The sequence below is a fragment of the Zootermopsis nevadensis genome, unplaced genomic scaffold (assembly GCF_977971745.1).
Source record: "Zootermopsis nevadensis isolate Lab colony 2312 unplaced genomic scaffold, Znev_1.0 Znev_ptg000010l, whole genome shotgun sequence".
In the NCBI taxonomy this organism is placed as follows: Eukaryota; Metazoa; Arthropoda; class Insecta; order Blattodea; family Termopsidae; genus Zootermopsis; species Zootermopsis nevadensis.
In genome coordinates this window covers 18,275,689-19,272,618 of record NW_028259142.1, presented here as the reverse complement: position 1 = coordinate 19,272,618, position 996,930 = coordinate 18,275,689, and the positions used below count along the sequence as shown (strand labels likewise).

Here is a 996,930-nt window from a genome sequence, read left to right as displayed (position 1 = left end):
AGGTCTTGAGAAGTCACTCGTCCCAAGTCTTGGGAAGTCACTCGTCCCAAGTCTTGAGAAGTCACTCGTCCCAAGTCTTGAGAAGTTCTTGTCCCAAGTCTTGAGAAGTCACTTGTCCCAAGTCTTGAGAAGTCACTTGTCCCAAGTCTTGAGAAGTCCTTGTCCCAAGTCTTGAGGAGTTCTTGTCCCAAGTCTTGAGCAGTCACTCGTCCCAAGTCTTGAGAAGTTCTGGTCCCAAGTCTTGAGAAGTCACTCGTCCCAAGTCTTGAGAAGTCACATGTCATAAGTCTTGAGAAGTTCTTGTCCCAAGTCTTGAGAAATCACTCGTCCCAAGTCTTGAGAAGTCACTCGTTCCAAGTCTTGAGAAGTCACTCGTCCCAAGTCTTAAGAAGTCACTTGTCCCAAGTCTTGAGAAGTTCTTGTCCCAAGTCTTGAGAAGTCACTTGTCCCAAGTCTTGAGAAGTTCTTGTCCCAAGTCTTAAGAAGTCATTCGTCCCAAGTCTTGAGACGTCACTCGTCCCAAGTCTTGAGAAGTCACTCGTCCCAAGTCTTGAGAAGTTCTTGTCCCAAGTCTTGAGAAGTTCTTGTCCCAAGTCTTGAGAAGTTCTTGTCCCAAGTCTTGAGAAGTAACTCGTCCCACGTCTTGAGAAGTCACTCGTCCCAAGTCTTGAGAAGTTCTTGTCCCAAGTCTTGAGAAGTCACTTGTCCCTAGTCTTGAGAAGTTCTTGTCCCAAGTCTTGAGAAGTTCTTGTCCCAAGTCTTGAGAAGTTCTTGTCCCAAGTCTTGAGAAGTCCTTGTCCCAAGTCTTGAGAAGTTCTTGTTCCAGGTCTTGAGAAGTTACTCGTCCAAAGTCTTGAGAAGTCACTCGTCCCAAGTCTTGAGAAGTTCTTGTCCCAAGTCTTGAGAAGTTCTTGTTCCAAGTCATGAGAAGTCACTCGTTCCAAGTCTTGAGAAGTTCTTGTCCCAAGTCTTGAGAAGTCACTTGTCCCAAGTCTTGAGAAGTTCTTGTCCCAAGTCTTCAGAAGTCACTCGTCCCAAGTCTTGAGAAGTTCTTGTCCCAAGTCTTGAGAAGTCACTCGTCCCAAGTCTTGAGAAGTCACTCGTCCCAAGTCTTGAGAAATTCTTGTCCCAAGTCTTGAGAAGTCACTTGTCCCAGGTCTTGAGAAGTTCTTGTCCCAAGTCTTGAGAAGTTCTGGTCCCAAGTCTTGAGATGTCACTCGTCCCAAGTCTTGAGAAGTCACTCGTCCCAAGTCTTGAGAAGTTCTTGTCCCATGTCTTGTCTGCTTGTTTACGGCTGTGCCTCACCCGTCTTAGCTGAATTCAAATTTTTTTCGAAAATTTCGAAAATTCTTAGTTTTCTTCGCGTTTCACGCCATTTGCAGTAATTTTTAATTTTTTTAAAATTTCGAAAATTTTTGAAAAATCTCAAAGGGGTACCCCTTTAAGAAATTTCAATTTTTTCGAAAAATTTCGAAAAATCGAAAAACGTGGCAAATCGTCCAAAAAACGCACAAAACTAAGAATTTTTAAAAAAATTCAACTTTTAATTTTTTCCGAATTTTCCGAAAATTTTTGGTTTTGTGCGCATTTCAGAAGGTTTGCAGCGTTTTTTGATTTTTCGAAAAATTTCAAAAAATTTTCCTTCTAAATTTTACCTGTCCCATCCCTATTAGGACTAGACTCCCAAGTCTTGAGAAGTCACTTGTCCCAAGTCTTGAGAAGTTCTTGTTCCAAGTCTTGAGAAGTTCTTGTCCCAAGTCTTGAGAAGTCACTCGTCCCAAGTCTTGAGAAGTTCTTGTCCCAAGTCTTCAGAAGTCACTTGTCCCAAGTCTTGAGAAGTTCTTGTCCCAAGTCTTGAGAAGTCACTCGTCCCAAGTCTTGAGAAGTCACTCGTCCCAAGTTTTGAGAAGTTCTTGTCCCAAGTCTTGAGAAGTCACTCGTCCCAAGTCTTGAGAAGTTCTTGTCCCAAGTCTTGAGAAGTCACTTGTCCCAAGTCTTGAGAAGTTCTTGTCCCAAGTCTTGAGAAGTCACCTGTCCCAAGTCTTGAGAAGTCACTTGTCCCAAGTCTTGAGAAGTTCTTGTCCCAAGTCTTCAGAAGTCACTTGTCCCAGGTCTTGAGAAGTCACTCGTCCCAAGTCTTGAGAAGTCACTCGTCCCAAGTCTTGAGAAGTTCTTGTCCCAAGTCTTGAGAAGTCACTTGTCCCAAGTCTTGAGAAGTTCTTGTCCCAAGTCTTGAGAAGTTCTTGTCCCAAGTCTTGAGAATTTCTTGTCCCAAGTCTTGAGAAGTTCTTGTCCCAAGTCTTGAGAAGTCACTCGTCCAAAGTCTTGAGAAGTTCTTGTCCCAAGTCTTGAGAAGTCACTCGTCCCAAGTCTTGAGAAGTGACTCGTCCCAAGTCTTGAGAAGTTCTTGTCCCAAGTCTTGAGAAGTCACTTGTCCCAAGTCTTGAGAAGTTCTTGTCCCAAGTCTTGAGAAGTTCTTGTCCCAAGTCTTGAGAAGTCACTCGTCCCAAGTCTTGAGAAGTCACACGTCCCAAGTCTTGAGAAGTTCTTGTCCCAAGTCTTGAGAAGTCTCTTGTCCCAAGTCTTGAGAAGTTCTTATCCCAAGTCTTGAGAAGTTCTTGTCCCAAGTCTTGAGAAGTCACTCGTCCCAAGTCTTGAGAAGTTCTTGTCCCAAGTCTTGAGAAGTTCTTGTCCCAAGTCTTGAGACGTCACTCGTCCCATGTCTTGAGAAGTCACTCGTCCCAAGTCTTGAGAAGTCACACGTCCCAAGTCTTGAGAAGTTCTTGTCCCAAGTCTTGAGAAGTTCTTGTCCCAAGTCTTGAGAGGTCACTCGTCCCAAGTCTTGAGAAGTCACTCGTCCCAAGTCTTGAGAAGTTCTTGTCCCAAGTCTTGAGAAGTCACTTGTCCCAAGTCTTGAGAAGTTCTTGTCCCAAGTCTTGAGAAGTCACTTGTCCCAAGTCTTGAGAAGTCACTGGTCCCAAGTCTTGAGAAGTCACTCGTCCCAAGTCTTGAGAAGTTCTTGTCCCAAGTCTTGAGAAGTTCTTGTCCCAAGTCTTGTCTGCTTGTTTACGGCTGTGCCTCTCCCGTCTTATCTGAATTCAAATTTTTTCGAAAATTTCGAAAATTCTTAGTTTTCTTCGCGTTTCACGCCATTTGCAGTCATTTTTAATTTTTTTAAAATTTCGAAATTTTTGAAAATTCTCAAAGGGGTACCCCTTTAAGAAATTTCAATTTTTTCAAAAAATTTCGAAAAATCGAAAAACGTGGCAAATCGTCCAAAAAGCGCACAAAACTAAGAATTTTTAAAAAATTTCAACTTTTAATTTTTTCCGAATTTTCCGAAAATTTTTGGTTTTGTGCGCATTTCAGAAGGTTTGCAGCGTTTTTTGATTTTTCGAAAAATTTCAAAAAAAATTCCTTCTAAATTTTACCTGTCCCATCCCTATCAGGACTAGACTCCCAAGTCTTGAGAAGTCACTTGTCCCAAGTCTTGAGAAGTCCTTGTCCCAAGTCTTGAGAAGTTCTTGTCCCAAGTCTTGAGAAGTCACTCGTCCCAAGTCTTGAGAAGTTCTTGTCCCAAGTCTTGAGAAGTCACTTGTCCCAAGTCTTGAGAAGTCACTTGTCCCAAGTCTTGAGAAGTCCTTGTCCCAAGTCTTGAGGAGTTCTTGTCCCAAGTCTTGAGAAGTCACTCGTCCCAAGTCTTGAGAAGTTCTGGTCCCAAGTCTTGAGATGTCACTCGTCCCAAGTCTTGAGAAGTTCTTGTCCCAAGTCTTGAGAAGTTCTTGTCCCAAGTCTTGAGAAATCACTCGTCCCAAGTCTTGAGAAGTCACTCGTTCCAAGTCTTGAGAAGTCACTCGTCCCAAGTCTTAAGAAGTCACTTGTCCCAAGACTTGAGAAGTTCTTGACCCAAGTCTTGAGAAGTCACTTGTCCCAAGTCTTGAGAAGTTCTTGTCCCAAGTCTTAAGAAGTCATTCGTCCCAAGTCTTGAGACGTCACTCGTCCCAAGTCTTGAGAAGTCACTCGTCCCAAGTCTTGAGAAGTTCTTGTCCCAAGTCTTGAGAAGTCACTTGTCCCAAGTCTTGAGAAGTTCTTGTCCCAAGTCTTGAGAAGTTTTTGTCCCAAGTCTTGAGAAGTCACTCGTCCCACGTCTTGAGAAGTCACTCGTCCCAAGTCTTGAGAAGTTCTTGTCGCAAGTGTTGAGAAGTCTCTTGTCCCTAGTCTTGAGAAGTTCTTGTCCCAAGTCTTGAGAAGTCACTTGTCCCAAGTCTTGAGAAGTCACTTGTCCCAAGTCTTGAGAAGTCCTTGTCCCAAGTCTTGAGGAGTTCTTGTCCCAAGTCTTGAGCAGTCACTCGTCCCAAGTCTTGAGAAGTTCTGGTCCCAAGTCTTGAGAAGTCACTCGTCCCAAGTCTTGAGAAGTCACATGTCATAAGTCTTGAGAAGTTCTTGTCCCAAGTCTTGAGAAGTTCTTGTCCCAAGTCTTGAGAAATCACTGGTCCCAAGTCTTGAGAAGTCACTCGTTCCAAGTCTTGAGAAGTCACTCGTCCCAAGTCTTAAGAAGTCACTTGTCCCAAGTCTTGAGAAGTTCTTGTCCCAAGTCTTGAGAAGTCACTTGTCCCAAGTCTTGAGATGTTCTTGTCCCAAGTCTTAAGAAGTCATTCGTCCCAAGTCTTGAGACGTCACTCGTCCCAAGTCTTGAGAAGTCACTCGTCCCAAGTCTTGAGAAGTTCTTGTCCCAAGTCTTGAGAAGTTCTTGTCCCAAGTCTTGAGAAGTCACTCGTCCCACGTCTTGAGAAGTCACTCGTCCCAAGTCTTGAGAAGTTCTTGTCCCAAGTCTTGAGAAGTTCTTGTCCCAAGTCTTGAGAAGTCACTTGTCCCAAGTCATGAGAAGTTCTTGTCCCAAGTCTTGAGAAGTCACTTGTCCCAAGTCTTGAGAAGTCACTCGTCCCAAGTCTTGAGAAGTTCTTGTCCCATGTCTTGAGAAGTTCTTGTCCCAAGCCTTGTCTGCTTGTTTACGGCTGTGCCTCACCCGTCTTATCTGAATTCAAATTTTTTCGAAAATTTCGAAAATTCTTAGTTTTCTTCGCGTTTCACGCCATTTGCAGTCATTTTTAATTTTTTTAAAATTTCGAAATTTTTGAAAATTCTCAAAGGGGTACCCCTTTAAGAAATTTCAATTTTTTCGAAAAATTTCGAAAAATCGAAAAACGTGGCAAATCGGCTAAAAAGCGCACAAAACTAAGAATTTTTAAGAAATTCCAACTTTTAATTTTTTCCGAATTTTCCGAAAATTTTTGGTTTTGTGCGCATTTCAGAAGGTTTGCAGCGTTTTTTGATTTTTCGAAAAATTTCAAAAAATTTTCCTTCTAAATTTTACCTGTCCCATCCGTAACAGGACTAGACTCCCAAGTCTTGAGAAGTCACTTGTCCCAAGTCTTGAGAAGCCCTTGTCCCAAGTCTTGAGAAGTTCTTGCCCAAGTCTTGAGAAGTCACTTGTCCCAGGTCTTGAGAAGTTACTCGTCACAAGTCTTGAGAAGTTCTTGTCCCAAGTCTTGAGAAGTTACTCGTCCCAAGTCTTTGAGAAATTCTTGTCCCAAGTCTTGAGAAGTCACTTGTCCCAAGTCTTGAGAAGTCCTTGTCCCAAGTCTTGAGGAGTTCTTGTCCCAAGTCTTGAGAAGTCACTCGTCCCAAGTCTTCAGAAGTTCTTGTTCCAAGTCTTGAGAAGTCACTCATCCCAAGTCTTGAGAAGTCACTTGTCATAAGTCTTGAGAAGTTCTTGTCCCAAGTCTTGAGAAGTTCTTGTCCCAAGGCTTTAGAAGTTCTTGTCCCAAGTCTTGAGAAATCACTCGTCCCAAGTCTTGAGAAGTCACTCGTTCCAAGTCTTGAGAAGTCACTTGTCCCAAGTCTTAAGAAGTCACTTGTCCCAAGTCTTGAGAAGTTCTTGTCCCAAGTCTTGAGAAGTCACTCGTCCCAACTCTTGAGAAATTCTTGTCCCAAGTCTTTAGAAGTCACTTGTCCCAGGTCTTGAGAAGTTCTTGTCCCAAGTCTTGAGAAGTCACTTGTCCCAAGTCTTGAGAAGTCACTGGTCCCAAGTCTTGAGAAGTCACTCGTCCCAAGTGTTGAGAAGTTCTTGTCCCAAGTCTTGAGAAGTTCTGGTCCCAAGTCTTGAGATGTCACTCGTCCCAAGTCTTGAGAAGTCACTCGTCCCAAGTCTTGAGAAGTTATTGTCGCAAGTCTTGAGAAGTCACTTGTCCCAAGTCTTGAGAAGTCACTCGTCCCACGTCTTGAGAAGTCACTCGTCCCAAGTCTTGAGAAGTTCTTGTCGCAAGTCTTGAGAAGTCTCTTGTCCCTAGTCTTGAGAAGTTCTTGTCCCAAGTCTTGAGAAGTCACTTGTCCCAAGTCTTGAGAAGTCACTTGTCCCAAGTCTTGAGAAGTCCTTGTCCCAAGTCTTGAGGAGTTCTTGTCCCAAGTCTTGAGCAGTCACTCGTCCCAAGTCTTGAGAAGTTCTGGTCCCAAGTCTTGAGAAGTCACTCGTCCCAAGTCTTGAGAAGTCACATGTCATAAGTCTTGAGAAGTTCTTGTCCCAAGTCTTGAGAAGTTCTTGTCCCAAGTCTTGAGAAATCACTCGTCCCAAGTCTTGAGAAGTTACTCGTTCCAAGTCTCGAGAAGTCACTCGTCCCAAGTCTTAAGAAGTCACTTGTCCCAAGTCTTGAGAAGTTCTTGTCCCAACTCTTGAGAAGTCACTTGTCCCAAGTCTTGAGATGTTCTTGTCCCAAGTCTTAAGAAGTCATTCGTCCCAAGTCTTGAGACGTCACTCGTCCCAAGTCTTGAGAAGTCACTCGTCCCAAGTCTTGAGAAGTTCTTGTCCCAAGTCTTGAGAAGTTCTTGTCCCAAGTCTTGAGAAGTCACTCGTCCCACGTCTTGAGAAGTCACTCGTCCCAAGTCTTGAGAAGTTCTTGTCCCAAGTCTTGAGAAGTCACTTGTCCCAAGTCTTGAGAAGTTCTTGTCCCAAGTCTTGAGAAGTCACTTGTCCCAAGTCTTGAGAAGTCACTCGTCCCAAGTCTTGAGAAGTTCTTGTCCCAAGTCTTGAGAAGTTCTTGTCCCAAGCCTTGTCTGCTTGTTTACGGCTGTGCCTCACCCGTCTTATCTGAATTCAAATTTTTTCGAAAATTTCGAAAATTCTTAGTTTTCTTCGCGTTTCACGCCATTTGCAGTCATTTTTAATTTTTTTAAAATTTCGAAATTTTTGAAAATTCTCAAAGGGGTACCCCTTTAAGAAATTTCAATTTTTTCGAAAAATTTCGAAAAATCGAAAAACGTGGCAAATCGTCCAAAAAGCGCACAAAACTAAGAATTTTTAAGAAATTCCAACTTTTAATTTTTTCCGAATTTTCCGAAAATTTTTGGTTTTGTGCGCATTTCAGAAGGTTTGCAGCGATTTTTGATTTTTCGAAAAATTTCAAAAAATTTTCCTTCTAAATTTTACCTGTCCCATCCGTAACAGGACTAGACTCCCAAGTCTTGAGAAGTCACTTGTCCCAAGTCTTGAGAAGCCCTTGTCCCAAGTCTTGAGAAGTTCTTGCCCAAGTCTTGAGAAGTCACTTGTCCCAGGTCTTGAGAAGTTACTCGTCACAAGTCTTGAGAAGTTCTTGTCCCAAGTCTTGAGAAGTTACTCGTCCCAAGTCTTTGAGAAATTCTTGTCCCAAGTCTTGAGAAGTCACTTGTCCCAAGTCTTGAGAAGTCCTTGTCCCAAGTCTTGAGGAGTTCTTGTCCCAAGTCTTGAGAAGTCACTCGTCCCAAGTCTTCAGAAGTTCTTGTTCCAAGTCTTGAGAAGTCACTCATCCCAAGTCTTGAGAAGTCACTTGTCATAAGTCTTGAGAAGTTCTTGTCCCAAGTCTTGAGAAGTTCTTGTCCCAAGGCTTTAGAAGTTCTTGTCCCAAGTCTTGAGAAATCACTCGTCCCAAGTCTTGAGAAGTCACTCGTTCCAAGTCTTGAGAAGTCACTTGTCCCAAGTCTTAAGAAGTCACTTGTCCCAAGTCTTGAGAAGTTCTTGTCCCAAGTCTTGAGAAGTCACTCGTCCCAACTCTTGAGAAATTCTTGTCCCAAGTCTTGAGAAGTCACTTGTCCCAGGTCTTGAGAAGTTCTTGTCCCAAGTCTTGAGAAGTCACTTGTCCCAAGTCTTGAGAAGTCACTGGTCCCAAGTCTTGAGAAGTCACTCGTCCCAAGTGTTGAGAAGTTCTTGTCCCAAGTCTTGAGAAGTTCTGGTCCCAAGTCTTGAGATGTCACTCGTCCCAAGTCTTGAGAAGTCACTCGTCCCAAGTCTTGAGAAGTTATTGTCGCAAGTCTTGAGAAGTCACTTGTCCCAAGTCTTGAGAAGTCACTCGTCCCACGTCTTGAGAAGTCACTCGTCCCAAGTCTTGAGAAGTTCTTGTCGCAAGTCTTGAGAAGTCTCTTGTCCCTAGTCTTGAGAAGTTCTTGTCCCAAGTCTTGAGAAGTCACTTGTCCCAAGTCTTGAGAAGTCACTTGTCCCAAGTCTTGAGAAGTCCTTGTCCCAAGTCTTGAGGAGTTCTTGTCCCAAGTCTTGAGCAGTCACTCGTCCCAAGTCTTGAGAAGTTCTGGTCCCAAGTCTTGAGAAGTCACTCGTCCCAAGTCTTGAGAAGTCACATGTCATAAGTCTTGAGAAGTTCTTGTCCCAAGTCTTGAGAAGTTCTTGTCCCAAGTCTTGAGAAATCACTCGTCCCAAGTCTTGAGAAGTTACTCGTTCCAAGTCTCGAGAAGTCACTCGTCCCAAGTCTTAAGAAGTCACTTGTCCCAAGTCTTGAGAAGTTCTTGTCCCAACTCTTGAGAAGTCACTTGTCCCAAGTCTTGAGATGTTCTTGTCCCAAGTCTTAAGAAGTCATTCGTCCCAAGTCTTGAGACGTCACTCGTCCCAAGTCTTGAGAAGTCACTCGTCCCAAGTCTTGAGAAGTTCTTGTCCCAAGTCTTGAGAAGTTCTTGTCCCAAGTCTTGAGAAGTCACTCGTCCCACGTCTTGAGAAGTCACTCGTCCCAAGTCTTGAGAAGTTCTTGTCCCAAGTCTTGAGAAGTCACTTGTCCCAAGTCTTGAGAAGTTCTTGTCCCAAGTCTTGAGAAGTCACTTGTCCCAAGTCTTGAGAAGTCACTCGTCCCAAGTCTTGAGAAGTTCTTGTCCCAAGTCTTGAGAAGTTCTTGTCCCAAGCCTTGTCTGCTTGTTTACGGCTGTGCCTCACCCGTCTTATCTGAATTCAAATTTTTTCGAAAATTTCGAAAATTCTTAGTTTTCTTCGCGTTTCACGCCATTTGCAGTCATTTTTAATTTTTTTAAAATTTCGAAATTTTTGAAAATTCTCAAAGGGGTACCCCTTTAAGAAATTTCAATTTTTTCGAAAAATTTCGAAAAATCGAAAAACGTGGCAAATCGTCCAAAAAGCGCACAAAACTAAGAATTTTTAAGAAATTCCAACTTTTAATTTTTTCCGAATTTTCCGAAAATTTTTGGTTTTGTGCGCATTTCAGAAGGTTTGCAGCGTTTTTTGATTTTTCGAAAAATTTCAAAAAATTTTCCTTCTAAATTTTACCTGTCCCATCCGTAACAGGACTAGACTCCCAAGTCTTGAGAAGTCACTTGTCCCAAGTCTTGAGAAGCCCTTGTCCCAAGTCTTGAGAAGTTCTTGCCCAAGTCTTGAGAAGTCACTTGTCCCAGGTCTTGAGAAGTTACTCGTCACAAGTCTTGAGAAGTTCTTGTCCCAAGTCTTGAGAAGTTACTCGTCCCAAGTCTTTGAGAAATTCTTGTCCCAAGTCTTGAGAAGTCACTTGTCCCAAGTCTTGAGAAGTCCTTGTCCCAAGTCTTGAGGAGTTCTTGTCCCAAGTCTTGAGAAGTCACTCGTCCCAAGTCTTCAGAAGTTCTTGTTCCAAGTCTTGAGAAGTCACTCATCCCAAGTCTTGAGAAGTCACTTGTCATAAGTCTTGAGAAGTTCTTGTCCCAAGTCTTGAGAAGTTCTTGTCCCAAGGCTTTAGAAGTTCTTGTCCCAAGTCTTGAGAAATCACTCGTCCCAAGTCTTGAGAAGTCACTCGTTCCAAGTCTTGAGAAGTCACTTGTCCCAAGTCTTAAGAAGTCACTTGTCCCAAGTCTTGAGAAGTTCTTGTCCCAAGTCTTGAGAAGTCACTCGTCCCAACTCTTGAGAAATTCTTGTCCCAAGTCTTGAGAAGTCACTTGTCCCAGGTCTTGAGAAGTTCTTGTCCCAAGTCTTAAGAAGTCACTTGTCCCAAGTCTTGAGAAGTCACTGGTCCCAAGTCTTGAGAAGTCACTCGTCCCAAGTGTTGAGAAGTTCTTGTCCCAAGTCTTGAGAAGTTCTGGTCCCAAGTCTTGAGATGTCACTCGTCCCAAGTCTTGAGAAGTCACTCGTCCCAAGTCTTGAGAAGTTATTGTCGCAAGTCTTGAGAAGTCACTTGTCCCAAGTCTTGAGAAGTCACTCGTCCCACGTCTTGAGAAGTCACTCGTCCCAAGTCTTGAGAAGTTCTTGTCGCAAGTCTTGAGAAGTCTCTTGTCCCTAGTCTTGAGAAGTTCTTGTCCCAAGTCTTGAGAAGTCACTTGTCCCAAGTCTTGAGAAGTCACTTGACCCAAGTCTTGAGAAGTCCTTGTCCCAAGTCTTGAGGAGTTCTTGTCCCAAGTCTTGAGCAGTCACTCGTCCCAAGTCTTGAGAAGTTCTGGTCCCAAGTCTTGAGAAGTCACTCGTCCCAAGTCTTGAGAAGTCACATGTCATAAGTCTTGAGAAGTTCTTGTCCCAAGTCTTGAGAAGTTCTTGTCCCAAGTCTTGAGAAATCACTCGTCCCAAGTCTTGAGAAGTCACTCGTTCCAAGTCTCGAGAAGTCACTCGTCCCAAGTCTTAAGAAGTCACTTGTCCCAAGTCTTGAGAAGTTCTTGTCCCAACTCTTGAGAAGTCACTTGTCCCAAGTCTTGAGATGTTCTTGTCCCAAGTCTTAAGAAGTCATTCGTCCCAAGTCTTGAGACGTCACTCGTCCCAAGTCTTGAGAAGTCACTCGTCCCAAGTCTTGAGAAGTTCTTGTCCAAAGTCTTGAGAAGTTCTTGTCCCAAGTCTTGAGAAGTCACTCGTCCCACGTCTTGAGAAGTCACTCGTCCCAAGTCTTGAGAAGTTCTTGTCCCAAGTCTTGAGAAGTCACTTGTCCCAAGTCTTGAGAAGTTCTTGTCCCAAGTCTTGAGAAGTCACTTGTCCCAAGTCTTGAGAAGTCACTCGTCCCAAGTCTTGAGAAGTTCTTGTCCCAAGTCTTGAGAAGTTCTTGTCCCAAGTCTTGTCTGCTTGTTTACGGCTGTGCCTCACCCGTCTTATCTGAATTCAAATTTTTTCGAAAATTTCGAAAATTCTTAGTTTTCTTCGCGTTTCACGCCATTTGCAGTCATTTTTAATTTTTTTAAAATTTCGAAATTTTTGAAAATTCTCAAAGGGGTACCCCTTTAAGAAATTTCAATTTTTTCGAAAAATTTCGAAAAATCGAAAAACGTGGCAAATCGTCCAAAAAGCGCACAAAACTAAGAATTTTTAAGAAATTCCAACTTTTAATTTTTTCCGAATTTTCCGAAAATTTTTGGTTTTGTGCGCATTTCAGAAGGTTTGCAGCGTTTTGTGATTTTTCGAAAAATTTCAAAAAATTTTCCTTCTAAATTTTACCTGTCCCATCCGTATCAGGACTAGACTCCCAAGTCTTGAGAAGTCACTTGTCCCAAGTCTTGAGAAGCCCTTGTCCCAAGTCTTGAGAAGTTCTTGCCCAAGTCTTGAGAAGTCACTTGTCCCAGGTCTTGAGAAGTTACTCGTCACAAGTCTTGAGAAGTTCTTGTCCCAAGTCTTGAGAAGTTACTCGTCCCAAGTCTTTGAGAAATTCTTGTCCCAAGTCTTGAGAAGTCACTTGTCCCAAGTCTTGAGAAGTCCTTGTCCCAAGTCTTGAGGAGTTCTTGTCCCAAGTCTTGAGAAGTCACTCGTCCCAAGTCTTCAGAAGTTCTTGTTCCAAGTCTTGAGAAGTCACTCATCCCAAGTCTTGAGAAGTCACTTGTCATAAGTCTTGAGAAGTTCTTGTCCCAAGTCTTGAGAAGTTCTTGTCCCAAGGCTTTAGAAGTTCTTGTCCCAAGTCTTGAGAAATCACTCGTCCCAAGTCTTGAGAAGTCACTCGTTCCAAGTCTTGAGAAGCTACTTGTCCCAAGTCTTAAGAAGTCACTTGTCCCAAGTCTTGAGAAGTTCTTGTCCCAAGTCTTGAGAAGTCACTCGTCCCAACTCTTGAGAAATTCTTGTCCCAAGTCTTGAGAAGTCACTTGTCCCAGGTCTTGAGAAGTTCTTGTCCCAAGTCTTGAGAAGTCACTTGTCCCAAGTCTTGAGAAGTCACTGGTCCCAAGTCTTGAGAAGTCACTCGTCCCAAGTGTTGAGAAGTTCTTGTCCCAAGTCTTGAGAAGTTCTGGTCCCAAGTCTTGAGATTCACTCGTCCCAAGTCTTGAGAAGTCACTCGTCGCAAGTCTTGAGAAGTTCTTGTCCCAAGTCTTGTCTGCTTGTTTACGGCTGTGCCTCACCCGTCTTAGCTGAATTCAAATTTTTTTCGAAAATTTCGAAAATTCTTAGTTTTCTTCGCGTTTCACGCCATTTGCAGTAATTTTTAATTTTTTTAAAATTTCGAAAATTTTTGAAAAATCTCAAAGGGGTACCCCTTTAAGAAATTTCAATTTTTTCGAAAAATTTCGAAAAATCGAAAAACGTGGCAAATCGTCCAAAAAGCGCACAAAACTAAGAATTTTTAAAAAATTTCAACTTTTAATTTTTTTCCGAATTTTCCGAAAATTTTTGGTTTTGTGCGCATTTGAGAAGGTTTGCAGCGTTTTTTGATTTTTCGAAAAATTTCAAAAAATTTTCCTTCTAAATTTTACCTGTCCCAACCCTATCAGGACTAGACTCCCAAGTCTTGAGAAGTCACTTGTCCCAAGTCTTGAGAAGTTCTTGTTCCAAGTCTTGAGAAGTTCTTGTCCCAAGTCTTGAGAAGTCACTCGTCCCAATTCTTGAGAAGTCACTCGTCCCAAGTCTTGAGAAGTTCTTGTCCCAAGTCTTCAGAAGTCACTTGTCCCAAGTCTTGAGAAGTTCTTGTCCCAAGTCTTGAGAAGTCACTCGTCCCAAGTCTTGAGAAGTCACTCGTTCCAAGTTTTGAGAAGTTCTTGTCCCAAGTCTTGAGAAGTCACTCGTCCCAAGTCTTGAGAAGTTCTTGTCCCAAGTCTTGAGAAGTCACTTGTCCCAAGTCTTGAGAAGTTCTTGTCCCAAGTCTTGAGAAGTTACCTGTCCCAAGTCTTGAGAAGTCACTTGTCCCAAGTCTTGAGAAGTTCTTGTCCCAAGTCTTCAGAAGTCACTTGTCCCAGGTCTTGAGAAGTCACTCGTCCCAAGTCTTGAGAAGTCACTCGTCCCAAGTCTTGAGAATTTCTTGTCCCAAGTCTTGAGAAGTCACTTGTCCCAAGTCTTGAGAAGTTTTTGTCCCAAGTCTTGAGAAGTTCTTGTCCCAAGTCTTGAGAAGTTCTTGTCCCAAGTCTTGAGAAGTCACTCGTCCAAAGTCTTGAGAAGTTCTTGTCCCAAGTCTTGAGAAGTCACTCGTCCCAAGTCTTGAGAAGTCACTCGTCCCAAGTCTTGAGAAGTTCTTGTCCCAAGTCTTGAGAAGTCACTTGTCCCAAGTCTTGAGAAGTTCTTGTCCCAAGTCTTGAGAAGTTCTTGTCCCAAGTCTTGAGAAGTCACTTGTCCCAAGTCTTGAGAAGTCACACGTCCCAAATCTTGAGAAGTTCTTGTCCCAAGTCTTGAGAAGTCTCTTGTCCCAAGTCTTGAGAAGTTTTTATCCCAAGTCTTGAGAAGTTCTTGTCCCAAGTCTTGAGAAGTCACTCGTCCCAAGTCTTGAGAAGTTCTTGTCCCAAGTCTTGAGAAGTTCTTGTCCCAAGTCTTGAGACGTCACTCGTCCCATGTCTTGAGAAGTCACTCGTCCCAAGTCTTGAGAAGTCACACGTCCCAAGTCTTGAGAAGTTCTTGTCCCAAGTCTTGAGAAGTCACTCGTCCCAAGTCTTGAGAAGTCACTCGTCCCAAGTCTTGAGAAGTACTTGTCCCAAGTCCTGAGAAGTCATTTGTCCCAAGTCTTGAGAAGTTCTTGTCCCAAGTCTTGAGAAGTTCTTGTCCCACGTCTTGAGAAGTTCTTGTCCCTAGTCTTGAGAATTCACTCGTCCCAAGTCTTGAGAAGTTCTTGTCCCAAGTCTTGAGAGGTCACTCGTCCCAAATCTTGAGAAGTCACTCGTCCCAAGTCTTGAGAAGTTCTTGTCCCAAGTCTTGAGAAGTCACTTGTCCCAAGTCTTGAGAAGTTCATGTCCCAAGTCTTGAGAAGTCACTTGTCCCAAGTCTTGAGAAGTCACTGGTCCCAAGTCTTGAGAAGTCACTCGTCCCAAGTCTTGAGAAGTTCTTGTCCCAAGTCTTGAGAAGTTCTTGTCCCAAGTCTTGTCTGCTTGTTTACGGCTGTGCCTCACCCGTCTTATCTGAAATCAAATTTTTTCGAAAATTTCGAAAATTCTAAGTTTTCTTCGCGTTTCACGCCATTTGCAGTCATTTTTAATTTTTTTAAAATTTCGAAATTTTTGAAAATTCTCAAAGGGGTACCTCTTTAAGAAATTTCAATTTTTTCGAAAAATTTCGAAAAATCGAAAAACGTGGCAAATCGTCCAAAAAGCGCACAAAACTAAGAATTTTTAAGAAATTCCAACTTTTAATTTTTTTCCGAATTTTCCGAAAATTTTTGGTTTTGTGCGCATTTCAGAAGGTTTGCAGCGTTTTTTGATTTTTCGAAAAATTTCAAAAAAATTTCCTTCTAAATTTTACCTGTCCCATCCGTATCAGGACTAGACTCCCAAGTCTTGAGAAGTCACTTGTCCGAAGTCTTGAGAAGCCCTTGTCCGAAATCTTGAGAAGTCACTTGTCAAAAGTCTTGAGAAGTCACTCGTCCCAAGTCTTGAGAAGTTCTTGTCCCAAGTCTTGAGAAGTAACTTGTCCCAAGTCTTGAGAAGTTCTTGTCCCAAGTCTTGAGAAGTCCTTGTCCCAAGTCTTGAGAAGTCCTTGTCCCAAGTCTTGAGAAGTTCTTGTCCCAAGTTTTGAGAAGTCACTCGTCCCAAGCCTTGAGAAGTCACTCGTCCCAAGTCTTGAGAAGTTTTTGTCCCAAGTCTTGAGAAGTCACTTGTCCCAAGTCTTGAGAAGTCACTTGTCATAAGTCTTGAGAAGTTCTTGTCCCAAGTCTTGAGAAGTTCTTGTCCCAAGGCTTTAGAAGTTCTTGTCCCAAGTCTTGAGAAATCACTCGTCCCAAGTCTTGAGAAGTCACTCGTTCCAAGTCTTGAGAAGTCACTTGTCCCAAGTCTTAAGAAGTCACTTGTCCCAAGTCTTGAGAAGTTCTTGTCCCAAGTCTTGAGAAGTCACTTGTCCCAAGTCTTGAGAAGTTCTTGTCCCAAGTCTTGAGAAGTCATTCGTCCCAAGTCTTGAGACGTCACTCGTCCCAATTCTTGAGAAGTCACTCGTCCCATGTCTTGAGAAGTTCTTGTCCCAAGTCTTGAGAAGTCACTTGTCCCAAGTCTTGAGAAGTTCTTGTCCCAAGTCTTGAGAAGTTCTTGTCCCAAGTCTTGAGAAGTCACTCGACCCATGTCTTGAGAAGTCACTCGTCCCAAGTCTTGAGAAGTTCTTGTCCCAAGTCTTGAGAAGTCACTTGTCCCTAGTCTTCAGAAGTTCTTGTCCCAAGTCTTGAGAAGTCACTTGCCCCAATTCTTCAGAAGTCACTCGCCCCAAGTCTTGAGATGTCACTCGTCCCAAGTCTTGAGAAGTTCTTGTCCCAAGTCTTGAGAAGTCACTTGTCCCAAGTCTTGAGAAGTTCTTGTCCCAAGTCTTTGTCTGCTTGTTTAGGGCTGTGCCTCACCCGTCTTAGCTCATTTCAATTTTTTTCGAAAATTCTTAGTTTTCTTCGCGTTTCACGCTACTAGGGACGAGTGACTTCTCAAGACTTGGGACAAGAACTTCTCAAGACTTGGAAAAAGAACTTCTCAACACTTGGGACGAGTGACTTCTCAACACTTGGGACAAGTGACTTCTCAATACTTGGGACGAGTGACTTCTCAAGACTTGGGACAAGAACTTCTCAAGACTTGGGACAAGAACTTCTCAAGACTTGGGACAAGGGACTTCTAAAGACTTGGGACAAGAACTTCTCAAGACTTTGGACGAGTGACTTCTCAAGACTTCGGACAAGAACTTCTCAAGACTTGGGACGAGTGACTTCTCAAGACTTGGGACGAGTGACTTCTCAAGACTTGGGACAAGAACTTCTCAAGACTTGGGACAAGTGACTTCTCAAGACTTGGAACAAGAACTTCTCAAGACTTGGGACAAGAACTTCTCAAGACTTGGGACAAGTGACTTCTCAAGACTTGGGGCGAGTGACTTCTGAAGACTTGGGACAAGTGACTTCTCAAGACTTGGGACAAGAACTTCTCAAGACTTCGGACAAGTGACTTCTCAAGACTTGGGACAAGAACTTCTCAAGACTTGGGACAAGAACTTCTCAAGACTTGGGATAAGAACTTCTCAAGACTTGGGACAAGTGACTTCTCAAGACTTGGGACAAGAACTTCTCAAGACTTGGGACGAGTGACTTCTCAAGACTTGGGACAAGTGACTTCTCAAGACTTGTGAGTATAGTCCTAACAGGGATGGAACAGGTCAAATTTAGAAGGGAATTTTTTTGAAATTTTTCGAAAAATGAAAAAATGCTGCAAACCTTCTGAAATGCGCACAAAACCAAAAATTTTCGGAAAATTCGGAAAAAAATTAAAAGTTGAAAATTTTCAAAAATTCTTAGTTTTGTGCGCTTTTTGGACGATTTGCCACGTTTTTCGATTTTTCGAAATTTTCCGAAAAAATTGAAAATTCTCAAAGGGGTAAGCCTTTGAGAATTTTCAAAAATTTTCTAAATTTTCTAAAAATTAAAAACGACTGCGAATGGCGTGAAACGCGAAGAAAACTAAGAATTTTCGAATTTTTTAAAAAAAAATTAAATTCAGTTAAGACGGGTGAGGCACAGCCCTAAACAAGCAGACAAGACTTGGAACAAGAACTTCTCAAGACTTGGGACAAGTGACTACTCAAGACTTGGGACAAGTGACTTCTCAAGACTTGGGACGAGTGACTTCTCAAGACTTGGGACAAGTGACTTCTCAAGACTTGGGACAAGAACTTCTCAAGACTTGGGACAAGTGACTTCTCAAGACTTGGGACAAGTGACTTCTCAAGACTTGGGACAAAAACTTCTCAAGACTTGGGACGAGTGACTTCTCAAGGCTTGGGACGAGTGACTTCTCAAAACTTGGGACAAGAACTTCTCAAGACTTGGGACAAGGACTTCTCAAGACTTGGGACAAGGACTTCTCAAGACTTGGGACAAGAACTTCTCAAGACTTGGGACAAGTTACTTCTCAAGACTTGGGACAAGAACTTCTCAAGACTTGGGACGAGTGACTTCTCAAGACTTTTGACAAGTGACTTCTCAAGACTTGGGACAAGAACTTCTCAAGACTTGGGACGAGTGACTTCTCAAGACTTGGGACAAGTGACTTCTCAAGACTTGGGAGTCTAGTCCTAACAATGATGGAACAGGTCAAATTTAGAAGGAATTATTTTTGAAATTTTTCGAAAAATGAAAAAACGCTGCAAACCTTCTGAAATGCGAACAAAACCAAAAATTTTCTGAAAATTCGGAAAAAAATTAAAAGTTGAAAATTTTCAAAAATTCTTAGTTTTGTGCGCTTTTTGGACGATTTGCCACGTTTTTCGATTTTTCGAAATTTTTCGAAAAAATTGAAAATTCTCAAAGGGGTACCCCTTTGAGAATTTTCAAAAATTTTCTAAATTTTATAAAAATTAAAAACGACTGCAAATGGCGTGAAACGCGAAGAAAACTAAGAATTTTCGAAATTTTTAAAAAAAAATTAAATTCAGTTAAGACGGGTGAGGCACAGCCCTAAACAAGCAGACAAGACTTGGAACAAGAACTTCTCAAGACTTGGGACAAGTGACTTCTCAAGACTTGGGACAAGTGACTTCTCAAGACTTGGGACAAGAACTTCTCAAGACTTGGGACAAGTGACTTCTCAAGACTTGGGACAAGAACTTCTCAAGACTTGGGACAAGTGACTTCTCAAGACTTGGGACAAGTGACTTCTCAAGACTTGGGACAAAAACTTCTCAAGACTTGGGACGAGTGATTTCTCAAGGCTTGGGACGAGTGACTTCTCAAAACTTGGGACAAGAACTTCTCAAGACTTGGGACAAGGACTTCTCAAGACTTGGGACAAGGACTTCTCAAGACTTGGGACAAGAACTTCTCAAGACTTGGGACAAGAACTTCTCAAGACTTGGGACAAGAACTTCTCAAGACTTGGGACAAGTTACTTCTCAAGACTTGGGACAAGAACTTCTCAAGACTTGGGACGAGTGACTTCTCAAGACTTTTGACAAGTGACTTCTCAAGATTTGGGACAAGAACTTCTCAAGACTTGGGACGAGTGACTTCTCAAGACTTGGGACAAGTGACTTCTCAAGACTTGTGAGTCTTGTCCTAACAGGGATGGAACAAGTCAAATTTAGAAGGAAATTTTTTTGAAATTTTTCGAAAAATGAAAAAACGCTGCAAACCTTCTGAAATGCGCACAAAACCAAAAATTTTCGGAAAATTCGGAAAAAAATTAAAAGTTGAAAATTTTCAAAAATTCTTAGTTTTGTGCGCTTTTTGGACGATTTGCCACGTTTTTCGATTTTTCGAAATTTTCCGAAAAAATTGAAAATTCTCAAAGGGGTAAGCCTTTGAGAATTTTCAAAAATTTTCTAAATTTTATAAAAATTAAAAACGACTGCGAATGGCGTGAAACGCGAAGAAAACTAAGAATTTTCGAAATTTTTTAAAAAAAATTAAATTCAGTTAAGACGGGTGAGGCACAGCCCTAAACAAGCAGACAAGACTTGGAACAAGAACTTCTCAAGACTTGGGACAAGTGACTACTCAAGACTTGGGACAAGTGACTTCTCAAGACTTGGGACGAGTGACTTCTCAAGACTTGGGACAAGTGACTTCTCAAGACTTGGGACAAGAACTTCTCAAGACTTGGGACAAGTGACTTCTCAAAACTTGGGACAAGAACTTCTCAAGACTTGGGACAAGTGACTTCTCATGACTTGGGACAAGTGACTTCTCAAGACTTGGGACAAAAACTTCTCAAGACTTGGGACGAGTGACTTCTCAAGGCTTGGGACGAGTGACTTCTCAAAACTTGGGACAAGAACTTCTCAAGACTTGAGATAAGAACTTCTCAAGACTTGGGACAAGAACTTCTCAAGACTTGGGACAAGTTACTTCTCAAGACTTGGGACAAGAACTTCTCAAGACTTGGGACGAGTGACTTCTCAAGACTTTTGACAAGTGACTTCTCAAGACTTGGGACAAGAACTTCTCAAGACTTGGGACGAGTGACTTCTCAAGACTTGGGACAAGTGACTTCTCAAGACTTGGGAGTCTAGTCCTAACAGGGATGGAACAGGTCAAATTTAGAAGGATTTTTTTTTGAAATTTTTCGAAAAATGAAAAAACGCTGCAAACCTTCTGAAATGCGAACAAAACCAAAAATTTTCGGAAAATTCGGAAAAAAATTAAAAGTTGAAAATTTTCAAAAATTCTTAGTTTTGTGCGCTTTTTGGACGATTTGCCACGTTTTTCGATTTTTCCAAATTTTTCGAAAAAATTGAAAATTCTTTGAGAATTTTCAAAAATTTTCGAAATTTTAAAAAAATTAAAAACGACAGCAAATGGCGTGAAACGCGAAGAAAACTAAGAATTTTCGAAATTTTTGAAAAAAAAATTAAATTCAGCTAAGACGGGTGAGGCACAGCCCTAAACAAGCAGACAAGACTTGGGACAAGAACTTCTCAAGACTTGGGACAAGTGACTTCTCAAGACTTGGGACAAGTGACTTCTCAAGTCTTGGGACAAGAACTTCTCAAGACTTGGGACAAGTGACTTCTCAAGACTTGGGACAAGAACTTCTAAGGACTTTGGACAAGTGACTTCTCAAGACTTGGGACAAGTGATTTCTCAAGACTTGGGACAAGAACTTCTCAAGACTTGGGACAAGTGACTTCTCAAGACTTGGGACAAGAACTTCTCAAGACTTGGGACAAGAACTTCTCAAGACTTGGGACGAGTGACTTCTCAAGACTTGGGGCGAGTGACATCTGAAGACTTGGGACAAGTGACTTCTCAAGAAGTGGGACAAGAACTTCTCAAGACTTCGGACAAGTGACTTCTCAAGACTTGGGACAAGAACTTCTCAAGACTTGGGACAAGAACTTCTCAAGACTTGGGATAAGAACTTCTCAAGACTTGGGACAAGTAACTTCTCAAGACTTGGGACAAGAACTTCTCAAGACTTGGGACGAGTGACTTCTCAAGACTTGGGACAAGTGACTTCTCAAGACTTGTGAGTCTAGTCCTAACAGGGATGGAACAGGTCAAATTTAGAAGGAAATTTTTTTGAAATTTTTCGAAAAATGAAAAAACGCTGCAAACCTTCTGAAATGCGCACAAAACCAAAAATTTTCGGAAAATTCGGAAAAAAATTAAAAGTTGAAAATTTTCAAAAATTCTTAGTTTTGTGCGCTTTTTGGACGATTTGCCACGTTTTTCGATTTTTCGAAATTTTTCGAAAAAATTAAAAATTCTCAAAGGGGTAAGCCTTTGAGAATTTTCAAAAATTTTCTAAATTTTCTAAAAATTAAAAACGACTGCAAATGGCGTGAAACGCGAAGAAAACTAAGAATTTTCGAAATTTTTGAAAAAAAAATTAAATTCAGCTAGGACGGGTGAGGCACAGCCCTAAACAAGCAGACAAGACTTGGGACAAGAACTTCTCAAGACTTGGGACAAGTGACTTCTGAAGACTTGGGACAAGTGACTTCTCAAGACTTGGGACAAGAACTTCTCAAGACTTGGGACAAGTGACTTCTCAAGACTTGGGACAAGTGACTTCTCAAGACTTGGGACAAGAACTTCTCAAGACTTGGGACGAGTGACTTCTCAAGGCTTGGGACGAGTGACTTCTCAAAACTTGGGACAAGGACTTCTCAAGACTTGGGACAAGGACTTCTCAAGACTTGGGACAAGAACTTCTCAAGACTTGGGACAAGAACTTCTCAAGACTTGGGACAAGAACTTCTCAAGACTTGGGACAAGTTACTTCTCAAGACTTGGGACAAGAACTTCTCAAGACTTGGGACGAGTGACTTCTCAAGACTTGGGACAAGTGACTTCTCAAGACTTGGGACAAGAACTTCTCAAGACTTGGGACGAGTGACTTCTCAAGACTTGGGACAAGTGACTTCTCAAGACTTGGGAGTCTAGTCCTAACAGGGATGGAACAGGTCAAATTTAGAAGGAAATTTTTTTGAAATTTTTCGAAAAATGAAAAAACGCTGCAAACCTTCTGAAATGCGCACAAAACCAAATTTTTTTTGGAAAATTCGGAAAAAAATTAAAAGTTGAAAATTTTCAAAAATTCTTAGTTTTGTGCGCTTTTTGGACGATTTGCCACGTTTTTCGATTTTTCGAAATTTTTCGAAAAAATTGAAAATTCTCAAAGGGGTACCCCTTTGAGAATTTTCAAAATTTTTCTAAATTTTAAAAAAAATTAAAAACGACTGCAAATGGCGTGAAACGCGAAGAAAACTAAGAATTTTCGAAATTTTTGAAAAAAAATTAAATTCAGCTAAGACGGGTGAGGCACAGCCCTAAACAAGCAGACAAGACTTGGGACAAGAACTTCTCAAGACTTGGGACAAGTGACTTCTCAAGACTTGGGACAAGTGACTTCTCAAGACTTGGGACAAGAACTTCTCAAGACTTGGGACAAGTGACTTCTCAAGACTTGGGACAAGAACTTCTCAAGACTTGGGACAAGTGACTTCTCAAGACTTGGGACAAGTGACTTCTCAAGACTTGGGACAAGAACTTCTCAAGACTTGGGACGAGTGACTTCTCAAGGCTTGGGACGAGTGACTTCTCAAAACTTGGGACAAGAACTTCTCAAGACTTGTGACAAGGACTTCTCAAGACTTGGGACAAGGACTTCTCAAGACTTGGGACAAGTGACTTCTCAAGACTTGGGACAAGAAGTTCTGAAGACTTGGGACGAGTGACTTCTCAAGACTTGGGACAAGTGACTTCTCAAGACTTGGGCGTCTAGTCCTAATAGGGATGGGACAGGTCAAATTTAGAAGGAAAATTTTTTGAAATTTTTCGAAAAATCAAAAAAACGCTGCAAACCTTCTGAAATGCGCACAAAACCAAAAATTTTCGGAAAATTCGGAAAAAAATTAAAAGTTGAAAATTTTCAAAAATTCTTAGTTTTGTGCGCTTTTTGGACGATTTGCCACGTTTTTCGATTTTTCGAAATTTTTCGAAAAAATTAAAAATTCTCAAAGGGGTATGCCTTTGAGAATTTTCAAAAATTTTCTAAATTTTATAAAAATTAAAAACGACTGCAAATGGCGTGAAACGCGAAGAAAACTAAGAATTTTCGAAAAAAAATTTAAAAAAAAAATTAAATTCAGCTAAGACGGGTGAGGCACAGCCCTAAACAAGCAGACAAGACTTGGGACAAGAACTTCTCAAGACTTGGGACAAGTGACTTTTCAAGACTTGGGACAAGTGACTTCTCAAGACTTGGAACAAGAACTTCTCAAGACTTGGGACAAGTGACTTCTCAAGACTTGGGACAAGAACTTCTCAAGACTTGGGACAAGTGACTTCTCAAGACTTGGGACAAGTGACTTCTCAAGACTTGGGACAAGAACTTCTCAAGACTTGGGACAAGTGACTTCTCAAGACTTGGGACAAGAACTTCTCAAGACTTGGGACGAGTGACTTCTCAAGACTTGGGGCGAGTGACTTCTGAAGTCTTGGGACAAGTGACTTCTCAAGACTTGGGACAAGAACTTCTCAAGACTTCGGACAAGTGACTTCTCAAGACTTGGGACAAGAACTTCACAAGACTTGGGACAAGAACTTCTCAAGACTTGAGATAAGAACTTCTCAAGACTTGGGACAAGAACTTCTCAAGACTTGGGACAAGTTACTTCTCAAGACTTGGGACAAGAACTTCTCAAGACTTGGGACGAGTGACTTCTCAAGACTTGGGACAAGTGACTTCTCAAGACTTGGGACAAGAACTTCTCAAGACTTGGGACGAGTGACTTCTCAAGACTTGGGACAAGTGACTTCTCAAGACTTGGGAGTCTAGTCCTAACAGGGATGGAACAGGTCAAATTTAGAAGGAAATTTTTTTGAAATTTTTCGAAAAATGAAAAAACGCTGCAAATCTTCTGAAATGCGCACAAAACCAAAATTGTTTTGGAAAATTCGGAAAAAAATTAAAAGTTGAAAATTTTCAAAAATTCTTAGTTTTGTGCGCTTTTTGGACGATTTGCCACGTTTTTCGATTTTTCGAAATTTTTCGAAAAAATTGAAAATTCTCAAAGGGGTACCCCTTTGAGAATTTTCAAAATTTTTCTAAATTTTAAAAAAAATTAAAAACGACTGCAAATGGCGTGAAACGCGAAGAAAACTAAGAATTTTCGAAATTTTTGAAAAAAAATTAAATTCAGCTAAGACGGGTGAGGCACAGCCCTAAACAAGCAGACAAGACTTGGGACAAGAACTTCTCAAGACTTGGGACAAGTGACTTCTCAAGACTTGGGACAAGTGACTTCTCAAGACTTGGGACAAGAACTTCTCAAGACTTGGGACAAGTGACTTCTCAAGACTTGGGACAAGAACTTCTCAAGACTTGGGACAAGTGACTTCTCAAGACTTGGGACAAGTGACTTCTCAAGACTTGGGACAAGAACTTCTCAAGACTTGGGACGAGTGACTTCTCAAGGCTTGGGACGAGTGACTTCTCAAAACTTGGGACAAGAACTTCTCAAGACTTGGGACAAGGACTTCTCAAGACTTCGGACAAGGACTTCTCAAGACTTGGGACAAGTGACTTCTCAAGACTTGGGACAAGAAGTTCTCAAGACTTGGGACGAGTGACTTCTCAAGACTTGGGACAAGAACTTCTCAAGACTTGGGACAAGTGACTTCTCAAGACTTGGGACAAGTGACTTCTCAAGACTTGGAACAAGAACTTCTCAAGACTTGGGACAAGTGACTTCTCAAGACTTGGGACAAGAACTTCTCAAGACTTGGGACAAGTGACTTCTCAAGACTTGGGACAAGTGACTTCTCAAGACTTGGGACAAGAACTTCTCAAGACTTGGGACAAGTGACTTCTCAAGACTTGGGACAAGAACTTCTCAAGACTTGGGACGAGTGACTTCTCAAGACTTGGGGCGAGTGACTTCTGAAGTCTTGGGACAAGTGACTTCTCAAGACTTGGGACAAGAACTTCTCAAGACTTCGGACAAGTGACTTCTCAAGACTTGGGACAAGAACTTCACAAAACTTGGGACAAGAACTTCTCAAGACTTGGGATAAGAACTTCTCAAGACTTGGGACAAGAACTTCTCAAGACTTGGGACAAGTTACTTCTCAAGACTTGGGACAAGAACTTCTCAAGACTTGGGACGAGTGACTTCTCAAGACTTGGGACAAGTGACTTCTCAAGACTTGGGACAAGAACTTCTCAAGACTTGGGACGAGTGACTTCTCAAGACTTGGGACAAGTGACTTCTCAAGACTTGGGAGTCTAGTCCTAACAGGGATGGAACAGGTCAAATTTAGAAGGAAATTTTTTTGAAATTTTTCGAAAAATGAAAAAAACGCTGCAAACCTTCTGAAATGCGCACAAAACCAAAATTTTTTTGGAAAATTCGGAAAAAAATTAAAAGTTGAAAATTTTCAAAAATTCTTAGTTTTGTGCGCTTTTTGGACGATTTGCCACGTTTTTCGATTTTGCGAAATTTTTCGAAAAAATTGAAAATTCTCAAAGGGGTACCCCTTTGAGAATTTTCAAAATTTTTCTAAATTTTAAAAAAAATTAAAAACGACTGCAAATGGCGTGAAACGCGAAGAAAACTAAGAATTTTCGAAATTTTTGAAAAAAAATTAAATTCAGCTAAGACGGGTGAGGCACAGCCCTAAACAAGCAGACAAGACTTGGGACAAGAACTTCTCAAGACTTGGGACAAGTGACTTTTCAAGACTTGGGACAAGTGACTTCTCAAGACTTGGGACGAGTGACTTCTCAAGGCTTGGGACGAGTGACTTCTCAAAACTTGGGACAAGAACTTCTCAAGACTTGGGACAAGGACTTCTCAAGACTTGGGACAAGGACTTCTCAAGACTTGGGACAAGTGACTTCTCAAGACTTGGGACAAGAAGTTCTCAAGACTTGGGACGAGTGACTTCTCAAGACTTGGGACAAGAACTTCTCAAGACTTGGGACAAGTGACTTCTCAAGACTTGGGACAAGTGACTTCTCAAGACTTGGAACAAGAACTTCTCAAGACTTGGGACAAGTGACTTCTCAAGACTTGGGACAAGAACTTCTCAAGACTTGGGACAAGTGACTTTTCAAGACTTGGGACAAGTGACTTCTCAAGACTTGGGACAAGTGACTTCTCAAGACTTGGGACAAGTGACTTCTCAAGACTTGGGACAAGAACTTCTCAAGACTTGGGACAAGTGACTTCTCAAGACTTGGGACAAGAACTTCTCAAGACTTGGGACGAGTGACTTCTCAAGACTTGGGGCGAGTGACTTCTGAAGTCTTGGGACAAGTGACTTCTCAAGACTTGGGACAAGAACTTCTCAAGACTTCGGACAAGTGACTTCTCAAGACTTGGGACAAGAACTTCACAAGACTTGGGACAAGAACTTCTCAAGACTTGGGATAAGAACTTCTCAAGACTTGGGACAAGAACTTCTCAAGACTTGGGACAAGTTACTTCTCAAGACTTGGGACAAGAACTTCTCAAGACTTGGGACGAGTGACTTCTCAAGACTTGGGACAAGTGACTTCTCAAGACTTGGGACAAGAACTTCTCAAGACTTGGGACGAGTGACTTCTCAAGACTTGGGACAAGTGACTTCTCAAGACTTGGGAGTCTAGTCCTAACAGGGATGGAACAGGTCAAATTTAGAAGGAAATTTTTTTGAAATTTTTCGAAAAATGAAAAAACGCTGCAAACCTTCTGAAATGCGCACAAAACCAAAATTTTTTTGGAAAATTCGGAAAAAAATTAAAAGTTGAAAATTTTCAAAAATTCTTAGTTTTGTGCGCTTTTTGGACGATTTGCCACGTTTTTCGATTTTTCGAAATTTTTCGAAAAAATTGAAAATTCTCAAAGGGGTACCCCTTTGAGAATTTTCAAAATTTTTCTAAATTTTAAAAGAAATTAAAAACGACTGCAAATGGCGTGAAACGCGAAGAAAACTAAGAATTTTCGAAATTTTTGAAAAAAAATTAAATTCAGCTAAGACGGGTGAGGCACAGCCCTAAACAAGCAGACAAGACTTGGGACAAGAACTTCTCAAGACTTGGGACAAGTGACTTCTCAAGACTTGGGACAAGAACTTCTCAAGACTTGGGACAAGTGACTTCTCAAGACTTGGGACAAGAACTTCTCAAGACTTGGGACAAGTGACTTCTCAAGACTTGGGACAAGTGACTTCTCAAGACTTGGGACAAGAACTTCTCAAGACTTGGGACGAGTGACTTCTCAAGGCTTGGGACGAGTGACTTCTCAAAACTTGGGACAAGAACTTCTCAAGACTTGGGACAAGGACTTCTCAAGACTTGGGACAAGGACTTCTCAAGACTTGGGACAAGTGACTTCTCAAGACTTGGGACAAGAAGTTCTCAAGACTTGGGACGAGTGACTTCTCAAGACTTGGGACAAGAACTTCTCAAGACTTGGGACAAGTGACTTCTCAAGACTTGGGACAAGTGACTTCTCAAGACTTGGGACAAGAACTTCTCAAGACTTGGGACAAGTGACTTCTCAAGACTTGGGACAAGAACTTCTCAAGACTTGGGACGAGTGACTTCTCAAGACTTGGGGCGAGTGACTTCTGAAGTCTTGGGACAAGTTACTTCTCAAGACTTGGGACAAGAACTTCTCAAGACTTCGGACAAGTGACTTCTCAAGACTTGGGACAAGAACTTCTCAAGACTTGGGACGAGTGACTTCTCAAGGCTTGGGACGAGTGACTTCTCAAAACTTGGGACAAGAACTTCTCAAGACTTGGGACAAGGACTTCTCAAGACTTGGGACAAGGACTTCTCAAGACTTGGGACAAGTGACTTCTCAAGACTTGGGACAAGAAGTTCTCAAGACTTGGGACGAGTGACTTCTCAAGACTTGGGACAAGAACTTCTCAAGACTTGGGACAAGTGACTTCTCAAGACTTGGGACAAGTGACTTCTCAAGACTTGGAACAAGAACTTCTCAAGACTTGGGACAAGTGACTTCTCAAGACTTGGGACAAGAACTTCTCAAGACTTGGGACAAGTGACTTCTCAAGACTTGGGACAAGTGACTTCTCAAGACTTGGGACAAGAACTTCTCAAGACTTGGGACAAGTGACTTCTCAAGACTTGGGACAAGAACTTCTCAAGACTTGGGACGAGTGACTTCTCAAGACTTGGGGCGAGTGACTTCTGAAGTCTTGGGACAAGTGACTTCTCAAGACTTGGGACAAGAACTTCTCAAGACTTCGGACAAGTGACTTCTCAAGACTTGGGACAAGAACTTCACAAGACTTGGGACAAGAACTTCTCAAGACTTGGGATAAGAACTTCTCAAGACTTGGGACAAGAACTTCTCAAGACTTGGGACAAGTTACTTCTCAAGACTTGGGACAAGAACTTCTCAAGACTTGGGACGAGTGACTTCTCAAGACTTGGGACAAGTGACTTCTCAAGACTTGGGACAAGAACTTCTCAAGACTTGGGACGAGTGACTTCTCAAGACTTGGGACAAGTGACTTCTCAAGACTTGGGAGTCTAGTCCTAACAGGGATGGAACAGGTCAAATTTAGAAGGAAATATTTTTGAAATTTTTCGAAAAATGAAAAAACGCTGCAAACCTTCTGAAATGCGCACAAAACCAAAATTTTTTTGGAAAATTCGGAAAAAAATTAAAAGTTGAAAATTTTCAAAAATTCTTAGTTTTGTGCGCTTTTTGGACGATTTGCCACGTTTTTCGATTTTACGAAATTTTTCGAAAAAATTGAAAATTCTCAAAGGGGTACCCCTTTGAGAATTTTCAAAATTTTTCTAAATTTTAAAAAAAATTAAAAACGACTGCAAATGGCGTGAAACGCGAAGAAAACTAAGAATTTTCGAAATTTTTGAAAAAAAATTAAATTCAGCTAAGACGGGTGAGGCACAGCCCTAAACAAGCAGACAAGACTTGGGACAAGAACTTCTCAAGACTTGGGACAAGTGACTTTTCAAGACTTGGGACAAGTGACTTCTCAAGACTTGGGACAAGTGACTTCTCAAGACTTGGGACAAGTGACTTCTCAAGACTTGGGACAAGAACTTCTCAAGACTTGGGACAAGTGACTTCTCAAGACTTGGGACAAGAACTTCTCAAGACTTGGGACGAGTGACTTCTCAAGACTTGGGGCGAGTGACTTCTGAAGTCTTGGGACAAGTGACTTCTCAAGACTTGGGACAAGAACTTCTCAAGACTTCGGACAAGTGACTTCTCAAGACTTGGGACAAGAACTTCACAAGACTTGGGACAAGAACTTCTCAAGACTTGGGATAAGAACTTCTCAAGACTTGGGACAAGAACTTCTCAAGACTTGGGACAAGTTACTTCTCAAGACTTGGGACAAGAACTTCTCAAGACTTGGGACGAGTGACTTCTCAAGACTTGGGACAAGTGACTTCTCAAGACTTGGGACAAGAACTTCTCAAGACTTGGGACGAGTGACTTCTCAAGACTTGGGACAAGTGACTTCTCAAGACTTGGGAGTCTAGTCCTAACAGGGATGGAACAGGTCAAATTTAGAAGGAAATTTTTTTGAAATTTTTCGAAAAATGAAAAAACGCTGCAAACCTTCTGAAATGCGCACAAAATCAAAATTTTTTTGGAAAATTCGGAAAGAAATTAAAAGTTGAAAATTTTCAAAAATTCTTAGTTTTGTGCGCTTTTTGGACGATTTGCCACGTTTTTCGATTTTTCGAAATTTTTCGAAAAAATTGAAAATTCTCAAAGGGGTACCCCTTTGAGAATTTTCAAAATTTTTCTAAATTTTAAAAGAAATTAAAAACGACTGCAAATGGCGTGAAACGCGAAGAAAACTAAGAATTTTCGAAATTTTTGAAAAAAAATTAAATTCAGCTAAGACGGGTGAGGCACAGCCCTAAACAAGCAGACAAGACTTGGGACAAGAACTTCTCAAGACTTGGGACAAGTGACTTCTCAAGACTTGGGACAAGTGACTTCTCAAGACTTGGGACAAGAACTTCTCAAGACTTGGGACAAGTGACTTCTCAAGACTTGGGACAAGAACTTCTCAAGACTTGGGACAAGTGACTTCTCAAGACTTGGGACAAGTGACTTCTCAAGACTTGGGACAAGAACTTCTCAAGACTTGGGACGAGTGACTTCTCAAGGCTTGGGACGAGTGACTTCTCAAAACTTGGGACAAGAACTTCTCAAGACTTGGGACAAGGACTTCTCAAAACTTGGGACAAGGACTTCTCAAGACTTGGGACAAGTGACTTCTCAAGACTTGGGACAAGAAGTTCTCAAGACTTGGGACGAGTGACTTCTCAAGACTTGGGACAAGAACTTCTCAAGACTTGGGACAAGTGACTTCTCAAGACTTGGGACAAGTGACTTCTCAAGACTTGGAACAAGAACTTCTCAAGACTTGGGACAAGTGACTTCTCAAGACTTGGGACAAGAACTTCTCAAGACTTGGGACAAGTGACTTCTCAAGACTTGGGACAAGTGACTTCTCAAGACTTGGGACAAGAACTTCTCAAGACTTGGGACAAGTGACTTCTCAAGACTTGGGACAAGAACTTCTCAAGACTTGGGACAAGTGACTTCTCAAGACTTGGGACAAGAACTTCTCAAGACTTGGGACAAGTGACTTCTCAAGACTTGGGACAAGTGACTTCTCAAGACTTGGGACAAGATCTTCTCAAGACTTGGGACGAGTGACTTCTCAAGGCTTGGGACGAGTGACTTCTCAAAACTTGGGACAAGAACTTCTCAAGACTTGGGACAAGGACTTCTCAAGACTTGGGACAAGGACTTCTCAAGACTTGGGACAAGTGACTTCTCAAGACTTGGGACAAGAAGTTCTCAAGACTTGGGACGAGTGACTTCTCAAGACTTGGGACAAGAACTTCTCAAGACTTGGGACAAGTGACTTCTCAAGACTTGGGACAAGTGACTTCTCAAGACTTGGGACAAGAACTTCTCAAGACTTGGGACAAGTGACTTCTCAAGACTTGGGACAAGAACTTCTCAAGACTTGGGACGAGTGACTTCTCAAGACTTGGGGCGAGTGACTTCTGAAGTCTTGGGACAAGTTACTTCTCAAGACTTGGGACAAGAACTTCTCAAGACTTCGGACAAGTGACTTCTCAAGACTTGGGACAAGAACTTCACAAGACTTGGGACAAGAACTTCTCAAGACTTGGGATAAGAACTTCTCAAGACTTGGGACAAGTGACTTCTCAAGACTTGGGACAAGAACTTCTCAAGACTTGGGACGAGTGACTTCTCAAGACTTGGGACAAGTGACTTCTCAAGACTTGGGAGTCTAGTCCTAACAGGGATGGAACAGGTCAAATTTAGAAGGAAATTTTTTTGAAATTTTTCGAAAAATGAAAAAACGCTGCAAACCTTCTGAAATGCGCACAAAACCAAAATTTTTCGGAAAATTCGGAAAAAAATTAAAAGTTGAAAATTTTCAAAAATTCATAGTTTTGTGCGCTTTTTGGACGATTTGCCACGTTTTTCGATTTTTCGAAATTTTTCGAAAAAATTAAAAATTCTCAAAGGGGTACCCCTTTGAGAATTTTCAAAATTTTTCTAAATTTTAAAAAAATTAAAAACGACAGCAAATGGCGTGAAACGCGAAGAAAACTAAGAATTTTCGAAATTTTTGAAAAAAAATTAAATTCAGCTAAGACGGGTGAGGCACAGCCCTAAACAAGCAGACAAAACTTGGGACAAGAACTTCTCAAGACTTGGGACAAGTGACTTCTCAAAACTTGGACAAGTGACTTCTCAAGTCTTGGGACAAGAACTTCTCAAGACTTGGGACAAGTGACTTCTCAAGACTTGGGACAAGAACTTCTCAAGACTTTGGACAAGTGACTTCTCAAGACTTGGGACAAGTGACTTCTCAAGACTTGGGACAAGAACTTCTCAAGACTTGGGACGAGTGACTTCTCAAGCCTTGGGACGAGTGACTTCTCAAAACTTGGGACAAGAACTTCTCAAGACTTGGGACAAGGACTTCTCAAGACTTGGGACAAGGAATTCTCAAGACTTGGGACAAGAACTTCTCAAGACTTGGGACAAGAACTTCTCAAGACTTGGGACAAGAACTTCTCAAGACTTGGGACAAGTTACTTCTCAAGACTTGGGACAAGGACTTCTCAAGACTTGGGACAAGGACTTCTCAAGACTTGGGACAAGTGACTTCTCAAGACTTGGGACAAGAACTTCTCAAGACTTGGGACGAGTGACTTCTCAAGACTTGGGACAAGTGACTTCTCAAGACTTGGGAGTCTAGTCCTAACAGGGATGGAACAGGTCAAATTTAGAAGGAAATTTTTTTGAAATTTTTCGAAAAATGAAAAAACGCTGCAAACCTTCTGAAATGCGCACAAAACCAAAATTTTTTTGGAAAATTCGGAAAAAAATTAAAAGTTGAAAATTTTCAAAAATTCTTAGTTTTGTGCGCTTTTTGGACGATTTGCCACGTTTTTCGATTTTTCGAAATTTTTCGAAAAAATTGAAAATTCTCAAAGGGGTACCCCTTTGAGAATTTTCAAAATTTTTCTAAATTTTAAAAGAAATTAAAAACGACTGCAAATGGCGTGAAACGCGAAGAAAACTAAGAATTTTCGAAATTTTTGAAAAAAAATTAAATTCAGCTAAGACGGGTGAGGCACAGCCCTAAACAAGCAGACAAGACTTGGGACAAGAACTTCTCAAGACTTGGGACAAGTGACTTCTCAAGACTTGGGACAAGTGACTTCTCAAGACTTGGGACAAGAACTTCTCAAGACTTGGGACAAGTGACTTCTCAAGACTTGGGACAAGAACTTCTCAAGACTTGGGACAAGTGACTTCTCAAGACTTGGGACAAGTGACTTCTCAAGACTTGGGACAAGAACTTCTCAAGACTTGGGACGAGTGACTTCTCAAGGCTTGGGACGAGTGACTTCTCAAAACTTGGGACAAGAACTTCTCAAGACTTGGGACAAGGACTTCTCAAGACTTGGGACAAGGACTTCTCAAGACTTGGGACAAGTGACTTCTCAAGACTTGGGACAAGAAGTTCTCAAGACTTGGGACGAGTGACTTCTCAAGACTTGGGACAAGAACTTCTCAAGACTTGGGACAAGTGACTTCTCAAGACTTGGGACAAGTGACTTCTCAAGACTTGGAACAAGAACTTCTCAAGACTTGGGACAAGTGACTTCTCAAGACTTGGGACAAGAACTTCTCAAGACTTGGGACAAGTGACTTCTCAAGACTTGGGACAAGTGACTTCTCAAGACTTGGGACAAGAACTTCTCAAGACTTGGGACAAGTGACTTCTCAAGACTTGGGACAAGAACTTCTCAAGACTTGGGACAAGTGACTTCTCAAGACTTGGGACAAGAACTTCTCAAGACTTGGGACAAGTGACTTCTCAAGACTTGGGACAAGTGACTTCTCAAGACTTGGGACAAGATCTTCTCAAGACTTGGGACGAGTGACTTCTCAAGGCTTGGGACGAGTGACTTCTCAAAACTTGGGACAAGAACTTCTCAAGACTTGGGACAAGGACTTCTCAAGACTTGGGACAAGGACTTCTCAAGACTTGGGACAAGTGACTTCTCAAGACTTGGGACAAGAAGTTCTCAAGACTTGGGACGAGTGACTTCTCAAGACTTGGGACAAGAACTTCTCAAGACTTGGGACAAGTGACTTCTCAAGACTTGGGACAAGTGACTTCTCAAGACTTGGGACAAGAACTTCTCAAGACTTGGGACAAGTGACTTCTCAAGACTTGGGACAAGAACTTCTCAAGACTTGGGACGAGTGACTTCTCAAGACTTGGGGCGAGTGACTTCTGAAGTCTTGGGACAAGTTACTTCTCAAGACTTGGGACAAGAACTTCTCAAGACTTCGGACAAGTGACTTCTCAAGACTTGGGACAAGAACTTCACAAGACTTGGGACAAGAACTTCTCAAGACTTGGGATAAGAACTTCTCAAGACTTGGGACAAGTGACTTCTCAAGACTTGGGACAAGAACTTCTCAAGACTTGGGACGAGTGACTTCTCAAGACTTGGGACAAGTGACTTCTCAAGACTTGGGAGTCTAGTCCTAACAGGGATGGAACAGGTCAAATTTAGAAGGAAATTTTTTTGAAATTTTTCGAAAAATGAAAAAACGCTGCAAACCTTCTGAAATGCGCACAAAACCAAAATTTTTCGGAAAATTCGGAAAAAAATTAAAAGTTGAAAATTTTCAAAAATTCATAGTTTTGTGCGCTTTTTGGACGATTTGCCACGTTTTTCGATTTTTCGAAATTTTTCGAAAAAATTAAAAATTCTCAAAGGGGTACCCCTTTGAGAATTTTCAAAATTTTTCTAAATTTTAAAAAAATTAAAAACGACAGCAAATGGCGTGAAACGCGAAGAAAACTAAGAATTTTCGAAATTTTTGAAAAAAAATTAAATTCAGCTAAGACGGGTGAGGCACAGCCCTAAACAAGCAGACAAAACTTGGGACAAGAACTTCTCAAGACTTGGGACAAGTGACTTCTCAAAACTTGGACAAGTGACTTCTCAAGTCTTGGGACAAGAACTTCTCAAGACTTGGGACAAGTGACTTCTCAAGACTTGGGACAAGAACTTCTCAAGACTTTGGACAAGTGACTTCTCAAGACTTGGACAAGTGACTTCTCAAGACTTGGGACAAGAACTTCTCAAGACTTGGGACGAGTGACTTCTCAAGCCTTGGGACGAGTGACTTCTCAAAACTTGGGACAAGAACTTCTCAAGACTTGGGACAAGGACTTCTCAAGACTTGGGACAAGGAATTCTCAAGACTTGGGACAAGAACTTCTCAAGACTTGGGACAAGAACTTCTCAAGACTTGGGACAAGAACTTCTCAAGACTTGGGACAAGTTACTTCTCAAGACTTGGGACAAGGACTTCTCAAGACTTGGGACAAGGACTTCTCAAGACTTGGGACAAGTGACTTCTCAAGACTTGGGACAAGAACTTCTCAAGACTTGGGACGAGTGACTTCTCAAGACTTGGGACAAGTGACTTCTCAAGACTTGGGAGTCTAGTCCTAACAGGGATGGAACAGGTCAAATTTAGAAGGAAATTTTTTTGAAATTTTTCGAAAAATGAAAAAACGCTGCAAACCTTGTGAAATGCGCACAAAACCAAAAATTTTCGGAAAATTCGGAAAAAATTAAAAGTTGAAAATTTTCAAAAATTCTTAGTTTTGTGCGCTTTTTGGACGATTTGCCACGTTTTTCGATTTTTCGAAATTTTTCGAAAAAATTGAAAATTCTCAATTTCAAATTTTCAAAATTTTTCTAAATTTTAAAAAATTAAAAACGACAGCAAATGGCGTGAAACGCGAAGAAAACTAAGAATTTTCGAAATTTTTGAAAAAAAATTAAATTCAGTTAAGACGGGTGAGGCACAGCCCTAAACAAGCAGACAAGACTTGGGACAAGAACTTCTCAAGACTTGGGACAAGTGACTTCTCAAGACTTGGACAAGTGACTTCTCAAGTCTTGGGACAAGAACTTCTCAAGACTTCGGACAAGTGACTTCTCAAGACTTGGGACAAGAACTTCTCAAGACTTTGGACAAGTGACTTCTCAAGACTTGGGACAAGTGACTTCTCAAGACTTGGGACAAGAACTTCTCAAGACTTGGGACAAGTGACTTCTCAAGACTTGGGACAAGAACTTCTCAAGACTTGGGACAAGAACTTCTCAAGACTTGGGACAAGTGACTTCTCAAGACTTGGGGCGAGTGACTTCTCAAGACTTGGGACAAGTGACTTCTCAAGACTTGGGACAAGAACTTCTCAAGACTTCGGACAAGTGACTTCTCAAGACTTGGACAAGAACTTCTCAAGACTTGGAACAAGAACTTCTCAAGACTTGGGATAAGAACTTCTCAAGACTTGGGACAAGTGACTTCTCAAGACTTGGGACAAGAACTTCTCAAGACTTGGGACGAGTGACTTCTCAAGACTTGGGACAAGTGACTTCTCAAGACTTGGGAGTCTAGTCCTAATAGGGATGGGACAGGTCAAATTTAGAAGGAAAAGTTTTTGAAATTTTTCGAAAAATGAAAAAACGCTGCAAACCTTCTGAAATGCGCACAAAACCAAAAATTTTCGGAAAATTCGGAAAAAAATTAAAAGTTGAAAATTTTCAAAAATTCTTAGTTTTGTGCGCTTTTTGGACGATTTGCCACGTTTTTCGATTTTTCGAAATTTCTCGAAAAAATTGAAAATTCTCAATTTCAAATTTTCAAAATTTTTCTAAATTTTAAAAAAATTAAAAACGACAGCAAATGGCGTGAAACGCGAAGAAAACTAAGAATTTTCGAAATTTTTGAAAAAAAATTAAATTCAGTTAAGACGGGTGAGGCACAGCCCTAAACAAGCAGACAAGACTTGGGACAAGAACTTCTCAAGACTTGGGACAAGTGACTTCTCAAGACTTGGACAAGTGACTTCTCAAGTCTTGGGACAAGAACTTCTCAAGACTTGGGACAAGAACTTCTCAAGACTTTGGACAAGTGACTTCTCAAGACTTGGGACAAGTGACTTCTCAAGACTTGGGACAAGAACTTCTCAAGACTTGGGACAAGTGACTTCTCAAGACTTGGGACAAGAACTTCTCAAGACTTGGGACAAGAACTTCTCAAGACTTGGGACAAGTGACTTCTCAAGACTTGGGGCGAGTGACTTCTCAAGACTTGGGACAAGTGACTTCTCAAGACTTGGGACAAGAACTTCTCAAGACTTCGGACAAGTGACTTCTCAAGACTTGGACAAGAACTTCTCAAGACTTGGAACAAGAACTTCTCAAGACTTGGGATAAGAACTTCTCAAGACTTGGGACAAGTGACTTCTCAAGACCTGGGACAAGAACTTCTCAAGACTTGGGACGAGTGACTTCTCAAGACTTGGGACAAGTGACTTCTCAAGACTTGGGAGTCTAGTCCTAATAGGGATGGGACAGGTCAAATTTAGAAGGAAAAGTTTTTGAAATTTTTCGAAAAATGAAAAAACGCTGCAAACCTTCTGAAATGCGCACAAAACCAAAAATTTTCGGAAAATTCGGAAAAAAATTAAAAGTTGAAAATTTTCAAAAATTCTTAGTTTTGTGCGCTTTTTGGACGATTTGCCACGTTTTTCGATTTTTCGAAATTTCTCGAAAAAATTGAAAATTCTCAATTTCAAATTTTCAAAATTTTTCTAAATTTTAAAAAAATTAAAAACGACAGCAAATGGCGTGAAACGCGAAGAAAACTAAGAATTTTCGAAATTTTTGAAAAAAAATTAAATTCAGTTAAGACGGGTGAGGCACAGCCCTAAACAAGCAGACAAGACTTGGGACAAGAACTTCTCAAGACTTGGGACAAGTGACTTCTCAAGACTTGGACAAGTGACTTCTCAAGTCTTGGGACAAGAACTTCTCAAGACTTCGGACAAGTGACTTCTCAAGACTTGGGACAAGAACTTCTCAAGACTTTGGACAAGTGACTTCTCAAGACTTGGGACAAGTGACTTCTCAAGACTTGGGACAAGAACTTCTCAAGACTTGGGACAAGTGACTTCTCAAGACTTGGGACAAGAACTTCTCAAGACTTGGGACAAGAACTTCTCAAGACTTGGGACAAGTGACTTCTCAAGACTTGGGGCGAGTGACTTCTCAAGACTTGGGACAAGTGACTTCTCAAGACTTGGGACAAGAACTTCTCAAGACTTCGGACAAGTGACTTCTCAAGACTTGGACAAGAACTTCTCAAGACTTGGAACAAGAACTTCTCAAGACTTGGGATAAGAACTTCTCAAGACTTGGGACAAGTGACTTCTCAAGACCTGGGACAAGAACTTCTCAAGACTTGGGACGAGTGACTTCTCAAGACTTGGGACAAGTGACTTCTCAAGACTTGGGAGTCTAGTCCTAATAGGGATGGGACAGGTCAAATTTAGAAGGAAAAGTTTTTGAAATTTTTCGAAAAATGAAAAAACGCTGCAAACCTTCTGAAATGCGCACAAAACCAAAAATTTTCTGAAAATTCGGAAAAAAATTAAAAGTTGAAAATTTTCAAAAATTCTTAGTTTTGTGCGCTTTTTGGACGATTTGCCACGTTTTTCGATTTTTCGAAATTTCTCGAAAAAATTGAAAATTCTCAAAGGGGTAAGCCTTTGAGAATTTTCAAAAATTTTCTAAATTTTATAAAAATTAAAAACGACTGAAAATGGCGTGAAACGCGAAGAAAACTAAGAATTTTCGAAATTTTTGCAAAAAAATTAAATTCAGCTAAGACGGGTGAGGCACAGCCCTAAACAAGCAGACAAGACTTGGGACAAGAACTTCTCAAGACTTGGGACAAGTGACTTCTCAAGACTTGGGACAAGTGACTTCTCAAGACTTGGGACAAGAACTTCTCAAGACTTGGGACAAGTGACTTCTCAAGACTTGGGACAAGAACTTCTCAAGACTTGGGACAAGTGACTTCTCAAGACTTGGGACAAGTGACTTCTCAAGACTTGGGACAAGAACTTCTCAAGACTTGGGACGAGTGACTTCTCAAGGCTTGGGACGAGTGACTTCTCAAAACTTGGGACAAGAACTTCTCAAGACTTGGGACAAGGACTTCTCAAGACTTGGGACAAGGACTTCTCAAGACTTGGGACAAGTGACTTCTCAAGACTTGGGACAAGAACTTCTCAAGACTTGGGACAAGAACTTCTCAAGACTTGGGACAAGTTACTTCTCAAGACTTGGGACAAGAACTTCTCTAGACTTGGGACGAGTGACTTCTCAAGACTTGGGACAAGTGACTTCTCAAGACTTGGGACAAGAACTTCTCAAGACTTGGGACGAGTGACTTCTCAAGACTTGGGACAAGTGACTTCTCAAGACTTGGGAGTCTAGTGCTAATAGGGATGGGACAGATCAAATTTAGAAGGAAAATTTTTTGAAATTTTTCGAAAAATCAAAAAACGCTGCAAACCTTCTGAAATGCGCACAAAACCAAAAAATTTCGGAAAATTCGGAAAAAAATTAAAAGTTGAAAATTTTCAAAAATTCTTAGTTTTGTGCGCTTTTTGGACGATTTACCACGTTTTTCGATTTTTCGAAATTTCTCGAAAAAATTGAAAATTCTCAAATTGAGAATTTTCAAAAATTTTCTAATTTTTAAAAAAATTAAAAACGACTGCAAATGGCGTGAAACGCGAAGAAAACTAAGAATTTTAGAAATTTTTGAAAAAAAAATTAAGTTCAGCTAAGACGGGTGAGGCACAGCCCTAAACAAGCAGACAAGACTTGGGACAAGAACTTCTCAAGACTTGGGACAAGTGACTTCTCAAGACTTGGGACAAGAACTTCTCAAGACTTGGGACAAGTGACTTCTCAAGACTTGGGACAAGAACTTCTCAAGACTTGGGACAAGTGTCTTCTCAAGACTTGGTGCAAGAACTTCTCAAGACTTGGGACAAGAACTTCTCAAGATTTGGGACGAGTGACTTCTCAAGACTTGGGGCGAGTGACTTCTGAAGATTTGGGACAAGAGACTTCTCAAGACTTGGGACAAGAACTTCTCAAGACTTGGGACAAGTGACTTCTCAAGACTTGGGACTAGAACTTCTCAAGACTTGGGACGAGTGAGTTCTCAAGACTTGGGACGAGTGACTTCTCAAGACTTGGGACAAGAACTTCTCAAGACTTGGGACAAGAACTTCTCAAGACTTGGGACAAGTGACTTCTCAAGCCTTGGGACAAGTGACTTCTCAAGACTTGGGACACGCATTTCTCAAGACTTGGGACACGCACTTCTCAAGACTTGGGACAAGTTACTCTGCTGAACCAGGTCTTTGCACAGACGGCCTGGCATATGTCGGGTGATACAGAGAACGTATCTTGCAGAGAGCGAGTCCGTTACACACCGCGTCCGACAGAGAAAGCGATCGGCAGTGATCGGGTCGTGCAAAGACCGGTCCTGGCCTGGATATTGTGGAGAAATTTTGACAAAAATATAAAATTTTTCGAAAAATCGAAAAACGTAGGACATCGTCCAAAAGGCTCACTAAACCAAAAGTTTTTGAAAAATTATGAATTCAAAATTTTTGTCGAAAATTTCGAAAATTTGTAGTTTTATTTGCGTTTCACGCCATTCGCAGCCATTTTTAATTTTTTCAAAATTTCGACAATTTTTGAAAATCTTCACCCCTTTGAGAAATTTTAATTTTTTCGAAAATTTTCGAAAAATCGAAAATCGTGGGAAATGGTCCAAAACGAGCACAAAACTAAGAATTTTTGAAAATTTTCCTCTTTTAATTTTCTTTCGAATTTTCAGAAAATTTTTGGTTTTGTGCGCATTTGAGAGCGTTTGCAGCGTGTTTTTATTTTTCGAAAAATTTGAAATTTTTTTCTTCTAAATTTGACCTGGCTCATCCCTATCTGTGACTTCTCAAAACTTGGGACAAGTGACTTCTCAAGACTTGGGACAAGTGGCTTCTCAAGACTTAGGACACGCACTTCACAAGACTTGGGACAAGTGACTTCTCAAGACTTGGGACACGCACTTCTCAAGACATGGGACAAGTGACTTCTGAAGACTTGGAACAAGTGATTCCTCAAGACTTGGGACAAGTGTCTTCTCAAGACTTGGGACAAGTGACTTCTCAAGACTTGGGACAAGTGACTTCGCAAGACTTGGGACACGCAGTTCTCAAGACATGGGACAAGTGACTTCTCAAGTCTTGGGACAAGTGACTTCTCAAGACTTGGGACAAGTGACTTCTGAAGACTTGGAACAATTGACTTCTCAAGACTTGGGACACGCACTTCTCAAGACTTGGGACAAGTGACTTCTCAAGACTTCGGACAAGTGACTTCTCAAATCTTGGGAGACTAACTTCTCAAGACTTGGGACACGCACTTCTCAAGACTTTGGACACGCACTTCTCAATATTTGGGACAAGTGACTTCTCAAGACTTGGGACAAGTGATTTCTCAAGACTTGGGACATGCGACTTCTCAAGACTTGGGAGGCGCCTATGTAACCTTTACAGCTCTGATGCTTGCAGGCGTTAACAATATCATACGAGGTGCGATCGGAAAGTTTCCAGTCTTTGTCAATAGAGGTCGAACCGGATGTAGTACGAGCTTCTGCCGCTAGGCTGTGCGGCCTACATTCATATTGAATTAGTGTGCCAGCCGGCATCATCGAGTTAGCATTTGTTTCTTAGTTACGAGCGTTTTGGTAGTGCATTACACCGACCCTCCTGCGATTTCGTAATGGCGTGTGCATCAAATTGTGCCAAAGACTCGCCAAAACGGCTACGGAAACCTATGAAATGCTAAAGCAAGCATTTGGGGAGTCCGCAATGGGTCGTGCACAAACGTTTGTGTGGCATTCACGTTTTAAAAATGGCCGAACCTCTGTCGATGATGACGAGCGTTCTGGACGACCATCTTCGAGCACAATGCCCGAAAATGTTACGAAGATTCGGCAGGCCATTCACGAAGATCAACGTCGTCCCATCAACGACTTGTGCGACATTGTTGGGATAGGCTATGGGTCCTGTCAGCTGATTCTAAAGGAAGAACTCCACATGCGACGCATCATGACAACGCGCCAGCGCACACCGCCCTCAAAGTTCAGCAGTTTTTGGCCTCAAACACCATGGCCGTCATCCCGCACCCTCCTTATTCGCCGTGTGACTTCTTCCTCTTCCCAAAGATGAAAATTCAGCTAAAGGGAAGGTGATTTGAGACGATAGAAGAGATTCAGGCAGAATCGCAAATGGTGCTTGACAGGCTGACAAAGAAAGATTTCCAGGGATGCTTCCAGGCTTGGCATCGGCGCTGGGATCGTTGTGTTCACTCCCAGGGGAACTACTTCGCGGGTGATGGATGAATTTAATACCTGAGATAAGTGTACGGGTTTTTATAGGCGCAGTCTTGAAACTTTCCGATCGCACCTCGTATGAGACCCGTTTGAAGGCTGTACGGACGCCTGGATATCTTCCTATGTTCGCTATGCAGAAGCCTGCAAACATGACTTATAATGGATACAGCCGCCTGTTTCCTGGCTCAGTAGATGACTCAGCACGTGACGGCCATAATGGCCACATGGACAAACCATGATACTGCTTTCAGGCACACTCAGTCAAATTTTAAAATGTCTAATTTTTCTGAATCTTTATTTAATTTTCAAACATATTATTTTTTGAAAATTTTTCTTCTAAAACGTTATTATACAAGTCATGTATGGAGGCCCTTACATAGACATTATAGCAGTCAATAATGAAATCATCTACATATTCTTTACGTCAGTTATGTAATGAGGCATTTGTGTGGCCATTACACAATTCAGGTATGCAAACATCTGTATAGGCATAGTAGCTCTCTGCTTGGGTGGCCCCTATATAGATATAGCACTCAGGTACGTAAGCCCCCATTTACAGACTTTTGAGAACCAGTAAACAACATCACATAAACTTCAGAGTCTTTTTAATAAATTTAAAGTTGTGTTTCTTAAAGTATAAAGGCACTGCTCTCATTGCTGATATCAATAATAATAAATGTATCTTTTCACTGATTCAAATTTTCTCCCACGTAACAGAAGTTAATGCGACTTAATTAAACGTTAATGCAACATTTCGTAGAAATGATAAGAGGTTCATTACCTAACCTGAGTGGAAGTTAATTGTGCATAATCTCATTAATTTCAAGTGTCCTTTGTAAGCGTGACAAGTTGAAGACGTTGGCAGAAGTTGAGTACTTCAGATGTACACCATCCTATATGGATGGACACAAGTTTCAACATTCACGAACTTGTGAACACGTTCAGATATGTTGGCCGCTGATCACACCGTTTTCTTCCGTGTTCGAAAGTTTTGTTACAGGGAACAGAGCGCTATAAAGTGGAGGTTGGTCCAATTCCTCATATGATGGGGGTCCTGGGGTGGGAGGTGCTTCATCTTGTTGAATTGCACTGTTCCTCCTGTGGCCTCCAATGTTTCCAGTACTGTTGATTATGAAAACGGTGGTTGCTGCAGACGTACTGACCTGGCTTCCAGCTGGAAGTCGATGCTTCGAGGACCGGCAACAACACTCCCAGAGACCGCAGAGCATCAGAATCGCCCCGCAGATGAGCATTCCCAGCATCAAATATCCCCAGGGGCCATAGTGCGCCAAACCTGCCGGTACCGTTGGATCTATCGCAGAAAACGCCAGTTTTACGCATCCAATGATACAATATTACAGAAGTCAGGACGAGATAAGAAAGAAGCCTCCATATTATTAATGAAGTAGCGAATTACGGGTTAATAATTGCAACAAAATTAAAAAGAGGACTTAAAAAACGAAGACGGCCGTCTTCTAGGTTGTAGCTCAGTACAGTCGCAATTTGCCAACGTTTCAGAGGTCCTTGTTGCCTCCATCATCAGGGCGATGAGTCATTGGTAGACTTCGGACTACACGGCTCTTTAACCCAGAAGACAGCCATCTTCGAACTGACCACCGTGAAAACCTCAATTCAGTCTTAAAATGCGTTTTTATTGAAGAGTGTAACAAAGCACAATAAGACATTAAAATAATTACATTTCTTTCCTTTACTGTAAAATAGTTTAATGCAATACAAATAGCTGTTTTAAAATATTATCACCAACCAACAAATCAATATGTTTATTGCAATCATCTGCCTAGACAGTACGTATCAGCCAGGCGCTATACATTCTTCCAGGGAGGTTTTTGTTTAAACGAATTGCAATTACAGTGGCTTACCTTCCGGATCGTCCGACCACGATGGCTTAGTCGTCGCAGTCTTCATTGTAAAGTTACTGGGTTCGGTCACTTGAACTCCCTTGGCCTTGCTTAACAGTTTCTTCAGTATCATGTCCGACACGTCCCTGAACATGCCGGATGTTAGTTCAAACCCCGACTGTATATTCTGCCCAGGTTTAGACGTCGTTGTTGAAGTTAGGTCTCTCTTCCCAGACTTGTCTTCACTCAAGGTTTTCAACACAGCTTTTGTCAGTATCGTCTGTATAAAATTGCGAGGATCTGACTGACGTCCTTCCTCGGAGGAGGCCAGGTCTCTCAACAACCCTCGTTTGACTGCTGAAGCTTCACAGTCTGCAGGGTTCTCGTCGTCTGCGACAAGAGGGCAGTTGTTGTAACCGTCACAAGCGAACTCCGAAGAAATGCAGCCTTCTACACAGAAGAAACGATGTCTGGTGTTGCAGACATCCATACCTGAACAATGATGGTAATAAAATTGTCATAACACGAACGATTACGTCTATGAAACTTGCATAAAGCCATTTCATTTTAAATAGACCTGCAACAACTGACAACCAAAGTGAAATTGCTTCGAAGCTCAGAACACAGTACTCTTAGTATTTTTTCGGGAAGACCATAATTCAAAATTTGGACTGAGAACCAGCTTTACCGAAAGATTCCTCGTGTTTTTAATTATTTGTAAGGAACAATTTGTATTTCACCAGAAAATCTTCTCCCGACATTATTCTAAATTAATAATTTCGATAACCCTGCCATTAGATGCTGTATGAATTTTGTACCGGACGGGGCTTCGTTAAACAAGCCAGGAACAGATTAACTATGAAGTTAGATGTTTTTATAATTTGTCTTTTTTAATTCCGGTCAAAGTTGGTCATTGGGATCGGCCACTGTATTCTTCTCAGGATAATATAAAGCTCACAAAATTTGTGTTGTGTGTTAAAACACTGTCCTACTTCTTAGACACGACATGTGCAAAATAATTGCTCATGTATTTTGCTTAGCCAGTAACAGAAAGTAGGGGTTAGTAAGGCAAAAACTTTGACCGAGTAAGGTTCAGCCGCAATGCGTCACTCTTCTCTTCATCGGCATATATTTGAGACACTACATCTCTCGTTACAAAGTCCCCACTGACTCTGCCCCGATTAGACACATTATACGTACTTTTACCGACAGCCGTGATGACGAGGCGCTTGGCTACCATTTTGTCAGCGAGGCTAGCTTCCGGCGGGACCCAGGTTAGGGTGAGGTGGTTTGCCATGAAGAGGGTGCCGAATGCCATCCTACTGCCGTTGCAAAGGTCAAAGGTTCTGACAGCTTCTTTTTGTAGCGCCTCGGTGCCATCGGTGTGAGACTATGCATGAGGAAACTCGTGTGTGAGCACAGTGTAACTGGTTATTCACAAACAGACATATTTCATACGAGGTGCGATCGGAAAGTTTCAAGACTGCGCCTATAAAAACCCGTACACTTATCTCAGGTACTAAATTCATCCATCACCCTCGAAGTAGTTCCCCTGGGAGTGAACACAACGATCCCAGCGCCGCTGCCAAGCCTGGAAGAATCCCTGGAAATCTTTCTTTGTCAGCCTGTCAAGCACCATCTGCGATTCTGCCTGAATCTCTTCTATCGTCTCAAATCTCCTTCCCTTTAGCTGAATTTTCATCTTTGGGAAGAGGAAGAAGTCACACGGAGCTTAGAAAGGAAGTTGGGGTCGGTTCTTGCAAGATCTTTGGGCTCCTGACAAACGAGAAGTCGATTCTGCTTCTGGTCCTCAGACAGGATGCGTCGCATGTGGAGTTCTTCCTTTAGAATCAGCTGACAGGTCCCATAGCCTATCCCAACAATGTCGCACAAGTCGTTGATGGTACGACGTCGATCTTCGTGAATGGCCTGCCGAATCTTCGTAACATTTTCGGGCGTTGTGCTCGAAGATGGTCGTCCAGAACGCTCGTCATCATCGACAGAGGTTCGGCCATTTTTAAAACGTGAATGCCACACAAAAGTTTGTGCACGACCCATTGCGGACTCCCCAAATGCTTGCTTTAGCATTTCATAGGTTTCCGTAGCCGTTTTGGCGAGTCTTTGGCAAAATTTGATGCACACGCCATTCCGAAATCGCAGGAGGGTCGGTGTAATGCACTACCAAAACGCCCGTAACTAAGAAACAAATGCTAATTCGATGATGTCGGCTGGCACACTGATTCACTATGAATGTAGGCCGCACCCCCTAGCGGCAGAAGCTCGTACTACATTCGGTTCGCCCTCTATTTCCGATCGCACCTCGTAATAACTAAAACGTATATGCCGCAAATGATTTGGAAATGTTTTAAACTTTGAATATCTGTCAACAACATTAGTGGACTTGTAGGAAGATACCGTTGTTCCAGAAGAGCTGTAGCTCTCTACAACCACAGTTCCAGGCAAGCCGGAGACCATAACGTAACGTGAAGGTACTCACTAGTTCGAGGAAGCAAGGCAAAGAGCCCTGTCGCTTCTCTGATGATCTGTGTGGAAAGAACTGCTTTGGGTGGTCCAGGTGCACTGTGATCTCGTGACCAAGAGGTGCGGTCACCTCTATTCGACATATTGCGGCACCGGACTGTCGATCCCTCGTGGGTGTATACGGCGACCTGACGTTTAGTTCCACGAAGGCTGCTGACCGCGGACCTTTCGACTGGAGGTGAAGGACTGCCGGACGGCCTTCTTGGAGGCAGTAGAACGCAAAGTTCACTAGACAGAACAAAAATTACAAGTAACACCCTGGTCCGCGACTGAAGGTTGGTTACTCAGCTAGTAAATAAATTATGCTTTAATCTAAATCAAATGATAATTAGGCTCAAGTGTTCACAAAAGCCCGCCATTGTACTGTATAATAGGTCAGTCCAATATAATCCAATTTATACAGGGTGATTCAAAAGTACGTTTGCAAACTTTGTGTGCTTGTTCCTAGATCAAAAATAAGAAAAAAAAATGTTCCTATGAACATGCAGTCACAAATGCTTCTTTTTCAAAATAATATCCAAAAATAAGTTTCAATGTACGCCTTTATTGCCAGGTATAAGGGCAGGGATGTTTCTTTGTAACAGATGCTGAAATTGCTCCTCCATTCTACACACATGCCCAAGCACGACGTAAACAAGACCGACGAATTCGTTCATACACACCAGAGTTTCCTCGAATCATCTGGCATGCATTGTGCATACGTTCCCATATGTCGTCTTCATTGTTTATGGGTGTTGCATAAACGACGGACTTCAAGGGACCCCCACAGATAAAAGTCCAATGGAGTCAGGTCCGGAGACCTCGGTGGCCACCACGCCCAATCCATCGCTGAGGGAACTGTTCATTGAGATGATCTCTGACGCGATGGGAGAAGTGTGCTGGGGCCCTGTCGTGCATAAACCACATTTTGTCTTCTTGTATTCAGTGGTACATCTTCAAGGAGACGTGGCAAGTGTCTTCTTAAGAATCACCGATATGAAGGTCATCTCAGACGCGATGGAAGCATGTCGCCAAGAATTCCTGCCCAAACTTTAATTGAAAATCTTTGCTAGAAGCTGGATTTACTTTCATACAAAGTCAGTTCATTGAAAACTTATTTTTGGCTATTATTTCTAAAATGAAATATTTGCGATCCCACGTTCATAGGAACATTTCTTCTTAGTTTTGATCCTGGAACACGCACACGAAGTTTGTAAACATACTTCTGACTCACCCTGTATAATATTTTCGGTCTAAAGAATATAATTTTTTACAGGAAGACATTAAAACAATGACAAAACGGGTTCTCTGATTAGCCCACTTTATGGCCTGTAATTAAATGTGTAGAAACGGACGTGGTTTCACACCTGGACCTGACGACCGGGCACACTGGTCGATAGACACTGCGTCGTATTAACAGGAGGACTGACCGGATGATGATAATTACGACGACGAAGTAAAATCCTGGAATAGCTGAAAGAATTGACGAACGTCCTCCAAAATACACCATTTTCCTACTATTTATTCATTTTACTTGTGTAAATCTATAAAAATAAAGTCTATTAGCCACATTATAACTTACACGTGTCTGTGGTATGTCAAGACAGCGACGTCGCGTTCTACAAGAGGTAATTAAAAAGTCAGCCAGAATATAAAAATATATGAACTGAAAAATTCGATTTCAATTTGTTGTAAGGGCAACACTTTCTTTCCCGGAACTTTGCCCAGCCTTCTACTTAACGGGTAAGATACCTGATATTCTTTCCTCTGGAGTAAAGGAGTCGAAGGGTAATGATTACGAAACAGAGACAAATTTTGACGAAGGATGCAAAATTTAGATTACAAAATGTTGGCCACTGAATCTGTTGAGCATTTAACTAACAGAACCCAACTTTGAATGGAGGATCGGCCGATCTGAAGGCTCCTTCCTAGAAGCCTTCTTGTTTATACAGCCCTAAACACAATGAAAATAAAATAATAAATAAGTCTTGTAGGAACAAGGAGGAATGCATTACTCACCCGATAAGTATGCGTCAGCTGGCGCCTGGAATAATGCCAGAATTAGAACGTGAAGACTGAACCAATGTTGGCAACAGCTCGCCATTCTGGTCTTCAACACTTGAAGAACTTCTGGACCACGTATCCTGATGGATATGCTGGTGTTGGTCTACTGAGATTGATCCAAGGTCAGCTGATTGTCCAAATTTCTAACGGCAGTGACGCTTTGGTACACTTTGCGTGTTTTATCCATGTAACACGGAAGCAGACTACAATGAGTACGAAAACGACGCACCACACTCTTTCCTACTATTGGCTGATTTTGCACTCACATAAGCTACACAATGTTTACTTTCAGTTAGCTGTTTGTTGATCCAGTGTACAATCAGGATATTTTACAGAGGCTGGCTTACAACTGCGCTATACAATTGGCAGAATCCACTCACAGTATTTCCTCAAAGATGTGTCACTTCGCTTATAACTGCGCACAAGAAAGGACGTGTATGGAACATTTTGCAAGGTGATACAACGTCGATTATTAGAATGCAGTGTCTATTAAGGCTTTCACCGGGATGTTATTTTGTTAAATCTTATGTGGTACCGCCTGATTCGACTTCTAATGGTGAAGTGTGGTGTTTTATTCGCGGTACGGTCTGGATTCGTAAATATTATGAAGACGAGCTTCGGCTTCAAAAGGGTTAACCAGCTGATTTTCGTAATGGTGAGGTGTAGTGTTTTCTTCGCGGTACGGACTGAATTCATAAATAATATTCAGACGATCTTCGACTTCAGAGGGTTAAGTAAACTACGGAGCAGGCGACCGGACAAAAGGCAATAGATTTATGACTTCTCTTTCAACATGGCTTCTCTCCAGTCGATGTTAGAGCTAATTTGTAGTGTAAAGACACCGTTAAAATTTCTGCGTGAAACTGTTTGCGATATGAGCGGAGAAGTTGCCTGATATCACGTGTAAGTATCACTGTAGTCTTATCTTAATAATGCACACACTGCGCGATGCTACGAGACTCAAATATAGTAATTTATGTTAAGAAGTTTCGTTGGACAGCAAAAACCCTTTTGGCAGATTTCGAAAATCGCTGTTCATTACAACTCACGTTTAAGCAAATGGGATATTTCTTTTTAAGTTCTTCTGATCTGTCGGATATTTAATCGCATTGTCTCTTCAAGCACACTTTTATCTTGAACTGAATTGCACAAAAAATATGTTTACATTTCTATACAGATTTAACTCTTAAGCTTTAAAGGATGACGGTCGATAAGGAGAGCTGTTTTATCTATAAACATAATTTTTCTTCCTGGTTTCGTTTGAGCAAATGTGTTCTGTGAACAGTTTGTTTCATGAATAGCTTATCTTCAGTTTTTCACCAATATTTCTGCCCAAGAAAGCATTTTCTTTACACTTGTAGCCTATTTGTGTACTTCGTACTCTGTAGCACAGTTATGTTAAGTTTGTTTTCTGCGCGAAAGGATTCTATCCATTTATTCGTAATTCCACCGTTGGATTGCTTGGAATAATGTCACACCACACCCATTACAAAGTTTCTGTGATATTGACACTAATTTCTAAGTAAAGGAAAATCAGAACCTGGCACTTCGCAGCAGAGATTCTTTATTTTCGCATTCTTTGTTCAATCAAAATAATTTGCATAATTTAATTTGCCTACAAAAGTTTTTTTTTTTTTTTAGGTTTCAAAACTTTCGCTGAATGAATGTCGTCTTTATCCTGATAGTGTCCAATGCTTCTGCGGACAGATCTGAAACAGCTGTCCGACGCCTTGTACAGGAATCCATGAATGTAAGGCCACTTTATTTCAGAGAAGGCTTATACATTTTGTTGTCGAGTGTGAAGACCTGTAACATTATCAACGAGGAGAGACAAATTAGTTATATTTTATCTGCTTAACTATTTCCTACGTCACACTTTCGCATTCACAACATTTAACAATCCCGATTATAACTGGAACTGTTTCTACCGGAACAAACGCCATGAAGGTTCAGCGTAAGAAATGTTAATAAACGTGATACATCGAGAAATAAAAGACGCAGGTACACGGAAGGAACTGGACTTGACAAAACTGAATAATTGGTTAACTTCACAATTTGTACACCTCACCCCTTATTTTATGTTAATTAAGTAAAGAATGATAGGATGGGTGAGAATATAGCATGCATGGATGAAATAAGAAATGCATGCAAATTTGTAATAAGAAAATCTGAATTGAAGAGACCAATTGGGAAAACTAGATATATATGTGAGGAATAATAAGACAGATCTTAAAGACATGCAATGCGTGGGTGTGAACTGGGTTCATTTGGATCGGGATAGAAACCAGTGCCAGACTTTTGTGAACACTGTAATGAATCTACAGTTTAACCATAAGGCAGACTTCTCAGAGCACCAAACACAGCACAGTCAGACCTGTTTACATACTCTAAATTGGTAGAAATAACCGAGTACTTTTATGGAAAATAATTAATAAAAATACAAATCAACAAATCTGTTAAAACAAAATTATTAAGAAATATGTGAACCTGTTTGTGGCAGTAATTTAGAAATATTTTTAATAAACTGTTACGAAATTTCAATAAACTCTCTTCATTTACGTATAACTGGTGAAATGAGATAAAGTTAGGTTAGAATCCCATGCCAAGATTCTGTAATCATGGTAATGAACCTTCGTCTTCTTGGTCGATTAATAATTACCAATCGCTAAATGAGGAAATACCGCACATAATGAGCTCAGTTCCATTCTCTTTCCTCTCTCTCTTATTCTTCGTATCTTCCTTTATTCTTTTTGTCGTTTTGTTTACTTATTTCATTTTCTGATTACGTATGCAAATTCATATTAACATAAAGAAAAACGTTAGTGAAAATAAAAGAACTCCTGGTTGCTAAATAATGAATAACAAATGTGTATCCTTGAAACAGGTCCGAAGGCAAGTGGCCTATTAGCGTGGCGAGAACAACAGATCGAAATTCAATCTGAATCCAACAACGAATCTCACAACATGAAAACGTCTCCATGATGACAAACTCTTACAGAAGATCCAACGCTTCGTGAATTTTTATGCCTTGAATACGATTATTTTCTGGGCTGTTGCGCCTTGTAATATGTTAGACGTCTACCGACGTTTCAGAGGTATCTGCATCAAGGCGATTTAATAGGAACGCAACCCCGGCGTATAACGACAGTAACCTGTATATTGATATCGTATTTTGGGCAATTTTATTCAAATTAAGAATCGCACAGACTAAGTTAGAACTTCAAAACTGGTCCTTTATTAGGAATAAATTGTTCGGATACGAGAGTCGTGTGTTCAGGGTCATAGTAATTGAGATGGAGAGGGTAAACGTGGTTATATTCTGGCCTGGTGCCAAATCACGACACGATTACGGGCTGAAATTGAGTCAGAGGTCAGAGGTCAGAGGTCAGCTTCCAGATAACACAGTGAAAGGATCAAAAATGTGTTTCGGAACTTTGGATTTGTTGTTTAATTCTGTAACTTTGCGTCCTACATTTCCGTTGCAGAGGCGTAATGTTGATGATAAAACAACTAACACCATGAAGTAATTCTTCTGGTCAATCAATTCGAAGTCAAACATCCAACTTTAATCTGTAACTGGGTCTCCCAAGCGGTCTCTTCTTTTAAATCTTTTTGGATGAAACTCATCTTCCCCAATTTCCTCATTGTCTTGTGATCAACACAACTACGTGCGGCGAAGAATGGATATTAAGAATTTCCTCAACATTCAGCTTCATTCAGACTTCTGCAATTTCATCACTGTCAGGTCCAAGTATTCTCTTCAACATCCTGTTCACAAACAGCCACAAAAAGTACTTTTTTTCCCTTAAAGACAGAGATCCCGTTTCGCACAAATACAAAACAACAGGTACATTTTAATTTGTCCATAAACTTACACGGCCCTTTTATTTTAAAACATCGTAAAGCCCGGTCTACACGTAACGTCTTATCGTACGTTTTGTTTCATCAGTTAAGATGGTCAGGTAAAACTGACCAAAATCCCGTGTCCACACTATTTACGTTTCATAGATACCATGGATGAAGTATTACTTGTATCGAATATTTCATTGCGTCTCGTGAAATTGAAAATAAAGGAACTTGTTCGTCGCTGACGGTGGTCTAGACGATGGTTGCTAAAGAGGGGCAGATTCTCTCATGTGAATTTGCTTCGGGAATTACGTCATGAACCTGAAGATTGTCGTAATTATTTACGAATGGATACGGACACTTATTTGAAATTACTATCGTTAGTAACTTCAGAAATACAAGAAAAGGACACTACCATGAGAAGGGCTATCACACCCCCATGAGAGACTGACTGCAACTCTAAGATTTCTAGCGACAGGTAAAGCTACAAAGACTGACGTTTTACCGGAAAAAAAATGCTCTAACCGATCCGTTTTCTGAGAGACGTACGTCTTCATTCAGTTCAGGCAAAACGTCCGTTTCTCTGTCCATACGTAACATTTTGACTGATACGAGTCTTAACTGATCAAACAAAACGTACGATAAGACGTTACGTGTAGACCGGGCTTAACACAAGGCTAATTTTGGAGACAAAATGTACATCCCACACTACCTGATTACGAGAACAGGCCCAGTTTAAGAAATCAGGGATTTAAAAAAAAAAAGACTCACAACAGTGTACAATGCAGAAATTAATCACCATAAGGTGTGTCAACAGACATTACAATTTTATACTAAAACATTAGCACATGCTAATCTTGGTTAACATCGGAGAGTAATAAAGGGTAGTTTATCTGTACAGGAGAATCCTCCGTCATAACGTCACTGCCCAGTCAAACAGGAACCAAAACCTAAACCAATGGAAAGTTCATTCATTGTCCTCATACACTGACATCAAAGGTGCCATCATCAGAGGTCAAAGGACAGATTCTACGGCATGATCAAAATGCGTACGGCATATTTCTGAAGTCGGTTTCCATGGAAACGCGTGGTTTGTACCTAATCTACCAAACAGTATTCAGTATTGTCGTTTTTATAAAGATTGGTTGCCAGGATGTTATTGCAATGGCAACATGGCGATGTTACTCGCACTCAATCATATTAAATGTCACTGAATTCTATACGGAGCCAGTTGAATCCATTCCACACCAGAAAATTATATTTTTCGAAGCTTCGTTTTAATGGCCCAGGTCTCTCAAATGGTCTCTTCCATTAGGGATTTCTATTAAAATCTTGCATGCATTTCTTAACTCACAATAGATCCCCACAGAGCTATATGTTCCGCCAATATCAGTCTCATTCCTTTCGTTATCGTGCAAATATTATAATAGCAGAACAATTTATAAAGCTCCTCAATAGGACTTACGTTTGTATGTCCAGATATTCTCCTCAGCGTTGTTTTTGAACACTCTGTCTTCGATATTAAACGGCTAAATACTCACTTAATCCTCATTGGTATTCCTCAGGCATCAAATGTTCTTCATGCACTAACCACGACACTTAACCACCTTGCAGCATCACCACACAACACACCATCGTCTGATCCTTTCTGGTCTACACTCCCATCAGACTAATGCTGGCGAGCTGAAGGACTTCCACGCTAGAAGAATGGCTGACAGAGACTCTGACGTCACACGTCTGTGGTTTAACCTCAGAACGTAATAACTATACTAATATTGTACTATAGCTACTGAACGTAGGGTAAACAAACATAATATTTGAATGAAAACAGATCTGCAACTTAATTATCAAGGAGAATTAGCGCAGACATACGACTGCTTAACACAGAACTTCAATCGAACACAATAATTTTTGTTATAAACACAACGGAATGTTAAAATACAGAGTTAATTAATTTTTATTTTATGGTTTCACTAATTGATTTTTAAAATACAGTCTACATCTTATAAAAATCTCCAACTAGTAACTGAAACATTCAAAAAGATTTTTTAAAAAAATGCAGGATAAATTATATAACCCTGCATAAAGTGTGTTATCTACGCCGTTCATTATATTTATGAACATTTTATTAGTAATTTGGTTTCTGCACAGATAACAGCTGTGTAAAACGTAATTCTTTATCTCAAATAATGTGTAGTCCGATGGAATACACACGCGTTCACGGTCAAATCGCACACATACTACAGAGACAAGGTCAGAAATGAATTTTCATCGTACTAAGCTTAACTAATAACCATACAGATAATGTTTGAAACAAATATCTATGGATTTTAATTTGTTTACTCCATAGAACAATTTCTTTGATTAAACACAAAATATAAACAAATACGTGTGTATAAAATAAATATTAACATAGCGGAAAGGACGTGGTTTTGATGAAGAGTTAGGGGTGTGGGGGGCAGAACTGTACTCATTCTTGACCTCGGCATTACAGGGAAGTGAGGGATTAGCTTCATGCTCCGTCACATTTACTTCCAGTGTCCATTGGATAGCAGATTGGATGGACCTCGACGTGGAAGATACGAGAAAAACCACTTGCCTCTCCCGGTAATTGAGGTCCTGTCGTTTGCTAAAAAAAACTCAGTCTAATTCCATGAAATCTCTAACTACTGATTTTTATTTTTCGTATTTCTTAGTCTGTGTATATTTAACTAAAATGTTATCAGTTGTAAAAATATTTAGATTTCACGAATGATTAAGAATTATCAGTTAACATTTGACCTATCCTGACATTTGCTTTGTAAGTGATCAGAAAACGAAGACGAGCTGCTAAGCACATTTAAAATGATATAGGCCCAACAGATTCATACGTTTTCCCATGAAGATTACATATAATTTCAACGATTAACGGACTCCACGGAACAGAGTTCTCCTTGAAAAGCTAAATAGTGCGCTCAGCTACTCAATAAATTCGCTGCGTTTTATGGAACTCTAAGGTTCATTACCTTATCCACTAGAGCCTCCTACGTGTCCGTATCCCGAGCTAGACTGATCCAATCTACAAATCTAAACGTTGTTTCCCTAAGACCCTTTTAATATTATCCCCACATCTACGCACAGTTCTTCCGAGTGGTCTCTTCCCTTCATGATTTGACACAAAAACATTCCATTAGTTCTCCCCTCTTAGATCCAAATATTCTCATAAGAACCCCATTCAACATCCTCAATCAGTGTTCTTCCAGCGAATTTGATTTATGAGTTTATTTCCTGAAGTCGTTATCACATCATTTAAGTATCCGCAATTTATTAATAACCCATTATTAAAGTTACCATTATATATATCACAGTCTGTTGTTCATCACACGAAACCCATAAATTAATTTTATTTCACACGTATTTTATATTCAAAATGGGTTTCTGGCGGGGTTACATGCACGCCTCCGTGTTCTTGACGGTCCATATTTTCTCTTCTTAACTCTTACGTGTCCTGAGGTTAAAATTTGTGCCAAAGATACGCTCAAAAACCAGGCCTACGTTTCATTAAACATTGCAGACCCAAAATATCAGGTAGAGTTAAATTCTTATTTCGAAATGACAGAACTATTATTGTAGTTTTCAGCTGGTGGATATTACAGTGGTATTCTCAAGCCGCAGTTTTGACAGCTAAAATTAATTCATCCCGCTAAGGTGGAAAAACGTATCTTATCGCGGCCCTAAAAGGGGCTGACTCTTTGTTCCTAAACGAAATCGCCCCAAAGTCCCCTTTGGCAACGCTTGAAGTACCGCGAACGGCCGACGAAGGCGCCAGGTAAGCTTCCGTCATTTTGTTTAATGTTGCATCATTAAAGCTACTACTGACTCTGTGACGCGCGCTAAAACACTTGGTTGGTTTTCCTAGAATTAAAACAGTAAGTCTAGAAAATTGGTTCTGCAATGCATGAGTCACTAAGCCTTTCACGGATTAATGTAGCAGGCATTAACTAACATTGAGAAAGACTTTATGCTTAGATGAGAGTGAGAAATTGCAATCTGTATGCACTTTAAATGCTTTTTTCAGGCGAGCTAGCTACTGGACGTGACACGGGACACGCCCCATCCCTAGTTGACACGATCAACTTAATAACATTTAGTTAACAGCCCTCAGAGAACATGTGACAACGATCGATTAATCGATTATCATTCACTATGAATGTTCCGATGTAAATCGAATGCTCGATATGGAACATAAGATGATATTTTAATCATTTTAATTATCTTATCTTACTATTTTATTGTGATTTGACGGTAAACAAATATAATAATTATTTTTAAATGATAAGGAAGTGAATACAACAAATTATATAGGCCTGTTTGTAAATAAAGATGTATATATAAAAAGTATTTCAATTTTATTTACAAAAAAACTATAAATACCTTACTTCATACATACAAAACTTCTTACGGTACAAAACTGGAATGTTGTAAATTGTAATTATTAGTCTAATTCTATATTGGTCTATATAGATGACTGATGACTTGGATGATATGATTTAATATTGGGGTCCGCAGTGGTCGCTGGGACCGTGGGTTCGAATCCCACTCAAGCCATGGATGTTTGTTGTGCTGTCGCGTACAGGTAGAGGCCTTGCGACGGGCCGATCCCTCATCCAAGGAGTCCTACCAAAATGTCTATAGATCAAGCCAACGAAGATTTGGGACCCGCAGTGCTCAGGCACTTGGAGAACGGGTCGTTGCCAGTATCCCAGATTTAATATTTCGTTATTTTACGTGATAGACATCTACATTAATTATCATATCATTTCCCATTTACAAACTTCAAGTGACTACTCAGGGCTTCTTGTTCTAAAATGACCACAACCGATGATGGTCTGATTCATAGCTTGGGGCTAATTACATATCATCACTCCAAGTAATCAAATGTTAATTCTACAGATAATTAAGAACAATTACAACAAAAACACTCAACAAACACTAATGGCACTACAACATTATGATCAATATAGTCAGGTATACTAAGTCTTCCATCGCGTACTTTTCTTTTTATACAGATTTTATTCTTAGGAAAATTCCCTTTGTATGCTCAAGTGAACTTTATCTTTTGAGAATGGTCCAAATACAGAAACAAATACTGGAAATTGTTAAATTAAAATAAAGACAGGATTAAAAAGCACTCTTGAAAATGATGGCAATGATCTCTCAACAACGAACTTGTGTACGACGCTCGGAACAGTGAAGTGCTGAACTGGTTTCGTTCTTTAAACCTTCAGTTGATATGGACATCCGAGGTGTCTGACTGAGGGTCTCACAAATCTGTTAACTGTTAATTATCACAGTTCATCATACCCTGAAGGTGAACCTAAAGCTAATTGGACAGAATAAAGTGTTCGTGCAAATTGCACATGGTTCCAGAACACGTGAAGTCATTAAAATATCAATAAAAATTGTAACAGAAATCACCATTAAAATTTGTCGTCCTAAAACAAAATGACAGCTCCTTCACTCTTGAAGTCCAAAAATAGTTTTGATCTTAATGTTTATACACAAAGCATTTAAAATCCCACGACACAATGCAATAAATTACTACAAATAAAACTAATCTCCAATCAAATATGCATAATTCTTCTCATGAATGAGATTAATACATTAGAGCAGAGGTTTCCAAACCTTTATACCTTGCGCCCCCCTTAAAACATTTCATAAATTTCACGCCACGTTCGACAGTTATAGACAACTGCGATCATTTAACGCGAAGCATTCAAAGATTTCCTCACTTACAGATCGCGTACTTCTGATGGAAATAATCAAATAATAACATTTACTCAGCAGCTTGATATATCTCTGATGACGCCAGCCCTCGAGGTTGTCATTGCTCAGAAAGTTTTGTTCATTGTAAGTGGTGAAATGCAGATATCAGCCACATCTGGCTGACATGCATCGTGAATATTCTTAGCATAATACAGCGAACTGACCAAGGTACCTATTACAGTGGATGAAAAATGACTATAGACATTCATAATGAATTCTATGGCAAAATGTATGTGAGTCCCACAGATATCTCTCGTGCCTCAGGGCAAAATGTATGTGAGTCCCACAGATATCTCTCGTGCCTCAGGGCAAAATGTATGTGAGTCCCACAGATATCTCTCGTGCCTCAGGGCAAAATGTATGTGAGTCCCACAGATATCTCTCGTGCCTCAGGGCAAAATGTATGTGAGTCCCACAGATATCTCTCGTGCCTCAGGGCAAAATGTATGTGAGTCCCACAGATATCTCTCGTGCCTCAGGGCAAAATGTATGTGAGTCCCACAGATATCTCTCGTGCCTCAGAGCGAAATGTATGTGAGTCCCACAGATATCTCTCGTGCCTCAGGGCGAAATGTTGACGAATTCTGAAGTTACAAACCATAGAATGGACCACATCCTGAATATTAAGCCCACAAATCATAATATTGATAATATTTTTTTCATGGTACGTTATGAACAGAGTTCTTGAAGATTCGCTCTGAAGTGCAAAACCTGAATTCAGTCAGTGAGCTGATCAGCTATTCAGAAGTCTCTTAGAAGAATTCATCAGATTCAGACATCGCTATCTGGGCTCAGCTGGAATACTACTGGACGTATTGTGCACTGTGACCACGTGACTGTGAATAGGCACTACATAAACCTCGCATTTATTCTTAGTTTCACCAACACTCTCATAAAACAGGGTCTCGTAGGATGGAGGTGCAAACAGATGATATGGGGGTGGAGGAGTTTCGTTGAGCCACTGCGTTACTTCTGCGGGAGGTTCGGCAGGACGAGCGCTGGATGTGCTGTTTGGCGTTCTTTGTGTACGTTTGGAGCAACAGCACTCAGAGCAGCTAACAACCAGGAAGAAGGTGACCAGGCCACCAAATGACGCCATGTACCACACAAGTGACCTTGGATCAACCTCCCGTTTGTTTTCTGGAAGAAACAATTGAAATTAAGCGTCAGCTCAAGACATGACACAGCAGACGACGGCGTATGGGAAACACTCTCTCAGTAGACTTCCTCCTAAACCAAAAGTCATGATTTTCCTGGCCACTTTTCATCCTAGGGAGAAATAGTCCCTCCCCACAGGACCCTTTTGGTAGGACGCCGGGTGAGCGCTAGAGAAGATCTGGACGCTGCATCGAAGAGAAAAATCCTACACCTCTGGAGAATTGAACCCAGGCTGTCTAGTCACTGTACTGACTGACTTACCCGGTCTTATCCTGGGGTCTCGGGTTCGATTCCCGGCGGTGCCCGAATTTATAACTTGTGTTGGGCAAGGCCGTGGTCTAGGCAACACGGAGGTTTCCTCCGGGGGCTTCCCCGGTTTCTCCGTGGCATCCCAACAATTACTCCATTCACACACAGAAGAAGGCAATGGCAAACCACTTCTGGATCATCTGCCAAGAACGTATATGAACAGGTCCCAGTCCGAGAAAAGGATGGAAGGATCCTGTTCATATGGACCTGTCGTCAGACAGAACACTAAAATAAAATAAAAGTTTCATTGTACGTACGTGTGGACGTAGCTTTTGCAATAGGTCTATTCAAAAACTTTTTGGAATTATTTCAGTCGTAAAAGCTCAGCTGATTCAGTTATTACAATATTGAATTACTTGTGGCAGCTGGACGTATTTTGTATCAGTGTTATTATAATTATAATTACTGTTGTTGGTAACTCGAATATCTTCCGTAAATTTTGGAAACTCGTGTCAAATTTCGAGGTGGCGTTTATAAAATGCTTTTAAACAAAGGCGTGTCTCGGGGGAAACTGATTATAACACTTGAACACTCTGGATTTCCCTTTTAAATGAAAGTCAGCCAGATTAATACCGACGTAACTGATATTACTGCAGATCAGATACGCATCAGCCATTTGGAAAGTTCCACGGAGTCACTCCGACCGAGGGTCTGTCTCGTTAACATTCGGTCTGTCGTTTGGGAGGTGCCATGTGTCCTTTATGGAAAACGCATAAGATGAAAGCATGAATGAATGTTTAATATCCGACACCTCTCAATGATGGATGATTCCGTAATAAAGTATATCTTACGCGAAGGTCAAATGTATCATTATATTTCTTAAAAACTTCGTATCGTACAGAAAAATAGATACTGGGGGTCCCCATATATCATTAAGAATTAAATACTATGACTTGTCTGTAAAAAATGAAATTTAGTTAAAAAAGGATACAACATAGAAAATTACGCATTTGCAAAACACGTGTGCTCTGACGTCCACGTCTCCGTTATCCTTACATTTAATAGCGGCTAAACCATGACGATATGTCCTCATTAAAGGCATATTTTCCCATATAATTCAGCAGCGTTACTGCAACTTCAATCTTAATGACTTTATCTTCTTGAAAATCTGTAGGATGTCTTCCTGTTTTCTACTCAACGCCGTGGTGTGGTATTCCTGCTTGCTACTTTAACAAGACTTCCCCGTTTAATCCCGGACCGGTATCTGTTATTCTTACGTCTTAATGACTTTCCTTAAGTTCTTACAACTGATGCCTTCGAAACAGCATTTTTTAATTCCACAGACCACAGTTCTCTCTGATATTCTGGTCAATAAATTCCCTTCCCCTTATGAATATTCATTACCATGTTGGAAACTGCCCACCACTGGAATATAATCTGAGCCTCCAGATATATTTTCTCTTGCGTTCCGCGTGTCCTTCCCATCTCGCTGCCATTATCTTCATCAAACATTTTTTGTTTCATATATTTCATCCCTACACGCGTGGAATAGTTTTCGTGATGTCACGGATCTGAAATATTTATGTGTTCGCCGGGATATTTTTTTTCGCCGAACACTTTGGGTTGGTAGTCAGTGTTCCTTCTTCATGTGTCGGACGTGAGAGGTTAGACTCTCGAAAAAGGGGATTAAGAGGAAAGCGTATTAAGAAAGGAAGGGAAAGGCAAAGGGAATGGGACAGAGAACAGAAAGATGGAAAGAAACAAAAGGAACTGTGAAAAGAAATTGATCAACTGTAATGAAGTCTTGTAACTATTTATATAAAAATTTGCGAGCGCAGTATTACGAGTCACGAAGTGTGATTTCATTCCGTGACACCAAAACAAACTTGATAGTAATGTCTCACACACGAGTGCATATTTTTACTGATCGGCTCAGTTAAATGAAATACATTAAACAAAATAGATAGACAGGGGTTATCATTCGGTTATTAAAACACAGCATTCTTGTTCCTGTAGATACTGCTCTCGTCTCACTTACGATGTCAGTCCACTGGAAGACTTCAATATCGAATAATAATAAGAAAACGACTACATTTATCTTTTGTTGCCAATTTCTTCATTATGAAAGAAGAATTTGAAGGTAAAACGACCCAATCGCTGCCACACCCACAGTTTTACAAACCACCAACAAATATGGCTAAGTTGCGTTTGCCAAGATGGTCAAACGCCATTTTGTTGTTAGAACAACAAAAGAAGCAGCTTCCAGGACAGAAGTAATATGTCGTTACTCTTTATAAATTACAGAAATTCGTGATCTGTCGTCGTCGTCGTCAACCTATTTGTAGCCAACCAATTTGTCTTCAAGAAATGTCGTCATCAAACAATGTTACGTTACATTTGTTTACTCGGCATTGTTGTACCAACAACATTATAATAGAACACAACAATCAAATTGGTTGGTTATAATAGAACACAACAATCAAATTGGTTGGTTATAACAGAACACAACAATCAAATTGGTTGGTTATAATAGAACACAACAATCAAATTGGTTGGTTATAACACAACAATCAAATTGGTTGGTTATAATAGAACACAACAATCAAATTGGTTGGTTATAATTGAACACAACAATCAAATTGGTTGGTTATAATAGAACACAACAATCAAATTGGTTGGTTATAATAGAACACACGTCATCAAACAAACATTTGTTTACTCGGCATTGTTGCGTATACCAACACAACAACATCGTTGTACCAACACAACAATGCCGAAGTGGGGGTTAGTTTAGTGTCTTACTCAAGATTTTAAGGTTGGTTGCGTTTTAAAAACTTGCTCTAGTAAACAATAAAAGACAAACTCTGATTAGCAGGTAACACGGCCAAATAACTGTGCAGAGACTATAGTTTCTGGCGCTAGTCGTAGAGGTTCAAGTCATTTCTTGTTCTTTTTATATCATAACCTCTACCGACATGACGACTTTGTCCTGGGGAGAGGGGTGTGACCTTGTATAAATGACCACTCATTAATTTCCCTACTACTCCTGATTATTTTTTCACTTGGTCTGTCTTCTTAGACTGTTACACAACGCTTTTCCAACTGTGTACGTTACGTAGAACGGGTTATTGTGAATGACGAATTTAACCTCAAATCTTACACGAATTTAACGTGGTTTCAGAACGCATGTAGTTGTGGCATTTGACCTGTGACCTGTTTCTTTTTGCATAATTACGTATTCATAAGACTTTCAGAAACTGTTATGAATCCTTTATGAAGGACAGACAGTTGTTTCACTTCAGGGATGCACAAAGTCCTGAAGTATTCAGATACAAGAAATGTATCAGTTGCTAAAAACGACTTCTAATTGAATGTCCCTTCGGATAATTAACAACGCTTTATCAGATGTACCAATCAAGAGCGTTAGATGAAAAGATCATTTAAATGATTTGGGAATGACAGTGAATTTGAAAGGTTGTTTAATGAAGCAATCGTGTTTCTTTTCTATATAAACAAGCTCACTCTGAAACGTCATTACAATTTATTAAAGACTATATTAAATTTGGCGCACTATTGCAAACAGCTTGACTCAGTCGTTCGCTTTAACAAAATCAGTCATTCGTGTACAAAATGGGTATCAGGTAACTATTTTTCACAGCAAAAACCCTACGTGAGACGCAGTAGCAACCAAAGAACTGCAAAATACGCAAATTGACTTCGCAATGTCCATCCGCATGCAACAACCTGAAAACTTCTAAATAGATTCTCACGAAATTTAATGCGAATTTTTGCTAAAATCTGTTAATATATTCCAATTCTAGGGAAAGACTGCCCCCCCCCACATGAAGTGAATGTTATTTTAATTCTTTTTTGGTATGCAAACACAGAGTATGTTCAGTCAATACGAAAAAATTGATAGCCTCACGACTTTTTAAACTACGAAATTTTCTCACGTACGATCACTTCGTTAAAATAATTATCCTGTGTTATCACAAATTGGCTGAAAGCTTATCGAGTATTCAGACATGTTTAGCAACTCCGATACTATATTTAGCGTGCGCTGTGCATTTGTTCTTGTCAACATTCGCTTGCGCAGACAATGTCGTCGTCGTCGCAGAATTTTTATGACGTCATAATGTTTTATTAATCAAGTGTGCCAGTTGTTGAGTGCAAAGTAGTTGATCACCTTGAGGGGGAACGCGTGTCGATCAGTGCCAGGAATTGGTTGGCGCCTAACCTCTTTTATCATCTCTCTGAAAAGGACCTTAATCTGACGCTTGCAAATCAAAGAGTCTGTGATCTCAGCTGACCAAAATTGGACAGGGTATCGTACATTTCACGAACCGCCTCGCAAATTCAGGGCTTCTTCTTGTACTTATACAAAATCCTGGGCCCATAACTTTCAGAAGTTGTGATATTTTATCTTTTATTTTTTCGTACTATTTCCGAAGTAATTTAATATATTTACAAGCGTTATTTTATTGTTGTCTTCTAAAATTATCATTCTGTATTTGCAGAAAACCGACCACGGTGGTCAAGCGGTTAGAACGCTGGCCTTGTAATCCTGGGGTCTCGGGTTCGATTCCCGGCGGTGCCCGAATTTATAACTTGTGTTGGGCAAGGCCGTGGTCTAGGCAACACGGAGTTTTCCTCCGGTTCCTCCGTGGCATCCCAACAAGTACTCCATTCACACACAGAAGAAGGCAATGGCAAACCACTTCTGGATCATCTGCCAAGAACGTATATGAACAGGTCCCAGTCCGAGAAAAGGATGGAAGGATCCTGTTCATATGGACCTTTCGTCAGACAGAACACTAAATAAATAAATAAAATTTGCAGAACCGAAATTACTGGGCATAATTTGTTATTATCTTACTGTGAGTATTAAATCTGAGAAGCCTGACAAAAGGACATTCTGTCTTATGTCTGTTGAACGAATTTAAGAAATGTAAGCATACCGTAACAATTCTGCCCGCATTCGTGAGAATTCCACCTTTGACCTTTAACCAAGGTAACAATAACAACCGAGTTACCTTGAATATTCCCCACTCACTCTCTTCGGCATGTAAAACGTACTTTTTTCGAAATTATATCACCAGATTACTCGAGGATGGGGCAGTAACCTCTCATGGGGTGATGAGAAAAGATGGGTTCCAACTACAGTAAAATGCAGGCCTACTACACAATTCCCACGTTCACTCTCTCTCTATTGCTACAGTTTAAACAGGAAAAACAAGTGATAGTCTTTACTTCCGCTATCTTTTCCCACAATTACGTACCAACAACTGCTAAGTAAGAGGATTCTCAGTCAGTGATCTTGCTACAGCTGACGGGAAATCTCTTCCGGCTTTGGTCGACCGTAAGTTTGCAGACGCACTTAGCACAGCGTCCAATCTAGTTGTGTCACGTGCGAGTACAACGAAGGAGAAAGATGACATGGGCTTTAACTTCACGTACAGAGCTTCAGCGTGCGAAACATGGACAAATCAGGACGAATAGTTAATGACGTCAGTAAAACTAAAAACTGCTGGTACCTTACAACAACCTGCCACGGTGGTCTAGCGGTTAGAACGCTGGCCTTGTAATCCTGGGGTCTCGGGTTCGATTCCCGGCGGTGCCCGAATTTATAACTTGTGTTGGGCAAGGCCGTGGTCTAGGCAACACGGAGTTTTCCTCCGTGGCATCCAAACAATTACTCCATTCACACACAGAAGAAGGCAATGGCAAACCACTTCTGGATCATCTGCCAAGAACGTATATGAACAGGTCCCAGTCCGAGAAAAGGATGGAAGGATCCTGTTCATATGGACCTGTCGTCAGACAGAACACTAAAAAAACCCTACGACAGGACGGCTCAAGAGAACGAAAAGCCTGAAGAGGAAATGGCCATGAACAAAAGAATCTCGTATGACAACGCCCAAAACTGCCGAGCCTTAACCCACGCCTTGGAAACCGAAGACAAGCCGCTCACCTGAACCTGGGACGGAAGTGGTGTTGGTCTGTTCAGCGTCCTCTCGATCATCCACGACGACATACAACCTCGGGTTGCGGTTCACAGTGTCCAAATGGGCTGGAACCTCGTTTTCCACAATATGAGGATTCCAGCCCTTGTGTGTGAATGCGTAGATACTCCCTAGATCAGCCCTCAGTAAACTGTCCTCCCTGCCCACTGAAACAGCAAACAACTCGATATCAATGCATTTTAAATTGAATTAGGACACCCCACGCCGATCTAACTTCTACGAAAAGAACATGAGAATAAGTGATAAAGAGAACTTTTGAATCCATGGAAGAAGACGTAAGAGGACAAAGAAAATTGCATAATCAGAAGCTTAATATTTTTCATTCTTCACTTAATAATACAGTTAAACCTCGGTTCACGAACTTAATTCGTTCCTGAAGGTCGTTCGTAAACTGAATTGTTCGTGATTCGAGGCGTTCGTGATCCGAGGCGTTCGTGAACCGAGGCGTTCGTGAACCGAGGTTTGACTGTATTAGTAGGATGAGTCAGATTGGATGTTATAAGCGGGACACACAAAAACAAATGCGGGTAATTTCTTGATCGGGAAGAACGGAGTAAAACCTGAGTCATGATAACCGGACTGCGGACAAATATATAAAGCTAGGACCTCCCGAGTATAAGTCTGGAGCGTTTCTGACAGACTAACCAAAGATACGGAGCCAGACAAATGACTGGCGAGTCGTATTTGGTCCCCGGAAATGATCAAGATGGATTTGACTACGTATTTCTCTGTTTGATCAGCTGGGCGCCAAGAGACTGCTCGTACATGAGGTGTGCTCAAGTGTTTGTGACGACGGTTTGGGTAGTCCATCTGCAGAGCTATCGTTACACAGCTTTGCCACAAGATATTTTAAAGTAATGCAATTTGGTTTTAATAATGCTACACGTTCTCCTCTATGATCAAAGCTTGTTCATTAAAATGGTCATTAAAGCGTTCATACTTATGTCAAACCATGTTTAGATTTATAAAATCACAGAGTGGGACATCGTTTACCTTCTTATTCTACCAAGAGTCTCCAATACTATTTTATATGAGAATTGCTTGCAATTAAAAGCTAAAATTTACAACATTAAAACAGCCGTTAATATTTATATCCCAAGACAGATAAATCCAAAATATATTATCATATACTTTCTTTAATTATCATATTAATATTACGACACCTTCCGCTTTAGACCGAGGTCTCCATAATGGTCCCTTCCCTTAAGATTTCTGACTAACATTTTTAACGCAGTTATTTCACGACAGTATTTTTCAAAAGAGTATAAATTGTGAAGTTTCTTTCATTACGAATTTCCTCACATTTAAAACCCTTCTGCCATTTTATGAAATTTTAAAGTTGATTTCTTAATAAATTTAGTTCATAAACTGTTATGGAAATAAAATAAGGTAGGCTTTTCTTTAGAGAAGCAAGGAACCAGTTCACATTTCGGGACCCTTATTAACGTAACGCAGTACAATAGAAATTGCAGACACTCCAATCTGAAGTTGATCGGATGGAACCAGTTGTCGACATAAAAGATCACAGAAGGTGGATTCCGTAACGTTGCCCCCACGAACAGTTACTTGGTTCCCAACGTAATCTCGCACGCAGTCTCCCAGATTTTCCACTACACATCTACCAAATTCTCATGAAACAGGAAGACGTGTGTACATTCACGATGTGCCTTTAACTGTATTTTGAATTACTAATTATACAGCAGGAGGTAACGGTCGGGAAGTGCCCAGTTCGAATACCGTCTACAAGCCTACCAAATTAACTTCCTCGTTTCTCCAAAGGCGAGGGCCACAATCTCCTGCTTCCAAATTCCTGCCTGCCTAACATTCGTGATCATCTTATTTCATGCGAAGTTGCACCTAACGGGGACCAGCGTGTCACCTTTCATTAAATTTTAAAGTGAAAAATATTTTGTCATCCCAAAGCTCGGATCGTAATTCTACGTAGATCTACCTAAAATGTCTCTTCGCTGAAATAAAGACGTCAACTTAATGTGTAGTTTCAAAGGACAGGAACAAACAGTATTTACACAGATTTCTGTCACTTTTTTCAAAAAATGTGATTCTCGTTTTTCCTTGTCTCATATTGCCAAGGTAATTAAATCAAAATGTTTATCATGAGCATGGCACGTAAGAGGGCAGATGGAGAGTCAGAATTGCAGGGCCGAGAACACTGGAGGATAACATTAAGATGGGTAGTTGGGAGATAGGCCGCGAATGTGGAAAGCGATAAACCTGTTTCATGATCATATACAATGGTGAACTTTGATACTGACTATCGAGTTCTGCTATCACAACGTTCGTTCGTTCACTATTCGCCTTATCGAAAAAAAAAATATTTCGTCCTGATAAAGACTACACTTGATGCTGCTGTGTACATTTCTTACATTATGACCTCGACATACGAACACGTTACCCCTATTATGAGTTAATTTCGTGTAATTAGTGTACATAGAGCCACGGTGGTCTAGCGGTTAGAACGCTGGCCTTGTAATCCTGGGGGTCTCGGGTTCGATTCCCGGCGGTGCCCGAATTTATAACTTGTGTTGGGCAAGGCCGTGGTCTAGGCAACACGGAGTTTTCCTCCGTGGCATCCCAACAATTACTCCATTCACACACAGAAGAAGGCAATGGCAAACCACTTCTGGATCATCTGCCAAGAACGTATATGAACAGGTCCCAGTCCGAGAAAAGGATGGAAGGATCCTGTTCATATGGACCTGTCGTCAGACAGAACATTAAATAAATAAATAAAATAGTGTACATAAAGCTTAAAAATGTTCAAGTAACTTTCCCGGGTGTAACAAGTACCGCGAAGGAAGTACAATTATGCAGAACTGTATAATTGGTTACCAAAGAACCAACGAATCAGCAGTGGTTCAGTAACAACGAACTCAGTTTCTCCTACAAATTCGTCTTAATAACAACCGCTAATATTGCAAAACATCTTTGTGTGTCGGCAAACAACTGACATGTTCTCCTTTCCGACAGATTTATCAACTCGATTTCTGTTTGAAGAACAAAAAAGATACTTCTTGTGAGGCCAACACCCCCACACTCTAATTTCTTCTCTTCAATTAGGAAGTCAGTGTTTCGCCTAGAAGGTGATGTAACTAGATTTGTATTCAGGAGGTATCTGGCTCTAATCTCGACCGGGATACCCCAGCCATCTTGATTTCTTCCCGTGGTCGTCCACAGTGTCGGACTCATTAAGGCAATGAAGGGACAGAACCCGTGACGTTGTCAACACTGGAGTACTTCCGCCCAGAGTAAGACACCAACACCTGCTGGGCGGAAGTGTCTTGTGTTGTTACAAGAATCACGTGACCACTTAAATCACCTTATTTCCGGTGAAACACACGACTAACCGCTTTCAAGAAACTCAGTTCAGCTGTTCTTATAATGGATCAAAATTAAATTACCCTAAAAACCTTTAGTGCATACACACCAATACCAAGTTTAATCAAAATCGACTGAGTAGCTATACGAGGATTAAATATGCCAGACGGATGCAATACAACTTCCTCTCCATTTTATGTACTTTCTAAAACAAACCATACTGAGTTTAAAGTAATTTATGTAATATATCCTCACATTATAACGCCACGGTGGTCTAGCGGTTAGAACAACGGCCTTGTAATCCTGGGGTCTCGGGTTCGATTCCCGGCGGTGCCCGAATTTATATAACTTGTGTTGGGGAAGGTCGTGGTCTAGGCAACACGGAGTTTTCCTCCGTGGCATCCCAACAATTACTCCATTCACACACAGAAGAAGGCAATGGCAAACCACTTCTGGATCATCTGCCAAGAACGTATATGAACAGGTCCCAGTCCGAGAAAAGGATGGAAGGAACCTGTTCATATGGACCTGTCCTAAGACAGAACACTAAATCAATAAATAATAGGTTAGGTTAGAACGCTGGCCTTGTAATCCTGGGGTCTCGGGTTCGATTCCCGGCGGTGCCAGAATTTATAACTTATGTTGGGCAAGGCCGTGGTCTAGGCAACACGGAGTTTTCCTCCGGGGGCTTCCCCGGTTTCTCCGTGGCATCCCAACAATTACTCCATTCACACACAGAAGAAGGCAATGGCAAACCACTTCTGGATCATCTGCCAAGAACGTATATGAACAGGTCCCAGTCCGAGAAAAGGATGGAAGGAACCTGTTCATATGGACCTGTCCTAAGACAGAACACTAAATCAATAAATAATAGGTTAGGTTAGAACGCTGGCCTTGTAATCCTGGGGTCTCGGGTTCGATTCCCGGCGGTGCCAGAATTTATAACTTATGTTGGGCAAGGCCGTGGTCTAGGCAACACGGAGTTTTCCTCCGGGGGCTTCCCCGGTTTCTCCGTGGCATCCCAACAATTACTCCATTCACACACAGAAGAAGGCAATGGCAAACCACTTCTGGATCATCTGCCAAGAACGTATATGAACAGGTCCCAGTCCGAGAAAAGGATGGAAGGACCCTGTTCATATGGACCTGTTGTCAGACAGAACACTAAATAAAAAAAATCCTCACAGTATTCAAAACTGGATCTACACACAGTGAGAAACCACAAACGTATTTGATACAGATGTTCATTCACTCGGATATGAGTTCTGTCGTGTGCCGATTAGGGGGTGTCTGATTAAACGCAATATTTTTAACCTTTTGTGACATCAGTATAAGATAAACACGTTGGTTTTAGCTGTAAGTTATTAGCAATGACTTTAAGAAGAACCTTCTCAAAGACAAGACTCCCTTTTAGTGTGTTTCGGGGTTCAATGTTATCAGGAGTCTGGCGGGATAAAGTCTGGAGATCGCGGTGGCCATAGACCACGTCTTACACTGAGCTCGCCAAAGAACGATTGCAGTAAAACAGTTTGGATTATCAATGTCGGCCGCAGCCAATTGATGTTGAGACCAGCAATCCCGGCCGCTGGACATGTTCTCCGTCCCAGACACTTCCAGTGTCCCAAAATTCTGTTAATCTTTGTCTTACACGGGTGGGTACTTGTTTCTCAGGACACGCAACGCTGAATGCTTCGCGAACAGTGGCAAATGGTTTCAATGCGAAGCGATGTTCTTCACCTGGCGTGGGGATCGGCCAAGCAACCAGCGTGGCTTTGTAGCGAGGGAAGCTGTGAGAGTCTATTACCCGAGGGTAAGCCTGCGTCGGCTTCTGATTTAATTTTAGTGGTGGTGATTGCTACTGGGAAGAGTTTTAAATGAACATCGTGCATTACAAAATCTTAGACGCTTAAACAAAAAAGGCGCTGCTTTGAACAATGCATTGCAAGATCGAAGGTCGTAGAACAAGGTTAGCAACTAGGTATTTCCACTTGTCATTCCTACAATTCTGTTGTCATCAGTCTAAGTTTGTCAGTGAGTAAAGAACATGGTTTGAAAATTTTCTTTACATTACGTCATACCTTGTAAGTTACCTAATACGTGGATTTGACAACTAAGCTACATTAATTACAGACAGAAATTAGTTACCCGTGGAAGTTCCATGATATTCGTTCTGGTCAAAGCAAAGCGAGAACATTTATTTCAGTCATGTTCATTAAACGGTAACTTATAACTTCGAGTACGTAACCTTCCAGAGCAGATTTCCCGACAATTCCGATTCACATATTGGTAAAAGCAGTTGGGTTTCGAGACTGGAGATCTCTCACATTATACAACAGAAATAAATGTATACAAACATTCGTACTTAAGAACTAAGCATATCAGGGCCTGACTACCGACTCTAGATGGTAGAAGAACCCTAAGATCCAACATCACAAACACAAAATCCTCCTACAGGACAATCCCACATATGCTCTGCCGTCTACCCAATGATATTTCTATGATCTCTATCTCAAGATTTCTGTCTTCTGGGTTGTTGCGTCGTGTAGTCTGGTCGATGTTAACCAACGTTTCAGAGGTCATACTGCCTCCGTCATCAGGGCGCCCTGATGACGGAGGCAGTATGACCTCTGAAACGTTGGTAAACATCGACCAGACTACACAGCGCAACAACCCAGAAGACAGAAATCTTCATACTCTGATGACGGAGGCAGTATGACCTCTGAAACGTTGGTAAACATCGACCAGACTACACAGCGCAATAACCCAGAAGACAGAAATCTTCATACTCTGATGACGGAGGCAGTATGACCTCTGAAACGTTGGTAAACATCGACCAGACTACACAGCGCAACAACCCAGAAGACAGAAATCTTCATACTCTGATGACGGAGGCAGTATGACCTCTGAAACGTTGGTAAACATCGACCAGACTACACGACGCAACAACCCAGAAGACAGAAATCTTCACACTCTGATGACGGAGGCAGTATGACCTCTGAAACGTTGGTAAACATCGACCAGACTACACAGCGCAACAACCCAGAAGACAGAAATCTTCACACTCTGATGACGGAGGCAGTATGACCTCTGAAACGTTGGTAAACATCGACCAGACTACACAGCGCAACAACCCAGAAGACAGAAATCTTCATACTCTGATGACGGAGGCAGTATGACCTCTGAAACGTTGGTAAACATCGACCAGACTACACAGCGCAACAACCCAGAAGACAGAAATCTTCATACTCACGGCTGTGAAAACCTCAAATCTTACATCCCTATCTGAATTCTATTCTTCTATATCCTTCCAGGAAACCGCTTTTTGAGAGGTTTTCCACATCAAAATCTTTTCCAATCCTGTCTCCTCTTTTGAACTACTAATTCATCATAACCTCCTTAGAATGACTTTACTTTAGGAAATTTCCCACCTGTACTCCCTTCTACAGAAATAAACCTGGCTCTGAAAAGTACAATGCCAAGGAAAGAAGACGAAACAGACATGGGAACATGAATGAGAACAGTTGTTTATTCAAGGTCATGTTAATATTCAGTGTTTGAGCGTCAGTTTCTCGAGAAGAGGTCGCCATATTTCTAAATGGATTTTCAAACATTACAGGTCGCTCGCTTCAAATCTAAAAGTTGCCCTAACTTGAAAAAACCTTACATGGGTAAGCGTAGGTAGTTAAATTTGTTAATTCGTGGTTATTTAAAGATGTTGTTTCACCTGTAGAGGTTTGTTTGACATCTAACTGAATGGGACGGAAGTTGCCATGTCTTGATTCAATACACGTACTGTTAGAAAGTTCGGCTTAACAAATACACGCGCGTTATCTTGAGAGTCGTCTTCCTAGTTGCCCCTCAGCCTAAGTGACCAAGGTCAAGATCGCGCAAGCAAAGTGTTCTACTAACTGTTAAGAAAACATTCGTTGAGTAAACCCTTAAAAGCAATAATCTCCCTCTCCTTACTTACTATGAATACCTTCGCTGAACCTGCTTCTGAGTTCAAAACTTGAACTGGAAAGCCAAAAAGTCGGAGACAATTTGGAAGATAATATTAAAATGGATTTTAATAAAATAGGGTGAGAGTCTGAATTGGATTAATCTTGTTCAGGATATGGAGAAATTGTGGGTTGTTGTGAACACATAAGGCCAAAAATTCAATCACTGAAAGCATGCCTGCTTTTTAAAGAAGGATTCTGCTACATGGAGAGACAGTTAACCAAAGTTAGTCGTGATATAAATCGGCATTCTAACTTCCCATCTTAGGCTAATCGCGCCAGTGGGTGCCCTAAGACCTTAATGTGGCATCATCAGAGCTGTTCATACACACAAGTTTTTCCCTGAGACAGCAAAACATTTATTTAATAAACAAGTGCACTGACATACGAGTATAACTTGCCCTCACGAAGAATCCTTATTGGGACTTGGAATAAATATCACACATCTGCATTTCAGATAGTTGGATTTGGTAAGAGAAGTTACTCATGGCCGGAGCCATGTTGCCTAGCAACACAGGCACTGAATGATAAGATAAGGTGATTGCAGCCTGTTTTAAGATACAGTGGACATAAGCAACTCGGAGCTTCGTGGACAGTTACAACGCAAAGATACCCCAGTTCCTTCATGTACTATCGGATGAGAAATTATTGTGCATTGCTGGTGATCTACAATTCATTTGGTTCAAAATATTCACTTTGGTCTGAAAGTCAGTGAACCAAAATTCCACCGGATGTGTCGAAATTGAAAGTAAAATGTTTTCAGTCACACTGTACATTCACAGACAGACCTTTCAAATCTTCCCTTCCCCTCACACTACGACGTAGTTCCAACTTCCAGTTTCCTTACGTCCACTGTCATCTCAACATTCTGCTGGAGAATCTGAGTAAAACCACGATAAAGACCAGGAACGTCACACGAGACATCGCAAATACAACTCATTTTTAGTGAAGATGGCTGCCCTCTGGGTTTCTGCGCCGAGTGGTCGCATAGAATTTTGCCGACGTTTCGAAGGTGCGAAATGCCTCCATCATCAGGATGATAACACGTTTCGCAAAAGTGTACAGAGCGTGGCATGTTCGCTCCTTGTTTGATTGTAGATTTTTCAATGCGGACCTCTTATACTCTCTGAGGCAGGGCGTAGAAGAGGATGGCCGGACAAGTACCTTCCAATACGAAATTTGACCAAAATACGCGAACCGGAAGTGGTAACATCTCTTGTTACGACGCTCGGTACTGTTCATTTGTACCGGTGGCCTTGTGGAATGTTTTAAAATAGAGACCAGAAGCGCGTTCCTTTCTTTATGTGAGCGAGTAACAGACTCCACGTTGCGTTCTGTCGGATTTGAAGCCAAAACGTAATCGGGCAAAGACTGAAGGTCGCAGTGACGTGTGTCACATTAGCGCGTGCCGAGAGAGGACACGTCATAGCAACAGCTGACTCAGAAACGTCACTGCACCGTCTAGCTCCAGTCACAACGGAAAGAAATGAACGAAAAATGGTTATATGCCCAGAAACGGATTTAGGGGACCGTCCACCTATTATCCAGGTAATGAGCGACGTTTCGGGAATTATTTCTACACCATTTTTCACGTAATTTGTTGTAATTTTTAACAGTCGATACTGAACCTGGAACCTTTCAAATAATAACGCTGTAAACGAGTTTTTTTTTTACGAAATGGTCGCTCCTTCCATCCTAGAGTTCACGATAATCTACAATATTTTTAGAATAAATTAAAATCTTGCAACCAGTCACGTGAAGCCAATCAGTGACTTTACTGACATAAACCTTCAGAGAGTCAGCCTCACAATCGATATCTCCCGTCAAAATCAACACAATCGATATTTCGTCGGCGTGTCGATTGTTAAAGTCACTGTCGTCTGATTCCCTTCTTCGTACGCCATTTGATTTCATTACCTTCCGGTATCAAATATCAAAACTACACGCCTGTTACGTCATCAAGTACAGACTGCAAGTCAAACCTTCAGAGAGTCAGCCTCACAATCGATATCTCCCGTCAAAATCAACACAATCGATATTTGGTCGGCGTGTCGATTGTTAAAGTCACTGTCGTCTGATTCCCTTCTTCGTACGCCATTTGATTTCATTACCTTCCGGTATCAAATATCAAAACTACACGCCTGTTCCGTCATCAAGTACAGACTGCAAGTCTTAATGAATATTGAGGGTTGTTGGTGGATTCTTTGACGACACCGTTTCAACTGCACAGTTTTATAGCATTAAACTGGATGAAAAGAATTTCAAGAAAGGTGAACTGACGAATATTTGGAAGTAGGAGTTCGTGGTTTTTATTAAAATTTTATCTCAGCATTCGTCTAGAGTGACTGAGGAAAAAATTACGATAGAACTCAAGTCACTGTTCCTTTGAGAGAAGAAATTTATCTTTAAATGTGTTCATTTAACGACGCTGTCAGCATCTCAGACTACACGGCGTCGAAAGATAGGATTCATGAATGATGAATTGGAAAGGATTTGGAAGGACGCGGTCGTCAGCAATGAATATTGCGAAAGATGACAGAACTCATTCAAATAACTAACACACAGGTTCATTTCGTTCTTCCAGGCAAATTAAATGGAAACTTTCAGAAATCCATTACCATTGTTTTCCTACAGGGGTCCACTGTTTCACTGATGCGTTTTTCAATTATTCTGTCTCATTAACCTCAGCATTTGTTAATGACAGTCTTGGAGACATAGGCCTAAGAGTCAGTTTGGTTTGCTGCAGAAGAAAAAGGTCCTGTGTGTTTTAAGATAATATCCAAATATATCCCTGAAGAAGCTGAGGAAAATCGCAGCGAAAGCAACCGGTAACTTGGCCAGGATTCGATCCGAGTTCCTCCCTGTGACACACGTTCATACACGTGCTCGACTATCCGGGGCACGTGACTGCAGAGAAGTTTCGTGTTATTAGTTCACAGTCAAAGCAATATAAGTTAATATCACCAAATTAGGTCGGGTTAAATTTAACTTTTTTAAGTGGAGTTGCTTTATACCCTGTAACGTTGGTTATACTTTGTATTATGCACTATACAGAGTGTCCCATAAGTCTACGGCCATAGGAGAACTCGGTTGTCAAAACACGTAAAAATGTAGAGTAAAAACTTGTTGTAAATCGTGTGTTTCCAGTCTCAGGTGTTGGGAATCTTATCTAAGACCCAAACCGACTGTAAAACTTCTCCCAAAACATTATAAAAATTTAGAGATAAACTGCAATAAGTTAACATAACGTCATAAGGATAGACTACTGACCCCCATAATTACATACAGCCCCAGTTGTGAGAAAGAAAGTCTATTTCAGATATTCAAGTAGTCAATAACAAAGGGCCCACTATGATGGAAGAAATCTACACAAGACGCTTAGCCTAAAAAAAATAAACGTCTATCCACTAAACATTTGTTCGACTGCAAATCTCAGTTCTGTACAATTGTGGGGTAATATTTTCGTACATGAGAAATAATCTATAGTATATGTAAATTCAACGAATAATGATCGAAGTGTGGACAATTTATGTACATAATAATTTACTCAGTGTATTAATTTAACAAAATATATTTAGAGTGTAGCGTAATTTTATTTATTTCTGAATATAATGTATGATTATGGATTTATTAATGACGTAATTATGTAAGGTCTACTTAAGTGTACAGCGTTCTTGTGTGTTGTACTTTTATGAACACCCTGAACATAATGCTCCATACTTCGACCTAAATCACATGCTTCTTAGGTTAGGTTCTGGGAATGCATATACTTTGCTGTAATATTTCTGTCCCATTTTACTGGAATCTTGATAATTCTCTTTCGGAGAATCCAGCCTCACACGAGGCTACTTGCTAGATGAATGACGCAGAGCATTTAATGAAAACTTACTCACCACTTTGTAGTATCTCATCAAGGGTCTGAACTGGCTGACACGTGGTAGTAGCAGCACTGAATATCAACCAAAATGTCACTTCCATTACGATGCCGCGGGCAACAGACTTAACGTGTCGTGACGTGCGCGTACCCATTTCTACACCACTTTCTTTCCAAATACCAGCTGTCAGGTAACCTCACAATGAATTTCTCGTCTCTTCTTACCTCGTAACCGAACTCTTAACACTGGGCTTATACACATAAGGACGTAGAACAGAACCAGTTCAAATCACTTGTTGTAGAACACACCGCGAGTACGGTTGGTTCAAACAGGTAGCCAGACTTGCGCGTGCGCTGTCGACCGTAAACAATTCAGCAACTCCCTCTCCCTGCCAGACCGCAAAGCCTTATATACCAACCCAACGACTTGACGCGTAATTATCTTTCCCTTCATCGTAAAGCCAGATGAGACGTATTTCTTACGAAATCACACAAAAGAAAACAACTTCGCGACACAAAAGCGAGACGAGATGATTTCCATAGGCACCGTGTCTATTAAAAAACTGGCAATTCATTCCACAGATTTTAAACAACAGCAGGAGATAACGGAATGACAAGCTTATGTAACGTGTTTTCTGAGATCAGTAGAACTTTTTACTCCGGGATATGTAAAAACAGAGGTATCCAAAAACAATATCAATTCAAATTACAGAAATTGTGGGAAAATATTCGGAGGATGAGATGGCAGAAAATTGTATCGCAAATCGCGTTTTAACTGTGCTCAACTGGGAAACACGTAGCAAAATTGTTATTAGTGATATTATTATCAATTGCCATAATATAATAACCAAAACATATTCTCTAAATCACTGTAAGATAAGTTGATGCACGCAAGTCTTTTGGTGACCGGCTTACGAGTATGTAGTTAAATAATTTGGCGTCACAAATACCACGCGACGAGAGATGGTTTTTCACTGATATTGGGAAACAATAAATTTTGCGTCGTGTTCAATACACGATGGCACTAATATAAGATGGGGCAAGACAGTTACATGCAGAAAGGTGAGTGTGCATAATTATATTTAGACTGTCTCTGTTAGTATACTTGACAGCATGACGGAATTGCGAAACATCTGTTGCAATAACACTGAAGCAGCTCATCCAAGAATGCAAGAGACGGCCGGTGCGCTAAGCTAATAGCTAACTTCCATCTTGTCTAGTGCCGGGAATAAGATCGAACTTTTCCATTTACAGTGTCAATGAAACGCATAATTAGGAGGTCAATCACGTCCTTCCCTTCATATTAACCGTGTTAGGTTAGGTTAGCAGTACGAAAACATACTTTCGTGGTTCAATGGTACTCCATAAACTGAAGACAGCAGAACCGACCAGATAAAATTAATCGTTAGCCAGCTAGTTGAGGCTTCACTCCCAAGCGGTACAGGAAACCTAACCTAAAATTGTGAATAAATTCCTCATCTATTTTACGTTACTCTGAAACGTTGGTAAACATCTACCAGACTACACAGCGCAACATCCCACAACTTCCGGGCAGTGAGAACATCAAATACAATATTGTTCCTCATAAAAATTTGTCAGATAAATTCTTTAAATACCCTCTGAAAGCATAAATCAGCCTTACTGTTTCTAAATAAATTAATTACTTTAACGGCCTAGTAACAATTCCATCGGTCGGTCTTCAGTGCATGAAGGATAATGCATTCACGTGACCGGAAGCCAGCACAAAGTTATGCTATCCTGAAGCAAGCAGCAATATTAATCGTGAGTGACTTTCTGTGTTACGTATTTGTAGCGTGGAGGCAAAGCTCCATACATTCTAAACATCAGCAATAGCTACAAACGAGTAATAGCTTCACGCTCTGGCCGCGTTTATTACAAGGGAAAGGGACATTGTTACCAACTTGATAAGAGGGTGAATGGCCCCAAAGACGCTCGAAATGTGACCTGTCCCTGATGGGTATTGGACCCCTTCCACTCTGTCTACAGCCAGTAATAAAATGAAAAGAACAAAGTATAATGTTCTGATGGCACGAAAACAAAACGAATGAGATTATAAATGCCAAAATAATTTAACTGTAAAACGTCGTGGTGGAGGGGGAATGAGAGAGAAAAGTACACGGTGTTTCCATGGAATTTACAGTGGGATGGAAGGAAAATAAAGGGGCTTGAATCACTGAGAGTCATAACATAAAAGAAGGTGAATTTTAAAATCACAAGGTTATAATAAATTATGTCGACCTCCATTTTTAATAGGACTCGAACCTACGCTCCCAGAGATAAATCTAAATTATATAATACTACTGAACTCTTCGAAGCAGCTCCTCATCTAGTAAACATTTAAACATTTAGTCCGCAAAGAAGACAGAACACATTACAAACATCAACCGGTTATTCCTGTTTATTCTGAGAATAATACTAAACCCACAAATATGGTGTAGGTAAAATACAGATATACTGAACGTTAAAGCATGTGGTACAAATATTTACCACTGTAATTTAAAGGGTTGCCCACTTGGCCACGGTTGCCGGCATGCATATTACTGCATAATGTATTGTCGGCTTACAAATATAACGAGGTTCTATAAAAAAACACGTGGAAGGATACAGTTGTGGTCTAGTTTAAGGTTAGCCTTTTAACCCGGCATTTTCCTATAGGGACTGAGGAAAACCATTTTAGGAAGGCCAGTGTCCGGGCTGAGATTTGAATCCGAGACCCACTGAATGTGAGACAATGCTGATCACTAGGCCTCGACGTTCGATGAACTACGCGTAAACTGGTGACTAATGATATTAACAGCATCGGCACAGTAGCAAAGTAAAAACATTTAATAAAGCAAGTAAAAGACTTTGGATGTTATTTTATATTTTAGCATGGGTGACCCACAATACGTTTGATGTACCGATTTTAAACCAGACATTACATTGGACTGTACATTACACTTCAATGACGATACGCATGCTAACGATAAAAATATGGCAGCCAGCCTTGGAGCAAATTTCATTAGATACCTCTCGTACAAAAACAACCACAAAAGTAAACAGTACAGCGACTACTTCCGGTAAAATACGCAACAAATCTCACAAGAATAAATTTACTTCTATTTGCAAAACAAATAAATGTCAAGGCTATGAACAGATAACAAATTTGTAAACAACGTACTTATTTGCAACATGTGTGCTCATTTCCACTTTCGTTATCAGCACACGTTTCAATATTACAACCACTTTCACTTTTGATAAAAATTTCATGCTCAAGTATGATATACGTTAATCTTCATCATTGTTATGCTTGTTTTTTTCCAGCACAGCTAATTTGGAATCACGCTGATGATGCAACTTTGCTTTGACCTTATACGTAAAACGTGCAATGAACCTGTTCCCTCCGGTCTGGACTTACTAATTGCATCAGTATCATTTTCATGAATCACCTAAGGGAGCCTAAGAGGCCAGTCTTCTTGTTAATTAGGCCACAATTCACACACCCATGCCATGTTCCCAGCTCACTGCAGAAAAACCACTTTTGGCATGACCAGAAATAGAGGTGTTTGCAAACGAAAGGGCAATCTTTTTCATACTTTATTATTCGTAATTTATTTTATGCTTTAAGTATCTCAAACTAAATAGCATTGAATGTGAGGATACCAAACTATGATTTCCAGAGGATTTGAACCCAGGACCTCGAGCATAAGAGTTAGGGTGCAGAGTGGATCCACGTGACTCAATATGGGATCCACCGACAAGAGAATTTAGAACACAGTAATGAACCTTTGGGTCTATAAAAGGTTGACAATTTATTGACTAGATGAGCGACTACGAGTTCCTTAAGGGCACTGCTCCATGGTGACAGAAATTCCAATAATAAATCCTATAAATACTTTCACAGATGAAATTAAAATGTTATCGTGAGCTGGGATAACCGAGTCCACAGATTGATCGGCTGGCTACAGGATGGACTCAGCCTCGTCTTCACTGGGAACCAGAAATTATTAAAAAGGGGGAAAGGCGGTCAGCGCGTTAATCTGACCACTCACCTCCAACAGGTTCTGATGCTGAAAATTCGTCGAGCCTCCACGCACACTATATCGTGGTGTTTGGACACTGGTTTACCTCATACATTTTGCAAGCACATACATTTAATAATCACCAAATTATGTCTAAAACTACGAATCAAAGCCCACTTGCAGCTAATATCAACAGATGTATAACAGACCATATACGAGCAACTACTCTCTTCTGTGCACGAGTTACAAGAACTTACTGGAACAAGCCGATTAAACAATACTGAACCAAGAGATTACACCCGAATTCAGAAAGCTAATACTGACATCAGCCGTTGCCAACGAACAGGAAAATAGTTGCACTAAGCAGAAATTACTTTGTTAACAGATTCTTACTTTTTGCAATAATCTGAAACACAACTGTTAATACAAACCGTTATTACAACAGCTAATTGCAAACGCACCTGAAACGCATCACAGTCTAGACGATAATACAAATTAACGCTCATTCTCAGGATACAATGATAAACGTCTTAATCACTTGTAACATCAAGTCTTCTGGCACTTGAGGTGTGTCAAGCAAATGACGCTGACTTCTGGACCTGCGTGAGATTACACATTACCTGCTGTTGCTCGGCAACGCGTTCCCCAACTCGACGGTCATCCGCGGCGAGACGCTCTTCCACAATTATGCACGCGTCTTTGCGATGATCCACCTCCAGGAAAGGAGTCTGCAGTCGGTAAGACATCTTACGTGGCAGAGAGCGCACAGAGAGACCCTATTGTGTAGGCAGGGTCAACTACTCCATTTCCCTCATTCGGTCACTGTAGGACCGCAGCAGTATGGACAGAAGATGGGTTTGATCTGAAGTTGAATAACAGTCTGTAAGTTGACAAAACTACAACACAAATTTCTAAGAAAAATATAAAAGACCTCTCTACCATAAAACAGTGCAGCCTGTTCAATAGCTCAAAGGACAAATTAGCACAGTAAGAACATTTTGGAAAGTAGGATGCTTTCTGCTGCCTTCTGGGCTGTGAAGCAATAGTTTTGTAGGTGGTTACCAACGTTACACAGGAACTACAAGGCGTCACAACCCAGAAGACCAGCATCGTTATCTTCACCACCAAGGAAGCCGCAAATCTCCAAAAAAATCATTTTTCTCTTAATATTTTTTGCCTTCTTTCTACTCCTATCTGCATCAGCCAACACCTTCCATTCACATTCTGCCCATCTCAGAAATGTCACATCTCTCCCCCAGAAAAGAGATCGGTCCCTTTATTTAAAAACCTGATAGATTCGATGGTACTGTAAGTTAAAATCAATTAAGCCTTTTCTTCTTCTGAATTTATGTAAAAAACTATTCTTTTCACGTCTAATAATCCATTCAGATTTCTGAGTGTTTGATTCCTCCTCAAAAATCTTGAGGCGTTCCGCTTCAGGTAGCACTGCTGGAAACATGTTCCCTTTTACTTACAAAAACCCAAAATGCAGCAGATCCCTCACTTTAACGTACAGACGTAAGCAATCACTCAATGTCCCTGTACAAGGAATAGTCACTATAAAGTGACTGAAGAATAAAGCAGTAACATTTCAGATTAATCACAAAAAAAAAAAAGGTCAGGTGAATCCTTTTTAATTTTTTTTATTTTCATATAAGTGGGTGGACCTAGGGTAAACAGAGTGCCCCAGGTTTCCAGACCTCAATGTATAACTACAACGCATCTGCCATACAAAAAACACGGGACGTTACATTATATTCTATCAGAGAACCGAGACCAATAGCATACCTCGGTTGATGACAGAGGATTGCAATATCAAAATTTATCTTGAATATCTGTTTCTATTAGATCACGTTTCATGCCCAATAAATGTTCAACAACAATTCAATCACTGGCACACTGCACGTCTCTGCGCCTCCATTGCTAACTGACAGCACTTTGCTAGGAGGCCCGTAAGCTGCAGAAGAGTCGTGATACCGTCCACAATTCTCAGATGAGTCATCCCAATTTCCTGGAAAAGCAAATCAACTCCTTACTTACAAGGCTCGGAATATCTGGGACTATAAAATCTCATCACTTGCTCCGAGAACTTACTCTATGGCGCAAGATCTTCCCCGAGCTTTCGATCGTTACCAAGCATTGACGTTTCTATTTGTGCTATTTTCTTCAAGTAAAGTTATGTACAGTTAATTTGGCAGCCATTTATTTTGAGACCCTATGTAACAGTTCATAACGTGCTACTTACTTTTAAGACAAGCAGTTGTTTGCCTAATGCCCCGCCCTTGTTCAACTGTATGTAACTGCATATTCAACACATTCACACCAGGAATCCATAATCTTCATGTGCACCGCGCCAAAGACGAGATATATAAAATGCGTGGGGAGAAAAAGTATGCCCTAAATGCAGACAACACAGATCTTGGGGAAATAGGGTATGAAGGTACACAATGGAATAAAGAGGCACACTGTAAACCTACAATTTTTTTTTGTTTGAGTAACATTATTAATTATCTACCTTTATAAAATCAAGCTTCAGTTCTTCTGACATTTGCATAGATTTTGTAACACGGAAAATATTTCCAATGATGTCTTCAGCTGCATAACCAAGTTTCCACAGATGAGCCATTATCTGAAAAATTAAAATTACAATTCTTCAAACAAACCAACATGATCCTGAGTCAGTTCCATATATCTCCATTTCTAACAACCTATTTCCTTAAGATCTACCTTAATGTTATCCTTTCATCTCCATCTTGGTGTTTCAATCAGTATTTTCCCGGTTTCCGCACCAAAACTGTATGAATTTCTTTTGTTATACCTGATATACATGTACAGCCCATTATAACTTTGTTTATTTCACTTTATTAATAATAAGCTACCTATATATATATATCACAAGTTCCTTGTTATATAAACCCAAATTGCCCACAAATTTGATCTTCAGAATTTTTTAAAGCAGAGAGCTTTTACTGCAATTGCATAAAACTCGCACCTTTTTGCCCAATTTACTCTTTGTAAACAAGATATTCCTAAAGGGAACGTACTTATAACGACTGTAAAATATCACATCAATAATGAATGAGTCCATACAGGATGCAGGATATCATATTACTCGAATGCAAACAATTATGTCCAGGACTGGATGCATCAATCACACACGTACCTTGTACGCCTTTCCAATATTCCCATCAACACAATGCTGCAACATTTCTTTCACCAGAAGTGGATGGGGCTCATCACACACCTGAAACGAAATGCATACGAATACCAACACACACAGAGTATAATATACTTAATAATACAGCCAATCAACAATCAGCCTGTTAAATTGTTGTAAAGGCAGTTGGTGAGAGTGGAAGAAATGTAGCTCGTACTCGTTCTTGACCCTGGCACTAGACGACGGTGATCGGTCGAGCGTCACGTCCCAGCCGTGCTTCCCCCAGCAAAAGTGCCCTTGGTAGGATAGGAAGCTGGGTGGGCCCCAAAGCTGGTCTAAATGCCAGTGCTCAACCTTGTCGTTCAGTCTGTAAACAGTCGCTGTGCAGACCGAGTTACTCTGACTCCAAAGATCAGCTTACATGAAGTGGAAGTTGTAGCCTGCGTACATCTCACAAACCCTTGTGTTTTATTTGCCCGATCATTTTTATTCCAAGAATAACTTTTCGGCCCGTACAAACCATCTTTATACCATGAGCCACGAACAATAGCTTTGTATACACTTGGACAAATCCCTGCGGCTTTAGAGCCACAGTTTCGGTTGATATAAATATAACATTCGTACAGCAATTAGACTGGTTATTTTTTAAAAGTGTACACTACATCTGCATGAACTCTATATATGAACAATATTTACCTTGAACACATTCTCACTACTGACATGTTTGAATCCATTAAATGTAGACTGCAGGTTGTTTAATGCTTGTCGCATGTCGCCCTGCGCTGTAAACACTATAGCCTCCAAACCATCATCTGTGTATGAAATCTGCAACAACGATGCATTATTGCTTATAAAAAAGCACTTGACATTCTCTAAACATAAAGAATAATACAATAATATCTTTCAAGCCAGCAGACAATCGCTGCTAAAGAGACAACCGAATCAAACCGCCTTCTTTACTCTCTGTCATGCCATCTGCTGACTCAGAGTTGAAGGCTTATCTTAGAACGAAGTTATGAAAGTATGCTGGTTACGCAGTCTGTCACATTCCTTAGTTACATTCAGACAAGTATGAAATGCTGTTTGAAGGGTTCAGGGAAAAATCGAAATACCGTGATAAATATCTACCTTATCCACCTCAAGACTGACACCGGCATCCAACCGCCTACGCTACAGCCCAGAATGCCGGTTTCCAATTCTAGAGCATGGTGAAATTACAACTTGTAAGAAATACAGAGCCAGTAACAACAACCACAAAACAAGTACGCTGCATTTGAAATTAATGCTCCGGGCAAAGAAACTTATTTTATGAAGAGTTTTCCATGCTACGGAGGAAAGCAATCAGTTTTACGATCCTCAACTACCACTGCCCAGTGGATAAAACAATCCTGCTTATACTAAAAGAATGGCACCAATAGCTTGCAGTCCTTGATGAAGACTCAGAAGAGGGCAGTAGCATAGATTTAAGTGCCCCTGGTTTGGACCAACAAACATTAAATAGATAATTATGTAAAATCACCTGTTCCTTTTGGCAGACTTCAATAACTTTAGCCAAAATCTGGGCATCAGAGAGGCGACCATAACGAAGCATGGCACATCTTGATTGAATAGCTTCAATAATTTTCTCACTGTTGTTGCATGCCAAAGCAAATCTTGTTGTACGGCTGTACAGCTCCATAGTTCGCCTTAGGGCTTGCTGAGCACCATCTGTCATACTGCAAACAAATGTCACTTCTTGTCCAAAATTATATTTAACCCATCCTCTAGCCTCTACATCCAGACTGGCTCCGAGGCCCGCCCAGCCTCATATCCAAGGGGCACTGGGGATAAAGCATGGGCAGGGTGTGACACTGACCACACACCCCTATCTAGTGCCTAGAAAATCACCTGCTATCACATAATCTAATTGAAGGCTCTATCCTTGATCGAAAAATGTCTTCAGGAAAGCCACTCTACACCTGGTATTATAATATCTGCAGAAAGTAGGTAATATCCAACACTCAACCACATTTCACACTGATTTAAAAAATTCTATGACACTATTCAGTTCACCTTCTCTGATTTCCAGAACAAAGCATCCTTGTTTTTCAGCTATAAAGCCTCCAAAGTATGTGAACTATTACCGAAGACTAATTTCAATGTCTTGATAACATAATGGAAACACGCACGTTTTTCGCAAATAAAACCAGAATCTATAAAAGTACAACATGTAAATTAATTAAAATTAACCTGTCTGCTTCATCAAGGATGATAATTTTATGTTTGCCATGTGGCAAAGTTATCTTCTGTTGAGCAAACATTTTGATCCTGTTCCGTACAACATCGATGCCTCGATCATTAGAAGCATTCAACTCAAGTACTGCAGAATTGAAAGCAGGTCCCAAGAGAACACGAGCCAGACATAAGATTGTTGTTGTCTTGCCTACACCTGGTGGACCCTGTGGTAAGAAACACAAATTATACTGTTTGTGATATATATACACAAATGTTATGCTTAGCACTGTCCATTTAAATGGCATTTTGGGAGTAGCCTCTATTCTTGTCTTTGAGTTACTAGTTATAATTTTATTAACAAAATTAAAATACCCAAACACAATGTTAAAAAAAATCAAATTTCCACAGAAATGGATCAACTAACATTCAAAAGATGCAATGTTTCATCCAACAATTTACATCAATGCAACAACAGGGTATGAAGTCTCGGTATCATTACACATAAACTGATTTATACAAGTGTTTGATATCATGGACTTTATCTCAAGAGTCCACGCTGACCTAACACTTGCACCATAAGACAGGTTGCAGACATTTCTAAACTGCTTTGATCTAGCACTTTCTGAGAACCCATATGCCAAAACAGATCTTATAGCCTTAACAACCACTGTCAAGGATGGATCAAAGCACATGAGCTAACTGTTCTTAGTGCATTACGTATCACTAAATATTCAGATAAACAGTAACCCCCCTTAGCATTCAAACAGAAAAATGATTGTAATCATAGGCAATTGAATTTTAGTGGCCCAGGACAGGGACCAGTGGAGGACTTTGGTTAATTCAATGATGAAGCTTTTGGTTCCCTAAGCCATCTAATTAGTTAAATGTTAATATCACAAAACAAAATACCTGACACGTGAAACACTATACAGACATATTGCAATAATATGTTTTCTTCACCCCCTAAAAAACAAGTAACTATCAGTTTAACTTACAGCAATAATGATATTTGGTACATTTCCATTTCTGGCAAATACTTCAAGTCTTGCAACAGTATCTTCATTTCCAACAATATCTTCAAATGTGTGTGGCCTGTACTTTTCTATCCTGTAAAAGAACAATACTGTGAGTCAAATATCACAATCCTGTATTTATAAATATTAAAAAAATCACTCGGAAATAAAAGCCACTAATGCAGTTCAACAGTAAGTCGTCAAACAACATTGGGTTGGAACCATACACCCTCCCCCTCACAAGTACACTGTAACTAAACGACACACCTTGCTTTCCTATTAAAAAAACAACGTTCTGTCAAATTGAAATTTTCCATCGAATTGTCAAGATATGAGCAGCTAACGTGAAAACACAGTGTATGCTTGCTTTTGCCAAATGTTATATTTACCATGGGAGATTATAATGACTCTTCTTTATTTCCATCGGTTGTGTAGAATTTATTGCCTTTGATGTAGAGGGTTCATTTTCCCTGTTGTCAACTTCCATAATCTCCACAATCCCATCACTCTCATCCGCCATACTTCGGTTTCCTTTTTGGCGGGATATATCACAGAAAATACCAACATCGAACCAACTTTGTTAATCGTCGCTTGGATAAATTATTAGTACTACACTCCTGCTACTAGAGGATGCGTACCATGTGTAGATAATCTGTTATATGAACAATCAATGACACTACGACAATATTAACCTTTTGTGTAGTATGTCACGTCCATAGAAATTGGCAAATGTCTCACCATTTGTTACGAAAAAATGGAACATTTCTTTATCAGTAATATAAGGCATGTCAATGTTGCTGTTTAGCACTGAAGATGAAGGCAATGCATTCGTACTAAACGTTGGTATCTACCCACAAGTCCAGACCTGTTATATCCCAGATCAACATTGACATATTAACTGATGCGAGAAACAATAATCTCAATGTAATATATAATTAGCTTATTATGGAAGCCTTTCAGACTTGTATCAACATTCAAAAATATTTTTTTCTTATGTAAAATGTGCTTGTAACTGATTATTTAAATTAGGATACTCCAGTGTGATGATCCACATTGCTGGTAGTGGAATAATAAGATTATATGATCTTGCTAAGTTAATGAAAATGCATCTGTAATACAAATATATAGGGGAGGCCAAGGCCCTGAAAAAGGGCTGTAGTGCCATGGAGTAGTAGTAGTAGTAGTAGTAGTAGCAGTTCAAATATAAATCCTTCCTGTTGGAAGTATAACTTCACACATCAACATTGATCAATTTTCCTCATATTATTGGTTGGATCATGGGTGTCTTATAAATATGTTTAATCTCTATGCATGCCCAGTAGCTTGTGTCAAAGTCTACCACTGGGTGTCCAGTGTAACAACAGTATATCAGCACTGGCACACTGCCTTCCAAACAGTAGTTCAAGGCATATCATGACCCTTCATACAATGGCATGTTAATAAAATTCCATGCACATGGAACATATGCTTCTATCACTTGCTTGGTATCCCCTCACATACCAATGGTATATTCATACTGTCCCACATGCACAAAACAGATGCTCCTAATCATATGCTTGATATTTCCCCTAATTTTACCCAGGTAAATACATGGTCATTTTCCTCCAATTCATGTCAACCAAAAAAATTCAATAAAATCCTTCATTAATTACTGTCTCCATACATAAAAATGTTAAAGAATTATTTGTTATTCTGTGAATAGGAACAGTAAGGCCTTGAAGACAGTAATCTGGCACTGCAGGGTATTCTGATGGAATTGAACCTGTTAATAAAACAGTGTAAAAGATATTGCTACAAAATTGGAAGAAATGACAAAATGAAATTCTAGTATTCCTCTATCAATAAAAACTGAAGAGCAGATGAGGCCAGGGACATTCAACAAGGATATGGAACAGTTTTAGTGAACTAAATAATAACAAGGATTTCAATAATTTATTCTTCTTCCAAGTTCAACAGGTACTATATTTCTACTTGTAACTGTTGTTCCCACGCACTCAATTTTGGCTTGCTTGTAATCTGTATGTAGAACAACACAACAGTAAAACCAACACAAAGTGAAAGTTAATTTGAGAGTTCTGGGAACTGTGCACATAATAAACATGCTACTTGCAAAAACATGCTTGCATGCTTTACTTTATCAATTAAACAGTAAATGAACTTTCTAATGGTCATATGTATAGATAAAGTGTATTATGAGGATGGGCACAATTTTATCAGACCTATGCATATGTACAGTGATAAAGAAATGTGAAGTTAGTCTATAATTGTGTGGCACGTGGCAGGACTTTCACATTTATTATTAATATTCCACTGTTATAACTATATGAATCGTCAGTCTCAGGCTATAATACCAGGTATAGAACATATAGCTGTTCCTGGACTCAAGAATAGTGTTTTGTTTTCTTACTGTGTCGCTTCAGAGTTTGTGCTTTTTCCCCCTTTATATTGTTAATTTTAACTTCTTCATCGCAGTTTTCTTTTATAATGGATGAGAATCAGTTAGTACACTTGTTTTATTTGTTAATTGCAGTATCAGGACATCCATACAAGACAACACTAGGTAAAATATTTTAATAACTGATAAGCCAACTAACCTGCTAATGGTACAGAACTCTTTGAACAGTTGGTAGTTATTTATCTGGTCAAGAAATTTCATTACTGTTCAAAGAATCTGAAAGCTCATGTCATGTTCATAAAAGTCTGCATTTGGACTCTATCCTTAGCCACTTCAATACAGTTCACACCCTTAGTTTCTAAGATTCATTTAATGTTACCACCTTAAGTGACCTCTTTCCTTGTTATAGCCCAGCTAAATATTTTACTATTTTATTAATATTATTTTTAATACTTCTTTTGATTGTTGATTCAAACAAATTACTTCATATGTGAAGTTAAAATTCACTGCACTTATGTTGCATTATATTAACAATTGAATTATTAGTAATAGTTAATAATTCTAAATATCTATTTGACATTAATGTTTGAATCAGCCTTTTCCATCTTCCTCCTATGATTCTTTCATTTTAAGTGGGTTGTCTGACAACACCGAACCTATCTATATCTGCTTTCCCACAGGTACTCCTCTTATATTTCTTCCTGTGTGACATCTTTCCTAACATGTTGGAATTCCCAACCAGCTCTCAAGTCTCCTTGGGCATGCTCCTTTCACTTTCATATTCAAAACCTTCTTTGTGATCATCTTTTTATTCATTCTTAAAATGTGTCCATAACACCTGATGCTGTTATTTGTCAACTTCTGCTTTTTATTTTCTCTTTTAGTTTTCCTTCTGTGCTCCTTAAAAGTCTCTCACCTGCTTCCATTATCTGCCTGGACTGGACATGTCCACATTTCTGCTCCATACATATTTGTATGCTGTAACTTTTACAAGGCCGTATTTTCCCCTTAGGCATTTTCCATCTCCAGATATCCACAATAATTGGTAACATTTTTCTTTAACGCTTTCATTTGTCACTGTACTACTTACTAAGAACTTACCACATGTTACTATCAACCACAAATTTGTATCTGATAAACTTTATATTACTAGATGTTTGATGATTGAGTATGTTGTTCTTCGCAGTTATGGAGTAAAGTAATTCAATTGTTCAAATGTTGACATTTTTGTTTCAGTTGTTGATAAATCTCATCCAGAACTTGGAAATCATTTTCAAGGTGATATTATAATGCCAGAAGGAAGAAATGCCCTATTAGTGAAAGAATATTTGTGGCCATCTGGAGTAGTTCCTTATGTCTTCCATTCAAATTTCAGTAAGTTATGTTTCAAAGACCAACACAAGAGAAACAGAGTCTTTCCTACCTTTTGTTTTCTACAAAACTATTAATGTACTGGAACTTACTGTATTTCATTCATTATAACTATGGAGTTATGTAATTATACATCTTATAGGTAGTAATTAAATACTTGCCTCAAATTTACTGCCAAATGAAGGCACTATCCTAAGTACAAATCCTGCAGCGGTTATATTTCTTTAAAACAGAATAACAGGCAGTCAGGAATTAAAATACACTTGAATTCTGTCTACATTTATATAATTTTAGAGTTTCAATCTGTTAGGACAAAGGCTAGTGTTTAGATGTGAAAATGGCAAAATACAATATGATAAAAATCCTCAACCAGCGCTATGTAACTTCTCCTATAAAGCTGAATTACAATTAGCGTTAGTAGCAACTGAAACAGCCTTTCAGTTCAGGAATACTGTTGTACCAATTAACCAGTGGTTAGAAAAAACTTCAAATTTTCAGTTAGCCTCCTATAATATAGATAGTAATTTTATTTACAATCATTCAGCTGAAGATGAGAAGGCTAAGGTTAAAGCTGGCATGAAAGGAATCCAAGAGAAGACGTGCGTGAAATTTGTGCCACACACTTCAGAAGCAGACTATATTGAGTTTAGAAAAGATCCACAGTTAGGTTGTGGAGCCATGGTGGGTCGTCGTCCTGGGCGTGGATTCCCAATGGCTGTCAATTACCAAGCTCCAGAGTGCCTACAAACAACTGGAACAATACAACATGAACTACTGCACGTGCTAGGGCTGTTCCATGAGCAGGCACGGCCAGACAGAGATAACTACGTTACCGTACTCTGGGACAACATCATTCCAGGTATTACACATACTTGTGCTTGGAAGCCCTGGGCAGCTTTTAATGTACATAATCATGGCCAGTGTCTCCAGAAACCTGGAAACTTGATGCCTCAAGTAAAATGTAGGATCTTAAAAATGGTGGGGTATACTTCATTTTCAAGAAAAGAGATTAGTGAAGGAAAAGAAGTCACCTAGCTCTCTAGTTTCAATAAGGAATGTATATCAGAATTTCTTCTTACAGTTTTTAAAACATTTAGCAGAACTGATGAAGTCTTACTGTTCACGCAATACATTGAGACTTATTATGATGTCCTTCCAATTATTAGTGTAAGATGATATTATTATACTAGAAAAAACAGATTATATCATGTAAAGAACTTCAAAATATTATTGTTAATGTTGGCCTTCAGGGTTGTAATGGTAAGAATGGAAACAGAACGTTTCTCAAAAATGTTGGCATCTACTTATGAGTAATGGCACCAAAACTCAGAACATCAACAGGGAATTTCTTTACCAGTTGAATAATTATAAACTTTTCAAGTATCAACCAATTATAGCAATTATCTAATGTAGACAAGTCAAATGGAGAGACAAGTACTAACAAAAAGGCAAGCAAAGTGTACTCACAAGGCATGGTATGCATATGCATAAGCGTATGCAACACGTAACACATATAAATGCTAATTTTTACCTTTGCTGCAGAATTTAAAAACAACTTTGTCAAAGCTCCTGATGATGTTGCTACAACGTATAATGTTCCATATGACTATAAGAGCCTAATGCATTATCACAACACTGCCTACTCTAAGAATGGAAAGAATACTATTGTAGCCAAGGTATTGTACTAAATATAATCTTGCCTTTGTCATACAACTTCTCACACCCTGATAATATAGAAAGAAACCCACTGAAAATCCATCTCTAATAAAGAAACGTGTTTGATGATGAGATGGGGATGGGGTTTCTTCCTGTACAAGATACCTGGAATTTATCTAAGGCAGAACATTACTGTCACATATGCAAAACAATTCATTTCACGATTTTCACAGAATAAGTTCAAAATACTGACATTTAATTTTGTTACGAATGCCAGGTGCTTCACCTCTACTCTTCCTGTCTGCATGGCATGGTGCTTAGTTAAGCCACAGAAAGCTTTACCTCACATGTTTTCAATGGAAACCTGTAGAAAGCGAAAATGCTCAGGTGCTTTGAAATTTCACTATAAGCAGATTTTACTGGATAATAATCCTATTGCTATAAAACAACTTTATATTCATGGACTGACAGAATAAAGTGCCGAGTTTATTTTGTTCTTTGCAGAATGACACATCACTTATACTGGGGCAGGTCGAAGGCCCAACAGAGGGAGACATCAAGAAGATACGCAAGTTATACAATTGTATAAATGCTCAAGAGAGCACACTGATCTTACCTTGGGTTTTTAAATGGCTTAGTTCCAAAAAAAATGTAAAACTATAATTAAAGAATGGCATCTACCATACTATTTGCCAATAAATATTACTGGTGTAGTTTGCATCAGCACTTGTAATACAGAGGAGAAATGAAAGTTTGTATTGCAGCATAATATATGGTAAGGCCTCAGGAGTTCGTTACAGTTGGTATTCATCACTGGCTTAATATGAAAGAAATAATTTATCCACTTTTTTTTTAAAATATGTGATTGAAATTGATATTCTCTGTAATGTCAAGATAAATTCATGGGAATCAAACCATGATTTATGAATCAACATGTGAAGAAAATCACTGAAATAAAAAAGAATAACATTAATGTTTATACAGAAATACTATTACATAAATTTAGAAACATAGATTTGGGCTACAATGTCTTGGGCAGAGGTGCTTTCTATTCTTTCATGTTAGTAGTGTTGCACATTTCAGTCTTCTGGGTTCAAAAGCTGTTTTGCACTGAGCCATACTTTGGGGGTAGTAATCAAAATCTTATGTTGTTTCTTTTTTGTTTGTGTGGGTTGAATCCATGACATATAAATTAATTTAACTTCGTTAAAACACCCATGTTTCCACCAACTGGATAAATTTCACTGGGCTACATTTTTAAGAAAACAACATTAAATTTCTTACAACACTGTACGTCAAATTTTGAAACTGAAGCAACAAGGCATTTTCCATAACCTCATATTTGAAAACACCACAGTCTACACACACCTCACTACAAGCAGACATGACAGCACTGCCTTCTGAGATGACAGTTACTATATAAATAACCGGACATAAAAATAATTTAGATAGCTGTAGAAAGCCAAACAATATACCAGTAATCACAAAATGGCCTCTGTCTTATAGGCAATATTTCCTGTAATACAGAAACATACACACAAGTCTCACACAACCTGATATCATGTTAAATTGTATGTTTCTTAGGAGTTTCAATAATAACAATATTATAAGCAACACTTGTCATTATCTCTACTTCATGAACAGCTAGGTTACGTTACGTATTAACTAACTAGATGGCTCATCACCGAATTAACCAAAGCCCTCCACCGGACCGTCCTGGGCCAATAAAATCCAGTCTCCTTCAACTCCCATCTCCCATAGATCCTGCCTGACATTATCCTCCCATCTATGTCTAGGTCTCCCCAGCGGTCTCTTCCCCTCAGGCTTCCCAACCAATACCCGGTGCACACCTCTTGTCCCATCCATGCGCGCTACATGCCCATCTCATTCTTCTCAACTTAATCACCCTGACAATACTGGAGGACGAGTACAGATTTTTGAGCTCATCATTATGCAGTTTTCTCCTAGGCCCAAATATCCTCCTCAACACCCTATTCTCAAACACCTGCAATCTGTGTTCCTCCCTGAGTGAGAGACCATGTTTCGCACCGATACAAAATATGTTATGTATTGCTAACAAAATGTCATGTACAACAAATTACACAGCATATACATGTAGAAATGTAAGATACTACAGAAATGTTGACATAAGTACAAATTTAAATACAAGTAGCTGAAAAATACAAACCTTATCCCGTAGGCCAATCATGTTAAATACTTTGAAACATATCCTCTTAAAACAGCTCTGCATTATTATTCTAGCTGAATTAATTAAAGATGTGACCATATTTGAGAACAGGGCCATCATGAGAGCACAGGCAAATAAAATGGCTGCTTGAGGCAGCACATTTTAAATTTCTTTTGGTGTACTTATGCTAAGACCTGCTATCATATTACCAGTAGGAGGACTTTTAACTAAGAGCATAATATACACCCATGTATAACTACTGTTCAGTCTTCTACTTTTAATTATATTACAAGCTCATAACTTTTGTGACCTGGTGACAGTGTATGTTTATTTCTGCTTTGTTTATTCTTGTTTTAAGAATTACTACAACCAATGATGGTGCTTCTCACAGTGTCTGGGAATTTTGTGTTATTAATTGTGACAAAGTTTTGTGAAAGTTGTGCTGGATTCACCAGGGACAGGGCAGTGGGTTGGTATACAGGCTTGAGCCAGACCTGCTTCAGAATGTACATGGCTACTTACACTGGCATTCTGACACTGTTCTTTTATATACAAATTCAGCCAACTTATATGCACTTCTATCTGTTTTCATACTGTGGCACGTGGTTCACATTTTCTGCATCATTTTGATGGTCTTTTGAATTTGTGAGAGAAATTTTGGTACTATTCTTGGCAGATTATACATTCAAAATTGGCACATCATCATTTTCAATGGTCATTTTTTGTTCTGTGTGTAACTGGCAGTACTGCTCTTGGCTCACTGCTGAAGCATGTTCTGCTTGTACTGCATGTTCCCACTTTGTTTTATCCAGTCTGATATTCTGATTCCCCTTATTTGCAATATGCTCACACTGAACTGTCTGGTGACCTCTGGTTATATCACTCTGACTCTCTGCTTTGCGCTGCTCACAAGCTTTCTCACGTCGAGTCTTGATGAGAATCCTATGTCCAGCACAATCCCTGTTTTCTAGGTAACACTTAATCCTACAGCAGGCTTTGCACAAACGTAAATCACACTTGGAGCCCTGTAAAAGAACAAAGAATGTATGGATAGCAGCCTGTTTTCTTTATTATTCATTCTTTGCACAATGTGCACAAAATGAACACATACAGAGCAGACTGTGTTTGTCTATCTTTCTTTTGTTATTTGCATTTCCTAAAGACAACAACAGAACACACAATCTTTCATGTTTCAATTAAAATTTGTTTGTCGAAGTAATATGGTAAACATTTTGCTTTATGAACACTTTTTTTTCTAAAATTAACAGGTTAAAAGAAATCTTGAAATATACTGTATATATTACATATATAATAAACTTTGTAATATATAAACAAAAAGTCAGAGCCCTCTATATGAAACTATGCTACCTTTCATCAATCAGTTTCTGACAAATGAAACAGCACAGCAGCAGCAACAGAGCCCTGATGATGGATAGAGAAGGAACCTCTGAAACGTCGAACAATTTCTATCAGACTACAAAGTGCAACATCCCAGGAGACAGCCATCTTCATACATGCTGCTGTGAGAACTTGAAATATCACCATTTCTGATAATTATGTGACACAATGTGTGTAATAATACTATTGGACTTTATTTATCATCTAAGTGTCATGTAATTAAAACCACATTTCAGAAGTTAGTTATGCTTCTATCTTCAGGAGGGAGCACAAAAGTCTACTCCATTGGGACCCTGGTCAAAGGTATAGCCTACTTCAACCATGCGGCCCAACAAAGTAGGGTTTCTTCTTCCCAACTGAAGACACAATTACAACAGACTTCTGAAACACTGTGGCTTTACATAAAAAACAGACTAACAGAATAATTATATATATTCTATCTTACAAATGATGTAATTTAACCACTCAAATGATGTTTGTTAAAATACCAATTAGACTGAAAGAAAATACAATACTTACGACAGGGTTTGGACAATCCACACACTTATCAACTCCCCGACGACCATGGAAGTTCTTATTTGGATTGTGTTGTAATTTCCTAAGCTTTTTCATCTTCCTCTTGGACATATTTTTACTGTCTGTAGACTCCACACTACCTTCTCGTGGTCTTTTCATAGTTATACCATCTTGATTCTGTGAGACATGTATTTTGAGCTATAAAAATGTTGAATTATTTTATGAAGCAGTGTATTAAAAAACATTGACCAGGAATGACAACAGTAACAATAGGAAAAGTATACGAAATGGAAGAGCAGTACTATAAAAAGACCCTTACTTCATCCCTACTTTTCATCTGGCTCACATTCCTGTCACCTCATTTCATCCCAAAAGCTTTTCATGTAGATTCTCACCTCTTTCTCTGCTTCGCCAGAGCCAGATTCCTCCTCAAACTGGTTCACATCAGCATTCCTGTTCTGCTTCTCCACTAATTTCTTCAGATGCTCTTCGGGTGTAATTCGCACATAAGGCTGGCAGATCCATGGTGGGTGAATCAGATTGTACCCTATTCCTATACACAGAATAAAAGTGATATAAGAATCATGCCACTCTTCACTCTCACCAAAAGTTAAGTTGTGGTCAGAAACTTGGAGAAAGTGACCCTGGAGGTGAACAACAGTTTGTACTGCTGAAAGCGCATAATGTGTGACAAAGGCAACTTTTATCAGCACAAAGAATTCTGCATCTGGTCTTGCAACGGTGATTAACATTTCCAACAAAACAGTGCACTGAACATTGCACCAGGACCTGAAATTTCATCTTTACATAGCTCAAACTGTTAACAGTCAAAGAATGAAGACTGAACAACAATAAAATAGTTTTGCTTGCAATTTCTAAATGTGACCATCATTTAATAAATGTGTTCCTGTTTTTAGATGAAGCACTTCCATTTGCCAAGTTAATAATCAAAACATAAAACATTGGTCACATCAAACTTTACTCGAAATTCATGAAAGTTTCAGTAAAAGAGTTACAGTCTAGTTTCGGAATAGGTGCAACTGGCGCTGCAGGGGCTGTAGACTGTGCAATGACAGTTACATCTGAACAATACACGCATGTTTTAGACATCCACTGTTAACGAGTTTCAGCATCTCTTGGCGAACATAAACATTATTTCTTTCCAGCAAGATGATATGACAAAATATACTTCCATGAACAAATAAACTAAGTAAAAGGTTTCCTGGATGTTTGGTCTCATTACAAAAAGACACTGCTTGATCACAAACATCGCCAGACATAAGTGACTTTTTTCTTTAGGTTTATTTGAAAAGTAATGTATTTAGAAAATACCCTACATATGTGCAGGAGCTAAAAACATGAATTCATATACACGCACCCATTCAAGACCTTGTGTATACAAGTTTTAATGTCTGATGTTACTTTGGGGATGAAGAGGAAGGGACCCTAATGTTCAAAATTGCTCCAAGGACTACTATGCTTAAACACATTCCACACTTCTTGGTATATTTGATGCATAATGATTTTAGGAATGAAAAATAAACAAATGTTTTTGCGCAGATAAAACACAGTTGTGCATGTTACTCTCAGCAAGATGAACCTTCATATGTCAAAATATCATACATACCTGTATCACCAGTCCAAGTCTTTGTTCCTTCATGATAAGGCAGATAGCAGTCACGCAATTGCAGCACTGTACTTCGAAAATCTGATAGATCAGACCCCGTGGCTAGCTCAGCACGCAACTCAAAGTTCTCGGGAAGACAGAGGCTAATTTAAAAAAAAAAACAGATTCAAAGATTCACAAGTAGTTTTACGCAGCAAAACTGCTAGCAGTGCTCAAATTTTCCTAATCCATATTACATAACATTTATAGGTTTTATCTTATGAATTTAAAACCTTGATGGTAAGGCAATATGTCACATAAAGAATAACCTACCAGTGTTGGAATAACTTGAAGAGGTGCCCTCTAACATACGAAGTGGGGCATGGATATTTCTCGGCCAGGTCCAAATATTCAAGTGCCACTTCCCAGGCTGGAGGGTTGTGTCCCTCAAAAATGGATGGGTTGTACAGATTTCCCTCAGCTGACATGACTCCCTGCACTCCAGTCTCTGCAAGACATCGCTTCACATCCTCCAGGCACTGGATATTGCCATTTGCTATTACTGGGATGCTTACACTTTCTCTGTAAAACAGGTCTAGATTTTGAATTTATACTTACGAAAACCAAGTCATGCCATAAGCAGTTGAAGTGGGTAAGAAATTCCGCGCTTTTATGGAACCCAAAGTTTCAACACCGTTGTTCTAAAAAAAGGCATCAATGGATCATATCCCATGCCAATTATGTCAATTCTAAAATCCATTTTAATGGTGTCCTTCATCTGCACTTATGTCTCCCAATTGGCCTCTTCCCCTTCTGGTTCTCTGACCAAAAGTTTGTACACATTTCTCACTTCCCCAATGCAAGCTGCATATCCTCAATCACCGTTAACACTACTGTACATTACGTTACCTGATTGCTTTGATGTGTTCCCAGCTGGCAAGGCCAGTGAGGGGCCCCTTTTGCTCCTTGGTTCTCCCATGGACTGTCAGCATCTGGCAGCCCGCTGCCTCTAGCATCCGGGCATACGCCACAGTGTGCTCGATATCTTCATAGACACGTATTTTGCACGTGACAGGAACCGATAAAGCTTGATGCAAAGTGCTCACTAATAACAAAGAGAGATAAAAATGAAGATTTCCGTCTTCTGGGTTGTAGCGCCGTGTAGTCTGGTCGATGTTTACCAACGTTTCAGAGGTCATACTGCCTCCATCATCAGGGCGATGAGTATGAAGATTTCTGTCTTCTGGGTTGTTGCGCTGTGTAGTCTGGTCGATGTTAACCAACGTTTCAGAGGTCATACTGCCTCCGTCATCAGGGCGATGAAGATTTCTGTCTTCTGGGTTGTTGCGCTGTGTAGTCTGGTCGATGTTAACCAACGTTTCAGAGGTCATACTGCCTCCGTCATCAGGGCGATGAGTATGAAGATTTCTGTCTTCTGGGTTGTTGCGCTGTGTATTCATATTCATCACCCTGATGACGGAGGCAGTATGACCTCTGAAACGTTGGTTAACATCGACCAGACTACACGGCGCTACAACCCAGAAGACGGAAATCTTCATACTAACCGCTGTGAGAACCTCAAGTCTTACAGAGATAAAAATGTTACAGTTAGCTCCATTACAAAATAAGCTATAACTGAGTTGTAATACATAACAAAACATGATGTGTTCTAAGGAATATTAGGTAATTAACAGCATGTTTTATGAGACTCAAACATTAATTACCACAATCACAGGATATGCTCACAACATGACCCTAATAACAGGTAACCTTGGAATACTACAACGTGAACTTCTTTGATATTCACCCATGTCTGTTAGTAGGGGCCAATCGTCCTGCAAGAATGCCCCATAGTGTCCCCTACGCGCAATTGCTTGTGGACATCCCAGGTTTATATCAATTGCATCACAATGGGGCTCAGCTAAAAGGGCTGCTTCAAGCAAAACTCGTGCATCATTAGCACAGAACTGAAAAGCAAAACACAGTTACATTTTACAAATTAGGTTTAATAAATCTTTGCATAAAATGTATGTTGTAAATAACTGGAGGGGAGATTGTGTCCATCTGTCCCCTAGTTACAACTCTAAGAACAATGAATGAATTCTATTAAATTTGATAGAGTGGCAAATTGTTGGGTAGACTTCATTTTGGTTTGTACTAGTCCAGCAGAGACTCTGATTTAAGTAAAGTACAAATCAAAATGTACTTATTTTCCCAAAATGGCTGATGTGATTAAAATTGGTGCACACTAAAACAATATAGATCTCATGGAGTTAAACAACTTAGTTTTAAAAAATCTTCTGATATGGTGAAATACAAATACAAGGAAATATGACACTGTGTAGTATAATACTTGTAATCTGTAAAGTGATTAGCTTTCCAAAAGCAGATTTGTATCTATAATAAACATGCAGTTGACAATGGAACCACGGTTCCGGAGAATTTGACGTAAATATGTCTATACGGAAAGGAAGTTTATATATTGGCTTTATTCTAAATATTTCCTTTATACATGCTTTACAATTGAGATAAGTTTGATTAAAACATTGCTTATTCAACTTCAATTAGTTACGCTTAAAATGGGTCTGAGGTAGATGAATGTAATGTAATGTAATGTTTTATAGGTAATAACAATGCTGAGTAAATAGATGACGTTTCCTAGGTAACCATTGTTACACTTTTTCGTTTCCCTTTTTCATAACACATTTTTGCCGAATGACCCTTCCTCACAGACGTATTTACGTCAAAATAAACAAACATGAAGCCAATGAAGTATGAAAAATTAAGAGAAATGCATTTGGATATGCAAGTATATAATTTTGAAGTCCCTAGTCCCAATGTTTATCTAAATGAAACTGGTTCCATACCTGCACAATAAGTGGTCTGTCTTCAACACAAGACACCAGAGCTTCTTTGCGGTACTTTGGATCTCGGATGAACACAGAACTGTGGAGCATGGGGGTGTAGCACACGTGTGCACCGTGACGTCTGCTTAGAAGTCTCCACGCCAGCTCACTGGCATCGACCATGGGGGCAACCAAGTAGCATGGTGAACCCAGTGCCTCTTTCCAGAACTGCATTCCCATCTCACAAGATGGCAACACAAAGACCTGCTGACAACATTGCGTCTCTCAAGAGCAAAATTTATAAACTTCATTACAACAGATCATCGCACATGACTATCATTCAAAATACATAACTCTAGTAATATACTACATATAAAATTCAGTTTGATGTTTGGTTTCACTCAAAAGTTCTTAGTAATGAACACAGATGGCCAAATGCTCTATTTTACAGGTGTCACTATCATGAGGAACCCAACGTTGTTGTCCAATGTGAACCAAAACTGGAAAGCGTTCACAAATTTTAGTAGAACTTCCAAATATCAGATTTAATGAAACTACATGAAGCATGTCTCAAATTGTTTCATGTGTAAGAAAAGAAAGAAATAAAAAAGGAAATACAGTGATAAACAAAAATGGAGGAGGGAGGGGTTTGAGGACTGAAAAAATAAAACAAGTACAACTGAAAACACGTCCTCCTCCATACACTTGCAGCATTTAAATAATTATAAACACAAAGATCCAGAAATATCCTTCAATGGGAATCTGTTAAGCAACGTTGGTATTTCATTATTACGTTTCCCTCTAGTATCTACCTCTTGTTACTCAGATTTGGAAACATTTAAAAGAAAGTTTTGTACAAAAACAAATAAATGTTCTTGGGGAAATGTAAGAACTGTGTGTTTCGTTCCTCACCCCTGGCTGCTTTGCGTTAAGCATTTCGAACATGACTGTCCATATATGTTCTTGTCCCAGGCCATCATGGAGTGAGGTGACAGTCATTCTTCACATGAGATGACGAACGAGTTAAAGGATCAATAAAACTGTTCTGTTGACGGATCAGAACACGAACTCAGATAACATCTTGTGTGCTATTTTTATTTAAAAAACAAGAATTTAGAAGCACTTAGAGAAATAGGACAACTAAGCAGTGCAGTGGAACCTCCATCTTAAATGATACAGGTTGGTGCAAGGAATTTGATACTAGATTAAACACATTTTGCATTCTTTGTTTTATATTCCACTTTCTGCACAGTTCACAAGTTTCTGGAAGGATATTGGGGGTGATTCACCCCCAGTGCTCCTAGGCCCCGCCATCAATGATTTATAGTCACTACACCATAGTATTTTATTCCACGTCACAAAACCGTTGCAAATTCCACAATGCCGTTATAGTTTAAATTTGAAAACACAATTGCTTTTGGGCAGAAATGAAGCAGGCCTGCCCAACATGAAGTTCAGTACATAAAATGTGGAATATATAGTATGATATATATATACTTTTATCTGCATATTTTTCTATACATTATATACAATAAAAATATACTGATAATAATGAGAAAAATTTGTAAAAAAAAATAAATACAATTCACAACTTAGGGTAGGGTGTGTTTATTTGTTGCACATTTTTACAAAATGAATTCGTTATGCAATGTATGTCTCCATACATAAAAAGTTCATAACCTTTTCAAAATATTATTGCGTAGATTTCGTTTGCACAGTAAGACCGACTGTAAATACGGCAATGAAACTATCAGAAAGAAGCCGCTGCTGGTGCCTGCACATCCCCGACATCGCCAACAAAGTTATTTTAATCCCGGCAAAGAGCAACAACTAACAACAAGGATTTTTGATACGGTAACCTGGGAATATGGAAGTGGTGGTAAGTTTTCTTGCATAGTTTGCCAGGAAACGGGTGGAATTGCTTCGGCGTTCTACGGAGCCATTGCCAGGAAAAGGATTAAAAGACGTTTTCTTATTTCAAATTTCTCCGCGGGCAACATGTTCCCCGCGACCTACAGGTTGAGCGGGCATGTCCTACAGGCTGTTAAAATATTCAAGTCTATGCGTGCTGTCTGAATGATTAATTCGCGGTACGCTGACACGAACCTGCCTGGATATTGCGTGTTTACTGTAGGCTGTAAGGAACTTGGTTCTGGCTGGATTCATTAATAACGGACTGTTTACAGTCGTTTGGGTCTTAGGCTTTGCCTATACGATTTAGAATCTTTGTACTTCCTGACTTAAGGATCACACAACAATATCGTAATAACCGCTAATGTATCTCTTGCCAATGATCAGCTTATAATGAGGAACTCAAAATTTCCCTGCAGTCTTATAAGAACGCTACCGATCGTTTACAATTATTCAAAAATTTCTTAAGTTTTCATGAACTTAAAATCCTCATCTAGTCTGGCAGAAGTTTCAGATGTGCTTGGTGCCTCCATCGCCCTGATGATAGAGGCAGCAAGCACCTCTGAAACGCCGGTAAACTTTTACAAGACTGCAACGTGCAACAACCCACACGACAGCCATCTTCGTCCTCACCGCGGTGAGAACCTTACTCCAGTGCGCATGCGCAACGCCATCTTAAAAGACAGCTTGGAGATAACATTTCACTCGAAGGTCAATGGTAAACGCCATTACTCAACAAAACGGGCCAGATTCCAGGCAGGGAAACCTCGAAATAAAATAAACCGCACACCAGTAGTGATCAATGACGTGTTGTCACCGATAAGATGCATTACCATGTGGTCGGTCTACTGGAGCAGGAAGTTCCCGAGCCGGGACGAGTGTGCGGGACGCACTGTAACAATGACGTCGACGTCGTCGTCGTCGGTCAGTGCCCTTCTTATGGGCTTACTCGGCGCACAATCACGAGTGTCAGAGGCACAGAGAGTGGGTCGCTGAAGAGAAGCGGGGCTAGAGTAGACTCCTACTGAAAGTTGCGGAGAAGACGGGTTGGAAAACCCTGATTCTCGAATGGGAGACAAGACAGGAGATCTTGTGCGATGGATGCTTTTCCTTCTCTGACGCCGCTGAGATGTTAATAGGAATGCAGCTTTCAAAGTCTCCACGTCAGGGACCTCTCGTTGGGGCTCCTGAACCATTGCGAGAGCATCACTCAATTTCTTCAGATCCGCTACACTCCGGAGACGCCGGCGCCGCGTGGGAGGTGCTAGAGCTGGGAGAGAAGCTATTTTGGTGACAGGAGTGAAGTCTGGTGAGTGTTTGAGGATATTTTCTTCCATAGCTGGAACCACGAGAAGCCGCCGAGGTTGAAAATGATTTTGTGCAGGTGAATCTGACGAAGGCAGCACCTGATTGCACCGGACGTTTGGTGCGGTTGTTTCTGATTGGGCGCCGCGATGCTGGCATTGCATCACGCATGTCCACAGATTACCATAGAGCGTCGTCGTTGGTGGCCACTGATGCCGACATGGCTGCTTCGAGTCCATCTCGATATTTTCTGACCCAACTGTATCATCTTGACCAGCTGTTGACTCAACTTCTTCCGTAGATTTTCTGTCGTTAGTATATTCAACAGCGGTATGACAACAACCTGGCCAACGTCTACTTCTATTTCCTCTTGGCTCGGTTTCAATCGGTGTTCCTTTTCGTGCTCTTGGTGTTTTAAAATAAGAAATAAATTTTGAATGTCCTTCACTCTTAGCACCGTTAATCTGACGACCAGTCTCACAGCTGGCACGGCTTTTGTCTCTACAGGACACGTGTCCATTCGTTGCGCAAGACTGTTCACTCACAGACGGACAGCAACACAGGATTCGGTGTCTGTGATTGCCACTGCCTGCCACAAATAAGGGGCAATGCCTGTCTCTGTCGTCACCTTCCACAGCCTCGTTCCGTGATGAGAACGGACTCGATGTGTCGAGACAACGCCTTCGTCTCATCTGCTCTTCTGCGGGCATGGCAATGGCATTGGGGCTTGCCCTTGAAGTGATTGAGACAGAGGTGCCACAACAGTGGGACATTTTGAATCTTCCTCGCTGTCTTCGAAGTTCAGCTTCATACGTCGGGTTGAGTGTCCCTGAAGGCCCAACTGCGTTGATACCAGAAACGTGGCGGTAACTGCGGATGTATTCATAAGTGGTTATGCCCAGGAAGGAGATGTAAACGTGGAATAGACACAGGTGTAAAAGCAGTCCAGCTGTTATCGCTGCAAGGATCCCCAGAGAACCGACTACAGCGAGGAATATAGTATCTTTAACGGTAAACACTGTGATAGAAACGAGACTGGGTGTTTCTTCAGAGGTTGTGCTGTTGTAATTCTCCCACAGAGACAGCCACCTCGGGTCAATATGGTAGAATACTAGTTCAGCAACAGATACGGCCACCACGACTAGAGACGCAGCGACGGCAGAAACAACACACACGACAAAAGCGACATAGTTCCGCCCACCGACACAGTGGTTCAGCCACTTGCAGTGGTGGTCAAAACGTTCTACGCACTTGTTACACACGCTACAGTGTTTAGTTCGAGGGCTCGAAGTCAGGATGTTGCACAGGTGACAGCGGCCGTTCTCGATGACATGGGCGTGTTTGGAGCGGTCAAACTCGGGCACGGCAACGGACACCTTAAGCAGTCGCAGGTGCGGGTCAGACGGGTCGAGGAGGAGGGCAGTCAGGTGGGAAGACACGTGAATCAGGAAGAGAGAGGCCAACACGACCAGAAGAGGTGAATGCAGGGTGGACCCTAGAGCGGGGATCAGTACTAGGAACGTGGCGGCGCCGAAACCGAGGAGTGCCAGCCACCCTGCTACTTGCTGAGGATGCAGAGGAAGCTGAAGACCGTGGACACGACGCCACTTCCGGTATTCTGGCGGGGCTAGATGATTTTGGAACGAGCAGAATGATACAATTACCCCAGCCTCGTTCATCTTCGTCGTCGTAACCGACGACGTCGCTGCTGTTGACTTAAGAGCCAAATGTCAATCGCGGTCACCATTCGGACTGAGTTAGTGCTCGACACGGTGTGCAATCGTTGCGCATTTTATCCCACCGCCGTCTCAACAGTTTGATGTAAACAAACAACGTATAGTCCACACTACTTGTTTACGGATAGTAATAAATTTAAACGGTTTAACCCCTTAAATGTAAACACGATATATCTCGTTCAGAAGTATAATTCTTTTACGGTATTAATATGTCTGATTTTAACAGTGTCGGTGGAATCAACCCCTTTCCTGCTACTTGTTTCCGAACATTTGTGAACGTCAAAAAATCGCGGTTTGCCTTGTAAATATCAAAACAAGTCGTCCTCTTATCGTTTAGAAAACTCGGCATGGAAACAGTTGAAGTATTATAAAATAAGCCACTTAGAAACTAAAGGAAGGCTTTAACAACACAGCAAACCCTGATGAGACGGCAATAATTTATATTTTGCTAACGAAAATATCCTCTCTCATCTCATGGATTTAACTGTGGTAAAAACACAATTTGCGGCCATAAGGGACTAGTTAGTAATGGAATCACTGACGCACTGAACGTAGCACCGAGTTTCACTCCTATTCTCGACCTTTGAACTCACACACCCTGTTCTGCTCCCACTCAGACTTCTTCCCTGTAGCCCCTGTCACGTCTAGAGTCGAACCATCATCAGCTAGCACGTACCAGCAATTTTGGTCGCGTGATCCTGCTCACACACTGATATTACGCATGGCAGCGTCGCGGTGCCATTCTGCTCCGTGCACCACCAGGTTACGCACGCATTATCTCCGGGATATTCCAAGTGCAACCATGTTGTTTACTCACTCAGCGGGCCGACTGAAACCAAGAACCTTCTTGCTTGGATATCTCGCGTTGGAATGCACAATTCGCTTCGCGACACGTTCGTCGACGATGTTCGTGAGGGGTATTATCGATTTTTGGCGTCCTAGAGTTGCCAACCGACTGAGTGTGAAGGACAATAAATGTCTGATCTCCTTCTGGCGGCAAAAATAAAGCGTAAACGATTACGTTTCGGGGAATGACCTTTTACAGCAGTTGCTGCCCACGCCATGTTTCCGTACGGCGCAGATTATTTCATGAACTTCCATTTTCCATGGAATAGAGTCCGTCTTGAGAGGCTGTAAGTCACTCAGCAAATCAGAAATTTTCCGTCTTTCATGGAACATGGAAGTCCAGTGCCATTTTAACAACAGCCCGCCACCTGTCCCCATCCTGAAGCAAATATAAATCCAGACCACACCCTCACGCCTTACTTAAGATCCACCTTAATAATATCGCACATCTACAACCAGGACGTACAACTGATCTCTTTCTTTCGAGTTTCTTAACTAAAATGTATGCAAAATTTTAGCAGTTCTTTACAATGCGATTGGAATTGCTGTACTCTGTAGTTAAAGGTCTCGTGCCCATGTCCAGCTTATGCAATGCACGATGAACTTAATTTCATTCCACGCTAACTGTGCCGAGCAAATTCAACGCACAATACTACAGTAATACTTCCATGTAATAGAATACCAAGGGATTTGAACATGTATATTTCCGTTTCAGGCGGGATTTCATTAACATAAGGACACATGTCTCCTTAAACTGCACAAAACATATTTCATCTAGGTATTTATGATCCAAATCATAAGTAATAAATTAATGCCACACATGTAGGCCTACAATACATTGTTATTCTTTTCGTTCTTTCTATCCTAGGGCAGGAGAGTGGGGTTCGATTGCTGGCAGGGTAAGAACTTTTATCTTCGCACCACCTCCAGACCGAGTCAGAGACCACTCACCCTCCTGTTCGCAGTGGCTGGACCGTGAACTTGAGCATTCGATCACCTCCATCTAGACCACAGATAATACCAACATCTAGATTTGAGATTACGAATAAGTGAAGCTATACTTCCACTTTCCTTATGTCTTCACGGCCTAATGCTAATACTGTCGGGCAATTTTACCGTTACTACATTAAGGAACGAATCTGTTGATACACTTATAACTTAAAAATAAGTAAAAATTGGCGACCGTAGATAGTGTTATTTGCTTCAGAGGGTTAAACAGATGCTTCATTTACACTATTACTATATCTGTTGTTTAGTTGTAAATGTTCATATTGACAACTTTTGTCTGCCATCACACGTGGCATAACTGTAGTAGGAGACGAATGGTGTACATTTTACTACTCAAACGTTGGCAGCATTGGTATTCCTAGTTCCCATATTTCATTATTCACGGCAAAGTGCACGTACTTAAGCTATGGCATTTTCTAATAGAATACCAATATTTTACAAATTACACCTACCTTTGATAAGTGGCGTATGCTACTGTCTCCTGTGAGAAGTCTTGTACTTTGATGTTCGAGAAACGAACACACTCAACCCCATTTCACCTCTATCTCTACTTCACTACTGCACATGTTGATCACACTGCAACTCTTAAAATGACTGCCATCTATTAGCAAATACTGCACTGACTGCGATTAACAATCCATCGATACTATGCCAGTGAATATAAATCGTGTAATCTGAATTATTGGTCATAATCGAATAATTCTTATTATCGAATATGTTCCATAGCTCTTTTTCGGATCAAATACGATTGACAGCAATCGAACGATAGTATTCGTAATCAACACCAAGGATCGAAATCGTTGAGAATCTGACAGTTCGCTCAAGTAGTCTAAAAATGCGTCACTTTCGTAGGAGCCGAAGGTTTACTGTTCATTACTGTGTACAGAAACGCCAGCCAAATTAATGTGAAAAACCAGGAATTGGCACATGTATAAGTTGTATGAATAAAATGCCTCCCAAGTTTCAGAGACTATTTAGAGCACATGCAGATAGGAAAATAAATAAATGATAACAACAACACAGTATTGATCAATTCTTAGTAAGAGTTTTATTTTATGAAAGAAAAAAGTGCTGCATCTGGTACATAAAAAAATCAATAATACATAATTTTAATTGTATTATATCTGACTGTTAAGTAAAATCTCTGTGACTAAGCAAATTAGCTATTTTTAAAATCTTATCATACAGTGTACTGATTGGTCTAGACAGAAATGTGTGATTTTCTTCAGAAAAAATGTGGAATTATGAGTTCTGAATGTTGGAGGGCACAAAAAACTCATTTGCAAAAAGCTGCTATTTTCTTCTTTAGCCAAGTCATCATAACTTCTGTACCATGGTTTCAGAGTAGTTAGTACAGTCTGAACTGAGTTTTCACAAGATGACACAACCTGTTCAACTCGACATTTTAGACCCTGGCCACACGACCGTACAAAGTATGTCCGTTGAAACGGACGTACGTTTGTATGGACGTAGGTGAGGACACCACGCGAGCACAGTGTGATGCGTCAATTGCCCCAACGGAGCCAGAAGAAGCCATTGCGTTCTGTGGTCTTGCCCCTTCATAATTCTATGACGGGCGTAACGATGTGCGTTACAACGGACGTACTTTGTACGGCCGTGTGGCCCCAGCCTTATCCAGCCTTCCTCAGATCCTCCACAAGCACTTGTGCATGTTGTATCACAGAAGCAAGAATGAATGCAATATATACTGATGATAAACTATGGACTGACAAATCTTGCAAGCTTACAGAAAACCATGCACAGAGTCATAGTACAAAATAAGTTCAAGTAAATCCATTTTTGCTATATTTTTAGATGTGCAAACATCTGTTATTCCAAACTGTTTCATTAGTATTAGGGACCTGATATTTATGGTAGCCTTTTAAATTCACAAATATTTTATGAACTCATATAATGTATAAATGCAGATTTTTGAAAAGTTTTAGCATTATGTAATGCACGAGATTAAAACAGCAGCAAAATATTACATACAATCAAATAAATGTTTTGTCAAAAAGGAATGTTGCAAAACAAGACATACAACATGTAATTTAATTTGTTTTTATATATAACTGTGCAAATGCTATTCACAGTTACTTATAACAAAAAAACATTCTTAAAATATATCATTCTTTACTGTTTCCACTTAAAGTGGAATTTGTTGGTTCAATGTCCCGATACAAATCACTTACTTTTGAAAACAGTACCTTCCATAAAGCTCCGCCAACTTCATAGTATTCTTTAACTGTTGGATTTGTGTTTATCCATATGTAAGCAGCTTCAGTTTTGCTCCAGACAAATGCTATAGTTGGTGTTGTCATTTTTTTTAAGTTTTGACCTGTTTCAATAACCTGCTGAGGCATGGCTGCCATGGTTACATTCCATATACTCTCTGCATGTGCTTGTGCTCCACGGAATCTTTCTTCGTCAATGAGATACAATAGCCACAGTGCCAGTGACGTAATAAATGACCCAAGCAACATAGACTTAAATATTCTAAATATCAGTAGTGTCACTAAAAAGAAAACAAAAACAAAGACATAGTACATTAAAGAATCTTCTATTTAATATGTCCATTTCATTTACTATATTATATTTTATTAAAGTTCCACAAAAAATAGTTTACATAGTGCCACAGATCACGTGCCATGGAACAACAAAAAACATTTCTCACAGACTTTGTTTGCCATAGATTTTATGCCTGATGCTATCATTTACAGGGTTTGGTGACACTTCTATTTGTTAATGACTGATTTCATACATCACCTCTGATTTAAATGACCCTCTAGATCAGGGGTCGTCAACCCGGTCCCTACCGCCCACTAGTGGGCGATTCAAGCTTTCATGGTGGGCGGTGGGTATTTTTGTCCGTTGTTACAAAATTCTGTTCTTCCTCAATATATCGAATACATTGCTAACAACTTCGCGAGTTTGACTTTTTAAAATATGCTTTTGCAATTTACTTTGAATTCCATCTCTAATTTTTTTTAATATAGACAATAATTCACCGGACGCTTCTCGAAGTATACTCGTGGACGAGGGAGCAACCAATGAGCTCCGTAGCCTAAGGCATGAGTTTAGTGCGAATAACGAGAACGGGGCTTATCACCGGCCATCAATCAGTCTTCGAGCTGTACCTCTTTCATGGTGGTGGGCAGTACGTGCGGCACCGGTGGGCGGTAAGGAAATTTTACCATCAATAAAGATACAAAAATGGGCGGTAGGTATAAAAAGATTGACGACCCCTGCTCTAGATTCACAGATATGATTGACTGCCTACCAAAACATTTTATGCAATAAAATGGCTTCACAATGTCCATGAGTTAGCATCAGAAGCAGAGGATTTTGAAGTCATGTTTGTACTGTTCATAAATGCATATTTGGGAGACATCTATGAATGAATCAAATACAAGTACCTATATGGATGACACATGCCACAACAACAGCTTATCATAGGATTTTAAGATCATGTAAGTGTCTGTGACCTGAAATCATAAAAAGAGCTGAATGGGTTAGACATTTACCTTTTCTGACAGGTTTGCTGTGGGTGCAGGTATGTTGTTTTGGAGCCACTTTCTCCAAGTTACAAACATTTTCATCATCTCCTGTCACATTAGTTGTCCCATTCTCAGTCTTCACCTGAATACCGCTGTTAGATTTAGCAGCCTTCTTCTTCTTCTTCTTGTTCTTGTTCTTCTGAGACTGTTGCTGCTGCTTCTGCTGCTGTTCCTTCTTCTGTGCTTGTTCAGCCAATTCTATTAAAACAAACAATAGGCTATGATGAAATACCAAAGCAACTCAAAAGCTCTTGTCCATCCAGTTTTCTATTTTAAAATTATGGTCCAAACCTGAGTACACATATAAAAGTCATCTTTCAAATGTGTCATTGGCTCAAATCATAAAGCAATTTGGGCTAAAGAAGACAGCAATCTTCAGACTCGCCTCTGTGAAAACCTGAAATCCTACAATTTGGGGTAATTTTCACAATTTTAATGATTAACCAGTAACTCAGGAAGAAGAAGAAGAAAAGAGGGGTGGAGAATTAATTTACAAACTTGATTCAGAAGAAATAGATATATAAACTGTTATATTTTTCAGTATTTGCCACAAGCTGCTTTATTATGTGTAGAAGAAAATTCAGTTTCATTGTGCACAATGTTATTATCCTATGTATTTTGTACTGACATGCTTCTATGTGTAACCTTTTCTAAAAATTTCATAAAATGACTTTAATAGGAATTACATTTTTTAATTTTAGTTTCAAATATCACCTGGAATGCCTAATTTGAAATATAAACAATTATACTTCACAATTAATGTAACTGCACACCTTTGGAATTATATTCTTTAAATTTTGGTAAATATCACACCTTGTTCTTTGCGCTTCTGGAGCAATATGCGCTGCCTTTCCTCATCTACCTGAACCTGCATAGTCTGCATGAAGGTCACCACATTGCGGGCACTCTGCTGGCACTGTTGTGCATCCAGGCAGGGCCCAACTACCTCAGCCAACTTTGGCACCAGAGGATTACTCTTCAAGTCCAGCCATCGTAACATCTTGAGTTGTCCCAAGCTCAAGGGCAGATGTTTTATCTATCAATCATGCACATCTGTATCAATGATTTCTAAAATTATATTCTATATATAATAAGTGCATCATTACTAAAATATGTTTAAAATAAAATTAGACTAAACATAAGATGTGAGAACTAAGAGTAAAGTATTGGATCATTGTGACTTTACAACATGGATATTTAAAACACAACTGTCCTTAGAGACATGACTTTCAAGTAATATAAAAAGTTAAGTTGCCTTACAGCATGAAGTGTGCAGATATGATTCTATACATTTTAAACATCGGCACTAGATGGAAGTGGTGAACTTCATGCTCTGGCATCTTTACTAATGGGAACAGATTCCCAGCAAAATTTAAATAGTCTACAATATTTATGCAAATAACTACCATTTGCTGAAGCCTGCTGTAAGGAAATGTTACTTAGCACAATTACCAACAACATTTAAATATGACAATTTATTGGAGGTTTTAATACTGCCAGCATTGTTAGAAAAGCTGCATTAGCAGCCTTATGATGAATAAGATCATGAAAGATTGCATCACCAATGAACAATGGTTGCTTGAAGCATCATTTTGCTAAATTCCTTGCAATTTTTGCCCTTGTATTTTTTTTCTCTCTCTCCCATCATATTTACTTCTGATAATGAGAAAACTTACATCCGAGATATGGCAGTTGTGTGTTGCCTTGCATTCTTTACTGTCTTTATTACAGCACTGTTACGAAAGCCAAAACAGTCATAACTATAAACATAATTCCAGCCCTTCATATCTAAGCCAAAGTACCTGATTGCTGTACAGATCCAAGTGCCGAAGGTTGACCAATTCCCCAAAGTTAATTGGTAACTCAGTCAAATGATTCTTGCTTAAGTCCAGTTTTATCAAATGTGTAAGCAATGGTGCAAAATTATGCTGCAAAGGAAAGAATATTCTGCATCTTACATAAAAGAGAGATTATACAGAATGATTCATTGCAACCTCGCAGATCATGACTGTAAAATACATGAAGATGTATGAACTTGTGGACACTACAAACAAAATGCTAACATGGAAAAGACAAAAGCAGCACTAATTAGAATATGTCCTCTTTTAGGGACAGAGAAGAGGAGCAGTTATTTTATAACACAATGTTCAAATGTTGTGCCTTTGACAATTACATAGATATTCTGATGCTGTGAGTGTCACTAATCTCTGTCGATTATCATTACCAATTTTTATATAATATCCCTATTTTTTCTACTGATTTAAAATATGACAGAATTTTTATGTGATATTTATGTAACTGAATATAAGTCATAAATCATTGTACATGGTTGTCAAAATTCTACAATCACCCCTTATTATCCAGCAAACCTTATTCAAGTACTGTACATACCCCAAGGGTCTTCACTTGATTGTTAGACAAATCCAGACTTGTAGCTTTCTTGATCTGTGACTGCAAAACAATCATAAAAAATAAAAATGTGTCTATGCATAACTCAAAACAAGCAATACAGACATAGAAATTAAGGAAATACACTTATATAGTTCAGAAGTTCAGCTATTTTTAAAAAATGGTTACTAATTCACAAAAGGGCTGGAAATGACTAGATATATTTACAAACAGAACTCCAAATCATCTGCAACAAAGAATGCATACAGTACATAAATTATTTTATAGTTAGTGGTTACATATGTCTAGAAATCTCCCTATAACAAGATATACTAACAAGTCTATACTTTTTATCAAAGCGTGTGCAATATGTAGCAAAATCAACAGATTCTGACTTCTTGATTTAAGCATATGCACAAAGCATCATTTGGAGCAAGGTGTTAAAGAAACCTTTCATAAAAGTAGTTTCATGCAACACATGTATATTGGCTGCAATTGATTTTAAATCACTAGTTATGCCAATCACAACATTCCACACTTTTCTACTGATTGCTCATGCAGTATGAACAGAAAGGCATCCTGTTTCATCAGCAGCAAAGTTATTTTACAATCTGTATGACTGAATCAGAACTACAAAGCACACTTTTAAAATTAATTAATTAATATTAATACAGAAAAACTTTGGGCAAAACTGAGAAATTTAAGTAGCACTGGTACAGGAACTTTGCACCTGAATATGTTGAACCTTGAGCTAAGGAATGATTCATTCTCCTTGAATAATTCTACCCTGGCAGAACAAAATAAATTACCTCTAAAAATATTTCATATTATGTCATGTCTAATAGAGGAATTAATTTTTTTCATTTTGTTGTATCTCTTGGAGCCTACAAGGTGTAAATTAATTCTACAATTTTTCTTCTGATAACCACAGTTTTTGGACTTTTGGAAACCTTGGAAGATTTATTAGATCAATCAAAATTCTGTATGCAAACAAACAAATAGTGTTAAATGTTACTTTAGGACTGGGAATTCATGAATATATTTAATGATCTTGTTATAGTCACATCTTGATCATAAGAGTCATGATTCATCAAGTGCAAGTCCAAGTAACAACAGGCATACTCCATTATGAATCACTAAAAATATCAGACAGTATCACTCTCCAAACCAGTGTAAAAAAATAAATTACTGTACAATACCACAGAAGTTTTTAATTCCAACTCACAATCTCTCGCACTGGGACTTCTTCTATTTCGGACATGCTAAGATCCAGCTCATTATCTTCCAACTGCTCACGTAGGTTCAACTTACAGCCAGGCATATTGGTACCTTACTTCCACCTCACAAAATGTATTAATCAGATAGAACTAAAACAATGCCATTAAAGAACTGAGTTACTAAGGTGGAAAACTCTTCTTCAGGGATAATTGGGTGTTTTGAATTCATTTATTTACATGGTAACTATAATATTATCAGCAAGTACTAATTATTAAATATATAGATGACAGCATGGGACATCCAAACTTTCATACAAGATTTCACAAAACCTGGCAACTTTACAGTGACATAATTCTATAAAGCAGAAATACTGGTGTGGGGCGGATGGTTAGTTACAAACGAACAGGATACAGAGTATCCTCTGGAGCCACCACGTTCAGCAGATGATGAAAGATGAAACAAATTAAATTAAACTGCCGACTAATATAAGATATTTCAAAATTTGTAGTCAGTTGTTTAAATTAATTCTGAAAACATTAAATAACAACGTTCTAGATACATTAAAACTGTAATATCTTACAAAGTGATGATTATTAGGGGTAGTGTAACCAATAGCCAGTAAATGAACTGCCAATGTATATGTTCAAAATTTCCGAAAATACGACAGTAGTGAAATGCAGAGACATAAAGAACTATAAATTGCACAAACCTTAATCAGATATACAATACGTCCTAAATTTTGACCTTTAGACCTGTCGGTTTTACTTTGCTTACAGCATTTCACTTATAAAAACATACAATCTTTCATTCGACCACGATAGCACTCTTCGACTGAGTTGGCAAGTAGCAATTCATTTAATGAAAGCTTAGAAGGGTATTACCATTTTGTGGATAGAAAATAATAGACAAATATTATATATGCAACTGACTGACGCCAACATTCCCTGATAATTCCTTCTTGTCACTAATATTTGTCGGTATTTGTGTTGAATTTCCAGTTCCTGTTTCCACAGTTAAACGTCATAACATGAGACGTTTAGTACGGCAAAGGGCATTCTGAAGCAAGACGTTGACATGCGGTAATCATGAAGATAACAGTATGGGAAAAAACGCATAATATAGTTAGAGTTAGGTTTTAAGTTCAATTTATAATTAGTCATACGAAACGCCATGACACAAAAACAACAAACGTGGAAGAAGAACTTGTATGAAAATGTGGACTATCCAGATAATTACACAGATAAGACATTTCTAGAAGAATTAAAGAAAAATGTGCATATCACAGAAATTTCCCCTCGAAGTGCTGTTCTTGGAGCTGGACTTGTCACCCAAGAAATCTCTATCGTGATTTTCTTCGTGATTATATATGTATACTTGTACAATGGTTGGATTGAACCAGAAACAGTAATTGTGCAGAGTAGTTTGGTTGCAACTATAGGTTATCTTCTGTATCGGATTGTATTAACAAAAAAGAATTATTATGAAGCCCTGGTTAAGGATCTGCGGACTGTTCTAATATTTGTTGTTTTTGGTTATATTTTGTCACCTGTATTAAAAACATTAACAGATACAATTAGTACAGACACAATATATGCAACAGCATCATTTATGATGATAATACACCTAATCTTTTTTGATTATGGAGTGCCAGCAGCCATAGTTTCTAGTTCACTGTCTCTTAATGCTGCAATATTTGGTTCAGTATGTTTAGCTTCACGGCTGGCATCACCCTTCCATGCCTTTGTTTTGCTAACTAACGCAGTAGAATGTTTTGTTCTGTTACCCATTTTATTATCCAAAGGCAGGGGATCTGTCATTGTACTCACTGCCATGATAGCTATAGCAGTTTATGTATTATGGACAGTGTCACTAATTATGATGGTACTATGTGTGTGTATCACACTTTTTGTTACGGTGTTATGCCCAGTTTGGTTTTTAAGGTGGCAGAACTGTAAAGAAAATATATATGGACCATGGGATGAAGCAATAGTACATGATACAGAAATGTAAGATATCTAACATCATGTGGACTTGTAGGTATATACCAATTTTTCAGTGCATAGAAACCATATACCAATACTATGAAGTGTTTTTACTGAAGGAAGTGCCTGCTGTTTTAAACTGATATGGCCTAATGCATGTGCTTGCATTGAGCATGAGTAATTGATTCAGAAGTTGGAGATAGAGCATATCCATTACCCTTCACAAAAGACCTCCATATACTGTTGAAGGAAAAGTACAAGTATAAATTTATAACTAACTATTCTTAAGAAGTTATTGTCACTCATCTAGTTCAGAAATTCCCCATCTTTCTTGAAACCAAAAGATGTTAGTATTCTCAAGCACCCCTATAAATATATTTGTTTTCTGTATTATTTATTTGTACTTTACTTTTGTTAGTGATTATACACAGGTCTTAATACATTACATTGAAATAGGCAGACAAGTAAGAGGATAAAAGTAGTCACACACCATTATTATGTTTTGTATGCAGTATGAGATAGTATAATTAAAAATCTGTGGCCAACCTGTCCTAATTGTGATATTCTGAGAATTATACAGAGATTGTGTCAAATAATATTTTACTTACCTGTTCATACTGCAAGTATTTCCAGTTCTTCCATCACCTAAGATTTCTTCTACTATAATATATGTATTAAATATGTAACAGAGCTTCATGTGTACTGCCCACCTCTCTGCATGAAAAGCTGCTTGTAACTGTTCCTCTACAGTACACAAACTTGACCAGGATATTATTAGAAAATATCAATAAAAGACCTGTTATTACTACAGTTTGTTCAATCAAGTTTACTGGTTCTTGTTTCCCTAACTGAAGCTTTTGTCCATCTATATATGTCTGTCTGCTTGAATTAACTGAAGAAGAAAATAACATTCCCATATTAACCTAACACCAGTGAACATCACCAACAGCATTTCTATTGCCCCCTTATCCACTGGGTACCTTTTCTTTCACATGTAACTTACATTCTGAAAACACTGTACCTTCAATTGACATGTTACAATTCACTTTTAAAGTACAGGTTCAACCGAACAAACACTGAATGAATATTTCAAAACTCATTACTACACAGTAATAAGAAAATGCATGATAGGTTTGATTAAAAAAATTAGCACTCTATGGGATTTCATACATTAATCTGTATTTAATTTTTTTTACAAATTACTTAAAAACTGCAGAATATGATACTTTTGCATTAAGGTACAGAAGACATCTTTATATACCTCATCCACACCAGATGTCATAACCATCAACAGGAGTGGTTAAAAATCTGGACAATGTATGCCCAAAAGACAGAATACTTTGTTTCAGGAAGTTCTTCATAATATAAAGGTCCATTTTCTAATTGACTGGAACAAACTGTATAAGTCTTTTTATCCTTCGGAGGAGAGCCTCAACAAATCCCTTGTTAGAAGCAGGCTGATCCTGTAAATAATTAATATGTATATTACATTTTCTTTGTAATAAAATTTCAGTGATAACAACAAACCTGTTGATCACATAATGTATTTGTTCAAGTACCTGTTTTGTGTCGGTCAACTTCCTGCTGAAACTGTCATTGAAAATGGATACCAAACCTTGCTTAAGTTGACTTATTTCTTGTGGTGATGCAACCCACGTGTATTCTGAAATTCCTGGAAATATTGAAAGTTACAAAGTCTCAAAGATAAAAACAATATGTCCACAATTTTGGGATACCAGAACTAAGTCATCTAAGATATTAAATATAAAATATGATCCTTAGTCATTAATCTGATATCTGTGAATGGAAAGAGCACTTAGCACTTACTACAGGTAGGACCCCCAGTGCATGCTCTAGTGTCTTGGAAAACAGATACAAGAGGAATAACTTATGAACTGAATAAGAACAAGCATTTCCTAATTATAAATATAAATGTAATTGTATGATACATAATGACATGTTTGGGAACCACCAACCACTAACTTTATTGTAACATTCGACATTTTAAAGTGAAGTAATAATGATATAATTTAATACAGCAAAAAGGAACTCACCTCGAGTTAAAACATGCGAAGGTACAACCTGGGGAAAACCATGGGAAAGAGTCCGTAGCATGTAGTAGTCAAGATGACACCACACTAGATATAAGCAGTTCTCAATAAGGAATGAACAATAATCCAGCTCCTGATGTTTGAACTTAACTCTGAGAGTCAAATGTTGGGCAGCTAAGGAACGGTTTACAGCTACACTTCCAGTGTTCATGGAACCCTCAGGAAGAAACTGTGACAAAACATTCACATACCATAGTTACAGTCAATATCTACATAGTACAATTTAGATCTCCAAAATATTAGATCTCAGATATTCCAGAAAATGTATCATAGTTGAAAAGAGTATGAAAGCCTTAAAGAACAGAAACATACACAGTTTTATAAGGAGGAAAATGATTAACATAAATGCCAACAGTATTCTAAGACTTTACACTAACATCACCAACATACCTCTTTGAGCTCGGTACTATTCATGTTTGGGACAGATGTCAGTTTACGAGAGAGCAGGTCAAGGACAGCCTTTTCACGATGATGATGATCCACACATTGAACAAGCTTTTGCACCACCACACCCAAGTTCAGCACACTGCTCTCTGCCATGTGGCCTTCTGAAAAAAGAAACAGTAAAATCTCTTACCTATTATACCTTCCCATGAAATCTTCATTTCAGTGAGCAATACTCCTCTTTTCTTCAAGGTGCAGTGAACAGTCTCTCTCAATCTGGCACAATCTTTTTTATCTAACTGATGTCTAAAGGTCTTTGTTCAGTTTCCTGAATTCTGATAAAAATAAGACCAAAATGCTTGCCTCTTGTTCTTCGGTCTGCAGTCATACCCGGTTCCACAAGTGAAGCCTTGAAGATAACAGTGGAGGCACGATGATCAACTCCATGACTGGCAACAATGTTACGTGCATAGAGAACAAGATGGCAGGCCACCTGGAAAAATCTTAGCACAGCTTCCATCTTGTCTTCCCCAGTTGTAGGTTCTGTCTGCTGAGCATCAGGTCTACTGACTGGTGAAGTCCTAGTAGCTGATATATTTTCTGAGCCTGTCAGTTCCCGCAACAGTGACTCAGAGACTATAAAGCGAGGCAGGAGTCCCAACATCAGCTTCTGGATGCGATGAAGCTGAGATGATGTTTCCATTCTGGGTTCATTTGCTGTGACATGACACATGTCTGGAACATGTTACAAATTTAAATGCCTCTACTACACTATGCACCAGTTTAAGTTAGCCTCACCTCTGTGAGTACACACAGTTCCAAAATGTCTTCCATAGGCAGGAATGCGAGCTACACATGCATATACACAGTAATTACCAAGGCAAATGATTAATCATTTTCTTCACTTAGAAATCTGTTAATTCTCTTGTAACATGGCATGATGGTTCAACATAGCAACAAACACAAGCCATTTCAATCCAGTCCAGTTTATTTTGAAAAAGATGTTTCTGTAAGATCCATTGTAACATTTCCCATCTCCTTTACCCATCACCATTTTTAGCTTTCTTTGCATTCTTAAGGAAAAAAGTATGCTTCAGAGATCGTGCTGTACATTTATGTACGCTTACACAAACACTTGAGCACATTTTATATATTTATGCTTCATTTAACTATGCTGTCAGTAGCTCATACTATGTAGCATCAAATTATGGGAAGATTAATAAACTGGAAAGGACATGGAAGGAAGTGGCTGAGGGCTAAGTTAAGATACTATCCTCGTATTTGCTTGGACGGATTGAGGGAAACCAAAAAGCTCCAGATGGCTAGTCTCTTGACTGAGAATTTTCCCATACAGCTAGCTAACATTCAAAATCATATCAAAGTGTTTTTCTATGCATATTAACCCTTCAAAACTAGCAGTAATTACATGTACCAGCTGCTTTAAGTCAGTAAATTTGTATTTTTTACTTATGGGTCTTGTATGATTCTCAGTGTAAACGGATTATTTTCGTAGACAGGATAAACCACTTCATCCTTGTAACGGTGAAGTGTTGTGTTTTCTATGTGGCACAGACTAAATACTTAAATATCATTTAAATGAGCTTTGGCTTCAAAGAATTAATGCAGTAGTCAAGGCCACAAACCACAACTAACCTTGGTAAGATGAGCGAGCTATAACTCCAGTAAGGCATGCCAATTCTTTAAGATGGCCAAGCTGCAGATACGGACTGCCAGCTCTCAACACCATCATCACCATCTCACTATGGTTCAACATGAAATGAAGAATCTGTAACCATAAAGCCAGAAAGTAATATACATCAAGTGGTGACAGAGGATGGGAAGCATAAATATTCACCCAGGACCCAAATGCATTTCAAACTTGAGTCTGACAGAGTTAGATTAAGTTTTACCACTAGACCTTCCATTATAATTGAGGATTATATAACAGCGTGCATACAGCACATCATTTGATTATGGGGGTCCTAAATGACACCTTAGCAATCCAATGTTGTACTCACAATACTACAATTATCAACTCCTCTCTTCTTTGGTGTAAATCATATCAATTTTAATGCCATAAGTACATAGAGTAAAATTCACTCCTTACCATTTCATTATAATGACCCTAACCAAATAAAAACTGAAAGACTTTTCATGAAACCCTGGATTTTCAAATGAAGAAAAATCAGACTAGAATTTCTAGACATAAACATGTGAATATTTACAGAACTTAAACATATACATCAAAATAACTGGCCACAACTATTAATAACATGATATATATTTCAGGCACTTCTTACCTGCACTGTACATGACTGATTGTCAGTGCCAAGTGAAGTAAGGAGGGCATCACACAAATCCAGTGCTGGGAACAATACTTGCAGGTACCGAGCACCAATAGAAGGGACAAAATCCAATTCTACAAGCAAACTGCAATAAAGTACAAAATAAAGTAATTTAAATCACGAGTGAGTTGAAACGTATCTTTTGTGGAAACATCATTGAACAAAATTGTGAATGGTGTACTCCAATGTAGTATGAAATCTGCATAACACTATCCATACTATTAATTCTCGACTACAGCTACCTATCAAGTAACATTCTCAAATCTTTCATCCATTTCAATAACCCATACATCACCAGAAAACCAGGAAACATTGTAACTTAAATAGAAGCTCACAAAGTGTATTCTGTACTGGAATACACATAATATCCTCACATGTTGTTTGCAACATGCATTCAGAGGTATTCAATTTGCCTTGTTTGGTAGTTCCTACCCTGGCCACTAGATTGCAGCACCTTAATGTCTAACTCATGACTTTCTTAATCTGTCATTCTGTTGTCACTTTTCGTACGATATTCCAAAGTATGATTTTGAGGTCATGCAAAACAGCCCAAATGCCACATGAAATATCATCCAAATCCTTACAGTGTTTCTTGAGTTGAATTGACTGGACAGATGGGTGGACAGACACAACCAGCCTATAAAGCATTCTTGCTATGCACATTGTACAAAGAATGGAAAATAATTAATGAATTTTAAAGTTTGCTATAGTTAACAACATTGTCATGATATCACAAAGCGTATCTCCTACAGAAAAACAAAGTTGTAAAAAAAAAAATGGTATGGAGACAGCTGACATCCTGTACATGCATTAGTATTTCAATGTGCACGTATTTAAATTTTTCAACATGCCAGTTACTAGCATGTCTGCCACTTATTTTACCTATCTTGATAACAATTATGTTCAGAAGTACATATTAGAAATTGAAAAAAAAAGTACCGTTATCAATGGTAGCAAGACATGGACTATTAGACACAACTAATATCAGGCACTGGTACTTACTTTGACCTGACAATATCAGGGTGGTGGTCAAATACTGCCATGGATGAAAGGCAGGAAAACGTGCCATGTTCTAGCAACAACTCCGCACCAGAATGGGTGGATGCAATACGACACAGCAATGCCTATAACCAGAGACTTATTCATAGGATAATGTAAAATATTTAAAACAAAAATATGGGCTAAACAAACAAACAAAATAAAAATTAAAGTAAATCGTAAAAGTAAAGCTAATTAGACTACAGATATTACATGGCATAGAGAAAAAAATTCTTTGTGTACCATATAAAACCAAAAAATATTTTGTGCCATATACCAAGTGATGACGATGTTCTGGGTTTTGGCACCATGTAGACGTGTCAGTAGATATCAACATTTTGGAGAAACATACTATCTCCATCGCCAGGACTGAAGTGATGATGCTGGGAAGTTCAAGGATTTATACAAGGCTGGAGGAAGAGAAGGCTTAGAGAGAAGAAACAAACAAAGAAGACAAGGAATAAAGAAAGACAGACATGTTTGGTAATGAAGAGTCTATATTTTCATATTTTGAATAGTTTTGGAATGAACTTACCATTTTAGATTCATACAGGTAGAGTGGACGGAGCGTAGTGGGAACTGTTTCAAGTACTGAAAGAAGTTTCTCATCAGAATCTAGTAAGCTGTCAATTAGGTGTTTGAGATAGCCATGTGATGACAAAAATGAAACCCAGCTGGTGTGAGGATCCAGCTCTATGAGCTTGTCCAGACATGACAGGGCCAACATCTGAAACATAAGTAATTACAGAGCCCCCTTACATATGGACGTCAATCACAAATAAAACTTGTTTTATTAATCAGTGAACTGGTTAATCAAATGATAAACTGACAGTCACACTTTCATAACAGTACTCCCAGTTGCCAGTAAACAGTATTCATTTAATTTTGAAATGTTTTCCACTCACCTTACACACATCATGACCTCCTGTGCAATCATGACATAAAACATCGACTAGTCCTTCACCAAAGCCAACAATAACATCCATACTAGCTTGGCACTGGCTGCGTTGTTCAGTAACACCTGCCCGATACCGTGAGCTGTCCAGTCGACTCACAAAGAGGCTGTTTGTTTTTGTATCCTCACTAGGCACCTCTGGCACCAATGTTCCACCAATACATGCGATGTGCAAGAAATTCAGAAGAGCACCATACAAATTTGCTCTCAGCTGCTGTGACGCAATGCCTAAAACATACACATGTCACTTACACTGCTGACAGAAGTATGTAAGGCATACTTCCATACATACACAAATACGTATAAACGTTTTTAAAGTACTGTTAACAATGACATTTTCCATCTTTCTTCAACCCCAATTCTATTTCCTTCTGGTTCTCAGTCAGCCTGAACATTTTCACACGTTAACGTACTTACCTGATTTCAATATCCATTCAACAATACTGGACAAGATCACTTTTAGTGTTGCAGTGTTAGCTTGAAGTGATGGCATATTACAGGTATCAAAATAATCTGGTATACCAGAAATGCTGCTACCAAGATGGTCCTTCACTGGTCCAAATTTTGCTTCCTTCTGCTTCAACATTAAGCAATGACGAAGGTTTACCAGCAGAAGTAAAACCACTCCTGATGCCAAGTTTGCCAACTCAGGCAATGCATCTTGCAGCAGTACCTATTAAGAAGATTATTTACAGTGCAAGCAGATAAATATAAATTCACTGAATCATTGGTAACTCAATGACACTTTTTCAACTGCAAGGTTATGTAAGACTGAGTGGTCGGATGACTGAGAAATACAAACTGGAAAAGATGTGGAAGGAAGCAGTCATAGCCCACTTCAAGGTACTTCTCCTGCATTTGGCAGGAGGTGGTGTTCTATATCATGGATGACAAGTTCATTTCAATCTAGCATAAGAGATGGCTGAATCTTAACTACTCTGCATTTTACATCTGTCAAGCAAATTCAATACATGTTGATGCATTATTGTCAGGCATTGTAGTATACATGTACAGCAAATTAAGGTTCAGTTTCCACTTTATTACGTCACCAGCATTTCCCACAATATACAATTAAATTTGATATATTACCTAGCACAAATGCTATTTACCTTCCTCAGCAGCAAGTGAACAGTCTCCAGAAGCAGCTGCTTGCGTAACTCAAATGGAAGAACCTCAGGTGGTGTAACTGCAAACAGAACCTCAGATACTTGACGCCATGCATCCATATAGCACACTGTTGATCCCACATGAGAACGATGAACATTGTGCTTCAGAGCATACATCAGTACAGCCTGATACAGAAAAAAAAGCAAAATTATGAAATAATAGTTATAAGTAGTAGCAACAAATAAAAACTAAAACATGTTTATATCATTTCTTGTTACTGCAGAGTTGTAGTGAATCAGTTTTCCAATATACTGTCTGAGATTGATAAGATTTTGCTGTGAACATGTTTTAACTCTATTATTTAGCAGTGACAACATATTTATTTTTTTCATTAAATAAATATATCATCATAGTCACATACTACATTATTTACGGAAGTCTGCCTCTAGGCCTCTTTCCACAAGCACAAAGTTGCTGGAGCAAGAAGCAAACCCCTCACTTCTACCTAGTTCCAACATAAAACATCTGTACCTCTAACTTCATTCCCTCACGTGCTGTCAAGGAACATTGTTCAAATCAGGGACAACTTTACCTTAAATGGTGTTAGATGTGGTAAAGGACAGATATCAGCTGTTAAATATATGACTAATAATTAACATATAAACTCAACAAACAATATCTAAAACTCTGAGAGGTAAATAGGACTTTTCATCACCATTTATCAAATTCAGCTTTGTATTGGGCTGGGGATAAGAAAGTCCACATGAACCAGAAAGAACCTGGAACCAAGAGCAGCCTCGTCACATGTAAAAAATAACATATTAAGAAAACATTACCTGAATCTCCTGCAATATGAGCTGTCGTTGACCAGCAGTGGAGCTGCTCTGAATCGCTGTCAGCTCCTCCATGAGGATACGGTGCAATTTCTTCACATCTATTAACTTCAATCCACTCCCTGTTACCGACATTTCACACTGTACAAGAACCTACAAACAATATTTCAGAGGTTATTAATATCCCAATAGAGAAAAAATCACTCTTCACACTATGAAATGAGAAATAATGTAAAAGACATTTTGTTTTGTTCAGACAGATCACTGGTGGTAAAAACTAGCTTCTTCTACTTATGAAGTTAAAATGAGAAGGCATGCCAGGATGGAAGACTGCAGTATGTTTACATGAAAGTACATGACAAATTTCATGCTGACAGTGATTATGACCTGGGTGAAAATACTGTGATGATGTTGAAAGTAGTAGTGATAACATCTATTTACAAATCATGTGGTGCTGTAGTAAGCAATGAAAAGACGGTAACTGTGAAAACATTATAATGTAAGCAGCACTAAATGTTCCCCACACATTCCTCTACACTTCTGGTTCTGTATCTTTAAGGATGGAGATTACTTAAGGCAGTGAGAATGCTTAACACCTGTTCTTAAGACATGTCCAAGCACTACACCAATCCTCAAATGACATACAACTGCACCACTTATTAACCCGTGACATAACAGCCCTCTGAGAACCAAAGCCGACTAGCTGGCTGCTGGCCTCACATTCAAATGCCTCAGCAGAGGTGAACGATCATCCAACCAGATACAGGGTGACGTGTGGTCAGCACGACGAACCCCCAGCCATTGCTAGTTTTCGTGACTGGATTATGCTACTCATTGTAGCTCCCCAATTTCCTCACGATGCTGGGTTGGCACCGGTCCCACACACTGGTCGAAAATCTCATGAGAAATTTCTTTCCCCGAGACTCAAACCATTCTGTATCACCGGTCCGAAGCATGATGCCTCAGACCTCGCGACTCCCTTAATTTTCTTCATATATTGTAATATAACATGTTCACAAGTGGCAAATGAAATTGCAGACATGCTGAGATTAGTAAATACAAATTCCTCCAACAAAAGTCACATGCAGTACTGACTACTGTTCGTGACTGTAATCTTGAGACTTGCAAGGAATGCAGGAAGTCCGAAGCGTTAGAGGCTACTGCATAGCTGGCGCTATTTTTCCTTCCTCCTTCACCCCACTTCCTCACCTGGCAAGTCTGAAGATTAGCCATGAACAGTAAATAAAAACAATACTTTGATCATATTACCTGTTCTACTTGAGAAGGTTCAAAGAATTCCCAGTTGGGTGCTGTCACACGGTCCAGAGAGAAATCAAGGAAGTGAAGCAGTCTCAACAGAAGAGGATCACGGTGGCGAGTTGCACTGGCAAATGCTGCAACACATACACAAGAGACTTGATCACTACAAACTGACTCAGTTCAAGTTCAGTTTTATTATACTTCTTTGGATCATACAGTAGTTTCAAAATATGATCAAAGCAGCCCTTTTAGTGTTCACATTGCTTACATCATGCAGTAAGAAATACATTTTCTCTCATAATGTTTCCATGATTATAACATTAGAATTCTTGACCCTTGCCAAAATACTATTAACCTTTCACAACCTAGTGGCAACTATGCCATCTGCTTTAACAATCAGCAACTATGCATTCTGCCCACAGAATGTATTTGTGAGTTTCACATGAGCCTCATTATATGCAATGATTATTTCCCTAAACAGCATTAATCAAATAATCTTTGTAATGGAAAAGCACCGAGTTTTCTTTGAGGAAGAGAATTTTTAAATATCATTTAGATCCTGACACTGGAAGGATGAGTCCATTAAAGAATTACCCGTTGATATCAATTTATCTAAGAAATTAACAGAATGGCAAGACTATGTAAATACATTAAAATAAATATGTGCATGATGCATCCCCTTATAATTACAGTCTCAGAATCATCAGGATTTTATTCCACATTTACGTAGGCAATTACCCTGAGAACATATCACTGCATTTAGTTATTATGAGTATGAAAAGTTTCAGTCACCTCTTTTCCACAGCCATGTGTACATCCGCAAGCGAATAGCAACTTTCAATGAGGTGCATCCTCAAAAGCCAAAGTTTTACATCAATGGATGAAGTTATGTGAAAGACTAGGGAAGTAATCAATTGCAGCCTAATCTAGTAAACTACCACAAATTAGAGGCACTTATCAACATTAAAACACCTAATTTTATACAACAATTTTTTGAATTTTAATTTTTGGAGAAATATAAACTATTAGACATTCAACAATTTTACCAATTTATTACTTTTTATCAACTAATGTTCCACTTCTATGGATCTGGCAGCTAAAACACATAGCATCACATTTATATAACTGAACAAACTCAACAGATATCTGATGGTTACAAACAACTGAAATTTCTTTTTGAACTCACTGCTGGGTGTTGCCAAGTAGTGGCTGAGTTGCATGATGGTGGTCACCTCTGTCATTTCTGATGGTGCATTCTCTTCTATAGATACAGCCACCATCTCTTCACCTTGCTCCCGTACCAACAAGTTCACGAGGTTTCCCAACTGTGAGTGATGCATCTGAGAAGCTGTTACTTTTAATTCAATAGCCACCGTTTTCAGCAGCCAGGCCATCTGGTTCAGCTCTGAAGCTGTATAAACAAATACACAGCTGTGAAATAGGAACTGTAATCAAGATCAGGCAATGTGATAGTTCCCTACATAAGGAGAAAGAGCCTACTGACACATAAACCACACACATCATGAACTAGGTTGACTGATGTAGCAGTAATGCTCCAGACTTGTTCTTGGGATTATCCCATTTCAAATCTCAGCCAAATTACACGTTTCCTGTCAACTTCCTCGGTCCAGCCAGGTAACTGCTGGTATAGTACCTAAAAATTGGCAATGACTGTCTCCTTTCAAATCCTTCCAATTTGGTTCTACTAGCACAATAAAATGGTATAATTTGCATGTGGCAGGTGCAGCATTAGATGCAACAGACCAAAACTAAAGGAAGCAACTTTCATGTAGCCATTTTTGTCAGAGTGATTGTACATGCAAAAAATGATTTTACAATCACTCACAGGTTGTGTGATGTAGGCATTATATATTCTAGCATCCTACAGCTAGCAATTACCATCAATTTTGATGTATATATAACAGATCAGGGGTCGGCTATCTTCTCTGTACACAGGCCATTCTGGAAATCCAATAATATTCTGTGGGTTGGAACATTTCATACATATTTTCTCTAAAATTGGGTCTATTATTAACAAATGCAATGCACATACTTTAGTTTCTCTGTTTCTGTCAATGTATATGTTTCTTTACTGGGCTCACCAAATTTACCTCAAAGAATGCATTTACCTGCAACCATTATTTTCCTGCTACTGATGAAATATTACGTATCACCGGCAACTATGACCTATAAGAGGAACTAGAAAATAGAAGAATTTAAATGAAGTATGTACTTGGAATTCAAATTTCATAATAGGCAAAAGAATGGTGTGATGGACATTTACGTAACTATACACCAAAAGGGACAGTATCAGTAAGAGGTTAATGGATAATTAAATCCATTTGTAAAACATATTTCTGTATATATATTTTATATGTGTACTTTTCATATCTGGTATTAGACAATGATGATGATCACATTCATACTGAACAAAATAATCTTACAAGCATACTCTAATGGATGAAATAGATACTGAAATTAGTGTATTTCAAGGTGATTCTGCCACTTTAAACTGAACTGTTCTACCTAGCCAGTGCACTATGCAGCTGTACACTTGATTGTGATGAACAAAGTTACAAACATAAACTGTATTAACCCAAGGTAGTTTTAATTTAAGCAAAATTATGTAAATACTCACACTGATGTGGTTCACTGGTGAATGGAAGCCTTGCTAAATGCCGAGCAAGGAAATCATTGCAAGATCGCAAAAATCTCAGAACAGGTTCCGAAGTCTTAGAATTTGCACAGAGTGAATATAGCATGCAATACGCAGAGTCCAGCAATCGGGGCTTAGGAACTGCTGAAGATGACATAGACTGCGCAGTAATTGATGAATCCAAGATGGTGAGTAAAGAGTGAAGGCATGTTCGAGGGAATCCCATGACACCTGAAACATGAGAAGACAATTATGCATACACATTACAAATACATTACATGTTGTGTTTTATTATCCACTTGAAATGAATAAGAATAAAGAAGTTCCATTCATACTTTTATAGATAATAAGTCAAAGCCAAGGGGAAAAAAACATCGGAACATTTTATTTGAGGGGCAACAGTTGATATGTACTCAAAGCTGACTAAACTTGGTCAGATATTATCAATACATACAGTTCATGTTGATGTTCTAACAAAAAAAGACCTTCACTTCACTCACCAGGTTGCTGAAATGTTGATTTCTTAATATCCTTGTTAATTTCAAAACCAAACAGATAGTGGGCAAGATTTGGTGATGAATGAGACAAACACTGCTGCAAGAGTTTCAGAATGGCTTCCTTCGTCTTTCCCACGACACCCATTTCCTCACCGTCAATTTCATCTCCCTAGGAACAGTTGCACACATCACAATATGATGTCACTTCAAGTAATTTAAAGAGGATGTACTTATACAAAGGACTTAAATTTTTCCTGCAAGTTTTAAATGACTTTATATATACATCCGTTTTAATCAAATACACCATCTCATTGTGACAGCACAATAAACAGCAATTTTAGTGTTATATGTATGTGTTTTCTTTGTGGTAAGAACTGACTTCTTCAGATGAGCTTTTGGATTCAAGGGATTAAGCTCTAGCGCTAAAATGTTAATGGAAATATTTATTAGTAAAGTAATACAAGCACCACAGAATGCTACCACTTATTCTTAAGCTACAGAGAGTTCTGCAAATCACAACTTACAGAAAAAATTTCATCTGCTTCAAGGCATTCCACAAAACCATGACGAATCTCCATCCTGTGCACCTGAGATGAGGTGAATGCACTAATAAGCTGATTGTGTGAAGTAGGATACATGGTAATGGCCAGCAGAATCCTTACTGAAGACAGTGCGTGATGAGGGAGCCATGCACTGTATGTTACATATCTATAAAATACAGGGATAAGTAAATATAGAAAAAAAAAAACATATTTGAAGATTCTCAAAATAAAATATAAGGATGTTTACTTTTTACATGAAAAACAGATTCTGCAGCTGATCATATACAAACCATTAAAGGTAAATGAGATGTAGTGACGCATTCAAGAGACGCAAATAACCTAAAATCTATAATTTATATTTATAAATATTTTCAACACAAACATCTACTACAGTGAAACCTCAATGCATCGTTTTCGGCGGGGGTGGGAAATAAAAACGATGAATGCGGGAAAACGATAGATGCGGGAAAGCATTAAAAATTTAAAAAAAAACAATGTTTCTCTTTCAAAGTTACTTCTTTTTACCAAAAAAGTCTTTAATGGACAACTGGTTTGTTGAAACTTTACGTTTTAGACCAAACAGAGCACTTTCCACGTTCAAAATGTTTTCCTCGTCACGTTCACTAATATTAAGCGCATAAAAGAACGACTTCACTTTCGCCAATGCAGCGTGCGCTTCGGCAAAACTCGGCAAAGCTTCGGGCTTGCATTCGTCGTCGTCTTCTTCTTCCTCACCACTCCAACCCCCTTTGCGGACAATAACAGGAAGAATGGAAATACTATTACTGCCGAACTCAACGAAACGTAGCTGTAGAAGACCCTGAACCGCTGGAAACGAGATGAACCAGAAGAATGAAAAGTGCTGCCAGCCTTTCCTTTGTACTTATAATAAAAGCATTTGTGAAGAAATTCACACTGCACATGCCATCTGGCATCGCTGGAACGAAATATGAGTGCACCCAAATTAAAATCGTAAAATTTCTGACAATGGGCACCGCCATTCACTCCAACTATCACCCCTGCACTGCTGACCCCTCATTCCAAAAGAATCTGTGCTGGTTGGGCGACATAACAGGTTACCGCTACTGCGTATTCCAAAAACATTGTGAGTCTTTCGGTAATAATTTATCTCAAAACCCAGCATTTTAAATTCTCAGAAACGTTCATTGCAGGAAAATTGTGGGCCGGGACTAAGATTTTTGAACGATCGATGCGATAAAACGATAGTTTGAGGAACAATAGAAGCGGGAAAATGTAACATTATTTTATATGGGATGTATTCGGGACCGAACAAAACGGACGATGCATCCGGGAAAACGATAGTTCCGGGAACGATGGATAGAGGTTTCACTGTAGTACAATTTATTTCACCCTCTTCAACTTGTACTGTACTACACCAGCAGAAATAAGCACTAAAATCCAATAATACAGAGATTTAAGATCACTAAAAAGTACATAATTTTTTAATTGTATTTCAAGAAATATATACTATATAAAAAATTATTGCAATTGTCATCTCGTCAATTCTTGTAGTACATAAAAGGCATTACTTTTACGTTGTAGATAAATATCTTCAGATGTGACAGTAAGAGTTAGATTTGTAGTATGTTAATTTTAGTGTACAATGTCAGACACACAGAAAACTTGTTCTCACAAAATGCACTACTGTTGCCAGTGTGTGAATCAGAAACGGTATGGAACACATGGAATAATCATTAGCATAAAAGATTTAGTCACAAGCTGAAAATCCTCAGTGAACAAATGGTAATATGTTTATTCACAAAGGAATCTCCACTTAATGATTCTCAACATAAAAGTTTCCCTGATTTAATATTTCATTTCTGTAATTACATTATTTAAGTCAAGTTTCCTCTACTTAAGGTTTACCTTCGATCACTGTTCAAATAAGTTATCCCTCAAAGAACATTAAATGGAGACTTCACTATTCTAGTAGGATGTAAACTTACTCACTTAGTCACATTCAGAAGGTGGTCAGGTTTGCCACTACGAGGGTTGACACCAAGCAAAAGTTTGTTGAGTCCAGCAAGAAGCAGTGAGCAACCTGAGTTGCTTATAAATGTGAAGAACTTCTGCTGATGTGCCAAGGCTCTGTCCAGCAGATCCAGGCAGCTCAACATACTATCTTCTAGCAATTCTTTCCCAGGAAACACTGAATACGTGTCCAAGAGGTGACAGCCCTCATCCAAAAGAAACAACACCTGCACACAGAAGTGAAAATGATTACGATATGCAATTTTTTAAATCTTTATCGTCCTTGTGTCACATCTTACATGCACTTAGGCATTAACCATTGAGTTACAATCAAACTGGCAGTCCTGTAGTATGTGGATTTCTTAATTAATTCCAGGTTGAACAGCAACATGAGTTGCAGTACCAAATAACTTTCTGAAGTTTGTAGCCATAGCCTATTAGTCTCCTAATATGTAATAAATGTTTTTTAATAACCTACCATGAGATAGAAGTCTCCTTCGAAAAGTGATTTCTAATAGCTCACTTACTCAATCAGGGTACTGTGTTTGCCACATGTCAATGTAGCAATTAACTGCACTAATTCCATGGACAGGAGACCTTAAGAAGTTATGTGATAATCACTTAGTCAGTCAAAAAATTCCCTGCCTTTTATGGAAGTTGTAGGTTTGTTACCATGTTCACAGCAGCCTCCCACTAGTACCAGCACTGAGCTAGATGACTCCAGAACACATTCATGCATCCTCTCATCAATATCTAGGTCTCTGAAGTGGCCGCTTCCTTTCAAGTTTTTGAGATTAAAATTCTCTCACACATGGAACATGCCCCACCCACCTCATCCCACATGATTTCATCACCTTCGTAACATTTGGTAAACAGTACAAATTATGAAACTTCTTAAGCAATTTTCCCCATTCTACTGGTACCTCTTCCCTTGTAGGTCCAATATTCTGCTCACCACCCACAATATGTAGTTCACACATTAACAGACTCAGTCTTGTAGCAACCTGATTAGCATTTGGCATTATCTTATACCATAAGGCACTTTGTAACTTACCAGTCTTAACAGTTCTGACTTCGTGTTGAGGTAGACCATGATATGGTAACCTGGGTGAGGGTTCACTTGGGCAGTACCGCCACTCTGTAGCTCCACGTGACTTCCCACAAAGTCCTCAGCTCGAGGCTCATATTGTGATAGGAACTTGGTCATCAATTTCAGACAGCCTTTAGCAACAGCCCACTGGCAAGATCACAAAAGCGATATTTTATTTGATTTCATTTGCTCTCGTTATTAGTGGCACTGCTTCAACTATAATGGTAAAATAATCTAAAAAGAAATTGCAGGTAAACATATGGATGGAAGGAGACATCTGTGACATGTCTGAATGCACTAGCACTTGCATAACAAATTAGGTAAACAACAGAAAACAGAAATGTTAATTTTAAAATATTATTGGTGTTATTTGAAATTGTATTTACTTACAGAATTAGTGATTTTAAACCCAAAATGCACAAAAATTGCATGATGCATCACATATGGCTACCGTTGTGCAAAATTTCAGTTCTCATATTACATCAAATACTATTGTATCAGAGATTAAATTTCTTCTACAAATAAGACTGGCAAGGTACTCTCCAGTGGAGAACACAAATTTACCAAATACATTCTTTGTAATTTTACATACATCACTTCATGTCCGATTATTGCAGTTACAAATCTACTGCCACAAACCTAAGTGCACTTCAGACACCACACATCATAGCTAAAATAATTTTTCCTTCATTTAAATATTCACCATATTCAGAAACATTTAAAGCAAAAGTAGTGAATTATAATACGATCTATATTTTATATCCTATAAAATGTTTTGTATGAAGACTCATTGTTGAGATGACAATCAATTTGATTTATAAGTAAATTTAAATTAAAATGAAAATAAAGAGAAAATATCCCAGATCATCACCATGAAAAAATTACACTAACCTTCTCATCTGAATTCTTGTAAGAACGAGTGTTAAAACGTAGAAACACCGAGTTGATGACAAAGTTCAGGTAGGGGTCAAAGCCCGGGGTTCGGGTGCCTACACCCAGCAACCTTGGAACTGGAACATCTGTCAGTACATCTAGCAGGTGTAACAGGGCCCTAGTGAGAGGGAACTCCTCATTGCGGGACTCAATCTCTTCCAGCTCTGTCTGTAAAGATGACACCCATTAAAAATTATATTATCAAACATAATCTAAGTAAACCCTTTAAAGCCCAGTACATGTACAACCTGTTTTAACACTCGGTATTTCCATATTTGTCCCACAGTGTGTATGTATGGGCTTCACGAAATTCTCAGAATAAACAGTGATTATTTGTCTAAACAGCATTAACAAACTGATCTTTGTAATGCAGACATATTGTGTTTTCCATGCTGTACAGATTAAATTATTAGGCATCCAAGTTTCTGTCTTACATTATAAAACGTATATTATTTAATGATTTTACCATTTAAGATTCTTTGAGTTAAAATTGTCTCTCTTTCAAAGTTGAATTTCTGTAGTCCCAGCCTAATTATATTAAGTGTTCAAATTCACTTCCTCCATTAAAGACCTTAAATAAGAACTATAATGTTACATACTCAAAATACATGCATGTTTCTGAAATATATTTTTAAAAAAAACTGATTCATTTACCTGAATGCCACGTGGTTGATAATTACTTGTGCTTGCCACTGTAGTTAGAATTTGTGATGCCTCCAAGTTGTGCCACAAAGTAGCAGCAATATTTGGAGTTTTAGCAAGTGCTGCAAGAGTTAGCAGCAACTCTGCCTTGAGTGGAATAGGAACAGAGCAACTGACCAAGCCTAACAAAACAGTGAGAGGGGCCCAATTTGGGTTGTCACACAGTGCAACTCGAGCCATTTCATCATTTTCTGAAACAATGTATAACTGACATTTATAATATACTAACATATAATCGGTAACAAACTAGAATAACTATGGCTTCCTTATTTATATGATTAGGATTTAACAACGCTGTCAGCAGCTCATACTATACAGCATCAAGAACTCATGGCCTAATTTAAGGTACTATCCTGGCATCTGCCTGGAGGGAGAACAAAAACCAAACCTCCTGAATATGATGTAGGAGTGAAGGTGGCAGTACAGTCAAATCCTAAACGCTGTACTCGTATATCAAATATACTTAAGACACAGGACAATATCAAACATAATAATCATGTAATAAATCAGTCATTGTCGCAAAGTTTACAGATATTTGTAGTGCAATTAGCTTTGCAACAACAGATTTGTATCATCAATGAATGATGAATAAGGTATGGGGGGAGGGGGGATATGAATGAATGAATGTGGAAAATAAGTGTATTTGCCATAAATATAAACATTTATTACCTGCTATAGTTCGGATGACTGCCAAAACAGCCTGAAGACCTTGAATCTCCTGAGGGGTGATGCCTCGTGGGTAGTTCCTATGTCTGTATACAGTGTCTGTGGTAGGGGGTAGTTCTTGACGTAAATTACTGTAATACCTATTAGCAATGACAATGTTCCTTGTAAATTTTATTTAAGTGTGTGCATTTTAAATTATTTTATAATGCTGCACCAATTTAAGGGATTATGTTGTATTAAAACATAACTGAAAATACAATCTCAAAAGTAGATTGCTAGGGATTCTTCATGTTCTAGTGTAGGCAAAGAATACCTTAAGGGCCCATCCATGTCTGTCTGTCATGCTTTCCCCAAGAGGAAGGTAACCCACATAACCTAACCTAACCTAGCCCATTACTGGGACACAATGGAGTATAACAATGGCACTGAATTTAATAGTGCAATAACTCTCATTGTTGCACAATGGGAGAGCTGGAGCAATTTCTAAAACATGTGCAACAATATCTCAGAACACACTAGTGTAACAATGGTCTAAATACAATGTCGGGCCAGAGTTCTCAAAAAAATAATGATGCAATATGGCATAAGAACACCTCTGGAATGTTAGTGTACTTGAAAGAGAACACCTTACAAATCTTGTTACACAGATAATCTTTCAATTAAATAAATCTTCCCATTTTGACAAAACCACTGATGCTTTCCAAGTAACACATTCACATCTGTCAATTTTCGGTCATAATATTATTCTTATGAAATCTGAAAGTGTTGCACAATGGGATGCTTAAATACAAGCACATAAATGTCTGTTATGTAGTACCTGTTCAGTGACTGGAAGAAATGATCCCAAGAGACATTCACTGAGTTCCCCAGGACGTTTTGTTTGAGGAGGTTGAAAGCATGTCGAGCAGCCTGTGGGTGTGATGCCAGGCTGCACAGCATCTTCATGTATGGCACAAACAGAAGTGCTGGCAACAGGTCAGCACACCCACTTACAAACTTGGACAGAGATGTCTGTTGCAAGAGATACAAAACACAACTGTCAATTAATGGTTGCTGAGTACATCATTGCATAAAGAACACTTAATCAGCATGTGGGAGAGCTGTAAATCAAATCCTGAAGCTGACAGCCGTGTGGAGAAATAAATAAATACAATTGTATCTATGTTCTTTGCAGTACATAAAATAAAAAATGATGACGAAGCATATATTGGCCTATCAGCATGTTTAATCACTGACTGTACTCAGAGATTGTGATGAAGTATGGTATTGGCTGTCCACATTAAAGGTTTCACACAAATGTGATTTTGGATTTTATCACTCTGAAATAATCCAACTTTATAATATGCTGAAATCAAACTTTTATAATTTTAGTCAAAAAAATGGTTCCTATTACAAAAAATGTATAAATGACACAAAACAGAGATCAATAAGAGATGCAATGTCTGACAATAATTTCATTTCCAATCAGCAAACAAGGCTGTTTCAATAACATTACCCTGAAAGACAGGGTAACAGTGTAAAATATATATATATATATAATGCAATGCTGTGGATTTCTAAATTATACATTTAAAATTTATTAAATTATGCTCACATCTTCCTGCAATATATCTGGCCCTCTACAGTGCTAGCAATAATTCGTAAGGGCAGCAAACCTGTCTGGTTGATGAGCGGAAATGGTAGGATGTGGATCCAGATGCAGCCGCAGGCAAAACGTCAGCTGATTTCCAATAATCCAACACTAAATTCAATTTCAAATGCCCTTGGGTGTTGGTGTTCTGGTACAACCGAGCTATAGCAATCAGCAGGTGCTCATAGTGACGAGGGAGGTGAGACGGAGGCTCCAATCCCTCCTGTTTAAATGAAGAACAGAAAATGTGTTAAAATATTCTGTACACCTAAAACACAGAATTCAATACATACACAGAATATCTAAACTTTCATGAACACCAGTTTATATGTACAATCCTACAAAACTAGATTGCATCTATGGGTCTCAGATGTGATATTCAACCTGTTGGTCAGCTATCTTAAGAATTTTCATTGTTTCCCTCAGTCAATGCAGGGAAATGCTGGGATACACCTCAAAATACACCATGCCTGCTTTGTTTCAAATTATATCCAATTAATTTATGAAATATATAAGGGAAGACAGAAAGTTTGTAAAAGTAGTTTTGTCTAACTATACATCAGAATACTTCTCTTATCTATGCACCAAAATCAATCAGAGTGCATATCTTACATGGGTGTAAACTTGTATGGTGCGTGCAGTCTCATCTGCTCTATTGCGAAGGTCTTTCAGTTTTAGAGGCATCAACACAATGAAGTCAGTCAAGAGGCAATGTAACCGTTTTATATAAAATTCCTGGAACAAGAATGAAGCATACAGCAGTGTCAGCACCTGTTCACCTTCAATTAGAATAAAATTACTTGGTAACACACTAAATATCATTTCTTCATGTTAGTTACACTGCATTTCTATTTAAAAAAGAAGCTCTGGTTAACATAAAATCTCTCTAAATTTAATCGATAGTATGCATTTTATTTACATTACAGAAGACCCTAGTTACACTGTGAAACTGGATTTACCATAGATACAATCATGTCCCCAATCTGAAAATTAAATTAATGTTATTTTCATTTATAATGGGGGCGTTCAAGCAGTCTCTTAACACCCATGGTATAACAAGGGTCTATTAAATTATTAAAAGCATTTATTTCAGTTTCTCTTATTTAGTTTCAGGGATAGATCAGTTCAGGCTTTAACGCTTGATACTTAAGATTGTAAAAACTGGCTTTTTCAACTGAATAAGTTATGTAACGCCAAATGGTAGGATAATGAATTGAAAGGAGAACTATGGAAAGTCATGATGAGCTGTCAGAATAAGCAGTCTGTGAACAAAGATTAAGAAGTGGAGTATTCAAAGTAAAGCCCTAACCACTCAATTACATTTGGTAGTTCACACTTTATTCTGATTTAAACTTCTTTTCTGGAACATGCATGAATGGCATAACATAACTGGCTTTTAAATAGATTTAAAAAGCACACTTTGTATCTAAATTAACCAAAGAATCAATCCTTATTAGTCCTAATGCATTAAAGTAACAATCCAATTTGTTTTGGCCAAACATTTCTATGATTGCCTTTCCTCACATTCATTGAAATTAAATATATACTAACCAAGAGACCAACTAAACTGATAAGCTTACCTCTTTATAAACAGTCTCATTCTCTAGAATCGTATGATGAAGAAAATCAAATGCTTTCATGTCAATGGCTGCATCCACAAGTAAATCATCATCATCAATAGAACCTGGATTGTTGGTACAAAACACACAGTTAAAATTCCAAACTTTTAAAAGACTACTTTCTACCCAACATTTATATCCCCCCCCTCCACCCCAAGTTGTTTTCTTCAGTTGTGATTGGTATTAATAATGTTCATTCTTCACCCAAAATGCTGAAGCATGTGATTTTGTGAGAGAAAAATTAATAATTTTCTTAATCAAAACCTGTAACCTAAGTCCTAAAATTTCTTCTGCAGGAGGGACAAAGAAATGAAGTTTCTTCAGCAGAAAAAAATTTAAAAGGATGGGTACAAAAATGTTATCCCAAATTATGTTTTATTTCATATAGAAACACAATGGGGTTGAGGATACACAGATGACAGGTTTGACACTAGTCAGAACATGCATGAATTTTTCCACATGCCCTTCCATTCCCTCACTGCTCTGACCAGATGTAACATTTTGTGAATGCAAGGAAAAGTATGAAAGTAGACCTCCGCTCCACACACACAGGTTTGGAACCAACATGAAACTGTACATCCCTTCTGTTGGTCATAATCAAGAAACAGAATCCTCTCCATGGGTACCTCCATCTCATAAATAAATTCTTTATCACTGCCAAGGCAGGCAGGAGGCAAGAAAGTATGAATTAGAGGCAATAACCACTATATATTTGGCACTTACCTTCTTCTGGGTGAAAATTTGAGGGTGCCAGATGAAGTGTGGCCAAAGATAAACCCCAGGCAAGATTTACCAGTCCCTGTAAACCTGAACATTCCCAACCTCTGCCACCAGAAGGGGGCAGTTGATGTATCAAATCTCTGATAAAGTCTGGTTCCGCTAAGAGTGGCAACTTCTGCACAAGTTCTGCAAGAAGGAGGCAGCACAAGCAATTACACTTGAACAGAATGTATTACTACCTGAGAGGAATTATGTTTAGAAGTCCTGAAGCTAATAGAACAAGAGACTAAAACATGAAACCTAATATTCTTCTATGGAATACTTGCCAAATAACATAGCAGGATATATAACTTTCTGTATTTAAATCAGAATCTAAAAACATCTAATAAAACTTACTTTCTTCCAAATGTTTCTATTTATATATATATATAGACAGGTAGTAGAATTATAAATTAATAATTATACATTCTGGTGATGTATTCCATTATTAATACATAGAGATATAGATATAATTCTAGTATTTTGCATTGTTGCTATAGTTATCACTTTGAACAACCAAAAAAGTTTACATTATACAGGTCTACATGTGCAAATTTCAAGACTGGAAAATGAAATTCATTATCCTAATGTTGGACAATGTAAGCTCCTGTAAAATGTTGGTCGATTTCTACCAGACTATACAGCGCAATATCCCAGAAGAAATACATTTTCAAATATTTTTATACTCAACTCAAGATGGGTCAATAAATATGTGTCTGTACTTTCGACTACGAGTTACAATATACTTTAAGCTTCAAACAATACCAGACACTTACGCTCTCCATTCTCTCGTTGCTGAAGAATACTCAAATCTAGAGCATACAGCAAAGCCATTATCAGGGTAAGAGTCACATTATCAATACCTCCTGTAGCATCTTCTTGCAGAGTTGTAGCTTTCAAGTGACTTATCAACCTGGAAGCATGATTCAAAGATACTACCACAAATCACTTAAAAATGTTTCAAAATATAAGTAAATGGGAACAACAATAAACATAATAATATTAGAAAAAACAGTACTGTGTAACTCTGATGTTAGTACTTACTTTTGAAGAAAATTTTTTGGAAAGTAGAGTTAATTTTTGCTTAAGTAACGTCAAAATTGACAACTGAACACTTTTATAAGGACAAATGTGTATGTGTCAATTTATGTATGCAAAAGGATTTAAGACTCTTAGCACCTGTATGAAATTCAAATGCAAAATACTTAACACATGAAAATATTACAATATAATTATCGGAATGTAATGTGGTATTCTAAGTTATTTAAACACAAATATGAGGACAAATAAGAAAAGATGGAAACTGGAGCAGATGAGAGTAATGTAAAATACTTCAAGACGAAGATATAAGAAATATTCCCTTCACTAACCAGACTGCACTAATTTCAGGAATTTGTATCTATGTCTCCAGTTATTTCCAGACTTCAGTGAGATTCTGATACTGCATGTTGAATAATGTGTACAATGGATGTTATTGGATGGAGCAAAATAAAAATGTTATTTCTACATTTCATATCAAGTATTTAATCATGAGACTAACATACTTGAAGGTAGGGTCCTTGGGGAGACCACACTGAGCTGCCCAGAAATAGATGACATCTGCCAGCGTCTGCCGAATACCAGTGAACAAATCTTCTACCTGACGGTAATGATGAGGACCACCGAGGGCTCGATTCTGCTGGAGTAGCTCAATCTCCTTTGAAAGGTCCAGTGTTTGTAATAACTCTGATTGGAACATAAAAACCATATGAATACATCAGTTAGTACATACTTAGCACACAGCTGTTTACTAATCATCCTTTTCAAGATTTCCTGTTACAGGTGTTCCAAGATCCAATGCTCGACGTATTTGCCTGCTGCGACACCTACCAACCCTGGTAACCAATATTATCTTGTTTGGAGAAAAATCAAATTGTTTTACTGAACCTTCACCAGCATGAGAAAGGACTGTAAATGCAGTGGATTTATGGATGCAGTTGAGAAATGAACATAGTGGTACAAACTAAAAAATAAAAATCTGTTTCCAATTTTCAGCTGGTAACAATATTACAACTGATCTGAAGCTCTTGGTTTCCATGGTAGAGATTCAACTATCACAGTAGTGTATTTTTAGGTGTTCTTCACACTTCATATGGGCTCAACCATGTCTGCCTATCTCTCTTGTAGTTTTCCTTGAAACAGGATAACAGTGACCTACATGATATGGTCAATAATCTTGACAAGGATGGGGTTTCTGGCAAATGACACATGGGTTACTTCAGCATACACATGCAGTCTTTAATTAAAGTCCAAACCATTGTTGAATTCTGAGCAAAAGTAGAATGTGTCAATTTTTAATGAAATTCCACAGTATAAAATTTCATAAAAAATTAACACAGTGGTTCTCACTTGTACAATGCAGAAAGATAGGTATACATGGTGCAGCTAATAAGCACATTTTTGCAAACGCTCCAAAAAAGCAGTGACAGCCCAACTTCAAAATTTTTTATCAACTTTTCACTGAGAAAATTTATGGTGTGAACCTCCAATTTAGTCCATTTTATCTTGATTTTCATATCCACAAAACAAATACTTGAACTCTGAAATATATTTAAAAATTTCAATTGCTCCAGTTACCCAGAATCTTGTTGATGAGGCCATACTCCATAAGTTCTTGCGTATATTCAGTGATATATGTCAACACTTCTTCAGAGGAATCCATGGTCCAAGAAATGCCTCTTCTGGCCTGGACAAGTGCACGAAGTGTTGTTGCAATTGATTTACGCCCATCATAATACAGCAGAACTGCTACCAAGCCACGTGTCAGTCCAGGGTAATATGGCATTTGCTGTTCAGCTTAAAATAAAATTCATGTATTATTAAAAACCTGTCTCTTAACCTGAATCCGTCCATTGTTATGGCAGCCCAGACATTACATATTTATTTTTTACATACCCTGTCACACTTCTGTCTTGTTTTATAGTGTGCAGGATGCTGGCAGATAATGCAAAAAAGTTGCTTCTGCCATCTTTGGTAACATACTCAGGTATGAGTCATTACCTTTCCATAATCCATATGACCACAGACATGGACACAGAAAGCAAGGCACAATAGTAGTATCCAAAACGGCAATCTAACATGATCACAAAACTCAATTCAAAGTGTTTTGTTTTAGTAGATTTCTGCACTAGTATAGGAGATAGTCTTTTGCAGGAAATTCATTATTCATAATTTCTTTTGAAAGCCATTATAAGCCTCTCATACTCAGAGTTTAAAAACTCTTATTATTATTATTATTATTATTATGAATTGTTTAATTGGTCCACAAGCAGCCAAAAACTTCAGGCGTGTTGCCGTCATAACTCCGATGCTTGCAGCCCAGATGAAACTGTAGTCACGGCTCGAACCACGAGATGGGCGGCTACAGTGAGTTGGGGTCGTGCGCCCGTAGTAGTCGGAGCGACCCAAGAAGCACGGCCTTTTGCATCCGGCTGAGTAGTGCTTCAGCGTTACGCTGGCATGCCGGAATGAGCTTGATGTTAGCCAGCAGTGACGACTTGACTCCTCCAAGAACTCCGATTATGAGGACGATTAATTTGACAGTGAATCCTGGGTACAGCTGTCTTAGCTCAAACACAAGGTCTTGATACTTGGTCCGTTTTTCAGCCTCCTTCACAACTATGTTGGTTTCAGCCGGGGCCGAAAACTCGATGACATACATGGTGCATCCAGAGGTATCGATGAGAACGATGTCAGGTTTAGTGGCTGTTAACTGCCTGGTAGTGGGGAACGAATAGTTCCAATAAATTTTACATTTGTCGTTCTCAACGACGGACTCAATGTCCCCAGGAGCGTACGGCAAAACGGGTGTCTTATCTATGCCGTAAAAGTGTCTCAGGTGGTAGTAGAGTATACGTAAAGCAGCGTTATGTCGATGAATGTAGGCGCAGCTGGCATAATGTTTACATGCCGACAAAAGATGCATCAACGTCTCTGGTTATTATTATTATTATTAAATTATTATTATTATTATTATTATTATTATTATTATTATTACCCATTTACTGTGTTTCAAATAATAATCAGCAGCAATCTATATCTGAAGTTTAATACAAATGATAGGACAATTAGTAAGAGAACCAATACATAATAATTTACCTGTGCACAGAAGATCCAGGGCTATGTATTCATTCAGGTCATACATATCTGATATAATGATTGCTTCATCCACCAGCTCTTTTGGCAAAATCTGGTGTCCAATTCCAGGAAGTGAAACACCTTCAGTAATCCCTTTGTACAACTCTTCACGACTCTTAGAATTCTTGGGCTATGAAAAAAAGTATTGCAAACATCAAATGTCCAGAAATTAACATACAACCACAGCAAATATTCTTTTCCTGTCCCTTGTAAAGTAATTAAAATATAATGGGTTAGGTGAATAGAATATAAAATTATATGAAAGATTAAGGCATAGATATGAGGAAAATAATAAATGAAAACTAAGAATGATTAACCTTACAAAGATTGGTTTCCATTTATTTTCAAAATATAACCTCAAATGTTTAATTACCACGTAAAAAAATTTCAACACAAAAGAAACTTTCATACATAACATGTACACACATTATAAACTACCATCATACTGAATTTTACATGTCCAGCTTTGATAATTCTTTAGCCACACTGCACAGTTTGGATACTGATTTTCTCTTAAACAGTTTCAAAAGAAGGGGACAGATTTTATATACAGCATAGTAATGAGTATCTTGGCATCAATTATCTGTGGTCTCAGGCTGTCTTAAAACAATCTGGAACACACATATTCAATACATTATCCCTAAACTAAGCTCGGCAAGTTTTGCTATGAGGGCGGTTGCAGCACTCATAAAAACAGAAACTTTAAAATTAGTTCATTTGCTTACTTCCATTCCATCATGTCACATGGAATCATTTTCTGGGGAAATTCAACAGACAGCAAAAATTTATTTTACATTCAAAGGAGGAAAATTAAAATAATGGCAGGCACTAAAAGGAGAGCCTCTTGAAGGAAAGTATTTAAGAAGTGAAGTTTAATATTCTTCCACTACCCAGGGAATTCTAGCTCTCGCTATTATCATTTGTAGAGGATAACATGGAAAAATTTCAAACAAATACAGATATCCACAACATAAGAACAAGATACAGATACAACTTTCATGTGCCAAATTCTAACCTCCGTAAACATCAAAAAGGTGTTTACTATATTGGAATTAAGTTATTCAATAATCTTCCACCTACTATCAAAAGTTTAAATCACGACATAATAGTGTTTAAGCCAGTAGAAGAATTTACATCACCCAAAAAGTCTCAACTATTATAAATACTTGTAAATAATAATGATGATGGTTTCTCTTCAATTATTTTGCTGTAATATTGTAGTTCCAAAAATCTGTAAATAGTTGTTATAACTATGTATTTATATTTGTACTAGAAACAAGTATTGTATTTGTGCTATGACCTGTTCCACATCCTTGGCTTGTGCCTATGAAGGATCTATGGAATGTAAATAAATTCTATTCTATTCTAAAATGTATATATATTTTTCTTAACTGATCACAACACTGTCTTATATTGAGCACAAATCAATTCATCACCACCAATATTGCACAACCTTGTTTTTCCAAAATTTATTGACCATGTAGTACCAGCATGTAACATTACTGCAAAAAAAAAATTCTTACTGGGTTTTTAAGTAATGTGATGAAATTTTGTTTGTGTTTCCGAAGAACACCTTCCACCTGCTTCAGCACACCTTGAACAGGTCTGGAAACAACTGCTTCAACTATACTCTGCATCTCTTTATATGGAGTCCATATATCCTCACTCTTCACCACTTCTTAAAACATAAAAAAAACTTCAATCATGTAACACTAACTGAAAATGGTTATATTAGCATAAATTGCAATATGTATTGTATTATTACGACTTGTTCAATATCCTATAATCATCAGAGTAACTTATGAATCCATGGAATGTAATAAATATGTGGATATTTTTCATCACTAAAACAATTCTTAAAGTCTATGTAATGTTTCATTATATATTACCTTCTGACATAATTATAAACCTTGGGAAGAATAATTAATCACTAGAAATTCAAATAACTAATCACAATACACTTTTGCAAGCCGCTCCCTACATGAACGTTACGGAACAGGAAGTCAAAACTCCATGCCAAGAACTGACATCAAAAGTTACCTTGAATAAATATTTCCCGCTTCATGATCACAGAATTTCCATCCTCTATTAGCTTCAAATTTTGACTCGTCTCCCACAGTGAATTCAACTGTCAGAAAACAAATGAAAACATGTTACAGTCTTTAACATATAATTTTTATCACTAAAACGGCCCTAATCAACAGCTATATAAAGGACCAAAACAGAGCAAATCTGTGCGAGTTGCCTAGAACCAGCCACATATAAGGTCTTATCAAACTCCATAGGAAACTAAAAACGCAAATCATGAGTTTCTTTTAGAAATACTGAGTTTTCTGTATTTTGAAAAAAGTGAGTTTTAATCCACTCCAAATTTTTACGGTTTCCCATATTCGGAGGGAACTTTCTTGTTACAAATGACCTGTGAAGTGTACCATCTGTGGTTATTACTGTCCACAGACATGATTCATTACCTTGTTCTTATCAGTCCACACCTGGACTGTCGTCGTATTCCGGTTTAATCATGTCCTAACCTTACTTTTAGAAATTATTTCATAGTCGGTTCTGTGAAAACCTGAAATGTCACCTATTTTAATATTATGCACCCACACACAACTTGGTCTAATCGCATATTTTACATATCTTGCAATTTCTGTGTATGGTGCATGTCTTGGTCATCCTTAATTGGCCTAATATATGTTGAAAAGCACATTGTGCATGCCCTTCATTCATCTCTCTTCGGAAGAACCTTTGAAGGATTCACTGCACAGTTCTTGCCCACAGGAAATAATACATTTTATTGGCACAATACCACACACATTGACACATGAATTAGCCAAAGTATTTCATCAACATGAATTGTTCCAGCAAGAATTGATCTGAAGCCGTCAATAGCTCACAGCAACTTCACAACTGTACTCACAGATAACATAATCTTGTACCTAACTGGGACCAAATGCTACATTTAATAGGCAAGAAGCTTAAGGTTGACAAAGCTTTGGCAAAGAACAAACATTAGACTGTACACCTCCACCACCTTAATACAAAGCTCATGGCATCATGGATGCAAATAACCTGACAGCTGTGAATGAAATGCAGGGGCATACTGGCTACAGTTATGCACAATGCCAATTCCAACCTTATGAGACTGGAAGTGATGATATGAATTATATTCTTGCAGGTTGTGGCACCATGTGGACTTGGAAGAATATGTAATCTACATCTTCTGGCTGAAGATGGAAACAGTCCAACCTTCATAACAACTATTAACTGGGATAAAAGAATTTACAACAGGCATTTTTTTACTGTATATTTCTGTATATAAAAGTACAATAAAATCATAATAAAATGCAATTAAAACCATTGAGTTGCATTAATAAACAAGAGCATAGACTGGAAGTGTTTCAAAATGACAGGCGTGGATGATTCATTTTACTGTATTCACTCAATCCAGTATGCCAAGGTGAATTGTTCAAAAGAATGACACACTGATTCATCATTTTTTCTTTGACCTTGAATGATTTACTGATTCAGTTGATTCAATACCTCAAAGGGATTTTTGCTTGTTCACTTTGCAAATGCATTACTTCTCATGCAATTTAATCTTAATAGCCCAAATTGTCATCATTATTTCAAATTCTTATTTTGTGGGAAAGAAACGTGATCTTGAATTTGTCCCGTTTTCCAGAGTTCAGAGTTAGTGTAGGTGAATCACAGAACAAGTCAGGTTGGCAGAGGTGAAATGATTCAATTAATACACTGAACTGAATGATTTGTTCATGAATTATCCACATATACAATATAGTAACTGATAGTGGACATGGAATTCAAAGTAGAGTATGAGAAATTCTTCAACATATATATTATCAGTCATACCACTTGTGAACTGTGTCTAACACATTAATAATAGTGCCAAAGTTCTTAATTTAAGAAAGTAGAATATTACTACCTTCCTTCACTTACAAAACATCCCCTCTTAAACACCTCATATGATCATAACAAGGCACATAAATAATGTACAAAAAGGAAGAAAAATTGCCACAATAATTAAATTATTTCAAAAGACTTTGTTTAGATTTCACTGGAAACTGGTATTAGGTTTTAAACAATGGACTCATTTTTGCAAATGGTTAGTTCCTTATTTATAAATAGGAGCTTGTAGTATGCAATATGCGCATAACCCCGTTAGCGTTAGCATAATTTCAGTTTTTTAAATTAAGACCGTGTACCATTTCCAGCAATACGCCTTGTGCGCAGGTATGGTGTCACCTAGGTAGGGACGATGCTTGCGCTTGCGCAGGACTCCGCCCTCAGTTAGCTTTTTGGTTGGTTGGTCAATATGCGCAAAGCTATGCACTTGAATCAAATAGCCCGTGGAAGTGATTAAGGTTCCTTTCCATTTTTATTATGACAAATCCAATGTGACACAGACACACACACACACATACACACGTGTAATTTTATACCATAGACTTGTAAATTTCTACTGACTTTGTAAAATTCTGTAATATTCTACTGGACGGAATAAAGCCAGTCCCACTAACTTTAAAATATCTTCAGTTTATTTTGAAACACTCCACCTTTCCAACACTGTGCATCTACATGACAATAAATATCAGAACATTTCATCACACAAAATATTGAATATGGACGGAACAGAGTAAGTAATGTGGTATGTAGTTCATGGTTGTTTGGGATGATTCATCACTGTTTTACTGCTTGGAATGATACAAGTTAGCATTTGTTATAATATTGCAAGTTTCACATCTTCAGTGACCCAATAACATATAATGAATTAATGACAGTGCACCAAAGTTAGCTGCTAGTAATGTAATATATTTCATTCATTACTAATCAGCTACAATAGCATTTCACTATTAAAAATTGACATACTACACCTTAATTTAAAAGAAATTACTAACACTACTACAACTGACAGAGTAGGTACTTTACATAAATGGCTTCCCATTAGTATCTAAAACAAAAGTCAGCAAAGCTGTTGGGAGTATTATACTAATATAAAATAATAATCCTAAAAATTAACTTCTAGATACCTTCTACAGCTATAAAAAAATGTATCAAAATGAAAAATGCAACAAAACATTCTGAGTCTCATATTATACAAGTGGCCCATGTGTAACCCTTCATTATCAAGAACATGTTCCATGGATTTTAAGGGTCATTAACATTAGCTGCAAATTTAAATGATCTCAACTGTTTTACTTATTTGCATTACATTATATACTTTGTTTTCTAAAATGTAGAATAAGTAGCACTGTAAAATATGTGAAAGCCAAAATTTAAAAAATACTTTACTAAAGACCAAATAATATCATCAAATGCATATCTTTGAAGTCCTTTGATTAATTCTGGTGATACAAGAATTACCTTGTGTTTCATTCACATGAATTCATTATAAGGCCACTTTATTAATGTATCTAAATACAGTTTTGGGCTGAGAAGACAGTATTCATGTTTTACAAGAATATTCAGGAAAATACTTGTAGATATAATAATTTTTATATCTAGGAGTTTACATAATGCCTTAGCTTATTTTGTATGGATTATTGCTATAATATCAAAAGTGACATAGGATAACAACCAGCTATGTGTGATTGAACAGGCACATGCACTCTTAGGCACTGCATTAAAGATGTATTTATATTTCAAAAATGAGCACATGGTAAACACAAATTCAATAATACCTAACATACTTAAAACACACTCCACTGTGTTAAAAAGTAGTCAACACACATTTATATTTTAAACAAAATAATTAATTCCCTTACCACCAAAGCACTGACATAGAATTAATTCTGTTAAGTTGCAAGTTTAATCATACAAGATACTTCAGGCTACCCTCCCAGACAACAATTTCATGTTTTGTCTGAAAAAGTCTACAACCAGAAAAAAATTAACCTTGAGAGTATAGCTGAGTTTTTAGAAATGGTCCTGTTCATATGTTATAATTTAAAAATTTGTGTTTTGAAACTCATCTCCATTACATTTTACCTACCCTATAGATAATGGACTTCAGATGTAAAGCAATTACCCACTTTTAATAGTTCTAATGAAACAGCCTTATATATTGTGCTGTTTTAAGTTTAGTTGCTGGACTCAGGTACCATCTCTATGGAACTCATCTTTAAATCCCAAGAGCAAACTAGTACAAGCTATTCAAAGTGCAGGACTCTTGTTGAGATATATGGGAATGCTCAACAGATCATTAGTCACAGTACAGGGCCAATATACTGCTCAAGTTCATTATATTATGAGGTACTAAATGTGTTGCTCACTTCAAGAAGCTGCAGACATACTGAAAACTACTGCATAGCAATAATAATGTATATTCCATAAATCTACCTAGTATGAGAATTCTTGTCCCTATATTCCTTTTTAAAACCATATAAATTTTCTAAACAGACTAATATTCTTTCTTAGGCTCAGGATACAGAGGGATCAAGCATATGAGACTTTCTGTTCATAGGTTCTATCCTGCCAATCAAACTCTGTGGGTTTGGCAGTATTACGTGTCCCGCAGAGGCGTGGTCCAAACTTAAGTATAACCACAATTACTCCCAGGAGCACTACCATTGTCAGTGCAGTGACAGCTGGCCAGTAAACATGAAACATTTTGGCTCTTAAAAATATGAATAAGAATACTATCAAACTTAAAGATCACTTTCTTTTTTGTGTGTTAATTCCATATACTCCAAAGGTATTTCTGCTGTGTCAAACACCTGCTGTGGAGGCAATGGATACTTTTCTAGTTCTGTGTAATCCAGTGGTGGCTGCTGATGTGGAGTCTTGGTCCAGATTGGAAGAATCCAACGATTACCTGCAGCAGACAATATACCTAGCAGAATGAGTATTGGGGGGGGGGGGGGGGGGTATATATATATATATATATATATATATATATAAAAGCTCCACATTTTTACTATGAACCTTGGTCAATTGCATCTGTCTATATACAGCAGTTACATAAATATTATTCCTTTCATAATACTAAATACCCACAGATCAGACTCATAAATTGCTGCTTTCAATTTCAGTTCCACATTGGAACTAATTCAACACCCTACTGACATTGCGTAACATCTGTAACTGATACAGTGTCACTAAATAACCTAGGATTCACTTCACCACAGATGATGTTGCTATGACCATCAATTCAATTGCAGCTCACATTCAAGGGATGCATTTTTTTCAGGTTAACATAAATAAGTTATCTATAACCTTTGGGTGATTTAAAATGCATCGATTTCCATGTCAGGACCTTCTGTATTAATTCTTGTTTGTTTTGTTAAAAAAAAAGTGACACTTTATACTTGCCTGTATTACTGTCTTGCCAGTACTTCTTATATCTTGAGCAACAGCACAGCGCAATGTTCAATAGAAACAGAAAAGCACCCAAGACGGTACAAATTGTTATAGTCACATAAAATGATGTAAAGTCTCCATAAATTTTCTCATGCAATCGTGGATTGTGAGTACTAGTAAGAAACGGAAACGTAGGTGTAGCGGTTGTTGATGTATAATTCCATGGAGTGTCATACGTGGACATTGTCTTGGCTCGTACTCATAGTCTGCAACTAGAACGGAATCAAAATATACATACGCTCCTCAAGTATATCAACCAGTATACGGGGGCACTCATCATCTACATAAATGGGTGTGTTTTGCATACGTGTGAAAATAAACCAATTTCAAACAGTTGTAATTGCATGAAATTATGGCTACCAAAACTCAAATATTACTTACATGTCGGGCTTACTACTATGCATAAACAGAATTAGAATTTCCCACAACACACAAACAAAACAATCTTAATAAAAACAACGCCCTTCCAAGGCTTAGCAAACATTCCATTCACACAACGATGAACGTAAATTTAGACACTCCTAAGACGAACATAGATAAACCACCTAGTAAGTAGACTATCCTGCCATCTCTCCCTCGGAAGAAATACCCTGTCAGACGACGGTAGCTCAATCGCTATGAAAGATACCACCACATTCCCTCTCTTTAAACTTATTTCTTATACACAAATAAAGTTTTTAAATCCTAAAATTGTGAAGATCTTACTCCATTTTCAGAAGACGCGTGAATCTTGTTGAACTGTGAATAGAAGAGAATAACAAAATGTGTTTGCAATCCATAGATCTTTCATAGTAAAAGCCAAGGATGTGGAACATCATAATAAGAATACCAGCAATTACTACTACTTTCAGCTATTTACTTAAATATTTACAATATTTAATAATCTTAAATTTAAGTAAATTCTTTTACAGACTAGAATGGGTAATTTTTTTTTATTCTAGCTTAAACAGTTGTAGAACATGATTTAAACTTTTAATGCTAGGTGGAAGAGCTAACTAACTAGATGGCTTACCGAACCCGAAGGTTCATCACCGAATTAACCAAAGCCCTCCAACAAAATCCAGTCTCCTTCAACTCCTGTCTCCCATAGATCCCGCCTGACACTATCCTCCCATCTACGTCTAGGTCTCCCCAGCGGTCTATTCCCCTCAGGCTTCCCAACCAATACTTGGTGCACACCTCTTGTTCCATCCATGCGTGCTACATGTCCCGCCCATCTCATTCTTCTCGACCTAATCACCCTGACAATGATGGGGGAGGAGTAGAGATTATCATCATTATGCAGTTTTCTCCATGCCCCATCATTTTCTCTCCTAGAATTTTATCCCTGCATGGCACCTTTCAGATAACTAGAGAGATTAACACTTGATATATGGTGGTCACATTTACAAAATTATGTTTGGTGGTAGTTCATTGATATATAAGAGGAAAAGATAATGACCAAGTATTGAACCTTGGGAAACTCCATGTTTTACAATATCCCAATTTGAGTATGTGCCATAATTTGAATCAGGAAATGTAATTTATGCTCTTTGTTTTCTGCCATTAAGGTATGACTTCCCGCTGCATTTTCTGAAGTTGTACCAGAATAGTTTTGATAGACTCATGACCAGCATATTTGACGTGGTTTTACCAAACACTCCTTTTAGATTTGTAACTACTATTGCTTTGTAAGTCACATGTTTTTCCTTATTAAGGAAAAAGGCCAAGGATATTTTCACAATATTTTAGTGAGAAATTTACTTTCCACTGTAGGAACAACACTTGTTTAATTCTTCATGTATGTTGCTTGAAAAAATAACAAAAAATTCGCAACTTAAAGCATAACACAGTAAGGAGAAAAAAATGTTGTTTGTGTCCATGGGAAACAATAACTTTCAAGAAACAAAAACACAGAGATTGTTAAAACTGTCTGCCACACAAGTAACTTTGTGACTATTCCAGAAGAATCAGAGCTTTGGTACATTTCTTGGGAGGTATTTTTTTTTTGTGGGTATGTCAAGTTTCCCAATAAACTTTCCAGTATAATATGCAAAGACAAGAAAGAAATGCACTGACTGTAAGAAACACATCATGCATAAGCCATCCAATGCAACATAAATCATATTCCTGTAGCTGTAACGACACATCTCACCTAGCAGCTTTACATACATTCTACACTACAGATTATGATAAGCAAACACACAAAATTGTAATAAAATTTCAACAAATGGTGGTTTAAAAAAACATTCACATATATATTAGATTATTTTCTTCTCTGTTTCCAACTCTTAACCCTTAAATCACTAACATAGAAGCAGTAAACATGTCTTGAAAAAAACAAAAAAACAATTGTTGTTGCTAAGGTCAGACGTCAGCAAACTCCAGTAATAGATCCAGATGTTAATGTTTGGTTTTTAAATTTTAATTGAAAAATAACTATCCAAAAGTATTGGTCTGACAAACGTTAGTCATAATTTTTTATGGAACTTTCCTGTAAACAAAATATGTATTCTGCTGTGTCATATGTTGTATTTATTCATAAATTACTGGTTTTGCATTATAATACAATTTTTGAAACAGGGTATATATTAACTGTAGCAATATGATGATACTTTCTTGAAAGCATTTATGTGTAGGTGTAACAGAGACAACATAGTTAATAAATTATCATTTTTGTGTTTAAAGTACAGTTTATTAATTATCGCTGCATCCAACACATTTTGAACTTTGTAATTTGCTGACTTTCATTCAATAACAATAACAGTTTGCACGATACAACAGTTCAAATGAGCCACATGTATTAGTAATACTAACATTCTTTCTCCATCTCCTGTATATTGTATAGCATTAAACACATTATAACATGTTTCACACTGATACCAACTCACGACCAAAGAGTACTTCAGATATAGTTTATCAAAACATTTCTCTATTCTTCAATATAACGAAACATTATCAGGCACACAGCTGGTGACTACTGGCAGTAAAATACAATGAGTGGATTGCTATGCATAAACTCTGGACCATTGGAATAAGAGCAAGATTCAGTCACACTAAGCCAGAAATTAAAAAAAATATTTTTTTTTTTACAAATAATCCTACACACTGTTCTGCACATAAGGCAATCAAGTCATCTGCTTGATTTCAATGTGGCTTTTAAAATATTTTTTACTGCTAATGTCTCTTTGCCTTTCTTTCAACCTGATGGATACCAGATCCTGAATGCAAGTGCAGGTTTCGGAAAACAGTAAATGCTAATAAGCAAATGGTACTGATGACAGCCACATATTCAGCCCGATTGTGAAATGGAGTACCACAAATTGTGTACCAGTAGCTACCTTCCGATGGAACTTGTCCATTGGGTAAGCAATGGAAGTCAAAGTAATCTTCATCATAGTCAGAAGTACACAGATAGCGTCGTCTACTGAGTACCTGTATAACAGAATGAAGAATACCACAATAAAATGTGAAGTTATTGCAATATTAATTTGCATAACATTTGAAAATGTGTTTAAAATTAGCGAGCACATCATCAAGCAGTACTATATTTCTCAATATGTCTGACCATCTGTTGACACAATAACATTAAGACATCTGCTTGTATCTGTAACTGAAAACACGAATTCCTGAGTAAATTCAGAATGTCAGCATAGTGATAACACCTGACTGAAGCTGAACTGGTGATTGGCTATCCTGACTATGGTTTCAAATGATTTTCCTCTCTCCACAGCAATACTGAGATAGTACCTTAAAAATACTGCCTTCTCCCTGTCCAACACTCATAACAACAACAAAGATAATAAATATAATTCAACACTACACAACCTGTGCAATTACTTAAAAAGCAAAGAAACAATAATTCCTTACTATGGGTTATGAAGTTATAACATTTACAGAGGTAGCAAGTACTCCAGAAACTCTGGCAAAGTTCTACCAAACTACATGGTGCTACAATTCAGAAGACAACCATCTTCATATTCAAAGTTTAGTTACCATCTTCTTTTTAACAAATGAATTCTTAAATCTCACAAATGCATACTCACTATTCCAGAAGCAGTGTAGACAGGTACTGTCTCATTGCAGGGTCCAATTCTTTCATGCAAACCAATGGAAACTTCTTCTTCTGGATGACCAAAAATTACAAAGCTCAGGTACAAAGAATAGTGGAGTGCCAAATGGAGAAGCAAGATTGACAGCCCCTTCTCAGATGTATGCAGTCCTGATTAAAAGAGAAATCACTATGATGCCACCAATAATAGTAAAACACCTGTTATTTTTTCCATGCTTCCTATAGGTTCCATTCATTTCACTGTCCTCAACATAATAACAACATTAGGTGAAAAGTCCAGGCAAAAATAATAACCCATCAAAAACTGCCATCATGTTAAATTCTGTTACAAAACATTAAACCAACAAACAAAACATTGCACATAAGAACTATGTCATAGATATGGGAAACTACATACCTGAATAGGGCCTGGCACCTGAGGAGGGTGTCCTATCAGCAGTCCAGCATATAAGCAAGAAGATGGTAAAGATCATGAAGAATGTCACCTCGGAGTGAATACCTGCCAGGTCATGAAGAGGGTGGTATAATGGCAAGAATAGCAGAACACCACCTGGCATTCCAAGCACAGCCGTCAGCACCACACACACCAGCTCCTTCACAACACTATAAAAAGCAACAAGAAAAAAAAAAGAGTACATACATATGAGCCTATGTGACTAACATTCCTAATGGACTCATTATACAGGAAGCAGCTCAAAGTTCTGACAAAAATGTAAGGGTGAGTTCTATGCTCTGAAACATTAAAGAAACTTAATATGAACATGGGTATGGAAAATGTTTCTTTCTTCACCAATTCAAAATTTCTTCCCATCTTAGTGTTGCCACTACCTGTATAGTCTCACATGTATTTATAGCAGAGCAAAAACTAGAGAATTGATTGGTTCTTAGGCCATTTAATGACTGTTTCAACCATTCAACCACATAGAGTATATAACATTAAACAAATTGCAGAAATGAATGTCAATGATGAGCAGAAAATGATTTTGAAGGAGGAAAACATGGCCTATTTCAAGGTATGATTCAAGAATTTATCTGGAAAGTATGAGAAACTTCAGCCATGATAGTTTGTATTGCTGATGATACATCAACCAGATATCTCCAGAATATAAGTCTAGGGAATTACCCGATCTTCACCACCATGCTTAAGTAAATCAGATAACAAACCAATTATCATTGAATCTATAGAATTACCTAAAATCAGCAGTCTCTGGAATACTCTACTTAGACACAGCAGGACAGAAGTACTTGGTTCATCAACAGCAAGAGTAAAATACTCTATTCTAAAGAGTTCTGATGATGGCGTAACACAATCTGGATTTTCAGGTATTTGGATGTTGCCCACTGTGTAATTTTATAACATCAGATGATGGACCAGTCCAAACATCCAACAAACCAGATAGTCTCACTGTTAATAATTTCTTTCAAGGATTCTTGAGTATTACTATTAAAGAAAGCTGCACATACAGACAACTGTTGTTCTTAGGACATTTGATGTATTATGTAGCAATTAGTTGCCATTCTCAATAATTTTTGGTATTATTAATTTATGTTTACTTTGGTAAATGGCATTTCTGTGTGTTTTATTGTAACAGTTTATATTCAGCAATATCAATTGTGTGTAAATCCAGGACCATGCAAGTGGAGTGTGAGGAAACAATAGTATTAAACAAAATATTATTCTCTTTGTGTGTTAACATATTTTATATCTGTTGTTAGTACACAGAAAAGAATTGAGTATCACTGGAAAAAAAATTATGATAATTAATAAGTATAATGTTTTCTTGAAATTAATAGGCGTGGTTAACAGAGCAGCTGGAAGAAAATAAAATGAACATTCCGCTCTTGGACATGTGCTCACCTATTGACATCCCATTTCCTCAGATTATCTGCATACAACCACCTTCTCCAGCCATGAAACCAAAAGGTGAAGCTTGCAGCAAAGCAGGCATGAAAATAGTATGAGTTCCAGGGCACCCAATAATGGCGGTCAAAAATGTTTGGATCTGTGTCATGCCATGTCCAGTGTGCAAATTTCACTGACACCACATCATATGGGATATCTACTAGCACCACTGTCAAGCCAACTGAAATATGTCAATATATTTGGTTATTACATTTTTGTGCAGATTTTAAAATTAATGACAAATAAAATGTTACATTCCAAACTGAGTGATCTTAGATTATTAACAAATTTTTAAACTGCAAAGGTTACATAGAATCAAATGAGATGTATATATTTAGACAGAGGAAGTTATGATACATTTCAAGGCACTTTTTTTATTTTAGGCATTTACCCAGAGATTGGGTATGACTCACAAATCATTAAAGCTGGACTCTAACCCAGGAATAAAGCTGTATACCTCCAGAATATTCTTCCTAAAAGAGACTAAGGACTTTTGATGATGACCGCACTCCATGGATTAAGGGACCATCATGAGGACCTCTGGTGGTTGGCTATTCAGTCAGATTGCCTTAAATTGGGGATTTGTTTAAAGGATAAATTTGTTGTCAGTACATAACACATTCATAGTAATAGATCAGGAAATCTAATACACAGCCATCAGATATTAATGATTCCTGACCTGCAAATGGTTCAGCCCACGTTGGTAGCCTCAACTTTGACACAGCAACAGATGCATGATAGATGAAGACAGGATCTGTAAGACAGATATTAACCATATGGACCTTAAATGGCAAGAGGCTAAGACTAAATCCCTAAGATTTCCAAGTATAAAACAGCTATTCAATTATTAAATAATTAATCATTAATTGTCAAACACATTACCAGCTTAGGTAATAGTGCTGATTCAATTCAGCTGCAAAGTGGGGATGATAACATTCATAAAGTGTCTAAAGGTTTAAAATGGAAATTTTATTACAGATTTACAGGTCAAGTGATGTAGCTTATATTTAATTAACCTTCTTTGGCTCACAAACCCTTTTTGTATGATATTTGTAAGCATTCAACATTGGCTCTTAATAAACATAAGCTCTATTCAAATACTTCAAGCATAAACTGTTATTACATATATTTTCAATACTCTTCCTATGAGTGAGGTTTTATTGTACATCTAATTAATCTCAAAGAGTTAACTACAGATGTACTCACACAATGCAATTATGTGAAGTGGCAAGCGCCGTCCCAGAAAGATAACTGGTGTCTGTGAGTGCCAAAAATTATCAATGTCTTCCAGATTGTAGGTAACAATCTCCACTACAATACCATGCAGTACTGTAGCTAACCAAAGGTATGGCAATCGTCCTCCATTTAAAATTGCTACAATGAAAGTTAATGTTTATTTTTATGAATTAGTTTCTGTGCCAGAACACCATTTCCACATATATTTTCAGACCTTGGCACCACCTGATCACTTCTCCATTATTCACTCAGTTGTATATTAGGTACTGACATGCATACTCTTCTGATTGATATAATCACTGAATGGTTGAACATCATGGCCTCTACAATCTTCCAATTTAAACTTCTCATTTCATAGTATGTGGAAAGATAAAAGAAAATTGCAGGTGTAAAGAGTCACATTACTTATGCCACAAAAACCAGTGAAAATTACCGAATTATGCTTCAATGTCACAAGGAAATTCATAGCATTCATGTCAGCATTTCTCAGATATTTATCAAAACTCTTTTCATTGTTTTTTAATGATACAATACTTATATAAAGGTATGTGACATGAAATATACTGCCAAAGTTGTAAGAATAATTTAGTCACTTGAGTTAAGAGTCTTATAAACTTAAAAGCATCAAAACTATAATCTTTTGTGTTATAAGCATAAATTGCATGCCAATATGATTAAACAACTGACAAACATATGCACAAAAGCAAACAGTTACTCATTATAGTAACATTTCTTATACATTAAATTAAAAACAGGAACAGTATCAAATTCCAGTACCTTGTACCATACCATAGCTTCATAGCTTCCACAATTTGTTAAATGTATTCCATTGTTTAAATGTTAGGGGTTTCTGAGATAATGATGTAATGTCCCATTAAGTGCATCAATATATTAAAAAAAAAAAGAGAGAGAACTTTGTTCCTTGGGACTGGCAAATATTTTTCACTCAATCCATACCAACCTGTGTGTATCAAGTTCTAGTGCTACCATCTTATTTACATTAGTTCCACAAAAAAGTTGAGTAATTTTTAACCAAAAATATTACATGTATGCTCACCATGTACCAAATTTCCAGCAGCACCTAACAGAAATACCAGTGCCGCTAAGATGTAGGTTGGCTGAGCTCTCCAGAATATCAGTGGATTGTCAACTTTTACAAACCAGTCCAACCACTGCAACAAAATAATAATATAAAGTTCAGTCTCTGGGATATACCCAACACCACTCTGTTATCTTGCATTTCTACGAGACCACTTTCCAATATGTTTCCCCACAACATATGTGAATGGATTTTAGAGAAACAGGTTGTGTTAAACAAATGGATAGTTATTTTAGGTTAGACTTATATCCAATTTCTGCTGTATCTAAATAATATTAATGATTTTGCAACAGTACAGTTTTCAAATGGAAGTACATCAGGTTTTCAAGGTGTAAATTTATCACTTTCTTGAAATTTCCTTTTTTTTAATAGAGTCCAAGATTTTTGAACTTGGAAATAACATCATGCTGAAAGTAAACTTCATAACCAAAAGATTATAGAGTGGCTGCAGTTGCCAAAATTCTGGATATAATCCCAGTACAGGACTTACCCCGTCAAATGTAAGTTCAGGCAGCTGAACTCCAAACCCAGGCAGCTGTTTGTATGCCATGGTGATTCTGTCCTAATCTCTGAACTACTTGCCTTAATTACACTGTAATACATAATCACTAAAGTACAAACTCTATCTTACACTCTGATAATATATTCAGTATTACCACTGTACAAAATGTAAAACTAATTATCTCACACCTTTACTACACAAAACCACATGGGTTTCCAACCATCACTTGACCTTTAGATCATTTATTTTTGGACATAACTTATTAGGAAAGCTGAGTCAAAGCACTATATCTTTCACACTCAGAAATGATATCATTCAGCTGCTGTGGTTATATAACACACAAAATCAATAAATGGAGAGAGAGTATTTCTTCTTCCCAGTAGAGGGACTTCTGTAACTATCTCACATTTAATCAATGTAATTCTGAAAATTATAAACATACAAGTTCACGTGTCTGTGTTGGTTATAAAAACAAAATTAAAAGTGTTTATATAACATTTTAAACAAATGTAACATGTCATAATTTTGTTTTATACTCTCAAGAATTGATCAAACCAATGCCAGAAATTGTTTATTTTTAAAAACAAGAGGACGATCTGTATACAAAGGCAATCAGAAATTAACAGTTAATAATTTTACAACTAAGTGATCTGTCTTTATTCAGCATTACAGTCAGTACTAATTTGTACTGCCTTAACATTACACATAACCTTAAAATTAAAAAAAATCGTGTTTTAATGTACAAAAAAGTTTCACATGAAATTTGTAGGCATGTTTATGATCTGTTATCATACGAAATTTCACATGACCAAACACAATGTATAACCAGTTATTTCTAACATAAGGATAGAAATGAATTTTGCTTGATCATCACGTTATAATTTTAATACATAACCAACCTTAAGAAGGGTTACATATCTTACAGAAATTATTACTCACAGTAGGAAATTAAGAAGCTTTGTAGATGCTTGGCATGAAAGCAGACACACCAATACATTATTATGATACCATAAGTGACTTGGTTGTGGACAATCAATTCTGGAGAGAATGATTAATAACAGTGAAGAACCTAGTTGGAATGATGATCAAAATTTATGATTCTTATTTGTAATCACTGTGAGATTAATAAATTCATATTTCAAATAAAAAACCTAAGTTAACTAGTGATTAAAATACATTTGTAGTTCTAATTTCTTTCAGCCTATTTATGTTATTCCAATCTTGCCCATATTTCCTTAGTTTTGGATGCAGTCACATCATACTATTTTACTGAGGCATCAAATCTTTGTACCTAAACAACATGGGAAGAAACTTATACACAATTAGAATCAAGATCATGAGAAAGACTTGTAGTTACATAACGTAAAGTATCTAAATAGTGGCAAAGATAATGAGCGAAAGTAAAGAGACTTCATATATTTATATAGAATGGAAGTCTGGAACTTAAAACTTTCATAAAGATACCAGTTATATTTTATTTGCAATACGCGTCATTCATTAATTCAATGACAACTGTTTTTTTATCAAATAGGATAAGGAATCCTTTTGTAATGATGTCATTACTTACTAGGAAGAGTGAACATTACACTCAGAAAAATAAAATTTGTTTCCCATTTTTTTTATTATTTTCAAAAATTTTGCTCACTGTGATTCTCATCCCCTCTTCTATGGCACAGGCTTGTGGAATTATCTGTGGGCTTATACATCTTACAACTGTTGATAACTGCTGGTCAGAGTACAACACTCACATACAATATTGATAAAGTAATGCTGTCTTTACATGCATCAAAAGATAAGGTAATACTCCAGAATAATTGATAGGATCAGCCTCAAATCCTCATATCATGCCTCACCACTAACAGCTACAACCAAGAAACATGTTTATCTAATTTATCAAACTATTAACACACTAAGGGCCAGCATTTGCATTCAAAACTGTCCCAATAGATGCATAACACTTATAGCCTACTTTCCTTTTTTATAGAAATAAAGTAATCTTTATGAGACAAATTTCTGTTACACTACACAGCTTCATTGTAAATGCACAGTCATTCTTCTGTAATTGAAATTTTTAATATGGGATAGAAGTAGAGGAATAAAAGATTAAACACAGAAGACTTCCTTCTATATTCATGCCACATAAAAATACTGAAGTTCATGCAGTGTTAACGTTTTATTGAGTTGAAAAACAACAGTAGACATAATAATGTTTTCTACTGCAAGTAATAATAACTGTAATATACAATTAAGATTGATAAAACTATTAATAGAAGCATTTTCTAACATTATATAATCAACTGTCATGGACATAGTTCGAAACACACTGTGCAACAAATTAAAGTGAAACAAAATGAATTACATTTTCTCCTAAAGACTTATAGGGAAACTTTATTTCCGATGACTGGTAAAATTAGTAATATTATTTTAATCCTGGATATGGCATATAGGGAGCAACTTGATTAACACAAATCTTACAGTGGTTCATACACACACAAAATTAAATTCTGAGTACTTTTTAAAAGGTTTTAATAGAATTAGAACTGTCTTATACAATGAGACTTTCAAATCATTTCCAAAATATGATGTTATGCAATGTTACATAGCAGAGGAACACTTCAGATTTGGTATTAGAAAGTACAGTCTGTTTTATGATTATTAAGATGATCATATCGAGAAGGATGAAATAATGAATGAGATCCTAAAAATGAATTTGGTTTCTGAGTAAACTTGAACACCTAGGAGGCCAATATGTTGTAAAAGAAATTATGAGATCTAGCCTACCTAAATTTACTTGATATCACACAGCAAAGCAACTCCACGCAAAGTCCAGTGTCTCGGATTGTTGTCTGTCTCAAAGTCTATGGATCCCACATACTTCTGATCTGTTCTTTGAGGCTTGCGGTAAATAGGGCACTCATAAAGCCGTGGATCTTTTCCAGCTGTTGTGTTGATAGCATAGATATATATAACTGGCATCTGCTCATACAGAACTTTAGGCTTGCTCTCTATGAGCTTTCCACTGTGCCGGTCTAAGCTGGCACCTTCTAGGAAGAGACCATGCACATAAACACCTTCAGGGGGCGAGTCTGTGAGATCTTCTTTATTGTGGCGAGTGATGAGATTCTGAAGTACAACAGAGTCCAGTGCCCAGCCTTTATGTGCTCTAGTCACCTCCTGGTATAAAAATAATTTTACAACTCAATTCAAGGGCAATATAAGCTTGCATGAACCTAACATAAAGTGATGAAAAAGTTAAAAGATAGTAAGATTATATATATATATATATATATATATATATATATATATATATATATATATAAACAAATCAGGGCACAAATAAACATTCACTGTGATCTAACAATTGTATTCATACTAGTCGTTATCAATGGAAAATGACCTACTGCATATATTACGAATGTAAAACATAAAAGTTAGTATACTTCGTTCTGACAGAAATGACAAGCCAATAATTTAAATACGGTCCTACTAGCCTGTGATGGCATCTGGTCAACATTCAAGCAAAGGCGGACTAATAATAATGGACAAAAGTGAAACATATCCAATGTTGGTAATAAATAAAGTGGAAGTGAAAGTGTAACTATAGATATGCTAGAAAACATTAATGGTTTCTTATCACCAGATACAGTAAAATAATATCATGTATAATTTTTATTGCTTCACATGATTAACCCCTACTTCTTTGGTTACATTGAGCAAAATTTTGTCCTGCTATTTACTTAAGATGGGAAACATATAAGAACCAATATTAATTATAATTTATACATTGTTATCACAAAATACAAAATAAAAGATACTGATTAATCTTGCCTGTCTCATAGCTGTAAGAAAACCCTGTGGGTTGAAGAAACCTGTCATCCAGAATACATTTGGACGACCATTAGTTACCCAGCAACGAAATTGTGTATCACGTTCCAACAATTCAGTGTACCAAAATCCTAATGTTGCAGACTCCCATGATACCTGGGAAATAATATGATTATAATACAAGATGGTATATATAAATTACATATGGAAGGCAAACAAATATTTCTAAAATTTAACAGGCTATGTTTCCCCTAATAATGGCCCTGATAGGGCTGAAACATATCTGGATTTAAATAAATAAATAACATAATTTCTTAGTATTGTTATTTGGATGGTCTCTGGAATATTTAAGACAGTAAATTTCTGGGTATGTTCTATTCTGTTCATTTAATAACATTATTTACTGAGAATAGGACCACTTATTTTAAATTTGTACTATTTTTGCACCAATCTTATATCTTCCCTACACACTCTTTAAAAATCTAAATATGTAAGTAAGTAAACATTTCTGTTACTTGTAATACATTACATTTAAACTTGAACACTAACCTTTAGCCAACATTCAGGTATTCTAGCATCATACATTGCATCCAGAGAAGCTCGCAGTCCATGACTCATAACAATAGTACCATCAATGGCAAGCTTGAGGTCACAGAGGGTTGACTGTACTATTTTGATGACACGCTGAATACGGTCAATCTCTTGCCGAAGAAAGATATTCATTGGAAGCAGAGCACCCATTCGTTGTAAAGCCTCCTTCACCTAAGAATAAGATGGCCATTCTTATTGAAATGATGTTTCCGTGGCTTAATACCATATACTTAAATTTATATTAGTCTATCTTACTAAATAATGTACTTAAATTTAAATTGTATACTTTGATATATTATTCTTTGTAATTTTACAAATGTTGCACCGAAAATTAATTTTAAAATTATGGTGTCCCCATATTTTAATTGTTACAATAAAAACAGAAAACAATATAAATATTTTTAGTCCTATGTAAAAACAAACATGTTAAATGAAATAATAAACCATTACAATAAAATGACAGCTTTTTTCTTATGATGACAAAATTGCAGTGAAAGAATGCATACATTTCATGGGTTTTATGAACATGGGAAATATCAAAGAGAAATAAACATTATTTCTCTCCACCAATAAAATGTGATCAAGGCCCAAACTATTAACAGAACCAGTTTGAAGTTATCCCTTTTTCGAGCTGAATTCTCACTTCTGACAAACTCAATATTTCATCAATGCAGAGAATAACAGACACTAATTGTTCTCCTTGGCCTAAATTATTTATTATCAGCAGCTCTACAGTAGCTGAAGGACCTTGGCTATCTCACACATGGGAAGATTCTTAATCCATTTGAACACTGGTAGGACTCCTTTGATGAGTGATCAGCCCATCACAGGGCTTTTATCTAGACAGGACAGCACAACATAGAAGGATGCACACAAACATCCAAGCCTTAAGTGGGATTTGAACTCATGATCCCAATGTCCAAGTGATCAAGGCTCATGTCATAGACCATGAAGCCACTGTGATTGACAGGCCATTATTACACTCTAGTTTTATTCTTACAACTATCATATTCAGATGCTACTTTATTGTCATTTTGGAGTAATTGTATCTTCTCACTGTAAAGGTACAAAGTAAGAGTGATAACCACTTGACTGCAAAACATCGTGAGGATAATGTTAAAGTGTATTTTAGGGTGTGGACTGAATTCATCTGACTCAGGGCAAGGCTCCATGGTAGGCTTTTGTAAAAATGGTAGTGTTTTACTACTGAGCAACTATCAAGTTTTCAAGCAAGACCACATACCATGACCTTAGTTACTTAGTAATATATTCTGTAAGTCAGTAACAGACATGTATATAATTTAATATTGTATTATACTATTCCACTTACCTCAAAATTGTTGTACTGTTTTGGCAGTTTTTCCAGCATATCATCTGCAAGCCGATAAACAATGCTTTCCCTTGTCTCACCTCCACCCCCTCCACCTTCTTTGGGCTGAACATTGAGGATAGTGTCCAGGATACCCTTTGCTGTGTTGATCTGGTATCTACAGAACACATCAAGTATTGCTTGTACAAAAGGATTATAATATTTTTCCCAAATAACATTAGATATATATATATATATATATATGTAACATTTTTAAGACAAGGATTGACAGTAGACATTTACTATAGTTTGTAAAGAATGTTTCTTTGCAACCAATATCTGTGGGATCTTTTACTTTAATTTTAGCTCCTATATTAATATCCTGATTGATGATACTACTTCCTGATACAAACATACTGTTAGAAAATAAATTAGCCAGTTTACTAAAATTCTTTATATGTGTACACTATAACCATTTTCAGCCAAATTGGCGGCTGGAGCGTGCACCAACCACATGTACTGTGCCATGGTAGGAAGTAGTGGTAGGTAGATGGGCAAGATAGTGAGGACCCCGATCATGGAGGCCATCAGCTGAAGTGATCTACCCCCCATGCCGCAGAGGCCTTCAGCCGAAACGGCCCCTCCCTCTCTGGGTTCAAACCCCAGAGATCCAACCAACCAAATTCCTTTGGAAAACTTGCCTGACAGGATAATCTCCCATCAGCAGCAGCAGATCCCAGTTTGAATGGTCGAGGCTCCAGCCACGGCGTAACCCAGTTAGCGTCAGCAAAATTTCCGTTTTTTATATTAAGACCGTTTACCATTTCCAGCAATGCGCCTTGAGCGCAGGAATGGTGTCACCTAGGTAGGGACGATGCTTGCGCTTGCGCAGGCCTCCGCCCTCAGTTAGCTTTTTGGTTGGTTGGTTGGTTGGTTGATAGTGAGGAAATAACATAGAGTGGTGCCAGATGTAGCATCGCGGAACATTGGATTCTACAACACAACGCAAAGAACATGTAAGAATTGGCAACAACGCAGTGTGGCTGGCGATGCTTCTACCACGGGGTTTCTGAACAGACTGAGGTCTCCCTGCTTACCAACAGACCTTCTTTGTGCTGACTGGTCACTCACAAAGAGCAGAACTTGACTCAGCCGCCAATTCCGCTGAAAAATATAATAATGTTGAGGAAATACTATTATGATTGCGTAATACAGACAAACAGGTCCAACTTTGTGATTAAAATACTGAAATAGTGTTAAGAATTCATTTGTTAGTTACTCTATTCACAGATTGCTTAGGAAACTGTTTTGCTGTGAATGTGATAAGAAAGAATATTCAAATGTGCAGATAATGAAAAATTACAAAATCAGAGAAAACTCACGTGATATCAGCATTGGCATGGAGGCCAAACACTTCTGGTGTGTCAGCTGAAGGTAGACCATTGATATAATCAATGTAGTCTTGAAGATTTTTGGTCATGGGAACCTTGTAGTTTTTGTAAAACTCAAACCCTGGACGAAGTAGAACATCACAGAACCAGACATGCATGAATGTAGTCAACAAACGTTTGTCAAAGTCATCAGTAACACGCCCTCCATACTGCACTTCACCCAACATGTAGCACATTGTGGGCCAAGAGATGCCCTGTAATGATAATCACTTGACAGTTCTATGAAACTAACAAGAACAAGCAACATTTTCAGCAGCTAGATCTTACATTGAAAAATACACAAAGATTTAAGTAAAACAAGGTTACAGAATAATTAATGTCAGGTTGCATGATAATTTGAAATTATTTTTTGCAACCCTCTTATATATTCTTTGCACAGAGCTCATAAAATGAACACATAATTTGAAGATTATATCCATCCATCTGCATGTTTAATCTTTGAAACTACTCAATAGTTTCTAATAGCATTTCGTGAGATATGATTACCTTCTTTGGATCTAAGTCATCAAGGTGGTTCTGTACAAATTGTACACTGGCTGCAAAGTCTGCCTGATTGAACTCATATGGAACATTCCATCCAAGAGGCCCAAACTTGCGCCTCTCCTGCACTACAGTGTGCAGGAATGCAACAGCATAAAGCAAAGGAGGCCATTGTGGCTGAGCTGAGTAATCCAGGGTGTCCTATCATAGAAATACATATTACATTACAAATTAATTCTTATGTGGTTTACTAGTACCATTTTAACTGCATTTTCTGGGACAGGAAGATAAACAAGAATGGTAAGCAGATATGCATCAGAAGAAAGTGGACATAATGGCATGATTTTAAAAAATAGGTCAGTAATGCCTAAATACTTTATGTTGTATTGAATAGATCGATATAAGGGTAATTATGTATGTTTATAACGAGGAAGTACTCAGTCTGAATTCTGACCAATTTCTATTTATTTTGACAGGTTTCTTATCGATTCCTTCAGTCTCCACGAGAAAGAAAGGACAGCACCTTCAGATAGGCAGTGTATGTAATCAGTTTGCTAAAAAAACTTGCAAATCTTATTTCAATTGTTGACCATTGAATAAACATTTTGTTTAAATTTGGATTAAAGACCCAAGGGGTAGGGTTAAGAAATTAACACATATATTGTTAAATTCTCTCTTTTTGAAGAAAATTATTAGTGGAAATTAATACATTATTCACATAAATGTTTATTCATTTGGGATGCAAAATAAATTTATGAGGGAATAATGACAGAGAGGTTAATAAAAAATATAAAGTTACAAAATCTATAAAATAATAAAAGGAATAAATATGGAGCAGACAGAAGACAAAACAATGCAAATGAAAGTTAAATAAAGTATATTTAATTAATTTTAACATAAGTATAAGAAACACTGTGCAAGTTTGAAATAAGAAGTACACATGCACTCCAATTGTTCTGACTTTGGCAAGTGCTCCTTCCTATCTCTACTATCCATTACATACTTTTATCCTGCAAAATATTTATATATATTATTTTGAACTATTTATACACTACTTTCATGAGCCATTTACCAATAAGCTCTTTTCTTAGTGGCATAAAGAATGGACAAAAATGGAGGAATATGTACTTACCTGAGTTATGTTCTGATAAGTCCGCTTTAAGCTTGCTCTAATTCCTTGAGGTGGTTCATTTGTAAATTTTATTGCCATCTAGAAATAAATGGTATATTTTAATATATTTATTTCTTATATATAAAACAGGAAAACTATCTTATCAGTTTGTACTTTATCTTGCACACAGAGAGGTGAAATGCTTGAGGAGACAATATATAAAGACAAGAGACTCGTGCAGAAGGGGAGGTCCCACTGATTTCATTGTGTTACAGGAAAGTCTTCCCAATTTCCAAATATCTGGTACAAACCAAACTTAATAAATTATCATATCACTGAAAAAACTATGTGGATACATAGAGGTAAGTAGCGAGTTTAACACTTTGGGGGAAAGAAAAACCAGTATACCCTGCATAGAAGGCTGGTGGGTTCCTGAGCTAGTCTCAATGTACTGAAAAAGAGAAAAGTGACTGACTGGTCATCCACTTTGTTGCCAATAAGTTCAATGATAGAGCTTTGTCCTTAAAATATGAAGAGGAAGTGAGCAAAACTTCCCACTTGCAAATTAAATTTTTTAAACTAATAAAGCTATATGTACATACACAAAACTGTTCTAATTGATTAAACTGTAACAGTTTTATTTTAATACATCTGTGACTGTTGTGCTCTCTATTAGCAACATCAAGCCCCTTTCTTTGACACTTACAACATTTTGTTTACCTGCAAAAGAGCAATGGGAAATTGTGCATGAACTTCTGTAGTCATCCATAACTGGAATGTTTCATGCACATTTTCAGTCTCAACCAGAGCATCCATAGCCTCATTACAAAATGGTAGTGACAGGTGTATGTTCTGTAGTAACACCCAACCACCTCCTGCCATTGAGTCTGATATGAGACGGCGTGCATACATCTCCTGGCCTTGTCCCATTGACACTGACTTTAGAGCTAGAAACAGAAACACTAGTTTATATTCATTGACTCAACAAGTTAATACATGGATATAAAAGACTAGTAAATAACATTGTTTTGACAGCTATATTACTATTATCACTATCACAGATTAGGCTCAGTAGCCTGTTCCATGCTCAAAAATGTCTTTTTTAATCAATCCATCTTTTTATAATCTTAAACATTATATTTTCATCATGGATGGTATTAACAATTTCTCTACTGAACACAATTTTCTTCCATCCCTTCAGTGTGTTACCACTCTTTCTATAATATGTATTATTGTTGTTGTTCCTTGGCTCTACAACCCAGTTGTGGGTCTTCGCTGCCTCCTTTTTCGGAGGTTTCCTAGTCTTTGAAGTGTGCATTTGTAAATAATGAGTGACCAGCCCACTGACTGCACAATTTTTACTCAATCCTGATTTGTCTGCTACAGCCATCTAGCAGTGAATCAGGAGAAACTTGGGTGAAAAATGGCTGCTTAATTTTGCTTATGAAACATCTCGTTCATGCTCATAAGGTTCTTTTACATTACGTAAATCTTCCCCTCCAAAGGAAGCTGTGCTACAGATTTTTATCACCCTTAAAAATGCATCAACCTCAGCCGGGTTTGAACTCACAAATCTTGAGTCCAGTGGCGAGCACGCTGACCACTGGTTCACCAAGGGTGACTATAATATTATTATTCTTGAATTAACTTCTAGTATCAGTATCATCACTCCTCTTTTAATTTCAGAGTTGTACTTTGCTACTGATCCTATAAAACACATTTCAGCAACTTAAATCCTTCTCATATTATGTTCTATTACTGTCCAAACATTTTATAGGTATGAAAGAACAGGTCTTGTTGTTGTCTTATACAGCATTAGTTTAGTATCCTTAAGTGCTTTATCATATTGATACCCATTCTATAGCTTAATTTTTTAAAGACAATATTCTGACATCTAAATGAACTTATCAATGATCTTCTAGGTTGTGATGCCATTAAGTATTTTAGCTGTGTGCCAATGTTTCAGAGGAATGTACTGCTTCCATCATCAGAGAGAACAGGGCACATATCCAAAATAATACACAAGGCAACAAATCAATCATCAATATTCACATCACCATTGAAAATCTCAAATCATACCTAAATAAACTCATTCAATTACTTTTTGCCCTATCATAATATAATTAAAGATACAGAGGTTGAAAGGACAGGGTTTTACACATTTATATATCAGTGGTTCTCAAAATCAGTAAACCAACAGAATGATACACTTACAAATTTCCTTCTGCTTGGCTAGTGTTGTTATTTGAGGTGAGGGATCAGAGCCAATTGAGAGGATGCAAATGAGGGGAGTGCGAGGTTCTGACTCTGCCCATGTTGCGTCAAGATCAAGAATGATGACCTCGCTATACTCAGGCCCCAGTGACTCTGCAATTGATTTATTAATTTTTATGTAATTATTGATTTCATACACATTACAACTGCACTTATGACATTTATGATATTGGACAGTGGCTATAAGTTACAATGGACTCTTACTGAAGTGCACATGACAATGTTAACTAAGAATTTTTTAAATGGTGAGTTTATGTCACTAGCATGATGTATCTATCAGGTCAGTATCATGACTAAACCAGAAATAAAAATTAGTAATTCCGGATTTATGAAGTGTACATAAATTGATGGTAAATTTATTAGTCACTGACAAATATTACGAACATTCAATACTGATCCTAGTGTTTAGTGTACATGTAATGTACACTAAAATATGAATACAGCTGGTAACTGTTAATCATAGTAACACATCTTTCAGTTTCATATAATTATGCAGCATTCCCTCTAATATTTTTCCCTCACTGGGAAATACTGTATTACTCCTTGTTAATCATTCTTATAGCGACCATTCTTCACGGTCATTTATTAGTTAAAACAACAAATGATTTATGATTTGTTTCATTATCACAAGCTTAGTCTTAAATATTTTGAGGGAAATATGGCAGCATTAGCAGATTTCCTGCATTAACTTTATTTATATTGTACTGGCTATTTAAAACAGTGTATTCCACCTTATTTAATTCCACTCGATAAACTATCGTACACTACCACGTATCACAAGCAACCAACTAGAATATCTCAAGTTAAAATTCTATGTGCCTCAGTACCTAGTGTGGTTGAAAAAACAACTTCCCTGAAGAGGACATGGCAACAATCTTTGGGAGGTTTAGAATTGAATTCTCTTAGCAAGGCATTCTTTCTAGAAGAAAGTCACTCTCAAAAGTGACAAGAAAGGAACAAATTTGTAAGGTTTTCTTAACAAAGAATAAACCTTTAAAATTTCGGACAGTTTTGACTTTCGCATTTCAGCAAAACAGCCTCAACTTGACTAAAATGTTCCATATTTGATATTTTTGTTATTATTTATGTGCTTTGTAAAGAAAAGGTGTTCTTCTGTCAGTGTTTCTGCTGATCACTGAAGTGAAAAATAAAGGTTCTTTCCTTGGTTGTGTAGTTTATACATATGAGTAAGTATGTGATGAACCTGCTTACTGTGAAAACTCACCCATAATATATTTTCGAGCTTGTGACAGAGTTCGATCAGGACTCCATGATCGAATTAGCAGCAATTTACGAAACACATCTAGCGAGTGGCTGTATCCACAAGGGATCACTTCCGCCTCAGGTCGTTCCTTTTCATACCACAATCGCCACTCCTTCTCATTCTGTTCAATCTGTAAATCAGAAAATATTACTTAACAAAAATAAGACATGTCAAATTTAATGAAGATTATACTCAGTGCAGACTGTGTTCTGGTTATAAGCCATCCGAGTTTTAAAATTACAGTTTAGTACAAAGTCCAAGCATGCCATATGCAGATAGTTCAGCAACAAAAGATTTTGATATTTGCATAAAGGTACTTTGTAGCTAATGAAGAAGTAACTTAACTTCTAGCCGATTGTGAACCAAGCTAAGAAAAACACTAGATGACAGAACAGACATTTTATTGTATATCAACAGTACTATTAACACTTTTCATACTTAGTTATGGTTAGCAAATATATCTTACTTCATTCATTGTATGATCGATAGCAATTAAGATGTGACTGACATTCATAAAAACACGACAAATGGTATGACTTAAAAAATGGGACAGAAGTATTTTCTACCAATACTGTTAAGCACTACAGCTATTAAATTCACAGCAGAATAATCAGGTAAATGATTTTATTGTTGATAACTGCAGAACTGTACCTTGATAAGAACATCTGAGAATGTGGACAACTTGCTGATTTCTACTAAGTTAAGCCAAGTAATGTCCAGAATCCAGTGGAAAGGTTTTGGCTCAACAGCATTCAGATCCAATGATGCACCACCTGTATGACAGCAAAACAATAAACAAGAGTGCTTGAAGTTGGGCATCAATAAAAATGAGAAAAAAGTGAAAATTGGCAGTGCTGTGACATCTGGTAGAAGCTTACTAATGTTTCAGAGGTCCTTGCTGCCTCCATCATCTGTGTGTTTCTTATGAATTGCATTAATATTAAGATTATGTATTTAATACAGAAGCTGCACTTTTACATAAGGAATACTGAGGACTTGTATAGTTTAATTACTCGCACATAGTAACATCTTGAAAAACAAAAAAATACTGCTTACTTCACATTTCTATCTTTAGGTGCTGCTGATGATACTAACTCACCTTTGATGAAGGCATTGAACTCATCATGGGAAATGAGGCCTTTGTGGCAATCAATTTTCATGGCCAGCATAAGAGTAAACAATACTTTATGACGTTCATATAAACTGCGCAGGGTAAAGGCCCACACTTCATATGTGAGGTAGCTCAAAATGTTCCAAATTCGCTCATCTGTAATGGAGCTCTTGGTGGATCTAAACATAAACACATTTTAGTACATTTGTTTCTGTGGTGTATCGTATGGTCATAAACATCCTTATCTATGTGCTAATATGAGAAAAACATTATCAGGACCTGAAAAATATGGTCACACATTCACCTGAGGCAAGATCATTTTGTGAGAAATTATGCAGAAATTCACAATAGTCATTTAGCTTTTCTTAGTAATTAAAAATTGATATTTATATGTTGGGAGTACTTTTCCAACTATATGCTATATGTTTCAACTTTTGATATTCATTTAATTCACTGTGGTTGTATCAATATATATATATATATACCAAATGAAATGTATACCATTTCTGCTGTTATATTTTTTACTCACTTTGTGATAGAGTTATCAAAGATGTTCAGGAACTGCTTCAGGGAATTCTGGTACATCACATTCACATTGCTCATTTCTACAATAAGGAAATAGAGAATAGAACCTCGCGAGGCTACTGCACGAAACTCCTCCCGAGCCACATTTATCTTACGTTCTGTGTGTGCCGACACCTTAAGCTTCTGATTTACTTCCTCAGCTGTCACTTTTGTTTCTTGCAGCACATGAATAAGAGCTTCGTCATCCACAAGTGAGCCCTGCCAACACCAGTGACATGTATTTGACATTTCATTCATTTGCTAACAAAGGCTAATGAAGATAAGAGGATGTATCATATCCAACATCAGGGTCAACCCAAAAGACCATGATCAACATCTTCACTTCTCAGTTACTGTAATGTTTTGTACAAACCTGTGTGGATGTCAAACGACACAGTAAGTTGCTCTCCAGTTCCTTCATGCTGCGCTGGTTTTTCATCACAGACTCAAACAAAGCCACACGTTCTGCTTCTAGATCCGATTTCTCCATCAGGATCACTCGTCCTGGAAGTAATCAACACCTTCCATTTCATTTATGTTTTTATTATGTGACTTGCACTGAATGATGCACTGAACTTGCTATTTTGCTCCAAATGAAACAACAATGAAAATATTACCTTCAAAAGAATATACTTATTTTCCAAATATTTTATTTCTTATTTTGCAGCTCTTTGACTGTGATGTTCATTTACTGTATTGTTACCAAGCTAATTACACTACAGATAAAATTCATTCAAGAATGTTTCAAGTACATATGCAATACCAAATTTCAATGAAAACTTCTTAGTGGTTTTGCAGATGAAATATGTAGACAGACAGGTGGACACTATGTACCTAGTGAGAAGGATGCATAATAACTAGTTCAGTAGCACGAAGATCTACTAACCCAGAAGTTGCTCTTCTAGTCCCAGGATTGTGACTGTAAAATCTATTATAGATGTTTTAGCACTGATTTCAGGAGAATAAGCAGGATTTGGTAGTTTAGTCGTGATGTACAACATAAAGCCTGGCATGACATCACACTCCTTGTCCCCCACAACAACCTGAAATTACAATAAAATCTTTCAATTACATGCATAAATGCATTAGAATATTAAACCTTTCCTGGTTTATTGCATACATTCTCATGGTGTCTGATGTGATGCACTGTAATTCTGGAAATTTAAGGCTTTCAAACACAGCAATGTTATGAAGATAGCTGCCTTCTGGGGTGTTGTGCCATGCAGTCTGGTAGATATTTACCAACATTTCAGAGGTGCTTGCTGCCTTCATCGCCTCTGAAATGTTGGTAAATTTCTACCTGACTACACAATGCCAACAAACCAGAAGATAGTCATCTTCATACTCAATGCTGTCAGAACCTGAAATCTCATGCAGAAACTTATGTTATTCAATGCTGACTTATTACCCCAAGGTCATTATGCTCTTTATTTGACACTGCGCAAATTCCGTTTGTTCCCAAGTCAGTCTAATATCTTAAGAAAATAAACCTTATACTGTTATAATGACTGCTGTATTGAATATATCAAGTCTTATATTGGCATCTATCAACTTGGTACAATGATGGAAGAAATGTACACACAAGAAATGAAAATACTTTAATGAACACAAAATGCTGCTGGATACCCACTATGATGAATTACATGATGGTAAGAAGTGTGCACAGATTAAATGTTGAGCCCCAGGCACAACTTCATGTGATTTATCTTTGTCCTAGCCCTTGGTTTAAGGAAGGTTTCTGGTTCATTCCATAGCATTGGACTATAAGATTATAAATTATTCATGTCACTCCACATTGGTATTTATTATAATATTAATGTATGAAAATAAAATTCTTCAGATATTAACTGACCTTCTCAATGGAGCCAGATTTTATGAAGTTCTTTTCAAGTACATTGTCAATAATTGGATCAAGTTCCTCTCCCACATCTTCAATAAGCAGAGGTCGTCCCAGTGATAGGCTATCTTCCAAGTGTGAGCGGAAATACTTGTGATTCAATGATGTTATCTGCAGCACAGCACAATAAAATGCATAATGCCCACTATACTAAACTTCAACTTTCCAAAAGTAGTCCTTTGTTTGTTAGCACATTTTACAACAGTTTACCAACTTTTGCTTGATCTTCAGCTTTTGTCCAAGATTCAGTGGAGAGCAATGTTTTAAAAAATTACAGTTTTAACTATTTTTAATTCATCCTTTTCAGACAATCACACATTTGTCACATTTATTAACCAATATTTTATGTAACTCTTGTCCTTTCAATTACCTCTTTATGTATATTACAGATCTAACAGTTGACAGAATTTATTTACTTTCATCCTGCTGACATTTAACCATGAAAAATTTTCTTTTGCTAAGACGTAACTCCATGCCCATTTATTAAGTGAATATTCATGCCTATCTGAACCAATCTCACCACATTCATCCTGTTAGAAAATGACATTTAAGTACTTTGTACAAGATTAAAAGTTCAGTCTACAGAGCTGCCATAAACAGTGGAGGTTAAACACAGTTCTAGAGGAAAAGAGTTGGGGTGGTATGAGATAAGGCAGAAAGAATGCAAGACAAAGTCTATGTTAGGGGACATCCTGGAGAATCTGAGGAAAACCATGAAAATCTTAAGCAGGATAACCATTTTCAAATGGAATTTGAACAGGGCACCTCCCAAAAGTGAATCAACTGTGATATATTTACTCTCTGTAGACAAATTCAGATACATCAAACAGGTTAACACTTCACAAAACAACAATACCAACTAACAGCTTTAGTTACACTGTCATTCATGGAGTTTCCTGTGTAACACAGGCCTTAGTTTCAGACTTTGATTAATATGATCAACTAAATGGGAAATTGTATTAAATAACAACCTTCCAAATTTCCATTCAAAGAATTTCTATAAAATGTAACAGATTCATAAGAACAGGTGTAGAAAGGAAGTAAAAATTAATTGAAATTGCTTAAAGTTTCCACATTATTATATTTTTTTCACATAGCATAGAACAAACTGATAAAAATATTGCCTTTAAATATCAAAGCATTTAAAAAATCTTACCTGTAACTCATTATTGGATTCTTTGTTTTTTATCCACATCTTTCCTTGTGTTTGTGGATCCACCAATAGAGGATATGAGCTTGATTTTGTAACAATTATTGCATTCTGAACAGACAGCTCATCACTAGGGAGGCCCTGTAGTGTCCACTCTGATACCTAAACAAGAGTCAAAACAGAGTTATGGAAGAGAAGAAAATTTCAATCCTCCTGTCAGGAATCAAACATCAGCTACACATATGACAGATTTAACAGTCTTCACACCATGTCTACTACACAGACAAAAAAAGTAGAATGATGTACTCCAATTTCTGGTACACACATTTTTCAAAAGAGTTCTTTACAATTTTCCATTCCTCACTGGCCTTGACGTTCATTTGTTGTACATACACATACATTTCCTGATAACTTATTGTGTAGAATCCCCACAGTACCATCTTTCATAGAATTCTGTTCAGTGGTTAAAAGTTAAACATATAGTCACATGCATCCTCCATATTATGATTTAATTTCATGCACACTGTGCAAATAACAAAGAAATTAGAATACAATTTAATTTTTCTCTCTCATTGTAGGCAGTCAGCAAAATATTTTCCCACAAGATGACATGGCTTCTAGCATGTAAATTCCTACAGTGGTATCTTCAACATTGAATGGCAGATAGCATGCTTACTTATGAAACCTGCAAACAACTGTAATATCATGAAGGTTGTAATTGCTGGACATATAACTACAAAGATTGTGCTAAAATAATATGTGTACTGTAAAAATGTTCTTTTATAGGAGGATGCAAACATATTTAGAGAGAATAAAAAATGGTGCAATTGTTTGTATAGTACACATTCACTATAGAAATACTGTATAACTGTATAAATAAACAAACCAACAATTACTTTCATGTTTGTTAGAACAAAACTACAAATGTTATGTATGAGTTGCTTCTGTATTTATACTACAACATAGTTAATTCCAAACACCATTTTTTACATATGATGCAAACAACTAAGTTGCAAGTTTCATGCATATTTTCTAATTTTTGTCTTCTATCTCCCTACCATTCCACTATCCACAAGCATGCTGCTAATGTTAAGATCATGTGTAAAAGGAATCTCATGACTCTTCAGATTGTTCATCCAGCTATGAGTAAGTCCAGAGCGAAATTCTTGATTGTATGGACCACAGTAAGACAGGAAACCTGTTGCCAGCACCACATCTCCTACAAGTCTGTCCAGCAGCATTGAGAACAATAATAAAATAAAAATTTCACTATATCTTCAGTTAATATATGCACATATAAGAAGAATGTTAACTTTCTGAAAATTTTGTAGATTTCATGAACACCAGAATTTTTAATAAACATAAAACATACAAACTGTATAGACACTCATCTCTATGATAAACCTTGCACACCAGCAAAACCTCTACATAAATATATGAACGGAGACTGAGGGTGTCTGAGGACATGCCACTGAGGAGATTATTTAGACCCAAGAAAGACACAATAATAAGAATATGAATAAATTACACAATGAGAGGCTTCAGGATTTGTACCAATCCTGCTGTTTTCAAATGAACTTGGGTAGCTCAGTCATAATAGTGTCTGACTACAGGATTAATAAGGTTCAATCCCTGGGAGAGGCAAAAGATTTTTCATCTAGCTTCTGCAAGGCCCATGCAGCCTCCTATCAAGTGAGTGCTGGGCGTCCTTTCCCCATGAATAAAGCATAACTGAGGCATGACTGACCACTCACCCCATCTAGCAACAAGGTCGAGAATGAGAAGAACGTATATCACCTATTCCCCCCAAGTGTCTTCATGGCATGCAGCAGGACAACTTTACTTTTTACTCTGTTCTCAAGAGACTTTAAATCTTCCCTTATGAAGAGGCACTAGTTTCATAACCATACATAAAAAGTGAAATTACAGTTGATATAATTATTTAATTTTATATTCTGTATGGTAATGGTAAACATGATTTAGAAGCTTAAGAGACAGAAGAGTGTTGATGAAAATATTATAACTGGTTTCTGGAATTTACATGTTTCATGTAGCCATAATTTCAATCAAAAGAATACTGACTTACCTGCCCAGCTGTTCCTTAAATTCTTGACTCATCTGTGTCCAACGGATCTTCTCTCCACCCAGTCCATTAATCAGAGCAGTGGCTGCATTCATCTTGCGTAGACAGCTGTTGGCCGCATCTGTCAGACGTTGCTTCTCTGACACTGCAGCATCATACTGTTCTTTCACCTCTTGCAGTGCCATTTCTCTTTCCTCCAATTCATTTTCTGCTGCTGCTAGATCAGCCATTGCTACAGTGAGACGAGCCTCTTGAAGTGTTAAGTTAGCCTGTAAAATAAATGTAGTTACATAGTCCTTCAAAATAAAATACAAAATGTCATAAATATTAAGTCAAGCTAAACACATGAAACATTCAGCAAATAATTTAAACCAGAAATGTAATATCACCAATTTCATATCCTATATTAGTATACAAAAGTATGAACTAATTATGTCTGCCTGTTTCTCATTTTATTTAATGTTTTCTCAAATGTATGGATTATGCAGCACTAGATTGATGGGGGTGATTGTGACTTGAATAGAGGACATAGAGGAAACAGTTATTGCCTATTTTAAGGCAATGTCTCAGCAGAGACAGATGGAGAGGCTTGGCTGCCAGATGATCTATTTTTAGTGGAAACGTCAAATGAAGAAATTAATATCTCGAATTTGTCTGCAGGGATTGTCAAACACCACTAAAGAAAACTCAGCACTGATAGCTGACTGAAAGTTAAATTCATGAGTGAAGGTTCTAACTGTTATACTATAATGTTTTGCTCTGAATTTGCATAATTAATAGTTAGCTTCCATCTATGATAAATAGTTGATATTATTATTTTAGGCTTGTTTAACCACATGAAGAAGACACTGACTATAACAACAGCCCTATAAAGAAACTACACTTAATTCTAAGCTGCTCCAGCATTCTGGGAATATCTTGAATATCTTATTATATTTACGTGGACACAGGAAAGTAACCGAGTAGATAAATGGCAACCCAGTTTCTCACCTTAAGGGGCAGAACCTCCTTGTTCACACTGTGAAAGAAGGCCATTGCTTTTGTCCATGATAGTAAACCTGCCACATCACCACATACATGCTTTGCTGTGTCCATGTTATAGTCCTCCATCTCAAAGTATGGTTGCAGCAGTTCTATCATTTCATCATTGATAATATCTTTTGGATAATTTTGAAGCTGGAGCAGGAAAGTTGTACTTGCCATCATCTAAACAAATAAGGAAAATGTCTTTAAGTAAACAATTTAAAGAAACTAATACCTCATTTTACAAAAACATTACTTCTCTCAAAAGCTAGTCATTGTGTTGAAACAAATATTTCCCATTAATTTAAAGGATATAATTAGAAATACTTCTTCTTCTTCTTCGTCTTCTTCTTGTATGGCACAACAGCCCGAAGTCGAGCCTTGGCCTCCTCCCATGTGGGAGGCTTCTTTGTCATTTTTTTAAGTGTGCATTTATGAGTGACAAGCCCACTGCCTCTGCACAGTTTCTACTCAATCCTTATTTTGTCTGCTAGAGTCATCTAGCAGAGAATCAGGAGAGAATTGGGTGAGTGACAGCTGCTGAATTTTGCTTATGAAACACCTCGTTCATGCTCATAAGGTTTTTTTACAAGCCATAAATCTATGACAAGGGACCGCCAGCTTTATTTCCCCTCTAAAAGAAGTTGTGATATGGATTTTTATTACCCTTAAAACTCCATCGACCTCGGCCGGGTTCGAACCCACGAACCTTGGGTCCAGTGGCGAGCATGCTAATCACTAGTTCACCAAGGGTGACAATTAGAAATACAGTGATTTAAAATATACATTATATGTTATGACAAAACAGACTTATCTGTTTACTATGAATAATCTCCTGTGACAAGCATATGAACATATTTCTGGAGCTTTGGAAGCAGCCATGTAAATACCTTAAGAGATTCAGCCCAAGATGGTTTGGGGCATGGGGCAGCTGTATCACCAATAACAGCATGCAATTTCCGTTGGAAAAGAATCAGCACACAGTCCATGATACGCATGATAAGATGTGGTGGACGTCCCAGCTTTCTAACAGTGGCTGTCAACAGACATCAGAAATAAGAGTTCATGTACTTTCAGTGCCAAATACATTCAAACTATATCTTTCTTACATTCTGGATGATTGTGTTCAGTCATACATGACCACAACCTCTGACTAGTTTATGTTTGTTTGCTCATCTACAGTTTAGTTAGGACACAAGCACTGTATAAGATTTCAAGTAAATTTGGAATATCTAGTCAGTCTGTTTGGTTAATTAAAGTGTGTATGCATAAGGCATCTAAGGGACTTAATATCGGTAAAGAGATGTTTTTCTAGTTTACAATGGATTAAATAAGGGAATGCTTTATCACCACCACTTTTAATTTGGAAACTGGTTGATAAATGGTAGTTTGGTAATGTTCAAAGCATAACTAACCTATATGTGCTGGTTTTATGGTATTCAGAGCAGCCTCTGCTTCTTCCAGGGCTGGTTTAGCAGCCTCCAACTTTTGCTCAGCTCGAGCTTTCTCTGCTGATATGTATTTCACTAGTGCCTCTGCCTTTTCCTTAACTTTCTGTACTTGATCTTTCACTGTCTCTGCTTGCATTGCTCTCTCTGTGACTTCTATCAGCACCTACAACATTCAAAGTGTCATTAATCTTCTTTTTTTCTGTGTCAAAAGCTATCAATGGCTCAAAAATCAGTCTGGAGGCCAGCTATCCTGACTGAAAGTTTTTGTAGATTTTTTTAGTCCATCCCATATGATCAAAGGTTTCATATAAACTAGTAATATGTTGTAAATAAATTCATCCATTACATACAGTAAATAAATAACACCCATTTACATTATATGAAGACAAGAAAACCTTAATGAACATAATGATTTATTTACAAACATCATAAATTTATCAACAGAGTGAAAGGAGTGTTTAATGAAGTATTTCTTCAATGCTGCTTTAAATTGTACCTTTTTATAAGACTTCTGAGACTTGATGGTAATGCTTAATGTAATCCAAGAGGCAAGGAGGACTGTGAGAAGAAATATAAATTTAATAACACACAAGGAAAGTACAGTATGTAAAACATACATTTTCAGCCTTCTCTGATGCCTGTGCAAGCTCTTGCTCCATAACTGCCAGATCCATCTTAAGGATTTCAACAGAACAGGAAGCCTCCTGTAGTTTTGCAAGTCCAGTGTCCATTCTCTGAGCCCCATCATTCAATTCCTTTTGTTTCTGTTGGTAGATATTCTTGTAACCACCAATAAAATTGAGGTATGATTTTGGTGTTACATGAGTAGCACGACGGAATCTGCAAACAGTAAGAAAAATGTCAATATTACTAAAGGATTATGTGAAAGGAAGTATGGGAAGAATAGCAGATTACAAGAATAAGAGATGTAGATTTTGCATACTATTAGAAAATGAACAACAGAAGATAAAATGCATATATCATAAAAGGCCTAAAAATACAGATGCTACAGTTAAAGTTTGGTGAAATTATGGATGAAAACATAATTACCAGTGAAGTTCAAGGACTAAGTGAAGAGACCAAGCTAGAAAAGATATACAAATAAAACAGAGAAAGAATGAAAACAGACACAACAGTCTGAACACAAAGGCTAGAAAAAAATACTTTGCCCCTGCTGGGGTTCAAACCCCAGCTGTTCAGTTCATAGTCAAACGCTATACTGACTGAGCTACTCTGGCTCCTTTAAGTCACCTACACCTGAATGATAAAGTTTAAATTTGCACCTCTGAAAGTACTCTGTTGAGGTAGATGCAACAATAGCCTGGATGCTTCCCAGGGCTGAAACTAGATCATTCTTCACTTTAGGAGTGCAGGCAATTTCAAAATCGGTCAAGAAATGTTTTGCTACTAGCACCAGGGCATCCCTTGGCCATGGCTGGAACCAGTCAATGGTGCAGCCTGAAATGAGGGCTGGAAACCTCATAGCTCGATTACGAAATTTCTCACCTACCTGAAATAAGAAGATAGAAATTTTACTAAATCATATGAACATTTTATAAACTGCAATGAATTTTGAAGAAAAAAATCAAAAAAGACGTCATGTTTGTTACCAATTATTTTGTGAGAAAATATTTCATTTTCAACAGAAGGCTAAGTAGTTAAGTTTGAAAGTGGCACTTCCCATGACAGACAAAATCTCTGTGTAAATTATAAACCCAAGTCTGTGCAGTGCACAATGAACAAGTCCTAAGGGATACTTACTGGGGAGAAGCAGAAGACAACATGCAGGTTGTTGCAAGTACGGGTGAGGAAGTACTCCATTACAAGCTCGTGTGTGAGAATGCACTTCGGGTTCTCCCGCCTTATGACAGGTGTCAGCTCTGAGATAATTTCCAGTTGCTCATCTCGTGTAAACAGGTTTGAGATTACACCTGCAGCACACAAATAATATCTTGTTTATTCTGCTATGATGCATTTTCAGAAACAGTATTATATTGTTTTTTTAACTTTGTGTGTATTCCATAATACTTACATACATAAATTGAATACTTGAGAAAGCATTTCTAAAGAATGCATGAAATTAATACATCAGATACTTTACAGAGAAATGTGTCATATCAGAAGAGCAAATAAACACAAAATGTAGTTGATCATGCTGTATATCATACCAGATTGTCTTCAGTTATTTCCAAACTGTAGGTGGACACTCCACTGAGTGGGTGGGAAACCAGTAGGTTGGTCAGGGGGAGGGGTAATAAAATAATTAATTTTAATTAATACATTTTTATATATCTGCTGCAATTTTGAAGTTTTGATAGTTTATTTTATACCCAAAGCAAAGCAGGCTACTTCATTAATAACTCTGAGGGTAAATCATTGTATTTCTTTAAACTCAGCAACATGCTAATTCACACTTTACTTTTTCTTCTGGTGTCTACATATACCTACATTACTTTTTCACAGCGTTATTAATCATTCATTTAGCTGTTTTACTAGGTACAAGCATATCAGTTTCATTTGACATTTACTTAAAATCAAGTGGTAGAAAGATGGCTGTCTTCTGGGCTGCAATGCCATATAGTCTGGTAGGAGTTTACCAACACTTCAGAGATCCTTGCTACCTCCACCATCGGGATGATGAGTCATGATCACCCTGATGATGGAGGCAGTAAAGACCTCTGAAATGTAGGTAAACTTCTACCAGACCACATAGTACTACTACTGATAAAACAGTCATCTTCATACTAACTGCTGTGAGAATCTCAAATCCTACTTAAAAATGGTAAAATAATCAATAAAAATAACTAGAAATTCTGTATTTTACCTGAAGACAGTATGTTATTGAGGTATTCCAGGAAACCTTCTTCCTTGATATCCATGTCAGTAAATATGAATGTAGTGCCTTTCCCCTGAACACCACAGCTTCGATAAAGCAACTTCAAGTCCTCCAGAAAATTAGCTGAATTGTATGACCTTCAGTATAGAACAACTTCTTAGTACTTAATAAAAATAATGTAAGACATTTATTATCTAATCTATCCCCAGAATCTTCCTTGAGCAGTTTATAGTTATTCTGTCAATTAAGAAAATTTCAGCTTTTATGTTGCCAGTCATCTTGTTTCAGACGTCCATCATTAAATCCTACCCTCAACTAGTTACATCCTTTGCACTCTAATTATAAAAGGAAAACGTCAATATTATCCTCTCATATGCACCTGTTATCCCAACTGGTCTATTCCACAAGATTTAAAAACAAAACAAAACTTTTGTATGCATCTATTGTTTCTCTTACAATCATCCTACATGAGATAGCCTCAGATGTGGTCCAGGTCTGAGGCTAAGTCAACCCAGGAGCTAACAGACATGCTCTCTGTTATCTTCCCTTTTTTTTATCAGAAGACAGAAGCAGAATTCCACTTCCAGAACGTTGTAATTTTATTATTTTATAATCTAGAAATTGGACAAAGTCAAAAAGAATAATTTTACTCATTATAATGCACCATCATCAAAAACCTTAAAATTTTGCCAAGAAACAAATTCTTTCACAAACGTTACTATAGCAGTACCACAAAGATCAAAATATTTTACATGATTATTGGTAGTCACATGATCGGCAATTGTAAAAAGTATATAGAATCAGTGAGTAGGTCAGATTATATTGTTTTGCAGTAAATATTTAGTAATGTCACCACCATGGTTTAAGATATTATAATGTAACTGAAAGCAGCACTTTGGGAACTTGAAAGTGGCAGTACAAATAGACATGGATGAAAAATCTATTGCTTTGCACACTTTACTCCCTTTATGGTAGTATGGCAGGGGGCTATTAATTACAAATTATGTTATGTAGCATGTAAGGTATGTCTCAACGACTATAAATTTATGCTCTTCTCCTCTTAAAAATTGAATATACTCATTAATTTTTATAATAAAAAAGTGTATTTTGAAATACAGAAAGATATTCCCTACTGTTCTATCAGCATTAAACAGAAATTCCTGTTTTTCCTGAATTCAATCATTACCGTGTCAGGGTAATCTGGAAGGTTTTGTAGCCAGCAATGAATGATGATAACTTGGTGAGTGACTGTTTTCCAGAGCCCCCAACACCAACTAACATCACATTTCCTCGTGGATGGCGAATCACTCGTGACACCTGAAAAGTAATATTATTTATGACTGTTTAAAATGCACACACTGAAAATGAAATTGCATCCACTCTGGAAATTGACATCCAATAGTTTTCTCTACTGCAGCATCAGTTATGTTTTGTAAATTTATTTTCTGGATGCTGGTATACATAATGAATAAAAACTGATAAATTTTAGATCAGATTGCATTGTTAAGCATTGTAATTAGAATTGGTTATTTTAAAAATTCCATAGTGTTATGAACATGAAAGCTACAGTAATTTATTAAGTTTAGTTTCATGGGCACAGTCATCACACACAATTTAAGAAATATACCTTCTAAAAGATAACACAAGGACAAATAGAAGTTCAATATTAGCATTAATGCTGAACATTATACATTAAAGCAGTTTCAAACAGTCATCACAGACTATGTGAAATTTGGAAAGTATACTGTATTCATAAGCTATTCATCAATAGCTTATGAATACCGTAATTTATTTGGTAGAGTGAATGTTAAGACACTGGAAATACAAAATTTCAACTGACAGATTTCATTACAAAATGTTCCTTAATGTACATCCTCTAATGGCTGAAAAATATATACCTGAAAAAATGTGTTCAGGGATGGTGATCAGAATCCAGTGGTTACTGATATGCAAACATACTGATAAATAGGTTTTCAGGTATGCCACTGTTGTTTATTTATGTCTGTTTCTTCTTAAACTACTGAATGAGAATGGATTTTTATGCATTTTTCTTAGATTGTATATAACTCAGTATCCCTATATTTTTTTAATTACAACAGAATTAAAAACCTTGATTTTATAGTCAGATAAATGCAGTAACTTGAGCAACTGAGAAACATGTCATTTGAGCTATGTAAAAATAAATAACTATTTATTCTGACCTTTACAATATGTAGCATGGCATCTGGAAAGAAGACAAGATCCATGCCAGCACCACGGACCATCTCATTAAATTGCAAAAGAAACATTTCCAGCCTGTCTCTCAAGTCATTCCAATTTGGAACTGGCTCATAAACTTTTGGCAACTCCATATCTGCATCTTCTCCCTCCTCACCTGTGGGCTCAGGTGCATCTCTATGTTTTTGGCAAACAAATCAATCAATCACCAAAGGAATACTTCTTCATAATGGCATAAGACATAATAAATATACATTATGTACATACATATGTGAACTCTCTACACACCTGTATGTCATGTACATGCACTATATATGTGTCATAGGCAACTGAGAAGCTATGAGGTTCACTGAGAAACATATTAGTCACACAGCACAAATTTTCAAATACTTTCAGAAATAATTTATCGTGTATTTTTAATTTAAATGCCTTATTTTGACCACTAAATTGATTTAAACCAAAGGAAATGTAAGTTAGTAGAACATCTTCATACAACATTTATGCTGGCAAAGACTTATATTATATGTAAATTCTGTAACATAACCTTGAAGTTTGCACCAGAAATATGTTGGTATTTTTAAAAACACAAAAATATTTTATTTTCTTCCCCTCATTGCAAGGGTTTGAGAATAAAAATTTATGGAAATAAACACAAATTATGAACAGTTCATCTTTTCAGTTTAAAAGGTTAATGCGCCATGTCTTCTCACACTTCATATTGTTTACCTGTTAATAAAATCTCAGTTTCATCAGACATATGTTCTCTAACATGTCCAATAATTTGTTCCTGTTCTTGAGTAGCTTGCCAGGATCCTATTTGAATTTAAATCATATTAGACATACATTGATAAGCTCATATATATATTCTACCATTCATTCAAATTTCCTACAACTGTAAGTATAACAATGCCTAATGATTTAATTCTCAGTACCACCACTGATAATCATGCTGTTATTTGTCATATTTCTTCCACCATTTCATAATTAATTAATGCGCATTCACTCCCACCATAATCACTAGCAGGATAATTACATTTTCACTGTTTTACTATCAGTCCCACCTATGAGCAGAAATATGTACTACAGCTATTGTTGACACAGCCACCTATTGGCAGACTCTTTGTGTTACCACTCTCTTACACAGAATGATTATATAAAGAAATAAATATGAAAGCTAATAGCACCTCATGAAATCAACAAACACATGGTTTGGTTCTGCCATCTTGCAGTACTCAGGTCCCAGAAGCTCAGTTACTACATCAAGTAATTCCCTGTCAAACCAGTCTTTGTCTGATGTAAGAGTGAACCTACAAAAACATATGGGATATAAGCACATAGAATTAAATAATAACCAAGAATTTTCAAAACAAATATGTTATTGTGGTTTTATATGTAATAGAGTGCAGAATATTAACAAAAAGTAAATATACACACTTATAAGTTTAGTTCACTGTGAATGCAGTTGCCTTTTCTTGATAATAATGAGTTTAAGGTAGAAAGAATAAATCTTAAATAAATTTATTTTCACATTATTCAACTTTTAACAGATGCAACCAACATGTAAATTTGCAGATATCTGCTTATCGGTTCATACAAATAGGACTTAAAACTTCAAGTAATACCATTCTATCCTAGCTAACATGAATACCTTAAATTTGTAGGTCTATTCTATTTTATTAAAATTAATAATGCTGGGAGACAGCATGAAACTGTATTTTCAACATAATATTTACTGTATTTACACAAACATTTCTGGAATGCTGATAAAATCTTGTACCACAAATGTAACAGATTTGGTACCTGTCTGAAAAAACTCTAGAACACTCATGTTTCCAAAGCAGCATAAGAACAGCTTCATTTTCAATTACAGTGGACAATGTGCCAACCATGCCTTGCCATATACGGGACAAATCTCTCAGACTAAACACATAATGGAACTTTGCTGGTGTGGGCAAAAGATGTGCCTGTGGAAAAACAAGAGAAATACCAAAATGAGATCTAGATCTCTTGTCTCATCTCTTTGCTTCTCTTCTCTTCTCTTCCATCCCTAAACAGTCACTGATATTATCTTCATCCTCAGTACTCTGTCCACATAAGCCTCTAAATAAAAAAACAGTGATTATACACACAAAACACAAAAAAGATTTTGGAAAGCATAGCTCATGTCACAATGTGTCTTACAAATTCCATCTTAGCCACTCACCAGGCACTTAAATCATTGTCCTTAAAAACATAATTTCTGAAGGGTGATTAACATGAATTCTGCCATTACACAATGGACAGCAGAGGTGGCTAGCTGAGTCTTCTGACAAAAGTAGAACTGCTGAGAACTATATGGTACCAATGTTATCATCTGATTTACGACTAAATAATGTTGTTGTGTGGAAACAGTAACATCCTATGAGAGGAATAGTAGATCTACATGATACTTTGTATCCAGAACATGTTACAAATGCAGATATTATTTTGCATGCTGTACATGAATAGTTTATCCATTTGACAACACATTAATTGAAAATTTGTCTGTTTCTAATTTGAGTGCTGAAATTTTGTAAGACTCCATGTGAATTAACACATTTAGTTCACACATTTACACTGCTCTGTTTGTGACATCCATATTGATAAAATATTTTTGCAGAAGTAAGCACACAATAACACCTTTGGGCAAATACAAACATGAGAATAATTTATGATACTTACCCGGGTCCTCTGCCACAGCTGGCGAGTAAGTGGAATGATCTTCTCAATGAGATTACGAACTTCAGTGGTAAAGCCACGTTTGGCATTATAATGTCCCTCTCCAACCACCTTAAAGATCTTATCAATTGCTTCATCAACAGGAAGAGTGCAATTAAAAATACAAAACTGACGCTTGAGGCGCTCTGGAATATCATTGCGACCACCTCCTGCAAAGGTGTAAAACTGTGTTCCAAATGCATGTATTTTGTCATATATAGGAGTTTAAGAAATACTCTCTTTGGAGACGTGTGTAATCTTACCAGTAGAGAGGGATTAAGAGACGTAATGTATAATATAAAGCATCATTCCCCTATGCTAACAGCATCTTCATGAACAACTCCATTTTCATAACTGAGGTGCTGGTAATTGTATCGAAATATAAAATGTAAAATTCTTTTTAGATTTGTTTTATTATTTGTAAGACAAATATTACAGACTATCTTATCCCTTAATATGCAAAATTAAACTTTCCTGAATATATAATACGGCTAATAGTGTTCAATGAATCATTATGTTTCCATTACATCAGTATGGTGTAGAAAATGTAGCTGTGATCATTATAATATTTTAAAGGTCTATTCATCTATTATTTTTGTATTTTATACCTGGTTGTCCCATAGCAGCCATAAACTGGACACCAACAATTGTAATGAATTCTCCAGGCTTTTCAAGACTGTAGAACCCTTTCATATCCATGGTTTGGCGTACTATTTCATTAGTCACCTGATCCCCCCATTCATTTATCTCAGGTAGGTTCACATCATCAATAAACACCATCATCTTCTTCCCACCTGGTGGTCCAAATGTATTACCCATGCGCTTTTCAACATAACTTTCAATAGTTTTCTGAAAAGTGCCAGACATAACTGTGACTAATTAACAGCCCAATTTGCCACATTTGTACTGCTTTTGCATCAGGTAAAAAGTCATTACAACATACATTATAACATTATTAGTTACGTTAAGTATTGCTGTTTCCTTATCCAGATTTTTATATACATATGTCTTATTTCATTATTGTAAATTTAATAACTGCAAAATTGTGAATGTGATGAAAACAAACTGAGTTTCCTAGTCATATATTTATAATTAATTTAAAGTTGTTCAATTCCATAAACAAAATGCAAATACCTGGAATTGTAGGGGGCTGGTAGCAGATGAGAAGTTGAAGGAGCGTCCAATGTAGATCTCAACATTGGCCTTCTTCATGTAAGCTTTCATCATAACAGTTTTCCCAGAGCCTTGCTCACCAATAAGAAGCACAGCTCGTTCCTGCTTTGCAACTGTGTCAATCAAGTAATTGATCCTCACATTATCCACAATGGGCACCAAAATGCTACTATAGTCAGGTGTACTGTTCTCTGGATAAACATATGTGTCCATCATCGTATTCCAATGCTCCCATTTACCTAAAACAATATAAACCTTCATCACAATAATCAATTAAGAAAAAACTGTTCTGGTTTATAGTTCTTCAAACTATGATTACATGCTTCCTTAAAAAATTCCTGTGTTTTCTTATAGACTAACTTCATCACTACTGTATAAAATAATTTATATTTTACCCCATACCATTTCCTGAATGGATACATCAGTTGAAAACGTAGTGAGATTATTTTGGTTTAAAAAATAATTAGAATAGTATTCAACCCCATTTTAAAGCACTACATATTTATAGGGTTCCTCAATCATCTGTCTGAGACACGTGTACAATCAATACACATTTCAATATGTAATACTGTCACATAAAATGTTTAGACACTGAATCCTCACCTTGCTGACTGACTACGTAGTCAAAAACAACTGCATCTGGTGACTGATTAGACTTGGGCAAATCAAGCACAGAGGCCAGTTTGTCATGCAGGAAATCACTAAATTTTTTGCGATCACCAATATCCAAAAAAGCTCCCATGCTCCAAACCAGTGAAAACACATATAATCGATGAAGATGTTGAGGACTCAGCCAACGTGGCACTGAGACTGGCCTATCCTGGCCATCCTCACATCCCTCCTCATCTAGCTCTGTTTCCTTCTCTGATGGTGCAGTCCCTTCAACAACATCTTCTACATCTGCTGACTGCACTGGCACAAGTCCTTCCAGAAGTTTCAGCATCTAAACAAAAGGAGCAGATGAGATTTCAGGTTCTCACAGCAGCAAGTATAAAAATAGCTGTCTTCTTAGTTATGCTGTGTAAGCTGGTAGAAGTTTACTGATGTTTCAGAGGTGCTTGCTGCCTCCATCATCAGGGTGATATTTTGAGCATGTAAACCAAGATGTAACACAGATGTGTATCTAGGAGATACAAATTGAGAATCTTTGCTGAGGAGCAAGCAACTAAGGTTTTTTTATACTTTAACCTAATACCAGGACAGTACCTTCAAATATGCCATGATTACTTTCTTTTCTGCTCACTAATCATGATCATACCGAAACCTCATTTAATACTGTATAATTTCCGCAATTGAAGAAGTGCCATTAAATAACCTAAGAATTTATCAAACAAGTTACAAGAATTTTATTATACCTGACATATAATGTTGGCTTGCAACATCTTCATGGATAAACAAAGATTCTGCGTACTCCAATTATACATGATGCTAAAGGAGTCATTGAAAAGTTTTTGAAAAACTTCCTTTTCTCTTGGGCTTCTTGATTTAAGCCATGCACTAACGACCGGTTTCCAGTCAAGTCCAGAAGAACTCATATATACCTACAAGAACAACAAATGTTTTAACAATGTTAAAATACTTTTAACATATACTATGCACTAGAATGCAACAGAATATGCTTTGCAATAACCATGCCATTCCTGGAAACAGTTGCTGGAGAAGCATTGTCAATGTTATGGGGTTCAAAGATGATCTTGCAGGTAGGAGCCATGGAAAGCCTGTCACCATTAGCCAGGGTCAGAGTTTTGTTGTCATCTAGCACTGAATTCAGGTTTTCTATCCAGATACTGTCCACAGGCCCATCCAGCACTAGCCAGACATGCTCTCCTGCAACACATAATTTAATATTGACTAGTTTAGTAGTTCAGTACTAACTGTTAATATTTCAAAAAATAATCTTTATTAGATTTTCAACAGTGTATCTGGTACTAAGAAAGAGAAAGTGCCAGGAAGATGAAATTACAACATGAGGAACTTAATAATTTTGTACACACTGTCTAATATTCTAAGGGTAATACAATTAAGGAGAATTAAATGAGCAGCACAAGCAATGTAAAAGAGGGAAAACAGAGATGCATATCAAGCTTTGGATAGAAAAACTAAAGGGAAGACACTGCTAGAGAAACACAGGTACAGATAGATGGATAATAACATATCAAATCACCTTTCTTCAATTTGAGTGTCTTTCTCCATAGAGCAGAGAAAATTCCATCAGTCCAATCATTAGTGGCCACATCAAGTCTCCCAAACATTTGAGACGCAGTAATAGCTTTTGGGTTCATCCTCATCTCCCTATAAGACAAAGACATAATGCATGTGTTGCTGTTGGCCTTAATGATATGTGGATTTGTAGTTAGACACCAATGATCTGAATGAACACACTGCCTTCAGGCCTGAAGACAGAGACACTATGTTACCCTTAAACAATGCTTCCTACCTATACCAACAGTGACATCTTTGTTGCTGTGAGATCCTCAAATATCATTCAACATTACATGTTATGGTACAATAAGTTCCCACACAAGAGCATCAACATCACACTTAAAGAAAAGTTTTAGGAAATTATGAAAGGCTAAAAAGTAACTACCATAAAAATGAAACTGAATTTACAAAATTTGTAATGAACATGCATGATATAAAGAAACACTTGCCTGTGATAGTCACCACACACTGTAAGTGCTTTCATTAAAGTATGTATACATGTTGTCTTTCCTGCACCAGCTGGTCCTAGTGTCATAATACCATGACGCACACGCTGTGTCTCATACAACTGCAAAAATAAGTAAAGATTTCAAGGAGAAGAGAAAATATTGGAAATTCATCATGGCCCACATAACAAACAAAAGAATTCTATTTCTTAAAACTTCCACTTAAGAAACCTGGGGATATCCAAATGGATTCTTGGGAGTTCTTTATATAGAGGTTAACATCTGACACATAAAAACTCTTTTCAATGGCAGGTCGTGAGTCTGAGCAGTGGTAGTGCTGCGCAAGGGGGTTAAAATCAGAATAGCATTTCAACACATAAAAATATAAATAAATGAAAAGTAAATTTACATAAGGAGAAAACCAATACGTGCTTGACAATGTTTTAACTATTTGTAAGCCTGGAAGAGGGCGGCCATGATTTTTTACATCATTTTTCACTCAAAGACAATTTAGAAAAAGTAGTTTGCTGTAACTATGATACACTTCCTTTGCTCATTATTATTATCAGAACAAAAAATAGTCAGCACACAGAATTATTTAACACTCATTAACAATAACCACGAAACAGCTTGTGATACAGACCCCAGTCAAAAACACACGTGGTACTTGGCAAGGGTGTTTACTATAACTCGGCTGGGGGGGACTGCAGCTCCAATACACGCTGTACCAGTGAACTGCCCCTCACTCCACTGCCCGCCGCGATCTCCACATTTCCCCAGCTAGCAGCGCTGAAAATCTAGCATTTTTGTCTATATTGCTTTATATCCAATATCTAAATGGTATATACTACATCCATTCTGTTTGCACTCATCGCCCATGGACTTACTATCAGTTCAGCTGATTAGTGGCTAATGACAACGAAAGGGGCAATTTTAAAACAATGATATAGAGGATTAAGTGCTAAAAATTATATAAACACAAAAAATAATTTTTTCAATTTTTGAAAAATTATAGGGGATGCTGCAGCTCTGCGGCCCCTAAGGACGGGCCGCCACTGTAACCTAACCTAACCTAACCCAAAACAACTCAGCCAATCCAATGTAACTTATCCAATTCAAACTTAAACGAACCCAAAATAACTGACCCGTACAGGATCAATTCCACCACAGCTTAAGGATTTCCACATAACTTTTCAGATCTTCTCCAGCACTTCTCCATGACCAATGAAATTCCACATAAACTATCCAGGACTTGTCCTACACCACTCTAGTATATATCCAATATTTCTCCAGATCTTCTTCAGCACTTCTCCTGGATCTCTCCAGCACTTCCCCATGACCAATGAAATTCTGCATAAATGATCCAGAACTTGTCCTACACCACTCTAGGATATATCCAAAAAATTTCCAGGACTTCTCCAGGATTTCTCCAGCACTTCTCCATGACAGAGGCAGAGGCAGAGCAAGTCCAGCAGCTGGTAGACTGACTAAATTTAAAACTAGCTGGTGGATTGATTGAATTACTACCAGGTTGTATTGCATTGTAGCTAGCTGAACTTTGTGACTGAATTACTGGTCTGATAATTAGGTGACTATCTGACTAAATGACATGATAGCTGAATGAAGGTACCTTCTGGTATGTTTTGCCGTGTAGCATCGTAGACATTTACCGACGGTTCAGAGTTGCTTATTGTGCCTGCATAATCAGATTGATGAGACCCTGATGATAGAGGTAGTAAGCGATCCTGAAATGTCGGCCAATATCTATGCGACTGTACGGCGTAACATTTCAGAAGACAGTCACCTTCATGTTAACGTTTAATGTTGCGTTAAATATGATACATAAAAATGAACCTTTAGGAGCAGATTACAATAAATACTCCAGGGTAAGGTGATGGAAATTCTAACCAAAAGTTTCATATGACTCAAGCTACTGTTATCTTGTATAAGATAGCCATATGAGAAGTTGAGCTAAAATGCTCAGTAAGTACTGTCTTTATTTGGTTAAAATTTATTTTCAGCCCTACCTGGATCAGTTTCAGCACCCAAGGAGGGTGATACACAAGTCCAGACTCTTCTACCTGCTGTTCAATAGCTGCTTCTAGCTCAGGATAACCAGTTTTTTCTAGTACTTGATTTGGGAACAGATCTGATACCAGTGACATGAACAGTGGCTCATCCTCATCTATATAAAGAAAAATCCTAATTTTAATAAATATTAAAATCAGATTAAATAAAATGTTAACATGTATGGAATTTTCAAACTAACTACAATATGTCTACACCTTCAGTAAGACAAATTATGCCAATATTTATCTCATTTCTTTTGTGGAAAATGGTCAGCTTACATACCAATGAGCTTGGATAGGTTCATATCACGAAGAACCCTCATCACAATGGTGCTCTCACTGTCTTTGGAATTGACTCTCTTGGCAGCCCCCAAAGTACGAAGCACAGATAGTATATTTCGCAGACCAAAATCATAGTGAACCTGGAATATCAGAAAGAAAAATTACATCTGGTATATTGTATTGAAACTGTATACTTCATCTGCTTATTTACAATTCTGTTATCATCCTTGGCCACCAATTACCCATTCTATATACATGATTATTTAATATCTTCATATATGAGATAATCTCTTCAACTAGCATATCCCTCCATTATGAGTTGCATTCTAACCAACCCAAATTCACAAAAATTATAGGTTTATGGAAAAATATGTAATTTCATTTAATTTTTTGCACAACTCAAATGTTTCTGAATGTAATTGTATCACAGAACTCAAGTTCATAAAGATCAATGAAATTATAAAATGTACAGCTTTGGACAAATTAGAGCAAATTCCTCTCTGTTTGAACCCTTTCTTTGACAGTGAAATAACAGTCTGATTTCCTTTAATAACAAGCACCTCATCCAACAAGGATTTTACCCCCAACATTGTCCATTATATGACTCACTTGTTTGGTGAGCTGCTCCTCACACAGTTTGTACAATGTATAAAATTTGCGAGCCAATGTAATGTTCTCCAGAAATCCACAGCTTGCAAGTTTAACTCTAATAATAATCTGGCGATCAGGAACCATCATGGCTACTGTTCGAAACTGTATCTTCAAATTCTCAGGTAGCTCCTTTCGTCCAGCATAGCCAGGATTCTAAACAAAAGAAGTGTCACAAAGCTTAATATAAACTATGTTTTCACAGAAAAATTCATTAAATAAGGATGTTATCAATGGCTATGAAAATTTTTAATAAAAATTATACTGAATGTTGCTGCTGAGTGATTAGCACTTCTGCTAAGGAATGGGCTTTGAACTAATATGATTATGCTATTACCATTGTAATAAAAATACCAAATTCAGGACACATATTAACTACATCGCCATCAGTGAAAGTGAACTGTAGCCTCTTCTCTTTGTGTGCATTCAGAATTACAGCAACCTGTTGGGCTGCCACTGACAGCACTGGTAATTCTATGCGGTTGAACTCATCAAAACAGCCCCATGACCCCGACTGTGCCAAGCCTGAAAAGGTAACAGTGGTTTAACAACAATAAGACACACAACCAAGCTGCCTCATATCACATGAATTGCAGGCTTTAAGATGCATGAAACTTGTCTACATCATTTCATTTTAAAGTAGTTTTTACTGAAAAAGAAACTGCTGTAGAAAATGATATTTCACAGTGCTCTGGTAGATTTATTCCTATCACCTAACCATAAACAACACTCAGATGAAACATAAAAATCTGTATTCAATGTTGGTCTCCTGTATAGTGACACCATGTGGACTTGTAAGTGGATACCAACATGTTCCACATAGTATTCCTACCCAGAAGACCAACATCAATATCTTCACCACCACAAGAACCTCAAATCTCATTTATATTCAAGTTTGTGAAAGTGGAAGTGAGCCAATGCATATACATGCACAAGTGTGTGTGTGCGCATGTGTGCACACGTGCAAGCACACACACAACATACATAGAAACAAATCCAAATTTTAACTAAAAAAGAGATTTACATAGAAAATATGTATCCAAAAGATATTTGCCAAGGATTTAATCTAATGTTTCCCACCTTTGTAAATGCGACCCAGGCCTCTGTAGTCCATCTGATCTGAGCAATTGAATACCACAACGTACTTTCCTAGAGTCTTGCCCATATCTTTCACAGTCTCTGTTTTTCCTGTACCTGCAGGACCACATGGAGAACCTCCCATGCTCATGGCCAATGCTTGTGCCAGAGTAATGTAGCACCTGTATAATATTTTTCACTGTTAAATTCATACTCCTTATCATATGAATGCAGTGGTTAACAGCTCACTGATTCTACTTTTAATGAACTATTTTCTTTTGTTACAAACATGAACAAATATCATGAATATATGTTACAATGGCAGAGGACCTGATAACTACATTTAAGATACTGGCTTTGTGCTAAACAGGTTCAAGACTTGGCCAAACCAAACATTGTTGAAATTATCTTGAAATATTGAAAATTATTCCACTGAAAATTTTTGTTCAAATAAATTTAAATTATAAAATGTTAAGTTTGTTAATATGAAAAGCTAATTGTTACCCTTCCAGCACAAAATCATGGTTTTAATTAAAAATAAGTTAAATATATCAAGATATCCGTCTTCTGGGTTCTTGCGCTGTGTAGTCTGGTCGATGTTAACCAACGTTTCAGAGGTCATACTGCCTCCGTCAACAATCTGCTAGCATGTAACAGTGACTATTTCAGACAGCCCAAACATTTAATTGTATCATTCTCACTTCATTTGACAAATACCACAAACATATAAACTATAAATAGTCTTAAAAGTTGGTAATTTATTGCATTAAATCAAATATATTACACTTTTCAAATACAGAAATTTAATTCAAAATGTGTATGGAGAATAGGTGAATGAAAAATTGCCTAGAAAGAACTGAACTTTAAACTGGAGAATGAACTCAGAGGAACAGATAGACATATGGACCAACTTGGGTGTGAGCCAGGCCTCTGTGGTAAGAAGCCAGTGACTAGCCACCTGAGCTACAGCATGGACTACATACATCTCCAGTCAATATTTTCAATTTAAACATTCCTTCAAACTGCATAGTACTAGGATAACATTCATACCTGTCTGTGAGTGGTGTGATCACAAGACGTTCTGTGCAACCAAGGTACTCGTTTTGATATGTGAATGTCACATCTGTTATGGCAATCAGAGTCTTGTCCAAGTCCTCTTTAAAATAAAATCGACACTGCTTTAGCCATTCAAAGTCATTTACTGATCGGATATTCAATCGAACCTGTAATTAAATTTTTGTGGTGAATGCTGCCCCAATTAAAGTGTTTGTTTTGAGATTAGGCCAATTAATTTTGTTCATCCTGATTTCAAGAGCTTGCATTGTTGGAAGTGGGCTGTATTGCCAATGTTTCAGAAGAACTCAACCCACTTTCACACAGTGTAAATAATGAAAAGCAGGACCATCATACGTAATAAATCACTGTGAAAAGTTTTTTAAATCAATTATGCAAATTAATTGTATTAACTGTAAAGCACAACCTTCCCAAAATCATTTAATATCAGGTATCAAAGTTGCATAAACTTAAATTTTAATCACAACACCTCTGCTGTATATGCTGTATATTTCTCAGGAAATTAAAAAATTATTTAGGTATGAACAAAGGAAGTTTCTTACTAATATATCAAAAATATCCCTCTGGTGAACATGAATGGTAATGAGAGTTTCAAATTTGGTGCGTTCAATTTTTGTGAGGTCTCTGGTTGTCTGATCAATGAGTGTGTTCAGCAATTCTAGAAACTTGTTGTTAGTTTCAGACATAATCTTCTTGTCTGCTCGAGCTTGTATCAGAGCAGCTTCTCCATCCCGAGTCCAAACCATCTGAATGCCCAGAATGCCAACCTAAAATTAAGGTTCAAAAACATAATTTCATTTTAGAAGTGCCTATTGAAATCTGGGTTATCTGTAAAAATGTTATGTTAGTAGTAACTTATATATATATGTGTGTGTGTGTGCATGAAAAGATTCTAATCAGTCTGAAATGAATAAATTATCCATTCTCCACCGTCACATAATAAAATAACTAATTTTATTTGTAACAAATTAATAACTAAATAACAGAAGCCACTGATTGCACTGTGTTGAAAACTTTATATACTTCTTTAAGTGAATTCACCTGAGCAGGCATTTTATCAAGGAATGATAAGAGGCTGAAGTTCATATCATTGATCATAATAAAAGCTTGTCTGATGATTGCATGTAGAGACTGCTGAGATGTTTGTAACAGGGAGGTCAGCCATGTCTCCACACTGCCTTCAGCACGCACTGCCCGCTCCAACTGTCAACAGAAGAGACCATATTAATAAAATATCATGCAGTGCTTTTAAGTATGTCCAGAAATTATAATAGAACATAATCATTTGCAAATAATTCTATATAAAATTGGTGTATTACTTCTTTGTCTAGAAATATTCTTGCCTAACTTTAATTACCTACATGATCCAAGTCTGCAGAAAATGTAACAGCAAAGTATTTCTACTCAAAATTGTTGCTTTAATCATTAGGCAGAATATTATCTACATTCAATTTCAGTACTTCAATGCAAAAATATACATAATATTCTAATGTCAAATTCAGAATGTTTGGTATTTGCAACAAAAGTTGCAACCTGCTGCACATATTCATCTCATAAGTACATTTAATGATAAAACTTGCATGGATGAAAAGTAAAAGATACACTGAGTTAAATGTCATTTTAATTTAATGATAAGTATCAGAACACCAGACAAAAAGATATGACATTTAGCAGAAAGAATGCTTCCAGAGCTAATTAATATACATTGGAAAACATGGAATTTAAAACATTATTCAGTGGTAAATGACATTTATCAATATTTATCTCAACTTTTAACTGCAAGACCTTGCACCTTAAAATTCCTTAACATATCACATGTAACTGCAATATGTTAAAGATTAATTTATACTTATGTGTAGTAACATTGCCTTCTGGCAATACAATTTACAATACAATACAAGCCAACAAATTACGGACTCACCTGAATGGACTCTCCCTCTGATGAAATTATTGCCGTCATCTTGTTGTACTCAACATCATGGAACTTTACAAAGCGAGTATTGTCAAAGATGGATAGCAAGTGGTTTTGAATTGTATGTGAATCTGAAGCTTGACCTAGTATTTCCAGTAATGCAGGATCAGACACAAAGAAGAACCTAGGAAACATCATACGTTTCTTTTCAAGATATCTGAAATAAATCAAATTAAAAATTATACATTACAAATACAGTAAAACCTCTATGTAACAAAATAAATGTCATGATTGGTGAGCAGATATAGGTTTGATAGGAGGTGTAGTTCATAGACTATTCCAAGGACTATCTCAGAATTTGCCTATTTGCCATAATTAGGATAACTAATAATCAGCAGAGATGCAAATTATGTATCTAGTTAGTACATGTCTAGAATGTTATCACTACCATGAACCTACTCATTTTGCAACACTTACCCACTGAGAGATTTCTGACACAGTTCTAATTGCTCTTGTAAGTGAGGAAGCAATTGTTTAAGCAAATCATCACCAACACAACAAGACACAACACCTGGCGTCTCATGGGCTCGTTGCATAATCTTCTGCCATGACTTGTCAATCTTGCTAAATCTGATCAAACATACAACAGTTATTGTTATAGCATAAACTGAAATTAAAAATATTCTCTCACCACATACCTTTCAGAAATTTCAAAATTAGCCTCAATTGACTGTTTCCTAATGTTATTTTTCAGTGCCAAACTTTCTGGTGTATTATACACATTTATTCCCTCAAAATGTGTCCTAAGATTACCCTGCACCATTCTGCATCATTATGATGTGTCTTATCCAAGCCAAAAATGGGGGCATGTTTTAAAATAAAGCAGTTTTCATTGCTGCTTTAACTGATAAAGACAGACATATATGTGGACAGATTGGACTAATAGGAAAGTTCATGCCACATGAGAAATTATTTAAAATAGAGAAAATAAAGCATGACAAAAATTTACAGATTCTTGAGAAATTTCTGAACACATTTATTTGTTCTTAACTATATTTTGGGAGTATGACATGCTAGTATAAATTAAAATACTTCACATATCTCTATAGACCTAATCTGATAATCACAGTTAAAACAGAATGATGTGCACTGAGAGATTAAACCCTACAGGCTGCATGGATATGCAATTTCAACTCATTCTACACATTACCATTGTATTTACATAATCAAAATCTTTCAGTGAGTCAATCCCTTATTTAAATAAAATGATTAAGTCTTAATGACTGTCATGATTCAACAAGCAAGTAAAAATAATCACTATTACTTCTGAAGTATGTAAAAGACATAAGGTCAATAATATAATTGAAGAGATTACTGTATACGAGGCATGTTAAACTGATCTTGCAGGATGCATGCAGCCCTCATCAATGTTTTAAGTGGCCAAACTCACTTCTCAAGTTATACACTATGGGCAAACCCAAACGTCCAAATTATGATAAAATTTAAGTTATAAATGCATGCCAAGGATCTACTTGTGTTCCACAATTTTATAATTCAAATGAATAAACTGAAAATTTGTTTGAATGAAATTCATATATGAGAACGTATAGGAATAAACTTTGAATCTTAATCTCAAGCTTGGACTCAGAAAAAGCAGGCAATTGTAATTTTTCCTACCCGTGTTATGGCCACCATAACAGTTACCTATTTTTAAGCAGCCCTTAGTGGTCACCAAGTTTGACAACCTGCTGTATAACATATGGGGAAAGACTGAAAGATCATATAGACAGAATGGAAGAAGAATGGTATCAGAACACATCATGCAATTATGAACCTAAATGGTAAAGACAAAAAGTAAGACAAAGGGGACTGTGAAAAGATTATTTTGGTACAGGCATTAAAATTTTTAATTTGAGAACTCAAGAAAAAGATGAAAAAGTTACCTTTTAGCCTCCTTGGGCAGCTGTTTGGCAATGTCACCACCCACAAATACTGCTTCCAAATACACCCACAGATTCTGTACAAGAAGCCAACGCTCCAAAATCTCATTAGTGTTTCCCAGATCTGTCACCCATTGCTGTATTTGCTTGCGGAAAGGTGGATTGTATCTGATGCATAACAATCATGCACAGTTAATTACAGCATCAGTACTATGTTCATCCATTATCATTTTTCTAAAATATATTAACCTTATCATACCAACATTAAATTTTCATTGTAGATGTTCATGGTCCAGTTACATTGAGGAATTCCTTCAATATAATCATAATTCAGCATGCAGACACATGGCATATAAGGTATTTCAAGAATACAGTTCATATTCCCTGATAGAGTACACTGGGCTGTTAGAGATCTTCATGTTAAGTACCTGTTATTGTTGTCACATTTCAACTAAAACTGAAACATGTCTACAAATTTTAACATATCTCCCCAATATCAAATTTAGCTTTTGTGATTCTTGAATTGATGGGAGGATAATCTCAGGCGGGATCTATGGGAGATAGGAGTTGAAGGAAACTGGATTTTTTGGCCCAGGACAGGGTCCGGTGGAGGGCTTTGGTTAATTCGGTGATGAACCTTCGGGTTCGGTAAGCCATCTAGTTAGTTAGTTAAATTCTTGAATTGTTACTGATGGAAAGACAAATATGTAGTGCAGATGTAAATTGCATGCATTTTACTTGGAACTCTGCAGGGAAACGACACCTAGAGAGACCTAGAAATCATGAGAGGATAATAATAAAGTGGATCTTAGAGAAATAGGGTGTGAGTAGTGAGTGTGTGACTAGGTTAATTTTGCTGTAGACAGGAGCCAGTTGCAGGCTCTTGTGAATACATTAATTAAACTTCAGATTCCATAAAAAGTGGGGAATTTCTTCACCAGCTTAGCAAGTATTATCTTCTCAATAAGGAGTTTGCTCCATGAAGTTTGTTAGTTGGTGAGTTAGGCATTCATACTTAGAGAACATAAAATAGAATACCTGTTTGACATAAGTGAACCAAGTATCATCAGGCTGTCCTCGAGTTGACTAATGGTCTCAGCAGTGGTGTCACCTCTAAGCAACAGTTCTCCTCTGTTATTAAATGTCTGGAATGTCAACTCATGAATAGTCCATTCGTTAGTCACTTGTCTCAGTTTTGCCTCTATGTCCTTCTCCTTCATGGCTGAGATACAGATATCCTATAAACAAAGACACAAAATAGTACCCAACTTAGAAGACAAGTCATGATCTTGCAGATAGTATATATTAAATAAATTCTTACCACAGCAGATTTCTGATCAGATATTTCAGTTGAGGTATCAGCACTCCTATATTATATTCAAAAAGTTTTAGAATCAGTTCTCAGTCTATAGGCCAGCTATCTTAAATTGTGAGATTTAGGTTTTCGTGGTGGCAAGTATGAAGATGGCTGTCGTCTGGGTTGTTGCACCATATGGCCTGATAAAAAATTACAAAAGTTTCAGAAATGATGGAGGCAGCAAACACCTCTGAAATGTCAGTAAACTTCTACCAGACATCTTCATATTCACTTATGTGAGAACCTGAAATCTCACAAAATGTTAAATAATTGTTTTTTTCCAATTCACATATGCATTTCATTAAGCTTACAAGTTTACTGTAAAGATTCTCCATGTGGAAGCTTTTTCAACATAAAGGACAGACACAGTAGCACTGGTTTACCTCAATATCTTCTTTGTATTTCAGCAATGGAGCTTCAAGTATGTTCTTCAGGCAGAAGTTTTCACTTTCCAAATCAAAGTTATGCTTCAGCACCTCCATAATTCGCTGCCAGTGGCGTGGTTTCATTGCCTTGTTAGCCATCAGTTCCAACAGTGGACACATATCATTGAAGTCATCCACTGTCCGCTTGAGAGCATGGAATGCTGGCCATTCTTTCAAAGCTTTCGGCAGCTTTCGACACCTGTAAGTTCATTTGGGCCACATATGAAATATTTTATATACAGTAAAAACATAAAAGTTAATGACACTCAGGCTTTCTCTCAAAGGGAAGAATATAGACTGATGATATCTGAAAACAAAATACTGGAAAGAATATTTGGAGCTAAGAGACAGGACTAAAATACAAAGAAAATATCAAAAAAAAATGACTGAAACATTTGGAAAGAATGCCTGAAAATTAAATACCAAACTTGCTTTATCAACATAAAGTGAATGGTAGAAGATGCCAGGGATGCTGGAAAAAAGATTGAAAAACTCTATTAATCCTTATAACAGGCAAAAGCAAAGAGTTTAGTCCTTGGCAATGTAGAGAGACAAAATAAAAGTATGATAGACAAAATTACACATAAATATTTGATGTAGTCATCATGACAAATTCTCGTGGTTATCCTCAGTCTCTACAACTTAATAAGAAAACAGTGTGTTAAAATAGGCCAATCCATTGTCACAGTGTAACTTTCATGTTTTTCCAAATGTACAAAACAAACCCTACAACATACCTATTCTGGAACTCCATCAGTTCATTGTTGATATCTTCAATGTTGACTTCAACCCAAGGAATGTCATAGTAACTACTCACACGATCAATTACATCATTATATAATTTGTATAATTTCTGAAGCAGATTCAGTTCCTTGCGGATTGTGCCTAATTCAGGGTAGTCTGTTTGGGGCATTCCAAACAGCTCCTCTCCACTCTGATACATTTGCAGTTTACGCCACATGCCATCAAACTGATTCTGAAAGAATAAACATATTTGTGATATGCCTAAGATTATTTTTAATGCAGCAAGTGGCAAGAAATACTTGCTTTTTTATTAGAGTAAACTGCAAACCTGCTATTATGTTATTCTTCAATACTATTTTGGGAATTATATATTCAGAATCCATAAATATAAGTATTTATTCTCTGACATCTTATTTATAAAAGAAAAGCAACTACTAAATGTATAATAATTATAATATTGAATTCATCAAACAGGTTGCCACAGTAAGAAGTGACTGTGCCATATCTCAGATAGTTTGTCACCAGTTTCTCAGTGCACAGGCCTGGGTCCATACCCTGGCCCATTACTAGCACACAGAGACAGTCACACTCTATTTAGTAGAAAAGTAAACAATAATAAAACTGTAAAATAAATGCCAATAAAGACAACAGCCCCCTTTCTATAACATACCAAGATTAATGACAAGCACAATACATCCTGAAGACAAATCCAAAGGTTCACTGTGGTATTCTGAGTTGCAATACCATGCTGTTACCAAAATTTTGGAGGAATGTATTGTTATTGTCTCCATCTTTATGGCCTAAGTAATGGAGGCAAAATGTTTCTCACCACCTTGAGAACCTTAAATAAACAGTTCTACCACTACACCTATCTGGCAGACATAAAAGAAAGTGGTTTTTACTGCATAATCATGAAAAGAAAAATATTATGAGGACAGTAGTATGAAGTGTCTCAACAAATGTAAACCCTACCTGGAAGAGTAACAGTCTGTCAGAGGCTTCACGTGGGGTAAGACCAGGTATCATTGGGCCAGAAGTACGATAATCATGACAATACTGAACAGTATCACAGTGGAAGATCTCTAAGTTATGACAGAGGTCTTCTGCAAAGTGTGGCTGCAGGGATAGAAGCAGACAATTGGTCTCTGTAGCACGTACGATCAACTGCTGCCATGTGTAATGCAAATTGTCCACCTGCTCCAAGTCTTCCCTGTCCACAGGCAGCTCATATCTTGTTACAACATTGAAAGCCTCCTGAAACAATCCACTGGTAGTTTACTTTAAAGCCCTGGCTATGTATTACATTCAGGTAATGTTTTTGGATTCCATCATTGGCATAAAATAAGCTCCAGAAAAATGTAATAGTTCCATAATAATGCCGATAATTTAAACTTGGTATAAAAATCATGCTAACAGAGACTTTCTGACCATTGTACTTATTAATTTCCTGACATTAATAATAATACAAAGTTGACAGCCATGCAAATGTCTAAGGCAAGGAGCAACGTAGAGACCAGAAATTGCTTTTATTTCAATGTAAAACAAAACATGACATGTTTGATGGTAATAACTAATGAACCAGTGGAGCTAGGAGTGTACAATTCTGTGTGGAGATCATATAGAAACACAAATTCTGTGTGAAACATTTGTTTAAATGTTAAAAAATATAAACATGGCTAAGTTAAAAAATTTTGAGGTTATGTCTCATAAACTGATTGTATTCGGAATCTGTACTATGGTAGAGGAAATTATGCATAGAACGGATCACCAAGCTGTATGAATATTACTATACAGTTCTTTCTAGTAACATATTATGAGGTATTTTATGGAAAGTTGATATCCTAAGTTCTTCAGAAAACTTCCAGTTTTCATGAATTTAATTCTTAAACATTATAAACCATGATTTTGCAAAAATAATGGATTTTCAACCAGATATGTAATTTTAAATTTTTTTGAAGATGGTAAAACCTATCAATCAGTCAAGATTCCTTGTCAAAGAAACTATTCCTTTATGATAATATTAAAACAAAAACAATTTTGGAAAATTTTAAAGTCTGAAGTTAACTATGTGCTTTATGTTAACCTAATACAATATTCTGAGTGCATTTCAACATGAAATTTATAGTCTTATAAAAATTGTAAGAAATAAATGATCAGGTAGAATTAGAATTTGTCAAAAACTAAGAAGACACAACATATGGGTTATGTACCTCAATAGGATCTATCTTCAATTCCATATCTACTTCCTGTTCCCGTATCTTCTTCAAAGTGTCCATCACCATTCGTACATCATCAAGATCTCTGATTGGGCGCTCAAGTTTACGATCCATTTCGTTTATTACTGCATACACATAATCCATCTCACGGCGATACTTCTTCTTCAGCACCTGGCCAATGCGATGTGTGCATGTTTTTATTTCTGTCAGCAGTCCAAACTTGAGACGTTCTGTGCAAATGCAACATCTTTTAGTATGCATTCCTTATTACAGAACTACTAATTTCTATCATTATATCCAGAATTCCAGAGATATGTATGCTGAATTCATCAATGGTAAGATTAAACAACTCCCCTGTCAAATATTGTCACAAAGGATGAAATGTTTTAAATTTCCCACTGATTTATAAATACCAGAATCTAGTCAAAACCAAAACATAATGAAATTTGATAATGAAATAATACTCTGTACACTCTACTCTGTTTATAATACTGTTAGCATAATACTTTACATGACAAGAGTTAGTGTAAATAATTTACTTCTGACCTGCAGAGACAACAAGGCATCTACCAAAAAGATGCTGATCAGGTTCAGTAGTAAGATGAGATTCCAGCTCACAGTGGCGCCTCAACCAGCTTTCAAATTCACCAAGAGTTGCATTCAACATTTCTCTCTTGCTCTGCTCACTGTTTTTCCACAGAAACTTATATGGCACCCAATGCTTAATAAATTCTCCAAATTCCTGCAAATTCATTATAGCAATGGTCATCTCATGCATGCAACAAAATTGAGAGGAAATAAAAAATGAATTCTGAAATTGGGATTCTGCTGAAATTAAGGAAATTTGTATCCTAGAACCATTATTTCCAAACAACAACTATCACTAAGACAAGGTGTTCCTTCCCTACACACCTTGAAATAAAAATTCTATATGTATTGCTCATTACTCCATGCAACCATCTCTAGCCTAATGTTTCTTGTCCCTCTGAGATATGAGGTAAAGTTTCATATATTCTTAACTTTGGCAGTAGAGGGAGGTTGTGCTGTCAGCTTCATGCTCTAGCCACTTTATCCCCAGGGAAAGAAAGTAGTTTTACTCTGTGCCCAATGAAAATCTCAAAAAAAGCTTACATGATAAGTGAAGATATAGCTCCATACTTATTAGTCCTCAACTGGTAGGGTGGGGTCAAAATGACCCATTCTCCCTTTTCAAGGTAGTGAAATAAATTAGTTACAGTTCTCCTCTGTCAGATAGTTCCTCTACTCTGCCATCAGTGCGTTCCAGCATGTTGGTTAAAATAAATGTGCAGTCATGTTCTGTACCTCTGTCAATAACAACTGTTTGCTTTGTCCCAGGTTCATACTTAATCTAGCCTTCAGTAAGAGTAAGGTTTTTCAAGAACATTATTTTCTCCTGTTCTTGAGTTTTCTAAAGTATATATAAAACTGTAGTTGCATTTACATTGACTTATAAGTTGAGAGTAAAACAATTAATTCCTTGGAAAGTTTGTAGAGGGAATAAACAAGGAAAATTATAAGAAAGAACACTGATGAAGAATTTGTCATCCAGCATGAATGAAGAAGTATAGTCTCTCACCAACTTAACATCCTGAGTGCACGTTGACAGCAGAGAAAGCATCTTGACAACTTCCTTGTTCTCCATCACATGACTGTAGAAGTTCCTCTGCTGAACAGGGAATGCAGGACGCTCTTCTGATACCAGTTGGTACAAACGCCGCCGCCTTGCTTTGGGATCTTCATTGCCATGCAGAGGGCCCTGTTGTAGCCGGGCAAGCACATCAGCAAGGGCCTGTGGCTGTGAGCTGGCCAACTTGCACCAGCCCACTTTCTGCTTTTGAATTGATGGGAAGTGCAGGAGGAAAAATATTTGGCAAGGAATGTTCCAGAATTACAAGAACATGGTAAAAATTGTAATGAACAAACCATGTCAATTATGAACATGGAGTGTTCATATTCACAAAAGTAACAGCGGTTCAATTAAAACAGAATTGTGCATTATTTTCATGGGTTACATTTGGTTCTCATTAGGTTTAATTGGATTTAAAAATTACACAAGGTTTCATTTGGATTAGTAACAATAAATAACACGTGACACAAAGGTTATTATTTATAAGGTAGTGCAGTGAATAGTAAATGCAGGATATGACAGCACAGAGTCACAGACACAGTGAGAGACAGAGACAGAGACAGGGAAGAAAGAAAGAAAAATAAAAGTTACTGAATGTATTAACACATAATAACTATTATTTATATATCAGTGTCCTACCTCCTCATTGTATATCCAAAACAAACTTAAAATCTAATGGGCTATTAAATCTCGGAGCAGCAAATTCCAAAAACAACTACTTTATAATATGTCATTAGTATGTCATGAGAAATAACACTACGTTTGTCTAGTAGAGCTACCTAAATACAGTGAGTTTCTAAATAGTGCAGGCTTGAAGTGAACTTTCATGTTATGAGTAAGCCTAACTTGACAAGAAAAGAATTCAATTGTTATACTTAAGTGCACACTCAGACACACAAAGAAAACTTACCAGTAATAATCAATAAGTATATAAATTCTGTAGAAATATTACATGTTACAAGTAGTCTGAATTTATTAAATTTAATTCTCAATCCTCAAACACTAATATATAAATGCCAATCACTTAAATTTGTAAACTTTTTTTCTGAAAACAATGACAGACATGGTTTTATAACATATTTTTAATAAATTTAGTTTAATTAGAAATGAGCACATCATTTAGTAAAATTATTAAAGACAGATATTCTCCAAAGAGGAAATCATATTCTATTAAAATGCTAATCACTAACACATTTAAAAATGCAGTTAACTTAAATTATACAAGTAGCTGATCAAATATGTAAATAGAAATACCAAACAAAAAATAAGTGTAATACATGCACTATCCAAAATCTAAATTTTCAAATAAATAATGTTAAGATATATGGTAGGACAACTTATGAGAACAGTAAAACACCCCACAAGTATTGTTAATTTAACATTTTGAATGGTTTTTGCTATCATCCATTTAAATAGGTTTAAAATATTATTCAGTGAGTCACCAACTTCTGAAGCACATATGAATTTTGGGAAGTAAGTTCTGGTACTAACATCCTTGACACAAATGTACTCATATGCTGGATAATGAAGGCCTTTGAATTTTAAACAAATATTGGCACATGTGGACATTCAATTGAAGGTAGTCAAATTATCAAAATAGGTTAAAGAACACATCTTGAAGGGTAGGTTCCACACAAGGGTAAAAAAGGGCATACTAAGAAATCTAATAACACCATGTAAATTAAGAAATTCTTCTTAAAATTCAATGGCAAATTTTGCTGAAGTTACTAAGACTAAAGCAGCCAAAAGAAAACATCACGAATATGATAGTGATTTCACGCAATTAAGAGACTCAATAATTAAAAGTAATCAGTGCCTTGTATTGAAATATAATAGTATTTCCTGCTGCTCAGCTAAACAGCTTTGTAACACACACCATTATTGCAAATTTTTATGTATGTGTCATACATACCACAAACAAAATAATGTTAAATATTCTATCATAAGGTTTCATTGTCCATTACTAACAAGTCAGGGCACTAATTACTTACTTCATTCGGCTTTGAATTGAATACTCAATAATCAGAAACTACATGACTGTTAGGTATTTGTAGTCTTGTATATATAAACTACCATCAAACCATAAGCAGAAAGTTCAGCGTCCAGCACCTGTGGATCCTTGCCACCAGTCCACTGCCCAACACACTTTGATACATTGGTAATTAACTTCCCAGCAGCTATTAATGCATCCTGCACTTCCTCTAAACTAGGCTTCACCACCACTCTAGGTATCATAAGAGTTGCATGTAGCAGAAACACTGGGCAGTCATTCACTGACTCTGCAAATTAGACAAAGCTTCAGTCAGTAATTGAGCTCAATTTCATTTGTATTGCAAAAAGGAGGAATACAACAAGGCAGAGTTTACGAATTGAGACCCACAGATATGTACGATAAAAATGAAAATTCCATTGAATTATTCTTCACGTCATAATCTCATCAAACATATGATTTTTGGTACCGGAGACAAGGAACAACTCTTAAAAGCAAAAGAAAGAACACTGAAAGCATATGCAATACCAAAAATCACACAAAGGAAATGTTATTGAAATGTATGTTGAGGGCAGTTATAAATGAACTTAACACACTTTTCATTTCAGACAGAAAGCATGTCTTACTAAAGCCGGTTAAGATAAAACCAACCTGAGGAATCTGAATCAGAACTGAAGCACTTCCGAAGACAGTCAAGAGAGTGACGGGTGACTTTAATGAGAACATCCACTACTTTGCGGCTGTAATAGTGTCTCATTTCTGCCACAGCATTGCGCACCATATCTTTCATAACCTTTGATAATCCACCCCCAGGCTGAACTAGCAGTTTATGAGGACTGTCAAAGTACTCCCACACTAAACTCCAGTCCTGTTGCTGCTGAGATGCTGCTGATACATCTGCTACAGAGCTGTTTCCATAAGCCTGACTTCCATTCTTTCCTCCTCCTTCCTCTGTAAAATGAAGTATCATTAAGAACTATATATTTGTCATAATCAGTAGACATTCCAGTACTAGCAGATGAGATCTACAGCTTAATATGGGAATATTGGCTTTAACACCAGTAAGATCAGGCTTAAATTCTTCAATATAGCTTCCCTTTCACTCACCATTATCACAGTCATATTCAAGGCAATGTCTAACCTTCCAAGAGGAAATCAAATTCATCCACTCCAGCACTAGCCCTAAATGCCTGTGCAGCGTTCTTCACCAAATCTAACACTTCCTCCACAGCTTCCTCTACCATCAGACTCTTGCGGTTCAGTTCCTAGGATATAAAACATCACATATGACTTCCATGTGATGTTAAGAAACATACAGCCCATCTTCTACCATAAAGATTATATTTTTATATACAATAAGTTTATAACATTTAACAATGTCTCAAATAGTAAATATTCAATTAATATAATGTTCAATTAATATATTCTCAAGTTAATGCATCTCATGCTGTGGTCAACTGGCAGGCTTTTATGAACATGATAATAAACTTCAATTCTAAAGGGTTTTGACGACGGTAGTTTACACTTAAAATTATTCAGTCAGGACTTTTTCAATCGTCTGTTCTTTAAAATCACGACGTTTCAGAGCCTCCAAAAGGTCGTGATTTTAAAGAACAGATGATGGAAAAAGTCCTGACAATGAATAATTTTAAATGATAATAAACCTCTGGATACTACAAAAGGCAAAATTATTGAGCAGCCAAAGCTACACAGGAAGGGATCTGCTCCAGGAAGCTAGGAAATTAGATAAATCCCAGGTAAGTATTCGTATCATGTGCTAAAATCCATTAACAGAACAAACACAGTGCACAGTGTACAGTCACTTTGCAGTGCAATCTAATTAATTTGTTGAAGAATGTAGCTCACCACAGCAGCATGTCGACATATATCCTCAGTATGGTCAAGAAACTCTTCAACTGTCCATGGCTCACCTCTTGGAAGAGCTTGTAAAGACACTTTTTGCATGCTTTCTAGAACTTGAAGAATGCGATTTGAATACACATCATGTACCCTGCAACCGGAAGTATTTTAAATCAACTTTTTAAGTAACTTCTGTTGTGCCACAGTTTTATGTACACACATTTCAATAAATTTAGTAAGTTAACAAATTAACTGAATCGTGATAATATTGTCAGTTATTTAAATGCCACGTATTTTCCAATAGTCTCATTCTTGATAATATCAAATCATAAACTTGTGTTGGAACAGAAGCTGGGAGTTTCACCAACACATGTTAATCAGATAATGAAGTAGGTTTGTGGGAAAATTAAACTAAGTCTAACACTGAAATAATGTTTTAATCTGTTTGGGTTCTTAAATTTATATCATGCACAACACAGAATATAATAAAATTAATTGTATACTGTAACACTTCAATTGTTTCTGATGAGATATCTAGTGAAGGTAAAAACACATATTCCATCTGTGGGGTATCTACTGAACTACAAGGTCTAGTTCTCAGGTGTCGCAACAAAACACTTGTAGAACAACTACGAATTTTATTCTTGTTCTCTGCCTGCCTTGATTTCATGACAACTCAGGAACAGTACACAAAATGAAAAAAGTCATTTTTTTTACAACTGTGGAAAATTGAGAGATTTTTGGCAGTCAGAGGTTCATCATATTAAAACAGAGTGTATGAAGGGAATTTAAAATAAGTGGTATAAAATTGGAAGAATACAGTAAATTTAATTGGTCTAGCAAAGAGCTAAAAGAAAGGCAATTCTACAGTACTTATTATTCATTTTGTGAGCTATGTTGCATCAATGACATAAAGTAAAATTTTTCCTATGCATAAAGCACCACACCATAAAGCATGGGGTGTATTATAAAAGCCACTTAATTTCCTTTGTGTTACCTTGTGACTAAAACATCAAAACTCTTTATGGCATCAGAGGTGTTCTGACAAAAACTCTTCCAATCTGGGTCAGACCAAGTAATGGAATGAAGACCTGGTGTCAACATAGATGACAAACGTACCAACTGGGGTAGGAAGAGTGGCCGAACCTCTGCCTTCACACGATGAACTGTTGCCAGAAATTGATTCAGCAACAACTGCATAATATAATCATATACTTTGTACATAAGTCAGGAATTCTATTACAGTTTTAAAATCAAGAATAACATGAAGCATGACATGATGACTTACATGGTCACAATCCATAGACTTTGTTGTATATTTTTATCTAAACTATCGACAAACAATCAATGTAAAAATATCAATGCAAATGTTACAGGCTTGTTACAAATATTCAAATTTTTGGCAGAGATCCATGTGTGACTAAGGGAAGATGAACAAATATGTACAATGAAATAGAACTTCACTGACCTGCAATGAATCATTCACAAGTATAAAGTGATCTCTCTTAGAGAGTAATGTTCGTGTAACAATTGGCATGGGAAGCCCCATCTTTGCCAAGCAATCGGCTTCTCGTATCAACCGCTTCACTTGATGGTCCAAATTCACCTTCAGATGTCCTGTTTCTTCTTCCAAAAATAACAACTTCTGGTTCAAACTTTCATCCAATAGCCAAACCTGTACCAATATCAGACGCAGTTCATTTATTTTCAGTGATAAACTCAAGAAATCTGCTGTTCAAATATAAGGAACCTCCAACAGCTGGAATAATCTTATTGAATGACTACACCAACAATGAGAATTGTTTAGTCCTCTGAGACATAAGAGGCAAACAGGTGCTACTTTCCTCATATGCATTCACTTTCTATATATTATGCAACAGATACATAGTAAAGAAAGAATTGTGATTTTAGTTAGTTAGTTACTTAGTACAAGAACCAAAACATGAAAATGAATGCTTGTTTTGTAAGATGAAATTCATACCAGATAATTTCTTTGACATCACAGAAGCAGATCAACATGGTACTGACCTTTGATGTTAACATTTATCTTTGGTGTTTTGTTTCTGGGTCACAAAGGAGATCTCATCAGCTCAGGATTATATGAACAATCTTGCCGTAAGGTCTGAGAAAATTACTTTTCTCTTCATGTTTTCTTACCACTGAGAATTTCTTAATACCAATTTTCTACAGACTTTCATATTCAAATCTTTGATAAAAATCAATCTCACAATACCTCTGATCAGTTCTTCTGCTGTCTTTAAAACAGTCAACAGATGATCATTCCCTATCACTTCAATAACTTCTTCCACATTCAAATACATTCCTTTCATCAACTGCAATGTTTTTCTCTTCCATTTTGAAATAATTTAATTCACAAAAACTTGTGTTCTATTTATTGTTCCTGGTCTGTAAATTTGGTGTAACATTTTGAAAATGATGAACAGCATTTTTCTTGAATTTTAATATAAATTTAACATTAATTCTCTGTTCTAACTATTTATCATCCATGTTTTTGACAAACAAACACTATAATAATAAAAACACTTACTGCAACCACAAAACAAAATGAGCTGCACCAACTGTTTTATACAAAACTGCTGAATTACTTACTAAAGTAATGCAACAAACACAACTCAACAGTAACATCAGTCTGGTTATTAAAATATCAGACCTCTTATTGTGCAACATAAGACTGACAGTGTCTCATAAATTATTTATCTGTGAATACTTTATGAGATTAATTAATTTATTTACATATTTGTGTTTTACTTAACAATACCAGCAGTAGCTCAGACTATATAACATCAAATGACAGGATGACCAATAAATAATGAGTTGGAAAGAATGTGGAAGGAAAGAGTTATGGCTTAATATGAAGTACTAATCCAGCAATTACTTGCAGGGACTGAGGAATACCACTAAAGAACTCAGCATAGCTGGTATCTGAGCCAAGATTTGAAACTGAGCACTCCTGTATATGAAGCAGGAATGCTAACCACCACTCATATATAACATATATTATACAAATGTTGACACCTTATTAGACAAAGTGAAAGCTTACATTTTGTTTCATCCATGTTCCCTTCATGTCAGCCTCATAATTGACCAAAGCTGCACTAACAACACTGTAGCGCCGAAGAAGTTCTGAAGTGGCAGACAAAGTTGTGAGTACTGGATGGGAAGACACCTCCATCACCAAGTCTTCCAAATGACTATGAAGTGAACGCACCCATTTGATGCGACCTGCAGAAGAAACACCCACAAAACTATAATTTCTGTAAAACAGAAAAACTTGTTTGGTAAGTGTGACATTAAAATACTGCATAAAACAAGAGGTAACATTAAATTTTCCCCATGAAGACAAGCAGTGGTATTTCACATCTTTAATCTTTAACATATTATTTATAATTTTCATAATTTTAAGTTCCTACTTGCCTACAATATCACACTTCAAGTCATAAATAATTGCTTCACATGGTTCTCCTTTAAACAAATTTCTCACTTTCCTAACACAGCCTAACAGTGGCATTTTAATAATCATTGCCTTAACCTGTCATTAATTTTCTCATATTAATCTCCACAGTGCTACACTGTTACTTCCTCCTTAAAGATTGTGTCTCTTCCCAGATTTTTTTAGTAGTAAGGAATAAGATTATTGTTTTATAGGCACCTGTCCAAATACCACCAAACATCAAAACATCTAACAATTACAAAAAATGATACCTACAAAGAAAAATCTAAGGCCAATCCTAGACAACATAAATAAATTTTCTATATTCTGTAATTTGGAAGAATGCTGCATATTTTATGAAGAATTAATAGCAAACACCAAGCATGTTTGATTAAATAGAGTATATGTCTTCATTTGGGTATTACCTGGTTAAATTCAGTCATCAGACTGGATATCCTCTGTTTTAGCTGTTTAATCTATTACAAGATTCTGCATCACCTATGCATATTATGTAGGTGAAAATAAGATTCTTCTTAGTTCTTGGTTTATTATGGTTATGAATGATGAATTGTGAAGAACGTAGAAGAAGAAATTATCTACTTTATGATAATATCACAGCATATTCTGGAGAAAGTGGGGAAAACTACATAAGTGCTCAGGTGTGATAGCAGGTCTCTGAGCTGATTAACTCCAAATTCAAAGCAGGTGATGCAAATTAGATACAGGAGGGTAACTAGTAGCATACTGGGAATTATGCAAAATGTGTAATCATGCTGTATATTAAGGCATATCCTAAACCTAATTATCACTGAAATACTTTAAACTGAATTAAACAGCACCTGTATATTACTCTGTAACTGCAAATTTGTCATATGTTTCAGGGTAGGGTTCTATGGCAATCTTTTGTGAACATTCTAATAAACTTTCAGGTTTCCAAAAAAAGGTGAGAAATTTTCTGACTAGCTGGGAAACTATAAAATTCACAAGAAGAACTGATGATGGAGCATGAGTAACATTCTGATTACAGCATAGTATTCTTCCTCTTACCAGCAACTGGTGGGAAGTTTCGAGAGAGTGGAGGGTCCTCTTTCTGCTTGCGGAAAAGTTTAAAAATTCGATCTACCTCATGTTCACAGTACTTCAATACTCGATCATATTTCTCATCCAACCTTGTAAGAGGAATTTTCTCACTCACCTGAAAATGTTTAGGAATTTTTTATGCATCATGAAATCCTTTTGCTACAAAAACATACTCAGTTGTAAATTGAGTGTACAAATATGAATAGGGTCTAAAAGAGTTCAAAATAACAAAGAAGAAGGTCCGTCTACTTTTCTATGGTCTGAATTAAGTTGATAAAAAACTGTAATTTAAACAGAAGCCTACAAATATCATCTTTAACTACTTCAGCCAAAAAGTAAAATTTTGTAATTATTTTGAACACATTCAATCAGTGAAAAACATTGTTTTACACAAATGTAATATAATGTAATATAATTAACATGAATATTTTATATTATGTAAATTTCTAAATTTAGATTCTGAGCAACAATGTTGTATCTAAATAACAACAGGGAAAAAAATAGTCAAAGAATCAATCTTTTATGGGCCGCCACTGATCCTACCTTTATATTTTTAATTTCCTACCAACATAAACAGTCATTAGGCAGATAGATAAAATCTATGTCTGACTTTTGAGCTGACAGCAATAGCTACTATACCACTAAAAATTCTGTAAGAAGATACATCATAGATATACCTACAAGTTCTGGATGAACATTTTTATGTATTTTAACAATTACATACATGGGTACAGTATGAAAATTTTAGGTTATATCTAATTAACTTTATGTAGTCAGGATCTGTATTAGTGAAAATTATGCATAGAAATGGATGACTAAACTGGAAACTATTGGTCTATACTTCTATTAGCTTTGTCATTTAGAATAAAACATTTTAAGGAAAATAGCTAGGAATTATTTAGAAGTTGCAGCTTACTATTTGCTATCATTTTTTTACAATATGTTGCTGTAATCCAGGACAAGGAATTTATTAAAATTAATTTAAAACTTGGTTGTCAGCATTAAGTTCACCTACCTTTTCAAAGCGAGTCAGGAAGTGTATGCCCTGTGGAGTCTCCCAAACATTTGCAAAGTTTTCTTCAATGAGTGTTCCTATGCTTTCTTTCAGCTTATCAGTCTTCTCTAGGAATATATCAAAGTCAGCATCAAATTCCATGTTGCGTTGATCCAAGTAATCATAAATCTTAGTTGTAACTCCTGACTTTGCTTCCTCAAATATGTGAATTGATTCTTCCAAGGCTAGATTAGATAGAAACAAAAATAAAACAAAACAAAATGAAGTTAACACTTTTCAATAAATTGTAATAATTTTCATCAGCATTACCCGCAATTTCAAGCCCGGTATACTGAATACATTCTGCTACACAGAAATTCAAATACCTGTTCACACAAGAGCTATCTTCCATTAATATGGTTAATCTGTATTACTAGAAATGTGTAAAATAAAAGGAAGTGTAATGTAATATGACAATTAAATTTCATTACCAACAGCAGTTCAGGGATTTGTCATCATGTTATGAATGGATCTGGGGCACACCCAGAAAATTTCTTATTCTTAGAAATGACTAAAATTGTTGGGTATGTCATATTAAATCTGTGTAAATATAGTATTTGCATTTAGAATAAGATTTGTTACACATTTTTTTAAGTACCTTTACAGAATCATTTTATTCAACAAATACATTTTTGAAGTCAACTTACAATTTATAAATATCTTCTCATCTCATTCAATGCTATGTAACTTCTGCAGCTAATATAACATCAACAAAGAGCATAAAATCAATCATTAATGAAACTTAAATCTTACCTTCTCCAAGAAGAAGACCTGAAAATAAAATTAATTTGTAAAATTAAACTGACATCACCAAAAATATATAATCAATAATTATTACTAGCTAAAAAGCAGTACATCACTTGTTTCAATATTAAACTGCATGTGTAACAAAAAGTTCTCATGTCTGTTTATATACGTTCATCAATCCAACATTGTGCTCCATGTGCTAATATATATTCTTGAAGCTGAGAACAAGAAACCATAAAATAGGAAATCATCGTCCATAAAGAAGTCTTAAAATGGTGCCATAACCAAAATCCAGGACAAAATTATAACAATAATATAGCTAAAATTACTTTAAAATGTGTAAATTTTCAAATATTCGGGAATGACAATAACAAATCAGAAGTCCATTTATAAGTAAATTAAGAGTATATTAAGTGCATGGAATGCTCATCAACAGAATGCTTAAAATGTTTGTCTTTATGACTCTTATCTAAAACCATACAAATTAAAATATACAAAATTATAATTTTATCTTTTGTTTTGTATGGGTGTCATATCTGGTCTGTCACATGAGAGGAATAGTACAGATTGACAATGTTTGAGAACATGGCACTGATAACAATATTTATACCTAAGTGAGAAAAAGTAACAGCAGACTGGAAAAACTTGCATAATAAAGGGCACATATAATTTGTACTTTTCACCAATATTAATAGAGTAATGAATCAAACTGGATGACATTGGCAGAACATGCATTTATTTTTTTTATTAATAGTTAATTTAATGATGCTTTCAGTGTCTAGACTACATAACATTGGATGACAGGATTACAGTGAGTAATGAATTAGGAAGGATGTGGAAGGAGGTGGTCATGGCTTAATAACATTTACATGGAGAGTGAGAAAAAAACCAAAAGAACCTCAGTCAGGATAGCCAGTCTCTGGGCTGGCATTTAATACAAAGTAAGTAAACTAACCACTCAACTGCGACATTAGGTTGGCAGAACATGTAGCATGAGTAGTAAAAAGTAAAACAGTCACGCTACATGCCATGTAGGTTGTTTGGGAGGAGAGGAGGTATAGCTCCTACTCATTCTTGGCCTCGGCACTAGACAGGGGTGAGTGGTCAGGGTCACGCCCTGGCCACGCCTTACCCTCAGGAAAGGACAACAGTACCCATTGGATAGGAGGCTGGGTGGACCACATAGCCGGTCTGGACGCAGAGGCTAGAGGAGAAGTCCTCAGCCCCCGTCGGGGATCAAACTTGTCGTCCAGCCCATAGCTAGTTACTATACTGACAGAGCTATCCTGGCTCATAGCATGAGTATTAGTGAAGAGAAATGTATAAAATTTTTGATCATAATACCTAAAGAAAAGACAGATCAGAAAATGGTAATAAAATTAATCAAAATAAAATTTGGTGGGAGGCTGTATACTGGATTCATTTGGGTCATGACAGGAAACAGTGTGAAAATGGCAATAAACCTTCAGATTTCATGAAAGGTGCCTGACTAGCTGAGGACTAGCTTCTAAAACAGAAGTATGGTCCATAGAGATAATTAGTTACATATGAAGAGGTTTATAATTTGCATAGTGTTCTACAGTGAGAACCTATAATTTTCTATTAATTATACACTGAACTAACCTTCCATTCTTCGGGCAAACAAGCTATTATAGTCATCAATAAGACTGAACATAGTAATAATCTTGTTAAGGCGCCCACAGAAAGTGTCAAACTTTCCAAAGACATAGTTCTCAGAGAAGCCAAAAGATGTCTGCCCAGGAAGAAATGGCTGACTTTTGACTAGTGTGTAAGTGTTGTGATATGTCTTGTTCAGTCTGATGCAGTGTTGTAATTTCTTATGCACCTCCAAACAATCCTGTGACCAGATTGTCTCCTTTCCTCGACAAGTTATGTAGAGCTTGCATGTCTCAATCATCTGATTTGTGATCTGTGCAGAAATGATCACCAGAAATTTGTTTTGTTCTCATAAAGTCATAGTAAATTTCCCAAAGCATTTTAATATCATCAAAGAGAAAGACTATGATATGTTCTCTCATACCTTAACCATTAGAGATGATGTCCTCTCAGATGTGTTGTAAAACTGAGACACACTGTGAATGAGACGGACCGTTTGCAATAGGCTCATAATGGAATCTTTCATTCTAACCTTTGAATACAAGAGAGAAAGTTGGCATGAATACCACTTGTACAAAAGCTACTGATGCTGAACAGTTTAAGCAGCCATGCTAACAGCTGTTTAAATTAAAGGATTTTCAACATTCTGATGTTTTTAATCTGAGAACTGAAGAGATAATGGTTGGTGATAAGATGATTTTGTGAATTGCAAACTACACAAGATTTCTGAACATGAGGCACAATTTAAGGTATTCCACAGCACAATTGGTGGGCTGAAGATTTTTTTGTGACATATTTTGGGTGTGCTGTACCAGTGAAATTATAAAAACAAGCTGTATTACTGAAAGAAAGAAGCACATTAGATGATCACTTTCAAGTATATGCAGCCTTCTGATAAATAGACTAAAGAGGATGAGCAACTTTATTTTGTCTTATTTATATCCTTTCCACTCCAAGAAATCATTATCTCAGACCTAATATGACACTTGCGGTGTATTAATCCAGTGCCCAGCATTGTTTTGGCATAGACAGAAAAAGAAGGATAAAGAATATAAAATTTGGGCAACTAGTCTCAAAGACCACATCTATATCTGCTTCATGCAAAGCTAATAACAAAGTATTACAAAGTAATCATGATTTCCTATATAAATACTTATCAAAATAAATATAATCAGTTAAAAATGTTTGAATCTGACACATGGTAATGAAAAAAAATAGAATACTATCCTAGAACTAATAATTCAACATACATTGAAGATATGTTAAATATACTTACAGGATCATGTAAATACAGAGAATGGCAACACTTTTCCATTGACTGTATGAACTTTGCATTATCACGAGCTTCGTTGTAGCAAAATGTTATTTTACGATCTGTGTCACGCCACTGTTTTATCAATTTAGAATGTGCAAACTGAAGGGTCATCAGTGTCATTTTTACCTAAAACATTAAAGAAGATCACCAGTATGAGTTTTATAAACATTATTTTTCTAGAATATACATACATGAGATTCAGTGTAATACCAAACAGCTCACCTTCAAAGTAATGGTGCAATTATCTCTTCCAGTACACATATCAGTAATCATGAGGATTTCTTACAGAGAGTCAACCCAAATTTAAGGTGAGTAAGTACAACACAATAGAGAAGATTGGAAAAGTCTTTGCCATATGATTATCCACTTAGAAGAGAATGTCAATGGAAGATGATACATTATATAACAATTTCCCAGTAAAATTTTCATTCAACATATTAATTTTTCACAGCATATCTGAACAGCAAAGTAATAGGAGCATCAGCATTATACAGTACTATTACAGGGTATAATATTTGAAAAGAAGGACTGCATAAAAATTCCAAAGATCACCTAGAATCTTTGTAAGAAACATTAGTATTTTATACATCAGAAACAACAGAAGGAAAGCATAACAAGCTTAATGGAAAATAGTCCACAAATTAAAAGAGTTCAGTGCTAATGAAATATCTACCTTACCAAGTCGAAGGGTTATTTTAAAAATTATGAGCTATCAACATAAGTTATGAGAGATTAAATGGCAATCCTTATAATATGTGTATAAAGAAACAAAATGAATACAAGAACAAAAATACTTAAAAGGTGTCAGAATTTAAAAGACAAGTAGATTTATTTCTTCTAAACTATGTGTTTTAAAAATTAAAAATAATTTTGTGTTTAAATAAGGTCTGCTTACCTCATGACCCTGAACATGTGTAACAATCTGTGAAAACTGGGCACCCCGTCTCTTCCAATACTCCAATTCATCTTGTGGACCACTTGAGTCATTTTCCTTACGCAACTGCTGACTCTCCATTAGAACCTATTACAAGGAAAACATAAGAAAATATAATTAGTTTCCAAGCATAATGTGTTGCAAAAAGCTGAGGAGACTTTTTCTTTCTCAAATAATTAATTCAGATCTATACATTTCAGAGTGCAGTCTCTTTTAAATTGTGCACACAAGAATTCTTCTTCTAAATTTGGAAAAAGAATAGAAATATTAATGGATCCAACAATAAGACGTCCATGGCAAAAAGTTCTTGGTATATGCATTCACACCTGGCATACAGACATTTCTAATGTTAGCTTCATTTTTTATCATTCTACTAATCCATGCCATATAACAGATACAATTAAAAAGGCATTGTTAAATAGATCAGCTATCAGTCAAGCTCATAGTATCACATAATTTATATTGTTAAAAAGCCAATAATAGCAATATTTAGCAGCTGAGAGATGGTGAGGCATGTTTTATTCATACTGATTTTATCAAACACCAAATATATCCAGACCAGGAGGCCAAGTACTTCTAAGCAAACCATCTACACACAGTTAGGAAATTATTGAGATAAAATAAATATAATACATGAAATAATGTAAAAAAAGCAGACAAACTAAGCATTAAGTAATAAACCTCTTGCACTTTCTTCATCCAAACTTTCACACGCTCCTCTAGTCGAGTTACTTCCCCTTGTTTAATCAGCTCCCGAACATCATCCAAGCAATGTACAGTTGCCATAATATGTAGATGGTCATCAAACAAGTTTGGCTTACCACACACTTCTTCACATACTGCAAAATAAGTGGTTTAGATATGTGTTAGAATAACTGAAGGAAAGTTAGAGTTATGGCATCATCAACTAACATTAGAATAGATCCACTCTTCAATTTTACATACACCAAATGTATAAAATGTTTCTTTGTATAATTCAAACAGCACAGGAACATTACAACTAGTAGATATTTCTCTTAGGTACAGACAGTTGAAGAATTTTGAACACCTCAAAACTCTTGAAAAAGTTTGTGGGATGAGTGGTTTAATAACTCCTTCTGTGTTAAAAAACTAAACATGAAATAAATTGTATCACTTGAACAAAGGCTGTAAAAATCTTAATATATCATTGCTTCCTATGCATCCAATTAATGACAGTGGTTACCTCTTAAAGCACTGCAAAAGGAACGAAGGCCTGGAAGAAGCTGATTCTTAACTGTGGAATGGTATCCGTCATCATCTTCTGCATCAGGAGCTGGGAAAGCCAAAGCTTCCATGAACACAAACTCCATAATGCGTTCAACAGATGTCACCAACCCCACATGCTCACCATCCACAACTCCACAAAACAAATCCTGTATAAAAGAAACAATTACTTGAAGAATACTCTTCAACTTTTGGTTTAATGAATGGTAATAATTACAACCCTCTAATTCACAAAATATTTGGAAAAGACAAAAACATATAAAATATCATAATAACCAATACCCTGTTAGACCTATCTTTCCATTCTTTGAAATAATTTCAAGTGCACAGACAAGAAAATAACTGAAATTGGAAGAAGGTTATGAATTTTAAGCATTCAGAAGATGGTTATGGCTGATTTGATTTTAATATGTTACCATTTTCCTGAAGGGACTGAAAAAATTGACAAGTTAGGACAGCCAGCATTTTTACTCATTGTACTTTTCCTATATAACATAGTTTCTGGGTACGGAGTGCATCACAGAAGCACTGGATGAAAGAATGCTCCAATTCCCAAAGACCTAACAATGTTGGATACCATTTCCATAGAGAAAGGAAGTTTGTCTGAAAACCTTGATGTACAGGTGCTCCACTGGACCATCCAACATCACTTCAGTACTCTGATGTAGGGAAATTCTATTACTCACACAATTTTTGAACTTTAGAAAGGGCTTAAAATTACCCAACCTTATGAAAAAAACCTACAGATATTGTATTTCATGGTTCATATGTTCCTCATGCTTTGCACATTATTTATTGTCGGAAAAAAATTATTTTTGCACGTATCTGGTTATTGATGATGTGTAAACAATATTTCATTGCCACTTTCTTTTGCCTTCATGGTGGAGTACTTAGATACAGAAACAACTTTAACTTCACTTTATACATCTCTGAGTAACTTTAGGCTCAATGAGAAAACATTTCAATAAAGAAATATTTACTTTCTCTTTTTAAATTATTTTACATTTTGCCACACCTTATGGAAGCCTTCTTCTGGCAGTTGTTTGCCAGTGTTGAGACGGAACATGTATATGCATATCCCAGTTAATGGCACCTGCCATCCATCTGTCAGAAATAACTTCTTTCTGGGTAGACCACTAGATGGACCAATCATCTTAGGCACCACTACCTGACCTCCACGACTTGTGCTAGGTTTAGACTGCAAATTTGAAAAGTTGTAAAATTGACTTAAAATTACTGAGAGTATACTTTAGAATTTTTTCATTTAGCCTTTATCATATTATATTATTATTAATATTACCATATATATAACTTTACCTTTAAATTCACTGTATCCTGACACAATCGCACCAGCTAAAGCAGGGGTGGCCAACCCAAATGATCTTTCGGGCCACTTTGGAAATGCATCATAACTCCGCGGGCCACACAAAAAATTATATATCCCCATATTAGATTTAGATACACTATAGACATTTTTTTGGAGTGAAAAATTGAAACATAATGAGTTATTATTATTGTGTTTACTATTATTCTTACATGTAAACATAGATAATATAATAATAATGATACTAAGCGTACATTGTAAAGAAATATATAGCACTAAAAATTAAATATAAAAAATATATAAATATGAATGAAATAAAAATAATGAAATCATTAAAAAATATTTATTTTACTAGTGCGATATTTGTTTCTCCACTCTTTCACTTAGCTTTTGCAAATCGATCTCAATTTGGGTATTTGCACATCGTAATTGGTGTTGCAGGTTAGCGTCCATTATGTTTGAGCGTGTTTTGTGTTTGGTCAATTTCACTGAGGGCACTTAAGAGTGAAACATGGAACCTGTTATATTAGATGTTCCAAGATGCACGCGCATCATGAGTTCGCAGAATATAGTTTAATTATTCTGCGAACTCATAACTGTAAACTCATGAATAAAATAGGCAATATCTGTCATATATTCGCAAGAATATTATTTTAAAATCAAAGTTATTTTTTTCTCATAATTTCGACAGATAATTTTTGAATATATGGATGCACAAATAATGTATTTTTTTAATACATTGGTTTTCACTACTTTGGCCATTATAAAATAAATATATTTTGTAAAAGTGTGATGAATCTCGCGGGCCGGAAAAATGTTCAAGGCGGGCCACATGCGGGCCGCGGTTTGGTCACCCCTGACCTAAAGTAACACCTTTATTCAAAACCTTAAGTATGGTATATTTTAGGCATGTGAACGTGAGGCCAGCAGCCAGCTACTCGGCTTTGGCTCTCAGAGGGCTGTTACGCCACGGATTACTGCACATTTATGTAAAAATAGATACCAGTATATACAAAAGTAAAATATAGAGCAACTTAACTACGAAAAAAGAATCATGATAAAATTACAAAATTGGTGGGCTTCTAGCCACTGATTCTGGTGTTTTAAATGTGCTTAAAATTTTTCTTCAGCATAAACTCACAGTCTCAACAGGAGGTGACGGCTTATATTCCTCCACTTCCTGGTAAAACCACAAGAGTTTGTTACACATGTGTGGAAGGAATAATTGATTGATTTCATCTAGCTGTAAAAAAAATAAAAACAAACACAGTCATTACAAAATGTAGCATGCATTTCCTATGTTAATTACACTCTTAAATTAAATTCTGATATTTCAATGCCGTTTTAAAACACTTAAACTTTGACCTTTAGATATTTTCAAAGATTTTTAAACAATGATTCTGCCCTGGTAACAAAGACAAAATGAGATTCTTATCTGATGTTTAGTTTTAAACAAAGACCCCTGAATGTTTCATTTATGATGGTAAGCTTTTGCCCAACAAATTAACATCACCAGCAGTCACAAGTAAATTTGACTCAATCAGTACCAGTCCCTCAGTAATCCCCTGTTCATTTCTAATAGCACATTTGTAACTAAACGTAATTATGCATTGCATTATGAGATTTTAGGTTCTTACAGTGGTGAAGATGTTGTTGCAGGTCTTCTGAGAAGTAAAGTCATACAAACGTTTCAGAAGAAAACACAGCCTCCATCTTCAGGACTCATGATGGAGGCAGTATATTCCTTTGAAATACTGGTTATGTGCCTGTCGACATTGATGTTCTGGATAGTAATGCTATGTGGCACACATAGCATTTTAACCCAGAACATCAACATCGATATTTATTCGATTATTTTAGACCATTATACCATTATTATTATCGTACATTTCATTCGATTTCTCGACGTCCCATGTTTGGATAAAATGTCATACACTTCCATGTAGTGAAATTATGCTGTTATTTCAAAAATAATTCTGGACTGGTTATCCTTCAGAACATAGAAATATCTATTCTAGCTCCCTGCTTTTCCGCCGAGCCTTAAATATGGAGCATGACGGCGCAAAATTTGAATGCACTTGTTGGTTTAGTTAGGTTAGGTTAGGTTAGGTTAGGCTAAAGGTTTAATTCGAAGACACTTGCTTTGCTGGTGCCATACTGATATTGTTCATGAAGAAATTAAAAAAAACTTTAATTTTTAACCAATGTCATTACCTAGGTCTACTCATTCACTCATAACCACATTTCAAAACTTCAGAACCTCTGTTTAACAGAGTATCCTATTTCATTATTGACTTCGAAGTAGGAACTGGTTTATTTAAAGGTTAGCTATCCGTAGTTTTCAGGTTGTATAGTAGTTGGAACATTGTAATGACGTACTGTCACATTTGCCTATCAGATTTAACAAAGGGGCAGGGTAATCGACTGAAGCTAAACCGTGGTTTGAAGAGACAAACCATATTGCCATCGAAAACGTAGTCCATGAGGTCCCCACGAGACAGACCCGTAGCATCAATAAGGAGCTGGAAGGTGAATTCAAGACGGGGGTCCATCTCCCCACGCCGCGCCTTGCGCTCACACTCCTCTCTGCGTCTCTGTAACAGACACAGATGACTGGAATAATAAAAACTAAAAGTGGTTAATTCCTAAGTCATTTGACAATACTGCGGAAAGCAAAGTCCATCGGTGAATACCTTGACTAGCAGACCGACGATTGCCTTCGAGGACTCTGCTTCAATGTAGTTAGTACAAAAGGAAAAATCGGTGGCTTGCACAAAAAAATCACGTTTTGAGTGGGCATGGCTGTAATGTAGCCCGAAACCATATTTCTAGCTCCCAAATCAGAACTGCAATGCGTGTTTCCCGGAAATTGTAAATATTTTATGTACAATGCTATTAAGCATACATAATCTTTTGTAGTTTGAAGATTTCCGAAGACAGTGCAACACGTTGGGTTGAATTATTTTACGGACTTAACAATCGTCTAGGTGTCATTAAAACCACGGCGTTTCTGAAGATATTTCTACTTAAGTCTGAGACTAGATCGAGCAGGGGGTCCATCAGACTGAGCATTTGATGTTCTTTCACCTGAAGACGGAAGCAAAACCAACTTCTGAAACGTCGAGATTTTAATAACAACTAGACAATGGATAAAGACCAGCCCCCAAATAAAAATATTCTGTTGTTTAGTGAAGGGACAGGCTACATAATCTCAGTTAACCCAATTTCCCGGAAGGCCTGGTGAACACGACCCCCGTTTTTGGAGAGCAGATTGCTGTAGTTCGCTAAATATATTTCCCCAAGATTCACTTACTACATGAAGTTCAGTCCTTCTTGATTAGTCGACAGTTGCCCAGCGCTAAGATTCACTAGATACATATTTGAAGTAATAACTATAGATATATTTATGCTTATTTTCCGCGTCTATTACAGTATCAAGTTAGTTTCGTAAATAAAGAATTTTTATTAAATTCTTCCAACAACATTCAGCATACTTCACACTAAATTTAATAAAAAATTCTGCAAGTGATTTATGCGATAAATATCGGAGAGACAAATGACCTCCTAGGAGCTCGTCCAGTGCAAAACAATCATTACGTCTGTGTCCCACCTGCACAATGTCTTCAGCATTTTCTTCATTGTCTGAGCCTGAGTATGAGTCATCGTCCACATGAACTGTGTGAGGTCCATGGACGAACATGGTTACCATACAAACTTTCCTCACATACGACCTCCTTCCAGAAGGACGGTTGTCACTTTACTGGGGGGTTTTGCTAGACATGTAAACACTCAAGTCATTGAGATACATGGACAAGAGCGTGGTACCAACAGTACACACATCGCTCCGCCCCGCCTTTCCCGAACCCATCAGAGCAGACACCAGAGACAAATGCTCATCCGTCTGTTCCGTCTTTGCATTGATTCCTCCGTTTTTGATGGACATCGCGTGCGCTCACATTTTCATAGTTTCCTCTGACCACTTTATCCTTTTTACACTACCTTTGCGTATCTAGGTGAAAGTTTAACAGAGCTAACACTGATGCTTTCGACCTAATCTTATCAAGGGTAAAGATCCATAATCAGGCAGCAAGTACCTCTGAAACATCGGCAAGTTTCTACCACAATACATAGCACCACAACTCAGAAGACTCACATACACTGTCTGACACTATGAAAAACAGCTTAGGTCCTTCCACAATCTGCTTCACGGGCTATAATTAATTTTTAAAAATATCTAGTTAAATAATCATCATTCTGATTAACAATTGTATTGTAAGCTGTAAACTCGCTGTGTAACATTATTCATTAATTATTGTAATGTCTGTATTGTTGTTAGTGCTTGGCTGTTATTGGCCTTTTTGGCTGTTGTCAAGCACTTAAATAAATTAATTGAATTGAATTATTATTATTATTTATTTAGTATAATATTTTATTTTGTATGTTGTTTGTCCAAAATTGAACTGATTTTAATTTAATTTTTAATTTACTTATCCATAACAATTAGCTCATTTACTTATTAATTATTTTGAAATAAATTAATATTGTACTTTATATATTCAGTTCATTGTTTGTTTGCTTTAGTATTGTAAGATTTGTATTGTTGTTAGTGCTTGGCTGTTATTGGCCTTTTCGGCTGTTGTCAAGCACTTTAATAAATGAATTGAATTGAATTGAATTGAATAATATTGCATATGATTACATAAAATGTGTCTATTTATGTGTACAGCTACATAAGAAGTTATACCAACACTTCGGAAAAACATATCGCCTCTATCGCCAGGCTACAAAAAGAAAAGCATGTGTTTCTCCGAAGCTTTAGTAGCTATCTACGAAACTTCAAAGTCTCATAATCCATATTTCTGTTATGTGTATATACACTATAATTTATGTTTTGATTAGATTAATTAGGAAAGTAAAGCACTGTCTTTTGGCAGTACGCAGACTATTTCTTTTCATAAAATAAAAATAAAAAACATTATTATTATTATTATTATTATAAACTATTGAATAAAAAATTAATAGGATTTGATGTTTTAACGGCAGTGAGTACGAAGATGGCTGTCTTCTGGGTTGTAGCGCTGTAGTCTGGTAGAAGGTAATCTTCCATTTTAAAAGCCATCCCTGAATCCAGAATCTTTCCTTGTACCTCCCTAGTCTGATGAATCCAGTCTACATCAACACGGTGTACTATCCTCCCACCTAATCCTACGTCTCCCAAATAAGAAGCAGACATAGATTCATGATAATGCTATAACGCCTGAAGACGCCTGTATGCTGGCCAGCATCACAACACTGTCGGAGAAGTTGCCGCGGCAGCACGGCGTTCTTGTAAATCAGCTGTCTTCAATTATGATTCATATCGGATAAATATAAGATGCACTTTTACGTGGACATCTAATCGAATTATTATCCATTTTCTCCAAATGTATACAAAACATCAGTGCGAAATGTAATACACAGACTTCACTAAAGTCTACACATTTCTTGTTGGAGACATTTTACGTACATTATGGTGAATATTTTGATGAAATACAAGGAAAGTAATTTCTTACTATAGGCCTATGTGGCTTTGCAAACAACGAGTTTGTATCTCCAACAGACGAACATGAAAGCCAATAGCGTAACATAACAGCAAAGTACGAGTCTAGAAATGCGTACTCTTAAATAGAATACATCTTTCCAGCCATATCCAATATTTTATATAATATAATATAAATTTCGAAGTATGATTGCTACTTTATCACCTGTACTCTATAACGCATGTAAATCTGTAAAACAATCACTTCAGCCTTAATATCATGACTACATTGTGTAATCAACATTTGTATAAATAATTTAAAAAAATCAATTAACGTAGTTTGTGATAATTTCCCCGACGTTTCAAGACATATCCCATTACCCTGTCAAAAATGAATTAATGTCTGAATTTTTCTATTCTCTCTTTACTTGTCTCAGCCAATCCAAACTCACCTTACTGAGGTCCTCATCGTTATGTTCCATGAGTTTACAATTAAATACACGACAATGGATATTTGTGACAGAAAATTAGCACAGTTTACAGGTTGGACTGAGAAATGAGCCCAGACGAGTTGACGTGTTGACTTCAACTAACAAACTGTCCTCGGTCTGGAAGTAACCCACCACTGAACACAGCGATATTTACTTATTCCTCTCATTTATAATTCATCACGTTGTTTTCCTTTTTCCCCAGCCCGCTTAATCACCATAATCATGGATTCTATACATAGAAAGTTTTAGTCAAGCATGCGGGAGGTCACGAGACAAAGACTATCTGCTTATATTGGAGACAGTAACAACGATATTTGAAGCCTATATACATGAGTAAGAAGAAATAAAGGTTAACAGTTGTTTAGTTAGCATCGTAGTTCATGTGACAGGATGATAAATGATTATAAGACTTTGTATCGCGTGCTGTATATTCATTTACTGCGTTGACAAAAAAAATCACAAATAACTTACAAGGTATAACTGTCACAGACAAAGGAAGATATTTGCAAAAAAATATTTGACAAATATATTAGAATAGTGCAGAGAAAATTCTGCATGTTATTTTCAAGCGCAAATTTGTTTGTTTGTTATAAAGTAAACTCTTTGAACATTCAGTTAATACATTTCGAGGACACCAAACTTCTACATAGCAGAACGAAGATGGATGTCTTTTGGGTTATAGCGCCGTGTAGTCTGTAGAAGTTTACCAAAATTTCAGATGTCCTACAACCCAGAAGACGGAGAACTCACCTCCGTGAGAACCTCAAATCCTACATATCAGTGGAGCCTCGTTCGTCGTCGTTCCATGTCAAATGATGCTGGTTCGAACCCAGTTGTCTACTTTCCTTCCTTTTAAATGTTTTAATTAGTACGTTTATTTCAAATGTATTATCGATTTTTATAATAAATAAGTCCATATATACACAACGCGCTGATTTTACCTACATTAGCGATAATATAATGTATACTGTATAAGTATTGTCAAAAGTCACCTACCCCTTTGAGTTAATAGAACATTATTAATTTTCGTTTAAGTTACGTCTTTTAAATAACACATCACTTTCGTGAAACGACATGTTAGTGCAATAATTTTAAATTTTCCTTAAAATTCTGCTGTTGATAAGAGATATTACTTTAAATTAGGCCACGACCGCTTTATTTCGTGTCATTTCCAAATCTTTGTTCATTTATCATCCTACCATTGAACGTGAGTTACTCACAGAGCCATTAAATAATTTATTTATTTATTTAGTGTTCTGTGTGACGACAGGTCCATATGAACAGGATCCTTCCATCCTTTTCTCGGACTGGGACCTGTTCATATACGTTCTTGGCAGATGATCCAGAAGTGGTTTGCCATTGCCTTCTTCTGTGTGTGAATGGAGTAATTGTTGGGATGCCACGGAGGAAAATTCCGTGTTGCCTAGACCACGGCCTTGCCCAACACAAGTTATAAATTCGGGCACCGCCGGGAATCGAACCCGAGACCCCAGGATTACAAGGCCAGCGATCTAACCGCTAGACTATTTTATTATTTGGTGTTCTGTCTGACGACAGGTCCATATGAACAGGATCCTTCCATCCTTTTCTCGGACTGGGACCTGTTCATATACATTCTTGGCAGATGATCCAGAAGTGGTTTGCCATTGCCTTCTTCTGTGTGTGAATGGAGTAATTGTTGGGATGCCACGGAGAAACCGGGGAAGCCCCCGGAGGAAAACTCCGTGTTGCCTAGACCACGACCTTGCCCAACACAAGTTAAAAATTCGGGCACCGCCGGGAATCGAACCCGAGACCCCAGGATTACAGGGCCAGCGATCTAACCTAGACTACCGTGGCGGTCATTAAATAATAATAAATAAAAAATCTCTTGCACATTCATTTTAATAAAAAATACATTAACCGCTGCTAATTTGTTTTAAGTTTCTCCAGTAAAATATCACCTATTACATAGAAATTTACAGTAACACGTTATGCCGTGCCGCAAATATGAATCTTATGCTTTTGTGAGTCATCACATGGAAAGGGTTCAAAAACATTATTCTAGGGAAGCAGTTTGGGGCGCACCATGCACGAAGCAGCTCCATCGATGCACTGCGGAAAGCGGTACCAGCTACCGTCACCTTCATTGTCCGCCACCCCTCGCCTCTGTGACGTCATCGTATATTAGCGGTCAGTGTGCGTGCAATGTGAGATTTTAAGTTCTCATGGCGGCGAATATGAAGGTGATGGGCTTTACCAACACCATCATCAGGTCGATTAATAAGCACCTCTGAAACGTCGGTCAGTTTCCACGAAAAAGTACATCGAAGCGTCGTACAAGACATCTTCATATTTGCAGTCACATGAACTTGGCATCTCGCTCACTGCGTCCTTAATTATTTAACGACATTATTTCAGATGTATAGGTCATAGAAAGAAATTGTCAAGGGTGGTGAGTCTGTTTCAGATAGCTGTCTTGTAGGAAGGAGAGCCCTAGGACGGATTAAACACACTTAAAGCACGGGTCGATATTGCAATTGAATTGAGTCAATGCTTCATCCCAATCGATAGAGCGGGTTACCCCAATTCTATTCTTTGACTACTACACGACTTAACATTTATTGTTTTATTTAGATGAATCCAATAAAATGGAAATTTAATTTATTTAACGGAGCTGACAAGACTATGACATCGAATAAACAATACAGTGGATTCTGGTTAATTGGGACACATCGGGACTAGAACATTTTGGCCCAATTAAGCGGCTGCTCCAATTATGACGGAAGCAGTATGACCTCTGAAACGTCGGTAAACATCTACCATACTACACAGCGCAACAACCCAGAAGACAGAAATCTTCATCGCCCTGATGACGGAGCCAGTATGACCTCTGAAACGTCGGTAAACATCGACCAGACTACACAGCGCAACAACCCAGAAGACAGAAATCTTCATCGCCCTGATGACGGAGCCAGTATGACCTCTGAAACGTCGGTAAACATCGACCAGACTACACAGCGCAACAACCCAGAAGACAGAAATCTTCATCGCCCTGATGACGGAGGCAGTATGACCTCTGAAACGTTGGTTAACATCGACCAGACTACACAGCGCAACAACCCAGAAGACAGAAATCTTCATACTCTGATGATGGAGGCAGTATGACCTCTGAGACGTTGGTAAACATCGACCAGACTACACAGCGCAACAACCCAGAAGACAGAAATCTTCATACTCTGATGACGGAGGCAGTATGACCTCTGAAACGTTGGTTAACATCGACCAGACTACACAGCGCAACAACCCAGAAGACAGAAATCTTCATACTCTGATGACGGAGGCAGTATGACCTCTGAAACGTTGGTTAACATCGACCAGACTACACGGCGCAACAACCTAGAAGACGGAAAGCTTCATACTCACCGCTGTGAAAACCTCAAATCATACGGACATATAGTTGTTGAATAACTGATAAGTAATTTTAAGCATCTTGGCTATGATAGTAAAATGACCTAGACATGAAGCTCGAATTTTTTTTAATATTATGTGGTAAATAAAGAAAATTTTATTGGAGAAAAGAAGAACAGAGACTTATAATTTTTTTAAAGTAATGTCTGAACGTACGGTGCTTTGAGTCGGAATGCCAGTATCATTTGGTACGAAGAGAGAAAGCTCAGTTCTCAAGACTATTCTATAGACGTACCCTCTGAAGAGAAAACGAGAAAGATTATGAAAATATATAGAGTCGGAACAGATTACAATTAATTCCTGAAGATGATGATAAATACGAGACTCAAAAAGTGAATTTTGACAAACGGCTAGGAGGTTCAAGATTTATTTACAGAGACCCAACATAATATTTACTGGAAGAATTCTGCTAAAACGAATACCATGTGTACTGGAAAAGTATATTTGAGAAGTTGCTTACTGATTTAAGTTGCCTCTGAACTCTTGATATCACACGCCAATCTATTTATTAACAGAGAACACTCTTGTACACACACTTGGCTCCCTGTTGCTGCAGAGTGGTGGCGTCTGGTCAATAGCCGTGTGATGAAATGGGTAAGAAAAGTGAATGGCATGAATAGTACTAGATAGCCTGCTGAGAAGTCAGTTAAACACCGCACTCCAGAGCCTGGCTTACCCACAATTAGAACACAGCTCTACAGGTGTTCTGGCGCAGAACAAAGTTCCCTGCCTCAGAAACACGGAATCAATTTGGAAGTCAAATCAATGACGCTACAATGCAAAACAAGATCATGTGCTGTATTTAATAGACCGAGACTCAGATAATAAAACCTGATATTCGTACCGAACATCGCCATTCTTATTTTTTATTTGTTTCGATTTTCACTTCGGAGACACGCAATCATGTTTTCTGTTGTACTTAATCTTTATAGACAAAATGCTGAAATATAACCTTAAAACAAGCCACAACAGCTTCCACCAGCAACCATTCCATTAGACACGAAACAATTTTTGTACGATACACAATGTAGTTTGTCTAACGAAGTTTCAAATAATGGACAAAGGATCTTATTCTAATAAATGATTCCATTAATCCCATCAATATGCAGTGAATTTGTATGTCCTATAATGTGTTCATCTGAGGTCTTCCTCAAAAATTTACACGACTGTGTAGTGATTTTAGCCAGATATCCCATCCTTCAGGCCATTTTCCGGTATTAACTATTTAATGAAGTTATAATGCTGAATTAGTAGTATTTATCAGTAATTCAGTTTCCACAGCCACATAAACATTAGCCATGAAAAGGGTTACATACATGCATGACCCACATGGTTCAAAAATTTTCTATACAATTTTAAAGGGCTGTAAATCAAGACAGATATTTCCAAACCAATATATAATAGCATCTTTACTTGCTTTATATCCACTGCGGGGGCATCATGCTGACCACTCACCCCAATCTAATGCCGAGGTTAATGAGTAGGAGCTATAAATCTCTCGCCTCCTCCCCCCCAAGCGCCTACATGGCGTATAGCAGAGTGGTTTAACTTTACATTTTACTTGCTTTATAACACATTCTCAGAATTGTAAAAGTCAATACTCAATTATTCTATACGCAGAGAATCACTGTAGAATTCAATCAAAACAAAGCTTCACCAGGTTCAACGTGATAAGCGTCGGCACTACAGTACCCTTTGTAAATGCATTACATACCTTCAGTTCTGCTGACCTGTACCAATGTTGGGCACACCTTTTAGAGTGTCCAAAATGCTTTGGATCATAAGACGAACAGGGCTTCTAGCAAGCCACTTCACTGGTGCTAATAGAAAGGACAAGACCACAGACCCTGAATCTGTTACAGTTAAATTGGCCAGCACCAGATCTTGATGGAATCACATGCCCTGAACAGGGCTGCAGTCGGGTAACTTATGCAGAAGGTCAGTAGTTCTGACCATTACAGCATCAAACTGTATAATGATTAATGAATAATAATAACAAGAAATGTGAAAGAAAGTGGTCATGGCCTAATGTAACATACAATCCTGGCATCTGCCTGAAAAGACAGAGAAACCACAAAAACCCTGTCCAGGTACCTGGTCTCTACAGCAAGATTTGAACCCAGGTAGCCCAAGGTAGGAAAACCAATCACACAGAAGCAATTTTCAGCAAATCGACATGGTCAAACCAGATTGGTGCTCTTTTGACACCTGAAACACCACCCTGACACTTATTTTAAAGATGTCACAGTGTAGCCCAAGGGCAAAGGAATGTGAATCCTCCACTCCCAAAATACAAGACAGAGAACACCCCTCTAGAAACTTAGCATAAAATCAAACAGAACACGAGTGGTCAAAGACAAAGGAGACAGTATTCGAAGATTGCCATCTTCTGGCTTGTTGTGCCGCGTAGTCTGGTAGAAGTTTACCGATCGACCATCATTATCACACTCCACGGCGCAAACCAGAAGACAGCCATCTTCAGACTCACCGCCACGATAACCTCAAATCCTACGAGACTGTGTTCATTTGTACTAGTCTGATTATTGGGGCAGAACACCAATTTCTGTGTAGAGAATTTGTGATTCACTGACCAAGAACTTACACTTGTTCCTTAGTCACCATTCCATTTCTTACATTCTCATATACTTTCCATGTACCTAAACCATCAAGGTCTTCACAAGTTCCACACTTTCATACACCCATTTACTTTCTTCCGACAGATTTCCTCCAACACAGTACCAGTTAATGGATGATTTACTCCACAAATGGAGAAGTTGCCATGCAGTATTGTCGTTTCCTACTGGAGTAGGTTCTATTTCTTAAAGCAGAACTGTATGCAGTATTTGTACAACTCAATATTCCTGGCTGTTGACTTATAGCCAATGCAAACGAAATTACAGGCCACTGTTATCACACTTAATGACCAATGGTACATATGTACTGCCACAGATGATGGATGGCATCGAACACAGTTGGTGTTTTATTGAAGATGCCCTTTGAAAATTGTACAGGGAATTCCCGTTCTGAGGCTTTAATCAGTGATGGCCGAATAAAGAGTTGTACTGTATTGGGATTTTCCTGTACAAGGAACAGAAATAATGGAACACAAAAAATGTGACAAGAATTATTTAATGATAATGGAATCATAGTTACATTCAGTACCCTACACGTAAGAAATTTAATTCTTTGATGATAAAAGGAATCATACAATTGTTACATTCAGAACCCTAAACTTAAGAGATTTAATTCTATTATGAACACAAGAACAGAAAGGTAATGACAGATGACATGTGAGAATACACCAAAGGAAAATACAAACTAAAATAACGTCAATGAGTCCAGTCACTTCTGAAAGCTGTTATTAAGCCGACGTCACAGAGCACAACAACATGTTGTGCTGTGCCAGTAATCCATTGAAATATGTTCACACAAAACATTCATCTGCAAAGAAATATACAAATTAAAACAAATACCAAATTATTATGTAAATTAGCACTTACTTAACTCCACATGCTACTTTGTAAAAGCAGAATTCAAGACTAGTATTATACCTGCTCAAAAATCCAGATTATGTTAGCAATACTACATACCGCCTGTCTCTGGAATCAGAGCGTGAACGCCTGGGAGAGCGACTCCTGGAACGCGATCTGCTGTGCGAACGCCTACGTGGTGAGCGTGATCTACAACAACCAGGAGATACACTTAGTAACTTAGCTCACAATATGAACAGCAATGACCCTCACATGACTCTTCTGATGCAGTGTCTGCTTCTTTCCTCCTTACAGGCCTCATGAATATGTTTGAATCCCAACTTCAGCTGCAAAACACTAAAATCTGGAATAACAAAGGCCTATGACAAACCGCACACATTTCCCGAAGAAAGTGAATAAGCATAATCTCCAGCTATAAAACTGTATCTGTTATTACTGTGTGTTTCCATTACAAATGTTTACCTGCATTCCACAGTTCTCCATATAACAAAATTACATGAAATTCGCGGTATTACAAGAAGGAATTTAAAATGCTACATTTCTTTGACGCAGAAATTTTTTTGCAATGAATTATTGAAATCTTCACACTGAAGGAAATAATGCAACTGTAGCTAAAGAATATATGTAATGGTTTTTAATACTTGCTTCACGAGTCAGAAAAAGCTTCTGGACCATGACTTTATTCCTGAGATATTAAATCTTTGGCACAAATATTCTGTGGCTTGAGGCCCACCATTACTAGAACCATTGCATAATCTAATATAAAACAATAAAAAGGTGTAGAAGTAAGTAACAATGTGTAACAATAATAATGTGTAAGTGGCTATGCAGTATGAACTTGGCAAATAAGGACAATGCAAAGGATAAACAAACAAACAAACAAGTAAACTATATAGAAAATAAATTACAAATATATGTAACACAATTTTAAAGCCTGAGCTAATATGAAGTGTACACTAAAACTGCATGTCCCAAATACATTAAATTAAAATAATTCTGATTCCCACATGTTACTGAAAAATACTGCAAATGATTAAAAAAAGACTTAATATGTCTAATGTCTGTAGCCATTAATTTCCAAGACAACAGAAAACAACTGGTTGGACATCACACATCATTCAAAGATTGCTGGATTCTTTACCCTCTAACAAATTAAAACCCAATACAATTTAATCTAAAGATTGAACTCCAAATAATTAGTTACCACTAACGTACATCAGAATTTTTCCAGTTGAACAAAAAGTTTAGTGCCATTCTTCTATATCAAGTGCCAACAGGCAAACTCATGAGCAATATAATTAATTCTTTACTCTTTCTGAAAACCCACCAAATTCAGTGATAGCTCTCAAGAATGTCAAGGTTTTAATTAATTTAATTTGAATAGAATACCAGACTGTATTGTAGTCAGGCAGGCGAATGCGTTGACATGAAGACAGAAGAGAATGGCGGGCGGGCGAGTTGGATGAGAAGCTGCTATTGTTGTGCCGATGCAGGCAACATCAAGTGATGTTGGAATGTCGTGATGTCGAGGCTAGTTGGGCGAGGGTTGTACTGCCTGGACAGGTTTCCAGTGGATTGTGGTTGGTAGTAGTGGTGATGGTGTAGTGGTGATAGTTGTAGTGACTGATGGTTGTTGGTGAAAGGTTGTTTTATTAAATAGCTGACGCTTAACTGTTGACACGCTTATTTTTGGCCTAACAGACGGATGAGAAGGGTGTGGCGGGTGCGATGCAATGCTGCGACGAGTAGAGCCAAGTTTTCATATGGGGAAGAAGTGGCCCAGTCATGTTGGTAGTAGCAAAAACATGAAGATCGGGGTGGTGTCTGGAGCCAGAGGTAGTAGAGCGGTAGGAGACGAGAGAGCCCTGTAAATTGCGTCACATCATCAAATAGAATGGTCAAACACCGGCTCTCGTCCAGACCGGCCTGGCCAGGCTCTCCTCTTTGCCTTCCCATATGCACGCATGCCACATCCGAGACTCTCGTCATAAAACCATACAAGGAAAACTTCTACATGAAAATAAATCATATGGAATGGAAAACCGACAACAAAAGTAAAACTCATATCTTGTGCTGATGTAAAACGACAAAGAATGCACAGAAAATTACAAAGAACATCTTTTCCACATTTTTATTCTTACATGACATAGAACCAAATTTCTTGCATTATTTAAAGCACTACACATATAATAAAATCTTGTAATTGGAATGTAGTACCTTGAAACTTATGCATAAAACACATTCCAAACAACTAATAAAACAGTACCTTCCTTATGTTGTGAATGGATGATACAGAGATGCAACATACCTGGAATAGCGTGTAGGGGCAGAACCTCTGCGCCCACCACCCCCACCCCCACCACCACGCCGGCTACGCCCTGATGACATCTCTACACGAACTCGTGTCCCACACATGCGTCTACAAGAAAGAAAGGCACAATTACAACTATTGGCTAACAGTCACTCAACTAGTCAAGGCAGTACTTCCCTTTTCTCAAAATTCTTACTTCAGATTCTGAAGTAGCATGAATATATACAATGACTTGAATTGCCAGTCCTCATTTTTACATGTAAAATTGAGGCAAGTCACAGAATGGATTCTATGCAGAGATTATGAAATAACCTACTTTACTGGTCATGTCTGATTATAGTTGTATGTTTTCTCATTTGCATTGATTAATAATCAAGCAGCACTTTATAACCTACTCTAATGCCAATGAACATCACAGTCATACCTCCATATGAATTTTTCATTTGTGATTCAGCTCCCAACAATTCTGTCAGACTTTTTTAATATTTCCCCATGGTGCATCCTCATAATACCCAAGACATTTAAAGGCTACACAAGAAAACTGCGCCTGAATATTAACTGTTTTTTATATGTAATTTGTTGCACTTGGAAGGAAATGAAATGTTCTCATATGAAGAAAAGAATTAAGCAAACTGTAAAAAGAAAAAATGGAAAAAAAAAGTATTGCTCTGTACCAATATTGTACATATGTAGTATGCAAGTAATTTTGATCAATGTGAAATGGATACCTGCCAAGTTGTAAGCAAGTTTCAGCATGAACATATGTTCTAGTGAAATGGTAATTAAACATAATAAATCATCTCTAAGACTGTTATCAGACCTACTGGATAAATACTTACGTTCCATCCAAACCCCGTACTGCATCCTCGGCATCTCTGGGATCCTCAAACTCAACAAAAGCAAAACCTGGAGGATTTCTAGCTACCCAAACATTCCTCAGCGGACCATATTTGCTAAAAGCTGATTCAATCTCGTGTTTCGATGCACTGCTTCCCAAATTGCCAACATATACTTTGCATGAGAGATCCCATTCACGATAACGCGACATTGTGATAAACGCCTGTGGACATAAAAAACAATCCGAAGACAACAAAGTTATGTAATTTTAACCAATTCTCGAATTTGTGACACATAAATATTCTATGCAGTTAGAAACCTGGACAAATTTTTCAGCATATGGGAAGCAACATCACATCGTACATACTTTGCTTCCGACTGTACACAACTACGAAATAAATATAAACACCTTTCCTCATAACAAAATGGCGACACATCGAACATAATAATCATGTGTTCCAATCGATCATGAATACATAAATCAACACCAAAAACCATAATGTTATGTGAAGTAATTCCTAAATCCACGTCTGCAATTTCACATTTTCAAGACATGACCAAAAGTCACATTACATATAAACTTTAACAATCTTCAAGGCCATTTAAAGCCTACGCCTTAGATACTACCGAATCTGGAACATCCACCTATTTCAGGTGTTTTACTGTCCTAAAAAATATTCATTTCATTATTACTGGAATAAATATCTCACAACTACATCATTAAACTTACAGCTCAAGACCGTAAACGCAAAATGCTACACTAAATCCCAGCACTTCACCAGCTCAGCTAGACGCTTTCATGCAAAGATCATTTCCAACGACTTCGTTCTGATAATCTCTGAAACCTACCATACACTGAACCACGCCTCGTTGTAGTGACAGGAAATATGATTGGTAGTAGCCTACAGCCGAATGATATACTCATTCTGATTGGTGTAAATGGTCGACTTCTTATGCAGCGTTGTCCGATTTATCGAGGAACATCCATTCTCTGAATTATGAATTTAGCCATGAAGTTTTATGCAGCCCGTACATGTTTATGAAAACGAAATTTCCAAAATTACGTTTAAAGAACTTTGCACCAGGGTGCTGATACTTATAGTGTCCATTGCTTGGACTCGAATTTTGCAGTCACTCCATTCACACGCCAGAGAGCGCTATTGACTTGAATCAAATGGGCATTTTTTCGTTTTATTTTCTGTTGGGTTTATTTGTGGAACCTATGACGAGGATTAATTTCCAGAACGACTTAACATGAAGCCTCCAAATACTGTCACAAATGACAAAAGAATCTTCAGCACTTTTTATTTTATGGCGAAAAAGGTGAACTTCCTAACTTGTAAATCTGCATATCTTAGACAAAGAAACTGCCAAGACTGGCATTATTTGATATTTATGCTATTCAGGGAGTTTTGTATGACGAATAATTTAGTGAAATGCTGAATAGCATGTTTCTTCAGTTCGCGTCAACATGGCCGTGTTGCGACATCTTTCGGCGATGACTAAATATTTTGCGTGTGCCAAGTCGCATCGTACAAGCTGCTTTATTTCGAAAAAAACATTAAACCATGTTCCATCGCCACAGAGTGTGTGGCCATTAATCGGACATGCTCATCTCTTTTTTCCAATGGGTTTGTTTTGAAGTTTACAGAATTTCGTTAACATAGGTATAGGCTATATAGATGCTTACTTTGTGGCCAACATGACGAGATAAAATTATATTTCTCTGGGGATTCCAGAAGTGTTTAAGTCAATGTTTGCGTTTTGATCCAGGGTCATCACGTATATTGTAAAATCGCACATTCTGTGCTATATAGCTGGGTAAAACAAACATCACTGTTTGTAAAGATTTTAAGATGGCTATCTTCTGAGCTGTAGAGCCGTGTAGTCTGCTGGAACTTTACCAGACTACATGGAATTGCAACTCAGAACACAGCCATCTTCAGACTTACCGCTGTGAAAGCCTCAAATACTACTGTAAAAAATTTTGGTTATTATGTTACCCTTAATCGCAAAGAAGTCAGCAACAGCACTTGCTGAATGGTCACCAAATGAAAGTACAGTTGATTTGGAGGTCCTCATTTGTCGATTAAAGTCGAAAGTCAGTATCTGTGATAAACGCGATGTATCGACATCGAGAACATTACACCGAAGGGCTGTCAATTAATACTATGAAGGACTTAGGGTTCAAATCAAAATTCATGTAATAATTTTTTGGGGGGGTGGGGGTTCAACATATTTTCTAACGAAAAGTTACCGAAATCCTGGAATGCAGGCGTGCAAATAAATGCACATATGAAAGAGCACATTACTTGTATTTGTTAAATGTTCACCATGAGAGTAAATAATATTGGAATAAATTTCAAAACACTGTACAGAGTAGTCTTGTCGCTAAAGGCCCCTTTAAGCAATAGAAGTACAATTGATGCACCGAAGATTATCAAACGTCAATGTGCATTTAGAGTATAATATTGGAAGTGGACACTAGTTTTGTAAAGATTTTCCCATTAAATGATGCAGTATCCATGTTACTTCCAAAATGTCAGATTGATTCTTCTGGTGATAAATTGGCCCAATGTGGAGCAATTCACCTTCATATATTGCCCTAATGATAGAAGCATCAAGTACCTCTGAAACATTGATCAACTTCTACCAAACTACACAGTGCTACAATCCAGAAGACCCTCATCTTCATACTCCCCACCATCAAATCCTACTCTTACCTTAACCTTAACATTTTTGAATACTGGTGATATTCATTGCAATTTAAAAGGCTGTAAAAAAGTACTACATTTTGGAAGCTGGATCTGCTTCTGTCCTCACATTAAAAAAGAGAAGAGGGAACCTACTCATTTGGATTTGATAGAAAGAACCTCAGTAACTGGATGCTCTTCTGTTGAACCCAACTGAGGATGGAAGCAGATCCAGCTTCTGAAATGTATTGTTCTTTTTCAAAAAACACACATGAAGGACATAGTCCAAGAACTTTGTGATCTTGATTGTAACACACCATCATCAGTACCCTTTAAAATTAACTTAGTTTTACTTATTTATTCTCTTGATGTAGTTTCAAATAATGATAAAGTTACAGGTTAAACTAGTTTAAATATTTTTAAAATTAGTTGAAACAGTGCAGCTTGGAGAGTCCAGATGTGGTTTTGTATTCTGAGCTATGCATTTTATAGGGTATCACTATAGAGTGATCTCCAACAAAGGGCAATTTTCGAGTCAGGCATGTAGCACTGAAAGTAGCAATGAGAAATACATACAAAATTTTGTTTGGGAAACCCAAATACTTACTAAACTTTACAGTCTGGACTATTTCTGCAAATTTGCACAGGTCCATATAAATTGGAAAGGCTAACTGATGCTGTTATGGACTTGAGTAGGCAGCTCGGACCAGTGTTCAAGTTACGTCTCAATGGTGCAGATATTGTTGTGACTGTGGATGCTGATGACACCCGAACAATGTTTCGTCATGAAGGCCGCCTCCCATACAGACCGCCATTTCCTGCAGTTCAGCATTATCGACAGAAGACATTTGGCAGCATAGGCATTGTTCCAGGGTAAGTAAATAGTATGAAACGGGATAAAGACTGACACAACATTTTTGTGACAGTTCTTTTTAATGCAGCTGCAACAGAGAATCATGATTCAGCTTCAGTACCAAAGGTTTAATTCTGTTGGATAATGTACAGGGATCATTACTGACATTCAGAGACCAGTAAAGATACTCTTTAGGTGTTTATATACAATGGATATTCATAACAGTTACAATCACTTTTTGGCAAGTGCAGTTTCCTATGGCAAGATACCTTCATTTGGAAACAATGCAAATGGATTAATATCTATTAATAAAGTATCTCTTAACAATGGAATTTTTCTGTGTTCTAGGAATGGAGAAGAGTGGTACAAGTATCGTGCAGCAATACTGCCACTTTTGCGCACAAGTGTTGTCAAGGCATATGCTGATCAGCATATGCAAGTGGCAAGAAATTTTGTTGATTACATTCAAATGAAGATGGATGAAATATCCTCAGATATTATGACTGATGTCTGTCAGCACTTGTTCAAATATACTATTGAAGGTACATCATAGCTTCTCTCTCTCCTGCTATGTGCCATTAAATTAACTGAAGATGACTGTCTTCTGGGATGTTGCACATTGTAGTCTTGTACAAGTTTACCAGCATTGCAGAGGTGCTCGCTGCCTCCATTGACAAGACTTCATACTTCCCCCATTTTGTTATCATTACTTATAGGCTATTTAAAATATGCTTTGAGGTCATGCAGAATACCACAACCTCCATATCAAATTTTATCCAAATCTGCCCAGTGGTTCTCAAGTTGAATCAACTGGACAGGTGGATGGATGGATGGACATACGGACATGACCAGACCAGACCATAATGCGTTCTCGCTATGCACATCATACAAAGAAGGCATAATAAGGAATAGTAATTTGTTTCTTTCTGGTGTAATATATGTTGTGTTCAGAACAATAGATCTGTGTCTACAGTAAATGGATATCAATACAATGAAATACTTACTATCACAAAGAATGCATTTGGAGAATAAAACATTTGTAGATGTATGATCTGATGTTTTCACGGCAACCAAGTATAATAAATTTTTCTCAGGCTACCAGCCGTGTAAAATGGCTTAATGAAGAAAACACCAGCGTTTCGAGAACCATCTTCATCCTCTGAGAAGAATTTGTTAAATTTTTAGATATTAACCATGAATTTTATTCGTTTCTGCAGAACAAACTATATGGAATTATATGAATTCAAGTGCATGAACATATGTAGAAAGTAGGTCTGACAAACATGATTACTCTTAAATTCATAAATTTGTCTGATTAATTACTAGTATTCCTATTAGCATAACAGTATTGTATAATCATAGAAATACGTATGTAGCATTTATTGATTACCAATCTCTGGATTTGTTCAAGAACACTTTCCTTGTTCAATATTAAAGCCATCTCAGTAACAAGCCTTGGAGTGCAGTTCTGTGATGTGGCAGCTCCAAATAGCAGAGAACATGTTACAAAGGACATCATAAATGCCAGTACAGACTTCATGGATGGGTTATACAAAACAATGATTGGGTTCCCTTTATGGAAATTCTATCGAACCCGTGGCTATCGGCAGATAGAATCATCACATGAATGCTTTCGCAGGTAAACCAACTGCAGATAAAACACCAGCCACATACTTTACATAAAATTCTATATTTCAGTTGTGTTAACTGGAAATATCTGTACCTTAAAATTGTAATTTTTCAAGTTTGATCATCTGCGGTAACAGTTATATTTTTAATTAACACTATGGATGATAGCAATATATGGTTTACAAATCTTGTTTATTTTACTAAATATAAGAGTACTTCAAAAGTAGAGTCACTACTTGATTGTATGGTAACACAAAGTTCCCGAATTATGAATGTGTTGCATTTCAGAAGTTCATAAGTCTTTTAGTAGAGAACTCAATTTCTCATTAATACATTGTTATAAATGTCAGTCATGTTCTTATGCTAGGCAAAATAGACTGTTTAACCAGTAATTAAGCTTAAGTACAGTACAGTTCCCTAGAACAATGACTGGTTCATATGCATCAACTGTCATCTGTGCAACCAAATTATTGTACTTATAGGGTAGGCAACATCTTTATTAGTATGTGCTAACATTAGTAATTTAGATATTTTTTGCTAAGGGTTTCCTGAATTGGTGTAGATGGAAACCAAAGAACGTACTAAATACATACTTATGTTCTATGAAGCTGTAACATGTAATTTTACCTGCAAAATTCATAAGTAAATGTATACATTTACCAATAAGTAATGAAAGTAATATAATTTTCATCAGCTAAGTGGGTAAAAAAGTAGTTTTCAAGTGTTTCAGTATGAGCCTAAAAGTTATATCATTGATCTCTGATCTTTGTGACAACAAGGCACATATGTCATATTCTGAATCTGTCTAAGTACTTCCCATGCTATAGGTTTTTCAATTGTTTATATTTGTCGTAGTTGAAAGTTCCAGAAATTAATTTTGCATTGCACATGGAAAGAAAGAAATGCTACTTATTTTCACAAATACACATATTGTCACTATTGTTCCAATATTTTGTCTTTTAATGCTTTTTTCCTTTCCAAACAAATAATGGTAAATGGCACATACAATGTGTTTTTTTAAACATTTCATTAAAATATTGCTGAATGTACACTACATTTTGAAACTGGGTTGCAAAATTTTACCATTGTCATATATAGATTTGTAATCCCGACATTAGTGTGTCTTATGTTACAGGATTTTAGAGAACACACTTCAAGAAATGAAGTACAGGTACAAGAATAGTCCTGAGCAAATTGCATCAGCACACCCTTTCTTAGCAGCTTTATTTGATAATCCAACACTGGAATGGAAGGATATCATCATGTTGGGACTAGAGACCTTTGCTGGTGGAATTGATGCTGTTAGTGAAGTTTAATTTACAAGAATTCTCAATCTGATTAACTCCTTGCAAAGAAGTACAAGGAAAATTGAGTAAACATTTCCAAAATCAAGGGAACTGGTATAATTTTAATATATACATATAAATTAGGGAGTTCAGAAATGAGGGAACACTTTATTAATCAGAAATAAGCTTCAGCAAAGAATATGAACTGTTTCTATTTCATTAGCCAGATGTCTAAATGTAACCATTCTCATATTATTTCTTAACAGACAGCCACCACAATGGCAATGACATTTCATTACCTCGCAATTAATCCTGCAGTTCAGCAGCAAGCATATCAAGAGGCTTTAGGGCAAGGATCAGTCCAGGAGATGTCCTTCTTACGAGCCTGCATCAAAGAGACTCTTCGACTCTCTTCCACTGCTGGTGCAAACAGTCGTGTCTTGGCCAGTGATGCAAATATTGGGGGTTATCTTATACCTGCTGGAGTTAGTAGTTGCATTTTTATTTGTAGTACATTAAGATTGACAATTTTGCATAACATATTAATAAATAGAAGATAAATGAGTAATAAGAAATAAAATTGTTACTTTGCATTCCTCTCAAATGTCTTGGTTCTTTTATTTCAGACACTGGTGTCTGCATTTAATTCTGTAACTTCATTAGATGAAAAGTATTTTGTTGAGCCATTAAAGTATCAGCCTGAGCGCTGGCTACGAGATTCTTCAGCAAGAAAAGGACACCCTTTTGCATCTTTACCTTTTGGTTATGGTCCGAGAATGTGCCCTGGGCAACGCCTGGCAGAACAGCAAATGGTGTTATTGCTGGCAGAGGCATGTCAATATGTCACTTCATTCTTACAATTATAGACCTCAATTATTTCATGCAAATATGGTTAAATATATGGCATTTGACATTTTTCTTCAGTGAATTTTTAGCACTGGTTTTTCCTGGAAAAATGTATACTAAAACCATGTTAGCTGTTACATCTACTACAGTTCTTTCTGAGTAATGACTAGTTTATTAAAATATTGCATTATGGAGGCACGTAATACACACATTCATAAATACAGAACATAATGCTCTGCAGTTCTGTATGCACCAATTGTGATACACATTTCTGTTTTTCTTCATTATTTAACTCTTACTTTATTTCTGTCATCATTAATATTTTTATTCCAAAGAAGTCTTACAGTTATTTCCAGATTATAAATATAAAGTTCTTATTCAAGAAAGTAAAATCAAGTAATTGTTCCAATAAGGAAATAACATAAATTAAATTAATCTTAAATTAAAGACACTTACCCAAGATGTTGTATATTCATTGTCAGTATTTGAAAGCATTACATGTGTAAACACTTTCAAACAGGTGCTGAGGAAATACAAATTGGAATCTGCACAGCAGACCCCAGATCCTGTAGGGATGGTTTACCGCATGAACCGAGTACCCGACAGACCCATCAACCTTTGCTTCCGGAATCGAGGCATACAGGAGAGGCAGCCTGTGAAGTTAACTTGATTCTTTACAGACAGCAAACCCATCAACTGTTATTAACCTTAATAAGGTACCTTGCAATTTCTTGATAAAACACATTGATATTTCTACAAAAACTACTTTAAATATGTAAGTAGTATTATTGTTAAAACTCTGTTTTTACTATGTATGTTAGTTTATACCTTATGCTATTCATTTATTTGTACTTTTATACCAAATACAGCAAGCTTAAAATATTATTATGTTATTATTATATGTTCTCCTACAAGTTCATGAAAAAATTCTGCACAAATACAACACAATGGCAAATGTAAACACAAGGAGCAGAAGTACTGGTATATGAAACAGCACTCTTCAGTGTGTTGAGTATTATTACTAAAACACAGGTATGGTGGAAGCTTTTCAATGGTGTACAGCCATGGTACAAAATTGTAAAATTTGTTATGTAATAAAAGACTGCTCTATGAAGGTAGAGCAAGTCAACATTTATTATTTAGCAAATTTCAGGTGATTCCATTAAGTTGGTTCATCCTTGTAAGAGGAACTGCACTATAAGTTATGACTAACTGCATGCAAGGTATAACATTCTCACAATTACATCACTATTTCTCTTGATAATATTTTGTCATGACAGCTTTGGACACACAATAAGTACAGTGCTCTTCACATATTTTCTGCTTAATCTTTTTAAGTCACTGATTTTTCTCCAGAACAATGTTCAGCAGTCATGAAGTTTGCAGACTTTATAATTTTAAGACACTTTTTATAAGCAAAAATGTGAAAAAGTCTCCAAATAAACTACTGTTGCTTTCATACAAATATTTCATAAATAAAACAGCAGTTTAAAACTCAGCATTGGTTTCATTAGACTGCTGTAACTGACACATCATACACATCCAATTATGGTCTATTCAACCTGCCTGGTCTTTAGTATGCTAAAGAATATAATTTCCAACTTGGGGGTACTTAAAATAAGTAGACTCTGCTACCCTTGATGATGGTCAGTGGAGGGGATATGTGTTTAATGCTAGTTCTGAAACACTGTGGACCCTGGTATTTCTGGAATTAAGTTGGCATAATGTAAAATAACAATAATAATAATTCCATTATATCAACTTCACAGTGAAGGAAAATTCTTATCAATTCAGAGTTAATCTAGTGTTTGACTACAGGAGATTTCTTTATATGTGCTGTGTTCATTCCTGTAGCTGTGATAACAAGCTACGCTGTGTTTGAACCACAGGGAAAAATATACCCTGGAAAACACTATATTTAAATAATTCTTTCAATCCCGCAGCTCTGGCATTTAGCATTTAGTCACCGCCTGTGACACTTCATTCTGGGGTGAGTTTGTCTCTGAATGCTTCAGGTTTCCATGAACATTAATCACAAGTGCTTCATGTTCACCTATTAGCACCTCCAAAAGCACAGGAAGCCGCACTATTCAGCAAATTATCCTAACCCCAGTCCCCTGACCTGATCCTTAGTTGGATGCAGAGCAAGGAAGTAAAATTTATTTTAATTTAACTTTTAATTACAAACTTAGTTTGTGTGATGATCATGGGAAACTTGAGTAAGACAGCTTCTTAACTGTTGAACTTCTGGTTACACTTAGCATTATACGATTGCACATAATGATTCCAGCCTTTCCTGAGTTATTACATTTTACTTTAAATGTCCTCACCTTTTCATCATTTGCTCATGTTGCTGTCACATAAAAGTGTCTGATGTCTTGTGTTGCTGACCCATCAAGAATATAAATGGAGTCACACTGAAAACTTAGGTCAGACTAGACTATCAAATCTTGGCTAATAGGTGTAAAGGCTGACATACTATCTCTCTAGCTTACAATCACAGACGTTTTTATATGCACCAGCGCAGGGGTTCTTAACACATGGCCCATGTGCATTTTTGTGAAGTACAAAAAGTCATTAAGCAAAGGTGAATATGGCCACAGGTCATAAAAGGTCAAGAGCCCTGCACTAATAGTATAAATTCATTGTTATCATATCATAATGTGTATTATATTAAGACTTCTTCTGTGGTGAAAGTGGTTTACATTTCTGCTTGCTCTCCAAAGGACATTTTAATGTATTACTTTAATATAAACTTGTCTCCTATCAGTGACCTATCATTGCTCTACAATTATTGAGCTACAAAAGCCTTGTCTTATCATTTTATTTACTTTAATAATGTTTTTTATTTAGCCCAACACAACAAATATTAGAAACAAATACAAACGTGAGATTCAATCCATATGCCAGTGTCATATATGTGTGGGGATTTTCAATTCATCTCACTGTCCTGTGCCATGTGCAATCTCTGTTCTATTCTGAGGGGGAAGATCTTTTTTCGGTGTTGCTGATAGACATGTACACGGAGACTGCTGCGGTTTTTCACCTGCTTGCCACACTCTGAGCATGAGAAAGGCCCTCGATCCACACTGTGGAAATCACGGACATGAACTTTGAGGTTGAACTTGTTGACAAATACACGAGAACATAATGGACACTTCATGCATGACCTCAGCAGACCACTGACACTCCCTGCAGACAGACAGCCTGAAACAACACAGACACATATATCACCACTGTTCATAAAAATCTGTAATAACTGTCTATGTAAGCAGCTTATAACTAATGTAGTGTAGGAAGAAACTGATTATTAAACTCCATTAAAGTCCATTGTTGTCATATGCATTTTGCATACTATTGTACAGCTTGTACTAAATTAATATCAAATAATAGTATGATTGCTAAAACTTAAGACAGGCTGAACAGGGTGCCCTCCTTCATCTATTCTTCAAAATATACTAAAGAATGGCAGAATAAACACATCATTATTAATAAAGTAATCTTGGCCTGTCTACTATCTGCATTGTCTGCAGATGGTCAAGCAATTATTGTAAAATTAGAATGACACATACAAAAAGCAACATATTTATTATGCCAAATAGCAGATTAGAATCATAACATTTTCAATATGGAAACAGAAGCAATGACTACACACTAAGAAGCAAAACAGAGACAGATAATCAAAAAATAGAGGACATCAATGACATCAAATATCATATGAAGAAAAGGATAAAGTTATTCCTATCGCATTCTGAAATAACATATTTTATTCTGCATTATCAGAATCCATATTTTCTCATACAGGATGCATGACTAGAAGTTTCCAGAGCGATATGCTGTGATGAGTAAAGAAAAATAATACCAAATGATAAAAAAAAATTGAGCAGTAGTGCTAACTGACTGGAAAATATGGAATATGGAAAAAATTAATCTCATTATTACTATATTTATATAGTGTTGGATTAAGCCACATGTGGTTTATAATTTTTAAGTGTGTGTCTTTCAAAGAATTTTATAAATCTTATAAAGAGTGACCACATTTAATTTTATCTCAGTTTTTTACAGATTGAACAAAGTGGATTAGTCTACTGTTAATCCCAGATCTTTGATTATCTTTTTGTATAAGAGATGTTACATTTCTGAAAATGATAAATTGTATGTGTGTTACTATGCCTTGTAATGGGTCCAACAGATAATTTGCCAAGAACATAATCTGGCTATGCACATAGCCACACACAAAACAGGAATCACTTTTTGCATAAAATAAATGCATAATCACATACTGTAGTCAACATGATGCAGTCTTCTATTTTACCATTTTGTACATAACCAGTTCCTAACAGTTACATTACTTTTACTACAGATATTTAAAACTAATGAAAGAGAACTTCCTCAATCCTCATATATATAAAAATCAAGATAATATAAAACAAAATACTAGTAACAGTTCTCAGTTCTCGCATATGAATACTTCCATCACTCAAGTGATGAATGTTTGAACTAAATTAAAATCTTTGGGCACTTGTTACATGTTTTCACTACTCTTTACATTCTGCAGACAGATCTTATAAGCACAGATTCTCTACACAAAGGCTAGTATATTTAAAATACATGTGTGGTTCAAATTTGATATGAAATTTTAATTGTTTTTCAGTATCACCAACTGTTGTGGAAGCATCAAAAAAATTCTATCCTGCAGGGATGAGAAAAGTATGTACACAGAGAAGAAGAGTGCTTTGAGAAAACTGCCTAATACTAAATATGTATGACAAATTATTGACACAGTACAACGTATGACAAAATTTTAACTGCATACACAGTCACATAAATATATTTAACAAATTTTAAGAGTGTAACACTTTAGGTCACTAGATGCTCTAGAAAAAGGCTGTGATTTAAAGCTGAATTTAGGGAGTAAGCAATTTTATATCATTCAATTTCATTCTCTTTTCATCTATGTTCAACAATGTTCCAGAACTTCTTATAAAACAGACTAAACAGCGCAATTTTTTCTTTAACTGTGAATAAATTACAGATTAATGAGCTACTTTAATTATTAAGTGTATGATGGAATAAATATTCTGATTAGGGTCTCTGCTCCATGGAGTCTGTTATATTACTATCAGTATCCCTGAGCCTTTATTCCAGCATTAATTGTTTCCATAAAATTTAGACATTCAACTTAAAACACAAAATGAGTGCTGCTTAGCAAATAATTCAATGGCTTTAACAATTTTGTACATAATACTCTTCAATATTTTTCAAAGGACTGAACATTCTTCACAGTCTCTTTGAAATAATTCATGTTTACACTAAATTTTGTTCCTAATAAACTTATTATACAAAGTAAATTCAACATAAATATAGTTTCACAACCTATATGTGTCTACTGTTGGGTCTTGTGCATTGTGACAGGAGAATGGAGAATGTTTTTGGGAGCCTGATGATGTCGATATTGGTGAACCCGCAGGCAACTTTTGTTCTTCACTTGCTTCCCACAGTGAGGACAGAAGAATGGACCTTGATCATCTCCATGAACATCACGCATATGTACCTTCAGGTTGAACTTGTTTCTGAAACCCCGTGAACATAGGGGACATTCCATTATGTACACAGCACTGTATAACCAACCTGCACAAATACAGAAACATGATGTTAGCATGTGTCATTCGTGCTTTATTGTACTAAAATATATAAGGACACATCATTTTAAATGTCTGAAATTAAAATAGATAAAACAGCTGTAAAAGTGTTCTAATTATTTATAAATTACATTAATACTCATATATGACAGCTGAACTACTTATATTCACGTATTTATTGTGAATGTCTGCAGTAATTAACTTATTAATCCACCTGCCCACTGTCTAATTGATGCAAAGAAGGAATACCTTTCTGAAGTGGGAGTACCATATGATAAATTCTTCTACTCCTACTGACTGGATTATTGTGACAAAAATATCCAACAAAGGTGACCTATAGCTTATTATGGCATCTTAAAAATGATGCAGACAGTTAAGGACAATCATCAACAACCGCAAACAAACAAAACATGGAGCATATTCAGGCAATGATTCATGGAAACTGTAGGGTAACTATTGCATAAATTTCTGCAAGACTGGACATTAATGTAGCTCATTCTTCCTCATATAGCAACCACCTTCATGCCACTCACTTGGAACAAATGGCAACTGAATCATACAGCATGTCAGTGTCTGACCTTCAGCTATAGTATGCACGGGCTTCAACAGTGTTGCCAACTACACAATGAAAATATTGCAGTATTACCCTTACTATCTTAAATCTCCTCTTACATGTACAAGAAAATATAATCACATAACAAACAAATATAAAACAAATTAGTTAATCTACATTTCTGCAGCTGTACAGTTTCAAATCAAATACTTAAAAATGTTAGACGTGCACATTTAAAGTTAAGGCAGTTCAAAGTGGGAGAGGACTGGGGTTACATTCTGATAATTTCTCTTAGTACTCAAATACAATTCAATACTGTATGCTAGGTTTTGTTTTAATTTCTGATTTAAAATATTCTAATATTTCTGTTCCAGTTTTAATAGAAGATACTTGAAAATTGTAAGAAATAAACATAATTTGTTTTAATAGGTATAACAGAGTTTACTGAACATTTTATGGTTGTATTTAGTTATTGAAACTTTAAGAGTAATATGTTTACTGAGTGAACCGAGGATCTCACAGCAATGATTATAAAGATGGCTGTTTTCTGGGTTGTTGCATAGAGTAGTCTGGTAGGAGTTTACTAATGTTTCAGAGCTACTTGCTCCATCGTCACTTCCCACTACAATATTCAGAATCATCCTGTGATCAATGCTACAAAACCAGTGCAGATAAGAGCGTGGGAAACCAAAAAATAAACAAGAGATTCTATAATCTTTAATAACTGTTCTCAGAAACTAAATTCTATTATTATGCTGAATGTCATAAAATAATTTTAAAAAACTGTATCGATAAATTAATTTAGAAATCATTTAAAAACTGAAAAAAACAGCTAAAAATAAAAGAAGTACAAGTGAAATTCACAGTAGTTACACACTAACTGTGGCTCCACGCACTGGACACATAGACATATCACAATTTCATTTACCAATGTGATTCTTAATAGATCATATATATGGTTAAAAAGAGTTTCTTACAGCATAATCCTCCATCTTATTATATAGAAAGTAATACTGCTAGAGATCTAATACATTTCACTTTCAAATTAATTTCCATATAACAAAATACTGACACATAGCATTGGAATAGTTAATAGTCATCTTAACACATAAATGAACGATGTAAACGATACAAGTGTACACGCAGAGAACCCCTGTTCTTCACTATCTTGCCACATTTATTGCAAATAAATGGTCCTTTATCAACACTGTGAACATCTCGAATGTGGATTTTGAGGTTTGTATTGTTCACAAACACTCTCATGCAGTATGGACATCTGGCATTGTGATTGGATGTGGGCCATGATGAACCTGAAAAAGAAAACATCAGTGATTCTTTAAACGCGAATATCTAAACAGCTTGAAATAAGTTTTAACTCATTCTCTCCCAAGATTTTCAGCAGAGAATTTTTTATTTTTTATTTTAATTTACTATGACTGTGTAGGATGATGTAAATGTTAGCCACCTGCATTCCAGGAAAAGGGCTCATTGTACCCATTGAGATAAAAGCTGAGTATAGCTCCCATAAAAACTTTATACCACTTGGCTCCCATCTAATGATAAGGAATTATAATTATGCATGAGGTTGTGCCACATAGATTTTAATTTCTTACTATCAGATGGGAACCTAGCAGCATATAATTTTGTAGTGATAAATTCTTGAAAAGTGTGCTAATGTTATTTCCTTTCAAAATGGAAATGAATAGAAAAGAAAGTACGCACAATTTATATTTGGGTGGTAATTGATACATTTTCTATGTAATGTTTTTGTGTGTGTGTTGAAAGCTGGCAAACACAGAAATGGCATATATAAATATCTAAGGTTAGATTTAATCCTTTGACAAGTGATGTTTAGATGACCTAAAACACTGCCAGATTGAATTTGTCACTTATGCAATTTTTGGTAAAAAAATATCAAAGAAAGGAAATAAAATTAGCACTGTGAGCAATCGGTCCCCAGTACAGTAGATGTCATAAGCGTACAGTACTCAGCAAAGCAAAGATTTGCTTGTCACACATGATCATTCTGTAGGACATGGAATATGAAAACCACTCAACTGTGTTCATGTTCCATGCAACATTATGACGCTGAACATGCCAGTACATTCTATTCTGTAGAAGAATTTACTTAAACCAAAAATTCTTGACAATTATAAATACATGTAAGCAACAATGGTGATATTTTCTTGCGTAACTATTTTTGCATTAAATCACAGTCACAACTATGCAGTTTCTTATTTGTATTAGAATCAAGTATTGTGTTATAACATGTTCTGCATCCTTGGAATGTAAAAAGTTCCAGTCTATTCTACTCATCAAAGGTAAACAATTTTCAGTCACCAGATGTCTATAGTAAAAAACAGATGATTGAACCATATAAATGTATAAGTACAGTTGGCCCTTGATGGAAGCATTTAAAAGAAAGTAGGCACCATACATACTTCTCAGAAGATCAGTTTTATATTTTTGATACATGCCCTTCCCATCATTATGGAACATGATTCAGAGTTGCAAAAACAACACAGTTCCATCAATCTTGGAAGTGTAGTTCTGACAGTATGTGGATAGGGATATGTGAGCTGGGTAACAATTTGGTACATAAGAAACTAGTATTATGATAAAATACAAAAAACAGGAAAATTAAGGTAAGTTAAATTGGAATGATGACATCAAAGATGGGTAAAATGTTACATTCGAGTCATGTTTATGCTTCAAGACACATTAATGTTCATGTGTCACAGCTCACACAAGATCAGTTGACGGTGTGTTGCTTTAGCATAATGCATCATACCTAAAGTCTTGCTGGCAGCCATATTAGTGCATTAAATTTCTACTCAAAACTCTGTAAATGTTCACATTCAGACTCATGTTCATACAATATTTCTGATTGGGAATAACCTCAGGAATAAGATCCTGAAGTACTGACGTAAAGCCACTAGACATCCTGCATATTTGTTCTGTTTTATTTCTCTGCACACAATATTGTTTTCTTAGTAGTACTTGTACCTCTAACAAAAGTTACATTGTGTTAAAATTAATTCATTACTCACTGAGAACTGTACAGTTTGCAGCATTATAAATAATGAGATAACTTCTTATGCAAAGACAATGGATGGAAATATTATAAATGCCAGGTGTGGCCACTTAAATAAATGTAAGGATTCAAATTGTGACATATACATCATACATATTTATTACATTCCACAGAACCATAAATTAGTCAGATAATAATAGGATGTGGAATAAGTTATACTATACAATACAATTCATACCTTTATAAAGATTTCACATAATATAATCAAAGGGTTCACATAAAGTAGTGATATGTTAGAAATACATCCACCCATAACATACAGTAAATAAATTACACTACCCATTATGACTTATTTGTAAACATTAGAAATTCATCAATTAAATTTCTAGACCACAGTTTTGAAGAATTTGATACTGTTCTTGATACATCTGGTATTTTTTATGTATGCAGTACATTTTTTGTGTTATTTGTATGACATGTGTAAATGAATGAATAATGGGAGGGTCTTAACTATCCTTATATTTAATAGTATTTGAGGTTCTTGTGGTGGTGAGCAAAAATATGGCTCCCTTTCAGGTTGTAGTACAATGTAGTCTGGTAGAAGTTTACCAATGTTTCAGAGTTCCTTGCTGCCTCTACCATCAGGGTGATGATAGAGGCACATGATGACGCAGGCAGCAAGGACCTCTGAAACATTGGCAAACTTCTACCAGACTACACAGCACCACAACCCAGAAGACAGACATCTTCATCCTTATATTTGCCTGCTTCTTTCCCCTTAAAAAATACAATCCATGGACTACTTGATTACATACAGTATGATTGTAAAAATCACAAAAAATGTCTATTTCTCAGTCTTCTTTCTTCATGATTAGATGTGCTCCCTGCATTCAGTAAGTACTAAAATCAGACTGTAAAACTAGTAGTTAGTTGCAGTTACTGAAACTGAACACAAAATAACATACATGTTTATATAATAGAAAATAGATTCTGAGATATCTTTCTCAATAGTTTCTGCATTTTACTCTATAGAAGTTGGAACTTAGATAGAAAAAGTTTCTTGCTTTGTATAGACATGTCACACTGTTCTCCACATTCATGAAAATACCACACTATTTCAATTTATATAAAATACATAATCTTTAAGTCATTCACAGAGTGTGACTGCGGTATATGTGAACACGCAGACAGCTCCTGTTCTTAACTTGCTTGCCACAATGAACACAAGTGAATGGACCTTTGTCAGTACCGTGAACATCTCTAAAGTGGATCCTGAGGTTTGACTTGTTCACAAACATCCTTGCGCAATATGGACACTTGATACTTGGAAAAGATGATCCACCACCATGGTAAGACAAGAGAGTACCTGAAACCCAAAATACTGATGTCAGACAGTGAGAAAGCAAGGTAATTGGTTGATGATAAGTCTTCACATAAAATTAACAAACTTCATGGTGCATGGTCTTGCTTTACAGCTTGACAATTACTAAACTAGTAAAGAAAATTCCATTCTTTTATAGAACTCAAACTACGTTCACAGAAGTTCAATGTCATGAACTGCCATAAAAAATTACCAATATGACAGTATGTTTTCTACTGTGGTGACAGTGCCACTCATTACCTTCACAGGAGTAAATACAGTGGCCAATGATCATGGAATAAAATATTGTTGGATAAAATTGCTGTATCTCCACACTAAAAGAGCAAGACATTTTCCATACAATAATTTCTAGTTATGGTACATTACATGTAAGGAGGGAAATGCTTACAAAATAGAGGAAGAACATACCACATGTTAGGAAAAACAAAAACCAATGGCTTATAACATTACTGAGAAAGATCATTCCTGTTGAATTTGAACACAGTATGATGTGACTTAATTATGCACAATTTCTTCTCTCCTTCCTGTCATTATGTACACACTTTATTCAATTAATCAAATGAACATTATAATTAACCAGCAAAGTGACAGCAGAACCTCAACTTTCAATAATATGAAGCTTGTCATTTGACACAATCCTGAGCCAGTTCCATTTATTTCCATTCACACAATCTATATCAATAAAATGTTTCTTAATATTAGTCTTAACACTACCCAATCCTGGATCCAAGAAAACAGCATATAACATCCATTGTCATCAAGCAGTTATATTTCACTCATAGAAAACATTTCGTTTTGCTACACAGTTATAAATTAATAATTCTTTAAAGTAAGCCAGATTACAGGTCATCGAAAAAGTATAATTACAAACACCACAACCTTCTGTTACACATGGGATTCTTTGGTATCTTTAGCTGCAGAAAATAAGAATTCTTGAAAAAAAATATCACCATTGTAAAATATTAGCACAATATCTAATGCATGATTGGTTTGGACATATAACTGTTTATCGAGCTTACCAAAAACAAGATCCTGAACACATTCCTTATCGCAATATATAATATGGTTACTGACTTGTATGGTTTTCACATCTTGAAGATGTAAGTTTTAAAATCTGCCGAGGTCTGAAAAATAAGCATACATCCAATTGAGATTCAAATAACAATATCAATCATGGATAACAGAGACTTTGGACTTTATCAATTACCTTGTATTACAAAATATCATCAGTATCAATAACATTAAATATCATGACATAAAACAGCAGTGACTGCTTTTATAAATCTTGCATATAGAAGTTAGAGCCAAGATAGCTCAGTCAGTATAGTGACTAGCTACAGACTGGATGACTGGGGTTCGATCCCTGATAGACAGAGGATATTTTCCTCTAGCCTCTGCATCCAGACCAGCTCTGAGGCCCACTCAGCCTCCTATCCAATGAGTACCAGGGTCCTTTCCCAGGGGTAAATGCAAGGATGTGATGCTGACCACTCACCCCCATCTACTGCTGAGGTCAAGAATGAGTATGAGCTATATATCTTCTCCCCCCAAGCGACTTACATGGTGTGTAGCGGGGCTGCTTTTTACTTACATATCCATGTTAGGAGCCAGGGTAGCTCAGTCAGTATAGTGACTGACTACGAACTGAACAACCATGGTTTGATCCCCAACAGGGGCCAAGGACTTTTCTGCTACCTCTGGGTTCAGACTAGCTCTGGGGCTATCTAATGGGTACTGGGGTCCTTTAATAGGGGTAGAAGTGCAGGCAGGGCATGATGCTGACCACTCACTCCTATCTAGTGTAAAGGTTAAGAATGAGCGGGAGCTACACCTCCCTCCCCCACCAAGCATATAGTGGGACAGCTTTAATTACTATATTTTTACATACACATATTACATTTAAGCCATATTACTTTAAGACTAAATTACATTACTGAGTTTTGGGTATAATGACACATGCAAAGTTCTCTCTTCTGTATGTTGGCACAGAATCTTGCCAAGACACCTGGTGGATTCAAGGGGGTCTAGAAACCATACAACCAAGAATGCATTTTGAAGACAACATTCTGTCAGCTGCAAAACTAAACATAAATGATCTGACAAAATTAAATACAATTAATGAGATTTGAGAGCTTATTTGTTATTTTTTATTCTCGAGCGTAATGCATGTATCTTCTAAATGCATACTTTGTTATTCTGCATACTTAATTTGCTTTGATGTTCATTTACTGAAGATATTTTTAGTTGTTGCAAAGTTAACCAAACAACAAATACCACATTAAATATTTATCACATCAAGAACTGTTTGATGCAAAACTTTTAGACCTAAATGCGCCTTCTATTTTATGCCATATACCACTTTATTTTTCAGAGTTATTTTTGAGGAAACTACCAAGTTTGCTTTGAGCTTAAACTAAAACACTGATTATACTGCACTGATATATAACAAAATAAACAAAATTCACTTCAAGTCTGAAGATGGAGGTGATACATTCCTCCAAAATGATGGTAACAATGTATAAACACCACATCCCAGAAAACCACAAGTGACAAAATTAAATACACTTGACAGCTTTTACTGTAGATCCCAGTACCAAATTTCACTGAAATCCATTCAGCAGCATCAGAGATGAACAACCAAAAAACATTTAGGAACAGGCAATTGAGCCAGAGGCAATAATGGAGAGACTGTTTATACTACTGTAGGATAAATAGCATAATTGGGGTTAAAATGTTTTTACAATATGACATAACACATAAAGTATGTGTTCATTTAGGATTCTTAACTAACTTAAAAAATTAAATAGCAGTACAACATTCAATTAGACATATTTTAAACAAAATATTAATGTACCAATTAAAAATGTTTCCATTTTAAGCACAAGAATGTCCTAGAATTATAAAAGGGATATTACTAAATGCTGTATCTAACTTATGCAAGAGAGACAACCTATTTTTTAATATTTATGGTTTGGAAAATCATATTTGTAGAATTGTATATATAGTATATATCATTATTTCTGTATATGAGCAACATGATAATTATGAAAGAAATTAACATTAAAATCAAACAACCTGGCACGTGGTAAACTAACCACCTAAGATTATTCAATATAATGTATTTGCTTGTTATTCTAATGAATATTCTACTCTAAATTCTATACTTAACAGAGGCCCACCTCTTGTGATAATTATAGACATGAGAATACAAACTGTTCTTGTTCTTCATAGTGCGGCCACATGTGGAACAAATAAATGGGCCACGTGCCTCACCGTGCAGGTTGGAAACATGCTTCTTGAGACTGTCCAGGTGGTAGAATTCCTTATGACATACTGTGCAATACAGCAGTGCACTTTTGCCACCAACTGTAACAAGAAGACAACACTGTAGATTGTCCTGATTCAAATAATTACTTTAGTTTACAAACTGATCTTGATAAGTTAATGAGCTACATGTAATACAGGCAAAAAGCATATCATCAAGGGTTAAGGCTGAACACAAGTCTCATAGCTCTGTGGCTGAGCGGTTAAGTTGGATCTTCGCAGTCTGGTCACTGTTCTCAATACATTTGGGATGCAGTTTGATGACATACTCCAGTCTATTCCACTCCACTCAAATGGTATAGTAACTGAAGGTATGTGAACAGTTTCATGCAATCTAAGCTGGACTAGAATGAAATGAACACAAGGAACTTCTCCTTAAGCGTTTCAGAAATAGCAGTGGCATTAAAGAAACTGCTTTCAGAACATAAATTAACTCAAACTATTAAACAATGGAACTTGATTTGTAATTACATAAGTCAGATTTTTATATTGTTGTTATGTTTATTAAGTCCTCAGCACGGCATATAAACCATGCAGAATGTTTATTTATTTATAGTTTATTTAACAATAATTTTCAGTAGCTCACAATAATGAGTGGATGACAATTAATAATGAATTACAAAAGATTTGGAAGGAAGTGATCGTGGCCCAATTTAAGATAATATCAAGGCATCTGCTGGAGGGACTGAGGAAGACCTCGAAAAACATCAGTCAGGACAGCCAGTCTTGACTTACTGAATCCGAAGGTTCATCACCGAATTAACCAAAGCCCTCCACCGGACCCTGTCCTGGGCCAACAAAATCCAGTCTCCTTAAACTCCTATCTCCCATAGATCCTGCCTGACATTATCCTCCCATCTACGTCTAGGTCTCCCCAGGGGTCTCTTCCCCTTAGGCTTCCCAACCAATACCTGGTGCACACCTCTTGTCCCATCCATGTGCGCTACATGCCCCACCCATCTCATTCTTCTCAACTTAATCACCTTGACAATATTTATAAATTACTAATGTAAGTAGTTAATATCAACAAAACATTCTGAACAGATGGGTTTATCATCCACCACATTTAGCCTAATAGCAACTAACATCATCTTATCTGAGATGTGGTTAGTCTGTCTGTCCAAATGCTCATAACACATCTCTAAGATAATGGAGATTTGTTGCAATTTAAATGTAACTGCAAGGGTACCACCTGAAAAAGTCTTCAGGGGATTAACAGCAAACAGACTGTAAGACCCAAACAGTAGGTGCTGTGTGAAGATTAAGAAGTACATCATACAGATCCATGCCACATTATAACACATGAGAAAGTGGAATACAGAAAGTGTTTCTTTTCAGGTACATACAATGTATCATTCTCTATACTGATCATTCTTTGAACCAGTATCATGTGTCATAGGTTACATGCAGTCCAGCTCACTATGTTTCATTAGCATACCGCATACCACTAAACAGTTAACTCCAGAGTTAAAGTCCATCTGGCAACGCCACAGCACAGCAGTTTAAATTAATATAAAATCTTATAACAGAGCAGAAAGTAAGAACCCATTAGGTATAATATTAAATTCTGACTTTACAGATATAAGAACACAAATAAACAAGCATATGCAAACATAGATGTATTTTGGTTGCCAGATGTCTTGCAAACTGACAGTGTCGGGCAAGCAGCAAAGAGGGGAACATGCTGCATGGGCACCAACACGCATCCTAAAAACACAATCTCTTCCATTACCTCCACACTTTTAGTTATGCATAGTACCAAGATTTAACTTGACAAGTTGAAGTAATTATGGAGGATGAAGCACACCAAAGAAGATACAACAGAGATATTCACAGTAAGGATTAAGAAATAATCTGAATGGACCATCCACAACAGTCAGTTTTTTTGAGACAGCTGCTGCAGCACCAGGCTACGCTGAATCTTTACCTGACTGCTAAATCCAGTGCAGCCTGAGAACTAGGGAGCACATCTCAAAAGATGTCTGGCGACTAGTGTAATTAACTTGCTTGTACTTTCCGGCACAATATAAATACTTCAAATATGATAATGTTGTGAAAGAATTAGAACAATGTCTGGAGTGTGATCTGAGGCCAACTATAATGACTGATATTTTTTTTAAGGCTGTCCCTAATTTTTTTCTGGAAAATGTCAGGAGACAAACTTCTTAAACTGAGAAAGTTTTAGTCAATGAGTAAACATTTTATGTTTTATTCAGGAGAACCCAGTTTGAACTGTGATTTGTATGAGCTATTATGCTTTCATGGTTATTCTGTCTCCCAAGTAAATATTAAATTCTCCAGAACCATGGCTAGCTATTTCTCGCTTCCTTTCATCGTCAAACAAACACTGGTTTGTTGGTGCAGTGAGAGCAAAAGATTTCAAAGCAGAATGATGGTAGGAACAATTCACTTTAAAATCAACTTGGCCTACCTTAGAGTGAAACATCTGATGGATACAAAGAAAGTTTCTTCTTGTAAGAGGCCCACAGGTAATCTTCTGGCATTCCTTTCCATTTTAGAGCTGGTATGTTGAGGGATTTTATAGCAACTGTATTGCTTTGCAGAATGATGGATACTAGTTCCTACTTCTGAACATGTTCATATGTACACATGATTACTTCAAGTGTGCACGTGGATTACTTAATGCTGTTAGAATGACTCACAATGTTGAAAATATCAGTTAGAACAAGATGGACTTAAAACACATATACTGTGTTAAACATGCCAGCCTTATGAGACAGACATGTTATAAACATTTTGCTTTTCACCCATATGTAAAACTAACAAAATTTTGTAGAAGAATTTCAGAAAGTCATGATTTCTTATAATCAATATAGTTTTCACATACAAGATCACATATGAAGATCGACCAGACTACACAGTGCAACAACCCAGAAGACAGAAATCTTTATACTCACTGCTGTGAAAACCTAAAATCTTACAAGATTACATATGGATTATAATTCATCACATTTTTTCAAAACACAGAATCACTTTCTGGGTGATGACACAGGCAAAATAAATGGGAAAAGGAATAATTCTTCAGTAAATGTACTACATACAAATATAATGGGATGTTCACTTGGAGAGGGAGTGAGAAAAAGATAAAATTGCAAATGCAAGGAATATAAAAATATGTTTTTATTATTGCTTACGTAGGTAAAAATCAGATGATTATTCAGTGTAATGATATTGATCTTTGAATCTTCTGAACATAATTATGAAGGAGATGAAATAGATAAAGCATATATTAAACTGTTATTATTTGTGGAACCCACAGACACACAAATGAAATGTAAACATTGAATATTTCAGTCACATACAATTCTCTGTTATTCAAATAAATGATATTGACTTTTACATGATCTTTATAAACACTGGACTAATTTAATACAATATTTAATACAATATTTAACTTTTATGCCATTAGCATTATGCCCATGTTTAGTGCACAACATGAAACTGAAGAGCTTTCTTAGTCCTATAAAATATCCATGAAATGTAGAAATACCGACATATACATCCTGCAGAAAATGTGTTAAGGAATTAACTCACAATTTTTCTGGAGAACCAAACCAAAATCAATAAAACTGCCCTTTACAAGGCTTTGAAATTCCACTGATGTAAAGTTTCCTACTTGGGAATACGGGGCAAATAGAAGCAAAATGAAGAGTATAACATTTGTAGTGTTATAAAAGTAATGATCATTAAAGGAGTTATTTTCTTTGATACAAATGCGGATACCTTTTTACATTCAATATTTTACAGTTACCAAATGGTGCACAAAATAGAGGAACTGTTGTTACCAGATACTAATACATAAAGCAATTCTCTTCATATTTAAGTATCATGGTTGCTTTTATTGTGGTACTGCAGCTAGTGAGACTCTGCATAACAATGGTAGAAACGTGTCCAGTCAGGTGGATGAGAATGTTGCCCTCGTTTAATTATTTTATGAGGAGGTATTGACCGCTGGCAGATTCGAGCACTACAAGTATTTCTTTCACAACAGCGCCATACCACATGATACTGTCTTTCTTGATGTTTTGTATACATGTAGCCATCCAACAGGAGCTTCCGTTGTCCACGTTTTGTTACTGCATACATCACTGTGAACCAAATATTAACACAGTGCTAATTAATATCATAACATCTTAACTATATGTGCATATATTCTGTACAGTATAAGTTTAGATAAATGGTGGAAGATAAAAACATCTCCTTTCCAAAATCAACTAGCACTTCACTCAGCTATATCAGTGAAAAACTGTGTTACATTTTAAATATATGCAGCAAGTTTTAATGTGCTACAAAACCACAGACATATGCAAGAAATGGTGTAGTAACTCAGAAACATGAATAACATGCAACTCAATTATGGCACCACACTTTGTTCACTACCCTTATTGGCATTAAAGCAGGGGCGGTGGTAAACTGAAACTGTTTTATTATGTCTGGGCATATTCTTATTTTTTAATGTGTGTATTAGAATTCTATATGCTGTATGAAATACAGTAGGACCTTGAGGGAAAAAGAAAATACAGAACTGTGGCATACATGTCAGTATCATCTTAAATATGCACTACAGTCTGAACTTACTTATTCATGTTAATTTCACCAATGGCAATGTCCAGAACAACAATATGTTGAATTATGCCGTCAGTAACCAAGTTCTGTAATAATTTTGGTTGAATGCTCTGTAATTTCGTTCTTTGTACACCTTTCTTTTATCAACGCTCAGTGTCAATGAACCCTTAAGCCGATATGTGGATAAAAGTGAATTAGAACATTTTGAGTTGTAGTAGACAAAATTTCATTTCATTATCTGTAGAATGGATCACTACGAAATTATTTTAATAGTTTCTGCAACACATTCTTTTCCTAATTTCTATAAAAGAATGGGTCAATAAATTAAACACAGTTATATAAAACACACATCCTGCATAGATGCCTTTCAGTAACAGAATAATTTACCATTCAAACCATAACACATTTTATACACTCTGGTACAAATTATTAGCCACAGATAGTGAATTAATAATAATACAGCGGTAACATAAAATTGTAAAGACATGAAATTATACACATTTTCTTCAACTTCTGGTCACAAATGAACTGTTTTTTCCTAAATATTTTAACTTTCTAGCAGTCTCCTTAATGGTTATCCTGGTATTCACCTTCCGCGGGTTGGTAGTAAAGAAGAAAAACCCAGGTACTCGAGGTTGAGAGTTGTGCAAGGGGCTCATAATCTTTCCATTAAAATACTACTTTCAAGCTCTACCAAATTAGAAATTATACAAATGTCATAGCAGAAACCCATTTCTATAAGTGATGGAATGTAGAGATAAAAATATTGCAAGGACATGGAAGATGGATTAACAAATACAACTGACATACTAATGTTTTATTCAACACATACAAGTTTGCAATGCTGTTTCTGGCTTTCACTCAACACTCATACATTAATTCAGGTAAAAAATCACATCATATGAATCCTACTTTCAAAATGGTTTTTACTGTGCAAACACTAACAGATACTACTAACTAGCCAAAGAAACTAGACAAGGAAAGGGACCCTGAAGTTCTCTGTGACGACTCTTAATATGGGCTGTAAGAGTATCCTGTCGTGTGAAGCTCTTGTGGCAGATTTCACAAACAAATCTGTTTTTAATTACAAGGGCTGACTCTCCTCCTCGATATCTTAGGCTGAATTGCAGATGGATTATCTGTAAAAATTAAACAAAAACTCCAATTACAGCAACACTCTAGCAAAGCTGATGTTGTGTACATAAATAATTTCCAGTCTACTCTAGTTAAGTTAACATAAGCATAAAATTAATGTTGCAGTGCGCTACGAAATTCAATTAATCAATCAATTAAGACAATGTTAAACGTATACAGAATTATACTGTTAAGATTACATACCATTATCAGATCATCCACTTGTTGCAGAACACTAATTTTCAAAGAGATCTGAGATTTTCTTGGCAGTAAAAATTGATTGTGGTTTCTGAGCTGTGATAATGCCTTCAGCTTGTTATCTATGTTCCTCTGAAACACTGGTGTGACTTCAACCGTGAAGTCAGGCAACACATTACTCCAATATGTTGGTAATTGCCTAGAAGACTACATGACCCCACAACCCAGCAGGCCACAGTCAACACTAACCTTCAATGTTTATACATAACAATTATAATTGTCACTGATCATATTTTGAAAAAGTCTTTCCAAAATAAATTGAGTCTTTTCATTTACTCTTCTTTATGTTTCTTGCTGAAATATGTGTCACTTGTTGACAATGATTATTCACCTACTACGGTTATTATAAAAATGTTAATCTCAAAGGCATGCATGCATAGATTAATATTACGGACACAGTTCATTCAAAAAATTACTTCAAGAATTGAAACATTTCTGATGTCACAGCTTGAAAACACTTATACTCATAAATGTCACTCATTTAAAACAATAAAAGGATTTTGTTTATTTTGAGCACCAACAGTATTAACTGACAGGCTTCCACAGCAATCCTTAAGAGTAGTTATTTATCCAGCAGTGGAATAATCCTTTCTTACAAATGTAGAACCTTTAGACAGATATACCTTCTTGGTAAATCTGTCATGGTATTTGTATTTAGAATATAAAAGTCATGTTAAAATTAGCAGACTGTAATATAAAATTATCAATCTTTATTGTACAGACTGGGATACTGGATACTGGGAATGACCCGTTCTTCAAGTGCCTGAGTGGCAAGTGGGTCCCAACTTTTCATTGGCTTGATCCATAGACATTCGGTAGGACTCCTTGGACGAGGGATCGGCCCGTCACAAGGCCTCTACTTGTACACAGGACAGCACAACACAGAAAAACGCGGACAAACATCCATGGCTTGAGTGGGATTCGAACCCATGGTCCCAGCGACCAAGCGGCACAAGGCCTACGCCTCAGATCACACGGCCACTGCGGACCCCCATTGTACAGACAGAGGGTATTTTTTGTTGGATAAATTAAATTTTTATGGATTTAAAGGAATAGCAGCACAATGGTTCAGATGTAATGTAATAAAGATGTATGTATGTATGCATGTATTATAAGCAGCTTTTGTGCAAAATTAATTGATATGAGTAATTTTAGGTATAGGAACAATTATTAATCATGCTTCTGTAGATATTTTAACAGCTGTAAAACACATATCAACTTACTGCTGAATTCTACATAGTTTACTGATACAAGTGAGAATGTATGTTACCATAATTAGAATAAAAATTAAATATGCATAATACATTAACAGATAACTGTTTAAATCGGCTTTATGGAATGAAACACCCAAGGTTCTCTTCTGACACGATGTAACCTTATCTTATGAAATTATTTTATATCATAATCTTTTGTGAACTGATAACATTTTTTTTTTTTCATTCCTGGAATTGTATACCACAGTAACTATTAAACACCGTCACTTTTCAAGTACTAGAGCAGAGCGCTCCTTTCAGAGCTCCTCGGGGGGTTGGTCAAGTTTTTAAAAGGCAACCAACCCCCCTTCGGGAGGTTGGTTGCGTTTTAAAATCTTGTGTAAGAAACTAAACCATTTCATTTGTACTTTTATTATTTTGTGCAGACATTCAAGACCTAGGTCTGGTCTTAATGGAAATGAACTATTTTTACCATGTATTCAACATAAACAGAAATTAAAATCAGACAAATTTGCATTCGAGATGGCAATTACACAGAAAAATGAGTAATAATTAACAAAATGTATATACATATGTAGAGGCTTATGCACACATGCAAAGTTAGGCTGCATACAGCAGTTTCATTTTCCAATTTTAAAATAAAATTATATGTTATTATAAGTAATATTCCAAGATATTGAAATAAACTTGTATTATTCACACTAAATTAAATACCAGGTTTATCTCAAGACATTTCCTTAATACAAAGATGTCTGATGATAAATTCATGAGTCACATTATGCACTGCCTCAAAATGCACTTTACTTCCAGATAAATTAGTGCATATTTTTCTGGTACAGAACATTTTTGGGTCAACCCTCCATTATTAAATGCATTTATTTCTTAGTGACACACACATGAATAAGTAAAGTGTGTTAAAACTAAAGGTGTAGAATAGGTCAGTGAAACATTGTTGCTTTTAATTCTTTCAGTTCTTTCTATGGTATAGATAAACATGAACACGCAGACTGTTCTTGTTCTTGGCAATACGCCCACAGATTGAACAGTTGAATGGTCCTCGATCATCTCCATGTTCATTCTTGGCATGTACCAACAGGTTGGCTTTGCTCACGAACATGCGGGGACATACAGGGCATTGTAATGCTGCACGACGACTTGTGCCCAAAGGCACCACAACTGTCAGACAAAGAAAACAAGCTGATATATACATATATGTATAAATTTGCATGTTAGGTCTGGAATTATTCTGTAACATTTTTTACTGAAATTCCTCTTCATTGCTCACCACCAAACCAAAGTCATACATAACTGTCATGAGGTGCCATATGATATTACCCACAAGACAAAGTTATAACTTCCTAAATATGTAGTATCATACTTCATAAAATATGAGGTTAAATTCCTCTTTTGGAGAAATCAAAAAAACCAGTTCAGACTGGAAACAACTGTTGTAACACTCCAACTCACAAAATCTCTGTCTGGTCACACACTTGTCCTGCCATTACTGAATACATTAATACAAACCACTTATAATGGATGAATTAAAGCTTATAAGAATCATAACGCGAGCAGTGAAATAGAATTAAAACATTCCAGCAATATGGCAAAAGCATTCCCTATTAAAAACTCAATAACGTTACTGAGAAAAAATGCTAATAAAATGTCCATTACTTGGAATTCCATCAGCCTAATCTCCATTATGATCGGAATGCTTAAAAATATATTGTTCTTGCTCTGTAAAAATACAGCTCCTGAAGCAACACTGTTCAGTACTGATCATGTATCCAACTACTTATTTCAGTAGTTACAAATTGGTTGGAACAAACCAGTGTTAAGTTGATGAATGACGGTGGTGATTAGCAATGTGTTTCCGCATACTCTCAGCATTCTTGGACCACTGTGTGCAAAATGTACACTGAAATGGTCCACGATCCTCCCCATGCAGATTACGTGCATGCACCTTCATATCACGATTTCTTGTGAATGTCTTGTAACACACAGGACATGGAAATGGCCCAATCTTTTGCTTCAGTGTTTGCCGCCACCCTGCAACAACACCAGCATTATAAGAGTCAGCCCATGCGCCAACTCTCAGGGACAACTCACTCAAAGCAACAACAGTCTTACCTACATAGATACTGAGTCATGTTTTATTTACATAAAAAATGATCACCATACAGCCTTAAATAGCTACCTACACACTTTTGAATACTGCTGAAGCACTAACACGAGATTTCTCCTTCTAATTTATTCATAATAGGAACGACATGTAAAACACAGAATGAAGATTCAATGAGACATTAAAATAATAATTCCATAAATTACACAATATCACTACTTGACAGCTCCCAATCTTCACACCTGACAGATTATTTCATTAATGTGATTTTATGTCCCACATACAGTGGTCTGTAGAAAACTGTTTCTGCAAGACATAATACTGCGTAATATGGTTTATTCAAGAAAACTGAAAATGTGTTGGGTTATGTAAAACCTAAAAATAGTTAATATGAATACTGAAGACATACAATATTGCATAATTTAATAAAGAGAAAGGTGTCACTAATTAATGTAACTTTCAAAACATACACAGTACAGCTGAACAAAAAAATGTCAACAGAAAACAAATAATCACACAATTAAAATTATATGCAATGGAAATTTATGTAACAATACTTCACAACTGGAACAAAACTGCAATGGTGTTACACAGCATGATGCTCAGATATAACAAGCATGAAAAAATCAAAGACATCATACTGAATCGCATATCAAGCAAAAACCTAAAGATAGTACTGAATTGTGAAGAAACACAAGTTATGAACCAAAACATGAAAGGACTGTAATATTGTGAGGTCCTACAAACAGCAACATCAAAGTTTAAACTACATACTTTGATACTGGATGTAATACCATTGTATCAGATATAGTGACACTTGAAAAACCATCAAAATATAACCAAGTGCACTGGAGATTCATTTACCAAACATATTGTAACTGATAATGGGGCCAGGTGAGCTGAAACATGTTGGGTGTAAATATCTTGGAATTAATGCTGTAATGAAAGCATGTTCAAGTACGAGGTGCGATCGGAAAGTTTCTAGACTGCGCCTATAAAAACCCGTACACGTATCTCAGGTATTAAATTCATCCATCACCCTCGAAGTAGTTACCCTGGGAGTGAACACAACGATCCCAGCGCCGCTGCCAAGCCTGGAAGCATCCCTGGAAATCTTTCTTTGTCAGCCTGTCAAGCACCATCTGCGATTCTGCCTGAATCTCTTCTATCGTCTCAAATCTCCTTCCCTTTAGCTGAATTTTCATCTTTGGGAAGAGGAAGAAGTCACACGGAGCTTAAAAAGGAAGTTGGGGTCGGTTCTTGCAAGATCTTTGAGCTCCTGACAAACGAGAAGTCGATTCTGCTTCTGGTCCTCAGACAGAATGCGTCGCATGTGGAGTTCTTCCTTTAGAATCAGCTGACAGGTCCCATAGCCTATCCCAACAATGTCGCACAAGTCGTTGATGGTACGACGTCGATCTTCGTGAATGGCCTGCCGAATCTTCGTAACATTTTCGGGCGTTGTGCTCGAAGATGGTCGTCCAGAACGCTCGTCATCATCGACAGAGGTTCGGCCATTTTTAAAACGTGAATGCCACACAAAAGTTTGTGCACGACCCATTGCGGACTCCCCAAATGCTTGCTTTAGCATTTCATAGGTTTCCGTAGCCGTTTTGGCGAGTCTTTGGCAAAATTTGATGCACACGCCATTCCGAAATCGCAGGAGGGTCGGTGTAATGCACTACCAAAACGCCCGTAACTAAGAAACAAATGCTAATTCGATGATGCCGGCTGGCACACTGATTCACTATGAATGTAGGCCGCACCCCCTATCGGCAGAAGCTCGTACTACATCCAGTTCGCCCTCTATTGACACAGTCTTGAAACTTTCCGATCGCACCTCGTAAGCTAAAAGATCCATTTATACAACTCTTTTACAAGTTTTTATTGAAGAGGAGAGAAAGATCCCTACAATTCATTCCATAGGTAGTTACAGAAATTACCTAGGTGAATTCACATTTCTAATAAATTCACCTTATAAAACACACACAATGCTAACATCAAAATACCATGCTGAAATTAACACTACCACAGACTGATAAGTTTGTTAAAATCACATGAATATATTTATGAACTATGGACATTTGGAAGGACATAAATAAATACAGCTTCAAGTGAAACAGCAATTTATTCACACAACTACTAACACTGTGTAATGTATGCATACATATAAAAATATATATGCTTATAATTTATTAATTAAGGATTCAAACAGCAAGGCACATCATAGAATTAGGACGACAATTTAACATCAAAATCCAACTCTATAATAACAAAACATAATTTATGAACAAGCGAACAAGTGTAAATGCATCCTTCATGTTTTTATAGCTTACTGTACTGCATGAGTACACAACACTTTGCAACATAAGGTAGCATTTTATAAATATAATTTTATACCTAAAATGGGCACAAAATAATTCACGTAAGTCTGTACCAGACACATTATCAAGATATGTTATTCCTGCTCATACTCAGCAAAATTCTGTTCCCTTGGGATTCCAATACAAACAGGTATTACTAAATAAACGCAAAAATACGAAGTTCAAATCTCCAACTACTTAGTGATAGTGCAAACATATTCTGTTTGATGTCACAGTTTATTTTGAAGTCTGAAATTTCCACCATATGAACACATGCAGAAATGCACACATACAAAGCAGAGAAGTAAATTACATTTCTCCTAATATGAATATGGTTTATGAAAACAAACTTTGCAACAAGCTATAAAAAGGTCACAAAACCCAAGCTTTTATTATGCAAATAATGAATGGTAAGATTTGAGGTTCTCACAGCGGTGAGTATGAAGATTTCCGTCTTCTGGGTTGTTGCGCTGTGTAGTCTGGTTGATGTTAACCAACGTTTCATCACCCTGATGACGGAGGCAGTATGACCTCTGAAACGTTGGTTAACATCAACCAGACTACACAGCGCAACAACCCAGAAGACGGAAATCTTCAATGAATGGTAAGATTATCTGAACCTGTTACCACTAATAAAAACTATTGAAAAACCTTCTTATAATTATAACTGCTCAATATTGACACAAACTCTGTTCTAAACTCCTATACATACTATGGATTGCATTTTTAAATAAAGTTAAATATTATGTATACAGTAGAGTGTGGAGAAATGAAACTTACTTTCAGATAAAATATGGCACTGCATATTGATTAAAGAGAAAAACAGAAAAATGTATGTTATATTTAACTGTTTTTAAATAAACCACTATCACAATTAAATCTTCCGCACATCTGCTCGTCACTACTCCATGGCTATATGTATTTGACTTCTTTATGTACAAAATTTAACAACAGTAACTACAGAGAAAATAATTTCAACCAATGTTTATTTATGTGCACTACTTTCTTATATTTATAGATTTCTGGAATATATGAAGGGTGTAGCTGTGGCCTAAATTAAAGTACTATCCCAGCAAATATCTAGAAGGACTGAGGAAAACTTCAGCAATCATCATCAGGCCAAGATTTGAACCTGGGAGCTCCCATACACAAATCATGTGTTAACTACTCATAGCCATTTAGTTAACAATGTTGAAACATTACTATTACTACTTCCTCCTCCTTGCATCCACTGCGATAAACTTACAGAGTTATAGTGCCTTTTATGTGGTAGTTCCAACAACTTTTTTAAGCACAGATTCTGCCTACATTAACATTGTTGGACATAACCTCAAAGTATTGCCATCTCTTTCTAGACAGACATAGCTGATGAATATCATTGTTTTGGTTTGTTTCACATTCAGAACTGATTTATATGAAGACACGTGAAGGCACACACATTAATTTTGTATTATGTTATTATTCAAACCTTTGTAAATGTTAACAAAGTACTTTCTAAACACGATTATTTATGGAAAGGAACAAAGTTTCCATGTGTCCAGGCACCATTATCATGAGGCATAGAGGTAAAGCTCATACTCCAACTGCTTTATTCTTGATACCTAATGAATCAGATACCAGGTGGGTCAGAGTCAATCTGGATGACACACATTCATGCCCCTCCTGGAAATTGATCCCAGTCACTCAGCTTGTTAACTGACTGATCTGATTTGGGTTTGACCACTGTCTTGTTTGGTCAAATGCACATCAGATTTTGAAATGACTCTAAGTCTAAAAGCTTGTGATTTCACATCAACTATAAGTTCTTTAGAAATACCCACTGTCAGTTTAATGAACACTGCTTACAGTATTATTACACATTACATCTATGAAATTTAAAAAAAAATAGCATCATTTATTTTGTACATAATTCATAGAGGAAGATTTAAATGAGTGCACTGGCTGATCCTAATGTTACTTAATGATGAAATTTCAACCTCAGCAGCACTAAATTAAAAGAGATCATAAACAAAAAGTTAGGAATTTTGATGCAGTTGTGGCTTATCCTCACATCACTGTGCAGAGAATGAGAAAAACCACCACAACAAAATCACAGCCTGGGAGAGATTTAATATGATTACCATATGAATAAAACTGTAGTGCGTTACTACAACAGCAACCTGACCAGTAAAAATCATCTGAATTTAAAGTCAACATGTTCTCTCATCTTAAAGACTACATAGAATCACTGTCTTATGAAAAGGTACAACATATTTTTGAAAAGCAACTCAGAAGAAAGTATTATAGCCATAGTAAGTGTATCCATAATGGAGCAAAACTTAGGTTTGATTTAAGCCTCCGATTGCTCCAAACTGATATAATTTATACTGCATCATGAATCACACTCACATGCTAGACCAGCACACACACTAGAACCAGTGAGGATCCATAAGCTACACACAGTTCAGATTCATAAGATTTCAATTTCAATTTTCCAAACAAATTCCAGAATCCATGAACTGTAACTATGCCAACATCAAATATGTTTGGTCTGGTCTAGTCTGGTGTTGGTCCGTGGCACATGAAATTTAGCAATATGTTTGCGGAGGCTATCAATATTTTTATAAAGTTGAGAACAAACGATGCAGGCAAAAGGACCAGCGTCCTCACCATGTAAATTCTTTTTGTGGGTTCTCAGATGATCCCGTCTAGTGAAAAACTTGAAACACACATCACAGCGGTAGGAATTGGGCTGAGGGACCTTGAATCTGCATAATCGACGTGAAGAACCATAATCTGTAATAAACAGAACATACAAGAGAAAAATATTTCTTGAACTGTTACTCTTAAAGGAACAAATTCTCTCAAGATCAAGACACAAAAACTAGAAAGGCATCATATACAATAGGCAACAAACAACAGAAGTCATAAAACTTCCAACATGCTTCACAAAAAAGGTAAAAAACACACACCTTCATTAAAATGGGCTAAGAGGGAGAACTTGCACTAAAATCCCATGTCCATAAGATTCATTCATTTGATAAGCTCAGAAATGGAGTTATGTTACTGTAAGTATCCTCCTCTATATGTCCTCTTGTTTTTCTGGCTCCATTCACCAGTTACATGATTTTATGACTATTTTCAAAACATGTTAACCATGAACTCTAGTCAGTTAACAAGATGACTTACACAACAACTGGAAAAATTCTCATCTTTCATTATTAGATAAGTCTGAGAACTCCATTATAACAACACTCAATGTTTCAGTACTGAACTAAAGCATTTTTCTGATGGTACTATGAGACAGACATTTTTGTATTCCTGTAAAATTATGCCAAGCTCCTTAACACCTTGTCCACACAAACTGAAACTTTCCCTCTCTCTGGAGATGAGAAAGCAAACCTGGTATCCCTGGAAATTGAAAATGAAAGAACTGTTAGGTTCTTCTAATCATAAAAAATATCACATAAATGCTCCATTATTTGAATCGTGGAATGCAAATTAAATTTACTATGTGATGGCTTTCTAGGTTTAAATATAAGGGCACCACTCGAACATAACAAGGCAACTGAATGTAACATAGTTCTTCATATGCTGTATGAAAAAGTAGGGACTGGACCCTACAATGGAAATGAAAACAGTCATAATAATTGTATAAAAAGTTGATTTTTTATGTTAATGTTCCTCTTTTGTAAAAATAATATCGTTTTTATCTGTTAAAACAATATTTCACACGCGCAAGTGTAAATAAATTAATGAGAGATTAAAAAGATTCTTATATCTTTCATCATCATTACCAGGGATGTGTCAACAAACAATGTTTCACAAAATTCACCCAGACACTTGGTAAATAATTTACTTCAATGTGCAACTGCCAATGATTACAGTTTTGAAGATATATAATCATATTCTTAAATGTGTTATATACAATGCTAACATACAGCATGGCACCCTTCTCTTCTAGCATAGCACTGTTAGTCAAAATGCACTGCAGGAATTTCCAAACATGTAGCTGATAAATTCATGAACAAAAATTCATAATTTTTGTTCACCTGTAATGGTTTAGAATAAAAATCTGTTTCCTCTAAAACTCTTTGGGTGCTACACTACAATAAGATCATCAATTGTCAAGCATTACTTCTACTGTAGAAATTTTAATTCCACAGTGCTTGAAACAATGTTCACTAAACCAAATATTAATATATGTTTCTCCCACTAATTTTACAAACTAAAGGTACAATACTATATAAACCAAAGGCATTTAAAAGGATTCACATTTCTGCTAACATTAGTCAGCTTGTTTAGAAACAGATGACATTACAGTCAACAAACAGCTATGACTTTTAAGACACAGCTGACAAAAAACACATGCATTTATATTTATGCAGTTTCATTATTCAAATTGTGATAAAAACTGCAAAATACATACCAGTAACAGAATTCAAATATTAATATGCATAACAGGAAATCTGTACAGTACACATAAAACATCCAGTGCTTATATTTGGTGGCATGGCAAAAGAGTTTATTTATTCATAATAATGACTCCCCTTCCCACAAGGTGACCACTTGTTGTTATGATAATCAACGAACTGATGCTTGTTCCAAGAGTCGGATGTTTATCACACTAACTTATATTATTTAATACAGCTTGAGATTCAAAACTTGAAACATACACAGCAAATTCACTAAAATCAGTAGCATGAGACACAGTAAAGTACAGGTCAGATGGTAAAAAGGCAACACTGAACTAGCAGAAAAGTATACATTTTTCCATTAGATCACTTAGGGACAGAACTTTTCATATACAAGAAAATCAAATCTGTAGTTAAAGAAAATATGCCAGTCACATAATTGTGATATTGGTCTGCATGCCCCAAGTAGGAATAAAGTTATAACAAAGGATATGCCTTTGACAGAGTTAAAAGACACATTATATTCAATGTAGTAGAATGAAAAAATTAAAGAGTATTACACAAATAATACAGAAATTTGTCACCTCTGTGATCAGAGTAATAATCTTGCCATAATTATGGCATAAAATCAACTTTATTATGAAACTACAAGTAATATTTATATATAAACAGGTTCAGTCAACATGAGAACTTATTTTACACTGTCAATAGATGCATATTTCACCACTGTCTTGTAATGTCTGTGTTTAACATTCATATGTGAGTTGAGACTTGCACTGTTCTTGAATACTTTTCCACATAGCTGACATGGCATACGCTGCACAGGAAAATGTTGATCCACAATGTGTCTCTTCAGACTTGCTCTCCGCATCAGTTTACCACAATATCGACACACCTTATGATCACTGCCCATCCCTGAAAAAAAAATCAGTTTGTCTTCAGTTACTAAAATTACTGGACTGGGATGGTTCACTTCTTCAAACCAAATTTCTCTAACATCCATTTGAATATTATCTTTCCATGTACATCTCAGTTCCACAGCACTGTCTACATTGTTACAAACGAAATACAGAATCAAGATAGAATATGAAAACAATCTGTTTTGTAATACCAAACAGGCTTAATAATGACTCAAGATGTGGAAATGATAATGGCTAAAATATATTTTTTCATTACACAACTCACAACAAAGGGAGATGAAAAGGCATACAAAGTTCTGGTTAGAAAATCTACAGGGATTAGATAAATTTGAAGATCTAGGCATAAATAGGAGTGTAATATTGAAATGGACCTTAAAGAGGGTGGAAAGGTGTGAACTGGATTCATTTGGCTCAGGATAAGGACCAGCTCTTGTGAACACTGTAATGAACCTCAAGGTTCAAGTTCAGGTTTAGAGAAACTGACCAGGTGAATCACTGTTAGGAAGTCTGTGCTCCATGAATTTAGTTGGCACTTCCCATTCAACAAACAACAAAGTAAGCTGTTTACAAGAAGAATTACACTCATAAACAGTGCAAACAGTTTTGTTTGTATGCATGATTTTATATATCAATACACTGTATGGTATGCAAGGTTTTAAGATTACATTCATAACTATTAAAGTTTAAAAATACAAAAGTAATAAACTGTATTCTATCAGTGTTTTAACAGACCGACATAAATATGAAGATATACACCAAGCAGAAATTACTCCAAATACTTCAGTTTATCATTCTGTGACTTCTACATACAAGGGTAATAAAAATATATACAATTGCTCACTAAGGGCTTTCTTTTTAAATTACATTGCATCTAATAGAAGTACATAAATTGAACTCAATCACAGAAGTAATTTAATTAAGACACACCTTCTGAACACTTGATATATTTCTACTATCTTTGTATATAGAAATCACTAAATATATTCAGCAGCATTAAAATTTTAGTCTCAGTCAGAACAAGATCAAACTGATTTCAGACTCCTCAGCATTCAGTCACATACAGCCATGGTAGTTAATGACAATGCTAACAAAAGCCCAATATTTCTGGTAGTAGTAATCAAAAGAAATGAACACAAGGTCCATTCATTCCATTTATACACATATAAAGTGAATATCCACACATCTTAAATCCTTAGTACTAACATTTCAATAAAACACATAAGCAATGCTAACAAAACAGAAGTTTTAGCCAACATCTGTACTTACCATCCCTGCATCATCAAGGAAGCCATCAAAATAATAAAACACACCCATAACGGATTTCATTTTTGCTTCCTCTGTTGTTCTACTTTCTTTTGAACTGCCTTTCTCATAACACTTCTATAATCTTCTTTTCTTCCGTTCCTCTCAACTCCCACTGCCACTTAAATTATTAAACTTGTCAGACATATCCATCTTCTATGGACATGAGCCTGTAACATGGATCTGCCTCACTGTTTTGAGGGACAGTGCAACTAAATCCAAAACTCCATATCCTTGTCCTCACTAATTTGCTAGTCACATTAAATGCCACGAAAGCAAGGTAGAAATAAAAGTAGTAATGGTCAGCATAATCTAAGTTCATAAGAAGAAAGAAAAAATTAAAGTTAATTGCTGTTAAAATAGTATTTTCAAGCTGTGTTAAAATATATGGTAGCATTAGATTTTCAGACCAACATAAATTAATCTTTACACTACAATATACTAAACAATAAGTAATGACACGACCCTTCTAAAGTAATATTACAGCAATTTTTACATCCAGGTGTGCACTTGCAGCAACTAACCAACTGTAAGCTTAACTGTGCTTTGGTTTTCAATGATATAACTTAAGCACCCAACAGAATCATGATGGATCTTGGGTAATTTCAGAAAGGATAGATTCTTCACAACAATGATAATAGATGTACTGTTTATTGCATATGAATGACTTTTTCAATGATTAGTATAACCATTTTATATACTAACAGGTTAATAAGTTTATTGATGTAGAGAGGTTACTATGAATGAAACAACTTAACACAACTTGACAATACAAATTAAGAAGTCATCAAAAAATGTATGTACAGCATCCTCTCCTTGAGAACTGCAAAAACGTTACACTAAAAACAAAGAGCAAAATGTAATACTTGCACTAAAAAGAGAGAGAAGTGACAGACCTCTTGTAACAGTAAGGAACCATGACTTGATCAACGAGCAACAGAATAAGTTAATATCCTGAAACCCTGGCATAGATAATTCCTTACTCCAATGACAAATTAATTACTAATCCATGGCTATATTAACATCAATCCACTTTGTTTTCTAACACAAAATATTACACAGTCCTTAGCATATTAAAGTAAACATTAAACAATGTAAGTCTCATGCATGGAACAGCCATATTTAAAGTTAAATAACAGATCAAATACTGATTTCCTTACAGCTCAGACAATAAAATATCATTTTAAATGAATGACACCACAGACCTTTCAGTCCTTGGCAGATGCATGAAGAATAATCTACATGTAACTGCTAAGTTGATGCCACACTACTGCAGCACACGTGGGACAAGTAACATGACGGACACCTGTCACATGGTGTGCATAATAAATGTCTGTGGAAAGCAACTTGGTGGGGTCCTGTACACTTATCAAGTTATTTGAGTGTTTTAATGCCTCCAACTTATTAAACATTACTCAATGGTAATCATCTTGATCATTTTGAAAAACCTGTATAAGTGGTAATAAACCTTGCTTGCAGAACAAAATAAATTTTGCTCTAAGCTGACTCCCCACAGTATGTATGCGACAGATACTCTGAGGTTGTAATTAGCCTCTCCAGTAATTCCTATAATACAGACATTCTCTGAATTTTTGTTTCACAGAATCTATCTTCTAATATAAATGAGTTGAGGTTCCCATGGTGGTGAAAATGTAGATTGTGGTCTTCTAGGTGATGAGCCCCTGCGGTCTTGTAGGTGATTACTAACAGTTTGGAGGAACATATATTCATCTTCAGGGTGAAGATGGCACCTACAAGAACACATGGCATCACAATACAAAAGATGACAAATGACATCGAACCTATCACAAAACCTACCTAAAACTACAACTTCTTAAAAATGACTCTTCCATAGTTATTTAACCCTTTAAAACTGAATGGTAACCATATATCTTATTTGCTTCAACAATTGGTAATATTTAATTTTGTATTTATGGCTTTGTGATTTTCACTGTAAACAGTAATCATTTTCTTGAATATCATTAACCAGGTGGTCTTTGAAATGGATAAATGTTGTTTTCTTTGAGGTACTGACAGAATTCCTTTTAATATTATTTAGATGAGCTTAGGCTTCAAAGAATTAAAGAGAGGTAACCATTTAAACATATGGTGTATACACCCTATGCATATTCACCACAAAACACAAAAGGTGAAGTCAATACTATGGCTAAATAAAAGTTTTCACAATTACTAAAAGCAATGAAGTCTTCAGATGTATCTACTATTGTTACAATTTTCAGTCAGCAACGAATATGATGTGCTCAAATGCTTTAACAACTCAAAATTCTTTCTTGAACTGCCTATGAAAGGCATTCATGTGTGAGAAGAAGCTGCTGGTAATTTCTTAAAATGTTTGTGAAAGACATTCATGTGTGTATAAAGGCTATTGGCAGTCTTGAATACTTTGCCACAAAGCTGACAAAGTGCTTGCTGACTGGGGTAATGCCGATCTACAATGTGCCGGCGAAGACTGGTGCGACGAAGCACCTTACCACAGATATGGCATGCACAATCCTCCATATCAACTCCTGTTGCTAATGATTGGCCAGGATCTGGAAGAAGAATAAAATCAGGTCCAAGATTCTCAACTGACAACATATCAGTATATTCCTGTATTGTCAGAGTTTACTGTTCATTTTGCTTAGAGAAGCAAGAAAGAAGCATGATTCAACTTGTTTAATATTAATAATTAAACAATACTAACATTGCATGGTGATTTAGCAGAAAAATAACATATTAACCAGCTTTCTTCTGAAGAGATAACAAATTGAAACACTGCATCTTGAAAAGATATGTAATTCATGATGACATACTCTTCAAAATGAAGAAATTATAAAAGAACACACACGTAAGCTGAACTCCAAAGGAAAATCAGCCTCACACAGCAAATCATGCTACCTGCATCTGTGTGTCTCCAACTTATGATAACCTTTAAGAAAGTGGTTGATTGTAATCCCTGATAGGAAATCTCACCACTGACTGACACCATTGTGGCACATTCTATTTTCAAATACTCACATTTAACACTTGTCTCCTTTAAAAGTCATACTACCTAGCCTTAAAAGGGCATCTATTCCTCTCTAAGCCTTAGCATTCATGAACATTAATGTTTTCTTCCAGTTTCCTAATTACATTGTTACAGATTTAAATTGTTGGTACTTTTCTAGATTATAAACACATAATGGCAGTGCTCGTTTCACTGCCTCTGCTTAAAATTATTTAGCTTCAATGAAGCAAAGTAAGATAATGTTTTCATGGCTTGCGAGCGCAACAACCCAGAAGACAGCAATCTTCAGATTCCCTGCCATGAAAACCTCAAACCCTCTCCAGGTGGGTGCATGCATAATGCCTTGATATAAATCGCAATCACTTTCTTGTCTCCTAATTTAAAATAATTCATCCATAATTTGGAATGAGTTCCACTAAATATCAACAAATATATAGTAGATTTCTGAATCACCCTGATGACGCAGGCAGTATGACCTCTGAAAAGTTGGTTAACATCGACCAGACTACACAGCGCAACAACCCAGAAGACAGAAATCTTCATACTCACGGCTGTGAAAACCTCAAATCTTACAAATATATAGTATTTTACTATTCTGTGAGAAAGAACAAATAAATGAATACTACTACAACTTCTGTCAAGCATAGGGAAATGCTATATGTCTGACATCATTAACTTAGTACCTGCACAATAAATGTCCCCACATCATAAATGTGTATTTGGAGCATGCAGGTGAGATCGAGTACTACATTGAAGCAAATGGTTTGTTCCATGCTCTGGCCACTTTATCCTGGGGAAACAACCAACAATACGCACTTATTATGAGGTTGTATGTGCCCCAGAGCTGAATTTGACAAAGCAGGGAAGAAAAATGTGACATGTTTATAGCGATAAGCTGTTAGTAATGAATATGCTTATTTTATGTTCATTCACATACATACATTTAATCTGTCATCTATAAATAACATGGAGTATTACATAAACACAGGAAGTAATTTACACATTTATATGTATTACATAGCATGTTACAACTGCTTTTATGAGCATCAAATATACAGCAAATTTTGAACCGATACAAAATGTCTTTCTGCATACAAAACTGTATGCTCATTGTGGCAATTCTTTGAAAATTGTTATGTATCATCAATTTATTTCTTTGCCATTCTCACATGCATTCTCATGGTAATTTTAATGTTCTCTGCAAACAGAACACCTACCTGGTCTTATTATCTGCAGTTAATTTATGATGGAATAAAAATATTAAATCAAAAAATGTTATTATGGGAGTGAACAGACAGATACATCACATTCTTGTGAATCAGCCAAAAGTAACATTTGCGGTTTACATTTAGTACAGTACTTGCATCCTTAATTGAAATATTTGCAGCAGTCTACAATGAATGTCAGAATTATCTGTGCGAATCTGAGAAACCTCTAAAGCCTACAGTAACTAGTAATTTAATACTGCATCCATCACACAACAACTGGACAAAGTTCAAAGATAGAGAATAAGATTACAATTTAATTACTAATTAAACCAACTCCAAAGTGCACATCTTTCCTGAAGAGGTGACAGTCACTCAGCTGGTCAAAAACTCCTTTACTTTATGCAACTCAAAAGCACATTACCATGTTCACAAAAACCATCCACTACGTCCAATCTTAAGCCAGTCCCCACATTCACACCCTATTTCTGTAACAACTATCTATTTTGATATTATCCTCTCATGTTTGCTTAGGCCTTCCAAGAGACAAGTGACCTCTTCTCTTAACAATTACAAATAAAACTGTTATGACTTTCTCATTATCCATGTGTGTTACATTCATTCATCTTACCCTCCATGATTTAATCACAATAAACACTATAAATTATAAAGCTACTAATGTAATCATCTCACCCTCCTGTTTCTTTCTCTTTATTACATCCAAATATCCTCAACAATACTTCATTTTTAAACACTCCCTACCTATGTTCATAATTTAATTACAACAAACATAATTTAAGCAGATACTGTTTACCTGATTCTCCTTTAAACATTCAAACAGTGACAGAAATCATTTTTAAAATCTGGGAAACTTTTAGAACTGGCAAAGTTGGTTGAGAGAGTACAGAAAATGGAGAATATGATGAAAAAGCACACACAGAACAAAAATCAAATCCTAAACCTTCAGATAAAACTGTATACACATATGAATCTACTGAACATTTTACAATCATTTATAGCAGTTTAAATGTTCCAAAATATGGATCACTGAGATTCACCTTTGATTACACTGAAATAAAATGTCTGCCATTCCTCCTCTCAATTAGCAAAGGACAACCTTTCCTATAGATTCAAGTCTGAACAAATGGGAGTTGTACACTTCTTGCTGGTTTCTTTGCAAATATCTCTCTAACTCTCAACAGCCTATGAGAGCGCATTAAGCTCTGTTTCAACGAAGACATATCATAAGTTTCCAAAATGTCACTTGGCAGGGAGGCAAATATTTCATCAGCACTTTCCTCCCCTTTAGCTAGTCGTTCCTTCACATCAGCCATGAAAGCTTTCAAGCGGATCTTCTCATTCTGTGGCATATGATTATGTTCAGCAGTGACAGTCACAAGTCCACAAACTGTTTTGCAACGACCACGGCACCTTAAACGGTTATTTTCACAGCAACGCCAAAAGTCTGTATCTCTGAATATTCGGTCTCGGGTATAGATGTAGCCATTGTGCACCAACTGGTGAGCTCCTTTTGGACTCCTCAGGTATCTTGCAATATCTGCACAAAATAGTTTACACTGAGTCAGTCCAGGTATTACCAGCATCAATACTGTAAGAAATATCAATTAAATTTTATAGGGCATGACTACATTGCAGTTAATGTGATTTTTGGAACAAAAGCATTCTTTATTTTTATACTTAATCAAGTACAGCAATGCCTATTCATGTGTTACATTTCTACAAAATATGTCAATATAACCCCAAGTGTATTTTTGTAAACAAAGTTGTATATAAAGACACTGCAAATATCTTGACATCTATTGAGACAATTAAGAGCAAATGCACTAATTTCAATAAATAAGTAAACTATGACAACAAATTACCATCTGACCACTGTGAAATACAAAAAGGAGATTGTAGTTTAACAGACATTTTCTTATCGAGTCTTTAACAATCTGAGATTTTAGTTTCCACACACTTCTACAATGACTATGGAGATATGTCAATCTGAAATATCAATAACCACCTACAAATTATGCAGTGTCACAATCTAAAAACAACTGAACCTTTAACCAACCTGACTCTATTAAATGACCAAATGTCACAGTCCTTGTACCTTTCATTAAATACTACATGCCCAGGAATTTACCTAAGTTAATTTCACTTTCACTTCACTGACATAGCCAGATTTTTGACAAATAACTAATTAGAATATTATTTATTTTATCAGATTTAAAATGTTACAACTGACATTTTCTGTCTACGTATGTTTCTAATACTACAGGCTACAATAAGCTACTTGTGTTACAAGAAGACTTCTAAACAATACATCTTTGAAAACAATGAAGCAGAGGAGATTTGTGGTTCTCATGGTAGTGAAAATAATGTTATTCTTCTGGGTTGTGACAATGTATCTACCTGCTTATGAGTCTACAAAGTGTCACAGCCTGGAATATCATCTTCAGCTCTGTGGGAACCTCAAATTTCACTGTGGATATCTATGCAGAGAAAACACCACATGGGGTCCATCTACTTAAATCCCTAATTATCAAAAGGGCCAAGCTGTTGTGTTCCATATCCTTAATGAGATGTAGGGACCAGAGAACTGCTCCGTAGTCCCTACAATTCCAGCACCGTATTGAATTCGAGGTAACTATCTGAGTCTATATGGCATCACAAACCCAAAAGAACATTGTGATCATCACTCTTGTTCTACATTCAAAACATGCAAAAGTCAATAAACACATTCAAAACTGTTATTATCAAACATCCATTATCATGCTATGACCATTCCTGTGTCAAGTTTTAAAAACAATTACTTATCACAGTGCACTGATTCCAAATGATTATACCTCTACCTACATTCTAATCATGGTAGAATATATTCTACATGAAGGAATAATGCAACTAATTCTACTGTGATGGTAGAAAATAAGTCCTGTGTTCATTTTCGATAACTTAAGCTTTGAAAGGACAGTAACCTCAATAACATCTCTGAGAGTACAATATATTACACTGACTTAATGTGATTATTACGTGCCTCATAAGAGAAAAAATCAAGTTATAATACATTAAGAACTATGCACATAAAACACACATTACTATTTTCAATATACATCTGATGTCACTTCAGACATTAGTGTGATAAAAGTACTTTTTAGCAGGACCTCATTCCTCCATGCTATAAAACCACAATATGTAGAGTAACAGAAACATGTATCAATCATTAGTAGGCAAGCACTACACAATGGCACATAAACTGAAAAGCTCAGAAAGACAGCAACACAACATGCTTTCTCAAAGAAAATAAATATGTAAAACAGTAAGAATTCTGTATGCTGTGCTGAAATATCTTCAGCAATCATCATTATTACAAAGAAAATAAGTCTGAAATGCACAATAAAAGCAATATCCAAGGCTTTATAAAGATGAAAATGATTAATAGCAATCAACAACAACTAAATAAAACATTCCTTTCACTGTGTAAACTGAAATTCAAAATACGAACAATTATTATGTTATTTGACCTAGTAAGATTTGTTTAACTTTGTGACTTATATAGGTCACTTAGTAATGAGAGCACATTGAAATCTAAACATGCTGGGCATGTAGTCAGAATGGGAGAGATCAGGGATTCATACATATTCTGGCAAGGAACACTTACTCAAATGACCAAGAAGATGAAAATATAGGTAGGCAGGTTAACAATTTCTGGTGCCCAAAAAGTTTCTGCAACTGTTACACTTGGCTATTTTGCAAAGACGCTTCACTTTCAATGTCAAAAATATTCTGACATAGTCAGTCCCATGTACTCGTACAAAGTGCTCAATGCCATAAAACAAAAGTCACCATCAGGATATAATTACTGAACAAGTTTGATGGTTTTCCTCAGTCCTTCCAGGCAGATTCCAGAACAATACCTTAAGATAATTTACATCAGCTTTCTCCCACATCTCTCTTTATCATCATGTGATTGTCCTTATTCAATACTATAAATATCCGTTGTTAATGCAGTGCAACGTAATAAATGCAGAAGCAAACAAAAACTTTATACACATGATTAAACAGTGGCTGTACTTGTAATAAACTTGCAACAGAATCATTAAATAAACTTTAAGCTAATAATTATGCCACCTTACATGGATGAAGAGTTTGAAACAGGGGAGGTGTGATGCAAGTTGTGATCCTTTAACTTTATCAAAACACAGTTAATCTCTTGTTTATACTGTTACACTTGCTCTAATGAAATAAACCAAAAGAATAATAATTTTCCCCTAATGGCATTCCTATTCAATCTAAATACATCACCATTTCTAGGAATTTATCCTCAATATAAGTTAGAAAGACTGCTTGTATTCTGCAGAAAATATGCGAAAAGAAAGTGAAGGGAAAAATAAATATTATTGCTTCCAAAATTATGGCTAACAGACATGATGATCAGCAGTTAAAACATACCATGTGTAGCAAAATAATAACTGATAAAAGCAAACTCACCTGTATCAACAATTATTGTAAATTCTTCTGCCCACGTGTTCTGCACTGACTAATTGAGTCAGCATCAAAACTTCTAAGAATGAACAAACTTTAGTTCATTTCTTCTTTTAATTATTCTCAAAATGTGATTTACTGTGAAGAGCATCTCTACTTCTCGGAAAAGTGGACATACTTCGGTTCAACTATTCCAAAATTGCTCAAAAAAGGTACGTTAGTTTTCTACTAATTTCCTTAAAAAATTAGTTCATCCAACACAAAGAAAATTCAACTCTCTGTTCTACTTAATGTTGTAGAGCTTAATATAAAAGTATTGTTTTGGCTCAAAGGAACCACTTTGGCATCTTGTCTGCATAACTGCACACATATAATTTGCCTTACTACTTAGGTTGCCATGATCACCTTCTAGAAAGTTTACATACAGTATGTAATTTCAAAGAAGAAGGCTGAACAATGAATAAACTATGTGACAAATTACTATCTTAAATTTCTAGGATGAATTATTCTTGAACAAGAGAGAATAAACTACTGAAATTAATCTTTAATAAAAACTGTCAATTCTGTGATTTCATGATTCCACAAAAAAAACTGAAAAATATACACACACATCAGATAAATGTGTTAAGAAAAATTAATGTGAAGGTTTCTGTTATAAAGAGGCACAATCTACAGAAGTTTTCTTCAATCTTCAAATACTTCTTCCCAAAACAAGTAGAGTCCAAAGACTGGTCCATAAGGTCACTAAGATATTCACAAATAGTTCTGATTCAGCACATACCATTTTCAAATGCTACACTAGAATATAGCTGATGTTATTTGTTGTAGCTTATGGCTCCAGATATGGTCTACAAAGCAATATAAGTACAATACAAAATTAAGCAAATAACACTGTAAAATTTCATGCAAATATAAACACAAAACCAATAAGCTGATAAGAAAGACTAAAATCACAAACATAACTGAACTAGATGACAATGCCTATATGCTGGTCTCAGCCACAAGAGCAGCTAAAATGAGTTGTTAACACTATCTCTACAGGTCAATATTTGTACTAAGCCATACAAAAATAAAAATGGTTTGTATCCCCTTTGAATACTGAGGCTCATGTCCTCATTGCTTTAAAGAGCTCTGCTACAGAACAAATCATGGCACACACTCAGAAATTATATTCTGTTCTTTTGGGCTGAGTCATGCCATATGGTCGAACGATACACATAGAGTTATAGCATGTCAACTTTGCTGCCTGTATGGCTCTGAGAACAGCAAAGCATCTGGTAATGGTTATACTGTTGAAGATAGCAATTATTATTTCTTCTGCTGATACGCAGAGTGGTACCTCTCCAAACTACTGCTTCCCCTTGCCACCTCCTCCTCTAACATGCAGGCATATGCCATGACTCATGGCAAAAAGTCCATCTACTGCTCCGAGGTCTGTTTCATATTCATACCTAAACATCCTGCCTCAAGTTAATAATGACCTTGAGGATGGATCAGAATCCATGTGTTGGCGCAATTGGTGCATAATAAAATGTCAAATGGCATGGTCAGCAAAGCAGGATATAAATCACGGGTTTGTATGTGACTTAAGCACAAAATGTCAAAATCAGGTTACCAACAGAAAAAGTCAATTTTCTAAAACAGTGATGCTTAAACAAACAGAAATCTGTCACCAATACTGATTATTCTGAAACAACATAAATCCTCTTGGTCAGTACTGAAAATTGTTAAAGGACATTTTTCATTATTATTTCCATTCAGCAATACAAACATTTACCAGTAAGATAAACACTACTATGATTATTATAAAACACAAAAAATTAATAAAATAAATCATCTAAATATAGACATTTATACTTCAAACATGTCAATGCTAAACACAGACTACTGTGATATGTGCACACTCACTGCAATGAAGAACAAAGTTAAATCCTTCCTTAATAATAAAGAATTATCTTGACAAGAAATGAGGGGAAGCTTCATAAGAGCGGAGCAAACGAAATAAGTAAAGTGTATACCGACAAGCTTTTACTTAGAAAAAGGAACCAACAAATGATGCATCAAAGAAAAATTAAACACACATAATTAACATTGATTCAATGTTTAAGTTTTACTACACTTTTACTTTTCCCTTTTGTAAAATGCACTCCTAAACACAAGCCAAAAATAGTTATCAAATGATTTATGAGATACCTTCAAAAGTATTCAATACACACAATGTTGTTGTCTGAATCTCCAATGTACTACCAATAAAGTTGGATACACATAAATAAAACATATATTCTGCTAGTTCAATGTATGGCAGATGACTGAAGACAATATTGTGAAAGTTACTGTAAAACCTGCAATCAAATGCAGGATTGAAATAAAATATTTGTATGTAACATGCTTCTGTGTTAAATTAAGTGGCAATGAATGAGTCAGATGTTTAACTCATCTTGTCTGAAAAACCAGGAGAGCCGGTCAGAACCTCAGAGAAATGTATTAAAAATGCTACATTATACAATTTCCATACACAGAAGAAGTAGGTATTAGATATAATAAAAAAATTACACAGATACAAAATATATTCATATTGAGTACAATGCAGTAGGTACTTGATCCAAGAGTTCTTATCTAACTTTGCTTACACATTTTAAGTTTGGTAATTCACACTCTTCGAAAGAACAACTTTTTCTTATAAACAGATTTACATAAATAGTGTACAAATATAGAAAACTTTAATAATACACAACCATTAATTTCTATTTTTCCTCAAACAACCTGTATTTCTCATTCACCTTCATAGTAAATAACAAACCCCACTTTACAAGAGACAGCATCTACAACAACTGATCCACACAACATATGACATGTTTTATTCAGTCTCAGTTAAAAAGAAAGAAAAAATGGAACTATGTGCATATAACCAGCTGTGAACCACAAACACCTAAAACATAAATGTCAAACTTCAGAATGTATGAAACTCTATATCACTTAAAAATGATATTTAATATTCTGTTTATTGTTAAAATAGTAACTAGTAACAGGCTTAAACTCGAGTTTTCACCACTGATACTATTTACCAATATCATGCACAGGAAGTGTTGGAACAGCACAGCTGAAAGACTGGAAAGATACAGGTAAGCCAGTCAAAATGAGGAGTCCACTTCTTTAGGTTCTTCATCTTCATGAATTATCAATGTCTTCCGACATATAATATATTCCAAATAATAACACTGTTTCCATGTCCTATGGCATCACTCCATGCTTCCAAATATACAGACTGTCATTAATAACGCTGGGAAATGATTTAATAAAATATTAGCATCACTTTGAAACACATGCTGTAGCATTCATGTAACAGCAATTGAAGCCGATAAACCTGAGCGAGGGCAACAAAGTTCAACACATTCCACTATCAGTCAACTGCTGCAGTCAATACAACCAGGAAGCTGAATAATATTTTTCAGCAACTATAACTGCGATCATCTTTATTTGACCAAGAAATATATCCCACAGAAATCTAGTTAACACTATAACCTGTACTTACAGGTTAATGCAAAACACATCACTTTTATGCAAATTCAAAAACACAGTGAGCAACATTTTAATTTCACGTCAAGTTTTATTTCATAAAATAATGTTTTAAATAGTAGGCCAGAGATGAGAATTACACTGATATTTGCTTCTCAAATGAAAAGCCTTATTTGTAATAAAAATAATGAAGGTACTTACCTTTCTCATTGCATTCACAGAAAAGGGAAGGATAATAACAAGCACCCCACAGCAGTGACATGACTAATACGAACAATGAGTATACTCCTCAGTGTAATATGACAACTTTTACCTCCATTTCTAACTGCAGTTTCTGTACACCAACATACAAACTTATACATACAAGCATTCACCAGCATATATTAGGAAAATAAAATTAACAACTTCATGTTCATGATCTGTGATGGGTTTTGTTTGCACAGCGGTTGACTGGGAAGTCTGAACAAAGGCCTAAACATCATTCCTAATTTAAAGTAACGTGATAAATATAAACATTATAAATCCCTTCACGAATGATGATTTAATGGGTTAATGTTCTGCACAACTGAAAACCAGGATATTGATCTAGACCTGAGTGCATTCTGATGCGTCCAATATTATGAGGATGGGGTGGCACGACTATTGCAAAAAGCACAGTCATCTGAGCTTTTATTTTATATAACTGCATAAGCTTCATTTAGCTTCCTATGTTCTTAGAGTGCGTGCACATGCGCGTGTATAAAAAAAACAGGCACACTACCCCTAACAAGACTAAGCTGATATCCAGAAACAAAGACAGATGAATGGGTGGATCAGTATTTCTCACAGCTGCACAAAACCCTAACATTCTGCTGTAAAATGAGATCTAGAACAATTCAAAGTCAGTAAAGTGCAGGTGTAAAAGCAAAATCCCAATGTCCAAAAATTATGAAACAGAAATGAAATAAACATATGTCTTACTTGTGAATAACACCACAGAGAATATTCATCATGACTGAAATCAAAGCTTCTGTCCTATTTTCAGAGCTAGAATACTTCAATCACATTCTTGTAAACATAAATTATTTAAATGCTATACAGCAATTATTCACCTGAAGTGTCTCTCTGGCCAGCAAACAACTTTGGGCCAAACATTCAAAGCATATATGTATACATGCCATCAGACTGGTTTAGATAAAGATAAAGGACACAGGCAAGCCATTCCAAAAGTGCTGATGAAGCAATAATCAGCAATTTACTTTGTTAAAATGAATATGCTGCTAATTTTGAAAACATACACATACAGACATATTTAACATTAAACTGTAGGTGATAATTCTTTAGATGGACAACACACAACATTATAAATTAAACAATTCTAACACAGAACAAGTACAGGCACCTATGAGGAACTATTTGTTCTTTTCAAGCCCCAGATGCCTGGATATCAAGAAGCAGCAATGTGTTGACAGGCACAGTCAGTCAGACAGTTCACTGCTATACTAAATAAATTTGATCTATTCACAAAAATGAATATTAACTACCTTCTCATACATAATTCTACTTTCTCACACAATACAAACATCATATCCAACAATTCCATTCCTCCCCCTCCCTATTTTCAGTGCATGATTAGCAGTGGGGTTTCAATGGAGCTTGTGAAATGAGCGGAACATCTGTGCTGTCGTGACATCAGTGCTCAGAGAAGGGTTGACATCACAGAGTGTTTCATCCAACATCAATTACACATTAAACAAACAAAGAAATTTCTAACAAAAGCACATAAAAATCTTTATCTTCAAATGGGTTCTAACTGCAACATCTTTTACATACTTTCTGTTGCTTTTCTGCAAAAGGAATCATCTCCAACAAAAGGAAATAAACATTTCATATCTTGTACTTCTCCCGAGAAAGTTTAACTTTCAAAACACTAAACACAGTAATACTTGTATACAACTACTATCCTACCCATTTATCCCAAATTTCAAATTGTATTACACCATTCCTGCTGTTAGCAGACTTCAATGCAAATATTTTGCAAAGACTACTCAACATTACCAATTCACCTGTTAACCAATGTACATCTCACATCTCCTGTGTTCCGGACATACTCAATTCCAAATCAGCCCATATTTCCTAAGTTCCTCTATGTAAATTCCATAACAGTACCTTAAAATTGGTTATGACTGTTTCCTCCCATATCCCTCATGATTCATTTCTCACAAATCATCCTATCATATGTCACTTCGCACCACATAACCTCAGCAGCTGGTACTAATGCCATGGAGCAGTCCTTGGTGAGAAGGAAATAACTGCTCAGCTAGTCACCATCTTCATGGCAGCCTGCCACTGATCTCTATTCTGTGCCTGATGCATCCATTATACACAACATGGCTACTTCTCCCCCTTAGGTCCAAATATTCTCTCCAGGTATGTCAATTAGGCTGAGATCAAGTTTCACACCCATACAAAACAACAGGCAAGACTACATTTTATATGCATTTTAATCTTTATCCTTTAACACAGAATACGAGAAGATAAAAGTTCCTGAACTGAATGGTAACAGCTTTACAAAATAACCAAACAAGTACACATACTGGATTTTATTAAAGGTTACTGTGCACAGATGTTGGTTTAAAAATGTAATTACAAAAAAATACTATTGTCACTGGTACATTTAGTGTCCAAATTCAGTAACTACAATATTCAAAAGCAAAATGTATATTAAGCATTCCAAATACGTTCTAGTTTTTGTCTTAGCTTGGAAAACTCCAAAAAGGCCTAATTTAAATTTGTAAGAAAAAGTTTCGTATAGTATAAAAACAGGAACCTTCACTGTTATAGCATGTGGAAAAGAAAGAACAATACAGTGAGAAATAATTCTTCACTGCTGGTTCTGTTCATCCAAAACATAATTTAAATTAATATTTGACACTGCACATATAAACCCTAGATGTGTCACAAAATTCAGACATTGATTATTAATTATATGTACTACTGGCCCCTCAATATGCAACATGGTCCACCTGTTGATTGTAAGTACCATTTTAATGAGACATGTGGCCAATAAACAAACAAGGTGAAACATGCAACCTACAATAGACAAGAATTCTCAAGTTCATTACATGAAAATGCCTGACTACCAGATCTGCTGCAGGTATCGACAGTGGAATGAAAAATATTTGGGAGAGACCACCTCATAAAAGAATTGGCAAAATTATATATGGGGTATGATTAATCTGTATTATAATGATCTGAAAGTTGAGCACATGGCAAACTTAATTGCAGCTAACCATCGTAAGCACCTAGGATGTGAACCCGTATCTGGGCACTGATACAGAGAAAAGAAAAGGAAGAAAATTTCCTACCTTGTCCGCCATCCTGTGAACTACCCGAATCTTGTGAGAGACCTGGTATTGATGCAAATATTGGCACTGTCCCTGAAAAGAATTACATACATAAGCAAAGACTGTATGTCTTCAGTAAAGATGTCTTCTGCAAATGTAAATATCTTCAAGGGTCAAAGATTTAAACATGAAATGTATTTTCTGATAAAGAACATTTCTAAATATATGCAGATACACAAAAATTAAGTTGTCCCTGTTGCTTAATTAAGCTTCACACCATGAACACAAAGGGGAGAGCAGAGGTTGTCCCATGCACACTTAACTTTGGCACTAAACATAATTGGTCAGCCTCATGCCCTTATTACTTAACCAAAGACTTGTTTATCAAATTTCCTGTTACAGAACCAAAAGGCTTTCATTACTGGCACCGTCTGCCACAGGACCTACACCACTTCTCATTTCAACAACCTATTCACTTAAGATATGTTTTATCTTTACACTTCATTAAAGTTGCTACTTTTCAAGCGATTTCACAACCAAAATTTTGTATACTGTATTTGTATCCCCATACATGCAACGTATTCAACTCCTCTCAATTACCTGGATTTATCCATAATAATCAAATTATGTATAGCATATAACCTTCAGAGAGAAAGCCAAAGTTGCACAATGTCTGTGTTTAGAACTTCATTATGATTAACATATTACCCCACTTAATGTATATGAGTTACAATGAAGGATTATATTATATCACAAAATGTTTCCTGTAGAAAGAAGACAACTCTGTAATGAAAACTATAATAATATGAAAAACAAGATATCCAGCCAATACTTAAACATGTAAAATGATGAGAATCTGTGTGCGAAGAGAGGGAACAAATGTTTGGAAACAAGATTGATAGAATAATCATCAATTTAGCTGGAGTAAAAAAGTATGCATAATTGTCTAATTCTATGGAAGATGCTGCACCAATACAACAGAAGACTGATGTCAAGTACAGAGTCAGTGTTTTTAATCTGAGCTTTCACTTCCATGTCTTGCTTCCACACACTGCCTTTTCTGCAACATCATCCAGGCTTGCAGATATCCCATACCAAATTGCAGCCTACTATCACAATCATCAATAGCAGTGGTATCAGTTCAGGATGGAGCTGTATACTGTTTTACTACAATCGTTTCTCTCAACTGAGAGCCTTCGTGCATTCACTAACACACATAACAAAGTATGTGGCAGAATGTATGAAAAAGTTTTAAAATTGATTATGCTTCTAGACTTGCATGTTAATTAACACACTACTTATCACTCAAAACTTCTCCTGCGTATGGAAAAGACTGAAACAGGGAACCACACATAATCCCACATTACACTCGCTACACATGTATCGAGATTCCTTCCTCTTTCTTGGTTTCATTTTGGAAGATGTGCACACATGACACCTCCTCATTGCAGTCTTCCTGTTAGATGTGCTAGGAACCAATACAGGAAAGTGACGGTCCAGTAGTCGTGACTGGTTTTCAGTACTTGTAAAGCTTCTCTGTTTACATCTTGTTCTGTTGTGTTCATCCAGAATCCCTGCAATAACATACAGTTGAAAACCTGCAAGCAGAATTCTTTCTTGTGGTGCAGGTGAGACACTGCAAGTGCATCAAGGGTGCAATGTCAAGAATATGAATTATCATCTTTGTAAAACATCCAAAACTCTCAAATGTACAGAAACAGAGTGTCATGGTGGTCTGATCTAATGCCATTACAGACGGAAAACAAATCTTGGCTTCTTGTTGTGCTCTTCTGTTTTCCTGTCTACTTTTTCTGTTTTTACCATCAAACTTGTATGAAGGAAGAACAACATTCTCTCATTCTGCCTGTAAAACTAGCTCACAGCCATCAAGAAATCACTGGCCTAGGCATCTACTTCTCCACACAGATGCTTTTGTCACAGATGAAGTATGAAACCCGCATGGATTCTTACATCACAGATGATGCATATTGCCAAAATGCCACATTTTTAATGAACAACAGATAGAGATAATTATTAATAAAGAAATTAAATATAAGCTTTCAAGTTGTGATTAATTGTAGAAATCAGTTTCTTGTACTATCACTGGATAGTATATAAGACACAAAAACATAAAACTTGTCTTGTGCCATAAATGTTAACAAAATATGTTGCACACTGTTACAATTACAATATTTTTAAAGTTATCAACGTGTACATTTAGAGGTGATTATCGGCAACCAACCAACTCCATGGTTCAGAGTCCCTGAAATGCCAACAGGCAGCATGCCAAAAAATTCCCCACCTTCTATTAGAATAAAAAGGTCATTATCATTTTTATATTGCAGCATCCTAATGAGTATGTGTTATAACTTGTTTCATTCAGTTACTTCTATTCATTCATTATTTTGCACAATGTTATCATCTATAATCAATGCAATATTATAGCACTGCAGTTAGATGTGGGTGTTATCTTCAAACATCATGTTTCAACTGTAACAATCATCATCAGGTTCTAATAATAATTCATAAGTCAATGAATATTTGACATAAGGTTTTCTCACCAAAATTGTGTATGTACTTCTCAGCTCTCCTGTGAGCATTATGGATTACAGTGAAACCTCTATCCATCGTTCCCGGAACTATCGTTTTCCCGGATGCATCGTCCGTTTTGTTCGGTCCCAAATACATCCCATAAAAAATAATGTTACATTTTCCCACTTCTATCGTTCCTCGAACTATCGTTTTATCGCATCGATCATTCAAAAATCTTAGTCCCGGCCCACAATTTTCCCGCAATGATCGTTTCTGAGAATTTAAAATGCTGGGTTTAGAGATAAATTAATACCGAAAGACGCATAATGTTTTTGGAATACACAGTAGCGGTAACCTGTTATGTCGCCCAACCAGCACATTCTTTTGGAATGATGGTCAGCGGTGCAGGGGTGATAGTTGGAGAGAATGGCGGCGCGCATTGTCAGAAATTTTACGATTTTAATTAGGGAGCACTCATATTTCGTTCCAGCGATGCCAGATGGCATGTGCAGTGTGAATTTCTTCACAAATGCTTTTATTACAAGTACAAAGGAAAGGCTGGCGGCACTTTTCATTCTTCTGGTTCATCTCGTTTCCAGCGGTTCAGGGTCTTCTACAGCTACGTTTCGTTGAGTTCGGCAGTAATAGTATTTCCATTCTTCCTGTTATTGTCCGCAAAGGGGGTTGGAGCGGCGAGGAAGAGGAAGACGACGAATGCGAGCCCGAAGCTTTGCCGAGTTTTGCCGAAGCACACGCTGCATTGGCGAAAGTGAAGTCGTTCTTTTATGCGCTTAATATTAGTGAACGTGACGAGGAAAACATTTTGAACGTGGAAAGTGCTCTGTTTGGTCTAAAACGTAAAGTTTCGACAAACCAGTTGTCCATTAAAGACTTTTTTGGTAAAAAGAAGTAACTTTGAAAGAGAAACATTGTTTTTTTTAAAAATTTTAATGCTTTCCCGCATCTATCGTTTTCCCGCATTCATCGTTTTTATTTCCCACCCCCGCCGAAAACGATGCATCGAGGTTTCACTGTATGTGTTTATTCAGCATCACTAACCACCATCATTAGCCCAAACAATCAAGGACATAATACACTTTTATCTTAAAGAGAAAAACACCCAAGAATTCATAAATTTTCTTACGATTATAAAAATCACTTATTTCACCCCCATTACAATATCAAGGACCAAGGAAAAATCTCACCACACTTGTCGCATGTCAGGTCAGTCAAGAACCAAGTTTATTCTTCCCCTTTGCTTCAGATACAACTGCACAGAAGCCCTAGCAGGTGCTGCACTACAAATAATCTGTCAATCCTGTTCTAATGAAGGCACTCCCCAAACCTAAGTTATTGAATTACTTTGTTTTGTGAACAACTTCCTTCATTTTCCCACAATATCATTCATCACTAAAAACAACTGAAAATAATCAAAAATGCAAACATACACACATTTTCTCTTCATGAGGTAGACTGTAACATCACGATTATTTTCTGATATCCTGATACACATTACCATATGAGACACTGGTGTTAATAAGACCGAAGCTACATGTATGACGGCTACAAATTAGTAGCTGGTCAGAAGGAATCATGACTTGTTTTCCATTGGTCACAGTTTCTCCATAAACATTTTCATATGAATTAGTAACTTCATGTAACAAACCACACAGTTTTTAATACGAAGCAGTTTTCCACTTCAGTAATCTAACCTCACATTAACTTTACTTCTATTAAGGACATGGCCATAACTCTTTAACTTCTTATATAAATGCATTCTCCTATGAAGGTTTCAAAAACCCTCCTCTGAAATGCAGAATCTTTCAAATATATTCTACAGCTCAGAAAATAACTACATACTACTACATCCAACACCATACACAATTTTCAGTATACACATGAAACAACTTCAAAGTATTTGTATCAAATTAAACCTGTTTGCACTTCCAATATTCCCAACAAATGGAACATTGTTGCTTCTTCAAAAATAAGACCATCCACTTATGCTAAAGCATGAAGAGCACTTAACAGCTTTAAAATCTCACAATGCTCACAACAATTTAGCTTTAGTAGATACATATCTATATATATATGTGTAGAAATGCACACCAGTGTCTACTAACCTTGCGCAGAGTCTTGATGAGAATGACTGCTACTCTCCCCTCCCAGCAACTGTGCCAAAGGGTCATCATGACTAGGCAACCTGCCCACTTCCTCTAAATCTGATTCATAATCTACTGGTTCTATTTTTGGTTTTGACATTTCCACAATCTCTACACCACCCGTGTCTTCATTCACTGTACATGGACTTGATACTGATGTTGACGAAGGTGCAGGTGTTTCAGAACGCATCCGTTTGTAGGGATGCACTGGGGTATCTTCAGATTGCACCACAGGTGGTTCAGGTAGCGACGGTTGTGTTGTCCTTGATGCGGGTGTTGTTTCTGATGTGTCAGGCACTGATGGTGGTGTATTCTGTATGAAAATAAGAAAAAGTGCTTATATTTCTTTTGGTGAACAAGGGGAGGTATAGATAAAAGCAAATTTTAATTTCAACATTGTAGGTATTATATGAGTAGAATGTATATTTACTTATTACATTCCATGGATCCACACATTAGTCAGATGACGCCAGAATGCATAATAAGTCATAACAAAACTATATACACACACACAGAAATACAAATCAAACTATTTTCATAAAGATTTCAACACAAAGTAAGGGTTCATACAGAGTAGTGGAATACGAGGCGCGTCCCAAAAGTAAGTTTCCCACTCGTCCCACAGCTAGCAAACCTTATATTGAGCGAAGCGACTGTGCGTACGTGATAGAGCAATGACGTAGCATGGCGCATGCACTAACGGTACTTCCCGCGTTCTCACAGTAGCATCGTTGCAGCTGTTGAAGATGGAGGTTCTTATTCCAGCTCCCGCCGACTGTGAAGTGCGGTCAGTGATAACGCTAGGCTCGACGGACAGCAAGTCTCCTGCAGGAGTTCAGCTGGGAGGTGTTTAATCATCCACCCTACAGCCCGGACCTCACTCCCAGTGATTTCCATCTTTTCCTACACCTCAAGAAATTCCTGTCCGGTCAGAGTCAGCGTTTTGAGAATGACAGAGAGGCGGAGATGGTTGTCACACAGTGGTTCCAATCCCAGGCGGCAGACTTCTACGACACAGGTATTCAAAAGTTGGTCCCACGGTATGACAAATGTCTCAATTCCGGTGGCGAATATGTTGAAAAATAGCTGGACACTTGCTGTATCTGTTGCAATAAATATTTCCATGAAATTGTGTTTTGTTTCTTAAACGGCCCCAGGGAAACTTACTTTTGGGACGCACCTCGTATTACAAATAAATCCATCCATTACATATAGTGGATAAATTACACTACCCATTTATAACATATAAAGACAAGGAAGAAAGTATGTGTTTTAAAATGCATATATGCATGAATAACAGTTGCATTAAAGGGACACACAATAACAAGATACACACTGTTGCTGGTGAGTCATTTTCAGTAAGTCCCTTGATCTGCAGCAATTCTGCTGTCTTGAGGAAAGTAGCCAGGTCTTCTTGCTGTACATTGACTTCTCCCTGGTACATAAACTGTAAGATAGCCACCAGTTCCTTGTGACCTACATCCTTCAAGATCACTATAGGATGCTTGCAGGGATTCACCTGTAAGCATCAAAAATAATGAAATCATTACTCTCTCAATAAATTTTATGGTTATAGTCTAACCACAATGTCAACACAATTTCATTATAATGTGTGTTCCAACATACGCTTTTTTCAGGTTCTTTAATTTTACATACAGGCCCTTGGCAGTTCCATTCACACCAATTTTCATGCCAACATAGCACAAAAGATCATTGTACTTACATTTGTATGTTCTTTGAATCACGTTACCAAACCGGACTTTTTCTAGTCCATATACTTTTCACAAATTTTTACATGCCAAATAACTTTCTTGAAGCCATAAAGTGCCTTCTGGACAGTCTGTGCCACAAGACAACCTTCATTTCCTACCTAAACTGTTTTGTATGACAAACAGCATCAGAGTAACAGATTTTCTGCAGAAAAGATCCACAATGAACAGCAAAATGTATGAGGTTTCTGACGAAGAATCTGAAGCTAGTCATTTGGTGAAAACAATGCAGATTTTGTCATAAGATGTCATCTCACAGCATATCATCACACATTCATACACGTCTCATGTGAAAACTGCGGCAATCAAAGAACTGACCACTGAAGAACTTCCACGCTGCCTTACTCACTAGAACTCAATCCAAGCGATTATCATCGCCCTGGATCTTAAAAGTGGCACTCGGCAAAATATTCTTTTGTAATGTAAAGGATGTGCAATATGCAATGCAAAGTTGTATAATGAACTAACTTATTTTTTCCTCTTGTAGTATTGTCCGTGAGGCACGAAAGTAGATGTGGCCTTGTCAGCTGTTGCTTGTGTGGCAGGGGGAAAGTGGGTTCTGTGCATGCACTAGTGATGTATTCCTTACCTAAGAACATTGTGCTATCAGTCAGTCAGTCAGTACCTTAGCTCACAACATACGGCCTGTATAAGCTGCGGGTGTTTTTTGGTCCGCTAGTAGCACGGAATTCTACCCCACCTCCCTCAAAGATGTCAAATCTTCTCTCGTGCCTCATGGACAATACCATAGTATTATGAATCACTCAGAAATAATACAACTATTTTCAGATGAAACTTCAATGTGAAACGATACATATACATATTTTACACCAGAGCAATACATGAATTTGTAAAATTATTTTTGGAACATTAATCTAGCTACAATCCTGCCATTCATGTCCATGACAGCGCATTTTATTGGTCCACAAACTATGTTCAGGTTACTACATATCTTCAGAATCACTGAATGGAAAAGTGAAAAAATCATTTTGGCTGAGATCTTCATTCTGTAATGATTCCTTATAAATATTTCCATTAACTCACTTTAAAAAGTTCCTTGAAATATGGACTGCACACTGAAAGGACAATTTTATGTGCATGTACAAACTGCCCACCAGCAGCAAGTGTGACATCAACCAGATCTTCTTCCTGCAGAAGCGCATGAAATCCAGCTGTCAAGTTATTATGGAAGTTGTTCCACCGTAAAGAAAACTGCTCACCATCTGTTTCCCCCATTGTAATTCACCTAGAATTAAAAAGCAATATCTTAATGTTGACAGCAGAACATACAAGCACATTCAGGCCCCTACACAGAGCTCCTCTATAAACCACAATGCTTACATTATACCAAAAAAGCCTCAGAACATAAATTTCCCATACATATTGGCACATAAAATAACTTGGTGCACAAGACAACTCCAAATTTTCAGTGAAAAGTAGAAGTCTTGGGCTGTATTTGCGAGATAAGATGACTATTAAGAAATCACAGAAAACCACTTAAGCTACCACTGCTGATAATTTTGCATCAAGTAGCATTTCAGCATTAAGGTTCACATTTTATGCTTCCTGTATAAGACAACCCCCTGTTTTCGGGGATTATCCTTAAGCTTAAAAGACTACCTTGTTTGCCAGGATATATGGTTAACTGCAAAGGGAATCCCCCAGTAAACTGTCACCTCCACTAGCTGTCATTTGCCAACATCTGTGGTAATATAAATATACATTAAGCATCATAATCACAGTCATGCCATTTTGTTTCAGACAATTCCATAGAATACTAAAATGTAAAAATACAAACACCAACTTTTGTGTTAATAAATAAAACTTACTTAAGTAAGAAACCACCTACTGCTCCTCCAGGTGGTAGTTGGGTTTTTACTTGGGTTCAGCAGTATAAATAGTGATAAACATCCAGACAGTTACTCTAAATAAACCTGCTATTGAAAACAGCATTGATTTGAAAATGAAAACTTTTCCAGGAATAAGGTGTAAACAGTAACGTAAAATTCCAAAAATGTTGGTAAAACAGATTCACCAATGCTAGCAGCCTCTTCTATAATTAAAGTCTTTACTGCACAATTTTTTTTCATGATAAACATATAGTTTGCAAACACACTTTGGTTTGAATGTCAATATCAGACTGATTACAGAGTAAGGAAGTTAGGTACACAGAGAAACAGGTACATATATTGCAGTCAGTTGCATTTATGTGACACAGGGAGAAGAGAAGTGGTAAGTCTTGTTGAGAAAAGGCATGTGTATCTGTAATGAACAATATCCTGTTGCAAGCCAACAAAATATTGCCAACTGTGAAACATACCCATGGAGCACAACACATTCATGATCAAAGAAAAACTCAGTATAATTCTACTTTTGTAGTAGGAGCAAGGAATATTGATTTAAATGCAATCACTATCACTTGATTTTCAGGTCATTACCACATTCAAACAAGTCAGAAGCCAAGGACAACTTGTTTTCCTTCTTCTTTTCTGTGACTCCTCACAGAATAAACTTGGTTGACATACATCCCATTCCAAATTTTTAGGCTGCAATGGCTTTACATGACCCACAAGAAATTCCTACCAATTAATTCTTGGTTTTTCTTCTGTGACTCCTCACAGAATAAACTTGGTTGACATACACCCCATTCCAAATTCTTAGTTTACAATGGCTTTACATGACCCACAAGCATTTTCCTACCAATTAATTCTTGGTTTTTCTGCCTATTACTCTTCATACACTGTGTTCACTTGAACATGTATTGAACCAATGTGGCCATCATCAGGTTCAATATCCTGCTTCTATGTCACCACACTAAGGATCTCCTTGATGTCCAGAAATAATTATAAATATAACTATATATATATATATATATATATATATATATATATATATATATATATTTCTTAAGCCCAGCCTGATGAGTCTCATGTAACTCATGAGAAAATGCACCAGGACTACAGTCCTGCTACTTAAACAATTTTACAAATAGTCATTCTTCAGAAAATGTATTTATTTTGGTTTCTGTCTTTCCAATCCTCTTAAAAATATAATTCTTGTCATGACAGTGGACATTCTGACTTAAAAGCTGACCAAAACGGCCGATACAATAAAACAGGCTTTAAAAACACAAGGGCACATTATAACCTGTCAGGGCATTTATCATAGGAGCATTCCTGTGCAGTGCAATTTATCCAAAATATGAATGCTGCACATACAGGAGAGATGAGAAATGCATACAAAATTTTAGTAAGATAACTTGTAGGTAAAAGATTACATGCAGAACCTTGGCATGCCTGGTAATGAACTTTCAGGTTCCATAAAAGGTGATGAATTTCATTAATTGAAGGACTGCTTCATAAAATTCATTAAGGGGGATCATACTGCCTCCATCTTTAGAGTGGTATGTTCTTCCAAAACACTGGTATTTCCCTTTAAGTCCACAGGGCATTACTACCCACATGATCAAAACCGACATTACTCTGTTTTAGTCAAATTACGTAAATACACACATGACACTACTGATTATGAGCAGAGTACACATTATGTAGCGCTACCTTTAGGTCTGTGGCAATTCTAATCTCAAATACGTCACAGTGCTTGTGTGGTATCCTTCTTATACGAAGCAAACACGCAAAACAGCAATATAGAGTACCTTGGCAATATTCCTTGCTTCGTTCCGATAAATACTTACTGATGTTCTGTGCGTTACAAGACCATCAGTAATCAATATACATTTCTTTATTATTATTTTTCACGATTACGGTTTTAAAATTCATACAACAGAGACTTTATAGTCCTTACCACACAAATATTATTAAATCACAAGGCCCAAGAAGCTTCCACAACCAACAAACAGACCAATCAAACCAAAGATTCAGGCAACATACACTGTACTATTTATTACACACTGTTTATAAATTAAATGCAAGTAACTTTGTTTGAAATAATTCGTCTGCGTCCCGTAACAGATACTAAAAACAATCAGTATGATATACACTGGGTGTGTGTGTGTATAACGTCTGGATATGCATCATTCTGAACCGCCAAAATGCCGAATATGGAGGAAACTTACCTACGCCCACAGGAATCTCGAATAATTTCGTTCTTCCTAATAACTAGTACAATATTCTACTTCAAAACTCAAATTAGCAGTAAGAAGGTATAAAATAACACCGGTACTTCATTGCTCACAGTAACTACAAATATTCGAGACGGTATCGATAATCCGCACCTCAGATTAAAACTAATATTAGAAACTCATTCGTTATTAAATGAAAACGTAAGTTCGATTGTAGATTTCATCACAGATGATCAACCTCAACCGAACATCAAGGCAAGAAGCTTACCCACAACGATATCACCTAATATGTCAGAATTCAAATACGAAAATAAATTTCATTTCATAGTCTTGCACATGTATACTGCATCTGTATATGATCCAATATGTTGGGTATTAAGATTTTCTTAAGTACTTTCCAGGTTACCTTATCGCTGCACCATAAACCAAATTAGTGCAAAGTAATGTTTTATAGGTACTGGAAATAGCTTGCCTACTATGCTTTATGCGTCGTCTCTAACCAATGTAATAGAATAGAATTTATTTACATTCCATAGATCCTTTACAAGCCTAAGCCAAGGATGTAGAACAGGTCATAGCACAAATACAATACTTGTTTCTAGTATAAATATAATTACAAAGATATTACAGATATTTACAGACTTTTGGAACTACAGCAAAATAATTATAATGAGAACCATCACCATTATTACATGTATTAATATATTCTTCTACTGAGTAGAAAGAGTGAGATAGGAGATAATCTTTTAACACTGGCTTAAACAGTTTTATATCGTGGATTAAACAACCAGCAAATGAAACATTTTCATTTACCTGTTGCACTTTATTGCTTAAATCAGGGGCATATCACTTGAGGCTCTTTTTTTAAGTGTTGGATGATGATAGGCAAGTTATTGGCCTGCACTGATCAATGAAGTGTCAGTATCAAATTTAACTAAGCTAGGCCCACCCACCCAATTGGCACATTCATCACCCTGATGACGGAGGCAATATGACCTCTGAACCATTGGTAAACATCTACCATACTACACAGGGCAACAACCCAGAAATCTTCATACCTACCACTGTGAAAACCTCAAATCACACAAATTAGATTATGTGAAGTCAATTATAGTGAAGCACATGTGCAGAGGATAATGGGTAACGTCATCATCAACGTTCCTCGTGAATTCAAGCAACCATCACACTGGTATAACTGGGGGTCAAAAGCTGAAAGTACAAGTTTGAGAAGGCCTCTATGGCATGAAGACCATACCAAACTTCATGAAAATCCTTACAGATATTATCAAGTTACTACATGCATACAGTCTGGTTAGGTTTGAATAGTACAGCTTGTAGGTATGCATCCTGTTATCTTTCAGCTAGTGTAAATCTTGCAACTGCATGCAAGAATCTTCAGCAAAATAGAACATTTATTCTACACACTTAATGAGAGCATTAAAGTGACATATTTCAGACTTTTGTGTCCATCATGAACACTAAAATTTAAATAAAACCAATGTAATTATCAGCTCTGTAGGATACTAGTTTGTCAGAATTACTCTAAAATCATGGTTATATTAAAGTATGATACTGATACAGTTAAATTATTTATAATTTAAAAATTGTTCAATTACAATAAAAACATCTTGTAATGTTAATGCATGAATTATTATGTATGCAGTAATAATGTTGTCTGGCATCCTTATGAAGTGTCAATCTACATATGTGTATATTTTAAATTGTTCTAAGTGTTGAGACATATTGAAACCACTTTCTGGTGAGTGAGGGAAGGAAAAGAAAAGCTTACAAGGCTTACATACATTCTGGTATATGTACACAATCTCTAAATTCAGGTTATAATCTGTGAACAAGATTTTAATATAATTAACAATTCTACATAAATTAAGGAGGAATATCATGAATTTAAATTATGTGATCTGGGTATTATAATGGAGATACATTTAACCCTTTAATGTTTAAACTTGTGCAATTTAGAAAATGGGCAAGTACATGACTTTGCTCTGAGATATTAAGAAGAGAACCCTGTCACTACCTCGATCTGATGGGGTAGCCATGACAGCAGGCATACCTCCAGATTCCTGTTGAATCACGGCACAATGCTCTGTAACAGTCAGATTCAAATGAACTGGAAAACACCCCATAGAATATGATCCTGAATGATAATTACATACAGCCAAAATATATTGAATGTTGGTGACATCAATGCAAGCATCATGTCTTTATTCGATTTCGTAAGAACTCGCTCATTTCTGCAGATTCAAGTAAGATCTGAAATATAAAGAAAAGCATATATTAAATATTAATATGGAATTATCATCTAGGTACTTTTAAGTTATGTGCAAATTGGATATTTCGCAGCTATAAATACATATTTATATTCAAAACCCAAGTAAAGTGACTGAAGAAATTACTAAAACGTTCTAAATATACAATCTAAAGTTTGAACTGATGAGGACTGTGCTACATCTGATGTAATGAAAAGGTCAAGTATTCGTTCTTAAACGTATGTAGGGGATGTCAACACAATCTCTAGGGTAGAACTAGATGGAGCAGCAGTGAGCTTCACTTCAGTAAGAAAATCTGGTATCTGGAAAACTATTTAAAACCAGTGCCACATATATATCAAGCATGAATGATGACCACTTACTGGAACAAACTACAAAGGATTCTTGAATATTCTGAGGAGCCTGTAAAGTCAAGCTGCCACTACATAAATGAGACCTGTGTCTATTAAGCTTGCTGAACACATAAAGTTCTCCATTTAGATACGACATGTTACTGATTTACACATTGTACATACCTAACTAACTCCCCAGTAACAGAACCTGCAGGTTCAACACTGACAATACAAAAGCCTGCCGCAGGCCACGATCCTGAGCCAATTCTATCCATTTGTCATCCTCATAGCCCACCTCCCTAAGATCCATCTTGACACCATCCTCCCATCACCTTCTTGGTCTGCCAGTGGTCAGTTTCCAGATGGATTCCCTACCAAAATCCTGTATGTAAACCCCCCCATGTCCAGCCCATCACAGCCTCCTAGATTTCAGTATCCTCACTATGCTACGTGCACTGTACATACCTGCTATATGTAAATCACTTAATTCATATCTACTCATACACTATGTGATTTGGATTCCTAACATTCAGCATCATGTTTGAATCCTGATATAATGTTTGAGGTTTTTACAGCAGTAGATATGTGGATTAAGGCCTTTTGGGTTGTGATAATGTGTACATGGCATCGAAAACATAAACTTTGTGTCAACACTGCCTTACATAGAACTAGGTCCCTTTTCTCTGGTGAAAAGGTATGTAATGATATACCTTACTTTGCATTTTCTTCATAATACACAAAAACACAACAAAAACTGAAATCAGAAATGATGGAAAACAGATAATTCAATTCATTTATTAATGATAAGCTTTATAATTTAACTTGCAAATACTTGTGTATTTCCTTGTGGGAGGGTATATAACCCTCTCATTTCATACTTGTCACACTAAAGTACTGGCACCTATCCATACAGAAAACCTCATTTGGCACTTAATATCCATTGCCCAACTGTCTAGTATAGTTGTTGCCTTTCTGGTGTAGCAGTCATTTCTACTATCATATAAGGAAAGTAGTAAGCAATCAACATAAACATGGTCAAAATACTAATTGTGTTTCTATAAGAGTGGCTGGATATTGTAAGATTTTCATATACATCCCCATCTTCCTTACTAGCTCAAGCTATCACACAAAATAAGAAAGTACAATTACCCTCTTTTTCTCACTCAGGATTTCATCCAAAATTGAACTATTGAGGACAGACTCTCCATGGGACATTGGATGAATGTGACACAAAACTGGGTGTTCATCATCACAATTCTCTCTCTCTGAGGCATATGTTGAACTCTCTCCATGTTCTGCTTTATCAGTCTTCCCTTTCAACCATTTTTTTATTTGCCTGGAGTTTTGACTTTTCTTTCTCTTTATTTTCTTCTGTAAATTCTTTGGCATTTGTTCAGTTTCAGATGAGCTTATTTCTGAAGAATTTGTTTTGCTGAAAAATGCTGTCAGCTGTAACGTGTCGCCCGAGTCTTCTGGTGTCTGTTCTGGAATACTTTTATCCTCATTCTGAGCAAGACAGTCAGAAAATTCTCCTCCAACAGATGCAGTATGTTCAAAAACACTGGCTGAAGTGTTGGCATCTTGAGAGTTATTCATATTCATATCTTTTGCACTCTGTGACAGAAAGAAATAAATCAATTACCCATATTCTTTTGTACTGACAAAATATCTCATCCAGCGATAAACTTCTGTTCTTAAGGTATTTTCTGACATCATTCTGATAAGACAGAGAGGCTGCCAAATAAAATAAAGAATGTTCTGCCTCAGAAGGAAAATTGTTCAAATATCCAAATAATAAAACAGCCTTTTTTTATGGTAACGTTTTACACTTTCCTCGTAGTATCCAAAGTAGTTTAATGTAACCAAATATCAAGACTGATTACATATCAATTTCTATGAGGTGAACAGTTAATGGATGGAACGAAATACTTAACCTAATGTGATTGCGGCAAATTCAGCATAGCTATTCTAAACGTGAGGTAGGTTGAAAACGATCGGAAAGCGAAAAAGAAACCTACAGAATTTTTCACTTAGGCAAAGAACACGCGGCTACAAGTCCCATCAGATATCAACACAGGTCTTCAAAAACGACATTTAACCATTCAACCGCTGTGCAACAAATGATATACACCAGCGATCTCACAGAAATTATCTCCGTGTTATCTGTACGACTATCTGACCGATCTAAGGTTAGAAGTGACAGCAAATTAAACATTCGTGGAAGCACGGTGCCACTCGTAGACAGTTCTGCCACCGTCTTATATGTGAGAACTAATTTTTGTCCGTAGGCTTTGTTTGTATCGGTAACTCAGTCGATAATGTCAGTAATGCTGTACAGTTCGTTTACTCACAGTATTACGTGTTTCTCTTGATAAAATAATTGACGAAAATCCCTCTATTTTTATAATATTGCCAACACTTCTTAAATCCATTTGTCTCCCCACACATCCATAATTTTTGGTTTGTTTCAAGCTCATTTTATCTTTCAGATATTTCCTATCTTTCTCCTGAAAATTCACACTTCCAGTCATTTGATTTGATTCTACAACTTGCAATTTATTTTGTTTCCATTGATCTAATAATTTTACGCATTCATCAACAACCCAAGGTTTATGCTCTTTAACTCTTAACATACCAATCAATAATTCTGAACCTTGATATTAGTCTTACTCAATTTTAAGGAAAAAGTCTACAAACTGTACCTAGTTTTTACACGAAGGTTGACACAGAACAGCATACTGACTATTTTTATAAGGCACAAAATTAAAAATGTTGCCAAAAATTATATTCCATTAATTACCAATGGTAGGCATGGTGAATATTTAAAAAGATACAAAGCATATTAATTTCTGGCTCTGTAATGGCATACCTCTACTGCAACAACAGATATATTATCTTCAGTGTCCAAACATAAGGGCCAATGAAGCTTACAAAATAATAAAGAAGGAATGTGGAATAAATAGGTAATATTAATGTGATTGTTTTTAAAAATACTTTATTGAAACAGAACATTTACATTTGTATACATTATGACCAGATTAAGAAGTAAGATGTTATAAAGAAAGGGAACAGATAATGTGAAATATAAACATTTACTCTGAATTCAGGCTTCTTGTCTATTAACTGCTAAAATAAATGTAGGTGGGTTGATGGTGCCCATTCCAGGAGTCAGGCCAGATAGAAACTTTAGTGTCTCACATCACCAAAAGGTTATGTACTTCCTGTATCCCAAGAATTTAGCCAACTAGACAATTGTTAGAAAAGGTTTCAGTGAGTGAATCTACATAACAATATAAAACTAGCACAGTGGAGTGCTACAGTCAAAGAATTCCTGGGCTCAACCTTAGCACAGTAACCTACCACACCCAGAATAGTGGGCAGCAGAAGATTCGCTAGTCTAAGTTGAGTCTGGGAATTTTTTTAACATGCTATGTAATTTAACTTCGGAGAATAATACCAACATTTCCTGGAAACAGGGTGGGAGAGTATGGACTGGATTCATCTGGCTGGCAGTTGGACATTGTGAACATGCCAATGAAACTTTTGGTCCCATTAAGGGCAGGTAAATTCTTGGCAGAGAGTACCGTCAGCTTCGTATAGAAAACTATGCTCTTTGGAGTCGGCTATGGACTGAGCACGATTGTATATATTTATTAATGAGCCAAACAGCAGGATTTATTTAAATTGAAGAATGGGTTTAATAAATACACAAAAACCTGTACCATTTGAACCATTCTTCCAAATTATACTCCAGATGACATACTGAAACTAATATTTCAGATTTAAAAAAAATTGGTGCTTGTGATTAAATTCCAAACTTCTTGTGATGTTTCAACAAAACACCATATTTATTAATAACATTTCCATATTCTCACATGTAGAAGTTGTGATGTCTCAGGAAATTGCACATGACTGAATATCAAAAATGAAATAATGAAGTACTCAAAATGAAATTATTTATGTGCAAGATAACATAATCTTGCCTTTAAGACCTTTCTAAGACTGAGATCCAATTAAAAATGGACACCATCTCCATAAAATATAACTTTCACTTAAAATAAGGTAGCCTGAACAAAACATGTAATACTGAAGATTTAGTATCTATGTCCACATTCCAGAAACAGAAAAGAAAAATTGACAATCATATAATCCCATTTACATGCAACTATCTTGTTGAAATAGCACATGATGTAAAAGATCAGTGATAATATATTGAAAGGTTTAAATATTTTAATTTGCGGACACTACTTGGAGAACAAATCTAAGGTAAAAATGCCTGGACAATATGGTGTCTATAACTAGCAATTTTATAACTTACCTATATAAACTTCACCCTTTCAATCACATTTACCTCCAGAACAGAGGTGTGCAAAAGATTCAAGCTAACAGCATGAAATGTTTACCTCTGACTGGTCAATTTTAGGTATGAGGAACCCACGTAATGGACAGATGGTGGAATCCTCCCACTCCCCATTGTTAAAGAAATTATGTTGATGAAAAAACATACCATCTAAGCCATACCAAAAACAGTTTAACAGTTAACAAGTTCCCATTTTTCTCCAAAAAGATGGACACATGAGTCATTAGCACATCAAATGCTTTTCTCTCTGCTGATCTGAAATGGTTAATTTTAGGCACACATAACATACAACCCACAAAAATTATATATACATACACATGCACGTGTGTGCGCACACACACACACATACACTAAAGTCAAATGTTGGCTCAGTTAGCTAATCAGACAAAATTTCTACTTTTCAGACATTTCCTCCACAAGTGTAACAACGCCTACCCATGCTAGTGTAAATGTTTCCAATCAGCCTAATTAATATCACATACACTACAAAACACTGTGAACAATTGTTATTAGCAAACAATTAAGTGTAACTGAGTTGCACAGGATAGAGATGAGTTACTCTTATCAGCATCTTTTAGCATCTCACATGTCAAAACAGCCTAAATGAGAAATGTAATGGATCATTAATATAGAGATAAATGTTAACCTGAAAACTGCACTTCGCTCTACTCTTTATCTATAGCCCACATGCCCATACCAGTTACAAATTTAATGTTCGGCACCTGTGGAGAAAAAAAAAGATTCTTTTAACTCACTGGCTTTGATTTTTAAATTTATCACTCATCACAAACAAGCAGACAGGTGAGTTTGTTAAACCCAGTAAAACAGTATGTGTGAGCACATGTACCTACATATAATTACATGGACAATTGCATGGATGTGTGAAAAGGTTTTACATACTCAAATGAATTAAAGGCTTTTTAGGTACATTGTTTTAGGTTCTCATGCTGCATTACAGTGGAAGATATTAAAATAAAATTATATATGAATCACTGTGGAAACCCAAAATCTTATAAAGAAAGATTTGTTAATTTGGTGAAATGAAACTAATTTTGCAAAAGGACTGTCATTGTTAAGTGCCCATTCAATACACAGAAAAAACACCTTCTGTTATAAGTTCAGTCGTTCTCTGCTATATACTTTTTCTTCAGCTACACAGTATAATGATCTAGTATAAACAATTTACTTATCTTTGTGTTTTCAACATTTTTATCATGCTAATAAATTATAAATTTAGCAATGAAAGTAATTCAATTACAATTACCTTAAAAACAAAAGCTTGACATTTAAAATTCCACAGCTGGATGGTGGACATAGATATGTACTCTTCCTCTCCCTTCTCAGTCCAGTTCGAAATATCCATCATTTGTAAGCTTCAAGAGTAGCAGTTAGATGTGTTACCTTTAACTGAATTCTGTCAACACAATAATTCCTGCATGGAATTCGAAGCTCAAAACAATCATAAAATTAATATCAACAAATTGTATTCTTATTCCACACTGGCCATAATGGAAAACATCAACTCAAATCTCAATTAGGTTTTTTATTGCAGATTCATTCTTCCTCTGACACTCAATATGTTCAAAGTACCTATTTCCTTCATGGAAGAAAGACACTTCACATACTGTTTTAAAAATTCAGTAGAGTTTGTGGATTGATTGTCCTGGTCCCGAGGCAGCTAAGCTTTAGTTAGGCCAAGTCACAACTTCCTGATGTGTATATATGGTCACTTGTATGTGTGTTGCAAAGACAGTGTTTAAAGGAACTTAAGTCTGGATAAGCCATTTTTAAGGGAAGGCAATCAGGCAATTATAAGACATCACTGCCCTATACAATTTAATACAAACTTTTAGTTTGTATTGTACAAATACTTATCTAATTATCCAAGCAATGGATGGATGAATTCCCATGACCATACTGTGAGAAAATGTCCAACATGATCTGAAAACATAACCAGAATAATACAAGCATTCCTTTGCACGCTGATTCACACACACATCCCACATCAAAACAAATTCAAATATCTATAGTCAACTGATTGAGCTGTGTGAAATTACAGCATTGCACAAAACAAACAATATGTATTATCTGACCTTCCTGTGACTATCCATCACTTTTGTTGTGTTTCAACAACAATTAAATAAAACTACAATTTAACTGATCATAAAAGTAACTAAAACCATTACAGCAATGCTTCCTACTGAAATCGTTCTCACAAGTTTTAATGCTATACCGTAGGTAGGGATGCATTTCTATTGTCAAGAAAAAAATTAGAACAACTAGCTTTAAAAATCATCTATGTTGTAGATAATTTATATAAAAAGAACAGATCAAAGGATCAGCTGATGTACTGTCAAACATTCCAAGTGACAAAAACATGTAAGTTACTGAATGATAAGAAAAATAATCATATATTCTATTTGTTCAACAAGGTAAATTCAAGGCAATGGCAACACTGTGCAAAACATGGCAGAAATTTTTAAACAATGTAAGAGGGAAACTAAGGTTGGAACCTATAAAATGTTGCCTTGTTGAACTGAGCTCCGCCCAGAATCTCCATCTGCTGCACTGTCTTCATAACACACACATTTGCTAGGATATGTACCTTTGCAAGCATGAGCTCTCTCTCGCTCTCTTTTTCTGGTCATCACAGATTATTGCATAATGTCTATCATAATAATACACTGTTCACTGATCAGTTTCTGAACACATCCTGTACAACCTGAGCATGGCGCATTTTGGGCTATATTATGTCTAATCTCATAATTACACAGACATCTTGCCTAATACAACAAATTCCAATGCTGGAATGTGTACAAACACTTCGATACAGCAATATGATAATTTTCTTGGTTAAATAATAAATATGGTACATTTTTAAGATGGCTGTCTTCTGAAATGTTGGGTTATATAGCTTGAGATATATTGACCAATGTTTCCGAAGAGTTTACTGCCTCCATTATCAGAGTGATGATGGAGGCAGTAAGATCCTCTGAAATGTCAGTTAATATCTACTAGACTACAAAACAACCCAGAACACAGCCATCTCCATACTCTTTACCATGAGAATCTGAAACTTCACATGGTACATTTTCATAATACCACAAGTTTTCTGAAAGTGATAAAAAATGCCAATATGCATCAATATTCTATTAGAATTATCAAAGATTCGCTACACAATACTGTAACACGTAGTGCATATATTACAATAATAAATGTGACTTAGGTCCTTAAAGTCAGTAGTTTGTACTTCTCTTAATAAGCTGAGCATACCAAAACCATTTGATACAAATAAGAATATTAGGTTTTGTTATAAATGTTAAACACTAAATAATATCAATCTTTATAATTCAATAAATTACCATATTGCTTGATTTGTCTATTTATCAATAATTTTATTGATGAGAAAACTGTATTAAAAGTTACTGAAACATTCTAAGGATTAATTAATAAACTAGAACCTCCTACATCATGGATGTCTTCTAAAATGACAACATATTAGATGTTCAGTAACAAGAGCCTAAGTCAAACATATCTCCATTAACTTAAGCCATTCTTTCCAAGCACAAAAGGTATGTGAATCCAGTTTTAAATTGTCATGGAAACAGAATAAAACTGGCACAGTTTCTTCCAGTTCACTTTTTAAATGAACCAAATTTCAAATGAAGTCTATGTCTGCCAAACAATCTGTTAATAAGATTTTCATATAGTAGTATAATTTCAAAACACAACATTCACATTTCAATACAACTCTACAGAATGAAATGCAATCTCTTCCAATAAATATGGATTTCAGGGTGGACTAACAACTTTGCAACATATGAGCTTATTTTAATGACAGCATAACAGTAGTTAAATTTGCACATATTACTATAATCTGGCTCTATTTGAGCACTCACCAATAAAGTTGGTGGCTTTAAATTTCTTTTGCAACATGCAGAAAAGGATTAAAAAGTGCATGGCATGGGCAAACATTAATGCAGGAATAGGTCTCATGTTTCAGAGTCCCTTGTTAGCGAACTCAATTTTGTTATCTTTACCCAGGGAATATTACAGTTTGGTATTCTATCCTGTCACTTACTTTATACCACACAATTTCAGTACTCATACAACTAAATTTATGATAACTGAATCTAAGTGTGTGTATATCTATATATACATATGAGACTAGACCAAAGCAGCCCAGTGTCACCATGACCAACCACCTGAATGCTTGGTGCCAACGAGCAGGACACACACAGTTGGAAGACAACATGCTCTAGAAGTTGCAGGCACTGTGCAGAGTGTAACAAGGAAGTACTTTATACTTGCACTTCTAACAAATTCAGCTGAATCATGTCTGCCATATTCACAAGTGGATGGAAAATAATGTTGTACTAATGCTTTAGATATCACATATGTAATTACCCTAGTATCTTACACCTGCTGCATCCTGCCTTCTCACACTCTGCATACATTTTTCAAATGTAACTTAGCAGGCTGATACTAGTGTTGTTTCACTGTAGATCCAGAACTTTATCCTTCAATTGTCTCCTTCATGTGAGTGAATATATGAATTCACTTAGGCATTCTCACATACAGTACATGAAGACTGATTTGACGCAACAAAGCCGGACTAAACGAAATGAAAATGTTGCTATTGAAATGCCATATCTTCCTTGAATAATAAACAATATATGGTAGAAGTGTTCACCAGATATTTCTTAAGCAGGAAATACCATGATTATCTACTCGAAAGATAGATTTGTGCCACCATAGTGAAGCAGATGGTGATAAAATTGTCTTGCAGCTTGTGCCTCAGGACAATACAAAAACCTGAAATATGCAGCAGCAATGACAGAAGGCTATATGTTTATCTTACTGTATTCAAGCTAAGCAGCATCAATGGGAATGTAAAGGATACATCTCCTCCTTGTAACAATCACCACCATCCAGCTGGGTTGGAGAAGCAGTTGCCAAGCATTTCACACAGCTGTGTAGCACTCAGGAGGAAATCAAGATTCATTTACACTTGTCTGTCATTTGAAAACTGGAACACATAAGCAATTGCAAGCATGTCAGCCTCTTGGTGGCTACCTTACAACCTTTGGTGCATTTTTGTGCTTCACCCACAGAAACCACTTTTAATTCACCACTACGAAAAAATATATATTTAGAAAAAAATACACTCAATACACAGTAGGGTACGTGTCCTCTGCACCAGTTGAGCTTAGTTTGCAAACATGTACAATTGTGAAACAATATCTTCACATAAAAAACCCTCCTTAAAATAAGAAGCCTCATTATAACTTTGCGCGAGGCAAACTGCAGAAGTCTTGGAAGACTCGGTACTTGCCCCACTTCCTCCCCAGATGAAAGACTCAATAGCATACCATCTGTAATATATTACAAATCAATAAGCTATGATCACATAAATACCACACTTCTCATCTGAAAAGTGATATTTGAAAATAAAAAAATAATAAAATAAAAATAAAGACAACAAATTTTGTTTCTTTGCTGGTGCTCTAACGAGAGATATCTTACTTGATACCTGGAGGAAGCACCCTGGAGGGCAGTTATATACATGTCTGAAGAAGCAGCAACGATGGCACCACTGACGCACTTACTTGCAGCCATTCAACAGAACCACTTACTGGTAATGATCCAGCATAAAAGGAAGAAAAATATCCAGTATATCATCATACACAATGTACAAGGGGGGAAATTTTGCCTAACATACACACATATACACAATAACACACATGCATAGTCTCCCATCATCCTTCTCTGCAATTTGTCAGTCCAGTCAGGGATGAGCTATGCCATTCTACAAAGGGAGCAACTATGATGCATGAAGGGCAGCGCTTCTACTACAGAAGAGGTGGTAGCTGACTGTCACTGACTACGCTATCTGATCTCGCTTTGTGGCTGCATTGAGGATCTCCTCAAATGACTGCTCCAAACAGTGCTTCAGTTCTGCGTAGCTCACCACAAGGATGCTCTGTTCATCTCGAGACATGAGGCATATCTGTAGGCAGTGCAAAGACCAGATACAACATTTTTATTATAAGAATCAAACAAACTTTGGTAAATGATTTGTATCAAATCATGTAAATACATACAATTATATCCTTTCCTCAGTAGATACCCTTCAGTTATTTGCAAGAAAATATAAGAAGAAAAATATAATGACAATACACTGTTCAGTATCCATTTTGAATTTTATTTCCCCTGAATAGCTTAAAAAACTGTAAAAGCAGTGGAAGGAATCTATTATTGCATTATATTATAAGTAGCTCAACAGAAACTGACTGAGGTAATTAATAAAGACTATCACTGTAATAAATTACACACAAAATCTTACCAAACATTCAAACTCCAGATGTAGACAAATCACACCCTAAAAGTAACATACAAAGTGATAATCATATACATAAAATTCTAATTATAGAACAACTAATCTTCCATGATCATGCATTAATAATTATTCTAATAATTCTGTACAATGTGAGATACTGGAAAGGGGGGAGAGAGAGAAAGAAAGAATCTCACTGGACTACTATTTTTCACTTGATTGATCTTCATCACATTACATGTTTCCTTTCAAACTGATTGCCACAATTAGGAAATGTGAGTACACTGCAGTTCTCTAAGCAGCTCAACATCACCTTCTCTGGAGCAGCTGTATCCAGTTTATTAAGGCATTGCACAACGTGTGACATGTCAAGCCATGGTCGCCCATCTTCTGAAACCTGATGAAACAGGTAATCACGGAAGAGCTTGAGCATGTAACGATCTCCAGTCTCCGCCCATGTTGGATCCAGATTCAACCTGTAAATAACAATGGCATTTGTGTGATATGACAAATCAAATCCTACTTGGTTTGTAAATGTAATTGGAAGTTTAAGATTCCAAAAATTATCATATACAGTAAAAGGTTGGCAAATGTGTAACCCTTTTCCTCCTCTTTTATAGAGTGAATTTATTATGTTGTATTAGTTCATTCATGCAGTTCATATTATCAGCATACTTACTCTGGACGTTCATTAACAGTTCCAAGTTTAACCAGGAGCCTACATAAGCGACCATTCTCCATCTCCTTGGATATTTCATTCTCTAGCACATCTGATCGGATCTGAATAGCATCCAACTGAGTGTAAAATCGCGCACCAATCATAGGCATGAGGTCTGTCACACTCTTGTGCTGCTGTTGCTGCTGGTTGGTCAACAAATACCTACAAACAAGAAGGAAAACACATAATAATATCTTAATGCAACACACCATCATAGTGAATACTGCAATCGAGTGGCTAGTATTCCTGCTTCAGGTTTGTGAGATTCTGAGTTTAAAATTTTACCTGAAGGCCAGCTATTCTAACCTAGGTTTCCATGGTTATCCAGAGTCCATCTAGGCAAATGTTGAGAAAGAACTGTAAGATAGACCATGACTGCTTCCTTCCACATCAGTTCCAAATTTATCATTCACTAACCATCACATTACACAATCTAAGCTAATGAGAACATAAAATTGACCAAGTAATATTGGAAAATAAAATAAGACATACCACCATCACAAGCCAATTTTTTTCATCATCACCAAATGACATTTCCACCTTGATGGGTCATCCTATAACAAAGCTTTCATCATCTGCCATAAATCTACACATCATATTCCCTTCTTTCCTAAGTTAGTTCCCTTCCTACACTTTGAAGAAACTCATTTCTGCCATTCCATCTTTTGGTCCATGTCTAAGCTTCTGCCCAACATACGGAAGAAGGCAAGTAATATGCTTTATATAACATTAAATTTAATTTATCCTAAAACCTCCCCAGTTCCAAACAACATAGTTTACAGTATAGTAACATTCCCTAACTCTACTGATTCACCGTTATTTCTTCTTAAATTTTTACATGTAATTAAATGTTAGTACTCAAACACAAAGCACTTATGTACATAAAAGTACAAGCTCTTAAATAAGTTCCTCATTCTTCCTTTGAGTAAATTTCTGATTAATTAACCAACATATGCAGTCTGTACGTAACATGTTGCTACATACATGATGACGTTTCGCAAGTCATTTGAGTATGTGCGGGCCACCAGGTCCAATGATGTCTGCATGTTTTCACGCTGCACTGCCATGAGTGATCGGCAAGCAAGTGCCAGGATCACCTTCCCAAGAGCTGTCAGATCTTCTTGCTGCACAGAACAATGAAAATCGTTTCAATAAATTTTTAGTATACTCAAGAGGTACCAGGGATGGTCTAACTACAGTACGCAAAGTATATGTTCCATATGTCATTTACCAGTGTTTTATTATTTAAGAGGTTCCAAAGTAGCAAACAGATATAGCAAAGATTATGCACTCTGATTGTGGTCAAGAGTTATGATGCCTTGTAGTCTTCCAGGCAGTAACCCAGGACCACGATCTAATTTTTACCGCCACGAAAACGCCAAACCTTATACTATGAGTTGTCTTTTACCTCTCACAAGTTACAGTACTTTATATGAAATATTATTGACTTTGAATATCCCATCCCTATTACACAAAGACAATAACTGAGAATATACATTTATATAAGATTGTGTAAGTACCTGAAAATGTGGTATGAGCTGCAAGGGGTTTGGAGAGGTGGTGTCAAAGGTGAGAACGTCAGAGATGGCAAGACTACTGAGACGGAGGCGAGAGCGTCCTGTTAACAGTATTTTGGTGGGATCAAGAGTTCGACATGCAAGACCAGCTGCATGAATCACTCGGAGGGCAGATGTTAGCTGGATGATGTAATTCCAGATGACACCTTCAGGGAGCATCCCACTGCCACCTCCATGCTGTTGCCTTAAAAGGGCATTCTTTTGGTGACTGTATGGACGTGGTGCAGTTGGATCAGCAGAGAAAGGATCTGCATATCCATTCAGTGGCTCCGAAGGTGTGAAGTGCTTCATCAGCAACGTCTCTGAACCCGGATGATAGTCATACACAAATATCATTGCTGCAATAAACAAATAAATAAATGCCTAAAAAGATGGCATTATTTTAAAATTATGGTTACCACAAATGAAGGAAAGTTAAAAAACTAGTTCCAACCATAGGTTAGGATGGCGGGAGGCCCTTATAGCATCATACGGAGTTACTGTAGTGGTTGGTTGGTATATTCTAATTCCCACAGGGTTTGGTATGAAGACCTATCCTGGCCTCTGCCAACCTTAAGAAGGATTATAATCCATTTATGTGGTGAAGGTACCCATAAGGTAGATTGTATTACCCGTGACAGGGTCATTATGAAGAAGATAGCTGACAAGAGAGACCTATAATTTATTGTGAGCTTCAAACCATGGTGAAGGTCTGGTATACTTCACTTTCTCAAAAAGTCTTACCTTATGCAGAGGTTGAAACTTCTGTCTGAGCAGAAAAGTCTGCACACAGATCTGACTGGGTATCATACCAAGAACACCAATGTTTACAAGATAATGCTAACCTAGTCTCTCTGTAGTTTCAAATATGGTATTAAAAACGTTATTGTCCTTGTTTGCTTTCTTCTACCACTTCAGAAAACGTACTTCACAAGCTACTGTAAATAATGGTGGCCTATGTTCATCATTCCCTACAAGTATTGCAGTCTGTTTATTTAAACCAGAAAACATACTTACAGTAATCTCCAAAAGCCTTAGTTGTAAAAACTTCCCGTAACTGAACAATGTTGGAATGTTGCAGATGCTTCCACATATCAACCAGAAACATGCACTTCGTATTGGGCAGACGAAATCCTGAAATAAAAATGAATGTCTGCCTCATAAACTGATAAACTGGCTGACTACCATATAAGAGAGTGGGAATTTAGACGTGATAATACTGACAATATAGGTAAACTGTACTCATTTTATAATTACTCCTCTAACATTAAATGCCAATATAAACAAAGCTCAACAAATCTCAGGTACCAAGTCTTTAGAGCACCTAAAATTTTCACTGTCATGCTTAGTTTTTTCATAAGCATTGACCTAAAAGTTTTCTATATTCATGAATAAATCATTTTAAAATTTGCAGCTTAACTTCTGATTTCATCATGCAGACCATAGCTTCAGCTCATGATAAAACGAGAAGCCTTTCTGTTCAAACTTCATCATCAGTGAACAAAATGTAATTGGAATAATTCACAATTTGAAAGTAAAATATATCAGTCAGCAGAAAAATTTGAAATGTTACAAACAGTACAGTTCATGGTCTGAAATAAATCATGGTAAATCCATATATGCATTATTGAAGTTCCTTTCATGCTGGGTTCTTGTAAATATCTTGAAACAAATGTGATAATAGGAACAGCAAATCTTGAATTGCTACACAATACAAACAGTAAGACTGTTTTAGTAAGAGAAAAGAATCATATATCACAAACACAAGAAATGAGAAAAGATAGGTTATGTTTGGTAATAGTGACCACACACTTATGATATAAGTGAAGGGAATAGTAATAAATGTTGAACATTCCCGTATAACAGTTTTTAATTCATTCACGTACTCACGTAGATGAAGAGTTATTCTTTCAGGAAGAAGATGTTTTTCTTAAAAACTGACAGTGAGAAACATGTAGGTTCTCGACATGTTAGAGACTACACAAAAATAAAAAAACTTCGTACTGTAAGAACTTTCTACCACCTTCCTATTCGTGGAATTCTTCTCCTCAAGACAAACAGTGTTCCTCACCATGCACTCTGCGCAGGCAATACCGAGCTCCAGTCTTAGTGTTGGTAGCCTTGTATGTGGACATGGGATAACCCAGCAGCTGGCTTTTGTGCATGGAATTTGATGGAACTGGTTTCAGTGGGCACAACTCATGATAGTTGTCAATCTCACTCGGTAATTCTGTAAGCATAATTTCTAAGTCTGTGAGAACATACACAAAGAATATATGGGAAGGAATCCTGATACCAACATCTCTTAAAAGGCTTTAATCCATAACACAATTCAAAAACCAAATATAAATAACATTATAAAATATGCTGATCTACTTTTATGCTCAATTTCTACTACCACAGTTCCAAATTACATTACATTTTCCAGAATATTTCACCATGTGTGTTATTAATTGTTAACACATCTAAACATATTTAAAAAAATTGCAATATTTATAACATGTCTCCACACAAAGTTTCATATGCTTAACTCTAATGGTTCAATGTTATAAAAAATACTATATATAAAATAAATTAACAATTACCACGTTTCACAGTCCACAAGAATAATATAAAAACCTTAAAAAAAGTTGCAAATGTTAAAAGATCCAGTGTCAAAATAATGAAACAACAAGCAGATTAGGCAGAGAAAAATGGAGAGAAGCAAATAAAGATGATAAAAATTATAACACTGAACTGCATAATGGTATCGTCTCACTTGGCTGATAATGAAACCTGTTACATGTGAGAAGGATGAAGGTTACTAAAACAAGCCAAACTGACCTGGGAATTGTTCTGGGTCTGGCTGGGCAAGAACAAGAGCATTCCTGTGCAATGTTTCCATACGTATTTCATTTGCCACATAAAATGCAGCTGCAGGTGTAGTAGATTTCCCTTTAATTGAGGCCAGGTGTGTAGGAGTGCCAGGATAAACGTGAAAGCTGGGCAATACTACCGAGGGAACCACCGAGCTGCCTGAGCTCATACCACTGCTATTTAGGCCTGCTGCCTCTCCTCCACCTGCAGCTCCAGCTACTGCCACAGTTGTTGGATAGAAGTATGTCGTGCCGCCAACATTCTCCTGTGTATCCAAACATTAAGCATTATTGCATACAAAGCTGAGAAGTTCAGTACCAGCCATTCATTACATTTTTAAATTCACAACTAGAATCATCTTACCCTACATGACGTTTATTTATGGGGTAATTTTAACGACAAAGTCTAGAGAAGGAACCCTCATACGGAAGATGAGTTGGAGGAAAATATACAATGAGAAATTTTGGACATTCCTCAGAAAGAACTTCTCTGAGTGAACTGAAAAGTGTTTAAATGGTATAATGAGTGTGTGCTTGTACAGAAACAGCATTTTCTGTAGTGATATTTGAACGGTATTGGGAAAATCTTGTACCACATGGACATACAGTTCCTGCTGGGAAACAGGAAGAGACAGTTCCATTTAACTTTGAAAGTGGATGCACTGCATTATGTTACTTTGAAGACAAATTTTCTTCCTAAATTTCATTGCATTATTCAAATATTCATCCCAAATGCTGTGATCAGACTTGGATAAGATAAAAATAAGGCTTTATAAAAATGGTGTGCAATGGAAAACATCGCTGTTTATACTATGCACAAAAAGTAATCTCTGAAAATATAAATATGTACTACAAAAAGTAAAATGGTAACAAAACTTTCTTTTTCATTTATACTTCATGTTATACCCACCACATTTCTCATACTACCACCAAGTCTCCGTAATATTCTAATGCCTACAAGATTACACAGAAAATCTTGTGACATGCAGCAATAACAGAGAATGATTCCTGTCGAAACCCAGTGCACAAAAAGTTCTCCCATTCACTGTATTCATATGCTCACTTTATAATTAATATTCAACCATTAAACCTTTCAGACTCTGACGATTAACTCCTTTACTGCCACCATCTTTGATACATACAAACAGAATGTCTAATATATGTGTAGATTTATATATGTTATAAATTTCACAATAAAAATGAGGATGCATGAAATATGATGATGTTTGCTTTTTAATTTACTTTTTCAAATTTTGTCTGATGGAATTATGGTACAGGTATGATATGAATAATGGCAAAGAATACATAATTACAAAATCAATGATAAAAATGTGATCATCTCACAACATTTATACCGAAATATCTGTACCTGGTAAGTTGACACAGGGGTTATGGGTGTTTTGTCAAGTGTAGGAGTAGGTGAACAGTTGCTGAGTGGAGGTGAAGGCTGGGGTGTCAATCGTGGAGATGCAGATAGAGGACTCTCTAGACTGCTACGCCTGCTACCAAATGTTGCCTGGGGGCCCCCTGAACTTGACAAGCCAGTGAATGAGTTGAGGAAATCAGGGGAACCATTTCCTGCTACTGTGTTACCAGCTGTTCCTCCACCTCCTGCTGCTGGCACAAACTCAGGTGCCTGTGGAGTCACCTGTAAAATGCACATACAGAAATCCTTAAATGGCAAACTTTATCAAAGTTACAGAACAATAGGGTTTGTCAGTTTTTAAAAACCGGTTTTTTGGATAAATTTGTAAAATTTGAAAACCAGTTTTTAAAATTTAAAAAAACCGGTTTTAGATACTAGAATTAATATGTAAAAATTAATTAATTAATTAATTAAAAACGTTAACATTTTGACTTGAAATCAACTCGGGCACAAGCATATTGTAGTAAAACTAATCTTCATGAGTCAGGCTGAAATTAGTTCCAAATTATTAAATGCTTTAGATGTACGAATTCAAGAAAGAAGACAAGTTGGATTGGTAACCCTTTTGATATATTTGCTAAATCCACAAAACATTTCAACAAAGAAATCTGGTGTATTTCCACTAGCTTCGAAACTCGATATTATTAAATTATCTGGAAAAATATTGTCTGGAATATATCCAAATTCTTGTATGGAAATAGATTCTGATGATGAATATATCGGAGATGGAGAAACTATTAATCAGGGCAATGCTCTAAAAGAAGCCATGGAAAAATCAATTCATAGGTTTCTTGAGAAACCTAAAGAAATTATATCAAATCCGAAGACACTGAAGGCCAATTTTTCAGTATTTGAGGCAACCAATAAAAGAACAGAGAATGTAGATTTATTATTTGATGCCCTGAAAACGATAAAACCAAGCTCAGTAGCCAGTGAGAGGGTATTTTCTATTTCAGGCAATTTTGTATCTAGAATAAGAACAAGATTAAGTAATCGTTCAGTGGACATTTTATGTTTTTTGAAATCATATTTCCTGAAGAAAAATTCTAAATGAAATAAAAATTTATAATTTATATTTTGTACGGATTTTAGTTATTTTATTTGGTTTTGCATGGAGTATATTTTATTTTGTTATATTTTTGTAGTTCCATAAATATTAAATAAACTAAAAATTTTAAAATAAGTATAAATTCTTTTACTGTTTTAATTATATTTTGTTTTTTTGTAAAAATTCGAAAACCTGTTTTTTGGAAATACTGGAATTCGAAAACCAGTTTTTTCAAAAGTCAGTTTTTTGTATAAACCCTACAGAACAACAATTAGTGTAATTAAACAGCACTGGCCCATTCCAAAACATGTCACATATGCTATGCTACAAAAAAGAATGTTGCAATAAAAAATTAGTCTTCAAGATATAAGTTATTACATACTTTTAAACACTAATAAATTTCTAATTATAAATATTCAAATATTTCTGATAATTGTAACCAATGGATTCAGAAAATAGAGAATTATTCTTTGTTTTCATTTTCCTAATTAATTTAATTTGCTCAATTTTACATTAAACTTAAGTGAACAATTTAGAAATATCAAATAAATGCATCTTAATGCATAAGCACATCTATATGAAGTGACATTCCTCTCAGTACATATCCCTGTTATGTAAGCATGTGTGTGCTTTTTAGTGTAGTATTTATGGCATCCTATTGTAAATTAAGGTTATATAAGTTCTTTAACAAATAATAATGCAACTTTATATACAGTTCTTCTATACATAAGAATTGTTGTATATAACTATCCCTTGGAAAACAGACTTTATTGGGAAACAACACTTGCTCAGCGAGTCAATAAATTTTATAGAGCCCTAAAATTCATTAATGTCTATAAAATAACCTGTCACCATTCTCTATCCTGAGGCAAATAAATACAGCCTACTACCTTCCACGGTTTCTTTGAGACTGGTTATAATATTGCCCTGCCATCTATGCCAATACCTTCCAAGTGTCTCTTCCCATCAGGTTTTCAGACCAAAACTTTGTATACATTTCTCATCTCGCCATGTGTGCTATATGTCCTGTCCATCTCATCCTCCCTTGATTTGATCATCCTCATTACTAATTGGTGAAGAGTGCAAATTTACTTTGTAGTGGAAAACATTACGTAAACTCTGTTCCTTTAAATATACAGCAATAAGACACTCCAGCTAAATTATATAGTGTAAAAACAAATAATGGAAGAAGCTGAATAAGTGCTCGTTCCATTACTTGGGGCAGCACGGTTTGAAAATCATAAACATATTTTGAGTAATACAAGCAGCATACCTTCTTCAGTGACACCACAGCGTCTAGACTCAGACCAGCCAAGTTCTTGGCGAGGGACTGATTGACAGTACTCGTTGGCGTGCTGGTATTCTGCCGGTTCTGTTGAAAACCAAGGGAACAAGCACACAACATTTACCCTCATACAAGTTTTCTTTACCCTTATAACCCAAGCTTTACATTCCCATTTACAAAGAGCATCACAACACATTAGTCACTGTAACTTGCTCAGCCCAACTCCCTCTTCTATACGCGATCATCCCTCCTGCAGGACTTGCATACCAGTCAGCCAACTTTGTACAGTGATGTGGCGATAACTAACATCATAGATTCTCACTCAATAAAATGCTGCCCTCCACATGTACATAATATTAAAATAACAGTCAATGTAACTATGGTAACATAAAATCATATAATCTACAATGTTGATAAAATGTCAAGAGAAATTAATAAACATGTGAATGTGCAATCCTGTAACATGTCAATACAGAGACAGTTTAGAATAGCTTTCCACCTATTTCCTAGATCAGTATGTTAAACTCTGCATACGCTCAATGCTATATAATCTGAGCTAATAACAGTATTGTCCAATAACGCAAAACAAATAAAGATTTATGTATCCACAAAGTATAGTTACTAAAACTTGGAAGCAAATTATTGAGTTGGATATACAGTGATCATTATTTTAACAAATGTGTATTACATTACTTCACTTTTACCGTTTGTTACCGAGATGGAAAACGAAGGAGCATAAAGCAGGAAGAAGAGACTGCATGCCTCTGCCACACAAAATTTTTTGACAGTCAATTATTGTCCACATCACTGTCCAGATCCACAAGATACAAGTATACAACTAGGACAGCATAACAACATAATTTTGAACACTCTCATTAGTTCTATGTCACCCTCATGCCAAGCATTAATTCTGTATGAAGAACATATATTGGCTACAGGCACTATGAAGAAATTTATTAAAATATAGATATAAGCATAAATAATTTACCATGTATGTTGCTAGTTTTGACTCTTGTGGCACACCATTTGCTTGAGAGTATGATAAAAATATAGGGTCCATTCTGTCTTCACAACCAGTATCTGAAAACAAAACAACTTTTATAATAGAAGGAACTAACACAATATAAAAACATTCTCGTGAAACCAAATTACCAATTCACATTCTTGGGTTGAGCTGCCATTCTACTATATCAGTGGCTGCACTCCTAATAACATCTGTTAGGGGGAAAACTCAATGGCAAGATTTTATGTTGAACAGCTTGAAAGCAACATGAGACCATTAATGGTTACTAATAGGAGATTAATGCTTAGCGTAATATGGAAAATATAGTTATTTAAGAATGAATCAAATACATATGCAAAATCTTTTGCTGTTTATCTTCTGAAGAATACTGTATAATAGTAATTTATGTATTCTAATAAAAATCAAATGACTTACTACCAGCAGTACCATAACATAACAGAAATCAAAATAAAGTGCTTGCTGCAGAATAGAATAGAACAGTACAGAATATATTAACCATACATCATACAACACTATTCACGATTGACTGCCTACACTGAAACATACGGATTTGTTTAAACTAATTTACCCTATAATTAGTATAAACGTATTATAAAACTACTGTAGTGCAGAACATATATGACCTAATAGTTGTATCCAGCACATACAGAAGAAATTTCGAAATTAATGTTGTCTTCCCTTAACCTGACATGATGCCAGAGCTGTTTGTTGTACATGAAAAATTATAAGAATTAATTCCTTTCAACGAAAATATTCAATTTTATGGCTCCAGCTGATAGTAATTAGTATTAACTGGTCTATAACCTATAAAGCAGATAATTTAGTTTTATATCTTACATGATGGCTCTTCAGGCTTAACTCTATTCCCAGAGTAAGCGAGACTTCCAGGAAAAATTACGTTGCTGATACCATGATTCCTAGACAGAAGCAAAGCATCATCCCCGGAATAACATGTCCCCATGTTTGAGACTGTTAAACCCGAACTCAAGTAACTTCCCCTGCTGTTCGCAGGTACAGCTGGTTTTCTCACACCAGCAGATATATTGTCCATGACTCTGTTTACAAACTTTTCACATGAAAAGATAGAAGCAATTCAAACAGTACATGGATTTGAAATATCATTTGCTACAACCAACTGTCCGATCTTGAAGCATTTTTATGAAATATTGATGCAAAATTTCAACTCCATCACATACATCCCCAAACAAAACCTTCCCCACTATTCCGCTTTCTTATTCAGAAATGTGCGTGCGCAGCGTGACACCAAAAAAAAGAAACAAACAATCGCAGACCGTATCAATGAGGCGCAAATTACAATTGAGAGAGCTGAACTGTACCACCAACAGATTTTTGCGCTGTTGTACTTGTATGCATAACTTGATTTAGAAAAATTATGCTTCCCTTCAACTTACTGAGAATAATTACCACACCGATAATCAACAATACAAACTACTATTTTAAAACAAACATAGATGGCAGCAGATACAGTTAGCATACAATTTTCAGCGCCTTGGACACATGCTGCCATCTAACATAACTAGTTTCGGTGATATTACACAAATACATACAAGATGGCGCTGTGATACTGACGATGCACATCAGGAGAAACAATAAATATATCCAGTCACACCCAAGGCTGTATACTCCCAAAACGTCAACTGCTGGTTCCCAAGTTCAATTGTCCTTCAGCACACCTATACTGACACACCCTCATTTTTATTCCGACTTTTACAACCCATATCCTTCTTGGCCTTTCTTTAAGGCCCTTTCGGAAAGAGAGGGCTGCATACAGTGTTTTTGGTCTAGCATCCATTCAATCTATATTTGAGAATATGCAATTCCTGTTTACATGACAACATGATTACAGATTTAAAGGCAAATCACTACTTTCCTGCTATACTGATAATTTTTCAAACCAAATTACAATGGTTCATAGTTTTCAAAAAAGCTCATTAAATGCACATTTAACAGAATACTTCAACGCTAGAAAATAAGATGAGGAGAGAGGCCGGTTTCAGTTTATTTTGAGAATAAAAACCTAACATCATTGTGATATCCAATGGCACGCCCCTTCACAATTCCTTGGAATGTGACTGGGGAGTGTACCATAGATAACATCCGACAACGTTACTTTTAAAATATGTATGTGCCGGAAGACCGCGGTTAGAACGCTGGCCTTGTAATCCTGGGGTCTCGGTTTCGAATTTATAACTTGTGTTGGGCAAGGCCGTGGTCTAGGCAACACGGAGTTTTCCTCCGTGGCATCCCAACAATTACTCCATTCACACACAGAAGAAGGCAATGGCAAACCACTTCTGGATCATCTGCCAAGAACGTATATGAACAGGTCCCAGTCCGAGAAAAGGATGGAAGGATCCTGTTCATATGGACCTGTCGTCAGACAGAACACTACAAATAAATAAATATAAATATGTACCGGAAAAGCGCGATGCATTATCGCTGTCATCCTACGACAATTACAGATCAATATGATTTGTAGGCAATAAATACTCACTACAATTCCGTGTTTGTAGTCCCTATTCCTATGCCAACATGGCGATCATTTCCAGAGAACACTAGCCACAGAACCGACCTCTTCTAGCTCACAGAAGCATAAATGACATTCCCCGCTCGGTAAATCACGTGGTGAACATCGTCACGTCCTGTAACTAACGCAATGAACAAAACTGGTATTTTCACCACCAATTAAACAGCTGATGCGCTGTCTGCTGTGATAACATTTTCGTATTGTTCTCTAAGTAATCAGTTTCCGATTAATAAAAAAAGAAGCAATAAGGAAAGAAAACAAATGCACATGCATTTTGGTGAGAACTGTATATAAATTAGACTCCAATTCATTAGGTTCTTCTGCTAATTAAGAGGTTAAGTTGCAAGCAGTTAATGTATACATTTTATGTTGGAGAGATTATTAATCTACTGCTACGCTTACACGTTTATACTGATTGTTGCATAGTATGGCCCTCTATGTGTATATTATGGTATTTGTTTATTTTAGCTAGAAGAATTCAAAATTCGATGTAAACCGTATTTCGGTACGGATTACACCTCTCCAATTTTGGAATGGTGTGAAAGTTTCTCGGTTTGTAAAGGAAAGAAGGAATAACAAGAGGCTGGACAGTATTTTAGAATGAAAAGCTTCATAATCACCAGCTGTTATTAGGGCGTTCAAATCCGGGAGGATCGCGACGAGCTGGTTATGTAGCACGCATGGGAACACAGAAACCCACAAATCTACAAGAATTCAGTCCGAATCACGTGGAGAATAGATTAATTGGAAAAAAAGATGGGCTTAAATAGAAGGACAACATCAAAATATCTAGAAACAATATACGAAGGTGTGGACTGGGACTAGAGGAGAGCTCTTGTACGAATACACGGTTATTACCAGCTTCTCCAGAAGAACTCTGCCCCGCGTATTTGGTTATGTCCCGACACTGCTTGCAAGAAATTAGTAAGCTTGTGCAGATCCCTAGTTTGCTGATGGCTTTGTTTCCTGACCGCTCGTTGCCTGCAGCTTGACTGACAGACGGAAGGAAATGCAGGCAGCCAGGTCGTCCCCAGTAGCAGCTGACAAAGCCTCTTGTGTTAGCACAGTCATTCCCCCAGTGGGGTTGGCCGCCACCTCACACACTGCTCCCGGATAAAATCAATCCCCCCCCCCCCAAAAAAACATCGCAAACACCAGTGTCGAACTACCTGCAAGAGCTGTAATATTCCTCCTGCTACCGGTTGTTTTGTATAACGGATACTGCCTGTCCTCATAAACTGTTTCCGTGAGGTCTGTCCTCACATTAAACTTCCACATTTATCGGTATTGCACTCGCATCTTAAGAGGTTTCCCCGCCAAAATTTTGTATGCATATCTTGATTAATCCTCACACCTGTTCTACAACCTATTGTCATCTGGTACTCAGGTGATTTCACTACCCCAAATTGCTCACTTCCTTTCAACCCTATAAACTTACCCGAACGTTGTGGTCACGTGGTTAACACTACTGCTTCGTATTCGGCAGGTCCCGGGTTCAGTTTCGGCTCGGAGACCGGCGAACGGAGCTCGATTCCCGTCAGGGGCGGGGTTTTCTCTCTTTGCCAATGCTTCTGGACCGGCTGTGACGTCTTCCCAGCCTCCTGAATTGTTTCTTTACTGCTAAATCATCTACCTTCATCTAGAGCTTCGTGGTCAGGAGCTCAGTTAAAGAAATAGACACGTATTCATGACTTTGCACTTCATTAAGTAATACAGAATGCTTAATTCAGTGCGTGACACTTAATTACGCACACAGACATTACCATTATCTTTTGGTGTTTACAGATGTAACAATTCCTGAATAATTACACGTAATTTCATAATCGATTTTTATCTTAACTTTAACACGAACTACAATCTTATTTTCTTTTGTTATTTCCAGTTACAAATTAGTTATTAGACTATTTATGTTATGACTATTCCAAATGTTCATATACTTACTTCTCAGCCAACATTGTACAAATACTTGACATCGGCCAATCAGATTTAATCATCCCTAAATCCCTTGGGGCCTTCCTATTAGTACATTTTGGAGTAGAATTAAAATGAATTAGACACAAAAACACCGGTTCAGTCAAGCAAGAATATAAAATGTATAAAAACACAGAAGTCTATGGCCTGTTTGTAGACATCAACCAGGCAATTTCTTTGAGGGACTGAGGAAAACCAAGAACGTTATTAGATATCAGGTACCTTGTCTGAGGTTCGAACGGGATTCTTTACGAACGCAAATTGTGTTGTTGTATCAGCTAAGCTGTTCTTAAGACTGGTGGAATAGTAGTTTTAAGTAGGTGAGAGTTCTAAATGTACGTACATGTAAATTTTCAGACTCAATTTATCAGTAAGAAATCAGTTTTTGTGGATGGTTTCGCGGAGCAAAAACCTACAGTTATGGAGATGACATAAAATAAATCTTCATGATATTTTCTTATATTCTTTTCCTCGTCCTTTACCTTCGTCCGTTTCAGCAGCGTTCGTATCCACACCAGAACAGCTGAATCGATTTCTGTGGAATTTGATATTGGAGAGTTTTACTAAAACTTTGTTGACACATTCCAGTTTTGGTTCAGTGGCAAACGAGTGGGGAATCGGCACCCGACATATTTTCCGCGCGGGAAATTCCTCTACCATTCACAAAGGTCAAATATCGGTCAATACATCAGAATTGTTAAAATACGCGTACATTTACTAATTTATCTTCGTGATTCTCGCAAGTGCGAATTTGTTTAACTCTGCAATTCCCCAAGAGGCTCGGGGAGATCTGTCCAATGTACGGCGTTCTCAGAATCACCGACCTCGCGTTATATGTTCCGTACAAACCTCTTTAGGATTTTTCGTTCGTACGCACACTGTATTGTAGGGGGTTCAGAATAATATTTTACAATTACACACCATTCTGGACAGCGTCCACTCTCTGAAGTGCATTTGGCACTTCTACATACAATATTTCGGAATCTGTCTACTGGAGCTTTATAATTTTACTATTCACCAAATATTATTGGGATTACAAATAAAAGTAATTGAATAGACGGAGCATGCAGCATGCATTGGAGAGATATTAAATACCCACAAAATTTTCGTCGGAAAATAAGATTGTAAACACTTACTTGAGAGGCACAGCTGTAGACGGTGAGATAATATTAAAACGAATCTTAAAGAAACATGGTGTAACAAAGTGGGATTGATTCAACTGGCTAAGAACAAAGACCAGTGAAGGTCTCATATGAATACGGTAATACATCTTTGGTTTCCATAAAACAGGTTTCTTTTTTGATAAACTGAGCTAATATTAACTTCTAAAGAAGGATTCTGCTCCGTGGAGTAAGTGGTTTAACCCTTCGTAAAAATTAATTATTTTATTCCGTATAATTTAGTGGTTCGGAGTCTTAATTAAAGCCAGCAGTTACAGAATACATAAGCCACCCGTACACTATCAATTACGAACTAAAACAAAAATAAGCCGAGAGATTCGTTTTTTTTATACAATCATGACAGATAAAGATGGTGGAATAATAAAAGAATCCAACTTTTTAATTCAATATTATAATCCCAATCCTGGAGCTCGTATTATAAATTTGTGATATTAATTCCAAGCATTATGCTATGCAGGTCACACTTCTTTTAATCTTCCTAAATTAGGCTCATTAATAATGGCATAACACACGACCCCAACGGCCACAACAATATTTCACCTGCCACCTCTTAACATTGCAGCATTTGTCTCTTCTGTGCACAGAAATCTGACTAGTAATTGTACAAAGAACACGTCAGCGTGTTACCTCACAAAACAGAGCGTAAGAATACGTCTGAATAATGAAGATTATTGCTTACCTTTCGCGAATTAATATTACCCTTGCTTTTAAACCGAGATATGTTAACTATTAACGTAAATAACTTCCACCTGCGGTTGATTTAAATTGCAGAACTACTTTCTTTGCAGGTAATTTCTATTGTGAATCTCTGCTGATACATAATGAAGAACAAGAAATGACTCATGTATCGATATTTTTTTTTATAAAGTCGTCATATCGAATGAATCGTTTAAAATAAAAGTCTAGCTCACAACTTGATGCATACGTGTGTCTTTGAGCCTCGATATAAGTTTAATCTTTTAAATAGTTTAACCTGTTCTCGACTTTAAAACAAATATATCTTCGATTCGTCGTCGTTCTCAAGTATTTGGGATTTTTTCTTAATTTTTAAATGTTTTCTGTCAAACGCGTATTTCTAAATCAATACACTCATTATATTCCAGCAGGTTTTTGGTTTTCTGTGTTTCGTTCTCTGTTTATGATTTAATTATGATGACCAAATCGAAGAGTATGAGATGGGTGGGACATATAGTACGCATGAGGAAGATTACGAGAACTGTACACACAATTTTTGTTGTTGAACTTAAATGTAAGAGGCCACTCATAAGGATACTATTAAGACAAATCTTAGGGACAAAGGGGTAGGGAGGTGTGGATTGGATTCATGTGGCTCAGGATATGGACCAGTGATAGGCTCTTGTGAGCACAATAATGAAGTTTCGGGTTCCACAAAGGCGGGGGGGGGGGGATCTTCTGACTACCTGTGCGACTACTAGCTTTTCAATAAAAACTCAGCTCAGTGGAGGTTTTAGTTATAAAAGTAAAGTACCAACAGCTGACGGAAATTAAACTTTTCAGAGCACTAACATGGTACGGCCAGTCCATCTCTGGAGAGAATGTGTTGCTTAGCATGGAAGTCTCTGTTCTCACTATCTGCCATGGTTATTAACATGAGAGCACCAGATGTCAAGAGTGGTCCCTGCACAACCTCCCTCATTATAACTGGCTGTGGCAAGGACTTATTACGTGAAATTGTCGGTAGGGATGCAAAAAACTTGTATTAAACTGCAGACGTGAATCCAGTAGCAGAGACGTAGGATTGCTCTGGGAGTTCTCCGGTAGCTTAATTGTGAATTAATACGAGTTTTGGTAGAAATTGGGGTGTACAGATACTAGGCTAGGGAGTCCCTTTGTGACACTTCTTACAACTTTTATTTCCGGAAAGCTGCGAATTTGGAAATTGTAGTAGGACCTAACGTATACAATTCTCTCAGTCCTCCAAAGGTCCAAAGGTCGCTCGCTGAGCTGTCTCTGTTCCATTACTTTCAGGATCGATCGAGGAATGGTTTTAATGTCGAGATAACATGGCTTAGAATTCAATCCACTGGTCCACAGAACGTGAGACAAACAGAGCGCTATCACGTCCCGGGCTATCTGAACAACGTGACATGAATCTTAACACGTACAACAGTCAGATTTTATGCATGGGGAAGGAAACGTTTGTTTCAATAACTCCGAAGCCATAAACTCAAGGGACTTGCGAAGATATTAAGTAAGAACTGGGGATGAACAGTGGTCGTGACTTGCTCGGGGGTACGAAGTACGATTTCCGTAATTTCTTCAGTGAACTCACTTCGCTCAGAGACACATTACGCAGCCCATGCTATACAATTTATGTTAGTAAAACACATACTAGCAGAGTGTTTGCAGTGTTAAAGAGGGAAAATTCGACAAATGCTTACATTTACTACAAATATTTATTTTATTTTATTTAGTGTTCTGTCTGACGACAGGTCCATATGAACAGGATCCTTCCATCCTTTTCTCGGACTGGGACCTGTTCATATACGTTCTTGGCAGATGATCCAGAAGTGGTTTGCCATTGCCTTCTTCTGTGTGTGAATGGAGTAATTGTTGGGATGCCACGGAGAAACCGGGGAAGCCCCCGGAGGAAAACTCCGTGTTGCCTAGACCACGGCCTTGCCCAACACAAGTTATAAATTCGGGCACCGCCGGGAGTCGAACCCGAGACCCCAGAGTTACAAGCTCGAAAATTTATCATAGGCCTGACGATTCGATGTTTATCGTTAAATATCACAGAACAATTATTATCATTCCTAAGTCCAACATCTTCTCCGAGACTAGAACCCAAGACAGTTTTTGGGTTTGTGATCGAAGCTTGTGTGATCCACTAGTCGAAACAAACGATTTCTCCCCCTTGCGCCGTTCTTCTATTAAGCTCATTTTCCGAGATACAGAAAACATCTTCAAACGGGACTCCCTAGTTTTAGAGATTATGACCTTTGTTCTTCCAATCTCGTCGAAACAAATAATTTTTGGTATTCGTGTTGTTTTTCTATCCTGCTTAGTTTCCAAGACATAGAAACCGCCTTAACCGAGTTTCTGCCCAGAAATTTTCTAAAATCTCTTCCTGGTTTCACGGAATGCATGTGGCAAGTTTGGTTCTTGAGCTGTAAGTGAACATACATGCACAATTTCTGTTGTAAGATGTACGTAAGTAGGATTTGAGGTTCTCGCAGTGGTGAGTACGAAGATGACTGTATTCTGGGTTGTAGCGTCATGTAGTATGGTAGTTCATCAATTTTCAAAGGTCCTTGCTGCCTCTATCATCGGGCAGCAAGGACCTCTGAAACGTTGGTAAACTTCTACCAGACTACACGGCGCTACAACCCAGAATACAGTAATTTTTGTCTTAGGGTAAATTGATGTTATAGCCAATTGTGAAAAAGAGAAATTAACTCTCAGAGTATATGATATTTTCAGGGGACTGGCTCCGTGGGTTGAAGCTGAAGGCTCCTGAGTGGCGCAATGTGTCAACCGGTTAATCTTATGTAGCTTTATTATTACCTTACAACTGTTTTGAATTTCACATTTTATGAATGACACTGATACGCCTTGATCGACCAGCAACTGCTTTGACACGAAAGTACAGCGGATTATCTACATACGACGGTACAAGGCAATGCTACTCTTACAACTTTTCTTCTCGAGCTTTGTTGTGGTGTATATATCGTGGTTCGCCTTCACAGTATCCGTCTATTGCAGAATTCTCATAGAAAGTAACAAACTATTTCCATTATTTACTCACAACAATTAAATTGAATAGATCGGTCAGTCACGTGATTTGGTACGGACTTCAATGTTGTGTTTTTAGGAGCAAATATCATTAAGACTTACTCGTTAATATCGGAGGTAAAACGTAGATTCAGGGGCAGTCTTTCTACTACGCTATGAAGACAATTTACATTGTATTTATATGCACCGTCAAAGTACAAAGTTAAACACTTAAAGATAAATAAGCAACTGCATCATTCACCTGAGACTTGCGAACCACAAATTATCCACAGATTGCCTTGGAGAATGTAATTTGATAACTACAGGGATAAGTAATAGGTCCCAAAAAGAAAGGTCTTAAGCAAACATTGTTCCATTTGTGGCGGTTTGTCAACGTAAGATCAGATCACCACTCCCAGCCCCAATAATGGAGAAAGAGAGTTCGTATCTATTCTGCATAAGGGCTGTTAAGAATCTACAGTTACATGTCACTCCAAATCAAACAAAGGATCACGGAACGAACACACAGCCATGCAACAGAAGTTTAATGTAACACAGATCATATTTAAGTAGGATGTTCTCTGGACATGTCCATTGTCTGAGAGTCGAGATTATATTTCGTTCCGAAGGGTGGCTCTATTTCCGTCTTCAGGTAAACTACTGGGAGAGGGGACGGAATACATATCCAACCGGACGAGACCAAACTGGTGAGTATGAGGATTTCTGTCTTCTGGGTTGTTGAGCCGTTTAGTCTGGTAGAAGTTCACCGACGTTTCAGAGGTCCTTCCTGCCTCCATCGCCCTGATAATGGAGGCAGCAAGGACCCCTGAAACGTCGGTAAACTTCTACCAGAATTCACGGTGTTACCACCCAGAAGACAGAAATCCTCATACTCACAGCCGTGAAAACCTCAAATACTACAGAACTGGTGAGGATTTACAAGGTTCAGTAGGGTGGTATACCAAATGGAAAACACTGGTATAGAAGACAAGTGTTAAATAAACACTTTAAAATGACAAAATAACTACGCGATGTGAGGTAAACAATGTTTAGTGTGTAAGTGTTTGTCGATTCGTGGTGTCTGGCGTCACATTTCTTCTTAAATAGGTATTCCGAGCCAGACGAGAGGCACATCTGGACACCAGGAGGCACAATTCGATTTGTGGAGAGATGAGGAGAATTTCTACCCCTAGTTCACGTCATCCCCTGTCAAAACGAATCGGATTCCATTGGTAGATTTGCTGTTACACACTGTTCCACAAATTAGACAGCTCAGTAATTGGATTCAGCTCAATCACATCACTACATGGTTCATTCATCATTTGCAAATGAAAAGATTAAGCCAACCAGCTCTAAAGATTTTATGAAATAGAATCGTCTTAAATGCTACATTACAGATGTGATCTCAAGTTCTAAGGCGGCCGATAAGGTATCTCGTGGTATTCTGTCTTTTAAGGCTACAGCCGGAATTGTTACCAGTATTTTAAACAGGCCACGAGAGACTCCTTCCAAATCCATACCTATTGATCATTCACGATCTTTATAATTACATTATACGCTTATAGCCTCTGTGACTGGAAGTGATGTTTAATACAAAATTAGAAAGGCGTACTTTTTGGAGTAAACTGACATTCCAAAAATATTCTTCACCCCACGTAGCACTGATGTAATCAGAGGTTACTGTTGAGTCTTGGGCCATTCTTGTATTAATGACATCCCAGGTCATGCAGGTTGAGTATCGCCGTAGGAACAATTACCCACTGTTTACGCAGGCTGAGTACCCCCACGAAAAATGCAATGAACAGAAAAACAAACATGGCCGGGCCCATGAAGTGTTTTAGAACGTGAAGAACGATTACGTTAAAAAATCAACTTTTGGAAGAAATGCTTTACGACAGAGCAGGTTGGTGTGCCGATAACAATTCGAAAAATGCCCGCTTCAAATCTCGCCAAGGTTTACTAATGGCTGTCTAGACTAGTTATGTATTTGCAAGTGTGAACGCTGAAAAATACTACAAGTCCCCTTACAAATTCAGACTTTCACAGAAGACATCGTGTTCTGGAGGTCCACGGTTCGATTCTGGTCCTGGTGAGCACTATCCTGGGTCTTTTCGTGTTATTCGTCATTTCCTCTATGCAAATTCTGGAATAATAATTTTGAATAATACATGTCCGCTTTCTTTTGTATCCTCTTCAATTCATCATTCAAAATTCTTTACCAATCGACACTGTTTAGTCGAAGCAGTTTGAAAAGCGTTGTTAAATAAACATTGCCATATATTCTGTTTTCATTAGACGCAATATGTTTCTTCTGCAGCTGAAAGAATCTTGCAGGATAATCTGAAATAAGGTCCATCTTTAGATGTGCTCCAACACAGCAGCGACTAGTGCGCACTCAGTCCAGACATGTTGATCCAGCTGCCAGAGGAACACGGGACAGAACGACAGAGATAACGAATGAATTAGTAGGGAGAGCGAGTGAGATGACAATCCAGAGTAGGTGATCAATAGCTCGCTGCTGCTCCCCGTTTCAGTCCAGTCCAGTCCAGCCAGCATCCGCCTGTACCCGCGGTCGTCTGGTGTGGCCTGCTACAAACATCATCCATCGCTCTACTGTTGTTCAGGTCACTGTCTCCAGACACTCGACCCCGTGAGGAGCCTTCTGTGCTTGCAACAGCGACTTAGACAGCTTTCTTACAAGGTAAGTTGCAGGCACATCTTTGGGGAATGCAGTGGATGTTGAGTGTAGTCTCAGGCGAGAGTCTTCAATATTACACAGCACTGGCAGATTTATATCTCATGTTAGCGGCCGACTCCTGCAATAATGTTTGATAAAATCTTTTTTAAAGTTTTACTGTTATTTCCTGTGCTTGGGGGGAACATAAGCAAAGATTAGATCTGAACATATACAAAGATATTTCGTGTTTAAGTAATGAGGTTGGGCTACTTCAACGAGATGCAAGAAGTTTATGCGTTTGGGTAAGGTGCCTTACGCTACTGCGATATCTGAAACCGGCCATCCTAATTAACAGACTGGGTTTGACAAAGATGTCTGATGCTACAACTGATTATTTTATTTAACGACGTTTTTACCTCATAAAACTAGACGGGGGGGGGGGGGGGAAAGTGATAATGAATTATATGTAAGGTTTTCAGAATAAATGGTTGTAGACTCATCTGACGCACAGTTACAGCATTTTACAAGAGACTGGGCCAAGACAGGTCTAGATAGTCACTAATACGACCAGGATTCGAACTGGATTCCTAAGTGTAGAGTCGCCGTACACCAATACGGTTCATTTTATTTTACCATTTATGTGTGATTTTTTGGGGGATTTTGTGAATAGTAAGGTTGAAAGAATACAAAAATCACACTTCTAGACATTTTTTCCGTTTACAGAAAAACGTAAATAGTGGGTTTAGAGGAGCTTCAAAAATACGGTTATGATCGCGAAAAGACTGAAGTTTATTCGAAACAGATGGGCCAATTAACTTCAACAAACTTCGTTGTATCTTACCCATGTATGCTACACGGCCCGCCCATCTAATCCTTTTGGATTTAATAATCCTAATATACAGTAAATACGCGTAGAAACGCGAACAGTAACAGAGTTTAATTGTTTTATTTTAATTAGGACACAAATACTATTATGGTAAACAAACCAATAAGAAAGAATTTGGTAGAACGATGAGAATTGTATATAAAATTTTTAGTCGGAACGAGACATCTTAGAGCAGAGGGTATGATATTAAAATACATTAAAGAAACAGGCGTGAGGCTGTGTACAGGATTAATGTGGCTTTAGATAAAGGCCTGTGGCTGACTGCTGTTGAACATGGTACGAAATCCAGGTTCTATGAAAGGACGGGCGACTGTTAGCTGTCTCAAACAGTTAGATAATCACGCGATTTAGGCATGTTTTAGCACTCCACTCTCGTATTTACTGTAAGAGCCTTCGAAATTCATCCAAGGCATTATCTGATAATTTTAATTGTATTTTATGAGGCGGTTTAGAAGTACAGTTAAAATTCTCTGAATCAAGATCCATGTGTGTGTGGTTCATCGCTAGCAAGATAAAAAATATATAATAAGTAATGAACTAATAAATTTCGTAAACGTTAAGTAAGCGATGACGATAAAAGTAATGGAGCGTGCAGTATTTATTTATTTAGTGTTCTGTCTGACGACAGGTCCATATGAACAGGATCCTTCCATCCTTTTCTCGGACTGGGACCTGTTCATATACGTTCTTGGCAGATGATCCAGAAGTGGTTTGCCATTGCCTTCTTCTGTGTGTGAATGGAGTAATTGTTGGGATGCCACGGAGAAACCGGGGAAGCCCCCGGAGGAAAACTCCGTGTTGCCTAGACCACGGCCTTGCCCAACACAAGTTATAAATTCGGGCACCGCCGGGAATCGAACTCGAGACCCCAGGATTACAAGGCCAGCGTTCTAACCGCTAGACCACCGTGGCGGCCTACGGATAAATAAATTTGCAAATGTTATAGACAATTTTTTAAAAAAATAAAAATGACAGCAAATCATTAAATATAAAGACTGTTTACATATTTCTGTTATTTTCGTTGTTTGCATCGATAATATGGGGTGATTCGCAGAGTAAAAATGACAGAGATGAAGAAGTTCGTAGAGTAACTTAAACTCGCACGTGGACCCAACGATAACGAATCATGTTGTGGCAAGCCAAAGCTTTGCTGGTAGGCATTTACCAACTTTAGAAGTCTAATCATTATCCCAGTTCATGCGGCAATAACAGAGCGTGGTCTTGCCGCCATTAACACAGCTGCCATGTATTTGACATGCTAGAAGGATTCCGGTTCTGACATAATTGGATGTGTGGTTTAATGCTATACATTGCGGTCGCCAGTTTCAATATATTTGTCCATGCGGTCTGTCTTGTGCTCAGCGTATAAACCCCCGGCCAAGTGGAGAGAGAGAGAGAGAGAATCAAAACCTCGGTTAATTTGGGCGGAATTTGTGGTTGTCAGCGTTGAAATGTGAAATATTTTCTTGGAATTCTGTGTGTTTCATAACTGTTCATTTTGCTGCTAGGTATGTATTATGTAATTTGAACTTCATGTATCGTAGATTTTATGTTGGGCCCTTAGAAACTGCAACAGATTCAAGGAAAAATTGTATTAATAAAATTCAAACAATGCCCGGTTGCTCTGTTCCAAGGACAATTTTGCGTAAAAGTAAGGAAAACGGTAATATTTCAGATTCTCACGGCGTAAAGTGTGACGATGACTGTCTTCTGGAAAGATGGCGACGACGTGCAGTCTCGTAGAAGTTGACCGACGTTTCGGATATGCTTCCTGTCTCCATCATCAGGGGGATTATTTTAATGATGGAGGCAGTAAGCGCCATTGAAACGTCGGACAAGTTGTAGGAGAGTACACGATACATAAGTCTCGTCATCTTTGTTAACGAAAACGAGATCCTCGGTTCAAATGACATTTTATTATGCTGGATGTTAGTCGAGGGATTTTCAGAGTTATCGCTCTTGCTTGTTGAGCCATAAGTATTGAAAACGTGTTTATTAAAAATTCTATTAATTTTCTATTCCAGTTTACTCAGTTTCCTTGAACAAAATAAGTTATTTGAGATCTGACAGTAAGTTTGCTTGAGACATCTTTCAATTTCAGTTTTAATTTCTGTAGTAGCGAGTTACAATCAGTGGAAAAGAGAGGCTTTCCGCCGGACCAAATACAGATGATGCAGTCGACGTTAAAGCTTCATTGGAGTTATGTGAGTTGAATTAATGATGCATTCGCCGACTGTCATCAGTTAAGCGAGACAAGACACAGAACGAGACAGCCTCATTCATACGACGACTTCCTGTCTTCGGTCAGAGATATGAATACGTCACGTGTGAAGGTCTGAACACGTTAGTCCGTTCATGCATAAGCAGATCACTTGGCGCATAAACCGAGGAGGATGAGATGGAAAGTCATGTAGCACGCGTCGTAAAGATGAGAAATGCACACAAGAAACACTCGGAAAGTGTGAAAAGGGATTTCTTCTGGGATGATGTAACGTGAAGTCCAGTAGTGACTAGATTAGCCATTGTTTAACTTCTCAACAAGAACTCGTTCCCATGGATTTAATATATCGTGTATGTATGTATAATTTGGAAATGCGTTTTATTAACCATAACTTTACTACTACGCACATACAGTCCCAAATATTTAAACTGTGCTACCTGCTCGGTGTTAGTGCTATCACTAAACACTGATCTTATTGGGTATTTGCCAGTTAGAGCCACGGTGGTCTAGCGGTTAGAACGCTGGCCTTGTAATCCTGGGGTTTCGGGTTAGATTCCCGGCGGTGCCCGAATTTATAACTTGTGTTGGGCAAGGCCGTGGTCTAGGCAACACGGAGTTTTCCTCCGTGGCATCCCAACAATTACTCCATTCACACACAGAAGAAGGCAATGGCAAACCACTTCTGGATCATCTGCCAAGAACGTATATGAACAGGTCCCAGTCCGAGAAAAGGATGGAAGGATCCTGTTCATATGGACCTGTCGTCACACAGAACACTAAATAAATAATAAATTTGCCCTTTAGATCATCGAATCTCCTTTCAGTTATGATGCGGTTTGTCTGCAAATTGTCTTGCGTTTGAACCAACAAAAAAAGGTTGTCTGCAGACATTACGTCTTTGCTGGAAAGCACAGGCGACAGTTCTGAAAATACGTTTGCCCGCGACGGGTTAGCAACTCTTGAATTCTGGTTTGTATTGCTTGAAGGACGCGTCTCCCTGAGTTGGTATATGAGCATTCACCGACGAAAAACTACAGCCTTTATGCTGTAGGCCTATACAATTTGATGTTTTTGGCTAAAATGGAATTTTAACTCGGCAGATCAATTAGATATGGCAAACTACCTACATCAGCTTGGAACTGAATGGAGACAGACATGTAAAAATGTATATATCCCAATTGTATTTTGGTTTCGCAGTGCGCTGTCGATTTTGACTGATAAATGGGTTTACTCTGTATTAATTCGCACGATTTGAACCACTTTAGAATTATGTGGCAGAACATTTGCTATGCGATAAAAGCACTCGTAAAATTGTATTATCCCAATATCAGCAAAATTATGGAACTTTTCAGTGGCCCTTTCCGAGTTCCTGAAACGTTGTTCACGCGTATTTTTCAAGTGTGAATGACAAAATACTTTAGCGTATTGGTGGTATATATTCTTCGAATGAATTCAGTGCAACTGTCTCATATAGGCCTGTCTTATAATTCTGCATGCAATCTCTTCCAATCCTGAAAGTTTTGCCAAATATGTGAAAGAGTTCATGATTTCATGGGGGGAAAAAATGAATTGAAAACAAACCATAAGATGAATTCTGTGAAAGCTGTTAAAAAAGAAAGAAAGAATGAATGAATGAATGAATGTTATCCTACGTAAGAGCTGGGCATCGAAAAGAATGATCCAGATACGAAATAATAGAAATTCGTCAGCAAATACAACATGAATAAAATCATCAGTATTTATATTTAATCTCTAATTGGAAGGAAAGGTAGAAGAACTGACTAAAACGGAGTTTAAACCTCTTTCATCAAGTGGAAAGCCACCATCTCCGGACATCATGTTGCGATGCGTTGCTCCTGAAACCAACTCACTCTGACTGTCGTCCTTGATTTAATATTTCTAAACCAGTCGTCGCGTGTGGAATTAAGAAATTAGCCAGCCATCAGTCGGGAGGAAATCTTCTTGAATGCTCCTGGAAATCAAGCGTCCAATCTCAACTTCTGCGTGCAAGATAACTGTTCTTTCAGAACTGTCCGCGAACTCGTGTAATGAACTTCCGTTTCTCTTCAATGAAGATCGTAGCCAGATGTAGACTTCGTTTTGTCTCAGAATTCCCATTCACTTTTCGTCGGAGTTGTGCATTTACAGTTACAGTTCTACCATGTTCACCACAGACACATTTTCACACAGCAAGTTAACACCATGGAAACAAACCTGTCTTTCATAACCACCGCGATTTGTTTCGTTATTTGTGCCTAAAACGTCGAGATTATTATCCGGGAAGTTTGTTTTTAAACGGATGATTTAATCTGTCCATTCATAGGGTAGTGGTAACTATACATACCACCTACTTTAAAGTTCATATCTCTACATGTCGAAGACATACTATTTATAGGATTCATTTGGTTCTAAGAATATAGAGCAAATCGTAAGATTTTAAGATTTCACTTCTAAAATTTTGTTTTTATTAACCCACCGGCATAATTTTACAAATGTATTAGCCCTACGTCCGCCATTGGAAAGCGCTGCCTACATTTTCGGTTGAAGGCAGTCAAAAAATGGCTTGAGAAATTAATTATAACTCATCCGCTCATTTATGGAACAATAAAGTTCACTGCCGTGTTCACAAAAGCCTGCCACTTCTCCGTATCCACAGGCAGATGACTCCAGTCCACATCCCCAAATCCCATTTATTTAAGATAGGTCTTAATATTACGCTCCCATCTACACCTAGTTCTACCAAGTAGTCTTTTTCCCTCACGTTTCGCGTTCCTGCTGCTTGTCTTTCGTCTCGGTTCATTTATTATCTTCTTGGTCCCTCTTTGTCCTGTCTTGTGTTCGTCCCTTAATGTAAGAGGCGTTGTTTCAGACTCATGTATGCAGAATTATTTCCTTATGATGTTTTTATGAAGTGATTCTTACTTTGTGGAAATATGTCTGATACAGAGGAGTTCGAAGAAGCTGTCACCCGTACGTGGTATGCGCCACTATTGAGCAGTCTTGTGACGTAGTGTCTCTCAATCGGCCCCTTTCAGATGACTTTCCACCGCTGTTCACGGAAATTACCCCCGCGACAATACAGCCTGTGGCACACACGTTACATCCAGTAAAGAACGCCTCCAGACATCCACCCACTCCCCCTTCCTGAGTCACAAGATAAATGGGATTCTCAACTAAATATCTCATATACAAATGTTCGACGTGATTTATATCTGAACGCGCACTTTTGTTTGGTATGAGGCGAATGTCCTTAGGATTTGTTTCCTTCATGAAATATACATAGCGATATATTTCAATCTTACTTTATTTATATAAGAATAAGCCCTACATTGAATAAGGCAGAGAAAATGTGTCTGATATATCTCCTTATTCAGAATGGTCTGAAATAAGGGGATGCTTTAGCGTCATTTAATCTTAAACTTCGCTTTAGAATATGTCATTTGACATGAAGAGGCTGGAATTCAGAAGGAAAACATTAATTATGGGGCCATACTTAAAATGATACTCATAATACTAGACTATAATACCATCAACTGAATATTGGAACGACAAAAACCTTCTTTCAGATAACTTTCTTTTAACGCGAAGACGGAGAGAAGGACACAGCCCAAAGAAAATGCTTGCGTAATGCACTAATGCACAGCATTGAACATGGAAAACTCGAATTCGGTGTGGTCATAACGAACTTCTAAAATCCTTGCAACATTTAAGAAATTATATTTAAGTTTATATAAAATGTTATACACCTGAAGATGGTTCTTTTAGAACTGAAACATGTCGTGTAAAAAAAGTGATAATCTAATGTAAATCGAACATTTCGATAGAGAACATCATTTAATATATTTTAAATATTTAAATGTTAATTATAGTAATATTTTAATATTTAATAGGAATTTTATTGTGATTAGACTGACAAGATTTAAACAAATATAAACAAATAAACAAAAAAAAGTGTGATAGAACCAACGCGGAATTCTAAACACCAAACAACGGTTGAAACGGCCTGTGTAATTACTGCATCTGCGGAAACACGAAACATTACGCACACTGAATATGGCCCCCGACGTTATCCCTAGCGTATGTCATTAATGTAATCCGTGGGTATTTAAATGAACAAACTGCAGGTTTCGACTGATTAACGTAACGGAAATTGCTAAACTGCCTAATTTGCATATACCAAATAGTTAATAACAATGACGGAAACAGAGATGGAGGTTACTGTGTATGAAGCACGCTTTGCTAAATGCAGCCAAACATGTTGATTTGAACTGTGCGAAAAATGGTAAGTGTGGGGAAAGGGAGACAACAGAAGTGGAATCGAAGTTTTAAAAAATCAGCGTTTTAAAAATTGTATTTTTGAATAAGACTGAAAATAAACTCCACTACTCACTACACACAGTCCCATCCTTTTTACAGATCTAGTGGTTAGCACTCGTGCTCACTCGGAACTGACCACGAGAGCTACAATCATCAGGGGCGTAGCTGATTTTCTCAGTTACTACAAATAGATTCCTGGATACTATTTTAAAAACAAGCCACAAAACCTTTATTCCTTATTATTTCCAACTCAACATTCTTAATAACCTTGTCATTTGTAATTTCGCGACAAATAACCACGCTAAATAAACAAACAAAGAATCACCATATACAGGGTGTCCCCAAAAAATATGTATAACGTTGCTGAAGTATGTCATGATTGTTTGTATATTTACGTACATATTTTGGGGCAGTTATGAAGTCTAAAGAATCGACCATTCTCAGCTAATTTCTGCTGACACACAGGTGCATTTCGTAACACTTTCCTTGTTACGAAAGAGTTATATCGGGTTGAAATCCATGTCAGCTCTCATAAAGGCTTATACCTTTCATTTGAGACACGTGTGACTCTTATCCTGTAACCTCTTCATTCTTCAATGAAACCATTTAACAAAGGATTTTCTTTTGGAAATATACCAAATAAGAACGCACGGCACGGGGCTGCTTGATATTCTACTCGTAAAATTCTGAGTGGAGTGGTTTGTCGTATTTTCGCTACGATAAGAACCCAAACATGCATTGAAATATTCTGGTCACCGAACGCACTATCTCTCATATAACATTACGTATACCACATAAACAAGAAATGGTACTCTATCTTGATTTGTCTCTCTGTTGTTGTTCTCCGACGCGGACCACCGTGATATCTTCACGTAATTTCCTCTCAACTACGAAAATTAACGCAAGACACGAGCCATTCGTTATAACTATCAGAATGACGGCTGCCAGATCAAACTCGAGGACACCGTGTGAAATGCCTAGTCAATATCTAATTTAAATTTAAATAAACAATACGATAATTAAATAGGAATGACCAAGTCTCCATAACAGCGAAGCTATGGTAACCCTCCCCCCTTAAGAGACGCCTAATTGCATCTGATATCAAGACATAAATTAAAATTAAATTATTTGGTTATTCCGTCAAATCACAATGTACTTAAAATAAGATAATTAAATAATTAAAATATCATTCTTTGTTCCATATCGATTTACAATTGTATTATTATCGATTATTCGATATGGAACAAAGAATGATATTTTAATTATTTAATTATCTTATTTTAAATATATTGTGATTTAACGGAATAACCAAATAATTTAATTTTAATTTAATAAATCATAATATGACGGAACTACACTATTTTATCAAGACATAAGTAAAATGCAGAATCTCTCTTGGTTGGTGACCATTTGCTGTTAAGGAATTTGGGCCTTATGGAACAGTATTTATCACTGTGTGTGTTTACTACTTAAATTTCTCCCGTCATTCTCCACGGGCAGTTAACTAGTGCTTTCTGTTATTCAGTAAGCAATAGATTTGGATACTGGCTAACTCCTAAAAAAGTACCACTGTTGCTGGTACATCACACTTCATATACAAAATTCCCCAAAAATGTTAATGTAGGCAGTATTTGTGTGTGTATATACGTATTTATGGGCACTCTTTGTATATTTTGGTTCGCATCTAAATATCATACGCTTTTACGTGGTTCTTCAGTCAATACAATGATTAATGACTGAAATGTTGATCTATGAAAATCTTCTTACTTACAAAACAAAATAAATAAGTAATTATTAAACAATGATAAAATTGTATTTTGATGCATTACACTACGGAAATTTGGCAATTTTCCAGTTTGGTTCGAAGGTCCCAGTTGCCTCTACTGAGATAAATACTGAAACTGAGAAGTGCGTGATATATGGGAGCATATGCCCTAAGTACAGTACTGTCAGCAAACTTGTAGACTGTAAGCAACTCTTGAGCTACAAGCCATTCGATAGCCCGTACATGCTACACGGCACTACAACCCAGAAGACAGAAATCTTCATCGCCCTGATGACGGAGGCAGTATGACCTCTGAAACGTTGGTTAGCATCGACCAGACTACACAGCGCAACAACCCAGAAGACAGAAATCTTCATACTCATCGCCCTGATGATGGAGGCAGTATGACCTCTGAAACGCTGGTTAACATCGACCAGACTACACGGCGCAACAACCCAGAAGACAGAAATCTTCATACTCATCGCCCTGATGAAGGAGGCAGTATGACCTCTGAAACGTTGGTTAACATCGACCAGACTACACAGCGCAACAACCCAGAAGACAGAAATCTTCATATTCGCCGCTGTGAAAACCTCAAATCATACAGAGGATGTGAAAGAGTCTGCGAAACAAAGTCTCAATAAAGCAGACACTGACCAAATTAGGTGAAACTGGTTTTAAACATGTCACTGGAAGTCTAATCTTCTTGGTCTCTTTGCAACTGCCTGTGATCGATAGAACCAACATGGCCGTCTGTAAGTAAACTTGCGGGATGTGAGCGACACTAGCGCCATTTTCATTAAGGTCTCAAATTTCGTGTGACGATAGACCTTTGGAAAGTATCAAATGTTCATTGCTTTTATTTTAATGAAAATAGCGGGCCTGGCGGCTGAAAGAACTATTTCTCTGCTCGGATGATTGACACACGCAACTCTAAATTGAGATTTGAAATTTTAATTACGGCACCTTACAAAGACATTTGGGCTCGTAGGTTATTTTTTTCTCCTAGTATATTTTGCTTTCATAAGGAAAGGATTATGAGATAATCATGTTGTCTGTGGGTGTATTCTTTTATACTTTTAAAACAGCTGACCATATTTTCATGATGGTTTGAATACCTTGTCATCGCCGGTCGCGCCCAGCGTAAGCCACGATCAGCTGGCTAACAACGCATTTTATCTGATCTGTTCTTCACAACTCTTCGGTCCTCACAGATATATCACTCGATTAATCACTACCGCTCCAATATCTTCAATTATAATACGTATAATACCGTCCTTGATTATGCCTTCTTGCTCATAATAGAGTTGTTCCAGCGAAAACTGTGTGTGAAAACTGACGAACAAGGAATAAGCCAAGATACCATACGTCATTCTTGGCTCATATATGACCAGTAGTTGGTGCTGACGGAGTAAACAGTCGAAACTTCATATTTGAAAGGTCCCAGGTTCAACCTAGCAGAAATAACTGTTATCCTAAAGGTACAATTTGGCTGCACGCGACAGAGACAAGCGACCGAGACAGAGCGACAGAGTTACGAGACCGAGACTGGTCGCTTCCTGTCTGCTCTCTGTACAATCTTATGAAGTACAATTACGAGCGCGAGACAAAGACAGGCGACAGAGACAAAGCACAGGAGACCGCTCTCGGACCAGTAGTGTCTCGCGACGGGTTCAGGCAGCACGTGTGTTGTTGAGTAAAATAATGTTAGAAATTAAATTTACTGGTGACCAAGATGAGCAATTGGTAGAATTAGTAGCAGAAAATGATAAATGATTCTTTATTAACAGATAGAAAGATCCTTCTTCACGTCTGGTTTTGAATATTGAACTCATAGGTTTTCTTTGTTTCTTTCGCAACAAATAACACAGCAACACATCATCTTCTTATTCTTCGAGTAACCTTTTTAGAAGCATTTTTGTACTCATTTTTCACAGAATATGTTCACGTATGTCTCAACAAAACAAAGAAAACAAACTTTGCCGCATGTCTCGGTCGTCACCTCAAAAGTCTGTGGCGACAAGCTGCGATGTGTCCGTCTCCCGTCTCTGTCGCCTGCCTCGGTCGCTTGTCTCTGTCGCGTGCAGCAAAATTGTACCTTTAGGTTTCTCTTGGCTTTCCTCAGTTCGCCAGGTACATACCAGAATAATACCGTAAATTATACCACGACAGTTTCCTTCTATATCATTTCCAATTCATTATTCGTTAATCATCCCATCATTCTATTCCATATAGTCTGAGTTACTGACAGCGTAAGCCGTATTGTCCGGTCAAAGATACTCGCTCACCTTCAGTATTTACGCATCCATTAAACGTGTTTGATACAGTGACTCCTTCGGAAGAAATATCCCAAAAAATCTGTACAGCCAGTCTTTTCATAAATCTGGATGCCTTCTCAAAATAATGTTTGCCCACCCCTGCTTTACTCTGTAGTTTTATGTCAAAGGTAGGAGGTTACACTGAACCAGAGACAAAGAATGTTGGAACTCCGTTCATATTCAGCAATTGTCTTAATTGTCTTTCAGCCCACTAGGATTTATAATGTTCTTGAAGTGAAAAATCAACATCCTACAGCACGCTCCTGGAATGACAGGATTTTCCTTTGTCTGTAGGCTACACAAGCTAGTTCAATGTACGTCACGCGTAGCGAGATTTATGACAGCTACTGCTGTGTTGGAGAAGACTTACTTGAAGGATCTGTTTATACCACAAATTTACCTCATTGCTCATTCTCTAACATGAATCTTACAAACTGTCGTGATGCCCGAAGGGCATCGTCTTGCTTAGTACGTTCTTGCAGGCAGCGAAATAGTTCTTCGAATTCTTTTATACAGTCTTTGTATCACCTTCGGCTATACCCAGCCCTGCACAATGTTGTTTCAAAATTGATGAACGCTTCTTGAACCTTAAGTCTATTTTCATGTCTGTTGTTTTCAGTTTCCCAAATCCCTCAAAAAGTGTGGTTTTGACAATCGCGGATTTCAAGTACCGTGGATTTCTGTTAATTGGGACACATCGGGACTAGAACACTTTAGCCCAGTTAAGCTGCTGCCAGATTAATCGATGGCCTAATTAACCAGAATCTACTGTATATCAGCGGTTGGTCAGTTATACCAACTTTTGCCAAATGCAGAATTTGGTTTTATTTAACTGCGTCTGTGTATACAAATTGGGAATATTTTCTTCGCCTAGAGATCACATTTGCATGAGGAGGGACTGAAGTGGCGTCCCTTTTGTTCCAATGAGGCCAACCTCAAGAGTTTCTTCGACACTGCACCTCCTACGGCTGACGAGGGGTCTGTACTTATTACTGTGAGCGGGATTCGAACCGATAACCCCAATGTTCGAGTAACAACTTTACAAAATCCGATGCTCCGCCGCGGGAATTAGACTTCATTCTCAAAATGTCATTACTGTGAATAAACGATTAGCGTGGGAAATTAGGGACGACTATTCATATAAATCACAAGAATCAGCTCGTGTGTACATACGCAAACTTCAGATATTTTAAGTCACATTCATATAACTAACGCAGATTTCTAAAAGTAAATATGTGTATGTTATACTTATCTCTCAGTACTTAATAATTTCTACCATACGCAAATATACGTGTAGACTGGCAGATGTTCCTTTCTGTGAGTCGTAAAAAAAGTCCAGTTCCTGTGTTTGTTTAAATTTTACTTTTCCCCCGACTTATGCGACGAAACTTAACGAGACCATAATGGATATTGGAATGTTTATCCTGGTGAGCTGTGGAGGGACAGAATGGAACTGCTGACACATGCAGTCAAGACTTGCTTAGGATTCAACCCGTGGCGTGGTTCTAAGCGTTGAAGATGATCAAAGTAATGTTAGGATCAGACCAAAAGATTCTGTAGATTCTCTTGTTCATGAGGTCTCTCTCATCGAATCCCTAAGCGAAATATTTTGGCTAGATTTTTCAGTCCTGCAATGCGAGCACTTTCCCTTCTTGAAATACACAACACTATAAAACGAGGGGGACTATGGAGAAACACAGATTAACAAAAATTTAAACCTAGATATGTTGCTGTTTGCAGACGATCAAATAATAAGAGATAAAATTAAAGACGAATAACAACATTGAACGCAATAAATATTTTTTTATATAACCGTCTCAAAACTTGACTTGATACTTTCTGTTGGAAAATAGAAAGTATCAAGTACCCCCGGGGGTACGTGAAATATATATATATATATTATTTTATGATAAACACTGAATAAACAGTAATGTAATTTATTTAATTTATTTTAGATGTAGATTATATACTATGTATAATTTGAATTATACACCAACAACTTTGGGGGTACAAAGTTGAAGAGATTTTATATCTGGGGGTACGCGAAGACTTCTTAGGGGGTACGTGAAATTTAAATATATATATATATTATTTTATGATAAACACTGAATAAACAGTAATGTAATTTATTTAATTTATTTTAGATGTAGATTATATACTACGCATAACTTGAATTATATACCAACAACTTTGGGGGTACAAAGTTGAAGAGATTTTATATCTGGGGGTACGCGAAGACTTCTTAGGGGGTACGTGAAATTTAAAAAAAAAAATATATATATATTATTTTTATGATAAACACTGAATAAACAGTAATGTAATTTATTTAATTTATTTTAGATGTAGATTATATACTATGTATAACTTGAATTATACACCAACAAATTTAGGGGTACAAAGTTGAAGAGAAATTATATCTGGGGGTACGCGAACAAAAAAAAATTGAATACCACTGTTCTAGAGAGATGAGAGCGTATGAGGAACAATATTTTCATAAATGACAAAGCACTAGAATCTGCAAAAGTGATATTTTGGACTATGTACGGCCTTCGTCTATACTTCAATAAAATTTCAACGTTTCAGAAGGTGCATCTTCCAGCGTCTTCAGGTTAAAGATGAAGGATTGAAATTCTATCTGTTGTAATTTTATTGAAATTTAGACGATGGACAATAAAACCACTGATTGTGTACCAATGGCGATCAAATGCTATAGGTAAATTCTACTACACTACTCAAAATGTGCCGTGCCTCCAGTTTGACCTGACTTTTCAGCAAACCTCACAGGAAAGAAAATTCTTTGGACGTTGTCGACCGAACATATTTGCAAGTACGCCGTGGTCCAGAAAATATTTGAAAAAATAAACATTTTCTGCGATTTAACCTCACAAAATGCGAGCGCTCTCTGCATGTTCGGGGAGCTTCAACGCGCAGAAACAGCTAATTCTGTCTGTTCTCGCCTATTGCCCATCCATAAGCATCCTACGTATCACCATCCGAAGAATAACCTTTAAATCAATTAAATCAATGACAGTGAGTTTGTATGGCAACACATGAACGTGGGAAAAGTTATGAACGACGCGTTAATGAATGTCGAGAAGCCACTTTGATCTTCATATTTTATATTGTCCTGGTTTGCTCCTCGATCGTGAAAGTGGCGCCTGCCCAATCTGGAGTGATTCTGACAGGATTCCTCCTCGAAGGCTGTGCACTTTTCTTTCTTTCACGAAGTTTTATAACATCGTGGCTCAGACGTCGTAACCATGTCGAATTAAAAGACTGTATCCATTTTAACTGGTTGATAAATTATTTAACAACATCGCATAATGCAGTACAGTCATATTGCTGTTTCGTACTTCAGAAGTCCTTGGTACGAGACTCGGCTGGAACACCGGATACGTTTCTCAGTTTTTTTCAGTTCTTCCTTGCGAAAAATGGGATTTATCTCACTGTCGGATTTTCTACACGGCGCTACAACCCAGAAGACAGCCATCTTCCTTTGTTTTCGTATTTCCCAAACGCTTAGGACTGGGCAACTATACAGGAATATATACAACCTCTTCAATGAATAATGTAAGTTATATTATTTATTTATTTAACAGCGTTCTATGAATCGATGAGTCATTTAACTTCCTTTACATTAGCGACTCACAAAAGACACGGTGTTATTTAGAGATATTGCATAAACCTTGGTAATTTAAAAATGATATAATTACCGCAAATTATGATAAAATTAGCATAGTACTGTCCAGAACTGGTCTGGAGAGACTGAAGTAAGCCTCGCTTAGAGAAGCTACTTTATGATGAACTTTGACCAGCGCAAACATAAGAAAACATAATGACATAGTAACTACACATAAACAAAGTTACGATCGGATGCATATGTTATTCGAATAAGGGAAAGACGATAGGCATTTTGGAATTCTGGTGGGAAATCGCTTGGGGGGGGGGAGCTGTATGGAAGACAGGTCCAATATACATCAGGTGTATTAAAATGCATCTTATGTTTATTGCTTGGCTTAGCATTGGGTTTATCTGGTTATTAAATATTGAATGGTAAATGATAAAATCGACATAGCAGTTCATAAGACGTGCAGCGTATACCAAAGTGATTCAGTGAATCTTGATATGGAAAACACGATACGAAAGCTGTTTTTTCTGCACAGTCCCAGTTGAAACCAGGGCGCTGGGATGATATTTTATGTACTCCTGTCCACAGAAGTCAATATCCTTTTAACTTATGTTTCCATATCTCTGCCAGATTTAGCCTCTCATATGTTGCTTCAGTGCTCAAAAAAAAAAAAAAAGTATTTCCGAGGCCACAAATGTAAAACTGACCACGATGTGAAAATAGCGACTGGCAAAATAGGACACTGGCTTTTATGGACACGGCTTATAAAAAAATCATCGTGGCCTGTCTCCATGGAGACTGGAGGATACCCGCACAATGACACTGTATAATCCACAGCAAAGACTCATTAAATCGCTTCTAGATAATTATATGTCTCGTAAAATTACTCTCTGACAGCAATTGGTAGAAAGATGAAAGATGGGTTGTTCCCCTTTTCATTTTACAAAGAGCGCTACTATACTTATGAGAACAAGTGCAACATTGACGATGGGAGGGGCCGAAGGGGGGTGGGGGGGGTAATTGTAGTATATAATGTGCACATAAAATGAAAGGGCATGCGATAAGAGTACCGAAGTGTCCAGTTCGGGCAATTTGCCAGCATTTCTTAGATAAGTATGAGAGATGTTTGTTGCAAGAGTTTCATTCTTTCTTACTTAAAGTAAAACAAAAACACTGATATCTTAGTGCTGAGTCTCGTTGAAACACGCGCACTCTGAAAGACACAGAAACTTCTGATGGACTGGAAAAATTGAGTGTTTTAAATAGGTTGTGATACGGATTGTCGTAATAAATTATAGAAGAATTGATGCTGCACGTATTTCTGCTGATAATAACAAACAGATTACAAAATCAAACAAAAAATAGAGGCAGAATGCCAACTGAGAATACAGTTGGCGTCATCTAGTCATTTAAACTAGATGCAGGGTGCAGGAAGAGTGCAATCGAGGAAATTGGATACAAAAAGACTTTTGTGTAGAAGAAACGATCAATTCAAATTCTGAACGTCGAAACGGGCTTCAGAACACCCAATTTCTGAGAAAGAGAAATATCTTTGAATGCATGTCTAGCGAATGAAGTACAACAGACTCCCGATTATCCGAGGGCGGATTAAGTCTGACTGGTTTAAATGAAAATTAAACATTAATTTAGAAAATCCGTTGTACAAGAACGTTTAAAAACCTTGAAATAAATACAATGACATTATTTGACGTATTAACATAAATCAATAACATAAAATCAAATCAATAAAATGTTGCAATCTTTTTTGAAATAGTATATACTGTATTAAATTTTTATATAAAATCCTTCCTGTTATTAGTAAATCTTTAAAAATTTAAGTAGTGTATGTCTGTAAACAAACTTACGTATTTGTTTCATTTCTGCGGATTATCCGGGGTTTCGATTATCCAGGAAAATATTTCCCAAACAACCCGGATAATCGGGAGCCTATTTTACTAAAATAAGTCCCCAAGGAAAGTACTAACATACTAGCAACACAAACCGAACGTTCCACAGCCACAAGACACAACCCCTAGGAAGCTACGTCTAATCCACAACTTATTCGGCATGAGAATCTTGCAAACTGAAATTAAAATGGCGGTAGATACACAACGTAGCATATTTATCGAAGACAGGCTCAATGTTTATTACCTTTCACCCACTAAAGGAAGGCTTCTATGATCAGGGTTGTTTAGTCACCGTCCTGATGATGGAAGCAGTAAGCACCTATGAGACGTTGGCCAGTTTCTACAAATCTATATCGCGCACCATCCCAAAAGACATTCTTTAGGTATTTTTCTGCGAAGTACTGAAAGCAGCTTCTGATTTTATTTCCGGCCCTGAAGAGCGTTCAACAAGTTTATAATAATAATGCGGTCTTCCGGGTTGTGACACCGCGGAATCTTGCAGGCGATCATCATCGTTTAGGAGAAATCTCACAAGTTTAGAAACGCCACATTCAAACATTACGAGCATTAAGCTAACTTACAGTTATTACCTATAAATAGTAGATCTAAACTTCAAAATGCCCTCAGTAACGTCCGCGTTATAAAGTAGCCGATACAAGTATCGTCAGAATTTATCAGCTTTTCCCGGTCTCGTAAATCGTACACTTTTACATCCTTCAATTTCAGAATCATGGGAGAAATTCAGCCGTGTGCCTCGAGATGGTCTGTGAGGTGATCTCTGCTCTAACCACCGGACTATACGCGGACAATAACATACTCGCAGAACAAACCATATTGTCGACGACGCAGGATTGAACTGGTAGACTTATTTTCCTCGTAAGGCAAATCCTAATACGAGCGTCTATAAAGTATAAATTTAGTTTAAGCATGAAGACTGCTGTCTTCTGGGTTGTTGCCTCCAACATCAGGGCTGAAACTTCTGTAAACTTCTACCAGACTACACGGCTCAACAACCCAGAACACAGCAATTTTCAGACTACTTTATTTTAGTATATATTTATTTATTATTTCAGTCTATACACAAACTTAATTTTAATTTTTAAATGTTGTTGTTAAAATTAAAATTAAAATTTAGCGCTTTTCATCGTTAAAGATGAAAATAACAATAAAAAACCTGAGGATGATGCAATAGCATCGAAACATGTCGTAAAATAATAAGCGCTGAAATGTAACATCGTAATAACGATGAAAAGCGCTAAATTTTAATTTTAACAACAACATTTAAAAATTAAAATTAAGTTTGTGTATAGACTGAAATAATAAATAAATATATACTGAATTTCAACACAAACATGACGCATCTAAACTACAAATACTTTATTTTAGTGTACCCAGTTGTCCCTAAAAAGCATTCTGTGTTTTAATATTTGATGGTTTGTTATTGGTATGGGTTCATTAAATGTTGTTATTACTATTTAGGAATTGTTATTTTATTAATCTCAAAGTAAACACTCAATACGTGCTACCTGCTATATCCCACCACTAAACTCAGTGTCTGCAGAACACTGATATAAGTTAGACTATAAAGAAACCCCCTCATCCGAAAAACTGGCATAAGGCGGCACTTGCCGGAAGATAAATCCAATCTGTTTGATACTCATACGCCTTTATATGTTGCAATCAGAACAGTTCAGGCAGCCAAATTTAAACTTTATATAAACTCTGAGATAAGACCACGAGAAATTTTCTTGGAGGTTGAGTCGTGTAGTCTGGTAGAAGTTTATCAATTTGTAGCTTAAGTGCGTCATGTTTGTGTTGAAACCAATTATATATTTATTATTCCAGTCTATACACAAACGTGTTTAAAATGTTGTTGTTAAAATTTATATAACACTATAACATCTGTAGTATAAAATATTACAATAAGTTATATTATATTATGTTATGTTATGTTACAGACATGCAGAGCATTATGAAGACAGAAATATCTACAAATATACCTATAAATCAATAAATGCATTGCATCGAAATATATAATAGTTTTAAAATGATAAAAATAACGATATAAAGCCTGAAGATGATGTCATAAAACATCGAAACATGTAGTACAATTAATAATAAGCGCCATAATAAATGTAATATCATACTACGATAAAAGCGCCATAATATAACATAATATAACTTATTGTAATATTTTATACTACAGATGTTATAGTGTTATATAAATTTTAACAACAACATTTTAAACACGTTTGTGTATAGACTGGAATAATAAATATATAATAAGTTTATCAATGTTTCACAGGTTCTTCCTACCTCCATCAACAGGGTCCTCATCACCTCTCTGATGATGGAAGGGGGGGGACAGTAAGCACCTCTGAAACGTCAGTTTACTTCTAGGAGACTACACGACGTAGTATCCCACAAGGCTGTAATATTCGGAGCGGGAAATGTTATTTAAGTGGATGCGTGATAATTATCAGCTGTTCTTAGCTGAAACGACGTCCATCATAACAATCATTAACATATCATTGAAGTGGATCTCGGGTTTCTTATCTTCAGGGAGTTATAAAAAGACACACTTCATCTTGCGAGAGGTCTGTGAACCCGTTCGTTCTGCCATAGCTCGATTACTCCGTCGTACAAACACTTTTTACAACCAGCCGATTCGTGACAGCGCTTCGCGAAACAGGATGACTTATTTACTCTGCCCATAATATGGGTCTGCAATACTTTAAAATCGTTCTGATCATGTCAGTGTACGAAATGGTTTGGTTCCTCAATTTCAAGCTAATACTTTAAAATCGCATTAACCACCGACTTTTAACATTCAGTAACGTTGCATTTTGTTCAAAGAGTGTGTTTAAGGGTTTCATATGATTCTCGAAATAGACCGACTATTTCCCTAAACAGAATTAACCAATTTATTAAAAGTATATATTAAAATTAGCCGTCAATCACAATATAATATGATTAAAAGATTAAAATATCATTTTACGTTCCCTATCGAGTACTCGATTTACATGTGGAACATACACGACATGTTTCGGCTGTATATAGCCATCATCAGGTGTTATGTATATAAACTATTCACTGAATTACTGATTTTTTACTGATTTATTAATGATTTTTAGTTTTCATTTTTTCTTATGATGTTCTTGTTCAGTGAATAGTTTATATACATAACACCTGATGATGGCTATATACAGCCGAAACATGTCGTGTATGTTCCACATGTAAATCGAGTACTCGATAGGGAACGTAAAATGATATTTTAATCTTTTAATCATATTATATTGTGATTGACGGCTAATTTTAATATATATTTTTAATACTATTTAAATCACAATATGACGCATCTACAATATCTTAACCAATTTATATCTGTAATGAAGACCTGCATTTTGTTTGAGGTATGAAATAAATGTAATGTCTATCACTACAGTCCACTTCTCCCTTCATTCACGTGTTTATTTAACGACGCTTTCGGTAACTCAGATTATACCGCGTCGAATGAGTAGATGATTAGTAAATAATGAATTGGAAATGACATAGAAGGAAGGGGTATTACCCCACGAAAATCCTGTCAGAATAGCCGGTATTCGAGCCTAGATTTGAACCCGGGAAATCCCGAACGCGAGGGAGAACCACTCGACAAGTACATTCGGTTGTCTCTCTTCCAGTCTTCGAAGTCTTAAATTGTATTTTTAATGATTTCCACTACGCAGAACGATAATGTAGCAGCACAGACGAAGACCTTTCCACAGTCAAATCTTAAATGTTATAGGCAGCGACGGTTAATGTCAGAATTATAGCCTTCAGCTCATAAAATATTTACTTCATCATTATATTACGAGTTTTATATCCCAAGAAATGTTATAAATGGTATATCACGGTGGGAATGTTCATTAAGATACGGCGTGGTGTTCAAGGCCACGGTTATTCCGGTCGTCGGTTCCAATCCCGCCTACGATATAAACTTATGCGTATTTTTCATCAGCCGACAGTTGTCGATCTATTCATCGCGACACATCTGTACCCGTCTCTGCAATAAAAAAACTTTCATCTGAAGAATCCGAAGAACACAGGAGAATTACGCGGAATATCGATGTTAATAACCAATAATTATAGCATCAGCAACGTTTCAATTTATAATATAAATTATTATTATAGACGAAGAACCGCCAATATCCCAACTTTAGCCCTGAAGGTGGAGACAGTATATTTATCCGAAATGTTAACATCCACCTACGAGTCCACACGACGTCACAACCCAAAAGAACATCGACATATTCACCGCCGTGAGAACCTAAAATCTCCAAGGAGCTGGAACCGAATGTCCATTATCGTATTCACATGAGCCCACAAACTGGACCCCATCCGACTAATATTTTGTGTGCATTTTCATCTCCTCGCGCTTTCAATATGCCCCTCCCATCTTGCCACGGAAAATGTTACCTTTTAAAATTCCCAGGATTGAGCGTTCCACGGAAATCCAGGAAAAAACGGATTATCGTGCAATGTGAGCTCAGTATCACGTCATACAAGGTACAAGGGGGGGGGGGGGGTCCTAGACCTCGGCTCCAGATGAATTCTTCGGTTCTTTGCCCATATTCATACGAATACCGTTAGAATAAATAAAATAAGAACACAGATACGAATCATTAATAACTGTATGGTCTGACTGGACTATAGTAGACGCGTACTGTGTGAGAAACAATTTCATTACGATCCAATCCAACTCTTCTGACTGAATCTAATGCCAATTCTAGAGCGAATTAAGGGTCTTACATTCTTATGGTAATTTAAACCGAAGTTTCGTTCAGATATGTGAACACAGACTCAATTCGAATCCAAACGCTTGAAAACTAAAAGTTTCTCGGAAAGATGCAAATAGGATTTCTAACTCCTATGAAGTTATGTCATTTTTATATTAGAGCGAGTTTATTTTTTTACACAAAGTCGGGGTTTATTTCGAAACAAACTTCAATCCAATGTAAACAGGCTTAATAGTTTTAGAACTAATATAAAAGCAGATAGGAGTAAGAACAGATTTATTACTAGTGTACAGTGTTATTAGAATATGTATATATTTTACTTGTACGATGATTTTACTAAATAAAACAATGAATAATATATTATCTGCTTACCAAAACACTAAGTTATAAGGGTTTTAAAGACTCCAGTATTGGACAACTACTGGTTTAAACCCGAAGCTCGTCTAAATAACATTAAAGAACTCGGTCCGTACCGCATAGAAAACACAACACTTCACCATTGCAGAAACCAAGTGGTCAGTCGTGTCTAAGGAAATGATGGCTGTTTAATCTGAGAATCAAACTAAGCCCATAAATACAGCCTGTGGGCAAAAATGCGGAATTGTGAATTATTAAAGGAGGTGGAACACAACGTCGCCATTGGGCTTTTAAAGGTCAAGGAGCTGAATCCTACGTCAGAGGAGTGTTCCGGGTGAACAGACAGAACACTGAAATTATTTTCGTTCTAACACTGCACGCCGAATGGTTTTTCTCTGGTCTTTTAACAGCTTCTTGCTGTCATAGTGACAGGCTGAATCCGTACAAATTGCTACACGCTTTTCTCATTCTAGTTCATTTCTCGTTATGAATCAAAAAAACAAAAAAAAAAAACAGAATGTTCTGACGATGAGTAAGGAAACGGAAGGAAATGCACTTTTAGTCATTTGTCAAGACAGCAAGAACATATAACGGGAGCAACAAATAGTCTAGTAGACAGACAGCCAATATTTTATATCATTTTGTTTTATAGTCGTGCATTTTTCGGACCTACAACGGAGTTAAGAGAACACTTTAGTTATAAGAACAATGCGAAGTCATACTGATAAGGTGTGACCGAGTATAATAATCAATTCATTAAAGTACTGACCAACTGAAATAGTGACTAGCTACGGGCTGGACGACCGGGGTTCGATCCCCGACGGGGGCAGAGGATTTTTCCTCTAGCCTCTGCGTCCAGACCGGCTCTGGGGCCCACCCAGCCTCCTCTATAATTGGTACCGGGTTCCTTTCCCGGGGGTAAAGCCGGCCGGGGCGTGATGCTGACCACTCACCCCCATCTAGTGCCGAGGTCAAGGAAGAGAGGAGCTATACCTCCACTCCCCCCAAGCGCCTACATGGCGTATAGTGGGACAAACTTTACTTTACTTTTACTGACCAACTGAAATTCATGATTTTAAATAAACATTAATTATGCCAAGGTTAGTAAAGTAGTCATTAAATTATACAAAATTCGTTGAGGCCTCAAACCTCCTGTCTCAAGCTGAGCTCGCTGGAGGGCAGACAACAGCTACGGTGAGTTAATCGTACCAGTTCAAGGCCAAGTACATAGCCGGTGGTTGCCGCACATGGATACGTCGATGGACCAGTCTACAGGCAAGAGAGCACGCTGTCAAGAAGCGAATCCAGCTAAAACGTCCGCCACTTTTCGCGACAGGAGTTTGGCAAAATGTCTTTGCAGAGGCAATGATCCGCATTTTTAAAATACTTTTATTGTTTTATTTTTACTTAGAACCAGATGCTTAAAAATTCTTCCATATGCAGGAGATTCTTCACTTCCTAACTACCAGTTCTTTGGAAACCTAAGATGCCCTTCACATTGTGTTAACTTCCACTCCTTACATTCCTGCAACTTTAGTTACGCGACTGCGGTTCGGAAGTTTACCCAGTAGAGGAATTTCCTGAAATTGGTAACGGAATTAGCTAGTGTCTGTCCTGATTTGGATCTGAGAACTCGGGAGGGGTTGATGTCAAAACCTTTTACGGCGCACTAAAGAGCTGACACGAGACAAGTCTTAAATTGCTTGTCTTAAAAGAGCTGTCTCTCGTTACATAATAACATTTTAGTAAAGACTCACATTCATCGAAAGCAGATTTATGGCGTGAAGATGAACAGAATGACATTACGAAGGCAACAGAATCTCTCACACAGTAATCAATGCGCCTGAGAAAGCAAGCACGAGACGAAAAACCCAGCACTTTTCATACAATTATAAGTAGATATTCATCTTTAAAGAGTTGACCGAATCCAGCTGAAAAATTAACTCCAGCTGTCTATATTATTTAAATTGATTTCAGTCAAAAATTTGCTAAAATTATCCGTGACGGAAATCTATGGTCTTCACTGTTTACAGAAATTTATTATTTATTTTATTTAGTGTTCTGTGTGACGACAGGTCCATATGAACAGGATCCTTCCATCCTTTTCTCGGACTGGGACCTGTTCATATACGTTCTTGGCAGATGATCCAGAAGTGGTTTGCCATTGCCTTCTTCTATGTGTGAATGGAGTAATTGTTGGGATGCCACGGAGGAAAACTCCGTGTTTCCTAGACCACGGCCTTGCCCAACACAAGTTATAAATTCGGGCACCGCTGGGAATCGAACCCGAGACCCCAGGATTACAAGGCCAGCGTTCTAACTGCTAGACCACCGTTTACAGAAATTGTATAAAACTAAACTGGCCTGGTCATTTTTGAGTTTCCGTGATGACTGTTGTTAATATTGGCTTATTAATAATTCATATGCAGCCGAATGCTGAGAAGATGCATTTGTTGCTGCGGGAGACTCAAAGAAACAAACTCTGATATTGTAATTATCTTTTATACAATTCATCTTGTCAACGCGCATGCTAACGAAAAACGATTAAGCTGAGCGCCGTGATGGTGAGGCAACTTCTCTGCCAGTACTGCGTGACAGGTAGTCTGAACCCGGAACATTAGGCGTCCGATATATATCGATCTTTCTTTACCGTCATCCACTCGAATATTTCTCAAAGTTTTTTATCTTCAAAGAGTGCTGTGTGCAACACTAAATAGTAAAATATAATTCTCGGGCAATATGTGTAAATACGTATTTATGTGTGTAAATTAAGTAACCACAATCAGGACACTGTTTATGTCTAAATGTCACCTCGGGGCATTGAACGAGAGCGGTGAGTTCCACGCTCCAGAACCGTTCGGATTGCGAAGTGGGAACAAATTTTAATTCCGTTTTATGGATTTCAACTTCGGATGTCCAGATCTTCACTGCCTAAGCCACGAGTGTAATGGTTCACTCTCTACGTATTCCAGAGTCTAAGACATCTCAAACAAAACACATACTTCATTATACATAATGTTAATGGTAATTTTGCTGAATTATAATTACAGGGTAAAACCGAATTATTGAATTCATTGCCGGCAAAAAATATGTAACGAACAAATATTTTACGTTGTCCCAATTCAATCTGTCCCGCACATGATATAAATCTATTTTACAACTCGCAGGCGAAATAATTTTTAAATTTTGAATTAAAATAATTGCGGATATTACGATGGACTAAGAATAAATCAGTCCTTGGAAATGTAGCTTTCAGTGCGTCGGTTACTGTGCGTGTTCACTTCAATTACTAGTCTGTCTCTTATCAGAGGGAGAGCTTATTATTCTGAGTGCACCGGTCGTTATCAACTAATGTACCGCGTTGTGCTAGTGTCTAAGTCGCTCTTTACGTCGAGATTCGAACAAGGATCTTGAAATAAAAGTTGCATATTTATCGAAAACCTGCGCCAAATTTTTGTGCACTATTGTGGTGTTCGAGCTGATTCCATATCAGAAATTCGCACAGCCTTCACGTGGTATCGCACAATGAAATTAATATAAAATACACAGATGAGGTATTATCTATGCAACGGATTGATTTCCATATCACGTTTCAGTTCTCGATGTTTCGAAAGTTATTGGAAAAAGGAATAGAGGTTCACTGAACATTTACTATACCTTAGTAGGCCGAATTATTTCCAACAACTTGCATAGTAATATTTCATTTACATAGTCTGTCTTGTCCCATACATCATGTTAACACAGCTAAGAAAATGGTTGACTTACTGACAGAGTGACTCCAGAATAGCAGGAAATGTAAATAAACTCCCCTTCCTGTGTTACTCGTGAGACGTTCTCAGCACTAACTGCCAGTGGTCACGTGGTACTGTGCGCGCGTTCAGTATTTCTTAGTCTGTGTTAATCCTGCCTTCATATGACTAATGTTTCAAAGCAACTGTTTCCTTCGTTTAAGCAATGAACTAGAATATATATCCTTGTAAATGTTTCTGTATATAGTGCATAAAAAACAGATTTTGAAACACATACTTTGGAAACTGCTAATTAGAGGTTGAAAGTCTTGTTCTGTGATGTCACGGTGAACCTCACAACTGATACCGTGGATATCCGACATTGGTCGTATAGTACCCATGGCAGATACGAGAAATGACTAACAAATTTTGGTTTGAAGGAAGGGTGGATGTAGATGTGACGATAATATTACGATGGATCTTAAAGAACAACAAAAATTTTCATACCAGTAACTTCACAGTTTATTGTTTTTTAAGACTAAATAACATAAACCTGATGTTTACCACATGTAGTCAAAACGTGCCATAAATTAGATGAATTTAAGAGCACTTTTCAGGATTACTTCATGTAGTCCAAGTATGATGTGAATTAGATTTATTTTACATAAAACTATCAATAACTATTATAAAGTTAATTATATGAACATTTTTGTTGTTTGCTGACTGAAAGGGTAACCAGTAAATTCAGAATAAATTTGACTACCCAAAAAAATATTTAAGCTAATTATAGAAATGTAGTATTGTTTGAGGTCAATATGAATAGATGTTACTGACTTTCTGACACAATCCTGAATTTGTGTGAAGTCCTCATAAGTCTTTTAGAGAATTTCTGACAGTTAAAATAATTTATATTATTATTTTCAAAGCATTCTGATATCAAATGAAAGGAACACCAATTAACTTTCCACACATGATCTCTGTTGTGGCAGAATGAAGTGGGTGACAGCAATGGTGGTTGGGCTGGTGCTGGTAGCACTAGCCATGGCTGAAGGTGAGATTTGGGAGGAGGATGACCACGAGGTACTGATCCGTAGCGAGAGGGGAGCTAAGAACAGAGGTGAGTTATCACTGCAAGGGACTTATGTTGTACACACAACTGAAGAGCACAGTTCAAAAACTTCAGTGTACTAAATTCTGCTTTTGGAGTTGCTATTTTTCATACCCGATATCTGTAAGTGGTTGCATCTAACAGAGGAATTGGCAGCCCCATAATACAGGCTGTAGATTTACTTTTCCGATAAAATGAAGGTTAAATTTCATTTATTTAATTTTGAGGACCAAGACTTCTTCACATGTAAAATGGAAGGCATGAGGAAGTTTGTACAAAGTATATTGGACTGTTTACCGCAGTAAAACATTCCAAGTCTGACTCTTCATTAGTATCAATATAAAATTTATTCACCATTCAAGAACAGCTCTCACTAAATATAACCAGATTGATCTCCTCTAAATGTTGGGTGAAAGTCCAACATCTGTTGCAAACACTGCAAAAACAGAAACAAATCAAAATTCAAAAACATATCAGAAATGGTTCAGTGATTTGTACACTGCGTGTTTCTTTGAGAATAAATGTGATGTAAAAGGAAACTCTTGTCCAACTTTTTCTAAGAATCTTAAACAGCATTTCTGTAAACATCCCAAACTCACTGTTGTGATGACAAGTCACAATAAAAATAAAGACATTATTTTTTTTAATTTACAAGATGTTGCAGAAAAACACGTTAGTCTAAGAAAATAATTAAACATATTCAATTGAAATAAATGCTACAAAAGAACATAACAGATAAGAATAAATGAAGATATTTAAATACAGACCTATTAGTATCATCTATAGGAAGCAAGATGGCGGTGATGGTGATAATTTGAATATTAATGAAAATGATGAGGACTACAATTGTAACATTGAGCATAACAATGGTTTCTTTTATGACACACTAGAGAAACGCGCTCCTTCCGGAGCGCTGTCCCTATCTGATATTCTACTTCTTTACGTCGTAGTGAAGCTCGTCTCCTTCGGCCTTGTTGTGGAACACAACAATGCCGAGTAAACAAATATAAGATGACATTGTTGATGACGTAATTTATTGACGACGACGACAAATCACAAATTTTTATAGTAAGAAGATACAGCAGCTCAGATAACAATGAATGACAGGATGGTTAGTTAATAAATATTTGAAAGGATATTGAAGGAAGTAGTTGTGGCCCAATTTGAGGCACTATCCCATCACTTGCCTGGAAGAACCAAAGAAATCCACAAAAAATCTCAGCCAGAATAGAAAATATGCTGACCATGATTTGAGCCCAGGACCTCCATAATATGAAGCTGGCATGCTAATTACTAAACCACAACATTCAGCGACAGTAACGAAGACTATAATGATGAACAGAACAGTGATTATGAGAATGATGAAGCTGATACCAGTAGAAGTGAACAGTTTGTAGCAAGCATTACTTTTTCCTCCAAAAATTAAGCATAAAACTAAAGATGAAATTGTTAGTTCATAATGAAGGAAGCAAGTGTTCCAGCCTCAGAACCATTGAATGGTTGTTTCAAGACCTCTTATGAGTTCTCTAGCATAATGCTAATGCACTTTTGTACAGGAAAAGCAACAGCTAATAGCTGCCCCTTTATATAACTACTTGCATACTTCTTAAGATGTACTACCAAGTACACTTTGCATTTGTAAGTTGCTTTTCATTTCATATACAAGTATTCCTCTGATAGTACCTTTGTACATAAAGCACTTTGCCCATTATTAACTCAGTCTACTTGGAAGGCTTGGTACTTGCACAACAGAAGTACAGAGCGTGAATTGAGCTAACCAGTTACCACGCAAAAGAACTGTATTTAATTCCCAGAGAAAGTTCACGTATCCCCCGCAGTATTCCGTATGCAAGAAAGATGCAGACAGTGGGGTAAGAAGAAGAAAAAGAAATTTTTCGCAAACAGTTTCTGTAAAAGAGAACCTGAGCCTAACTGCAAACATATTTTAAAGTTTATGACAAATGTGAAAGCTTCTTATTTCAAAATCCCAAACATAATGTTAGTGAATACCTAAAGAAATATTTTTCTAAATGATGTCGATGTAGTAAAAGTAGCACTAAATATTACTTCCATATTTCAATTTTTCCTACCCTCATTCTAGCAGCAATTACAAAAATTTGGATAAATGCTGAATTTTTTGCAATGGTGCGTTGGTTGAAAAGAGAAACATAATAGCATTTATTCCAAGAATTCAGTGAAAGGAGAACACAAAGAGTTTTCTAATGAAAGGTAAAATATAAGCTGAAGAGGATTTCAGAAAATGTTTTCCACATCAATATTTGGCAGATGACCTTTTTAAAAATGTTTTTATGTGGAACCACATTTAGTCTACATCTGTACATTTTAAAATTAGTATTCAAGTCTACAGTCAATCACTGTCTGTTTAGGCCATAGCTCATGCAAGAAATTCCTTCCATTCTTGTATGTGTAATGTGCATTATTTTAACTTAGTCTCTTTAATCCTAAGATATAATTTGGTATTTTTTCTGTGACATTACTGACCATGTTTGTTACCATTTCAGACCCTTGTCGCTATGTGAAAGGATCATGGTCAGACTGTGATCCCAAGACAAATACAAGGTCTCGGATTCTCACTCTGAAGAAAGGGGATCAGAACGCCTGTGAGCAGACTAAAACTATCCAGAAGAAGTGCAAGAAAGGTAATGTTCCTATACTTATCTGTAATTGCTTCTCTCCTTCTGAATGTCTCTGTTTCAGCCTTATTTTGGGCATGTTTCTTACAAACAGATTATCTAAGACCTACTCGCATATGTTAATGACACATAAGTGAAGGATGTGTTATTGAGATCAAGAGATTGATGGCATATGAATGGTTGCAAGGACTCTATACACATGGCCACACCAAGAAAATGGACTATATTACTTATAACATAGTCTTTTAGCCTTCGTATGTTAAAAATTTACTTTTGAGCTCATTCATATGAACATCAACAAAATGTATCACTCATATGGGAATCTGTTTATGTTCATAATGTAACCCTAGACATACATCATCTATACACATTAAATGTAATTGTGATCCACTTGTGCGAGTGGCTGAGCAGGTCACATTGCATGGTATGCTGATGAAAAGCAACTGTTACTGCTACTTAGTGTTGGCTGCTATCACACATCCCAGGTGCATGGCTAAGTGATCCATGATATGCATGCACACAAAGCTTTACCTACTTTCTTCACAATTTTAATATTGTAAGTTGGCACAGGCATCCTTATGATACAGTGATGAAAAATGAAAATGAAGACCCTTTAATATGGCCAATTAATAGTCATGTGACAAAGTTAAGTGTGGACCTGCTCTGTGATCATATTACACACATAATTTGAAAACTGGGCAATTAAGAATGGCAGCATAGTTACTCTGAAACACCAACATATTATATCTTTTAAAGAGTAATTACTGATGCAACAGTATTATAATAGGACATATGTTAAATTATAATGAACTTTTCAAGTCTGTATCTCCTGAGACTGTCCTTGATTACTGACAGAACAGTAGGAGAAAGAAGATGGAAAAATTCTGATGCGCATTAACATTAACACAGGCGTGATCCCAAATGCCAATATAAAACATCAGGACTGTACATGATTAACCATTAAAAATAATGAAGTCTTTCTGAGTTAATAAGTACTGTAGATATCCATATCAAATGCTCTTCAGTCAATAAGAGTATAATAAACAGTTAATGGAAATTCAGAATAATGATCATGAAAAGTAATTCCTTGCAAATTCTTTAATCATTACGCAATGAGAACTTTAAAATTGTTAATGGTGTTCCAGCCTACCCAGTCCCCAAATTAGCATCAAGTTGTGATAATAGCATAAGACATACATTCACTATACTCCTCTATGCCTTGCAATCATAATCTATAACATTAAATTTCACACTTGATAAATAGTATAACCAATTAAATTTCCATCCATTCCACCATATATAAAGCCACTGACAGGTTAATTTGAACGTTCCTAATTGCCAGAGGGGTTTAAGTTAACAGACATTTATAGGGAGATGATATGAAATGGCAATCATTGTGGCTGTTTGCCTGGAATTTGTTCCTGGCAGATAGAATCTTTGTTCATGCTTTCGTCACTCACAGCTCACCCAGCTGTTGCTCTACTGCCATTAACAAGAAAATTACCCTCTTCCCTATTAGCTCTGTGCTACAGCAGCCTTGCTTTGCATTGCCGTAGCAGCACAAGACAGTTGGTAGGCCAACACATAAAATGCTCTAGTACATGTGGAACTAGAAACTCATTTGGGAGAAACTTCTCAAGATAGACTAGCACACTCCTCATAAACAAACTACCTGTTAATAGGAAAATTGGCCTGTAATTTTGAAGATGAACACAAGATTATGTTACAAGATTTTAGTCATGTTCCTTGAAGGACAATGGAAAGAAGTTGTCAGCTGTATTAACGAAGTATTATAGCATGTTCCTTGTTCATGAATAACAGAAGAAAAGGTGTTAGAAGTAGGTTAAAGTCTGCTTTGGGTAATTATATCTTGTTTCGAAAAGGCAAAATCTTGGTGTCAGATATTACGTTAAATTCCTATAAGATTAAGTAAAACTGAGTCATTATTCTTTAACCATCCAGTCATTTGACACTATATATACAGTCTGAGCTACTGACATCATCATTAAATAAACCAGAAACAAATAACTTATCAATAAAACATTTGGATTTAATAAATACTTTCCATAAAACTGTGAAGTTGCCAAATACTGTATCTAGTAAAATGTCAAGAACTTTGTTCTTTTCCAAATAAAGTAGATAAATAACCCAAACATGTATAAAACAGTTGAGAAACAGTTGCGCTTTCTGAGTGTGGTCCAGAGATCTCATGAAAATTGTGATATTTCATTTTGCCCATACACACTTTTAAAAAGACATGATGAAAATCTGTTTGTGATATATCTGCTACAGTATATTCATTAAAATAACCCACATTCATAAAATATTTAGTGCCTCTCTCATGTAAGTGTTTGCTATGGTAAGTATGTGCTCCTTCTAAAAAATACAAACAGTTATAATCCTATTCATTATTTAAATGCAATTAATTCTGATACATTGAGCTTGGCAGGAGGTATTTAATCTTCCTATATTGTGTACTGTTTTAGGCATGGTAAAGCGTTACCTTAAATTTCTTGTCATGCATAAATTTATACAACACAAAACTGCCTTAGAAATTAATGTAATCCTAAGATGGATTTCCAAATGTTCTGGCTTTATTACAAAATATCAGCAGTCATAATATGGAATTTGTCTTCTTTATATTCTGTCCACCTTCTTTCTCTTAATTATTCTTCTATCCAAGAATGTTTGAGGTTCCATTCATCACTCTAATGTTGTTAATTTGATAAGTTGTTTTTTGCTAAAATATATTTGGGGAATTAACACATTAAGACAACCACTTAGACCCACTTTCATAGTCATAAAGATAATGCAACACAAAAGTCCACTTGAGTTTATATGTAACTTAGAGATTATTTCATCAGACACATGGATTCGTTCAGCAGAAGGGAGTGGCAGCCTGGTTATGAGATTGGGCATGTAATAATGAATGCCCATTTTGCCCGCAGCATGCCGATATGAGAAGGGGGTGTGGAGTGAGTGCTCATCACAAAACCAAATGACACGGAGTGACAACTTAAAGGCTAACAGCGACCCCTCATGTGAACAGAGTCGACAGATCACTAAGAAGTGTAAAAATAAGGGAGCTAAGAACAACAAAGGTAACATCCACCCAGTACCCTCCAAGGAGATAGTTACACATAGGTCTCATGTGTCATAAGGGTTTCACTAAAAATAAAAAAGGGAAGCTGCATGTTCTTAAGGCACTGTCATCTTGTCCTGAAGTTTGTTAATTTAAGCATGACTGATGCATGCACCACCAGGCCTGAATGTTTCCCTGTCATATTGCTACTGGTAAGTACAAATTATGTATAATCACATTGAGTTAGGTGTAGCTAACTGTTGGCACACTAGATGTTATATGTGGAATAAGACAATTTTACACAATCTTCTCAGGCAATCAGCAGTGTTGATACAAAATAAAACTCTGTAAAATCAGAGACAGTCTTTTTCTCTATAATCAAGAAATAAGGGATACAAATCGTTATATACAAACAAAATACTTGAAATTGGTTTTGGCAGCTGGAGTTCAGTGAATAACTTGGTTTAGAAGACCTTAAAGGATCTCACAGTGGGAACATCCAAAGGTTTCCTGTTTGCCCAATCATCTCCCACTCCCAGGTATTTAAAATCCTCCCTAATTCCCAACATTCACTCTAAATATGACAACTGCAGTGTTTGCCAAAATGTTGAAAAAACTTTAACTGACATGGTATATCCCACAGACCAAATTGAACCAAGCCCTTGTTGGTTAAGAACTAGCTAAATGGAGAGCAGTAACAATCTGTTAAAGTCGAGAGATTTATTCCATACTGATGCAGCAGTTCACCCGAGAAAACTGCATTGCATTTATCTCTCAGAAAAACTTCATATTGTGTGTATCCGTGTGCACGCGCACATGCTTGTGTGTGATTCTACAAACTTAAATTCAAGTGTGTGAAATTTCATCACCATTGTCATCATCATTACCACTGCAGTGATCATAATTATGCTGAAAACCTATTATATCCCTATCATAAATCTCATTTTTCAAAGTTAAAATCAGCTGGCCCTTCCCAGGTACATAACTCTTATCAACAGTTTATTGCCAGATACTTACTGTGCTAGCCTAAATCATAGCACTAATTGTTATACTGGTGTTGTTCCATTTATATATGGCAGTCCATTAAAACCATTATCATACAGAATAGATTGTTAAAACCCTCATACTGTGAGGCTGCCGGCCAGACTTTAACTCTGGGGTTTCATAGTTTAGCAGTATACTACTGCGCTGCACAGCCAGCTGGAATACATGTATGCCTGGACACACTGCCATTGGACCTTTCAATGTCATATTATAGTTAAATTTAGTATTTAAATAGAAGTCGCAGTGTCTTAACTTTTCTATTCCTCAGGTGGACGACGCAACCGAGAGTAATCCAGACGAGTAAGGGTCCAGAACCATGTTAACATTATTCAAGCTTATTGCAAGAGTAAACATTTCATCATACTTCCAAGTACAGATTTTACAATTCTCATCAGCATGCAAGCAGCCAATCAGTGCAGTGACGCTACAGACATGAAGCCAGGAGAGAATATTTCCGACAGTAAGAATATGGAAAATTCATGAAATGTTAGGAACCTGATTTGTTCACCACACTTTTAATATAAAACCATTTCCTATAGTCACTAGGACTTTTGGAAAATGTTTGTATGTTCATCACCTTTATATTCTACTCCAGCTGTTGAAAATACATATGTGGGACAGGACCCAGAAAATGGACTAACTTAATTACCAGTATCATGAGTTTAGCAAGTGTTGTGAAACAGTCAGCAGAGATCCAGCCCATTTGAGTTCCACCTTGCACCAAGTCACATACCATTTGTGTGTAGATTGGTCTAGAGAAGGAATTTTGAATGTTTACAGAATGTGTGCATTTATCTTACTGTATTAGGAATACTACATTGAAGCAGTCTGCTGTGGTTTTTTAACTTGTAATATACATACCAGTCATCCACAACAATGATGATTGTTAACCCTTCAACCATGACCTAACCCTACCAACCACTGCATCCACAAGAAGACTTTTTTCATGCTGCTGTTTCTCGAGTACATGGTTTAAAGAACTTACGATGTCATGCATGCTGTGGGATGTATGGTTTGGTGGGTGACCTAAAATATCACACATACTTAAGATGTTGATAAACCAAACACTATTCATTATTTGTTGATAATATACAGGCTACCCATTTTTAATCATACCCAAAGTTTATTAAAATAATACACAACTTTATTACACTAATTAGAAGATGTATATTATTATAATAAAAGTCATGTTGTACATATAAAGTAGAAGACAATTTATAAATAAGTCTGTCACTGAGTGAAACAATTAAATGTATCATAAAATATTAATTTCTTTTATTTAAAAATGTTATGAGCATATACAATTTAAGGATAGTCATAATGTAAGGTTGGTTTTAGTATCTTCAGTGATATAGGTTTTATCCCATGATGCATAGGAATTTTGAAAATGTTGGACTATCCACATGAATATGGAGGCCAGACAGACAGGTCATACTTTTCACACTAGGAATAAAGAACACATCCACACTATACAAAATAATGAAAGTAACTCACACGAGGCACAGCATATTCTGGACAGGTAGCTTAGTCAGTATAGTGACAGACTACAGACTTGATGACCAGGGTTCGATCATTAGCAGGGGCAGAAGATATTTCCTCTAACCTCTGTGTCCAGACTGACTCTGGGGCCCACCCAGCCTCCTATCCAATGGGTACCAGGGTCCTTTCTTAGGGATAAAGCACAGCTGGGGTGTGACACTGACCATATGTCACCCTATATCTGGCTGGATGATCGTTCACCTCTGCTTATGCATGTGAACGTGAGGCCAGCAGCCAGCTAGTCGGCTTTGGCTCTCAGAGGGCTGTTACGCCACGGGAAAAATAACAAAAAACTGACATCACATAAGGAGGAAAAAAGCAAGATAAACACAAATACCTCAAAAGATTTTTAAAATACCACACTTATTTAGCTAGTAACCAAAGTTACATATAAATGACATGCACAGTGAAAATCATAAACCCATCTTTGAGACACTAAACCAACTATAAACAAGACAGCAATACATAGTCCACTTTATGACCTATATACACTACTTAACCTGTAGTGCACATAAATAGTCTTTATGGCTATAAACACCAGGTACTTTCACAGTCTGTACAACCAAGAATAATATTACTATATAGGATAATTCAAAGCTCTAGCACAATACTTATTGATGTTGTTGAGATTATTTGGAGAAGAAAATATAAATATCTTTGTTCAGATTTGCCACCATTTCCATGTCATACCATTTTTATGTTGATGTCACTCATTTTCTTTGTGGATTCGACAGCGGTTTCACACAAAGAATTTGTGGAAGTGCAGTCGATATTGCTGTGAGGCACATGTTCAGGTGGTGGGAGGGCATTGCAAACATCTGTTGTCGTTGTGATTTTATCCTGTGTATTACATTAAATGCACTGGCAAATCCCAACTGCACACACAGAGAAGTACTTAAAAAGAAGTACTATGAAGTGACAACTGAAAAATGAAAGAAAGGGTAGAATTTCTATCTTGAAGATACATAATCATGATGAGTTCAACCTACAACACTGAAGATATAACAACCACACACAAGAATTATTCTAAACATTGTGTGTGCATGTGTGAGTATATCTAAATTCTAACAGGATCTTTAGATGTATTAAGATTAATATTCATATGATAAATTTTATTGCATTTTACTCTATAAGAACCTTATTTACAAATTATGTTCTATATAGTACCTATGATAAAACTTTATCAGAATAATATTCATTTGATAATAAGTATAATAAATCTTCATCTTGAACACTGTATAAAACAAAATCCTGATTTTAACAAATGTTGAAACATGTAGCCTGCATGTAAAGCACACATTTGTTTGGTTTGTTAATAATAACTGTTGTATGTTGTGAGTGACTGGTGTTTGCATACTACAACTTATTGTTTTAATAATTTGCAAATGTGTAAAGTGTTTTTAAAAATACGACTTACAAAGAATCCTATTAGATAAAAATTCAGTAGCTCTTCTTAATCCCAAGTTTTAATTTGCCATATTTTTAAGTGCTATCAAGTAAATGTTTGCTGTGTATCTGTGGAACTTTTAACAATTTTAAGGAGTAAAAAAATCCATCAAAAGGTCATCACTATTTTGTAGTTAAATTGTGTCTCCCCTCCCCCTCCCCCAAGATTCATGTTGTAATATGTAATATGCCTGGTAGAATATCCTGGCTAGAAATCCATACGTAGCATAGTATTCTGTGCTGCAGCGCTATCCTGTAAAATGGATTACACTAACACAGGAGCAGAAATATGAATCTGGGGATTTAACATTTCACTGTGGATACAGAGCAAGAATAAAATCTTTAAAATGATATTGCACTGTGAGGACATCACATTGAAATGTCTCAGTTTCTGTACTTCTCATGCACTGCGGCACATGTAACACTCTACAGTGTATTATCATAATCATATAGGGGGTCAAATATGGAGTACAAAGTGTTTTGAAGGATTGTAATTGTAACAAAAAATACAGTAAAATAAAGATGCCCTTTTAAAGCTGGTTACAGGATTTTATTACTATTATTATTCCAATACAATTCCATGAAACACAGTGCTTCTTGAGAAGCTGACAGTCACTCAGTTTTTCAAGAAATTTCCCACATTTTATAAAACCTGGAGGTTCCTTTCCATGCCACTGGACCCTATCGTAAACCAGAAGAACACTGTCTGCACCCTTACAATCCATTTTCATAAGCTATTTGTAATGAGTACAAATATGCAGGTTATCAGACTTATCAACATACAATATCTCATACCTTTTAAGTTTGTATTATATATTGCCAGCAATCTTATATAATTAAAGAAGATTGTTTGGGTTTTAAATGATATGCTTTAGATGTTGTATTTAAGATATGTTTAATATTTCAACACTGCAACTAGTTACATTACAGATCTTGCTTACAGAGAGCAAACATAATGAATGGACATGTGACAGTTACCACAATTTTATAAACATTAATGTTCATCTTTATGCCAACAGATGCAGGGCTCAAAGAACTTTAAAGGTTTTGGAATATACTTAGTGACACCAATTTAACCTGTACATTTTCGTACAAAAACTACAGTGTTAATTAAATGTCAATATGAGTCACTTTAGTTTTTACAAAAGTTTCATTCACTTTTAAGTGTTTTAAAAACTACTCTTTAGGGCTAAAAGCAGCTCATGACAGTATGACTTACATCCTTTGACAAACTTTCATTAAACTTAATATATGGCATTTCTGTTATATGTGAGTTTAATGCACTTTAAATCATAGAAAGAAAGAAATATGTGATGCACTGTGGTCAAAATCATAATAATCAAAATGTATGGACTTGATACCAACCACTGCCACTAGTCTAAAATAAAAAGAAATCAATAGATTCATCATAAAAAAACAAAGTTCTGGTATCTGTATTTTCTCAATTTGATGGCTTGCCCCACACCCTGCTTCTTATGGTCTAAGGTATGGATCTACATCTATCTAGTGTAAATCAAATGTACTCAAACAGTGGATAATGCAGAATATAATAATGCCAGTAACTATAATGAATCAACCATTGTCACACCCCTTTAGAGAGTAATTATGATTATCATGAATAATGAATTTGAAAAATGTGTGGAAAGAGAAGACTACAGCCTATTTTAGGTACCTTCTTAGCATCCTAACAGTTTGAAGAAAACCACAAAAACCTTGTTCAGAATAGCATGGAAATGAGCTGAGATTTGAATCTGCAATCTGCAAAATATGAAGCAGAATGCCTACTCATTACACCATGGTATTTGTTCCAATTACAGTCTCTTCAGCTTTCTGGTGTCTGTTCACCTGGAGGAATGAGTGGAAAATTAACATTTGTAGTGGGAAAGTTCATAAGGTGCAGCTCAGTTTCTTCCTATTACAATAAAGATGACATTCAATTTAATATGTAACTTTCCAGCATGAGAATCTTGTACTTAACCCATATTTTGCACTTATCTAAAATTACAAAGAGATAAGTAGATAATCAGAACTGACTTACATTTGACTGAAACCTACAGAATACAAGAAATCCTGGCTGAGATGGCTGCATTATGGTGTATGTCTGTGCTGCTTGGAGCCATTGTTGCCTCCCATTATGAATCTGTAGAAGCCAGCATCTTAAGATATAATCCAACATGGGAGAGTCTGGACTCCAGGCCTTTACCTCAGTGGTATGACGATGCAAAGTTTGGAATCTTCATACATTGGGGAGTCTTCTCTGTGCCAAGCTTTGGTTCTGAGTGGTTCTGGAACAGCTGGAAAGGTAATACTGAAAGTTGAACACTAAGTGCATTTAATAAAAAGAATTAATAAGCATTTCTATACATATCTTAACAAACTACATGAATTCAGTTCTTGATTTTAAATAAAATCATATGCAATAACATTTGATGATACAGACTAATGGTTTTTGAACTGTACTTAGCTGTGCCCACTTCCTTCAACCTGCTCTGTTATAATTAGTGGACATCACTCCTGAAGGTAAACTTCTGGAAGTTGAAACATGCTAGGTTATCGGTAAATTTTAAATTCACTTCTTGCTGTAATTCAATGCTTAGTTGATACATATATGTTACAATGGCTTGCAAACTATTATAAAATATATTTTTAAACTTTAGTTTCAGCAGAGTGGTAATATACAAATTAAATACAAGACTTTGAGAAAGATGTATGTTCACAGAACACAAGCTATTCTCAAAATCCATGGCATGATTTTAATTACAACTTAGGGTCAGTGAAAGGATAATGCTGATAAGACAACCCAGTACTTTGACCTTTGTTATCTAAACTACACACCAAACTATCTGTTTGGGGATTGTGGCAGAAGTCATATATAACTAAGAATGAGTTCAGCATGGTTGTGGCTGTCAGTTACTGAACTTCTACTGCTGGCTGTATCTTCAAAGAATTCCATTAGAAATGAAATTTTTACAGTAACCAACTTACAAAATGTACAAACTAATATTACAAAATACACTCCTACATGGGACAGTCTTGATTCCAGACCTCTGCCTCAGTGGTATGATGAAGCTAAAATTGGAATATTCATCCACTGGGGTGTATTTTCAGTGCCAAGTTTTGGTTCTGAATGGTTCTGGAAGGAGTGGAAAGGTAGTAACTGATATTATATTGAATTGTTATTATTATTATTATTTACACTTACTTTGACCACAAATAGTATTGTGCCACTTAAGCATGAAGAACCAGGACATTTTTATATTCTCTTCTTAAAGAAGATAAGTTTACAGATTTTGAACTGTTAGTGTATATCAGTCATGGAAGCGCCTTTTATATTACTACACTAATACAACAGGATTTAGTTAAGCTCTGTATGCTGCAAGGTTACTTTTATGGTCATCTAAGGTACTGACTGAGAAAGAGTGTGGGTTTAATTTTTAAGCTGTCTGCCCTTTATATACAGCTCTGTACTAAGCAATATTTCATTATCTCAATTTTAGACAAAAAGCTGTCACAATATGTGGACTTCATGAAGAAGAATTATCCTCCGGGTTTCACTTACCAGGATTTTGCACATGACTTCACAGCAGAGTTTTACAACCCTGATGAGTGGGCAGAAATCTTTCAGAGCTCAGGAGCAAAGTATAGTATTTCATCATATACTGCAACACCGGATAATAAACGGTGGGAAAGCATGATGTAAAAAGGCATATGCAAAGCACTGTCATCTTGGCAAGAAACCACACCAATTACAAGTTATTCTAATGGAAGATACAAGAATATAGAGTAAACAATTAAGAAAAGTCATTAAAATTATTGTTCCTCCACATATTGTTACAAGTCATCTATGTTCCACTTTCTAGGAAGCAAGAACACTGTTAAGTGTTTCTTTTTATATTAATAAAATACAAAAAGAAATTACGGTAAACGGTGCAGCACAATATTTGTTTCTAAATTTGGTTATAAACTTTTTTCTTCTTCTGAAATACAAATTGCGTGGAGTTGACATCAACCAGTCACTAGCCTCTAAAATAAAATAAATAAAATATGTTAATATAATAATCATCTGAACACAGGAGAGACATACCTGCATTTTCTGAATGTGGATGTACTGTTCTCTGTCTTGTCTTACACCCTGAAGATGGAGGCAGTAAACACATCTGAATCGTTAGTTATTTCTACCAGAACAGTCGGTGCAATATCCCAGAAAGCATTGATCTTCATACTTGTTGCCATGAGAACTTGAAACCTTACTCACTACACATTTTTACAATAAGAAACAACGCATTAATGTACAAACACTTAACACATCATTGTAAGCAAATGGAAATATTATGCTTTGGGGACATACCAGAACCTTGGTTTCCATTTAGTTCTTTTAATAAGGAACATTTTATCTCATCTGGGCCAAATTTAACCTAACCCTCTTTTCTGTAATATCAGAGATTTATGCTTAATAATTTTCTTTAAGCATGTCATTCTGATAAGTGTGCATTCATAGGATTGCTGTGTATAAACGTTTGATTTATAATATGCAAACATGATGGAAATTAACGTCATCTTTTTAGGAAAATATTATATGATAGAGCACTTATTATTCATGTTAGACAGACTGTTTCAGATGTGGTGAGGAGGTGGAAGGTATTAAAGTGAGTTACCAAGAGTCTTTGATACAGTACATTTATTATCCATGTCAAAAATAATTTTACAAAGAACACAGAGTGAAAAATATAAAGTATCAAGGCTAGAAGCATGTATTATAGGGTAGAAATATTTTCTAAACTATTCTTCCACAACTGCTCATCCCTTTTCGATCTATCTAGTACTGTATTACAGGTATGTGGTGCTAACCAGCAAACATCATGAAGGCTACACCTTGTGGCCATCGAAGACAGCTTTCAGTTGGAATGCTGTGGATGTAGGTCCACACAGGGATTTACTGGGTGAGACTACATTGCTTGGCATAAACATGGTTCCATGCTCACTGTACTGACACATGACTTGAATTGAGGTAGAACAGAGCAGAATGCAGCCCATTTGCTTTAGGCCTGTAATGTTTATTTCAAGATGGCATGTTAATCTAATATAAAATTGTGCACAAACTATCTTAACTAACACAACAAGCTACATAGATATTGTTCAATGAAACTCTGCTTCCACCATTACCTGACTCTAGTACGGAAATAGACAATGGAATCTTCACTTAGTGTTTTTATGGAATACATTACTCTTAATGGTGAATAATCTGTTAAAACAACAAATACCAGAGCTGTCGGCAGTAAATTTTCAAAATTCAAAAGCACAGGAATAAACATCTTTATGAGCTTTCTGAATGTGGCTTTTTCCTCTTTTCAACAAAAGTATTATCTTGGTGGGGGGGGGGGGGTAATTCACTTTACCAATCACTTATGTATATTGCATTCTACACTACTGGATTACAAAGATGGAGAAGACAGCCTTTCATGAAATTTCATTGCTAGTAAATACTGTGGCTATGCATGAAATGCTTATCACAGTTCAGAGTCAGAACAACAGTGTAACAAAAAGTAAACTGTTAATGTTGTACTAGAACTGTATGTATGTTGTATGTCACAGGGGAACTGTCACATTCCATTCAAGCAAAGACAGACCTGAAGTTTGGAATATATCACTCTTTGTATGAGTGGTTCAACCCAATGTATCTACAGGATAAGGAAAACAATTTCACTACACAGCTATTTGTGAAACAGAAGACCATTCCAGAGTTGTATGAACTGGTATGCATTACTGAGTGTTCCAAAAAAATTAAATAATCCTTGTGTAACTTTTTATATTACACACATTTCACAATTTGAACTGACAGAAAGAGGTCTCTGACTGAAATCAAATTTGTGTCACATACCTCATAAAATCACTCTGCACGTATGGCAATATTAGTGTATGGGTCAGAATTACTGCCATTTCTCACTCATTACCATTCATATGAACTATGGTCACAATTTTGCAGGTGCAGAACTACCACCCAGACATAATCTGGTCGGATGGTGAATGGGAAGCAACAGATGAATACTGGACATCCAAGGAATTCATTGCTTGGTTATACAATGACAGCCCAGTAAAGGACACAGTTGTAGTCAATGATCGCTGGGGAAAAGGTGATGTTGGCAAGCATGGTGACTACTACACTTATTCTGATCGTTACAATCCAGGTATTTAACACTGTTCAGTTTCCTCACACAAGATGTTATGACAAGGTCTTCAGTAGATTTAACTGGAAATATTATTCCTTCACCACAAGTTCATGTTTTCAGGAGTGTTACAGCCACATAAATGGGAGAACTGCATGACAATTGACAAAGAATCATGGGGCTTTCGCAGAAATGCCAGGCTGTCAGATTACCTTACAATAAAAGAACTTGTTCAGACACTGGCTGAGACTGTCAGCTGTGGAGGTATGCTTACAAATCAGAAAATAATTATATTTGACAAAAATCATATCTACAGGTGTTAAAAAAACCATAACAGAAATAACATATGAATCAAAAATCACCATCAAAAATGGACACCTCAAGTTTGAATCCACTTTAGCAGCTGATATCCAGGGCTTGTCAAAAAGCTAGTAAATTACTAAAGAATTGTTACTGAATTATTTACGATCAGGGCAACAATTTAGGAAAAATATTACTAAACCAATACTATTATTTTTTACCTCTTTTTGAAGAAACATGTATGATATATTGTAGTTTATACTACTGAGCTTTAAAAGTGTCAGTTTTATTAAGGCAATTTCTCCAACAAACATATACGGAGATAACACAGAAATACTGGCATATCGTAACTTGTTAAGTGCAAAGACAGATAATTTGTAAATAAAGTGATATATTAAACATCCACATTCTATTCTAATGTATAAGGTAATCTCTTGATGAATGTTGGACCTACCAAGGATGGGGTCATTGATCCAATTTATGAAGAACGCCTCAGAGGTATGGGTGCCTGGCTTAAAATCAATGGAGAGGCCATATATTCCAGCAGACCCTGGACTTACCAAAATGACACTCTCACTTCTGGAGTGTGGTGAGTACAAATACATTTTCAGTGTTAAGCCTCTGCATACACTACAGTGGAATTTATTTGTATATGATCTTTATAAGAGTCATGATTGTACAACACTGAAACCAAACGTTACGGTCGAGTGGTTAACACACATACTTTGTATTCGGGAGGTCCTGGGTTCAAAACTTGGCCCAGACACCGGCTATCCATAATGGGGATTTTCGTGGTTTACCTCAGTTTTTCCACGCAAATGACAGGATAGAACCGCAAATTAGGCCATGATCGCTTCCTTCCACATCCTTTCCAAATCATCCTCTCATTCAACGCTATATAGTCTGAGCTACTGAAAAAGTGTTGTTAAATACACAAAAAAATTGCAACACTGTAAACAGCACAAAGTGGTTAGTGGTGGCAACACAAGTTAGGAAAATACCTGTTATCAACCACAATAACCAGTCTACTGGCATTTAATTAGTCACACAAGAAAAGAAATTCCAGTCTCTTATGGTGAGTCATTATACAATCAAAAGACATACATATATAGGAAGGTTAATATGAAGATATGCAAACTCTGTTACTCAAATGTTTCGTTTGAAATATGGAAGTCAAAATTCATCATATTATAGTACTACTATATTTAATCCACCTTCTGTTTTTAAAATATGCATATGAACTTTGTGGACAGCAAAAGTATTCAAAGGGAATAACTGTGAACCACAATACCTTATCACATTATTCTAAACTACTTTTACTACACATTTTAGTCAGACTGAAGTTTCACAAGTTACATAAGGGTAGGGCTGTAATCATGTTTCAACTGTAAATGTTATATACCATTAAATCAGATGGGAATATAATCATGAATGGGAAGTACATAATGGTTGTAGGAATTGGTGTCTTTGGTATATCTGAAGGCACAACAGTTCTATGCAGGTCAAAAAACTTCTTTCACAGGCCAGATACACCACTACTTCAACATATGATCTTGTGGTTAGCATATAAGTTTAATGTTCGAAATGTTCTGGATGTGATCTTGAACACTGCCAATAATATAAATAATAAAAACAAAACATGCAAGTATAATGCCAGCCAGTCACATGAAAACAAGAGTACAGTCACTTCCCAAAACATAAAATGTAAGAAATATACATAAAATAATGGACAATATCCAAAATAATTATAGTGTAATGACTTAATCATTATCACAAACTATTAGGAAATATTTCCAACAGTCATGTTCAAAAGCACAACTTTTCATGTTGGCAGGTACACAAAGAGTGGCAGTAACGATGTTAGTACTGTTGTGTATGCCATTGTACTGAACTGGCCAATACTTGGAAACCTTAAACTACGCTCACCACAGCTGGTCAAGGAATCCACAATCACTCTTCTGGGATACAGTCAAGATTTACAGGTACAGAACTGAAAACCTCAGAAAGCTTACATATAAGTCCACAGCATAGGATTTTCCAGAATAGATGTTCTGCTTTTCAAGAAATTTCCTGCTCTCATCAAATCAAGTTCTATCATCATCTTAAAAAAATGTACCCCTCTACCGTGTACATGTCAGTAAAGTAACATTTGCATATACTTACTGAGGAGTACTTCTTTTTAAAGAGAAAGTATTGTCAAACTTGGAGGAAAAGAAATGAAAATTCTAAGGTCTGAGGACTAGGATGTCAGGTCATGCATGACTTCTTTCCATCAGTAACTATCCCAGTATACCCTGCGTTTCTGTAAGAAACATGAAAAATCTTGAATTTAAGTCAACACCTTTCTAAGTACACAAAACACAACTACTGTTATCATAATTTGCATTTATTTAGAATAAAAATAAAACAGGATTTCCCACTTGGCATCTGTAATCACAAAAATACCATCAGGAAACATGGTCATCCAGTATGTAATGTTCTTTAGTCATATTAAAGAAAAAACCTCATTAAATGTAGCACTTACTTTGCTGAAAGTTTGATAAAGAATCTGAAAGCAACAAAAACTGAGTATATGTTCTGGATATTGAATGTTTGGACAGGTGAGATATGTTATATACCAGTGGGTGAGAAGTATACATTGACCATTTGATCAAGTTTTCTATTCAGTGTTAACTTGAATGTAAATGAATTTTCATTCTTTGAGAAAAACTTGATATGATACACATAGCTATACAGCTCAACCCATAACGGACATATGATTACTGTGTTGTATTCACACCTACTATCCTTTCTATAATTACTAATCAACAGCTGTACTGAGTTTACATGGAATTAAAATTCTTTACAGTGGGTGTCCAGAGATGGTATTCAGGTACAGCTCCCAGACAAAGCTGCTGTTGCAAGTGAATTGGCTTGGGTACTCAAGATAACAAATGTGACAAACTAAGGCTGTATCAGAAGACAAATACATTACAATTCTATTAGGTACAAAGAGTAATTCAATTTGAAATAGAATTTAATAAAATAATCTTACTAAATTTATCACAGTATATGTGGACATAGTCATACATATTTATTCAATATAATGTGGTATATATAACCTACAGCAATTTGTATTCCCTTTCATACATAAAATAAAGAATGACAGTCAATTCAAATACCTAATGGAAGACTAAAGAATTATACAATTATTTTTGGTCTTTTATTGTGCTAATTGTTCTGTTGTACTTAATCCTCACACTTTTTAATTTGGGGGGGGATGTGTGATGGAGATGTGTTAGATCTGTAATACATTTTCAAGAACTAAATCAACTCTTTACCTTACATAGGCTCAACCAATATATATATATGTGTGTGTGTTCATATGGGAAGCTGTTGTATCCAAGAAGAGCCCTAACGGGAGGGAAAATAAAAATAAATGAAGTTCTGCATCAGTCATCATCTTTTGGTAGCTTCTTGACATTCACTGTTCTCACTTATCATATTTTCATATTTTAACTAGTACATGCCCATAAAGTTTTAATTTTCTTCAATTTATTTTTCAAAATTTGCTCTTAATAATTATATTGTATGGTTAATAATTAATGTAAGTATATTCAGTTAGATCACCAAGTATTACATGCAGAGTACAGATGATATGAGGCCATACAAACAGATAAAACAACAAACAGGGGTATTTTCCCCACGTACAACAGCTTCATGTATAACAATTAAAGGTTACAAAATAATTTTTGTTTTCATTCGTAAAATAGATAGAAATTGGCATCTTCAGTCCTTTTTTCAAGTTCTGGATCATAATATCCAGTGAAAAAATAATATTGCTGAAGTATAAAGATACAATACTGTTATTTATTATTAAAATACCTTACATTCAACAGTCATAGCATCATGTTCACTTTACCAGAGAATGCATGTAAACATGAGAGGAATCTTTGCTTCTACAGTTGAGCCACTTCATACAGATAAGCTCCAAGCAACTTAGTCTGTAACAAACAATATATATGACATGTTTTAATTAGCCTGACTAGCTTCTTAGGTACACCAAATTCAAGCAAAATATTGTAAAGAACTTCTCTTTTAACTGAGTCATATGCTTTCTTTAAGTTATACATAGTTGATGGACTGTTCCATTGTAATTACACTTTTTCTCTAGTATCTGGCAAATGTAGAAAATGTGAACAGTTGTAGATCTAATGATGGAACCCACACTAATTATCCCCAATAATCTCACTAGCATATGGAATCAGCCTCGCCAGAAGAATGTTGGATAAGATGATGGATGACAGCATTCATAAGTATAATTAAATAAAGAAATATGTGGAGATGTCCAAAGCAACAGCAACAGATTTGGAATAGGCAAAAACTGGGGTCCCAAAAGCATGAGGCATTATGTGTTGGCTCTACACTACATTAATAATAACAACAAGTAGACTACAAAAGTTTCCATTTCTTTTGAAAACAAAATTGACCAAAATATCAGGACAGCTCCTCTGAAATATCTGTCAATTTCCATGAGACTACATAGTGCAACGACCCAGATGACCATCTTCAAATTCTCAAAGGCTTCCAATATCATCATACAGGTAATTTTCACCATATAAAATTAAGAATCATGCAAAATTTGTAAATAATGGCTGGAATGTTACTGACATGAAATCAAAAACACTTCACACAGCCACTGCTCGATTGTTCACAAAAATTACCATAACAAAAGATGCTTTAAATATCTAACATTAAACATTAGGATTCTGTATAAAACAATGTTGACATTACTTCCACCTTAAAGTTTGGAATCATTAATGGCAGGAATATGAAGAATGTGATAGCTTATCTACCTCTAATATTACTATGAAGTTTTATGAAAACAGTCACTTCATTAAAACATTATTGGGGGAAACACAGACAGCATGCTCACCCTACGAGGATATATCTGCATTATGAAATCAGCTTAAATCCGAACATGTTCTCCAACATCCCTACATATCACTCAACACATGTATATTTTCATATATGAGAAGCAGAAACATTACCCCTTCTATGTAGTTCCGAATATCAATTTTCTCATTTTGGGAATGGGCACCATCATCTCCAGAACCTAAAGGCAACAGGATTACACTCCTTCCAGTCATTTCCTACAAAAGAAAACAAATTCAAAGTGCAAATTGAAGTAATATTAAGAGGGTGACACAACAAGGGATTTATAACTGAATACTACCTTCCTACCTGAAAAGTAAGGGTAACAGGAATTGAGCCTCCTTCTCTGGTAAAGTCTGGGTCAACACCATACACATGTTTGGTTGCTTTGCGGCCTGCCACGTAGTTTGGGCCATCAGGATCTGATAGCCAGGGACGGCCTCCGTGATACATATATGCCTACAACAGTGACCAGCAATCATGTTTGTATTAGCACATATGTCTTCCAGATACAAACATGCACATATGTGGTTACACATGTATATTGAACACACACACACACATTAAGAATACAACCAACCAAGAGATGTGTAAAATGTTATTTCTGTAATGCACCACATCCATCCCTGATTAAGCAGATACAGTCAGTCTCCAAAATGTTAAAATATTTACTGCACATAAATATGGCAGATTGCTTAAAAATAATTAATTACATTTAAGTGCAATGACAATTACATATGTTTAGTGTCTTTATATCTTATTTCCAATTATGCTCTCAGAATTAACTTTGTCAGCAAGCACTGCTCACTTTTCTAGACACAACAAAATTGGCTTGACCAAAGTACTTCGGTAGATGGGAGAATAACATTAAAATGAATCATGAAGAAAAAAAGTTTGAAGAAGCAGAGTGGATTCATCTGGCTCAGGATAGTGTCAAATGGTAGAGTCCTGTAAACACAGTAAAGCTTCATGCACTATGAAAGGTAGAGAATTTCTTGACCAAGAAGTAACAATTTTCAGTCATGATGCATTTCTTGTCATAGCTGTTACATTAATGGCTTTCCACTGTAGTTAACAATTGCTACCAGTCTTTTTACAAATAGTAGAGTAACAGAAGCAATACACATACCTTCATTTTGTTAGTGCTACCCCTAACTTTCCACTGCTTGTTCAAGTAGGCCACAACTACCTGTTCCACTTTCTCTGGTGTCTGATTTGGAACAATGCGGATTGAAAACTTTCCAATGACCTTTCTTGGTATTACAGTTTTGCAGCCTGGTTCACTAAATGCTCCCTCAATACCATGAAGTGACAATGACGGATACCGCCAACGGTGTTGAAGTAACTTTACCTTAAAAAACAAAGAAAAAACTTCTGATGATAGAGACAAAGAGTGTCTCTGAAACAATGGATTACTGCTCCATCTTGGCATGACTTGTGAAAGCTTCATGTCATAAAAAAAATTCACTTGCCATTTTGAATTTTATAAACAGTAACAACTCAAAATGTATATTTAATAACTGAAGGCCAATGTTTTACTAAATTGTGCATTTATGATTTAGACCAAATGGTGGCTATTTTATGTTCCTCAAACTACTACATGAAATAAGTAACAAATGAGCATCATATTCAGACCAAATTAGCTTGTTCTCACCAAATATATTTATCTGCACCATGTTTTTATACTTTAACATCTGTAACATCAAGAGCTGTTTGATTATGTATAATGAGAAAATTATCTTCTAGGCTTTCGTGTTTACATTACCTGCAACACCATTCAGTGTATTTAGACTGAAGTTGTGAGGACTATTTTTCTGCATGACATTTCACATGTTACTGAGTAAAATTAAAAGCAAAAATATGTAATTATCACCACAGATATTTATGTTTAGGAAAATTAATACAATGTCAGATTAGAGAAGATAAATTTCATTACACTGATCAATGTTCTGTGACAAGCATTAATGTAAACAAAACCCTAAAAACAAATGATACAGTAGGGACCCCCGCCGAAAAGCGAAAATCGCCGAAAAGCGGATCTTTGCCTTTTTTCCAATTGCAAATGCATATCAAAGCCTAATACGATGTTTACACTATCATATAGTAAGTGCACAATAGCGCTAGGCCTAAAAAAACGATATGAAATAAAATGAATATCAGTAGTAGCTGTAAACAGACTGAATCAGTGACGAGAAAATGGCTCCGGACACACTTCTCTGACTCAGCTGTTAAGTGCGTGGGGCATATGCACACAATTGAAAAGCGCTGTATTAGCAGATCACCGAAAAGCGGGGCCCTACTGTACAGATTACGTTTTGTTTGCATCTTCATGTGCTCTCTACATGAAGTGGATACACTGAAAAAACATATTATTACAATAAACAGGGTAACCACTAATTAAGGATATAATTTAATATATTGTAATATCAAACCTTATCTTCTCTGTGCAACAGCTGCTGAGTTCCGATACCTGCTTTGTATTCTGCCACATCAAAATCTATGGTATCATATAAAGCTGCCTCCTTGGGTGTAACTTCCGCAACATCATCATGCAAACCAGTCACAAGAATCTTGCCATCCTTATCCACCAAGGTATTAAGGAGATGTACTAAGTCAGTCACTGCCTCAGGCCTACATACCAGCACACAAAATTAAAGAACTCCACTAAATCAGTCTATGGAGCAGATTTCTTGAGAAGCTGCCTATCTACTACAAACATACAAAACTGACAGAAATATGGGAAACAAAAATAAAATTAAACTTACACATTTCCACCAAAGGATCCACTATGAAGATCCCTACTAGCACATTCCACTTCAACTCCAAAATAACAAACACCACGCAATCCATACGTAATGCACGGCTTCTTAGTACCCAACCAGTAGTTATCTGAGATGCAAACATAATCCACATCGCTGAGAAATGTTTTTTGCTTCTTGGCAAGTAATTCATCCAGTCCTTCACTACCAGATTCTTCCATTCCTTCAAATACAAACTGGAAGGGGGAAAACATAATAACTCAGCAACCTTACACTATACACAATAGAGTGCAGATTTTTATTAGGCATTCTTTATGTTTTAGCATATGCGAAGAACATCTTAAGAGCTCATTCAATCAGTTCCCATTATAAGACCGAGATAGATTCAGCTTTCTCATATGACAGAAAACAGATTTTTGCAACCATCAGTTTGCCCGTCACTTGACACTGTCTCATATGGAAGCAAAAGAGACTACTGATATGGATACTCTTCTATTTCCACAAACTGTGTACGATGTTAATACTAATGGCTATAAGGCACATTAAAGAGACTAATACCTGCAAGGCATTCCGGAAATACAATATCTGTGGTCCAAACTTGCAGCAATAAAGGACAAACAATGACTACTATATGTGCAATTCATAAGAAGAGCACTCTGTGGACTTAAGCAATTATAAAGGGATCGGAGGAAAAAGATATATTTCTGCCAGGATTATAATTGTAAACATACAATTATAGAAGAACAGATATAATGTGACAGATTCCTAAATAATCATAGATATTGAGGAGGATGTAGAAAGTTCTCCAAGTGAATGTGAGTCCAACAACTTCTAAATTTTAAAGATACTGTGGCAGGATTTCTGCTATTTCAACATGTTATGAATTCCTATTTCACACAGTTTTGATAAAATTTCCATTTAATGAAATTAATTCAGAAATGTCTGATTGCAAATACCTTAACATTAACAGGTATGTCATGACCGGTGGCCTTAAACGCTTCTAGGGCATGAATCCAAGCAATAACTGGACCTTTGTCATCAGTTGTGCCTCGACCAAACAGTTTTTCATCCCTCTTAGTCATCTCAAAAGGTTCAGAGTCCCAGCCATCACTTTTTAATGCTGGTTGGACATCCAAGTGTCCATACACCAAAACAGTCTTCTTCTTTGAATCTTTTCCCAGAGTGCCAAGAAGGGCAGGTGGAAGTGGCAGCTCTCCTCCATCAGGTAGAACCTACAGATAAATCACACATTACATTAACTGATCCTCATAATGCAGCAATATAATATGTCAGTCACAATTATTTATGTGAATGTACATTATTGCATCTATAAACATTTTCCAAAAGACAGCAATGTATGCTGCTCATTATAAATTTTAACTGGAGGTGATAAGTTGCACTCAATATAAGTGTTGCAAGTAGATAAGAAAAATTTAATATATTAAAATCTGAGACCATGGCTAATCAACTACACAGATAACTGGGCCCCAGATAATTGAAGATCTACTGTTTTCTATCATCACATAGAAGCATGCCCTTTCCTGACCCGTCTGTGGAAACACTGAAGCTAATTAAGAAAACTGTTATTAAAAGGATCCCTGCTCTCTCATAACTGATAACTGAAAAATTGTAACAGTGTTCCCGAATAATTTATAAATACCATACTTAGGGATAACACACCTGTGTACCAAGTTCACAGAGTTCAACATCTGTGCCAAGTTTCTCGAGCCTGCTTTTAGTCCAATTTACCATTCTGATTATTTCATTCCTCTTATGTGGCCATGCTGACACTGATTCAATGGCAACCACTTCTTTTAAAGTTGCTATGTATTTGTCCTTGTTTTTACCAATATGGCTGTACAAAACAAAATTAAAATACATGAAATACAAGACTCCCTTTGCACTGGGAACACTTAATGACATTCATAATTCTTGCCCTTAGGCTTCTGAGGCTGGATTTTAATGTATAACTCAGTCTCAGGGATAAGCAACTTCAATTGTTCGACGCTTTCCACTTCAACACAACAATTTCCATCATCTGAGGGGTGAGTAAGAAATTTAAAAGTGTTGGAATTATATAGCATTAATAACAATTTGTGATGATAATGAATAAAAGCGAAGAGGAACTGGAAAGAAATTACTGGTAACCAATCTGAAACATTATTTCAATATATTCTGGAACCAAGCAGTACAACAATGAAAATTTGTTCTGTACTTTAATACCTGAAAAAAGACTTCACCTTTCACCCAGCAATAACAATCCTATAACTACCCACATAATATACTAAAAGGTTTTCTTCATTATTATTTCATTTCAAGTTCATGAGTTGCCTAGCTCAGAAAACTAACCACTGGCAGGTTCTTGACAACATAGTAATGTTCAATTCTAAAGGGTTTTGATGATGGTAGATTACACTTAAAATTATTCGTTGTCAGGACTTTTTCCATTGTCCAGTGACAGAGACTAGCTCTAAGGGACCCAACAGAGTAGGTACCTCTCACCTGAAGACGGAGACAGAACCAGCCTCCGAAACGCCGAGGGTTTTAAAGAATAGATGATGTACCTATGAGTTTCACAAAATGCAGGAAATTTCTTAGCAAGTTGGGTGACTCAAATTTCTATGTTCCAAGAAGTTAGTTTGAGTTCATGAGCTGTGTTCAAATTGTCATATTTATCAGCATCCTTGGTCAGCAAACACCATGTGTCATTTAATCATAAATCTTCTCTTCTTTAAGGAAAGTCTTTAAATGCAGTTAAAATAGGCATACCTCTGCTTGAAATGGGAGAAGTATTACATAAGTACTATAATGGGGAGGAAAAAACACATGCTAATCCACAAAACTTTAAGACATAGGGTCCAACACTTCGGCATATCTCTGTTTCATCTAGCAAATTCTGATTCAGTTCAAATATGCTACAACTGCTACATTCATCATTTTATCATTACAACACAGTAGCAAATATTGAGAATATCAAACACAGACTTTACGATTTACTGCCCCAACTTCAAAATAAAAAAATAAAATATTACTCACTTGAAAATATCCTTCAGTGTGTTTGGGAGTGCCATCTTTGCTTCTGATTACTTGCTTCGCCTATCCTGAACAAGATAATAAGAAAAAAACGTAACACTACAGCATATCTCCTTTGTAAACAGATACTGCTATAGTAAGATTATAATCTTATCTGTAAGTCACCACAGCTCCACAACTGAAAAGCAAACATAAATTCCTGAACTTCGTTCTCATTTTGCATATACTGCTACACTGTAATTAAATTCGTATTACATCTGTTAACAGTACGCACTCATATTCAGAAAGTGCCCCACACACAGCAAAAACCAAACTCCATTACAAATAAGCGAGCAAAAATATTGCAAACAACATAAATTCAATCGCTAATTAATAAAATACACGTAATTTTCGGAGACATACCTCTAACGAACATCCATTAACGTAAGTACATTCACCGAAACGATTACTCCTTCACCTTAAACAAGACATACCAACCACCACAAACAACTCACATTCGCAGAATAACCAGAGAAAGAAAACCAATACTATTATAGATCAACGCGGAGCCGTGCACATTGTCCTGCGCCCAGTGAGCAATTCTGAAGGAACACACATTGGAGACATCACAGTAGCCCAGTTGGTAAAAAGATTAATTACGGTTCAACATAAAAGATTCCTCTTCTCCTACTTCACCAACACCCGACGCCATTCAAGGCTATTAATATACCGTAGAAAAATTTCGTACCCCGATATAGTAAGTAATCTATGCCTCAATTGGATATGCGTATAACAATTTTCACATAACCTCTATCCATCAGTTGAACACTTCAACCAAATATGCTTATAAAATATTTGAAATTGGTTTAACGCACGGAAGGTAGCATCCATTCTAAGCCATTACTGTTCAAGGTCTAATAAATGGCACTGCTACAACCACACCCTCTACTGGAAAGGGCTAGGGCAGGTATGAAGGCCCCTTTCTAGCAGTTACAATATGAAACTATGAAGGCCTTTATATACTCGTTATAATAGGTAGGAATGGAGGATTCCATGATGCCCATGAAAAAGACAGGCATTGATGCCTGCATATAGCCATTATAATAAGCATGCAGGCAGACCTCTATTGTATCCATAGAAGGCAGGCATTGAGACCACTATATATACATTATAACAGACACGTAACAAGGTCCCTATACAGCCATTACAACAGACATGTATGAAGGCTTCCCTATGGACACTACCATAAGAAGACAACCAGGCCCCTCTATAGCCATTATAATAGGCCAGCACATAAGTCAGCCACACCACCAGCCAATTATAATGGCAAATGCAACATCATTGATGTCCTGGTGAAGAAGCCACTGACAATATGCCATCCTAACAGGTTTATCATGTTCTGCATCCCAGCAGAAGGTGATTGCTTTGAACAACAGCTGTAACTTTTGTAAAAGTTATCAGTAAACATATTTGCTCAAAACTCATTCAGTCATTTGCAGTCCTAAATTCATATGAACTTTTCCATCATCCCCACCCAAACCAGATGGTAGGTGTTTGACCCAACCTTATTTGAACATTGTGTATAAGGGCATCCATACCAACCACAGCCATATACAGATCTATGATTATCATTTTTATATAGGCAATTATAGCAGTCACATAAAGGACTACTATAGGAGCCAGAAAGAGGGCTACCTCTCTGGTCATTACATAGGCTACCATAGGAGGAATAGCTTCACACAAATCTGATATATTTTGTTTCCATCTTTAATAAAGTTAAAAGCTATTTACATACCTAAGTAATAGCTACAATAAAGTATTGATATAAATAATGTTTATTTAAATATCTTACTCTTTTTCACAACACCAGTGCATGTTTAAGTCTAACCAAGAACTGCATTAAAATTAAATAATTTAATTACTATAAAAAGCATACCCTTCCAGGTTCCTTATAGGACTGATAAGGTATTCTTTGCATACTAACCTATTTATTTAATGTAATTTTGCTCTTAGATAATAAAATATTGTAACCAATTATTTTCTAAAGTTTTACATTTTAACAACAGACCTAATGTACAGCATATATGTTATGTATTGGTTTTATAATTCATAATTTAAATATTAATATATCATAAGCCACACAGAGTTCAATAAAAACTTTGCATACCACCTGAAGATGGTCTAAGTTAGACCAAAATATTTTGTTGTATTGTGAAAAAGAATAAAATTAAAATAAAAGTTGTATAGACAAATATTATTTATATCATTGCTTCTTTATTTAGCCTGTCAACTGCCAATAAATGGAAATACCCTATATGAAATTACAGACAAAATTTATAAGTTTTTGCTGTAATTTATTGTGGGATACTGACACCATGTATCTGAAATAACAAACGATTACAAATGCATATATCTGTATAATACACTTTCCAAAAAATGAAAATGTTGTGCTGCAAAAACTTTATATACATTTCCTTAAACTAGTGAGTGAGTAATGGTCAAAAAGTGAGTACCACTTCTGTAACAGGTCTATAAATGTACTACAATTTCACAATACCACCTGCATTATTCTGAATTCTAACAGCTAAAGAGATATGTGTTATGGACTAGGTATTCTGTGCCCTCTGAGGTGTGCACTGGCATAATCAAAAGCTTGAGCATTGGACCCCGGGAATGCACAGGCACATTTTTGTTCTTCTCTATCAGTTTAGTCAGTATCTGTCTCACTCTTCTTTGGGCCATGCTATCACTGAGATAAGCATTAATAGGGCAACCTGTGAACAGAAGTCAAAATTGAATGTGTTTCTTTTGCGTGTAAAAACTTGTAGGACAGAATAACATAGCTTAATCTTATACAAGTATCTTTAATGAAATTCATAAACACTGTAGACAGTAACATGACAATTTATCCTGTTTATCTTTTAATTATCTGATGTTATTCAACAATTAACAAATTTCATCTAATAAAACAGTTTTATCAACCTTCAAATTCAAACAAATATTAAGTGGGAAAGTCATAAAAAGACCACTCACCTAACAATTCAACACCATGATGCGCAGAGACTGTAACAATTAGTTCATCATCATTTTCATCTATGAGATACAGTCGCAGTAGAAATGCCAGTACAACAGGATTTTTCTTCCCTGGAAAATATATGAAAATATAACACACCTCATGGCCACTTTTATAATACAAAATGAAAATGTTTCTTGTTTATTGTAAAATTAGTAATCTTCAAGGTGGGATAGCTCAGTTTATAAAGTGTTATGGGCTGGCCAACCAAGAGAGGCAGTGACTTTTCTTCAATTTGCTATACAGTGGATGCTGATGGTTGCTTCCCAACAAACAAGATAACGAAACTGGAATATGAAGCTCACCACTTATCTCCATCTAGTGCTGGGCTCAAAAATGCATGAAACTTTACTTCCACTCTGAATACATGCTTTAATGGTGTGTGGTTCTTAGGCACAGAGGAAACGTTACTTTTTTAAACCATCAAGTAATTCCTCGGATAAAATACTGTTTTTTCCTAAATTTATCTTAAAACAAAACAGAACCCAATTTCATGAACCATAATTAAAAAATAAATCAACCCAAGAAAATCACAGCTGCTTCTCTTATAAGGTATAGTGGATGGGCCTTTGAAATGTCAATGGGAAGTTAAAAGAGGTAAAATTACAAATCTTAGCATCCCAATAAGCTCATCACCCTGATGATGGAGGCACCAAGCACTTCTGTAATGTCAGTAAACTTCTAGCAGACTACACAGTGCTACAACTCAGAAGATATTCATCTTCACATTTAAGAAGATTTAAAAACAACTGTCAGACAAGCAAATGGACAAACAATTACCTCAAAAAATTTTCAGGCACTTGCTGTAGCAACCCTGAGATAATGCACACACGTGTATTTATTAATATATGCAATCGTTACCCGTTACCTGTTTTGAAACAATGTCCACATAACGGCTGATTAGTTCCTGCTCTCTTCACCAGTGCTTCATAACTCTGCATCTGAGTACAGCTCTTACAAAAGCCAGTGATAATATCTGTTTTTGAGCCACCTAAAGATAGGCACACATAATAACATCAATGTTAACACTGAAGGTAGAGGTAATATGCTCTTCCAAAATTTTGGCAACCACTACAAAACCACACAATTTCAAAAACCAGAACACAACTGTCTTCTACTATACATCCCTTTTAGATACAAATAATTGGGGATGGGCAACTTTTCAGATAGTAACAGTTTCTACACAAATACCTGCTCAGTTCAGTGTAACAGATATCACAAATTTTAATTAACTTTTCCCAATAAGTAGTCACAGATGAGAAAAATTACCAATTTTAACAATATGAGAAAGATGTGCGCATGCATGCACACACACACACACACACACACAGAGATAGAGACTTCATATTGATAGAAATGAAAGCAAATCCTTATTTTAAACCACTGGAGACTTCACTTCGTCTTACTTAAAACAAAGAACTTACTATGTATGGGAGGTTCAACATCCTTCACCCATGCTTTCAGCAAGTACACTTGTTGATTTCTTGTTATCCTCTTTTTCTTGATGTAGGAGATGTTTGCTTTAAGAATTCCTGGCATTGCATTAATGCCTGGTAAAAAATCGAAATAAACACAATTAGTAACTTATGATTAAAAATAGTGTGCAGTACATTTTGGGTTCTGATTAATCCAAAAATTTAACCAAACTGTACTCTGTAGAAGAGCCGCAGGGTATGATGCCAAAATGGCATGAACCAAAGGTTTTGGCTTAGAATTAACAAAACTCAAAAATAAAAGAACCATGTTAAGCGGATCCCTTGCCATCATGGCATGACATCTTCAGGTTATGGATGAAGATGACTTCCAGATAAGGAGGGTGGCTGCAAATATATTAAATAAACAGTCATAGACAGCAAACACAGGGTAGGTACCAGGCTAACAAATCCTCACCATAAAAAAACAGTACATATAAAATGTAACACAAGGCCTTAGACTTGGATGGATTCTGTAGAATGACCTAAACAACAGAAAATGGACATGAGATTTCAAACCTGCAATGTTAGAAATCTCTATAGGTCAGACTGAAATGAACATCAAAAGAACTAGTAATATATATGTCAGTCCTACTGAGAGTAGAAGATGTCGGGTGGGACAATGGTGACACTGAATCAGGACAGAGAAGATCAAACCAAAGATGATGAGACAGGGCATGTAGCATGCACAGAGGTGATGAGAAATACACAAAATTTTGATTGGGAAGCCTGAAGTGAAGAGACCTCTTAGAATACCTCCATGTAGAAGGGAGGATAATATCAAAATGTATCTAAAGGAAACTTGATTAGAGGGTGTGGATTGGATTCATCTGACTCAAGACAGGGACCAGTGGTAGGGTCTTACTATTGTCTTGTCAAGGACTCTGCTTCTCAAAGTTAGACACAAGAATTCTAGTGGCTGGTACTGAGTATATTAGAACAGTACCTCTGCCCTTGCATGATTCATACTGTTCTCTCATTCAATGAAATACTCTCTCCAAATGCATTCTGCATACTTCATAGACCCCAATGTTAATTTATTGCTATACAAAATCTACTGCAGTAGAACTAACTACAGAATATTGTCCTTATATAATGAGCTCCACAGAGCACAGTCCTCCTTGAGAAGCTAACATTAATTCAGCTAGTGAAGTAATTCCTGAAGGTTTATTATGAGTTCACAAGATCCTGCCACAAGTCTTTATATTATTATCAACATCTGATCTCATATGCATCTATTTAAACAAGCCAGAGTCTAGAGAAGGAATATAGTTTATAACCAATATTATCAAGTTAAGAGTGAATGAAGAGAATAAAATCTTACAAGTGTACAAATAAAAATGCTGAGTTACACAAATAACTATATCACAAATTTGAATATAGGAGGAAGAAAGGAGGCGGGACTCACCAAGAGGACAAAACAGAGAAATTTGTATTACAGGTTGTTTTTTCCCAAACAGCAGTAGAAAAAAATTATCTTACTGTGAAAAATTTAACATTTGTGACAGACCATTTTACCGCATTTTAAAACGTGGAAGACGAGGGTTACAAGTCAGACAATCCATGAACACTATTTCAATTTATTTACTTAATATGTTTCTGTTTCAAATGGAAACCAAAAGGTGAAGGATTCATACATACATACCTGGCAATTAACCAGCATTCAGTTCAGAGGCATCTAGCAATACTATAACAAACCACTAGTTTGAGATAATCTATTGAATTAAATGTATGGTAGTAAATTACATAACAATAATGATAGTGATAATAATGATAATGATGATTAATAATAATAATAATTCTATATATCATTAACCCTTTCATTCTTAGTCAATATATATGAATCAGTAGGCTGCACACTAGTTGCTGACCACTCTATTTTGTTTGGAAACCTGTACAATGTTTCATCTCCACACATTTCAACATACCATTCTTACATTTGAAATTAAAATGTTTAAGATAATGATCACCCTATGTTATGATCAACTTAAACCACATAAATATATTGAATGACAGCTAAGAAATCACACTGTAGTTTTGCAGAAATCTTCCATCCATAACATGTAAAATGATCTTTTCTGACAAAGGTGCTCTGTAAATAAAAGTGAAAAGGTAAATTTCTTTGTCCTTTTGAAAGCATTATTACTACCAGAGTACCTTACAGGAAAGTGAAGCTAACATGCAACAACTGCAAAAATTGTATTAAAATAAATTTAGGAAGATCAAAATTATTTGAAACAAGTAATATGTTGAGACAACAGTGTTTAATGCTGCATGGAAGAAACTGTTATTAAAGTCAGAGAAGAGGACAGAAAACCAGACATAAAAACATTAATCTTTTCAGGTGATGTGTCAATTTGGTGGAAAGATGAAGAGAAAAATGAAGAAAGACTAATCTGTAGAATCTTATTATAAAGGAATATTGGCTCAGAATGAATACAGACAAAAGTAAGTCTACAAGGATTTCAGGGAACCTAAACACAAATGTCAGAATAAAAGTTTATGATATATTGGTCAAGGAGGTGGACAAATTTATTGATTTGTTTGGGAAGTGAATTCAGTAAAGGATAACAAATGAATAAATCAATAGATGAACACCAAATAGTTCTAAACTCTATCAACTATGAAAGAAAAATATGGAACAAAGAGATCCCACAACAATGTGAAAAAAAATCATAAAGTGTATACTTTGAACCAATCTGAAAATTTAACAGTGAAACATGGAGCCTTACAAAGAGAGACATCAAAGCAATGGATATGATTTTAAAGTACTGAGAAGAGAACCAGACAATATAGAATTATAAATGAAATGTTTATAGAAGTTGGAATCTAAAATTTGCTAACAGAATGAGAAGAGAAACAACTACAATGATTTGGACATTTAAAGAAAATGGATAGAACAAGGGCATTAGAATTAAAACTTAAAGAAAAGAATACCATGGGATGACCCAGAACAAAATGGTTCAACTAGGTATCAAGAGACAAAGAAGTGGCAAGAAATGGAACAGGAAAGATTGTGGGAAGATATATAAAATAGATCAATACTGCTAGAAAATCTGAATATGAATAGTGTTTAAAAATGTTATACTAAAAACATATTAAAATTATATTATACACTTTTGTGTAATTAAAAATATTTTAATGATGCAAAACACTGATGATACTTGACAAACTTTCAGATACTGTAAGTCTACACTAACCAAAACTTTGTACAAATATTGATCACTTATCAAATAAATTTGGCTTTTCTCACTTTATATTCAACATAAAGAGGGATCATAACATTTTCCTAGAACCTCCGTTATTTAAAAGTGTAAAGTTTATTATTACTGAGAATGCACTATATTAGGTTTCTTCTATGTGACTAATTATCTATGAACCAATAAACCAAAATGCATAATATAAAATGAAAACAGACTATGTGATAGCTTCAAAAAATTTCAGGCAGAAGCAAATACAGCGACATTGTACCAGGCAGGTCATAGCCAGCCTGAGCATGTCTTGATATGCATGCCCACTACATACAACTAGCACAACTGTTCAGATGATGTTATAGTGGAACTTACAACTTCCAGAGAGTGCAGTGGTGAGATGAATCACCCTGTGATTCTCCCAACAACCAATTCTGCTAAATGACTTGCACTACTGCAGAAGAGGATAATGTGAGACAGGTGCAAGAGGTTAGGTTCTCTGATAACTGTCACACAATAAGGATGATAGCAGAGAAAGTCACAATTTTGGTTGGCAGCTGCAACTCAATCCTCAGCAGTGACCTGAAGATGCAGTGTCTGCCAACACATACAAAGAATGCTATACACTGAACAACAACAATGCAACAATTACACCAGGATCAATGGACAGCCCATCAAAGCAGCAGACATCAAATAGGACTTTCTTTGAAAGAATGTTTCATGTGGTGAAATCATATGTTTCCTGAATGATCAATGTGCATAAGAGTCCTACAAGTTGAAGTTGCCATTATTGCTCAGAACCATGAATTTCTAGCAGAAATGTTTACAAAGGAAGGTAATGGAAACCATTACAATCAGCAGGATATCATGTATACATGTTTTCCTGAGAGTGCTAGACAACAAGGAGGTGCTTGCTCCTCTATGGGAGGCAATGTGCCCGAAGAATCCAAAAATGTGCATCCAAACAGTAGGTAGCTAGGTCCTCTTGCATAAAAAAGGCTCAGGCATATCAGTCACCACCTGCAGAGCAGCAGGTCACCCATGATATTCTCCTAAGCAAATATCACACAATTTTTTCATAGGAGAAAGACTGGCTGAACAAATTCCACTTCAAAGATACAATGAAGGTTAAGGTTCATGCAGTTCTGAAGACTGCACTGAAGGATGTCACTTCCAGAAATGTTTTGTACAAAAACAGACATGAGTAGCTGTAGTACAACAGTATTCTGTAGGTAACTGCATTTCAGGGCTTTTCAATGCCACAATATCTGAGATATGGTTCCTATCCTATCTCAGAACCTTCTGAAGCTACCACACAGCAGTGCACACATATTTAAACATTTGATATGAAACGTTTCTCTGTGGTAACAAGCATGAAACTATTAATGGCACAAACCTTACAGGTTACTAGAATATATTTTGTACAAATATACATAATAAATTACAGAACTGTTAACTTAAGTTTGGCTAACCTCTCTGAACATTCAACAGAAATTCAGAATCACAAGTTGTCCCTAGAAATTATCATTTAACAACATTTTTAAATGTTGTTCAAACTCATTCTTTTGTAAGCTCAACAACAAAACTTAAAAATTTACTAAACAATAAACAACATGTAACACAGCTGATAAATCAATTCCTAATATCTCTTTTAAGTACTCACTGACCTGAGGCAAACACCACTTTGTATTCAATGGTGTCATTGTCCAATTCTGCAGAAGACAGTCCCATATGTTCATCTTCAGTTGTGTGTTTATCACTTAGGACACGACATCTTCTATCACCTTGTGCAATACAGTCCTCTTTTACTTCAGATCCACTTTTGTTTTCCTCAAATATGTGACCCCCCTCTGCTATTCCACCATTATTCTTGGTAACTGAGGATGAGACACCAGAACCAATATCATCTACAAAAAGCAAATCTTCAATATCTTGGTTACTTGATGGCAAACTGCTTGTCACACATGCTTGCTTGAGTGCAGAGAATTTGTCAGATAAATCTAGATCATCCACTTCACTTGCAGGAATTACTTCAGAAGCCACAGATTCTGTGTCACTCAGTTCATCACCTCTTGAAGAGTCTGCATTAAAAACAGGAGTCATATTCTGGCTGCCACTGGACTGTGTGCTAGTATAATACTGGGCACCACTTCTTGTCTGTATGGCATTAGCAAATTGGTCATACATTTCATTTATTTCATCAACCCGTTCTTGTGCATCATCTTTATGAAACATACTTCCTGCTATATAATCCTGTTGCATACTTTGTTCAGATACTACAGAATGTTCTGAGTGCTGTTCTTTGCAATTACTGTTGCCAGAGAAATCAGAAATCTTTTCCGAAAGAGGAAATTGTGATGTATTAGAAATATTTTGTTCTGCCACTGATTTCTGCAGTGACCAACAGTTACGATCACCAACTGATGTCAAGGGTGGTGGTGTGTTTCGAACCTCTGCATAATCCTTAGAATTTGACTGATCATTTTCCTGTACAGGATGTTGTGCTACACAAACAAAATCATCTCCCCTGCTCATTTCCACATGCAATAGTTTGAATTCAGATTTATTTTTCCCATTATCAACCGATATAATTCCTGATAATGTGTCCTTGCTAGCTGCAACTTTGTTATCCATCTTTCCCTTGTGTGCCAAAGGAACGGAAGGAATTCTGGAACTATTCTGTGAAACATTATCTAAAATGACAGGAGAAGAAACAGAGTTTGAGGGTTCTGTATTCAAATCATTACGCACAATCATCCCTGACAGACTCCTCACTGAATTGTCCACTAGATCATCATTTGACTGAAATCCACAATGAAAGGAACTGCTATCGGGAATAGCTGATGTGGGAGTAACTGCCCGACTTCTTTGACCCTGCACATTTGAACCTTGTTCTAAACTATCATGTGCTTTCCCTGATGTACAGTGTCTTACTATCACTGCTTTTCCAAGGTCATTTAGCAACATGGATACAAGTTTTTTAGAAAAGGTAGTGCCATTGGTGTTAGACAGTGAAAGAGGAAAAGTTATACTTTGTTGTAATTTCTGTGCTGACTCAATCATATCTTTTGTCTGATGCAGAGAAATCTGCTGTTTACTTGTTGAAGGCAGACACACATTTCCCTCTTGCTGTGCAGATGTAACTATTCTAGACCCTTGTTTATTTACAGTACACTGTTTTAGAATTGGTGATGAATGTAATGGTGATGATACAGCTGACATGAACTGATCTTTAGATGAAGTCACAGAAGTTGAAGATGTATTATGACCCGAATTTTCAGATGAATTTGGCTTCTTTGAAGATGGAGGTGGTACAGATTTAATACCATGTGCCCCACTCTGCACATCAAATTTTTTAAACTGTTTACATGACACTGCATGATTTGTATCTTGTTTACTCATTACAGACAAAGATTTGGAATTTGTCAGTTCCAGATTATTTGAATGTAAACTGGTTTGTTTTGAAATTGTCTGTCTCTGAATTCCTGAACTCTGTGACATACTACCTGAATGTGATTGGTCAACATTTAACAGAAGTTCAGAATTGTCAGTATTATTAGTAAATACTTCTATTTGTGCAGGTGCTTCATCATTTGTCTGAGTATCAGCAACACCTATGCCCACCATTCTTTGTGAATCTAAATCCTCACTCATTATTTTTTTTAATTTATGCCCACTTCCAAATCTTACATCTTCATGGGACATATGTCTCTTCCTTGACACACTGCTTACTGGTCTAGAAACAGATTTTTCAATTTCCTTAATTACATTTGTACTTCTGTTCTCACTTTCTGTACCACAATCTATTTCAGAATCATATTCTGTATTTGTATGGGGACTGTCCGAATCTGATGACGACAATAAGGACAATAAAGATGATGATGATGGACAAGCACAATCTCCTGGCTGCTGTCTTTTATGACATTCAGGTGCTAGTTTTCTGATCTGTAATTCAACATACTTATTATGATGCTGCAGTTTCAATTGCACAGCCTTCAACCTCCTGAAAAATCCAGAATGTCACAATTTATTTCCCATAAACTATTCTTTGTGAAATATATTCTAACTACATCAAAACAATGACCCTAATGAGCAGGCAAGCTCAATCACATGTTTTCTATATTCAGAATGTACCAGATTTAAATCTAAACCAGAGAGCTGTATATTCTGACATAAGTTTCTCTCTTCCATGCCACAGGTTCAGAAAACAGTGGGAATACTAAAAGATCATGTAATTGTGTATTGGTACTACCATTCATTTTTCCAATATCCCACCCCCTTAAATAACATCTAAACCATGTGACAGATTTACATGAAATTCAGTACAAACATGATGACATCAGACATTAGAAGCCACCCCTTTAATTTCAAGTTTAATGCCATCAATTAAACCAAACAGTGGCTATACAATATTCAAGGTAAGAGCAAAATTCTTCTGTTTCAGGTTCAGATTTGTGCTTCACTGGGTGTTTAAAATAATCAAACTTTTGGCAATATTATACTCTGTGTATAGTTCTTAATTTTAACTCTTACCTTCTCAATGTCACTGCCTTTGACTCAAGTCCCTTGCAAATGTTAACAGAATTATCATTTCCAATCAGCTTGAAGCTTAATATAGGCCTTTTAAATTGTGGAACGGAGATCAATTCCACTTTCACGTTTTTCAGCTCTACAAAAGAACCTTTCTGGAAATAAACCAAGAATGAAAAGGACTATTTATCTTTATATAATGTCCTATGAAAGAAAGAATAAACAGATACATCACAAGAAAAATATTAACATACCACAATTTTCTCACTTCGCTCACAACTTCTGAATCTTAATTTGTTTGATTGGATGAGGATAATAACTGAATGAGGTCTTCAAGAAATATGGCAGTACTAACTGGTCACTACACTTCCCATTTAATGCCAGTTACTTCAAAACCAAAATATGGCTATACACAGTGGGAAATAACATTAATTCCTAAAGCAAAATTATGAGGCCTTCCTCAATAAATATAATTTATACTTCTTGTAAAAATGCAAAGAGTTTGTCTTATTTTTGTTTACTTCCATAGTAATCATGCATAAATTACACACTGCCAATATGAAATATCTTTTGTAGTTATAATGCCATTTATTACTACACACAATAACAAAAGGGAGAATTTGGTGAAATTACTGCCATGGAAGCCCTGACAAATGATCTCAATCAGACGACGTCAGAAGTATGAAAGTTGAGAGATAAGGGTTGAAATACCATGAGGGTTGCATTCCTGAAAATCATGGCACAAATAAAAAATGTGTAAAATGGGAAACATATAAATGCAGAGAGGCCTTTGTAGTTCCTGGAATCAAAATGGTGGGGCAAGTCAATGAAAATGCACATGCAAAGTTGTGGTTCTCTGTGGCAACTTCTACTGTGTTTCTAGATAGGATACTGACACTCGTCATGATACTGAAATAAAATTGGAGATGCAGAAGCACAGACAGATAGTGAATGCGAGTCACTTATATATCGACATTCTGCTACATTTGACACGGTAAACTGTAGAAGAATTAAATCACCCTTGCTGTGCTGAATAATCCTAAAATGTAGCATACAAAGGGCATTTTAATCAACTGATCTGACAGCACAGCAAATTTAAATGACACAAAAAATTATTAAACATTATACTATTTACCTTGACCTGTTTCAGTTTCAGAGGAGGATCCAAGACAAGGATCCTTACTTCACGGCTTGCATATGCCTCTTCTTGTGTATCACTGTTTTTATCAAAACATACAGAGAATGTGCACAACGTGCCATCTGTCACTTTTAGGATCAGCATCTCGTCTGACAGGATCTCAACTTTGAGTACCTGCACAAGCAAGACACCTTTAGATATTTATCAACATGTTGTCATATTGCAGTTTTCTGCATTTTATCCATTAATGAGTTCTAAGAAGAATTTATTTTCAAGTTTGTAGTGTAGCATACAGGTATGTTATGTTGATTCTTCCTGCATACTTTTGGATTAGTTATTTCTCTGAAAATGTCTTATTAAAGATTATGTTTGCATTGCAGTGCAATAACACATGCTTACAATTCATGTATTTGCTTTTGGCGTGACTCCCAATATTAAGAAACAACAAGCACTTACACAATACCTACATTCTTTCAAATGCTTTAGGTAATATTAATGGTCTAACAAGAAGTATAAATTAATAATTACAAATTTAATGCTCCACTTCTGTGCATTATTTCCAATTATATCAGACCCCAACAAAGTTAAATTTTATTATAAATCAGGACAATGTCATAATACAGTGGAACCTCCCTTACTTAGCTCTCCAGCTTAACAAACCTTTATCTCTGTGTCCCCAAATTCCCAAAACAGAAAAATAATTTGCAAACATAACATACTTAGTAGTGTTTCAGACAACCACCTGTATACATCACTTTGTGGGTTCTGTGGGTTAGTGACGTTTACATTTTCTTTCTACTGTATACTCTTCCTTTTCTAAAAATAAATTGATAAAAGAAAAAGTGGAGTTTCTGATGTGTTTGTAAGCGATTAAATTCCCAGTAATGATTTTTCATTATGTGATGCATTTTTATTACTGTTTTTATTACTTGCTATATCTCACACTGGATTAACTTGCTTTCTAATTAACCATCCTACCACATGGTCCCATTTATATTAAGCAAGAGTCCACTCTACAAACACAGCAAATAAATTCTTCGGTAATTGTGTGCAATATTATGAGACATGTCAGATTTTTCAATCATGAGATAATTCTTGGGTATTGCACTATTTATTGGCTGTACACTATCCTTTGCTATGGAAATATCAGAACAGATTAGACAGATTTTACAGTTTGTTATTAAAAATTACATTGCTACTTGTTTTTCCATTTTTCATACTACTAGTTCTCACGTTACTAAAATAGTTCTCTAGCCATCAATCATAAAGCACTGTCAAGATATCAATCATGATATCTATTTTATGTAACCTCTGCATGAAGAGTATAAAATGAACACATTATGAGAAATTCACGTCTGTCTCTCTACACCTGCCTGCACATTTCTTCCCTGATAATCAGTGGATTTTGACACTGGAAGCCTACAATGGAATTTGTTGCATGTGGTCTATATTCTCTTTTCTAAATTAAAGACTACTTTACATGGAAGTTTATAGTAATTACTGTTTGTACAAAATTCCTGTTAACCAGATATACAAGAACATAATATTATTCACCTTGCAAACTAGATTATAGCTTCCTTCTTTCTTTATTTCACTCAGCAGAGTTGCAGTTGGTTCTGAACTCACAACAACCTGATCTGTATCAGGCACTTCCGCTGTCATGAGAGAAGGCCTGTCTGACTGGTGTACATTAGCCATCGTTGTTGGGTCTGATGCCAAGTCTACAACTTGTGGTGAGAGAGGTGCTGTAGAATTAACAGTAGCTGGTACAGGGGTGGATGCTGTCAGTTCCTGATTTTGTGATGCAAACCATCTGCGAAGCTCAGTCAAACATCTTGCATCTGAATCTAAAGGAAGAGTTTAACTAGTTATTTATTTCAAATATTAGTAATCACAAAAGATGCACCATTTAAAAACATTTTTCTATACCACTAAAAAATCTTGGGACAGTCATTCACTAGCAGGGATTTAAACCAGGCACCTTCAAAATAATAATTCACCATTTTTGACAGTAGGAGAAATTACAAATATAATTTATTCCTGTGGTTCACTTTATAAGTATGACTTATTTTCTTTCCATGTAAAAGTGTATAGCTTGTAATTCTTTTGCACTGTTCTGTCTTATTTCACTGTGGGTAAACCTGTTTTGTAAAACAGCTTAATTTGCAAATAAGTTGTATTTGTTTAATTTTTAAACAAAAAATTGAAGGTAAACAGTGTTGTGTTAGTTTTCAAACAATGGCAAACAAATAAAGTGTGTGGCAATGGTCAGCATACACACCACCACTGGCATACTCACCACAAAAATGAAAACTGCCAGCTGTTGAAAATGCATTTTTTAACCCTTGACCTTCTGGTGGAAAGGTCACAATATCTGATGTACTGAATACACGACCATCCAGCACTCCATTGAATAGTTCTGTCTGTAACAAATAAAAATAGGAAAGATTTGATAATTATGACTCATATCATAGCATCTCTTGTGCATAAGGATGTTACAACCCACTGATGCTTTCCTTAGAATGAAATGTAAAGTCTTCCCTGCTGCTAAAGAAAACAATACACCACGCACACACATAGGGAAGTGGAGGCTTAGAGCCACACATTCTCAACCTTAGAATTTGGAGGAGGTGAGAAGTTAGTTTCATGCCCCAGCAACTAAAACTCCAAGGAAAGAACCCTGGTACCTACTACATAGGAGGCTGAGTATACTCCAGAGCCAATCTGGACTTTTATCAGTTACATTGTAAGTGTGGATTCATACCATTCTATTAATTATGTAATTTAATGTGGTGTTTCAAGTTCATCATATCTACAACACAATATTACAGAAGTTTGTACTGACAGGATTCACTATACATTTAAAATTTCCATTTCTTCCATAAGAAAGGATATAATGTAGTTTACCTGGAACATGTGTATTTCAATGCATTATTCATAAGCTTCTTTAACAAATCTCATTAAGAAAGCTTGTGAAATATGCAAGTACTTATAACAAGGGTCTACCACAAATAATGACCTACCTGAAAACTACTTTCTCTCAAAAATAAGGTATGCTCTATTCAGGTTACAATGTAGTCCACCTATATCAGTCTCATGTCTCACAGTATGGTTCCTACATATTGCTAGTTAAATTATACAATGGATACTGAACTTACCTTCATTCTATGAAGCCTCAGAATATAACCACATTCCAGTTTAGGAAAAGCTTGTTCACATTTGAAGAAGATATGTACCCGAAAATCCTGGGTAGGTCTACAAGTCTCATCCCTCAGCCTAACAATCGCATGCTTAGTAGATTCTGTGGGCATCTAAAGGCATAAAAGATCAATCACACTTGTACAATTTTTTTTAAATGTATCCTTACAGAATTACAAAGTCACTTAGGACAATCAACCACAAACTCAACTCCAGTCCTCCTCGAGAAGTTTGTACCCACTCAGCTAACCAAGAAATTCCTAATGTTCATCACCACATTCACAACACCAAACCAGCGGACCTTATTCTGAACCAAATGAATATACATACATATTTTATTACATTCCATGGGTCCATAAGACAGTCAGATGACAATAGGATGCGGAAAAAGTCATGATAATAATACAATACATATTATAAAGTATAATTCATACTATTATATAAATTTCACATAATATAAACATAGGGTTCACCTAAAGAAATGATAAGTTACAAATAGATCTACCCATTACACACAGAAGAAAATTTATCACTTATTTGTAAACAACATAAATTCATTGACAGAGTATGAATCCAGTTCACATCATCACACACTACACCCCTAACATCATGACCACTACTTGTGAGCAGCTGTAGCATCCACACACATGCGCAATATCCAGATGTCATAGTCTCTCCTGCTACCTTCTGCCTGCTCTGACCATGCCATAATATCATGAGAACCTAATATCTCATCTACATGGATTAGAATCAATAACCAGCTTCATGGTTCTGCAACTTTATACCAAAGGAAAAGGACCCAGTACCCTACAGATCACACACGGTAGCCAACAGAAATATATCTGCCAGTGACAGGAATCAAATCCTTGATGTCCAATCTACAGCCAATCGCACAACTTAACAACTAATCTATCCTCACTCATAGATGAGATTTCCTGTGTTCAGTTTAAAATACCACCCCAATACATTTAAAAGTTTATAAAGCAAGAGAGATATTAATCAGAAGAGTGTCTCTGGAATTCAAGATGTAAACCACACAACTATATTGTTCAGTAATTGAATAAGATGGCTGCTAAATTAAGAATAAATTTTACCTTTGTAATGCTGGAAACCACTCCATACACATTAACTTTCTGCTCTGGTTCCACCAATTCAGAAATCTTCTTGTATGTGTATGTTATTTTTGTGTTCTGCAAACGCACTGCATTTTCACCCAAGGAACCGTGAGGCTGCATAACTCTGACTGAAGAGAAATCTGGAGAAACTGCAGGTGAGGCATTGCCAACTGATGAATATGTAGGTAATGGATAATCTGATGAAACTCTAGGTGAGGTACTGTTTACTTTAATTGTATCTGAGATGTCTGAAAGTGGTGAAACACTTCTTGAGTTACACGAAGTTACAATGAGGCTTGGAGAGGGTCCTCTATCAAAGGTGCTAGCAGGGTCTCCACTATTGATGGTGTTTGGAAGTCTTTTCAGGGAGGCATATGGAGACAGACATCTTACTGGTGAAAGTCTCTGAGAATTTCTAAAATTCTGAAAGAAAAATATTCCATAATTCATTACAAATTAAAAGCACTTACATTATATTCTTCTATACTTTCTTAACTATACACTGGTTATACACAACAAAATGGGAATATAAGTGTGCATGATAAATTGATAAAAATGTGAAAGTAGCTATGACTTATTTTAATGCATTATCTCATTATTTGCTTGGAGGGACTGGGAAAAAACCCATTTGAAACTGAGGATTAAGTATTTGTGGTGTATTTGATGATACTGCCAGTAGCTCAGTTTACATCAAATGATAGGATGATTATCATGGCTCCCGAGTGATTTTTGCCAGAATGAAGTTTCATCTCATGACCCACCAGTGACCCTCACCCCATGCTGGTAAAATTCAGAACCCTAAATGTATGAACCACAAGACACTCCACACAAACCTCATACAGGTTTTATAAAACAGCTGTAGTGTTATAAATACATTATTTACTCCATGAAGACTGAGTTTCCATTTGCATGATACAGGCCAGAGACCCACAGGTATCTTTGTAGTACTAAAATTCATTTTCAGGAGACCAACCAGCAACCTTCATGGAAGTCAATGTGTTTATGAATAATAAATTGGAAAGGATACAAGAAAAAATGGCCATGGCCTCATTTAAGGTAAATTGTTGGCATTTGTCTGGAGGGGCTAATCAAAACCACTGATAACCCTAAGTACAGCCTCTGTACCATGATTTGAACTTGGAACACCTAAACACAAAGCAGAAGAAAAGAGGAGATGAGAGTAAAAATTTAATTAGGATGAAGGGAAAGAAATTAAGAAATAAAGGTAAGGGTTCTGAATGAAAGTGGTGAAGGAGAAAACATGATTTTTGGGAGAAAGACAGCAATTCACTGAACTCAAATCAAGGATGTGTTTAAGAGATATAGTTTTATGTTACTCAATTTGTATTAATAGAATGACTTGGTGTGAGTCAACCTCAGGACCTAGCATAGATTGCTTCCAAAACATTTACAATGAACCATATAAGTACACTCACTGTCATACGGGACTTTCTTATGAAGAAGACCTTTGCACCTGGCCGTGGAGGTATGCCCATGCGTGCCTGCAAGTCATGGCAATCAATTTCAACACGATATTTTGTGTTCTCCTCTATATATGCTGAACGGAAGGCAGCAAAATCACCTTTCTGCAAACGAGCATCTGCCAGTGACGTGGCAAACTTGTTGAATGCATACACATTGAACAATTTTCCTTTCTGGCAGTCAACAGTAACTACAACAGAATTCATTTCTAAATGTTATTGACAATGACGCTGAATTACTAATTTTGGTTTTTCTCCAGTCGTCATTATGCTTCCTCAGAAAACCTCCAAAGATCAATGGGCCCAATTGTGTGGGTTCACCACAGGACAGGGGAAGAGCCATCTCCCAAAGCATAGTGGTTTTTTGAGGAAGCATAATGACAACTGAAAAAGTCCAAAAAAACTGAAATTAGTAATGCAACAGAATCATTACACATATAGTAACAGTTCTCTTGTTAACACTCTGAGGTCCAGTCGATCTGTGAGAATATGGCTTTTTACAAAAAAAATCATAATTTACAGTTTATCCATATACTTGAATAACTTAAAATGAATAAAGAGAAACAAAGAGAGAACATTCAGTACTATTTTTAAGTAATTTCACTATTTCAGCTCTTACATGCCAGCTAGATTGTAAAAAGTGGAACTATGAATCCATGGTTTCTTATAAAATAACATATGATAAAACATAGCATACTCACTGCTGACATAATTTTTTAAAATTACAGAAATCTGACACGCATTAGAAAACATAGTATTTCATACCTCACAGAACACAAAACATAAAATGACTGTTCACAGAATGTGTTGGAAATGTTCTTCATTACCCTGATTGAATACATGCATCAATCCTCCTGTACATATTCCGAGGCACATGTAACAGTTTCTGCCATGATACCGATGATAGCACTTTCAGTTGTTATATGCTACTTGCATTGTTTTGTTATAAGTGTTCTTTAACACAACACACAAAAAAAGTTGGGGGATGTTAGATCCAGGGATCAGGAAAACCATAATCCCTTCCACATCAATTGTTTTCTTCCATTATGACACTAGTATCTTCCCACTGAAACTAGCGTGTCTTTTGTGAAATTCCACTAAAGAGGAGAACTGCATAATCATAGATAAACATGCTTCAATATTGACTGTTTCTTAAAACATGATGACCCTAAAATTCTGCAACATGACACCATATACCAGAAGCTTATCTTCCGCAGAAACGGGAGCATTTCTTGGAATGCATAAGGATTTTCTGTCATCCAAATATTATTGTTCTGAGAATCCATATGCTTACATGAGGTGAAATGTTTTCTATGCAGATATTTTTAAACATATCACCCAGTATATATGTACAAAAAATGAAAACCAAATTTGCAGATTAACTTCAGATTGGGAAACACTGGCCTAAAGCTTGGGCACTGTGCAAACCTTTTACCTTTAATCTATCCTGTTTACAATTTTTATTTTGACTATTAGCACCATTCACTGTAATTAAAGGCACTTCATCCTGAGTCTGGAATTGTCAACAAAGAATAATGGCACATATTTTATCAACTTATTTTTATCAAAAAATTAAACTCACACAAACAACTTAAAACATGAAACACTTAAACTAAAACAAAAATAGAATCCAGAATGCTGTGGAAAATCTAGTTCATTTCTTGATGAAACTGTGATAAGGCCTTTTGCACTCATTAAACTAAAATATGAATATTAATGCTTACCATAAACTAAAAATTTATACTTTTTGTTACCAGGTGTATTTTATTTCTCATGAACAGTCTCACATTATACAGAAAAAGTATGCTTATTACCCAAAAAAATAAATTAGTATTGTAAATTTCTGCTTATCAGCTGTCAAAAGCAGTCTGCCTAGGTAACTCAGCAATGACACTTTTTAAATGTGTGTGTGTGTGTGAGAGAGAGAGATAAAAAGCAAACTGTACATACCTTCATGCAGATATATTACTAACAGCTGTCTATCATGGTTTTTAATCACACTGGAGATGTGACATATTACTCCCTGAAAATATAAAAGTCTAATCATAAAATACATTCTAATACTTTTAACATCAGAGGTGTTCACTGCTTAACAAAACCTTCAAATCAGGGAATGATGATAAAGTGTGCCTGGATCCAAAAATTGTGAATACTTTCCTTCTGAAAAACATATGGGAGTCCAGTGAGTATAAACTTGCCCATCTTCCTCCTTTCATTAACCCTTTCATGACTGCAGGCTCAGAGCATACCAAGGGTCCATGATATAATCACTTTGGTCAAAATTATACATTTTCCACTGTGCTGCTTAACACACATACAAAATAATAATAATAAAGAACATCTTCCACCTATTTTTGAGACATTATTATTAATTATCATGTTTATGACAACATACCAGCTCAAAAACATTTAGAAGTTACTTCCTCTTTCTTGGATCCAAGTATTTTCCTCAGTATTTGTTTTCCAACACCCTCAATTTCATGACACTTACCAAAATAATTTCATTGTGCTGTTTCTGATCATGTGCATATAGGTCATTCAACATGAAGATGTTTCCATGTTTCTGCACCTCCCTGATGAAATGCTTCAATGTGGGAGTCTGAATCTTCAACTCTCGTACACATGACTCAGTCATTTTTTATCTGCAAATGTAATACATACACATTATCATTTAGTTCCAAACTAAGAAAGTTGGCAAAATGTTTTTTAAACATCCAGCTAGAGTCATGACAGTTCAATCAGTACAGCAAATAAAGATGGCTGTTTATTGTAGCACTATGTACCAACGTTTCAGAGGTACTACAACTCAAAGTTGTGTCTCTTGTTCCATAAGCACCATTTCTATTACTACAAAATGGACTTCATTCAAATTTTGTATTCGGAGTTCACATTTAACTTAATTTTGGAACCTATGGGTCCAAAATCACCCTTCTTTTAAGTGAGCTGAAATCAAGGTTTAATAATTTTCTTAACTGTCTCATCTTACATAAAACTGTCATGGCATACATTATAAAGCTTTAGATTGCAGTGATGACAAGAGACTTTTCTTTTGATGAAGATAATAAAAACAAAGGATTTGCATCATTGGCCTAAATGGTATGCGCATGTATGATTGGGAGATCTAGGCACAGATGTGAGGATACCTCTAAAATGGACCTTAAAGAAATAGTGTGAGAAAGTGGACAAAATTTATCTGGCCCAGACGGGCTTCTGTGGCAGGTTGTTATAAACACAGCAATGAACATTTAAGTTTCATAAAAGAAATTCTTTTAACTTCAGAGAGACCACTAGCTCCCTAAGCATTCTGCTTCAAGCAGTTAGTCATGTATTAATAACTTATGAACATATTACTTATTTACATTTTAAAATGTTCAGAAAGCAAATTTTACAGTTGCATTCAAAAGTAAGAAAAAAATTAACACCACCTTCTAAGGACAACAATTTAATATAATATGAGAAAAACAGTGTTTATTTTCTATCAGGCAGATGGCAACCAGCTAGCTGTAACAGATTTGACCTGCCCATGTACCAAAATTAAAAGAGCCAGACACCTCAAATATGGATTACAATGCTAAATGTCACTGAAATTTGCTAAGTAGTCATTCAGATGTCAATTTTATCAAATGGTTTGAATGAAACAAATCACACAAAATACAGATATAACACAGTTTAATTTTTCCTTATCTGACATTACCTCTCATTCGTCAAAGATAAGCAGTAATTGATAAGCACTCTAAATTCATGTTGCCAGTTCTGTTTAATATACAGAAGAATATTCCCTTTATTTTAGACAGTATATCATTTAAAACCAACATCCCATGTTATTTACTTTAGCTCCATAGCAGTAAGTTAAATTTTAAACCTCACACACAATGCCCCCAATGTTCTGTGGCCCACCGACACTCTTTTAAACGAACAACAAACATTTTTCGTATAAAGTCTTAAAGGAGATCTCTAACACTGTTGGAGCTGCATCTTCCATACTTCTGGCGTGACACTATATTTCGTTCAACAAATCCGAAATAAATGTGAGGTTAGAATACAATACTTGAGAAAATATTAAAGTACAAACACGGGTCTATGTTGAATGAAGGTACCTGAACGTGCTTACATATAATTTATTGCGTTACACATTTCACTAAGAAATGCCAGTTTATTAGAGCTGAATTCGTATCTAAACAGTGTATGTGTACTACGATCTTAAAACATTTTGTAAACACCTTTAGATATCACGCACAGAAAATTTCAAGACATAAACATTGTACTGGTAAATACATTAAGAAAGCAACATAAGTACAGTAACACCAAAATTCACAAATTTACATACGACTTGCAACAGAACAATACTACAATCTAGAATTTCAATTTTTGTTTATATGGGTCATGCTGTTATATCCACTCTTACCAACTTAAAACAAGAATTACCGTTATTTATTATGGCATTATCATAAATTCAAGTGAAAAACAAGTACCGTCCTTTTGTCTTTAGTTCAGTATACATGACAGTCGTTCATCACCATTATCTTGGTTCATCACTTTTGCTGCATGTCAAAAGATTCATGCACAGATCACACCATGTTTAAAGTACTAAAATTGTAACACTATTCAGATTATTGAAAATACGTAATTTTAAAATTATAAACTATTTTACTGCATTAGTTACATGTTGTATTGTAGGCTTACTCACAAAGAGAATAAAATTGTAATATCTATGAAAAGTAATGGCTTCATGAGGCTTATCAGTACCAGCAATGCAAACATATAAGCCATAAATATGCATTTTTCTTATAAATAAATTATGCCACAACGGGATAAAACCATATTTATTATGTTATTCCCACTGACTGTGAAGGTATGTTTACACAACTTTTACATAACAGTCATTCTATGTTACCCACTATTACAAACTTGACAAACACATTAACAAACATTTACAGCCTTACACTTACTAAATTATGTTCTTTATAACACTGTTACCAAAAATTAAGCAATTGCATTCTGCCCTGATTTAAGGTGACATACTTTATCCATTTAAACCCAATTAGACATATAATGATCTGAGTGAAAGACAAAGTGACAAACATATTTGCATGGCCTTGTCTTTCTATATGCTCCTGACCTACCTACAACTTAATCACCACATAACTTTTACAATTCTTGGAAAATCAATACTCTTGTTTCAACCACAAACACCTTGTTTTGAAATCTATCAGTGAAAAATGTTGATCTAAGAAGAACAGATATAAGCAAGATACATTATTTCATTTTTGAGTCACATGTTACATGCAGTAACCAAGACATTATTATCATTAGTTATCATCACCATCACTTAATACTGACAATAAATTATCTCAACTCCAATCTTGATATAATAAATTCAATAGTCCTGAGCATTCTCTATACACAATCATGACATGGTTGGCAACCTGGAAAAGGCTGAGCTAGATTTCTGCGATAGCTCTGTGTCAAAAAAGTCAGGCTTATGTTCTTCAAAATACACATACATTCAAATGATTCAATTTCATACAATAAGAGTTCAAGTTCGTCTGCTACAGCTTGGTATGTATGACCACAATCCATGCCTTGAGTGGGACTCGAACCCACGGTCGCAACAGCCAGGCGCACGAGGATCATGCACCGGCAGAAGACACATAAGTGGGGAGTAATAAATTTTTCAGAATAAGGAAGCACACAATTATACACATTTTTTTAGTATTAAATCAAGGAGGTTGTGAATGGACATACAAGGAGTTCAAATGAGGGAAACAAGAATTGCTATAGGCACTGGAAAATATAGCATGGGAGTAACTTTTAATAACTTGAACATACCACTGCGCTTCATGAAAAATCCCAGATCTGTTTAAAAGTTTAATGCATCATTATGTGATGCTATTGATTCTTAGTATCATGAAATATAAGACACACCCTGATTTCAGAAATTTTAAATGTAAAAAAGTTATCGTAAAATCACAGAAATATAGTATTACAAGAGAAATTAAACAAGTGGTGTGAATGGCTTGGAGACTGGAAGTCTGGAAACTGAAAGTGGGCAATAGGCACAGTTTGAAATGTAAGTGAACACTGTGCAGAGAGATTGAATCATGCTAAACATTTATGTTATTTTAGGTTGCAGTGAAACTGGGGATTTGAGGTATAACTTGATATGCATGAAATGACTGGACCACCATCAAGAATATAATCTTCAAGAAGATAATTAATCCTAATAATGCATTTCTCCTCAAGGACACAAGACAACTTCTTGTTCATAGTAAGAGGAAAATGGGAGACACGTAACAAAGATAGAAATAGCTCTAAGAAGTACCAGCAATGAGAAAAATGGAATAGAGCAGAAAGTGTGATAAATCAAGCCTGTCCTGCAGAAATGTGTATATTGTAAAAACAACAGGAATTTAAGCCATAGCAACCAGGGGTTATGCAGGAAGAACCATATGTAGTGCAGCACATGACTCAATAAGTAAACATATGAAGAGCAAGATTTTAATTACTTTTGCATGTACAGTATAAGATTATCTTCAAGCATCAAGTTTCATCAATTCTGCTCATAGAATTCTATCATAATTTTCACTTCAATCCAAGTCTTCATTTGCATCATGTGTAACAATGCTCTTCTTCAGAGTTTTATGCAATGGACCTGTAAGAAAATAAATTAATTCCATCATTGATTAGCAAAGCTATTGCTACAGACTAAATATAAATTTTATTCCCACAACATGATTATTTTTTCATGGATTTCCTTAGTTTGGGAAAATTCTGGTACAGTACTTCTGACAGACAATGTGCCCTTAACCCTTTTGCTGTGCATTATTTTCTCACAAATTTCCTGAAATAATACAATTTTATGGTAAAAATATGAAACATTTTCAATATGATGCACTATATGGTACTGGATGCTTCTTCAACTTCAGTTGAACACTGCAGCAAAATGGTTAAACTGTCTATCAATGTACAAGACTATTACCCTTTTAGACACCAGACAAAAAATAATTTTTCCAATGATCACAGGTTGAAAGGCCACAAAAAATCACAGGACTGTTATACTGCATAGCATACAATTTATACACAGTAGTAACTCAACCAGTTACAGGACATAGACTATACTTCAACATGGATAAAACAAGCAAAACTCCTTTCCAAAATGCATGATTTTCAACGTCAATTTGGAACTGTATGATAGGCTGGAGTAGCAGAAATGCTGTAGACTTGTATTTGGTACATAACTGGTTTAAATCCAGCTTAATTTGCCAGATATCCCAACTAAGGACTGTGATTTTCCTCAGAGTCTCCAGACAAACGATAAGATAGCATTTTTGAAAAGGTCGTGACTATCTCCTTCAAAATCCTTACCTACTCACCACATCAGGTCCATCTTCCTATCCTACCTCATTTAATACTATATACATACATCATCTTCAGCTGAGATAGTACATATAAATAATATAAGAATCCATCAATTACTTCAGATTTTAAATGTATCACACTACATCTATTTAAGAGGATAAAACATAAAGTTGAGGAAAATGAGTCATAGCTGGAGTAATTATGATCTAAATGAGGCTGTGTGAGGTATGAAGTCATCTCAATATGCCTATTTCCACTAAAGAACCTCACCCTCACTGAAGTTCTCTGCTGTTCTCTTCCTAAGCTCTTCAACATTTTCTTCAGCAGCTGCCCATTCCAGTACTAGACGACGCCCATACAAGTGCGTACTCTGACACAAGGTTTTGAAAGCTCGCTGTAAAGAAACAATATATAAGTCAATTACAAGTACAGGCAACTCTCAGTTTACGAACGAGTTCCATTCCATTATACGTTTTTGTTCATTATGTGTATATTACATTCCTATGTATCCTATACGTTAGCAGCAATTTTAAAGCATTAAAACCATGTACTAAACATCGAATGGTCTATACAATATGTTTTATTATAATGTATGTATGCGTTATGGTTTATTGTATACGATACTTAACGTACGCCACGCGGTGTGGCATGTAAACCAAGGTTTTTTTACTGGCTACATTAATTTTATTAACCAAGAACAGTTCGGTATAATTATCATATAATAATGTTCTGATAATTATTGTAATAAATACATTTTTTTAAAAGTTTATTTATTTAAATCTTACAAATATGTTCACTATACTTTTGGCATATCATTTTATAAGGAACTCTATCTATTGGTAAATAAGAAATTTTGAATGAATCGAACGTTCGTAAACCGAGAGTTGCCTGTATTTGAGAAGAAATCCCTACACAGTAACAATAAGAGAACGACATAATCATTGATCTGATGATACAAACTATACAAAAAATGGATAAAATGAAAAATACAGTGGTACAGACATGTTATTTGAGGAACATAACAAAGATGACAGTAATAAACAACCAATGTGGAGACCAGTAATACACATGGACTGTCTCCCTAGTAATCTCTCACTAGAAGTAGGAAGCACTTCATAATACAATTTTCTCCAGCCTTCTGTTACTGCATACTTCTTAGATACAAACATTCTCCTCAGCATGCTGCTGTCAACCATATTTAATATCTGTTTTTCTCTTAATGTGGGACATAAATTTTCAACATACACAAAATATAAAAATGGGACCATAAAATACATGAAAAAACATATTAAACAAGTTCCAGTCTTTCTGAAGTCCCTTCACATATGTATAAATGCAATGGTAAAAATAAGTTTGTACAAGGAATTAAGGGACATTTCAACATTGGGGAATGTGTTGAGTCAGGGTGGAACAGGTTCATTTTAAACAGAAAATAGGAATGTTATTCATTATATAGCTGAATGATCATATGGAATGATAATGTGCCAGTAATTACCTTGAATGCCAATTTCACTTTCTATTTCCTTCTAAAAGTCTTTTAAATTATGAGACAATGCTATTTACATTGCAGGAATAGTTACCTTTGCATCATGTTTTGTGTAGTAGTCAACAAATGCAAATCCTCTGTGTGATCCAGTACCCACCATTTTCTTGGGTAACCTTAATGCCTTCAGTTCACCAAACGTTCTGTCAAGAATGCAGAACAACATGGAAGTTATAATTATAAGTGAAGCATTGAGATAAATTAAAATTTAGTGACACAGGTAACGCCATACACATGTCAAAAATACCAACGGTTGACATAAATTCTTTCTATAGAGAAGAAATAAATAGTAAAGTATGTTCATACTTAAAATAACTGACTGCAGTCCAAACCGTTCAACTGCATTACAGTCCAAATTAGACCAAATCTCACCTCTGATGCACACAAGAATAGAATGCAATACAAAACTATTTCTGCTATGACAAAATATCAAAACCTGGAAAGAGATTCTGTGTGCTGCATACACTACAATCAATTTTACCATACACTTTAATGAAGAATAACAATGCAGACACATAAACATACTTAAATAAATCCATGACTTCATTTCTTGTTGCCTGGAAAGGAATATTCCGAATTAAAATTTTGGTGCCCGTCTGTTTTCCAATCTTGGTCCTTATTCTAGTTGTATGAACCTCAGTCCTGTAACATAAAATAAGGAAACCATTAAGCAGCAATCACTACTTCTCAGTTTCTTCAAAGAGGAATATCCTGTTATTCACCTCATTACATTTTCTAAACTCTTATGTTCCTTGTACTTCTTTAAATATAATAAATAAAAAAAGTTTAAAATAACAGTTGCAGATCTTGTTTAGATCCACATTTTGTGTTTTATAATAAATAAATACATATTACTTATCTTCCATGACACTGACTATTCTAATCAAAATCTAGTTATGTAGAACATCAAACCAAACTTACTTGGAAGGATGTGAACAAGAATTAACATTTTATCATGGAAACAGAGGTTGACATATCATGTAGTACTATTTACATGCAGCAGCAAGACAGGTAAAAAGTTTGTTTTTCTTGAAACCTTCTAAAATGACGTTAATGATTTCTTCCATTACATCATTGATTATATATATATTCTTAATGTGTATGCATAACAAACCAATTTTAGTACAAATGATTAAAAGTTCAAGGACTCATATGGACATAAATTAAATTACCTCATTTGCTTTAGTAGACCTTACAATACTGAATTTCAATAAAATGAGCTGAATATTTCACAGATTAAATGTGAATAGACAGATATTGCCATTTCATTAGTATTGGTCATATGCATTCTGCAAAAGCAACACATGATAACTGATCATTCTGTTGGATATACATACTTCATGGTTCTGTTGGAGCGCTTTAGTTCTATGGCATGCTCATTTAAAACAGACTGCTGAAGGGTCTTAAGAGCTTTCTCAGTACCAGCCCTCTTCTTAAACTGGATGAAGCCATAGCCCAAAGAGAGAAGCTGTCCTGGGTTCTTTGGATCCTTCTTCATTGCCACTGACACTTCATGAACTGGACCACATTTCTTAAAATGCTGCACACAGAATATTTAAAGTAGTAATACTTAATAATATGTAATGTTCCTTACAATATGGCAGCGAAACATGGGCATAACAACATGTTATAACAAATGACAGATTTTTATCAATGAGGTATCTGAAATCAGTGCTATGAACTGCACTGAGAAGTAACATGAGAAGTGATGATGTACAAGATTGATCAGAAACTATAAGACAGAAGAAGATGTCCAGCAATATCAAAGGAAGTGGACATGATGGCCAATGAACATTTATCAATAGCAATTCACTTGGCCTTGGAACCCAACTTCTTGTTATGGAAGAAGCAAGAGTAGTAACACTGTTCTATAAAATATGATTAAAAGGGAAATATTACAAAATTAACTCAATGATGATTACCAAAGACTTATTTTGCTTACTTATGCAGTTATAAGTACCATGATATGTATCCCATAGACTCGTCTAGCACTGGATGTCTTATGTTGATCCTGTTTTTGGGTGATGGTCTTAAGTAGATGTGGCTGTATTGCCAATCCTTTGATATCCATCCTGCCACCATTTTAACAGAAAAATTACTACCAAATTATACTTGTAGTACAAGTCCACCAAAAACTCTTTTGCCCTGAAGATGGAATCAGTAAGGATTTACTAAAATGTCAGCATTACAGCTCACACAGACCCACAGTAATAAACAAACCTTCGGATTCCATAAAAAAACATAGAATCTGACTATCTGAGTGTACTATTAGCATCTCAGGAAGGACTTCGCTCCATGCGATTTGTTAGTTAGTTAGTGTTGTAGTCCTTCCAAGTAAATTCCAAGTGGGTTGGTATCATGTGATTTGGCACTATAAAAAGTCTGCAGTTTGAAAAACAATTGTTGAAAAGCCCAAGAATCGAACAACCAGATTCCAGGACATTGTCTCACAAAGCACTGTGATCCATTCTTATGTTATCATCATCAATTTGATACTAACTTCTCTAATATCCTCTTGATTTGTGCTGAAGTTCAGATTCTTGATGAAGAGTGTGGTGTCTGGTTCAGGAGGCTCATCTTCATCAGATGAATCACCACTGCTGTTGCCTGTTTCTGCTGAAACATTCTCCTTGCTGGAGTTACCACCTTCTACTAAAAAATATGATATGTCAGTACACTGCAATATATACCTGAAATATACATATTAATACCATATTTAAACAGAGTGATATAAACAGATTTAAAGCATTTTTCCGACTTCTGCTACTATTACTATTATATTTACCCTCACTACTCTCCAAAGTCTTGTTCTCCTTGCTTGGTTTCGATGATGGCATTTTGAAGGTATCAGATGGAGCCCATTCCAAATAAAGTGGCAAATGTTTAAATTTAGTATATGCCAATTTTGTGAAGGCAATCTTTGCTTCAGATGGTTCCAGAAACTCCACAATAGCTGTAAAAGACAAACCAGTATTAAAAAACAGACAATAACAAGTATAAATCCTAATCAATATATTAACATAGAAATTTGTTTCCAGTTGTGAATATTCACTATAAGATGATATTCCTTAAGAAATTATATTTATGATCAGAAAGAGATTAGCTAAGCCACAATATACATGGTACACAACATGAGACTGTAATACGCACATGATGCGATGGTAAAACTCAGAAGAGGACAAAAATGTAATCCATAAAATATTAACACCATGTGTACCTGTACAAACAGTAAACCTGTCTCACTGCCAAAGTAAAAGGTTAAAAAAGCTCTATTACAAATCTGACTCTGTGACATTTTCAAGGTAGTCTTACCCCTGTTGCCATTTAAATAGAATTCCAAGATCACAAAGTGTGCCACTTAAGAAGGGCACGATGGACTGTTGACGCATCTCCAAATGAATCTTTTGTCCCTAATCTAGCATATTCTTTTATACTTAATAAAATATTTATTACCAGTAACACCAGTGGGTGGCATGACAACTCGTCCCAACTCCCCATACTTCATAAATATCTGTTGGATCTCTGTCAGTGATGTCCTAGCTGGCAGATTTTTTACCAGGATAACTGTTTTGGATCTCTGTTTTGGAGCCTGAAATAAAAATCAGACACAGCTCAGTATCATAAATTGTGGGAAAAACTTTCCATGCCTACTTTCCTTTTAATGTTCTAATCTCTATAGTATAGTGGCAAGCACCAACAATAATTTTAATGTGTTTTCATTTCAACGATTTTAATTTGTACATAATTTATGAACTACCAGCAGTATGTTTTCACCAAAGCACTTCCTATTTAATCAGAAATTATAGTGAAGTTATGATGTATTATTATATGCATACTATGAAATGTCTCAATAATTCTTAATTTTTCAGCAGTAAACTTGTATCTAAATAAGCCAACAATAATTTTCAAATGGCTCATAAAATTGATACCTGATTGAAAGCATCAAGATGGACACCACTCTCTTCCAGAACTTCTCGTATCTGGGATACAATTTGTGTTTCTCCCAAAGCCAATCTTACAGCTACACTTTGTTTTCCACTTGAATCCAGAACCTAAAAAACACCCAGTAAACAAATACCATAATATGTGCATCACTGAAACAAAGACACTGCTATGTAACTCCATGATGCAGGTTCTTCCTTGAAACTATGATAATTATTTGTTCATCTGAGATTTGAGGTTCCCACAGCAGCAAGTATGTCTTCTGGGATGTTGTGCCATGAGTCTTGTAGAAACTGACAGTCAACCAATGATGGAGACAGCAGGAAGTAAGCACCTCTGAAATGTCAGTTACTTTTCACAAAACTACACACTACAACATCTCAGCAATAATCTTCAGTTAATGAGATGGTAAAGAAACTCTGCTTTTACGTAACCCAAACATTTACTACCATGTTCATAAAAGCCCCCAGACCCTATTCCGAAGCATATGAATCCAGCCCATATCCTTAAATCCTATTTCTCTAATACTCACATTAATATTATACTCCCATCCTTTTAATTGTTCAGTAAAAGAAATACACCATAAATCGAGTCAATCAGTTATTTTGTTAGATGAATAGTTAACTCTAGAATTAAGTAACAACAAAGGAAATTTATACAAAGGTCCTTGTCCCTTTATACCCAGTTGTTAATTCAGCAGGTTCATGAACAAAACAGAGAGTAAGTAAAACAAAATACAAAGAACAGAATATGGAAATGCTATCTGTAGAAACAGATGTTACTTTTGGCAGGACTTGGACTCTGGCTGTGCTGTACACTTGGTTGAGTCCGCCCACCAAAATGTATCATTCAGAGGTGCATGGGTCAGTCTGCTGACACCTGCCAGTGAAGCAGGTAAAGTTTTTAACATTTTAGTGAGACAATACTAGCAAGCATAAAAACATCAGTTCTTTAGTATGCCCTTTTACAAACTACAGGTAAACTTGAAATATAAATAATTAAATTACTTTCACAGGTCCAATGGAAAGCAGCAAATATACTGCCTAATGTGAGGAGGAGAATTTACCCAAGTTAACATAAAGGTAATAAGATTCTGTCACTCCATAAGCAAATTTCTAATTGTACAGTAATATTTCCTCTTGTGCATCTTTCATGATCATCTTTAGAACCATACATTTAAGTAGGAAATTATTTTATGCATTTGCATCAACCAATTTCAAATATCTGAAATGTGTTACACTTGTTTTATATATTCATATTCACAAATTTAAAAATTAGAAACATTATTAGTAATGTTCTCCTTACAGTGACTACATTTGCTTTAATAAACATTACTTAACATTTAATTACTTTTAGTGCAAGTTTCACATCTAAGAAACAAAAATGACTGTAAGAAACTTTAGAACCCTTGAATATAAACCATAAATCAAAGAACAGAATTTTGGTTAAAATAAAATGTACTGAGACAAATAATCATACTGAAATTTGTACCTTATCTTTTGTTGTGTTGTATGTCTCGGCTATTAGATCTGCCACAGCATTCTGACCCAAAAACAGTGTGTTCCAATTATGGGACGAGGCAGCTTCTGCTTTCTTCTTCAGTAATTGCTTCTGTTTGAATGTCATCCCCTCTGCTCACAAAAGAAGCATTCCTTTAGATATCATCAAAATGCCTTATGGTACCATTATGTCTGTCCCTCCTCTAACAGTGTTTGAACCAAGAAACAGATTTTACACACAAACATTATATAAACATCTTTATTACACATCATGGATCCATAAGTTAGTCATGACAATAGGATGTGGAATAAGTCATAACAATACAATACATACATGCAAGTACAATTCACACTATCATATAGATTTCACATAGTTGAAGCAAAGGATTCACATAGAGTGGTGGTATCTTACAATCATATTTATTAGATTTAAGACTTTACATCGAGGTCAGAGTCAGTACATTTTTACCGACTCCGACTCCACCTAAAATTACTTCCAACTCCACAGCCTTGGTATGAACAACACTCCAGGCCAATTCTCTTTTATAAATTATAAACACTTAAAGGACTGGGCAGCTGGTTGCATATCCCCTTTGTCTCTACCAGGGACTTTTTAAGACACCAAATTTCACACAAAAAAGATCAGTCATGAAGTACCATAATCAAAAATTAAAGACTGAACTCTACAGGAATACCTACTAACACCTACAACCAGTACAGTTTAAAATGTTCATTAAAACTAAGAATCAATCTATACAAATGAAAGAACTAAAAAGGAAGTAGTTCTTTCAAGAACTTTTTGGTTCACATTTTAATTTACCCTTTTCCATGAGTTCTTCTAAGGACTGCTTGGCTTTTCCTGGAAGCAGATGAAGCATTCGTCCATGGAATATGGAACCATCCAATTCCATGAATGCTCTGGCAGCATTCTCAGGAACAAGAAAAGTCACAACAGCATAACCCTTCACTTTTCTTGTGTTACGATCCACAGGCATTATGACTTCAGTTATTGGACCTGCAGAGACAGCCTGTTTTAGTATATGAGGTAGCTTTTATGCCCAGATTTCATTACATAAGCTGAACTATGTTCACATCTCCATCATAATATTGCAACAAAACACCTTCAAATTAGCAGATGTATATAATTATTTAAGTCAAAGAAAATATATAAAATAAATATGAAAAGAATGGCTATGCAAGGCTAGAAAGAATGAAAAGGCTTTAACCATCCTTGAGGGAATGTCAATGTGTATCTAATAATTCATTTCTATACAATTAAAATAAACATCATTTCAAAAGTGTGAACTTAGAAGTTACACTGCATTGACATCTGCTTGCCTTGATGAAAAGCTATTGACAGTGCAAATGGTTAGTTTCCAAAAGCAAAAAATGATCTTAATAAGTTATGTATGTTGTAAATGTACAGCTACAACATGTCTCATAATGTTCTGAGTCCACGTTATGAACAGTTTCCTCAGTATACTGGAAATTTAAGCATTTATCTATAACAGCATAAAATATGACAGCAGACTCACCAAACTTACTAAAAAGTTGTTCAATATTATCCTCACTGATTGTGTAGGCAAGATTTCTAACAAAGATTCTTCCAGATTCTGCTATGGTCTCTTCATTTTTCAAATTTTCTTCTTGGTTCTTCCACTTACTGCTGTCCCTTCCTGTTACAGTTTTGGATATGGTGTCCTTCTCTACATACTTTGTTACCATTATCCTCTTTCCAGCTGCGTGCAGCAAAACACATCATTCAGTAATTTTATATGCTGCAATATTTGTTACTTAACAGTTACAATCCTCAATTTCAGTCTCATTTCTAATGGGTATCATTGACTAGTTTTCTTTACTTTCCTTATTCTACAACCATTTATTTAATATTCCAAATAACCTGAATGTATCCTTTTCTTTTTTTCTCTTTTGTTGTATTTCCAGCTCAAGTATATTGTAGGCCTATTCAGTGTAAAACTAGGCTGTAAATTAATTTAAATAAATATATATAATTAAAATTGCTAATATTTTTTAACAGAAACACTTAAAATCATACCAGAAAATTTCATGGTGACAGGAAGAGGTGCACATAGCTTGAAATCTAGCACAAGATTTAAAAATGTGTGGGGCTTCACCTCCACACTTTCACAGCAGAGGATTCAGGCACAGGTACAACTTTTATTTACACTCTTCAGTTTGGTTTCACTTACATGATACACAGAGTATTTAAATGTCTGTTGTTCAATATCATCCTTGGTGATGGTGTAGAAGATATTTCTCACAAACATTCTTTTATATTCTACACAGGAGCCAAAAAAAGCTAATAGTTACTAAGTAGCTCAAGAATACCATATCTTATGGAACCTATAGGCTCATTATCATGATAACAAAAGTCTGCCAAAGAACTCTACTCTACCTTTACATCCTATTTATCTAATATCTATTTTAATATTACTCTACCATTTATGCCTCACTTTGCCCAAGAGTTTTCCTTCCTTCAAGATTACTAACCGAATTGTATGCATTTCTCAATTCACCCATGCATGCTACATGCTCATCACTGATTTAACCACTAATATCAGATGAAGAGTATAAATTACGAAGCTCTTCATTATGTAATTTTATCTGTCATCATTTCACTTCCATGCTTAGGTACAAGTACTTACATCAGCACTTTGTTAAACACAAATTACTTTCAAAAGGAAATAAGGTAAGTAAAATAAATGACATGTCGTACTGAATGAAGTTCCAAACTAATCTAACCCAACTTAATGATAATCCACCCCTTTAGCAACATACCACTGCAGATGGTCGTTTGCACATGCAAAAAAGTGAAATCTAAGGGGAAAGTTTACATGAAAATACAATTGCCAAGGAAAACAAAAAGCATTAATCTTAATTATGTGCCTTACCTAAGAAAGTTAAATGTTTGATTAGAGCCTGCCTCACTTCTTTCTCTAATTTGAAACCAACATAAGCAATGCCTTTGCTTTTTGGAGGTAACCTGACACTTTTAGGTTTCAGAGGGTGAAAAAACTGTTTGACATCTTTCTTCTTAGCTTTGTATGCCAAGCCCCTGACTTTTACTGTGAAAAACTGAACTGATGGCATCTGTGGTTTATTCTCAAGTTTTAACTCCAAATGATCCCCCTTTTCTTTCTTCAAATAATTATCTTCTTCTGCTTCTCTCACAGTCTTCATCTTCAAATACTGAAATAAACACAACATACAAACATAGCATAAGCAGGAAAAGGAGCATGCATAGTCCCTTCCCTAAAAATATGTTATATCAAAAAATTAATTAAATACAAGTAATAGATCAGAGCTTTATATTTTCATATGCAAATTTCTTGTAAGATGAACTATTTTTGTGGAAATCAGTAAAGTTTGAGTTGAATGTCATGTAATGAAAATTATATGAAGAATAAGAGGAAGATGTGGCATGTAGCATGAAAAGGGGATCAGTAAAGAAGATGAGAGACATGATTAAAAGAAAGCTAATATGGTGAAAGAATATGACAGAAAGCAAAATGAGAGAAAGGGAGATTTGAGAATTCCCTCTGCATTCTCCTGTTAGTACATGAACCAACTTATCTCAACAAGTCTTTGACTTTAAGGGAAGAATATAAATTAATTATATTTAAGACTGAAGTGCTATGGTAATAAAATATTGTAGAACATTATATAGTGAAAAGATTAGTAATTTGCATTCTCTGCCTACTATGAAGAAAAATCAAGGATGAGATGGTCAGCTGTAGTACGAACATATGGGGGAAATGCACACAAACTTTTGTTCAGAATACCTCAAGGGAAGACATGAGGGAGACCTGGAAACATGGAAGACAGGATAATACTAAAATGGATCTGAGAAACATACATGAAGAAATGACTCAGGATAAAGTCAAATAACAGGCTTCTGTGAACAAAGTGCTGAGCCTCTGGTTTCCATAAAAGTAGTGAGTTTCTAGACTTTCTGATTCACTATTAGTTGTTCAAGACCTTGCACAATGGAGTTAGTAATTGACAAGCCTAACAAAATAAAACTGTCTTGAAATTTCAGTTTTACTATATTTAAGTCCACAAGCAAGTAGATTTTAAACTTTGTCCTTGACTATGTGAATGTGACAAACACTTGTCATTGTTTCTTCAGACATCTGAACATATGAACAAACATACCTCTAGGTCAGAGATTTTTTTCTTGGCAATATTCCCTTTCACTTCCTCTTCATCTTCGGATTCTGAGACAACATTACTTTCATGACCTGAATCATCATCTGCATCTAATAAGGATGGTTCTTTCTCAGGCCTTATATTTTTTGAGTCTTCATTCAACAATGTGTCATTACTCCATAGAGCTTTGGTACCTTTTGCATGAGTCTCCATAAATTCAACAAACAATGGATCATTTTTATGCTGAAATGAAGAACCAAATTCAAAACAACTGGTTCAGAACATAGAAAAAATTTTACACTATAAATTACTAAAATAATACCTATACTACAGACAACTATCTGTGTGGAACTGATATGATCACTACCAACTATATCTGAAGGTAGATCATTCAGTGTTTACAAACACGTTCATTGCCCCCAGGAAGTTACATGAAGTAAAACATTACCTACATTAGCTAGATTAAAACTGAATGAGTTCTGTCTCAGTGTTATGGTATGACCTGCTCATAGGCCATCTTACAACAGAATCTACAGCTGTTACTTCACTGCCATTTTCCATGACATAAATGTGATCACACACACTACTGGGTTCATACAGATAACATAAAGGGATTGTAATACAAGAAATAATGAACCCCACACCATCTATTTAAAGATCTATATAATAAATCAAGAATGACTGCAATTACACTAGTGGCAGTTACAAGAAAATCAAACCATGTAATATTAAATAAATGCACAAGTATATCTATAATAAAAGGGCTTCCATCCTAATGACATCCCTCTAAAATTAAATATGATTCAAATCAAAATTAGGAAAATATTATCACATAAATACTTTACACAAATAACACAACAAATATGAGTCCTGATATCTCATAATACCTTGTCTACAAGTTCTTGCACTTTACTGTCTTTCTTGTTTTCCTCACCGGACTTCCTATTATTCTCTTCAATTTCTTTTTCCTTAAATACTCCATGTTGTTTCTTAAATGCTGAGCTGTCTGGTGCATATCTACTCCATGCCTTTGGTTTACTTGGGTCACCTATAGTAAAAAGTACATTGACACTGACTGATTCTTAGTGTGTACGTGTCTCTGTGTGTGCATGTATTCTTAAGTTAATCACTGACACTATTTATACTACGCAGATTATACAGTGCTGAATTCTGAATAGACAAGGATTTGGGAAAATGCTGATGCAGCTTATTTCCTATCACCTATCTGTGAAGACTGAGGAAAAACACAAAGAGCTTCAGTCACTTAAACGTACAGTACTTCCAAAATATCATAACTACAATGTTACCATTATACAGTTAGCAACATGAAAATACGTTTACGTTATTAGAAAGGAAACAAAATATAAAATGCTTTCACTTTGATATAAGCACATTTACAATTTGAAAATGAAAAAGATTATATTATATTAGAAATTAAACAGAAAGATTGTTATTTTTTCAACAATTCATCTGTAATTTTGTGCCCTCTTGATGTATTTTTAATGTGAAGCAAGTATCATATAGACCATTTGAATGTACAATACAATGTGTTATTCTATATGTATAATATTAACGATACACTAAAGTGAAACTGTCACTTACCTAAACCAGCACATAATTCAACTTTTATCCTAGATGCTTTGATACAACTATTATTAAAGTACAATACAGCATTTTCTGCTTCTTCTTCAGTCTTAAAACCTACAAATCCAAATTGACGAAACCTTCCATCCTTTGTATACTTCAACTGGACATCTGTTACAATGCCTTTCTCACTAAATATTTCATGAAGTTTTTCTGTTGTAATCTGCAACATAGTTAAATACAAGTTAGGAGTTGTACACAAAGCATTGCAATGTTGATGTTTTTGTCAAAATATACCCATTGACCTTTGTAAATAGTCAGGGATTTCCTTTCTGAGAGAACACAGATGTGCATGAATGTCTTCATGGAAAGTCCCAAGTACAACTTAACAGTAAAACTCTCTGATATCAAATTCAAAGGAACATTCAGCTGTTAACAACTTGTTATATGCATATGGATGGATGGACAATTCTATTTCAACAGGTGCTTTGCAGGAATGCAAACACATCTAAAACAATTAGGATTAAATTACAATATTGTACAATCATAGGTACTGTTACATAACAGATCAAGTGAGGAAAATATATACAATCAATTCCAGAGATCCTTCATGACAGGCATAAGTGATATTAACAACTGAATTTAATGCAATTACTGTTAATAAAGCAATGTCATTTTAAGAGGACTCTTATCACAATGTCACTGATCACCTACTACAGCAAGCCATTAGCAAATTAGGTTGCTCATTAATTCTTGGGTTACATAACAGATCTTTTTCAACAGCACAGGTTAAGGAGTGTCTGTTAGGTTGCTGAAATCCTCCTGAATCTGCCAAGGTACTCAGGTACAGAAAACTCTAGAAATAACACTGATGTGACTTCATTTTTTGACCTTTGCCTACATAACAGAAACGTTTTCTTCAACCTCCAGCCACAATATTAATCAATCAGTGTCAGCGACTTGCCTTATAACTGCTGTTCCAGAATTCTGTGCAAAGCTTCCTTTAATATCATTACCTAGGCTTACAACTATTATGTATAAGTACGATTAAAAAGCCTATTTTGGATAAATAGTTACAAAGTATTCACCTACTGCTACTGAGCCATCCAAAAATATAGTAGGATGTTACAATGTCTACTGCCTATGTAATATTGCTATATAACTAACTAACAAACTAACTAGATGGCTCATCACCGAATTAACCAAAGCCCTCCACAGGACCCTGTCCTGGGCCAACAAAATCCAGTCTCCTTCAACTCCCATCTCCCATAGATCCCGCCTGACATTATCCTCCGATCTACGTCTAGGTCTCTCCAGCGGTCTCTTCCCCTCAGGCTTCCCAACCAATACCCGGTGCACACCTCTTGTCCCATCCACGCGCGCTACATGCCCTGCCCATCTCATTCTTCTCGACTTAATCACCCTGACAATATTGGGGGAGGAGTACAAATTTTTAAGCTCATCATTATGCACTTTTCTCCATGCCCCATCTTCTCTCCTAGGCCCAAATATCCTCCTCAACAAATATTGCTATATATACTTACGTAAATAGAAACTAATTTGCTCAGTGAGGTTAGGTATAGACTTTCTCAATATCAATCCCATTCTTCATACTTACAGTTTTTGGCAAGTTTTTCACAATTAATCGTGACATTTCTGTATACTGTGGATCACAGTGTTAATATGATTTTAAATCACTAATTCTCATGTCCTCAAATTATTTAAGCATACTGTAAAACACATACTCTCACGTTTTATAAACACACACAAGCGCTTCCCGGCACGTGTCGTAGAGGTTGGTATCAATACATGGTAGCAGCCACTGCCAGGAGTTCAGTCGGTAACATTATCAACTACCATCTAACTTCATCAAACAATCCCCCTTTCCACACATCCCAAACAATAAAAGGTTAATTTTACAAACCTGAGGAAACAGTCTTCCGAGATATTGAGCCGTGTAGACCGGAAGAAATTGACCGACATTTCAGGGGCTTGTAACTATCAGAAGATTAGCAGAACTATCACTGCCAACTCTCATTATCAATTGATCAAATCACAGTTTCAATCAATACAGACAAACCACTTGAATGCAACTGGAAATTTACAATAAAAGATATAACTGCCTAGAGAATAACAAAGACTTCATATCTGTTATCTTTAATACCAGACAGAGAAACTGCATACTCTAAAAACACTAATAAAATTCCGAATGATAGATTAAAATGTATAAATTTGTTATAATAAATAATTATTTAGTTCATGTATATTAAGCAATAATCTTTGTTCTTTGATTCCAGTACACACACTGCCTCACTAATCAATCAGGAAGTGTCTGTATAGAGTCATTTCTAATTTATACAATAAATTACATTAAAAAAAATTATGATCAACAAATGATGATACTGACTATAAATGTAGCAGTTCATGTGTCTGTCCTGATGGAGATATTGAAACTTACAATGCAGAATCCATAGAATAAAAGTGAAGAAGAAAGACATTCCCAATAGAATTTGTCACATATAATATATATTCTGGTTTCATTTCCTACTTGGGATAATGAATAACAATGCTAATAAACAAAAAAAGAAAATGAAGTGTACAGGAAGAATAAAAATAAAATATATCATATGATCTACATGGGAATATGAATTAAAACATATGTAGCCTATACATTAATGGAAATCCTGTCTTATTATATCCATAGGTTGTCCAGTATTCATTTGGGTTATGTACACAACATAATTCTTGCAGATGTTTTGAGCCATGATAATATTCTGGTGTTTTAAATGTGTACTGAAAGTAAAAAAGTTTCATTTTTCATGCTTGCTTGCACTGTACCTCATTGATAATATTACAACATAACATAGCATGACTGATAAATGATGATAAGTTGGACAAGTAACAGAAATGAAAAAGGAATATGAGAAAAAAGTAGGGAAAGCATAAATGGTAGAAAAGGAATTACAGAAAGGAAAATGACAACATTTTGGATTACAGAAAGTTGACATGATTTTACTGAACTGGCTTTTTAAGTGATTGTTTTCGTAAAAATCTTCCAAATCCTTAAAAAGTAATTTCCATTTCATGATTAATACCAACTACATTTTACCTACCAAAGTATTATAAACACTCACAGAGCAGAAACAACACATAACACAAAGCATGAGCTAATATACATTAATGATTTTATAATTATTTCCAGAATTATTAAAGGTAGCTAGCTACATGTTTCATCCTCAAAAATTCATTACTATGACAACCTGCCACACAAATTTACACACACATTTAATAGTGAAGTAAAATAACTAACTAACTCCCTGGTAGCAGAACCCGTAGGTCCAACACCGACAACATCAAAGCCCGCCACCAGCCATGATCCTGAGCCAATTCCATCCATTTCACATCCTCTCAGCCACCTACCTAAGATCCATCCTGATGTTATCCTCCCATCTCCTTCATGGTCTACCAAGAAGGATTCGCTACCAAAATTCTGAATGCAACTGTTCTCCCCCCCACCATGCATGCTACCTGTCCAACCCATCTTAGCCTTCTAGATTTCACTATCCTCACTATGCTAGGTGACCTGCACAATTCACACAGTACCTCATTATGCAGTATTCTAAATTCCCCACTTATTTAATCCCTCCTAGGTCCAAATACATTCCTGAGTACCTTGTTTTCAAACATTTGTAAGTAAAATAAACAAACTAAATCAAGAAATTCAACAGTAATAGAAACCATGGTCAATACTACAAATACTAATACCATCCATCACTAGACATGATTTGAAGCCAGTTCCAGCTTACTTGAGTCCACATTTCATAAGACATTTTCCTAAGATTTATTTAAATACTACCTTCCCATCTGTGCCTAGGTCTGGCAACTGATCTCTTTCCTTGAGGTTTCCAGACCCAAATTTTGTATACATTTATTATTTTCCTGTGTATTCTACACATCCCACCCATGCTACAATTCTTTATTTAATTTCACTAACATCTTATTCAACACTTTGCTCTGAAACACCCTCAATTTATGCCCTTATCACCACATAACAGGCAAGCATGCTGCATCTTTTAAAGTAGTCCTACTTTATGGCTTATGTATGGCTTATGCATACGTTGAACTAAGAGAATGTTCTGGCAACAATGTCACGTCTGTGTAACTATTACATATTGTGTGACAAAACCACCACTTTCAAAATATAAGTTAAATTAAAGTTCAGTTCTTTAGTTATGATATTCATTTGTGTTGAAAAATGCAGAGTATCAACCCAGTTCAGTGACTCTAAACCCCATAACCAAACAAACAATGTATTTAGTATCTATTTTAAACTATTTATTTTCAATTTGTAACTATACACAAAATGATAAAAATTCTAATATTACTAGTAATGCATAAATTGGTAACAAAATTGTTTAAAGAATATCAGTTTTATTCCAAATTTAAATCACACACAAATCACCTGACTTAAATGAACCCCATTCATTTCATTCTGTGTTGTGATGCGGTGCATATTGCTATGAACTTATCTAAACAAAAATATGTTCCTCTGTTTCTCATGGTAGGTCTGCAAAATAATTTTCATCATGCAGGTAAGCTAAATTATGACCTCAGAGAGAAATTTTAATAACTCATAAGATATATTTAATTTATACAGAAATTATTTTACATCCCCGAGAAAGTATTTTCTCTGTGTTCTGTATTAATTGTCATCATTTCACAATTTCATAATTCCATTATTTTATGTAATGTTATTGTGTATATCTAATGTGGTCTTAAATGTTTGTGACAATGATCCAGTATCATCACTGGAGTCTCTCTCTGGACACTGCTCAGAGTTTGGTTTCTTTGCCACAACCACCAGATTGGCTCTACAACCCGCCCAACTGCCTAACCTATGGTTCCTAGGGATAATTCCTTTGAGAGTAAAGTTACTATGGCATGAAGATAACCACTCAACTTCATCCAGTGTCAAGGTTAAGAATGTGCGGAGCTATACTCCACTTCCCCATATGTCTGTATGGTATGGTGCTTAGTTAAGTACCATGGACAACTTCTCTTTACCTTTGTCATTTACAGACTTCACACTTATCCCATATCTGACTTGTAAGTACTCAACAGACTGAGTATGCTTTCCTTCTGCCTGAGGATGGAAGTAAGGCCGTCCTCCAAAACAATTTTACATGTGAATTGGATATGTGGAAGTAAAAGGCTCTCAGGAATGTATAATAGTATACTTTCAAGTGGATAATTCTGCATCTCTGACCTGGGTAGAAAAGTCACAAATTTAGTTCCTCTCACAGCAAAATATTTTTTGTTCAAAGACTTCTCAAATCTGTGAATCCATACTTACAAGGGCAGGGAGGGAGAAAGATAATGAAAGAAATGTTAGGACTTATTCAGAGAATTAATAACAACATAAGAACAATAATGAAAAATGATAAGAGCAATAAATGTGAAGAATTTTTCAAATTTTGAGAAACTATAAAAAAAATATTAATTTTAAATGAATAGTAACACAATGCTGGAGACCTACCATGAAAATTCAACAAACCATATCTATATATAATCTGCATAAGAATATTATGAACTTCTAAATTTTATAGACTCACATCAAATTTTGTCATCTCCACCAACAATGTGAAACTGTTAAGTAATTTTAAATTAGAATTATTATTATTATTATTATTATTATAACAAACACTTGTAACAAACCTTAATTATATCTACACATAAACTATTCATATTCTCATAAACTATAAAGGAGAATAATAACTGGGGAACAGTATATGAATCTTATCTTAAAAATGTCATATTCTTAAACCTCCTTATTATCACACTTGTTCTACCACTGATCCCCTGGACTGGACCTACTCTTCACCTGTAGGACCTGGAAGAAAACATCTCAGTGTTAGTGAAAATCTATCTTCAGTGTTACTTTATAAAAATATGTTTCACTACATGATATTATGGTGTATGAAAATGTTTCTATTTTTTTGGATGGTATGGGGTAAATATTGTTTCTGCCTACTGTAATAGTTATTATTTAAATCAGTATAACCAGAATTAAAATGTCTGCTGGAGACAATACAGTTTCACTACAATTTCTTAAAATTATAACAATGAGGTTCTGTGTTTCCATCCCCAATACTGCAAAATAGGCACATTTGCTAATTCAGTACCAAATTAGTTTTTATAACAATCTCAGCAAGTTCTGAATTAAATTTCCTTAATCAATAAAATTACGCATGTCTAGTGTGTTTATGAAATTCAATGTAACATTCATTTGGGCATATATAGTGTCAAAATAGCACTCAACAACACTGTAATAATTTACCTTTAAATTCAATATGTTCTGTAAATAATACAAATATCAATAAGTTTTGTATAAAACCCAATATTACAAAAATTAATACTACCCTTCAGATCAAATTTAAAACTACTGCTGAGCAATATAACATGATATGAGTAATAAATATAGAAATATATCAAATGGTATCAATGAAATTAGACACATAAAACACTTTGAATTAGTTTGATGTAACAGCTACATTGGTGTGTTTATTGCAGACACTTAGATTGTAATCTCATGCCTCAGTGTATTCTTGTCTCTTACAGTCTCTGTGACCTGTGAAAATATTTCTGTTAAATCCACAAATTTTATAAGAGAATGTTACCAATTATAACAACAAAAAATTGTTCTTTTATATCAGTAAATTCTGGAATAAGAAAAAGCATAACAATGAGTCTTTCTATACCACTTTCTATTAAAGTGACTTAATCTAACAGGCAACAGAAGATACATAGTTGGTCTGATAAGTGCACACTTAGTAACTGCAAGAGATGAAAATGATGCAACTTTATTGTGTCATCTGTTAATTCTGATGCCGAGATGCACAGATTCTGCCACTCAGTTTGGTGGCTTACGGGACACTAGTATCTGACTTGTCTCAGTACTCACAGCATCCACTGTTCAAGTACTGTTACAAAAATTTCATTTTAACAGGAAATTTGTAAATAGTTGCATCAGTATCAACCTCTTACATAAGTTCTATTTACATGTAAATAAAACTACTGGTGGCAAACTTCAATAAACATACAACGATGAAGGAAGCATGGACAGACACAAACACCGATACATGTGATTTAACATGAAGCCCATTTATGTGATGCTGATGCATGCTTACAGAAGAATGTTTTTACATGCAAAGAAATATCTCACCCTCTCACAGTCTAGTGAGTTTCAGCTTTATGGTGCACTGCAGAAACAGGTGTCTCCCTCAAAGATGATATCTTTTCTCGGCAGTGGAAAAGTGTTAAAAAATATTATTCAGAGTCATCATGCAGTGAAACCAGACTTCCGAATGGATCTTTCTTTGTGTTGTCTGTTTGCTTATTAGAACTATGAGTGCCAAGAGGATCTGTTATTTTGTGATGGTCAATAAGGTCCATTTTCCTAGTCAAAACTGGACTATGACAAAGACTTCCAGGAGAAGAATCCAGTATCTCATTGTCTGGAAAAGGACCACTTCGGATTGGTAATAAAGCTGAATCAGCACTTATGCTTTGAACAATACGTCTCTTCCTATCACCTTTTATCCCAGTGGTAACTTTTGATGATGGAGAATGATTCCCTGTTTCCTCAGGGTCATGGGAAGAATTAACACCTTCACCATGGGGTAAAGACATGTTGCTGTCAAAGGATTCAAAGACAGTCACAGGCTTGTTTAAAGGTAATTGATACGGACTGTTATTGACAACTGACGACTCATTGTTATGAACTGCTTGTCCAAAAAACATCTTCCTGTCAGGTAACACTGAGGATGTAATGATGCCATAAGTGTCAACACCTGTGATCTGAGAAAATGAAGCTGGCCTTCTCTGTGAACCAACTTCAGATAATGGAGATTCTGTTGTTACACTTCCAACAGGAGTAGCTGACATCTTTTGAAGTATATGTGAGTTGCCATCTTCATTTTGAATGCTGCACAAGAATGTAAAGAAAATAGATAAAATAATACTATACAAAGCAGGGGATAAAGAATTAGATAAAAAACCAGAGAACATGAAACATCCAAATGTTCTTTTAGCCAAATACAACACAGGACAGACCATTCAATGTATGAGCTTACTCAGAAAGTTCCTTGAGTTTGTTCCTGTGAACAGAAGAGTTGCTGTCTGCAGATCCTGTAGACCCACGTGTTACCTTGCCATTGTCCCATGAATTGTGTCGTCTGTGGCTCTTTTCACGGTAAGACTCGGCAATGTTCATCATGCTATATCGGGAAGAAGGTCATATATGAGCAACGCTGTAATTCCTTCGTCCATGTGGATATACGTCGCACATTAAAATCAGATTTGAAGCAGTGGAGACAAAGTTTATACACAGTATTAAGAAATTAACAAGAAAGGATAAACATGAAATCTGAACTTTAGACAACATTTGAGAATAGAAACACTACAAGAAAAATTGATTAATTAAAAGATTAAATATGGACATGTATCATGCATGAATAGCATAGAAATGCATGTGAAATTTATGGTCATTGGTAAAACTAAGGATTGGTTGAAGAGGCATTATGCATGAAAATATCAGATGACTGCGTTTGATTATCGCTGCAATAGACGGTCAACTACAGCCTATAGGACTAAGCAAACAAATCACTACACATCTGTAAGACCTGTCAAATTGACTTTGAAAATAAACATTTTTCTACTAGTTGTTGGACAGACTTGGTTATACTCCGCACCTGTTTCCAATGCTTCTTTTATCTAGCTCCTTCTGTATGGAATCTGGAAGTCGATGAGGCGGCTTTGCCGATTTCCTTCCTTCCATTATATCTTGCTGCAACAGCATAACATGCACATGTGAGGAGCATAATGGGCAGGCATTCAATTCCTGGCAGGGGCATTCACACACACACATTAGATCTGAGGCCCACCCAGTTCCATCATCAGTGGTTATCGGAAACTTTCTCCCTAGGCATAAAGCAGACAAGAAACTTAAAGGAATTGCTCCTATTTTGCCATAGGTGATTACTGGAAATTTGTTTCTATAAGAACAGCACAGATCAGCTTTCGGTGCTCCGAAGGAGTAATGACGGATGCGAATAACATGTCTCTTGACAGCGATCGATATACGTAACTCTGCTGAGTTTCTACATGCATTCTTCTACTCACTTTGAAACGTGGTCCAGGCAGTATGCTATTGGTCGATCCACCTAGAGTGCTAGTAAGGCTTCCATTTAGAGGGTTCACCCAGATATTTGTGGACTCTAGCTCTCCGTTCGCTGACATGTTCATCATTTCAGCAGAATAGGTTGGTCTAGCTGGTATGATGGGTGAACGACAACACACACTGCAAGATATACCAGTAGAGTAAATCAGAAGGGGCAGACCACATATAACTCACAATAAAATATTTTATGAACTGCAATGCAAATATCAAAACAACAAAAATTATAAAGAATTAGAAAGCATTGTTTATGCATACATACGTATTTCACAGTAACAGACGACCTAATGTAAACTTTATCTTAGCGTGACGCTTTGTGGAGAAGTGTTCAGTGGTACCAAAGGCTGAACTGTACCAGAACTTACGAGTTTACGTCTTCCAGTTTCTTGAGCAGGCGCTCGTTCTCTCGACAAACAAGCTCCTGGTCCCGGAAGACGATTTCCCTCGTCGTGAACAGCTCTGCGTTCTCCCTCCGGAGTGCTTCGTTCTCCGTCACGTAGTGCCTCACCAACTCCGCCAGCTCCTGGCCTTCCATCTCAGCCAACTTTTCCAGCTGGACAGTGGGAGGCGTCTTCAGGACGAGGCGACCTGTTCCACAAGTTCAAACACCAAGCTCAAGTCTTGCCACCTCCTTTTAAATCTACGCCATGAATAGTTCTTTTCTGACGATACTAATAAAAATGTAAGTATGTGTGACGTTAAATATAAATTCGTCTGAGGCAGATTACGAAATGTCAAGGTTCGATAAAAACCTGCTTAAGGCTGATTGACTAAATCAGAGTTGATAAGAAACCAGCATACGGCAGACGGACAGACATCAACGTACGACAGAAACTCGCTTAAGGGCCAATATCGGAGTTTAAACCTTAACAAAAACCAATTCTAATTGTGAATTACGGACACTAGCCAATAGTGATTACTCGAGTTTAAAATTTAACAGACATTCACAGTTTCCTTTTAAATCTTAGTCACTACTCAGAATACGAAAACTGTAGCCAATTATGCGTAGTGATACAAACCAATACCACCGGATAAAATTCAGCCAAACTCTTTTTTTCACTACATTAAGTACGCAGTCGGTTTCTCCGATTACATTCTTCCCCGATAAAACCCTGGTAAGCTTAAGCAGGCTTCACGCATAACACACGCGTCGGAGAAGTTGCCGCAGTGTCACGGCGAACATACAAGTATAGCCCCGATTTACACTGAACTGCATTCCTGAAAAACGTCGTGTAACGCGAAAACGAATATATCTAATATATTTTACCACAGACACGACGTTAAACTGTAACTTACGTTTCTAAACAAATGTTTCACATTGTATAATAAATTATTTTTAACTTTTCTGGTTACCTGAAATTGAAGTAACTTACAATAATTACTTCTCGGTCTACCCTGAGAACGAGGACGAAGATGGTTCTCGAAACTTTGACGTTTTCTCCATTAAATCACTTTACACTATCGGTAGCCCGAGAAGAATTCGTTATACTTAGTCGCCGTAGGAGCTTGAGATCATGAAATAACGTAGTAATAACACAGAAAGGAAACTCACATATCTGGAAAGGCATTAAAACTGAGTTACAATTTTTAAAAAGTATTCTGCCAACATGATATATGCTATTACTATCCATTAATTAGCAGCGCAGGAAAACTGACTTACGCGAGGGAAAGAGTGGAACCACGCTTCAGAAATTAGTCGGAGTGACTGAAGAAACAAACGCAACGTTTGAGCAAGGTGAAACACCTAAGAAGGAAACGCGTAAAAGTCGCCTGATTGTAGTAAATAGTGATTGAATGTCAATATATTGACAGATTTATTATTGTTTTCGGCCAAGTGATGGCAGTTGGAATCTGCCCCGAAATCTCTTCAACACTAGAGCACCAGAACACCAGGGAGGTCCATACTGTGACTCCTCTTACTTACCCTGCATGAAGTTGCTGGCTTCCGGGTCCGAGCTGGCAGTTCCTGGTGGCTTCTCCTGTGCGAAGTTGATGGCTGCCCGCAGGTGGTCGTTCTCGTTCTGTAGCGCGTTCACTTCTCGCTTCAAACTCAGGATGAGAGCTTCCCGCGGATCCTAGCAGTGGAGAGAGTCGAACCGCACTAGAACCATCACTTTCTTTGGACGGCTAACCAGTTACATCGACACTAACTGACATTCGCTTCGATGAACTCCGTCACGTCTCAGATTAACTCTCCGAGTTACAAAACATCAAATGTTTGTGTTTACATTTTAGAACGAGGAGGCATAACATATTTTGTTTTGTTAATTAAAAGTAAAGTTTGTCCCGCTATGCGCCATGTAGGCGTTTGGGGGGAGAGGAGGTATAGCTCCTCTCTTCCTTGACCTCGGCACTAGATGGGGGGTGAGTGGTCAGCATTACGCCCCGGCCGGCTTTACCCCCGGGAAAGGACCCCGGTACCCATTGTAGAGGAGGCTGGGTGGGCCCCAGAGCCGGTCTGGACGCAGAGGCTAGAGGAAAAATCCTCTGCCCCCGTCGGGGATTGAACCCCGGTCGTCCAGCCCGTAGCTAGTCACTGTACTGACTGAGCTATCCCGGCTCATGTTTTGTTAATTATTAATTACTAAATATTATTAATTCATAATTAAAACAATTTTAACACACTTTTTCTTAAAGCCGTTGTTATTCTAAAAACTCAATTTTATGTTATTTCTGAGAACCGCATAATCAACAGAAGTGGACTTTTTGTGTCTTTATTCGAAAACACTAACTTACTTTATTTTGATATTATCCTGGCGTCAGCAAACTGAAATTTTATTTTATTATCTTAAAAATACTCCAATCCATCATTTAGGAGAACACGAAACGAGCGTGTATAGACTTTATTCAAGCAATAAACTTTGTTTTATATATTCTTCTACAAGGCATCTATGGAACGTAACATACCAGTTAAGTTAAGAACAATAATTAGCAAAGCTTAGTACAAATTAATTTGCATCTGCAGTAAATTAGCATCAAACCCAATGAAATTCGAAATATCGCAAGTGACGGGTATAAACAATGTAAGACTTGCACGAGTAACCATTAATTGCAAAATACATGAAATACAGCGTTCCTATATTTTATTTTGTGGTTCCGAAATTTTATCTCTGAGAAAGGACCAGTATAGTTACGAAGTATTTGAACGCAAAGAGTTTCAGAAAATATCTGGACCTAAGAAACAAAGATCGACAGAGAAGACGATTCGAGAACACAAAGGCACGTGTTGGCGGGAAACCCTTAAAGACATTTATAAACTCACAAACTTCATCAGACGACGAAAGTAACTCACCATCACGACGATTGGCTTCGTCCTTATCTTCTTCGCCCTGGCCGCGTATCGCAGTGTATTTATCGTCTCGCTAACATTCGACCGTGCTGGGGAAATGCACGCGATCTGTAAACACAATTGATCGATCGATGGATCGATTGATTGATTCTTAATTTATTTAATAGAAACTTGTTAACTGTTCGAGATATGTAGCAGAGTCAAGTTCTGAACACTGACCATGAGGGTCACGCCGTTGCCAGCCAGGCTGTCTGCCAGGAGTTTCGTCAGCTTGCTATCCCGGTACGGGATGTGTCCTCCTTTCTTCCGGGAGTCGCTGAGCGAAGCAATGCAGTACCCTAGAACACCGCGAAAACAAATTTTCATTCCGGCGTCGTTAATATAAGTTCACAATTTAACCCGCAGGAATACGCTCGCCTTTATTAAATCCAAATATCTCGCATTCTTCCGATTAAATTATTCAAAGACACTAATTTCTTACATACAGACCTAATAGCGAAAATTACGTAACCTAACACCATCTCTACCTTGCGCAGAGGATAAACACCGCGAGATGGATGTTTACTGGGACAGAATGCATGAATTTCATGATTACTGTAGCTAGAGATCTTAGTTTAAAGAAATCTTTCGATATCATAAGCAAACGAACGTTTTGTTTTGAAGCTCGGTTAACGCGACTTCGAAATTCTCTTAAAAGTGAATAGGACAAGAATTATTAAATATACACGAATTCTTTTAACACCTTGGCCCTGACTTTTGCTTTCGACAAAGGGATTTTGAAATATTGATAAAGTGTCTCGGTTTGTCACTGCCAGTTCGGTCAGATGTCGGAATAGGAAGGGGAGTTGTAAGAAACTGTGGGTCCAGTATCGTGGTTAAGTTTTTCATTAAAATTGCAAGTGACCGCGCTTTGACATGCGATACGTTGATGGAAATGGCTCCAGTAGAGAAGTCGGGTCAACTTGGCTGAATGCCATTCATAAAATGTTACTGCCTTTAAACTGTAAGTTTTCAATAAATTCGTCATGTCCTTCTGTCCCTAATGCTCTTCCTTACTTATCTCCTTCCTTTTCTTTTATTAAGTCTGTCTATACCTTCTCCTTACTCTATTTCTTCCCTCGTTTATCCTTCGCCCTTCTTATATTTTCAATTCCTGTTCTTCATTAAGTATGTTTTGTTTTTATTTATTCACTTTTAACTCGACTCTTAAAATTACTATCGATAATAATCTAAACGTCACATGAAATTTTATGCCCTTAAGCGCGTCCAGAACACCGCGGATCGCGTATTAAAATCTCTCTGACCGTCTGTCCGTATCCGTGAAACAACTCGTGAAAGGATAAATCAAATTTGAACAAATTTAAGTTTACAGACCGATCGCCCTGATGATGGAAGCATCAAGGACGTCTGAAACGTCGGTAAACGTCTACCAGACGACAACCAGAAGACAGCCATCTTCAGATTCACAGCCGTGAAAAACATCAAATCCTACAATTTTATGAAGAGTCGTAGAGCCATATCAAATTTAATTTAGTTCGAAGAATTTTAACGACCACTTTACTTTTTTTAAAATCATTCTTGAATTTATCTCAATAAATAGCTGAGATTTCAGGTTCTCACGGCAGCGAGCATGAAGGTGACCGTCTTCGGCCAATTTCTACAAGACCAGACGACGCAACATCCCAGGAGACGGTCGACTTCAATAAACACAAGAAGAATGTTCTCCGTCTGTTTTAAAAAACTAGAGCAGGGCTCCTCGGGGGGTTAGTAAAGTTTTTAAAACGGGGAAGTTGGTTGCGTTTTAAAATCTTGAGTAGGAAATTAAACCAACCCCCCCGAATGGGGGGTTAAAAAACTTGACCAACCAAACCAACTCCCCCCCCCCCCCCGAATGGGGGGTTAAAAAACTTGACCAACCCCCCTTCGGGGGGGTTAGTTTAGTGTCTTACTCAAGTCATTTGTCAAGTCATTTGTTTGATGACGTCATTTTTTGATAGACGACAAATCACGAATTTTTATAGTAGAATAAGGCATCTTCGAAATTACAAAATATAATTTTCTTTCCTAATAAGTAATTTTAAAAACAATTCTGTTAGCGTCTTTTGTAATTCCTCACGTCCAGCGTGCTTGTTAAGTGAACATCATACTTAAGAATCTTTCTTAATCATTTCATGACTCATTTGAAAAACCTAAACTTCGTTCTTGGCACGATATTTTGTATCTGGATAATTCGTGCCTTTGGTAAAATAAAGTAAATTTCTGAACAGTGAATGCATTAATGGAATCTTCTGTCCGATGTGGGTTAACATCGATTTCTCTCCGTGTTCAGGACTGACAGGAAAGATGACAAATCGAATGATGAGACAGACTATGCTTAAGAGCTAAAACGAAATAAGTCTCTCTTTCAACGCGTCTCATTTTGAATCACCCACGACACCAGAGCTGCGATATGACTATTGAGAAGGCTATCGATAATGTTTCCGGGCGTCATCTACACGCTGGAATATGCATGAAGCCATCGGGCGAGCACTGTGACAGTGACAACACTCACTAAAATCTAAACAGATTCTCTTTTCTCTATTACAGAGTTTATCAAGTTATTTAACTGTCAGACTTGATAATTCTGCCTGGACGAATAATGAAAAGGTAGCTAATGAAGACGACGAAGTTGAGTCCTTCACGTTATGTGACGTTCATTCACGATTTCAATACCAGAGCGTAATGAATTATTACGAAGTAGAAGTTATGTGACAAGATAAAGCAGCATTACTTGGCGTTTCGTAAATTACAAAACCTCTTCTATTCCTCAGCCAACTAATAATGATTCTATCACAGGATCAATACATTTCTGGGGCTGTCTGATGATTTTAATGTCGTCGGATTCTCCACTACTGTAAATATGAACTAAAAATCAATAAATATGTAGACCTAATTATTAATTTATACTATAATATTTAATTAGATTAACAAATTACAAACTCCAGTCAGGATACTGACCATTGTGACAGGTACATCTGACACGCACGACGTTTCGGGGCATTGTTCTACTCCAGTCTTCAGGTGAGTGGTTGTCATTATAGTGGCAGTATTTTTAAGACGCAGTGGTTGAAATAAATAGATATCAAGAAATATTAAATCGTATTCTTGCTTTACATTTATGTTTTAATGCTAAATATTTTGCTATCATCAGACGCACGTTGGCTTTCGACCGACATTTACGAGACTGCAGACTTTTCCAACAGGCCTAACGCAGGTTTAGAACGCGTTCCATATAAATAAACCGAGTTTATTATACGTCTCATTTAAAATTCTACTGTTTCGCCTACGCGTTTCCACCGTACGCCAGCAGACAGCTCGAGGCACGTACCAAGCACCATCAAGGACTTGTTGATGTTGTTGGCCTCCTCCAGAGTCTTCCCTTCGCTTTGTGTCTTCTTGGTCATCTCGCTGCCCGCCAGGTCGACGAAGTTGATCTTCCCTTGCTTGGAAATGAACACTCCGTCCTCTCCCATCTGTCAGCAACAAGCAACGAGTACCAGGGCTTACAGAGTTGCAGTGGCAATGTTTCACGCATGCTCACTGAAGACCACAAGCAACAGACAGTCGTTCACACACAGCAACATTTAAGAATTTAGTCCGTACCGCGAAGAAAACACAACTCTTTACCATAACAAAGATCAATTTGTTAACGTTGACCAAGAAAATAATCGCTGTTTACAGTGAGAATCACACGAAACACAAATTCAAAACGCAGTTAACTATTGTTCAAAGGGTCAAAGCGTAGTATCGGATATTTTCAAGATGAAGATAACATAGGTCAATCTCCTCCTTTTGTGTATCTTTACTCTGAATTAAAACCGGCCTCGACCTGCAAACTTTAGCACCGCGAGATATAGGTGACTCTTTATACGCGAGGGTCTGTTTATCACGAACTGCCGCGTATATCTAAAACGCGTAAAACGGGAAACAGCAAATTCTCGTCGATCTACTGAGGCCTTAATCTGTAGTACCCGGAGTAAAAATGGTGGAACATATCACTAAAACTGCGCTCGCAACTGAGTGGACCTGCGCGGCAGCTTCTCACCGTAACCGCGGATAGGATACTGATTCTCCTCATAACACTGTAATTTATTTTATTTTATTTGTAGTGTTCTGTCTGACGACAGGTCCATATGAACAGGATCCTTCCATCCTTTTCTCGGACTGGGACCTGTTCATATACGTTCTTGGCAGATGATCCAGAAGTGGTTTGCCATTGCCTTCTTCTGTGTGTGAATGGGATGCCACGGAGAAACCGGGGAAGCCCCCGGAGGAAAACTCCGTGTTGCCTAGACCACGGCCTTGCCCAACACAAGTTATAAATTCGGGCACCGCCGGGAATCGAACCCGAGACCCCAGGATTACAAGGCCAGCGTTCTAACCGCTAGACCACCGTGGCTATTAATACTGGGATATAATAAAAACAAACTCGGATAGCAAAAGCGCGTTCTGTGTAGGCCTATTTCATTTGCGAAAGACGGAATGCGTTTGATGTCAGGGGCAAGGCTGTCTAGTGTCAATGGCAGGGCCGTCGCAACTGCTTACCTGCTGTTCAGATGTGATGTGTACGGTGAGAATTGTGTGACTCCGACTGGAGTAGTCGTTCATGTTGTGTCGTCCCACGGATCTGTTTCTCATTCCTACAAACGCCCACACAGAGGAGTATAAGTTTACATTCCGCTCCCGCCAAATACCTTTTACGTCAAGGATCCGTGATGTAAGTGAAATCACGACGCATTTGATACACCAGTAAATATGGTTGCCTTTTCAGGCAATGAACACGTCGACAGTAGAGATTTCAGTGTTTACATCTGCCACGAAATAAATCAGTGGTTCTAAGTGGCACAAATAGAAAGAGATTACACAGAAGTGAGAAGACAAAAAAAGTAACATAGACCTTGAAAGAGACAGAAGAAAAGACGACGAGAAAAATATACATAAATAAATTTTTTTAAATAATAATAATGCCATATATATCCAGGATACTATCTTTGCTAATACTACGTTAATCTCACTTTCACAGATTATACCTCGTTAGCACAAACGAGACTCTGGAGACCGAGTCGGGGTAGATTTAAAATTAAGAGGAATAACTAACCCTCTTCGAGGACAGCCAGAAGGTCGTCCAGCTCCTCGCAGTCCACAGTGAACAGGTTCTCTACGAAGAAGCCTCTCGACTTCTTTGACCATCGGACAGCCAGCGGTTTCCTTGCTGTGCCGATATTCAGAAGGTCGATCACCTGAAAAGACATTTCGTGTCCCTCTGTCACTTTATTGTCACGATCCACTCACAATTCTATTTCCTGAGCCTTTTGACTTATTCTTCACATACGGTACGTTCTAAACGTCTAGCCAATCTAATTCCTCTTAGAATCATCGTAGGAATACTGATATTACGTATAGATGAAATAAATAATTTTAAATGTAAATCTTCTTCTACTCCTGCTTTGTTCTATTTTACATTTTAATACCAGAAATAACACTAACCTCAAATTAATCATCCATTCGAAAATACTAACATAAATAATTATTAAAGTTCGTTCGCTTTTCTGGAACTGCATATTTATTGCGACATTTCAATGTTGAATTCAATCAGTCCTGTCAATCTGAGTCCCTTAATTATTCCCACAAACTGGAATGTCAAGATCCTTCAGCGCTCTGTGACGTCCTTTCAACTTCACAACCAAAGCACGCGAATGTTCCGAACGTCCAGAACTGCTTACGTCACTGGTTCTCAAACTGATTCACAAAACTAAATTAATTATTGTTGTTAAAACTACGTGACAAAACTATCCATGTTCAATTTTGGGGGGGCAGAACCTAAGTTACAAGAGATTAAGGACGAAGTACCCAAGAAAATACTTGAACCTGAAAAGGATGAAGTGAGTAAACAATTGAATAACGATGTATACGTGCAATCTAGGAAATTACGATGGGTTGGCCACGTAGCTAATCTCTTACCCATTTATTTGGAACAGGACAATTAAAAACTAATCATCATCAACGTGCAGAAAACAATCTTCTCGTAAACGAATCAACTCTGACAAAATAATTACGTTTAAAATTGGGTATTCATAAAACGAGCAATGTTTAACAAATATAAATCTACATTAAAATTCGGCAGAAAAACTTAAAAACGAGTTTAAGATAAACTCATTTTCCCCGGCATAAGTGAGAAAATGTCGCCTTCGATTGGTTAGCATTTCTGTTTCATATTCGAAAGTTCCCGTATTCAGATTTCGATCCGTGATTTTACTCAGTCCATCCAGACACACGAGTACCGGACATTACATTAAATAAGGCTACGACAGCTTTTCCCACATTCTTTCCAATACACTATGCACCGTCTTGTAATCTAAACTACTGATGGCGTAGTTAAATGAACATCAGCATTGACATTCGATATGACATCCAGCGACATCTGAACGAATTCCAAATTTGTAACAACGAACTTGAACAGGAAATTGTTGGGACAAACGAGCGTCGCGGTACGCAAGTTGAGAAACATTTCGCCAACCAATGCGTCCTGGTAATGGCTGCTGCTCAGGTATTGACGGCCTGCCTTTCGGTCATGCAATCGTCACGTTAGACACACGAATGTGACGACGTTAAATATTTATTATGCTGTAACAACGATGTCCACGTGAAAGGTCACAATCCAATCGCACGCTCTCAGTAAACACGACCTCCTCTTTCGCACCCTGAAGATGACAAAGTTCTGGAAACTGTAGGAAGTTCCTGAAGTCATCAAATGACAGAGGCTTACTTTTCCGGCCGTAGGTGTTGTCCCACTTAGCTAACTGCTCTGTAAAGATTTGATCTTTAGGGGAAAACTGTTTTAGACAGCAGCCATTGGCTGAGGCATTGCTAACATTAGTGTCATTATTCATAAAAATAGACATATCTGCGTCTTTAATCTCTCGCCTTAATGACTTTCAAACGAAGTGGAAAATTTTAACGATGATTCTTATAAACACCGTGTCATTAAAAGGTGAACGTTACCTTCTCATTATATATTTCTAGGAAGGAAGCCTTCAGTATGAAGTGAAAGTCACTCCGTTGTTTCAGTAGTTCAAACAGGTACATGAAGGAGCGGAAAACGAGGCCGTGGTCGTCCGAGTACGGGTCTGGATTCTTCTCGAACTGCAGAACACAATCATAAATTCAGATGTACGCTATCGAAGGTAGACGTTAAAATGTTTCTGCAAAATAACATCCTGTCGCTATTAAATAAATTTTCTAAATTATAACATCAAAACCACATAATGAAACAGTAAATATTCATATATCATTAATAATTTTGTAAAGTTTATACTTAGTATAGGCCAATTAAAATGTTATTGAAATTGATTTGACGTGTAATTCGATGTCCCTAGATAAGATCGTCTTACTCAATGGACGGGCTGATCGTTGCTTACCAGTCCAGGGGGTCCAGTGAGAGTGTGTGTCTTTCCGCTCCCGGTCTGGCCGTAGCAGAAAGCTGTGGTGCTAAAACCTTCCACGGCCATCTCGATAAGCCGTTTGATTCCAGAAAAATGAAGTACGTCTTCTTGCGAGGCTCCGGGTTCGAACACCACATTGTAGGAAAACACTCTGGGCTTGGGATGACCTGCTCCTACAGGACCAAGCTGCAAGGGCGATGTCAGGACAATTATAAATACAGCCTTCCAGTTATACTACCCTCACTAGTTTCCGCATTATGGAGAGAATGAGAGCATTTGAGATACTTAGAAGTAAATTGGAAAATAATATTAAAATGGTCTTAGATGCATAGGATGTGAAGATGTGGACTGAATTAAAATGTTTTCAGGATAGAGTCCAATGGCGGTCTTTGGATAATACTGACACGAGGTTTTCAGGGCGGTGAGTCTGAAGATGGCTGTCTCCTCGGTCGTTGCGCCGCGTAGTTTGGTAGAAGTTTACCGATGTTTCAGAGGTCCTTCCTGCCTCCATAATCAGGGAGATAATCCTTATGATGGAGCAACAGGGACCCAGCTACAACCCAGAAGATAGCCACCTTCCGACAGAAACTGTTTCAATACAATAACAGTTAAAAATCGTCTTACTAATATTTGTCCATTTCCTGGATACTGGATGACGGATTCGTCGCCAATTTTTGTCTCCTTAGTGTTCAGTGGCCGAACTCTGAAACAAAAGAACAGGATTAGTGAGTGACGTTGCCCTGTAACAACCAACAAAAGCTGACCGACCGTCGAAGCGATGTCACGTAACCATCCGACACAGACTTTTGAAATATCACTTCAAGCGGCCCTCGGATAGCTACAACACACGAACGGAAAAATTTTGACATTTTCAATAACTTTCCCCCACTGGGCAATAATTTCAATTGCAGAACATATCTATTTTATTTCTGAAATATATTCCAGGCCATTTAAGTGCGAATGCAATGAAGCTCCAAAGAGAGGATTTTTAATAAATTTTGATACTGCGTAGCTTTACTAGAGGGTGACAGCCCTGATAATGGAGGCAGAAACCACCTCTGAAACGTCGGTAAGCCTCTACAAAATTACGCGGCTCAACATCCCAGAAGACAGTCATCTTCATGATCGTCGCCGTGAGGACCTGAAATATCCCATCGGGACTATGAATTCGACAGGCCTGCTCAACAGTCTGCAAAAAGACAAGACTAACTAACGAACAAGGACGGGCCTTACCTAACAACCACGTTTATATTGTCTTCGGGTGAGAGCACGTGGTTTCTTACTGGCGGTTGGCTGCCTGCATCCAGACGCTCCGCGACTTCGTTCCTGAAACAAACACAGCATCAAATCACCCTTAGTTTATTTAACGAACCTATGACAACTTATTGGGTTATTGAGCGTCTAATGGTAGGATAATTGTGAATGGTGGATTTAAAGACTAAGGTATGTGTTCCGATGGAGAACGTTAGGAATTCTTACGCGTAACACTTTACAGGGGAGACGGAAAGTAATGATACTTTGTATTAAACTTGGACTCCACACATTTTGTATTATATGAATATGCTGCCTCCTCTACAATGGGTACCGGGGTCCTTTCCCGGGGGTAAAGCCGGCCGGGGCGTGATGCTGACCACTCACCCCCCCATCTAGTGCCGAGGTCAAGGAAGAGAGGAGCTATACCTCCACTCACCCCAAGCGCCTACATGGCGTATAGTGGGACAAACTTTACTTTACTTTCTGGAGGGCTGGAAATAATAATCCACAATCACCTGCAACATGACCGACATAAACATACAACAGTACAAATAACATAAATGTAAATAAAACTTTTAACGTAGTGGTATTTTTCAGTAACTCTGTATTTTACTAAAAACAGAACGACTGTATTATTTACAAAGCATTCGAAATTATTTTTTTGAATAAACATCATGACATTTCAAAATACGAAACAGTCACAAATTGGACTAACATTGAGGATACTTAATAATAAATATAATAAAAATTTAAATACCCCTGGTGGGACTCGAACCCACAATCCCCGGTTTAGGAGACCGATGCCGTATCCATTAGGCCACAGGGGCTTCGAAGTAATTCGATCCGCAACCTCGATGTCTGCTGACTTCAGCTGACTCACAGCATAGACAACCTCTAACCTTTGTTGGAAACGAATCTATCTGCACTAAATTTATTGCAATAATAGTTTTGAGCTAATGTTGGAGACATTACTAGCTTTATTCCATTTTACCATGCGGCTTGAGCAGCAGTGCCAATATAAAGTAATGTCTACAACAGAAACACATCATTTCATGTATATTTTGAATTTTATATTCATTTAAACTGTATAATTAGAATGTTCATACCGCAATGTATATAATTTTTTATTACAAAACTTGATGTCAAGCCTTTCCTAGCAAAAATCAGAACATTTCAGGGATATTATATATTTCTATTTCCTTTCCCTCATTTTGAAATATATTAATAGACCTGCTCTGATCTATGTATTTTAGGTAATTTTAACCATAATGTATGTACATGTAAGTGAAATTTGCTTTAAACGCAATATTTGTTAAGACTGCTAAAAGTCTCTGAATAACGGATTAAATCTTTCGATGGAGAAATACATCGTGCCGGTATATTTACACAAAATATACCTCATTAGGACACTGACTGCACTTTTTCAATCTGGTAACATTTTTTAATAAATATTTAATATCATCATCCATCATCGTCTCTGCATGCTTCATAAGACAACAATAAACACCAACTGATATTTACCTTTTGTTTAATTCATATGTTCTAGGGCATTATTTGAGAAATTTCTTTGATATGTTGGCAATATTGAAGTGAATTCTGCAGAAGGGACATTGACAAGGGAGGGACAAAAGACCTTTGTTGATACGAGGCCACGCTTTATACGTTCGTACCCACAAGCGACTTCTCCGTTTGAGGACTTTCACACTCTGACCCAAGGGGAGGTTGAAAGAATAGAGTTATCGGGTCAGACACCTCCTGAAAATAATGGGTCAGGCCCTCAATGTTGCCCGCCACGTTTCGTAGGGGTTACCGACACCAGCAAACAAATGACTACTTGCTGGCACTTAATTGTAACATAACTTAAGTGTCAATCACTGTAAATCAGTGAATACACATTTTCCTTTTTCTACGACATGAATATTTTCAGATTTACTGTTCTTCATAAAACGCAATGCAGAGGAATAACATTCTTACCGATTCTATTTTAACTTCAGATGTTAAAATTTTCATGATTCGGGAAGGAAATAAAATTAATAAGTATGTCGTCCACTATTTGACTCAGGAAAACCAAATCTCTATCACCCTAGAGGATTTTTTCATCCGGATTCGAAAAAGTATCTCTCGTATATGGACATTTTCACTCTGCATACAAACACAGATCGTCTCAGAATGATCGGTAGTAAGATACTTATAAATTTCTGCCTTGCAATAAGTGGTAACGTTAAAACCGAATTGATTTCATCATTTATCTCATAACCACAAAGAATATATACAGCCTTGTATACTTTAACGTTCTGCTGCCAAGTTTTTTCAGTTTGTCCCCGAGCTAAGACAATATTTTCACCACAACTTCTCTGGTCACAAACACAGGATGTATCAAAAAGACGTTTACACAACAGCAACTAATTCACTGACGTACGTACACAAATGTCTATTTCATTCATTGAATGTGTATATAATTTCTGGTACGCCCTGTTTATGCAAGCCATCTAAACATATTTATGTATAGTTCTAAACCGAGGCTTCCCGAATATGAACCAAGGACTGTAATCACCAGAACCCGATTTTTATGATACTTTACTCTATCCTGTTATTTATTTAGTGTTCTGTGTGACGACAGGTCCATATGAACAGGATCCTTCCATCCTTTTCTCGGACTGGGACCTGTTCATATACGTTCTTGGCAGATGATCCAGAAGTGGTTTGTCACTGCCTTCTTCTGTGTGTGAATGGAGTAATTGTTGGGATGCCACAGAGGAAAACTCCGTGTTGCCTAGACCACGGCCTTGCCCAACACAAGGTATAAATTCGGGCACCGCCGGGAATCGAACCCGAGACCCCAGGATTACAAGGCCAGCGTTCTAACTGCTAGACCAGAGTGAATATTTTGAAGGTGTGAGATAGTCGGAACGAGTACGTATCTGCTCACATCCATCCAGTAATTATGCTAAATAATGGATTGAAATTTAGGAATACAGCTGCCACAGTTATTGTTCTTGTGAAATGAGAAATATTGATTAATGATTAGCTGTTGATTGGAGAAACGGAGTTCTAGACCCGCCCTCGGACTATCAGCCCTTCCATCACATATCAAGTAATTTTTCCACAGACCGGAGCGCTAAGTTAATCGCCCTTGTCAATCTGGTAACGAGATTACTAATGTGTTCATCTTTACACATTAATTCTTCTTTTACATGGATTCGTCTATATAACTTTACATTTATTATGATCAAACTTTTTAAAGCAAATTTTGAATATATCTCTAACTAATGTTAATCTCTCAGATCAATAGGACTCATTAAATATGATAGTATATTCAGCAAACTGTTTACACGCCCCATGTTACACGACATTTACATCGCTATTTGTCTGACCTAACAGAAAAGCTACTTGATAACAGTGAAAAATAACAACGCCTTCAGGCAAAAAACAGCATTACGAGGTGAGTTACAGAGTACTCGGTACTGCGTATTATTTGTTGGAACTGAAAATGGATAAATTAGTATTAAATTATTTTTTATTTTATTTATTTAGTGTCCTGTGTGACGACAGGTCCATATGAACAGGATCCTTCCATCCTTTTCTCGGACTGGGACCTGTTCATATACGTTCTTGGCAGATGATCCAGAAGTGGTTTGCCATTGCCTTCTTCTGTGTGTGAATGGAGTAATTGTTGGGATGCCACGGAGAAACCGGGGAAGAAGCCCCCGGAGGAAAACTTATAGAGTACTTCATATTAACCTCACCATGTAGATTAAAGCACTTCAGGAAACGTAGAAGTCATACGTTCTTCACAGAACTTACCGGGTAAATTGTTAAACAAATTCGCGGAAAGTTGTAGGTTATTTGTATTTAGAATTGCATGAAACAGTGTAAGAAATATAAACACCTATGGTACATTACTGGCGTCACTGGAACAAATCCAGAATGACGTTATAAATGTAAGAGGCGATACAACGATGTTATAAAGGAATTGGAAATGAACTGTGATCATCCATCACAAAATTCCCCGTTGTCCGTTTATTGACATCGATGGGAATTGATTGTGTCTAACATTTTTCCATGCATGTCAGTATCTTGCTTGTATCTTACAAGCGTAATATGCAACAAAATCAACCAAAATACAGGAAGAAATAACACATAATATAGAGAAACAGGTTTAATTTTGAAATTAAAGATCACTCTTGGTAATATTTACGACAGAGATCCTCTTAATAAAGTTTTTGTGCGTTGTAATGCACCTTTACTTAAAACATTTACAATTCAGAGATACGAAATTAATGTAATGAACCCAAATATCTTACGGGTATGACATAAAACGATTGTAATTTAAAATAATAGAAAAGATTATACCTTCCTGATTAGGAGAAATATAAAGAGTTAAACTGAAGCTGCCCCAAATTTACTAGATATTCATAAAAATTACAATGGACATCATAGGTCTAAGAGACCATTTCACTTCTCTTCTTTTCAATTACATTCGCGCATGCACAAATTTTATAAAAAAGGCTGAAAAAATGTAATCCGTACCGGAACACACACACATGCGTACGTTCTTTCCAAATTCTCAATTCTGCAGATAGCTAGAACAGTTTTCAAAACAGAATTATTAATAATATATTTCGTGTTATATTTATTTCCACCTATATAATCATGCGTTCTTAATTTCGTCTGTAAAAATGCGAATCAACACAAATACGCCACGAGACTCATCAGTTCTGCGGTGCATACTGGAGCTGGTGTCATGGGTTCGAAACCTGATCGAGTCAAACATTCCCCTTCCCCGCAGCCGCCATGCGATTATCATACATCATGGAAAGAATTACTATTCTAACGTTTTGTAGTTTTAACTTTTCACAAGTTGGTAGAGCGACTTGAAGTGTGGTAATTAGACTACTGCAGTTGATTGAAATTAAGCCCTGTCGGCATCTGCTGCAGGACGTCAGTAGCATCGCCTGATGGTTTTCAAGGTCATAGTAAATGAAGCCAATTAGCGGTAACACCATTATCGTCTAAAAGGTTAAGTCTATATCTAGCTGACTGCGTGAAAAATGTCCAATATCCCTTAACGCCAACAGTGTTACCACAGCACGGAGAATCAATTGTAGCCCAATTACTTATTCTCCGCGCTTATTTTAAGACGCTGTTTCAACAGCAAAGCGTCGAATGAGGCAAGTAGATGAACTGAATGATAAGTATGGAACGGAAGGAGACGTTTCTGCCCTCTTAGTTTATTATATCCCAGTATTAATAGCCACGGTGGTCTAGCGGTTAGGACGCTGGCCTTGTAATCCTGGGGTCTCGGGTTCGATTCCCGGCGGTGCCCGAATTTATAACTTGTGTTGGGCAAGGCCGTGGTCTAGGCAACACGGAGTTTTCCTCCGTGGCATCCCAACAATTACTCCATTCACACACAGAAGAAGGCAATGGCAAACCACTTCTGGATCATCTGCCAAGAACGTATATGAACAGGTCCCAGTCCGAGAAAAGGATGGAAGGATCCTGTTCATATGGACCTGTCGTCAGACAGAACACTAAATAATAATAATAATAATCCCAGTATTCATTTGGAGGGACCAGCAAACCAGACGAGACTCGAACAGGGTACCCCGAATAAGTTCCTTTCAGGAAAATTGCTGAAGTCTCTAGGTAAATAATACAAGTTTTAAACTTGATAAGGTTGTGGTAGGCTTGCAATTAAAAAAACCTTAACTTAATTTGAGCTAACCAGCGTCTCTATCATTTAGGTAGAATACAAAATTCAGATCCGTATAACAATACGAATCACCCATTAAACTAATTTTATTCTGAGACAAGCCACGTGCGGGGTGAAAGACGGATTCGTTATTTTCTAAATTGCGTAATATTGAAAACAGTTAATTATCCTCACAGTATCTATAGTTTTTATATTCCTTTTTATTGATAAAGCGCGCAGGTCTTCAGTCTAAGTCTTATTTCTAATTCATATGATGTAAGCCCAGACTGACAAACTTGACCGATAAAGTCGACTGCTCTTTGTAAAACGAAAAACCGAACTCATAAAATTTTAACGAGCACACATTATCGAATTATATAATTGGATATGATTGTAAACAACGTCATGATAAAGATCTATAGCTCTTGTTTATATGATACAAGAATATAAATATTTTAATACGTTAAAACCTATGGTCAAAGATGCCTGTCCATTGACTAAGTGGTACATCTTTTAACAGTTTGCGATCCTCTTATGTAAAACTGAACACGAGGAACGTTTTCATGAATTTCGTATTCTTCATAGGGTATTAACAGAGACAGCACGTAAGGTCCTACACAGAACAAACAAACGAACCTCTCAAAGCACAACTAAACCGTATTCATTTTAATTAACCAGCAATCATTTCCTTCGCAATGAAATAAACTGAACGGATAATTATAAACTGCATGCAGAACACTGCGTTACTCACGCACTCCATTTATTGATCTGAAGAATTTCTGATACTTAAAAATGACTCATGATCTCTGTTAAAGTTTTTAGTAACCTTTATTTTAGGTAAAATCTTTACAATAATTCTGAATATATAAGATGATAATGTTGCGTCATATTGTGATGATTATAATTGTTTAATTTTAACCGTCTAATCACAATAAAATATTTTATTAAATATTAAAATATTATAAATCGAACATTTCGATAGAAAGAGCATCATTTTAATATATTTTAAATATTTTAAATATTTTAAATATTAAATGTGAATTGTAGTAATAATATTTTAATATTTAATAAAATATTTTATTGTGATTAGACGGTTAAAATTAAACAATCTGAATATATATTCTCTGTTTTGTTGTATCTGCTTGTATGTGCATTTTTACGAGTTATTCTGACTAATTTCTGTATCCATGAAACGTATGTACTCGTATGTGTAATGCTGTGGAGTCTTTGGGCCTATTATATGATTCAGGGGCATGGATTATGAAGAAGAATGAGAATCAGCAGTAATTAAGTAATTCTGGCCAATGAAAGACAAGAACGGATGCCGAGTGAAGAGGCAAGCCGAGAGGTTCTAAGCTCCGTGTGACTTCTTCCTCTTCCCAAAGATGAAAATTCAGCTACAGGGAAGAAGATTTGAGACGATAGAAGAGATTCAGGCAGAATCGCATATGGTGCTTGACAGGCTGACAAAGAAAGATTTCCGGGGATGCTTCCAGGCTTGGCAGCGGCGCTGGGATCGTTGTGTTCACTCCCAGGGGAACTACTTCGAGGGTGATGGATGAATTTAATATCTGAGATAAGTGTACGGGTTTTTTTATACGCGCAGTCTTGAAACTTTCCGATCGCACCTCGTATAAGAACTTGGTAAGAGGACATCGTGACCATTTTCCTGGCATTTGCCTGGGAAACGTCAATACAACCATCACTTAAAACGGGATTATAGGCTATAAACAGTCTAGTGACCAATAGGAAGTCAGAAATTCATTGTCGCCTAGTCTGTATGTGTTTACATTCGTGAACCAAGTCTGGGCCAGAGATTCCACCGAATGCATTACGATTTGCCTCATATCAGTTTTTCGACTGCGTAATTCAGTCAGGCAAGAGTTTCAGCTTGCAACATTGCCAGAGCGTGATATGAAGCACTTACTAAGAGAAGTGCTTCTATTTCGCGTGATTGCTTTGTGCTGTTAGCAACTGAACACCGGTGTGTTGTGACCATTACATTTGTACAGCAAGTCCACTTGGTACCGTTATTATTCTGCTACGCCACTGATAATTTGGAAATTTGAAACCAAACCTCAAACCTAAGCATTTTTGGGACGAGCTCAACCAGGGGGCCCAGCAGGTTAGGCTTTTGTCTTCCTGTCACCTGAAGATGTAAGCAGAACAAACTTCTGAAACACTGTAGTTTTTAAAACACTTAAATTATAGATGTGTAAAAAAAATACACATTGCTTCATACCATAGTCTAAAGACTTCAGACTTCGAAAATAATCCTGTTCCGTTATGACGTAGAATATAGTGTGTAATAATGGAGAAGTTAAAGGGTTGGAGTGACCTAGAAACCTAACAAAGTAATGACAGGTCGGTATTTTAGAAGTTTCATGGCGACAGATCTGGCATTAGCTTGAATTATGTATTAGATCGATAATCCTAAGTTTTACTAGATATTCACTAGAGGAAGGTGACCAGAAACATACCAGCACATCTAGGACAAGACAACCGACCCAACCAGTTATCACAGTGGTACAGCGGAGAGGCTATCTCTGCTTCGCATTCAGGGAATATTCCATCTGATTCTACAACTACTTATACAGGAACTGATTCATAAAATAGCGATGGTTGATTTTTCATAAATGTCTACTAGTTTATTAATTACTTTCTTACTTGATTTAATGGTGCTAATTCAGCGAGAAAACAGGGTGAGATGGGCGGGGTATGTAGCACGCAATGAGAGATAGTAAATAAGTATAAAATTTTCGTTTGAAATCCTGAAGAGAAGAAACCATTCCGAAGACCTAGACGTAAACGGGAGGATAATATTGAAATGGATCTCCGGGAAGTGTGCTTGGAGGATGTGGTTTATATTTTCCGGGCATAGGATAGCGACCGGGGGCTGACACTTGTGAACTGCCTATTTCTGAATGTCCTCCATCAAACTAACATTACAGAAAACAGCATTAAGTTTCATGTTCGCAAAACTGTCGCTTTATCAATGCTAATTAAATGTAATTGACAAGTGTGAAAATGGAGTCGTCTTCAATTGAATGCCGTCCATACCAAGTTTCATTAAAATCCGTTTATTGGTTCAAAAATTATGAGGAGGAAATACGGACGAACGTTCATGAATACGATTAGATCTGCACCAAAAGCCTTTCATACTTTCGGAATGAAAGTGGACAAACATAAATGTACCGCCTCAAAATTCTGTATTCTTACAGGTCATGGAAGGACTTTTGTATTGACTGAACCAAAATACATTAATAATTCTTTAGTATCGGAAAATTAAGAAGATGCGAGACTTTCACTTCACAAAGCAAGGAAAAAAAATCAATACGTGACACCATTACTCAGTACAATAAAGTAATACCAGTTTAAGACACGAAAAATGAAGTTCCTCGCTACATGAATTAGATACGTGAATGTGCAGAGGCGTGCTATGATTTCACTCGCTCACGAAAGTTCTGTCTCACCAAGCGGCTCAATTTGCATATCGTAGGAATCTAGTAGGTCAACGTTCTTTGCTTTAGACCGGGGCCACCTTGGAATGAAGACCGGCTGTACTGACTGAGGATTGTTGTGGTTTTCCTCAGTTCCTCCAAGAAAATATCTGTGTACAACCTCAAATGATTTCTCGATCGATTCCTTCCACATCCTTTCCAATTCATTATCATCTAGTCTGAGCTAAAGACAGGGAGGGCTGTAAACAATTATGGTAATTTGGACAGTGGTCCTTTTTTTTATTTAGTGTTCTGTCTGACGACAGGTCCATATGAACAGGATCCTTCCATCCTTTTCTCGGACTGGGACCTGTTCATATACGTTCTTGGCAGATGATCCAGAAGTGGTTTGCCATTGCCTTCTTCTGTGTGTGAATGGAGTAATTGTTGGGATGCCACGGAGGAAAACTCCGTGTTGCCTAGACCACGGCCTTGCCCAACACAAGTTATAAATTCGGGCACCGCCGGGAATCGAACCCGAGACCCCAGGATTACAAGGCCAGCGTTCTAACCGCTAGACCACCTCATCTTATTATTATTTAGTGTTCTGTCTGACGACAGGTCCATATGAACAGGATCCTTCCATCCTTTTCTCGGACTGGGACCTGTTCATATACGTTCTTGGCAGATGATCCTGAAGTGGTTTGCCATTGCCTTCTTCTACAAATGTTTTCTGGATGTGTTCTTCGCTATTCTGTAGACCTCGTAGGTATTTATTTTTATTTACAACATCCCTGTAGTTCATCAGACTTGTCAGGAGTAGATCTGTATGCATATAATGTGAAAACGAGGCCAAATGAAGGATGCAAAATTGCACAGCATTTTTGCTCTAAACTGAGGCTTTAATCTGTGCTCGTATCAAGCATAATTAGACACATTATATCACTTTCTGAAGATTAAAACAAATATTTACGCAACAAAGTCTGTGGTTTAAAACAACACATTCAAATGGAAATCGATAAGCTATTATATGTTTTCAATTCCTTGAACTTTTATAACAAAGTAATATATTTGTCCCTGTTTCACGTCGTGCTATGACAGGCGTTTCAAAATATTGCCTATCTGCAGAAGATGTTTACATTACAGAAACCTGACTACTCTCACAATAACATGATGATACAAATGTATTTGCATTCAGTCCCAATTCCAGGTGTCACGACTTATCACAACAACAACAAAAAAACATAGTGGCGTATTTTGATTGAATCAAAATATATTGTTACCTGGCTACAGTATTTATTGAAGGTAAACATAACCAAATATAGGATACAGCGCATCGGCATTGTGTAGCTAAGTCATATCTGACATACGGGCACAAGGAATTTCCACCAGAAATACGAATGGTTCCACTCCATCGCGGACTAAGTTCCAGAAAGACAGAGTCTTACCAGCAGGAATAATAAAAAAGTGTAGGTATTTTCCACACGCGTTCTTTGGTGCCGGAATGGTGATGAAAGAAAATGTTGGAAAACCTGGGGAAAGAGACTGCTTGGGAGAGAAAGACACAGATGGAAGGCTAGTAGTAAAATTAATCATAAAGGGACAACCAATCAAATTCTTTATTTTATTAAAGTCTGATCACTCTAGTAACCGAGAAAAGTAATAGTTATAATAATATTTACGATAAAAATAATATATTTATTTTAGTTAATTATTCGGTTTTTGTCCGTCTAATCACAATTATATTTAAACTTTACAAATAAGATAATTAAAATATCATTTTATGTTCCTCATCGAATAATCGATTTACATCTGGAACATCGATTATTCGATGAGGAACATAAAATGATATTTTAATTATCTTATTTGTAAATTTTAAATATAATTGTGATTAGACGGACAAAAACCAAATAATTAATTTAATATTTGATTCACAATATGACGCAATTATACTATCTTATGAATAACATTTTAGTTCCATGCATCAACAGCCAAAAGACCAACAGCTCAGAAGTAAATGAAAACCGAAAAAAAACAAATTGAATAATAACAGTACTCTGAGCCGGAAGTTACATGAATTTCTTCAAGAAATGTGTCAAATAGCACAAAGCAACAACATATTGCAAACGTTTCTTGCTTCTAATTTAATTCAGTTTTAACTCCTTTGCTTAGGCACGAAGCACTATTTTCAGATTAGGTTATACTACGGCTCCTGGCTTAGAAATAAATAGTACATTTCAGTTTACAATGGAATCCGTGGAAATCCTACAAAGCACTGAATTGTGTAGAAGTACTACTTTTTCTATTGAGTTGGGGGCTACTGAATCATTAATTCGCGCTAAAGGAAAGCCTGCTACTTAAGACAATCAATAGTCCCGAAAGCGGAGAAGAGACCTCCGGTGACTCCTTCTGCGACCTCTTCTTCGTTAATAAATATTCACACAGGCCCACAGTACCCAGAACTGGGCATCTCGAAATCAATAGCAAGTTAAACGTTCTGCTTTACATTTCCGTGTCCGGTTAAGATGTTCAATAACTGTGTATAACGTTCTAATCATGTAACAAGTTCTTGTGAACTGAAGGGCGGCTAATTTTGTAATCTGACAGAAAAACTAGACATGCGACGAACAGGAAACAGATGGAAAAAATAATACACTAGGCCTCGGAATGGGTCTTGGTCCTAGAAACTGACAAACAAGACGAGTAAATGCAAAATTTCGGACTACGTCGATTGCTACATTGGATTACATTCCTCCATAGTCTCGGTGCGTTGATGGGTAAACATTTTGTTTTCTCTCAAATCATTTAACAAAGCTTTATTAACTGCATAAGCTACTTAGCGTCGAGAAGGAGGTAATTATGAATTACGAATAAACCGAATGAGGTTATTCTATCATTCAAGCCGATACTAAAATAACCCCTACAATGCGACCGACTAGGTATCAAGATATCTGACGTAATGCCTTGTTTATTTATTTAAATCTAATTTTATAAATGCTTATCGTTACTGAAATATATTAGCTATAGAAGAATATAGCTAATAAGTCTGAACGTAACTGAACATCGTGCTTCAAGACAATGAACAATGATATATGTCTTTGTTTATTGTGCATTAAACTAGAGTTTTCTGGGCAACAAACAATTTATGTGTTTACACTGACGTGTACTGTGAGGTGAATTAAATATTAGTACAAAGACATTTCTCATGCAAAACCTGCTATTAACTATATCTACCGTGTAACGTCAACTTAGTACCCGATATGGGTGCGACATGTCTTTGTATTTTCCACGAAAACAGATTAAATAAATTAATTCTTAATTATTTACAATATCCTGTTATATGTAAGTATTATAAGGTTACTAATAATATATTATATACACTGAAATTTAAATGAGGACGCTTGTCAATATTACCACATTCAATAGTTTAATCTTAATAATTTATTCTATGTTAATTTAAACATTTCAACCATCAGCAATCTATTTTAATATCCACACCGTTCTTAACAGCCAATAATATCGTAAAATAAGTAATATCCACTTGAACATAATCGTATTTGGATAGAAACATGTTATGGTAAAATTAATGAACGAACAGAACCTAAAGGAAAGTTTGGATGGATTCATTGTAATTTCTATTTACTTACGCACTTAACAAACATCAAAGATGTATGAGTACGGAATCACAACCGTGGATAATCAGATATTTAACACAAAATCTAGAATTAAGCATCAGTAAAGTAAGAGACTTATATAACTTATAGACACGTCCTTTGGTAAATATTTGTCATACGTCTTCATGTATTTAACATAGTTCTTCAAATAAACCAAAAGTGATCCGTCCCGAAATCATACACGTCGTCCATAACAGCTTGTCACACCAACTTATTGAACGCTACGTAACCGATACAGCAAGAAATCAATCCGTCCACTCGTCGTACAAATTTTATAAAATTCTTGTCCTTAGGTCATCGCGGCAGGAGTTCAGTTTGTAACTTTGGCTTTAGGATATAGGACGCGGCGAATGTTGAAAATTATCCCTCGTTTCAGTAAACAAGCAGTTGCCATCTCAGCTCCACCAATCAGCAGCACCGAATCAAAATTGCTACCGGCTTCCTGCCCTATATGAGGCCTCGAAAAACGACCAGCCTCTACACATTCAACCCGAATGTGGCAAATACAATGTCTTAAGAAACGATGGCTAATTCTCATCATCCGACGCCTCCTATACCATAAAGCCGAAGTTACACATTGATTTTGCAGTGTAATTCTTATTACGTACAAACAGTGCGTATCGCCGTGCATCTGCGGCAACTTCTTCGGCATATGTGTAATGCGGGGTAGCGTACTATAAAGGCGAACATTAAAAATAACATTTATACAGACCCTGAAGACAAAGTTAACACGAACTACTATAAAATATAGCAGGGTCTGAGATGTGATGAGACTGATAATCCTTAATGTTTTACAGATATTGAACAATGAGATTTGTACTCGTTAATTTCTCATAAATACTGCTACATTCGTTGAAATGCCCATGATCAATCTTAATCCCTCACGAATAAAGATCAGTTTTTGCGATGTGAGCCTCAGTGGAACAAGAGACTGAATCGATGATACATTTCGTGTCGAGTGGACTCTCGAATGAAAATGTTCTTTGTCGTGGGGGGAAAACAAAGGAGAGTTAAGTTTGTTGCTGAACACCAAAACGTGGTGAATCTCCCGCTTCGCACTCGGGGAAGTTCCCGGTTCGAATCTCGAGCCGCCTAATAATTCTAGCCACGTCCTAGAAGAGTAGAACATTGAAATATCTGACAAAGAATCCTTCACCTTTGTCGGCTAATTCCAGTCATTGGATTATCTCATTCTGTCGGACCCCCACAGAGAACGTCCCCTTCACCACACCCGAAGACGAGGACAGATACAGTCCTAACACCAGACGATGGACAACGTCCGAAAACACAACGATCGAGATTGTATTACACCATCGTCAGAACCCTCGAGAATAGATAAGTTATCGTCCTCTGCGTTCCTGCGATTCCAGTACGTTCACGTCAATCAATGGCTTTGGCTGTCGTGTTTGAATGTTCAAGCGTGGCATTGGTATAATCAACAATTATATCTCTTACCGCTTCCATGCTATGGCATTATTTGTTCTTTATTTCATTTAAAATACAACTTTCTCTTCATTCTGATGATAAGCCCACACATGAATACATTCATTTATCATTTGGCGACGTTATTTCAACTGTATCAAAATAATCATAAATGGTAAATGGTAAAGATTTGGAAGTTAGTCATCGTGGCATATTTAAACTTTGCATGTTACGATCTACATAAAGAAATTACAGTACGTATTTGATACTTCAGAGAAACATGAAAAATTCTGTTAATTGTTTCAGGACTTTCTGTAATCCTATTATTATTTTATTTATTTAGTGTTCTGTCTGACGACAGGTCCATATGAACAGGATCCTTCCATCCTTTTCTCGGACTGGGACCTGTTCATATACGTTCTTGGCAGATGATCCAGAAGTGGTTTGCCATTGCCTTCTTCTGTGTGTGAATGGAGTAATTGTTGGGATGCCACGGAGGAAAACTCCGTGTTGGCTAGACCACGGCCTTGCCCAACACAAGTTATAAATTCGGGCACCTCGGGGAATCAAACCCGAGACCCCAGGATTACAAGGCCAGCGTTCTAACCGCTAGACCACCGTGGCATTTCGTAATCCTATATGTTCAAAGAATGTTAAATATATAATTAATAGCTACTCAATAGTTTCAGACTTACGCGAACTTTTTCTTGAGGTTGTACGAGTATGTAACTGAGAAAAATAATGCAAACACGGAGAGACAAATGGCAATAAGGAATAAGGCAAAGTGATATTTTTGCATATACAGAAACGATTCCGTGTACTGAACACCATAAGCGCCAGTGTGTGTAGCGCAAGACTAGCAGAATAAAAAATTATGTAAACGAAATGTCCACCAAACGCGGAACAAACAGAATATTTTATCGTCATAAATTCTTGAATTACTCCTAAAAGAATAACATCACACGATCACTACATAAAACTGAATCACACTGATTAACGCATACAAGAATTTACAGAGGCTTTGGTTTCGCAACACATAGCAGCTAATTTTGACAAACCGCAGACGATTTTTGGCATATCTCCAGCCAAGATTATATTTCGAAAATTTATTTTAACACAAGAATTTATACTAAATGGCGCTAATGTTTGTCCTATCTTACATATTCTCTCGGCCGACATAAATATATTATTGACTGTAGGAAATGCAATGTTCATATTAATGTATGCTACAGATTTAAAACGATTAATATTTAGCACAAAAATTAAAACACAGGCAAGTCAAAATTATTATTATTAATATTAATAACTTGTTTAAGCTCTCAATTCATTTCTATTGTAAGCGAGACGAATCCGGTCGTACTTAAGTTAAATCCTCCCATTTACGTCTAGTTTTCTCAAGCGGTCTCTTTCTGTTTCTCAATTTAAAATTTGCGTGTATTTCTCACTTTTTCTATGCGTGCTACATGTTTCGACCATCCAATTCTCCTATGTGTAGGACGTAGTAACACTGGAATAATTTAAAATGACACGGATTTAAATTTCGGTTTGTACTTCGCCGAAGCGGCTTTTTATTTTCCTTGCAGGCCTGTTACATCATTTGCAGACCTGGCGTACATCCCTGACACGCCAAAGACAGGCTCGTTTGATGATTATTTTACATAGGGAAGTTCACCAAATCAAAGGACGCTTTTGCGCTCTGAGTGTGGAAGTCCCACGACTAGTTCTTGTGTTTCTCGGTCTAAATTAAGTAAGAACTGAACCTTTGTGTACTCAGAGACACAGATTTTAGAATTTTGAGTGTGGAAAAAGTTCAGAATCTTTAAAAAGTGGAAGATTTCTGTCTTCTGAGTTGTTGCGTCGTGTAGTCTGGTAGAAGTTTACCGATGTTTCACAGGTCCTTGCTGCCTCCATTATCAGAGCGATGAGACCGCAAGGACTTGTGAAACGTCGACATACTTCTACGCTATATATGAAGTATCTCAAAAGTTAAAGATTTAAGGACTGGATTTATTTGGTGTTTCAGGAGATCAGTGGCAGAACTACGTTCCAGTATCTGTCACTAATTAATTTACTATTTTTTATCTTTAAACAATGGATATTAGATGTTACCACTGAAATGTACCACGGCAAGGAGGTACATACGACTAAAATTGTAAGATATTTTTAAAATCGAGGATACTCACTCACTGTCCCTGGACTGTGGAAGCGTTGTGGTCCCTGTGAACTTCTCGCCGGGGCTGCTCCCCCGTGTTCGCCTGGCGCCTGCCCCATTCCTAACCAGGGACGTCTTTTTGTATCCTTTCTCGGCCGGACTGGAGCCGCGTGATCTAGAATTCCCTCTGTTGAAGTTGGTCGTTTCGGATGAACTGTTTAAGCCAATAGACTCCGGGCTCTTGGACAATGACCCGGGCCTCATGACCATCATGCCGATATCACTGGGCATTGAGCAGCATGATCTGCAAATATAGACAATCCTGAAGAAGGCACTGACCGGGATCTATAAACTAAATGTTAGCGAATTATTATAAGGCCGTAGATCGACATGATCGATTCTCGGTTTATTTACGATAAACCCTCCAAATCATGTACAATATATGTAGTATAACGATAATCCCGAGAGCTATGCCGGCGGTAGCTTTGCTACCGGTAGGGTCTCCCAAGCCGGACAGGTCAAGGGTAGGGACCAGACTAAGAGAAATACCCTGGTCCTCCAGGTTGGGGGTTGGATCGTAGGGCCAACACCCCTACATCTGTAAAAAAATTATATATGTTGAGAAGCCTCGAGGAGGCTAGGGCTCGATTTTGGGCTGTTACGCCATAGTAGTAGTAGTAGTAGTATATGTAGTATAAAATATTTACTTCAAATGCTATTTTGTATAATTTTGGAAATGCATATGTTTTGTTTTTCTCGTTACCTAACGACGCTTTCTATAATTCACAAGTTATATAAGAAGTTGTAAGTTTTGAGGTTTTCACGGCCGAGAGTTCGAAGATTTCTGTCTTCTGGGTTGTTGCGCTGTGTAGTCTGGTTGATGTTAACCAACGTTTCAGAGGTAATACTGCCTCCTTCATCAGGGCGATGAGTATGAAGATTTCTGTCTTCTGGGTTGTTGCGCTGTGTAGTCTGGTCGATGTTAACCAACGTTTCAGAGGTCATACTGCCTCCGTCATCAGGGCGATGAGTACGAAGATTTCAGTCTTCTGGGTTGTTGCGCTGTGTAGTCTGGTCGATGTGTACCGATGATTACCGATCGCCCTGATGACGGAGGCAGTATGACCTCTGAAACGTTGGTTAACACCTACCAGACTACACAGCGCAACAACCCAGAAGACGGAAATCTTCGTACTCATCGCCCTGATGACGGAGGCAGTATGACCTCTGAAACGTTGGTTAACATCGACCAGACTACACAGCGCAACAACCCAGAAGACAGAAATCTTCATACTCATCGCCCTGATGAAGGAGGCAGTATTACCTCTGAAACGTTGGTTAACATCAACCAGACTACACAGCGCAACAACCCAGAAGACGGAAATCTTCATACTCATCGCCCTGATGACGGAGGCAGTATGACCTCTGAAACGTTGGTTAACATCGACCAGACTACACAGCGCAACAACCCAGAAGACAGAAATCTTCACATAAGAAGTTGTTTCGAACAAGTGAAAGCAAACTGAAAACGATGAACTGGTGGAAGTTGTCGTGGCATTTCCGAACATTTACCTGGATTAAACTTACTCAGCAGTCGTCCAAGTGGCCGGTCATCAATAGGTGTCCTTATCAAAATCCTCTTGTGTCTTTTATCCCAGAACATAGTAATTTCGAAGTTATCACTACCAGATAACATGCATACCTACATTACCATCATCACACCATTTCTAATATTATTAAACACTGATGAAGCAGCAAGGAGATTAATATCATGGTCTAATCGACAATTGACTACATTTGGAACAAAATAATAAGAGACGATTTAAACCTATTTAGCTTCGTAAGTAAAACAATTGACTGCCAGACCACCCGCATTAGCCGTATGCATTAGGAAAAGAAATCTGCGTAAACACGCACATATATTTACCGTTGAACAGTGCGAGGGTTTGGTATCATACAGGACCCGTTACATATACGGGCACCGCATGTAACCCCATTTCCTTCTGCCTGCAACTAATTACTCTACTTCAATACAAAAATTACAGATGACAAGTGAAAAGGTCAGTAACAGAATGACCTTAATTCAAATAATAAAATAATACAAACGACGATAAAAACGTCGCTTTAGCGGAACTAGGCTTAATCTACTGGAATAAATTGAACTGTACACCGAGACCAGACAAGTTCTATATCAGAAATGCAACACAACATAAAATCGAGGGTACGATAATGTGCCGCTTAGCCAGGAATATCGCACCCTAGCAGTTGTAATCAACAGCTCAAATTGTGTTGTAAGTTTAAAGCTTCAGGTTTTATGAGATGTTAAAGTTGCGTCATATTGTGATATAATAAATATATAATATTTAAATCTTGTCCGTCTAATCACAATAAATTCTTATTAAATATTAAAATATTACAATAATTAACATTTAAAATATTTTAAATGTTAATTATTGTAATATTAATTATTTTAAATATTTTAAATGTTAATTATTATTATTATTAATATATTCAGGTTTTATGTAAAAGACGGGAAGACCGAAGAATCGAGATTTTCGTACCAATGCTTTAAACTTATCACCTATAATAATCGATGTAATATAACCTATGCAGTTGACAGAGAGTCGATAAATTCATTAAAATATACTACGAATAAATGAGACAAAGAAAGTAACTATTAAACAACAAAAGAGAATGAAAGAAGGATAGAAATAAACGAAAGAAAATAATAAAAAGGAAGAACCTTAGTCAAGATATAAGTTTAATATAATTTGTCTATGAGATGATAAAGTTACGTATGTGCCTTAATTAAAAGAATGAACTTCTTTTAGATTTTAAACTACATACAAGAACAAAAAAAAACGTAAAAAACACACAAATCTATAAAATTCACTGACAAGCAAAACATATAGAATAGACTACATTCTACTATACATTCTACAAGTCTACACGTAGCTCTTTCGTGCACTTCGTAAACAATTACGTAGGAATAATTTTCATCAGTCCGTATTAATTAAACACTACAGCTTATCAGTACAGCAAACAAGACGGTAATTTTGGAACAAATATTTCTCAGTGAACAAACAATACAACTTAATGTAAACTAATTTCAATACTACATAATAAAATATATTATACTCTGCACTAAATTATCACGTATCGCGTATCGAGGCACTTCCAGAATAAATATTTCTCATACGTTTAGAACCAAAACTTACCAACACAACGCGTACGTGACATGGAGATCCTTCAACTTAACTGCCCGCCCCACACCGAAACATTTGAAAGTCTACTTGTAGCTCCTGGTTGGTAGGCAACGCGCAATTACCGATCGAAACAATCTATCGGGGCTGCCGACTTCCCCACTTTGACACGTGACTGCCACACTGACGTCACATGGAAAATAATCGAAACACTCTTTCCGTTTCTCAGATACATATATTATAACTAGACAGTTACACATGTTGGAAAAAATTGCATATAACTGTCAGGGGAGAGGCCACTATTAACCCTTAAGTAAAGTAAAGTAAAGTTTGTCCCACTATACGCCATGTAGGCGTGTGGGGGGAGTGGAGGTGTAGCTCCTCTCTTCCTTGACCTCGGCACTAGATGGGGTGTGAGTGGTCAGCATCACGCCCCGGCCGGCTTTACCCCCGGGAAAGGACCCCGGTAGCCATTGTAGAGGAGGCTGGGTGGGCCCCAGAGCCGGTCTGGACGCAGAGGCTAGAGGAAAAATCCTCTGCCCCCGTCGGGGATCGAACCCCGGTCGTCCAGCCCGTAGCTAGTCACTATACTGACTGAGCTATGAGTGAATTTAATTTTGATTAGTATCGGCTCATTTAACCCTTATTTTGTATAAAACTTAAACTGAACTTCATACTTTTAAATGGATCGTCGTAAAATAAGATGGTGCATAAGACTCAGCTTCTATTTAAATCTGAACTTTCTATTTGAACACACTTTCTATGTTTTAAACGAAATGTTCGTAATTTTGTGCTGTGAGCTTTACGAAAACAGGTTTAATCTGTAATAATACGCTTGTATTGTCAATAAACTGGCGAGCCGGGTAGCTCAGTCAGTATTGTGAGGGGCTACGTGCTGGACGGTCGGGTTTCGACTCCCAACAGAGGCAGAAAGGCTCTAGGGCACACCCTTGTTGTTCCTCTCGCACGAGAAGGTTTCGTGACATCATTAATCATTCTTCTGCGCTGAGTTTCTGTTATTGTTGTGCAGACCAGTCATCCTGTGATCCAGAGACTGGGTCGATTTTCATCTTCAGCTAAGAAGAATCCTGTTCGTTGCAACATCCCGGAGAAAACTCTTGGTGCTTCATTTATTCATTCTCCCATCCTATCTGTGCACAGGAGTCGTTAAAAAACGAGGACGAATTCTTCTCTTGTTTCTTTAGTTCATACCTCGAGTAGGGATAAACCAATCTGCCCAAAACTTGGCACTCTTATGCCCTAAAAGTAGGAGATTTTTGAAAGGTCAGAAATCCGAAACGGAGGAAATGCATTTACTTCAAGAAAACCACTGCAATTAGTTGGAAGGGACGTGAGTTATGGCCTTGAGTTCTGCAGTACTCATTTCAATTGCATAGCACGCAAGGTCATGACCCATCGAACTAGCTATACATAGTTTCTCTATTGCACGCTTGATGTCTCTGGTATACAGAAGTAAACCAGCACCGCCACCATGGAACAGTTGTGGAAACTTCTACGTACTTGTGAAAACGCTAGCCGATCATACACGCACGCTCTTCGTCGAGCGGGTTGACGTCCCTAACCCACAAGGTTATGTTGAACTCGTAACATGTAACGTCAAACGAAATTTATCTTTTTAACACCAGTGGCGTGACACTGGCATTTTAGAAACCTTAAACTGACTGACGATCCTAAAGTCGTAAAATCCACACACCGCTTTTCAAATTTATTGAACCCAAAATGTGTCGTGTGCCGAAACGTTTCGTAAAACATGTGGATAGAGACAATACATTTGCACGTATTTCAAACATCGCATTTGCATTAAAGATAAAATATAAAGATACGCGATGTTTTGTACAGAATTAAACATCGATCGAAGAATACATGGACCTAAGAAATAAATAAACGATAAAACAGAAACAGGGATACAAAATAACAAGCCTTATCATTTGCACACTTCACTAAACATTATTGGGGCAATCATGTCAAGGAAGATGGGATTGGAGACATGTAGCATGAATGGAGGAAATTAGAAAACAAATAAATAATGAAATTCTGATAGATTCCTACTAGACTACACGTCGTAACGACCGTGAAGACAGCCATCTACTGCCAACTTCTCAATAACTCAAACATGAACAAACGCTTCGCTATGGGGATTTTCTAATCACGAAGAAAATATCCCCGTGTATGGTCGTCTACTGTAAACATGTCGGAAAGCGCACTGTGGAGCGCCGACTAGCGATAGTCGACTCTGTGGAGCAGCGAGTCTAGCGAAATGTGTAGTCAGTTCTCTCAGCTCCACTCGACGGTGCTTTGCCTCTCTGATCGTACACATCATGGCTGTTAATAAATTAATCAGTTTAGTGCACACGCGAACCGCATTGTGGGACCAGGGAGACACAAGACACCATAATCGATATGTACTTGATAAACTGTGGGGAGAAGTGGCTCATGAAATGTGTTCCACGAGTAAGTATAAATCACTTTCCCAGTTGCAATACGTACAGCGTTGAGCTCTGAAGATGGCGACCAGGAAACTAACATTTTAGAAGGAGGCATGGGTTCGAAACCCGGATATATTTGTTGACATTATTCTGCATTTGTCATCTTCCAAAAATCACGTCAGAAAAGAAGATAATGAAGGAAAAAAGCGTTTGTATTCAACGGCGTGTTCAGCCCAGTGTTTCTTAACCTGTGGTCGGCGAACCGTTGCCCGCACGTCTTAATTTTTTTTTTCCAATCCGCGTATTCTAATTATCATTTGTTAATTTATATATATATCAGAGCAAATGGGAAAATTTCTAATTTATACACCACAAACGTCGATTACTTCGTATTTTGTTTACCTTCAACGATTAGATAATTTGTATTTTGTTTTTGTTTACCGATGTTACATACAATTAAGTGGTGGAAAGGGAGACATGCAGTTTTGGGGTCGACGATTGTACCCCAGAAATAGGGGAGGCGGAGCTATGTTACAATTTCGTAATCTCTGGAAGACGGGCATGTCACTAATTGTTTAATAATCTCTGGTGCACACATTTTAGTTGCATATGTCCCATGTTTGTGATTATGACATTTTTTTCGATTTTAATACCACATACCAAAGGGAAATAAACACGTTTAGGCTTGCTAGTAACGATTATATTCGTATTTGACAACTATCTGTATTGTACAACACGTACTGAGACAACATGGGACCAAGCAAGGTTAGGAACCAATTTAAGGCAAAATAACAGACAAGTTCTTACACACTACAACAAAATATCTGAAAGAATTTTATCTCGTAAATCGAAAGCTTGAGAGAAAGTTAGTAAAGGTTGTACAAAATGTTAATTTTGGCTCTCCTGATACATAGAACAGAAGCACGTGGACTCTAAAAGTAGCCGCAGAACTTCAAAACGGTAAAATAGAAATTTCAGGGATGCCTCAGTTTTCCATAAAAGGAAAGCTTATTGTATGAATTAAAACAGCCACAGAATGTCTAAAACATGTGTTCTGGGGGAATTACCTTAACCGTAATTCATACGGGGGAAAATGCGACAAAATGCCTGTTCCACAAATAATTAAAATTGTTAAATTAGTCACAGAATGGTCCAAAAATACGTTACTGAATATGTTCTAAAGTATAAATCGAAAAATAAATGATAAGAACGATGTTCACATCATTTACCGGCCTGTTTCACACACGAGAGAGAGAGAGGGGGAGAGAGAAGATACGTCCAGTGACAATAAGCAGGAGTGAGACTTCGTCTTCAAAATAATTGTCAAAGACGAACAAATATAAATTACAAAAATTGTTATATTATGATTATACTTCCGGAAATTAATCGGGATTTTATTATTATTATTATTATTATTATTATTATTTATTTAGTGTTCTGTCTGACGACAGGTCCATATGAACAGGATCCTTCCATCCTTATCTCGGACTGGGACCTGTTCATATACGTTCTTGGCAGATGATCCAGAAGTGGTTTGCCATTGCCTTCTTCTGTGTAATTGTTGGGATGCCACGGAGAAACCGGGGAAGCCCCCGGAGGAAAACTCCGTGTTGCCTAGACCACGGCCTTGCCCAACACAAGTTATAAATTCGGGCACCGCCGGGAATCGAACCCGAGACCCCAGGATTACAAGGCCAGCGTTCTAACCGCTAGAACACCTCATCTTATTATTATTTAGTGTTCTGTCTGACGACAGGTCCATATGAACAGGATCCTTCCATCCTTTTCGCGGACTGGGACCTGTTCATATACGTTCTTGGCAGATGATCCAGAAGTGGTTTGCCATTGCCTTCTTCTGTGTGTGAATGGAGTAATTGTTGGGATGCCACGGAGGAAAAATCCGTGTTGCCTAGACCACGGCCTTGCCCAACACAAGTTATAAATTCGGGCACCGCCGGGAATCGAACCTGAGACCCCAGGATTGTAGTTTACCGACGTTTCAGAGGTGCGTCCTGCTTGCACCATCAGGGCAACGCGGGCGGATAAACTGTCCTGCGACATCGCAGCATAACAAATGTTTGTTGTATTTGTACAGATGGATATATTTCATGAAATATTAAAGTACAATTTGTTTTCCAGGTGACGCTGTAAGAGTCAGGTGGAAATCACTTCGAGATGGTTTCAGGAAAGAGCTTAAGAAAGTGTCGAAGGAAATGTCTGGCGATGTTAGTCTTGCTTCTTCCGAGTATTCAACCTGGCCTCACTTCAAACGTCTGTATTTTTTGAAAGACCAGTTCACTTCCCGTCCGAGTAGTGGGGATCTACCGTCTAAGCAAAACAGAATTCTAAGAGATGATCAGACAGAAACAAGAGACGAAGACATGGATAATTCACAGTTCAGTGAACTGGATGGTACGTCTATTGATATCTTAGATATTAAAGTTGAGTCTTTTGATTCACTGTATTCAGACGAACAGCAAACTTCAAACACCGAATGTTGTACGACAAAACATGGCACCAAACGTCCACATCAGGAAGATACTGACAGCCCTTCTATGGAGACGGAGAGACGGAATCTCAGGGCAAAAGAAGACGAACACAATTCAGCGAAAGATGAAGACGCCAGTTTCTTTGAAAGTGTGCTTCCACACATAAAGGGACTTCCACCCGCGAGAAAAATGCTTCTTCGTATGAAAATTCAAGAATTAATTTATAATTTTGTATATAAGCAGGAACTTTAAATTAAGCAACAGGCGAACTTTCCGGATAAACAAAATGGCACAATTCATAACGATAATGCCAACACATTCCATTGCTCAAATGAGCAGCTGTGGCTAGTACTAATTTGGTTTCGTCACTTATATATATATTGTATGTATTTTCATGAAAAATAAAATAAAACTTTCTTTCGCGCTTTGAACATTAATCTGCTTAAGCAGATTTCAACAAATACTAATTTCCTATTATTTCTGTTACTGTGATTAAAGTAAAGTAAAGTTTGTCCCACTATGCGCCATGTAGGCGCTTGGGGGGAGTGGAGGTATAGCTCCTCTCTTCCTTGACCTCGGCACTAGATGGGGGTGAGTGGTCAGCATCACGCCCCGGCCGGCTTTACCCCCGGGAAAGGACCCCGGTACCCATTGTAGAAGAGGCTGGGTGGGCCCCAGAGCCGGTCTGGACGCAGAGGCTAGAGGAAAAATCCTCTGCCCCCTTCGGGGATCGAACCCCGGTCGTCCAGCCCGTAGCTAGTCACTATACTGACTCAGCTATCCCGTGATTAAAAAATATATTTATTTTTTATACTCCCATGTGCAGAGACAATACGTAAGTTCTCCATTTCACAAGCATCCGTACGCCAAGAAATTCTCATAAGCATCCCAAGAAGTCTCCTTGAGCCTCCTCATAATTCTTGTATTTCGTTAAATATTTACCACATTTAAAGCATTTTTACTAAAGTAGTGTACATTGTAAAGAGGTTCTAATGCGATATTTATCCTTCGGTACAATTTTTATGACTCAATGCAGTGTAATATCTGCACCTCTGAATAGTCAAGAAATACATGGACAAGAATTTCGACCTAGTCAAATTCGAATATGACTTTACAATTATTTGTAATCACGTCAGAAACTGGCCGCGGTACAGCTTGGATATCCTACCTGAAGATCGGTCCTGAACTGACTTAACACCCGTTCAGACGGGGTTCTCTCTCTGCACGGAACACGCATTCAATGGATAACGAAAAACAAGAGACACTATCTATTATCTGAATTTACGAATCGCCGAACAAAACTCAATAAAGTCTATGAACGAAACTCTCTTTTTAAGGCGTCAGATTACTTAAAACTGGAAGATGCTTGTCTTCTGGGTTGTTGCCCTGTATAGCTGGTAGTAAAAGTTCAGTGACGTTTCGGAGGTATTTGCTGCCGCCATCAACAGGGCGATGATACCAAACTACACCGATCAACAACCCAGAAGAGAGTCATTTGCAATATGATTTTTTTTGTTAAACATTTTTCGTGTGTTAAAAATTACAAAAATAATGTGACGGCGCCAAACTTTATGAATTCATCTATTAAATGTAACGCAGTCTTAACCCGTTCTAGTGGGAATAACGCAATATATATATATATATAAAACATTAAACTGCACAATTATTAAATTTTAAACACACTGAAAAGTCTGAAAGAAAGTTGATGTCATCATTTCTTCTAGTAATGTCTTGGGCCTGTATTATATGCACAAATTAGGTACAGATTCACCAGGTTGTCGGCCACAGATCATTCGTATTACATTGCACACCCCTGCTGTCCAGAAACTGCGCCCTGAACAACACTGAACCGAGTAATCACGTCTGGCTGGTGGATGTCGGCGTACTTCAAAATGCTAAAACTAAGATATGCGATAGATGTACCTCGATAGTGTTTCTAAGAAATACATTCACCTGTCGATCATAAGTCAACAAACCCTGCTTGTCCCTTGGAATGCACAACGTGTTTGAATTGCAGCTTGTTAGATGGGCAACACCGGGTATCTGACATAGGAGAACGAGCTATCTACAGCTCACTAGATGACCAAATCATTGCCTGATTAAATATGACGGACATTCAAAAATTAAGGACAATATTGGAAAAAAAATTCTTTGTGTGATTAGAAACACTCCTGAGTCCTGGTCTAGAGTAGTGGTATTCAACCTTTTTTGTTCGCGTACCCCCAGATATAATTTCTCTTCAACTTTGTACCCTCAAAGTTGTTGGTGTATAATTCAAGTTATACGAGGTGCGATCGGAAAGTTTCCAGACTGCGCCTATAAAAAAACCCGTACACTTATCTCAGGTATTAAATTCATCCATCACCCTCGAAGTAGTTCCCCTGGGAGTGAACACAACGATCCCAGCGCCACTGCCAAGCCTGGAAGCATCCCTGGAAATCTTTCTTTGTCAGCCTGTCAAGCACCATCTGCGATTCTGCCTGAATCTCTTCTATCGTCTCAAATCTCCTTCCCTTTAGCTGAATTTTCATCTTTGGGAAGAGTAAGAAGTCACACGGAGCTTAGAAAGGAAGTTGGGGTCGGTTCTTGCAAGATCTTTGAGCTCCTGACAAACGAGAAGTCGATTCTGCTTCTGGTCCTCAGACAGGATGCGTCGCATGTGGAGTTCTTCCTTTAGAATCAGCTGACAGGTCCCATAGCCTATCCCAACAATGTCGCACAAGTCGTTGATGGTACGACGTTGATCTTCGTGAATGGCCTGCCGAATCATTGTAACATTTTCGGGCGTTGTGCTCGAAGATGGTCGTCCAGAACGCTCGTCATCATCGACAGAGGTTCGGCCACACAAAAGTTTGTGCACGACCCATTGCGGACCTACGGGCTGGACGGCCGGGGTTCGATCCCCGACGGGGGCAGAGGATTTTTCCTCTAGCCTCTGCGTCCAGACCGGCTCTGGGGCCCACCCAGCCTCTCTACAATGGGTACCGGGGTCCTTTCCCGGGGGTAAAGCCGGCCGGGGCGTGTCGCTGACCACTCACCCCCATCTATTGCCGAGGTCAAGGAAGAGAGGAGCTATACCTCCACTCACCCCAAACGCCTACATGGCGTATAGTGGGACAAACTTTACTTTACTTTACTTACCCATGCTTGCTTTAGCATTTCATAGGTTTCCGTACCCGTTTTGGCGAGTCTTTGGCAAAATTTGATTTGTTCATGAAAATCCGCCATTCCGAAATCGCAGGAGGGTCGGTGTAATGCACTACCAAAACGCCCGTAACTAAGAAACAAATGCTAATTCGATGATGCCGGCTGGCACACTGATTCACTATGAATGTAGGCCGCACCCCCTAGCGGTAGAAGCTCGTACTACATCCGGTTCGCCCTCTATTGACACAGTCTGTAAACTTTCCGATCGCACCTCGTATATAGTATAAAATCTACATCTAAAATAAATTAAATAAATTACATTACTGATTATTCAGTGTTTATCATGAAATAATGTATATGTTTTTAAATTTCATGTACCCCCGGGGGGCACGCGTACCCCAGGTTGAATTCACTGCTGTAGCTCAAGGTCAGACAGTGACATGCTGCGAGTGTGGTTCAGGTCTAGTCCATATGCACCGAGTGAGTGTGGTATAAATACAGTTGCTACGCCCGGGGCTTGCACCAAGGACGACCAACATCAATGTGCAGTCTTGCAGAAATTTACGAAGTAGTTACCCTACAGTTTCCAAGAATCTTTGCTTTGAGTAAGCTCCTTACTTTTTGTTCGTTTGGCTGCTTGCAGACATTTCGATCTGTGACAAAGAATTCTGCCCATGCCTGGCAACCAAATGACGGATTTCTCAAAGTGTTAGCCGGGATAAAACAGCTTACATGGAGTGGATCAATGATAAAATGACATTAGTAGCTTGTTAAAATGGCGATGTAGGACAGTGGTCAGTAGCGCATATTGAAAATGGTTGCAACTACTCCTGCTTAAAAGTTATCAATAACCGACAGCTGCCAGGGACAGTTGTTCTTCCTTTGTCTTCTTTCCTCTGTTCTTCTCTTTCATCTCCTTTCTTCCATACCTTCTCTTTCATTTGTATCTGCGTCCATTGTTTCTTCTTTGTCCTTACGTACTTATTTACTCTTTTGTTTATTGAATAAAAATTTTCTTGGATATTATCCATCGTCTAGTAAATATAAAACGTAAAACGACGTTTCGGAGATGGGACTCTATCTCCGTCTTCAGGTTCCTACACAGTTGGGCCCACTAGATAGAGCTAATCCCTATCTCCGGACCAATATAATTTAAAAAGGCATAAATTTCTACCTTCCTTTGTTGTTCCTTTATACATTATTCTTTATCCTCCTATCGGCGTCCTTCTTACCTCTACAGAGGGATGGAACGGCGTTTCTTTGGCAGACAAAAGAATTCAAGTGGCAACAGCTACGTGGAGGAGAGTGGGAAGACTGGTTTTCCTTCTGGTTCGTGCTTATAACCGAGTACTGAACCCAGACTGTTGTCTGGAGCTGGAGAACAGATATAGCTCGTGTGAGTCACTCAGGGAGGAGGGGCCTAGATCTCCTGAGTCCTGCTGATGGAAATAATCACCATCGTAAGTACAAGTGGGATGCAGACTCCATCCTGCAAGGAGCCAGTCAGCTTCGAGTAGTCGGTAAGAGTCGGCGGGACAGACGTCTTATTGTTTTCAGGTCACAACTAACGGAGGATAGAATTGTCAAAACAGTGGAATGTCTGCGGGTATCTAAGAAACGTTCAGTTCATAGTTTAATCGCTTCTAATTCGTCTGTCGGATAATTATAGTGTAAGTTATATAGAGCGATGGTGTTTTCTTGACAGCTGGTTCTTTTCTCCTACCTGTCTGCTTCCCTACCGTTGAAAAAGGTAAGACAACCACGACCCAACCCAGCCGTTGCTCGAAGTCGTTTCTCTTTCTTTCTAGACCTTTGTGTGCATAGTTTGAATGTGTCTGTGCAAGCGAACGGCCGTGTTGTGTGTCGTCAGATTTTGCGCGTTCGTGTTATGGAGGAGAATGTTAAAAACTATTTTTATTGACGTAATATCTTAAAAGTATGTGTTTTAGATAATTTGTCGTACAAGTTCAGACAGTGGTGAATTTAAATCGTTCGAATACTGGTTGGTAATATTTTGTTGTAGGTGTTAACGGCGTAAAATAACAGGGAAATTCAAGATTCGAACGGTGGACCTGCCAGACACAGCGTCTTCGTAGAATTATCATATTTTGACGATGAGGCTGAAACATCGAGACAAAAGTTGGTAAGGAACAAAATGTTTTATTTCATTTTACGACATAATTAGGTTTACTGAATGAAGCTTCACAACATGTCGAAATAGCAGTCAGATATATTTAAGCCGTTTCGCCATCACCATTTGTGGTTTCTTTCTTCAGAGATTATTTTGCATAGTTTTCTATGCCGTGTTCTGGGGACAGGAAGAAACTTTTTGATAAACGAAGAGTTTTCGCATTATACGAGTTCTTTCTTGGACACATTTCATCGTATTATAATTTTTAGGCTCATATTGGAAGGCTGGACAGTCTCACTTTCAGGTGTCATTTAACGAAAATTTGGAATTATTTTGTGAATAATGAATTTAATGCATTTGGAAGGAAGCAGTCGTGGCCTGTTTAAGGTACCATATCTGAAGTTTCACCGGCCGGCCACAGGACCCAGTTTCGAAACTCGGGACCTCAGAACACGAAACACGAAACACTGACTCTCCGACCAGAAGGAAAGAGAAAACACAGATGACAATATTAAAGTGGGTCTTAAGGAAAAGTGTGAAGATAATATTTAGGTTACATCAATTTATTACTGAACTCTTACGTTATCAGTCATCCCGCTCAGTTATATAGAACCAACATTTGCAATTCGGATTGCTCAGGAACTGTAAATAGAGATAATCTTTAGTTATCACTGGCTGTTTGCCGAAAGCTACTGACAAAGCGAAGTCATTACACTCGAAAGTAATGAACTGCTTTGGTTTAACGAGTGTTGCTATTCACAAAGCGTGATCATCCATCACCCATTATTGAGTTTGCTGGTTATGGAAATCATCCATTCAACTATTTTTTATATCCTGTCCTTCAAGCAGAGGCGAGTCGAGTCGCACGTTCTGTGCCCGCCAGAACCTCAGACAACCGTAGTCCTGTTTACGTGCTAATGTGTAAAGTGCATTGTTGTTCCGTTGTCGATTATCTTGTCTGCGGCCTAACAATAACCACTGTTGTCAGCATTATCAACGTGAGTCGCGGAGTGAACATAAAGTTAAGGATCGTAATTGTGCCTACCATCGCCTTATTACACACTCAACACGTTTTGGGCTTTGAAGCAGTGAGTCCTCTCTTTCGCCTTTTCTCCTGTATTTTCTTTATCTCTCCTTATTTCCCTTTTGTTTCGTTTGTGTTTCCTTCTTTCCTTTCATCTCAGTTTCCAACTTCTCCTCCTTCTTATTTATCTGTGTTGTCTCATATTGCAGTTCACTGCGTCAGTTCGCGTGTTTCCATTGGCTGCTTGTCAAGGTTTCCGGTAGACGTAGTTTATTTAATGGTTTACGTTTGCGTAAGAAATGTAATTATTTGTACTTCCGTGCTTTTATTTTGATGTACTCAAAGCAGGAAATTATTTTTTCCTTGCTCATCCAGTAACGCCCATTTAATGTAGCCATATTTATTTATTTATTTAGTGTTCTGTCTGAGGACAGGTCCATATGAACAGGATCCTTCCATCCTTTTCTCGGACTGAGACCTGTTCATATACGTTCTTGGCAGATGATCTAGAAGTGGTTTGCCATTGCCTTCTTCTGTGTGTGAATGGAGTAATTGTTGGGATGCCACGGAGAAACCGGGGAAGCCCCCGGAGGAAAACTCCGTGTTGCCTAGACCACGGCCTTGCCCAACACAAGTTATAATATAGGCGCACAAAAGTATCCTGATAATTTTTTGGGGGACATGGTTGCTTCCCGAAACCCCAATTGGCGTTACCAGGTCTTGAACCCACGAGTCAAGGAGAATATTTGGGCCTGAGGAAGAGAAGCTGGAAGGACGATGGAGAAAATAATATTAGGAGCTTACGGTGCTGAAACCAAGGTCAGGATGGGAGGACACGGAGAACGCATGAAGATGATACACTCAAAATTTCAGTCCGAAAGTACCAAAGTACCAGTTCGGAGACGTAGGAAGGATTATACCAGAACGGATCACAGGAAAGGCGATACGAGGGCATGGACTGGATTAAATAAAGCTCTTGGTACGACAAAAGAGGGGAGTTTCTTGAGTAGAAGACTGTCAGCTTTTCAAAAGATTCATAGGGATAGGGGAATTCACTTCTTGTATGTTCACTGTCGCTAAGGCAGGAAGGCAGGATGTGTCGTGTTCTGCGTACGGAACTCGGGATGGCTCAGCGGTCATCAGGCCGAACGTTCTGGTCGTCATATTTGGGTGTGTTAATATTCAGCCGCTCCTTAATCACGTCTCATGATGCTTTCGCTTGTCATGTCATATGTGGGGTCCCTCCCTACGTCGCAACGTCACCACTCTTATGATGGGGCGTATTCCATGAATCACTCGTGAATCGGACCCTCACACTCATAAGCTCACATTTCCATTAATTTCTGTTAATTTCATTAACAAAGTTCTTGACAAAATTATTAAAACCCAGCTAGTCAAGAAATAAATGTTTCTATTTCTTTGATAAAAGACATTACAAGGAAAAACGTTTTCTGGGAAAGAGATAGAAATTGGAGAAATTACCGGTCTCATCAACTCTGCTACGTTCATGCGAGACAACAGTAAAACATCCATAAACCGTTTGAGAACAACATAAGATCCATGAAAAGAGACTGACATCCGGAGTTCAGAGGCTTGATGTCGTAAATTCAACTTCCTACGTCGTAAATGAGGCCGTCTTATTTCGACCACGCAGTTTCAAATATAATTGTTGCATTTATTGCACTAAATGAAGCTCATTTTATAAACTTGAGTAGGTGGGGGCCGTGCACGCGTGTGCTAAGGGACACGTACAGTCCGCAGACCAGGAGAAAATCCCTGCTAGGAATTCGATATACGCGCATGCGCAAGATTTCGCGGTGAGTGACGACCCATCCTAAAAGCATTAGTTCCGCAACCACTCAACGAACAACAGACGACAGGCTTTCATGTGTTCTAATGGGTACAGCTTTAAGATTACCTCACAGCGGCACAGCGATTTAATCTAGAATATTATCGCAACACCCACAGAATACAGTGCAGGTGCACTCACTACACGCTACTCTTAACTGCTCGATGTTTTTAGTCTGTGTAATAGTGTAAAACTCTGACGTATCACACTTCCCACCAATAGCAGCCCTCTAGTCCACCAGGCAGTAAACATTCCCCCCGCACCGCACCAGAAACGACTTATTATTTATTTTTCTCATTTCCCCGTGTTTCTTTCTTTTGTGCTCTCAGGACCAGCCACGTTCTATTTAAAATATAAAAACCATGGAAAATGTACTCATGTTGTAATAGTGTTGTCGTCTACCACAGTTCTGCATTGCCTGTTTATTTCTGGCCTGCAAGCCAAGCTCTCGATACATAACACGCCACTTTGTCATTTCAACTGACGCCATATTTGTCTTCATTCCCACCCATAATGCACCATAAACCTGCAGTTGGATTTGAGGATCGTATTTATGAAAAGATATTAAACAATTTAGCAGTTCATTTATCTTCACGCAAACCAAACGCGTAATTAACCTGGCCAGCCAATTAATGAATTATTTTGTGACGATGTTAGTAATAGTAGCAACCACGTCCTCTGAATTACGTAGGTCTTCAAGGGGACTCCGTATATTCTTCAGATTCTGACTTGTACAGAAACCTATCTTAATCGCCAGTTTTATTTTCAGTTAATACACAACAAATGGAAGGTTAACACAAACAATTTCTGTCAGTTAATAAAATGCCCACACACCTTTCCGCTGTGGTAAACATTAACGGGCAAACGGGCATTACTTCAGTACGTGGCAACAGAGTTCTATCGATTATAACCTCAACTGCAATTGAGGTCGAGTATGAATGAAGAATAGAATCCTTAGTGAATTCAGTCACTATTTAAGAACGAAGGTATTTGTCATGTCGGTGAAATATATTTCTTGTAAAAAATTAACCTTGATGTCAAGAGGTCATTAAACTAGTTAAGAAGTCCAATTGACCGTAGTTCGTGCCAAAAATAAATTATGTCTCTCCCTTCGATGTAGGTCTCAGTCGCTCAGGAAAAGATTCAGTTTTTCGATTCTTAACACAGGCTATACGTTCATATGTCCATGAATATACTGTATAAAACTGACCTAAGAGGAAACTTCTGTATGTAGGTTAATTTATCCAAGTATGGGGAACTTCAGAACATAGGAGGAATTTCTTTATGTTAGAGCAGGGAAACCGTCAAAGGATACTTCCAGCTAATTGACTGCAGTTATTATGGCTGAAGAATCTTCCACGGTGCAATTTCGGTAATTCATTTACGCGCAGGAGAAGTCATAAGAAGACGTAAACAAGGATAACCACGAAGATTTCCGTTTTCTGGGTTGTTGCGTTTCAGAGGTCATACTGCCTCCGTCATCAGGGTGATAATATCAATATTACCCTGATGACGGAGGCAGTATGACCTCTGAAACGTTGGTTAACATCAACCAGACTACACAGCGCAACAACCCAGAAAACAGAAATCTTCATACTCACCGCTGTGAGAACCTCAAGTCTTACAAGGATAACCACTTTTGATATCTTCAATATTGAAGGTAGGAAGTTGGGACTTTCCAATCAAGGTGTGTTCAAGAAATTAATATTTTTAGTGGACTGGACGAATAAATCTGTAACCCATCCGGCGTCCTGTCCAGTGGGTATTAGCGATCCTTTCTCGGGGCGTGTGAAGTTTACCATTCGCATCACATACAACCAAAGTCAAGTATGTACGGTGTTACGCCTCCAACACCTCACCTCTGTTCCTTAAGTGCAGGAAACAGTTAGAGAAACAAAGAGAGATGAGTTCTTTTACCGCATTTTAGTCGTATCGTAGTTGCCCGTCCTTGGGAAACAGACGGAACGTCTCCGTGTCGCATAGGACGTAGAAATACTGCCGTGTCATATCGCAAAGTGCTGATGCGAGCATGCGCAGATGAAGTCAGGGCCGGCCACAGCGATTCCATTGTTGGACATCGATTCCTGCGAGTTCCTCGACCTCGACGTGGCGATCTGATACAGAGCAATTATTTCATCACTAGGAGCACGAACCGGTGTGAGCGATGTGAGTGACTCAGCGAATGTGCACATGCACCGCGAGACGCTTTGGTTCTCGACAGACAAAAGCGTGCAACTACTGGGATGACAGACCAACAAGTCAGCTAACTCCATGGAACAAATTCCTTCTTCAGAAGCTGATAATCTTTCAACCCGTCAAGAAGTTCCGCGCCTTTTATGGAACCCAAAAGGTTCATTACCGTGCTCGCAAGAGACACCTGCCAGCTCCTGTCATGAACCAGATGAGTCCAATGTGCGTGGAGAAATGTCAGCTTCATGCTCAACCCCCAGGTTGCAGGACGACCGCTTGTAGGCCAGTCTCTGGGTCCAGAACCGAACCCTGTATATCTGAAATACGAGGCAAGTGTGAGCCACGCCAGCGCCATTCAATGGCATTTTTATGGCGTGAAAACTCTGAAGATGGGCAAATTTCATGAAGATTGTTTTTTTTTAAAGTTCATAAGATGATATAGTTGCGTCATATTGTGAAATTTAATTAATTATTCGGTTTTTGTCCGTCTAATCACAATTCATATATAAATTTACAATTAAGATAATTAAAATATTTTATGTTCCTCATCGAACAATCGATTTCAATTGTAAATCGATTGTTCGATGAGGAACATAAAATGATATTTTAATTATCTTAATTGTAAATTTATATATGAATTGTGATTAGACGGACAAAAACCGAATAATGTTTTTAAAGTGTAAAATAACAATATCGTAAGCGCGTAACCTGTATTAAGCTTTTCATGACCCACTGAAATTTTGTATATTCAAATATACACCGAGGTTACGTCTGAGAAGAACAGGAAATTGCAGTTTTTTTTTTACTTATAAACAGAAAAACGGACGACAAACTTGTACAGAACTACTTGTTGCTTTATTTCCGAGACTTCCAGTGTTGACAACATGAAATTTGTGCAAACCTGCGTTATGGTATGACATCTGAGGTAGAGTACACGTATTTTCTAATCACTTTGCATGCCTCAGTGGCTTTAATGTTCGTACATATCTACAGAAACTAATCTACTGATACGAAGCTACACTACGTACGTACATTCTCCACAAAGTCAGAAACAACGAATGCACGGCGGTCTAAGGTAGGAGTTGTATGCAGTCCGCAGGGATTGAGAGACATGCTGAGTATGGTTGGATTAACCAATAAGGCGAAAGTTTTTTTCTTAAGGGAAATCTGATAAACGAAACCAATGAAGTGCTTCTCGCTAGACTGGCTTGCAAGCATGACATGGTCACTTCAACATGAATGTGTTGCCAAATGTGGTCAGGACGCCCTGACGTCTCTCAGTTCCATCGTCATGTGTACAGACAGTAGCCATGACCCTGAGTACTTCACACATTTGGGACGCCACCCTTTTCGACCATCCTCTGACATTTTTGAAGACGGTATGAGTCGAAGATTGTGTTAGAAACACCGAGTTTTATGCCCTTTTGGACACAAATACTGAGATCATATAGATTACATATGATAAAGGTCCAATTATCTTAAAATATAAATGACAAATTCTTTATAAAAATGTGAACTGTGCGAATCAGAGACCGTAACTGCCCATTGGCATTGAACTGACCATTGAGTAAGCAACACTCACCCCTAATACCAAAGCCCGCCTTTGGACACGATCCTGAATCAGTCCAGTCCATCACCGATTCTGACAATATATTTCCTCCCAAGATCAATATTAATGTTATCTTCCCATGTGGTTCATGGTGCTCAAATTGGCGTTTCTCTAGAAATTTCCCCAGTAAAATTCTGTAGGCATATCTCACTCTACCTATATGTCCAACCCATCATCGTCTTCTAGATTTCATTATCCTAATAACGCAAAGATCTACACGGATCACGAAGATCCTTGTTAGGTTATATCCCATTCAAATTTTATTTTATTTATTTAGTGTTCTGTCTGACGACAGGTCCATATGAACAGGATCCTTCCATCCTTTTCTCGGACTGGGACCTGTTCATATACGTTCTTGACAGATGATCCAGAAGTGGTTTGCCATTGCCTTCTTCTGTGTGTGAATGGAGTAATTGTTGGGATGCCACGGAGGAAAACTCCGTGTTGCCTAGACCACGGCCTTGCCCAACACAAGTTATAAATTCGGGCACCGCCGGGAATCGAACCCGAGACCCCAGGATTACAAGGCCAGCGTTCTAACCGCTAGACCACCGTGGTTATATCGTCGTTTAATAAGCCACGGACATACAGTTATTTGGGACATAAAACCCCACACACTACACCAGGGCGTGGCGGGCTGCTGACTCACAGGGTGCCCATAAAGGAACAGTCGATGATGACAATTGAATAACAATTATTTACACAATAGTAAGTTAACAACGACTATGGAGTGAAAGTAAAACGTTTGTGATGATGGTATGTCTACTGGCTGCCAACCTCAAGAATGGCTCAAATAATCTGCTTCTTGTACTGGAATAACAGGCAGTCTCAGGAGGTCAAAAGTGTTGAAGATCCATAAGAACTGTTATTATTATCATTGTTGAAAATTGTTGTTTTTGCACGACACGGAAAAATGAAGTTGTTAAATGAAATTGAATAGACTGTTAACTAGCGAAGCCAAGGACGAAGTATTCGCTGCGAAGTGTCAATAGTATTTCTAGCTGACTACGTAACGTCGTCTGGTGGCAACTAATTGTTCCCACCTTCAGTGCGTCAGAAGAGTTTGTTAATTCAGAACAGCAGCACGGAAACTTCTGCGTCGGTTTAAATGTGACCACAGAATATTGTTTGTAACACGTGGAAACACTCTCAAAATTTGAAATGGACGACGAGATAGACAGGTAAGTGCATGTGACCAATTTACTGGTCATTTAATGTTTTGATATTCAAAAAGATTAGAAAGGTGTACTCCTTAAGGCTAGGGGACCCACTGGCGCGACTAGCCGCGTGTCGAGTGTTGTCGCGCGCGGCTGTTATTTGTATTGCTTTTTATGGGTGCGAAACCCACTGACGCGGCGCGTCAGTGGGTTTCGCACCCATAAAAAGCAATACAAATAACAGCCGCGCGCGACAACACTCGACACGCCGCACGCGGCTGAGTACACAGAATTTTCAAGTTAATATTTTCCGTCAAATCACAATTTTAATAAGATAATAAAATATAAAATATTTAAAATATCATTTCACGTTCCGCATCGAATGATCGATTTACAAGTTGGAACGTCTCTTACGATCTGATAAGAACATTTCAATAAACTGCATAACATTGTAAATGATTGTAATTCGAGTTTTAAATTTTACCAATCTAATTTATACCTGAGGACGGTTAAATATAACCGAAACATGTCGTAAGAGACGTTCCAACTTGTAAATCGATCATTCGATGCGGAACGTGAAACGATATTTTGAATATTTTATATTTTATTATCTTATTAAAATTGTGATTTGACGGAAAATATTAAAATATTAACCTAATTCACAATATGACGCAAATATACTACCTTAAGAATTTTCAAGGTGCTATTCACGCTACATCACTCAGGGCAGCCAAGGAGATAACAAATACAATAATTAATCAACATCAACTATGATATCTAAGGTCATTGTTGCAATAATGTGATTCAATAGTGGTCTCTGTTAACACTCCTGCTGAAAATCGCGACAGACTGAAATGGATGAATTCGAGTAAAGAACAGATTATAAATAATTCTGAAATTTGCACAGTGTTTCTTATGATTCCTAGAGTAAAAAGTGATTATTTCACAGTATAATATATTGATTTTTGTAACAAAAAAGCGCTGAGTTTTGATGAATTTCGTGTCTCAAATGGTAAATTTCTTTAACGACACTTTGTCAAGTGAGTGATTTACACAGCGTCGTGTAGGAATATTTTTAAGAATTGTTGCCTGTGGGATAAACCGGTATTGCACACTGAGGTTCTAGCCCCTAATCTTAGATAACTTGATGAAAACAGCCGAAACCTTAGTCATGATAATTGACCTTTGAGCTTCGAAAGGCTTGTTAACCACTCGACAGCAAAATTCGATGAACTGTAGTACATTTATCTTTCGTGATCAAATAGTCCCTGGCGTTCAATGCGCCACACAATGTACCAGACTCATCGGGGTAGACGTATCGTTCCACGCATTCTTAATCTCGGACTAATGTCAGATAGAAATATACAAGCACGTCCTACTTTCTCATATCTTTGAGTCCAGGCCTTAAAAAGTAACTACGGACATAACATGAGACGACAATGCATCACATTCCAGTCGAGTCAAAGGTCAGAACACGGCCATTGTTGTCTCATAGTGAAGACGTGATTATTATGTTACAAAGATCGAAGTTCAATTGGCAACCATCATAATACACAGGCGGTATATTGACGTCATAACTAGTCTCCAATAGTGTCAATAAGCTAGATGCTAGTATGTCTCATTTATCGTGATGAATAAGGAAGAACGATTTAAAAATAGGAAAATGGGATTGCTTAGTTCAATCTGGAGCAGTTTTATGATTTTTCCTTGAAGTGCGTAGATGTAGACATAACATAGAGGTTGTTTTATTCTGCAAACTGTTCGACAGAATTAGATTAAATTTGGCAATAAGTGCATACACGAAAATTTGTAGGACGAGTTTAAATTGTGTGTATGGTTCAATTATATTATTTTATTTTTTTAAAGATCAAATTAAAATTGTAAAATGAAAGTCTCAAACAAGTAACTCCATCGAGCACAATCCTACTTGAAAAGCTGACAGTCTCTCAGATAGTCGAGAAATTTCTTGTTTTGTATGGAACTCGAAGGTTAATTACCGTATTTATTGTACACAAATAACTAACTGATTAACAACATATAGCCAAGTTCTGATTGAGAAGCTTACAGTTACTCAGCCATTCAAGACATTCCCAGCTTCTTATCGAAATCGAAGTTCTTGCACGATTAATAGATTCCATTACAAAAAAAGTTTTTTATTATGAAAATTGTATTTGAATTATTTATCGTTTTGAAGATTTATATAATTATATACACCTGAGGATGGTTCTTTTAGGAACTGAAACATGTCGTGAAACATGATAAATGATGGTCTAATGTAAAATCGAATATTTCGATAAAGAACATCATTTAATATTTTAAATATTTTAAATGTTTTAAATGTTTTAAATGTTGAAATGTTAATTATTGTAATATTTAATAAGAATTATTGTGATTAGACGGACAAGATTTAATATATACTTATTATATCACAATATGACGCAACTTTACCATCTTTTTTTATGTTATGTTGAATGTTTAACGAAATTTTAGGAAATTAATATCTGACTTGCAATTTGGTGTGCCAACGCGATAGGCCGATACAAAAATCAAAGGCGAATTTGGAACAAATAAATAAATGATCGTTGAACATGTGGAAGACTCGAGGATCCTGCAGGGTTTCCCCGCCATTAGCGGGAGAGCTATTTTCGGAAAGGAAACTTTATAAACAGCTGAGCGAGAGACAGGCGAACGACCGAACGAACTTTCAGACGTAACGTGTTTATACGAATATTGTGTTGGACACTGCCCTCTGAGTAACGACGTTTCGGGTGTTGGATATTGTCATAACACTGACACGTTATTAATATACATTGCGTTCGCTGATAAAGTTGAACGCAACTGCCGTTTTATGGAACGGGAAGCCTCGTAGGGCTTGGCGGTGGGTATTGTTAGTGAATGCAATGTATACACGTAACATAATAATGCGCGTTGCTCAGTGAGTAACTGATAAATTCGCCACGTTTTTAATATTTTCTTCAACTCCAACAGGAGAAAGACGGGGGCTTAATATCACCAAATAGGCCACTGCAACTTCTCCGATGTCACGAACAAAATCTCTGAGGTGTCAGTAAATGCTGTTTTTTTTAAAAATATTTTCTGCTGATTGTTTTTAAATTAACCGGAAGAATCCGAAGGCATATCAGTAAGATGCACCAGTGTGTTAAAACAAGTGTGAGGTGCACTCTTTAAGAATTTCTGATAGTTAATAAAGGCGTATTCTTTATAGAGATAGCAAATCTCCACATTCCAACTGAATGATAGAATTTATTAAAATATGTTACCGGTAATGAACAAAAAATTCATTTGTCACTTGTCAGATAAGGACAGATAATTTCATAAAATAATATAACTTTGAGACTGGTACATAAACAACGTGTGATTAACGACTGATAATTTTTCTATTTCGGTCGGTGTTCATTGTCTTTCTCAAAGAGGATTAAAAGGCTTTACGTTGCTCTGTGCTATCTCATTTTTGCTTGTGAAAGTTTTGCTACAGAACATGCTTATCTGGCCCAATTACTTCCAAGATATCGGGCCATATTTCCTGAAAACGATGAAGTTAGACCAGCAAATATTTCCGCCTGGACCTCCGTGAATATTAACGGAATTAATTTGCTTTTAAAGTGGTTAAGATGGCAATAACAGCTTTCAACATTTCTGTAGCGTGCAGGTCTAATATATATATATATATATATATATATATATATATCTCTACGAAGACGCGGGTTGCATAATCATTTATTCGTCTTCGTTTAACGACACTTGAAACTGAGCAGGTTATATAGAGTTGAATGTTTATTGTAATGACAAGTTTGGAAAAGATGCCGTAATGGTCTAATATAAGTTAATATTCCGTCATTGCTGTCGAGGAATTGAAGAAAACAAAGTCTCTATTAAAAGGAAACCGGATAAGGACATGGAAGATCATGTCGAATGCTGCACCGTATAGACTGGTAGATACGCGGTAATAAATGTAACAGTAATAGAAATTCCGATTGGAAATTAATGATACGATCGGTTGCTCGATGTTCTTAACTTTGCAGCGAAATATCTTCATTTTATCGGCGTCTCTCTCCAAACCGCCACTCGTTTCCCGTCACATTTGGCCAGACTTGACGAAACGTACATTTAGTAATCACGAGCTACGATGATAAATTGCCTTTAACTTTAGTGTGTGTAAGGAGAAGCTTTCAGAAACATCTTGTTACAGTCTGTACAGACGATCAACTGTGCTATAATTTTCAGACCTCGTCAGGCTGTTTGTTTATTTATACAGTTCGTAGGCCTTCACTCGTACCACAGAGCTTATAAAAACTTTGGCAGGTGCATTGCTATTAAAATTGTGCGTGGGGGAAATTTCTTTTTTTAAAACCTATTTTGACGTCTCGTGCCATATTATACGGCGTAGTAATCCAGAGAACCGGAATATTCCCTAACACTTCTGGAGTATGCACTTAAGCACCTCCAGTCCTATTATTTTCTGTGCTTCTGACACTTTATTATTTATTTGTAGTGTTCTGTCTGACGACAGGTCCATATGAACAGGATCCTTCCATCCTTTTCTCGGACTGGGACCTGTTCATATACGTTCTTGGCAGATGATCCAGAAGTGGTTTGCCATTGCCTTCTTCTGTGTGTGAATGGAGTAATTGTTGGGATGCCACGGAGGAAAACTCCGTGTTGCCTAGACCACGGCCTTGCCCAACACAAGTTATAAATTCGGGCACCGCCGGGAATCGAACCCGAGACCCCAGGATTACAAGGCCAGCGTTCTAACCGCTAGAATTTTGAGCACTCTTGCCGTTATCCGTAGCCGCGCGGTCTGAGGCATCATGCTTCGGACCGGTGATACGGAATGCGCGCTGGTTCGAGTCTCGGGGGAGAAGAAATTTTCTCATGAGCTTTCGACCGGTGCCAACCCAGCATCGTGAGGAAATTGGGGAGCTACGATAAGTAGCGTAATCCGGTCAGGAAAAGCTAGCAATGGCTGGGGGTTGGTCGTGCTGACCATACGTCACCCTATATCTGGTTGGATGATCGTTCACCTCTGCTTAGGCATGTGGACATGAGGCCAGCAGACACCTAGTCGTTTTTGGCTCTCTGGAGCTGTTACGCCACGGATTTAATTTAATTTAATTTGCCGTTATCTTCATTTGTTTTCTTTAACAAGTCAGATCTAAATTAAACATAGACTAAAATCTTTGGAAGAAGAAATGGGGGTGATGACTTCACAAGATCATGACTTCGGGCCGGGGGAGAGAGAGGGAGAAATAAGGGTTGAGACCCGTGCAGTAGGCCTACAAGCAAGGAAGAATATCGTGCAGAGAGGATGCATGGCCGGTCACAATGGCTGCCTTCCTATTTCGAAACTCAAGTTTTGCTTCACTTACACTGTTTCAGTACATCTGACTGCTTCCTTCTTCGTTAATATCGCGGTCGTTCAAGGGTCGATGAGTGCAATTCTTTTCATTCGTAAGACCACGAAACTTCCTGCACAGAAACTCCAGTTTCTTTTTTCACTTCTTGGATGCAGACTAAAGAAAGCTTTTCGTATGACTAAATCAATCCAATAGACACTTGCCTTGTTTGTCGATCTACCTCGGAACATACTCCATTAGGAGTAAGAAGATGGTCAATCTGAGAAGCTAGAAGGTGTCGAACATGTTGTCTTAGATTGTACCGAAACCGCAGGTTTTAAAATGCAACATATTGCTGAAGGATAATGGCGAAGCTATTTTAGGAAGGGCGTTCATTTTAACAATGCCTCATTCAGTAAGATGACTCGATCTTTTGCAACGAGCCTCTCACTTCGTAAGCCACTCCAGAAGGTCGCGTGCAATGAAAACTTGGAGTGTAAGAAGAGAGGCTTAAGGATTTTCAAGAGACATGAATAACATAATATTTGCTTGATTAAAAACATTAAATAATTCGGACTGTCCCGTTACAATCAAAAAAGTAATGAAAGAAGAAATAGGGAAAGAAACAAAGAGAAATGTGGATAAGAAAACAAACAAGCACAGGGAATGAAGTAAACAAAAGAAAGCCACATTTTTCATAAATTACACGTCGCGTGTGCAGAGCTACCCTAAGTGAGATACCGGGTTTACAATTTATGAGGCTGCGGTCGTACTTGTATTGCGTGGTCGGCCGGCAAGCACGACCGCAGCCTCATAAATTGTAAACCCGGTATTACCAGCCATGTTTTCTTCACCACTCATTTCTTATCTTAACAGCCATCCTTCATTAAACAACGGCGAAAGCAGTGTCTTGACTGCGTTCATGTGACGTGAATCTCGTCTTATTGTAAGTTCGAGCCACAATGACCAACATCGGGAAGTCGCATCTTTTTGGTCGAATATAACATTGTCTTAACCAAACAACATTGATCCACAGTAAACGAAAAATGGAAGCAATTCAATTATTGCCGGTTTGTATTTATTATTGATATTAAATTAGTGGAAATGATTTGCTGAAACACGACGGGGAATTATTCATTTCGTATATTCATCCCTACCACCTTCTTTCATAGCCTTTCTTCTTTCAGATCGTTAGTCATCACATAAGTATTTCTGTAAGCTGCCTAAAGGTAGCAGCACTTGTAAAATAGAATATTCTGCCGTCCAGCATCATTACTGAGAAATTGTTGTCATAAACAGTATTCTATTATAACTGATATAGATTTACCCTTTTTTCTAAGTATTTCTCCTTCTTAATATTAGTATTGGCGCGTGTGTACTTCACAGTTAATCTGAGATTTGTGATTGTCATGGCGGTGAGGATGATGTTTTTGTGGGCTCTGGAGCCGTGTAGCTTGGTCGGTGGATACCAAAGTCTCAGAAAAAATTCTTTCTCCAAACTTAATATGTCTTAACCATTTCTAAGTCACGAACAGTTAACCTAAAGTGGGTTTTCTGTCTACCATTGTACAGTGGGCCTACAAATATTCTGTGTATTGTATTATTTTAGCACATATGAACAAGTTAACACTTCATGTGGTATTTAGAATTGGGTTCTGCACTAAATGTCGTGGGTGAATGTACGTACTTTCGGTTTGTAGCGGTTCAATAACACGCCTTCTTTATATGAAGCTCACAAACTATACATTTCTGAAAAGCGACTCATACAAACATTTATTTGAATATATACGGCCAGAAGATAAGAGGGTTTGATACTCTGCCAAGAAAAACTAATGAAAAACAAATCGATTCCACTTTCTGTGGATACATCTAATGGTGCCACGGAATCGTAATCAAAGATTCGTTATCTTGAGTTACACATGTCATCTCATGTCGTCTCACGATTCGTGGTTTCTATTGCCACTCAGGTACATTTGTGAATGCGTCGGAGATCTGTTTCTTCATCGACTTCCTCGTCAGTCCGTACTATGTCAGTGTCTGCAGCGGACGCAGTCTACCGTCATCGTTCACCAATATCTGCGGTTAACACGTATGATGTGTGAGATCCACGGAGGAATTTAAAAAAATTCAGTGCTCTTATAACTTAAATCTTCATAATGGCCTCATTGCAAGTGAAAACAAATGTGTTAACTGCCCGCAACAGGTATTTTATATCAAAAATATCGTATTATTTTGTTTCTTTGTAACGATTTATGTATGAGAAGCAAAGAGGAAGCCTTCGGAGTATATGGACCTACTGTAAGTCCCGTGTTGAGTACGTCATGACGTAGTTACTGCTCGTTATACTTCTATAAAACATATGACGAAAATATGGTCAGTATTAATATAGCATTTATATGATTTCTCACGTGATGTGCCACTTTTGAAAAATATGACAACATTCAGTTCGAATCAACTTGTAGGTTGCGCTGCTGTCGTTAAATATTCATCAGATCAAAAAGTATGGTACGAAACATACCCTATTACAACATACGTAAATATTTTACACCCTTCATTGATTCGTAAAACGATTAGCATTGCAAATTTTAATTTCTATGCGTTCTTTGAGCAAAATGTATGAAATTAATGGTACTGGAAAGATAATGTGTTAACACGTTTTAGCACTCTAAGAACTGCGATACCATTTCTAGTAAAAGTAGTGAGGTTAGATAGATTTTGCTCCGTATGTATCCTATAAACGCCTATTTCACATTAAACTCAGATCTAAGCTCATATTTGTTCCCACAATCTGTTCGTAGTACATGACTTAATATGGAGACCAAAAGTAAAGCACAGATCTCCTTAACATGTACAACTTTTGTTTAAATTATTTTTGATGCGTTATATATTTAACATGGCCACGGTGGTCTAGCGGTTAGAACGCTGGCCTTGTAATCCTGGGGTCTCGGGTTCGATTCCCGGCGGTGCCCGAATTTATAACTAGTGTTGGGCAAGGCCGTGGTCTAGGCAACACGGAGTTTTCCTCCGGGGGCTTCCCCGGTTTCTCCGTGGCATACCAACAATTACTCCATTCACACACAGAAGAAGGCAATGGCAAACCACTTCTGGATCATCTGCCAAGAACGTATATGAACAGGTCCCAGTCCGAGAAAAGGATGGAAGGATCCTGTTCATATGGACCTGTCGTCAGACAGAATACTAAATAAAAATAAATATATTTAACAAAACACAAGTATAAATATTTGAAGACGTCTGTTACAACAGATCAGTATGTAATTTATATGTAACGAGGTCAATGAACGATATAAAATTGCAAAGAACGCATCTGGAAATCACGTGTTCTTCAAATTGGAGAACCAGTTTCTCGTTTTCTTGGTCGGTGTTTCGCAATGTCAAGCTACACGATTAAAGCCCTATGTGAAGTGAAAACCTTTCTCATGAGTTACGTAAAGGTTCAGATTTCTATGTTGACAGAGAAGGAAGAAAATATGAGAACAATGTTGCTTCCATTTAACGAAACAATACTTGCAAATTTCTGTGAATATGAAATTAGCCAACTTCACAAAGCTGGCTAAGTATGAATAGTGGGAATGTCGAAATAATCAGTTTTTAACCGCTCAAACTTTGCTTATTTAAGAGGATGTATTACGACATGCGATCCTACAAACGGAAGTAAATCTTTTGTCAGTTGCTGGAGGATGTACAAGCTTTCTCAGCTCTTTGCAGACAGCATTCGTCACCCTTAACCGTCAAGTAAGATACCGGATTGCATAATGCTGGCGAAATTGCCATATTAAGCGGAAATTATTACAATGTGCCTTACATACATGATACAGTATTTTGTTTTATTATAACAGGCTTACGGCAAAATTTTCATACGCGCAGTTCAATACTGCAGTCTTCCTGATCTCAGCACCGAACTGAAAATCTCGACTAGAACAGTTTTAGAAATTATCATCGTGTTAACAAACTTACCGATTATATTTAGACTGAATTTGTTTAACACGTTAGTGCCTAAATGAAAGTAATACGATAGAGAAAAATATATAATTTATTCTCTTCACCGCGTATTTTTTGGGGACATCAAATGACGAAGACTGAGATGGGAGGAGCGCGCGTGTTGGAGATGAGAAATTCATGCAGGCTAATCTTTTTTACAGTTGTTCATTTAGTCACCACGCTGAGACGGGCTCTGAGGCACACCCAGCCTCCTTCCTATGCAATGAGTCCCAGTAGCCCTTTACTCGCAACAAAGCGGCCGGAGGGTGAAACTGAAAATTCACCCCCGTTTAGTGTCTAAATTAACAATTAGCGGAGGTGCACTCCCGCATAGCCTTCCTGAAATGGTGCAGGAACTTTTTTAACGTAAATACGTCTATAAGGAAGGGTCATTCGGCAAGAAAGTGGAACGAAAAAGGAAAACGAAAAAAGGAAACGAAAAAGGGAAACGAAAAAGTGGAACGAAAAAGTGGAACGAAAAAGGGAAACGAAAAAGTGGAACGAAAAAGGGAAACGAAAAAGTGGAACGAAAAAGTGGAACGAAAAAGGGAAACGAAAAAGTGGAACGAAAAAGGGAAACGAAAAAGTGGAACGAAAAAGTGGAACGAAAAAGGGAAACGAAAAAGTGGAACGAAAAAGGGAAACGAAAAAGGGAAACGAAAAAGGGAAACGAAAAAGTGGAACGAAAAAGTGGAACGAAAAAGTGGAACGAAAAAGGGAAACGAAAAAGTGGAACGAAAAAGGGAAACGAAAAAGGGAAACGAAAAAGTGGAACGAAAAAGGGAAACGAAAAAGTGGAACGAAAAAGGGAAACGAAAAAGTGGAACGAGAAAAGGAAACGAAAAAGTGGAACGAAAAAGGGAAACGAAAAAGGGAATTAAAAAGTGGAACGAAAAAGGGAAACGAGTGTCCTATTTCAGTCACAAGGGTGCAGTATTTTTTTTATCACAGAAACGAATGAAGACTTGAACATTGAAAGTTTAAATATTACAAATTTGAGGCCTTTTAACCACACAAATTTATAAACTGTAACAGGTTTACGAGCGCCTTCGTGATGTGACACAGCCGTAACTCGATATTATTAAATCCGCGTCCAGCTATACCAACTGAAAATCAGTAAGATACAAGTATTTAAAGTCAGATAATAAAGATAAATGCGAAGCTAGCCCCATGGTCCCTTCAATTTAGATATGCGTGTTTGGATTCACCGAATTTATAAATTGAGAGGCTTAATCTTCGCTCAGTTATTTTTTTTTTGTAAACAACTCTTTTTGTGTCAAGTAGAACACACAAACACTCGTGCCTGTCCCTTTGGAAACTGCAGTATCAACAGATAATCAAACTACATGGTGCGATATAAATCTGTCATATGAAAATAAACATTTCCATCGATCAGGCTTGTAATGTTGGCTGGTCCTTCGAGTACTGAAGAGCCTGACAATTACCAGCTTTCGCTTTCTGTGAATATGTGGGTCAAGGTTTTCTGCACTGGGCATAACGTAATAGAGCGGCAAGTCTAAAAGGACTTCACGATATTTAAGCACACTAACCCTTTGAAGCTTACCCCAAATGAAACACAACACTTCGCCATTTCAACGATCATCTTCTTAATGCTGATTAAGGAAACTGATCCTGCTTAAGAGTGATGATTTGGAACCCTTTAGTAAAAAGAGCAGAGTTACGGATTGTAAAGGAAATGGTACACAGACGAGTGACGTGATCATTCGGTTTTGAAGGGAGACGAAAAGTGGACAAGTGAGATCTTTGCATCACTTCCTTAAATAGACACATAATGTGGAGGTCGTGCCTGTCCGTATAAAGTTGGCAGGAGATCATTAAGATCTACAACTTACATTGGAAACATTTGTGCTGTGATCTATAATTAAAGAAACTCAAGGGAAAATATTTGCACCAGTATTTGCAATAAAAGATCATTAAGGCGAATTAGTCATGTAAAACTACAAATAAACTATTTAAAAATGTAAACTCTATCCTGAGCCAGTTAAATGCTAAGATTTTTTTTTAAAAATTACCCTCCTGTTTTTACTTAGTATTTCAAAGTGGTTGTTCCTCTGAAGTATTTAAACATAAATTTTATATCGATGTCTTAAACACCTAAAGTACGTGGTTCTATATGTCCTGCCAATCTATCATTTCTTCACTAAATCACCGTAAAAATGATTCATTACGCAAATGTCACAAATTATAAAAATCCTCCTTACGCAGTTTTCACCAGTGTAGATTCTAACAACTGGTATAATAATTAACTTGTTATTATATAATATGTTATCAAAAGTAGAAGTATTAAAGAATTATGCAAAGAAAATTACTATCCCCGAACCACAATTATGAATAATGCTGCCATCTTTAGAGACTGTGATTATGAAATTATGAATGATCCAATAGATGGCAGGTGCAAACCTTTCCGACCCGTAGAAGGTAAGTCGTAGGTATACCTGATAAGTTATCAGTAACTGTAACAGAAATTGCTAATTATGTACTTATCTTCGACAAACTTCATCATATATGAATTTCATTTTATGAACAGTCATCTCCATTATACATTATTTTTAATTACTAATTATAACAAATTCAACTCGTAAGGCAGCTGTTTTAAGGAACCAACTTAATGACTGCAGGGTCTTCCTTAGACTACGCTGGCCAACAGTTCTTTACTTTTAAAGACTCTGAAGATTTTGGCCACAAAATCCCGCCACCGGATTCTATTCTGTCTTTTGAATTTCGGTTTACATAAAAGCACTGAAGTTCTTGACATCTGTCTTCTGGGATCTTGCGCGGTGTAATCTGGTAGACTCATTGGCCTGCGAGTGGAGGCAGTAAGAACCTTTGAAACGTCGTCAATATCTACCAGACTACGGGGTGCAACACCTCAGAAGACAGGCATCTTCTTACTCCGTGAGAACCTGGAATCTGACCTTGACAGTCGATCAAGAAGGAAAGACCCAGCACCATATCGTTTCTTAAGGTTCATTTATTCCTTTATAGGAAATGAGAATGATGAAAAATTGGATGTACAGTCTGCGGTTTCGATTCGCTAAGCCGCAAATAAGGAAAACACCAAACTGTACCTTGTAAAATTGTCATTAAAACTTCAAATTTATAATCATATCTATCAATCTTGAACATTGGAATACAGATATGATATCTTTAATGGAACAGAAACATGCCACGATATCCAGATAATTGAAAAGCCTTTAGATGCCTTAAATTAGATTATTACATAGGCTAGTTGAGTTAACTGATCTTATATCTTAATGTTGTTTATCTCCGGTCTACCAGTGTTCACAGAATGGTCAGAATTACTGGTGTATAATGAATCTTGTGATCTCGTAATATAACGGGGCTTAGTTTTTTTTAAGTATATTAATTTTTCTTCCTACAAATACTTGATAAATTGTATTAGATGTGAATTAATATAAAATGATCAATATTTTAATATTTTCCGTCAAATCACAATTTTAGTAAGATAATAAAATATAAAATATTTAAAATATCATTTCACGTTCCGCATCGAATGATCGATTTGTAATTTGTAAATCGATCATTCGATGCGGAACGTGAAATGATATTTTAAATATTTTATATTTTATTATCTTATTAAAATTGTGATTTGACGGAAAATATTAAAATATTAACCTAATTCACAATATGACGCAAATATACTACCTTATAAAATGATCAATCAAAATATAGAAATAGTAAATATTCAAGTTTCGAGTGATGACGTTTTGATACCTATAGTATATTAAGGGTTTACAACCCACGGACCGCCAACATGTTTCGTACTGTTTGCCGAACAAAGTTACCGATATGTTCTGAAGGGTTCTGACGGTCCAAAAATCCGATAATCCAAATAGTTATCACCCAAGTTCCGTATTTAAGAGTATAATAAAACAAAATAGTATTCGGTCCTTATTAATCTGATTTAAATAGTAATTTAGTTGCGATTTTAACAATTTACATTGAAGTTTAAATATTACGTTGGCCCGGTGGCCAGCGAATGTGGGAATCGGTCTTAAAAGATTGAAACCCCTGTATCAGTGACTTACTGGATTACTATTTCCGCCCGAAACAATTAATCGTGGATAAAAGATTGTTTTCACATCTACGAATATACAAAATCAGACACACATTCCTAACATCAGGGTTTTTTTTTGTATATATATTTCCATAAGTAGGCCTCGAAATTACTGAACGGAATTCAATTAAATTTAGCATCGTAAAACTACAAAGTCTGTTGTTTATAAGCCAAATTTGAATGAAATTAGTGGACCTTCTTTCAAAACAGCATGAAACTGTATCTTATCTATTATTCTTCAGTAAACGCCAATTTCGTGTAACATAAGTTCATAATTATTAGTTACACTTATTAGAAATATTGGGCGTGAAAAGGATGAAATTAGAAAATTGTTATTAATCTATGTTGTAAAATAACAGAAATAATTCCGCGTGTCTTACAAACGCTGTTAACAATTCTCACTCCTGACCGGATAAATTACCGCAACATATTCTTTGGCGTTGATTCGAATCCCGAGGCATTAAAGTTTCTAATCACTATGTAAATTGTGGACTAGTGATGTTGTTTCACCTGACGTAGCTTCTCGTACCAAAAATTACGGAAAGTCGAGCTTGGTTCCAGTAAAAGTACGCTCCCTTGTAAGCCTAACGTGTGACGGTTTTGTTCAAGGTAACTCGCGAACATCACGATAGTGAACCACTTAAGGACACTTGACGTTTGGTCTGCACCTGCTTTATCACTTAGGCGTCTAGGCACCACAGGGCTGACCAGAAACAGGCAGAGACGCTTTTTTGTCCCAGTTTTAGTCAACAAGCATTACTGCACACCTTAAACACCATCGCGACCACGTGCAGACATTTGCCAATGACCAAACTTTGCTGTCGAGTGGTTAAGAACTTATGCTTTGAAGATCCAAGAATAATTCCTTGAAATAAGCCACAACTACATCGTTCTTCAGCGTCGCCTTACTATTTGAATTTACATAATGTACGCAGTTGAAGAGACACCACTACATAACCAGTGATTAATAAATAACCAAAGAAGTCAGTCTCTGGTAAGAGTATAGGAGTTGCGAACTACTGACTTAGAAACTTTATGCGAAGTAAAATGGTAAGGTGAGGCCAATTATTTGTCGTTGGCCTGCATGACTTATTCGTTTCGGTGTTAATTTATGCAGATACAAATCTGTTCATGAAGAGCTAATGGGAATGCATAGACATTGGCCTATGGATCACTCTTCCTTTATTTCATCTATACTAACCATATCAGATCTAAAACTTCTTGACGATGGTGCAGAGTCATTTGAATAAAATTTTTCTTGGATATTATATATCGTCTAGTAAAATATAATACGTAAAACGACGTTTCGGAGATGGGGCTCTATCTCCGTCTTCAGGTTCCTACTCAGTTGGGCCCACTAGATAGAGGTAATCCCTATCTCCGGACCTAGTAAATATAAAACATAAAACGACGTTTCGGAGATGGGGCTCTATCTCCGTCTTCAGGTTCCTACACAGTTGGGCCCACTAGATAGAGCTAATCCCTATCTCCGGACCTGGTCTATCTAGTGGGCCCAACTGAGTAGGAACCTGAAGACGGAGATAGAGCCCCATCTCCGAAACGTCGTTTTACGTTTTATATTTTACTAGACGATGGATAATATCCAAGAAATTTTTTATTCAAATATACTAACCATGTTTATACAAATTTAATATCAACGTTATAGACTGCACTGTTTTCAGATACTGGTACTCTTAATTTAATTATTTGAATAGTGATTTAACCCTTCGAAACCCGAAACTCGTCTAAATAATATCGAAATAATTTAGTTCTAAGAGAAAACTCAACGTGTCTTAATTGTTTCAATCAGATGGTTAACGTTGTTTAAAGAAATAATCTCCGTTTATTTTGGTAATCATATGAAACCGACAAATACAGTCTGTGGAAAAAATACAGAGTAACTGAATGTTAGCATATGTGGTTCATATAGTTACCACCTAGCTTTAAATGTTTAAGATAATGAAAAACTCCGTATACAAATACTAAAGGCGAGATTCGAAGAACATTCTCAAACCTGTTACAGGCTGCTAATGTCTAGGACAGCTTTTGGTCATCCCTGATTAAAATATATTTTAAAATAAAGTTGTTGTCAGCTGTGGCTTTATCAGCCAACACACGCGGTCGCCTATCTGTAGGATGTAGTGGAAACAAGCCCCTATGTCATAACCACAACGTCTACCTGCCTGCAGTCCGTCGAGAATGTTCAGTCGGTATCAGTGTTTGCAAGTGGTAGGACCTTGTGTAGAGTGCTGAGGGAATTATCCGACTCCATCTTGCCGTTAAAGGTAAGAGTCGCTATTTTCAGTGCTAAAAAGAAGTGGAACGCCGGTCCAGAACTGGCGTGTAATATTTTCTAAATGCTTTCCTTACAACTTTGTTTGATTTGACAGAGAAAACACCGAGTTATATGAGCTATTAGTTTTATATTATTTCGTTATCGGGTTTATATTTTACGCTTTGTACAGATGCTACTATACTATTAGCCATTTCTGAAGAATTATTACAATGTACCTTTTGGATTTCATGTAAAGTAGGGCTTATACTAGACAGATTATTATTATTATTATTTATTTGTAGTGTTCTGTCTGACGACAGGTCCATATATCATGAACAGGATCCTTCCATCCTTTTCTCGGACTGGGACCTGTTCATATACGTTCTTGGCAGATGATCCAGAAGTGGTTTGCCATTGCCTTCTTTTGTGTGTGAATGGAGTAATTGTTGGGATGCCACGGAGGAAAACTCCGTGTTGCCTAGACCACGGCCTTGCCCAACACAAGTTATAAATTCGGGCACCGCCGGGAATCGAACCCGAGACCCCAGGATTACAAGGCCAGCGTTCTAACCGCTAGACAACCTCATCTTATTATTATTTAGTGTTCTGTCTGGCGACAGGTCCATATGAACAGGATCCTTCCATCCTTTTCTCGGACTGGGACCTGTTCATATACGTTCTTGGCAGATGATCCAGAAGTGGTTTGCCATTGCCTTCTTCTGTGTGTGAATGGAGTAATTGTTGGGATGCCACGGAGAAACCGGGGAAGCCCCCGGAGGAAAACTCCGTGTTGCCTAGACCACGGCCTTGCCCAACACAAGTTATAAATTCGGGCACCGCCGGGAATCGAACCCGAGACCCCCAGGATTACAAGGCCAGCGTTCTAACCGCTAGACCACCGTGGCTCTTACTAGACAGATACAAACCAAAATTAAATTCGCGCGACAAACTTTAGTATAGACTACAAATACCAAATTGTATCCAAATCCGTTAAGTCTCTTCGGAAAACAAACTTTCTAACGAATGGACAGGACTTAGGCCTTATGTGCGAAGAACGTATAGAGTTTGACTGAGTTAGCCTAAGTTTCATGTTAATAATATTTATAAAAATAGACTACCTGGTAGGTTTCTCAACCTATGGATAATATTAACATACGTACGTTTTCCCTGAACGCATTTGGTTAGTGGTTCATTTAATGTGTTAAATTAAAATTAGTGGTACGCCAGCGAAAAAGGGTGAGAACCCCCGGACTAAACTCTTAGTTTTGTTCCAGATCAAAGTGTAATTAAGATTCCGTTTCAAAATCTGCCAACTTTTATCTCGATGTCACAACTTGGTTTCTCCTGCGTGTGGGTCGATAATCACACAATATCACTGTGATACGGGCACGAGACATAAGAGGCTGAGCTAACCGTAACCATTAACATCTGGAAACAATATGTGGATAATATTAAAACTGTCTATTATTCGCGATTGGTAAAAAAAACTCAGATATAGGCCTAAAGCTTAAAATATTTCTCAGCGTAACTTAATAGTCACTTGATTGTTCATATAACTACGTGGGACTCAGTCCTTTTTGAGAAGCTAACAGTCACCCAGCTAGTTAAAAATTCCCTGCCTTTTTATGGAACTCAAAAAATTCATTTCTGTGTCCACAAGATCCCGTCACTGAACCCTTTCTTGAACCAAATCTATTTTAATATTATCCTCCCATTAACGCCTGTGTCTCTCTCCAGTGGTCTCTTCCTTTCAGGCTTTTGTTCTAAATAATAACCATTCTAAATCAGACGTGTATGAAGCATTTTCTTGTAGACTTTGCATTTAACATTTTAGAAATAATTACAGAGCGCGTGGTAGTGGAAATAATGATTATTTAACCACGTAAAGGAATGGTAACTTCAAGCGTCGCCGAATTTCTTGTTTCCATAATGAGGCCCTTATTGGTTTGTGGTAGCTGTCACTGGCAACAGCTACATTATCTTATCTTGCCGTAATCATTTATTTATCTGTCATCTGTCTCGGCTTATTGAATACTTCTTGAAGTGACTACAGGTTGCTCAAAGTTCCTCGGTTGAAAACAATCTTGATTTCAGAGGAAACTGGGCTTATCTGGCCGAAAGTATTTTACATAACTAGACGCGGATAAATATTCAGACCTGTAAACAGACAGTATCAACTACCAACGTTACTTAACGTGAAGATTGTCCAAATTTTACTCTGTCCACACATTCCACAAAGCCTACATATGATGGGTGTTCGAAAAAAAACTTGTCTTAGTTCTGACATAGCAGTGTTTCATTCCAAAGATATGTATTTTCTGGGATGATGGGGGCCGAAATCACCTCTGAAACGTCAGCAAACGTCTACCAAGCTACAAATCTCAAACAATCTCCGAATTTAGTCTGGTCGTAATTTAAAATTGCCCCTGCGTCTTGTTCTCAAACATCCTCAGTCTTCTACAGTTTATTCTTAAATTCCAGATAGAGAGATAGACGGATTGTGTGGTGAAAGGCGTTTGTATTTCTAACGGGTGACGAATTGCAACTGATGAACTGGACCACAGCCTACTTAACACACTGAACTTTACTCCATCGGACATCGCGGTCGAGTGTCAGCATTCCCGATTAGACAGGTCCTGGGTTCGAATCTCGACCCTGCTATGGACTGTCCAGACTAAGATTTATCTTTGTTTTCCTCACGTCTTCCATACAATTTCTAGAAGAGAACATTAAAATAGGCCACGCCTTAAACATCCTTTAGTATCCATCCATTCGATGCTGTGCAGCTGTGCCATATTTTGCCCGCCTCCGCATTAGGCTTACTTCAAAAGTGTCACGTCATGTAATGCCGTAAAGTGCGATTAAGACAATTTAAAATTTGTTGCCATGAAAATGTTCCATTTCTAAGTGTGAGTAAAGTGACGGACTGGACGCCCGTAGTTCGGACGCTGGAAAGGGCACGTAAGCGCCAGCTGAGGCTCCAGTGGGTACCAGAAGCCAGACCGTGAAAATAACCACTCACCCACATCTATAAGTTTAGAGACACAAGAGTTGAACCTCCGTTCTTCTTACGCGCATTCATGGTGCTGTGCGTAAGGCAGTGTGCACAGGTTATCGTGTGAATGGAATAATGATGGTCGTGTTTCACCTTCACTTAATGGGTAGTAACGCATGACTCACTACTCGTTTGTCTGTGGAAATAATTAGTAACGAGTTGGAATTTGTTGAGATGTGAGGTTCTCTATTACGTCTCTGGAACAGAACTCGAGAAACGCAGGATAAGGAGCTATACCTTGCTCCAACCTACTGGATGCCAGTCGGGAAATTCCCATACGTACGAACACGTCTTGGAGCAGAGTAACAAGACAGTAGAGATAATCAGTAGGTGATACAGTTTAAGCGTTATAATGTCTTTGAGGCAATTAGTTAATCCATTTCTCGTTGCCAGCCTATTTTCTAGCGCTCCGCTAAGTGACCCACGTAATTTCGCCGACAATGAGTAATACATTCCTGGAAATGAGAGCGTTGCCTTATTTAGCGATATGCGGGTTCATTTTAGTACATTTCATATTGAAATGCTCTTTTAAATAGAGTTTTTTCGTGTTTTTAAGGTTTCGACCGGGATGTTCTTATGTTATGTGGTACCGCCTGATTCGACTTCTAATGGTTAAGTGAAGTGTTTTCTTCGCGGTACGGTCTGGATTCGTAAATATTATGAAGACGAGCTTCGGCTTCAAAGGGTTAACCAGCTGATTTTCGTAATGGTGAGGTGTAGTGTTTTCTTCGCGGTACGGTCTGGATTCGTAAATAATATTTAGACGATCTTCGGCTTCAAAGGGTTAAAACATTGGCCTCACCGGAAAACTCTTTCTCCCAAATATCTCTTTGGAGCACGCTTTAAAACAAATCGTGGTTGTACAGGACGACGTTACTCAGGTTGCACCTTTGGTTCTCAGGTCAGGCACTGCTACAGGTGCCATGGAGCGAGACCTACACGCGAGGGACAAGGTCGGAGTGCAAGATTTCGTCCTGCTAGAAAATTTCCAGAGTGAAGAAGCCTTCGTGGGCAACCTCAGGAAACGATTCAAGGAAAACCTCATATACGTAAGTAGATAACAGCGTCACAAGGCCTACGGCGTACATGGTGTTGATAAGCCAACCTGCCCTTGGCCGAAAGCAACTGATAGTTGACACTGGTCACCTATGTGATAAGAAAAGAAGGGCATTTAGCATTTATGGGAGATGAGGCGCAGGTGGAAGGATAATATTAAAATGGACCTTCATTAGCCTCCCAGCAAAAGTGCTAAATAAAATTATTTAAACAAATTGGTGATGCAGACACTACTTTATAATAAATTATTTGTTGCAGACGTACATCGGACAAGTGCTGGTCTCTATTAACCCTTACAAGAACCTCAATATCTACACACAGGATGAAGTACAACAGTACCGGAACACGCACTTTTTCGAGGCTCCACCACACATGTAAGTCGATCACACGAACATTTACGTACTACAGTGTGTCCAACTTAACACGGAACCTGCTACGACCGGCAGCTAGCGAATGAGTCACAACGTAAAACATAGCCGTCGCATGCCAGTAGGTCGGTTCCGAGTTACGCAAGACTCTGTGTACCTCCGCGAAATAACTTGCCTTTGAATAATAATTTTTTTGGCGTATCATTGGTTTTAGTCTCCACAAGATTAGCGAAATAAACGTCTTCTGCCGTCAATCAACAGCCGATGAAGAGATTTTTTCCCATAGTTGTCGCAAAACGAACAATTTCCCTGCATTAGTAGAACCAGCCATAACCATTTTCAGTGGCAAATCTACGAAATGAACAAATCGGCCATCAAAAGGTTTATTTTATATTTTAAGTCTGACTTCCTTCTACTATTGCTTCAAAATCAGAACTCTTCCGGCTGGAGAGTGGGCATCATGAGTTTTTTGATGTATTCCCTCTGCCACCACATCGAATTCCCAGGTGGTATTTCCCCCTCTGGCATGCTTTACACCGCCACAATGAGAGAAACGATGCTGGAGCATGAATTATCTGTGGATAAATATCAGACAACCGCTTCGGGTAAGCACTTGACGTCCAAACCTCGTGGATGGGAGAACAGATACCTTCCAATTCAGAGAATCAGCCACAAAAACCAGCAGCCGGACACGTACGCAACATCTGGATTCCAAGAGCATGTAAGCACAATTTCTCAAAAATTCCCCACGTAAAAGAAGAGATAAGAGTGGGATGGATCTTGGTATTGTGCTGAAGGTCAGAATGTAGACTGCATTTATGTATCTTATCTCTAATATCGATTAGATAACAGTCTGATTTACTGATATTGTTAAAAAGATTCTTCGTTTCCTTTCACACTCGAATTTACTTGTCTGAATGAAATATCGGCTGTCTTTATCAAGTTCCCAAACTGCAATACGTTCCTCGCCTGAAATGCATAAATTCAACGTCGGATTCAGGTGTGGTGGAACCATAATGAACGAAAATCTTCTTAGTCTTCGTTAGATACAAAAAAAAAACTGTCATTTGGTATTGGCCTATTCATATTTTAATTTTGGATTCGTCGACTGGCGAAGTTGAAACAAAAACTAACAATATCTCATTAGTCCTCCATTAACGTGGGACGAAAGAAGTTGGAAGATTGGGGTGACGTCATGCACTCAACTGGGGTCGGCTACAGCAACTAACCACTTATTCGCGAAATTAATTTGTGGCCTAGAAGAATGAAGAAGACGTCCTAAATATCGATCCAGTCATAGAAAAAGAAACTGATTATTTGTTTAACAACGGGTTTTTTACATTTGGGAACGACGAAAGCAAACCAAAATTGCATTCACGAAGAAATTAATAGAAGATTAAGTCTGATGAATGCTTACCACCATGCAGTTCTGTTATAAATTATCCTCCCGACGTCTATAAAAGGTGTCAGTGTACAAAGCAATAATTTTATTTGTTTTGTGTTGGTGTCCCTGTCGACCTATCGACGGTTATGTCCGCAGAAGTTTGAGGTTAAAACGAAAGTATAACAGCGGGCATTGAATAGCAGAACCAAAGCACAGCGCCATTGGTGTAGCGTGGCATGAATTTCCACGCCCTCATCACCTTCACACCTGAGTGCTGGGCTCCATAATCTATCTCCTGGTTCGTCCCAGAACCATCACGACATTGGCGATGAATAAATTTCTGTCCCTGTCGTCTAAGCTGTAGCTACTATACTGAATGAGATCACTGTTTAACGCAGACCTACAATAAACTTGCCATTGAATCTGAACACTGTACTATTATGTAGAATGCATGGAGGTAAAGCTCTATGCATTCATGACTTTCCACTGGTGGAGGTTAATGATCAGCTTCGGGTTCCGGCCACTTTGCCTCTCCCAAAAGAGTGTCTTCAGAAGGGAATGAGTGGGTCCCATACCTGGTCTGGATGTGATGCCATGATAAATATTCAAACGTCCATAGCAGGAGTTTAACCCTGTTTTATCTCATGACAGCCCTTCTGTTGGGCGCTGCTGTGGGACTCGTTTGCGTATGCAAAGTGATTGGTGTGTTCAAGGTAAATGAAATAAATATGACTGACTTTTATGGCAATGATTAACATAAATTGGCGTGGGAGAGCAAATCAGGCACAATAAGATGGCTGAAACATGAACAGGCACCTGGAGAAAACAAATGCATATAGAATTTTAGTCGTAAAATCAGAAGGAAAGAGACTTGCCACAGATGGTAGGATAATATTAAAATGTATGTTAAAGAAATAGGATATGAGGGTATGAATATGAACATCAAGACAAACCAAGTACGAAACATCTCAAAGAACACATCCGTAGAATCCTGAATTCAGGATATGGGTTGAAGCACACAGGTTGAAAACACCTTTTCACTCTTGCTAAGCTGTTTTAAGAGTGACATGTAAATCTATATTTTGGAACTTCGATTTCTTTGTAGGTTCCTTTTCAAAGCAGCAAACTTCAAGTATCTTTCATGCTTTTAATTTGTGCCTGTTTCAGATTTGCAGTGTCAGACACAGCATACAGGTCTCTAACAGAAGAAAACAGAGGACAATGCATCCTTATTTCAGGTTTGTTCTCTCAGAATTATTCAATAACAATTTCTCAGATCACTTTAAGAATTGACAGAGGATACTTCATGTGGCAAACTTCTCTATATTTAACTCTCTGCTTTATGAATGTGCTTCGTGTTAAGGCAGACTCTTTGCTAAGTCCAGCCGTGGACCAATGGTTTACTTAGTTTAATTGTTACTAAATAGTTTGGGTTTCGTACATATTTATGTAACTCAGGCACAGTTGGTTTTGTGATATTTCTGTTACAAAGATCTTGATAGAAATTTATCGTATGTATATCACATAAATATATGCATCTAAAAATAGGGCCTGTTTTCTAAGCATCTGTTTCACTAAATTAATAAAATTAATCAAAGAACAATTTGAATTTGAATTTTCCTAATTTTCATTAGGACACATTGGCAACACCCTTTGTCAAAAATCTCATGAAATACTGCCCTTAGTTTTATCTCTTCTGAATACCAGCACTTTCTGAAATCTTTAAATCATTCTGTTCTCCAAATGTATTCTTAACCTAAAGATTACTGAATAAAATATTCTTAAAAATTAATTGTGATTTTAAAAATTGGTACTGAACTGAATATAGCATTACTGCTGTTATCGTTGTCATCATGATTATCAGGAATACATGCCAACGTTTAATGTGTTAAGTCTGGTTTCTCTATTTTGTGCAGGCGAATCGGGTTCTGGAAAGACGGAGGCATCAAAGAAAGTACTGCAGTTTATTGCAGCAACAACTGGCCACAAAGCTCAGGTGGAAACAGTGAAAGACAAACTTCTGCAGTCAAACCCAGTGCTGGAGGCATTTGGCAACGCCAAGACCAACCGCAATGATAACTCGAGTCGCTTCGGCAAATATATGGATATTTCGTTTGATTCTCTGGTAAACTGATAGTTGTATTGTTACTAAACTCAAGATAAAGAAAGTGTTGCATGTTTTTCTCATAAATTTATCTTTGGAATTTCAAAATGGAAAATAAGTTTCATTCCACTGGGATCATACTTGAAGAAATAAGTTTGAAAATAATTGTCCCAATAACCACAACAGGATTAAATTAATGAAAGATCTAAAATAAGTCTGTTTTCTGAGGATACAGAAATGCACACTTGTACAAGTATCTGCTACCATCTTCCAATTTCTTCATCTTTCTACTAGTTTGTCTTTTAAACAATCAGTCACTGCAGTAAAAAGGTTTGAAATGAATACGAGGACTTATATTTTTCTATCTTCTTCACTGCCTCAGAATCTGTTTCTGTATTCTTACACATCTGTTTTCCATCTCCCATGCAGAAGCACTCAATCTATTTTCATTAAAGTTGGAATCAAACAAGATGGTGCATTAGTGACAGTTTCCTATGCAGACAGAGAAAAAGGTACAAAACTTCATTCAGTGTTGTGACTTGCCACTCATTGTAATGCTAAGATAATCCTACATCTATAGCATTATTTATTAGAAGCCAGTTTAATTGGGTCAGCAGTGGCCACGCTGTCTGAGGCGTGGTCCTTCTGCCGCTTGGTCGCTGGGACCGTGGGTTCGAATCCCACTCAAGCCATGGATGTTTGTCAGCATTTTTCTGTCCTGTGTACAGGTAGAGGCCTTGCGACTGGCCAATCCCTCGTCCAAGGAGTCCTACCAAAATGTCTACAGATCAAGCCAACGAAAAGTTGGGACCCGCAGAGCTCAGGAACTTGAAGAACGGGTCGTTGCTAGTATCCCAGTTTAATTACTGCCATCACATTATTCACTATGATGACTTCATTGCAGATGATCTGCCCTTTCTAATAACACATTTCAATGTCATAAATCCAACAAAATGCCTCATCCATGTGACATTATCGCAGTACCGACTGCAAAGCTTGATGTATGTTATCTTAGTTCTCACCGTGTGATGATAACTGCCATGGCACAACTAATTATTGCCTGCCAACTTGACTCATATTCAATATAGATTACAAAGACTCAGGGTAGTGTCTAGTGGCAGGCTATTGTGTGATGAACTTGCATATTCTATACAAGGCTGAGGATTTCTTGACTGGCCGAGAAGCTCAGTTCCTCACAAAGGTCTCCACTCCATATAGTTAGTAACTAACAATACATAAAGGATTGCTTTCTTGATTTAGGGTAGCCCAGTGGGAGGAAATATCCTTAATTACTTGCTTGAGAAGTCAAGAGTAATCCACCAGAATCCCAGGGAACGAAATTTCCACATCTTTTATCAGCTTCTAGCAGGCGCAGATGATGAAATGCTTACCAAGCTTCATCTGAAGAGAAATTTGGACACATACTTCTACTTCACTCATGGTGTAAGTATGTAACCAACAAATAACAGAAAAACCTGATAATCTGATCCTTAAAATATTCATCCTCCATCTTCCACTGAGAATCCAGACTTCACAATAAGATTCGCTGTTCAAATGTAGGTGTATGTGTACTAAGTGACTTTTCAAAACGTAAACAGTTTGTATGCATTATTTTATATATCAATACACTGCAAGGTTTTAAGATTTTATGTAAGACTTCATGATTTGTGTGGTTGGTACAGATTGAAGGGCGAGTGAATACGATTGATGACCATCAGCAATTTCAGCAAGTAAGGAAGGCTATGACAGTGATTGAACTGACAGAACAGGAGCAGGAGGATATATTTGCCATAGTTGCCAGTGTGTTGCACATGGGCAACGTTGGCTTCACAGAGGAGGAGGGCAAAGCGCAGATCCTTAAACCTGAGTGTGTTGAAGCTGTATCAAAAGTAAGTAACTTACAAACATATTCTGCAAGTTAATAAGTGCGAAATGGTAACATTACCATTCACATTCATATAGGGCTAAGGTTTCCAATATTTGAAGCATTATTTCAATGTTTCCCACATTCCTTTATGGCACAAGGGTAACTTTAGCTTTACAGTTATCAGTATTTAAATATGTTCATTATGCCATTAAGTGTATAATTTGAATTAAGACACAAGAAACTTATTTGACAAACAATATTTATTTACAAGTATTTCTTTTGTATTTGATCAAATTGTTTATGTCTGCAGTTATTGGGCTGTACAACAAGCAAGTTGGACAGAGCCTTCACGCACAGAACTATTGACGCCAAAGGCGATGTGGTGACCTCCCCACTGACCAGAGAGATGGCAATCTATGCGCGAGATGCATTAGCAAAGGCTGTATATGATCGACTGTTCACGTGGCTTGTGACGCGACTAAACACATCACTACAGCCAAAACAGAGTCAGAAGAAAGAAGTTATGGGGATCCTAGACATCTATGGCTTTGAAATATTTCAGAGAAACAGGTAAGGAACATAAGTTGTTAATTCCCCATGAACTTATGTTCCTTTCTGCATTATTACATTTCTTACACTTAATCTTCTCGAGGTTACATCTGAATTAATCATGTCTTAACAAGGTATCTTTCACACATTATGAAGCCACCGTACTGTAGTTATTATTTTTATGTGTCATAAATAAAATGAGCATTTACGCAAGAACCTAATGAAGTAAATTAAATTTAATGAGGAAGGACATGCCCTTTATTTAATGGAAACTTTTTTTTTTCTCTGAAGCAAATATAAGAACAGTTAAATTACATAATTTGCATCTCTTTTCCAGTTTTGAGCAATTCTGCATTAACTTCTGCAATGAAAAGCTTCAGCAACTTTTCATTGAACTAACACTCAAGTCAGAACAGGAGGAGTACCAGAAGGAGGGCATTGAATGGGAACATGTTGAATACTTTAATAACAAGGTCATTTGTGACCTGATTGAGCAGAAGCATAAGGGTAAGTGGCGTTATTAAAATGTTTATTACTATTCAACGATTTGAAACTACTTCAATTGACAAGGAGACAGCAGTTAATTTTACTCGGGGGTCAGGTCGGGTTATGTTAAAGTGACATGGATCAGACAGCCTTGTAATAAATCTTCTGTAATTATAACTTAAACAGCTATCAATTGTTCACACCGACCAAACTTCTTCAATGAAACCTCAGTGAAGATACGAGTTTTGAATGGGATACTAAACTGCAATGGTAAAAACTTAACATGCCTACTTGTTGATAGAAGCAAATACTCTCACAGGAATAATATCCCTCATGGATGAGGAATGTCTCCGACCTGGTGAACCAACTGACAAGAGCTTCCTTGCCAAGATGAATGAGAACTTGTCAAGCCACGATCATTACATTAGCCACAGGAAGGCTGGAAAAGATTTGCAGAAATCTATGTCTCGTGAGGTAAGTTCAAAAATTCAGATTCATTGTTACTCTTCTGTTATTGTGCTTGTAATTTCCAACTATTACAGTTTATAGAATACTCCAATGTATGGAAAACAGAGGTTAAACAGGCACAAACCACACTCATATTTTCAAGGCAAATATTATATTCAAAACATGCTACAAATACAGTTCTGACTATGACGGGAATGGAGAGATGACTCCAACTGAAATCCACTTATTTATTGCAGATAGAAATTAAATGTTGCTAAACAAGAAAATACTATGAATATCAAATTACATGCTTACTATATTAACCCTACAAAGCTGTAAATGCAATGCATCCGTATTAGAAAGATAAATTGTTTGTTGCTGTTTTCAGTAAACAATCACTGTGTACTATGAGAATCATACAGATCCATCCTACAACTCTGTGACCAAAATGCAAAACGTTACTGATTATTAAAGGAGGTGGTACATACAGTTACCACTGGGCTTTAAAGGATTAAATATATGTCATAGTGAAAATGGTTTAAAATATATATCTCAGATCTATGTTTCATATCATGTTATACAGTAAGGCATATTCTGAGAAAAATGATAACAGCTTGATTTCAGCTTCATACAAAAAAGAGACATTATTGGATTTATATAGATGAAAACTAAATTTGCCAAACATTAACTGTAGACCCCAGTACCAAATTCGGTTGAGTATTTTGAGATACGAAATGTAGCAGGTGACAAACAAAGAAATTTTACATCCTCATTATGTGTTCTTTTTTTTGTGCACTTTTGTAAGAACACATAAAAAGTACAGCACACGAGTAACAGCTGCTCTTCTCTAAAATCTCAGGTATGTCATATTTCAAATCAATGTCATATATGGTTAACAATCTTCTTTCTATTGTTCTTTGAAACCAAGTGAAAATCCTGCTCACTTTCATTGTTCAACGCACACTGTTGCCTTCAAGCAAAATGTAATCATGATCAATAAGATGTGTCCAAAACCCAGAAACCTCCTGTCCTAAACTTGACATTAAAAGGGGACCATGCGTCCTAATTACAGAAAGAAGTGTGTTTTGTAATTGTCCATTGGTGATGAATAATCGATACCAAAAAGTGAATATTTTGTAATTTCAGGAGTTCTGTCTGAAGCATTATGCTGGAGATGTCATATACAATGTAGATGGTTTCCTAGACAAGAACAATGACCTTCTCTTCAGGGATCTGCGTGAAGTCATGAGTGAAACTACTAATTCTATCACAAAAGTATGTACTATCTGCTTATTCATGTAAAAGTAGAGATACATTCTGTTATGAGATATAACTCAAATAATATTGATTCTCTTGATACTAAAATACTACTAACTTATCATGAACATGCCTTTATTTAAAAGAAATTAAATGACTAATTAACCAAATGATACAGAGTAATTCTCAAGCAGGTGATCTAGATTTTGCTGGTTAATAAAAATCCTGGTGGAATTTAAAGATTCATTGCTAATGGATAAGAAATGTTTGCAAATGATGATTTATGTTATGCATCTTTATGAGAATCATAATTGGTTGGAAAGTCGCACAGAAAGGGATCACTTGGGAGACTAGGGCATAGATAATGTGGATTGGTAGGATTTTACGAACATGATCCAGGACCTCATTATGTTCCTGTTTGGTGGAATACTATTTACCAAACAGGAATAGTAATTGTAATGTACAACATAAATATTATTTTTGTATAAAATACTGTTCTTCCAAACAACATTAACACAGGACACTGGCTTAATACAGCAATTGTAATTTGCAGCATAAGAACATTGTTTATAAAATGATATTTTTTGTAACAGGAAGTGTTCCCAGTAAGTGATGTGATGACAAAAAAGCGACCAGACACTGCAGCAACACAGTTCAAGAACAGTCTTAATCAGCTCATGGAGATCCTCATGAACAAAGAACCATCCTACATTCGATGTATCAAGCCAAATGATGATCAGAGATCTGGTGTGTGTATACTAGTGACATAATGCAGGTCATCAATCTACCAATATGTGCATAACCATAATGAAATAATGACATCTCTAATATTGTGTAGATGTCACTTATTTGCTTTTACCAACTGAAATGCAGAAACATAAGACACCTCATGATCTAACACACTGACTGCAGCCAAGTTAACATGCTGTGATACTGGTGGATTTTGAGAAACATGATTTAAGGAAAACATTAATTATTTGCTGTCTATTGTTCCAATTCATGAAGCTGGTTAGCTCTGTCAGTATAGTAACTGTGCTGTGGACTGGATGACTGGAATTCAATTTTCAGTAGAGAGAAAAGATTTTTCTCTTAGCTACTGTGTCCAGACTGGCTCTGGTACCTACCTAAAGACTGTAATTTTTCATAATACTGCAACCCTGCTAGTATATGGCACACTACATACATCAATATTTTGATCAATGTTCAGTTTTATGAGCAGTTCCCTTGTGTATGCATAACCAAGTGAACATTGATGAAAATACTGATTTCTGTCATGTGCCAATAGTAATGGCACTGTAATAAACAACAGTCCTTACTCTATATGAAAGATCAAAACAAAGTGGAAGGCACTGTTAAGAAATCATAGTGTTAGGTTCGAAAAGTTTCCAATTACAGTGGCATACTTGAGTATACATTAATCAGAACTTTCTGACCACAGTAGTCAATGTGTCACACAGTGTTCCTATATGATTTTTCTTCAGAGGTATCAAAATAACACTCTTCCTCCTCATTTTCAGTTATTCTAAAACAAGCTCAGATGTATCTCAAAGTCTGAGAAAATAATTATATTCATCATTATCTTTTTCTGAGCTTTATTTAATATACACAAAATTTCAGTAGTTGGTTCTAAACCAATCTGGTTGACTGATTGTCATAACAGATTTTTATGTTGCTTCTAGTACTTATATTATTGGCAGCAGTGTCGTCTATCAGTATAGTGGCACTGTTGAAATGCCATGAATATTAAGTACACCTCTGACAATGGACAAGGGTAGAGCCAACTCCCAAAACACTATATATATTAAATATACTTTGAGAATGAACAACTCCATCATTGTACTGGCACATGCTCAGACCACTCATAAGATTACTACTTATGCTGCAGGTATATTTGATGACAGGATAGTGACTCACCAAGTTAAGTACCTGGGTCTGATGGAAAACCTGCGTGTACGACGTGCTGGGTTTGCATACCGACGACCATACGAAATGTTCCTACAGCGATACAAGTGCCTAACTCCCAACACATGGCCAAATTATCATGGTCCACCAAAGCAAGGTGTCCAGGATATAGTCTGCCACTTGGGTTTTGAGAAAGATGAATACAGAATGGGCAAGTGAGTTTAAAATGCACTTTAAATATTAAAGAGTACCATGGAACAGGACTTTCAAATCTGACTGGGAATATGAACAGTAACTGTCAACTCTTTGTAGTACATACGTTTTCCTGAGAATTATAACAAAAATTTATCATTTTAGAACACGTGTTATTGTCGGAAAATTGAATCCATAATTCCAACTAGTAAAAACAAAATATTGTATCTGTTGCTAAAAACATCTCAATCCATGTGTTATCTGTAATTTTCCAGTTCTTCTGATTCACAACTATCAAATACTGAAACATGCATTCTTTTTCTTATACATTTTAAACTCTGATTAGTGGTAGAAGAAGTATGATGTACAATGCAAAGCCTTTCTCATCTTAATATCAGTCTCATCATCTCATGGTTTACCACATTATCATAGCAATGTCAATTCAGTATAACTATTGCATTTGGTATGACAAAGATGCCAACACCTAGTTCAGTAAACCAAGCCACAGTTAATATAACCCTTAAATCCAGCATGAAAAATGCCACAACCTAATCAAGAAATTCTGTCATGATGCTATAACCAAAGTGCATTCTTTGAAGGAAGAACATAAGTCTAATTCAAGAAACAAAGTTATGACGGTGTAACCATTACATCTGGTCTGAGATCCAAGAAACCATTGAGGCAGCATGGTTGGTTGGTTTCTAATTTCTCCAGGTATGGTGTATGACGATCTGGCCTCTGCCAACCCTTGGAAAGACTAGAAGCTGGTGGGGACACCCACAGGGCAGATAGGGTGATTATGAAGATCATGGTTGACTGAGGAAACCTAAAGTTTAACATGGACTCTAAATCTTATGGGGACCTAGCAGTAAAAACATCTGCTGTGGAGGAATTGTCGCTACCAAATTTATATTTAGTTATAAGTTATTTTGATTTATTTAATGCGTTTACAGCAAAAAATAACCATTTCAGTGGAGTCAACTTTATATCCATTAACCAGCCAGTCTAAGTAATGAATAAACTTGAAAACGTTTGTAGTCGGGTTACCATAAGATAAATATTAGTCTTCAAGAAGAATATTTATGGCTTTACATACTAATTCACATTAAGACAAACTCCAAAGAAAATAAAAATTATGTTAATCTTGTCTACATTATATTTCTTATTAACTTCTACCTCTTTTCACCAGTACTAAGATCTTCATTCGATCACCAAGAACACTTTTTGATACTGAAGATGCATTCCAAGCAAAGAAACATTATATTGCCACAATTATTCAGAAGATTTGGAAAGGTCGTCTGCAGCGACTGCGATACCTAAAAATGCGAGAGGCAGCCATTACTATTGAGAAATGGTCACGACGATTCCTTGCAAGAAAGCAGGCTGAACGAAGATACAAAGCTGTAAATATCATCAGAAGGTTAGTTTTAATGATTCAGATATAATAAAGATACTGCTTTTCTGTAGGATTTTAGGATCTCACAGAGATGTGAATATGGATGATCATCTTGTGGGTTATTGCACCATTCCTGTTTTGACACTGGTAGAACAACATTGAGTTTTCTGAAGATTGGTTGCTTGCCTGTCTCACATTCTACAGTATAACAGGTTACTAATCTAATTGTTACTAGCATACTTAAACATGTTAATAATAAAAAAATTAATTACATTGTGATTTTATCACCAGTTGGGCAACACATCATTAATAAGTAACAAAATAAATGAATAATGATGATGATGATGATGATATAAGTTGTAAAACAGTAGCTCTTTTAGCTCTGGTAAAAATACATACATTAAATGCAAAGTAGAATTTTCAGATTGGTGTAAATCAAGCCAGAGACCAACTATATTCCACAGACCATCTATTGAGAACTACTGATTTATGGTGATCATGATTAATTCCAAAATCTTATGTTTTTTTTTCAGCTTCATCAAAGGTTTCATAACACGCAATGGCCAAGTCACAGATATGAACAAAGCATTCCTTGAATTGGCCAAGGCACAGTATCTGATTCGGCTCTCTAAGAACCTCCCTACCAAGTTGCTGGACACATCCTGGCCCTCTCATCCTGTTGTGTGCAGAGAGGTAATTAATTGCCTTATACAAGAATCTAACAAATTTTTTGTATTGAGAATGAATCTTATAGGAACTGGTTAAAACAGGGCTCAACGATAAATGGCACCTAAAATAGTCATTATAATGCCTAGTATTTTTAAACACCCTGTTCCAAACACATTGCTTTTACACGTACTTCAGTCTTTATTAGTAATTTAATTGTCTATCACTTATCACACAAAAAGTTCAAGTTACTATGGGTGGACAGGTATATATGATGATAAGCCTCTGTATATAAAATAAAGAAGAAAGACTGAAAATGCTCTTGGTATTTGCTGGATAGGAAGGAGACTGGGTGGATTTCAAAGTACTTCTGGGTTGCAGTGTCATAAAGAGAAAAATTCCCTTCCTACAAACTGAAACCAAGTCATCAAATCTGCAGTCTATCTTATTACTTATTTAAATATAATAAAATTTCAGCAAATATAAATATAGTAATTATGAGCTCTGATTTAATAAAATGTTGTTTTTTCCCCCTGTAGGCATCTGCCCTCTTACATAAATTGCACCAAAGTTGGCTCTCAAGGAAATATCGCTTGGCATTAAGCCAGGAGCAGAAGAGGCAGTTTCAGCTCAAAGTTCTTGCAGAATCAATCTTCAAAGGTATCAGTCACAACACATAATTCACATATGAAATGTTGCCCTCTTTGGTACTATAAGAACAAAGATTTCTTGAACAGTAAAGAATAATTAAGTGGCCAAGAAAAATCTGGAGGTGATAGTTCCTCCAAAACGTTGATAATCACCTACAAAAAACATGGCATCACAATGCATAAAATCATGATCAGACACTAAATTTATGTTTTGATGACTTACACCACTTACATGGGAGTATTCTCAAATTGAAAATCTAGAGGCAATAACAGAGCGAACAAGCCAAAATTATTATCCCATGCCCACATTTCCATCTTCTTAATCTTACTATCTTATGTAATATATTACTTGTTCCCAAAATGTTAACTTTTTTCACATAAAAAACTACATAAATAATAATAATCTCGCACATAAACAAAGTCACATAAATACAAACAATTTTACAATAGTGGCATGGAATACTGAACTGCATTTTAGTATGATGCCATATGAAAAAGGTTGAAAAACAGAGAGTTGAATCATATTTAATATGGTATAACTTTATCAGAATTTTCATATTTCAGATAAGAAGAAGTCATACCCCCAAAGTGTTGGTCCACAATTTGTGGACGACCGGCTCACTGAGGAACAGAAGGCCTTGCGACAGACTTTTCAGCAAAATCACCTCAATGGCGATAAAATACTAGTGAGTGCTTCTGCAGAAAACAATGTTGCATATATGTTGTTATATTTTCTTACAGTGCTTGAGATACAGAAAATGTGTCTTTAAGCAAACAGAATGGATAAAGACCAACAGTTGACAGCACCTCTTAGTTATGAAGAATAAGAAGAATACCAAGGTGACATTGGAAGAGGATTTTAAGCCAGTACAGGCATTAAGTTGCCTAATTGATAAAGTCATAAGATGAACATGTTTTGAAAACTTTACTGGCATAGTCATTGTCACAGCTACGCAACTCACATCACAAGTACTTAGTGTGTTACTTATTCAATAACTTCATCCATTATCTTTAAACATACCAGTCGTTTCCCCTTTAGAAGGTCATTGCTGTTTTTTCAGGGTGTATTTCAAAATTTTACATAGACACTATAGCTATCTGCAGACTGTTTTCTCCTTGTGCCAATAATACCTTGTCAAATATTATTATGGCAGTTAAATAAAGGCTGAGTTGAGCAGGATATGTAACAAACACAGGGGATATCAGAAATGTGCACTAACTAAATTTTGTTATACTGTTCTTATAAAAGAATCAATTCATACTGCACTGCCACCTCAGTTGATCTTTATTTATTTGTGGTATATTCAATACTGCTGTCAGTAGCTCAGAGTGTACAGTAACAAATGACTGACTTTGTTGCAGTATTCAACTTCAGTCATAAAGTATGATCGCCATGGCTACAAGCCCAGGGAACGAGCACTTCTGCTTACTAACAAGCACTTATATATACTAGATGGTAAGACTTTCAAACTGAAGCACAACCTTCGGCTGGAAATCCTGCAAGAATTGGTGGTTACTACTGAATCAGACAACCTTCTATTGCTCAGGATACCTACAGAATACAAGAAGGACAAGGTACAATACGTTAAATGTCAATTTCTTCCTCTTTTTCCCTTTACAATAATTTCAATTGCAGTTATTTACAAAATACTGTGTTTATTTCGTATGTATGACTGGAAAGAAATACTTTTCTAATACTGTACAAGTCCACAATAAACCCCTCTCCTACACAACTACAGACAAGAGACCATGATTTGGAAGACGGTGGCGATGGGAGGATAATAATTACAGTTGATCTTAAAGAAATATGATGGGAAGGTGTGGATTCATTACCTCAAGATGGGAAGCAATGACAGACTCTTGTGAACAGGGCAGTGAGTCCTCAGTGTCTTATAAGGAAGGGAATTTCATGACTGACTGTCTGTTAGCATCTTAAGGACAGTACTTGGAGTTAGAGACAGCTGATGTCTTACCTACAGATGAGCAGAGATTAATACCTACTCACAGGAGAAATTTAAGCTTAACACCAGCAACAAAAACAATTATGACGATGAAAAAACCTTCAGGGCGAATTTATGGGTTTTGTATGATTCTCAGAGAAAATTATCTTCCTAAGATCATTAAGCAGGTTATCCTTGTAATACAGTGATACAAACTGAATCTTCAAATATTTGGTTGAGTTCTGTGTGACAGAGGATTAATACATTATAGTTTTCATATGTTTAGTGAGCCTGACCTAACAGGCTGTAAGTCATGTCTACTCAGACTTATACATTAGGAAGAGATTGTAACAAAAAGTAACTTGCATAATGTGTAAGAGCATTTTGAAAACAATCAACACATAATTCTAATTTTAATTTACAGGGGGATTTAATTCTGGAGGTGGATCACATAATTGAAGCAATCACCAAGATTGTTGATGTTACAAAGAAGTCACAGAGTGTAAAAATCATGGAGCCTGGAACGTAAGTGCGTAAAATAGAAAACTGGGGGATATTATAGAAACTTGGTTAACAAAAACTGAATTCTATTACATAAAGTTTAATTTCAGTTATGCTATTGATACTGAGAACTAAGAGATTTGTTACATTACATAAATGATCCTTGTCAAACACAGATTTAAATATTGCAGATTTTGACTACCCTTTGCAGCCAGTTTTCTTATACAAAGTCTACACTTGTGCCAGTCTATTTGGTCAAGTTGCCTCAAACCACCTAGCAACAATAACCATCTTTTCTACGCCCACTTCTGTTCAGCATTTCGAAAAAAGTAGTCGATAAAATTTTTCATCAAAATAAATAACCATATGTTCAGTTTTCTTTTATTCATTTTAATTACGCTGTCAATAACTCAGACTGTACATAGAATGACAGCATAAGTAATGCATAGTAATCTAGAAAGGATGAGGAAGGTACTTTCATGGCCTAATTAAGATACTATCCTGGCATTTGCCTGGAGGAATTGAGGAAAACCATGAAAAACCTCAAGACAGCTGGTCTGTGGGTGAAGATTTGACCCTAGGGCCTCCTGAATACAAAAAGGGAGTACATGTTCATCAAACACAAATTTTACTATATATATATATATATATATATAAAAATCAGTAACTGATTTACTAACATATCCCTGAATTGTTGCAGCATCTCTCACAACCTGATCGGTGGGAAGCAAGGAGTCATTGACATCACAACAGGAACAAATCCTGTCATTGCGAAGGGTAAAAGTGGGCACCTCCTTGTGGTATGTACTATATCTTACCAATTTCCTTAGTATAATAACTTTTTCCATTTCTTTGCCATTTTCAGCACCTTATTAGCTTGAGTAGATGGAATCATCCATGAGTAAGTTAAACATATGGTGTATGGTGCACAAGAGCATGCAATTTGAAATTTTATATGTCAAAATAAATAATCATACCTAACAATGATCTTTATATTTAAATTAAGAGAGATCAAACTTTTTATTGTAACTATGTGTAGACTTTCTTCTTCCTCCTATGATGTTCTACTTTTAAGTGCACTGTTGACAACAAAGATTTTCCATTTATCTCATTCTTCCTTCCCTCTGTGTAACCTCTTTCCTAACTTGTTGTTCCTATCTTAGTCTTTGTCTCCTTTCTAGGTGGTTTACTTTAACATTCAAATTCAAAACTGTCTTCAAAATTATTCTACATTCACCTTAGGACATACCCATACCATCTTCATCTGTTAAATGTTCATCTTTCAAGGTTAGATTATAATTTTTCTGTTTCTTATTCTACCTCTTCTGATTTTTCCTTCTTTTCTGCTTAAGAATATAACATGCAACCATCTTTAATAAACTTCATGAACAATGTCAAAAGTAACTAAGCACTTTAATTTCTTAAACTGTAGAAGAGAAGCTCATGCAGAATTTTGCTGGGGAAAACTCTTTGAAAGCAGCTACTTAGACAACTGAAAAGGGGGGATAATATTAACAGATCTTAAAGTAATGTAAAGCCGTCCTGCTACACGCCATGTAGGTCGCTTGTGGGGGGGGGGGGGGGGGGGGGGGGAGGTATAGCTCCTACTCTTTCTTGACCTCGGCACTAGATGGGGGTGAGTGGTCAGCATCACGCCCTGGCTGCGCTTTACCCCCAGGGAAAGGGCCCCGGTACCCATCGGACATGAGGCTGGGTGGGCCCCAGTGATGGTCTTGACACACAGGCTAGAGGAAAAATCCCCTGCCACCGTCAGGGATCAAACCCCAGTCGTCCAGCCCATAGCTAGTCACAGTAATAAATCAAGGAAATAAGAGCTAGATGAACTATCTCAGGGTAATGTCCAAAGATGGGTTTTGGGTCTACTACAACAAGGTCAGTTAACCTTTATTGTCTGTAAGCCACGGTTTACACATGAATCAGCTGGCAGTGCATCACACTAGCTTACCACCAAACTATCAATCCAGGAGTTATAGTCTGGAGGGCAGCCCCATAGTACATGGGCTTAAATCCTGTATGACAAAGGTTAATACATGAACTTTATGCTTACAGGTTGCAACCCCATGAAAATTAGGTGAATGAATAATGTTTGACAATACTGCTGGTTTTCACAATGAACTATGTGACTGTCATAAATGGAGATGAGAAGAAGTTATTAATATTTATAATAATTCTGGCCAGATTCAGAACATTAGTAAGTACTAATTCATAATACAATAAATTACATCTGTTAAAACATGTCAGCCTATATTTGTGTGACCCAAATTTCACAGAATAATCCCTTTTTATGGCAAGATATTTCAAAGATTACTTCTTATTTCTGTGATGTAAGATGACAGTTCTATTTGCAACATTCCTTTTCCTACTTTTGTGCTCTTTTTTCTTCAGGTTTGTGTTTCATATGTTTAATTTATATTGCATTATCTAATAAATATTTGGTCCTTGCTGAAGTTCTGAATTTTAGGCCAGTTTGCCATGGAAAGGTCAGTGCCATCATACAATTGTAATGCAGATAGGAAGATAATTATTTAACACAATTTCCTGTTATTATCAGTACTTAATTAAATCACAGCTATTGTTACATCACAACTATTGTATTTATAGACGTAAGAAGAAATTCTTGTATATATGTGAAAGAATAAAAAGGACCAAGTATGGAAATATTTATGTCCTATTTCCAGAAGATGTTAGAAATAAAGGCATCATAAATTGTTGCTAGTTACATGAATCCCTTAAAAATCACTGCTGTTGGTAGGTGCATGCAAGACCACGCAGCATCACAACCCAGAAGACCATGACTGAGAGGTACATGAATTTTTAAAGGATTCATATAAACGGTGGTTGACTGACCAACAAGTGGTCACTGGGAAATAATGTTTACATTTTGGACAGTATATGGTTCTTTATCTACTACCCTGATCTGCCCCTCTGATTTCCATGCATTTTACTCCTAATGCACAGTTCTGTCCTGGCCAATTTACTGAAACAGGTTGAACATTAACCTTAACAGAAATTGTATAAACTCAAACGTATGACACTGTGACTCCAGTTTGTAGTGCATATCAAAAGGCTCATGTAAATTATAACACCTTAAACTAAGACACAGTTTGGAAACAAAGTCTCCAGGCAAAAGACGATTGCAACACACATCAATGTTTCTCTGGATACAATTTATTTGAAAATAATTGTGCACTTTCAATCAATATAAACACTTTAAAACATTATGTCTACATTTTCTGCATGTTATTTTTCACCAACCTACACCACTTTTTAATTGTACCTTAATTCAGGGAAAGTTGTTACAAATTATCTAAAGTCATGGAGTGGAGGTGGTGTTTAAAGGACGTGATATTCTACTGCATCATGCAGTCAGCTGGACCGTGCATAAGCCATGACACATGGCTGGCAGAAGTTAAAGCCAAGACCAATAGTCTGGGGAGTCTGACTTATTAAGAAGTAAGGTTCACCAGAGAAGTCAAGCTTAAGAACATAATAAGAACCTGAAAACACAAAATAAAGAAAGAAAAAACCAATATAACAAAACATAAGAGTCACTGAGAACAGAAAGAAAATTAAGACATATGAAAGAAACAAAAACACATGGGCTCTTAGAATACAAATAAAGAAACAAAATATTAAAGCCCTGAAAACACTACTGACATTAAAATAATCAAACTGTACTGAAAGTAAAATTCATAAGCTAAGAGACAGAAATTCTGAATGTACTGAACCTCATAACTCTTAAAAAAATTGTACTACAGATATATTTTTTATGCAAAACAGAAACATGTCTATGCATGGACTGACTGTACATTACAGAAAGCCAATTTCAAATGCAAGCAATTCAAGTAATATATTTGCATGATTAAATATTATCATAAGCCCACAAAACAGCAAATCTCAATCAATGGGGCATGGCAAAGTACTTAGACATGATGTAATACATTTGTTAATAAGTATTTAATCAAAGTGTGGTATCAGAGATGAGAATTTGTTAAAAAGTAACAGAAGATGCATTCTCATAAAATAGTAAATAACACAACGATCCCAGTGCCGCTGCCAAGCCTGGAAGCATCCCTGGAACTCTTTCTTTGTCAGCCTGTCAAGCACCATCTGCGATTCTGCCTGAATCTCTTCTATCGTCTCAAATCTCCTTCCCTTTAGCTCAAAGATCTTGCAAGAACCGACCCCAACTTCCTTTCTAAGGTTATCACAGGTGATGAAAGCTGGGTTTACGGGTACGATCCGGAAACGAAGCAGCAATCTTCACAATGGAAGAGCCCATCGTCACCACGACCGAAGAAGGCAAGACAGGTCAAGAGCAATGTGAAGTCAATGCTGATCTGTTTTTTCGACCAGGAGGGGATCGTCCATAGGGAGTTTCTTCCTGCAGGTCAGACGGTCAATGCTGAATTTTACTGTGGGGTCCTGAGGCAGTTGCGTGAAGATGTGAGACGGAAGCGGCCTGCAAAGTGGCGCAATCACAACTGGCTGCTGCATCATGACAACGCGCCAGCGCACACCGCCCTCAAAGTTCGGCAGTTTTTGGCCTCAAACACCATGGCCGTCATCCCGCACCCTCCTTATTCGCCGTGTGACTTCTTCCTCTTCCCAAAGATGAAAATTCAGCTAAAGGGAAGGAGATTTGAGATGATAGAAGAGATTCAGGCAGAATCGCATATGGTGCTTGACAGGCTGACAAAGAAAGATTTCCAGGGATGCTTCCAGGCTTGGCAGCGGCGCTGGGATCGTTGTGTTCACTCCCAGGGGAACTACTTCGAGGGTGATGGATGAATTTAATACCTGAGATAAGTGTACGGGTTTTTATAGGCGCAGTCTTGAAACTTTCCGATCGCACCTCGTATTAATAAATTCATAGTGATACATATATATGCACTTTTTGTTAAAATGTTTTAGCAAAGCTAAAAAAATATATTTTGTGTGTCTGACATTAGTAAAAAACTGTGCCCAATAAGTATAAAATCATTACATGCTATATGTGTTCGCATGTACTGTAATATATTGTTGTGAAACTTGACAAGTAGTGTTCTAAGAAGTGAACGAAGCTAATGTGTTCATCCTTGAACATTTTTGTATGAGAAACATAAATTGGCTAAATCCCATATATGGTACATTAAAAAACAGTTGTTAATTTATATTTCTTTCATGCCTGTATACTCTGAAAATTTCTGAAATGCAGTATGTTTCATAAACACTAACAAAAAGAATTCCATCCACATAACTGGGACAAACTGTTTTGTTTTATATCCATACCTGCCTACCTGGTGAGAGTGAAGAAATTTGCATCCAAGATGTCTGACAGAATGAATCTACAGTTATAACATAGCTCAAAACCATAATGAGATTATTATTTTCCTTATTCACTAAGTTTTGATTCTGACTCAACTGGATCCTGACATCATCAAACCTGTGAATCTGACACAGGCCCACACCTACACAAGGTCACATGCTCTAATTTATATGAAGTCTGTAGCCAATCACATTAAATTTACTGAAATTTAAACATTGGTAATACATATATATTAAAAATTATTAAACCTGAAATAAATGTGAAAGGTGCTCTTCAGGTTTCTAAAAATAACCCACAAATGAATGAAAATTCCAATTTTGTTAATAAGTCACATTTACTCAGAATTTACATTAATGGAAATGTATCAATCATCAATGGCAGAAACATAAAAATTGTAAATATTTTCCATATCATTTGTAAGAAAAACATATAGATGTTGATCAGCATGAACTTAAATTGTTGAGAAAAACTGTATTCAGAATTATTTTCTACTATGAAGAATGTTTGGCAATATTCCAGGATGCATTTCTGCGTATCATAAATGGAAACCTTTATAATACAGTACATACAAGATACTTGTGCAATAATGTTAACAAATTTTAATATAAACAAACACCAGGGCCCAGCAATTTCTGTATATTCTACACAATGAACAACAATTGTGTACAGTGCTACAGGTTTAAATCCTACATCTGAGGTTCAAAGAATATAATGCAACACATTTCAAACTGGTAAGGCACATTACAACAAAGACTGATGGGTGGTGAAAATGGTAATCTGGATGAAAAAATTCACCCCAAATTCCAAATATTCACGTTTTCTTCTTGCTGCCTTTGGCTCTACCAGAAGTTGATTTCTTTGAGACAAGAGACTTCTTTCCATCTAGAGCTCTAGCCCTCAAATCATCTTCCATTGCTTCATTTACATTTTTTGTTATGATTTTCTTTAGCTTTTGTGCTTCCTGATTTTTTTGTTTTTTGGGAGCAATAGGGCGACCTGAAAAAGTTTAAAACACAGCATTTAAAAATTGAATGTATTTATAAACCCTACACAAGCAGTTATAAACACTTATTAATGTAGGATATAACTCAAAATATCTTAGCTACACAAACATGCACACACCACACCATCATTTTGTATGCATGGTAAGGTCCAGCTCACAACAGACAACTTCTTTTCTCTCCAGCTAAATGTTCAAATTAGGGTTCCAGAGGCCATATGACAATCACATTTGACTTGGATTTCATTGTGTACGATGCAACAGCAATGACTGAACAGAACATTTTCATACCCTCAGTCTTAAGTTTGGGGCTTCATCTCTGGCCAGGCACTAAACTGGTCTCAAGAGTAAATGTAGCTTAGTTTTACTGTTTTCATTTTATCTCTGGGGAAAAATGAAACAAAGTTTCCATAATTAATCTACACAATCTGGAGGCCTCAGAAACCAAAATTCACAATGTAATTTTTGTAAATCAAAGATGAACTTCAATGAGCATCACAGGATAAGTTATCTCAAAATGTGTCTGTTTGGGGATCACATGTTGAACACTAGCTGGGATGTGCAGTAATTTTACTAACAGACTTTTGAGATGCAGGCAGATTGTCCCTCAGCTCCAGTAGTATTAAAGTGGTTCTTCAAAGAAATGCTTAACAAAACACAGCCTCATTCAAGATGCGTCCCGTTCTTTGCAAATTAACTAGGTCAAGTGGACATAAATCTTGGGGGCCATTTTAAACACTAACCAAGCTGATATGCCAAAACTAAGATCCTAATCCGTATTTTATGAAACGGACGTCATATGTTTCAGGTAGATTACCAATCTGTACACATATGCAAAAACACCTAAAATGAGTCTTCACCACTAATATATTCAGATTTAATATTGATATAATATTAATATAGGTGAGGTTATACTTACTCCCTCTCTTAGTAACTGCAGGGCCCTTAACTTTCTTCTTTGATTTTGTTTTAGCTGGCAACTTGGTTTTAACTTTCAATTTACCCTGAGGCATGTTTCACACTTTGTATGTGGCTTACTGAATTATCTAAGTTTAAACACTTTATATTGGTCGTCTTCAACGCAAAGCTGTCGCTTCTGTACTCCGACTTTAACGAACTGACTGCCATCTAGTAAGCAAAAGGAAAATTTCTACATGAAGTGTAGCGGGAACAGATACGTACAGTCATGACAAGATATCTACTACCCAGAATAATGCGCGCTCGAGGTCATGCACAAATGCCAACATTCGCGTTCTTTGCGGTATTCATTTTAATAGAAGAGTTCAGGTTAGAAAACTGTAGAAATTTGCCGGCAAGCGATGTAGTGCGTTTGCTTTCTCAAAAAGTTAGAACATACGGACAACATAATGATGTCGGAGATTTTAGTACCGACTCCACAGCCCTGTTTCTCCAGCACGTCTCCAGGACAACCCCACGAACAACGTTAGAAATTCTCCAGGGTAAAACCTAACCAAACGTAAAACAAAACAACCTTATCTAACCTAACATAAAAAACTAACCTAACCTTACCTTACCTAACTCAACTAAACCAAATAGAACCTAACCTAACCCAAAACGCAACCTAATCCAATGTAAATTATCCCAATCCAAAGTAAACGAATCCAAAATAACTGACCCGCATGGGATAAAACCCACCACCGCTTAAGGACTTTCAAATGACCTTCCAGGATTTCTCCAGCAATTCTCCATGACAAAAAAATTGCGCATAACGTCTCCAGGACTTCTTCGACACTACTCTAGGAATTTTCCAGGATTTCTCCACGAATTTCCCTGGAATTCTCAAGAAATTTTCCAGGACGTACCAACGACCACCCGATGAACACGATAGAAATTCTCCAGGACAACCCAACCCATCATAAAACAACAACCTTATATAACGCACCCTTAACTTACCTGAATTAACTAAACCTATCCTAACCTAACCAAACAAATTCTCCCGGACTTCTCCACAGGGCTCTGGAGTCGGATGCAATTTTAGGTGGAGTCGGAGTCAGTAAAGATGTACGGACTCCGACTCCGACCTCGATGTAAAATCTTAAGAACAATTTCTATACCGTGTGAGCCTGACTCTTACGGAGATTCAACGACGCGTTGAGCCACATTGTGTGGGAATAATTCTTTGTAACTTTGGCTCCGGTACCTTAAGAACACAAACTGTCTAAAAATCAATCCATTTTCTGCAATAACCATTAGACGTATATTTAAATATATGTTATAAGTCTAAAAAGTAGGCTGATGATTCACGTGGTGGTGATGAAATCTCTTATGGTGCCATTTACCATTTTAGTAGGTTTACCCTTATTGGGCTTTTATGAAGGAGTCGGTGTCGGTGATTTTAGTACCGACTCCACAGCCCTGCATGATCCTCCGCGCATGCGAAATGCCGTCATCATCGATGACGTCGTCGACCTTGATAGAAGCCATCTCAAATGACGTCCTTCTGTACCCACATCAAACAAGGCGAACGGAAGTTGGACGAAATCTGTTTGGTGGTCGGGTGGATAGCATAATTTTGTAGTACTAATACGTATATAAAAGACTGAGGGAAATGCGTGTCCTTTCTAACGTTGGCATGAGGATAACGCTGTTAACGCTGTATTAAACAGCAAAGATATGTAATGATTTTAATTTTTATACGTTGCTTTATGTTAATAACGCACTGAAACAAAATATTGTTCATTCATCCATAGCGTTGTGTGTACATAAACGCAACATATCAGATGTTTCAGTACATTACATCGTATTATAATATTTAATTAAGCAAAGACAAGCAATTATTTTAAATTGTATGTGCAGTGTGTCAATGTAATTGATATTTTAAAAAAAAGTGAAGGTGTGAATCGGATTCAACTAATTCGGGGCATGATCCAATTATGGGATTTTGTGTACACGGTAATTAACTTTCAAGTTCCATAAAGCAAGCAGTTTTTGTTATTAAATAATTAACAATAAACTTTTTAAGGAATAACTGTCCCTATGGAGTTGGTTAATGATTCCCCCCCATCCCACATTTTCCCATAAATGAATTCCTGGACATGCCACTAATTTCCAGGCGTAAGAAATAAGCAACTACTTCACAGTCCTAGAATCGACAGACACGACTGGACACCCCTTTGCATTATTACAACACGTAGACATTTTGGAGAGGGCAATTTCACAACTTCGTTCTGTTTACTCCTAATGGCGAACGTCACGTCATTTAGACTGTTTCTGCAGTCCATAAGCGACAACATAATGTTCTGTTTCACGACGGATCACCATTTTGTGAATCTTTACAGCTGACCTCGAGATATTCTGTTCTGGATTCGTGCAGAGCTACTCTGACCTTAAACAATGGAAGCGTGGAACGCTTGATAAAAGCGAGGAGTGAAGCAGCTTCAAAGGACAAAACACACAGCATCCTACAGCACTACAGAGGCGCTTCTGTTCAACGATGCTCAGGACAGACAGGGAACCGTCGCCAGATAAGGTTGGTTATTTTTATTATTATTATTAGTGTTCTGTCTGACGACAGGTCCATATGAACAGGATCCTTCCATCCTTTTCTCGGACTGGGACCTGTTCATATACGTTCTTGGCAGATGATCCAGAAGTGGTTTGCCATTGCCTTCTTCTGTGTGTGAATGGGATGCCACGGAGAAACCGGGGAAGCCCCCGGAGGAAAACTCCGTGTTGCCTAGACAACGGCCTTGCCCAACACAAGTTATAAATTCGGGCACCGCCGGGAATCGAACCCGAGACCCCCAGGATTACAAGGTCAGCGTTCTAACTCTTCTGATAATGATCTATGATAAACAGATATTCAGATCCCATAAACTTTCATTTTATATTTAATGTTGTCCATGATATGCATTCGATATCTTGATTGTTGGGTTGTGTTTCGAGGACCGGATCTGTCCTCGTCTTCAGGTGTGGTAAAGGGGAAAGGCATCTACTCTGTGGTGTCCGTTAGAATTATCTAATCTCAATCACTGGTCCTTCAGCACACTGAAGACGAGGAAAGATCCAATCCTCGAAACGTTGTGTAATTTTAAATATCAGACGATAGACTTAGTCCAATTCAATTCAGACTGTATTATACCAACGTCAGAACCCTTCAGAACAGACTAGATATCTCGTCAAAATTTAATTACTTTTTCAGAATGTCAGTAAAAAAAACTTCCACCGACATATTTGAACAGAAAAAGATAAATGTTCACCGATATGTTGAAACTGAAATTGCGTGTTACCATGGAAATAAGGCAACAGAAGATGATTTGAATAAATATTCAGCATAGAAAGGGTAGAAATAGGCTTTCATGTATGCACTTACGACATTTATTACAAGTCTTCAGCTAAAAGGATAATTACAAATAACAAATCTTTTCATCGTTAACTGCACAGTGAATTTCAGGAATAATTACAAGACTGTTGTTAAAGTTAAGTTTCAAATTCTGAATCGACAACAATACATATCATAACACTAACGATTTCACCTCTACCAATTAAATGTTAGATTGTCATTTATCAATATAAATATTCATTGGAAATAAAAAAAACACGTGCTAAGGTCCAAATATACGTTTAACGCTTTCTGATTATATTTTTTTGGAAAATACTTTCATCATATCCGTTTATTAATATCAGATTAATGTAATCAGACAGACATTTCTACGTTTCCGAGCAAAACAAATCTTTAAATTAACGAAAATGAACTGTTGAAACATACTCTTAAAGCTACAAGCAAAGTCGTGTCTTAACCAGGGGGTGGGTAAGTGCATTTTAAGTCTGGGGGCCGGATGGAACTAAGTGCCCTGTTTCGAAGTCACAGCGGGCCAGAGTCTCCCGTCCATTTCGTATCTCTTCCTAGCATTCTACATTCCATTTTATAAGCAGTTTGGGGGTTGGGTGAGGAGCTAATAACTCTTCAGAGTAAAAGACTAGCATTTTAGACAATGTTACGCAGTCTCCAGTTGTAACAACGCACAGAAAATGAAAAAAAGGTGTGAAGGCGTGTGTGTGTGTGTGAGACCAGATCGGGATGGGATCCAGCAGTGTTGATGATACAGCGAACACGACCATGATCTTTGGGGGCAGCTGCACAGATAACCGGGCATTAATTACACCACAAGCCAGCCTTTCCTCAAGAATTAAGAAAAATAGTACAAAAAATTAAAATGTTTTCCAAGAAAAACCGTCCGTATCTGAATAACAGACATGTTTCAAAATAAGATTACGCTTAAATTGAGTGTTCTGGTTTTCGCGGCGACGAGTATGAAGATGTCTGTCTTCCGGGTTGTGCTCGCCGTGTAGTCTGGTATATCAGGGCGATGGTGGAGGTAGCAAGCATCTCTGAAACGTCGGTAAACTACTACCAGACTACACGGCGCAATAATCTAAAGACAGCCATCTTCACATACAGGTTGTTTGTTGAAGCTGGAGCTCAAACTCATTCCCTTCCACCACAACAGAACGAATGTGGCAACATGCAGCCTTCCCCATCATCTCTTATCAGACAGCAGATAGCAGAGAGCACAAAAACAGCGCATTTTATTTGTATTTTTAGACCAAAGCATCTTCATGTATTTAGTTAGATCGAAAATTGTCCTAATCCCCTCCTATAACTGAAGCAATATCTGAGACGGTTACCTCAGTCACGGAAGAACATGATGGAACGTAAATAAACACGACTGGAAACTCGTAGGCCTACTCTTTGGAGGACACTGACATTCCAAAGTCCTTCCTCAGGCCACATCACGTCCGTCAATGTTTCACTAAAGCCATCCGAGGTCAATGTTGCGCAAGAATGAGTTCCAGCAATGACTACGATTCCCAACTATTCGCAACTATTACCCTGGGCATGCGGGTTGCCTACCTCATAGGAAAGAAAGCTATAGATGGACAGACAGGCGTTCTTCGCTGACGCTGAGCGCGAACACCTACCGACACTTGCTAAATGATGTTCTTAACAGCGTAAAAACAGTTCCACAGAGAGAAACACATTATATTTCCACACACAATAATCAGTTCATATTCGTTTACGTCGTCAGTTAAACCGGCTAATGCCTAGACTTCTCAGTAGCGACTCAAATATTCCCTTGTAGTGCGTGTTCGCTTTTGAATTTAAGATCCCCGAATCAAATCCAAGAGAAGACTCAATGTTTACGCTAGACAGGAACCAAGTCTTGGTTTGTGGGTTATTTAACAACAGCATCTTGTCGATTGATAATGGAAGGTGAAGAAATGTAAGTACGTAATCAGAAATAAGTGACGGTAACCCGGCAATCGCTTGGCGAGACTGAGAAAACCACGAAAAATCTCATCTGGCATATCAGAAATCCCGGGTGACGAGATTCAGTCCGGGAATCGTACAAAACACAAATCTACAGAGGTGATCACTTACCTAGCGAGTTCCAAACGAAATTACCAAGTTTTATAAAACTATGCAGAAATCCACGTTGTCACATCTAATGAAATGCGTGGCAATGGCAATGATTATTAGAGGCTGGAGTGAATAACGAGTTTCCGTGGAATAATTTTCTCCCCTGGGGCGTAGGGGAGGCCAAGACGAGGAACTGAACAAACAAAAGTATTTCTGTTAGTTGTCAGAACCAAACACCAAGCCTGGCCAACTTGTTGACTGAGCTATCCGAGTTACTAAACGAAACAGTGGCAATATCGACTTTTCCTATCGTTTTTGTTTCATGATCAATTATATCTACGGTATAGACTTTTTATTGAAAAACTGATAGTTACTGGCCTTATCCAGAAATTCATCGACTTTACGGAAACCAAAAGGTTCATAAAGTTCCACCACTGGTTGTCTGGAGCCAGAAGAATTATAAAGTCACAGACTCTCAGGGCCGTCCCCAGAAGGTTCAATCCCCCAGCCCCTTCATATTTCTAGGTGCACAGCAAATAAATAAATAAATAAGTTAATTAATTAAAAAGCAATAGAAAAAAGAAAGTTTTTGTCTTTTCCGAATAAAACTGTTAATGCAATTCTTATCAACCCCTGACTGCACTCTTAGTCCAAACCCACCTTTCCCCAAATTTTTGTTACCGAAAGAGAAGAAATTGTATAGTTCGACATGTATTTGTTTTTATCATACTGTTGTTTTGACTTTATTAATTTTAAATTCTCTTCTAACTACCCTATTCTCAAACACCCCCTGTCGATAAGACACCACCGACTTTAAGTCACACATAAAAACTAAGAAAACGATTCCATGGAACAAAGTTCTTGAAAAAACTTTTAATCGCATTGAATGTGTGTATATACAGTTTTCGGTCACATTTTATTTTCGCAAAAACAAAAGACACATACTGTATCAAGGTTAACTTTAATGATAACCTTTTTTTGTAATGATAATGAAGGGTGCAAACTTTTCAAAACCCTGAAAGGAAAACCACTGATAACATTAAGGTCAATTAATGGTATTTCTAGTCATAGATTATAGCAGCCATTTCTACACCGCTTCGCAATGTCAGTGTAAGTAACACACAAGGTTACAAGATCAAATAGAAAATCAATCATAAGGGTGATAACACACACTTGCGTAGTAGCAGCAATTACACGCGTACCATTAACAAAAACAACATATTTGCCAACTATGAAGTCTGACGAGCGCAATTTCTGTGAATAGATATTCACAGATTCCCAAGGCTACGTATCAGTAAGGCGAAAATATTTATAAACATAAATTTGTAATCTCTATCGTGTACGTAAACAGAAGAAATTATTTATTAAACCCTGATTTTGCAATAAATATAATTCGGTATGGCAGATATTAAAGTTTCGCGCAAATTCTAATTAAAAGACGATTTACATGGCACCGATGACTGGGGATAGCTTATTCTAACGGACCAAAATGAGTACGTACTCCCCACATCCTTTTCGCCTGACGACGGAAACGAAATCCACGTTCCGAAATGCATTTTTTTTCAAAGTACCAGGCGATGGACAAAACCCATGAATCCAGGGCATCTACAACGACCACAATTAACCGGAATTCGCCTGTGGCTTAAACATCTGACGTAATACACACGTATCGTTACACGAGATAACCTAGCAGCTGAGGAGAATGGAAAGGCCCATCAGCATCCGAAGAATATTTTCCCTCATTTCCAATGACAAGAAACTGATGAAACAGAAACAAGTGGTAGGGAGAACTGGAACGCCCATGACAGAGAAATGCGTCATTATACGCAGTGTACTGATAATATATAAAACTGGGTAACAAAGACAACCAGCAAGGCTACTGCGACATTGTTTAGGTAAACTGTATTGCCAGCATGGTCGTATCAGAAGTTTCTCCAGTTCCGACAAGTTCTCCTGTGAAAGATGTAAGTATTCTGATCACTGTATTGTTGCTTCAATGCTGTAATGCGATAGCATAAGCAGGCTTCTTTTAACTCCAAACAATTAATGTTAGAAATGGCGGTTTTTTCCCGGATACTGCAATAATACAGAAAAAACCATGGACAAACATTCAAAAATATACGACGGCAATCATTATGCAGTTAAGGTCACTTATAAATTGGAAGGCATCTGTCATTTTCCGGGCTCCCGGCAGAAACTGCAAAGTTCTAACAGTAAACGCCTCTTAAAATTATCCATCAATGCAACTGTGTCTAATATCATGTTTCGCACTGGTTACTGCCATCTATTTGGCTGTGGTCAGACATGCGTGTTTCTCTGTACGAATCGTATGTGAAATGTGGTTTCGTCCGTCAGTCCACACGTTTAATTTCTAAAGCTACCCAACGAACATCAACGGTATTTGGTACCAGGAGCTTTTTACTGGCATTTGTTCAATGAAATCACCGTGGTTCATAATCTCTCCTTTACATGAAGCACGAATTAAAGTACTGAGATTTTACTAAGTGAAATTTTCACCGCGATGTAAGAATAGATGATGATCTTCTGGGTTCCTGCGCCACGTAGCCTTTTGACTGTGTACCAACGTTTTGGAAGGACATTTTATCTCCGTCTTCAGCTCTAAAGATGGATGTAAACATTACGCCCCGCCAAAACGTTGCAGACTACACGACACAACAACCCAGAATACCGCCATCTGTATTAAAATTCTCAGCAACGCCTAATGAAACACAAATAAAGAAATTGTGCACAATACAAAATAATGATTTAATTAAAACTCTCACAAGAAATACAGCCACAGTTGGCATAAAGCAATAAGTTTTATTGTTTTTATTAAATAGCTCTTGAAGTGAATCACTTTTTTTTTACAGCCCATCCTGATGGACGGTGGGAACTACATCAAAGAGGGTCGAGATTCTACTAAGAGCACGTGTCTCATATTCTCACCAAATGAGGAGGCTGTTGGAGCACTTGCTAAATCCCTCAAATTGTTTGAGGTACAGTATGGTCAAAGTTATGATTTTCAAAGTCATAAGTAGATGGAACACCCAAACCATATGGGCGCAATAGTTTTATCCTTTCCGGACCATCTTACTTTTATTCACTGTAATATAAAGTGGGGAGTAATATTCCCATTGAAATCTTATGGCAATCCTGAATGGAAAGTATAGCTCTCATTTCATACAACAGAATGTTTTTCACATTAAGGTTCACACAGTAGAGATAATGCGTGCGGAAAAATGAGATGCAACGCAAATGTCTCGACAACTATAAAAGGTTTAAGTTAGTTGACAGTTAAAACTTGTCAAGATTCATAATAAAGTGACATCAAGTTGGATTTCTGTGTTCTTCAGAAGCATGGGGTGAATCTGTTACACATTGAATCAAGGCCATCGGTACGGTTTCCAAACAGATATGAGTTTATGGTGGACTGTGCTCCATCAAACGAATTAGGCATCGCTATCGAGACTCTCCGTGAAAATTCTTCATATTTCAATATCATCTCACGCAACCACAAGGACAACAGAGGTGAGTCGTCAAAATACTTTACATCGCAATGTTTGGATGAGAAGACTAGTTCTGGTGTTACTACAGTTTCTTAAGTTTCTTTGAAATCAGTTCACGTTCATTGGAAACTTAGGCATAGGCCTGTGTATCTTTTCCTTTTGGAACTTAGGTATGTCCTTTTAAGGATCCTGTCTTCCATGTACGTACTGTCTTGAACTTAACCACTTATTCCACTACCCTAGGATAGGGGCATAAAGCTGACCTCTCACCTACATTCAGTGCCAAGGTTAAGAATAAATGGAGCCATACATAAACACCCCCATGTGTTTACATGATACTTTCATTTTACCAAATATGGAGGAGTGGTTTTGAGTAAATGTCATTGGCGAACGTAATGCCCAGTTAGAGTGAGTATAAATAAGTAGTAACATTGTCCCTCTGGCAGATAAATGTGTGGTGGGAAATTTGTCTGCAAGCCTTGAGGAGGCAGCCCCCTTCCAGACTATCCAACATCTGGAAACTTTATTTGTAGTGGTTTAGAAGAGCATGAGATGAACAACGATGTTAACAATTTTAACAAATATACTGTGCGGTAATGCTGTGCATCTCTTAAAGCCCAGCAGTGGTGAAGATGTCTACGTGTTTGTTAGGTAATTGTTTTACTTTAGAATATTCTTCACTAAATTAACATCTGATATGTGTTTTACCTGTAAAATTATATTTTCTAAATTTGAAGGAACTAAAATGGTCATGATAAAGAAAATCTCTGAAAGAAATGTCCGTAGTGAGTTTAAGTTCAGACACAAGTCATGGCGGATATTTTCATAAATTTATTAATTACTGGCCGATGTGATATTTACTTGTGAATCTCTAGTATGTATCTAAAAATATAAATATCTCTTGAATATGTGCCAAAAAAGATAAAGCATACTTCAGCTTTCAGCATAATTTAACTGTGTTATGACATCCTTTTCTAAAATAACTTATTTTTATATCAAATATAGGCCAGATATAGTAAATATTTTCACAAAATTATCCTTTTCTTAGTTAATTTAAGAGGGATAGCTCAGTCAGTATAGTGACTAGCTACGGGCTGGACGACCGGGGTTCGATCCCCGACGGGGGCAGAGGATTTTTCCTCTAGCCTCTGCGTCCAGACCGGCTCTGAGGGCCATCTAGCTTCCTATCCGATGGGTACCGGGATCCTTTCCCCGAGTGTAAAGCACGGCCGGGGTGTGATGCTGACCACTCATCCCCATCTAGTGCTGAGGTCAAGAAAGAGTAGGAGTTATACCTCCACTACCCCCAAACGACCTACATGGCGTGTAGTGGGACGGCTTTACTTACACTTTTTAGCTACATAAGCTACATAGCATCAAATGGAAATAAGATTGTGAATGATGAAGTGGGAGGGATGTGGCATATTTAACATATTATCCCAGAATCTGGCAGAAGGAACTGAGAAAAAACACCAGGGATAGCTAACCTCAAAGTATAGAACTGAATCCATATCCTTCTGAATATAAAGCAGGTTTGCTTTCTTTCACATATTCCCATTTCATTCACAATCATCCTAACACCCCACACAACTTATGCAGCTGAAGAAAACAATTAATAAACTAAAAACCAATCAAACAGAAATCATTTGGAGTCGATAATGGTACATTATTTTCTACTTTTTTCTTCAGCACATAACACAAATTTCTTGAGAAAACAATTAGGACAGCAGAAACAGTTTTCCTTGGCCACTCTCATCTATCAGATTTGTAATTTTAAGCCGCCATCTCCATAACATAAAAACTGTTATATACATTTAAATAACAATCATGTCAAATTCCTTTCCACCCAACAAAACAGCTCTTATGAAAAAACGTTTGAAAAATCAAAACAGAACTAAAGCTAGCATGTACTATTCTTTCAGATACTGTTCCATGGTTTCCTCGTCGTATACGAGACCTTGATAAGTTTGCAAATCAAATTCTGTCTTACGGATCTGAGCTTGATGCAGATCATCCAGGATTCACAGATCCTGTGTACAGATCCCGAAGAAAATACTTCGCAGATATTGCCTACAATTATAAGCAGTAAGTATATAACTAGTTACACACAAATACACATTTATAAGTACGTTAAGTAAACAATGAAATCAAATAAAGATAAAATTGCTCCCTTGTCTACACACATCACAGCTTAAAAGCATATATTGGGAACCCAAGACTATCCAACTGAAGATTTAAATATTTTTTTATGGATCATAAAATGTGCAGTAGTTTTCAAAAATTCAGATCTGTCCAAAACCCATTCTGAAAGATATGAAGAAATATGTTCCTTTTCAGATTTCCCTCAATAATGACGTCTGTCAGCACTTCTTTCACATTCGGATTTTCAGTCAAAATCACCCATTCATCTACTTACTATGAAAGCATAAATTAATTACAATTTTTCCACTTTTAAAATATTCCTTTCCATATTTAAATCACTTCTTGAAGTTGTCTAATAACTAAATAATTGATCACCTGTAATTGCTTCCCATTCTTCTTTAAATATTTTGATTAAAAACAAAACCCTGTCACCACAAATTTGTGTAACTTCATATATTTGTCATTTCCCCCCAATTTCACTATAGATTAAGGTCAATTTCAGCCTTTTCCTCTTGGAACACAGCACTGGTTCAATAAAATGCTTATTGTGGCCTCCATCTGTTTCAAGCATTGAAACAGATGTGAAAGGCAACACGAGCTGAAACAGTACAGTAACTATGCTGTGGACTGGACAACGAGCCTTCAATTCCTGGCAGGGAGAGTCTTTTCTCTTTGCCGCCACAACCAGACTGGCTCTGTGGCTGCCCAGTCTCCTGTCCAATGGGTACTCAGGGCTCTTCCCTGAGGTAAAATGGCTGTGGCCTGAAGCTGACCATTAACCTCCAAATAGTATTAAGGTTAAGAATGTATGGAGCTATAGCTTCTCTCTCCACACAAGTTCATCGTGAGGTGCTTAATTAAAATTAAACACTATAAACAAACTTAACCGTTTACTTTTAACAGCACACTCTAAATAGATGATGGCGATGATTTGGGAACAAGCAGTCTGTCAGCCTCCATAGGGTCTACACAGAAAATTAGTTTATAAGTTGTACAATAATGTACTACCCATATTTAAGAATCAGTGAAGCACTTCAGACTTAATAAACTTGCTTTATGACTTTCCTCCTTATATTTTGTATTACTTTTTGATGTGAAATACCATGTTGTTTTATCTGTGAACAGTGGGCAACCCCTACCGCAGGTTGACTACACAGAGGAAGAGGTAGCAACATGGGGATCAGTATTCCGAGAGCTCACAAAACTCTACCCTACTCATGCCTGTAAGGAATACAACCATGTGTTCCCCCTGCTTATAGAAAACTGTGGCTACCGAGAAGATAACATCCCCCAGCTAGAGGAAGTGTCAAACTTCCTCAAAGGTACAAGATCCACTTATAATTTAAACCTGTGGCATATGAGTTCTTTTACTTCTGTGGTGATTTTAATTTGTTTATTCCCCCAAATATCTTTCTCACATCCATTTCCATGTTTCATCAAAGATATTACAGTAAAACAACACACTTTCATGCATACACAGAGAGTCACTAAGTTTCTTATAATGCAAAATGTGTCTAAAAAAATCAGCAATTTTAAAAATCTACAGTGCATACAGATTAACGTAAGTTGAAAATTAAGGTTTACATGATATCCCACTCCAGAAACTTCAACATCAATAATGTCCTTCCACAATCAACAATCACGTTTTCTCAGCTCAGAAATTCTCTAAACAAGAAATAACAACACACAACAACCCAAAAGTCTCATTAAGTCACATGCACATAAAAGTCTCAGTTTCAAGACCAAGGTCTTCAAAGATATCACAAAGGATAACAAATATAATTAACACCAATTTAAGAAAAATTTGCCATATGAGTGGAAAAAATAGAATGTCATTTTAAATACTAGTAAATTTTAAATATAGAAGGGAAAGAAATATATTTTGCTGTCCATGGCATTAAAACACAGATGCCTAATATTATTAAAATATTATTGTATTTTTATCACAGCTACCCATCAAAAAAGTGGTATTCTGGAAGCCACAACAAGACGTGACTAAGGTATAACTTAAGCCAAAGACAACAATGGCCACACAAAATTAGATGGTCTCAATGCCAAGAAATCAACAGAGGCTTTAAAATAATAACTTCCATAACATCTCATACTCCATACTAAAAAATTCTCAAAAGGAGACATGATGTGTACCTTACACCTCCCATAACTTCCCAAACAAATTTCTGATTACACTTTCTATTTGCTGTGAGAGTATAGTACTCACCATTTCTTGCAGACTGTACAGGATTCACACTGCGCCCAGTGGCAGGACTTCTGTCATCCCGGGACTTCCTGGCAGGACTGGCATTCCGTGTGTTCCACTCCACACAGTACATCCGCCACTCAAGTTGTCCACTATACACTCCAGAACCTGATGTGTGTCATGAGTTGCTTGGGCATGCTCCATTGTTTGCTGACCCTGCATTTGCACAGTTTTCACAAGAGATTGGACTGGCTTCCCTTGGAGCACCTGATGAATATATAGAGAAACTTGCCACGGTTAGTAAAACTGCAATAAATCCGAGATTGTATGTTACATACTGTGACATTTTGGGTGTATCTTTACAATACAGTGACAAGTTATTTATGACTGTTTTGCATGCAAGTGTTCTACTGTACCTTCACGGTCAAGTTGTTGAAGCAAAGTTATAACATGACTGTCGTTGACTTCAGTTCCCTAAATAACATTTGATAAAGAAGGTAAATTGTGAACGTCTTATGCAATTTTTTGCAGTCTCTTATTATTTCTTATTAAAACTCACTCTTGCAAAACTATCCGCAACACTGATATCACATTGTAAACAGTAAAAAATTATTTTCCTTGTAATTAGTGGCTGTCTTCTGAATGCAGTAAAATGCAACCTTGTCTCTTGCATTACTTTTCCGTCGAGGTCTGTATGTCACACTAATATAGGTATTGGACAATACGTGACCTTTGTTCTATTGCGCGGGTGACGCGCTCCATTTGAATATACTGGGAGGTGGCTTAAGTACAGCAACGCAATATTTGGATGTACCAGTCGTTAGATTACGTACGAGACTTCAGTTTAAATTTCGAGACATTGACTTTCGCCTATAGTTATATTACTTTACGCTAGGTTAGGTATACGATTTATTATGGTTACTTACGCGAGGCTGGGATTGTAGAATAGTATAACAAAACTCATATCATCCTGTCTCAGTTTCAGGAAATTAAAATTTTGTTGTTTTCAAATTTACATTTCTTCTAAAACACGTAAGTAGCAACATGTCCCGGTAACATTTGTTTTCCTGCAGTGAGGCGGAACTCGCGACTTCAATGTCGCCACGTTGATTCAATTGTATTAATAGAATGGCGCTAGCAGTGTCATCCTTCGAAGTAACGGATCAGTTGACAAGCAAATGTTAGAACCCTTCTCTGCACAATTTTTGGTAACCCTTCCAAGAATGAGAAATTACCGTCGTCGTCGTCTTTTTTTTTCTTTTTTTTTTTTTGGGGGGGGGGGGTCCACGTCTGCTGCAACGTGGCGCGGTTTACAACTCTATTGAGTCGAAAATTTCGAGTTTATAGTTTCCATCTTCAATGCACTTTATACACTTCATCCTTCATTTAATTACATCACATTCTTTAGAAAAAGGAATATAATTAGTAATTTATAACAAAAAGAGCGCTTAAATAAGGTTTGTCGTGATGACCAAATTTTGCCTACGAGTGATCTTCAGAAATTTTTGAGGTAGGGCTATTCACCAGCTAAAATTTCCCCCTGGTATTAAACCACGATAGAATTTCTCGCGCGCTAATTATTCGATATAGTTACAGAGGATAGAACATTGGTCATAATCATCTTGAAACATACCACCTTGTGTGTAACAGATTGACTGTGTCAGTCTACTGGGTAGTAATGTCTTGTGGACTTGTAGGTAGGGGAACAAAACTGCAATAACGAACTACTAGAATAAACAGCATCGACCTAAATTACCAACATCAAAATCTTTACCACAACGGGAACCCCAAATTTAATATATTTAAATGTAATTGTTACTACAGGTGTATCAACTTCATTTTGAAGCAATGATATCATAAGCACATTCGTCATGTTCTGATAATGTTCCTACTTTAATGGAAACTGCATCACAAAATGTTTCAAATAAAAGTTACAGATTATGAAATTATAGCAAAGCCTGAAATAGGCATAATGTAGGAAGTTAGAATGGCACAGATTGGGGTTGACATTTCAGAGACTAGACATTAAAAACATAATAAGGAAACAATCAAAAATCATAATAATGGCCACTCTATTGTGCAATTATAAACTTTATACAACTTAGAAGGTTTTCTCTGCCAACAGTGAAAGAATAAGATACTATTTAAACAAAACTGTATACAAAGATTAGCTATTTACAAATTTTAAAACTTTGCTTTTATTTGCAGAGAGGAAAGTACAGTTAAAAAATCTTGCTGAATTCATAAATAATACTATATAGAATGTCATTTAATATGCCAGGCAGTTGCTGGGTAAGCAAATATATGATATTAACAAAATGAACAAGTTACTAGTATTACTTACCTTGCATCCATATGGTAAAGCATAACACAGAATTTGCATAGGTAATTCACAAAACACATTCTCACTGACTTATGTTTAAAAAGGGGGCACATGCCTGCATGTTGCACCACTCTTATCAATGTATTCACATACACTACACTTGCATGTATTTGCACCAGTCATTTGTTCTTGAAAGCATGTTTCTCTACTGCTGCCATCTGTAACTAATTATTGCAACTATGTGAGAAACAAGAATGAACAATTAGTGCAGAGTAACTATAACCTAACTCTGATACATGAAGTTACCTGTATTTCAGCCATCTTGCATCTAATCAAGAGGAAATAATGAAATGTAATATCCAATGCAATACCATATTTACAAATATGCTAAATGAGGTACAGCTTATAACCTCAAAAGTATATTATGTTTAAAGCCCTTAATTGCCTTTGTGGTTAGTTATTAATAGTTCACTGCATCCTTTGCCAGTGACTATACTCATTTAAAAAGTAACATTTGTTTACATTTTCCTTCATATTAAGATAGCTCTTTTTTAATGTCAAGAAGCCTTTCAAGCCTGATATACCCTAAATTTTACCCTGAATTTATGTGCATTAAAACTGTTTCGTTCTATTGCAGTGCTTCTGGTTTACAGTAGAGTTTGGTCTATGCAGACAGGATGGACAACTCAAAGCATTTGGAGCTGGTCTACTCTCTTCATTTGGTGAGCTACAGTATAGTCTGAGTGGAAAACCTGAGCTGAGACCATTTGAACCTTTCAAAACAGCAGTTCAGCAGTATCCAATCACTGAATACCAGCCTGTGTACTTTGTAGCTGAGAGCTTTGAGGATTCCAAAGAGAAGATGATGTAAGCAAATTATTTGCTTTTCTATAATGCTTAAAAACTACAATACCTCTTAGTAATATGGCCAGAATAGTATAACTCACAATAAAGTGATCAGATACATTACTTACGTTGGATTTGTGTATGAAATAATAACACCACCAGTATTTATTGTAGCAAAAATAAATATCTCACCCCACCAAAGTCAGGAAATGAAACCTGGTCATTCAGTAACTTTACTGGCAGAACTATCCTAGCTTATAGTCATGAAAATATGAACTTAAATATCTACAACAAATACAATATATTACATATTTTACTTTCAGAAAATATTCTCACAAAATCCCACGTCACTTTGGAGTCCGCTACAACCCCTATACCCAGAGCATTGAACTACTGGATTCTAAGCCTCAAATTGAAGGACTGGTGGAGAATATAAACCAAGAAATACAGATCTTGCTTGATGCTCTGCACAAATTGTGATGAGTTCATATGTGAAGTTGTGGAAACAACACAAACACATTAATTTTGGACAAGATTACAAACATCTTCTTTCATGCATTTTGACCCTTTCATGTTCACTTTGCAGATGTCTGCCATTAGAATATAGTGTGACTCATTATGGTGGATGTCTGCCTGTTGTGTTAAGAAAAATGTTCCATATCTCTCCAAGAAAGATAATGACAACAGTAAATTCCAATAATTTTTGGGTGTATTTTAAACTACCACCTAAAGCTGTGATCAATTTTCTTCAAAGCATTACTATGCGCAGCTAGAATTAATAATTTTGCCATTTATTTGTCTTGTGTAAAGCATTAAGGGGTAATTTCAACTGATAATATTCTTCGCTGTAAATAGTGAGAAACACCATACTGAGATGCAAATAACAACAATATGAACATTAAGGTGTTTACACATATCAATATTTTTATTTTATAATTGTGGAAAACTACTGACATAAAATGGTAAGGTGTTTAGTAAGAAACCTTTCAATAAAAATACGCATGACAAGAAATAGTTTATAGTCAGTTCGAAGAACGCTTTAAGGGACTATTTGTAGAGATATTTATGTTTCGTGTTATCTTGTACATTATTTGTAAATAAATACACTAGCTGTACTTTTGTTAGCAACAGATATCAATGATGTCTCCAAAACTTTCCCTACAGTACAGTAGAACATTCACAACCACAGACAACATGTGTTATCACATACAGTCTTTAATATGTTTCATTTTCTCTATAACAGAAGTCATCTAATTGCTGAAAATTCTTCCCAGATCATAGTATACACCTTGAGTATATATCCATCTAACAAAATAAAATCTCTTATTTAATTAATCAACTTTTTAAAATATGTGTGAAACAACCTTTGTGCCACCACAGATATTCTTCTCTGTTGTTCTATTTACCCTGAGGAGGGATGATTTCATAGAAAATCACAACTGATCATCATAGAATTTGGCTCCCATTGTGAAGCCATCATACTGAATGAAGCACAGGAAGAAAAATATCTGTGCAAACAGTGTGATTTACTTTGCTTTTCGCTTTGAATCTGTAATAAATAAACACCAAGACTAGTGAGGTACACAAAATCATGAAACACAAATTTCAAAATTATTTGCATCCAAATCACTGAAACAGACATTCAGTTTTAATTTTATCATACTGCTGTTATATTTTTCTTTAAACAGCAATACCTGCATCAAATGTAAAAGCACTGAATAGCTTCATATGTTGTACTCTTACTACAAATCTTCCAGTTCTGGTGTATCATTGCATTGTGATCATCATGTTAGATAATATGGGATCAGCCACATAGGAAAGTATAAAACCATAATAATTATAACAGCCAACATTTACTAATCTTAAAACCATACATCCATTGCAAAAGCACAAACTGGACTAATCTCATAACATTTCTACTGTCAAATTTGTAATGATTCAGCACAGTTTTTCCTTCAAAAGTTAGAGACTTCCTCAGCTCATCAAGAAGTGTGTTGCTTTCATAAGAGTCAAAGTTTCATCATCATATCCACAAAGCCTTTCTTGAACACCACTGGAATCCAGCCCCCTTTACACCCTATTCTCCAAAAATTCTAATATTAACCTCCAATCTATGAATCAGTCTCCCAAAAAGAGTTTTTCTACCAAACGCTTATATTCAAATATCACTTCCCTCACGTGTACTACGTGCTTGCCCATCTCCTTCCCCTTTAACATTTTTCACAACAATCATTACTTCCATATTTAATCAGCATATTATGTATTATCACTAAAAATGAACATGTATGCTTTATTACAAAAAGATATTCTGGAGTGTTCTTTCAGGAAAAATTAGTCATGATGAATATTTAACTTCAAGCCCCAACATTAAAAAATATGGTTTAATAGTACAAAGAGTTTTAAAATGTCTGAATAATGGAAACTAACAAGATCAGCCCACCTGTGCTACTTCAGGTAACCACAACATCAAATAAATTCTTAACAACTATACAGCAACATAATAAACATACTTATACAATGCAACAGAATCAAGTTGCAACAAACTTCCAAGTTTCGAGATACAGAAAAACAATGTACATCATAAGGAAAAGAATAAGTACACATAACAAATCAGGATAATTTCACAAGAACACCAATGTACATAAAGTTTGTCATCCTGATAGTTTATACACAGCAACACTTCTCTTCATGATACTGCTGTTAGAAAAATAATCGACTAAAATTCTATTATCTTCCTAAACATGTGCACTTTCTGCCAGCAAAATAAGCGTTATTACTAATGAAGCATACACTGTTAAAATTGTTTTAAATTACAAGTCATGCTAACATTAATGGAATGACCGGATGCAATAAAGTTTTCTTGGACAATTAACCACATAAGTATGCCATTACAGCCCAGTGTTTCCCAGACTGCATCTGCCTCCATCACCTGGGTTGGATTTTAAATCCATACTTACATGGCTGACCGCTTGAGAAGAATTCCCTGCATCTACTGCAAGTTACATTTACTTTTAGTTTTATACATGTATGTTAATATGACTTGAGTAAGAGTTCTGACACAAAAGTGATAAAGGAACTTGTCTGAAACTGTAAGGCTTCTCATTTAAAATACATAATGGCTTCTCAGATTCAATGTTTCAGTCAGGAATGGTGGAACACTGATAATTTTTTTAATACAGTGTAACCAATTCCATAAGAATAAGATCTTGATATGTTGGTCATGGCTGAAGCATCCACAGCCAACTGACATTCCAGGATTAGTTCATGTCTCGTGGAAGTTCCTAGCAGTGTCATCTTAGATTAATCACTTCCCAACTTAGATTAACAATCTTCAATTTGTTTCAATTGATAACAATTAGTATTTTGAAAATACTTTTTTAAAAGTGTATACTTAATTTGTAATAATTGTACATTCTGTCAACATTTTTCACATAACACACTGTCACCACATAGTACGAGCAACTTAAATCGTTAAAAATAATTTGTACTTTTGTAATGATGAGTCTATCCACCCAAAGTAGCGCTGTGATCTACTGCTTGTCTCAGAGTTCATGGTGTGACTTAGTAGAAAGTGTAATACAATCACTCTGTGCACTCACAATGCACTTGCAAAGTCACTTTCTCATATAAGCATATTAGTTTTCAAGCATTCTTTGGTACCACACACACATACAAAATAAGTTGTGGTACAATGAAATTATAATATTAATAATTAAGAATGAGATAACTCAATACAAAACAAGCTGAGCTGAAAATCAAACCCAGGACCTCCCAAATATTAAGCATTACCTGGTTCTTGAGTTATCTGACATTCTTAAAACTATACTCGTAATAAAGCATCAAATGTTGGGATGAATGGAAAACAATGCATTATAAGAACTGTGGAAACAAGCAGTCACGATCTGTTATAAGATACTACCCCAGCATATACCTGGAGGGACTGAGGAAAGTCATGAAAAACCTCAATCAGCATAACCCACCTCCATGTCAAGAATTATATTCAGGACCTTCCAATCACAAAGCAGGAGTGCTAAATGTTCAACCACAACAAAACATAACACTGGGTACAATTATGAAAAACTGTAGTAGTCCTGCACACACATACCTCTTCATAATCGACAGCAAGCAATGAAAACAGGTCATCATAACTGTGCTAGCAATCCAAACTCTGCTAAACTTACAGTTCCATACAATCTCACATCATTTAAGTAGACTCCAGCACTATGATAAACTGACACTCTGAAATTGCAAATCTGCCAGAAACAAGTCCTACGAGGATTCACTGACCACTTCACCACTGGTTGTGCTGTTCTGTTGAATTGGGTGAAGCAAACAGCAACTGAGCTTGCTGCTGTGATAGTTGGAAGGGAATCACTTCTTCTGTTGCAGTATGTGCTTCAAAGTTAACCTAAAGGAGTTGTCAGAAAGGAACATTAAAAGGAATATCAAAGTAATTCACTTTGTATTCAATGTGGATATATTTTTTTTTATTGTTCTGTCTGACGACAGGTCCATATGAACAGGATCCTTCCATCCTTTTCTGGGACTGGGACCTGTTCATATATGTTCTTGGCAGATGATCCAGAAGTGGTTTGCCATTGCCTTCTTCTGTGTGTGAACGGAGTAATTGTTGGGATGCCACGGAGAAACCGGGGAAGCCCCCGGAGAAAAACTCCGTGTTGCCTAGACCACGGCCTTGCCCAACACAAGTTATAAATTCGGGCACCGCCGGGAATCGAACCTGAGACCCCAGGATTACAAGGCCAGCGTTCTAACCGCTAGACCACCGTGGCTTAATGTGGATATTACAATACATTATTATAACCTGTTAACTACTTATCTACAGAGTCCCCATGAAGACTGAGACATAATACTGCAGGATAAGATTTTCAATCCACATCTAACAGAAGTCAATGGCCTATTCTTCCAACCACTGTTTCATGTGGAAACAGCAGGGTCATCATTTTTTGGTTTCCAGATGTTGCTTCAGCCCTGGTAACATAGGATGCAACATCTGGAAGGCTAGGATTTAAAACTAATGAGAACTAATGACAGCACAAAAATTATGACTGATACATCAGTACATTTACTTTTCTTCAGAAGGGATATGAAAGCTCATTCTATGCATCACAAGTATCTTATTTCTTGTGGGGACTATGTGGAAATATATTTCAGTTATTTACCCTTGGATTAAGGTCACTGTCTACAACTAATTTATTTTTAATTTCCTGCACATGTGCATATTCTTATTTGGAATTACTCATTTTGGTTTCAATCAACTTTAATTTTGTTACAATGCAACACCAACACAACATGAATTTACAGAAACTGGAAAAGTGCTCATTCTTAGTGGGTACTTCCAATATTAAAAAGTGATTATAATATGTAATCTTCAAATCCGTCTACTTTTAACTACAAATATCCCAATACAGAACAAGTTACAAAGAATAATAAATGCAGGAAGTGCAATATTTATTTTTCTGAAGTGTTTATCATGGGGAGACAGCTTCAGAAACATAACTGCAAATACAGTTAATGCAACAAGTTATTAACCTAATTAGGAATCACTTGCTATAATGAAGGTGCCAGAAAAAAATCACCAGTTTTATGTAACATTTTCTGTGCATGCAATGTTAATAAATCGACTATCAATTATTCTGCTTGCTATAATGAAGTTCCCATTACGGGTAAGAGAAAAAAATGTAAGTTTTATTTAAAAGAAACCAATTCACTTTACCTGGTGTGATTCTATCATAATAGACGTGGTTTGGACAGGAGGATGAGAGGCAACACTGGTAACTGCCGGGGAAGAGTGTTCTTGCACTGACATTTCTGACAACACAGTGGTAACAGGTACTGAAACGGATGTCCCTGGCTGTATTTGATAATGCTGATGCGTAGAACCGAGTGTGGATGTGATGCTGCTGATTGCTGGACCTGCAGCTACTGTATAAGGCAGAGTCACATTGAACTGAACTGGTGGCAACAGCCCATACCGAGCCATAAGAAGCTGCTCTGACACTCGCTGCAGTTCCTCTTGCTGCTGCACTATGAGCCGCTGTAATTCTTCATGCTTCCTCTGCAGCTGCTCCTGGATCTGACTCTGTGATGATGTTAACACAACAGGCTGACCAACAAGCTACAGCAATAAGCAGACAAAGAAATAAAAAGCACGATCTGCATGACGACACATCACCTGAACTATAACCACCTCATTTCATGAATACTAACACAAAAATTACAGCTCTGTGATTTACTGGCATTTTCTGAAAAATATTTTTACATGTGGCAAAAATCCAGTAAATTATGCGAATACATTCTGTTGTGTAAGGGTGGCAGGTCAAAACCTTTACCTGCAAATTAAATGGCTGTTGAAATCATGATGCACAGAACTTTCTACAGAGTACTAAGACATATACAACAGGCATAAAATTCTAGACAAGACCTGAAAGTACAATCATTTTAGAAAGTACACCAATGGTTTATGGTCTTCCTTGAAAAGTCAAGATCAGTTAGATGATCAAGAAATTCACACTTTTATTGCACCTGAACATTCATTACCATAAGGGCCCTACCCTGAGAGAAATGAACTCAGTCTGCACCATTTCCCCAAGATACATTTTTATATTAACCTCCCATTATGTCTCCATCTCCCAGTCTCTTATTTTGATATGATGGAAAGACCAATACTGAGCACAAAAAGAAAAGACGCATATAAAAGGAACACTAAAGGAAGAAAACAGAAAAATTGAGATTCTGTCATAAGATGATCCACTCTGGTATAAACATCAATAGATGATGAAGAAATATATTTAAACATTATAACAGAGAAAGTGTAGGACCCATAAAAAAATTAAGTCTTGGATATCAGCAGATTAATTGGTAAGAGCACAAAAGACAAACCTCAGATGGAGGTGGAAGAGATGTTACAATAGCTCCTGGAAAGCCTGCAGCTGCAAGTACAGGCTGGACAGGAACTGGAACTGCCACATACTGCGGCTGTGGAGCCAAAAACGTTCTTTGAGCAGTAGGCGGCCCCACCTGCTGTGACTGACTCGCTGTCAGTACAGGCTTGTTAAGAACAGGTGCCACCACACTAGTTCTTGATTGCTGAAACAATGCACACTCCTCTGCAAGATCAGTAATATAAAACAGAACATACTGTTAAGTACATGCAAAACATAACAAAATACTATATGGATGTTAAAAGACCATGAATAACATCTCGGAATAATCTTCCTACCATAAATACTTTCTGAGATCACAGTGTAGAAACCAAAGAGCTCTAGAATAAACAGAACAACACGCATAAAAATATTCATATTGCACATTTTACTCACTGTACTGTGCTGTGTGAGCTGGGAATGGCGAGAGTTTGGGGAGTCCGCAGATATGGAAGTAGAATCTGACCCAGCGCCATGATGAACTGAGTGTTGTGTTTGTGCTTTGGCTCCATTTCCATCTTGTGGAGAACATACTTCTGCTAACCGTGATATTTTACCAGCTGTTTCAATGCAAACATACATCACTCACAATTTATAAATATAATGTAAACAATTCTAAATACTGAGTCATATCACATGCAATGTTATGAAATTACAGGCCTTGCTGCACAGACTTCAGAGAGCGCTTTCCACTCTCATTCCGATGGCATTTGATAATGCTTACAATGACAAATTTCCATATACTATATGTACGATTCTGACACACCTGATGACTTGGATGACCATGGACTCGAAGCAAGACCACTTTGAGATGCTTGTTTTGATGACCGTTGATGCTTGGTATAAGGTGACTGTCCACTAATCGTGTTGTCCTGACTGTTATCTTGGCTCCTTGGTTCTGATGCATCTTCTGGTGCCTTTTGCAATTGCTTCATCACGTCCGCATAGCTGACAGCCCCATACAAAAACGTGAGTACACAGAAGCAAACAGAACAAAAACTAATTTTAAAACAGTAATTTCTGTTGTCACAAAATATGAATTTTAACCATGACATTAAAACCAAAGATTACTCTCTACATAAGAAAGTCCACAAAGATTTTAATATGACGACACTAGAAATAGTAAAAATGGAAAATAAAACAAAGGCAAATGCATGGCACAAAAAGATGTCTTACAGAAATAATATGTAACAACGATGTCCATAAATAACAAACTACATATTACAGAATATGCTCTGAAAAGTTGACAGTTGCTCAGCTGTCAAGAAATTTCCCACATTTATAGAACCCTTGTTCAAAAGACCCTATCCAGTTACAGTACAATCTGCTGCGCACCTCAGATCACATTTTCCAAAGATCCATTTAATAAATATATGATTAAAAGTAGAAATTTCATTACAAGTCTGTTATATAATAGGTAAGTTCTGCTGTGTTATACATCCTGACAAGAGTGAAAAGGTTTACTCTAATTTGGAACACACATATTTTCCAGGCATGTTCTTTGTGACTTTGCATATCACACTGACCCTACGTTCATAAATCTACTATTGTGAAGTCCACCTCAGAACACATCTTCCTTTGTGTCTCCTTAAATACAGAATTTGTTAAAAATGTTTCAAACAGAATTTGTAAATCTTAACAATGTCTATAGTTATGTTTTATACAGTTCTCAGCTTTTATTCTGCTACCTAAAAATGTAAAGATTAAAACATACAGAACTGAAATATTACCTCCTGTTTTGTACAAGTGTGAAATTTGGTTCCCCAATGACAGAAAAACCTACATTAAGGACGTTTGAGAACACAGTGCTGAGGAGAAAATTTGGACTCAAGAAGGATAAAAGAACATAATGCTACAGGAAACCGCATGATGAGTAGCTTCATACTTTGTACTCTTCACCAATTATCAGAATGATCAAATGAGGGAAAGTGAGACAGAGTTAGGAACTTAGCAAGTATTAAACATAAGAAATGCATAAAAGTAGGATTTGAAGTTTTCACAGCAGTGAGTCTGAAGATGACTGTCTTCTGGGTTGTTGCGCCATGTAGTCTGGTTGAAGTTTACCAATGCTTTAGAGACTACCCCGAAGACAGCCATCTTCCTGCATAAAAAGTTTTGGTTCGGAAACACAAAACGAACAGACCGGTTGGAATACATAGGCATAAATGGGAGGATAAAATTATAATGGACATTAAGGAAATAGGGTGGTATACTAAGGGTTACCATATGAATGAAAATCAGCAAATTGTACTGCAAACACAACAAAAAAATTTCAAAATTCACTGAGAAGTTTTCAATATAAATACTGATGAACACATGACCCTCCACAGTTTTCTACAGAACAATTACTTCATCCACTTCATGCAGAGGACATTTAAAAGTTATTTTAGCTTTAATTCCTTGGTACCTTTCTTTAAGTGACAAACTGCATGGTCTTGAAACCATATTTAAGTCGTGAAAATGGCAGACTCATTCAGAAAAGATCAACTCAGCTGAACCCCCAATATTTCATGTAATGCGTATAAACGAAAATTTGAAGCAGAATAACATTTTATGTGTAAAGACCGGGATTTGAGAGAGTAAATAATTTTCAAGAATCTGCACTCAAATTCAGGAAACATGGTGAGAAATTAAGAAACATAACAAATGTGTTGATGCAATTAATACTGTCTGTTCCAAGTTCGATTGTATTGCATTATGTCACAATGACTGTACCAAGTTTTTCAGGTTTAAGAGTTTATAACATTAGCAGATAATTAATTATACTCTATAAGTCAGAAACCACTAAAGAGTGAATAAATATAGTACACAGCACAGCAAAAACATACCAACATCATGCACACTTCACTTTCACAAACAACCCTACCTAACAACTCGATGTGTACACACAATAAATTCGGGTTTGGAATTCCATTGATGGTATGTGATGTAGAATCTTGTCTGCAACCAGATCCACTGCTGGCCCTTTGTAAGGAACCGATAATGGCAAGACGTCCCCTCTCCCTTCTGCATCACTGAAAGTGAAGGTCATCAACTTTTTCCTGAATTAGGACAATTCATTTTACCTCATCTCCTACAGACCACCTACTACTTACATCAAAAATGACACCCACATTTCTTCAATTAACCATAACCATATTTAATGCATTCTTCTGTGGTGTCTAAACTGAATGTATTTACCACACGATCTACATTTCAATGACTTAATAGTCTATGATACATGTGTACCTTACAGATGCAATTCAGCAACAACTACCATCATCAGTGTTTTAAATATACTACTAATTATGCAACCCTCTCAGTTCATTATGTCTCCAGCGTTTTATTATCATAATACAAGGTTCTTATGTAAACACTAGTTTTCATTCCCTGTAATTTACAAGTTATTTTGATAAAACCCCGTTCATTTTTACATTTTACACATTTAAATTCCTATGGGGCCACACCTTTTAAATGTAACTAAAACTCATTACACTTTAAAACATAAATTGAAAATGGTGTTTCACTTGCACCAGTCATTCTTCTTTAGATGAATATCTTCTACAGGCTACTATACTTTTGGTATTTTCATTCACAAATGTAAAACCTACCAATTGGAGTATGCCATTAAATTCGTAAGTAATCCTTCTGGTTACATTTTTGCACTATACACTTTGTGCAATTATGACAAAAAAGAATAGCAATACTGCTACAATCATTGTATGTATATTGTCAAGGTAATATTTTCTTTGAACATAGTTTAGTTCAGAAAGATGTACAATGTCAGATACTGTCTTCAGGTAAAGGAAAAGACTACTGACACTGTAGGAACCATTGGATACAGCTGGACCGTACTGCTAGACAAAGAGGCACATAAGAGGAGGACTACGAACAGCTATTATCCAACAGTTCTCACAGAACAGGTACCGTCCACATAAGAGACACAGCCAACCTCAGAAACATCATACAACTTTCTGATCCAGAAAATGAGCAATGTCCAAAGAAAACATTGTCATATCCAACTTACTCTTTCTTATACCTACTTTACAGAAGTTCTTAAATATAATTCAGCTTCTAATTAAGGAAAGCTATACTGCAAATAAAATATGCGACGACATTTTCTAAAGCAGGTATGTCTTTAAGCCTTTATTTTGTAAGTGCTCACTACTTTGTCTACTACTCAATTTGCAAATAGTGTAAAGCGGAGAAAATCTGTTAGCTATGAGTTCAGTACTTACAGGCTTCATGACATGTGACCACTTTCTCCAGGTCATCTACATGATAATAATCATATCCAGATGTTCCAAGAACTTCAAAAGGCAGATAACCAATAATCGGTGGAGCTCTACAAAAGAATTGTTTTGATAAAATACCTTCCCAAAAAACAAGTAGCAGGGCACCTATGATACATAATTTCCTTCAAATGCGTGCCTATATGGCGAGTTCGGTAAAAAATTATAAACAAATAATTACACAACTTGGTAAACCATCTCTTTGCATAATTTCTAATAGTACAGACTGTAACCAACTAAACTATAATAACACAATAAAGCAGAGTCCTTCTTGAGAAGCTTACTCAGAAACCGAAGAAATGATAGTCTCTCGTTAAAACAGTAATTAGCCTTTGAGTACCATAAAAGGTTGGGAATTTATTGGCTAGCTGAATGTATTTTTCATTCCTCAGGAATGACTGCTCAATGGAACTGGAACAGTTAATTAGTTAACTAGATATAAAATACATAAATCATTAATTTCTACTACTTTACTGAAATATTTTTAACTATCATGAATATTTAACAAAGTGAAATGAAAAATTATTTCCACGTGCAGCGTGGAATCTCGGATGCTATAACCCTCCTAACAACAGACATGTATTTACAATACATGAACATCAAGCAAAGTCAGAAGTAACAAAGTACATATTTGGAAAATATGTTTCCTCCATTCAACGCAGCCATTTCATTTCTGTCTTATAAACAAGCAGTAAAAAAGAGAGAATGTCCTAAAACTTTCATACCTGTGGTCCAGAAACAGGAACTTCCATTCCAGACTATGTCGTGAAGTAAATTCACTTTTTGTCGAGTCAACTACTGACATTTCACTTATCAACAAGGGCAGGTGAAGTCTGCCTGTACCCACAAATACCAACCTAAAAGAAATACCATATTCTAAAATGGGAGAAGTAGTTTCAAGAAAACTAACACTTTGAAAACTAATTTAACATTCTAATGTCACATACATACCGAGAATCTGCTTCACAAGAGAAACTGCTAAAACTGTTGCTATTAGAAACAAAGTTATCCACTTCGGGAGTTTCCACATCAGAACCTAAAACCAATCACTCTCTGTTACAACACCAATGGACAGGAACTATTATATTTAATACCCATCAGTAACTGAAAACAGTTGATTTCTTCCAAGAAATTGAGAATGAGGGTGCGGACTAGATTCAGCTGCTCAGGAACAGGGTCCAGCACCAGGCACTTGCCAACATGGTAAAGAGACTTCTTATTCCTGACCAGTTGTGACCAATACCTTCTTAAGCAGGAATCTGCTCCACGGTGTTAGTTAAATAACTGGTTTCAGTTGGTGACAACGGTAATAATTGCAGAAGCATAAATAATATAATACAAATGATAATAACAATAGCAACACATACCAAAATATCCAACCTGTACAGGCAGTTAATATAATTCCAATGATTTCATCCCAAGTATTTTTAAATGTAAATATGAAAGGAGTTGCAGCCAGATTCATTTAAAAATTCATAAAATCTAATTAAAGGAAAGTTAAAAAACTAGCCTTTCCATCATATCCCTTGATAATCCAAGTCCCTCTTTTCTTTGTTTTCGTAATCTGGGAATAGTCTTGGGATACAGGAATTTTCTATCCATTGATATACATTCTCTTCATAAACCATTATCAGTACCTTTCTTATATCATTTTTACCTTATTTAAAATCAAGTAGTTATTATCCAGCCCCTACTGCTGCTCTTACATACAGTGGAAATGATGATTTTGATAACAGTAATAACAATAATAATGTATAAAACAGAATAAGATGCAATGTCATCACAGTTGATGACACAGCCAGCTGAATACCATTAAATAGGTGTTGTAATAGAAATAATTTCTGCTATTGTACTAATCCAACCTAATACAGAAGAATATAATCCAAACCCTGTACTATGACAATCACCAACTTACGAAAATATCCAACAAACTGAACTAATTCAAATATGTCCTCTTCCTGGAAGCTGACACCGCCTCGTTTTAAATGGCAAGTGAAAGAGACACGATTATCTGCAATAAAAATTATATGTTAATGTTTTCCGTCATAACTACTTCTTATTTTTTGTACAGAAGATCAAACACCTGCATTCCAAGAAGAGTATACTTCTGTCTGCTTCATGGCTGCAGTTACATTACTAAATATTCACTGCAGAAATCAGAATACAACAGTTACGGTTTATCAGAAATTTGATTAAGTGAATAAAACACACAATTCAATTAAACATAAATCTTTAAAATTAAAAATTAAATTAAATCCGTGGCGTAACAGCTCCAGAGAGCCAAAGCCGACTAGCTTGACTGCTGGCCTCAGGTTCACATGCCTAAGCAGAGGTGAACAACCATCCAACCAGATATAGGGTGACATGTGGTCAGCACGACGAACCCCCAGCCATTGCTAGTTTTCCTGACCGGATTACGCTACACATTGTAGCTCACCAATTTCCTCACGATGCTGGGTTGGCACCGGTCCCATACTCTGGTCAAAAGCTCATGAGAAAATTTCTTCTCCCCTGAGACTCAAACCAGCGCGCATTCTGTATCACCGGTCCGAAGCATGATGCCTCAGACCGCGCGGCTACGGCGCGGGACACATAAATCTTTAGATTTAGAAAATATACAAAAGTTCACTGACCTCCATATACAAAATTTACACTTGACAGCACTCATATAAGTGCCATACATAAAGTTTCAACAAAATCTGTCATATGATTTAAAAAGTTCAATTATTCCCTTAAATAAGTTGGATTTCAAAGTAAATAAAAATTAATGAACTTGAACAATTTTTATTAATATAACTACTGCATTTTTAGTTTAATCAAAAGCTGTCCAAAGATTCATATGTACATAAAATTTAATTCAGCAGCTCTTAAAATAAATTAATGTAACTAAAACTTACACATGTTAATATTTGTAAACAAATACTGGAATCAGAGTTAAGAAATAACAACAGTGAAAGACTGAAGTATTAGCCACCAATCAAACAATTATTCCAGTATGTAACACCAACCTTTTGTATCACTGTAATGTATAGCATCCACAGTGTTGGCAGGATTGAGCAGAACATTGTACAACTCTGAATGATCATCTTTATAAACCAAATCATACATTGTCATGTTCAGAAGGTCACTCTGTGAAAGGGAAATAATGTGCATTTTCAGACAAGGAAACACATTAGATAAAATTAATAACACCAATCATTATTACCACTTGACCTTCATAGTTACTCTTTTGCAAGAAGAGTAGAAAACTTACTCCAAATTTGGGTACCTTTTTGAAAAAGGAAAGCATTCTTTACATTCTTACATACCTAACTTATCTCTCAATGTTTATTTACTGTTGATGCAAACTTTCTTAACAGTATGAAATATGTAATCTCACTGACTTAAATCTTGATGAGGACATCTCTTCTGGAAAAAACCCTGAACCCCTTTACTTTTAAAACCTTTTTCATTCACCTTCTTATTACTTTTCCAAATCACCATCCCTACTTCAATATAATACTGTACTTATGTAACCTATAGTATTCAGAACCTACTGATTTACATGTCGGTATTTGGCACCTGCCTGGGTGGGTGATAACATCAGTACAGGGGTGAGTTTCCAGTGATCAGAATTGTATTAGGATCACTTACTTTTACATGCATGGGGTGTCTAATTTTGTGATGTCATCAAAGAGGATTCTACATGTGGTTAAGTAGGTGCGGTGTCTGGCTGGAAATTCTCCAAGGTCACTTTTTTATGCAAGTATGTCTGTACTCTTCGTGTAAAATGCCTGTCATTGCTGTCTGATTTTAACCAGAACTTGAGTTAGTTAGTTAGTTTGTTTGTTTGTTTGTCTGTTTGTGCACTTAGAGCCACATCAGCATATAAAGCTATTTGTTGTGCCTACCTACCATTTAAGGAAAATTAAACCCAACAGTGTCACAAAAACCAGTATGTTTTACCAGCATGCAAAAGTACACAAAACAGGGCAGATTACTAAAAATAGAAATAATAATAAGAATGCAATGACAGACAAGGTTGTACAGGGGGTCTGCCAGTGGGGTTAGGATTAACACAGCATTGTTACTAAGATACAATGGTATTCTGACAAAACTTCATTTGCCAATTGTAACAGGGAATGGCAGTTTAAATGTACTTAAAACCAAGGAACACTGTAAAATCAATAAAAAATTAACAGTATAACAACAATAACCAAACATGGAAAATGTTGACAAATTTTTAGCAAATTCTCCAATATAAAATTTAATGAAAATCTGTTCACTGGCTCTCAAGGTGTTACGTGTGACAGATGGACACAAGTGGTAAAGCTAGCAATTGAACTCTCATGACTTTGCTATGTACGTGCCTAAAAATGTGTTACCAACATTACAAATGTTATTTAGAAACCTTTCATGAGGACATAGGAAACTACTCCATGATTTATAAAGTACTCACAGGCAAATGACCAAGAAGGCTTGTGATACTCTCCGATGCATAAAATATTTTACCAGAAGAGGAAAATACCATGATGAAGCCATCTAGTGCCTGAAAAGGAAGCATTCAAACATACTGTTATAAAATTTTAAATCAAGATACTTTCTTTCACTCAAAAACCAACATGTACTTTTAATTACTTTTATATGAATTTTGAAACTCAACACTAAAGCCCTTCACCTGCAATAAGAGAGTTATACATACTTCCAAAATCAAATGTGTGAATTCCTCATTTGACAAGAAAGATGGTTTCCAATCCTCTTGAATTTCATGAGCACGTGATCGTACAGCTATTTCTGTTAAGAGAAACATAGATGGGTAAAAAAACATACGCTGGTACTGAAAGTTACTCTGTACCCCACTACTGTTCCAATCTAAGCCGAACTAAGCAAAACTAACATAGCCTGAACAAAACCAAATCTATTTTCTAACAGATGTCCCCTTCATGGTTCAGATCCAATGTTGAGCTCTAAACCTCCTCTGCCAGCCATCATTTTAATTTCAAGTACCATCTTAATATCAGGTGGTAAAAGTGAAAATCTTGCTCCTTATTTAAAATGTTGATTCCCTTGCCAGGCAGAGAGGCCAAGGTACCTGGAGGCAAAAGCCATAGAACAGTAAACAAGAAAAATCAACTATAAGAAATTTTATAAACTAACAAAAGTGCTACTTGCTTATCCAGTTTCAATCACATTCATAGATCTTGAAGTGTTCCAAATTTGTCTCACAGATCACAAATCTTGTAACAAGTGGAAATCTAACAAGATCTCATTACTTACCATTATGGTTTTTTAGGAAAGAGATGGTAGATTTAAGAACTGTAGATTTATCCATTTTGCGACTATTGGTGGACACCATTGAACTCAACTCATTGATCAGCATATTGAACTGGTCACGACGCTTCTTTTCACTCAGGTTCCGAAATTTCCTGATATAAATAAAAACCATAAATATACATTTATAGTAGCATAAGTGCTGTGTGATTAAGATTTCTCACATGATTTGACGAACACCAGGTGTCAAGTAGACTAGGTATGATATGGAAAGTGAAAGCAAAAGTAATCCCAATAATTATAGGAGCAACTGGACCTGTCTCCAAGTTACTCAGAAAATAAGTGGCCAATATCCCGGGTAAATACATCAGGGAACTTCAGAAAACTGTCATTTTGGGATCTTCATACATCATTTGAAAGACGGTGTCATAAAATATATAGTCATCTCTCACAATAAAACTATATAATACATGTAACATTAAAAACAAAATGTATTTCAGAAATAGCTGCTGCACTATGCACCTCAGGGGCAAGGTTTGTCTCGGGTACATAGAGGTAAATACCCAATAAAGTGGTGAATAGATGGAGTAATAATAATGATAATAAAACAAAAAATACTAATATTTGGTTTCTCTATTATTGACACATAAGTGGTTGAAATGAAATGATCTGGAGACGTGAAGCTTCCAATAATGAAAACACATACCGTTTTGTATCATCCTTATCGTCTGTATCATCATCCATTGTATCACTGAAAATCACGAAAGAATATTTCCACCATTAACTATAAAAGGTGTAAAAATTCATAAAAAATTTTATTTATCGTGCTTTCAAGCGTTACTGGTGTAAGTAAGGCAAAAACTAAAAAAAACATGCATTAATTACAAACTGATTATACAAATGAGGTACTCACTCAGATCTCCTCGTCGAACCTCGCTTGATAAAACTCGACATATTTTGTCATGTTAATCACATTCAATGATTAAACTGTAAAACAGAATATGAAACTCCACCACAAATGGCGAACAGAAATCTAACCATCTGATCATATTCATAAAGTAACTGACTGCGTACACAACACAATTAAATAATCTTCATCCTGATTTTGACAATGGACCGCCCATTATCACGGAATATAAACATTGCACATGATATGACAGGACCAGAAAGGAATGGCTACGTATGAATGCATATTTTGTAACCTACGATAGTGTTAAGAGATAGTCGCAGATTAATAAAACCGTTCCGGATCTCCATCCGTTTTTTAATCGGCTCTATTGGTAATCTGTGGTTACCTCTGAATGCAAACATGTGGTTAGATACGGAATCCGAAGATTCATCACCGAAGAAACCAAAGCCCCCCCACCAATCCCTGTTCTGGTTGAGGTTCTCACAAGCAAGTATGAATATGGTTGTCTTCTGTGTTGTAGTGTCATGTAGTCTGGTAGAAATGTACTGACATTCCAAACGTACTTACTGCCTCCATCAACAGAGCAATGATTAAAAGTAGCTCTTCAAAGAGAAAATTATTTTGTATGCAAATTATCATATAAATTAATCTATAATTATTTGAATTCAGAACTCTTCCCTATTATAATCATCATCATGTAAAAATTCTGTATATGCATTACCATGTAACTTAAATTCTGCATGCTGAAATAAGAATGTCCCAGCTTTTCAAGGTCCCTCCCTACTTATAACAGGAGCTACACAGGATTTCTGAAGAAACACACAATCATAATTTGAGAGGAAAACCATTCTTGAATTCTGAAAAATCTTGAAATATACTACCTTTCATATACATATAAAACTCATGTATATGTTTCCTTAACACAATTACATAGATCAGTAATAGCAAAAGGATCCAAGAAATGTGATTTCAATTGTTTGTTCTGCTGTGTGCTTCTTTCTAAGGAAACCAAATGATGGAAAAGTTAACAATATTTGCAGGTATAAGGCACTCAAAATTCAAACAAACAACATAAATTATGCAGTTCTATTTAATGCTAAAAATTTAATAACATAAATATTTCAGTAATAATCATACTGTTAATATCACAATGCACTTATTTTCAATAATCAGGAAATATCATTCATTCATACAGCACACTTTATTTAAATCATGTGCTTGACCAGTACATAATATAAAAACTTGACACATATGCTCATTATGTAACTTTCATTTTTAATGCACAGGACACCATTAAGCATTCAGATTCACTCTCAGATTCAATGTACTTAAAACTTCAGTAATCTTGAAATGAGACAGCTTCAGTTCACAGACTACTTCATGACACACTAAATGAAAGACATTTCTGAAGTAATATTTCAGTGTATAACTTCAAACGTTGATTTTTCCTGTATTAATAAGACACAAAAAAGCAGTGCTTTATTTCCTTACTGTAGGTTGTTCTGGCACCATATTTCATAACATTCAAAAATAAAAATTAAAACCATTAAAAATATTACTAAATATAAAGGAATAACAGACTCCTAATTAGAAAATCATAAAGTCAAGATAGAGCCACGATGGTAGTAATCACATTTAAAATGTAACAGTACTTTACTCCATATTTCAAAGTTTTATCTCTTTGCCTAACAACCTATAAAGGTTTCTCCACCTTGTAAATACCAGAACCCTTTTTTTAAAGTTTCATAAAGATGAATATTTTTGACCAGCTGAGAAACTATCAGCTTCTGAAGAAGGATTCTTATCTATCAAAAGAATTACCACTTTAGTCACAAACAATAAAAGTTAAACCTTTGAAGCTGAATCTCATGCACATAACATTTAAAGTTTCACTACTTACAACACAGGAAAAACAACATTTGTCCATTACAAAGAACAATTCATTAATGCAGTTCACTTTGAGAATCATATGCAACTCATAAATATATTCTGTAGGTACAATGCAGGGTTACAGATTGTTTCAACAAGTGGTGCACATAGTTACCACTGAGTTTTAATGGGTTAAAGTGCCACAAGTTAAGTGTTGCCGTGAACTAGTCTGAACTCTTCAAGATGTAACAGCCTGTGCCAAATTTTTTGTTATATTTTGTTTTAATGATTAAAACAATTTTAAATGCAACGTGTAATGGAATTTCATATCAGAAAGTGGACATCACAAATCAATCAATGTCTAAAATAGCTAAGATGGAATCAATGTAAAAATTGGTTTGTACAGTTATTTCTGTGCTTAGCACACTAAAATAAATATCTCTACAGACAGAATTCATTACTTAATAACTGCTGTCTATACTTTTGAATTAATAGCATTTGAATGAATGAACATATTTTCCACAAATTGTTAGAATTTAAATTATTCATCATTTCCATTATTATTATTATTATAAGTGACACACCATAACTGAAAAGAAAAAGTAAATTGCAACATTTCCACACAAAAAAATCAAAAAACACAGACAGCATAAACTATATGGTGTGTTTTTTATTCAAGTTATAATTCATTTTATACTTTAAAACAAAGTAAAGATATATTTTACATCAATAATTCTAGTCATAAATTTATGTGGATACTTTTTTGTCCAAGGTGGATATATTTGAATGAAAATGTTCTGACCACTTGCTTTCACTAAAAATAAACAGCAGTAAGAATAATATCTTAAAATAACATGGTGTGACGACACCTCCCAGATTGACCTGGATTTCCCAAGCAGCCACACATTATTTAAAATGTTAATCTGTGTTTCCACACACATTTATGAGTGCTTCTGTTTCACTGATTGATTTAAAGCAAAGTTCACTTAATTGGTTGTGATTTATTACCTGCAGAAAGAATGGTAAAATGTCTCAAACAAATCTGTATTCTGTTTCCTATGTAGAACGATCAGCCATGGTGATTTTTTCAATTTTTTAAATATAGATGATAGATGTCCTATCAAAGAATCATAACTAAATCTAAGACTGCCACCTCTCTGGTTTTTGATCAGAATCTTCAGGTTTTGATCATATCCGAGGAATCCCTAATTTTCACATTTCTTAAGTTTCATTAGTTGATCGTACAATGTAAATAATTTAGATTTTATAAATTTTTAATGTAGCTGAAGTTTTACATTACCTATTAACTTAGAATAACTTCATATTTATCACGTTAAGTACATAGCACCAACAAATGGCAGATGGATCTGTATACTACAAACCAACACTAGACATACACTGTATATCAACAATTTCTTTCTCTGGATTTCTGAATGAAATTATCTTAATACTATTTGCTGGTTCAATTTCTAAGAATGAGCCTTTTACAGCAACCAAAATTTATTTTAGAATGTGTGTGTAAAATGTAAACACCACATAAAGACTCCTCAAGATAAATCTTAAAATTTAAAAAAACCTTCGAAGTGGCAACCTCAATTTGTCTGTCAGTGTGAGGTCTGATGAAACAACATCAAGACTGAATACATATCTCATTAAATTTTTGTAAGTACAATATTTCAGGTTTTACAGATTTGGTCTCAATATGTTTTGATATGGCCTCATATAACATCTTTTCCCATTACAACACATCATTAATGTATAACTTCAGCTTCTAGTAATAAACCACACAGAATGTTGAAGGTTCTCCAACACTCTGAACACACCACAGTTACCATCTTCTGGGCAAATTTCTTTGAAGGGATTCGGAAGCCTTGTATAGACCAGAAAGTAGCCTACATTAAACACCAGCCAAGGACAAAAATAACTAAGACATTTCTTTTATTGTGAGTAAAATACCTGGCATTTTTTATCTATCATTGGCATGTCTATGGGACCTTACTCTAGTTACAGCTTCATTCTTTCCATTCTCTCTTAAATATTATATATATTGCGCAAGCAAGCCAAGTAATATTTCAAAGTATTCTTGTACATTTTGTACCAAAATAGTAATTTGAAGAAGAAGCAAAGAAAAACTACATTCCTTAGGTCATAAATACAGATATTTCAAAGCAAAAATCAAGTGACCACTGCTTCAAATTATTTAACAGATTCCATAATTTCTTTGTGATAAATTCACAGTTTCAAAGTTCTACTTCATTGATAACAATGATAAATAAATCAAAAATGTATATCCTGCTGAGATTTCAGGTTCTAAAAGCGCAAGTATGAAGACCACCGTCTTCTGGGATGTGGGGTCATGAAGACTTCTGACCTGATGGCAGAAGCAGCAGGTACCTCTGAAATGCTTGTCAATTTCTACCAGACTACATGGTGCAACATTCCAGAAGACAGTCATCTTCAATTTATATCCTGTTTGCAAATAATCTCAAGTTCAAATCAAATACCATTATTCACTTATCCGCTTCTTACAAAATGAAAAAGTTCACTGCTGAATACATTACAATATATTACAGAATAAAAAAATCTGTACCTTACTTAAACAAGGGATGTAATAGTGGTAGTTGTAGCAGCAGCAGCAATATAATATACTATAATAATAATATAAATACTAATAATTAATTATTTGCTATTTGGCAAAATAAAAGCTCATAATGTCACACAATAATGGAAAACTTTGTGGAAGTATATGTATGTCTCTATCCATCCCCACAGAGCATCATGATCTACTCTATAATATTCAAACACGTGTTCCTCCTGTGTGCAACACACACGGGACACAGCACACATGCACTTAGTGCAATAAATCTGGGTCCACACATTTCGTTAAATCAAGCTTTTCCATTTACAGAGACATAATGATGAGGTATAACTAACTTCTGTCAGAGGATTTCACTGTCTGGCCAGACTAACACTGAACTGCAAATGAAACAACATTAAATTTGATTGGCACAAGGTCTGCATTGGAGATACAATGCTAATCTAAAGAAGTCGGACTACTAGTAGGAGCCCGGCAATACAGATCCAGTATGGAGTATGATGCAGAATCACTATCCCTGCAAGATTAAATGAAGTATGTAAAACTCCTTGTGTTATTCTTTATTTTTTAAATAAACTACATCTAATCAGTCTTGGGATCATTTGCAGAACTAATAAATCAAAATATGAAATAATTACAGAGACTTACCCAACTACAAGACCAAAAGCAGTCACTACAGTGCCATCACTTGCAGACAACAGATCTCAATTTACCCAAAACTTAAAAAATAATACAAACCACACACATTCCTGAGCGGGTTCAAATAACATCCTGTTCTCATAACCAATTTCCCTAAATATACAATTTAATGTTATTCTCCAACCTTCATGTCTGTCTTACGAGGGTTTAATATCCAAGAGAGGTATTCCCCAGATAATTTTATATGCACTACTGATCTCCCCCATGCCCAGCCCAATGTAAGCCAGTACTAGGTGACCTATATAAATAAATGTTATGAAATATCTTAAACTGCCCTCTTACACAATTATTCTTCAGCCTTTTATCCTGAGCACTTTGTTTCCAAACTCTTAAAACCTACAAAGGAATAGCCAAGGTTTAACACCCACACAAAACAAATTGAAAGATTGTTTGTATTATTTATAATACTGATTAGTAGTGTTTTGCAAAGTAAATAATAGTAATAAACATTCTTAGAACTTATTCTTCTTTTATTTAATTAAGAATATCATTTCTATTTGTCTGATAGCATGCATTTCTAGAACCCGTTAAGTGATGGTACTGCAACTGGGTTTAAATCAAGTAAGTTCCCTAGCAACACCAAGAAGTGATATACACACCTGTAGACCAGTACGTAGCCATTCACATGTGCATGGAGGATGCAAAAATGTATCTAATTCAGATATTACCAAGCCTGGAGGACATGCACTTTTGAGAGCCTCATTTACAGAATATGAGTTAAAATCTGAAATATAGGGTACGTGATGAAATATGGTATTTTTCAGCAATATTATTCAATACTCTTTCCTTCCTCGAATTTCTTAAAAAAAAACTGCCTTCCAACACTAACATACTTATATATCCAACTAAATGACTGACTACACTCTGGAATAGCATTACCTCCTCTTACCAGTTAATTACTTCATTAACAGCGAAGCCTTCACTACTCTGCATCTTAGTTTCCCCCCGGATCGTGTACCTCTCCTATTTATCCGCCTGCCTACCCGTGCTAGTCAGGATGACTCCATAACTTGTTCTCTGTTATCCCCCAGAAAGCTTGCATTGAAAATGGGATGTGGTAGTTGGTGGCTTGAAGTTGCAGTATGTTGACTCTGTCTTTCCTGCTCGTAAAGTGACTCTCCAGTCTGTTGTGTCTGATTGGCTTGATGCCTGCTGTTTGAGGTTAGTTCCTCAGGCCTGGTTGCTACAGCCACATCTTGCCCTTGCTTTATCACAGCTGCTGCCTGTATACGATCCAGCGTCTTGTCGATGGCTCGTAAGCGCTTCTCCAGACTTGTTGTGGCCAATATCTCAACCTGTACATGCATTCCAGGACAAAATAAAATATGACAGGACTAGACAAAATATTCTGGATAGATTTTATGATAAATACCTTGATCTATATACTTACGCTAACATGGACCACAAATTAAAAATGATGTAATTTAGTGTATTGTGGCCAAGTAGCTGCCTATAGCAAGCAGGTAGACACCAAGCTGAATGTGTTAAGGTAACAGTAGGGCAGACACAACAGCTTAGATTAGGCTTGTTAGCAGAAACTGGTTTCCATTACAGGATTTTTAGATTTGTCCACTGTCTGATATTCTGACAAGAACACAACATTGTGGAAACAGGAACTTTCCATCTTCAGGTGAAATGGTGACAAATACCTAGACAGCTGGAACCCTGAATCAGTGGGAATATACAAAGGTAAAGAAAAATAATGCCCACCTTCAGCTCCTGGCTCAAGGGAAGGAAAGCCAGAAGCCACCATGTCCAGACAGGTCCATCAGCCAATGACGGCCAGTCTTCCTCGAGCTCTGGCATCTGACCGAATGCCCTCACTATCTCAGACTGCAGCTCTGCCTCCAAAGAGTTAAACCATTGCCATGCTTTAGGACGAACTCGCTCATGTAAATATTTCAGATCTGTAAAGTGACCAATAAAGCAGATTAAGACATGATGAACTGTTGTATCATTCGTGAGAATAACTGCAAGGCCTGTCAAAAATTTCAAAAATTTAGAGTTTTATTTCATTTAGACCTATTAGTATGTTCAGCAACATACATCAGTTCAATATGAAACAGATTTACAGAAGATTAAAACTTAATTGTCTGTAAAAACAATTACAAGAGTAAGAATTCACTAAGTTCAGCTTCCGGACAAAGTTCACTTTAATTTCCATCTCATCAAGAGTACTTTCCTTGTTTGTATTTATATGAAACAATGATTACCACTTACAATTTGCAACACCATTAACAAGGAACATATATATTTACATTAAAATTCTCTTGTAAAATTCACCTGGGAGCTTATCTGCAGGTATAGGCTGATCCCGAAAATATTCCACCTTTGCAGTGTCATAACCATCTCTTTCACCACGTGTCAATACGTGAAATCGGCGGACACCAACAGTCGTAAGAATAGAGCAACCACTGTCAAGAAGAATCCAGTCTCTGATTTCCAACATTGTACCAAACTCAGCATAGCTGTAACAAATCAATATAAAGACTAAACTTCAAGCATATCAACATATGTTTTCATAATTAACTAGCCTTGACACTGATTTATAGCAGAAACAAATCCACTGTTGTGAAGCCATCAACACTACAGATTTACTGCCAAAGTCACTAATTATTTTTCCTCATATTTTGTTCAGTATATACCACATAAACCAATCTTTTCAAATAAAAGTCATAAGTCTTGATGAAATCTATATTGTATGTCAAGTACCAATTTAATATACCATGAGTATTTTTAAAGAAAAAAAGAAATGTTTGATTTGTAAGTATGGATCAACACAAACCAAAATTAAACTCACCAAAAACATTTAAAAAAGTCATATGAGGCTCCTTATCTGTGTTTATTTAACAACACTATCAGTAGTTCAGACTACATGATGTCAAATTACATGATGATCAATTAATAATGTATTGCAAAGGATATTAAAGGTACAAGACTTGAAGCTTTCAATGTGACTGAACTGGATAAAATCTTCTTGGGCAGCAAACTGCGTCAATTCAGAACAAAAGTTTTTGTCCAAAACTGACACAGCTTGTTGCGCAAGATGATTTTATTAATAGTACGTCTAAGAGGATTGATGAAAACCATGCAAAAGCTCTGTCATGATAGCTGGTCTCCAGACTGAGATTTGAACCCAACACTTCCCAGATATGAAGCAAGAGCGCTAACCAGTTGGTTGTAACATTCTGTATTTGTCTGGGGATGCTGAGGAATTTAGTACCAAATTTATCAGCAAGATGTAAAATAATGTTTTTCTCGTAAGGGAGTTTACAACAGCCGTTCTTGCCGCTCTCTGAAATTCAGTGAGGCTTAGACAAGAAATGTAAACAGAATTTTGGTGTGGGAACTATTTTTAAAATGTTGATGCTGGTCTGGGTTTAGATGCCATGAGAACTTGTAGGTGGATATCAACATTGTAGAGAAAGATATTGCCTCCATCCTGAGTGCTGAAATATTGGTACCCACCTACAAGTCCATACAGAATCACAAACTAGAATACCTCCACTGACATCTTCACTGTCAAAACTCTTACTTAGAAATTGTCCACTTGCATGACCAAGGAGATGAGGGGATAACATTATGATGGATCAGGAAAATAATTTATGAGGGTAACAAATGGATGAAATCACCTCAGTATCATGTCCTATGGTGCAACTTTAACATCAGATGTGTTGAAACTGCAGGCTATTTACTATCAAAGGCGTAATTAAACACGCAAGTATTTTTACGTTCAAAAAATCAAAATAATTAGTACACAATTCTTATGTTAAAAAATTAAAAAACACAAACTTACTTACCTTTTGTTTCCAGGATCCTTTGTGAGACAAGCAACAATACCAAACTCACGAGTGCCAGCTTCTGCGCAGTGTCGCATCATAACACGGTAACGAGGTTCATACACATATAGAGGACAGGGGACACCTGGGAACCCTGTGGTGCAAACAAACACTGGCACCTGACCACCCCATAGCTGCACCAACTCTGATAACTCCTGATGATGTGTCACTTGACGAGCCAAGTACTCAGCAGGGAGGAGTAGCCTTAGAGAGTGCTCAATCACCTCTGTTACTGCTTTCTGACTGCTGGACAAGTACTGGAACAAATCAGAAACTGGTAATGCACCTAAAATTTCTTAAAATAAACATGCGATGTGATGGTGTGGACTGGATCCAACTTTCTGAGGACAGAGGCTAATGGTGAGCTCCTGTGAACAAGGCAATGAACTTTTGAGTTTGAAAAAGGCAGTAAAATTTATCCCTAAGGACTCTGCTCAATGGAATAAATTATTTGTAAAGTTGAATAGCTGATTTTATCAGTCGAACAGTTTCCTGAACATGTGACAATTCCTTGGATGCTAAGACTGTTCCGAGAATGAAAGTGTAAATTATTTGTGGACTAATTTTATTTGTAGCTTATTTAAAAACACTGTCAACAGTTAAGAAGATGTAGCATCAGATGATAGGATGATTAGTGAATAATCAACTGGAAAGGATAGAGGAAGAAGTGGCCATGACCTAATTTAGGGTACTATGACACATGGGGCAATGCTTAATTATTTTAATCCAGAGTTATCCCAGTAAGAAATAATAGAAAATAACTAATTAAGAAAAGGGCAACGTCTCCAGTTATGGTCTGTCAGAATTGGGGTGGGAGGAAGTCAATAGCAGTGTCATGAAGAAAATGGCATAATAATTACAGCAGAGACAGAGAAAGACCACAAAATATTCATAACAAAAGCCAATAAGATTCTTAACTTACATCAGCAAGTGAGGTCATACAGAGTGGGCAGGCAAAGCTGTAATCCAGGCAGCGATCCAGACACATCCAGCAATAAGTGTGCCCACAAGGCGTCGTGACTGGCTGCCACAGCGTGCGGCAACACAACACACAGTCAAAATCAGACTGCTCAACAAGATCTGGGTTCACAACCAGATCCTCCAGCTTCACGTCCATTCCTAAAGCAGACATTCGACCCAAGTTTTCTTATTTTGCAAGTTATTTCAGCGCTCTTTTATCTCTTCCATGTGGTGGCACACTCAAATATAGCGGAATATCTAACAGCACACTAAATCTGAAGTTTCACGTGTGTATGCATTCTGTTCATATTACAGTAGACACCCAGCAATTCAGGTTGGTTGGGAAATATAGTTTCCAGACAATCAAAACAACGGATAATCCACAAAAATAAAAGAAACACCCCATATTGACGTGTGCACAGAAGTTTTTAGCAGGGGGAATTCCCAGGCAGCCACGGAACCACATGGGGCAATTAACAGAAGAATCTCAAGTGATGACGTCGTTACCCAGCCGATGCGAACGTCACCAAACCCAGACAACTCTGACAACTGGCATCATTCACTAATGCACGCTGTGTGTACGTTTCTTACTTTATTTAATTTTTTTATATTCTCAGTAATTATAGTAACTGAAAGAAAAGGCTCAGTGCTTGAGATGTTATACTTGCAGACATTTAAGGGGAAAAACAAATGTTTTGCATTAAACACCCTTGTACGTATGATTTTCATAATCTGCGCCATACAAATTATTCTAAGACAGAATATTTGTTACTCACGTTTTATCTTTTCAACTTCCTGGAAGATGCGTTCTACCAGAGAACGCAGTCTTGTGCTCTCCTGTGGCACTACAGGAGCTGCTGGACCGCCAAGCGATGTCGACGAAAACTTCTGCGGCACCTACGACAAAATGACTTTGAAAACGCTGAGTAACGACTGAATATAAGGAATTCCATGTTTAAGCTCTTACTAAAGTACATATATTTGCATGGAAATAATTCACATTGTATCTCCCCAAATCCCCACTGGGTGGGGCTCGACTACTTCAGTGACCCCAAGAGCTACTGGTAGGGCCTCCCTAGCCAGAATGGTCGAAGGGGAGAGGTCAGACTAAGACAGGTACCCTGGTCCTCCAGGTTGGGGGTTGGTCGCAAGGCAAACAACCTTGCACCGTAAAAAGGAAGATGTTTCGAAACCTCGATCAAAGCCTCGGACAGACGGACCTAACAGAGGACCGAATGGAAGAGGCCATGGACCAAATACGGACCGGAGAGCCATAGAAGAAGAAGATCTCCCCAAATGGTCCATAAAAACTGAATGTGCATACGCATGATCAATTCTCATTGTTATTATATTTGAAGCTTCCACCAAAAATTTGGTCAACTATAATATTCAACCAATTCGTTTTTTAGACAAATGAAGAAGTTTTGTATTGTATTTACAGAACTCTGGTGCTTAGTATGATAATATATGCCCAAAGTGTCCTATTAGCCTAGTGAGAAGGTAAGTGTCCAAAATTTTACATGTCAGTACTTTCATTACCCAATGACTAATAATAACCAATCCAAATAAGAAGTTTTCTATATACAGGACAATCTTGATAACATACATATGAAAAATGCTGCAAGATTGTTTGTTCTAAGGCAGTGGTATTCAACCTGGGGTACGTGAAATTAAAAAAAATTATTTTATGATAAACAATGAATAATCAGGGTCAGATTTAGGGTTAGCCACAGGAGAACCGGATGTAAGGGCACTCGATTTGGGAGATTATATACTATGTATAACTTGAATTATATACCAACAAATTTGGGGGTACAAAGTTAAAGAGAAATTATATCTGGGAGTACGCGAACAAAAAAGGTTGAATACCACTGGTCTAAGGTAAATATTTATTAATATATGTGCGCCCATAAAATGAAGATCAACGAGATTAATATAAATGTCAAAAATTAATCTTGTAAGAACTAATGTTTGATACATCAACACAAAATTGTTAGTTTCAATTCCCACACATCTCCACTGAAGGCAAGTTCTGTGTTAAAAAAATTAAACAACAAAATTTCTTAAAGGGAAAAGCCTGGTTGCCATATAAATGGCATCTAACATAAAGTTCCCATATGCCATTTGTAAAATAATTCTTTTCCCCTTACAAAAAGGTCATAAGAAATTCATCCTTAAAAGGTTAACGCAGACACACCGAGCCAGTATCTGACTTTCATGAGGCCTTTAGTGTGATATTATACTTTCAAAATAACAAACTGAGATATTGTAAATTTCAAGAAGAAACTTGTCAGCCAGGGAGAAGAATTTTGTTTAGTAGGTAGATGGAGATATTATTCAGTCCTAAATCTTTTATGCTTAAGTACTCTTCCCTCCACTTTCGCGACATATTTAATTATAACATATCTGTAATTGGGATCAAACCAAAGTTTATACTCTTCGTTTTGCTGTTCCCTTCAATTTTTTTGTAGTGTTCTGTCTGACGACAGGTCCATATGAACAGGATCCTTCCATCCTTTTCTCGGACTGGGACCTGTTCATATACGTTCTTGGCAGATGATCCAGAAGTGGTTTGCCATTGCCTTCTTCTGTGTGTGAATGGAGTAATTGTTGGGATGCCACGGAGGAAAACTCCGTGTTGCCTAGACCACGGCCTTGCCCAACACAAGTTATAAATTCGGGCACCGCCGGGAATCGAACCCGAGACCCCAGGATTACAAGGCCAGCGTTCTAACCGCTAAACAAATATAACTTGCAGCCTTTGAAGTAAATCATTCTCACTCATAATGTTAATAACACAAATTAAGTAAAAGAAACATTTAATAAGTTACAGAACCTGTAAGAAATCCTCCTCGCCACTGAAACTGTCTTCACAGTCACTACAATTGAGAGCTGGATAGGACGCGGCAAGGAAGCGTGGACGCCTGCCATGCAGAGAGTATGGAGCCAGCACACCGAGAGAGTTGCAGCGAGCTCGGTACCCAGCCGGGGCGCCCGCCAGAAAACGGTGCAGAGCGTGTGTCATTTCATGACGCACAGCTCCCATGTCATGATCGAGTGCCACAGAGACTGAGAAAGAGAGTATAGCATCTTCGTATCTGCCAAGACCTGTCAGCGCCATTCCACGGCAGTAGTAACCCTGCATAAAAATAAAGTAGTGCCAACACTGTCACTAAAATATGAAGCTGTCCCACTTAAATTTCCATTACTTCCTAATTTTTTAGTTAACAAATTATTTTGATTTATTTTTGTTACCTATAAAAAAGGTACAATCACAACAATATTATTTCACTATCATTCCACACTCCTGTGGCAAAGTTAAAATTAGACCTGTCTAACTTCCATAATTAACTCACCTTTCCCCATGTCGGACATAACCTCACAACAGTTTCAGCGTCTTCAAGAGCAGCCTGGAATCGATTCAGTTGGAAAAGTGCATGTGAGCGGTTGCTAAGTAGCAGGTGGTTGTTTGGAGCTGAAAAAGGACAAACACTATTAATTTTCTGATATAGATAGATGTTCAATATTAAATTTCGTTTAAAACTGTCTGGGAGGTCTCAATAGTGACTCTCTGGCCAGACATAACTTCAGCCCCTTTCACAATCATTCAATTAGACATGAAGAATCATCTCACTAACAAAAATATCTAACGGTCTCGTTAAGCGTAAACCAGTTAAACAAAACACGACACAGTGAAAGGTTCTTTTTAACTGAGTCATAATGAGCGCGTGACCTAACTTCGTAACATAAAAGGACTACGTTGTTTGAATTCATTTCTGAACTCGCTTCTCATCGCAGTTAGCGATCGTACGTAACTAGTGCACACCGCTGCTTACACAACACGGTGAATCAAAGTGGTCAATCCTGCCTGACGTCAGACAAGATACGTCTAACATTTAGACTGTGAATCCCTGTTGGATCACATCGAGCTTTACGTAACACATTTCCTGTTCTACCCCTACACAGACTGTTTTCCATTTGGAGAGCTATCTCATTTGAATACATCGTTAATCACGAACCTGTCTCTACCACCCCACCCCCCCCATCACTGTTCATTTCCATTACGCTTTTAAAACTACCACACTACTCCCCCCGTAACCTACTTTCTTATTCAGTTCACTGAGAGTAGAGAGAGGACGGGATAAACAGGACTTGTAGCACGAATGTGAGATATGAGAAATGCACACAAACATTTTATCGGAGACATCATTTAGGACAACATAAATAGGGGTGAAAAGAGATTAAATGAATCGAACCTGCTCGGGATTGGGGTGTAACAGCGAGTTTTATGAAAACGGCATTGAACATTTAGGTTACATAATATTGGGAAATATCTTGAACAGCTGATTGGTCCGTTGGTTTGCCTATCTACATCCTAAACGCAGCCATGACAGAGAAAACGTAGGGCGTAGAACGGAACATACTGGCAAGTTTTTATCAATATGGACTATATTGCCACAAACTCTTCAAAAACATGTGGAACCACTTACCTCACCTAATATTTTGCCATACAGGCTTATACAGTACTTACTACAGTAGTCTGAATCGTCAACTTTCACTTTGCAATTCCTGCAGATATTAGCCAATAATCATGATCCGTTGAGAAATACGCACGACCTAATGTAGTATCGACTACGACACAAAAATCACGAATTAACTTAACTTTAATGAAACAGCTGTTTGATTATATAAAATAATTCCAAGACACTCGAATTTTCAATGGAGTAGCGAGTGGAGATTCAAAACTGAATCTAAAATATTCAAAGACTGCACTATTTCGAATTATTTTGTAATAGAAAAGGAACCAAACTGTAACCGCGTTCCACAATACGTCATAATGAGCTGTCCAGCCGCTAGGGACCCACTGGCGGCGACTAGCCGCGTGCGACGTGTCGAGTGTTTTCGCGCGCGGCTGTTATTTGTATTGCTTTTTATGGGTGCGAAACCCACTGACGCGGCGCGGCAGCCGCGTCAGTGGGTTTCACACCCATAAAAAGCAATACAAATAACAGCCGCGCGCGAAAACACTCGACACGTCGCACGCGGCTAGTCGCCGCCAGTGGGTCACGGTTTAACTCGTTCTTCTCCACTGAATGCAGCCAAGGCGTCGCATAAAAGCTAACTCAGCGGTAGCAGTGTGTATAATACATAACGGACCGTCCCGCCTTCGAGCACGACGACAATGGCTTCATTACAGTGATTACTTTCGTGAACAGCTGGTTTAATGACCACAGACGGTAAAAGGGTACGACATGTGACCTGTTCTGCAACGTAAAATCAATAATGACGACGACAACAGCGGCTGTAGACTTCATCAGCGCGTTCTGTAGTGATTTTTAGGTTCATGAAGAAGAGGATGATGTCTGCATTTCGTAAAGAATGACGTAAATTCAAGTACGTTAACCCTTTCGATGCTAAATTATTTAGTAATATTAATCCTGTTTCAGTTTTGATTTTTTCTATTATTTTTTAAACTTCGCTCTGTCGGAGAGCTAGGCATGATAACGAAAAGTTTATAGTAAGATTTGAGGTTTTCACGGCGGTGAGTATGAGGATTTCTGTCTTTTGGATTGTTGAGCCGTGTAAGTCTGGCCTCGCCTTGATGATGGAGGCAGCAAAGACCTCTGAAACGTCGGTAAACTTCTACCAGACTACACGGTGCAACAATCCAGAAGGTAGCCATCTTCACGAAAAGTTTACTTTCATAATGTCGCACTTATAAAAAAACTGTCAGAACAGAAGAGTCCTGTCTCGAGTTATCTCGTATCTTGCAGCGTGGAACTTTATGTCACTCGGAGTTTAAAAGTAGTAACAAATATTTAGCGAGAAGCGAGAGTGACATTTTATCCCGATAACAATCAACTTGCTTACGCTGTTTTGTTCGACATGGATTTAAAAAAAAAACACATGATCATCACGTGGCTTCTCTGATATCTTAAACTTGAAATGAGCTCATTCTGGACACTTCACCGTGCGATGTACTAATGAATGAACTGCGGTCATATCAACTGTTACAAACTGTTAATTGCATAACGTCATTACCCAACTACTTTACACAAAAATCTCTCTCCTCGGTTAAATACAAGGCTTGATCACTCAGTCAACTACATAAAAACCTTTTCTCTAATCCTTTGTTCTGCACGCACAAAAAAAATCGGCTTGTTTATGATCTCTTTCTTAAAAAAAACTTTTTATTTAATTATGAATAGACAACAGCTTATCTGACAGCTGAGTTTATAAGACGTTCTAATCCATGAAATTCAGTTGTCACAAAAGAGAACAAAGATTACAAAATATGTGGCAAGACCTTCTAACGCCTTCCTTCCTTGAAACGTTTCAGCCCATCGTAAATAACATTTAAACAATCGATTCCTTCCTCAAAATCACACCCAACCTCTATTACATAGACCAGCCAGTAATAACATGTACGGAAACAAATGCAGTTTATTATGAGAACCGAACGAAAATGTTTGTTTTAAAGAGTTCATGTGCCAATAGCGAGGAGACGAGAAACCTGGCTTATCGCATGTCAATGGATTCTGACAACGTCCGTCTTCCAGCGTCTCACCGTATCGGTCAAGTGACGTCACCAGAATCATTTCACTTCTACTGCAGAGTGCTCGAATCTGTCAGATTTTTCTTTTAGTGACACTTTGAACAATGCGATTACCTTCATGGAGCAGAGATCTTCCTGGGAAGTTAGCAACGCTACCAGCTAATCAAGAAACTTCTCACCTTTTATGATACACAAAGACTCATTAACGTGTTCACAACAACCCGCGACCCGCTCCTATCCTGAGCCAGATAAACCCAATCCACACCCTTGCAACCCCGTTCCGTCAGGTCTATTTTAACTTTTATCCTCCCATCTACGTCAGGATTTCCAACTATCTTCCGAGTTCGCGAAACATGCCCGTCCCATTTAAGCTTCCTCGATTTCATCACATTAACTGGCCTATTCTTTTAAATAGAACTTAAATTATTAAACTCCGCACTGTGCAGTTTTCGCCATTATCCTGCCACTTTATCCATCTTCGATCCAAATAATCCAAGTTCGAGCGCCCATGTAACATTTTACAAGATAATAGGGTTTTTTCCGGAAACCAACTGTCACCCTCCTGTCCAGCTGCCAAGATGGAAGACCGCCCTTTGTCGGGTGTCAGCTACTATTTATTATTATTTATTTTAGTGTTCTGTCTGACGACAGGTCCATATGAACAGGATCCTTCCATCCTTTTCTCAGACTGGGACCTGTTCATATATGTTCTTGGCAGATGATCCAGAAGTGGTTTGCCATTGCCTTCTTCTGTGTGAGTGTGAATGGAGTAATTGTTGGGATGCCACGGAGAAACCGGGGAAGCCCCCGGAGGAAATCTCCGTGTTGCCTAGACCACGGCCTTGCCCAACACAAGTTATAAATTCAGGCACCGCCGGGAATCGAACCCGAGACCCCATGATTACAAGGCCACTCAAAATGTTTTCATCTATCCTCTACTTGTGAAAACCAGACAGTGCGCCACGTCGTTAACATAAAACTTTCAGGTCCGGATTCACAATTTTGGAGGCCCCTGTCAGTAAGTTAATTGAAATTACTTAAATAAACAATTATTAAGTTTAATAAATATCACGTGATCGGTGACTAAAGTTATGACACACCGCAATGCAGTATCAGACGTTCTTACATTTTTCCTTTATAATTCCTGAACGTCTTCAACGTTATATTTAATAAAAACAAATTCTGAATAATAACGTCAAAGACTCACTTCAGGCTCGCCGGTCGTACTTTGGACATTTCTGCTCTAGACTCGACTGTTTCAACTGTGAAGAAATAGACACACATCAGGCCACTTTTTCAGGGTCTGGACTGGAACCACACATGAATCAGACCAATTTTTCTCGGCCAATGAACTGGTAAAGAAACCGGTTGCTTCAGAGGCAGTACCATGCATACTCGACACGCTTTATAGCCCAAATAGCAGAAAAGAATTCTTCAGTACGGTACGGCATTACGCTGAGCGTGGGAATTGAATACTCCAAAGCCAAATCAAGAGATATATCACCAATTATAGTTTTAATTACTAGGTATGGATAATTAAAATGTCCGTTTTAATAGCAGTCAGTCAAATACACCGTAATAATCTGGAAGCACTGACTAGAAATTTTTAAAAGCCTAAATATTTATAATTTCTGTGAAAATGTCCGGCAATTAGCGTCATGTCACAGCACATTTAAATACGGGGGTGAAATTATGCAACACACTTGGTTTCGAACACTTTCGTAACGATCATAAATTCTGAACAGAAACGAAAAATGCAGATGGCACTAAATCTTACAAAATAAATAGTAAAGTTCGTTGAAAGTCCGAAGATCACATCGTACGCCGCCTAGAATAGTCATAACTCGAATAATGAGATTTTTACAGTTACTACCGCTGAGTCGTCATTAAATGAACTCTCTTTAATCCTATAACGCTAACATCGTTTAGCTATCATAAGAATTGCAACAACGCTCTTGTATCGTTATTCCACAAGTGCAAAATCCGCTCATAAACTGTATGGCACATTTTCGTCGTGTTTATCTTAGCAGTGTTAGCCGTGAAAGCGCAGCTGACACGAGTGGGTGTGTTTCACGTTATCAGTGTAACACTTTGGGCTACGCCGTTGTGGCAGACGCTACAGAAGACACCTAGCTGCAGTTTGTACAGGAAACGGCTAAAACAGCTTTTCCAGAGCGGCCAGCAGTGACAGCATAAGTAATAATAACTGAAATATAACCACAGAAGTACGATTTGAGGTTTCCACGGCGGTGAGTCCGAAGATGGCTGTCTTCTGGGTTGTAGCGCCGTATAGTCTGGCAGAAATTTATCGACGTTTCCGAGGTCCTTGCTGCCTCCGTCATCAGGGCACTCATCGCCCTTCTCATTCCGATACATAGAATTACTAACTCTCTTGTTCTTTCATGAATGTAATTTTAATTTTTCTTGCTGTAATTCCTAACGATGCCACGGTGGTCTAGCGGTTAGAACGCTGGCCTTGTAATCCTGGGGTCTCGGGTTCGATTCCCGGCGGTGCCCGAATTTATAACTTGTGTTGGGCAAGGCCGTGGTCTAGGCAACACGGAGTTTTCCTCCGTGGCATCCCAACAATTACTCCATTCACACACAAAAGAAGGCAATGGCAAACCACTTCTGGATCATCTGCCAAGAACGTATATGAACAGGTCCCAGTCCGAGAAAAGGATGGAAGGATCCTGTTCATATGGACCTGTCGTCAGACAGAACACTAAAATAAATAAAAAATAATTCCTAACGGTATCATACAAGTACTTAGGCTGAGGAGGATACAAACCCAGAACATAGAAAATGAATACAATGAGCGTAGAAATGCCTTTACATAACGCAGAAACACTACAAGAATTTCAACCCCGATATTTGTTCATGAGTATCATTACATAATGCAGAAACGCTTATGGTTTTGTAAGAACAGATACGTAACCAAACCTTCAAGCACGCAACAGACGAACTCGCTCACAACTGCATCCGCTCTGCGACGAAGTCAGTTCATAAAAATAAAATATCGGCGGAAATGTGTAAACAAACTTATAAATTTGGAGAGAAAAAAACCAAGCAGTGAACACTGAATGATGTTTCTAAGTTCGCTAGTATAAATAAGCTAAACTCTCGAAACTAGACCTCTCGCGTGCACAGTTTTGAAAGACAGAAACCCCGGTTAAATGTATAGGACGCACAAAGTTACGTAAAAGTCACACGAGTCACGCGTGAATGGCAGTTTACCGGGATTGTCAGAGTTACCTCCTTTAAGACTTCAAACGCCAAGAACACTGCTTACACATTCTCATGTTCCGACATTGGACGGCTATGATACTTAAAAATAGAACACGGCTGTAGCTTACAACACATATCTTCAAGATACACGGCATGGAAACCAACACATTGACGAGGGTCAACGGACATGAACTGCGTCTAGAAGCGCCTTCATTCTATATCTATACAACCCAACATGCAGGAGTGTAAGATGGATAGCATGCAATCACGGCGTTCCGATCTTCTGTTGCAAAGTTCGTGGGGAGAGGCAGAACGTTGTGGTATTGCGTGTAGCACTCGCACTTCGTATTCGGAAAGTTCTGGGTTCGAATTTCAGCCCGGTGACTGATATTTTTAGTGCTTGTCCTCAGGTTCTCCGGGAAATAACTGATACTATACCTCAGAAAAAGATTTGTTCGTCGGTGAACAAATTACAAATCGCGGATACTTAAAACTAAATTCGGAGAGACAAATGTATCAAACACTCAAGAAAGTATCTTCTTAGGTGACCTAGGCGTAGATGGGATGATAACATCAAATTCGATATTTGAGATATGTGTAGGGGTTCAAACTGGTTCAGGAAAGGGCCATGCGATGATGGATTTTGCGAAAATGGTACGTAACATTCCAGAAACATAAAAATTAGGTACCAGATGAGGAACCATTTACTTTTTAGGAAACACTGGCACTAAGACATTGTATCGATGTCGCAATAAGCAGGGATTTCAAGAGAGGAACTCTTCAAAATTACTACGCGTCTCACTTTTGGTTTATGCATTATGCGGTCTTTGTGATTACGAGGTTTTTCCTTTCAGTCTGACTTATTTAAGTTAAAAGCAGAGTTAAATATTTCCGGGCGGATTTATTTTTACATACGAGATGAAAACCCACGGTGCGTCATCCTGATTCACGCATTTCACAAACACCGGCAATAAATAACAGCTCAGGGCTGCAAACTTTGGACTCAAAGAACGGTAACGATGCAGCCTACGACCAATCGATTAGGTCGAAACTTTGCTGGATGCGTCCAGACATTAGATGTGACGCTGGTCACATCTTTCATCCAAGTTAGAAAGCACGACCGATATAATTATTTGTTATTTTTTTATATAACGACGTTGCTTTAACAGTAGGAATTACACAGCCCGAAATTAGATAATTACGAGGGCTACCAAAGACAGAATAAGGTAAAACGGCGTTCAGAAATAATGAGACGTTTTGAAGTTGATGAAAATCGAACTTGTAATACTACGAATCTCATGCAACTCATCGTGTTATTAACTATGAGTATAGACCATATTACGGTTATGACTGTTTGTTACTGTGCAAATGTCACATATTTTCTAATCTTACGATACATTCCAATGTATTAAGTCCAACACCGTAAGTTTTAACAGCGCGATTTGACAACTAGCCACCCACGAGTGTACAGAACCGAAATAAAGTCTGTCATATGTGTGTATTACCGTTGGACAAACGCAGAAATTTATTCTCAATAATTCAATTATAACAGTTTCTATAAAAGAATTCAACATTCTGCAGCAAAGAAAAGACAAATGTAACCACAACAAAAAACTCTCAGCAACTCCTCGTTTGTAATTATACAAAAACAATTATCTTTATAACATGAATACAAGAAAGGTTTGATTTTTCATTAGCAACAAAGTTCATATTTCTTTTTTACTTTCATTAATAATTCACAAGACCAACCAAAATAATAGCTAACACAACACATAATTTATTTATTTTAGTGTTCTGTCTGACGACAGGTCCATATGAACAGGATCCTTCCATCCTTTTCTCGGACTGGGACCTGTTCATATACGTTCTTGGCAGATGATCCAGAAGTGGTTTGCCATTGCCTTCTTCTGTGTGTGAATGGAGTAATTGTTGGGATGCCACGGAGAAACCGGGGAAACTCCGTATTGACTAGGCCACGGCCTTGCCCAACACAAGCTATAAATTCGGGCACGGCCGGGAATCGAACCCGAGACCCCAGTATTACAAGGCCAGCGATCTAACCGCTGGACCACCGTGGCAGTTACAACACATAATAACGCAAATAAATTAATTCTACAGAACCGTTTTATGAAAAGATAAATTATTTCCAACTGCAGACGCTTACTTCATTTCCAATTAAACTCTTAGTTAGCCTTAAATAATCATTTTTGTCCACCTATTTGCGTTATTAAGTGAAAAGGAAACTAATCGGGCCGACAGATAACAAATTATTCCTCATTTTCCCTGAAAGATTAACGGCATTCGACTAGAAATAAAATATCTCATAAGACGCGACAACTCCTTGCGATATCTCCCATCGTTTCCTCATTATCTCTATATTGGATATCGGTTTTAATTGGCGATTTACTGTTAATTATATTAACATTTTTTGAACCCGCGAGCTATTGTGAATGTATTTACACATAAAACACCGAAGACTGGAATTGTCGAGATTTAAGGTCTTCACTGCGGTGAGGATACTAGTTTCTTCTAGGTTTTAATAAAGTATTGATTCCGTGTCAGAAATATATTTCCTCCACATTAGGCCTGAACATGGAGACAGTATGTTTCTCCGAAACGTTAGCATCTTCCTATGAGTCTACACAGCGCCAAAACCCTGGAGATCATCGAGATCTGAATTATTTTTCAAACGAATCTTTAGGTATCTCGTCTGAGCTCGTAGTTTTTAGTGTTCGTTCCTAAGAGACAACAGGAGAAAAAGTTAACTATGAAATCGGATTGAATACTTTGCGTAGCTCTCAAGAAACTTAAACACAGACAACTGGTACGAAGAGAAAAAGTTAGCGACCACTTCAGAACTGACTCAACAGACATAAGTCTCTAGAAGAGTATTATTTATCAAATAACAACTCCGACAGAGGCCGGAACAAACACGCGAAGTTCAATCAAAACGCTCGTGTTGCTCGAGATTCGGCTTGCAAGCAGATTCAACTGCATTTCCCAGTGCGTCTCAGCGTTTCTCCGTATTCATCGTCTGAAAAGAACCCGCCACGACCTGCACGCGATACGTACTGCAATATCTCAACGGAAGACATTCTGCTGGTCTCGCGTTCTCGGATCCTGGATGTGTCAAAATCTCAACGCTTACCGTTACATACCTTTTCGGCAAGATCACGACAACGTGTTGTCAGTTTATATACGCTCACTTAGTTCATTCTTATCTTCATCACTATTAGTGACGAAACAAAAGACGAAAGAAGGTGTTGATGGCGTAACCTGGTAGAAACATGTCCGACAAAATATAACGTAGAAGACACAGGTTTCGTCCACCAGGTAATTCCTCTGGATGGTTTCATATCGCGCTGCTTCTACGCAAAACTTTCCAAAATTGTATTTTCGTGGTTCCCCTTGTTCAGCAAAACCACATTATGGCCTTGCCTCAGAATACAGACTGTTCTAAGCAATACAATTAAATGAACAGCACAGACCAAACGCCTCTTCACATTTCGTAGCTTTACGTAATTGTGAGGATGAACTGAGGTTACGGTACGTGAGTAAGCATTAGGAAATGCGAAGAGGGGAAGTTACGTGACGAAAGGTGGCTTTACGTAACGCACTGGCCCTTAGTGGCGGGCGGGGGGCGGGGGGGGGAATCCGTCTACCCGACGTGTTCAATATAAATATGTCGGCCGATCTAGCCACGTGACCCCGGGTTCACTCTTGCTACTGCAATCCACCCCAGACCTATCAACCTTATCCTAGCACCATTATAATTTGGGCGATCATATCAATAAGAGCGAGATGGGTAAGCCATGTGGCATGCATGGGAGAGATGAGAAATGCATGCACATTTATGTCGGAAAATACTAACGGAAAGAATTACTTGGAAGATCTAGACGTAGATGGGATTATGACATTAAAATGGTTACTAGCAGTACTAGAAAATACATTCCCTTGTATCTGGTTAAATATACTTTACACGAAAAAATAAGATTTGCATATCTTATTTTGTCACGTATCTATCAGTCTCATTCTGGTTTTCTGTGGTTTCCCCAATTTCCTACAAGACAATTTCAGGATATACCTTAAAGGAGCCCATAAATGCTTCTTACTACACACACTTCCCTTTAAGCAGGTCATGACCGCATCTTACCAGAGAAGCATCGAGACGTCATACGACAAAAGATCCCAGAAACAGTGTAACGGGCCGGAAGTCGCGATATCTAGCGTAGAAAAACGTATGGATGCAATCCAACACGACGTCGGAAAGCCGACGAAGAACATGCGACGACTCAGAATTCCAAAGCAGGCCACGAAAAACCTCTGTATGCCACAAAGCACGACGCTATAAAATCGACGCCATTCGTCTTGACTCCTCCACAAGGTTCCATTTGGGACAGAAGATGGCTGTCTTCTGGGTTGTTGCGATCACCCAGAAGACAACCATCTTCGGACTCATCTCAGATCCCACAACACCAGAATCATCACTAATAATAAAACTGTACTTTTCCGGCTGCAATACAATTAATAAAATACACGTACGTAAATGCCAACTAAAACAAGCCTTTACGTAAGGGCATACATTACGATAGGTCTTCGTGCCACCGATTGGTAAACAAATTGTGTCATCCACGTGAACTTACATAACAGAAAACTGCCTCCTACAAAGTCTCCGGGAGATAGAATGTGCATTTCGATACAGATACAGGCGAGGTTAAAGGTTAAACCTTTTCGCAGTCCACAAAACATTATGTAACTCTCTGCCTGTACCCTACTTGTGACACCATAAGACCGACTGACCATCTATCCGTCTCGCAAGAAACCTTGGCCCCATTGCGGCTAGTAAGATTTCCCTCTCGCCTCGAGTCACTTCAGACACGGACAAATTGACTGGGACGATGGCCAGTGACAGCAGAAGGACGGAGTCCGCTCGGGCTCTCACGAATAGAGTTACTTGGCCGGTAATTAGTGTTTCTGCAACAGAGTAAAGTTATTCAAAAGGGCTACGCGGAAAGAAACGTTAGCTCCAAGACGAAAATTCGTGTATGTTCTCGACAGAAGTATTAAATCTAACGCACCGTCAACACAGTACGATTATTTAGACGTTCGACGTCGGCGTCGGGTGCCTGAGATGCGAAATATAGGGGCTGTGGAAACAGTGTTGACGGGTGTATTAAGGAGATTTTTTTGGAGGGGGGAGGTTACGCACTGCAACCAAAAAGAACTTAACTCGCTCACGGCTCCCGCCGAAGAATCTGCACATCCCATTAACCTTTCAAGTCCTCTATGTACCACCTGCTTCAACAACCAGCAACGCTCTCTTTCGCCTATAATTATTTAAGGATTTTGAACGATTCTCAAGATAAAAAACTGTTATTTCCCTAAGTACTATTAACCAACTGATCTTTATAATGGAGACTAGATGTACTTTCTTTAATGTAAAAATTAAATTTTTAAATATTATTTAGACGAACTTTGGGTTTTAGGAGTTAAGAACCATCTTCAAATTACTCGGCCGTTAAATTCCTAGTTCCGTTCTCCATTCACACAAAATAAATCAAATTCCTAGTTCGTGAGAATATTTGAGAATGAAATTATCATTGCATATAGCCTTGTTCTCATGTAGTCATAATTACTGCCTGCTGTAATGTCCCATATACGAGATGATTCATTGGATGATGCAATAAACCACTGCAGAAACCGGCGATATGTATCACTCAGAGATACAGCAAAAATGTGGCTTTTAACACGTACTGAGTGTCACAGCGACAGTTTTATCCTTCTGTGAACTGTTTGCATTTAAATTAAATTATAAGTAAAGTCTGTCCCACTATACGCCATGTAGGCGCTTGGGGGGAGTGGAGGTATAGCTCCTCTCTTCCTTGACCTCGGCACTAGATGGGGTGTGAGTGGTCAGCATCACGCCCCGGCCGGCTTTACCCCCGGGAAAGGACCCCGGTACCCATTGTAGAGGAGGCTGGGTGGGCCCCAGAGCCGGTCTGGACGCAGAGGCTAGAGGAAAAATCCTCTGCCCCCGTCGGGGATCGAACCCCGGTCGTCCAGCCCGTAGCTAGTCACTATACTGACTGAGCTATCCCGGCTCAAATTAAATTATATTAAATTAAATTAAAAGCCGTTTCTATAAGTGACATCTATCACCTACAGGTAACCAGCGGTTGTATTTTAGATCGGAAAATTAGTGTTTAAAAATCCAGGTCCTTGTAAGATGGATATCCCATATATTCTTGTCACTGGCCTAACGTTTAAGTGCGAATATTAAATGTGCCTGTTCGATTTTCACACTAATAACATTCTTATGAGCCATACTGTACACTGCAGACAAGAAGCCTGTCCTCCGAAAAGCTACTGCTATTTTACCGGTTCGGTGAGAACACTGCCCTATAGGTTAACCCCAACGGCATACAAGCGCTGGTTCGAGTCTCGGGGGAGAAGAAATTTTCTCATGAGATTTTTGACCGGTGCCAACCCAACATCGTGAGGAAATTGGGGAGCTACGATAAGTAGCGTAATCCGGTCAGGAAAAGCTAGCAATGGCTGGGGGTTCGTCATGCTGACCACAAGTCATCCTATATCTGTATATAAGACTTGAGGTTCTCACAGCGGTGAGTATGAAGATATCCGTCTTCTGGGTTATTGCGCTGTGTAGTCTGGTCGATGTTAACCAACGTTTCAGAGGTCATACTGCCTCCGTCATCAGGGCGATGAAGATTTCTGTCTTCTGGGTTGTTGCGCTGTGTAGTCTGGTCGATGTTAACCAACGTTTCAGAGGTCATACTGCCTCCGTCATCAGGGCGATCGCCCTGATGACGGAGGCAGTATGACCTCTGAAACGTTGGTTAACATCGACCAGACTACACAGCGCAATAACCCAGAAGACGGATATCTTCATCCTATATCTGGTTGGATGATCGTTCACCTCTGCTGAGGCATTTGAACGTGAGGCCAGCAGTCAAGCTAGTCGGCTTTGGCTCTCTGGAGCTGTTACGCCACGGATTTAATTATTATTATTAGCCTTTTTAGCTGTTGTCAAGCACTTAAATAAATTAATTGAATTGAATTATTAGTATTACTTAGTATTATTTATTTTATTTACAATTATTAAATTGAATTATATTACTTAGGTATTGTATTTAGCCCATTTATTTGTGAAATTTGATTCAATAAATGAATCGAATTATTATTAATATGTTACATTTATATATTTAGTTTCAATTTTTTGTTTTACTATTATTATTGAAATAAATTAATTACTTATTATATTTTATCCTGTACTTTGGTTAGTGCTTGGCTGTTATTGGCCATTTTGGCTGTTTTCAAGCACTTAAATAATTGAATCGAATTGAATTACAAACGTTACCTATATCAAATGAATCAAGATTTCAACATAAGTGCATAAAACTAAAAATATTCCGTATAATTTCCCTATTTTGCTATTTTCGTCTGTTGTTATTTCAAGCAGCTAGTATGAGCACGAGAATGGACGGGCGTCCCACATACGACAAATTATGTGCCACTGGGTTAACAACTTTTCAGACTTATGGTGTGGAATCTGGCAACGATGTCAGCGTGAAGCACAACACGTTGCAAAACTCATACGATCATCCGCTTACATAATGAATATGTGCAAACTTTCCTAAGTCGGGGGGCCGAGATAGCGATAGATTACAATTCCAGATTATAAAAATTTCAATCGACTCCGGACCCGTAATTAAAATACTAGTCTTGTGTAACTTCACAGTTCTGGTGTAGTGACCCGAATAGGCGAAAGCTTTTAAATTTTAACTACGCCTAATTAAGACGATAATCGACGTGAACTTCTTGCAACAGCACGTGGGTTACTGTTACGTCACAAGCGACCCGACGGATCGCGTTCCATCAAGTCAGACATGGCAAGCGACTCACTCCTGGCCTTGGACGTTAAGAAGAATGGTCTTCCGCGCTCTGAGAACCCAGGTTAAAATCGGTTTTCGGTACTTCCATTCCAACCACGCAAATCCGAAGATTTCTTGGCTTTTCGGTTATTTTACGACGTTTTACCGACTACCCAGGTTACATAGCATCGAAATGTAGGATGAGATTTGTAAAATAAATCGGAGAATATTTGGAAGAACGACGTCGTAGGCCTATTTTAAGGTCGTATCTCCCTTTTTCTGCAAGGCGAGGAAATCTGTCCCCATCTACGACGCGTGTCGGCATTCGCACACCCTCCACACGTGGTCTCTGGGCCGTTGTTACGCAACTTCCGCTCAGATCGTCCCTCACTCCGCACTCCCCCCCTCTTTCCATCGTAGTTTAAATAACATCTGTTTTTATTTCCATTTTATATTTAGACTATGCTGAACACAGACGGTCTTATATAACGGAATTGCCAGGTTATTGTTGGCCGTGAAAAATTTGCTCCCACTTAACAAAGAGTTAGGATCGTAGCTGCCGAGTTGTGTTCAACGGCGAAGCTACGTCGCAATGCTTGCAGCGTACGTGATCCTGCTCTTACGCCGAGACTACAGTTCTTATCGATTAATCTAAAAACACTTTTACTTTCGCTTAAAACAGTCACAAAATGTTACGAAATAAAACTCCCTCGATTAAGTGCGAACTCCATGTAACACAATCCATCTTGAGAAGCTGACAGTCGCTTACACAGTCTAGAAATCCAAGCACCCTTTCTGGATATGCCTTTAACCGTTCTTACCTCAGGGCAGAGGTTCTCAACCCGCGGCCCAACCGATAAATTACCTACGACACGAGTTAAATTCTGTAATACTGTGTCACCTGTATCATGCAGAATAGTTGTCGAACGATCAGAAAACACGCTTTGTTAATTCGTTATCATCTTGCAGCAAGTACGAGGGTCGCTCATTAAGTAATGCCCCACATTTTTTTTCTCAGCCAATAATGAAGATAGAAAAGTGTACTTTTACATGCTTGAGATTTGATGTTTCCCGCGTTCGTGTACGGAGTTTCAAATGATTCCAACCGATAGCGGAGCTGTAGTGAACTGTTAAAATGGCGTCTGTGAACGACTCTCGTTACAAGCAACGAGCTGTAATTGAATTCCTTGTTGCTGAAAAAGAAACGGTGGTGAACATTCATAAACGTTTGTGTGCTGTGTATGGAAGCTGTGCAGTCGATAGGAGCACCGTTGGTCGCTGGGCTAAGAGAGTTAAAGCTTCAGGAAGTGAAGAAACCGAGCTCCGTGATCTGCCGCGCTCTGGGCGTCCTGCCACAGCCACCACTCCAGACATGTTGAACCGCGCGGATGCCATTATTCGTGAGGATCGGCGCATCACAACTCGACAATTGGCCCAACAGCTTTCAGTCAGCAATGGAAGTGTGATTGCAATTATCCAGGCTCTCGCATATTCGAAGGTGTGCGCAAGATGGGTTCCACGAAGTCTCACAGCAGACCACAGGATTCAAAGGAAAACGATTTCTTCTGAATTGTTGGAGCGTTTTGATGCTGAGGGAGAGGTCTTTCTGTCCCGGATCATTACAGGTGACAAAACCTGGATACACCACTTTGAGCCAGAGACAAAAAGGCAGTCAATGGAGTGGCATCATCCTCAATCACCGAGAAAGAAGAAATTCAAGACAACTCCCTCCGCCGGAAAAGTCATGATGACTGTCTTTTGGGACAGTGATGGGGTCATTCTTGTGGATGTGATGCCAAGAGGTGCGACCATCAATTCAGACGCGTACATCAGGACCCTGAAAACCCTCAAGAAGCGTTTTCGACGAGTTCGGCCTCACAAGCATCCAGCAGAAATTTTGCTCCTGCACGACAATGCACGCCCTCACACAAGTCTGAGAACCCGGGAAGAAATCACCAAATTGGGTTGGACGGTGCTACCCCATCCACCCTACAGTCCAGATCTGGCACCCTCCGACTTCCATCTCTTTGGGCCACTTAAAGATGACGAGAGCGTGATTCAAGCAGTGAGGACATGGCTACGTGCACAGGACAAGAGCTGGTACCGGCAAGGCATGCATGCACTTGTTCCACGCTGGCGTAAAACCGTACAAGTTGATGGGGACTATGTGGAAAAATAGTATGTGTAAAGGAAACATTGATTTATATTGTCACTAAATTTGAGCCATCTTGAATAAATATGTTCTGAGGAAAAAAATGTGGGGCATTACTTAATGAGCGACCCTCGTATTTTTATAAAGAACTGTTCTGCTTGACGAAGAACGTCACATCAAGAACCTGGGCGCTTCTTTGTGATGAACACTTGGAGGGATGCACAGAAAGATTCCTCACGCAAAAGAAATGCCAAATATCTTACTAATGGCTGATTTGTAAATTTTCTTTACAAATCAGGCACAATGTAGAACTGTATGCAGTACAATATTTATTATTTTTTATTTAGTGTTCTGTGTGACGACAGGTCCATATGAACAGGATCCTTCCATCCTTTTCTCGGACTGGGACCTGTTCATATACGTTCTTGGCAGATGATCCAGAAGTGGTTTGCCATTGCCTTCTTCTGTGTGTGAATGGAGTAATTGTTGGGATGCCACGGAGAAACCGGGGAAGCCCCCGGAGGAAAATTCCGTGTTGCCTAGACCACGGCCTTGCCCAACACAAGTTATAAATTCGGGCACCGCCGAGAATCGAACCCGAGACCCCAGGATTACAAGGCCAGCGTTCTAACCGCTAGACCACCGTGGCTCTTATGCATTACAATAATAGCATTTAATAAAAGTGCCATGGAGTTTCAATAAATGACCTTGCGGCCTGCGACCCGATAAGCTAAATGGTGAGAAACCAAGTTTCACGTCCATATGACAGTTTCTCCTCTTGAACTGTAAATTCTCACCCCTGAAAATCTCAATTTATTTTCCCCAATAAATCTCGTTCATAGCACTAAAGAAAAGTCAACTCTCCCTTAAATATCTCGATATAATTGAATAGGTCCTCCGAGATATCTCGTTTATCTCACTGAATGGGATACTAGTCGAAGACTGACTTCTTGATACAAGGGTTGAGTGAGTGAGATATCTCGTTCATAAGACTGGGAGGAATGCGGGTCCAAAGATTGTCTCCGCTGAACACCTCGTCCATAGCATTGCAGCCAGGATGTGAGGTCAGTGGCTCGCGGCGTAGCATCGGGGTCGCTGACTGCCACGGTTAGCTGCAACATGTCACATCCCACTGTCGGAACGGATCCAGACAAGTGAACAATTTGTTAAGATTCGAGCACGACCGAAGACACGAGGTCCAGAGAGTCAAGTGTACGTCAGAGCTCTAAACCTGGATTACACGTTCGTGGTTCCTGGCGAAACTTTGTAAAAACTGAACAAAGATTTCTGTGCCTATTATATGAAACAGAGTGTGATGAGTGTTACTCGATTGTGTCGTCTCTTCTTTTCATACAACAGAATGAAATAAATTAAAAAATAGGCACAAATCAAAATAAATGTGTCTCATGGCCAAGTCTATTAAGTCAAGTACTGAAACAGTTTTGCTCGACAAGTTCTTTAATAGAATCAAACATTAATATAAAGATGGCTGTTATGTGGGTTGTAGCGCCGTGTAGTCTGGTAGAAGTTAACCAACGTTTCAGACGTCCTAGCTGCCTCCATCATCAGGGCGATGAGTAAGTCGTGCGCACGGCCACACGGCGCTACATCCCACAAGGCAGCCATCTTCAAGGTACTTTAGTTTTTATTGGTTAATATTCTTCTTCATTATCATCATCTTAAATTCATTAATTATTCGGTTTTGTCCGTCTAATCACAATTATATTTAAAATTTACAAATAAGATAATTAAAATATCATTTTATGTTCCACATCGAATAATCGATTTACATTTGGAACATTTTTACAACATGTTTCGGTTTCATCGAACCATCTTCAGGTGTAAAATTATATCAATAAACTTAAAACTCAATTACAATTTCTGTTGATTCACAATATGACGCAATTATACTATCTTAAATTCAGTTTCCTCATAGATAAAACTGAGATTCAGTAAAATAAACAGGATCAAAACATAATTTTGATTTGAGTTAGATACTTTTTAGAATCAAACAATTCTCAGAAATTGCTGTATGCTGTTAAAACTTCAAAAAGTAGGCCTGTGTCAAACAAAATACTCAGTCGCCACCATAAAGACTTCGTCCAAAATGATTGCACACAGCCAGAATAATACAAGACGAAACAACCCAGAAGATAATTTATATCTTCATTTGTGACTGTATGTGACAGTTAACCCTTATTTTAAATCACTTCTTACGACCAAGACTTTCAGCGTAAAAAATTTCAAGAATGTTAAAAGTATTTGTAAAGATTTTAGAATTATAACCACAGGTTACGGGGTCACTTCGAAATAAATTGCTGAAATGTACCGCATCTGAATACAATGGTGGAGAGCCAATAGTTTTTTAGTAAAATTAAAATCTCAGCAATAATAAAAATGAAGGTTCTTTTATGCATTTCGATGTTGTTCTTGCGGGTTTCAAACTCGAGGGAACACTCAGGACAGAAGATGGAGGCAGCGTGTTTCTGTGAAGCGTTTGTATGTAGCTATGAGTCCACAGGGCACCAGTCATCGTCATCCTCACCCGGTGAGAACCTAAGATCTAACACGTCTATGAAAGAGGTTTTTCATGAAAGAAATCACTATCAGTAAAATATTATAAGTCCAATCAACTTAATTATTTTTAAAAGTATTATAATCTCGTTTATTTCTAATTTCTCATCAAGCTAATTTTTTCTTTTCTTTATCTGGCGCTCTGCGGTTTACATAAAAAAAACTATTTTGGGAAAGAACATCGATTTCAAAAAATTTAAAAAAAAACCGGACGTAAGAGTGTTTATATAAAAATAAGTTAAGTACATTTTCCTTCTTTTCACACAGAGCATTGACCGAAATCCTTGATGTCCCATTACATAGAGCTACACACTTCACTGTCATAGCAACGCTAACCTGAAATTACCACCACGTCACCACATTAAAAACAGGTAACAGACCTAAAACCTGCCACTTCACACAGCCTCACTTCTCAAACATATGTCACGCCATCTACACTAACTGCTTGTTATCAACCGGACGTTGACTCGGCTGCTGACGTAAAGAGTCTTTCTTCACTCTTGGCTGGACCATCACGACGACGGTACAACATCTGAGATAAGGAAATGATAGGCGGTTTGCTTTTGCAACTGAACGGAAAAGGCTGGTCTTTCTACGAAAACGCAGAGGCAAAATTTTGACATCTTTGAAAACAGGAGTTAAAATGACCGGTTCGCATCAAAGTTAAATTCTCCCTACACACACCCCATACCAAATTTAATCTAAATCCGGTCAGTAGGCTCGGGGGGGGGATAAAATATTCGGACACACAGAACCTTTATATGCTCACGTACAGAGCTTACTGAAATCAACGGGACACGATTATTCTGTGAATATTTGCAGAATAACTGAAGCCCGCTGTGTCTATAACGGGAAACGTTAAATAGCAGCATGAATAATTCTGTAACTTTCCAGAAAACCTCTTCTGTTTTCGTTGTTCCAACATGAATGCGTGGGTTGATATACCCGATAAAGAAATGGCGTTCAAGGTCCTTCAGAAACTTGAAGTTTTACATCTTGAGCATAAGAAACTTTTCTGTCGATGTTTATTTAAAAATGGTAAATTATCTCTTTCAATGAGCACAATAACAACTGTACACTTAATATGTTACATCCGAATATATATATATATATATATATATATATATATATATATAAAAGAAAAAATGGGCAAACACATATGAAACACAGAAGTTGTCCTTGTATTTAATTAAGAATCATGCCAAGACGTAGAGGAGGCGTAGCTCCACGTATTCTTAAAATCGGCAACAGAACGGGTGGAGACGAGATGAATTTCCAAAGAGACAATCTCGTAACGACCTAAAAATATGCTAAACGAAAATGTTCCGTATAGAAGAAGGAAAGCAGCCAAGAATGAAAGAGAAATTGCATAAAATATTAAGATCTATTTCCCAAGAACTTCCTTCTCTGTTGATATTTTCCACTTCAATACGGATGTTATCCAAAGAACACAATCCGAGCGTGTTTCAATACAGAACCCTGATGATGGGAACAGAGATGGTCTCCGAAACGTACGTTTCGTCTTTTAACCACTGATCGCCCGAAAGATTTCATTGAGTTACGTCGCCGAAAGAACTCCAAATCATATATTTCAATACGAACTTAATAACATATCGGATTCCCATAAACCAGTCAGCATCACTCTATTGCCATTTAGGGCAACAATAAAATTCATCTAAATAACATTTAAATATCCAATTCTTACCCCGATAAAACAACGCGTCTACACCACGAATATAAATTTTTTAACCCTGTTTAGTGAAATAATCGGTTTATTGTGACAAAACCCACAAATACACTACACAGGAGATTTCAGTTTTAAATGTGGGATGTATGTAGTTAACACTATGCTTTAGAGCAGTGGTATTCAATCTTTTTTGTTCGCGTACCCCCAGATATAAAATCTCTTCAACTTTGTACCCCCAAAGTTGTTGGTGTATAATTCAAGTTATACATAGTATATAATCTATATCTAAAATAAATTAAATAAATTACATTACTGATTATTCAGTGTTTATTATAAAAATAATATATATATTTTTAAATTTCACGTACCCCCAGGGGTACGCGTATCCCAGGTTGAATACCACTGCTTTAGAGGGTTGATAAAAATGAATCTCACTCTTGAACTCAAGTCCTTGCTTTGACGCACTGTTTCAGTTCCCCAAAGAAAACAAGGTGAACGCGACAACTATCAGTCATGTGAAACAGAAATCAACGTCTACACTGATAGAACCTCAAAGGTAGGTCCACTCTTTAGCAGCGTTTTAAGTGAAGAATGTCATGTCAGAGAACACATACTTCCATATAAATCCTTCGGCTAAGATAACAGAAACGTAACTATTTACTCACCTAACGAAATATACCGACTTAATACCGGATGGACAGATTATCGCTTGTACCCACCCTCAAGGATTTCTTTAATAATCTGCAGCAGCTACATTACTATGAGAAGAAAAGTCAGTCGGCTCTACAGCGATCAGAACGCGGATAAACCGGACACGCTGTATTTCATCCTACAGCCACCAAAGGTCCATCGTTTCTCGAATTCTCTTCACCGTAAAATCCACAGCGGCTCCGTGGTCCACGGGGGGGCTCTTCTCCCGTGAAAACATAGGTCACCACAATGAAAGGTTGACGACAGGACGACCGGAATTCGATTCCCGGCATGAGTACGGCATGTTTTCAACACCTCTAGACCAACAAGCCGGCTGAGCACGCGACAAGCCGCGTGCGGCGTGTCGGGTGTTGTCGCGCGCGGCTGTCATTTGTATTGCTTTTTATAGTTAGCCGCGCCGCGTCAGTGGGTTTGCAATACAAATAACAGCCGCACGCGGCTACAACAGCTTCGTGCTAGGGGCAGGGTATCTCTAAGGATTGCCCTCTGTAGTTCAGTATACAGTTACGATACGCTGATAAGTTATCTGGTCTACGGATCGTAGAACGGAAGTGTTAGCGCAGTTATGACAAGTATTTTCCTCGTATTTTAATACACAGTACTTTCAAATATCTCCAACATGATTACAGACGTCTGTAGCTGAATCTGAAGTTTAATTTACGGTTACTTGTCTGCACTAAGAATAAAAGTAGACCTTGCCGACGACTTAACACCACGCGTTCTCAGCGTCGGTACTACATACATCGAGTGTTCAGCTTCACGTTCCGGCCAATTTACCCCGGTACAAATACCTCCGTTACCAACATGTTCGGCAGGAGACTGGGCTAGCCTTAGAAATGCTCTGAGTGAATGAATACAATTAACACGAACTATTCTAACCTACACAAATCCTTCCATAAAAACTGAATTTTTGTTTCATTTGAGGGCGCTGACCGCAACACAAACCACTGTAATTTAACTAACGCATGTGGTCTCCGTATTGTACACAGCGGATTACTGTCCAACATATATTAATTCGGAGGCAGATTAGATTAAATTAGTTTAGTTTCGTTCTGCCCAGTTTACATAACATCAAATCTTGTCTGCAAAGAATTCAAATCCTATGGCAGACCGCGCTTTAAAGTTTCCCGCCCTTACTGGATCAGACAGACCTACATGACAAAGGCGAGAGAGAGAGAGAGAGAGAGAGAGATGTCAGTGCACTCACCGATCTGCAAGGCCTCGCCATATTTCGCCAGAGCCGCGTCCATTTCGTTCCGCTGGAGGAGCTCATTGCCCTGTTCCCTGAGTCTCGCAGCTCGAACTTCTTCAGGCCACCATTTCTCAGACAACCCTTTCATCAACACGTTCGTTTGTAGCATGCCTCCTCCACCCGCGATCTTCTGCCCACACTGTCTGCAGTTTCTTGACGTATCCCGCTCCAAACACCGGCGACAGAAAGTATGCCCACACGCTGTGGTCACAGGCTGCAGAAGAATTCCTTCACATATCCGACACGAAAAACCTCTTGCTGGAGACGAACTCGGACCTGCTGTACTGGACATTATCGCATCTATCACAGATGTTGCTAAGGGGCGAAGTTTCTCCTGGGACACAACACCGCCACTGTCACCACTCTGAACATGGCAAAAATGCGATAACACGTCGTAAACTTCCCGTTGTCTTCCAAGTGAATTCCCGTAACCAAAACAAAGCTCCACATTCGTGCCTCTTTCTTTCAGACGTTTTTCAAACATTTCTACTTCCAGTTTGTGGTTTCTATCAACAAATGCACTTCTAGCCATGATCTTCACGTTTTCTTGTGTAGTACTGCGTATGCATGGGTATGATACAGCTATATTAAATGGTGGTGTGTTTCGGCGTTACCTCGTGGTGCAGGCTGTCGGCCATGTCGTGAACACAATATCCTAACGGCGCGGAGGGCGACCGAAGACTGAAGCTCCGAGCAAGCTCGCGGGAGAGCTTTCCCCACCCGGCCGGCCGCCCGCCAACAGAGCTGTGTTGTTACATAAAGGTCACGTTCCACTGCGGAGCTGCTGACGATAAACAGAGAGGTCCATCACCCCCACGAGCAACACGCAGGCGCACCAGCCTCTGAAAGCAATAGACATATTTGAGTTTCTCGATGCCATTCCTCGAATTTTTTGCGAAAAATAAATAGTAATCCTCAATTTTTTAAAGTTTCGAACCACAGTCAACTGCACACGTCACATGGAGTCAACCAGTAATGACGACTGAATTGAGAAGAGTGTCCAAAACGTGAGGCTTGACCACGGTTCGATTCCCGGCAGAGGCAGAAATTTTTGTCTTCGTCAAAGGGCCCTGATCGGCTCTGAGGCCCATTCGGCAAACCAGGGACAAAGCAGACGCCTTCCACACCCCCCCGTCCATCCGAGTGTGAATTCCATCTAACGCAGAATTAAGAACTGAACTACCCCGAACGTCTTTGTGGTGTGCGATAAGCATTGAAATAACTTTTCCGTCAGAACTACGTCTCAGAGGAGCTTATTGCTTTCATCATCAGAAAAATCAGCGATTGCCCCTAGATGATTCTCATTGTCTGTTAGTAAATACCAGACTACAGGAGACAGCCATCGTCGTACTTGTAGCAGTGAGACGGTGGACTTCATTTTCCCCTTCGAGCATAAAAACTACGTCTTCAAAGTCTTTGTTCGTTTTCTCAATCTGCCACGCGTTTTGTGTTTGCTTAAAATCACGCGTTCAGAACGTTCCTATACAAGAGGAAAACAATATTGAAACAAAGTTGTTCAGGCAGAAAAACTTAACTTATACTTTCATCTTACGTCACCAAAGTACGCAATTTGTGACGAAGTATTCAGCTAGGCCTAAAATATGTATTTGTTATGTAAAACTTACATGTGTCTTGTTACCTTGGTAACCACTGACCTCTGAACGTTTGAGTACACAGCCGGTTTTATGGGCAAGGATAGGAACGTGTTGATTATAGCCAAGGTGTTCCGATGTCACATACAGTTCTGGGTTACATAATTATATAACTTACTGCAAACTGTACAGATGTCACGTTTGCACGTACAGACTTGTACGTAACTAGGACACACTCTTCTGGCATTTTGTCCAAGGATGCGAACTTTAATTCTGGTGTGAATTTTGCTTTACGATTAAAATATTTAAAAGACTAAAGTCTATGACGCACAAATATTTATTTGAATCATTTCCCGACCCCTGAACTGAACCTGTTTTATGAAAGAAATGTTAGTGAAGGTCACGACATGGAAGCTTCGAGGGTGTGAACTGTGAACAGAGATACGTGAATCGTAAATTCTGACCTCAGAGTTTCAAGTTCTAAACATCAGCTTCATGTTTACACAAGATATGAATCCGGATGTACTTTCAGTTTTACTCGAATAATTTAATATAATTCTGCATGCAAAATATACCAATTATATATATTTATTTTGTACAGTCTATACACAAACGTTTGAAGTTTATTGGTGTTGTAAAAATTATATAATATTAAAACATTTTGTTGTGTAAAATATTATATTAGCGCTCTTAATCGTAAATACGATTTTACATTATATTTTTTAGCGTTTTTATTAAAACTATATAATAATATAATGTAAAATCGTATTTACGATTAAGAGCGCTAATATAATATTTTACACAACAAAATGTTTTAATATTATATAATTTTTACAACACCAATAAACTTCAAACGTTTGTGTATAGACTGTACAAAATAAATATATTTAATCAAACACAAACATGACGCATATAAGATACAAATTGTATACCAATTATATATATTTTTTATAAATTTAACAAACGTAGTTTTAAAACTGTAATAAAGTTGTCTCTGTGCTTAAACACCACGCCAAGGACACACATATGTTAACAGGAAACCTGTCTGACACGACAAAATATTTGGGTTCACTTTGATTCCGTTATAAGCAGGGTTTACTGTATAAACTTCGTGCATAGAACGCGTAATATACGTAGAACTACCGGACACGACGTAAAGGAGCTCCCCGTCATAAACACAATACATGCAACGGTGCAGCGGTTGAAGTTGATGCATGAACCCGGCTGACTGGGCATAGTTCACTTGACTTCTATCTGTGCACGTTACGTAACGCAACGAACGGAGATATAAGCACGTATTCAGTCACCTCATAGCGGACGTACCGAGCACCAAGACCTTACAGCGATTTCCCGACGGTTTATTCAGGACACTTCTTAGCTTCTGTTCTGATTTGACGCCAAAGAGTTGTGTTCCTTCGTGCCCCCGGCTTCGAATCTAGGCAAGGTCCTTGCCATCATGAGAGCTTCTCGTGCTTTCATCCAGTCCAAAGAGACGAAGGATACGGAAATATATGATTGTACGTTAGGGATTAGCAAGCCTTTTCTGTATTATGAAGGTCTCGACCTGGAGATCGCCTGTCCTGATTATAAGTTTTCGTCATATTCTTACGAAAATGCTGTTCCTATAACACTTTAAAAACAGATCATCTGCCTTGGACCCCTCTCATTAACCTTTCACAGTCAAACACTGTATGAACGACTTAGGCGAGAGTGAAGTGTTAGATGGGGAAAAACATTTCAATATTTAAAGTCGCCAATTTCGAGGAAATAACCAAACCAAAAATCTGCAGTGGTTGAATCCATCCAATCTTTACAACTTTCTTCTCCCAACGCCCTAATATTGCTAAACAGAAAGTACAGGCCCTAATTCATTAAGTTTCTCTAATTTGTTCTTTCCGCATTGTTCAGGTTGAGGCCAGACGAACGTACTTTAGCACTCATATAAACGGATGTAAAGGAATGTGAATTTTTCAAGTCCGCGCGCGGTTTATTATCTGACAATTAACACTTTAAGAGTGTGCAATGATTCATTTTACTTAGAATATTCACTCGATTCAGTTGATGTAAGTGAATTTTTCAAACGAACGATTCAGAGATTCATTAAATTCATTGCCTATTTATGATCGATTAATTCATAACCTGCAGCTGTATTCGTCATTTTCTTTGTTCGGCTATTGACTGATTCGATAAATTCATTATCTAGAAAGCTGATTCATAATTCAAAGCAGACTACAAGGAACAAAGTCTCGCTTTCCTATGAATCGTACTGCATGATCTAGTACAGTGGTATTCCACCTTTTTTGTTCGCGTACCCCCAGATATAATTTCTCTTCAACTTTGTACCCCCAAAGTTGTTGGTGTACAATTCAAGTTATACATAGTATAAAATCTACATCTAAAATAAAGTAAATAAATTATATTACTGATTATTCAGTGTTTATCATGAAATAATATATATTTTTTTTTAAATTTCACGTACCCCCAGATATAATTTCTCTTCAACTTTGTACCCCTAAATTTGTTGGTGTATAATTCAAGTTATACATAGTATATAAACTACATCTAAAATAAAGTAAATAAATTACATTACTGATTATTCAGTGTTTATCATAAAATAATATATATATTTTTTAAATTTCACGTACCCCCTAAGATGTCTTCGCGTTAAGAGTTCAGTGTCTATGAAAAAATAACGCCCATAAAAATAAACTGTAAAAACGTTGAACGAATGGGGCAAGGCGACGGTGCGGGCATCGGAGAGTGAGGTCAAAACGCCACTGAAACAACCAAATAATTAAGACGTTTAAAACAATCGACTGAATTTACTCGGTTTATAACTTGTTCGCTTTATTCATTTGGAAAATAATATTAGGACACACTGGACCCTTCCGCCATAGTTCGTACCCTCAGGTTCTGTGGTAACCAGTGGAGGGATTTGGACGCGAAGTCTTGGAAGTGACGTGAAAGGGCCCCTTCAGCTTCAGATGTTTTCTTTTGAAACAACTGAACAGATTCACTGGTTACGACACACTTTTCTTACATCGTACATTCAAATGCGTTACCTAATAACTCACTGGTTGCTGATATAATCATTCCTTTGATACATTCTGAAAGAAGTTTAAAAACAGCTTTATGTTTTGTAACATCATCTGTATATAATAATAAACAACGGAATATAACCATCTTAAACTCTGTCTTTTTCTTATTAATATGATTAATCCTACTGTCATTCAGAAATAACCCTACAGTAGTATGATTTACAACTTACAAAGTACAACTCAGACATATCAATTAGGCCGGTTTATCTTTTAAATATTTTATTTTCAAATATTAATGAACAGTTTCCGCTAAAAAAAAAAGCTGAACACAATCCCAAGAAATATTGCAGACATTCAGAAATAAAATGATGTATAGTGGATTCTTTGTGGACTTGCTAAGGTTCATGACAGTGCGAATCACAGCATATCAACAACAAAACTCAATTATTATGGAAAAGTATAAATGTTAGTAAACGGTACATCATTCTTACAAACAAAAGACACACATGTATTAATTCAACGTTTTACAATTTAAGAGAAATGCAATTTTCTCGACATTTTGAAAACTAAATATATTCAGAGCAGCGTACAGTATTCCTAAACAAAGACAACTCTTTCGTAGCACGGAAAAGGTTAATATAAAAACTTTCCTATTATCAATGACTGCCTTGCTTGTGTAACATTTATACTGTAAGCAAGTGTTACATAAGCTCCCGTCAGATACGTTCCATGTACGTGACATAATTAAGATAAATTCTTGTGTGTGGCGAATAGGCTACTCAAAGGAGTATGTAACATTGTCCTTACACCTGTCAAAAGGCATGCGATAATTTAGCTTACGTTTCGGGGATTCCTGGTCTTATGTAACATATTACATATCTGAGAATATCTGACCATGTAAGTTTTACGCAGAACTAGAAATATACATCATAAATCTTCGCTGTACGTTTAACTCGAGTTGGCTGGTTATGTGGTTTGTCGCATGGTTGGTTGATTATGTTTGTCAGTTGCACGCTTACTGGCTGGTTAGATGATTTGACTAGTTACTGAACAGAAAGTCGATTCAAATTCTCTTGCTTATTTCACACTGTGGATATATTAAATAAATAAAAACACAAACTAACAAACAATATAAAATTTACTTCGGACAGATTTATTTTCCAAATGCGTCATTTACGGTTTTATGCACTGAACTGGACTTGATATTAATTTATTGCAGAAACAATTATTTATTTGAATCCGTCTGATCACAATATTTAAAATTTCTTATAATAATTAAGATAATAAAATATCATTCATGTTCCATATCGATTGATCGATTTACATTTCGGAACATTTACACAACATGTTTCGATTTTTATAAAACCATCATCAGGTGTAGAATATATCTAAGAACTTAAAACTCAATTATGATTTCTGTAGTTTTTTTGGTGATGTTTCATTACGTTTGTTTTTCCATTTTTGGGCGAAGGTGTTGTTTTTCTTAAATGTTATTAGATGTACATATCGGCCAAAGATGTAGGAGTGAGTGTCCCGATATGTCCAGAAGTACTAGTGTCTTCGAATAGGTGTGGGTCAATATTGCAGAAACTAATACACTGTTGCAATGCCAGTCACAATACAGTTATAAAGACTCCAAAACTGTTTCAATTATTACAGTCTATTGTTTTAAAAAATAATAATACCACAGTATTCCCCTTAATATTCTGTTTTCGACTTAAGTCATTTTGCGCTAAAGCGAATTAGGATATATTACTTACCATTTCTTGCAGTGAAGACGAGAAAATGTATAAAATTAAAACAGAATTCGCTACAATTAAAGCTAACTCAATCACAAACCGCTGACTGAAAACAAAAGGAAATTAAATCGAAGAATAACAAAACATTTCGAGTTATACGATCGGTCTTGGAAACACAGCTCCAGTGAAAATCGCGGGGCACCTGCACTTGTCTTATTAAATATACGAAATTATACAATTATCAAAAATAATATCTACATATATATTAACTAGATGTGACCTTAAAGTTCGTCGTCTGCGGATTCGCATGGCTGACCTAACAAAACTTAACCTTACCTAACCGAAGATAACCAAATCCAACAAAACCACACTTTCGCAACTGCTCATTGCGCACTGTCGTCTGCGAATGCGAGTAACTAGCCTAACCTTGCCCAGCCTAATCCGAGATAACCAAATTCAACAAAAACGACCCTTTATCAGCTTGTCGTTTCTCGTCGTCATGTAATTACCAAGTTCCTGTTCTAAGGACCTTGCAGGTGAAGCTGAGATATTGAATGAACAGAACAAGGAATTCGGAACACATAAAACTGAGAATATTTCGGGAACTCACAGCAGCATCCTTCTGGAATAATGAACCGTGCAGTCACATAGAATGTGACTGACGTTTATAACGTGAACACTAGCTCCATCATCGCCCTGATATCTGGGGCAAAACGTACCTCTGAAACGTAAGTCATGTTCTACGTAACTGCACGGAGACTGTAATCTTCATAAAACTAAGAAATGTAAATTAACTCTCAAACATAATGCACCTCTAACGCACTGACCGATAAACTAATTTTCCGGCTCGAAGGTCAGTCTCTTTACTAGTTCTATCATGTGAACTGTTCGCAGCTTGCCTGCATGTTTGCAGTAGATGTAAATTTTCCACAAACCTACGTCAATACCGTAGCTTATAACAAAACACGATCGGAAATGGAGTTTTACGTAATTTTATATTTGTACATACCGCATGTTTCCTTTGTGAGAACATCCTGGTGTTTGTTTACAAAACAAGTCGGTTAAACTGATATAAATTAGTGTAATACGCAGTTAAAACAAGTCACGCTTTAGCTTATGGTACGAGCTAAGTTGATCGCTAAGATAGACGGCTATTTGGTAGGATGCTATACTGGTTGATTAAATAGTTGTTTAGTGAGATTTTAGGTTCTCATGGCGGCCATTTATGAAGACGACTGTCTTCTGGAATATTGCGCCGTGTAGCCTGGTAGAAGTTTCTGCCTCACTGGTGATAGAGGCAACAAGTACCTTTGAAATGTGGGTAAATATATACCAGACTACACGGCGCGACATCGCAGAAGACAGTCATCTTCAAAGGGAAATCATTGGGGCGCCGAGGCAATATCAAAAACGATTTTAAAGGAAAATTAGACTGATCCGGCTCATAGTACAATACCATGGCAGTCCTCTGAGAACAAAGTAATCAATTCGGGTTTAATATAAAGAAGGATTTCCCGTTCAGCTAAGCGTTCGTTACAAGCTGTAAGTACAGAGCTTAAATTTTAACTAACTAACTAACTAACTAACTAGATGGCTTACCGAACCCGAAGGTTCATCACCGAATTAACCAAAGCCCTCCACCGGACCCTGTCCTGGGCCAACAAAATCCAGTTTCCTTCAACTCCTATCTCCCATAGATCCCGCCTGAGATTATCCTCCCATCTACGTCTAGGTCTCCCCAGCGGTCTCTTCCCTTCAGGTTTCCCAACCAGTACCCGGTGCACACCTCTTGTCCCATCCATGCGCGCTACATGTCCCGCCCATCTCACTCTTCTCGACTTAATCACCCTCACAATACTGGGGGAGCAGTACAGATTTTTAAGCTCGTCATTGTGCAGTTTTCTCCACGCCCCATCGTCTTCCCTCTTAGGCCCAAATATCCTCCTCAACACCCGATTCTCAAACACCTGCAATCTGTGTTCCTCCCTCTGAGTGAGAGACCATGTTTCGCACCCATACAAAACAACAGGCAAGATTATTGTTTTGTATACTTTAATTTTCAGGTTCTTAGAAATCAGACGGGAAGACAAAATATTTTGGACTGAGAAGTAGCAAGAGCTTAAATTTTACCTAGAAATAAGATTTAATATCACGATACCGTAAATAGGCAGATAGTTCAAGTTGACGTTACACATGGTACGAAGCAATATCCCATAATCAATACATCGACAGATACAGAGTGATGCCTAGCGAGATAAGATGAGAAGATTATTAGAAGCCGCTTTTGAGAATTGGTGTTGACAGCTGAAAATAAAATTCCTCTCCTGTCAAGTCAACATTTTTATGTTAGATCCAGATAAAACAACACACGTTTTTAGACCGGCCGTCTCCGCATGTGGGACGTGCAACAGATGAGATTTATGCCTCTGGATTGGAAGATATCGTAGTTTCCATTGTCGAATAAAATAGTTCACTAACTGACTAACTCTATGGCATTAATCTTCCTTCATATTATTAGTTACTAAGTTTGTCATAAAATTCCATGTTTTACTGATCCCCAAATTTCATCATCGTGTTCATAAAAGCCCACCACCGGATACTATTCTGAACCCGTTTAATTTCAAACCAAATCCTCATATCCTATTTAAACATATACTATTTCTGCCTGTTTCCAGAGCAATTTCTGGCGTTGGAATTTTCCGATTAAAATGTATGCAGTTTTCATCCTTCCCACATAAAATAGCAGGCATTTCCCTAAGTTTATTCAACCCACTATCTTAGACAAAACTGCCCACTCGTACAAAACAGCAGATAGTTCCCAGTAACTAGTGCGCTTGAATCTGTTGCGTCTAACACCTCGTTTTACGAACGTTCAATTATCGAATTTTTGCATTACAGCACTTAAATATAACGCAATACACAAATATAACGAAAATAATAATTAATTTTATTAAGATGTTAATCAATAAACTACATGTTTCGGCCTACATGGCCATGTTCAGGTGGTTTTCCTAGTATAACGAATACGCAATCAGAGCAGCCTCTTATGAGAGTACGTAACCATAGACAGGGCATTTTACGACGCAAAACCAACATCTTGGATCCATGGTGTCAGTTATAAAACTAGCATCGGTACGCATGCGTCACTCTAAGAAAATCACATGAAAACGTAGGGGGGAGTGGAAGTATAGGTCCACACATTCTTAATTATGAAACTAAGTAAAGTCAGCGGCCATCTTTAAGGCCTGGACACTAACCCTCTTAGCCAACTGATAGGAAGTTGGCTAGACCGGTGTAGCGGTCTGGACGTGGTAGCCATAAGGAATCGAGGTTGATAATTCTTCACATTTCCAGCAAAACTTTTTTTTTCTGTGGAGGCGGGAGCTGAAAATATTTGGTCAATACAGAAGCTTAGTTACAATGTATGAAGAAGCAATGCGTAAAATTTCGTCGCCGGTTCGCGTATACCGCTATTTGAACTCAGAATGACTGAAGGTTGCCGTGGAAGAATCGGTCTCGCTGGTGTGACGTGGATGATGGGTTCACGGCCAGTGAGAGCGACGTGGCTCCAACAACTTCCAGCGGCCTTAGCGATACAGGCTCGAAGAGTCCTTCGGGACCGACGGTACAAGCAAAACGTGACTCGAACATCATTCTCGGTTTTATTATGCGGTCACTGAACAAGATGCAGAACATGAATAGGCCTAAATACTTAATACGTCTGGCAAATGAAGAGGAAATTAAGACAGGAGGAAGAAGCTGTCACTTCTATACCTGTAATGGTCTAGCGGTTAGAACGCTGGCCTTGTAATCCTGGGGTCTCGGGTTCGATTCCCGGCGGTGCCCGAATTTATAACTTGTGTTGGGCAAGACCGTGGTCTAGGCAACACGGAGTTTTCCTCCGTGGCATCCCAACAATTACTCCATTCACACACAGAAGAAGGCAATGGCAAACCACTTCTGGATCATCTGCCAAGAACGTATATGAACAGGTCCCAGTCCGAGAAAAGGATGGAAGGATCCTGTTCATATGGACCTGTCGTCAGACAGAACACTAAACAAACAATGTCAAAAACCTCACTCCAAAAAAACTCACTTCCTCCTCATCATTCAGATCGGCACCGAATACAGAGAATACCCGAAACAATACGAAATTAAGGGCAGGTTTAAATCTGGAAATTCTCTCGCACAGCTCGAAATTCTATAGTACTACAACAGTACATTTTATTATTCTCTTGATATGCTTCATAGTTAATAATTCTCAGGTTTCAAGTACAAACCTTAAACCACGTAAACCGACTTCATATTTCGATAATAAGATTCGAACATGCGGCCATCTGAATGAGAAGCAGAGTCCTCTCACCTCTCGGTCGCAAAATTCAGTCTCAGTGCATCAGGGACCACAACACAATGGCCAGTTTTCTTCCGCGAGTAGTCTTTGCTAGCATCATGTCAAAATTAGCACTTCTTTGTAAGTCTGCATGTCGCAAAACAAAGCAGTGCAGCTTTTATAAATTACTCAGACATGCTCGGTAGGACAAAGAGATGTAAATCGAACTGTAAACAAAGGAAGAGCGAGCCAGCAAGCCGGCCCACCAGACTGTCTAGAGGCCAACTTGTATGTACAACACAACGGCAGCCATGCGCGAGGTCACATATCACGCACCACAGTTAGCTCAAACCGTTACCTGTATTGTAAAAACGTGCCTGCTCTGTGACACTCAGAACAAAATTCCTGCTTCATCATCTCACTTTCTTTTTATAATTCCTATCTTTTCTCTGTTCCTTGTTCCTCGCCCAATCTGTCTTCTACCGAAAGTTGTGGCATAACTGTTAGGACTCTGCTTCCTTATAGGGCACACCCAGATTAAATTATCGACCTGAAGGCTGTCTATCCTTAAAGCCGAAGCTCGCCTACACAACTTTCAGTACGAACTTGAAATTTTAGCTTTGTTTGTTGGCTTGTAGCTCGAGAAGTGATGAACCGATTTTCACCCAAATTGGCATGCTTGTTTCCTAACACCAAAACTCCGGAAAAGTGTATTTAGTTCTGTAAAACAGAGACGCTTTTACAGAAGCCACCTGAAGCCAGAGATGAGCCGGGATAGCTGTCAGTATAGTGACTAGCTACGGGCTGGACGACCGGGGTTCGATCCCCGACGGGGGCAGAGGATTTTTCCTCTAGCCTCTGCGTCTATACCGGCTCTGGGGCCCACCCAGCCTCCTCTACAATGGGTACCGGGGTCCTTTCCCGGGGGTAAAGCCGGCCGGGGCGTGATGCTGACCACTCACCCCCATCTAGTGCCGAGGTCAAGGAAGAGAGGAGCTACACCTCCTCTCACCCCAAACGCCTACATGGCGTATAGCGGGACAAACTTTACTTTTACTTTTACCTGAAGCCAGAGACGCTATAAAAGAAACCAGAATACTGGAACTGTTAACAAGCGACGCTGGTAACCCGAACCGCTAGAAACCAGGGTCCCTGGAAATCAGACGCGCCGGAAGCCAGAGACCCTGGAAATCACACTTTAAATTATATATGATTGGTGTGTGATAAGATTCTTGTTTAATTCTATTTTAGCGTATCGAAAAGTGAAGAAGGACGATAAACAAAGACTGAAGTAAGTTTAAATGGTGATGTTTCCAACAAACGCTTTGTTGGATACAAATCTGCAGAAGGCATGAAAAGAAACGCGTTGCTCACGAAACAAATACCACTTACGCAACTATTTTCATACCCCCACGACAGTAGCACACACTGACTACCTTTCAATGCTAGCATAAAAAGGACACAGGCCTATTAAAAGACAATCGATAGTAACGACTACGTAATTGAACTATTTAGAGTAATTTCCGTAACAAATTATTAATTTCACCCGAAGCAGACTACTGGAGTGGGTGTATCAAATAGCAGGGATAATATTTTATAAGTACAGTTAAATGGTAAACCTATCAGATTTTATCTTTGCCAACAAATCAGTTTGCTTCTCGAGGTCAGATTGAGGATAAGCTTCAGGTAAACAGAGAGTTTCCTCTCCTCCCCCCCAAACGCCTACATGGCGTATAGTGGGACAGATTTACTTTAACTTTTATAGGAATTTGGCTCTGTATAAGAATCTATGAAGTTTGCGAGATTTCGGGTTGTCTTCTGGGATGTTTGCGCCGTCTTTTATGTTAGTGTACGTCGACCGTAATCAGTGACCCTGTTTGAGGGCTGTAGTGGTGGAGGACAATTTACTGAACCCCGACTTAACGTCGTCACAAAGAAGATACGGACTGGTTGGTTATTCCACATGTTAGAACGAAGAACACAGACAGGTAATTACCGTTATGTAAGTGAAATTATCTTTAGCAGGCGAAGAACTGACTTTACCAAAGCGAGCAAGTTTTCGTGATGTCAATGTCGTGGAAAAACTGACGAGTGACTGGAGGGGTTTCTGCTAAGTATTTTTATTAATATAAATGAATTCTCATATACAGTACTTCTGAATGATCGCATTACCACCTTTTTAAAGTCCCACATCGATCGACAGGCAAAATAAAGAATGAAATATATTTTACAAAAAGGTAACGTCTGAGTGGATATATGAGTTAGTCCAATGCAGCCCACTTTCTGGGCAACTCTGTACTCTTTGATAAGACAAACGTTTTATGTCATATTCATTTCCTTAAAAAGTGTTTCTTTTGTAATGATAAAATAAGAGGATGAGATTGGTGTGGTATGTAGCACGCATCAGACATTCAGAAATTCTGAAGCAAAGAGATCACTTGGGAGACCTGGCCGTACATGGGACAATAATATTAAAATGGATATTGGAGAAGCAGTGTATCACCACGTGGACTGGATCCAACTAGATCAGAACATGGTCTTGGACTCTTTAACACGGAAATGAACGTTCCGTTTCAACATATGTATGGAATATATTGAGTAGCTCATTGATTGTTAAGAAAGACAGCTCCATGCATTTAGAAGCCTATGTGGAGATGTAGAGTGTCTTCAATTATGCCTGTCATCTTCTGGTTCTTATTTCAGCCGGTCTGTGCTTTGTCTGTCTCTCTGTAGATTCAGCCCCGAAGATGGGAGACAGTACATTCCTCCGAAACGATGGCATCTATACACGATGCTGCACGGCGACAAAACTCAGAACATCATCAACCTACTTTTGTTCTGTAATTCCTAAGACTGGCCAATGCAAAGAGAAGAATGATCGACTCTTAGATTATTAAGATGACGCCAGAAATTATATAATTATCTCATTTCTAACGCGTCTCTTTCCACCTTTCTTTGGTACTGAAGAGCATCGGATCAGATGACAGACCTATAAAAATATGGGAGTAGTCTACTGTGGCCTGTTTCAAGATTCTATCTCAGCATTCGCCTAGAGGGGCTAAGGAAAATGTCGGACTCATCCGTAATGAAAGTGTCGAGGATTACCGCTCAGCTATCGTCCAGGATTCTGGACAGTATGAAAAATAAATAAATAAATTCCTAAGATACGTGTGTAGGTGTGGCACACACTGAAGACACGTGGCCAGAGGAAGCTAAGGCTTTACGTAACAAATTGACACAACGTCAAGCCAAGTGATGCGAAATGTGAGCATAGTGTACCCGACACATCCCACCGTTATATAAATGTTTAAGGCGTCCAAGCGAGGCTGGACAACAAAGACACAACTTCCACCTGGGTTTTCTGAGAATTACTGACGTCTAAACTCAGTGGTGAAACATGCTTTTGTGCCAGAAATAGAGAACAACTCTTCCAAAACATAGGTGATTCCACTTTTCTTGCAATATAGTTCTCTTAATCGGTAGGATGAAAACCCAAATGAAATTTAAAGGAGGTGATTTCTTTCGAATCTTTCTCTTCCTTTCTTTTATTTTACCCCTTTCTTACCTTTATCATCTTCCCCATTCCCTCCCGCATTTATTTCCCAACCGAGTTTCGTTACCCCTACTTGCTTTCAGTTCATACACCACAAAACGTAATTTACATAAATTTATTTAAACATAAAGACAGTCCTTAAGCAAACTTTCTAGAACAATACGAGTACACCAAGTATCACGGAAATAATTAATATATAAATAGTTAATTTAAGAATATTTGGCGACATAATACAACAGACAAACTATGGACCAGCGGGCTGACAGACACGCAGATGGACATATTGATAACATAACCAGGCTACATAAATGAGTTGTTAGAAGCGCATGCGCTATTTGTTCAGGAACTGTTGCAAACTATTATTGTAAATATACTACGCAAGCACAGAAATAGAATATAAAAATATTTCATCAGCGTGAGGCGAAGGGGTGCAGTAATTGTGTAACTCCATTGCGGTAGTCGCGAGGGGGGGGGGGTGGAAGGGCTAAGGCGGGGGTGGAGAATTGCTGCATTACGCAAAAGTTTCCTTGGAGTGGGAGAGGCGTCCTTACCGTAAGAGTTTTACATCATACGTACGTCAGAAACGTTTTCCGCCCGGCAGCTGCAATGAGGTCAACCTGCCATTCGTCTCGTAATCGCATTTTACAAAGGCTTCAGCAATCTGCATTTCTTTATCTAACTCTATTCTTTCCTCGTTGAAAATTGCTACTGTGGTTAAATCAAATACGATGGCGTGGGCAGAGCATGTGGGACACGCGAAAGATACAGAATTACAGTCGGAAAACACGAAGATAATAAAAAAGTTTGAAGACTTAGACACAGAGGGCAGAATATTATTAAAATGCGTCTCAAATAAATATGATGTGGATCGCAATCATCTGGATAGGAAGTGATTGGAACATGTTCAGGATTTATTAAAAAAAAGTATCGCTTTGTCCATCATCCAAATTACAAATAGAAATATATCAAATCTAAAACTTCTTGACGATGGTGAAGAGTCAATTGAATAAAAATTTTCTTGGATATTATCCATCGTCTAGTAAATATAAAACGTAAAACGACGTTTCGGAGATGGGACTCTATCTCCGTCTTCAGGTTCCTACACAGTTGGGCCCACTAGATAGAGCTAATCCCTATCCCCGAAACGTCGTTTTACGTTTTATATTTACTAGACAATGGATAATATCCAAGAAAATTTTTATTCAAATAGAAATATGTTTCGGAAGCTTGATTTTCTTCCGTCTTCAGGTAAAAATGAAAGGAAAGAAACCCTAGGTTTCCTGTTGTATATTTATTTTTATTTGTGATTATACGATGGAGAAAGTCTAAAAAAATAACGGTTTACAACGCATCACAATCACAAACCTTTAGACTTCGTGTTTCGGACTGTCAAATGGGAGGACACTTAAATTAGCAGTGTTGGAGCATGCTGGTTCTGCTACCAAAATGTTGGGGAAGAGGTAATTTTTATAACAAAACACCAAAACATATACCACAGCGACAATGAAAGAAAACTAGCTAGGTTGGTATTACATACAACTCTGAAATATATTTTCTGAGATACAACCAAACCTAACTATGCACTTTATCAACTCTTACGGCTTATTTACGCTATTTCCCAAGTCGGTAAAATGACAAGGTTAAGAGACACATAAAGAGAACAGTTTGGAGAAGAAACAGAAATCACCCACCTGCAAAGTAAATGAAATGCATTACATAACACCAAAACTGCTGATGTGACTGGGAAATTCAGGATTAACCAACGTCATATTTCGTCAAGCTAAGTTAACATTACCCCAGCACAGAGATTAGGTTTTACATATGAATAAAATTCGTATTTATAAGACTCTTTTTGTGCTCGAAGAGTACGTTTTTCCGTATCGCCTGAACGGATTTCGATTAAACTTGGAAATACGGGTTTAAACTAAAAGTTGGGTAAATTTAATTTTGGTCCGTAATGGACCAATATATAACAGCTACCTCACATCAAGCTCAAACATAACTCGTACATTTTCTACAAAAACAAGGCATATCAGTTCATGATATAAAATAAGCTTGCCAAAATTTACCACATCAAGACAGAGACTTACGTACAACTTTTATTCCAGACCGACAATATTTTGATATGGCAAATATTTAACGAAATAAAAGGAAAATAAAGTATTTTCTGAGTGTTGGTTTCTGTCTGTAGTGCTATTAGATTCGAGTATCTGCAATAAATAAATATCAAGGCCAATGAGGTAGCCGATATAATAGGCCTACAACAAAGAATGCGTTTCGAAAGTTTATGGACTCCATCGGTTAACCTTCACTTTCGTTCTTACATGATCACATAACATTCACAATCCTTCATATAAATATTATACTTATATTGTCATCCACATGCCCATTACGAGTAAGCTGTACAGTAATGACATTATCATTAATAACCTATACTCTGTTGCTACTACAAACTGTAAATATTAAAGCTAACAGCATAAATGTGATTTATCCCTTTATAAGCGAACATTTTAGCCCCAAACACATTCTAGGGCAACCACAGGTGTAGTGTGAGCGATATATAAACCATGAATAAATAAACAAATAAATTCAAAGACAGTAGATACATGTTATAAAATTCTGAAATAACAAAAGAAGGCGATTTTAAAAACAATCACCACACTTGTAAGTAAACAGCAAAGATTTTATTACTGAATAAACAGACAAAAATGATGCCAATCTTGAATTTGTTCGAACAACTAAATATTTTTACCTCGACAGCCGATCTGTTAGCAAAACATCTACAATACTGATCTTTCTAAAACGTAGTTATAATAGGCCTACCCAGACAAATGCAAATAAAATAGGCAGAAACAACAAAAATAGAAATTTATGTTTTGTGTGAGTTAAATTTAACGTACATACGCTATGAAGACAATTTATATACAAATTACAGAGTTTTTTTTTTTGAGAAGGTTTACTTTTGAGCATTTTAATTTTAATTGCAGAATTTTCTTTTAAGCGAGAATATTGAAAAGTATAAACATTTTAGTAGCAGTTGTGTTAAAATAAAATTGGAGAGAAGAAAATGTTACAGTCGGTATTGGTCATCACAAGGGCTTTACCGCGGACAATAAACCATTCGTACCTACCAGAAAGCAATTCTAAGCAACGAACATCAAACCGAATTATAAAACCATTAATCGTCGTTTCAGATTCATATTATATTTTTTAGGGATTACGTATTCTAAAGTCATGATAACTAATTTTACGTACATGGAGGAGATTTTCGAAAAATTGCTGACAGTCTGAAGAGATTTAAGTAATAACAAAAGACAGCTAAGAAATTATTATCTACAAATCGATACCTAATAAAACCTGCATGTTCATTCTTTCAGCAAAGTTCATAGCCAACAATAAACAACTGGGCGCATCGCAGAGAGAATTACGTACCAACATATACATGCATTTATTTTTTATTTTTAGTGTTCTGTCTGACGACAGGTCCATATGAACAGGATCCTTCCATCCTTTTCTCGGACTGGGACCTGTTCATATACGTTCTTGGCAGATGATCCAGAAGTGGTTTGCCATTGCCTTCTTCTGTGTGTGTGAATGGAGTAATTGTTGGGATGCCACGGAGGAAAACTCCGTGTTGCCTAGACCACGGCCTTGCCCAACACAAGTTATAAATTCGGGCACCGCCGGGAATGGAACCCGAGACCCCAGGATTACAAGGCCAGCCTTCTAACCGCTAGACCACCGTGGCTATACATGCATTAGCAGAACAAAAGCATATAAATGGACCGAAATTACTAAATAAACATCACATAATAGCACGAGGGCTTATAATAACCAGACTTCTGTAACCGTATTCTGGTCAACTATAGAACTGGTAAATGTCTGCCTCGGTCTGACAAATGAGTGTCATTTTCCCCTAAACACAATGGGCATTTTACCTTCTAAATACTTACCTAGAACATTTAACGCGCGTTTATAACAGACCATAACACGTCACAAAGCGTCGAACAGATTACAGGCAGGATGTATCCTAACCTACGCAGTAAACATTTATCTATAATTCGCGTAAACAGAAGATTTTATTTTCCTTGGGTTCTGTTAAGACTAAAGGTTACGATCCTGACCAAATATTTTATTATGGCAAAGTTTGTCACTGTGATATTTTTTACGATTTTGAAGTGAAATAACACTGTAATGCCATAGAAAAGGTTTTAGATACACACAGTCTACACAGATGGGAGTTCACCGTGTGTTTAGGTCAAAAGATACGAAATTTATTAACTGATAAGGATATGATGGGAAAGGTTGTTACTAATGCCATTACTTTTACTGGTAACTCAAGCAACAGTATAATTATTAGTTGTAAACGTTTCTTTCCAGAATTCACTGGGCACATAACGCAGAAAAGTAGAATGACTGAAGTTGGCCAACCGACCATCTGGGCAATGATGGACACAGTAAGAACCTCTGAAACATCGATAAATTTGTACAAGACTACACAGCGCAACATCCCAAAAGACAGCCAACTTCATACACGGAGCCCTGAGAACCTGAATTCTCACTCAGTGGGATGATGTGAATAATTTGGAAAGGATGTGGCCTATTTTGATTAATTATCCAGAATTCGGTTGGATGGACTGAAGGAGGCCACAAAGAACTTAAATTAGTACGATCTGGAGCTTTCACGTCGGCTGAGTCTAACAAATTCTTCTCGGGCTACCAGCCATGTCATGTGGTTGAAAGGTGAAAGGCACTGAAGTGCCCTAAGGATGGTTCTCGAGATATTACTTTTTCCACCTTTGAACCACCTCACACGGCTGGTAGCCCGAGAATAATTTATTAAACCTAAATTAGGTTACACATAATTTCATTAAAAACTTTTGCTCTCATTTTAATACTTTCCGATAAGGGGAATATTTAACAAAAAATACAGGAGGGAATATTTTATGAATTCATACAGTCATACAGACTAGACTATATATACCTATGTAATTATTTTCGCAACAATAATTTCTGTAGTACGTAAACATAAAAGCTAATGAGGTGTGCAAATTAGCAAATAACTGGGTCAGATCTACGCTTAAGAAGCGAACAGTCAGTCAGGTAGTAAGGAGATGTTCTGCCTTTTAGGCAACTCTGTTTATTACTGCATTCACAAAAGCTCGCCGTTGGACATAATCTTCTACCACATGAACTGAATCCAAATCCTCACATCCTATTTCTTTAAGATTCATTTTAATATTATCCATCTACGCGTAGGTCTTTCAACTGGCCTCTTCCCTTCAGCTTTTCCCTACCAAAATGTGTGTGGTTTTCGTCTATCCCGTTCGTGCTACAAGACCAGACCATTGCATTATCCTTATTCACAAAAACGCATTTAGAAAGTTCCAATAAGCAAACTCAACCGCTCTTGCGGATATAATGCCATGACAATCATTGCCAAATTTGTTACCATTTTAATAATTCTTATTTTGATTTATAACATTCATTTTCTGGTATATAAATGGTGACTTTAACTTCTTATCAAGAAAGAACACAAAACGTATTCGGACAGATAAAATACTTCTACAGATAATACTAGGAGGATATAACTTACACAGGAAAGTAACCTGCAGATAACCATATTTAAAAGACGTACGAACAAAATACACTGAATCAGCAACAGAACAAAGACAACATGGCATCCGCGAAGGGCTTCCATTATTTCGACGAGCAGGTGTTACTAAGAGAATGTGGCCATCTTGCCACAGGCTTTACTTCCGAAGTTGTCCCACGGATTTAGAATTAATTTGGTTTAGGCGAGTTTCCACTAAAAACTGTTCGTCAAATTTCATTTTCAGATCTGATCATTTCACGGCAGTGAAAATATTAACTGTGGTCTTGGTTCTGACGTCGTGTGATCTCGTACGTGACAAACCGAAGACCACAATCCAAATTCAATTTTATAATCAAATCATCAGCGTTGTCATCGTCGTTCTGGAAGTAACCAGGATGCCTTTAAACACACCGAAGAGGCATAATAGTTGTCTTGCAATATGAACTGTCGGTAACGCTTAAAATGGTCACTTCACGCTAGACTAAGATGGCTTAAACTCCACGGCAGAGAGTACAAAACCAGCTCTGAGAGATCAATAAACGAGGCTGGGCCACATCTCAGTTCGTTGCCAGGCAACTGGTAGCACACACCAACAAGAACAAGGTAAAAACTGATATTTAATGAACTCAGAACGGAACCTATAAGCCAATTGAATTTTTACAAGTTTTTCACAGAGTACATAAAATTAATTTTAATGGGGAGTCGTGTTTGTCCGTTTGCCAATACGTTTGTTCCCACGATTCAAATTCGAAACTACAAAAATGGGTTTTAATTAAAATTGGTACTGGATTATACACTAATTATTGCACGAGAATTTTAATTTGTATTGATACTAGTAAAATATAACTCCTACTTTACTTGGTGTCTGATCGCACTTCATACTTCTCAAACGTCCTATAGTACAGAAGAGAGTGTATAACAGAACATTTTGATGTCGTTCATTCTGCGGTGTTCTATATTAACGAAGTAGGCCTCCGAGGAAATATCATATGGCTCTTACATAATGTGGATAGCCCTACAAAAACACATCTTAAGAATCCGCAATGATAGGTTTAACTATTGGCATTAATATTTTTCTTCTTTTGTTGAAGAAAATAGCGTCTTCGTTGTTATCTCGGCGCACCGTTAAATAATAGCAGAGAAAGACTCATCATCGCTAATATTGAAGTCCTCTATTGCATTGGGACAGTTTCATCTGTCATCACAGCCTAATTCCCTAGGACTAATCCTAATATTTAATTCCCGCCTTCTTCTCGATAATCCATTTTAAGAAAGATTCCCTACCAGAATTTAGCACGCATTCCTTATCTCCCCATTTAGCCACATGTTCAGCTACTGTAACAAGCATCAGGTGATCTGAATAAATGATAAAGTTCCTCATTATCCAATATAATTTCAATCAAAGGCAGTAGGTTTTACGTCCACACAAAACACGTGTCAGTATTCATGTTTTGTACGTCATTATCTTCAATGTTTGGGTAAGTATATGATTAAATACGGAAAATAAATTAAGCAATCAGGCATTCGAGCTGTGACGCAATTGCCAGCCAATAAAAATCGAGTCTGCATGCGGTGGGGACACACAAAATAATTAAGACCTGCATTTTTAACGATCGGATTAGGTCAGTTCTGGTTCTCACATGAGACAGCGATTTACGAGACATGTCTGTCGACATGTTTGGTAAGTGATGCAATCTCTGTCTTTAAATGCACCATGTCTGGTCTTCAAATTTGAAGCTGATCTAGTTCCAACGGTGTCGGTATTTTATATGTGTGTAAACAACTCTACTGGATTTATTTTATTACTATCTAATTTGTGACAAGAAGTAAAGTCCATAAATCTCACATAGGAATCGCGTGCTAGCATATTATATTATTTAATATTGCTTCCCAAAGACTGGACCGAAGACTATTCCAAAATAAAAGCGATTCTCTGTTTGTATATAATTTTCACTACCGTATTAAAGTGTGGAGACTGCCATCATTTAAAAAAATTCCAGCTCTAGATTCTCAGCGTTTGTAGTTTTAATGTCCAGTGCAACATGTTCCTTGATCATGGCTACGTTTATGTTCACGTAAGAGCTTCATATTAAACGTCACCCCAAAAGTAGTTCAAATGTTCTATAATGGAAGTTGACAGAATTATTTCGAAGCAGATTCACCATTCTCTTAAGACATCACAACGGTACCAGATGCCTCAAGCCATTTCTGCTAACCAACCAGGGACTCACCTTCAGACTTGGTGTTGTCACAAGTTTTACGGGCCGTGTCTGCCTCGTCAGCTGTATATTCTCGTAACTGTAGTTATTTTCTTGTCAGCTCTCACCAACAGCAGCCACGAGAAATTAATTTCGCGCATAACTGCACAAGCATATTGATGGTAATTAAAACATTCAGTTACATAAACGGCTTCGGAAATAAAGTTCCTCTAAATGAGCGTTAACATAAGCGAATTGTTCGCGAACATTGTGTGCAAACATCTTGCAAGCTATTAGTGTGTATCGTCCACACTGTGTTCGCCATATATTCGTCGTTCAATCATCGATTGTGTGCACAACTATGAATGAAGAAATCTAACTTTTCCAGGAGATCAGAACCACTACATTCTCAGAACACGAAAAATAACATTTCAACCGAAACGTGTTTATAATAACATGAGCTTTCTTTTCACAGTTTCAAAATACTTCTTGGAAAGAAATTGTCTGGAATAATTTTGTTACAGTTTCTGTTGCTGGCAGTAATGCTCCAATCTAACACGAGTTTCATTTAGGATTGGTTCCGTAAACGGTTTCATGAAAATAAAAAGTTGATGAAAGTCAATTTTCAGATATTTCCTCCGTTTTCGTAAAACAATCTAACACTGCAACGAAGTCTTCTTGGGCGATCAGCCGTGTAAAAATGGTGTTACGATCCAAAGTTTTGAACACTATCCCTGTTTCTATCATGAGGGATGTGATATCACTCTCCTTTCCCAAAAGTACTGCCCACAACAACAAAAGTATCCGCGTTATGCTCGTGAATACGCCATGTTCACACCTGCAGAGCATCTGGCGTGCACAGCGGCCTAGCAACAAAAGTGCCCTTGGCTCGTGTGCCACAGGGAAGGTTGGGACAGTCCGCCAATTACACGAGGGTAAACCTGCTTCTGATTTCCAGTTTTGGTTGTTGTTGGGTCGCGTTTTAAATAGTACGCTCCGTATAAGTGTAAATTTACAGCTACGCGGTGTTTTACTTGTGATACAACTCACTTTTCAATAAATAAACATCATGGTATACAAGGCACACAATTTTCCCTATCTGTTTTCTTCGTATCTCTCTCCCTTTCTACGTAGAGTCGAATGAATAATTAATATTCAAAACCATACAACACGGCGGCAGGAGCCTAATTTAAGATGTTGTCCCTTCATTTTCATGAAGGGATTGAGGGAAACAACAACAAAACTGAATCGGGACTGTCGGTCTCCGGACTGAGATATTAACCCTGGATCTCCTGAACACAACGTAGGAGTGCTGACCAGACTGCGCTGTTCTGTAGAAGTATCAGAAATTGAGCAACGACGTTACAAAGGATTTGCTACGAGGAAGAAACTTTCTTGCATACACACAAAAAAAGTCTACAACAAATTCAGCTACAGATTTACTAAGTTATACAAGGTTGCTGCAATATGTCCCCTGCTGATCAAGATATTTTATGCAACACGAGTCCGCATTATCTAATATTTCACACGTCACCATAGTCGGCAGGCAAGCAAACATCTGGCTGCGAAAATAAGATCTTTGTCGACATAACTTTCCACAGATTTTCTTTGTCAAGGATGACCAAACCACGACGAAAAATTATCCGTAACAACATTATCACGATCAATTTGTTCGTACTTTGATTAGCGACTAAGAACGTAAAAGTTGCAGTATTACTGCTATAGATTTGTATTCTGGAGGCAACCGATTCGAATTTCGATAGAATTACCGTCTATGCCAAGTGTTCCGTGGTTTTCCTCAGAACGACTAAGAACATTCTGGGATATATGATCTATAGCTTCAGCGAAGACCGAATTCATCATTAAAAAAAATTGTGATTCCTCGTTGTCTTCAATAAATGACGTCATCAAACAATGTCACGTTACATTTGTTTACTCGGCATTGTTGTACCAACACAACAATGACGAGTTAACAAATGACTTGAGTAAGACACTAAACTAACCCCCCATTCGGAGGGGGTTGGTTTACTTTCTTACTCAAGATTTTAAAACGCAACCCCCCCGAAGGGGGGTTGGTCAAGTGTTTTAACCCCCCATTCGGGGGGGGGGTTGGTTTAGTTTCTTACTCAAGATTTTAAAAAGGAACCCCCCCGAAGGGGGGTTGGTCAAGCGTTTTAACCCCCCATTCGGGGGGGGGTTGGTTTAGTTTCTTACTCAAGATTTTAAAAAGGAACCCCCCCGAAGGGGGGTTGGTCAAGCGTTTTAACCCCCCATTCGGGGGGGGGGTTGGTTTAGTTTCTTACTCAAGATTTTAAAAAGGAACCCCCCCGAAGGGGGGTTGGTCAAGCGTTTTAACCCCCCATTCGGGGGGGGGTTGGTTTAGTTTCTTACTCAAGATTTTAAAAAGGAACCCCCCCGAAGGGGGGTTGGTCAAGCGTTTTAACCCCCCATTCGGGGGGGGGTTGGTTTAGTTTCTTACTCAAGATTTTAAAAAGGAACCCCCCCGAAGGGGGGTTGGTCAAGCGTTTTAACCCCCCATTCGGGGGGGGGTTGGTTTAGTTTCTTACTCAAGATTTTAAAACTAACCAACCCCCCCGAAGGGGGTTGGTTGCGTTTTAAAAACTTGACCAATCCCCCGAGGAGCTCCGAAAGGAGCGCTCTGCTCTAGTTCATTAAAATTGTGGGACAGTATCATGAAACAAACCTGTCTGCATTTTTCGAAACAATTACCTATTTCTAATTCATATCCATATTTTATTTCATTCGATGCTGTAAGTTATAATCTCTTAAGTTAAAATAGCGTCTTTAAATAGGTTGACTTGTGTTTAGGAGATATCCAAAACGATGAAGAAAAACAAAATAAATACACGAAGAACTGAAAGAAAGCCACAGGAACCAGGAATAGAAACGAAATAGTAGACTAGCATTATCTGTACAGTCACTAACAAAGTTATATAATTTTACAGCAAACGGTGTTTTGTTCATGACGTGGGACGTTGTTTACAAAAATGTCCGACCTTGGTTAATAATAAAAGGATTTCCATCCTGTAACAAGTTTTTAGCCACTGCGCGCGAGACTCCTCACAGCACTGAAATCAATATTAACAACTGTCGCAAACAGACTGGAGTTCTGGAGCCACATCTAGGCTTACCGTTAGAATCGTTGCAACCTAAAATGCACACAACATAAACCATTCTCCTTGTTAAGTTCTGTAACACTTGTCCGAAACGCTTTGTGATTCTCTGAATATTTAACGAAAAAAAGATTAGATTACAATTAACATATTTCTTGCATAAACACTATTCTTCTGAGTGTTTATGTTAGTAGATGAGTGAATGACAAGCTTATCTGTATTTAATTAACAACTGATAAATATATGAATGTATCATCGATACGTTGAGGCATGACATGCTCCGGACAACACCCATGAAACTACCTCAATTGATTCAGCAGTTTGTCATAAGGGGGCAGATATTTTGGAACACAGATATGACACAAAAGCCCATTCTTTCTTGCAATACAGGCAGATGATCGCCCTGATGATGGAGGCAGCTAGGACCTCTGTAACGTCAGTAAACTTCCACCAGACTACACGAAGCAACAAACCAGAATACAATCATCTTCAAACTCACCGCCGTGAAAACCTCAAATCCTATGCTAAATATGAAGTTCGAAGATGAGCTTTAAATGTTCGGTCTATAGGCCTATAATGAGGCTGATTAACGACCCATCTCTGTGCATAATTTTTACCGGGACAAATTATGACTATGTGAAATGTGTCATATATATCCTCGCCATCGTCATGTTTCAAATTGCTGTCATGCAAATAATATTTCATTCAGAATATGTAGGTATGATCTATCACCAAATTATGTGGCGTTAGTTTAGATCCCATCTCAGAAGTCTGCACAGCCCTCATGTCGTTATTGTTTATTTAAAGACATCAAAAAATATAAAGGTGTCCTCTGGTGGTATATATTACAGAATTATAAAAATCCTCTATTTGCTCAAAAGTTACTAGCTGGGAACAAACAGCAACAGACGGATATAACGATACAATATTTTTTATTATTATTATTAAGTGTTCTGTCTTACGACAGGTCCATTGCTCTGCCCAAAAAGAGCTCTCCAGTTGTCCCTATTCTCGGCTTCTCGTTTTAATTCCTGGAACGTCATCTTCTTTCCTTGTTTAAGATCGTCGGTTAGCTGTATCAATCTTCTTCCTAGTCCTCTCTTAATATTTAATAATACAAAATTGTTACGTATTTCCAGTTTCCCTTCTTTATTTGTCTCCTCCGTTGTTGCTAGGAAACCAAATATGTGGACTACATAAGTTAATGCATAATGCGATCAATGCATAAAACGACATTTGACATGTATGACTTAACACCACGTGGTGATGCCTCAGTAAAACAATAGAAACAAATGAATGTCCCATTTTTTTTTTCAATTTTTAAACTTGAATTTAATATAAACAACTCAAAGCTTGTTTCCTTCAGAGCACCAACATTCGTGTGTCTGCTGATATATCAAATTAGCCCGTTCTGTTTACACTAAAAAAAGTTTATTAAAGATGCATTTAACAGCATTATCAAAACACGCTTAATGACAGTCATTATGTAACATCTCATATAAATATGTAATAAAATAAACGTGAAATTTCATTGCTACAAAAGATTTACTTTTAGAAACAAATCCTTGCAAAAACAGGTATTAGAACTAAGCATCAAGTACGATTTTTAAAGGTGCGTTATGAACAAAAAGCAATTTATTTAAGTAAATTTTTATTTTTCGAAAAAAGTAATCTGAGAAGTTGCATACTACTTTATGTAAAATGAGGGCAGAAGACCAAACACCACGTGTGGTAAACTTCTAGGTTGCATCTTGGTTCTGCTTTCGCATGCCCATTGCAGAAAGCAGGCCACGGAGTGGAATCAAGTCGAGTAGACGTGGCTTGCGAAACCCTTCCAGTGTTTGTCAACGGACTGGCCTCTTAGCCTAAGCAACTGGAGATTTGATCAAACGGAAATTAAATCACGAATTACATAACACCGTTACCTGGCCGATATACTAGGCCCAAAGTAAACAAGGGACAGTCATTTAGGTCAGCGGTGTTGATGTTTTATGCATTCTTAGCACAAAGTGAATATAGAACTGACGCATTATGGAAATTTCATATCTCAGTAGTCACGTTTCATCTCCAAAACTACTCAACAGTTACCAACAGTGATAAAATTCGGTTTAACAATTCATCATAGACATTACCAGTGTCTGCTATTGGATAAAATTCTGAGCCACATTCATAGACCTATCACCATCATAATCTATTCTCATAAAACATACGTATTAATATTATCATTCAATTTCCTTCTGGGTCTTCAAATTGGCTGCCTTCAAGGAGGTGTTTCCACCAAAATTCTCCAAGCTATTCCTTCCTATATCGAAGCTAAACGTCCACCACAATGTACACTACCCCAAGCACAGGTCCACTAACTTTAAGTAAAGTTGTAAAGTTACTTTGTATTATTTTCTGGATTACCCACTTACTCCACGTCACTTCTACAGTAACAATTTAATCAACATTTTTTTAAAAAATTGCTATAATATATTTTATTATCAGTGGATCTACAGTCCTTGAAGGACTCCGACCTCCTGACACATGAGGTTTCTTACTTGTTTTAGACATTTGGTAGGACTCCTTCGGCAAGTGAACAGCCCGTCGCAAAATTAACTATAATTAATACAAAAATTGCAGCTGTAAGCATATTCAGATTCTTCTTACGTAATTGGTGTTCTTCCCTCAAAGTAAGAGACCACATTTTATAATCATACTAAACAAGCAATAAAAATCCTTTTCGCACCGTCATCTCGTATTCCAGCACTTGACCGAGGGAGGCGAGCATTACAGGACTGAAGGGTCTACATTCTTTCCCGTTTCGGGGACGGACATAGAGTCAGTCACTGGACCTTATCCTGAGTCAGTTAATCCAGACCACGCCTTCGTATTTGCCTCAGTCCCCCAAGTGGTCTCTCTCGAGGATCACCGGCAGAAATTTCTCAGAACACCCACACATGCTACATGTCCGGCTTATACAACTCTTCATTTAATTACTCTAACGAAGTTAGGCGATGAGTACAAATTAACAAGGTCCTCATTATGCAATATTCTCGAATTCTTTCTTACTTTATCCTGGTAAGGTATCGGAAAGAAACTGGCCCTGAATTGAAAAGTATGCAGTATGCTACCACAAGCGTTTCTCCTCCTTCCCCCCTCCATATTGTCACATCGTGTCTCCGACCTTGGATTCTATTTTATTATAACTTTCTTGTCTATTACATAAAGAGGTGGTCCGGTTTACTTGTTCCTATTTTAAACTTGAATGCGATGAGAAATCAAGTCTGCATTGCCATTCGTTCAGTGCTCTTTTATTCAATGGGAATTTCCGTTCACTTTCGGATTTTTGCATGCTTCGTTTATCAAAATGGGGATCGTCTCTTTAACCCTTTGAAGCCGAAGATCGTCTGAATATTATTTATGAATTCAGTCCGTACCGCAAAGAAAACACTACACCTCACCATTACGAAAATCAGCTGGTTAACCCTTTGAAGCCGAAGATCGTCTGAATATTATTTATGAATTCAGCCCGTACCGCGAAGAAAACACTTCACTTAACCATTAGAAGTCGAATCAGGCGGTACCACATAAGATTTAACAAAAGAACATCCCGGTCAAAGCCTTAACGATGCTTTATAAACTGCACAAGTAACAAAGCATCGATTGGTAGGATGACTGGGAATGATGAATTGGGAAAACCAATACGCGGCCTATTTTAAGCTAATATCTACCCAGATGGATGTAAACTCTGATCCAGGACCTCCAGAATAGGAATCAGGGTGATAAATACTCCACCCTGACGTTCTGTAACAAAGTGTGGCAATTAAAGAGTTAATATTCTACGTTTCTAGGGTTCTGAAGGATAAAATTTCTTTCATATGAACTAATAGTCGCCTTCATTTATCCAACCATCCGTCTAGCCGTCTGTCTTGGTAGATAACTAACTCCATGGAGCAGCACCTTTTTTGAGAATATAACACTCGCTAAGGCACTCATGAAATTAAGCGTCATTTGTAGACGCTGCAGGTTCATTTCCGTGCCCATGAGAACCCACCACCGAAGAAAATTGAGTCAAATCCATACCCTCTCACCCTATTTCCTTAAGACTCGTTTTAATATTATCCTCCCAATGCCGCCTAGGTCTTCTGAATGGTTTCCTGCTTTCAGACGTCCTGACCAACAACATGAAAGCATCCATCTCCCGATGTCCGCCAGTCTCTTCATCACTGTTACAATATTTGATGTAAATATTACAAATTATGGAGATCCTTATTAATCTCCTCAGCCCCGTGTTCTTTTGTAACATTTCGTAACATGCTAGCTTTTCAGGGTGAGGAGTTGTTAGCTCCCAGGGGACCCCAACCACCGAAGTAGCCAACACCTCTTGGCTGCCGTCTGCAGCTACCCTTCACATCCGGAGGCCGTCTCCTCCTTCGGCAACCTGAGGACGAGGCTTTCCGCGGACACAGACGACCCACTTAAAACAATTTCGTCATCGAGGCTTAAAACGAAAAGCATAATTCAATCTAAAGTTTAATTTTTGAAGTCACCGTGAAATGAGACCGACTTTTAACTGAAAAAAAATAGTAAATATGAAAAATATAAGATTGGCAAAAAAGCGACTCCGAAATAAACCTTCATTTAATTCTGGCAGATACCAACTGAGATAAGAAAAGAACCAGGCAGTTACTTACAAATCCTGTTTATTCTGCCACTTATTTTGAAAATGGACTACGTGGCTACGTAAGTGGTTACGTAAAAGTAGGAAAATATTACACTGAAGCTTGTGACGTTGTTGATTATGAAACATTACGAAGTACAGAATAAATAAATGACGTTATATGCACTAATTATAGCGACAAATATTTTAATACTCAATATATTAGTTCTATCAGGTTGTTCCTTTTAAATGTGATACCCGCCCGTCAGCAAATTCTGGGTTAACGTAACTATACGGTACAGTCGTCGTTGAAAAGCACAGTTATTCATAAGTTGAAAAAATTACCTGTTTTATAGCATTCAGAGGTTATCATAATGTTCACAAAATCCCACCAGTGGATCTCTCATGAGGTACTTGAGTCAATCCATACTTTCACATCCCACCTAACCGCGAAACATTTTAATATTTGCCTCTCATCTATCCCTAGGTCTAACACATGGTCTCTTCTCTTGGGATTTTCCCCACCAAAACTGTGTAAGTGTCTTTCATTTACCCGCCAGAGCGATGAGGAAAACAATATGATTCCATCATAAAAAGCCAAGAATCTCCCGCCGCTGGACACTATTCTGAACCCAATCGACACCCTCACAAGTTATTTCTCCATTTACCATATATCAACAAAAATCACGGAATGAAACGGCTAGAAAATTTAGAAATAATTCCTTGAAATCAAATCCCAAAGTTAGTCGTTAAACATAACACAAAAATTTGTGAAAGATACCATGGATGTTGACTGTAGGACAGAACAGGTCAAGGTGTCGTTGATTAGTATAAATAACTTTTATATTAAACTCTCATCTACGCCTAGACCTCCCAAGAGCATTTTTATTTGAAATCCTCCGACGAAAACCGTGTATACGAAATTAAATAAAAACATATAAATTAAATGTTATCTGTTGTTTGTTATCAGTGTGAACGCTGGTTTCTCACCCTTGCAAAAGGACACATATTCAGTAAGGTCACTTCAGGAATGGATGCTGAAGAACTTATTTGGACCTAACTGAAAGGTGAAGAAATGTCATAATTAGGAGACTCGTAAATTTTGCTCTACGCCAATTGTTAAGACAATCAAATCAACATGTGAAACGCGTGACAGAAACAATAAATACACGAAAAACTTTAATCGTGAAGCCCGAAGAAAAGAGACAGTGAGGGAGACCAAGGCTTAGATGGTAGGATATTAAAATATATATTAAAGAAAAAGAACTTGTTCAATATAGTCTATAAAGACAGTCACCCCACCAATAGGCTGCGTGAGGAGAAATTAGAACAAGACAGGTCGTAGTCATATTATTATTTATGGTTTATTTTAAACTGTTTAAAATACAAGCTATCTTTTGTGCTCAGTAATAAGGGCTCAGGTCAGTACAAATGACGTTTGACTTAAGCCCTTCTTACAAAACACCAAAATGCAACGTCGAATGATATAAATAGTGAACACTGAATTAGTAAGGATGTGGAAGGGAGCGGCGGTGCCTGATTGGCCCGGCAATTGGCTGGATGGACTGAGGAATGCCAAGACAGCCGGTCTCTGGGTGCAGATATGAACTCTGGACCTCCCGAATACGAAGCGAGAGTACTAATCACTCGGTCGTGACGTTCGGGCCATGTTCGTAAGCAGCCGAACACGCTTTTACATAAGAAGTAATGGAATAATAAAAATACAAAATTAATGGTTCATAAACAGCTTCACTACACGTACTTAAGTTCCTTCTGAAATGTATCATTGTCGTATCGTTGGTAAATGATTATATAACCTGCTTACCACTATAATTAAACTGGTTGCCTGCTATTATGCAAGTCGAAGGTTACCCGCCACAGGGATCATAGATAACAATGTAATTCGCAACACGACGATCTGTTTCATCAAGGCCCCTTTTAGAAATATTCTTCTCACTTTTGTGCCCTCATTGGTAGTCTGTAAAGCAGAACCAGTGCTCGAGTCCATCTCTGTTCACTCTGCTGAGTTAACTATTAAGATGTCTGCATAGTGGGTTGTAGTGTCGTGTAATCTGGTAGAAATTTACCAACGTTTCTCAAGTTCTTGCTGCCATCTTCGTCAGAACTTTAAATCCTACCGAGTTAATATTTTTCTCCCAGTAGTCTCTTCCTGCATTTACCAAATAAATATTCTGTATATATTTATTTTCACAGTCTATACACAAACGTTGTAATTAAATGATGTTGTTAAAATTATATAATATTAAAACATTATGTAGTATAAAATATTATATTTTGGCGCTTTTTATCGTAAATAAGATTTTACATTATTTAGCGCTTTTTTACGACATGTTTCGATGGATAAGACCTCATCTTCAGGTTTATATTTCTATTTATTTATTTCCTATGTCAATTCCATACTCATTTTCATGATAATAATTAAACATTAATTCCACAGAAAATAAACGTCTGACTACAAACAAACAACTCATCATGAAAATGGGAAATCTACAAACAAACCACAGATCAATATAATACTTTGCATAAAAATATCTAATAATTTTAAAATATTATAAAATTGATATAAACGTTTCAGAGGTCATACTGCCTCCATCATCAGGGCGATGACGATTTCTGTCTTCTGGGTTGTTGCGCCGTGTAGTCTGGTCGATGTCCACGGCGCAACAACCCAGAAGACAGAAATCTTCAACTGAAGCTAAGTGTTAGACTTGGCTATCGTCGTTGTCTGTATGTAAGCTTTCTGTTGAGTTGTCCAAGTCGTCAGTCAGGTCGAACTGTCGAGGCAGTTGGCGTGCTTAGGACAGCGAAACGTATTGCTGGCGAGCTGAAATATAACTGCAATAAACGCACGATAACAAATAGTGTGGAGTAGAATTGAATCACTCTCGCAATATCGCAAGGCTTATAATTGTGTTCTACCGCGCGACTTACGTCTTGTTTGATTCCAATTTTGACATCAGGATGCAGGCAACCGGTATTCCAATCTCTGTTCTCAGAACAATTACGTCCAGCACTGTGGTTGGGTAACACACACAGGTATGGGCGACCTGTTTCTCAAATGTTCGCAAATTAATGCTACACGTGTTATCTTGCATCATCGCTATATGGAATATTGCAACCCGGGGACCATTAAATATGAACTAACTTATATTGAACCCTTTGAATCCGCAACTTCTCTAAGTAGAATTTAAGGATTCAGCCTGTCTCAAAGAAGACCAGCTGGTTGAATCTGTTGAAGGTAATAATCCCAGTTTACTGATTGTCGTACGAAACACCAAATACAAAATGCTGAATTAATGATTTTCGAGACATTTTTATTATTATTATTTTTTTTATTTGACTGCAAATGGGTTTTTACCCGGTGGCAGTGGTCCTACAATAAGACACACAAAACATAAGACAACAAAAACAATAAGAAACAACAGAACAATGAGACACAACAAAACAGTAAGACAAAAAGACATAAGACACAACAAAAACAATAAGACACAACAAAACAATGAGACAAAACAAAACATAAGACAACAAAAACAATAAGAAACAACAGAACAATGAGACAGAACAAAACAATAAGACACAAAAAACATAAGACAACAAAAACAATAAGAAACAACAGAACAATGAGACACAACAAAACAGTAAGACAAAAAGACATAAGACACAACAAAAACAATAAGACACAACAAAACAATGAGACACAAAAAACAATGATACACAACAAGAACAATAAGACACAACAAAACAACACACCACACTCAAAATAAAACAACTCATAATATTACAAAACCATATACCTTAAAGTACATAACTTAAAAATTAATCATAACTTAAAAATGTGGTGCATATAGTGACCACTGGGCTTTAAGAAGTTAATCACAGACAGTGTGGTCGTAATAAATACGACAAGTGACCTGTTTTACTGACTGCACAGTTACACCGAATTAAGGTAACTGAAATATGAAGATATAGAATAGGGGAGCATGGAACACAGACGCAAAGGATTTTTCTGTAAAGAAACGTCTCGCATATGAAAGGCAAGCATTGGAAGATAATTGTGAAAAGGAGTAGTTAATATGAAAATTTCACATTTTTAAAGGGAAAATACATAATCCATTCCAAAATAATTATTTTAAAATGACGTTTGACATTTTGACTGCATATGATGTTGATTTATTATTAAGCTGGCTGTGAAGTTAACAGTCCATCATAATTAAAAATTAGGAAAGTGGCAAAGTTAATATTTCATAATGCTGTTTGTAGTACAAACACTTACGCGGGTGTGAAACTCTGGGCAAAGAATAATAAACATGCCAGTAAAATTCAAGTAGAGGAACTGAAATTTTTAAAAAAATATCAAACGATATAGAAAATTTAAAACTAGAACATGCCCAAACTACAGAATATTTGTAGCTTAAATGCGTCATGTTTGTGTTGATTAAATATATATTTATTTTCACAGTCTATACACAAACGTTGTAGTTAAATGATGTTGTTAAAATTATATAATATTAAAACATTATGTAGTATAAAATATTATATTTTGGCGCTTTTTATCGTAAATACGATTTTACATTATTTAGCGCTTTTTTACGACATGTTTCGATGGATAAGACCTCATCTTCACGTTTATATCAATTTTATAATATTTTAAAATTATTAGATATTTTTATGCAAAGTATTATATTGATCTGTGGTTTGTTTGTAGATTTCCCATTTTCATGATGAGTTGTTTGTTTGTAGTCAGACGTTTATTTTCTGTGGAATTAATGTTTAATTATTATCATGAAAATGAGTATGGAATTGACATAGGAAATAAATAAATAGAAATATAAACCTGAAGATGAGGTCTTATCCATCGAAACATGTCGTAAAAAAGCGCTAAATAATGTAAAATCTTATTTACGATAAAAAGCGCCAAAATATAATATTTTATACTACATAATGTTTTAATATTATATAATTTTAACAACATCATTTAACTACAACGTTTGTGTATAGACTGTGAAAATAAATATATATTTAATCAACACAAACATGACGCATTTAAGCTACAAATATTCTGTAGTTTGGGCATGTTCTAGTTTTAAATTTTCTATATCGTTTGATATTTTTTTAAAAATTTCAGTTCCTCTACTTGAATTTTACTGGCATGTTTATTATTCTTTGCCCAGAGTTTCACACCCGCGTAAGTGTTTGTACTACAAACAGCATTATGAAATATTAACTTTGCCACTTTCCTAATTTTTAATTATGATGGACTGTTAACTTCACAGCCAGCTTAATAATAAATCAACATCATATGCAGTCAAAATGTCAAACGTCATTTTAAAATAATTATTTTGGAATGGATTATGTATTTTCCCTTTAAAAATGTGAAATTTTCATATTAACTACTCCTTTTCACAATTATCTTCCAATGCTTGCCTTTCATATGCGAGACGTTTCTTTACAGAAAAATCCTTTGCGTCTGTGTTCCATGCTCCCCTATTCTATATCTTCATATTTCAGTTACCTTAATTCGGTGTAACTGTGCAGTCAGTAAAACAGGTCACTTGTCGTATTTATTACGACCACACTGTCTGTGATTAACTTCTTAAAGCCCAGTGGTCACTATATGCACCACATTTTTAAGTTATGATTAATTTTTAAGTTATGTACTTTAAGGTATATGGTTTTGTAATATTATGAGTTGTTTTATTTTGAGTGTGGTGTGTTGTTTTGTTGTGTCTTATTGTTCTTGTTGTGTATCATTGTTTTTTGTGTCTCATTGTTTTGTTGTGTCTTATTGTTTTTGTTGTGTCTTATGTCTTTTTGTCTTACTGTTTTGTTGTGTCTCATTGTTCTGTTGTTTCTTATTGTTTTTGTTGTCTTATGTTTTTTGTGTCTTATTGTTTTGTTCTGTCTCATTGTTCTGTTGTTTCTTATTGTTTTTGTTGTCTTATGTTTTGTTTTGTCTCATTGTTTTGTTGTGTCTTATTGTTTTTGTTGTGTCTTATGTCTTTTTGTCTTACTGTTTTGTTGTGTCTCATTGTTCTGTTGTTTCTTATTGTTTTTGTTGTCTTATGTTTTGTGTGTCTTATTGTAGGACCACTGCCACCGGGTAAAAACCCATTTGCAGTCAAATAAAAAAAATAATAATAATAAAAATGTCTCGAAAATCATTAATTCAGCATTTTGTATTTGGTGTTTCGTACGACAATCAGTAAACTGGGATTATTACCTTCAACAGATTCAACCAGCTGGTCTTCTTTGAGACAGGCTGAATCCTTAAATTCTACTTAGAGAAGTTGCGGATTCAAAGGGTTCAATATAAGTTAGTTCATATTTAATGGTCCCCGGGTTGCAATATTCCATATAGCGATGATGCAAGATAACACGTGTAGCATTAATTTGCGAACATTTGAGAAACAGGTCGCCCATACCTGTGTGTGTTACCCAACCACAGTGCTGGACGTAATTGTTCTGAGAACAGAGATTGGAATACCGGTTGCCTGCATCCTGATGTCAAAATTGGAATCAAACAAGACGTAAGTCGCGCGGTAGAACACAATTATAAGCCTTGCGATATTGCGAGAGTGATTCAATTCTACTCCACACTATTTGTTATCGTGCGTTTATTGCAGTTATATTTCAGCTCGCCAGCAATACGTTTCGCTGTCCTAAGCACGCCAACTGCCTCGACAGTTCGACCTGACTGACGACTTGGACAACTCAACAGAAAGCTTACATACAGACAACGACGATAGCCAAGTCTAACACTTAGCTTCAGTTGAAGATTTCTGTCTTCTGGGTTGTTGCGCCGTGGACATCGACCAGACTACACGGCGCAACAACCCAGAAGACAGAAATCGTCATCGCCCTGATGATGGAGGCAGTATGACCTCTGAAACGTTGGTGGACATCGACCAGACTACACAGCGCAACAACCCAGAAGACAGAAATCTTCATCGCCCTGATGACGGAGGCAGTATGACCTCTGAAACGTTGGTTAACATCGACCAGACTACACAGCGCAACAACCCAGAAGACAGAAATCTTCATCGCCCTGATGACGGAGGCAGTATGACCTCTGAAACGTTGGTTAGCATCGACCAGACTACACGGCGCAACAACCCAGAAGACAGAAATCTTCATACTCTGATGACGGAGGCAGTATGACCTCTGAAACGTTGGTAAACATCGACCAGACTACACAGCGCAACAACCCAGAAGACAGAAATCTTCATACTCACCGCTGTGAAAACCTCAAATCTTACTTAGTTTCAGTTCTTTTTTATTATTTCAAAACACACCTGAAAGTATCTTAAACGCCAGATAAATTAATTATTCGCATCGTTCCTCATTTTAGGCTCGCCATAGTTAAACATGTGAGTATGGAATTAATAGACTGGGCCCGATTTTCAAAAGCCTTACTGGACAGGTAACCACGCAAAATACTGATGGCTGATTCTAGGACAGTTTGTATAATGACTTATATAACGTCAAGGAATAATGATTAGATTAATACGTCAGCTCAGATATGTGAGCTTTATATAACCATGAATTCGTACAAAATACACTTAGTAAACAATACAAGCAGGTGCCGGACGTGATTGTACCCCCCCCCCCTCTCCTCCATGTATCACGGCCGATCTTAAATTAAACAAAAGAGCCCGTGCTGTTACTGCGTTATGTAAGTTGTGTTAGCAATGAAAGACCCGGTCGAACCACACCATCTACAAGGCCTAGGCAACACAGCAAATGCCATGTTATATAATGTCGCTCGCGAGTCCTTTTATTTGCTCCGTTGCCATCATATATTAAACAAAATTACATAAACATTTGCAATCGTGAGACTGGACACATTTACAGGAAACTGCTATCAAACGCTGTCCAACCTGCACATTACTTTAAAATTTAAACACACAACAAGATATGACAATATTCGGGGATGTTGTTCCACTGCTCGTTTCTGGTAGACATCTGCCGACGTTTCAGAGGTGCTTACTGCCTCCATCATCAGGGCGATACTGATGGAGGCAGTAGTACCTCCGAAACGTTGGTAAACATCAACCAGACTGCACAGCGCAACAACCTAGAAGACAAGTCATCTCTGTATTTACGTTTGTACCGACCTAATAAGCATTGCTGGGACCTTCTATAATGAACAGAACGACCTACTGACCGAGTTTCGTTGTCAGTCTTAGTCTCCCAGACGAAGGCTGGAACAGCACTCAACTATGATCTTACGTGACGTAACAACGTCGTTTCAACATTACTTATTACCATTATCCATAATCCTCCCATATCACTGACGATAAAAACATCTGAATCGTAAACTGCGCCGATAAGTAACGTAAGATCACAGTCTCGAACCACGTGTTTCTTGGTCTACTTACGTAAGCGTCGTTCAATCTGAACACTGAAAAATAATGGCTTTCTTACTTCAACTGGAGAATGGTTGTGCATTCCGGCCGTCAGTCTTTTGTCTGTTGAACACAATACTAGTTTTGAGCTGTTAATCCTGAATATAATGACCGCCGCTTACAACGATCGGTATATTTCTTGTTAACATAAACCTCTTCCTTTATTTATGTTATATTATTTCTCCTTTTGTTTGTAAGGGAACATATCCAGTAAGATTAATCCCGCATCTTGCCAAATTACATTATGCAAAGGTATAATTATAATCTGCATGAGTTCCTTAATAATATTAGTGACTGTCACATTTTATATGTACATGCTTTAAGGATGTATACTTTATATTTAAACGCAGAATATTTTATCTTGTAGAGTTCTATCTAAAGGAGAGTGGAAACGTGTACTCCAGATTACAGCACTCTTTTAAATGCGTAATTTTCTACGTAACGCACCTCACTGGCCTTGATATTTGTATACTACCGATGTAAATCTTACAGTAGAATAATTAACACGTGTCTGTTGTTATTTTTTTTGTAGTGTTCTGTCTGCCGACAGGTCCATATGAACAGGATCCTTCCATCCTTTTCTCGGACTGGGACCTGTTCATATACGTTCTTGGCAGATGATCCAGAAGTGGTTTGCCATTGCCTTCTTCTGTGTGTGAATGGAGTAATTGTTGGGATGCCACGGAGAAACCGGGTAAGCCCCAGGAGGAAAACTCCGTGTTGCCTAGACCACGGCCTTGCCCAACACAAGTTATAAATTCGGGCACCGCCGGGAATCGAACCCGAGACCCCAGGATTACAAGGCCAGCCTTCTAACCGCTAGACCACCGTGGCACGGTCTGTTGTTAATATAATATTTAATCTTTTTCGACTTTTCATGTATTAGCCTCAAACTTGTTCCAACTTCGTACCCATCTTTTAAATGATCCCTTTTAAGCTCTTCTCAGAACTTCTCGTCAGTGGTTACGGAACAAATTTAAAGCACTGAGAATGTTTTGGTGCATTTTATGAGTCACTGTCATAAACATCGGTCTTGAGGGGGTGGGGAGGGCCTTGGTACGTAACGCATGCGCAATAGGAAAACAGCGCTCGAACATCAGCACAATTATACAGCAATCAATCACAATCTAGAAAAAGTAAACACTCGAAATTGCCAACGACTTCCGTTGACAGAGATGTCAAGCTTTTACAAACTCTTCAAAGATTAAGTGCTGGGAGATCTGCATTTCTTTCTGGTGTTAACTAACTCCAGAACTGCAATAAGGAAAGTAAACGATCATGTTCATATATTATTAACGATAGCAAAATTACAGAGAAAAACGGGGAGTTCACTCGAACAAAATGGACAGTGACAGACTACTTAACCTTGAACTTTAAATCTTTCCAAAGAATTATAGCGATGGCCTATAGGAAAACCACTGAAATGTATCCGATAGGAAACAAACCCATTCTTACAGCTTTGTATGAGTGAACGAGACTGTCACTATTATTAATAGTAATTAAGATACAACGGGGATTGGCGGTTGGAAATATTGATGAAATATTCGTATGAAAATCTACGCGGTATGAAGGGACACAAGATGAAGCGATTTCTATTGTAAGTGAAGTGAAGTGAATTTATGCGAGTCTTGCAAGAAATAATCAAGAGCATTGTTTTTAAATATGCCACTGTCACGTTTAGGAGAATGATAAGCCTGCACTGCACCCTTTCTGCGCTGAGTTACGTTTTAAAACATTGTCATCTTATGTTTATGAAGCTTACATTTACCATTATACAGTAGCTACGACTGAGAACGGCCTAATGTCGATTGAGCTACCTGGTTAGGATCCCAGACTCTGCCAAGAACAGGCCTACCGGGATTCAAACAGACCACAACAGCGTTCTTCCAAATCATTGCTAATTCACCATTCCATTCCACGCTATGCAAACTTTGTTAAACAACCTAAATATCAATACAATATAATGCTTTGTGTCTGGAAAGAAGAGTTTGACTGTTTCAAAGTACTTCTTACAGTGTTTAGACACTGGTAACTACATATACGTGAATAAATTTTTGTATTTGGTCAACAGTAGTATGGATGTGCACAGAAGTACACTTAAAAATATTAGTTCATATTTAACAGACTTGACACATTAAATTATGTAGCTTTGTTTTTAACCTTAAAACCTTTCATAGCGAGTAGCGACTCAACGTAAAAATTTTATATACAACTACTAACACTGAAGGGTAGTATATTTATATGCCAAACGCGTTTTTACATTTGTTTTTTAACAATATACGGGTACGAGCACTCGGTGGTACAGAACTGCAAATACCCGTGAACTGTATTAATATTTCGTAACGATTTGCAATGGAACAGACCATGCCGTCTCCGTGACAGAACCGCTGTCAGACAACACAAAGGCATTGTATTACTCCTGTTTTGCTGTTATTATATAAAGCAATAAACCTAGCAAGAAATGAGCTTGACATTGTGTATATCAAATAGATTAATGATACTACGAAGTCTTAAAATGAAAGCATATTGTTGTTGTACAGTACTTACGATCATTAACCGACTTCACCCGGAATGTCTGTATTGTTTAAATGTTAATTAAAGTTTCTTCAACACGAAACAAAAACTGATACACACTGCACATATCTACAAAACTGTTTTATTTACAGAATAATTAACACATCGACTCCATACACAACTAAGCACTAGTCATAGTTACATCTGCCTGCTGTAGATGACAGGAGTGCACTGAACTTGACTATATCGATACTTGCTCTGAAAGGTCGACGTACGCTGTTGCAAGTTTTTGTGTATCTTTGCATTATATTTTCGCATAAAGAAACGTCATCTTTGCCCGTAATTCTATTGAATGGACCGATAATTTATTACGGGGTTTTAAATTTTGGTTCTTGAATATATTCATTTGTATTTACTCCAAAACTATGGCTTACTTTCTACCGAATAAAGCCCATTGTGCCATCTCTTATTGTTTCTTCGTATCAATAAGAGAAACTTGCATGCAGCCGATGATTAGTCTTTTAAGTTAGTCAAGTTTTCAAAACTGTTCTTGTTAAAAGTATTTACTGAGGTTTTTGGATAGAAAAATGTGTGGGCAGGGAGGGCTTATTAGTACCTCAAGCTTCAGTGGGTGCAATGGTACAGAAAATTTAAAAATATCTACAATAACTGTACCAAAACATGGATGCAATTTCTTAACAGGACTTTGGAATAGATGGGAACTATGGAGTGTAATGTAACTGAATGAATTCAAGGAACGTGCTTATGGACTTTTATTTCTCAACACTTGTAATCATAAATTTATTCTATTCATGTTCTCCAAAAAAACTGCAAAGTATTCTGCCTCTTTAAAATTTAAAGATACAAAAATTGGATTTACAAAATTGTATGAGAAATGGACATAGGTGACGTGCTCTTGACAGTCACATTTGGAAACATTAAAACTTTGTGATATCCAAATATTTCAAACCCATATGATACATGGTTAAACTACAGCTACGTTTTCTCGTTCTTTTCCTCACAAAGTTTGCACTCAACCCTATACCTGTTCCCTTAAGTATAAATATAATTATACAATCATTACATTCAACTTATCTTCACATTTTTATCCCAGACACCAAGAACAAATACAGAAAAGTTTGTAAAAAAACCCACCTATTTTCAGGGCTCCAGAAACATGCCCATGCACTCACCACATAAGCAACTTTTAGAATTTTTAGTCTTGGTTTAAATGTATTCTATGGTGCGACAGCCCGAAGTCGAGCCTTGGCCTCCTCCCATGTGGGAGGTTTCTATGTCTTTGAAGCGTGCATTTATGAGTAGTGACGAGCCCACTGACTCTGCACAATTTCTACTCAATCCTGATTTGACTGCCAGAGCCATCTAGCAGTGAATCAGGAGAGACTTGGGTGAGAAATGGCCACTGAGGTTTAAATGCACGGGCAAGTAGAATTTATTAAGTAGCAGGATTATTTAAATATCAGTTGTATTTCTGGACCCCTGCGTAGTTTGTCATTTCACAATACATTAAGTAATTTTTGCCAAGAAATAGAAAGTCCAATTTATTTTCCCTGTCTATCACAAACACAATTACCTCTGAAAAGGCCTTTGTACAAGCAAAAACATCATTCCATAAAAGAATTAACATTTAAAGGTATAATTTTATACAACAACCAACACTGACCAAGCAACAGTAATTGCTGAGGCTTGACATAAATTTTGTCAAAACTTTTCATAAAATATATATTATGTGTTATGTAAATATATATATATATATGTATCTCTATATATAATTATATCATAGACAACAAATATTCTCTCATTTCATAGCTGTGGTATAATATAACAGTATGTCTCTAATCAATACTGTTCTTAGTCTACACCATTATAACAGCGCCACAGTGACAGAGTAAAGCACAAGTCTGTTTTGTCTACAATTGTGAAGTGCATCATTCAGTAGGTATGTCTGTACGTTTGAAAAGTAGGATTAATGGGAAGCTACTTGAAAGTTTACGTAGTCAACTCTCAAGTAACTGCTGCAGTGGATTGTACAAAGATTTAATCAACTTCAGACTGAATTCCTGTTGGTCCTTTGTTTCAGATAATTAAAAAAAGAGCGCCATAAGTAGCCATTTTACAAGATCACCACTAAAATTTATCTCGTATATTGGTTTACAATATACCATAACTAACAAGAACACAGCGAAACATTTTTTTTTTATTTTATCTTTTACTCAAAACACCATTTTTACATACCATACTGTTTAATGTATTACTGCAGTACAGGTTCTCCCCCATCATATTTTTGAACTTAGGAATCTGACCACCTAGCTAGACATGTGGTACTTAGCTGAGACCAGCTCAGACAGCCAGACCACTAGGCAGAATGGTTCCTGAGAAACCTCTAACGCTATATTAATATCTGAGTGAATGGAATAACATAAGAAGTGAATACAATGTAAGAATATTTATAGTTGACCAGCAACAAGCAAAATGTGACATAATATGAGCAGGAATGAAATGAATTAGTATGATGAGGTAAAACAGGTATTGCTAATTTAAAACTGCAGTAATTTTTCACATTTTCAACATTAGATTATTATCTTACAAGTAACTTTCTCTAATTCTCGGGAATAGAAAAACAAACCTCAATATATATTATTTTACAGCAACAATTTTTAAATGAAAATAGCAGAACATATATTATTTGCAAGGCAATGGTATGCCAGAAACATTTTCTGCCCTGCAAGAAACCCAAAAACTTCTAGAGAATAATGTCGAAGTCATTTCTCAGTATATATTCCCCTACTGTTGAATCCACAGTTTAAGACTATTGGCAGTGTACGTTTTACAGTGAAACTTGCGTGCTAAGATCTAGCACTACATGGACCAACTTGGAGCATTTTCTGTGACTAACCAAACAGGATTATGAACAAAGCATTAGTCTGTCAAGATTCTTAAATAATTAAATGATTGAAATAAAATATATTCAGGTGCAAAGAATGCCTGTGCCTTGTGTATGTCTATGCATGAGTATGCACTCTTGAATTTGTGTTAGAATGGGCAAGGATCATTCATGACTTAGTATCATCCATTGGAATATACAACAAGAGTTGAAAGGAACCCTTCAATTTGTAATGTGCATATTTTTCAAATGCATTCTTTGCACTTCAGTATACATCATTATGTAACTGTATATAGATTTCTATTGTACTTCATATAAAAAGTCTGAGACCAAAATCTGACCACCATTTTCCAATTTCTTGAACAATAAACCATTTTTGAGAAAAATTATGAAACATTTTATTTGAGACTGATGCAAACAGGGTTATATGACCAATACAACTTTAAGATTACAAAACCCCCTCCAAACACCAAATGTTATAAAAATCCATAGAAAAATTTCAGGAACAAAACATGGATAGATAGACTATCTCATTATTGTTCTTTCACTTTATCCACACATAAACCCTAAATGCTCTGCCAGACTGAAATTAGCACAAGTGTACAAAATTTGTGATGTGTACAACCATAAAAAACATACATAATTCACACCAGACTGCCAATTTTTACCTCTATAAACATTACACAAAATAGTAGTCCATAAAAATCAAAAATAATATTAAAAGTTGAAGTTATCAATTAAGGAAAATAGCAAACTTTCTGGATTTCAGTTTGTAACATACCAATGTCATTTACTGTCAGTATATCATGATCATCACATTTCTGCCACTGCCACTGTAAGAGTCAAGCAAAAATTTATCAAACTAGCTAATTTCATCTGATGTTCTATATTAACCAATGTCAATCTTTGGCAGTACCACAGATGATCAAATGTGGCCACACAAATGTACAAGAAATATTTCACTTACCAATCATAACATTAAATAAGACCTGTTTATTAGTTAAACAATGTTCATACTTGAAAAATATTAGTTCAAAAGAAAGAATTGTAAGAAATTTTCAGTTTAAAATTTAGCAGCTTCATTTTCTTTTAAACACTTAAGATCATTGGCTTATAAACGTATTTTTAAATATTAATAATCCAATCTCAATTTGAACCCATCACTTGGCACCTGAGTAATGCTACTGACTTTATGGCAGCTCAATGTACAAAAAAAGCACAGAAACAATATGTAACGAGGTTACACTGCAGACAACTTTTTTCTTGACCATGACAGATGTGCAAACTATAAGGAAATTACTTGAACTACCGCATGTTCAATGCTACACTGTGATGACTGTCATCATGTTATCATCTTCTATGATGCTGAGATAAAGCTACTCAGACATGGACTCGCCATATAAGTTCTAAGAGAGGGCACAAACACACTAGACACTCACTGTGCTGTGCTAATATACTTTATCACTGATTAATTTTACATTTCTAAAATATCAACTATACAAATTCATATTATCTTTGTTGAGAGTAAAACTGTAAAGTTACCCATAACCCTGTATGAATCGAGCCGGACTTTTGAGTCCTACAAAACTTAACAATTCTTTAAACATCTATCTTCTTATGTATAAAGTGAAGCTTTCACGGTGTTTGAAGTTGATCAAAGACTCTCAGGCTACAAGCCACATCAGGTGGCCGAATGGCTAACAGCGAGCGCGCTACAGAGGATCAGTTTTGTTACGCAGCTGCCCTGAGGATGTTAGCAGACATGGCTCTCAAAACGTTGGCAGAAAATATGGTTTACTCACCATTCAGCCACCTGGCACGGCTTGTAGCCCGAGAGTCTTCCCTCAATCTATCTTCTTGATGACAAGAATTTCTCTTCACATGCCACAATTTATCTTCTCTCACCATAAATTTCCACCATGTATTTCCTCAAATCACAGTATTAAAACACTTGGCTATTTTCTTCCCTTTATGTTTATGATAAAGATGATTACACTCAATAACAGAATAAAAAAAAAACTACTACAGACAACTGTCCATCAACTTGCAAACAGACAGTGCTTGAAATAGAACAGTCCAAAAAATTAATCACAAAGTTCTAGAAAAAGAACTGTAATAGCTTCTTAACACAGCATGTTAGTGTAATTTCCTTAAAAAAACAGTACTGTAGCACCTATAAATGCTCAGGTAGGACATACCATAAAAAAGATTCAGTATGACACACGCATAAAATTATCAAATTTACAATTTCCTTATTGCACTATTCTTGCAGAACTGGGCTGTTTTAAAGTTAAAATTTATATCCATTCCAAGCACTGCAGACTAGCTATCCACCCTGTTGTCCTATCAGCCTAAAAATAGTTAGTAACTTATAATAAAACTCCAAGACATACATTGTAACAACCTGCAATTCCAGCCCCTTCAGCTCTAACATTACAGATTCTCTACTATATGCAATGAGGTATAATACAAAATGAATGTCATTCAGCTACTCTTTTGTGTTATGTACAGGTGATAACAAGAGTCCACGTAATAGAAAATATGTTCCAGGATACTGTTAACATTAATATAAAGGACAAGAATTTTCAGACATGGAACAAATACAGATTTTGCTGCATGCTTTCCCATCCCCCATCACTGACAAAGCAAAAACTTATAAGTGTAAAGAATACCTGTGCTTGCCACCTTATCACTGGAAGTCAATGAAATCCCATGATTTTGGTATCCTCACCTCAGAAACATTACGTAGTCATCCCTGCACCCAGGTAGAAATCAATATAGTCAAATAATATAAGTGGGAATATCAGAATAAAATTTTTATCATTCTCATCCCTTTCCTTGGCCTCAGCATAAAATCACACCAAGATATGGCCAGCATTCTCTTCTTGGCTCGATTTCATACAAAGAGAGCTTCTTGAATGATACTAACATCTATATGTAAGTATTTAATTTATGAAAACCTTGAAATAAAAAAAACAAACAAACAAAAACAAAGCGTCATTCTATACAAAGTTCAAAATGTGAGTATCCTCACTGGATTTCATTTATATCTATTGAAAAATCAAGAGTGATATGGCTTGCCAAACTAGGATGGAATTTAAATACCCAAAGTAAATAAAGGGTTAATTGGGTTGTGATGCTGTGTAGTCTTGTAGGTGGTTACCAATGTTTTAGAGGAATGTATCACCTCCATTTTCTCCAAAATGTAACTGCTCCAATATTACACAGCATCACAAGCCAGATGACTACAATTAACATTTCTACTGCCCTGAAATCATCAAATCTTAGAAGCAACTCACCTCAGTTTTAGCCAAAGCTGTCAACAAATGTTCTGCATGGAAAGTTACAGAAAAAGAGTGATATGTTTTCTTCCGGCTAGTTCTTTGACCACTCACTTTTGATACAGGAAAGTCTTCCAACATGTCAAATGTAAGTACCATAAATTAAAGTTAATTTTCCCATAAATGACCTCGCTGTATCAACAAAGATAATACCACTTTCAAAAGAAAGAAGTATCTATTTAAGGAATTTTATGAAAAAGCTAATAATGAGTTTATATTACTTTTCAGGTAATGGGAAGAAAAATGTTACTCCACTGCTTTGATGGGTAAACAATTTTTTTTTATACAGATCTCTACAAAAACCATCAAATGTTATTATATTCATGAATTTTGTACCTCACAATAGTAACTTCTAACTTTATTTTCAAAGACATTTAGGAATCCTGGGCTTTGGAATAAATCAACTGAACTAAAAATTTATTTTGTGGTGTATGCTTGATAGCAAAACTATTGACATATGCAGCAGGCATAACTAGGTAATAAAATAATACAGTGGTTTACTATGAATTTTGTAAGCATCTGATATTCACATCAGTATAAACCAAAAGCTGTGGGGCCTCTCATCTAGGTTCAAGTGTTCCCACAAGAATAAAACTTATACATGAAAACTTAAATATGTCCCCATGAAGTAAAATATTTATGGTAATCATTCATTTGACCAATCCTCTGGCTAATTCTGTTTAATCATTTCTCTGGGCTATGTGTTAAATCACATCAGATCAGCTGGCCATCTCCTGGTCTCTTTGTGAACCCACTCCAAGAGTGTAAGCTTATCATTCGACATCTGAAAGACAGTATATGACCCATAAAAATCTTAGAAGCTAAAATATAAAATAGTCATTCTGTATGATATCCGAGCTTTTGGTCTTTTTCAACTACATTTTATTTATATCAATTATGAATCCTTTGTTGAAATGGCCTGTCAGCCATGGCAGAGTTTCTATTCCCATTGTGCTAAGAAAAAGGTTAGACCACATTTGGTTTTTAGTTTTGTTACACAGTAGAAGTGTAAGACATTAAACACTATATGATTTGCCAAATGTACTGTTTTCAGAGAACTTGTGGGGGCTGGAAACTTTTAAGGAAATAACTCCAGTATCTTAATTTCACTCTGAACCCAAGAGAATTACCTGCTACCACAATTAAAATTCTATCTAACACAGGATTAACTTGTGAAGTGCTACTTTTTCTGTCATTTAAAGTATCTTAATGTTAGTTCATTTAAATGGGATTTGTTACTTGGCTTAGTGTTTGTACCTGTACTTGAGCTGTAGACAACAAATGTTTAAGCCTAAAAGCAAGTAGCTAAAGGAGCTGCCCATTTTACCATCATTTAGCCAATATAAACAACATTTAAAATACAAAGGAACTGACTTATGTAGTGGTTACAATGTGATGGACGATATCTTGCAAAGAAACTTGGCATACAATCTACATCCTCCACTTTAAGATCAATGACACCATATATGACACTTATGTGCCTTGTTAGTCTGCTGTTTCTTCACATGAAAATCTAAATCTAAAAACAAAAAGTCTCTAGTTACTGAATACAAGGTTGCATTATGTGAGACATTAATAACCAAAAATATCAAAATGTTATCACATGAAATTCCTTGCCTCATATACCAAGTAAAGAAACATGTTATTTATGTAAGGTAAAATAAAACAAAATTTTGCTGCTAACATGTATATACAAGTATTTTTTTAAAAACTTTCAGTTGGTTCAACTTGCAGGATAGAAAGTTTATGGTCAAAGTAAACTTGTGATGAAGTATTATACTGCACCTCCTATACACACACATTCTTATATAGAGAACTTAAATATTGAATAGTTTAAATATGCACAATATTAAGAATCTGAACAGACATGGGCACGATAATAACATACAAAAAAACCCTCTGGATTCTAATCCATCTTGTAACCTACGTGCACCAGTCTGTCAGCTATCTTTCAACATTTGAAGTGCAAGGATATCTTTTTCAAACACTACCTAGTATCTCAATTATATATTACTTGCCAGAATGAGTTTAGGGATACATTTCCCAATTCTCCTGTGCCAAACAAACTGACAATACCTTGTCTGGTAAGCCATTTCCAACACTGCAGGAACTCTTCTTCAGGTTGCATCAAACATTAAGAATAGAGTGAATGCAGTGGGCATTTCCATTTTCTAATTTCAATGTAATTCACATTTTGACAAATAGAAGATGTGTCAGGAATGGGTTGCATGACTTCTTAATCACACTGATAATATTGATTTTAATAAAGTGAACAAGGCTCGGAAGGTGTACTCTTTGAAGTACCCTACAATTCCAAAGGTATTCTTCATGTCACAATGTGGGTAGTGATGTTATCAGGTTGCTCTATTGATAACCACAGCTAAAAGCTCACTCTTATTCAAAAGGAATAGTAAATGCAACAGTGATATTCAAGGAATTGTTATTTTCTGTGATCTGAAGTCACTGTTGTGAGATAACGATGACCCCCATTCTAACAACATGCCCCAACCATTACTACAACTAAGTTTCAGTAAATTGTCCTCATTTATATACAACCTTGCGGCCAACAAGCTTCCAAGCAATACTGAATGTGGCTCTAGGTCTGGAGAAGACTGAGAACCCCTGCTATAGCAAGTCACTTAACGTACTCATTCTTACACAGAGGAGTATTATATGTGTAAATGTGCACCACACTGAAAATATTTATGATCTGGTGACTCATACTGTATTTATGCCCAATGAACATTAAGGTGGAAGATGCAGATTGCAGGTGATGTGTCATATAACTGGCCCAAATATCTGTAACATCTTGCAAGACATTTGTTAGTGGGATATACCTTTAACCCTTTCACTGTTAAGGAAGAGTTCTGATGTAAGAATGATCATGCTGCGTGTTATGGACGGAACAGTTCCGCATGGGTACAGTGCATTGTAATATCAATCAGTCAATATATGTTGTTTATTTAACCTATTCATAATAGATGGATGAAACAACTTGTAGGTACCCAAATGCTCACAATAGGGTGATTACTGGATAGCACACAGCCTATTGACATGTATGTTCAGTAACAGTGAATGGGTTAAGAGCATTATTATGATTGTGTTATATTTTTGGATCATGGCCCCATCATTTCATTCTGCTTCAGTTTGAACTAGGTCTTTGAACCTGAGAACTTTACAGTCTGGATTCAGCATAACCTGTTCCTTACAGTCCCACCTCCTCAATGTTTAAAATGATTTTCTGTAATAAATACTGAATTTATGGTTAACTTTTCCAAGCTGCTTTTTGTTTAAAGAAAGGCTCTTCTGTTAGCACATTTCTTTGGCAGCATATAATTTGTATTGGTGACAAGCTGAGTATAATTAGCTGTTAACTGTTCACAGATGAAAGGAATTATTTCTCTCACTGATCATCTCAGACACCAAATAAAGTCATATTAGAAGGGATATCTTGTGCGTTGCATGGAAAGGTATGAAAGAGGATTCCTGGGGCTTAGTTGATCAAAGATTCATCTGCAAACAGTAATGTGAGGATCTAATTTCTACCTTGGGTGCCATGTCTTGCCATAAAATATTCAGCTGTTTCATTTTAAAACAAGATCTTGAACCAAAAGCTCTTCAGTTCAACTCTTGTAACTGGACTCATTTTATTATAATTTTTAAAAGGTAAACATGTTGAAGTAAAAAGTTATGCAAATTTGTTGTAAGAAAACTTTGAGGGAAAGATCCAGTTAGGATATAAAGTAACAAACATAATAATATAATATTTAAAAGACTAGATGTGGAGGTGTGGACTGAATTCAACTGGCTCAGGATACAGCCCACTGGGAGGTATGTATGTATATAGAAATGAACCTATGGGTACCTAAAGCAGGTAATTTCTTGACCAAGTGTGCAACTATTAATTGTTTAAAAAAGAACCTGTATCATAGAATTACTACTTAAAAGGTCCAATGTGCGTTACAGATCTGTAGTATGATTATATGATTGCGTTTACAATGTTGACTTACATAAAACAACAAATGCTTTGTTCCTCTATTTCCACGGGAGATTATTTACATATTTGTAAAGTTGCAAGTGACTAATTTCAACAGTTAACAAGTGATAGAAGTATATTTTAACAGGTGCCATTAAACAGAACTTATATTTCTAAGTAAAGTAACTCATTTGTGGCAACGAAATGGTTAATTCAATTTAAAAAAAATTGAAAGACTTAAGATATAGAAAGATTGTTTGTGATTCTGAATATCTCACAGGCCTTGATGTTATTTTATTCTAGGAGTAAATCCATTTTTGAAAGCTAATCATACTACAGATAACACCACAAAGAGTCAGAAATTTTAAGAAAATGATTAAAGTTAATAAAGTATGATTTGAGCTTCATGTGAAGCATGGATTGCAAAGGATCATTACAGACCAAACTGAAATTCTCTGGTCAATTTCTGGTGCACACACCCAAATACCAAATTTAATTTAAATCTGTTGATTAGTTTTGGAGGTGAAACACTTGGATGAACATGGCCTCTGCACTACATATTTATCTGATGCACTTTGTACAAAAAAAAATCAGATTATTCTCAATATGCATTACTAGTCCTAAATTGTAAAACTTTTACAGTTTATATGTGTCTTGTTTACTTGCAATTCCTACAAGTAGTACCTCATATTGCAGAGAATGATTCACCCTGAGTATAACTATCATTGTATCAGATTATGCTGACAGAAATGCTCAGATTCAATGACCTTGTGATTATGTTACAAGATACAGTGCTGATAATTGCCTGCTTCACTGCACTCAAGACTGTGGGTCCGCCGTGTAGCTGAAGAAGCACAACAAAGGTGACTGAGTAATGGAGCCCCATGTGCTGGTTCCAGCCAGTAGCAAAATGAGGTGGCATGAAGCAAGTGCTGCTACTGCTCATTGCAATTATCACGACACTTGTGATGATCATGATAGTGGTGGTGGTATTGTTGGAGATGGTGATGAACTAGACGTCTGTGAACTTGGAGAGTTTGTCTCGAAGCAAAAGGTTTTCTTTTTTGAGTCGGTCCAGTTCCTGACGTAGACCCATATTCTGTATCGTAAAATTCAACAAGAAAAATTAATCATAATATCAGAATAAAACATAAACTTAACAACAGAAATGGCACCCACCTTCTATAAAATCTTCTGATGACACAGAAAGGCTAGCAGATAATAAAAATGATTCATTATGCAACTTAGAGATTACTACTATCATTAAGAATTCAGACATAACCTCAAACTCTCACACTGCCACTATGTTTGGTATTTTTAACATAAGAAACATTTAATGCAAAGGTTTTAGATACATTAAAAAATCTACACAGAATTCCAAATAGCTACCTCAAACGATTCATTAGTTATTGTTAATAAATGTAAAACTAAATATACCAACTACTGCTTTTAGAAACAGGATGTGTTACTTTAGAGTCTTTCTTTAAGCGTAAAATTATGAAATCATAATAGATTTCTTATTATGATTTTGTTGGCCCAGGACAGGGTCTGGAGAAGGGCTTTGGTTAATTCGGTGAATAGATTTTTTATTAGTCGAATAACAGCAATTATAGATAAAATACACATGTGCATGCATGCGCACACAATACAACTAAAGTAAGGTATGGGGAGGAAGGAAAAAAAAACCTTGTGCACATGCAATATATATATATATAAGCATGTATAATATACTAATTATATTAAACAGCCCTCACAAAACAAATATATGGAATGAATTCAGAAATGAAAAAAATGAGTAAAGAAAACAAAGTTTGACACTGACAGGCAATGAAATAAAAACTGATAGGAAATGGTGGTTAAGGCTGCAAGGTAGGTAACTCAAGAGTTTCCTGAATTCTAGATTGCTGTGCAAGGAGGAGGGGGATAGTGAAATGAGCTGTCAACATTCTGAAAGCACAAACTGGTGTATTTGAGTGATTTTTTCATAGGACAGTTTTGCTGTAAGAAAATTCATGCAAAACTTAATTAACCAATTGGTTATTGAATAAGTACAAGAGAGAAAATTCTGTGTGACTGCCATGTTGCTATTTAGCATTAAACTAATTCAGTTTCATATTTTTTGAAGATACACAACCACACAAAATTTTAGACTCTACACTAAACTCTAGTAGAACAACCAGGTATGTAATTGTATAATTACCTCTTTCTCAAGGAAGCCAGCTCGTAATGCTATCTGGTTCTCCTTCACACGACGAGCATCTCTTGACCGCTTCGCAGCCATGTTGTTCTTGCGGCGGCGGGCCCAATACTTTTCGTCCTTCAAATCATCCGGAACAAACTGATAAAATTAATAACAAGTTACAGGTTATAAAAAATATATTAACAAATCTAATATGAAACCTGTGTACCTAGAAGAGAATGCAAACAGTTCAACATTTTTTGCTCTTTAAATAATGTGTGTGAAATTAACTCATAGTGAGAATATTGAATCTGATTTTACTTTCATGGTAGTAAAAGTTTAGATTTTAGTCTCTGTGTTACAGAACCATATAGTCCTGTAGATCATTATGAATGTGTAATTATATATTAAATTGAGCCTAAACTCTTATAGAAGTGAAAGGCTGTAATTAACTCCTCTCTAATTTAAATATATCATAATTTTTTAACTCCTTAAACGTTACAGAGTAGTACTTTTAATGCATCCATAGGCTCCTCGTATCTTGTTTTGTTAATTGTCTGTATGACTGTGGAATATGGTTCTTAGGAAAATAATTGGAACTATGAAGGATAATGTATGAGAATGACTTATACAGGACGAATAGTAGTCATTAGGATAGTGAAAGTTAGGAGATGCCTATGGGTTGAACATAACACTAGGAGGGGGAGGCAAAGAATAGATACAGAATTTTGGTTGGGAAACCTCACGTAAAACAGCCAACTAAAAGACTGAAAAAAATGGAAATATAATATTCTGATGGTTCTTTGGGAAGAGGATGAAGGCTGACAGAACTGGCTCAAAATCATACATGACAGACTTTGACATAAGTGATGCTGACCCTACAGTCTGAATAACATGTACTTTGATTATCTGCAGCACAAATCTCAAGGCACATAACAATTATTTTAATTAATAGTACAAAATCTCAGAAACATTTAGAAGCAAGTTAGGTGTTATTTCAAACTTAGAAATCTTTTCTTTCAATATACCATGAATGAACTCAGTACTTAAGAGTAACTTGTGCTGCTAAATACCAAAATATTCATACTGAAAGATTTCTTAAAAATTAATGTATCACAGCAATCTTTATTGTTCATGAACATCGATACAGCAGACGTTACTGCTTATGAACAGAGCCCTGGAAATTTATACTTGAGAAATTCTGTACCAACAGAATTATGGTTGGTGATACACATAAATGAGCTTATATGAAACTTAATACCGTACCTGTTTTCTGGATTTCTTGATCATTGGCTGAGGCTTCAGCTCCTCATCAGAGAAAGCTCGTGTTCGAGGATCGAAATCCCGTCCAGATGACGCTAGCGATAATGCTAAAACACAAATACCATAATCTATGTAAGCCTGTAAGTCTAAGGTGAAGCAAAGGTACAACAAATAAGTACAATACGTAAAGGAATAAGCTTCGTGACAACAAAGAAAGGTTTCTAAAAGAGAAAAGCAACATCTGTCCTCTGATTTAATACTTAACTTGTACTGGCTCCGAAGCATAAAGTGCATATTTGAAATGATTTTTTAATCAATGCAATATTGTTTCATTAATAGCTTGTTAAAATCAACCAGTTTCATATACTTCAAATGCAGTAGTAGTTTTGTATAGTAAAAATCTGGTTCTCAAACTTCTCTGACTACCTGAACTGCAAAAGAGCAGCGAGTTTGCTGATAACCTGAACCCCATCTGTTTCATATTGTACAGCACAAATATTAATCTACAAATTAAATTATTGCTAGCATGTCTAAACATCTCTATTTACAGTGCATCAATATATGACTTTGTGTGTTACCAAAATTTAAGAAACGACACAGTCCATATTGGACACTACAATTAAAAATTAAGAACAAGGATATGTAAAATAATTTATGTAAGACTTGAGGTTCTCACAGCGGTGAGTATGAAGATATCCGTCTTCTGGGTTATTGCGCTGTGTAGTATGGTCGATGTTAACCAACGTTTCAGAGGTCATACTGCCTCCGTCATCAGGGCGATATTCATAGCCTCTGAAACGTTGGTTAACATCGACCAGACTACACAGCGCAATAACCCAAAAGACGGATATCTTCAAAATAATTTATGTCTGTTAAATTTTCCAACTTCAAAGATGTAAGATTTGAGGTTCTCACAGCGGTGAGTATGAAGATTTCTGTCTTCTGGGTTTTTGCGCTGTGTAGTCTGGTCAATGTTAACATCGACCAGACTACACAGCGCAAAAACCCAGAAGACAGAAATCTTCAACTTCAAAGATCTCTGTAATTTTCTGTTAGATTTTTCCTTTTGATGAATTTTACTAGGCAAACAAAAAGGGTTTAACATTGTTGTTATTACAGTTCGTTTCTTACATTACTTTGTATTTCCTGGGCAATTATCTTAACAGAATTTTTAAATCAGATTTTTATAGACCTTCATGTCACTTATGATTTTATTTGATAGACCTTCATATACATCTACCCATAATAATAGTAAGTGTGAAGCAAGATCTCCATCACATAACACAATTTCTTCTATATCTAATAACGTTACAATTAAGAAGTTGAGAAAAATCTTTCTCAATTTCAGAGCTTAAACACACGAGACAAAATGCATAAATTAGGTGCTTAAATAATGCACAATGTGAACTGAATGACAAATTATCCTCACTTGAGTCTGCAGGTGACGGTGGGTTGAGAGTATCGGGAGAGAGCGGCTCGCTTGGCGTAGGGGACCGCTCTCTCTTTGTGGTCACCAACTCGAGCACGGGGGGACCCGGAGGGTCTCCAGCCCTCTGTTGTTGTGTCTGTGCAGGATGAGGAAGAGAGTGAGGCTGGGGCAGACCTCTAGCTGCCTCTGGTAAGGGCGAACTTTGTTTTATCACCTGTTGCTGTTGGACTGTTGACTGGGGCAGACCATCCATAGGAATACCATTCTCAGACAAAAACTCATCCAAATCAACATACTGCATACAAAACAGACACAAACAACATTGTTAAGAAATTGTGGTAAATAATAAATGTGAAAACTAACCAATTATCATATTTATCCAATACAATATGCACTTTCTTTCTTCTAAACAGTCCTTGAAAAATTGATTGTGCAATAATATTAATAATAATAATAATAATAACAGTTTTAACTGCATATGAATTTATTAAGCACTTTCAATTCACATAAATCTAATTAATGTTAAAACAGTAATAATATTATTTTCTCACGTACTTCTACGTCTACCACGTGGTCTCTTGTCTTCAGGTATTGTGACTATGATTTTGTAACCATTTCTATGTCACCCACACATGCCACATGCCACTACAATCTCGTCACAGGATAATCTAAAGCATTTCAAATCTTTTAATAGTGGAGAAATGCTGAACGCTGAGACGCTAAGTTCGTTATTACTTTGGCAAGGGCCACGAAATGGTGTAAAGGTTCGCTGCATGTTTACTCAAAACCTATTTCCGGAGCACATCCTACGCGGATAAGCTGAGTTACGGATTATTTTAAGACCGGGCTACACTGAGTGTTCAAGACCAAGGCCTTGGTCAGGGATGAGGCTAAACCTCTGCAACTTCCGAATTTGCCAGCGAGACACGAAAAAGAATGTATGTGACCGCCTGTTCCAATAACTTTTATCTTAGGTTATTACAGACAAAACAGGTTTAAGATGATATGACAAGGGACCTTAATATTTTTAGTTTCAGGCAGGATTTCGTCAACCTAACCTAACTTTTAGATGAAAAAAATATTGTACGCCATATACATATTTATTATCAAAATCGTAAATATCAATGTACACTACACCGTTACTGAATAGTACATATATTCTTCCTTCCCTTGTTTTAACTACTTTCATCTCTTTCTTTCGGTCTTTGCTTGTTTGTTATTCTCTTCCAATTATTCCACTTAAGTATTCTACTCATATGCTGTTATGTCGATTGTCGTATTTAATTCGTTATCGATTTATGAAAACAATTTCCTTGACAGATAAATAACAGGAAGGTCAGTATCGATATTTAACAGAACTCCATGAACAGGAAACAATAAATGTTCAAGCAGATTATACTGTTTATTACCCTTCTCGTTCCCGAGTTAAACTTGCTTGGAAGGTCTATGCTAAAGGTTGTACAGCGAATTTAATTACGATTTGTATAAAATCAAAGTTTATGGTTTCTTTTTCGAAAAAAAAAAATCGTACAAAAATTACATATATAGCAGATGACACAGTGTTCTACACGACATAATATTTAACGAAATGCAGTGGAGAAATTCTCTCAACACACTCTCTGGAGTGTTGTGCCTGTAGGTGATAAAATATTGCCTTAAACTGTTCCATTCCATTCCTGCAATTGCAACGCCTTATAGACTGACCACTTCTCCTACTCATGTGTAGCTCATATAATCTAAACAAGTTTCTGCAGGCGTACAACTTCACCTTGAAGGGTGCATGTCCAAATTCCGTGTACTCGTACACTGAGGTTCTTTATATACTTAATCAAGAAGTTGTGTCTTTCTGGTTTCTTTCCAGCGTGTTTAACCTTATACAATTTTAAATGACTCTTGGATTATAAATCGACTGACATGCCTACATGAATCACAGTTCAATTTAATCCTTACACTTCTGGTATAAACTTATAAAACCTGTTTGTTCCATACGTTCATATCAAGAGAGAAGTTATTAGGCATCTTCCTGTTATTATTTCATCCTGCATTCTCCCTAGCAGTTCACGTTTCGGTTTAATAAAGTAATACAGACAAGAAAAGAAGTATCTGATACGTTCCATTCAGTTCAAATCTATGTATATCAGAGTCGCTCTTAATAAATTACGGAATTGATCCACTACCTTCGATGTACCTTGGCCTTTGTTAAACAAAAGTTTTGGATGCAGGAAACAAAAGGGTAATATCGGTGGATGAACTGAAGTGACTGACATTTGTCACGGAACTGTTTGGAAAATATTGAGGAAATGGTTTGGAGAAAAAAGAAAATGGAAGCAGTTTAAAGGGAACAGGCGACAGCCACATGCAGGGTACCAAACGACGACAAGCTGGTGCTTCCAGGAAGTTGGGTCGGGGTTCAATGATGCAGTGAAGACAGACCGTCCGGCGTCTCTGCTTCATTCAACATTAACCACTGCTACTAGCCATCGAGGCGACTGCTTTTTTGCGGTCGATGCCAAGTGGCTCACAGCCACACTTATAGCACATTAACAGAATTCGTAACACAGCCTGACAGTACCGAATGTTAAGGGCTAGTAATAGTCTTATCACACCAAAAAAAAAAAATCTCCTCAACCAGTTTCATTCAATCAAAACCCACTTACCTAAGATCAAGCTTAATGTTATCTTCCCATCTTCATCCCGGTCTTCCAATATGTATTCCAACGAAAATTAAGCACGCAATCTTGCTAACATTTTAATCTCCGTTAGGAGCTTCTCTGGCGCTTTCTAAGTTTCTCCCAGCAAATGCCAGGATAGTACCGTTACTCAAAATATTCCACTATCACTTCTTGATATATTCAGTGCAAATCTTCCACTGGATTCTACTCGATGCAGCTGGATAAGCATAGTTAAATAAACAAAGAAACACTACATTACTGTCCCATCGCAACTTCGTAGCTACGAATACATACATATGGCAGCTAACCATATTTTGGTCTCCATCTTGGTGCTAAAGCTTATGGTTAAAAACACTTTACAATAACAAAACTCTTCATTATCAGAATTTTAACAGAGTCTCGGGTGATAGAGGGTCGTTAAATACGTAAGCCAAGAAACCTCGTACACTCTGATTGTCATTACGGTACTGTAAGTACGAAGTGAACCAACAAACCATCACTTGCTGTATGTACGCCTTACCACCTGTCGGACTTCAAGTATCTGTGTAGCATGCTTCACGCAAACTCCACGACTTGAAATTCTCAACTCAACCTTACAGTAACTTCAATAAAAGCAGGTAATTTATGGTTTTATACACATAGAATAGTGGAAGTAGCCAATGACTTGCTTGCAAAATATATAACTTCCTAAGGTTAATTTTCTGTAGGACGTAGAAGAGGAACATGGCGGCCGTTCATGGTCTTGCACAGAGTTATTAGCGGGAACAGACATACACACAGAGGCATTACACACGCATGCACTACTATCCTTTTGAAACAAGGTAAAGCGTACGCACATATCATTAATCAGTTATTTAAAGCAGGGAAGTAATAAATATTTAAGTGTTTCTTGCCCACCTCCACGACAATACCACTGACTGCGTTCTTCCAAAAACGTTTCTACAGTACATTCACTCGTAATGAGCCGACTGAATTCATTTATTCATTTTAACTAACCTTCAGGTCATAAACCTCCCAACAGAAACATGGAAACAATTGCTATGAGGGACTGACACTTCTAATTCGCATTCGGAAGGTCTCGGCTTCTAACTTCGGCCAGGAGACCGGCTTTATCGTGATTTTCCTCGGTGTTTCAGAGCAAAAGTGGAACTCGTAAATTAAAATAGACCACGATAACTTCTTGTCAAATGAATTAATGACAACCATTCTACCCTGTTGATGTTGTACGATCTACAAAATTCAAGAAGTGTAGTTAATACAGTAACTCAAGAATTGAGAATTAATAAATAGACGAACAAAACTCTACCTGGAAATCTTCACTAAGTCTTTCATGGTTTCCCTAAGCCCCTACAGATAAGTGGCGGAATTATAACCACGATCGCTTATGTCGCAACCACCGTGCCATTCAATAACATGTAAGGTTTACAGTTTAAAACGTGGGGCTAAATAACTCAGGAGTCAAGAAATACGGTACAACCACAAACTACCACCTGACCACTTGTGTGACAGCGAAGACACACCAATTTCTGGCAGTACATATTTCATGTGAATACAGGAAAACACTTGGCTGGTAGCGTGACTAAGGACATGAACACAAAGGATTCTTTTTTTTCCCGTGTCCGAATTGGACTATGATCAGTGAAAAACTTCAGACTTGGAACTAAGTATCCGCCCTCAACACGCTCCTTTCTGCATTCTATATAAGTCTGTATCGATCATGCAGCTACAAGATTCGCATTCTACGTTCAAAATGGAGAAATACCTGCCACCTCCCCTCACATTTCAGTCGCAATGCTTTCACCATTTCGTATCTCCTAATACCGCACTCATTAAAGAACATGTTTTAATGTCTCCAGTGCAAATAGGAAGATCACAAATTGTTCATTGCTGTTTGATATCGCAACAATTCCGTAACTGGTTTTCCTAGCGATTTCTTCGAAAAGGAAGCAAACTCTTTGAACTGTAAATATGAGGTCAATGACCTTTCTTTGTTTCATGTTTTTAAAAACTCCTTTGAATGCAAATGGGTTATGTATTATAGTTTGTTATTGTGAGAAATGAAGAATGTAGAAGGATATGGGCATATTTTCATTTTAAGGTACTGTTCTGTCTGTCTGTCTGAGCGGAGAGCTCACTCGACCTTCGAACAAGAAGTACCCATCTGCACAGGCACACACAGTCGTTCAAATACGTGGTATAGAAACATCGTCTGTCTTTGAGTTCTCCATTAGTTTTCTAACTTTCATCAGGTAAAAAGAATGAATAGAAGAGTAAACCAATCAGTTGGGCCCCTTTGCTGACCTCAGGGAATTCATTATCACTCCTTCCTATTCGGAACATCCCAGGTTCAAGTCTTGACCCGGAGACTGGCCATCCTGAGTTTCTTTGTAGTTTTCCTCAGTCCCTTCAGGCAAGTGACCGAATGGTCAGCAACCCAGCTTCGCATTCGTGAGGTCCTGGGTTCAAATATCGGACCGGAGGCCGGGTATCATGACTGAGGATTTTCGTGGTTTCCTTCAGTGCCTCCAGACGAATTCCCGGACAGAAGTTTAAATTAGGTCACAATCGCCTCCTTCTATATGCTTTCTGATTATTCATTAAACACCCTATCATTCGAAGCTGCGGAGTCTGAGCTATTTGCAGCGTCTTTAAATAAACCATCATACGTGAATGAGTACATGGATACGCACCTTGAGGTCGGCGTCATAAGGTAGTGTCTTCTCCCACAAGTTGGGTCCAAGAAACGCTGCCTGTGCCTCTACGTTACACCAGAGCTCACCATCATTCTTCTTTTCTTCTGGACCACCTTCCTTGTCCCCCGCCTTGCCTGAAACAAGAAACACTCGCGTAAATCAACACACTTATACAAATGCACTAAAATATTATGGCCTGTGTGTCGTAGAAGTAACTAGCCTTCGGAATTCAGTACATGTGGGCCGGGAGGTCTCGTAAAATAACGGACTTGGCTATTGGTAAAGGCGGGATTTTGCAGAGGTTTTGAGTGCCGCACAGATTCCTGCCCATGACAAGAAAATAACAGTATTAGGCCTATATGAATTATAAGGAAGCAAGATCCAGAGAATAACCATAATATACGAGGCTCGTCCTTAAAGTAAGTTTCCCTGGGGCCGTTTACAGAAACAAAACACAATTTCATGGAAATATTTATTGCAACAGATACAGCAAGTGTCCAGCTATTTTTCAACATATTCGCCACCGGAATTGAGACATTTGTCATACCGTGGGACCAACTTTTGAATACCTGTGTCGTAGAAGTCTGCCGCCTGGGATTGGAACCACTGTGTGACAACCATCTCCGCCTCTCTGTCATTCTCAAAACGCTGACGCTGACCGGACAGGAATTTCTTGAGGTGTAGGAAAAGATGGAAATCACTGGGAGCGAGGTCCGGGCTGTAGGGTGGATGATTAAACACCTCCCAGCTGAACTCCTGCAGGAGACTTGCTGTCCGTCGAGCCGTGTGCGGCCTAGCGTTATCACTGACCGCACTTCACAGTCGGCGGGAGCTGGAATAAGAATCTCCATCTTCAACAGCTGCAACGATGCTACTGTGAGAACGCGGGAAGTTCCGTTAGTGCATGCGCCATGCTACGTCATTGCTCTATCACGTACGCACAGTCGCTTCGCTCAATATAAGGTTTGCTAGCTGTGGGACGAGTGGGAAACTTACTTTTGGGACGCGCCTCGTATGATTCTCAAGAAGTGTGACGCGACATCTTGAATTGAAATACGTTTTTATACACTGAACGGCGAGTTATGAAGATGACTGTCTTCTGGGATGTTGGGTCGTGTACTCCGGTAGAATTTCACTGTCGTAATGTATTTTCAATTTCTTGTACAATATTTCTGTGAATGGGAAAATTTAGGACCATCGCATTTACGTTGGGTTTCCATGAACGCGTTGTGTCGTAAAAGTGGGGACTGCCTGTACTCGAAAAAGAGGTTAACGGAAATGTGCAAGTACTTTTTGGCAAGTGGAACTGAAGAAACGTGTTCAAAGATTAGAGACGCTAGGGGAAACCGTGTAGGTGCCAAATGATGTCTTTGGGCAAGGACATGCAGGTCTAATTATAGGACCGGATTTTACAACAAAAGTTCTCCCAACCATCCATCAAGCAGCACTCGTCAACGCAAAGATACATTATGATGGGGTGGGGTTGCAATCCGCTCAGACTGCATTTTACAACAACGCAACACTAGAAGAGAAACTGTTTCACGTGGTACCCGGCTTACGGGACACAATAATAGATTGATTGACAATACAACCCTTTAAAAAGTAGCTCATATGGACAGCAGTTCCCTTATTATGTGATTTAATAACAGTACAAAAATGAATTAAATACGAATTATATAAAGTGTGTAAACTACAAATGACTCGTGAATAACTTTTAACCCACTAAAACTATAATACTCCGAGTATGAGGCCCGATATACCCTTAGACATTAGTGTATGTTACATTCATTCTTTGTGATACATTGTGTTTAAAATTCGATATTAAAAATCTGGGGGGCTAAAACTGTCAACATCAGGAGCAATCACGACATCGTGACTTTTCCACATTCTCCAGTATTTCCAGAGGCCCCTAGACGTGCTGTAATGACAAAGGATTTTCACACCTTTTATCAGTTCCTCCGGGCAGACGCCGGGTACTTCTATCCACATCCTTTCAAATTCATCATTCACAATCATCGTACTACTCGATGCTACATGGTCTATGAAATTGAAGAACAGCATTAAGATAACCGAAGAATCAAATAATCCACATTCCCGAAGCCTAATGTTTGTGCACAGGAAATCCACACGGATCAAACTGGGGATCGAATCTGGGAACATCTAAATAAAAGTCCGGCCTTTTTGCCGGAAGACTCACATAATTTACACTTCGAGGATTACCGGCCTTTGGTGTCACTATCAATTAAAGGAAATATTCTATTCTGAATGACATCATCGACGGCCGATATATCGAAGACAAGTGGAAGTAATACGGAAATGATACGTAGCAAGGTGAGATTAGCTTTATCGAAAACTCGCAAGGGCAAACAATAATGACTTTTGTTTTTTTCTTGTGACACGCAAGATTCAACTCACACATATCTCCCAGACTTCGTAGTGACGTCCCATCCCACGCCATTTTTTGAAGTCTCAAGGTAACCAACAAAATGGAATCTCTCCTCCACTTGAATACACTCAGGCGTTTACGTTCAGACATCGGCCTATTATTGACGACATGCTGCATATTATATCGTCAAAACAGGGACGAAAACGGAGTTTCAGAACACGTGAAATCGATACGGCAACTTATTTCAACCCGCTATGTCCCAAGTAACTTTATTTAGAACAGTTTTTTTTGTAGTGTTCTGTCTGACGACAGGTCCATATGCACAGGATCCTTCCATCCTTTTCTCGGACTGGGACCTGTTCATATACGTTCTTGGCAGATGATCCAGAAGTGGTTTGCCATTGCCTTCTTCTGTGTGTGAATGGAGTAATTGTTGGGATGCCACGGAGGAAAACTCCGTATTGCCTAGACCACGGCCTTGCCCAACACAAGTTATAAATTCGGGCACCGCCGGGAATCGAACCCGAGACCCCAGGATTACAAGGCCGGCGTTCTAACCGCTAGACCACCTCATCTTATTATTATTTAGTGTTCTGTCTGACGACAGGTCCATATGCACAGGATCCTTCCATCCTTTTCTCGGACTGGGACCTGTTCATATACGTTCTTGGCAGATGATCCAGAAGTGGTTTGCCATTGCCTTCTTCTGTGTGTGAATGGAGTAATTGTTGGGATGCCACGGAGGAAAACTCCGTGTTGCCTAGACCACGGCCTTGCCCAACACAAGTTATAAATTCGGGCACCGCCGGGAATCGAACCCGAGACCCCAGGATTACAAGGCCGGCGTTCTAACCGCTAGACCACCTCATCTTATTATTATTTAGTGTTCTGTCTGACGACAGGTCCATATGCACAGGATCCTTCCATCCTTTTCTCGGACTGGGACCTGTTCATATACGTTCTTGGCAGATGATCCAGAAGTGGTTTGCCATTGCCTTCTTCTGTGTGTGAATGGAGTAATTGTTGGGATGCCACGGAGAAACCGGGGAAGCCCCCGGAGGAAAACTCCATGTCGCCTAGACCACGGCCTTGCCCAACACAAGTTATAAATTCGGGCACCGCCGGGAATCGAACCCGAGACCCCAGGATTACAAGGCCAGCGTTCTAACCGCTAGACAACAGTGGCTTTAGAACAGTTCAAGCGAAAAAAATTTTATTACACAGGACGTGTGTTCCAGTGAAGAATATATTTTCAAAACGTGAATAGCTGAGCATGCTACCAGCTTCTCAAGAAGAAATATGATCCAGGGAGTTGCTTAGTTAATAATATGTATCTTGTGCTTTTATTAGTTACGCGTACAATGACGAATTTTCTTTAAGAAATAAAATTGAATATGAGGTACATTTAAAGCTAATTGGACTGACTGAGACAAAAATTAAATCCCCCAAAATACTTTTAGTGCAGATTTTCAATGTTAATTATAACTGAAATTCGCAAAGTACTGCTGGGTATAAAACATTCAGACGGATAAACAGAGCGCCACGTTATGCGTTTATTTTAAGTTTTTGAAAATACTATATGTAAACAGATTACCGCAAATTGCATACGAACTTAATGTTTCATTAAATTTATAAATGAAATCTATGTTTAATCAGATATTTATTGTTTTTAACTTAATTTAAGCCTTCAAGTAACGTGACGGCCTTCAGTGTTAGAAGCCCAAAAGTATCATTTTTTGCCTTGAACTTTAGTAAGAACTCTAATCAGAAACTTTTATGAAAGTCCATTCAAGGAGAATTCTTTGGATATAAGCGTTCAAACACAAATATAACATCGGCGAAATTCTTAGATCCGTTATGAAATGAACCCAAAATTTATGGTCTATGTGGTTGACCCAGAATGAACAAGTTGCTCAACCAGTGTTCGGCCGACGTTCCGAAGCACATATTATTATTATTATTATTATAAAGTAATGCAACTAACTCCAAGGAGAAGAGTCCTTACTGAGAACATGACAAAACGCTCAGCGATCAAGGGAATATAAATATAAAAAAGATGTGTACAAAAGTTCAATTTTTCTCTAAGCAAAACGTCATGGGACTCTGCGTGTCAGTTACATCGGTATGGGATAAGCATCCTTGTGAAACGTTTTTTAGACTGTGGTCTTGTGCGCTGTTGCTATCGACGTTTCGGAAGAACTTCGTATTCGGCCCCAGATGACTTCGCAATGATAGTTATATTTTATACAAATCCCTTGTGATGGTGAGGGCGCTTAGAACATTCAGTAAGTTCAATTCTGACCTTCAGATGTTACATGTGGCCGATAGAGACCAAAATTAAATTCGTGAGATTTGAGGCTATCAAGGTGGTGTTCACTTTAAGCCCTGAAGATGGAGACAGTGTGATCCTCCGAAACGTTTGTATCTACCAGCGAATCTATACGGGACCAAAGCCCACATCGTCAAAACGAAATTCGGCCGGCAATGTTTAGTCCACATTGAGCATCCGTCTAGCCATACTAAATTTAATAAGAACCAGTTCAGTAGTTTCGGAGAAGTCACAGACACAGCATACTTCCCCCTCTCCCGTACGTGATCAATCCGAGCAAAGAATGCGTTAAAATTCCTGTGTCAGTGTTTGAATGATTGCAGTACGCATCCGTAAGCCGTCGAAACTGTACCGGCCGGTGCCAGTCCAATCAATCCTCTCCATCCGTCAAAATGAACATGATTCATCAACGATTTGGGTGTGCAGGGAGGGGACGAGATTTTTCTCCGTCATGGACCACGGAGTTCTCGTCACACTGCTGAGGAAGTTCCCACCATTTCGTAGATTCCTCAAAGCTAATGACAATACAGCATTCTCAGCATCCTCCACGCGTGTCAAGGTAGAGGAGCGACCCCCTGAGAACCAGATAAGGTGATGAAAGAGGACATTATTCTGTTCCTCTATAACAGGGATGGACAAAATATGGTCACAAGCAAAACTCACACACTATTATACATGATTACGTTTTCATGCATAATTTGCAACCTACGTGGATTAATCTAAGAAAAATACAATTTAGACTGACGGAAATACATTTATGGATGTACCTATTACCTTGTAATCATGGGGTCTCGGGTTCGATTCCCGGCGGTGCCCGAATTTATAACTTGTGTTGGGCAAGGCCGTGGTCTAGGCAACACGGAGTTTTCCTCCGTGGCATCCCAACAATTACTCCATTCACACACAGAAGAAGGCAATGGCAAACCACTTCTGGATCATCTGCCAAGAACGTAAATGAACAGGTCCCAGTCCGAGAAAAGGATGGAAGGATCCTGTTCATATGGACCTGTCGTCAGACAGAACACTAATAATAATAATAACCTATTACTTATTATTGTGAAACCTGCTTCTGTGTGCTGGAATTGTATAGATGTCGGCTGCATTGCCGACGTATCGGAGACAGTAAGGATCTCCGAAACGTCCGAAATGCAACCTCCATTTAGGTACAGATGTCACTCAGAAAGAACACCAGTTTTTTCATAAACTACCGTGAAAGCCAAAAACTTTCTGTCCCTCACAGCCATTGGACCAACTTTCATATCCAAGTAAATAATTACAAGAGGTCGTGTCTCACAGTTTGAAAACCGCTGCACATGTGCACTGTAGAAGTCAGAGCCCGTAATTTATTAGTAGGCAAACAACAGCCAAGAGGAGCTTTGATAAGCTAACTTATCGTTCCCCGGCAGATTCAAACGCTCTGTCGTCTTCAGACATCGGAAACTTTTGAGCTTCAGTGAACTTTTATTGTCACTGATAACAGAAGTTGCGTCTCCTTACTGTGCCCTTGCACGAAGTGAAGTCGACACATAACGCGGATATCCACTCTGTCTTCCCACACGCAGTTTCGTCTCCGAAGCGACTAGACGGTTCGTGATTTACAGAATTGCATACTAAAAGTCGTGTAGCGACACATTTCTGGTCCATAGCGATCAAATACAGCCCTCATTTTGTGAGGTTGAAATCAAGTTCATAACATTAAAAAAAGAAAACTTTGTACAAACAAGAGGTTCTGGTGGAAAAGTATAGCGCCTATTTTTTTAAAATAAAACTTCAATACAAAAACTGACGCTAGAAACATAAACATGGCTGTCTTATGAGTTGTTTAGCCGTGTAGTCTGGTAGAAATTTACCGATATTTCAGACATGCTTGTTGCATCCACAATCAGGGCGATGAGCAAGAAGCAGCCACTTCTGAAACGTCCGCAAACGACTAGTAGAACACACGGTGCAACAACCTAGAAGACAACCATATTTATAGTCGTCGCTGCGATAACCCGAAATCTCACTTAGAAACATATAAATTAATAATTTTCGATTCATTCCATTCTGCGTATAATTCTAACTAGTAGGTTCCAAATGCGTTAAATTTATTTATTATTTATTTAGTGTTCTGTCTGAAGACAGGTCCATATGAACAGGATCCTTCCATCCTTTTCTCGGACTGGGACCTGTTCATATACGTTCTTGGCAGATGATCCAGAAGTGGTTTGCCATTGCCTTCTTCTGTGTGTATGGAGAATGGAGTAATTGTTGGGATGCCACGGAGGAAAACTCCGTGTTGCCTAGACCACGGCCTTGCCCAACACAAGTTATAAATTCGGGCACCGCCGGGAATCGAACCCGAGGCCAGCGTTCTAACCGCTAGACCACCGTGGCTATATTGCGTTAAATTAGTTGATATTAACAAGAGTTTCACATAGAATCTATGGGTAGATTAATTTAAGATTTATGTATGTAAAAACCTCTACGTGCTTAGTTCGCGTGGTCCGTTAGTTAAACCCATCAATTCCAAGGTTGAACAGGCCTATCTATAGGTTTTGCGAGGTCGCAATGTTGCAGATACTTCGCAAAAAATTCGTCTTAACAGAAGTTAACATGCAGTATTGGAAGTTCTCGCGATGGTGAATACGAAGATGGCCGCCTTATGGGTTACTCATCACCCTGATGGTGAAGGCAGCAAGGACCTCTGAAATGTTGACAAACCTCTATCAGACTATACGGCCCTACAACCTAGAAGACAGCCATCTTAGAAGTTGCATGGTTTTCGAAATTGTGTCGCGAACACAAGTAGATGTAATGTGTCAATCTTCACGTAAATGGTTGTCATAACATTGGCATATTGTTTATTGTTATTGTAGAATATTAGTAGTGGGGGTCTGAATCGAAACCAGAACCTCTTGAATGTCAAAACCACTCGCTTGAACCATCTCAAACAATGGGCACTGTACGTCATAATTACGGCGTACATGCCAGTGGACATCAATGCCAAGTACGAGCAGGCCTATAGAAGGAAACTAACCAGCAGTGAGATGCAGCCTTTCATTTCAAACTGCTAATAGTTTCTTCTGTGAACACTACCACGTAATCATGTACGTATTTACAAGTACATTTCACGTGCCGAGATAAGAGGAAGTCGAGTGTTTGCAGAAGCATTTCTATACCTGAGGTGTTATCAAAGGGGTGAATGAAGAGTGGGGAGGAGAGAGAAGATCAATCATAGAAGGTTATATTTTATGATGCGAGTTCATTATGGGAGCTACATAACGCATATGAAGGAAAAACAAATACATGCAGACATTTGGCAGAAACAATTAAGGACACGGCAGAATAGATTAGGTCTTGAGGATGAAGATGAAATTGGCTCAAAATCATGGCGAACTAGATAGTCTATTGGCGCTAACGAATATGGTTCATCTGTTACAATTAAGGAAAATTATTGCTTAATTGTTTAATTTTAACCGTCTAATCACAATAAAATATTTTATTAAATATTAAAATATTATTATTACTTAATTAACATTTAATATTTAAATATTTAAAATATATTAAAATATATTAAAATGATGCGCTTTCATCGAAATGTTCGATTTACAATTAGAGCATCATCTTTTTCACGACATGTTTCGGTTTTCAATGAACCATCTTCAGGTGTATAATCAATATAAATTTAAATGTAATATTCTAAATGCAATCCTTCGTCAGATGTCCATTAAATATCGGAAAGTTATCCTCTTCTAGAACATTATCATCTACGGAAAATTAATTGAACTCTTATGCAGAGTATATAGGATTAACGTGTTGTGATTAGCTTTGCAATGACAAAAGTATTTTCATTACGTGAACGTAAAAACCAGTGAACACGCAAGAGCACAAAGGACGCATCTGGGAAATATTAGAACATGACACGATATCAGGTCGAGAATTCGACATCGATATCAACATGGAATTTCGCAGTTTCTTAAAAGCATAGAAAAGCTTGTGTGACGATAAATGCGTAATGCCCTGAGCTGCACGACAGTGAACGTGGGGTCTGAAGAGAGGAACATCGTGTTTGCAAAGCAGCCATGATCCATGCAGGGTTCTCTTATAATGTTCGCGGAAGAGCCATTTCCGGGAAACGGACCCCGACGTGTCCAAGGTTTGTTATTCTACAAAATATTTACGCTGTATGTCATTTATTCAGAAAGTTTCACGTCCAAAAATAAAGAACAACGCTTGGTGACAAAGACGGACGGAAGCATACCACAAAATATTTTTTGAATATCAATGAGTCGGTCCGCAAACCATATTGAAGTTTATTACATATTTAAATGCAACAATATATACCAGTGGCGAGCTCTTCTAACCACAGCACAAAGATTCATAGCGTACCTGGGTACGAATACTTATGGTATAGGAAAATCAGCAAACCGTTCGTCCAACGCTGGACGAGTGTGCAGGCACTGAATACCGCATCTAGGTCTCCCTTGTCTCTTTTCTTGAGGTTTCCGGTAAAATCTGCCAAGACACATGTCGCGCAAACCTATTCAATCATCGTAAATATATTAGGCGAGTAAAAATAAGCCCAGGCCCACATGAGATTTGAGTTTCTCGAGACGGTGTTGATGGTCCTTGAGGTTGAAACGTCGTGTGGACTTGTAGGTGGTTGTCAACATTTCGGATGAACATACTGCCTCCATCTTCAGGGCTGGAGAAGAAAGCAATATGCTCCTCCGAAATGTTGGTACCTTCAGACCTAAAGATGGAGACAGCATGTTCTACCTTCAAGTCCACACGGCGCCACAACCTCGAAGACCAACAAAGATATAGTTTGTCCGCATGGATAACCAGGTAGGGCACAGACTGCCTGAAGCCGGGAAGATGCAGGGAAAACTGGAGGTGTAGGAGCGGCTAGGAATATCCACTCAAGGTTACGTCAGGAGAAGTTCAGTTTCATCCGCTCCCCCACAGTCGCGCATTGGCTCGATTCCAAGCTCGCAGTGGCGGACAGCTAAATATTAAACAAATCCGGGATATTAGTTCTAATCCCCAGACCAAGGGTGGGAACCAGGTTTCACTATTTCCAAGTAACCGAAGGGCGGACAGCCTCGTGAAAAATTTCTGTATCGTAGTTACGGGATACCTCAGTCAGTGTGTTGACTGACTACTTCATCATGACCGGGGTTCGATTCCCGACGGCGGCAGAGAATTTTTCTTCTAACCTCTGCCTCCAGACCAGTTCTGGGGCCCACCCAGCCTCCTGCCCGATGGTTACCGAGGTCCTTTCCCCGGGGGTAAAGCGACCACTCACCCCTATCTAGTGCCGAATTAGCGTTCTGTCGTACACGTCGGTACAAACAGTAAGTAACACGGAATATAACGCACACGGTCACTTTGTAAGCGCCTCGTTCCGAAACACGAACGCGTACATAGAAAATCAGATTTTTTGGCTCCATTTGGCCGAATCTGACGTAGCAGCCACGAGGCGTTTATTGTGAACTGGAATGTAACTTACTGCTATGTTTTCTTTACAGTTTTCGAACTTTACAACCAGGCCTCTCGGACGCAGTCTGCCGCCTGACGATGCTGACTATTCTTATCGCTCTGGCTGCGATAACGTGAGTGACCCTAAACGTCGGGCGACGCAGTTGGGCAGTGCATGGAGCCGGTCTGACAGAAATCTACGGATAGATCTCCCACCAAGTCAACTAGCAATACGTAGGTCCTACATCGCGTTCTCCTACTCCGAGACACATGAAACATAGGTCTATATGAGAACACCGCCTCGGGCACTTTCGAATTATTTATATTGTTACTATTGTCGTCGCAACCACCATAACCATCATAAATTGTTCGCTATTTAATTTCCCCATACAATGCACGGGAAAGAAACATTTAAAAACGACCGTAAAGTTAATTTGGGCATATCTGAACATCACTGCGTCCCAGGATCAATTTTCCTTCGAACGCCATATTTTGTCCACCTCTAGCCCTAGTCAGGTTGAAGACAATGTATTAATTACAAAAGTTACCGTAGCGAGAGGAAGTTCCTCACATCGTATCCTATGACCAGAATGTAAACCTTAAAGACAGGGGTAGCATGTTCCTCAGAAACTTTGTTCGTACACGGCATTGTAACTCAGAAGACCAACGCTGACGTCTCCACCACCGTGAGGACCTCAGATCTCACGAGGGATATATAATCCTAGTTGCAGCAGATGTGGCTTGTAGCAACGCAGCATCATAGTATTCGCAAGGAAGGACTCAAAAATACAAGCTGGTTCCAGCCTAGACGATACCAGGTACTTGCAGAACACCTCGGTTCAGTCGGTGTGTCAGCGTGTTCTGGCTGCCCCACCCCAAGTATTCCGCTTGGCTTGTTCCCTTACCGCCCCCAGTCCCATGTTTCGCTTACTCATGCCAAGGCCATCCAAGTGACAACCGACACCTCTCAAGGGCAACGTCGGCCGGCCAACTTGATCGACGTCTTTGCGAGCAGTACACGCATGCTTTGCGGCAAACGACCAATCATTTTACGGACATCAGACATTTCGAAACAGATACACAGGCCTTCAGCTGTAACTGGAGGTACATCCAACGGGTAATCGGCTTCTGTTTTCCGACAGTTTCTACGGGCAGATACAAAGAACAACCCAAGACCATGTCCTTCTGAGTCCTTACGTGCTCATTCAAAGTACTTTTTAACAATTATATGTTCTGATAACCCTTTCTAAGGTATCTGTTTTCTCCCATTCTTTCCAACTTGTTTGATAGCCAATCATTTTACTTAAGATTTGAAATATATCGTGTTTGGTTCCTATAATGGCCACTTCTCCTGTCACCTGTGATCGCTCTTAAGAACTTCATTGCATATTACCTGTCATTTAGTAGCCTTAATATTCAGATCCAAAGACCTATAATAACGTAACGAAGGAGATAAAACAAATACAATTCTTAAGTAGGATCTGAGGTTCTCAAGGTGGCGAGTATGAAGAATTCTGCCTTTAAATACAGTTATTATTGTTCTGAAAATCATTACTCCAGAGAGACGGACTTCTTCCTGAAACTTAGGCCTAAAACAGCCACGTTGCATGGATTTGTGATCGGTAAGCTGCCTCGCGACACACGTAATGCTGGTTTTATGTACAGCAAAGCGGTAATTGAGTGGCGGTGTTATTTACAGTCGTCTGGTGATTCACAACAGTAAATCATGTGTAACGGGGTCCCTTATTTATACGCGCGGCACTGTTCCTTACATGCTCACAACCGGAAAAGAAATCCACTTACCTAACATGGCGGCTCACTCCTTCTTACAGACAGAAAGAAAGAAAGAAAGAAAGAAAGAAAGAAAGAAAGAAAGAAAGAAAGAAAGAAAGAAAGGGGGAAAAAAGACCACGACACACGTGGCACAGTTACGGTTTTGAGAGCGAAAAACAGCATCTTTAGACCTTCATGATGTCTCACCAGTTTTCTAGGCGTTGAACCGTCTTTAACAAACACTGACGAAGCTAATTAATTCATGCCAAGTACGAGGGTCATAAACCCAAAATTAAAACACAAAGAAACTCTTTGTGCGATATATCAACTGAGGAGTTTCACCTTTCTCTTTGACAAAACCCTAACTGCATTTAATTTAATGAGATGCGAAGAGCGCAAAAATCACTCTAGGGCCCTCCTCAACATAACCTGCGCTTCTAGGAACGACAGTTGTGTGTTGCAGACCTGCAAGCAGAAGTGACCTCCCATCTCACGTCGTTATTGCGCATGCATTAATTAATAATGAACATAAATCATTCATTAGATGCGATGTACTTGTAACTTTTCTACCTCTCAATGTGTATGCAGTTACAAAGGTCAGCGGTTCTCGGTTGAAACTTGTTTCTTGGGTGTTGAGACGGATTTACCAAACAGCCGTATGTAGCACGTAGTTCATCGTCACCTACAGGTAACACGTACAACTGATAGACTGAAGATTTCTGTCTTCTGGGTTGTTGCGCTGTGTAGTATGGTAGATGTTAACCAACGTTTCAGAGGTCATACTGCCTCCGTCATCAGGGCGATGAGTATGAAGATTTCTGTCTTCTGGGTTGTTGCGCTGTGTAGTCTGGTAGATGTTTACCAACGTTTCAGAGGTCATGCTGCCTCCGTCATCAGGGCGATGAGTATGAAGATTTCTGTCTTCTGGGTTGTTGTTGCGCTGTGTAGTCTGGTCGATGTTTACCAACGTTTCAGAGGTCACACTGCCTCCGTCATCAGGGCGATGAGTATGAAGATTTCTGTCTTCTGGGTTGTTGCGCTGTGTAGTCTGGTCGATGTCCACCAACGTTTCAGAGGTCATACTGCCTCCGTCATCAGGGCGATGAAGATTTCTGTCTTCTGGGTTGTTGCGCTGTGTAGTCTGGTCGATGCTAACCAACGTTTCAGAGGTCATACTGCCTCCGTCATCAGAGCGATGAAGATTTCTGTCTTCTGAGTTGTTGCGCTGTGTAGTCTGGTCGATGTTTACCAACGTTTCAGAGGTCATACTGCCTCCGTCATCTGAGTATGAAGATTTCTGTCTTCTGGGTTGTTGCGCTGTGTAGTCTGGTCGATGTTTACCAACGTTTCAGAGGTCATACTGCCTCCGTCATCTGAGTATGAAGATTTCTGTCTTCTGGGTTGTTGCGCTGTGTAGTCTGGTCGATGTTTACCAACGTTTCAGAGGTCATACTGCCTCCGTCATCTGAGTATGAAGATTTCTGTCTTCTGGGTTGTTGCGCTGTGTAGTCTGGTCGATGTTTACCAACGTTTCAGAGGTCATACTGCCTCCGTCATCTGAGTATGAAGATTTCTGTCTTCTGGGTTGTTGCGCTGTGTAGTCTGGTCGATGTTTACCAACGTTTCAGAGGTCATACTGCCTCCGTCATCTGAGTATGAAGATTTCTGTCTTCTGGGTTGTTGCGCTTTGTAGTCTGGTCGATGTTTACCAATGTTTCAGAGGTCATACTGCCTCCGTCATCAGGGCGATGAATGACCTCATCTACCAGACTACACAGCGCAACAACCCAGAAGACAGAAATCTTCATACTCATCGCCCTGATGACGGAGGCAGTATGACCTCTGAAACGTTGGTAAACATCGACCAGACTACACAGCGCAACAACCCAGAAGACAGAAATCTTCATACTCATCGCCCTGATGACGGAGGCAGTATGACCTCTGAAACGTTGGTTAACATCGACCAGACTACACAGCGCAACAACCCAGAAGACAGAAATCTTCATACTCACCGCTGTGAAAACCTCAAATCTTACAACTGATAAGACTGATTCAGTACGTCGCTGGCTCACTAATAACTGACCTGATTCAAATTAACCCACTTCTGATCTGGAACTCAACTGATCGATACACAGAATTACTGGGTGACTGATTTATTTACCAACTAATTAACTTTGTAGATAACACCGACATCCCAATTACATGTTCTCGACTTTTTATCATCACTGGCCTTCCTGTTCTTGTACCGGAGGTACAAATAAGGCACATAAAATATTTACACAGCCAATCAACAGTATGAGACGTCGACCGGTTTCGTGATCTCATAAATGTGCGCCATTTATTTTTTGTTTAGCCAGCAATTGTCACTTTGCAAGAAAGACCGTACACCATGGAGTTTGTTACTGCGAGACTAAACGAACGGGGACGGACAGACGCAGATGTTGTCCCCGTTATACATTCACTTTACTGACTTCATGAAATGAAAGAACAATATGTTTTTCGTTCTCCTTCAACGAAACCCACATTAGCAATCGGAAATCAGCCTAGTGACACAGTTAAGTGTGGAAGAGTAGACTAACAAGGCGCGGTGAAGAGAGAGTTTCTGACGAAAGTGAAAGGAGCCCGTTACGTAGCGAAACGTAACACTGTAAGCTTGACTAGCATCAACACTCCACTTCCAAGACCCGTCGCAATCTCACGCATGGGATGGTGTCACTGTCCGGAACTGTTCTACATGCCGGCCTCTCAAGCACAAAATTTTATCAAATTCTGCTTCCGATGAACTTCTATCGGCTACAAAAGGCTAAGCAGTGTCAGAACACCTTACCAACGTACTAAAACTTCGTAGCAGTCTTTATCGACAGTTTTTACTTATAAAGATGGTACACAAATTCCCTGCTTCTTTGGAACCCAGAGAATCGCTCCAATAAGCCCTATCCTGAGCCATGTGGATCTGGTCTATACTCGAAGATAGCGAGCCATCTTCAGACTCACCGCCGTGAAAATCTCAAATCCTACATGGTCTGCACTTTCACACAACGTGTCTCTTACTGCGAGGTAAATTTCATTATCAAATAACGTGGTTGTTAATAAAGTGTACTCTTGTGTAATCAGTGTTCTTTTTCTTGTAAAATCTAAACAGCAGAGCGGAAATTGTGTGAATAATCTTGAACGAGAATACTATAAAATACCGATCAGACTGAATATGGTCACGTCCCACTACGAAACCTACGCAAGGCCAAGAGTTACAAAAATCATCGCGAAAAACGTCTTGAGTTCAGTGAGAAACTTAAATCCAGTTTTATACTTGTTTAATAAAAAAAAAACTTGGAATATATTAAGAACGAGGTTTTAAATCACTCACCACTCTTGTTCACAACTTTTTTTTGTATTTAGATAAATGGTACACACAACTTTTATGTTTCCGGTGACCTCTGTGACTGGACGAAAAAATGTCAAGTCAGCAGTTTACTACAGCTACTTTATTAGTCCTGTATCCCCCTCTGGAAGGTACACGATTCAGATCTCGGCCAAGTTACTGGATACTCTGACCGAGGCTTTTCATTTTTCTTTAGTGTCTGTAGGAAAATTACAAGACTACAATGAAACAAGATACGGTCACCTAACGATACTTTTATCCAATGTCCACTCATCTGATGCTTTATAACCTCTGCGGTAGAAACGACATAACCTAAAAATTAAAAAAAAATCTCCAGCAATTGTTCTTGGGCTGGTTTCTGTCGAATCTTCTTAATTAAGCGCCAGGGACGGTAGATCGCAATTGAGAGGATAAAGACTCACTGCGTCACCGCTGTGAGAACTTCATAAAATCTCATATAACATTTGTTAGTCTCATGCTTGGCCTCCATTAATTTAATACAGGCGACGTCTGAGAAGTTGGTTCTCAACCCGTCTACAGGTGACCAGCTTGTCATAGTGGCAATATATTATATTTTAAATGTTATTCGTTCTTCGCACAAACAAAGAAAGAGAGGGAATAATATATCTATTAGTCCTCATGATTTAACTCAGAAAATGTTCGACGGATTCCGATTAAATTTGATATTTGGTGGTGTACAGTAAGACGTACTAAGCGACTTAATTTTGGTTCGTGTTAGCCATATATAGCCTCTGTTTAGCATAAAGCTCAAATCGATTCACCCAAACGAAAGCTTCATCATATAAAACACGTAACATATAAATCTTCTTAAACTTTCATCTGAATATTTAAATAAATAATTAAGAATCGGAAATCATGTACTGTAATAAGTGTGGAACAATTATCTTTGCAACATTACACTTGAATCTGTAATGAGACGTGAAAGGCTTATGGTACCTGAGATGTATTTTGGAGTTTTCCTTCTGTGATTATTTTCTGGACTGAAAACAGACAAAACCGACCTGATAATGTAGTTTTCTGACAACTGGGGGTTGATTTGTTTGAATGACTGGAGAGAAAGGAAACATGAAAGTGAGAAGAGTTTTGAGAATAGGAGAACATGACACGACATGGCGGGAATTTTCCCAAGCTCCAGTCACTATAACGAAGTCCAATTTTAGAACCAGATGTCTTAAACACTTTATTTATCCTTTATTTGATTATTTAATGCAGATATTTCACCTGCAAAGGATAAAAGCGTAGAATAAGTTGGTATGATCACGAATGGTAAGTAAGTAAAGATTATCATGGCCGATTTCAAGGTGAAGTCTGCGAGAGTTAAGCAAATACCTGTGACGTAGGCGGCCCAATATTAAAGTGATATTACACGAATGTGTAACAAATACGCTTAAATCTGATTGCGCAGAATCACATACGGACTGCAACGACAACATACACTGAAGGGTTTTTTTTTTTGACAAAAGGGCACACATCCAAAAACATATTTCTAATCGCCCTGATGATGTAGTCAGCAATGATCTTTGAAACGTTGGTAAACTTCTTCCAGGCTTTCCATCATTTGCCTGGAGGGTTAACCACAAAAAAACCTTCCTCCCAAATACGAAGTGGGACGCAACCTCCAGGAAACACAAATAAAGTACATTTGAAGTAAACGATGTCGACGATAGTCAGAGTGACAGAGAACGGAAGAAATATTAAATAAACGCAATGTAACGGGAAATTTATACCTAATTACACGATAGCAGCGCATAAATACATTCATTCTCCCTGTCTCATTTCTGTGCAATTTCTACCATTTACAATGTCTTGCCTGTTTTATTATTAAAAAAAATATGGCACAAAAAGACAGACGACAAAGATGGAGATAAAAGAACAACAAAACTAGTAAAAAAAAAAAAATGAACAAGCAAATACGAAACGTAACTGAAGGATGGATAATCCCAGAGCTGCTGTTTACCTCTCACCTTGGGAAATCAAGGCCTCGGTATTACCACAGGGTGACCACAAACACGTGAACAGCAACCGCAGAGACCTCGCTTCGGAATGGAACTTGTTCTGGAAGTATTAATAGGCGTCCAAGACCAGGCGCTTTGGTGGATGGTATGACTGGCCTATCGCAGACGTTGACGGTAACAATTAAATTCCTTTATTATATGATAAAATAATATCGAACTACCGAGCACGTGGAACGTGAAGACATAGGTGACAGATAATTATTTACTGGCAGTCTTGCTCTCAAATTCGGCTTTTGTCATTGTATGCTCTCTTCTGCTCTTTCTTTAATTTTTCTTATTTTGCTTCAATTAAAACAAATGAGAAGTAACGAAGCCATCAGCCCCACTCCAAGGTTATATCCTGAATTTGCGCCCAGCAGACAGAACATGAAAGTTCTCGGCCAGTAATGGTGACGCTGTTCGCATTTACTTTCAGGGAGGACAAATGCTAATGTCGACGTAACCAGGACCGCGACTACAGCAAAGGAGCTTAAAATCAGTAGGAGGTGAGTCTGAAGATGGCTGGTTGTCTTCTGGGTTGTAGCGCCGCGTAATCTGGTAGACGTTTACCAGCGTTTCAGAGGTTCTTGCTGCCTTCACCATCAAAGCGATGAGTATCAGAAGACAGGATAAAATGTTTCGTCATAAATTACTCGTAATAACACTTTCATAAGAAAGAACGAATAACATAGTCGCCTCTTCGAAGTTCCTGGCTATCATTATCTCTTTCAAAAGTTACACTCGGTTTTTCAGGCAATCATAATTATGATAGTCATTTGTCAAGAACAGCTTGACCTCATGGATGAAGATGAATAACTACTCAAGTACGACACCATGATGGTTTACAGGGCCTCAGAGCTAGTATAAGCTATTCGTGTTTCAGTCTCTAACAGACGCTTTTTCGACTACACGGGTTACGTACAACATAGACTCGAACCAAGGAAAGAATGTGAAATGAAGCGTCAATGTCTATTTTAAGCAACTGAAGACTGCATCAGTCATGACCGCTGGTCTGAGCCGACATTCGAACCATGGACACCCGAACAAATATCACGAATGCCAACCACTCGGCTGTAACGTTTTGTATCTAGTTATAAGTCAACGATGTTGGTCGCAATGATTTGTGGAGTATCGAGGCTGGTGAACCGAACATGGTGAAATTTGGGAGGCGAGTATTGGAAAGCGTGATGAGGAAAAGAAAAAGTATAACGCAATCTTTGCTGCGTCGACAAAGAAATAATGATGACGTGTATAAGAATAAAAAGACAGAAGAAGGTTTTGTTCCGTGCTTACTTTCGATTGTACCCGCCGCGTGTTGCAACATACGGAAACCAAAGGCACCGTGAAATGATACGTTAGAAGACAAGCGCATTGGCGTGCGAATTCATGTGTAGTCAAGACAATGCTTTCAACATCGGAGTTTTCTGATCTTGTCGACACTCTGATGCAACGTTAAAAACTGACAGTTTAAGTCTACATTAAATGTAACAGTGGATAAAGTTTTATGATTCTTTCTTTCTTTCTTGTAAAGTATACTCACTCTCAAATGCGTCCTTGATATTTTAGACTTTATGTTAATTTACTGTAGAAGCAAAATTGTTGCAAAGCTGGTTTCAGCGATACTAGCGACAGTACATCTGAAGATGGCTGTCCTCAGCGTTGTCGTGCCGTGTAATCTGGTAGAAATTTACCGACGTTTCAGACGTCCTTGCCGCTTTTAGCACCATCGCTCTGATGATGGAGGCAACCAGGATTTCTGATACGTTGGTAAACTTCTACCAGATTACACGGCGCAACAACGCAGAAAACAGCTGTCTTCTGACTTATTGCCGTCAAAACTTCAAATCCTACATAATTTATTATATTTAAATGTGATTTTAAATGCAGTTTTAAGAGTAAACAAGGCAGATATAAACTAACTGAAGATAATATGAACTACTAGTGAACAACAAATGTATCCATTTGGAGTAATTATGATAAAATTGTATATAACTTTATATGCAAATCAATTGCTCACCTAGTAACCTAAGTAAACAAGCTTGAAGGTGACACACGTGTGTGGAAACATGCTGCCACTTAATATAACTCATGCAGGCTGACAGACGCAACCTCCCTGCTAGTTCATTACCGTACTTCGATCTAAGAACGCCTAACAATACCCGTGAATAACGAAGTCACCAGTAAATTTGGACTAACACAATCACAGAATTTCGACTCTAAAACCTATATATCGCCACAAATATGTATCTACATTTAAATACCTGCCCCATGAGAATCCAGGTATATGAAATCAAAACATAAAACACACGTTGGATAAAACTATCAATGATGAACCAGTTTGTGTGTGTGTGTCAATTCTAATTACGAAAGATAACATGTTGCCTTAATAAAACTACAACGTGCGAATATATAATTTATTAAAAAAAATCGCGGCCCACTGTTTTAGACGGCCTGTGTTAATAAGTGAATGGTATCAACGTGTGGAGTTATTGGGCGAGTTGTTAGGAAATATTTCGCATTCAGCTACTTCGTTCTCTGTTCCTAAAAGCAGTACTCCAATGTAAGTTACGTCGTCTTCCATTAATAAAATTTGTGTATATTTTAATACTCTATCAATTTCTATACAAAACACCATTATCTCTCACTGAACAACACTCGAATTTCATAAATTAGCACGGCGGTCATAATGGTACGTATTACTAATGACAACAAACGAAAAGTACCAAAATCTGGGCAGCAGTTAATGGTTGTTCATTAATCCCATACTCCTCGGTATTATAAACAGCCATTCTGCATAAGATTTCCCAGCCAAAATTCAACATGCATTTCCTTCGTGTCTCCGCAATGCGAGCTAAATGATCCACTGTAGCTCGTAATCATTAAAGTAAAGTAAAGTTTGTCCCACTATACGCCATGTAGGCGTTTGGGGTGAGAGGAGGTATAGCTCCTCTCTTCCTTGACCTCGGCACTAGATGGGGGTGAGTGGTCAGCATCACGCCCCGGCCGGCTTTACCCCCGGGAAAGGACCCCGGTACCCATTGTAGAGGAGGCTGGGTGGGCCCCAGAGCCGGTCTGGACGCAGAGGCTAGAGGAAAAATCCCCTGCCCCCGTCGGGGATCGAACCCCGGCCGTGTGAATATTATATCAATTATTTGTTTTAATCCGTCTGATCACAATATAATTTTTATTTAAAATTTCTTATAATTAAGATAATAAAATATCATTCATGTTCCATATCGAATGATCGATTTACATTCCGAAATGTAAATCGATCAATCGATATGGAACATGAATGATATTTTATTATCTTAATTATAAGAAATTTTAAATAAAAATTATATTGTGATCAGACGTTTTAAAACAAATAATTGATAAGCTGTACAAACTACGGACTTCCTCGTTACGAAAGATCCTGAACTGCCTTCTTCCTACGTCCCTCTTGGGACCAAAATGTTGTCAGACACTTCTATCACGTGCATGCATGTGCTCTTTTCGCTACGCAAATTATACCTTCCGCAGGGAGATATTTATCTCTGGCATTAAGCCATGTTTTTGTACCAAGCTAGTAGCCTTATTTCTTACCGGTCTGCTGGATTATGTCAGGCGCAGGAATGCAAGGAAATACATTCATCGCGCAGAACTTTCGCTGGTAATAATGTAACTGACATCCTCTTGAGGAAAAACGGCATATCGTACACACAAGTTAACCCAGTTGAAAGAACGCTGTGTCATATGTCCTCATCTTAGAGATAGATTAAACAAATATGAGTGCACCATATTCCCAAGCATTCGTAAATATAAAACATATCTATCGCATTATATTACAAAAATTTTGGGAGGGAACCCCCTTGAAAAGCGGGCACTAGAAAGTCGACAAGATGGGAGGACAACAAAGGCATCTTAAGAAAGATATAATTGCCTGAGAATTGTATCCAAGGGCTAACCTTGGTATTGGTGGTGTTGAACTTTCAGCTTTTACGGCAAGAGAGTTGTGCAAAATACTTAAATTATATACTCTGAAAAAGGAGAAACAACGCTGCCATTTAATCATGGGGCCCTTAACCTGTGTGTGGTGGTACACAGTCGAACAGGCAACGTTGTTATTTGTTCATACAATAAAGATTAACAATATGGTGGCTCAGCGAAATCTAAGTTGTATAAAACTTACTGTTAGATTAATAAGACAAAATAAACAATTGCAGTCAGACAATGTATTATCTCTAAACAGTCTTTTTTTAAAATACTACACCACAACATAATGTTTAAAAACATTATACCAAGAAATTTTGCACAAAACCTTTAAACTTAAAAATTACAAACATGACTGTGCCAGTTATCGATATTACGTCTGTCAGCTTGAAGGTAGTGACAAACTATACCAGTAGATACGACGGACATAAATAGACGACCGAGTTATGTCCCTTCGTGCCAAAGAATCTGTCCAAGACCGAGGCCCCGCGCAACATTTCCAAGTCTGTTAGTTATTACAAAGGACGACTGAGAAGTGCGCCCAATTTCAAGCTGAATGTCCATCCCTTGTTGAATGGCATTTTGTGTGTACGCAGTGTAGCGAGAAGTTCTTTCCAGAAGTTCTTATTTTATATCCATTACAATAAATTATATAAAAAAGATGTTTTTTAGGCTTATGAAGCCGTGAAGACTTCTGGGCTAATGATGGAGACAGAATGTTTCTCTGCGACGTTAGTACATACGAGCGAGTCTCTACCTACACGACGTCACAACCCGGAAAAGCATTGCCATCTTCATCGCCTTAAAACGGTAGTTCTCAAATGGTTTTTCGGACTAGCGACTAGTGCCTGGGACTTCAGGAAAAGCGGAGAGGTGTTTGCATACCCCACTGATCGTGACAAAGACTGATAAGACTTTAGGTTCTCACGGCGACGAATATGAAGATCGCCATCTGGAATTTTCGTCGTATAATCTGACAAAAGTGAGCCGGATTTTCAGAGGTGCTTAGTGCCTCTGTCATCAGGGATATGACATGGTGCAGCATCCCAGAAGACAGCCATTTTCTTTCTTGATACGGGCTGTCTACATACGTATTTCGAAGCTAATCATCCTACAGTTGCCACTCTGTAAGGAGTAAGCAATTTCGTTCATCGCATTTCATTAAACGTCCCCAATGACGTAACATGTTTAAAACAAAATATGTTTTTCTTAGTAGGGAGATATGTAATCTACAAACTATATTCGATATATTCATGATTTTATATTGCATGCTAGTCACAATATTTTTTATAATATGGGAGTTCGAAAAAAAATTATGAAGTTCGACTTGATTTCCATACAAAGAAGAGGTTATACTGTAGATGGGCGCAGGATGTAGCACGCAAGGGAAGATAAGAAAATACAAAATTTTAGTCGGAAAACCTAACAGGAAGAACGACTCGGAAGACACAGACTTGGATGGAAGGAACAATATCGAATGTATCATCAGAATATAGGATGGAATAATGTGGACTGGTTTCATCTGGCTCAGGATAGAGACAGCTGGCTGATTTTTGCAAACACGGCAATGAACCTTCGGGTCACACAAAAGACGGGGAAATTCTTGAACAGCTAAAGGACTCTAAGCCTCTCAAGAAGAACTCTGCCCCACAGGGTTCTTTAATTAGTTATGAACAAGAATTTAATTCGCTTAACAACTTCCAGTGTAGATTCCAGAATACCAGACGTAACCAAAACCCATTAAGAAGCCCAGTTCCGAAGGTGAAACTTGCGGACAGAGGACCTGTCTCACAGGCGTTCGCTTCGTGGTGGTTGTGCCGAGAACCAAATCAGATGCCAGGCTCGTTACGAATTCGACTTGGCAGGAGACATGTAACTGATTTGCACCAACAGTCTGCAACTACAGTTCGAGGTAGAAAGCGACATAAGTAACACAGCCTGAGCTAGTTGCGTCACAAGTTACCTCATCCGACAGCCCCTACTCCTGCACTTGTCAGCCTTGTAAGAACTGTCTCTTCTTATTCACTCCGTTGGAACTGAATAATTCCATCTTGGCACACTCAACACCGTTCATCGTCGTTCATCACAGACTTCGTGTTTCACAGAAGCTTCTTTCTATTTACAATTTACTTCGTCACTTAACGGACTTCTAAATGTACAGAGTATGCCATTTAAAACACAACCCAACAACAACCATGCCCTGCGACACAAAATAAAACACAAAGCAGGTCCACCCCCTGTAAGATTGCCCCAAACTTCCCCGTGACATTCCATTAAAGTTCATCCGCTGCTCACGCCAATTGCGGAAAAGCTGTAAAGGTGTGAACATGGCGTATTAAAGAGAATGACGTGTACTTCGTATCGCAATCGCTTGTTGCAGTCTGAATTACTGATAGTGTTGTTAAATGAAACTTAATGAGAAAATAAATTAGGCATTGTGTAGACGGGAACAGGGCCTACGATCTTCCGTTGCCCGTCGATAAAAACAAAGGCAGGCGGACAAGAGATAGTGACTCGAAAAGAAACCAATTCTGAACTGAAACATAATATTTCAAAGAAGCGTCGATATCTTTGTACATCAGAAGGCACAAGGCTGGGCATTCGATAAGATATGACATGTATACGTAAACCAATATTTACGCCTTCTCAAGAAAGAGGAATTTTAACTGTGTCAAAGTGTTCGGGCGAAACATTGTACACAATTATCCCTTGGCTAGAAAAAAAAAAAACACTACAACAGACAAATATCGTTTAGGTTGCATTGTCATTTAACATTAAAAGATTTGTACACGTGTCTGAGAAAACAGAACTAATTTTTTTTTGGGGGGGGGGTGACGTCTAACTCGTGCTTTGTATTAGGGAGGTCTCTGGTTCAAATCTCGACTCAGAGACCGTCTAAAGAAACTTAGATTTTCGTGGTTTTCCTCCGTACTTCCAGGCAAATTCTGAGATGGCACCCAAAATTCGGCCACGATCGCCTCCTTTCCAATTCACTGATCATCATTCCATTGCGTTCTCTAGCCAGCTAGTGACAGCGTCGTTAAATGAGCCACAAATAATTTTGGAACCATATTCGGGTTCCTGGCATCAGTATTATCGACAACAACTGCTTGGCTGTTTTCCAGGTGCATGTGACCCACGGCTCAGTCAGTGGGCAGTCCTGCGTCACTCAGTATCGTTGTTGCACGCTTATCACCAAAACCAAACCGAAATATACATTTATCTGGCTGCTAAATCTCAAAGCGAAATATATTTTTGTCTGGATGCTAAATCTGACGGTCAGGGACAATGTTAGGATGACGTCATGAGTTGCAGAATGTCGGCAGTACAGTAATTACAAACCGCGGGTATCGTCTCTCAACTGTTTTATTCGTGTAATAAATACTCTCAGCTTCCTACGTCATTCTGCAATGTACAGTGCAGCCATGCTGACGCACGTGAAAAACATGACGAAACAAAAGCAAAACAGACGAGGAATACAGACCACGGTCGACGAGTTTTTGGTAATGGAGAGAAAGAACAGAAATGTACCTGTCGTGTTTTATTTTCACGTTTCTTTGCGGGATATTAAAGGCAACTCCGGTCTCCAAATACTGCGATAAAACACTCTTTTCGGAACCAGAACATGAGCGAGTATAAATGCTAAGTTAATTTCTCGAGAGAGATTTAAAGGGAGTGCAATTGCTACTCGTTCTTGACATCGTCACTATGCGAGTGATCAACTTCATGTCCCGGTCGATTTCTACTCCTGGGTAAGGAATCCCTGGTACCCACTGGATGAGAGCCTCCGTGGGCCCCGGAGTCTTTCTGGATGCAGAGGCAAGAAGAAAAATCCTTTGTTCTGCCGGGAATCAAACCCCAGTCGTCCAGCACCTCGGTAGACAGCCATTAATTGCGGCGAAATACGGTAATGTAATCCGAACCACGGCGTGGGTGAAAAGAAAAATTACTTACATTCGGGTGGGCGGAGGGCGCTCTGGGAGCCCACGATACAAGACTTTGGGATTGTGAACAGTCTAGAGGAGAGCAGGAATGCGGGCAAGTCTGTTCAACGAAGCGGAATTGATCAAGGAAACTTGCGATGCAGATGATACATCTGGCGCTTGTCTTAATCCTCCAGTTCACTCCGCGAGCCGACATTCCTCCGCAGAATACACAAAATGTAACGATAAGTCATCATCAACATAACAAACAAATAAACAGACGGACAAAATGAACAGAAGCATAACTGACTACCATTCTACGGGAATATCAAGAAGTTTATTAGTTTGTTTAAATCTTGTCTAATCACAATAAAATTCCTATTAAATATTAAAATATTATCATAATTAAATTTAAATATTTAAAATATATTAAATGATATTCTCTATCGAAATGTTCGATTTACATTAGAACATCACTTTTTTACACGACATGTTTCAGTTCTAAAAGAATCATCTTCAGGTGTATAAAAGTATATAAACTTAAATATAATTTAATAATTTAAATGTTAATTATGATAATATTTTAATATTTAATAGGAATTTTATTGTGATTAGACTGACAAGATTTAAACAAATATATATTTATCACAATATGACGCAACTTTATCATCTCAAGTTTATTAGTGTAAAACGTTCGAGCAATTTATTCCGATATCAACCATATACGCTGCTCTCCTCCGTCATAATATCAACCTGATTTCTCTATAATTATATATAACGTATAAAACACAAAAGGTGTTCTTTCCCAGACAGCGCGCGAGAAGACAGCCATCTTAATTCACCATATTGAAGCACGCAGCATAAGTTTCGGATGACTGATTTAATTTCAGTATGAGTCAATTTAATCTGCTTCAGCCCCAAACTATGCAAGAATACTGAAGTAATGCAAATAGAGACGTGGGTCCCAACTGAGAACTACGGATTCCATGAACCTTCTACAGGCCAATTGCTACAAATGTTGACACGCCTTCATCTTCGCGTACACAGCTGCAGCTAGCGACAACGTATTCTCAACTTCCGCTCACTTAAGGTCATTTTTCTTACAGCGATATAACATTAACAATGTATTTCCCAAACAATAACTTTCGTTCCAATATACACATATTCACGGAGAAACTGTTCTGCCATCTCTAAGTTGCAACAGCCACATCTATAAAGAATTTTCCCTCCAAGTATGCGACGAATGTCCGTTATTAAACCGGGAAAGTGAAGAAATATTTTCGACAGGTTTCTTGTTGCGGTTTCACATGGTCCAATAATTCCACCAGTTTCCGGCAATAACAAAGCCGTTCATACGCTCCCGTGCTTGAATGTTCTGCACTCCCGTATTTAGATACATTATTACGTTACGTATTGTTCGATGTCTTGAGCCGGCGTAGCTCAGTCAGTGACTGGGCGACCGGGGTTCGATCCCCGACGAGGGGCAGAGGATTTTTCCTCTAGCCTCTGCGTCCAGACCGGCTCTGGGGCCCACCCAGCCTCCTCTACAATGGGTACCGGGGTCCTTTCCCGGGGGTAAAGCCGGCCGGGGCGTGATGCTGACCACTCACCCCCATCTAGTGCCGAGGTCAAGGAAGAGAGGAGCTATACCTCCACTCCCCCCAAGCGCCTACATGGCGTATAGTGGGACAAACTTTACTTTTTTATTGTTCGATGTCTTAAGTATGTTTTATGTTAAGCGACATTTTGGAAGTTAACTCTAGTGCAGTCTTCAGTTATAATGAACTAACCACTGTCACAGCTTCACGACGTACAGTAGCATTCAGATATTCGAATCCAAACCAGGTAAAGCACTTGTATAAACGAAAATCAATGTTCATATTCGCAGTAAGAAATAAAGACGTACCAAGCAGAATTACGACAATAAATTTCTTTCCTATATATTTCACTCCACGGTGGTCTAGCGGTCAGAACACTAGCCTTGTAAGCCTGGGGTCCCGGGTTCAATTCCCGGTGGTGCTCAAATTTATAACTTGTGTTGGGCAAGGCCGTGGTCTAGGCATCACGGAGTTTTCCTCCGGGGGCTTCCCCGGTTTCTCCGTGGCATCCCAACAATTACTCCACTCACACACACAGAAGAAGGCAATGGCAAACCACTTCTGATCATCTCTGCCAAGAATGTATATATATATGAGCAGGTCCCTGACAACCTGAAGAGGTTGGAAGGATCCTGTTCATAATATATGGACCTGTCGTCAGACAGAACACTACAAATAAAATAAAATATTTCACTGCACGAGGAGGCTAATGGAAATTTTAAGTACAGTGAATGACGAATCAAAATTAAATACCAAATAGGATTTAAAGTTGTCACGGCGTTAAGTCCGAAGATGGCTCCATCATCAGGACCCTCACGATAGAGGCAGCAAGGACCTCTGAAACGGTGGCTAACATCTTCCAGACTACACGGCGCTACAACCCCACAAGACAGCCACCTTCAAATTAAATACCATTTCCGCTAACAGCCACTAAATTTAAAAATAATGTGAACATAATGTCATTTATATGAGATAAAAAATGCGCACGAAGTAAATAATAAGGAAGACACGTTGTAGCTGAAAATAATTTAAAGTTTAGGGCAAGAAGATTTATTCAGCATGTCACATAAAATTTCGTAAGTACCAAATGGGGAGGGGTGAGGAGAAGTAACATTCCCAGGAAAATTTACAATTCTTTCAGAATGTGAAAGTTGGAGGATCTGTTTTATGACAAGGTGCAGTTCTGAACCGTATGTGAGCTTCACGGTTGCTACAGCGACGTCATGGGAATGAATCGAATTTCTTGTGGTCGTCAACTGACGATATCTCATTTCGCTGCTAACGATATTCTGTCTGGAGTTGGATATTGTCTTCCAACATTAGCAGGGGTGTTCACTCACGAGTGACTGAACTCATGGACCACTAGAATCGGTTAGGTTATAACACAACAAGCGGCTGGATAAAACATTACGTACATAACAAAGAAGTTCATGATTACCTTCTAGTACAGTGTTACAAATGACCGACGTTACGAGGGAGCCTGTTGCTTCCTTCTTCAGGGTCAAAGTGAGGGTAAAACTGTCATAGGTTCACAAATAATTATATTTTCAGATTTCCGTCTTCTGGGTTGTTGCGTTGTGTAGTCTGGTCGATGTTAACATCTTCATACTCACCGCTGTGAGAACATCAAGTCTTACAATTATATTTTCGTCACACACAACAAAATTGTTCGATTAAATGACATAATCAGAGGTTTGAAGGAGCTACATATCTCGGGGCGGTTGAGCTATTTTCAAGCTCTTAAAAATCCGACTGTCAATAAACTGGACAAATTCTTCAGTCAAGAAATTTTATGAAGCATGAAAGATCATTATGTGTTCAAAAGAGACCGGCTCTGGACACTATATTGAGCCAACTTAATCCAATGGAATCCTCGCCCCATTTTTCTATCAGTTACTATCTAGGTCTAAAGTGAAAAAATACATTTAAAGGTAAATCTGTTCCAGCTACAATTATCTCGGTCCAAGGCCGCTCTAACACTGGGATAGTGGGTTCGAACCCCACTCGAAGCATAGATGTATGTGAGAATCTGTGTTTGCATCAGACCGCTCTCAACATGGAAACTCAAACTGCCCGGAAGAACATGAAGAATTAGGACAGGGTTACAACGAGGAGGGGGGGGGGGGGGAACAGACGTATGCGGGGGAAAGTTCAGCCAGCAGAGGAGACAACTTTCACCTGCACGCCTGTTAGCGCTAACATTAATAAAGACAATTCTTCCTCTTGTATTCATGGGGTCTGTGAAGTATACGGGTGCTCAGGCCTCCAAACTTTCTCACCTGAAGGCCCACTGGCCTGTGGGTCATTCAAACCCTGACCACACAAATGTGCCGATGAGTACACTATTTCTAGCCACACAGCAACGCTCGTATTTCGAATTACGTAATTACCGCACGAACAGCCAAGCCTCTGTGTTACAAGTGTTCGGTGCAGATTTTATGTTTCTCCATTGGCTGAAGAATGAGGAGAAGAAGGAATATGTAGCAAAAATTAAAACATTTGGGAATTACAGTAATAAATAAAATTACACGCACGCGGAAATTAAGAGTAGATTACATTAGGGGAATCCTGATTACACTCAGTTCATAGTTATCTGCCTTCTGATCTCCCAATAAGGATTTAAATATACAAAACTATAGTTTTACTTCTCGTTTTGTACGGATATGAAATCTTTTTTTCTCGTCCCAAGGGAAGAAAAACGACTCAAGTTGTATGAATGAGAAAGTAACAGGAGGTTGGAGAAAAATGTGTACAGCTGACCAGTGACCTCAATCTAGTCCTGACGGTACGAATGCGCGGAGGTACACCTCCATCTCACCCCCACACATGGCACCCGACAGTCAAGCACCAGGGACAGCTTTTCTTTTACATTTAATTACAGAAGATGAGGTCAAGGCAAGAAAGGATAAAAAATACGTGAAGAAGAATGAGAAGAAAGAAAATGAGAAGTCAGACAAGTAGGAGGAAATGGAATAAAAATACACGTGTCCAGTCCGCCTAAATGATTTAAAACTAGAATCTGGAGAGCACAGCAGCACGCTGCTAACGAATTCCGGCACGCCTCCACCAGTCACGAGCTATAGGTCCCTCGTCAGTGAAAGCGATGTTTATATTCTGGGATAACAGACACGCAGAACCGCAGATTTCGTGGTGGACTTTCACGTTTTACTTTGCATAGAAACTTATATTTTTCCATACCAGCGGTTCCTATGATATCCACAGATTCATGGATGGAAACCGCAACTGCGAAAATGGTTGCCTTCTGCGACGTTGCGCCTTGCGGTCTGGTATAAACTGACCAGCGTTTCAAGGAGCACTTACTGCCCCCGCCTTTGAAACGTCCGTCAGTCCACTTCTACGAGACTACACGGCGCACTATTCCAGAAGACAGTAGCCTTCATATTCGCCGCCGTCAGAACCTCAAATATCTTTTCAGTAATGACATAACATTGAACTATAGTTCATTAATTTTCTCTGTGGTCTGAGCGTCACGGATCCGCCCAACTACCGCTATGAAGATGAAGCCATCGTCTGAGTATCGCTGAAACGATAACTGGCCATTCAGTCATCAACATTGCCCTAGATATCCTACTTCAAACTACTATTTCCCACAGATCCATTATTACATTACTGAATGACGCTGTGAAAACTGTCGGTCTACACTTTATGAGAAGGAAGATGATTAAGACTAATGACAGAACAGGAGTGGGTTTTGGATAAAGACGGCAGAATGAACTTCAAGGTACTAGTCCGGCTTTATCTGGAAAGACACACAAACCTCATAATACGAGGGTCGCTCATTAAGTAATGCCCCACATTTTTTTCCTCAGAACATATTTATTCAAGATGGCTCAAATTTAGTGACAATATAAATCAATGTTTCCTTTACACATACTATTTTTCCACATAGTCCCCATCAACTTGTACGGTTTTACGCCAGCGTGGAACAAGTGCATGCATGCCTTGCCGGTACCAGCTCTTGTCCTGTGCACGTAGCCATGTCCTCACTGCTTGAATCACGCTCTCGTCATCTTCAAATCTTGTTCCGCGGATAGCATCTTTAAGTGGCCCAAAGAGATGGAAGTCGGAGGGTGCCAGATCTGGACTGTAGGGTGGATGGGGTAGCACCGTCCAACCCAATTTGGTGATTTCTTCCCGGGTTCTCAGACTTGTGTGAGGGCGTGCATTGTCGTGCAGGAGCAAAATTTCTGCTGGATGCTTGTGAGGCCGAACTCGTCGAAAACGCTTCTTGAGGGTTTTCAGGGTCCTGATGTACGCGTCTGAATTGATGGTCGCACCTCTTGGCATCACATCCACAAGAATGACCCCATCACTGTCCCAAAAGACAGTCATCATGACTTTTCCGGCGGAGGGAGTTGTCTTGAATTTCTTCTTTCTCGGTGATTGAGGATGATGCCACTCCATTGACTGCCTTTTTGTCTCTGGCTCAAAGTGGTGTATCCAGGTTTCGTCACCTGTAATGATCCGGGACAGAAAGACCTCTCCCTCAGCATCAAAACGCTCCAACAATTCAGAAGAAATCGTTTTCCTTTGAATCCTGTGGTCTGCTGTGAGACTTCGTGGAACCCATCTTGCGCACACCTTCGAATATGCGAGAGCCTGGATAATTGCAATCACACTTCCATTGCTGACTGAAAGCTGTTGGGCCAATTGTCGAGTTGTGATGCGCCGATCCTCACGAATAATGGCATCCGCGCGGTTCAACATGTCTGGAGTGGTGGCTGTGGCAGGACGCCCAGAGCGCGGCAGATCACGGAGCTCGGTTTCTTCACTTCCTGAAGCTTTAACTCTCTTAGCCCAGCGACCAACGGTGCTCCTATCGACTGCACAGCTTCCATACACAGCACACAAACGTTTATGAATGTTCACCACCGTTTCTTTTTCAGCAACAAGGAATTCAATTACAGCTCGTTGCTTGTAACGAGAGTCGTTCACAGACGCCATTTTAACAGTTCACTACAGCTCCGCTATCGGTTGGAATCATTTGAAACTCCGTACACGAACGCGGGAAACATCAAATCTCAAGCATGTAAAAGTACACTTTTCTATCTTCATTATTGGCTGAGAAAAAAAATGTGGGGCATTACTTAATGAGCGACCCTCGTACAAATTCGGTTACAAAGCGTAACTCGGACTAGTTTTTAACTATTTATCTCCCGCATAATTATCCTCAGCGTTACCAACACATGAACCAGAACACTCACGTGCCTAAACTGATATCGTAGTTACAATGAATAATTGCAACGTCGACTAGAATTATTTAAGTCTTTTAAACTTTCCTTCTTTCTATACTTGTAACTGACCAATTAAATTCAGATCATTGCTGTAATTTTCTACTACAAAATTACTGGACGAACTCTAAACTACTCCTCACGCTAGCTCATACTGTACATTTATAATCGGCAACTTTAATTCTAATCCGAAAAACTGTATTAATCATCCAGTTGAGTAGATCTGCACTGTTAATTTTTAAACCATCATTCGTAACCACTGCCATTCGTCAGAATATAACATACGCAAATAATAAGAATATCGATCAACAAATAAAAACACAGATTCCTTTACTATTATACTAATGCATCCGAACACAGAGGCCCCTCGCGGGATAAGGAACGTATCATGTGACAGCGGGTTCGAAAGTCACTTGTAAGGCGTGTCGTACTTCCAGTTGGTACAAATCCTGTAATGGGCCATTGTGGGTTATTCAACATTTTCAATCGAATCAAAAACAAGGCCTAATACGTGACGTTTGAGGTTCTCACGTCGAATATAAAAATTGCTGTCTTATGGGTTGTAGCGAAGTGCAGTCTGGTATAAGTTTACTGACGTTTCAGAGGTACTTGCAGCCTCCATCATCAAGGCGATATGCGTGGCACTTTTCGAGAGCCGTATTCCGTACATGTAAACCACCAGTGTATGTGTCACGTGTTGTGTAACGTTGCCAAAAAAACTAATTACAAACAAACATGGCGCTAACGAGTATCGCTGGAGGGACAAATAGACTAGTAACAACTGGACCTGTAACCTGTAACTGGATGGTATCACGTCATTGTGACTGAAACACTTACCACGTATTTCAAGCTGGTCGGTATTTTTGTCTGTGCGTTTGACAAAGAATTTGATTATATTAATCACCCTTATGATAGAAGCAGCAAGGACCTCTCAAAAATCAGTAAACATCTACCAAACTACACGGTGCAACAACCCAGAACACAGCAATATTCAAACTCACCGTAACGAAAATCTCAAATCCTACGTCGTAAAAATTTCTCACATTTAATTTATTTTAAAAAGTAATGCGTTAAACTTGAAATGAATCGAACAACTAGCTGCAGTTCCTTCCTGTTTTAAGTAACATAACAGTTTTGGTCATGAAACTCGAATCGTTTATGGAACAATTCACTACTTCGTTATATGCTGCCCCGTATTAAGTAGCGGCGAGTTCAAAAGGAAAATCACAACCTGTCCAACTCAATGATTGAAATGTAGTTCACTTAATTAGAAAGTGAAGTAAGTTAAATCAAATCTGACCGCTTGCACTGAATTAAAAGTCAAAATACTAGATTCTTCGCGATTTAGACGAATCCCCTCCACAACCGGTGGTCCACGGTCAGCTACCAGTTCGATAATTACCCCTATATTATTTTATTCACATCAGATAGAAAGAATTTCTGTTTTACAGCAAGCGACATTTGTGGTCATTCGTTAGTCTCAACGACTTTCGTATTGAATTTTACTTATTTTTCGGCTAATCTCTCTCCCCCAGAAACACGTGGTCACATTCTTGGATTCCGGATACGTCTGACAAATCTTTTCATAATTTAAAATATTATATTGCCGTTAATTTAATTTTTTAACTGCGATTATGCAATGTCCGCGATTATGACGTAACCTACGTTAAGATTTTAATCCTACTATATGAACGCATTAATTTTTTTACATCGTAAATAAATATGGTTAGACATCCTAATGGACCTGGAACAGAGCAAAGTGTTTAACACTTCCTGTAGATGATAATGACGACGTGATAGTCGCAGGCTGACTAATCTGTAGAATATAATTCGAAATGTGCAATGTGATTAAGACGGGGTTCGTAGTCGGAAAACCGAGTGTTGTTTAATGGCCAATGGATAAGAAAAGGAAGGAACAACAGAGTAAAAGAAGATAACAGAAGACGAAAGGGACATTAGTAAAAACTTTCAGCAACTTATACAGCGCCATTGGACGAGAAGTCAGCCAGAGTTCGAGGGAGGATAAATCAGTTCGCAAACGACGAACGGCAGAGAGAATCATTCCGGAGCGCCGAGGCTGGGTCCGGGCTAGCGGAATAGAAAGTGAGACCATCTCACCCACCAACACGTGACGACATGGTGGAGGCAAACAACAAACAGACAGACCAAACTTACTTTCGTTAAATTTCCCATCGGCTGCTGTCAGACAAGTTGACCCAGAAAACATGATGTGAGGAACCAACACATTTGCCCACTCCCACCAGCCTCAGTCCTCCCCCCCCTTCCGCCCCGAGGGCCTGGGGCTACCTGTCGACGTGGCCTACATTGTTCCACATTAACTGAATGAATAAGGAAATCCTCACGCAGAATAATTTGCCCACACACAGAAGAAGACGGAGAGATTTCCATGGCAACTGAAAAACGATGCTCTGGTGAGTTGTGGCGCAGTGTGGGTTCATAGGTAGATAAAAAGCATTGAAATCCAGGCCAGACTGCCTTCTGGAGAAAAGTAAAATAAATAGAATGATAGGCGACGTATAAAAGAATACTCAAACCGTCACAAGAATTACAAGAAACACCACGTTTCTAATGCTGAGAAACAGCGAGAGATGGTGGAAAGTTTTCTTTCAACAATTTTTAAGAACGCTATGCATACGCATATGTAAATTCATTCCAGAGAAACCACTGGTTTCAAGTAATATATCGGAAGGAATCGTTTACAAGTTACAGAAAAGCGAGGAAAGTATCGATTACCTGAGCAACTACTAACTTCTCAGAAAGGTCTCTGATCTATGAAATTAAATAAGAACTATAAAATAGTTGTAAAATTTTAATTTGCCGATATAGTGTCAAAGTTGGACACTATCATACTAACACACGCTAGGCTTTAAATATAAAACGTATTTCGCACAAAACTAAACATGTTCATGATACATCAGCAGTTCGAGTGGAAGGGGTGGGGGATTAAGGACAAGGACACGACATCAAACCCCGTTTTTAATTATAAAACAGGGAGAACAGGCTGAGAAATGGCAATTCTGTTCTTTCATTCACCGTGAACAGATCCTTCGATACATATGTTGCCAAGACAAACAGGACTAAATATGAACATAACAGCTCTTACGGCATTCGATCTTTCCGTACACCGAAGTTTCTGATTCGAATCGCCTCCTATTCCAAAAATGTCTACCCTCGCATTTATACACTGTCATCCTGTGTTGCCAAGGCTCTGTGATTGATATATCCCTCTTCCAAGGAGTCTTACAACAGACTATTTCAAAATTAATGACACCCGAAGAAGATGACATCCATACGTAGTCTAACAAATGAACATCGTAATTCCAGTGGCATTAGCCCTTTAACGCCGAATGATAAATATGCACCAGCTGCTTTGACAATCAGTAACGCTGCCTTTTCTATTTACATCTTTTGTATTATCAGTGTAAACAGCAATTATTTCCTTAAACAGCATTACCCGGTTCATCGTTGTAATGGTGAAGAATTGTTTTCTTTGCGGTAAGGACTAACTAACTAGATGGCTTACCAAATCCGAAGGTTCATCACCGAATTAACCAAAGCCCTCCACCGGACCCTGTCCTGGGCCAACAAAATCCAGTCTCCTTCAACTCCTATCTCCCACAGATCCCGCCTGGCATTATCCTCCCATCTACGTCTAGGTCTCCCCAGAGATCTCTTCCCCTCAGGCTTCCCAAATAGTGGACCCAACCAACTACATGGCTTAGGGAGCCCGAAGGTTCATCACCGAATTAACCAAAGCCCTCCATCGGACCCTGTCCTGGGCCAACAAAATCCAGTCTCCTTCAACTCCTATCTCCCATAGATCCCGCCTGACATTATCCTCCCATCTACGTCTAGGTCTCCCCAGAGATCTCTTCCCCTCAGGCTTCCCAAATAGTGGACCCAACCAACTAGATGGCTTAGGGAGCCCGAAGGTTCATCACCGAATTAACCAAAGCCCTCCATCGGACCCTGTCCTGGGCCAACAAAATCCAGTCTCCTTCAACTCCTATCTCCCATAGATCCCGCCTGACATTATCCTCCCATCTACGTCTAGGTCTCCCCAGAGATCTCTTCCCCTCAGGCTTCCCAAATAGTGGACCCAACCAACTAGATGGCTTAGGGAGCCCGAAGGTTCATCACCGATTTAACCAAAGCCCTCCATCGGACCCTGTCCTGGGCCAACAAAATCCAGTCTCCTTCAACTCCTATCTCCCATAGATCCCGCCTGACATTATCCTCCCATCTACGTCTAGGTCTCCCCAGAGATCTCTTCCCCTCAGGCTTCCCAAATAGTGGACCCAACCAACTAGATGGCTTAGGGAACCCGAAGGTTCATCACCGAATTAACCAAAGCCCTCCACCGGACCCTGTCTTGGGCCAACAAAATCCAGTCTCCTTCAACTCCTATCTCCCATAGATCCCGCCTGACATTATCCTCCCATCTACGTCTAGGTCTCCCCAGAGATCTCTTCCCCTCAGGCTTCCCAAATAGTGGACCCAACCAACTAGATGGCTTAGGGAGCCCGAAGGTTCATCACCGAATTAACCAAAGCCCTCCATCGGACCCTGTCCTGGGCCAACAAAATCCAGTCTCCTTCAACTCCTATCTCCCATAGATCCCGCCTGACATTATCCTCCCATCTACGTCTAGGTCTCCCCAGAGATCTCTTCCCCTCAGGCTTCCCAAATAGTGGACCCAACCAACTAGATGGCTTAGGGAGCCCGAAGGTTCATTACCGAATTAACCAAAGCCCTCCATCGGACCCTGTCCTGGGCCAACAAAATTCAGTCTCCTTCAACTCCTATCTCCCACAGATCCCGCCTGGCATTATCCTCCCATCTACGTCTAGGTCTCTCCAGAGGCCTCTTCCCCTCAGGCTTCCCAAATAGTGGACCCAACCAACCAGATGGCTTAGGGAGCCCGAAGGTTCATCACCGAATTAACCAAAGCCCTCCACCGGACCCTGTCCTGGGCCAACAAAATCCAGTCTCCTTCAACTCCTATCTCCCATAGATCCCGCCTGACATTATCCTCCCATCTACGTCTAGGTCTCCCCAGCGGTCTCCTGCCCCGTCCATCTCATTCTCGGTAAGGACTAAATCCTTAAATATAAATTAGATAAGCGTTGGCTTCAAAGGGTTATGACAGAAGCTTGTAACTTTATATGCAGACCTATTTACTTTATATTATTAAGTGTTCTGTCTTACGACAGGTCCATTGCTCTGCCCAAAAAGAGCTCTCCAGTTGTCCCTATTCTCGGCTTCTCGCTTTAATTCCTACGCGTCCATAAAGATTTGTAGGACCCCATACACGCTTCCTGCTACGATATATACATATGGCACAAACAGAAGAGAATAAACATAGGGAAAGTGTCATTGTCTTTGGTGCATATTACATTATCAACAGCTGATGCCATTTAAAACTTGCGGTTTCAGGAAGTGGGCAGAAAGTGACTGGCAAGTCGTTATGTAATGCTCGAGATGTGGCAGAGAGAGAGAAAGACACACAACAATAATTAGTTCTCTGCGTTACGCCCATTTCTCTGCAGATCGCAACGAGCAGGAATGCTATGTAGTAACCTCACCGCGTGCTTCTTAAGACGCGATCCCTTCAGCTGCACTGTGATCGCGAGGACAGGTTTTTAGCGAGGTGCTGTAGTATCCGACAAAAAATTATCAATATCATGGGTCATACGATTATAATGCATTGGAATATCACATTGTAGCGTACATTTCAAAACATAAAGAGTGAAACACGATGGCATGTCACAAATAAAGCCAGATTTTTAGTGACTTTTCTTGAAACGATAAATAACATTCAATCTTAAAATTGCTAAAAATGCATCCTCACTTATACGCGTAGTGCCAACTTAATTACTGATCCTTCCAGTATATATTATCTGCGAGAACTTAAAATGAAAAAAAAAAAGTGATAGTGGAACCAAGGTTCTGGAGAATTTGACGTACATACGTCTATACGGAAAGGAAGTTTATATATTGGCTTTATTCTAAATATTTCCTTTATACATGCTTTACAATTGAGTAAAGTTTGATTAAGACATTGCTTATTTAACTTGAATTAGTTACGCTTAAGATGGGTCTGTGATAGATGAATGTAATGTTTTATAGGTAACAACAATGTCGAGTAAACAGATGACTTTTCCTAGGTAACATAACAATGAAGTTACACTTTTTCGTTTCCCTTTTTCGTAACATATTTTTGCCGAATGACACTGACCCTAAAATATAGACGTATTTACGTCAAAAAGAGAAATCAAAAAGAAAAATACAAAAAAAACATACAAATATTTAAATAAAAGACAAAAATAAGAAACAAAGAAAGAAAGGAAGAAACATATATGAAAGGAGCAATAGAAGAATGAACAATAAGTAAATAAAGAGAATATAAATAAAAGGAAAAGAACGAGGGAGAAGGAAAGAAGAATTGTAGAAACAAAAGAAAACATTAAAATAAAGGAGGAGACAAGCAAACGAACTGTTAATACACACTCATGCACCCAGAACAGAAAGCGAAAAGGCAGCTTTGCCGAGAAATTCAGCCGTGTATGAACAGACATAAAATGGCAATTTCGTAGTATGAAGTATAACTAAAACACTGTGCCGTCCATCGTCCAAAATTCACGAAGCACAAAATTAAGAACGACTCCAGATTGTGTTAAGATTACACACGAGAACCGAATCATTTCTCAAATGAACGTTGGTTACAGAACGGGAATAGACAGATTAACTAAATTGTGTAATTATTTGTTTATATTTCCAGCTAGACTCGCCACACAGACTGAATCCCTTGGAGGAAAGAAAGAAAACGTCAAGATCTCTAAGAATTTCTTGTCCCCGTTGAATTTCTCCTTGCTTTAGAGCAGTAGACATTCCACGTGCCGTTAAACCGATTTATCTGTCTGTCTGTGATCGTGCTCACACGCCGTTAAACGCGCTCTCACTTTCTGCTGTAAATGACCTACATTCTCGTCGTTCACCCAAATAAATATATGAGGTACCAAACATAACATAACTAACTAGATGTCTTACCGAACCCGAAGGTTCATCACCGAATTAACCAAAGCCCTCCAACAAAATCCAGTCTCCTTCAACTCCTATCTCCCATAGATCCCGCCTGACATTATCCTCCCATCTACGTCTAGGTCTCCCCAGCGGTCTCTTCCCCTCAGGTTTCCCAACCAATACCCGGTGCACACCTCTTGTCCCATCCTTGCGTGCTACATGCCCCGCCAATCTCATTCTTCTCTAATTAATCACCCCGAAATATTGGAGGAGAAGTACAGATTTTTAAGCTCATCATTATGCAGTTTTCTCCACGCCCCATCGTCTTCTCTCCTAGGCCCAAATATCCTCCTCAACACCCTGTTCTCAAACACCTGCAATCTGAGTGAGAGACCATGTTTCGCACCCATACAAAACAGTAGGCAAAATTATAACTTGAGGCTTGTATTATTCCTATAATAAGATAATTAAGGTAATGAGGATTAAATGATAAGAAACGCATGAGATCTTTATTCCGAAATCCAAAAGTGAAGAGACATTTCGAAGTTCTGAGGAAATGGGAGGATAATATTAGAACAGATCTTATGAAAATAGGGTCTAAGTGCGTGGACTGGATTCAAGAGGTTAAGGAAATGGTTCAGTGGCGGGAAGGCCTGATTTTAATTACCAGTTCAATAATTGGTCTGTTCGTTCCACCTCCAGCAACACACTTTCAAGTAAAACGGAAATTATGCACTTTGTAACACACAAGTTCGTCACGAACAAACAAGTAAATATTTGCGGAAGTCAATCGTGTGTCTTTTCCTATTAACAACTCGATCTTTAAGTGCTACTTCATACAGGTAAGAGCGAAAAAATTGCTATCGAAAACAACTGAAGCCGAAAGGACATTTCAATGTCTGCTATAACGCGAGCAAACAAGGAAAAGTGACTCTGTAAACTATTCAGGTTACTGCAGAGTAGATCAAAGTAAGCCATTCATAGTCTTGTCGCTGCGTTTGCAGAATGTTCAATGTTCTGGGCCAGATTTTTATTAAACACTCAGGTAATTATCATGGGCATTAACGCGATAAAATCACAGAAATAATCCGGGATCAATTTGAAAATAAAATATGACTACATAAAATTTCACAGCCTTTTTTTCTTGTTTGTTAGTATGTATGTGTGAAATTAGAGAGCCACGGTGGTCTAGCGGTTAGAACGCTGGCCTTGTTCGATTCCCGGCGGTGCCCGAATTTATAACTTGTGTTGGGCAAGGCCGTGGTCTAGGCAACACGGAGTTTCCCCGGTTTCTCCGTGGCATCCCAACAATTACTCCAATCACACACAGAAGAAGGCAATGGCAAACCACTTCTGGATCATCTGCCAAGAACGTATATGAACAGGTCCCAGTCCGAGAAAAGGATGGAAGGATCCTGTTCATATGGACCTGTCGTCACACAGAAGACTGAATAATAATAAGATGAGGTGGTCTAGCGGTTAGATCGCTGGCCTTGTAATCCTGGGGTCTCGGGTTCGATTCCCGGCGGTGCCCGAATTTATAACTTGTGTTGGGCAAGGCCGTGGTCTAGGCAACACGGAGTTTTCCTCCGTGGCATCCCAACAATTACTGCATTCACACACAGAAGAAGGCAATGGCAAACCACTTCTGGATCATCTGCCAAGAACGTATATGAACAGGTCCCAGTCCGAGAAAAGGATGGAAGGATCCTGTTCATATGGACCTGTCGTCAGACAGGTCACTAAATAAATAATAAATCTGTGAAATTGGAAGCGTGTGTATGCACATACCATAAGTTACAATGATACTTTTCTGAATAACCTGAAACTGTATCTGCATTGGTATTGTTATCTCTAGAAATATTGTAATATTTTTAACTGAGATTTTTTAAACATAACAAAGCCGTCGCTGTAACACGCCGTCATGACACAGAAGCCTCCTTCTGTTCATATCGTTAAACAGAGCATGTGACATAGAGCAAGGCTTCACCACTCAAAGCAACAGACTTACACGAGTAACAGGAGAAAACCTTGGAATTATTATCAAAACAGTTCGGGTCATTAAAAATGATAGTGTGCGTGTGTGCAGTTACGCCTATAAAAGCCGTGTAAAGTTACGCAAGTGTGCGCTTCATGCAACTGTGAAAGCAGAGTAGAAATGTGTACTTCAAATTGAAGTAAACATATTTTCCACCTACGTTATTTACGATTTAGAATATCTCTTTCTTATTGATATTCGTTTGTTTCAGATGCAAATCTAATCACAATTCAAATACCACACTGAATCGAGTAATATACGTTTTACTTACATTTAATTAAGAAATAATATCTCCAGTAAGCAGGTCCTTTTCAGAAGCTGATAGCCGCTCAGCTGTTCAAGGAATTACTCGCCTTTTATAGAACCGTGAGGTCCGGCATTGTGTTCACAATACCCTGCCACTGGGACCTATATTGAACCAGATGAATCTAATTCACAGTCACATTGCTTTCCTATAAGATTAATATTAATCTTCCATCAAGACGTAGGTTTTCTAAATCATACACAGGCCACATCGAAGAAACGTTTCGCTTCGCAAGTTCTTGTCCTCTAGAACAGTGGAAATTTAACCTGGGGTACGCGAAGACATCTTAGGGGGTACGTGAATTTTTTTTTTTTTAAAAAAAATTATTTTATGATAAACACTGAATAATCAGTAATGTAATTTATTTAATTTATTTTAGATGTAGATTTTATACTGTGTATAACTTGAATTATACACCAACAACTTTGGGGGTACAAAGTTGAAGAGAAATTATATCTGGGGGTACGCGAACAAAAAAGGTTGAATACCTCTGCTCTAGAAAATGTCTGCACAAAGAAATCACTGTCCAACATAGGCGACAAACCGTAGGCCTAGCAAATACACGCTGCAGCAAAGTCCACGTGTAGGCCAGTATGAAGGAAATTGTGACCTTACGTCCAATTACAAGGTTAAGAATGTCGTAATATATTATTAATTAACTAAGCGACTGACCACACAATAATTTTAGTAAAACTCCAAAATATCTGACGTCATAAACTAGCTTAAGCGGTTTTACAATTATTACATTCAGACTGTCAGAAAGGGAGATATGGCGAAGTTAGGAGGTAAATTTTTACAACTTATAGTTGCAAACTATTTAAAAAATTTCATCACCAACAACTAAAGCAGACAGGACCTCCAACTCTGAATTTGTTTTACTTTTGTCTCTTTTAATGAACATGCTTTATAAAATCAGACCTGAAGCTTGTAAGTAAGGTACGCGCATCTTTAAATGACCTCTGAGAAATTTTTAATGAATTTAAAAACCAATACGATTTATACGCCACTAACGGGGACAAATTCTGTTTTAATTCGCATAGTTCGACTTTAAAGATAACAGGGTATAAATGAAATACTAAATTCTTCCACATACCTTGATGAAATCTGAATCGTCTTACGTTTATTAGGACAGCAGACAGATGCCATATATATTATAATCTCCTTTCATTGCTACTCCAATGAAACGTCTGCCAGTTTCCCTTCTTAGTACTTGTAATTACTTCACTGTGTACGCAAAAGAAAAACTGACCAAGAATTGAATTGTTATTATTATTAAATGAATTTAATTGAATTATTATTTACTAATCCCTTAAAACTTCCGTTGAACTGAATGAATTCCTTCTGTAAAACTGCACTCACGTTTTCGAAAAGTGTACAATTTCTAGCATTAAAGGAATCAAATGTAATGTTTGAGTCGTAAAAACATGCTTGCTACCCCAGAGAGATGAGATCCTACTCTCACTTGTGGAAGACCGAGTGGGCTCCAGAGTCAGTTTGGACGTTGTGACACAAAAAATAGCTGTCCCTGTCGGGATTCGAACCTCAGTCGCCCAATCCATTTCCAGTCACTTTACAAATTGAGCTGTATCTGCTCGTATGTCACAGGCTTAGTAAAAGAAAAGTGACTTTATTCTTTAAGTTAGATAACTGATAACTTAATATGATTATTTTGTCGTTCGTTACGAAGCCGACTGAAGTTCTGCCCGTGAGGAATCAGATCCAGTGTTGTATTGCGTCATAATACATAAGCCGTATAGACGAGGAAACTAGACTTAGTGACAGACTCTTGAAACACGATAAAAAAACCCACTCACAACAATGACCTTGTGACAAAGACAGCTGTCAAACACGCGGCACGCGAGGTTGCAAGTTTCTTCTATTTGTCGGCAATAGTCTAATGGATTGTACCTCCAAGCCTATTGCTGTTTTCCCGATCACTGTGGAGTAACTGAGAATGCTGCAGCGAAAAGACTCCAGACTCACAACCAAGCAGTAACCAGCTGGACACATTCGCCTAAGCTAGCCTACGAATTTCGTGGTTTTACTCACTACTGGTGAGCATTCGAAAACATCATTATCAATCTCTCATTTCATTTGACTTTGACATCATTAGTGGTTGGTAAGAAGGGATTAATTTAAAAATAATCCTACTGACTTAAGTCATTTCTACAGGCCACTTAAAATACTTCTGCAGTTAAACAACGCTGTTAAATGCTTAAGAATCAATCACTGTGAAATAAACCTAACACATGCTGCTAAGGTGGCGATAAAATGTTGGCATCCTATTGGCTACCAGCCGGGCAGTCACTGTGAGTGCCAATCACGTGACATTCGTGAATAAATTACGTAATGAGGACCTTCATAATTTGCAACTCCCCATCTATATAAATAAAATTATTAGTGTAGACCTAATTAAATAAAAAAAACAGGAGCGCCAATCCATTAACATAAACAATCAAAACAATACAATTCTATAAATATATAGCAGAAAATCAGCACTTAAGAAGTAGATGGGAGGGGAAATAAGCCTATTGCAATTCATCTGAAAGAAAAACAGTGCGAAGGGGTACACTGGATTCAACTGCTTCAGGATAGAGTCCAATGGTGAGTTTCGGAACGATCCACAAACCTCGAGAAATTTCTTCAACAGCCCACCAAACTATCAGCTTTTCAAAAACGAAAACACGGTATTACTCGAAAGTCGCCATTTCAATTTTAAAAGTATACTTTACCTTGGTGAAGATTATAAAACAGTCGCAGAAACCGACAGAAACTGATACTTGCACGCTTACCTGCAACAAAGAGACAATGATATCAGTTTATGGGTATTATAAAATAACCTATTTAATAGCCAGACAGACATCAGCGCTCTCCTATAGATAACCACTGGCCTTTATCAGGATGTACATGAAGACAACAGGACGTGGTCATAATGTGCTACCACAGTCAGCGCTGCGTCAAGGTTTCCAAGCCCTCCCCTTCACCATTTATCACAAAATCACCTCTAATGTGAACAAAAGCTACTTAGCAAATAATGGAGTAGAACCTCAGGCTTCATAATGGCGGCTTTTCCTGAATTCTGAATTTTATAAACATATTCGAAGATAACTGTCTTCTCGGTTGCCGGGACCTTGAATAAGACAAAACGCCCTGATAATGGAGGCAGCAAGGACCTCTGAAACGTAGGCGGATTACATAAAACTAAAAATCGAAGCGTATCTTAATCTAACCTAACCTAATCGAACAACATAACCTGAAATGTAGTCCTTATCAAACCCATGACAGCTGAATCAATACAAAACACAGCCTAAACTCATTATACAACCGTAGTAAATCTGATAAAGCAAAACAGAAGTAGAAATAATAGGTCGTGGCTTATTTCAAGGTACTGATCTACCATCTGATTGATAGTACCGAGAGATACTACGGAAATTCTTGGTGAAATCAACCGATTTTTGCGCAGGGATTCGAAAGCCGGACCCACGCAGTATGAAGTTCTCACCGGCGTGACTATTACCAAGGCAACACAACAGCAGGAGAGTTTACGAGTACGTGGTGGGTGGAAATGTGTTCTGTTCTAAGTCGGGATGTCCAGCTCAACTTTTACTTGTCTTGTTTCCTATCCAAATGGGCTAATAAATGCATGCGAGGATCAACTTTATAAAACCGTCCTTTCCTTCTTCTGAAGAAGGGTTCGGGGCCGAAAGATCACATAATCAGAATCCACTGAAAGCATATCACGAATACGAGACGCTCTCTGATACCGAGCACAGTGGTTTCTGGAGAGAAAAAAAATAATGTTACCAGATTAATGTAATTCTGATGTACACTGCACATGGAGGTAGTATATTTGCGTCATATTGTGAATTAGGTTAATATTTTAATATTTTCCGTCAAATCACAATTTTAATAAGATAATAAAATATAAAATATTTAAAATATCATTTCACGTTCCGCATCGAATGATCGATTTACAAATTGGAACTGCACATGGAGTTAATATCATATTTTATCATGCGATTTCAGGTTCTCAAGGCGGCGATCGCCCTGACGATACAGACATCATGCACGTCTGAAACGTCGTTAAAATTATACCAGACTACACGATGCAGCCATCTTCAAATAATTATCGTTTTCCTCAAAAACGGCTGATTGTAAAACATATTATACGTATAATTTCTATTCCGATAAGATTTAAAATTTCTGTTTGATACGCTGTTCGATGAAGTATGCTGAATATTCGACAATGCATAAACGGCATTAGTTATGGTTGTGCGATCGCTTTAGAACAATAGGTTCGTACGTATTTACAATAAGTCAACATCAAGATGAATTACGTTCGCAAAGCCCAAAAGAATGCATATGGAAAGTGAATAGGGCTACTCAAATGGAGTGTTCGTTTTCACTCTTCTACACACGTGTACATTACGGAACAATACAGTCGAATGATTGCTTCGGAGTCGGAAGTTTAAGGGTTCGAATCTCGATCCGAAGACTGAGGGTTTTCATTGCTTTCCTAAGCCCCTCAGGCAAATTCCGGAATAATACATTAAATTAGGCTCCTACCACTTCCATATACTTTCTAATTCATTATACATTAATCATCCTGTCATTCGACGCAACACTTCAGTCTGAGGAACTGACAGCGTCGTTAAATAAACCACAAAAGAATAAAAATGAATAAGGAATACGTACAACAAAACTAGAGTAATTACATGAAGCCGCTACACTACACCTTTCCCTAAAGTAGTAGCCTAAGATCTGCAGCCTGATTAAGCTACTGTATCTCAAGAACAAATCAATCCGTTTCACTTCGTTTTTGTTTCCTTTCTTAAACTCCTTAAAGGCCGCGTAGTGGCTTTGTAGCAATCACGTAGACTCGATACGTTACTATTACGTAACGAAGCTTTCTCAACAAGTAACATTTTTCTACTGTGAAAATAAATTAATGACGGCGAGACCCAGAGCTACAAACAGATGTTACTGGGAGAGCCGGGTGGGATGGGAAAAGAACCAACTGCCCTGCCCTCTTTAATTTCGAAATTCAGCTCAGGCCTTCTAGACTCACACTTTAGTAATTATGAGTGTTACTTTCTGCTACAAAAATTCAAATAAAGATAGAGAAGGAAAATAAAAAAGCAGATTAATGTAAACTTTTACCAGACTACACGACGCAACAACCCAGAAGACAGCCATCTTCTATACAGATTAATACAAATGAATAAAGTAAGATTTGAGGTTTTCACAGCGGAGAGTATGAAGATTTCTGTCTTTTGGGTTGTTGCGCTGTGTAGTCTGGTCGATGTTAACCAACGTTTCAGAGGTCATACTGCCTCCGTCATCAGGGCGATGAGTATGAAGATTTCTGTCTTCTGGGTTGTTGCGCTGTGTAGTCTGGTCGATGTTAACCAACGTTTCAGAGGTCATACTGCCTCCGTCATCAGAGTGTGAAGATTTCTGTCTTCTGGGTTGTTGCGCTGTGTAGTTTGGTCGATGTTAACCAACGTTTCAGAGGTCATACTGCCCTAATTACGAAGGCAATATGACCTCTGAAACGTTGGTTAACATCGACCAAACTACACAGCGCAACAACCCAGAAGACAGAAATCTTCACACTCTGATGACGGAGGCAGTATGACCTCTGAAACGTTGGTTAACATCAACCAGACTACACAGCGCAACAACCCAGAAGACAGAAATCTTCATACTCAGATGACGGAGGCAGTATGACCTCTGAAACGTTGGTTAACATCGACCAGACTACACAGCGCAACAACCAAGAAGACAGAAATCTTCATACTCTGATGACGGAGGGAGTATGACCTCTGAAACGTTGGTTAACATCGACCAGACTACACAGCGCAACAACCCAGAAGACAGAAATCTTCATACTCAGATGACGGAGGCAGTATGACCTCTGAAACGTTGGTTAACATCGACCAGACTACACAGCGCAACAACCCAGAAGACAGAAATCTTCATACTCTGATGACGGAGGGAGTATGACCTCTGAAACGTTGGTTAACATCGACCAGACTACACAGCGCAACAACCCAGAAGACAGAAATCTCCATACTCTGATGACGGAGGGAGTATGACCTCTGAAACATTGGTTAACATCGACCAGACTACACAGCGCAACAACCCAGAAGACAGAAATCTTCATACTCATCGTCCTGATGATGGAGGCAGTATGACCTCTGAAACGTTGGTAAACATCGACCAGACTACACAGCGCAACAACCCAGAAGACAGAAATATTCAAATGAAAAAAGGTTACAACAGAAAAATAATAGGAATACACGGATGATGATAAAGTGTGAAATAAAGAGACGCCAGCCGACGATGAAGACCTGGATCCAGCTTCCCGAAAAAGAAAACAGGACATGACCAACTGCTTCTGGGACGAAACCAGTCAAAGCCCAATGTCACCTATCCCCGTACTGAAATGTGGAAGTAAAAATGATACTTCCGCGCAAAGCAGAGAACTACTGCTGTTACAAAACCACGCTGCTTGATCAGTATCAGCCAGCAAGCTGCAGTCCACAGTCAGAAGTCCCGGAAGTTTCCAAGCAATGGTTCGTTTGCTTTGATTAGCTCAGCCCAAGGAGAAAGCTTGTGCAGCTCAAGGGTGCCAGAAAACTGGCTCGCTAGAAAAAGAGAGAGAAACAACAACCACAGATAGCCAACGCAACCATTTGTTACGTATCTGGGCGACAGATACAATAATTTTATCTCAAACCTGAGGCAAACGCATCTTCAGTTATAAACTGAACCGTAACAACTATCAATTAAAAACTTCATCTGTAGCCACAGATTCAGAATTCAACGGGGGAAAAACAGTCATTTGCTAGAGACTCGTTTTCGATGACGCCCATCGCAAGAGCCTCTGCATCTACAGGAGGACGCCAATACCAACTGGAACAGGGGCCGTAGCATCAGTGTTTCAGCGGCACAAGGCCCAGACATTCAGACAGTGCGGTCACTGAGATCGATCAGCTTCCAACATTCTTATTTTGTATGATCTGAGGTTTTCACAGCGGTCAGTATGAAGATCTTCATTCTTGTTTTGATTTCTCATTTAGAAGAGCCCCACGGTTGTTACACTCAACGTCCGTTACATTTTCTTTGAAGTTATCATCTTGACACTGTTAGGCGAACAATATTTGCATATTAATTTCTTTATATATCTTCCGGTTGCTTACAGTTTATTTAACGACGCTGACTGTAGATCACGCTAGAAATTTACAACGTCGAAAGATGAGATGATTAATCAATAAAGAAACTTATAGAATGTGGATGGCCAAGTTTCCCGTACTATCCAGGTATTTCTACGGAGTTGCTACCGAAAACCACGAAAAGCCTGAGTCAGAATAGCCCGCCTCTTGGCAGAGATTTGAAACCGGGGCCTTTCAAATACGAAGCAGAAGCCCTAGCTAATCTCCTGGCTGCGATAAAACACAGTCTTCCCATTACGTAAGATTCATCATCTTGTTGTCTCTTCTTTCTGAGGTACAAACGACCTCCTCAGCAGTTAGTCAGTGTTGATGGACGTTGGTATTTACCTACAAGTGCACGTGGCGTCACAATTCCGAAGACAAACATCAACACCTTCACCGCCATGAAAACCTGAGACCTCGGTTAATTCACTCTGTTATACCCTCAGAATACGAGACAAATTTCCAAGCTCAGGCAGAATAAATCATTCAAGTTTGGCAGAAAGTGACGAATAAGAATGCAAGGAGCATATAAAAGTTCGAAAGCAAGAATTAAAAGAAAAACGTGTAATAAGAACTTCAGAACAAAAGACAGAAATAATTAAAGGAAGAAAGCATGAAAAACATTCCCGTAATTATGACCAAGAACAAAAATATGGTAGTTTCTCTTCAACTCTGAAGGCAGAGGCAGTACGTCCCCCCTCCCCGAAAGGTTGGTATCTACCTATAAGCCTTCACGATATTACATTCCAAAAGAATAATATCGACACTCTCGTTTCAGAATTAAACGTTTAGATGAGTAAAATATATCGATAAATTGCTGAACATCCAACAGCGACGCAAGTCAACACAGTGGCTTCTGAATAGGTTCTGCATGTGATCCTTACCACGGCCCAACATCCCAAGGCCAACCACAGCGACAAATAATTGAATGAGGCCGCCTTTGGCCTCAGCTACCTGACATCTGTTTACAAGACAACAGCACTTCACAATAACGCTTCTTAAGCCACGCGATACCATAAAACACTTTCGAAAACGACTGTCTTCAGCGTAGTCGCGGCCTTGCGCAGGGCGAATCACCTCTGAAACGTCGCTAAACTTCTACACGGGGGCAACAACCCAGAAAACAGCCAGTCGTCATCTTCATGATCGCAGCCGTGAGAATTTCTAATCTCACTAACACATTCGTTCTTTTATATTACAGAGAACCCTGGTTATACCGCAGAATCGGATATAACGCGGATATGATCAAGTCCCCCCCCCCCCAGACGGTTAAGTTACGTAAACGTTGTCACTCATACGCGGGTGTCGAACCCACCAGACACCCGCAGTATAAAGACAGCCTACAGCATCTGAAATAACCATCTCCCGCAAATGTGACAAAATTAGCCACAAATGACCTAATGGCTGGGTCGATCTTTCGTACTGCCAGATTTTTTGATGTGACAAGTGGTTTTCGGGGGGGGGGGGGGGGGGGGGTGAAAACCTTTTTTTTAACGAAATATGGAGAAACATTTTTAGCATCCTTTGATTGGTTGAGGCAGTTTAGTTGTCTTACAGTGCTGTGTACTCACAGCTAAATTTTATGTCAAATCTGTTTGCTTGAATTTGTTCTGGAAGGGGGGGGGGGGTGTGTGAAATTTATGAAATGTTTTAAGGGGGGGGGGGCGCCGCAAGGTATAAAAGTTTGGTAACCTCTGACATAGAGGAAGTCTTCAGATGCGTTTCGTGACATAAAAACCACGATGTGAGTGCGTCAATAATCATACAACACAAAGTTAATCAGTGTTAAATCAAACGCTGCACAGTAAAGATTCATTTTAATCTACCAATTTAAAAAGCGAGTTCTTTTTGGTAAGTTTTACGGATCAACAGTTGAATTCAGCTGTTTCCATCTTCAGGGCTGAAGTAACTGTTCTTGTACGAAACCTATACCTCACTCTCATCCTGATTGGCCCAATCCTTCAGATTTTCCTCCCTGCCACCCTGTACAATCCCTTTGATTCCTAGAATCGCCACTTCAACGCTGAAGATGGAGACAGTCCATTTATTCGAAACGTTGTCATCAACCGAGCAGTGTACACGGCGCCAAAACACAGAACATCATCATTAAACATGATCGACTTCAGCATCATTTTTGGAGAATATTTAATGAAGTCGAATTTGGTCTTACTTTTAGGAAGAGCATTATTACTTGTATACAGATTCTGATTACATTTAATTTGCCAGCTATAACGCAAAAGCTTCCCATCCTCACTATGTTTGAAATTGTATTTCATGAACACTTAAGTTTGTAGATGTATTTTATTCTCGGTTTATTTAACGACGCTTTCACTTATAATAACCATACTTCCGACACTTTCTTTGTTGGTCTCGGGCTGATTGACATCATATACACACTGTGATGCTATGATGCTACTGGAGACGTGTTTTCGGAAACACCTGTGGGCCTGCAATGAGCCCAGTCAAAGTTAAGAATTTAGAAATACATATTTTTCACCTTCCGCCCTCTTAAGACAAGCCTCCACTTCTGTTCCTCCGAATGTTAACACATCAACTTCTACTCTAGCAAATCATGTGTAGATTCTATTTCCTACGATGGCGGCAACTGCTAATTGTATAAACACGGTTATCGTGTGATACAGGTCTCGTTAAATGCAGTCACGTTGCCCGCCGAGACTGCATGAGATCTACAGTACTAATTAATTTACTATGGCGACAGTGAAATCAGATACCGATATCGATGTTAATCTTATCAGACAAGCAGATAATTACAAATTGTGCGTGAATCAGATAAAGGAACAGCCATGGTCTGCCCTAATGTGTTCTAAATTATCTGCATTTCGGGTACATATTTACGATAACTCTGGAGAGGTTAGTTTACCGCAAACTGGTTCTGTCCTATCGCGCATGCAGACACGGTCGGTATCTGTCGGTGCATTTCACAGCGAGACAAATGAAAACCCATACTGGACACCACTGTACACCCACTGCTTTCGTCATATTCCACTGCGTAAGGATAGATATGACGCTCAATAACGCGAATTATAAAAAACACAATCAAAATTATACATAAGTATAATTTTAAAAATGGATAAATTAGAAATCGTCGAATAACGAGGATATTTGATTATAAATTAGAAGTATACACGGAATTGAAAGGCGTTCGAGGATAATTTCAACGTTAACAATCTAGCATTTTCCTGGAGAGGCCGAGGAAAATGACGACAAACTCCGAGAATTCAACCGTGAACTCTCGAATACGAAGAATTCAAACGTCACATTCCACAGTGACATTTTTAATATAGTTTATTCTTAATCACACTATATGCTTCGGACGTTACGCATATAACATAATGCGAAATATTTTATTTTCTATGTAGGACATACGTGATTCTTAACCAAATTTCTTTTCATCAAGAAATAGAGCTCTTGAGAACACCACGCTGTTTACTAGTGTGTATGTGTGAGCTACCTTCCAGCATCTGAACCAGTTTACAGACTTGAATGAAAATTTGTATGAATGCCATGTCGTGTTAGGTCATCCCAACCTCACGTACTTCTGACCACCTACAGTCCGTAATAACAACATGGCGGACTTACAAGAAGATAGTGATACAAGCGCCACTTACAGCCTTAAAATACATTATAGACAGATGCAACATTTACAGAAGTAAATTTTCGTAAAAATAAAACAATAAGGAAATCGTGCGAAATGTACAATTTAGCAAGAAAACATACCATAAACACGCCGAAAATCCTTTCCAATTCATTAATCATTTTAACATTAAACGCTGCTATTGACAGCGTCGTTAAATAAACCAAGAATAAAACACCTAACAGATAATTACGTATTCATGAAATATTGTTTTTAAGTGAACAGTTACGAACATGGTGATGGAATTTAAGGTTATAGCCGACAATCTGAACGCAGACAGGCACTGATTACGAGTAATGAGTTCTTCTCGAAAATCTGTGAAGCCCAAATTCAATTGCCTCACTCGCCCAGTCTTAGTTCCGTCACTGCATACGGACTATCAGACATTATGGTGTCCAGAAACCTCCAACTAGAAATGTTCAATTCTGACATAGAAACAGTGTGAATTGTGGTTTCTAGGCGTTAAGCTACCATATACTCTTCAATCCATTAGACCTGCTATGCAGATGTGATCTGTGACATTCATACAGTAGGATAAAACGCTACCACGTTTGTACAGCAACTGGTGACCTTTAAAATCAAATGGTGCAACAATTAGTTACTCTCCGCTACTCACAGCCTCCCATTCATAAAAAAATACCCCACAATTCATCGATACAGAAACCTCGAGGTACCCGTGGAATCAAGGTCAGTGAATTTCTGCAAGGCCATTCCATTCATCACAATTTATCACAAATGCCTCTATACGTACATGGCTATAAAACGAGTCGAAACAGTGTTTGCATACTTTTTGAATACGCCTTTGCATGTCTACGTTAAGCTCTGATTACCACCTACTGAAGATACAAGTAAAGCTAATGGCACAGCAAATATCACACTGTATAGAATGTGGTCAGAAACTGTGTTTCGTTAACATTCATAATACTAAAAATGTTTAATATAAAAATTTTGTATCTTGAAAACGTGTATATTTTGTAATGTGTATATGCCAATCTCTGTGCGCCTTTTAAGAAAACTTATAAAGTTAGATTCTATTCACAGATGAAGATATTGTATTTAATCGATATTGCCATTAACTGGGAGGATGGCATTGAATTTTTTTTTTATTATTAGTGTTCTGTCTGACGACAGGTCCATATGAACAGGATCCTTCCATCCTTTTCTCGGACTGGGACGTGTTCATATACGTTCTTGGCAGATGATCCAGAAGTGGTTTGCCATTGCCTTCTTCTGTGTGTGTGAATGGAGTAATTGTTGGGATGCCACGGAGAAACCGGGGAAGCCCCCGGAGGAAATCTCCGTGATGCCTAGACCACGGCCTTGCCCAACACAAGTTATAAATCTGAGCACCATCGGGAATTGAACCCGGGACCCCAGGATTACGAGGCCAGCGTTCTAACCGCTACACCACCGAGGCGGCTACATTGAAATTAATCCTAAAGAAATCGGGTGGGTGTGGACAGGACTGATCTGGCTCAAGACAGGGTCGGTGGCATGCTCTTCTGGACATGGTCACCTCCGGGTTCCATAAAATACAAATTTTAACTGGCTGACTGATTATCGGATTCTCAACAAGAATTCTTTCCATAAAGTTAGTCTGTATTCAACTGATACAAAACAAAATTAAATTAACTCCATATCTTTCAGCGTAAAATCCCTGCAAAGTCAGATTTAATAAAAAGAAAATCCATTCAAAAGTTTCGGAAATGTGTTCATTCGACGCACTTCCTGCCATGTACGGATAAAACAATCTGTATGCAGGAAGACGATCGGCAGGCGGGGTCACTGTATAAGCAATGCTGAATTTTCAGGTTATTTAACGACAATGACACTGTGTAAACTGCAAAGGTTACATCAGCGATAGTAATGGGAAAGTGATCGTAATGTGTACAGTATGTTACAATTTGTATGCGGCAGTAGCCGCTTGTTTCAGGCTTTCTCTTGGACAGACTGAGGAAAACTGCAGAAAACCTCAGCCAAAACACCTGAGTACTTCAGAAATACGAGATATCTAGACATACCAATTCTCGGTGGCACAACTGAACTGTGAGCTTGCATACAACATGACTAAATCCAACAATCTGTTAAATTTGAAGGAAAATAGTGCACTTCTAAATATACACGATTACAAAGAAATACTTATTTAGGTTAGTTGCCAGACGATTAGTCAAGTGACGTCCAGTGACAAGATAAAGGCAACAGAATGACCTTAGAAGCCACGAGCGTCAGGCACGACATACATGCGAAATGGCATTGAATATTACAATTGCAACAGCACCCAGAGGAGTTTTAGTTCAACAGATCTATTCTGCATCCAATACACATACATACATGTACTCTAATTTGTTGTGCAAACATTTATAAAATTCTTTGCTATTTATATTGTAATGTAGCTGGGCAGATATTTCGATATAAATATAAGACATATCGACACCGTGTACTCACTCCTTCCTTGTATTACGTAAAATATAATTTGCATAAATAACTTGGGGTTTCCGAGGGGAGTCAGACCATGTAAAAACCAAACAACTCATTACAAAATACTTTGCATAAAATAGCTTCAGGTACAAGGAGCAAAACTTAACAAAGATGTTTCCTTTTGTGCAACCATATTTGCGCGATATGTCATTTCTGAGAAAAGTGATGCAGTTCGATTTGAATTTCATGCATATCAAGACAACTTTTGGTGTAGACCTCCGATATTAAACTGAATCAAAATCCATTGCCAGCTCTGCAGATGAGGCAAACTAACAGAAAAAACTCCACTCAAAGCTTCTATTTACATGTCTTTATGCAAATAAGGTATAAAATGTATTTCATACAAAAGTGATGGTTTGTAAAATGCCACAACTCCAGTGGCGCTGCTGTAAAGGAGAAGAACGTGTAGGTTCGGTTAATATAACACGTGATATCTGAATGGCTGGTTTCACTCTTGTATTTACGTTCTTCCGGTATACCTAAACAGCGGCGGATATATATTTCTAACGAGCTATTAATAAAAATATATTAAATTTTGAATTTCAGTTTCTGGCAACTGAGAAAATCTGAATAAAAATAACCGGTGCCGATTAAGTTGTTTGGAAATTAACTTTAATGATGTGGTTGGAACAGCTGATAAGCCAGCAACTGAATCGAAGAGCGAATACAGTCCACTCTACCCCATTTAATAATCATACTCACACTGTGTCAACATGGATGCTACGTCGTGCAATGTAATTAATGCGTAATATATTTCTGTAATCTCCCATGAGCCCATGCATACAAATGAATGGCTGCAGTGTCTGTGAAGTTCGTAGGTGAAGTAGGAAGGCCACGAAAGAAAGAAAGAAAAAGGAGAAAGAGAATTCTGGCATCAAACTGCAATATATAAAACGCCAGTTCCTTCGTAACATCGAATTAGCATTAATACTGTTACATGAAATTAAACATTACGTTGTGTAAAATAATGATAACACTTCAAGTCTTAACACAAGAAAGATCTTTCCTTTGTATATTAATATTCTCGATTTGTAAATAACTTTCTTCTTATATATTAAATCTTGTCCGTCTAATCACAATAAATTCTTATTAAATATTAAAATATTACAATAATTAACATTTTAAAACATTTAAAATATTAAATGATGTTCTTTATCGAAATATTCGATTTACATTAGACCATCATTAATGTAAATCGAATATTTCGATAAAGAACATCATTTAATATTTTAAATATTTTAAAATGTTAATTATTGTAATATTTTAATATTTAATAAGAATTTATTGTGATTAGACGGACAAGATTTAATATATATTTATTATATCACAATATGACGCAACTTTACCATCTCATGAACTTTCTTCTTTTTTCTGGTATTTTATTTTCTGTTTTGAGAACATTTATTTTGCAAAATCCAAATTCCGATAAATTAAAACAAATGTTGACTGAAGTTTTGCACAATAACAAACTTCAGCAAAATTCTAAAAAATAAATAAATAAATAGAGATCATCATTTAATATATTTGAAATATTTAAATGTTCATTATAATAATATTTTAATATTTAATTGGACCTTTTGTGATTAGACTAAACAAATAAAATAAAAATAACGGCACGGCGCAACCCAACTAGCGCAATGCTGTACGAAATACAAGGTCACAGCGGCATGACGCAAGTATCACACTGAAGTACAGTGTTGCAGCTTTGCATCCAGCAAGCAACTCATCATCATTAGTTACCTCCATTTCCCAGAGAGCGACAAGGCCATGGAATTAACCGCCAGTGTGACGTAGCCACCCTGGTCAAGGCGAAAGATCACAGCGCAATCAAACTAACCCTTTCAAGCAGCAGCTCGTCTCAATATTATTTAGACATCCCGGCCGTACCGCTAAGAAAACACAGCTCTTCATTAAAAAGATCAGCTGGTTTATGCTGTAAGGATATAATCTTTGTTTACAACGAGAATCATACGCAACCCGTTAGTATAAGACGAGGTATTGATTGTAAGTTTTGAGGTTTTCACAGCCGTGAGTATGAAGATTTCTGTCTTCTGGGTTGTTGCGCTGTGTAGTCTGGTCGATGTTAACCAACGTTTCAGAGGTCATACTGCCTCCGTCATCAGGGCGATGAGTATGAAGATTTCTGTCTTCTGGGTTGTTGCGCTGTGTAGTCTGGTCGATGTTAACCAACGTTTCAGAGGTCATACTGCCTCCGTCATCAGGGCGATGAGTATGAAGATTTCTGTCTTCTGGGTTGTTGCGCTGTGTAGTCTGGTCGATGTTAACCAACGTTTCAGAGGTCATACTGCCTCCGTCATCAGGGCGATGAGTATGAAGATTTCTGTCTTCTGGGTTGTTGCGCTGTGTAGTCTGGTCGATGTTAACCAACGTTTCAGAGGTCATACTGCCTCCGTCATCAGGGCGATGAGTATGAAGATTTCTGTCTTCTGGGTTGTTGCGCTGTGTAGTCTGGTCGATGTTAACCAACGTTTCAGAGGTCATACTGCCTCCGTCATCAGGGCGATGAGTATGAAGATTTCTGTCTTCTGGGTTGTTGCGCTGTGTAGTCTGGTCGATGTTAACCAACGTTTCAGAGGTCATACTGCCTCCGTCATCAGGGCGATGAGTATGAAGATTTCTGTCTTCTGGGTTGTTGCGCTGTGTAGTCTGGTCGATGTTAACCAACGTTTCTGAGGTCATACTGCCTCCATCATCAGGGCGATTCTTAGTATGAAGACTTCTGTCTTCTGGGTTGTTGCGCTGTGTAGTCTGGTCGATATTTACCAACGTTTCAGAGGTCATACTGCCTCCGTCATCAGGGCGATGAGTATGAAGATTTCTGTCTTCTGGGTTGTTGCGCTGTGTAGTCTGGTCGATGTTAACCAACGTTTCAGAGGTCATACTGCCTCCGTCATCAGGGCGATGAGTATGAAGATTTCTGTCTTCTGGGTTGTTGCGCTGTGTAGTCTGGTCGATGTTAACCAACGTTTCAGAGGTCATACTGCCTCCGTCATCAGGGCGATGAGTATGAAGATTTCTGTCTTCTGGGTTGTTGCGCTGTGTAGTCTGGTCGATGTTAACCAACGTTTCAGAGGTCATACTGCCTCCGTCATCAGGGCGATGAGTATGAAGATTTCTGTCTTCTGGGTTGTTGCGCTGTGTAGTCTGGTCGATGTTAACCAACGTTTCAGAGGTCATACTGCCTCCGTCATCAGGGCGATGAGTATGAAGATTTCTGTCTTCTGGGTTGTTGCGCTGTGTAGTCTGGTCGATGTTAACCAACGTTTCAGAGGTCATACTGCCTCCGTCATCAGGGCGATGAGTATGAAGATTTCTGTCTTCTGGGTTGTTGCGCTGTGTAGTCTGGTCGATGTTAACCAACGTTTCTGAGGTCATACTGCCTCCATCATCAGGGCGATTCTTAGTATGAAGACTTCTGTCTTCTGGGTTGTTGCGCTGTGTAGTCTGGTCGATATTTACCAACGTTTCAGAGGTCATACTGCCTCCGTCATCAGGGCGATGAGTATGAAGATTTCTGTCTTCTGGGTTGTTGCGCTGTGTAGTCTGGTCGATGTTAACCAACGTTTCGGAGGTCATACTGCCTCCGTCATCAGGGCGATGAGTATGAAGATTTCTGTCTTCTGGGTTGTTGCGCTGTGTAGTCTGGTCGATGTTAACCAACGTTTCTGAGGTCATACTGCCTCCGTCATCAGGGCGATGAGTATGAAGATTTCTGTCCTCTGGGTTGTTGCGCTGTGTAGTCTGGTCGATGTTAACCAACGTTTCTGAGGTCATACTGCCTCCGTCATCAGAAATAACAAAAATGTATAATCCGACGATTAGAATTATTATTTTTTTATGTGTGAGAATGTTATTACAACTATTAGTGGTAGAATTAGGGTAATTTCTACACCGAAAATTAGGAAGACAACAGCGATTCAGAATAATCGCAGTGAAAACGGTAAGAATATGATCTTTTTTGGACCGAATACAGATTCGAACGCTGTACCTCTTCCTCGGTCATCAATACTCGTCTATAAAAATTTTGCTATAGTACTTGACGGAAGGTATAATATATACACGCAAATAACATTGATCACTTACTGTTGTGGTCTCTTGAGTATACTGACATCCCAAAGATAGGTCATTCCTGCACGAATATCATCGGCGGTTACTGTTATAACAATGCCAGCTCTTCGCACTGTTGTGCATCAATGACCACTTTTATAGGAGCTTACATACTCCCGTCAAACACCCTCCGCTTACGTTAGAGCGTGAAGAACACATAATAACTGACAATCGTCTCTCATTTTCACCCAGTCCCCAAAGCCCGGAAAAATCCAGCTCCAGGCTACCCATACGGATTAAATCCCCACTTATCGTATTTCTTTAAAATCCATGTTAACCGCGTTAGCCCGGCTGACACTTTGAAAAAACGAAAAATAAAAAAAAAGTTTCAGAACTACTTCTCTCAGAGTGGGATAATTTTTTAGAGGAAAATTCAACAGGCTCTGCAGTTATAGGTCTACCATACACCGAATTTCAAACTGGCTACATGGAACGGTACCAGTGACCCAGCATCCTTGGAGCAAAATAACATCGCATGGCAACATGACATAACATTTCACTCATTCGGTCATGCTACGGAGTCCAACCTCTTCCGACTGATGGGATGACCGAACAGCCCTGACCTCGTGGCTGTTAAACGATTCAGAGAAAAACATCGTCGTAATCTTTATTTTAAATGCACTGCTAACTGGGAGAGAGGCAGGAAAAATTATTCCACAGGTGTGACAATATTTGCTAAATGTGGATGTCCGAAAACACACAGATTACGTCTACAGCCTGTGTCCAATAACCATGGCTTTGAAATCGTGCAAGCCCTCGTAAAATTATTATAATAAATTAACTTCTCAACTATTAATAAAGAAATATTTTACGAGTATCCATTGCTATTATGACGTCTGTGAACGTAGATCTTGGCAAAAAAACAAAACAGATAATAATGCAATTTCAAAATATAATGTTATAATATTCTTTCCCTGCGCTTATAATACATTAAACCCCGACAAAAAAAAATGTCAATGATGTCTGAACATCGCCGGAGACCAGACTGGACGTCTCTTCTTGGCTCTGATTTCGGACATCCCTTCTGAAGAATCGAATCATCTGGGTAGCACAGAAATTCTCAGCCATGGTAACACTCCGGGCACCTGGAGTACAAAATAATTCCCTATACTTGGCTTAGGAAATATGGCTTCTTCGATGACAGGCAAGGCAAGTCTCTTCTAGTTAAAAACTTGGCGAATTGCCACGGGTTGGTTGGGTACAGAGCAACAAGTGCAGTCCTGACCTTGTTCGAGGTTCACACATGGAAATTTGCAAGTGCTCAGCGGCGTGGATACCATTCTCACAGCGCAAAGACTTCACAAACCCGGAGCAATTAACGCTTTAAAGCCATTGGTGACTATACGTACCACCTGCTTTAATAATCAGTAACTACATTTTGCCCATTGAATCTGGTATAATTCCCACAGATAACAATTATTTCCTTAAACAGGGATTACAAACTGCTATTTGCACTGCGCCCAGTCTTCTATGCGGTACAGAATTAATTTTAAATTATTAATAGGAGTTGGTATAATTGCGTCATATTGTGAAGATATATATTTAATTAATTATTATTGTCCGTCTATTCACAATTTAAAATTTAAAATTAAGATAATTAAAATATCATGTGATGTTCCTTATCGATACATTCGATTTACATTTAGAACATCTTTTTCTTACGACATGTTTCGGTTCTTAAAATGTTCTTTAAATTATTTGCATTACAGGCCGATGTAAGAACATCAACAAAAACATTCACCAACAAAAAAGTTTATTTAAACACGACGCACATATATAAAACAACTTCAAATATATAAAAATGAAATCTGGAAATGAACATCACTATTAACTGATAAACAACTATAAAAAAAAGTTGCATATAAGAAATTACGATTAAGTTTTAAGTTTATATAATTTTAATTTTTATACACCTGAAGATGGTTCATTTAAGAACCGAAACATGTCGTAAGAAAAAAATGTTCTAAATGTAAATCGAATGTATCGATAAGGAACATCACATGATAGTTTAATTATCTTAATTTTAAATTTTAAATTGTGAATAGACGGACAAGAATAATTAATTAAATTAATAGCAGTTTCAGACCTAAATGGCTAAGAAGAGGCCTGTTACTCCGATTTCTGTTGAACTTTCAACACTGGACACAGTTTCCGGTTCTAAAGCAGTTTATCCACTCTTCTGTCGTTGTGGACCGAGTCTGAATACTCATTTAAGTGGTGGCCAACATAAGGACCTCAGGTTTCATATCCACGACCTACAGAAATAAATATTTTTTTGCATTTAGAACGCTATAACAAATCTCGCCCTTAAATTGTTAATGTTTAAAAACCATGAGCGTAAACTCTGCAAGCTTACAAGGTAATTGAAATCCGAAGCGAATGAACATGGGCCCCTACTTAAAACTTCCTTAAAACTGGTTAAAGTAAGTAAAGTTTGTACCACTATACGCCATGTAGGCGTTTGGGGGGAGTGGAGGTATAGCTCCTCTCTTCCTTGACCCCGGCACTAGATGGGGGTGAGTGGTCAGCATCACGCCCCGGCCGGCTTTACCCCCGGGAAAGGACCCCGGTACCCATTGTAGAGGAGGCTGGGTAGGCCCCAGAGCCGGTCTGGACGCAGAGGCTAGAGGAAAAATCCTCTGCCCCCGTCGGGGATCGAACCCCGGTCGTCCAGCCCGTAGCTAGTCACTATACTGACTGAGCTATACAGTGAATTAAAATTTTTCTATCATTTTTAATGCTTCATCAAAATCTGTCTAAAGGCTAAAATATATCAACTCAAATATTATTTTCGCCTCTTACGTAAAGCGACTCTTAAATGAATAAAAACAAACTTAAATCAAAATGTCTCGGCAAAACTTAACTACCATTTGAACTGTGGTCTGGTGACGAGACGTAAATCTGTATCTACTTCCTTTCTGACGCCTATTAGAGTTTACGTCTTTCTATAATTATGTTAAAGCATAATAAATTAATATCGCCTGCCTTCTTTGACCTTCGTGGTGGCGTATTTTAAAAAAAAAATCCGAAAAGAATTGGCAGCAAAGAATCTCCCTGTTTCCGACCAGACTGAATACGAAATGCGCCGGATATAGTTCAAATCAGTGGACATTGCTGAAATTCAGCCCATAAAGAATAATTAACGAATAACTGGTTTGGGCCTATATTCAGTGGTTCAGGCAGATACAGGCCTAAACGGGAAGTCGTTAAGGTGATTCGTAACATCTAAGCCAACTCATCGTTTAGAGTCTGATAAGGATTTATAAATAAACTGGCACAATGTCATAGATATGGTTCTCAACTTCTCTTTGCACATTGTGGCAGTCAGTGCAAGAACGAACATTAATTCAGGTGTACATAACTTGCAAAGTTCATTCCGACAGATTATGACACTATCCCGTATCACTGGGTTGAGAACAGACACAGATCAACAGAAAAAGGGTGTACTCCAATTCTGAATAAATTATATTTATTTTTTAAACAGTCTTTCCAGATCTTGACGTTCATTTGTTTCTGATGTAATTTCTTTTACAGGAAACGATCAATATTTATTTATTCTTCATATAATTAAACATGTAAGCTAACGTCACTGATGACGTCTTAAGTTTTGTGTAAGATATCGCTGAAATCAATGAAAGCGTCAATGTTAGTCTTACGGGTTGTAACGCCGTGCAGACTTGCTGGTAGATGACATCACCGTTTAGGAGGAACAGAATGCCTCCTTATTCAGGGCTAAACAACTTCAAAAATTATAACCCAGAAAACGAATATCGACATCTTCACCATCGTAAGAACAATAAATATAAAAATGCACTCCTTCAGGTCGATAAGGATGATATTACATTCATCGAGGAGGCTAACAAAGTAGTGTTCTGTTCCTTCGGTGCCCTCAATACGGTAATTAAACGTTTTTCATTCTGAAGGTTCATAGATACCCACAAAATATGTTCCTTGTTTTAAAGTATTACATTTTCGTAATCATTATAAATCCCGCCACGGTGGTCTAACGGTTAGAACGCTGGCCTTGTAATCCGGGGGGGGTCTCGGGTTCGATTCCCGGCGGTGCCCGAATTTATAACTTGTGTTGGGCAAGGCCGTGGTCTAGGCAACACGGAGTTTTCCTCCGGGGCTTCCCCGGTTTCTCCGTGGCATCCCAACAATTACTCCATTCACACACAGAAGAAGGCAATGGCAAACCACTTCTGGATCATCTGCCAAGAACGTATATGAACAGGTCCCAGTCCGAGAAAAGGATGGAAGGATCCTGTTCATATGGACCTGTCGTCAGACAGAACACTAAATAAATAAAAATAATCATTATAAATACATAAATGGGAAAAAATACAGAATGACGAAACACACTTAGAATTTGCATTAGTAAAGTTTCATAATGCGAGAAACCGAGATGATATTCTATCTCGACCCATTTATATCGTTACGGTGTTAGCAGCGACCGCAATTCCGTGTTTTAATGTTTCATGACGATCTTAATGTCTGAAGATTCCATAACTTGCGCCTTTATGTATCCCTAGTAAACAAAAGCAAAGATGGATTGATTAAATTCGAGAACCCACAAGGCCACCTCTCCCCACCCAAAAGCCAGGAAGCTTTACATTCACACTAACTAAAATGTAGTTGCTAAAACAGAGAGTCGATGTACCATCTTGTTGGAAAACAAGTTCATTTTCCATTTGCGGAACAGACGAACATTTCGTTCCTACCTTCTAGTCAGCCGGTGCACAACGCGACGCGTTCAGTACAATGAACACACCTCAGAGCAAACCTCAGAAATCATCGCAGTTTGCAGGTTTTAAATCTATTACTGACGTTCAAAGAGTATTTAGACGAAACTTCGTTTTCCCCACGTATAGAAGAGGGGAATATGTTTTCCAACAACACAGCGCATCGCCCCAATTCTAGCAACTTTCTTACAGCTGAGAGTTTCCAGACTGCCGGATGGGGATAATTATCCCCATTACACGGCGTCCTCGATCACCGAATTTAAAGTAAATTTTCATTATTTTCTGGCGATACATAAAATGTGCTGTTTATGGAACCGATGGATATTTAAAAAGTAATGAAACATTAATACGCGGGACTGTGGCTGGTAATAAAACCATAACACTAGAACGGGCTGAAATACGACCAGATGTCGTGTCGGTAACTACCACAGGATAAAGGGTGCACATGTGGAACCTCATTAAGCAGATTCTAAGTGTGACATTTGTTTGTGTCTTGTTCAAATTTGTAACATAGTTACACAAAAAATATAACATTTTAAAAACCAATCATGTTTTGTGAACACTCTGTATTACACACGCTGCTTTATACCTCTATATATTAATAGTTCACATTAAATTTCACTGTCCTTTCAATAAAATCGTAATTATCAAAATAAAATGGCATTTAAATACGTAATAATATATTTTATACTACAAAAAAAGACAAACCACACCCATAGTTCGCTGCGTTGCGTTAAAGAAAGAAAAATAATGTTACAAACACAAAATAAAAATTATTTTCCCTTTTCGTTGAATGTTCACTATATCGCCAAATGCTTCTGTTGAAAGTTGTAGACATTAATGAGGTCTGTACTTTATATAGTGTACATTATTCATTACGTACTGTTACGTCGTTTATAAGCAAAACAACAAGTCCAATTTGAGCGTCATGTAAAACAGGTTTTAAGGTTTTATATGTGATCGATACCGAGCAAAATTCAATTCAATTCACAACTTCTTGTCTGTGCCTTCAACACACAGTTTAATCGAAATTATTTCCGTAGATTTTTGGGATGAAATCTATAAACTGACAGCCATCACCTACCCAATTACGTGTCTTTTCACTGAGTGCAGAAAAACTGTGTAAAATGTGACCAGTTTCCTTGTGAAGTCTTTAGAATTTGGGGCACTACGTAACGAGAACTCTGCAAAATTTTGGCTGTGTCTGTACAACTTACAAAATCTGAAACGAAGAAGAAATGATGTACCGCAACTGACATTTTTCTCGATAAGTCAGTCCTCAAATCTGTTCCTATTACAATATGGCGAATTCCATTACGTCACTTCCTGCTTGTAACAGTTTTAACAGAGGAAAATTACAATGCAATTTAGAATCTCAGTACCAGTTGAGAGTTTGTCATTAGAGTCACGAATTTAAAACAGCATGAACTAAAATGCATTGTAATTTAAACGTGAATTCTGCATAATTTAGAATCACATCGTACGTGAAAGGAGATCGAAATTCAAAATCGCAATATCTACCTGGAACGCAGAAAATATTGAAGATAATGAAAAATTGTATTAGGAAGACAGGCCGAAGGCAATCCTGACTGTAATAATCTAGCTCAGGACCGGGGGGGAGGCGATTTCTTGATTACATGAGCGAGTATTACCTTTTTAATATGGGCTGTGTTGTATGAGGGCAGTTAATATCCAAGTCAGCTCTCTGAATATTGTGACGAACGTGAGGGTTCCATAAAAGAAACAAGAGTGCTGATATCTCATGCAGACCACGCACTACGGAGTGTGTTACATCATTTAGCAAAATGTTAATCTTGACACCTCAACAATCCATACCGAACGACTTTTAACATGCGCAGAAGAAAGATATATAAACTGTCACAATAGACTTAAATACTTATTCATTGTTAATGAATCCTATTAGTTCTAGAGCTTCAAATGAGCTCCTTTCTCTGGTATTGGTATGTTAATGCGTGGCAATATCTCGAGTGCAAACAGGAGGCCTTGGATACGAATAGCTTGAGGGACCTTGCATAACGTAATGGCTTTTATCCTAAATAAACGAAGACCCCAAGACAAAAGCAGTGAATTACAGAGAAACAACATGTGTTTATAATTTAAATATTATTAGCGATGACTAAAATACAGATCCTCTACATAATTGTGTGTAACTTCCACAATGTACATGAAACAGGGTATAAAAGTGAGGTCAGTGTGTGTATAATCGCCTCTCCGGTCACATCTCGGAAACTGAACGGATTTCTATTAATTCTGAAAATTGGGGTCTTGGTCTATGTGGACTGGATTGGTCTGGAAGCGAGGAAAACCACTGAACTCCCATAACTGCTGGTGTCTTGGTCCAAAATAGAAATATGTACGTACATAGGCCATGTTTACGCTCGGTATCCAAGCTTAACCCACTTAGAAAATACGATATTCACAGGTTTGCATGGCTGTGGACATTCTGATTGAGGTCTCTTCAGGTTTAGGTGAACTGAAGGGCTTCTGTTAAAACGGTAATGAACCTTCGAGTCCCATGGTGGGCAGGAAAATGTCTTACATAACTTAACGCATTACTGGTGTTTCAGGAAGGATTCTCTGCTCGATGGACATAGTTACTTGGGGTCTGTATTAACTGTTGGTTGCATACAATTCCTAATTGGCATGAAGTTCAAGTATGACTTAATCGCTTTTGTCAAAGAACAGCTCAAAGATCTACAGCTCTGTCGATATGGTCTAGGCTATACTTAAAGATATTAAATCAAATTAATATGTTCCTCTATTACTACTTAGCTTTAGAAGCAATGAACGTGTATTGAATAAAAATTTTCTTGGATATTATCCATCGTCTAGTAAATATAAAACGTAAAACGACGTTTCGGAGATGGGACTCTATCTCCGTCTTCAGGTTCCTACACAGTTGGGCCCACTAGATAGAGCTAATCCCTATCTGCGGACCAGCTCCCATCTCCGAAACGTCGTTTTACGTTTTATATTTACTAGACGATGGATAATATCCAAGGAAATTTTTATTCAATTGACTCTTCACCATCGTCAAGAAGTTTTAGATTTAATGAACGTGTATGTTTCTCCGCGGTACTAAATTTCAGCGCTCATTTCTGCCAAGAAAGGAGGGGAAAAAAGAAGGAAAAAGAAACAGCAAAGGAAGGAAGAATGAGAGAAAGGGACAAGTCGGTTATGACACTGTGTAGTCTTGTCAGTTGTTACCAACGTTTCGGAGGAATTTATCGCCTCTATCTTCAGGGATGAATTGAGCGTCTCTTCCTCGAAAACGTTAGTGACTACGTAAAAGAATTCTCAACGTCATAACCGAAAATACGAAAAATAACTTCTTGACTGCCTTGAAAACCTCAAATCTCGGACAGAGAGAGATTAAATAGAACCAAATTAACAGACAAATAAATAATATGTATTAAGGTCATGTACGTCTGAAAATTCTCGAAGAACGCAATTACGAACGAAGGATTTTCCAATGCATTGCATCTTTCGGCTGTTGTACAAACGTCCTGCTAAAACCGGAATTTCAGCTGTCTACAGACCCACAACGAATAACGTGGCCTTCAACAGAACACCTCATTTTATCTCTGGAAGAGGGGCATGCGAGTGGAAGGGGACACTCGCTACCATACGTACGATTCTGCAATTATTATCTGTACTGCGACACTTGAAGCAATTCTGGCTGCTGAAATGTAAACTTAAAATCCTCTCCGAGAGATTAACTCTGCACAGCCTTATCACCTTTTTTTTTGCCACATAGAAATGTCTCCACAGCAGACAAGTGAGACCTTCATCATTACGAAATAAGATATTTTTTCAAATATACTACAAACTGACAAAACAGACAAAAGCCTGCCTAGTCACATGTATTTTAGGAGCCCAAATTCATCATGAAATATATTTATGTGGCCTTTTCGACGACAGAAACCTCTATAATAACTTATTGCGATATTTAATATAAAGACATGCCGTAGCAGAAGTATTAAAACAATGTTAATACAAGTTCTGACCATCACTTCGTCGTTAAACATTTTATTTTGTTGTGTAATCGGTTTTTGGTACGACGGTAAGCAACTTCCTCGATTTTTTTGGTTGTTCCTTGCGTCCTTCTTGCATCGCAAGCGAAATCCAAATGCGTGGATGCGGTGATCCTAACGCCGGTCCACCAGCCCAGCATCACTTACTTTCTGACTGAACTATTCATATTTATTTGAAGAACACTTCCCCGTTTTATATTTGCTCTTTTTATTTGTTACACACTGAAGAACGTCTGAAATAAAGATCAGTAACTATAATGACATTGAACGCATAATATACAGCACCGTACTGCCCAGGGCCATGTACCATGTGCGTTTCTTGGCTTGTTTAACGATGTTACATCAACAGCAGTTGCAACTTAAAAAGACAGCACGACAATGAAAAAGGAATTGGAAGATCGCTATGATCGCCCTGATGATGGTGGCAGCAAGCACCTCTGAAACGTTGGTAAACTTCAACCAGATTACACGGCGAAACATCACACAAGACAGTCATCCTTAATTCTCAGATTATCTGTTACATGCTTATTCCGCCGTATGGAATTCAAGGCATTTATGGCTTTACTCGACTCAGGAATTCTTTGATTTATTTTAAAACTCTAATTACGGTGTTTATAAAAATTTTGAACCTAAATACGTATATTCGCGGCATGTCGCCACTAATACATCAATCAGTAAAATAACAAAAAATCGCTTGAAGATGGGAGAACAATGAACCTGCGAAACATGGTATTGGCCTATATTATACATGCACCTCGAAAACGCACAATATTCAACATAATAATGAACCAACTATTGTCACAAACCTTCACAGAATCAATAATTATTTAGTCAAACTATCTAGAAGTAGCACACGATGAACCGCCACGGTGGTCTAGCAGTTAGAACGCTGGCCTTGTAATCCTGGGGTCTCGGGTTCGATTCCCGGCGGTGCCCGAATTTATAACTTGTGTTGGGCAAGGCCGTGGTCTAGGCAACACGGAGTTTTCCTCCGTGGCATCTCAACAATTACTCCATTCACACACAGAAGAAGGCAATGGCAAACCACTTCTGGATCATCTGCCAAGAACGTATATGAACAGGTCCCAGTCCGAGAAAAGGATGGAAGGATCCTGTTCATATGAACCTGTCGTCAGACAGGACAATAAATAATAATAATAATAATAATAATAATAATAAATAATAGCACACGATGGTTCAACATCGCTAATATTACATCCCGACAACGGATTCTTTTGTGAGCCAATTACATCCAGCCTCGTCCTCACAACCTGCCCTATAAGATCCATACAAACACTCCCATCCTATCCCTGGTATCAAGTGAATGCTTTCGAAAAGTTCTCTCCTGCAGAATTCTGGACGCTGCAGCCATGTCAACGTCCTCAAACAACTTACGAATCAATCGTCCCCGTACTGAAGCTCTGATCAAACTTATTTTCTAAGAAAGCAGCCCTTTACACACAAGAAGATCAGCACATGACATAATATACAGATCTACTACAAAGGGTTCTAACGATAGTAAAATATAATCTGGATTGCTGGGTGTCTGGAAGACGGACAAAGTTCAAAAACCCAGCAACTCAAATAAAATACAGATCTCATTAAAATACACAACTGTCTTTTTTTGTTTGTGATGATATTCGAGGTTTTCACCGCCGTTAAGATGTTAAATCTTCTGGATTTTGTCGCCGTGTAGACTCGTCGGTAGATGACAACGTTTCGAAGAAACATACTGCTTCCACCTTTAGGGCTGAAATTGTCATTCGAATGATTAGTTTAATGATTTTGCTGAAATACAAGTACAAATATCCCCTCACAATGCAGTGAAGTACGAAGTATGATTAGCCATCACGATTAACATTTGCATTCGCAACAAATGAACAAGGCTAATGCGCAATACAGTAAAGAACGTTTATAATATGTGTCTACTCTAGCTAATTGCACCACTAAACTTTTATTTGAAACAAGACACATACAGTCCATAATACGGGATAAAAAAAGTTCTCCAAACAATGATCATTGGAATATTTCAGGTCCACTACAGCCGGGGCAAAAGTTTCACCAAGTACGAACACGTTGAATATTATAATATACAAACACGTTCAGTTTCAGACATAATCAGCAACTACTGCCTAGTTTTTTTAAAGAGCTTGAAAATGCGGTGAATGACAAAGCTCCAGAAAGCAACAGGTAATCACTGAAAAACGTAACAGTACAGGTGCAAACACAAGTTCCTATGATAAATTAACTTTTGCCTTATTTTTTGTACTTTATACGTAAAGATGGGCCTAATTTCATATTACGCGATAACAAGTTCGAAGCGTAGTGGTAAATATCTACCGCCACCTAACACTTAATGACTCTGCCTTACTGAATAAAAATTTACTTGGATATTATCCATCGTCTAGTAAATATAAAACGTAAAAACGACGTTTCTGGAGATGGGACTCTATCTCCGTCTTCAGGTTCCTACACAGTTGGGCCCACTAGATAGAGCTAATCCCTATCTCCGTCGAATAAAAATTTCCTTGGATATTATCCATCGTCTAGTAAATATAAAACGTAAAAACGACGTTTCGGAGATGGGACTCTATCTCCCGTCTTCAGGTTCCTACACAGTTGGGCCCACTAGATAGAGCTAATCCCTATCTCCGTCGAATAAAAATTTCCTTGGATATTATCCATCGTCTAGTAAATATAAAACGTAAAAACGACGTTTCGGAGATGGGACTCTATCTCCCGTCTTCAGGTTCCTACACAGTTGGGCCCACTAGATAGAGCTAATCCCTATCTCCGGAGATAGGGATTATATTTACTAGACGATGGATAATATCCAAGGAAATTTCTATTCAATTGACTCTTCACCATCGTCAAGAAGTTTTAGATTTGATATACTCTGCCTTATTGCTCACAGAATATATTTTTAGGCTTCGCAAGCTTTTCAGAATAAACACCGAATAATTTTCTAAACAGCATTAACCGCTCGATCTTCGTTGTGTAGGTGCGTTGTTTTCCTTTGGACAGAACTAAATTTCTAAACATTATTTAGACCAACTTCGTGTTTGAAAGGGTTATTACCAACATATCATTACACTCTACCCCACTTTCGTACCTTAGACGTGCCTGCTGCCTCCATCATCAGTGCAATTATGAAGCACCTCTGAAACTTCAGAAAAAACACTGTTGGTTCGTACCCGCTAGTGGCTATCCTAAATGCTAGGTCTTCTTCAGTCACACCATACAAACCCTGTTATCACACATTACACAACGGGTGGGCATTTACTGTCTACTAGCCATTTGAATATTATCTTCCCATCTGAGCCCATGCCACAACAGCGGAATATCTCTTCAGGTTTTTCGCCAAAGCCGATGCAAAAACAAAACGGACAAATAACTTGTGAACTACTGATAAAACTTATGGATGCGCATTTTAAGGAAAGAGACAACTCAGGAGACAAGACGCAGTTATAAAGTTAAAAAATGCTATTAAAAATTAGCACAGACTACCAAGACGTATACAGGACAGAACTAGTTGTGGTAAGACCCAATGAAGTGCCTTTTTGAACATGGTAATTACATTTGGATTCAATAAAGAGCGGAGAATTTTTCACCATCTAGTAACTATGTTTTCCTATAAATTAAAATCATGAGTAGAAACGTATCCGAATTCAAATCAACGATACACGGGATGAGAAACATTGCGTCACCGATACGTAGCAAATGTAACAGCTCCAATAATTTATAGGCGCCAAATACTACACAATATCAACTAATACAGTAACCAGGGTTCAAGGAGAGTGTGGAATATCTACAATGACCCCCAAATTGATGATACCCCTGATCAAGAGTGTCAGTTCGAAGATAAAGATACAAGGACACACGTGTCTGCCTACCATTGATGTGTTGCATGTGGTGATGCCTCCAGAGCTGCTGGTACTGGCTCCATCGGGAGGAAGTTGAGTCTTCTGCCTGTACCAGGGTCTGCAACTGGTGCAGTTGGTGATGTGTCAAGGGATGGCTGGGCGCGGGTACAGCCACCAAGGGTGGGCCTGCAGGCACAGTGTGTTGATGGTAGTCCATTACGATGGCGTGGACAAATGGGACACACAAATCGTACGGTTAATTTTCAGTAATAGCTTCGTCATACGCGGAACTAGTGCGAGATCCTTTCACAAGCCACAAGATTTTCAATAACTGTCTTCAGGTGACACAAATAACGGATGAGACTCTTTCGTAGGAACAGATACAATTTAAATAATACCATATAACAGGGACATTTTCAAGAAAATTTTAATAAAAATTCTGCTTATTTCTGCCTAATTTATACTTCCTATAAATGACACAAACGTAATGTTTTCTTCTTCTGAGTACTTTTAACCACTTTGAATAGATACGAAATTTATAAATATCGTCGCCGTTTTGCTTGTTTCAGATATAAAAGTTCAGATGACGCCAGAAACAGCAATAATTCAAAAGAACACAACACTTCAAGACACATTCATGATACAAGTAAGCGTTGCTCCAATGCTGATGCTTTATCCTGCGTATGGTGCAAGCCCGTTTGACAGATCACATGGCACCTAATACTGTACCAAATTTACACTCGTATCATGTGAACAACACTCTTGTGTTTTACAAAGTATTCGACTACGATGAGGAGGGTTCATTCTTTTCTTCAAGGCTGTCAGTTATTATGTCAGTGTCAGAAATAAAATATAAAAATACAATCACGTAGTAATGTATATAATTAACCTTGAACTAAATACTGAGAAAAAGCTGATAAGGAACTTCTGCCAACTGTGTAGTACAAACACACCGAACACAGACACGGGATAGCACGCGAGTAGTTGCCACGCGCACTATCACTACACTGCGGAAAGTGAGAGTAAGGCCCCGGACTAGCTAGCTCATACTAGCTCAACGACCAACCCGATATACAAGCCCACGGCGGCAGCCGGCCTACTGAACGACTGACTGCCGACTTCAGTTGTGCATACTCAACCTCGCTTCGAGTGGCAAGGGGGGCGGGAACGTGGAAAAAAGAGAGTGAGAGTGAGAGTGACAGAAACTCGGTTCTGTTCTCAACTACCGGTTCAGTATACACCCGGGATAATTTTAAAATATTAAGTAGCCATTTAAATTAATATCACGTTTTGATGTACTCTTTTAACGCCATGTTTATTGCATCCTGACTGGAACAAAATAAAATGGGGATACATTAAACGCAGAGAGCAATCTTTCTTCTGTTTTGTTACTCACGTTTGGTGGAGGCGCATCTGAACAACGTTTTCATTAAGTGGGTAATTCAATATTCGTATCATACCTAAAAAACTAAAATTACAATTTTGCCTACTGTGACACTCTCTGTCGTTCAAAGGGAAGAAAGATCATGGATTGCAGAGGAACATATCTGAACCTAGAAACAACAAAGCAAGGAGAAAATTACATTTCAAGTAAAAATCCCTGAATGATTAAATCACGTAGGATTAAAACAACAATTTAACATTTGCTTGGAATATCAGAAGCAAATAATCATTTGGGAAACACAGGGGTAAATCTGAAGATAATACCAAGAATGCAGGTTGTAAACATAAGACATAAATTATGAAATGAGATCAACTGGGCAAAACAGAATCTAATTGCAGAGTATTAGAGTTCGGCAAAAAAATTACCCTGAAAATCTGGAGGCCATTTTTCCGCAAACGTTTGGGCCGGTATTGTCGCGACCTTGTCACGACCTTCACGAATCCGTGATCTCAACAGGACATTGAAATTTCAACGGCCTTTACTCCGCACATCCTGCGGCTAACATCAGCGTAAATCTTGTCATGGACTTGACCTGAACTAGCACAAACTACACAAAATTAACACATAACTAACTAAAACCTCGTCCTAACCCATCATAACAAACCTAACCAAACATAACGCAACGTAACCCAACCAAACCTATCACCACCTAAACTAACCTATTCGAAATCAACATAACCTCTTGATTAATATTGTAGTGACCTTCACATGACCTTGACCTCAAGTTGTCATGAATATGTTCAACCATATGCATACAAAAAACTGCACAAAGAGCATATCGTCAGCCATCTGAATCCAGTTCACACTTCAAAACTATTCTTGTCTAAGACTATTTAAATATTATCGTCCCGTCTGCAACTACGTATACCAAATGGTTGATCCGTTCAGATTTCCCAATTAAAACTTTAATTTATTTCCTCGTTTCATACAGGATACATGCCCTACCTATCATGTTTCCTTTAATCAACCTAAAAATCTGAAGTCATAAATAACGAATACAATATTCCCTTCGTCCTGTTTCGATTTAAACATTCTCCTCAGCATTTCTCCTCAGCATTTCTTCTCAAGCATTTTCCGTCTATGTACTTACCATCCCACACATTAATACGAAATGTAGTATTTTCATAATATGTTCAAATCCTTTCGGACAGTAAAAGTACTTTCGTGTGTTTCTTGTTATATGTTAATACCGAATTTCATGAAAACCCCTCGATTATTTTTAAAAAACAAAAACAATTTCATTATTTTAAGAGCAAGTTACGAAAACATTACAATCATAAAAATACTTTGTTATGATTTTAGATTGTTTATGAGCTTGTACACACGGGAGTGTGCGCTCATACTGTGAGACTTAGAGCTTATTAGAGTCTGACTTAAGAATTCAAGCGACCAATTTTATACATCTTTGTCATTAGAGTTCTGTTCCACGAATACAGGTTTATGAAATGATAAAGGACGAAATATAAAAAAAACTAGCAAAAGAAACGAAAAGAAATTCTGATACAACGGAACAGGCTCAAGACAAGGTCGTACTGTTGTCTTGCCTCAAGGCACAATTATATTTTGAATAAGCTGTGGGTACCAGAGGATGTTTGACAACGACACGCAAAGCATCTTATCAAAGAGTACGCAATACTGTCATAGACGTAAAGACGCACAACACGTGCTATCAAGTTCGTACTACACATACATTCGATTCTCTACATAATAATGATTAGCGAATGTTTAAGCGAGACCCGGCAAGAAACTTACTGAGAATTGCATGCAGTTTGTTCATTCACAATGAGTAAAATGCTTTATTCAACTACGCAACAGTGATTAGGACTTCTGGTAAATGGTTAATGATTTCAGCTCAGGCCTGCGAACCAATATTATTCGGTTCCAGGAGGGTTCTCTACTGTCCGAGTGCAGACAGACTCGATCCAGACACACAAATGCCTGAAGAGGACAAGTATTTAATATCAAGGAAAGATACATTACTCGCAGTGCGATGGTTTACTTTACAAGAAGCATAATATATCTTTGAAGAAAGAGATGCAAATCACCGTACCAAAGGGTAAGTACAGACACCTTGAAAATGGAGGCAATAAGCATCTCTTAAACGTCAGCAAATGTCTACCAGACTACAGGATGCAACATCCCAGAAGACAGTTATCTTCACAAAATAAATCTATTATTTCAATTACAGAAGCTATTATTAAACACAGGAAGAGATGTGACATGTAGACAGCATGCGTAGTCGATTTGTAGTCAATTATGGTAGAGACTAAGGCCAATGTGAAACTATATTAAGGTTCAGGCCGGCGCAGACGTTACGTTAACTAATCCATAAAGACAACAATTAAGTATCACCGCGTATCCAGTAAATATATGCAAGTCCCAGACACTGGCACTGCTCTGTATTAACAAGAAGGCAAATGCGTGCACAATGTGACGCACACATCACAACAAGGATAACGATAAAAGAGGAAACTTGAAACGCAAGGAATGTCCTCGAAGTAGAAATTAGCAACAATTCTTCAAACACATAGGTAGGTGCCCTCATTAGGCGGTAATCAGTACCTGACAAACCGCTGTAAGAAGACTCAAGGCTGAGGAACTTCCCATATGAATGAATTGTTCAGATTCGGTCTCGTGATGACACAATGACAACAACAACAAAGAGACAATGACAATGTGTAATCACATCCGATACATATACATACTCTTCAAGGCTAAGGTTTCCCAGAGAGACAATAAGCATTTTTGTTAAGTGCGGCTTATATGCGAGGTCTCGTGCAATTGGGAGCCGCGGCCACCAGGGGACGGAGGGTGTAACACACGATTTCTTTGGTATTGTCGAGATCCAAAGTCTCTTAGTTTCGGTGCAAGCGGTCATTTTATAAAATAAGACGAGAATACGTTACGTTTTCCAAATGTGTTCATAGTGATTCTGCACACATGACTGGTGCTGATGTCGCTGTATTACTGACGCAATTCAATCTTAAAACTTATCACGTTACATCATCGCATAGCACTACATGCCATGTACTTGTGTTTCTTTTAAATCTACATCATGTCGAACAATGTTTATATAAATTGTGCTACGTAAGTACGGGTAGGTAAGGCTAAGGACTGGATAATCGGGGTTCTATTAACGGCAAGGAAATATTTTTATCTTCGCCACATTGTTCAGACGGGTTCTGGAGCCCACCCATCCTCCTACTAACGGAGCTGAAGCGTGAAGTTATCTAATACCCTCATTACATTATTTTTTTATTTGTAGTGTTCTGTCTGACGACAGGTCCATATGAACAGGATCCCTCCATCCTTTTCTCGGACTGGGACCTGTTCATATACGTCCTTGGCAGATGATCCAGAAGTGGTTTGCCATTGCCTTCTTCTGTGTGTGAATGGAGTAATTGTTGGGATGCCACGGAGGAAAACTCCGTGTTGCCTAGACCACGGCCTTGCCCAACACAACTTATAAATTCGGGCACCGCCGGGAATCGAACCCGAGACTCCAGGATTACAAGGCCAGCGTTCTAACCGCTAGACCACCGTGGATATTTCTGAATAATTTATTTATTTATTTTATTTAGTGTTCTGTCTGACGACAGGTCCATATGAACAGGATCCTTCCATCCTTTTCTCGGACTGGGACCTGTTCATATACGTTCTTGGCAGATGATCCAGAAGTGGTTTGCCATTGCCTTCTTCTGTGTGTGAATGGAGTAATTGTTGGGATGCCACGGAGAAACCGGGGAAGAAGCCCCCGGAGGAAAACTCCGTGTTGCCTAGACCACGGCCTTGCCCAACACAAGTTATAAATTCGGGCACCGCCGAGAATCGAACCCGAGACCCCCAGGATTACAAGGACAGCGTTCTAACCGCTAGACCACCGTGGCAGTCTCATCAAATTACCATTTTAAAATGCATGGCGCTATACGTCTGCACGGCTTGGTGTTCAGTTGAACACCGGGAACAACCCCCCATTAAATTCCCATTACTTCTTTCTATGAGTCCTTCTTTCAAAACATTCATAAAATTAGATCTGGACTCCATGTAGGCCTAAATAAAATAAGAGATGCACCCACCTGATACGAACCAAAATTAAACATGTCCAAAAGCATTATTAATCACAAAGAGAAAATCTGACAGGTACGCGAACACGTTCGGTACATTACGTAAGAAATGTTTACAAGTATCTATCACAGATACTAGTCATAGATATAGTCTGTTTTAAGGTGACTAAGGATTAGACTGTGTGTTTCAAAAAATACGTAAGTCGCACGATTAACTATTAACCGGAAAGAGAAACAGAACTCCATCGATTAGCTTAAACTTCACCACACACACACACACACAAACTATGATATTATACGGTTACATACCATTTCCGGTGAAGAAAGCGTAAGAACGTCATTTGTTTAATGAACGTAATAACATACACAAGTTATATATCCATGAAAAACTAATTCAATTCAAAAGCAGGAAGTTTTCATTACACTGACAATGTCAAATAACTAACCGATTCAAAGGCGATTACAATATTGTTTCTAAACGTGATGCCTCGTCATTTGAATAAAAATTTTATTGGATATTATCCATCGTCTAGTAAAATATAAAACGTAAAACGACGTTTCGGAGATGGGGACTTTTTATTCCGGGACTTTCACTTTTTTTACTTTGTCCGGAGATAGGGATTAGCTCTATCTAGTGGGCCCAACTGTGTAGGAACCTGAAGACGGAGATAGAGCCCCATCTCCGAAACGTCGTTTTACGTTTTATATTTACTAGACGATGGATAATATCCAAGTAAATTTTTATTCAATTGACTCTTCACCATCGTCAAGAAGTTTTAGATTTGATATGTTATATATAGTCCTACACGTCAGCGGGTCGAAAATCGTAACAAATAATGTTTTGGTCAAAAACTGCCTTTCAGTAAAGCCTTCATAGTTGGCCACAACAAAATTACAAGGAGACTACTATCCGCAGCCGGGAAGTCCTGCAACCCAATAAACGGAGGAAGTGAGTTGGGTTGCCGCACTTATAGGCGTTCGGCTACATGAACAGATACGCTGCTAGATAAAAGGAAGAACAAATAGCTACGTCCATTACTAATTTATTTATGTATTTATATGCTTAATTAATTGTATATTCGCTGTTTAATTTGATAGGTTTCCTGTCATCCTCTTTTTTACATGACGTCGACAACAGAATCCAGCTATCGTAACGTTGTAATGTGAAACTTTATATTTCATACGGTATACAAAGTCCAAAACATAATTTTTATATATTATAACGTACATCGTCAGAAACTTTCATATTTCGGCTATAACATTTCTGTTCTCTGGATGTGAAAGTCTGAGCTACTGTTTGTGTTTTCATTGGACTGTAATTCTTAAAACGCTAACTTCAACATCGGAATGCTTCTCAATTGTCCTTACCAACACACGCCTCGTTCTCTAAGTTCGCCATCAACGCCATCCACTCTCAACTTGGTTATTCTTTCTCAAAACCTCGTAGTTAAAAAACGCTTTAAGCCAGCAATGAAACGTCTCGTTTCTTATCTTTCCTATTGTTTGGGCTTTAAACCCTGAATGACTTTATGGCTTCACATAACCACAGGAAAATAACCAGTAATTAAGCTGGACAAGGTCATCATGCATGTTGAGCGCAACAAGAACCAGCAGTTCATGCATCCCATCCGTTTCAAATGGTTGGTGATCATTTTAACACATTCTGTGCCATGAACTACATCCCAGTTCAAAACTACTCTTGTATCGTATAAATGTACGTATGGCGTGAAAATATCAGTAAATATTTTGTAAGAGATATAACGTTCCCACGCTGATGGCCTTATGGAATGTACCGCCGTGTGGCCTTGTAGAAAAATATTAATGTTACGTAGAAACATACTGCGAATGGCACATCTAAGCAGAAGTTAAGAGACCACACCGGCCATGACACACAATAATCTCAAAATAAGAGATACTGGGATTGATACAATAAATGCAAGCCAGATATACAGAAAATTGTAAGCAAAATAAATATTAGTTCACAATTAATGGAGAAATGTAGAAATCATTCGTAACGTAAAGATTTAAAAAGTTGTCTATTCTGTAGTTTGGGAGGGGGGGGGGACAGTTTCATGTTATATTATATCAGATTATGAGTCTCCCACTGGTCACATTCATTTTAGAGGAACCAATGTACTGGTACCAGGACAGGGACCGGTGGAGGGCTTTAGTTAAATCGGTGATTAACCTTCGGGTTCCCTAAGCCGTCTAGTTAGTTAGTTAGTTAATTTTAATTAACAAGATCTACAGTACAAAATTTAACCAGTTTTCGTTAACAAGTCTGGTAGATAAGCTGTGTGGACAGATATACGTTCGCATTAATTTTACGTAAATCGGTGCAGAGAATACATATATCAGGAAAATAAATGTCATTTATGTGAAATTTCGGCTCTTTAAAACCGTCATGCTTCTGTTAAGGCACAACGTGCCTAAATGCACCTACCATGGGTTAAAAAGTCACGTGATCTCTGGGTAATCCTGCAAAACTACGACGTGACTAAGTGCAGACTACTTCAGTAGGCTACTTTGTTTTCTTCAGCAAAGATATGATCAGATACGGAGTCTAGTTTCAAGGCAAATTAGCTTGTAAAACATTTTATAATTACAGCTGACCATCGGTTTATCACGTACGACTGTCTCCATTTCTTTATCAGAAACCCACCAGCCTGATACGTGTTGATACGGTCCTTAAAAGAGGAAGGACTGAGTGTCTTGGTTTGATTAAAAAGCACAACACAGACTTAGGAACCTTGAGCCATCAAGTAGTGTACCTCAACTGTTCGAAAAAAAATCTTCAGTTAGTTAACTTTTCGAAAATTGTTATGATGAGGGGAAAAAAACCTTCATACAATACGGCTATGCATATTTTCACAACCATACAAGACAACCGGCAAAATTATTGTTTCATACATCCTGATCTTCAGTGTTTAAGATAGTAAACGAGATGATAACAGTTTTTGAACTGAATAATAACAGCTATTATTAAATGCATTCAGAGAATCGCTGCTCTATGTAGTGCCTATCCCATGACTTAATTGTAAAACAAAGTTTAGTTTCCAATACGCTCTGAGTGTCGGAATTCACGGTCTATTATGTATGTTTCAAGGATAGATATAACTGTCTTATTTTTACTTACGTTAGGTAACATTTACCGTCTATAGCATACATGTGAGGTGTTTCCTTACCTGAAAACAAAAGAAACCGATATTAAAAGCAGAAAAATAGCCATTTATCTGTGTCGCAAAGTGCACGGACACAGATGCATGTAATAAATCATAAATTAAGTAAAACAAGTTAATTCTTGCAAGAAAATTAATTACTTTCTGACATCAACGAATCACTATAATAATTTTCATATTCCTATAAAGCACATTTCGAAGAAAATATCGCTTCTCGACATTCCCTTACAATTGTGGCTGCACTGATACGAAAATAAACTACCTCTTATAATCTAAACGACTTCCTGTTACTTTTCAGTTCAGTTTATGTTATTTAATTTAGTTACAGAAGAGACATAAACTTAATTTAGAAAGCAATTTATAAAACACTTTCCGTAACGGTTAAAGAGAATATTATCTATACATTTACATGTTACGTATACAAAGTGTACAAAATAAACTCATAATGGAGAGATCATGTCTGTCCCTCCGTCAGCGAGTTTCATCTCCAAATGTACTTAATGTAGCCTATTTCAATAATTACTAAATCTGATATTCGGGATGTACACTAAAACGTGTCCCGGTTTAAGTTTCGATCGACACGCAAGTGAAACTCAATTCGAAATTCACGCCCTTACTCAAAAACGACACGTCATACAAAGGACTGGAACATGTCAAAAATAAAAAAAACAAAGATCCATTTAAGATATGCAGCTCTTATCTGAAACATGTTTCGATGAATATTGACGAAAACAAGGGAAAATATTTCTCTCTGTGCACAGTGATATCTGTAGCGTAGGTCTGCAACACTAGATCTGATGCCAGTTGCTATTTGCAAAGTATTTGGATTCCAAAACAGGTAACCTCTCCTCAAAACGTACGCCAGGTTACACCCACGTTCCTGGAAAAAAGTGTCGTAAGACGAAACCCAAAGTGATTTTTCTTTTCGGAGAAACGATAACATACAAGTAATTGGCCTCCTACTGACCGGCAGTTTGGTAAATTCCCTTAAGTACAATTTAAACACTGTATCTCTCCTACATCATAGCAGGTGGTTAGGAAATCAATAAAGTAATAAAGTTCGCGTCCTGTGATACAGTTTAAGTGTCTTCGTGCAGTGAGGACAGTGACTGGTGGTTACTTGTGTTGGGAACCGTTCAGAATTTCCAAATCCTTTGTTATAACCGCCGGATCAATACGAACTAGGTTTTCCACATCATCGCACTCGACGTCTTATCTGGTTTCAATATCCACTCCACGAACATCTTGAACGAAATAAAAATTATCTGATTTGGCAATATTATGTATCGCAATTTGTATAATAAAGTCGCGAACTTTCGTCGTATCCATACATATGCAGATTAATTCCAGATGGTTACGCATGCTGTACGCATGCCTTGAATGTCAGATACGTGAGCCAGTCCAGCGAATTACACTCGTGTTTCCTTCTGATGTACATGAAATCGTATCTTCACATGTCATCCACCGACCTTGTACTCACTCATAGCACTGATCATGGAGGCAGCATGGACCTTTGAATCCTCGGTAAACTTCTACCAGACTACTCGGTGGGTGCTACAACCCAGAAGACAGACCATTATCTTGTACAATTAGTTTAAATTTTAATATATTTTATACAAAACACACAAGCCACGGTGGTCTAGCGGTTAGAACGCTGGCCTTGTAATCCTGGGGGTCTCAGGTTCGATTCCCGGCGGTGCCCGAATTTATAACTTGTGTTGGGCAAGGCCGTGGTCTAGGCAACACGGAGTTTTCCTCCGTGGCATCCCAACAATTACTCCATTCACACACAGAAGAAGGCAATGGCAAACCACTTCTGGATCATCTGCCAAGAACGTATATGAACAGGTCCCAGTCCGAGAAAAGGATGGAAGGATCCTGTTCATATGGACCTGTCGTCAGACAGAACACTAAATAAATAATAATATACAAAACACGTACGACATATTAATATGTAAATCACATAAGAGAGGATATAGGATATACATGTGTCAGACGTAATCAATGCGGAACCAATGCGCATTTCTGGGTAATGTCAGACCCAACGTTCTTTGGATCCCATGTGAAGTCAAAGTACCCTCCGCCGGCCACCATTCTCATCATCTGTGGATAGACAAGCCTGCACTAATACGTCCCCCATCTCACACATTACAAGTTAACATAAATCTCAATATTTTCCTGCAAGATTTATGGTCAATTTACTTTATAATTCACGACTGTCCTTCATAAATAAAAATTGAAACTATGGTGACAATCACGTAAATATTTAAGACGTGAATTCATAAACAAATATTTTAATGGCAAATTGTTTGGAAAACGAACGCAAAACAGATTAAAGTCTCATTATGAACACAAAATACTTTAGTTCGCATGAGCTACAAACTAAAGGGGGTATTGTGCGCAAAGCATACTTCGTTTCAATAAATTACTATTGACGGCAAAATGTATTCTGAAAAGATGCTCTCAGTAACAAACAGATCGCTACAAAGACCTGAGACATAAAGAATTTATCAGAGTAACAACATTATCGGGGAATGTGATGGCACAGAATGACAAAACAAGATGTCACTACTGTGACTGTTGTTACATGTGTAGAAACGAATCTGAATTCAAAATGTCGCGACGCTTCATTCGAATTTATCCGTTTTCGTCTTACAAACTGTCAAATGGCTGTACCGTCCTTGGTCAAACCCTGCTTTAATATTGTATTCCATAACTGTTTGCCGAGAAGGAAAATGCATATAAACGGTTCACTATTCCCATATACATCTAAAAACTTAATCTGATCAGAATTTCAAATGTAAAACTGAAATCGTGTTGTCTCTTAAATCTGCACTCATGTCTGCACACAATATACCAACTCCGCCACGCCATTTCCAATAATGCTGATGGAATATAATCTCTTTCGCAAAGTAGCTTTCCTTTATCCTCTCTTTTTTTGCTCGGTATGAAGATCTCCCTCACTCAAGCCCTCCAAGTGCATGGACTTAGTAGCCCCATCCAGTACCTGGCTTCCTGGAACATAAACCTGGGAACATGAAAATACTTTCTGCAGTAATATTGGACGTTTAGACAATGGAGCATTTCATTATTTTTATTGCATTCTGGTGATTAAATTGCGGAGTACGTCTTCTGGCGTGGTGAAAGTGGATTCGAGGACGGGAAAAGCAAAGTATTTTTAATTAAAATAATTTTTACATTAAAATTCCGAACAAAACCGTATAACGGTGCAACGAAAATATAAGATCGAAAAAATACAACAGTCGGGACGAATCTGTGCGTTCCATGTCCGTCAGAAATGAATGGCAAGGGATTCAAAGTAGTGAGAGGAGTAGCAGGAAAGGAAGCACTCAATGCCCTGAAAATTATTTCGCTCTCAGTTTCTACGTCGGTAATATCTTTTTCTTGCGTCGTATATGCGCAATATTGAGGTACGCGAAACGCATGGTTTGGCCCCGACTACTGTACATGGTGATCAGTAAGAGTGCCAGCGAAGAGGAGGGTCACGCGGTGAAACAGCTGACGGCAACACGTGGTTGCCAACTCGCTTGGTCCCGTGCAAGCCGGTTCAAATCGCTCAGCGAAGGTCGTGAAACACGGCCGACCTCAGAGTGGTTCCAAGTGTTCAGAGGTCACGTTTTCACCCCATTATAGGGTAACGGCGAGGATGCAGCAGTGGCATAAATGCCGCACCACGTCATTACGATTGTCTAAGAGACAGCGCTGAGTAATAAACTGAATTCTTTCTGAATTTCAGCTGCGTATTTTGTGGTCAAGTCATTTGATGAGTAGCAAAACATTTTAATCTTCCCCTAAAAACTTTAAAAATAATGTGGTATAAAATGAGACACAAATTACAGCTTGTTTAATTTCCTATCTTTCTGGAGCGGAAAGACAGATCTTCAAACAGTTTCTGTTGATAGTCCAATTCTACATCTAAAGTGTGAACATACCCTTAAATAACAAGGAGAAAGGCCTCATATCACATTTCATACCCACTCCTTTCAACCTAGAACTGCGTGCCAGATCACCCCAAATTTTAACTTTTACGACTACGCACCTGAGTACAGTGTTAATACGCGATTGGGAACCCTTATTGAGATGTTCTAAAACAGTGGCGTACTGTCTGCTTGCTGTGCGCTATGTTGAAAGTCCGCCAGCCATATTTTTGTCGATGTGGATCAACGAGCCACCTCTCACGCGGACGACGGACTGACGCCAAAAACGCAAAGAGTATATAATACATGGAGCTGGCGTATGTTGAAAATATTTCCGGACGAGTTTGAGATTGTCTCGACAGAAATTTCGTACGAAGACGGACAGACCTCAGGGGCGCAGTCGAGACGCATCCACCACAGTTACTGGAATTCTTCTGGGGAGTACTCAAGGGCGACGCGTCTAGAAGGAAACTGCAGAATGTTGACGAAATGAAACGATACATCACATACACATTCAAAGGACTTGAAGAAACAGACTTGTGCCAGAAAGACTTCAGAAGTGTGCCAGATACACTATACGCCTGTGTAAACAGCGCCGAGTTTCAATGTGTACACCTGCGAGATTTCCCTTCCAATGAAAACATGTTACATGTAAAGTGACTTTAAATAAATAATGAATTGTATACTCACTTCTGCGTCGCTCTGCATAAATGCACATAAATTAATATATCAGTTAGGATTAAGAAGACCACATCTGAGCGCATAGATATGTAAAACTGACACAGTCCTCTATCCCAAATCCTTTGCTTTCGTGTTAAGCTTCAAGGTTCGGAATACTGTAAATGTTATTCAGAGTTATAAAAATTTAAAGTTGAAAAAGGAAACTAATTTCAAACAGTTTCTGGCTATTGATTTACTTGGCACACGAGAAGTATAATGTTATAATTTACCGATTCTGTTCCGCACCGAATGCAATAAATTATGTATTACCACGTTTCTGAACCGCAATTTACCGTCTAAGAATGCCCAAGCGGAAGTACTCCGTCGAAATAGAACATGTTTTTGTATCGGTCAATATTACAACTTATAGAGTGCAGACGACCACATTTTACGTGATATTATTAAATAAAATGAGTTCTCGATTACCAAATTTCAAAACTATCGTAGCCTATACAGATTTACCACAATTTACCTACATAGCAATCGCTTTCAAGGATATAATAGCCTAACAGAAATCTGTGTCGATCGAAGACTTTTCTCCAGTAAACTTAAAATATAAGCTGTGGTTTACGTTCCTCATCTGATAAGTTTATAATAAACTTGAAGCTCTTTCTTGGTTATTTAGAAGTAAAATAATCTCCTTGTTTTAAATGTCTGAAGTCATATTTGCAGAAAGAATGTGCATAGTGGCAAGCCCGTTCCTTAATGATTGCAGTCTTTGGGTTGTAATGCCGTGTAGTCTGATAGAAATTTACAGACGTTTCAGAGGAGCTTGGTTCCTACATCATAACGGCGATGATTGTTTGCCCTGAGTGAGCGTTTTGCCCTGATGATGGAGGCAAAAGCGACTCTGGAACGTCAGCAAACCTTAACCATACTACACAGCACAACAGTCCAGAAGACAGCCTTCTTCATATTCGCCGCCGTGAAAACCTGGTATGTCACTAAGTCCGTACCTTGCTGGAAGTATCGTTTGGGTGGCGGGGGCTGTGACCATTGATCCTGATGATGTGTCCATGTCATGCCATGTTGCTGCTGTGGTTGTGGACACGCAGGGAGATAGAATCCTTGCTTCCCGTCCTCAGAACCCAAGTGTTGCAGGTTCACACCAGCTTCTGTCCCCATCTCGAGGAAACGTAAGTCTCCTCTCGGGGACCACCCGTATCCCGCAATAATGACGGATCTACCACGAAAGTGCACCACAACACTTACCAATGAACACGTCGGAGTGCTTTAACGAGGTATTAATTTACTATCCGTAAATAAAATTGTCAATAGAAACTTAATTGGCGAAGAAAATAGTCAAGTTACTGTTTCCATGCGTTGTAAAATAGTATGAATTAATTGTATGTGCGTTGTTAGTATTCTCGTAACACAAACACAGACACATTCTGCTAACTGCGAACCCACACTTATCCAGAATCTTATCAGATGTTTTAGTAAGTCTTAGAAAGAAAATGTCGATTATATTTTGTGTCCGGTGGGTAGAGGAAGATCAGGAAGACTTGATTAATAGCTTCCGGATATTCAGACTTCAGACTTGAAAAGGAAATGAGAAAACACAACATTAATTTCGTACGAAACTGTGTCAGATTACTAAATGCATGTCGATAATGAGCTGATACTATTTAGTGTGTCAAAATGACACTAGAATTTAAACCAAACTTTGGAATTTGTTCATAACTGTACTTTCCTTATGAAACAAATTGTTAATTTCTACGTAATATAAATACGCAAAAAATATTATCTTATGACTGCCTGAAATAAGTGTCATTGAATACTTCTGAAATGTAACTGTACCAACTGACATCCATAAGCTGCTAGATTATCAGTGCAAGGACCGTGATTCAAACCCGACCAGTTTTTAAAACTTCAGTAACTGTTAGCGACATCAGTTGGCCTCTGTTACAAGGTGGCGGTAAGAGACCATGCCAGGTCGGTGAGGAACACAGGCGACGAGGCACACAAAGTAACACATTGATACTTACAAATTTCTTCTAGTCGTCTGACAAAAACATTAAACGCAAAAAAGAGACTTTGGTAAACAAAAACAATGATAGTCAGTTGTAAGAACAAAGAATCAACTGAATATATCCACTATGTAAATTCACGAACTTAAAAAGCCTTTTCTTCAGATACCACACCAGAACACTACTTGAATTTATAATTAAAGAGCAGAGTGACGTACTTGCTACTTTAGTTCCCTATCGAATATCGTTTCGAAACAGTCTGACATGCTATCGCATTCAGGAAAATAAATAAGGAGAGATTAATTATGCAAACCAGAAAAATTCTATGCACTGTAAAGAAAAGATCAGGTGACTTTTTCCGAAGGCACAAGAATTATCAATAAGACAAATGATGGCGACAGGCTGTCGTAAACTACAAGCAAATTCTGCGGCGACGACGAAGAATTAAATATTAGACTCAACATGAACAAAACTGTTAATCAATTCAACTGATCCTACAACGTGATAACCGATAACCTCGATAATCGAGTGATACTGAACTTGATCGACAACTGAGAACAACTCCGAAACTCTATGCATATATGACGTCACTGAATAACATGGACGAAACAAACTCCTCAAGGGTTGGACGACGCCACGACGCAGTCGAAACTGGTGGTTAGGCAAGATCGCGTAAGACTCTTCCTCGATGGTTGAGGGTGAAGAGGGGCCTGGGCTTGCTCCGTACAACGTGATGCTGGATTGCTTGGCGTCCCACGGGGCAACAACAGGGCTATGCCACGTGACCACGCAACGTGATTCTCAGGCAGCTGATCGCAGTTGATCAGGGGAGGACCAGAAAGAGAGACGAAGAGCTTCCGCTTTCAAAATGACCGAACTTCACGGTCCAATGCATAATTTTCCTGCTCCCAGGTTCGATTCCTGGCCGGACCGAGCTATCCTGATAGAAGTACTCCGTGGTTTTCAAAATTACCTCCAGTTCTTACCTTAAAGAAAACACAACGCGTCTCAATTACAAATATCAATAATTTCTTTAACCTGTTAAAGAAAATGATCGCTGTTTATTTTGAGTATAAAACTAAACCCATAAACACACTCTGTGGGAAAAATTATCAAGAGGGAGGTACATATAGTTACAACTGGATTTTAAATGGTTAAACCAGAGAAAGACCGATTCCGACCACACCTTTTCGAATTGATCATTCATAATCAATTTTATATTCAACACTATTCAACCAATGCAGATGAATAAGTGTCGTCAAATAAAATAGAATACAGGCAAACAATAAATAAAAAGCAGAACGCTGTTTCGTCTTGCACTGAAAGCCAACTTGGATAATGGCACTCATATCGATTTCTTGGAATAAAGAAAACTGTAGTTGGCAACTCTGTTTCTGTGCCGAATGATTCGAACACAGCCTGAACCAACATTTCTACCTTAACGTTTCAAAAACCGACGTAGTAGGTATTCAATACATAAAAAAAAAAAAAAAAAAAAAAAATGCTACTCTTTCATAACCCTGAATTCACAATTATATCGGTCATTACATTACTTACGTAATTGTCTTTACAGATCATGACGACATTTGCATTCCGTATTTCAGGAAAGAAAATGTCTGTCGACGTCACAAATTTCTACAGCGATAATTCATATTACACGAATGCACTACAAACTAATGAAGAATAAAAAGAAGAAAAAACCGTGGTGTAGTCGCCTACTAGCATTGAAAGAAACCATAATTTAAGCCCACACATTTTATTTTTATGACCTCCTGTTTCTATACTTCATAAAATTATTATCCTCTAAAAACATGTTACTCATTACTTGGTCGACGCTACATAAACCGTGTAGGATATGAGTTTTTCACGGCGAGTCTGAAGATAGCCGTCTTCTGGGTTGTTGCGCCGCGTGTGCGATAATCGCCCTGATGACGGAGGCAGCAAGGACCTCCGAAACGTCGGTAAACTTCTACCAGACTACATGGCGCAACAACCCAGAAGACAACCATTTTATATATAAAATTACCTATCAACATTGTCGTTAAATAAACCACAAATAAACAAAAACACTGATGTTTGGATGTGAAACTTTCAATCGCCTCTACCTTACCACAAGATCTCATTTCGAGGTGACGCTGCTCCTTCTAGCAGGCAAACTATTTGCACTAATCAATCTGTTCTAAAATCAGCTTGCAGTTGTTTCTCCAAGACTAGTCCTACGCCGTGGTACGAGCGAACGACAGAAAATAACGACACTTACAAGCCAAGAACTGCCGGTTGTATCAACTCCGATCTTATCAAAATTTCTGAATCCCATTTAAAGTAAATTGCCAGCAGATTACTACTTCTTCAAGTATCCTGGGATTGAGTATAGCGGTTAACAAATACAGACAATTACAAAGTACTGCAACAAGTCCGATTTATAGCGCCGTGCTGACGCGGCAACATCTCCAGCACACGTACGCTGCAGTTAGTCTTAAGCACGGACTTTCAGGCGTTGTGACACGTCATTTCCTAACTCGCGCTAACAAAAAATTATAAAATACAGTAAATTGTAAGTAATCTCGGAAATATAAGCATGTTAATTATGAAATACTATCACAGTTCTTGTTACTTTCACCGTTATAGATTTAAGCACTAGAACTATTTCCCCCCAAAACATTTTTGTAAAATGTTAAAAATGCGAACATAAACACGCAGCCAATATTCACGTATATTTTCAAAATTTGCTTGGTAGGACATATTTCATATTTAACAGGGAAAATGGCCGACGGACCTAGAAAAGGCGTACTTTTTCCGAATACCTCTAGTGGAAATATTACGAAACGTGACACTTCATTAACTAACTTTATGTTAGTTCATCGACTACGTCCGGGAGCGCTTGTGGGGAAGCAAATTTCCTTTCTGAAATGTTACAATGTGCTCAAGAAGCTGAAGCTGAAGAAGTATATTCCGTACAGGAATACACGTAGTAACGTCACGCATTATTTGAAATGTGCATTTAGAGACATTATATCGCAGCACCTCTATGTCTATCCCACGAATTTCCTCATCCGTCATTTTATTATCACCTCTCGTAGGAAATTCAAAAATAAGTTTCTGAGTTCGTGCAGAATAGCACAATCTCCACACCAAATTTCATCCAAATCCGTCCAGTGCTTCTAGAATTGAATTGACTGGACGGACGGACAGACATAACAGAACCATAATGCGTTCTCGCTATGCACTTCATGCAAAGAACGCATAATAAACAGAAACTGAAGACAAAATCCACGACATGAACGCCTTTAGAAATATTACAGCAGCACGTAACAAAAGGAACTCCAGCAGAGTGATTAAAGACATTGAGAGCATTTCTACTTCGTTCACAAATTATATTTTTTACTGAAATATTCAAAAAGAGAATTAATTACAATAGGAACAGTTTAATTAAAAATTCGTAACATGAAAGCTAGAAAAGAAACAAAAGGAAATGTAACTATGTTCAGCTTGTCTTAGATCACAACTGCTCTCAACAAGTGGCTACGGTCACCCAGAATAAAGTTCGCATGTTCTCACGAAACTCAATAAAATTTAAACTAGGCCAGTAACCAGAATTTCCTTGACAAGTAAAAAAAAAATTCAACAAGCAAAGTAAATAAAATGCTGTGGTTGATGGTGATGAATATGAACATTCACAAAAATGCAGAGCTGTTGGTGAGACGGTGGGACCAATGCAAAGAACACGTGGTTCGATGATGAGACCGCTGATAAAAGGCCGTAACCACAGTGCAGATACACCCAGTACCAGAGAAACTGCCTCTTATCACAAGCACAGAGGGGTTAAGGAAGAATGGCATCACGAATGCACTTTCCACCTGACCGATACAAAACACAGCGACACTCAATGTCACCCACAGCTGTCCATCGACGGCACAAGCAATGACCAGCCCTCCGCCCAAGGCCATCAAGCAACCAGGACAGTAACAGATAAATTCTTATTTATGATTGTCATTTAAATGTATCAGAATACCGTTCCCCGCCACGTGCAACCCTATTATGGGGTCCACCATAATTATGGATGTTAATCATTACTACGCATAAAGTTGCCCATTTCCAAGCTGTATTTCGGCATTTGGTACAGAGTCGCGTATTAACTGGCTTAAATGGTGCTACGTGGCAAGATTAATTATCACGCCATGTCTTTTAGGCGTTATTTAAGTTCACAACCTCATAAAGAACTGCAATACAACAGCATAAAAGAACCTTAAGAAGTGTTGCATTGCCAGACACCACTTCTCTAATGTCGTCGTATGAACCGCGCTGGAAGAAATCAACACGCTTGACATATTGATGTTTCCCTGAAAATGTGTGGGAGGCCATCACAAGTCAGACAAGTCACATCACCTTCCGGTGTATTTGCCCTGGAGCAGTCACGACGGAGAAAGTTCTACTGCCCACAGGAGGCAGCAGGGTGCAATTCCTTTGTCTTCACTGTGGCAGTTCTTTTTTCCAAGAAAGGCGAAGAAAGTCTGAGGCACCGTGTTCTGTGTGAGTAGGTCACGCGCGAGGTCAAACAGGAAAAATGTCCTCTATGACCTCAAGTCAGAAGAAAAATATAATATTCTTTCTTCAAAATGTATGTTTTTCAATTCTAATACTGAATTAGCTACAATGGATCAACTGTTCAGACTAAAAATATAGGTAAATATACATGCAAGCTATTCAATCCTTGTGTATTTCACAACTAATGGGCAAAGATCATCAGACATCAGAAATAATGGAGAAAGATCACACAGGCTGTTTCTGGAGTCCCCCCCCCCCCCCCCCCACCAGACACTTTTGAACGATTGTTAGAATTTTCGCTTGATCAGTTCTCTGTTTTTCTACTGTCCCACGCACAGCCAGTGTTGGCCGCCAACTTCCGTCTCCTACAGTCGACAGGTAGCTGTGTTATTGTCCGCGTCAGTCTACATCCAACCAGATCACGACCGATTCCTTGCATTCCTATCCAATTCATTATTCATTAATCGTCCTATGTTATAGCTGAACTACTGACAGCGTTGTTAAATAAAGAATAAATAAATAACAATACGTTTATCGTTTTATGACATTAATTTTCAGACAGATTTAATCCTTCCTAGATCCATGTATTTTTCTAACTATTTCCTTTTAAAATATGCTACCTATTAATATTTTAATAAATCAGTATAAAAACGGAATGTATGAGAAGGAAATTCTTCACGCACAAATATAGGACAATAGATCAGAGACCCACGTGGACGTAACCATGACAACCAAGGTGCCAACACGTGGGCAACAACGTGAAGAAGCAACACGTGACCTTGCTACACTTAGTCCGATTTAAAACAACAGAACCAGTTACATCAACATGGAAACAAACAAGCAAACAACAACTTGTCACTGTTTAGCAACTTCACTTGTTTCAGATGGAGAAATAATTTTCCTTCCTCAAGTCAGAGCAAACAAGCACCAGGTATGGCCCATTCTAATGAAAATACTCATAATGAATGATGCGTAATGTGTTCTCTCTCCATACACAACCCACACTTGTGTAAAGGGCAGGATGCACACTAGTTAACCTCTCCTACGTTAACGCCAGTCACATATTCGCGTGGTACACCCTGTTATCACTAACGAAGCTCTGCTGACCGAGTTGTGGGGGCATAGGCTAAAAGGTTACATCTGAAGTGAAGTAGCCTAAATGTCACGAACTTAAGGCACTAGTTTATTGCGAAGGAGCCATTCGAATGGGAAAAAGTTGTCATTGGAACCACGGTTCCGGAGAATTTGACGTAAATACGTCTACACGGAAAGGAAGTTTATATATTGGCTTTATTCTAAATATTTCCTTTATAAATGCTCTACAATTGAGATACGTTTGATTAAGACATTGATTATACAACTTCAATTAGTTACGCTTAAAATGGGTCTGTGGTAGCTGAATGTAATGTAAGGTAAGGTAACGTAATGCTCCTCCCTTCCTTGACCTCGGCACTAGACGGGGGTGAGTGGTCAGCATCACGCCCCGGCCGGTTTTACCCCCGGGAAAGGACCCCGGTACCCATTGTAGAGGAGGCTGGGTGTGCCCCAGAACCGGTCTGGACGCAGAGGCTAGAGGAAAAATCCTCTGCCCCCGTCAGGGGTCGAACCCCGGTCGTCCAGCCCGTAGCTAGTCACTATACTGACTGAGCTATCCCGGCTAGTACTATAGTTAATAACAATGCTAAGTAAAGAGATGACGTTTCCTAGGTAACAAAAATTTCGAGTAAACATTTTTCGTTTCCATTTTTCGTAACACATTTTTGCCGAATGACCCTTCCTCATAGACGTATTTACGTCAAAAAATACAACGGCCTAAATCAAGAGACCAACTTATGATCGTATAACCATTACATTTGGCGTTATGGAGATAAAACTATCAAAATGAATATGAAGTTCGTTCTGATTATGCCACGTCGACTATAAATACAATAGGCCTCAAACCCAAACAAGCCATATTTAAAAGTAATGGCCTGGATACGGCAGTCCTCGATTCCTTCAGAAGAGGACCGCGGTATGTACCTGTGCAGTGTAACCTGTTTTACCTCCTTCAACGTCTAATTGCATGACATTTCACCTTTTCAAAGCACTCCAGGGTTTCGTGCGGTAAACAGTGCAAACGAATAGTTTTTCTAACACAGATGCATTTCTGTTTGACAAAGGAACCGACTTTGTAAACGTTATTCAAGCAAGATTCCCTTCAGCAAAATGTATTTTACATCCAGTTAAACATCCAAAATCGTGTTTTTAAAAACGAGCAACACTAAACTCCAACTCAGCGACTATAAAATTAAAATACAGGTAGGACTCGGTTTACGCCGGAATTAGATTCCTGAGATTTCCGGCGTAAATTTAAACAAAAACATAATCTTAAAATATGTAAATACATTAGGTTGCTGTTGCAGTCAGGTAAATCAATAACCCTTCTACGTAGCGATTGGCCGACAGCAGAGCTCACAAACATACGAACTCTAACGGAGAGAAAACTAAACAGAAAATGACGTGGTTCGATTCGATTGGACAGACATGTATATCGGCTTTCAAATACGTGAGATTGATTGTAGCCCCGGAAGTGAAAGTCAGTCGTTATTGATTTTCGTCCAGAGGCAGTGCAGTCTCCGTGCTTCAATGTTTGCCTCGGAATTTAGCTAAGAGGTATTCACCTTCTTAAGTTCAAGCTTTCGGACCTTGCTACTCTAACAAATATGTTCATCGGGATAATTAGTAACATTTGTTACCTGCGATACATATTAAACTACTGTGTGCTTCGTACAGAGAAGACGAGAGGACGTTCTCCTTCCAGTGTCGTATGCAAGATGGAGCCAAGTACAAAATTACACTTACGGCCCGAACTACGTGTTCGTGTGTATTGCCGAGATGTGTCTTTAAACTCCGTAAATTAACTTTCGACATTACACGTGTGCACAAAAGAGGCGAGAGTTTCTTATGGTGACAGCCAAATAAATTCCAGATGTACCTGATTTACTGAAGTTGGACGTGTCTAAATGTGACGTGTGTGAGCATATGTATACATATATATATATATTTCTGACAAGCCTGACCTTTGTAATAACTCGATACATTTTAAAAATAAAATTTTGACATGTGTATTTATGATTCTTAAGCGGAAGCATACTACAAATGCAATTCAACAACTACAATTGCTTAAAGACATGCACAAGTGACGTGAGCCAATAGTCTTTCGAGGTCAACAATAAGGTAACCAATGTAAAATCTTTCAAGTGTAAAGCTATGGTAGTAACTCGAGCAACAAGATTGTTCTATAATGTCAGAACATTGAAATATTTGATTGTTCAATATCCCGCAATCGATATTAGAACTCAAACGATGCCTTACCACAGACAATTTGCATCACGTCACTGCGCATCAACTTCAGCGCAGATGACCCATTAACCTAACCTAACCTAACCTAACTCAACCCTATAGCGGTAATCTGCGTCAGCTGAACATGACGACCTGCAGACGAATTTTCGAAACTAACCATGGATGGTCGGAAATTGCTGAAATTTTGTATGGACGTCGTGCCACAGGTAAGTAATAAGATTTCGTACTCATTCGTGCCACAACACTTGTAACAAATTCACACGAATGCGTCAAAGTCGCGAGGTGGAACAAACGCGTAATCGGCCACCATCACCAATATCCGACTATATCAACAAGGAGTTATGCACTCGATATCGTCTAAAATAAAATATTAACATCTGTATTAATAATGCTTAAGCCTAAGCAGACCACACATGCAATCCAGCAACTACAATTGCGTAAAAACATACATAAGTGACGTGAGTCAATTGTGTTGCGAGGTCCACAAGTAGGTAACCAATGTTAAATCTTTGAAATATAAAGGCATGGCAGTGACTCAAACACTAGATTGCTCTATAATTTATGAACATTGAAATATTCGAGTTTTTAATTGCCCGCAATCGATAATAAAACTCATACGATGCCTTAACATAGACAACTTGAACACGTCACGGCGCATCACCTTCTGCGCAGCTGCCCCATTAACCTAACCTAACCTAACTCAACCCTATAGCGGTAATCTGCGTCAGCTGAACATGACGACCTGCAGACGAATTTTCGAAACTAACCATGGATGGTCGGAAATTGCTGAAATTTTGTATGGATGTCGTGCCAGAGGTAAGTAATAAGATTTCGTACTCATTCGGGTCACAACACTTGTAACAAATTCACACCAAGGCATCAAAGTCCCGAGGTGGAAGATACGCGAAATCGACCACGATCACCAACATCCGACCTTATCAACATGGAATTACCCACAAAATCCTTTCTTTATGGTTTCTAACTGGTGCCTATACTTGCACAGATACGTCATAAGACTAAAAAATGCACAAAATGAGTGTAAAAATATTTTTATGGCGAATAAAATGATAGTGACTAAGGTTATGTAAGCGCGTTATAGCCTCATACGTAAGGATTCGCGCACAGAAATCACCATACGTAAATAAGGGGGTTACAATTGAATCCAAACTCATTCACGTGACGGAAATTAAGAGAAACAACAAATAAATATGCAATATGAATTGAGAAGATCAAAAACCATTCCGAAAAATTATGCAATTGTTCGTATGCATTGAATGTAGCGTACAGATGGTAGCATGTGTAAAAAGACATTCCGAATTAGACTGGTGATGGCGTTGCAGTTGCTGTTGCAGTCAGGTAAATCAATAACCCTTCTACGTAGCGATTGGCCGACAGCAGAGCTCACAAACTTACGAACTCTGTCGGAGAGAAAACTAAACAGAAAATGACGTGGTTCGATTCCATTGGACAGACCTGTACATCGGCTTTTAAATACGTGAGATTGATTGTAGCCCCGGAAGTGAAAGTCAGTCTTTATTGATTTTCGTCCAGAGGCAGTGCAGTCTCCGTGCTTAAATGTTTGCCTCGGAATTTAGCTAAGAGGTATTCACCTTCTTAAGTTCAAGCTTTCGGACCTTGCTACTCTAACAAATATGTTCATCGGGATAATTAGCAACATTTATTACCTGCGATACATATTAAACTACTGTGTGCTTCGTACAGGGAAGACGAGAGGACGTTCTCCATCCAGTGTCGTATGCAAGATGGAGCCAAGTACAAAATTACACTTACTTCCTGATGTACCTGTACGTGTGAATTGCCGAGATGTGTCTTTAAACTCCATAAATTAACTTTCGACATTACACGTGTGCACAAAAGAGGCGAGAGTTTCTTATGGTGACAGCCAAATAGATTCCAGATGTACCTGATTTACTGAAGTTGGACGTGTCTAAATGTGACGTGTGTGAGCATATGTAAACATATATATATTTCTGACAAGCCGGACCTTTGTAATAACTCGATACATTTTAAAAATAAAATTTTGACATGTGTATTTATGATTCTTAAGCGGAAGCATACTACAAATGCAATTCAACAACTACAATTGCGTAAAAACATGCACAAGTGACGTGAGCCAATAGTCTTTCGAGGTCAACAATAAGGTAACCAATGTAAAATCTTTCAAGTGTAAAGCTATGGTAGTAACTCGAGCAACAAGATTGTTCTATAATGTGAGAACATTGAAATATTTGATTGTTCAATATCCAGCAATCGATATTAGAAATCATACGATGCCTTACCACAGACAATTTGCATCACGTCACTGCGCATCAACTTCAGCGCAGATGACCCATTAACCTAACCTAACTAAGCCAAGGCAACCGGACAGGGGTACTCTGAGTCAGCTGAACATGGCGACCTGCGCACTAATTTTCGAAATAGACCATTGATGGTCGGAAATTGCTGAAATTTTATATGGACGTCGTGCCACAGGTAAGTAATAAGATTTCGTACTCATTCGTGCCACAACACTTGTAACAAATTCACACGAATGCGTCAAAGTCGCGAGGTGGAACAAACGCGTAATCGGCCACCATCACCAATATCCGACTATATCAACAAGGAGTTATGCACTCGATATCGTTTAAAATAAAATATTAACATCTGTATTAATAATGCTTAAGCCTAAGCAGACCACACATGCAATCCAGCAACTACAATTGCGTAAAAAGATGCATAAGTGACGTGAGCCAATTGTGTTGCGAGGTCCACAAGTAGGTAACCAATGTAAAATCTTTCAAATATAAAGGTATGGTAGTGACTCAAACACTAGATTGCTCTATAATTTATGAACATTGAAATATTCGAGTTTTTAATTGCCCGCAATCGATAATAGAACTCATACGATGCCTTAACATAGACAACTTGAACACGTCACGGCGCATCACCTTCTGCGCAGCTGCCCCATTAACCTAACCTAACCTAACTCAACCCTATAGCGGTAATCTGCGTCAGCTGAACATGACGACCTGCAGACGAATTTTCGAAACTAACCATGGATGGTCGGAAATTGCTGAAATTTTGTATGGACGTCGTGCCACAGGTAAGTAATAAGATTTCGTACTCATTCGTGCCACAACACTTGTAACAAATTCACACGAATGCGTCAAAGTCGCGAGGTGGAACAAACGCGTAATCGGCCACCATCACCAATATCCGACTATATCAACAAGGAGTTATGCACTCGATATCGTCTAAAATAAAATATTAACATCTGTATTAATAATGCTTAAGCCTAAGCAGACCACACATGCAATCCAGCAACTACAATTGCGTAAAAACATATATAAGTGACGTCAGTCAATTGTGTTGCGAGATCCACAAGTAGGTAACCAATGTAAAATCTTTGAAATATAAAGGCATGGTAGTGACTCAAACATTAGATTGCTCTATAATTTAAGAACATTCAAAAATTCGAGTTTTTAATTTCCCGCAATCGATAATAAAACTCATACGATGCCTTAACATAGACAACTTGAACACGCCACGGCGCATCACCTTCTGCGCAGTTGCCCCATTAACCTAACCTAACTCAACCCTATAGCGGTAATCTGCGTCAGCTGAACATGACGACCTGCCCACGAAATTTCTAAACTGACCATGGATGGTCTGAAATTGCTGAAATTTTGTATGGATGTCGTGCCAGAGGTAAGTAATAAGATTTCGTACTCATTCGGGTCACAACACTTGTAACAAATTCACACCAAGGCATCAAAGTCCCGAGGTGGAAGATACGCGAAATCGACCACGATCACCAACATCCGACCTTATCAACATGGAATTACCCACAAAATCCTTTCTTTATGTTTTCTAACTGCTGCCTATACGTGCACAGATACGTCATAAGACTAAAAAATGCACAAAATAAAGTGTAGAAATATTTTTATGGCGAATAAAATGACAGTGACTAAGGTTATGTAAGCGCGTTGTAGCCTCATACGTAAGGATTCGCGCACAGAAATCACCATACGTAAATAAGGGGGTTACAATTGAATCCAAACTCATTCACGTGACGGAAATTAAGAGAATCAACAAATAAATATGCAATACGAATTGAGAAGATCAAAAACCATTTCGAAAAATTTTGCAATTGTTCGTATGCATTGAATGTAGCGTACAGATGGTAGCATGTGTAAAAAGACTTTCCGAATTAGACTGGTGATGGCGTTGCAGTTGCTGTTGCAGTCAGGTAAATCAATAACCCTTCTACGTAGCGATTGGCCGACAGCAGATCTCACAAACTTACGAACTCTATCGGAGAGAAAACTAAACAGAAAATGACGTGGTTCGATTCCATTGGACAGACCTGTACATCGGCTTTTAAATACGTGAGATTGATTGTAGCCCCGGAAGTGAAAGTCAGTCTTTATTGATTTTCGTCCAGAGGCAGTGCAGTCTCCGTGCTTCAATGTTTGCCTTGGAATTTAGCTAAGAGGTATTCACCTTCTTAAGTTCAAGCTTTCGGACCTTGCTACTCTAACAAATATGTTCATCGGGATAATTAGCAACATTTATTACCTGCGATACATATTAAACTACTGTGTGCTTCGTACAGGGAAGACGAGACGACGTTCTCCTTCCAGTGTCGTATGCAAGATGGAGCCAAGTACAAAATTACACTTACTTCCTGATGTACCTGTACGTGTGAATTGCCGAGGTGTGTCTTTAAACTCCATAAATTAACTTTCGACATTACACGTGTGCACAAAAGAGGCGAGAGTTTCTTATGGTGACAGCCAAATAAATTCCAGATGTACCTGATTTACTGAAGTTGAACGTGTCTAAATGTGACGTGTGTGAGCATATGTAAACATATATATATATATATATTTCTGACAAGCCGAACCTTTGTAATAACTCGATACATTTTAAAAATAAAATCTTGACATGTGTATTAATGATTATTAAGCGGAAGCATACTACAAATGCAATTTAACAACTACAATTGCGTAAAAACATGCACAACTGACGTGAGCCAATAGTCTTTCGAGGTCAACAATAAGATAACCAATGTAAAATCTTTCAAGTGTAAAGCTATGGTAGTAACTCAAACAACAAGATTGTTCTATAATGTGAGAACATTGAAATATTTGATTGTTCAATATCCAGCACTCGATATTAGAAATCATACGATGCCTTAACATAGACAACTTGAACACGTCACAGCGCATCACCTTCTGCGCAGCTGCGCGATTAACCTAACCTAACTCAACCCTATAGCGGTAATCTGCGTCAGCTGAACATGACGACCTGCGCACTAATTTTCGAAATAGACCATTGATGGTCGGAAATTGCTGAAATTTTATATGGACGTCGTGCCACAGGTAAGTAATAAGATTTCGTACTCATTCGTGCCACAACACTTGTAACAAATTCACACGAATGCGTCAAAGTCGCGAGGTGGAACAAACGCGTAATCGGCCACCATCACCAATATCCGACTATATCAACGAGTTATGCACCCGATATCGTTTAAAATAAAATATTAACATCTGTAATAATAATGTTTAAGCCTAAGCAGACCACACATGCAATCCAGCAACTACAATTGCGAAAAAAAAAAGTAACGTGAGCCAATTGTGTTGCGAGGTCCACAAGTAGAGCACCAATGTAAAATCTTTGAAATATAAAGGTATGGTAGTGACTCAAACACTAGATTGCTCTATAATTTAAGAACATTGAAATATTTGAGTTTCTAATTTCCCGCAATCGATAATAGAACTCATACGATGCCTTAACATAGACAACTTGAACACGTCACTGCGCATCACCTTCTGCGCAGTTGCCCCATAACCTAACTCAACCCTATAGCGGTAATCTGCGTCAGCTGAACATGACGACCTGCACACGAATTTTCGAAACTGACCATGGATGGTCGGAAATTGCTGAAATTTTGTATGCACGTCGTGCCACAGGTAAGTAATAAAAATTCACACTCTTTCGTGTCACAACACTTGTAACAAATTCACACGAAGGTGTCAAAGTCGCGAGGTGGAACAAACGCGTAATCGGCCACCATCACCAATATCTGACTATATCAAGGAGTTATGTACTCGATATCGTTTAAAATAAAATATTAACATCTGTATTAATAATGCGTAAGCCTAAGCAGACCACACATGCAATCCAGCAACTACAATTGAGTAAAAACATGCATAATTGACGTGAGCCTATTGTGTTGAGGTCCACAAGTAGGAACCAATGTAAAATTTTTGAAATATAAAGGCATGGTAGTAACTCAAACATTAGATTGCTCTATAATTTAAGAACATTGAAATATTCGAGTTTCTAATTTCCCGCAATCGATAATAGAACTCATACGATGCCTTAACATAGACAACTTGAACACGTCACTGCGCATCACCTTCTGCGCAGTGGCACCATTAACCTAACCTAAGTCAACCCTATAGCGGTAATCTGCGTCAGCTGAACATGACGACCTGCCCATGAATTTTCGAAACTGACCATGGATGATCGGAAATTGCTGAAATTTTGTATCGACGTCGTGCCAGAGGTAAGTAATAAGATTTCGTACTCATTCGTGTCACAACACTTGTAACAAATTCACACCAAGGCATCAAAGTCCCGAGGTGGAAGATACGCGAAATCGGCAACGATCACCAACATCCGACCTTATCAACAAGCAATTACCCACAAAAACATTTCTTTATGTTTTCTAACTGGTGCCTATACGTGCACAGATACGTCATAAGACTAAAAAATGCACAAAATGAGTGTAGAAATATTTTTATGGCGAATAAAATGATGGTGACTAAGGTTATGTAAGCGCGTTGTAGCCTCATATGTAAGGATTCGCGCACAGAAACCACCATACGTAAATAAGGGGGTTACAATTGAATCCAAACTCATTCAAGTGACGGAAATTAAGAAAAACAACAAATAAATATGCAATAAGAATTGAAAAGATCAAAAACCATTTCGAAAAATTATGCAATTGTTCGTAGCGTATAGATGGCAGCATGTGTAAAAAGACATTCCGAATTAGACTGGTGATGGCGTTGCAGTTGCTGTTGCTCATCGTTATATTTAGCAACATTTATTTCAAGCGATACATATTAAACTACTGTGTGTTTCGTACAGTGAAGACGAGAGGATCTTCTCCTTTCAGTGACGTATGCAAGATGGAGACAAGTAGAACATTAACCTTACGGGCTGATGTACGCGTACGTGTGAATTGCCGAGATGTCTTTAAACTCCGTCAATTAACTTTCGACATTACACGTGTGCACAAAAGAGGCGAGAGTTTCTTATGGTGACAGCCGAATAGATTCCAGATGTACCTGATTTACTGAAGTTGGACGTGTCTAAATGTGACGTGTGTGTGCATATGTATACATATATATTTCTGGCAAGCCTGACCTTTGTAATATCTCGATACATTTTAAAATAAAAATTTGACATGTGTACTAATAATTCTTACGCGTAAGCAGCCCACACATGCAATTCAACAACTACAACTGCGTAAAAACAGGCACAAGTGACGTGAACCAAATGTCATTCGAGGTCAACAATAAGGTAACCAATGTAAAATCTTTGAAGTGTAAAGCTCCATGACAAAGAAATTTCCGCATATCGTCTCCAGGACTCCTCCGACACTACCCTAGGACTTTTCAGAATTTCTCCAGAAATTATCCTGGAATTCACCAGAATTCTCCAGCACTTCTCCAGGATATCCCCACGACCACCCAATTATCACGATAGAAAGTCTCCAGGACAACCCAACCCATCGTAAAACAACAACGTTATATAACCTTACACAAGTATGATTCAATTAATAATGTTTCGATTTTAGATCTGCACGGGACAAAATCAAGATAAGAACTAAAGACCCCGAAACAAACAAAAAAACAAACCCATTACGTACCTACAGCAATGTTTCAGAAACGTCTCGTTGCTGTGACATTCTAATGGCGAAAAATATTTAAGCAGGATCACCGAAAAATCACTTAATCTTTTTTGAATAATTGTTTATCAATTATAATGCAAAAGGCTCAGTGGACCTCCTTGTTGTCCACAAGGGCCTTCAAGTCAGTTACAAGGTCAGAAATCTCTACTCCCAATGTCGTTTTCTGCAGTAAGCCTACTCTGGTTCGCCTTTGTCGCCGCATATCTTGAGAAAGTTTTCACACAGACACGTAGACACAAAACTAAGTCACTTCTTCAGAGGTAGGCTATTTTAAACTTTCTTCTGACCAAAGTATAAAAAAAAATCATAGGAAGATCTCTTTACGTATCGTTCAGACGTACATCCGTTTAAATATCAACTGCTTCTTCACATTCTTGTTGTTAACACTTTCTCCGCAACATACGAGCTGCGTAGCCACTAAAAATCTTTTACCTGTGGTGGAATCTTTTTCTCATTACATGTATCATCCATATTATTCCTCTTCATTTGATCATCGTAATAATATTTCGTGAATATTACAAATTATTGAGGTCCTCGCTATATGTTTTCCTCTAGCCTGCTGCATCTCTGTCCCTCGTATTCTCCTAAGCAGCCTGTTTTCTATCCGTGAGAGTCTAGGTTTCACATCCATGCAACACAACAAGTAAAATTATAGTTTGTAAGTGAAGCTCAAGTTTAATTGAAAAATGAAATCATTGACCTTTCATGTTTTTGTGACCAGTTCTGGGGCCCACCCGGCCTCCTATATAATCGGTACCGGGGTCCTTTCCCGGGGGTATAGCGCGGTCGCGACGAGACGCTGACCACTCATCTCTATCTAGGGCCGAGGTTAAGAATGAGTAGGAGCTATACCTCGTCTCTCCCCTCCCCCAAACGCCTACATGGCGTATAGTGGGACAGCTTTACTTCTTTTTATCAGTAACTTATCTCTAAAGCCACACACAGTGATGAAGATTGTAAGTCAAAGACGGCTATCTTCTGGGTTCTACACGACGCCACAGCCCAGAAGAGGTCGTCAACACTAAATATCCAAAAGCATGCCTCGTGCAGCAGTAACATTCTGTGGCTACTAACTATATGTGCATTGAAAATTCTTTATTTAATTAATGACCTTCAGTTTATTAAGTTTACAGTCTTCATAACTTCGTCCAACACCGTTTCCAGTGCCTCTGGAATCTTCTTTTCAATATTCCCAAGTTTCCTATCCCACTTTACCTCCCCCCCACCGATTTTTCTCCACCTAGCATCCCTGTCTCTTGATAATGAAAAATTACGATTGCCTGATGTCAGCAGCCACGGGATTGCATATTAATTGTGAAAAACATACTTCATTTCCCGCTAGATGTCGCCTGCATAAGGAACAACAGCTACCATCTAGTGAACGCAAAGCGAATTTCTTACACCCGATACTAAACAACTGTGCCTAAACTTAATAGGTGGCGTGCCGATAGCCAAGCAGTCTAAAGGCCTGTCCCTGAGATCACGAATTTATGTTGTAGAACCAATTATATTTCAGACTCGCGGATAACTTAATTTATTATATGAGAGTGTTGTAATTAACCGCAAATAGCATTCTTCTTTTTGACGAACCAGTTCTTTTCTCAAACAACCAAACATCACAATGTGTCAATCAGGCACGTTTCTATTTCAGATTAATCAATTTTCCGGTTTGTGATTCTTCTGTACCTTATCTACAAGTACAAGTCTATTAAATATAAGAAATCAAACAATGATAAAGGACTGAACTGTTGAAACAATCTAGATATTGCCTCCAGACGGTCAGAATTTCTGAGGCAATAGTTTTCGGCTGTAGAGACATATTTTGTTCGCTAATGCAATTTCGGCTGAAGACACACACGTCGATATAAAGGACATCTTCTTTTGTTAAACTGTTTTAGGAAAAGTCTTGACAGAACAGTAGAAGTGGGACCAGGCCCTATATCAATCTGAAATTACCGATCATGTGAGCGGCACACGCCCACTTCACAGACATGCATATCAACGAGAGCTCGCGAGAATAATCTGGATGAATGGATCCGAGAGCCGTTTTAATCCACAACAGAAGAATAAAACGAAGGAATTGTTATGAACAGAGTCCGAACGGAGTAGCCTACATCTCCTGGGACTTTTCGAAGATATCGCAAAAGAACACATATTTGGAAAAATAATAATCTACATCAATTCCTTGCCGAGCATGGAAGTTCTTGGAACACAAATCAGTGGGGCAATGCCAAGGGCTCACAGGAAACTGGGACGCCCGTTCCATTAAACGAGAATCTCATTGAGGAACCCCCAGAATTCTTTTCCGTGTGTACGTAAATGATAATCTGCGGACACAAAAGCCAGAAATCGCGGTTAGTAAAACCACACTCGATGAAAGATTGCTCTATGATATAATTTTCAAAACAAACTGCTGTGCCCTGCTTCTCGTTCTCTGAATGTAGTTTGGGTTTATACAGAGGAAAGTTTCAGCAGCTCTGGAACATGCCATGAACAATTCTGAGTTCAACGATTATTTTAAAATTCACTGCTCAAGAACCGTATTGATTTTACCCATTGTCATAGAAGTTCACTTTGAGTGATGGTTATTGGAAATCAGCTGGAGTCCAGTGTCCCTAAAGCAATCATAGATCTTGGAATTGTATTGGCTTATCAATAACACTTCGTTACAATTAAAAATTCATCATCTGAAACCTACTCGCCGATTTAGCACATACAACTACATACTTCAAAACAATTACACACTGTGCCAGAAATATTAATTATAAAATTATCATTTCGTAATGTATGCACAGGGACAAATATTGGCTTCCTTAACCAGTAAAATAAATACGAGCTGCGTTCTGAAAATAACTTTTGCTAGCTTCCTGTTACGAAAGTTTTCCAACAGCAACAAAGGTCCCATCAAGGCTAAAAAATTAAGATGCAAAATCGCGAAGTAGTCATTTTGAAAATGTACGTACTCCACTGAAATACCATGCAGAATTCGTCCACTTTTCTATTACTCATAAGTATAGATGCGTTTATACTGAAGTTTATAATAATCAAACCGACAATTAAAACATGGACTCAAAACCCATCCATGACAAAGCGTATGATGATGTTTTCACAGACAATAGTTATTCCCATCGTCTGTGAGAGTGCCCGAATCATTATCACCAACTTCAGGGATCGGATTTACTAGGCAGGCTGTTCCGAACCCAACATCAATTTCCTGGAAGTGGTCTCACCATCTTTTCGTGGGTCTCCTACCTCTTAGTTCATTTCCCTTCGGAGAGTAACCAAAAATCAGGATGGTTTTTTAAATAGAAGTTTCTCCAATCGCTTCGCACGGTAATGTCAGTTCATTTGGTAAATTATATTTACAACTACAAAACTTATAATCATCGCTTCTCTCATGTATTAACTGTGAATTCAGTCAGATCTTCTAAATCCTGCTACAGGTCGGAGAAATTTGATATTCGCTGCTTATATATACGTTCTCTTTGGTTTATAGATAAGAGTCCCGCATTTCGAATAACCTAACCTGAAAATCAGTGTAACACAAAATATTTAATTGGTTCTAATATGGCGAAGGAAGTCTAACAGATTTTCATAGCATAACTTACACTACGAAATGACGTGAAAGCTAGACTGATGACCTCAACACAAAAATTAAACATTCATTTATCACTAATGCATTACTAACACATGCTAATACATTCTGAAGACTTCACCTATGTGCACACGACGTTTCGAGAGCTCTTAATTACACGGGCCCACTTATTTATTTAACTATCGGAAAGGTAATATTCTCAATGATGCTCATACGTGATTTGTCTCCTATCCCATAAGCTCGTATATTCCAGGCTATGTACAATTCTGTGACTATTGTCTCTTCTAGAACAATTTTGCAGTAATTTCCTACAATTTAGACCTGGTTTTTGCTTTAATTGTTGGCTGCACTGATTTGACAACATCGAATCTAGACACTTGGAGCTACCTTCTGTCCAAAGACACGTAACTAACTTCCTGTTCTTTGCGCTTTTAATAATTCCTTCTCATATTTTTTTCTGTCTTTATATCCACCGGTCACATGATGGGACAGTTTAGACATAAAGAGGGAGAGTAGAGTTGGGAAAAACCTGTACCCTACGCGAACACTTACCGATCGGTAAGACTAGAGCGAGTACACAACTTTAAATGTCACGATTGCTGCATATGTCAAGATTTGACAGAAAGGACGCACTTCCAAAACGTCGTACAAAGAAAATAAATTTAATATCCTTAATAATATTGAAAAATCAGCATATTCTGAACATGGGGCAGTAATATTGGTACACACTATGACCAACATCGACATCTTCACCACTTTGAGAATCTCAATTCTCATATCTGGGTCAAGATCGAAAACGCAAAGAACGCATTCAATCTTGAAGTAACTATTATGCACGAATTACTATAAACACACGACCATTTAAACGTTACCCTGTACAAAAATTTTAATGGCTACGTTTTAATAGTTACTATTACTACATTCATGCGAATATGTACCAAACATTGAATCTACCTCACAATTTATTTAAGGAAGAAACTACTAAGATTTAAAGGACACGTTTTGCTACCCTTCCAGTAGTTGTCGCCGTCTGTATACACGTGCCCTATATAACGCCGGTCCATGTGGCATGTAGATAAGAAAACTTAAATAACGTGAAAGGGAGAAAGTACGGCGTTACAAAAGCTCAGGTTATCTTGATCACGAAGGTCATCGGATGTCATATCACAGGACACTGTTTGGACCTCGAAACATTCCTATTGCTCGCCCTGATCACCGCTCGGACACAATTTTTTCTCGGGATCCTTCCACTCCCTTGCCCTCTCCATTTGCACGTTCTTTATATAGGCAATACAGAATCTCCACACAAACTGAGTTGTCAATTGCTTATTTTTTAAAATAAAATGTAACTTAGTTCCAACCTAATGTTATAAACAATCTAGTATGATTTTAGCAACAACAAAAAAATTCATTTATGTCTTTCCACTGCCGTAAACAAAACATACTATCCCTTTCAAAACCAGAAACAAATTTTACCAGGGAAAAGGCAATGTGAATCAATATATCATACAGTGAAAGACTATGCAATTACATATATTTCTGAAACCATTTCGAAGTTTTACAGGCATACTAATTCTGGCATGTCATAGCCAAGGGAGATCATTAACACGAGTATCTGAAACTATAGCACATGCAATGGATGGCCAATTCTTCCGTCTTCTTTACGGAAAATATTTCTCCTCATGGATACCTCAAGCAATTTTCATAACCTTACATCAAAAGCAATTTCCGTGACATGTAATCTCGTTGAAACACGAATATTTGCCGCCTGATACTATCTCGGTTAAACACATTACGACAACCTATACATAAGCCCTCCCCACAAATGGAGTGTAGCATACACTTCAACTAATCATGAATATTAAGACAATTACGTAGTTAGTGGGAACTACAACCGAACTTTCAACTGTACATACAGAATTACTGCCCTGGACAATGTTAAGCCAAGGCCACGTGCGTGATTTTTTATAATGAATAATAGCAATGATGCAAAACTTTACTTACCAATTGATGGAAATATGCTGGACTGTTCCAACAGCAGTTTGAGGTTACTCTGCACAATTGTGGGTGATGCAGAATCCTTCTCGGTCATTTCACACTTTACCCAATAGTTGTAATTTACCAATTTCACTGTTTACAAACGAAATACAGCGGCACCACACTCTTAAAACACCAGACTAGGCCTCCGTCAGAAAAATAATAGAGTTCAGGGCTACCAACAATTCAAAACGTACAGTTCCCCAGCAACATCACTATCTTGACAAACCAAATTCCCCCCCACTCAGTATGAATCCAAGCACTCGGTGATCTGGACTAATGAATACCTTCAGCACCATTTTTAAAAAAGCAATTTACTTGTACAATTTCCCACAGAAATTATTAAAAGCATTAAAATACACACTACTGGCTTATAACATAGAAATTAGTTTAAAATACAATAGCAAATTCACAAATTAAATACAAACCTGGCACAATAAGCATAACATAATTAAATATTTGAAATACTGCTAATCACAAAGTACCAAAACAATAGTTCATTATGTACAAACAGGTTATTTGACAGTACAATCTTAACATATGCCTGTAGTGACTGATAAAACCACATAACCTCAGTCAGAGTTGCCAGCAATTCTGCTGATTCCCATTTCTTTGACCATTACTTATTTATCAGTCTGCACTGTAAGAAGCACAGAAACACATTACAGTTGGTGTACTTCAAAGTCACACCCAGGAATTTAATTCCTATTCGTAAATACACAAAGCATTCATTCCTCATTTTCAAAGATACGCTAGTTGACCACAGTTTATTCAAAGTAATATGAATTGAAAGACTAGTGTTTGCCATTATTGAGTAATATTATAATAAAATTACTTCTTAAAAATAACAACCATCAAATGTTATCCATTAAGATTGATGCCCTTAATTTGAAACACACAGCAACATGATATTAGTTTCTTCAGAAATTTACTGCTCAGCAGTCAATGAACACTTAAAGGATTGTGTTAAACATAAAATAATTTCCTGCTATGGTGACATTTCTTGGTCAACCCCCTTGCCCGATCAGTCGGCTTGTGACTTGTTTTTATGGAGCTACTTGAAAAGCAAAGTCTTTCAAACATATCCAGCACTCTAAAGTAATCTCAAACAGAGAATTTCAGAAGAAATTAATGCCATATGACTGCACATAATGTAAATAGTTATGAATGAAGTGCATCAATCTTGATGGACAACTGATGGGTATTATTTTTAGGAAGTAAGTTTGTTATAATGATCCTCAACGATGGCAAACAATTATTTTTAATCTGCATTACTTTGAATTAATATGAATAAACTGTTGGTCGACTTGTGTATCTTCAAAAACACTGCCCCACTCTGTAGATCTATGTGATCTGAAACCAACATATCAGAAGGAAAAACAAAAATAAATACAATTTGAAATACAGAAATAATCTTTGTATTATGTTTGATCCATATATTTTTTATATTATATGACAAATTGAACAAAGTGTCTGTATTAAAATTTCTCATGACGTACAAAGGCCTGCTGGCATTATTCTGGAAGTTGTTTACAAATATTTTGTTAAACATGGTCATCTTTTACTCTAGTGTTTTATTCCTCATTTTTCACTCCTTATATTTTGATTACTAACTACAGGAAAGTAGCAAACATTAAATTAATACAAAATAAATAACTAGTGGTAAAATGTGTTATTAGACTTCTACTCCCATAGAATGACATTTTAAGACAAAATAAAAAACAAATTTGCACACACTTTTCTCTTAGCTGTTTGCAACACCTTGTTCTTCCTCCAGCAGACTATTATCTGTAAAATATAGATGCTTTTAATAAATCAGAGGACTAAAATACAAATTTCTAGAAGGATTGCAACAAGTGCAGGACCAGCAGACTACCTGTGCTGGATTATGAGTCTGAAAAAACTGAGCACCAAACTTACTAGATGGGTCCTCCTGGGGTTATTCAAAATCTAGTAGACCATAAAACATGAAGCCATAAATTGTCGTGTGGTTCTGGATGTGATATTTTGGCACACAGCAGTGCTCTGAGAGTCTGGGACTTCAGATTGGTCCAGTGAAAGTGAAGCACATGGTGTAATGTGATACACAGATGAATGACAAGGAGAAGGAAATAACAATAAATGGTGCAGGCTCAATGGACTATCTAAAGGTTTGTAACCTGATTACATTATTGTCAAAGTAAAGGAACTTTTAAATTAAGCATGCATACTCATCATTCCTCAAATAGAAATTAATGAATAAACTATTTCATGAGTGTTGCTTTTGACAAATCTGATAAAATACATCTTAACATAGGGTACTACATAGATAAATACAAATAATCAAGAACATGCAGCAGACTTGATATTTTCTCTTGCTCTTTCAAGTAGATGTTACCTCAGACATTTTACCACTAAAATTTTGTATGAATTCTTTTGCTGTAGAACAAATTTCAGACTTAGTTTTGAGGAATTCCACTCTATCAACAGTTAATAAACTGTGATCTATCAACATACATCAATATCTATCAGTTTCAAACAAGTATTTTGATAAAGTTCAAAATGTAAATTTATAAGTGAGTGATATTCTATTTCTCACTGCTTTTGAAACCCATTTGATGCACAAAGAGTTGAGTTAAACTTTACAACTGATGCAGTAACCTTGATACCATGACTGTAGACATTAACTTTGAAACAATTCTCAAACAATGAATGCTGCTGTAACCAGAATAATGAATGAATTTCAGACACACAACAATACACTATTCCGTTAATCTGCAATCCCCCCCCCCCCCCCGCCAAATTCAATGTTAAAATTGTGTAAAAACAAAAAAGAGAATAATATGCACTGAAACACATACTATTAAGAAATATCTAATAACTGTAAACCAGCAAAGTAAATTAAATTTAAAGCACTAATAAATACTACTAGGCACTAGTACTATTATAAATGAGTACTGGCGACAAAATAGACATTTTAAAATCAGCAAACGGCAAAAAAATATACGTTCAGTGGCATTCAGACCCACAGCACCCTCAACATTTCTCCTGCACCATGGAAAGAAGCATTATTTTTTGAATTTTGTGAAATAGTTTCAGCTGGACTTGAACTGCACCGCCTGTGCATCGGAGTGGTACCATTTCTGTCACTGCTGATGGATGGAATGTCAACCACTGGTAACCCTAGATCCAGGCACCCAGAACCACAATAACCTGCTGGCTGGCTTGTGGAGTTCTGAGTCTTAGACTGATAATGGGTCTCATTGTATGAAGATGACTGTTTGGAATAGGCTGGTGTTTTAGATGGATTTATCAATGGCAGTCCTACTTCTTGGAAGGAGTTCATTGAGGAGAATCCACTCTCATCCTCAGTTGAACTTACACTAAGTTGAGGTACTGGTGGACTGCTGTTTATGGTGTCTCTAGGTTCATAACCTAACTCCAGGACAGGGGGGCTGTGTGCCTTGCATTTCTGAGGACGGCCAAGGGAAGAAGTGTATGATGGAGGTGTGGTCCTGAATCTTCCAGCAAAAGCAGATTCAAGACCACTAGTTAAGGAGCTGTTATTAGTGTTATAGTTAATGGAACGGAGAGAAGAGGCATCAAGTGACTGCCGGAGAAGTGAGCTGCAGCTACCAGTGGAAAGAGAAACAGGTTCTGGTTTTTGTTTGCTTCTACTCTGGAAAACTACTGTATGTAAATTTTTGTTGCCTGGTCCAGGTATAGCCAAGGAAGGACTACTGCAGTGGCTGTCACTAGAGTCATGGTCAAGTACCATCTCACGTTCAAGTTCTGGACACAGTCGCTGCACAAGGTCAGGTTCTCTGGTGTTCAACAATGACTGTATTGTGCGAAGCAAGCGAAATGCTTCCTGCGACAATTTATCAGGTGGAACTTCATCAGGATCTGAACGAGTCTGTCTTGGGCGGCGCCTGAAACAGAAGGAAAAAATGTACAGTATATATATTCTTGTTTAAATAGGTATAATCAGAAGTTTCTGGCTGATAATTATTAATGTACTAAGACTGAAAACTAAACTCTTCTGGTTTATAAGAATAAATGTTGTATATATATACCCAAAAACATACATGTAACATCCATTATAATAAATTTCAAGGGGCTGATTATATTTTGCTGGCAATCTATACAAGAAGAGATTTCACTTTTGACATCCACCTAGTTTCACACACAGAAGCAACCTCTTCTTGTTTTACATTCAGGAGACCACATGTTCAAATTTCAGACTGGAGACTGGCTATTTTCACAGACATTTCTTGCAATTTGCCTGAATTCATCCAAGCAAATTCTAGAATTTTAAAATACATAACTGCTTCCCCATACAGCCTTTTCACCTCATCATTCATGGTCCTCTTCTGCACTATGTAACCTATGCAGTAAGATCTGTTTCTGCAAAAACCTAAACTTCCAGGGATGAGTCATAAATAAAAACATGATATTAAAAGGCTTAATCATGAGAAACTTTTATCAATTTTAAGGCCAAACTACCCAAAATTATATGTACCCTCCCTGTAATCAAAGCTATTATAAATGTTGAAAAATATCTGGATTCCTCATTAGGAAAAACCAAACAAAGCAAAGTTTTCAGTGCATGAACATCATCTCAGTATCAGAATATATACTTCAGAGATGGAAAACTATGAATGACACCTGCAGATTTAAGACCACCACTGTTCCTAAGTGCAAGTGACAATACCTTCATTAATATCAAAAATCTCAGAACTAATTACATTTAAGGTTTTACCAAATACAATTCTAATGTTGGTATTGCTTTATTCAAATTCTCTGAATAATGTCAACGTCTAAAACCTCTTTTGAATACTCTGACTGTCCTTACATATTTTGTAAGAGACATATTAAAATGTTCTTAAACGGAATGCAGGCACTCTAGACTTTTTCATTCATTTTGCCATAAATTTGTTTTGTTTATGAATGCAGCACTGTATTAAAAATGTAATGTATAAGCTATGATATATGTTGAAAGTATCTTAGTCTGTAAATTTTCAAGAAAATTATTCCTTAAAGATAACACCACTCAACTTCAGTTTATAAGTATAAATATCATATATAAAATTATTCATTGTCTGGACTTCGTCACCGTCCTTGTTTAAAAGAAGAAACCATGACATTTTGGAAACTGACTCTGTTTCTCTATTCAGGTGAGAGATACCTACTCAGTTGGGTCTGTCAGATAGAGCTAGTCTCCATCACCTCTCACCTGAAGACGGAAACAGTGCCAGTTTCTGAAACATAGTGATAGATATTCTTTTGAACAAGAATGATAGAAAAAGTCCAGACAATGAATAATTTTAAGTGTAATCCACCACTGTCAGAACCCTTTACAATTGAATTATAAATATCATATGTTCTTAATGTCTCCTTTAATCAATAATGATATAATACAATGCAAATTGGCTTTGTGATAGTGAACTGTACCATACACATATGGCCATGGGATCAAATCCTGCTCACATTCATTTTTCATCCTACCTGACAAATTCTATCATCTGCCATGCTGGTATTACTAATCATAAAAGTGCAATATTAAGGTGGACCCCAGTGGCATAATATATTTATCAAATTTCTTTGAAGATGAATCAAGTGGACAGATGGATGGACACATAAACACAGTCAGCCCTATATGTGCTCATTTCATGCATATTAAGAAAATAATGCTTAATAACTAGCATCAGTGTCCTTACCAGGTGAAGTCACGGAAAGTGCTATAGTTGGGAGATGCCTCAATCTGTGCAATGCTTTTAGCACGTGGGAAATGAGGTTGAGTTTCATATTTTGGACATTCTCGGCTTGGTGAAACATCCACTGTGTGGACACTACGAGAACGAGGAACTCTGTAAGAAGACATTTTAATGACAAAGTATCATACTAGTCTCACATTCACAATTGTACACTAGACATTTACCTATTTTCTGGAATAAATCAATCAGTAACATGACTGACTGTGGACTGGAAAACCATAGAGCTCAATTTCTGGAGAGAGTAGGAATTTTTGTCTTTGCCAGCTTATCCAGAAGAGTTCTTGCATACAGCCAGCCTCCTATCCATTGAGATCCAAGGCATATTTCTTGGGTGTAATGGCAAAAGAGTTCAAAGATGGCTGCAAGTGAGGGAAAAATTCTGGTCTAGAATGCACAGAGCTTTATCTTGATGCCATCTATAGGTCTCCATAGCATGGTACTTAGAAACAGTGGTTACTTTTGCTCTTATATATTTTTGTGTGCAGTAGGTGCATAAATTTCCTCAAAATATGACAAAAATCATACTCTGTCAATACACACCTACACTGTAGTAATAAAGAAAATTAACACTATATTCTACATTTTACTCTTAATATAATTTTAAAAAGTTGTAGCCTCTGCATCCAAACTGGTTCTGGGGACCACCCAGCCTCCTATCCAGTGGGTACCAGGGTCCTTTCCTGGGGGGTGAAAGAGCTACCAGGGTGTGACACTAACCCCACTCACCCCCATCTAGTGCTGAAGTTAAGAATGAGTACGAGCTATACCTCCTCTCACCCAAGTGCCTTCGTGGCATATAGTGAAACAGCTTTACTTACTCTTTCCTTATTTAAAGGTTTTTAAAGTTTTTGTTTGTGAATTTCAAGTTTTAGAAATTACTATTGTCCGCGAGGCACGAGAGTACACGTGGCCTTATCAGCCGTTGCTTGTGTGGCAGGGGGAAAGTGGGTTCTGCGCATGCGCTGGTGATGTATTCCTTACCTAAGAACATTGTGCTATCAGTCAGTCAGTACATTAGCTCACGACGTACGGCCTGTATAAGCTGCGGGTGTTTTTCGGTCCGCTAGTAGCACAGAATTCTACCCCACCTCCCTCAAAGATATCAGGTCTACTCTCGTGCCTCACGGACAATACATAGTCTATGTTACAGTAGTAGTTTAGTTAAGATTCAAGTTATTCACCTGAAAATGACCAAATAAGGTCAAAACAAGTCATATTTCTTGGTCATATCTATAACATAAGCACTGTATTAAAATATTAAAGGACTAAGCAGTGCCAAGAATATTATGTTTGAGTTGTGTGTTGACTGATGAAAAACATTCACTTAACTTCTGTAATATTTAGAGACTGTTGATAGTGATTTATTAAATTACTCTTCCTTTTGCTTAAATTAATCAACAGTAAGACATAGGATGTGAGAAGACATGCATATCTACAGAGACAAAGGAGTTCTTGTAAATGCAAGATAGTTTTTCCAGAATTAAGCAAACTGAAGACAAATATCTCAATATACCTATATTAAAATTTTTCAAATCCTCATACATTCTTTAGATTCTTTTTAATCAGCAATATCCCTACCACAGGTACTAAATAGGGTGAATCATAAAGTTGCAAGTAACATAACATAATTTCACATTACACATATGAAATATAAAGTCATTATAAATATGACATTTTAAATGTATTCCAATTTTACCTTTTATAATGTTTGTCTGCATCAGTATAAACATAATGGATATGCCAGAATAAAATAAGTTAATTTGTACCAAACCTGGAAGGATCTGATTTGTTTGAGCTTCCTCCAGGGTCCATTTTGTTTTTAATCAAGTCAAGATTCTTGTATGCTCGCTCCAGAAACCTCACAACCTGCTCCATCACAGCTCGGTACATCTGCCGACTGGATTCAGCCTGAAGCATAAAAATTATATCTTCATTAGTGGTGTTACACACATTTAATCACTTATCAAATCAATCAAGAATAAAGAGGATGGAGGTAAAGACATCCCTGTGCCTAAACATCACACAATACACATTCTTAAATCTCAACAGTAGATGGAAGTGAGTGGTTAGCTTCACACTCTGGCCACTTTCACCATCAGCAACCACAGTACAGGTGGTTGGATGAGCTCAGAACTGGATGGACATGGTGGCAAAGAAAAGATTCCTTCACTCTAAACTTCATCAAGTTATAATACAATCAAAACATCACTTTTCTTTTGAGCACGACCTTCATTGGAAGCATTTTGTTATGTCATTGGATTTCTGGACTTCATCCAGTGTCTAAGATTCTTAAAAGAACACAACATTCTGAAGAAAGTCTAGAAATCCAATAATACTAATTGTTCTCAGAACACTTTGTAATTAAGCATTATTATGCCTGAAGCATACATTTAAAAACATGAAAACATGGTAAGTCACAAACTGTCCTAAAAGTCTGAAAACTTCTATAAAGTCTCTACTGGTCCCACTTTATAATACTTTCTCCTTTCTGAGAAGCTGATAGTACACTCAGTCAAGAAATTCCCCACTGTTTGTGAAACCTAAAGGTTCATTACCATGTTTATAACAGCCTGCCAACAGTTATTATTCTTAGCCAGATGAATCCAATCCACACCAGTATTCATAATTCATATAACATCTCAACATGAATGATGCAGTAAACTTGTATGTTTATTAATATTTACCTGCTTGAGTTGCCACTGCAGCGTGTCAACACGGGACTGCAGAATGGTACTGTCTATCACCTGCAAGCTTCGGCCATTCAGTAAAGGCACTGAACGTAGGTCCAAGGTGGCCTGAAGGCGTCTATTTTCCTCTAGCAGACTCTGACACTCCTAGAATCACAAAAACATGAAAGGTCAATGATTTTATCTTTTAATTAAACTTGAGCTTGGTTGGTTGGAAAGCCTGAGCAGGAGACCAATCAGAAGACCTAATCACATATGGAAGAATAATTTTAAAATGGATCTTAGGGAAATAGGGATGGAGGGTGTAGAACTGACTCATCTAGTTCAGGATAGGGGCCAGTGTTTGGCTCTTGTGAACATTGTAATGAACCTTCAAATTCCATAAAATGCAGGAAACTTCTTGATTAACTTTGAGTATTCTAACTACAGTACTGATGGTAGGAAAAGTTCAAAGGTGAGGTGGCTTCTAGCTGTAGGATGTGTGTACCAAATTTATAAAACTCCACCAATTGGACCAAAAGCTTTTTGGGGGGAGAGGCAGACAAACAAATATGATAAGACTGTATTTAGAATATGATTCCTCTGATATAAGAAAAGTGTGCTAAAGCAAGTCATTTGTTTTTTACTAACTCAGCATATAAAGAATAAAGTTGACAACTATTAATGTAAGTAAATTAAGCAGGATAAATCAACCCAATATTAATCAACTGGGATTATAAACCAATGTGTTCTGTACGGTAAGGAACGTAGTGCTCTCGCCTAGTGTTTAACAGCTTTGCTATGAAAAGGTCAAAATGACTAAACCTCAAGCTATAAATTAATTTTCTCAGTGTTAACGTGCATGAAATCAATCAAGTGATGAAATCTTGATTCAGCAGTTCATTTGAAGTCGCTTTACGGTAAATAATGAGCATGAAGTGGTAAAAAAGATTATGGAACATCGAGTCATCTACTTCTTGCCAGTTCTTAGAAGCTGAGGAGAACTAAATTCGTTTCCATATTTACTGAAAATAACTCTAAACTTCGTGATGGCAATGCAATCAACACCAAAACCACAGCTGTCGCTGTTTTCTCAACAAGAAACGCCAGGTCATGTCCATCCATTCACACTGGTTTAAGTTTCCCTGTCAACGTGCTCCATTGAGCACAAAATGGGGGCGTCGAAAGTCAAATGACCATCCATATGAAAATAATCTTAAACAGGCAACTATTATTTGTTGTCAATGCAAATTCTTAGCAAAGTTATTTAGTCCATTTCTACTGTAACAGCAAAGGCGCCAAAGGCAGGAGAGGATTCGTTAAGTGTGAAAACAATCAAATAATTTGTTTTCCTAGAAATGTGAAAGCTGGTGAGATAGCAATTGTCCATCTTCAACAGGGCAGGGGTGGCCAGTCTCATTTAACATGAAGTCGTTACCATCTCCCGATAAGTTGTAATTCATTTCACGGTCCTTACTAATTGAAAGGGCTGGCATTTAATCGGTTAACAAAGCCTCCGATTTAATAAGCCCGATGGTTCATTACCGTATTCACAAAATCCCTTCATCCCCCCCCTTCGCCAGGAGCCAGTTAACTCAAGTTCCAAACTTCAAGTCCTGTTTCTTTAACATCCATTTTAATATTGTGTTCCTGTCCACACCCATATAGCACATTCCCTAGAGCAGCGCTTCTCAAGCTATGGTCCGCGTACCACTGGTGGTACGCGAACTAAGTAAGAAAATCGAAAGATAATATTAACATAAATAAGTTTTCCCTGAACGCATTTGGTTAGTGGTACACTTAACGTGTTAAATTAGAATTAGTGGTACGCCAGCGAAAAAGGTTGAGAACCCCAGCCCTAGAGGCTTCGCAACCAAAACTCTGTGTGTATTTCTAGTTTCCCCCATGTGATTTATGTCCCGCTGATCTCCACGTAATTTACAGGGAGCAGAATACAGCATATCAATTGTTAAAAAAGTACAACACAGGTATTGAATCCGGAGGTCTAATCACTTGCACCTCCAAAAAACATTCGCCCATGAATAATCGAGAACTGACCTAACAACTATTGATCAAGGTTGTTAAAATGATTAAGCTTTATGCTGGCTCCAAAATGTATAATCACGAGCTGAACAAAGCCAACAAAGGCACTGTTCTTTCGTCTATCTTCTGTAGAATAATTTACATATGTTGATTTTCCCTTGCAGGTTGGATTTCATCTATCCCTCCTCCGCCGCCCACTACAACCGTGGTATAATTATGTAAAAACCGGAGTCACGCTTGGCCTGCCGTGCATGAAGAGAGCTGTTGGTGAGGAGGCCCGCCCCAGCCCAGGGCAGGCAAACCATACAATACGATATGGGCGCAGTCCCTTCCACATTTATTGCAGGGTACAGTCCACGTCACGGCCAAATATCCTTCGCAAGAAATGGTAAAGTTTGTTGGACCACAAAACTAGGTCGCTGAACCAAATAATACAGCCTAATGATGTACTTTAATTGCAATACGTTAACTAAATTCAAGGAGTGGTGTCATTCATGAGAAGATGATCGTCGCTCAATGTTTACTTCGGTGTTCACAAATACACCGGTCTCTATCCTGAGCCATATCAATCCAATTCAAGTCCTTCTACCATATTAACCCAAGATTTATTTTAATATCATCCCAATTACACCAATGTCTTATGAGTGGTCTCGTCTATTGAGATTTTCCAATAAAAATGTTGTAAGTATTTCTCATTTCCTTATGAGCCCATCTCGACGCCCTTGATTTGATAATTCTATAGTAATAACTGGGGAAGAGTACAAATTACTGAGGTTTCCTACGCATTGTTTCAGAACACCAAATTTCGTAGCATTTTAAATGTTACTGCGCCGATAGCATTAAGACATTCAGAACTTGTCGCCGCGCCATATCTGCAACTTATCGTACAGCCGTGCTTAGCGTGTAAGCTAACCAGGAAACGAGAGAGTGTGAGTTGGATTCAACTGGCTCGAAACAGGGACCTGTTGGATTTTGCTACTACCACCAAGATCTGCACCGGCGGCGGCTCCAGGCGGGCTCGCGCCCTGACCCTTCCGCGCACACCGCCGCGGGCTCTTGTGATTTCTCAAGAAGGACTCTGCTTCATGGAGTAATAAGTTTGTTAATTAAATTAAACCTTTCCTGTCATCATTCAGAAGCTCATACTAAATTTTCAAAAAAATCATTCAATAATTACAGTGAAAATGTAACAATAAAAGTGGAATAAGCAACGCATATTAAATTTTGTTCGGGAAACCGATAAATATTGTAAGAATTTCAATTGTACTTATCCGTGCTACATGCACAGCCCGTTTAACTATTCTTGATCACCTGGTGAACATAACCTTGTGCAAAGACAGGCTGAGCACAAGATTAAAGATGTGACCTCTCTCGAACAACTTTCGCCTGAATGCAATATCGACCTGATGGCATGCGGTTACTGGGGATAGTTGGCTGTCTTGTTTAGAAGGCAGACCGGCGGTCGGCTCGCTTCTCACGCTCCTCTTTGGAGCTGCATTCATAGAAAAGACAATGTAGCCAAATAATCTGTGATGTGCTCCTATCACCAGCCAGAGGTGATCTCATTCCCACCTTTGGCAGGCCATCCATTGTTAACGTGCAGCCGTGACATGAGTTCTCACATTTTTAAGACCGAGAAATTTATTTTCTGACTCCTGAGTACGGCCGAGGTAATTAAAAAAAACCTTTCAAGGCAATCTAAATATTAAAAAAATATAAAATTCGCTCCTTTTCCACGCAGTTCTTATTTAGACTTCTCAGAACTCTGAAGTCACTGGGGTAATTGCTAATCAACGTGAAAAACTATGTCGATCATCGTGTACAGTGTAAGTCCCATTCGGATTGGGCGGTTTTCACTAAACTTCTCAATATGACGACAGTTTAATTACTACAGTTTATTATCCATGCCTTACTTATAGAAAATAACGCGTTCTAAATGCCTGTTTCAACATTGTATAACTATCCTTCCTCACTACTTTTATCTTCTTTGTTCTTGCAGAAAGAGATAGTTATATCCCGAACTAGAGTCAGTGGAGAACAAGGATCACCTCAGGGTTGACGTGGTAATTTTGATGTATATCAATAAATACAGGAACAACAAATTTAAGAAACGGAATAATTTTACTTTTGAAATTAAAGAAAATCTTATACACTATTTCCCTAACTGGTACAAAAGTTTGGTTTACTGGCTGAAAGCCCGCTGTCGACTATGTCCACTCGAGTACTGCCATGTGTTTTGACCTGCATACCAGATCCCTTGCTGGCGAGGGAACCTCCACATATGGCTTGCTAGCGGGGGGCCTTCACCCCTGATCTTCTGGCCAGTTCAAATTTCAAGTCAAACAGTTACAGGGGTTCTGGACTGGTATAATTGCTGTAACCATCTCCTGAAATTCACAGCACTAAATATAGTCACCAATTGTCACGTATTCTATATTCTGGATCATTCGCTGTTCGGCTGCGAGAGGAACATCTTGGTCTTTAGCCATCCCCAGAGACAAAACGTCAGCGGCTCTCAAATCGGGTAATGCAACTGGCCACGCCATGCCATGTCTCCAAATCTCGGAACCAAGCAGCATGGATAACATTCTCCATAGAATATTCATGGTTTGTCTTGTATGAATAAAACAATTCAGTATTTATACTTGTTACTTAAAAATATGTTCCAATTTATTATCCACTTTCATCCACTGGCGGATATAGTAAAAACGGTCTTCAACCGCTCAAACACTGGAATTGCTGGTTGAAATATCGCCCAAGGTAATGAAGTGCCTCAACATTTTCATGTGCTGGATAATTTCGGAGATGACATACGCTGATGGAAAGACAACCTCCCAATTATGCATTCATTTTATGCAATTTGTGCAAATAACACGTACTGCCCCATCATCACCGCCCTGATGATGGAGGCAGTAAGCACCTCTGAAACGTCGGTAAACTGCTACTCGACTACACGACGCTATAACCCGACGTGAGAACATCAAATCCTACTTGGTATATTTTAACCGTTATGTTTTCAGACAGTAAATATTCGCAGAATTTAATCTGCTGCTGACGTCATCATCCACTCTAGCTTTTTCCTGGTGTAAACTGAGCGATTCCCCATTCAGATTCTTTGCATTTACCAACGAGTGTACAAAAACAAAGGCTATTATACTGGCGGCAACAGGAGGGTCTAATAACCAACTACCCGTGACGCCACTTCCGGTTTCAGCAGCCAGGTGGACTACTACAGCAGATGTTTCCCAACGTGGCGCATTAAAGAGAGAAATAAAAAATATATACATACAATCTCAACATTACAAAACAAACAACTTTCCCATTTTTTACCTTTATATAGTGCAATAAATATTCACCTTATCTGGTAAGTAAACTAAAGTAAAGTTTGTCCCACTATACGCCATGTAGGCGCTTGGGGGGAGTGGAGGTGTAGCTCCTCTCTTCCTTGACCTCGGCACTAGATGGGGGGGTGAGCTGTCAGCATCACGCCCCGGCCGGCTTTACCCCCGGGAAAGGACCCCCCCGGTACCCATTGTAGAGGAGGCTGGGTGGGCCCCAGAGCCGGTCTGGACGCAGAGGCTAGAGGAAAAATCCTCTGCCCCCGTCGGGGATCGAACCCCGGTCGTCCAGCCCGTAGCTAGTCATTATACTGACTGAGCTATCCCGGCTCATCCTTATCTGGTTCAACTTTGTATTTTACGTTTCAGTATTTCAGATATTGTAAGAAAAGAATTTGTATTTTAGATAAGGAGTAACTGGTCCGAATCTAGACCGCTGATGAAGTTCCTCAATCTCTCACATCAGCCTGCTGACAGATTAGAGCCTTAAATCAGGCTACAGCAGCTTATCTCTCGCTATTCATAGCGCCGCTTAAAATTATTGACTCTTGGTAAGAAGGTAAGTCGGAGGATATTTGGACCTAAGAGAGATGACGTGACAGGAGAATGGAGAGAAGTGCATAATGACGAGCATAATAATTTGTACTCTTCGCAAAATATTATTACGATGATTAAATTATGGAAGATGAGAGATGCGTACAAAATTTTGTTGAAAGGCCCGAATGGAAGACACCACTCGGAAGACGTGTCATTCACACCCAAAAAATTCAATGCATAATTGTCTACACTTGGTAAATAAGCGTCTTCACTATCAGGTACCGGGTTGCATTCTTCGCTTACATTTGAATTTAAGGGAAGATACGACAGGCAGCAGATGAGGTCTCTTACGTAATACGTCAGAGAAAGTGAAATCGTGTGTTCATCTCAGTGACCCCTAAGATCAGACGAGGATCTGGTTTCAGGGCAAGGTAAGGCAAGACAACGGATCCACCCAAAGCGTTAGTCGACTTGAGAGAACATTCTTACTTTCGCTAGACCGATGCACTTCGGTCGCATTACCCAAAGCCTTGACTGCATTATATTGCGACACCAAAGATGAACGTGCCAACTAAAATGCACATATACAGTGGTCACTCAATTGGTTAGGGAAACCACCACCTTCTATGGAAATAACTTTCACTACCGTATCCACACGAATTCATTAATTAGACGCAACACAGTTAAAATGTAAGGAGGATCAGAGGTATAGCTCCACGCAGTCTCTACCTCGGCACCAGAAGAAGTGGTAACCTTCACTCCCCACGCGATAAACCCCGAGGGTGAGTTCTCTCAGTATAAATTCCGGGAATTGAATACCAGTCGTCCAGCTCATGAAGTCTTCTGAGTAAAAATATTAATGCAAATAAAAAGTAACCTTATCTTATTGCAAATTCATTAGTTCCATCAATATGATTTCTATTATTACAATGTTACTTCACTTTAAAATAGCGAGAGAGAAAAAAAGATAGTTGTCCCCAAGTCTGCGATTTGAACATGTTTGCTCTGGAATTAATAGACTGGCCGTTTTTAATACCAGGATTATGGAAAAGTATTCGATTTACGAAAACAAACGAAACATGTGGAAATCCGACTGGGCACTAAAACTGAAAATGCATTTTTGAGTCATGAACTTAAATCCTGAGAACAAGCAAATGTAATTCATCAGCTCAAGTACATGACACTTTTTTTCTCGAATGTTATGAAATAATGAACACGCGTTTTCAAGATTTCCATCACATTTCAGACAGGGAAAGAGGCAGAGAGGGGGGGGGGGGAACAATAAATAAAGAGAAAGTTAAGTAAGTGAACTGCAACGGCCGAAAAGTTGTGAGAATGCCCCTGCTATTTTGACGCACGAGTGCCCCTGCATTGCTGGCTGGACGAATGATACGTCGCTGGTGAAACACACAACAAAGCCACGTTGAAAGCTTGCCACAGAAGACTTAAGATAATTTGTCGGGGCTTCTCGACAACGGCACTGGAATAGATTTATGCACGCCAACGCAACGGACCAAAACCAGACACAAGTGACTCCAGCAACTATGATAACTATTCCTACAATCGTATTGTTTTGCCGTATTTTCCCGTTAGTTGACGAATCTACCAAACAACCGTCTATTTCAATGCACCCACCACATTACGTAAGGCACTCTATTGATAGCAGATTTTTTAGTACGTAATTCACCTTACGTAAGCGGTTCTTTGTGTATGTATCTATTTCATCAACATCACAGATACTAGTAAAAGTATGGTACACAAAAGTATGATTCTTACTGAGTTTCTTAACGATGCTTTCCCAGCTGCTAATATGGCGTCAAATTCGGATGAAAGGAAGCAAACGTGTGACACATTTTAATGTGAACGTACTGCCCCAGAGAGACACCAGACACTAAAATCGAACCCGGGACTTCCAGAAAACGAAGCAGCAGTGCTGAATAACCAACTATCTAACTCTGTGGTCAAAGAACGTGAAGGCTCAACACAGCTAACATCACTAGACCAGATCCAGCATAAATTCATTACCAATTTTTCGAAGTCAAATTTTAAATTATCTGAAATTTCAAGTTCTTACTGTAGTGAGGATTGCTGATTGTGGGAGGCATGTGAGGCACGCAAGAAGAAATTAATATACAATTTTAACAAGAAACCCCTTAGAGAAGGCGGCCAACCACTTCGGAGGTCTAAACTTTCTAAAGTAATCGTTGGTAAGCTGAACCCCCACTGCCCAATCTACGGACGGTTACCGAGACAACACAGCTCCAAATAGCAACATACGATGTAGATAAATGTTAAACAAAGTTGTTGGGAAATAAATTTTTAAGCATATCTTCGGGTGATTAAACATCATCTTCTTCTTTTTATACCCTTCTTCTCTCTCCTACGTGGAACCTCCTTTCGGTGGTTTCTTGATCTATTCAGACATTTGGTAGGAACTCCTTGGACGAGTGATCAGCCCATCACAATGCCTATACCAGGGGTGGCCAACCCGCGGGCCGCATGTGGCCTGCCTTGAACATTTTTCCGGCCCGCGAGATTCATCACACTTTTACAAAATATATTTATTTTATAATGGCCAAAGTAGTGAAAATAGATTTTTATAACACTTACGTCACAAAAGAGAAATTTTCCAATTTGAGAAATCTGGCACAAAAAGTTGAGCGCTTTTGGTTCAACTTACACCTGCGAATCGTTTTTTTCGAAAATGAAATTGACCAAACACAAAACACGCTCAAACATAATGGACGCTAACCTGCAACACCAATTACGATGTGCAAATACCCAAATTGAGATCGATTTGCAAAAGCTAAGTGAAAGAGTGGAGAAACAAATATCGCACTAGTAAAATAAATATTTTTTAATGATTTCATTATTTTTATTTCATTCATATTTATATATTTTTTATATTTAATTTTTAGTGCTATATATTTCTTTACAATGTACGCTTAGTATCATTATTATTATATTATCTATGTTTACATGTAAGAATAATAGTAAACACAATAATAATAACTCATTATGTTTCAATTTTTCACTCCAAAAAAATGTCTATAGTGTATCTAAATCTAATATGGGGATATATAATTTTATATGTGGCCCGCGGAGTTATGATGTATTTCCAAAGTGGCCCGAAAGATCATTTGGGTTGGCCACCCCTGGTCTATACCAAAGACATGGGTGAGAAATGGCCGCTGAATTTTGCTTACGAAACTTCGAGTTAGAACAAGTAACAGATCAACGCAAACACCATGATGGCCTTAGCCAAATGATGCCCATGAGCGGTTTCATAGCTCGCCAGTCGCGGATGGAACGCGGAAAAAAACTAATTGAAACTGCTTCGTCGACCCTTAACTGTACATGGCTCGGATCTGTTAGTATGCTCAGGTCTGACACACTTACTGGACCACAGATTCAGGAACAAAAAAGAAACGGTTCATAGATTTAGCCTGACATTCAAACGAAGGAACAGACAGAATCCAGGGAAATCCTCGGTCATCATCACCACCAGGTTTTCAGAGACACCCTAAAAGAGAGTCTGTTTGTATAACCATTACGCAGTGGTGTGTCGGCCTATGACAGTTCGGAGGTCTGAAGTTTCTTTCAGAATTCTGTCGATACGTTTGTTAGTGGATGCTGTTGACGAAATAGGATAAAATTGTACAAAATAAACTTCAATCATGTTTCTTACAAAACCTGAGAGTTGAATATAATGTTCATAAAATCCCACCACCGGACATTATCGTAAGCCAGCTGACTTTACTTCTTTGTAGTCAATTTTAATATCATCCTGCTTTCTATGCCTATGGCTGCAGTATGCAGCCCAATTACCCCATTACAGTCTGGTAAGAAATGAAACCATAATATAATTTTAAATAGCGAATCATCTGTTATGAACAGCGGTGAAAGTGGTTAGAGTTTCTATTTACTGCTGTTATGATTACAGCTGGGGTTAAGATGCTTAATCATTGTGAGCTCAGCCTTAATTGCATTCGTTATATTCCACGATCATTTGTAAGAACACCGACTGGGAACAAGACACCGACAAATGTAAAGAGCAGAGGAATTGATAAAACTACACGACAAGCGTCAAAATTAGCATTCATAATCTAATATCATTAACATTATTAAAGCAAGGCGGTTGAGATGGGCGGGGAATTTAGCACGCACGGAGAAATGGGAAACTAAATACAATTTGGACGGGAAATCTCGAGAAGGAAAGAGAATACAAAGGCTGATACGGCTAACCCTTGCGTAAACCCAAAACAATACGGAAGAAGATAGAAGGACCAACCACGTAAATGAACGTAATGAGGAAACTTGGCCTCGGATTCAAGCCTTCAATACAATCCGGGAGTACACAAAAGAACAGAGGGCATGCAACTAACTACAAGGGAACCTTTTTTGGAAAACTGTCAGCTCCTCGGCTAACCGAAGAATTCCATGCAAAATATACTCATGCAAAGTAGATGTGATTCTTTCATAGGCCAATTCGGTTTCTGAGCAGGCCAACTTTAAGAAGATTAACACAGGGAAGTCAATGAGGTTATCGACCACAATCGACAACGCGTATAGTTACAAACCTCGCCCGTTCATCCGTTCCCTGGGTTAGGGTATCTGAATTACAGCATGAGAGTTTCACGGACTACGACGTGACAGCTACTCAGTCATTATCCACGAGGTAATACCGCGGTTGTTGCTCCGACCTGAGGCTGAAGTGTCGTGACTTAACGACATCCGCCGACAACATTGCCCATGGCCAGTCTTCTTCAGGACTCTTGTATTTATGGTTAACCGCTTATCTTCTTCCTGGGCTCTCACAGATCTGATCCTTTGGAATGCGCCGACATAGAATCGATTCTGAAACTATGAACTTCTCCTTTTCAAGGCCTCTACCGACACAAGAACATGGCAGAGGACCGTGGAGGGGCAGACCCGTGGCTTAACGTCGGCTCTACTCCCGTCTTCAGGTAACAGGTTATCATTATACTGACGGGATGTTTAATTTATTTTAATGTATCTCAATCAGTTTCGTGACTGACTACGGACTGGACAACCGGGGTTCGATCCCCAACAAGAGCAGAGGATTTTTCCTTTAGCCTCTGCGTCCAAACCATCTCTGGGGCAAACCCAGCCTCCTATCCAACGGATAACGGGGTCCCTTCCCGGGGGTAAAGCAGGGCCGGGGCGTGACGCTCACCACTCACCCCTATCTAGGGCCGAGGTTAAGCATGAGTATCAGCTATACCTCCCCCTCCCCCAAGCGCCAACATGGCGTGTAGCGGAACAGCTTTACTTTTTACTTTACTCAATGTTAAAATGCATGTCAATGGTTGGGGGTCCAAAAAAGTATCTTATGAACCAACAAGCCCGTTTGCTAACTACTGAGGTTTTCTTCTGGTGGCTCCCCGGTGTCCGGTTCTCACTTGATTCGCACGGCTGCTGAAGTAAAGAGTGCGCGTCGGTCGGTGGTAAGTGGAACAGAGCTTGGCCGGACCTTTCCATCCTAATCCGTAGTTTTCCGGTCAACATGAGACAAAACTTCCATTTGTTAGCCCTCGTCCACAGCATAACCACCACCTCGACGGCAAAATAATTCATTCACAGTGAGGGAAATGTCACGTGTGCAATGTGAATGTTGCGTTGGCTCATCACAAGAAAGAGATTTGTGCACAAGCAATTCCCAGCACAGACCTAACAGTATTTCGTGGGAGCACGTTGCTTTTCACATCAAGAAATGGCAATGTCCTTGAAGACCTACATCGAATATGGAGGAAATGTACAGTGTGCACATTCACTAGTAGATGTTTGAACGGGAACCTTCCAACCGAAGGCCACGATCACAGTGTTATTCATATGTGCCAAATATCATAGCACCATATAATGATAAATAAAGAAAAATTAATAATAACTAGAATAAATTTTTCCAAATACATTCTCTGAGATCTGTCACAACTCAGTGAACTTTCTTAATGGCATCTAATGGCCTACCTATAAAGTTAAATTGCACATGTAAGATTTGAGGTTTTCACAGCGGTGAGTATAAAGATTTCTGTCGCCCTGATGACGGAGGCAGTATGACCTCAGAAACGTTGGTAAATATCGACCATACCACACAGCGCAACAACCCAGAAGACGGAACTCTTAAACTGCACATTTACTTTTTTCCGTCTAAGACACAAATATTTTCCTCACTATTTATTTCAAACACTTTAAATTTATATTCTTCCTTCAAAGAATAATCCACGTACCACAGTAGTACAAAACATTCGGTTAAAATATGATTTTATTATTTATTTAGTGTTCTGTCTGACGACAGGTCCATATGAACAGGATCCTACCATCCTTTTCTCGGACTGGGACCTGTTCATATACGTTCTTGGCAGATGATCCAGAAGTGGTTTGCCATTGCCTTCTTCTGTGTGTGAATGGAGTAATTGTTGGGATGCCACGGAGGAAAACTCCGTGTTGCCTAGACCACGGCCTTGCCCAACACAAGTTATAAATTCGGGCGCCGCCGGGAATCGAACCCGAGACCCCAGGATTACAAGGCCAGCGTTCTAACCGAAGAAGACGGGATCCGAACACTAACAAGAAATTTTAGAACTTATTCTTCACATCATTTCATCAGGATTCTCATTCCTGGGTTTTACTGTTGTTCCCCGATTTTGAAATACTGATATATATTTTTTAAAATTTGTTTATTTCTTAATGGAAAATTTGCTAACTTTGGTCATGCCTAGTATCTCATTTTATCTGTATTTACGAAGTAAAGTAAAGTAAAGTTTGTCCCACTATACGCCATGTAGGCGTTTGGGGTGAGTGGAGGTATAGCTCCTCTCTTTCTTGACCTTTACCCCCGGGAAAGGACCCCGGTACCCATTGTAGAGGAGGCTGGGTGGGCCCCAGAGCCGGTCTGGACGCAGAGACTAGAGGAAAAATCCTCTGCCCCCGTCGGGGATCGAACCCCGGTCGTCCAGCCCGTAGCTAGTCACTATACTGACTGAGCTATCCCGGCTCATGTATTTACGAAGAGCGAGTCTAATTGTCTTTAAGGTGCTGCAAAGCAGTTGTTCAAATTACAGACTATCCATTGTGTCTGTAATGACATTGCACGTCCTTTAAATACAGCCGCCACCGTTTTGAGTAGCTTGAGTTCCGGGGTATCAACCTCGGAAGTAGTTATGTTGAAGACACAACTTCTACGGACTTGATAACATCCAGTCATTGAACCTTACCACAGAACAACAGCAGAGGAACAATGCTGGAGGAAACCAACATTTAAATAAGGTGAATCACTAACATGTACACTAAAACACCACCGGAACCCCCATGTTCTTACCTCCCACACGAAACACAAGGAAAACGGCGTGAAATAAAACTCTTTCCAACTAACCAAAGAAACAAACAATTTCCCCACTCAGCCCGAAAGCTGCAATTAGCAGACAAGCAGAAATCTCAGTACGATTATTCAACATCGGTGAGAAAATAATTAACTTGAATTTCATAGTTATCTGTAATGGTAGCAGAGTACAAATGGTCAGGTCAATGTAGTGGTTATGCCTTAAACGACGATTAAGTTTGACACTGAGCGTTGGAATATAAATAGACTATAACAGTATATAGGTCTACTACATGAAACACATATAAATTTTAATTAATTAAAGTAATAGGAGGCTCGTCGTACAAAAAAAGGGTTAAGACAGACAAATCATAAAACACAACAGCATTAACAAACATAACTTGTATTCGAAACACTTTTATATTACCTATATTCTCCAAAATACGAAATATTTTATGACAAAGAAGGGTCACGACATTATAAACGACAGGCCCCAAGGAAGATACAACACCACAGCAAATTCATTTTGACAATTTGCTGTCTCTAGTTGCTCACATTTACAACAAATAAATAAGAATCACATCTTTCACTGTAATACGATAACAAGTCATGACGTTCTGTCCACGTAGGGCTGTATACAATCTAATGTTTGCGCCAGAGTGGTCACCAACATCTCCGAACTTCAGCGTGCCTCAAGAACGAAGTCGGCAGCTCCGAAAAACTCTATAATCTCAGTCACGAAGTGTGGAAAACAAGATGGCTTGACGACAAAGGGCTTGCAAAATATAAACATTGACATCTTTCAGATAAACTCAGGTACAGTTACAAAGATTTCGATTTTTACTGATTTTAATACACGCTATATATTAAGTGTATTCTGGATGAAGTCAGAAATGCTCATTACTAACATATTTCCTGTAATTTTGTAGGCATTGTATCGTGAGCCTGACTCGACACGAAGTCACAAGATTGGCTGAGAACCATGCTACTCAGTGGCATACAGACTGGCGGGAAATTCAGCCATCCATGCTCTACTTGAAACATTGAATCTATCACGCGTTTTATACTCAGTCCCACATTCATATAACCTTATATTTTACTGCTCCCAGCAGAAAATTCCCAGGGTATTGACGTCTCCCACGACCAGGGTCCCCCATCACCTGCCGACTCCTATAGACCGGAACGTTATCTGTTGACTGTGACATTATTCTAGCGTCATATCATGGGGTGAGGTGGGGGGGGGGGGGGGGGGATAGGTACAGATAATTGTGGCTGAGGGAACTTTCAGGGGACGTGCCTTTGTTCGTTGGGTAAAACAAAGGTGAGTTAAGGCTGAGCTTCGTACGTGTCATCGGTTAGGCAGAAATAGATCACTCAGGCAGGCAGAGCTGTCCAACCTTAAGAAGCAATTTTTAAACATTCATATAGACTACTACAGCACGGACAGATAATTGAAAATATTCAACATTCCAATTGATACTGATAAAATAATATGATGTGACGTCTAGGAAATTAATTCGATATCGATATGGAATTAACGCATTCATATGCCGCGTAATTTCTTAGTAGCATAAAATTACTCTCAATTATTCGAATACAGCCTACGGGGAATCGAATTCCGTCCACTGCAGGAAACGTGGCAGATGTTTCAGTCGGCTATTACGAAGAAGGAAATATATGATTAATTATGACAGTTACGTCACGCAGATAAAAGTAAAATGCAATGTACAAGGCTAAATTGCATTATTAAAAGAAATTAAAAAGTTTTGCGTAGAAGTAGGCCTACAATTTCCAAAATTGTAATTCGTACTTAGGAATGGCAATCTGTGATCAAAGTAAAGGCAAAATACAGTACTTAAAACTGGATCTAGTTAGGTACTTGAGCAATTTAAAAAGCCCTAAATAGATGAAACGATTCGATATCGATATAAACGTCAACGACGACAAAGTATTAACTGCAGAGTCGTTCTTGAGAAGTTGATGGTATGCTAAGCTAAACAAGAAATCTCAAACATTTTATGGAACCTGAAATTATTACCGAGTTTTCAATAATAACCACTGGTTCCTATCCTTAGCCAGATCAATCCAAACCATACCCAACACTATTTCCCTAAGATCCATCTATATACTGTGTATTATGCTCCCACCTTATGCCTTCGTCTTCCGAGTGGTTTCTCTTCAGGTCAGCTTACCTAACCAAAATAGTGTACGCATTTCACATCTCCCCCATGAGCGCTACATACCCTTCTGGTATTATTCTCCTTGTTTTGGCCATCTTAATACCTGGCGAAGGATACAAGTTATGGAGATCCTCAATGTGAAAATTCCACTGCAACCCGATATAGAACAGGAACAGCAACTTCTCATTTTTCAACGAGTTTTCTGACGTGAAGCCTGACCGACCTCTTCCTACTCTTCCCATGTGACACTCTGGCTTGTGAAATAAGCACTGCTTCTCGACTTATCTATGCTGGTACGCCAATATTAATACATTTAGTGTTCAACAAGGACTTAACGTCAACACAAATTACCGGGACCCAGAGACTCACCATAGGCCTAATATTACCCACAGCAGAAAAACAGTTGATTTTTAGCACAGACTTTTTCGATTGGAAAGAACTCGATTGAATGCTTCCATATTATAAAGATTAGCACAAATTCGAATAAATAAATATACACATTAGTGATGTTTCCTGTGGCTGCCTAAACGATTGCATCACAAATTAAAAAAAAATATTACACTGTTGTATTTGTAATATTTAACCAACGACAAATATATTCCCACAAAATCTTTTCGTGTGTGAAAGTCATATGTCCATAGAAAATTTAGTAAATAAACGGAAGACAATGTACAGATGTCGCGCCATCATGTTAAAATTTGACGTTCTACAAAATATAAACCAAACAAAGGTTACAATTCTGCGACTGTTTGCCAACATTCTATCACCATTTTTAACATTCGGACTCCATAAACCACAAGTTGCCAGAAATACAAAATACACACGCGGGTTTTGGACAAACCTTAAGAGACTTCCGTTCACCAACAGAACAGTGGATTTAAACTTCTTTCATTGATGGAAACAAGCAATCAAATTTTTGAAGATTTCTGTCTTCTGAGTTGTTGCGCTGTGTAGTCTGGTCGATGTTAACCAACGTTTCAGAGGTCATACTCCCTCCGTCATCAGAGTATGAAGATTTCTGTCTTCTGGGTTGTTGCGCTGTGTAGTCTGGTCGATGTTTACCAACGTTTCAGAGGTCATACTCCCTCCGTCATCAGAGTATGAAGATTTCCGTCTTCTGGTTTGTTGCGCTGTGTAGTCTGGTCGATGTTTACCAACGTTTCAGAGGTCATACTGCCTCCGTCATCAGGGCGCCCTGATGACGGAGGCAGTATGACCTCAGAAACGTTGGTAAACATCGACCAGACTACACAACGCAACAACCCAGAGGACAGAAATCTTCATACTTATCGCCCTGATGACGGAGGCAGTATGACCTCAGAAACGTTGGTGGACATCGACCAGACTACACAGCGCAACAACCCAGAAGACAGAAATCTTCATACTCATCGCCCTGATGACGGAGGCAGTATGACCTCTGAAACGTTGGTTAACATCGACCAGACTACACAGCGCAACAACCCAGAAGACAGAAATCTTCACACTCACCGCTGTGAAAACCTCAAATCTTACAATCAAATTTTTGTCAGTACAACGACAACCAATCACCTAAAGATGGGTGCAGAACCATACCCCCGAAATGTATTGTCCATCACCTCAGACAATGAACAATGTACAACATAATATCAGTGCAATGAATCAACCATTGTCTTGCATATATGAGACTTCTCCAGATACATGAGATTCAAAGTACGTACACCAAGCAGCGGAAGATTAGGCTCAAAAAGACGACGTGCCATCTGACAGACCGTTACGAAGGACAGGCTGTGATTTCTTGTCGTGGATCGTGACAGGAGAGACGTGAGTTTCTGATCATGAATCCAACAGCAGACTACAGAAGAATGAATTGAAACATCTCTCAAGATGCAGTCAAAGACAACCGTGACAGTCACAGTCATTGTTTTGGGATATGCACGACATATACATCTGGCACCAAGGGAACGTGACGCAATTACCCATCGTACCACCTGATTTGACTTCCTGAAAATGTACACAGATATAACACACGAGTCGTGAACCATTTCTAACGGCATATCAGAAGATAAAGGCACTGAATGCGGGCGAGTGTTTAATTCGGAAGATCCACAGAGTGACTGGAAAGAATCGTGAGAGAAATTCCGCAAATAAAAATATATTAAACACTTATCAATTATTAGCACTGGATAAACACACGCCTTATTTCCTCGAAAATTTGAAGAAAAAAAGTGTGGATGTACACAGCAGAAGTAATTATGAGAAAATGATTATCGCTGCTTCTTCCATCCTAGATTCTACGTTATTCGGTCACGTCAGTGTCCTTTCGAAGTCTCCAAGTTCCTTAACATCGTCTTTCCATCTTCTCTTTGATGTACCTATCTTCCTCCTTCCGTCCCATACTTTCATATTCTGCGAGTGTCTGCATCCAAGAAGCCTCCAACACTCCAGCGTCAACAAATCGATCCTTCCGTTTCCAGTCTTCTGTTTGTTGACTCTCCGAGCCCTTGACATCCCACAAGCTCAAATCCAATGCCCATTTCCAGCGAGTTACGTCTGTGCAACTTCGGATTCCGAAAGCGGAAAATTATCCGTATTCTACACTGAACTCAAGCCGCGAGAACCTAAAGACAAGACTTCACTTATTTTCTTAAGCTCCCATGTTTCCGATCAGGTGCAAATACTTGTTCCAGCGACGACCTTTGTCATCTTCTTATACTCCGCCAGAGTCAGTTTCCCTGATTAATTTTATTTTTGTGACTATCTATTCGTTGGAAGGTGATCATTCGACTATTAGACGATTTCAGTGTTGAGGCCGAAATATGGCATTTATAGACCAAAATAAGAAAATTATCCTCACTACTGCAAGAAATGTCCGAAAATATCACTCCCAGATACCTGAAATTCTTAAACATTTTTATTTTATTTTCGTCTATAACCAAGCCCTCTCCATTTTAACCACTAGCATAGATCCACATTCAATCACCATCTATTAAATCTCCTATATTTCTCATCATACGATTCTGATCCACTTAATGAAGTTTCTTGTCAGGCATTTACATTTTTCTGTCACAGTCGTTCGTATTTAACATGTGGATATCGGACGATCGCTCAGACGCTGGGATTTTACGAAATTTCTTTTTACAGTCTTTTAGGCATTTGCATTTATTTTTATTTAGTGTTCTGTCTGACGACAGGTCCATATGAACAGGATCCTTCCATCCTTTTCTCGGACTGGGACCTGTTCATATACGTTCTTGGCAGATGATCCAGAAGTGGTTTGCCATTGCCTTCTTCTGTGTGTGAATGGAGTAATTGTTGGGATGCCACGGAGAAACCGGGGAAGAAGCCCCCGGAGGAAAACTCCGTGTTGCCTAGACCACGGCCTTGCCCAACACAAGTTATAAATTCGGGCACCGCCGGGAATCGAACCCGAGACCCCAGGATTACAAGGCCAGCGTTCTAACCGCTAGACCACCGTGGCGGTTGCATTTGCATTACAAGGGTTAATTACATTATGAAACGGGGGGGGGGGACCCAGAAAGAAAACTGTCATGGTCAGATGGAAATACGGAAAGACAAGAACAATACCAACCGAAGAAATGGGCCTTAGGATCCTATTTAGTGCGCAATACGCACTTACAAACCCCAGCGAACACCGCCCTCAGTCTGCTTCTTACGAAACAACAGCATTGTTCCCAAGAACCTGCATGGCAAAACGTACTTCAAATATCGGTAAATGACTCCATTGTTTCTTGAAAAAAAGAATGCAAGTTCCTCGAAGCATAATTACCGTCTTCCCCACACAACAGAAAAATTATTTTTAAGCTATTTCCACTGCCGGTTTTCTGGAAAATATTACAGCCGTAGCATGAACTTTGAAGTAATATTTCGATTTGAATTAACTCTATGGAGTCCGAGAAGCTATCAGTCGCTTACCGAGTCGAGAAATATCCTGCCTTTTAATGAAATCAGAAGATTCATTACCATGCTCACATTCAGCCCGATAGACTTTAATGTGAATGTTCATGTGTGTGCAAGGAAAAACTGAGACAACCACATCTCCAGACCGATAATCGAACCCGAGACTTTTCAAATTATAAATAAGCGTGTCAGTCACTCAACGGCGAATTTCAATAACACTGCCCTGAAGTACAGACCACCATTTAGCCTCTGCTAAAACATCAACTATACAGATAAATTTCACTGTAAGTGTGAGAACCCTCAGCGGAACTAACGAATGACAGGCAGCGAGCAGAAGTCACGCTGTTGAGTACGTAAAAATGTAGAACGAATAAGCTCGAAAAGTGTATTCCGTACCGGATTACACACAAATATCCTCAGGCGTTCTTTTCAGCGTGCATTTATGGGTATTAAATTCGCCTTGTTCGACATTTCCCACTTTGGTCACCAGATCATAGCACCTCAATGTCTACCTCACGGCTTTCACCGTCCGTCATTTTATCATCACCGCTCGTAGTACACTCAAAATATGTGTCTGAGTTCGTGCAGAACAGCACAACCTCAATATCAAATTTCGTCCAAATCCGTCCAGTGACTCTCGAGTTGAATCGATTGGACGGACGGACAGACATAAGCAGACCATAACCCGTTCTCACTATGCCTCTCTGTATGACAAGGCCCGCGGATGAGGAAGGCATGTAAGAACATTAAAGGCGATTGTATTAGAAGCTTTAACCAAATAGTAACATAGCAGTTACACATACCTTATTTTCTTAAGTAACTGCGTTGCTTTTCAATGTATTTGGCCCAAGAGGCCACAACTTTCTGATTCCATTAGGGAAAAAAAATATATTTTCAGTCGGGACCTATGCCATTCTTGCATCGATTCGTTCCATGGCTGAATTAATTTCATCAGCGTTAATTTTTCAGTTATTCTGAACACACTGGTCGATCGACTTGCTCCTTGACACAAGTTCCGATCTTAGTTCCCCAAAGTCTGCATCGATTTCGCATAACTCGGTGTATCGTACATCCAAAAACATTTCAACGCCAATTGTACAATAACAGTTCAAAGCCGGTAGCTGTTCGTCTTATTTCTGTCATCCTGTACTTTAATAAGAGGACACTGGTAGACTCGTAGAGTTCTAATTACTTGTAATGCTAATAAATTACCATATTCTTAACACTGAATTGCAAATCGGGCGGAGGGATTTTACTGCAAGTGGCAGGATGTGAAACAAACAACTTCTCCAACGAGTTTGCCCTGAAGCCTATCCATCGACCGTAGCTGTAACGGGAGCATCGTCCATCTTGGTGATGGCATCAGTAACTTTAAGGAGGGTGTACTCAACAGAATGCCAAGCAACGTGGTGAATCATGTACAAATGAAAATGGGCCCTTATTCCTAAATGAAAAATCCCTTTTGTAGTATTAACAGGATCAATGTCTATTCAATGCCCGATTTTTAGGGGTTTATGATATGAAGTTTCACGGCTACCCTGAGGACGAGGACGAAGATGGTTCTCGAAACGTGATTTTCTTCATTAGTCACCTTACACGGCTGGTAGCCCGAGAAGAATTTATTATATTAACGTTTTATTTTAACACTATAATCCTCCCAAATTCATCACTGCATTGTCCATTACATCTTCCTCAATCTAATCATATAATAAAACCCGATGAAGGCCTCAAGACGAATTTTTCTCCAGTCTCGTCACATCACAAACCTTGAGGTTCCATAAAAAAAACGGGGACATTCTGGACCAGCTGATCGACGATCAGCTTCTCGAGACAGAAGCGTTATGGTGTGTTAGCTAATAACAAATTAAGTGGGGACGAACTGGAAAAATTTGTTTACGATAGTATTTGAGCCTGGCGAACACATTTCCTAACTTCTCAGCAGGTCAGCACGTTGATTAGCGTTACCCAGATCAGAGAACGCAGTCATGCTACATTTTGGCAGCATTCCTGTTATCCGAATTCGAATCCCGTTTGATTACGTGTCCACCAGCCTCGGAGCTGTACCGGAAGCAGATGGTTGTCGACCCTATCTGCGTAAAAATACCAGTAAAAATCCTCAGTGTAGATTCGTGGAAAACGGCCAAGACCGAAACTTTCCAAATAAAAATCCGAATAAAAATGCTGTGACGCGGATTTGTCATGCGCGCTTCGCATTCAGTGGCTTCCACCGCGATTTCGTTCAGAAAGTCTAACAAAAGTGAAACGATGTAATCCACGTGAGTACACACGTTTTAAAAATGTTTTCTTTATCAATTTCTCTGGGCCTTGAATTCCTTTACTGGAAATACAAATTAATTCCGTCGTGTCTCTCAAATTAGTAATCCCGCACTGCACCTCTGAGGCAGAAACAAGCCTACTATTACGAACAACACAAACACCTCACTACATCAGATTTTTTAAATCTTTAGAGAAGTATTCTAATTTACAAATAGCATGGGAAGTTTTAACTTCACATCCTCTACACACATTTCCACTCAGAGTCCAGTGTCTGAGAACGCAGTAAACTTTAATGACCAAAACAATGTGGCTAGGTGCAACAGATTAATCAACCCGCATACAAGTGACTCTCGTTATACGCGTTTTAGCTGTCAGCATTTTCCCATTTCCACGGCTTTATTTAAGTACCATGAACAGAATCAACATCCTATCCGCGGCCACGAGAGAAGCTGCCGCTTAAGAGTTGCGAGCGTAATTTCACTGACTCGCAACAACATTTTCACTTCGGGGACTGCAAATTCTCGCATATCGCTCAGAAAATCTACATGCACCCATACGTTCCCGTTCTACGCGTTTGCGATATAAGCAACCCTCGCATATAACGAGTCACGCGTAATCACAATCATTCAAAATGAAAATAAACGTCTTTTGATTTATGATTCGGTTGTATTTTTCAATTTTTTGCCTATCCATGAAAAACTAATTCAATTCAAAAGCAGGAAGTTTTCATTACACTGACAATGTCAAATAACTAACCGATTCAAAGGCGATTACAATATTCTTTCTAAACGTGATGCCTCGTCATTTGAATAAAAATTTTCTTGGATATTATCCATCGTCTAGTAAAATATAAAACGTAAAACGACGTTTCGGAGATGGGAACTTTTTATTCCGGGACTTTCACTTTTTTACTTTCTCCGGAGATAGGGATTAGCTCTATCTAGTGGGCCCAACTGAGTAGGAACCTGAAGACGGAGATAGAGCCCCATCTCCGAAACGTCGTTTTACGTTTTATATTTACTAGGTCCGGAGATAGGGATTAGCTCTATCCAGTGGGCCCAACTGAGTAGGAACCTGAAGACGGAGATAGAGTCCCATCTCCGAAACGTCGTTTTATGTTTTATATTTACTAGGTCCGGAGATAGGGATTAGCTCTATCTAGTGGGTCCAACTGTGTAGGAACCTGAAGACGGAGATAGAGCCCCATCTCCGAAACGTCGTTTTACGTTTTATATTTACTAGGTCCGGAGATAGGGATTAGCTCTATCTAGTGGGCCCAACTGTGTAGGAACCTGAAGACGGAGATAGAGCCCCATCTCCGAAACGTCGTTTTACGTTTTATATTTTACTAGACGATGGATAATATCCAAGAAATTTTTTATTCAAATGACTCTTCACCATCGTCAAGAAGTTTTAGATCTGTGATGCCTCGTGTCCATCATTTAAGGATTTAAGTGGCCTCCAGTGTTTGACAGACCTTGCAGTATTGGTCATAAGTAACGGTAAAACCTGAAAGTGACTTGGCATAAATGCAATTCACCGTTCATTACCTTCATGCAATTCTGCACTGGATGTACAGCCTCCTATCCACGGGTAGCGGAGGCTCTTTCCTTGGGGTTAAACCGGTCGGGGGGTGAAGCTGACCGCTCCCCTCTATCCAGTGCAGAGGTCAAGAAAGAGTGGGACTACAAAAACAGATCATGGCTAATAACTAACGTTTCTGCATTATTAATGTCAATGACGTGGTAGCTACTGGAATGGAAAGAAGATGTTTTTGTCGAGTGACACAGCAGACCGGATGCTGAGCGACAGACCGTAACTTTGATACTTTTCATTAGGCCAATTAGTCCAAAGGATGGTATTAACTACAGTGCTCAATCGTAGTGAACAGCATTTCGAAAAGTGAAACACCTCCAACCAAAAGATGACAGTTTTCTGGTATGTTGCGTCTTACAGACTCACAAAAATTGACCCACGTTTCAAGGGTGCTTACCTTAGACAACACCCCACAAAGGACAGAAATCTTCATACTCGTCGCCGTGGGAACCTAAAATCTCAACAGTCATCCCCACCTCACAAGTTCGTTCGTCCACCGTGTTGTTATAACCTACTGCAGGAAATTTGAGGTTCTCAATTGTCTTCGTGTTCCTCTAAAACGTTTGAATCTACAAGGTACATGACGCCAAAACCTCAAAAACTATTGTAGGAATTCGAATAATGGTGTATGAGGAATGAACCTCGGACGCACACAGACGGATCTGGTCTTCGCTTGGCCATGGCATGCACTGCATAGGACCTAATTATTTCAATTGATACGGCATTGTAAAACAACTCAATGTTTCACAAAAGTGTGGTAACAGCGGCGAGCTCTTGTTTAGGAATATCTTTGTCATCTCACTTCTGCCGTTTTCAGCTTTTCCTTTCTTAAGCAAAATAAATAAGCTTGTCCGATCACCATGCGGTATGTTCCTCTTTCCTCAAGCCTTCGCCCCAGTTCTGAGGCACGTCAAAGCGGTCCGCGCCGCCCGTATAAAACTCGATTGGAATGAGAGCTCAAAGACGAGATTGTGACTGTGGTGTTCTGGGATGTGACGCCGTGTAGTGTTGAATTAAGTTACAAACGTTTCGGAGGAATTTCTCTCTTTCATCTTCAGGGTATGGCCAAAACCCCAGATACAGCAATACAGATTTTCACCACCAGACAGAACTTTCTGTGCCTACAGACACGGGCCTTTCGGTAATTATACCGCCATAGGTTTATTGCGCCTGCTTGTTCCGCACTGATGGCATCCTTGACCCTGACAAACACAAGTTGTCCTCGAAAACAAAGACCTTTCAAAATAAATTATCTCTCTGGGAAGAATTTAGCGACAATTCCTTACACTCAACACAATGTTACACAAACATGAACCTGAAGACGAGGGTATCCAAACACAGAAAATACTTCGTGTTTCAACAATTCAGGAATTTTTCATAAAAATTATATTATATTTCACCAAGTGACAGACACATGTACGTTCTCGACAGTCTTTAGTCTACCGGTGTGCTTAAACTAAAAACCGGTATATACATGTGGAACAGAGTCGCTCAGCTAGTCACAAAATTCACCGTCTTTTATAGAACCTCGAGGTTCATTAAAATGCTCCCAAATAATAAATCACTGAACTCTACCCCGAGCCAAATGACATCGTTAAATATGCAAAATAGATATTGTCGGAACAAGCTTCTTAACTCAACTGCCAACATGTCGACGGCGTGATTCTTCGAGATAAAGTTCGATAACTTGATTGTTTTGGAAAACATAGAAAAACATTGAAAATATCGTAAGAAAGCAGGTTACTATTTTTATATATGTTTTACTCGTACACTTAGCTAATTCATACAGTTACAAGGAAATGTTTAGAGAACAGTGAACATGATTGGTTGTTCAGAGGACTTCTGTGATTTCTTCTAGAATTACGTGAATCACAACGTGAAGTCACCGATAGAGTGACTTAACACAGCGTATCAAATAATCACACTACATTTTCTCCAGATACGCTTCGTTATTTGTGGCAAAACTGATTGAACTTCGCGCACGGTATTGCAAACCAAATGCTACGTAACTCCGTAGGACAGAAACTTCATTGAACATTTGAAACGCACCGAATTCAGTTGGGAACCTTTGCTCTATAAACTTGCGACCATGGTGTTCTTATGGGAAGTGACGCGATGTGGACTCACAGTAAGATGCCAACGCTTCAGAGAAACATACTGTCACCATCTCCAGGGCTGAAGATGGAGACAGTAAGTTCCCCCGAAATGTTGACAGTACCTAAGATTCCACACGGCGTCACAGCCCAAAAGAACACCGTCATCTTCAACGCAGTGAGAACCTCAAATTTCGAATTCTATTTGGAAGCTTCCTCAACGAAAACAAAGTGAGAAGCTCCTATCTCGTTAAAAACAACGTCGACGGAAATTAATGTTTAATTAATGCTGAAGACTGAAAAGGGACATTTTTCTAAGGTATGATGTGAGTCTGTGGCCTTGTGCCGCTTGGTCACTGGGAACGTGGGTTCGAATCGGACTCAAGGCATGGATGTTTGTCCGCGTTTTTGTTACAGTCCCTCGCGCTGATCCCTCATATGATATCAAATACCATTCATTTCCCTTGTAACTAATGAATGTCTTCAAGTTACGAGGCAGGATGGACCTGTGAGTGCCGAACAAAGCAGTATCGCCCCTGCAATTTCCGGTCGCAACACACGCCCAGTCATTTGGACAGATGATGAAGCGCAGATCCGGCCAGTTCACAAGAAGCTTCCGTATTGCTCAAAACGTTGAACCACAGATTACTTTAAGGTATGATGACAACAAATGTAACGATCCCAATTAATGACATTGTATACGCTCACAATACAAACGAAGCCTTTGAAAAAGGAAACGAAGACAGAAAAACGAAAGAAAAGAACAAGGACATTACGGAAAGAAGACAAAGGTGAAGACTACTTACAGGTTACTGGATTTGTAAAGTTAGGTTTTACGGTGAATGACATAGAAAGATGATCATGAATGCTGAGTAGTCTAATATTTCTAAAGAAGTGTTTGTGGCCTGTCTAGAGGCAATAGTCCAGGATTCTACTGCACTGCTACCACAAAAAAATGTCAGTCAAATGTATTGATTCTTGGGGGATTTCACAATGCTCTTTCAAATATATAATTTATAAATGACAAAAAGTGATAATCAGCTAATAATGCATGATTTGGTGTTCCCTGAGATAGTGAGATATATTTTATTGTGGCACCATGTGGAAAAGGTTCAGAAGCTCCATTCAGAAAAGGGGTTCTCTACCTGCACGTGTCAGCACTGTGAAATCCTCCAATTACAAGAAAGTTCTGGTCCATCATATATCACCAGATATTTGTGTTTAATTACATTCTAACACTCTATACTTACCTCCAAACAATATTCCAATCTAGCTGAAGAAGTTGTTATGATACACTCAAAATATTAAAATATTAACAAAGACCTACTTGAAACAGTCCAATGCCTTACCTTTCGAAGACGAAGAACATCTGTACAGGAACTGCCAGGACTTTGTAAATGGCCACTACCGTTTATGTCATTCTGATTAACCAAGTCACTTGATACATCCTGAAAATAAATACCACTAATGAATTTGAAATAAAATCAGACTACACAGTGCTACAACCATCTTCATACTCACAGCTGTGAGAACCTCAAATTCTACTGAATTTTAAATAGTTGGTCTTTCACCCTAAGGAAAGAAAATTGACTGGAAGCATTTGAGAGTGGAGTGCTGACAGGAAGATTTGGACATAAGAGATAAGTAAAAGGAGGATGGAGAAGAAACACAATGAAGAGCTTCATACTCTTTGCACTCTTCATCAGATACTATTAGGGTGACCAAATCAAAGAACATAAGATGATGGAACATGAAGAATGCATCGAGAGATGTGTACAAAATTTTGGTCACAAAATCTGAAAGGAACAGACAACTTGGGAAACCAAGGCACAGATGGGATGATAATATTAACATAAATATTAATTAAATATGGTCTGTGGTTGTGGACAGAATCCATCTAGCTCAGCAAAAGGTCCAGTAGCAGGCTGTACAGTAATGAACTTTAAGTATCATAAAGGGCAGGGAATTTATTGACCAGTTAGCAATTATCAGCTCTTCATAAAAAACCCTGCTCCATGGAGTTTGATGCCACACACAGTTCCACTTGGATATAACTGCTTGTGCATACATGAGTCTATGTGGTGGAAGGTCTAGCCTATGACAAACTATATGACCCATCAAGTTTAATTATATTACTACATAAAAAATATTTTTTTAATAAAATGGTCTCTAACAGTAATGTTTTTTGCATCATGAGAATTGTTTTCCACAGCAAAAGTACTACTCATGTCTGCCATTTATTGACAGAATTAATATGATGAATCTCATCAAAACAAATTTAGGTCATCTATGGAAGCAGACAGTATGAAAAGACCATCATCAACATAATTTGGCTCTTTAAGATTATTACTAATTGGTAGTTCAGTACTAAATATTAAGATATGTTAAATATTACAAGTAACAGTTTAATAAGGAGACAATAACAGACAATAATGTTTCCTGTTATCATGTCAAATTTTGTTGAAAAAATATGTAGTTTATAACCCATGACTTACAGTAATATATGCCAAAAACTGATGAAATTTTATCCTCTCGGGGATTGCCCTTAGACTTAAACAAAATTTACTGAGGACTGCTATAAAATAATTCAATAGCTCCCCATCTCTTGCACAAGGCAAACAGCCACACAAGGGACATAACTAACTAGATGGCTTACCGAACCCGAAGGTTCATCACCGAATTAACCAAAGCCCTCCACTGGACCCTGTCCACAAGGGACATAATGTAATTAAAATATAAACCACTACAATCACAGAATTCAGAGTGGGTTATATAAATATGCTTCACCTTCACTTACACTACTAAAAGTAGATGACTGATGAATATATTACATACTTTTAAGGGTTAATAATAAAAGATAAGCACCAAAATCATGCAATAAACCAAAATTAATTTATCATTACAGTTACCTGTTCTGTTTTCCAAAGCTTTGCAGCATCAGTGCTTTGGTTTCTCATCTTGTTATTCTTCTTCTGAGCTGTCATATGAGGCAAATCACACCAATTCTTCAACAGTTTATTTCCTTTGCACATTGTTGCTAGTTCTGTCATTGGTTTACAATTTCTATTACAACTCACAGATGATGGAGTCCACACTGTTTCACTTTCAGTTTGGTGTAGGACATGTTTCTCACTGACAGCTGACTGGCCCAAATAAGCACTGTCTAGTGGTTTACTTCGGTCCATACAGTCAATTGCCATAGATCTGGCAAAAGAACTTTTGAAGTATTGTGGGGAAGAAACTTCACAAGACAAGTCAATTTGTTGCTTTGCACATATATCCATTCTACACAGTTACCAAGAAATTACAATACGGTAGCAACCGGCTTCTTTATTTGAACATGAGAAAAGAACTAGTTTCATGTGACCCACAACATGACAACCATAATCACATACTCAGTGTAAAAATCAGTTTCGAATCACTTACTAATACAAATCCTCTACTGTCGACATTCTATTATGTCACAATGCCGCCAGAATTATCCCGCTTTTCTTCGCTTTCAGTATAAAAAACTCAACTACACAAGCATAACATGACTTGAACGGCAACATGTACAAATTGAACTGGCGGAACAACTTCATGTACGCAAGCGCACACAGCCCAGGTGTACAAGGAGGTAGAAATATCGAAGAGGTCACTGTTTTGTAACTGTGGCAGAGGCGGTAAATTTGATTCCAGATAGTAATTTCTAATGTGGAATAAAACTTTGCGAAAATGTTATCAGCAGGAATATTTAATAGGAATAGTTTTGTACGCAAATCGCTTTGTAAGCGGAATACATAATCTTATAATAAACTAGCAGTAAATAATACGGCACAGCCCCAAATTCTTAAAAATTATCTCTGCATTACTAGCATGAAATATATATATATATATGCCATCATTCTAAAATAAACTTTGAAAGGGCGTTTCTGAAAAACTCGCATTCATATTGAGGCAGCACTTACCTATGAGGTAAACAATTTTTCACTTCCACATTTTGCAAAAGAGATTGCAAATAGCATTCTGTTCCTTCAAAATTGGGCATATTTTGAACTAAAGTCCAAAGTAATTCAAGCATACTCTTGTTAAGACTCCCATTTACAGGTAGACATTTCATACTATTCACCGTAGGCTATACCAACATTTACTACTTGCTGTATTGTTCCCAAAATGTACAAATACAATCTCACTTTTCATATACTGGTGTCAAATTCATAGACTCAATCAATATCAAGTTTAAGGAAAAAAATTGTCTTTTCACTATCACCATTTTCTTGCATAAACTTAACATTTTTTGTTTAAGACAGTATCACAATTTTAAACAGTATAGGTTCTTTCATGTTTTTATAGAAGTGTAATTCTGTATAATATTAATTTGCACATTTCAAAAGTACTTACTCTCTCCATTTTCAGGCTGCCCTGAAATGTTGGTCAACTTCTACAAGACGACAGAGTACAAAATCCCAGATAATTGCCATGAGAACCTAAAAGAAATTAGTAAATCTCCATGGAATGGTGAAACACATTTTTGAATCTTTCATCTGTGCAGGTAAATATGTTAATCACTAGACTTTAAAGGGTTAAAGCATCAAGAGACTGCACAACAATTTTCTTTTCACTTGTACTATAAAAATATAAAGAGAGGGGCTGGCTTCAAAGTGACAAATCTTATTCATAGTATGAAACTACATATTTATTGACACAAACCTGTTATATGTGCTGTAACTCGTGGTACCAGCACTTACATAAAAATTTAAACTAACAAACAACATAAAATCTCCTGAGATATTTGTACTTTTTCCTTATGTATACTCAAGCAGATACTAATTTGACACAACAGTGGTGTGATGAAAACCATACTGAACTTAACATTCATAAAACTAAACTTACTTTCACAACAGTATCCAATTTAATTACATCAACATTTCAGTTTTGTGTACTGACTGCATTAAGGATCTCAGTGTTATGTTAGCAAATTGCATTTTCACTACCATGTTGCCTATGCACATTCAGGGGCACTGAGAACATTAGGGCTCATCTGTTATATTACTTGTAATTTCTCTTCTCCAGACATTCTTGTTGCTTAATATGATGCTTTAGCTAGAGATAGAGTATGTTTGTCATCATTGGTTTCTCAGCTTAACATTTTACATAATGATAATTTTATTTAAACTGTTCAAATTTTAGAACACTCGATTCCAGAAGATGACACCTTAATATTTTATGTCTTATTAATGTTTTAAAGGAAAAATAAACTGCCATTCTGTCATGGACACTTGATATCCATGTTAACACACAGCAAATAACAGAATTTTATACTTTTAGCATGAGCAGTGCACTAAGACAGCTAGGTGCATCAGTGCTGCAAATGACTAATTTGGTAACAAGACCAGTGTTGAAACTGACATCATTATTTGTCCACATATAATAAATATTTCATATTCCAAATACTTCCAGAAAATATTACTGCATTATGTTCATACACATTCAATTACAGGAAGATTCCACCAAAGATGTATGATAAGATAAATTATTATTATTATTAACTCAGTACATTATCACTTACAAACAATTCAATAAATTCTGCAAAATTGGCACATAAAAGGCAAATTTATATAGCTGAGAAACAGTAAAATCTCAATGAAAGAGATCCAAAACATATAACACATTAATAAATGTTTACTGTATTTACAAACTAAAGAATTAAATATATTTTAAGTAACTAATTTGTAAAAATATTTTTTTAAATTTAATCTTTCAGAAGTGGGGCATGCATTATACCTTGGCAAATACAATAAGTTTATTTATATAAAGAAAGACAGCACTATTCAGATGATACAAGCGGGAAAGAAAGATACATTTTAAGCTTTTAACCATTAAAATAATCAGCATTTTTAAGCACTGAGAAATGGATGTTGAATATCATGGGAAAGCTGAAGGAAGATGCTTTGCTTTTACATTACATGAAAAGAGACGTCAGTATGACAGAATGTCACATACCATCAGAAAAAAATCCTGGTCTTCACATTATCCTGGTTAAGCCACTGACAGCATTACAAAATTTGAAAAATGTTTCTTCTCAAGGCACATATTGGTACTACAGATGGACAGATCAGAAGCCAATGAGTGTAAGTCATTAAACTTATGTATAAGAATCAAAGTGGTTTTATTAATTTACCCATATGAAATTAACATCAAAGGTAAGTACAAAAAGCATTTTATGTAAAATATATTGCTTAATAACTATATTTTCATTTACATAAAATGGTTTCAGTAATATTAATAATATGTTACACTCCACAAACCTAAAGAATCAATGTTCCTAACTTACACTCATTGGCTTATAAACTGTCAAAATATTACTGCATACAACCAAGTAGAATATGAAAAAACATTACATTATACAAACAAGTAATTCAGTGATTTTTAATGACTGCTGATCCAGTGAACATACATGTGGGAAATAGTTATTTTAAGTAGTGACCATAATCACTGATACTGGAAAATTCAAGTATATAAAAATAACGTAAATGTAAAAAAGAAATAAGCAGAGAAGAGAACACTGGTCATTTCAAGTTCAGCCATCAGCCTGAAGAGATCAATTACACATGTACATTGTCAAAAGTAATGTTTCCTACTTCAATGATGTAACAATATCAGAACCTGAAACTACTTCCAACTGCAGCTCACTGTTGTTAGTTTGCCAAATAGACAGCTGCAGAGGCCACAGTATATCAAACCTGTTATATCATTTGTAGTTAAGTTATTGATAATGCCAAAGAGCAGTCTGACCAACTGGCAACATGAGAAACATCTACGAGAAAGGTGTAACTAAGTGGGAGAAGACAAATATTAGTTACTACATTGCGGAAAGGACTTCTGGATCCTGTTCCACGGGCAACACTACCTACTGCAGCTACTAGCCACATGAATATAATTATTCCAATAATGGAATAACCTCTATTTCAAATACTGAGTAACTGGCAGTAATGTGATTTTTGAGTATCAGTTATCAAATCACTATTATTTATATTTATATTTTATTGTTCACCTGCATTACAACAGAAACAGAAATACTACTTTAAACCAAATAAAAGTCACCTGAAAACAAACATTTTTAAATCTTTAAAATTGGGAACAGAAGGGACTAAAATAACCAAATATAATATGAATTTTATCACAGAATTTTTTTAATATTATGTAACTAAATATATCTGATTACTGTTTGTACTATTAATTATACAAATTTATTCACCTAAATGCTATGAATCAACCAGGATCATTGACCAAGCTTAGAGCAGAACTATCAACACTGCTAAGCGGTCCTTCTATTCTTAATGGTATATGAAACTCCTTTAAAAAGACAGGCTGAACTGGTATCATTACAAGTGGAGGCAGTGGTGGTGGTTCACCATACTGATGAAGCTTATGTAGTCTTTGCTCCACTGGTGAATTGTTGATTCCCATGTTTGAACTGTGCATAAGCATAACATTGTCTTGGGGTGAACATGGTGGTGAGGACAACAATGGCATTCTTTTCCTGGTGCAAGCCACTTGTGGTGAAACTGATTTAGATGAATTTATTGGGTTCCTCATCAAAGGTCTACGAACTCCTTTAGTAACACTTGTTTGGGGTGAGTCACCAAAAGTAGTTCTTCCAGAATGCACCCTGGACAGTGAAGATGTACATCCACGTAACAGTGCTGATACTTTATCTTCACATGCAGAAAAAAAGACATCAAAATCCTAAAAGCAAGCAAATGTAACATTAAGATTTAATTAACTCTATAGCATGTTTTTTCTCAAATACATGTTAACACCATTCTTGATTTATAAAAGAAAGTAAGATTTATAATATTTAAATAAAATTGTAGTGGTACCTGCTGACCAATTTCTTGACGTAGTGAGGTAAGAGCCTGTTGAAGGTGTGGTTGACGTGGGTTTACTGAGAAACTGGAGAGCTCTGAGATATAGGCACACAGAACCCAACGGACAGATGCACCATGACGCCACTGTAGGTTGCTGGCAGCAACCAGTGCTCTTGGTTTAAGGACCTCTTCCCAACCAAATTGCTGGCAAATTATCATGTGTAATTATTAGTCTTTCAAATGTATAAACAAAATTAATGAACACTTTCATTTTCCAAAATTTCGTTCCTTCAGTACATACACACTTGTTCCATAATTTTAGTCAGTGCTGAAGCACCTCTCAAGCTGTTTTTTGAATCACCAACATCTGCTCTAATGCACTGTCTTCAATAATCCCTACATAAACAAACCTTTTGACTATCTTGGTTTTTCTAAGTTAGGGGAACAGAAGATTGTTACACTGAGCCATATCTCTAGAATAGGAAACTTACTTCTGAGATATGTACTATGCTGAACTAAATAAAAATGCTGACTGGCAATGCATACTGTCATACAATGTTAACACTTTCCTCGCTGGTGTTCATGCAATAACTTTCTTCCATTAGTAGAAATATATTTCCCTCTTAACATTAAAATATAGTAGTAGTAAAAAATTATTCTGAATACAGGCAACTCTCAGTTTATGAACATTCTCTATAACGAACATCACAATTCATTCAAAATTTCTTAAAGTCGCCAATAGATAGAGTTCCTTATAAAATGAAAAGCCAAAGATATCGTGAACATAATTGTAAGATTTAAATAAATAAACTTTAAAAATGTATTTATTACAATAATTATCAGAACATTATTATAAAATAATTATACTGAACTGTTCTTGGTTAATAAAACTAATCTAGCCAGTAAAAAAACGTTGGTTTACATGCCACGCTGTGTAGAATGTTTTCTTGCATAACGCATACATACACAATAAAACGTATTGTATAGACCATTCGATGTTTAGTACATGGTTTTAATGCTTTAAAATGGCTGTTAACGTATACGATACGTATTGTAATAGCTCAGGAATGCAAGATACACATAATGAACATCTTGGAACGTAACTCGTTCATAAACCGAGAGTTACCTGTAATGGAGAATTTTTCTCTTGTCCTTTCACAATTTTCCAGCATTTTATAATGCATAGTGCTAAATTAAATAAGCATAATGACCTTGAATATGCCTTTAGTGAAACAATGATGGTGAACGAACAACTAGGTATCAACAACTTCAGTGTATAAATAAAACAAACAGCACTTATTACATGCAGCTACTTTAAGTTTCTAAAATCAAAGCTCTTAGTACCTGATTATCTGATCTACACATCATACACATTTAAAAATACCTTGACACCACCCCAAAAAGACAGCCCCAAGACATTAAAATCCGTATCAGCCAAATACACTGTCTGGAAGCCAGAATTCCCTTGTACAGCAGCACCAATGTAAGTAACCATTCCTACAACATCTATTTCTCCAAATGGTGGACAGAAATCTGTACATGCAGCTTCACTTAAACTTGTTACTCTTCGTTTACGGTAGTCACAACTGTGACGTGAAGATGGTTTGTAAGCTGTCTTTCTCCCAGCAGAAAGTTGAAGAGCTCCACTCCTGCCAATATAAAAGATTAAAATTACATTCCAGTATTATGTAAGCTACATTCATTATACAAATTCTTGTCAACAGAATCCTCAAATGTGAATTTATATTGGCTTAATGCACTTAAATAATTGTAAATTTTCTGTTAGATCCCTGCAGACTGCAATAAAACTTCCAGAAAGCACAATAAAAGAACTATGATATGGCACTTCAACTTAAAACAAGTGGAACTTATTTGCAACTCAAAAGAAAAGCACATGCTCATCATAAAATTAAATTTCACAAAACAACTATATCAATTAAAAATGTCATCATTTTGCTGGAAGAAAAAGAGTATATATGAGGCGCGTCCCAAAAGTAAGTTTCCCACTCGTCCCACAGCTAGCAAACCTTATATTGCGCGAAGCGACTGTGCGTACGTGATAGAGCAATGACGTAGCATGGCGCATGCACTAACGGCACTTCCCGCGTTCTCACAGTAGCATTGTTGCAGCTGTTGAAGATGGAGGTTCTTATTCCAGCTCCCGCCGACTGTGTAGTGCGGTCAGTGATAACGCTAGGCCGCACACGGCTCGACGGACAGCAAGTCTCCTGCAGGAGTTCAGCTGGGAGGTGTTTAATCATTCACCCTACAGCCCGGACCTCGCTCCCAGTGATTTCCATCTTTTCCTACACCTCAAGAAATTCCTGTCCGGTCAGCGTCAGCGTTTTGAGAATGACAGAGAGGCGGAGATGGTTGTCACACAGTGGTTCCAATCCCAGGCGGCAGACTTCTACGACACAGGTATTCAAAAGTTGGTCCCACGGTATGACAAATGTCTCAATTCCGATGGCGAATATGTTGAAAAATAGCTGGACACTTGCTGTATCTGTTGCAATAAATATTTCCATGAAATTGTGTTTTGTTTCTGTAAACGGCTCCAGGGAAACTTACTTTGTAGACCAGCCTCGTAGAATAAACTCAGATAATGAATGTGGTTGACTAACTCTTGGGTTATTAAGTAACATCTTCACAACTGAGTAGATTATGCAGTGTCAAATGTCAAGATGATTACTGGAAAAGGCTGTGAAAGGAGCATTCACAGACTATTATAAGGTACTATCCCAGCATTCCCCTAGAGGGACTGAAAAAACCATGATAAACTCAGACAAAATAGCTGGACTCTGGACCAAGATACAAACTCAGGAACTACTGACTACAAATCAAAGAGGGCTGATCACTCAACCTGACATTTGGTGATAAATAAATTATATGTACTTACTACTGGTTCTATATGGTCATAAAATGTAAACCAAAACTTTCAGTCAACACTGTATTAAACAACTGGTATTTGATGAGGCTAATTCACTGCATAACACTATAACTTACTTAATTACAACCAACCATTGTCTTGTCAAACCTGGCAGACCAATTCAAGTAGTAACTGCATCTGACTTGTATTCATAAGGTACCTAGTTCAAATCTCAATTAGAACAGCAGCTAACCTGACAGAGATATTTTGTTGTTTTTCTCAGTCCTTCCTGGCAAATCCTACGATAACCGACTCTGAACAGGTCATTATAACTTCCACTCCATTGCACTAAACATGAGCACCCCTAAACAAAATTTTACTGTGTATCTGATAAAATATATTTAAATAACCCAAAAGTCAAGAAACTATCTGCACCTTTGGCTTCCAAGATAACCTGAATATTACACACCTCTGCGTAACAAAGACCTCTTGTAAAAAATTAAATCCTTCACTGACAAGAAGGGAAAGGTGTAATCCATTTTGTAGTATACATATATTCAAAATGCATTATTTGTAACTTTGCATACAGCATCTACAAATAACCATTATTCTCAAACTGATTACCTGACACCAACAGCAGAAATACTGAACAATGTGACTGTTATGCCTTCTTTCAGCAGTTGCATCACATCTTCTGATGGACGCCACACAGAAAGCATGGCTGATTGAGTTGACTTAGGTGTGCCAGGGTCCACACATCGTACTTTAAACAAAGGTGTAACGTTGCGTGAAACTACAGCTGTATCCTTCAATCTCTCCCTTACCCTGGCTTCAAGTTCTTGCTGCATATTCTCATGTTTACTCCTCTGGTAGTCAGCTACTGCATATTTCTGCTCCTCAGTTAACAATGCCTGTTGTTAAAAGAAAGTCCTGTAATATCAGCAGGATATGAGGATGTTATTTACACAGCTTTAGAGATTTGGTGGTCCTCAAAAAAAGTGATCCATATCCCCATCAGCACAAATAAAATCCAAACACAACCTAAATATCATGCACAGTCACTAGTTTACAAGGCCACTATAAAGATTATGATTTGAACCTTCCTCCTATGTGGAATACTGAGCTTTCGGACTTCATCCATCATATGGTATTCTAAAAAATACACAACATTTCAAAGCTGGGTCTGTTTTCATCTTCAGGTATAGGAAAGAGGGGCACCTACTCAGATGGATTTGTTTGAAAGCAATAACCTCAGTCACTGGACCTGAGAATGAATATAAAGTTCATATTTTCAGCCTTTAATGCATACCAAAGACTTAAAAAATATCTAAAAAATTATTCATGCAAAAAATGACTAAAATTAATGATGTCATGTGACATGCAGGCCTGACTGAATATGTCGGGTGATAATGTGTAACTGACAGATTCTGAAATAAAATAACTGACATTGTCCATTATACATGATAAGTGGTATATACACTTTCCCTCAATTTTGTACAGAACCAAACACAAAGAAAGAATGCAAACTCTTCACACATCCTTAACCAGTGTCATATGGGGACAGAGGATTTAAACTGCTGTACTATGGGGCTGGCAGCCATACTTTAACTCCAACATTAATAATTTAGTAGTATGCTAGTGTAACACATGGACAGTTGGACTGCATATAATCTACAAAGCATAGTCAATAAAGAATAAAAGAGAACAGAGAGTTTCTGAGCACTGGATGTCTGCAATTTCATACAGTGTCAATAGTTATGTTACTAAAATGCATTACCTCTACTGATGCTGGATCAGGAGCCAGTTCTAAAATGTCACATAATTTTTCACCAGAACATATGAGTGCTAGTTCTTTAGCATTGGGTACATGATGTTGAGACTTCAAATGCCTCTGACTGCTGTTCTTTTGTTGAAGTTCAAGTTTCAATTGGCTGTATATTTGTTCAACACATTCCTGATGTCTTCGTTGCCACTGAGCTGCTGCTTTTTCCTCTGCCCAGACTGAGCGACTTACTGGAATAGTGAAAAGTATAAAGCAGTGCATTTAAAAGAAATATGTATGGCATATATATCCCTGAAGGTTGAAACACAATAAGATATTTATTTCTGTACTTGCAGTTCATTTAATGACAATGTCAGCTGTTTAGTCTATACAGTATTGCTGATAGGATGAGTAATGAACAATGAACTAGACAGGATGTGGATGTAAGCAGTTGCAGGCCAATTTGTAGTACTATCCCACCATTTACTTGTAACTGTCAAACAGGTCAGGACACCTAGTCTCCATACAGAGATTTGACCTGACACTTCCCAAATATGAAACATGAGTGCTAACAACTGAGCTATTACATACAGGGAAGTGATATATTATACACAATACTTAATAAGAAAATGAAAACAAAAGAATACCAAAACTGATTATAGAATACAAACCTAGGAGAAGGATCAATGAAGAGATGGCAAGAAATCATAACAGGCCACATGGCCTAATACCTGGCAGATTGATGATTTAACAAGAATTACAGACATGCATTTCATTTATTCATAAATTAGATAATGAAAACAGCAGAAATCTGAGATGTAAGTTCAAGTTTGTACTTTGATATTACACAGATTTTTCTACATATAATTTACACTGTTCTGAAAGTAGGTAACTAACTTTCAAGTAGGATACATCTACATCACCTTTATTTTGATATCCACTCTAGAATTATTAATTACAGTACAAAACTCAGGGATACCAAGTCAAATGCTGAAAGCTGACAATTTAACATATATTCGGCAGATCTACTGAAAGAAAATTCATCTTTACATCCATGCAGGTCAGTATTTGAACTACATGGATATTATCATGTCTGTTTGTGACTAGGGAAGGGTCTCATTTTTGCAAAAGGGAAATGACAGCTGCAATAGAAAGATGCCTAATATTGTGCCATCAGAACTGACCGATCTGGAAGTATATAAGAAACAATTATCTTTTAAACAGAGCATACGAAACTTAGTACAATAAAGGGTAAAATGTTAAGAACTTACCTGATCTGCCTTCATCTAGCTTTTCTACATACAACAAAGGATATGCCCTGACGACAGTTACTGAGACACAGCTGACAATCCCACCAGAAGGCAATATGGAAGTTAGGGAGACGGGCAATGGTCCTGGATGTGTGTGGAAGCCCAACTTAGTATCCCAGCGAGCTCGTCGAGTTGAATTGCTACAAAGTTTCAGCTTCACATCACTTCCAATCTAATTAGAACACACAAACATTTTATTATTTTCATAGTCAAATAAGTCTCTAAGTTTTAGAGTATTCTCTCTAATAATACAGCAAATATTTAACAATATATATGGGAACATCTTTCTGATTGTGCAATGTGATATCTGTAATACAACTAGCTTTGTAACAACACATTTGTATTTTCAGTGTATAAACATCAAGGCCAGTAACATATGCAAAACTGAAAAGAACACTATTGGAAAATATATGTGCTGCAACAAAATACACCTTTCAATTCTTGCTGTTTCTTACGGCAAAACAAAACTCAAGTTACTATAAATTCATAAGCAGAAAGAATACAAATTTACATATAGCCATGCACTGACTACATTTCATCACCCTTTACTGGTAAAATGGTTCAGTTCAAGTGACAATTTTTTTGTATCCTAGATGACATCATAATAAGCAGAAGACTCACCTCAAGGGGTGAGCATCCCTGTTCACAGTTGAGTAGCTCTGCCCCATAAGAAATTAGTTTTGTTCCAACCGCAACAGTACCTCGCTGAATACGCTGGCACAGTTCCTGATCCACAACTGCAGTGATGCTATACCAACCATCAGTGAGCTCCAGTTCATAGTGCAAGTCCTTTTCAGAGCAGTCCAGCTGCAGTAAGAAAAACTGCATTAACATTTCAAATAATTAGGTTAATATGATTGAAAGCAAAACAAAGGGAATGAAATTAAAATTTTGCAAAGCTATGGTCACATCTGTAGTTTTATAGGGTAGCAGTAAATGGGTGGAACAAGATGGGCAGGGCACATAGCATGACAAGATATTTATGGACTAGCTGAATGACAGACAATCTCTCAAAACAGGCTCTGATCCACAAGTTAGTTAATTACAGATGGGCCACAGAACAAAAGGGCATGGTACAGACTACCGAACTGAAGTTTCCATATAGAAACACTGTATAAACATGGACAGAATTCATAATGAACAAATAGGAAATAAATAATAAACACAGTAGCCTCCTTAAAGGGTAACAAATCGATACAGACAAAAAATGTATCAAATTCACACTGCAAAGAGAAAAGAACACCTAAAACTACATTAAAATATAGACAAAGAGGATACAGATACCTGGGACATCCTAAGAAAATATTAATTTATTAGTGACCTACAAACAGACAATATTATCTACTTCAAGAAGTGTGAAATAAAACTAAGGCTGTGTTGTGAATTTTCAGTTCTCTGACACATGTATAATAGAGTAAACAGCAAATACAGAAAACTATCTATGACATAATTAGGTTATAATTACATGCAAAATATGAAACAGAACACCAGAAAGAAAATAAGAAAATGGAACTAAATATTACAAAAGCCATGCTACTGCCTCTGAAATACAATACACACAGAATGAAAAAAGATTTCAAAGTAAAAAAGAGTAGTAAAGATGAAATAAGAACAAGCAAATTAACCTTTGGAGGCAGCAATGAAATGAGCATTTTGTCTAGGTATATGAAATGTACTATATATCAAATGAATGTCAGCTGGATGTTAGAACTAGCTTTACCTAATGAAACTCACATAGCAGGTAACCTCCCCACCTACTTGAAGGCAGATATAGAGCCAGCCTCTAAAACAATGTGTACCATTTCTATCCAAACAATGGACAAGTATTCAAACTTTTGCAGTTCAAAAACTTACAAGACTCAACATTTACAAAACTTTGACAAGACCTGTGTAGGCATATGGAAGTAAAGTCTGAAAAATTACAAAAGCAAAGAAAAAGAGATTATGAACATCTTAAATAAAACAACTGCAGGTATCATATATATCATAAACAGAATAAAGACTTTTATAACAATTAAAGTCAATCAGTCATCTATTCATATAAAATTACAGAACTAATTTGACACAAAATGTAGGAAAAGTGGGAAACTATAATAGAATGACATAAGCTTTATAAGATACAAGGCTAGAGGAAAGAGAAGTTTAAGAAGACCACTGAAAAGATGCTATGTAACAATGGCAGGCCACATGGCATAATACCTGAAAAGATAACAGACAACATCCAAAGAAAATTATTTCATGAACACTAGAACTCCTTCTGTCAAATACCAAAAGCCTCTTTCCACTGCCTTTAAATCCTAATTACAGTTCTGTCAATGAGTTTATCTAGCCAGAAATACAGAAATATTTCTGATGAAAAAAAGAGTGAATGCATTATACTGTTTTTAACTCAGCTATCAAAGCAAGTTAATATAGCTTAAGGGACCAAATGATGAACAATTTACTTTTATAATCCTTGCAACACACAAAACAAGCCTTTTAGCAGCTGAATCATCATGCTCCAGGATTTTTCTTAGGGCTGGTCGTTGATAGTGGTCCACTTCTCGATCATAACGGTACTTGAGTTGAAACAACAACATATTGGGTGTGAGGCACCTATGGAGAAAGAAAAATGTAACGTGTTATATGCACAGCATTCCTAAAATAATTTTCATTCAGTCCAAAAATTCTCTATCCAGAAGCTGGCTATTCTGACACATACTAACTGCCTCAACTGATAGTTACAGGGTGGAGATCATGAGATGTAAATGTGTTCTTGAGATTGCCTCACTGCTAAGAATTTGTTTGCTTTACTAAAAAGGAGTTGAGATGCTGCAGCATTGGACCTGCCTGAATTATGCATCCAAAGGAGAAAGATTTACTTCAAGGGATCAGACATCAAAGATAAACCAATCAAGAACTATGCTGAGGGCAGTGGGGAAAACAAACCACTAAAGAGTACCTAAAACATTCCACAGCAGAGTACACCAGTGATACATATGTATGAAAAAGAGAGCAGATTATGATGAAAAGTAAACAGGATTTGTGTGCTGTCTTTTGTAACAATTTTTTTATACTGAAACTGAACTTACTTGTGGAATTAATGAACCTCACATATCAAAGAATTTCTATTGACATGGGCAGTGTTATTACTTACTGTCATTGGATATACTAGAACATTTGGATGGTAAAATAAATACAAGTGACTAAATTTAAAATGAGAACAATAAGCAAATACAAAACACCTCTTTTTTATCAGCTAATTGAAACATAATATGGACTATGATTGACTGTAGATTACAAACACAGCTGTTTTTCAACTTAATATGTCAAACGATACAAAAGAATGAGTATGTAATGATGTGGAAGGAGCCAATCATTACCTATTTGAAGGTACTACCCATTTATGCTTGGAAAGACTGAGGAAAACAAAGAAAAATTCAGCCAGGACAGCTGATAACCTGGTTGAAATCCAGACCAGGTACCTCATAAATATGCATCTAGGTCATTACAGCTACACCAAAATTTTGGTCATTGGACAAATCATGTGACAGAGATAAAATGATGTGACAAAAACTGGAGTGACATTGAATGATGGTATGAAACTTTTATCAAGAGTAAATGTATGTAATGTGGATACAACTTAAGAAGGAAGAACATGACATAATTTTCAATAAGTAACTGCTAAGTTTTCATACCTGGAAGCAAACTGCAGAGGAAAGCTGCGTTCTACAGAAGCAAGCTTCCAAACCAACCAGCGATAATGGTTGTGAACCCAACCTGCAGGCACCAATATAGGTTCTATGCCAGGACTACTGAGGAATGCTTGAACAACTTCCTCCACACCAGCAGTTCCCTTGGAATCAAGTACAAGACATGCACCATCACCCACAGGTATACCTGTTACATTCCTCAGACACAGTGACTGGCTGAAACAGAATGAAAATTATACAGAAGTATGTGCAGATATATGCACACAAAAGAAGGCATTCTACTAAATAATAAATATGAATAAAATGGCTTAAATCAATTACCAAACTTTCAGATGAGGAATGATGTTAACTCAATTTGGGTGTAAGGATGTGTTAACTATAAAACATAGTAGGTATTACCACTATTATCTGAATTTCCTAATGCAATGTAATGATATTAACAAACCTGTAGTAGTCCCATGCAGAGAATCTGAATTCAGCTGCATTCGCTGCTGTAATATTTATAACACTTTCTTTCACTCCAAATTCCAGAAGCTGTGGAGGTACAGAGAAAAACATAATTATTTAAAAGATCTGTATATTAAATACATAAATCCTAATAGCAACACCTGGTAATTTATGTGCATATTCATATGACACATGGAGTAGCTCTTACCAGAGACCTTCCAGTACAGTGAAAACAATTCAACATCAACTATTGGTCTGCAAGCCTACTGCAGCTTCATCAGGCCTATTCAGCTGTCTCCTATTAGAATTCCTGACAGATTTTTCAGTACTTCACAGTAGTGCCAGCAAATACATTCACACTTTATTTCACCTTGTCAAGCAAAATTACCAATATTTAAAAGAAGTAATGATATTATATCCGTAAATGTCCCCAGCTTTCAACTACCAGTTACACAATGAATTGGAACAGATTTGGAAGTGGTCATGCCAGTCAGAGAGAGAGAGAGATAGATAGAGAGAGAGAGAGAGAGAGAGAGACAGCAACAGCAACAACAACAGCAGCAGCAGCAGCAGCAACAACAACAACAACAACAACAACAACAACAACAACTCGGTAGGATAACAAGTCTCCAAGCATAAATTTGAAAGGGATCTGCCAATTACAAAACAAAAAAGGTAACCAAACAATTGTGATATAAAGCAATTACTTTCATCCACTACTTTAAAGTTGCAATTAGATATCCACTAGATGGCAAACACTGCCGTAAACACAAAAATGAACAACAATGGGCTTACTTGGTTGTATGTGTACTGGCCTGGCAGGGTACCCCAAACAGCCTCTCGCCATTTCATCTGCAAGTGTCGCTCCTCTTTCCGAACATAGTAACTGCCCTTGCACGGCCGCATTCGACTGTTTCCAGAACTTATTCTGCTCCTTACAAGTGCTGCCTGTTCTTCTCCTGCTGTCTTTCGACCTGCAGCCACCTCTGGACACACCTCCCTCTCCCCCATAAGAAGTTCTTTTCTGCATGGTTCCTGACAGCCAGTCTCCTTCCTCAGTTCAGGAGTTCTCAAGTGCTTCGCAAATGGTGTTCCAAACTCTAAATGCCTAGCAGTCCGTTTTACTGGGCAGAGGCGTACTGGAGTAGAAATATCACCAGCTGATGATGTAGAATTCTTGTAAGGAACCTTTCAATCAATTACAACTTTGTTACATGCTTTTTGTACAGATTCAGTAAGACTATTATAATTAGATATTAATTACAAGCTTCATAATATTCAAAACCGCTACAAAGCCAAAATACATTCTTCCTCATTCAAAATTTCACTGTATAATTCACACCATCATGTAATTTATGTATTCTCATTCTTCACTGTGGAAGTAATGAAAAAGTATATTCCATACAGTTCACACATTCCATAAGGCAACTGAAATACAAAACACATTTCCAGATGTTGATTATATGCCATTCAAAATTAAATAACATGAAAGATTTGTTTGTTCATATGTGAAACATTCAAATAGTTGATCAAAAATGAAGACTCAGTATTTGAAAGAAATCTTAAAACTATACTTTTTCCTTCAAACAGCTAAATTGTGAAAATTTTCATAATTTATATGAATGATCAATGATATATGAAGTTATAACCTGACATGCAATGCAAACCCAACTTTACAAAATAAATTGCTTTAATTACACTGTTTCTACCACACTTTATACTGCATTAAATTAGATTGAAAAATGCTCATGGATCGTGGGTAGGTAAGGAATGTGGCATATTTAAAAGTCCTTGTCTGTGACAGAAGACGCTGGCATAGTAGTAATGCTCTAAACTTGTATTCAGAAGGTACCCAGTTTCAATCTTGGCAATGTTATAAGCTATCCTGATGTTTGTAGTGGTTTAACTTAGTCTCCCAGAGCAAATGCTCTGATACTATCTCCAAACAACTGCCTCATTTTAAATTCCTACCTACTCACTACTCAAAATCACATTAGCATGTCATTCAATGCCACGTAATCTCTTCCATTCAAACACTGTTATTAAACAGCCCACAAATCACCTGACAACTGAGACTATGGGAAATCATAAAAACCTCAATCAAAATAGCCAATAGTTCAGCCAAGATTCAAACAGAATGAACACCCTCAAGCTGCATTCTTCCCTGAACATACAAGACCAGGTTTCACCCATACAAAACAACAGCTAACATTATGTCACACGAGGAACAACAATATTAATTTTTACAGAAGAGTATAGAATATAGTATCATGAAATATAAGTGGTTCACCTTGAATGATGAACTGGCAGGTATGTTAGAGCTGTGTCCCAGGTCATCAGAAATCGTCTTGACCCTTCGCCTCTTCCTACAGCGATCATGAGAACCCAACACTGGACTGCCAGGATCCACTATTGTCACAGTACTGCTGTCTTTATCCTCAGAGCAGACCAGAGCAGTTGGGGCAGCATCCTGATCATATAACATGTCAGGGCAAGACACATAACTCACAACCCAGGATGGAGAATCAAACGTTGCTTCATCTGCCAATAGAGCGGCTGCACTTTCCTGCACTTCCTGAGTAAGACTCATTGATACTTTATCTGTTTTGCTACATTCTGTAGTAACACCATTAGGTGGGCGTGTAACTACCACTGTATCACATCTCTCCTTAACCCCTGTAACTTTAGCAGCAGTAATGCCTGTGCTGTGACTGTCAGCCTCAGTACATGAAATGTGATGCAATTTTCTTTTAAATTCGGGTGTGTTTGTAAATCTATTTAAGGTCCCTGCTTTAACATATGTTTCATCTGAAATACAAGTATTTTGTTTACCATCTTGTCGATCTCTTTCATTTACGTAAAAAAAGAATGGTCTACAAGAATTTATTTGTTCTGACTGAGGTATTTCAAACAATGAATTTGATTTATTTTGAACTGCAATTCTTCTAGAAAGTTTCACTTTTACTTTTCTTGGCTTTTCCTTTGAAACTGACATTTTCTCCAATTGTGCAGATGTCTCTGTAATCAGAGAAGGTTTTTCAAACTCTAAATAGTTTGTATTACTGATACTTATGCATGCAGCTTGTTCTTCTTCTAAACTAAACTCTGTGTTTCTGTTTAGAGCTTCAGCTGATACACAATCATGATTTACACTTGTAGGTAACAACTCCTGAAAAGTCTTTGAAACTATTTTTTGTTTTACATTGAAATCTGAAAAATTCACTTCATGAACATTTTTCTTTGTACAAGCTCCTTCTGCTTCTTCCTCTAAAAATAATAGTTTGGCTCTATTCAAAGCTGTGGCTGATACAGAAACTTTCTTTCCACTAGCTGTTGAGAATCCTTGCAACATTGGTGGCTCTTCATTTGTTCTTAATTCTGGAACTTTTAACCCATCCTTGACTAGTTCTGTGCAAGATTCTTCCTCTGTAAACAACAGTCTGGCTCTATTCAAAGCTGTTTCTGATACGGAAACTTTCTTTCCACTAGCAGTTGAAAATCCCTGTAAAACTGGCGGCTCTTCATTTGCTTTTAATTCTGGAACTTTTATCCTATTCTTGACTGGTTCTGTGCAAGATTCTTCCTCTGTAAACAACAGTCTGGCTCTATTCAAAGCTGTTTCTGATACGGAAACTTTCTTTCCACTAGCAGTTGAAAATCCCTGTAATACTGGTGGCTCTTCCTTTGTTTTCAATTCTAGAACTTTTGTCTCATCCTTAACTAGTTCTGTGCAAGACTCTTCCTCTGAAAACAATAGTTTGGCTCTATTCAAAGCTGTGGCTGATACAGAAACTTTCTTCCCACTAGCAGTTGAAAATCCCTGTAAAACTGGCGGCTCTTCATTTGCTTTTAATTCTGGAACTTTTATCCTATCCTTGACTGGTTCTGTGCAAGATTCTTCCTCTGTAAACAACAGTCTGGCTCTATTCAAAGCTGTTTCTGATACGGAAACTTTCTTTCCACTAGCAGTTGAAAATCCCTGTAAAACTGGCGGATCTTCATTTGCTTTTAATTCTGGAACTTTTATCCTATCCTTGACTGGTTCTGTGCAAGATTCTTCCTCTGTAAACAACAGTCTGGCTCTATCCAAAGCTGTTTCTGATACGGAAACTTTCTTTCCACTAGCAGTTGAAAATCCCTGTAATACTGGTGGCTCTTCATTTGTTTTCAATTCTAGAACTTTTGTCTCATCCTTAACTAGTTCTGTGCAAGACTCTTCCTCTGAAAACAATAGTTTGGCTCTATTCAAAGCTGTTTCTGATATGGAAACTTTCTTTCCACTAGCAGTTGAAAATCCCTGTAATACTGGTGGCTCTTCATTTGTTTTCAATTCTAGAACTTTTGTCTCATCCTTAACTAGTTCTGTGCAAGACTCTTCCTCTGAAAACAATAGTTTGGCTCTATTCAAAGCTGTGGCTGATACAGAAACTTTCTTTCCACTAGCTGTTGAGAATCCTTGTAAAACAGGTGAATGCAGCTCTCCCTTTCGTTTAAATTCTGAAACAGTATGTATTAATGAAGAATCTAATATCTCTGGAACTTCTGATACAGGAGAAAATACATTTTTCAGTGTACTGTTTACATTAGCACCAATCTTTGGAAACTTGTGCTCCACATTTCTCATTGCTATTGCCGATGGAACAATCTTCATACCACTGATAGTAGTGTAACTGTCCACTTCCAGACTATTAGAAGAGTATAACATATTTCCAACACTCTGTAATAAATTTCCATGGTTTTGACCAAGTCTGCTACTGACGGCTACATTTTTATCTGGAACCCCTTGATTATCCACAGAGAGTTGGTCTGAAATATCCACAATTTTCTCACAGACAGAAACAGGTTGGCAGTTTGCTGTGGAAACACGCTGTGGCAGAGGCAGCTGCAAATAATTTTCAGTTCTGAACAAGAAACATAAAGTTTCTGTAGTGTCAAGGACAGATTTACCTACCCCTACCCTTTGACAATTAACGTTTGGATGTTGCAATGGCGATGAACTCTCAGCTTGAAATAAATGTCTAGTATCTGTCACAGGTGTTTGAAAGGAATTATCATTACTTGACAATAACATATTTGTTTTTGACATTTCCTCATTTTTTCCCACATCTTCTAGTAACCCAACTTCACTATTGGCTGTGTTCAATGTTACCATTTTATTACTTCCAGTATCAACTGTTTGAATGGTCTCAGATTTCTGTAGTTCAGCTTCAGGGAACAGAATATTCTTTAAAGCTGTACCTGACATTACACGGTTCCTTCCAATTGTTCTTGACAATTCTGCAGGTTCCATTTTAGTTGACATATTTCCATTTACTGCATCCAGGTTCTTCTGACTTTTAGAAGGAACTGTTTTGATCATAATCCCATTTGATGCATCACATTCAGAGGAACAAGCTTTGGGTCTTTGTAATGAAACATCTCTCTCTCTACTTGCTGCATGAAACACTGCCATTTCTGGGTGTCCACTTTGCATTCTTTTACGTAATGCTGTCGGCAGACTGTGATCAGCTCTTAACACATAATCTTTGGGTTTGTTTATTGTTGTCTGGGCTCTATTCTCAATTTTAAAAGTGTCTAAACTGTCACTGAAAAGCTGCCTGATAACTGTAGCATTCAATATTTCTTCCATGTAAACTTCCTCACTATGTGGTTTAACTTCATTATCACTAGATTTCACATTTTCTACTACTTTGTGACAATTGCCATTTTCTTTTTCCTCTCTTACTGTGCTATCGCAAACAATATTCTTGTGATGCAACAGTCTGCCTTGCTGCAAGTCTTGTATTGATGTTTTTATATCCTGATGACCAGAAGAACACAATGAAGTTAATTCACCAGATGAATGTTTATCTCCATCATTAGATACACTAACATCATTCAGTGGATCTTTGGCCACATGAGTAGTGGCACATGTTTCCTTTTGACTTGAAGATACACATCCTTCTCTTGTATATGAATTGACATGAAATTTGGATTCTGTTGGTGGATTATTGATCTTTTCACAGTTCTCAGATTCTTGATCATGGACATCATTGGGCCACTGACTAAAGATGCTTCCATCATCTGCCAACTGTTGCATGAACTCAACATGTTCTGCAGCAAGTACTATCTGTAAATCTGTCGTGTGTTCTTGGTCTCTTTTTTTTTCCAACAGACTCTGAGTACTTTCTTGATTTACTGCTTTATCAAAATTATAATTCTGAAGGGTTTTAGTTTCTGCATGCATTACTATTTCCAACTTATTATTATTACTAGCACACATCACAGAGGAATTTATAATATCATAAAATTTGTTGTTCAATACATGTCCTTGTCTAGAAACATTATCAGATACATCACATTTCTCTTCTGTTGTGCTATTACTATGTTTACAAGAAATATAATCACCTGCTAGACAAACAGCATTGAACTTGGTATCCTGCAATTCTACACATTTTGAACTATAACTAGGAACCTTGGAAGCAACGTCTGGGATCACTTTCACCACTTCTCCTGTCATTATATCATTCGTTGATCTCTTGACTTTAAGCAGAGCATTATCTGATAATATGATTTGCTTTCCTGTAACAGTACTGAAACCCAACATTTTTGTACTTTGGCTCAATCTGGAAAATTCATATTCCAATTCTTTCTTGCTACTTGAAGGCAATTCATCCAATTCCTCATTAAAATGTTCTTGCATATTACATGTGGTGTTTGAAGCATTAAATGGTGCTTTTGTTTCATGGCTCAGCAGAAAGTTTCTTGTGTCATGTAAATTTATTATGGCCCCTGATTGTTCTTCTGGTTTGCATGTTTCAAAATCATACAAAACAGAAGAAACATCATTGCATTCTTCCTTTGTATTACCACTGGCATTAATGAATTCCTTGATACTGTCCTGATTACTCAAACTGTTGACCTGAACACATGTTTCGTTAATACTGCTGCTATCATTGTTCCTTTCTCTACTTAAAGAGTTGTAACAAGATCTCAAGCTGCGAACATACTTTACAGTACCATCTGTTCTACTTGTTAATGCATTTATTCTCTTCAGATGTTCAACAGGCTCACCACTAGTTATACAGTTGAGGGGTTCTTGTAGCTTGCAAAATGGCATTAATTCTTGCCTGTCACATGAAATATTAAATTTTCTCACATCATTATGTTTTGCCTTTGTTCCTATCACTTTTTCCATGGTTTCAGCAGATTTTATGACATCATCCACCAAGATATTCATACTTTTATTTTGTGTGAATGCTGCCTTCATTTCCATACTGTCAGGTACATATATGAATTTCTTAAATTTGTTTCCTGTCAACTTGATGGCCTGCACCCGTAATGCAATATCTACAGCACTGTTATTTTCTGATGAATTAAACTCAGAAGTAGCCTGCTCCAGGACAGTGTCACCCCCATGTGGCTTCTCTTCAAACTCAAAACTTTTCTGAATATGTTCTTTCACTAGTCTTATATTCTTACTATTTTTGTTTGGTGTTTTGTTGCCAGGAACATGTACAAACTTAATTCTCCTTTTTCTTGACCCAGAATTAAATCTGCTGTGTTTATCTGGACAGACAATTGGAGTTGATGTCCTGCACAAATATGACTTCTCTGGCAAGGATAACTGATCACACACAGGGGCTTTTCTATTCTTATCTGTATTGACAACATCTTGGGGACATTCAATCGGAGTGTTGGTGCTAGCAGCCAACAGTTCTGTTACTTGGCATATTTCTTCCAGTGTGTTGACTGATAAGTCTTGAGGAAAATCTTCAGGTGAATGAAGAGCTTGTGAAGCAATTACTTCAATTTCATTAGAAGCTGCTGGATTAGACTGTAAACATTCTACTGCACCTACAGATCCAGACAATCTCACATGACTGACTTCATCACATGCTACAGCACCCATGTCTTCTTCTAATTGCACTGCTGCTATTCCATGCTGTGTAACAGAACCCTCTCCTGCATGAACCCCTTTATGTTTGTTATCATGAAACAATTTCCGTGACACTGTCAGTCCTGCATTGACACGTCCCACAAGAGGAGATGAGTTACCAAAGTCAATTTCAACATTATTTTCAGTAAAATCATTCACACCAGAATCTGGAGACTTAATTATAACATGCCTCCTGAAGCTGTTACACTGATTCATTTCCTTTTTGCTACCAGAGAAATGCATTTTCTGTATTAATTTCGACTCTATTCCTTGAGAAAGTTCCTCAATATCTTTTCTTTCATTAAACTTCTCTTTTATGTCCACACTTTTGTTTACTGTATTCAGTACTGTTTCTTCTAATCTACACACATTTCCACAATTTTCTGTTAAAGGAGTGTCAACATTTTTCTTAGACAGAACTTTACAACTAGGAGTAGAAAAGCACAAAATGTTTTCTTTGCTTGACAGCAGAGAATGTTGTATGTTTAATTCTGTTTTATCCACAACTGAATTTTCAACTAAAAATGTAGTACCTGAAACATCTTTCTGTGTTGTCGTGTTCAAATCTTTTGACTCACAAAAATTTCCAGTATCCAGGCTTTCATCAGGTGAGAACAGAACTCGTGGCTGGAACAGATAGCCACAATAAATAAATTTGTATAATACATGAAATATATTATGTAAGAGTGTGAATCATACAAAATATTTTGGTACTGCTATGTATATCTTTCTTGCACAGGTGGACAGAGATGTAGTGCAACCATCAGGGCCAGAGGGGTTTGGTCCCACCAGCATTTAATGCTTCAATGTATAAAAAGCAGACTGATGTACTTCAAATTTCTTTATATGCACAATATCAAATTAAGGTTCTATAAAATTCCATGAAAAATTTGCTTATGATTCAAGGAGCCCTTGTGCGGGGTTTACATCACAGGCCCTAGTGTGAGCAGAGTTTTCCAGTGAAGTTACTTCAACTGTTTTATGGCACATGATAGATGTCACAACTTCTGATCACAAGTCTGTTACGTTACCACCTAAGTCAGGACAGGCTCAGTGAGAAGTCCATATATGTTCCCACCTCCCATACTCCCTTCACGCTATATGTAATGACTGGCTTGGTGTCTGGAAGCATGTGTGTGCGTCTGCACGCATGTGTGTGTGTGTTGAAGGTATCCTGCAATTAAATATTTAATTTCTTCGGTTTGTGCTCATTTTCCTCCATTAAAATTTCCCTTTATTCACAGTTCCATTTCTAAGGTCCCAGCTGAAAAATTTGTGCTAACTTTCCTCCATTAAAGTTTCCCCTCAATTAATATTCAATTCCTATTGTCCTAGATCAATGACAAATATTCAGGCATTGAAGATTTTGTTCAATTTACTATTCAAACTCAACATCTCAATGAGAAATTAAAACAATTTCACTACACAATGTATAAGTATCTGGAATATTAAAAATATCCTATGTTGTAGATCTGTCTACTGAGGCTCAATTTAAAGTGCTTCAAATACTGAAAGTAAAAGTAATTTCTGAAAGCTAACATAAACTAAACATAAAAATGAATCAAAATATTTGAAATGTTAGGTCTTCATTTGTTGCTTGGAATGTAGCAATCACTGTAAGTGTATTGCATTCTTCCTTCCAACACCCACATTTTACATAAGTGTGCAACTACAGTATCTTCATTTCATCAGATATTTTGATTTTAATAACTTACACTTTTGGAGCTGTCGGTTGGCATTAAGACTTTCCTTTCATCTGAATTAAGACAGGACCGAGTATGGATGTTGGAAAGTGGTGTAGCAAATGCACTGTTCCATGACATATCACTCCCATCTTCCAGTAACGGTTCCAGACTTTCAGGAACTGTCCCACTTCCCATTGGCAAAAGTGGAATAGGACTCAACCTAAACAAAATTTACAAAGATAACAGAGTATAATTCCAACCCAGTAGACAGAAACCTTCATACTCACCGCTGTGAAAACCTCAAATTATACATATTATATTTTGTTATACAAATTTTATATTTAGTTGTTTATCATATTATGTATGAGGTTTACAAAATAATGAAAGATGCTAATTATAAATGCCATTAAAAAAATTTATTTATTGTTTTAACAAACATCTGACAAGTAATAAACATTACAAAGTACCAAATGCTAACCTCACTAGTTATCAGAAAGGTGCTCACTATGCATGAATCAAGTTATTCAATACCAACCAACCAACCAACCAAAAAGCTAACTAAAGGCGGAGTCCTGCATAAGACATTCAATATTATTTCATATGACATTAAATGTCTAAATCATGATATCATAGCATTTAAGTCAGCAATGAAAGATTGTCATTTTTCTCACTACTACTCTGCAGAAGGATTTACTTCAAATTAATATTCTTAAATATTCCACATCATTGTCTTATACTACGATACATAATATTTTTAAAAAATGTAACTACACTTGAACTTGATAATATACATCTTCAGAGGAAGAAGAATAATCCCTAATGATGACAGGCTCAGAAGTGAGAATTGTATCTATTCATCATGCCCTTCTAGTCTAGTGTTACAAATCTTTTCTGTCTGTGCAATCCTTCAGCCTCTGACATTGACATATCTCAACCAGAAGCAAAAGAGGTATATATATATAAATAAAAGGATAGAGATTTCTGAGAAATGAACAGGAATCAAGTGAGAACAGTAATACCCCAATTTGCACAAGAATATAAACACAGCAGATGGAGGGCCACATTATTAATAAATTGTATAAAAAATACCACAGATCACACTTTCTTCAGGCCACTCTGGATTATAAGCCACATACTTCCCAAACCTGTTTCAGACTCTTTTATGACTATGTGGTTACAGCAGTACACCAAATAACAAGGGTCATAAATATTAAACAAATGGAGAGCCAAAGTACTTGCAATGTAACTATATTTAAAAAGTAATGTGTCTCCTGTAAATGCATATATACAACTCAGAAATTATTCATAAATAAACCTACTTTGAAGATTTGAATGGTGAATACCAATCCAATTCTGACGATCCATCACTTCCTGGGCTAGTAACTGCTCACACAAATAAGAAATTCACACAAATGTTAAAATAGTTTTCATAAATAAATGTTAACATTACACTCCCTAAACAGAATAAAAGTTCAGGCTTCACACCTGCATATCTGAATTTGAAGTCACTTTAGGATTGTGTTTGTGACAAATGCATAAGTATAAAAATGTCAAATTTTACTTCTGGGACTACCATTTACCAAACAAAAAACAGGAACTTAGTCCTATCTAGTGAAGCCTGCTTACAATGGACTAAACAAGAATGGAAATTTTACATGCCATATTGATCTTGATATTTCTTTGTTGCAGATATGAATCTGTTACTGAATACTAATGATCACACTGCACACAGCACAATGCAATTTCTGTTAAATATTAACCAAATTCAAAAATATTTAAAACAAAATTTTAGAGTTTTGATTTATTTCATGCCACATAATTATTCCATTGCACATTATGTTATTTTTTAAACATCTGAAGAAGCTTCCTTTTTACACTCACATAAAGTACCACTAATCTTGTAGTTGTACAGACATTAGTTTATAGGGCATCTACTGTAACAAACAATATGACATACAGAATTTAAAAAAAATTATATTGTACTTATAGCCACCTAAAATATAGTTACAAATTTTTACATTATAAATTTTTCTGTACACCGTTGTGTCCCATTCAGACCATGAAACATAACTTTGCAGATCATATTATGTAATATTTCTCATTACATTGTTACACCCAGGTCTTTGAATGCAGTAATGAATGAGCTTGTATGCCTTTTTAAGTACATGGTATCTGCTTTAAGACTTCAGCCACATAACATGTTTCACTGTACCTAACATTTCAGTGTCTGACTATAGTGTCCAAGTAATGGCAGAAACCATTAATAAGAAAAAACCCTATCTTTACAAAAAACGTAGTATATATACCTTGAAAGCCATCTATAAATAAATCTCACCTCTGCTTCTTTTCTGACCTGACACAGCTGATAATAGTCTGCCACATGAACTTTTGTTTCTTTTCTTTTTTGATGCAAACTGTGGTGTTTTAAATACAGGGCTCCTACAGTCACGCACATTTGAAGTAAAATCAGAATCTTCATTGTCTGCAGATGAGAAATGTGATTTTCTTGTTTCAAGTTCTTCATGCCACCAGTTTGGGCTGGATTCACCCAGATCTGAAATGTGTCAAAGTAATTTTGCAAATTATTTAACACTCAACATCTATGTATGATCTGGAGCTTTCACAATGATTAAGTATAATAAAATCTTATTGGGCTACCAGGCATGTCAGGTGGTTCAAAGGCTATCTCTCTGTATGATTAAGGAATGTGAAGTCTTTGACTATGGGTTCAAATCCCACATAGGGATACTGATGTTTGGGTTTTTCATCTCCATAATACCACAATTTAAGCATTCTGCCTTGGCTGTCCTCCAGCAGAGATAAAAACATGGTTTAAGTGTCCCAGAAATCACCATGTCTCTATGTACTCAGGAAATTCAAACAAAAACACTTGAAGAAAGACATCATGAGTTATGTATATTCTTCACTGTATTCCAAACTAGGCATGCAGTTAATTATTCTGCATTATCAAAAAAGGTATAATTTTATAATTCATACGTCCCTTAATAACCACCGTGAGGCAACAGGCCGCTGTAATAAAATAAGGGGCAATTCCGTACATATGGAATGTCCTATAGTCCTGAAACATGACGATCATACGTAACTGCATACTGATTATAAACAAATCAAAGTACGTGAGAATAAGTATTCTGTCGATATATTTTTTTCCACTATACATGAATATATCCAAATCAAGTGTTTATACAAAAGATAAACCTATTTGAATACAATTATTTTCATTGCCTGGTCTGTGAAATTTATATTTACTGACTTATTTTCTTACCTTCAATGTCATTTCTGAACAATTCATATAGGCTTACACTTTGGTCAGTATTTTCATGTAACTCAGTATCACCCATTAGAATTGACAGTCTATCTTTCCACAATTTTTACTATTCGGCGCCAGAAAACAAACATTAAAAACCATTCCACACATAACCTAAAACAAATTTAAACATTGTATCCAAAAACGAAAACGCGCGAATTTCAATATCCACGACTAATCGTGAGATGGCCGAGATTAAAAACCATTCCACACATACCTGAAGCAAATTTCAATATTGTATCCAAAAATCAAAACACACGAATTTCAATATCCACGACTAATCGAGATATGGTTAAAATTCAAGATTGCTGTTAAATTTTACATGACCGAAATGTGATAGTCACAGGTGATATGTTGTTACCAATGACCACGGATAAACTCCTTGGTTGTTCAGTTTACCTTCATATATGTTGGAGGTTTGTCCATGCACTAATTCAGATGAAAAAATCAACCAAAATTAAAATCTGAGTCCAAGAAGATTAAAATCTGTTATTCCCATATGATACAGCAAATTTCTTTCATTGTATCAAAGAAAATTAATTCTGGCTCAAATAAGAATTTGTTACATCATTGTAAAATGTAATATTTAAGGAAACTTCATGAACAAATGATTATAAATGTACTGAGACAATTCGATCAATGAAGTCACTATGTTATATTACTGTGCCTGAATTCTGGCAGGGGAAGGGGTTCCATATGAGTCCTGGGGTTTACCTAGCATATTCAATCCAAACTCACCTTGAGTAAATAAGTTAATGCATGAAGCTGACACACCTTCTTGCACAAATAACACCCATTCACATATGTAGTATTACCTTCATTCACCCTTTAAATCTTCATTTGCTCAGGCATAGAAATAACTCAACTTCCATTTTTTTATGTTTTTATTCATTTCTCACTGCATGATATTTAATAACACTTCTGACAGTATACATTACATACAATTATTTTGAATGATGAACTGGGATGTGAAACAAACCTGCAGCAGATTGTTAAAGGTATTATCACAAATACACAAACATGACAAAAGGTAAGAGATTACAGATTTATATAATTTACATATTGCATGCCCCACTTAATGGTACCTGCACCTTGACGTGGTGGTGGGGCTTGAGTATCTCAGTGATCCCAAGAGCTATGCTGGCGGTAGCATAGCTACTGGTAGGGCCTCCCTAGCCAGATTGGTCGAGGGGGAGAGGTGAGACTAAGACAGGTACCCTGGTCCTCCAGGTTGGGGGTTGGTCGCAAGGCTAACAACCTTGCACTGTAAAAAGGAAGATGTTTTGAAACCTCAATCAAAGCCTCAGACAGACGGACCCAACAGAGGACCGAATGGAAGAGGAGAATTGAGGAGGCCATGGACCGAATACGGACCAGAGAGCCATAGAAGAAGAAGAAGACATATTGCATGTACTTAAAAAAACTGCTAAATTTTGTAACATTATCAACATATGAAGTAATTTCCTATTCACCAGTAAACTTCAAAAGCATATGAAATCAGTACAACCACAGTGATTACATAATGTTGTAGAAATGCTAGTAAACATTTCAAATATCAAAAATTAAAGCCTAGTCACAGGTGATATGACAAGTTTCATTTGACTGTCATAACAAAAGTGCATAAAGAAAAACTATACTGTGTATATACAAATGAAGTAGGTATGGCCACTCTTTAAATGAAACACCTGTATTTTCCTTGGTGTTTAACACTACAATTGCAGCCTTCAATAATTAAATACTTCAACTAATCAAATATGAAGCCATAATTCATTTTAAACAATTTCTGTTGCTATCCTACTTAACCTGAATGTAATTTTACGCTCCTCTCTCAAACAAGAAATGAAATTCAGAAAGTACAACCACCTTAAATACTACATGGTGTCACAACCCAGCAGACTACAATCAACAGAAATAAACTATCAAAACTCAATCCAGTCAGAAGTGTCTTATGTATATCACATTCCTCAATTTACAATTTTCTTCAAATAGTACTGCAATATTTATTTGCGGTAAAATACAAAGGGGACACCATATCATGATCCTCCCATATATCAAAATATTTGGTAAATGTAGCTCTGTAAAACTTGGCAATTGAAAACATCATCTCAGCTATAATTTGGCTGGTTATTTAGATCCTGAGGAGTACAAGTACCTCTAGAACAGAAAGAACTTAACTAATTTTAATCATTGCATTCACTGATGTGGTATATACAAAATTACAGTTAATATTTCAAAGCCATTTTATACTAAATTTAATTAAATTTTGAATATGTCAATCACAAAATATTAATTGCCAGCTCAGCTACCCTGCTTGTTCACTTTGTCATCACAATTATAGTAGCTTGTGCTAGGACACAATACTGTTCAAATGTGTTTGTGAGTTCACATAGAACTACAAAGACCTTCCAGCAGCCACCATCTTATCACCAGGTTAGTAATAGCTGTTCCTACATAAGTGGACTCCATGAAGTCCATACCCGTACAAATCCACTTCCTGATTAAAGTCCTCCTTGTGCATCTATGCAAGAAACTGACGTTAATATGATACATTAACATCACAATCAACTAAAAACATCTTTAACATTATTGATTCCAGTAGTGCAACCAGAGAACTTGAATAATGTGTTAACTCTTTTAGGTCCTCTGTTGAAGTGTGTGACAGTCAAGAAAATTACAGGACAGCTCAATGTCAGATTCAGTCCAACAATCTTTTTACATTATAATACATAAGGAAGAAGCAGAAAGAGAAAATGACAAAAACAGAGGGAAATTTCTGTCCCAGTGGTTTGTTATGTATTGAAAGAAACAATTAGTCACACTGTTTTAAACTTCTAACAAAATAAGGTAAATTTGATTTAGTCAAAAACAGTATGTAAAAACAATATGGATCTCATAAGTCAATCTAAAGGTTCTAGATATGGAGATGTAATTAATTTGCTTGAGGTTAACTGATAGGATGATAATGAATCAGAAAAGATATGAAAGAAAGTGGCTACGGCCTAATTTAACACAACATTCCTAAATTTTTCTAAGGGGACTGGATATGCTGAATTGAGATTTGAACCTGAAACTTCCTGAATATGAAGCAGGCATGCCAACAGTCAGTCCTGATGTCTGATAACAGACACTTAATATACTGCTATAACATTTAAAAAATTATAAAAAATGAATGGATATTTGGTGCAATTTGAAATTAACTAATGCAGCAGGTGTCCTCATCCTTCAGTACACCAGTGTGTTTTGTGCAGCCCGTGATTCTGGTAATTGTGAGTCACCCTTCATGATAAAAAGATCGTTACCTGACACAGAAAACACATCCTGCAAAACACAAATGCAACGATAGTGAGTCTAGACAGCAGTAATATCAGTAAAAGTGAAAATATTTCAATTAATAGCAAAGAAAATACAATGTCAGGTAAGAGAAAATGCCTTCTCTATTAGATAACAGGTTTCATGAAAAGATCAGTCAAATCAGTTTAAAAAGTTAAATGTTATCACTATCCTTGAATAAAATATTACAGACTTGTAATTTAGTTCAGTATGGTTCTTTTTCTTTCTGTAAGATACAGACAAACACATCACTTTCTTTGTTGAAGGAAACTACTGAACAGTTTTGATGCCAAGGTTTTCAGGTCCTCTAAAGTATCTTCAGTATCCTTTTCTTTACTTTTCTCTGCCTTTCCTTCAAAATCTTTCCTTTTGGTCCTCTCTGCATCATGTTTATCTTTCATGGCTGCCACATTTTTCTGAGTTTCCAAATTGTTTTCATTTCTAGTTTCTCTATCGTCTTTGCAATCTTTAACATTCTTCTCTTTCTGCTCTTTACCTTCATTGCTTTTTATCTTACTTTTCTTTTCCTTGTGTTTCTTCTTTGTTTTATGTTTACTCTTAATTTCAGGACTCATTGCTTCCTGCAGAGAATTTGTGGAATTTTCATTCACCATTTTTGCTTTAACAGGGGATACCTTTGGCATCCATGCTGGTATTTCTGAATCTCCTGCGGGAGACTTCAGACTCTGTAACACACGACTATGTTCTGGAAGTATCACACTGGTATTAATGAGTTCTCCTTCACTGCCTGAGCCATGACCTTTATCACTTGTTGGTGTTTTTAAGATGTGTGTAACACCACTCAAAACCTGTACAGTCTTGTTTTTTGTTTCAGGTGAATTTACTGCACTCTGTTGCTTTAAATCTTTCCTTTCTGATGCCTTGCTTGAAGAAGGTGATAATGTATAAAGAGAGACATCACTGGCTATTCTTTTTGACATGCTCTTACTTGGTGTTTTTCCTGGACTGGCCACTTCTTTTGGAAATGAAAGACTGAAGTTAGATCCAGTTATTTCTTCTGGGTTAACCACATTCTCTGCTGGATTAGAACTGCCACTCTGTAGAGAAGTGGCAACTTCATTTTCAGTAGGGTCTTTCTCAGGTGTTAGTAATACGCCATTTTCATAAATCGTTACTGCCTTCCTTACCTTTTTCCCAGAATCAGACTTTCTTGGCAATGCAGTAACAGGCGATGATGACTTAGGAAACTCATTCAAGCTCTCAATACTTCTGCTCCTCACAATTTCATGCCCAACAGACCTGTCAGCTTCTTGGTATGAATGAGATAATGACAGTACAGGTAGAGACCTCTGCAGAGGCATGGCATCACCTTTACCTCTGTTCATTTTCTTACGTTTTCGATCTTGAGCATTGGCCATGCCTGCTCCTGTGATAGAGAAGGAACTTCTGAAACTTGTATTTGAAGTGGTATTACCTATAGATTTTTTGTTTTCTGTGTCTACAGCATCCTCCATGGAACTCTGGCATGCATCTGAATGACTGTCTCTTTCAACCCCTTCACTGTGATCAAACTTAGACATGTACTCTGCTAACATAGCTGCTGGATCAAAAGAGACTGAAGCCTTGTTCTTACATTTTTTTGTTTTATGTTTTTTTTTATTTCTGTGTGAGCTAACATTCACATTATCAGGTTCTTTTTCTACCTCATGCAAAACTGCTGAAACATGACTGCCATGTTCATCACTTTTAGTCCCATCATGGCTATCACTATGACCATTACTGTAACCCAATACATTTTTCAAAAGAGTAGTTGCATTAATAGATTCCACACCTTTGTTTTCAGATACTTTAATTTTATTTTGTATTTCATTACTATCCAGTCCATCTGTTACACCAGAATGTGTCTTAGAACTGTCCTTCAGTGTGGATTTTTCATTATTGGCATTCTTATCCAATTTTAAATGATCCTGTTTCGTACCGTTACTGTAATCAACACCACAAGGAGGTTTACTGAAAGTTTTGGGTTCATCTGAGATTCCTGAATGTTTTTTATTTCCTTTTTCCTTCTTATGTTTCTTGGATGACTTGACGTTTAACATACTCTTTACCCTGTTTAACAAGTCCACAACACTTGGAACTGACATATCCTGTTTTTCATCTCCATTTCCAGGAAGGGAGCCCAAACTTTGTTCTCCTACAGATTTCTCAACGCCTACTAATGATTCTTCTTTGGAAACAGACTTCAGCCTTTTGGTTTGGTCATCCAGTAATTCCTTATTGTGTGAATCACAAGCCTTCCTTTGTTTCTTTTTTTCCTTATCATTTTGATGTCTGTTATCAGAGCTACTTTCCAGATCATTTCCTAACAAATATTTCTGTGATGCATCAGATTCCTTAGCCTTATTTTGATCAAGTGATTCACTAGTACATGAATCATGTTTCTTCACTTTTTTCTTCTTTGCTTTTGGGTGAAAGTCATTAACATTAAAGTTGGTTTTCTGACGATTAGTTCCAGGAAATGCATCAATGCCTGATGTACAAACAGAACCACTGCTGGAAGTATGCAAATTATCCTGTGTTGAAAATGATGGCAAAGTAAAACTCTCTTCCAGTTGTTTGGCAACAGCCTCATACGCTACATCTGTCATTAGGCCTGGAATCTCTCCAACAATATTTTCTTCCTGTTTCTTTTTCTTTTTCTTCTTTGCATGATCAGGAAAATGCACCACTTCATCTCCATTACCTTCATATGCATGTTCAAGAACTTCAGTCAGTTCAGTTGCAGTTTCCTTGCCATCATTTGTAACTGAATGCAACTTATGTTTTTTCTTCTTTTTCTTCTTGTATGCCTCTGAGTCAATATCTCCCTCTGGTTCTTTCAGGTAAGTCTCTTTCAGATCTTCCAGAATAGTGCCATACTCTATATCTTCAGAAGACAAATGAGTGAAGTGCAATTCCTCACTTTCTGAAGTCTCATGATAAACTGATTTATAACCTTCAAGTTTCTTTTTCTTCTTTTTTTCTGTAGCTGCTTCTCCTTCATCCTCCAAGTGCCTTTTCCTTTTCTTTTGCTGTGTTTCCACTACTGGCTCTATCTTCCCCTGTTCCAAATTTTCAGCCAACAGTTCACATTCTTCATGTTCTGATAAGTCACTCTCCTTGTGCTTATTCTTTTTCTTCTTTGCATGATCAGGAAAATGCACCACTTCATCTCCATTACCTTCATATGTATGTTCAAGAACTTCAGTCAGTTCAGTTGCAGTTTCCTTGCCATCACTTGTAACTGAATGTAACTTATGTTTTTTCTTCTTTTTCTTCTTGTATGCCTCTGAGTCAATATCTCCCTCTGGTTCTTTCAGGTAAGTCTCTTTCAGATCTTCCAGAATAGTGCCATACTCAACATCTTCAGAAGACAAATGAGTGAAGTGCAATTCCTCACTTTCTGGAGTCTCATGATAAACTGATTTATAACCTTCAAGTTTCTTTTTCTTCTTTTTTTCTGTAGCTGCTTCTCCTTCATCCTCCAAGTGCCTTTTCCTTTTCTTTTGCTGTGTTTCCACTACTGGCTCTATCTTCCCCTGTTCCAAATTTTCAGCCATCAGTTCACATTCATCATGTTCTGATAAGTCACTCTCCTTGTGCTTATTCTTTTTATTTTTCTTCTTCTTCCTTTTTGGTTCGGATATTCTGTCCACCTCATCTTCCTCCAGTGATGTTACATTTGCAGGCCTGTAAGAAATAGTAAGGAATCATAAGCAACAGCACTCCTTTGTCAACAAGAAGGAGAGGTTATGTACCTGAAAGACAACCATGTTGCCTGTTCCTAAAATAAACAATACAGTAACAGCATTATACAAAATACTTTCCTAATATTGTACCATACCAAAGGTGCTACAATGTAAAGCTGATCACTTCCCTCTGTCTACTGCACAGATAAACTCTGTGGAGCTTTACCTTCACTTACCAATATACTTTCAGAGTGTGATGTTTAGAAACAGGGACAATTTTATATTTACCATTTATGTTTTGGAAAGTGAATAACAATCCTTTATTGTAATCCTGTTAATCAGCTTTCTTCAACCACTTCCTTAGAGTCACTTTGCAGCACTACGATAAAACTACACAGACCACTAGAACAAGTGATCAGCAAAGTCTAAACATGATTTCCATTTGGCTTCCACTGCTATGAGAAAGAAGGTAACTAAATGTGTAACATAAGCTGAGTTATAACAAACCCATTTCTATGTGGACATCATTGTCTAGTGGTAGTAAAGTTTCACACATTAACTAGACTGAAATGAATGGTCAGCAATACACTCTGGCTACTTTACCCTGAATATGCACCCAGTACCTATTGGACAAGACAATAAGTGAACCCCAGAGGTGGTCTGAACATGGCAGCAAAGACCTACCCATCCCATGAATCACATTTCAGTTGTCCATCCCCTAGCTAGTCACTTTAGCAACCAAACTATATGGCTCATTTTATTATATGTGTATGTTGCATAAATGAATACCTTGAATCTATTAATTTCCCTCGAATGTATGGAAGGCTTCCTGTGAAATCACACATCTCCACTCTGAAAGTCACCTGGTCTCCAATTCTCACTGAAGTACCAAGCCACTCATCTGTCTCCTCAGTGGATTGTGGAATAGACACATGAAAGCACTTGTGTACCAAGCAACCGATGTGGTCCACACTTTTCTTGTTTACAATACCTAAACACAAATTAAATATTTTCAATATGTCCACTGATATAATTTGATAGCTGCAAGGTATCTGATCATTCAGAAGAAACAAGTTAGTTCAATAGGTGTGAAATCACTGGAAGAAAATTCAGAAGTGTTTCAATATTGGACAATAGATATTTTATTCTTAAATATAAATTTTGTGGTTTAAAAGTTATACTTAAAAATCCATAGACAACTTCCTTCAGAGAGGAAGTAAAGCCAGCGAACCCATGTCATAGATTTACGGCATGTAAAGAACTTTACAAGCATGAACAAGCTGTTTCGTAAGCAAAATTCAGCAGATATTTTTCACCCACACCTCTTCTGATTCGCTACTGGATGGCTCTAGTATACAAATAAGGAATGAGTAGAAATTGTTTGGAGGCAGCAGGCTTGACACCTGTTACTCCAAGGAACTAAAAAGACTAATAAGACAAGTTGCATTGAGAAACTATCCAGAATCTACCAAGGCCCAATCCTTAATAGGAGTTGATGAAAAATTTATACTTAAAGCTTCTAATGAATTACATACAAGTATAATGAGAAGAAAAGTCAAATAGTATGCCAAGGAATTACTTTTTAATAATGAGCAAGAAGGGCAATGGATACATCATACGTTCTTTGCATTAAGTGTGTAAAATGAATACATGACAAGGTATATCTGTCTATCCCCATCATGTTTCAGCTACAAATCTACTGAATACACTTGATCAAATTTGATACTGAGTACCTACACCAAAATTTGTCAGATAAATTTGAATTTGATTCATGTTGATCCAATATAACTCATCAGACAACTTCTGTGTAAAAAGGGTTGTAATATGGTGTATATTCATAAAAATAATACATAACTTTATAGAACAGATTCGTATCTGTAATAAATTAATATCAACAGCTATGAGGTATACACATTTGCAAAGAATGTTTTTCAAATATAATTATAATTCCCAAGTAACTAAACTGTGACAGATCCTAAAGTACTTAACAGTTATTCTACTACAGTCATCAAAATGATAGTTCCTAGGACACATAGTCTATACATTTATTCATTGGGCAGTGAGTCATTAATGTTTCCAGCACAGGAGCAAATTATACAATTTAAACTACAAAATTTGCTATGAAATTAAAGCTACTGAAAATTTACTTACCAAATAATGTACACCCTATTTCTGGTGTAAAAATATAAAACTCAGCTTCAATATCAAGATGCATGTAACAATCATCATTTATTATTGTTGCTCTGTCTGTGATTATTTTCACATTTTTGTAACCCAAGATAAATCCATTGAAGCTGCAATGTATTACAAACGATTAATTTAAAAACTGTGAATACATTTTTAACAATGAAAACTACAAAAAACCATTGATATACTAATTATGCCATCTTCATACACATTTCTCATAAGCATTGTAGACAAGTACCATGATTTATATCCAAAAATCCATAATTATGTACATTTACATAAAATTATTACATGAATAAATTTAAATTTCCCTACTTTTGTACTTGCATTATGTGGAAGGACAAACAATAGCATACTAGGACCACTCATCTGTCCTATGAGGCCCAAACAGACAAAATTTACAATAAGATTTGGCACAACTAACAGCACTGCGATTAGAGGTATACTAAGTAGTAATTAAGACAGTCTCAAGTGTGTGACAAGAGATAATGCATAGCAATGGTAAATCCTGGTCTAGAATTCAGGTCATATCTTGACAGACTGTCCTCACATAAATCCTTGCCACCCTCAAATTAAACAGAAAGGGTGAACATGGCCCAAGATCTAATGCATGCTTTTGTTTTATTCAAAATCCACAACTCATTTAAAATATTAGTCATGGCATTACTTCACAGCCCACCTTTATGGATCTCAGTACTAGACAGAGGTAAGTGGTTAACATCAATATCCACCTGCTTTACACTCAGCAAAATACATACTACTGGATAGGAGGTTGTGTGAAGCCTGGAAGTGATGCCAAGGAGTAAAAGGAGAAAAATAAGTTAAAATGTGAGAAGAAACAATGGCTTTACTTTACTAGAACATGTTAAACCCTTTGGTAAGCAAAATCAACATACTTAACTGTCATCATATTGCATAGAGAAAAGGGAGAAGAGAACATGAAATGAATATATACTGCGGCTTCAAGTATCAAATTAGATAAATACGTTTGTTGGATAATGCTACGATTTTTTCCGGATACCTTCATAATAACCTTTAATAATTAATGAGACAAACACATGGAAATGATTAAACTACTCGTTTCAGTCATGTGAATGTTTCGGGGCAGATGACCAAGTTCGGAATTATAATAGACATCGAACATCGCACTCAACACTTCCCCGTAAACCTCCCAGCTTAAACAATGAACAATGCCGAGCACATGGTTATTCCGAAACAGTGTCTTTTTCCTTCCTGACATCTGTTGCAGCAAAAAGTAAAGAACACCAAGAACAGTTTGTATAACCTAACCTAAACAACAACTCAACAAAAACCACACAAATAGTAAATGATATTCCATATCAGAAAACTCTTTCTTATCGACTTACTCGACATCAAACTTGTTTTGATACGAGTTAAATATCCCATTAACAGCAGACTTTAAATCTCGAAGACAATTTGGAAGCATTGCAATGTGACGGATTCTCCTCTCAACATGGACACAAGATGCAGACACAGTCACCAATCGCTGCAATTCCTTTACACTGAAGAGTACAACAGATCGAGATTTCATTCTCATATTACACAATCGATCCGTTTCTGGTGACAATTATATTAGAATTAGGTAATATTTAAAATGTTATGCACGAACGAACAAACGCAGATTACGATTCATAACACACGAAATTTTGCTTACAACCATAACTCTCACATTCACACATCTACTAGCGCTACTGGTGTTCATTCACAACAAGAATTAATTAACTGATCAGTGTCGCCAATGTATCACGTACCAAAAATTTTCTCTGGAAGATATCTAATTTAAATGTTAACGAAAGAAAACAGGAAAACTACTAAATACTAAGGCGGAAAGAGTACAATATTCGTTTCTATTTTCTTCGTCGAAGACACAAGGAACAAGAGATATAGATGCCATGGTTAATAGAGCGTAGACAGAATCAAATCTCAAACACATGGTGACACTTTCGCCAGTGCAGGAATGCCACATTATAAGCATTCCACTTCGTGTTCCTTGCTGCATCTTTGAATATTATGCAAATCTCATTCCACTTTTATCAATTTGAGAAAGTTACTCAACAATCTAAAAATTCCGTTAAAAATTACATACATCTGTATCACTCTAAAATCCTCTTATTGAAATTTACTAAACTGCTGTAACTTTCATCATAAATAGACAATATTAATATTCATAACAAGAGTTACTGGCAGTTGAGAGTGGGAAATCTTAAATGTATATGAAGATTTCCGTCTTCTGGGTTGTTGCGCTGTGTAGTCTGGTTGATGTTAACCAACGTTTCAGAGGTCATACTGCCTCCGTCATCAGGGTGATGATGTATATGTTTTGACCACAGAATTTATGCTGAATCTCATGACTTCAATGAGGTGTTTTAATGGTAGTGAAAATGTGAATGTTCATAATTGTCTACAAAATTACACAGCATCACATATCACAAGTCCCAAGAGCTATGCTGGCGGTAGCATAGCTACTGGTAGGGCCTCTCTAGCCAGACTGGTCGAGGGAAAAGAGGTCAGACTAAGACAGGTACCCTGGTCCTCCAGGTTGGGGGGTTGGTCGCAAGGCTAACAACCTTGCACTGTAAAAAGGAAGATGTTTTGAAATCTCAATCAAAACCTCGGACAGACGGACCCAACAGAGGACCGAATGTAAGAGGAGAATTGATGAGGCCATGGACCAAATACGGACCGGAGAGCCATAGAAGAAGAAGAAGAACAACAACAACAACAAATCACAAGACCACAATGCTCAAGTTGTTCACCACTTGTCTTTCTCCTAAATAAAATATTGTTCTGTACTCACATGATGTACAACATGAGAAAAATATATTCAAACATTTCCAGATATTAAACAATATTTACATTCACCAACTGCAAATAAGGAAATGTAAAATGTACAAAACACATCTGAGGGACAAATATAAATTGATAAGAGAATAAACCATAAATTAATTCCTGAACCCACAACACAATTACTAAGCAAAAAGTCATTCACTATAACAATACATTCTGTCTCTATGTTCTGAACAAATGTGGCAGTGCCATTCTTAATTTCTCCAATAATAAAATTCCCATATATTTTAATTTGTGTTCAAACATATTTGAAATATCCAGCTACTTTCATGGGTATACCAAATTCAATAAGAATGTTGGAAATACTTCACTGGTAATTATTATAATTAGCCAATGCCTCAATGTAACTTAATCCAACAGTATGATCTTAATGATTCTGAAATATTATTAAAGAACTTCCAAACAATTTTCAAGTTGACCAATCTACAAATCTAAGGTAATTGAAGGAATTAAAGTAGAGACTTCATTCCAATAATGGGTCTGTTTCTTTGTTATACATATTTACTCACTTTATTTACATATCCATTTCTTACATTTATCTGAAATCAGTTTAAAACATACTGAAAGAGACCTCTCACACCTTCTTTTCATATCACTTATGTCAAATCTTCCCCACATCCTCTTTAAGTGTGACAGTACGATTGAACACCATCTAAAAAAAATCAAAGAAATCTTTATATCACATGCCTCCATGTCAGCATGTAAAGAGCTATTAGAGCTTACAACTTACAACCTATCTGGCATTGTGAAAAAATCATTCACAGCACCCACACTGGCCAGAGGAAAATACCTTCAACCACAAGAGTATTAAAATAATTTCAGTAAATTCTACACCATAGCAATAACTGTAAAATGAATCAAATTAAGGAACAACCAACTCCTGTGTGATTTGGGGGGGGGGGGGGGTGATGCACAACTGTCCATGTCAAGATACTGAGAAGGAAGAAAAGTAGAACAGGAAAACAAGAAAAAGAAGATAAAGGACAACAATAAAGATGAAAAGGGTAAGAAAAAGGTGGAAAAAGAGAATAAGTGAGGAAGAAAACAAAGGATAAGGTGAAGAAAGAGGCAGAGAAGACAAGAAAACAAAGACAGTCACTGATTTATGTAACCTCAATATCTGAACTGTTCAGGAAATCATCAAAAAATCTGGTGATTTGGGTCTATAAGGGGTACAATCAAAACCATGGAACAGTGAACCACATGCGACTTTATAACTGCAATATAGTTATATACAAGTGATTGAACACTGTCCATATAAACCACCTTACCATTTCAATTTATTTGGAGTATGATGCTACAAACTCACTTTTTTATTTGTGCTATCTGGATCCACAGAAAAGAAACCAATTCTCTCAAACTGGAATTTTCTGTATACAGGAGCATTTTTCAAGGACACATCTCCATATGCCTGCACAACTTCTAATGACTTTTCATTGCAATCCAATAAAAATCCTCCTGGAACTTCATTTATGTCCTCTGGGTTCTTGTGTTTGAATCTGGTTTGTAAAAAAGCATACATAATATGAAAATTAAGTACAACACAAAATCCCTAAAAAACAATAAGCCATCAAGTGTGATGACAATAATCCTAAAAAGTCAACAATGCATCTCTTAAAGCAAATTAAATTAACAAAGGTGAAGTTAACCATGTGCCTATGCAACACACCATGATGACACAGGGATGGAGGATAAAGCTCCGTGCATTCCTAATCTTGACACTAGATAAGGGAGAAACCCCAATATCCACTGAACAGGATTCCAGGCCGGTCCAAAGCCAAGAGGATAAAAAAACCTGCTTCCCAAGAATCAAAGCACAATTATGCAACCTATAACAAGTGACATCACAGACTGAGCTATGAGCTATCACACTCCCCCCCCCCCCCCCCCCCCCACACACACACACAGCAAAAATCAGGCAACCAACATTTTATTCACTGCAGTGAGTACAAATCTCATCTTCACATCCCAATTGCCCCATTTGCAGGGAAACTAATCATGGTACTCATCCAATAGCAGTGTGGGAAAGCTCCAGAATTTTGTGACCAGAGATAAGTGAAAGAAGGCTGGAGAAAATTACATAATGAGGAATTCCATCATTCATACCCTTCACTAGATATCAGAATGATCAAACCAAAGGATAAGCAGATATGCACAGCAAGTAGCATGCACAAGGAGATGAGAAATTATTATAAAAATTGGGTTGGAATGCCTGAAGAAAAGAGGCCACTTGAAAACCTAAGGCGTAGTTCAGAGAATATTAAACGAATGTTAGGGAAATAGGGTGGGAGGAGGATGTGGATGGAATTTACCTGGCTCTAGACAGGGACCCAATGGCAAAATCTTATACATGAACCTTCAGTTTCCATAAAGAATGGGGAATTTATTAATTAGGCAAGCAGTGAGCAAACTATCAGCTTATGAAGAAGGATTCTGCTCCTTAGAATTAGTTGCTGTGTAGCCATGACAGTAAAACTACCAAGTTTCGATAAATTAATACTTACAATTTTTCATACAGTCTGACTTCAATGTTCAGAGGCTGTGAAACCCAATGGATAAAAGCTTTAGGCTTTTCTCCTACAGATGATGGTTCACACTTCACTTCCAGCTCCACCACATTTCCTTCAGAGTCCTTCAACACTTTGCTGACAGCAATATGGTAGCCAGCATGACGAAGTCCTACTTGCTGTTTAAGAGTTAGGCGTCGGTACCCCTTGTCTCCTACCTGCAACATTAGAGAGAACAATGGTAGTATCACCATCATCTCCATTTAAGGGACTAGGAGTATTTCCTGTTCCAGCTTCGGCCTCGTATTGCTTACATGGTCAAACCAAAAAACTCTTCTCCTTCTGGTCTATTATGCTTGTTTTGATATTCTTCTCTTCTTAATACATTACTGTTTACAGATGTCCAGACAATAATTTAAAATTCAGAACAAAAATTACAAAAAGCTTTACAACAACTGCACAAAATATGATGTTACATCATGAGAAACATCGGTATTTATACAAGTACCCTGGTATCAATAGGGTAGTGAGTCTAGGAGGAAGCTTGAATTTGGGGGGGGGGGGGCAGACAGGAAGACTGCAAATAGACTTGCTTAGGGAAATCCTTACAAAGCACCCACTTCAAAGATTGAAAATACTGGAGTTGAATCATTAAGACAGGTCCCAGAGAAGTTACTGTAAGGATGGGAGGTGGCTGAAAGAGTATGTCCAACAATGGGGTTAAATTTCCAATTCCCATAAAATAGAGATTAATAAGGGGCATACAGACAGGTATTAAGTTTGACTTTCCTTTGAAAAGGAATTATGCTAGAATTAATGTCATTCTACAGATCTCATTGATCTAACAACCATATCCTTATCAGTCAAAACAGTTATGACATGTCATAACACTCTAGCCCAAATTAATTTTGCAAATGTTCTGACTTACAAATGCATTCCGTCAAAATGAATGTGCTCACAGAGTATTAATATTTCTACTAACACATCAGTTTCTCAAACTGACTACATGGCAGTAGTCACTTTAGAAGCAGTAGTACAACTCTGAGGTTGTCTTGATGTTACCCCAACAGAATGAAATGCAGTGATGAGCTAACCTCAATATCTAACTAGAAAGGGTTAAAAGTATTTGACTGGAATATCTTACCTCCTTAAAGTCAGTGCGTTCAATATACAATTCCCTGTCAAAAGGCACAAAGTGAAATCCTTGTTGTGGATCATTGGGGAAATTTGGGACTTGAATGTCTGCTGTTTTAGGCAAAGGAAAATTTACTATCTTCACTTTCAGGGGTTCCAAAACAACCATAGCCCTGAAATATAAACCATCAATGTTATCAGAAGTGATTAAAATATTAATTACAGTAACATATTCATACACAACCAAATTTAAGGAATATAGATTGTTTTAACCATTTCACAGAGTTTTACAATCTTTCGGATTCAATCTATCTTCACATTAAATATGATTCTGATAACAATCTGTGTATGTGATGAGAATGTTTGGACTTGAGATAAAGAAAGGAACAATAAGCTGGAAAAGCAGCATAATGAGTAGCTTTGCGTTATACACTTTTCTTCCAAACATTAATAGTGATCAAATCGATCACTTGACAATGACTGTATAACCTCCCAAAACACTATACTAAATGTACCTCAGACAGTCGGCAATGTCTAACATAAAATCAGTACAATCTGTTTGATATTATTCTCCTATGTACATATATGTACATCTCAAGTACTCTCTTCATTTGAAGTGTTCTAAACAAAATTCCGTACATATTTCTTTTTGCCCCCATTCATGCTACATTAATGGTTATCCTCAAGTAAGTTTATCATAATTTCCTCTCTTAGTTAATGCTCAGACAGTGATTTCAAATAGTCACAAACATGCAATTTCAAATCTTTACCAACTTCCCACACATAATCATTCTTCATCTCATCCACTCCTATTTAGCTTATAATGATGAATAAGCTAAGTAAAAACATAAAAAGATTGACGATGGCTGGTTTCTGGATTGTAGTGCTGTGTAGTCTGATAGATATCACCATGATGATGGAGACAGAAAGAATCTCTGAAACATTTGCAAACGTCTACCAGACTACATGATGCTATGAACCGGAAGACAGTCATCTTCATACTCACCACCATAAAAACCTCAAATCCTACATAAAAAGGTCAATGTATAAAGCTGGTACCTTGGGGCAGTTGTATTGAGAAAATCACGAACAAATGCTTCAAGCATTTGTGGATCCACAACAGCTTGAGCTCCTGTCACACCAATCTGGGCACAGAAGTTATTGATAGCCTCCGGTGGAAATCCTCGTCTCCGAAGTGCACTTAATGTAAATAAACGAGGATCATCCCAATCTGTAATGAAAAATAATTATATTCTCAACAAATCTTCAGCATAGAAATGGCAGAAATAAAACAAATTAAGGAAAGTAAAATTTATAAAGGATTATACAAGGAATATTATTGTGTCCTTTGGCACTGGGCAAACATAGATAAAAGCTTTCATACTTGTATATCCTCCCACAGTTTCAAACCTGTTATTTCTGTTGATGTCTAGTCTCTCCTTTCCTACCCTCGCTTGGTCCATCCACCACATTTTCAGCTTTCCCATACAGATTTTTCCTTTTGATTTCATTCTCACTGCCATTCTGGACAACCTACTTTTATTTTGTTCATGTGGCCAAATGGTATATTGAAAATGTTTGTTAACTTTCTTCTCAATTTGAATCACATAACAATGACATAATTCTGATAAACAATATTTGTTGTGGATCAAATATGATTGTTTCTTGTAGATGTAAAATTGTGGAATAATTCTCTCTGTAGTTGTCAAAAAGGTATAAAGTGAAATCAAAAAATAATTTAAATTATTCAAACCTTTTCTTTTTTCTTATAATGTTATGCTCCTAGAAGAGAAAATCATTCAAACAGTAAAAATTTCATTTCCACAATATTCACATAAAAATAATTGTGAAATATAGTCTTCTGGGTTATAACACCATGTAGTCTTGTAGGTGGTAACCAACATTTTGGCACCTCTGTCTTCAGGGCTGAAGACATTTGGAGTCATAAGCTTGTAAACCAAATCCAAACATTCACCACCATCAAAACCTCATATATCACATGATTAAATTACTATTACAAGATACAATGCACTCAATGCAAAGGATGGGTAATACTGAATGGATACAGAATGGGATGAAACCTTTCCAAGAACCTTTTAGTGCAGACCACAAATAACCAAACTGGAATGGCTCATGGCAGTGAAATAATGATGATCCATAAATTACACAAGAAACAAATGTACTTAGGTAACTGAAACTTACCATTTACTATGCCTTCTGATATCAACTTAGCAATTTTCCTCTTAGAAACAACAGTGTAGTTCATATTTAGACGACCATATTCCCACTGAACAGGGCAATAAATATCCAAGGCATTACAAAGCCAGTAATAAGAGGAGCGTCTGAAAAATCATTCATGTACATGAAATCACAATTAAAAAAATAGCTTTAAACATTTCAAAACAGTTATGCTAATGTTACTGTACCTATAGACAAACTAATCTAAATTCAATAGTGTGCTACCTTCATTTATGTTACAGATAGACAAAATCAGGATTCCTCTGAAAGCATAAAAAATTAATATGTTTAGTAATGACAACAGTGGAGAACAAAGACAATGTGAAGAAACAAAGTGAGGGAAAATAAACAAAAGAATGGACACACACAAGAGAAGCATTTACAGAAGAACAGATGACAATTAAGCTCTTGTCAGAGACAGCACACTATGGTGGGTACATTAATTGATGATGATAACTGTGCTCATTCATGGGTAGAATGCCCGTAAAATGTCTGTCCCTAACCATATGTTGAAAAACTCTGTACAATACCCAAACAGTCACATGAAGTCTTGTTCCCAGAAAGGAACATGAAGACAGTCAAATAACATCTCTCTCTAAAAATATATCATGGAAAAATTATGGTTGAAAAATAACAAAATATTGTGAGAAAGCCTAACAGATACAAACATGGTTAAGTGAACAGTTGGTGCTATAACAATAATGCACACTACATGGTCATAGCTAATGGAGGTGAGATGGTCTGTTCAATAGCAAACTAACATTGCTTCCTCAGCTGTACAGATTATACAGCACTGAATGGGAATGTCTATTAATTATTAATTTGGGAGGATGTGGAAGGAAGCATTAATGACCTAATTTTAAGGCTGTAAACCATCATTTATTTGGAGAACTGATAAAAACCAAGAAAAACTCATGACAGCCAACCTCTGGACTGAGAATTGAACTGGGATCTTCCAAATACAAAGCAGAATTGGAAGATGGTAAATATGCACGTCATACACAATCTTCATGCTCTTTACATCTATAATCTTGTCAGTTATGAAAACAGCCTTCAATATCTGGTTTAAAATAAATAAGCAGTACCTGTTCTGAAATTCTTTGGTGCACAGAGAATGCGTAATATGTTCAATGGAATCACATAGGCAATGTGTGTAGTCATACGTCGGATAAATACACCATTTGTCTCCAGTACGGTGATGTGGAAAGAATTTTATCCTGTAAGCTACAGGGTCTTGTTTTCCCTCCTCTAATGTAATCTTCATCCTCAGAGTTGCTTCTCCTTCTTCTAATTTACCATTTTTCATGTCCTGCAAATGAGAAAAGAGGAGTAAAAATTTGTTATTTGTGGACATAGGCAGAGATAAGTGTAATAACTTTCTTAATCTTTGTCAGCCATGCATCACTGTTTCCAGATGGTCACATAGCAGTAGCATACTGCTAAACCAGTGATCCTCAGAGATAAAGTCAACTTGACAATACTCCAGTACTGGGTTTAAATCCTCAATTCCAGCACAACACAGGTTAGCTAATTTCAAGCAACAAGGTCTTCCTGGAAAATCATTTCGTCAAGAAACATCCAACATTTCTGCAACCTAAACATTCATCACAACTTTCACAAAAGCCATCTATCAGACCCTATTCTGAGAAAGACAAGTTTGTGCACAGGAAGGTAACATATTTAATCATTCAGATCAACATTTTCATTTTTCAAAGTATCTACCTCATTATATGATTGGATACGCGTCCTAAGCCATGCTTTGTCAAAGCCTTTAATTTTGCTTACACAGCTTTCATGTACATCTGGAAACAGCCTATAGTAATAAAGGTAAAGATAAAAATGAACTGAATATGTTTCACCTCTTCTTGGTCTCTCCACACGTATGATACACACGCACATACACAGGTTTCACATGATGCATAGTGGGTGGAATAAAATATTTTACATGAAATGTCTCAAGCCAAGAATATTTATATTTCAGTGGAATATATTTAACCTCAAAAAGGCGAAGATTTTCTTCCACTGGACGCTCTCTCCAGGGTGATGGAGGAGGATTGAAACCCTTGATTTCTTCATGTTTTTGGTGGCACACATATGCAAAGCCCTTCTTGATCAGCACTCTAGCCCACTCATACAGCTGGTCAAAATAATCTGATGAATGTGTGACTCTGTATGGTTTGTAACCTGGACATACACAAAAACACATTAACACAGATTACATGTGATACAAAAGCAAGATGATATGATTAAATTGTTTTTCACTCTAATTTCCATATTTTATAAGGAAAGACAAGTATATGGTTTCATAATATCGCTTATCCCTCTAAACTTTAACAAAATCACAGATATTTAATAACTCTGATACAAACACCATGATGTCAAAGATCTTTAAAGCACAGTAGTCACTACATATACAACTTCCTTTAAAATTCAAAAACACTGGGTGAGTGTATTTATGGGTTTTGTAATGAAATTTTGTCATATTTTCTTCAAGGTAGGAATTGAAGTTTTAAATAGTATTTAGACAGCCCCAGTGCATAAAAAAATGAATTCCTTACCAGTAATAATATCAACATGACAACCAAGCAGTCTTATAAATTACTCTAGTGTCACTGAATGTAGGATCTTGAATTTTTGAAACATGCAACAGTGAAAAATGCATTAAAAATTTTTATTGGGAAATCTGAAGAGAAGACACCATTTGCAGCCAAGATTGTAGAAAAACATTAAATTTTTCTTAAAGAATTTATTTTCATAAAATGTGAAGAGGAGAAAAGGGGGGTGTCAAGCACAACTTACATACCTACATACAGCCCAGATTAGTGACTCCAATCTGAAATACTCAGAGTGCAACTTGCTCACAGAGAAAAAATCAAATTCAGCCTATCTTACCCACCAAGCCACTCTACCATGTTCTTGATGCCCACAAAGAACTTCTCTTCCTCTTTCTCTGGATTGGTGTCATCGTACCTCAAGAAGCAGACACCATCATGTACTGCAGCATATCCAAAGTTAATATTTATAGCCTTTGCATGGCCAATATGTAAAATTCCATTAGGTTCTGGTGGAAATCTTGTTCTTACCTATATCAAAGAAACCATACATTACACCATTCATTTCATTAACTTCAGTCGCTGCGAAAGCTTCACCTTATACGTAATCAAGTTTGTTTGTAAGGTTACCTGTCCTCCTGTCAGCTTCAAGTGTTCCTGCAAAAGTTTCATGGTTTTTGAAGTTACCACATAGCCATCTGTTTTATAATTCTCCCCTGGTTTATGAAAATGAACTTTGGTTTTCATAATTTCACGAACAGAAATGGCAGAATGAGTCACTTCACCTATAAAAAAAAATGTTAATATTGTACTTCACTCTAGCTTAATTATTTAATTACTAACAATATATTTTCTCTCAAATATAAAAAACCCAGCATTTCACTTCTAGACATAACTGTCCAATTCTAATGAGAAAATAACATCCATTATATATTACTGACCTTCATTCACAACAATGAGCTCAACATCCTTTGCCAATTCTCTTGATTCTGCACTAGGCTTGCCAGATTTCACCTTTTTGCTTTGCTTTATTTGAAGTGAGAAATCAGCCTCAGTTTTGGGGCCCAGTAAATCTAACACCTGCATATCTACTTCATTTTTAATTGCTTTTCCATCAGCCCATTTCAGCTCCTGCCGTACCTCCTGCATGACAACCCCCACATTAAACCGGTACCTGACAAACACAAAAATAAAATAAAGTATGAGATCTATTAAAAATCAGATCACCAATTTATTACTCTTAAAAGAAAGTTTTATGTTCCTACATATTTTGTGTGTTCTTTGTGCAAATTAAATGCATATAAGTCAAACTCTGCCCATCCTCCCATCTGACTGTATGTTTCATCTCCAAAAACACTAAGAATACTTAACAAATTTTAATCAAATTTGATACTAGCAAACTACATTAAAAGTTGCAGAGCAAATTTAATTTTGGTTCATTTTTATGTGTATAACCCCTACCTTTCATTAAAGTAAATCAAATTATATCATACTTCTGTATAATGGCTCATTAAAAATATTATACATAACCTACAATGAAAGATCTCATTATGACTTACAAACTTTACTAAAAATACTTTTCAATATAGTGTTCACATAATAAAATATTAGGAAAGATAATTTCTTACTCAGTGCTGTGATACCTGCAGTACAATTAATTATGTAGCACAACATAAAAAGGCTAATAATGTATGCAAAATAGTAAAGGATGCATTACAAAAATATGTAAATTCTATTTGTGCACACCTTATCACACTTGTTCTGAAATCTAAACACTTAATTATATGCATCACTAGTTCATAATTAAGGTGTAATTAAACAAACAGTATTTGTCATAACATATCAATACATAAAGTATGAGACTTATTACTGGAAAATTTTGCACTAAACATACCTTTTATCCAGTAATTCATCTTTGTGTTTCTTTATTACATTTTCTACGACATGTTCAATTTCCTCCGGACTGACAGTAATACCAACTCCACAAGCAGTTTCAAAATCTTTTACATTGAAATCCCCCTTCAAATGTGATAATAAATAATCCAAGGCAGCTGTAAATCATAAAAATTAATATTATCATTTGGACCAAGTGTAGGATATTTGACCAAAGACGGATATATTTGTCTCCAGTTGCACTCCTTGGCCTTGAGTGTATGTGACTGGAAGAGACTGGCTAATTTTACAAAGAGAAAAGCCAGGTGCCAAAATGATGCTGAAATATGCATATATAATCTGGCAACATTCAAGGGATAAAATCTATGCACAAGAAGAATAAGAAATTCCCAACAGAGTCAAACATTTTTAAAACAGTCAATAAGAATCCTTTCTAAATATCTTTATATATATATATATATATATATATACACACACACAAAAGACTTGAAGAATTCACAGCAACTAAACTCAATAAAATCTTCTTGGGCAACAGGCCATACTAACGGGAGACAAATGTCCCATGTTTCAGACACTATCTCTGCCTCAATCATCAGGAGAATGACATGATGTTTGACTGCACAGGAGGAAACTTCAATCATTTAAATAAAAATCATCAATGGATGGAAGTGGAGATGGTTACCAATATGTTGGGCTTCTAACCACAACTAACACAGCTTGTTGCCCAAGATGATTTTATTATACTTTTTGAATTTAAAACACCACAATTTTGTTTCATGATTTATGATATACAGTTCATAATACAAGTTGGAACAAAAATAATGACATTGCAAAGAAAAGTAAAATCTAATACTTGCCATCAATTCGCTGCTGTGAATCAATCTTGTTTGCAGCTATGTATTCAACTATCACAGGGATGAAGTGATTGATCTGAACTTTAATTTTAGCAGCTAGGTGATACAATAACATTCCAATTTGCTGCAATGTGCCACCATTACCAACAGCCTGCAACAAGAGGAAAGAAATGGGTAATTCTATGCACATCTTCTAATGGATATGTAAAATGGAAGGTGGTAAATTTTTAATCTGCAAACAATGATTGTTCTGCATTTATAAGTATTGTCTGAACATGGTGTATTGCAATCTGACATATTCTTAATCCTACTTATAGGACTTAAGAAATGGGTCTACATTTGTAATCAGTAACTAACTTATTGGCTAAGTCTGTAATTCAAACCACTGATAACAGTATTTAAATTATGGGATGAAGGTGACGTGTAATTCGGCAAAGCAGACACATTTCCAGCACGGCATATTTTATAAAATGATGCAACTGAAATCAGGTCCACATCAATGACTATTTTTTACGTGACAAAATAACCTAATAATAAAATCATCCAGTTATATTTTTACTTGTGAACATATCAATGTGCACTGAAATGAAGGCACTCCACACACCCTATTAGCAAAAATTGTTGCCATTCATTCCTTACCTCCTCGATAGCATACTTCAAATGCTTGGTTAACACGTCATTCTTTAGTGTTTCCAAGGCTTTCTGTTCACTGAGGCCAATAGTTATGAACAGCTTTATTAAATCATCGTGAATACTCATATTCCAACAAAAAATTCTACTGCATTCCGTTGAATCAAAAATTTTAGCCACTTCCACGTTATAACAAGAACTAGGAATACTTGACAGGCCCACTCCCACGTTGGCCTACTTCCAGCATCAAATTTTCCCTACTCGTTGAGAACTTTGTATTTTTCGTAGATGCATAAACTGTTGCATTAATTTCATCTGAAAGCCAATTCATCCAACTTCCCTTTTACCTAACACCATTTCGTTTATGTTATGTTGGATAATACTGTATTCCTGCATTGTATATCCAGTTTTCAAAAACATACCTTGTACTAGACAAAACTATTTTATATGTGGCAAAACTATGCCCAAAACATGTGTATCCATATATAATCCGTTTATTTGAATGGTAATGTTTCATACTTTTTGGAGGAAAATGAAAGATGAAAATCAAGACAAACTTTTATCATTTTACTTTAATTAGGTTAGGTTACTGCTGTGGTTTTTTCATTAAGTTGGCTATTCAGTTTGGGTTTGGCACTTCAATGTTTCTTAGGTTATGTTAGTACGTTGGTTAGGATTTTAGAATGGTACAGCAAAATAAGACCTTACTTTTATGTTGGCAATTTGCAATTCATTAAGAAAGGACCTAAAACTATGAAGAAGGAAAATTAAACTTATACTATGTATGTTTTCATTAAGTTGGGTTACTGCTTTAGGTACGGTTTTATTTTTCAATTGGGTTGGGTTGGTTATTCAGTTTGTTTTTTAGCATGTTACTCTGAGTTTTTTATTAAGTTAGGTTATATTATTACTTTGTTTAGGATTTCTGTATGGTTCAGCAGTTATGTTGGTAATTCATAGTACATTAAAAATCTATTATTAACAAGTATTTCCAACATCCTGCACTGCCAGGAAATGAATTTCTCATATAGTCAAAACCATATCTTTGCCTGTATTTTCTACCAGGCTGGTAAAAATCAATATACATGTGAATTTGAATAGGTTAAAATTAGAAAGCTAAACAAAATATATGTAAAATGTGTTGTAGGTGAAACTAGATGTAGATAAAGTTGGTGTGGGGAGGCAACATAGCATCTTAGTAAAATGGCTGTAGGTGAACTATCATGGTACTTGCTTGAATTCTTAGAGTTACAACAGGATCAGGAATGGGATTATTAAATGATAATCAGCAGGCAGGTTTGACTTTTATGTACGTGACAGACTGGAGAGTAATTGGCTCACTGGACCTTAAATGATACCTACAACAGAATTTTTTCAAAGCAGGCCAAAAACACTCTACCTTGTTTCATTGCTACAAATGCACTCATAAAACAGAATTTAAATTTGAAAGGTTCCCACTCAAGCCTATTAAGATACAATTGAAATTTACAAACTTAGCATCAAGTTCTAGGGGTAATGCAACAGATGATCTCAGTGATAACACCTTACATTAGATCCAGATTCTTTATACATTCTTTAAACCATGAGAAGAAACAACAAAGATTCACTAAGAATGTTGAATTTGGATTTACCAAGTTTATCAGCCATTTTTTCTCCTAAAATCATTCTGCCCTTCTTTATTCTAAAGGTTTCTAATGTAAATATAGTGAATATATACTTCTGCAAACATGGTACATCTTATGTACCAGTAAATATGGTTAATTATTTGTGTTTCACAATATGCCTTCTTGTCACAGTTCATCATATAACTAAGTAGTAAAGAAACTGGGAAACTAAAAGAAAGATGGTGGAAAATGTAGCAGTGCACTCATTATAAATATGGTTATATTTTCATACATTTAACATTTAAAATATAACTTGAAGAAGATGGCTGTCTTCTGGGGTGTAGCACCATGTAGTCTGGTAGAAGTTCACCAACATTTCAGAGGTCGTTGCTACCTTCATTATCAAGTGATGAAAGATGAGTGATCATCACCCTGATAATCAAGGCAGCAAGGACCTCTGAAGCATTGGTAACCTTCTACCAGACTACAACCCATCAGACAACCATCTTCATACTCATCAATGTGAGAACCTCAAATCCTACAATTTGAATAGTTTGATATTTTTACAAAATAAATCAACAACACGACAAGTTTGTCATATACCACGACTTGTTCCATCTTACATTAACATCAATAACAAAGGACTATACTCTGTCCTTTTATTAACTTTCTTCGAGATCACTGGTTCAACCACAAGACTATTACTACAACTATTTACAAATAATATTTCTTGGAAATCTTCTATGATGTAAGTAACTCTTCAGCAACCACGCTTCAAATATATACATCTTATTCATAAACTATAATGTCATAAAATATTTTATTACAACAGTAATTAAGTTTCAAGGACACTTGTGAGGCATGTACAAAATGATCTGTGTTACTAACTTCAGTTCTTTCACATTTCAAACTTGTATCATTTGGATGTGCTGGATAGTTTTAAGGCTTCTTACAGGGCACAAAGAACCACAGAAATCTTGTGACCTTCCACTTCACAGATTCAGGTTTGTCATTCCCATATTACCATTCTCTCGTTCATTTGAGGAACCAGTACTATATTATTTGAATTCAGCATCCCAGAATAAGTCTTGATCATTTCCACACCCCTTACAATTCCAGACCTACAATCATCCTAACATTCAATACTATACAGCATAACCCAGGAATGAATCCTTTTACCTACTTCAATACCAACCAGTGCATACCAATGCAAGATGTCCCACATAACAATTGACTAAAGCCAGAACACAAATGGAAATGTTGAAAATGGGAGGCACAGCATTTGGATGGAAAAATCACGTGGCAACATAGTAGTAGTATGACTCCACTAAGCTTCAATAGATGTCATGCTACTGCCATCACACTTGCCTTCTTCGCCTGTTGGAATGTATATTTTATTACAAAAATGGTAGACAACATTTTTCCTTATTTATGATACTACTCTTAAACTTCTTTATGACTGTAGAAACTATGTGCAAACAGTAAATCTGACCAAGTAAGATTTTTCAAAGCTGACATTCCCTTCTGATTCCATATTTCCTGCTGTATTACAGATGTATATAACACATTTTCAGTATTGTGCTGTTTCTTTACATATGGCTAATGCCAGCTGAATGCACAGTGGATTTGTTTAAGTCCATCATATGGGTTAGTCAAGCTACAGTTCTTTGTTTTCACTTCACTTATCTATGTTTTCAAAGATAGTGATTATGTAGAAAAAGAAACAAAGATGAAAATTTATCAGCTTCTGTGTGACATCATCATGATTACTCATTTACAGGTTTTGAATTTCTGTTGTTTACAAATAAGTGATAATTTATCTTCTGTATGTAATGGGTAGATTTATTTGTAACTTATCATTACTTTAGGTGAACTCTTTGTTTGTATTGTATGAAATTTATATAATAGTATGAAATTTACTTTATAATATGTATTGTATTATTATTGTTATGACTTTTTCCAGATCCTATTGTCATCAGGACTGTCTGATGGATCCATAGAATGTAATAAAATATGTATGTATGTATTTGTACTAATTATTCTTTCTTTTTCCAGCATTAACATGTCAGTATTACAAAGACTTGTATTCCTTTATGACTAATAATCACAGGTCATGATGAACAATAAATCAGTTTTCCAACATATATTTTTCTAACTTGCTATTATCTGTATATGTACTGACTGCAGGTGTCATGCTCAGTACATCATAATTACCAATCTTGTTAATTAGTCATTCACATTTTGTTCTCAGTTTCTGTGTGATCTACAGCCTAGATCATGTACAATTGTTTTAAGAACAGTGGAAAGCCGATGGCCACTACCTTCAAAAGTTACAGTTCATGGTAAGGGCCAAGGCAGACCAGAAAAGTCCACTGGCCCACCAAGACCAGCATCTGCTTCCAAAAGACTCATAATCACAGCCATTGCAGCTTCATCATTGCCGTCACTGGAAACTCCAGGGTTTGGTGACTCTGGTAAAGTAGCACTTCCCATCATATCCATGATCTCATCATCTGCTTCAACACCTACAATTATTAGAGTCATTATAAACTGTGAACATTGGAATATTACCACAAGAATTATTAGAAAATAATATTACAATCCTAGGACAATAAATATATAACTGAAATTTGACATGTGGAGGCAGGGTCAGTAAATGTTACTGCAAGAGAACGTTCCTACCACAGGAACAGAATCAGTTGCATCATCATCATCAGTATATCATGCCTGGTAAGGAGAGAACTGCACAGGTATGAAAATGTAGGATATGGAACTTACAATTTCATATTATTTTAGTATAATATGAAAGATGCGCTGAAACAGCATTCCATTACATGTGACCATGAAAATAACTTTTGTCTAACAAAAGCTGCTGTGCATCACCTTCTACACTGACACACTTCTTAGAAGTACCTGATTTTCCATTGACAATGTGTATAGCCATATTCTATGTACAAACTGTAAGAAAGAAAATAGATGCAAACAAACTACTGTGCTCAACAGAACAAAGTTTGAGCAATGCAAGGAAAAGTGCAAAAAACTGTTTAGTTCAATAATTTTATTGTTTAAAAAAATTCTATATTAAATGTAAATAATGTATGTCGGAAATGTTCTAAACGTCTGCACTTTATATTGAAAATTTATGCAAATAATCCTAACTAGATATTATTGAGAAAATGTATGATGTTTCATTTGAGCTCCATGAAAAGTAGGGTTTATATTGGACCAATGCAAAGAAAACATAAAACGTTTTTAGTGACTGTTAATGCAGGTCCATAATATCAAAATTACATCATTGTCTACTGAATACTTTTAGAGATGAAATTTGCAGATAGTTTATCTGACAAATTTTACCTCACATATTGCATTTAAGCATCCTGTTATGAAATACTAGCTCCACTTTATATGCCAAATGTATGCACTCTATGCAAAGAATACACCAAACATTACTCCTACAACTGTGAACTTTATAAAGTGCAAATTTTAAGACTTTGAAGAGGAAGACTTCATCAGCAGTTTAGTAAGGATATTAAAATGTAGAGAATAAATTTTGGGAAAGTGTGTAATTTTCATACTGTGAATTGGAAAGAATATGAGGGAATGCTCATTCTTATTCTGAAATACTTTATGAAGACTTGAAAATTAAGTGCTCAAGAAACTATTTGGTCCTATGAAAGATGAAATGTGGACAATTTACAATATTACATAACAAGAAACTTTCTGAATTATACAAGTTGTCTGCTACTGTTACATTAGTGAAATCAAAGACTGCAAGATTACAATGGACTTGAAATGGTACAGGAAAGGAATATAAAATTTTGGTTGAACAATATATTGGAAAAAAGCCATTTGAAGACCAAGAATGGGGTGAGAGGATCTCTGTAAAGTATGCTGTGAGGAGAGGAAGTGGCTGGAATTCGTCAAGAATGTAAAATGGTGGGATTTCATATTATAAGTGTTGGCTTATACTATCAGAGAGTGAGTTATTTGTTTTCTTAGTTTATACAAAGACTTGCCTGAAGAACTTTGGAAACCTGAGTCAGAGAAGAGCTCTGCAAGCAACACCTCACCTGGCTCACTTGCAGCTGAGAGCTGAACATTGTTGCGGATTTGACTGAATGGCCCTGATGTGTTGTTATGGTTATTGTTATGATTCGTCTGCTCAAGCGCTGGAGTATTTCTTTGTTGTGACAGCTGTTCACTCGATTTGCTTATGGCTAAAGACTGGAACATATTTTAATACAATGGTTTTTAATAAGATAACAGGTTTATGTTACCTGCCTATGCATTTGATTTGTTGCTCTAATCCAGTACTACTTTTAGTGGTCAATACATAAGAAGTCAGAAGATGTAAACAATGTCATGAAATAATACATTTTAGACTATCTGAAACATAAATTCAAGAACTAAATCTCCATAGTGAGACCAAAGCAAGATTCTGCTGGATAAAGTTGGTATTAGCTGTTCAGCTACTTAACCACTAATTGTAAAAAAAGATATGAATAACTCTCATGCAACAAAGATTAAGTTTCTATAAAGTATCAAAAAACAGATGGGATAAAATTTGAAACAAGGAAATTATGTAAGATCTGAATATAAAAAACACCACATGAATCTTGGTGAAAGTAAGCATAAAGTGGTATGGACATGGATGACAATAGAGAGTCCTCTGAGAGCATAAAAAATGAAGGTGTAAAATATACAACCAATGGGGAAACCAAAGACTGGGCGAGGAGACAAAGTGGGGGAAGACAAACAAAAGAGAGTAAGTAGGAAGCAAGTGGGCAGAGATAAAAAGAAGTGCTTATGGGAGGACAGAGAACAGAGAAGGCTTTCTCATAGAATGACTCACCTTGGTGAAATGGGATATGAAAGTGTGTCATTAACATCACAGATGTTTCAACCAGTTTGTATCATCTTATGACAGCCTTCTCAATACATCTGTCCTCCTCTTGTATCTGTTTCCATACTTTTATCTCCACTTTGTTATATCTTCTCTTACTTGGCCTCTCCAATAGTAATTTATTTTTGACATCTTCATTTCTGATGCTCTTAAAGGAATATTACTGTTGTTCATATTTCTTGAACTGTTGCTACTTTTGAATCTGGTCTAATGTCTTGGCTTCAATTTTTTTGTTCCTTCTTGTTCTTTTCATAATACAGCTCATTTGCCTTTTGATAAAATGATGTGCAAGTACCTCTTCACTGGACTGTGTGACTTGTGGGGTCACAGCTTTTTCTGCATCAGGTGATGGACTGTTGTCAGATGATGAATCCCCTCCACGTCGTTGTGAGTCTAACACTTCCTCAGCTATTTGCCGCCCAATTTTACTTGCCTCTACATGCGTGCTGATGAGCCTCTGCATATCTCGTCCTCCAGCAGCTGAAGTACATTACAGTATTATAAGTAATATACCTGAATTCTGAATTGGCAATCAAATGCCACAAATGAGTGAATAGCAGTCCAGGTCATACATTCTACTGTGGTCCCTGAGGATCGCTATCCTGACAGGTTTTTGTTTCACGCATATGCTGTAAAAGTATCTTAAAACAAGATATGATTGCTTCCTTCCACATTATTGCAGCTCAAAAAGGATCACTGAATAAACTACAAAGTCTCAATAAGCAAGTTTCATTTGCTGTTCAAAGAAATCAACAAAACAGAAAATTAATTTTGTTGATTTGCACATGCAATCTCTCTCTTGGTCAACAGATTTAGCAACTGGACAGTATTCTAAAAAGATGATGATGGAAAATGACAGTCCAACTGAAGTAGTTAATAAATCCTTTCAAATTACTTTATGGTGACTTCTGGTCTTTTTCTCCAAAACTGTTTATTCTTTTACCTTTGTACTTATACCTTGATTCATGTCAGAAGCTCTGAAAATTGGACACACATATATAATGCACAAAGAAAGGGTTAGTTGAGTGGAAAATGAGCTTGAAATCCTGATCAGAGGAAACAAGTAAAGAAATTTTCTGTTGATTTTTCAATGGACATAATAATATTAGGATAAATATTTATCTATTATAGGTATGTGACACATTACGTGGTGTCTATGAAAATATCAGATATTGCATTTAGTGGTTAGCACTCCTCCTTATTCTGGGGTCCCAGATTTAATTACCATTACATAAAGTGGCTGTTCTGACTGAAGTTTGTGTGGTTTTACATGGTCTCCAAAAAACAAATGGTGTAATGGAACTTTATCTTCAAATACTATGACCGCTTCCTTCACAATTCATCATATTCAATTATCCTCTCATTTGATACCATATAACTTATGTAGAAGGTGAAACATTATTAAATAAATTAATAAATTTGCAACAATACAAATATGAATTTAACTAACAGTCCTACCATCTTCAAAATGAATAGGGAGAACTTTGGTATACATAAATTACTTACACTGAGAGAAAATATCAAAACTCTGTTGTGAGTGGCTTGGCACCTCTGACCTCACAACACTGCTCTCAACTACACGCATATCTGACCTGCAGGAAAACATCAGAGATGTATGAGTGATGAAAATTGTTTGGAATGATACTGAAAATAAACAGTAACAGACAGTCCAAAAAGTACTTCTGTACACATTTTCTGTATCACTCCAAGCAAACAGTTCAACGTGTCCCCATGCCTATGCACCAAGCCATGAAGATGCAAAGAAGGCATGAAGAAAGAACATCACACATTCTACACTAAAGAACTAGACAGGCTAGTGGTCAGTGTCACACTTTGGTCACTATAAGTCAGGGGAAATATCCCCTGCTACATATCAAACAGGAGACTAGGAAGTCCATAGAACCAGTCCTGTGGTGAATGTTCAACTTCATGCTCAAACTACTTTATCCCCAGAATTATGAACCCATACCTATTGAATAAAAGCCTATTTTTACATGTGGAACAGAAAGATAGAAATGAACTAAGAAAATAACAAGAAGTAGAGTTCAAGATTTCACAAAGTATTACAAAATTAACAGGCTGGAATAAAATATGAAAACAGGACATGAGGCAAGATCTGATAACAGAAAACTACAAATAAAGTTAAATTAAGAACACTCGGATACACCACGATTACTCTGACATCATTTAAATGAATGTCACATAAATGACAATTGGAGAGAACACTGACAAGTTGAAGGGATCAACAGATGGAAAGAGTAGACATATATATGAGGAATGTTTGAGTGAGGATAAAGAATATAGAAGGCCTTGTCATAAAGATAAACCAAAATGGTGAAAACATCAATGGATGCTGGTAATACAAGGCACCATAATTCTTTACTTACAGAACTACACTATTTTTGGCTACAAGGTATTCCACATCTTTTGTCCATGGATTTCTGAATGACTTCCATTCACTCTGCAAGCGCACAAAACAACCATCTTTGCTTCGGAACTGATAAACCTGCAAAAGTTATTAAATAAAATTATTACTATTGGTTAATTAAGTTTTAGGAAAAAGGAGGAGGGAGAATAAATGTAATAAGTAGTTTTAATTGAAAGTATTAATACAGTTCATACTAAACCCACAAATACCTAAATGTGATTGCTGCTAACGAACTGACCTGAGTTGTTACGCGATCTGATGCTTGGAGGGCTGCTTTGTGTGATTCAGCTAGATGAAGTATATCATCGTGATGGTAATACTCATACATGCTTGTACCCAGGAGTTCTTGTGGCAGGAAGCCCAGCACTAGTGTTGCCCTGCACAGAGAAACCTTACAGTTCTAGAATATATATTCCCCATTTAACAAGAAGCTCTAGAAAGAAATCATCTATATAGAGAATAATTATACAAGTCAATGAGCCATTGTCCATCATTTTTAGTATCGCTTCTCAGTGCCTGGAAAGAAACAAATATTAACAGAAAGTTTTATACTGTGTTGATGAATAACTAATCATTTGTGCAGCTCTTTCATATGCATATCTGAAATGTAGTCACTTGTAATAATGCTTGTATACAGAGTTTATTATTATATGCATTCTAATTTGTAACAGTTAAATAAGAAGATCTCATTTATATGTTTTATGACGCTTGATAAAAAGAATTCTTAGGGTCAATTAATTTTATTAATGTAATGTATTATTTAGTTTGTAGTTCTAATGACTCCAAAACATTCTTATATTTCTCTCTATCTTTGCTGTGTAGTATCATAAATTGTCTCTGAAAGAAATGAATTCACTGTCACCTTACAACACGTTAAAAATAATATTTGCAACTTCTTTTAAGATAATACTTTCATGGAATTTAGAACCACAACCTAATTGTAGTATGAACTGGTTTGAGAGCAACAGCTAATGAACAATAATAGCTACTATAACTTCAGGGATGAGCCACATCGAATATTGTAGTTTCTTCAATGTTTCAGCAAACACCGTAAGAGCCATCTTCAGGGTGAATTTATAGTGTGGGTATGAAGAGACCTGTCTAGTACTAACCTCTGGTCAACAAAAAGGAACTTCCCATCCATGGCATGACGTGATATGAATTGTATTGTGCGAACATTGGGCTGCCGACGATGTGGATTTGCTGTAAAATTTGAGGACAGGGGTGTTATCTGGGGCTGAACACGTCCTACTGCCACCAGACATGACAAGTTGCATGCTTCCCCATCTCCTTCCCCTTCTGACTCCTCCAATCCAATCTTGGCTGGTGCCCATGACTTGAGATATCCTGTGCACTGGATCACACAGTACTTCCTGTCTGCAGCAAATGGATTAAAGAAGAATAAAATGGTACAGCCACTTTGAGTTCAGTTTCCTAAAAATATAGGTAAACGTATAAATCATTAAGTTTCCTGCATGTAACAATCTGCCATGCTGATTTTATCCTTCTCAGATCCAAATAATTTTCCAGGGATTTTGTCTTCAGACACTTGCAATTTACCTGCTGCTTTCTATGGATTTTTTATATTTTGGAAAGAAGATGAGATAGAATCCCATTATTTAATACCATATTTATATGTTTACATGGTTTTTCAAACAATCAAAATCACCAGACAATGAAAAATATATGCTCAGAAATATTACTACAATTTTTAATAGTTTGTCTATGGAATAAAGTTTTTTATTTATGAGTTGTCATGCTACACAACACTTTCCAGAGGTGTAACTACTGTATGGAGTGAGATATTCCTCCGATTTGTATTTCTTTTGACAAAGAGTTAAATTACATTCTTCCCTGTTAAATAACATTTCTTTCTTCAAAGACAGTCTTGAGTTATGGTCAGCTCATAACACAAAGGTTAACACTGAACTGTAGTACCATACAAGTAACTGACACAGGAATAAATTGATTAGTGACAGAGCCTTGTGGCAATCATTGCAGTACAATCATACCAGAGGTGTGCTGCTTCTTGCGGCGGTTAAATCCAGTAGAGATGTTAGCATCTTCCTTCACTTGTGCTGGTAGTTTGCATTTCATGCGGCAGAAGAATGAACGGCGTGCACCTGGACAAAGCCTTGACACACCCTGTGGAACATCTGTCTTCACTGGTAACATTGCTGCAAAATAAAATTTATTAGATCTCAGAAAAAACAATAGTCAGACATAGCATAACAATGTAATCTGTTTCCATATGGAAGGAAAATGTTGTTTTAAGTGTGCAGGCCACATTCAAGTATCAATAAACAAGAAAATGTTTTAAAAAATGTAAGACATTACTAGTAACTGACTTACTTTTTGCATCAATAAGTCTCTCCCGTGGACTGAGGTCAGAAGAGGACAGCTGTTCTTTTACCTTGGCCACATCCTTTGGGTGCAAAATATCAAACCATGATTGACCCAGCAAGTCACCCTGTAATGCACATGACCCTTATTACCAATAGCTCTGTTAACACATATTAGTTGCTGAGTGGCTACAACATAACAGCTGGACATTAACTGTGTTTGAAGATATCTAAACGAACAAACCATACATGAAAAAACGTATTATGCATAATTTCTTTAAATACTATCTGGAGTAATGCTAGCACAAACTGTAAACTATTAATTATCCTACTGTATTTGGTGACTCATTTCTTATAATAATTTCTAGTATAAATTCTGATTGTATGAAATTTGTCAGATATAAACTCAAAATTTCCACAGTATGAGTGTAATTAGTAACAGGTAAAAACTATTTAATACAGTATTTGTAGGTTATGTTCACAATCTATCTTCAAACAAAATTTGACACAGCTACATCACTTACTTCATTAGTTAACACTGTCAAACTGAAATGTATGTTTAGATTTTATATAATTTCCATATTGTTCTACAGCAATGTATCTCAACAAAATTTGCAAATTTTTCGAAGAGACATATAAAACAATATTTCAGGACCAAAAATTAAGTACTGCTAGTCTCACCTGTTCCTGGTTATAAAGGATGACAGGTAATTAAAAGGAAAATATAGACCTGGGTAGTCCCTAGGGCCATGCAGTCCACAATAAATTTAATGAAAATTATTTACTGGTACAATACTTATTGGGTGAGGGGGAGGCCCACTGACACAATTATACTATAACCTATATTCCCTTATATAATAAACAAAAAATTAATAAATGATGTTCAGTCAGATGAACATGAACAAAATTACAGCATGAAAACTGATACATTTGTTACATTTCATCACAAATTCTCCACACCCTGAAACATTACACGAACTGAATAACCAGCTTTTCTGTTGCTTTTATGTAGAAACATCTAGTAATAGCTGCAGTTTAGGAAACTGAGTTTGAATAAATCATTTTAACCTGTGGAAGACAAGTATCAACAACATTATATTGTCACTCCCACCTTCATCTCAAGTTATGTACTAATACCTGGTTACTAACAAATCCTGTGCTATATTTACCAACAATTTTAGTCTAAGCAACCATTTAACCCCCAGAATATAAACAAGCATATACCAAAAAGTTTATACCTGTGAATAGTTGAGAATTTGTGACACTGATTCTGACACATAGAGAATACGTCCTCGATCACAGCCCACAACAAATAGGAATCCTTCGGCAGCCTGTAACCAAAAATACTTCACTGAGCTAAAAATTGGATGAGAATAACCACAGTACATCATATGAAGCAGATGCAAACTAAAATACTAATTGTTAAATTTTGATGCTATGTTTTTGACAATGAAGTATCTTGTGCTCCATCTGATTTTGATTACTCTTAATCTAGTGGAATGAAATACTCTGACAGAATGTCACTGATTACATCTTTTACATGCATTCATAAATTTTTGGGGGTCCTTAAGGCTTTCCTATTAATTATACAATCAGCTCGTGATTGTAGAATTCTCACAGGGTGCATGAAATGAGAATCATTATTGTCAGATTAAATATTCAGACTCCAACATTCATGACAGTGCTTGAGAATAAAGCACTGAAGAGAATTATTGGACCTAAAAGAGACTTAATATCATCATGAGGATGGAGAAAATTACACAATGAGGATGTTTATAATTTGTACTACTCATCTAATCATTAAGGAAAATAAAAAGTGTCAGTCATCTAGTATACACAAGAAATGTCAGAAATGAATACAAATGTTTTCTGTGATAAAACCTGAACTTGAGGAACTATTACCCTGTCCCATGGAGTTAGTTAAGATTAATATCTATGAAAAAAGTATGGATATGGCACCTGGTATTAATAAATGAAGAGTAATCATAATTAATTTATCTACAGAGACCTGGATGCCAACTCTTAGAGATACTAGGATTAGAAAGAACAGAACTGTGTTAAATTACAATAAATATATATGTATTTGAAGTGTATATTACATGACAGGAAAAGAGTACTGTGGTTACAACACAGGGTAATTTGATAGGTTGACTAAAGTGTTTCACAGTACATATAATTTCTATAGTAGAAAGCAAATGAATTTTATTGTTATATGGATATCAGGAGGAACCATGAACAAGAAAGTGAGCACTGTAGTGAAAATTAAGCATAATCTTAAAGCTGCAAGTCAGCTAAAATGTCTTCAATACATTTTCCTGCCCCACAGATGTACCTGAAGTATAAGAGTTTTCAGTTCTTGATCAGAGAGGAAAGCTGGCTTGTAGTGACCTTCTGTGTAAGAATGGATGGCACCGCGGATAGTCTTCAGATGCTGCACAGCCATCCGGAGAACTGTGAGCTTATCCAGTTTGCGTGACATGGCATGGCACATTGGCACCATGGCTGAGAGCTCAGTGATGTATGTGTTCATCTTGTCACGGCGACGCTTCTCTATTTCACTGTGGTTCTGCCTAGAATGACGACACAGATTTTTATGTGCAGAAAAACTGGAAACGTTTTGAGTTCTTCAGAGTTAATGTAATTAACAAAATGTATGAAATCTTACACAGGATATCAGACCAATCCATTACAGTAATCTTAATTCAAGAATGGGTATTAATTATCTTTCAAAGACCACTTGATAGTCTTGTACTACAAGCAAATAAAAAGGTATGGAAATCTATAAGAGCCATGAAAGCATTAAAACTAAATAACTAAACCACGTAGTTAATTCACTATCCTAAAAAGAGCTTTAAAAATTCGTAAAATATTTACATACCTGTATACAAATCTAATTACTATTTATAAATGTAAATTCATATAAAACAAATGTTGTATACTAGCATTATTACACCTGAAGGTGTTATGTTCATATGCTTAGACATAGATCAATATTGTATTAAATAAATAAACTACATGCATATTCTGGGCTGCTGGAAGTTTGATTAACTCAAGAATGAATCATGCATTAACTGTTTGTGACATACAGACCAGACTCTACGAAAATATGAAACTGATATTAAAAAGATAATCCACTGAGTAAGGAAATAATGATAAATACTTTTTATCACATTTCATTAAGTGCATAATGACAGACTGATTTCTTTTTCTACTTCATTAACAGAATAATTATCAATATTCACTTTTTATTAATCTGTTAAGTGCATAATGAAAGAAACTTTCTGTTTCTTACTGTTCTTGGTTAGGGGAACAATAACATACACTTACTTCTTATTGTCCTCAGTGGTACGCACAGACTTGGCATCATCTCCAGTGTCATCCTCCAGGTCACTGCCTTTGCTGCAAAAGCAGACTGAATGTTGCACTCTTTCCAAGACTGATGCTCGTACATCATAAGCTTAAAAACAAATGCCTACGAAGAAGTGCATTCTAGAAAAGGCTGCTGTGATATGTTAGGAACATTATTCATAGTAAATTACTGAAATAGACCTACTAACTCTTTCACTTCTCTGAAAATAAAATACATAAATGCAAACCATATCCTGTCATATCCATACGTTTTGTAGTATTGAATGTGGAAGTATGAGTTTCAGTGCCTGCAGACTAAAGACTAGATCTACTGGCCTCACATATTATAAACCCTTTCCATCTGTCGGAAGATAGAACAAAAATCTGTCACTAAAACATCATAAACAATTTGTAATGAGGTGAGATTTCAGGGTTTCATAGCGGTGAGCATGAAGATGACTGTCTTTAGGAATGTTGTGCCTTGCAGTTGTGTACCAGCGTTTCAGAGGTGCTTGTTACCCCATCATCGGGGCGATGTACATCCACAGAAATGTTTAATGTGACCTACTTTTAGATTATTTGACGATGCTATTTCAACTGCATAGGTAATAAGGTATTGATTAAATAAGAAGATAATCATAAATGTTTGTGTTTGTTTAGTTACGGTCTGTTAACAACACTGTCAGTAACAGACTATATATCATCGAATTATTAATGAATCAGAAACAATGTGGGCGGAAATGGTTGCGGTATAATTTAAGGTACTATTCCGGCAATTTCCTAGAGTGACTGAGGAAAATCACTTAACCCTCAGTCAGGATATTTGGTCTCCGGGCCGAGATTTGAGCTCGGGCCCTCGCGAAGCAGGAGTGATAACCACTCGGCCACTATGTTCGAATCAGCAATGGCGGGTAGTCAAGGATTTGGAAGAATAGGTTTGAAGATACTTGGAGAAATGTAGAAAATTCTAAGGATACTCAACAGCCAGGCGAAGACTGAATCCAATACTGTTCAACATAATACTAACTCTGTGAAAGAGAAGTCTCAAAGTCGATTTACTCCTTAAATAAGTGTATTGTTATTGCGAAATCGAATTTAACAGGAGGTTAGTTTCTGAAATTACAAATTTCCATTCTCACAATAAACTAAGAAAATGGGAATAATTTTCTTCGCTTGTAATTATACTTTACAATCAGCGTGCCGAGACTTGGAGAAAACTCTAGAAATTCTCTTAACTTCGGTCGTCAAGTTTCACGTTATTCAAGTTCTCGATAACGTCAGCTCTGGGAAGCCCAGCAAGGAACAGGTCGGACGTTTGATGATCGGAACCTCCCTAACATCACACGACAGATCGAGAGGTGTGAGGTCTCAACCCTCGACAGTAATTACCTACCAATTATCTTTGTAAGCCGCACCAGAACGTCTGCATTTCGAGTCATTTCCAAAGAGAACTCAAAGGAAGAGAGCAGTTGGACGGCTTCACCGAACGCGCAAACTTTGAAACGTCGCTTCGCTGAAGACTAGAGTGACTTAACTAACAACCTTCACTAACACATGTTTAGATGATCAAAAATTCAGAACAAGAAAATAACACGAAGTGAACCTACTTTAGCTCTTCAAATCCTTCTAAGCAGTAGTGAAACCTGAACAACGAGAACACAATCCAATTGTATAATCAACATTACTAAAGTTTAATTCATAACATGGGCTGCAAATATAGAAAGAATGATTACAAAAGGAACAGAGACATTTTGGATGAACTAAAGACCGCAAATGTACTAGTAATAATTTGTTACTACAAAAATAAATTGATATATCACACTGACAGATTGCAGAGGATGGACACTCAGCCCCAAATTAATGATAACCTACACAATGGAACAAGAAGCCAAAGATGATCTTGAAGAGACTGTTAGGTTACAGATGCTGGAATGGATCAATTTATTTATTGTATTTATGATTTTGTTCGCCACGGTGGTCTAGCGGTCAGAACATTAGCCTTGTAAGCCTGGGGTCCCGGGTTCAATTCCCGGTGGTGCTCAAATTTATAACTTGTGTTGGGCAAGGCCGTGGTCTAGGCATCACGGAGTTTTCCTCCGGGGGCTTTCCCGGTTTCTCCGTGGCATCCCAACAATTACTCCACTCACACACAGAAGAAGGCAATGGCAAACCACTTCTGATCATCTCTGCCAAGAATGTATATATGTATGAGCAGGTCCCTGACAACCTGAAGAGGTTGGAAGGATCCTGTTCATAATATATGGACCTGTCGTCAGACAGAACACTACAAATAAAAAAAATTAAAAAAATTATGATTTATTTAACGATTCTGTCAGTAGCTCCAACTGTATATGATAATGAATAAATAATTAACTGGAAAGGTTACAGAAGGAAGCAGTCGTGGCCAGTTTAAAGTACGGTTATCCCGGTGGAACGAGCCAAGAAACGGTTCAGAAGCCCGGAAATTTGTTGAGGATGGCAGTGCCATAGTTCAAATGGTTAGACACCGGGTTCTCACCACGGGTCCCCAAGTTTCAGTAGGTTAGACCAGCCTGCGTGTTATTACGTCAGAATAAAGAAGTTAAATGCAACACTTGGTCTCCTTTCATACGATTCTACAAAATCTCTTTCGTGAATGAATAACGTAATATTAAGATGGCTGACTTCTGGGTTGTTGTTGTTGGTATAAGTTTATCTGACTACACGGCCCAACACCACCGTCAAAACCTCAAACCCTACTTACGTAATATTATTTCCATATGCCTTATGTAGTGCACACAAAGACTCCCCTGAAAATAAGAACTTGCTTTAGAAGTTGAATAAACAAACATTTCCGGTTCGTGTTTCGTTCTAAGTCGATTCACTTTGCCACCAACGTACTGAGCGTCATTCTAAGAAAACACCCCACACCCTCGTCAGTCAATTCTAAACCCTCCCCCGCACCCAAAGTCGTATCCGCAAATGCATCTACTAACAACCAATGAACAAGCAACCAGAATCACTTTTTCCCCTCGAGAATAGTGGAACATTCATGAGCTAAAGCTTGGTAACTGGTCTGTTTTCACACACAAGAAGTCCGTGTGACTTCTGATAGGCCTATGCACGCAATAAATACAATCCCATTCCCCATTTGAAATTTATCAAAATGGTGTTAATTCTTACGTCCGAAATATCTGTCACACTTCTAAAGAGAATATAAGCCTATTGCGCGCACTCTCAAATTTAAATGCGGATTCTAATCAGTCACCACTAGACAGTAATAATGCGCAAGTTTCGAATGGGAAACCTATGTTTTATAAAACACCGTTACAGTGCCAGCACCAAACTCCTCAATGAAAAATACATTTGTGTGACCAATCTCGATGTCTTAGTCCTATTTTAAAGTAAAATATAACATAACCTTAAATAAAATTTAATTAAATGTAACAATATAAGACATTGCACTATAAAATTACATCGGTATATGTTTCGTGCTGTTTTCTGATGTTTGTGCGATAGGCCACTTTCGAGTTGAGCCACATATCAAGTTGGAATAATTCTGGACCGATAAGAATCAAAACCAAATTGTGTTCAATAATTCCAATTATAAAAGAATCAAATTCGCCTGACAACGCCTGGTGTCGAAACTCCTAATCAAATACAATCAAAATCAGCCGATAATTCTAGATAGAACACGCAAATGGGCAGAGAAGACACATACAATTTCCCCATTGATGTAAACAACGCATACAACATGGCGTTGGAGTCTCATGTAGGCCAAATCCGCATCGTCTCACAAAACTTGTTTTCTTTTCCAAAACAAGTCTAAAAATAACGTTTCTTGTTTGGAGAAATCAATACACTGAAAATTGATTACAGGGATGCTGCTATAACCTGACACCTTCAAGGCCATCTAATGCACTTTCATATCCTCTTACACATCATCGTCTTGCTGAAATGTTAACAACGCATAAAGTCATTGATGTCTGATACTTCCGCGTGAAAGTGATGCTTATTATTGGCTCCATTGAATGTAAATAGCCACAAGTGCTTGTAATTCTTGACATTATTGGGCAGATGAAACAAATCCTTCGAATTGTTTTATGTTCTCATATAGAAAGCGTCGTCCTCTGAACACATGCCAATTATAATTGACTTGTTCAGAAGTCAGCCAGTGTCAGAAGTTCGGTAAATCACATTCAAGACAAGAAGCATAACCATGAAGAACAGATTAAAGTCGGGGCGGGGGGGGGGGGGTGTTTTCTGCCTTTCAGCTCAGAACCTTGTGTGTGTGTAGTTCCTTCTTTTTCATTCCGTATGAAAGATATTGCTTAACGCCGTGGACGAGCGGCAACTTCTTTGCCATATAGGTCTGACAGGTAGTCTAACAGCGCGGGCGCTTTTCAAATATCTGGAGAGTAGCGAAACCATAGACTTTTCCTCATTACTGTCAAGGCGAGATTGCAGACACACTGTATCAGTTAGAAAACGGTTTAACATTTCGAGCACTAACCCAGTGGTTAATAACCTGTTCTGTTTGTATATTACAGGTGCGAAAAAGTTATCTCATTCTTTGTGAAGAACGTTAACCGAGGGTGTTTGAGAACAAAGTGCTGTGGATAATACTTGAAATATAAGGAGGGTTGAGAGAATTACATAACAAAGAACTTCATAATCCGTACTATTCATCTAACATTAGTAACCAATTCCAAGGAACATGGTCCTTGAGAGTCTATAAGTCACTCAAGTAGGCAAGAATTCCCGCCTTCACAGAACAAGAAGGTTCAATACAGTGTTCATAAGAGCCCTAATATCATTAGGATAAAAATAAATCAAGGCAAATGAGATGGGTGTGCCATGAGAAAATCCTAAACCTTTTGAACGTATAACCTCTAGAAAAGAGATCAATTAGAGAGATGGCAGGATGGTATTAGAATTAAGCTCAGAGAAACATGGCAGAATAATGTGGAGAAGATTCAACTGGCTCTGGATACAGTTAATGGTGAGCTCTTGCATACATGGCAATGAACTAGGTGAGATTTCACGTTCTCACGGAGGCGAGAATACAGATAAATGTCTTCAGAGATGTTGCGCCGTGCAATACCGCATAAATTTTCCGACGTTTCAGAGATGCTTGCTGTCACCATAATCAGAACGATGAGTGACTAATCACCCTAATAATGCAGGAAGTAAGCACCTCTTAAACGCCGGTCAATTTCAACACGGGGCAACATCCAAGAAGACTGTCTGTCATCTTCATACGACAGTAAACCTTTGGGTTCCATAAAAATTAATTTCTCTACAGAATTAACAGTCAACCTTTCATGTAGTTAGGCAGGCTTATGTTCTAAATGCGATTGACGAGGCCAGTTCCAGCGCAATTTATCTCGTTCGTAGCATGACAAGTTTTAAGAGGCCCAGGATTTGGATGGATGGAAGGAAGTCACACATGGGGACTGCGGAGAATTGTGGGCCCCAGTCTCTCATACCTCATCGAGTTCTTGCGTTTCCGTGTCAGCTCTCTGGTGTTTTCAGCGGGGTGCTGCAGTTCCATGGTCGCACCGCTAGATGGGGTCGGAGTCGGACCGCCTCCGAGGTACATGGATGTGGAACAGGAACTTCTACAACACAAGAAATAATATATTTATTTCAAAAGGCAACTTAATACTACGTTCTTATACTCGGATTACTAAACGACGTTTTCAGTACTTCAGATTACACAGCGCCGAATGAAAGGACGATTAGTAAATAATGAGTTGTAAAGGAGTGGACGTGATCGTGGCTAATTCAAGGTAGTATCGCGAAATCCGCCTGTTACTGAGAATACTCACTACAAATCTTCGTCAAGACAGCCGGTCTCTGTAATGATATTTAAACCCGGTACTCCCAGAATAGGAAGCAGGAGTGCCAACCACTCGACTGCTACGTTAAACGCAGTGAAGAGTTTCAAAATTGCCTGATAAATTAAGAACAAAGAGAAGAACCGACATGTAGTACGCATGGGGATAAGAAATGCATACAACAATCTGGTTCAAAAATCTCAAGAGAAGAGACCACCTGTATTTGGAAGGATATTATTAAAATAATCTTAAAGAAGCATTGTGTAATGGTGTCGAATGATTCATCTGACTCCCGATAGTTTTCAGTTTCGGGCTTCTGCAACAAATCTTCGGTTATCATAAGAATATGAAATTCTTTGACCGGTTACTCAACAGAACCAAGTATCATGACGTTAGTTGATTATGTCAGCAGCTAAAAGGCAACAATGATTTCATTAACATAAACCAGAATCACACATGTTTCTTACACGCAAAAGAAGTTTTGTGTTTTTCTGCCATTAGAGCATGTAAGAACTACATGGCGTTCATACGTGAAGTCAGCTACTTTTTAAAGCCAATTATTACTAAAACAGACCAACCACCTTCCAATTTCCAATCCGGTGATGTTGATCTTCCGGGTTGAGACGCCGTGTGGACTCTTAGTGGATACCAACGCACGGTCAAAACCCAGAAGAACAATATCTTCATCTTCAACGCCGTGGGAGCTCCAAATCGTATTAAATCGTTTTCATATATAAACGGACGCTATATAACCTCTGATGTTACTCGGAAAATGCCGACGGTCGGTACATGCAGACGCTGCGCGTTTCAAACTCATAGTGTTGCAGTGAAAGGCGTGTGCAACCGAAGCTGCATTGTGCATCATTGCAACACGACTTATACTGTAACTTATCAAAGCGCATAACTTAAAACACCACAAACGAGACTCCGAGAGTGGCGATAATCATTTATCAACAAAATCAACAACAGACATTTTCCTAAGTTTATTTCACTTGCCTTCTCCGTAATAATTCAGAACAAAGGAAATCAAAAACACAACATTGAAATCTTGTACAACAGAAATTATTTTCAAAAACTTTGAACATGTACGGACTACATAGATTTTTCTTTATAATACCAACAAAACAGCGAAGGCCAAGTTTTCATATAGAGAGCAGAAAGTATTCATTATTAAAACTCACACAAGCCAAGATAAGCTGTTTTGAGATTCTTACAATTAGTTAATTAAAATTCAGTCAATACTAACCTCCGAAATGTTGGTCACTAGCTACAAATCCACACGGCGTTACAACCCAGAAGACCAATATCGAAGTGTTAAAATGATCATGAATAGTGATATGATTAGGATTTGGAAGGAGGCGGGCATGTTCAGCTTGAAGGTACGATTCCGGTGTGGTATTAATAGGCAGAGACTCAGAAGACAACGAGAATTTTCATTTAGATTAGACTACAGCTCGCGATTACAAGTGTAGAGCGTTAGTGTTACTGTAACACCGTTACACTAACATGGTCGGTGAGGCTTAAACCAATCACTGCATCTGTGTAGGTGCGGCGTCCTGTGGCCTGTCCACGTGGAGGTCACGGTGACCCTGTAAAGGAGTCACGTTCGAAACTTACGGCGACCTCCGTCTGCATGGATAAAACATGACATCATAATACATTATACACAAAGCCTCTCGTTCATTAGGAATATTCCACAAACACACTTCAGGTGAAAATGTACTTTCTTATCATAATTCTGTAAGCATACTTCGTATGTAAGCGTGACGCTTCATTAGAAATAACACGACTGAAAATATTGTAAATAAATGCGTTAATATCTTTGATACTAGTTTTCACCAAAGAAATCTTTAACCAGATGACTCCATGGAGAAGAATTCTCCTTGAGAAGCTAACAGTACTATCAGCTAGTCAAGGAATTCTCTGAAATTTATTCATTATTCATTGCCGTGTTCACAAGATCTCACCACCAGTCACTATGCCGAGGTAGACAAATCTAATCCGAACATCCTCCAAGCATATTTCCCCATGATACATTTCAATATTATCCTCCCATCTGCACCAAGAACAAAGATCAAGTGGTCTTTTCCACCTAGGGTTTCAAACCAAAATGGTATTTCTCATCTTCCCACGTGTACTACATGCCCTGTCGTTCTCATCCTCCTCAATTTGAATACCGTTAATTATTTCTGGCGAAATTCCTCATTGTGTAACAATCTTTTGTCATTATAATTCCATGGAAATCACTGTTAAAAATTCACAAATTAATTTAAACGTTCAGAGATGGCAAGCGTGTTTTTCGTATACCAAGTAAATCCAGGTTCTAACTGAGAAATCTCGTGATTAGTGAGTGTGGGCAAGTGACCACGTCTTTTTACAAAACAACGCTAGTGCCTTAGTGTAGAAGACAACGATGTGAAAATAAACGGGGATCTATGAATCTGGAAAGGTCAAACTCGAGAGTACAATTACAGCAAACGCAGAGTCCAAGCTGCATAAATCAGTCTTGAACATTTAGGTCGTGGCCACCATGGAAGGACTGCCACTTCTATTCCGAAACAATATCGAATAGAACGGAACTCAGACGGGTTTCTCAACCTTTCCCATGTGGCAGTGAAACTTCTTTGTGCGTTCACAATGTAAAATTATTTGTATTACGCGTTTCAGTTGAAGGGAAGAGGCCACTCGGAAGACTAAGGTGGACACGGAAGGATAATATTAAAATGGATATTGCGGACATAAGGCTTGGGATATGGATTGGATTCATCTGGCTTGTGGCAGGGACCGGTGGCCGAATGTTGTGAAGATGGTGATGAACCTTCCTGTTCCATGAAACGCAGCGAATTTCTTGACTAGCCGAGCATACGATTAGCTTTTCAAGGGCTCTGCTACATGGAGTTACTTGTTTACGAATGACAGTTCTTTGAAACATTCACGAGATTATAAGTTTCCATAGCGTCACGTGAGATCAAGAGATCGGGATATGATCGTTAATGGCCGTCAACTAAGGTTCTAAGGTACTATAGCGACAGTCGCTTCTAATGACTGAGAAATCACGAACCCCCTTCAGTGAGGGCAGATGTATAGTATTATCGAATCCAATTTTGTGGAATGTGTAAAAGGTACAACCCCAACATTTGCTTGGACGGACTGGTTCAAGCAAAACTTTCCCGAGATTCTAGCCTGGTACCTCTCGAATACAAAGCTCAGAGCATGCCCACCACATAACCTCGGTCATATACAGTTGAGAAAACCTCGTCATATAAAGTAATAATCTCTGGGCCAAGATGAAGGTACAGCGGTACAGTAAGGAATGTTTCCTAGTCATTGAGGGTTGTCTTGTATCTTGGTGGTGTTAAAGAACTAGTAGGAAAACCCCAGCCGAAATAGCAGAAAGTTATACTTTACTCAAAACAATAATTATATGGTTTGAAATAAGTAATCTAAATTCCAAGAAAACAATTTTATAAGTCATTTCACACTCATTAAATTTCTGTCAACAACTTGATGAAAATAATAACAGGAGAACTGTATGGTGACGGAGATTTCAACGGGTGGGCAAGCGACAAACTTCATGAGGTGGTCAGGAAGTTGGAGGAACTCCATATCTCGCTATCAGAAATTATAATTTATAGGAGAAAACAGAGTGTCTAAATGCGTTATTTGCTATTTTACATATCTCATTGACTCTTATACTATTTTATTGCAGATATGTATTCATAAAACCAACCACATTCCTTGTGGATCTTAATAAGATTTGTGTTATAAAAAATGTTAGTAAGACGACACGTTTTCAAGAAGACATGTTACAGTTAAAAGCCACAGATAAACAATTAAATTAGGACCGCAGCTTTTAATACAGACATCCGGAATACTAAATTTAATCGAAATCAGTTTTCTAACTTCAAAGATAAAACAGGTAGGCGGACAGATACAACTTCCTCGTTGTGTATATTTCGTTCAAATAACACAAAAATAACATGCTCTTCAGAGAAAAAAAATTTCAGTGATTTTCTAGGAACACGTGCCAATACTGACCAACTGACGAACTGTCTTGGATCGACTATTGGATTGAAGGCTACAATGGCATAACAAGTCGGAAACCTTCATTTCTAAGCTAAAATCTCATCAGTGTGGATGAGCTATGGCAACAAAGTAACTGACGAGAACTCCGGTGAGACGGACCAAGAGTGTTTCTATCAAAAAGTAACAGTGTGTGTTGATACTCACTCGGGAATTGAGGAAAGATCATAGTAGACGGCCCCCTCATGCTGCTGGATGGACTGTGTAGCCACAGGGTGAGGTCTGAGTTCATCCAATGTCAGAATGTCGCAGTGGTCTTCAATATCATCCCTACCAATGTGCCCACTTCCAATCTGCAAAAGTCTAGGATAGGGTGACAGATCTGGCATACCGTAATTCCTTGTCACCATTGTTCACGGCAGGGTTGGTTGCTAATGACCTGTTATTTGTAGCCGGCTTTATACATAGTTATCTCCACTTTAAATAACGTTCCTGACGGAGGTGGTGTTTCTTCCTGACAGTGATACAGTATCACGAAGCTTAACTTCACACTTTGTCAAAACGTTGGTGTTCAAAAACAATTAAAAATCCCAAAAAAAAGGCGTGTCGTCCTACATCTCGCAGCAAGGAGCACACTTTCAAACATGACACAATTTGTAATAACTTCAAAAAATAAATACACATAACGCGTATTCATTGATCAGGAACTGTATTACTGACAATTTCTTGTAAGGGACGGTGTTTCAATCAGAAAAGCGCCTGTATCTTAATGACACGAGAATTTCGTCAAGACGTCTGTGCAATCAGACAAAAATGATTGTATCTGAGCGACGGATGTCCCATCACTCAAATAAGTGACTGCACCCCTATATTACGAATTGAAGTCCTTCCACTCAGACATCTTATGTGTCACTTACTGAAATATGTGACTGTATTCTAGAGACGGACGTCCCTTCACGCAACAAATTACTGCACCTTAATGACAAATCTCTTCAAACAAGTGACTGCAGACATACATTAGACACACAAGTCGCTATCTCAGCAGACGTCACTTCACTGAGACACGAGGCTGTATCTTAGCGACGAGCGTCCATGCACTCGGATAAATGGTTGGATCTTAGCAAATATCCCTTCACTCAACGGACTGGTATTTTATTGCGGTCTTCTGGGTTGTGACGCTACGCAGTCTCCTTTCCGGGCTGCCAACGTTTCGGAGAAACCTAGCGCATCAGTTTTCTGAGCACCCTGTTCTTCCATCTTCTACCCTGATGAATAAGAGAGGAAGATCCTTCGAAATGTTGCTAACCATCTACAAGAACACACAACGTCATAACCCAGATGATCACACTCCAAATTTTCATCTCCTTGAAAGTCTCAGTTCTCACAAGTGACTATCTGAAGACATTACTTCACTCAGATAAGTATTTGTATCTCAGCAACGGTTTAGAAGAAGTACTTTTACACAATTCATAAGCATTCGAATAGTGCAGTTAAATGAATACAACGATGGATCAAAATAAGTCGAAATCTATTATTAATGTTCGTGGATGACAGTCTTCACGTTCTACTAATAATGTGTTAATAGTCCACGATCATTCTGACTTTAAAGTCTAAATCACTTCATGAAGCTATGATACAAGAATTACGTAACACTGCGTATGGTTACAAAATGAACACCTAGAGTCTATTAACGGGCTGTCAGTTGACAACTTCGGGGACTTCTTGCAACGGGACAACAAAAATGATAACGCTGTTTGGTCACTAAATAAACTGACTAACGCGGGAACAAAGGAGCCCTCAGTAACTTTTTAATATGCCGCGAACATCGTATAGTAAAGTCGTGCCTCATATCTACTCTTTTGTCATAAACGGGGACCTGAATGAATGTGCAATCCCAGTTCATTCTTAAATAAAACAAATACCGGTATATTAAAATATGAACTCCTGAATTAATTTATCAATAAAGACTGCAACACATTGAAAGTAGAACAACCGTAAACAAATCTGGAACAAAATCAGAGGATAAAAAGTTATTTTTCAATAATTTACTGAAGATCTGTGATAATGAATGCGATTATGATGGAGATAGAAAAGTTTTGACGTATATTTAATATAATTACCAGGACGTTTCAGCAACTGGCTCTACTCTTGTCATCAAGTGACTGGTTATCATTACATCGACGCATTTATAATGTTGGTCTCTTGTGTGTTGTTAGTAGCGGTGGGGACTGGGGGTGACCCCGGCACGTAAGCACAAAACATTCATATTCAAGTGTTCAGTTTTATGAAACTGTTGTTTTTAAAACGGGCATAATCGACGCGAGTTTAATAGAAAGGATGATTAACATGTTATTAAACGTATGAGAATGCCTACATAAATTCTATGTGGGACATAACTGTAAAGCCATCTGAAGATAATATAAATTCACTCTTGGGGATGTTTAAACCTTTTGGAAACGGAAAAACTTTATAAAAGGAAAAGTTGTGGGCTATCTGAATTACAATTCCTTCCTTTAAACATGTAAAGTAAAACTTATTTCAGATTGACGACGGAAATAGGTAGTTTGTGGCGCTGGCATAGGAACGCGTAAGCCTAATCAAAAATCAAACAGTATTTTACTTAAGTCCCTACTGGTATCCCGTGTCCATCACAGCCAGCAGAAAGCCGTCTGATGACTGACAGGATGTCCCACGTAACTCGGAACCCATCTACCAGCATGCGACGGCAATGTTCCCCGTTATGACAAACTAATTTCTCGGCAGTTCGCTCGCAACTGCTGCGGCACGCACGTTAAGTGGGACACCTGTATTCGAATGTAAAATACAGTATATACACGTTTAATGCGTGCTTTGCGATCTTGTATGGACTCACTGACTTTCATGTTAATTTATTATAGATATACATAATGTAACATGAGATGTAAATCTATAGTAAAGTTGGCCACACTACATAAACCACACTGCATGCTCGTATTTATCTTTGTACTACTTCGTCAAATATATACCGTATCGAAAATTTGTTTCAAATACAAGTTACAGATCTTAATGAAATCTCCATTATATGCCACGCATCAGTCTCTTGATCGTTAAGCTGTTTTAAAAAACACAATTGGATTTCAATTTCAAGCTATGTAAGACAAAACCAAAACTGAGATCGCCTCAACTTTTTGTGACAACAAAATTAGTCGAAATTCGGTCAGTAAATACGGAAATGAAGAATGCGGACGAACAGAAACTACCTCACCATCATAGGTTAATTTCTGCAAGACGCTTGTCATTCCCACGGCCAAGTTGGAGCCAGAGAAGATGCATTTAAGTCAGCCCTTTTTGACACTACTCGGCGCGTACCACTACCATTAATACATCAGTCTCCTTACGAGATACAGTACGGTCGATCCCGCCTACGATTACCACTGCCGCCGAAGAGACGTCGCGTTACCTCGACAGCGGCACTCAAGAATTGTCACTGTCATCGGCCCGTCACGCTGCTGGTGTCCCTAGCACGGCGCACATCCGTCGCGCACACGCACACCACGCGGTGTCGGCCCTGCGTTGGTTGCACCCTCCTACCCCGCTGTTATACATATCATTCTCGAAGTTACAACAAAATTAAACAACTGCATTTCATTCCCTCATGTGCCATCAAGTGTTTCCACGAATTGTACAAAGAGATAGAATAATAACAATAATAATAATAATAATAATAATAGTTTCATCTGGCCTGCAAGCATCCGAGTTATGACGACAACACGCCTGAAGTTTTTGGCTGCTTGTGGACCAATTAAACAATTCATAATAATAATAATACTAATAATACCGACTGACAGAAATGTAATTAAGAAGGAAGCAGAGAAGATCTTGAAATACAAGGATTTTCTCATAGAAATACAAAGAATGTGGAAAGTTCAAGCAAAAATAATCCCAATAGTTATAGGAGCGACAGGAACTGTCTCCAGGTCACTCAGGAAATATTTGGCCAACATCCCGGGGGAACACGACGTCAGGGAACTGCAGAAGACCGCCAATTTGGGAACTTCACACATCATTCGGAAGACTCTTTCATAAAATAAAATATTATAATACATGTAATACATATTAAAAACAAAATGTATCCCGGAAATAGCTGCTGCCCTATGTACCTTAGGGACAAGGTCTGTCTCGGGTACATAGAAGTACATACCCCATAAAGTGGTGAAGAGATGGGATAATAATAATAATAATGTCTGTCCGTCCACACATTTCATCTGATAAGCTATTCAGAAGATTTCTATTAAATGTGGTTAGAGATCTACCCCAAAATTGGGAACCTTCTTCTGGGGTAATTCGGCTGGGGCGTGAAGCAGACAAAATACCTCCTAGGGACGAGTTTAAGAATGCGTGGAGCGATACCTTCGTTCCCTCATGCGTCTGCATGGGGTCAAAGTAAGAGACTGCGTTTATAACCACAGTTTCGTTCTTTCTTTCTTATTTGAAACCGAAGGTTTGGACCAAGAAGCATTGCACTCTATTCGTGGCCAGTCTATGAAGCCTGATGTTCACCAAGGCCGTCTGAAATACAAGCACTGGATTCCGTTATAAACTACGAAGGTCTTATTAAATTGCCCTTTTAATGAACGTACACAATCACTGTACCACTACACCACGATCTCTTTTAAACCCATTATTAAATCAGAGAATTAAGCGGAATTTCAACGAAAGACCTTAGCGTCCATCGCATGTATGCAGCGGTTACTCCCAGGACATATTCAACCATGATTTTGTGTACTGTAATTACAGTTACTGAGTGTAAAGTATGAGAGGCAGCTGCTGAGAGAACTTCGATTTCACAGCTTCAGAGAGGACTATTTTCCATTTTAATATATATAATATGCAATCTCTACTCAGCTCTTACCTTGAAACACGCTGCAGTCAACTTTGAATTCCTAATGATGGAAATTTAAATCAAAACAAGACGTCCTAGGAAGAAATTATAAAACCTAATTTCTTTCAAATGCTTCTATCTGTAGGACAGGGGAAAAATATAAATTAGTAATTTGGTCGTGTAGACTTATTACCTTCATATCAATAATTTCCGCATACAACAGATTTGCATTTGCCTCAAAGTTGTAGATTTAATTCAGAACAGGGCGCTGAGAATGCCATGACCCAAGTTAGAGGTGAACACAGCAATTAACTGCAATGATGACCTATTTCAGGCTCTATTTATGTCTTGTATATCAAAATGAGAGGGCCTATTTGGCTGTTGACGTCTCGAAAATTCATAGACATCTGAGATTAAAACTTTGACAACGAATGGACCTAAGAAAATTACCCAGAGCAGGATGCTAGTAGAATGGTATAAGCAAGTCCAATTATATTATGAGTAGACCAAAACAACTGATCTTACAAAGCAACATTCCTTAAGCTCTTCCGTCTGTCAGGCAACTATTTTTGCACCAATGTCTTGTGGCCAGTACGAAGTCATAATCCCCAACCCCATGCTTTCCTAGGGCTTCATAATTCCCCTAGACGCCAACGTGGCAATGTCAGAACCAGGCACTTACTTCCGCGATGTAGACACCACGTAAGTCATAGCGAAATAACAACTACCTGAACAGAACAGATGCCCTTTTATTTACTATTATTGCCTTATATGACAGTGTTAGGCTTCAAGGAAACGCAACTCTTTCAATGCCTATTTTTACTGAAATCCATTCAGCACTTTCGGAGAAGAAATATGCTGGCAGACAGATGACGGACATTAATGACACTGACATGCAGCAACGAGCTACAGGAAGCTAAACAGATTTTTCTTTCCGCATTTACAAACTCTCGGACGCCTGTCTGAGCAGGTTAATGCAGCGGAAACGCTATAAACTGTATTCCAGATATACCAGCCAGGATACCGGCTATTCAGAGATTTCCGCGATTCTTTTCAGTCTTCCATTGCGAGTACGAGGACATTACCGTTCTTCGCCACGGCCTCCTTCCAAATCCGTAACTAAAGAAAATTTATCAGAATTTGTTAATGCCATTCGAGCCTATTACCTCTACACCTAAACCATCGGCATTAAACAATCTCATAATGATCGGGATAGTAGCTTTAAGGCAGTGTCGGTGGTGTATACGTCGTGGCAGTTTTCAAATTATATGTCTTGCTCTAGGCAAGAGAAAGCTGCTTCGTTGAAAGGACCCGCCCAGGTTGCACAGTAGTGGTGTAATTTAGTATCCTATTATGATTTATTAAGCATCTAGGCTTATATCAAATTATCTTCACGAAGGTCACTTGAGTGGTTTCATATCGTAAACTGGAGCAATTTCATACAAATAATATCGTGTCCTCGTATACTCTTGGAATATTAATATACCCATAAAAAATTATTCACACTGAGATAATCATATTAGAACGCGCGTATGTATACATACATACATGCGGTATCACAACGCGTAGGTGCGTGTCTCAAATGATCAGGTAGCAACAGGTTACTCAGGAGATAACTCATCACCCTAAACGGACATCGAATCACCGTCCTCATACAAGCTGCCTGTCCTAATACGCGCAAATGACGAACGATGTCTCCACGATCTTCACTTCAAAACAAAGTAGGAACAATGAACTTTGAAACATATCACGTTCTTACTTAATCTTCTATTTAAGAAAGGCGGAAACGATTTAAAGACACTTTTTATCGAAATAAATACTTAATAATTGTGTAGAATCGTAGGCCAGTGCTTTAAAGACGTGTTATTTCTGTCTAACACTTTAAGTCAGTTATTTTGTGAACAGCTGAACAACAAAGTTTATGCATAAATCAGACAGCGAGGTATTACGAAAAAGTTTTCATAAGTTATTCCTGTCGCCGGACCTTTGACCTCCCCCATTCAGCGACCTCCGCCGTAGCAAAAAACAAACTGATCCACTCGGCGTTTTTCCGAGGGAGTAAAGAAACAAGGATAAAAAGGAAAGGACAGAAATAAGGTTGCAGATGAAGGAATAAAGAAATAGAAAATACAGGTCGATAAACATAATTAAAGGGAAGAACGGAATAAGAAAAGAAACGAAATTAGGGTCGAAGAGAGAGAGAGAGAGAGAGAGACAGGGTTGTGAGGAAGGAGGATTCCTTCGAAACCTTCCTGATACTGGCCTGTCCTTCTCGCAAGGTCTCAGACAGACACAAATTAAAACTGCGTGCAATAAAGGACCTCTCCATCTTCACACGTGCTGCTTCCCGGACATCAGTTCCACTTTGGCGACCGTGCAATTTGAGAGTTGTTATGCAGTACCAGAACCTGAAATTCTCCTTGACGAAAGATCGCTGAAAACTTGACTCTTTCATTAGTATAACTGTTTCAGTGAAATTATAAGCAGGACTGCGGGCGCAAATCTCCCTACAACCAACAACAACAGCGTCTTCTTTTTCTCTCACCCCTCTTCATTCTTCATCTTTATTTTTCTTCTTCTCCTTTACCCCTATTTCTTTTCATATATTCGTTCCTCTCCCTCTCTTCTTATTCGCGATCCTCGTCCACTTCTTTGCCCTCTGCCTCCTATTCGCATCATTTCTCTATCCTTATATTCCCTTATCTTTTACCTCTCGTTTATCTTAATCCTGTTCAAGTTTTTATCCTTCTGTCTTGACCCGCAAAATTATGCGTTCTGAGTTCGAAAGGAATAAATGTATAAATTTTATTATTTATTTACCGATGATTTCTGTATCTCAAAATATATAGCGTCGAATGTGAGGATGATAGTGAATGATGAACTGGGAAGGATGCGAAAGGAAGCGGTCGTGGCCAAATTCAAGGTACTATCCCGGAATTCTCCTAGACGGACTGAGGAAAACCACGACAGATCTCAGTCAGGATAACCGGACTCCGGCTGAGATTTTAAACTGGGACCTCCCGAAAACGAAGCAGGAATACACTCGACAACGACATTCGGTCCAAAAGGGATAAATAATGTGTCAGAATAATATCACAGACCCATGCTGTAAATATACACACCTGTAGACATCCATCAAATATTCAGCTTGCAGTACGTCTCTCGGGCCATATTTGTGTTGCGTATCATATTGCATCATAGTTAATCTAATTAACGTGGATTAGCGGACCCATTTATTCGGCCAGCACGAACCGCAAGCCCTCCAAACTCTGCAGCTTGTTATCGACATTGATTTGCTCTTTTATGTTTTTTTAAACAAAACTATGCAAATGGGATCATGCATCCTCTAACACTCTTAACACGGATTTACGCATTTAAAAATTCAGTTACTATCAAAAAAAAGTGAGATATCAGGTTCTCACGACGGCGAGCATGAAGACGTCCGTCTTCTAGGATGTTGCGCCGCGTAGTCTGGTAAAAGTTTACCGATGTTTCAGAGATGCTCGCTGCCTTCATCATCACCGTGCCTACCAGACTCCACGGCGAAACATCCCATACGACAGTCGTCTTTAAAACAAAAATCAGCTGCCTTGTGCTCTTTAGTGACAAAACCGCTGTTTATTCTGAATATAGTATGAAACCAATACACACAACTCGTGAGTAAAATGATGGAAGCATAGCAATCTTTGTGTTTCAGAGTTAATTCGATGCTTTCAGCCTTGTGGACAACGGCTCAACTTGTGCTGACCGAATGAGAAACTTTCCCTTGGAACGGTATGAACAAGGACCCCTTACGGATTTTTTTGTCATTGTCTCTATTCGTTTTCAATTCTTTAGACGGATGAATGGATGGACGAAATGGAAAGCTGGTAAGGTGAACTGACTAAGCAGATTGATGGAGGTATGACAAATGGAATAGATGGATAGCTTGGCATGAATGAATGGAATAAATAGGGACTGAAAGGATGGATGGATTCGATTCAACGGCTTATGGATGTATGGGTGGATTTAAAGGATATCTGGATAGATTTACTGACTGGTGGCCTGGATAAACCAAGTGGATAGACGAATGGATGACGGATATCACTGAAGACATCGCGCACAGCGTGATGAATATACATAGCGGCCCCATTCCTCTGCGTCAGAGATGTTATTTACAATTTGTGCTAATAACCGCCCACAAGTGGAGTACTAGTTAAAAATATTTTACCGATTTCGTATGATTCACAAAGTAAAAATGGATTATTTTCTCAAAAAAGCATTAAGCAGTTGATGTCTGTAACGGAGAAGTGTTCTGTTTTCTTCGCGGTATTGTTTTGAGGTTTTCTTTCAGGTACGGACCGAATGCTTAAATATTATGTACACGAGTTTCGGCTTGAAAGAGGTATTATTGCTCACAAAACACTGGACTTAAATTATGCTTCGGCAAGACAAAAAAAAGTTATTCAAGTCTGAAGATTTACGGTAGAAAAAACTGAATTTGACACAGCAGTAACTCCACAACTCAGGTGGTTGCAGCAAGGTGACTATCGATTTTGCCCTTCTTTTCGCCTTTATCAAGCAATAATAAGAAATGAAACAGAATACCCCAAAGGGAAGGAATCCACACGATGTTAGCAATCTCAGGGTAAGGCAACTCTTCTAAAGAAATAGTATCACTTCTAACACAGATATAATAAACTCAAACATTGGTTCTGAAATAGCAAACACCTGATACAGCCAATAAGTATCAGTTTTATGATTAGATCAGGGGTTGCCAATACGTCATCTTCGGTCTTAATTGTGGTAAAGCAACTGCAATGCAGGGAATCGAGCAGCTTATTAGGAAGAAACTAATTAAGTCACATCTATGCTCACCGCTTAGAATAAGATACATTCATATAAAATAACAAGCTAGTTTTGTGTAGTATCTTAATAACTTTACAAAGGCAAATTATTATTTGCCACTCACTGATTTTAAAGAATTGTGAACAGTGTTTTTTACGAAAATCATAACCCTTTCTTTTTCTAACTATGGGTAATTTTAGAATTATCCACATTCTAATTAATATCGATAACGATTCATACTACCCTTAATTATTTGTATTTTATCAATTACTTACGTACCCACTTTTCGAATGTTCAGAAGATAGTATTTCATAATCTACATAACCCTATCCGAACTGCATTATTATAACAACAAAAATGTGAGAAACCCGAAGTCGGTAATATTACCGAAGAGCGTACATGCATTATTTATTTAGTATTCTGTCTGACGACAGGTCCATATGAACAGGATCCTTCCATCCTTTTCTCGGACTGGGAAAGTGATACGCCATGAAGAGGACTCTGAGGCCGGAAAGGATATGAAGTTCCCGAAACCACAAAGACAACATGATTTTATTCTGGTAAGAGTTCTCACCTGTTTGAACACAGCGTCGGGCGCGTGACGCGGCGTGACGCTCTGTCCGGACGTCATCGGGATGACGTGCTGCTCACACCCACGTCACCGCACCGTAGAAACACCTGAAATATTACAATGGGCCATTATGAAATTATAGTGAGTTTTTCTTTGCTTTATAAGGAGAGACTAGAATGACTGTCACATGCAGATGCAGTTCGAACACCGAGACTGCGGGCTGAAATCCCGCTTGGGGCAAAGAACATTTCCGAGTAATTCTTAGTTGCTTTGAGGAAGTGAGCTCCGACTTGCTGGTTGCAGTCCGACTCCTACAAGTGGTGGAAGGGGACATCAGTCATTTAGCACAACGAATTTTGAAATGGAATACGTCGGCCAGACCTCCAATGAGAAAGAACAGAGCTCAACTCCTCAGTAAACTATAGTAGGTAAGTAAATGCACAGAGAAGGGCCAATTAGCAGTGTAAGGAGCCCCAACCAAATGTGAAGGAGTAAGAATTATGGAATTTCAAAATTCAGAATTGCAGGCTAAAGGCTCATACCATGTCACCTGAAAATCGTGATGGCGACATGAAGACTGAGAAGAACTCAAATCTCACATAGCTCACCGTATGCAAAGACTTTACTGAACCAAAAAGTAATTCCTCTACGTTCTAAGTGTGAATGTCCTGTAGTGGCATTTATTTTAATCTTATCACTATCACTGAATTACATAAAGAGACGTCTGTTTTGTTCAGACACAGTATATATATATATATATCATAAGAATATTATCATCCCTCCAAGGTCATTGCCATGTCTTCGTTATCTAATTCTATAACGAGGCAAGCAAACAAGACAAAGCAAATTGTTACAATCAAGTAATGAACCAATTTTTATACAGAATTCTGTTAGTGATCAAGATTCGCGTCCGGGACTCGTGAAGCTGCATCGAAAGAGGACGAAGATCTCATTTGCTTGTTACGTTCATCTGACATAATGACAGGAGGAGTTCAGGTGGCAAGTGTCACATAAACGAGGTATTCGAAGGTATTCTGAATCTTGTTATAAAGAAGAGCATTGTCATGGACCGTTATAACTCCAGGGAAAACAGGACGCTTCAAAAGATAATTTAACCCAACGTTCCGAACAGGTTTAATCCTCTGAAGCAAAGGAATGGTGGATAGAACGGCAGAACAGTATAAAACTTATGGTCATAGTCAGATTTTCAAATAAGAGAAATACGTAGATATTAATACAATCAATATATGATGGATGTTACATAGGGCCGATATGAAGCAAAATTACATTAGGTGGACAATTCAGAGTGCAGATCGTTAATACCTACATTTATTCCTACGCTGGTTGTATGGTATGCCCCGATTTTCCCCGAAACCAAGAGCATGCTCCTGTGTTCCCGGGCATGTTCCTGCATTCCACGGAATGCCACGGTATTGCTAGGTTAGCTTAACAAACCCTAACCTAACCTAACCTTACCTTACCCAAATCAGCCACGAAACTGAGCATTGCGCATGAGCGTCTAGCCGAGCCTAACCCAACTCAAGTAAATCTACCCTCTTAGCATCTGAGCACTGCGAATGGCTGCTTTTGTTTGGTAGGTTTGATGAGGTTGGTGATGAGCCCGGTAGCTCAGTCAGTATAGAGGCTCACTATGGGCTGGACGATAGGGGTTCGATCTCCGACATGGATTTTCTTGTAGCCTCTGCGTCCAGAACGGCTCTGGGCCCACCCAGCCTCCTGTCCAATGGGTACCAGGGGTCTTTTCGCCGGGGATAAAGCAAGGTTGGGGCGTGATGCTGACAACTCACCCCCATCTAGTGCCGTGGTTGAGAATGAGGAGCGATTTTCCTCTCCCTTGAACGCCTACATGGCGCGTTACGTGATGGCTTTAGGATTAGATTAGTAACATGCATATGCATTCTTGATATCATTTAAGCAAAACATCTACACATTTTGTACGGCCACTAACCACTGGATTTCTCTAAGATCCGTTTTAATATTATCGTACTATCTACTCCTATGTCTCATGTCTCCCAGTTTGTCTCTTTTATTGACGTCTTGAAATCAAAACTTTATACATGATTTTGGTGTACTCCACCCATGCAATAAATCTTCCTTGATTTAATGACACTAATATTTCCTACTAAAGCGTACAAACCCTGAAGCTCCTCTGCATGTTATTTTCTACATATTTCTATCACGTTCTCTTTATTAGGTCCCCATATTCTATTCAGTACCCGGAATCTATGTTTTTTTCTCAAAGCAGAATCCAGGGTTTCACATTCATATAAAATAACACGTGAAATTAGTTTTGCATACTTTAATCTTCACGGCCGTTAAACAGGACACGACACGAAAAAAGATTCCGAGCTGGACGATAGAAGTGAGTCTGGAGCTTAAGCTGCTCTTTCCCTTTGTGGTGCTGTAAGCTATGACGCCGTGGTCTTGTAGGTGGCTGAGGGACGTGTCGCATCCAACTTTAGGGTTTAGAAATATTGAAACAATACATTATTTCGATATGTTGGTTTTGTGAAAAATGAACGTACGGGTTTTATAAAGACGGGTAATAAACGTTTCAAGAAACTCTCTGCACTATCGAGTTAAAATAAGGCGAAGAAAACTTCAAAATCTCTCTCTCATAAAATAAAATTCTTAATACAACTCTGTCATTTCTCCAGTCCTTTACAGCTCAAAGTGTATGTCCTGAGTTCCTCTTCTAAGAGAATGGGTATTGAAATACTACTACAAAATGCTGTCAGAAGAAGGTAGTCAGCTACCACTCCGGTGTATCGAGACGTATAAAACATGCACAAATAGCTTACATTACACAACGCTCTATTACTGACGTCAAACCGGGGGGGCACGTGATTGGTGTCGTCCCCAGATGTACATGCAAATGATTACACCCCGCTGCGTAATGATACAGATACCCCTATTCATACCGTTTTCAAGAAATAAGAGGATTTCATTGTTACCGCCTACCGTTGTCCGGGTGATCCACATGATTCATCGCCTTCCCTGGGTTCCGTGGCAGACTCTTTCTAGTATCCACAAGTGTTCATCACAGGGCAAAGCACAAAACTGGGGCACATGTTTGCATTGCATTGTCGCCAGCAGCACTGTACATTGTATTTAGAAACTTCCCGTACAAACGTTGCCAGTACGCGAACTAGTTTAAAAAAATGTTAAAATAAATTACGTGTTTTAAATCAAACACATTTAACGCCATTAATACTGCATCTGCTTATGTTCTGTATGTTATTAAAATATTGTCTCTTTTACAAATAACTTACAATCATAATTACTAATTTCAGCGCTTAAAAAAAGATCCATTCTAGAACATAACCCCCATAGTAGGATTTGAGGTTTTCACGGCGGTGATTCTGAAGATGGCTGGGTTGTTGCTCATCAAGGACCTTCGAAACGTCGGTAAACTTCTACCAGACTTCACGGCGGAACAACCCAGAAGACAGCCATCTTCATAACCTCCATCTTTAATAGTGCGAAGATAGTATTCATTTGAGGAGCTTTCTTGTTGCAGGATATTTCTCAGAAACAAGTGAAGGGTAAATCGCGGTACACATAATGAATAAGAAGGGAACAAGACGACTAATCGCGACAGTAATCTAATCCAACTAAAAAATTAATTAAATTCCTTATTTCACTCGATGCTAGATTAGTCTGCATACCGCTTCAACATGTCTGTACTACTTTTATAAATAAAGCACAAATACGTGTGTACAACAACTCACAGCAATGCTATTGGACAACAAAGCGGTCAATGCGGATCAGAAACTGATTTAGAGTCTCTCACAACATTTTCACACATATGTAACAATACTGCAGTGAACTAGGAACATTCCATTACCAGTTCAAAACTTGCTTCTCAGTAGCGGTAGTTCCGGCTTGTCTGTCTATCAAGTTAAACCAGAAACCCAAACACCAAATAATCACAATAGAACCACTACGCAAAATAACCCACACTTGTACATGCAAAACGCTGTGTTATCTACAAGTCCACACGGCGTGACAATCCATAACACTTACATCAACATATTCACTGCCGTAAGAACCTCAAATCTCATATAACATGTAAAAAATCAACAATTAGGTACATCTTTCCAGCCTTGTTCCATTTAGACAAAAATCGAACAAGTCAAAGCAGTGTGGCATGAATAATTATGATCCTAACAGCAAGAGAGAGCGACCTTGTGGATTTTGTTCCGAGGTCTGCATTCCTCTTTATTCCTGGCCAGTGACAGCCAAGTCGTGCAAGAGAAAATGAATGACATTTTGTTTTCAATTTATTGAACACAGAATAACTATGGCTATACCAAGACCTAACTACACCCCAACATTGACCTTTCAACTTTACGCCCCCAGCACATAGACCGTAATTGCTAATGGTCTTACGACGTTATCTTCTGATCATCAACGCAAGGTCAATACACCGCAAAGAACACCTATGGTAACAGCAACGCCTCACTCTTTCAACTAGACGCACCCAGCACCAAGACCGAAAATGCTGATGGCCTTATGACACTATCTTCTGATCATCTAACGCAGGATTGACACACGAGGTGCGATGGGTGTGCAGTGGAAGCTTTTAAATTATTTAAAACTGATCTTTCAACTAAACGGGCTATACCGCGTTAAGTTTGTGGGAATAAGATAATGAAAGATAAATAAACTAGGATCTGAAAGGTAATATTTTGGCATTTGCTTGGAGTACCTGAATACAACTACAAATAACCTCACTCAAGACAACTGGCAGCACTACTTGAGGCTCGAATCCTGTACCTCCTAAATACAAGACGAGAATCTTCTCAAACACACAGACCACAAATACAAGAAAATTTTAGTAGTTAAGATCAGCTATTTTAAGTGTGATAGCGGTGCCCGAATTTATAACTTGTATTGGGCAAGGCCGTGGTCTAGGCAACACGGAGTTTTCCTCCGTGGCATCCCAACAATTACTCCATTCACACACAGAAGAAGGCAATGGCAAACCACTTCTGGATCATGTGCCAAGAACGTATATGAACAGGTCCCAGTCCGAGAAAAGGATGGAAGGATCCTGTTCATATGGACCTGTCGTCAGACAGAACACTAAATAATAATAATAATAAAATAATAGCATGAAACATACAAAGAAAGCGAAACCAAATAACGAAACAAAGGGAGAATGAATGAAGGGATAAATGGACGTTTAAGGGATTAGTGTTTGAAGAACAAAGACTCGTCAAACGTCTCTCTCGGTCATGTAATTACTTCACTTTACAAAAAGAAAACGAATCAAATACAATTATATGCAAATATACCACATTCCAATGAGAAAGTTAGAAAATGATACATAATGTACAATTCCGTTAGCGAAGGAGACGTGACATATTTGCTTGATTAAGCCCCTCGATCGGTTTAATGCTGATTTATCACAGCACAGATAGGACGACAAAAGGGGCAGTTTCAATGACATTTCAGCATCACGTGACAAGGCAATGTCTTACTGACAAGGGAAGGACACGCTGAATGCCCATCAGAAATTATGAGTGCTTAAAAACTTCCCCCAAACAGGTCTCTGCATGCACCAAACAAAATTTATTTTGGTATCTCACAGTTTACGTAACAACGCTCTCTAAGCTCAGACTATACAGAATCGAACGATTGGACGATTAATGAATACTTAGTTGTAAAGAATATTGAACAAAGCGGTCGTGCCTTTATTCAAAGAACTATCCGAACATTTACCTGGAGGGACTGGGACAAAACACGTAAATCTTCAGTCACGATAGCTTTGAACCGAGATTTCAAATCGGGACTTCCCGAATAAGAAATAGGAATGCTAACCACTATTACGTGAATTTAGGATTCATTGGATTTTATGTTAAATTGACGAACATAAAAATATATGTCGCCGAAATGCTAATCACATTACACACGAGTCAGAAATTATTTTCTTTTTTGTTTCGCAAAATCTTTATCATATCAAAGATAAAATACCGGCAAAATACAACTGTACATTTTCCAAAATAACTGACAACATAGTTGATTCTAAACTTCACGTAAATAGGGGCTTCACTCTTTGGAATAAAAAAAAATTTAAAACCACGCGGCATCCTTTTAGCGTAGGCTCCATCGAATATAATCGTGCGTAACGTCTATTAGGTATTGAAAGACAATGAGTAAATGGCAATGGTAGAAGTCGATGAGATGTCAAAACAGGGCAGAACAAGAAGGTGGTTGTCTTCTGGGTTGTTCGCCGTGTAGTCTGGTATACTGCGTTCCAGCGTTGTTGGCCTCTGAACTTTGTGAATTGGAACCTCGGAGCGAGTCACTTACCAGAACGGATGGCAGGAGGCCTCGTACAGTACACTCGAAATAAAATATCACCACGTTATGTAACACAGGAAAGTCTATTTCACTACACTACACACCACTAGAAAATTAACACTGCAGACTGTATTAGATAATTTTATCTTCTTCACAACTCTTCGGTCCTCTTCACAACTCTTCGGTCCTCAGAGACCATCGCTTTCTGACATATCACTCGATTCATCACTACAGCTGCTGTTGTTCACTCCATTATCTTCAATTATAATACGTTCAATACCGTCTTCGATTATGCCTTCTTGCTCATAATAGAGTTGTTCAGGTTTTTCCACATGCCGACATAAATTATCCCATTCCTCTTGCCCAATTTCTTCGAATCTCTGGCGACACAGATGCTCGATATTGTATTCTTCCTTGCAACCATTATTTTACATCTGCCCAAATAAGTTCAATGGGCTTTTAAATCGGGATGGCCGGGCTTAAGTCTCAGCAGACGAAGAATGTACGTTCTTTGTCTTCTAAAATCTGATTAATCACATAATATTTGTGCTTTGACTTATTTAATTTGATTAAATCGTACAGTTGAGCTTTCAACATGTCACAAAATGGGATGTTTCTTTCCAATAGCCAGGCTTTAATTTCGTCCTTCTTTGAGTTAGACGTCGGTGGTTTGTCTGTCTGAGTGTTGTGATACAGTGCGTTATCAATGACCAGAAAGGAGATTGCAACGAACATGTGTCATGCTGTTAACACAGCACAGTCAGAAGACAACAATTATCAGGCTTATACACTGCTGCAATGACACAGACTGTACTGACCGACGGAAACTCCTTCCTTCATTGAGTGGTCCGCATACTAGGCACTCCCTACAAGGTCATCGGCCATAATCGGTGGATCCAGTTCTAGACGTTTACCGACGTTTCAGAGATCAATGGTGCCTCCATCATCAGGACGATAGACTACACGGTGAACAACCCAGAAGACAGCCATCTTCAGATTCACCGCCGTAAAAAACCTCAAATCCTACAGGGCAGAACAAGATCTCACTGCTATTACCATACATTATACAACAATATTAAATGCAGAAACGAATTTGACTTCAAAATGTCTCAGCACATCGGTTGAATAACACTGCTCTATGGAGACGTGTTATCGAATTTGAAACAAAATAAGGTCTATCTGAACAAGAATTTAATACGAAGTAATCTTACATGCGCTATAGACAATTAATAAAATGACGGTGCGAATCTGAAATAAACCTACATCAAGTATTGTATCCGTGGCATTAAGGTGACAATGAGCAGACATGACGCATGATTAAAACGGGGCTATCATGCTTTAAAACAGTTATCCGAAGGTTGTATTGTGAAAGTTACCACGCTCCGCCATATGAATGAGTCCCAGGAGACTTGGTGATTCCCTTACGGTGTGAGAGCGTGGCCTACAGCATGCAAGGGACAGATAAGAAGAAATTTGAACAAAAATGTAGTCGGTAAACCTGAAGGGGAGGAAACAACTTGGAAGACAAGGGGATAGACGGAATGACAATATTAAAATCGATAACAGGTAAATAGTGTGTCGATTCCAAAGTCTTAAGGCCGACGCTGAATCGCTGTTCTCTCGAACAAGAAGCTTTTAGTGTCAAAAACTCAACCACGACCAGAATATATTTCATACCAAAAACTGCAAAGTACAATAATTAATACGTAAAAATTAAAATAGAAATGGGTGTGTTTTGTTTCGAGCTTTGCCTCCATACCCCAATGCACGTTCATGGCGTGTTTACCAACAGAAGATATTCTGTAAATTTGTCTCTATTCTTAAGCATCGCAACATGCTAGTGAACTGTTTTCGTACAGGCAAAGCTCCATTCATTCCATACCTCAGAAGAGTCGGAGGTGATGACTAGTTTCACGATCTGTCGCCTTTACCCGAAGGAATAATCCTCGAAACCTACAGGACAGGAGGCTTGATGGACCCCAGACCCGGAATGAGAAGATCCCAACTGCTACAGAAATCTTGTCGTCCAGGGCGTAGACAGTCACTTCACTAACTGAACAGCCTTGGCTAGCCGCTTTGCCTCCTACTTTAACCTCCTTATGATTTATTTTGTTACGAACTATTTTGGATGCCAGTAACCTATCCCACTCTACTTTTTAAAGCTGTCATTAGGCCTATATTACAGCCCATATTGCAATCTGACAGTTGAGTGACACGACGTCCAACAGACATGACATCAGCAACTTGTCAATTAACCTTCACTTCCGTCTGCACAACTCTCTAACTCCGTGGTGCGAGGCGCTTTTTTTTTAAAAGCTGATATTCGCTCATCAAATCATAGCTTTTATGGAACAGCAAAGTATTAGCAGAAGCCTATATTTAACCAGTTAAAACCAGTCCATACACCCAAAACCTATGTGAGATCTGGGGTTCTAACGGCGATGAGAATGAAATTTTACTGGATCGCGACATTCTGCAGACTCGTACGTAGATAGCAACGTTTCAAGAAAACACGCTGTCTCCATCCTCAGGGCTGAAGACAGCGTCACCATACTCAGATCCTATTTCACTAAAATTCTTATTAACATTATCATACATATAACACCTACTGGTTTCTTACCTTGCAGTATTCCGACTGAAATATTTAGTGCATTTCTCCTCTTTGCATGCCCCACCCATTTCTTCCTTCATTTGATCATCCTGTTTATTAAAGAGTACAAATTATTAACCTACTCATTATGTAGTTTCCTTCAGCCTCACATTACGTCCTCTTCCTTAAATCAAAATATTCTCAACAGCACTTTGTTCTTTTGGAACGAAATATCACATTCAAAACCCGTATGAGAAATAATAGAGGTACATAGAAAGAACGAAACGGATATTCTGGATGCCAGACGCGTGACGAAACACGCTGTTGTCCTTCAGTTTCATTACTATCCTGAAGAAACCCCTTCAGGCAAGTGCTCTGTTCCCAGCCATACATCTTACACAAAAAAATCTTTTCGTTCATTTTTCTCCGTGTCTCGGTCTGCTATGTCTCTGATTTGATAGATGGGCCACCATGCTCTGTTTTCACTGAAGAAGCAATCTATGTCTACTGCTATTTCGTTAATTCGTGTGTTTAATGCATAAAGTATCAAAATAACAGAACACTTTTCAACGGGAATATATATAGATCCTAGAAGTAAAAAATGCCAATTTCATTATTTAAGTTCGAGGTCCCGGGTTCAATTCCCGGTGGTGTTCAAATTTATAACTTGTGTTGGGCAAGGCCGTGGTCTAGGCAACACGGAGTTTTCCTCCGGGGGCTTCCCCGGTTTCTCCGTGGCATCCCAACAATTACTCCATTCACACACAGAAGAAGGCAATGGCAAACCACTTCTGGATCATCTGCCAAGAACGTATATGAACAGGTCCTAGTCCGAGAAAAGGATGGAAGGATCCTGTTCATATGGACCTGTCCTCAGACAGAACACTACAAATAAAAAAAAACCTCCATGGAGAAAAATATTTCTTGTGAATCTGTTAATCGCGCTGCTATTCAAGATATCCTACCCGAAGGGTCATTACAGTGTACACAAGATCTTGGTTCCTACGACATATAACACCTTCAAGGCCATTTTTTAAGATCTATTTTAATATCATCCTCCCATCTGAGCCTATAACTTCAAAATGGTCTTCTTCCTCAGTTCGTTTCACTATGTCTCTACGCACTTTTTTTAAAAATAAAATTAAAAAAAAACATTCTTTCTACGATAACTTTTGCTTACCAACAACTCGACTATGTCCGGTAGTTTAATACAAATTACCACAAAAAATCGTTTAAAACAAAAATTCTGGGCCTCAATGGTTACTGCATTACATAGTGGACAAATTTATGAGTTCCATCTACGCTTCATGCAAAGGTTACTCTTCTGATGGACACCGATAACGACTGGAATTAAGTTCGCCAGACTGCCGTCCATGTACCATTTCTTAAAAATTTCATTAAAATCCATCAAGTAGTATCGGAGATAAAACATGTGAATTAATCGACATTACTCCGGTAATTAATTAATTTTGTGCACTTCATGTGAAAAGAACATACAAATATGAAAAAAATACATAAGAATATGAAGTGTTAAGTTAATATGAATACCAGTCAAAAACACATGCCAAAAATAAAGTTACATTACGGGTCGTGAATTCTAAACTGATGTAACTAACTCCGTGGTGACGGAACCCAAAGACCCAACAGCACTCCTAAAACCAAATTACGTCGTTATACACCATTCCCAACCAATTCCATGCACTTCTTATTCAATCAAGATTTCCTCTACCACCTTCCATCTTTAGAAGATGTTTCTCCGCCAAAATTCTGTATTTGTTTCTTACCTTGCCCATTTCACTTAAGCCCGATTCAACTTTAAACTCCGTGACTTCACGGTCCTAACAGTACGAAGGAACTCTAAGTAATAGTTTGATAAGTAACGCACGAGTCACTGTAGAGTCAAGGAGCTTAAATTTCTCGCATGTTCTGTTCGCGATTCACGAACCCTGTCAAGGGACTGTCGGTCAGGCAATCCTGCATTACATTATTGCTTGGTTACGTAATGCAACCCCCCCCCCCCCCCCCAGCATAAAAAAGCTTTCCATAATTTGCTCTGTGGCCGGTATAACTATTTCGATTCCAGCAATGGAGGGTAAACACAGCCACAGTCTGTACAAGATCTTACATTTTAGTTGCATATTGAATGTGCTCTGAATGCGGGTTTGGTTCGCTACAATTTCATTAACAGAAAGCAGGAATTACAGCTTTATGTAACCAGAAAATCATAATAAAGCAATACGAACTAAAATAAGATTCTCCAGATAACTTTTTATGTAGATACCCCCAATAAATATTTAATATAAATTCGCCCAGTAGTTCTTTTCTAAGAAAAAAGCTGACAAACGTACCGATACGACTTTCTAATTGCTAGTTCCTTTCGTGCAGTTATTGCAAAGAACAAAAAATAGAATTATGTTATGGAATTATGTAGGTACTTCTGTTTGTCCCCGTAATAATATTTGATACAATTTGGATATTCACAAAACTTGATACGAACATACTGATCGCAGTGTAGTGTTACGTTATTGGCCTTGATTTTCATTTGTTGTGAATAAAGTGTTTTGTTGTAAAACTAATTATTATTATTTATTTAGTGTTCTGTCTGACGACAGGTCCATATGAACAGGATCCTTCCATCCTTTTCTCGGACTGGGACCTGTTCATATACGATCTTGGCAGATGATCCAGAAGTGGTTTGCCATTGCCTTCTTCTGTGTGTGAATGGAGTAATTGTTGGGATGCCACGGAGGAAAACTCCGTGTTGCCTAGACCACGGCCTTGCCCAACACAAGTTATAAATTCGGGCACCGCCGGAAATCGAACCCGAGACTCCAGGATTACATTGCATTCACAAATTGGGCTACACTATATTTCTTTATGCATTTTTAAACACTACATCCAAAAATGTTACTTTGAACAAAACACGAAAGGCCCTGGGAATTGAATCTGAAGTAAAGATTTCTGTCAAAACTACCTGTACATCCAGAAGTCTATCAAACACTGTCAAAAACTCACACAGACTACGCACACATAAATATTCAATTCATGTACAGATAAATTGTTCAATTACTTATGTGTAACATTTAATGTAATTATTCAATCATTCGAAAGGTTTCCATCCCCTTTTCTTACCAGACATTAATACTCTGTTCTCGTATGTTAATCGCCACAAAATTATATACTATCCTTGGCTCGGAATATGAAACCTTGATCCCACGTCCACCTAAGATCCAGAATAATGGCGAAAAGCAGCTCTCCTTGTTACGATATGTAGAATGCATGACCATGTCCTCGGTGTAATTATCATCAAAACAATCATCATGAACTTTGCAGGATTAGACCTAATTGCCTTGCCCGTTCCTAAACTCGCATGTGACATGTCAATCCTTTCTTCAGGTGTCCAGGGTCTCTCCGCCCGATTGCTCTGTTCTGCAATGTCTACTTCCCTCTTGTTGCCTTCATTCTGAACATATTACCGCAGTCGCGGTCAGTCATTGGCATCCCTGTTTCGTGTTTCGGTGGTCCCGAGTTCAAAACTCGGCCAGGACACCGGCTATCACAAGGTTCTTCGTGGTTTTTCTCAATCTCTCCATGCAAGTATTTGGATAGTATCTTCAATTATATCACGACTGTTTCCTTCCATTGCCTTTCCATTTAATTTTACGATACTGACAATGTTGTTAAATAAACACCAAATAAATAAATTATAGGCAATATATGCTGTAATTAATTTGTATGTACTCTACAGTTTCGCTTATAATATTTGAAACACTTCACTGTTATGGTTGTCGAGAGAGCGTCGATAATCCTTTAAAACCCAGCGGTAAGTATATGTACCGCTTCTTTAAAGTTCAGGAACTCGGTAATTTTGTCAAAAGAGTGTGACCCGGTTTATCCTTGTAATGAAGACGCACTTAATTCTCTCTGAGAAAGGAACTGTTTTTTTAAAAAATATTATTTTGATGGGCTTCGTGCTTCAAAAGATTAAATACAAACTCATTACGATCTGTCGTTCTTAGCGCCGTGGGAGACTCCGTGGAAATCAGCAACGCGAATTAAAGCTGAGATAAGTGACCTCTGAACCAGTTATCATCTCCGCAACAGGGAAGCAGCCAATCACGCATCACCCATCACCCCCTTCCTCACCAATGTCGTAAAACAAATCCAAGACTTCCAGAATAGCAGATAAGAGTTGTCTGGACATTTAAAAAAAGAAAGATCGAGGATGTTATCATTCGATTAAGAAAGTTGTATATCTAGATTCAATTTATTCGTTGTTTTTATAGTTTCTATTTCTCTGTCTACGAGGTTTTGCCCTTTTAAAGTTACTTCCATCTGTGTCAGAGAGCAAACTTACCCCCCCCCCCCCCCCCCCCCACTGGGCACGCACGCACACAATCACTATTCTTTCGATTACACCAGCAGGCCTGCAAGATCCCGGCACTGGCCTCTTTGCACAGATAAAGTTCGCGTCCTAACCAGGTTCGTACCTGGTTCAAATGTTAACAATCAAACTTCATGCAGAACATTTCCGGCCTTCACGGATCATTCTTTTTACTAAAATAAAAAAAAATAATTTGTAGCTGTCGGGTTCCGGAAACAAACCGCCGATTTATTATATAAACGACGGTTGAATTTTCTGCCACTTGTAAAAGTCGAGAAACTAGGAAAGGAGCTCATATTATCCTCTGATTTGCAAGCCGACAAACAGCAGATAGTTTTCCGCGAGTCCTACTTTTTCACAAACAACAGCCTACGATTCAGACTATTAACAGCTCCTCTAAAAACGTACTCTACTTACAATTTAAAAATTAACGCCTTTGTTAGTTTTAAAAACGTTAGAGACGTCAAAATCACCCACAATAAATACTCTCTATTAAAAACTATGCAGGAAGATATATTAAATAATAAAATAGAATTCATAATCACATGTTTCAACGACAACAGACTTATATACTTCACGCTACGTAGAATTTGCGGACCGTCGATTGAAAAACAGGTCTTGCCGATCAAACACAACGAGAAATTGTAGGATCAAGAGTGGCTTCTTTAACCTCCCAAGCCGGTTAGTCTGAAGACAGTTCTTAGAGATTTGACCAGTATTCCCTGTGCCTTCCTAAAGGAACCTATTAGCAATGAAGAAGGTCAGGTTTCTCAGTGACCCCAAGGTCTTCATGTTTATGACGTAGCCATGGGAATTACGTAACATCATAAAACGGTTAGCTGCATTAAACAGCTGCAGTATTATAGCATTACATAATGCTGATACTGCTCTCAACACATTCAAGAAGATAAACATCACAGCAACATCAAAAGCCGAAGATGTCGCCATATTATAATTAAAACACGTGCTATTACGTTTTGTCCTTCGGACCAACAGTAACAAGCAATTGCATTTTTACAAATAAACATTCCTACACAAAGGCTGTCTCGCGTTTATGACCACAGTAGCAATTGTAATCGTTGATATGTCAATGTAACGCTCTCTTCCCACGAAGTGGGTAAAATAAACTCACAATGAAGACATCACAACCGTCTTTGGAAGGATTTATTATATACTGGCACAAATTCTGTCTACATTAAGTCTGAGGGATATATCGTCAAACTTTCGCAACGTCGCCATGACTTACAACCAGTTATCTCATGCATGATTTGTAGGTATGTTCAACGATCTTTCCACGTGCCAAATTTCATGTTCCTGGCTGCAGTGGTTCATTTGTTATCAATGTCAAACTGAAATATAAGAATTTAGCGCGACAGAAATGTTGTTTTACATTTTAATGAGGTGTTAACTTTTAAAAAAAATTACATGTTTTGAAGTAACTGTTGCCACACATCAAATCAAGACTCTGTATTAGGTAACGATATGCCACTCCCAATTTACAAGTTCGTACCTTCTTATTATCAATCATGGAAAATTAAAACGTGTGGCAGTGGGGTGGCCTCCAATGACATAACGTCCCATATAATTTTACCAAAATCCGTCCAGCGTTTCTACAACTGAAACATGCGGACAAATGGGATTTAAAAACATGATAAACCACAGATTATGACAACAACAACAATAATAATAATAATAATTGGACGTGTGGAGACTGAACGGTAATGATTGAGCCAAATGTAAAATCAGCCTCGCGGACAATTCCTCGTACCTTGTTACATCTCAAAAATCGAAATTGTGAAAAATTCTTCCTCGTTATAACGCCCTCAATTACATGTTTATTTACCCCCTCTTAGGTTCAAATAGCAAATATTTAATAGTCTGATCTCCATTCACAAGGTAAGTTCCATGAAATAATGAATAGGAATATATCAGAGGCTTGCTGAAAACAGTTTTCTGGTCCCACGCTCACAAGATAATCCTGTAATATTAACTACATCCTCTGGGACACAGCTTCACCCTTTCTAGACGCATGACCCGTGATTATAAATTTCCGTACCCTTTACTGTAATATATAGGCGTACTAACATCTATTTTACGAATACAGCCCGTTTCTTGAAATTAGTTCTTTAAGTGAAAATTCATTAAAAGATAGTAAATTTCCCGTTAACTAACGGGAAATTTATTATCTGAGACATTACACATTTTATATGGAGATTATTTCTGGGCGTCTCCGCTCTTCGATGACACTCTCGTGCACCTTCAGTCAGGCAGCCCGTGAGATTCATACTAGCGGGACATTCAAAATAAACCTTGCGCCGATTGGAGCGGATGCTGCAAATTATCTGCTAATTCCTGACACCTCCATAAACCCTTTGCATTCACACGCTGAAGTTAACGGTAGCTGTTCCGGGATTCTACGTCCTCAGAACATATATGAACAGGTCCCAGTCCGAGAAAAGGATGGAAGGATCCTGTTCATATGGACCTGTAGTCAGACAGAACACTAAATAAATAAATAAATAATAAATAAAATAAATAAATAACGCCAAAGGTGTTGGGCCGGACATAGGGGAAGATGAGAAAAGCATCCAGAATTTTGTCCGAAAAACCTCAAGGGAAGAGACTGTATTAGAGACCTAAGCACAGAATAGGACAATATTAAAACAGATCTTACCATAAAAGGTTGTGTAGCAGTGGACTTGAATCAACTGCGTCAGGATAGGATCCAATGACGGGTTTGGTGAACATGTGATGAACTTTCGGATTCCATAAAACAGCGCGAAATTTCTTAATCAGCACATTCTACAGTTTTTAATAAAGACTGTACTATGCAGTTAGTGAGAATGATACTCAAATCAAATGCAAAAAGAAAACATATGTACTGGTGTTTATTGCAATAAACACCATTCAAAATACAAAGACGTAATTAAAACAAACACAGCATGTTGACAAGTGCTTAGAAGTCATGCTGTAGGCAGGATATCTCATAAAACGGCTAACGCCGTACGTAGTACGCAACAGATAACAGTATGTTGGTGACTGGCTGTGCATGGGGAGAGCTGGATATCACGGTTTGGCATATTTTGAATATTGGTTTATTAAGAGACAATTACAGAGTCTAACGGATGATCATGTTAAGCTGAAATGTTGACGTGAGTGGAACGAAGCGGCTTATTTAATGTGCTACCCCAGAATCTACCTGGAGCTGCTACGTAAAATCACGAAAAACCCCTCGCACCGAATCTCCCGAACTCCAATTGCTCTTTTATCGGTCCTTCAATAAACGTCAGGTGAGAACCACTCTTGTAATACATAATTTCATACAAAAATTAACAAATTTTATAACGAATACTTGGATTTCAGATAACACGTAAAACGTAAGCACGGTCAGCAAACTTGACATTAGTATACATTAAATGCTATTCACAAGCTTTTACAATGTAAGAAAACGAAACAGTACAAATAAAAGTCAAAGGAATATTACTTGTGATCCGTCGAAATTTAGTAATGAATACATGTCGATTTTATAATTGGATTAACAAAATTAGATAATACTGTTTTCCTCTCTACGGCATTTTGGGCGCGCTGTTTAGTATTACACAGTACGGACATGGACTTGATTCCATGCAATAAACGACAATTGCGGACCTGTGATGTATTACATAATATACACAATATGAATAAGTGTTCAGACTGTCTTAATAAATACATTTAAGAAGGCCCTCCGTGCAGCAACGATCACCAATACAGACTGTTCCTTTACTACAGAAGTACTACTTACCAAACAACGACCAAAACAAACTGCTTATGCACGTAGCTCTCCCTCACTGACACGTCATTATGAACACCTTTCATTACGCATAAATATATAACATTACGTTACACGCGCATATAATTCCAATATATCTGTAAAACCCCACGTTTACAGTAAATAAAAACATTGTAACTTCTCCCCTTACCCCGTTCACTATTGGCGGCTACACTGCAATCAAGTTATGTCACAAATAGTTACGAAACTTCAAGAGACGATGGCAGCACTTGAGCTCCTTCAGGATAGCCAATATTGATGGTTTAAACCCAGACAGAACTCGACCATCTCTTTGCACGTTGGACACTGCAATCCATGTATAAAGGCTGAATTTGCGCCAAATGATAAATTAATGTTGTATTTGGTAGTAATCAAATTATTAGAAATTTCTTTAACTATAACCGAAAAAAGATTGTTTACCATTCAGACTGATAAAGTAGATGTGTATAACATTAGCAAAAACAGAGTAAATAATTTATGAAACTTAATTTCTTACAGCAAACTTTGAAATAAACGTCAGAATAATGTTAAGATGAAAATTCACATTATGAAAAGTTGAAGTTTCGGGTTGGTTTACAGTTCTAATAGATCACATTATTAGGTGAGAAAATTAAAGAACAATAAGTATATAATGAACTGGAAAGGCTCTGCATATCAACTGAGGCTATGAATAAATTTGTTTATTATCAGACTCAGAAGTCCCTCTTTCAAGTCCTTCAACAATAAATTTGAGGCAGGAATGTAGGAAAAAAATTATTATGAAATTTTGGTGTGGAAACAGCTTGGAAAGTGATCATTTGGAGAATCAAGTATATTAAAATGAGTCTTAGAGAAATAATTGTGTGAATGTGAATTGGCTAAAGACTGTCATCAACAGACATTCTGAATGGTTTTTTTTTTACCAGATTCATACATGCCCATGAAAATAACTAGAGTTAACAGCAAAATAATATCAAATATTTTACTGAATTAACTCCACACTGCAGAAACAATATTCAGTTGCATGCTGTGTAACATTAGTATACAGTAACACACTTCATTTATTTGGTAGTAAAGTTAATAACAAAAAAAAAATTGCAATGTTCCATTAAAAGCAAAAAAAATTATAATGTAGTTAATTTACAAAGTGAACTCCAAAATTTCCTGAGAAAATAAACTTCTGTTACACCTATATATTACTGGCTAAGTGCAAAACACATTAATTATTCTGTAATAAATTGAAGTAACTCAAGACACTTGAACCCACATATATGCAATGTGAGATTTCAGGTTCTCACAGCATCAAGTATGAAGATGGCTGTCTTCTGGGACCAACAGTTCAGAGGTGCTTGCTGCCCCAATTATCAATGAGACACTGCATGCAGCAAGCACTTCTGAAATGTTCGCATATTTCTACCAGACTACATGGCACAAAATAACAGAAAAGAGTCATCATCTGATGTACAAACTGTTCAATTATATACATCATATTTTCCATTATCTACATTATAGTTTTAAGCTTGCAGAACTGGGCGTTCGTGTTTTGCTTCCAAGTTCAAGTTGGTTGTAGAATACCCTGTTCCTCCCTGAAACAGATTTCAACCATACATACTTCAGAATAATGAAGGAAAATAGATGTTATGAAAGCTGAAACAACCACTCTCATACACAAAACTTGCAACTATAATCCCATGACCTATCATGAAGTCACAAGATTACAGAACAAAGGTTTGCAACACTGCAAGTCACAAAGATTGTACACATGCTGCTACCAACACTTGCCATCAGTCTGCATAAATTTAAAAGCTGCCATGAGTAAAATATAAAATGTTTGAGTCTGGACATATGAGTGCACACACTGTTCTGCTCATATTTTTAAATCCTACTCATCTGCTACACATACAGCAAGAGTGATAATAAAGAACATATTTGTGCAGATTAGCAAAACTCTGGCTGATGCAACACAACTTCTTCATAATTTACTTCTGTTGTCAACACGAGACATTAATGTCCTCTAAACTGTACTACACTTACATCGGTATATACTGAAAGTCTAAGAATGAGGTACAGACTATAAAATGGAACTTTCACCTTCCCAAAATAAATGGGCAATACTGCACTCATCATATAGAATTTATTCATCATCAAACAATGCTACTGTTATTACCCTTTGCAGAGGAATTATATCTCGTTCTTTTAATTTTTCTCCTGTAAGTGGATGGGTCCAGTCCTTTTTGATGATCTTCTCCACGCAATCCATTGTGATAACATCTCCCCTGGAACAGTAGAGTGAACGGTTTGCATTCCTTACATGTATCTGATCCATAACATGCAATAGACTACTACCATAACAATTTGTATGGTGCATCTAGCATTAAAAATATATTGTGGTGTCTCATGGACTTTTACTTCCAATAGTACCACAATTCAAAAGTGAAAGTTCTGTTTTTCTTCATACACTTCCCTGTAATGTAGTTACATGTCTTCTAAAACATGGTTGCGAAAGAAAGTCACAGTTGTCAAATTAATCTGAACCTGTTGAACAATATCAAATGTAAAAATCCAAAGAAAACTGTTAAGGTGGGCTGCAAGTGAAACTACTAATTTGCAAACTTCATGTTCCAGCCATTTTACTCCCAAAGAGAATGAGTTGGTCTGACCATTGTGAAGAACAAAAAATCATTGCTCCTGTTGAGTATCAAACCCTGGCTGTCCAGCCTATTGTCAGTAACTCTAATGACTGTATTATATTTACTTATCCTAGAATACTAAATGTAGATAAAATACAAGATGTATTTTTCACAGATTTATATGGCTTAAAAATACAAAATGTGGAATGCTCGCATAATTAATTTATATAAATGAAATAACAAATGTGTATGTGTATACATATATATATATGATTAGCACTCCTGACTCAGGTTCGAGAAGTACTGGTACTTACGTAGTTCTAATAACTGCACAGGGGACTGAATTGCTAAGGATATCATGCGTCACAGCACACATGTAGCGATTCTGTTTCACAATCAATGCCTTTTTGTCATCAGGATCTTTCACTGGTATCAGCTTTATATCAATCAAATCCTTGGCTCTCAGTGGCTTTTCACTCACAGGGCAGTACACTGTCTTATCCTATACAGAAGAGAAAAGGTAAAACACCAAGATTATGATAAGGAGTGGAATGACGTACTTAAAGAGCTGTGGATGTTTTCCAGATGCACTCACTGTCATTCTTATATGTAATTGGCCACGATATTTGTGTATTAGGATCTATATTTTATACTGTGTACTAATATTTTGTATGTAGAGGAGCTTCTGAGAAAACAAAGCTCAATTTGATCTTCCATGTGATTTTAGTGTAGATCATCAAACATCAAATACGAAATTCATCAAGTAAGTTCAGAGATAAAATAAGTTAAGATGTGTAACAATGAGACAAAAAAAATTAATGGCTGTTTTTTTTCTTCCCTGTCAAGCCCTTTACAAGACAAGCATAAGTTCACTATTACACAATCAATAACACACTTTGTGCAAAGAACACGTAAAGGGAATTTATATGTTTTCAAGACCATTAGATAGACTTTGTCCTGGAAAAGGCTCTCCAAACTTTGGCTGTGCCTTGTAACTAAAAGACAATACCCAAAATGATTGTGATTTATCTAGCATGAAGTGACAATTTCTGGTAACCCTCCCTGCTTGTTGGAAAGATTACATGCTATGGGTAATTGAGCTGTATGGCTTTCCAGTTTTCAATCTTCTATTTCTGTTCTGACACTATTTAACTTCTGCAGTTTGTAGAGTCCTACAGTCCTGGTCTGTGCAAGAAGGGAGGGAAGTTAAGAACAGTGGAAGTAAAGTAGGACAGTAATCCAAAATATTGCTAACAGAAAGAGAGGGAGCTGCAACACAGCTGTGGGAAACATTGACCATTAAATGCCATGAAATTTACTGATGGAGGTTTTATTGTTGGACCATTAACATTTGACTGGCCATTAACCTCCAGTTTGGTATAACAAAAATTTGCTCTGTAGTTTATTTACAATAGAGGTCATAAGATTACAATTGTTTCTATGCTAAATAGTATCACCAAACTAAACTCATGATTCTAAACCTCTCTTGTATGTATCTCTCAGCAAAAACTGATCAAAATGTACTCCCTGAGAAGTTAAGTCAGTCACAGTCATGTTACAAACAGAATAAAAATGTCAACTCACAGGTTTTTTCAGAGTCTTATCTTTGGCCTCGGGAGTTTTTGATGCTATCCAGAAGCTGGGCAGATGTTTGTCTCGTCCCTCTGTCATGTTGGACACAGATGGCTTCTCAATATTTAACGAGTCTGTTTTAAACAGGATGAAGTTAATTATGCATAAAATATTTTACACAAATATGGATTCAACAAAAGTAACACAAATCTGTCTGGCTATAATCAACAAAATTCAAACACCCAAGAGTAATTAATTGTAAACAGTCAACTCTTTCATGGTTGGCAAACCTGATTCACAACATGTATACCTGACTTAGATTTGTTCACCAGTCCTTCCTAATCCAAGTTCACCACAGAATACATTCATTGTAAATATGCATCTCCCCATAAAACTATGCTCAAATTTTATTTGATGAAATAACCATGAAATTGTTAAACTAATTACACACTGGGAACATTTTTCTGAAGATGAATTAAGACCACATGTTATTCAAATGTAAAACACTGATAGAGTAAAATATTATACGTAGCTGAGAAAGGGAAAAACAATTATCAAAGAATTTGCAAAGGATGGTAACACAAGACATTTTGTCCACAGATTCAAACTGTGTCCCAACAAACTAGATCAAGTAATAAGTGAAGGAAGAATTATCACAGTGTTTATGACAATTATTCATCGAACTTAAATGTATCTTTTAAAGAGAAAATTAACTCTAATATGATTATATGTACAACAAAATGTTCTGGAAACAACTGATGATGCCTACTTTCCTTCAAATGCTTCTGTCTATAAGTAAGGCTAGTAAGACCTAAATATTAGTGATTATAATATGTTGACCCATTTATGAGTATAATTTCCACTAATTCAGGTTCTTACCACAATAAAGTAAAAAAGTAAGGTTTTCTGTCCTTAAGTAAGCACCATGTCATACAACCATATGGAAGAGTGGAGGTACAGCTCCATTCATTAACCTAAGCACAAGGAGGTGAGTGATCAGCTTCACACCTAAGACACTTTACCCACAAGAAAAGAATCCCAGTATCTATTCAATAGAAGGCCAGGTGGACATGTGATGAAGAGAAAAGTCCTACTCTGCCAGGAACTGAGCCTCAGTAATCTACACTGTAACCTAGTTTGTCTAATATAACTTTATTACTCTGCATGTTTCCTATATTCATAACTTAATATATAAACAAAAGTTTCATGGAGAATGTGTAGATATGTATATATTTATCTACATACAATATTTCACACACCTAGCTCCAATAACAGTTTAACACTCATCACCAAGAAACCAAAATCTAAACAAATACTTTACTGCATGTCATCATTTTATATCCCCCCCCCCCACAACACAAGCTTATTATAAATTATGCCACCTCCATTTTAAACTAAAAACTGAAGAAGACTATCCTAGTCATCATGCTTAAATGGCTTTCTATACCAATATTTTATTATTTTAAAGTTGTGGCTCTTATATCCAAACTTAAACAGGAAACATCCTCTTCTCCTTGTATCCACATCTTTAAGATATAACAAATCACAAAAATGGTGTAGGCCTTCCCTATCTAGTTCTAAAGCCGTCCAAACAAAAAAACATACTTTGAATAGAACACCCTTAAAGACAGCAAGTAAGAGAATCTCTCCATCATTCATCAATCATAGCTTGCATCCTCAACTCTGAAATGATCAAGGAGACTCCACATGTACAATCCTGTGCACTGGATACACACGATGTGGTGGCGATGATACAGCACAATTCAAAGACTCAATCAGCTGACGAATCATCAGTCAAGCATAAACAATCCACAGATGGAGCAGGTCATCAGACTATAACATGAAGTATTATCTAAACCTCAAAGAAAAACTTAATTAAAAAAGAAATCAACTCAATTTTTTTCCAAAATTCATGAACAGTAAGTCCTCATTTGGATAGGCAGTTGCTTAGTTTTAATTAAAGTAGAATGTATCAGTAACGTTACCACATGTTGACTCTTTCCCAGTATTTAGTAACAGTAAATAATAAAGAATTATCACTACAACTTTTTATCTTACTACGTCCTGTATGCATGTGGTCTGGCAGTATTTTGGAAGGACAGCAATCAGACACAAAAGGGCATACTAAAACTTGTAACATGGACATCACTAAATCTCTTGTAATAAATTCTAAAGATTAAATTACACAAAGACTAAAGTCTGCCACCAGACACAGGCCACATCCAGTTTCATCACCACTATTTCTTTAAGATCTTAATACAATCCTACAACTTCCTTTTCAGTCTTCCAAAGAGACTATTTTCCAAGTAGTTCTTCCACAAAAACTTTACATGAATTCCTCGTTCTCCCCTCTTCACTACATGTCCAACGTATCATACCATCATACATTTCATTGTCAAAAGTGGGTGGCATATACAAACCACAGAGTTCCTTGTTATGTAATATCATACATTTCCCACTTACTTTAATCCTCTTAACAAAAATATTTTCTTTCATACCATATTTCATTTACAGACTTGAAATGGACATCACAAAAATTGTAAATTCAGAACACCTGATTTAAAAGCTTTGACTGGAGCACTGACAATATTCTTTTCTGTCTTCAAAAAGTTGTTCAATTTTGATCGTTCTTCTGCTGCTGCCAGTTCTGCCAATTCTGTCTGGAAAATAAATTATTTCTTTTTTTAAGATGCTGACAATAACTAAAATGTACAAAATAAAGTCTCACACATAATTCAAGAACATTAATACTTTCAAATTTTTTCTGTACTAGTATTTTTGTTCTTTGATGCAAATAGCCACAAAAGGAACATGTCTAAATTAACTTAACCTAATATGAGTATAATAATTTAATGCACTGACTAATCAACTGATCCTAACTTCAATGGAAATTAAAAAAAATATATTAACAGGGCCTTTCTCTTGAAATGTATATAGCTGCTCAGGTCATCAAAAAATTCTCCACTTTTCATCATCATCATCCATTGCTGTTCCCAGCCTGGGGCCGGGTCCGCTTGGTAAAGGACCTCCGTCTCTTCCTGTCCTTCCACCACTTCTCTTCTTCCACCAACTGCCACTAGGCACCTCTCTCCATCACTCCTAGTTTTATCTGCTCCTCCCACCTTCTTCTTAGTATACTTGTATACTGTTCAAAAACGCAAGCAACTGGATGCTATCCGGAGCCATTTGAATCTACTATACAGCCTCATACTACTTTTCTCTAAGAACCATTATAATATTATCTTCCCATACATACCTGGACATAACATTTCTGACTAAAAGTTGAAGGGCAAACTGTATGAAACATGAAACTCATTAAGTAATTTTCATCATCCTGTAATTTCCTCTGTTTTACAACCATAATCCTCTATACTTTATTTTCAAACACCCTGAACTTCCTATCTTCATCTTCTTCCTGTATCATTTCCACTTTATACAGGTCACAAGATAACCAAGCCTCTCCATTTATCTCTGTCTTCCCACAACTCCTTTTCAATATATGAAACATAAAATCAGCTAGCTCCATGACAACATAAGAAACCAATATTTGCTTAGCTATTCAAGAAAAGCCTTCTCCATATTCCTCTAACATAATGCAATTTTATGATGAGAAACTGCTGGCCTCACTACCAACAAACAAGATGTAAAACCACCTCTTGTCAGCTGTCCCCTAACTGCTTATTTGATATATTGGCAGCTACCTTCCAAAGACACAGCATATGAAAGTGTAGCATTTGTAAAAGAAAATTACCTTTTCCTTTCGTTTCTGCTTTTCATACTCCTTCAATTTTCGGAAGTATTCATTCTTTTTTGTTATAATGTATTCCAATATTGCTTCTTTATCAAACAGGTAACCATCTGGCCTATAACAAGGAATACAATGACTCAAAAGAACTATCCACAAGATGTAACTGATATTTCATTGGCAAACAAAACATCTTTCAGCAATCTGTATGAGTTCTTTCTCAGTTGATGGCTGATCTACTATAAGCAAAGATGCTGTATTAATAATAATATTTTGTCATTACCAACACTTTAGGAGAAAACAATCTGGAATCAGTCTCATAAGAAGGCCTTTCCACGAATAGCCTGAAAACCTTAACAAAACAAGGTTTTGAAACATTGCTTATGATGATGTGACCAATCTTTCAGTTGTGGTGAAATACAAGATTTAATTTTAAAAAAGAGGTACAAGTCTACAAGCATATCTAGAATTTCATTTTGGGGGGATTTTTAAAATCTTAATTCAATAAAACTTCATTTATTATATACCATTAACTATGCTGCCACAATAAATTATTATCCCTAAATCATTCTTATGTAATAAAACTAACTCTCTGTGTGTACAAAGAATAGCAGACTCTTTAAAATGTCTGCATAGTGACCTGGTTATTTTTGGTCAACTGGGCAACAGAAACGAATCAATCAGATGAACTGACTCTATATTATTATTAATGCCAATGCTGTCATTATCACTAATACTTACGTGACAACTGGATTTGTACAAGGTTGTAAAGTGAGAGAACAACAATCAAAATCCTTAATTGAATCCTTTCCAACTCTTTGGGCATTTGTGCCATATCCCGATGCTTGGGCATCTTTCTTCTTTTCATGATACGTATAAACAGCACCCGCTGTACAATTTCTAGCGTGTCGAGTCATACTTTTACCACAGAAAACTTTTCTACAACAAACAAATTCCTCACAAAATAAAGCTTACTCGGAAAATAGTTTCGTTCACTTCTACATCAAATATTACAGAATTTTTGTCTCATCATAATCATATAAATCTGCAATTACCTACAGATAGTGAAAACAATTTTCAAATGTTATCTTTGCCCTCTTTGTTTTCACTCTGATTTATGTGACTTATGATTCCTGAACAAGAACAGTCGTCTTGCAATTTTTTATCCATGCACGAACTTTAGTCATTAACTTTCTTCACCTGTGACAACAGAATAGCCAACTCGTCCCTCTTAATTCCCACTTCCTAGCCCTAAATGTACTTCTAAGATTCCCAATATTTGCGTAAATGTTTGTAATTATATGTCAAGCGACTTTCGTACACGAATACAATAGCATCTCTATAAAAAGTGTAGTGGATACCACATCAACATTTGTAAATATTACCTAATTGATGCATATGCTGAAGACGGTTAACGTGAAAATTGCCCACTACTTCAGTTATTATTATTATAATTATTATTATTATTATTATTCTACTACCAGTAATACCAGAAGGAAATTGTAGATTTTTATCTTTGATGTTATGTTCTTGTTCAGAAATTTGAAATGATGGAGTTTGGGAAAGTGTATCAAACTTACTGACTCATTGTATATTCTGATTGTCGTTTCTGCGAAATACTGTAGAACTGAATATATATTATTTAATGTTATATACACATAATCTTTCTCTTAAAGACGTTATAGGATCATTTGAACAGCTGTGCGTGGAAAACAATGCTGTGTTCTTTATGACGTGGAATTTTAGGTTATCTATTTGTTAAGAACAGCTGATATATTTTCGGTCAGAATGTTTGAAATAACCGATGTGCAAAGTGAGTAATTTTTAAATCGTCATGTTGATAATTATTTAATGCAACATTGTTAGCTAGTTTGTGATTCTTTAATTTTCAACGTTGTAGGTTATAAGACGTTATTACAGTCGCTTAATTTAATTTCAAATTTACTTGCATTTCTCATAAAACAGTATAAATACTTCAACCAAAAACTGCGTTGGTATGAAATGTGTCACTTTCTATGCTGTAAGTTTTATAACAAATGGAATAAAAGTAATTTCATGAATGAAAATCTGATCTGCTTGCATCAGCCAAGTCAGATATTAAACTCAGTTAATTAGTCAATCAAGCTACTACAGAAAACATCATGCCTACCAATAGAATTATGAAACTGTCTATGTCTATGGAACTATGGTATGAAATACCAATAGCTTATACATGTCCATTGGCAACAATGTTTACATAGGAGTAAAAAATATATCTGACTTCAACCATGATGAGTTTTAATTAAAGAAAATAATTTTAAACGTTCTGTTGCAGAGATTGGCGTGGGCCTTGCAGGATTTGGTGTATCGTTTCTTTTTCTTGGTGTATTACTCCTATTTGATAAAGGGTTGCTAGCGATAGGGAATGTAAGTTGCAATTTAAGTTTTAAACTTCTTTTAGATATAATAGAAATAACCCAAATAACTCAGCTGAAGGCTGGATGACCGGGGTTCAATTCTTGGCAGAAACAAGGATTGAGATGTGCTCTGTAACCCACCAGACTTGCTGTCCAGTGGATATGAGGGGTAAAGTGGCCAGGTCATGGATCAAACCATTCATCTGTGCCTATTGTCATGCTTGACTTTTATGAGCCATGTATCAAGTTTTCACAGTCTAGTTAGCCATGCTTTGCAGCAACATACTGCTAAACTTTTAACGTCAGAATTAAAGCCTGGACAGCAGACCCCAGTACAGGAGTTTAAATTTTCTATTTCAAAAGTTCCTGATGGTAGTGCTTGCCAAATCACAAGGCCAGAAATTGGCAACCCTGTCCAGAATAATTTCATATTTCTGTGTATATTAAAATGGAGCATGATCATAACTGCACATATGTTGGCTTCTTTGATTAGTCAAATAAATTACACAGTTTGAGATTGTCACAGCACTGTGAGATTAGATTGTGGTCTTCTGGGTTATTGTGCCAAGTAGTCTTCTGGTCACATACCAGCATTTCAGAGGGACATATGCTTCCATTGTCAGGGTTGAAACAACCGCACCACAACCAAAATATCACAGTTCAGAGTCAAATAAATTACCCATCTTCAGGTATTTCTGCTAAAGGCATGACCACTATCTTCCAGATCTGCACCAACTCATGATTCATTATCACATCATCACTGTCTGTAAAAAGTCTTACAGCAAAGAGTACAGTTGTAAAAGCTACAAAGATCATGATGGAGTAAATAAGCTCATAGGTATGGTTTTACTTCTACATGATACTCTCTCATGGATCTCTTTTCATATTCTAGGTGTTCTTAATTTATCTCTGGTGCACTTTTATTTATAAATATCCAAATAATGTTGTTTTCTTAGAAACAGCTATGTTCCGTGTTCTTTTTATATTTGCCGCTTTCTGTTTGTTTTTAATTTTTTTTATTTTCATTCAGTGTTTTTTCAGTGCATCCCATACCAGTTTTGATTAAGTGTTTAAATGCTGCAAGACATGGAAACACTTGGTGGGAAACTAGGCTGAGAATGGAAATAATTTGTCTATGTCCAAGAAATTTTGTATATTGTTTGTTACACATTGATGTTGATTTCTTTCTTTTTTCAGATTTTATTCATTGCAGGCTTGGCATGTGTAATTGGACTGGAGCGAACTTTCAGATTTTTTTTCCAGAAACACAAAGCAAAGGCATCAGTGGCATTTTTTGGCGGGATCATTGTGGTACTGGTGGGATGGCCTCTGGTTGGAATGCTCATTGAGACATATGGTTTTGTTTTGCTCTTCAGGTATGTAGTGCTGACTTTCAACTGTGATATCTTGAGATGCAATAAATTCTGTATTTCTTAATATTTTTCACTCCAGATTATTTTTGTTCTTCTAATTCTTTTCATGCTATGAATCAGATGTTATCTTCAAACTGAACTCTTCTACTTATACTGGCTTTGGTGTGTAACTACGCAAAACAGAACCCATTCATAGCATCTCTCAACTGTTCACTCTATCCATTTACTGTTTTCAGACAATGGATATGTTATATTTCTGTGAAACTATACAATTAAATTAATTTTCTTAACAAAATATTCTAAATAGAAAAGGCTAATAATTTATTCATGTATTTTAATTTTGTTTCATAAAATTTGTTAGGAACCAATGGCATTCTTTGTGTTACCGTCTTATAATCCTTTTTTGGTGGTGGTTTTGGGGATTTATTTGTTATCAGTAAAACATACCTGTACTTAGCAGTCCTGCGATGTAATGATGTGCAGCCATTACTTCATGTCAAATACTAAAATAAAAGAATATTCCTGATAAGAATTAGATACAAAAGTTTGTTTCAGATATATTCAATACTTTTCAATACTTAGAATTTGTGTTGGTAGTTTTATGCTGGGTTGTTGTATTGATATGTTTAAGTCAGCATTACTTTAGTTTAACGTAAGTTTAAAAATAATCGATTATGACAATATATGTTTTTCTGAAGTCAAGAGTATAAACCTATTGCTTCTAATTTCTTTAAAAACAAAGTTAGTCAGTCATAATTAAAATAAATCACTCTTAATGAACCTCTACATGGAAGTGGACAAGGTCACTATAGGTGAAACCTATCAAAAAGAAGAACTGTTGTATGCTTTTGAAAGGTTTTAATAATTATTCTTTTATTAGATGAAATAAGTAAACATAGTTTTATAGAAATGATGGTTTTATGAACTTCTTCTAGGCCACAACTCTGAATTTTTCAGTTCAGCACTTACCAAAGAGAGACATTGACTGCATTGATGTTATCTGTCATGTTCCTCTAACATTAAAAGTAAAGCCGTCCCAATACACGTCATGTAGGTCATTTGGGGAGAGTGGAGGTGTAGGACCCCGGTACCCATTGGATAGGAGGATGGGTGGGCCCCAGAGCCTGTCTGGATGCAGAGGCTAGAAGAAAAATCCTCAGCCCCTGTCAGGGATCGAACACCAGTCATCTAGCCCGAAGCCAGTCACTATACTGATAGAGCTACACTGGCTCCTCCTTAAACATTTAATTTACCAAATACAATGGTTTTAAATGTATAATGACATTTTCTTTTAGTGGCTTCTTTCCTGTTGCAATCAACTTCTTGAGACGAGTTCCAGTTCTAGGAACAATATTAAACTTCCCAGGAATCCGAGGGGTATGTTTGAATAGTGCTAATAAGCTACTGTACTTTCACTTCCCCCTTCATTCTGTAGGACCTGTCATGGCTTGCAGCTGAATGATGCTTTTTCAAGACTATAAACAGATACTCATGCTGTTATGAAATATATATACATGTTGCTGTTACAAGAGAACCTTGTTCAACTCAAAATTTAGAGAGTTAAATTCCCATCCTTTGTGGTAACCAAAGTAATTAACTCACATTATCTTCCTTGAAGATAGGAATTTTATTTTGTGGGTAATAATCATCTAAAACTTCACCTGCATATTAATTTTAAAACATTTAAGAATTTATATTTCAGTCTCTAAGGACATTATTACAATACTAGTAATAAAATTGTTATGCTTGCTTTTCAGCTGATGGATAGGTTAGCACAAGATTCAGATAGGACTACAGTTTGAGATTGTGTAAGAGAAGCTCCACATGTAAAGTACAAGCTGGTGGTTGCAAGTTTGGTTATACCTGGGACTGAGTAAAGGATCTTCAGCTGTGCAGTCAGGTTTTGTGCCACCAGAAGTGATCTGGTGACACACAAGTGGTGCTCTGCCCAGTGCTTTGAAACAAAATGCAACAATTTTCTTATTACTGTATGTTTCATGACTACACTGTGTTAAGAATGTGCGCATAGTTTATTTACATTGTCTTGCTGTAAAATGTTGATGTAAAAATGCAAAGCACTACACATTGCCACATGTTCTTTGATGGCTATGCATAGTGAATAAACCAGAACATTTTCAATTGAAGGCATACAGAGTGTTCAAAACTCTAACACAAAAGATAATATCAACTACATTGGTTGCTTTAGTGTTACTGGATTTTTAATTTTTGTTAAGTTGAAGTTCATTATCTTAATTTTCCTAATATAAAGTTAAACCTGAAAATGGCAATTGCAAAAAAAAATTTTATTTGAGTGGTTTGAAGGGAACTTACTTTGTTAGACTGTTAGGTGAAATCCCTGTAGTTGGAAAAAATTAAATAAATTGTTTGTCATTACATAATTACTAATAATATCATAAATGCCCTCACACTGCCTATATTGTTGTTTGGTGTTGTAAGAATTTTCAACATGTGTAAGACACTTTCCATCCCAGCCATAGATGTTCAATGGAGGAGAAAGCATCAACCCTTTTACATTATGTACTTACCAGTAGCATAGGGTAAAACGCCCTATTATTGACACCCCTCCAGTTATTGGCACTCTGTTATCGAGACTGCGATATTAAGCATGTAAGCAGTTGGCGACTCTGTTTCACACACATTTGGAATGAGCAGCTTTTACTTGGTGTGAGTCAGTTGTTTCAGCCACGAGTTTATATTGCCAGTTGTATTGTTCGTAGATGGCCACAAAACCCACCTAACCTACCATCTCAGTGCGCTGTGCAAGGAACTGCAGATGTTTCTCATCACTCTCTATCCAAATTCTACAAGAATTCTGCAGCCAGCCGATGTGGCAGCCTTCAGGCCTGTAAAGAGCAAATGGAAAGATGCAGTTCTCTCTTGGCGAACACAAAATCCAAACAAGGCTGTTACAAAAGAGGATTTTGCTCCTATTCTTGAAGACATGTTTAAAAATATTGACTTGGAGCGCTCAGTTAAGAATTGTTTCAGGGCAACAGGTCTCTATCCATGGAATGCCAATGCGGTGGATTTCTCAAAGTGTATTGCGAAGAATGGTCCAAAAGTCAATGTCAATATCACATCATTGAGGATACAACCACTTCCATATGATGATTTCTGCGGAATTGTGGGAGAAAGGCAAATTGAAAAATTTAAAAACATTAAACAAATAGTAGAAGAAACCTGGCTGACATAAAAATGGCATTTAAATTAAACTTACATATTCAGATAATATTGATGTGTTGGAGAAAGAACATGGCACTATTGGTTTAACGGCCAAGTTTACAGTTTGCAAGAGTTATCAAATTATTTTTTTACAGGAAAAATCTTTTACTGTGGAAGTACAAAACCAAAAATTAAAATTTCTGTGTACAAATTTCAATTGTTATTCTTGCCTCTCTCTTATCTTATGGAACACTTTTGCACATTTTTTGTACTCAAAAGTCCTTGAAAAGTATGGAAGTTATGTCATAATGGATACTGGATACTGTCCTAGCCCAATTTTGTGTACGACATTGTTGTGTTCAGGGTCGGTGCTTTTCTGTAGTGTATAATGGTGCTATCTCCTTGAGACCAGTGAAGCACTGCATTTGTACTTGCTAAGTAATAATTAGTATGAGCTGGTGATGGCATTGAGCCAGGTTTGTGTGAAGTTATAATTACCAAATAGACATGAAGGTATGTTTGATCGAAAGAGATGTGTTATATTGTTTATACTTATGCAGTCATTATTTTTCCATGAATTACATTACATACAAAGTTAAGTAAATAAATTGTGGCACAGTCATTTGATAAATGGTCACAAGCAGTCTTATAATTTCTTTATTTCTTCTTCTTCTATGGCTCTCCGGTCCGTGGCCTCCTGAATTCTCCTCTTCCATTCGGTCCTGTGTTAGGTCTGTCTGTCCGAGGCTTTGATCGAGGTTTCGAAACATCTTCCTTTTTACGGTGCAAGGTTGTTTGCCTTGCGACCAACCCCCAACTTGGAGGACCAGAGTACCTGTCTTAGTCTGACCTCTCCCCTTCGACCAATCTGGCTAGTGAGGCCCTACCAGTAGCTCTTGGGGTCACTGAGGTACTCAAGCCCCACCACCATGACAACGTGCAGGTACCATTAAGTGGGGAATTTATTTGGCAGTTGTAAATATGAGCCTGCTCTGTCTTCACAAAATAATTTGTGCCATAGCTCAGGCAGTTAGTCGCAGGCTAGCTCATCACCACGCAGACCCAGGTTTGTACTCAGTGCAATCCAGTGTAATTTTTGGTGGACAAAGTGGCACTGGGACAAGTTTTTCTCTGAGTTTTTCAGTTTTCTCCTGTCATCATTTCACAGCTTCTTCATATTCACTCGTGTATCATCTGGGGGCTGAACAAAAAGTCGTTGGCAGTTGCAGTCCTACAGAGACACAGTCTCGCCCCATTGTAACAGGAACTACAAAGTAAGAAGATAGGACTTCGGGATTTTTATGCTTTCTGAAGACTCAGATTTTTTCACAGGATGCAAGAATCTCAATCAGAATTCTCCATTACCAGTGAAAAGGACAAAGGTATTTGGGGAGACGGTTCAAACACTAGCATGAGACCAAAATATGCAACTGGGCTGAATGATGAATTTTTACATTACTTCACATGACTACAATGCACAGATGATAACAGTGTCTCAAATGAAATATTTTACGGATCAGAATACAAAGAAAATATATCATTCCATTGTACCACTTGGTAAATCAAAATTGATGGCGTTCAGAAGAAAGTGCCCTATTAGATCAAAAATTGTTATAAATGAAGGAAGTCTGAAACAAGTCTCGAGCCATAATTTTTAGGTTACTGAATGTCATTAATATTTTTACTTAAGAGGGATGAAATAATTGGGCAATTATTGATATTACATGAGGAATTTAGGACATAAAAGGATGAACCAGTTCTCTTCCTCATGTATTATCTGTATTCAGATAGCTACGTTCTGAAAAGGTTCCGCACCAAAATTTGGAACTTATTTCTTCCTTCCATTGATTTAACTACCTTAACTATACTATGGTCAGGATTCATCCCTGATATGAGCATTAAGTATTTACCAAAACGGTTCTGGGGCCAACTATTCTCCAATCCATTTGGTGGGTAAAGGCAGCCAGTGCCTATAGCTGACAATTCTCCTCGACCTTGTACCGACGTTAAAAATGGGACTATCTGCCTCACAAAACGTCATCCTTCTGTGTGTTAAGACAGTTACATAATTCTTGTTTAAGAACCTCCATTCCGTACTTAATTTCTCTCTGTAGCCCAAATACGTTCCTAGCGACAAGACTTTATTGTAAGTTTTTTCTCCTTTGATCCGAACGTAGAGTACCACCGAAACTGCGTCTGCCGGTAACCTTAGCGAATCAATACTACAGTCTGGCATGACCAGTGCTTCCTACACTGCACTGCTACACGCCATTAAACGTCGGAACGAGACCATGTCTGAATCATTTGCGTTCATGTTGCCACCACTTCAGTGCCATTGGAAAAATTTCTTTATGAGAATCTGTATTTACCGCCGTTTATAACTAAAACACTGCTTATGACAAAGTCCATAGGGGAGCCGGCAGATGCTTTGGTGGACAAGAAATCTCCCCCGACTCCCCAGGGTCTTTTACGGAACCAAAAGGCTCCTTTGCCATGTTCGCAGAAGGTCAGAGATCAAGTTTTGTGCCCATGCAAGACGGCGGGGAAAACGAAATTTCCCTCATACGAACTTTCCGCCTAGATCATCCGAAAACTATCGACAGTTTCTTTAATAAACTCGGACCTTCCAAATTAAAGTCCCCTCCAAAACGTCCTTCCAAATCTCCACCCAAAACAACTCACCTAACTTAAATATCCGTTTGCTGACCCCAAGCTGAAAAGTTTGGTGTAGTCATTCTTGGAATTCAAGGAATGCCAAGACGTGATATCAATATCTGGTCTTCATAAATTCTGTATCAAATTACGTCTATATCTGGAACTGATAGAAGAATGTCGACGTTATCTTTATCTTGTAGGATAGTTCTTATCTATATCATGCTTTCTCTCCTTGAAAACGTAATTCTATAGATAAATATTTGAAGCACGCAATTTAAATTGCTTATTATTTCGAAATGAATGTAACAGACTGACATTTCAGCACTTTTTACGTTACTTAATACGACTGAAGAAGTGTGCTCGAGAAAATCTGTTGTTATGAAGCTAATAAATAATATAAAATTAACACCACCCAGTCGCAAATGCTGTTCACATTTGTAGTCTACAGCTTAATGAAAATTAGATCTGTATAATTTGTCATGTACAATATTTATACGATAGGCCTTTTTTTACAGATATGTGATTAATGGCAAATAATGTCTGTTATTTCTGAGAAACACAAAAAACCCACAAATACACGAAGGAGACAAACACAGAGTGACGAATTGCTGAAGTAGATGGAGCAAAAACTTAACAATGGGCTTTTCGGGGTTAATTTTGTACGCCAACACTTCGGCTGATTCCGCCTTACATCGGTAAGAACGAAGAAAACATTGGAAATCACGGCAAACATTCAAACAATGCATAACGATGGTCACAAGATCAACAATGGGTCTATAACAAAAACTGTTGACATCGATGCAACCACGGAAACCATCGAGTATTGATGTTGTTAATGAAAGCTCGTTTTGCGTGAGTATATTTCAAAATGAATTCCGAAGAAACGAAAGCACAATTTTTTCAAGTTCGTATAGTGATTTTTGAAGCTAGACATCTAGCATGGCCAAGGATGGATCCATTGGTTCGTGTTAAAATAGGCAAAGAGAAGAGACAAACTGCTGCGAAGGAAAACACGGACCGGCCATATTACAATGAGGTAACACATTTTATATAGTCATTTATTACAGTCGATGGCAATGCCATTTAACCCCGTACTTCATATTGGATCTGGCAAATTTATTGTGAAATAGCTAATGTTCCTGTTCTCCGCCATACGTTTCCTAAAATAAAAATGTTGAAACGTATTATTTATTATGACAATCTACCATTTAATCGGAATTTTATTATTTTCAGGTTTTCACGTTTGATTTTCACATTCCACTCCCACTTCTACTGGAGAAGACAATAACATTGTCAGTAAGTACAACTTTACTTCGCTTTCAATTGAATTGGGAATTATTTATATTAGCGTTGGTTATAATTCCCATAATTATTCTCGCGTGTTCTAAGTGACAAATGCTATTTTGTGGGAAGAGAAACGTTTCTAATGAAGATAGTGATAAGGACCTGCGAGCAAGACGATAAATAAAATAGAGAAGCATATGGACTAACAACGGCCACGGTGGTCTAGCGGTTAGAACGCTGGCCTTGTAATCCTGGGGTCTCGGGTTCGATTCCCGGCGGTGCCCGAATTTATAACTTGTGTTGGGCAAGGCCGTGGTCTAGGTAACACGGAGTTTTCCTCCGGGGGCTTCCCCGGTTTCTCCGTGGCATCCCAACAATTACTCCATTCACACACAGAAGAAGGCAATGGCAAACCACTTCTGGACCATCTGCCAAGAACGTATATGAACAGGTCCCAGTCCGAGAAAAGGATGGAAGGATCCTGTTCATATGGACCTGTCGTCAGACAGAACACTAAATAATAATAAGATGAGGTGGTCTAGCGGTTAGAACGCTGGCCTTGTAATCCTGGGGTCTCGGGTTCGATTCCCGGCGGTGCCCGAATTTATAACTTGTGTTGGGCAAGGCCGTGGTCTAGGCAACACGGAGTTTTCCTCCGGGGGCTTCTTCCCCGGTTTCTCCGTGGCATCCAAACAATTACTCCATTCACACACAGAAGAAGGCAATGGCAAACCACTTCTGGATCATCTGCCAAGAACGTATATGAACAGGTCCCAGTCCGAGAAAAGGATGGAAGGATCCTGTTCATATGGACCTGTCGTCACACAGATCACTAAATAAATAAATATGGACTAACAGTGTCAACGTCCTTCAGGTTCGCCACAGCTGAGTAATATTTAATCTGCGGACCGAACGCTATATTTGGGGGTAATTCCGATCAGTTCATGAAAATATTACAGTTTTAGGCTTAATATCCAAAAACTTTTCATATATTATAAACAATTTACACGTCCCCAGAGTCAGTTAACTGCCCACTAAAATGTAATAACGGTTTTTTTAAAAAAAGTTTGAATTTCATATTTTTAATTCGAAAAGAATGGAAAATTTACTATTCTTTTTTATCAATTTCGTTATTGTTAACAGAAATTAAAAGAAACCGTTGAAAACAAATTCGAAGATTGTTCTTTAAACAAATAATATAAGTATTAGTTAATAATATATATTTATGTGGAATATAATAACTAATCATTGCATAGATTTTTAGCAATAAAAAGTCATCAAAAGGTAGTGACCTCTTTCAGTACAATATTAATCGCTGTCATTAGTTTTGCTTTGTTTGCTCGAAGTGAAAACATAAGCTCGTCTGTCTGTATGTCTAATAATTAATAGCGTCCATAACTCCCAGCTTTCGAATGTAATTTTGTGTTAGTTCAGCCTGGAAAGTACATAATAGATACGATGAGTTCATCGCGTTAGAAACTTAATGGATTACAGTATAGAAAATTCTCTAAAGACAAATTTTCATAAGACTTTACACAGTCATAATATTTAAAAGTATGAGCACTGGAAAGGTCAAAGATGAGCACATGATTAAAATATAAGACCTAATTGTAATGGGCTGGTTTAGAAGAAATAAAAATGAACATGTCCAATTAAATAGCTACATTTCAATCCTTAACAATACGATTTCATTTTTTAATATTTGTTCGTTTAATTTATCAGACGTGAAAATAATTCTGACAATTACAATGAGCTTTAAAACAATTCCATTTTTTCGCGTAAAGCATTAAGTCAACACAGAAACGATTTTTTTAGGGCCCTCATGTTGTGAGGTCCTAAGCTGCAGTTACCTTAAGCAAGTTTGGCTCTGGCCTCATAGCAGAAGACAATGGGCAACTTTTATGTGAAACACGTTTTGATATGGCGAATATTTAATTAAATGCCAGGAATTTTATTTTCTGTTCAGTGTGATAAAAGCCTACATAATGAGGTTAGTTTTGCAAGAGTAAATTCGTAATTCATTAAACATGAAAGACCAACGTGATATTCAGAAACAAACAGAACTGAAGTATATGAATTTGAAGCAAACATTTTCACTCTTGCTTAGGCCTTTAATAATCGTTTGTACGTTTGCAGATTCTTCAAAACCGGAGAATCATGTATCCTAAGAAAGAGCTGGGACGTATAAGTCTTGACGTAGCTACAGTGTGGCGGCAGCCAGGTGAGCGAGAACATAAGTGTTACATGTGCAGCAGGACACATTTATATACTTGGTCACCATTAAAACAATGACAGGAGGGGATATTTGTGTTCGTCAAGTTGAATTCTGTGTCCTGACACGGTACTAGGGCTTCATCTATCAACCACTTAATTCAGCAGTGAAAAAACTTAATTGCGTATAAAACAGCACCACAACCATGTTTGGGGAAAAGGGCATTTGATATTCTTCTGAAGTAATATTTAGGATTTATATAGTCTTTATAAGATCGTAGGATCAGGTTTTAGCCACGGTGGTCTAGCGGTTGGAACGCTGTCCTTGTAATCCTGGGGTCTCGGGTTCGATTCCCGGAGGTGCCCGAATTTATAACTTGTGTTGGCCAAGGCCGTGGTCTAGGCAACACGGAGTTTTCCTCCGGGGGCTTCCCCGGTTTCTCCGTGGCATCCCAACAATTACTCCATTCACACACAGAAGAAGGCAATGGCAAACCACTTCTGGATCATCTGCCAAGAACGTATATGAACAGGTCCCAGTCCGAGAAAAGGATGGAAGGATCCTGTTCATATGGACCTGTCGTTAGACAGAACACTAAATAAATAAATAGGAGCAGGTTACATTAGGTAGAATGCTTGCTATGAAGCAGTTCAGAAACTTTTGTCCTCTCGTCTGCTCTCTAGAAACGCAAAGATCAAAATTTATAGACTTATTTTATATGTGGCTTTGTGTGGGTGTAAAACTTGATCTCATATTAGGGGATGAATATAACTCTAGGGTGTCTGAGAACATGGTGCCGATGAGAACATCTGGACCCGAGAGAGATGAAGTGACAGGAGGGTGGAGAAAATTACACGACGAAGAGTTCAATAATTTGTACTGTTGGCCAAATATTATTAGGATGATCAAATTAAGTGGGATGAAGTGGGCGGGGCATGTGGTTCGTATGGGTAAACGAAGCATGAGTGCACATTTATGGTCGTGAAGCCTGAAGGAAGGCACCACCAGGTAGACTTAAGATTGGGTGGAAGGACAATATTATAACAGATCTTAGGCAAGTGTGTTGGGAGCGTGCGGATTGGATTCAGCTGCCTCAGGACTGGGACCAGTGGCTTATTTTTGTGAACATGGTAATGACCCTTCGGGTTACAAATAAGGCGAGCTATTTCTTGACCAATTGAGTGTCCTATCAGCTACATAAAAAAGACTATGCTCTGTTGAATTCATTGGTTTCTTATACGACCATCGTAAGGTGAAGGGGGTTTGTACTTTCAGATCTAAAACGACTAAAATCGAATGTTGATTTTGTCTTTAGTTCCTTTGCCCGATTGTAGCATGACCCTCCTATAATAACACAGGATTCTATACCATCAATCAGGGACTAGTCTATTGTAGGCCTTATTAAGCACGACGCCATGAAGATGTATGTGGTGACGGATGGAACTGGTCATCTTCACGCTCCGAAAGCTTTGACCCCAGGAAGTGTCCTCTGTTCTCATCTGCAAGGTGGTTTGGTGGGCTCCTCAAGAATAATTTTGCCACCAATGTATTTATTCGTAAATTTTATAATTGTTTAGATCTGATACGCTTTCACTGACATTGATGTTATATGACCGCATTAAATCTGTAACATCTGACATAGATTCCACAACTAACTTTATGGAGCATGTACTTCTTGAGAATCTGAGAGTTGCTCAGCTAGTCAGCAAAATTCCCCGCCTTTTGTGTAAACGGAAGGTTCTTTACCGCGTTCACGCCAGCAGCCTCATTGATCATTTCGCTGAGAAGTGCAATGACGATACTCGCCACTGCGTTATGCTGTGGACACAGTTTCAAGTATTCGTTTGATGATTTATTTAGATCACCAGTTTTACCGCAAGTGGGCTGTACTGCTGGATCGGAAAGACACGACAAGCGGTGCAAGGGGTTTCCTCAAATGCGATATCAGCGTAATCGGGAAAGGCGACAAAATCAAAGTACACCACTCTCTGGGAACACATGAAGACGACGACATTGAGGGGTAAGCACATGTTTTTGACATCACTGCCACCATTTCCAAAGGCCAAAGGTCAAATTCTATAGAATGTACGAGAATTGTTACACTACGAATACAGTTCCTAATATGTTTAAATAAACTATACGTTTTTTTTTGTTTTTTTATATATCTTAATTGCGTCATGTTTGTGTTTTATTGATACAATATTTTATTTTCCGTCTATACACAAACTTAAAATAATGTTGTTTAAAATTACTTAAAATTATAACATTCTCAGTAGATACTGCATCTTGTTACATTTTTTGTTATCGACGACATGTTTCAATGTGTATTACATCATCATCAGGTCTATCAATTTTAATATATTTTAAAAACTGTTGTACATCTTGCGTTGCGTATATTGATTAATTTAATTTGTTTAATTTTAAGTTTTTGTCTCTTCCTTTAAATTTGGAGGTTGTGCTTGGATGTTTTATATCTGTAAAATTAATTTTCAAATCGTGATTTTGGATATTGACATAGGAAATTTAATAATTTAAAGAGTTATTACGTAATATAACGTAATACAATGTAAAAGAATCATAATAAAAAGTAGTAAAAGGTAGTAAAACATACCGGGTTGTAATTGATGTGTTGTGTGTCCGATATTAAGAGACGGTAGACTGCAACTGAGATGTGTGTGTCGCGTGTGGCTATATATATTGAGTGAAAGTTGTTCAGGGGGTTGGGTCGATGAACTGTAAAGCATTAAATATTCTCAGTATCTACTGAGAATGTTATAATTTTAAGTAATTTTAAACAACATTATTTTAAGTTTGTGTATAGACGGAAAATAAAATATTATATGAAACTATACGTTGTATTAATTAATTCAGAGGAAAAAACAAACCAAAACTAAGTTTTCTGGACAACTTTTAGCATCGATCTACCAAATTAAATTGACGTCTATTCACAGTCTCGGAGATTAACTAGCAGGCGTACGAAAAAGATAAACATAGCCTTATTTTTTAGTCGATTTAGTGCAAAGAACAAATTGTGCATTAATGAGATGAACGTCGTGTGGCTGCAGGAACATGCTGGTGCCCGATGGGGCAACGTCACAGAGGCAAAGGGCTCGTTACTTGGTGCGCCTTTATCGAGCCGACAACATTCCCTTCCCCATTGACGCTTACGTCCAAGTGTCATTCGCCGGGAACAAGGTAAGTGTGTGTCCTTCAGAGCCCACAACCGCGACAACGTCATTTAGTAGCCTAAGAATTATTCTTTTCCAGTAGATGCAGATTTCAAACTGATTATTCACTTGTACTGCAGATGTGCAAAATGCGTCGAGATTTACCTCCGTGCTTTGTATTGCTGCCTACGCTTTAATCGCTTTGCGAGCTGACACATTTTTGGTATCGCCTTGTATTTTAAGAAAGGTTTTTATTATTTTGAAATCAACGGGTTTTTTTTCCTACGTGTTCCGTTTCGAGGTTAGGCTAAATATGTCTATCTTCAGTCAGATTTCTATATTGTTTTTGTAGTAGGATGGAGTAAGTTTGAAGACGTAGCGATGTTCAGTGTGTCCATATCCGCCAATCGTCCCGCCAACACATTAAACAGTGAATAATCTTCCTGTCAAATTACATTTCGCTAAATAATATATAAAGTAAACAATCTACACAAGCCTGTTGGCGGAGAATGGAAAACAGCGCTCTCTAGTACAGTAAAATACAGTCAAATTATTTTAAATTGAGTATATATTAAATCTTGTCCGTCTAATCACAATAATTCTTATTAAATATTAAAATATTACAATAATTAACATTTAAAATATTTAAAATATTAAATGATGTTCTTTATCGAAATATTCGATTTACATTAGACCATCATTTTTCATGTTTTACGACATGTTTCAGTTCCTAAAAGAACCATCCTCAGGTGTATATAATTATATAAAGCTTCAAAACGATAAATAATTCAAATACAATTTTCATACATTATGCTAGCGTACATTTTTATCAGATTTTTACCAGATATCAAAAATTATTTTGTAAAAAATTGTTCCCTATGGTGCAATATAATGGAAATTGTGTGTTTAGGGCAAAACTACCGAAAAAAAGCACACCAATGCGCCGACGTGGAACGAGGAGCTTGCATTCTACGATTCATACCCCCCGCTGTGGCAGAGGATAAGAGTGCAGGTGCGGGAACATGAACTGTTGGGTGCCAGTGTGATTGCCACGCATCTCCTGGACCTGCCGGCCATCTCCAGCGATCAAGGCATTCACGGTAAGATGGTGGTGACCTTAGCCACAGTGCAGTAAGAATGGTTTACTTTCCAACAGCCCTCAACCACCTCTTTCAAAGTCCTTAACTAACTTTATAGAGCAAACAGATTTTTCTTTAGGTGCTATCAGTTGCTCGGCTGGTCAAGATGTTCCACGACCCAACGGTTCACCGCCGTGTGCACAATAGTTTTTTATAATGTATTAGAAGAACCCACTCCGAACTCCAAAATGATATTTTTAAAATCAACTTTAATATTACCCTCTGATATAAGTCGGAATCTCTTCCCTTCGGGTCCAAAACCTTATCTATTATTATTATTATTTAGTGTTCTGTCTGAGGACAGGTCCATATGAACATGATCCTTCCCTCCTTTTCTCGGACTGGGACCTGTTCATATACGTTCTTGGCAGATGATCCAGAAGTGGTTTGCCATTGCCTTCTTCTGTGTGTGAATGGAGTAATTGTTGGGATGCCACGGAGGAAAACTCCGTGTTGCCTAGACCACGGCCTTGCCCAACACAAGTTATAAATTCGGGCACCGCCGGGAATCGAACCCGAGACCCCAGGATTACAAGGCCAGCGTTCTAACCGCTAGACCACCGTGGCGGTATAACCTTATCTACTTACAATTAATGACCATTTTCCCATCCGGTACGTATCATCTGATTCCGACACGACATTGTGGTGAGACATTTAGTTTTCTAGACAATTTGTGCTCCTATATTGCTGGATTTCATACATTGTAGTTCAACCTCGCATCTTCCATTTTGCTGCAGATTTCTTACCGACGTTCGGACCTGCCTTCGTTCACTTGTATGGATCTATATCTTCATCGGGGTCTGGAAAGGAGTCTTGGGTGGAGGTTCAGGGCGACGGATCGGCGTACAAAGGGCGACTACTGCTAGCTCTTCAGACGGAAATATTGGAAAGTGGAGTGACTAAAGGCATGCGGAGTGTTGCACATCGCCCCATCCCGAATATCTTCGAAGTAAGCAAAGCATTAATAAGCGTGAATCTGGCTGTAAGAAGGAAACGTAGGTTCTACTTACGTGTTAGGCTGGTTATCGGGTTACAGTGCTTATTCATGATTGTCAATATATTAAACAAAGCAAAACGACAAATTAAAAACAGCACAACCGATCAGATAAAATAAAACGTTAACCAGCTTAATCCAGCCAGGAATTTGAAGCTTACGCTCGCCACGATCGTAACACGGTTAAAACAGTTAACATAGACACTCCGCCCCTGTCCCCATAGATGTGGAATTAATGGCATTGGTTTCAGATCCTCTTGTGTGTACTAAGAGAAGTGTAAGTTTGAATTAAGGAAGAAAAACCTTTAAAAAGTACACTTAACCCATAAACTGCGAACCATCTTGTTAACGTTTTGCAAAATATAGGGTATGAACCACTAACTTCAGGAATTTAAAAACTGTAGGTATATACTATGTAAGAAGCAGTAATAGTATACTATCACTAAATATTAAAATCATTGGCATTTGTATGACTTTCTGTCAATTACGAGTTTTTTGCAAAAACTGGATACACTAAATTAATTATGGGTAGAAATGCATCACCAAACAAGGAGCTGCAGCGAATCAGTATCAAGTTCTACAGCTGTTAAAACATATTTTTATGGGTTCAATACTTAACTAAATAAAAGTAAAAATATTTCACGACTCCTTTCAATATGATATGTGGGTATGGTACGAATGGTTTTGTAATACAGGGTATACACAAAAGAATGGTGCGGTTTCAAAAGTTAATTGGTATTCAGTTGGGGTAACAAGCAGCTTTCCGCACCATTCTTTTGTGTATATACTGTAATAGATCTGTGCTTGTGACGAGTGAACACAAGGCTTGTGAGGTATGAAAAAACCTAAATAAAAAAGGTGGAGTACAATTTGCTCACTTGTGTGTAACAGGAAGAATGCTGGAAGACGGAAGAATTGATCCTTGTGGGTGTAGTGTGGGAGGTATCAATGCTGGACAAGAAAATAAAGTATAAACCAATTCACGTTGAGATCAGCTTAGGAAATGTTGGCAACATGCTGTATGATGGACAACAGTCCGCTGTCGAGCCAATTCCAGACATGCCAGGTATGTTTATTGGCTTCATTTGATTTTACAAAGCAGGCGAAACAAGATACGGTACTGATCCCAGCTATATTATTATCCTATTCATCCTCAATCATTTCTTAGGATTCACAGTTTTAGTTTCTTTCCAGGGACTCCTTTTAGAAGTATAATCTCTGGTGCCGATTTATATTTTTACGTGCTGTTTGCAATGGAATGTATGAAGTGGCTATATCATGTGGGTGATTCATCATTCTGTCCGCGTAAAGTATTTCGATTCAATTTGGATTGAACGTCTATGATATGTCAGCGAAATTCGTCTTGGTCAGCATTTATGTGCTATTACAAGATGTAAACATCGGAATTTATAAAATTTATGAAAACGGAGACTACATGCACATTTTTAAGATGTTAAGATGTTATCACCACCTCTAAACGTGAACATATAAAATTAAAATGTTGCCTGTTTGTTTGTTGTGGTAAAAATCTGGCAGGTTTAGTGACACCATAAACAGTGTTGTAGAGAGTATCAAATAACTGTCGAAATAACAATTCGACGGCATGTTTGAGGACCTACAATGTGAAGGAATAACCGACTTTCGATACAAGCGAACCGACTAGAAAATATCTCACCTAGTACAGTCGAACGCAAAATAACGATAGTCTCTATTATTTATATTATATAATTGCAAGGTGGAACAAAAACTGAATATTAAATATGTTCTGTCGTATCGATGAAGAGTTACTGAGAAATAAGTGTAGTAAGATGTATAGTTACAGTGTCCTTATAGCGCTTATGTATTAAGATGGTTGTGTCCTGCGTTGTAGCGCCGTGTAGTCTAGCAGAAGACTGCACGGCGCTACTACCCAGAAGGCAGCCATCTTCTGACTCACCGCCGCGACAATCTAAAATCCTATTGAGTTATGTGCTCTTTTTAAATTTTCAGGTTAATGTCTGGAATAAGTAAGATTGCGTTCTTGTAAGTAGAGTGCATATAGTTCGTCCCACCGTATGTTAAGAGATTCACTTTGATAATTACAATTTCAGAAGAAGTACATGACGAGGTACCGAAGATTCAGAACATGACATCGCCCCAGAAACCTGAGATGGTAAAAGGGGGATCTTACTGTTCCGTGGGCTTTGGCAACGAGAAGCCATGTGTGTACGTACATGCAACGTGTCCCGACACCAAGCATCGCATGTACCATTCCAACTTTCTGAATCAACTCACTAGCATGCTTGTACGTATTCTCATTCATTTATCATAATTACATGTAATCGTCTTCCATAATCTGGAATCCTTCCATTTTGTTTCTCCGTCTGCTTTATTTGGTTTTGTGTTAGATTTGAGGTTGCCAAGGCGACAGACAAGTAAGTCTTCTGGGATGCTGTGTCGGGTTGTCTCGTAGAGGTTGACTGACGTTTCAGGAGTTGACCTGATGATGGAGGCCGTAAGCACATCTGAAACGTCGGTCAGTTTCTACCAGACTACAATGCGCAACGTCCCAGTACAGAGTAATTTCCATACTCGCCGCCGTGGGAAACTGAAATTTGTCAATATTTTTGTAAACAGCAAAAGACCACGAAAGCCTTGAGAACATTTTTATTTAAATGTTAGTTTAAGCCCGGCCTACCTGTAATATAAACAACGCAAGGTTTCTAAGGCCGGAAACTCCATGCAGCATGAACATGGTTTTTGCCCTTGAATTCGTTACATAAAAAATGTCCCCCTTTTTATTTGTGGTTTATTTAACGATCCTGTCAGTAACCGAAATTATTAAGCGTTGAATGATAATATGAACCTCGAATCTTGAATTAGAAATTATATGGAAGAAAGAAAACATGTCCTAATTTAAGGCACTATCCCGGAACTATAGGAAATCACGAAAACTCTCGATCTGCGGGTCGATATTTGAACCAGGGACCTCCCAAATTCGAAAGAGGCGTGATAATCATTCCACCAAGACAGTAATACATTACGATGAAATATGTTACTTCCAGAATGACGCAATTTTACGGTCACAGTCAAGGGAGAGCGAATTCGAAATGGAGGAATTTGTGAAGAGATTGCTGCCCCAACTGGGCGACTGGTGTAACAGGTACCTGAGTATCACCTCGGAACAACAGTACAACCGAAGAAGCACCAACAGATTGGACGAAATGAGGGGAGAATTCTGCCGCAGAAAAGTGGTAAGTTCGCTGCAGTTAATCTCTCTACGGTCAGAAAATATGCTTTATCAAAACTTCCTTGCTTAACTTTGAATCTCTTCCTTGATATTCGTGTTTTATACGCTGTCGGAAATTTTGTATGAAGCTTTGTAAGAGTTTACAATTACAAGACTATATATTTACACCTTTTATGAATGAAATCAGTATACATGTTCGTTCGAAGAAGTACAAGCTGGCCAATTTTATTGCAGGAAAATATGAAAGGCGTGTTCAAACAATTAGAAGCCGAGTTTACAAAAGACAACATAAACGCAACGCTGCACCAACTCCAAGACATCTTAAAGGAAGTGACGTTCCTCAGAGAGGACGTAAGTAAATACAGGATTAAAAATCGTTAATGTTTAACATGAGAAATTAATCCACGTTTTAATTTATTTTTTTTTCACTGGCCAACCGATATAAGTCTGCGATTTTCAGTTATGAGGAATTGGTAAGCAATGTGTATAAGCATCACACTTTAATGGTTCCCAGAATAGTCCCACGAAAGATGCGAGCACAGTATTTATAAAATATTTGTACGCATGATCATATGTATAAACATTAATGGTATAAAAGCGAAAACATAATGATTAAAATGTCATATTAAATATTTATTTATATAAAATAGAAACCATAGTGTTAATTTTTAACAACCCTCCTGCAAGAATATGGCCGTCTTCTGGATTCTTGTGCCGTATAGTCTGGTAGAAATTTACAAACACTTCAGAGATCGAAGATTTCTGTCTTCTGGGTTGTTGCGCTGTGTAGTCTGGTCGATGTTAACCAACGTTTCATCGCCCTGTTGACGGAGGCAGTATGACCTCTGAAACGTTGGTTAGCATCGACCAGACTACACAGCGCAACAACCCAGAAGACAGAAATCTTCATACTCATCGCCCTGAAGACGGAGGCAGTATGACCTCTGAAACGTTGGTTAACATCGACCAGTCTACACAGCGCAACAACCCAGAAGACAGAAATCTTCGATCTCTCGGCCGTGAAAACCTCAAATCCTAACCCTGCAGTTCGTTATAATTTCACCACAATCATCATTCATTCTTAGATTTCATAGGCTTTTTTCGATGACTTCCTCATTCAACGACTATGCTCTTATCTTGATATCCCCAGCCGCAGAATTCACATCCGGACGTGTTCGTGTGGATCGTGTCTGGCAAGAAGCATCTAGTATTCCACAGAGTGTCGGCACGAAGTATTATTTTCTCCAAGGAACCCGAGGAGCGTGGAATAGATTGTGGTCGCCTGCAGTCAATGTTTATGAAGGTTAGAGCCCTACCTGGTACATGTTATTGAATCAGCGTCTTGGCTGTTAGGGAAAAGTTAAGGACTTTGTTCTGGAAAGAAATAAAAAAAACGAAATTATGTCTGAAGACAGGTCATTAGTTCTTTAATGACAACAACAGTGGTAAATCTAAATTAATTTGTCCTGATTTACGAAAGATATGCTGCTATATTCAGTACTTCGAAATTATTCAACATTTTCCATTACAGGCTCCAGTTAATAAAGCGGGCAGTTCTAGCACCACGTGTAAGCTTGATATAGCGCTGTGGTTGGGAAATTCCGAGGACGTGCACACCTGTTTTAACTCGCTGCCCACAGGTTACGACCCTGTCGATGGATTCGGATCCGAACCCAGTGGCGACATCGAACATCCGCCCCTACCACCTGTCATTCGTTACGCGGAGAATCACGTAAGATTGCTATTAGTGGCCAAGTAGTTGGTTTATAGGCGAATAAACAGAATTATCTTTTGCGTTAATTGACATTGTAAACTTCCCCGTCCTGTGTTTACATTAGTCTCCATTTTGTATGTACCTTGTTATTTATCTTCTTTAAAGGGCTAATTATATTTCAGAAAAAAGTTTCACTTATAAGAGAAGCGCTTATTGAATCTTCAACCAACACGTATCACGTAAATGAATCCTATTAATTTAACAAACAAAATAAAACTCAGGTACAAATATGGCGCTCTTAAGGAACCGTATCATTTGCCTGTCTCCAAAATCACGCAGTTCTGAAGACCACTAAGCAGAACCATATTTGCTTTTTCAGGTCTTCGTGTGCCATTCTTACATTTACCAGGGAGCGATGAGACCAGGATTCGACAAGTCGGCCTTGTGTGACCCTTTTGTGAGGGTCATACTAGGAAACCAGAATGAAAAGACACACGTAAGTTATAAGAATAAAATTAATTGATAAACAGAAAAATAAGCAATTTTCATAATACGATGAAATAAGTATAATTTGTACTTGTACAGTAAATTCACTTTTACTTGCGTTCGTATCTCTGCGGAACGTTGACTGAAACGATTTCCTTACGTCCGTACAGTTCAATAACGGATAGGCCGATTTCGATAAGATTTGATATTTGAGAGTTTTACGAAAACGTTAATGAGCGACTTCAGTTTCGTTTAGATTGGGGAAAAGTTAACTATCATTTTATGTCAGAGCATAACTACGAGGTGCGATCGGAAAGTTTCCAGACTGCGCGTATAAAAACCCGTACACTTATCTCAGGTATTAAATTCATCCATCACCCTCGAAGTAGTTCCCCTGGGAGTGAACACAACGATCCCAGCGCCGCTGCCAAGCCTGGAAGCATCCCTGGAAATCTGTCTTTGTCAGCCTGTCAAGCACCATCTGCGATTCTGCCTGAATCTCTTCTATCGTCTCAAATCTCCTTCCCTTTAGCTGAATTTTCATCTTTGGGAAGAGTAAGAAGTCACACGGAGCTTAGAAAGGAAGTTGGGGTCGGTTCTTGCAAGATCTTTGAGCTCCTGACAAACGAGAAGTCCATTCTGCTTCTGGTCCTCAGACAGGATGCGTCGCATGTGGAGTTCTTCCTTTAGAATCAGCTGACAGGTCCCATAGCCTATCCCAACAATGTCGCACAAGTCGTTGATGGTACGACGTCGATCTTCGTGAATGGCCTGCCGAATCTTCGTAACATTTTCGGGCGTTGTGCTCGAAGATGGTCGTCCAGAACGCTCGTCATCATCGATAGAGGTTCGGCCATTTTTAAAACGTGAATGCCACACAAAAGTTTGTGCACGACCCATTGCGGACTCCCCAAATGCTTGCTTTAGCATTTCATAGGTTTCCGTAGCCGTTTTGGCGAGTCTTTGGCAAAATTTGATGCACACGCCATTCCGAAATCGCAGGAGGGTCGGTGTAATGCATTACCAAAACGCCCGTAACTAAGAAACAAATGCTAATTCGATGATGCCGGCTGGCACACTGATTCACTATGAATGTAGGCCGCACCCCCTGGCGGCAGAAGCTCGTACTACATCCGGTTCGCCCGCTATTGACACAGTCTTGAAACTTTCCGATCGCACCTCGTATATAATCTTATCTTAATAGATTATTGTACACGAAAAATTCTTCAGTTGTTTCACCAGGTAGCAACAATTCTAAACAAAAAAGGTCTTGAATGAGTTAACACTGCATTGAAATCAGATCTTACGGTTTCAGAGTTGTTTAAAGACGCTTTCTTAACTACGTAAGTTTATAGTGTTTAACAGAAGGGGAGTTGTAAATTTTGAACTGGGAAGGATTCGAAAGTTTTAAAATGTTGCTTCAGAATTTATCCGAAGCGACTATAAAGGAAAGAAACATTTCAGCCAGATTAATTGCGTCATAGAAAAAGAAGAATTACACGCCAGGTTGAAATACAGTTGCTGCCGAATGCGAAACATGAAAACTAACAGATCAAGAGCGATGCTGAGTGCAGGCAGAATAATAGATATCCATTTACATATCGCAATTATAATAGATGAACGATAATAACCACTTTAAAGGTATCGAAGAAAATACATCATAAAAACAGTAACCTGCAAGTCTGTATAAATAATCCAGTGAAGTGTTTCCTCTGCACAAAACACATGCATTGTTCTCCAGGGAAAATGGCGAACACTGTACTGAACATTTAGGTCCCGTAGAATATTAATTTCTTAATCAGAATGTTCCTGTTGACAGGTTATCAAGAAAACACTGAGCCCTGTCTGGGACAAGACATTGGTGTTCTCAGGGGTGACGCTCCACGGCCCACGTGAGTCCATCAAGGCAAATCCTCCCTCCATTGTAATCGAAGTAATGGACGCGGATTTTTGCGTAAGTTGCTATATCACATAACACCTTTGATAGAGCCACGAACTTGGTACCGAGGCTACGACAAGTGTCTCCTGGTCAGGAACGTCGCACACCCCGTGCGGTGGTCATAGATGATTGTGGGGCAATGGCGAAATGTTGATTAGCGACGGAAAACCGAACAACTCAGATAGAAACCTGCCACAAATATCACTACACGAACATGATGGGCTTGAGATTGGTGGAACATGTAGCACACATATGGGCGATGAGAAATTACTAGGTATTTTTAGTTTGAAAAACAGTAGGAAAGGGCCTACTTTGGGGGACCATTGGTACAGATACAAGGATAATATTAAATGGAATGAATTGAACTGGCTCAGAACAAAGTCGTGATATCGTGGTAGTGAGTATAAAAAGAGTTTAGCGATTAACGTGTATTTCTCTACCGATTTTGATGATGTTATTCTGTTACTGTTGCAGTCCAAGAAGGAACTGGTTGGCCTCACAACAGCCAAACCACACGTACAGTTGGTAGGGGAGGAATACAACAAACCACGTCTCGAGTGGTACAAGTTGCTCAATGGTGACGAATTCACTGGCGAAATTTTAGCAGCATTTCAACTGTTTGAGGTGCGTGACTCAAGATCGTTAGTTATGCTTCACATTTGTTGTTTCTCCGTCAGTTTGTTGCTGACAGATGTCAGAGACGTTATTTTTAAAATATTTAGTGTGTTTGAAAACAAAACAGGATAAGGTTAATCTGAACTTTTGTGACGAAGATGTCTCGTTAAAACACTATACACGAGGGCCAATAAAAATGTTTTTTCCTTATATTTTCTCAACAGAATTTATAGAAAACAGTTTAAATTTGGTCTACCTTACAAACACTATTTTTCTACTAACCAAAACTAACAGACGCCAAATTCAGCGATTATATATAAATTCTGCTGAGAAAAACATCCTGATTTTTGGCGGGGAATAACTTTTCAGATATTCACTGTTCCCGCCATTAGATAAGGGTATAAAACCGAATACGTTGAGTCTACTGGGTTGAGCCAGAACACAGGACGAAGGAAAGTGCATCACATTAATGAATCAGGGTACTGACCATTCAATGACGACGTCCAATAGCTGTCGTGTCCTCGTTTGAATTAACGGCCAGAAACACGAGAGTGAGTAACAGTTGTTAGCTATCCTCCTTATCGTTCTTGACTTTCTTGCAGTTATCCGAAGGAAAGTTGGACGCGCAATTGCCAAAGGAACTGGTAATCACGGACAGTAATACCAGTGTGCCGAAGACAATTAAACCGAACATGGTGAGACACAGGTAAGTAAACTGAACCAAAATCTATGTTATGTGAAAGTTAATTTAATAGATGAGATATTTAAAACGGCGCCGATCTGAAGGAAAACGTTTAAATTACGTAACACAGCACGGCTGATATTTTAAACTCTTTTTGTATCGTAGTACGGACAGATCAGAGAGATGATTAAGGAATGCCGGAGAAGAGAAATGAAAGAAAGGAAGAAAAGTGGTCTGGGATAAAGATAAATCATTACAGTGTAGTATACTAGATCAGTGGTATTCAACCTGGGGTACGCGTACCCCCGGGGGCACGCGAAGACATCTTAGGGGGTACGTGAAATTTAAAAATATATATATATATATTATTGTATGAAAAACACCGAATAATCAGTAATGTAATTTATTTAATTTATTTTAGATGTAGATTATATACTATGTATAACTTGAATTATACACCAACAACTTTTGGGGTACAAAGTTGAAGAGAAATTATATCTGGGGGTACGCGAACAAAAAAGGTTGAATACCACTGTACTAGAACATGCATATTGCTGTGATATTTTTTAGAATGGAGGTACTGTTCTGGGGTCTGCGAGATTTGAAGCTGAGTCCTTTCCTTAAAACGAAGCAGCTGAGAGTGAATATGTGGTGCGGGGAGTCGAATTTAGGCTCCGTTTCCATGAAAAACTTTAAACGCAATCCCAACTTCGAGGAGCCCTTGCAGTGCCTGGACGTGGTGAGTACAACAATATATTTCCATGGTTTTGAGCACTGTAACCCCTGTCCGGACACAGACACGGACACGGCGAGCGCCAATGTCTCTGCCGACACGGACACGGCGAGCGCCAATTTCTCTGCCGTCTCAAATGTAAGGCAACCATGCACTCTTTAGCACCGCTCAAGTCAGGGACCACAGGATTTAAGACAAAGTGCTTAGCCAAATATGTATTTATAGAAAAATGCCTCTTGTTAGAGCACAAACATACAAACATAAGAACCCTCATTTACGGTACTGAATTACGCAAAAAAAAAATATATATATAGGCCTGATGTATATTGTCTATTAGATCCTATTACGTATCGTTGTGTATGGATGTTCAGGTAAATTGTTAACCAACTTCATTATTCTAATAACTCCATAATCTGAATTGTGTTTATCTAACAGATGTTACCGGATGACAGAGTGTACTTTCCGCCTATGACTCTCACGTTGTACGACGCCTACATTTTAGGATACACTGCGTACCTGGGCATTCACATTGAGCCTACCGTTGCTCGTTTCTGGGTGGAACTGGAAACCTATGAACAGCGCGCAACCATGTTGAAATCCACCGTCTTCCCACAGATCAAGAAAAATGGTGAGTAACATTTCCATTTTCTCCTTGAAAAAAGTCGGGTAATATTAAATCTATTTTAGGATTCTAAGGTTATTGACCCAACAGAATTTCGATGTCACCGGTGCATTTGCTAAGGTCAAATTCTGGCGAAAGAGCCAGAATTGTTACGCTATGCGTTAAGAAATTTCCTAACTTGTTCTTTTTATGTTCATGAACGTAAAAGGAGTTCTGTAATTTTAATCTAATAGGCTATATATTTTATTTATCGAGTGTAAATTGCGATGTTCACAGATATTTAATACTGATTATAAGCGTGTGTTTGCACCACAGAATTCTGTACTATACAGCTTTATGACGAAGACAATGAGGACGAGAGCACACCGGCATTGCCCACCGAAGAGAGCACATGGGATATTGGCAATGTAAGTTACGTCACTTCAATCTGTTTCTTGACTTGGAGATCCTAAACCAAAATAAGAATTTCACATTTACAGCAGATACTTTCCGTTGTAGATCAAATTTACATTCTAGACCTTTAGGCTGCAATTTCAGAAGTTTTAATTAGCATTCTTTATGCCATAATACGTCTTTAACATAAATATATAAGCCTACAGTTATTATCTAACTAATTTTATTTGTACGAACACTGAAAGTAACAATATGGCGATCGAGATAAATAACTTGGTTCAATACGATGTGAAATTTGGATAGTTAGATGTTACAAACATATTTACAAACGTCAGAAATATTTGTGTTTGTTTAATTTTCTGCTGTATTTAAAAAAATTACTAAGACCTTTGAAGATGAATAAGGTTTGAGGTCGGACAAGCCGTGTACTCTTTATTTCCGTATAAATAAAAATTTCGGATACTTACTTTTCAAAATGATCACATGTTTTAACTTCTACGGGGAAACTAACCAAACTCAATCCTTGGAACAGAATATTTCTTGAGAACCTGAAATTCGCTCATCTAGTCAAGAAATTCTCCTCTACGAGAAGCGAGCTTCCGACAGCGATTTAACGTTCGGAGACCTGACACGCTCCAAGATAATATTAACTGATTTTAATTCTTCTTCCAGGTTCTGAATTTACTTCCTACAGGAATATTCACTGGGACAGAAGATGAAATAGAAATGACTATAATCGAAAAATCTCGCGATGATGATGCTGATAGCTGGTGGACAAAATACTTCGCGTCTAAAGAGGTAATTTCGTGTACTGCAAATTTTCTGAACCACTATTAAGCTCTTAGGAGACAATCAGTTAACCAGCTGCTGTAGTTATAGTAACTATAGGTTCCGAGATTAAGAAATAGCATAGTCGTACTAACCCTACATATTATCTGATGATACGAGGATAGGAAAAAGACAAATGTTTGAATTCAGGCCTTTCTGATTTCCTGTTTGACTCTAGGACGTCACTAAATTAATAGGTTTGTGTTCATAACTCACTGGAGTAAATTCCGTGGACATAAATGACAGTTTAAGAATGCACTTTTGCTTATACTTTGTACAAAGCACAACAGGACTAAAGATAAAGCTAAGGTAATTTTTAGGGCTTCAAGCATATGTATTACTGTGATGATAATGGCTTCATGATTATCGATCATAAATTATACTTCACTTTGAATATGCTAATCCCCTGATATGTTGTTGAAAATGAATGTCAAAATTATTATTTTTAATTGATTATAAAAAAGTTTAAATGTAATTTCAAAAGCACAGCAGATAATCTCACGACTTTTGATAAACCACTTTAAAAATTGTAAGAAGAGAAAAACTGATTACGTGCTTGTCTAGAAGGAGTGTGTTATGTTATCAGGGAACAGACGAAGAAGATTTCACAGACCAGAATTCAGAGCAACAACAACACCAAGATGCCGATGGAATATTGCTCAAAAAAATCAAGTCAATTTTAAAACAAGGAAAGGCTACACTTGAGGTAAACTCACCAAAGTATCAACAAAATCTTCTCGGGCAATCAGCCGCGTTAGCTGGTTACCGTAGTAAACCGACGTTTCGGGAACAAACTCTGTCCCCATATTCAGGGTTCTGATGTGACTGGATCCTCGGAAGTCGCCTGTGTACACAGGCGACTTCCAGCTAACACGGCAGATTGCTCGAGAAGATTTTATTCATTGTACTCGCCGCGAAAGTCTCAAATCCTATATCACCAAAGTATGTTTATCCACTTAGGGCTGAAATTTGTAAAATACTGCAATATATTTTAGACACGACATATTTGACGTTGTCCATTATCAGAAATATTTTATATACACGACGTTTCGGGATTTGGCTCTGCGTCCGTCTTTAGCCGATTTGTTGTCATTATACTGACGTTTTCTGAACTGTCAGGACAAGCCTAGGACCTTCTGAATACTAGGCCAACACATTATCTACTTCTTCCAAATCCCTCCAGTTCATTGCACATGCCCATTCAGTGATCTTATTCGAGGCTTCATGAAGCTAACTCTTAATTTCACTAAACTACGAGTTACAAAGAACGCAGTCCTTATTGAAGAGCTAATTGTCACTCAGATACTAGAGAAATTCCCTGCCTTTAACGGACCCAACGACGTTCATTACCGTGTCACAAGAACCCGTCATTGGTCCCAATGCTCAGCCAGATGAATCCCTATTTAAGATCCATTCTAGAACTGACCTCCCATTTAGACCTACTTACTGGAGTGCAGACATTATGAATATCTTTGTTTTTCAATTTTGTGCAGCCTCCTGCTTTGTCATCTGTCTTAATTCTGTAGTCACTGCAGTAATATTCCTATATATAATTTCACTTGATTTGAGTTAATTTTAAGGGTAACTGAGCTGGGGTATTTTAAGCCCATTGATAACGTAACTATTAATGCGTGAAAGTTTCATTGACTTTGATTTATTTTATGGGCTACTTTAAACAACCTCAGGGGCGTCCTTTGAGAGACTTTCATGAAACTCATCTGGTTAAATATTAACAAATGTACTTTTAATGTGCTCCTGTCTCTTTGAGGACTACACTACAGAACTGGAATAATGGAATCTATTAATACTGAAGTTAAATATATATCAGTTATTTCATTTGTAACAATAATTATACCAGATAACACAAAAATAAGATGAAGATTTCTGTCTTCTGGGTTGTTGCGCTGTGTAGTCTGGTCGATGTTTACCAACGTTTCAGAGGTCATACTGCCTCCGTCATCATGGCGATGACTATGAAGACTTCTGTCTTCTGGGTTGTTGCGCTGTGTAGTCTGGTCGATGTTTACCAACGTTGCAGAGGTCATACTGCCTCCGTCATCAGGGCGATGACTATGAAGACTTCTGTCTTCTGGGTTGTTGCGCTGTGTAGTATGGTCGATGTTTACCAACGTTGCAGAGGTCATACTGCCTCCGTCATCAGGGCGCCCTGGTAACGTTGGTAACCATCTACTAGACTACACAGCGCAATAACCTAGAAGACAGAAATCTTCATGCTCACCGCTGTGAAAACCTCAAATCTTACACAGAAATAAGATGTTTAAATATGATAAATATTCCAAAATCCCTATAAAATGTTATTGTACACATTAATTGTAATATTATTTGTGTTACTTTGCTATCTACCTTGCAACACATTTTTAAGCAACTATTTTTCTACTTTCGCCCTCAGATTTATCCGAACGAACTGGAGGCACAACCCGAGTTCAACGGTTTCTGTGATTTCCTGCAAAATTTCGACATTCTCAGAGGAAAGAAAACTGGAAACGACTTTCATGACAGAGAAAACATTGTTGGAAAGTTGAAAGTAGGTGTTACTTGGGCACATTTTACTTGAGAAAGCAAGCTATGATGCAGGCCCACAGAATGAAGATCTTATTGTTTATTTTAAATGCAGTAAAATTAACCCTTAAGCTGTCTAGAATTCCTAGTGAAGCGCAACAGACTTTGTTACAGAATCTTATATTAATATACTGTATATGGGCTCACGAAATGAGTTACCAAACTGAGGTGCGAGTTACGCAAGGGCCTCGTATTTACCTAGCATACATGAAGCCGTTTTCTCATTGTTCAGCCATTACTGTAAAAAGGTTTGTGTAACAGCTGCAATTTGAATAATACAAAATAGCCGACATTCCCATTAAGATCTGTAGAATAACCGCAAATCCCGCGCATAACGAGAGTCACCTGTACGCTGATGTTTCTATTTACGTATCGTTCAAAGATGCCGATGCTTTCAGGGAATAGTGAAACTGTACCGCTGGCCCCACGAGGAGGAAACTGTGTTTGTGACGAACAGTGGTTCGGACATCGCAACAGGAGGAATACTGCAAGACGTGCCATCCAACGCTCCTGAGAGGATCTTAGTTCGTGTGTACGTCGTGGGAGCCTCTGGACTCCGTGCCAAAGACGTCACCGGGAAATCAGACCCGTACATCGAGATCGAGCTCGGCTCTCTCAAAATCAGTGATAAAGAAAATTACATCTTAGAGGAGCTGAATCCTACATTCGGCAGGTACCGAACTCAAACTGGTTCCATGAACATAAGTTCTTAGGATCTCATACATGTGTACTGAATTAACCTAATTGGATCTGTGGCTTGATTCAAAAGAGGACAGGGAAATCCTCTTCTTCGCCATTACTTGGCGACGTTGTCTGGGAACCCACTCATATTCACACTTCTGGGTTGCGACTTCGTGTGACTCGTTGTTACAACATTTCCATCTTCTTTCCTGAACATGGAGACAGTATAGTACTTAAGGCCTTTGGTTTTTGTTTAGGGTCTTTCAGCTGGAGGCACAGTTACCGAATGATTACCAGCTGACAGTTCGTGTTATGGATTTCGACGTTTTTGGAAAGAATGACCTCATAGGAGAGACAAATATTGATCTTGAAAATAGATTTTACAGCAAACACAGAGGGACATGTGGACTGGCTAGCAGCTACGAAAAGTAAGTGAACCAATCGATTTTAATCTGGTAGTTTTCAAGAGTTTGCAAGTTACGTCAGCTGTATATTCTCACGATATTATTGGTCATTTGAACGTCATCTAGAAAATATTATCAACAACTGTTTTGTTTAGTTTAATTTTATACCCCTACGAAAGCGATTTCTTATTAACCTTACCTCCTGGGACATCTGTATATGCTACAAAATCAATTATTGCACTGAAGAACAAATGCATTTTCAAAATGTTTTAGGACTGGATATAACCGGTGGAGAGATGTTTTAAAACCGTCAGAGATATTAGAAGAGTTATGCAGGAAGAATAATTTAGGTAGTCCAAAATACATCGGCGGCCACGTTGTCGTAGGGCCATGCGAAGAAGACATCACGCAGCACATTTGCCATGGCACGAGTAAGTCATAATTAATTTATTAGTAATGAATGTGGTACCCAAAGCGGTTTCTGTAGAGAAAGTTTTAATGAATCTTATTAGGATTTGAGATTTTCACGGCGGTGAGTTTGAAGATAGCTGTCTTCTCATCACCCTGATAATGGAGGCAGCATGGACCTCTAAAACGTCAGTAAACTTCTACCAGATTACACGGAGCAACAACCCAGAAGACAGACATATTATTTAATGAGTCTTGTGTACGGTGTCGATATTTTCATACATGTGCGAATTTATTTACTGTGTGCTTCTAACAGAGAAACCACTTCGTAGCTAATATTCCGACGTTTTATGAAATCGTTTACACGGAAGAGATATTAATTTTCATTGCCTTGCCTGATCATGGGTCTTGAAAACGCTGTTTTGTTAACAGCAAACTCTGTGTGTGCACGCTACAATAAGGAGGAACTAGCACTCTACGCGATTAGAAGATGGCACGAAGTACCACATGTTGGCCACCACCTAGTGCCGGAGCACGTTGAGACGAGGTCTCTCTTCAATCCTAAGAAGCTTGGTATCGAACAAGTGAGTAAAATATAATATTACATTCGATATCCAACTGATCTACACTTATTTCATTACGGCAGTTTATTGCGAAAATGAAATATCATTGTGCTGTGCGTTCAAATTTCGGCAGGCCCATTTGTTATCCTGAATGCGATTTCTTATTCCTCCCTTACTTACTCTCACCTCGGAAATAAAATAGCATCTACAGGAAACTTTGTTCCAAGAACCAATTATCTTACACTAGGCATTTAATTATGTGTATGAAGTCAGAAATGACTTCGGGCTCTGTCCCCGCAGAGGCAAGTGGTTACGTAATGTCTGAGAACGCTCAAGTCTCTCGAAAGAGAAGTTCCGTTTCTCGCCACACAACCACTGTCTTCGGTTGGGATATGTCGCAATGTACCTGAAGATTCCTTTTACATTTTTTAATTGGTTATAATAGTGGAAAAGCGCCGGAACGAATATCATGGCTCGCCGGTTGTTTTATGAAACTCGTGGAACTTTTATCTCGCCCAGTGCAAGAAGATACAGATTTTGGGATTTTTGAGAAATGTGGAAAACCCGATGTGTCTCAGTGGCCCAACAGCTTCTTTATTGGCTCGTGACATCGTTCCACAACTCTCTTAAAGATTAATGAAAGTGGTTATGTCGGATATTTTATATAGACGTTTCGGGAGGTGGATATACTACCGCCTCCAGACAGATTATTTTATAAAATATCGGGAACTTTCGGAAACTAAGCAGGCATGCCCAGTGAAGTTCCACGTCGTCTTAACTTTTGAAGTGTTGCTCGTGTGATGCAGGGGAAGCTGCAGATGTGGGTAGACATTTTCCCAGTGGGAGAGATGCCCCTCCCCGTTCCGGTGGACATAACCCCTCCAAAGCCGCAAGAATACGAACTTCGAGTAATCATCTGGAATACAGAGGATGTGGTATTGAACGAATACAACGTCGTAAGCGGAGAGAACATGTCAGACATCTACGTGAAAGGGTAATGTCATACAGTCATAACAATCTCTTTCATTCAACAAATCTGGAGCCAAACGTAATTTGAATTATTCATTATGTAAAGAAAATTAACTATAGTTCACGATTTCCTAAGTACCAAAAAGTTTGTATCAGTATATTTAGTATGTCATTGTGTGTATTCAACCCAGCCTCGGTACGTTACAACTAACTATCAACCTGTATTTTGAAAAGTTTTCCGTGCAGACAGAACTCATCTGTATGTGTAAATGGACTTACTGCCTCTCTACAGGTGGCTACAAGGTATGGACTACCAAAAGACGGATGTACACTACAGGTCATTCACTGGGGAAGGCAACTTCAATTGGCGCTTCGTATTCCAGTTCAGTTATCTTGCACCAGAGAACAAAAATGTCATCATGAGAAAGGAGTCCATAATTACAAACAAGCTCGCCGAACAAAAGATCCCATGCCGCATGAACCTTGAAGTCTGGGACGACGATGTCTTCTCCGGGGATGACTTTTTGGGCAAGTCTATACCCAAATACCCTTATGTTGCATATAAGATCAAATCAACATTCCACTTAGTTATGGCATTTTTAAAAGTCCGTTCATTTTTCTCACGTCACATTTGAGGAACACGGGATATGGCCCATTCCCTAAAGAATAAAGTTACCCTCAACCTCAAACGTATATCGTATTCGTGACAATTCATAATGAAGACGCACTAATATTTGTCGATTTCGGTCTTCTGAGTTGTGACGCTGTGCAGTCTTATAAATGGCTAACAACGTGTTCTTCCGAAACGTCAGTAACCACCGCACGTCACGGACGAAGGCTAATCACTCCTTCGTATGCAGGAGGTTGTGGGTTAGAACGTCGGCTGGGAAGACTAAGGTTTTTCGTTTGTTTATTTCAGGGTTTTTGAGGTTTGACCTGTCACAGATGCCTAGAGGCGCTCCTTTGGCCAAACAATGCAGCCTCAGTATCACCCCAGAAGACGCACCCACAGTAAATCTCTTCAAAATAGGTCGCATTAAAGGCTGGTGGCCTTTCCAGAACTTGTCCGACAAAGGCGACAAGACCATACAAACGGTAATTATCCACCGGGTGATTTTTTTAGTTCTAATGATGAGATGATAATGTTGCGTCATATTGTGATGAATTATAATTGTTTAATTTTAACCGTCTAATCACAATAAAATATTTTATTAAATATTAAAATATTAAAATATTATTACTACAATTAACATTTAATATTTAAAATATTTAAAATATATTAATAGAATATTACATTTAGGTTTATATCGATTATACACCTGAAGATGGTTCATTGAAAACCGAAACATGTCGTGAAAAAGATGATGCTCTAATTGTAAATCGAACATTTCGATAGAAAGAGCATCATTTTAATATATTTTAAATATTAAATGTTAATTGTAGTAATAATATTTTAATATTTAATAAAATATTTTATTGTGATTAGACGGTTAAAATTAAACAATTACAGTTCTAATGATATTAAAATATTGATTATTTAAAAGGTTCACTGAGTTATGCACATTTAAAATTTAAAGCAATAAAATGTAGATTGTGGTTTTCTGTCCTGTGACGCCATGTATTTTCGTAGGTAGTTACGAGTGTTTCAGAGGAACATGTTGTCTCCTTCTAAAGGGTAGAAGGACACGTCTACCAGCATCACAATCCTGAAGCCCACAATTCTCATGAAGGGCGTATATTTATGACAAAACCTTCCTTTTCAGGGCAAACTGGAGGCAGAGTTCCAGCTCTTGACAAAGGAGGAGGCAGAAAAGAAACCGGTTGGAAAGGGACGTTCGCCCCCAGAGCCTATGGAGAAACCAAAGTAAGTTACCGAAAAATCGTAATTATTTTACGGCGTTGTATCAACTGCATCAGTTATGTAAAGCTGAATTAGTTATAACAGAGATCGGTCGCGTCTAGTAAATCTTGACGGATTGAACAGGGGACGACCGTGGCCTGTTTTAAGGCACGATCACAGAATTAGCTTTGAAGGGCTGAGAAAAACCATAAAGAATCTGTCAGGGTAGACAGTATATCGGCCGCGATTCGAAACTAACAGAGGTCCCAAAAAATGTTTCTGTTCCTAAACTTGTGACACAAAAGATAATTAACAGAGAAAAGGAAAGTATGCTAAACGAAAAAGATCCGAGACAACTTAACCTATGTTTGAAATACGACTTCAGTCGCATTATACACGTAAATGATGTTTTTTTTATCAGGTGCAATGGATAGCTGCCATTACTGTTTGTGGACTGAAAGCCTTGTACATGTCCACAAATTTCTTGCTAAAAGATACAATTAAAATTAAACGACTCCCGATAATTAATCGTAGTACGTGCGGACAAAACGTTTTAAACTTGTTTCCTTTATTGGCTTATTTCCGACAGAATGGAAATATTTAAAAATCAACATTTTATTGTAGCTTTCAGACACATTAGATTATCTGAATAACTTCGATATTAGCAATAGCTTATTTCTATAAAGACGAATCCTCATCAAAATAGCCGTAGGTCTTGTATGTAGAAACACTGAAGTAAAACTCTAAACAGAAAGTTTCTTAACATTTATGTCACAATAACTTTTCTCTTAATTCTGGTTGAAGTTTTTTCTCCTAACGTTTCAATATTTTTGAAATGCAGGCATATCACTTTCTTGTTTGGGTGTCATGGTATCTTCAAGTTTTGAATCAGATTCAAAATGTAGTTAAACCTAACTGAAAGACCGGTAACCATCACCTATCATCGCTATGGTCAATTTATCTCAAGACGTATTAAATCCAAGAGACGAGATTCTATGATTGCCGGATATATAAAAAAATCCAGCAATGCACGCAAATTTTGAGGTATACATGTCGATGAAAATGTTGATTGTGGTCGCCTGGGTTATTACACTGTGCAGTATTGTAATAGTTATCAAAATTTTCGGATTAACATCTCATTCGTAACGACTTATAATAATCTTATTTCTTTCAACTCCAAATAACCCTCATCATATGACACAGTGTCGTTAATAAACCTTTAAATGGACAACCCAGAATTAGCCTGTATATTCCCTGTCTCACAGATACACAATTACTTGTTCTTACCCTTCGTCTTTGTGTGTTTCAGACGTCCAGAAACTTCGTTCCTGTGGTTAAAAAACCCGTTCCGATCCTTCAAATATATTATGTGCCGTAGGAACATATGTACCATTATACTGATTGCGATAGCGTTGATTTTTATTTTTGGAATTGGAATCCATTTCGCGGTAACTTTGCTCCTTTAGCGGGAAGTAGCTGTCGATGCTTGTTTGAACAACTTACTGGAATCTCCACACCCTTCACACCGTGAAATAGCATCTGAACAACACAACTTTCGGACCGCTTTTATCACCAACTAATATTACGCCAAATGAGTTTCAGCCCCATGGGGCTATCGTCATCTGTTAAACTGTATTGTTCAAAATATTGTAAAATTCCACAATAAAGTCATGTTATTCAGAGTTATTCACCTTGTATCGTAGAATATTATTAAGTTTATTTTCACTGAAAATATGTTACCTTGCTTGTCATTCAGTTGAAGTTCATTGTTCCTGTCCAGTCCTCTCGTAGTTTAAAGTGCAGATATCCTGTCCGTTTAGTATTTGTTGATGCAGTAGTCGCGCCTTCTCGGTGCCACTCGGGAAAGTTTCAGTCCATTGTGGAGTACGTAGCTCTTCGCGTTGGCGGTGAACTCACGTGTTTATTACACTAATCGATATTTAGTATAGTCGGGACATTTATACTTTTCGAGTCTCAGTCTTACCAACTCATTTCTTACTGAGCTTGATCGATGATGAAATCGAAGTGCATTCTGTTGATTTAAAATCTTTCCAAGTGCCTACCTTTTTGTGCAACGAAATAATAGGTACCTAAATGTAATGGAAAGATTTTGCATTCATGAAGCAAAGAAAAAATAACTACAAAACGGACAGAATATCTACACTTCAGAACTACCGGAAGACTGGACAGGAATACGAATTTCAATTCCATGACAAGTGAGATGGCATAACTGTCCATGCAAGCATCTGCTCCAATATTAATATTACTGGGTTTATAGTCTTTTTACATCGTCTTAGTAAATATATAACACACACCTCTCATTAAAAATTGATATAACATAAGATTAATTTAATATTTAAGGATAGCTTATAGAAAGGTATTTGTATGTTAAATTAAATTGGGCACCCCGTTTAACTGGTATGGTTCCAAAGTATCGTATAGATCAACGATTTCTCGAAAGAGCTCCTCAACCAACCTTCGGAGAGGTATGCCAATACAGTGACAGAAATGAAAACAAAATAAAATGAACCCAATACCCACTATAAATGACGAGTAATGTCCATAAAGACAGCTGGTTAGTAGAGTAGTCATCCACACATAGTCAGGTAGAAAATGGTAGGTATAGTGTTCTGGATTGAAAACAACTAAACGAAAGGAAATGTTAGGTTATGTTCCGTTTCGTGACTTACAAAGTCTGTGAACCGTCTCTATCATAACATCTCACAGCATACATATTGCACGAAGCTTTCAATTTATACAATCTTCTGTAATATGCATAACAGATCAACATATTAAGAAAATTCCATTTTGAACTTGAACTTACATTAACTTAATCACGAGCTGTAACAGCACTCAGATAAGTTACAAGAAAATTAATCAGCTCACATGGGAAAAACTGGAGTTTAATCAAAGTTCAAGAACAGTGTGACACAAAGTCCGTATATTCTTACGAAAGCTGAATTTATTATGCCTTTTTTTTTGCAGGACGTATATAAAAGAACGTCCAATCCAGAACTGCGTCTGTGTGGTTTTAAAATTGAATAGATTTATGATTACCCACACTTAACATTTAAGAATTAAACATTATGCACGAGGGCATATGAAATGATTTGCTCGAGTATTCTGGATTTGTATACCGATTTCTGAGGGGTGCAGCCACAGACTCCAAAACTGCGTGTTCCAGTTAAAAAAATTCTGTTTTATCCTCAGTTACGGCAAGCTACATGCAGTACGGACCAGCATAAACTAAACATCGGGCTGTCAGGGGCCCGAGGACCTTTAGAATGCCCCTTTGCTTAATCAAATTCCTCATAGTAATGTTGCTCACGGGTATAATGCTGTGAAAATATTTACTGTCGGACACCAATGGCTCTGTTGCTCATAACAAACGATTGATCCAAATGATGCCCTGCCATTTCCATAGTACGTCACAGCTGAGAATGTTACACGTTACGCCATTGAATAGCCCAGTAACCGATTTACGTTAAGAGCTTGGCACTTCTTCGGTGTTCTTACAACTGCCAACTTGAAGATGAACTGCGAGTGATGTAAAACACGAGATAAAAATACAGTAAGTCTTGCGTAGTTATTTGGCACGATGCTCATGTATTATGTCATAGCGACCCTTTTCCGAGGATGTTGTCGTCACTCGGTACACTTCAGACATCAGGAAAACATTTCACAGTCGCAGAGTTCGGTTTGACTTCCCGAAACCAGAAGAAGTGTCAATTCGGAGGGTTTCTTTCCGTCTGTTTACGTTTGTAAAACATTGACTTTGAGCGAAAAACATATTTCGGCCCACAAGTAACAAAGAAAATATACGTAATGAGAGCTGTAATGAACTGAGAGCTAAAATGGTATAAGTCAAACCATTCTTTTTTCTGTCGCATATAATCAGGTATCTCCTTAATATCACATAAAAATGTAATTTACGTGGTGTTTCGGTTAGGAAATTATATTAGCTGAGGTACAAACGTATTTTAATTTATTACAAGGACTAAACTGGAAACATACACATAAACCACTCCTTCTGCACTTTTGTTGAGTTACGCCACTTTAGCTCTGATCAGCTTAATTTGTCCACTACAGATATATAGAACGGATATTAAGTTTACTCTGAAATTCACATAAAACTTTGGTAGGGAAACCTCAAAGTGAGGTTATGGTTCACTGGCGGGCTCTTCTGAAGATGATACGCTTTCTGCTTCCACGGCAGCAAATATCTTGACCAGTTGATGGTTAAACTAACCAAACTGGTGGACGGCTGCTTACGTAACATCGGTCTGCTACTTTTGTAATACGATCATAGAAGAACGTACGATGGAACATTTTAGGAAACATTAATAAACTACGTGACAGACGAATAAAATATTAATATTTACATTATATATTCCAAAAGACGAGCATTATGTAACAAATGCTGGTATGGAAAAAGAAATCGAGGCAGGAAAATTTTAAAAACGACAGCAGCAGATTGAAGAGACGACAAAAGAGATGTCACTGCATGAACATTTCCTTGTGAACTTGTCCTTGAATTAATAATGTCGCTACACACCAGCTAATCTACAACTGGAAGAGAGTGTACTCGATTACGCACGACACACGTGATGTCGAAGTAGGAAGATGAGGGAGAACACGTGTGGGAGTCCACATCTCGTGATGTTGCTAGACGAAGCTTTCCATGATTTCGCTGTACCCTCAGATCTAAGGTTATGTTTGCTCTTTATTACGTTTTACACACAGAATAACACATTTAATACCAATGATATGAATTTACGTTATTTTAACTCTGCACTTGATAATCTGTGTCGTAATATCTTTTGCACTGCTTGTCGACTTGGGATATCAATGCGTAAGCAATACTGAATTCGCATCTTTTGGAAATTGGGACGATGTATGTCAATATTGTTATTCAGAAATTAAAGGACGCGTTTTATACACAGCTTTGAATATTTTTTTAAAGCTGTACTTACCGAGCGTTAACCCAGTAAGAACATGGGCTCGTATACCTTCACACCCTCCATACGATATATAATACCGGAAATTCGCAGTGAGATCAGGAGAAAATCCCTGCTAGGAATTCGATATACGCGCATGCGCAAGATTTCGCGGTGAGTGACGACCGATCCTAAAACCATTCGTTCCGCAACCTCTGAACGAACAACAGACGACAGGCTTTCATGTGTTCTAATGGGTACAGGGACCGATATTAAACATGGATCTTTCTTTCTGTGTCGATATCTTCGTGAACATCGCCTACTCGCTTCAATGGGGAAAATCGTCATGGTTTGTGAATTTTACTAAATGAACTTCCGAGGTTTTATACATGCTACAGAAATTTTTATCAGCTAAAATGATCTCACAATTACGTAAGAGTAAATTGTTTGTCACTTTCATATTTATCGAAACGTGCTCCATAATAAAAGGTGAGACTGAAATACAGGCCCTTACTTTATCTCTCCACCTCTGATGCGAGCAGTCAGTAGTGAATACTGGATTTTGCCATTTGTAAACGAATTCGACAGACAAACCGAAATTGAGACCTTACGGACGAAGTGCTTTGTTACATGCGCCGTGCAGATTATCGACAAATCAGATGACTCGCATCAAAATAAATGCATTTCTCCCAGATTAGAGATTTAGGTCACTGAGATTGGAATTGAGTCTATTTCAATTACTACCTGCTTGCCAGCATTCCCGACCTTGCATCTATACGTGGAACCACGCCGATCCTGGCAAAGTGCCGTGACGTAACTTGACGGTACTGTATATAAATGTAACAGACGTCAATGAAGAGGCTGCTTTGGGTGCCTCCGTCTCTGGCTTCAACTTCCGCAGTCACCAACGCCACGGAAAATGCGCGTGTTCCGTTCCGACCATCATTTTCTAAGCCACTTAAAACTTTCCAACCAAAACCGCACACATTTCATCTGCCCCACATGGTCGATGTGCTTACTTCATTCTCTTTGATTTTCTGGCGATTGCAAATTACGGAGCTCATTTCGATACGTAGTTTTCTCCAGCCTCCCACCACTTCAACCCTTGTAGGTCAAAATATTCTCAGCCCTCAGCTCTATAACACCCTAAATGTTTCCACCTTTACATTTCACACCCACACAAAACAGGTAAATGTTTTAATCCAAAAAAAATCTTGGGGTAGTGGGGGGAAAATACCCCAACTGCACAGCAGCAAAAACTCCCAAATTTAACCTGATTTTAATTTCTTCATTCTTACCAAGAAATGTCATTTTCTGCCATCTGCTTCCTTAAACCAAACAGACTGCCGCTAAACAGACGCTGTTCACCATTTTTGCCAATATCACCAACTGCATCAATCTGGATACAAGCAACACCACGAGGACCTACGTCCGACGCGGAAACAGATCGGGAAGAGAACACGGTAAACTTGAAGGAAAGGGTGCAAGTCTCGGTATACACGTACTTTCCCACTTTATTCACTAAGTTACATTTGATGACAGCCATGTGTACCAACAATGGCACTTAACACAGAGGATTTGCATTTCCTATCCTGGGAAGGGTTTCTGCGACAGCGGGAAGGTGACAGACCAGAGAAGAATTCGACACTTACGGGATCTTAATGGACTGAAAATACAATTCTGTTGCGGCCCAGTAGATCTGGTGTGTTTATTTTAACTCTAGAGGGCAATGCTGCCAGCAGCCCAACAAAATAATTAACATAAATCTCTTTCTCAGAGATGACAAAGTCTTTTTATTTCGATTATTTATTGTTTCTGCTTAATTGTAATCACTTCCTACTAAACATGTCCACATATTTTTAAGTTAGCTTATTAATCCTCCTTTTTAATGATGAATTTAAAAACCCTCTGGTTATCACATTCTAATGACACATTTCAAATCCACTTGTTGCCCATCTGATCAACGCTTAAGTTACTGATGAGGAGACATCGAGTACGCTAACTTCTCGTCATGTGGTAACGGATTCTGCGGCCACCACATAAGCTGTTGGAAAGATGACGGATGGCTCATGTCAATTTAATGTATCTAGTTGGCAGGCCTGTTTCTTCTAGAAGAGGAACGCCTTGATCTCGTCGTACAGTACCAACACAAGGGCACCACCTGTACCTCTCAGGACATTTGAGAAAGCGCCCTTGAAGAAGGCTGCGCCGCCCTCTACTTTGTAGATGACAGACCAAGCATTAAGCGTGTTCTTGTAAATGATGTCGGCCTTGGAGCGACCAGACTGCATCATCATTCGCCTACGTACTGTATCGAAGGGGTAAGACACGATGCCGGCGACAGTCGTCACCGTCTGTGAAGGAGAAGAGAAAAGTGTGAGAACTACGGCAAGAGTGGAAGAGGCAACAATTGGCACTGGCTCCAAGACTGCATAGCACTCACACTTCATAACAGAGGTCCCAAGCTTAACTCTAGGACTGATCGGTGTTCAGCTACAATAAAACTGATTTCAAACTATCTAGGGGCCACATTCTCTCCCATCTTTCCTACTCCCATCTTGGGCTTTGTTTAAATGCCGACATTCAAATTGACAACTCAAGTCACAATGGGCACATACAATCTGAGAGAAACATTTACCTGAGCGATAGCCCAGGAGATGAGGAACGGTGTGTTCTTGGGGTCTGGCAGCATGCCCTTCGCGGTGTCGAAGAAGCCGAAGTAAGCGGCACGGTAGATGATGATGCCCTGCACGGACACGCCGAAGCCACGGTATAGACCAACTAGTCCGTCAGTCTTGTAAATCTTCGCAAGGCAATTACCCAAACCACTGAATTCACGCTGGGTTGAACCCTTGCCTACGTCTGCGGCCAACCTGTAACACAATCAGTGTTTACAAACAAGTCTGCAGTCGCACTCTGCCTAAGACACTTCACCCAAGAAGACCGTTTCATGCCGACTTCCTAGCAGCAGAACAGACTGCTCCACGTGGATGGCCAAACACTTCCGACATTCAAGTGCACTCAAGTCACAACTGACCTTGTTCGGGCGAAGTCAAGGGGGTACACAAAGCAGAGGGACGTCGCTCCAGCAGCACCTCCAGAAGCCAGGTTACCCATGAAGTAGCGCCAGAACTGTGTCCTTTTGTCGACACCGCCCAGGAACACTTGCTTGTACTTGTCCTTGAACGCAAAGTTGAGGGCCTGCGTGGGGAAGTACCTGATGACGTTGGCGAAGTTACCACGCCAAAAGCTGAGGAAGCCTTGCTCTTTGGGGATGCGGATGAAGCAGTCTACCATACCTACGACGGAACACACAAAATGATAATGCAACAGCCAATGACCTCGCTGAATGAAATGTGCCATGTTTGGTGAAATGGTAGTCTACCGTGAACCGCGGCCCAGTTGCAAGATGCCAACTAAAGAAATAAAGAAAACGAGAACCAGATAGAAAACATCACGAAAAAATAAATCTTTCATTCTCCACAGCAGTATGGCATTCTTGTGGACGTTCACCATCACGTGGATCACTTACGCACTCCGAATACGTAAGTTTGGTGTCGGTCACTTCCGAAGGTAGAGGTGGTCAGACTATGCCAATGTATAGACTAGCTTTTATAGAATCTGAAACTTCTTGACGATGGTGAAGAGTCAATTGAATAAAAATTTACTTGGATATTATCCATCGTCTAGTAATAAAACGTAAAACGACGTTTCGGAGATGGGGCTCTATCTCCGTCTTCAGGTTCCTACTCAGTTGGGCCCACTAGATAGAGATAGGGATTAGCTCTACCTAGTGGGCCCAACTGAGTAGGAACCTGAAGACGGAGATAGAGCCCCATCTCCGAAACGTCGTTTTACGTTTTATTACTAGACGATGGATAATATCCAAGTAAATTTTTATTCAATTAGCTTTTATAGGCTGTAGTTTTTTGAAACTCGTTCGCTTCAATCTACACAAAGATTTAGGTCAACTAACAGTAATAATCCATTACGTAACATCTCCGGGAAACAGAGAATGTAGGTTTTATTGGCACTGCAAGGTTTTGTGGAGGTTAGACGCCATATTGTTTTAACCACTCCTACACAAAGCCACTCAGCTGTAACTACAATTTCACTTGCTGGCATGCTGCAAATGGCTAGCTTAAAGTTAAAATGCCGAGAGATGAGACACTGTACAGTGCGTTCAAAGTTTCAAGCAGTAAAAAGGTGAGATGATTTAATTTTCATGGATAGATACTGTATCCTATTGGGGGGAAACCTTGTGGCACTTGGCGGTGTGTAATACAATGCCGGCCGGGTGACGGGAAGCGACAGACACGTTCCACTTTTTCCGTGAACTCGCTGCATGTATAGTAAGTGAAGTACGTAGACAAACTCATGGCCCGTCTACAGAATGGAAATCTATTAACTATCAAGGTAAGGATGTTTCATATGTATGCTTAAAATATTTATAATAAAATCGGTCCAATAACCTTCACGCATCAGCCCTTACCATCTTACAATCTTGAATTGTGTTCTTATCAACCGACTCGAGAATCTAAGGATGTCAGGGGAAACGACTATCATTTATTCAATCTCTAGCCCCCCCTCCCCCCCATGACACGCAATATCAAAATCGTCACATAATTCGTGTTCTGCGTTTGCTAGACCTAATGCGAAAAAAGTGAATTAAAAGAAACGAATACACTACCGATTTTAAAACCGTTTAGATTTGGTGGACAAGTTAAAAATCGCGTACACGTACGAAGAGAATATTTCAACTTTCGTCGCGAAACTGACATGTCAGTAAACAAAACAAATTACGTCAAACGGCATAAGCAACTGGTAGCAGTATTTTGGTGGCACTCTTGAGTTACATACATAAACGCCACACATTTTCAGCACTTAATACTGAAACCGTTTTCCTAAAACATTGGCGCTCGCATTTGTATGTCACTAGCTCTATTTACATGTCCTTGCGAAGTAGGAGTCACTTACGTAATATTTCAAGTAGGTATCGTGCCACTACACAAATAGCACGACTATCAAGGGGTAAGGTTCAGCATGCGATGTTATAAAATACCTGCTATAAAGTTCAGTCTAAAGCTACGTCAATGATTTCGAATGACTGGAAACCATACCAACATGTGTTATTCGTTTGTTATGAAACGACGTCATGCTTACGAAAGGTGTAATGGGTCGACTACGCACAATTAACTTGCACGGACGAGAACAATTGCGGTTGTTAACTTCAACACCAATATTCACCTACATCCAGTTATAAACAGCACTTTCACAAGTGCGTAGATTGGCACCAACAACTTATACACATAAGGGAAGCGGTAGTGGCTTTTTGTACACTGATTTGAACTCGCGACAAATCATCTTGGCCGTCCAGAGAATCGAATAGGGACTCCTTGAATACGAAGTGCTCATTCATTCATCTAACATTCTAAAAAAAAAAAAGTGACAGTGGAACCACGGTTCCGGAGAATTTGACGTAAATACGTCTCTCTATTTAATTTATATTTACGTCTCTGTAATGTAATGTAAAGTAATGAAATGTAATGTTATCTTCAATGTCATCCATCTTGTTAAGAGGATTGTTGACGGCAGTAATATAACACAACAATGCCGAATAAACAGATGACGTTTCCTAGGTAACAAAAATTCACGCAAGCTGACCATTGTTACACATTTTTGTCGAATGACCCTTCCGTATAGACGTATTTACGTCAAAAACAAAAAAACTGGTTGATCCGAATCTACGTGCCGAATTTACACTTCGATCACACATCCCTACTAATCAAACAACTCTGGTACACTTAAATTGACCGAGCCGAATATACGAATAGAAAGTAGTTATCTGTAAATGTTAGGGAGGAGCAAAACTGAATAAAAACTGGCAACTTTTATTGTTCGAAACCATCGATTAGAATATTTACAAAATAAATTATTCTAGTCGAGCTATCAACTGAATGAAAACTATCGAATTTGATTGTTGGGAATCACAGAATTAGAATATTTAGAAAATAATAAAATGAATTTACCTTGCGATAAAATAATTCTAAAGCAACGAATGTGGGGTCACGAAGCTGTCATGAACAATACGATTAGAGAGAGATATCTTTTGGGTAAAATACTTACAACCGCGACTTTATAATGCTGAAGGCCTAAGTACATATCACAATCTTGCGCGCAAAGCAGTTGTTACGCAAGATACATATGGCAACCCAAGATGGATGTCGATGGTGCGCAGACTTGCCACCTTGCGATAAAACGATTTTAACTCTCATAACGGCGGTAAAAAAATGCAAACAGAACGTTCTGGTTTATACTATTCGTTACATTACTCTCCACATAACTACTAATTCTGAACAGATTACACCCTTAACAACGGCAGAGATACGAATATGGAAAACTACACGAATGGCATCAGTCACTGAACATTCTTGCATGAGCGGCTTTGCCCTATCGAAACTTGGCTTTACAGACAGCTGGTGTACCCATCACGAGTTTTCACACTTCGAGATAAGATAATCAGACACTGCATTTACGACGTTCAACGTCACATGACAAATTAAATTAGTGTCTACAATACCCAAGGGCATGGTTTGTGCTGTGCATGGGAAATTCGCCTCGTGTCAACAAAATGGACGTTACCAAGCTTATCGAAGTTTCGCCAAATCACGCGTTACTTAAATTTCTCTCATCGTATCAACTTTACGAACCTTGGCTCTAAAAATCCATAATTTCGTAACATGAAATACATACTACTTCGTTATTAGTACCAGTTTTCGCCGGTTATGATTACAATCGATTCAACGGTCCATTGCAGGAAAGTAGGTCATTACTATTCATACTGCAAAAAATGCAATAAAAAGCGCACTGCGTTTATATTATCACTACATCCGGTCCAAAGAAACACAATCACTACTTTTTGGGGGGGGCGGGGATCCATGTATAAGCAACCACGTATTCCCGATGAATGGAGCCTGTACAATACCAAATTCGAAGTGGGAGAGTTTCCCTACATACCAGAAATTAATAAAATAAACTGACCACGTACTCACCCTTATATCGCTGATCCTCTGTGATCTGCTTGGAGATGTGCTGGACCTGCAGCAGCAGTTTTACGCGTTCTATAGGCGCAACGGCGGTTTTTGAGATTGCCGCTGCTACTCCTCCGGCGACGAAATCTTTCATAAAAGCCACTGGATCCCCTAGCGACATGTTGGCTATTGGTCACTTCCTTAAGTGGTCGAAAAAAATTTAAATTTGTTGGAGGAACTCACAGCAACAACCCTGCCGTTCGACTGCTGCAGACACAGAGAGGACGAATCGAAGTAGGCAAGCGACAACACTCGGTCGAACCCTGGTACAGCACCTTGCCACCAGGAATAACTGAGCCAATGACAATACAAGACGTCATACGGCCTTCGTGACGTAGTAGCAACACCTATGTCAGTAGACGAACAGTAGTAGCCATCTCGTGAGATATTTCTCAACTATTGTAATAAGTTACATCTACTGACGGTAGATGGTTCGAAACACGCCAGGAATTTAAAAGAGGATCCAATGATACTGTGACGTGTAGCCGTGAGAGCATTAGTTTATAATTGTTGTTTGTTTATAGACATTGTTGCGTTTGGCATTGTTGTATTCGTTTATAATTGTGTCTGTTTATTGACATTGTTGTATTTGTTTATAGCTAAAGTTGCGTTTGGCATTGTTGTGTGTTTATAGACATTGTTGCATTTGTTTAAATGCCGATTGACAAGCGCCTTTGAAGAGTGTGTTGAGGAGAGAGTGTGGAAAGAGCTGAGGTGTGAGTCGGATGTAGAAGTGAGTTGCAAGCGATATGCTGTTGCAGACATTGGTGGCAAGCGATAAGCAATGAGTGTGGAAAGAACAGAGCTGTGAATCGGGCGTAAGAGAAGTGTGTGGTGGAGTCGAGTGAGTGGAGCCAACAACCACTGCTGGGAAATAATGCATCCTGTTCATAAAAAAGTTATCTTGAGCTGACTGGGAAGTAAGGATACTTGAAAATTCAGTGCACATGCTTAAAATAAGAATGTGCATGAAATATTGATGTACAGGAATGTATGGATTTTGTTTATTTAAGATTTATTTTACTTCACCATCAATAGATACAATTATACAGCATATAATGATGTGTTTATTAGTGAAGAATGAATTGGAAAGGATATGGAAGAAAGTGGTAATGGGCCAAATTTAAGGTATTGTCCCAGAACTTACCAGGAGGGACTAACGAAAACAACAAAACCCCTCAGTCAGAAATAGCTGGTCTATGGACCAAGATTTGAATATAGAACTTTGTGGATACAAAGCAGGAGTTCTAAAACTCTGATTGTGACATTTGGCGGAATATCTAGTGTTTGACATTAATTTATGACATACTCATAAGAATCTTACTGTAATGTATGTGCAACCTATGTCCATAATAATGTGATCATAATTTAGTGTGCCTGATGACCTGCATTTGAGTTTTGCCCCTTAATGTTACTTTCTTGGTACCCTGTAGAACTTTCATCTCCACAACTTCTTTAATTTTTTACATTTTATTTAGCTCAGATCCTAGTTTTTCTTTGATGTCAGTACAGGCAAGTAATATTTTTATGTTATGTAACTTTTCTGGTATTTTCCAATTCCAAATTATATCTCTAAAAGTCTAGTAAAATTTCCACAGATTCAGTTCCATTACAATGTATTATTTTTCAGCAGATTTAAGTTATAAAATGGAGGGCACCTCAAATTCATAGCTTTTATTGTTCCTCATGACATGTTATAAATCAAGTGTACGTCTTAGGTTTGAGTAAACATAGTGAGCTTGATACTAATCTCAATGAAGCAATGTGAATTGGCAATTATTTGGTCTGAGGGGGCTACATTCAATGTTTCTCAGTTCCTATGATATCCTCCTCGAGCTGAATGCCAGAATGCAACAGACTGGTAATCCCTTCCACATCAACAGTTTCATCATGATCATGAATCTTACGTAAAGCGTTGCTTACAATACACAAATCACCACGTAGTTCTGATACAAGAGCTGCAATCTTCTGGGAATTGCTGAGTACCTCTATGCTCTGTGTATATGGGTTGTAACGAACTCCAAACGGACGTTGGATGCGGCCAGCATACGCCCTGCAATTTATAAGAGTGATGCAAAAAATATATTAAAATTGACAATTATAATATAGGATTTGATGACAGTTATAACAATTCTTCGATTTAATATAACAAATAAGGTATTCAAGACATCTGTATTCAATGTAGCTTGTTAAAACACACAGTACTTAGAGAGTCCTTTTTATGCTGGATATTTTCATATATTTTATTAGCAAAATTTAATTCCCATTTCTCTAACACCACTGTTCAAAGGAGAGTTGCTGAGTGAGAAAACATGGAAGTGAATGACAGAGAGAAAGTCTGGGAGCAGGGAAACAAGAAAGTGAAAATGGAAGTCCTGAATGATCAAGAAACTGATTACCTGAGTGAGAGAATTAGCAGATGACTGTGTTGAATAGTAAATGATTTGGTGACAGAGCAAGGGAATAAAAGTGTTAGTGAGACAGTAAAGAGATCTTTGCTTTTGTTTTCACCACACAAAGGTTAATTTGACAACTGAAAGTTTATAACATCAAATGTGTGGATGTATCTTCCTTTAGTAACATAAGTAAAATTTCACATTATTACAGGACATATCTTGTTTGGAATACAGAATTCCTTTATATGTAAAGTGATTACACTACCTTCTTCGTCAATTACTTTTGTTTAATTCTGTTTGTATTATGTTTTATTACAAACACTTTCATAGATACAGACGTTTTTCCAATAAGAATGAATGTCAGACATAACAACAGCAAAATTTAAATGCCTGCACAGAATAATTCCAGCTGGCAGACATACTTCAGCCATTTAAAATTTGTGCAGCAAATGTTTAACTGAAACAGATGAAAAGAACACAGTCAACAGTAATTTCTAAGACAGAGGGAGTTGAAATTCCTCTTGAAATTTAATAATTTCCTATTATTGCATACGTGTGCAATTTTTATGAGAGATGGAGCATAAGAAGGATACATCCAAAAATTTAAACCATACAGAAACAAAAATATACACATAAATTTCTTGAAGTGGTGAAAACTTTTTTAAAAAATAGTATTTTTGTAGCCATGCCACAGATTAGGCAGTCAGTCACTAGTTCCTCATAACAGAGGCCTAGGTTCACACCCAGGTCAGTCCATGTGGAATTTCTGATGGACAAAGTGGTGTTGGGACAGGTTTTGTCTGAGTCCTTTGGTTTTTCTTATCAGTATTGCACCATATTTGCATCTGGGCAACTGACAATGGGCCTTTCAGCAACGCAGCTCCACAGAAAGGTAGTCTCATCCAATAACAATTAAATGAACTAGTTTTACTGCTAAATTGCTGCGTACCTCATCTTATCTTTAGCCTCTTCAAATGAGTCTGTATAATAGTAGGCATTCTGGAAGGCTGTAATGATGCAGTCTTCTTGAGAAGTCACTTCAGGATCAAACCGTTTTATTTTCTCAGAAGCCGTCACGGCGTGTCGCAGTTCGGCCACTGAGGACAGTAATCCAGCTCCATACACACGTAACTCGCCTTCTTGTTTGCACAGTCCAAACTCCACAGTGAAGAAGTACAACTACAAACATTAAAATCACTTTACAAGAAACAAAGTAACAGAAAACTGCAAGCATGTGGTGTATAAGGGCACTCTGAACCCTACAAGTGACAGTTATCAAGTAGGAATATTCCGAAGTGTGACAGCTGATTTATTATCAGCTTCATGTTTTGACTTGTATTTCCTGAGAAAGAAGTTGCTCTTATTTAACATTTCATGAATTTGTGCTGCCATTTCCAGAGTTAACTCCATTAGTTATGAGTACATATTTATACCATTACAATAAAGGTAATGCCAGATGATGATAAAGACAACAGATGGACACTGAAAATCAAATAAAAGATCCATTATGAAACAAAAGAAGTTGGTCAGGAACAACAGAATCATTTATGATATTGAACTATTTGCAATTGGAAAACATTATGATGTATTTAAAATAATAAACAATAAAACAGTGGGAGACAATGTCAGTTGCTGAGAAAAATATGTGATGAAAACTCTTGTAATTTCTTCACACCTGTGATGTTTCATTTTAAGATTTTCTTTCTTCTATTTTAAAATGCTAAGGGGAGTATTTGGACCTAAGATGGATAGAGCAGATTATACAGTGGGGACTCCCATTACTTAAACTTCTGAAAATTGTTAGGATTATATCAAGAAGGAGAAGATAGGCAGAACAGTTGCACATAAGGTGAATGATAAGTAGACAAGATTTTGATTTGAAATATCAGAGAATATGACCTGAGAGATCTAGGCATAGGTGGTACAGGATTATTTATGAACAACTGACAGTTATTCAGCAAAGGAAAGGAAAGATAGTTACCTAAAGTGAAATCAAGGGCGACTCTGAAGTTGCTACTGTAACTATAAATGACCTACAGAATGACTTAGGTCCCACATATCCTGACTGAGGGACAATGATACCAATACCAACAGTATAACAAATTGAACAATGGCAGTAGTGCTATCTCAAAATTTATGAATCCATCTTATACAAAATTAGGCAAATAGATAGAAACACTGTAGTTTTCCTTTTACTAATTATAATTATTAGTCAATTCTTACTGTGGCTAGCTTCTGCACATCCTCATCAGTGGCTCCTAGAGAGGCAAGCCCCAGCTCCTGTGAGAACTGTGCAAAGCTTGGGTTAGCCAACAGCGGCATATGTCCCAGCAATTCGTGGCAGCAGTCCCTGCAACACAACATACAGTTAACGTCCATGCCAGCTTCATGCTGAAAACTAAATGGGAAATTATCAGAACGATGTTAAGTGCCATCTACTAGCAGAACAAAAATTACAATTGGACCAATAAATACTTACGGTTCGGGAGTGTAGAATGGATCTGATGAGTGGCGGATGTACTGTGTACAATGGAACACCCTGAAAGCAAGTCCTGATAGGAAGTCTCTAGGAGACAGATAGCCTGCCACAGGACGCAGCTGGAAACCAGTTTTTCCTGATGAAATAAAAATGAAATATAGATATCAGTCAACGAAATTATCAACTTCCAACAGTATTATGTCTTCAGTTGTACACAGAACTATTAAAGCAGCACTGTTTTAATTGCACCAATTGATTGCATATGAAGGCTGAAGTAAAAGGTAAAGTTGTCCCTAGTGTCTAACCACAATGCAGACTTATGCAGATGCAGGAGCAAAGTTACAGCTCCACATATTCTTAACCTCAGTACTGGATGGAGATGAAAGGTCAGCCATTTACCCCTAAAAAATAACCCCAGTACCTATTGAATAGAAGGCTGGGTGGGCTTCAGGACTAATCTCGATATTGTCGCAAAGTGACAAATAATGGCCCGCTCGGAACAGAATCCTGGTCGTCCGGCCCATAGCCTAATCACTATACTAAATTATTATTTTTTATTTAGTGTTCTGTCTGACGACAGGTCCATATGAACAGGATCCTTCCATCCTTTTCTCGGACTGGGACCTGTTCATATACGTTCTTGGCAGATGATCCAGAAGTGGTAAGAAATTAAAATTATATATACGATAAATTGACAGTATATTTAATTCTGGAAATTTGTTATCATTCAGTTCATAATATTTTATATTCCTTCTTCCTGTCTAAGCATTAGAATATTGAACCATACAATGTTAAATCTACCTGCTGTTTTGCATGGGTGTAAAACGTGGTCTCATATTCAGGAAATGAAGATGCTTACGAACAACTGCCAAGGCAGATATCTGAAGCTGAGAGCGTAGGAGTAACTGACCTCTTAAGAAATTTCACGTGTGTGTTTTTCTCATAACGTTATTAGGATTATCAAATTAAAGAAAATGAGATGTGTGGGGCAGAAAACCTTAAGGGAAGGAAACATTTGAGAAACCTAGGCATAGATGGGAGGACAGTGTTAAGTGGATTTTGGAGGCACACGGTGTGACAGTGAGAACTGGATCGAACTGGCAGGCTGATTATGAACACAGAGAAGCAAAGAATTTTGAACCAGCTCTATAATTTTTAATAATTAAAATTATAAATAAATTCAAATCCTATAATGGAAATGTTATCACAATCATCATACGAGTAAATACAATAAAGAGAATATTTGTCCTCTTTTTATAATTGGTATGCAACTGTAACTTACTTACGTTTCAAGAACAAATTAACATCCTGAAGCTGTGGAATGTTATCCTCCCTGTATGAGCAGAAAAACAATGTCTAAAGTTAAAGTAATATAAAAAACTGGAAAGTCCTTAAATACAGAATATTTTCAGCTGTGATAAAATATATAAGCAGCGTCATCTGCTGACCATTTGATCTAATCAGTCTTGCCAATAAGTTTCCATGTATTTCAGAAATTCAGAATATACGAAAATAAAAACGTCACGAACACTCACCTGTATCCACAATATTTGACAAGTTGAGGCCAGTTCTCCAAATACTCCTTGCAGGCATGGGCTACGTACAGCTTATGAAGCTCCGTAAATACTGTTCCCCTAGACACGTTGAGAACAACAGTCAACATTAATCGTGTGTCTGTACTACGTGGTGTAGCGGAAACATATACTTGCATTTGAGAGGTACCCAGTTTGAATCCCAGCGGGTTACCCATTACATTTTTTTGTTGTTTCCGTATTTTCTTTAGATGAATGCCAGAATCGTAACTTCAAACGGGCTACTTTCGCCTCCAAGTCCATTCGACCACAAAATAACTGCATTTTAGAACGGGAATTTCCATTCGTTACCATACAGATACATTCACTACAAAATAAATGTTCTTCAATTCTGTCTCGTATTTCGGAAAAAAAAAATTAAATTGTACAGGATTCAGATAGTTCTTTTTATTCAAATAAGACATATCCCTGAGATGGTAAAGTTGCGTCATATTGTGATATAATGAATATATATTTTAAATCTTGTCCGTCTCATCACAATAAATTCTTATTAAATATTAAAATATTACAATAATTAACATTTTAAAATATTTAAAATATATCAAATGATGTTCTTTATCGAAATATTCGATGATGGTCTGATGTAAATCGAATATTTCGATAAAGAACATCATTTGATATATTTTAAATATTTTAAAATGTTAATTATTGTAATATTTTAATATTTAATAAGAATTTATTGTGATTAGACGGACAAGATTTAAAATATATATTAAAAAATATATATATATAAGACATATCCCGTTAGTCTTAAGATTATTATAGGAGAACTGAGGGGGCAAAGAGACTAGAGAAACTTTTTAAGACGTAGGTACGTTTTTTATATTACGAATTGTCTTCGTTTGTTGAATAACACGTTCTGCGGCCGAAATGCTGTTTCTCGTGATCGCTTCTCTTGGCTATGATTGACTTTGTTATTCTTCCCGTCTCTGGGTCTACTGTCTACGGAGAAAACATCTCACGCAAAAGACGCCTTTATAATACAGACACCTCTACAAATCTTAACTTTGGCACCAGAAGATGGGAAATATTACATAAAACTGTGGAACGTGAGGTGTGCTACACAATGCACCTCACTTCCAACTTCACGTCAATGCGTTTAAATGCGTTTTCACGAAAGTGGATTGGCGACCAAGTTACGGCGTTATCCATAAAGTCTGTATACGATGTGTAGAAAATCAAATATCCCAGAAGAACTGAGTTACGGCTTCATCGTCATACGCTTTATCTAATGCGGTGTAAATATTCTATCATAGCAAAATTTTGGTTAGGCTAGTTAAGTATATATTAAATCTTGTCCGTCTAATCACAATAAATTCTTATTAAATATTAAAATATTACAATAATTAACATTTAAAATATTAAAATATCTTAGGCTAGTTAAGTTTAGTTTTAAAAAATCCTTTTGTTTTGACTCGTATTAAGCGTGTCCCTTTTCACCATGGCAAAGCTGATGCAGGAATGCAGCTACAAATGTAAGCACGGGGGGGGGGGGGGGGGGGGGGAGTGGTGGTCCTCCAGCTTGGGGTTGAGGACAGGGCTAACAAACCCTCAGCGTAAAAAAGTTAAACTTAATTCTAACTTTCAGTTGGAGTCCATTTTCGCGTTACACGAGAAACATAATATGAAGTGTGGACTTAATTATACTGGTATAGAATAAGGTTCAAAGGTGTGATTTTGTGAATACGGAAATGAACCTTCAGGTTCTATAGAAACTGGACATTTTTTGACCGAATGACCATCAGTTTTCCAAAGAAAGCCCAACACTACAGAGTTATATAACACGTTAACAGTCAGAATAACAAATGTACTTGAGTCTAAATGTTAACTATGATTAGTACACGTTCGTACACAAGAATAACTCACATGAATAGAAACAAAATTTTCCACTCACCATGTCCTGATTTCTTCTGATGTGTATTGCACCTTGGGGATAGGCTGCCCGCTGCACACAGAAAGGGAACAATCACACGCTAAGCTAACTGAATCCGATGAATGAATTGGTCCAGTCACTTCAATAGCAAATTCAATTATCAAGAAGTTTCGCTTAAACCGAGAGGACTGGAGCTGTGAAAGATTAGGTTAGGGATGTCCATCCGTATCACACAGACAGAACACGAAGGTTCAAGATTGCTCGCGCTGTATTTAAACGGAAGAGGATTCGCGCAGTTGACGAAAGACGGAATTTTCGAAAACTTTTGATGAAACGTGCCGAAAAGTCAGCCCACCGTATCTCACCCAGTTTCAAACAACATATATAGTTGACTCAGAGTCATAAAAAAACAACAAAAAAGAGATATCAGGCACATACATAAACATTTTATAGAATAAGTGCATAGCATAAAGATTCTCTATTCAGAGCAGAAACTGACAATAAACTGGAATCCAAAACATTAAACATTCATACATTTTACGTGTTCTTTGCATAAACTGCATCCCATCCGCATGTTTCATTTCCGAAACGCCTCGACCGATTTTAATTATACTTTATATTGGTGGTTTACTCTAACATTTTTAGAGCATGTTTAGTTCTGATTCATGTCGGTCCGGCAGGCGTATAACCCCCCCCCCCCCCCCCCGTTCAAATCGAAATAGTTTTATAAAACACCGGCTCATCTTAATATGGACGTAAAACTTGGTCTTTCACGTTTCGGGAAGAACACACACTGAAAAAAGGATGCTGAGGAAAAGAAATGGAATTAAGAGGCATGAAGTGAGAGGGGAGCGAAGAGAAATGTATAATGAGGAGCTCCATAATTTGCATTGTTCACCAAATATTATTAAAATTATGAAATAAAGGAGGGAGAAAATGAAAAATGCGTACAAAATTTTGGTTAACCACTCAGAAGACCTAGTCGTAGATTTAAAAGTAGTATTAAAATGGAACTTGGAGAAATAGGGATATAGGTTGTGGACTGGATTCGTCTGGCACGGGTTCCGCGAAATAAGAGGTGATACTTGACTAGTTCAGTTCTCAAGAAGGACTCTGCTCCAAAGAGTTAGTTCGGTTCATCGTAAAAAATAATTATACCGTTATCTGGTATGTGGATTATCTTCATGGAGATTACTTAATTTTGCAGTCATTAGCAACGAAGTATTTGTGAAACGCAAGTACGTATTGGTATGCACTTTTCAAAGTAAGCGAAATTACAAGAAGAGTGACACTCGAGGACGAGGGACATCCCTGACGTTAGATGGGGCGCACTCCTCAATCAGATCACAATATACCTGATGCTCTCGTTTCCCGTCTTGCTGGGAATTACAGATACAGAACACACTGCACTAAATTTTCGAAGTTGAAGGGCTTGTTGAATAACTCCAAACAGCCCGGCTAAATGTAACGTCTTGTTTCCTAACTTTTAGCTCCTTTTAAATATTTTTTAAGGAAAGAAGGTTCATAATGTCTGTAGGTCTTCGCTTTCATCTGCATATGCGTGTGTGTTACGTCAAATAACTTTCGAACACACTGACCAATTTTAATTAAATTTGGTTTGAACTGATACCACTGGAAAATATCATATATTTATCATTTTTAATTCTCGGAGTATCTGACTGATAACAGAAAATAGAACCAGAAAGTTCAACGGCGATAATGTCACAGCCCGCCACTGGGCACAATACTGAGACAGATCCATCTACCACTGTATCTTTCCGAGTTTCATCTTCTGTCCGTCCACATAACAAACTGCGCTGACTGGACACATTTACACGGCATTTGAAACAGATTTACATTAAAACTCTGATACGAAGATGGCTGTCTTCTGGGTTGTACAGCCATGTCGTCTGGTAGAAGTTTACCAACGTTTCAGAGGTCCTTGTTGCCTCCATCATCAGGGCGACGAGCCACTCATCGCCCTGATGAAACGTTGGTAAATTTCTACGACAACCTCTCCGCCGTGAGAATCTCAAATCTTCTCTTCTGGTATGTTAAGGCATATAGCCTGGTAGAAGTATACAGACGTTTCAGAGGTGTTTGTGCTTCCATAATGATGACGATAAACAAATTTTCGTTGTAATATGAACTTATTATGAACAGTCAACTTACTATTTATATGAATTAGCGATGTCTGAAAATTGTTCGCGTCTCTTGCGATACACCGGGTCCTTGAAGCCCTAGAAACACAACAAATACAAGATTTGGTAAGTAGTACGCCGCACAGACAACGGACGTTCAGCGGCGCAGCGTTGCAGAAACCCGGCTTCGGAAAGGAACATCAAAGCCTATTCTTTGAACTTATTATTTTGTAGATCAAACTCAGATTTTTACGTCTTTAGACAAGAGACGGAAATACAAAAAAAAAAAAAAAAAAAAAAAAAAAAAAAAATATATATATATATATATATAAAATGAACAGACGCAAGAACTTCCCCGAGGCTAATTATAATTTTTATTGTCGTTCCCAAATATTTTAACTGCTATGTTTCAAAGAAGTTTTCAGTTGACTTTGTTTCATGATTTCGTCCTGCATTCTGGCCACGAGACATGAAAATATACTATAGGCCTACTTAATTTTTTCCTACGTTTAATTCTAGATCAGCCTCCGTAGTAACGCCAAACTGATCGTTCCTGCTTTAAGGTATTTATGTTTTCGCTCCATTGACTGATGTCATTAGCACTGACCTTCCTAATTACTTTCGAAAGGCAAATTGAGACACAGTGGTAATAAAGCATTTCCTTGCCTCACAGAATTCTAAATATGACATGCAACATCCTGTACAAGCCCATCGCCCTTTGAAACTCCATCCTCTACAATAAACGTTCTCGTGCATGCTGATGGGGGCAATTGCACTCACCGGGTGTTCAGCGTCCAGCTCAGAGCCGTACATGAGGACACGCTGGGCGTTGTCCAGATCAGAAATCTTGCGCGGAAACCACGGCATCTCACCGAAATCTGAAGAGAAGGAAACAAGTTCCGGGTTTGACTATAAATACCAGAACTCCAATAAACAGGTCTAATGTGTCGCAAACGTACGTACAGAACTACGGCATATCGTCGAAATCCGAAGACAAACAAATACATTCTGGCTGAAGGCGCTTCTTTCAAACACCTAATCTGAATACGGGTCCTAGAAAATACACAATCTCAACGGAGATTTCGCGTTCTCCCGTGACTTTGGGTGCAGGCACTGGTCCCTCCAGCTTCCTCGCAGCTTTGATCCTAGTCTGACCCCTGCATTAATAACACTTTCGGGTAAGATAAACACGATTATAATTCCCAGTTAAATTACATAACATAATGGGATGCCAGCTGGAGGCCCCCAGAATTCGATTTCCAGTAGAAACTTCCGAAATTTTCTCTTTACCAATGAGACCACAAGAAACCTGGAGTCTAACAACCTCTTATCCGATGAATAAATGGCGGGTGAATGAATCTAACTGCTCACTTCCACCTAATGATGTAGTGAAAAATTACAATTTTATAAGATTCGTATACCACTTCCGCATATTTTCACAGAGTTACGACTTCTGTTACCAAAAATCCCCTGACAGTTGTTGCTTTAACTTCTAAGAGGTGACGACATTCGCTTGTTTCACTTATATTTCTTCCAGCACTTCATAGCAGACCAGATTAGATGTTCGGTGCTTCTAAATGAGACGCCTTTATGGGGAATGGGCAAGGGCTAACTGGGGCTCAGCTCGAACTCACCGAAACTTGCGGCAGCCGAGAGCGGCGTTGGTGGCAGAGGCGGCAGATCGGCGCCGTCCTCGTACTGAGCCAGGTTGATGGCCGACACCTCGCGACGCAGCAGACTCACCAGCTGTTCCATCCGCTTGTTGTCGCACTGTACGTCCACCAGGATCTCGAACTCGGACTGCCGTCGGTTGGAGCGTCTCGACTCGATATGAAGCACATTCACTCCCAAGTCCTACGGATAACGGTACCATAACCTCTGGCCAACGTTCATGGGATATCAAATCACAAAAGAAGTTCAATCTGGGATTGATCACTCCGAACTTCTCGAACCCACTTGCAGGAGTAACAAATGTGTAGTGTGCGTACTAGAGTCATCAAAACTAAAAATAATTCATACTTTTTCTCATTAAACTTAATTTCTCTGAGCAGTGTTTGACACAGCAAAATCTGGAATTATTATTAATAACGTTAAGACTAATTAGCCATCATTAATATGCATATAAGTGTAATGCAGTAAATGACAATTTGCCTTACCTGGAAAACCTGAAGAGCGCGTGCCAGCCCGCCGACCTGGTTCTTGAGGGAGAACACCACGGAGTTGTGGGGATCCTTGCTGTCATCAGAAAACTCACGAGGTTTCACAGAACCAGAAGCGTGCCCTTCAGCCTGTATCGAGAAACACAGTAACATTAGCACAACTCTTCCATCACAGGCTATATACAGAGAGTCCCACGTAACTCGGAACCAGCATGCGACGGCAATGTACTGCGTTGAGACTGGCCCATTTTCCGGCAGTTCGCTCGCTGTTGCTGCGGCATGCTGTCATGGCAGGTTCCACGTTAAGTGGGACGCCTTATACTAAGGAGACGGTAATTTCGCCACATCGAGAATGTTACAGTAAAAGAATGCTGATTTCGAGGAAAGTTATATTTTGTGTGATGTACAACTGTTTTTAACTATAAGACGTATTTGTGTGTTCTCTGCACGAGGCGCATCAAACTAATCCTGTCTGACCATCCAACCATCTAACCATCTGCGTGTTCTAACATCCAAACTACCGAACACATTTCGATTACTCGAAACTGGTACGTTCGAAGTTCTTCAGCGATTTTTACATGTACCGGTAAAATAAAAATTATATTTTGCATAAAGTTAACATCGAAAATAAAGGTATTCTAAGAAGTATCGCAGTACGAATCATCTGTACACAAACATAAAATATGGATTTAGTTAAAATTTAAGTTACAACTCATATTTTGAAGCATTTTTCGACATGGTGAATATGTATACGTTGGGCGGACAATATACAAGGACACATCGTGTCTGTTTCTGTAAATAGTTTTGTAATAATATATTTGTAAAGCCATCGAAGCGATAATTGACATCCGTTTGTTTTATTTCTGTTGTTAAAGAAAGTATATTAGCTACGTATTTCGTTAGCTATTGATTTTGCTTGTGAAATTATCCTATTTAGTAGTTGGAACGTGGCCGGACAAAGATAAGCTGTAACAGGCAAATCCAGGCAGCCTACCGCTGTGATGTCAATACTGAATTTAGATACTTCATTCACTGAATAAGGAACATAACACATGATGACTTTTAGCCTCGCTATGTCGGGAAAATCCGTCCTTCAGTCAGCCAGTGAATTAGCGAGTTCGACTACACCACGCTATCGGTCACAGGTCTTCCTTGACGAGTTTATATTTGCTTGACTGGTCGAAACACTAACTGCTTTCACGTAACCAAGAGGTCTGTCAGGGTGTTCATAAAAGCCCACCATCGGATCCTGCAAGGACACTACACCTTAAATTTATATTTCTGTAAGATCTAATATCACAGTATTATCTATTCCTTGATCTGACAAGAGGTTTCTTCGACCGGGTACTTCCAACTGAATTGTTATGTTAATTCCTTCTTTCTCTACGTGTGCTATAACTTAGCCCATTTAATCCTTCTTGATTTAGTTACCCTAACAACGACAGGTAGAGATTTTAAACTATGCTCCTCATTAACAAATTTCTCCCCTTTGTCTCTTGTTACTTCAACTTCATCTTTGTTCTCAAACACCCTCAATCAATGTTCGAACTTATATAATAATTTATTAATAAAATATAATTTGATTCAATTTAAACAAATGCACGTAATACCATCACTTCACACAAAATCCCAAACAAATTTTCAGATATTTCCTAAAATACTGACTAAACCGAAACACGTTCGTGACAATAATTTATTTTTTAAAACGAACATTTTAAGTATTCACATTTTGTTTGTATAACGAACTGATTACGAGGTAATAACGTCAAATACTGAAACGGACGAAAATAATATATTTGTGTTACGCTATGCCTTTCGGTAAGGTACATTTTAAAATATATGTTCCGACGCGCCGAGCATAGAATTCTTATAAACACGTCCACAACAAAATTATATTTTGAATCGTACGAGACAGGAACATCTTAAATTCATGTCCGTTGGGCAAGTCCGAAGCCCGTATACGCACCTGGGGGGGCGCTGAGCGTCGTGACCCGTCTTTCAGTGCCCACTCCTCTCCAGTGCGATACAACCACAAGCCCAGAAGTCCCTTGCCGGAGGCACTCATGGCTACCTGTTGCTGCTGCCACTGTAACGACGCTGTAGTGACGCTCTGCCTGCAGAGACCGCGGTAATAAACTAGAAACGCGACGCTCCGCGCTGTTCAGCACGTCCATTGGCTGCAACACTCGCGGTCCCATTGGCTGGCAGCCACGCTGCGTATTCACCTTTCTCTCCATCTTCAGCTTTCACCCACATTTCTCCCTTAACATTCCTGTTTGTTAATCTTCTTTGTTTACGAGACTTCATCAACTGTTGAGGTTAAGACAGATATTAAAATCGCATATTCTTATTCGAGAAGTCCTGATTTTTATTCTCGGCCTGGAGGATGGGAATCTTGACAGAATTTCGCGGTTTCCCTCAGACCCCTCAGACGTGTTTCACGTTCATTAACGATGCGGTCCATGCTGGAATTTTATGAATTTTACTGTATATTTAATCATGCGTGTAGCTGTAATCGTTATTGACTTGTGTGACGTTTTGAGATATATTTATCCTTTGACTTATAACATCCCCCAGTTGCAATTTATTTCGTTTCAGTTTTAAAACTGTTGAACTCAATTTGACATTGGACTAGAACGTAATTTTCCGACTGTCCCACAGATGACCCACATTTAAAGTTACCTTATTTGAACATGTGACAAATAATCTGAACTTCTATTTTTTTTTATTTTATGTTGAGGTTACCGGATTATGGGGCCATGTACGCACTATATCGGACCTCGCCTCACGCGACAGTGAATCTGATGAAAATGACAACCTGTCGCAGTTAGTTCAGTTGCAAAATAACAGGAACGTTGAACCATACGCAATCCTACACTAAAGTAGGCGGCATGGATAACTAGCCAGTTCTCTCAAGTTAAGTTTCATGAAATATTTATACCCTGAATTTCCATACCTCCAACTCTTCTCTACACTTCGGTTTTCATTACACTTCTGTCACTTTAATGATCTCTTTTACGGCATTTATTTGTTTTATATCCTAACAGAAACGGTACATAAAGACAATTTAGTCATTGGCTTAGAAAAGCCTGTGATCTGAATACGTCAAGGACTGGGCTAAAAGCTAAACCATTAACTCTTTCATTTCTGAGATTTTAAGCAGAAAGATATTATTTTGCGCTACATATGATTAACTCAGATTTCCAAGGGAATATATTATAGGTTTCTTTACGCTGATAATGAACTACACCGAAGATATACGGGAACGAAGCATCAGTTTCAAAGTGATAACTTACATTTCGTTCGTAACATGAAAAGTATTAACATCACATTTATGATTTTATATTAAAATTAAGTATTATTTAGTTTATGTTATGTTATTTTGGAAAAATTTCTCCTGAACCTTTGTGTGACTATTTCTTTACACATGTACTTAACTGACCGCGGAGAAAAATTAAAATTACGATTCCTAATTTTCGTAAACATACCCTGCATTCTTCCGGCATTACTGGTGTCTAAATTTTGAAGAAAAAATTGTATTAGTAAGATTTGATACAGTCTATAACACTACTATAATGCACGTCATAAACATTATGAACCCTAAAAATAGTTTGGTGCGTTCCAAGAATATTAACATTTTGCATTATAACACTTTACAAAAATTATTTTTTAATGGAACAAATTGTAATCAATTTGGAGCCGCCTCTCGGGTCTGCATTCACTTAGATTCATTTTCGTGCCATTTAATAATGCTGTTTCAACTTCAGAGGTCACACAGCCTACTGTCAGATGATATGGGAAAATGATCATAAATGCTGAGTTGGTATGAATTCGTAAATGGGCTGTCGCGGCCTATTTTAAAATACGACATCGTCATTCACCGGTAACTGCGGAATATCACAAATTAAAAACGGTCTGGATAGCCCGTTTTGCCACCGAGACTCAAACCGGGTACCTAGCCAATACGAAACTTAAAACGTTAGCGGTAAATCAGTCTGTGTGGTCGTCCACTTCGAAACGGAGCACAATCACGTTGTAAGAAAATGCATAATTTCTCTTCTGTGTACTGAGACTGTGCGAGAGGCCGGCTGAGCATACAAGGAGCTGCTACGAGGGTTGTAGGTAATTATTTGCACCCGACTGTGCCAAGATGATCGAAGGAAACACAGACTTTAATTTAAAAATTAAATTTCGTTCAAAGTTTGATCACAGACCGACGCAGCTTTGATCGAAATTGTTTAATATGTTAATTTAAAAAAGAATCATTTGTAGTCACCGCTGTGTATTGTTCCAATACCATCTACACATAATCGAGGTGTTGATCATACTCTCAGCCAATTGACACAAATAAAATGACAATGTAGCAGATAATCACCATCACAATAATCCTCTCTATGTTTCTCTTCTTATTATCCACAGTCTACCACCCCCCCCCCCGTCTTCCCATTCTTCTCCTTCCTTATTCCCCATTTATTTCTATCTGTCTCCTATTTTGACGTAAATACGTCTATATTTTAGGGTCAGTGTCATAATACCTTACCTTACCTTACATTACATTCACCTACCACAGACCCATCTTAAGCGTAACTAATTTAAGTTAAATAAGCAATGTCTTAATCAAACTTTACTCAATTGTAAAGCATGTATAAAGGAAATATTTAGAATAAAGCCAATATATAAACTTCCTTTCCGTATAGACGTATTTACGTCAAATTCTCCGGAACCGTCGTTCCACTGACAACTTTTTCCTTCGATTTTCGTGAATCAGGTATTACACAAACACCATAAAGAATACCACAGAAGTTATATCAGATGGTAGTAGGCAAATCGATATAGGAAGAAAAACAGTGAACGTTCGGTATATGCTCTTGTCTAGCCACCAGACTAAGAAATCCTTCGCAAATGTTACAGAGTTCATACAACGACGCTCATTCGACGTCATATAACCCATAGAATTGAGACAGTGACATTAAACAAACAACACAAACATTCAGGCACGAAACAGTAGAATAAAAGCTACTGATATAATCGATAGACAATCAAATCAAAAAAGTTCGAGGGATATAAAACTTCAGCTGCAAGACAAACCCGTGTTAACAGGTGGCATTGGGTTGCCACCCCAGTTGAATGTTAAACACTTCTTGAGGCCTAGGAGATTGGCTGCTATATCAGGGAGTTGAAAGGAGGCGGCGGTCGTGAATTAGATAAAAATAGTAACGATGAGGGAGCAGGTTACCTAAGTAGTCAGGTCACTGCATCCTCAAGTTCTGTGCTGACGTCAGCAGTACACACTAACCCATCTTCCTTGTTACTATAAACGAAAGGGATCACGAAATAAAGAAAATAGGAGAGAAAAATACTTCGTACGCGATACTGCGACCCACATTCACAGTACACAGTAAGCAGATAAGTTATCGGGTGTTACAAGCTGAAAACCTAGTTCACATTGAGCTGACGGTTGTAGCTAAAACATACGGAATTCTAAGACAACTACTAGTTATAATAAAGTAAAAGTTTGTCCCACTATACGCCATGTAGGCGTTTGGGGTGAGAGGAGGTATAGCTCCTCTCTTCCTTGACCTCGGCACTAGATGGGGGTGAGTGGCCAGCATCACGCCCCGGCCGGCTTTACCCCCGGGAAAGGACCCCGGTACCCATTGTAGAGGAGGCTGGGTGGGCCCCAGAGCCGGTCTGGACGCAGAGGCTAGAGGAAAAATCCTCTGCCCCCGTCGGGGATCGAACCCCGGTCGTCCAGCCCGTAGCTAGTCACTATACTGACTGAGATATCCCGGCTCATACTAGTCATAATGTAATGTTTAAATTCTCTCATTTCTAGCCTAGGCGAAATGTGTCAGAAAAGAATCCTGATGAACAATGACAATAATAATGATGTCTTATGTGTATATCACGCCACGGTGGTCTAGCGGTTAGAACGCTGGCCTTGTAATCCTGGGGTCTCGGGTTCGATTCCCGGCGGTGCCCGAATTTATAACTTGTGTTGGGCAAGGCCGTGGTCTAGGCAACACGGAGTTTTCCTCCGGGGGCTTCCCCGGTTTCTCCGTGGCATCCCAACAATTACTCCATTCACACACAGAAGAAGGCAATGGCAAACCACTTCTGGATCATCTGCCAAGATCGTATATGAACAGGTCCCAGTCCGAGAAAAGGATGGAAGGATCCTGTTCATATGGACCTGTCGTCAGACTGAACACTAATAATAAAAAAAATGTGTATATCATCGATAACAATGTTCATGTGCAGCTTAATTTATGGGCCACTGAACATAAACTTCACACATATGGGACAAGAAAACACAGTAATTAATGACCCGTAAACATCTGTATACTGAAATAACTTTCGAGCCGACTTCTAGCTAAAGCATCAGACTTTTCGACTAAAGTATTTATTACTTGTTTATGAACACGCCAAATGTTATGGATAATTAACTGTGACATGTCCCAAGAAGATTTATGGTTGTGTTCAAAAGGATATAACAACTGATGCACAATTTTAAACGTACTCGGTTCTGCGAATACATTACAATTATAAAAATCAATGAAAATATTTAACACATCAGAACATTATAAATAGGAAATCATATTTGACGTATTTCACATACTACTTTTTTGTTGTTGTCAGAATACGAAAGAAATTATCTAAGATTTGAAGCGTCGTTTTAAACTGAACGCATACGAACTCAAGCAAAGACATTACTCAATTTACATACAAATTCTTAATCCCATTGTCTTTTCCCACTCTGTTCACAAGAGCCCAATTTAAACATTATCCTCCTACCAACACGTAAAATTCCGAGCGATCTCTGCTCTTCACCTCTGCAATCAAAATTGCATATGCATTTCTCGTTACTCCGAACTCACCGATCAGAATAATCGATTTATTATCGACGCTGTTTCACCAGCACATGAATAATGATACAGAAACGCAATCATGAATTATGAGCACGGAGATATTTGGAAATATTCGATCGTGGCCTATTTAAAGGTAATAAGTAAAACTAAGAAATATTCTGAAGGGCAGTCGGTAAAAGCCGAGTTTCGAACCTGGTACCTCCCTAATATGAATATATCGTAGAGATCTCTCCTTGTCTACTACAAAAGTTTTGACTCTTCAAATTATGGATACACCAGCCATTAGATTAGCTGACAGGCATCTTTACGACCAAATTCTTTCTGACGTGATTCAAGAATGTTTATCCACGTGACTTTATCCTAAATGCAAAGTTTGGATTTTCACACGTCACAAGTAAAGAAATGACAAAGTTTTCCGGATCTTTTCTGCCACTAAGAAAGATAAATAATAGGACTTGGCGATTTCCAATCTCGATCTTTACCTCCTCTTTCTTTCCTCGCTGGTTTTGTGTAGAGAGAAACTAGATGCAGCACATTAAGAACAATGCAATTCCTCCCCCGCGCGTTCTCCGTTCTCGAGAACGAACACCGTATCAATTACTCCAGAGATAAAGCGGACTGGTGTGAAGTATAGACAGACAGACAGACAGACGACCGACGCTGGGCGCATACATTTGTTACGCTTACTTAACAAAAACTGTAGAAAAGGAATGCTTTTTGGAAGGAACGTTTATTTTACTCCGAAACAGTTAAACGGATTTTGATAAAATTTGTCGACATTGGTCTTCCGGGTTGTAACGCCGTTGGACTTGCAGGTACATATAAAAGTTTCGAAAATACATCTTGAGGGTTGGAGATACGAGCATCTACCTACGACCATACAACCCAGAAGGCCAACACCGACATCTTCACGGCCGTTCATGTTATTAGGGCGATGGAATATACACGTTGTAGAAGGATAGGAGAGTCAGGGTAAGTAGAGCGGAAAACAGGTATGAGACCTTTCGGTAGCCCAGGCAGAGACAAAATTATATTAAAATAGCGTGTAAGGGTCTGAATTGGATTAAACTGGCTCAGAAGACGTTAATGAACCGTCTGGTCCAATAAAAAAAGGCTGGGAATTTTTCCACAACGTAAGCGACTGTCAGCTTCTCGTAAAGTACTCTACTGCATGGAGTTGGCATGACCTTATGCTCCCGTACAATTATGATACATATGTTCGCCTATCAAAGGATTCAGTATAGCGGTACATCCCCATACGTAATTTCCCTGCTTTCGTGGACAGAGTGGACAGCTCGGCTTCCTGGCATTGGCGAGGCTTATCAGCCTCAAAGCAAAGGCGCGGATTATCATTGCTACAGTGACTCTCAAGGTTTACTTGTTCTGAATATCTGTCTGTCCATGACAAGCTTCTGTCGTTAAGTGCGGGCACCGGAAAAGCGAGACCTTCCATACCGATTCAGCCCCACAACCTTCACATTCTACATAAAACTTTTTGACATGCAGATAAAAAAGACTAACCAGAAGGATGTTGCAGTCGGGGACTTATATTCGGGAGACACCAGGTCCGAATTTTGGTGTTTGGTCTTTTCATCAGTGTCTACAGGCGAATGCTGAAATAGCGCCCTGAAATATGCCATGGACCGCCCATCATTAATGAACATCTTAGCAGTTAAAACAGTGTCGTTTAACAAACCAACGTTACTTAGTCTATTTACTTGATACGGGATCTAACTCGAAGAGTGGCTGGTCGATTTTCATAAAAAAATATTCAGCATTTGCTTGGCTGGACTGAATAAATCCAGCAACATTCTCATGGTAACTCTCGCCATCATCTGTGTGTGCTGTTTTAATAGGGATGTCTTGTGCGCTGCCACAGTTGAGAGTCTGGTTGGCCTATGATTCTACCACCAGTCTCTGGCGAAACCACCCACCCGTATCTCCTCAATGTTGGCTCAGCGGATGGGGGATTCCTGTCGGTCAACACTCCAGAAAGCGAAGGAATCCGTGGGTCCAGCTCCAATGCACGGACCAGTGGATGCTAATAGCTATTGTCTTCCCACGAAGATCGGGAATATTTTCCCATTCCCAGTCTGCTGAAAATAGCTACTCAGGCTTCTTGCGTCTACAGGAAGATTCTGTGTAAAAAAACGTTGTCCTTTTGTAAAATTTCTTTCTTTATTCTTCATTTTCCTTCCTTTCTTCCTCACTTTCTGTGTTTATTTGACAGAAGGAATTTATATGCCAATAGGTCACTGCCCAGACAGTCATCTTCTTTGTATATCGAAAATATTACCATTAAATTAATCTGCTCACTCACAACAGACGTGGTCTCATGTGGCATTTATACAAGGAATGTATGATCCCTGTTTCACTGAACTAAAAAAACTCCATTTTTTGAGTTCTTCAGGTTTTAGTACAAATACGACCTTTTAGAATGTTAAGGGAACGCAAAGTTCATTTTCTTATAACAAATACTACCTTGATAAACTACATAACTCTATTAGACGGTCTTGGCTGTAACTAAAATTGGATCATCACTGCTTTCAGACATTGGATTGCCGGATGCTTTACAAATCACGGAAAACGTTAATTGGAAAATTAATTTACATAAATTCAAAGGGAATTCATTCGACTCTCGACCCTCCGTTTCAACTCCATGTTTAACTCAAAAGAGTATTCTAGTAATGGCAACGTGATATCAGTAAATCCATTTATAAAATAATCCATAACGACGAGTTACAAAAACGAACAGTACTTTACAAATTAACTTAAATAAAAACATCTGCCTAAGCCTCTTTCAGATCTACAAAATCAAGCAGCGGAAATTAATTTATGAAGTGTCAGATTACACAACATTAAAAATGAAGAAATATACGGAACAAATTAAATATTTGCATTGCAAGTGTAAGAATAGGTGTTTCCCCATATTAACAGTAGTTGGCTCATAACATTTGATCTTCGCTTAAAACCAAAAATATAGCGCAATAACAGGTAAAACGAGCTTAATGTGAGAAGAATAACCTTCCTTTAGATACAAATCCACGTTGAAGCTGGGGTTTTAAACTCAAAAATGTCTAAAGTGGAACATTCAAGACAGTAAAAAGTATTTCTTGGCAATCTAATCACAGTAAATTCGTTAATATTGTAGGAGAAATATTTAGTTTTGGCATATTTTATGATACCGGTCACAGTCACTGAGCGGTCTAAGGCGTGGGCCTTGTGCCGCTTGGTCGCTGGGACCGTGGATTCGAATCCCACTCAAAGCATGGATGTTTGCCCGCGTCTTTCTGTACTGTGCTGTCCTATGTACGGATATAGGCCTTGCGACGGGCTGATCACTCGTCCAAGGAGTCC

The 996,930-nt window shown here is 37.6% G+C and overlaps 41 protein-coding genes, 6 long non-coding RNA genes and 1 other non-coding gene across 122 annotated transcripts; 15 read left to right on the top strand and 33 right to left on the bottom strand.

Annotated features, from left to right (window-relative positions):
- Positions 1–42,088: 42,088 nt before the first annotated feature.
- LOC110827421 (uncharacterized) lies at positions 42,089–53,476 on the bottom strand. Of its 2 annotated transcripts, none has more exons than XM_087346736.1 (6): positions 53,331–53,476; positions 47,899–49,749; positions 45,857–46,128; positions 44,560–44,749; positions 43,381–43,851; positions 42,089–42,812 (listed from the first exon to the last, which is right to left on the bottom strand). In XM_087346736.1, the coding sequence occupies exons 2-6, from the start codon at positions 47,981–47,983 to the stop codon at positions 42,442–42,444; spliced, it is 1,389 nt and encodes a 462-aa protein (XP_087202862.1). In that variant the 5' UTR covers positions 47,984–49,749; positions 53,331–53,476; the 3' UTR covers positions 42,089–42,441. The 2 variants fall into 2 exon arrangements, with proteins under 2 accessions (XP_087202862.1, XP_021914764.2); XM_022059072.2 differs by having other exon boundaries at positions 53,255–53,461.
- Positions 53,477–56,160: 2,684 nt separating this feature from the next.
- Positions 56,161–76,622, bottom strand: LOC110827422 (uncharacterized). The gene is made up of 3 exons (XM_022059073.2): positions 76,252–76,622; positions 64,973–65,170; positions 56,161–58,734 (listed from the first exon to the last, which is right to left on the bottom strand). The coding sequence occupies exons 1-3, from the start codon at positions 76,385–76,387 to the stop codon at positions 58,376–58,378; spliced, it is 693 nt and encodes a 230-aa protein (XP_021914765.1). The 5' UTR covers positions 76,388–76,622; the 3' UTR covers positions 56,161–58,375.
- A 5,259-nt stretch (positions 76,623–81,881) lies between these two features.
- Positions 81,882–87,218, bottom strand: RfC4 (replication factor C subunit RfC4). Its single transcript, XM_022059082.2, has 8 exons — positions 87,028–87,218; positions 86,621–86,732; positions 85,641–85,849; positions 84,931–85,126; positions 84,108–84,236; positions 83,418–83,498; positions 82,770–82,883; positions 81,882–82,265 (listed from the first exon to the last, which is right to left on the bottom strand). The coding sequence occupies exons 1-8, from the start codon at positions 87,156–87,158 to the stop codon at positions 82,143–82,145; spliced, it is 1,095 nt and encodes a 364-aa protein (XP_021914774.1). The 5' UTR covers positions 87,159–87,218; the 3' UTR covers positions 81,882–82,142.
- Positions 87,219–87,329: 111 nt separating this feature from the next.
- LOC110827431 (zinc metalloproteinase nas-14) lies at positions 87,330–92,745 on the top strand. 6 transcript variants are annotated; one of them, XM_087346737.1, is made up of 7 exons: positions 87,330–87,477; positions 88,341–88,594; positions 89,169–89,198; positions 90,270–90,407; positions 90,949–91,263; positions 91,947–92,080; positions 92,565–92,745. In XM_087346737.1, exons 4-7 carry the CDS (start codon positions 90,323–90,325, stop codon positions 92,721–92,723), a joined length of 693 nt encoding a protein of 230 aa, XP_087202863.1. In that variant the 5' UTR covers positions 87,330–87,477; positions 88,341–88,594; positions 89,169–89,198; positions 90,270–90,322; the 3' UTR covers positions 92,724–92,745. The 6 variants fall into 6 exon arrangements, with proteins under 6 accessions (XP_087202863.1, XP_021914777.1, XP_021914778.1 ...); XM_022059085.2 differs by lacking the exon at positions 89,169–89,198; XM_022059086.2 differs by lacking the exon at positions 89,169–89,198 and having other exon boundaries at positions 87,330–87,562.
- A 1,356-nt stretch (positions 92,746–94,101) lies between these two features.
- Dus1 (Dihydrouridine synthase 1) lies at positions 94,102–103,492 on the bottom strand. Of its 3 annotated transcripts, none has more exons than XM_022059079.2 (9): positions 103,359–103,492; positions 100,636–100,878; positions 99,576–99,735; positions 98,678–98,873; positions 98,102–98,350; positions 97,790–97,932; positions 96,558–96,715; positions 96,166–96,360; positions 94,102–95,273 (listed from the first exon to the last, which is right to left on the bottom strand). In XM_022059079.2, the coding sequence occupies exons 1-9, from the start codon at positions 103,359–103,361 to the stop codon at positions 94,926–94,928; spliced, it is 1,695 nt and encodes a 564-aa protein (XP_021914771.1). In that variant the 5' UTR covers positions 103,362–103,492; the 3' UTR covers positions 94,102–94,925. The 3 variants fall into 3 exon arrangements, with proteins under 3 accessions (XP_021914771.1, XP_021914769.1, XP_021914770.1); XM_022059077.2 differs by lacking the exon at positions 103,359–103,492 and adding an exon at positions 101,527–102,137; XM_022059078.2 differs by lacking the exon at positions 103,359–103,492 and adding an exon at positions 101,527–102,132 and having other exon boundaries at positions 96,166–96,339.
- LOC110827420 (uncharacterized) lies at positions 103,371–107,959 on the bottom strand. The gene is made up of 2 exons (XM_022059071.2): positions 107,873–107,959; positions 103,371–106,556 (listed from the first exon to the last, which is right to left on the bottom strand). The coding sequence occupies exon 2, from the start codon at positions 105,507–105,509 to the stop codon at positions 103,371–103,373; it is 2,139 nt and encodes a 712-aa protein (XP_021914763.2). The 5' UTR covers positions 105,510–106,556; positions 107,873–107,959.
- A 484-nt stretch (positions 107,960–108,443) lies between these two features.
- LOC110827427 (uncharacterized) lies at positions 108,444–115,435 on the bottom strand. The gene is made up of 7 exons (XM_022059080.2): positions 115,293–115,435; positions 114,591–114,732; positions 113,369–113,428; positions 112,780–112,905; positions 111,791–112,013; positions 110,945–111,175; positions 108,444–109,935 (listed from the first exon to the last, which is right to left on the bottom strand). The coding sequence occupies exons 2-7, from the start codon at positions 114,684–114,686 to the stop codon at positions 109,547–109,549; spliced, it is 1,125 nt and encodes a 374-aa protein (XP_021914772.1). The 5' UTR covers positions 114,687–114,732; positions 115,293–115,435; the 3' UTR covers positions 108,444–109,546.
- A 318-nt stretch (positions 115,436–115,753) lies between these two features.
- PIG-C (phosphatidylinositol glycan anchor biosynthesis class C) lies at positions 115,754–117,389 on the top strand. The gene has a single exon (XM_022059083.2). It carries the CDS (start codon positions 115,754–115,756, stop codon positions 116,591–116,593), a length of 840 nt encoding a protein of 279 aa, XP_021914775.1. The 3' UTR covers positions 116,594–117,389.
- Positions 117,390–117,722: 333 nt separating this feature from the next.
- On the bottom strand, positions 117,723–145,869 carry Nup205 (nuclear pore complex protein Nup205). Of its 2 annotated transcripts, none has more exons than XM_087346734.1 (34): positions 145,750–145,869; positions 145,384–145,538; positions 143,822–143,990; positions 142,301–142,519; positions 141,229–141,409; positions 140,461–140,597; positions 139,649–139,831; positions 138,887–138,990; positions 137,919–138,041; positions 137,332–137,529; positions 136,494–136,687; positions 135,680–135,816; positions 134,963–135,201; positions 134,267–134,476; positions 133,340–133,522; positions 132,265–132,512; positions 130,276–130,459; positions 129,755–129,920; positions 129,237–129,485; positions 127,785–128,009; positions 126,608–126,732; positions 125,342–125,491; positions 124,508–124,690; positions 123,816–124,071; positions 123,349–123,626; positions 122,979–123,170; positions 122,408–122,529; positions 121,361–121,490; positions 120,714–120,846; positions 119,424–119,795; positions 119,067–119,224; positions 118,620–118,845; positions 118,125–118,237; positions 117,723–118,028 (listed from the first exon to the last, which is right to left on the bottom strand). In XM_087346734.1, exons 1-34 carry the CDS (start codon positions 145,757–145,759, stop codon positions 117,945–117,947), a joined length of 6,036 nt encoding a protein of 2,011 aa, XP_087202860.1. In that variant the 5' UTR covers positions 145,760–145,869; the 3' UTR covers positions 117,723–117,944. The 2 variants fall into 2 exon arrangements, with proteins under 2 accessions (XP_087202860.1, XP_087202861.1); XM_087346735.1 differs by having other exon boundaries at positions 145,384–145,535; positions 145,750–145,866.
- Positions 145,870–145,965: 96 nt separating this feature from the next.
- On the top strand, positions 145,966–147,410 carry LOC147874279 (uncharacterized). The gene is made up of 2 exons (XR_015534611.1): positions 145,966–146,209; positions 147,039–147,410. It is a non-coding gene; the product is annotated as an uncharacterized LOC147874279 (long non-coding RNA).
- Positions 147,411–148,233: 823 nt separating this feature from the next.
- On the bottom strand, positions 148,234–150,490 carry wrm2 (wurmchen 2 transmembrane micropeptide). The gene has a single exon (XM_087346740.1). It carries the CDS (start codon positions 150,488–150,490, stop codon positions 150,317–150,319), a length of 174 nt encoding a protein of 57 aa, XP_087202866.1. The 3' UTR covers positions 148,234–150,316.
- A 38-nt stretch (positions 150,491–150,528) lies between these two features.
- On the bottom strand, positions 150,529–151,771 carry wrm1 (wurmchen 1 transmembrane protein). Its single transcript, XM_087346739.1, has 3 exons — positions 151,622–151,771; positions 151,193–151,452; positions 150,529–150,695 (listed from the first exon to the last, which is right to left on the bottom strand). Exons 2-3 carry the CDS (start codon positions 151,422–151,424, stop codon positions 150,529–150,531), a joined length of 399 nt encoding a protein of 132 aa, XP_087202865.1. The 5' UTR covers positions 151,425–151,452; positions 151,622–151,771.
- A 1,219-nt stretch (positions 151,772–152,990) lies between these two features.
- LOC110827445 (wurmchen 1 transmembrane protein) lies at positions 152,991–160,378 on the bottom strand. Of its 2 annotated transcripts, XM_087346733.1 has the most exons (9): positions 160,220–160,378; positions 160,020–160,121; positions 159,488–159,602; positions 158,401–158,568; positions 157,874–157,948; positions 157,150–157,375; positions 155,689–155,894; positions 155,266–155,441; positions 152,991–154,654 (listed from the first exon to the last, which is right to left on the bottom strand). In XM_087346733.1, exons 2-9 carry the CDS (start codon positions 160,077–160,079, stop codon positions 154,397–154,399), a joined length of 1,284 nt encoding a protein of 427 aa, XP_087202859.1. In that variant the 5' UTR covers positions 160,080–160,121; positions 160,220–160,378; the 3' UTR covers positions 152,991–154,396. The 2 variants fall into 2 exon arrangements, with proteins under 2 accessions (XP_087202859.1, XP_021914825.2); XM_022059133.2 differs by having other exon boundaries at positions 160,020–160,378.
- Dhc1 (dynein axonemal heavy chain 1) lies at positions 159,488–231,338 on the bottom strand. 3 transcript variants are annotated; one of them, XM_087346732.1, is made up of 77 exons: positions 231,205–231,338; positions 227,691–227,828; positions 226,376–226,477; positions 224,926–225,108; positions 223,870–224,059; positions 223,347–223,504; positions 222,627–222,752; positions 221,693–221,857; positions 220,841–220,948; positions 220,423–220,729; positions 218,806–218,823; positions 218,014–218,237; positions 216,966–217,113; positions 215,529–215,710; positions 213,936–214,142; positions 213,465–213,661; positions 212,474–212,618; positions 211,749–211,872; positions 211,259–211,558; positions 210,699–210,896; positions 208,567–208,814; positions 207,516–207,711; positions 206,964–207,199; positions 205,726–206,007; positions 204,747–204,985; positions 203,968–204,208; positions 203,266–203,465; positions 202,231–202,395; positions 200,765–200,917; positions 200,297–200,504; positions 199,417–199,578; positions 198,918–199,142; positions 198,352–198,524; positions 197,305–197,483; positions 196,562–196,749; positions 196,186–196,380; positions 195,578–195,716; positions 195,253–195,410; positions 193,225–193,347; positions 192,742–192,865; positions 192,208–192,404; positions 191,933–192,118; positions 191,181–191,520; positions 190,539–190,816; positions 190,013–190,253; positions 189,369–189,574; positions 188,469–188,632; positions 187,853–187,975; positions 186,653–186,845; positions 185,638–185,768; positions 184,440–184,588; positions 183,377–183,546; positions 182,899–183,125; positions 182,233–182,455; positions 181,580–181,778; positions 181,055–181,200; positions 180,132–180,347; positions 179,145–179,410; positions 178,117–178,285; positions 177,065–177,220; positions 175,864–176,019; positions 174,898–175,054; positions 174,385–174,515; positions 173,977–174,230; positions 173,436–173,626; positions 172,988–173,109; positions 172,298–172,466; positions 171,013–171,165; positions 169,519–169,745; positions 168,820–168,897; positions 167,694–167,888; positions 167,139–167,401; positions 165,778–165,934; positions 164,406–164,618; positions 163,860–164,012; positions 162,813–163,205; positions 159,488–159,602 (listed from the first exon to the last, which is right to left on the bottom strand). In XM_087346732.1, the coding sequence occupies exons 1-76, from the start codon at positions 231,232–231,234 to the stop codon at positions 162,819–162,821; spliced, it is 14,070 nt and encodes a 4,689-aa protein (XP_087202858.1). In that variant the 5' UTR covers positions 231,235–231,338; the 3' UTR covers positions 159,488–159,602; positions 162,813–162,818. The 3 variants fall into 3 exon arrangements, 2 of the variants coding, with proteins under 2 accessions (XP_087202858.1, XP_087202857.1); XM_087346731.1 differs by lacking the exons at positions 159,488–159,602; positions 162,813–163,205; positions 163,860–164,012 and having other exon boundaries at positions 164,067–164,618; positions 208,567–208,746; positions 210,727–210,896; XR_015534605.1 differs by lacking the exons at positions 159,488–159,602; positions 162,813–163,205; positions 163,860–164,012; positions 164,406–164,618 and adding an exon at positions 166,854–166,920 and having other exon boundaries at positions 165,913–165,934; positions 208,567–208,746; positions 210,727–210,896.
- Positions 166,917–177,953, top strand: LOC147874276 (uncharacterized). 5 transcript variants are annotated; one of them, XR_015534610.1, is made up of 3 exons: positions 166,917–167,190; positions 167,971–168,043; positions 168,164–177,953. It is a non-coding gene; the product is annotated as an uncharacterized LOC147874276 (long non-coding RNA). The 5 variants fall into 5 exon arrangements; XR_015534608.1 differs by lacking the exon at positions 166,917–167,190 and adding an exon at positions 167,797–167,883; XR_015534607.1 differs by lacking the exon at positions 166,917–167,190 and having other exon boundaries at positions 167,882–168,043; positions 168,164–168,225; positions 168,989–177,953.
- Positions 231,339–237,806: 6,468 nt separating the features above from the next.
- On the bottom strand, positions 237,807–243,354 carry LOC110827442 (RNA-binding protein 1). Of its 3 annotated transcripts, XR_015534604.1 has the most exons (6): positions 242,063–242,228; positions 241,335–241,555; positions 240,493–240,603; positions 239,574–240,049; positions 238,284–238,373; positions 237,807–238,134 (listed from the first exon to the last, which is right to left on the bottom strand). XR_015534604.1 is itself a non-coding variant. In XM_022059132.2 (5 exons), the coding sequence occupies exons 2-5, from the start codon at positions 241,541–241,543 to the stop codon at positions 238,131–238,133; spliced, it is 414 nt and encodes a 137-aa protein (XP_021914824.2). In that variant the 5' UTR covers positions 241,544–241,555; positions 243,336–243,354; the 3' UTR covers positions 237,807–238,130. The 3 variants fall into 3 exon arrangements, 2 of the variants coding, with proteins under 2 accessions (XP_021914824.2, XP_021914823.2); XM_022059132.2 differs by lacking the exons at positions 239,574–240,049; positions 242,063–242,228 and adding an exon at positions 243,336–243,354; XM_022059131.2 differs by lacking the exon at positions 239,574–240,049.
- Positions 242,282–254,297, top strand: LOC110827439 (putative cytochrome P450 49a1). Of its 7 annotated transcripts, XR_002542323.2 has the most exons (10): positions 242,724–242,963; positions 244,673–244,898; positions 245,227–245,420; positions 246,316–246,517; positions 247,643–247,808; positions 248,060–248,278; positions 248,420–248,623; positions 249,160–249,355; positions 253,294–253,349; positions 254,055–254,297. XR_002542323.2 is itself a non-coding variant. In XM_087346713.1 (9 exons), exons 1-8 carry the CDS (start codon positions 242,804–242,806, stop codon positions 249,307–249,309), a joined length of 1,521 nt encoding a protein of 506 aa, XP_087202839.1. In that variant the 5' UTR covers positions 242,724–242,803; the 3' UTR covers positions 249,310–249,355; positions 253,294–254,297. The 7 variants fall into 7 exon arrangements, 6 of the variants coding, with proteins under 6 accessions (XP_021914799.1, XP_087202839.1, XP_021914797.2 ...); XM_087346713.1 differs by having other exon boundaries at positions 253,294–254,297; XM_022059107.2 differs by lacking the exons at positions 242,724–242,963; positions 253,294–253,349; positions 254,055–254,297 and adding an exon at positions 242,282–242,655 and having other exon boundaries at positions 249,160–249,524.
- On the bottom strand, positions 251,450–307,366 carry LOC110827440 (uncharacterized). 19 transcript variants are annotated; one of them, XM_087346720.1, is made up of 8 exons: positions 306,945–307,157; positions 303,914–304,115; positions 302,437–302,619; positions 301,062–301,413; positions 296,428–296,499; positions 262,429–262,615; positions 260,269–260,373; positions 259,108–259,234 (listed from the first exon to the last, which is right to left on the bottom strand). In XM_087346720.1, exons 2-7 carry the CDS (start codon positions 304,103–304,105, stop codon positions 260,316–260,318), a joined length of 1,044 nt encoding a protein of 347 aa, XP_087202846.1. In that variant the 5' UTR covers positions 304,106–304,115; positions 306,945–307,157; the 3' UTR covers positions 259,108–259,234; positions 260,269–260,315. The 19 variants fall into 19 exon arrangements, 18 of the variants coding, with proteins under 18 accessions (XP_087202844.1, XP_087202847.1, XP_087202853.1 ...); XR_015534602.1 differs by having other exon boundaries at positions 259,109–259,234; positions 262,463–262,615; XM_087346721.1 differs by lacking the exons at positions 259,108–259,234; positions 260,269–260,373; positions 262,429–262,615 and adding exons at positions 251,697–251,846; positions 254,016–254,270.
- A 176-nt stretch (positions 307,367–307,542) lies between these two features.
- On the bottom strand, positions 307,543–312,116 carry LOC110827441 (uncharacterized). The gene is made up of 3 exons (XM_022059130.2): positions 311,922–312,116; positions 310,720–311,184; positions 307,543–309,221 (listed from the first exon to the last, which is right to left on the bottom strand). Exons 1-3 carry the CDS (start codon positions 312,099–312,101, stop codon positions 309,165–309,167), a joined length of 702 nt encoding a protein of 233 aa, XP_021914822.1. The 5' UTR covers positions 312,102–312,116; the 3' UTR covers positions 307,543–309,164.
- Positions 312,117–312,548: 432 nt separating this feature from the next.
- On the bottom strand, positions 312,549–368,289 carry PAN3 (Poly(A) specific ribonuclease subunit PAN3). Of its 2 annotated transcripts, none has more exons than XM_087346712.1 (12): positions 368,234–368,289; positions 330,144–330,235; positions 329,144–329,242; positions 326,766–327,044; positions 325,365–325,662; positions 324,613–324,771; positions 323,559–323,675; positions 322,506–322,900; positions 321,970–322,109; positions 320,947–321,147; positions 320,581–320,743; positions 312,549–319,940 (listed from the first exon to the last, which is right to left on the bottom strand). In XM_087346712.1, exons 2-12 carry the CDS (start codon positions 330,213–330,215, stop codon positions 319,815–319,817), a joined length of 2,049 nt encoding a protein of 682 aa, XP_087202838.1. In that variant the 5' UTR covers positions 330,216–330,235; positions 368,234–368,289; the 3' UTR covers positions 312,549–319,814. The 2 variants fall into 2 exon arrangements, with proteins under 2 accessions (XP_087202838.1, XP_021914796.1); XM_022059104.2 differs by lacking the exon at positions 368,234–368,289 and adding an exon at positions 331,017–331,637.
- LOC110827436 (uncharacterized) lies at positions 342,174–379,608 on the top strand. The gene is made up of 5 exons (XM_087346730.1): positions 342,174–342,315; positions 369,186–369,313; positions 371,827–371,964; positions 374,907–375,059; positions 376,353–379,608. Exons 2-5 carry the CDS (start codon positions 369,187–369,189, stop codon positions 376,373–376,375), a joined length of 441 nt encoding a protein of 146 aa, XP_087202856.1. The 5' UTR covers positions 342,174–342,315; position 369,186; the 3' UTR covers positions 376,376–379,608.
- Fuca (alpha-L-fucosidase) lies at positions 342,179–388,724 on the top strand. 2 transcript variants are annotated; one of them, XM_022059102.2, is made up of 10 exons: positions 342,179–342,315; positions 381,127–381,371; positions 382,567–382,708; positions 383,903–384,009; positions 384,662–384,822; positions 385,053–385,254; positions 385,357–385,497; positions 385,960–386,122; positions 387,368–387,515; positions 388,382–388,724. In XM_022059102.2, the coding sequence occupies exons 2-10, from the start codon at positions 381,149–381,151 to the stop codon at positions 388,478–388,480; spliced, it is 1,386 nt and encodes a 461-aa protein (XP_021914794.2). In that variant the 5' UTR covers positions 342,179–342,315; positions 381,127–381,148; the 3' UTR covers positions 388,481–388,724. The 2 variants fall into 2 exon arrangements, with proteins under 2 accessions (XP_021914794.2, XP_021914793.2); XM_022059101.2 differs by lacking the exons at positions 342,179–342,315; positions 381,127–381,371 and adding an exon at positions 381,804–382,219.
- Positions 387,899–397,077, bottom strand: Cndp2 (Cytosolic non-specific dipeptidase 2). Of its 3 annotated transcripts, none has more exons than XM_087346715.1 (10): positions 396,879–397,077; positions 396,243–396,307; positions 394,887–395,061; positions 394,163–394,438; positions 393,213–393,442; positions 392,880–393,078; positions 391,577–391,798; positions 390,757–390,906; positions 390,564–390,665; positions 387,899–389,516 (listed from the first exon to the last, which is right to left on the bottom strand). In XM_087346715.1, the coding sequence occupies exons 2-10, from the start codon at positions 396,275–396,277 to the stop codon at positions 389,472–389,474; spliced, it is 1,434 nt and encodes a 477-aa protein (XP_087202841.1). In that variant the 5' UTR covers positions 396,278–396,307; positions 396,879–397,077; the 3' UTR covers positions 387,899–389,471. The 3 variants fall into 3 exon arrangements, with proteins under 3 accessions (XP_087202841.1, XP_021914791.1, XP_021914792.1); XM_022059099.2 differs by lacking the exon at positions 396,879–397,077 and adding an exon at positions 396,642–396,858 and having other exon boundaries at positions 396,243–396,417; XM_022059100.2 differs by lacking the exon at positions 396,879–397,077 and adding an exon at positions 396,642–396,858.
- Positions 397,078–397,967: 890 nt separating this feature from the next.
- On the bottom strand, positions 397,968–420,227 carry LOC110827432 (uncharacterized). 6 transcript variants are annotated; one of them, XM_022059095.2, is made up of 15 exons: positions 420,104–420,227; positions 417,908–418,058; positions 417,367–417,439; positions 415,372–415,607; positions 413,915–414,358; positions 412,781–412,933; positions 411,922–412,045; positions 411,177–411,469; positions 409,620–409,796; positions 408,488–408,639; positions 405,622–407,957; positions 400,716–400,841; positions 400,160–400,282; positions 399,252–399,362; positions 397,968–398,992 (listed from the first exon to the last, which is right to left on the bottom strand). In XM_022059095.2, the coding sequence occupies exons 2-15, from the start codon at positions 418,049–418,051 to the stop codon at positions 398,796–398,798; spliced, it is 4,689 nt and encodes a 1,562-aa protein (XP_021914787.2). In that variant the 5' UTR covers positions 418,052–418,058; positions 420,104–420,227; the 3' UTR covers positions 397,968–398,795. The 6 variants fall into 6 exon arrangements, with proteins under 6 accessions (XP_021914787.2, XP_021914786.2, XP_021914784.2 ...); XM_022059094.2 differs by lacking the exon at positions 420,104–420,227 and adding an exon at positions 419,889–420,009; XM_022059092.2 differs by lacking the exon at positions 420,104–420,227 and adding an exon at positions 419,842–419,975.
- Positions 420,228–421,900: 1,673 nt separating this feature from the next.
- On the bottom strand, positions 421,901–437,307 carry LOC110827433 (putative RNA-binding protein 19). 2 transcript variants are annotated; one of them, XM_022059096.2, is made up of 17 exons: positions 437,132–437,307; positions 435,532–435,736; positions 434,817–434,977; positions 433,936–434,172; positions 432,672–432,969; positions 431,295–431,498; positions 430,580–430,774; positions 429,752–429,891; positions 428,248–428,370; positions 427,772–427,907; positions 427,104–427,271; positions 426,819–426,970; positions 425,656–425,858; positions 424,844–424,960; positions 424,356–424,461; positions 423,046–423,169; positions 421,901–422,068 (listed from the first exon to the last, which is right to left on the bottom strand). In XM_022059096.2, exons 1-17 carry the CDS (start codon positions 437,165–437,167, stop codon positions 422,004–422,006), a joined length of 2,670 nt encoding a protein of 889 aa, XP_021914788.2. In that variant the 5' UTR covers positions 437,168–437,307; the 3' UTR covers positions 421,901–422,003. The 2 variants fall into 2 exon arrangements, with proteins under 2 accessions (XP_021914788.2, XP_021914789.2); XM_022059097.2 differs by having other exon boundaries at positions 426,819–426,967.
- Positions 437,308–438,504: 1,197 nt separating this feature from the next.
- Klp54D (Kinesin-like protein at 54D) lies at positions 438,505–550,652 on the bottom strand. Of its 5 annotated transcripts, none has more exons than XM_087346700.1 (18): positions 550,529–550,652; positions 473,187–473,459; positions 456,752–456,844; positions 456,143–456,221; positions 455,495–455,704; positions 455,079–455,219; positions 453,175–453,316; positions 452,622–452,716; positions 451,405–451,549; positions 448,257–448,375; positions 448,041–448,145; positions 446,673–446,823; positions 445,114–445,336; positions 444,694–444,871; positions 444,264–444,358; positions 443,646–443,789; positions 443,364–443,497; positions 438,505–441,403 (listed from the first exon to the last, which is right to left on the bottom strand). In XM_087346700.1, exons 2-18 carry the CDS (start codon positions 473,444–473,446, stop codon positions 441,384–441,386), a joined length of 2,334 nt encoding a protein of 777 aa, XP_087202826.1. In that variant the 5' UTR covers positions 473,447–473,459; positions 550,529–550,652; the 3' UTR covers positions 438,505–441,383. The 5 variants fall into 5 exon arrangements, with proteins under 5 accessions (XP_087202826.1, XP_087202827.1, XP_087202825.1 ...); XM_087346701.1 differs by lacking the exon at positions 550,529–550,652 and adding an exon at positions 476,374–476,511; XM_087346699.1 differs by lacking the exon at positions 550,529–550,652 and adding an exon at positions 475,083–475,156.
- Positions 457,527–457,599, bottom strand: TRNAR-CCU (transfer RNA arginine (anticodon CCU)). The gene has a single exon. It is a non-coding gene; the product is annotated as a tRNA-Arg (tRNA).
- On the top strand, positions 478,616–481,716 carry LOC110827452 (uncharacterized). The gene is made up of 2 exons (XM_022059147.2): positions 478,616–478,830; positions 480,945–481,716. Exons 1-2 carry the CDS (start codon positions 478,698–478,700, stop codon positions 481,544–481,546), a joined length of 735 nt encoding a protein of 244 aa, XP_021914839.1. The 5' UTR covers positions 478,616–478,697; the 3' UTR covers positions 481,547–481,716.
- On the top strand, positions 486,054–532,630 carry Myo61F (unconventional myosin 61F). Of its 5 annotated transcripts, none has more exons than XM_087346696.1 (22): positions 486,054–486,191; positions 486,465–486,584; positions 514,088–514,235; positions 514,501–514,616; positions 517,162–517,232; positions 517,911–518,119; positions 519,359–519,541; positions 519,781–519,987; positions 520,276–520,535; positions 520,852–521,021; positions 521,320–521,474; positions 522,594–522,722; positions 523,298–523,451; positions 524,590–524,821; positions 525,988–526,218; positions 526,728–526,887; positions 527,400–527,520; positions 528,075–528,196; positions 528,873–529,085; positions 529,875–529,975; positions 530,652–530,751; positions 532,022–532,630. In XM_087346696.1, exons 2-22 carry the CDS (start codon positions 486,556–486,558, stop codon positions 532,034–532,036), a joined length of 3,126 nt encoding a protein of 1,041 aa, XP_087202822.1. In that variant the 5' UTR covers positions 486,054–486,191; positions 486,465–486,555; the 3' UTR covers positions 532,037–532,630. The 5 variants fall into 5 exon arrangements, with proteins under 5 accessions (XP_087202822.1, XP_087202821.1, XP_087202823.1 ...); XM_087346695.1 differs by lacking the exon at positions 486,054–486,191 and adding an exon at positions 486,256–486,377; XM_087346697.1 differs by lacking the exons at positions 486,054–486,191; positions 486,465–486,584 and adding an exon at positions 494,296–494,425.
- LOC147874275 (uncharacterized) lies at positions 533,121–537,427 on the bottom strand. The gene is made up of 2 exons (XM_087346710.1): positions 537,200–537,427; positions 533,121–536,276 (listed from the first exon to the last, which is right to left on the bottom strand). Exons 1-2 carry the CDS (start codon positions 537,291–537,293, stop codon positions 536,092–536,094), a joined length of 279 nt encoding a protein of 92 aa, XP_087202836.1. The 5' UTR covers positions 537,294–537,427; the 3' UTR covers positions 533,121–536,091.
- Clk (circadian locomoter output cycles kaput protein Clock) lies at positions 533,121–571,337 on the bottom strand. The gene is made up of 18 exons (XM_022059139.2): positions 571,055–571,337; positions 570,848–570,892; positions 570,148–570,296; positions 569,573–569,664; positions 569,330–569,419; positions 567,900–568,020; positions 566,807–566,902; positions 565,843–565,927; positions 565,617–565,748; positions 564,838–564,944; positions 563,487–563,634; positions 561,387–561,568; positions 561,017–561,180; positions 560,580–560,786; positions 559,414–559,815; positions 552,852–558,084; positions 550,529–550,774; positions 533,121–533,469 (listed from the first exon to the last, which is right to left on the bottom strand). The coding sequence occupies exons 1-16, from the start codon at positions 571,093–571,095 to the stop codon at positions 557,968–557,970; spliced, it is 2,178 nt and encodes a 725-aa protein (XP_021914831.1). The 5' UTR covers positions 571,096–571,337; the 3' UTR covers positions 533,121–533,469; positions 550,529–550,774; positions 552,852–557,967.
- Positions 539,501–554,791, top strand: Hn (phenylalanine hydroxylase). 4 transcript variants are annotated; one of them, XM_087346705.1, is made up of 8 exons: positions 539,501–539,770; positions 545,533–545,658; positions 546,019–546,190; positions 548,091–548,253; positions 549,436–549,632; positions 550,541–550,803; positions 553,468–553,697; positions 554,000–554,791. In XM_087346705.1, the coding sequence occupies exons 1-8, from the start codon at positions 539,735–539,737 to the stop codon at positions 554,154–554,156; spliced, it is 1,344 nt and encodes a 447-aa protein (XP_087202831.1). In that variant the 5' UTR covers positions 539,501–539,734; the 3' UTR covers positions 554,157–554,791. The 4 variants fall into 4 exon arrangements, with proteins under 4 accessions (XP_087202831.1, XP_021914838.1, XP_021914837.1 ...); XM_022059146.2 differs by having other exon boundaries at positions 539,503–539,770; positions 546,016–546,190; XM_022059145.2 differs by lacking the exon at positions 539,501–539,770 and adding an exon at positions 543,956–544,626.
- A 786-nt stretch (positions 571,338–572,123) lies between the features above and the next one.
- On the bottom strand, positions 572,124–648,061 carry LOC110827448 (LON peptidase N-terminal domain and RING finger protein 3). Of its 2 annotated transcripts, XM_022059137.2 has the most exons (10): positions 647,862–648,061; positions 607,022–607,908; positions 584,371–584,489; positions 583,851–584,153; positions 581,791–581,911; positions 580,977–581,173; positions 580,016–580,311; positions 578,499–578,683; positions 577,926–578,122; positions 572,124–577,510 (listed from the first exon to the last, which is right to left on the bottom strand). In XM_022059137.2, exons 2-10 carry the CDS (start codon positions 607,596–607,598, stop codon positions 577,208–577,210), a joined length of 2,298 nt encoding a protein of 765 aa, XP_021914829.2. In that variant the 5' UTR covers positions 607,599–607,908; positions 647,862–648,061; the 3' UTR covers positions 572,124–577,207. The 2 variants fall into 2 exon arrangements, with proteins under 2 accessions (XP_021914829.2, XP_021914830.1); XM_022059138.2 differs by lacking the exons at positions 607,022–607,908; positions 647,862–648,061 and adding an exon at positions 584,653–584,831.
- A 523-nt stretch (positions 648,062–648,584) lies between these two features.
- Pdp1 (PAR bZIP family member Pdp1) lies at positions 648,585–776,934 on the bottom strand. 3 transcript variants are annotated; one of them, XM_087346707.1, is made up of 7 exons: positions 776,689–776,934; positions 739,931–740,086; positions 668,284–668,420; positions 662,922–663,216; positions 661,496–661,599; positions 660,251–660,367; positions 648,585–659,149 (listed from the first exon to the last, which is right to left on the bottom strand). In XM_087346707.1, exons 1-7 carry the CDS (start codon positions 776,774–776,776, stop codon positions 659,063–659,065), a joined length of 984 nt encoding a protein of 327 aa, XP_087202833.1. In that variant the 5' UTR covers positions 776,777–776,934; the 3' UTR covers positions 648,585–659,062. The 3 variants fall into 3 exon arrangements, with proteins under 3 accessions (XP_087202833.1, XP_087202832.1, XP_087202835.1); XM_087346706.1 differs by having other exon boundaries at positions 660,251–660,388; positions 776,689–776,900; XM_087346709.1 differs by lacking the exon at positions 739,931–740,086 and having other exon boundaries at positions 660,251–660,388; positions 776,689–776,909.
- On the top strand, positions 760,519–762,867 carry LOC110836323 (uncharacterized). The gene is made up of 2 exons (XR_015534434.1): positions 760,519–760,691; positions 762,533–762,867. It is a non-coding gene; the product is annotated as an uncharacterized LOC110836323 (long non-coding RNA).
- A 1,078-nt stretch (positions 776,935–778,012) lies between the features above and the next one.
- Positions 778,013–814,018, bottom strand: LOC110836326 (uncharacterized). The gene is made up of 6 exons (XM_022077419.2): positions 813,353–814,018; positions 811,793–811,891; positions 785,162–785,311; positions 784,249–784,385; positions 782,421–782,570; positions 778,013–780,632 (listed from the first exon to the last, which is right to left on the bottom strand). The coding sequence occupies exons 1-6, from the start codon at positions 813,725–813,727 to the stop codon at positions 779,720–779,722; spliced, it is 1,824 nt and encodes a 607-aa protein (XP_021933111.1). The 5' UTR covers positions 813,728–814,018; the 3' UTR covers positions 778,013–779,719.
- A 1,075-nt stretch (positions 814,019–815,093) lies between these two features.
- LOC110836322 (uncharacterized) lies at positions 815,094–841,655 on the bottom strand. 3 transcript variants are annotated; one of them, XM_022077414.2, is made up of 17 exons: positions 841,519–841,654; positions 841,260–841,415; positions 840,312–840,530; positions 839,296–839,359; positions 838,007–838,196; positions 830,664–836,918; positions 829,169–829,561; positions 828,372–828,460; positions 827,912–828,142; positions 826,679–826,829; positions 824,856–825,041; positions 824,196–824,406; positions 822,940–823,175; positions 821,787–822,073; positions 819,678–819,942; positions 818,306–818,497; positions 815,094–818,171 (listed from the first exon to the last, which is right to left on the bottom strand). In XM_022077414.2, the coding sequence occupies exons 2-17, from the start codon at positions 841,333–841,335 to the stop codon at positions 817,695–817,697; spliced, it is 9,522 nt and encodes a 3,173-aa protein (XP_021933106.2). In that variant the 5' UTR covers positions 841,336–841,415; positions 841,519–841,654; the 3' UTR covers positions 815,094–817,694. The 3 variants fall into 3 exon arrangements, with proteins under 3 accessions (XP_021933106.2, XP_087202818.1, XP_021933108.2); XM_087346692.1 differs by lacking the exon at positions 841,260–841,415 and having other exon boundaries at positions 839,296–840,530; positions 841,519–841,647; XM_022077416.2 differs by lacking the exons at positions 815,094–818,171; positions 818,306–818,497 and having other exon boundaries at positions 819,725–819,942; positions 821,987–822,073; positions 841,519–841,655.
- Positions 841,656–842,167: 512 nt separating this feature from the next.
- Positions 842,168–852,223, bottom strand: LOC110836324 (RNA polymerase I subunit F). The gene is made up of 4 exons (XM_022077417.2): positions 851,875–852,223; positions 850,472–850,614; positions 849,110–849,311; positions 842,168–848,321 (listed from the first exon to the last, which is right to left on the bottom strand). The coding sequence occupies exons 1-4, from the start codon at positions 852,063–852,065 to the stop codon at positions 844,880–844,882; spliced, it is 3,978 nt and encodes a 1,325-aa protein (XP_021933109.2). The 5' UTR covers positions 852,066–852,223; the 3' UTR covers positions 842,168–844,879.
- Positions 852,224–853,858: 1,635 nt separating this feature from the next.
- On the bottom strand, positions 853,859–865,413 carry GlnRS (Glutaminyl-tRNA synthetase). The gene is made up of 14 exons (XM_022077421.2): positions 865,193–865,413; positions 864,557–864,704; positions 863,701–863,857; positions 862,748–862,980; positions 862,437–862,591; positions 862,151–862,337; positions 861,251–861,438; positions 860,340–860,563; positions 859,219–859,358; positions 858,076–858,247; positions 857,027–857,189; positions 855,880–856,100; positions 854,685–854,874; positions 853,859–854,027 (listed from the first exon to the last, which is right to left on the bottom strand). The coding sequence occupies exons 1-14, from the start codon at positions 865,310–865,312 to the stop codon at positions 853,977–853,979; spliced, it is 2,349 nt and encodes a 782-aa protein (XP_021933113.1). The 5' UTR covers positions 865,313–865,413; the 3' UTR covers positions 853,859–853,976.
- A 9-nt stretch (positions 865,414–865,422) lies between these two features.
- Positions 865,423–872,584, top strand: LOC147874274 (uncharacterized). Its single transcript, XR_015534600.1, has 2 exons — positions 865,423–865,965; positions 869,039–872,584. It is a non-coding gene; the product is annotated as an uncharacterized LOC147874274 (long non-coding RNA).
- On the bottom strand, positions 867,051–917,388 carry cyc (basic helix-loop-helix ARNT-like protein cyc). 6 transcript variants are annotated; one of them, XM_087346687.1, is made up of 16 exons: positions 916,995–917,388; positions 899,913–900,016; positions 889,858–890,003; positions 885,277–885,408; positions 879,788–879,859; positions 878,793–879,030; positions 877,699–877,791; positions 876,471–876,588; positions 876,131–876,295; positions 875,231–875,495; positions 874,357–874,495; positions 874,078–874,196; positions 873,197–873,282; positions 871,986–872,170; positions 870,804–871,011; positions 867,051–869,312 (listed from the first exon to the last, which is right to left on the bottom strand). In XM_087346687.1, exons 2-16 carry the CDS (start codon positions 899,967–899,969, stop codon positions 869,125–869,127), a joined length of 2,211 nt encoding a protein of 736 aa, XP_087202813.1. In that variant the 5' UTR covers positions 899,970–900,016; positions 916,995–917,388; the 3' UTR covers positions 867,051–869,124. The 6 variants fall into 6 exon arrangements, with proteins under 6 accessions (XP_087202813.1, XP_021933115.2, XP_087202815.1 ...); XM_022077423.2 differs by having other exon boundaries at positions 870,858–871,011; positions 916,995–917,387; XM_087346689.1 differs by lacking the exon at positions 916,995–917,388 and adding an exon at positions 908,122–908,275.
- A 580-nt stretch (positions 917,389–917,968) lies between these two features.
- On the bottom strand, positions 917,969–926,157 carry LOC110836331 (nitric oxide synthase-interacting protein homolog). Of its 2 annotated transcripts, XM_022077426.2 has the most exons (8): positions 926,003–926,157; positions 925,689–925,886; positions 924,954–925,065; positions 923,757–923,862; positions 921,215–921,336; positions 919,945–920,132; positions 919,168–919,276; positions 917,969–918,586 (listed from the first exon to the last, which is right to left on the bottom strand). In XM_022077426.2, the coding sequence occupies exons 2-8, from the start codon at positions 925,862–925,864 to the stop codon at positions 918,515–918,517; spliced, it is 885 nt and encodes a 294-aa protein (XP_021933118.1). In that variant the 5' UTR covers positions 925,865–925,886; positions 926,003–926,157; the 3' UTR covers positions 917,969–918,514. The 2 variants fall into 2 exon arrangements, with proteins under 2 accessions (XP_021933118.1, XP_021933119.1); XM_022077427.2 differs by lacking the exon at positions 926,003–926,157 and having other exon boundaries at positions 925,689–925,996.
- A 307-nt stretch (positions 926,158–926,464) lies between these two features.
- LOC110836332 (vesicle transport protein GOT1B) lies at positions 926,465–932,551 on the top strand. Its single transcript, XM_022077428.2, has 5 exons — positions 926,465–926,760; positions 927,262–927,353; positions 928,541–928,719; positions 930,012–930,093; positions 930,474–932,551. The coding sequence occupies exons 1-5, from the start codon at positions 926,736–926,738 to the stop codon at positions 930,516–930,518; spliced, it is 423 nt and encodes a 140-aa protein (XP_021933120.2). The 5' UTR covers positions 926,465–926,735; the 3' UTR covers positions 930,519–932,551.
- A 2,797-nt stretch (positions 932,552–935,348) lies between these two features.
- LOC110836328 (otoferlin) lies at positions 935,349–963,722 on the top strand. Its single transcript, XM_022077420.2, has 32 exons — positions 935,349–935,590; positions 935,788–935,850; positions 937,975–938,059; positions 939,911–940,070; positions 941,116–941,245; positions 942,128–942,317; positions 943,094–943,305; positions 944,242–944,416; positions 945,441–945,634; positions 946,395–946,583; positions 946,814–946,930; positions 947,730–947,882; positions 948,111–948,311; positions 948,673–948,789; positions 950,599–950,733; positions 951,193–951,342; positions 951,936–952,039; positions 952,586–952,754; positions 953,184–953,376; positions 953,686–953,777; positions 954,436–954,561; positions 955,178–955,297; positions 957,002–957,136; positions 957,570–957,844; positions 958,110–958,280; positions 958,530–958,687; positions 959,097–959,248; positions 960,034–960,221; positions 960,489–960,724; positions 961,116–961,291; positions 961,960–962,060; positions 963,346–963,722. The coding sequence occupies exons 1-32, from the start codon at positions 935,423–935,425 to the stop codon at positions 963,500–963,502; spliced, it is 4,992 nt and encodes a 1,663-aa protein (XP_021933112.1). The 5' UTR covers positions 935,349–935,422; the 3' UTR covers positions 963,503–963,722.
- Positions 959,802–964,758, bottom strand: LOC110836333 (uncharacterized). Its single transcript, XR_002545250.2, has 2 exons — positions 963,777–964,758; positions 959,802–960,143 (listed from the first exon to the last, which is right to left on the bottom strand). It is a non-coding gene; the product is annotated as an uncharacterized LOC110836333 (long non-coding RNA).
- A 3,711-nt stretch (positions 964,759–968,469) lies between these two features.
- On the bottom strand, positions 968,470–974,322 carry sesB (stress-sensitive B). Its single transcript, XM_022077407.2, has 4 exons — positions 974,026–974,322; positions 970,011–970,272; positions 969,612–969,846; positions 968,470–969,327 (listed from the first exon to the last, which is right to left on the bottom strand). The coding sequence occupies exons 1-4, from the start codon at positions 974,183–974,185 to the stop codon at positions 969,082–969,084; spliced, it is 903 nt and encodes a 300-aa protein (XP_021933099.1). The 5' UTR covers positions 974,186–974,322; the 3' UTR covers positions 968,470–969,081.
- A 106-nt stretch (positions 974,323–974,428) lies between these two features.
- On the top strand, positions 974,429–978,104 carry LOC147874273 (uncharacterized). The gene is made up of 2 exons (XR_015534599.1): positions 974,429–974,984; positions 977,528–978,104. It is a non-coding gene; the product is annotated as an uncharacterized LOC147874273 (long non-coding RNA).
- Positions 975,063–988,837, bottom strand: Trhn (tryptophan hydroxylase). The gene is made up of 12 exons (XM_087346684.1): positions 988,671–988,837; positions 986,702–986,833; positions 986,180–986,399; positions 985,326–985,423; positions 984,577–984,644; positions 982,426–982,476; positions 980,475–980,573; positions 980,226–980,272; positions 978,940–979,075; positions 978,684–978,810; positions 977,410–977,639; positions 975,063–976,117 (listed from the first exon to the last, which is right to left on the bottom strand). The coding sequence occupies exons 1-12, from the start codon at positions 988,767–988,769 to the stop codon at positions 975,865–975,867; spliced, it is 1,560 nt and encodes a 519-aa protein (XP_087202810.1). The 5' UTR covers positions 988,770–988,837; the 3' UTR covers positions 975,063–975,864.
- Between the last annotated feature and the right edge of the window lie 8,093 nt (positions 988,838–996,930).

What these genes read in the sequence shown, in the direction of transcription:
- LOC110827421 (XM_087346736.1), bottom strand. Translation starts at nt 47,983, where the DNA reads ATGGCGAGCTGTTGCCAACATTGGTTCAGTCTTCACGTTCTAATTCTG. An exon ending in AGCTGACGCATACTTATCGG is followed by an intron (nt 46,129 to 47,898) that starts GTGAGTAATGCA and finishes TGTTCTGTCTAG; the next exon opens with TGAACTTTGCGTTCTACTGC. An exon ending in GTGGTCGGACGATCCGGAAG is followed by an intron (nt 42,813 to 43,380) that starts GTAAGCCACTGT and finishes TTTCTGCGATAG; the next exon opens with ATCCAACGGTACCGGCAGGT.
- LOC110827422 (XM_022059073.2), bottom strand. Translation starts at nt 76,387, where the DNA reads ATGGGTACGCGCACGTCACGACACGTTAAGTCTGTTGCCCGCGGCATC. An exon ending in TGATGAGATACTACAAAGTG is followed by an intron (nt 65,171 to 76,251) that starts GTGAGTAAGTTT and finishes TTGCTGTTTCAG; the next exon opens with TGGGCAGGGAGGACAGTTTA. An exon ending in CACTTCCGTCCCAGGTTCAG is followed by an intron (nt 58,735 to 64,972) that starts GTGAGCGGCTTG and finishes TGTTTCTTCCAG; the next exon opens with AAAACAAACGGGAGGTTGAT.
- RfC4 (XM_022059082.2), bottom strand. Translation starts at nt 87,158, where the DNA reads ATGGCGGATGAGAGTGATGGGATTGTGGAGATTATGGAAGTTGACAAC. An exon ending in AAGTCTGCCAAAAGGAACAG is followed by an intron (nt 84,237 to 84,930) that starts GTGATTTTACAT and finishes TCGTTGTTGCAG; the next exon opens with ATTTCATACACAGATGATGG. An exon ending in TGAAGCTTGATTTTATAAAG is followed by an intron (nt 82,266 to 82,769) that starts GTAGATAATTAA and finishes TTGCTTTTCCAG; the next exon opens with GAAATTGGGATGACTCATCT.
- LOC110827431 (XM_022059084.2), top strand. Translation starts at nt 89,123, where the DNA reads ATGGATGAGAATCAGTTAGTACACTTGTTTTATTTGTTAATTGCAGTA. An exon ending in TGTCTTCCATTCAAATTTCA is followed by an intron (nt 90,408 to 90,948) that starts GTAAGTTATGTT and finishes ACAATCATTCAG; the next exon opens with CTGAAGATGAGAAGGCTAAG. An exon ending in CTGGGACAACATCATTCCAG is followed by an intron (nt 91,264 to 91,946) that starts GTATTACACATA and finishes CCTTTGCTGCAG; the next exon opens with AATTTAAAAACAACTTTGTC.
- Dus1 (XM_022059077.2), bottom strand. Translation starts at nt 101,613, where the DNA reads ATGACTGTCACCTCACTCCATGATGGCCTGGGACAAGAACATATATGG. An exon ending in TTAACGCAAAGCAGCCAGGG is followed by an intron (nt 100,879 to 101,526) that starts GTGAGGAACGAA and finishes TGTTGTCAGCAG; the next exon opens with GTCTTTGTGTTGCCATCTTG. An exon ending in GACTTGGACTGGTGATACAG is followed by an intron (nt 96,716 to 97,789) that starts GTATGTATGATA and finishes TTCTGTGTATAG; the next exon opens with GAATAGGGTACAATCTGATT.
- LOC110827420 (XM_022059071.2), bottom strand. Translation starts at nt 105,509, where the DNA reads ATGAACGAGGCTGGGGTAATTGTATCATTCTGCTCGTTCCAAAATCAT.
- LOC110827427 (XM_022059080.2), bottom strand. Translation starts at nt 114,686, where the DNA reads ATGCCTGGCTGTAAGTTGAACCTACGTGAGCAGTTGGAAGATAATGAG. An exon ending in AAGTCCCAGTGCGAGAGATT is followed by an intron (nt 113,429 to 114,590) that starts GTGAGTTGGAAT and finishes ATTGTTTTGCAG; the next exon opens with TCACAGATCAAGAAAGCTAC. An exon ending in ATCAAGTGAAGACCCTTGGG is followed by an intron (nt 112,906 to 113,368) that starts GTATGTACAGTA and finishes TTTCCTTTGCAG; the next exon opens with CATAATTTTGCACCATTGCT.
- PIG-C (XM_022059083.2), top strand. Translation starts at nt 115,754, where the DNA reads ATGACACAAAAACAACAAACGTGGAAGAAGAACTTGTATGAAAATGTG.
- Nup205 (XM_087346734.1), bottom strand. An exon ending in TCATATTGCAGGAGATTCAG is followed by an intron (nt 124,691 to 125,341) that starts GTAATGTTTTCT and finishes TTTCTGTATCAG; the next exon opens with GCTGTACTGATGTATGCTCT. An exon ending in ACCTGTATGAATCTAAAATG is followed by an intron (nt 122,530 to 122,978) that starts GTAAGTTCATTC and finishes CTCTGGTTATAG; the next exon opens with GCATTGCTGTGTCGTATTGC.
- wrm2 (XM_087346740.1), bottom strand. Translation starts at nt 150,490, where the DNA reads ATGTTTCATGTTTACTGGCCAGCTGTCACTGCACTGACAATGGTAGTG.
- wrm1 (XM_087346739.1), bottom strand. Translation starts at nt 151,424, where the DNA reads ATGTCCACGTATGACACTCCATGGAATTATACATCAACAACCGCTACA. An exon ending in CTGGCAAGACAGTAATACAG is followed by an intron (nt 150,696 to 151,192) that starts GCAAGTATAAAG and finishes TGTCTGCTGCAG; the next exon opens with GTAATCGTTGGATTCTTCCA.
- LOC110827445 (XM_022059133.2), bottom strand. Translation starts at nt 160,079, where the DNA reads ATGGCATACAAACAGCTGCCTGGGTTTGGAGTTCAGCTGCCTGAACTT. An exon ending in AGGAAATGGGATGTCAATAG is followed by an intron (nt 155,895 to 157,149) that starts GTGAGCACATGT and finishes TGCTTTTTATAG; the next exon opens with TGTTGTGAAGGAGCTGGTGT. An exon ending in AGGTGCCAGGCCCTATTCAG is followed by an intron (nt 155,442 to 155,688) that starts GTATGTAGTTTC and finishes TCTTTTAATCAG; the next exon opens with GACTGCATACATCTGAGAAG.
- Dhc1 (XM_087346732.1), bottom strand. Translation starts at nt 231,234, where the DNA reads ATGGAACATAACGATGAGGACCTCAGTAAG. An exon ending in AGCTGTGGCAGAGGACCCGG is followed by an intron (nt 188,633 to 189,368) that starts GTAAGTATCATA and finishes GTTTTTCCACAG; the next exon opens with GCACATCTTTTGCCCACACC. An exon ending in TTCTTACAGCTATGAGACAG is followed by an intron (nt 163,206 to 163,859) that starts GCAAGATTAATC and finishes TTTTTATACCAG; the next exon opens with GAGGTGACTAGAGCACATAA.
- LOC110827442 (XM_022059132.2), bottom strand. Translation starts at nt 241,543, where the DNA reads ATGTCGCGTTATCGTGAATGGGATCTCTCATGCAAAGTATATGTTGGC. An exon ending in GTACGGGGTTTGGATGGAAC is followed by an intron (nt 240,604 to 241,334) that starts GTAAGTATTTAT and finishes TCTTTCTTGTAG; the next exon opens with ACGCATGTGTGGGACACGAG. An exon ending in GCCCCTACACGCTATTCCAG is followed by an intron (nt 238,374 to 240,492) that starts GTATGTTGCATC and finishes TGGTTGTTGTAG; the next exon opens with ATCACGCTCACCACGTAGGC.
- LOC110827439 (XM_087346713.1), top strand. Translation starts at nt 242,804, where the DNA reads ATGGCCGTGTTGCGACATCTTTCGGCGATGACTAAATATTTTGCGTGT. An exon ending in GTTCAAATATACTATTGAAG is followed by an intron (nt 245,421 to 246,315) that starts GTACATCATAGC and finishes TCAATATTAAAG; the next exon opens with CCATCTCAGTAACAAGCCTT. An exon ending in TTGCTGGTGGAATTGATGCT is followed by an intron (nt 247,809 to 248,059) that starts GTTAGTGAAGTT and finishes ATTTCTTAACAG; the next exon opens with ACAGCCACCACAATGGCAAT.
- LOC110827440 (XM_022059110.2), bottom strand. Translation starts at nt 304,105, where the DNA reads ATGGGGGAAACAGATGGTGAGCAGTTTTCTTTACGGTGGAACAACTTC. An exon ending in ATTTCAAGGAACTTTTTAAA is followed by an intron (nt 302,620 to 303,913) that starts GTGAGTTAATGG and finishes TGATGCTTACAG; the next exon opens with GTGAATCCCTGCAAGCATCC. An exon ending in AAAATGACTCACCAGCAACA is followed by an intron (nt 301,414 to 302,436) that starts GTGTGTATCTTG and finishes ATTTTCATACAG; the next exon opens with AATACACCACCATCAGTGCC.
- LOC110827441 (XM_022059130.2), bottom strand. Translation starts at nt 312,101, where the DNA reads ATGACTGGAAGTGTGAATTTTCAGGAGAAAGATAGGAAATATCTGAAA. An exon ending in CAAGAGAAACACGTAATACT is followed by an intron (nt 311,185 to 311,921) that starts GTGAGTAAACGA and finishes TTTCTGTCACAG; the next exon opens with AGTGCAAAAGATATGAATAT. An exon ending in TCCTGAGTGAGAAAAAGAGG is followed by an intron (nt 309,222 to 310,719) that starts GTAATTGTACTT and finishes TTTATATTTCAG; the next exon opens with ATCTTACTTGAATCTGCAGA.
- PAN3 (XM_022059104.2), bottom strand. Translation starts at nt 331,230, where the DNA reads ATGGACAATATATCTGCTGGTGTGAGAAAACCAGCTGTACCTGCGAAC. An exon ending in AGCTCATACCACATTTTCAG is followed by an intron (nt 322,110 to 322,505) that starts GTACTTACACAA and finishes TGTTCTGTGCAG; the next exon opens with CAAGAAGATCTGACAGCTCT. An exon ending in ATACAGCTGCTCCAGAGAAG is followed by an intron (nt 319,941 to 320,580) that starts GTGATGTTGAGC and finishes CACTGCCTACAG; the next exon opens with ATATGCCTCATGTCTCGAGA.
- LOC110827436 (XM_087346730.1), top strand. Translation starts at nt 369,187, where the DNA reads ATGAAGTGGGTGACAGCAATGGTGGTTGGGCTGGTGCTGGTAGCACTA. An exon ending in GAGGGGAGCTAAGAACAGAG is followed by an intron (nt 369,314 to 371,826) that starts GTGAGTTATCAC and finishes TTACCATTTCAG; the next exon opens with ACCCTTGTCGCTATGTGAAA. An exon ending in CCAGAAGAAGTGCAAGAAAG is followed by an intron (nt 371,965 to 374,906) that starts GTAATGTTCCTA and finishes TTTTGCCCGCAG; the next exon opens with CATGCCGATATGAGAAGGGG.
- Fuca (XM_022059101.2), top strand. Translation starts at nt 381,952, where the DNA reads ATGAGTTCAGCATGGTTGTGGCTGTCAGTTACTGAACTTCTACTGCTG. An exon ending in TTCCAGAGTTGTATGAACTG is followed by an intron (nt 384,823 to 385,052) that starts GTATGCATTACT and finishes ACAATTTTGCAG; the next exon opens with GTGCAGAACTACCACCCAGA. An exon ending in TGAGACTGTCAGCTGTGGAG is followed by an intron (nt 385,498 to 385,959) that starts GTATGCTTACAA and finishes CTAATGTATAAG; the next exon opens with GTAATCTCTTGATGAATGTT.
- Cndp2 (XM_087346715.1), bottom strand. Translation starts at nt 396,277, where the DNA reads ATGGCACTCCCAAACACACTGAAGGATATTTTCAA. An exon ending in ACATACCTGTTAATGTTAAG is followed by an intron (nt 393,443 to 394,162) that starts GTATTTGCAATC and finishes TCCCCCTTCCAG; the next exon opens with TTTGTATTTGAAGGAATGGA. An exon ending in TTCGGAACTACATAGAAGGG is followed by an intron (nt 389,517 to 390,563) that starts GTAATGTTTCTG and finishes TGTTTGTTACAG; the next exon opens with ACTAAGTTGCTTGGAGCTTA.
- LOC110827432 (XM_022059095.2), bottom strand. Translation starts at nt 418,051, where the DNA reads ATGACTGAGTCATGTGTACGAGAGTTGAAGATTCAGACTCCCACATTG. An exon ending in TGGCAGTTTTCATTTTTGTG is followed by an intron (nt 411,470 to 411,921) that starts GTGAGTATGCCA and finishes CTCTTCCTTTAG; the next exon opens with ATTCAGATGCAAGATGTTTG. An exon ending in CAAAGTGGTGTTTGCCTCAG is followed by an intron (nt 400,842 to 405,621) that starts GTCAGTGAGTAC and finishes ATTTTTTACCAG; the next exon opens with GCATTAATGCAATGCCAGGA.
- LOC110827433 (XM_022059096.2), bottom strand. Translation starts at nt 437,167, where the DNA reads ATGTCACGATTAATTGTGAAAAACTTGCCAAAAACT. An exon ending in AAAAAATCTCTGACCTAGAG is followed by an intron (nt 432,970 to 433,935) that starts GTATGTTTGTTC and finishes TGTTTATTTCAG; the next exon opens with TATTTGAAGATGAAGACTGT. An exon ending in GAAGTCATGGATTTATTTAA is followed by an intron (nt 424,462 to 424,843) that starts GTATGTTTATGT and finishes CATTCTTGACAG; the next exon opens with AACGTTTGGTGAACTGAAGG.
- Klp54D (XM_087346699.1), bottom strand. Translation starts at nt 475,111, where the DNA reads ATGATACCAAACCCTCGCACTGTTCAACG. An exon ending in AATATAAACGTGGTTGTTAG is followed by an intron (nt 456,222 to 456,751) that starts GTAAGGCCCGTC and finishes CTTTTGTTTCAG; the next exon opens with AGTTCGGCCACTGAACACTA. An exon ending in TCTGGCTGTCCTCGAAGAGG is followed by an intron (nt 452,717 to 453,174) that starts GTTAGTTATTCC and finishes GGGCGTTTGTAG; the next exon opens with GAATGAGAAACAGATCCGTG.
- LOC110827452 (XM_022059147.2), top strand. Translation starts at nt 478,698, where the DNA reads ATGGCTGTTAATAAATTAATCAGTTTAGTGCACACGCGAACCGCATTG. An exon ending in TCATGAAATGTGTTCCACGA is followed by an intron (nt 478,831 to 480,944) that starts GTAAGTATAAAT and finishes TTTGTTTTCCAG; the next exon opens with GTGACGCTGTAAGAGTCAGG.
- Myo61F (XM_087346694.1), top strand. Translation starts at nt 501,915, where the DNA reads ATGGCCTCATTGCAAGTGAAAACAAATGTGTTAACTGCCCGCAACAG. An exon ending in TCAATGGCGATAAAATACTA is followed by an intron (nt 528,197 to 528,872) that starts GTGAGTGCTTCT and finishes ACTTTGTTGCAG; the next exon opens with TATTCAACTTCAGTCATAAA. An exon ending in CAGAATACAAGAAGGACAAG is followed by an intron (nt 529,086 to 529,874) that starts GTACAATACGTT and finishes TTTAATTTACAG; the next exon opens with GGGGATTTAATTCTGGAGGT.
- LOC147874275 (XM_087346710.1), bottom strand. Translation starts at nt 537,293, where the DNA reads ATGCCTCAGGGTAAATTGAAAGTTAAAACCAAGTTGCCAGCTAAAACA. An exon ending in TGCAGTTACTAAGAGAGGGA is followed by an intron (nt 536,277 to 537,199) that starts GTAAGTATAACC and finishes AAACTTTTTCAG; the next exon opens with GTCGCCCTATTGCTCCCAAA.
- Hn (XM_022059144.2), top strand. Translation starts at nt 544,576, where the DNA reads ATGGTCGTATCAGAAGTTTCTCCAGTTCCGACAAGTTCTCCTGTGAAA. An exon ending in AATCCCTCAAATTGTTTGAG is followed by an intron (nt 545,659 to 546,015) that starts GTACAGTATGGT and finishes TGTGTTCTTCAG; the next exon opens with AAGCATGGGGTGAATCTGTT. An exon ending in ATTGCCTACAATTATAAGCA is followed by an intron (nt 548,254 to 549,435) that starts GTAAGTATATAA and finishes ATCTGTGAACAG; the next exon opens with TGGGCAACCCCTACCGCAGG.
- Clk (XM_022059139.2), bottom strand. Translation starts at nt 571,095, where the DNA reads ATGTCGAGTTTTATCAAGCGAGGTTCGACGAGGAGATCTGA. An exon ending in TTTCCTAAAAAACCATAATG is followed by an intron (nt 569,665 to 570,147) that starts GTAAGTAATGAG and finishes TTCTCTTAACAG; the next exon opens with AAATAGCTGTACGATCACGT. An exon ending in ATGGTCATCCAAGTCATCAG is followed by an intron (nt 561,181 to 561,386) that starts GTGTGTCAGAAT and finishes GCATTGAAACAG; the next exon opens with CTGGTAAAATATCACGGTTA.
- LOC110827448 (XM_022059137.2), bottom strand. Translation starts at nt 607,598, where the DNA reads ATGGCTAGAAGTGCATTTGTTGATAGAAACCACAAACTGGAAGTAGAA. An exon ending in AAGGATCCTGGAAACAAAAG is followed by an intron (nt 578,684 to 580,015) that starts GTAAGTAAGTTT and finishes GATTTGTTACAG; the next exon opens with CTATGCTGAGTTTGGTACAA. An exon ending in CCTTGAGCCAGGAGCTGAAG is followed by an intron (nt 577,511 to 577,925) that starts GTGGGCATTATT and finishes ATGCATGTACAG; the next exon opens with GTTGAGATATTGGCCACAAC.
- Pdp1 (XM_087346706.1), bottom strand. Translation starts at nt 776,776, where the DNA reads ATGACCGAGAAGGATTCTGCATCACCCACAATTGTGCAGAGTAACCTC. An exon ending in CAGCATATTTCCATCAATTG is followed by an intron (nt 740,087 to 776,688) that starts GTAAGTAAAGTT and finishes CTGTGCCTGCAG; the next exon opens with GCCCACCCTTGGTGGCTGTA. An exon ending in CTGGCTTCCTTGAGAAAGAG is followed by an intron (nt 659,150 to 660,250) that starts GTAATTATACAA and finishes TTTACGATACAG; the next exon opens with AATATGGGTCTACGTCAGGA.
- LOC110836326 (XM_022077419.2), bottom strand. Translation starts at nt 813,727, where the DNA reads ATGGATATATGTGCAAAGCAACAAATTGACTTGTCTTGTGAAGTTTCT. An exon ending in TGCAGTGGCAACTCAAGCAG is followed by an intron (nt 784,386 to 785,161) that starts GTAAATATTAAT and finishes TTTATGCTTCAG; the next exon opens with GCTGAATCCAGTCGGCAGAT. An exon ending in AACAAATCAGATCCTTCCAG is followed by an intron (nt 782,571 to 784,248) that starts GTTTGGTACAAA and finishes GTCTTCTTACAG; the next exon opens with AGTTCCTCGTTCTCGTAGTG.
- LOC110836322 (XM_022077414.2), bottom strand. Translation starts at nt 841,335, where the DNA reads ATGGGTGATACTGAGTTACATGAAAATACTGACCAAAGTGTAAGCCTA. An exon ending in AGGTCAGAAAAGAAGCAGAG is followed by an intron (nt 839,360 to 840,311) that starts GTGAGATTTATT and finishes TTGTGTGAGCAG; the next exon opens with TTACTAGCCCAGGAAGTGAT. An exon ending in TCACCATTCAAATCTTCAAA is followed by an intron (nt 838,197 to 839,295) that starts GTAGGTTTATTT and finishes AATTTTGTTTAG; the next exon opens with GTTGAGTCCTATTCCACTTT.
- LOC110836324 (XM_022077417.2), bottom strand. Translation starts at nt 852,065, where the DNA reads ATGAGAATGAAATCTCGATCTGTTGTACTCTTCAGTGTAAAGGAATTG. An exon ending in CAAAACAAGTTTGATGTCGA is followed by an intron (nt 850,615 to 851,874) that starts GTAAGTCGATAA and finishes AATACATTGCAG; the next exon opens with CTTCAATGGATTTATCTTGG. An exon ending in GGGAAATTAATAGATTCAAG is followed by an intron (nt 848,322 to 849,109) that starts GTATTCATTTAT and finishes TATTTCTTACAG; the next exon opens with GCCTGCAAATGTAACATCAC.
- GlnRS (XM_022077421.2), bottom strand. Translation starts at nt 865,312, where the DNA reads ATGAGTATTCACGATGATTTAATAAAGCTGTTCATAACTATTGGCCTC. An exon ending in GATGAATTACTGGATAAAAG is followed by an intron (nt 862,981 to 863,700) that starts GTATGTTTAGTG and finishes TGTGTTTGTCAG; the next exon opens with GTACCGGTTTAATGTGGGGG. An exon ending in AAAATCTTCGCCTTTTTGAG is followed by an intron (nt 860,564 to 861,250) that starts GTTAAATATATT and finishes TCTCATTTGCAG; the next exon opens with GACATGAAAAATGGTAAATT.
- cyc (XM_087346687.1), bottom strand. Translation starts at nt 899,969, where the DNA reads ATGACGTCCGGACAGAGCGTCACGCCGCGTCACGCGCCCGACGCTGTG. An exon ending in CAGATCGCGTAACAACTCAG is followed by an intron (nt 874,197 to 874,356) that starts GTCAGTTCGTTA and finishes TAACTTTTGCAG; the next exon opens with GTTTATCAGTTCCGAAGCAA. An exon ending in TCACACAGTCCAGTGAAGAG is followed by an intron (nt 871,012 to 871,985) that starts GTACTTGCACAT and finishes AATATGTTCCAG; the next exon opens with TCTTTAGCCATAAGCAAATC.
- LOC110836331 (XM_022077426.2), bottom strand. Translation starts at nt 925,864, where the DNA reads ATGACTCGACACGCTAGAAATTGTACAGCGGGTGCTGTTTATACGTAT. An exon ending in AGCAGAAACGAAAGGAAAAG is followed by an intron (nt 923,863 to 924,953) that starts GTAATTTTCTTT and finishes TTTATTTTCCAG; the next exon opens with ACAGAATTGGCAGAACTGGC. An exon ending in ATAAGACTCTGAAAAAACCT is followed by an intron (nt 920,133 to 921,214) that starts GTGAGTTGACAT and finishes TCTTCTGTATAG; the next exon opens with GATAAGACAGTGTACTGCCC.
- LOC110836332 (XM_022077428.2), top strand. Translation starts at nt 926,736, where the DNA reads ATGTTTGAAATAACCGATGTGCAAA. An exon ending in TGAAATAACCGATGTGCAAA is followed by an intron (nt 926,761 to 927,261) that starts GTGAGTAATTTT and finishes GTTCTGTTGCAG; the next exon opens with AGATTGGCGTGGGCCTTGCA. An exon ending in GGTTTTGTTTTGCTCTTCAG is followed by an intron (nt 928,720 to 930,011) that starts GTATGTAGTGCT and finishes ATTTTCTTTTAG; the next exon opens with TGGCTTCTTTCCTGTTGCAA.
- LOC110836328 (XM_022077420.2), top strand. Translation starts at nt 935,423, where the DNA reads ATGAATTCCGAAGAAACGAAAGCACAATTTTTTCAAGTTCGTATAGTG. An exon ending in ATCAACTCACTAGCATGCTT is followed by an intron (nt 945,635 to 946,394) that starts GTACGTATTCTC and finishes TGTTACTTCCAG; the next exon opens with AATGACGCAATTTTACGGTC. An exon ending in CTGAATCCTACATTCGGCAG is followed by an intron (nt 957,845 to 958,109) that starts GTACCGAACTCA and finishes GTTTTTGTTTAG; the next exon opens with GGTCTTTCAGCTGGAGGCAC.
- sesB (XM_022077407.2), bottom strand. Translation starts at nt 974,185, where the DNA reads ATGTCGCTAGGGGATCCAGTGGCTTTTATGAAAGATTTCGTCGCCGGA. An exon ending in AGAGGATCAGCGATATAAGG is followed by an intron (nt 970,273 to 974,025) that starts GTGAGTACGTGG and finishes GTTCCGTCGTAG; the next exon opens with GTATGGTAGACTGCTTCATC. An exon ending in TCTCCTGGGCTATCGCTCAG is followed by an intron (nt 969,328 to 969,611) that starts GTAAATGTTTCT and finishes TCTCCTTCACAG; the next exon opens with ACGGTGACGACTGTCGCCGG.
- Trhn (XM_087346684.1), bottom strand. Translation starts at nt 988,769, where the DNA reads ATGAGTGCCTCCGGCAAGGGACTTCTGGGCTTGTGGTTGTATCGCACT. An exon ending in TCAGAAGAAATCAGGACATG is followed by an intron (nt 980,574 to 982,425) that starts GTGAGTGGAAAA and finishes CAACGTGTCTAG; the next exon opens with GGGAACAGTATTTACGGAGC. An exon ending in GTCAAATATTGTGGATACAG is followed by an intron (nt 980,273 to 980,474) that starts GTGAGTGTTCGT and finishes CTGCTCATACAG; the next exon opens with GGAGGATAACATTCCACAGC.